The sequence below is a fragment of the Balaenoptera borealis genome (genome assembly GCF_965194805.1).
Source record: "Balaenoptera borealis genome assembly, chromosome: 10".
Classification (NCBI taxonomy): Eukaryota; Metazoa; Chordata; class Mammalia; order Artiodactyla; family Balaenopteridae; genus Balaenoptera; species Balaenoptera borealis.
This window is the reverse complement of record NC_138874.1, coordinates 26,353,126-27,344,929: the sequence shown is the minus strand read 5'-3', so window position 1 is coordinate 27,344,929 and position 991,804 is coordinate 26,353,126. Positions and strand designations below refer to the sequence as shown.

Sequence of the window (991,804 nt, the reverse complement as noted above, 5' to 3'; positions counted from 1 at the left end):
ATATCAGAATAACGCCAGGAGTCCCAGGAGAAGCAGAAAGTTCCTGGGTTTTATCGTGTCCCCTGCCTAATAACCCCATCGTCCCCCCGTGAGGCCTGTTCAGCCAGTGACCCACCCACACAGCTGTTCCTTCAGAACCCCAGGCAGCCCAGCCTCCCCCTTCACAGCGGCTGGTCCTATGAATTAGTGGGTGTGCAGGACCATGGGGTCAGTGACCCTGAGCCGCTGCTCCTGGGGAGACACAAGGGGGGGCCCTCCAGGCACAGCGTTTGGTCAGATGCGACCCTGTCTTGGGGCTGGTTCCGTTTAGACACTTGACTTGATGTGCGCTGTGGACCCGTTGGTGTCGGGCAGCGTGGTGGCAGCTCTGACTCCGGCCTGGACCAACAGAGCTCCTCTAATGCTGTCACTCGGTGAACTGTCCCCACAGCCCTACACGTAGGTACTGTTATTACCCCTTTTCTTCAAGTGCAGAAATGTGGGCTGAGCATGTTTAGTAAGTTGCTCAAAGTCACATCCAAGCAGGAGAAGAGAGGTGGAGCCCAGACTCAGACTGTGAGGTCCTGCCTCCCAGGTCCTGGGCCCGTCCTTGGCAGCAGCCGCCTTCCAGCAGATCAAGGCGTCCGGTTCGACCCAAACCTCCCCGGTTTTTGCTTGACTTCAGAGTCCCCGAACATCATGGAAATGCGATACTCCAGAGAACAGCGCTCTCTGTGGTCCTTGGGGCTGTGAAGGGACCCCTCCCCATGCTGTGCCTCCCCAGTGCTGTGGTTCCATTTGATCCATCAGATCCAGAGAAATCATTCAGCTGGGACTTGGTGTATCAGTGGGGCTGATGGGCTTGGACATTAGGCCTCGTGATCTCACACATCATAAGGGAAAACTTCAGAGATGACGGGGCAAAGGATGGTAGCTGCTGCCACCCAACTTGGGAATCATGCTCTAAACCTGACACTTTGTTTCCTTATAGGAAGAAACATCACATCTGCCGATAAAGCATGAAGCGATTTTTGGGGGGAAAACGGCTCTCAGACGCTCTCACATCCCTGCCAGCCTCTGGGCCTCAGGCCAAGGTCCAAAGGGATGGCAGGAGCCGCCTGGCCACACAGAGGGGGTGTGGCTCTGGCTTGGAAATGGAGAAATCCCCCCCCCACGAGATACGGATCCAGCGGAGCCGGGCTGAGTCCCCGCCTGCTCTGAGGAATTCAAGTCGATTGAGAAATGCGGCCCTGTTTCTTGCAGGGAGAAGCCCGTCAAGAAGCCGCTTTGAAGCCTTTTCCTCTATCAGTGCCGGGCAGCTTTGCAACAGGAGTTTATCATCACAGCGGCCGCCCAGCAGCCCCTCTCGGCCACACAGCACGGAGCGCTTTGAACTGTGCTGGCCTCACGTCCACTCACGCCCAGATCCTTGGGGGTCCCTGGTTTTGGACCTGAGCCCCTCTGATAAGGGTGCAGGGCCTGCCTCTCTGCTCCCATCCCCAAGGGCTTCTCCCACCAACACGGTTTCCTATAGCTGAGTTAGAAGACACACAAGGCGGGTAAAATACAGCTTGCAGTGTCACTTATACGTGGAATCTAAAAAGATGATACAAATGAGCTTATTGACAACACGGAAATGGATTCACAGACATGGAAAGCAAATTTATGGTTATTGAAGGGGAAAGGGGGGAAGGGATAAATTAGGAGGTTGGGATTAACAGATACACACTACTGTGTATAAAATAAACAACCAGGACCTACTGTATAGCACAGGGAACTCTACTCAATATCTTATAATAACCGATAACGGAAAAGAATCTGAAAAAGAATAGATAAAGAAGTATATGTATAACTGAGTCACTTTGCTGTACACCTAAAACTAACACAACATTGTTAATCAACTATACGTCAACTAAAAATAAATAAATAAATAAAAATACAAACAAAACCCTAAGCTTGAAACATGTGGTACCGGGAAGAATTAAAAAGATGAAGTGATGAGTTTCTGGAGAGGAGAAATGATTCATGTTTGTACTGACCCCTCCCCTCTCCGGTTACTGCACAGATCCTTGTGAACACACTGGGCTGGGGTGAAGGGACCGTGCCCGACGCCGTGGCCCTGGCTGACCGTCCCGTATGACACGGTGACCCCTCCCTCCTCTGGTTTGGTTGGAGCTGCTGGGTCTGTTGTCAGGAGATGGTCATTGCGCACAAGCTGTCCACGGGTCTTCAGAGCTTCAACTCTTCCCAAAAGCAGAACAGTGCACTTTGACACAGGAAAACAAAAGTCCCTTAGAACTGAGAAGCCTCCTCCTGTCTCAGCTCGAGGAGGCCGCCCTGCGGTGCCCGCCCCCATGTGGGGGCTGGGAGAGGCTCTGCTCCCGGGCTCCCTCCAATACCTGAGGTCACCCTCCCACTCTCACCTGATACCTGCTGTAGATGCCCAGGTCCCGCCTGGGTCCATCCTCATCCTGCAATGTCCCCACTAACGCCGCCTGGGGCAGCTGAGCCAGGCCCGTGGCCGGTCAATATCTCTGAGTCTCTGGGGGGAAGGGAGGGGGCCGGGCAGGACCTGGACGCCGGGCTTCACTATGGAAACACGTGCTGGGCTTTAGGGGAATCTCTGTTTTTCTTCCTAAGCCCGTCCTGGTGAGCCAAGAGTCTTAACCATGGCTACATGGGGTGCACAGGGGACTGAACTCCATGCCTCAGTTTCTCTGCTTGTAAAACCAGAAGCAGGAGCCTGCCTAAGTCTCTCAGCAGCCTGGTGTCTGCATGGGGGTTGTGGTCATGAATCAGAGCCCCAGGCCAAGGACACTGGAGAGAGAGACAGAGAGACAGAGACAGAGAAAGAGAGAAAGACAGAGAGAAGGAGAGAGAGGGAGAGGGAGAGGAAGACTGAGGGAGAGAGAAAGAGACAGGGAAACAGGGAGAGAGAGAGAGAGAAAAAGAGAGAGAGAAACAGAGAGCTGTTGCTTCCTGGAAGAAGCAGCACAAGTTGTTAAAATGCTAAACGGCCAGGCAGACAGCAATGTCCCTTTGGTCTCATTTATGCCTTTTACTGGAACGCTCAGGCATGAAGTGTTCCCTGAAACAATAAAAAAGATAATTTATCAACCGGATTGGTCTCCGCCTTGACTCTCTGCTTTTTCAGGATGCTGTCCATTCCCAGAACTCCAAGAGCCCCTTTTCCTCTTTTTGTTTATTTTCTTGGCTTGACTGCCTTTCTCTTACTTGCTGTGTCCTTTTCCTTTTGATGACTGACTTTTAGCATCTTTTCACTGTCTCTAACCACATAAGTGAAGCCTCTGGGTCCCTCACTGTAATTCTAAATCTTACCGTAAATACCAATGCATTGTGTCCACAGATTGGACTGAGCAATTGTAAAGCCCAAATAAGCCTTAGGCTTTGCTCTCAAGCCAGGCATTCAACCACGGATACGTGGTCTTCTGCACATAGCGGGCACCATGCCAGCCGAAGGAGGCACAAAAGTTGCGAAGCGCACCAGGGAGATAGCGAAGAGTGGTTTTGGAGGGACAAAAACAGGTATTGTTGAGTGTGGATTCAACTGAGACAAATGGCAGTGAATTTACAGAGGCCTTGCTTCCCCCATCAGGAATGTATTAGACCTAGTTTTTGTTTGTTTGTTTGTTTTGTGGCCACACCATGTGACATGCAGGATCTTAGGGTCCCAACCAGGTATCGAACCTCTGCCTCCTGCAGTGGAAGCACAGAGTCTTAACCACTGGACCGCCAGGGAAGTCCCAGGAATGTATTAGACTTAGGAAAGTGGGAAGTGTGACTGAGGCAGGATCTGCGTTGGGTTCAGAGGCTCAGGGATGTCAGGGCAGCATCTGGGCCTGGCTCTCAGCCTCTCTCCATGGTCGGAAGGTGCTGCCTCAGTGCAGCCTCATATCTGGGTTCAAGGTGGGAAAGGGGTGCAGGCAGGTGAGGGACTAGGAACAGGGGCTGGGTTGGTCCACGCTTGCCGCGGGCTGCCCTGGACCGAAGGATGGGGGCCTGAGGTGGAGCTGTGTGCAGCGAATGGCTGAAAGATGGAGGGGGCCAGACGATGCACAGATGACAGCAACAGGGGATTTAGAGGGCAGCCGCGTCCAACAGCAACCACCGCAGAGGAGCCGCGGTTTAGGAAACGGTGGATGTGAGAGAGCAGATGCCCAGTGAGTCCCAGGCTCACAGGACAAACCGCAGTCCCCGGGCAAAGGCGGGGGCGGTGGTTGCAGGGATTTGGGGAAGAGAAACCAGACCTCTCGGGCTGCAGCTGTGGAGACGAGTCCATAGTCCAGGCTGGGGCGTCATCTTGCAATGAGGCGTTTAAAAGTTCTGAAATTCTAGAGGCTCCTTTTCCCAGGGACAGACATTCCCTCCGAGCAGCCCTGGTCTTCTTGGTCACCTAGAAGGGAAGCATGACTTTACCTTTTTCCCTCTGCCTCGGGCCCTCGCTGATGCGCTTCGGGCAGGAGGGCGGATGGAAGGGCACCCCTGTGCGGGCCCATCCGCTCAGCCTCTGCTTAAACGGACCAGAGCCGGACTCTCTGACCCGCACACTGAAAGTGAAGGAACCACTTTTTCTTTTTCCTGCTTTGCTAAGAGACACTTGGCCCAAAATGTCACCCCTCTCTCTAGACTCTGTAAATCAAAGCCAGCAGTACTTCTTATCTGTGCCTCAGAAAAGTGTGTTCAAGATCAAGGTTATTGCAGCCAGCCGCCTGGAGGAAAGTGGGCCAGCTTGTAACTGGCTCCTTCTGGGTGCGCTGGGCGTCACGCTGGATGGGAGAGTCATTTCCCTGGATGAGCAGCAAACCCCACAGGCACCCTTGTCCTGGGGGGTCCTTCCCCCACCAGCCCAGGCAGTGGGATGGGTGGCGCCTGAGGTCCCTGGGGATTCCAGAGTGAGATGGGATGTCTACAGCCGGTGTGGGTCATAGCCGTACCAGGTGGGGCAGGAGACACAGCGCGAACACAGACAGTCAGACAGGAGTGAGGTGAGAGGTGGGGTGATGCTGGACCCTCTTCTCCAACGCGCCTGGAGCCTGGAGGCTGGGGTGCAACAGTGCGGGGTGGAGGCTGGGACAGGGCATGCCACCTGGGCACGGTGGGAGTGTTTTCCTGTCAACAGCTTCTTATTTGCTTGTGTCATTGTTTAAAAGCCTTTTTTAAGAGTTTGTGTTAACCTATGGCTAGGTTAACTCATCAGTTTATTATTATTAGCAAAACAGTAAAATAACATATTAGGAAGTTAGGAAAATAAAGAAAAAAAATCACTTACAACCCTACCACCCTACTGCAACTTGATAGATGATTACTTTATTTAGAACAGAGGAAATCTGCTTTGTTTTTTTTTTCCCCCATGCATTTTTTCTTTGGTGTTCAAACCTTTGAGATTTGAACAGTGACACAGGTCACAAAATATTCAGGCCCCTCCATCCTCAGGTTCTTTCTCCTTCTGTTACTTTCTTATTCCCTTGTGCAGTATCACTTAAAACTATTTTCCTAATTGAACATTCTGTTGCTAATGGACTCAAATTTTTTGTTACTTTTATGAAGTGTCCTCATCTTAGGTTCCATATTTCTTTAAACGTCCTGTCCCCCTAATGTGACAGCCATGGACATTTCAGGCCACAGAAATTTCAGAACCAAGAGTCACCATGGAAGAGGCACAGGCAGCTGACTCATGTGCACCCCAGCCTGGAAGTCTCTGAAGGCCCGTCTGTATCCTGTGTTTTGGAAACTTTCTTGAGGAAGGATATTATTTACTCCTTCCCACTCATCTTTAAACAAAAACATTGAGTTAATGGTCCACAATATTGACCTGAACTGTCTGGAACTTAACACACCCCATTTCTGGCAAAAGGCTCCTGGGGAGTTTCGCTCCTAATGACCGAAGCTGATCACAGGATGAGATACAGAGCCGCAGACCCAGGCTCCTCCCTGAGGCTGGGAGACCCCTTTGTCCCCTGGGGTCCCTGATGGGGGCTGGGGCCGTGTTGTCATCAGCATTTGAAGCTCTCCACTTGCATAAAGGGGGCTTGTGATGACCTTTGGCGGGATGTTACATCCTTGGACTTCTGGATGAGATGAGGATGCTGGTGGCAGCTTGCCCACATTAACATGGCCTCTACACTTGTATCTCGGTATAAGCTTCGCCTCCTGAAAAGGGGTTACACTTCACCCTTGTTTCTTTCCCCAAGTCCCTCCTCCATCATTTATACTGCCTTCCTGGGAGTCTGGGCAGTTATTGAGCTCCGTGGGGTGCATTTTGTTCCCGTCCTGTTCAAACATTAGGGGCAAACGAGTATTGTAGGGACCCTAGGAGGGTGAGCCCTGTCCCTGGACATAGGTCATGTCAAGATGCCTTGGGCTGTGGAAGTGCTAAAACCACAGTATCAACCAAATTAACCTGGGAGGAACACTCTGGATTTTTATAACTCATAACACGTGATTTTAATTGAAAAGGCCAATTATGTATTCTACACATGTGTATGTAAGAATCATCCTTAACTTTTAGAAAGCCATCCAAGTTTTGTGAGAATTATCATCTATGGAAGGAATCAGTCCAGTCCTGGAATGAGCACTTTCTTTTTCTTTTCCAGTTATAGTGAAATGTAATTGACATACAGCACTGCATAAGTTTAATGTGCACAGCACACTAATGATTTGACTTACATATATTGTGAAATGATTATCACAATAAGTTCAGTTAACATCTATCATCTCATATAGGCACAAAAAAAATAAAAAGCAAAAAATGTTTTTCCCCTTGTGATGAGAACTCGGGATCTACTCTCTTCACATACATGATATATTTCAAATATACTGTATAGCAGTGTTAACTATAGTGAACTTGTACATGACATCCCCAGTACTTATTTATCTCATGACTGGAAATTTGTACCCTTTGACCATCTTCCTTCAACCCACCCAAACTCTCACCCCCAGCCTCTGGTAACCACAAATCTGATCTCTTTTTTTCTATGAATTTGTTTTCAGATTTCACATAAGTGAGACCATATCATGTAGTATTTGTCTTTCTCTGTCTGACTTATTTCACTTAGTCTAATGTCCTCAAGACATGCTGTCACAAATGGCAGAACTTCCTTTTATATGGCCCAATAATATTCCATTGTATATATGTACCACATCCTCTTTATCCATTCATCTGTGTTGATGGACATGTAGGTTGTTTCCATGTCTTGGCTCTTGTGAACAGTGCTGCTATGAACATAGGAGTACAGATAGCTCTTCAACATAGTGTTTTCACTTCCTTCGGGTATATTCCCAGAGGTAGAACTGCTGGATCATATGGTAGTCCAATTTTTAATTTCTGAGGAACCTCCATACTGTCTTCCATAGTGGCTGCACCAACCTACATTCCCTCCAGCATCGCACAAGGGTTCCCGTTTCTTCACATTCCTACCAGCATTTGTGACCTCTTGTCTTTTTGATAATAGCCACTCTGACATTGTGAGGTAATAATTTCCCCAATGATTAGTGATGTTAAACATCTTTTCACCTACCTGTTGGCCATTCACATCTCTACTTTGGAAAAATATCTGTTCAAGTCCTTTGCCCACTGTTTAATTGGGTTTTTTCTGGTTTCTTTTGCTGTTGAGTTGTATGAGTTCTTTATATGTGTTGAATATTATCAGATACATGGTTTGCAAATTGTTTTTCCATTCTGTAGGTTGTCTTTTCATAATGTTGATTGTTTCTTTTGTTGTACAGAAGCCTTTCAGTTTGATGTAGTCCCATGTATTTACTTTTGCTTTTTTTGCTTGTGCTTTGGGTGTCATATCCTAAAAATCATTGCCAAGACTCACATCAAGAGCTTTTTTCTTATGTTTTCTTCTATGAGTTTTAGGGTTTCCAGTCTTACATTTAACTCTTTAATCCATTTCAAGTTAATTTCTGTGAATGGTGTAATGTGAAGTATTCACATTCTTTTACATATGAATATCCAATTTTCTCAGCACCATTTTTTGAAGAGACTGTTTTTTTCTCCATTGAGTATTCTTGGCTCCATTGTCAAATATTAGTTGACTGTATGGGTTTATTTCTGGGCTCAGAATGTCACTTCTAAGATGGGTGCCTGGACCTGGGCAGACCCCTCCCATGTGTGTATCAAGAGCATTTCAGAACCCTGGGTCATGGTTAAAGAGGCAGCTGGGATGGAAACCCCATGGGTCTGGAACGCTGGTGCTAAGCCCTGAGTTGCAGCATTTATAATTTGCCCCGTGGCTTTACCACACTCCTCAGGATGCTTTTGCTCAAAAAGAGTCCTTCCTGTTTTGTTTTTTGATGCCCAGGGGCAATGTCTGGCCCAATTAGAAGTTGAAAGTGAAAAGCTTTGCTGCATGGTTCAACCTAGTGCCAGTCACTGAACAAAAACCTATGATGTTCTTACTTTCCACCGTGATAGATGCTAGGAGCAAAAAGATAGAGAAGATGTATTCTTGATGACTCAGAATCTGGAGGAGGAGAAAGCCATGCAGTGAGGACGCATCCTGCAGAAATGTGAGGAGAGAGCTGAGCTCGTGGCCTGGTGGCAGGGAGCCTCACAGACATGCCCACATTAGTGTGAGTCTTAATGAATAAGAAGGATTCTCAGGGGGAAAAGGTGAGAAAGGGCTCTCCAGGCCAAAGGAACCGTGTCTACAAAGACACGTAGGGATGTGGATCAAGGGCCACGCCAGGAAGTGTGAGCAATTTGCTTTGATAAAAATGTGTGATACTGTGTTTGGAAGGGCACTGAACTGAAAAAGTAGTGGCCACAGGGAGGAAAGCCCTGTTGTTTGTTATTCAAGTTTTTTCATACTTGCTAATGAACAACTTACTATAGCTTTTTAGACAATAGAAGCAAATAAATTACTGTAACAAAACTTTGTGGCATGGATGCAGAAAATCCAAGTGAATTTTCCTAGACTTTTCCTAGGCAGGAGTTCTCCTACCTTGAATTCTCCAAGGCATTAAACATTAAAAAGAAAAGAGGAAGACAAATAAGATGAAAAGTCAGACAAATGCATTCACCAAGATCTTAACTGAATTGGAGAAATGATAAAGGCAAGAGGTAGAGGTGGCTTGTTCCAGATGGCAGAAGTGGTGTCTGTTAATTAATCATCAGTGTAGTTAATTAAACATTTGGAAGAACATAATGAAAGAACATTTGAGAATCTCAGCTGAAAGGTTAGTTAAAGCTAACCTCAGCTAAGAGAGTTGGCTTTGTTCCATATAACGAGCTATAGTCAGAGAAAGTGATAGTATACTTTTCACCTTTCATTATGATTGATTGCCATTTTGGAGAAGTTGACAAAGAAAAATAACCTCACCAGACAAAGCTCCTGTTTTGTTTCTCAATTACAAACATTGCTTCTAGAAATTCATAAAAGAAGGATTACAGTCAGTAAACAAATATATGAAGAGATGCTCAACCTCACTTCCAACCAAAGCCATGCAAACTGAAATATCAGGGAAGAATCATTTTATGCCTATTAATTGCCAAAGACATGGTTTGTACTTTTGTATACAGTAGTAAAATAGTATACTATTACTTTTGTAATAGCAACAGTTAGCAAGATTAGTGGTGGCAAGTGTTAGCAAGTATTCATTCAAGAAAGTTCTGATGGCCAAATTCTGTATATCAGACACTAAGAAAGACACTAATACACGGAATAACAGAAGCTTTTATTTCCTTTCATTAGTAACAATGCTTTAAGAAATATCCCAGGAACAATCTTCACCTCTACTCTACTCCAAAGAAAACCCTGCGCTAAGTGTATTACGTAAACGAAGACAGTCATTGCAGCATCATTAATTACAAATAACTGAAAAACCGGAAGTCACGTAATCGCCCAAGGATCTAAAAATGTGTATTAAATTATGACATTATAGTTCATTATTGCATTTGTCAGCTAGAACAGGTTATGGTCACAATAACAATTCCAGAAGTTACAGTCACCTAACACACCAAAGCCTTGTCTCTTGCTCATGTGATGCCCAATGTATGTAAGATGAACAACTCACCAGAGACTCTCTCCTCCAAGCAGTGACTCAGGGACCCAGGCCCCTGCACGATGGGAGGCACCATCTCAACACATGGCTTCCGGGAAGAGGAAGAGAGAAAACACGATAAACGCACACCACCTCTTACATAGTCTGACTGGCAGTGATGTATCACTTCTCAGAGCACTTTAAGTAAAACTAGTCACATGGCCTCAGCCTAGCTGCTCACTATGTTTTGCCCATTTTCTGACTGAATTTCTTGTTTTCTACTGTGGAGTTTTAAGAGTTTTAAAAAATATATTCTGGTTATTAGTTCTTTGTCAGATAGGTGGTTTAAAAATATTACATTCCACTCTGTGGCTGTCTTCTCATCCTCTGAACAGGGTCTTTTGTAGAGCAAAAGTTTTAAATTTTGATGAAGTCCGATTCATCAATTGTTCCTTTTCTAGATCAGGCTTTTGATGTAAAAGTCTAAGGGCTATTTGCCTCACCCTAGTTCTCAAAGAATTTCTGTTACATTTTTCTATTCCTGAAAGTTTTATAGTTTTATGTTTTACATTTAAGTCTATGATCAGTTTTGAGTTAACTTCTGTATACAGTGAGACCTTGGTTGAGGCTCTTTATTTGCCTATGGATGTCCAGTTGCTCTAGGACCATTTGCTGAGAAAGTTATCATTCCGCCATTGAATTGCTTTTGTGCCTTTGTCACAATCAGGTGAGCACATTTCTGTGGGTCCATGTCTGAGCCCTCTGCTCTGATTCATTGATGCATGTGACTACTCCATCAATATGTCACAGCTGTAAAATTCAGTAAACTGATTCCTCCCACTTTATTCATTTTCAAAATCGTTTAGCTAGTCTAGTGCCTTTGCCTTTCCATATAAATTTTAGAATAATTTTATCTATAGCTACAAAAAATCTTGGTGGGTTTTTCATAGTAATTGTGTTAAGCTCATGTATTAATTTGAGGAGAACTCACACCTTTATCATGTTGAGTCTTCCAATCTATGAACATGGTATATGTCTCTTTATTTAGTTTTTTTATTTCTTTCATCAGCTTTGTGCAGTTTCCAGTATACAAGTCCTGCATATATTTTGTTAGATTTATACCTGTGTTTCATTTTTGAGTGATATAAATGGTATTCTATTTTTAGTTTCAGTCTCTTGTGTTCATTGCCACTATATAGAAATATGGCAGAACTCAATTATTATGGCAGAACTCTAGAACTCAATTATTCTAGAAGTTTTCTTTTTTTCAGATTCCTTGGGATTTTCTATATAAATCATGACATCATCTGCAAGTAGACGTTATTTGATTTGTTTCTTTTTGTACTATATGCCTTTTACTTCCTTTGCTTACCTTAATGCACTGGCTAGAACTTCCAGGACTATATGAAGTAGGGGTGGTGGGTGTGTACATCTATCTCTGCTTTATTCTAAGTCTTAGAGGGAAATCATTCATTCTTTCACCATTAAGTATGTTACCTGTAGGCTTTTTGTAGGTTCTCTTTACCAAGTGGAGGAAGTTCTCTCTATTCCTATTTTTCTGAGGAGGGGTCAAATGATTTTTCTGCATCAATATATATGATCATGTGCAATACTCCAATGCAATTCCAATGCTAATTCCCTAAAGTTAGTGTAGATGCCAGTCCCCAACTAGGCTGCCCTCACTTCGATGCCAGCAACAAGTTCTGGTTTTTTCAGGCCACCCAAACTTCTGACCAGCTGGCTCCAAATTCAGCCAGAACTGAACTCAGGAAAGCCCTACATTTACTATTACATTTTTATGATAAAATATACAAATCAGGAGCAGCCAAAAGAAGGGATCCAAAGGGCATGGTCTGGAAGGGTCCCCAGTGCAGAGATTCTGTGTCCTCTTATGAGGGAATCAGGATGTCTCACGCTCTAAGCACATCAATATGTTCACCAACCAGGAAGCTCAACCAAGTTTGGTGCCCAGAGTTTTTACTGGGGTTTAATTACAAAGGCATGATGGCTTGAATCACTGATCACATGGTTGAATTGAATCTCCAGCCCACTCCCTTCCCTGGACACTGGGAATTTGGGCTGATATCATGTAATTCAAAGCCCCAACCCTTTAAAGGCAAGGTTGGCCTTTCTGGCATAGCCAGTCCTCATTCCCAAACTATCTAGGGGCCCATCATGAGTTACTGAATTAGCATAACTCAGGCATGGTCCCAGGGACCACAGTGAAAGACGAAGACACTCTTGTCACTGGGCAAGTCCAAGGGTTTAGAAGCTCCTTCTCAGAAACCAGGGACAAAGACCAGACAAATTCTTTATTATGTGACATCATGTGACTTTCTTCTTAGCCAGTTAATATGATTATGTTAATATCGATTGATTTTTTGAATACTGAAATACCCTTGCATCCCTAGAATAAAGACCACTTGGTTATGTATAATTTTAAAATATATTGCTAAATTCTATTTGCTAATATTTTGTTAAGGATTTTTGTTTCTATATTCATGAGGGATATTGGTATTTAGTTTTCTTTTTTTTACTATCTTTATCTGAATTTGAAACCAGGGTAATACCAGCTTCATAAAATCAATTAAGTAGTGTTCCTTCTTCTTCTATTTTCTGGAAGAGATTGTGTAGAATTGGTGCTAATTTTCTATAAATCTTTAGTATAAATTTCCACAGAAACTGTCTGTACCTAGAGATTTTTTTCCTCTGGGAGGTTTTAAATTATGAATTCAATTTCCATAATATTTATAGGGCCATTTAAATGATCTGTTTTATATTGGATGAGTTGTGGTTTGTATCTTTTGAGAAACTAGTCCATTTCATTAAGTTGTCAAATTTATATGTGTAGGGTTGTTTATAGTATTTCCTTATTATATTTTTGCTGCCTGCAGGGTCTGTACTGATATCTACTGTTTTATTCTTGAAAGCAGTAATTTGTGGCTTCACTCTTTTCTTTGTCAGTTTTGCTAGAGGTTTGTCAATTTTATTGATTTTTTTCAAAGAACTCTGTTTTATTTATTTTCCCTATTATTTTTCTGCTTTTAATTTCATTGATTTCTGCTCTTTGTTGTCTTCCTTTTCTGTTGGCTTTGGGTTTATTTTGCTCTTCTGTTTTTAGTTTTTTAAGATGAGAACTTAGATTATTAATTTGAGACTTTTCCCATTTTCTGATGTATACATTTTAGTACTATAAATTTCCTTCCTGGGATGGCTTTAGTTGTGTTTCACAAATTTTTAATGTGCTGTACTTTCATTTGCATTCATTTCAATGAATTAAAAAAATTCCTTGAGGCTTCCTCTTTGAACCATGGATTATCTAGAAGAGTGTTGTTTAGTTTCCATGTGTTTGGAGATTTTCTTATTATGTTTCTATTTCCAGTTTGATTCCATTGTGATAGGAAAACACACTCTGTGTGACTGAGATTCTTTTAAGTTGTTTGAGGCTTGTTTTATGGCTCAGGACATAGTTTATCTTGGATATGCCAAGAGCACTCGGTCTCATGAGCACTGAGAACAATGTGTAACCTGACGTTGTTGGATGGGGTGTTCTATAAATGCCAATTCAATCCTGTTGACTGATGGTGTGGTTGAGTTCTTCTGTATCCTTGCTGATTTTCTGTCAAACTGTTCTATCACTTGTTAAGAGTGGGATGTTAGGGCTTCCCTGGTGGCACAGTGGTTGAGAATCTGCCTGCCAATGCAGGGCACACGGGTTCGAGCCCTGGTCTGGGAAGATCCCACATGCCGCGGAGCAACTAAGCCCGTGAGCTACAATTACTGAGCCTGCGCATCTGGAGCCTGTGCGCCGCGACAGTGAGAGGCCCGCACACCGCGATGAAGAGTGGCCCCCACTCGCCGCAACTAGAGAAAGCCCTCGCACAGAAATGAAGACCCAAAACAGCCAAAAATAAATAACTAAATAAATATTATAAAAAAAAAAAAAAAAAAAAAAGAGTGGGATGTTATATAGTCTGAAGTCAGGGAGCCTGATTCCTCCAGCTCCATTTTTCGTTCTCAGGATTGCTTTGGCTATTCGGGGTCTTTTGTGTTTCCATACAAATTGTGAAATTTTTTGTTCTAGTTCTGTGAAAAATGCCAGTGGTAGTTTGATAAGGATTGCATTGAATCTGTAGATTGCTTTGGGTAGTAGAGTCATTTTCACAATGTTGATTCTTCCAATCCAAGAACATGGTATATCTCTCCATCTATTTGTATCATCTTTAATTTCTTTCATCAGTGTCTTATAATTTTCTGTATACAGGTCTTTTGTCTCCTTAGGTAGGTTTATTCCCAGATATTTTATTCTTTTCGTTGCAATGGTAAATGGGAGTGTTTTCTTAATTTCACTTTCAGATTTTTCATCATTAGTGTATATGAATGCAAGAGATTTCTGTGCATTAATTTTGTATCCTGCTACTGTACCAAATTCATTGATTAGCTCTAGGAGTTTTCTGGTAGCATCTTTAGGATTCTCTATGTATAGTATCATGTCATCTGCAAATAGTGACAGCTTTACTTCTTCTTTTCCGATTTGGATTCCTTTTCTTTCTTTTTCTTCTCTGATTGCTGTGGCTAAAACTTCCAAAACTATGTTGAATAACAGTGGTGAGAGTGGGCAACCTTGTCTTGTTCCTGATCTTAGTGGAAATGGTTTCAGTTTTTCACCATTGAGGACGATGTTGGCTGTGGGTTTGTCATATATGGCCTTTATTATGTTGAGGAAAGTTCCCTCTATGCCTACTTTCTGCAGGGCTTTTATCATAAATGGGTGTTGAATTTTGTCGAAAGCTTTCTCTGCATCTATTGAGATGATCATATGGTTTTTCTCCTTCAATTTGTTAATATGGTGTATCACGTTGATTGATTTGCATATATTGAAGAATCCTTGCATTCCTGGAATAAACCCCACTTGATCATGTTGTATGATCCTTTTAATGTGCTGTTGGATTCTGTTTGCTAGTATTTTGTTGAGGATTTTTGCATCTATGTTCATCAGTGATATTGGCCTGTAGTTTTCTTTCTTTGTGACATCTTTGTCTGGTTTTGGTATCAGGGTGATGGTGGCCTCGTAGAATGAGTTTGGGAGTGTTCCTCCCTCTGCAATATTTTGGAAGAGTTTGAGAAGGATAGGTGTTAGCTCTTCTCTAAATGTTTGATAGAATTCGCCTGTGAAGCCATCTGGTCCTGGGCTTTTGTTTGTTGGAAGGTTTTTAATCACAGTTTCAATTTCAGTGCTTGTGATTGGTCTGTTCATATTTTCTATTTCTTCCTGGTTCAGTCTCAGCAGGTTGTGCATTTCTAAGAATTTGTCCATTTCTTCCAGGTTGTCCATTTTATTGGCATAGAGTTGCTTGTAGTAATCACTCATGATCGTTTGTATTTCTGCAGTGTCAGTGGTTACGTCTCCTTTTTCATTTCTAATTCTATTGATTTGAGTCTTCTCCCTTTTTGTCTTGATGAGTCTGGCTAATGGTTTATCAATTTTGTTTATCTTCTCAAAGAACCAGCTTTTAGTTTTATTGATCTTTGCTATTGTTTCCTTCGTTTCTTTTTCATTTATTTCTGATCTGATCTTTATGATTTCTTTCCTTCTGCTAACTTTGGGGGTTTTTTTTGTTCTTCTTTCTCCCTTATCTTTGATAAAGGAGGCAAGCATATACAGTGGAGAAAAGACAGCCTCTTCAATAAGTGGTGCTGGGAAAACTGGACAGGTACATGTAAAAGTATGAAATTAGAACACTCCCTAACACCATACACAAAAATAAACTCAAAATGGATTAAAGACCTAAATGTAAGGCCAGACACTATCAAACTCTTAGAGGAAAACATAGGCAGAACACTCTATGACATAAATCACAGCAAGATTCTTTTTGACCCAGCTCCTAGAGAAATGGAAATAAAAACAAAAATAAACAAATGGAACCTAATGAAACTTAAAAGCTTTTGCACAGCAAAGGAAACCATAAACAAGACCAAAAGACAACCCTCAGAATGGGAGAAAATGTTTGCAAATGAAACAGGAGACAAAGGATTAATCTCCAAAATTTACAAGCAGCTCATGCAACTCAATAACAAAAAAACAAACAACCAAATCCAAAAATGGGCAGAAGACCTAAATAGACATTTCTCCAAAGAAGATATACAGATTGCCAACAAACACATGAAAGAATCCTCAACATCATTAATCATTAGAGAAATGCAAATCAAAACTACAATGAGATATCATCTCACACCAGTCAGAATGGCCATCATCAAAAAATCTAGAAACAATAAATGCTGGAGAGGGTGTGGAGAAAAGGGAACCCTCTTACACTGTTGGTGGGAATGTAAATTGATACAGCCACTATGGAGAACAGTATGGAGGTTCCTTTAAAAACTAAAAATAGAACTACCATACGACCCAGCAATCCCAATACTGGGCATATACCCTGAGAAAACCATAACTCAAAAAGAGTCATGTACCAAAATGTTCATTGCAGCTCTATTTACAATAGGCAGGACATGGAAGCAACCTAAGTGTCCATCATCGGATGAATGGACAAAGAAGATGTGGCACATCTATACAATGGAATATTACTCAGCCATAAAAAGAAACGAAATGGAGTTATTTGTAGTGAGGTGGATGGAGTTAGAGTCTGTCATACAGAGTGAAGTAAGTCAGAAAGAGAAAAACAAGTACAGTATGCTAACACATATATATGGAATCTAAGGGGAAAAAAAAAAAGGTCATGAAGAACCTAGTGGTAAGATGGGAATAAAGACACAGACGTACTAGAGAATGGACTTGAGGATATGGGGAGGGGGAAGGGTAAGCTGTGACAAAGTGAGAGAGAGGCATGGACATATATACACTACCAAATGTAAAATAGATAGCTAGTGGGAAGCAGCCGCATAGCACAGGGAGATCAGCTCCGTGCTTTGTGACCACCTAGAGGGGTGGGATAGGGAGGGTGGGAGGGAGGGAGATGCAAGAGGGAAGAGATACGGGAACATATGTATATGTATAACTGATTCACTTTGTTATAAAGCAGAAACTAACACACCATTGTAAAGCAATTATACGCCAATAAAGATGTTAAAAAAACAAAAACAAAAACAAACAAACAAACAAAAAAGAGTGGGATGTTAAAGTCTTCAGCTGTAATTGTGTGTTTGTCTAGATCTCTTTTCAGTTCTACCAGTTTTTGCTTCTTAATTATTCTGCAGCTTTGCTGTTTTGGTGCATGTACATTTAGGACCACTATGTTTTCTTGATGGATTGACCTTTTAAATTATTATATAATGTCCCTCTCTGTCACAGGTCATTTTATTTGCTCTGTGGTCTGCTTTATCTGATATTAATATACACTACTGATTTCCTTTAATTGTTGATTATCTTTTCTCAATCTTTAACTTTCAACCTGCTTATGTAGTTATAGTAGAAGTGAATTTTTTTATTGGAGTATAGTTGCTTTACACTGCTCTGTCAGTTTCTGCTGTACAGCAAAGTGAATCAGCCATACATATACATATATCCCCTCTTTTTTGGATTTCCTTCCCATTTAGGTCACCACAGAGCACCGAGTTCCCTGTGCTATACAGTAGGTTCTCATTAGTTAACTATTTTATACATAGTAGTGTATATATGTCAATCCCAATCTCCCAATTCATCCCACCCCCCTTTTCCCCCTTGGTATCTATATATTTTTGTTCTCTACATCTGTGTCTCTATTTCTGCTTTGCAAATAAGATCATCTATACCATTTTTCTAGATTCCACATATATGCATTAATATATTGTGTGATATTTGTTTTTCTCTTTCTGACTTACTTCACTCTGTATGACAGTCTCTAGATCCATCCACGTCTCTGCAAATGACACAATTTCGTTGTATATATGTACCACATCTTCTTTGTCCATTCATCTGTTGATGGACACTTAGGTTGCTTCCATGTCCTGGCTATTGTAAATAGAGCTGCAGTGAACATTGTGGTGCATGACTCTCTTTGAATTATGTTTTTTTCCAGGTATATGCCCAGTAGTGGGATTGCTGGGTCGTATGGTAGTTCTATTTTTAGTTTTTTTAAGGAATCTCCATACTGTTCTTCATAGTGGCTGTGTCAATTTACATTCCCACCAACAGTGTAAGAGGGTTCCCTTTTCTCCACACCCTCTCCAGCATTTATTGTTTGTAGATTTTTTGATGATGGCCATTCTGATCAGTGTGAGATGATACCTCATTGTAGTTTTGATTTGCATTTCTCTAATAATTAATGATGTTGAGCATCTTTTCATGTGTTTGTTGGACATCTGTATGTCTTTTTTGGAGAAATGTCTATTCAGGTCTTCCACCCATTTTTTGATTGGGTTGTTTGTTTGTTTTAAATTTATTTATTTATTTTTGGCTGCATTGGGTCTTCATTGCTGCGCATGGGCTTTCTCTAGTTGCAGTGAGAGACTACTCTCGAGCGGGGGCTACTCTTCGTTGCAGTGTGCGGGCTTCTCACTGCGGTGGTTTCTCTTGTTGCAGAGCACAGGGTCTAGGCATGCGGGCTTCAGTAGTTGTGACTCGCAGGCTCTAGAGTGCAGGCTCGGTAGTTGTGGCGCTTAGGCTTATTTGCTCCGTGGCATGTGGGATCTTCCCAGACCAGGGCTCAAACCCGTGTCCCCTGCATTGGCAGGTGGATTCTTAACCACTGCACTACCAGGGAAGCCCTGTTTGTTTGTTTTTTAAAAGATTTAATTTTATTTACTTTTGGCTGCTTTGGGTCTTCGTTGCTGCACACAGACTTTCTCTAGTTGTGGCGAGTGGGGGCTACTCTTCCTTGTGGTGCATGGGTTTCTCTTTACTGTGGCTTCTCTTGTTGCGGAGCATGGGCTCTAGGTGTGTGGGCTTCAGTAGTTGTGGCACACAGGCTCAGTAGTTGTGGCACACGTGCTCTAGAGCACAGGCTCAGCAGTTGTGGCGCACGGGCTTAATTGCTCTATACCATGTGGGATCTTCCCAGACCAGGGATTGAACCCGTGTCCCTTGCATTGGCAGGTGGATTCCTATCCACTGTGCCACCGCGGAAGTACTGGGTTTTTTGTTTTTTGATATTGAGCTGCATGAGTTGTTTGTATATTTGGAGATTAATCCCTTGTCAGTTGCTTCATTTGCAAATCTTTTCTCCCATTCTGAGTGTTGTCTTTTTGTCTTGTTTATGGTTTCCTTTGCTGTACAAAAGCTTTTAAGTTTAATTAGGTCCCATTTGTTTATTTTTGTTTTTATTTTCATTATTCTAGTAGGTGGGTCAAAAAAGATCTTGCTGCAATTTATGTCAAAGAGTGTTCTGCCTATGTTTTTAGCTCTGCCCTCTTTCTCCTTTCCTTCCAGGACCCTAATGACATGAATATTAGGTATTTTGTTATAATCCCACAAGTCCCCAAGGGTCTGTTCCCCCCCCCTATTTTCTTTCTTGTAAAGATTGAGGACTTTGTATTATTATATCTTCCAGTTCACTGATGCTTTTTTCTGTCCCGTTCTGCTTTGAGCCTATCTACTGAGCTTTCCATTTTGGTTATTGTATTTTCAGTTTTAAATTTTCCATTTGGTTCTTCTTTATATCTTTTGTTGCTGAGGCTTGTTCTCTGTCAATTTGTTCCAAGAAAGCTCATAATTGCTTGATGAAGTGTTAAAAACTTTCTTAATTGTGCCAAAATACATATAACATAAAACTTACTATCTTAACCATTTTAAAGTGCACAGTTCAGTGGCATTAAGTACATTTACTTTGTAATGCATTATTGAAGCACCTTATCACGGTTGCTTAAAAATCTTTGTCAGATTTTTCTAACATTTCTCTCTTCTTAGTGTTAGATCTGTTGATTGTTTTTTTTTTTTCATTCATTTTGAGATCTTCCTGGTTCTTGGTATGATGAGTGATTTTCAGTGGAAACCAATACATTTTCATATTCTGTTCTGAGATTGTGGATCTTATTTAAACATCTGTTTTAACTGGCTTTCTCTGACACTGCTCTGGCAGAAGAAGGGGGTCCCTGCCTCAGCACTGCCAGGTGGAGATGGAAGCTTTTGTGTTCCCACATGGTCTCCACTGGCACTGTGGGGAATGAGGCTTCCTACCAGCCAGTGGGGATGAGAGACCTGGCTCCTTACTGGTCTTCTCTGACAGCACCCCAAATTGGTGCCGGGCATTTTGTTATACTGTAATAAGGATAGAAGTCTAGGCTCAGGCTTTGCTAGTGTGGGTGGGACTGAGGTCACAGTTCTTCTGTGGTGTTGCCTGGAGAAGAGCAGTTATTGTCTAAAAGTTTTCTGTCTTGCTAGGCTGCCCTTCCTGGCCAGTTGGGTGGAAACAGCAGGCTTCTGCTGGGACTTTTTTGGTCTTTGCCCATTGTCATATCTGAGTTGCCAGCTTCTCAGGTCAAGTGATGGGTTATAGATGGTGAACAAACCAAAACCAATAAACAAACCTAGAGAACTTATCACTATGTCATTTGTCAGGTCCCGAGGTCCCTGCCTTCTTCTCGCCACCTTTTGGAGTCTTTGAGCTTTGTTTCATGTACACTGTCCAGGGCTTTTAGTTGTGCTCAGCAGGTATAAGAGCTTGATGGAGGTCTACGTCATCTTCCTGGGCTGTCTGCTTACTTCTTACCTTCTGCTCTGCCTAGCTTCAGGTTTTGAGAAATTTCTGGAGGGAAAGCCTGGCAGCGTGACAGATCCACTTCTCTGCCCTTTCATTCTCATTGAAATAATTGACCCTTCAAGTATGAATGAAAAAATCTCAATGCTCTGCTGATCCTCTGCCCCAGCAGCACCTCTGCTTCAACGGAGCCCAGCGCCTCTGCCCTTGACCTGTCCTCAGACTCAGCAAGTATCCCAAGGGTTAAGGTAACTGCACAGAGCTGGCTTACTCATCCATGCTTCTTCCCTCTCTGGACTCCTGGACCCTCCAGTCCTGTCTGATTCAGTGGCTCTCTGATGTGTGGGAAATGATTTTTAAAATCTTTTTTTTTTTAAATTTATTTATTTATTTTTGGCTGCGTTGGGTCTTCGTTGCTACGCGCGGGCTTTCTCTAGTTGCAGCGAGCGGGGGCTCCTCTTCGTTGCGGTGCACGGGCTTCTCATTGCAGTGGCTTCTCTTGTTGCGGAGCACGGGCTCTAGGCGTACAGGCTTCGGTAGTTGTGGCACGTGGGCTCAGTAGTTGTGGCTTGCGGGCTCTAGAGCGCAGGCTCAGTAGTTGTAGCGCACGGGCTTAGTTGCTCCGCGGCATATGGGATCTTCCCGGACCAGGGCTCGAACCCGTGTCCCTTGCATTGGCAGGCGGATTCTTAACCACTGCGCCACCAGGGAAGTCCTTTTAAAATCTTTAATCCAGCTTTTAAAGTTATTTTTGGCAGGAACATTAATCTGCTGCAAGGTACCCACTCATAACTGAAAGTGGAAGTCTGTTTCTCAGAATTCATGTGATAGTATCGTACGTGAATGGCTTTATGTCAAAAGCAGCTTTTCCATTGGCTAATATACTCCAAGTAGTAAAGGATAGTGTCACAGACAGTGGCTAGAAGTGTGGGGTCCTGAGTTGGAGGGCCTGGCTTTGAACGCGGGCCCGCTTACTAAACTTGGTCATTTTTCAGACTCCTTAAGCCTTGGTTTTCTCATCTGTAAAATGAAGATGATAAAATATCCATCTTAAATTGTCATTGTAAGGATGAGATAATGCAAGTAAAGGACTTAGCGTGCTCCCTACCATGTGATAAATGAAGACAAAATTGTTAGCTATTATTTAATACCGGTGTTCAAAATGATAGATTCGTATCGGTCAATAAAATTTTATATATCCTACAAATACATGGGTCAGTTAGCTATTTACTTATTTGTGACTCATATTTATGACTTTTATTTGGACAAGGAAAATACTACAGATATTAGGTCCACACCTCTCCTTATCCTAGAGCTGGGAGACAGCCCATCCTGTGGTCAGCATAAACAGACACAGGATAGAATAGAATTCTGTCCTGCAGACAGGATGAAGTCGATAGGACAAAGCAGGCCAAATGTCACTTGTTATTCTATGAACCAAGTATAATACTATGTGGAAAGGCATAGCTACTTAAACAAAATTAAATAGACTGGAGAAGAGAGGAGGAACTGTGTGGGTCAGAAGATCCACAAAACTCCTGGCTTGACTGCAGTGGAGAATATTTGGATCCGGATAACAGGAGAGAGGAAGAGCGTATTTCACCCGAAAGTTCTTGCAGTTCTCTGGATTGTGCTTGTGACATTTATAGCTTCGTTCATAGAAAACAGATCAATGATAAAGGGGTAGGTCAGTGCTTGGGAAAGAACTATAACGTTTGCAAAAAGCAGAGTCTCTCCATTTCTGTTTTACTTCTATCTTCTCTATCGGTGAGAATGATCTCAAAAACAGGAAAGAGGGGAAGGATGATTAAGAGCAAATGAAGTCCCAGGATAGGCAGAGATCCACCAAGGCAACATTAACTGCAGTGTGTGAATCTAGGATAAACCAAGTGGGCTGCAAGAATCTATGCTTTCAAAATCAGTGTTTGGAAACTTTAAAAAACCACAAAAGCAAGAAAGTATAATGGTTAGGAGCTTGGTTTTGGTATGACAACGTGCCCAGAAGTCCTAGCTCTATCACTTATTAGCTGAATAATGCAGGAAAAGGAAATTTTCTCTGGGCTTTATTTCTTTATCTCTAAAATGAGGAAGGTCTGAAATTTAAAAAAAAAATTTTTTTAAAGAAAGAAAATATTAAAATGGAGAAAGTCTATGAATTCATAATGATCATCAAAAAAGAGTGACAGAGAAGTCCTCCATTTTCTCATTTTCACTATTCATTGCAGCAAAGAATCAACTTATCAACTTCTTATCAACTTCTTATCTTATCTTAGTATAACTGTTGTTCATCTTACCCGACAGGCTGGCCAAGTGGCTTCAGTTGGTAAAGGAAAGCTTTATTTTACAGAAAATGGCAGGCAAACAATGCAGAAGGGAAGATAGAATGAGAAAATCATTGATTTGAAATTTCTAATGAAATTATTATCCAATAGTACCCCAAAAGGGAAAAGTAGGAAAGGAATAAATCAGTCATCTTGGCATTAATTTCCTTCTAAACTCCAAACTGTGCTATGAGTTCTTAATTTTAGGAGACGACGATAAATGAAGGTGTTCAGAGCAGGTAAACAAAGTGGTGACGATTCTACGTGTGAAACAGAATTTCTATGGCTGAAGATAGAGCCGGCTTGGAGAGGAGATTGAATGTCTTCAACCCCATGGGTCCGCTCCTGCGGCAGACAGAGTAAGTTTACTGCTGGGTGGTTTCTGAAGGCAGCACGAAGGATGCCCTTGTTACCAACCTGGGTTCTTGGACTCTTTGATCAATAAAAACTGATAAAAGGCCAATGAGGAATTCAGGTAAGGCTTTATTGGGACTCATGCTGCATCATGAGGGGGCAAGAACAAGTAAAGGTGCCCTTGGTTGCTCCCTGAAAGGGTGGGCGGGTTTGTCCCTTAAATGGGGTGAGGATGGGAACAGATCGGTGGGTTGGGCTGGAGGCGTGGCTTAGGTGTTCTGCCCACCCCCTTGGTGGTGCTTTGTGCAGGGATCATGAGCAAGACCCTGCTTTTGCTCCTGGCACCTCAGAAGAGGCTGTTGGGCTTGTGGCCTTTCTGTATCTTGTCATCCATAATTTGCCCCAACTGTACATGCATGCAGTTATTTTTAGTCCTTTCTAGTTTCTTTGTATCCATTACTCGAGGGGATGTTTGTCCAGGTGCAAGCCCTGCAGCAAAGGGTCCCAGGTCCCAGGTTCTAGATCCCAACCTGTCTCATTCTGGGGAGTCAGAAAGGAAAGCTTCTGTTAGTGATGAAGAGAGAAGCAGAGGTGGAGGGAGGCATGTGCTGGCTGATAAAAAGGAGACTGAGTCACCAACACCAAGTCCTGGGACCATGTCCTCAGACACGGAGGCGGGGGCCTGACAGCCAGGCCAGGGCCCTCGGGGCTGTGGTTCCAGGGGTCTGGCCCGATCCCTGGACACTTCAGCTGGCTGTGTGCACCGGTCTCTGCTGACTTGCATGGTTGGTCTCTGTCTTCTGCTGTGAAATCACGTGGGCTTGTTGGCCAGGAGGGAGGGCCCTGTGGTGACACCAGGCATGGTGTCCCCACCTCCGACTGCTTCCAGGGTACCACGATCTCCCAGTCAGATAGCAGAATAAACACAGACTGAACCCAAGAGCTATGCCGTTTCTTTGTGGTTTAAAAAAGAAGAAGGCAAATGCACATGATGAGCAATTGTCTGATCTGGGCTGGGAAGCCTGTGAGCGGTGCAGGTGGGATCACCCTCCCCGGAGGAGGGGGGCAGACGGCAGCCCCAGGGGAGAACTGGCCAAAGGGCCTCTTGCTACTTGTTGGGCGCTGGTGGCTGAACGTGTACAGAGCACACACATGCAGGGTGGGTTGGCAGTGAGACCTTCTGTCTTTTCATCTCAGTGCTTGCTCGGTTTTCCAGATAGAGAAATTTGGAAATTACCAGGCCCCAGAGGTGGGCTGGGTCCCCACATCTGCAGAACTTCCCTGCTCCCTGAACTGCACTCTTGATTCCTCTTAATTCCATCTTGGGACGGCAGCCCTGTGTGGGATTGGGTGAAGGCCCAGGGGCCAGACTGCCCAGGGGGAAACACGTGCACACAAGGACGGCCTGGATTGCAGGCTCTCCAGCAGTAATTGGTTGGCCAAGGTGGCCCCGACCACAGAGCCATCAAACAAGGCCCAGAGGGGAGCCCCACCAGCCTCAGGGAGCCCAAGGGTCCTTGGAGGGAGCGACAGAAACCCTGCTGACCCCTGATGTCTTGTGCTGGGGTCTGGGGGATTTTCATGAGTCATCTTCAGTTCAGAGCCCCCAAGCTGGGTTGGGACTTAAAACTGTTATCGGGTGCAGGAGTCCTGAGCCCCAGCCTCAGTCAGTTGACTCACCCTCGAGTCCCCTCGAGGGGTGCCCTTTTCGGACACCCGGCAAAGAGCCTTTAGCCCAAGTGGCTTTGACCTTTGGTATCATTAGGGCACACTTTTATCTTTATCCCTCTTCCTGATTCTAATCTTACTGTGCCATTAAGACTCTTCTTTTGTTTGTTTTAATAAACTTTTTATTTTAGAACAGTTTTAGATTTATAGAAAATTTACATAAGTAGTACAGAATCCCCATATGCCCCCAACAGTTTACTCTGTTATTAACAAAGTACTAATGAACTTACTAAGTGAAGTCTATGTTCTGTTCAGATTCCTTAGTTTCTATCCAGTGGCCTCACCGTGTCCCAGTGAGCCACCCAGGACACCACGCTGCATTTAGTTCTCATGTCCCCTCAGGCTCCTTTGGCTGTGACAGTTTCTCCAACTTTTCTTGAGTTTGATGATCTTGCCTTTTTATTTTTTTTTAACTGTGGTAAAAAAAAAAATCAGTAAGACCATTTTAAGGTTTGTTTTTGAAATGGCTGAAATGCCCCCAAATATTGCCAACTGCTGTGAATTTTTAGGAGCAACTGGGGGAATTTGGACTCTTCTTTTGAGCTCTGGCTCCCATAGGTCTTGTGTATGGAGGTTACTTAGACCTGGGCCGGATGAGAGGATACGGCCCCATCTTGGCCCGTTCAGTGTTTCTCTGTTGAGAATACCTCTCCTTTTCCTGTGTATGTTTCACGGAAGGTTCACCTTGGTGAGCCTGTCGGAGGGGCATTGTGGGTCCCGGGCACCCGCCTCTTTTCTGCATTCCTACAACATTTATAACAACAGCTTGTGCTGTGCTGCCCTGTGTCACTCAGCAGCTCAGTCTGCCCTTGAAACCTCTCAGTTTGGCTTCCCAACCAGACCGAAAGGTCCTTGACATCAGTCATCATGCCTTTCACAACAGTGTTATTATATTATAGAGCGGGCGAGTGGGAGGAAAGGTGAAGTGGCTTGGTTGAGGCTGCGTGGAAGATCCACTGACATCAAGCCTGGTGACGCTGGGTGACATCGTCTCCAGGGTCCTGGGGCCAGAGCTGGGGAGGCAGCGGGGGAGGCACCCACCTCCTGTGTGAAATTTAAGGGGGCACTGGAGAGCTCAGTCCTCAAGCGGAATAATATTTTAATGCAATATTTAAAAATGAACGCAAAAAATCCATGATGAGCAAAGTCAAAATTTTAAATAAACACATGATGTTGTCAGTCTCATGGCCTGTGTTAATGTGCAGTAAAGCAGTGGTTTCCAGTCGGCCCTGGGACCCCAGGCCTGTGGCAGAAATCCCCTCCCCGCCAGGTAATGGACAAAGTTACCTATGGCAACACCGGCAGGAGATGCAGTCATGTTTTTGGTGGTAGAGCTTTAATTAACTTTTTACCTTTGGTTCAAGGTACCTGAAGGTATCTCTATAGGTGCACGTAGGGCTACACATTTTTCTTTTCTCTTTTCCCTTGGCTCCTATATGACGCTTACGGCACTATAATTTACAAACAGCTTTAGCATCATCATTTCATTTAACCCTCAAAAAAAAAAAAAGTCCTGATTAGATGGTGTTATCTTCATTTTAGAGAAAAAGAAACTAGGCCTCAGATTAAGTTCCTAACCAATAATATCGTGCTGGCTGGTGGTGGAGCTGGGATTCTCAGGTTCCCTGACTTGGGCAGGTGGCCTTTGCGATCACAACCCAGCCTCTGCTTCCCCTTCTCAGCTGTGTACTCACATCCAGGGGGTGTGTGCCTGCGTGTGTGAGCATGTGGGTACACATATGTGTGAGCGTTCAGAGTGTGAGAAGATGGGACACAGAAAATGGAAGCCGTCCAAAGGAGGGCCAAGGATTCTGTGGCCAGACTGGCCTCGTGCCTCACAGTTGGCAAGCTTGCCCTCATCTTAAGAGCTCAGAGAGGATTTTACTTCCTCGTCCATCCTCAGGAACCATTGCCAGGGCCGGTGGCAGGGCAATGGTCTGCCTCCCGTCTCAGGCTTTAGGGAGAACGCTCGGAATCTTGGCAGGTGATGCAGAAGAAGTTGCCGACTCCGTAGTTATAAGAATAAAAATAGTGTGTGATTTGGGGGAACCTCGGTTTGCCTTTTCCAAAGTGAGTGCCTGAAAGACTCTTGCAAACGTGCAGCCCAGCTTCTGGGGTTTGGGTGCAGTACTGGGGTTTTTTTGGGAGGCATCAGGAATTGTTCCACATCAGGTAAACATCCTCTGAAATACTCTCTCCCTCCCAAACCCGAGCCCAGCATCATAACCTGAGAAATCACGGTTAGCCCATCACTCTGATACAGGGAGGACCACACACGGGCAGCATTCCGCAGTTTTCCCAGCTAAATATTGTTCTACCCTGCGTTCGTCTGCACAGGGTTAGTCATGGAGTCCTGACAGAAAAGTCTCAGGACCCCTGTAGGCTGGACAGCTTATTAAAATACTGTTTTATTTTCTTGCAGTTTGCAAGTTCCTGGAGCCCTGGGAGAGAGGTTAAGTGTACCACCTCTTGGTCAGCCTGTTCCAGAACACGCAGCCAGAAGGAGGAGAGCAGCTGAGTGTCTGAAGATGCTCCTTTAGGAAGGAAGGTGAGGCTGCCTCCCCGCGTGGCAGGCCCAGGCACATGGCTGGGCCCCAGCTGTGCTGGGGGCTTAGCTGGTGGGTTTGGGGCTCACGGGGAGCAGAGGGGCCCACAGGTAAGCACAGCTGTGGTGCAGGGAGGCTGTGAGGGGCCAGCTGGTGAGAGCTTCGGCAGGGCAGTCTGGTGCTGTGGACCATGGCGCACGCGGCTCCTCTGAAAGCTGACGGCCTGGATCCACACCAGGGGGACGGTCCCATCACCAGTGGCTCTGCACTGCTTCAGGTATAGGACCTGAAGAAGGAGTGGCTTGTGGCTGAGGCAGGATCTCGGACCATCGGGAGAAGTGTTACTGGTTTTGGATTCTATCGTGTCTTGGGTGTTAGTGTATAGATTGTATTGATTTGATGGAAAAATAATAGCTTTCATCAACTAATATAAATGAATACCCACCTCGTTGTCGTTTTTATTGCAGCAGGCTATGTGCTTTCTTCTGACTTTTTAGGCTGGATTTAAAAGATCACAAAAGAATGAAGCCAATATTATACTGGTTTTGTGTCATTTATTTATTTTTTTCTAATTAAAACTACCCTAAGCCTTGCTGTTTTATGTGTTATCACTTCCAGCCTCTGTTGTCATAGAAATATTTGCTCACATTGTCTCAAAGTTCCCCTCTTCAGATGCAGTTCTGAACCTGTCGTTGGTCCGTTCCTGACCACCCGTCAGAGCTACCCCACTTCTCAGCTGAAGGAGGACTCGGGACGGGCCGCTGGATGCCAGGCCTCAGTCAGTGTGCTCAGTGGACAGACTGCCTGGGGGCCACGGCCTACATGGGCACGATCTTCCATGAGGCTCCCTTCCACTCACTCCATCCCCAGAAGCCTGCTGGGCCCGAGAGTCACACTGGAGAATAGGCCTTGTTGACTGGGATGTCCAGAATCTGACCTTTTATGATCTTACGAGGGGATGGATTCCCTACTTCACAGAGCTTTCCCTGAGTCACCTGGCCTAACATTCATCGATCCTATATCCCACTGGGCATATTACTCACCCTGGTGAGCGTGCATTTCTTTATGTATGTTACTGCCTGTTATCTTTTTATGTGCATTTTGCTTGTCTCTTCCTTTGAAGGAAGATACCTTGGGGGGCAGGAATGCAGTCCTTCATTTCTTCTACACCTCCTCACGGCCTCTAAGGGTGTCTGCAGCTCAAAGATCCCTGGCAAACAGGGTGACTAGAGCATTTGAATGAACCAGAGCACAGATGAAGGCTGTACCAGCAAAGGGCTAAAATACTCTGAGAATCAGGCTTGCATTCATTCCTCAGGTTTCAGTATGTTTATAGGGCAGTTAACCCGGCAGTTTGGGTTGCTCTGTTCAAGTTACCCCATATCCAGCAGGACTAGGTGCTGATGGCCATCACTCAGCCATGTCAGACGGGGTGACTGGACCGAGGCAGACATAAGGTGTTTGATTTGGTGGTGGTGGGGTGGGGGCGAGCTGTTCCCGTTTTTATTTGTTTTTAACAGGGGTGTGTGGGTGTCAGGAACACACAGAAGCTTCCTTGCTTGGAAGAAAGATGCTGAGCCTGCCTTTCCAGGCCCGTGTTTATTACATGTTCATTACATGTTTATGTTTACTACATGTATTATTTACTACATGGATTGTAGAAGCAGCATCAACGACAGTAAGAAAAAAGTGGTGAAGACTGGCATACGCCCCATAATTTAACCCGCAAGAGAACACGCTCTAAATTGCTTGGTTTTGTATTTGCATTTTTTTTTTGAATTAAAACGAATTTGGAGAGGGCAGAGAGCAAAAGCAAGAAGAACTACAATCCTGCAGCCTATGGAACAAAAATCACATTCACAGAAAGATAGACAAGATGAAAAGGCAGAGGGCTATGTACCAGATGAAGGAACAAGATAAAACCCCAGACAAACAACTAAATGAAATGGAGATAGGCAACCTTCCAGGAAAAGAATTCAGAATAATTATAGTGAAGGTGATCCAGGACCTCGGAAAAAGAATGGAGGCAAAGATCGAGAAGATGCAAGAAATGTTTAACAAAGACCTAGAAGAATTAAAGAACAAACAAACAGAGATAAACAATACAATAACTGAAATGAAAAATACACTAGAAGGAATCAATAGCAGAATAACTGAGGCAGAAGAACGGATAAGTGACCTGGAAGACAGAATGGTGGAATTCATTGCTGTGGAACAGAATAAAGAAAAAAGAATGAAAAGAAATGAAGACAGCTTAAGAGACCTCTGGGACAACATTAAACGCAACAACATTCACATTATAGGGGTCCCAGAAGGAGAAGAGAGAGAGAAAGGACCTGAGAAAATATTTGAAGAGATTACAGTTGAAAACTTCCCTAACATGGGAAAGGAAATAGCCACCCAAGTCCAGGAAGTGCAGAGAGTCCCATACAGGATAAACCCAAGGAGAAACATGCCAAGACACAAAGTAATCAAATTGGCAAAAATTAAAGACAAAGAAAAATTACTGAAAGCAGCACGAGAAAAACGACAAATAACATACAAGGGAACTCCCATAAGGTTAACAGCTGATTTCGCAGAAACTCTACAAGCCAGAAGGGAGTGGCATGACATACTTACTTAAAGTGATGAAAGGGAAGAAACTACAGCCAAGATTACTCTACCCTGCAAGGATCTCATTCAGATTCAATGGAGAAATCAAAAGCTTTACAGATAAGCAAAAGATAACAGAATTCACACCACCAAATCAGCTCTACAACAAATGCTAAAGGAATTTCTCTTAGTGGGAAACACAAGAGAAGAAAAGGACCTACAAAAACAAATCCAAAACAATTAAGAAAATGATAATAGGAACATACATATCGATAATTACCTTAAACGTGAAAGGACTAAATGCTCCAACCAAAAGACACAGGCTCGCTGAATGGATACAAAAACAAGACCCATATATATGCTGTCTACAAGAGACACACTTCAGACCTAGAGACACATACAGACTGAAAGTGAGGGGATGGAAAAAGATATTCCATGCAAAGGGAAATCAAAAGAAAGCTGGAGTAGCAATACTCATATCAGACAAAATAGACTTTAAAATAAAGAATGTTACAAGAGACAAGGTCACTACATAATGATCAAGGGATCAATCCAAGAAGACGATATAACAATTATAAATATATATGCACCCAATATAGAAGCACCTCAATACATAAGGCAACTGCTAACAGCTATAAAAGAGGAAATTGACAGTAACACAATAATAGTGGGGGACTTTAACACCTCACTTACACCAATGGACAAACCATCCAAAATGAAAATTAATAAGGAAACACAAGCTTTAAATGACACAATAGACCAAATAGATTTAATTGATATTTATAGGACATTCCATCCAAAAACAGTAGATTACACTTTCTTCTCAGGTGTGCACGGAACATTCTCCAGGATAGATCACATCTTGGGTCACAAATCAAGCCTCAGTAAATTTAAGAAAATTGAAATCATATCAAGCATCTTTTCTAACCACAATGCTATGAGATTAGAAATCAATTACAGGGGAAAAAACGTAAAAAACACAAACACATGGAGGCTAAACAATACGTCACTAAATAACCAAGAGATCACTGAAGAAATCAAAGAGGAAATAAAAAAATACCTAGAGACAAATGACAATGAAACCACGACAATCCAAAACCTATGGGATGCAAAAGAAGCAGTTCTAAGAGGGAAGTTTATAGCAATACAATCCTACCTCAAGAAACAAGAAAAATCTCAAATAAACAATCTAACCTTACACCTAAAGGAACTAGAGAAAGAAGGACAAACAAAACCCAAAGTTAGTAGAAGGAAAGAAATCATAAAGATCAGAGCAGAAATAAATGAAATAGAAACAAAGAAAACAAGAGCAAAGATCAATAAAACTAAAAGCTGGTTCTTTGAGAAGATAAACAAAATTGATAAACCATTAGTCAGACTCATCAAGAAAAAGAGGGAGAGGACTCAAATCAATAAAATTAGGAATGAAAAAGGAGAAGTTGCAACAGACACTGCAGAAATACAAAGCATCCTAAGAGACTACTACAAGCAACTCTATGCCAATAAAATGGACAACCTGGAAGAAATGGACAAATTCTTAGAAAGGTATAGCCTTCCAAGACTGAACCAGGAAGAAATAGAAAATATGAGCAGACAAATCACAAGTAATGAAATTGAAACTGTGATTAAAAATCTTCGAACAAACAGAAGTCCAGGACCAGATGGCTTCACAGGTGAATTCTATCAAACATTTAGAGATGAGCTAACATCCATCCTTTTCAAACTCTTATAAAAAACTGCAGAGGAAGGAATACTCCCAAACTTATTTTATGAGGCCACCATCACCCTGATACCAAAACCAGACAAAGATACTACAAAAAAGAAAATTACAGACCAATATCACTCATGAATATAGATGTAAAATCCCCAACAAAATACTAGCAAACAGAATCCAACAACACATTAAATGGATCATACACCATGGTCAAGTGGGATTTATCCCAGGGATGCAAGGATTCTTCAATATATGCAAATCAATCAATGTGATACACCATATTAACAAATTGAAGAAGAAAAACCATATGATCATCTCATTAGATGCAGAAAAAGCTTTTGACAAAATTCAACACCCATTTATGATAAAAACTCTCCAGAAGGTGGGAATAGAGGGAACCTACCTCAACATAATAAAGGCCATATACAACAAACCCACAGCAAACTTCATTCTCAATGGTGAAAACCTGAAAGCATTTCCTCTAAGATCAGGAAGAAGACAAGGATGTCCACTCTCACCACTATTATTCAACATAGTTTTGGAAGCCCTAGCTACTAGTCCTAGGCAATCAGAGAAGAAAAAGAAATAAAAGGAATACAAATTAGAAAAGAAGTAGTAAAACTGTCACTGTTTGCAGATGACATGATACTATACATAGAGAATCCTAAAGATGCCACCAGAAAACTACTAGAGCTAATCAATGAGTTTGCTAAAGTTGCAGGATACAAAATTAATGCACAGAAATCTCTTGCATTCTTATACACTAATGATGAAAAATCTGAAAGAGAAACTAAAGAAACACTCCCATTTACCACTGCAACAAAAAGAATAAAATACCTAGGAATAAACCTACCTAGGGTGACAAAAGATCTGTATGCAGAAAACTATAAGACACTAATGAAAGAAATTAAAGATGATTCAAACAGATGGAGAGATATACCACGTTCTTGGATTGGAAGAATCAACATTGTGAAAATGACTCTACTACCCAAAGCAATCTACAGATTCAATGCAATCCCTATCAAATTACCAATGGCATTTTTTACAGAACTAGAACAAAAAATCTTAAAATTTGTATGGAGACACAAAAGACCCTGAAGAGCCAAAGTGGTCTTGAGGGAAAAAAAACGGAGCTGGAGGAATCAGATTCCCTGACTTCAGACTATACTACAAAGCTACAGTAACCAAGACAATATGGTACTGGCACAAAAACAGAAATATAGATCAATGGAACAGAATAGAAAGCCCAGAGATGAACCCACGCACCGATGGTCAATTAATCTATGACAAAGGAGGCAAGGATATACAATGGAGAAAAGATGGTCTCTTCAATAAGTGGTGCTGGGAAAACTGGACAGCTACATGTAAAAGAATGAAATTAGAACACTCCTTAACACCATACACAAAAATAAACTCAAAATGGATTTGAGACCTAAATGTAAGACTGGACACTATAAAACTCTTAGAGGAAAACGTAGGAAGAACACTCTTTGACATAAATCACAGCAAGATCTTTTTTGATCCACCTCCTAGAGTAATGGAAATAAAAACAAAAATAAACAAATGGGACCTTATGAAACTTAAAAGCTTTTGCACAGCAAAGGAAACTATAAACAAGACGAAAAGACAACCCTCAGAATGGGAGAAAATATTTGCAAATGAATCAACGGACAAAGGATTAATCTCCAAAATATATAAACAGCTCATGCAGCTCAGTATTAAAAAAAAACAAACAACCCAATCCAAAAATGAGCAGAAGACTTAAATAGACATTTCTCCAAAGAAGACATACAGATGGCCAAGAAGCACATGAAAAGCTGCCCAACATCACTAATTATTAGAGAAATGCAAATCAAAACTACAATGAGGTATCACCTCACTCCTGTTAGAATGGGCATCATCAGAAAATCTACAAACAACAAATGCTGGAGAGGGTGTGGAGACAAGGGAACCCTCTTGCACTGTTGGTGGGAATGTAAGTTGATACAGACACTATGGAGAACAGTATGGAGTTTCCTTAAAAAACTAAAAGTAGAATTACCATATGACCCAGCAATCCCACTACTGGGCATATACCCAGAGAAAACCATAATTCAAAAAGACACATGCACCCCAATGTTCACTGCAGCACTATTTACAATAGCCAGGTCATGGAAGCAACCTAAATGCCCATCGACAAGACGAATGGATAAAGAAGTTGTGGTACATATATACAATGGAATATTACTCAGCCATAAAAAGGAACGAAATTGGGTCATTTGTAGAGACTTGGATGGATCTAGAGACTGTCATACAGAGTGAAGTAAATCAGAAAGAGAAAAACAAATATCGTATATTAACGCATATATGCGAAATCTAGAAAAATGGTACAGATGAACCGGTTTGCAGGGCAGAAGTTGAGACACAGATGTAGAGACCAAACGTATGGACACCAAGGGGGGAAAGTGGCGGGGGGTGGTGGTGGTGTGATGAATTGGGAGATTGGGATTGACATGTATACACTGATGTGTATAATATTGATGACTAGTAAGAACCTGCTGTATAAAAAAAAATAAAATAAAATTCAAAAATTCAAAAAACCCACAAAAAACGAATTTGGAGCCTGTGAATACCTCATGCAACAGGAAGTCTCTGATGAGAGACTGCATTTCTAAATTATGTGTCGTTTCTGGTCGTCTTGTCATGGTGTCAAGGATATGTTAAAATGTGTGAATTTCCATAAACCCTCTTATCAAAAATAAGCAAACAGCAACACCTCTTGCGCTTTTTGTGCTGCTCCCAGAACAAGGCCGAGCTGGGTCATTTGTTCACTGTTCCGCGGGGCACTGGCTGTGGCCCATCGGGCATCCCTGCATCTTGTGGGCCTCCTCAAGACACCTGCAGCTGAGCCCCACGGGCAGCCCGAGGGGGAGTGGCAGAGGTGCCCCCGCAGCAGGGGAACCGGGGCACATGGCTTCCTTCTGCAGCGCAGTAGGATCTGGGGGCTCAGCAGCAGGCCACACCCCAGCCCGCTCCGACCGGGAGCCTCTCCTAACCCTCTCACGTGTACTGTGGGATCCCCTCCCATTTTACGCATGAGCAAATGGAGGCTCCAGGAGGTTGGGGGAGACCTGGGTCAGGGTGCTGGCCTCCTCCTCGGGGTCTGGGGGTTTTGTTCTTCCGTGGGCACCGGCCTGCCCTCCGACGGCACATTCACCCAGGCCGGCTGGGTCTGCGGCTGCAGTCTGTTAACCTTCACTGGGTGTGGACAGACCCTCCTGGGCTCGGGGGCTTCCATTACAGAACCAGCTTCCACAGTTACAGAGGCCAGTGCCGGGAAGCTGACTGAGAGAAGGTTTTATTTCCTGTTCTGAGTTGCGCTAAGGAATAAGCCCAGAGAGGATTATCCCCAGTGGGAGAGATAAGAGGACGGAAAAGAAGAGGTGGGGCCGCAGCTGGACGCGCGGATACCTTCTGCCCATCGCCTCGTCCAGCGCGTTCCTCCGCACAGAGGCCGTGCTGCTGGGCTGGCCTGGACCACTCGAGTGAGCCAGGGCCGCTCAGGCGCAGACGGGCCAGCGCAATCCGGGGATGCGCTCGCGGCTGCGCTCAGCATCTCAGCTTTTGTTGTTTCTTTTCCCTTCACTTCTCACCTGTATCTGCAGATCAGGCCTCTATTTGCTTTGAGTTGGAGCCAAAATGACCTCAGAGGTCAGAGGCTCATGCTACTGGCTCGTGAACGGTACCAGGTGACCCTTATGTAAGGCATTTTGCCACCGAGAGAAGGGAAGGCTGGGTTGCTCTCCGTTAGAAGTACTCGTGTGGTTTTGTTTGGTGATGTGTCCCCCGCGCTCAGTGTTCTAGGATACTGTGCAGGAAGAAAACTTTCATGCAAGAGTTTAAAAGATTCTGAGTGGTAACTAAACCCTAACTGGACAAAAGAGCTAATTCCACCCCCCTCACCCCCCAGCCCCGACTCGTGCACAACACACACACCCCTCTTGGCCTTGGGAGGTCACCCTTAAGGAAGGCCCCAGACCTGGGCTTGGCTCCCTGGGCCAAGCTTTGGTGGTTGTCTTATTTGTTTGAATCCAGTCACACTGCTGTGGTCTGAATGTTTGTGTCCCCTTCTAATTCCTATGTTGGAATCTTCACCCCCAAAGATGCTGGTATGTGGAGGCAGGGCCTTTGGGAGGTGCTGAGGTCAGGAGGGGAGCCCTCAGGATGGGATTAGTGCCTCACCCCTTCCACCGTGTGAGGACAGGGAGAAGGCACCAGTGATGACCCAGGAAGAGGCCCTGGCCTGAACATGCTGGCACCTTGATCTTGGACTTCCAGCCTCCAGAACAATGAGGAATACATTTCTATTGTTTATAAACCAGTCTATGGGATTTTGTCATAGCAGCCCAACTGGACTAAGACACCCACAGCAGCCATACAAGTAGACACTTCCCACGGAAAAAAGAACTTGGGAAAGAGGTGCTCTCAGCTTTTATCTGACTTTCTTCTGGGTGTGGGCTTGGGCATTGCTCTAAATTCTCTTCCCTGGCCCAGCAGGGATGAGGCAGCCAGGTTCCTGTGGGTGCCGGTGCTGTCTCCCAGCCTCGCCCCATCTCCCCTCACTCCTAGGCTTCTGTATGTTGTTCTTACCTCTCAACAACCAGGCCCCTTAGACAACATTATCAGGCCCAATTTACAGATGAGTAAACTGAGGCTCAGGGAGGATAAGTCACTTGATCAAGATTAGGATTCTGCCAAGTAGCTGAGACTTAAGGGCATCTAGCCTCTCACACACATCAGCCCACCACATCTGCTGTTTATTTTTTTAATGTTCAGGGACTCAGCCAAGATGCTGCGGCAGTGGGGTGGTGGAAGAGAGCCTAATCTTTCCAGAGAGCTTGTGGGGCAGAGGAAGACAGCTAAGCCCACCTTGTATGGAGGAACTACCCCGGGTCCAGCACGCGGGGTTGGCAGGGGCTGTATGATGTGGCCTCTGACCATCACGGAGGGGTGTGGGACTAGGGAACGAGGACAAGGGAGAGATGGCATTTTAGAGCATCTTAGCCAAGCGATTTGTTCAGTTGTCCATAACTGGGAGGGGAGGGACCAAATTACAGATGAGAAACAGCTGATCCAAAGCCCTGTTGGGACTGCTATTGACAAAGCCCCTGGCCCTCACTCTGTGCGGACGTAGAGGCTTGAATGCTCACACACACACAGAGTTTTGTTTTGCCGTGTTTTGTTTTCACCACCACCAAAAATTTATTCTTCCATTAAATAAGACTAGAGTGTGCTGAATTGTCTGGCAGTAGCTGCAATTCTGCCTAAGACTTACGCTACTTTTTAAGATTTTCTTTTTCTCATATCGAAACTGAGAAGACTGAAAATTTCACTCAAGGAAAAATCTTTTAACACTTTCCAAAATAATGGCAAGTTCATTCTGAACTCCATCATCCTTATCACAATTGGAGTGAATGAGCTGCGTGATTGATTCGTTTGATGTCTGATTCTCCTGTAGACTGTGAGCTTCTAAGGCTGGGAGCAAGCCTGTCATTTCCTCATTCGACAGATATTTATGGAGCCGGCCTGTGCCAGATGCTGCTCCTCGTGGTGGGGATAAAAGAGGGAATGAAACACCAAGGACTCTGGAGTGGACTTTCTCAACTGCTTCTGTGTCCCCAGCCCCTGGGAGTCCCTGGCATTTACACAGCAGGGGCTTACTGGTACTTCCTGGATAAGCGGTGAACACATTTCTTCCCCACATAGTCCCTTAGTGAGAGACTCGGGGCCTCACCCGTCCTCCTGGACGAACCTCTGCCAGCCAGCACCTCCCTGCTCCCTCGGCACACAGATCTGTACTGTAGGCCTGGGGTCAAGGCCACTCTGCCCACCCTAAGCACCGGCTGCAGACAGATGGGGAAAAGGGACACGGGCTGTCCCAGCGGGAGGAGGGAAGAGCAGAGAGGGCTGACCCACTTTTCTGGTCTAGCTGGGAACTCCCAGCTGGGCCCTGGGGCTCCGGGGATTGGACCGCCTGGCTAGCCGCCTTGACCCTGCTCTGTGTTGCATTATTCGCAGGACGGTGACGTGCGTCAGTGCAGCGGGTGAGGGTGAGTCACCAGCGGAGCTGCTGTCAGCGGCTGGAGAAAGAAGGCGCCAGGAGATCAGAATCCCACGGGCTCAGATCACGGCTCAGGTCAGCCCGTTTGTTAGCCTGAAGACAGAGGCCGTGGTGCCACTGGGCTCCTCCCCTCGTCCCCAGGCTCTGGCCAGATCCCCAAACCTTCCCTCTGTGAGGGAGCGGAGAGAACCTGGGCTTTAATGAGGGACAGATGTGCCTGCCGGCCCTGGAGCCGCCCCTGCCCGGAGCGACAACTTCTCTCCAATTCTCTAAACCTCAGTTTTCATAGCTGGAGATGGGATGATAATATCTACCCCAAGGGATTGTTGAAAGATTGGAAATGTCATTGCACAGCATCTGGTACTTGAGAAATGGTGGGCGTCATTTCCCAGGCCCCTCGGCTGGGACTTGACGCGATTTCGTGCTAGCGGTAACTGCGCATCACAACTCACAGCCCCACTCCTGCCCCTCCCTGCCAGTCACGGCTGCGAGGACCGAGGAGTGACCCGCCCCAGCCGCCTCTCGCCCTCTCTGGGGGGAAGGATGCGCGCTGCGCTCTGTCGGCTCCTGCTGGCCCTGCTGGTGATGGGCGAGGACCCGTGAGCCCATCCTCTGAGCCCAGCCAGCCCCTCGGCCGCCGGGTCATTTCCCACCCCTTCCCCACGGTCCGCGCTCTCACCCCAACTCCCTCAATTTCCTTTTCTGCCCCTGGAAACGGAACGTCTTGGAATCTTCCCGAGTACTCCTTGGTCACTCTCCTTTTCCTTCTTGGCCTGGAGGAAGGGATGTCCCGTCTTCACAAACAGACGCCCTCCCATGCGCCCCTCCTTCTCCCGGTCCCTGCCCACCCACTCTCCTGCCTCCCTTCGGTTCCTTCCAAACTGTCCTCCCCATGGAACCCTGCGTGGGGCTTGTATCCCCCCAGGAAGCCTTGTGCTGCACTTCCTGAGATGTCCACGGTCACCTCATCAAGGGTCACCTGGACTTCTTATCAAAACACAGATTCCCTGGCTTCTTTCCCACATGCTGAAACAGAACGGGTGGGGGGGGGGCGCTGGGAACCTGGGTAACATTTGAACAATTCTCTCCTTTAAAAAACATTTTCTTTATACATTTAAAAATTATACAAGTGCAATAGTCAAGACATGGAAGCAACCTAAATGTCCATCGACAGATGAATGGATAAAGAAGATGTGGTACATATATACAGTGCAATACTACTCAGCCATAAAAAAGAATGAAATAATGCTATTTGCAGCAACATGGATGGATCTAGAGATTATCATACTAAGTGAAGTAAGTCAGAAAGAGAAAGATAAATACTATATGATATCACTCATATGTGGAATCTAATTTTTAAAAATGATATAAATGAACTTATTTACAAAACAGAAACAGACTCACGGATTTTGAAAACAAACTTGTGGTTACCAAAGGGGAAATGTGGGAGGGAGGGATAAATTAGGAGTTTGGGATTAACACACACACACACTACTGTATATAAAATAGATAACCAACAAGGACCTACTGTACAGCACAAGGAAGTCTTCTCAATAGTCTGTAATAACCTATATGGGAAAAGAATCTGAAAAAAATAGATATATGAATGTGTATAACTGAATCACTATGCTGTACACCTGAAACTAACACAACATTGTAAATCACCTATACTCCAATAAAATAAAAAAATTACAAAGTGACACAGCACTACAGCAAAAGGCTATGTAAATAGTCATAAAGCTCTCTCCAACACTCTCTCCTCTTCTCCCCAAGGAACCAAAGTCAACAGATTTTTGTCTTTCTGACCATATCTTTCTCACTCCTCACACAAACATATATGCACAGATAGAAAATTGTATCGTGGATTTTTACAGGAATGGGATCATGCTGTAAAAATTACTCTGCAAATTGCTTTCCTCTGTATCAGCACAGCATAGACATCCCTCCAGGTCAATATATGGTGCTACCTAATTCTTTTTAAAATATAATATTCCATAATGTAGATGGACACAGCTTATAAAACCATTCCTCTAGTTATGGGCCCCAAGGTTGTTTCTAGTTTGCATTTGTTTGCTTGTTATCTTTAGCAATTCTCTATTTAACATCCTTATGTATATTCTAATATATCAATGTTTTTATTTCTGTAGACTAAATTCACAAAAATGAGGTAGGTTTATAAAAGGGTATATGTAATTTTTAAAACAGATATTGTTGCAGTGATTTCCCAAATAGAAGTCACTCTCACTCTGCCCCCCCCAGCAATACCAACTGTCTATTTCTTGTGTTCTCGAGATCACTAGGTGTTATTCTTTCACTCTTTTTAAAAAATGTTTGTCAATAGCCTGATGGGGATATTGTCATGTGTTACTTTATTTTACACTTTTCTAACCATCAGTGAAATTGAATATCTTTTCCTATGTTTACTGACCTTCTGGATTTCTTCCATGGGAAGTCTGCGTATACCTTTTCATCATTTTCTTAGTGGGCTGCTTTTTCATATACATTTTTAGAAGTTCTTTGAACATTAGGCACACTAAACTTTTTTCTACTGTAAGTAGTGGAAGTATTTTTTTCCCAGTAGGTTTTTTTCACTATTAGTTTACTATTCTTTTAACCATACAAAAATCTGACATTTTTATTTGTTCAAATATTTGTTCAAATGGCCTCCAAGTCTCTTGTCCAGCTTAGAAAGAGCATCTATACTGTAAGATTATACAGATATCCTCTTTAATTAAAAATATTTTTATTACTTATATTTTTAAAAATATTTAAGTCTTGAATCCCTTTGGAATTTATTTCTGTATATAACTTGAAGTAGAAGTTTACCTATTTTTTCTTTCAGATGAAGAACTAATTATGCCATCACCATTACCATTTTTTTGAATTTTGTTTATTTCTTTATTATACAGCAGGTTCTATTAGTTATCTATTTTATACATATTAGTGTATATATGTCACTCCCAATCTCCCAATTCATCCCACCACCACCATCCCCGACCATTTATTATTAAAGTAATTATTTTCTTCCTAAATTGAAATATCACCTTGGTTATTACTGTCCTTTATGTCTCTTGAATTTCTTCCTACACTCCAATCTCTTCCATCAGTCCATCCAGCTACCTCTGTGCCAGTGGCAAACTTCACTAAATTACAGTGAATTGGGGTCTTTTTATTATGTGGTAAACAAGAACAGAATCTGCCTTTTTTGTGGGTGGCTCTGGTCAGTCTCATTTACTGATGCTGTGATTTGGGGCAAGGTGAGTTAATTTCTGTACTGGGAGATTTCTGTACAGTTTCTTTATCTGGGAAATTCAAGACCAAAGCTTCCTTCCTCACAGCTTGGCCATAGGATGTCCTGACTGTGTCTCTTCCCTTCCCCTCTCGTGGGCACCAAGTGTCCAGCCCCAGGGTTGGCTCTTCCTGTTCTGAGATCCCTAGTTGTCTTTGGGCAGCTCCTTCTCAGCCCTCTCACCTCCTCTCTCAGCTCACCTGTATCACCTTCAGTATCACCTCTAAGCAGGTGATGCTAAACTTCTTAATACCAACACTGACTTCTCACTTCAGTTCATTTTTGATTTTTTTTTTACTATTATCTTAGTTTGTAGAGTTTCTTTCTTAGTTACTTATGCTTTTTCTTCTTCCAAACAGGATTTGGAGTGGCTCAGGCCTGGCTTTCAAGGTGTCTGCTGGGGGGTTGCCTCAGAGCTTCTTGCATTCTGCTGACCTGAAACACATAGATGGTCAGATATTTCTCCAGCAAAGATGGATTTACTCAAGATCAACAGAGAACTGCTGTTTGGGGTCTGCATCCATGGTGAGCCACGGGCAGGTCCCCACACAGCAAGGGAAGGATACACTTTATAGGAGGCAAAGGAGGTAGAAAGGGCTACAGTAAACGAAGAGTCCATGGCTTCTCACTGGCTGAGTCCTTGCCAGGAAAAGGAGGAATCGTTCGTTCTTCTTCCTGTTGGGCTCTGGTGTCAGCTCAGGGCTTGAGAGCTTCCCCTTCTGGTCACTCTATTTAACTGAGATTTCTGTTTATTCTTTTACAATTCCAAGTTCATTTCATGAGCCACACACTTTCCCACGCACACTTCTGCCTCTTTTCGGTTTTGTCTCTCAGCCTGGTGCCAGCAACCTCCCTGCAGTCACTCGGATTGGAAACGCCACAGCTACGATCTCCTCTTTCTCTGTCACATCCAACCAAGTGCAAAGTCCTCCACAGCAACCCAGTTCAGTGTCTCTCCAAGACCCGGCCCTGCCTTCCCCGGGGCCCTCAGCAGCCTTGGCCAGGTGCCTACATCTCCTCTCCGATTCCTCTGTGATTCTTGCCCTTCCACATCTCCGTGTGCCCACCGCACCGCTTCCCTGATCAAATCCCCTATGGCACCCCACTGCCTGCAAATACCCTAGAGCTTCTTAGAAGAATATAGGAAGCTCTCCAGGTTCTGTCTATAAAATTTTTTTGGTTTGTTTTCTATTTGTAAGATTATTTTGTTCAAATGTGTTTTAAAGTGATCGTGAAAGAAAAGGGCTCATCCCTCTGAAGGAAGTTTGTTGACCTGATGGGAAAATGCAAAGGGGAGCGAAATATCTTTTCTTTGTAACTGTCTGCCTTTATGGAATCAGGGCAGTTTCAGGGGATGGAGGTCTGGAGGGAAGGAAGTCGCTGCTCCCCCGACCCACTGGTCTCAGAAGGACCTCCAGAGGGAGGACTTGCCTGGGACACAAAGGACCATCAGAAGAGCCAGGAAGGCAGTGAATAGGGCACCCAGAGTAAGGAAAAGCAAATGAACTAAAACCTTGTGCGTATTAAAGAATAACAGGTGACAGGTGAAGATTAGCAGGGGCAGATTTCTATTAATAACACCATCTATTAATAGTGTGGCCACAGACTGAGTTTATTATTGGCCAGGTCCTGTACTAAACATGCAAAGGGCACTATTTCATTGCATCCTCGCTGCAGGCCAAGGGGGAGGGGCTGCAGGGCTCCCAGGTATCAGAGGGGAAAATTTCTCTGGGTGTGAAGTAATTATCCTGGTCCTCTCGCTGGGGAGTCCGTGTGTTTCCCATGGTGTGAGGCTGCTTTTCTGTAAAGCTGGGAAGATATCACTTAGTCCATGGTGAGAGAATGTTCTGGAAGAGGAAGAGAATCTTTTTCCTAATTGCCCCAGAACTAGGGAGGATGCTTCCAGCTCACACTGCAGCACCTCCAGTTTCCCTCCTTCTCACCCCCTTTTCCAACTGTGCCCCCTGGGGTCTCCCAGGAATGAGACACCAGTGTTTTATGGGGTCCCACAATTCTTAAGGGGTTTTCCCAAAGACACGGTTGCCAAAGCTTTGAAATGACTGGCTCACTTCTTGCCTGAACCCAATTACATTTTTTTTAGACAAGAAACAGTTCCTCCTGAGTAGGTGTCAGCGTGGTGGTGGAGTATTTCCATTTTCCCGTTGCATTTAGACCCTTGAGGTGTGCGTCGAGTGTAAAACACAAGAAAGCTCTTAGGCATTGCTGTTCTAGCTACATACATTCTTGTTTTAATAAAACTGCACTTTCCTGGGGAAAGCATCTTATGGCGTTTATATTCACTGGCTCAGGTTCTGGTGATCCTTAGGAAAACCTGGACAGTTGGCTTCTTCTACCAGAGCCAAGATGGCCTTGTTTACCTGAACCGCAGGCATGTGAACACACTGAAGCAGGATTGGGATAAAAGCTGCTCACGTCCTTCTTACATGGTCACGCCCACCTGTAGCCTCATCCCTCTGGGCCAAACCACCAACTGCAAGTCTTTTCTTGGCGGATCTATTGTCCTTTGTAACCATCAGTCAAAAGCTCGCTATTTCATCCTCTCCAGTCACCGCAGTCCTTTAAAGATACGATCTCCAGTAAGGGCTACACGGAGTGGCGGTATGCTTCATTTAGTTTGCAAAATTTGGGTTCCTGTGATTTTACTGTCTATGGATATTTTGTAACTAGACTCTATTTAAATGCAGCAGAGGAACTTTCTATTTCAGTGAGCTCCTCCGGAATCCCTTTGTAAAGCAAAGAACCCTTTGCGATGTTGAAAATGGGAATTGATCTGTTTTGTACCCATAGATTTTGTATATAGGTTTTCTTACAGTGGCCATAGGTGCAGCGATTGGGGAGCATTACAGTAACAATATGAGGGGACACCCGGCTGGCTGTCTCCAGCTTGGTTCCTGCAGGAAGTGATGCCTCCTCTCCCCACCCCAGGCAGCCGGGTTTGGATGTGAAGAATAAAATTTGCCATCTGACTGCCCACCGCTAATTTAAAAGATTTCTTGTTAGGCTTTTAAGTCCTTTGGGAAGTTCTTTTTTACCCTATTATACAGGGAATGCTGCCCTTGACTCAGTTAACCCAGAGAAGGATTTAAAGCTACAGTTTCAAAAAAAAAAAAAAAAAAAAAAAAAGCTACAGTTTCCCAGACAGGGCTTAGCTGTGTGAAGACAACGTTGGGTCCCATGCGGTTCGATATGGTTTACATAGTAATCACATATTTTCAGGAAGTGTTATTAAGCCAAAGTGGATTAAGTTAGCTGCGTATTTTATAACTCTTTCCTCATTTTGGTATTTGATACTTTTCTGCCTTAACCATGAGGGAAACCACAATTCTCCTGAACAGCTGTTAAGTGATAGTGAAACAGATCCTGAAGCTGAATTTTTATATCATCCCCCCATGCCCCTTGCCCTTCAGCCAGGACAACCAGAGATGACACTGGGGACACGGGCATTAGTCAGGCTTGCCCACACCTGTGTGAGACGAGGCTCCTCAAGGAGAGGGGTGTGCAAGGAGGCCTTGGGATACAGCCTCACCACAGACAGGCACGCAGAACAGTACACACACCGAAACACACCCACATCCATGCTCACATGGACTTTGCAACATACACTCACATACACACATCCCAGCACAGACATACAGACCAACACACACTCACACACACAGCTTCCACCACACACCCGCACAACGCAAGCACTGTCAGATACCCTACCCAGGCAACCCGGAGCGTCTCCTTGCCTGGGGTCATGATAGTGTTAAATTAATTAAACAAAGAGGCTGTTAGACTAAGGGGTCTCTAATGCCCTGGCGCCTGTACAAGCAAACCCATATCTAAGCCTGTAAATGCCTCAAGGTTACCACCAATCACAAAGAGCTGACTAGGCTTTAAGTCACAGCCAATCAGTAACTTTCTCCCTCTGCTTCCACACCTTCTCTGTGTAAGTCTCTCCCTAGCTCCTCTGGGCAGAGTCTCCTAGTCATGTCCCGTTTGGCGCGATTTGAATTGATTTTTGCTCCAATTAAATTAAAATTAAATTAAAAATGTAAATATACTTCGGTTTATCTTACTTTCAATTTAATTTAATTTTTATTTTATATTGGAGTATAGTTGATTTACAATGTTGTGTTACTTTCAGGTGTACTGTAAAGTGATTCAGTTATACATATACATATATCCATTCCTTTTCAGATTCTTCTCCCGTATAGGTTATCACAGAATATTGGGTAGAGTTCTCTGTGCTATACAGTAGGTCCTTGTTGGTTATCTATTTTATATATAGTAGTGTGTATCTGTTAATCCCAAACTCCTAATTTATCCTTCCCCCCACCTTTCCCCCTTGGTAACCATACGTTGGTTAACTGGACTAAATGCAAGTCCAGTCTTGGTGTGGTCAGGCCAACCCTGCTTGGTCATTTGCTGGGTCAGGAATGATTCTAGGTCAATGGCCTTCAAATGCTTTGCTCACATACTTCCTAACATTTTTCTTCCATAAAGTTATGTACCCCTCATATATTTCCTCAAAGAGGAATTTTCAACATATTTTAAATATTGACATTTTAAAATAAAACTGCTATATCATTCTTTTCAAGAACTCCAGTGAAATCATAATAATTTGATAATCATCAATATCCATTTTTATGGATAAATAACCAAATTACTCTTTAATTGTTGGAAATTTCACATGTTCCCTTTTCTATTTGAATACCTGTTTCCATCTTATTTCCCCCAGTTCTAATCTAATTCTATCCCTAAAAATCTAATCTAATCACAAAATTATTCTCTTTTGTTGATCATCCCATCTTAGTTCTCTGCCAAATATATTTAAATTGAAACGTAAAGATTTTAACATCCTGGTGACCATGAAGCTCTATTTATTAAACTTATTTTTTCTGGATTGCAGTCTCATTATGATTGATCAAAACAATAATATAGCATACAATTCAACAAATTTAAATGAAAGATGAAATTAAGATTTAATTCAAAATATTTTTCTTGATGAAAGAATAGATATTCTAAAATTATTAGTACAGACAATCCCTACGGTAGTGTGAGACAGCGCAGCATTGATTCTATTCCTATTTTTCCTCTTTATACAAGTAAAGAATAACAAACATTGTTCATAGAGATGCATGGGAATGAAAGGAATTGCAAATTTCCCTCAATTCTTTGAACTCCTTCTGAGTTACATTCCCGTGATTATAAAATAATTTGACACATCAAAAATTATTTGTAATGATCTATGAGCATATAGGATAAGATCTTTTTCAATTGTATCAGAAAAAAAGAATTGTGTGCTCTGCCTTCCCCATCCCCCGACCCCACAAAAGTGTTGGTCACCCAAGTGTCACAGTCATTCCCTTAAGGGGCCTCTTAGGTGCCTGGGAAGATTATGTCCCTTGGAAACAATGCACCAAAACAAAATGGTGGAGGCTTCCATTTCCTCCAGCAAAGTGTACACTGCAGTTCGAAGGTTATTCCCATTAAGTTCCCATTCGAAATGGGTGGGGATTAGTCAGAAAATCAGATCTAGACTCTAAGATTGTTAATATAGACATTATTCCACCTTGATCTGATGTGCTATTTAAAGCAATAAAAATAATAGCTACAGTCTAGTTAGCATACATATGGCTTTGCAGATTCTCTCCTAATGTGTGCATCTCATATGGAGATACTTAGTTTTATGTTGAGTGTGAAATGAATTCAGATTCTGAGTTGTGTGATGAACTGGTGGGGGGCCTGAGCCAGTGAAGTTTGCACCTTAACATTGATGTGAGTTTAGTGATATTCACAGGCCACTAAGGCCTGAGGACATTGGAGTCCCACTCACAACAGCCCTGCAAGAAAGACGTTATGATTTCCATTTTTTAGGCAAGGAAACAGAAGCACAGAGAAGTCAAGTTACTTGCTCAAGTTACTCACACAGCAAGTAAGTAGTAGAGTTGGCATTTGGACTTTTAATGTCATGGAAGGCAATCATAGAAGACCCTCTAGTGAGTGAGTCTGGGACTCACCATTTGGGAGGTTATTTCACCTTGATTGGCTGCATCACCTCCTGCTGCAGCTATGCAAAGGAAGGTCACAGCCATGTGAGGGAGTGCTGAATTCCAGTTTCACATCCAAGGAAAGATAGAGTTGCAAAGCAACTAATCTAAGATCACATGATGATAATCAAATCAACAATAACTTATAAAGTACTAACTGCTCACTCCTTTTGGAAATAGTAGAGCATAGCAGCTAAGAATAAAGACTCTGGAATTACATTGCTTGGGTTCTAACCTCAGATTCACCACTAAAGAGCTCTGTGACCATGGATAATGTACTTAACTTTTCTGTGCTTCAGTTTTTTTTATTTTGAAAAATAGACATCATGATAGCACCGGCTGCATCAGATTATTATGGAAATTAAATAAAATAGCACAGGTAAAGTGTTTGGGAGAGCACCTGGCTGGCACATAGAGAACACTCAATAAATATGAGCAATGGTTAGGGAAAAATTAAGAGTTAAAAAACACTTTTTAAGAGTTGTGGTAAAATATACATATAAAATTTACCATTTTAATCATCTTTAAGTGTACAGTTCGGTGACATTAAGTACATTTCCATTGTTGTGCATCCATCACCACCATCCATCTCCAGAAGTTTTTCATCTTCCCAAACTGAAACTTTATACCCATCATGCAACAGCTGCTCATCCCCCGTCCCCCAGCCCCTGGCAACCAGGATTCTACTTTCTGTCTCTATGAATCTCCCTAGGGACTTCATATAGGTGGAATCATACAATGTATGTCCTTTTGTGACTGGCTTATTTCATTCAGCATAATGTCCTCAAGGTTCATCCATGCTGCAGCATGTGTCAGAATTTCGTTCTTTTGCAAGGATTAATAATATTCTGTTGTATGTAGATACCACATTTTGTTCATTCATTCCTCCACCAGAGGACATTAGGGTTGTTTCCAGCTTTAGGGTATTGTGACTAATGCTGCTATGAACATGGGCATACAAATATCTGTTCAACACCAGGCTTTGAATTTTTCAAGTATAAACTCAGAAATGGAATTGCTGGATCATATGATAATTCCAATGTTTAATTCTCTGAGGAACCATCACCCTGTCTTCCACAGTGGCTACATTGTTTTACGTTTCCTCCAACAAAGCACAAGAGTTCCAATTTCTCCATATCTTTGCCATTACTTGTTTTTGTTTTTTGTGTGTCTTTTTGTATGATAGCCATGGATGTGAAGTTGTATCACATGGTGGTTTTTGATTTGCAACTCCCTAATGGTTAGTGATATTGAGCATCTTTTCATGTGTTTATTGGCCATTTGTATTTATTCTTTGACCTATTGGTTAAGAATGTGTTGTTTAATTTACACTAGATTATTTGTAAATTTTCCAGTTTTCTTTCTGGTATTAATTTCTAACTTCATCCCATTGTGGTCGGAGAAGTCTTTGCATGATATCTATCTTTTTAAATCTACTGAGACTTAATCTGTGGCCTAACATACATTCTGTCCTGGAGAATGTCCCACGTGCACATGAGAAGGATATGTATTCTGTTGTTGTTGGGTAGGGTGTTCTATATACATCCGTTAGATCTAGTTGGCTTACTGTGTTGTTCAAGTCCTCTGTTCTATTCCCTTACTTCTGTCTGGTTGTTCTACCCATTATTTAGAGTGGGATATTTAAGTATCCAACTATTATTGTAGAGGATCTATTTCTCCCTTCAGTTCTATTAATTTTTGCTTCATATATTTTGATGGTCTCTTATTAAGGGTATAAATGTTTATGGTTGTTAAATCTTCTTGCTGTGTTGACGTTTTATATACAAGGTCCTTCTTTGTCTATTGTAAACTCATTTGATTTAAAGTCTATTTTGCCTAATATTATTACAGCCCATTCTTGCTCTCTTTCGTTTCTTATTTTCATGGAATATCTTTTTCTATGCTTTCACTTTCAACCTATTTGCATCTTTGGATCTGAAGTGAGTCTCTTGTAGACAGCATATAGTTGCGTCATGTTTTTAAAATCCATTCTGCCAATCTCTGTCTTTTGATTGGAGAATTTAATCTATTTACAGTTAAAGTAATTACTGATAAAGAGGAGCTTACTTTGGTTATTTTGCTATTTGTTTTCTATATGCCTCATGGCTTTTTTGTCCCTCATTTCTTGCATTACTGTTTTCTTTTGTGTTTAGTATTTTTTTTATTTTTTTGGTAGCAAAACATCTTAATTTCCTTCTCATTTTCTTTTGTATATACTCTATAGCTATTTTCTTTATGGCTAATGCAGCAATTACATTTAACATCATAAAGTTATAACACTGTAATTGAATTTATACCAGCTTAATTCAGTAACATAAAAAATATCTGCTCCTATACAGCTCTGACCTCATTCATTTCAGTTATTGATGTCACAAAATCGCACCTTTTTGCATCTTCTGTCCAAAAAGAGACAAATCGTTGTTTTTTTTTTGTTTTTTTTTCTTTTTTTGGCTGTGTTGGGTCTTCGTTTCTGTGTGAGGACCCTCTCTAGTTGCGGCAAGCGGGGGCCACTCTTCATCGCGGTGCGCGGGCCTCTCACTATCGCGGCCTCAACTGTTGCAGAGCACCGGCTCCAGACGGGCAGGCTCAGTACTTGTGGCTCACGGGCCCAGTTGCTCCGCGGCATGTGGGATCCTCCCAGACCAGGGCCTGAACCCATGTCCCCTGCATTGGCAGGCAGATTCTCAACCACTGTGCCACCAGGGAAGCCCTAATCATTGTTTTTTATGCATAGTCTCTTAAGCTGTGTAGAAAACAAAAGTGGAGTTACAAACCAAAGTTACAATAATACTAGGTTTTATAATTGCTTATGTATTTACCTTTACCAGAGATCTTCATTTCTTCATACAACTTCAAGTTACATCTAGTGTCCTGCAGCCTGAAGTACTCCCTTTATCATTTCTTTCAGGGCAGGTCTAGAGGTAACAAATTCTCTCACCTCTTATTTACCTGGGAATGTTTTAATTTCCCCCTCATTTTTGAAGAACAGTTTTGTTGGATACAGGATTCTTAGTTGACAGTTTGTTTCCTTCAGCACTTTGAATACATCAACTCACTATCTTCTGGCCTCCAAAGTTTCTGATGAGAAATTGGCTGATAATATCATTGGGGATCTTTGCATGTGATGAGTTGCTTCTCTCTGGCTGCTTTCAAGATTCTCTCTTTGCCTTTTGTTTTTAAAAGTTTGATTATAAAATACATGTGGGTCTCTTTGCATTTATCTTGCCTGGAGTTTGTTGAGCTTCTTGGGTATTTGTACTCATGTCTTTCATCACATTTGGGAAGGTTTTGGTTATTATTTCTTCAAGTAATCTTGCTGCCCCTTCCCCTCTTTCTCCTTCTCTGGACCTCCCACAGTGTAAATACTGATCATCTTGATGGTACCCGTCAGGTCCCATAGGCTCTGTTCACTTTCTTTGATCTTTTTCTTTCTGTTCCTCAGATTCAATAATTTCAATTGTCCTACCTTCAACTTAGTTGATTCTTTCTTCTTTTTGTCAAATCTGCTTTTGAATCACTCTAGTGAATTTTTCACTTTGGTTATTGCAGTTTTCAACCCCAGGATTTCTTTTTGGTTCCTTTTTAATATTTTCTATCCGTTGATATTTCCATTTTGTTCATAGGTCATTTTCTTGACTTTGTGCATGTCTTCTCTTAGTTATTTGAGCATTTTTCAGACAGCTGTTTTGGAGTCTTTGCCTAGTAAATCCACCATATGGTCTTTCTCAGGGACATTTTCTGTTGACTAATTTTTTCCTTTGAATAGACCATATTGGTTTTGTTTTTTGGCATGCCTTGTGACTTTTTTGGTTGAAAACTGGACATTTGAATCTTATAATGTGGCAACTCTAGAGATCCAATTCCCTCCCTTCCCCAGGGTTTGCTGTTTGCTGTTGTTGCTGTTATGGGCTGTCTCTCTGCCAGGGATCAGTCTGAGGTGTAAACTTAAGGTCTCCTCAGGTCTTTTCTGAGCTTATATTTTTCCCTGGGCTTGCTCAATGACTTTATAAAATTTTCCCTTATACGTGGTTGCTTTTGAATGTCCTAATCCTTAAATGTCTAGCTCCCAAAAAGGGAAAAGAGAAAAATGAATGGAAAAAAGGTCTCCAGGCCATTAAATCCCCTTGAAGTCACTTTGGCCAGATAGGGAGGGGCTTACAACAGTGCCTGCCCACTTCTCTGTCTGAATCTCCACAATCAGAGATGACAACTCATGATCAGAGCAGATTCTTGTCATTTGGAGAACAGGGTCCTTAGTGCCCACGACCTCCCACAAGCTGTGTGTAAGCTGCTCCTGGAATGTGTGCACAGCTGCTTGTCCTGGGGCTGGAGGTTGGAGGACGGGCGTCTGCTACTGTGTTTAGAGCTGAAATTGACCAAAATTAACCACAATTCACTGTTCAAGTCTTTCCCTGGAAGTTGCAAACCTTCAGTAGTCTCTTGGTATAGACTGAATTATGTTCTCCCAAAATTCATATGTTGAAACCCTAACCCTCTTTGTGACTGTCTTTGGAGACAGGGTTTTTAGGGAAATAATTAAAGTTAAATGAGGTCATAAGGATATGGCCTTAATCCAATAGGACTAGTGTCCTTATAGGAAGAGAAAGAGACACAAGAGTTCTCTCTCTCCTCTCCCCTCCCTGCACAGAGAAGAGGCCACATGAGAACAGCCATCTGCAAGCCAGAAAGAACAGTCTCACCAGAAACCAGACCTGATGGCACCTGGATCTAGGACTTCTAGCCTCATAACTGTGAGGAAATAATTTTCTCTTGTTTAAGCGACCAACTCTGTGGTATTCTGTTATGGCAGCCCAAGCTGACTAATACACCTCCAGAATTCCAAATAGTTGCATCAGACAGATTCTGCCAATGCAGTTGTTGTCAAAGTGGGGAGATGGATTCCTGGTGCTTCCTGCCCCACCATCTTCCCTCTAGAAAGAACTTTTCAACGGATTGGAAAGATTCCTGTTTGTCTTCAGCAGAAGCCACATGTTATCTGGGCACACCCTTGTGAGTTCTCTGATTCTGTGCAGTTTGCACCGTGCATTGAATTTGAGCTATTTTACAACTCTGTAAATTGTAAGTAACTTCAGCAAAGCAAATGATTCTTATTGCTAGGCATGCAAATAAATTCTGTCTATTGATTTGCTCCTTCTATATGTTTCAGGATTAACGTATGTTGTATCTCAAGATTTTTTTCTCTATACAAATTATGTTCATTCACTATAAATCAGACTTAACTTTCACTGAATTCCTTGAAAATAAATATAATCATTTTTCTTAAAAACATTTTGTCTAAAATTTTTTCTTTGGAATGGCTTTATTTTCTTTGCTTTGTATGCAGAGAAACACCCACAGTTTTTGGTCAGATGCATTATTCTTATTACAAACTCTCACCAGACCTTCTATTTTAAAAAATTATCAGTAATAAATTAACCATAGTTGTTAAGTCTTTGTCATGTACGGATAGTTTTTTATTATACTTTGAGGCTTGCCTGAGGCTCTGTGATAAAGTGCAGACCAGTGATTGTATCTTCAATAAACACTATCTCGCTGACTCATGGAAAAGAAGTGTACCAGGTAATTCAGACTACTGACATTTCAAAGAATGGATGGTATAGGCTTTTGAGCTGACATCGCTTAGACAACTTTTAGACTATGCCAGGAGTCTGAGTCTGGATTTCTAGAATTTTCTAGTTGAGACACATACGACTTCATGAGAGTAATAGCCCAAGATTCTGCAAAGCAGTAATAATTTCATAGGACTGAATGAATTAATGAGGGAAATTTTATTGTGGTTATCTCTTTGGTATGTTGTGGATTTGTTTCAAAGTTCTGCTTTCTAGACATACAAGTATGTTCCTTCTCTTTCTTCTTAAGCTATCCTTAATCCACAGCAATTCAGTAAATTCCCTTTCTGCAAAGTAAAATAAAACTTTAAAAAATGATACTAGATTTTCACTGATCTCATGGAATTCAGAAACTTACTAAGTCTCTTTACTACTCTTGGAAATAGAGTTATTTGCATAGGCTCAGTAAGAAACTGTTTTCCTTTGCACCAGGATACAATTAAACAAATTGATGGTACCATTAAGGTTTATCTGGAGTGTCATATTTGGGAACAATGTTCGCTACATCAGGTATGACAAACCACTTTTAAGGTATAAAGTTCTACTGTACTTTTGAAGACAATGTCTATAAAATCCTTCAAGGAAAACTGACCTGGGGGCTGGCTTGCAGGTGCCAGCCTTTCTAGCAGGTCAAGAACCTTAGGATATTTGAGAAGCCTCCCGAAAAGAAGAATTCACCCACATTTATAGGACTGCAGGGCAAATCTGGTGGAGAGAGTTTCTTGGGCTTGGTTTCCTAGCCTCAGGATAGGAGATAATAGAAGCTCTTATAATCCAATCTGATCCCTTATGCAAACTCCTGATAGAAGGCAGTTGTGGGCGGGATGTTTCAAAGCTCTGCTGGGGAGGCCTGGGGGGTTGTTAGTTCTCTTGCTGCACCCATGGAGATAACCAAGCCAAACCTCATGAAAGCCTTATTTTGTGGTCAAAAATTATCTTTCTTTGAGATTGTTATGATTGCAAAGGAGAGACTGTGTCAGGGGAAAAAAGTGAAAGAATTTTAAATGACCAGAAAGATTCCTGGGTGTCCTCCATGGAAAACTTCTGAGTTATCTGATTCCATGCGGTTGGTACCTTTTATCGCCTCTGAGCTAGTTTTCAACTCTGAAACTTGTAGGTAAAGGACAGCAAAGCAAATTATCCTTGTCTGGTGGAAGACAGTTCCACTCTCATGGAAAGAAGGCAGTTCTGTATCTATTTGATTTGTAAATTCACTTCATGGCCTCTAATTCTGCTCCTGGAACTAGTGTAATGTCTTATTCCCTAACAAGTTAAATACAATCTTTGAACTGTGTTTAGTTTACATTTGTATGAGAGTAATGCTTTTACTTTTAAAAGAATTATCCATAACACGACTACTACTTCTACTACTATTGTTTAGTCAACATTCCACAAGCATTTGCTAGACGCTAGGCCCTGGGAATATCTAACTAGTCCGCTGTCTTCTTCCCAAGGAGCCCGTGATTTAGGAAAAGAGAAAGTAAACCACAGCTGCTGTGCCGTGTTTCAGGTCTGTGGTTGAAGAGGCTGCACAGGGTCTAGGAGCCTGCGGGCGAGTCAGGGTGTGAGGCGGTGTGGCTGGAGGGGAGAGTAGTCAGGACACAGCCACCGGGGTGTGGCACGTCAAGGGCTCCCACCGGCCACTTGGAACAGCTGCACGTTTTCTCCTGAGAGACTCTGGCTGCTCTGGGAATTGCAAGGACAATGTCCTCACTGACCGGTGCCCAGGGACATAGGCCGCTGTGATGGCTGATTTTATGGGTCAGCTTGTCTGGGCCGTGGGACACCCTTGTCATTCAGTTAAACATGACTCTGGTGTGTCTGTGAGGGTGTGTTTGGATGAGGTGAACATCTGAATCAGTGGACTGAGTAAAGCAGACGCTCTCCCCAGTGGGGGCAGGTTTCATCCAATCCGCTCAAGGCCTGAATAGAGCAAAAAGGCTGACCCTTCTGCTAGTAAGAGGGAACTTCTGCCTGGCTGCTTAGAGCTGGGACAAGAGCTTTTCCTGCCTTTGGGATCAAACTGAAACATCAGTTCTTCCTGGGTCTTGAGCCTGCTGGCCTTCCGAGAGCTATACAATCAGCTCTCCTGGGCCTCCAGCTGGCCGACCGGAGAGCTTGGGGCATGGCAGCCTTTATAATTGTGTGAACCAACTCCTTATAATAAATCTCTTTGTATATAAATATATAAGTATATACATATACATACACACATACATACCTACATACATACATATATATGCACACATACATGCATACATATATATACACACACACGTGCATACATATATATATATCCTATTGGTTCTGTTTTTCTGGAGAATCTTAACTAATACAGCTGCCTTGGTCCTGACTGGCTGCCTCTTTTCTCTCCTTCCAGTCCCAGAAAATAAATAGCCCTCTTGCTCTTCCATTTGACACCACTGTTTCCTGATTGACTGTAGGATAAACCCAAATGACAAGATCTTGTCACTAGAACAAACTCAAAATCCCAGGAATAGCTCTGCTCCCAGACCTCATTCACATGTACTTTGGATCTGGCTGAACCATGTTCTGGCGTGCCAAATCACCATCTAGTCACTCCAGGCTAAGTCACACCCTTGGGGTCACCTGTCTGCCAGGTGGGGGTGATGGGCCACCACTGACCGTCAGAGGAAAGCTGGCACTTGGTGTCACAGCACCAGGTAGAGTGGCAGCAGGGCCCTGCTTCTGTGAACACATTCAATAGCAAATAAAAACTACCTTGACAGGTTGAGAGAAACCGTAAGAGAAAGGAAAATGCTTTGTATGTTAGTACATTAGGGGCACTTTTATCTCGCTTTTCAATCAAGGGGTCCTGCTGTTTCATCTCGCTCTGGGGTAGGTCACAGGGTGTCCCGACACTCAAGCACACGGGACAAATCAGCCCTGTGCCTGGGGGGCCTCGACTGCCTCTCAGCTTATTTGCCCCCTGCCCCCCACCCCAGCTTCCCTTTCATAATTCATTCTTTAGACAAAGTGATGGGCTCTTACTGCAGGTCCACGAGGCAGGAAAGCTTCATGCGTCAGTAACGGTAATGGATATTCCCAGAGCAGATGGCCTGTTGGGGAGAAAAGATTGACACGAGGAGAAACCAGTGAGGGATGAATGTAGTTCACACAGTAAATCAGCATGGGTGACGCTTGTGAGTCTCACAGGAAAAAACAGACTTCAGAGAAGAGCGATCTTTAGAGGCAGAGTCAGCTAGCTTATCAATCTTTATTGTTGTTGTGGAAATAGCTGAATCCAATTCAAATCTTTCACTTGAACTGGAGTATTACATAGCCTGTTTTGAATCTAATCAAAGCATGCACGGTGTTAGCGGAATAACAAAGGTGAAAACTGCTGGTGGTTAGACGTCTAGACAGGGTCCTCCCAGCCCCTCGTCCTTTCCCTTTGTGGTCCTCTGTGAGTGCCATGAAGAGTCACATGGAGACCTCAGCGGTCAGTGGGCCAGGGGGCAGCAGGGTCACACCAAGGACCAGGGGTTCCTTCCCTTTCCTAAGTCTGCACTGAATAGAGGGGGTGAGACGAAGCTAAGGGTCCCCTGTGGCCCCACCGCTTAGGAGCGCGGGTGGGAGAGGAGAGCGCACCCAGAGCAGTGGACTCTGGCTGGCAGAACCCTTCTCCTCGCCCTGCAGCACGGCGGAAGCTCATGTGTCAGATCTCACTTGGCCCACGAAGCAGGGAGGTTATGGCTGCACTTTTCTTCTTTTTAAAGAACCTGGAAAAGGGCCTTCCCTGGTGGTCCAGTGGCTAAGACTCCACTCACTCCCAATGCAGGGGGCCTGGGTTCCACCCCTGGTCAGGGAACTAGATTCTGCATGCTACAGCTAGGATCCTGCATGCCCCAACTAAGACCCAGAGCAGCCAAATAAATAACTATTAATAAATAAATAAAATGTTATTTAAAAAAAGAACCTGGGAAAGAAATGTGTGCAGAGAGGAATTTTTGTTGTAGAGAAGAACAGATGTGTCCTGGCTGCTGGCCTGACCAAACTCTAACCTGACTATTGACCTGAACCTGCACTGCACACAGACAAGGTGTGCTACCCGGTGCTCATCAGGCTGCTCACTGCAGAGCTCCCAGTGGTGGCTGACGTCCTGGGTCCCGGGAACGGGGTATCTCCCTGCAGGACTTTCTGATACACAGGGCGAGTCTGTAGTCAGAGCAGCAACAAAAGCCCCTCTAGCAATTTGGATTCATCCCCATTACCCTGGCTGCTTGTCTGGATTGATCAGGCAGGGCAGGCACAGGACTGCCTTCTTGCTGTGGTTCCAGCTGAGGCTGCAGGGCCCCGGGAGCTGGAGTACTTGGCCTTGGCCAGCTTTCCTGCTCTGGCCTCTGCCTGCTGGAGCTCTGGGTGCCCCCCAGGTCCTCCCCGTCACAGCATCCCTGCAGCCCCGAAGCTCCCCGTCCCAAGGCCATCTGTCTACAATCCTATCACAATCATGACATCAGAGCAGACCCAAGGGGCAGGCACAAGGCTGGATTTTGAGACGGAGGACTACGCAGAAAGAAGAAGATAACTGAAAGGTCTTTTCTCACCTCGGTGGGCCTGAGAGCCGCCTTAGATTGACAGCGGGTGTCCCAGGGAGGGAAGAGTTGTGAGAACGAGAGAAGGGGCACACTTTTGGGAATGGATGCGATGTGAGAGCCAGGTTAGAGCTCAGAGTCGTGCCGTCCAGTTAATTAACTATTAATTTAAATTTAAAAATTAATCAACTTAATTAAAAATTAGACCCTCTGTTGCACTAGCCATCTTTCAAATTCACATGTGGCAAGCAGTTACTGTGGACAGCCCAGATCTAGAATGGTTCCCTCACCTGGAAAGTGCTTCTGTCAGGGTGGGGAAACTGAGGCCTGGTGGACCGGGGCTTGGACTGCAAGCTCAGTGCTCTGATCAGCTCATCATTCAAAGCCTCCAACAGACAAGGGTTCACACTGCCCTTTCAGCCGCAGGAAGATGGCTGTAGTGAGCGTGTTCCCCGTGGTTTTGGAGGAAAAGGGTCTCTAAGTTCTTGAGATGATTGCGTGGGTTTTCTGGAAGCTGATGGAAAAGGGAAGCTGTTTGCTTTTAATTAGTTTTTGTTTGTTTGTTTGTTTGTTTGTTTTAGGACAGTCACTATCTGGGGTAGAGGGCAAGCTCAGAGGGCACTGGGCCTGGGCCTGCAGAGGTGCTGGTCAGAGGGCCTGAGCCCAGGAGAGGTTGGGACTTTGACAGGCACTGATTGTCACCTGGCATGCAGGTCCCGCCATCCTGTTTGTCATGTCTGCTCTGTGCTGACCCTTCCTTCCTTCTCCCATCACCCAAACACCCACTGCCCCTCCCTGGCACGCACACACCCACGCCCCCAACAAGGGTGCACACCTTCCTGTGGCTCCCCCACTCTCCCACTGAGCCCTGGCTTCGTTGGGGGTTCCCTCTGCCTGAACCTCTGAAACCAGCTGCCTGAGGAGTAAACCTGGGCTCCCCAAACACTCCCCGCGCAGCCTTCCCAGAGATTGTCCCAGCCGTTAGGGTCTCAGAGAAACAGTGGCTGTAAGTCATTCAAATGCTGGAGGAACCAGAACAGGTGAGTGACGCACACCTCCCCTGCTTGCTGTGGACCAGCTTCTGTCCGGCCCCTGCTCCCAAGGACCTCCTCTCCTGGCCAAGGAGAGAGACGTGAGGGCACAGACTCCAGCTCGCTGTGATGGGCTACGTGTGCAAACCACCCACTCATCTCTCTCTGCAGCTGGTACCTCCTGAGCTCCTGCTGTGTGCCCACCACTACACCAGGGCCCGGGGCTTTGATTTTTAGTAAGACATGCTTCCCTCTTTAAGAAGCTTGCATCTAAGAGGGAAGCAGACAGTATCCAGGCAATTACCCCCCCGGTTTCATGACCGGGGCAAGCACAGGGGCTACGGGGATCATGGGAGGCTCAGATGTGCCCAAGACACAGTGGTGACCCAAAGGGAGATCGGTGCTGCCTGGGAAGGGGGCCAGAGCCGAGTCCTGGAGGATAAAGAAAGGTTCTCCAGGCAGACAGATTTAGAAGGAGCAGGACACACAGGGGCAAGGAGAGGAGAACCAGCGTGAAAGGTGTTTGGGTGGGTGAAGTGGGGGTGGGTTTGGAGGGACAGGAAGGTATCAGATTGTGAGCTGAATGTTTGCATCCCCCCCAAAATTCATATGTTGAAGCACTAACCTTCAATGCATTTGGAAGCGGAACTTTGGGGAGGTAATTAGGTTTAGATGAGGTCATGAGGGTGGAGCCCATATGATGGGATTAGTGGCCTTGTAAGAAGAGGAAGAGATATTCACTCTGCCACGTGAGGACACAGGGTGAAGACAGCCACTCTTGAGCCAGGAAGAGCCCTCACCAAGAACTGAATCTGCCTGCACTTAATCTTGGACTTCCAGCCTCCAGAACTAAGTGTCTGTTGTTAAGACCCAACTTGTGGTGTTTTGTTACAGCAGCTTCAGCAGACAGAGACTGAGACTCATGCTCTGCTGAGGATTTTAATTCAACTCAGGAAACACTGAGAGGCTTAAGGCATGAGAGTAGCTCTACGGAACCTGCACTTGCAACCATGCAAGAGGCCTGGTGAAGAAGGGGAGTATATCCTGGTTGAGGATCTGTGGCCAGAGCCCAGGATGCTTGGACAGAGAGCTCTCCAGGGGCCCAGGCCTGGCGCTGGGCACTGCCTGGATTTGGTGGTGAGGGTGAGAGGGTGGAGAAGGATGCTAGGAGTCTTACCTGGGGCTGGTGCATGAGTGATAGTATAGGAGACGCTGGAGGTCCTGGTGAGGAGGCCACATCCATGCAGGCAGGACCACGGCTTTGGGAGCAGGGGTACTGCACTGTCATCTAGGATAATCTCTGTGAACTGTCTATTTGTTTAATAAACCTCCCCCCCACCTTCTCTCATTTTCCTTCTAACCTCAGGGGCGGAAGATTGAGTGACTCACGTTCCCGATACCACCCCTTTCATCCCCACCTCCTGCTCCCTCGCCCTCCTCCCACAGGGCAGGCAGCCACACTTCCTTTGCACATGGCTTGTGAAATAAATGCCTTTTATTTCAAATGCACTTACAGCTGGTGCCGTTGCATCCTGGTGGAGAGCTCACCCATTTCTTTCCTTTCTCTCTCCGTCCCTGTGGCTCAGGGTGATACTCGTCTGTGCTGATTCCGATGTCCCCATCTCCTGGGCCCACGGCTGGTGCTGCGGGAGCCTCCTCCCCATGTCCACGCCCCCACGTGCATCAGGGGCCCTCGCCTCCACCACAGACTGGGCACCATCCACCTTCTCGACCTGCCCACGCGTGTGTTGACAGGTGTGCAGTGGACACATGTCACTGTGTGTGTGTGTGTGTGTGAGTCTGAACACTCAGCATGTGCTGGGTATAGTTTTGTGTTTTCTTTTCTGTACATTACTTATTCATCTTGGGTTCTTGCTTCTTTTTGTTTATTCAAAATTATAGGGGCTTTTGCACATTCCAGATATTCGTTCTTTGTCAATTTTAGCCATTAGAAAAAAAATTATCTCTCAATCTGTCATTGATCTCTTAACTTTGTACGTGGTGCCTTTTGTTAGACAGAAATTTTAATTTTCAGGTAATTAAATTAATTTTCTTTTTGCCTCATGGTTTTTACTTTTTTTTTTTTTTTTTTTTTTTTTTTTTTTTTTTTTAAAGCACTTTTCTTTTTTTTTTTTATAGCTACTTTATTTATTTATTTTATTTTATTTTTGGCTGTGTTGGGTCTTCGGTTCATGCGAGGGCTTTCTCTAGTTGAGGCAAGTGGGGGCCACTCTTCATCGCGGTGCAGGGACCGCTCTTCATCGCGGTGCGCGGGCCTTTCACTATCGCGGCCCCTCCCGTCGCGGGGCACAGGCTCCAGACGCGCAGGCTCAGTAGTTGTGGCTCACGGGCCCAGCTGCTCCGTGGCATGTGGGATCTTCCCAGACCAGGGCTCGAACCCGTGTCCCCTGCATTAGCAGGCAGATTCTCAACCACTGCGCCACCAGGGAAGCCCGGTTTTTACTTTTAAAGTTTTATTTCAGAAGTCTTTCCTCACTGGTAGGTAACAAAGCCATCTTTATATATAACTTTGTAGGTTCCCTATTAACTTTATAGTTTTACTGTTTACAGGACCATCTTTAATCCGTTGGGAATCTAGCCATCATCATCATAGCCAACAACTATGAAGTACTTACTATGTTTCAGGCATTGTTTTAAATGCTTTAAATTATTATTATTATTGTTTTCGCTAAACTTTATGAGTTAATTTTAATTTTTTTTAATTTTTAATTTTTTTATTGAGGTATAGTCAATGTACCATATTATGTAAGCTTCAGGTGTACAACATAGTGATTCAAAAATTTTAAAAATTATACTCCATTTATAGTTATTATAAAGTATTGGCTATATTCCCCGTGTTGTACAATATACTCTTATAACTTATTTATTTTATACATAGTAATTTGTACCTCTTAAGCCCTTCTCCCTTCCCTCTAGCTGCTGGTAACTACTAGTTTGTTCTTTATATCTATGTCTGTTTCCATTCTGTTATATTCACTAGTTTGTTTTATTTTTTAGATTCCATATATAAGTGATATCTTACAGTATTTGTCTTTCTCTGCCTGAGTTATTCCACTTAGCATAACGCCCTCCACATCCATCCATGTTGTTGCAAATGGCAAAATTTATTGAAAATTGCCAAGCTATGGAAGCAACCTAAGTGCCCATCAACAGACAAATGGATAAAGAAGATGTATGTATATATATATATATATATATATATATATATATATACACAATGGAATACTACTCAGCCATAAATGCTTTTAACTACTGGCGGGTGGGAGGCTCTTACAGGCTCGGAATGGAGGGCCCCTCTCTTTATCCTCTCTGCAACAGCACTTGCATATTCCAATGAGCAATTCAAAGAAACACCAAGATTAGAGGAGTGCTAAGTTTTCCAACATTCCCTCAGTAAACGCTCTCTGTGACTTTTACAGGGAAGAGATGGGGAGAAACAGGGAGATCCCCTCACCTCACACTTTAAAGTTGAGGAACCTGAGGCCCAGAAGTCCGAGGGCCTGGCCCGAAGCACAATCTCCTCAGTGGCTGCGTCCACTGCGTCAGCCCCGTCGGCTTCATCCCACCAGCCCCACCCACCAGTCCTACCACATTAGCTCCCCAGCCCTCCTGATCTTCCAGGGCACAACAAGGAGCCAGAGGGATATGCCACGGACGACAATGAAAGCAGATTCACTTTCCAAAATATTTTCCAATGAGTCTGCTTCCCCCCTCGGGGTCTCTGATGTGAAGGGCACCCCTCCTGCTGGCTGAGGCGAGGTGCGGTGGCCCTTTCTCCTGCCTCTGCTCGGCACCCACCGCGACTTCAGGTGAATCGTAGTCCCCTGGGCTCCGTCCCGCCCCCCCCCCCGCGCCCGTCCCCGACTGCTGCGGCAGCCACGCGGGCCCACATCTGTGCTGGAGTCCTTTACAGAAAAGGACGGGGGCCCCAGCCGCCTCTGCACCGGCTCACGTGCTCAAGCTCTAACCCAAACTGATTTTGGTAGGACATCTCACAAAGGAAAAGAGAAAAGGTCAGGAGGAGAGGATGAAAAGTAGAGGACGACCCCTGCCCCCGCCCCGGGAAACCTGTGGGAACATCTGGGCCCGCGCTAACCCTTGCCCGCCCAGCGCTCCAGGTGTTTACATTCGCCGGCGCTGATATCCCAACAGATTGTTTTGCCCGCAGGTTCTCAGCAACATTTCGTAGGTGGTCTTGTAAAGGAAAGCAAACATGTGAGGCTTTCCCCTTCCCTCTCCCTGATCGTTTACACGGGGAGAGAGGTACCACTTGCTCCTGATAAGAAGGGGCGGAGCACGTGCGCGGGGCGGCTCTGACCCGCCGGCCGGGCGGGGGGGGGCCCCCCCGAGCAGCGGGGAAACAAACCCCAAGTCGATGGCTTCCAGGCCGGGACATCTGGGGGAAATATCTATGACATCATGTATGGCCCAGCTGTCTCTATATGCACCTGTTTAGGGAATCAGGATTTGACAGGCGGCACGAATACATACACTTTGCATCTCTAAGGATGCTTATATGATTAAATGTAAGTGGTTTGGATATTTGTATTCTACATGCCTTGAAGCAGAGAAGCTGACCATGTTGTAAGTTTACATATATGGCCATCATCATAGAAAACATCTATTGAGCACTTAGGAGGAGTTCAATGAGTTACTGTACAAAGGATGTGGCCCTTTTTAGGAATTTATGATCCAGGGAAAACAGTGTTACCTGCAAGGAGATTAAAGACCGGAACATCTGTAGTAAAAACTGAGACTTGTATATGGTTTTACAAGATACAAAGTCCTCTCACAACATTATGTCACACGATCTTCACCAAGTCCTATGAAGGTAAATGTCCCACTCAAGATCACACAGCTGCTGAGTGAGTGGACCCATTCTCTGCTGCCGGACACCGATGTCTTGGGGTGTAGCCAGGGGAATGTGGCAGCAGAGGCCTTGCTGTGAGTTGCTGAGAGGCTCGTGGGTTTCCGTGTGCGGCAAGGGTGGGTGTGGGGAGAGGTGCAGGGAGGACGTGTGTAGGGGGCTCGCCTACAGGCCCACGCCTGCCAGAGCAGGGGCCCAAGTCCACCCAAGTGCGTGATTCCGGAGGGAGGGTGGAGCTGGGCAGTTCCCTGTGGGGGTGGTCCCTGGGGGGCTGTGGAGGAGGAGAGCCTGGCGGGAAGATGGGCAGAGGGTACCCGCCACCTTCAGGCCCAGGCCCAGGCCCAGGCCTGGACACCAGCCTCACTTCACTCACGTGTCCATCAAGGGACCCTTTATTGCCCCAGCTCCACTGCTGAGCGGACAGACGGGCAGAGAGGCTGAGATCACGTGCAAGGCCACACGGTTGGTAAGTCAGAGCCAGACTCCAGCCTGCCTGCCTCCTCTGAGGCCCAAGTGTCCACCTACCTCGCAGCCGTCCCCAAGGTCCAGGGAAGGGCTGCGGGCAAGGATGTGAAGACAGAGTGACCTCATAGGTAGGACAGAAGCAGGGCCTGAAGCCTGAAGGTCTCTGAGGCTGACCTTCAGGTGTGGTGAGATCCAAACACTGGGAAGTGACTTTAAAACCTGTCAAAATGGAGAGAACTCTCTTTTGTTCGAAGCTTGAAAGAAAAGGGTTTGGATCACAGCCATGTCACCTACCTTAGTTTCCTTCAGTGATCCTCAGTTTTCTCATCTGTAAAATGGGATAACAGCAAAACCTTTTTTATGGTATTATAAAGATAAAATCAGATAATGTATCTTAAAGTACTCTGTAAACCATGAACTATTAAACAGATGTAGTTTTCTTAGTTTAATACTGGAAAGTTCATTTCGGTATTTGATATAATTTAAATGCCTCATGATTAAAAAGAGACTTAAGGGACCACCTCGTACACATTAGGATGACCACAGGAGAAAAAAAAAAAAAAGAAAGAAAATAACGTGGTGACAGGATGTGGAGAAATTGGAACCCTGGTGCGTTGCTGGTAGGAATGTAAAAGGGTGCAGCCACTGTGGAAAACAGTATGGTGAGTCCTCAGAAAATAAACATAAAATTACCATAAGATCCAGCAATACCATTTCCGGGTATAGACCCAAAAGAATTGAAAGCAGGGTCTGGAGATATTTGTACACCCATGTTCATAGCAGCATTATTCACAAGAGTCAAAAGGTGGAAGTGTCCATTGATGGATCAATGGACTAGCAAAATGTGGTCTTATCCATACGATGGAATATTATTCAGCCTTAAAAGGAAGGCAGTGCTGACACCTGCTACAACATGGGTGAGCCTTGAGGACGTTATGCTAAGAGAAATAAGCCAGTCACGAAAGAACACAAGCTGTATGAGTCCACTTATCTGAGGTCCCTAGAGGAGTCAAATTCATAGAGACAGAAAGCAGAGGGATGGTTGCCAGGGGGCAGGGAGGGAGGAAGGGGGAGGTTTTGTTAAATCGGGACAGAGTTTCAGTTTTACAAGATGAAAAGAGTCTTGGGGATGGATGGTGGTGACGGTTGCACAACATGTACTTAATACCACTGAACCGCACACTTAAAAAGGGTTAAGATGGTAAATTTTATGTTATGTGTATTTTACCACAATTAAAAAAAAAAACAAACCGAGGCTGATGGGAGCCACCTGGAGGCTCTCAGAGCAGAGGCCACAAGAGCGCCTTCTGTGCCGCGCTTGGGAATGGCCGCGATGCTTGGGGACCCAACCGATTCTCGGTAGAGTCTGAATCCTTTCCTGTGATGGGTTTGCCATCAAGGGGACAGAGTGGCTGGAGACTCGGTCCCTGAGCAGGGGCCCCGTGCTGGCGGTGCCCCAGCGCGAGTGCGGGACCAGTCCCATGCCTGTGTGTGCAGCCTCAGAAATCGCAGTGCCTAAAATGAAGTGTCAGGGCTTTCTTGTTTCCCTGTGATTCTGGGAATGGCCACTGTGTTCAGGCATTTACTGGAACTTTTCAGAAAGAGCCATATTTTGTGCTTTTTTTTTTTTTTTTTTTTTAAACCATTAGCAGCTGCCTTGACACCTGTCTTTGACGCCTGTCCCTGGTTAGTTCTTAACTAAATTTTTTTTTTTCTTGGCCGAGAGGCTTGTGGGATCTTAGTTCCCCAACCAGAGATTGAACATGGGGCGCCGGCAGTGAGAGCGCTGAGTCCTAACCACTGGACTGCCAGGGAATTCCTTATTTTGTGCTCTTTTAAAGAATACTTTGTGTCTAGAAGGTCACCAACTGGGTGTGGGGCAGAAATCTGCCTTATGTGCATCTCTTTCAAGCTCAAACTGGGGGCCTCTGTGGCGTTGCAGAGGATGGGAGGGCATGCAGGGGGCCCCTTGGGGGGGTCTTCCCACAGGAGGAAGGCCCAGGAAACCTGGCTGCAGCCACCAAGCCCTGGATGTGTCGGGGGAGGGGCAGTGCAGGGACCCAGGCAGCTGGGTCCCAAAAGAGAGGGTTCCCAAGCCCCCCGGGGAGACGGGCTGAGAGGACAGCTGTTCTAAAGATGCCCCTGGAGGCTGGCCTGGAGCTGCTCGGAAGCAAGTCTGGACTAGATAGTTCTGGAAGAGCACAAGGGGTCCAAGTTCATGAAACTCTGCGGGCCGGGGATGCTCTGGGCCCCATTCGGCCTCCCGCCCGGACTCTGCTGTTTGCTTGGACTGAAGGGCCCCGAGGGCGGCGGCTGAGGACAGACGGGAGGCCTCCTCCAGCAAGGCGGCCAGGGCCTTCCTCTCCAAGGAGCAAGCTGCCCCACCCAAGCTGTGTCCCTCCAGCTGCCCCTGGCCTCAGCCACTGTGGCCGCCTGCTGCTTCCTGCTGATTCCAGGCCCTTCTGAAGGTCGGGAAACAGCTTCACTAAACCACACACCAGGAATCAAGTGCCTTTCCCCGGCCACCTGCATTGAAGATGGCTTTGACTCCCTTTCTGGAGGGACATGCTGGTCTGTTCCCTTCAAGGAGGGGCAGAGGAGGACCCTGGGAGCTGAGAGAGCCCAGGGGAGGGGGTGGGCCTGCGGGGAGAGGACGCCCACGGCTCAGCACGGAGGCTGGGGGCGGGGAGGGAGGGAGCATCTGGAGTCCTGTGCAGAGGGTCAAGCTCACTGCACAGAGATCTCTGTGGGTCATGTGGGGTGGGGACAGGAGATGGAGGGTCACACAGGAACAGAAAACAACACTCCTGCTCACAAGGAGTTCGCCCAGGAAGGCAGAGATGACAAACAGAAATGAAGGAATGAGTGAATGAATAAGTAAGGATTTCCTTCTCCCAGAGAAGATGTGATCCTTGCCTAGGGCTTCAACACATTCAAATGCACGGCTGATTTCATCTCCGCAGCCTTTGGGGGAGCTCCCTGGGTCTGCGTCTGCATGTACACAGGGGAACAGGAGGCTCAAGTTCATGTAGACGGAGCTGTGGGCGCCCGGAGCCTCCGCCTGGAAACCAGCCTGTTACCTCTGTCCTGCGGGGCGGAGGCCAGCTGACCGAGGCCGGGAAGCAGTCCTCTGAGGGCTCAACCCCTCCACTGGGGGCTGTGGCCGGTGGGCCCCTGCTGGGCACCGGCCAGAACAAGCTCAGGTGGCCTCTCTGAGGGGCACTGGCTCCTTACATCACGATGGCTGGGCTCCAGGGATGGGAGATGCCTTAGGCCTGGGCCTGGAAACTGCAGCAACATCACCTCGGCAATACTCCGGTGGCCAAGGAGTCTTACAGAACCCGGGTTCAAGGGGAGACCCCTCCTCTCAGTGGGAGAACAGCTGAAGAATGTTGGGCCATGTTTTAAAATTGCCACAGTGGCTCGTCTCCCAGTCATGGAAGCAGAGTTTACTGCATGGAAGTCGCCACATTTTGCAGGAATCTTGTGTATGGCACACTCGGCCTTGCTTCACTCTGCATCGTGAAGCCATCCCACCCCAAGGAGGACCCTGAGACCTCAGGAATGTAAGCAGGAACATGAGAAAAGCTCTTCCATGCAAGACCCTTAGCCCCCATCCGGGTCCCTAGCAGGCCCACCCAGAGTAGGCCTCACCTACCCGTGCCCTTCAGGTGACCCAGGGACAGAGGGGGCGCTCTTAGCGGTGTAGCCATGGGAGCCTGGAGACTGCATTCTGCATAAGCGGTAGTGCCTTAGAATTTGTCATCACCATCATCACCGTCATCGTCATCTTCATAGCACTTCTCTACATAGCTGCACTTCTTCGCACTTACCATTTGACATTTTTGTTTTGTGGGTGCACATATATGTGTGTATGTGAATATGAAATCCATCTCCCCCACCAGAAAGTAAGCTTCATGAGAACCAAGGCTTTGGATGCTTTGCTCATCACTGGTACTCACTTCCAGAACCGTGTCCGGACTCCAGAGGCATCCAGTAAATAGTTGCGAGGGAATAAAGGAATCCCCACCATCAATTTCATCTCCTCATGACTCTGTTGATCACCAACCTTCAGTGTTTCTTGAATCTTATACTTTCTTTTCATCTTTTTTTTTTCCTGCTAAAGTGACAGAAGTTGCTGAAATGGTTGATAAGCAGTTAGTTGGGAATGTGCTTCTCTTTTTTCTGCCAAACAAACAAGTGATGAGACCCTCCCCTGTTCTTGGCTCTGTTGGGAAGGAGTGTTGGATTAGCTGTTCTCTCTAAGTTTACTTCTAGTTCCAAAATATGAACATATAAACCCGAGATGATTGCAGCTTTGGCTATCTATGCCAAAAATTCCCTTTGCAAATTCTGATGACTTAATCAGTTTGTGTTAGTTACAGCAGGCTTAAGAATGAGAGAAATCTGTGTTCTTTATGGGCCTTTAGTTTAGAACCACAACCTAGTAAGGATGTGAATTTCTTAAAACCAATATGTTTTCCTCTTGAAATGAAGCCGTCGCTAAGCTTAAATTATGATGAGGAAAAAATGGAAGGAAAGAGAAATTTCGTTTCTTAGGAATTAACACTTAGACTCTCCCCCCTTTGAGTTCTCATCACTCACCCAATGCTGTCACTTCTGTCTTCAGGAAGACGCTCGCCTGCTGTGTCTGTCCCCAGTGACATCACGTAGCTCCACGTGTGAGAGCGTATTCAGGCTCCAGCGTCTGCCTGTTCCGTGCACCCTCCGCCCCATGACTGGGATTGGAAGGTGTCTCGCTGAGGTTGGTGGTGCTGGAAAAGTCCATGGGCGTCCATCCCTGGCCCACAGGCTACAGCACCAACTTTATCTCCCTCGACTCACACAGCCACACTGGTTTACTCTCGTAAATCCTCCGAGATCATCCCTGCGCCTCAGCCCTGAGCCACCGCATTTCCTTTGGGATGAAAACCTTCCTTCGTTATTTAACTAATATGTATCCTGCGGTGTGCTGTGGGCGGGGGGAGCTGACAGGAAGACAAATTGTAGAGTGATATGTGCGAACACAAGTGACCACATCTTTCTCTAGTGGTTTATTAGACCAGCTCTGTGGTGGGACGGGAGTCCTGTCCGTTTCTAGCACTGAGTGATTTGGGGTCAGTGACTCAAGCCTATTTTTGCCTCAATCTCCCCATTAGTGAAACGAGGTAATAATAAACACGTGTCAAATTCTTGCTAAGAACTAGGCACCATTCCAAATGCCCAGTGGTGTCACATTTAATCATCACGGGCACCTCCTGATAAGGGTTCTGCCGTTATTCCCGTGTCCTGGATGAGGACATGGAAGGGCCAGGGAAGCTACCAAGTTACTCACTGATGGTCACTCACGGTGACTCAGGTGGCCGTGCTCTTCCCCACAACCAGGTGCTGCCTCTTGAGGAGGAAACTCTTACTGCACGTGGAGACCGTGGAACAGCGCGCGGCCCAGAGTGAGTGCCAGGAACTGTGGGCCACTGATGCCCGTCCCATGCTCCCTTCCAGCCCTGCTTAAGTTTGCCTGCTCCCCGAAGCTATCCCTTATCCCCAGAAATGGTGACATCACATCTACCAAATCCCTTGAGCTCTGACTTTCTGAACTCTATTTGCATCTTAGGTCATTTCCTTTTATTCTTAGTTATCTTCATATACTCGTGACTTATCTCTCCATCCAGAATTCAGGCTGCAGCTGTTTAAAAATACAGTGTATGAATAGAAAACTTGAGCCATAATAAGGCCTGCAGATCAGGAGACGATGGCCACTGAAGAGAGAGCTCATTACTCAGAGTTCCCAAAAGGAGGGGGGCAGGCCATGCGGTAGGGGTCCAGGGGCACGGGGAAGCTGGTGTGTCGGGGTAATTTCCCCGGAAGAGTTTGCTTACACTGGCAATGTTCTAGAAGGGTGGATTGCCTACCTCCAAAGTTCAATCCATTTATTCCCTTTAAAGGTTCAGAAGGGACCTCAGTGGAGGGACTTCAGGACTTCGTGCTGTATTTGGGGCACCGTTCCTGGATATGTGGCCTTGTGGCATGAGTCTTTGACTCTCTCAGGGGTTCTATGAGCCACCCACGAACCTTTGATAAACCTGCAACAACCCAGACTGATACACCTCCAATGAGCCGGTTACTGAGATTACCAAGTGGATTCCACCCAATTGGAGACCCACCCAAATGCAACTTTCCTTGTGGCTTTGAGCACAGCTCCTACCCTCTCGATGCCTCGGTTTTGCCCCTTCACTGCCCCGGAGCAGAACCTGTACTTGTTTCGAAAAGTCCTACCCAATTCCTTGGAATAAGGGTTGCTGAGAAAGTTCAATGTTGGGTGGTGAAGAACTCATCATTGTATTACTTGTAATCAGAAGTCATCATTGTATTACTTGTAATATCCCCTTTTCTTCCCGACTGTTCTGAATTCCTGTCCTTTTTTGTGCTAGCCTGGGTGTGTCCAATTCAGGTCAGTCTGAGGCCCAGACCCACCATTCACGTGCAAATGATGGGTGTAAGAAGTTGAAGGCGTCTGGGTGTGTAAGAATAAAGTCAGAAGACAATGGAGAAACTCCTCCCTCATCACTATAACCCCAGGGCAGTCCTCAGGGTGACAGCAGATGCCAGACCTAAGTACAAATTTTAATATTAAAATCAGCAGCTCAGCTCATTTTAAACTTGAGAAGCCTGTGGTTTTTTCTGGCTCTGTTCAAAGCAAATGAGCATTTTCCTTTCCATCTTGTTTAGACAGTTGTATAAATGGATCTGTCAGTCCGATGGTACAAAACATACAGCCCTTTTCCTCTAGATGATGGTGAGGATTGTAAGAATGATAATGATGATTGATGGCCCTGAGCCGCCTCCTCTGGGCTGCTCCTGCCAAGGGTTGCTAGGGGTTTTTCAGAGGAACATTCCTTTTCCTTCGGGAGTGGGGAGCCGGGCTCATTAAGTATGAGGGAGACACATTTTGAAGAGTTCTGCTTGGTCTCCTGGGAATGCCGCCCCCCACCCCCCACCCCATGAGATAAAGCTGGAGTTGGTGATCTGGCCCAGAAACATCACTCCACCCACATTTTCCGGGATACCAAGGTGGGTCCCACCACTTGGCATCTCGGGGCTGCCGAGGAGGACACAGGGCTGGTCAGATGCAGAACCAGGTTGTGACGTGGGCGTGGTGGGTATGCCCAGGAGTCCGGAGCTGCACATCACTCTAAACCGTAGACTTCCTCCGCGGTGTGTCTTCCCCATCCTGCTCCACTCAGGGCACGTGCGAACATCAAAGGAAACACGCTATGAAATACCAAGTCACCGTGAAAGTGTGAAGTATTTTAAGCTTTTTCCAGGGATGCAGTGCATTATTTTCTAGTCAAAAACTGAAACTGAGAGGCAGCGGCTGACTTGAGTTGATGGGGGTGGCCAGGCAGAAAGCACTCCCATGACCCTGATGGCTATGGCACCTTCTCACCTGCACTTGTCCTGACTGCTGTGCCCTTGACCTTCTTCCTCCCTTGGAGAGCGCTGACCGGCTGGGACTCCTGGGTCTGGGCCAACACTGCCTTGTCCTTGTGTTTTACACGTGTGTTCTCTCTTCTCTCCAATTAAATCATAAGCCACGCAAAGGACAGGGTGCCTGTCTCAGGGTCTCCGTCCCTCAGGAAGTGCCACTGTTGCTGTACACCAGGCTCAGAGCAGCAGCTGGAAGGGCCCTTGGAAACCTCGAGCTGAAGCCAGGGTAGGGAAATCCACCGAAGAGGACAGAGAGTTCAAGGCCTGTGGCGATGCTGCTGAACTGCCCTTGGGGCCAGGGCTGTGATCCCCCCCGACCAGACCGCTCAGGGCCTTTCCCAGTGCCTGGGAGTCACTGTGATCAAAGAAAAAGCATATCTTCCAGGCAGAGCTTCTTAGATTTCACTGGGCCTGGTGACGTGTGGCCTGTGTTGGTTTTTTCATTTGGGGGTTTAATATTCAGGCATGGCTGAGGGCAAGAGTAAAATGTGCCTGCTAACTAAACCCCGGGATTCAGGTCCTTCTCAGCCACTCACAGACCCCACGAGGCCAGGCCCTGAAGGCAGACTTGTTAGGTTCAAATCTCAGCTCTACCAACTCCTACTGCTGTGTTGACTGTGCTTGGGGCCAGAACCAAGTCCCACAGGCTGGGGGGCTTGAAAATGGAAATGTATGTCCTCACAGTCCTGGAGCCTAGAAGTCTGAGATCAAGGTGTGGGCAGGGCCATTTCCTCCTGAGGTCTCTCTCCGTGGCGTGTAGATGGCCGTCTTCTCCCTGTGTCCTCACACCGTCCTCCCTCTGTGTGTGTCTGAGTCCTAACCTCTTCCTATAAGGACACCAGTCAGATTGGATCAGGATTCACCCCAGTGGCCTCATTTTACCTTAGTTACCTCTCTAAAGACCCTGCTTCCAAATGCAGAGTCACATTCTGAGGTCCTGGGGCTAGGATTACAACACATGAATTTAAGGGGGACAATTCAGCCATAACAAGTGCCTTCTCTAGGCCTGCGTTCTCATCTGTAAATGGAGATCGCCCAGCGGCTGCCTCGAGAGGCTGCCCTATTTCCTTATGGGATAGTCTCTGTCATGACACTTGGCCCTGCCCTGCATGCCCTTGGGCTAGTGGGGAGGTGTCACTCCCTTTCTCTGTGCAGCCCTGGCCCTGCAGGCAGGATGCTCTGGAGAATTCTCTGGAATCCTTCCAGCTGAGTGGCTACAACTTTAGGAGGCAGGTCCCACTATTTACTTTTTTGGCTCTAAGGGAAACTCAGAGATTGCATTTGCCTTCCTGGGGTGAAGGGCTGTTACCCTGGTGGCTCCCCTTCCTGTGGCCAAGGCACCCCCACAGGACCACTGCCTCAGTCTGCTCCACGCGACAAAGAACTGGTGCTGCTGGCGACTGAGCTTCTGGCTCTTTCCCCTTTTGCTACAAGCCCTTATCTCTAAGGTGAAGGGATTTTGGAGGTTGAAGAGAAGCAGCAGGAGTATTGTAGTTACAAGAAGGAGACAGAATGACTGAGAAAGAGGATAATCCCACCACATCTGTCAGGCGTTAAGAGTGCAATTTCAAAAGGGGAGAGATAAAGTAGTCTACCGAACCCAATTCTGATGTAGATTCTCTACTGCAGATCAGAGAATATCACGCACACTCATTTAATCGATCTTGGTTTCATAAGAAAGTGTGAGCATGGAGGGTACATTCTATCGCTCTAAGAAAAAAAGCATAATTTGCTGTCTTTAGATATTTCTTTTAGACCCTGGATAAAATATTTGAATGAGGATATTCCCTTAATCAGAGCACATCATTCATGCATTTATTTATTTACTATTTTGTGGAACTACTTTATGCAGGAAATAGAACTAGTCCTGTGAATGATGTAAAACTGAAGAAGAATCTCTGCCTTCGACAAGGTTAAGTGTGATGAGGGAGACAGAACACACACATTAACGTCAGCGTTTGTAGGTGAAACGCCCAGGAACCTCAGAGGAAGGTGTGGGCTCTGTGGAAAGGCTCCTGGAGGTGGGCCCAGAGGAGGGGCAGACTTGCAGCAGACAGAGCCTGGCATCCCGGCCAGGCTGTGGGCACAGGCACAGGCACAGGGACAGCTGGGGTCGGGTGACGGGGAGGCCCAGCAGAGTGCGGGACGGGAAGGCGCTGGGAGGCCGCCCAGCTCAGGGCCCAGGCTTGGAGGGTGAGAAGTTCTGATTTCCCTATGTGGACGGGAACCACAGAAACACGGTCATCAGTGGAGTGAGTTACCCAGTGGGCACTTCCCTTTCAGGAGGATTGATCTGAAGGACTGACTGGGGCGGGTCAAGGTTGATGATGGAGCTCACGACAGTATTTTAGCCAAGATGGAGGGAGGACCTGAACGAGGGGACTGACTAAGAGAATGCAGAAGGACTGTCAGGATAAAAAAAAACCTTTTTGAAAAAATAACCTTTCATCATTATTAAAGCCTGGTCCATAAACCAGTTCTCTGAAAAACTCTTTCTCTCTCATCCCCTTCTGCTTCCACCTGGGAGGCCTTGTGTCAGGGCCGGTGGTTCCCCAAGGTGGAAGGAGCCAGATCTCTGAACAGCTGTGGGTAGCAGAACCCCTCCCCCCAACTTCCAACCACAGTGTTTCTCATATAAACCACTGTGTGTGTGCCTTGTAAGGAATAAGCTTTTAAAAGTTAAAAAATAAAAATAATATATTCTTTTAATGGATATCACACTTTTAATAGATTAGGCATATCCTCCTGGCTCCTTTTTAATGTATGTATATGTACACACACATTATTTATATATATGTATATATACCAAAATAAGACAATATATGCATGTATGTATGTATGTATATACTGTCAACCTAGGTAAAGGAGGTAAGCTGATGCAAGCTCAAATGACCAGAAATTGAGTTTAATGGGGAAATAGCAGAGGACTTGCAGTTCAGGAAGTCAGTTGAGGGTTCGGGGCAGCTCTGTTTATGGGCAAGGAGTGAAAAGACGGGGCATCCAGCCAGAGTCCAGGCAGTGACTTCATTGGCTTAAGGATGGGGCGGGACTCTTGGCAGGTGTTCACTGGTCAGGAGACAGGTTTCCATCTTCTGTAAACCAGGCACTTAGGGGAAATCAGTCTCTCGGTTCCTCAGTTTGTTTCCTGGGGGTGCATGCGTGAGAGTCTCCATCCCCTCCCCCAGTTCCATTTCAGATCGAGATCCTTTCACGCTATGTAGGTGGTAGATATATGCATATATACACATTACCTGTATATTTTTTTTTACCAAAGTGAGATTTTACTGTAGTCCTGTCTATCTATGCACACACACACGCAGAACATGTATATATGTGTCTTTAACCAAAATGAGATTAAACCGTATGTCCCATATTGTAATTTTTTTTTTAGTCAAAGATCTCCACTTCTCCATTTTAGTAAATTTTGAACTCATATAGAATAACCACCATATTCAAATTTTTCCAATTAGCCAAAATTTTAATTTACTGCTGCTTTATCTTAACAGGGTGCAACCCACTGTTGATTGTGATGGCAATTTGTTTTTATGTCTCTTAAGACTCCTTTATTTTAGAAAAGTCCCTCTTAGAATTACACTGATTTGTTGATGGGACTAGCCAGCTGCCTGCAGGATATCCCATTTTCTGGGTTTTTCTGGTGACTGTCTCCTATATTTCATGGAACTTATATCTAAACATTGTTAGCTATAATACGTCACAGCTGGTCAGAAGACACATAACACTTGTTTGGCCCGTGATCAATTAAGATGATCAAAGCCTGATCTCTCTATTTTAGAGTTATATTTTCCCCTTGTGACTATATTCATGTGATATTCCTAAAGGTGCAGTTATTTCTCCATCAACTATTCACGTAATGGTTTTAAACATCAACTGAGAACATCTAAAGCTTATGAAATGATTTTAAAAATAATTCTATCATTAATTCTACATTTACTATCTCATCAACTGACGCTACTTGAATATCCCAAAATACCCATTTTCAAAGTGAGGCAGTATTTTAATAGCTACTTCAAATGGTGATAAATGAGTTTTTCTGACTTTATATATTTTTTCAAATATCATTGGGAATTCACAGATTTTCATTGATCCAAAGTATTTCAATCCATCATAATCATCATGCACTTTGATATTTAAATTGTCATGAGTTTGGCAAGCTGTCTCCTCTGTCCTTTATATATGACCTCATTAATATTGAAAGTTTTCTTACTTTCCAGTAGTGCAATGTGTCCCAGACTCATCCTGGACCCAGTTCCGATGGAAATTAGCCATGTCTCCAAGGACTCTGATTCCTTCAGTGGAAGTGGTGATAGAGATCATGTTCTGGTCTTTTAAAATCAACTTTATTTATGACATAATTTATATATTATAAAAGGCATTCATTCTTAACAAATGTATACGCCCATGTACTCATCACTATGATCAAGATTGTACATTTTCAGAACATTTCCATCACCCCCAAAAGTTCCCTCTTGCCACTTTGCAATCAGTCTCCTCCCCATCCCCACCCCAAGCAAGCACTGATCTGTTTTCTGTCATTATAGATTAGTTCTGAAAGTTCCAGAATTTAATGTAAATGGAATCATATAGTAACTGCTCTTTTGCATCTAGCTTTTTTTCTCTCAGAAACAATTTTCCCTTTGGGGTGGGGATAATTAAAAATAAAAATAAAAAACTTACAGAAAAGTTACAAGTATAGTCTAAGAGACATTTTTATTCTGAATCATTTCAGATTACATTGCCAACATGATACCATTACTCTGAATACTTTACTGTGTATTTCCTATGCTACACCATGAAAATCAGGGTATTAATATTGATACATTACTACCATCTAATCCTTGGGTCCCATTGAGTTCCAGTGCTGTCTCAAAGTCAAAAAAATACAAAACAGAATTATACGTTCCATTTAATTATCATATGTGTTAGGTCTCCTTCATTCTGGAAGAGTTTCTCAATCTTTGACTACAGTATTTTAAGATTACAGGCTACTTATTTTATACAATAACCCTCAGTGTGTATTTCTTTGGCATTGCTTCACATTTGGATTCAGATTATGCAACTCTGGCAAGAATATCATAGAAGCAACATGCATTCTTTCTTATTTTTTAAAATATTTATTTATTGGCCGCGTCAGGTCTTAGTTGCAGCATGTGGGATCTTTCATTGCAGCACATGGGCTTCTCTCTAGTTGCGGTGTGAGGGCTTAGTTGCCCCATGCCATGTGGGATGTTAGTTCCCCCGCCAGGAATCAAACCATTGTTCCCTGTATTGCAAGACCTATTCTTAACCTCTGGACCACCAGGGAAGTCCTGCAACACTCATTCTTATTGTGTCCTGTATCAAGTAGCATAGGATTTCTATTTACACCACCACTGAAGTCTAGTTGATTGATGTGGGCTCTGCTAAGTTTCTCCACTGTGAAATTATTTTTAACAGAGTGATAATAAAAATACAATGTATCGAAATCTGTGGCAAGCAGCTAGAGTTTATAGGGAAGTGTGTAGTTTTAGGTGTTTATATACGAAAAGTAAAAAGGTTTAAATCACTGAGATTAAGAAGCTTAAAAGGGGAGGGGCAAATTATACTCAATGTAAGTAAAAGGAAATATTAAGAAATCAACAAAAGGGGAATAAAACAACTGAATAATCAGTGAGACCAAAATGTTGGTTCTTTGAAATGACTAATACATCTCTCGTTCGACTGATTAAGAATAAAGAGAAAACAGATAACCAATATCGAGAATGAGAGAGGGAACATCACAACTGACCCTACAGACATTAAAAGGGAACTAAGAATGATATGAACTACTTTATGCCAATATATTCAACCACTTAGATGAAATAAACAAATGCCATGAAAGACATATTACCACAACAGTCAAAAGAAAAACTAGAAATTCTTAACACCCCTATATCTATTAAAGAAATTGAATTACGAATTAAAACCTTTCCCATAAAGAAAACTTTAGGCCCAGAAATCTTCTGCACTGAATTTCATTAAACCTTCAAGGATGGAGTGATACCAAGCCTATACATATTCCTTCCAAAAATGAAGGAGGAGAAAACATTGTCAGCCTAGCTTCACCCTGATACCAACATTTGACAAAGACATTACAAGAACAGAAAACTACAAGCTATTTTCCCTCATGAATATAGATGTAAAAATCCTTACCAACATATTAGCACCATGCTACGGGGAAGACCATGTAATTATCTCAATAGATGCAGAAAAAGCAACTGGAAAGACTTAGCCTTCCAGGATTCAAGAATGTTTAACAAATTTCTCCACTCTTTCTGGTTGGGGCTTGAATATGTTGTTGACTGTGTGAGCTCAGCTTACAGCATCCTTATGGTTCTTTGCCCTGTTCATGGAGGTCTTTTAATATTTGCTCTGATTAGTATTCAGTAAGGAACTCAAGGAGGCCCCTAGGCAAATAGATGGGCTCTTTCTCTTCCTGGCTCCTCCAGTCTCTCCTCCCTACCTGCATGACTTTCAGCAAGCCAACCCTCGTCCTGGCCTCATCTCCAAGGCCTCACCTCTGCTTAACCCTTTCCAGCTGTGGCAGAAAACTGGGGGGACTGGTGGCCTCACATCTCTCAGGGATCCACAGCCCTCCCGCCATTGGCCAATGTCTGAAAACAGCTGTTTCATATATTTTTCTCGGGTTCCTGTTTGTTTACTCTGAGATGTTCAGAAGTGAGATGCCTGGCAAGGGATTTTGAAGGTGGTTTCACAATGACAGTTGAGTAAGGATTCACGAGAACTTGGTGATTTGTTCCTTCAGAACACAGAAGGAACACAGTATCCCTTCCGAGTAAAGGAAGGAGATTTTTTTAAAGTGCCAAGCATTTGAGATGGGTGCCTGGAGGAGAAATGCTGAACAGTGACTGAGGCACATACAAGAAACGTTCGAACGGTCAGAAATGCAACCTCTGACCTGGGAGGGATATCCAGCCCAGAGGGGACCACTCAAGATGGTCCCCCAGCTGTGAGAGGAGAAGCTGGTAGAATGGATAAAATTGCCAAGGAGACAGAAGAGAGAGGGGGAAAGGAAAAGAGGGCGGAGGACAGGATCTTGGGAAGAACTATCATTGTATTGAAGTAGGAGCCAGTGAAGATGCAGAGGATAGAACTTAATGGGGAAGCCAAGGGGTGAGCATTAAAAATTGCACCTGGCACTGAAAAGGTCATCTGCTGAGAGAAGAGTTCCAGTCAATAATGGGGCGTGACCTTGACCGCAATGGGTCAATTGGGAGGGGCGTTGAGGAAGTGAAGGCAGGGACAGAGCATGTGATGGGAGAGACCTGATCTCAGGGCAGCTGGAGGATGGTGAGTAGGTGCCCTTCATTTAGGGGAAACCTAAGCAAGCGTTTTAGCAAAGGGAGTCATTGTTCCTGAATTTCTGCGTTAAATCTAACTTGCCGGTGGTGTGGGTGTTTGGATAATAGAAATTCCATTTCCGTTTATTCATGGACAGGTGTTCCTTACTTTATTGCCCTTTGCAGATAGTCCATTTCTTACAAATTGAAGGCTTGTGGCAGCCCTGTGTTGAGCAAATCTATCGGCACAATTTTTCCAACACCATTTGCTCACATCGTGTCTCTGTGTCACATTTTGATAATTCTAGCAATATTTCAAACTTTTTCCAATTAGGACTGTATTTGTTATGGTGATCTGTGATCCATGATCTTTAATGTTACTATTGTGATTATTTTGGGGCACCATGAATGGTGCCCATATAATATGGCAAGCTTAATTGATAAACTTGTGTGTTCTGACTGGTCCACTGGCCCTTCCCCCATCTCTCTCCCTCTCCTTGGGCCTCCCTATTCCCTGGGACACAATAATATTGAAATTAGGTCAATCAGTAACCCTACAATGGCTCTAGGAGTTGAAGTGAAAGAAAGAATCACAGATTTTTCACTTTCAATCGAAAGCTGGAAATGATTAAGCTTAGTGAGGAAGGCAGGTCAAAAGCCAAGATGGGCAGAAAACTAGGCCTCTTGTACCAAACAGTTAGCCAAGCTATGGATACAAGGGAAAAGTTCTTGAATGAAAGTAAAAGTGTTACTCCAGTGTACACATGAATGATAAGAAAGCAAAACGGCCTTATTGCTGATGTGGAGAAAGTTTTAGTGAGCTGGATAGAAGATCAAACCAACCACAACATTCCCTTCAGCCAAAGCCTAATCCAGAGAAAGGCCCAACTCTCTTCAATTCCATGAAGGCTGAACAGGTGAGGAAGCTGCAGAAGGAAAGTTGAAGCTAGCAGAGTTTGATTCATGAGGTTTAAGGAAAGAAGCCTTATCCATAATATAAAAGTACAAGGTACAGCAAGTGCTGATGTAGAAGCTGAAGCAATTTATCCGGAAGATCTAGCTGAGATCATTCATGACTGTGGCTACACTAAACAGCAGATTTTCAATGTAGAAGAAATAACCTTCTATTGGAAGAAGGTGCCATCTAGGACTTTCATAGCTAGAGACGAGAAGTCAATGCCTGGCTTCAATGCACAGGCTGACTCTCCCGTTAGGGACTAATGCAGCTGTTGACTTTAAGTTGAAGCCAATGCTCAACTTAAAAATCCTATGGCCCTTAAGAACTATACTAAATCTTCCCTGTCTGTGCTCTATAAATGGAACAACAAAGCCCTGATGACGACACATCTGTTTACAACATGGTTTACTGAATATTTTAAGCCCTGTTGTGATCTACTGCTCAGAAAAAAAAGATTCCTTTCAAAATCTTACTGCTTACTGACAAGGCACCTGGTCAGCCAAGAGCTCTGATGGAGATGAACCAGGAGATTAATTTTGTTTTCATGCCTGCTGACACAACATCCATTCTGCAGCCCATGGATCAAGAAGTCATTTCAACTTTCAAGTCTAATTATTTACGGAATATATTTTGTAAGGCTACAGCTGTCATGGACAGTGGTTCCTTTGATGGATTTGGGCAAAGTAAATCAAAAACCTTCTGGAAAGGATTCACCATTCTAGATGCCATTGAGAACATTTGCAGTTCATGGAAAGAGATTAAAATATCATTATTATGATACAAATGAACTTATTTACAGAACAGAAACAGACTCACAGACATAGAAAACAAACTTATGGTTACCAAAGGGGAAGCAGAGGGAGGAGAGATACATTAAGAGCTTGGGATTAACAGATACAAACTACCATATGTAAAATAAACAACGAGGTCCTACTGTATAGCACAGAGAACTATACACAACATCTTGTAATAACCTACAATGAAAAAGAATATATAGGTATAACTGAATCACTTTGCTGTATACCTGAAACTAACACAACATTGTACATCAACTATACTTCAATAAAATTTTTTAAAAAATATCAACATTAACAGGAGTTTGGAAGAAGTTGATTCTAGCCCTCATGGGTGACTTTGAGGATTCAAGACCTCTGTGGAGGAAGTAACGGCAGATGTGGTAGAAATAACAGGAGAAATAGAATTAGAAGTGGAACCTGAAGATGTGACTGAATTGCTGCAATCTCAGGATACAACTTTAATGGATGAGGAGTTACTTCTTATGGGTGAGCCAAGAAAGAGGTTTCTTGAGATGGCATCTACTCCTAGTGAAGATGCTGGGAAGATTGTTGAAATGACAACAAAGAATTTAGGATATGATATAAACTTAGTTGATAAAGCAGTGGCAGGGTGTGAGGGGACTGATTCCAACTTTGAAAGCAGTTATCCTGTGGATTAAATGCTATCAAATAGCATCACATACCACAGAGAAACTGTTCATGAAAGGAAGAGTCAGTCAATGTGCTGTGTTACTTTAAGAAATTGCCATAGCCACCCACTGCTCTGATCAGTCAGCAAGCATCAACATCCAGGCAAGACCCTCCGCCAGCAAAAAGATTAGGGCTCGCTGAAGGCTCAGATGATGGTTAGCATTTTACAGCAATAAAGTATTTTTAAAGTAAGGTGTGTACCTTGTTTTTGGGACATAATGCTAGTGCACACTTAACAGACTACAGTACAGTGTAAACATAACTTTGATACGCACTGAGAAACCAAAGGCTTGTGTGACTCACTTTATTGCAATATTCGCTTTATTGCAACTAAGCCTACGACATCTCCGAGGTCTGCCTGTGTGTATTTATTTACTGCCTGTCTTGTTCCAGAAGGGACCCAGTTGGCCTGGTTTCTGGTCTGTCATGGACCCCTAGAATCAGCCTCCCTTCTGTGCCTGTGTTTCGTGCTATGGAGGCTGGTGCAAGAAATTGTGCCAATTTCCAAAGTTAGCAAGGACCCCCAGAGCACAGGAGCCAGGGGGTGGTCACTGTAACACTCAGATGCCACTTTCCGTCTTGGGGAGGTCATCTCAGCAGATGGACTCCTTTTGGCTGAGCTGCTGCTACAGATCACCGGCTGGCCAGCTCCACACCCGGTCCAGCCCTGGGGTCCCTAAGAAGCCTCACAAGTGCTAGTCAACACTATGTCCTGCTGCCCATGGCACCTCTTGCTGCGCTGGCCCTGGTGAGGGTCCCTGACCTGCTGAGGGAGCCCAGCCTCCAAGGTGTTTCTCACTGTCTTTTTTTCCCCACTTTTATTTTTATTCAATATATTTAAACTAAAACCAAACCAAAAAGATGCACCCATTTCTCCAACTCCCTGGCAGCCCCCAGTCTGCGGAGACCACAGCTCTGCTCTGGTTTCACAGCTGTGGCATTGCTGTCCCACCATGGGCCCTGTTTCACCTCGGCTGCCTTGTCAGGGCAGCACATGGGTGTCTGAAGAGGCTGCGGGGTCACCTCAGCAGACCCCAGGCCTCCTGAACAAACGCTACCCTTTAGGGCTTTTTTTTTTTTTAATTTATTTTATTTATTTATTATTTTTGGCTGCGTTGGGTCTTCGTTGCTACTCTACATTGCGCTGCATGGGCTTCTCACTGCAGTGCCTTCTCTTGTTGTGGAGCATGAGCTCCAGGCACACGGGCTTCAGTAGTTGTGGCACGCAGGCTCAGTAGTTGTGGATCCCAGGCTTAGTTGCTCCGTGGCATGTGGGATCTTCCCGGACCACAGCTCGAACCCGTGTCCCCTGCATTGGCAGGCGGATTCTTAACCACTGCGCCACCAGGGAAGCCCCCTTTAGGGCTTTTTTATCCAGGAGACTTCCAGACCCCCAGGCAAGGCTCCCTGCCTTCCCGGCCTGCTGAGACAGTGTTAAGTTGGCTTTTCTGAAAAACGCAGGCAGTTAGTTGCTAAGAGCTCCTTTGCTTTCGTCCAGTCGAACTGGCCTCCCTTCCTGTTCCCGTTGTCAGAGGGGTCAGCTCAGCCCTGAGAGGTCAGATGACATGTCCACAGTCACAGGGATGCACTGTGATGGAGGAAGGGCTGGCGTCCAGCTTCACGCTGAATTCGATGCCCTTGCAGAGGACCTGTATCTCCCCATGAGATGGCATGTTTCTTCCAAGTCACCAACGTGCTCTAGGTAAATATCCAGTATAACCCAAACACAGCCCCACAGCCCTGTGAGGCCTTGAGGAGAATGTGGTCCATGTGAAGACGCCGAGGGGCTGAGTGTCAGGTCCACGGCCGAGCGCACAGCCCGCCTCCGCCTCGGTGCACCCGAGCCTCACAGCTCCGCCCGAGAGGCAGGCCTCGTTCCCTCGCTTTCCTGATGACGGAAACCGAGGAGCAGAGAACCCAAGCCACCCCTCCCGGTCACACAGCCGCTAAGAGGAAGTCAGGACCCCTGCTCTGCAGCCCCTTCTGCCCGCCCCTTTCTAGCCCAGCTTGTGGAGCCACTGGGCACAGCAGAGGAGGCTGCAGCTTGTGGCCGGTCCAGTGAGAAGGGGTGTGACGGCAGTGCTATTTCTCCAGCACTGAGTACAAGTCACCCTTTCCAAAAGCCATCGTAAGCGTCGTGGTTTCTCCTCTGTAAACAGAAGACGACTAGATGTGAGGGGTGGCTGGGAACCGGGGCGGAGGCTGCCCCCGGGTTTCCAGGAGAGTCTGGGGATGTTACTGGGGACACGCCGGCACCCAATGACGATTAAGAAGGACCAAACAACATGAGTGTCCCCCAGTGTTGCGGGCAGCTCTGGGGAGTCCCAGCGAGTTACATGAGGTCTGCGTTACACACGGAGCCGTGGGGTCCACGGGCGTACCAGGCCTGCGGGGAGGCGGGCAGGGAGGCGGGTGGAGCCGATGGGGTGAATGAGAGGTGCCGTCAGGACTTAACCATTAATTTGCAGGATCTGGGAAATAAGGAAGTGATTCCCAGTGGTATCAACCTGGAGAAAGGCAAACAAATCACTAGTTCTGGTTTTTAATTTTATGTTTTGTTTGGTTTCATTTATCTTGGTTCCTTTCAGCTGCAAATTTCAAGGAACCCACCTGTGGTACATTTCGCATCAAACGCAGGATGTGAAAGCTGCGGGGACCTAAACACTCAGAGAGCCCACACCTCGGCTGGGAGGAGAGCAGGCGTGAGGGGTGGTGGGTCAGCCCCTGTGGCAGTTCTGGTGACTGGACCCTCTCCTCCACCGAGGAGACCCTCCCGTCCTGGTCAGCAGACCCCTGCCCTGGAGATGGGCTCCTGACACTGTGCTATTCAGATGCTTTGTGTCGAGATCATCCAAGTGTCCTTCAGGTCACCTCAGGTCCTGGGATGGAGAATGCTACCTTAAGGACACACATGACCTCACAGGACCCCCACGAAGATGAGCAAGCAGGCTGGTCAGGAAGGCCCGGCCATGGTAACAGACAGCCCGGAATGTTCTTCCAGCTGTTCCGCAGGCCCTGCCCCCTCCTCCCCCTTTCCGGGGGTTTGGGGTGGGGACAGAGCAGACCATCATCACTTCATCCAGCAGGAGCAGGTGGGCGGCTCCCCCCTGAGAAAGTGAGGCAGAGGTGGGCACAGAGGCTAGGGTTCAGCACAAAGATGGAGACATTGTGTGACCGACACCCCGGCAACCCCAAAGTGTGTCTCTGGGGGTCATGACATGAGCGGAGGGGGTCTGGGCCTCCCCGACGTTGCTAGAAAGTGTGTGTATGGGCATAAGCCCATTTTTTCTTTCCTGGGGAGAACATGCATAGTTTTTAATAACGTGCTCAAAGGGTTCTTGACCTAAACGTGGTTAAGAACTCTGACAACAGGCCAGGGGGAGGGGGGCGGGTGCTCTGACCAATGACACGTTTATTGATTTTTCTTTTTCTGATTCAAAAAACAGTCGATGCTTACGTGGAAACAGGAAAAATAATGTAACAGAAGACCAGATGGAAAAGCAGAAGACACTGGTGTCTCTGCTCTGCAAAAATTGATCTTCATTGAGCGGAGCCCTGGTGGCTGAGGATACAAGGGTGGCGAAGAAAACAGGCCCAGATCTCTTCCCTCTTGGAGACCGCTGTCTGGGGGGGCGAGACAGAAACAGATGCAGCAAACCAGATGGGGGACCTGTGGAGTATGCTGGGTGGTAGGTGCCGAGAGAGAAGTCAAAGGCGCTGGGGTAAGGGGTGGGTGTGGGGCAGCGGGAAGGCCTGGCTGCGAGGCCCATCAGCAGGGAGCCTGTGGGCACCTGGGGAGGCTGTGCGGGCAGAGAAAGGAGGGGAGGCAAGTGCAAAGGCCCTGAGGCAGGAGTCTGTAGCTGAATGAGCCTGAGTGGACCAGCTTGCAAACTAGGACAGCAGCTCCCAGACGTTCACCACTGGAGCCTGACAAAGGGCTGAGAGAAGGCGGGACCCCTAATGGGCTCACAGACTAAACGGGCCGGAAGTCGGTGTGTGCTGTCTGTCCCTCCTGGTGACCCACTCTGGGATCCTCCAGCAGCCTCCTGACCCACACATGGCCCAAAACATGGGCAGATTCAGGGTGAAAAGAAAAGGGTCACACTCGTGGAAGATTTGGAAAACACACAACAGTGAAAACAAGCAACGTGGCTCTTGGATACGCAGGCTCACTTTTTCAGCTTCCGCCCAAGGGGCAAGTGGAGAAGTCCGGATCCAGGGCGACTGGCAAGGGGCCCTGACCAAGCCCGGCTCCTTTTTGCTTACAAAACAGCTGCATCATGCCGGCCACCACTCTCCTTGACCTCACGAGCTATTGTGAAATGCAACCAGACACGTGAGTTAAAAGAGACTCTGCAGTCATTACTCTGTGGTGTCATCGAAAAATACTCCGGGGGCCTCTGGGGGGCTCCGGGGGGCTCCTTTCCCAAGATCGAGGCCTCTGAGGGCTCTGGTCCCTCGCAGCCCGCCTGTGTCCGATGGGGACTCAGGCTGTGTGCGTGGTGAAGATTCACCTCATTCTGGCAACTGGTCTGTTCTGACTTCAGATGTGTGAGATCATGATCTAACAGCAGGGCCCCAGGGCAGAGGGTTCTCCAGGTTCCTGATGTGATAAAAGACCTTTTTTCTTGGCGAGAAACAAGTTAACATAAAAGGGCTGCTTGCCTGTCACTGCGAACTACAGTTCCAGCCAGCGTGTAGCTAGGCCACAAAGAATGTGTGCGGGACCTGAAGCGAGCAGAGAGAGGACGCCTCCTGGCATCTGGGATGGGGGTTGTTTTGACTTTAAAGATCATTTTTGTGCTTGAATAAGCATTTATTTCTTTTCCTCCCTATATAAATGTGCTATAAAGAGGCCCAGGCAGGGGACTTCCCTGGTTGTCCAGTGGTTAAGAATCGGCCTTCCAATGCAGGGGACATGGGTTTGATCCCTGGTCAGGGAATTAAGATCCCACGTGCTGTGGGGCAACTAAGCCCGCACACCACAACTACTGAGCCTGTGTGCCACAACTAGAGAGAAGCCCGCGCACTGCAAGGAAAGATCCCGTGTGCTGCAACTAAGACCTGACGCAGCCAGAATAAATAAAATAAATAAATAAATATTTAAAAAAAGAAAAGGAAAGAAAATGCACACTGGATTAAAAAAAAAAAAAAAAAGAGGCCCAGTCATCAATGTGACACACACCTTTACTGAAACGCAGCAACGGGCTGGTACAAGCGGGGGTGAGACTCTGTGCAGGATGCAGTTCTCCCCATTGTTTCCCTCCAGAAAAATCCAAAAACCCCAAAATATTTGGTGTTGGGAGTTACTCCTTGAAGGACATGAGGAAGGCCCAGTGCCCACGGAGCTGGTTCTTTTGCAAGTTCTGGACCTGGGCTTGGAAAAAGAATCATGAGATTTTATGCTAAGCGTGGGTCACCAGCTCCTTCTGACTTGGGCCGTGGTCTCTGAATGGGTATGGGGCCCAGTGCCCCTGGCTGGGACCTCGCACGAGCCCCAGAGCCATGGCCAGAGCCGTGGGAAGAGGAGACACAGGCTGGGTGAAGTGGGTCATTTTCAGGAAGGTCTTTGGAGACTCTGGGAGGAGGCTACCTTGCATTGGGGCTCAGATGAGGAAGTGAGACAGAGCTGGGAGGAGGACCTTCTCCTCACTCTTGCACGGGACACAGCATCCCCCGGGGCTGTGAGACTAGAAGGGAATGTTGTGTCTTTAGGTGCCTTGGGGTTTCTTCGGCTTCGGGAACACTCGGAGGCGGAGCCCACAGGGCACTAGCTATGTGGGGAAATGACAGAGCATCGCGTGGGGTCCCTGAGGCCTTCAGCAACTTCTGAGCCAGAGAAGGAAGGGAGAGGTCTAGTGGTGAGCATGCGTGCAACTGTTCAGCTCCCTGAGTGACGGGTGCTGTGATATCTGAACCTCTCTATCTGTCATCTATCCATCTATCTATCTGTCTGTCTATCCATCTATCTATCTATCTATCATCTATCAATCCATCATCTGTCTCTATATCATCTCTATCATATCTATCTATATCCATCTATATCTATCATTTGTTATATCTATCTATCTATCTATCTATCCATCCATCCGTCTTCTATCATCTATCTTTGATCTTGTCCTGTGAGGTCAGCTGAGGGTTTTGCTGTTAAGCATTTGGAAGCTAAAGGCAGCAAGACTCAGCTCGGGATGCCAGCATGTCCTCTCCCGCTGGTCCCAGCCAGGGGTGACTGTTGGGACCCTTCTGCAACACTGGCAAACAGGCCTAAGCCCTGCCTGGCTGAGGAAGCCTGGGTCTTGCTGGGGGCTCTCAACCAGAGGAGGCCATTAGAAAAGCAAGCTAGAAAGGGCTGTTTCTCAGAACCACTGCACCCTGAGTGATCAAGGCAGTAAGCTAGCAGCAGCAAACGGCAAGACGCCCAGATCTGGGCTTTTCGTGGCCTCTTTCTTCTCACGCCACGGGAGACTGCAGCTGAAGAGAGCCCGCTGGCACCGCTCCACTGTTTACGTTTGGTCATTTATTCCCAATTCCCATGAGTCAACCAGACAGCTCTGCCAGGGCGGCCACCCTGCCGTGCTGTTTCCTCTGGATTAGTGCCACGGACTCTACGCTGATACATTTTCCCTGAAGGAAAAAAGGAAAAGATAGCCACACGCAGGCAAAATATGCCCATATATTGTTGGGGCAGCCACGAAGCCGGAATAAGTGAACTGGTTCAGCTAAAACAAGGGTCAAGCCAAACCTGAAACCAACGCACGCCCAGGAAAGGTTGTTAAAAGGGAAAGATGTAAAGCAGAAAAAGAAGATGGGGCAGCAGGCACTTTCAGTCCTGTTCCAGGCTCCCCTCTGGCAGTTGCCATGAAGGGGAAGCCACCCTCCATGGAGGTCCTTGTGGGGCTCCAGGTACCGACCTTCCCCGCAGCTCCCTAATGATGGTGGTGGGCGCCCTGGGCTGATGACTTTCTCCCAACGCTCCCCCAGGAGATGCCCTTCACCACAGCCTGGACGCTGCAACTGACACGCCCCTGGCCTGAGCACAGGTGTGACTCGGTTCTGCCAGCCACATTCCCTCCTGAGAGACCCGGCTGCAGAGCCGGGCTGAGTGAGGCAGGCGGCTGGAGGGGATGAGCCTCGTCAAGGTGCGGGACTGTAGCCGTGAGACCCCGGCTCCAGGGGCAGCAGCTGGCGCACGGTTTTCTGACTTCCTGGGGGCAGCCGCTGCCTGCAGCAGAGTGGAGAGCCCCGGGGACTGCAGCTCTGGGGCGGCCTCCTGGGTCAAGGGCAGCCGCCACTGCAGCAACTTTGGCGGCAGGTCCTGCAGCTTGGCTTTGGGGGTCCTCCCTAGAAGCCTGGCCTCTGGTCTGTTTCCTCTGCTCTCCCAGTGATTCTGTAACCCATCAAAAACCCCAGATCAATCCTTCTCTGCTTCAGCTAGCAAGAGCCTGTTGTTTTCTCTGCAATTCTACACTGTGTTAATATACAGAGTATAAGACAGCTTTACCATGTCCACTCCACAATGAGGACGGCAGGGAGGCCCAAGGTAATCTTTTTTTTTTTTTTTAACATCTTTATTGGAGTATAATTGCTTTACAATGGTGTGTTAGTTTCTGCTTTATAACAAAGTGAATAAGTTATACATATACATATGTTCCCATATCTCTTCCCTCTTGTGTCTCCCTCCCTCCCACCCTCCCTCCCTATTCCACCCCTCTAGGTGGTCACAAAGCACGGAGCTGATCTCCCTGTGCTATGCGGCTGCTTCCCACTATCTATTTTACATTTGGTAGTGTATATATGTCCATGCCACTCTCTCACCCTCTCACATCTTACCCCTCCCCCTCCCCATATCCTCAAGTCCATTCTCTAGTAGGTCTGTGTCTTTATTCCCATCTTGCCACTAGGTTCTTCATGACCTTTTTTTTTTCCCTTAGATTCCATATATAAGTGTTAGCATACTGTATTTGTTTTTCTCTTTCTGATGTACTTCACTCTGTATGACAGACTCTAACTACATCCACCTCACTACAAATACCTCCATTTCGTTTCCTTTTATGGCTGAGTAATATTCCATTGTATGTATGTGCCACATCTTCTTTATCCATTCATCCGATGATGGACACTTAGGTTGCTTCCATGTCCTGGCTATTGTAAATAGAGCTGCAATGAATATTTTGGTACATGACTCTTTTTGATTTATGGTTTTCTCAGGGTATATGCCCAGTAGTGGGATTGCTGTGTCATATGGTAGTTCTATTTTTAGTTTTTTAAGGAACCTCCATACTGTTCTCAATAGTGGCTGTATCAATTTACATTCCCACCAACAGTGCAAGAGTGTTCCCTTTTCTCCACACCCTCTCCAGCATTTATTGTTTCTAGATTTTTTGATGATGGCCATTCTGACCGGTGTGAGATGATATCTCATTGTAGTTTTGATTTGCATTTCTCTAATGATTAATGATGTTGAGCATTCTTTCACGTGTCTGTTGGCAATCTGTATATCTTCTTTGGAGAAATGTCTATTTAGGTCTTCTGCCCATTTTGGGATTGGGTTGTTTGTTTTTTTAATATTGAGCTGCATGAGATGCTTGTAAATCTTGGAGATTAATCCTTTGTCAGTTGCTTCATTTGCAAATATTTTTTCCCATTCTGAGGGTTGTCTTTTGGTCTTGTTTATGGTTTCCTTTGCTGTGCAAAAGCTTTTAAGTTTCATTAGGTCCCATTTGTTTATTTGTGTTTTTATTTCCATTTCTCTAGGAGTTGGGTCAAAAAGGATCTTGTCGTGATTTATGTCATAGAGTGTTCTGCCTATGTTTTCCTCTAAGAGTTTGATAGTGTCTGGCCTTACATTTAAGTCTTTAATCCATTTTGAGTTTATTTTTGTGTATGATGTTAGGGAGTGTTCTAATTTCATACTTTTACATGTGCCCAAGGTAATCTTGGTGAGTTGCTAAGTTTAAGCAGAATTTGAATGACAAAGGAAAGCTTGTCAGCTTTTCAACCTTCTCAGTTTTAAAACTTCTCACTCAGCCTAGTATTTACTCCCTTTGAGATCCGGGGGGAATTTGCCACATTTTAAACTATGCTGAAAGCACGAGCCACACTGAGCTGGCACATACGTCTGCGATAGAAACATCTGGACTCTCTGGTCACTAACATAGGCCAGTGACAGTGACCACACAGCTCTGGTCATTAACACGGGTTCTTGGTTCTCAGCAAATATCCCCTGGCTATTTCCTGCGTTGTGCTTGGGTCAGGGAGTCATTCTAAGGTTCACGCTCTCTTCATGGTCTGCTCATCCTCACGTTACCCAGCATGAAGGAGGCAGAGTCATGGCCCCCCAGATGCCCACATTCTAATCCCCAGAGCCTGTGAATATGTCGTTTCCTGGCAAAGAGGAATTCAGGCTGCGGATGGTATTAAGGTTGCTGATAAACTGACCTTAAAACAGGGAGATGACCTTGGACTGTTTGGTCGGGCCTGATATAACCACAGGGGTCCTTGAAGGTGGAAGCAGGGGGTCAGAGAGGAGAGTCAGAGGGAGATACACCTGGGGAGGGAAGGTCAGAGTGATGCAGCATTGCTGGATTTGAAGATGGAGGAAGGGACCACGAGCAAAGACATGCAGGGCCTCGAGAAGCTGGAGAAGGCAAGGAAATGGATTCTCCCTTGGCGTCCCCAGGAAGAATGCAGCCCTGCTCACACCTTGACTTTAGCCTGGGGAACACCTGTGTCAGACTTCTGACCACCAGAACTGCAGGATAGTAAATTTGTATTGTTTAAGCCACCAGGTTTGAGGTACTTGGTTACAGCAGGAGTAGGAGACTCATACACAGACCTCAAGCCCTTCCTTCCTGAGATTCATCAAACTCCAGGGAGTTCATAGCTAAGAATGCTTCTGAGAAGGTGAGGCTGCTGAGAAGGAAAGTTTGCAAATAAATGTTCTATTTCCAAAAAGACTGGCCCATGGAAAAACCACGCTTCCCTTCTCCAATTGTGGATGGAAACCTTCAATAACTTCGGTTGGATAGAAACAATGTGTAAATGACACGTAAAAGCCCATTTCTCAAAATTTTGATAGATGCATCACATAATGCTGTACAAAGCAATCTTGTTTGGGATCCTATTTCCATAGGACCTGGAACATAATGAGAAGATAAACTGTCCTATGTTGAAAAATTGAAGCCTGAATCAGTTGGGAGGGGGAAAAATACTATTGGAATGCCATTATGAATTGCTTCATTCAGACCTACCGAATACATGATTAAAATTTATACACTACCAAATGTAAAATAGATAGCTAGTGGGAAGCAGCCGCATAGCACAGGGAGATCAGCTCCGTGCTTTGTGACCACCTAGAGGGATGGGATAGGGAGGGTGGGAGGGAGGGAGATGCAAGAGGGAAGAGATATGGGAACATATGTATATGTATAACTGATTCACTTTGCTATAAAGCAGAAACTAACACACCATTGTAAAGCAATTATACTCCAATAAAGATGTTAAAAAAGAAAAATTTAAATGTACCATTTTATTTTATTTGGCTGTGACGTGTGGCTTGTGGGATCTTAGTTCCCTGATCAGGGATTGAACCTGGGTCCTTGGCAGTGAGAGTGCAGAGTCCTAACCACTGGACCGCCAGGGAGTTCCCTAAATGTACCCTTGTAAACGCTGCCTAAGGACTTCAAAATCCCTTTATGCCATCATGCCCTGCTCTCGCGGTGGGGGCAGGGTAGTGGGGTAGAGGCCGCACCAGGTAGGTGCCTGGGGGACAGAGCCTGTAATAGCTAAGAGCCTTTGTGTTCTATTACAGGTTCATCACTAAAGGGATGTTGCCTATAAGCTTAAATTATGCACAATGGCTCATCTCTGGGGACCCTGCCTCCCAGGTAATGAGCGTTAAGCTAAAATACATTTGTGTAGCTCACAGGAAACATCCCGACCAGGCCCACCTGTGAATGGCTGCAGGAAGGAAGAAATTAACACTGGCCAGAACCAGGACTTTACCCCCTCCCCTTTTAGTATAAAAGAAGCCTGAGCTGTAACTCGGGGAATACGGTTCTTTGGGACAGGAGTCCACTATCTTCTCCGTCTGCTGGCTTTCCAAATAAAGTCACGATTCCCTGCCCCAACAACTTGTCTCTCGATTTATTGGCCTGTTTTGCGATGAGCAGGACGATCTTGGACTCGATAGCAAGACCAGGAGGCCCGGCTCTGGAGGATTCCCTAGGAGCGCCTCTCACAGGGCCCGAGAGCAGACATTTAAGAGATGCCTGTTGTCCACAAGGCACTCAGTTCATCACTACCACTTGATAAAATGTTTGTGTGTTGACTCCTGTCTTCAGTACCAAGGGGCTAAGGAAGCTTCACAGGGTGTTCAACTAGGAAGCACCTAAGGGTGGCCTGGCCCCTGTGCCGCTGGGGCCTCCAAGCACTGCAATGTTTCAGTGCAGTCAGGCGAGTTGGGACCAGGGCAGGTACTGGCTTGGGTCAGGAGGGGCTGCAGACAGAGAAATAGGAGAGTGAGTAAGAGGATGACCCAATGCAGCCAAAAAAAAAAAAAAATCCTTTTATTCCCAGTATTTATAAAATAATAGTGCATCTTATGATGTCTTGAATTTTATGAAATCTAATCATTCTTTCTTTAGTTATATTAATATTTTACATTTTAGATATTGTATTTTTATTTCTAGAAGTTCTATTTGGTTCTTCTTCAAATATGCTGGGTCACTTTTTATAGATTGCTGTTACCTGCAGATATTTTGAAGCCCGTTTTATTTCGTTAAGCACAGGGAGCATAGTTGTTTGATAATCTTTGTCTGATAATTCCAATATCTAAATATTAAAGATATATTTGTTCTGTGTATTGTTTTGGTTGGTGTTTTTTCGGTTTGTTTCTGATGCCTTGCTTCCTACGTGTTTGGTTATTTTTGACTGTGTGCTGCTCATTGTCTTTGCAGTGTTTATGGACCTATGTTGAGGAAACAGTAATCCAGGCACTCCCAGGAGCTACAGTCTGGGACCATATTAAAGCAATCCATGACATGAGGTCTCCTGTACCACCCGGGCAATGTGAGGCTCTGATGCCCATTCTTGTGAGAGTCACAATCACACAAGAGCTCACAATCACAACTTCTTAAGGGCAGTTATTGCTTTCCTTTTCTTTCTTTCTCTGCTCTGCTCGGCACAGCAAGGATCCAGGGCAGAACTGGCCTCGGCACTTCTTATCTCTGAGTTTCCCCTTCACCAGAGGCTTTGGCCTGGTATTTTTTTTACTGTTTTGTCAGTAACTTCATGTCGTTAAGGAAGTGTTTTGAATATTTAAGCTAGAATGCCGATTGTTTTCATGGGGAAGGTTGATTCAGACAACTTGGCTGAAATTTCTGTAAAGAGAAATCTCTATGTTGTTATTATTTTCCATTTTATGGTACCCAGTCCATAGTACTAAGGCCTTCTACATGCGGGGTGAGAATCAAAGGCAGAGAGGCAAAGTTGCTGCGGAGAAAGAACAGAGCCCTTTGGGGCTTGCAGAGTAGATATCAGGAAGGGGATGAACTCAACAAACCCCTGCCTGTGTTTCACTATATAGATATTTTCCTCACTGTTGTCAGGAGGAAAGAGGCCTGGCTGTGCTCTCCTACCTGTGACTTTGGTCCTATGACACTTGGTATCGATAACCTCAGTTTGGTGCCCAATTAAATTTAAGTTGTAGTATCTTTTCACTCTTTCATGAGTGGATCCCTTGACCATATTGTGATCCTTGGAGAGTGGGGCTATATCTTGTCCTTCCTCTTGTATTTCCTTTAGAGTCAGAGCCCTTGGTATTGCTGGACAAAAACTCATTGAATAATGAGTTGGTTTGGTTGATTTGCAGTTTCTATTATAGCTGAAATTTGAAATGCCCTCTGATCCAGTAATTTCATTCCTAGAAATATTCCCTCCCAATGCTTCTTTATGTTCCAAAGGACATGGATAAGAATGTTTGCAGCAGGACTTGAAATGACTCAAATTCCCATCAATGGTAGAATGAAAAAGTAAGTTGTGGTATGGTCACCCAATGGAATACTATACACCCATGAAAATGGACAAACGACAGCTACACGCAAAACATAGAGGACTCTCAAACAAAATGTGAGCACAATACATCAGCAAAGAGAGAGTTCACACACTACAGCTCCATTTAGATAAAATTCAAAAAGAGGCAAAGCTCCTCTGTGGTGTCAGAAGTTAGGGTCATGGCTGGTTACCTAGGGCTGGTGGTAGGGAAGGAAGACAAGGGTGGGAGAGGGCGGGGGGTGGGGGCAGCTTCTGGGTTCTCTCTCTAGGCAACATTTCTGTACACTATTCTGATTTCTCTGATGAATTTACCTTGTGAATACCTAACTGTATATTTATGATTTGTTCACTTTTCTCTATGTATCTTATATTAAAAATTTTTCAAAGTAGTAAAACATAGTTGAACATCATTTTTTTCCTAAGAAAGACCATTTCTGTTCAATTTTTGGAAAGAGAGAAGTACAGAGTCCTTCTCCAGATGGCTTTTGGGTTCTCCCTGGGAGTTAACGGTGGGGTAACAACACCCCAAGTCTGAAAAATCAGGGCGGGGGCCTGGTACCACTGGGGCATCTCAGAGCAGGTGCAGAGAACCACGTGAGGTAGCCATCCGTGTACAGACCTTCCCCAAGTGAATCTGGTACTGTTTTCTGCATTAAAAATATAGATTTTTATTGTCTGCAGTTCCTTCTCTCCGAAGGCGGCGATTATGGGGATCTGTCGCCAAAATCCAGCCTCCTTCCCTGGGGGGCTTCTCTCCCTCCCCTGCCCACCCAGCCCAGGTCCCCCACCACCTGCTCTCCCCTGGTCTCGGCTGCTGGGAGGGGATTAGCAGGGCCAAGGGGAAGGGACTCTTGTTTCCCATTGTTCTAGGGGTGGGTCTGGGTGGAAGGGTGGTGTTAAAAGGGAGGAAAGCACATTACAAACACACATGGATTATCCATCAGTTTGCAGCACAGGACCCGATTCCTCTCTGCACAGACGATCTGATTTATCCTTAGGTCTCTGTGGGTTGAGAGCAGACACATGTGGACCTGCCGGGGTGATGTGTGCACGGGCAGGATGAGCAAAGATGGGAGAGGTGCTGGGCAATGCCCCCCGCCCCCGGCTAAGGTCAGGAGAGCAGCTAGAGTTGGGTGACTTTAGGGAAAATGAAGCAAAAGTTTAAAATCCAACAGCAGATTCTCGTCACAACTGAGGCCATCGTCTCAGTTGTGCTGCATTTTCCTCTTTGCTGAGCACAGCTGTTTTCAGAAACGCTGTAACAGTGGGAAGGATTTGGAAAGGGAAATGGGGGGGGGGGGGCAGGGCGGGAGGTAGAAGCCGTGACTTGACAGCAAAACTTCTCCCTGTTTGTCGGCGGAGAAAACCTTGAGAAATCCCTGAGAAGAGGCGACCCAGGCTCCTACCTCCACTCCGTGCCGACTCACAGACACGCAAGTCCGGGACCCTCATCAAGAAAAATAATACAAAGTTACAATTACAAAATGGCCAGGGCCTTGGAAAGGGTTCTCTTAAGTGAGGGACCCTGAAGATTTTGCTTCACTAGCTTTGTAGTAACACCTCCGGTCACAAAACCCTTTCTTTATAAGAGAAACGCTGCAAAAATCATATATAGAGTAATGAGTAATATAGGGCGCATTTGAAGACAGAAAGCAGTGTGTAATATAAGAAGTGGTGGGCTTCCCTGGTGGCGCAGTGGTTGAGAATCTGCCTGCCAATTCAGGGGACACGGGTTCGAGCCCTGGTCTGGGAAGATCCCACATGCCGCGGAGCAACTGGGCCCGTGAGCCACAATTACTGAGCCTGCGCGTCTGGAGCCTGTGCTCCGCAACAAGAGAGGCCGCGATAGTGAAAGGCCCGCGCACTGCGATGAAGAGTGGTCCCCACTCGCCGCAACTAGAGAAAGCCCTCGCACAGAAACGAAGACCCAACACAGCCAAAAAAAAAAATTAATTAATTAATATTTTTTTAAAAAGTGGTAATATACAGAGCAGGACAGAGAGTCAGTATCATAACCAGCTGACTGAGATATTAAGTGTTGTTGGACAAAATTTTCTGAAATTTCCTTTTGAAAGAAAATAGGTTAATAAGAAATACCTGATTTAAAATCACAAGAGAAGCAACACAAATGTCCACCGACGGATACATAGAAAAAATGTGGTATATCTATACAATGGGATACTATTCAGCCTTAAAAGGAAGGTAAATCAGACACAGGCTACAGCATGGGTGAATCTGGAAGACATGATGCCAGTGAAATAAACCAGTCACAGAAAGACAAATACTGTGTGATTCCAGTCATATGAGGCACCTAGAATAGTCCAGTTCATAGAGACAGAAAGTATGTTGGTTGCCAAGGACTGGGGGTAGGGGGATCAGAGTCAGTGTTTAAGGGACAGAGTTTCAGTTTTGCAAGATGAAAAGAGTTCTGGAGATGGAGGGTGGCTGTACAACAATGTGAATGCCACTGAACTGTACACTTAAAAATGGTTAAAATGGTAAATTTTGTGTTATATACACACACATATATATATAATCACAGTTTTTAAAATTGCAAGAGAGGTTTGCAGCTACCATTTCTCCTGCCTCCTAGCTAGGAGAGACTTTCCAAAAACAATTCCCTGCTGGCTCAGAACTTTCCAAATCAAACATCCTCAAACATGGAAACTTTCAGAGACATGCACTTCTATCTGGTTTCGGGACATCAGAAGTAACACGACCCCAGAATCTGCTTTGGCCTCCAAGGCGCACACGTGATCCTGCAAAGGGAGCTCCGTTTCTGCCTGGATCATCCCAGCAGGTGGGGGAGCCAGGTGGCTCCTGGGACACAGCTGTGCGCTCCGAGCTCTGAAAGGCCTGCAGGACAGTCCTGGCTGCTGGTGGTGGCAGCGTGCTGGCACTTCCTTCTCCCCAGCCCCAACTGTAAATCCTGGTCAGGGCTAGTTGCACGCTGCCCCTCCAGCTACCCCAGGGAGATTTGGAGAAGATTAATGAAAAATGGGATAGGAAACCCAACAAGCTCGTTGGCGGGAGGCATGATACAAGGCAGGTGATGTGCAGCCCCCACTGCCCTGGCTCTGCGCTGGTCACTTCCCAGCCTCCAAATCTGACCCGTACCAGAGACCCACAGAGAAAGCGGGCAGCCTGAGACCCCAGAGACTCAGAATTCAAAACCTGAGTCTTGAAGGAAGGGGCTGCTCTCTGCTAACAGTCTCTCAGGGTGAAGCCTCCCAGCCTCAGGGAAGCCGGCTCTTAGCTTTTCCAATGCGTTACCTCCTGGGAAACGGGCACAGGGTTTTTACAATGCTCAAGGTTATGATTTCTACTTAAAATAATGGCTTAATCAGAGACCATTATGAAAACCATTATGTACACATATTTATGACACATATAACCATTCATATATGTTTACATACATAAAATATGATATGACATATAAGTATTTTTTATTATACAAATAAGAATAGCTTTGTAGATCATGTAAAAATACTGCCTCGTCCAGGTCATAGATGATTTTCAGTTTGGTTTTGTTGTTCTTTTCCTGCTTTAAAAATATTTGTTGTTGTTGTTTTACTAGTTTGCTCACCTCCAAGGCTGCTGGTAAAATAACCTTTGTTATTTTATTATTTTTCCAGCGTAGAATGACTCCACGTGGGGACTCACATTTGGAAATAGAATCGTACGATTTCTTTTAGAATTAGAGACCGTAGAGGACTTCCCAGCTTCTTCATCCCCATTTCACAGATGAGTCCATTGAGGTTGGAAGGGGTGGAGAGATTTGCCTGAGGCACAAGGCACAGTTGGTTGTGGGGTCGGGACTCCAGGCGGACACCCTGCTGAGCCTTGCTCATCCATCCTGTGTCCTGCTCCGTACTCTCTGTAACCCAGGGGCTGACCTAGATGCTTGTCTGTTATTCTGAATCTGTTCTTACCTTTACCTCCACCTGAGCCCACCCGATCCCACTTGGATATTTCACCATTGGAGGAAGGGACAGTGGGAAGTGAGGGGAAACTATGACTTGAAAAAAAGAAATGTTGATCAGTAAGTGAGCCTTAGATTTTTTTTTTTTGAGCATCTTTATTGGAGTATAACGGCTTTACAATGGTGTGTTAGTTTCTGTTGTATAACAAAGTGAATCAGCTATATGTATACATATATCCCCATATCTCTTCCCTCTTGCGTCTCCCTCCCTCCCACCCTCCCTATCCCACCCCTCTAGGTGGTCACAAAGCACCGAGCTTTTCTCCCTGTGCTATGCGGCTGCTTCCCACTAGCTATCTATTTTACATTTGGTAGTGTATATATGTCCATGCCACTCTCTCACTTCGTCCCAGCTTACCCTTCCCCCTCACCATGTCCTCAAGTCCATTCTCTATGTCTGTGTCTTTATTCCTGTCCTGCCCCCATTACTCAGCCATAAAAAGAAATGAAATGGAGGTATTTGTAGTGAGGTGGATGGACCTAGAGTCTGTCATACAGAGTGAAGTAAGTCGGAAAGAGAAAAACAAATGCCGTATGCTAACACGTATATATGGAGCCTTAGATTTTTGAGATACCGCTTGTACCTCTCCTAATCACAAGACGTAACCCAAGTTGGCTCATGTAAAGGTCTCATCGATCTCTCTAAGATAATGACAGTTAAATGTTTTTACTGAACATTTGTTAGGTGCCAGCTGCAGGCACTGATTGAAGTGCTTTATGCGGATTAACTCATTTAGTTCTCACAGCCCCCCACAACATCGACGTAGGTCCTGCCATCATCTCCCCTACCCTACAGATGAGGAAACCGGGGCGCAGAGGGCTTCAGTCAATCTCTCTTGACCGCCCTACACCGTCCCAAGCACACAGACACATACCACTGACAGTTATCGCTTTCTGTCTCCATCCGTGGGCCCAATAAACAGTCATGAAGACTAAGGTGTTCCGTGCAGGCTCTGGGGGTCCAGAGTGACTGAGACAGCAGCAGCCTCAAAGCTCACACAGCCTGCGGGGGAGGGGGCACATGCACAAGGGCAGCAGAGAAAGACCGAGAAGGCCTGGAGGCATGGACGCATCCTCGCAGGGCCACGCAGGAGGCAGGGGCTGCCTGGGATGGGTGGGGAAGGCGTTTTCACACAGGTGCAATTTTAGCTGTATATTAAAATGAAACAGGACTTAAACAGTGAAGAGGGGCTGGGCCAGTCAAGAAGTTTAAAAGAAGGGCATTTCTGGCAGGGAACACACATCACAGGCAAAAGTTTGGAAGCCTGAAGGAACATCCGTTTTACCCGGGCCCCCCAACACGCTTTACACGCCTGACAGTGTTTGTTGCTTCAACAGTGACACTGCCCAGAAGAAAGAGGAGGGGTCGTGGGTCATTCTCTCTAAATGCAATGTCCCCCCAGCCGCCCTTGGCCTCCTTGGGGTGGGAGAGCTACAGGGGCCGGGACAGGTATCATGGATCAAAAGGTGACAGAATAAAACTTGCAGTGGAGGTGACTCCCAGGAAACAAGCAATGATGGAGAGTAGCTTCCCGCTGAGATGACCAATCAAAGCTGGAGTGTGTTCTGTTCTAAGTAGAAGGGCTGGGCCAAGCTAGAATTTAAAATAGGAAAGAATGTGGGTGGCGGGGAAGACATTGAAAATTTGCAAAGCAATAACGGAAAGACCTTCCAGCGCAGGGGCAGTGAGGGAACACGCTGTGTACAGAAGAGAAGGTAACCAGCTAAGAGCGTTTCACGGCAGAATCCAGGGCAAGGGTGGCGACGAGGAGGTGACGGGCAGCAAGGGGCACCCTGGACCAGGCCGTGCACTGACACGGCCGCAGAGGCCAAGGGACCGTGTGCTCTGACCTTGGGCTGAGGTCTAGAACAGGGCCAGCAGCTTGAAGTGACCACACACGCAGGCAAGGCTGGGTAGTGACCAGGGCCCCTGCTCTCCCAGGGGAGCCCCAGGTGCCTACGTGGCCAATGCAGGTATGCTCACCTGGGATGCCCAGCTCCAGGTGGGGAGCAGCTGTGCCGGGGCCTGTCTGTCATCCCCTCTCTTCATCTTCATAGGAATATACTTCATATCTCTCTGTCTCTCCACAGATTTTCCAATGTATTCCCTCAGATTCGTAAAGTCCCATGACCTTGTTTGTTACAGGAAGCAGTTTAATCGTCACACTTATGGAAACATGGTAACCAGAGAGTAGAATGGGTGGGGTATTGTTGGTAATGGGGTGACATTCATCAGGGCCCACGTGGCACCCAGCTGGGAGAGGCGGAGGAGAGCATGGGGAGGTGACACGAAGGCTTGTTTCCTCTGGAGCAAACAAGGGCCTCTAGATGCTTTCAGCGACCACCCCCCCCCTCGCCCAGGCCCTCCAATGAGCCTCATTCCGTGGGTCTACATTTCTCCGTATTGTCTTCCACGAGTGGGTCGGATGGCACAGTGTTGCCCCTGTGTCCAGTTCTGGCTGTGGTTTTGAATTTTGGTTGCCACCTCTGCCTGTAAAGTGAGGCCCACCAAAGAAGAATAGCTCTGCCATTAGAGTCTAGTATTTACTAAACAAATAAACCAGGCTTCGGAATCACGGAATTAGCTGAGCTCTTCTGTCCTGGGAGAAAAGGCGTTGCCCGGGCGGCAACCCTGGATGCCCGACGTGGGCGGGGCTGTCGCAGTAAGCTGCGCGGCAAGGTCACCAGTGACCTTCCACCTGGAGCTGTCAGTGCCCGGCGGACCTGCTGAGGGGCCTGGGCTCGCTCAGAAAGGCGTGAGGTGGTGTGGCGGACGAAGGCTGTAGCTCTGACCTGGTCACCCCGTCCCTCCGGGATCTCAGGGAACCTTAGCAGACGCGTAGATGGGGCACAACTCAGGTACAGGGCAGAGGTCCGCTGCGGCTAGGTCTCCGGAGGGCCCGTTTAGAACCGAGGTGGTCCTTCCTGTTCCCCACACGGAGGTACTTTCTCTCCTCCACGCTGACAGTGACGCCAGCAAAGACCTTCTTCGTGGTTTTCCTGGGCTTCCCCATCACAGGATATCTTGGTGCTCAGAAGAGATGAAAGGGAAGGAAGAAATAAGGTAAGTGAAAAATTTCAGATGATAAAGCAGGCTGACAGGATTTTCAGTAAAGGTTTGGACAGTTCATATTTCATTTCAGAGATTCATCAACAGCCTGCCTCTCTGTATGAACCACGTCTTCTATATTCTGGTGCTTCGACTTCTTGGGGCCTTGAGGATCCTGGAGGGACGGCCCCTCCCAGGGTTGCCAGTTCCTAGAGATGGTGAAAAACTCATCTGGGAGCGCAGCTTCCACAGAAAAAACAGTCAATCCAGAGCCCACCTCCTCTCTGGGGCCCTCACTCTCGCCCTGCCCTAATCACCCAGACAACCAGAGGCGGCTCCTGTGCCCCAGAGCCCTGAAATGATCCAAACCAGCCCGTCCGGAGCCTGCTGACTCTGCCTCACCTGTTCCTTCCCACGGAAACCACAGTAAAGGCTCCTGCGCATGTACCTGTGCTGCCCTCCACTGGCCCTGGAGCTTCCCTATGTGGCCCCCTCCTCCCGGGAGCTGTGAGGAAAAACTCTCTCTTCCATGGCAGCCACTGCCTGATCGGCGGGCCTTCCTGTACCTGAATAGCGATGACATGCTCTCTCCCAGTGTCGTTGACCTCTCCCAGTGTCGCTGACCCAGGGGGTGGGCACTGTGCCTGGGACGCCCGGCTCCCCACAAGCTGAGCCCGGCCCGCCCTGCCCCTGTGCCCACCCTTTACCCTCAGCCAAGTCTTCTCCCACCAACCGCTTGGAAATGGTAAAAAGCAGTTTCTCCACATCCACTGAGAAAACCAGATGAAAAGCTAAGAGGAAAACTGTCTTCTTCCTTCTCCCACAGCCCCTCCCCCGCTATGAAGGAAACGGCTTTCATCTGGGTCACTTTGTCCACGGGGAGTGGCCTGCCAAGTCCGCCCAGTTTAAAGTGGTTGGAATGGATGGGGCAGCGAGATTGTGTGTGCTGGGATCCTCTCCGAAAGCCTCTCTTCCGGAACCAAGTTAATGCTCAAATGGCACTCCTCCAACAGGTCAAAAGTTAAAATTAAGGATGTGATTGCATTAGAAATATCTACTATTTCTGAAAAATCTCTCTCGTTCCCTGTTTTCTCCCGTCCATCTTGGAATCCTTTCTTCACATCAGAAGAACCTCCTGCAGGTGGGATACACAGTCTTCTCCAACAAGGTGGAGGCCAGGTTAGCTGGAGGGCATGAAATAAGAAACAAAAAAGACCAAGGGCGCCAGGGAAGTCTTCAGCCTGGCGGAGTCGCGCTTACATTCCTGTAAGGTCGGTGACGGGACACACACCCCGCGACCTGCTCAAGGACGGTGCCGCGTGGGGACTCCGGATGCCATGGGGTCGTTTGGCCCTGGCAGATGGACAGAGCCTTCCTCAGGTGCCCCCTGAGTGGCCAGTGAGATGGAACCTTCTCGAGGCTCATCTTCTGGAGAGTGAAGGGGTTTCCAGCAGCAGCAGCCCAGGGGCAGGTGGGCTGTGTCTGCTGTGCCCCCTTCTCCCCTCCTGGCCCTGTGTCCATGGCATCTGCCCTCTCCCTGTCTGTCCTCCCCCATCAGGTCCCCCTCCATCTTCATCACTTTCCTATTTTGCCTTTAGGTGAGGATGCTATTGCACTCTAAGAAACCAGTTTGGAAAAGCCACAACCCTCACCTCAGTTATAGAGACAGTTCTAACCACAGCCCCACTGCCACCCGGCTGCAAATACAGCATCTATTTCTGAGTGCCTGCCATGTGCCATGCCTGCGCTCAATGCAGGGACATGGGGATGGTCAAGGTGTCGTTGCCACCCTGGGGCATCCACATGCAGCAAAACTAGCCTGTGTGGGCAAGAGCCAGGCCCAGGGCACGGTCAGGGCAGCAATGGTCCTGGGAGAAGGACTTAGGTAGAATGAGTGGTCAGAGGAGTTTCTCGTGGAGATGCAATGTGACCACACCTTCAAGCACTGTAGGTCCGAGAAGGGCAAGAGGAACTTGACTTGCCCTTTTTATTCCTCCAGGTTGAAGACCACAGCCAAAGAAGGCGGCCTTGGAGGTGCCCTTGGCTGAGAGGAGGGGCTGAAATCACCTTTCCAGGTCAGCATGAGTTCCTGGTTCTAGAGGAGTCCGGAAGAGAAGTAGTTCCAACACTGACCCTTCAGACTGACAGATTGTGCTTTATCCATGAAAACTAGGGGTGAAAATCACAGATGAGTGAAGGTGTGGAATCTACTTCATGAATACAATACTGAAAGGGAACTGAAAAAGAGATTTCCAGATTTTAGAAAACTAGCTTTTTTTTTGTGAGTACACAACTTATTAGGGAAGTTCTAGGGATGGACTGAAATAACTGTAAACCTATATGTTAATGGTGTGGTTACAATGATAGTCTCTGTTATTTTATTCCTTGATGCAGTCATGGGAAGTGAATCAAGATAATCAAAATTATAAGGCTTTACATACAGTAAACGCTCAAATGCTTGCTGAATTGAAATGCATTGACTTATCCCATCTTACAGGTCAGGAAACTGACAACGAGGCATCTGCAGCTTAAAGAGAAGGGCTGTCATTCTGGACTTGGCTGTCCTGGCTTTCGACCCCAGCAAAGACCTCAGCTCTCTGCCTGCCTTCTCTCTCATTCACCTTGGGAGAAGATCGAGATTCTCCAGGAAAAGACTAGCTTCCAAATTCAAGGTGCTGTTGTTGCTGTTTATTGTTCTTATTGTCATTATTGCTCTGTCTTAAATATTATAAGCACACAAGGTTTTCAACCAGAAGGACATCTTCCTTAACAAGGAGAAGAAGGCAATGTGCAGACATGGTTCTGAAGGATGGTGCAGCAGGAGAAGAAAGGGAGGTGGGTACAGCCGGGCGGTGTCACAGAGGGACTGTAATAGGGAAGAACAAATCTGACTCCATATTAGATCTGTTTCTTTTACTTTAACCTTTGTGTTCTACTGCTTTTGCTACAAGTTAAGAATGTTGCCTACAGCCTGAAATGTACAGGAAAGCCCATTCTTAAGGCCCTGACCTTTCAAGGTATAACACTTTTCCATTCACATAGAGAGAAAAAGTTGCAGAACAGAGTATAACATTTGTCTTGTTGGAGTTTATAGGAACATCATGACCTGACCTACTTGAACAGCTGGAAGAACAAAGGATTCCCACACCAAGAAGTTTGCAACCACCAGCCATACCCCCCCCCACCCCCTTTAGTATAAAAAAATCCTGAATTCTAACTCGGGTAGGATGGTTCCTTGGGACACTATTCCACCATCTTCTCAGTCTGCTGGCTTTCTGAATAAAGCTGCTCTTCCTTGCCCCAACACCTTGTCTCCTGGTTTATTTGCCTGTCTTGCAGCTAGCAGAACGAGTTTGGACTCAGTAACAAGACTTCTGTATTGGTCAGACATGGGTTTGGATCCTGGATTTTAAGCTCTGTGTGACTCTGGGTGAGCTGTTGGAACTCCTTGTGGTGGATTGTGTGATTGCTGCCCTTCCCTATGGAGTCATCCCTGGGGAAGGATTACACTCCTTGTCCCGCCAATGAGAGGTAAGCAGAAGGGAAAGGAGCCCCCTTTGAGCAGAAGCTGGGTCCCTCCATGCCTCTCTACCCCCTGTCATGGGAAAGGCAGTGTCTCAAAGAAGGGCTGCTCCTTCAGCCTGGGCTCTGGATGGAACCAACCATGGCCAATATGTAACACAAGTGAGAAATAAACTTCTGTGCTTGTCAGCCACCTGAACTTGGGGGTTGTTTGTTACTGCATCATGCAGAACCAGTGCTGACTGCTGTGCTCCAAATGCAGAGTCCTCATCTGCAAAATGAACATCAAAGAATCTATCTGTGGTGAGAAATGTGGTGACGATGATGAGGGTCCTTGTAACAAACCTCCCACGCAGCAGGCACTTCTGATGTGCCAGGCACAATGCCAGGTGCTCTACACAGAGTAGCTGTTTGCTCCTCACACAATAAACCCATCACAGGGCTACCATCATTATCCACGTTTTCAGAGGAGGAAACCTGCACACAGGGGCTCACGTATGTGAAGGAGGCTGGATTGTGTCAAGAAATTAGGAAATGTCAATTTCCCTTCCCTTTTTAAAAAAAAATATTTTATTTATTTATTTGGTTGCACCAGGTCTTAGTTGTGGCTTGCCAGCTCCTTAGTTGTGGCTCACTGGCTCCTTAGTTGCAACATGTGGGCTCCTTAGTTGTGGCATGCAGACTCTTAGTTGCAGCCTGCATGTGGGATCTAGCTCCCTGACCAGGGATTGAACCCAGGCCCCCTGCACTGAGAGCTCAGAGTCTTAACCACTGCACCACCAAGGAAGTCCTTCCCTTCCCTTTCTTTTACAGTGACCGTGGTTTGGGTGTTTTTGTTCCCACCACTGCCATCCCCCACTCACTAACCTCCTGCTCAGGAAAAACTGTCAGAGGCATGAAGGAGATTTATGAACTTGCTGGAGGACACACCCACTGGAAGTCCATCAGCCATGGGACATGGGCAGATGCCACTTTCCGAGGGTCTTCCCACACAGGACCTCACGGCACCTTGCCTGGGGGTCTGGCTGAGACCAGGTGTGGTGTCTTCTACCAGGGACTAGTTTCTGTACAGTGAGGAATCCATGATCTCAAGATCAGCTTCAGCCACCGCAATCCCATCACTTCATATGTGGCCTGATTGCTCCTGCAGTTTGTTTTAATTAAATGAAATTTGCTTACTTTAGTGGCAAATCCAAACCATTTGCAAAAGACATAGCTTGGGAATTTTGAGTGAGGATTGGGTTAGGAAAGAGATCGTCCATGGCTTTTCCTTTGGTAGGAAAAGCCATTTACTACATCCTAGGGCAGTAGCTAGTTAGCACAAGGATCTTTACCCAGAACAGCTGCTTAGTGTAACGATGCTGAAGCCCAGGGAATTCCATCAGGGTGAATTAAAAGGTCGTGATGCAAAACAACGGGCTCTGAAGTTGCATTTCCCTTCTCTGAAAAATAATGAGCCTAATTATCTGCCACTTCACAACGTTTTGAAGGCTAAAATCTCCCGTATCCCAGCGTTCCCGCTCCTTTCTCCCCAGGTGCCTTTGGGGCGAGCTCGTCAGGGCCTAGCGCGTGTGTCCTGCAGGGCAACACGGCACAGCAGGAGCCACACCCGGACTGTCTGATGTGTTCTCTGCTCCCCACAGCACCTCATCTTGTTTGAAAGAAAACACATACACTCTGGAAGGTGGTTTCACGGCCATGAGTGCAGAAACGGTGAACATGATTGTAACACATCGCAGGAGGATTGGAAAGGTGTCTTCAGGTCACCTTCCATCCCCCTGCATCCCATCCACCAGCACGTCCTAAACGTCCTGTTCACTCTCCCTCGAAGGCCTTTGTCCAGTCGCCGCACGCTTTCCGCTGGTCCAGCCCCTGCCGTTGCCTCACGTTCTGAAACAGCCTCGTCCAGCAGCGAGTGTGATCTGTACCCCATCACAGTCTGGAAGGCCCTGCTCCTTGCTCGTCCGCCTATATCCTTGCCCCTTGATTGATGACCCGCCAATCCCCCAGTTTCTGTCGTCTCCTCCAGACTCGGGGGCCCGAGTCTCCCTGCCCCACAGCTTTGCTCGTCTCTCCCCTCGTCCTCCCAGGCCAGGTCCTACTCGTCCTCCAAGTGTCAGCTCAGACGTCACCTCCTCAAAATGCTCTTCCCCGACCCCAGGGAAAGCCTCATTTTCCTGTCCGGATCCTCCTCTGCCTCCGTTATTAGCTCTGTTGAAGACATGATCATAATTTGCACGTCTGTCTTTACTGGATGGTCATTTGTTAACTGGGGTCCTGCTGCCCTAGACTGTAGCAAGGCTGGACCCAGAGCTCATGGCTCGTTTCATGTTTCAAAGATCAGTGTGTGTGTCTCTGTGTGTGTGCATGTGCGTCTGTGTTTGTGTGTGTGTGTGTGTGTGAGAAGATTGAGGGGGGTCAGTGGACAGTCAGTGTGGAGGGAGGTGGCCTGGCAAAGGACATCATTAAGAGACTGTTTGTTTAGGGGACCTGTGTGGACATCACAGCGGGTAGAGACTTGTTGGTTTGGCAAGGGGCAGCAGGAAGACATGCCCAGAAAGGGCTTGTTTCATCTGTGATGAGTAAAGACGACAATGAGAGTCCAGGGAAAGTGTCCCAGATACAAGAGAAATGGGAAGCTGGCCATGCAAAAAGTGGAAGCACAAGATTTAAGGGATTTTTTAAATCACACTAAGGTTAAATTTTTTCATGAGTTTAGAAAGGTTCTCAATATCATTTGCAATTTTTCCCATTACCTTGGGTTTTAAAGAAACTTTCACTTTGTAACTCATGAAATGGTGCTGACACCAGTGAAGACACGTGGCCAAGAGAAGGAACGAGGGTGGACCTGACAGGTGCAGACAGCAGCTCCCCAAGGTCAGGGGCAGACCCGGGCCACTCAGCACTTCTGCTCACAGGCAGCCCTCGCTTCTCCATGGCTGTGTGTCTCGTGAATTCCTCCTTCTCTGAACACCCGCTCTGAGAGGCCTCTCCGGGCCTTTGGGCTCATGGATGGCCCGTCCTCTGTGCCAGGGCCCAGCAGAAGTGCCTCCAGAGAAACACCCACCTCACGCCATCCCAAGGTCCCCTTGTCTGCAGGCATACCTGGGTCTGAATGCACGGTCTCTATTTATTAGCTGGGTGGTCTCAGTGATAACTCTTCCGGTTCTCAGCCCTGCATCCACCGTCCAGCCTGGTCACTTTGCTGGATCACTTATTCATTCATCAACCATTACAGACTGAACTCCTGCTATGGGCCAGGCCCTGCACTCAGGGCTGAGCAAACAACTGCAAACAAGATGGGCAATGTGCCTGCTCTCATGGGGCCTGTGCTTCGCAGTCAGACGCAGACGGTGAGTCCGTTTCCGAGCATATAAGATATCAGCCCCGAGAGGAGGAGTAAACAAGGGCTGCCCCCACTGCCCCCAACGCCTCGGCAGTACCTCCCTGCTGGCACCTCCAGGAAGGCACATTTGGTAGCAAAGGGAGGGTTATTTTCTAATCAGGGGGAAAACTCTCTAAGTTAACACGCAACCAAAACATTGATCTTTTCCTGCAAAATGTTGGAGAATCTAGAAAGCCCCTGACCCTCTGGCAGTGAGGAGAAAGCAGGCGTCCCCAGGCAGCTGTCCCTCCTTGACATGAGCTGAAAGGAAGAGCCGGTGTTGCTGGGGTGGCTAAGGAAAACTCTGCTGTAAAGACCATGATAACCATCGTGTCTGTCTGATCCCACACGTGACCCTCCCAGTGTGCAGGTCGGAGGGGAGGGTGGAAACAGGAAAGGCCCCAAGAACAAGAGGCAAGAAATGAAGATGACCTGGATGGAGCAGGTCAGGGAGATTTCCTCCAGCCCAGCTGTACATGTTGTTGTTTTTTTTTTGGCCATGCCTCATGGCTTGTGGGATCTTAGTTCCCCAACCAGAGCTCAAACCTGTGCCCCCTGCAGTGAAAGCGTGGAGTCCTAACCACTGGACTGCCAGGGAATTCCCACCTCCAACCCTTCTGGCTAAGAGTTCCACCAATGCCATTAGGGAGGGACCAAGTAGTACAACCAAAGTAGTATACCCATGTGCCCTTTGCAGCTTTGGCATGCATAATTTATACTTAAGATAATAGTTGAATAAATGATGCATATTTCATTTCATAGTGTGGTTCAGCTATTCCCAGTAAGCCTTTCTTGCTTATATATTATACTGAATGAAATGCAAAACACACATCTAACAAGGGACTCAAGATGCATCAAGAACTCTTAAAATTCAATTACAAAAAGACAAATGATCCAATTTTTTTTAAGTGGGCAAAAGATTTACCAAAGAAGATACACAGATGGAAAAACAGCACATGAAAAGACACTCAACATCATTGTCATTAGGGAAATGCAGATCAAAATCACAGTGAGAATTCGCTACACACCTATGAGAGCAGCTAACATCAGAAAAATGAACCACACCAAGAGTTGCAAGGACGTGGAGAGACAAGAACTCTCCTATGCTGCTTTGGGAAATAGCCTGACACTTTCCTAAAAGTTAGTGGTACGTGCCCTGTACGATCCACCATTCCACTCCTAGGAATTTACTCCAGAGGGGTGAAAGCATGTGTCCACACAGGGACTTCACACCAACATTCAGAGCAGCTGTATTGAACTAGCCCTAAACTGGAAGCAAGCCAATCCTCCTTCAACAGATGAATGGACGGCAGCTATGCTCACCACCATATGACCAACGCTAAACAGATGAATGAATGAGTGAACTACAGTGTTTCCACACAATGGAATACTACTCAGAAATCAAAGGAATAAACTATTGATATATGCGGTGATGTGGCTGAATCTCAGAGTATTATGCTGAATGAAACTAGCCAGATAAAAAGAATGCCTAACTGCAGGATTTCATTGCCATAAAATTGTAGAAAATCCAAATGTCTAGTGACAGAAAACTGATCAGTGGTGGCCTGGGAGGGGGTGGGGGGTGGAGAGGGCAGGAAGGAGGGTTACAAAGGCCACAAGAGAACCCGGGCATGTTCATCACCTCGATCGTGATGAGTTTCACGAGTGCACACAAAGGTCAAAAGTTACCCAGTTGTACACTTTAAGGATGTGCAGGTTATTTTATGTTAGTTATACATCAGTGAAGCCATTTAAAAAAAAATCATGGAGATAGAACCAAGACGGCGGGGTAGAAGGACTTGCTCTCACTCCCTCTTGCGAGAACACCAAAATCATAACTAACTGCTGAACAATCATCGACAGGAAGACATTGGAGCTCACCAAAAAAGATACCCCACATGCAAAGACAAAGGAGAAGCCACAATGAGACTGTAGGAGGGGTGCAATCACAATAAAATCAAATCCCATAACTGCTGGGCGGGTGACTCACAAACTGGAGAACACTTATACCACAGAAGTCCACCCACTGGAGTGAAGGTTCTGAGCCCCACGTCAGGCTTCCCAACCTGGGGGTCTGGCAATGGGAGGGGGAATTCCTAGAGAATCAGACTTTGAAGGCTAGTGGGATTTGATTGCAGGTCTCTGACAGGACTGGGGGAAACAGAGACTCCACTCTTGGAGGGCACACACAAAGTAGTGTGCGCATCGGGACCCAGGGGAAGGAGCAGTGACCTCAGGGGAGACTGAACCAGACCTACCTGCTAGTGTTGGAGGGTCTCCTGCAGAGGTAGGGGTAGCTGTGGCTCACTGTGAGGACAAGCACACTGGCAGCAGAAGTTCTGGGAAGTGCTCCTTGGTGTGAGCCCTCCCAGAGTCCACCATTAGCCTCACCAAAGAGCCAGGTAGTCTCCAGTGTTGGGTTGCCTCAGGCCAAACAACTAACATGGAAGGAACCCAGATCCACCCATCAACAGACAAGCAGATTAAAGTTTTACTGAGCTCTGCCCACCAGAGCAACACCAGCTCTACCCACCACCAGTCCCTCCCATCAGGAAACTTGCTCAAGCCTCTTAGATAGCCTCATCCACCAGAGGGCAGACAGCAGAAGCAAGAAGAACTACAATCCTGCAGCCTGTGGAACAAAAACCACATTCACAGAAAGACAGACAACATGAAAAGGCAGAGGGCTATGTACCAGATGAAGGAACAAGATAAAACCCCAGAAAAACAACTAAATGAAGTGGAGATAGGCAACCTTCAAGAAAAAGAATTCAGAATAATGATAGTGAAGATGATCCAGGACCTCGGAGAAAGAATGGAGGCAAAGATTGAGAAGATGCAAGAAATGTTTAACAAAGACCTAGAAGAATTAAAGAACAAACAAACAGAGATGAACAATACAATAACTGAAATAAAAACTACACTAGAAAGAATCAATAACAGAACAACTGAGGCAGAAGAACGGATAAGTGACCTGGAAGACAGAATGGTGGAATTCACTGCTGCGGAACAAAATAAAGATAAAAGAATGAAAAGAAATGAACACAGCCTAAGAGACCTCTGGGACAACATTAAACACAACAACATTCGAATTATAGGGGTCCCAGAAGGAGAAGAGAGAGAGAAAGGACCCGAGAAAATATTTGAAGAGATAATAGTCGAAAACTTCCCTAACATGGGAAAGGAAATAGCCACCCAAGTCCAGGAAGCGCAGAGAGTCCCATACAGGATAAACCCAAGGAGAAACACACTGAGACACATAGTAATCAAATTGGCAAAAATTAAAAAGACAAAGAAAAATTATTGAAAGCAGCAAGGGAAAAATGACAAATAACATACAAGGGAACTCCCATGAGGTTAACAACTGATTTCTTAGCAGAAACTCTACAAGCCAGAAGGGAGTGGCATGACATACTTACTTAAAGTGATGAAAGGGAAGAACCTACAACCAAGATTACTCTACCCGGCAAGGATCTCATTCAGATCCGATGGAGAAATCAAAAGCTTTACAGACAAGCAAAAGCTAAGAGAACTCAGCACCACCAAACCAGCTCTACAACAAATGCTAAAGGAACATCTCTAAGTGGCAAACACAACAGAAGAAAAGAACCTACAGAAACAAATCCAAAACATTTAAGAAAATGGTAATAGGAACATACATATCAATAATTACCTTAAACGTGAAAGGACTAAATGCTCCAACCAAAAGACACAGGCTTGCTGAATGGATACAAAAACAAGACCCATATATATGCTGTCTACAAAAGACCCACTTCAGACCTAAGGACATACAGACTGAAAGTGAGGGGATGGAAAAAGATATTCCATGCAAAGGGAAATCAAAATAAAGCTGGAGTAGCAATACTCATATCAGATAAAATAGACTTTAAAATAAAGAATGCTACAAGAGACAAGGAAGGACACTACATAATGACCAAGGGATCAATCCAAGAAGAAGATATAACAATTATAAATATATATGCACCCAACATAGGAGCACCTCAATACATAAGGCAACTGCTAACAGCTATAAAAGAGGAAATCGACAGTAACACAATAATAGTGGGGGACATTAACACCTCACTTACACCAATGGACAGATCATCCAAAATGAAAATAAATAAGGAAACAGAAGCTTTAAATGACACAATAGACCAGATAGATTTAATTGATATTTACAGGACATTCCATCCCAAAACAGTAGATTACACTTTCTTCTCAAGTGCACATGGAACATTCTCCAGGATAGATAACATCTTGGGACATAAATCAAGCCTCAGTAAATTTAAGAAAATTGAAATCATATCAAGCATCTTTTCTGACCACAACACTATGAGATTAGAAATCAATTACAGGGGAAAAAACGTAAAAAACACAAACACATAGAGGCTAAACAATACATTACTAAATAACCAAGAGATCACTGAAGAAATCAAAGAGGAAATAAAAAAATACCTAGAGACAAATGGCAATGAAAACACGATGATCCAAAACCTATGGGATGCAGCAAAAGCAGTTCTGAGAGGGAAGTTTATAGCTATATAAGCCCACCTCAAGAAACAAGAAAAATCTCAAATAAACAATCTAACCTTACACATAAAGGAACTAGAGAAAGAAGAACAACCAAAACCCAAAGTTAGCAGAAGGATAGAAAGCAGAAAGATCAGAGCAGAAATAAATGAAATAGAAGCAAAGTAAACAATAGCAAAGATCAATAAAACTAAAAACTGGTTCTTTGAGAAGATAAAGAAAATTGATAAACCATTAGCCAAACTCAACATGAAAAAGAGGGAGAGGACTCAAATCAATAAAATTAGGAATGAAAAAGGAGAAGTTGCAACAGACACTGCAGAAATACAAAGCATCCTAAGAGACTACTACAAGCAACTCTATGCAAATAAAATGGACAACCTGGAAGAAATGGACAAATTCTTAGAAAGGTATAACCTTACAAGACTGAACTAGGAAGAAATAGAAAATATGAACAGACAAATCACAAATAATGAAATTGAAACTGTGATTAAAAATCTTCCAACAAACAAAAGTCCAGGACCAGATGGCTTCACAGGTGAATTCTATCAAACATTTAGAGAAGAGCTAACACTCATCCTTCTCAAACTCCTCCAAAAATTTGCAGAGGAAGGAATACTCCCAAACTCATTCTATGAGGCCACCATCACCCTGATACCAAAAGCAGACAAAGATACTACAAAAAAATAAAATTACTGACCAATATCACTGATGACTATAGATGCAAAAATCCTCAAGAAAATACTAGCAAACACAATCCAACAACACATTAAAAGGATCATACATCATGATAAAGTGGGATTTATCCCAGGGATGCAAGGATTCTTCAATATATGCAAATCAATGTAATACACCATATTAACAACTTGAAGAATAAAAACCATATGATCATCTCAATAGATGCAGAAAAAGCTTTTGATAAAATTCAACACTCATTTATGATAAAAACTCTCCAGAAAGTGGGCATAGAGGGAATCTACCTTAACATAATAAAGGCCATATACAACAAACCCACAGCAAACATCATTCTCAATGGTGAAAACCTGAAAGCATTTCCTCTAAGATCAGGAAGAAGACAAGGATGTCCACTCTCACCACTATTATTCAACATAGTTTTGGAAGTGCTAGCCATGACAATCAGAGAAGAAAAAGAAATAAAAGGAATACAAATTGGAAAAGAAGAAGTAAAACTGTCACTGTTTGCAGATGACATGATACTATACATAGAGAATGCTAAAGATGCCACCAGAAAACTACTAGAGCTAATCAATGAATTTGGTAAAGTTGCAGGATACAAAATTAATGCACAGAAATCTCTTGCATTCCTATACGCTAATGATGACAAATCTGAAAGAGAAATTAAGGAAACACTCCTATTTACCACTGCAACAAAAAGAATAAAATACCTAGGAATAAACCTACCTAGGGAGACAAAAGACCTGTATGCAGAAAACTATAAGACACTGATGAAAGAAATTAAAGATGATACCAACAGATGGAGAGATATACCATGTTCTTGGACTGGAAGAATCAATATTGTGAAAATGACTATACTATCCAAAGCAATCTACAGATTCAATGCAATCCCTATCAAATTACCAACGGCATTTTTTTACAGAACTAGAACAAAAAATCTTAAAATTTGTATGGAGACACAAATGACCCCGAATAGCCAAAGCAGTCTTGAGGGAAAAAAACGGAGCTGGAAGAATCGGACTCCCTAACTTCTGACTATACTACAAAGCTACAGTAATGAAGACAATATGGTACTGGCACAAAAGCAGAAACATAGATCAATGGAACAAGATAGCCCAGAGATAAACCTATCACCTATGGTCAACTAATCTATGACAAAGGAGGCAAGGATATACAATGCAGAAAAGACAGTCTCTTCAATAAGTGGTGCTGGGAAAACTGGACAGCTACATGTAAAAGAATGAAATTAGAACACTCCCTAACACCATACACAAAAATAAACTCAAAATGGATTAGAGACCTAAATGTAAAACCAGACACTATAAAACTCTTAGAGGAAAACATAGGAAGAACGCTCATTGACATAAATCACAGCAAGATCTTTTTTGATCCACCTCCTAGAGTAATGGAAATAAAAACAAAAATAAACAAATGGGACCTTATGAAACTTAAAAGCTTTTGCACAGAAAAGGAAACCATAAACAAGACAAAAAGACAACCCTCAGAATGGGAGAAAATATTTACAAATGAATCAATGGACAAAGAATTAATCTCCAAAATATATAAACAGCTCATGCATCTCAATATTAGAAAAACAAACAACCCAATCCAAAAATGTGCAGAAGACCTACATAGACATTTATCCAAAGAAGACATACAGATGACCAAGAAGCACATGACAAGCTGTTCAATATCACTAATTATTAGAGAAGTGCCAATCAAAACTACAATGAGGGCTTCCCTGGTGGCACAGTGGTTGAGAATCTGCCTGCTAATGCAGGGGACACGGGTTCGAGCCCTGGTCTGGGAAGATCCCACGTGCCGCGGAGCGACTGGGCCCGTGAGCCACAATTGCTGAGCCTGCACGTCTGGAGCCTGTGCTCCGCAACAAAAGAGGCCACGATGGTGAGAGGCCCGCGCATCGCTATGAAGAGTGGCCCCCGCTCGCCGCAACTAGGGAAAGCCCTCGCACAGAGACGAAGATCCAACACAGCCAAAAATAAATAAATAAATAATTAATTTTAAAAAAAAATTAAAAAACCTACAATGAGGTATCACCTCACACCTGTTAGAATGGGCATCATCAAAAAATCTACAAACAACAAATGCTGGCGAGGGTGTGGAGAAAAGGAAACCCTCTTGCACTGTTGGTGGGAATGTAAATTGATACAGCCACTATGGAGAACAGTATGGAGGTTCCTTAAAAAACTAAAAATAGAATTACCATATGATCCAGCAATCCCACTACTTGGCATATACCCAGAGAAAACCATAATTCAAAAAGACCCATGCACCCCAATGTTTGTTGCAGCACTATTTACAATAGCCAGGTCATGGAAGCAACCTAAATGCCCATCGACAGACCAATGGATAAAGAAGAAGTGGTACATATATACAATGGAATATTGTTCAGCCATAAAAAGGAAGGAAATTGGGTCATTTGTTGAGACGTGGATGGATCTAGAGACTATCATACAGAGTGAAGTAAGTCAGAAAGAGAAAAACAAATATCGTATATTAACACATATATGTGGAACCTAGAAAAATGGTACAGATGAACCGGTTTGCTGGGCAGAAGTTGAGACACAGATGTAGAGAACAAACGTATGGACACCAAGGGGGGAAAGCAGCAGAGGCTGGGGATGGTGGTGTGATGAATTGGACGATTGGGATTGACATGTATACACTGATGTGTATAAAATTGATGACTAATAAGAACGTGCTGTAGAAAAAAGAAAAAAAAAGAAATAAATTTTAGGACAATTTGTTATTTGGATGACCAACAGCCTGTGTTTGCCTGGGACTGTTCTAGTTTGAGCACTGAAAGTTATGAGTTTCAGTAAAATCCACAGTCCTAGACAAACTGAGATGATTGGTAAGTGTATTTGTGATGCAGAAATAGAAAAAAAGAAAATCATGTATAAAACCCGGGGTGGTGGTGGGGAATAGTACTGGAATGGAATGAGGCAAGCAGTGTTTGTATTTAAGGTTCTGACACGCAGAGTTGGGGGGAGCTCAGGTAAGTGCACCTGCAGGCTGATGTCTGGGCAGCCCCATTTTTCCTAGGGTGCCCACAGCTCCCCAGGACCCCCGAACGCTCCCACCTGCCATCTCACACTTGGATTTCCATGTATGACGCAGCTCTGACACCCTGTCCGTGCTGAGCGAACAGGGCTGGAGCCTCCAACACTCTGTCTTACGGATGTGGGTTCTGTCTGTTCAATTCCATCATCATGAAGATTCCCAGTGGAGATGCAGGTGTACAAGCGGGGAGAAGTAAGAATTCAGGCAAAAGTGTGAGAATAAGAGGCAGCGGGCATCCAACCCTTGCAGGATATTTCCATAAACATTCCATGTCTGTATGGTGATGTGTGTCAAGATCAAGTGCCAGAATCCTTACACTGACTTGGTTTTTTCATAAAAGGGAGTCGATGGGAAGGAACGAGCTGGCAAGAGGAGGAGCTCTGCTGGGTGTTTCCTGCACCTCAGTTCCTCCACCTGGAAAATGGGCATAACGTCTCACATGAGTGTTGTAGGGTAAAAAAACTTTCTTTTAAGCTATTTTAACCATTCTTTACAAATGTTACGTATTTCCAAGTACTGCCATAAGTACGTACTGCAGACCGGGGCTTCAACAGACATTCATCAACTCAAGGTTATGGAGGCTGGAAGTCCAAGACCACGGTGGCGGCAGGGTCAGTTTCCTCCAGGGCCTCTGTCCTTGGCTTGTCCATGGCTGTCTGATCCCGTGTCTTCACACCCTCCACCCTCTGTGCGTGTCTGTGTCCTAGTCTCCTCTTTTTATAAGGACACTGGTTTATTGGATTAGGGCCCACCCTGATGACCTCATTTTAACTTAATTACCTCTTTAAAGGCCCTATAGTCAAATATAGTCATATTTGGAGGTCCTAAGGGTTAGAACTTTGACATATAAATTTGTGGGGGACACAATTTAGCCCATAACAGGGAGAAAGGCAGGGGTGATGGGCATCTGATTGCAATCTTTTGTTTCAAGGCACCAATTATATTGGAAAGCAGACAGTATCAGATACAGCAGAGCCAGTCCAGTGGGCCGAAGGTGATGAGTGTCCGTGAGGAAGAGTCTGACACCACGTACTTCTCACTGATTTCTGTTTCTGTTTTGTCCCTTTTCCCCATTCTGTGGAGAGCCTCCAAACCCATCGTGGAGTCAGATGTGCGTCTGGGATACCACCCACAAGGCCACCAGGTCACTCCTCAGCCCCTGCGACTCCTCACAGCGGCCTCCCTTCCCTGAGGAGGGGCAAGAGTGGGCTGCAGGTGGGGTGACACTGAGGATGGGGGGCAGAGTGGGGGACCCAGGTGCAGGGCTGTGAATGCTATCTTGTGGAAATTCATGTGACACAAGCCAGGGAGCGCCTTTACTCTTTCGGACTCTTTTTAGCTACAAGGGGCAATGAGTGATTTAGGATGGGTTGTTGCAGTGTGGTCACGGCCCCATTAAAACAATGCTGTCAAATACCTGTTGCCTGTGCTGCAACCTAGCAGAGCGCCTGCAAATGAGACAGGACGGGAGCTGGACCAGGGCCAGCCCAGTGCGCTCTCTCGGGAAGATGGTCCTGATCAGGTCTCGTGTGTAACATGACTGTTTGAGCGTCTACTGGAGGGTTGGGTGTCAGTGAGCATTTTCCTGGGACCTGTCTGTTGAGAGCCTTTCATTTGACCTTGGAGCAAATGAAATCGAGGCCACCGAGCCCTGGGCAATGGGATGGCAGCGCTTCGTGCCCAGGAGCAGAGGAGGCAGCTTCGTCTCCAAGCTGCCCGCACCGCCATGCCTCTGGGGACGGAACACAGGAGATCGAGCACCTGCGGGGCAGTTCCGACATGTAACCAAGGCAGGGCCGACAGCACCAGTCACAGGGGTGCATGTGGACGAGTCAGGATGGGCACCGACTCCCCCTGGGCACATCCTTAATCACCAGCGACTTCTTCCCACATCACTTCTCACAGAGGCTTGTTGCCAGGGTCCTCGAGACAGGCCTGCGGTCCTCAAGATCCCAGTGAGCCACTCCTGGCTTTCTCTGTCCAGTTTTTGCTGGCACATCATGCAACGGGCCATCGCTGTTCCTTTTCCCCTAACTCTTTGCACTACTGCCTGGGCGTACGAGACCCTGAGATTTGTGTGGAAGGCTGTGTCTGCTTTTTCTTTTTAAATTTTTATCTTTATACAATATTTAAAGGTTACTTTCCATTCACAGTTATTGTAAAATATTGGCTATATTCCCTGGGCTGTACAATATACCCTTGTACCTTGTTTATTTCATACATAGTAGTTTGTACTCTTAATCCCCTACCCCTGTAAGTCAGACAGACTTATTGCCCTCCCCCCGCACTGGTAACCACTAGTTTATTCTTTATATCTGAGTCTGCTTCTTTTATGTTATAGTCACTAGTTTGTTGTATTTTTAGATCCTACATAGAAGTGATATCATACCGTATTTGTCTTTCTCTGTCTGACTTATTTTACTTAGCCATGTCTGTTTTGAGTGTGTGTGCAGGCAATTTTCTGGGGAGAGGATTCATCAGACTCTGCAGGAGAGCCAAGGTGGACTGAGGGACCTATTACTCACTGCAGCGTCCCTTGTAGACAGAACTAACACGGATTGATGGGGGAAAGCCTGGTAGCTATCTCAGGAACAGAATCTATTTCTAAACCTTCATAACTTATACTTATCACCAGCCTGGAGACTTTTTAAGATAATAAGCCAACACCCTAGTTTTGTGAGGCTTCTGTAACAAAGTACCACACACAGAGTGGTTTAAACAACAGAAATTTATTGTCTCCCAGTTCTGGAGGCTGGAAGTCCAAGGTCAAGGTGTTGGCAGGACTGGTTCCTTCTGAGGTCTGGGAGGGAGGATCTGTCCCAGGCCTGTCTCCTGGCTTCTACTGGTCTTGGCATTCCTTGGCCTGTGAATGGTTTCCTTCCTGTATCTTCAAATAGCTTTCTCTCTGTGCCAGTCTGTCTTTGTGTCCAAATTTCCCCTTCTTTTTTCAAATTGAAGTATAGTTGATTCACAGTGTTTCAGGTGTACAGCAAAATGATTCAGTTTTATATATATATACTTTTCCATTATAGGTTACTACAAGATATTGACTATAGTTCCCTGTTCTATAGTCGGTCCTTGCAGTTTATCTATTTTTTATATATAGTAGTGCATATAAATTCCCCCTTCTTATAGGAAATCATCTTAACTTGATCATCTGCGAAGACTCTATCTCCAAATACCCCCTCGAGTTCACAGGTACTGGGGGTTAGGACTTCATTATCTTGGGGGGGACACAATTCAACCCACAACAACCCCCCTCTCTATAAACACCACCCTCTCGGTGCTCATTCATTGGGTGCCGGTGGCCTGAGCTGTCTGGCTGTGTGCAGCCTCTCCCACGTATTCTGAAGGCTTCCTGCCCGGCCTGCTTGTGCCCATCCAATCACGGGTTTATCATTTGGGGCCCCAGACGGACCTGATCTTGAAGGGCATGGAGGAAGTCAGGCCATCACAGGCTGCCACCGGGAGTTACCAGCCTTTGTGAGAAAACATGCGGCTCTTCCAGAAGGACGTTGGAGATCCATCCCTCTTCTCCATACCAACCCCTCACTCGACCTGGAGCGCCCGCCCCACTCTCTTTTCTCTGTGTCCTGTCCCCCACCTCTCCCAACACGGAGAACTCACCCGTCCCCTCTCTGGGGTCTTTCTGGGTCCACGCACTGGACATGACTCTGAGTCTTCACTGACTTCGGAGCTCACGCACGGAGGATGTCGGCCCTGCCTAAGTCCCAGCCCAGGCGAGAATGGGGTAGGGGCCTCCAGGACCCTTGCCCCTGCCGCATCTCATGGGGCTTCTCTGATGCAGAAGGACCTCACAGCCCAGAACCTGGGCCTGAAGCTTCAGATGCAGCCTGGAATCCATTCTGCCGACCTAGGAACCTCCCTAATCAGCCAAGGGTCCTGACTCTCTCCAGAGAATCATGCAGACACCTTGACCAAGAGTTCTTCAGGGCCACCCCAAGGTGAGCCTTCTGGGGGATGCAAGGCCTCTCAACACAGCTGGGTCTCCTGGTTTCACCTCAGGCCTCCATGCTGTGTTGGACTCGGGGCCCAGCCAACTGCAAAGCTCGAGCTGCCCCAAATGGTGGCTCCTGGCGGTGACTTGGCCCCGAGTTGGGGGGGGGGGGGTCTGTAGACAGCAGAATCATGGGCGGTGTCTTTTCCACACTTGACTTTGAAGAAAATGATCTTGTTGGGAGGATGCCATGGACACGTTCTCCCCAAGTTACTGGTACTGTCGGGCTTTCGTGCCCCTCTGCCTGCAGCGTCCCCTGCACTTAGCCTGGCCAACTCCTCATCCTCTGAGAACCTCTCACCGCTTCTCCTGCAGCAGCTTCCCAGGCGCCTCACACATACACCATCTTCCACGGCCCCAGACCGAGGGGTTCCCTCCACCTCTGGGTTCCTGCAGCGCTTTATCCTCTGTGGAAACATCCTGGGCTGGCTTTCACAGCCCGTCTCCCTGCCTGTCCCCAGCTGAGGACAGAGACCACCCCAATTTGCTTCTGTCTCTGCCTCCACGGGTGGTTCTGGGGGCCGGGCTGTTTTGTTTACTTTGAATAACCTCAGGCCTCCTTTGTTCCAGATGTCAAGGCCCAGGTGGCATGTCCCATTGACTTACAGGCAGGACCTTGGCCCAAATGCAGACGTGTCACAGGGCCAGCGCCAGTGATGGGTCAGCCCTCGTGGCCAGCTGCCCTTGGGATCTGGCTCAGGCATGTCGCAACCAGGAAGCACGCAGACCAGAGGTCACACCTGAACGGGCCCACAGACCCAAGGTCACGTTGCCGGTGAGGACAGGCAGGCGGCCAAGCAAAGGCAAGGACGTGAAATAGCTCTAGAGCCGTGGTTCCCTGTCACCAGCTATTTTATGATTGTTAAGAAGCCCTTTTTTTAAAGAATTGGGGGGGGTCACTGCGGCAGTGAAAACTGTCTTTTTAAACACACATTTTTGGCAAAACAGATCACTGACTACCCTGTGAAATCCAGAAAGCTGGGACAGCCTACAGCCGAGGCAGCACTTGTCACAGATGCTTATCTGGTAGTCCCACTATTATTATTATTATTAATTATCATCAGCTCCCACTATCAGACATAACAAGAATCTCTAAGGCAGCCCTGCCTGCAAGGCCGTACGGTCTAACTGGGGATATAAGACCACGTGGCCCTGGGAGAGCTCACGACACAGGGAGCAAGGTGCTCGTGTGAAAGGGCAGCCCCACGAAGGTCAGGGGACACTCAGCCCGCGGGAACCTCTGGCGACCAGCTTCTGGGTCCCCCCCACCCACTCCACCAGGCCAGTTCTGCTTCTGGCATTTTTTAATATACTGGGGCTCTGCATATAGTTTATCTTAAAGACAAGTTTCTGCTTCTAAAGCAAAAATGGAAAAAACAAAGAAACAAAGCCCCTGGAAACCACCCGTTGGGTCTGAGCTCCTTACTTCTGGGTGAAGAAACGTAGTCACTGAGTGGTCTGGTTTCATGCAGCTGCTTGGCTGGAAGGTGGCAAACCCAGGCCAGAGCCAGGCCTCCTCCTGGCTTCTATTCATCGCTCTCACTTGTGTCGTAGGTGTCCCTTCCTTTCGGAGCGGGAAGGATTTAAACATGTTAAACAAGGAGGTGGAGAAATCTTCCTGCTCCTCGGCACACCGGTGCCCATCACAAGCTCTCAGAAACCCAACCTTTACTCAGAAAATGAACAGCTGCAGCCCACCCAGCCCAGGGCTGCACCCAGCTCAGGGCCCCACCCACCGAAGTACCAGGCACACAGCCGGAAGGGCAGGGATGAAGGTTATGGATGCCGTCTGAATCTTCACTTTTCAAATTCAACATTTTATTGGACTCCTAAAACAATGTCTGTATAATTTATATTCCACTAAACACTAAAGCTGGAAGTTCTTCTGAGAAAAACAAAAGGTTTCACGGTTAAGTATGAATGGGTCATCTTACTGTGCCCCTCCTCTTGGAAGCCCTGCAGGGAAGGGCTGTGTTTCATGGTTATACTGAGATACTCAACACTTCTTCTTGCCCCGGGCCGATTTTTAGGGAACCAGCCTAGTCCTCTTCCAAGAGAACCCCTCCCTCTTCCCCTGCTGAGTAGGAAGTGGGTCGTGGGGCTCCCTCCCCCCACAGCTGATTGGTCCAAGGCACTTGAGCTGAGCCAATCAGGTTCAATATCCTGACACTTGGTTTTTGGGACTTAGAAAACTGGACCTAGTCAGTTAGGGTGCTGGACCATGATGTGACCCAGCCCTGGGTATTGAGGCCGCCATGTTGAGGACATTTTGGAGCTATTTGCAATAATGAGCAAGAAAAGAGAACTGGTCTTTAGGGAGAAGAGGAGAATGGGATTGATTTGTAGAGAAAAATATAAGGCAAAAAACCACCAGGGGACTGTCACTGCACAAAATGGTGGAGTCGGCAGCCCCAAGCTCTTGAACCAGCACAGAAACATCAAAAAACTCCTAGAGGAAAACATAGGCAGAACCCTCTTTGGCAATATTTTTTTGGATCTGCCTCTTAAAGTAAAGGAAGTAAAAGCAAAAATAAATAAATGGGACCTAATTAAACTTAAAAGTTTTTGCACAGCAAAGAAAACCATTGACAAAATGAAAAGACAGCCTACTGAATGGGAGAAAATATTTGCAAATGACATGACCAATAAGAGATTAATATCCAACATATATAAACAGCTCAAAAAAACACACAACCTGATTTAAAAATGGGCAAAAGGACTCAATAGACATTTTTCCAAAGAGGAAATGCAGATGGCCAACAGGCATGTGAAAAGATGCTCAACATCGCTAATCATCAGGGAAATACAAGTCAAAACCACAGTGAGGACTTCCCTGGTGGTCCAGTGGTTAAGAATCCGCCTGCCAATGCAGGGGACACGGGTTCGAGCCCTGGTCTGGGAGGCTCCCACACGCCACGGAGCAACTGGGCCCGTGAGCCACAATTACTGAGCATGCGCGTCTGGAGCCTGTGCTCCGCAACAAGAGAGGCCGCGACAGTGAGAGGCCCACGCACCGCGATGAAGAGTGGCCCCCGCTCACCGCAACTAGAGAAAGCCCTCGCACAGAAACGGAGACCCAACACAGCCAAAAATTAAAAAAAAAAAAAAAAAAAAAAGATGGCTTCAAAATGGTAGAAAGGATCAGCATCATTTCACTTGCCTTAGTCCTACCTCCCCTGCTCGGCAGGGGTCTCAAAGACGGCAGCCACGTTACCAGTGTGGGACCCTTGCTGATTATTGTGGGTGTCTGTTCTGACCTATCCAGGGGCTACCTGGAGAACTGACACAAGGGAAACAATATCTGTTTGGCCTGACTCACAACTCAGGCCAGGAAAGCAGCAGGTATTGCTTGAAAACACTGCAAGATGAACTATCAACTCACAGATACCTGGGGCAAAAGATGATGATGGAAACATAAACAGACTGTCTAACACATCCACAGAGTGCCTAAGACCCGGGAGCAAAAGCTTGAGAGTTTCTTTGGGAAATTAGGACATTTGAAAGGATTAAAATTAAGACTCTGGATCCTATGCATATGCCCGGGGCCAGAGAGACAGGACATGAAAAGACCCTAAGCCTAACTTGGGGCTGATCTCTAGGCTCTGTGCAAGCCTGGCTCAGTGTTGAAGGAGTGACCTGGCACAGAGCCACCTGGCAAAGACTAGGAGAAGTGATTTTTGTGCTCCTCTGGTTTTGGTTTTGTTTTTTTAGCTCCTAGCACTTAAGGAAATCTCTGTGAAAACACTAACTGCATAAAACTAAAGAACAGAGACTTCAGTGGCCACACATGACAAGGAATTCAGTCTCTGCAAAACTAGTTAGGGAAAGTCACCAAACAAATAGACCACTATAGCTTTCACATGGGAAAATAAATCCAGCAAACCCTAGGGAAGGGAGGGAATCTGATTTCCAGATTTACCACTTTATAAGATTCAAATGTCTGGGTTTCAACAAAAAACTACAAGACATCCAAGAAACAGGAACACATCGCACATGCAAAGTAACAAAATAAATTGATAGGAACCCCAAATAGTCAAAACAATCCTGAAAAATAAGAACAAAGTCTCACACCATCTGATTTCAAAACTTATTACAAAAGCTATAGTAATGGAAACAGTGTACTACTGGCACAAAGACAGACATAGAGAGCAATGGAATAGAATAAAGAGCCCAGAAGTAAGCTCTCATATGTATGGTCAACTGATCATTGATAAGGATGCCAAAATCATTCAACGGGGAAAGGGAAGTCTTTTCAACAAATGCGGCTGAGAAATGCAAAAGAACGCATTAGGACCTTTACCTCACACCATTTACAACAATTAACTCAAAATAACTCATAGACCTGAATGTGTGAGTTAAAGCCATAAAACTCTTAGAAGAAAACATAGGGATAATCTTCACATCCTTGGATTTGGTAATGGGTTTTTAGATATGATACCCAAAGCATAAGAAACAAAAGAAAAATAAATAAATAAATTGGATTTTATCAAAATCATAACTTTTGTGTGTCAAAGGACATTATCAAGCAAGAGGCAATACAACATACAGAATGGGAGAAAATATTTGCAAAACATTATCTTATAAAGGTTTAAGATCCAGAATACCCTAAAACTCAACAACAAAAAGACAAACAACCCATGTAAAAAATGGACCAAGAACTAAATAGACATTTTTCCAGAGGATATATGCAAATGGCCAATAAATACATGAAAAGGTGCTCAGCCTCATTAGCCATTAGGAAAATGTAAATCAAAACCATAATGAGATACCACTTCATAACTACCAGAGTGACTATAATAATTTTAAAAATAAAAAAAAAAAAGTGTTGGCAAGGATGTGGAGGAATTGGAACCCTTGTGCATTACTGGTACGAGTGTAAAATGATGCAGCCTCTGTGGAAAATGATTTGGTGGTTTCTCCAAAAATTAAACATAGAATTATCATATGATCCAGCAATTCCACTTCTGGGTATATACCCCAAAGAATTGAAAGCAGGGACTCAAACGGATACTTGTAGTATGCCAATGGCCATAGCAGCATTACCCACAAGGGCTGGGTAGTTACTGCCTGACGGGTACAGAATTTCTGTCTGGGGCAATGAAAAAGTTTTGAAAATAGACAGTGGTAATGGTTACACAACATTGTGAATGTCATTAATGCCACTGAATTGTACTCTTAACAATGGTTAAGATGGTTAAAATGGTGAGCAGTTCCACATGTATGGGGCTTGGAAGTCACCACTCCCTCCTAACAACAAGTAAAAAGCTGAACAGACTGAAAAGTCAACACAGTTCTTGGATCCATAAGAGAGGTGGGTACACAGGGCAAACCTCTGCCCCCCAAGACAGGAGAGAGACGGGTGTTACAGGGAGTCTCAGCTTCCTGGGGTAGAGACAGAATGGAAACCACTGTGGGAACCAGTTTCGGGACAGGAAAACCTGAGCTGTAACTGGTGAAGTGCTGGCGGCTGAGTGTGGACACGTCTGAGAGTAAGAGCTCCAGGGGGACCCAGTCATGGGCGGTGGGCACAGTACTGAGAGAGTTACCTCCAGGAACTTGACCAGGTTCTCAACGTGAATGTCCAGGGGAAATCATCCCCTTCAGCTTCTAGCAGGGGGAGGGGAAAAGGGACCAGTTTGAAATATACAGAGGACTGCCCTCAGGGGAAAACTAGTTAACTACAGCCTAACTGACCCGGGAAAGGGGAGTATCCAACTGCAGCCGGCTCTAGCCACCCTGCTCCATCCAAGAAAGGAGAAAAACACTGAACAGCCCTTGTGAAATTCATGGCCCAGGGGCACATACTCATTAAAACACAGAGAACGAATCAGGACAGTGGAACGCCTTCCCTCCCGCACCTCATGGCATCACTAAAGACCCCCTTACAGCAGTGCCACATCATGTCTGGGTGTCAAGAGAAAATGAAGGGATACCAATAGGCAAACACATAGTTTGAAGAGATGGGACAAACATCAGAACCCGACATGGCAGGGGTGCTGGAATTTTAAATGGTCAAATGACAAAGTTTGTGTTGTATAGATGTTACCGCAATAAAAAAATTATGAAAAGCAACCCCACAGGTGACTAGTATTGTAAACATATTAAATTAAAAAAAAAAAAATACCCACGTGGCCTCTGAGAGGGGAGTTCTCGGCTCTGTAGGCCTTTCAGTTCCTAGATCTCGCCCCCTGTGGGCTCCTCACCACGTCCAGCCCTTGGGGTCCGTATGACACCCCGACTGTTCAAATTAAATTAGTCATTACTTGAGCTTCCTCAAGTGGGTTCCTGTTTCTTGTAACCAAATGATCCCTGATTTGGAGTGACTTTCTTTAACCTGGCCTCTCCACGTGCATGGTCCACAGGGTCCTTCACACCCACTGACACTCACTGCGTCCACAGAAGGATCTTTTGGGGGCCGCCCGGTTGTGTACACATTTTAGGAGACAGGCCAGCATCAGAATGTTGTAGAATGCAATGTTGGTCTCTCACCTGGAAGTTACTAAAAAGTTTTTTAAAACTAGTTAACTTTACAAACTAACTATAAATTATACATTATCATTTCTTCCAGAGCCGTGAAGGTCTCAGAGTGTAGAGTTCTGGGTTTGAGTTTGTATAATCTTTCCCGGCTGCATAGACAGGACTCCATTTTCTCTCAGCTTTCTCATGACACAGCTTAGTCTCAGTCCTCAGCTCCTCCAGGGAGACCTCCTGCCTACCCTGAAGGGCACCCCCTCCAGCACAGCCTGTGCAGCATTTTCCACAGCATAACAGCTTCTTGTTTATTAATTTACCTGTTGGATGTACGCTGCGCACCCCAAGCCAGAGCGTAAGCCTCATGAGACCAGGCGCCCTGCGACCTCGTTCACAGGGATGTTTCCTGGGGGCCAGGCACTCAGTCAGTACCTGTGGAATGAGCACGTGAAACCTCCCAGAGCTGCCTCTCCAGGCCTGCCAACCCGAGAGCCCTCCGAGGTGGCTCCCACCTCCAGCTGTGGCCCTGGTCCCATAGTATCTTTACGGCCACACTCTTCCTCTCTTTTTCTGAACCACTTAGCCCTGCACTTCATCCCTGACATTTAGCATATTCAGCAAGAAGCTCCTGTTTTCCTTCCTAGAAACATACTCGGCTCAGGGATGGCCATCAAGTCTTTGCCTGCCAGAACGTTTGGAATTTTTGCATCCTTGGGGATGAAGAGGGAGCAGCAGAAACTTACCCCACCTGGCGACACACTTTGCATTGTGAAGATCATCCAGCGCGGTGCAGAGATGCAGGGGTGGGTGAGGCAGGGAGAGCATCAACCCCGCAGGCCTGTTGGTGCCTTCAGGGCAGTGCATGGAGTCTTGGGGAGGGGAGGGGAGTACACGCCGTCTGTCGGAAGACCGCGGATGCCTGATGCTGTGGGCTCTTCTCTGAGCTGCACCACTTGCTAGGTGTGCCATCTTGGAAAGGTCACCGCTGGCCCAGCAGGCTCACCGTCCCTGAGGGGGGTGGGGGACGGGTGCTGTACTGCATGCTCGCCCCACACTTCCTTCCCCTGCACTGGGTTTACTTGTTCTCTCGATGACCCGGAGGCAGGCATTATTACTACCACCGTAAAGGAGGAAACCGAGGGTCAGAGAAATGTCTGAGTGCTAAGGAGGGATTTCCATGGCTGGAACTCAGATCTGTCCAACCCCAAGCCCTCTCTCTACCCCACATCACCTCTGGAGGGGTGACCATCTGTGTCCCGCTTTCCTCTGAATGGGGCCTCCCTGCAGCTGGTGTCCTCAGGAGCAGTGGGGGCTCCACTAGGGCACACCCACCCCAGGGGCCCCATCTTGGCTCCCAAGGCAGAGAAGAGCTGCCTGCTGTCTGGCCCCACTCAGTGTGGTTTGTAGTCAAAAGACAAAGACTGAGGCCAAAGCCCAGGACATGGCAGTTACCCCGGTCTCAAAACCGCAAATGACTGTACACAGCCCCTGGAAGAAGAAGCCACATCCCAGGCATTTCATACTTAATTCCCAAACCCCCAAGGTCCTTACCTTACCTTTGCTTTGCTTCTAAGCTGCAGGGTCCCTTCCTTTCTGTCCTAACAAACTGGGAGGGAACCCTGGGCAGATTCCAAGGAGCCACACATAGTTTGTAATCCCTCTCCCACCTGCCTTGCTTGTCTGGACAGCAAATCTAGCTGAGAAGCTAGTCTATCTGTCTGTACATCTCCCTCATTCTTTGCTTGTGTTGGATCAAATTATTGGAAAAAGAGTAATGATAACAGCAACATGATTAAGCCTCTGCTGTGTATCAGGCATCATTCATCGGAGCATTTTAAGGTTTTATGACACTCACACAGGCACATCACGGCCCCCTCCTGTATGGGGTGCGGGGCGTCGGGGTTCTAGAAGGTTCAGTCACACCCAGGCAGGGAGCAGACCCGGCTTGCACCTCGTCAGCTTGCATCTCCTCACGGCCCAGCCTTGCAGCTTCCCTGTACTCCTGTTACACACATGCCGGGCTGGCACTCCCCTCCCCCACCCATCCTGGGCACTCAGCATCTTCTGGCTGCACGGAAGTGGGGAGGCTGGGAAACAGCTCGAAGTGGAGCCCGGGTGACCCGCTCTGAGCAGCGGAGAGAACAAACTTCCGGGAGCTGAGCAGGGCAGGACCAGAGTGAGTGATGGGCACCGGCCCTCTGCAGGGATTCTCACTTCCCTGCTGCCCCAAAGGTGGTGCTGGCCGCAGGCTAACACTGTACTGACTGCTCACGGGCGGGACGTTGCAGGGCTCAGTGGCCTGTGTTGGAAGAGAAGATTCCGGTAAGTCAGTGACTTGGTTCCTACTCAAGAGTCAGTGCACGGAGCCTGTGTTGGGCTAAATGCAAAATGTTAGGAGTCGAGGAAGAAACCTTTCTGGAGGCGAGATTGGTTTAGAACTGATGCTGTTTGCTTTCAACTCCGTTTGTCTGGTTTTCAGACCATGCTGGGAGGGTGGTGACAAACAATCTCCTCCCGGACTGGTTTCCGTCATGTTCGCACCTGTCTGGGTGATGCTCACATGTGTTCAGTGTGCACTGATCCCTTACCAACCAGCAGGGACAAGGACACAGAAATTGTGCAGGAAACGCCAACTAACACGGGAAAGCGTAATTAGAATGAATGACTGAAAATCCTTGGGTATTACTTACTGACGCTTTCTGTCTGCTGCTAAGTGTTTCGCAAGCATTGCTTCATTTGCTCCTCCCAGAAACCCTTGTGAGGTCAGAACCCTCACTACCTCAGTCTCCAAGAAGAGGAAGCCTCTGCCTGGTGACTTTAGGGCGTTGGCTGCCATGGCCGAACCAGAATGCCAGCCCAGGGCAGGCAGACTCCAGAGCCTCATGCAGACAACAGTTTCCTTTTATTGAAGGACACGTTTCCATCTAGGGATCCCATTTCCTCATTATTTTTGGTCAGAAAACTAGAGATCTGTCTCTGAATGGAGTGGAGGTGTCGTAGAGCCAGCTCTGGGCATGCTGGGTGTTGGTCTGTGGCTCTGCTGAGAGCCCCTTCCTGCCCTCCTCCTTCCAGGGCCCCTCCTCCGCTTCCCTCTACCTGGAGGTGATGATGAGATGCCGAAATGTGGTCCAGAGACTCCAAAGAACTGAGAATGGAAGAGCCCAGGTGAATGCTGGGGACTGGTCCCATCAAGTGGGGCGTGATGTAAGCACCTCCAGGAATAAAAATCACTGTGCTGAGCACCGCCAATTGGGCTAGAAAAATAGGTGCTGTTGGTGCCCTGCGGCTTTGTGTACCTGGAGGAGGGAAGGGGGTGGTAATTAGTGAGATTCTATGACATCCCAGCTGGACAGCTGGGACAGAAGCCCAAGGGAAATGCTCAGGTCAGTGGCTGATGGCGTTCAACACACAGACAGGCTTTGGGAAGCAAGGCCAGAGCCTCCACAGTCTGGATGATTTTCTTAGAAAGCAATTGCTTTTGTTAATTGATTCGAAGGCCTGGGCTCATCGACAGTTGTCCGAGAAGTGGAATTCACCGCGTCAGTGGTGCTTTTCCTGACGACACGTGCACAGCTGCTTTCACAGGTTTTGGTTTTCAGAGAAGACCCTCTTGTCCCACTTCAGCAATTCCTATTTTGGAACATGGTGAAAATCCATCATCTGAAAATTTCACAGTGTCTTTCTGGAGTACAGGCCAAGATGAAGTGAAACAAGGCCTCTATTTCTTCCCAGCCACAGTTCCCAAAGCCTGACGTGAGGCTTTTTGAGAAAGACCCCGGGGAGGCAGAGAAATTGCCCCCATCGGGGACCCTGCCACCACTTGCCCCCAGGACAGGTCCATCACTTCTAAAGCTGGATTAATAAATAATGGTAAGGGGTACTGAACATGTTAATGGGGTCATTAATTATTGCTGAAACTCTGAGGGAATCCAGGGAAAACAAATAGCGAAGCCCAGATATCTGGAATGAATACCTTCAAAACCACCATGGTCACGATGAAAATGACATAAGTAAAAACAAGGGCTGCCTAAGATTCTTTGTTTTCAGTTGCTTGTGTAAGCCTGTCCCACTGTGTGAGTGAACTTGGGGACCGAGGTGGGGACAACCCAGCTGGGCATCTGGGAGAAAACCTCTTTCTCTTGTACTATCTGCTCTGGTGCCCGCATATAGGCCAGTCTCAGCGTAAAGGAGATTGGAAGTGTTTGTAAGAACAATCATTCCCTCCAGACACCCAATGGAAGCTCACAGAGGGTGTTTGACTTTGCCCTTGCATTTTGATATTTTTAAATTGTAATAGTACCAAGTAGGGTCAAGTAGAGGTGATAATAGCAAGTGCATTGTATGTAAGCAAGTGTCCTTGCTCCTTTCCGCCAGATGCTAAGGATTGCACACTTTATTCCCCTTAATGTCCTTTCCCAATCAAATCGGTGACCCTCCATCCCACCTCTGTAGCAATTCTAGAATTGCCCCAGTCGCCTCAAGATCTAGGTTGCCAAATAATCAGGAGACTGTCTCTAATCTTTCCCCTTTATCTCAACAGGAAGAAGTTTCTCAGAACAGGAAGACTACCTAATGACACAGAAAACACATTTCTATATTTATTTTAATCCTTTGTTAAGCTCCTGTGAAATGCAAAATAGTTTTCCAAGCTAACGGCAAGGCTTAGTAAAGACAAGTCAGCTCAGGGTCGGAGTGGGGAGGCCCCATATGCAGCACAAGCCTAGGCCCTACGTCCAGAGCTTAACTGTAGTTGGAGACACAAGACACACGTGAAGCTGAAAAATACAAGATGAAATTTAAGTGGCGAATGGTGTCCCTGGACGCGGCCTGCCTGCAGAAGGGTTACATTCCAAGCTTGAGCAAGCTCGCCCAAGCCTGCGGTCTTACTCCCAGGGTGTGGGAGACATGGCTGTTCGGAAAGCAGAGGCCTGAGCTGGGCAGAGAGGGCAGGAGCAGGGACTTCGGCTGAGGATGGGCTAGCGACCCCTGGGGTTTGCTCCCTTCTAAGATTCTTCACTTCTGAGACTCTTCCGCGTCTTAGGGGTTTTGTGTTGGTACTACTACCAACAGTTGTTATTTACTGAGCTGCTCACCATGGCCAGGGTATGCTGACTGTTTCAAATGCATAATCTTATTTAATCTTCATGATAACTGAATAAAGGGAGACATGATTTTCCTCGTTTTACGAATGAGCAGCGAACGCTCCAAAAGTTTCAGGAGCTTGCTAGGGTCGCAGAGCTGGGATGTAGCTGGGCCAGAGCTGAGCCCCTCTCCAGGGAAAAAGTCTGGCCCCCTCCTAGGTGCTCATAGGCAGTGGGCAGCAGTTGCCCCCCACCCTTCCCCAGGACTCAGCATCTCTCCCCGCTGTGGAAGTGGAGGGGGAAAATTGCAGAAGTGGGAGTACATCCCCTTGGGACCACTTGGAGGGCAGCCCACTTGATCACTAAGCCGAAGGCAGGGCCCCTCTTGGGTGCTGGTCTCAGGACCTCTGGGAACTCCCCGCTTCTGGAAACTGGAGATCAGCTCAAGTGGTGTGCAGGTGACCTTTACGGATTCTCCCCAGACACGAAGCCAGGAGGCCGAGGAAATCCTGCCGAGTCTGGGTTCTGTTTCCCGTGCTCCCGGTCCCGATGGCCTGCGCCAGTTCAGCTCTCCAACCGCTTGTGCCCCTGTGCCCCCGAGAGCAAAACTGTGCCCCCGGGGGCGGGCTGGGGGCTCTGATTAGGTCCAGCTGGGCTGTGGGAACTAAGAAATCACTGCCTTCTGGGGTTGGGGAAGTTCCCAGAGCTGCTTCCATGTAAGTAACAGACCTGGGAGGATGCGTTTCTGGTCCATTATACGTGAGTCAGTGCAGTGATCCCCAAGGAGTGCACGGCCCAGGATGTCTTCCTGCACTCACAGAAGGGATCCGTGACCGAGGCTGGGAGAAGGACACAGACTGGACCCCGTGCTGGGAAGTCATCGTCAGTACTGAGGACCCCTTTACAGCTGTGTTTACTGGAGGGGCCAAGTGATGCCACCGGCAGGCGGCGGGGCCGTTGTCTCCTGCTGCCTCGCCCCTCCCACTGAAGGGGGTACGAGCTCTTGGACTATACTGAGACCTCCTTTGCTCCTGGCTCCCTCCGTCCACACAGACCGGCCTCCCTGCCTTTGGGCTGGGCGTCTATTTCGTCTGCCTACAGTGTGAGTCTCTGGTGGATGCTGGCTGTTTGCGTTCACCTGCTCCTTAAGCTCAAGAGACACAGATGGACAGAAATCCCTCCCTAAATTTGATACTTTGGTATATGTGAATTTGCTTCTAGTTTTTCTTCTCAGAATTTTTTTTTTTTAGTATCCACCGATTACAGCCCACTCCTACTGGGATCACTAAAAGTGTGGGATTGGCCCCTGGAGATGGGAAAGAGTTTAGGAAGAAGGCGGGGGCAGGAAAAGGGTTTCACCCTGAGGTTTAGGGACCAAGATAGGAAACTGAGCACAGTAAGGTCCACTCTGAGCTGCCCCTTAGCTTCTGACAGGAGGGGGCAGAACCAGCAGGGCTTTGGGGTAAAGACATCACAGGGGAAGCTCAAGGGGAACAGCCAACACTCCCCACCGCCTCCTGCCACCCCCAGGCCCCCTCCATGCACTGCGGTGAGGAGTGTTGAGAGGTGCCCTCCCCTCTGCTCAGCAAGCTGGGTCCGGGTCAGGTCAAGCTAATCAGGCACTGGGACCATGGAGCCCAAAAGAGTCAGGGCTTAACAGCTCTGGTCCAAAGGTCGGAGCACTGTGGGAGGGGACACACAGGTGAAAGAAGGAAAGGAAGGAAGGAAGAAAGGAGAAGAAGGAAGGAAGGGAGGGAGGGAGGGAGGGAGGAAGGAAGAAGGAAGGATGGAGGGGGAGGGGAGGGGGAGGAAGGCAGGAGCTGTCTACCATGCCATTAACTGGAACAAGGCAAAATCAAAACAATAAACATGTTGAAACTAAGGGAATGGAAGAAACTGAAAATGTTTACTAAATAAAACATAATAAATGGGAAAAAGATGAATGGAAATTGAAAATAACTATTTCTTATAATAATTTGAAGTATATAAAACGTTATTGGTAGCTCTTTATTTCCTGTCGTGTGTGTGTGTGTGTGTGTGTGTGTGTGTGTGTGTGTGTCTTAATTTGAATGAATGTTAAAGAGGAAGCACGTTCCCTCTGCGCCGCAGGCCCCCACCGCCTTGTGCCCTCAGCTAGGAACCCCTCAGACACGCGGTGAGGGAAGGGGGGGAGGCATGGACCGAGAACTGGGGGTCCTGCTCCGGGCGCATGGAGGCTCAGGAAGGCTTCCCCTGAAGCTGCTGCTGCGTTTCCGAGCAGCTCCCGGCCCTTTCCCTCTGCCTAGCGTGCGGAGCACCCTCCTGCCGAGGACTTCTGGTGGGGGCGGGTGGCGTGTCGTGTCTCATCGGTGTGGACTGAGCTTGTGCTCCAGACGCAGAGCCAAGCAGGCCAGGGGACTTGGCTTGTGTGGATGGTGGGACATGTTTTGTGTGTGTTCCGGGGGAGAGAGGCTTTGTCACATCACTTCAAGAACAAGGAGCCCTCATTTCAGCAGATGCCCGAGCCCTCCCGCTAGATGGATGGATGTGTGTGTGAGTGTGTGTAAAGTCTACAGTCTTTCCTCTCCCTGTGTGTTTCTCCTTTACTTTCCCAGAGAACACTCCCCTTCTGGTCACCAAATGTGTAGGGGTTTTCCCCACACGAAGCAATTCTCTGTGACACCAGCTGGGTGTCCTACAATTTAACTCAATTCTGACACGATCTACTTGGAGGTAGTATCAGATCCCACAGGTATTGGGCTCAGTCCCACAAGACCGCCCCCCATTTCAGACGCCAATTGTAAGTACTAGGTTCCCGGGCGACCCACCATTTCTGTCTAACCTGCCTACAAACTGGAAGTTTCCATGAAAACCTACTCCGGTTTGATTAATCTGCTAGAGAGAAACAAGGGAACATTGGCTTATGTCTGCCAGTTTATTAAAGGACATGATGAAGGATACAGATGAATAACCACATGAAGCGATGCGTAGAGTGAGGTCTGGAAGGGTCCTGAGCACAGGAGCTTCTGTCCCCATGGAGTTGGGGCGCATCACCCGCCCCGTGTGGATGTGCTCACCAACCTGGAAGCTCTCCAAACCCCTACTGCTGGGATTCATGCAGGCTGCCTCTTGTAGGTACGAGCAATTATTAACTCCATTCCCAGCCCCTCCCTCCTCTCTGGAGGATGGAGGGTGGGGATGAGGTGGCTGAAAAGGCCAAGCTTCTAATCATGGCTTCATCTTTCTGGTGACCAGCCCCCATCCAGGAGCCAGCCAGATGCCCACCCAGAGTCACCTCATTAGAAAAAAAGCCGCTTCTAGTGCTCTTATGATCACTTAGAAAATTATAAGGATTTTAGGAGCTCTGTGTTGGAAACTGGGGGCAGAGACCAATATATATTTTCTACTATCTCACAGATGCCACATTTTGTTTATCTGCTCACCTGGCTGTGGGCACATGGGTCATTTCCACCTTTTGGCTTATGTGAATAATGCTCCCATGAACACTGGTGTGCAAGTATCTGTTTGAGTCCCTGATTTCCATCCTTTTGCATATATACCTTGGAGTTGAATTGCTGGCTCTTAGGATAATTCTATGTGGAACCTTTTGAGAGACCACCAAGCTGTTTTCCACAGCATTTGGACCATTTTACATTCCTACCGGCAATAAACAAAGGTTTCCATTTCTCTACCTCCTCACTTTTCCTTTTTTTCTTTTTTATTATAACTACCCTAATGGGTATAAAGTAGTATCTCATTGTGGTTTGATTTGTGTTTCCCTGATGACTAATAGTGTGGAGCATTTTTCCTGTGCTTATTGCCCATTTGCACTTCTTCTTTGGAGAAACCTCTATCCCAGTGTAGCAGACATTGCTTTGCCTTATCCCGAATGCTCCCTCATTTTCTTTGCTAACAGAACCCCAGCTCTTTTTGGGTCTCTCCCACTGGGAAGGTGATCCTATCCTCAGCTCAGGGCAAGTCCTAAACTCTAGACTATAAACCATCTACAGCCATCCATTCCCCTTGCTGATTGTTTCAGAATGGGCAATTCATGGCCAAGGAGATGTGAGAGGCAGTTTTCGTGCGTGTGTGGTGGGGGTGGTTCTGAGAAAGATTTTGCACAACTAAAAAATGCACAAGGAAAAGACAGTCCTTTTTCTTCTGGACATTGTTGTTTTGGATGAGATGCCTGGAACTGTGCAGCCATTTTGCCACCATGAGGGCAGTTGTCCATGGGGACAAAGCCAACCTGTAGAAGGTAGCAGAGCAGAAAGAGGAAGGTCTCTGGTCCCCAAAGATATTGTCGAGTTGTCAGATTAGCTAAACATGGACCTGTCTCACCTTGGGTCATCTTGTCATATGAGATCATACATTTCTAACTGAGGAGGACATTGGAATCAGAATTTTCTGTTTCTTGCAGCCAAAGACATCCTAATTAGAATTTTAAAAATTTCTCATCTGAAATGCATGCAGTTATACAAATAAACATTAATTTAGTCACCAAATGTTTCTGGTGTTAAGTGTACATTTAATCTTTGTTAAGTACTCTCATAGCTCACAATCTTCTTTGGAAGATAAGCAGATGCAATAGAAAACCTTGTTTCAAAGGAAATACACAGACAGTAAGGGGTTCAGAGGGAGGAGTGAGGTTGGGGGCTGGAGCAGGGACCCAGATTAAAGTGAAGGTTGCATCTGGGCTAGACCCAGGAGGTATGCAAGATGGGGGTCAGAGGAAGGGAAGGGAGGGCTTTCCCCTTCCTCCCTTTAGTGACTTTTCCTCCCGTAAGAAAAAAGAAAATGCACATCTGCCAAGGATTGAGCAGAGAAATTTCTAAAAGCAACTGAAAGCAACTCTTCTCTCAAAGCAAAGATCAGTTTTGAAAACCTCACCCTCCCTGCATTCCTTCAAGTACAAACCATTTTCAAACTATTCTAGCACATTTTTTTGCAAGCTGTTTTCACATTTGGAACTTGCTATCTCACCTAAAAGGAATGTGGGTTTATTCTGTTCAGAGGTTTCAGATGTGATAGGAGGAGGCGTGAACTGAACTCTGAGAAATGAAAAAAAGTCTGCCCAGGGGCCTCGCAAAGACCTTCAGGCTCACAATCGTGGGTAGGACCCTTCAGATTCTCCCAGGTGGCGCAAAAGAAAAATGAGAAGGAAACCCCAAAGGGGCAGCTGGGACTGGTGGAGAGGCCAGTCCCCTGTTCAGAGTGGCCAGTGTCCCCTCTGCCGTGTTGTACACTGAGCAACGGCCCCAAAGGCTGCATCCTGTTATCTGCTATATAAGTAAATATCATTCCTGGGAAGGGTGGGCCTGGGTGAGCCTCCTGATCCCCAGGGAGAGGCAGTGGGCCTTCAAGAAAAAGCACGGAGGAGGGGTTCAACAGCCAGGTCTCGGTCTGTGCCAAGACCAGGAGGGGTCACTGAACCTCCTGTTTCCTCAGCATTGAAATGGGAACAAAAATGGTCTGCCTGCCAGCCGCTGTGAGCAGGAAGTAAGGTAGTTTCTGCAGGGCTGTTGCTGGCGACCAGCAGTTCTGATTGGTGGGAGGAGTACTGCTGGCCTTGGCATTACCTTCACAAAGGGTGTCAAATCCAGGCATGTACTTGTATTTTAATGAGATCATCTGCAAATTGTGTGTGTGTGCGCACGCGCGCGTGTGTGTGTGTGTGTGTGTGTGTGTGGTGGGGAGGGGTGGATGTTAAAGCATGAATTTCTTAAAAGTAAACATTTAAAAGACACCATAGATTTTATTTGGGGGTGATATAGGGACCCCAAAGTTCACCTCTTCCTTTTTAAAAATAACCTTTGGTTGACATATAACAGACACACCAAAATATGCACCAGCCGTGTGGGTACAGCCCAGTGCATTTGCACAAGCGGAATTCACCCCACGTCATTCCACGCGGAGGAAGACAGAACAGCATGAATGACACCCCAGAGTCCCCATGTGACCCCTTCTTTCCGAAAGTCATCAATACCTCACTTCTAATACCTTGAGTTACTCTGGCCTGTTTTTAACCTTTATGTAAAAATTTTAACAGTAAGTGTTCCTCTGTTTCTGGCTTATTTTGTTCAACATTATGGTTATGTGATTGCACACAGCATACTTTCATTGCTGTAGAGGATTCTGTTGTATGAATATACTACAATTAGTCTGTTCTATTGAGGGCCATTTGGGTTGTTTCTGGTTTTAACTGTTATGTATCTCAGGGACGGGGCAGACAAACCCAGGATTAGGATTGCTGGGTCACAGGGTAACATGGCTTGACCTGTGACAGACAGCTGTCCCGGTGGCTGATCCCACTGACACTCCCACCAGCCTGTGGCTTTACACCTTCCCTGACTCGGGACACTGTCAGTCGTTCTGTGCGAACTCTTCTGGTGGTTGTGAGCTGGGATCTCATTATGGTTTCCATTTGAATTTCCCTGGTGGTTAATAAGGTTTAGTACCTTTTCATATGTTTATTATGGTATTTGAATAATCTCATTTGTGAAGTGCTCATTCAGATCTTTTGCCAGTTTTTCTACTGGGTGTCTGTCCTTTTCACACTGATCTGTAGGAGTCCTTTATATAGTCTTGATATGAGCTTTTATTTTAAATGCTGCAGACATCTTCTTTTCATTCTTTTAATGGTGTATTTTGATGAACAGAAGTCATGAATGTTAATATAGTCCAATTTATAAATCTTTTCTTTGCAGGTCTTCACCTTGAAGTCATGCAGACATTCGCTAATGTTATATTCTACACGCCTTATTATTTTATCTTTCACATTTTGATCTGCAGTCCACCTGCTTTCTATGAACAATAAAAGCTGAGATTATTATTTTTTGGATATTCAAATGGGTATCCCATTGACCCAGCATTACTTATTTTTAAAAAATCCTTTCCCCGTTGTTACGTGCCACCTTTGTCATTCATCGTGTGTCCTTCCAATGTAGGTCTAGTTCCGGACTCTGCTCTGGTCCATTGGTCTATCTGCATGTTCATGCTAAAATACTGCACTGTCTTACTGTCACCTTATGATAATGTAAGAGGGAAAAACCTTTGTATTCTATTACAGGTTCATCACTAAAGGGATGTTGCCTATAAGCTTAAATTATACACAATGGCTCATCTCTGGGGACCCTGCCTCCCAGGTAAGGAGCATTAAGCTAAAATACCTTTGTTTACCTCACAGGAAACATCCGGACCAGGCCCACCTGTGAATGGCTGCAGGAAGGAAGAAATGAATACATCCTGGCTGGAACCAGGACTTTAACCCCTCCCCTTTTAGTATAAAAGAAGCCTGAACGCTAACTTGGGGAATATGGTCCTTTGGGAAACGAGTCCACCATCTTCCCCGATTGCTGTCTTTCCAAATAAAGTCCCTAGTCCTTGTCCCAACAACTTGCCTCTCTATTTATTGGCCTGTCATACAGCAAGCAGGATGAGCTTGGACTTGGTAACAATAAGTCTTGATATCTAGTTGTGTTTGCTTTCCAACTTTTTGCTTCTTTTTCAAGTCTGTTTTAGCAATCCCTAGACCTTAACATTTCGATATAAAATAATAGAATTGGCTTGTCAGTTTCTACAACAAATGCTGCTGGGACACTGATTACAATTTCACTAAATCTATATAAACCATTTTGAAAAGAAGCAACAACTCTAGCTTTTCAATCCATGAATATGGTATATTGTTCCATTTGCTTACTTTTTCAGTTTCTCTCAAATGTTTTACAGTTTTCTGTACAGAAGATTTGCATAACTTTTGTTAGATTTATTGCTAGCTATTTGAACTAAAGATTTCTTTTACTTCATTTGATAATTATTTGTTGATATTTAGACACCTTGGTGAATTTAATAATTAATTCTAATAGTTTACATATAGATCCTTTTGGATTTTTCTACATATAATATCATGTAATTTGAAAATAATGACAGTTTTCTTTCTTTCATTCTAACCTGTATACATTTTATTTCTACATATTTTATATGCTTTATTTCACTGACTGAGATCTCCAGTGTCATGTTTAATAGAAATTTAGGGGGTGAGCAGACTTATCTCTTTCTCAACCTCAGAAGGGAAAACTTAATTTTATCATTTAATATAATGTTTACTGTATTTTTAATCAGATAAGGAAGTTTCCATTGCAAGTTTGTTGTGTTCTTTTTTAAAAATCATGAATAAGCATTGGATTTTACAAAATGCTTTTTCTTATTCTATTGAGGTGATGATACAGTTTTTTCTTCATTAGTTGTTAACGTGATAAATTACCTTGATTGGTTTTCAAATGTCAGACTAACAAACTAACTTTGATACTTGTTCTTGGTACACTATCTTATATATATTTTGCTAGGTTCAGTTTGCTAAAATTTTGTGTTGGGTTTTTAAATCTTTGTTGGAGAGAGAGAGTGACCTGTAGTTTTTCTTTCTTGCAGATAGAACGGGGAAGAGCACTCTGATGCAGCAGGGACAGAGCTAGTGCAAAGCCAGCCGTGGTGCTGTGACTTGGGACTTTGATGTCCATCCCTGTCTAACTTGCTCACTGCGTCTTGGGCTCTATCTGAAATGGGGAGTGTTTGGCGGGCACCTTCTTCTTAGCATGTTCTGCGTCCATTTTTGTCCCTGTCCCATGAGAGCATCCACAGCTCTGCTGAGCTCCTTAGCTTAGCAGCCTCTGGTCTGCTGCAGGATTGGCTGTGGTTGTGCAGGAGATGTGGCCTCAGTGCTGGAGTCACCTCTCTCGGGCTTTCTCTTGGTGGCCTGGCACGTTCTCACTGCCTTGGTCATTATCCTCTGCCTGCAAACACATTTTTGTTTTATTTATTTATTTATTTATTGACGGCATTGGGTCTTCGTTGCTGCACACGGGCTTTCCCTAGTTGCGGCGAGTGGGGGCTAATCTTCATTGTGGCAGGTGGACTTCTCATTGCGGTGGCTTCTCTTATTGTGGAGCACGGGCTTTAGGCATGTGGGCTTCGGTAGTTGTGGCTTGCGGGCTCTAGAGCACAGGCTCAGTAGTTGTGGCGCACAGGCTTAGTTGCTCCGCAGCATGTGAGATCTTCCCGGACCAGGGCTCGAACCCGTGTCCCCTGCATTGGCAGGTGGATTCTTAACCACTGCCCTCACTGGCCACATCCCTAAAGCCGCCCTCCATCCCATCCTGGGCTGACTCACAGTTCTCAGAACCCATAGAGGACTTTCTCCTCTGCTCTCCTGCCTAGAACCTTCCCCCTCCTTCTTGGATTGTCTTCGTCCTGTGGCTCCTCTCCTGGGCCAAGCCAGGTCCCCTCGCCCGTGAAGTTGTCGACTTCCACACCCTGAGACACGGCCCTTCAGCGGGCATCAGAGGCCTTCCAGCTGCCTTTCAAATGGTCACACGGCGGCTTTGTGTCATTCGTTGACTTCTCCTGTCTCCCCAACCAGCTGGATGACCCTCCAGAAGCCAGCCCTTTGGTCCTTTTGTGGCTTGAAGCCTGGCACAGGGAGATGCTCGCAGGGGATGCGGACTGTCCGTCCCACACGTGGCTCTTGCTGCCACAGCCCCGGGGCTGCACTACCCAGCCTTTCTCAAGTGAAGCGGGGCTGTGTCTGTGAAACAAGGGTAGAAAATACGCTTACCTCTTCAAGGGAGAAGGTGTAAAAGCCAGCGCACAGATTGTCTCCTTCTCTGTTCCTGCAAAGCAGAAGCCCCTCCAACCCACCTTGGTCATACGGAAAGAGTGAAAAACAGACTTTCGTTCTCCTAAGCCACTGAACGCCTACGCTTGTCTGTACCCACACGTGGCTTCGCCTCCTGACTGAGGTGATGGGGCCGGGATGCTGCTGCCGATGAAGAAAGCAAAAGAAGACAGGACTGTGCTTCCCTTCACGTTGCTCAGGCACCTTCTCCCGTAGGCCAGGGGACAAGATCGTGCCCCTGAGGGTAATGCAGAGCTGCCTGAATAAAGACGGCAACAACCTGGAAGGCAGTTTTTCTCAAACTTGTTCAGGCAGCGAACAACTTAAACTTGCAGAAGGACTCCACGAGACAGGAATGATGCCAGCTCCCTCCAGCATCTGCTCATGCTCTGGCACCTGCTTCATCGTCTTGAACCTTCGCAACTTGGCAAGGTAAAGCACCGTCAGACCCCATTCTACAGTCACACTGCCCCTCCCTGCCCCAATTCTGACACTTTCAATTTCAGCACATGAAGCAGGAATAAAAGTACTAGCAGAGATCATTCCTGTATGCCAAGTATCTGTTGCAAAATCATAAGCAGAGGAGCACATAAAAATTAAACTGTTAAAGTCAGCTCAATGAGCTAAGATCTGGCCCCTGAATTAATGTACTCCTGGTTCAGCTGGTTTTCTCTCTGTTGCCTCTTAGCAGACCAATGGCAGGAGGCATTACAGCTTCAAGAAATCTTTGGGAGGAATTTGAAAATAAGGAATGTTCTCTCTGTTAATTTAATTTCAGTTTAATCGGGGAAAAAAAATCCCTGTATTATTTCATGCTAGCCTAGGAGCCCTCTGCCAGGCCAGGAGGCGTTGAGGGCACCACTGAAGAAGCATTAGGGCTCTCTCTGCCGTCTGCCCCCAGGTGAACTTGCTTACTGCCCTCCATCTCCAAGGGAAGACAATCCAGCCGGTGGGTGAGAGTCAGCCATTGGCTTCCTGGAGGATATCCACAAGGATGGACAGCTTCCATCAAGGGTTTTTTGTGATGTTAAACCCTGGGGACCTACTAACTGGGTTTGGGCCATTTACCTCCTTTCACAAATGCTGTAAGGGTCGGAGAATTTCTAAACTTCTGACCCAGTGGGGGGAAGGGATGGCCTGGCCTCCGTCCTGCCTTGACCTCAGCTCTCCGAATAATCCTATTTTACACACCTATCCATCATGCCACGCTCTCGTGGCAGTTCTCAGAGCAGGTTTTATAGAGAGGACGTGGGTTTGGTGTCTGGGACAGCAGGCTCCGAATTCAGGCAGACGGGCGTCCCCACCCAGCCCTGCCTCTTCCCTGCTGTCTGTCCCCTGGCAGATCCAGGGCCCCTGGAAGCTTCAATAGTCTTTTAAGTGAGTGATATAACCACACAGGGCTATTTTGGATATTGAATGAAATAATACCCGGTACATAATAAATACTCAGTGAATGGTAACTGTAATTGGAATACGGTAAACTCTCTCTGAAACTGTAGAACGACAAGTTTAAAATGCTCGCTTTATGCTAATTATGGATGTAACAGGGTTGATTTCATAAATAATCACCAGGAAACACCATCAGTGACACTGTGAAGATAGCAGAGGGAACATATAAAGGAGAGGTTTATTCGCTAGGTGGTAGTCGGGTCTCCAACCCCTTGGCCTGTGACACATGTGCACAGTGACGTGTGACCTGAGGGCTCCATCCCTGTGACGTGTGCTCCATGGATGACCTCCCTGGGACCCCTCACCCCCAGTTAGAAACGCCTCTACTCCCATCTCCCTCCATTTCTCCCCCACCTGGAGGCCTCATTCCAACCTGGCTTTTCTCGAAACATCCTGGGGCACGACCCCGAGACCCCGAGTGTCTCCCTGTCCTCACATAGCCCCTCCGGGCATTTGGTCCCGGCCAGGCCACTCTTTATTGACCTGCCTTTGCCCCTCCAGAGAACTCACTAGTTGTTTAGAGATAAGCCCCCAAAGAAGAGCCCGGTGGAGCCAATACTGAGCCCCGATCTCACTATTCCTCTGGACCCTCCAGTGGACCTGAAGCCTCCACCCTCGCCTCTCCCTGGGGGTGCCCCCAGCGCAGCTCTCACACCCCTGGCGTGGGCCTGGCAGCTGTGGGGACCCCTCACCACCCCTCCCCTGCAGAATTTTCACCAGTCCTTGACAACTGTTAGTAAGGTGACATGAGGTCCCAGGCGACCTCAGCCCCCGGCTTTGTCTGAGGTTTGTTTTGTGTTTGCGTTTTCTCACTTGGCTCCAAACCCATGACTCTTGGGGCTGATGCAGCCTCTGCTGATGCCACCTCCTCGCCTCTCTCCCTCTTTGTTCTGAGTCTTGCCTCACAGCCCAGAGCGCTCGGCTGTGGGCGGCACTGGGGTACTGGCCGCCCCATGGGTGCTAACCAGCCCTGGGGGCCATCGGCGCAGCCTGGGGGAGCCCCGGGGGGTGAGGGAGATGCCCGGAGCAAAACCCCACAGCACCTCGTGCGGCCCTGACGAGGGGGAGATGGGGGTCTGGGGGGCTCGGGAACAAAGCCTGTCTCTCGGGGTTCCGGGGTACGCCCACCGCAGGCTCCTGGCTCTGAAATCACCATGGAAACAGCTCTGGCCTCTACGCCAGGATGAGTCCCACCTAATAAACCCTCTTATCTAAGGCTCCTGGGGATTCCAACCCTGGAGACAAGTCCAGGGAACCTCAGGCCCAGGGCGGTGGGAAGAATGGAGGTGAGGGCGGAGGGACCACCCACAGAGCACGGGTGAGGGGCGGTCCCATCTGAGAGAGGCAAAAGCACAGACCTTTGGGTGCAGTCCCTCTCTACTCCTGTGTGACTTTGGGCAAGACGTTTCACCCCTCAGAGCCTCAACGTCCCCGCCTGTACAATGGGGATGCCTCTGGCTTTGTGGTTAGAATTAAATGAGATCATGTCAGACCCTCCAGAAGTGTGAGTCCCTTTCTTCTGGAAGAAGGAAGGAAGCTGTATAAACCCCAATGGCCCTGGCCAGCTAATATGTGATTCTCACTGAACAGAGAAAATCTAAAAGATGGAAGAAGGCAGGGACAGGACCTGGTGGAGGATGAGAAGGGTCAGTGAGGAGACAGTTTATAAAACGCGAAAGTTGCATGCAGGGCTCCTCTACCCGACGAGAGGCACCTGGGCCCCTCACCTTGGCCCTGATGTCCTGTCCTCCCCCAGGCCTGGGCTCCCCCTCTGCTCCTTCCTCTCAGCTTCCAGCGAAGTCTGAAGGGCACAGAAACTCCGACAATGGGCTGAGCCACTGTCACCGGAGCCCGGAGACCACGGGTTCTAAAGCAGCCCTGATTTCTGCGGCAGCCGAGGCTCGACCGGGTTCTGAGGTCACGTCCTTGCTTGGCCCTGAGTTTCCTCCTTCTACTTCAGTCCTGATGCCCTGGTCCAGCCAGGGTGCCAAAATGCTAGCGGCCAGAATCGGAGACTCTCCATGGCCTGCACACTGTCACCTGATGAGGGAGAGTCTGCCTGGGTCCTGGTGGGAGCCCCTCTTCCCCGCCTCCTGCCCCCCACACCTTCCCATCCTTGGTCTGCTTCACACACAGCACCCTCCAACCTCATTCCCATGTCTGCAAGCTTCCCCGTAAGATCTGTATTATTCACGGGCTAGTTCTGCTTCTGGGTTTCGTTAGTTCTCCGTCACCACATAAGGAAAGAAGAACAGCGTTTTACCATTCTGATCGTCTACTGGGCATTCAGCAGTGGTTTTCATAAACCAGTGAATAAATATTTGTCTCGTGAGATAAATCAATAATTAATTTGTTCACTGTTTGTGCAATCCCCACGTCTCCTGGGTCCTGGGGTCGAGACCTGTCTAGGACACTGTAGGAACCCTGTGTCATTCTTGCCCTGCCAGAGAAGTTTAGGAAGTTTGCAGATGTCACACTGGGAAATGTACTTCCACTGCCCAGGCTGAAATGACGCACTGCGGAGAGATGGTCTTTACGCACTTCTCACAGGCGCTGGCGCCCCGTCTCGGGATACAGAGCCAGGAAGCCGGACAGGGGCGTGGGGTGGGACTGAGCTTCCCCGTGGTGTGTGGCTCTCTCCACGTGACCACAGTGCTGGGCTGCAGGGCTGTCCCGACTCCTCTGGATGGCCCTTGTCTCTACCCTTCTTCCGCCCCCAGCCAGGCAGGGCCCGGCATCCCTGAAGTGCACCAGGAGTTGGTTATTGCTGCTGCTGGGGTCCTGAAGGGGCTGCACAGACTGAGGGCTGGTTATCTGCGGTGCCAGGGCCTAAGCTCTAGGGACGGAGCGTTGCTTGAATGTACTGTCTATGAAGACCAGAAATATGGGCATCTCTGAACCTGACATGAAGTTGCTGGCACCACCTTCCCAAACAATGCCCGGTCCCTCGAGCCCCCCGACCATCCGCTCCACCGTCCCCACACGTGCCCGCTGACAAGGGTGACGATGCAGACCTGCACGTGGCCTGAGAGCCAAGGTCTGGGTTCAAGCCCAGATCTGCGTGGTCCCAGCGAGTCATCCGCATTCCCCATCCATCTCTGTGTTGCTTCTGTCCAGCAGGAGGCAGAGCGAGGGAGGGTGTCAGATGGAAGCATCTGACCCCACTTCTGAGTCTCCCTGTCAATCCCCACCAGACACGCTGCTCTCCGCTTGCCCCGGCAGCGGCTCTCCCGTGGGCCGGCTTGCCCACTCTGAGTCTTATTGCCACTAGAAAGCCCACCTACAGGCTTGCAGTCTTAAGTCTGCTGTTTTTATCTGTCTTTTCTGAAAGGCTGCAGCTTTTCTCTTGAAAATTACACCCTTTTTCTTTTTAACTCTCTTTAAGGGAGTGATGACAGAACCTGCTCCTGTCCACTTAGGATAACCTCATTGCAGTGATCAAGATCTAGGCATCAATGACTCTCTCCTAAGTTTCCGGTCTACAGGGCTGTCTGTAGACCGAAGGTCATCTGGGTAAGTGAGTGGAGAGGGAGGAGTGGAGGAGAACTCGGCCCCTCCCTTCTCCCCTCTGGGCACGTCATCACCTGCTTCCTCATTTGTATCTGCTCTTCCCTTGGCTTCATCTAAACAAGCTCTCAGAGAGGGTTTTGGCAAACCCAGTCATTCTTGGTTATAATGGATCAGAACTTATGTGCAACCCTACAAAGGTTTTCTAAAGGCATCAAGTCCTCTATTTAAAAGAAAATATCTCTGATTATGGAACTTCAGGCCTGGGAACTTAATAAGAGAGACACAGAGAGAATGTGTGTGTGTGTGTTGAGGGGACAGGGTGGGGGTGGGAGATAGAGGCAGGGAAGAAGCTTCTTCAGCTCTGGAAACTAAATTGTCTTCATTCACTAGAAGTTTATTGTGCAATTATGTGCCAAGCATTGTGCAAACACTGGGGATTTAGAAATAAAAGCAGATTCCCTAGCCCTATTTTGCTCCTAATTAACTAGACCACAATAGCCCTTGGAATAGTTAGGTTTTTTCATTTGCTTGAAAAATTTCCATCTGAATTTTCAGATTATTATTCAGGAGTCATAATTACTCTGCTTTCTGGAATCAACAGATCAGAAGTTTTGCTTCCTAAAGATACTTTAAAAGGTTATTCCTTCAATCAACAAATCATCAGTTACATGCCAACTGAATGCCCAATGTACACTAGATTACCCACAGCCCACATGCTAAGTGTAATGCACAGCAAACAGGATATAGCTGTTCCCATCTCCAGGAAACCAGGAGAGATACTGGTGGTCCCGAGGAAAGCCCACTGGCCAGCCCTGCTCTTTGCTTCCTCTGATCAGGCAGTTCGTGTTCCCAAAGCTTTCTTTCCTTCCTTGCTAGATAGCTGTCAAATCACTGTGCCTCCTATTCCTCCCCTGAGTGAGGGGAGCTCTTACAGGGACCCCAGGGAAGCTTGCTTGTCTCCTGGCAGGCCTCTGGCCCCACTTGGGCCAGGGTCCATTGGCTCTGTGTGGGTTTGCTAATACAGACCACTGGGAGTGAATCTGGTCCGGGACCTAGTCTCAGGTCAAATGTCTGGCGCTGCTTTGTTCCCGAAGGCCCCCAAGTGAAAGCATGTGACCAGTGGAGCCAATCAGAGTGGAGCATTTTCTCTGGAAGGAAGCTTGCAGAGACTTTCAGGAAGGGGCAGCTACAGATCTGGCTGAGATGCAGCTGTTCTTGGGCACCCTGCATTTTCAGCTGGATGACTGGGGTGGTCCCCTTCCAAATCCATCACTTTGAAAACCAGCTTCTCAGCTCTGGACTGTTCCCAGGCCAAGTGTCAGCCTTCACAAGCCCAGCAGGATCAGACAGCTGGCAAAGGAAGAACGGGGGACAGGTGTGGTGCTGGTGGCCGTATAGCATCTTCTGTGCACCTTTCCTCCACCTGTGTTCGTCCCAGCGTAGGTCCCAGGGGCCAGGCCCGGCTCGGGCCCACAGCATGCACCGCAGGATGCGACAGAGGTCGGTCCTCAGCTTTGCAAATGCCCCTGCCTGCAGCTTTGGTGACTGGAAGTCATTGGAACAGGGAAAGTTGGGAAGAATAGGCAACCGCTCTGCCTATCAATCAATTTGACTCCTTCACTGATATATTAATTCATGTATTAACCCCACGAGCATTTATGGGGGCAGACACTTTCCAGGCACTGAGGGAAACAAAAAATGGGAAAGAAACTGCCAGCCCTCCAGCTGAGGGATTTCAAACTTTTTTGATCAGAATCCATAGCAGAATTTTAAAAATGTACTTTACACTGTGACCCAGTCTGCACTCTCGCACGTGTGCACGCACATACACACACGGGAGAAACAGAAGTTCACAAACGAGCCGATCCACACCGTGTGTGATGCATCCTGGTCTGCTCTGTTCTCTTTTGATACTGATCAGGTTCTCACGCATCTTCACCCCCGAATTCACAGAAGGCCTAGTATTTGTCTCCTGTGGGGTGTTTGCTGTTTGGGCTGTTTAGATAGAGTGAATGACTCTCGCAAGCACCCCTACGTCATATGGTGTAGTGGATAGTATTACCACACTGCAGGACATTCTGCCTCTGGGCTGCACCGCCCAGGATGGGTCACACTGTGCGTGTGACACTGTATGTTGCGTGCTGTGTGATGAGTACGTAGAGATTGATTTCTTTATCTGCTCAAACGCAATAAGCTGATATAAGAATCATATGATCCGGATTTTATTATCACAACTACTGTTATTAAAGAGAATCTTCCGAAGAAACACTGCCCAAGCCACCCTGCCTGGCAGGTGACCTGAATAAACCCAGGAATGGTAGATTGGGTCTGAGGGAGGTTCTGTTTCTGACATGCGGTCCGTCTGGGATCAGGAGAGATCAGAAGTGTCATGTGGTCTTTCCTTCCTTCCCAGGGAAGGAGGGCTTTGCTTGCTCCAGCCTCGCCCAGTTGGGGGCCAGGAACTTACCTTCTGGGCTGGGGCAAACTCACCCTCCCTGGGAGCCGTGGGGATGAAGCAGACTGTAGACAGGGCACGGTGGGCACCACGGACGCAAGGCCCATCCTGCTCTCCTCCTTGGGTTTTTATCTTGTGATGGACGGTTCCCCTCCCACCGCACCCCCGGACACCTCTCCCCACTCTGGGCTCCCGGGTGCTCAATACCTCCACACAAGCCCTCTCCCACCACTCATACTGCATATTCTTAAATTTTAAAAAAGTACAGGACCTATTGTGACTGTGAGCTGCTCTAACGCAAGGCAGTGATTTTGACATCTTTTTTTATACAGGCATGTGTCCCAGCGGATAATGGCTCTTCGAGTCCTTCTCTCTTGATGGCTAAGTTGTTAATTAATAGCTGTCCACAAGGCCCAGTGGTGTTTGGTGGCAGTGGATATAAAGCCAAACAACAGCAACAACAAAAACACACGTCTCTTCCAGGCCAGGGCCCAGCAAAGGGCAGTGCTGGGCGAAGACCTGGCAGGGAGGCTGGGTGACCAGATGTCCTGGGAGAGCAAACCCACCTGGAGATACAGCCATCAGTCACATGTCTTCTCCCTTGGAGGCAGGTTGTAATCCAGGCAACACTTCCTTTCCGATTTCCTAAAGCCATTTTTGTTTTATTCCCTTTCTCACTTAGTTCATTAAAAAAGAAACAATGACCCATTCTGTGATAGATAGTAAAGAAAATACTAAAGAACGTGGTGTTGACTCAGGCTTTTAAAACTAAGTTGAGAAGAAAGAGTCCTACTATTAACAGCAGCGGCCAGCGGTGCAGGCCGTGGCTTGAATAGCTATCACAAATCTCCTCAAAACAGCTCTGCCCCTAGACTTTCTCATCCCTGTGTGATGGGCGAGGAAGGGCCAGCTCAGGGAAGTCACTAGATGCCCACACAGGGATCAAGGGCGAGTCACGCCCCCTGTGCCTGCAGCGCACAGTAGCTTTTGCTGCTGTATATTTTAGAAGACATCATTCATTTTAAAGTTAGCATAGGCAAAAAAATTACCAAAACAGCAAGATGCCTCTGGGGCTGCAAAAATAATCCCTCTGAGGTAATACATTTTCAATCCAAATCAAAACCGCTCTTTTTCTTTCCTCTGCTGTTTTAAATTATGTTGTAGCCAGGGTCCCGGCACAGAGGGATCTGTCCCACGTGTGAAGCAGGGACGGGGCTGCAGCAGACACAGAGCCAGAGGATGGGGGAGACAGCAGGTAGGGGGTGGGGAGCGGGGAGCTGTCCCCTCGGTGGTACCTCGCAGGATCCGGAGCACCAGAGAGCAACAGGAGGCCGAGGGCCTGGGGGACTTGGGGCGAGAGGCTGGGCAGGCACCAGGTCCAGGGAGACCTGGGAGCCGAGTGACCTTGGAGAGGAGGAATGTGGCCGCCGGATGCTGCCGGGATGGGAGACGCTTCCATACGTAACCCTGGGGGACGAGGAACGTGGGGCTTAGGCTCCATCGTGTCCTCTCCTGGGGACGCAGCGCCAATGTTTACCTGGCATGGACCAGGGCCAGGGAGCCCTCCTGGAGCTTGGTATTGAAGCTGAATCTGGCCTCTGTACCTGACACCGAATTAAATCTCAGAACAGAGTTTTGGGTGAAGTAGAAAACAATAGCTGTATTGCTTTGCCAGGCAAAGGGGGCCACAGCGGGCTAATGCCCTCAACACTGTGTGTCCCAACCTGGGACAGGGGGTGGGGTTGTGAGGAGTCTTATAGTCCAGGGTCGGGGCTGCTGATAAGGGTCAGGGTGCGTGCAGGGCCTGCATTCCTTCAATCCAGAGATCATCTGTGTAAGGTGGTGACGGGCGAACTGTGACCTTCTCTCTGCAATGAAGAGTGCTTCATCATAGAGTCAACACCTTCCATTGGGTGCGGTTTTAGTTCTGCAAAACAGCTCAGAGATACTGTTGTGTGTATCCCTTGAGGAGGAACCAGGACGCTGCCCCAAGGCTGCACCGTTGTTTCTTGGCTGTTCCTCCCTTGTCTCTGCATCCCCTCCCTTCCCTGATTAACATCTGTTTGAACCTGCCCTTTGGAACTCAGGGAAGGGGACACAGAAAGGCTTTTGTGCCCAGGAGCCCCATAGGGTCCTGCTCGGTTTCAGCATCCAGATGGACCCAGGGCTGCCAAGTGGTGTCTGCAAAGACAGCACCGTCACAAGGGCCTTGTGACGTCCTCAGCCCTAACAAAGTTCCAGAGAGGATGCCTAGAGGGAGTGGTCATGAACTGAGTCTCTAAGGACGGGCGGAGGCCAACCAAGGACAGTGGGAGGAGACGAGGTGTCGCGCTGGGGGACAGGAGCAAAGCCACGGGCGGCATGTGAGGATGGCTGTGTCAGCTCGGGTGCCCGCAGCAAAGCACGTCAGATGGGGTGGTTTAAACAGCGGACACTTATTGTCGTCACAACTCTGGAGGCTGGAAGTCTGAGATCAGAGTGTTAGAAGGAGTGGTTTCTCTTGAGGCCTCTCTCCTTGGTGTGTACAGACACCATCTCCTCCCTGTGTCCTCACATGGTCCTCCCTCTGTGTGTCTGTGTCCTAATCTCTTCTTATAAGGACACCAGTCAGATTGGATCAGGGCCCTCCCTGATGGCCTCATTTAAGTTCATTACCTTTGCAAAGACCCATTCTGAGGTACGAGGGGTCAGGGCTTCCACAATTCCTCCCATGACCCCGGGGAAGTGCAGGCAGCTGGACCCCAGTGGGAGCTGAGTCTAGAGACATGGGTCAGTGCCAGGCCCAACGCCCTGTGAGGATTCGGCTTTGGGGACGGCAGGGGCTATGAGGGCCACAGAGCTGGAACCCAGTTCTTGGTCTGAGCTTGGGCGGCTTAACCTCTGAGCCAGTTTGTAAAACTGGGACAAAACTATCTACCTAACGGGGTTTGTTGTAAAAATTAAATGAAAATGTTTCTAAAGCAATCATACCGGCTTTGGCAAGAGACGGGTGTGTCAGATGATATATGAGATGAGGAGGAAGAAGAGGGCTGCAGAGCTCAGGGGACAGATCAGATGATATATGAGATGAGGAGGAAGAAGAGGGCTGCAGAGCTCAGGGGACAGATCAGATGATATATGAGATGAGGAGGAAGAAGAGGGCTGCAGAGCTCAGGGGACGGATCAGATGATATATGAGATGAGGAGGAAGAAGAGGGCTGCAGAGCTCAGGGGACAGGCTCCCAGGACAGCACTGGGGGCGTAGTATGCACCCGGGCATGGACAGCACGGGGATGCATGGTGACACAAAGGACCAGCAGCAGGTGAGGTCTCTGGTCTCCGGGGACCAGCAGCAGGTGAGGTCCCACCGTTGGTGGCTTCAGACTCCCAGGCCCAGACCACTCAGCCTCTGACTCAGAATAGGAATCTGCATTTTAACAGGTGTCCAGGAAGCTTCAAGGCAGCCTGGAGCCCGCAGGGACTAGGGGTGGAAAGTGAAGGACACAGGAAAAATGTCCTGTTGTCATGCTTCTTACACAGGCCCCCCAGTTGAAGGCCCGGAGTGTGGGAGACCCTGTTGCACTGCGTCCACCTCTCCATCATCTCTGGGAACATGCAGGTGGACACCCCGGGAGTCCTGCCCGGCAGACAATCCAAATGTCTACTGTTTGCTCCATTGCTGAGCCTGCCGCGTGGCTCGGCCAACAGAGAGGAGCCTTTGTCCAGCATCCCTGGGTTGGGGTTCTGGAGAAAAAGTCAAAGGCTGCCTGTTCACTTCGGGGATGGAGGGATCGTGAGGGACAGAGCTTGTGGCTCCTTCCAGAGATTTAATAAGCACAGTCATTAAAGCCATTAGTCAGGGTCCCCATGTCCCCCAGCTGACCTGGTCACCTGTGGTTCTCTAATGAAGCTCCAGCGCAGAGACCCCCAGGTGTCTCCGCGGGACAGCCACTAGATGAGCTAATTTGCCCCAAGCCATTACCCCGTGAGGACCATCGGTTCTCTGGAAAATGGTCTAGCATGAATCTACACCCTTGGCTGAGCTAAGGAAGGCTCATGCATTCGGCTCTCAGCTTCTCCCCATGCTGAGCACGGAGGCCTTGGGTCTGATGGGCGTTTCTGGCACAGAGAGCAGGGGATACAGGGAGGGAACTTCCCCAGCCCCAAAAGTTCTTACTCTTCACAGAGAACGCCGCCCCCCCAGCACCTGCACACGCGGGTGCACGGGCTTGCAAGCTCACACACATACACACGTGCACACACAGCTTCCAGAGGCCCACGTGGCAGAGGCAGACATCGCCTTCTCATGGTACGTGAATTATTGTGCTGTTGCTGCATTCAGCTCCCCGTAATTGAGTTCTGCTGGCCTAGAATTAGAGTCACTGAGTCTGGCTGGGAGTTCTGCTCAGCTGCTATTGCCTTTGTGTCACTTATGAGGAGAGGGTTAAAAAGTTACTTCATAGTAGACACAAGATCCGGGCAGATTAAATTTCCTGGGTCCAGGCTGCCTGTTTTGCGCCATTGGTGTTTGCTGTAAATTACAAGTCAATTGACACTTCATTTCATGCTCTGTGTGGTGCTGGCTTAGAAATGCTTCATAAACAGGAGTCCAGTTGCCTTCGTGTGAATGGAACAGAATGGCATTTCTTAAGAAAATAATCTGCATGTCAGACTTGCCTAACGCAGACCACCACACTGTCCTCACTTGTCCTGCTTGGTGGGAGTCCTGGTTGCTGCAGCCCTGGCTCTGTGGAAGCCTCTACGTGGCATCCTGGGGACACGGCCTGGAGCTGAACCCGCTGGGCTGAGAGCTTCCAGGGGCAGGAGCCCCTGTTGCCCCGCTGAGACCGAGATGGCTGTAGGGTCCTTGCAGGGGCTCAGCTCAAGACAGACCCGCCTTTACAGCCACACCTGACCTCAGACAACATCTGAGAATTCCTCACATAAGCAGGACCAAGATAATGATATAATATGGGCTAATTGAAAGGCCAAAAGTGTGCCAGGCCCTCTAATAACATACAGGTGAATCTAGACCACGACCAACAGCAGAGAGACAGACGGACTTGATCTCAGGTGGCCTCGGCCTGCAGCAGCTTGAAGCAGGCTTTAGGTTCCCGGCCAGAGATTGAGGTCAGGCCATGGCAGTGAGAACACTGAATCCTAGCCACTAGACCAGTGCCCAACGACAAGGCCCTAGCCCCTTGGCTTTGCAGAAATGAATTCCCACAAAGACGGAAAGTAGTGAAACAAGTAAAATGTTCATTAGGAGGAAAAAGAGTACATGTGGATAGACACACGGGATGGCTCAGAGAGAGAGTCATGCCCTCATGGTGGTTTGAATCACTTATATGGGGCATTTCTTCCGGGTTTCCTCTGGCCAATCATCTTGCTTTGCCTGGTTCTGAGTCCGTATTTGGTTTATCTCAGGGTCCTCCCATGTGTGTGCGCTTGCGCATCTCTTAGCCAAGATGGATTCCAGCGAAGAGGCCTATGGGTAGGTTGACATCATTCCCCTTTTGACCTCCAAAGAGCTTTTCTGCACATGTATAGTGGGGAAGGTCTTCTTGGTGTCCAGAATGAAAAGCATGTGGTCTCTATCTTTTATCTGGGCAGGGCTCAGCTCCTCCTCCTCTTCATCTTGTTTGTCCACAGGGGACAAACTCCAGCTACTCAGCCTGGGGCCCCTCTATCTCCTGCCTCAGGACTCACCAAATGGAGGGCAGAGGCCTCAGAAGTAGTGCAGGTGACGCCGCACGTGGTGGAGGGGCCCCTAGGAAGTGCAGAGAGCCAGGAACTTTCTATCCAGGGCAGGAATTGACAGTCTTCCTGGAAAGGGCCAGATAGTAAATGTTTTAGGCTGTGTGGACCACACGGTCTTTGTCCACCTCTGGCCTAGCAGAGGCATCCCTGGATGAGTGGCCAGTGCAACTTTATTCACAAAACAGGTGGTGGTCGGCAGCCTGACAGCCCTGAGCTAGGGAGTGGATCATTTGCACGTGGCTGCATCTATTTCCAGGACATTTTAAAGGTAAACTGTTCTTACTAGCCTTCTCTCTCTCTCTTTCTCTGATGGTATTAATCTACTAGAGTGATATTTTAAAATAATGATTCCGTTTTTCCTGTCTTAAAAAAATTATAAAAGAAGTATGTGGTCATTATAAAATTATTAGAAAATAGAGGTAAGCAAAACGAAAGAAAATCAAATTACTGGGCTACTCTTCACCCTGCATCTTCCTTGGCTTTACTCACAAATTCCCTTCACGATCCACAGCCGCCTACAAAGAGGGCTTCGGTGGGGGGAGGGGAGGGAGTGCACCTGGGGGGGAGGGGGGACCTCCCGGCTGGCTCACCACCTGCTGGTCCTCGAGGACTGAGCCTCACTCGTGGGCCAGTATGTGTCTCCCTGCGGGAGAGCTCCTAGGCCTCTGCTGAAGCCCAGTGTCGCCTGCCCCCAGCGGGAGGGGCCTTTGAGCCTCGGGCTGCGGTGATGACCCTGCGCCCTTCTCCGATGGCAGGAAATCCTCCCGAGGTGAGGGCACTGGACGTAGAGTTAGTCCCTCAGCTCACCCCCCTCATTCCGTCAGCACATGTCTGTTGGGCATCTCCTTGTGCTGGGTACCCTTCTAGGCCCTGGGCCAACAAGACAGACCTGGGAGCTTTCATTCTCTCAGGGAACGATAATTATAAGCAAACACACCATGAAAATGATCATTTAAGTATTGGATGGCGATGTCTGCAAATAATACACTGGGAAGTACTTGATGGAGGGGCGGCAGGGTGGGCAGGGAACCATCCCTGAGGGGGTGATGACACGGGGGCCGAGCAGTCCAGGCAGAGCAAAGAGCAAAGGCAAATGTCCTGGGAGGGGCCAGGGCTGTGCGGTCCAGACAGGAGGAACCCTGCAAGCGGGACAGACGCCTCAGAGGAAGAGTGGGGTAGGGTGTGGGCTGGGGAGGGTCGAGGGGGTGGCAGGGAAGTTGGGGGTGGGGCAAAGCCTTTACACTAGGAAGAGGCATTGATTGTATGAGCGCAGTGGGAAGCCCCTGGTGATTTCAGGCAGGACAGCTGTATAACCTGACTTCAACTTTCCAAACCTAGGCTGGAAGGGAAGAGGGGAAAAAGGAGGTGCTGCAGGGCAGGTGCTGACGGCGAGGACGCGCTGGTCCTGCGCCTCCGGAGAGGGGAGCTGGCAGGACCCCCACAGCTGGGAGGAGAGAGGACGACCCGGGAAGCCCCTCAGCTGAGACGGGAAGGCAGGAGCGCGGGAGGCTGGGTGGAGAGTGAGCTCGTGTCCTGGACGGATGAGCACGACGGCCCGTCGGCATCCAGGGTGTGGAGTAAGCGGCTCAGGTGAGTCAGGAGCTCCCGCGAGAGGACTTTCTGGCCAGTCTCGACTGGCCAGCCTCCTCGCCTGCAGCGATGGCCTGTGATGGCCCATGCCCCTCCCAGCGCCCCTCCCCCCCGGCTCCAGGCCACCCACTGACCTGAGATCCTCAGGCCAGAAGGGCCACCCAGGACGCCGCCATGGCCTGGTCAGTGCAGGCAGGGTCTGGAGCTTCCGCAGAGAAGCCGGGGCGGGGAGGTCAGGGGTTCCCCCCAATCTGGGCATTTGGGTCCCTGCACGGCCCCCGCAGGCCCAGCTGTCCCTTTGGAGAGATGCGCTGGACACTTTGGTGGGCTCAGCGGGCCCACTGCCGTCTTACTCCACTGCATCTGCAAAATAAGCAAAGCTTTCAGCGCTGCTTGCTCTGCGTCAGTGTGTATGTTCCTAATCAACTTGCTGCCGTTGTAAAGGCGCCTCACGAGCGCTGTAAACCGTGGATGGCTCCGCGCGGACAGCTCTCGGCTCTGACCCGGGGATGCCCACTGCACATCCTCAGCGGGCCCCACGGAGCCCACCGTTTTGATGTGGGAGTCGGGCTGGGGGCGGGGCGGGGGCGCTGGGAAGGGGCTGGCTGTTGGCCAGTGCGCATTACAATCCCCCCCCGTGGAAGCAAAGGTGACGGTGACGTGGGGGGTCTGGTTGGTCAGGAGCCCCCTACAACGCACACTGCGGGGAGAGGTGGGCCAGGGGCTTCCTGTACTTCGGCCCCTTCTGCCGACGAGAAGGAAGGGGGACTTGGCAGGCCTATCAGCTCCTTCCCTGCCTTCTCTCCACATTTGGCTCAGACACTGGGTTTATGGGCCACATGGCAGGAAGTCCACAATGGCCAGGCTGACGGAAACCAGGAGAGAGGCCGGTTTCCAGAGACCCGGCACGGGCAGGCCTGCCAGGAGGTGGGGGAGGGGCCCTTTATAGGACCACAGCCACGCACAGCACTCGGACGCCCTGTTCTGCGAAGAACTTGTCTATCATACACTCAAAGAACTCCAGAGCTGAAAAGGATAGTACAAATCATGTCGTTCATGTTTTACTATGAAGAAGACTGAGGAAAGTAAGGCAACTTTCCCAGAATATTGACAAAGGCAGGACCAGAATCAATTTCCTGATTCTTCAGTCCCGGGAAAAGGACACAGAGAGCTTTGCCCGCCCCTGTGAGGACTCCCGAGCCTCTTGGGCAGGACTTCCCAGACCTATCCTGCCATGGCACTCTGAGGGCAGAATAGGCTTGCATGACCCCTGTGATAAAGGAACGAGGCTGCTTTGGGAGCAGGCAACCTGCCTGGGGACTCCTGCCACCCCATGCCCACTAGGCTTCAGCACACCTGCCAGGGAGTTCTGTACATGCATGTGTGTGTGTGTGTGTGTGTGCATGCATGTCCAAGCGTGTGTGTGTGTGTGTGTAACTACAGAGCACGGGTTCTGCAGCTCCCCTGCCTCAGTCTCTGAGTGGTTTCTAAGGATCCATTATTGATTAAGAACTCCAGAGAGAACAAAACCCATTCATTCCACCACCAATCTCTTTACACTTTCTTAATATAAAAGACTAGTACACATGCCTTTTCTTAGGTGGAAGGAAAGAAAACCACAAATAGATCAAATACTTTTCTTAGGTCATTCAGGATATTTGTGATGAGCTGAAATGTGATGAGTACTTGTGATGAGCTGAACCCACATCCCCAGACGTAGAAAAAAGATAACTAGCACTATTAGAAATCAGATAAAGTATAAAGAAAATAGAAATTAAGGCCCGTAGTGCCCCTGTCGTATTTCGTATGTGGCCACTCTCGTCAGACACCCAACAGCATTAGTTCCAAAAAGTGGTCCCAGAAACTAGGTCTGGAATTCACCTTTAAGGTTGGTTTAGTGTATTCTGAGGAGCACTAATTAAGAAGTGTTAAACAAATAAAAAACAAAGGAGTTATGCAGGGAAATATGTTTAGAAAACCCTTGGTAAACAAAATTAAGCAGGTTTCTCAGAGCAGTACTTCTCAGGACCTTGAAAATGCTGGCATGCATTCTCTCTCCAAGAATGAGAGAGAGCAAAAGACAGTTCTGAATTTATTTGACCATAGAATATTCTTCACCAAAGACCTAGTTGGTCAACTGTTTTTCCAAAATGCCAATTTGGGGAGAAAAATGTCTAGATAGGGCTTTCTAGTGCAACCAAATACTTCTGCTTCTGTCTAATGATGGAAGAGGGGCAAGACTTATAGAACGGCATACTAAGGACCTCCACAAAAACACTGGGAAAATGGTCAAAGTAAACTTTTTCAGACTCTGGAAATTAACCAAAGGCTTGCAACAATCCAAGGAGAATTTATCCAAAATAAACTGCTGAAGGTAAAGCAACAGTGTTGTGGCATTTGAACTCCCATCCCATCCTATCCAGTTCCATGTCAGCCTTGACAACCAGCAGCTTGACAACCCGGGTAGCTGTGAAAACCATCAACCTTGTAGCCACCAGAGGAAGCCGACTGGGTCTGAGGCTCCTCAAAATGTCCCATCTCCAGAACACTGTCATTATTTACTTGTCTTGCAGACTCCTGGAAAAGCCCCCTATTTTGTGGCATTGTTGATATTTGGCCTGACTCAGAGCTCACTCTACAGGAAAAGCTCTATCCCAGGGGATTTGACAAGAACTATTGTTTAAATGACAAGCAATTGTTTATCACTGAGGCTGCAATACCAGTTGAGAGAATCAACAGTCTGGGCAAAAATGTAAAAGGAATATCTGGGTACTGAGTTACCCCCCAGGGGGGCTTTGAAAAGCTCTGATCTATTCCTGGGGATCAGGAAGGCTATGCACATGTGCACGGCCGTGCATATGCTCAGGAAAGACCTGAGAAAGTCCCAGTTGCTCAAATCAGGTTGACCATGAGGCTCGGCACAAGCAGAAAGCAAATACTAAAGCTGAGTTGTAAACAGCTTAAGTGTTAAAGAGATGCTCCAGTGCACACAGAGAGCCCCCTGGCAAAGGGCAGAAGACTTACTGGTTCAAGACATTTAAAGAAACCTCTGGCCAATCACTAGCTGCCCACTAAGCTAATGGAGCAGAAACTTCAGTTGCTGCACGATAGGGAATACAGACTTTACAGGATTAGTCCAGGAAAGTCATTAAACAAACTAACCAGCAACAAACAAATAAACTCAAACAACAAACCAGCAACAACAAATCCTGGGAGTGGGGGTGAGGGGGTGGAGGTGTCTCATTTTGAAAGGTTCCACATATATTATCAAAAATATTCAGTTTTCAACCAAAAAAAATTGTGATACAGGAAAAGAAACAGACATTTATGGCTCATGCACTGGAAAAGAAGCCTTGAGCAGGCCCAGATATTGGGCATACTAGGCAAAGATTTTAATTCAGCTATTATAAATATGTTCAAAGAACTAAAAGAAATTATGACAATGATGTCTCATCAAATAAAGAATATCAATAAAGATATGAAAATTATTAAAAAGAACCAAATAAAAATTCTGGAGTTTAAAAGTATAATAAGTAAAATGAAAAATTTATTAAAATCAGAAATTTGAACTATCAGAAGAAAGAAAGTGAATCGAAGATAAATCAACTGAGATTAGCTAGTTTGAGGAATGGAAATAAAAAAGGATACAGAAAAAGAAACAGAACCTCAGAGACCTGTGGAACATCATCAATCATACTGATATATACATAGAGGGAGTCACAGAAGGAGAAGAGAAAGAGAAAGGGGCAGAAAGAATAGTTGAAGAAACAATGACTCAGAATTACCCCAATTTTATGGGAAATATTAACCTACATATCCAAGAATCTCAACAAACTCCAAGTGAGATAAACTCAGGGAGATTCACACTTAGACACATCATAGTCAAATTGCTGAAATCCAACAACAAAGAACATCTTGAAGGCAGCAAAAGAAAATGTGTCCTCACATACACAAAGGAACCTCAGTAAGATCAACAGCGGATTTCTCACTGAAAACCATACTGGAAATGCTGGGACAGCATATTGAAAATGCTGAAAGGAAAATATAGTCAACCAAGAACTCTATATCCAGTAAACCTATCTTTCAAAAATAAAGAGAAAATGAAAACATTAACAGGTAAACAAAAACTAAGAGAGTTCATCACTCATAGAACTGCCCTATGAGAAATACTAAAAGGAGCACTGCAGGCTGAAATGAAAAGGCTTTATGTTCGAATCCATATGGAGAAATAATCGCACTGGTAATGATAACCACATACTTATAAAAGACAGCACAAATGCATTTTTGTACCTCTTTTCTTCTCCTATATGATTTTTAAAACAACTTTTAAAGCAATAGTTATAAAACTGTCTTGATGGATTTGTAATATACAAAGATATAATTCCTATGACAACAATAAACAAGAAAGGAGAGAGGAGGGCTGGAGCTATATTGGAGCAAAGTTTCTGTCTACTGATGCAAGTAAATTAGTGTCAATCCAAACTAGATTATATTAAATTAAGCTGCAATTGTAGTCCCCAGGACAACCACTGAGAAAATAACTAAAAACCATATAGTGAAAGAATGTACAAGGGAATTAAAATGATACCTAGAAAATATTTATTTAACACAAAGGAATTTAATGATGGAAGAATAGAGAAGCAAAGACAGGAAACATAGAAAACCAATGGCAAAATGGCAGATGTAAATAAATCCTGACATTAGCAACTACAATAATGTAAATGGAATAAAAATTTTAATCAAATGCTAGGATTAACAGAATGGAATCAAAAAATGATTCAACTCTATATTTCTCTACAAGAGACACCTTTATATTTAAACACACAGATAGCTTAAAAGTAAAATGGTGGAAAAGTATATATCATGCAAACAGTAATTAAAAGAGAGCTGAAGTAGTTATACTAGTAGCATAAAATATACTTTAAATTAAAAATTATTACTAGAGACAAAGAAGGATATCTTATAATGATAAAAGTGTCCACTTATCAGAAAGATATATGATTATATACCTATATGCACTTAGTAACAGAATCCCAAAATACATGAAGCAAAAACTGACAATATTAAAGGGAGACATAGACAATTAAAAAATAATAACTGGAGACTTAAATATTCCACTTCCAATATGAATAGAATAAGCAAAAGGTCAATAAGAAAACAGAAGATTAGAACAACAGTATAAACTAACTAGACCTAACAGACATCTATAGTACACTCTATACAATAATAGCAGAATACAAATTATTCTCAATTACATGTGGAAGATTCTCCAGAATAGACTACATGGTAGGCCATAAAACAAGCCTTAATAAATGTAAAGGGATTGAAGTTTTACAAAGTATTATCTCCAACCACATAAAACTAAAGTAGAAATCAGTAACAGAACATTTGATAAATTCACAAATATGTGCAATAAATGACAACTTCTAAATAACCAATGGATCAAAGTAGAACACACAAGAGCTATTAAAAATATTTTGAGATTACTGAAAATAAAACCACAATATACCAACACTTATGGGATACAGCTAAAGCAGTACTTAAAATGAAATTTACAGCTTTAAACACCTATAGTAAAAAAGAAGTATTTCAAATCACTAACTTAACCTTCTTTCTTAACTTAAGAAACTAGTAAAAGAAGAGCAAACTCAATCAACAAGAGAAGAATGAGGGAAATAATAAAGGTTAGAGTGAAAATAAGTGAAACAGAGAATAGAAAAACAAAATAATGTCAATGAAACCAAAAGTTTGAAATGAAGAACAAAATTGACAAAACTTTAGTTAGACTGGCCCAGAAAAATAGCAAAAAGACTCAAATTACTAAAATCAAGAATGAAAAAGGGAAGGTAACTACTGACCTTACAGAAGTAAAAATGAGTATAAGAAATACAATGTACAACTATATGCTAATATATTTAGTAACTTAGATAAAATAAACAAATTCCTGAAAAAAACTGACTCAAAAAGAAATGGCAAATATGAATAGACCCATAAAACATGAAGAGAGATTGAATTCGTAATTTTTAAACTTCCCACAAAGAAAAGTCCATAGCCAGATGGCTTCAACTGGTGAATTCTACCAAACATTTAAAGGAGAATTAATACCAATTCTTCACAAACTTCCCAAAAAAGTAAGAGAAGGGACTACATCCCAACTTTTTCTCTAAAGCCAACATTATGTTGATACCAAAGCCACACAAATATATCACAAGAAAACAACAGAATTACATTCTTCATGAATATAGACACAAAAATCCTTAACAAACACCAGCAAATTGAATCCAGCATATAGATAGGATTATACACTATGAACAAGTGGGATTTGTTCTAGAAATGCAAATTTGGTATAATATCTAAAAACCAATCAATATAATACACCATATTAATAAAATAAGTGACAAAGCTTTGATCTATGATTACCTCAACAGATGTAGAAAATATTTAACACAATCCAACACCTTTTCATGATAATAAAATTCCACAGACTAAGAAAAGAAGGGAACTTCTTCAACACATTAAAGGGCATCTCTGAAAATCCCACAGCTAATATCATATTAGACTGAATGCTTTCCCCCTAACATCAGGAACAAGACTAGGATGTTCACTCTTGCACTTGTATTCAACATTGTATGGGAGTTTCTAGCCAAGGCAAAAGGGCAAGAAAAAGAAATAAAGGGCATCTAGATCAGATAAGAAGAAGTAAAACTGTCTCTATTTGCAGATGACATCATCTTATATATAGAAGGTCCTAAGGATCCACTAAAAAGCTATCATAGTTAATAAGCTATTAAAGCTAAATATCAGCAATATTGCAGGATACAAAAATAAACATGCAAATATCAATTATATTTTATACACTAGCAATGAATAATCCAAAAATAAAATTAAGAAAGTAATTTCATGTACAATAGAATCAAAAAGAATAAAATACTTAGGAGTAAATTCAACCAAAGAAATACAAGACTTGTACACTGAAAACAACAAAACATTGAAATAAATTAAAAACCTAAATAAACTGAAAGACCCCCCAAGGTCATGGATAACAAGACTTAATATTGCTAAGGTGAAAATTGTCCCAAATTGATCCATAGAATCAATGTAATTCCTATCAAAATCTCACCAGCCTTTTGCAGAAATTGACAAGTTGATCCTTAAGTTCATATGGAAAGAACAAAGCTAGAGGTCTCACAGTTCCTGATTTCAAAATTTACTGTAAAGCTGTAGTAATCAAGACAGCATGGTACTAACATAAGGAAAATGTATAAGTCAATAAAAAGAATTGAGTGTCCAGAAATAAGCCCTGATATTTATTATCAATTGAATTTCTACAAGGGTACCAAGATCACTGAATGAGGGAAAGATAGACTTTTCAACAAACAGTGCTGGACAACTGGATACCCAAAAATAAAAGAATAAAGTTGGACCCCTGTCACACAACATACCCAAAAATTAACTCAAAATGGTCATGGACATAAATGTAAGAGCTAAAATCATAAAACTCTTAAAAGAAAATATGAGTGAATTTTTGCAACCTAGGGTTACACAGTTAGATATGACACAAAAAGCACAAGCAACAAAAGAAGAATTAGATAAATTGGACTTCACCAAAATTAAGATCATTTGTGCTGCAAATGGTGCTATCAAGAAAGGGAAAAACAACCCACCGAATGAGGGAAATATTAGCAAATTAATCTGATAAGGGAATTGTATCCAGAATATATAAAGAACTCTTACAACTCAATAAGACAAGTAACCCAATTACAACTGGGCAAAGTATTTGAGTAGATATTTCTCCAAAGAAGATATACAAATGGCCAAAAAGTACATGAAAACATGTTCAGCATCATTAATCATCAGGGAAACGAAAATCAAAATCCCAGTGAGATACCACTTCATACCCCCTAGGTGGGCTATAGTCAAAAAACACAATAACAAGTATTGGCAATGATATGGAGAAACTGGAACCCTCATACAATGGTGATGGGAATGTAAAGTAGTGTAGCCACTTTGGAAAACACTTGGGCAGATCCTCAGAATGTTAAACCACGTGATCCAGCCTTCTACTCCCAGGTATACCTGCAAGAAAAATGAAGTGCACCCAAAACTTGTACAAGAATGTTCACGGCAGTATCATTCATCATAGCCCAAAAGTGAAAACAACCCAAACGTCTATCGGCTGATAAATGGATAAACAAAATGCAGTATATCCATATAATGGAATATATTGTTCCTCAGTAAAAAGAATAAAGTACTGATATACGGATGAAACTTGAAAACATTATGCTAAGTGAAAGAAACCAGACACAAAGGATCACTTTATGTCCATTTATGGGAAGATCCCAGAATAGGCAAATCTAGACACAGAGGTAGATGATTATTACCTTGGGCTGAGGTTGTGGGTAGGGATAGGGGGTGACTGCTAACGGGTATGGGGTTTCTTTCGGGGTGATGAAAACGTTCTAAAATTAGATTGTGCTCATGGTTGCACAACTTCTGTGAATATAGCAACAACAACTGAATTGTACATTTTTGAATGGTTAGATCTCATGGTACGTGAATTATATTTCAATAAAGCTATTTTTAAAAGTAATTGGAGTTCAGACTAACCCAGGTTTTTCTTCTTCCACATGCATTGTATCCTACTGTGGCAGAAGAAAGCCTATTCATCCTTTGTCACGCACTCTGAAATCACACTGCACTTGCTACCAGAGAATTGAGTAGACAGTGGTCCTGGAGCCCACCAGGAGGATCAGCAGACAGAATCATACTCTTTCCCTGGTGGTTCTTACCCTGGCACTTTACTTTTTTCTCTCTAGCAATCCAGAACTCTCTCTTTTAATTTTTGTTTCAAGCACATAATAACTCTATTAACTCTCACTAAGTATTTCCAAGTGTTAAGTCCTGCTGGTCTTGCTTTAGTGAAAAGATTCATTTATAATTAGCAGCATTCATTTGAAATCAATATTTTTCTTGCATCCTTTAAAACCTGACTGAAATGAGCCTTCCAGAAAAACATCTATATTAACACCTTCTGAGTAAGCAATCTTAATTGTAGTCATTTCTTTATTCCTCATATCAGCAATGTTCATATGCACGTCGTATTCACTGTTAATTCATATGTACGGACAGGGTTCAAATCCTACACACACACACACAAATCGGTAACAAAAAATTGTTACTGGGTCCTAGCCAATGGACTGTAATAGTGGCATTTTACTGGTTTTAATGCAGCAAAATTCTGTGCTCCAAAGCTTTCAATATAAGATTTCTTTGTTTTCCATAGTTATTAACTGTAAAGAAAAAAATCCAATACATTGACACAAATCTTATTTCCCAATCTTATTCATACTTTAAATGTGATAATCTACTGCTTGAAGCACAAAAGGGCACCGTGGTGTTTCTAAAATATGGCTGTTAAAGTTTTGATGCTCTTTCTATTGAAAGATAGGGGCTCAATGACCTTCCGAGTGTAAGTGAGCTTGTGATGCTTTGCTTAATTGGCTGCTGGAAGTGATACTGGGGGACTTCCGAGGCCAGGTCCTGAAAGCCCAGGTGGCTTCCACCTTGTCCTCTGGGACCCTCGCTCTGAGTGCTGAGTGCTGTGAGGACCCCAAGCCTCATGGAGGGACCACGCAGACATGCTCTGATCAACAAGCCCAGCCCAGCTCAGCCTTCGTGTCACCTCAGGTCAAGTACCAGCCTCGTGGGCTGTTGGAGGATTCCAGCCCCTCTCAGCTGAGGTCCTGACAAGATGAATCAGAGACAAGCAAGCTCTGCTCTGTCCTGTCCAAATTCCTGGACCACAAAATTCATGACCAGAATAAAAATGGTTGTAGTACTTCTGGCCACTAAGTTTTAGAGTGTTTTGCTCTCTGCAGCGAGAAACAGCTGAAGGGACTTGGAAGGGACTTCTCCCGTCGAACACCCCTCAGACGTCGTTGCAAGAGAGTTAGCGGGTGAGTGATTCACCCCTAGTGCCATCAAGACCCATTTAGGGACTTCCCTGGCAGTCTAGTGGTTAAGACTCTGTGCTTCCTCTGCAGGGGGGCATGGGTTCGGTCCCTGATTGGAGAACTAAGATCCCGCATTTGGTGCAGCCAAAAAAAAAAAAAAAAAAAAGACCCATTTAAAGAAACTACCTCTGTTCATGGAATTCGGGTCCACTTGCCACAAATAAAGAATCTAGGTTCCTCCTAATGTGTTTTGTAATTGGATATGCCTTTTAATTTGCTGAGCTTTCTTTAATTATTTATGAAAGTCTGTCCAGTTTTTCCAACTACATTTTAAGTGACTGTTTCCCTTGTTCCCTAACCTTGTTGCAGCAAACAAGGCAGAACTCAGCATCCCATGGGGGCTTGTAAGTGCCCTCTGAATGACCTTGCTTCCTTCTGGAGCCACCGAGGGCGACGGGCCCTGGGACCTTGGATGGTTGGCTGGGCTTCTGTGCCTGCTGTTTTTAACTGTGGGGGATTGGGTGGGCGGGGGGCACTGATATAAGGAAAGGGGAGTGGAGGAAGCAGAGGCTGGCAATCAGGAGACCTAAGGTCAGCTCAGGCTTCTAGCACGTGACACTTCTGGGATCTCTCATCAAGTACCAGCTTCTTGGAGCCTCCAAGAAAAGGGGAGAATAATTCATCCCAGGGTTGTTCTGCATTTCAAATGAAGTGATATAGGTAAGAAGGCTTTTCAAATTGAAATCACTCTGCAAATAAAAGTACAGCATTATTATTATCTACTGTATGCATTTGCATAAATTACATCTTCTCTAGGCTTCCATGAAATGAGGTTAATGATAGTTACTACCTCTTGCCAGGATCACTGCAATACCCTCCTAGCTGGTCTTCCTATTTCTATTTTCGGGCTCTTAAAGACATTCTTCACACAGCAGCTGGGCCATTTTTTGACATACAAATTAAACTATGGCCCGCTCCTGTTTAAAATCCTCCAGTGGCCTCATATTGCACTTAAAATCAAATGTAAGCCCCACATCAGAGTCTACAAGGTCCTGTGCCATCTGGCCCCTGCCCACTGCTCTGACCTGGTGCATCGCCCTCTGCCCTGAACCCCCTGTGTTCTTCTCTGGGCTCCTCAAGCTCCCCAGGACCCTCACAGCCCCAGGACATTTGCACATGCTCCTCCCTTATGCGGCTCATGGTCTGGCCCCAACCCCTTGAAGAGGCCTTCCCTGACCACTCTTCCTAAAGTAGCCCTCACCTCTTTCTTACCCACATTATCCTATTTTGATGTATCCAGAGCACTAATCATTCTCTGAAATGTTATTGTTTAATGCTTCTTTGTTTGCCGTCTTCCGCCCCTAAAATGTGAATGCCATGAGAGCAGGGCTGGGACTGTTTTGTCAAGCGTAGCTCCCGGCACACAGTAGGCCCTCAATAAATCGGTGTTGATGAAGGAACGAGTAAACGATTGAAAATTTTAGGGTCCGTTCCACCCACCCCACCACAGAATAGAAAGTTCACATCTGCTCTGCGCTCCACAGAGAAAAGCCCCATGGGAGGAGGGGGTTAGAGTGATGAGGTACCAGATATAGGGGCTGTGGGCCTGAGAGCCCATCCCTGGACTCTGTGGCAGGACTGCTCTCATTGGCTGAGATCACCCTTATCAGTGAGGGCAGCATCAAGCACGAGTTTTTCAGAAGCGCTGGAGTCGTTTGGGTCCTTGGTTGCAATGGCTAATTTTACGAGAGCCCGTGAGTGGACATGAGCTGACTTAACGTTCTGGCCTCTGCTCAAGACCAGGACTTCCTGCTCTTGTTCTAGCACAGTGCACTCCCAGAGTCATTCCTCCCAAGATTTCCCGTGGCATTTTTACAACGAGGACAGGGCCCTTCTCCTCAGATAGGACTTGGCTAGGACAGGTAGGAAATGGGTCAGGAAGCAAAGCAGATGCACACGGGGGCCTAGAAGACGGTAGTGTCCTGAGGGCTCGCACCCACAAGTAACTTCTCATGTGAGCATCTAAAGCTAAGCTTTAGATAACAAAGGCGCTCCAAAACACACAGCCCACGGCATGGGTAACGCTGCATCAGGTCCATCCAAGGACCCCATTCCCTTTTTGGAGACCCTCGGATATTGTCCTCAATCCATGAAGAGGGGGGAGGTGAGGAATAGCATGTTTTTTGTTTGGTTGGTTGGTTTTGGTTTTTTGTTTGTTTGTTTTTTAGCCGCGTGGCATGTGGGATCTTAGTTCTCTGACCAGGGATTGAACCTGGGCCCCCTGCCTTGGGAGCTCGGAGTCTTAACCACTGGAACACCAGGGAAGTCCCGGCCTGTCCTTTTATTTATTTTTATGTTTTTTATTTATTTTTTTTTTAAATGGGAATTATTTTTTTTTTTTTTTTTTTATGGCTGTGTTGGGTCTTCGTTTCTGTGTGAGGGCTTTCTCTAGTTGCGGCAAGTGGGGGCCACTCTTCATCGCGGTGCGCAGGCCTCTCACTATCGCGGCCTCTCTTGTTGCGGAGCACAGGCTCCAGATGCGCAGGCTCAGTAATTGTGGCTCACGGGCCTAGTTGCTCCGTGGCATATGGGATCTTCCCAGACCAGGGCTCGAACCCGTGTCCCCTGCGTTGGCAGGCAGATTCTCAACCACTGCGCCACCAGGGAAGCCCAGAGACAGTGCTTTTAAAAAAGTGATTGAGGTTAAATGAGGTCATTAGGGTGGGTTTTGGTCTGATATGACTGGGGTCCTCATAAGAAAAGAAAATGAAGACAAAGACACACACAGAGGATGACCGTGCAAGGACACGGGGAGAAGATCGCCGTCAACAAGCCAAGGAGAGAGGCATCAGGAGAATCCAACCCACCAACACCTTAATCTCGGACTTCTGGCCTCCAGAACTGTGAGATAATAAATTCCTGTTGTTTGAGATGCCCAGTCTGTAATCCTTTGTCATGGCAGCCCCAGGGGATTAATATGGTGACCACAGGGGGCCTGGGAAAGACCGTCCTTTGTACAGGGGGATGCGTCATGGTTACCACGGGCCCTCCTGGCTGGTGGCCCACAGACCCAGAGTGCAGGTTGAGGAGTGTCCCTGGCACAGTCTCTTACCCAAACCCATGGGGACAGATGTGTGTGGACTTCAGAATTCCTCCAATTTTGGAGGTGTCACCTCACACCCAGTGGGTCTGAGATGGCACCTTAATCGAACACGTCAACATTTCTGAAATGAAACAGAACATGTGTCTATAGATTGATATCTCAATATAGGTATGTACTTGAACTAAAGAGATAAATAAAGGGTATGTATAACCTCATGTTTGTTCAGGTCAGATTTTGTCACCAAATGAGTTTGTGCTAGATGGAGAAATACGTGTTTGGTTTGGGGGGATTTCAGAAATACGCACACAGGTTGTTACAGACTTGTCTGGGACCCCACCTCCTGACTTTAATTTTTGTGGAGGAAGAAATCAAGACTCGGGGATGCTCTGGTTTATAGAAGACCCCTGGGCTCCTAACGTCCGTCTTCTAGTCGAGGGCTATGTCTTTCCAGATGAGCCACGGGCCACGCTGTCTGGCTTGCTGTGCACCCATTCCCTGAAAGATGCTGCCTTGCCCATCTGAACATCCCCCCACCTTTCATCCACACCGTGCTCCCTTCCCCGCTTCACAGCTATCAATAGATACCATGTCCCAGGCTCACTTCTCTGACCCTCTCGACTCTCCTAACTTCAGGATTGGAAATGATCTGAAAGATTCAACTCGAGCTGTTTCAGGTGACACCGGCTCACTTCCTCCCCGAATCAAGAGGGAACTGAGGGGCCAGCCCAGAACTCTGGGGACCCCCGGGGCAGTCTGAGAACCTCTGGTGTGGTGACCTCCCTACCCCAATACTACGAAGGAGAAAACCCAGCTCTGCCAGGTCACAAAAGCAGCTGATGTTTAGGAGGTGCTAACTAGTTATTTCTTACCCCTTTGCAGAGTCAGAAACTGAGGCCCAAAGAGGACAAGGCAGAAGACAAACCCAAGTGAAGCAACTGCTGTTTCCACACCAGCAGCAGGGTTGCACTTGGCATGTCGTGCAGATACAAGTTCCTGGCATTTCGTGTCACTTGCCGATATGTGAAACCAAAGAGCAAGACATTCTGCTTGAAATGCTGCCCAGAAACATCTTAGGATGATGAGAGTTATGTGCAGAGACTCCTAGGAGGGGCAGTTTGCATAACATGGACCACAAACTCTCCTGCCCATCCTTCTCCCCCCAACATTCACAATGCTACAGTGACTCCTGAGTCAACCAAACATAAAGGAATCCCAAAATATGTTATGTAAGAGAGATTTTTATTTCTCTGCTCTAGAAACTGCCAAATGGAGCATGTTCAAACTTTCCAACTTAAAAAAAAAAAATCACCTCTGGACTAAGATCCAAAACATAAGAGTTCAATCCAAAAAGGATAAAATTTTAAAAGGCTGTGATCCTGTGAATGTCCTGGATTGTAGTGAGACATGAAAGTTTCATGGTAGGAAAAAAATATATCTAAGAGCAGTACGTATTTTTGAGAAGTTTCACTCAAAAAAATCCTTGACCATCTCCTTCAGTTTTCTAAAAGCCACCCCTCTCTTTCCCTTTGCTTTTTTGGTCTATTATGGAAGTCTCCTCTGTATGTGTGGGGATGACTGCAGGGACTTCAAAGTCTGGGGTTGCTGTACTGGCCAGCTCCTTCCTGGGCATGTGACAGGGACTGTAAACCGCCACCCCCTTCAATAGTCACCCCTCTTTCTCTTGGGCATGAGCTGCCCTCATAGAGATCACATGTCTCAGCCTCCCTTGCAATGAGGTGTGGACGTTGGACGAAATTTGGGCAAAAAGGATATGAGCAGAAGTGATGCAGTGTGTGTTTAAAAGGACAGGCTGGGGGTCGAGCCCTGGTCTGGGAAGATCCCACATGCCACGGAGCAACTAGGCCCGTGAGCCACAGTTACTGAGCCTGCGCGTCTGGAGCCTGTGCTCCGCAACAAGAGAGGCCGCGATAGTGAGAGGCCCGCGCACCGCGATGAAGAGTGGCCCCCGCTTGCCACAACTAGAGAAAGCCCTCGCACGGAAACGAAGACCCAATACAGCCAAAAATAATAAATAAATAAATAAATAAATAAATAAACTCCAATCTCTAAAAAAAAAAAAAAAGCACTGTCTCTGAACACAGTCACGTTCTGAGGTGCTGGGGGTTACAGCTTCAACATATGAATTTGGGGAGAACACAGCTCAGCCCATGACCACTTAGGCCATTTCAGCAGCCAGTGCCCTTCTGCTGGCTCTGTGCTTACATCCGTGACTTTCTACAAGTTACACAAAGAAGCGGAGACGGGGGTGTCTGCCTTGCCCTTCCTTCCTCCCTCCCTCTGTGGGTCTGATTCGTCAGTGGAAGACTGGGCTGTCTCATCTCAAGAACCGATTTTCACGGAGAGAAGTTCTAATAAATAATTAGACGCACATCTGCTGACTATGAAACTTTAGCCCAGGCCCCCACTGGGCCAGTGTGAAACAGGAGGCCAATAATCCAACCCCATGGGGTGTCTCCCTTTGTCCATCCTGCTTAGGAATGGGAGGGAGGGAGGGAGAGCGGGAGGGAGGAGGAGACCCCCAGTCCCTGGTGCCCGGCTGCCTGCCCGGCCACTCGCTCTGTCCTGCAGCTTCGACGACGGCACAGCTGGGAAGGGGACAGCCCGGAGGAGACAGTGTCACTCCCCTCCAGACCATCCGTCTCGGCTTATTGTCCCCTGGGGCACGGCAGGGGCTCCCTAGCTTCTGTGGCCAGTAAGTCAGGCGGTGGAGGCTGTCTGTCAGCCAAGATGCATGGACCGCCAGCAGCCCCGGGCCCGGGCTGCACTCTGGAGGCGACGCGCTGGCTGCAGCCATTGTAACCGTGACAGACGCCGAGGTGGGGGGCCCTTCAGGGCCCCCCTCACCTCCAGCGCGGCTCCACGGCAACCCCACATCAGACGGGAGCCTTCCTAGGGCCTCCGCGGCCTGAGGCAGGAGCCGTGTGCCTCGAGTCTGGCACGGAGCCTGCTTTGCTGCAGCGACGCAGGAAGCTGGTCAGCTTGCCAGCTGACGGGCACTCTTCCTCTAGCCCCAGCCCTCACGGCCTGCGTGTCAGCAGATATTTCAGACGACAGACCCCCGCTCCGGGCACCGTGCTTGATGACAGTACGGCAACACCTGCTGGAGGGACCACGGCCGAGGCTTTTAGTGAACCTCAGGCGTCCGCACGAGGGTGATGTCCCCCGTCAGGGTTTCGCAGGCCCTAATAGTGTCGTAGAAGCATGCAGAGAAGGCCGTGGGGCTGTCATGGGCACACGTGTTCGTTTCTTCCGAAGTTCTGGACCCGAGTGTTGCATCAGGGATGAGCGAGCGCGTCGGCAGCCCCGAGTCCTCAGCATCCTCGCGGCTCTCGCTGTACCGGGAGATAAGGAAGGCCCGGGGGAGGCCGGGAGCCCTCGCTCTCTCCCCTGCTGTCCCCGAGACACACTGTGATGGCTCCTTATTCCACAGCTGTGCACGTTCCAGAGGAAAATGACCTGTGAACAGACAGCTGTTGGGAGCTCTCGCCAGCCCCTTGGAAGTCCCAGTGCCCCTAGCGGGGGAGCAGGGAGTTGATAGGAGACGTGCACGGTCGCTCGTCCACATGGGCACTTCTGCTCGGTCCCAAAGTCCAGGGAAACAAGACACTGTGAGCAGATTCCTACAATTCCAGGACAGAGTTCCCTCTGTCCTTCATGTTCCCTCTGTTTTAGCTTCATCCGGTCCCTTCAGACCCTCTGATGGGGCGTCCTGAGACCCTCCCCACCCATGTCCTGTCCTGGGCACTCGCCCCATGTTTTACTTTCAGAATTCTCCCAGAACGTCCTGGTGCACACGCCGGGGGGACAGACAGGATCAACCTGAGTGTGAGTATGTGTGATGTGTGTGAGTGTGTATGGGTGTGTGAGAGTGTGTGTGTGAGTGGGTGTGGGTGTGTTTGTGTCCATGTGTATGTGTGTGAGTATGTGTTTCAGTGTGTATGTGTGTGAGTGTATGTGTGTGTGAGCCTGTATGTGGGAGTGGGAGTGTATGTGTGTGAGTGTGAGTGTGTGTGTGTGAGTGCATGCATAAGTGTGTGTGTGAGTCTGTATGTGGGAGTGTGTGTATGTGTGTGTGAATGTGTATGAGTTTCAGTGTGTATGTATGTGTGTGAGTGTATGTGTGTGTGTGAGTGTGTATGTGTTTCAGTGTGTATATATGTGTGTGAGTGTATGCGTGTGTATGTGTTTCAGTGTGTATGTATATGAGTGTATGTGTGTGTGAGTGTGTGTGAGAGTGTGTGTGCATGTGTGTGTGAGTCTGTATGTGTTTCAGTGTGTGAGTGTATGTGTCTGTGTGAGTGTGCACAAGTGTGTGTATGTGAGTCTCTGTGTGGGAGTGTGTGTATGTGTGTGTGTATGTGTTTCAGTGTGTATGTGTGTGAGTGTATGTGAGTGTGTGAGTATGTGTGTGCACAAGTGTGTGTGTGAGAGCGTGTGTGTATGTGTGTGTGAGTGTGTGTGAGAGTGTGTGTCTGTGTCTGTGTGAGTGTGCACAAGGTGTGTGTATGTGAGTCTCTGTGTGGGAGTGTGTGTGTGTACGTGTGACTAACAAGGACTCCATGCTTCCCGCGTGTCTGCCCCGTGACTATAGACTATATACACGTTACCTCCATTCATCCTCACACGAGCCCTTCAGATGCGCATTCTCATCCTGTTTTACAGCTGAGGACACCCAGAGAATTACAGGGGCTTCTAAGAGGCCCGAGATCACACAGCAGACAAGGACTTGCCCAGTGTGCCAGCGGGAAGCGGGGATGCTGAAAAACCCACGCCATCCCGTTTAGGCAGAAAAGCCTCGTCTTCTCTCCTGATTCAGGGAGCAGCTGTGGGGTCAGGATGGGCCTGGGAAGAAGGAGGAGAAGCTCTTGTCTTCCAAGGCTCTGGAACCGGGGATGGAACGTTGTGGCAGGTTTCCAGCCCTCTCCTCAGGTCCTTGGGGGTGGGGGCAGGAGCCGGTGCAGCTGGGCGTCCCCGAAGCAGGAGGCCGGCAGCTCCTCTGGCCTCCTTGGTGCTGGGGGGCTAGGGTGCCGTCTCCCTGACACTGGCTCTCGGGAGCACAGCTACTCCCTCCACTTCACGCTGCTTCATCGACTGGAAGACGTCCCGTCTCCTCTCTGCCGGGACTTCCTTGTCCTGCAGAATGTCACCCACTGTCAGCTTCCCCAATGGGACACTGGCCCTTCCCCCTGGTTTCACGTGAGTCAGCCCTGTACATGGAGGCGTATGTGGCAGGACAACAGGGGGGCTCATGGCAGGGGATGCAGACCCAACACCAGACAATTGGGCTTAAATCAGGGCTCCCAGCAGCATGACCTCGGGCAGAATACCAGACTCACAAAGCTCCCATTTCCACGTCTATAGGACGGGGATTTAGAGCCCGTTCCACAGGGCTGCCTTGGGACTGAATGAGAACACACATATGATGTCCTTGGATGCCCAGGATGTCCCTTGGTACGCAGACCACTGCTTCTGTCCCTTAATCAACCAACACACCGGCTGACCACTGGGCCCGCCTCTCATGGCCTATTTTCCTACACTGGCCCCTCCCAGCCAGCCTTGCCTGACTCCAGTTCTTGAGCTGAAAGGCCAATTATGGACACCAAACTGGGAACCACACAGTCAGGTCCTGATTCCAGGGAGCACTTACGAGTTACCTGAGCTCTGGCCAAGCCGCTGATCTCACCTGCAGAATTATGACCAGATCTTCTTAACTCAGCTGAGATCCTTTATGCAAAAATGCTTCTTGCCTGTAAATCCCTGGTCAGTGTAATATCATGAGACTAACGCCAGCTCTTAATGCTGTCTCCACAGCCTAACTCAAAATTAGGAAAAATGTAAAAGTTCAAATATATTGTCACTCTCTCTCAGCTAAGAAACAAAGCGTAGACATTTCACTTGTCCTCTGGAATTGGAAGCCTCAGTGAGAAGACCCAAAGGAGGAAAGATTTCTAAGAATGACTGAGAAATCCAAGGCCACTGCCCACCCAGAGCAGAAGGGGGCATTGGGAACCAAGGTGGTCGGCAGCCACCTGAAGGTGACATTTGAAATCAGCCATGAGAAAGGGGACTTCCTTAACTCCTACTTCTTATGTTCCAGAGAATCTCACATTTTTCAGGGATGGATTCCATTTCTCAATAAAATCTTATGCCAAAGCCCCAAACGTAAAACCACAAATTGGTGTTTTAATGGCATACATTTATGCTACCTCAAATTTATAACATTTGTTGGGACGTCTCTGGTGGCTCAGTGGTTAAGAATCCGCCTGCCAAATACAGGGGACACGGGTTCAAGTCCTAGTCCAGGAAGATCTCTCATGCCACGAAGCAACTAAGCCCCTGCACCACAACTACTGAGCCTGCGCTCTAGAGCCCAAGAGCCACAACTACTGAAGCCCATGCGCCTAGAGCCCATACTCTGTAACAAGAGAAGCCACCACAGTGAGAAGCCCACACACCGCAACAAAGAGTAGCCCCAGCTCGCTGCAACTAGAGAAAGCCCGTGCACAGCAAAGAAGACCCAACACAGCGAAAAATAAATTAATTAATTAATTTTTTTAAATTTATAACATTTATTAATTACAGATAAAATCCACAAATATCCCAAGGCTTATTTTATTTAATAAGAACTTTGAAATACTAATAACTGCTCTACCAACTGATTTATTCCTATGTGTTGTTTTTCTTCGCAGAGGGTTGAGAAATGTCCAGCTCACTCAGCATTCTGAGTGAGTTTTTAAATAATTCACTTTGCAACCTCAGGAGGCTTTCATCAACGTCATCCAGATCAGGGGTAAGTAAACTGTCTCTGTAAAGGGCCAAGTAAATATTTTAGACTTTGTGGGCCTTGCGGTCTCTGCCCTCTCTCTCAAAATCAGCCACAGACCATGTGTAAACAACTCAGCCTGGCTGTGTTCCAATACAACTTATTCTATGGACAAAGAAATGCTCATTTCATATAATTTTCAGGTCACAAAATATTCTTCTTCATTTCTTTTCAATCATTTAAAAATGGAGAAGCCTGGGACTTCCTGGTGGTGCACTGGATAAGACTCCACGTTCCCAATGCAGGGGACCCAGGTTCGATCCCTGGTCAGGGAATTAGATCCCACATGCATGCCACAACTAAGGACCCCTGGAGCTGCAACTAAGGAGCCCACGTGCTGCAACTAAGACACGGCTCAACCAAATAAATAAACTTTTTTTTTTTAAATGGAGCAACCACTCATAGCTAACAGGCCATACAAAACCAGGTGGTGAACCTGATTTGGCCTGAAGTTTGCTAACCCCTGATATAGATGTTCTAGAGAGTGACAGTAGAATATTTTCATTCCAAAGTCAAATCACTAACTGAAAAACAGCTCTACAAGATTGTTTCAAATCATCAATTAGTAAGTATACAATCTGAAGGAAATCAAAGGATGTTTTTCCATTTCTTGAAAAAACATTGTCCTACTACATCTTTGAAACATTTTGATGTCAATGTCATTTGAAAAAAACAGAATCTTAGATTATCTCAATGGCCATCTCGGGGAAATAGTGAGGCAAAGTTTTAAATCAGTCAAATTTATTTAATTTTTCAGACTGAGTTCAAACTTTTTTTTCATTGCCAGCAATTCTACTGCAGTTGTAATCATCACAATGCTGTAACACTCACCGCCCGAAGGGAATTTGTTCCTTTCATTAAAAATATCAGTGAAACATGAAGATTGAAGCAACCATGTTATATCTGGCAGTATTTAGCTGGGTAGAGTTTCTACATCAGTAAAAATATATATATCATATATACAGTTGACCCTTGAACAATGCAGTGTGGGACGTCCACTCTCAACACACTGGAAAATCTGCACCTAACAGTCGGCCCTGGGTATCCGTGGTTCCACAGGTGCATTCAAACAACCACGGACTGTGTTGTATTCTAGAACTTACTATTGAAAAAACTCTGTGCGTAAGTGGACCAGCACAGTTACAACCTGTGTTGCTCAAGAGTCAGCTGTATACACACACACACACACACACACACACACGTATATAGTATATAGTAATTTTGTGTCTCATTTAAATATTCCTACCAGAATTTGGATCTTCTCAAGAGATAGACCTGAAACTTTATTATGAAAAGGCAATTTCTTACATACCATTACAAATAATTGTTAGTAAAATTGACAATTTCTTCTTTTTATTTTTATTTTTTATTGGAGTATAGTTGATTTACAATGTTGTGTTAGTTTCAGGTGTACAGCAAAATGATTTAGTTATACATATACATATAGCTCTTCTTTTTCAAATTCTTTTCCCATTTAGGTTATTACAGGATATTGAACAGAGTTCCTTGTGCTATACAGTAGGTCTTTGTTGGTTATCTGTTTTTTATTTTATTTTTTTATATTTATTTATTTTCTTTGTTTTTTTTGGCTGTGTTGGGTCTTAGTTGCGGCATGTGGGATCTTTCATTGTGGTGTGCGGGCTCTTTGTTGCAGCACGTGGGCTTCTTTCTAGTTGTGACATTCGGGTTTTCTCTCTCTAGTTGTAGCATGTGGGTTCCAGAGCGCATGGGCTCTGTAGTTGTGGCGCGGGCTTAGTTGCCCCGCAGCATGTGGGATCTTAGTTCCCCAACCAGGGATCGAACCCACGTCCCCTGCACTGGAAGGCAATTCTTCACCACTGGACCACCAGGGAAGTCCCTGTTTATCTGTTTTAAATATAGTAGTCGGTATATGTTCATCCCAAACTTCCAATTTATCCCTCCCCCCAACCTTTCCCCTTTGGTAACCATAAGTTTGTTTTCTAAGTCTGTGAGTCTGTTTCTGTTTTGCAAATAAGTTCATTTGTATCATTTTTGTAGATTCCACATATAAGCGATATCATATGATATTTGTCTTTCTCTGACTTACTTCACTTAGTATGATAATCTTTAGGTCCATCCATGTTGCTGCAAATGGCATTATTTCATTCTTTTTTATGGCTGAGTAATATTCCATTGTATATATGTACCACACCTTCTTTATCCATTCCTCTGTCAATGGACATTTAGGTCGTTTCATGTCTTGGCTATTGTGAATAGTGCTGCTATGAACGTAGGGGTGCATGTATCCTTTCAAACCATAATTTTCTCTGGATATAAAAATGGACAATTTCTATAGTATTATTCAGTACCAGGTGGAAAGATCCTACCTTAGTGCTTATCTGCACAACTTAACCTTATTCCATCAAATCCCAGGTACCTGGACTGACACCATTATCTTCAGCACCACTAAGAAAGGAAAAACACTGCCAGACAAAGATTCAATGCTTCCTTGTATCTTACAATTTCATTTCATAATTATTAGAAGCATTCTTTTAAACATATTTTAAAATTTAAAAATCACAAATTTCTTTCATAAAACAAAAAATATACGTGGAATAAGATTGGTTAAGATGTTTATGAAGCTTCACAAAGTTAGATCCAGCAGAACGTCTTCTGAGCCACCTGAGAGTGGACAAAAGCACGCCCTGTCTTGTCCCCAGGACACCCTTCCCTTGCTTCATTGCAAGGGTGGCAATGACAGCGACCAGCCAGCAGTGACCAGTGTGGTGATCCTGACGTGCAAGCCCCCTTAGCACGCCTTAACCATGAAAAACGTGCACCCAGAGCCAACAAAATACAAGACGGCTGTTTGGTTACTCCTCCTGGGGCTGCCCAGCCTTTTTTTCTAACTTACTTGAGAGTGTATTTAAAAACTTTCTTTTTGGCAGTTGAGAATGCGTCAGATTTTACGTAAGACAAATCTTGCTCAGCTATGTCAATGCGTTTTGCAAAAATAAGTGAAATGAAGAAACCCAGAGCCTGAGCACCCTGACCCAGCAAACGCCAGGGTGCCCCCGCTCTCAGACTTTGAACCGAGCCCTCGAGTCAGGGCAAAACTCCCCGGGGTCTGTCTCTGGGCTCTGTTACCAGATGGCGGCGTTTCCCAAAGCCTGCTCATTTGATACTTATGTCAAGTGTCCCCAAATAAGGAAGCGTTTCCTCCCATATTTTCTAATTTCACTTTCTTATGTGTGATAGAAGGCACGTCTGCTGCACACCCCTATCCGTGTATTTTATGTTCTCATTTCATTTTTCTTCTTATTGATATATTTTTTCGGTAACATTCGATTTGCACTGAAATCAGATGGAAGTCCTGTTTTCATGTTTACTCTGTTTTATTTTCAAAAGATGCCTTAATTTGGCAGGGACAGCAACAGCACAAGCACACCAAGGGTGTGGGAGGGTGTCTGCCACAGCCAGACTGAGCCCTGCTAACAGGTAATTACGACGTCACACCTGGGCTTGGAGGGGCTGTTTGCACCCCTTTAGGGTCTGTCCTGCAGGCTTGTCAGGGGGAGGAACTGGGTGAAAAATTGACCGGGAGACTGGCATAGCGTCATTTTACCGTCAGCCTAGCTAATCTTTTTGCAAATACCATAATGCTCTTTTAAAACTTCTTCATTTAAAAACAATTTTTTTTTCATTTTTAACAAGTAGTCAAGTTCCAGTTTTTGAGTCACTGATCCCCTCTGCCTGAAAAAAAAAGTATTTATAAATATACAGGTAGAACCAAAATCATGCAAAACTCACAATAACCACAAAACCCACAGTCATGCCTTGACGAGATCACAGACTCAGCAGACACAGTTAACGACACTGAACAGTAATCATAGCCACCGCTGCCCGGGCCCCACCACTGGCTGGCACTGCTCTCAGTTCTGCGTGAATTAGCTCATTCAACCCTCTCAGCTGTGCTACTGAGGTAGGTACGATTAGCACCTATTTTACAGATGAAGAAACCGAGGCCCAGAGAGGAGGTGAAGCGAGGTCCCAGGGACGGAATAACAGCACCAACTTGGACTCCCCAGAGATCTGGACCTGGTGTCCATGGACCCCTGTCTTTCACCTTGGTCAGTGGCAACACATAGAGCTACAGACGTCCCAACATTGCTCATGGGAAGGAAGAATAAGGAAATGCACAGAGAGGGTGAGGGCGGCTTTATTTGGAGGTTGGCACAGAGACAATCTGGTGAATATGTATCATTTTGTATAGTACAGCTTACCTGGGTGTGTGTGACTTTTCATAATTAAAATACATATCGAATATATGTATATATACATATATATATGCATATTCATGTGTGTGTATGTATCTGGATCTGTACATTTAAATCTTTAAAATTTTCTGAAGTCGCATTTATAAAATCTATTTGATGAATACATGAATACTTGCTATCTTATTCTCTATACTTTTCTGTCTAGTTGAAATATTTTAAAAAATATTTTATAATCTAAAAGAAAAAAAAAGAAAGCAAATCGAACGTCTGCAGACCTCTGAAACTTCACAAGGGCCGAGATCACACCCCCAGGAGCCCAGGCTCTGAGGAACAAATAGGGCTGCCCAAATGGTTTGACCGCAAAGGGATGCAAAGTTTCCAGAGGCTCCCTGGGAGGCCTCCCCATCACTTCCTGGTGAGCCCCTCCCCTCCCCGCCTCCTGGAGGCTCCGCCCACTGTCTCAGCACCTCGCTGTCCGTCCCTCCCTCCAGGCAGCATTCTCACCTGTGCTGTTCATTTCCTCACCTGCTCCTTCTTCTGCAGCAGGGCTGGGTGGGTCCACGTCCACCCGACAGCAGACGCCCATCACTCAGTGAGCAGATCAACCAACGCAACGGCCGACACAGCCTCGGGGGCTCCTTTTGGCTCTGACAAGGCATCTCTGATTTCCCTTGACTCTCCCCTCACCGCAGGCCGTAGCCAAGCTTTCTTTCTACCCACGATCAGGGGTCCACGCAGAGGAGGCTCGAGGTCCTTGCTTTTGACTGAGGATCTGTGACCAGCCTGCCTGCTGTTCAAGGAAGAGGTGGGCCGAGAGGAGGAGAGCAAGATGCCTGGACCAAACCAACGACGGCGCAAGACCTAGGCCCGTGCAGCGATGTGCCGGGAGGGGCTTCGATAAAAGCTCACTGGGGAGACAGAGAGAGCATTGGGTGGTGGGGGCGGGATGCATGCCCACCAAGAAGGGAAGTTACAGGATAGGGTTGGAGAAGTGAGCGTGGCCATGGCGCTTGAGGCACTGGGAGAGCAGAAGCCAGGAGGGAGGGACGAGAGATGCGAGGGACAAGGCTGGGCTGGGAGACAGTGGCCTTCTGTGCCAGGCTAGCAATGGTCTGCTCCAGACGTCCCAGACTCTAATACCTGAAGCACGAAGCATGTCCACATGACCTTACGTGATCCTTGCAATGACCCTGTGGGAGACGGTTCCTGTCCCCACTTTACAGGTGAGTATACTGAGGTCCAGAGAAACTAAGATACTTCGTCAAATTCACATAGGCAGGGAGTAGATAGATTAGGAGATGGGAAGATAGAGACTTTCACTCTAAGACCCAACAGAAACCCTCCTCCTCTTCCCAGGTCACATTCTGTGGGCTTGATTCCCTCAGCCCACCCCTTTCCCCCTGAAGAGGGAACTCACTTTCCCACTCAGGTCATGCACAGGATTGATTCAACTCAGGGACAGACTAACCCAGGATTTGGTGCAACCCTCAAATCAGATACTCAGAGTTGGCTCTGGCCGTTGGGCAGCTGGGGATGCCAGCCTGGTCCATTCCGTCTGTGGCTGTACCTATGGGATGTGTGGGCGAGTTACGGTCTGTGGCCTCTGATGAATGGCTGCACATCCCCGGGGAGGAATGTCTGGCAAAAGGTAGGACTGAGCTGGGGCTGAAGTGTTGCTGCCCCCCACGGGCTCCTTGGCCTCTTCATCCTTTGGGGCCCCGACCTGGGGAGCCCTGGCCCTGAGCAGTCACCCTGGGGGTCCATCAGAGGCCGTGGTCAGTGCGCAGATGAACATGAGCACCTCCTAGGCTTTCCTCGGCCTCCTGCTCGTTCACCGTATGGTTCTGCGTCTCTGGGGTTGTCTGTTGTCAGGGGGCTCTGGGGCTCTGTAACGTCTAGTTTGGGGGGTAAGGAGCCTAGTGAATGGCCTCGGCCTGTGCTGTGAGTAGCGCTGCTTGCAGGTGAGGATGCCTGGAAGGGGTCTAGCTCTCCTCTCTGAGCTGAGTCTGGACGACGTGAGTGGGATCCGGGGAGCTGCCCCACCATGCACTCCAGGTTCACGGAAGCCTTGGCATTTACATCAGGAGAAACTCACAAAGCATCAGGCCATGTTTAAGGAGCAGCTACTGGATTGGTTCAGGTGGGATTGATGGCGACTGTCCTTTGCTTCCAGCCTGGGGGCCCTTGAGATGGTATAAGAGGCTGGAGGAGAAACCAGGCCAACTCTACACAGGATTTCAAAGTAGATCTGATCCTACAGCTTCTGAAGGTGTTGCAGGAAAGAAAGTGGGGCACGAGGGGATGGTCACATCCCAGGTCTCAGGCGAGTCCCTGGGACGGCCACTGAGTGTGGGTTCTTGGCTTCTCGCAGGAAAGAATTCAAGAGCGAGACATAGTAAAGTGAAAGAAGGTTTATTCAGGGAGATACACACTCCATAGACAGAGTGTGGGCCATCTCAGAAGGTGAGTGGCCCCAAAATATGGGGTGGTTATTTTTTTATATATATAAATTTATTTATTTCATTTTTTGGCTGCATTGTGTCTTCATTGCTACGTGCAGGCTTTTCTCTAGTTGTGGCCAGCGGGGGCTACTCTTCATTGCGGTGCACGGGCTTCTCATTGCGGTGGCTTCTCTTGTTGTGGAGCACGGGCTCTAGGCGCACGGGCTTCATTAGTTGTGGCACACAGGCTCAGCAGTTGTGGCTCATGAGCTTAGTTGCTCCGCGGCATGTGGGATCTTCCAAGGACCAGGGATCGAACCTGTGTCCCCTGCATTGGCAGGCAGATTCTTAACCGCTGCACCACCAGGAAAGCCTGGGGTGGTTAGTTTTTATGGGCTGGGTAATTTTATAGGCTAATGAATGGGAGGATTATTCCAACTATTTTGTGGAAAGGGTGGGGATATCCAGGAATTGGGCCACCGCCCACATTTTGGCCTTTTATGGTCAGCCTTGGACCATTCATGGCTCCTGTGGGTGTGTCATTTAGATGCTAATGTGTTACAATGTGTGTATAATGAGACTCAGGGTCCACTGGAAGTCAATTGTCCACCGTCTTGGACCTAGTTGGTTCTAACCAGTTTATGTCGTGTCCTCAACGGCTTCGTCATTCTTTTAAAGGTTGTGCCCTGCCCCCTTCCTGTCTCAAAGGGATGGGGTACAAAGACACCAGGAATGGGAAGAATCTCAGAAGCGCTGATCAGTCATGCCTTGAAAATTCTTCTGTTCTTGAAGCCCACAAGCACTTGAAGAATTCCCTATGGTCCCATAGACCTCAGTCCAAGTGAAAGTCCTTCAGCTGAAAAGTTGGGCAGCAGAACCGGATTCGACTTCCTTGCTGGCTGGTGGCCTTTGGAACGTCACTGAGCGGCTCTGTTTATAACAGGTGATCCTGGGGGCCTGGTCTCCCACCTTCACAGCAGAGCTTCCCGCCCACCCCCTCAAGCCCCGCCCCCTCAAGCCCCGCCCCCTCTCAGACCAGAAGCCTTAGCAGAGCCTTGCAGGGCTCTTAGCCGTGGGGGGAGGCACCCACACCACCAGCGGGAATGTTGGGGTGGAGGCTGGCAAAGCTTGGAGCATCACAGAGTCCGGTCCTGGGAGCATCAGGGACGCTTCAAAGTCGTCTGAGGTTCCCTTTGAGCATCCATTTCCTTATGGTCAATTTCTTATCTCTACCCCCATTCTCACCACCTATGTAACAGGGAATTGCCAATTTTGACTCCACGTTGGATCTGTGTCTGGACTTTAGCCTTTGCTCTCTGTTGCTTTTGTTATTATAATCATACAGAATGGCCTGCCTCGGGGAACCCTGTCCACCTGTGGATGGCTGCAAGAAAGAAGATACTACTAACACATCCCCTCCCAGAGGGTGGTCATTCCTGGAGATGTTTTGCAAGACTGATGGCCCTTTTTACTTTACATCCTCCCTACCTGTCCCTCTCTATTCTGCCTTTTTACTTTACTTTCCTCTCTGATTCCATAGAAGAAACTGGCATCCAGACCCCGATAAGATGGTTATTTTGAGACACTAGTCTGCCATCTTCTCGGTCTGCCAGCTGTCTGAATAAAGTCGTATTCCTTGCCTCAGCACCTGGCCTGTCAGCAAGCAGAGAGAGCTTGGACTCAGTAACACCTACACCCTCCCAAATTTACCTTCCCAGATTTTAATCTCATGTGGAAAATGTAACATTTTAAGACATTAAACACTGTCCTTCTTTATGCGTCATGGTAGGAGGATTCCCCCAGCAATCCACAGAGGTGCTTCCGGTGATTCATAAATCCACACGATTTGTTTGCAAATATCATCCCACATTCAGTTCTTAGAAATCTCTGCACCTTTTGTTGGTTTCCTATACACGCAGTTGAAAGTTTCAAGGGCTTTTCCATTCGAACTCTGAAATCCCTTTTCCTGTTTATCTTAAGTAGGATTTAGATAGTGTGGCTCAGTAGAGGGGGAGGGAGAGGGAGGTGGGAGCAGGGAAGGGGAGGAAAGAACCTGCTGGAAGGAAAACACCAACAGTGCGTGTGCCACGGTCCTCCCTCCCGAGGCTGAGGGTCTGTGGCAGATGCAGTCAAGGCAGGCCTTCTGCAGGAAGCTGGGGTGGGAGCTTCAAGCTGGGGTGGAGGTCCTCGCATTTATAGGGCTTCCCTTTGCAGCAGGTGAGCTGCTAGCTTGCATCTTCATGCACCATCCAGAAAACCTTTTAAAAATACAATTTATCTTTTAAACCCATGGTGAGTGATTTCTTGGGACCTCACAAACTAACATCTTTTTCTTATAAACACTTCATAAAGCCCAAAGAAATAAACCTTCCTCTCCAGAAGTTGTCTGCTCCAACCTGGCTGGCCCATCAGGTCCCCTTTCCACACACAGGACTCCTGGCCGGGCCTCTGGGACTCACCCAGAATAACAAGGACCCGAGGAAGCAGCGGTTCACAAGGGTTTGCTTGCCTCATGCGTTGGGACGGATGGGACTTTGTTCAAGTCCTACCCAGGTTCTGGGGTGACCTCAAAGGCTCCCTCTTCCAGGAAGTCTTCCTTCCTTGTTTCTCCACATCAGAATTCATTACTCCCTCTGAAGGATTCCCATAGACCTTATTTTCTACCTTTTTTTTTTTTTTATTGCATCTTCCTCTTTCTGACTGCTTGTCTTTCTTCCCCAACTGCTTGAGGGCCTGGCTCAGAATTTTGCACAGAGCAAACCCAATACATGTTTGTCATATCAGTAGATCTGCTTCTAATGTCTTCAATATCATAAGAATCTGAACTGGGCATTAGAAGTGGGTGAATTCCTTCCAGCTACTGAAAAGAGCTGAGCATAGGGGTCCCTTTCCCACCTCCTTGCCCTCAGCCTAGGACTTTCCTGCATCCCCACCATATCCCAGCACACTGGGCTTCGAAGGGCCCCACTTTTGGTTTGATGCTCTGATGTCGCCATCTTGAAACCCTTAACATTTTTTGAACAAGGGACCCACATTTTCATTTTGCGTTTCTGTCTGCAAATTAGGTAGCCCATCCCGATCTCTCCATTTATAAATGAGCACGTGCTGACTTCCTTAATTGTACTCATCATAGCAGAGGACATATTCCAGCAGACGAGACGTTTTATAAAAGAAGTGGCTATGGTAACAAAATATAATTTTGTACTATTAAGGAAGTGATTCCAAATAGAGATCATTAGGAAACTGGTAATAATAGATTAAAAAGAAGAGGTTGATAATCGCCAGAAGATGGAGTACTTATTGAAAAATAGGTTAAATATTTTATTTCTCCCAATCCTATTTGTGCTCCTAATACGCACTATTTTTAAACAATGGCTATTCTTTTTTGCATAACTTTGCCGTTTACAAAAGTTGTTTGCTTTCACTATCTCACTGAATCCTTACAGCTTTGCGGAGTATGTACCTCTACTATCATTTCCACTTTACAGGTGAGCCAACTAAAATTAAAAAACTAGCGACCTTGCTGGGGAAACTTGTTGCTATAACCATGAGCTGAACCCATCCACTGTGGACCCTAAATTTGAGACTTGTCACTGTTCCAGGGATATCCACCAACATACGGTTTATCAAGGAACAGAAATGTCAATCCAGGCCCTGTATGAAATACAAAATTTCAAATTATTTAAGTAAAAGTTAGTAAGATTTGACTACAGTTAACTCACGAGCAAAAGGGCAAAGTCTCTTAAGAAGATCAAGCCATGACTACCACCTAGAGTCTTCCTGCCTCATGAAGGAAAATGAAAAAAAAAAAAAAAAAAAGCTAGAATTTGCTCCGTTGCTTTGAAGTAAGTGCCTCATTCAGTAACTTTAGAAAACGTGAAAGAGAAAACAAAGCTCTGAAACCCCTTTCACATGCTCTCAGGCTGTTTCACCCGTGGGTGCCCCTGTGCGTCAGCCAGACCTTGTTTAGTGATAACCCCGAGGAGGAATGAAAGAAGGTTCTAGAGACAGATGGGGGAGAGCCAGGGAAAGTGCGGAAGGTGACCTTCCCATGGGTGCAGCCTGACCTTCACACACCCTGCAGGCCCGCCCTGCCCGGGACAGACAGGCATTCAGAGAATGGCCCTATTCCAGCAGCCGGTTCAGGGAGCATGTAAGCCAAGCCGGTGTCAGAGGCCGAACGCCCCGTCTCTGCCTGCACCAAGGCCAAGTCTGTCCGGGGCATTCTCAGCAGTGGCCGCGGACATCTGTGAGAACTCCGAGGGCATCTAAGGACGAAGCTGGGATGCTGGTCTGAGCTGCTGATTAAGAAAAAAGCATAGGCGTCCATGGGGCACGATTCTATTTTAGTTTCTTTTATTGAACAAACACTTGCAGAGTGCTTTTTACATCCCAGGGAGTAACTCAGTCCTGTACTAATATCACGTCATTTCATCCTCACGGTAGCCCATTCAGCTGTGACCATTATCATCCCATTTTACAGATGAAAGTCAAGGCCAGCGAGGTAAGTAACTTGCCCAAGTGGCAGCACGGGGCCTTGGCCCCAGCAGCTTGGTGCCACGGGCTAGACGCGTGCCCACCACTCTGTGCCCAAGGGGGCTTCCTGGGGGCACCCCTGCCCAACGTGAGGAGCGCTGTGATTCTACCACAAGGCCAGTTCTCCCTCTGAAGGGGGAGCTGAGATACATACAGCCGGGCTCCCAGGGTCTTTCCTCACACCTATGCCAGAAAATTCTCTTTACTTTTGCCTTTTCCTGGTTTTGTGAGAGTAAAGCCAGAAAGATCCTTTTAAGAATATCTCCTTCTCTGGCCTGTTGGGCTGTCCCTTAATTCTATCAGCAGACATTACATTTTTAAGTCAGCATTTCCCCAGCTGGGTCCCGCAGAACGCTCATTCAGGGTGGGCTGAAAAGAACATGAAGTCAAAAGGGCCCCAGTGGTCAGTGTGCCAACAAGATGGATTGTCTGAAGTTCTGAATCTTTCCTATACATGGTTTTTATACTGTAAACGTATACTTTACACATAGGCAGTCACTGATACTATTATTCTGCACGGTTTTAAACCTTAAATGAACAATTTCACACTTCATTTATCATTTTATGACTTGCTTTTCTCTGCAAAATTATGTTTGGCAATTTATCCTTGTAAATGCAGCCAATTTGAGTTCCTTTGAATGCCACAATGTAATTAAAATTTTTCTAGTATCTACATTAAAAAAAGAAGCAGGTAATGTTAAGTTTAGTGACATTTTACTTAACCCCATACAGCCCAAATATTATTTTCCCCCATTTTACAAATGAGGAAAATGAATGATTTGCCCAAGAGCTCAAGCCAATAAGAAGCAAGCTGGGTTGCTCATCTGGGCCCTGAGTGCTTGACACCAGCCCAGAGGGACCCAGGAAGGTCTAGTCTTTAGCCCTTGTCCCTGCCTGGAAGACCCAAGGAGAAAGGTCCTCTCTCGCTGGGGGTCTAACCCCTCCCTGCCCTGCAGTCAGGGGAAGTTTGAGGACCACCAAGGCGGCTCGGGGGTACGGGGCCAGAGGCAGCCGGAGGGAAGGGGGAGTAGGGCCCCTGGACACTTGGCCCCCAGGGCACACTGCCGCCCCCTCTGACCAGAACAGCTCTGTGATCCCAGCTGCTGCCAGGTTTTCCATTTTCTTGCCATCGGGTCTTGCCAGGTGGTCCGGCTTTGCTGAGACTCCTGGACAAGCTCAGTTCTTGAGCCTGTTTCATGAAGAGCTGGTCTTGCCAGCAGGCAAGCGGGCAGGCAGGCGGGCAGCCCCACCTGCGTCCCGACCCCAGAGCAGCTGGGGGGGTGGGGAGCAGTGCAGATCTGGGAGCTGAGTCCAGGCACGTTCGGGGACTGGGTCCCACTCACCAGCCATTATCTCTCTTGCATTTTCACACCTTTTTTTATCCCTGTGTTTCTGCATCAGCCTCTAGTTATTTTGCCTCAGTGCCTTTGGTAGAAGGTTTGTGAACATTGCTATCTGCCCTAGTTCTAAAACTACATGAATTGTAGCTAATAAGTATTGATTCTCTCTTTGTGAAAACGCCTTTCATAGATTGCCACTTTGCTGCAGATTCCTTCCCATTACTCTCTTCTTTGCCCTCAGAATGTACTAGTTCCTTCTCTCCCGGGGGCTCCATCCAATTCAGCTCCCGGCTGGGCACCAGGGCAAGCCCGAGCCCTCCGGTTGAATCCAGAGTCCAAGTTCTCCACCACCTTCTCAGGCCACCTCTCAGGAAGGGAGCACAGAGAGGTCTGCCTTCGCTTCCTTTTGTTTCTTTAACTTGTTATTATAAAAACATATACAAAGTCACAGACATTGTCCAATAACCCAGTGTATCCATTACCTGGCTTCAACAATTATCAATGTTTCATCTCTGCTGCTTTCACTCACATCAGCATGAAGCAAATACCATGTGTATTCCAACATATACATCTATCAGATAAAGACTGTTTTCAAAAATGTATAATTGTAATAACATTATCATCACATCTTTAAAAAATTAATCTAAATCCTTAATCTCATTATATATCCAGTGTTGCCATTTCTCTAATTGTCTTATTACTTTTTAAAATTTCGTTTGATTGACTTGGGATTCAAAAAGAGCCTTACGTTGAGACTGGCTGAGATGTCCCTGAAGTCTTTCTTAATCTGTACAACCTCCCCTCATTTCCTTTCATTTTCTTCACACGTTGCTATTGTTGGAGAAGAAATCAGGACATTGTTCTGCAGAGCTTACCAGCATCTGGATGTGCCGGTGATTCTCATGGCGTCACCCAACATGGTCCTCTGACCCTTGGCTTTTCAAAAAGTAGTGAGTAAATCCAGAATATCTGGGTCACACTCCAGGTTGATTTTCTTTTTGTGGGTGTGTATTTGCCTCAGTACTGACCTTGACTCTTAAGGCCCTTGATTGAAAATCATGATAATAACTGTAGACTTCACTTGGAGGTGGGGCTCTGGACAGGAACTTCCCTTCTGACTTTCTAAAGGGAAAGTCCTGGCTGGCGGGTAGGTTGGAAAGATTTCAATTCTCTTTCTGCTACTGGGCACTGTGACAATCACAATATTTGAGTCAGGGTGGAGTCACTGGTATGACGTATTTTAGCTCAGGAACAGAACAGTTTTCGGATAGAAAAGCATCGTGTGTCAAGACAACAGGAGGCCAGCTTCGTTCCTGTGATTACCCTGCCACAAAGCAGCTTTATGCCAGTTGAAAAGAAGGAATACACACCGACTTGGCTTATTTCATGTGTCAAGTGTGACATGTGTAGATGCTGTCCCCAGGAACTGTCCGTGGATGGTTGTGAGCATGCAGTCGTGGACGACTGTCCCTCGGGGGGACCCCATGAAGCCTCACAGCCTTTACCATCAGACAGCAGTGGGTTCAAGTCCAGCTTTTGCCAAATTCTAGCTGAGTAACTTTGCACAAAACCTTGATCCCCTGATGAGAAAAATGGAGCTCTTATTGGACACCTTTTGGGTCATTGTGAATGTCAGAGAAAATGAAGACAAAATGCCCAGTGCAGTGCGCGGTCCAGGGTCCACTCAGTCAACACAGATGTGTTACCACTGTCTGCTGGGGCCACGGTCTAGGAAAACAACAATGTGAATTACCTCCTGGGGATTTGGGAGCGGATTATTTATAAAAACTCTGGAGCCATCTAGACACAGGGAGTGGTGAATGTAATTTGAGCTTGGGAGAGGAGAGCTATCAAGTCAGTTCAAAGGACTACAATTTCATTAACTCAGAATCCTGCCTGAGTGGGCGAAAGTGGGGTCCTGGGAGAGACGCCAGGTGTCAAGGTCATGCCTGGGGAGCACAGGAACTTTTTTGTAGCCAGCTGCCGCCAGGGGCTCCTGGAACAAAGTGTGCGTTGTAGCCGCTGCCTGGGACACGTGTACTGGAAGGAGGCCGGCGGGGGCCGAGGGGAGGCTCGGATCACCGGGAAACAGGACTTGATCCATTCGTCCTGATGAAATCTTCCCTCCTGAAATGATTTCCTCAAGCGGAACAAAAGGGAAATTTAAAGCATCTTTGCCAAAGCAGCCAAAGAAAGGAAAGCTGGGGCGAAGCTAATCATTACTTTCTTCCTGGCTCTCCGGGAAGAGATACCAGTGATGGGAACAAGAACACGTGTCGTCACCTGCTCGGTCTCCGCAGAGACAGGAGCCCTTTCCTTGCAAACAAGCAGCACAGAGACTGTGCAGCCACTGTGCAGTGCTGTCTGGGTCCCGCCGAGGGTGGGCCTGGGGCAACCAGAGCCCTGCCGTGTGCTCTTCTCTGCAATCAAGAGAGGCCCCTGATCTTACCCTGACTCACTGACTCTCCCCTGCAAAGCCCCTCTCTGGGTTAAGGAAATGCCGGGTGGGAGAATTCACTGCACATACGGTGAGTCAGTCCAGGGAGAGGCCAGGAACTCCCTGGGGAGGGACGGGCCACTCTGGTCGTGAGAGAAAGACCACACTCGCTGGTGCTTCAGTATCGCTGAGGCACAACTCCTAGGTGGCTGGTCTGTCCGGACAGCATGAAGTTATCCACGAGGTACAAGGTGCTTCGTACAAAGGTACAGCAGCAACTTCAGCATTACGAAGCCTCTCTTCGAGTTTGGGATCTGCCTCTTTCAAACTATGGGAACTTGATCAATTCCTTGACCCTCGGGAGCCTGTTTTCTCGTCTGTTAGGTGGGGAGAATCGCAGGGTGGGGGTGGGCCTGGAGCAGAGGGAAGGGTCCCCTGCAGCCTGTGGGGAAATTGCAGGCCATCGTCAGCCCCGGAGGACACAGCTGTCAGCAGCTGCAGCCCCCCTGCACGGCCTTCCTTTGGGGAGGGGAGCTGATAGCCTCTTGGGGCTGAGCAGGCCCCACGAGGGACCGGGGAGGGACTGGGGAGGGGGTGGGCCCGAGGACTTAGACACGAGGATGGGGACGGGCTGTGTGATGGGAAGGGCAGTGGGGAGAGGTGGAGCAGAACGCCCCAAGTTCTAACCCCACTGAGCACAGCTGACCCAGTGGCCTTGGCTCCGGTTCTACCGAGGGAGGGGCTCTGTCTCCCCACACACACATGAGCGATCGGGAAGGAGGTGGCAATGGTCAGGGGCCTCCCAGGGCAACTTCAGGCCACAGGAGGGCAGGCCCTCAGTGGGCAGCGTCCCTCGGTCTGAGCAAGCTTGGCAGGTGACTTTCCCATCTCGATTTTTAAGGAGCACATCTTACTCGTTTGCCTTTCACCCTGTATGGGTCACATCAGTCAAAGGGCCTATTAGTCAAATAACAAGCATTTGGAACTCCTGTCAACCTGTTTATTCTATTTCTAAAATAATTTTTTTCTTTTAGTGCCCTTTTTTATATCATCCCCATTAGACTCAACAGAGCAGATCAGAAAATGGCGTGCATCTGGACAAAAAAACCAACCAGAACGATGAAATGAATCCTGGTTGAAATGCAGACCTGTGGAAGGAGCAGCTCAGAATCCAGTCCCGCAAAAGCGTGAGGTTGCCCAGCACCTCTAAGGATGCAAGCAATTGTCTGACACCCGTGTGACCCTTCACCCTGGGAGAACCCTTAGGATCTCTTGGGGAAAATAGAACTTTATCTCCAACACAAACTTTGAAGTTTAAAAATAAAAGCAGCCTCGCTGTTTCCCAGAGCCACATTGAGATTGAGCAGAAGCGGCTCTTTCTGTACAAATAAACACACGTCCCACAGGCTAACGAGCTAATTGCCATTTCAGAGGGTCTAACCTCTTCCTCCGAGGCTGGCCCAGGGGGAGGGCCATTTAGTTCGAGCTAACATAGTCACATCAAAGGAGAAATTTTAAACAATCGTCTTTCTTAAGAAAAACGGGGAGAAAACCTTATTTTCAGATGGAGGGGTGATGGGGCATCCTGGTGAACTTCAGCGCTGCTCTAGCTTTAGGAAACAGCAAAAAAACAGTCCATCATCGAGAAATCATTTGCCTATCACTGCTCACACTGGCAGGAAATTCTTCATAGGGAAAGCCCAGCACTATTCTTTCTAGAACTTTAGAGACAAGAGCTGCAGCTGAGACTCCTGGGCCCACCTGCTTGCTCCCTCCCTCCCTCCCTCCCTCCTGGGCAGTTAGTCTAGGGTTTCTCCTCCTGTGAATCTTGGTACAGCCCAGCAGGACGGAGGGACACAAGTGGATGTTTCTTGGCCCTGTGGTGTTTCTCAGCCCTGTCTTTGTTCCATAGACACAGACACTGGCAGTTGCTCGTAGCCCAGGCCTCTGCCCTGCAGCCTCTCTTGGTCTTTCCCTCCTGTGCACGAAGGCCGGAGAGGCCCAGGGAAGCTGAGCCTTTGCACGGCCGTGCTGGTTAGAAAGAGAAGGGAGAGGGGCTGGGAGGGCTGAGGGGCCCACGAGTGGGAAGATGACAGTGAGATGCTGGCCTCCTCGTTTCCATGGAAGGTTTCCTGCCGGGAGGGCCAGCAGCATCAAGCTGCACCTTGCAAATCCCACTGCTCCCTCCAGCCTCTCGGGGGCAGGTCATCCTGGAGGGACTGAAGTGGGCTTGGGTGGGACCCAGGGCCCTGTGGCCATGCCCCAAGCACGACTGTACCTCCCCACCACTGCTCCTCCACCAGGGCCTGCCCTGTGGTGCCCGAGACAGGAGGTGGAGGGCAGAGCAAGAGGAAGAAGAGGGGGACCGGGCTCTCCAGGGTCCACGTTCCCTGCGCACTTTCCTGGGTCTGCAGTGACCAGACCTTGGAGATGCAGGGACGCACCTCACCATGCTTGAGTCATTATGGCCCCAACTGACCTAAAAGGTGAATCAGAAATAGGTCTAGTCCAAGGATGCTGTCCCTTGATGGAAATGTCATTTGATTGGTTGCTTTACTTATACATTTAGGGGATTTTTAAACCTCTGAAGAAGTCTTTGGTCCTACATTTCTTACCAGGAGTCCACGGGGCTGGGAACTGGGGGAGCACGGTGCAATTTGTTATTTCCTGAAGGAATGAGGCATCTGCCTCCGTTCCGTGTCTGGTTGTTCGCCCTGAACTTGGCCCACTTATGAGTCTGGCTGCGGCTCAGGCCCCACGTGGCAGGAACTGCCCCGCGTAGGGCCGTCCAGGGCAAGACCCGGAGCGCACACTCCGCCCTTTAGAGAAACAGACACTGGGAATCCTCTGTTGTCCCTGGGCTCCAGGAGGACCCAGCTGCCTGGATGTGGCGGCGAGGAGCCTGGTGGCTTGCCTGGTGGTCACTCCGCTCTGTAAACGATCATGTCTACACCCCCAGACACCCAGGAGCTCTACTTTAGGTTAAATTAGGAGCTTGGGAGTAACGGATACGTACTATTATGCATAAAATGGATAAACAACAAGGACCTACTGTGTAGCACATTGAACAATATTCAGTATCTTGTAATAACCTATAATGGAAAAGAATCTGAAAAAGAACAGATATTTATGTACCACTGAATCACTTTGCTGCACACCTGAAACTGACACAACATTGTAAATCAACTATACTTCAATGTAAAAAAACAAAAAAAACCCAAAGTGCTCAAGAGCCACACGTGGACTGCGGCTGCTGTCCTGGTGCACCTCAGGGTCCCTGGGCCAGAGGCTGGGCTGGGACTCAGCAGGAAGGCAGAGGTCAGGGCCACCCGGTCACAAGTCACACAGCAGGCTGCTTCCAGGAACTTGCACGGCAGCCCCTCCTCCTTGGCCCCATGTGCCCTCCCCACCCGGCGCTGTACCCCACCCAGCACTGCGTCTCAGGAGGGGAGGGGAGGGGGCGGGGGAGGGAATAAAAGGAAACAGGAGAGTTCTCAGAGAAGTGTGAGCAGCTGTCCCAGGCCATCTGGCCGCCCCACTGAGGAGCCCGTGCTGACCCCAGGCCGGCCTGACCCCACTGCCTGCAGGCAGCAGCCTGGAAACCCAGCTCTGCTGGCCACACGGGGCTCCAGGTCAGAGACAGCTGAGTTCAACGTCTGCTTCCCGGTGCAGTTTCCGGAGACTGGCAGCCTTCACTCAATCTCGGCTTGCTTTTCTACGACGGTGAAGGCACCCAGATTGGCAATTTAACGTGAGCTCATTTTATTAGAAATATTCAAATTTGCAACAAGTCAACGTGCCCTTTTTCGACCGGTGTTTTTCAAGCTGATCCCTTAGAAGAGCTCACTTCACTTCACTTTTCCTGAGGATGACTTGGGGTGGAGCTCGGAGCCTGTCCTATTCCAGAACGTCACAGCTGGGACCATCCTCTTTCTCTCCCTGTCCTGAGGATTTCCACTTTTCCTTGTACATATAGAGCTTTCTTTCAAGTGGAAGCAATGGGGACCCTGATAAAGACTGATTCTTCCATGGAGCTGGGAGGGAGGCGCAGAACGGCCCGCCCCTGCCACTTCCCCAAGCATCTCTGTGCGGTCAGGACTTGAGAACCAACGACTCCAGGCCAGCCACTTATTGTCCCCACCAGCAAAGCACAGTCCAGAGCAGTTGTGGTGACGTGGTCACCCCATGCTGTGACAGAGGTCAGAGCCCCACACTCGGATTCCAAGATGTCTATTTGAGTACCATGTTTTTCCAGAAAGTTTGGGATCACTTTGCAAATAGCCAAGTGATCTCTTATTCAGAAGCAAGTTATCGAGAAGATGGTTAGGATTGACGGAGAGCTTCCTCCTTCCTCACAGCCATCCGATAATTTGGCTGTGGTCTTCACTTTACAGAAGAGGGGACCGGGGGCACCTATGCAACCTGCAAACGGCTAGGCAGCCAGTTGGCGATCATGGTGGGGTCTGAACTTGGCCCGACGCAGACCGAAGGCTCCGATGCAACCTCCCAGTGCCCCCGGCTCGGGGTGGGTCAGGTGGGTGGACCCCATGGCACATCTTCACAGAAGAGGTGTCGTTAGCAGCAGTTAGGGTCCACACTAACCCACAGAGTCCAAAACGCAGTCCAATGGTGTTACAGCCCCAGCCTGGACATGGCCATCCCCTCCTGCCCACAGGACCAGGAGCTGCTCGGGCGTCAGGGGCTGAGTCCCCAGCCCCTTCGAGGCCCTGCATCTGTGGAGCCTGGTACCCTGAGAAGATGGGCCGGGGAGGAGACTGGGCTCCTGTTGAGGAGGGTGGGGGAGGTTTTGATGCAAAAAGGCAGGGAGGGGCCTGGAGGGGTGGCGTCTGGGGGCTCCCGAGCACCAGCAGAGAAGGTTCTAGATAGGAGAGCAGATGTCAGGGAAGACTCAGTGGGGCTGGGAAGGAAGAATCCAACACGCAGGGATGGGGCAGCTCTCATCAGTCAGGTTCACAAGTCAGGGATGCCTTAGTGTGTCTGACCACACGGGGGGGCGCAGGGTTGCACTTGGCCGGTGAGAACTGCTCCACGGGCAGAGCCTGAAGCCAGCCCCTGGGCGCAGTCAGGACCTCTGCTCAGAGAGACTCTCGGGGACTCGTCCACCCCCTGCTCTGCCCCTAACCAGCTGCTACCAGGGTCCTTGCTGAGCAGAGAGCACAGGCCAAGGTCAAGACCACAGAGGTCCAAGGAAGGGCCAACAGGGGCCCAGCCAGGAGGTACTGCGGTCCTGGGGTGGGGAAGAAGGGGCTCGGCACCAGGCTGTCCCCGTTGCTCTCAGCGGCGGCCCACCCTGAGCGCCTGCTGGGCAGGCGGCAGAGCCAAGACAAACATCGCGCCTTGAGCTCAGGGCCTGAGCGCTCAGATGTGCTATCGGGAATGTGGACTTTGGCCTGAGGTCTCAGCCGGAAAAAAATAAGCATGAAATCTTGAAACAAAAGAAAACGTTAACTTGAACCATTTCACTTTATCTTAGAGCTGTTCAAATCCAAACATCGCTCGTGGCAAAGCCAAGATTTAAATGGGCCCTTTGGGAAAGAAGTAAAATGGAGGGATTTCCAGAAAAGGATAAGGAGGTTAGAGTCTGTAGTACATTCAAACTTAAAAAAACCAGCCCCAGGGGTTGACGTGAACTCTGACACAAGGAGTTGACATGAACTCTGGTCCAAGCGGCGACGTGAACTCAGACACCAGGGGTGACAAGGACTCTGACACCAGGGCTGGTGCACACGACCCCTTCCCCTCTGCTTCCAGGATCCAGTTTCCCTCTGTGTCTCTGTGTCTCTGTTGCACAGGAGGTTTGGAAAGCAGGGAGGACACCCTGGAGGAGGAAGGGTGGGAAGGGGAGTGGCTTGGGAAGGAGGGCAGCTCATGGGAGCCACAGGCCGGGCCGGGACACCAGAGTCCTCGTGGGTTTTCAGGACAACAGCTCATGCTCCTCCTGCACGTGTGTGTCTCCCCCCTGGGGAGGGTATTGGGAGCCTGGGCAGAGAAACGAGACCTGGGTGGTCAGTAGAGGCCAGACCTTTCAGAAACTCTGAGACGGCAAGGGCCTGGCTGTGCAGGTCACAGTGGGCAGTCCTCTTACAGCTGTGTCCTTGCGGGGGCAACAGGCCACCTCCCAGCAGATCCATGACTGGCCAGCGTGATGACCCCTGTGGAGGGCAGGCCTGAAGCCACCGACCAGACAGCACGGAATGGGGCCCAGGAGGAGGAGACCCAGAGGTGGGGAGACATTTAGTCTAGGAAATATGCAGCTTGAGCGGTCGGAGATTGCCGGGGGCAGAGTGAAGTGGGCAGCTGACATTTGTTCAGCTACACAATCCAGAGCTCAGGATGCAACAGAGAGCTGGACGCAGGCAAAGGTTAGACTCAGGGACAGAAGAGGGAACCAGAGGGTCTGGAGCAGGGCCTTGATGTTAACACTTAAAAGCTGGAGAGGGAAGGATAAGTCACCAAACAAGCCTGTGGGAGCCTGGGGGATCTGCCTCATTAATGGCTGTATCCCCAGAACCAAGCCCAGGACCCTACAGTAAGGAATAAGTAAATGTTTATTGAATTAATAAATACGTATTCTTGGCTGTCTTTTCCAGGGAGGAAGCTAGGCTTGTTCTAGTCAGCTACTGCTGCGGGGATGCCATGTGACAAATGGCCCCATAGCAGGTTCCACATGGCCCATTTTGGGACTGAGTCTGAGGGTCAGCAGCCATCCCGGGCAGGCTCGCTCATGGTGGCACTTCTAGAACCACTGCCCACATCTTACCCCCCCAAATTCCATGGGCAAGTCGTGGCCCAGCCCCAAATCAAGAGGCAGGAAGCATATGAAAAGAAGAAAGAGCATAAGTACAAGCTTTAGAGCCTGAGGGATTTGGGTTCCAATCCTGATTGTACCACCAAGAAATGTATGAACTCAGTCAGATTATTCAACCTCCCTAAGCCTCATCTTCCTAACCTCTAAAATGGGTGAAATAATAGCTACTCTTAGGAGTTTTGAGGATTAACCCTAACACACATGAAGCAGTTCCTGTGTTACCTGACACGGGACAGGCAGCCACAAGCAGGACCACTGTGGTCTGGGAGCCGTCTTCAACCTCCGCCCTGAATCTGAAGAGCCCACCCATTGATCTAGCTCCACTGTGCTCATATCCCCCGCGTGGCTCAGGGGTAAAGCCCACCCTGGATGCGAACTCCAAGATGAGCGCGGGGTCAGGGATGGGGATGGGTTAAAATAATCCAGAAGTCTAGAGGCAACAGCGGCCACCCCAGCCATGGACCAAATGCCTCCCAGATATGCCCGGGCTGCTATTCCATTTTTAATCTGGTTCAGACCCACGCAGCTGCCTAGAGACGTCCTGATGAGAAATCCTCTCGCTTCCCAGACAGGGCCCTGAGTTCTGCCTGTGTCTTGAGTGAGACCAAAATATTAATGAGGAATAAAATACTGCAGTCAAACAGCTTTTCCAAATGGTGCTTTTCCCAGATTGCATATGAACTAGACCTTGGCCTGAAATGCAATCTCCAGAGTTGGCTTTACATCTTGCAAAGACTTTTTCCATGAAGGCTTACGTAAAGATGCAGAATTCATAAGATCCAGTGAAATGTCTGGCATCGGTCCCGGGGTTTATACACGGAAGGCTATTTTTTTTTTGTCCTTATCCACTATTTAGTAAGTTACCAGAGCAGCTCTGAGAGAAAGAGATTGTAAGTGCTGTTTTTGTCATCCTGATTTCATAATGCCCATACAAAATGTTCATCTTTATAACTCTTATGAGGTGGATTTCTGTAATTTAGCATTCCTTCTCAAATCTTTAGCAACAGGTTTTCTTTGACATTAATTCATTCATTCCACAGGTATTTATTGAAAACCTAGGTGTGTCAGGCACCGGGCGAAGGGCTGGGAATTTAGCAGGAAATAAACATGCAGCTGCTGCCCCTGTGGGGATAACAGATGAGGAAGCAGAGGCCCAAAGAGTGTGAAATCTGGCCAAAGTCACACCACAAGTTTGAACCAAGATTGGAAGTCGTGTATCGTAACGGGACCAGCTACATAATTTGCAAATGTGGTAAATGAAATTATGGGGACCCTTGTCCAAAAATTATTGAAAATTTCAAGACATCAACAGCAGAGCATTAAACCAAATTCAGGGCCCTTTGGTCTCATGCCCACACAGCCCAGTTCTCTGCATCGTATTTTTTTTTTAAGTCAGTTTCTACTAATCACATAATTATATGAGTATGAAATAAAAAGGGAGGTGCTGACGAGGAAAGATGAAAGCACCAGTAATGCCCAAGACAAAGGAGAAACAGGAAATTCACAAACGGTCTTTCTGTTTGCTGGCCTGTTGTCAAAATTGTCAAAGTCTAGTCCTGCCTTGATAGATCTTCGGCAGCAGAAACCCCCAGCTTGAATCCCAGATGCTCCCATAACACAAAAAGGAGTTTGGATTTGCAAGCACACACATCTGTGTACAGATTCTAAGGAAGGAGACCTTGTGGGAACTGCCAAACCGGCCCAGCGTCTGAATTGGTCGGTGGTTCCCACGCTGGCATATTTGCATGGGCCGCCTCTGTGGCTTCCCTGGTTTCTTTCTTTTTAAAGGGAACGTCAGCTCTCGAAGGAAAGGAGCTCAGGACAAGTCCGCCTTTGGTTGAGACGGTTCACCAAAGTCACGCTGATCAAAGCAGGGGATCTGATCCTCTTTTCTGCCGGGGATGTGTCCCCGCATCATTCACCCTGCAGGAAAGCCACACATGGGGTTTCTACCTTATCCCTGACTTACTTGGCCTAAGCTAGTGTGTGGGAAGATACACAAGCATGGGGTGGACAAATGTGCTGATCACAAAGCCCACACGTCCTGCCTGGTGTCAGCAGTCTGGGCTGTCATCTCCGTGGGAGTTTACTGTGTGAGATTAGAAAACTCACTTCACCTCTCTGGGCCTCTGCCTCCCCATCTACCAAATGAGGAAGCGGGAGCAGATCAAATTGAAGTGTCCTCCCAGCGCAGTCATCTGAGTCATCCACACCCTCTAGGCTGGGAGCTGCTCCTATGTCCCAAAATCCTAGGAAGGAGAACGCAGCTCATCAGGGAAAGAAAACTTTACATGCCTTTTCTGTTGTTGTTTCATAACTGAAATCCAGCAGGCCTTGCAGCCAGAAACTGGGACAGGTTTCCTTCCCTCTCCTCGTCCCCTGTGGGCTGGGCCTCACCTGCCTTGGCCGGGGCGGGGGTGTCTGGCAGCCCTGGGCGCTGTCCTCACTGGGCCCAGGTGGCCTCTCGTTCGCTCTCTCTGTATCTGTCTCTGGTTTTCAGGCCACGACACCATGTGACACCCAGCGCCCCGTGGCCTCACTGCCTTATGGACCAGGCCACGGGTCAGAGGGGTAGCTGTTGGATAGGCTTCTCCTTCTTCTGACCCTTCTTCCCATCTCGTTTTCTCTCATCGGTTCTTCCATCTAAAGTTTGTTTTCAGGAGCTCTTGCATTGCTCCCCAGGCACCAGGCAGGGCTCCAGGAGGGGGCAGCTGTCATGTGGAGCCCATGGGCACGACTTTGCCTCTAACCTGTGAGCCGGGCACTGACTGCAGTGAGCCCAGGATTCTCTGCGTCACACGGCGGAGAGCCCTGGGGGCCGTCCTTGGCCGTGGAGGGAGTTTAATCAACTGGCACTGGAGCCAACAGGAGCCCAGCTCTGTTCTCCCTCCAGCTTTGCTCCTAATTGGCTGTCCAGTGCCAAGCAGAGAGCACTTCAGCTCCAAAACCAGCAGGGACTGGGGTTGGGGGGGAAGACCTTCCCCACAGGACGTTTTGAAAGGTTTTGGAAGGAGTTCACCAACTTCTGAGGTCCTTGGGAGGGATAATGAGGCCAAGTTCCCTGAGTTTCTTAGGGTGGGAGGTAAAGGAGGCATCAGATGGGGGGCCGGTGCGGTGGGCACTGCCCTCTCCGCAGCATGTATGCACAGACACACACATACAGATGGGTAAAAAATAATAATAAGCCATGATAATAATACAGTAGAAGTTTCTACCAGATTGGTCAACTAGCTGCAGAGAATTTTAAACGACTTTAGGTAAGGTTTCCCAGGAAAAGGAGAGGCAAGCCCTCACAGCAGTTTTTCTCCAGAACCTCTCTTGGGCCCCTGTAGAATCACCCTCCTTTAACTCCTTGATGAAAACCTTAGTATCGAGCCTGGTTAGGCGCTCACACTGACGTGTCTGTGCAGACGGACCCAGGACGCACGGCAAGTCATCTGAGGGTTTATGTGTTTATTCTCTGCTGCATCCCACAGTGATTTGAAGAGGCCTTTGGCTGAAATGATAAAATGTTAACACATAACTAAAGATTTTCTTGGAGGAGGGATGTCAGCAAAATGGCAGACTTGAAAGCTCCAAACTCTCTCACCGCACAGAAATATCACATGCAAAAAATCAGAAACTGTATGAGCCAATTTTGTGGGAGTTCTGGAAAACAGTCAAAGGTTTACAGCAGCCAAGTTAATGCCCAGTCAAGAAAAAGTAACCTTCAAAATGGTAGGAGAGTTTTGTGGTGTTCTTACTCCCCTGATCCCATCCCCTCCCCAGGCCATAAAACAATTTTCAATAAATATTAAACGATTGAAATCATACAAAGTCTCTTTTCCAATCACAATAGAATGAAACTAGAAATCAATAACAGAAGGAAAACTAGAAACGTCACAAATATGTGGAAATTAAGCACCATTTAAACAATCAATGGGTCAAGGAAGAAATCATGAGGGAAATTAGAAATACTTTGAGAAAATGATAATGAAAACAACATACCAAAATTTATGAGATGCAGCAAAAATAGTGCTAAGAGAAAATGTATAGTTCTAAATGCTTACATTAAAGAAGAAAGATCTCAAATTCACAACCTAACTTTACACCTTAGGAAACTATAAAAGAACAAACTAAACCTAAAGCTAGCAGAAGGAAGATATTAAAATAAACAATAAAAATTAGAGCAGATAAATAACATAGAGAATAGAAAAACAAAAGAGAAAAATTAGCAAAACCAAAAGTTTGTTCTGGAAAAAAATCAACAAAATTGAGAAACCTTCGGCTATGCTGACTAAGAAAAAAAGAGAGAAGCCTCAAATGACTAAGATCAGAAATGGAAGTGGAGATGTAATGTTACCTCTGATTTCACAGAAATAAAGAGTATTACAAGAGAATACTACAAACAATCGTACACCAACAAACTGGATAACCTAGATAAAATGGAAAAACTCCTAAAAACACAAAATCTACCACAACTGACTCATGAGGAACTAGAAAATTTGAATAGACCTATAACTAGTAAGGAGATTGAATTACTAATCAAAAACCTCCCAATAAAGAAAAGCCCACGACCAGATGGCTTCACTGGTGAATTCTACTAAACAAACTCTTTCAAATAATTGAAAAGGAAACACTTCTTAACTCTTTTCATAAAGCCAGGATTAACTTGACACCAAAGACAGACAAAGAAACTACAGGGGAAAAACACAGACCAATATCTCTTATGAATATTGAGGAAAAAATCCTCAACAAGCCAAATCTGGCAACATATTAAAAGGATTATATACTATGTGACTTATTCTTGGAATGCAAGGATGGTTCCACATATGAAAATTAATCAATGTAATATGTCACATTAATAGAATGAAGGAAAAGAAAACACATGATCATTTGAATTAATGCAGAAAAAGAATTTAACAAAATTCAAAACCCTTTAATAATAAGAGCACTCAACAAATTAGGAGGAAATTTCCTCAACATGTTAAAGGCCATATATGAAAATCCACCACCAACATCGTACTCAATGGTGAAAGATTGAAAGCTTTTCCCCCTAAGATCAGGAACAAAACAAGAATTTTCATTTTGGGCACTTCCATTCAACATAGCATTGGAAGGTCTAGCCAGAGCAGTTAAGCAAGAAAAAAATATAAAAGGCATACAAATTGGAAAGGAAGAAGTAAAATTATCTCTGTTCATAGACCACATGATCTTATATGTAGAAAACCCTAAAGATTACACACACACACACACACACACACCCATTAGAGCTAATAAACAAATTCAGCAAAGTTGCAAGATGAAAAAAAAATCAACACACAAAAATCAGTTCCATTTTTATATACTAATAATGAATGACCAAAAAAAAAAAAGAAATTAAGAGAGCAATAGCATTTACAATAAATCAAAAAGAATAAATTACCTAGGAATACATTTAACCCAGGAGGCAAAAGACTTGTACACTGGAAACTATAAAATATTGCAGAAAGTAATTAAAATTATAGTGTCACATTGGTACCTATTGTCTTAATGCATTTAACAGTTACCACTGAGATGATGAACAAGGAGTTGGCAATAGCAAACTATAGATTCATTTTGAGCAATTCTTTGAGAGGAAGACAGTGTAACTATCTCATTGGGTCTTTAGCGATCCTGTATAGCAGGTATTATCATCGTCTCCATTTTTCCGATGAGGAGATAAGGGGTTAGCAAGGTTAAAAGACTTACCCAATTCACACAGCAAGTTAGTGGTTGAGCCAGACCATGAGTCTTGTAACTCTGTTCTTTTCACTATGCAATATGCAAACAATAAAATGTTAGGTAAATGAAAAAAAAAGAAGACACATGTCAGTGAAAAGACATCTTGTGTTCATGGATTAGAAGACTAAGATTGTGATGATGACAATATTATCCAAAGCAATTAACAGATTTAATGCAATCCCTACCAAAATCTCAATTTTTTTTTTTTACAGCAATAGAAAAACCCATCCTAAAATGTATATGAAATCTCAAGGGGCTCCACATAGCCAAACAATCTAGAAAAAGAAGAACAAACTTGATGGTCCACATTTCCCAATTTCAAACCTTACTACAAGCTACAAAAAAAGCAAAACAGTGTGGTACGGGCATAAGGCAGACATACAGACAAATGGAATAGAAAAGAAGGCTTAGAAACAAACCCTTGCATATATGGTCAATTGACTTTCAACAAGGGTCTCAAGATCATTCAATGGGAAAATGCAGTCTTTTCCACAGTTAGTGCTGTGAAAACTGGATATCCTCACGCAAAAGAAGACACTTGAACCCTACCTTACATGATATACAAAAATTAACTCAAACTTGGTCAAAGGCCTAAATGTGAAAACTAAAACTATAAAACTCTTCGAAAAACACATATAGGAGAAGCTTCATGACATTAGATTTGGCAATAGTTTCTTGGAAATGACACAAAAGGAAAAGGCATCAAAAGGAAAAATATGATTTCATCAAAATTTCAAACTTTGGTGCCTCAAAAGACACTATCGAGAGAGTAAAACAAAAACTGAAAGAATGGGAGAAAATATTTGCAGATCATATGTCTGATTAGGGATTAATATCCAGAATATATAAATAACTCTTAAAACTCAACAACAAACAACCCAGTTGAAAAATGGCAAAGGACTTGAATAGACATTTCTCTAAATAATATATTCAAATGTCCAATAAGCATGTGAAAAGATGCTGAACAACACCAGCCATTAGGGAAATGCAAATCAAAACCACAATTAAATATCCCTTCACACCCATTAGGATGGCTTTTATTTCAAAAAGAGGAAAATAACAAGTGTTGGCAAGAATGTGGAGAAATTGGAACATTTGTACATTGTTGATAGGCACGTAAAATGATGCAGCCACTGTGGGAAACAGTTTGGCAGTTCCTCAAAAAGTTGAACATAAAATTACCATGTGAGAGCTTCCCTGGTGGCGCAGTGATTAAGAATCTGCCTGCCAGTGCAGGGGATACGGGTTCAAGCCCTGGTCCGGGAAGATCCCACATGCCGTGGAGCAACTAAGCCCGTGTGCCACAACTACTGAGCCTGCGCTCTAGAGCCCACGAGCCACAACTACTGAGCCCGTGTGCCACAACTACTGAAGCCTGTGCGCCTAGAGCCCGTGCTCCACAACAAAGAGAAGCCACCGCAATGAGAAGCCCGCACACCGCAACAAAGAGTAGCCCCCGCTCGCCGCAACTAGAGAAAGCCCGCGCACAGCAACGAAGACCCAACCCAGCCATCTGTAAAAAAAAAATTAGCATGTGATCCAGCAATTCCACTCCTAGATGTTTACCCCAAAGAATTGAAAGCAGGAGCTCAGATGTTTGTACACTCACGCTCACAGCAGAGTTTTTCGCAATAGCCAAAAGGTGGAAGCAATCCAAGCATCCATCAACCAATGGATTGGATAAACAAAACGTGATATACACATTTAATGGAATATCATTCAGCCTTAAGAAAGAAGGAAACTCTGACCCTTGCTCTAACATGGATGAATCTTGAAGACATTATGCTGAGTGAAATAAGCCAGTCACAAAAGGACAAATACTGTATAATTCCACTTACATGAGGTCCCCAGAGTTGTCAACTTCAGAGAGACAGCAGGGAGAACAGAGTTTATCAGAGGCTGGTGGGGGATGGTGGAAAGTTATGGTTTCATGTGTACAGAAAGACACCCGAGACTTATTTCACCAGATTGTAAACATTTTAAGTTAATTCTACCCGAGTCACCCCCTTCCCTCTGCTGCTCTGACCGGGCCGCGCAGCACCGGGGACCTAGCAGCTGCGGATGTGGGATGTTGCAGGACCTTCACATTCTGGCATCTGTCCTCTTCTTCAGCGTCTTCATGATGTTCTGGGGAGGTGAGCTCAGTGAGCGCCAGCTGGCTAGAGAGACATGAGACCGTGACCGTGAGAGAGGTGACCGTGGGGACAGGCCACCCGCGGAGTCTACACATCACACCACCGGGAAACTGATTTCAGCAAAGCCATGGATGTTTCAGACCTGCTTATCGCCTATGGGCCTTGAATCTATTCTGCCAGCCATGAAACAGATGTCTTCAAAGGGGCAAAAGCCAGGGAGCCCACAGAGGGCTCGCAAAGACGAGGACCAAGTGCCTGGGACATGAACTTGGAAGGGGGAACAGGCAGATGTGGGTGAGGGGGGTCTGGGCACCCAGCCCCTGGGGGAGCTGCGACCATCTATAGCCAGCCCGGGCTCTCCCGGCTCCCCAGCCCTCTCATGTAATCAACCCCCAAGTGAGGCTGAGTTTGGGGGAAGAGGCAGCTCTTCGGGGTGCAGAGGCCCCATTTGGCCCATCCCGGGCATCCCCAGCCTTTCCTCTGTCCCAGGGACACCTGGGGCTCCCAGCTTGCCCGCCTGGTGCCGGGGCCCCCCTGGTCCCTCTGCCCCTCAGATCGGACAAGGCCACCACGTTCCTCTCACCTGTGTCACAGCAGGAGCCCCTCCTGTCCTGCCGTGTCCAGGCTGTGCCCTCCTGTTCTGTCTTATCCACTGGGGCTCCCTCAGGGGAGCAGAGCCTGCAGCATTTTCTCCACGCAGCTCTCCGGGCTTAATCCTATTGCGACCACGTGGCTCACAGCAAGAGGATCCAGAGCGATGGTCTGACAGCAGCAGAGTGTTTGTCATGGGTCTGGAGCAGGTGACCCACTTCCTGACTCCCCTTCATAAACGCACATGCCAGGCACAGAGGCACAGAACACGTGTGCCTCACCTGCCTCTTTGATGCCGGGGGAATGGGTCAGGAATTTCTTACATAAAAGAGATAGGTCAGGACGCATAGCTTGGATCACAATCCTTCCCAATCAGCAGTCGCTATATCAGTAAGGAATCAATTAACCGTTGTGGTTGGACCTCGAAGAAACTGATTCAGTGGAGATGCCAGGCTGGAAAAGATCTGCTATTAGATTTCGGTCGCTTTTCCAGCACTTCGAGTTAGAGATTTCTTCATTGGCAGAGCATCCTTTAGTCACAGGTTGGCTTGGCCTTAACCAAATATCACTCTGGCTGGTGGGACCCAAGGGTCCCCCACCTCCTTCAAGCCCTCTCTCCGGTCAGAGGGAGCTCTCGAGTGTCAGTCACCAGCCTGGGCCACTTGACAGAAGTGACAAAGTTCAGAGTTTGCAGTGAAGCTGAACTGGGAACCCTATTTCAACAGAATTCTTTCAGTTTCCCCACCTGGCCCCCCACTGAGACCCACAGTACTGACGTTTGTGGGACAATCAGAAAGCTTCAAAAGAATAAAGAAAACAGCATAAAGAATAGTCTTCCATTCTGGCCTATCTTCCCAGCTCTTTTTGGCCCGCCAAGGCAGTTTGGGGGCCCGGTTCCTAGTTGTCGGTTCCACCAAGCAGGGGGTCCTTTAGCTGATGCTAAGGGAGTGTGAGTGGTCCACACGGTGATTTTACTGAAGGAGGGCAGGCACTGAAAACGCGAGAAGCCTTTCATAGCTGTGTCTGGACGCCAGCAGAGGCAAGGACTAGACCACACAGGGAAATTCTCACCTGATCCAAATCATACTGACACACATCCGGGCGACGAAGGAGGATTCATCTAGAGCCAACCATTAAATGATGACAAGACATCAGTTTGAATCAGAATTCAAATCAGAAAACGAGGCCTCATTTTGAGGGGAGGGGACAAAGGGACCCAGTGAAAGAGTTTTAGGGAAGGAGTCAGGTGACCTCGGGTAAGATAAACCAAGGGCGCCCAGTAAGCTGGTAACAAATGGAACCTTATGTTACAGACCAGCAGCCCTTAACCCTCTTCGGTCATGGAATTCCTTACAAATCTGTTGAAAGTGATGGACCAGGCAACTGAGAAAAACTCACATAAACACTCACAAAGTTTTTAATACAGTTTTTAAAGTTGCACTGGAAATTGTTTGGGTCATATCGACAGGATGTAAGATCAGTGTAGAGAATGTGACTTGTCCTGTGGTGAAAGGATCTTTGCTGGAAAGAACTGTTAACAAGCACCTGCCCATTCTAAAGAGAGCAGCTCAGAAAACTGCAAGAGGTGCTAAAAGGTGGCCAAATACTAGTTCTTTGAATCTTAGCCACTTCTGGGCACATAATGGGGAGATGAGTTTATTAACGGGGTGAAGATGCCTTTAAGGACATTGGAGTTGTCAGCACATTCTTCCTGCTGCCGGAGACGAGGGGCACCCCTCTCTGCATCCTGTTCAAGCCAAGGTGGGAGGCTTGCAGAGAACCAGTCCCAGAACCTGGGGGTCCAGGCCAGCAAGGAGACAGGGCTCCACTTGAGGCTCTGCCCTCTCACCTGAGGATGAGCCCAGGGCCCAAACCAGGGGAGAAAGTGGAAGGGAGAATTAAGGGCGTCAAGGTGAAGCAGAGGAAGGAAAACCCCACAGGAGAGGCACAAGCTGGCCTCACCTCCTGTCTTCACCCGCTGACACCCCCGCCTGGAAGCCTGCCCTGACTGCAGCCTCGGCAGCATCTCCCGCCCCCACGCCCTCCTCAGCACTCCTGGCCGTTCTCCACCCTTGGCTGATGCGTATCCTGGCAGCAGCCCTGCCTGGGCCGTCACCTGGCTCACCTCCCCATCACCTGTGTTTGAGATGCTCCGCAAACTTCAGGAGTGATCAGGAAACGTAATAGGCACCGTTCCTATCTGGGCACAATTCCTCAGAGCGTTTGTCCAAAAACAGCCCCAGACCCGCTAAGTTACCCAGGGCTGGACACCCCAGTACACCCCACTGCTCTCCCAGCTGGGTCCTGAGAGAGATGAGGTTTCCCCAAGCACATCACCCCATCCTTGGTCCCCAGTAGAAAAGCTGAGAATATACTTAGGGCAGCATCAACATAGGGACCCCAACATCTTTTTTTTAAGACTTTGATGATTTCCATTAAAAATATTTTTGACATAAGCACCTTGAGAAAAACTTCTGAGCGTTCTGGATTTTCGTAAGCACGCGGTTCACTGTTGTGTTCATTCTGTTGCACGGGGTGGTGGAGGTCGGGGTGCCAGAGCTCCCGGCCAGAGTCTAAGGGTCAGAAAGGCGCCCGCAGCTCCCACGCTCCATGCCGCCTGCCCATTCAGCCCGCAGGTAAGGAGAGGGAGGCCCAGAGAGGTTTTAGGGACCCAAGTCCAAGGCCCCACAAGTGGCGAGTATCAGGCCCAGCACACTCTGCCCAGGCCGGATACACCGACCCTACTTTGCGCCCTGCCTGGGGCAGCCCCTGCCCTTCCTCCCGAGGGGCCGCTGCACTGAGTGGCCAGTGAGAAGATGACCCCAGGGCCCGGGTGGACCCCTGCAGGACCGCTCCAGGGCAGCCTGCTGTCGGCATTTACCTGCAGGCCACCGGGAAGGGGCAGCCAGCCGGGGAGACCTTGAGCATCTCACCTCCCTCCCCTGAGGTCCCACTTCCTCAGTTACAGGGAGAGATGACAAGATAAGTCTGCCCACGGCCAGAACTTCAGTCGGGCTTAAATGCAATGTAGGAGAAAATGCTGAGCGCTTGTCCGAATCTAGACAGCTCAGGTCTCCGCTGAGTGGGCCATCAGCCCACGCTGGGGCTCCCGGGGCAGCCGGTCCCATCATGGAGCGGGGAAGCATGACACCTGGATGAGCAAAACCAGGAATTCTCACACCCACAGGTGAAGCCCACCCAGGCCCCTCGGGCGGCAATGGCTTCCGGCTGCCAGAGGGCTTTGGGCTCAGAGGCCGAGGCTCAGTCTGGGGGCCTGGATGGGGCCCAGGCAGCACAGCTCATGTTCCGTGGGTGCTAAGACCTGAAAAACTGAGAAACTGCTCAGAGTGAGAGTAAGGAGCTCTGGGCAGAGGCCGGAACCTGAACGCCAAGCAGGATCCAGCACCTGAGCGGTGGCGTCTAAGAGCTGGAGCCGGGCAGGGGGAGGAGAAGCCCCTGTGTCACCGCACACACGGGCAGACTGTGCACCCCCTCCCTCCCAAGGGTCCTCCCTGCCTCACCCACCGAGACATCCCCAGACAGAAATGTTATAGTTTGAAATGAACAAAGGATGCTTTCTCATTTTTCTGTAAACATTGTCATAAATGAAACATCTCTAGAAAACTGCTGTCATTGTCAGGGGTCAGCAAACTTTTCCTGCCAAGGGCCAGACTGTAAGTATTTCCAGGCTTGGGCGGGTCATACGGCCTATGTTACAACTGCTCCCATCCGGCCCTATAGCACAAAAGCAGCCACGAGCAATGGGCATGGGGCTGTGTTCCAATAAAACTTTATTTATAAAGGCAGGGGGTGGCCCGGATTTGGCCACCTCCATGCTCTTTCATTTGGCATCTAAGTAAAAGCAGCATGCTTGCTCTGCAAACAGAGCTGGAGCTGGAGCTGATGATTCTAGCACCCTCCCCCCAACCAAATTCCTGCCTCCAAGCCCCTGCCATGTAAAAATCCCAGAGCTCCCCGGATCCTGGATAACCTTTTCCTGATACCAGCCAGGGCCCCTGTCCCCAGCACTAAGTCAGCGGCCCTGCCTGGAGAGGGGCAAAAGGAGCCCGGAGTTCTGAGTTAGTCCTGAAGATAGCCGGTGAGCAGAGAGTTCATGCTCTCTGCCCTTAAGGTAGGAAATTGTTTTTCTGCTCTTTCTCCAAAAAACTGCACTGATAATAAACAGATTGATGCTAATCAAAACAAGAAGGGAAAGCTGTCCGAGTCCCTAGTAAAGGAGCTGATGGCAAGCATGTCCCGCTGGAAAACAGTCTGTTCCCTCTTTCCTGCCAGGCAGTGAGGGGGAGGTGGGAAACAGGCCCCAGGACCAAGCCAGACAGGTCAGGGGACTCACGGGTGGCAGGAAGGGCCACCTCCAGCCCAGGATGCAGGACTGAAGACGCCATCAGAGGGGTTTAGTCTACGGATGCTGGATTTCTGGGAAAGGCCTGTACAGTCTCACTTCTCGAGATTTCTAAGAAAAGGTGAGCTTTTTACTGCTTAGAAGGAGTGGAGATAAGATTTCCTGAAGACAGAGAAGGCAAGTGTTCTTCTAGTTTCTCAGGGGTGATAATCATGAGAGGATGAAGGTTATATTTCCAATTTACTAAGAGCTTACTAAGTGCCAGGCCCTGCGCTAAATGTGTAACCTCTGTTTTACAGAGAAGGAAGCGAAGACTTGGGATAGCGTGTCCAAAATCTCACAGTCGGGGAAGAGCTGGGGTCTGAACCCCGGTGCCCACATCTCACTGGGAAACACAGTGCTCTACACCCTCACTACACAGAGTGTGGTCTTGTCGTCGACAGGGCTGTCCAGAGGAGCAGAAAGCAGAAGCAATGTGAGGTGTGTGTGTGTGTCTGAGAGAGAGAGAGAGAGAGATTGATTGATTTTAAGGAATTGGCTCACAAGACTGTGGAAGCTTGGTAAATCCAAAGTCTGAAGGGCAGGCCAGCAGCAGGAGACCCTGGGAAGAGCTGCAGTTTACGTCCAAAGGCCGTCTGCCGGCAGAATTCCTTCTCCTTCCAGGGAGGTGAGTCTTTGTTCTCCTAAGGCCTTCAACTGATTAGACGAGGCCCACCCACATAGGGCAGGTAATCTGCTCTACTTAGTCTACTGATTTAAATGTTCATCTCATCTACAAAATACCTTCACAGAAAAATCTAGAGTAGTGTTTGACCCAGTATCTGGGCACTGTGGTCCAGCCCAGTTGACACATAAAATTAACCATCACAGGTCCCATCAGCACATCTGCATCACCTGGGAGCTTATTAGAGACCCATCAGGCCCGGCCAGACCTACGGAGTAAGAATCTGCATGGAGAGCTTGAGAAATGCTAAGACCTCCTACTCTCCTCCCACTGACACATACAACAACTCACTTCTTGATTTCTACCCGCTCTCTTCCCATATGGCTCCTGTTCCACAGTGAGGGAAGGTGAAATCTACGTGTCCATGAAGGGCCAAGCAGGGATGCCTGGTCTCTACTGGAGACCTTGCTGCTTCACTACCCACATGCCTCCTGGACTCCTCCAGGCCTGATGCCCTGGGGTCCCAGAACACGCCCCGCCCTCGTCCCTCCAAGGCACCGAGACACCCGCTATCTTCCATCCCCCCCCCCACCAGGGAGGTGGCGGCGTGGGGATGGGAGGACCCCTGGGCTGTGAGTCAGGAGAACTGGACTCTGTTTCTGAGTGCATTTCCTACTCCATGTGACTCCAGCTCCATCACTTACCTTCTCTGGTCCAACATTCTCCCAGATATAAAAGGAAGGCTTTGTCCTAGACCAGTGGACTTCAAGCCCTAGCCCCGTCCTCCTTGCCCCCAATCAGTGGGGTCCTTTTGCGAAAGTGATATATTACGCACAACCCAAAATGCATAACAGATAAGACTGGAGACTCTCTGATAATCAAGGAGAGGTGGTAGACAGCCTTGACTGAGCCCTTCCCAGCCTCCACCTGCAGCCTCGCACCTGCAGGCCGCCCCTGAATGCAAGGATGCAAGTAGCGGCCTGAGCAGCGCCGAGACAGAGGAGGCGGAGGGCTCTTCGAGCCCCTAAATTCCTCTACCGGGTCCAAGAGGCCCCGCCCTTCTGAAGCAGCATGGTGGGTGGGAAAGCGTGGACTTTACAAGCAAGCGATCGGAATTCACATCCGGTCATCCCTACTCACCATGTAATAGTCTGCTGAGGCTGCAGTAACAGAGTACCATGACTGGGAGTCTCAAACAACAGACTTTATTTTCTCACAGCCCTGGAGGCTGGAAGTCCAAGGTCAAGGTGTGGGCAGGGGTGGCTCCTCCGGAGGCCTCTCTCCCTGGCTTGTCCACGGCCGTCTTCTCCCTGTGTCCTCACACCACCTTCCCTCTGTGTGTCTGTGTCCTAATCTCCTCTTCTTATAAGGACACCAATCAAATTGGATTAGGGTCCACCCTGAAGACCTCATTTTAATTTAATCACATTTTTAACGACCTTGTCTCCCAGTACAGTCCCATTCCGAGGTAGTGGGGCTTAAGAGTTCAACCTAGGAATTTGGGGGAACACAGCTCATGATTTCCTGTGCAGACACTGCTCAGGGCTCACCCCAGGCCACTGCCTCAGGCCCTTCTTTCCCCATCACCCTCCCCCCACCTCCTTTAGCTGCCCTCTCACCTGTGCCCACCTGAGGAGGCCTGAGGGAGAAGGACTGAGCCTGACCCGCAGGGTGGACAAGGAGAGGTGGGCAGGGGCTTCGGCGGCCTCTAAGCATTCAGGCTGCTGAAGAAGGACCCCCGGCCAGTGCAGCAGCAGAGCCCACGCAGGGGTCAGCGGCTGGTCCTCCGAGCTCAGGTGGGCGGCTGGCAGCTGGGAATAGCGTCCACAGCTCCGCTGAGTAACATGGGACAGAAGCCGAGGCAGCAGACTCAGAAGCTGAAACGCGGGAGCAGCAGGGACAGTGCGGGAACCCAGGACCCCACGTTCTGGGCTGTGTCCGTCAACCCAAGAGGGACCCTGTGGCCAGGACTGCCCACTGTTCTTTCTTTCATTTGAGAGTTTCGCCTGCACAGAGCTGCCCAGCCAGAAGCTAGATTCCCTAACCTCCCCAGAGGCTGCGCGTGGCGTCGGTTCGGCCGGTGTGGGACAGGAGCCTGAGACAAGAAGGCAACTTCTAGGTCACATGACTCATAAAGGAAGAGGGTCCCCCTCCCGCCCCCACCTGCTCCTCCCACAGGCAACAATGCAGACATGACCACAGCCAGAGGACAGCAGAGCAGCTGGAAGGACCTCACCGAGCAAACCCACCTGCTGGACCCCCGCCTCTGGATGCTGCGTGAGAGATCAAAGTCAGGCCCAGCACAGCAGATTGGGCCTCCAGTGGGCCACACAGACGGGCCTCCTCAGCACGGCAGATTCCCAGGACACGAGAGGATGCTCGGTGCTGCTCCGTACTCCCTTCCTCTCCAGCGAGCCAGGGATCAGGAGCTGTAGTGTGACCCCGGATGGGACGGCAGGGGAGGGGCAGCGAGGCTGGGAGGGCCGCTCTTAGTGGCCAGCACCCTGGAGCCTCTCTAAGACGCCCAGGAGCCCCTGGGAGGCTGCGGTCTGCTCCCCCGGAAGGCCGGCTCCCCGTCTGCCTCTCCATTCCCTCCACCAAGGGACCCTCCCTCTCCACTAAGGTTTCCTGACCTCATACCTCAAGGGCTCCAAGGTGTCAACCACCTGATCTGGTCATTTAATCTGCGCCAGTGACAAAGGCCCAGGGAACGAAGCTCCTTTCTATTTCAAATTTGCTAATAACTATTTAGAACACAGTGATGTGGAATGTGGTCATTTTTTCTGTGTATGATAGGAAAATTGTATATTTTTCTACTTCCATCTATTAATAGGAGAAACTATATACATCAGGTTTTGTGACTATTAAATTCACTTTGTTTTACTTGGTCTCAAGGAATTTTCAAAAAGGAGGGGAAAGGAGAAGGTCCAAAACCAAAGCTCAGCTCTGGAACCCTGGGCAGTGGAGTTTATATGCTCTGACAGGCCAAAAGCTGAGGTCTAAGGATGTAGGCATTTTAAGAATAAATTTTTTTATTTTTAAAGGGAAAGGCATTTTTATTCATTTATTTATTCATTTATTTATTTATTTTTGGCTGTGTTGGGTCTTCGTTTCTGTGCGAGGGCTTTCTCTAGTTGCGGCGAGCGGGGGCCACTCTTCATCGCGGTGCGCGGGCCTCTCACTATCGCGGCCTCTCTTGTTGCGGAGCACAGGCTCCAGACGCGCAGGCTCAGTAGGTGTGGCTCACGGGCCTAGTTGCTCCGCGGCATGTGGGATCTTCCCGGACCAGGGCTCGAACCCGTGTCCCCTGCATTGGCAGGCAGATTCTCAACCACTGTGCCACCAGGGAAGCCCCCAAGAATAAATTTTGATACAGTTTGGACTAGTTAATAATTTTCAAGAATAGGTCACCTGGATCAAATGGACGCTTTCCTCATAGGGCAAGAAAAGTCCCGTCTGACAAGATTCTGTGCTGCCTCTTCTGTAAGAGAATTGACTCTCACCACAGGGGTTTTTGTGAACCAGAAAAATATCATTTACTTGGTTGGGACGCAGGAGATTGTTCAGCTTGCCAATAAAAGGTCAAGGCCTCGGAATTTTTTCTGGACAGCACGGCACCATAAAAATACTCGGAGACCTATGTCCCCGAAATATGCTGCTGAATATATTCCAAGCCTCCCAGTGAGCGTGTCAGGAAACAGAATCCTGCTGGGCATGGGTGACCTGCAAACGCGTGACTCTCTTGATCGGGGGTCTCTCTGAGGGCTCCACAGAAGCCTTGAGGTGGCGGTCATGACATCTGTCTTCATGGTTAGGGCGAGGGAAGGTGTGTGGCAGGACTTCCTGGAGAATGTGGTGTGGCCCAGTCAGCAGACCCCCAAGTGCAGGTCACCCCTTCCCTGGGGGAGGAGGAGGAGGCTGGCCTTCACTTTCACGAAAGCCACCAATCGGCCAGGTGAGTCTGGGAGGGCAGGTGGCCTGGAGTGAGCCAGGGTGGGGAGCAGGAGGGAGCAGTGAAAGCAGAAATTAGGTCTCCCTGGGGGCGGTGGCGTGTCTGAAAACAGCGCTGGATGGGCCATGGGGGAGAGACGGTAAACAGAACATTCTGGGGCTCAGCCCTGCCTTTTTTGGTGCCACCCAAGCTAAGTGGCATATGGAAGAGATTTTATTTCTTCTCATATGTTGATGCTAATTTTGAAATCTTTCTATTCTAATGAGACATCAAACTGTATAATAGGAGGACAGACAGCTCTCCCGAGAAAAGCCCACAGACTCTGTTCTGTTGTTTCAAACCCTGTGCTGCCCGGGCAGGGTCCCTCCATCCACCCCCACCTCCCCTCACCCTGCCCCTCCCACCTCCCCGGCTCAGATGCTGGGGAAGCCCCCAGGGTCACCACGCCCTTCTCGCTTGTTCCCAGACACATTATGAGGTTAAATGTCGTCTCAGACTAGGAGAAAAAACACCCAGCAGTGGCACCTTCTAGCAGCAGGACCTTCCAAGGCCGCTCCCCGGCTAAGTCTGTAAGAAGTCCTTGTCCGCTGAACTGTTTAGCAAATTTGTCATTTTTGCTAAAGGAGTAAACACGGCTTGAGCTGCTATTTACATTGGACGTCCATGCTAATTAGCGCCTGGGACAAGAGGAGTGAAAACTGAGGTGGGACTCGTCCAAAACCTCTTAGATGAAGGCCTGAGCCAGCCTCCCAGCCTCCCCGCCTCCTCTGGGTCTTCCTCCCTCCCAACGGTAGCCACTGCCTGCACGGCTTCCCAGTTTCCCCACTGCAATGACTTTTCTCCTCCAGTCACAGGGTAGCCGCCTCAGGGATCAAGAAAAGTCACCTTGGAGGCTGCTTTCATCCACAGCCGGCGGCGATGCGCGGCCCCGCCTCGTCCAGGCCGAGTGACCACCGAGCGGCCAGCGCTCTCCCCGCGGCCTGGCCTCCAGGCCCGGGCTTCCCTTCCCCATTGAATCTCCCCACCTTTGGGCAACCTCCTGTCGAGCTATTGGACAGGACCTGCTTGACTGCAGCATACATTTTCAGGATCATCACCCTGGAAAAGCAGCCTTTGAAAAGGACAGGACACGAGCATCTGGCCTCCGGAGGCTGACCTGAAAGGAAACACGCTCCAGCCCCATCTGCCTCTCAGACAGACGGACACTCATTCTCAGACTGCAGCAACCCGGGAGCCCCTCCCCTGCTCTGGCCTTGAGGGCAGCTGGTGGTTTTGCTCTTTCCTGACCCATGTTTTGTTCAGGGAGAGATGCACATCTTTCCAGCTTCCATTGATGGCCTACGAGGCCTGTGTCAGGAGAATAATGGTTATTAGAGCTAAGATGTGTTGATCACCTTCTATACGTCCCACCCTGTCCTAAGCGTTTTATGTGGCTTATCTGGTGGAACCCTCATCACCACCCTATGTGATGATTACTAGTGTCCCCATCTTCCCGAAGCTTCAAGGACTTAGTAACACCTGAGATGTCACAGCCCACGGCACAGAAAGTGTTTCAAAGCCAAAGCCCCGAACTGTCACATGATTCAGTCTCCCCAAACCTGCACCAGCTGCCACCATCTAACTGAGAAGAGGGGCCTCCTGATTTCCAGGCCTCCTGACCTCGGGGACGTGCTCCTGGGCTGTCCCAGTGATGTTCTGGGCCACGGGCAGGCCTTGGGTGAAGAGTGGTACAGAAGCTCTTCCCTAAACCAGTTGTCTGCTGGGTGCAGCCCTCCTTCTGCAGCTGCAGCTGGTCTGCTTTCTTGCCCAGGGCTCTGCCCTTGTCCAGGTCTGCTGCCCACGAGCCTCCCCTGGTCAGCTCCACAGACCCCCCTTCTGTGCACCCCCAGCCCTAAACGCTTCCTCCTCACCCTCAACTCTGAGGCTTTGAGTGGGTTTGTCTAGGTCCTGCTCCAGGCTCAGCCTCAGGACAGTGGTGGCGCCTTGCTGGCCCGTGGCTGCCCTGTGCGTGGACTGGCCAAGGAGGCACCAGCAGAGCCAGGGAGCAGAGCTGCGGCCAGATCCAGTCAGCTGAGCCCGACCATTGCTGACACTGGGAATCGATGTCACGACTGCTTTGTCAATTTCATGACCGCTGTCCTTTCCTCCTCCCAAGAGTCCTAGGAAACGGGCATCATTATTCTCATTTTATGGTAAAGAAACAAAAGCTCAGAGAAACTAGGTAACTTGTCCCTTGTCCTATAGCCCCTTGGGCCCAGGTCCACTGACACAGTCGTGCCTGACTTTCTTCTGTGCCTTCTTTGCTGGCTGGCAGGGTGAGGCAGGTAGAAGGACACACCAAGTTGAACTCAGATAGCTGGACCCTCCGTAACGACACTGCCATACGCTCCGGGGTCCAGGGAATCAGGCAGAGAAGCTCCCCACAGAGGGAATTTGTGAACCCGATGCTGGGAGAGCCAAGGGCCGGGGGGTGTGGCGAAGGGAGGGGTGGGGGACACGCACCCCGGGATGAGGCAGCTTGTGGGTGAGGAGAGCCACCATCCTGCAGCAGCAAGGGCACCAGCCTGGCCCAAGTGAACAGCTCAGGGTAGCGGCAGAAGTGGGAGGAGAGTGTGGCCTCCAAAGATCTGGGGGTCAAAGGGACCAGCACTTGGGGTCGACCTCAGGGTGGCAGGGAGTCAGGGCAGTTTCTGTGTAACACGGGCTGCGGAGGAGAAAAGCCTGGAGACGCGGAGCAGCTGGGAAGGAGTTGGTTGCAATAACCCCCCTTCCATCCACACCAAACCTTGGCCAGGTAGGCAAACACCAAATCTGCCCCCCTAGTTTACCACGTGACCTCACCAGCCCAAGAGGCCAGGCCTTAGCTGGGGCATGAGAAGCCAACCCCCCCTGCATTGCCCCCCAGACCAGGGTGCTTGGCCCGTCTCAGCTGTGGGGTGAGGGTGCGGGGGTCGCCTGCAAAGGGGACCTGAGGCTGCAACTCTGTCTCAGCCTCTGCCAGCTGCTGGGAGGAACGGTGAGGGTTTGCTCCTCTGAGGGTGACATCACGGTACGTGGAAAGCTTTCAAAATGTGGGTTTCTGGGCCCAGCTCCAGCGCTGCGGAATCAGTCTCTTCTGAGTGGGCGAGTGGATCCCAGTAATCTGGACTTCTTTGAATAGATTCTCTCTTTCTGGAGCAGTTTTAGGTTCACCGCAAAATTGAGTAGAGCGTACAGAGTTCCTATGGTTTCCCCCTTTCCCCACACAGCACGGCCCCCCGACCAGGGTGGTAAGTGTGTTACAGTGGATGGGCCTAGAGCAGCACGTTGTCGTCAGCCCACCCAGAGTCCGGTCACCCCTGGTGTTGGACATTCTGTGGGTCTCGGCATCCCTCCCTCCCCCAACCCCTGACAGCTACTGAGCTTTTGACTGTCTCCATGATTTTGCCTTTCCCAGAATGTCCTACAGTTGGAATCATACAACATGCAGCCTTTTCAGGTTGGCTTCTTTTGCTTAGTAATACGCATTACACATTAATTCATATCTTGTTGTGGCTGGATAGCTCATTTCTTTTTAGCACAATATTCCGTTGTTTGGATGGACCACAGTTCATTTGTCCATTCATCTTGAAGGGCACGGTTGTTTGCAAGTTCTGGCAATTACGTATAAGGCTGCTATAAACATTCGGGTGCCGGTTTTGCGTGTTTTCAACTCCCTTGGATAACCACAAAGGAGCACAGTTGCTAGATCGTATGGTAAAAGTATATTTAGTTTTGGAAGAAATCGCCAAAGTGGCTGCACCATGTTGCATTCCCATGAGCCATGAATGGGAGTTCCTGTTGCTCCACCTCCTCTTCAGCATTTGCTGTTGTCAGTGCTCTGGACTTTCTCATACGTGTGTATAATCTGAACTTTTAACAAGCTCCCCCGGGTGTGTCTCATGCTTTCTAAGACTGAGAGACACTCTCTGGATCTGCATCCCATCTGAGAAGTTGGGAGCAGCCGCGTTGCACAAGTAGGTAGACTTTCAGAAAAGCAGCCCCGGGATCCCTGGAATGCCGGCTGCCCAAAGGACTTACGGGTCTGCATTTAGCGTGGTTGCAGGGGCTTAACAACCATCGAGTAATCTCAGCCTGGGGTTTTAGGAGCTCCTAGAACCTACCAGAAGTTTTGTGAAGAATCCTCATGTGATGGTGGGGATTTGCTTTTTTTGGTGTTTTTTTTCTTTTGGAAGGAGCCAAATTCAAGCCTCCAAATGTGTATCCAGCCAGCCCTTGCCCACAGCAGGCCGGTTTGGCTTTGGTCCTGTTAGTAATCGCTGGAGCACGAAGCAGCAGTCACACGACAGCTTCATCCCCAGGCATGCGGCGAGATTGCCAGCGTCCCTGCCGCCCCAAGGGCCCGGTGACGCCAAGACTCTGTCAAGTTTCCAGCACTGTAGAGACTGGGCCACGCCGCACACACCGCCTCCGGCCCCAGGCCTGCGCTCAGGGCTTCTCTTCATCAGGTCTGGTCTCGGTAAACTTGCTGAGGGAGCTAGAGAGGGCTCGACTTCCCCACGAGGACCCAAGCAGAGGTTGGTCCAGCTCCAGGATGAATCGACAGTGACTCCGGATCTCAATGCCCGCAGCGGCACCGCCGTCCGTGGCAGTGGCCCTTCTTGCCTGGGCCCTGCCCCTGTGGGTGTGGAGGAGAAGGGGCTGTGCTCCTGCTGGGGGGCGGGGGAGGTGGGCGAGAGCTGGGCTGAGGGGAAGTGATGGGATTGAATTTCAGCTTTTTGATGGGACCCGACTCCTTCTTTCGGTGGATTCAGGACATGCGGCTAAAGCAAGCACCCAGGGTAAGGTCACTTCATTTCACAATGGGGTCCTGCTGCCCGGCCAGCATCCCCTCCCTGCTGGGGATGTGGCTTCCTTGATGCCACCCCTGAGTCCTCTGGGGAACAAGGTCAAACCGGTCCCTCTCCTGTGGGGCTAGTCTCACATTCTTGGGGACTCAGCTCTACGGATGTGTAGGGTCACTTCCTCCACGAAGCCCAGCTCAGCAGATTTAATCCGAAACAAGCTCTAACAGGAACCCCATTGGAGAGAATCCATCAGACAGACTTAGATCCGGGAGAGCAATTTGAAGAGAGGCAACTGGAACGCCACTGAGGCTTGGGGAAGGGAGACCTCTTTTCTAGACTCGATAGACTCATATGCCGTCCTGACGGTAGCCCCGTAGTCCAGGCCTGGGCCTTGCTGAGGGCACGGCCTGCCTCCATGACATCATTATCTTGAGTTACTCCTCCTACTTTCTCCAGAGGAGAATCCGTGCAGCCAAAATCTAACCCCAGACGTGTAAACGCCTCTGTAAAACGCAGAGAGCCTCTCGGGACGCTGGGGGATGGAGTGATGTTCTCAGAAATTCTGCCAGCAGGATGCTGCGAGAGCCTGGCCCTGGGCTGCAATCCCGTCTCAGCGCCTCCTGCAAACCCACCCTGGGGGTGACTCTGCCCGGGCCTGGGCAACGCAGTGGTCCCCATGGATAAGGATACGTTTTCTGAGCTCCGTGAACGACCACAGTTCAGTCACAGACACATCCTCCGTGAATCTCATTCAAAGTGAACCCTGGGGCCTGTGGCCGGCAGGAAGGCTGAGGAGGGAGCAGAGGCCGGGGTGGGGCTGGGGCAGTGGTTCGTCTGCTGGGGCCACAACACAACCGCAGGCCAGGCGGCTTCCACAACAGAAGCCTGTGTCCTCGTAGTGCGGAGGCCAGACGTCCCAGATCACGGTGCCGGGCAGGGCGGTTTCTCCTGAGGCCTCTCTCCTGGGCCTGTAGATGGCCATCATCTCCCTGTGTCCTCACCAGTCACCCTAAGGACCTCATTTAACGTAATCACCGCTTTAAAGACCCTGTCTCCCAAGGCTGTAACATTCTGAGGTCCAGGGGTTAGAAATTCACCATATGGATGGGGTGGGGGCGTAAGGGGCTCCATTCAACCTACAACACCTGGTGAGCACTTCTCTCTGCCAGGGTTTCCCTCACCTCCTCCCCCAGCCCTGACCTCCCCAGGACTAGGGCCTTGATGGGGGGAAGGATTCTCTCTGTCCGGCTCGGAGCCAGGTGGCCACGGCGCATTTGGCAAACTGGCCTTTCTCCTGGGGTGTCGTCTTGGGTCCTTTGGGGGTCTCTCCTGGGATTCTGGGGACCTCTCACCTCCAGGTCTCCTGACAAGGGTGATGCCCTGCCCGGCTGGCCACAGCAACTCCCTTTCAGTCCCTGGTTTTTGGAGGTTCATCTGCACGTTGCGGGGCAGCTCTTTGGGGTGTGGCAGGCAGAGGCCCTGGACCTGACCTCTCGGGAGAGACCCGAGCCCCTGCTGGAGCTTCCTCACCGGGCTGCCCTCCTCCCCCTGCAGCCGCCGTCCCACCTCCTCTGGCCAAGTCAGCCCATTCCTCAGCCTGGGGTCTCGGGCCAGTGCCAGACCCATGTCTCCTTGTCAGCACTCCGAAGGGTCTGCTTCTGAACCACTCGCTATCTCCACCCTTTTTCACAGGCGGCCAGACACCGTGTCCAGAGGCCTCCTTTGAAAGCCCCGAGGGGTGGGCTGGGGCCCATCTTGGGAACACAGGGGCCCTGGCCTCTTGCTGTCTGGTGCCCAGGGGAAACTGAGGCAGAGGCCCCTCTATCACTCCCTTACAAAGTGCAACATTAATCTGGGGTGGAAGCTGGGGGCTTGTGGAGGGGAAGGTGAGGGCCACGTCCACCACCGGCTGAAGGTGCACTGAGCAGCCGGCAGCCAGAGGCGGCTTTTTCCTCCTAACCTCGGGCTGTGGGTCCGGACAAGCCAGCACTGGCCTTCAGGCTTTGTGGTCTGAACAACCTACTTCCGGAGACACCATTAACCGAACGATGCTTTCCTAGGAAGTGTGCTCGCCCTGTTCAAAGATGGACCATTTAAGACAGCAAAACAAAATCGTAACATTAGCATACAAATACTTTTAAAAATACAACACAATTTAGATGAAGTTCAAAAGAAATGCAAACTGGCCTGGAGGCAAGAGAGAGCAAGTGTGGAAGAAGGGTGAGGAGGCGGGTGAGAGCCCAGCCAGTGGGGCATTTAGCTAAGGGGGTGATGGTTGGGCACTCCTATCACCAACCTCAAAGGGTCCTGAATCTTTTTGCCATTGCCTTAAAAATACCAAAATCTGAGTCTCACTCACAAAGTCCTGATGTTCAACGTTCCTCAGTTTATGTAAACATTCCTGATGTTCAGAGCTAAAGATCCTTGGAGGCTTATTTGTTCTGTTATAGTGACACATCTGTGTATCTCTTCTAATCACAGAAAAAATAGTAGACTGCGCCACAGCTCCGAGTTTCTCTTCCTTTTTTCTTTCTCTCTGTGGACAGACGCACGGACAGCACAAGACCCGGAGGGTGTGTGCTCACCCGCCCCCTCCCCATCCTCTCCCCCATTCTGCTCTGTCGACCTCAGAGCCCCCTCGGCAGATAATGCCCCTGGAGTTGTGTGCTTTCCCCTGGGGGCTGGACTTGAACAAATCCAAGTTACCGTTCCCTCCGTTGGTGGCACGACACCACCGTCTGCCTCGGTGAGGCTGCCCAATCCACAGACAGACATTCCTTCCTCATGGCCCTTCATCCCTGCTGCTGCTCCCACCATCACACCACACAGCCTCACCTTATCCCTGCTTCCTCCCACACTTGTTCCTGTGTGTACGTCCACCCATGCACAGCGTTGCTTGTATATCATTTGATTTACATCAATAATATACTGCATGCTTCACTCTCTTTCTCCATTCAGCATTATGTTTTGAGTTCCACACTCCTCACCACGGCGGCTCTGCGTCCATCCCCACCATGCTGTCTGTGCCTTCAGGACCTGGCGTGGACCATGTCCTATGAACAAACCTGGCGTGAACCCTATACCTCCTGTCACGTTTTTAGAGCCTAGAAGTATCAGCCAGCATTCATATTGCCCTTTGGTTTATTTATTTATTCATTCACTCACCCAGGGTTGACTGAGTCTACCCAGGTCAGGATCTGTGGGGAGAGCATGAATGCTCTTAGATGATTTCCATCTTGTAAAGAAATCAGGAGACTAAATGTGAAAGTAAAATACTGTCTGATAAGGAGAGTGACAGAGGAAACAGGCTGGTGTGGGGAGCACTCATTTGATGGAGGGGGGAGGAAAGGTCCCAGCAGGGATGACGTCCCACTGAAATGAGGAATAATGAGCAAAAGAAGGTCAAAGAGAAAGTATCCCGGGAACTGTAATGTCCTGGCAGCAGCAAGGGCGGAAGGAATTCTCAGCAAACTAGGAGGAGGACAGCTCTCAGGTCACAGGGGCCACGGCGTGAGTGATGGGGGGGCGGGACCGGGGCCCGGGTCACAAGCCTCACCACGCGTTGAGTTTTATCCGAGGGCCATGAGAAACTGTTGGAAAGTTTTCAGCAGGAAAGTGACATCAAGATCAGATACGTGTATTTGCTGCAGTCAGGAGAGGTATGGCAAAGCGGGAGACCAGTCAGGAGCTGTTTCAATAATCCATTCACTCTGCAAAGGTTAATGGAGGGTCTGGAACGTGCCAGGCTCTGGTACTGGGGATAAAATGGGGGCAAAAAGAGAAAGAGTTCTCCTCCCATGGAGCTTATGGTAAAAGGCGGGACGGTGTGGTAGGGTGGATCAGAATTCAATTACCCACAGCAATGGTTGTGTAATTACAGAGATATGTTTTCTACTGGAAAAGAATGGGGTCCCTTGAAAATACCTAACAAGAAACCTGCCCTCCAACGAGAGAGAAGGGCAGGGTGGGCTGAGGTGGTTAGAGAAGGGTGAAGAGAAGTCGAGGGTCTACAGGACCCATGGACGTGGAGGGGGGTGGAGTGAGGGAGGGGGGACGGAAGAGGGGGGCCATATCTCTGGCTTAGGCAACCAGGAGGACCATAGTGCAGTTCTCAGCAGAGGGGAATCTCAGGTCAGCGTGCAGAGCCAGGTTCAGTGCTGGATGTGTTGCCTGTGAGCCTCTGTGGTCTTCCAGAAGGAGCTGTCCCATTGGCAGGGGCTATGGTTCCAAAGTTCAGGAGAAAGAGATCAGGCCTTGTCAGCTCACAGGTGGTCTTTATCTTGACTTCATTATGAATATCATTAATGGAGGCTTAAGCCCTATGGATATAAGGTCTTAGTAGCAAACAGAAGTTGATCACCGGGGCCCAGCATATTTGCTGAGCCGTTTGCCTTCTGGTTTCCGTCTAGCCGTGGCACAGACTGCTCAATATTTCTTCTCAGACTTGCACAATGAGGCAAGAGGTGCTTCAAGACTCCTGGGAAACAATCTCAGTTTGTCCCTATAAAACACTGATGCCCAATGGCCGGTCCCAGAACCAAATTAGCAGAGCTTGTGTTTGTTCTTCTGCTACCCTCTCCAACACCCAGAAACACAAAATTACTGTAGTGATGGTTACAGAAAGGCGTGATTCAAAACAGAATGGCAATATGGGAAGACTTCACTCAGCTGGACCCAGCCTACTCAGAATCCCCAGGGGGCTCGGGTTCAACTTTTGAATTATCTTTGAAAGAAAAGTTCTGCTAAACAAGTAGGAGGGCAGATACTACTACAGGGTGAAGGTTTACTTAATGAAAAGACGAAAGATCTTTATAGCTTCTTCAGCTTTCTTATCTGTGTGGTTAATGGTTTTATGGTCTGGTGGTTTGACGTTGAAAGGCTTTTCTCTGATGGGGCGAAATGCAGATAGAGAAACACCATCATCAATACCCTGTAGTGTTGAATGGGTTACCTACAGCTCGGACATCAATGTGCCCGTCCCTCAGGCTCACTGGTCCATCTCAGCACCTGGGTCACTTCTGTCTTCCCAGCTGCCTTGCCATTCTGACTTAGGTATCTGTTCCATTGACTCTTGAATCCTGCTTTTCTTACTATTTTTTTAAAAATTTAATCAACCAGGTTTTAGAGTAGTTTCAAATTTACAGAAAAATTGAGCAGAGAATACAGAGAATTCTCATACACCCCCTCAGCCTCCCCCCTCCCCCCAGTTTTCCTCTATTATTAGCCTCTGGCATCAGTGTGGCATATTTGTTACAATTGATGAGCCAGAATGGATACACTTTTAAAGTTCACTCTTCATGTTGAATATTCTATGGGTTTTGTGGGGTCTGCACTAACTTCAGGTAGTATCAGAACTGAATTGTAGGACATCTAGTTGGTGGTTGGAGAGTTGGAATTGCTTAGTGTGGGAAAAAACCCCAAACATTTGGAGTCAGAAGTGTGAGGAAATAAGAGTATAATGACATGTATCCACCATTACAGTATCGTGCAGTGTATTTCACTTCCATACACATCTTCTCTGCTCCCCCTAGCATTCCTCCCTCCTCTCTGACCTCTGACAACCACTGATCTTTTTACTGTCTCCATAGTTTTGCTTTTCCAGAATATCGTATTGTTGGAATCATACAGTATGTAGCCTTTTCAGATTGGCTTCTTAAGTGCATGAAGATTCCTCCATGTCTTTTCATGGCTCAATAGCTTATTTCCTTTTATTACTGAATAATAGTCCATTGTCTGGATGGACTACAGTTTATTTATGCATTCACTCACCAAAGGACATTTTGGTTGTTTGCAAGTTTTGGCGATTATGAATAAAGCTGCTATAAACAATTGTGTGCAGGTTTTTGTGTGGATGTATGTTTTCAGCTCCTTTGGGTAAATACCAAGGAGTAAGACTGCTGGATCATACAGTAGGAGTATGTGTAGTTTTGTTAGAAACTGCCAAACTGTCTTCCAAAGTGGCTGCACCATTTTGCGTTCCCACCAGCAATAAGTGAGAGTTCCTGTTGCTCCACATCCTTGCCAGCATTTGGTGATGTCAGTGTCTTGGATTTGGGCCATTCTAATATGTGTGTAGTAGTATCTCATTGTTATTTCAATTTGCATTTCCCTGATGACACATGATGTGCAGAATCTTTTCACGTGCTTATTTTCCATCTGCATATCTTCTTTGGTGAGGTGTCTGTTCAGGTCTTTTGTCCATTTTTTGATTGGGGTGTTCATTTACTCATTGTTGACTTTTAGGAGTTCTTTGTATATTTTGGATACCAGATCTTTCTCAGATATGTGTTTTGCAAAGATTTTTTTTTCCAGTCTGCAGCTCATCTTTTCACTCTCTTGACAATATCACTCACAAAGTTTTTAATTTTAATGAAGTCCAACTTATTTTTTTTTCTTTCATGGATCATACTTTTAATCTTACATCTAAAAAGTCATCACCAAACCCAAGTCACCTGGATGATCTCCTTTGTTATCTTCCAGGAGTTTTATGGTTTTGCTTTTAACATTTAGGTGCATAACCCATTTTGAGTTTGTTTTGGTGAAAGATGTAAGATCTATGTCTAGATTCATGTTTTTACGTTTGGATGCCCAATTGTTCCAGCACCATTAATTGAAAAAACTATTCTTTCACCATTTAATTGTCTTTGACCTTAGGTCAAAAATCAGTTCACTATTTTGTGTGGGTCAATTTCTGGGCTCTCTTTTCTGTTCCATTGATCTATTTTTCTGTTTCTTCACCAAAACCACACTGTCTTGATTATTAAAACTCTAGAGTTTGTCTCAAAGTTGGGCAGTGTTGGTCCTCTGGCTTTATTCCTCTCCTTCAATATCATGTAGGCTATTCTGGGTCTTTTGCTTCTCCATACAAACTTTAGAATCGGTTTTTCCATATTCACAAAATAACTTGCTGGGATTTTAATTGAAACATCATTGAATATATAGATCAAATTGAGAAGAATTTACATCTTGAAAATGTTGAATCTCCATGTTATCGACTGAATTGTGTCCTCCCTAAAAGTCATATGTGAAGCCCTAACCTCAAGTACCTCAGAATGTGACTATATCGGGCCTTTAAAGAGGTAGTTAGGTTAAAATGTACCCTAATCCAATCTGACTGGTGATCTTGTAAGAAATTAGGACACAGAGACAGAGATACCATGGATACACACATAGAGGAAAGGCCATGTGAGGACACAGAGAGAATGTAGACATCTGAAAGCCACGAAGAGAGGCCCCAGGAGAAATCAAACATGCTAACACCTTCATCTTGGACTTTCAGCCTCCAGAACTGTAAGAAAATAAATTTTTGTTGTTTAAGCTATTCAGCCTGTAGTATTTTGTTATGGCAGCCCTAGCCATCAACACATTCACTATCCATGTACATGGAATATCTTTCCCCTTATTTAATTTTCTTTGATATTTTTCATCAGAGTTTTGTAGTTTTCCGTATATACTTTGTTAGATTTATACCTAAGTATTTCTTTTTTATTTGGTGCTTATGTAAATGGCATTGTGTTTTTACTTACAAATTCCAACCATTCATTGCTGGTATATAGGAAAGCAACTGACTTTTGTATATCAGCCTTGTATCCTGAAACTTTGCTATACTGGCTATTACTTTCAGGAGTTTTTCTTCTTTTGTTGGTTCTTTGAGATTTTCTACATAAGTAATCCTTTCTAATCTGTATACATTTTAATTTCCTTTTCTTCTCTTATTGCTAAGCTTCCAGTACTATGTTAGATAGGAGTGGTGAGAGAGGACATCCTTGCCTTGTTACTGTTACTGATCTTAGTGAGAAAGCATGTAGTTTCTCACCATTAAGTATTATGTTAGCCATAGATATTTTGTGGTGTTCTCCACCAATTTGAGGAAGTTCCCCTCTATTCCTAGTTTGGTGAGAGTTGGTGTTTTTGTTTTTGTTTTTGTTTTTCTTTAATCATGAATGGGTATTGAATTTTGTCAAAATTTTTTCTTCATCTATTGATATGATCACATGATTTTTCTTCTTTATCTTATTGATGGACTGAATGTTTAAGCGCCCCCCCACCCCACCCCAATTCATATGTTGAAACCCTAACCCCCAAAGTAGCTATATTTGGAGATGGGGCCTCTAAGGAAGTAATTAGGGTTAAATGGGGTCATAAACATGGAGCCTTGATCCAATAGGATTAACGTCCTTATAAGAGGGACTTCTTTATATTAGTGAGACACCAGAGAGCTCACCCTCTCTCTTTCCATGTGTAGGCATCAAAGAAGGCCATGTGAGCACACAGTGAGAAGGCAGCCATCTACAAACTCCCAGAAACCAAATTTTTCAGGACCTTGATTTTGGACTTTCAGCCTCCAAAACTGTGAGAAAGTAAATTTCTGTTGTTTAAGCCATCCAATCTGTGGTATTTTGTTATAGCAGCTTGAGCAGACTAAGACAAATTACATTAATTAATTTTCAAATGTTGAACCAGCCTTGCATACCTGGAATAAATCTCACTTAGTCATGGTGTATAATTCTATTTATGCATTGTTGGATTTAATTTGTTAATAATTTGTTGAGGATTTTACATCTGTGTTCATGAGAAATATTGGTTTGTAGTTTTCCTTTCTTTTGATGTCTTTCTCTGGTTTTGGTATTAGGGCAATGCTGGCCTCACAGAATAAGTTAGGAAGTGTTCCCTCTGCTTCTATTTTCTGGAAAAGATTTTAAAGATTTGATAGAGTTTCTGTCTTTAATGTTTGGTAAAATTCAACAGTAAACCCAACTGGGCCTGGTTGTTTCTGTTTTTGAAGATTTAATTATTGCTTCAATTTTTTTTTTAAACATCTTTATTGAAGTATAATTACTTTACAATGGTGTGTTAGTTTCTGCTTTATAACAAAGTGAATCAGTTATACATATACATATGTTCCCATATCTCTTCCCTCTTGCATCTCCCTCCCTCCCTCCCACCCTCCCTATCCCACCCCTCTAGGTGGTCACAAAGCACCTAGCTGATCTCCCTGTGCTATGCGACTGCTTCCCACTAGCTATCTATTTTACATTTGGTAGTGTATATATGTCTATGACACTCTCTCACCCTGTCACATCTCACCCCTCCCCCTCCCCATATCCTCAAGTCCATTCTCTAGTAGGTCTGTGTCTTTATTCCCGTCTTGCCACTAGGTCTTCATGACCTTTTTTTTTTTTTCCTTAGATTCCATATATATGTGTTAGCATACTGTATTTGTTTTTCTCTTTCTGACTTACTTCACTCTGTATGACAGACTCTAACTCCATCCACCTCATTACAGATACCTCCATTTCATTTCTTTTTATGGCTGAGTAATATTCCATTGTATATATGTGCCACATCTTCTTTATCCATTCATCGGATGATGGACACTTAGGTTGCTTCCATGTCCTGGTTATTGTAAATAGAGCTGCAATGAACATTTTGGTACATGACTCTTTTTGAATTATGGTTTTCTCAGGGTATATGCCCAGTAGTGGGATTGCTGGGTCGTATGGTAGTTCTATTTTTAGTTTTTTAAGGAACCTCCATACTGTTCTCCATAGTGGCTGTATCAATTTACATTCCCACCAACAGTGCAAGAGTGTTCCCTTTTCTCCACACCCTCTCCAGCATTTATTGTTTCTAGATTTTTTGATGATGGCCATTCTGACTGGTGTGAGATGATACCTCATTGTAGTTTTGATTTGCATTTCTCTAATGATTAATGATGTTGAGCATTCTTTCATGTGTCTGTTGGCAATCTGTATATCTTCTTTGGTGAAATGTCTATTTAGGTCTTCTGCCCATTTTTGGATTGGGTTGTTTGTTTTTTTGTTATTGAGCTGCATGAGCTGCTTGTAAATCTTGGAGATTAATCCTTTGTCAGTTGCTTCATTTGCAAATATTTTCTCCCATTCTGAGGGTTGTCTTTTGGTCTTGTTTATGGTTTCCTTTGCTGTGCAAAAGCTTTTATATTGCTTCAATTTTTAATAGACACAGGCTTGTTCAGACTATATATTTCTCCTTGTGTGAGTTTTGTGTGCATTTTAGTAGGTAGTGACTTTCAAGGAATTATTCCATTTCATCTATGTTACCAAATTTGTGGGCATACACTTGTTCATAATATTCCTTTACTATCCTTTTAATGCCCATGGGATCAGTAGTGGTGGCCCCCCCTTTCATTTCTGATATTAGTAATTTGTGTCTTCTCTCTTTTTTTCTTAGTTAACCCAGTTAGAGGTTTATCAATTTTTTGATCTTCTCAAAGAACCAGCTTCTGGTTTCATTGGTTTTCACTACTGATCTGTTTTAAATTTGATTTCTGCTCTAGTTTTTATTAGTTCTTTTCTTCTGCTTACCTTTGATTTAATTAGCTCTTCTTTTTCTAGTTTCCTAAGGTAGAAGCTTAGATGATTGATTGATTTTAGATCTTTCTTCTTTTCTAATATATGCATTCAATGCTATAAATTTCCCTCTAAGCAGTGCTTTCATGGCATTCCACAAATTTTGATAGGTTGTATTTTCATTTTCACTTAGCTCAAAATATCTTTAAATTTCTTCTGAGACTTTTTCTCTGACTCCTGTGTTATTTAGAAGTGTGCTGTTAAATCTCCAAGTATTTGGGGTTTTCCCACTGTCTTTCTGTTAATGATTTCTAGTTTAATTCTATTGTTATCTGAGAGCAAATTTTGTATGATTTCTATTCTTTTAAATATGTTAAGGTGTGTTTTATGACCCAGAATATGGTCTACATTGGTGAATGTTTTGTGTGAGCTTATGAAGAATGTGTATTCTGCTATTGCTGGCTGAAGTATTTGATAAATGTCAATTACATCCAGTTGATTGGTGGTGTTGTTCAGTTCAACTATATGCCTCTGATTTTCTGCCTGTTGGCCTGTTCACTTTTGAGAGAGGAGCGTTGAAGTCTTCAGCTATAATACTATATTTGTCTATAGCTCTTTGTTTTCTATCAGCTTTTGTCTCATGTATTTTGATGGTCTGTTGTCAGGTGCATACCTGTTAAGGTTTGTTCTTTCTTCTTGGAGAACTGACTGCTTTACCATTGTCTAACACTTCTCTTTATCTCTGAAAAGTTATTTTCTTGCTCTGAATTCTGCTTTGTCTGAAATTAATATAGGTACTCCAGCTTTCTTCTGATTAGTGTTAGTGTGGTATACCTTCCTGCATCCATTACTTTTAATCTATCTCTGTTTATATTTAAAGTGGGCTTCTTATAGATAACATATGGTTGGGTCTTGAGGGTTATTTTTGTTTTTTTTTTTAACCTACTCTGCAGTCTCCTTTAATTGGCATATTTAGTCAATTGACATTTAAAGTGATTATTGACATAGTTGGATTAACATCTACCATATCTGTTACTTTTTTGTAGTCATTGCCTTCATTCTTTGTTTCTTTTTCTCTCTTCCATCTTTTTTTGCCCTCTCTAGTTTTTATTGAGCATTTTATATGATTCCATTTTCTTTCCTCTCTTAGCATATCAATTGTGATGGTTAATTTTATGTGTCAACTTGACTGGGCCACAGGGTGCCCAGATATTTGGTGAAAGATTACTCTGGGTGTGTTTGTGAGGGTGTTCCTGGATGAAATTCACATTTAAATCATTAGACTGAGTAAAGCAGATTGCCTTCCCTGATGTGGGCAGGCTTCATCCAATCTGTTGAAAGCCTGAATAGAACAAAATATTGAGTGAGAGAGAATTCACTCTCTCTACTTGATGGTCTTGAGATGGGACATTGGTCTTCTTCTGCCTTTGGATGTGAACTGGAGCATATGCCTTTGGCTCTGCTAGTTCTCAACCCTTCAGTCTCAGACTGGAACTTACCGATGGCCCTCCTGGTCTCCAGATTACAGATCTTGGGACTTCACGGTCTTGCATGAGCCAATTCCTTATTTACACACACACACACACACACACACACACACACACCCTATTGATTTTATTTTTGGAAAACCCTGACTAATACATCAATTATAGTCCTTTTAAATTGTTATTAGTGATTTCCCTAGAGCTTGCATTATACATTTACAGCTAGTCCAAGGCCACTTTCAGATAACACTATTCCACTTCACAGGTAACACAAATACCTTGTAACAGAGTATTCCCAATTTCTCTCTCCCATCCCTTATAATATTGCTGTCATTCATTTCAGTTATCCATAAACTACAATCACCAAATACACTGTTACTATTATTATTTTGACCAAACTTTTTCTGTTAGTGACAGGTTGAAAAATGGAAAAACAACCTTATGAGGGGTTGAGGGGTTATGAGGGGTTTCTGTCAGTAATGACAGTGCATGAGCTAGAACTACTTGTACTAACATGGATGAATCTCAAAGACAAATAAGTTTGAAAAACTAGTTGCATGCACCACATAAAAAAATTAATTCAAAATGAACTAAAGACCTAAACATAAGACCTGAAACTATAAAAATCCTAGAAGAAAACAGAGGAAATCTTCATGACATTGGATTTGTCAAGGATTTCTTGGATATGACAACAAAAAAACAGACAACAAAAGCAAAAATAGACAAATGGGACCACATCAAACTTAAAAATTTCTGTGCAGTAAAGGAAATGATCAACAGAGTGAAATAACAATCTACAGAATGGGAGAAAGTATTTGTAAACCTTGTATCTGATAAGGGGTTAGTATCCAGAACATAGAAGGAACTCATACAATTCAATAACAACAAAAAACAAACAAATAGTATGGATACCAAAGGGGAAAGGGGGGAGGTGGGATGAACTGAGAGATTGGGATTGACATACATACCCTATTGATACTATGTACAAAATAGATAACTAATGAGAACCTACGGTATAGGTTCCACAGGGAACTCTACTCAATGCTCTGTGGTGACCTAAATGGGAAGGAAATCCAAAAAAGAGGGGATATATGTATACGTATAGCTGATTCACTTTGCTGTACAGTAGAAACTAACACAACATTGTAAAGCAACTACACTCCAATAAAAATTTTTAAAAAACAAATAAATAATCCAACTTAAAAATGGACAAAGAACTTGAATAGACATTTCTCCAAAGAAGACATACAAATGCCCAACAAGCACATGAAAAGATGCTCAGCATCTCTAATCATCAGGGTAATGCAAACCAAAACCACAATAAGAGATCACTTCACACCCATTAGGATGGCCACAATTTAAAAAAAATAGAAAAAGAGTGTTGGTGGGTATGAGGAGAAATTGTAACCCTTGTGCACTGTTGGTTGGAATGTAAATTGGTGAAGCCACTATGGAAAACTGTATGGAGGTTCCTCAAAAAATTAAAAATAGAAGTATCATATAATCCAACGACCCCACTTTTGGGTATATACCCAAAAGAATTGAAAGTAGGATACTGAGAAGATATTTGCACCCTTATGTTCATAGCAGCATTATTTACAATAGCCAAGATGTGGAAGCAACCTAAATGTCCACCAATGGATGAAAGGATAAACAAAATGTGGTTCATCCATGCAATGGAATATTATTCAGGTTTAAAAAGGAAGGAGATTCTGACACAGGCTACAACATGGTGTTCAGTGAACATGATGTTCAGTGAAATAAGCCAGTCACAAAAAGACAAGTACTCGATGATTCCATTTATGTGAGTATCTATTCATAGAATGTAAGAAGGTGGCTGCCTGGGGTTGGAAGAGGAGGAGGTGAGGAGTCGTTGTTGGGTGCAGAGTTTCAGTCATTTGGGATGATTTATTACATAACAATGTGTGTGCGGTTGAAAATGTGTTGTGCAGTTGGAGATTGTTGGGAGAATAAATTTCATGTTGTGTTTTTTGGTCACAGTGTTTCTTAAAAAGCAAGTTGCAGAATCAGCTGTACAGTAGAAAATCATTTAAAGAGTAGAAAGAAAGAAAGAAAGAAAGAAAGAAAGAAAGAAAGAAAGAAAGAGAGAGAGAGAGAGAGAAAGAAAGAAAGAAAGAAAGAGAAAGAAAGAAAGAAAGAAAGAAAGAAAGAAAGAAAGAAAGAAAGAAAGAAAGAAAGAAAGAAAAGGAAGGAAGGAAGGAAGGAAGGAAAGAAAGAAAGAAAGAAAGAAAGAAAGAAAGAAAGAAAGAAAGAAAGAAAAAGAAAGAAAGAAAGAAAAGAAAAGCACGAAAGAATTTCACATATGATTGTTCTATAGATGCATGCCATAAAAATAGTAAAGCAAGCATGAGAAAGAGAAACACAAATTGACGGTAGCAATGACCTCTGGGGAGGGAATTATAATATATGGTAAAATTTCTAGTGGACAATAGTGTTTTCTTTCTGTTTCTTAAGATCTGGAGTGAACTGGGCAAAATTACTTAAGATTTGTTTTTTTAATTGCTCCATCTTTTCCTTTGTTTGAGAAAATTGATAATTTAAAGTTAGAATCTAGCCCCTCCTTCTTTTCTTTTCTCTAGAATCACTGGTCTGGCGAGCCTCGTGGCTTCCCCGCCATGAGTGGCCTTTCTGGCCAGGCTGAGCTAGTTTCCTTCTGCTTTTGTCAGCATGATCGAGAGCTGGCATGTGCTTGTGATTACTGGAATTGGTTCCTGGATTTATTTATGCCACGGGCCAAAATATTTATTTCTTCCTGAGAGCCACATCCCGCTCTGGAATGTCTTGGGAAGAGCATATCTTGGGAAGAGGGAGCCCGAGGATGAGCCTCTCGGGAGCCCAGGCCGAGCACACAGGGCCCTGCTCACCTGGACAGCACCTGGGCACCAGCCCTCTGCGAGCGGGAAGAAGCACCAGGAATGGTCCATCCCTGGGGGCCTCCTCCTCCTGATGGCCTGCTTCCTACCAAGGCCAGTCAGCTGTCAAGGAAGGGGGTGGCAAACAGAGGGGCAACACTCCTTTTCCTGGAGAGTCTGAGCTGGATAATCCTCTGCCAGAGTCCAAATAAATCCCTAATACACATCCAACCTGGCCATCTCTGTTTCCCCGTAGGACCCCAAGTTAGTCGAGGTAACTCCAGGAAAAGCCCAGGACTGGGATATAATTTAAGGAAGAGCCATCTCCGGTGCCTGGACCAGCCTGGGAAGCTCCATTCTCCTCAGTGTCCCCCGATGACTCACACCTGTGTGAACATGATGAAGCCTCCATGAAAATCCAGAAGGACAGGTCTTCAGAGCTCCCGGGCTGGTGACCCTGTGGAGATCTGGAGAGAGCACGGAAGTTCCACGCCCTTCCCCCAGATCTTACCTTATGCATCTCCTCCACCTGGCTGTTCCTGAGGTATATCCTTTTATAATAAGCCAGTGATCTAGAAAATAAAGTGCTTCTCTGAGTTCTGTGAGCACTCTAGCAAATTAATCAAACCCCAGGGGTGGTTCGTTGGAATCTCCAACCTACAGCCCATTGGTCAAACGCCCAGGTGACAACCTGGGGTTGCAATTGGTGCCTAAAGGGGGCGAGTGCAGTCTTGTGGGGCTGAGCCCTCAACCTGGGGTCTGACGCTCTCTCCAGGTAGACAGAGTCAGAACTGAGCTGAACTAGGACAGCCAGCTGGTGTTGGAAATTGCTTGATGATGTCAAACCCACCCCACCCCAAACACATCGGAACGGGGTGTAGGAACAATACTGTTTATGCAAACTTTTAAAACGAACATTATAATATATTGTTTATATATTGTAATTCCCATAAATAATATATTAAAAATATTAAAAGCATAGGATAAAGTGACATACACCAAATTCATAACAAGTGTTGCCTTCGGGGAAAGGAAGAGGAAAGAGGAATACATTGAAGGAAGTAATTAAATTAATTAAAGGGTTAACAGGGGCCTTGAGCTTTCTATGCCCTGGTTTTATTCCACAGAGATATGAAGAAAATACAACAGATCATTAGCATCTGTTATTCTGAGGGGTGAGTACCTCAGGATCTGTTACGACATTCTTTGTCCTGTCCTCCGTGTTTAATTTTTTTTCCAAACAGCAGAGTGGGGAGACCGAGGCCTCACTCTGTGTGGTGGTTTCGTTCCCCTAGTGCTTCCTTACACGCCTTCATGCCCCTCAGGCAGGCTGGCCAGGTCCCCACCCCTTGTGTCTCACAGGTGAGACAAAGGGCTCACGGGAAGTGACGACTCAGCCGAGTCTGGGGCCTTGAACCTGGGCTGCCTGGAAGTAGCCTCCCGGACTGCAGGTTCGAGCCCTTGTCTCTGCATCACCTGTCCTGGGGTCCAGGAGACACCCTGGCCTCCTGGAGGAAGATGTCACTACTTAAACCAGGTTTCAGGGGAGGTCGGGGGAGGATGCCCGCATCTCCTGTGGGCTTGTCGTGCCCAGTAGGCTGGGATCCCAGAGCAGGGCTGGGAGCTTGTGATGAACTCATCACTCGTCAACAACCATCTAGGACCTTCCCCCGTGAGCCAAGCCCCATCTAGGCACCTGAGATTCAACCCATAAGCCCAACAGATGGACAAAATCACCTTGCGTTCCAGAGGTAAACGTGGGGTGCTCTTGCTTTCCCCTGGAGGAGAGGACTGAGACCCTTCCCGGGGGAGGGTACCTCTCTAGAGCACGGTTCCCGCTCGGCTCTGCATCTCCCGCAGAGCATGTGTGGCAGGTCCAGCGGGTCCCACCCAGTAGGGGAGACACAGAACGCTCGGGAAGCTCTGGCGCTCACTTACCTCTGACCCCCTCCCCCTCCTTTGCCCTTGGTATCTGGACGGGGGTCCCTCCTGTCACCGCCTCTGTTCCAGTCTCTTCATTTACTCCGCTCCCCGTTTGTAACGTTCGCTTTAAAAGTTTGTGCAAATCATATCCAGAATCAACTACTGACTTTCCCCAGCGTCCCATGCCCTAAGCAGCCTCCCCTTCCCTTCTCCCTCTTGGTAAAGATAACCGTGCCACCCTCCACGCCATCTCTCCTGCAGCCACAGCCGTCCTTCCATCGGTGCCACAGACTGTCCCTTCTATCCGAGGCTCGTCCTGACCACCCCTTTCCACCTCAATCCCTCCCCCACAGCTTCAGGTCCTCCTTATCCTGCTGTTTTCATCCAAAACACACCACCTTCTAACACGATATTTACTAATTGTGTTTGCTGTTTGTCTACCCCTCCCCCCCCCCTCAGAGCAAGCTCAATGCCACCAACGCGGAGAGTTGCATCTATTCTGCTCCTGCCGCACCTCCAGCACCTAGGACAACTCCTGGCACAGAGCACTTGTTTAATATCTATATGTGGAGAGAAGGAAAAGGAGAGAATTTTACTCATCAGAAGTGACCAGAATCCGAGCATGTGGCCCTAGAACTCTGGGCAGCAGGTGGATGCTGGCAGGACAGACGTGCGCACAGGTGAGCGGAAGTGAAGGGCGCTGGACCGAGCCCGGCTCTCCGCGGGGTGACAACTCTGCTGGGAACAACAGTCCCCAAGGGGCCGGGCAGGGAGAGCCAGGCTTGCTGCAATCTCCACAGCCCAAACCAAGGCCGACCCGCCAAGCTCACAGGCCCCCAGGTTTGTGGTGCTATCTCCACGGCTCTGGGGATGATTCAAGCTTGTTTACCTCGAGGGCAGAAGGCGGCAGGTGATAAAACCGACACTGATGCAAGCAAAGCTTTTCGGGTGAAAACTACCTCTTTTCAAAACCTCGCTCTACAGCTTACACAGAATTTGAAATATATATGAGATATACACAATGGAATATTACTCAGCCATAAAAAGAAACGAAATTGAGTTATTTGTAGTGAGGTGGATGGAGTTAGAGTCTGTCATACAGAGTGAAGTAAGTCAGAAAGAGAAAAACAAATACAGTATGCTAACACATATATATGGAATCTAAGGGGGAAAAAAAAGGTCATGAAGAACCTAGTGGCAAGATGGGAATAAAGACACAGACCTACTAGAGAATGGACTTGAGGATATGGGGAGGAGGAGGGGTAAGCTGTGACAAAGTGAGAGAGTGGCATGGACATATATACACTACCAAACGTAAAATAGATAGCTAGTGGGAAGCAGCCGCATAGCACAGGGAGATCAGCTAAGTGCTTTGTGACCACCTGGAGGGGTGGGATGGGGAGGGTGGGAGGGAGGGAGAGGCAAGAGGGAAGAGATATGGGAACATATGTATATGTATAACTGATTCACTTTGTTATAAAGCAGAAACTAACACATCATTGTAAAGCAATTATACTCCAATAAAGATGTTAAAAAAAAAAAGAAATATACATGAGAGATCTGAGTACAGTCTTTGGGAGAGAGAGGTCACTCAAGTAACCAGCTTTTAAATGCAATTCAGCACAAATATATATTGAGCACCTACGGTGTACAAGGCTCTCTTTGGGGCTGTGAGCTCTCTCTGACAGCCCTTCCCCAGGGGAGGTGGGCAGAGGCCTCAATCCGTTTAACATGCAAATGTGAACGGTTATTCCTCTCCAGGCAAAGCTCCATTGCTCACGTTGTGTTATAGCTTCTTCTTTCCCAGGGAATGGAGCGTCCCAAGAGAAAAATCCACATTTTCAATCTGCACTATTGTTCCTGGCCTCCCCGCCCTCGCTGGGCCCCTCCTTTGCTAGACTCAATTGTAATAGCTGGTTTCTCCCCCGCCCCCACCCACAGGATTTCATATGGTTCACTTCCAAGCCTCATTTCATTTTATGGCCACTATTTTCTGTCTTCTCTACCAGCAGATGTGGCTGAGACAGCAGTTTCTCAGATTGGATTACCCGGGAAGGATCTTTGACATCGAAAGAGCTATTTGTTCTCTTCAACACTGCACATTTGAGGTTCATTCTAAGCCCTCATATTTTATTCATTAAGTTGGGCCTTAAAAATTCTGATGTCAGCTCAGGGAGTAGGTCAGAGAAGGTATGATTCTCCTATTTCCTACCTGGGAGCTGGAGCTCCACACGCCATCACCAGGCAAGGGCCTGAATCTTCTCTCTGAGCCATCTCTCCACACACTGTACAGATACCTTGGCATTGAAGGGTGGTGGGAAGTAAGAACAGATGGTCCTTCTAGGGCAGACACAAGGTGGTTGCTGGGGTCCTGTCCTGAGTCGTAGATGCTGCGTTGCCTGTGGGTCATGGTAGCTAAAGCGTGGCCCTGCCCCTGGCTGAGCAGTCCTGACTCCTTTATTCCTGGATGGACACCATCCAAGTCCTCTCTCTGACCCTCTTGGAGATTCTTCCAGCTCCCTAGGACCATGCAGGAATTCCTCATGACTTAAACTAGACAGATGGGACTGTTGGGACAGAGGGAAAAATTCTGCCAATTCCAGAGTCTAATAATTTAATAATTGTTCCTGAAAGCAATGGGCAATACATCATTTGAAAAGGACCCTGGAAAAACAGACACTAGCCAGCCTGAGATTTTTGGTTTTAGCCTAGATAGTATTTGAAAATTTTTTTATAGTTTTATCTATAATGTGTTATTTATTACATTTAGAGGTTTTTTTGTCTTGTTTTTTTTAAAGAACAAAAAACAAAATCCTTTGCATGTAAAACTAGAAGAAAGCATCCAGTCTAGAGGCAGGAGGCCCAGAGAAGCACTGCTCAGACCAGCCAGACCCTGAGCTCAGACCCACCATCCGGCCCACCCGTGCCCTCGGGGGTGGGGTGGGGGGACGCAGCTCCTTCCTCTCCATGACCTCTGGCCTCATCTTCCCACCACAATCCCCCCTGGGCCCTACAAACAGGGGTGCCGGGTCCTCTTCAGACATCACTGCTTCGCTGCACCTCCGCCCACACCCCAGGACACGGCATCCACGTTTTGTTTTTGAGTTGTATGAGTTCTTTGTATATTTTGGATATTAATATACATAATAAAATATACTTTGTATATTTTGGATTATCCTCTTATGGGATATATCATTTGCAAATATCTTTTCCCATTCAGTAGGTGGCCTTTTTGTTTTGTTGATAGTTTCCTTCGCTGTTCAAAAGCTTTTTAGTTTGATGGAGGCCCATTTGTTTGTTTTTGCTTTCGTTGCCCTTGCCTGAGGAGACAGATCTAAAAAATCATCACCAAGACTGATGTCAAGGAGCTTACTGCCTATGTTTTCTTCTAGGAGTTTTATGGTTTCAGGTATTGCATTCAAGTCTTTAATCCATTTTGAGTTAATTTTTGTGTGCGGTGCAAGAGTGGTCCATTTCATTCTTTTGCATGTGGCTCTCCAGTTTTCTTAACACCATTCGTTGAACAGAGTCTTTTTTCCCCAAGGTATAATTGTAGCTCCTTTGTTATAAATTAATTGACCATATATACGTGGGTTTATTTCTGGGCTCTCAACTGTGTTCCACTTATCTATGTGTCTGTCTTTACGCAATATCATACTGTTTTGATTACTCAACTTTCATTCTTCATGATAGTGCTGTGAGTAGGGAGAGAGAGAACTCTTGAAGAAAAAAATTCACTGGGCACCAATCATTAATACACATCCAGAGGTGGGATCTAGTCTGAGCTTAAGTCTCCAAATGTCCACACACACTTGCTTGAAAACTAAGAAAAAGCCATGTGCTAGAAATTTCTAAAGGTTTTCCCACCCCATCCTGTAAAGCCAGCTTGGGAAGAGAGGAGGAGGGGATGGTTGGGGGAGACCGCATTGTTTCCCAGCCTCTCTGTTCTACTCCACTTTCTGCAAACTTCTGAAAACCCACCCCAGGGAGCGATAGCTAGCGCACTGCACAGCTTATGAGTTTTGATCAGAGAAACTGTAGCCTCCAACTGAGAAGATGCCAAACTTTGGAAATGACTCTCAGAGAGAGAAAGCAGGGAAGAGAAGGACAGAGCTGCCAGAAAGGGGAGCAGGAAGGGGTCCCGAGCCCAGTGTCCCATCCCGGTTCAGTGATGCAGGGCACCTCCTTGTTCCTTCATCTCTTTATGAAGATGACCTTCACCCTGGCTCCATCAGGGGCCATCGCAGCCCCGGTTCCATCTCCCAAGGGCCAGGAACAAGCTGAGCCCTCTCTGGGAGGGTCTGAGCTTTCCTGCCTTTCTGCTTCAATGTGTGTCTTTTTGGCGAGGCTCAGCTGCCGTTCACTTGGCCCGGCTCTGAATCCCTCCCCCTCCCCGCCATAACTGAGAGGAAATGCAATCCATGTGTCTGGGACAGAGTCCTCCTGACTCATCACAATGTGTCTTTGTCACGGAGGCTCGAGGTGGCTTCTCTTCGCATCCCCTGGGGCTCGGGAAGCACAGGGCCAGCCCTCGGGCCCGTAGGAGGTGGGGAGCCCGTGGGCTCGGACCTTGCAGAAGCTGCAGCTTGGGATCCACCCGCTTCCTGGCTCTTCTCTGGTCTAACTGGTCCCCCAGCCACTTGGCCGTCGGCACTGCAGCACGCACACCTCCATAACATCCCTTGCTTCAGAATCTTCAATGACTCCCTATGGCCAGTGGTTTAAATTCTAAACACCCTGTGCATACGTGTCAAGATGACGCATGGGCTGCAGACCGACCAGAAGATACCAGCAGAGGCTTCCGCCTCATCAACAGTGACTGTTCCGTGAGCACGACACTCAGATGAGACCGTGGTCAGTAGGTGTAAAAACAGCCTCTTCACCTGGCCTGGAACCTTGGGGAGGTCCGGCTCTCTGTCCTTCTGGGGTCGCCAACAAGCATCCTGCAGGCAAGGTCCGCTCTGAGGGGGACACCGTGAGAGTCTGACCACCACGCCTTCTGTTCAGTCAGGGGAGAGGGTCCCCCAGCGGGGATGCGGGGGTGGGGTATGGAAGCAGGCTGAGGTCCCCACCGAAAGCTCTACTGGAGGGGAGGGCAGCCGGGCGCCCTGTCTTCACATCCCATCATGCAGCCTTCCTAGCAGCAACATGTCCTAAATACCACTTGTTTCACCAATGACAATTATTTCTAACATCTCATGTGCTAACGGGCTCTCTGTGCAGATTTATACAACGACATTTGAAGCGCTTGCTAAAGCTGCCCGTTGAGTGTAAGTTCTTGATGGCTTACTAACTGCTCCTAAGGTGTAAAGTTTAACTTCCCACTTTTATAAACACATGAGGGTCGCACGGAAGGATTTTGAAATCTATGGCAAACAGTATTGTACAATGATCTGGCCCTAACCAACTTCTTCCAACTTCTCTCTGATTGCTTCTCTGTACAGACCTTAAACTCTAGCTAGACTGTCCAGTGTACCCCTCAAAGAATCAGGGTCTACTGAAGAAGAGGCGGCGCTAATGCATATAGAAAGTTTAATCATGATACAAGTACCAAGAAATAATACAAATAACGAGCAGATGACAGTAGATGTCACTGCACCTATATAGGCAGCTTGAATGTATGGTGCAACCCACATCTCACATGGGGTTGGCGACGCTCAGTGCCTTCCCAGCACTTCCTGGTACTGCCCCGTGGCTGCCTGCCCACGCTCACCTGGTCTTACTGGAAATCTCAGCCCCTCCCCCATCCCCTGCAGCCACCCCCTCCCTCTTTCAACGCCTCCCTCCAGAGTGGGTGCAGGCCCTCCCTCCTCACCCTGCAAGCAAGACAAACAGCAGGCCACTGGGTCCAACAGCCTGTTCTGATGGTTTGGGATTAGGAAGAGCTGAGACCCAATGTTGGATCCATTCTTCCTGTGGTTAGTTGGTTATTGCCTCTCCCAGGTGCTTGAACCCCTGCCTCCCCTCCGGGGGGCCAGGATGCTGCGGGATTGCAGGAGAGCCATCCCTTCCCAGTTGACAGGTCCCGGGGCCAGACCCTCTGTCTCTCCAGCTACCACAAAGGAAACAGAACGGGGACAAAGCAATGTCTGCCTTTCCCTCTCCTACTCAGCTTAATTTCTACACAGCCAAAGAGCCACTGAGCTGTTTCACAGACTCAAGAGATTTTCCACCCTCAGAGGAATTGCTAGACCAAACTGTCCTAGAACTTGGAATTGTCCTAGACCAAAAAATATCTCCATTTCCCCATTTCCAGGGCTTTGTGTGTGTATTCTCACAGGTGCGCTAGGTAAAGATCATTTCTTAGTTATTTTGTTTTCATTGCAATAATCTAGAAATGCAAAAACAAACATATGCTGGATCATCTGGGTGACTTTAGTAGCCCTGGTGATGTTTCATATTTATATTTACTTATGATCAGTTTGGCACAAATGATTACTTAAATCTCTTGACTAATAATACAGTGTTTCTTATACGTGACCTCAAACCCTGAGCGTTTGAAGGACTAATCCCAGGACCTGAAATGGTTTTCTTTAAAAGGACTGCACAGTACCTAATAGTAGAATATAAATACTGTGGTGAATATATAGTGACTATACATATACCATATATATAATGACTAAATATATGTATGCTGTATATGTTATATATTATATATGTGTATATAATAATATATACGTATATATTATAAATGTGTGCATAATATATATATGTATTATATAAGTGTATACAGTAATATATACATATAGTATATATATTATATACATAATACGTAGCATATACTATTATATATACAATAGTAACTATGTTTCCAGATCCTGAAGCTGGTCACTATGGTGTGTGCATGGGGGGTTTTGTATATAAATATTACTCTACTTAGCATATATGTGGTCACCGTGCATAAGTGGCCAACTTCAGGGTGTGGGGATGTCCCCCTACTAGGGCCCCGTCCCCCTCTACTCCACCGCTCATGCTTCTCACCAAGTTATCCCACTAGCTTCCCTGCTATCTGCTCATCTATGACTCAACTTACCTCGGAGAAGCGGCTTCGGCAACTGCTTCCAGTGTGAACTCTGCCACCTCACTCAGGCTCTCCGTCCTCCGGTTACAGGTCGCTCTCACCGCCCCGGCAGGACAGGCATGTACAGAGCCTGAGGACACGCCCTGGAATGGGGAGAAAACCAAGACCATATGGATGCCTTAAACTGCCCCCAAATAACTTCATTTTCCCATTAAATTGGCCTCATTTTCCCCTAGAACTTATTTTTGTGTATTATTCATTTGTCACTTGACGTATACATTCTTTAAAGCAGCCTTGTACTTCCCTAGCAAAGACTGATAAATGTCAACTTTTAAGGTATGTACTTGACTCTTTCTGGGCAGATAAAAAAGCAATCTTCCTTTTTCCATCAATACTTACACTTTGGGTATTTTCACTCACCCCTGAATGGATGAGTAGGAGCCACAGGTGGGCAGCTGCAGAAAGGGTTGGCACTCCAGGCAAAGGTGGGGGGGGAAAGGCCCCCCGGGCAGGAGACAGCGTGTCTGCTTCATGTGCGTGGCCGGATGAGAAGCCACAGCTGGACAAGATGCAGGGAGATGCTGGCTGGGGAGCCGGGTCCACTTTATAAAAGACATATTTGCGGGCAAAGTTCTGACTCGTTGCCCTCGGAGCCTGTGAGGGATGGTTAGCGGAGACTGGTGTGTTCTTCTTCTTTGGAGCCAGTGGAAGAGGGTTTGGAAGGCACAGGAGGCAGGGAGCTGGACCAGAGAGGGGGCCCTGCTTCCTGATTGGCCAGGACTCAGCTGGTTTCAACAACTGTGAGGCGGGCTCACTTTCCGAGTGTTTCTGGCCCATCTCCCGAAATGAAGTCCAAGTCCCCTGGGGACCTGCACAGCTCCTGGCTTTAACGGGTCCTGCCCTGCGTCCCCCAGCAGGTGTTCAGGAATGCTTCTTTTTCTCGTTTACTGTTTTGTTTTTTAATGAATCACAGGTCTGCTGAAAATACCTTTGACAAGGGTGTGGATGATTTTCTTCGATTCCGACCCTCCCAACAAAGTAGGGGTAGAGGGAACAAACCTCAGCATAATAAAGGTCATATATGGCAGACCTTCAGCCAACATTATACTTAGAGGTGAAAAGCTAGAGGAGGAACTTTGGGAGGATGGAGAGTCAAGCAGCACTGTTTCTGGGCCCACAGGACCAAATCAGCTGACAGTGGTACAGGGTCTGTGCTCCCATATTTTGCATGAGCTCTGGGCAGGTGGGTGTCCAGCCGTCTCTGGTGGGAAAGTGTCAGTGCCTGGAGGGTGCAGATTTACACCTGAGAACAACTGAGGCACCCTCTGAGGCCTTGAAGAAGTGACCGGGAGGACTGGGGAGGTGCCGAGATCCTACCTTTGACTGTTAATACAGATGTGATTTTCTGGGCCTTCCAGCTGGTGATGCTTGAGAATATTTGGGTTATGATTAGAAAACTGGTGATTATAGCTGATAACCCTGTACTGACCAGCTGAAGTTTGCTGAGAGAGTAGAACTTAAGTGTTCTCACCAAAAAAAATAAAAGTAAATGAGAAAAAGAAGAAAACTTGTTAAGTCAGTGGACTGAACCACCGATCTGCTGAAGTTATGGAAGAAAAACTGGTTTTTCAATCGGTCAGTTTTGAAAATAGTTTCCCACACCCCGACACTAACATCTCTGTGCTGCCTCTACCATGTGTCTGCTTTTCTTTCACTGGATGTCTTGGAGTGACACCATTGTCAGGTCCTCTAGCCAGAGGCCAGGAGGCCCCTGAGCTGAGCACGTCACGTTTACGGCCCTTTGCAGCGAGGGAGGGAGAGCACACGCGAGGCGGCCCCACAGGCATCCCAGGGCAGGGGGTCGGAAAGCACGTGCAGGGCTGGGCTGTGCTGGGTGACTGGGGGAAGGGCTGTAGGACCGTCTCGGTCTTGCCCAATGTAGATGTTCTGAGATGCTTCTGTGACCAGGAGAGCTGCAGGCTCCGCTGCACCCTGAGGACCAGGCCAGCCCTGGACTGGGGCTGCTGTTCTCACTCTGAAATCAAACTCACTCTACTTTGAATTTATCTCTGTGACTTTTTTTTTTCCTTTTACCACCTGGTCTACTATCTAGGACACAGCTGTGAATTCTCTGCTTGTTTTTTAACACAAAAACCAAAACCCAAAAACTTTGTCTTTTGGAACACTTCTCCGGGGCCTCCTGAAGTCCATGGTTCTTCCGTCGGGCAGAGATTATGACCCAGCGCCATTTGGCCGCTCTCGTCGCCCAGGGCCCTGAGGTTTCAGCCAGTCCTCAGATGGACACACCTCTCCTGTGTCAACATAAAGACAGACCACAGCACAGCTCCAACACGGAAGAGAATCAGGTCACAAGAACCGACCTCGCATACGCCAGGGATCTGAAAGTGATTTGCTCAGAGGAGAGGGGCTGGGTTGGGGGACAAAGCCGCTCTTCCACATTTAGAAAGGCCCTCGGCCGCGCTGGGTACATGAGTCTGTTGCCTTGAAGGGGAGCGGTCTGGGCAGTGGGGTGAGGCCGGGTCCTCTGGAAGGGTCTGTGGGCTCTGTTATTGCCACCGGGTGAGCAGAGGGGATGTGGATTTCACATGTTGATTTCATGCGGCTGCTGTGTTCCATTACCCTCCCTCCCATCCCCTGTACCTACACGACAACAGCACAGTGTGTCCGGACCCCCTGCTTTGTGCTGCAGAAATTTACTTGGGCAAATGGCCTTCCCAGGCCAGGAGGATGCAGGACGTCCACTGTGGAACTCTCAAGAGCTGACCTAAGAGGGGTCTCTGCACCCCCCAAACCCAAACCACCTGCTCACTCTGCCTCAGTGTGGGGGTCGTGGTGGCCCTGGGACCCACCTGCCCAGGTATCCCCAAAGCCCCGGGAGACATGTTAAAATACAGATTCCTGGGTCTTGTCCCAGGGGTTCCAACCGAGTAGGTCTGAGGAGGGGCCCAGGAATCTGAATTCTTAAGCTATCCGGCCCGAGGTATTCTTATAAACTACCAGGAGTTTGGGAACTGCTAATCTGGTCCAGTGTTTCTCAGCTAAAGGAGGGGATATTCAGACTAGGGAGTTTTATTTTCCTGCAAAAAAATATGTGTGTGTGTGTGTCTGTATGTGTGTATTATGTGTATGTGTGTGCATGTTTATGCATGTATGTTGTGTGTATGTGTATATGTGTGTATGTGTATGTGTGTATATGTATATATGTATATATGTATGTGTGTATGTGTATGTGTGTATACGTATGTGTGTAAATGTGTGTATGTAAGCGTGTGTATATGTGTGTATGTATGTGTGTATGTGTATGTGTGTGTATGTGTGTATGTCTGTGTATGTGTGTATCGTGTGTGTATATGTATGTATGTGTGTGTGTAAATGTGTGTATGTAAGCATGTGTATATGTGTGTATGCGTATGTGTGTGTATATGTGTGTGTGTATGTATGTATGTGTGTGTGTGTACTTGTGTATGTGTGTATGTATGTGTGTGTCCGTGTGTGTGTGTGTGCACCCTTTCTGTCTCCTTTCTCCTTCCCCATATGTTGAAATGCTCTCTAGAGAGAAAAAACAGCATGAGATATTTGGAAAAGCTGCCAATGATTCTAATACCTCCCCTCACAGCCTCCCTTCCTGCTGTGGAAACTGCTGGAGGGGAGCAGACTCTGACACCTCCAAATGTGCCTCCTGGGCATAAGGATTATCTTGAGCTGATTAGCTTTAGGAAACAGCTTTCACAGAAGAGGCTCTAAAATCCAAGCAGAAGTTACCTTTGTAGGAAATAGCCCATTCACCACATACTGGATTTAATAATAAAAGGCAAGAATAAAGCAAGTAATACTTTGACACACCGTGAGCTAAATTTTAAAATAATATACACATATTTCTATAATAAAAGTTTTTTATAATAAAAATTAGAAAGAGAAAAAAAGAAGAAGTTACCTTTGTAAGCTATAAAGGAAATCTCCATTGGTAAGTGTTCACCCTGCTGTATCAGTGGAGAAGGCAGTAACCCAGGTCTGCATAACAATGTACTGGGCTCTATCTGGCCCCGCCCATAACTGGCTCCCCCACCCCCACCCCCGCCAGCATCTTCTTTTGTCTTTAGCTGGAGATGGTATTTAAGGTGGTGGTTGGGCTGCTTGGGAGGTGTTTTCCTGGGTCTCTTCCATGTGTCTAGGAGGTCACATATTATTAAACTTGTGTTTGTTTTTATCCTGTTAATCTGTCTTTTTATTGCAGGGGCTTCTCAGCCAAGAATACGGAAGGGTGGAGGGGGAATTATTTTTCCTCCCCCGCCCCACGGATCAACAGCAGGTTTGGAGGGCAGACCTGAGGCCGAAGGAGGTAGGCTGCCTGCTCAGAGGCTCGCTCACGAGAGAACCAGGCCGACCGGACCCCCGGCGGCGCCCCGTGTGCCCTGCGCTGCTCACGGGTCAGGGGCCCACACTCAGGGCTCCAGGGATGCCAGGGCGTGGGGTGGCGACTGGGTCTGGGAGAGGCCAGAGGGGCAGCTCCTCCTCCACTGGAGCCTCCAAGGAGCCTCAAAGGGTGAAAAGCCGGCTGGGCTGGGGCAGAGCCGGTCCTCAGAGGGAGGGGATCCAAAGTGATGCACAGCGGCCAGGAGACGGCCCTGGAGGCTCTCAGAGCTCATTACCTTGCAAAGTGCTTTTCACCCCTTATCTCTTGCTGGCACCTTTCCCCAGGCAGCATGAGGGCTCTGCTCCAGAAGCCGCTGCTGCTTCCTTGATGCAGGCACCCTGAGAAGCCACTGCCACCCCACAGTCGATAATAACAGGGCCCCTCAACTGTGAACGCGTCCCAGCACCCAGAGGTCCCCCACCACCTGAAAAAGAAAACGCAGCTTCCAAAGGTGCCTGGCCCTCTGCTGGGAAAATGCAGAAACTGAAGGAAAGAGAGAACTCGAGAGATCTGATTAAACCTTCCAGGTGAAAATGCTGTGATGCAAAGCCTAGAAAATTCACAAGCACAGACCTCCCGGGCGCTCACGGCTGGTGATGACAGGCCCCCCTCGAAGGCTGCGAAGTGCACCCCCTGGGCACCGCAGCTCCGGACACCGGGCCTGCCCCCAGCCTGTCCACTGAGAGCTCAGGCTCAGCACGTGCCCAGTTGGCCATTCCCCATGGAAAGAAGATTTGTTCCAGGCCCACTTAGGGTGTCAGCCACAGACAAGCGGGCAAATTCCATTTACATGGATTGGTTAATTAGCCAGTGAGACTGTTGCAGGAAGGGGGACCCCTTCCAGGGCCCGAGAGTGGGCTCTTGTCTAACACTCGGAAATGAATTGTCCGAGGAGACACACGTACTGACAAAGCAAGAGACTTTATTGGGAAGGGGAGCCCGGGAGGAGAGCAGGAGGGTCAGGGAACCCAGGAGAACTGCTCTGCCACGTGGTTCGCAGTCTCGGGTTTTATGGTGATGGGGTTAGTTTCCAGGTTGTCTCTGGCCGATCATTCTGACTCAGGGTCCTTCCTGATGATGCGCCCATCTCTCAGCCAAGATGGATTCCAGCAAGGAGGATTCTGGGAGGTTGGTAGGACATGTGGACTGGCGTCTCCTCTCTCCTTTTGACCTTTCCTGAATTCTTCTGGTCGCTGGTGGCTTGTTGGTTCCTTACCAGGCCCTCCTGTTGTAAGAGAACTCATGCAAATGGCTCATATCAGGCCTGGCCAGGGCGGGTGGTTTCCGTCAGTGTTTCCCCTAACAAGATGAGGTTTAGTTCCATCCTGGGGCTTTCCTCTTCCTCTTCATTTATCAGCTCAGTCAGCCTTGGCAGCGTAGATGGGCAGCAACAACCCTGACTCCTAGGTTAGTCCTGCCCAGCCACTCAGCAGTGAGCTTGAGTCACTCAGTCTGTTTATCAGGTGTGAGTTCATTTCCGCTATGAAACGTCATCCTTTCTAACGCTAACATTCAGCAACTGAGCACAGAGGAAAAGCTCTGAAGGTGCAGGGGGTCTGTAGGCAGGGACTGGGTCTCCTCCTGGGAATCAGCTTCCAGCATCTCAGCTGCTTCCGAAACTGCCTCTTATAAGCTTCCCAGTTACCTCTGAAAACCAGACATTCTACTGCTTGACATTTTCATGGGATTCAAGTAAAAGGTTTGCCAGAGTCCTTAGTTGCAGGCAACTGGATTCTAGACTAGCTAGTTAGACAGAAAGACGCCTAGATAGTTCACAGAATTCTCAGGAGGGCTAAAAACAAAACAGATGGTAGACAGAGCTTCCAGAAGGTGGCTTTTCCCCCAGTATCACCAGGTCACCCCCTCTGCAGCGACATGCAATGGGTGGGGTTTTACAATAACAAGAGACACAGTTCTTTCCCAAGCCATCATTATTTGAGGCTTTATGTCACTCTCAGCTAAAAATATTCCTAACTAATTAACAGAGTATTAGATTTCATCAAGTACCTGCCAAATAAAGAATGTCACTTGCCACCCAGCTCCCCAAGGGTTGAGTCATTGGCCACTGCAGCCACTGACCTTCAACACATCCCTAAAGAAGTTCAGAGTGGAGATCGGGATGAGGCCCTCTGTGCTCTGGGAAAACTGGCAGAACAGGCCTTTAGATAGTTAGATATTTTCAGGAGAAAATTTTATGAACCTGGATTCTTGCATCTTCCCATACTTGGAAAACCACTAACACCCTTAACCAAGATGTCTGTTCCTCATAACCAGAAGCAACCTTCTATCAAGATGCGTGCTTGGTTGCATGTACCCCCTTCTCCAAAATCACACATACCCTGGAACAAACCCTCCCCCCCTTACCTCTTCAGAGCAGTTTCTCATCTGAAAGGCTGTCTCCCGGGCTATAGTCCTCTGTAAGACACTGAATAAACTCAACTCACAGCTTTTCCATTGCGTGATTTTTTTTTTAAGTCAACAACACCAAACCCTAGTCACTTATTTCTTCTCATTTTCCCTGGGAATTCATTTCATGATTCATTTAATACATACTGATTGACTGCCTTCTGTGTGCTTTGCTCCACGCATCCAGTGCCCCTGAGGAAAGACCCAGTGAAGAACCGCAACCCCCTGAGGCAGGCGCCCTGGAAGGGACATCCCAGCGCCCCGTGGAAGTGCATCCATCGAGCGCCTCCCCAGCCGGGCAAGGGGTTGGGGGGGCTTCTCATAGGGTCCTCTCCAAACTGGGTTCCAGGGGGAAGGAAGGAGCTGGCAAGTTGGGGACGCACAGCCTAAGCCACGGGGGCTGTATATGCAAAAGCCAGAGGCACAGAAGAGCTGCCGTTCTGAGCACGGCAAGAAGGAAAGATTGAGAGCCTAGCAGGGGCCTGACCACGGGAGGCCCTGGGAGCCACGTGAGGGAACTTGGCTTTTACCCTAAGGGTGATGAAGAACCACCGAGTGTCCTGGGAAAAGTGATCCGATGTGCAGCTTAGAAAGTCCAGTCAGGCTAAGGGGCGGCCAGTGGACGGCAAAGGGTAGGGCCCTCAGGGGAAAGGCTGTCGCAGTGTTTTCAGCCAGAGGGGAGGTGTTTCCACGTGGGGCTGCAGGGGGCACAGGGCGCGGAGACTGGACGATGGGTGGGCGGGGGCAGCTGGTCTCTGAGAGGGCGGGGCTGGGGATGATGCCATGTTCGCCAGTGTGGGCTCGGGGGCCCCTTCGAGTGGACGCATTCCCTTCGCTGTCCAGGGAGGAGGAGAGCTGCCCGGGCTCCTGGGAGGGCCGTGCTTACTCACTGGTGTCATGGTTGTTTACAAGACCAGCGCCCTCTGGCTAAGAGCTGGGAGGCTGTATTATATTTTCATGGTTTGGAAAACATTTTGACACTTTGTTTACACAGTGATTACCCCCTGAAAACAGTGCGATGAAAACCCCCCGCCCAGTGGACTTAGACACTGGCGTTAGACGGCACAGCCCCCCTGCCCAAGCTCTGACGGTGGCCAGGGGCAGGCAGGGCGGGCCGGGCCGACACCAGCGCAGCAGAGAGGAAGTGGCCGCTGGTCCCCATCTTCCTCCAGCTATAGCCACGGGGAGAGAAGCTCATTTACGTAACACCATGCTCTTGGGAGACTGAGGAGTCAGTGGTGGTGTCAGAAAGAGCCACAGCACAACTTAAAAGGACTTCCAAGTTCTCTGGGCCAGGAGAACACAGCGAATGTTGGGCACCAGTCTCCCTGGTACACGTCCCTGGCCTGGTCCTCCTCTTCCGCTACCCCACTTCCACCGTGGCTTCTCCTCTACCTGCCACGGCATCCTCCCTAAGCCTTCTCTCAAAGCATTTACCATACTGTCCTGTAGGGAGATGCCATCTGTCTGTCTGTCTCTACGTGCTGGGACCCATTGCATTTCACTCTTTGTCTCCGTAGCCTAGCATGTGCCTAGCACACACACACAAAACCCACAGTTATTAAATAAAGGCTGTGGAATAAACTAATTGTTGAATAGCCTGGTCTCCAAATACAGTTGCCAAGGTTGTGCACTGGGCAAACTGCCCAACCAGGCACAACAGCCCTGAAAACAGACGGGACTTTATTGGCTGGGCTTTATGAACAGCCCATGAAAATCATTAGACCGTTGCCCACTTTGAACCTGGGCAAATCACCCATCCTAATGACTTCTTCAGCATTACTGCATGCCCTCACAAGGTCACATTCATACCCATATAAGCCATCTAAGCCAGCAAAGTTGTAGTATTGAAAGTGAAAATCCTGCCAAGGGGGAGGGGGAGGGAGAGGGATGGACTGGGAGTTTGGGGTTGGTAGATGCAAAGTATTACATTTAGAATGGATAAACAACAAGGTCCTACTGCATAGCACAGGGAACTATATCCAATCTCCTGGGATAAACCATAATGGAAAAGAACATAGCAAAAGAATGTCTCTATGTGTATAACTGAATTACTTTGCTGTGCAGCAGAGAGTGCCACAACATTGTAAATCAACTATACTTCAATAAAAAATAAAAGTAAAAAAATAAAGTGGCAATCCTTCCTTGCCTTTCACCAATCCATTCTTAACTTGACCCAAGGAATCTCCTTCATCACCTACCAAAGATATTTTAGCTCAGATGATCCTATTTCCGGGATGGCGACATATTCCATCAGGAGGCAGGACCTAACAAGGTTCCTCTCCTAAACCACTGGAAATGGTGCTGGATAAACCCAGGCCTGCCAAGAGCCTCGGCTTCCAGCATGTCACAGAATCCCAGCGTTCATCATCTGCCTTGTCTCAGAGAGACTGCCGACAAGACCGGCAGGAAGAGGGAGCCTATGTCCCGAGCACATTGCCATGGGGACTGTGCATTCAGTGACCGTGCCCCCCGACCCAAGAGTAATCCAGCAGGACAGAGTTGATTGGAGACCTTGGACTTTTTCTAGGGTAACTGGTTTTCCATCATTGTTCATCTTGTGAGAGACCCATAGGATGGCCGAGCTGAACACAGCTGAGAGGACGTCTAGCAGCACCTAGTCTCACAGACGAGGACTCGGGTGAGCTCAGGGACACAGCCAAAGCTCAGCCGTACCTGCAGGGATGGGCACAGGGAGGTAGAGGGAAGAAACTCGCCTCCTGGCCTTCGCACCTGCGTGTCCTCCTGCTTCCCTGCCACCCCCCTGGTTCCTTCATGGCCACCTCTGAGAAGGAACCCACCCCCACCCCTTCCTATGTTGACAGAGAGACTCTTTCCCTCCTTCTTGCCTCCCTGCAGACTGCAGGCTTCCATCGCAGAGCTGGTCCAGCTGTTTTTCTGCCTGGACCCCACCACGCCCATCCCCCCTCCCATCTCAAAGACCATCTCCCCCTTGGCCCTCTCTCTGATCCCCACTCAGTTGCCTTCTTCACGCGCTGCCGGTCTTTCTCCCATCCATTCTCTCTCCCAATGACCCTGCTTTTCTTCTTAGCACTCATCAGCACCTGTAATCTTATGTTTGTTTTTGCTTACTTAATTTATTGAAAAATATTTATTGCCCTCCTCCTACACACCAGGCCCTTGGGGATGCAGTGATAAGACTGGCAGGCCGGCAGGCTCCTGGGCACGGCTCTCATTCGCTGTTTAAGGCTCAGAATCAGTGTCACCTCCCTGAGAGCCCCATGTTAAAAGTGGTCAAACGCGTGACAGTGGCAGACAGGCTGGCAGCCCCACACTGGCCCGGCTACTTCTCCCATGAGTGTCTGGATGACCACCTGCCCCCGCTGGGTAGACTTGGATTCATCTAAGGCATTTCTGGTGGAACCACTCAGCTGGCCAGGGACCAGTGTGGCCCAGCGGCTGGTTTAGGGATGGACATGAGGCCCATCCCGTCCAGCGGGATGGAAGAGGTTTCTGGGGAAGCTCTCTTTGCCCTAAACATTTTAAAATGCACAGCAGGGACTTCCCTGGTGGCGCAGTGGTTAAGAATCTGCCTGCCAATGCAGAGGACACGAGTTTGATCCCTAGTCCGGGAAGATCCCACATGCCGCGGAGTAACTAAGCCCTTGCGCCACAACTATTGAGCCTGCGCTCTAGAGCCCACGTGCCACAACTGCTGAAGCCCGCACGCCTAGAGCCGGTGCTCTGCAACAAAGAGAAGCCACCGCAATGAGAAGCCCGCGCACCGCAATGAAGAGTAGCCCCCGCTTGCTGCAACTAGAGAAAGCCCGCGCGCAGCAACGAAGACCCAACGCAGCCAAACAATAAATAAATAAAATAAATTTATTAAAAGCAAAAATGCACAGCAAGAAATCATCACCTTCTCCCGCTGGACATTTGTGCAGAGTCGGTCCCTGAGGCTGTGGCGTCTACCTTGCATCCACGCACAGAGGGGCGCAATGGAGATGGGCTGCCCTACGTCGAGGAGCCTCCAAACCCACCAGCCCGCAAGCCATGCCCATCCTGTTGCTGGAGGTTATCTGCTCTTTGGGGTTACTTTTTCTGCCACCAAATCAGGCAAGATGCGTTCTGCTGAAAGTAATAAAAAACCCAACTGGCCAATGACTTAACTCAGGAGGCAGTAAACACTTTCTTCAAAGGGCGGATAGTAAACATTTGAGGCTTTGCAGCCACGGGGTCTCTGTCACAACACTCAGGCCTGCCATTGGAGCTCAAAAGTGCTGCCGATGGGTTAAACCATGAAAGCATTTGTCACTTACCTAATGACAAAACTGAGGAAGTTTCTGGAGCTGGTTCAGAGGCCGTGACGTGGCATCTCTGCAGTTTCCCATCCTCCCACCCAGGGCTCCAAGTCGGCTTCTCCAGCCCCAAGCTCCACCACCCCACGGGACCCCAGCGGCTCCCTCCCCGCCTGTACCCTGGCCCCTCCATTCCACTTGCCGCACTCGGTCGCAAAGCAGGTGGGAAGTGGGTGAGGGGATGGTTGGAGATGACTCTGGGGACCCAACCAAGGATGTCATAGCTATGAGCTGTCAGCACGACGAAGAGTACACTGACTCAGAGCAAAGGAGCGCTGGGGAAGGAGCAGGATGGGCCAGCCTCCCTGGGCTGGGGCAGAGGTCCCAGGGCACATAAAAGAAGCACAAAATGTCTTTTTAAGTATTTAACACTAATAATAATATTTAATTAAATTTAATACTAAATTTATATCGTAAAACCATAATTGCAGAGACAAGAGGAACACCGAGGAAATTATTAGAAGACAACACCAGGAAGAAGGTTTCTAACCTAATTTATGTAATGCTTTGCAAAGGGCGTTTTAATTTCACCCTCTCGACAAACTCGTGCAGAGGTTCTGGTCCCAGGTTACAGGTTAACCTGGCAGAGTTGGGGTTCAGACTGGGCCTCAAGCCCCGGGGGGCTCCTTTGCACAGCACCTCCACGGTGGAGGCACCTAGACGCTGCAGGAGGGCAGCTCTTACGACCTCGGGCTGAGGACCAAGGAGTCTGATCTGGGAAAGCAGGTGCAGGAGGGGCCGCAGGGGACCAAGACCGCTCAGAAGATGCTATGCCTGTTGCCTTTGTCTCCATGGCAACATGAGCTCAGCTCAAGGTAGCCAATCCTAAGAGTCAGAAGCCCTCCTTCCAGAGGGCCAGGCCGCTGGGTGATGAGCCCTCTTCACCAGACACGCTCAGCAAGGGCCCCAGGAAGGAGCCTGCAGCCCCAATCCAACACCCCTGAGCTCCCCAAGGCCATTTCCACCTGAGGTGTGAGGGGTGTGGGCAAAGGGGCACCAGGGAGGCTGGGGGGTGGGGAGAGGGGCTACCCAGGGGGCTGCAGGGCCTGCTGGTCAGACTGGGCTGGGTGTGGGGACAGGCATGGGAGGGGTAGGGGGCAGTCCACGTGGCCAGCGAAGCCATGGGAGCTGCTCCGTCGCGCCTGAGACCTCGGGCAGCCTGGGCGGGAGAGGATGCCGCCCCCTGCTCTAGCGTCTTACGCCCTCTGTTCTAGAAGAGCTCAGCCCAGCCCACGCTCTGCCCTGAAAAAGTTTCAGAGCTGGGAGAGAACCTCAGAAATGATTCACACAGGCACCCACGCACCCTGCACGCATGCACGCACACACACACACACACACACACATGTGCGCCTGAGCCATCGATTCTGGATGTTTTACAGGTGAGTAAACTGAGGCTGAGTAGCGCCTGAGGCCACAGGTGTGTGTGCACATCAAGCTCGGCCCTATCTGGGTGCCCGTCCACGTTCCTCCCTCTCCCCCCTCAGCTCTCCTGACTCTGATCCAGGGCAGATAAGGGCCGGGATGTCCCCGTGGCCCGGGGACCACGCTGCCTGCAACAAGCTGCCTTGGAACAGGCCAGAGGCTCCAAAGCTCTTCTTCGCCTTTCGCCTGGCGCTCGGCCAGGCACAGTGGGAACTTTCTGAGGGGCGTAGGCGTGGACAGAAGAGAGGGATGGGGACAGGGGCTCGGGCCTGCCCATCTCCCGTGGACCATCCTCCAGAAAGAACTAACAAGGGCTATTCAATGAAACCTAGACAGACGAGACACTTCCCTGTGGTTCAGGTGGAGGTCTGGGCTGTGCTGGACGCTACTGGCCAGTGGCCTCCCAGTCAGGGCCCCTCTGGAGGCTGCATAAAGCTGGACTTGGCAACGAGAGGACCAGTGCCTCCGGGCCCGGAGACTGTTGTGTCAGCTGGGATGTGTACTTTCCTGCCAGCCGTCACCTCTGGTCCCCTGGCTTTGCTTCCAGGCGGGCAGGCCTCCCTGGGGACCAAACCCATCCCCGCCTGCCCGTGGCCCCGGGCTGCACTTTCGCACAGGAACCAGAGGCCTCGGAGCCTACCACAGTGCCTGTGCCTCGTCTCAGCCGGGGACCCCTCTGAGATGGAAGAAGGAGCAGCTGGCAGGACCACCTACATCCTGCGGAGAAAAGTGAAATCTTTCTGAAGCAAGGGTGGAGAATCCCAGGAAACCTAACAGAAATAATAAATGTTGCTTCCAGATTTAGAAAGAGAGCATCTCTCTCCCCGGGGCTGGGTTTCCACAGGGGAGGTCGGCGCTGGCTGGTGAGAGCCGGCCAGGTTGACCCTACAGATGTGAGGTCTGGGGCGTGGCCCCAACGCGTCCAGTGAGTGATTCAGTCCCTGCCAATCTCCCTCCCCCTCTGGGATGGGGGAGGGCTGCCCAGGAAAGCGGGACCAATCCTTCTGGAGGTGGAGAGACAGACTGCTTTTAATTCTCCTGTATGGCAAACCAGCTAAACTTTGCAGAAGTATTTGGAGAAAGGTTGAACCAAACCGGTAATAGGGCCTCCAGGGCATCTTGAGAAAAACTTCCCATTTAATAGAAATCACAGGCAAATTCTTTCCTTCTGACGTTGCCAACACCAGCCTGTACCTCAAAGCTGCAGACTCCTCCCCTGCCTGGCACTGAGATGCTGGGGCATCCTTGGCACCTGTGGGAACATCACGGGGGGAGAAGGCAAGGCCAGTTCTCAGGTGGTCCCAGCCGAGCCGCCTTGCCTGGTCCTGCCCCAAAGAGCCGGCCCTGGACCCAGGTGTCCCTAAACGACACCCAGTTCCCAAGACAGAGCCCCGCTCTGGATCCTCCCATGTCACTCTCTCCCGTCCCCACCCCTCAAACCCCTGCTTCATGTGAATCTAACCAAATGTCCCTGTGAGATATGAGCACCTCCCTTCTGTTCAAATTTTCTTTGAACAGAAAATTTCAATTTTTGACCGATTTGCACCCACACGAGTCGTGGCCTGCTCCGTGCCCGGCCCCATGCAGTCATGAGGGATGAGACAGCGTTTCTCTCCGGGAAGAGCAGCCGGTGAGTTCGCCTGGACCACACTGAGGAAGGTCTGGGGGGGGAGGGCCTGGCTCACTCAGCACCAGGCTCTGGGGAAGCTGGAGGGAGGGGGAGTAAGTCTCCCCCTGTGATAGGAGAATTCACACCCCAGGGAAGATGGAGAAGCCGCAGAGGTGAGGGCGGGGTGAGCCCGGTTAAAGCAGCGCTTCGAGTGGGAAGGAAGTGGGAGGGCGGGTGGGCCTCAGAGCCACAGCAGGAGCCTGAGTGACCCTCCTTCCTCTGCTCTCCTGTGGAGCCCGGGCCGGCCTCGGTGCCAGCTGGCCCGGGGCTCCCTAACCTTCACCTCCCCTCCGGGCCCCCAGCACCACCCCTGGGCCTCAGTAAACGTCTGATGAATAAATGAGTGGGTGTCTTTTGTCTCACAAAGTCCATCAAAAGGACCCGCAGGGGAATGGCCTGGTCAGATGGGATTTTAGGGAAGCACCTCGAGCAGCATGTGCGAGGCCGGGGTACGGGGTTGGGGGGGCAGGTGGAGGCAGGACATGGGCTGGGGGTCTGTTACGATGCTCCTCCTTGATTCCTCCAGCACCACAGTGCTGCCACCCTCACGCCCCCTTCCCCACGTCAGTAAAGGGTGCCAAGCACATGTCACACTGGGGCCCTGACAGGCACCTGGCAGGAGGCCTGGCCGTCACCTGCGGGTGGGCTGGGCCACCGGCCGGAAGTGTGACAAGAAAAGCAGAGAAGCAGAGGACGGCCTGTGAGCAGCCCCACTCTGTGTTCACCTGCTCTGGCTTCTGTAACAAATGTCACAGATGGGGGGACTTCAACAATAGCCTCTCTCACTTCTGGAGGCTGGAAGCCCAAGATCCAGGTACCGTCCACTCAGTTCCCGGTGAGGCTGCTTCCTGGCTTGCAGACCGCCGCCTTGTCACTGTGTCCTGACCGCGGTCAGAGAGCGAGCTCTGGTGTCCTTCCTCTTCTTATAAGGACACTGATCCCATCATGAGGGCCCCACCCTCATGACCTCAGCAGAACCTAATCACTTCCCAAAGGCCCCAGCTCCAGATACCATCTCACTGGGGTGTAGGGCTTCAACATATGGATTTGAGGGGGCTTTCATCCCGTAGCACCCTCGTCCCCTAGGGGGGAGTTCTCCCGAGCAGACAGACACCCCAGGGCAGGGGCTTTCAGTCCGAGTTCCTGACCATCTTCCCACATGATAGAGCCAACCATGTCCTATGGTGCTGGCTGGAAAGGCCCGAATGCCCCAAGGGAAAGCCGATCTTCCTGGAATAAAACTGTTCTGTGCCGGGTCCCAGGGCATCCGGGGGCCCCGGGCTCCCTGCAGCTTTCTGAGTGGAAATGACTATTCAGAAAGAAAGAAAGAAATAACGGCAAAACAGTTGCTTCCGTGTGATAACAGCCTTCACACGGGAACAGGAGGTGAGAGCTGAACGCCAACCCCACTGACCCCCAGAATCATCTTCTCGGGCACACACGTGAGGATTGATAGAGTCTGGTTAACACTGATCCTCTTTAAGGATTAGAGGATTGGTTCTTTAATAATTAATTGCAGCCCTACTTGCAATTCTATTGCTCAAGATAACATTTTTTTAGGTCAGCTTGCTTTCTATTTCCATTATGAAACTATTAATAATGGGGATTTAGTGAGAAATTTTTAATAATTTCTTAACAAAATGGAGAGAAAGCTGACCTAAGACAAATTGTCTTAAGCAACATAACTGTTGCTTAATAGGGCTCTAATTACTTACATTTATAATCAGTTACAGAGATATTCGGGTTTTTTTTAATTTTTAAGTAAAATACATATCATAGAATAGACATGTGAATAATATGATTTTGAATCATGCAGAAAGGTTTTTAAAAGGTTTCATTGGAAAAGAATATAAAAAAGAGTGTATATATATGTGTGTAACTGAGTCACTTTGCTGTACAGCAGAAATTATAAAAATTTTTTAAATGAAAAAACAAAACAAAACTAAATAAATAAAATGTTTCATTGTGGCCTCCCCAAATTCCTAAACCCCCCGAATTTATGCTGGGAAAGTGAACCCTTCCTAGGTTGCTTCCTTAGGCCTCGAGTGCAGATTTTGCTTCCTTTCTGCCCTCAGAAGGATGTGATCTGGCCCTTTTCCAACCTTTCACTGTCCCACACAGAATCTCTGCCTTGGTGGTTATATTCTTTTTGGAATATAATTATTTATGAGTTTGTCTCGGGCTCTCACTAAATCGTTACTCCCTGAGGGTCACAAAGGCTGGGGCATCTACACCTCGTGTTAAATGTTATGGTTTATCCACAACCCACACTTTAAATGTGTGTGAAATGACGTAAATCAAAATGGCCCACACAGAGCCTCCAAGGGCCTGGGTGGTATGTCTCCAAACGGGAATCTTAATTTTATGTCTCAGCCAAGCTATAAAGCTAGGAAGACTTAGCTCCGTCCCTAAAGAAGCTAAGTTTTCCATCCTTAGCTGCATGCCCCCAGTTGTGAGAACTCACATTCTTTTTTTTTTTTTTTTTGCAGCTGGTGGTCCCCGCCCTTGCCCCCCGAGAGCACAGCCCACTCCCCCGACCCTGAAGGCATCCAGCCCCACCCTGGCCTTGGGACCCACATTCTTTTTCCTGAACCCAAAGTCATGGTCTGGAAGCGGAGCTTCTTGCACCCGCCCGCTGCTTACCCTTTCAGCCACCTCGTCCTTCCTAAATGGGTGGACATCCTCAAAGCCCTCATTTTCATGTTTCTGAGGGTTGTTTTCATGACACACAGAACTAGGAGATTTGGGAGGTGGAGAACAGACAAAGTCTGATGGAGAATAAGTGTGACTATAAAAAACTCAAATAAGGAGAGAAGCATTTGGTGTTTTTACAGACGAAGAAATGTGTTCCATCTGCTGTTTGCCTCTATGTGTTTCAACGAGAGACGAAAGAATTCTTGAAGGAGCCTGAAAAGTTATTTTCAAATATCTTTTTGAGCTGTTACTTGACTACATGGTAATTCAGGGAGCACGGGAGGGTCTGGGTTTGCCAGTTTTCTTTGTAAGATGAGGAGCTCAGCAAAATGATGGGCACAGAAGGCTCCCTTGGCTGACATGCCCAGGAGGACGAGGATGGGTGGGGTACCTAAGGGAAATTAGCTCAGGAGGGGGAAATGAGCAGGGAAATTTAACCGAAGAACATATGTAGGAAAAGGGATTTAAGATGGGCTATATTTGACTAAACAACTTAGACGACAAAGACAAAAGTCCCCTCAAAGCTAATTCCAACAAACATAATTCTGAATGACAGCACCGGAGTTTAGGAGCTTTCAGAATGGGGGCCGGGCAGAACAGGTTGTGATCAGACATTTGCCTCTTAACATGGGGATTGACCAGCCCAAGGACTGAGCTCTGAGGGATGGCATGTTGGGAGCCATGAAGGGGTCTGTGGTAGGAAGGTGGAGGGCTGGGGTACCCCCAGGAGGCCTGGAGCCACCCTCAGACCCAAACCATAGCCAAGCACACCATGGATGGTGACCACTGCTGGCATCTTCAACGCCACACAGAGAGATCCAATCTGAATGCCCACACCCAGCCCCAAATGTTGATCTTCTCAATGAGCCCGGAAGCAAATTTCTGATGGATAAGAAAGCCTTCAGTTAAACTTTTTAAAAGGCCTTCTTGAACTTCCCTTCTGCCCATTCTTCATGCTGTGGGTAAGTTGAGTTGGAGATTGTTGATGTAAGGGGTGGATTTGATTTATTCAGATGAATTCCAAAAAGTCTCATCCTAGAGATCAAATTTGAAGTGAGTATGGATCAAGAAGTGGAAAAAAAAAACATTTGCAGGAAAGATTTAAAGGGACAAATGTGTATTTCTTCCCCTCCTTTATCCCACTCCATAGTTTTGTACAAAACTGAGAAGAATCTTCCCAACCTTTAGTATTTGGGAGGCTATGCTATCAGCAGGCAAAGTGGATTTTCCTCTCTTCGGATGGACCCAGGAGAATCTTTTACCCCCAACCTAGGCATTACCAGCTCGTTTCTAGATTGATGATGAGTCCCTGTGAATGATCCAGAATTTCTTTATCCCAAAGAAGCCTCCAAATGTAAACGTGGAGCGTCCTGGGCCGCTGCTGCTGTGGGTTTGTTTGCTGAAGTCTGTACGTGGTGAGAGGGAATCCAGCATCATGCACCTGCAGCCCGAGGAAGAAGGCTCTGGAGTGGGGTGGGGGGAACGTGCTTCTTACCTTCCTCAGCTGCTCCAGAATCCACTCCGATTGCCTCCTCTTACCCTCTATTTGGGCTAATAAACCCACAGAACAAGGCCCAGATGGGTTCCCCTTTTATAAAATTCCTTGCTCTAAAGCCAGTTCTATACTAGTTCATTTTTGATATATTAGTATTTGTCCCTTTTACCGATGAAAAAAACGGAGGCTAATTACAGTGAGAACTTTTTTTATCAGCATTTAATAAATACCATGCACTATTCAAATTTTTATCCGCATTATATTATTTGGTTTCATAACAATCCAGGGAGCTGGGTACTGTTGCTATTGCCAATGAATAGATGAGGAAATTGAAGCTCAGAGAGGTTTAGCTACTGCTCCAAGGTCACACAGCTAGTGAGTGGTAGAGCCCAGATACAAAGCTGCTCAGTCTGATTCCAAAGGCTCCTCCTTCTTACCTGCCTTCCCCACCCCCTTGCCCCTCTACCTTAACCACGATGGGAAGTTAATTATCCAAAGGTACAAACAGATTTTTCAACATTTATGTTTGCTCTTGTAGAAAACTGAAACCCAGCAAATTAGATACCTTAAAAGCACCAGACTCACCCTTGGATTATTCTGGAAAATCAATGTCAAAGAAAGCATAAAGGTTTTCGCGGAACAGGATAGCTAAAAATAAAACACCAAACGGAGTGAAGATTCCCGAGCCCTGGGCAGGAGGTGGGTCAGGCCAGCAAAGCAGAGACAGGCACTGTCTGAAGAGATTCCTCATGTGTGCAGAGCCCTGAGCCGCAGGTCGCAGGTCCTGGCCCTGCCGCCCACTTAGCCAGCGCCCCCCTCTGCTGGCTGTACGTTAGCAACCAGGTTCCAGAAGGGACGAAGGGAGAAGGCAAATGGAAACAGACCATGGGGCAGGCCAGCCATGTCTGTCTCTGTGGCACCGTGGCCAGGATCATATCACAAAGCCAGCCCTGGACGTGGGGCCAGCTTCTCACAGCTGCCACTAGATCGGGCGCTCCTAGGTGCCAGGCCGGGCTCCGGGCTCCGCTGCAGAGAGAGCAGAAAGGTACAGCCTGGAGGGAATGGAACGGCTCACGGGATCACCGGGAGGGCTAATGCAAGCCGGGCTGGGACTCAGGTCCACCCCGCACGGCCACACCACACACCAGGCTCCGGAGGCCTGCCCTCCCACTGTGATCACGTCAGAGAGCCAGGGCCATGACTCAGCGCTTTCTCCAGGAGCCCTGCCCGCAAAAATGTGCCTTTTTCCCTGCCTCTGTCTCCCCACAAACTCCATTTCCAGTTCGTTTCATCATGTGTCTCTATCTGCAGGACCGACATCACATCTCGCGCAAAGACTCTGGGAAGAACAGGTTGGCTTCCCAGCGTTGGCAGAACGGGAAGACAGGGCCGGAGGAAGTTGCATCAGGTGCTGAAGGCTGGTGAAGGTCAAGGACGCTGCAGAGGCTCCTGTGCGGACAGCCGTGGTCTCAGGAGAGAGGGGAAAAGGGAATCTCTTCTCTCTGGAAGGTGGCTTGGCCCTCAGAGTTTCCCTCAGGCACCCTCTGTAAACTTCCAGATCCCACCCTCACCCCATCCCTGTCTGTGGACAGCCGCTAAATCTGTAGAACGTGTCAAGACCTGCCCAGGTTCAAGGCAAAAGCAGACATACGTTAGAAACGCCTGGCTCCCAGCCGCCCCCCTCCACCCCGGCTTCTCTGCTGTCAAACTCCTTTGAGTTGCTTCAGTTCAAAATGTGATGATTTCTGGTGTCGGCCGGGCTGGAAGCAGCAAGTGCCCACGCCTGAGACCCCAGCCGCCCACAGCGACGCTCAAATACTGGAGTTAATTAAACCCATTTAGCTCTTACTCTGTGCCGCAGCACAGGCTCCCCACGCAGAGATCAAGCCCGGGAAACACTGAAACATCATCTCCTGCCCAGCATGGCACACGAATCACATCCATCGTGGAAAAACAGGCAGGAAAACAATCGCGTGTTGAAACCACTTATACAACAGAGCCCATGGGGTCAAAGCCCCGGCATCCAGCTAACACGGGGGTCCAGGCGAGGGGCTGCCGGCTTGGTGCAGGTTGATGGCTTTTGAGCCGAAGGCACCCATCCTTTCCCTGCGTTCCCCTGCTGGCTGGGGCCCAGGAAGTGCGGCGCTGCCCCCCAGCACCATCCTGCAAACACAGAACATCCCATTGGCGCCTCCTGACCTCCTGGTGCCAGCGCCCCACGTCACCCAAGCTCGACCCCTCAGCACCCTGGGGTCCCCCCCCCGCCTCACCTCCTCACGTGGCTGCTCCACTGCCCATGGCCCCTCCCTCCTTCCCTCTTGTCTCTGTCTTGGCCTCTCTCACCTGGTCAGTAACTCATCTTTCTAGATCTCAGATTGGGTCACCGTTACCCCCCAACAAAAGCCCTTCTTTGGCCAGTGAAATGGGATGGACGTGACGTGTGTCACTCCCAGGCAGGAGCCTCAGGGGCCCACACCTGTCTTGCCCGGTCCTCTGGTCCTCTGGCCACGGCAGCTGGCCAGGTTCCGAGGCTGCTTCGTGAGCCCGGGGACCTGCGAGGTCTCTGCAGCGCCAGGGAAGAGCAACCACTCCGTCTGCCCTGAGCCATCAGGAGGCGGGAGCATCTGTTTGTTTCCTTCTTTAGAGAATGTCACAGCGTCCTCAAGCTCACGGCTAGTGCAGGAGTTAAGTCCGGAAAATAAAACAGGAAGGCCAGGCACTGGCATCATACAATGAAGAATTTGGCCTGTGTCCCTGGTTCGACGGAGGGAGACCCTAGTCTAAATCCTTGGAATTTCCCAAGTAACAGGAGTGTCTTCATTATTCATGAGCCCCTGCATCACACCTGAGTTTATGCTAATGAGGTGACTGGGGGGTTATGTCAGGGGCCTGGATAGTTCTGGGATGGGTGGGTCAGGCTGAAGGGCCAACCTGTGATTGATTAGAGGGTTGGGGGTCTGAGCCCCTGATAGCAGCCCAACCTCCCGACCTGCGGGGAGGGGCGCGGACCTAGATAGTGAGTCCAGTCACGAGGTCGCTAATTTAGCCCATCACACCCTCGTAGTGAAACCCCAGTACAGACTCTGCACGCTGAAGCTGGGCGGGCTTCCTGGATGTGCTGGAAAGGTGCTGTGCTTTGATTCCACAGGGAGAGAACACCTGGGGAGCCTCCAGAACCCGCCCTATGGACCTCTTCACTTGGCTGCTTCTGATTTGTATCCTTTATAATAAAACTTGTAAAGATAGGTTATAGCACTTTCCTGAGTTCTGTGAATCACTCTAGTGAATTATCAAAGTTATCCCAGATTTGTGGCGGGTCAGCCAGAAACGAGAGCAGTCTTACTGGGGACCGTGCCTCTTAACGTGCAGGGTCCGCTCTCACTCCAGGTGCTCAGCGCCAGACCTGAACTACAGCAGCCCAGCCAGAGGGTGGCAGGATGGGTGGGAAAATAGGTCAGAGGGTGGATGAAGTCAGGAGGTGCGGCAGGAGTGAAGCCTCAGGAGGACGGGATGGAGATGGAGAGCTAGAGAGAGGCAGGGGTACCTCCCATTGAAACCCAAGCTAAGAACTCACATTCCCATCTCCTTGCAGCTACACCAAACCCGTTCTTGCCTAGAACTGGGCTCAGCCTGGCATCAGTGGCCCTACCAGGGAAAGCTGCCGAATGTCTCAGCTCCCACAGGGAGGGTGAGAACAGCCCTGCCTTCACTCCAGTCTACTCTGTTCTGCCCGCGTTCTTATTCTGGGCACACGCTCCTGGGGGACCAGGCCACAAGCTACAGTTCCCAGGTCCCTTGCATATCCTCCTAATTCGCCTTCTAGGAAATCCCAAAAGCTCATCTGAACATCAGGACATGAGGGCAAAGTATGCATGCCCCCTACAATAGTCCAGTTCTCTTATATAAGCTTCAAAAACTGTCTACCCAAAAGGTGGCCCAGATTGAAAGCAGATCATTTCAAAAACAGAGCCAGACCAAATAAGACGCCACTCAGAATTCCAGGCCAGCGTGCAGTGAGAATGGGAACCGTGAGCCTGGCAAAGCTCTAGAAAGAGGGCTGGGCAGGGAGTGATCAAAGAACCATGGCACAGCCCTTGGCCTCAAGGCCTTGACCAGCTATTTGCAGGAACAAAGTTTATAAATGGAAAAAGCCATGCAAGGCGGGCCGTGATTAAATTGCCAGGAGGGTTGGACAGATCAAAAGTCAGTCTAGTGAAGAATTTTAAGAAAGAATTGAGCCTTAAGTAAATGTCACAAATGCTGTGGGTCTTGAATGAGCTCTTGGCAAAGAAAAAGATTTGTTTTTTTAAATTCGAGGGGCTTCCCTGGTGGCGCAGCGGTTGAGAATCTGCCTGCCAATGCAGGGGACACAGGTTCGAGCCCTGGTCTGGGAAGATCCCACATGCCGCGGAGCAGCTAGGCCCATGAGCCACAACTACTGAGCCTGCGCGTCTGGAGCCTGTGCTCCGCAACAAGAGAGGCCGCGATAGTGAGAGGCCCGCGCACCGCGATGAAGAATGGCCCCCACTTGCCGCAATTAGAGAAAGCCCTCGCACAGAAACGAAGACCCAACACAGCCAAAAATAAATAAATAAATAAATTTTAAAAAATTAAAATTCGATATTTTCATTGTACGTTCTCAACCTACTGAAACTGCATCAAAACCCACATCCACATGTTGTCACAAAACATCTGGACAGTGTGGTCAGGTTGGCTGGACCACGACGCTGACCCAGAAGACAGGCTGATTTCTTAAGGGTGACTTTCCTAAAAGGACAGAGGACCAGCCGGTGCCCCTGCCACCCAACTCCCTTCCTCTTTGCTACCTGAGAATCTGCCTTTGCCTCTTGTGTGCAGCACTCTGAAGGGTACACAAGGTACTCCAAAACAGACCATTGGAGGTGGAGACCAGAACAATGTTGACACGATGCCACCAGCACCAAACTGAGTAGGACAAAGTAACGTTAAGATACATCACAGATGCAACTAGAGACTATCACACTAAGTGAAGTCAGTCAGAAAGAGAAAGACAAATACCATATGCTATCACTTATATGTGGAATCTAACATATGACACAAATGAACTTATCTACGAAACAGAAACAGACTCACAGACATAGAGAACAGACTTGTGGTTGCCAAGGGGAGGGGGCTGAGGGAGGGATGGCTTAGGAGTTTGGGGTTAGCAGATGCAAACTACTATATATAGGATGGATAAACAACAAGGTCCCACTGTAGAGCACAGGGAACTCTATTCAATATCCTGTGATAAGCCATAATGGAAAAGATTATAAAAAGAATGTATATATATATATAACTGAATCACTTTGCTGCACAGCAGTAATTAACACAACATTGTAAATCAGTTATACTTCAATCAAAAACAAAAATACATCACAGAAATCACAGACCAAGAACAACGTAGAAATCTTTGGGTGTAGTGAAGATGGAGGTTAAAATACCATCTGCAAAAGATCCTGCCTTCATTTTGTAGGGGAGGAAAAATTTTTCTCTACCCTTCTAAGTTCTCTTGGCTGGTCTAGCAGTTAAATTGACATAAGACAGATTAACAGGAAAAAAACAAATTTAACTCTGCACGTACAGGAGCCCAACAAAGACAACGCGGGGCTCCCTGACAGGCAGGCAATCGAGGCTTACAGGCCATTCTGAGCTAAGAAGGGGCCAGGGATCTGGGGCTCCAAAGGGAAGGAAGATAATTCACAGGAGGCTGGAAGGGCAAGTGTCTGCCAGGCCAGGCAGAGACAGTGGGACACAGAGAGGACTTTAGGCAAACAGGCCCTGCCAGGTCCCCAGCTCACCATACCGGTCCACACTCTCCATAGTCACCTCTGCTGATGGTCCTCTTCCTGGACCAGATCCCCTTTCTAAATTCTTTTAGGCAGTTACAAGGGAGGTAAAAAAAACAAACAAACAACAAAAAAAAAACTCTTCCTGAATCTTTTGAGCCTTAACTGACCTCAGCTCAAAGTAATCCATGCACCAAAGTGGCTCATTTAGGGGAAGCTCATTCTGAAGCCCGCCATTTAAACGAGCTGGGCCGGGAGTGAGGTAGGAGATGGATGGGCCCCCCTGGGCCGGACAGCTGGTGTTTGTCAAGTGGGGTAACACTGAAGCTCTGTTCTCACCCAGACGCTCCCAGGACAAAGCTGGTGGCAGAAGCTGAGCTCTGCTGAAGTAAAGAGATAAGATGACCTCTCCTGAGGTCAAGGAAAGCTTCCCCGTCTGCACATGCACAGGAAGGCTCTTTGGGGGTCACAAAGGGAGGGGGCGCCACCCCATAATGAGTGTGGACATGCACCCACAGGCCTCTGCGGTGGGATCCATCTGAGCAAAAAGTTGCGCAGGCATCTTGGGGAGGGTCCTGGGACAAGTCAGGTGTGAAAAAAGAAACAAGACAATTGGCCAAAGGTAAACAAAGACCTGGAAGGACTGTCCTATGTAAAGGATTTAAATCGCCTCTTCACTGTGCCTCTTCACTCATACAGGATGCCCGCCCTCCTCTCTGGGTGGGTATTTCTGCCTTGCTTCTGTCTTAAATTAACAAACTGCTTCTCTGTGTGTTCTGCCATATGTTGTGCTGTGTCTCTAATTGCCTCCTTGAAACATTCTTGCTTTCAAAGGAGGGAACGTGCTAGGGCCACTTTGCTTCTAGCCTCTAGCCTCTGGTGGATGAGCAGCTAGGATTCCTGGTTTTTATCCAGGCTACCCGGGTCCAATTCCTGGGCAGGGAACTAAGATCTCTCTTTAGGACCGCTCACTGCTGTCTCTCCGAGATCAGTAGGACAGCTAGGATCTCAACCGGGTTACTAGGAAAGGACCCAAACAGCCAGAGCCAGAAGTGCCCTGGGGGCCCAGCCCTCAACGGGGTGAATGAGTGTGGGGAGCCCCCGCGTGGCTGGCTGGGGGCAGTGGCTGGGGTCGCGGTGCAGCTGGGTCCTAGGTCCAGGTGGGCTATGACCTGGAGCAGAGATCAGCCACCTGCAGCAGAAACGGGACCCAGGACGCAGCCTCCAGGTGAGATTTTAAATCAGGGCTCAGTCCCAAGAATGGCACGGGAGAGTCCACTTTACCTCCGGGAAATCTTCCCTCCATCACTCTCCCTTCCACAGTCTCGGTTAGGGGTCCTTGGTAAAGTCTCCAGCAGGGCTCTGTTCCCACCTTTTATTCCCTGCATTAGAATCATCCGTTTCCCAGCTACCTTCCCAACTAGAAAGGAGGCACCTTGAGGACAGTGCCCATGCCTGATTCATCATTATAACTGGCAAACAATGTGTGACGGTCGACCAGAGCTCAGAAAATGTTGGTTGCTGCTGTTGTGTGTGGACTGCAAATCAGGGAATCGAGACAGAAACCTGGAATGGAGCCCGTAGGCCCATCTTCACTTAGGGAGCCAGTCCTGAGACCACGAGCAAGGCTGGCGTCTCCACAAGCAGATGAGGCTTGAGGCTGCCGTGGAGACTTAGGACAGAGCCATCTGCTACTCAGAGCAGCTCAGAAACTCAGAGGGGCTGAGCCTGCGGTTAGATAGTCGGTGGTCCCAGACACATCAGAGCCGCAGCTGGATGGGGCTGTGGAATGTTACAAGCTGACAATTTCATGACAACACTCTTTGATAGATTTTCACTGTCCACTTCATATGAAGACCTACTCTGAGCAGTGAAGATTACACCAGCCACGCTGAAGCCATAAAATCCAAAATTTAAGACTGTCAACCCAACTATGGCTCTGCCCTTCCCGATCCTGAGAAGGAAAGAGAGTCGCCATGCTCAAAGCGCAGCCCCGGCTCTGTGTTTGGACACGTAGGTGGTGTCACTGCACCCACACACACTTCTACCCTCTGAATGTCCAGGCAGCCTCCTCCCAACCATGCAGGGCACACGCCCAGTGCACCACGCGGACGTGCGCCCTTACCACTAATAAGTACACCTCGCCAGAGCCTAAATAACACTAAAAGTAGACCGAAACAGGATGGGAAGGGAAGAGTGCACGGTCAGTGCACAGAACGACCCCGTGGGCAGAAGGTTGTCTCCATTCCGCAGGTGAGGAAACCAACAGGAGGGCAAATCGGGCCTAAGCCCCGGCAGGCGGCCTCCAGGGCCCACGTCCACCTCCCCCGGGACCCCCCGAGCTGAGGGCTCAGAGGAGGCAGGGTGGAGCTCTCAGGGGCCTGCCTTCATCCCCTGCTCCAGTGGGAGAGCCTCACCGCCCCAGGAGGGGCTCTAACGTCCTCCCGTATCACACCTCAGACAGCAGCTCAGTCAATCAGAAGGGCTGAACTTACCTGGCTTTGGTTGGACTGGGTTTTCCCCACGCTGCAAAACTTGTCCTGCCCCCGGGGTAGCGTTGGCATCTGTCTTTGCCGGGTTTCTCTGAATCAGGCACTGTATTCACTAAGCTGAGGAACTCGGGACTGGAACCAGACAGTTGCTAACATCTCATCTGTCCCTAAGATCATGTGTCCCTTGGGCCCTAAATCCACGTGAAGCCACAATCTCAAAGGAAACCAAGCCTGGGAAACTTCGCAGGGCAGGGAGTTGGGGGTGCAGAGCGATTGCCAGAATCAGAGAACATGAGTGGGAAACAGGGAAAATGGAAATAAGAGAGAAGAGAGGACATGGAATAAGAAAATAGAAAGACGTGGATGTTTCCACAGTAAGACGAGTCTGCATGTGTATTAGTCTGCTTGGGCTGCAGTAACAAAGTACCACTGGGTGGCAGCTTGAACAGCAGGAATATGCTGTCTCGCAGAGCTGGTGGCCAGACCAAGGTGTCAGCAGGGTGGGTTCCTTCTGAGGGCTGTGGGGACAATCTGTCCCAGGCCTTTCCCTTCATTCCTGGTGGTCTGCTGGCCATCTTTGGTGTCCCTTAGCTGGTAGATGCATCACCCCAATCTCCCCCTTCATCTTCCACGGTCTGCTCCCTGTGTGTGTCTGCATCCAAATTTCCCCTTTTTATATGGACACCAGTCACATTGGATTAGGCCACCCTAACAACCTCATTTTAACTTGAAGACCTTTGTAAAGACTCTATCTCCAAGTACGGTCTCATTCTAAAGTACTGAGGGTTGGGATCCAACATCTTCTGTAGGGGGGCACCATTCAACCCATAATAGCACGCATCTTTCTCACTTCTAAGAAGGGCTCTAAGTCTGTGACTTTTTTTTTTTTAACATTTTTCTTATCTCTGGTATGTGTTCATTGTTGAATTTTTTATTTTTTTTAAATTTTATTTTATTTTATTTTTTAATTTTTTTTTAATATTTTTAATGCTATTCTTGTCTGCTTACATTCTTTTTTTTTAATTTATGTATGTATGTATGTATGTATGTATGGCTGTTTTGGTCCTCGTTTCTGTGCGAGGGCTTTCTCTAGTTGTGGCAAGCGGGGGCCACTCTTCATCGCGGTGCGCGGGCCTCTCACTATCGCAGCCTCTCTTATTGCAGAGCACAGTCTCCAGACGCGCAGGCTCAGCAATTGTGGCTCACGGGCCGAGTTGCTCCGCGGTATGTGGGATCTTCCCAGACCAGGGCTTGAACCCGTGTCCCCTGCATTGGCAGGCAGATTCTCAACCACTGCGCCACCAGGGAAGCCCCTAAGTCTGTGACTTTTAAAGGACTTTTAAAGTAGTACTTTGAAATAAATCTATCAGATGATTGCCACCTGCTGGCAATGGGACCTGGTGTTGGAGTGGAGAGCAGCGAGGTACTGATCCTGTCATGTTAAACCTGAATTTCCCATGTGCTCCCTTTCATGACGCATGCTCAGCAGAGCCAGACTCCTTGGAGCACTACCTCTGTCCTGTGGCCAGGACCCATGTTAGGAAATCCTCTCTTCTCTGTCTCTCTCTCTCTCTCACCTCCTCCCCTAGAAGATGATGATGGTCTTCATTCACTGAAGATTCAAGGTCAGCAACGACTGAAAGAAAAGAAAACTATTTTACTTGGCAATATAAAAGTTGGCTTCTTTATGGTCAGAATGACCATCATCAAAAAGTCTACAAATAACAAATGCTGGAGAGGATGTGGAGAAAAGGGAACCCTCCTACACTGTTGGTGGGAATGTAAACTGGTGCAGCCACTGTGGAGAACAGTATGGAGGTTCCTCAGAAAACTAAAAATAGTTACCATATGATCCTGCAATCCCACCCCTGGGAATATACCCAGACCAAACTATAATTCCAAAAGATACATGCACCCCATAGCAGCACTATTTACAATAGCCAAGACATGGAAACAACCTAAATGTCCTAAACAGATGAATGGATAAAGATGGTGTGGTACATATATGCAATGGAAGACTACTTAGCCATAAAAAAGAATAAAATAATGCCATTTACAGCAACATGGATGGACCTAGAGATTATCATACTAAGTGAAGTAAGTCAGAAAGAGAACAACAAATAACATATGATATCACTTATATGTGGAATCTGAAATATGACACAAATGAACCTACTCCAAAACAGAAACAGACTCGCAGACATAGAGAGCAGACTGTGGTTGTCAAGGTGGTGGGGGGTGTGGGGATGGATTGGGAGTTTGGGATTAGCAGATGCAAACTAGTATCTATAGGATGGATAAACAACAAGGTCCTACTGTATAGCACAGGGAACTACATTCAACATCTTATGATAAACTATAATGGAAAAGAATATTAAAATAGAATGCGTATATATACACACACATATATGTATAATGTATATATATGTATAACTGAATCACTTTGCTGTACAGCAGAAATTAACACAACATTGTAAATCAACTATGCTTCAATAACATAAAATTTTTTCATTAAAAAAATAGGTCTCCTACATCGAAGTCGGGGGCCCCGATGAGAAGAAAAAAGTAAAACGCTGAGACTGGTAACAGGAATATTTGAGTGGATGAGCCTGAGAATTTTGAGCCCCTAGATTGTCCTAAACCCAGTGGACCACCAGAAGCAACCCAATCTCCTTTCTAGAAAAGGATTTCCTCTGCCTGGAAATCGAGCAGTGAAAGACCTTCCTGAAGCAGGTGATTTGCATGGTGATGCTTGTTCTCAAGATTTGCTCATACCTCCCCTCATTGATTCCAGGACAAAAGTCACCTGAATAGGAAAATGTAGCCCCTGCTCCAGAATATAGTTTGCATGTTAAAGGAACTGCAGCCCTGGCTAATCAATACTATCAAGAAGAGGGAAAACGGGGACATAATTTTGAGGGTACTGGCATTGGAGCAAGGAGACAGGCTGAAGAGGGGAGAACGTATTTGACATGGGAGCCCTCCCATGGAACTTATGGTTCATCTTCTTTTTTTTTTTTTTTAAATAATCTTTTAAATTTATTTATTTATTTATTTCATATTTATTTTTGTCTGTGTTGGGTCTTCGTTTCTGTGCGAGGGCTTTCTCTAGTTGCGGCAAGCGGGGGCCACTCTTCATCGCGGTGCGTGGGCCTCTTCACTATCGCGGCCTCTCTTGTTGCGGAGCACAGGCTCCAGACGCGCAGGCTCAGTAGTTGTGGCTCACGGGCCTAGTTGCTCCGCGGCATGTGGGATCTTCCCAGACCAGGGCTCGAACCCGTGTCCCCTGCATTGGCAGGCAGATTCTCAACCACTGCGCCACCAGGGAAGCCCAGGGTCCACCTTCTGACAAGGACACCTGGAGCCAGTCCTAAGAGTCTCTTGAGATTCCTCCTTGAAGATTTGACAGAAGGACAACCCTCATTTAATGAGGTGGAGATACCAACTTCTTTCTCATAGTATTGAGAAAAGGGTCAGTCAGCTCAGAGAGGCAAGGAGGTGAGAGTGGATTTACCAAGAAAGACTGAGGAGTCATCCCTGTGTTCATCCCCAGGAGAGCCTAGGGGCACACCCTCCACTGAGATGACAAGGAATGCACAGGGGATGGCTATATGGACAGCTTTGAAAAGCCTGCAGAGGGCCGCACTTTTTAGGGGTGAGTTGACAGTGAGAGATGATGTCATAGAATTGGGCTCCCTCCAATCAGTGAGGATAATGGAATGAGAGAATCACAGAGGCCAGGGGGCACCCAAATTTAAAAAAAAAAGGATGTTATGACCCAAGATAAGAATAGCAATCCAAATGCTACTGGTGCTGGACTTATAGGGATGCATGGTGATGGCTACTGGATCACGTGTTATCAGCACAAGATAGACAGAGAGTCAACCAGGGGACCACTCAACTTGTACAGAAAAGACTGGGAGCAAGCCTTTCATTCAATTCTCAGATCTAAATCGTTCTTGGATGAAGGAAAGCCTGGATCTCCTTGAGGAAAGACCCAGTGATGCCATCACAAGTATATATAGTAAACTTCCCCCATCCTTTCCCAAAGTGATCAGAGGTCATCTGCTGAAGTCACTAAACCCTGGGGGAGGGATCCAGGCAGACAATTCCTGGACTATTAGCTATGGGTCTGAGCTGACACAGGGTTGCAGGAGATGTGAAAAGCCATCGTGATCCTCCAGTTGGAGTTAGGAGATAATGATGAACAGGTGACAGAATACTTCCCCAATGCATCTCTGTCTCCAGGGAATACTGCCCAAGGTAAAGGCCACTTAATGCAACTTGCACTTCCCATCACTAAGAAACCCGTGCCTGACAAGGCTCTTCAGTTCTCAGAGGCAGCAAATGTGGCACTGGGAATACTCCTCTGACCCACTGTCAGGTGACCCAGAGGTTACCAGTCTGGAGTGGATCACTGAGCAAGTGCCATATAACCCACCAGGTGCTAGAAGATTCCATGGTGCTAGAGGTATCTCCACATGGAAAAAACACTAGGTGGAGCCTCAGGAAATTCCCAGTAGGAAAGTCACAGCACAGACCTCTAAGCTCTAAGGTTCTGACACAAGGCCTCTGCCCGTCTTTTGTTGAAGATGAGGCCCTGCGGTCACCTCAGGGACTGGTCCAGACCGTGTCTCAGAACTTCCCAGGGGCCGTCAAAGGTCAGGAACTGGACGAGCCTTCAGGAGCGGACCTGGTATCTCCATCAGATTCCCCCCCCCCCCCCCTGCTTCCTGCTGCCTTCCCATGGCCTTGAACCCTGGCTCTGCCTCCTAGGGTTGGTTACGTAACTTCCCTGGGCCTGGAAGTGAGGATGAGGTCATCTGTCGCACAGAGCCCCAAAGATAACCAGTGCAAAGAACCCAGAGCATGGTCACTATTCGCTCATCCCCTGCCGTCTCTTTGTCCCCAGGGCTGACTTCCAAGCTGCTCACAATGTTTGTACAATTGTACAATTGATTTTGTAAACCGGCCAATTTTGACTTAATCTTCGTTAGGATTTTCAACTCCCAGGGGCAGGGCTCCCTGCTGTTGGGCTGTCTTTGTGTTCCATCCAAGGCAGGACCGCAGGCACAGAGGCCCAGGCTGGTTTGTTGGAGGGGCCTGCAGACTCTGTGGTCCCTGCACTTCTGTCCCCTTGTCACCGGCCATTACCTCAGCAGCCACAGACCCATCAGGGAAATCTGCCCTTCACCCCGTGCCAGGCCGTCCTGCCTCAGACTTTCAAATCAGGCCATTATCAGCCTGGAGCTCAATTGTTAGTCACTGGGCCTCAGCTTCTCAGCCCTTATCTAATCAACGCACAGACCCAGTTATTCAGTCAGTATTTACATAAGCCCTTCCCTCTCTGGGGCCCTCCGTCCTCCAGCTGGTCCCCTGGGCACAAAGCTCTGGTTTCACTTAACCGAGTGTCCCAGGTAACAAGCCAGCCCCTCGTTTGTGTTGGCAGGACTGGGAAGCGGGGAAAGATAGCGCTGAGACCTCCCTGCTGGAGCTGGGCCCCTGGAGAGAGCCTGTCCGTGCAAAGTCACCCCTTCCGCGTCCGGAACGCACACGCTTGGATCTCCTGTCTGTCGGGCTCCGTCTCCCTGAGGACGGAACGCGGGATGGGTGAGCGGGTCGCCTGCCCCCGCGGGATCCTCCAGCACACGCTCGCCGCGGGGCGAGCAGCAAACGGCCAGGGCTGACTGTGCAGCAACCTCCAACTCCCCGCCCCGCTCTTCACACGTGGCGTCTTCCTTAACCTTGACCCCAGCCCTGCCAGGTGCTGCTGTTCTTATTTTTCAGACGGGGAAACTGAGGCTGGTAATGTGTCCTTGGACAGGCAGCCGGTGAGTGGCTAATCCACGCTGACTGTGAAACCGTCTGGCCCGCTGGCACAGCATCACCCCAGCCCAGCACAGCTGGGTCCACCCCGGACGTCCTGCTCCATTAGCTCTGGGGTGGGCCTTGGAAATCTGCCTTTTGAAGGCTCTCCGGGTAATTCTGGCGCATTACGAAGGTTAGGAAGAGCCCCAAGTTTCCTTCCATCTTTAGAAGTTCTCTAGTTCTGAGAGAGTTTCATCATAAAGGACAAGTTAGAGGCCCCTGGCCTCCCCTTCTCCCCGGTGACAGTCCCTGTGTGCTCTCCCGTTCCCTCTCGGTGGGCCCCCCACCTCTACCCCATCCCCACCCCCCCGGTCAAGTCAGGTGCCTGGCTTCACGGGAGGACAACGGGCGCCTCTGGGTGAGGCCGGCTCCTGACATAGTGCCAGCTTCCTTCTGAAGCCTGCACGTGGCCCGAGGGGAGGGGCCTCGGCTGGTATCTCCTTCCAGCCCCAGAAGACTGAGGACCGAGGTGAAAGGGCCGGGTGGTGGCGTCAGATCTGGGGCAGGGCGGAATCTACAAATTTACCCCATAAATCTGCCACTCACCAACCTACCTTCTGAGCCTAAAAAGCAGGGAGGACCCAGTTCTGCTCAGGGTCAACACCTGCACCCTCACCCCAGCAGACCGCGCTGACCTCAACACAGTCAAAGGGAGGGCTGAGGGTGAAAAGGGGGGCCTTGGGAGAGACCTTTAATCCGGGGTCCTGTCCCGCAGTACACTCCCTAGACTGTCTGAATGCAGCACAAGGGCAGAGGTGCCAGGTGTCCCTGCGTGGAGGCTTTGCGGTATCGGCATGGGGAGAACCCCGTGAGAGCAGCTGGGAGGTCCCTGGAGCTCCCACCCCAAAGCCACCTGTGGCCACGAGTGGGCGTGGCTCGCAGGACAGCGAGGCTCCCAATCTGGCCAGTCCACAGGGCCAAGGGCGGCCCGACCACGCCACTGAGACGAAGACGGGAAATCTCAGGGGGTTGCCCAGACAGGCGCTTCTCCTTAACGCCATGGTGACGAGAAGCTCGCGGTGCCCGGAGATGAAGCCCACCTCCAGGGAAGGGCAGCGCTGTAGGCAATGATCGGCTTCAAAAGCCTGAGCGCAGGAGCTGGAGAGCTGGCGCAGCAGGAGAAGATGCTCTCGGTGGACACGCTTTCTTCCCGGACGCCTGAGCTGCTAGGGTGCCGACGAGGCGGGACCCTCACACGCATGCGCACGCGCTGTCCCTCTGCTCGCGCCCGCCCGCCTCCTCCCCTCCTCCCCTCTTCCCCTCCTCCCGTGCGCGCTCGCTGCCGCTGGCCCCTTCCTTCTGCCACTTCTCTCTGTGAGCTGGGTAACCCAGACGACCCTCCCTCCGCGGATAGCCCAGAGGAAGGAGGCTGTGTAGACCGATCGTCTACATAAAACACGCTTGTGGTCTCTGTGACACAGCAAGTTCCAGAGGGCGCGCTGGAGGCCAGAGCCAAGGCCTTGACTTGGAAGGAAGGGCCCTTTTGCTTGGAACTGGTCTCAAGGTGCGCCTCCCCCGGGAAGTTAAGCACATGGTTCCGGACCCTGTACTCCCAGATGTCAGCTGCTCTAATTTCCCAGCGCACATGAAGGAATTTCTTTTAACTCATGACTTTGCAAGTAACAGTATAATAAGGTGAACAGAACTGAATTCATTCGATGGTATAAAAATATCAGCAGGTTATTAAGCAGTTCAGTTAAACATAGAGACATATAAGTATACATCAACTACAAGCCCTGCACACACATAACTGCGTTGTGACCCTATTACTACCTTCCCTCCCCCTGGTTGTGGGCCAGTGGCCCGGTTTGTCCAGGCGCGTCACTTTTTTCACCTGGCTGTGTACTCCGCCTGTGTGTCCTGAGCTAGTCCAGACTAGCCGGGGTTGGGCTTGTCTCCTCGCTGAGTCAGCAGGGCCACAGGCTGATTGCAGAGACCGCTCAGTTCTCCGTTGTCCTGACTAAGAGTTCAGCTGTGAAAGTACAGAACCTTCCTACATAAGCACTCTGCATCCTCAAAGCCATGCCCGCTGCGGGCGGAAAGCCTGGGACTGACACCGGGCCACGGTAGGAAGAGGTTTACAGGCTGTGTGGGCGCCGAGCCGGGGAGAGGGCCCCCTCATGTCCGTCACAGCCTTCCTCCCGGTGACGGTTTCCTGTCTCTCCCTCCGTATCAAGTCTCTCCACCCACCACCCCCAGGGATAAAATCTGGAGCTAAAAGGCAACCACTCAGGACGAAATGCTGCCTCACCCAAGTTGTGCGTTTACCCTTTTCATGCTGAGTGTAAGGTGACCGAGATGTATGGGAGGATAAGACCGTTACAGAACCAGGTTCATTTGCCCGACAGCCAACAAGCCAGATGCTGAGATGCCAAGGTTTGGGGCAGGGAAAGGGCTTATTCACGAGGCAGCCACTGAGGAGATGGGAGAACGCATCTCAAATCCACCTCCCCAAAGGCGAGAGGCTTGAGATATTTATGGGATGAAGAAACCAAGTGGCCTTAGGCATAGGGAAAGGTGATTGGAGGTGGGGAAAAGGTGAGGTGATCAGTGTTCTGCGCAGGTGTAGCTGAGTTACATGCTCCTTTGTGGGAGGCATGTTCAAAGACGGAGGTGCTTAGCGTGATCTGAGGGTGGGGTTTTCAGCCCTCTGACATCATGCATTTGCTCATCAGGATCCTGTGCAGGCCTAGTTTTACGGGTGGTAGGCTTTAGCACCCAGTCTTCAGACTCAGGGTGGAGGCCCCCAGTTGGCACCGACTGTCCGCAGAGGCAGGTCACATAGGACCCTTGACTCTCCTGTGAGCCTTCCTGCTGCGGTAAAAGTGCTGGTCGGCCATCCTGACAGTGGTTACCCAACAGGCAGGCCAGCGGATGCTTAGGGCAATGACAAAAAGAGAGACTCGATTTTTCATTGATTTCTAGAAGCAATTGCATAGCCTTGATGGAGAAAACCACAACTTTGTTGGACTTCCTACACTTATTTCTATGGTTTAGACCTGTTTTGAATCCATGGGGACAGGAAGAGACCAGGTGTTCTCAGTGCTTTGGGCTCCCCAAAGATCTCACTCAGTCTGTCCCAAGTGTAAGGAGCCTGTGTGCTAATGAAGCTTGGCCCTCTTGCCTACCCGCCTCCAGGTACAAGGAAGGGAGCACTGAGTTACCCTCAGATCACTCTGCAGCCACCCCGTGGGTGACTGAAGGAATGCCCCCCCACACCTCCACGTTCCCCTCTCTCTCTGCGTCCTTATCACCTCAATTAAAAGTAGGCACAGTAGTTTGCAACCTCTGAGAAATAAGGGAACTCCCTGACGTCCTTAAAAGGCCTCCTTGTCCGAGACCAAGAGCATATCATTTGGTGTCTCTGAATCCATCTGGACATTCTTGTTTCTGTGGCTCTCCAGTGGGGTTCCCCACTCCACTGCACTGTCAGACCACTTTCCTCCATCCTCCTGAACCCTGCCCAGAGTTCAAGGCCCACCTTAAAATGTCAATGCATCTAAGCCTTTGTTGGCTATTCCAACCTTCACTGAGTACCTGCCTCTAGATTTCTAAAGCATTTACAGTTATTGGTACACAACTTACACTCATGAATGCACCTGGTGGACTCTAGGGCCCCTGTGATCCAGTGTCACCAGCCTTCCATGCAAAGATTTCCTGTAGTGTCTTTTCTTTTAAAGAGAATTAGAGTGATTTGCTGTAAAACCTAGAGCGGCATTTATAAAACGTCCCTGTCCTGTCCTCTCCTTTCCAACTCTCTAGCACCACTCCCTGAATGCCACACCCCCTCACCCCTCTGCCTCAATTTCACCCAAACCTTAAATATGCACAGCTTTTCCAGATCACTTGTTCCCATCCCCTGTTTATCAACTCTTTCTTCTTTTTTTTTTTTTTGTTAAGCTTGCGCCAGGTCTTAGTTACGACATGCCAGGTCTTAGTTGCAGCAGGCGAACTCTTAGTTGCAGCATGTGGGATCTAGTTCTCTGACCAGGGATCAAACCCAAGCCCCCTGCATTGGGAGCTCGGAGTCTTAGCCACTGGACCACGGGGGAAGTCCCTATCAACTCTTGATGATACATAGACTTAGCCTCTTTACCAGCCACCTGGGGCTGATTTACACTCCCTAGCAGCCTTCCCTGCTCAGAAGGGTTGGCTCCAGCCAACCTGTTCTAGGTTGTCGGGACTCCAGAAGCAAGGCTGCAGGAGCAGCCCCTCCCTGGGACACGCTGGTCTCACAGCAGAGGGATCAGAGAGATGGTGTAGCCATGCAATTGTTCTGAAGTCTCCTACTCAGAAACGGTGAAACTGAGCAGGACCCTGTGGGGCTCCTAGGCACAAAACCCTTTCCGTGTCCCCCATTTTTTCATTTGCTTTATTCAGCCTCCATGACCCTCCCTGGGTTCCAAAAGGCAGGTTCAAACAGATGCTATTCAGGGAAGGGAGGGGATGCAGAGACAAGGGAGGAACAGCCAAGAAACAATAGTGCAGCCTTGGGGCAGGGTCCTGGTTCCCCCTCAAGGGAGACACAGAACAGTATCTTTGAGCTGTTTTGCAGATACTGAAACCCTCACCACATAGGAAAAGTTAACTGTATGCTGCCCACAAGCAAGTAGACCCCAGACCTGTTGGAACCAGAAGGTTGATGATGTTGACTCCCAATTACCTAACCACCAACCCATCAGAAGAATGTCCACGAGCTGATCATGCCCTCCTATTTGAACCATTACTATAAAACTCCTCGCTACCCGCTCCAGGTTGGGTCACACAGCTTTGAGGGCATTAGCCCACTCTGTCCCCTTTGCCTGGCAAAGCAATAAAGCTATTCTTTTCTACTTCACCCAAACTCTGTCTCTGAGATTCAATTTTGTACCGGGGTACAGAGGCTGGATTTCAGCTACAATGGCTCCATGTTGACCATCCTGTTCCAGGGCATTCTATATCCAGGAGCAACGATGACCTCCGGATTCCCTCCATGATGCAGTGGAAGGCTCATGGTGAAGGATCTAGAGATCAGTGACTGAGGACATCACCTGGCCCAGGTGTGCCCACCACCCTGTCCAGCCATCCGCCTGGGGCCAGAAAAACGTGTGCCTACACCGAGCAACTGGACTCCATCTGCCCTGGGTTAGTGGGGGGGACCTTCTCTTACAGACTAAGTTCTAGAAGCAGAGCTGCCTGCTAAGAGGTCTCTTAATCTGTACTACAAGTTTCACTGGATTTTATGGGAAGCACCTTCCTCAGAGGTGGGCTAGAACAGCGGGGCTATCGTCAGCCAGGGGAAATTCCCTTTGAAGCAATTTATTTAAGTTTTCTTGTCTCCCATGCCTCGGTTTTGCCATTCTTCACTCAGGAAAAACATACGAAGTTGTTCCACAAGACAATGAAGGGGAAGATGATTGCACAACACTTTAGGAAAATATATCAACAAATGAAAATAGCAGATTTGCTGGAGGAGGGGGTAAGGCAGTTAAGAAGATGGGTCTTTGACAAGAGTTCAGAACTCCCTGATAAGCATTTTGTTGGGGAGATTAGTCTTTACTTACCCTGCCAAAATTAGGAACCACCCTTTTTTCTCTGTAATAACAACCCTGGGGCTTAATCAGCAGCTGTGTTGGAAAAAGAGTTGTGTACTTTAAGTGTGGAGGTTCACAGTGCAGAGGAAAGCTGACAATTTCCAGAACTGCCCTGTCCAGGAACTCTTTTCCCTTTTGTCTCTGACCAGATATTCTCCCAAAGAACATCTGCTTTTCAGGGCAGGGAGGAAATGACACAAGGAAAAAGACTCCTACAAGTAAGTAAAGTTTGCCCAGGAGGTCACTTCAAGTGAGGTGGATGGAAAAGAAAATCACTTGAGATGTTGGGGGGTGGGGTGGGGAGAGAGAGAGAGAGGTTCAGTAACGCTGCTGGCCAGCTGCAGAGATGTTCCAAGTGTCCACACAGAATGGGCTCACACGCCACATCCTCAGCCCCTCCGTGATGGCGCATCAAATGTATTCAACCCTCTTTCCTTTCTAGTGATACTGACCAGGGATCTTGGCCTCCTTAATCAATAGAAATTGATCAGGGACCAGACAAGAAAGTCAGGCAAGGCTTTATTGGGGCCCCTGCTGCAGCAGGGGGTGGTGAAAACAAGTAACAGGTTCCCTTGCTAGCTCCCTAAGGTGGGGGGCGGGGGGCAGTGAGCTGGTTCTTCACATGGGGTGGCGGTAGGGGTGTGTCTAGGACTCAGGCCGGAGGGGTGGCTTAGGTGTTTTGCCCACCCCTCTGGTGGTGTTGAGTGCAGGGGGCATGCATAGTACCCTGTCTTTGCTCCCAACACCCTGTTTTTGTTCCTAGCTCCTCAGAAGTGGCAACTGGGTTTTTTTGGTGTTTCGTATCTTGTTGTCCATAATTTGCCCCAACTGCGCGTGCACACAGTTAGTTTTAATCCCTTATAGTTTCTTTGCATTTTGTTGCTTGATGAGATGTTTTTCCAGGTGCAAGCATTGCAGCAAAGGGTCCCAGGTCCCAGGTCCCAACCTGTCTCACTAGGACTGGGTAACGTGAGACAGTGGGCCTTCCCACCCTCACCATGCAAGGGGACAGATAAAGAAGGAGTGACACACACATTTGCAGCCCTTCTGCCTGGGATGCTAATTATCATAGCCTCACCTTCTAGCGTCCCTGGACGCAGCTGTCAGATGCTAATTCCATGACCTCACACTTTCTAGGAAAGGGGCAGCAAGGGAAGTGACCAAGCCCAGTTTATAGCAGGAAAATATAAGGCAATCACAACAGAAGAGGGGTTTAGGGAGGTGGATGGGAGCGTCAATGCAAAAGCAAAGCAGAAAAGACATCATGTCTTGGGCAAAGGCACTTTGAAGATGCTTTATTATTAGGAAGGTTGCATTCACATCCAAGGATGGATGCAGGGAGAGACAGGCCTGTGATAGAAGCAACGTTCCACTATATAAGTCAATATAATTACATATAAAAATTCAAGGTGTTTTGCCTCTTGTCCCACCTTTGACCTGGGTAGGCAGAGACAGGGAACAACCTTCCCAAGAAGTGTTCAGACAGTGGCTGTGTTAGCAAGTGGAGCCTTCCCCACAGCAAGGATGGGAAAGCTGCTCTCTTCTGTTGCTAATGACTCGAGTCCTATTTTAAAGCATCATTCCCATTTAGCCATCATGGCTTTTTGTGAAAGAAAAGCCTGGAAGATGGCTTGAGTGTGTAGGAGAAACAATGGATCCAGGCAGGGAATGGCAGGAGGTGAGAAAGGGAGCAAGAAATACAGAGAAACTCCCCATGCAGGGACCCTTGACCGCAGGGAGGGAGCAGTCAGAGCAGGGAACCAATTCAGCGCCTGAGTGAGGAATGTCCACCTGGGCTGGTGCAGCTTAAATGTCCAGGAGCTCCTTCAACTCCGGTGTCTTCACCTGGCCATCACAGTGCATCCCATCCAGCCTCACATCATGGTCTTGGCTCCACACACCCTGCACACAAACACACACACACACAAACACACACACACACACACACACACACCCCATAATACAAAGGAGTCTCCTGGCACCATGCAAGGTGGAAGACAGCAGCTCAATCTGTGCCAGGGGTTGAACTGAACAACTTGGGCTGGAACACTGGGGTGTCAGCACACACCAGGAATAAACATTTCTTAAGAAAAAAAGGGATTCTGTGTATCTGTGGTCAAGCAAGTCTGGGGGAAACTACATGCCATAACCTCTACCTAAGACTGTGTAACATTGTGGTAGCCATCCTCCAGGTGGCCCTGAAGGTCTTGACTCTTGGTCTTCACACCCTTGTATAGTCCCCACCCCCATTGATTCAGGGCTGGTATAAGGGTGACCAGTAGAGAATGGCAGGGGTGATGGTGTGTGATTTCCAAGTCTAGGTCATATAGCACCCTGCAAATTTTGTCTCTGGGGAAGATGGCCACCACGCCATGAGGACACTCAAGCATCCCCGTGGGGAGGTGCACATGGAGAAGAACTGAGGGCTCCCAGCAAGAACCAGCACCGACTCACTGGCCAGGGGAGTGAGGCACCTTGAAGGTGGCTTCTCCAGCCCAGTCAAGCTTTCAGATGATGCAGCCACAGCCAACACTGCAACTGCAACCTCATGAGAGACCCTGAGCCAGAACCACCCAACCAAGCTGCTCACAAATTCCTGACACACAGAGATTGTGAGCAGCGTTCAAAGTTTATTGTTGTTTGTAGCCACTAAGTTTAAAGCAATGTGTAACCTAGCAATAGATAACTGATACACATATATTAACATATTTGAGTCTCAGAGGGAGTCTTACATTTTTTAAATGTATTTTACTTTGTTTAACTTGGTGTTTCCCAAATGCTTTGGTTAAGGAACTGCTTTTTCAAAGAATGCTTCATTAACATCTTGGGAGGCTCGTGTTCCACAGAGCATATTTTGAGAATATCTGGGCTAGCTGTGGTTGTATTTATTATTTAGAAGTTATCTCACATACTTGTATGCAATAGTTTGATGCCAGATAAATTATCTCTAATAAAGCATATTTGAATAAAAACAATTCTATTGAATAAAAACAATTCTAATTTTAGAAACATAATGTTATATGCATTTAGGTAGCTCTCCATATAAAGGAAGGCTAAAGGAGTTCTTTGTCCAGGTAGTATTTTGAAAATAGAAATGTTTTTCCTACCCTATCTTTTAATGTATTGGTGTGTTGACGTGAAATAAGTACACTGCCAGGTATTTCTTCAGCAAATAAATAACATTATTTATTTATTCAGGTTCAGCAGAGAATTGCAGTTTGGGGTCGTCAACCACAGCAAACCCCATGCAAGTCCACACACAGCAAGGAAAGGCGAATTCTCTAATACAGGGAAAAGGAAGTGGAAAGGGCTACAGTAAACAAAGGGTCCATGGATTTTCGTTGGCTGAGCCCTTGCCAGGAAAGAAGAGGACTCTTTCTTCTTTCTGTTGGGCTCAGCTATCATTGCAGTGCATGAGAGCTCCTCCTTCTGGTCTCCCAATTCTATTTAATCAAGATTTCTGTTTATTTTTTTTTTTTACATTTTCCCCTTTTGATCAATATCTTTCTCTGAAAGCATCACTGATCAAGAGTCAGGTTTTCCAGTTTCAGTGGCTTTTTGCTCCTCAATGCCAGGAAGAACCTTTCCTGAGTGTAGTGTCCCATGTTGGAGGGAAAATGCACAGATTGGAAACCTATGGAGGTTACATTCAAGTAACAAGCTAGGATGGAGGAGGAACTCTCAGACATTTTTTACCTAAAATCCATATGTTATCAAAATTATAGATGTTAGGGAGCACCTGAAGTGATATGTCATCATCAAAGGTCTGGTGACAAACTTCCAACAGGCCTGGTCTGGATATCTTGGAAAAACTGTCTCATCAGATGTTATTGACTCCAATTTCATGAAATCTTTACTTTCAGGTCACTGGATGATGTGCAGTTCCAGTCAGGATTCGGGGCTTTCTTTAGACGTGTCATGTGAATCCAAGAATCTATTCCTTGGAGTTTGGCCATACAAGGTTTGGTTAGCAGTACTTGATAGAGGGCTTTTATCTAAGTTGAAGAGAGTTCTTCTGGAGGTGAAAATCTCCAGGTTGAAATAGATGAAATCTCCAGGTTGCAAGGTGTGATGCTCAAGGTCTTTGTCTCCTGAGGACACACTATGAAAAAGTTGCTCTACCAAAACATGGTTGTTTTTAATAGAAGCAATTACATCTTTGCAGTATTGGAGTATCTCCCCTTTTATAAGTTGTGGGTCAAAACAAGCAGGAGCCAAGTGCGTTGGGCATCCTCTGACTACTTCAAAGGGTGAGTTCATGAGGTCCAAACGGGGTGGATTTGAAATTTAGAGGGACCAGCAGCAATGCTTTTGGCCAAGGTATTTGGAGGGCCTCTAGAAATTTTGCCAATTGAGTCTTAATAATGTCTTTAGTGCACTGGACTAAACCAGAGGATTGAGGTGGTAAATGCAGTGAAAGTTGTAAAACCAGCCAAACAGCACAGACTTGTCAAAGCACCTGGCCTGTAAAATGTGTTCCTTGATCACTATGAAGTTCAAGAGGAGTTTCCCAAGAAGGGATAATCTTTTCCAAAAGGACTTTGGCAACAAGAAGAGGCAGTAGGCTGTCTGCAAGGGAAGACTTCAGTCCAGTGTGAAAACATACAGACCATGACTAAAATGAATTTATATCCATGAGATAAAGGGCGTTGTATGAAATCCATTTGCCAGACCTCGAATGGTCCATTAGGCAGTTTAAAATGTCCCAGGGCAGCACCAGCAGACTTCCCTGGGTTGTACTTTGGACAGTGGGACAAGTGAGGGCGGCACTTTCTGCAGCCTTGTTAGTGTTTCCCCACCATATTGACTCATGAAGGCTCTCATTGTGTCAGTAGGCTAATGGCTTAATGCTTGTACAGTGGTGAGGAGCAAGAATTTTAGAGTCTGCGGTAGGACTGGGTTGTTATTTGGTCCAAACCAGAGCTTTCTCTTTTAATCAAACCAACAATTATTGGATTTTCAATCTTGTTTTTCCTTTTCTGAAGCCAATTGTTGGGCTTTCTTAGCGAGTTTTTCTAAGTTATCATTCCGGGAAATACCCCTTAGGCCATGACAGAAGTTTGGCTGTTCTTGTTCTCTTTAAGGGCAGCAGTCCTTGCAGAAATGTCAGCAAGATGATTTCCCCTAGCTTCCAGAGAGTCAAGATTAGACTGCCCCAGAATCTTAATAATAGCTAAAGTAACAGGTAAAATTATTGCATCTAATAATTCCTGAACACAGGGGAAATTTTTAATTTAAATTTCTTCGGAAAGGAAGGGAGCTACGCTGCTTCCACAACATTCCAAAGCCACGAGCTACTCCAGGAGCACATCTATTATCAGTATAAATATTGGCAGTTTTGTCCTTGGCCAAAGTACAAGCCCATTTAAGAGCAAATAATTCAGCCTGTTGGGATAAAGGAACCATAGGTAAAGACGCTGCCTCGAGAAGATCCTGGAGAAGGTAAAGGAAAGGGTGACCTGGCAGAGCCCCCAGGTGTCGGGTGGGTTGGGAAAGAAAAAGGGAGTCACCATTTGTTTTCCACCATCCTTCACGGCCTCAGTGGAGCTGCTGGGGAAACCTCATCCAGAGAGAACCCATTTCCTTTCTTGAAGGGTAAGGGACTCCACCAGGAGAATGGCTCAAAGAGCTATAAGTGAGGAGGGGGCTTCAAGTACAGAACCTAAATTGTCCTCCTAGGTTGCTTCCAATTAAAAGGCTTGGGTACGAGCAGAGGCCCGTGGGTCCTGGGTGTCCCTCCAGGCCACGTGCCGTACCACCTCGGATGAGGACTTAACCCCTTCCAAGCCTCACTTCCTTCATCTGCTAAATGGGTTAACAGTACCAGCCTCACAGGACTGTGGGTGGATGACGTGAGTGCAGGAAGCACCAGCCCCTCAGTCCACCCTCCTTCCCCACCACACTGCTCCCCCTTCTGGAATCAGGTAGAAGAGGATGAATTCTAGCACATTAATGATTATATATAAGAGAAACGCCATTTATTAGAGGGATGAGTTGGGGGGAGAATAAAACAGGATTTCTTGCTTTACAAAAGGATTCACTTAAAATAGCTCATTGCTTTAAATAGAAAGCCCCCTCCTTCACACATTTACAGACAATTAACTACTTAGGAAACTAAAAGAGGAAGCATTCAAGGGTGCTTGATGAGCAATCAGACATGGAGTATCTCTGTTACTATAATGTCAGCCACAGGTGAAATATTTATAGAAATCAATTTACACACAATTTTTCAGGAATATTCTTCATAGTAGCAAGCACTCCAACATAGATGTGCATCCCTGGTGCCCCAACGTCAAAGACAGCCTCAGTTCACTGCTGAAAGGCAGACACAGGCCACTGTTCCCTTCTGCTAACCAAAATAGGGCCAGTGCCTGGATAAATGATCATAATTTAGTGGTGAAACATGGTTTGTGATTACATTGTCTAAGAGTCATTTCACATAATCTCCCCACCTTGCATTTCAAATTCCCCTCATTAAAGAGAACTCCTGCCTGTTTCATGTAAAAATCCCTCCTTCTGTTCCAATGTTGCCCATGAAGATCCCACAGGGTGTGCAGAGCAGGGGACCGGCTGGCCACAGTTGTGGGACCCTCTGTCCCCAGCAAGAGGGGAAGTGTGGGCACCCAGGCCATAGTTCATCCCTCCACGAGCCACAGGCTTGCTCTGTGCAATTTCAGCTCTGGGTGTCTGTCCAGCTTGCAGCAACACTGGGGGGGACAGGGAGGGGGCAGCCCTAAAGAGCTGTAGGGCTCATAGAAGCCTGAATCCAGAGGACCTGGGCTTACTGTAGCTGGAGAACCACTCCCACCCAGGTTCCCCTTAACTCCAACCAGAAGATTTTACAATTGCTGTGGGCATACAAAAGGAGTATGAAGAAAACCTACAATATCTGTCCTCAAAAGAGAGCACTCCAACATGGAAGATAACATGTAATGTCATCACCACATGGGGAAAAATTCAGGCCAAATAGGGGGCCCTCACTGCATGAGGACTTGACTGCTGTTGTCGACTGAAAACAACACAACCTCAAAGTTGAGAATTATGTTTTATTCGGTGGACATTCTGAGGACTTAAGCCTGGGACATGGCATCTCAGATAACTCTGGGAGTCTGCTCCAAAGAAGCAAGGGGGAAGCCAGGATATAGAGGAGTCTTTGCAGCAAAGACCAAGTAGTCATGAAACCGATCAGGACCCTGTGGGTCTCCTGGGCACAAAGGCCTTCTGTGTCCCCTTCCTGGAGTCCCAAAGGGCAGATTCGAGCAGTTGCTAATCAGGGAGGGGAGGGGATGAAGAGACAAGGGAGGAGGAACCAAGAAACAATAGTGCAGCCTTGGGGCAGGGTCCTGGTTCCCCCTCAAGGGATATACGTAACAATAGCTTTGAGCTCTTCTGCAGAACTAAAACCCCACCAAATGGAAGACTTGATGAAGCACTCTTCATTCCAGAGAAGATCACAGTTCGCCCATCACCACCTGATGCCACAGGATCTCTGGATTGAAGGAATGAGGGCCCTGCATATACCCTGATGCTTATCAGCGACACTGCCCCTGGCCTATAAGACTCCTCACAACCCCACCCCCTGTCCCAGGTTGGGACACACAGTTTCGAGGGCATTAGCCCACTGTGGCCCCCTTTGCCTGGCAAAGCAATAAATTTACTCTTTTCTACTTCACCCAGAACTATCTCTGAGATTTATTTCAGTGTCTGTGTACAGAGCCTGGATTCGGCTTCAAATTTTTGGCGCCCAATGTGGGGCCGACGTGGGGATGGCCCCAGGAGGGTCCCTTGGCTTGATCAAATGCTCTGAGGTTTTCTTCACACCAGCCTCTTTCAAGAGAGTGGAGGGTTGGAGAATTCCTTTAGAGACCAGATAACCTGGGACCCTTGCCTGGAAAGGCCAAGCCCTGGGCCTACCTGGTCCCGATAGTCAGAACTCCGAGGTGGGAGTGGGCAGTGGAAGAAGGACCATCCTAGCAACCACCAAGGCCACCTTTGCCTTGAGGACACACCCTTCGTCCTCCTGCCTCAGCCAGCCTGGATTTCTTACCCTGAGGAATTATTTTGGGGAAGGAGGAAAGAGTAGTTTTATTGCTTTGTCAGACAAAGGGGGCCACAGTGGGCTAATGCCCTCAAAACTGTGTGTCCCAACCCAGGGTGAGGGGGCGTTGTGAGGAATCTTGTAGTCCAGGGGTGGGGTTGCTGATAAGCATCAAGGTATATGCAGGGCCCGCATTCCTTCAATTCAGAGATCATGTGGCATCAGGTGGTGATGGGCGAACCGTGACCTTCTCTGGAATGAAGTGTGCTTCATCAAGTCTTCCATTTGGTGGGTTTTTAGTCCTGCAGAAGAGCTCAAAGCTATTGTTACGTATATCCCTTGAGGGGGAACCAGGACCCTGCCCCAAGGCTGCACTATTGTTTCTTGACTGCTCCTCCCTTGTCTCTGCATCCCCTCCCTTCCCTGATTAGCAACTGTTTGAACCTGCCCTTTGGAACTCAGGAAAGGGGACACAGAAAGGCTTTTGTGCCCAGGAGTCCCACAGGGTCCTGCTGGGTTTCAGTCAGAACATCAAAAGATTACTGTTAATTAAAGAAAACAAGACATCTCAAGGAATTTAGCACCTTTCTATGTATTGGAAGATGCAAGAGTCTGGGCTCACAGAAATCATCCTTTTGATGTGCACCTCAGCTATCTGGGGCCAGTATCATGTTCTTTCCCATCCTGAGTCCCCTCAGGGTACACAGTTGGGGGTGGCTGCAGTGGCTGAGGGCAGCCTGTTTGTCTCCACCCTGAGTTCCTTCAGGGCTCACCATCAGGGCAGCTGTAATGTGATGGCTTGATGGCTGCAACGTCCTTTTTTCACTGGTACGGCAGGCAACATTTTTCATTCACACTGTGTAGCTAGAGCTGGCAAAGAAGGCAGGTGTGGGATGCACCTTAAAGACGGGAGGATAGCAATAACCAACACCAGATCTGAGTCCTTCTGATTTCCCAGACTCTGTGCAAAGTGCCTCTCATGGGACTCTTCACCATGTCACCCTTCTGTCAACACTTGGACATTGCTATTGCTATTTTCATTTTACATGTGGTAACTCTGACTCTGAAGGTTAAATAAGCTCACACACAGCCAGCCAAGGGGTAATTATGTAATTTTAATACAGATCTCTTTAACCCCAAAGCCCATGTTCTTAACTACAACCCCACACATTAGGATGGGCAGGAGGCAAGTGGCACTGTGCTTTTCAAAAAGGCAAGAGGAAGTAGGGGCTTGAATGAGCCCAGGATCTGTGAGGGGTAGAGAGAACGGCACCCTTGTTAGCCAGCAGTGGTCAACTTGCAAAGGAGGGGAGATGCGACCAAATGTGCTGGGAAGGGCAAGATCATGGTCTGCCTTGAAGACTGGCCAGAGGAGTCTGTCCTTGGAAAGTATGGTTGTAGGACCCACGATAGGTTCTGGAGCAGAGGCTGGGCTAGGGCCACAAAGATGGGTCCAGGGCCAGCCAGGAGGTCATTGCAGAGATCCAGGTGAGGACAACAAGGGTCTGAACTGCAGTTGTGTTAAAAGAAAGAAAGAAGAAAGCAGAGAAGCATTGCAGAGGGAGGAGCAATAGGACGTGGTAAAGGGAGAGGGTAAGAGTCAAGACAAGGTTTCTGTGGTCCCACAGAGCATCCAGGCCCAGGACAGGAGCCACCCAGCTGCCCACCCAGGGCCCAGATCTGCCATGGTGTGTCTGTCTCCCCAGCTAGAGTGAAATTACCTCAGGTCACAACTTTGTTTTATTTACTGATACATCCCCAAGGGGGTCTCCTTCCCACCCCAATTCTTTCTCCCCTCCTGACGTACACACAAACTCACACCTTTATTGCTCTTTCTTATGTCTCTAGATCTCAGGAGGACTAAAAACAAGGACGGAGAAAGGAAGACTCCTTAGTTGCTGTGTGATATCGATACATTTCATGGCCTCTCTAAGCCTCAGTTTCCACATCAGTAATATGAAGACAGTAACCTCCTGGAGTTGTTATGAGGATTCGATTAGATACCAAATAGATGAAGTGCCTTGAATGTAGCAGGAATAGTTTTAATATATAATTTATATATATAATTTTACATATAAAACTAGTCATAAGTCTTTACAATAATGATCACAGTAAGCCTTGTGCCTCCTATCTACCTGGAGCCTATTGTGAGTAGAATATTTAGGCAAAGAGAAAAATCTTGAAAGCAGCAAGACAAAATAACTCATCCCATAAAGTTGTCCCAATAAGATTAGCAGCTGCCTTTGCATCAGAAATCGTGGAGACCAGGGCACTGGATGCCATATTCAAAGTGCTGAAAGAAAAAACTATCAACCAATAATTCTATATCCAGCAAAACTATCTTTGTGAAATCAAGACATTCCCAGATAAACAAAAACTGAGAAAATGCATTTCTAGCAAACCTTACTAGAAATACTAAAGAAAGTTTTTCAGGTTGAAAGCAAGTGACTCCAAGCAGTAATTCAAATCTTACCCCCACCCCAAAAAAAAAGCACCAGTAAAGGTGATTATGTAATTATAAAAGATAGTATAAATGCATATTTCTTTTTTCTTTTTTTAACCGATTTAAAAAGTAATTGTATAGAGCAATATGTATATAATATACTGTCAAACCTATAACATACAGAAATGTAATATATTTGAAAATAGCATCACAAAGAAGGCAAGTGGGAGCAAAATTGTGTTGGGGTAAGGAAATGATAGCATATGGTGATGCAAATCCACAAGATCAAATGAAGAGAAACAGAAATGGTAAGAAAGTTAATAGAAGCAACTCCATAAATATGTACTTTGTACTTACTCTCTTCTTTTCTCAGTTTCTCTAAAAGGCATAAAGTTATATGAGTAGTAATTACAACAATGTACTGTTAGGTTTGTAACATTTATAGATGCAACAATGGCAGTACAGGAAAGGGAATGAGGGGATAGACCTATATAGAAGTAATGTTTCTATAAGCCACTGGAATTAAGTTAGTTAATAATAGCTAGTTAATAAATCTGAAATACGTTCTGATAATTGAAGAAATATATGGTAGTTCCTAGGGCAACCATTAAGAAAAAAAACTCCAAGAAAATCATTAAAGGAATTGCAATTCTACAATAGAAAATATTCATCTAATGCAAAAAAACCCCAAAACTCAGATCAAAGCTTACCTGTATTATGAGATCTTAGCTTCAAGGCTCCCCATCACCGGTTTAAACTGGCCATTTCTTCCAGGGCATCTGCTTCCACTGTATCTGCCCGTATCCTGGCATCCTTAACTGTTCACTGTCTTTTCTCTTTTGCCTGTTTCACCCACAAGACAGTAAGCCCCCCCATATATGAGGACACTGTTGAGTCCCCACTGTGCAATATAATATCTCACACTTCAGTATTTAATAAATTTTTTTCAGTTTTTGAATGATTTTATTTTTTTTTTATTGAAGTATGGTTGATTTACAATGTTGTGTTAATTTCTGCTGTACAGCAAAGTGACTCAGTTATACATATAAATACATTCTTTTTTCAGGTTCTTTTCCATTATGGTTTATCACAGGATACTGAATATAGTTCCCTGTACTATACAGTAGGACCTTGTTGTTTATCCATTCCATATAATAGCTTACATCTGCTAACCCCAACCTCCCCTTATTATATGTTGAATCAATAAATGTTAAATAAATTGAATCTCTAGCACATGATCAGGTGGAGCTACAGTGCTGGGGCTCCAGGTAGACCCCGGGAAACCCGAACAGAAGGTGGCTGGGTGTTCCAGTCCCTTGGCTACAAGAGATGGACCCCTACGCCAACCAGCATATGATTTTGCCACAACAGGGTGTTGCCATAAGGTGTGGAAAACAACAGGTGGATGTAGGCCCCCCCACCCCACCACCCCATTCTCCTCCTCTTCCCACGCTTCAGCAGAGAGACCCTGGCCACAGCAAGGGGAGAAAGAGGAGGTCCCAGTAAATGCATCCTCTGATTCCCAAGCTGCTTCACCCTATTCCCTTTGCTTAACTCACTCCCAGGATTGTACAAGTTACACGTGCTCTTTCTCCCCGTGACAACTTGATCTGGGCCATTGCTCTGAGGCTGGAGGAGACGTCTCAATGAGCTACACACTGAATTAAGATCACCTGCCAGGGGGACTTCCCTGGTGGTCCAGTGGGTAAGACTCCGTGCTCCCGATGCAGGGGGCCCGGGTTCGATCCCTGGTCAGGGAACTAGATCCCGCATGTGTGCTGCAACTAAGAGTCTGCATGCTGCAACTGAGACCCAGCACAGCCAAAATAAATAATACATAAATAAATAAAGATCACACCTGCCAAGTGGCAGCACCCACAGAGCTGTGACACAGAGCCCACAGAGCCTTTGTCACCATGGGGAGTCTCGGGGCAGAGTTACTAGCGGACACAGCGGGAAAGCTCTTTGATTTGAGAGAGGACTAGACTTCGGACAACAAACTAACTCTCGAGTTCTCTGCATGGGCTTTTCTGTTTAATTGTGAATTCACCGGAAATGCACATTGAAATAAATGCCATTTTTAACTCTAACATTTAGTGATGGAAAGGGTGAGAGCTGTAGCTGCTGCGAGCAAGACTGAAACAACTTTTCTTGGAGACAATTTGACAGCACTTATTAACAGCCTTAAAAATAATCATTTACTTGGACCAAGAAATTCCACGTTTAAGGAAATTATCATGGGTGTACATAAGAAGTTCACTGAAGAATAAACTTTTTCATTTAATTTTTTAATACAGAGAATTAGCTATGTATTTTTTGTTATATCCATACAATGATTTACATCAGTGATTACAGTCATCTAAAATTATGCTGCAGAATAGCACTAATGGAAAGGAATAGCATTAATTTACAATATAAATTTTAAGTGTTATGAAAACAGTATGTACAGTATGGTCCTGCTTTGGGAATGACATATATTTCTGAGTTTAGAAGTGCACTTTTATCACATTTTACTATTTATTTATTTTTTCTTTTTAAATTGAAGTATAGTTGATTTACAATATTGCGTTAGTTTCAGGTGTACAGCAAAGTGATTCATATATATATATATATATATATATATATATATATAGTTGGCCAAAAGGTTTGTTCATTTTTTTTTTCCATAAGATGGCTCTAGTAGCACTTAGTTGTCTTTAACTTCATTCAAAACAATTTTGTTAGATTGTATGTGACAGCTGTCATATCAGCATGCATTTTTAAAAAAGACATCAAAACTGGTGAATTTTTGTGTAACCATTTTAATATTGAAAATGGAAGATAAAAAGCAACATTTTTGGCATATTATGCTTTATTATTTCAAGAAAGGTAAAAACGCAACTGAAATGCAAAAAAAAGATTTGTGCAGTGTATGGAGAAGGTGTTGTGACTGACTGAACATATCAAAAGTGGTTTGCAAAGTGTCGTGCTGGAGATTTCTTGCTAGACGATGCTCCATGGTTGGGTAGACCAGTTGAATTTGATTGTGATCAAATCGACATTAATTGAGAACAATCAACGTTATACCACTCGGGAGATAGCCGACATACTCAAAATATCCAAATCAAGCACTGAAAATCATTTGCACCCGCTTGATTATGTTAATCACTTTGATGTTTGGGTTCCACATAAGTTAAGCGAAAAAAAACTTCTTGACCGTATTTCCGCATGAAATTCTCTACTTAAACATAATGAAAATGTTCCATTTTTAAAACAAATTGTGAGGGGCAATGAAAAGTGGATGCTGTACAACAATGTGGAATGGAAGAGATCGTGGGGCAAGCGAAATGAACCACCACCAACCACACCAAAGGCCGGTCTTCATCCAAAGAAGGTGATATTGTATATATGGTGGGATTGGAAGGGAGTCCTCTATTATGAGCTCCTTCCGGAAAACCAAACAATTAATTCCAACAAGTACTGCTCCCAATTAGACCAACTGAAAGCAGCACTCGACGAAAAGCGTCCAGAATTAGTCAACAGAAAACACATAATCTTACATCAGGATAATGCAAGACCACATGTGTTTCCTTGATAACCAGGCAAAATCTGTTACAGCTTGGCTGGGAAGTTCTCATTCATCCACCGTATTCACCAGACACTGCACCTTCAGATTTCCATATATTTTGGTCTTTACAAAATTCTGTTAATGGAAAAAGTTTCAATTCCCTGGAAGACTGTAAAAGGCACCTGGAACAGTTCCTTGCTCAAAAAGATAAAAAGTTTTGGGAAGATGGAATTATGAAGTTGCCTGAAAAATGGCAGAAGGTAGTGGAACAAAAGGGTGAATATGTTGTTCAATAAAGTTCTTGGTGAAAATGAAAAATGTGTCTTTTACTTTTACTTAAAAACTGAAGGCACTTTTTGGCCAACCCAATACGTATGTTTTTGTGTGTGTGTATATATGTGTGTGTATATATATATATATATATATTCTTTTTCATATTCTTTTCCCATATAGGTTATTACAAAATGCTGAGTATAGTTCCCTGTGCTATACAGTAGGTCCTTGTTGTTTGTCTATTTTATATATAGTAGTGTGAATCTGTTAATCCCATACTCCTTTTGATAACCATAAGTTTGTTTTCTATGGGATTTCACTATTTCTGAAATGGAATCATTTTACCACTGAAAGTACTTCATTTTGTCTCTAAAAGGCTATTAATTGGTCAAGAGTGTGTCTTAGAAATGACGGTATCTCAGAATCAAGAAAACCCATATGAACACACATATTTGGAAGAACACATGCCAAAAAGTTGCCTGTAGTTAAGGTTACAGATGATTCCTTTTCCTTGTTTTTATTAATCTTTATTTTCTAATTTCTCTACAATAAGCATATATTGTCGTCACATCTAGAAAATGACAGTTTGTTAATGTATGTCTTAAAAAAAAAAGACCTTTGTCTTTCTCTCTTTGTTGAAAATGTTGAAGAAATGTGACAGCAGAGCAGTTTTCCCTCTCAGTCAATACAAAGTGCCATTTTAAGGTGATGTGGGGTTCAGAGCCTTGCTGTGTCCCCAGGTGGTTGTCACAAGGCCTGGAAACGATGCTCCCGTATCTCTGTTAGGATCCGTCAGGCCATTGTCAGGAGGGCCTGGGGATGCAGCGCCTGCATCCCCATTGCATCAGCACTCGTCTCTGAGTACCTCTGATCCAAAAGCCTTTGGTAGGGCCTGCAGGGAAACAGGCCTTAAACCAGGGCTCCAGCCCACCAGGAGCTGCTCTTTTTCAGTGAGCAACAAAACATAAGCACACGAAAAGTAAAATTAAAACATATGACCGGAAAAATCTTTGGGTGATGCATGGGTAATTGTAGAAGGGATGGTACAAACAGGAAACAGTAAGAATCAAGGTGGGGTCATAGAGGGAGCGAGAGGCTTTCAAAGACTTCACCAAGCACATGGGGACAGATGCGAAGCCAGCCTGTAGGCCTGCTGTCCACCCAGGCTTGTCAGGAGCAAAGGGTCTGGGTGAGAGCACCCTGGGGGGATAGGTGGGGGGGGAGGTAGGTAAGGCACCGCTGGGGAAACTCTCCATGCTAGAAGGAGGGGTTTGGGCCTTACCTGGGAAGGAGTAAAGAATTTTGAATAGAGTTGCAACAAAATGAACAAAATGCAGTGTCATTTTAGGATGGAACAGGAGAACTCAGAGAAGCTGGTTTCCTGGTAGCTGTGCTGGGTCACACACACACACACACACACACACACACACACACACACACACACACACCAGCCCTGCAATGCTGGGCCTGGACATGAGACTTGCCCACGGAGTGTGAACATGCATGAGCCATGCCAAGTCCAGGCAAAGCTTCGAATGTACCCAAGGGTTTGCACAGACCCCAGGCAGCTGGGCTCCTTCCCCTGGGAGGCCCCAGACCTGACCCAACCAGGAGCAAAGCTAGGCAGCTGCCCCGCCAATCCCAAGAAGACAAGGAATCACGGCAAGATGTGGGTTGTTTGTTGTCCCAGCAAAAAGCTGGCTGATATCTTCTCCTGAAAGTCAAGTGTAGGGCAGAACGCATCATTCACCTCAAGGGTCTAGTCAGGTAAGTTCTGGTTGCGCAAGAATTTGCAATGTGCTGCATTAGTGTTAAAGTAGATGGGTAGCAGACTTCCCTGGACTGCCCCGCCTACTGCCCCGTCCCCACTCACCCATCACTCCAGGCGATGGACCGTTTTCACAGGGCTGGTACCTCACTGTAGCTTGTTCAATGTCCCCTCTGCTGTCTCTGTTCTCTTGGACTGCAGGCAACGCTTTGTGTCACCGCGGCCTCACGGGGTAGACGTGGAGAGGACATGCCCATCAGGACAGCCTGAGGCCCCGGCACTCAGCACACTCGCTCCTGTGGGTCTGTTAGGCACTCTGGTCACCGCTGGGAACACAAACGTGGGAATGACAATCCCGCCCTAAAGGGGCTGATGGCCCAGCAGGTCTATATACACCGTTCTGTTGGGTTACAAAGGGGAAGGGGACCCACTGTTATCTCCAAGGTGTTTCTCCAACAGTGAAATGAACAGGAATAATAAATCCCATGCCCCAATCTGCGGTTTGATCCAAGGAGCCTCCACATTTCAAGGCCACTTTGGGGAGGGCTAGAACATCAGACGAAACACGGAAAGGTCCCCAGAGAAAGGTGACTGTGAGTGCGGACATGTGGGTGAGGTGGGGAGAGAGGGCGCGTTCAACCCTCCAATACCAACCGTGGGACAAAGTGAGTGCCACCCCACCTCACACTGCCACCTCAGGGCCCCTCGCTCTGGGCAGGCTGACCTGGAACCAGTAGAAAGAGCCGAGCCACCAAGCTCTCACTCTTGGGCCAGCCTCCAACTCTCAACCGAGGTTCCTGCCGCCAAAGAGAGAATTAGAGAGCATTTACGGAAATGTGTGGGGACATCTTTGACACCATGAATGGGGAGGGGGCTGCAGCCTTTAGGGCTGAGGGTCCTAGGATGCTGAGTGAGGACCCTGCGATGCAGGTGTCAGTCCCACGCACAAGGGGCTGTGCAGATCAGCCGGCCCCGTGGTGAGACACTTGGATGGATGGCACCTTGTCTGGCATTTGATGATTCTAGGATCATTTTAAATGGAGCATCTTAATAAAATTACCAGAAGACACCCTTACTGGCCCACCGCATTTTTACCATCTATGCCTCTGGACATACAGATTAGTCTTTCCAGAGAGTGTCAGCACCACCACGTACTTATTAACTGCTGTCTATAAAAGCAGTTCTTCCCTCTGCCCTGAACTGGGTCCTTCATGCTTCTAGGGTGGCCACTGGCCCCCCGTGGAGACCTCACCCACAGGGCACACTGGCCGGCACCAGCCTCAGCCAGGGCCTGATGTCATGGGGCCAAGACAGCCACAGAACATGAAGGGGCTTTGTGTCCACAGATGGTTGAAACAGGCCTTTTGTCACAGACTCAGCCTTGATACGCCTGCCCAGAGGAAGAACAGAACACTTAAGGGCCGTTTTCAACAAAGATCCAAGGACGTGCCCCGTGGATGAAATGAGAGCTCATTTACTGATTGAGGAAGAAGCGAGCAAATCCAATCAGGAAGTAATTGGATTTGAAGGCTTAAACCCTTGTGTTGGATGTGGGTGGAGGAAATCCTTTAAACATCAAGAAAAATACAGCCTGCAACTGCAAGAAAGAAAGCTACCTTAAAACAATGTCATCACAAACAAGCAGAAAAATCAAAGACCATTTTACCTTTGATTTGCACTTTGGGGGCTTTTGACTAGCCGGCTGTATTTAACTCACTAGTGGGCTCTGAGCAAAGTCAGTGATCGAAACATCCGTTCACATGTGAATCCGCCTGGTAAACCAAGAAATTAAGTAATGGGGGGTGAAGAGAGATGGGAGGGGGGGAGTGGGAGGGGGAGAAAGGAGAGAGTTGTGGGGAGAGAAGTAAGATATAGAAGGACGGAGAGAGACAGAGAGAGGGAGAGGGAGGGAGGGAGGATAGAGGGGAGGAGAAAAGGAGAGGAGAGGGGGAAATGAGGGGGGTGGACGGTGAGGGGGAGGGTGGTCGGTGGGGAACGGAGGGATGGGGGGCAGGAGTGAGATCAGAGCTCAAATCCACAGGTGCAGGGTTCTCCTACATTATCAGGCTCCCACTTTGATGGAGAATCAAAAAAGAGCATCAGCTTTATTGGGGGTAAAGACATAGGACCATCAGCGACCCCAGCAACCTTTCCTCCTCGGAAGACAAGTGCCTTCCAAGGAGGAAAGTACCTCCCTCCCCCCATGTGCCCAGCCCACTGCAATATGTGTCCCGGACTTGACCTTGGCCTGGCTGGTCCTCATCCCTTCCACTTGCCAGGACACCGTGATGCACCCGGGGATGGGCATGTGACCTGGTATTCTTACTGTGCACAACATAAAGTCTTTCTCTTGTTCTGGGGCTGTTAACACTGCCGTGGTCTATACATCTTTCTGACCTACAAGGAAGAGGCCTGTCTTCACCAGTCCACGCACTGGCACCCCTGGGCTGGGAGGGCGAGAGGAAAGAGGACGGCCTTGACTTTGAGGCCCCAGACCCAGTCATGCCCAAGGCCGCTCCACTTCTGTTCCTTCCCAGCAAGTGAGGCAAACAAGTCCTCCTTTCCTTAAGCTAGTTTGAAGGGGTAGGTCTGTCCTGACTAACAGGGGAGGGGCTGTCACGGTGCCCCCCTTAGACCCGCGCCACCCCGGCCCTTGCGTCCCCCACTTGGGAGGGTCCTGCTCCCGAGCTCCTGTCTGGCCACTCCCCTCCCCCTGGGGTGAGGAGTCTGTAGGTCGGGGACCTGGTACGCCTCCCCTCCTGGCCAGACCCCAGAAGCTCCTGCCGCCAAGCCTGGGGTGGCCCCATAGACCTCGTCCCCGGGTCCATCTTCTCCAGGACAGAAGATGCTGCAGGTGTCAGAACTCCTGGGCTTGGATGGCCGTGTGCAGGGACATGAAACTGGGGGGTCTGCCCCATGCACGTAAGGCCCTGGATTCAGAAAGGAGTGGGGCTGGGCGAGAAGGGGGAAGGGCCTTCCACCTGCACCCTTTCCTGGGGGTACAAAGACAGAGGGCATGCATCAGATGCATTTAAACTTCTCAACAACCCGTGGGCCTGTTAGGTAGATCGGCCATTGGAGAAATCAAGTACAGCGGAGAGGAGGTAGTGCGGCCAGAGGTGGGGCTCTCAGGAACTGGTGACATTCTCTAAACGACATAGCAAGTGCCCCTCTGCCAGCAGGAATGTCACAGCCACTCCGGGCAGCAGCTGCACGCACGGCCCATGAGGGCAGGCGGGGCTCTGGGTCTCAGTCACCCTCGGCCACCTGTCCTGACTCTCCCCACACCCTCCCTGCGTCTGCCAGACTCCCAGGACTTTCGTGCTTCCTTGTTCCTCTGCAACAGGCGAGGTGAGCAATGAACCACCTCCCATGCAGGTTCGGTGCCAAGTCCCCTCTGTGTGTGACAGAGCTCGGCCGCACAGCACGGCAGCGACAGCAGCAAGCCAGGCAGCGGGGTTTCTCAGCGCAGTAAATGGTTTGCAGCTGAACTAACAGACGCTAGGCTGGGTTTCGAAGAATGACAAGGAGCTGCCCCTGCAGTGGTCCCCCTGCTCCAGGGCTCCTGCCTCAGCCGCACTGGCCAACGGGGCACAAACTGCGCCTCCCTCCCCGACGGACTCGGCTCAGAATGTGGGTCCCTCCCAAGCCACCTGATCAGGGTCCTGCACGATCTCTGGTTTGTCAGCTGCGAGGAGTCTGGGAGGTGCCGGCCGGCATTCACTAAGGGGTCAGAAGGGCTGCAGAGTGACCGCCCCCCGCCACCGCAGCGCCAGCCGCTCCTGGCAGCTCCTCTGCAGATGCCTCCTTGGGACACTGGGCGTAAAGTGTCACCACAAGAGAACGCACCCTCGGCACAGGCGTCCGGCCTTCGTCAGGACACAGCAGGCATCCGAGGGCTCTTGCACCAGGCGAGGGCTCTTGCACCAGGCAAGGGCTCACAGGCTGCCGCCCGAGGTGCAGAGGCACGTGGGGGCACATAGATGGAGGAGAGGGTGCCTGGAAGGTGCAGGCCCATCCGGAGGCGCCCTGTGCTCTGGAGGAGCTCGAAGAAGCCGAGCAAAATGGAGCTGGCGGAGGACGGGGTGAGGTCTGCTATCCGCCTGGCCCGCCCTGGTCTCCTGCTGCCTGAGACGCACACAGGCCTTGTGCCGCCGCCTCTGAGGGTCTTGGGGACGCTGGCCCTGCAGCCCTCCTCTCAGGGTACTCCATGACCCCAGACACTCCCTCTTCCTCACCAAATGTGGACAGCATGAGATCTTCCTCTCCTGTCACTTAGGGTCACTGTCACTGAAGCTTCGGCTTCAATAAGCAGCTCCGGGAGGTGTGGGACTGTCCACTCTCCAGGGACAAAAGGACACCAGATGCTATTAGTTGATTTGCTTCAAGGACTTCAGTCTTGGGAGGTCCAGATAACCAGCTGGGCACACGACCCCCAGGACCCCAACAGAGCAGAGCCCCATGCTGCAGTCAGCCCCACTGTGGGCTCTCAGATCAAACCCCAGGAACAAAAGAGCAATTAACCAGCCTTTCCAGAGAGAGTCCAAGTGCTTGTGTCAGCCAATCTTGGATGTCAGCACAGTCTAAGCGGGTACAGGTAATGGCAGGGGTCCCCAACCCCCGGGCTGCGGACTGGTACGGGTCCATGGCCTGTTAGGAACCGGGCCGCACGGCAGGAGGTGAGCGGCGGGCAAGCGAGCGAAGCTTCATCTGTATTCACAGCCGCTCCCCATCGCTCACATTACCGCCTGAGCCATCCCCCCCGGCCCCCCATCTGCCGTGGAGAAATTGTCTTCTATGAAATTGGCCCCTGGTGCCAAAAAGGTTGGGGACTGCTGGGTTATGGGATGCAAAGAAGAACTCAAGAGACGAAACAAATTCCAGGAACCACTAAGAAACCATGCTCTTCTCTAGGTGATGAATAAAGTACCTAGAACTCCAATGGGAACTGTCTTCAGAATCTCAAAGCACCCACTTCCCTGTGTTTAGTCACATGCTGGTGTGGAGACGCCCACGCTTTCACCTGTGCCAGGCTCACGCTCCAGAACCTTCCACTCAGAGCGCAGGCGGCATCTCTCCAAGTCTGCCCTGCTCATCCCACCCTCACGAGGCCTTGCCTCAGCCCCTGCCTCAGAAAATACTTCAGGAAATGGTCAGAAGAGCTCCAACAGACCTTTTATGTCAAATCAAACTCATGAGAGATTCTCTGAGGGCAAATTGGTAGAAAAAGAAGGAGCAGAACACACAAAGCACGTTGTGCGTGATTTAGAATAAAACCAGAATCACTGGTTTGGGACAAAAGGATTTTTAATAAATCGGTTCAAATCAGAGTCAATAGGAAGGGTAGAGATCAAGGCTGATTTTTCGTTTCTTAAACATAGGGAAAAAAATCAAAGATTCAGAAGGTAAACATTCACCCCAGGTCACACCAGGGCAGGTGAGAGCCTGGGCGAGTCGCAAGCTTTGAGGTGCAGATGGTTTAAATTTAAGTCCCTGCCAGGTGGGGCATGTTCCCATAGCGATAGTGCAGCAAACATAGAAAAGTCAGGTTACCTGAGCATGGGGTGTGTGTGTACTGGCTTCTCCAGGTCGTTTCTTGGGGGTATTGACTGTCAAAATCCCTGGGACCTCAAACTCTGCTCGGAAATCCAATGATCAGTCACTGAGAGGAAATTGTGTTCTGAAGGTGGGTGGGAAGACAGTGTGAGGGGTGAGGGACGATTCGTGAAGAGCAGAGCAGGGAGGGATGGAAAGGACCTGGGGGAGGGGCAGGATCCCGAGGAAAAGGGCAACACCCCCCCACCACGACCCGCACACAGGGCCAGATCCCTCTGACCCAAATTATAAGACTTCAGAACATCAAGAACAGAAGACGAAGATGTCTTTAAAATGAGCAAGACTTGTCTGTGACCACAGAGCCAGATTTAACTCTGTTGCACATTTAGGGTTGCACAAAATAGGTCAGTAACCATTTAGATGATTCCCTTCAAGGCCACCTCTTCCTAGGTCTGTATCAGTTCTGCAGGAGACAGGAAGCTGTGTCCAAAGGCACGTGTGCTGGGAGCGGGGTCATACAACAGTTTCCATCAGTGTTCCCAGGACAGACTCCTTAGGCTTACAGATGACAAAGTACTAGGAGGAGAGTGAGAGATGAGATCGAAGTTCATCTTCAATACATTGGAGAAGCAGGAAGCATCAAAAGCAATTTGGTAGAGACAAAGGCAGGGCATCATGCTTGAAGAAAGAAAACCAGCTGCAAGAAGGAAATGTCTGCTGTGCTCTCCTATACCGCAGGGAGCTGTCCAGGTCCAGCCGGTACCACAGCTCTTATCAGTGTAGGGCAGATAAAATCCCCACATTTCAGGGCAGGTTCACCTGGCACATTTCCCACATCTGACTTCCTGCAGGCGGCCCAGTACAGAGAACAAGGGGTCAGAGTTATACATGGCCAGCGTGGGCCACGTGGCTGCCCGTACCTCGTGGAACTGGCAAGGGGGTGACAGCATGGTGGGGGTGGACCACATCCAGGCAGCTGACGTTTGCATACGCCCAGAGTTTAAATGAAAAGAAAGCCTAAGTGACCTTGAAGTGAACTCCACCCTAAAGTCAAAACAATATAACCTCGAAATATATGAAGCACCAACTAACAAACCGGTGAAGAAAAATCAGTAAGTCAGCAATGGCGGGTGGAGATTGAGTGCACATTTCCCAAACTCTAGAGGCTCAGTAGACAAAAATCATGAGCAAAGATTCACCATACGCTTCAACCATCAGCTCTAAAAAGGATTCAACACCTGACAAACAGAAGACACACTCTTTCAAGCAGGCATGGAATATCTATAAAAATCGACCGTGTACCTCAATGGGTTCTAAGGAATCAATACTATATATATATATATATATAAAATTATATATATTAATTATATATAATGTTATCTCATCATATAACAAAATTAGAAATCAGTATCAAATGAGTATCTTTTAAAAATCCCATGTATCTGGAAACCAATTAACATACTAATAAATAATGTCTTGATTAAAAATAAAATCAAAAGAGAAATTACAAAATACTTAGCAATGAACTAACAATCACAATACTGCATATCAAATTCTGGAGGCTTTGGGCCCAGACTGTTTCATATGTCAGTTCTGCCAAATTTTCTTTTTTTTTCAGTCTTTTTAAATTTATAAAAATATATGCATCACTCACAAGATTAGGTTTTTAGTAGCTATTCAAATAGATATTCAGGTTATTTCATCATATACATGTATCACATTTTATTTAGTTAAGAATATTTATATTGTTTAAAATTTTTTTTATTTCAAATAATGCTGTAATAAACCACCTTTTATATATATCCTAGTATTTATGTGAGGGCGGTTCTATGTGGTAGATAACTACCAGTGTAATCCCTCAGTTAAAGGTTGTGCCCATTCCATATTAATTACAAAAAATAATTACATACAATTAATTACAAAAATTAATTGATGCGGCAAAAATTTTCTACAGTATAGTTACTGATTTACACTCCCACCAAGATTGTATGCGAAAACTCATTGCCCATTCCACATTCAACAAGTGATGTAGTTGGAATTTAACATGTAGAAATTTTGCCAATCTAAGATGCTGAAAATACTCACTGTCTCCTCTTGCCACACTGAGATGATTACATTGTTTTCCTCCTATAACCTATTATGTAGTTACTGTGTTAAAAGATTTTCTAACTTGAAATAATGCCTGTGTTCCTGAAAGGTTCTGCCAGATTTTCAAGGAATAGACAATATATTTCATAATCTGACCCTAAGAAGGTATTAAGAATAATTATAACTAACTAGGATTCATCTCAGAAAAGGTCTAGGTTTAACATTACTAGAATGAAGTAGAATAGTTCTATCATCTCGATTTTCCCAGAAAACACACTCAGTAATATTCAATACCTATTTTTAACTGGAAAAGAAAAAACCCTCTTAACTAACAGAAAAAAACTGCAAATGGAAAGGAAATGCCTTTACTTAGACAAAGTGATACACAGAACACACACAACGAGTGTTACAGGGAATGGTTGCCTATGAAGGGAGAAAAATGGGAGTGGGAAATGCCTATAAAAGGATGAATAATGGAAATTAGAAACTAGAGTGGGATCTTCCACATGGTGATATTGTGGCCTGAGTCAAGAAGTGTGATTAGCCCAGCCCTCTGTATCTTTGGTTAAAAAAAGTCCAAAACTATGAAACACAATTAGGGACTGATAATTTGTTTTACACAACGGAGTCATCTACCAAAAGGTCCCAAGCTTCTCTTACCTATTTAGACTATTTTGCCTAAAAACTAGGTTTCCAATAAAACAATTAAATAATGCATCTGTCGAATAGTGCTATGCCCACAGGCCTTTGGGGAGGTTTGGGTTTTTCTTTTTGAAAAACAAGTATATATCAGACGTGTTTGCTAGCTTTGTCTTGAAAAGGTACTTTAATCTAATGTTTAGAGCAGATGGTCTCCTAAGTAGGTACACATACCTTAGAACTAGTCACAGCCATCTGCTGGGGGATGGAAAGAAATCTTAGAAATTTAATTAATATTTATCTTACAAAATGAGGAGATTAAGCTTTATGCTATTTACTCTATGGTGGAAGCAGCTGCGTTTCCTTTTTCTACACTTCAGATCATCCCGGGGTGGAGGCAACATGCGGGTCTCCTGAAGGACCCTGGGGGTCGGGCGTGGGGCTCCCATCCACGCCCACCTTCCGATGGTGCTGCTGGGGGTGCCGGGACGTGGGCCCAGGTAGAGTGTCTGGTTTTTAACTAGATTCACTCTTACAAAATGGCCTTAGAAGATTCCTGCCAGCAGACTACAGTGAGGATAGAGTCAACCATGCAACCCAGCGAATGACCCTCTTCCTATCCCTGACACAAACCTTTCATCAGCCACATTAACAAGTAAAAACAGAGGCAATCTAATCAGACCTGATGGAAAATCAGCCACAAATATTGCAATAATCAAGAAGATGAGGGACTTCCCTGGCGGTCCAGTGGTTAAGACTTCTCCTTCCAATGTGTGGGGGGGTGCAGTTTCCATCCCTGGTTGGGGAGCTAAGATCCCACATGCCTCATGGCCTAAAAACCTAAACATAAAACAGAAGCAATGTTGTAACAAATTCAGTAAAGACTTTTAAAATGGTCCACATCAAAAAAAAAAAAAAAAAATCAAGAAGATGATCTGAAGAATGGATTTCCCTGAAGGGTGTATTGTGCTGAGATATTGGCTAATGACCATGTGAAACCATCATGATTAGCAAGACATTTAAAAACTGAACGAGAGTATAGATGCAGGACAGACCTCTGCCAGTTCTTCAGCAATGCTTAAAGTGAGGAAATATTTAATCCACTGCCTTTGAAAACCTCACTGAACTTAATGATAAATTTAAAACTTCTTTCAAGGCTTCTCATTTCGTAGCAGTAGACAAAAAAAAAAAAAAGAATCACAACATTTGAAAAACACCTATTTTTCCCCTGCTGGGGAAAGAATGACTGAAATAAGATAAGAAGAACAACATGGCAACAAGCCAAAATGTAATCCTGTGTTAAGCAGATACTATTGAAAGACATAAGTTCAAATCCTGGTGAGCATTTGAAGCAGCAAAGCATTAGAACAAGTGAATTAGTCAAGGAGATTTATTATACAATTAGATGAAAGTAAAGATTTCCCTCACGTATCTCAGCTTATACTGTGTGTTAGATTCTGTAACAATAATAAATCATAAATAAATAAATAAATAAATCTTTTAAAAATAACATATCAAAATAACTTTTCTGTGTGTGAGCTACTAAAAACCATCCTGGAGAAGATGTACTCAAAATTAAATGACATCTTTAATAAAAATAACATCTTGGACTTCCCTTGTGGCACAGTGGTTAAGAATCTGCCTGCCAATGCAGGGGACACAGTTTCGAGCCCTGGTCCAGGAAGATCCCACATGGCACAGAGCAACTAAGCCTGTGCACCACAACAACTGAGCCTGTGCTCTAGAGCTCATGAGCCACAACTACTGAGCCCACGTGCCACAACTACTGAAGCCCATGCGCCTAGAGCCTGTGCTCTGAAACAAGAGAAGCCACCGCAATGAGAAGCCTGCACACCACAATGAAGAGTAGCCCCTGCTCGCTGCAACTAGAGAAAACATGCACGCAATAATGAAGACCCAATGTAACCAAAAACAATAACAACAAAAAATAACGTCTTATGGGAAGGGTGTGTAAGGTGTCAACAGGGAGGGAGCTGCCTCTTTAGCCAGAATTCTCTTTTTATTTTTTAAATAAAAGAAATTCTGGGGTTAGGGGGAAGGAGCAGTGACCCCATAGGAGGCTGAACCAGACCTACCTGCTAGTGTTGGAGGGTCTCCTGCAGAGGTGGGGGTTGGCTGTGGCTCACCATGGGGACAAGAACACTGGCAGCAGAAGTTCTGAGAAGTACTCCTTGGTGTGAGCCCTCCCGGAGCCCACCATTAGCCCCACCAAAGGGTCTGTAGGCTCCAGTGCTGGGTTGCCTCAGGCCAAACAACCAAAAGGGAGGGAACTCAACCCCACCCTTCAGCAGACAAGTGGATTAAAGTTTTACTGAGCTCTGCGCACCAGAGCAACAGCCAGCTCTACCCACCACCAGTCCCTCCAATCAGGAAGCTTGCACAAGCCTCTTAGGTAGCCTCATCCACCAGAGGGCAGACAGCAGAAACAAGAAGAACTATAATCCTGCAGCCTGTGGAATGAAAAACACATTCACAGAAAGATAGACAAAATGAAAAGGCAGAGGACTATGTCCCAGATGAAGGAACAAGATAAAACCCCAGAAAAACAACCAAATGAAGTGGAGATAGGCAACCTTCCAGAAAAAGAATTCAGAATAATGATAGTGAAGATGAGCCAGGACCTTGGAAAAAGAATGAGGCAAAGATCAAGATGATGCAAGAAATGCTTAACAAAGACCTAGAAGAATTAAAGAACAAACACCAAGAAGAATTAAAGAACAAATAAACACAGGTGAACAATACAATAGCTGAAATGAAAAATACACTAGAAGGAATCAGTAGCAGAATAACTGAGGCAGAAGAACGGATAAGTGACCTGGAAGACAGAATGGTGGAATTCACTGCTGTGGAACAGAATAAAGAAAAAAGAATGAAAAGAAATGAAGACAGCCTAAGAGACCTCTGGGACAACATTAAATGCAACAACATTCACATTATAGGGGTCCCAGAAGGAGAAGAGAGAAAGAAAGGACCCAAGAAAATATTTGAAGATATTATAGTTGAAAACTTCCCTAACATGGGAAAGGAAATAGCCACCCAAGTCCAGGAAGTGCAAAGAGTCCCAGGCAGGATAAAACCAAGGAGAAACATGCTGAGACACATAGTAATCAAACTGAGAAAAATTAAAGACAAAGAAAAGTTATTAAAAGCAACAAGAGAAAAATGACAAATAACATACAAGGGAACTCCCATAAGGTTAAAAGCTGATTTCTCAGTAGAAACTCTACAAGCCAGAAGAGAGTGGCTTGATATATTTAAAGTGATGAAAGGAAAGAACCTACAACCAAGATTACTCTACCTGGCAAGGATCTCATTCAGATTTGACAGAGAAATCAAAAGCTTTACAGACAAGCAAAAGCCAAGAGAATTCAGCACCACCAAACCAACTCTACAACAAATGCTAAAGGAACTTCTCTAAGTGGGAAACACAAGAGAAGAAAAGGACCTACAAAAACAAACCCAAAACAATTAAGAAAATGGCGATAGGAACATACATTTCAATAATTACCTTAAATGTGAATTGATTAAATGCTCCAACCAAAAGACACAGGCTTGCTGAGTGGATACAAAAACAAGACCCATATATATGCTGTCTAGGAGACACCCACTTCAGACCTAGGGACACATACGGACTGAAAGTGAGGGGATGGAAAAAGATATTCCATGCAAATGAAAATCAAAAGAAAGCTGGAGTAACAATACTCATATCAGATAAAATAGACTTTAAAATAAAGAATGTTACAAGAGACAAGAAAGGACACTACATAACTATCAAGGGATCAATCCAAGAAGACAATATAACAATTATAAATATATATGCACCCAACATAGGAGCACCTCAATACATAAGGCAACTGCTAACAGCTATAAAAGAGGAAATCAACAGTAACACAATAATAGTGGGGGACATTAACACCTTACTTACACCAATGGACAGATCATCCAAAAAGAAAATTAATAAGGAGACACAAGCTTTAAATGACACAATAGACCAGATAGATATTGACAGATATTTAATTGGCATTTATAGGACATTCCATCCAAAAACAGCAGATTACACTTTCTTCTCAAGAGCACATGGAATATTCTCCAGGATAGATCACATCTTCACAAATCAAGCCTCTGCACCTATTGAGATGATCATATGGTTTTTATTCTTCAATTTAGGAAAATTGAACTCATATCAAGCATCATTTCCGACCACAATGCTATGAGATTAGAAATAACTTACAAGGAAAAAAATGTGAAAAACACAAACACAGCGGAGGCTAAATAATACGTTACTAAATAACCAAGAGATCACTGAAGAAATCAAAGAGGAAATCAAAAAATACCTACAGACAAATGATAAGGAACACACGACAATCCAAAACCTATGGGTTGCAGCAAAAGCAGTTCTAAGTTTATAGCAATACAATCCTACCTCAAGAAACAAGAAAAATCTCAAATAAACAATCTAACCTTACACTTAAAGGAACTAGAGAAAGAAGAACAAACAAAACCCAAAGTTAGCAGAAGGAAAGAAATCATAAAGATCAGAGCAGAAATAAATGAAATAGAAGCAAAGAAAACAATAGCAAAGATCAATAAAACTAAAAGCTGGTTCTTTAAGAAGATAAACAACATTGATAAACCTTTAGCCAGACTCATCAAGAAAAAGAGGGAGAGGACTCAAATCAATAAAATTAGAAATGAAAAAGGAGAAGTTACAACGGACACTGCAGAAATACAAAGCATCCTAAGAGACTACCACAAGAAACTCTATGCCAATAAAATGGACAACCTGGAAGAAATAGACAAATTCTTAGAAAGGTATAACCTTCCAAGACTGAACCAGGAAGAAATAGAAAATATGAACAGGCCAATCACAAGTAATGAAATTGAAACTGTGATTAAAAATCTTCCAACAAACAAAAGTCCAGGACCAGATGGCTTCACAGGTGAATTGTATCAAACATATAGAGATGAGCTAACACCCATCCTTCTCAAACTCTTCCCAAAAATTGCAGAGGAAGGAACACTCCCATACTCATTCTATGAGGCCACCATCACCCTGATACCAAAACCAGACAAAGATACTACAAAACAAGAAAATTACAGACCAATATCACTGATGAACATAGATGCAAAAATCCTCAAGAAAATACTAGCAAACAGAATCCAACAACACATTAAAAGGATCATACACCACGAACAAGTGGGATTTATCCCAGGGATGCAAGGATTCTTCAATATATGTAAATCAATCAATGTGATACACCATATTAACAACTTGAAGAATAAAAACCATATGATCATCTCAGTAGATGCAGAAAAAGCTTTTGACAAAATTCAACACCCATTTATGATAAAAACTCTCCAGAAAGTGGGCATAGAGGGAATCTACCTCAACATAATAAAGGCCATATATGACAAACCCACAGCAAACATCATTCTCAATGGTGAAAAACTGAAAGCATTTCCTCTAAGATCAGGAACAAGACAAGGATGTCCATTCTCGCCACTATTACTCAACATAGTTTTGGAAGTCCTAGCCACGACAATCAGAGAAGAAAAAGAAATAAAAGGAATACAAATTGGAAAAGAAGAAGTAAAACTGTCACTGTTTTCAGGTGACATGATACATGATACATGATACATACATAGATAATCCTAAAGATGTCACCAGAAAACTATGAGAGCTAATCAATGAATTTGGTAAAGTTGCAGGATACAAAATTAATGTGCAGAAATCTCTTGCATTCCTATACACTTAACAACGAAAGATCAAGAAACGATATATTTATCATTGCATCAGAAAGAAAAAATTACCTAGGAATAAACCTACCTAAGGAGGTAAAAGACCTGTACTCAGAAAACTATAAGACACTGATGAAGGAAATCAAAGATGACCCAAATAGATGGAGAGATATACCATGTTCTTGAATTGGGGTAATCAATATTGTGAAAACAACTATAATACCCAAAGCAATCTACAGATTCAATGCAATGTCTATCAAATTACTGATGGCATTTTTTACAGAAATAGAACAAAAAAATCTTAAAATCTGTATGGAGACAAAAAAGACTCCGAATAGCCAAAGCAATTTTGAGGGGAAAAAAACAGAGCTGGAGGAATCAGACTCCCTGACTTCAGACTATACTACAAAGCTACAGTAATCAAGAGAGTATGGTACTGGCACAAAAACAGAAATATAGATCAATGGAACAGGATAGAAAGCCCAGAGATCAACCCATGCACCCATGGTCAACTAGTCTATGACAAAGGAGGCAAGGATATACAAGAGAAAAGACAGTCTCTTCAATAAGTGGTGCTGGGAAAACTGGACAGCTACATGTAAAGGAATGAAATTAGAACACTCCTTAACACCATACACAAAAATAAACTCAAAATGGATTAAAGACCTAAATGTAAGACTAGACACTATAAAACTCTTAGAGGAAAATCATAGGAAGAACACTCTGACATAAATCACAGCAAGATCTTTTTTGACCCACCTCCTAGAGTCATGGAAATAAAAACAAAAATAAACAAATTGGACCTAATGAAACTTAAAAGCTTTTGCACAGCAAAGGAAACTATAAACAAAATGAAAGGACAACCCTCAGAATGGGAGAAAATAATTGCAAATGAATCAATGGACAAAGGAATAATCTCTGAAATATATAAACAGCTCATGCAGCTCATTATTAAAAAAACAAACTACCCAATCAAAAAATGGTCAGAAGACCTAAATAGACATTTCTCCAAGAAGACATACAGATGGCCAAGAGGCACGTGAAAAGCTGCTCAACATTACTAATTATTAGAGAAATGCAAATCAAAACTACAATGAGGTATCACCTCACACCAGTTAGAATGGGCATCATCATAAAATCTACAAACAACAAATGCTGGAGAGGGTGTGAAGAAAAGGGAGCCCTCTTGCACAGTTGATGGGAATGTAAATTGATACAGTCACTATGGAGAACAGTATGGAGGTTCCTTAAAAAACTAAAAATAGAATTACCATATGACCCAGCAATCCCACTACTGGGCATATACACAGAGAAAACCATAATTCAAAAGGACACATGCACCCCAATGTTCATTGCAGCTCTATTTACAATAGCCAGGTCATGGAAGCAACCTAAGTGTCCATCGACAGATGAATGCATAAAGAAGATGTGGTACATGTATACAATGGAATACACTCAGCCATAAAAAGGAATTAAATTGCATCATTTGTAGAGATGTGGATGGACCTAGAGACTGTCATACGGAGTGAAGTAAGTCAGAAAGAGAAAAACAAATATCATATATTAACGCATGTATGTGGAATCTAGAAAAATGGTACAGACGAACTAGTTTGCAAGGCAGAAATAAAGACCCAAATGTAGAGAACAAACGTATGGACACCAATGGGGGGAAGTGGCAGTGGGAGCAGATGAATTGGGAGATTGGAATTGACAAATATACACTAATATGTATAAAATAGATAAGTAATAAGAACCTGCTGTATAAAAAATAAATTAATTAAATTAAATTTTTTAAAAAAAAGAAATTCTGGGGTTAGGTTTACAAATAGCACCTCACTTGAAATTCATTTGCAGACAAGTAACTGTGGCATAGGTAGGTTGACATCAATTCGTTAAGTTCTGCTCATGTCACTGATGTGGGTAGTTTTATAAAAACAAGACCTTTAAACTTTCAATTTGAGTAACGATGAAATTTTTGTACCACAATGGTTGCCTCATGGCAAGATGCTTAAAAGACCTGTCAAACCAACCATTTTCTTGTACAAGGTGTTCCAAATCGGCTGGCATTTCCTATGATAAGTGGCACTCAACAGTACGCCTGCCAGCAGATATTACTCAGATGTGTAAATAAAATTTTAAAATCCTCTTAGTCCACAAGGTGAAGGTACTGCTATAACTAGGAGTGAGAAAAGTCTTTTAGAAAGAAAATTGTGTGCTGGAGAAGGCATTTTTAAAACTGATGTTTGAAACTGTTTCCCTCATTACGTGATGTCATTCCTGAAAACCATCTAAGTGTGATAACCACAGAAACCCCCGTATCTACATGCTTTAAAAACTCAGAAACATCAAGAAAATGAAAAGACAACCCAAAGGATGGGGGAAAACATTTGCAAATCATATATCTGATATCATACGACATACTAAGAACACTTACAAGTCAACAGTAAAAAGACAGACAGCCCAATTTTTAAATGGGCAAAGGACTTGAGTAGACATTTCTCTAAAGAATATATACAATATCACTGATGAACATAGATGCAAAAATCCTCAACAAAATACTAGCAAACAGAATCCAACAGCACATTAAAAGGATCATACACCATGATCAAGTGGGGTTTATCCCAGGAATGCAAGGATTCTTCAATATACGCAAATCAATCAACGTGATACATCATATTAACAAATTGAAGGAGAAAAACCATATGATCATATCAATAGATGCAGAGAAAGCTTTCGACAAAATTCAACACCCATTTATGATAAAAGCCCTGCAGAAAGTAGGCATAGAGGGAACTTTCCTCAACATAATAAAGGCCATATATGACAAACCCACAGCCAACATCATTCTTAATGGTGAAAAACTGAAAGCATTTCCTCTAAGATCAGGAACAAGACAAGGTTGCCCACTCTCACCACTATTATTCAACATAGTTTTGGAAGTGTTAGCCACAGCAATCAGAGAAGAAAAAGAAATAAAAGGAATCCAAATTGGAAAAGAAGAAGTAAATCTGTCACTGTTTGCAGATGACATGATACTATACATAGAGAATCCTAAAACTGCTACCAGAAAACTACTAGAGCTAATCAATGAATTTGGTAAAGTAGCAGGATACAAAATTAATGCACAGAAATCTCTTGCATTCCTATATACTAATGATGAAAAATCTGAAAGTGAAATTAAGAAAACACTCCCATTTACCATTGCAACAAAAAGAATAAAATATCTAGGAATAAACCTACCTAAGGAGACAAGAGACCTGTATGCAGAAAATTATAGGACACTGATGAAAGAAATTAAAGATGATACAAATAGATGGAGAGATATACCATGTTCTTGGATTGGAAGAATCAACATTGTGAAAATGACTCTACTACCCAAAGCAATCTACAGATTCAATGCAATCCCTATCAAACTACCACTGGCATTTTTCACAGAACTAGAACAAAAAATTTCACAATTTGTATGGAGACACAAAAGACCCCGAATAGCCAAAGCAATCTTGAGAACGAAAAATGGAGCTGGAGGAATCAGGCTCCCTGACTTCAGACTATATTACAAAGCTACAGTAATCAAGACAGTTTGGTACTGGCACAAAAACAGAAATATAGATCAATGGAACAGGATAGAAAGCCCAGAGATAAACCCACACACATATGGTCACCTTATCTTTGATAAAGGAGGCAAGCATATACAGTGGAGAAAAGACAGCCTCTTCAATAAGTGGTGCTGGGAAAATTGGACAGCTACATGTAAAAGTATGAAATTAGAACACTCCCTGACACCATACACAAAAATAAACTCAAAATGGATTAAAGACCTAAGTGTAAAGCCAGACACTATCAAACTCTTAGAGGAAAACATAGGCAGAACACTCTATGACATACATCACAGCAAGATCCTTTTTGACCCACCTCCTAGAGAAATGGAAATAAAAACACAAATAAACAAATGGGACCTAATGAAACTTAAAAGCTTTTGCATAGCAAAGGAAACCATAAACAAGACCAAAAGACAACCCTCAGAATGGGAGAAAATATTTGCAAATGAAGCAACTGACAAAGGATTAATCTCCAAGATTTACAAGCAGCTCATGCAGCTCAATAACAAAAAAACAAACAACCCAATCCAAAAATGGGCAGAAGACCTAAATAGACATTTCTCCAAAGAAGATATACAGATGGCCAACAGACACATGAAAGAATGCTCAACATCATTAATCATTAGAGAAATGCAAATCAAAACTACAATGAGGTATCATCTCACACCGGTCAGAATGGCCATCATCAAAAAATCTACAAACAATAAATGCTGGAGAGGGTGTGGAGAAAAGGGAACACTCTTGCACTGTTGATGGGAATGTAAATTGATACAGCCACTATGGAGAACAGTATGGAGGTTCCTTAAAAAACTAAAAATAGAACTACCATACGACCCAGCAATCCCACTACTGGGCATATACCCTGAGAAAACCATAATTCAAAAAGAGTCATGTACCAAAATGTTCCTTGCAGCTCTATTTACAATAGCCAGGACATGGAAGCAACCTAAGTGTCCATCATCTGATGAATGGATAAAGAATATGTGGCACATATATACAATGGAATATTACTCAGCCATAAAAAGAAATGAAATGGAGGTATTTGTAATGAGGTGGATGGAGTTAGAGTCTGTCATACAGAGTGAAGTAAGTCAGAAAGAGAAAAACAAATACAGTATGCTAACACATATATATGGAATCTAAGGGGAAAAAAAAGGTCATGAAGAACCTAGTGGCAAGATGGGAATAAAGACACAGACCTACTAAAGAATGGACTTGAGGATATGGGGAGGGGGAGAGGTGAGATGTGACAGGGTGAGAGAGTGTCATGGACATATATACACTACCAAATGTAAAATAGATAGCTAGTGGGAAGCAGCCACATAGCACAGGGAGATCAGCTCGGTGCTTTGTGACCGCCTGGGGGGGTGGGATGGGGAGGGTGGGAGGGAGGGAGATGCGGGAGGGAGGAGATATGGGAACGTGTGTATATGTGTAGCTGATTCACTTTGTTATAAAGCAGAAACTAACACACCATTGTGAAGCAATTATACTTCAATAAAGATGTTTAAAAAAAAAAAAAAAAGAATATATACAAATGCCCAATATGCCCAGGAAAACATGTTCAACATAATTAGTCACTAGGGAATTGCAAATATGTATTACGGTATCACATGATCCACAGTCGGACTATATGCAGTGTTTTGACTGCACAGGGAGCTGGCATCCCCAACTCCTGTGCTGTTCAAGGGTCAACTGTATTTTGTTGAGGATTTTTTCATCTATGTTCATCAGTGATATTGGCCTGTACTTTTCTTTTCTTGTGGTATCTTAGTCTGGTGTTGGCGTCAGGGTGATGGTGGCTTCACAGAATGAGTTTGGGAGTGTTTCTTCCTCTGCAATTTTTTGGAATAGTTTCAGAAGGATAGGTGTTAACTCTTCTCTAAATGTTTGGTAGAATTCACCTGTGATGCTGTCTGGTCCTGGACTTTGCTGAGAGGTTTTTGTTTTAAATTACTGATTCAGTTTCATTACTGGTAATTGGTCTGTTGATATTTTTTATTGTTCCTGATTCAGTCTTGGGAGATTGTACATTTCTAGGAATTTGTCCATTTCTTCTAGGTTGTCCTTTTTATTGACATATAATTGTTCATAATAATCTCTCATGATCTTTCATATTTCTGTTGTGTCAGTTGTAACTTATTTTTCATTTCTTAAAATGGACCCTCTCTCTTCTTTTCTTGACGAGTCTGGCTAAAGGTTTATCAATGTTCTTTATCCTTTCAAAGAACCAGCTTTTAGTTTCATTGAAATTTTCTATTGTTTTCTTAGTCTCTATTTCATTTATTCGACTCTGACATTTATGATTTCTTTCCTTCTACTAACTTTAGGTTTTGTTTGTTCTTCTTTTTCTGGTCCTTTAGGTGTAAGGTTAGGTTGTTTATTTGAGATTTTTCTTGTTTCCTGAAGTAGGCCTGTATGGCTGTAAACTTCCCTCTTCAAACTGCTTTTGCAGCATCCCATAGGTTTTGGATCATTCTGTTTTCATTTTCATAAGTCTCCAAGTGTTTTTTATCTCCTCAGTGACCCATTGGTTGTTTGCCTGAGTATCTTCACAGGTACCACATGTGAGTTCATCGAGAACAAACTGCTAGGCCACAGGCTCCCACGAAACCAGACAGGCCACGTTTTGGCCACACTTTGCTGCCTTAGCCGAAGACACAGCTGCAGTGCCAGCCCGGGATGGGCCTGACCGGCCCCATCCAGCTGCCCCCTCGGGCCAGCCTCACCGGGATCCCGAAGACCTTAGGGGCCTCGGTCCCCTGTGCCTCTCAACAGCAGGGCATGTGCTTCCGGGGCATTCCTCACACCTGCTACCCTTCCAGGGGTGCCGCCTTCCACATGGGCGGAGGGGATGCGAGCCCGGGGATGGATTCAGTTCCTGAGACAGAGTGGAGGAGGTGACCCTGTACCTCCTCCTTGCTGCGGCCTTCCTGGTGCAGTAGACTGTGGGCAATAAGGGAGTTCAGCATCGCCATGGCTCACAGGCCACCACACAAACTGCGAGGGAGCGTCTGTAACGGGATTCGCTACAAATATTTCTTCAAGCAAATGCGCCACTGGCGAGGGCTTGAAAGTTCGCTGGGAATTTAAGAACTGACCTCACAATGCCAGAGTACAGACCTGCTCAGTCCTCTAGTGCAAGGGCCACAGACTATGTCTGTAAAGGGGCAGAGAGGCAACGGGCCGGCTTTGCAGGCCAGAGGCCCCACCACAACTCACCTCCTCCATGAGACAGCGGATGGGAGGTAGGCTGTGCGCCCATGAAACCACAGCCACAGGCACAGCCAGGGCCCAGGGGACCGTCTGCCGCAGGACTCCAGCCCCGTTCCAGTCCAGTCCCTCCCCGCAGGAGGGAAGCATGGCCAGGTCCCCCAGGAAGCGACCTCCAGGTAAGGACAGCCTTCTGAGACAGAGGGATGCTCGAAGCTGGACCGCGCATCAGTCTGGGAGGCCCTGTCTCGCCCACCCCCAGAACAAGCCGTTTTACACTGGCCAGAGGCTTGGGGGTGGGTCTCAGAAGCCAGACAACCAATCAGCCTTTGCCCCCATGATGTAATGCTTCCAATACGGAATCTGACTGGCTGCAGGACTTGTCACTGACTCACTAAGCTTTACAGGGATGAAATCTGTGGCATCCAGGGTTTTCTCCCGTAATGGGAGGCTGGGTTAAGCCCCGGTGGAACTCGATTGCTGTTTTCCTGTCCTTCAGTTCACTTCTGAAATTATACACAGTGTGTGGGGTTCTTGCGCTTTCATGCATTTTACTTTCATTAGCATAAAAAGTCCTTCGATTGATAGATTTTCCAAAGCAGTAAACGTTTTCTGGACATTAATGCTCCATACTTTTCAGAGTCCTGCTGTTGTTTTTATTACTTCCATTTTATCCATGGAAACAGACAGCCCGGAGCAGAAAAGCTTCCCAGTTGCACTGAGTCTAGGGGCGAGGACTCTTGACCCCAGATTTTAAAAACAGAAAGAAAGGTAAGAAGCCACAAGTCTGAGAGTGGCTCTGGCAATATTTTCTGGGCTATCGGTCCCCCCACTCCGGCTCCACATGTCCCATTTCCTGTGTGTGCATCCACTCTGCGGCCGGCCGCCAGCCAGGGGCCTGTGTGCAGGGCAGTGCGCCGGGAGACTTGGCTCCGGGGCCACCTGGGCTGGGCTCCACCCCAGCGGCCCCGTGGCCTTGAGCAAGGCCTATGCTTGGGTGAGTATCAGCTTCCACGTTGTAAAGTGAGCCTAACAGAGTCTCCCTGGCAGAGCAATTGTCAAGATTCAAGGAGGGCACGTGTGCGAGTCCCTGGCACAAAGCTGGTGCTCGAAGAACAGTAGGCTGGCTTCACATGGCGTCCGCCCCAGGGAGTGGGCTTGGGGAGGGTTGGGGGTTTGGCCAGCATCCACAGGAGGCTGGGGTGAGGTGACTTCCTGGGCTGGCGGGGCCAGGAGCCCGAGCAGCCTCACGCGGCGTGGAGAACCCCTTTCCAGGAACATGGGCTCAGCCTTGCCCGTGGGAACCTCCAGTGTCCCCAGGACAGAGCAGCCCCGCCTGCACAGCAGTCACACTTCCCACAAAGCTGTCAGGGGTGGGGCGAGGGGACAATGCGTTGTCTACCCAGGAGGGTGCCCACGGGACTCCGCTGAGCCAGGTGCCGGGCCCCTGAGACGTCTCCCTGGCACACGTGGGGCTCCCTCTGCTTGGACCAAATACACTTCTGCAGTTTGGTATGACTTTAGATCTGGGATACTCAAAAACACACAGGCAGATGTGGGTTGTATGCGTATCTTTCCTACAGTATGAGGACAAGCCAGGCCACAGCTTTTTTTTTTTTAAACCAGAGCTTAAACTTCCATTTGGCAATTTCTTATCACTTGAAATTGTCCACATTTGCTAACTTTTGGATATCCTTGTGGTTACACCAAAGAAAAAGTTAAGGCTATTTTTCCTTGAACTGCCTGCAGTATCATGTCCTCATTTAGAAAGATTTATCAAAATCTATTATATATTATCTTACTTTGAAGAAAACGCTGAATAGCTCTTTTTGGTCAAGAAAACTGATAAAAATTGGCAGGCCTTGGCTCTTAATTAGCCCTGGGAAATGAGTTTTTAGATTAAAAAATCTTTTGCATCAAAAAATAAAAAAATAAAAGAACACGGAGAAGCAGTGTTTGAGACGGAAGAGCCCCACTCGGGGCCTCCTGGGAGACGGAGGGGCGCTGGCAGGAGGGCACACGTCTGGGCTGGGGAGGGGTCTGGGTTCAAAGCTGGGTTCTCCGCCCTCTGTCCACCCTCCCTCCAAACCCCCTACCCAGCCACCAAGACGACCGCTGTGCTCGCCCTGCACCAGCTCATGCAGCCCCAGGGAACCAAAGCGCTGCGATCGCAGAATCATCTCAGCAACAGGAGCGCTGCCAGCTTTCACCCAGGCTGGAGGAGAAGCGAGGCAGAGCGAGCAGCCTGGCCCCCTCCCCGCACCATCCCCACTCAGGGCCCGGGATGTGTGAACCCCTCGCCCCGGGAGCGCAGACCACAGGATGAAGCCGCAGCAGCGCGCACCGCTCCGCGTCTGAAAATCCCAAGATGCTCTCTTTAACACAGTCCTCTGGATACGGAGGAGCCTCCATAACTTCCCCGAGTGGCACCATTAGTCGCGCTTCACTGGAAGGCTGTTTCCAGCGCGGCTCACACCCCAGCCTCCCCACATGTGGACACGCGCATCTGAGCGCCTTCTGCCTCTGACAGTGTGTCTCAGAGGCTTACGACCTGGGAGGCTTCATCTCTCAGTCGGGGGAGACACAATGACAGGACCAGGATCTCTCCTGCATCGTAGAAGCCGCCCCGGTCACGCCCTGCCATTCTGAGCATGCGCGTTCATATGCGCCCCTGACGGAGACTTTCCCCAGGCTGCCAGATGGTAAGTGATGGAACCTAGATCTCAGCAGTCTCCCTCCAAAGCAGAGTCTTTTTCTCCTCTGTAGCCACGAATCCAGAGGCGGAGCTGTCGTTTGCTACTTGGCTGCATGATGCTCAGCCCCGGGCCGAGCCAGAGCCCCGTCCCACGCCGGCTCGGTCCCACGGATCCTGAGCCCCTCCGCCCTCTGCCTCTGCAGGGATGCTGGGCAAACCCGCCCCCTCCACACTTCAGCGCTGCCAGTGGGTGGGTGGTAGTCGCGCACTAAAAGAGAGGTAGCTGGGTGTCAAGTGGCGGCTGGCGTGTCCCCTCCCCTCTGCATCAGCAGCAGGTGAGGAGCCCAGAAGATGGTCTGAAACGACTGCCCACTTCCTTCTCCTTCCCCCGCTCCACCTCCCCCACGTCGTCTGTGGGCTGAACCCCCCTGAGGTCCGCAGTTCATCCACCCTAAGCCCGAGCCCCCTCCCCTCCTGGCCGCCTGCCACAGTGTTCAACGTGGTCAGAGTCTTAAACCTACATCTGAAGTCCGGAACCCAAAACCTGGGAAAAGCCGTCCTCCGCAGTTGGTGGCGGAGGTAGAAGTAGAGACCCACCGTCTTCCCCTTCACCTTGAAGAGCTGAGAAGCAGGGAGACAGGTCGCCACACCCAGGGCCGGGGATGCGAGGGCTCCCACAGGTCAGGCCCCGGCGGCAGGGCAGATTTCTTCTGGGGGGCTCTGCCTCCATCCTCTCCAGGCCCTGAGCAGCTCTCCCCCTGGACCACGTCCTGAAACGTTCCTGTGGATTCCAGCCAGGGGTCTTGGACCCTCAAACAGCAAACCCTCACCCCTTTACAGAGCGTTACTCCAGTGCCCCACGCTGCACAGAATGTGCCTGGGGCCAGATGTCACACGTTGCAGCGGGGACATGCAGATCGCGAAGCACGCCGGGCTGCCCTCCACACCTGCAGGCCTGGAGAGCAGGGGGTCTCCTCTGACATTTGGCTGTGACCCTGCTCCTCCCCCCAGGCCAGGCAGAAGCGGCTCTTGAAATGGACGTTAGTCTCTGCTGCAGAGAGAAGCCATCCACGGTATGAGGTCACCTCACGTTACAGCTTTCCCTGGGGTGAGGGCTACACCCAGCACAGAAAAGACCAGCCTCCCCTTCCCGTCATACCAGCATTAATATCGCGCACCAAGCTTGTCCTCTCTTCTGCCCGGTTAATAAAGTTCTGCTCTCAAAGCCTCAGGAAGGAGCTTTATTAAAGAAGGTCAGGTCCGGCCAGCAGGCACTCGTGGTGACAAAGGATCTGAGGCAGGATTTTTTTCCAATGAAAAGGCTGCAGCAATTTACTCCTGGTCAGACTCCTACTAAACCACGGGAAAGGCTACTGCCTTCGGGGTATGAGATTGTAAATGGTACCCTGATGAAGACATTTTGCTGGGTCCTGCGCGGTTCTACCACAGGAATTCTAATGTATTCACCCTCTAAGCTTTCCAGCAACAGGGATGGCATATGCTGACTGCCCAGTGGCTGCAAATTAAGGCTAGAGCCCAGACAATGTCTAAAGACCGGTGAGTCCTTTCTAAAGACTTTTTCTTAAGGAAGCAGGACTTTTCAGTTACTTTCCAAATCTCTTGACTGTGGCTCAGAGATGGATTCTGTCCCTTGCTGTCAAGGGAGGAGAAGGGAGGGGAGGGCAGGGAAGAGGAGGAGGGAGGGCTGGTCGGTACTCTCCCCCGCTCAGTAGCAGGAGGACCAGCCACTCCCGGACACTGTCATTTCCTCACTGTGGCTTAGGGAGTTTGCGGCTTCTCAAATGCCTACTTTAGGAGGCAAGTGAGAAAATCCCAGGGAGGCTGAAGGACTCCGAGATCAGAAAGTCACCGGGTGAATCCGGAAATAAGCCTAGGAGTCCGAGCTCAGGCCAAGGCACCTCTCTTTCCTCCCAGGATGGATTTGCTTAGGAGACCTGAGTTTGCTAAGCATCCCCACAAACAGGCGGAGACTGTGGATGGTGCTCAGGGCTGAGGCTCTCGGCAGGAGAGGTCCAGGGACGGCCCCTTTCCTCAGACGGTGCAGAGACACACTGAGCTCCTGAGAGCTGAGCCCCACTCCCGACACCACTGCAGCCGGGAGGGGTCTGAGAACAGTCAGGGGGTCGCCCTTCTGAGGCTCAGTGCCCCTTCCTCCTCCTGGGGCCCCAGAGCTCCTGCTGGGCAGGACGTGGCCTTGGGCAGCTTCGGGGTTATCCTTCCCAAGGAAGGGGCGGTTCAAGGGTGCTTCAAGCTCACATCTTGAAGGTAACCACAATAAGTGAAGTGAAGAAAGGGGCTGTGGCTTCCATCTTCAGCTGGAATTAAACTGGAAACAATGGAGAGTTTTTAATAATGAGCCCGTGTCACTTCTCAGCCTCATGATGCAGGTGTGGCAAGAAACCTGTTGATCAGGAAAAGCAACTCCAGCAGTGATAGCTTACTGGATCTAACGCCCTTGACCCCAAGCCCCAGCTCTCTCACCTGACCTGAGCACCCACCTGAAGTCACTTAACCCATCTGGGGTCAGCCAGGCAGAGGGAGCCTTGAGGAATTTATGCTTCTGCAGTGCTTACTAAGTTCCAAGTCTCATCTCAGCACTTTACAGGCACTGATTTCCAAAACCTTGAAAGACCTCTACTGGGCAGATCCCATTATTGTCTCCATTTAAAAAGTAATGGGGGACCACCCTGGCGGTCGAGTGGTTAGGACTCAGCGCTTCCACTGCAGGGGCACAGGTTCGACACCTGGTCGGGGAACTATGATCCTGCATGCCGCGTGGTGTGGCCAAAAAATAAATAAAATAAATTTTAAAAATAAAGTAATGGATCCCTTCTCACCACTCGTTTTCAGTGTCGTACTGGAAGTCCTAACCAATGCAATAAGAAAAGGAAATAAATGATCTAAGGTTGAGAAGGAAGAAACAAAGCTGTCTTTGTTCACAGAGGGCATGACTGTCCATGTAGAAATTTAAAAGAATCAAAAACAAACAAACAAATTCCTGGAACTTAGAAGCAATTATAGCAAGATTGCAAGATATAAGGTTAATATACAAAAGTCAAACGCCTTTCTACGTACCAGTTATGAACAAGTGGAATTTGAAACTAAAACCCCAGTGCACCCCCAAAATGAACTACTTAGGTATAATTCTAACAAAATATGTACAAGACCTCTAGGAGAAAAGCTATGAAAAATGATGGAAAATTGAGTCAGAGAGAGGTTGATTAACCTACCTAAGTTCACACAGCTTATACTGGGGAAGGAAGGATATGAAACAAGGGAGCCCGGCTCTGACGTCCATGTTATAACCGCCATGCTAGGCTGTCTTGCTGGTGAGGTTTGCTGGCATCTGGGCCCAAGGTACTGAGGATTTATACATATCCACTGCTCTCTACTGAATCTAAGATGTTAAGTATGAAACCTGGGAAGGACACCTGGGTTCATTGAGCCCTGCACTCCCACTTAATAGATGAGGGTGCCGAGGCCCCAGGAAGAGGCTTCCCAAGGTCACTAAGGAGGCCTCAGATCAATCTTAAACCTGGAAAGAGCACACATGCTTGTAGAGTGCCTGCAGCGCTAACTACACCATCATATTGGTGAGAATGGGCTTGGCCATACTGTCCAAACCACAGACCCTGAAATCTCAGTGGCTCACCACAGCAATCCACTTCTTGATCTAGTATGGTCTGACGTGGGCTGGACACAGGGTGAAGCTCCTCTGTGCAGGCAGCAGGCTGCTTTTGGGGTTCACATCCCCAGAACATCTCAACACATGACCCTGGTATTCCCCCTCCCAGTCCCGACCTGAAGAAGGTCCAGCAGGTGATGCAAGGGTTGGTGCAACTTTGATTCAAGTTAGAAGCTCTCATTATTACGCCAGCCTGGACATTATAATCAACTCGTTGAGATGGAGTTTTGTGATCAGAAGTCACCAAAGGACCTTTGATTCTCTGAGAGAAACTAGAGAAGCTCGGGGCCTATGTAGGTGCAGAGGTGCTTTGCACGAGGCTTGGGAGGCCGAGCCTCAGCTGCTCACCTGCACCAACCTTCCGTGGCCCAGGAAGACCTTTAGCCTTCACGTGGTTGTATGCTGTTGAATATCGGCAGAGATGAGATATCATTACTGCAGTGAGTTAGGACCGCCGTCTCTGTCCACTCTGTCTTGGAGAAGGTGGTGGTAGAATGGGCTCCTATGTCCCTGAGTCAGCCATAGGACTGGCTGTAAGATATTCCTGGGAGCCCGTCATCACCAGACACCAGCAGGAACTGATTACACACTGAAGTGACTGCAAACCACTAAACCCAAATTGGATGAGTCCCAGCTCTCAGCAGGGTCCCAAAATGCACTGTCTAAACCCTGCCCCATGAGTGAGCAATGTGGTAAGGGGCCTACAATGTATTTTCAAACACAGGGAAGAGACACCAGAACACAAAAAATGCAAAATGTTTATTAAAAGCTTATTAAAACTTAAATTTGCCGTTATTACTGCCACTGAAAGCTGTTTTGGAACATAATTACAGATTTCTGATGTGCATGTATATGAAAGAGATTTTCTTTTTTCATCTTTAAATTTATCTACTCAAAAACTGAGGGAAAATCCAGATACAAATTAATGAAATATGAAAGAAAAGTGACAAATAGAAGCAAAGAAATTGTACTGACATCGAGCAAATTATAGCCAAAAGAAATTTCAGAACATACCAAAAACAGTCATTAAATAAGAAGAAATCAACTTCTGGTAGAACTAATAGATTATAATGAATAGGCTCTTCTACTGTTTGATAAATCAACTAGTGAAGAGAAGTGAATCAGAGAATTCACTGGAACAATATTTAAATTTTTTGCTGAGTTGACAAAAATACTGGCATCAATATAAATGACATAAAACCCCTGATACACCAACATAACTGGAGCTGACAAATTAGCAGCATAACTGACAAATTAGTTAATGAGAAGAGTACTCAACATTAATCACTAGCACAGGAAAACTTGAATTGACCAGTGATAGAGAAATAATTTATCCCATGAATAAATATTAATGGGAAGAGGTAAAAAACTAGTTTCTAATGATTAAAACTCCTGCCCAATGTTTCTTATTCACTGGCAATAGGAAAATTCAGTAAGGAGACTGAATTTTAAATTAATATACAGAAATAATTAACTTGATATCCTTCAACATACACTAATCACAGTGAGTTACAAGATGTATTAAAGAGTAATTTACAATAGAAAAAAAGAAAAATTACTTGGGAAAAAAACTCAAGAAATAAGTAAAATCTCTATAAAAAATTTAAATGTTACTGTAGGACACATAAAAAAATAACCTGAGCAAATAGAAAAGCCTATCATATTCTTAGACTGGGAAACATCATAAATGTCACTTCTCCCTAAACTACTATATAAATAAATAGCCCATAAGTTAACAATCCTAATAAAATACTAACAAGATTGTTTAGATAAACTGATCCTAAGGATCAAATGCAGAAATAAGCAAGCAAAGCTGTCTGGACCTTTTCTGAAAAAGAAGGGTGATGATGGGTGAGCCCAGGTAGATATTGACATGGTGTAATTAATCATTGGAATAGCGTGGTACCAATGAAAAATAGACAGGCAGATAAATGGGACAGAATTAAAAGTCCATAAGTAAACCCAAGCATAAATGAAAATGTAGTGTGTGAAAAGGACAGCACTTCCAACCAGTATAGTTAAGTATGACGTTGGGACAACCAGATAACCGTCCGTGGAAAAATGAAGTGGAATTCATACTTCACGTCTTACACCAGGATAAATGTAGTATGGATTTAAATTTTTAACATAAAAATTAAATCATGAAAGCATGAGAAGACTTCATGGGATATTTTTTTTAATAATTTTGGTATAAAGAATATCTTCCTAACCATGAAACAAAATACAGAAGCCATAAAAGAAAAAAATTGATCAAACACATACATACAAATGTTTTAGAATCTGCACGGCAAAAACCAACATAAGTACAGCTAAAAGGCAAATGACAAACTGGAAAATACATTTTGCAGCTCACATCACTAATAAAGAGCTAATCTGGCCCGATATATTCTAAAGAGCTCCTTTTCAATAAAAAACATAAACTAATTGAAAAAGACAATGGCCAAGGGGAAGCTCTTCTAAAATAAAATGAAAATAAACATGAAAAGATGTTCAGATCTACTTATAGTAAGAGGAATGCAGGTTAAAATATCATTGGGGCTCCATTTTTTTCACCTACAAAATTGCAAGTGTCGAAAAATGATAACTATTATGGTGACAAGTGTGGGGTAAAATAGGCACTCATAAATGGTCGGTGGCCATGTCAATCGGGACTTCAATGGAAGGAAACCCGGCAGGATCCATCAATATCCTTTCACTCAACAATTCTACTTTTAGGAATTTCACCTGCATTATATTCATATGTGAATTATAATGGGAAGAGTTTGAAAACAACCTAAACAACTATTAATGGGGAATCAATTAACTAAAACACAGGGCATGTATATAATGGAATACAATGCAGTCACAGAAAGAACGCGGGTGCTCCTCATGTAATGATGGGGCATTATCTCCAAGATATATTTTATTTTTCTATTGAAGTGTAGTTGATTTATATGTGTGTTAGTTTCAGGTGTACAGCATAGTGATTCAATTATAAATTTTTTTTTCAGATTTTTTCCCATATTCCAAGATATATTTTAAATAGGTGAAAGATGCAAAGTACAAAACAGTATCTAAAAGGTACTAGAATTTGTTCTTAAAAATGAAGAAAAATCCATTCCTTAATATAGAGAGACTATCTCTGGAGAGATACACAAGAAACACGTCCTCTGGGAAGAGGGGAAGGGCAGAGCCTTTATGTTCATGTACCGTTTACACCTTTTATTTTTCAACTCTGTGAGGGCACTACCTACTCAACAAATAAATGGTAAATAAAAGTAAGTAAATAAGAACCAAACAAGTACATTTCCTTCTGTAGAGGAGAGAGAGGGGGTTGAGACCTTCCCTACACGGGGCAGCCAGACGCAGCCTGGAGTCGTGACTGGCAACAGGGAGCCGGGGGGAGGATGGGCGTCACTCACCTAGTGGAAGAGAGGGACCTCTGGGGCCCAAAGCGGGGAAGGGTCCCACGGTTCTGGATCCCCTGATGATTCCCAAGGCCACTGGTGAGAGCTGGAGATGAAAAGCTTTGCGTTTTTAAATAGTTACTATTATTGGGACACACAGTCTTTCAGGCTGATGGGACCTGCAGAAAAGTGGGTTTCCTGATATTCAGGAATTCCCTCCTCATCCCCCCTCCTCTGGCGCCAAACTTCCCAAACACTACTATTTCCCACTCACCCGTTCCCTTCACGAGTCAGCCTTCCCACCGTCCTAGTCTCCCGAGAGCGCCAGGAGACAGCAGGCTGCATCTGCTACCACACTCCGCGCCTCGCACAGTGCCTGGCACGCACGTGGTACGCAGCCACAGAATATCTGGGCAACAAACACACTCATAACCTCAAGGACGTTTTGCGCTCCACCCGCCCGCCCTGCGCCTGTCTTTCCCTTTATCTGGTGCTCTTTATACCCTCACGCCCTGCTCCTTCCATGCCCGAGCTCATCATCTACTGATGCTTCCATCAGCTCCACACCAGCAGCAACACCTCTGGGTTCTGGGAGGCCCGAAGGACTCTGAGACCATCTCTAGGGACACCATGTCCACTGTGTCAGGGAAGAGCAGGGCGTCCAGTCAACGTGGGACACCCCTGGGTTTGGGTGGGTGACTCAGTCCTCATGCCTCAACAGGGTGAGCTCGGAACTGAGTCTGCACGTTGCAGACACAACTCAGATGAGCCAGGGACCTCAGAGGTGGCAGGAAGAGGCTCTGCAGGGCACACCTGTCCTCTGCCCACCTGGATTGCAAGCACAGCTTCCTGCAGAAGGAATGTTTCCTAAAGTGGCAGCTGCTGGCCTCAGGCTCACCCTGAACCTGCTGGAGCAGATTTCCAGGGGTGGAGCCCCTGCATCTGTACCTTAAACACCCAGGGATTCTAACACAGACAGAGGAGAAACACACCCCAAAACGTGGTCCTGAAGAACTCCATACTTTCTGCTTTTTTATTGTGTAAGTTCTTATTTTGAAATAATTTCAAACTTTAGAGAAGTCATTCAGGAATAGGACAAAGGACCCTCCATACCCCTTATTCACCAGTTACTCAGATTTTGCTACATTCTGTCTCTCTCTCTCTCTCTCTATATATATATATATGTATATATATACACACACACATATATGTATATATTTACATATTTAATAATTGTTATTTTCTGAACCATCTGAAAGTAAGTTGCAAAGACATCATTCCCTTTTAGCCCTAAATATTTCACCATTTTCCCCTAAGAACAAGGATAGTCTTTTACATAATAACACTACAAAAAATTCAGAAAATTGAAAACTGATACAACTATCTATTCTTCATCCAAATACCAGCTTCTTCAAAATCATCAAATAACGTCTTTTACAGCCATTTCCCTGCCCCAGGATTCCACCCCCGCTACTTGTGGATTCAGCTGCACGGCCCCATCTCTCTCCACTCTCCCGCATGGACCCCTGAGTACAGGCCTGTCTGCTGTCTCCCCTCTCCCTGGCCCCGGACCCCGCACCCCTGTGGACAGATGGACACCCAGGAGGGGACGGGAGTGGGACAAGCCCAGGGCCCTGAAGACATGTCGCTGTCCAGTCCTGCCTGACCTCTGCGCCTGAGAGGGCAGTGTGTCTTCTCGAGGCCGGGGGCTTGCTTCCCAGGGCTTCAGGACAGACAGATGCGATTGTGCCCCGGAGAGCTGGGCTCCAAGCCCCGAGCTGAGCTCACTTTAAACCACACGCTCTCATGAGTGGGATCCCAGGAGTGAGCCACCAATTTCCCCCTGGGGATTGATGCAGCCTCCAGCCTCCTCCTCAGGATCAGAGGGAGAGTCTAAAACCGCTGATTTCTCCGTTTCTTCCCACACCTGAAAGGCAGATGCTCTGCTGCCCCCTTCCCACCCCACCAGCCACCACCACCCCCAGCCCCGTACCCCCTCCCAAGCCCTCTCCCTCTGTCTTTCTTTCCCCTCCCACTCCTGCCACTGTTGCTGGTTTTCTCATCTTTCTACTTCAAGACCAGAGCATTTGGATTTGCTACGAAAATACGCTTTTCCTGGCGGCTGCTTAGACCAGTAAAGATGGAGAGGGGCCAGGACCTGGGGCGAGTATCCAGTTCTGCCTGCCAGTTACCATGACCAGTGCTTCGTCCTTATCAGGGAGCCTCTGATCAAGAGCCCTCACAGGGACCACACAGGCCTGGACCGGGTTTCCAGGGAGAGAGACATCAGACCTCAGGCTTCTGGCCAGAAGCGGGGGCATGGTGGGAGGGTTGAGAGAGGTGCTAACACAGTCATGGTTCTGGAAAATCTTGCAATGTAAGATTCTTTATATTTTTTCTTTAAAAAAAGCCACTCACATTTTATAAGCTACCACCCTATGAAACTGGTATTCATTCCTGTATAGACAGATAATATGTGTGTGTGTCTGCAGTAGGAGATAACAGATAAATGATGCATAGGTACATAGATAGATATGGTATATAATACTAGTGTCCTCCAATGAGTTCTTTTAGGGAGAATCCAAATTTAAATAAAAACCATTACTTTGGAAAAGAATATAAAAAGAATGTATATATATATATATATATATATGCGTGTTTGTATATAACTGAATAACTTCGTTGTACAGCAGAAAATAACACAACATTGTAAATAAACTCTACTTCAGCTTTTACATTTTTTAAAAGTTAAAAAAAAACATTACTTTGACATTTCTGTTTGTTTTCAAATAGGTGGGTGAGGTTCTATCAAGCTGACCAAACCATGCCTACTAAAGACCTGTGCTGAATCTTTTAAGCAAAATGCCAGATTGAAGGAAGTTTTTTATTCTTTCTCTCTCTCTCTCTTTTTTTTTTTTTTTTTTTTTAAGATTACTGGATTCTTTCTGGTTTTCTAATCCCAAAATCACTTCTCTGGCTTTCTCTTTACCAGACTGAGTCCATGTGGTACAGAAATCTGCAGCTAAAATGCACGGCCTTTGGCTGAAGAAGCAGAGGGCACAGCAGAACGACCCCAAGGCCGACCTGAGGACGAGCACTCAGAGCACACTGTGGGTCCCCTCTTACCCCTCGTCCAGATGTTACAGTCACGGAAGAAATACCCCTCAAGCCAACCATCTTCCCATCTAAGCTCATATGCATTCTGTCCTTTTCTTCAACACGCAGCCTCATTCAAGAATATAAAGCCCATTTTTCATCTTACTAGTTATTCCATTTAAAATACTCTAAGTAAATTGACCAAGGGTTAAATACAGTCATTTTCCAACTTTTCCATAATAAATCAAAGAAAAACCTTGTGCTTACTCACCATACCTCTTCTTAGAAGTTCATGGGACATAAGCAGGATATTCTCATTGCTCCTCTGTTTATAGAAACAGCCTGTGTTTTCTAGGCCAGGTAATAAAACCAGCAAGGTTGTGGGAACCCAGGCAAGAAAAAGACTCTAAGAAGTGACACAGAGAGGATTCCCCATTCTGGGGTGCCCTAAAAGCCACACTTCTCCCCTCGAAAACCTCAAAGCTTAACATGACCCCGAGCCCCTCAGGGCCTTTCCAGAGCAGAGGTGAATCCACCATTCCTGCCCAAAGCGCACTCTTGGAGTTGGGGCCAGTGATCTGTGAGGTGACAACTAGGCATCTGGGGGGCTTCTGAGAAAGTGATCACTTACTCTGCTCCCATAGGATGGGAAGCAAAACCTGAAACACCAAAAGCAGCTCTGTTTTACTGAGCCAAGACTACATATGTGCTTTTCATACATTCTCTCATCTAACCCTCAAAAGTAAAATTCTGGAGGGCTATTATCAAACAAAAAAGACACAGAAAATAAAAAGTGTTGTCAAGGATGTACAGAAACTGGGACCCTTGTGCATTGCTGGTTAGAATGTAAAATGGTGCAGCCACTATGGAAAACAACATGATGGTCTCTCAAATAATTAAAGATAGAATTACCATATGACCTAGGGAGTCCATTCCTGGGTATATACTCAAAAGAATTGGAAGCAAGGACTTGAACAGATATTTGTACCCTTGTGTTCATAGTAGCATTATTCACAATACTCAAAAGAGGGAAATAACCAGATTAATGGATAAACAAAATATGGTATATACACACAATGGACCATTATTCATCTTTATAATGGAGGGAGATTCTGACACCTTCTACAGCATGGATGAACCTTGAGGACATTAAGCTAAAGGACATAAGCCAGTCACCAAAGGACAAACAAGGGATGATTCCACTCATATAAGGTACCCAGAGGAGTCAAATTCAGACAGACAGTAGAATGGTGGTTCCCAGATGCTGGGGGAGGAGAATGGGAGCTAGTGTTTAATGGGGACAGAGTTTCAGTTTTCCGAGATGAAAAGAGCTCTGGGGATGGAGTGTGGTGATAGCTACACAACATTATGAATGTATTCAATCCTGTTGAGCAGTGTACTTCAAATGGTTAAGACGGTACATGTTTTGTTGTGTATATTTTACAGCAATAAGAACAAAATCCTAAGAGTGAGGTGCTATTATTTTGCAGATGTAGCAACTGAAGCACAGAGGTGGTGCGGTAAGTAGGAGGTACAGCCAGGGTCCCCGGCAGGCAGGCGGACCCCGAGGTCTGGGACCCAGCACTACCATCAGCCGTTGGCCACGGACACTGACCACTGATCATGTACTTGGTAAGAAAAGAAAAGTAAAAATAATAAATAAAAATACCCACCCTTGCTCTGGGCAATCAGGGGTCCAAGTGGCCTGAGGCTGTTGACATGGTCTTCCCAGGGTGGCTGGTTCCAATCAGAGACGAGCCCTCCACCCTATCAGTTATAATGTTGTCTTACTCTACACCATGAAATGGCATTTGAACCCAGAACTTACAGAACAGGAGTAAATTCAAGTAATTCTTCAGTCAATTCCCTGATTTCCCAGACTTCAGTCAAGTCATTCCCAACATGGTCCCTCCTCACACACAGCTGTGCCAGCCCCTCGGGCAGTCACAGAAGGTGCCATGTGGGTTGTTTGCCAGGGTCATCTCGAGGCTATTGAGACTTGATCATCTCCAGAAGGTCACCCAGCACTTGGTGGCTTGATCAGTTTCCCTGATTGAGGGACAGGTGGCCGGGACCCCACTGGTCACACCTCACAGCCATACACCTGTCTTTCCAGGTCTCAGTACTGGCTCTCCCCGCCCTCATTCCTGACGGAGGAAGGGGCCAGGGGCTGCACGTCTGCAAGCCAGCCCCTCACCCCCGCCCCAGGGCCACAGCACAGGCAGCTGAGGTCAACTGTAGAGCTTAAAACCCAATGAAAGAGGGAAGGAGTCAAGCAGAGAACCCTGAAAAGTAAACATTACAAAACCTTCAAAACCAGAAGGTCAGAGGTGCACTATCTGTGGGGACAGGCCAGCTATTTGCTCTTCCTCTGGACTGTGTGATGTGTATTTAACTGGAGGAGAGAGCATGACTGGATTGTGTGTGTGCATGTGTGCACGTGTGTATGAGTGTGTGCGTGCATGCACTTGTGTGTGTGAGAGAGTGTGTGTGTGTGCACGCGCACACAGGCTCATGGAAGCCAGGAGGGCTGGGGGCCTCTGTAGCCACGCAAAACACCCACTCTTTGTGTCACAGGCGGGCCAGCGCTCTAAGGCCTGTGACTGAGCACGGGTGCAGTCATGTTTCCAGAAAGAAAAGAAGGAGGGGCATAAATCACCCTGTTAAATGCCCGCTGTAACTGGGCAGATGGAGGCCATTGGCTTTAAACATTTTAAGCAACAACTCACAGTAAGAAACACATTTTGTTGTAGCCCCACGTGCACACACACACACTTCATAAAAACAATGCCCGCCCTTACTACCAGTGAGGTACTCTGATATTTTCTATTCTTGTTTTTATATTGAATTTTTAATTGAGGTGTAACACACCATAATAAAGTGCACAAATCTCAAATGGACAGCTTAAGGATTTTGTAGGGCTGCCAATCTTTTTTTTTTATACATAGCTTTATTGAGATACGGTTTACATATCACAAAATTCACCCAAAGTGTACAACTCAATAGTTTTTAGTATATTTTCAGAGTTGTGCAACCGACACCATAATCTAACTCTAGAACTTTTAGAATTTTAGAATTTTCATCAGCTCAAAGAGAAAACTCACACTTAATATCTATTCTATTTATTTAGTTTTGTAATGCTAGTCACAACTCACCAAATTTATTTCATTAGTGGGTCACGACTGCAGGTAATAAAACCAGTGTCAGACGTTTTACTGAAATGTCTCATTTACTCCTCACAAGAGCCCTGAAAGACAGGTACCACTGTGCCCAAGTCACAAGAGAACCGAGGGGCAGAGCATCACAGGAATGCCAAGCTTCCAGCACTCACTAGGGACAAAGTAAGATGTCAAAGTGAGACGTCAAAGCCAGTCCACAGGCTCATGAGAGCTGCTGTCTGTTCCTGAAGGATGGAGGCTGGCCCGGAGGGCAAACCAGCACCCTCCCGCATCACAGGGAGATACTGGACTTGGTCAGCAGGGTGACCTACTGCCCAAAACATATCACAATCAGAAAGGTTGCCTGACAAGCTACATTCAAACTCCACTGACGCAGAACTCTGCGATGGCCTTCATCACCTGAGCGGGGCCCGGTGATGCTTACCATAGCGGGATTTGGGAGATGAGCTTAAGAAGTAAAATAACATTAAAAAAGCTTAAGAAGCAAAAAAAAAGCTCATTGGGAGATGAGTTTAAGAAGCAAAATAACATTAAAAAAGCCACCAGGGATGTTGCTGCCTCAAATTCCTTAAACAGGTAGCAGACGCCATGTTTCAGAAGCTGCAAACCATAAAAAAGTGTATCTATTTTTATAGCATTAAACTATTATTACCAGTAAAATTTAGAGCAGTTTCAATCAGACATAGGTTGAAAAACCCTCCAGAACGACTGGTGTACAGCACGTTGTGAATAAGTACAAAGGACAAGTTCACGTCCTCTCTTATTACCCAGCCCCTCGCCAGTGGGAGGATGTGGGGTGTGACGGATGGGGGGTGGGGAGCATGTACGTGTGAGTGTGTGTTTGCGTGTGTGTGTGTGTGTGTGTGTGTGTGTGTGTGTGTGTGTGTGGAAGAAAAAGGGAGCACTCAATCCTCACCTCCACCCCAAATGATCCAGAAACTGGAGATGTGAAGCAACGGACAGAAACATTGCAGCCCAAGATGGTGCCACGAATTATGTGGACACAGATGCCACATACTTGCCCACTGGCCTCAGGAGAGGCTCAGCCAAACACCATGGGAAAGGAAAACCCAGAGGGCCTGGGTTCTGGATCTCTGACAAGCTGAGACAACCTGAGGCAATCAAGGCAGAGGGCTGAGGGGCAGAAGACAGGCTGGGGGCAGGGGGGAAAGATGCCGGCCAGCCTTCCACTGCTCATATCAGAGCATTAATGAGCGTATCTTATCCTCTACCCTTGGGGCAGTAGAGGAGAGTGGAGGTCATGAGGGGAAGGAAGGTGTGTTAAAATGAGCTTTCCCAGGGCTTCCCTGGTGGCGCAGTAGTTAAGAATCCTCCTGCCAATACAGGGGACGTGGGTTCTATCCCTGGTCCGGGAAGACCCCGCATGCTGCAGAGCAACTAAGCCCGTGAGCCACAACTAGAGAGCCCACGTGCCACAACTACTGAGCCCTCACGCCTAGAGCCCATGCTCCGCAACAAGAGAAGCCACCGCAATGAGAAGCCCGCGCACCGCAACGAAGAATAGCCCCCACTCGCCGCAACTAGAGAAAGCCCGCACGCAGCAACAAAGACCCAATGCAGCCAAAAATTAATTAATTAGTTAATTTTTTTTTAATGTCAAGAAAGTATATAAGTACCTGGAAGAAAGAGGGAAAATAGTATTTAAAACCCACACTGTGGCCACTTCAGCCTTCCTGTATGAGGTAAGTAAATTAAAAAAAAAGAGAGAGCTTTCCCCTTCCACGCTAGCCCTATCCTGCTTCTAGATACCCACAAGTAACTCAACCGGGTTCCCTTTGGAGATCTCAGCTTCTTGTTCCATAAGTGGAGTTTATTCATCCATTCAACAAGCATTTCTTGGGCACTTTGTTCTGGGACAGAGGGCACGGAGCTGTTTCACCGTCCCCTAGAAACTCTCTACTGGTCTTTAGGGTAGCATTAAAGATGCTGGTGCACAAACAGCACGAGAGCCTGCAAGCCCTGCTCCCACCTGGCACACAGCTGTGCCTGGGACGCCCCATCACACCCGGGGTCCGGGGTCCCGCAGAGGAACAGGAGTGAGATGGGTGCAGGGCTGTGGAGGGAGCATCTGGCCAGAGCGGGGCCAACCGACTCACCGCGGCCCACGTGTTCGGCTCATACACACCGATGGGATATTATGCTTGACGTCCCATTGCTCTGGGATGGGACTGACATCTGTTTCACGGCCCCCGTGGCCAGGAGGGTTCCTGCTGTAAGACGCAGTGCGGGGTCAAAGGGCACAGCCTGATTCCATAAAACAGGACAGAGCTGGTCTTGGCAGGTTTGGGCTTCCCTTCCCCCAGAGCAGGGGACACTGACACTGACGGGCAGTACAGGCAGAGGGGGGGCACCCAGAGTCCTTAGGACCCTCAGATCCAGGTGTCTCTACAGCCGGATATCCCAAGGATATGGGTTCTTTGAACTTTCCAAAGGTCTGAAAGAAAGCCTGGCTTTTTACAAGCTTTGCCGCAGGCTGTGTGTGGAGGGGCAGCCGATTAGAGGCAGAGGTCAGCGAGCTGCCATTCGGCTGGCCCTGCTCCTGAGGCCGGGCCATTGCGCGGAGCAGGGGCTCCCAGACAGAGGCAAGAAGCCATTGCCAGGCGCCCTCTTTGGGGACTCGTCCGCCTCTGACCCCCTCCCTGCCGTTCTCTGGTGGGTGGAGGCCCAGCCCGGCTGCCCTTCACTGGGCGCTGAGAGATGCCCAGGTGAGGCAGCACCGGCTCGGGGGCTGGGGGAGGATGGCACGGCCTTCCTTCCTGGTGCCCTGTCACCCGAGAGCCACACAGCTCTCTTGCAGGGACCTCACCTGAGATGGATGCCTTATGTGCTATGTTCCACGAGGTGGCCAGGGTGCCCTCGGATGCGGGACTTTCAGGGCTACGACCAGTGAAGCGAGAGCTGGAAGGGGTTACCTGGCCTTCCTCTCAGCCCTCTGGCGGCTCGCCCCCTCCTCTAGTCCATCTGACCCTGGGGGATGGGCCGGGGGCTTCAGCATTACTGCAGGCGGCAGCCCTAAGCCTCACGCACAGGCAGGGGGAGCAGAGCCCTGGGAGAGGAAAAGCGGGTGAGGGGCCAGGAGAGAAAAGATCAGCGCAACGGTCCGGCCCAGAAATCACCCTGGTGACTGATATCTCTGCCAGCCACCCAGCGACTCCAACAGCTTGTCCCGCCCCCGCCCCTCCAGCAACCTCCCCAGCACCTAGGGGGCTGCAGCCCAAGGAAGCAGAGCCGAGAAGCCTCATCACGGGGCCGTCTGCCTGCAAAACTCTCAACAGCTACAACACACAGCCTTCCGCCTCCACAGCTCTGCGTGCACAGGTGCGCAGCGGGGCCCCGAGCCAAGGGAGGGTCCAGCTCCCCCGCAGCAGGACGGCTGGTGCCTCGGGACCCCGCCCCGGCCTGGAGCTGGGATCGGCCGCTCAGCGCCCCCTGCCGGCCGCGCCGAGAGCGCCGCGCACGCGGGCAGGAACCGGGACGCAGCGAGGATGCTCACAGAGAAGCAAGGACAGGCCTGCTCCAGACTGTCCGGGGCCCGGAAAACATCGTTCTGCAGACACAAGAGGAAAGAGGGGAGCAGTTCAAACGAGAGCTGATCCTGAGACGCCAATGACCTTTCAGAGCGAAAAGTCTCGAAGGCAGGTGGACTGTGTCCCCGCAGCCTGAATTCAGGACACAAAAGACCGGAAACGAGATCTAATCCTTGACTAAAAATAAAACAGTAAAAACCATACATCGATGGACAGGAAATGGAAATGTCAACAGAAAGAGAATTTGGCCACTTTCTTGTGCCAGGCACTGTTCTAGGGCTTTGCCTTTGCTGTCCCAACCTTCACAGAGCTCCCGTGCAACGATGCTGCTCGCAATTAATTCAGCAGCTGCAGGAGGGGGGCACAAGGGTGGGAAGTCACTTGTGCGAGGCCGCACGGCCGGAGTGGCAGGGCAGGGCAGACACCGCGGCAAGGGCCGTGTGGGCAGAGCATCTGCTTAGGGAGCGTCGGCCCCCGGGAGTGCAGAGACCGCGACCCCACCCCAGCTGTGCGGGGACCATGACCCCACCCTGGATGTGACCCCAGAGTGGCAGGTCTTATCTGTCTACTGGTCCTTCCTGTTCTTAGTTCCCTGGTGACCAAAACCCAACCAGCCAACGAAGCACGTGTAAGTCCACAGTCAGGTGGCCGAAGTCCGCCACAGCAGACAGGAAGCCCCAGGTCCCCTCCCAGAAGGAGGCTTCCTGCCCCTGCGCCCTGAAGCCCAGGGAGGGGGTGAGTGGAGGACCCCGGGGCAGGCAGGGCAACTTTACTGCCGTCAGTGCCTTTAGGGGTTCTAGGGGTTCGGGATTCGTCCTCGAGGTGCAGGGTCACCCGAATCTCCCTCTTCGGCTCCTAAGAGTTGCTGCTGCCAGGTCTTCTTTCCCACTTGATTTTCTACTAAGAAATGAAGTTGTGCCTACCTGCCTAGCCGGAGAGGTCAACGAGCTCAGGGGGCAAAGTTCACCCCAGCTGCCCTGAGCCCAGCTCTCCATGCGGCGAGGAGGGAGAACAGGTGACCTGGGGGGAGACTAGGACAGGGAACACGTTTAAACCTTCAAACTGACAGCGCCCGGGGACACTGGCTGGGTTTCAGCCTGTCCTCTGCCCTCGGGGAGGGGAGAGGGCTGACCTTCGACATGTCCCCGTCTTACTCAAGGGCAGAGCGGAGCTTTGGCAGCTCGCTGGGGCACAGCCATGCCAGGCTGTGCCAGGGACGCGCCGGGAACAAAGCACAAAGGAGAAGGAAGGAACAAACCGGGCTTGTCCCCGGTTCAGAGAGTGCCACTGTGTTTATCCAACAGGACAGAACTGTTGCATTAAAGACACATCACCAGGACCACCAAAGTCAAATCCTCCCCGACCAGACCCTGAGCTCCAGCCTGGGCCCCGGACTCTGGGCTGGTTCCTCTAGGGGCTGCAGGAGGGCAGGCGGCCTGGGCAGTGCCCACCGACCCGAGGACTTGCCTCCTGTCCCCTGTGAGAGCAGAGTGGGCAGGGGGCCTCCAGAGACCAGCTGGAAGGGAGTCTGCGGGGGGGGTTGTACTGATTTATGGGGGCCTTTCAGGGCCAGAATGACACCATCCACCCACAACCTACCTCCTGCTAGTTCATATTCTCAGGGCTTTAAATCATGGTAACAGCCCTGCAGGAGCTCTGAACGCTCGGGGGCTTCCAGGAGCAGCTCGGCTGGGCCACGTGGAGGGAGGGGCGCAACTGCACTGCACTCCTTTCCCCCACCTGCTCGAAACCACCCCTGGCTCCTGCCTCTCGGGCCTCCACTCAGGCAGATAATCAGCAGAGCCAGGACCTTCTTTTCACTGACTTAGAAGCTTCCTCAACAGAAAAAAAAATACAGAAGCTAGAAAAAAATGATTGACACGACGACTCACACTTACCTCGTATTCCTAGTAAGCTTCAAAGCAAACACCTGCTACTGTCAACAGAGCAAATGCTAAAGCAGCACTAGGATGGCTGAGTTCTTTCTTTAAACAGATTCTACCAAACCACTTCAGTCTTGCTGGGCTGGAGAAATTTCTGACTGCCCAGGGAATCTGAGTGCCCACCCCAGCTTTCAATGCCAGACCAAACCTTTGAAGCCTACGGTCTCTTGTAAGAAAAAGAAATAAAAACCACAGCACACTAGAAACCCTGTTTGTTGTTGAGGACTCCACGATAGCTCGCTCTCCATATGGTAGCTATAGTCAAGAGCGCGAAAAACAAAGCAGGTAGAAGCAGAAATTAGGCAGGAAATGAAAACCAGGCTAGCTGGAAACTGGAGGAAAACTTTAGGAAGCAATGTGACAAGGAAAAGGGAAATGGGTGGATGATTTCTTCTCTGAGATCAGAGCTGCATTCCCCAGCTAATGTTTAAGGCGAGCCATGCAATTACCAGACAGCCAGGAGGCGTTAATTATGCTCCCACTATGTGCTTGCCATTGTGTTTGGAATTAGAGGTTGTCTCTGAGATGATCTAGGCTCTTCTAGAAAAAGAAATCCAGCATTATGAATCTAAAACGTCCAGAGATGCCCATGGAGCCCTTCCTGCCCTGATTCTTACGACAGAAGAGATTCTCTTTCTGACACAGGGAGGCCGGGAATGTGCTGTGATCCATCAATTCAACTCAAGCGAGACTCTCAGGAGGCCGGGACACACCCCGCTACCCCCAACTTGCTTTATGTTCGATGGACTGTCACATCGCTGTTTTCTCCAAACCTCCAAGCAGGAGGTGAGGGCTGTGATTTCCTTCAAAGGGTACAGTGGGCGCCAACACCGCCGGTAAAACGCGCTGCTTGAGGAAAGGTTCTAAGTGCGCAGCCCCTGATAGCCGCCTGGGGAGTTTGTTTTTTGAGTTTTATTCTCTTATGATCAAAGCGGTGATTGGAAAGGGGGACATTGTAAAATGGGGCTCTGATTAGGACTCTCTGAATTTATATTCCAGCTGGCGAAAAACACATCTGAGTCATTGACAAACTCCAAAATTCTATGATTCTACTAGCTATTGGAATGAATAAGAGACACATCATCCCAAGAATAGTGAGATGAGCAACTACAGACAGCATGGGACCCAGATGCAGCAGAGGTCAGAGCGGGCAGGGATGAGCTTGGCCTTCTTGCTGGGGGGACTGGGCTGATTTCAGACAAGAAAAGGCAAAGGCATCACTGTCATGGCACCATGGGCAAAGACGGGAAATGAACATGAAACCAACAGGTTTCTGAAGATCTGTGATCCGCCCAGCAGGCGGGGAACGTTCACTGGAGGAGGAGACGGAGGATGAGGTCATCAGTCATATGGGGGTCACTGGGGACCTATGAGTGGGAATCAAGATATTGAAATCAGTCTTTTACAAAGATTCATCCGGTATCAAAGGGTAGAAAGGATAGGAGAAAAGACAGAAGAGAGAGAGAGGAAGTCTCTAGGAAGCCCGTACAGTAAGGTAAGGGCCCCTGGACAACAGAAAAGGCAAGACCCAGGGTCCAGGTGACCACGGAAGGCAGAGGGGTGGTGGAGACACGTGGAGAGGGTGAGCTCTGTGTTTCCAGCTAATTCGGTAGCACTTCCATCGAAGCTTCTCTAGCTGCCACCATTGTCACATCCAAATTCTGCCTTCAAATCAGAGTCTGATCCTGCAAGTTGGGGCCTCTCTGGGGGCTGTTTTCATTAGGAAAAATTTCAAGTGTTCTCGCAGAGACCCCAAACAATCCGGATTCAAGGTAGACATGGATATCTCTCTCCTGTTATCGTCCACATGTGACGGTCCCCATGTGACAGGCCCATGGCCGGTACGGCAGCCGCCCACGTCTCAGACCAGGCCCCGCCTCCCCAGTCGCTCTGCCATCCCTGTGGTGTTCCCTTGTTGGCGTTCCCCAAACTCGCTGCTCCCCCCCTCCATGGTCTGGGCGGCAGGATGGAAGAAGGGACGGAAGGAGAGAGCACCCCTTCCTTTAAGGAAATGACCTAGAAGTTGCACCTAATAATCTCACTCACAGCCCTTTGGCCAGAGCTCAGCGTGTTGCCACACCCAGGGGCAGGGAACTGGAAGGTGGAGTCGGGGTCCAGGGCAGCCCAGGTGAAAATCCCATCACTGTGGAAGAAGGAACGGATGGCTGTTGGGGGGTTGCCTGCAGTGTCTGTTACAAAAGCACTTCACCTAAAGTAATAAACCAGACCTTTTTGAGCAGTGTGGAAAGAATGGTTCCAAGAAAGTGATGGAACCATTAACAGAAACAAGAGGAATGAGGAGAGGTCAGCAAGTCAAGTGAGATGATTAACACATGTGGGGATGTTGTTTGTTTGCTTGTTTTATTGAAGTATAGTTGAGTTACAATGTTGTGTTAGTTTCTGGTGTACAGCAAAGTGACTCAGTTATACATATATTCTTTTTCATATTTTTTCCATTATAGTTTATTACAAGACATTGAGTATAGTTCCCTGTGCTATACAGCAGGTTCTTGTTGTTTATCTATTTTATGTATAGTAGTGTATACATGTTAATCCCAAACTCCTAATTTATCCCTCCCCCCACTGCACCTTTGGTAACCATAAGTTTGTTTTCTATGTTTGTAAGTCTATGTTTTGTAAATAAGTTCATTTGTATCATATTTTAGATTCCACATATAAGTGATATCATATGATATTTGTCTTTCTCTGTCTTACTTCACTTAGTATGATCATCTCTAGGTCTATCCATGTTGCTGCAAATAGCATTATTTCATTCTTTTTTATGGCTGAGTAATATTCCATTGTAAATATGTACCACATCTTCTTTACGCATTCATCTGTCCATGGACCTTTAGGTTGTTTCCATGTCTCGGCTACTGTGAATAGTGCTGCTATGAACATTGGTGTGCACGTATCTTTTCTAATTAGTTTTCGTCTTTTCTGGATATATGCCCAGGAGTGGGATTGCTGCATCACATGGCAACTCTATTTTTAGTTTTTTAAGCAACCTCCATACTGTTCTCCACAGTGGCTGCACCATTTAATTCCCACCACCAGTGTAGGAGGGTTCGCTTTTCTCCGCATCTCTCGTGGGGATGTTTTCATGAGCCTCCTGAAGGGCACGGCTCCTCCATTTAGAGAACAGGCCCTGGAGCTCAGGGGAGAGGATGGGTTTGAAGACCCAGGTGACAGTCATGATGGCAGAGACCAGGAATGCCCTCCCTGGGACTGAGAGATGGGCCTTATCTGGGCCTGTCCAGCAGGCTCACAGTACTGTGGGCAAGTTCCTAGATTGTCTCCAAAATGCCTCTGTAAATCCCACTCTCTGTTGGTGTTGCTTATTCCCAGTGGCACTGGTGATTAACCTTGGGGAAAAAAAGGTCTGTATTTGAACCCTCGATTGACAATGACTTCTCGTTACTAAGCAAGCTGGCACTTTCTTGATGCCAGTCCCTTGTCGCATGTGTGCACCCTGGTGGGGAGGAGAGGCAAAGACAAGAAGAACAAAAGCACTGAGAATTTTCAAGCCGCCTACCGCAGCGCCAGCTGCCTTTTCTTTGGCAGTTGCCAGCATTTTTAAGCATCCGGAGTGTTTCATTCCCCCACTGCTCAGTCGTCCATTTTTAAAGTGTTTGCATCCATAAGTAGGATCGGGGTCAAGTGGATGGGTACCAGCACCTTCACCTGGTGGCAGAGATGGATCTCTGGCTGGTAGGAATGAAGTTGGCTCCAGAATATAAAGTGGTCCCCTGTTCCAGGCTGCTTGGCAAAGTTCTAGCTAAACTAGGGAGCCAGTAGCCCACCCCTCTGGAAGACAGATGTAAATGTCAAGTGCTGAAGAAATGTGGCAAATGTGGCCAAAGGGGGGGACGGAGGCACTGTTCCAACCCACACATCTGCAGAAGGCTCTCAAAATCCCAACTGTAAGAGCACTATTTTGTCTGGGGACACTCCACACATCAAAAGATAAAGTTTTATATTGAATAATTTCTGTCCTAGAGCAAGACCAGGAATGTCACACAAGATGTTTAGATTTACAGGGGGTGCAGGGTAAACCAGTAGTAAATGAAGTCCAGGCGATGTTTAACAGTTTGGGTTTCCTGCCAGCCAGTGAGGTACGGTTAGCAGAGAAGTGAAGGCATGCCCACTTTTAATAGTTTCGTGAACTAAAGAGGCAAATGTAACAAAGAGGCAGCTGATGCTTTTGCTTCCAGCACAGAAGGAAACTAATATTTATAGAGTACGTAGTGCATTTAGGACACTTTATATATCATAAGGGTTGGGTTTTGTTATTCCTACTCTACAGATGGGGAGCCTGAAGCTCTGAGAGGTTAAGTCAACTCACCCAAGGTCACACAGCTAGTAAGCTGTGTGGGCAAGATACGAGCCCAAGTCAGTCTTCACACTGTAACTTACATCTGAAGAAAGGAGGTTTACGAACAATCCATGCTGAATTTATTTCAGCTTAATATTGATGCCATGTCATTTTAATAGAGCAGAATAAGACAAAACTTAAGAGTGAGGTATTGGATACCATTTTGTAGGATGAATGAGAAGTGGTAAAAAAAAAAAACACTGTCAAAAAGAAATGTGCAGCATAGACATGAAGAAGAATTCTTTATAGGTAGTAGAAAAGGGTGAAAATCATCATAAAGGGACTATACCCAGAATTTTTTATTAGAAAGTGTACAAAATCTTGAACATACAGTGTTTCCATAAAATGTAATAGCTATAGATTAAAAAGATTAAAATATCTATTTTAAAACTAAACTAGCTGGAGAGGGTGTGGAGAAAAGGGAACCCTCTTGCACTGTTGGTGGGAATGTAAATTGATACAGCCACTATGGAGAACAGTATGGAGGTTCCTTAAAAAAGTAGAACTAGAGCTATCATATGTCCCAGCAATCCCACTACTGGGCATATACCCAGAGAAAACCATAATTCAAAAAGATATATGCACCCCAATGTTCATTTCAGCACTATTTATCATAGCCAGGTCATGGAAGCAACCTAAATGCCCATCGATAGATGAATGGATCAAGAAGATGTGGTACATATATACAATGGAATATTATTCAGCCATAAAAAGGAACGAATTTGCGTCATTTGTACGGATGTGGATGGACCTAGAGACTGTCATACAGGGTGAAGTAAGTCAGAAAGAGAAAAATAAATATTGTATATTAATGCATATATGTGGAATCTAGAAAAATGGTACAGATGAACTGGTTTTCAGGGCAGAAATAGAGACACAGAAGTAGAGAACAAACGTATGGACACCAAGGGGGGAAAGCGGGGGTGGGGGGGAATGAATTGGGAGATTGGGAATGACATATATACACTAATATGTATAAAATAGATAACTAATAAGAACCTGCTGTATAAAAAAAAAGAAGAAAAACAAAAAATAAAAATAAACTAAATGAGAACGGAAAAAGTAAAAATATTATATGTGGCATCAAATTAGCTCCTTAAAAGATATATGAAACCTACCGGAATGCTTAAAATTCGAGGACTGAAAGTACCAAAAGTCAGTAAAGGTTTAAAGCAGCTGAGCTCTCAGACACTGCTTGGTTGGAGGTTAAACTGGGCTTTTTTGAAAACTGTTTAACATTATCTACTAAAGCTAAACATACACCTACTCTCTGGCCCAATAATTCCACTCCCAGGTAAATACCCAACACAAAGCAAGTGCGTGTGTCTGCCAAACACCTGGGCACTCATGGCAACTCTATTTACGATGGCCAATTACTGGACACAACACAAATGCTTCGGTAGGTGGATATATCCAATCTCTTGGCTTTAAGGTCGTCCATGATTTCCTACTGCTTTCCTGATCCAACTTTATCCTCCGTTCCTTTTACTTCAAAGCTCACAGTTCCAAAAAGGCAAAGTACCTCAATACCAGACCCGCACTGGGTACGGTAGGGAAACGGCATGAATACACTGGGACTTGGGCAGTCAGGGCAGCCCGGGTCAGAGGATGAAGGATAGAGAACAAGACTTGGGAATCACACTACTATATCCAAAATAGATAACTAATAAGAACCTACGCTATAGCACAGGGAACTCCACTCAATACTCCGTAATGACCTACTTGGGAAAAGAGTCTAAAAAAGAGTGGATAGATGTAGATGTATAACTGAGTCACTTTGCTGTACAGCAGAAAGTAACACAACATTGTAAATCAACTATACTCCAATAAAATTTTTTAAAAAGGCTTGGGAGTCAGAGACAGAAAATTCATTACCCTGGGAAGATTTGCCTGTGCTTACATTTCAAAGGGTAATAAAACCTGGATACACTCACTTCCATTCCAAAGTGCTATAGCAACCCAGGGACACCAGTGTTTTGATTTAAAGAAGGAAGCAATTCACAAAAGGGCTAATAAACATATTAAAATGTCCAAGCTCATCAATACTCAAAAAAAAATGCGGGCTTCCCTGGTGGCGCAATGGTTAAGAATCCGCCTGCCAATGCAGGGAACACGGGTTCAAGCCCTGGTCCGGGAAGATCCCACATACTGCGGAGCATCTAAGCCCGTGAGCCACAACTACTGAGCCCACGTGCCGCATCTACTGAAGCCCGTGTGCTCTACAGCCCGTGCTCCACAACAAGAAAAGCCACCGCAATGAGAAGCCCGCGCACTGCAACGAAGAGTAGCGCCCCCCCACTCGCTGCAACTACAGAAAGCCTGCACACAGCAACAAAGACCCAACACAGCCAAAAATAATAAATAAACTTAAAAAAAAAATGCAACAAAACCTGGTACCATTTTTTACTTATCAATTTAGCAAAGAGTTTTTAAAGGTTTTAATATCAAGTGTTGGTAAAGGTGGAGGTAAGCCTTCTCACACGGGGGGGAGCCAAAGATGTGTCGGTAATAAGTCATTAAATACCTGAACTCACACACACGCCTTGTCCCCTTTTTGAATCATCCAGGAAATGAGAGTGGATCCATGCAAATCACCAGGTTATTTCTGATAGAAAAACCTAATAGTCCAACCATAGGAAGCTGGTTAAATAAATTATGGTATATCTATCCATTTTGAAATATTTAATGACACAAAAGTATTCACAATATATCATTTGCAAAGTTTATGAACCTATATGTAAATACATGCATAGACACATACGTAGACGCACACTGGAAGTCTGTATACCAAATATGGGATATTTAATTGTCCTTCCTTCTGTTTATCTATATTTTGTAAGTTTTCTAAAATGAATTCTCATGACAGCTGGATTAAGGAAAACAATAAACCAACGTTATTATGTTTAATAATATCAAGGACTCAACTGAGAACTGGATGCAGCCTGGTGGTTCCTGGGCGGGACCCTGTCCCACACCAGCTCCCACCCACCCACTTCCTCCTGCCCCTGGGCTTCTGGGGCCTTGAAAGCCACAGCCAGTCTCTATGGGGCATTGGCGGGGGAAGGGAGGGAGCTTCTGATGCTCCTGGGCGGGGAGTGGGGGGATGATCCCCCAGTGTCTCCTGAGCCCCCAATGCTCACTACACACCCGTCAGTCTTTGCAGTATTAATAGATGAGTTTACTGTGGGTTGAATAGGTGTAAGTGAGCTGGCAGTCACCTTATCACCATAACACAATAGTTTCTATGGAATACATTCCAGGTTCCAAAAAAACTGACTTATTAGCAACTTTTGGTAGCTAACATGCATGTAAATTGGGAACTGCCCGTTTACGACTTTTGGCAATTTGGGATTCAGGATTCCTGGAGGAGAGCTGCCCTCAAAGGTTCCACCGCCCGTGACCACCTCTTGCTACTGGCCCCGCGGCTGTAAAGCAGATCCACTCTGTGTTACGTGGGGGCCTCTTAACTCTGCCCTCATCTCCACCTCGATGGAAACAACTTATTGCAACAATGATGACGTCACGAGACCCCTTCGGGGCTGCTGTCTCGGGAGGGCTTGTGCCCTGACCAGCAAAGCCTGCCCTAAGGTCACCGCCTGTCAGGGAGCAGGGGACCCCAGTCCCCGCCCGCCTCTGCCCACCTGCAGGGCTGTGACATTCACCTCCAACTGCAGCTCTCTGAGACACCCCCCACCTCCCCCGAGGGGCTCCTGCAGGACCACTCACCCACATGAAAACAATCAAATTTTTCTTTTTTCTCCAAAGAAAGTGAATGTGGAAAGGAAAGGTGGATAGCGGTGGAAAGGAAAGGTGGATAGCGGTGTGAAGTGAAAAGGGCCAGAGACCAGAGGTCTGTGAGTGGGAGGTTCTGCTCGCTGCAAGTGTCTGGCCTGGCCCTGTGCCTTCACCACATAGGTTGTATTCTTCCCAGTTGACTGTTAGTTAGCTGATCAAACCTCCGATCTTAATTTCTGTCGTTGTTTGAGAATGAATAAACCTATACTTACCCATCATTATCCTAAGAAAACCCCATTTTCTCCAAAGAAGGAAAGGAGTAATTATTCGGTTCCTGAAGAAGGAATCCCTGAGGTCCCCCTAGGTGTGAACATGTCTCCCACACCTGGTTGACAAGGGCTCATGAAGAGGAGAGCCCAGGTCAAATCAGGGCCCAGGAACAGGCCTCTAGACCATGGAGCCGGCAAACTATGGCCCAAGGGCCTCTCTGTAAATAAAGTTTATCAACACACAGACGCCCTCATTTGTTGGCTATTGTCTATGGCTGCTTTACATGCTACAAAGGCAGAGTTAAGTGCTACAAAGACAGAAGCCATGCAGCCTGCAAAGTCTAAAATATTTACTGCCCGGCCCTTTACAGAAAAAGTGTGCCAACCCCTGCTCTAGGCAGTGGAGCCATCCTTTGCCCTGGGCACAGTCCCCAAAGAGCCGTCCCAGCACCCACATCAGTTTAGGGGAGAAACAAGTGTGAGAGAGCCAAGGACAATTGAAGATCTTCAGTAAAAGAGAAGGCATCTCAAAGAATTACATAAATTCATAAGCATATATATAATTACATGTACAAAATTATGATCCTACTGTAAAGTTTTCACCAGGACCTAAATCGAGTACATCTGTTACAAGCCAGTAGGCATCATAAAGATTATAGTAAGAATAATAAGCCACCTTAGTTTCTAGAGTGACTCCTTGTAGCAAGTTCAGAACACTTTCTTCTACTCTTTCATCCACTGTCACAGCATATACGAGAGCTGTTAGACTTCGTCCAACAGATGAGAAAGCAGATTAAGCTGCAACAAAATTGGATTTGAGGTTTCTTAACTTCAGGTGACCATATAGTTTTTCATTTAATAAGCCTTTTTGTGAGTGAATGGGGGTATAATTAATGATTACATTCAGGCAACAGATGTAAACCAGAACTGTCCCCAGCACACAATTATTCTCACTTAAAAAACTGTAGTCCAGAGAGAAACTGGAATGAGGAAACTTCAGTGTATATGATTTTCAGCAAGTCAAATACCACCAACCAATTTCTTGGGACTTTGGAATGTAGAAAACAGAAAAAAGAGGTGGTTATTCAGAAACCTCACAGGCCCAGAATCCTAGGAAATGTCTGAGCTGTCCAGTTCCAGGCCTGAGGCCACAAAGCAATTAGCCCATCAACTTGGCACTGGAACTTCCAAAGCAGGAAGACTTCTGAGGAGGAAAGCGGGGGAGGCCGGGGAAGGGAAGCAATATCTGTTAGCCAGAGGCACTCTGAAATCCAGCAGGGGGGCGAGGAAGGGGGCAGGTCCACAGCTGCAAGCTTATATTCTTGGCAGTGGGGTGGTACCAGCCTTTGTTGGCTATTTATCTTTGTATCTCTTCCTGTCACACAGGAGACATCCCATAAATGTTTGATGAATGAACGATTGGTTGAATGTATTTCCTTGAAAGGGACTTAAGCAACAGAATTACCAGGTTCAATATTGGAACAGCATTTGTAGTCATACACCAAGGCTTCAGAAGCCTCCACAACTTGTACTATTTTCCTCTGCATTAGTCCAGATAACTCTTCCAAGTCCTGTAAAATCAGGATAATAGTAATGTGTATACAATTATATTATGGAGTTGATGTGATGACTAAAAGAGTTAATATATGTAAAATGCTTAGAATAATACCTGCCTCATAGTAAGCATTGTATAAGTGGAGGTGAAGGTGGAGGTGGCAGAGGTGGTAAAGGTGGTGGTGATGGAGGTGGTAGAGGTGATGGTGGTAGAGGTGGTAGAGGAGGTGATGGTGGTGGTGATGGAGGTGGTAGAGGTGATGGTGGTAGAGGTGGTAGAGGTGATGATGGTGGTGATGGAGGTGATGGTGATAGAGGTGGTGAAGGTGATGGAGGTGGTAGAGGTGATGGTGGTGGAGGTGGTAGAGGTGATGATGGTGGTGATGGAGGTGGTAGAGGTGATGGTGCTGGTGATGGATAATTTGAAACAGTCTAACATACATGCAGCTGGAGTTCCAGGAGTGAATAGAAAGAATAAGACGGAAGAAATATCTAAAGACATGATGCCCAAGAATTTCTAAAATGATTGAAGAACCACAGATCCAAGAAGCTCAGAGAACCCCAGGCAGGATCAACACAAAGAAAAATACACCTGACACATCCTAGTCAAACTGCTGAAAATGAAACCAAGCTTTTCTGTGTCCCCTGTTTCTTATTTGCAGGAAAAAGGCTTCAGACTCCTAGACCTCCCTGAATACCAAAAGGCAGATTCAAACAGTTGCTAATCAAGGATTTAAGGGGAAGCAGAAACAAAGGAGGAACAGTCAAGAAACAATAGTGCAGCAGTTAAAGCAGGATCCTGTTTCCTCTTCAAGGAATATATATAACAATATCTTTGAGTTCTTCTGCAGGAACTAAGGCCCTCACCCAGGTGAAGGATGGTAACTTCAGGCTGAGCACAAGATTCCTGGAGCCCCACCCTGTTACCTCATTAACAACCAATCAGAAGAAAGTCACATACCCTACAGCCTTCACCCCAAATTCTGCCTATAAAAACTTCTCTCCAAAAAGCATCAGGGAGTTCAGGTTTTTTTGAGTACGAGCCACCCATTCACCTTCCTCAGCCCTGCAATAAACCTTTCTGTGCTCCAAACTCTGATGTTTCAGTTTTTTGGCCTCACTGTGCATCAGGCACATAAACTTGCATTCGGTAACAAAAATTCAAAGATAAAGAACAAAATCGTGAAGGCAGCTAGGGAAAAAAATTACTTATATAAGGTAAGAAATGATAAAAATTATAGCTGCCTTCCTGAGAAACCATGGAAGCCAGAAGACAAAGTGTAACAGGGAAGGGCAAAATCTGACTCCATGTTGGATCTGTTTCTTTTACTTTAACCTTTGCTTTTTATTGCTTTTGTTATTCTAATCACTAAAAGGATGCTGTCTATAGCCGTAAGCATATGTAATGGCCTGCCACAAGGAACCCAGCCCACCTGTGAATGGCTGCAGAAAAGAAGAAATGAACACATCCCCTCCCTGATGCGGGCCAAGCCAGGAGATATCTTGCAAGATTAATGGCCTTTTTACTTTACTTCCTCACCTCCTCCCCCTCTCTGTTGTATAAGAGAAACTGGCATCCAGACCCCAATAAGATGGTTATTGGGGACACTAGTCCTCCATCTTCTCAGTCTGCCAGCTTTCTGAATAAAGTCATATTCCTTGCTTTACCACCTCGCCTGTTGTGCAACAAGCAGAGTGAGCTTGGACTTGGTAACAAGATGAAATACATCTTTACAAGAATGAAAGAAAAAGCTTGTCAACCTAGAATTCTATACCAAGCAAAAATGTCTTTCAAAAATGAAGGTAAATTAAAGATTTTTTTTCATATAAACAATGGCTGAGATGATGTATTATTGGCATACCTGCTGTACAAGAAATGCTGAATTTCTTCAGGCAGAAGGAAAATGATACCAAAGGGAATTGGGGATCTCAAGAAAAAAAAAAAAAAAGTAAGAAGAGTGACAGATAGGGTAAATATGTGGATAATTTTTTTTTTAATCTACTTCTTTAAGACATAAGTTTTGACTATTTAAAGCAGGGGTTACAAACTATAGCCCACAGGTCAAAACCTGTCTGCTGCCTGTATTTGTACATCAAGTTTTATTGGAAAACAGTCATGCTCATTTATTTACTTCTTACGGTTGCTTTTGTGCTACAATGGCAGTGTTAGATAGTTGCAATAGAGACTATACAGCCCTCAAAGCCTAAAATATTTACTATCTGGCTCTTTACAGAAAAAGTTTGCCAACCCTTGTCTACAGCAAAAAAACTCCAAAGGATTATGGGATTTATAACATATGTGGACATAAAATACATAGCAGTAATAACAGAAGGGATGGAAGGCAGAAATGGACTGTTGTATGATTCTTATTGTAGACCCTAAAGAAACCACAAAAGAATAATAATAAAACAAACCCTTGGAAACTGTGTGAGATAATATTTGTTGTTTCAAACTGCTATATCCTGGGGTAAATTGTTGCACGGCAAGATGACTAATGCAAGAGAAAGTTCAGCGTGCTGCCAGGGAGTGAAGAGGATGCTGAGCCCAAACGCTGGCGGGGACGTGACAGGACACGACTGCCCGCCTGGCACCAGAAGCCAGGCCACCCCCTCTGCCCATTAGCATCAGATCAGTGTCAAGACAAGGCTAAGTCTTGCTGAGCAAATGCTGGGCAGCCTCATGTCCGACCCCAGCTTCTCCCACCGGCTCTGGCCTCGCTGGTTCCAAGTCTACCCCCATCACCCTGCTCCCTTCACTCCCTCCCTCCAGCCTCTCCCCAGTTCCTTCCCCACTTGCACGTGGTCCTTGGCTTCCTAGTTCTACACGTGCTCACCTGACTCCTCACCAGTCACGTGGGCTGTCACATCTCCCGGCGTGTTGGTTGGCAACTCCCCACCAGGGAGCCGTACGCCCCAGAGGATGGAGGGCCACCAGGGTTCCAGGGAGGATCTCGAGGTTGCCTGAGAGCCCAGGGGATGAGCAGGTGGGGATGCAGTATCTTCTGAACCGTGAGAGCTGATCTCGTCACCCACGCCAGGACCCATGGGTGGAGACCAGAAATGTTGGCATTGCTGCAAAGGGGTCTGTGTACCTCAGACAGCCCTTCACTGTTGTTGTAAGACAACGACAGAGGAGGGGAACTCCTTGTTGCTCTTCGGGTAAGAGAAGCATCTCTTTATTTCTTAGTAGTGACAGACATTGAGAGACACAGGAAGGGAAGTCTCTGGCACACCTGCTCCCTCCCACAAATCTTCAGTCTCCTGGAGACAGCTCTTGCCACCCATGCACAACCAGAGGACATTATTTGGAAGTCCTAGTAACTGTCTGCAGTAACTGTCACGCAGGGATTTCTGCCATCATCCCTTATGATAAATGGAGCTTCCTATCAAAAAGTTATATGCACCTTAATGTCCATAGCAGCACTACTCACAATAGCCAAGATGTGGAAACAACCTAAATGTCCATTAACAGATCAATGGATACAGAAGATGTGGTACATACATACAATGGAATATTACTCAGCCATAAAAAAGAATGAAATAATGCCTTTCCCAGAAACATGAAGGGACCTAGAGATGATCATACTAAGTGAAGTTAAGTCAGAAAGAGAAAGACAAATACCACATGATATCACTTATATGTGGAATCTAAAATATGACATGAACTTATCTATGAAAAAGAAACAGACTCACAGACATAGAGAACAGATTTGTGGTTGCCAAGGGGGAGGGAGGGTGGGAGAGGGAAGGATTGGGAGTTTGGGATTAGCAGATGCAAACTATTATATAGAGAACACATAAACATCAAGGTCCTACTGTATAGCACAGGGAACTATATTAAATATCCTGTGATAAACCACAATGGAAACGAATATAAAAAAGAATGTATGTATAATATGTATAACCAAATCACTTTGCTGTACAGCAGAAATTAACACAACATTATAAATCAAAAAAATTTAGAACAAACAGAGCTTCCTATAGGCAAGGCCGTGTTTTCTAACAGCCATGTCACTTTCACAAAGTACTACAGTATACATCCCTCTGCCCTTTTTCTTCAAGCTTCCTAAAACTACATTAGGACCAGCTTCTGTAGCCCATGCATTTAGTTAGTCAAAATGATTTGTTAAGCCCATTGATTCCTGAGAGTTCAGGTTTTATGAATAGGAGTCAACAGACATTGGGCTATGGCAGATCAGGATAAGAGCCATCCTGCCAAATGACCTGGAAATTGGTGAGTTTGTAGGGCTCCCTCACCCCCATCTGTGAAGCAGGCAGAAATCAAGCTGAGTTTGGGGCCAACACTGTCCTCCTGTCCAGGCTGTGGGGCTGCCGTACAGATGAGGGACCTCAGCAGTGGGGTCAGACCTCCCTCAGCAGCCACTCAGGCCCTAACTCTAGAAGGAACACCAAGAAATTAGAGGGGAAACAAAGTGCTTTTCTTCACCAAAGTGCGGCGTTAAAGTTTTAGTGTATCCATTCCAAAAGCAAAAAGTATAGCGATTATCTATTCTGTGTCTGGCATTGCTGGGTGCCAGACCTGCAGAAAAGAGTACCCTGTATTACAGCCCTGAAGGAACTGACTCTCTGCTTGGGATAAGCATTACAGGGTTACCAAAGACTAGGGATGCCTGTTTTGTAGGGCAGAGGACATTCAAGCTGGACTTTGAGGGATGCATAGGAGTTTGCCAGGAATAGAAAAGGGCAGCAAAGCCCTGGAGAGGTGAGCAGGTGTGGCACGTTTGGGGATTTGAGTGGAGTAACCAGAACATAATGGGGGTTGCTATCACATGAGGCAGGAAAGGGAAGGGCCAGATTATGACAATTTTAGGCACCATGCTAAGCAGCTTGTGTTTCACCCTTTTTTGATAGTCTGGCATTTAGTCTGATCACAAAATAAAGATCTCCTGATGCTTCACTAGAGCTTTGCTTCTAAGCTTCATCTGTTCTCTTAAGGATGAAAAGTGGCTTTCTTCACTCATTTCTTTTCTTTCATTTTTCATTTCTTTAACCTCTAGTGAAGGTTAAAGGTTTTATACAAATCTGAATACTCATGGCTATTGTTATACAGGGGAAGCCCAAAGGCACTGCAAAACACAGCAGAGAGGCCAGTTTCCTGGGGACAAAAGGAATTGTGTTAGATTTGACCGCGGGGCTCTGGCACCAGGGGCAGCTGGGAGGGAGATAAAAGTGCAGAGTCAGAAACTGAGCTGAAATCAATGCTAATATCAGCAGGGAGCCCAGCTGCATGGTCTCCACAACGTGTCCCCCACGATGCAGAGTCTATACATCCACTCAATGCACAGTAAGTAATGCCGCGCTTCACAACCCCCTTCCTCTCCCTCTCTCCACTCATCCCCGTCGGCTGTAACACCAGCTGTATACGGCAGCCTCCACATTGTATTTCTCTGACTTGACCTCACTTGACTCGTGCATCCACCTACCTACTCAGCACTTGACAGATCCTGGTCTCCACATCCCTCATGTGGCAGATTCTACTTCCCAGAGATAAGCGCCAGGGTATTCCCCATTCCATACGCTCCTCTACAACGTGATGCTGACACCCTCCCACGGAGAGCCAGGTCTGTGTCCCCTCCCCCTGAACCTGGCCGACATTTGTGACTCCCTCAAGCAATAGGGGACAGTAGAAATGAACTGAGGGGCTTCCGGGGCTGGGGCCTAACATGCCATGTGCTTCCACCTTGTCTGGGGAGACTCAGTCTTGAAGCCCGGCCCCCAGGCTGTGAGGGAGGTGGGATGTGGGGTTTCTGGCCGAAGGTCCAAGCTGAGGGTCCTGCTGACAGCCAACATCAACAGCAGGCACGTGCATAGAGCCAGAGCCTCAGATGGTCCAGCCAGCGTGTGAGCCGCCGCGGCCACTAGGTCCCCTCTGAGCTCTGCCCTCACAGGCAGACCTGTGAGCAGAACTGACTTTGGGATGGTCTGTCCCTCAGTGATAGACAGCTGGAACCTCCAACCTGCGCCCCCCCCCCCCCGCAGGCTCCCTTTCTCAGGTAATAGAACCGTCCTTTACCCCACAGCTCAGGCCAGTACCGGATGCACTGTTGGCTCACTTCTCACGTCTCAGATCCAGATCCAGTAGATTCTACCTTCAAAATACACCCAGAGTTCATCCACTTCCCATGGCTTCATTGCCCCACCCCCAAGCCGCCATTGTCTCGGGGGACGGTGGCAATAGCCCCCGCTCTGCAGCACACGGGGCCACCCTCTCTTCTTCCACTGGACACATCACTCCTGGCATATTCCACATTTACTTATTAATTCCCTCAAGTTCTGTCTGGAGACAGGAGGCAGGAACGTGGCTTTGTCCACTGCTACAGCCCCAGGAACAGAGCGGAGCCCGGAATTGGTGGGCCTACAGCGAATGTTTGCTAACCAGGTGAATGAACAGAACCAGCAGCAAAGGGCGCTGTCAGCACAGATGTGAGTGAAGCAGAGGAGCCCACCTTTGTGTCTGCCTCCTTAGCGCAGACTTTTTTTTTTTTTTACTGGACAGCACAACCCAAACTGACTTCTTTCTAAGATGTGGCCTTGGAGCAGCCACATCTCAGCTCCGAGATTTCCCTTTTCTCCAAAATGGGAATACTAAAACCCGGTCCTTGCAGGGGCCTTTGAAGGATGAGAAAGAGTATGAAAGTCCCTGCCACACAGAAGACACTCAGTATGATGTTAGCATTCTTCTTGTTGTGAAAAGTAAATTGGAGTCAGATTAGGATGTGCTGAGGGGTTTTTATCCTGGGCACTGGGAGTCATGAAAGTATTTTAAACAGGGAGTTACACAGTTAGATTTGTGTTTCACAGAGCTCTCTGTGGACCTTGAAGCCTCCCGAAACTCTCTAGGACATTCTGTGTACATGGATTATGTACCTCACTGGAGGGAGGGTCCATAGGTCTCTTTAGGTCTCAGTGAGTCTGCAGGCCCATAAAGGTCAAGAACCACTGGGAAGGGAAGAAGGTGGTGAGGTAGGCAGGAAGGGGCAGTGGGAGGGATGAGAAGGTGCCATGTCATGAAAACATTCAAGCAGACCTCCGGAGAGGACCATAGTGAGGACCTGAGGCCTCAGGCCAGCAGCCGTATGAGGGCACCATCCTGGAAGTGCGCCCACAACCCCAGTCTAAACTTCGGATGGTGCAGCCTCACAAGAGACCCCAGACCAGAAGCACCTAGTTAAACTTCTCCGGGTTCCTGAGCCACAGAAACGGTATGCAGTAATACAGAGTTATTGTATTCAGACCCTAGTTCTGGTGTAATTTGTCACAGAGCGATAAATGACAGATTCCTTTAACTTTCTCCAACTCTCCTGGGCATCAGTGCCTTTGGCTCACTTGATGATCCAGTTTCCATGATAGTCTCCTTTATGATGTTTCCCTACATGGACCAAGGCAAACCGACATCAGAGTCTAGCTCTTACCCTCTGCACTGCACGACATCCCAGCTTCCCTTGCATAATAATGTAACACTTGCACAGAGCTCTACAGCTTACAAAATGCAGGATCACACTTCATCCTCATGGGAACCTTGGGGTAAGGAAACGCTTTTGCATTTCTCCATTTTGTAGTTTAAAATAATGAGGCTCAAAGAAACTGAAGTGATTTGCCCAAGGTCACAGAGGTAGTGCGTGGTAGCTGGAATTCCAGACAGGTCTTCTGACTCCAAATCCCCGCCTCTCTCTATTAGTTTGCTGGGGCTGCCATAACAAAATAGGGCAAATGGAGTGGCTTAAAACAGTAGAACTGTATTCGCTCACAGATCCAGAGGCTGGAAGTCCAAAATGAAGGCGTCAGCAAAGTCCTTCTGGAGGCCCTGAGGGAAGATGTGCTCCACACCCTCCCCCAGCTGCTGGTGTTGGTGGCAGTCTTGACCACAAGTCCCCTGGTTTGTGGCTGCACCATCTAATCTCTGCCGCCATCCTCATGTGGCCTTCTCTCCTGGTGTGTCTCTCTCCTCTTCTTATGAGGGCAGCAATGTTATTGGATTAAGAGCCCACCCTGAAGACCTGATCTTAACTTACTTCTTAGCTACATCTGCAAAGATCCTGTGTTCAAATAAGGTCCCATTCACAGGTACCAGGAATTAGGTCTTCATCATATCTTTTGGGGGGACACAGATTAACCCAGAAAACCTTCATAAATTACATTCTTCCCTAGTAGACAATCCACAGACAATCATCCAACTGGGCCTAAACTGGGAATTCCTGGGGTTGTCCTTGCTTGGCCCCAAAGTGCAGCCTGGGGCTCAAGCAGCCTGGGAGAGTCCACAAAGTGCCCACCAGGGGGCACCACTTGACCAGACAATAACTCCAAAATACCTATGGGTTTATTGAATTCCTTCATGAATTGTTTCTCAACTTTATTTCTTAAATTATGATCTTCAAATTTGCTGGGCCAGAGAGATTCCAGGATTTACTGGTTTTCCAATCACAGATTTCTGAGCAGCTTTGAAACTCATTGCACCCACGCTTGCAGCCATGGACTTGGAACCACCCTGCGCTGGTAGGTTCTTCAGGCAGACAGTGGGTCTCCTCGGTCCTTAAACTGGGCACTCCCGTGGGATAAGCTCAGTTAGAGGAGCCAGGAGCCCCCACTGATTCTGAGATTCAAGTGAACAGAAAAATACGTGGAGGAGTAGGGTGTCTGTCCCTCCAGGACTGGCTCAAGCTCCTGTCTCGCTAAGGTAATTTCAACTCTCAGCAAAGTTGCCCAAGAGAAGTCTGCTTTGGCCACCACTTCCCCATGGGCCCCGTCTCTCTATCCTCCTTCCTGCTCAGACTCACGTCCCACAAGCTTGCCCCCAAACCCACTGCACACTGGTTCCCAAAGAGCCCTCAAGTTCCAAGACCACGTCTCCCACAAACAGAATCTCCAGTTCCCTGAAGGTCATTAGTTATGAAAGGTCCCTCTTTACTCACACGCAAAGTGAAACTCGTAAGCTGACTGAGAAGGGGCAGAAGGAAACCCACAGAAGCCTCGGAATAAGCACCCCTGAGCCCTGGGCCTGGGTGGCTCGCGCATCCTGGGGACGCTGGTATGCGGCCTCGGCACTGACTGCAGGCTCCCCTGGGACGGTTTAAAGGCTCATCATCATCTCCGTGGCCATGTTTACTGTTTCCACACAGGTGGTTCCAGCTTCCACTCATCCACTCACTCATCCCACACATATTTGGGGGCATCTGAAAAGTGCCCCAGTGCTCTGACTGGGTCAGAGGCTCCAGACTCCCTTCCAGGCTGACGCTGAGCCATCGCTCAATCATGGGGTCAGGAGAGTAAAAGAAAGAAAAAAACCGAAGAAATCGGGCTTTAAGAAGGAAATGGGGATTAACCAAGATGGCGGAGTAGAAGGACATGCTCTCTCTCCCTCTTGCGAGAGCACCAGAATCACAACTGGCTTCTGGACAATCATTGACAGGAAGACCCTGGACTTCACCAAGGAGGATACCCCACGTCCAAGGACAGAGGAGAAGCCACAGTGAGACGGTAGGAGGGGCGCAATCAGAGTAAAATCTAATCCCATAACTGCTGGGTGGGTGACTCACAGACTGGCGAACACTTATACCACAGAAGTCCACCCACTGGAGTGAAGGTTCTGAGCCCCACGTCAGGCTTCCCAACCTGGGGGTCCGGCAACAGGAGGAGGAATTCCTAGAAAATCAGACTTTGAAGTCTAGTGGGAATTGATTGCAGGACTTCGACACGACTGGGGGAAACAGAGACCCCACTCTTGGAGGGCACACACAAAGTAGTGTGCGCATCGGGACCCAGGGGAAGGAGCAGTGACCCTGGGGGAGACTGAACCAGACCCAACTGCTGGTGTTGGGGGGTCTCCTGCAGAGGCGGAGGGTGGCTCTGTTTCACTGTGGGGACAAGGACTCTGGCAGCGGAGGTTCTGGGAAGTGCTCCTTGGCGTGAGCCCTCTCAGAGTCTGCCATTAACCCCACCAAAGAGCCCAGGTAGACTCCAGTGTTGGGTTGCCTCAGGCAAAACAACCAACAGGGAGGGAACCCAGCCCCACCCATCAACAGTCAAGTGGATTAAAGTTTTACTGAGCTCTGACCGCCACAGCAACAGTCAGCTCTACCCACCACCAGAGCCTCCCATCAAGCCTCTTAGATAGCCTCAACCGCCAGAGGGCAGACAGCAGAAGCAAGAAAAACTACAATCCTGCAGCCTGTGGACCAAAAACCACAGTTACAGAAAGATAGACAAGATGAAAAGGCAGAGGGCTATGTACCAGATGAAGGAACAAGAAAAAACCCCAGAAAAACAACTAAATGAAGTGGAGATAGGCAACTTTCCAGAAAAAGAATTCAGAATAATGATAGTGAAGATGATCCAGGACCTCAGAATAAGAATGGAGGCAAAGATTGAGAAGATGCAAGAAATGATTAACAAAGACCTAGAAGAATTAAAGAACAAACAAACAGAGATGAACAATACAATAACTGAAATGAAAACTACACTAGAAGGAATCAATAGCAGAATAACTGAGGCAGAAGAACGGATAAGTGACCTGGAAGACAGAATGGTGGAATTCACTGCTGCGGAACAGACTAAAGAAAAAAGAATGAAAAGAAATGAAGACAGCCTAAGAGACCTCTGGGACAACATTAAACGCAACAACATTCGCATTATAGGGGTCCCAGAAGGTGAAGAGAGAGAGAAAGGACCAGAGAAAATATTTGAAGAGATTATAGTCGAAAACTTCCCTAACATGGGAAAGGCAATAGCCACCCAAGTCCAGGAAGCGCAGAGAGTCCCATACAGGATAAACCCAAGGAGAAACACGCTGAGACACATAGTAATCAAAGTGGCAAAAATTAAAGACAAAGAAAAATTATTGAAAGCAGCAAGGGAAAAACAACAAATAACATACAAGGGAACTCCCATAAGGTTAACAGCTGATTTCTCAGCAGAAACTCTGCAAGCCAGAAAGGAGTGGCATGACATACTTACTTAAAGTGATGAAAGGGAAGAACCTACAACCAAGATTACTCTACCCAGCAAGTATCTCATTCAGATTCGATGGAGAAATTGAAAGCTTTACAGACAAGCAAAAGCTAAGAGAATTCAACACCACCAAACCAGCTCTACAACAAATGCTAAAGGAACTTCTCTAAGTGGGAAACACAAGAGAAGAAAAGGACCTACAAAAACAAACCCAAAACAATTAAGAAAATGGTCATAGGAACATACATATTGATAATTACCTTAAACGTGAATGGATTAAATGCCCCAACCAAAAGACATAGACTGGCTGAATGGATACAAAAACAAGACCCATATATATGCTGTCTACAAGAGACCCACTTTAGACCTAGGGACACATACAGACTGAAAGTGAGGGGATGGAAAAAGATATTCCATGCAAATGGAAATTAAAAGAAAGCTGGAGTAGCTATACTCATATCAGATAAAATAGACTTTAAAATAAAGAATGTTACAAGAGACAAGGAAGGACACTACATAATGATCAAGGGATCAATCCAAGAAGAAGATATAACAATTATAAATATGTATGCACCCAACATAGGAGCACCTCAATACATAAGGCAACTGCTAACAGCTATAAAAGAGGAAATCGACAGTAACACAATCATAGTGGGGGACTTTAACACCTCACTTACACCAATGGACAGATCATCCAAAATGAAAATAAATAAGGAAACAGAAGCTTTAAATGACACAATAGACCAGACAGATTTAATTGATATATATAGGACATTCCATCCAAAAACAGCAGATTACACGTTCTTCTCAAGTGCACATGGAACATTCTCCAGGATAGATCACATCTTGGGTCACAAATCAAGCCTCAGTAAATTTAAGAAAATTGAAATCATATCAAGCATATTTTCTGACCACAACGCTATGAGATTAGAAATGAATTACAGGGAAAAAAACGTAAAAAAGACAAACACATGGAGGCTAAACAATACGTTACTAAATAACCAAGAGATCACTGAAGAAATCAAAGAGGAAATTAAAAAATACCTAGAGACAAATGACAATGAAAACACGACAACCCAAAACCTATGGGATGCAGCGAAAGCAGTTCTAAGAGGGAAGTTTATAGCTATACAAGCCTACCTAAAGAAACAAGAAAAATCTCAAGTAAACAATCTAACCTTACACCTAAAGAAACTAGAGAAAGAAGAACAAACAAAACCCAAAGTTAGCAGAAGGAAAGAAATCATAAAGATCAGAGCAGAAATAAATGAAATACAAACAAAGAAAACAATAGCAAAGATCAATAAAACTAAAAGTTGGTTCTTTGAGAAGATAAACAAAATTGATAAGCCATTAGCCAGACTCATCAAGAAAAAGAGGGAGAGGACTCAAATCAATAAAATCAGAATTGAAAAAGGAGAAGTTACAACAGACACCACAGAAATACAAAGCATCCTAAGAGACTACTACAAGCAACTTTATGCCAATAAAATGGACAACCTGGAAGAAATGGACAAATTTTTAGAAACGTATAACTTTCCAAGACTGAACCAGGAAGAAACAGAAAATATGAACAGACCAATCCCAAGTAATGAAATTGAAACTGTGATTAAAAATCCTCCAACAAACAGAAGTCCAGGACCAGATGGCTTCACAGGTGAATTCTATCAAACATTTAGAGAAGAGCTAACACCTATCCTTCTCAAACTCTTCCCAAAAATTGCAGAGAAAGGAACACTCCCAAACTCATTCTATGAGGCCACCATCACCCTGATACCAAAACCAGACAAAGACACTACAAAAAAAGAAAATTACAGACCAATATCACTGATGAATATAGATACAAAAATCCTCAACAAAATACTAGCAAACAGAATCCAACAACACATTAAAAGGATCATACACCACGATCAAGTGGGATTTATCCCAGGGATGCAAGGATTCTTCAATATACGCAAATCAATCAATGTGATACACCATATTAACAAATTGAAGAATAAAAACCATATGATCGTCTCAATAGATGCAGAAAAAGCTTTTGACAAAATTCAACACCCATTTATGATAAAAACTCTCCAGAAAGTGGGCATAGAGGGAACCTACCTCAACATAATAAAGGCCATATATGACAAACCCACAGCAAACATCATTCTCAATGGTGAAAAACTGAAAGCATTTCCTCTAAGATCAAGAACGAGACAAGGATGTCCACTCTCACCACTATTATTCAACATAGATCTGGAAGTCCTAGCCACGGCAATCAGAGAAGAAAAAGAAATAAAAGGAATACAAATTGGAAAAGAAGAAGTAAAACTGTCACTGTTTGCGGATGACATGATACTATACATAGAGAATCCTAAAACTGCCACCAGAAAACTGCTAGAGCTAATTAATGAATATGGTAACGTTGCAGGATACAAAATTAATGCACAGAAATCTCTTGCATTCCTATACACTAATGATGAAAAATCTGAAAGAGAAATTATGGAAACACTCCCATTTACCATTGCAACAAAAAGAATAAAATACCTAGGAATAAACCTACCTAGGGAGACAAAAGACCTGTATGCAGAAAACTATAAGACACTGATGAAAGAAATTAAAGATGATACCAACAGATGGAGAGATATACCATGTTCTTGGATTGGAAGAATCAACATTTTGAAAATGAGTATACTACCCAAAGCAATCTACAGATTCAATGCAATCCCTATCAAATTACCAATGGCATTTTTTACAGAGCTAGAACAAATCATCTTAAAATTTGTATGGAGACACAAAAGACCCCGAATAGCCAAAGCAGTCTTGAGGCAAAAAAATGGAGCTGGAGGAATCAGACTCCCTGACTTCAGACTATACTACAAAGCTACAGTAATCAAGACAATATGGTACTGGCACCAAAACAGAAACATAGATCAATGGAACAAGATAGAAAGCCCAGAGATTAACCCACGCACCTATGGTCAACTAATCTATGACAAAGGAGGCAAAGATATACAATGGAGAAAAGACAGTCTCTTCAATAAGTGGTGCTGGGAAAACTGGACAGCTACATGTAAAAGAATGAAATTAGAATACTCCCTAACACCATACACAAAAATAAACTCAAAATGGATTAGAGACTTAAATATAAGACTGGACACTATAAAACTCTTAGAGGAAAACATAGGAAGAACACTCTTTGACATAAATCACAGCAAGATCTTTTTTGATCCACCTCCTAGAGTAATGGAAATAAAAACAAAAATAAACAAATGGGACCTAATGAAACTTCAAAGCTTTTGCACAGCAAAGGAAACCATAAACAGGACGAAAAGACAACCCTCAGAATGGGAGAAAATATTTGCAAACGAATCAACGGACAAAGGATTAATCTCCAAAATATATAAACAGCTCATTCAGCTCAATATTAAAGAAACAAACACCCCAATCCAAAAATGGGCAGAAGACCTAAATAGACATTTCTCCAAAGAAGACATACAGACGGCCACGAAGCACATGAAAAGATGCTCAACATCACTAATTATTAGAGAAATGCAAATCAAAACTACAATGAGGTATCACCTCACTCCTGTTAGAATGGGCATCATCAGAAAATCTACAAACAACAAATGCTGGAGAGGGTGTGGAGAAAAGGGAACCCTCTTGCACTGTTGGTGGGAATGTAAATTGATACAGCCACTATGGAGAACAATATGGAGGTTCCTTAAAAAACTAAAAATAGAATTACCATATGACCCTGCAATCCCACTACTGGGCATATACCCAGAGAAAACCGTAATTCAAAAAGACACATGCACCCGAATGTTCATTGCAGCACTATTTACAATAGCCAGGTCATGGAAGCAACCTAAATGCCTATCAACAGACGAATGGATAAAGAAGTTGTGGTACATATATACAATGGAATATTACTCAGCCATAAAAAGGAACGAAATTGAGTCATTTGTTGAGAAGTGGATGGATCTAGAGACTGTCATACCGAGTGAAGTAAGTCAGAAAGAGAAAAACAAATATCGTATATTAACGCATGTATGTGGAACCTAGAAAAATGGTACAGATGAGCCGGTTTGCAGGGCAGAAGTTGAGACACAGATGTAGAGAATGGACATATGGACACCAAGGGGGGAAAACTGCAGTGGGGTGGGGATGGTGGTGTGCTGAATTAGGCGATTGGGATTGACATGTATACACTGATGTGTATAAAATTGATGCCTAATAAGAACCTGCAGTATAAAAAAACAAACAAAACAACTAATACTAAACTTTCATTGGGTTATTTTTATGGAAATATGTTAATATAAATGTTTCAGACATTACATGAAATTTCTAAAAATCTAAAAAAAAAAATATATCATGATCTTCAACTTCAAGTCATTGCAATTTAACAAATGTTGCAGTGCTTACTACATGCAAGGCACTGTGCTAGCTGGTTAACTTCCCTCCTCCCCCACTCTCAGTGTTGTCAGACATGTGTCAGACATGGTCCTTTTAAAAATCCATTGTTGCTTTTCACTTGCCTCTCAGAGAGTATTAAAGATATGAATCGTGAAAAAAAAAAAAAGAAGACACTGATTTTCTGAAACAAACCTCTTGTACAAAATAAATTGAGAGATAATAAATCTCTATATAAAAATGATTGTACACACACACACTTATATGCCCACAAACACATATTTACCTTTCATTTTAAACAAATCACTAGGAAAATAAGGGTTGAAGGAAAAGTTCCTTGCTCCTTTACAAGGTAGGCAAATCAACATAGGGTAAAAATAATACCCCAAGTCACCTAATCTATTTTGGAATAGTAAAACCAAAAGAGATGAAGAATCAGTTTTATCTTGGGGAAGTTGTTTCTGATTTTAAAATGTAATCACAATACACATGATGATAAAATGGACTTCTCAACTCAGAATAAATGAACTTTTATGAGTGTACATAACTCTAAAGTAATGATAATGAAGTAATTCAAATAAAGGGAAGGTTGGTGTGTGAGATGTCTCCAAAATTTTTCATAATATTTGGTTTTCCCTTTACTTAGGACTTCTTTTAAACAAGGCGAAAACTTAAGGTTTTCTAGCCTGTTTTGGACAAGTTGTTATGAATTTTAGCATCTCATCTTTAAATCTCTATTCTTGAACTCCAAATGTTTCCCTCGATTACAGTGTACAGTAATAAACAACTGCTACTCTCTGCTTGTTCCCACCACTTGTACAAGTAAGTCTGTAGTATTTCAGGACCTCTGATTTGGTTTTCAAGAGGCTTTTTCTTGTCACTGGCTTTCCTCCATTTCTGCTGACCCAGGCTTCCAAGAGTGTGAGGGATAATGGGATACACTCTCCGAAGAGTTTGATGCCTCTCTTTTTATTTGTTTTGCTCATCACTGTATTAAAAACATAAAATTCTAACTGAGTAAATTTGAAGATCGAATTGGCTTTATTCAATGATTTATGAATCGGGCAGCATCCCATTGAGCAAGTAGAAAGGAGCTCTGCGGAGCTGTAAAAAATGCAAGAACTTTACAGGCAGGAGGGGGCAGAAAAGGGAAGTTTCTAGCTAAGAGTGGATTGTTTCAGGCAGGGTCACCTTCCTTTTGGGGGAAGGTGGGGGGTCACCCCTCTAGTGCTGACCAGGTAATTCCAGATCTATTGGTGAAAGGTCCCATTCCTGAGAGAGGCTGAAACTGCAATTAGGTTAGCTATTAAGTCTTGGTTTGCTGACGTGGGACTTAGCACAAGTGACTCCATTTGGGGTTTGTTGTTTCTTTACTAACAACTGTATCTCATTCCTAGCTCTTAACCCCAGTACCTAGATACTTGCTGGTGAATGGATGACCAGACCAGTGAATTCAGAATTTCAGAGAAGTTCTTTATAATGAGAGACAGGCAGAGAAATGGCAGTTCTACCACCCAGTAAGTTTTGAACTCTTGCAGGTCTGATGCCCAAATCAAGCGTGGGAACGTGAACAGTGAGACTGAGTGAAAACACAGCAGTTCTTTGTGCTTCTGTTAGAGAAACACTGGTGGGAGACAGAGGACAAAGGAAGGAGACACAGGACTGGAGTGACCTCAGCTGGGGGCGGGGTTTCACAGTGTTGGGTGCTGCAGAGAGGTAGTCAGCAGGAGCAGGGGCTGTGTACATCATCAGAGGCATTTTTTATTTTATTTTATTGTTTTTATTGACGTATAGTTGATTTACAATCTTGTGCCAATCTGCTGTATGGCAAAGTGACTCAGTTATACACATATAGACATTCTTTTTTTATATTCTTTTCCATTACAGTTTATCACAGGATATTGACTCTAGTTCCCTGTGCTGTAGAGTAGGACCTTGTTGTTTATCCCTCCTATATATAATAGTTTACATCTGCTAATGCCACACTCCCAGCCCTTCCCTCTCCCACCCCCCTCCTCCTTGGCAACCACAAGTCTGTTCTCTATGTCTGTGAGTCTGTTGCTGTTTCATAGATAGGTTCATTTGTGCCATACTTTAGATTCCACATGTAAGTGGTATCACATGGTATTTGTCTTTCTCTTTCTGACTTACTTCCCTTAATAATCTCTAGTTGCATCCATGTTGCTGCAGTCATCAAAGGCATCTTAGAAGAGGCTCTGCTTGCCATAGCTTCTGGCAGCGTTGCTTCCTACAGTGGAAAGAAGAATGTTGTTGATGGGAATTCCCAAAGTTAGGCTAAAGTGGGGGTGAAGTAACTTTTCTAGGTGAAGAGGTGATCTTTTTTTTTTTTTTTGATTTGTATGTGTGTGTTTTATTATATATTAGTCTCTTAAATCAAATAGAAGACAAAAAGTGGAGCTACAAACCAAAGTTACAACAGTACTAGCTTTTCTCGTTGCCCGTCTGTCTACTTTTACCAGAGGTCTTTATTTCTTCATAAGGCTTTGAGCTACTGTCCAGGGTCCTTGACTCCAAACTGAAGAACTCCCTGTGGCAGGCGGGTCTGGTGGTTAAGAACTCTCTCAACTCTTGATTAACTGGGAATGTCTTGATTTCTCCCTCATTTTCGAAGGAAAGTTTTGCTAGATATAGGATTCTTGGTTGACGGTTTCTTTCCTTCAACACTTCAAGTACATTGAGTCATGCCATCTGGCCTCCGAGGCTCCTGATGAGAAATCTGCTCAATGACCTTCCCGGCAAACCTTCTCTCAGCTTCATAGACTTTCATAATGTACCGTATCATGTCTTATGCAACAGAACATTTTGTATAGTATCGTGAAGTCAGTTAAGTTGTAACGTTATTTTGAGACCAGAATTTAAGGAAAAGGAATTGAACATTTCAAGTGTAGACATTATGAGGTCTCTAAAATTATTACACATTTTCAAACTAGAAATAAAAAGGCCACTGAAGTATCCTGCAGATTTTTATTTATAACAAAGTGAATACCAATATCTAATAACACACGTAAAGAAAAATTTCTTTGGGATCCTTTTTCCTAAGTGTAAAGGGGCCTTGAACTCAAAAAGTGAGAAAACCACTGTGGTGTATCCCCAGCGGTGATGGGTCCATTTCTTGCTCTGACCTCAGAGTGCACCATTGTGATGTACTTCACAAAGCCCTATGAAAGAGAAAGGTGGGCCCAGGTTTTTGGTCCTTAGAGCCCAGGAAGCTGCTTTTGGTGACCTGACGGCCTTGGACCTACAGTTAGCTTGTGTTTTCCTTGTTTCTGCCATTTTGTTGATTTTCGTTTCTCTTTTCTCTACTCTTTTTTATTTGTGTCATTGTTCTTTCTACAGTTAGCATAGTGAGTATTGTTGGTATAGTTAATACTTGATTAGCATAGTTAGTGTAGTTAGTACTAGTTAGCGCTGTTGGTACAGTTAGCGTAGTTAGCGTTGTTAGTAGAGACAGCATACTTAGCCCTGTTAGTACAGTTAGCATTGTTAGTTAGCGTAGTTAGCGTTGCTAGGTAGTGCTGTCAGTCAGTGTAGTTAGCAGATCACCAGGATGCAGGGCCTCACAGCCAAATCTGCTGGCAAGGAGGCTCATATTGATGACTTCGAGATGCTCCACACCATTGGTGAAGGCACCTTCGGTAAAGTGAAGTTGGTCCGGCACGTTCTGACCGGGACACAGATGGCTGTGAAGGTCATAAGGAAAAGGCGTCAGAGCTTCTCAAGTGTCCAGGCACTTTTCTGGGAAGTGTGCAGTCTGAAGGCTCTGAATCACCCCAATATTGTAAAACTGCTGGGGGTGATTGACACGGAGGAGACAGTTTTTCTAGTGATGGAGTACCTCAGTGGGGGGGACATGTACCGCTATTTGAAGATCCATGGCCGTATGACAGAGGCGGAGGCCCGAGGCCCATTCCAGCAGCTGGTCTCCGCCCTGCAGCACTGCCACCGGAGGGGCATCGTGCACCGGGACCTGAAGCCACTGAGCCTCCTCTTTGATTCCAACATGAATATCAAACTTACAGACTTTGGCCTCAGCAACAAGTGTGATGGCACTGTCCAACTGGACACGATCTGCGGCACACACCCTTATGCTGCCCCGGAACTCCTCCTGGGGCAGAGCTACAGCGGCCCTGCGGTGGACGTGTGGAGCTTGGGAGTAGTGCTGTACACCATGGTAACTGGGTCCCAGCCCTTTGTGGGAAAAGACTTACAGGAGCTGCGGAAGCAAATCCTACAAGGGCAATACCCCATCCCACCTTATCTGTCTGTGAAGATAAGGGATCTGTTACAAAAAATGATTGCCCTCAACCCCAGTGACAGATGCACCTTACCTGACCTCATGAGGCATCCATGGGTCAACATGGGCCAGAAGGAGCCACTCCAGCCACCCTGTGGAGAGGACCTGGAGGTGACAATGGTGAGGACTCCGGGCTTGACTTGCGACCAGATCCAGGACACTGGGACAGGCAGTGTGAGCTCCAAGAAACCCAAGGTGGAGGTCTCCATCATAACTCTGAAGCCCTTCTCTTGCGGGGACCTCTGTGGCAGTGAACTTGAGCCTTCTCCAAGCCCTGTGGTGTCCTCCCTGCAAACCAGGTGGCTCTACCACAGAAAAAATGTGCAGCTGCAGGAAGACCAGCAGGCAGGGCAGAAGACCGGTGAGTCTGCCTGTCCCCCACCCAGCCTGGAGGCGAGGACTGCCACCCCCAGCCCAGCCCCCCAGTGTGGCACTGGGACATCCACCTCCAGCAGCAGCAGCAGGATTGGAGCCCCAGAGGGAAGCAGCTGCCCCCTGGGTGTGTCCAACACTGGAAGGTCCTCCCACACTGGGCAGCCTGAGAGTGTGTCCTCATCCACTGTCTCTGGCCAGAGCCAGAAAAAGCAAGGGGTGGCTGGGAGAATCTGGAACTTTATTTTGAAACATCTTTGTTGCAAGCTGCCCAGCATGAGGCGTCATAATAAAGTGAGCCCATGTGAACCCCATGGATGACCGAGGCAGGAAGGTCAGGCCGCCGCGCTCCCTGGGGCCCGGTGCAGGGGAAGAGGAGTGTGTTCTCTGCACGGCTTTCAGAAGCATCGTATCCAAGACCCTGGCCAGCTCAGAGGATGGTCCGGAGCAGCCCGGGCGACCGAAAGCGAGGCCACCGTGGCTGCAGGTCTGACCCTCAACCCCCACCTGGGTGAAACTTGAGAGACGGGACTGTCATTCCTGGGGTACGTCTCCCCTCCCCTACTCTTCTGTCTTCCGTGTTGGTGGGGGAGGGGGATAGTTCTTGTTCCAAGAACTCCTGGGTTCTTCCAATTCTAGTTAATAAACTTGATGCTCCAGAAAAAAAAAAAAAGAAGGAAATGGACCATCTCAACAGAGGGGATCAGGGAAAGTCCCGAGGCAAGAGCCTCCTGAGAAAGATGAGAGAGTGAGGAGGGGGCCCTGCAACACACCCGGTCCCCCCAGCTTTGACGGCTGGTGTTGGCTGCATCCCTGGAGAGAAGCTCTGCTGAGTGGGGCAGTGGTGGGGAGCCCTGAAAGGGAGGGAGCAGCCCCCAACATGGATAGCTTGAACGTTAGCCCATGGTGTATTTCCAACCTGTGTATACCTCTAACCAGAGAACTAGCTGCCAGCAAGACGTCCTCACCGCCAGACACAAAGGCCCCGACACCCACCGCATTTGACATTCCCCTCAGCCTCTGCTGCCCTCCATTCCATGCCCCAGAGGCAGTCAGTGCCTGAGTCCTTTAGCAATAAAGCGCCACCCACCCCAGCCCACATCAGGATTCCCCACGTGTGGGGACCACCTCCATCAGAATCCTTAGATGCTTGTTAAAAAGATGCAGATCCCTGGGCCCTGACCCAGGATCGGTAAGTCAGACCCTCTGGAGGTGGGATCCAGAGTCTGTGCTTCTGCCAGTCTCCCAGGTGTTCACAGACTCTGCAGAAGCCTGGTCTTCACATCGGAGCAGAGTGCAGGACCTGTACTGACACACAGCATTGCCGTACTGTATTCACAGCTCTGTGGAGCATTTGGGTGATGAAAAGTGTTATTTATGGGTTGAATGGTGTCCCCACCCCACACTCATATGTTGAAGTCCTAACGCCCAGGTCCTCAGAAACTGACCTTTTATTTAAGATCAGGACTGTTGCAGATGTAATTGGTTAAGATGAGGTCATTAGGATCATTAGGACTTAATCCAATGTGACTGGTGTCTTTATAAAAAGGGGAAATTAAAACACAGAGACAGACAAAGGGAGAAGACCACGTGAACATGAAGGCAGAGATCACGGGGGTGCCAGTGACCACCAGAAGCTGACAGCAGAGGGAACAGATCCCCCTTCACAGCCTCAGAGGGAGCCAACCCTGCCCACACCTGGATCTTGGTCGAGTTGCCTCCAAGACTGGGGGACAGTAAATGTCTGCTGTCTAAGCTCCCCGCTCTGTGGTCCTTTGTTACAATAGAAATGGTACTGGCTACAGTTTGGGCCCAAATAAAGATGTGGAGACCAAAATAAAGGACCGAGTTTGGAGGAGGGAAAGCAGGCTGGAAACAGAGGATATGGTGGGTGTCCTCACAGTAGAAAAACCCACCCCAATCTCATGGAACATATTATATTTTCCCATGGGAAAGCCAGTCATCTTCTATCAGAACTTCTTAAAAATTAGCCTAGAGAAGATTTAGAAAGAGCATGAAAGAGCTTTTGGGGTGACATGAAGGTTCTATATCATGATGGTTGTGGCTGTTTGTTACACGACTGTGTAAAATTTGTCAAAACTCATTGAATTGTACACAAAATTGATGAATTTTGTTGCATGTAAATTATAACTCAGTAAAACTGATTAAAGTGAAAAATCAGCCCAGCAAAGAAATTTCTGGTTAATTTTGTTTGGTGGTGATTAGAGAGAAAATCCAAGAAGAAAAGATAAAGACAAAAAACCACTTGTTTTTGCAAACCATCTTTTAAACAAGAAACCAGGCTAAAAATAGGCCATTTGATTTGAAACACAGTATGGGAAAGAAATAGAAAAATAGAAGAAAGATAATTCTATAGCATTTTTATCAGAAAATGAAAACACGTGTATTTTAACATCCTCAGGCAGATAGTTAATCTGACATGGAAAATATAATAAAAAGAAAACAAAAACCAGAAAATCTTCTTCTCCTTTTTAAAAAAATTTATTTATTTATTTATTTATTTATTTTTGGCTGCATTGGGTCTTTGTTGCTACGCACAGGCTTTCTCTAGTTGCGGCAAGCGGTGGCTACTCTTCATTGCAGAGCACGGGCTGTAGAGCACAGGCTCAGTAGTTGTGGCGCATGGGCTTAGTTGCTCCGCGGCATGTGGGATCTTCCTGGACCAGGGCTCTAACCCGTGTCTCCTGGATTGGCAGGTGGATTCTTAACCACTGCGCCACCAGGGAAGCCCCAATCTTCTTCTTCTGAATAAAGAACAAAAATTCAAAGAACTCGTGAGTAATCCCTGAATACAAATGCTGTTAAATGCAGAAATAAGCAGAGAAGCGTTCCTATTAGAACTAATGGACGGTTAACTGGTAAGTTTCAAATTAAAATATGAAGGGGGGGAATGACCACATCACTGAAGTGTACCCATAGCTCCAGCCTCGACTGAACACTATACACTGTGTACTCACATTGAGCATTTGTGGTATGTTCCCGTCACGTAAACTAGTCCATGTGCTTTTAGAGGAGGTCCAAAGCCTTGAGCTTGGTCATGGAGAACAGGACGTCAATTGCAGTGTTGTTTTCTATCTCACAACCGGAAGTGCTACCACTCACATCTCTGTACATTCAGCATTGTGGTGCCCGAGAGAACCTGGGTTTGGTGCATCCTCAGCTGTAAAGGAGGGTGAGGGGAGCTACCTGGGCAGGTGTTGTGAGGGTCGAGGGAAGGGACAGAAAGCACCCAGACAGGCCATCGGTTTTCTTAGGTTCCCCTACTTTAAACAATTTAATGCCTTTTCAAGTCACACCCCTGTGTTTTGGATGTTTTTATACTGCATTTTTTTTTTCTCTTACATATTATAGATAAAAAGGAGACATGCCTAGTTTAGTTTGGCTTTAGAGAAAAATCCCAACATTGATACATACTAGCAGTGAGAACTGGGGCAAAATATGTAATCCATCTAGACCTTTGTTTCCTAATCTACAAAATGAGATAATACCTACCTTATGAGTTTGTTGTGAGGACTAGGGTTTATAATACATGTAAAGCACTTAGCACTATACCTAGTCTTTAATTAAGTCCTCAGTAAATACTATTAGATGATACTTTTAAATGGTTTTATTACAGCCTTTCCACAATTACATGGTGGCATATGAAACTACTGACTTTTAAATTTCCCATAAATCAACAAGTTTAAAATTAAGTTTATTATATTAAACTAAATCCAAATTAATAAAGAGCTGCTGAGTTTTATTTCATTCATTCCTCATTCAACAGCTACTTAATTATTGAGGGTTTTCTATGTGCCCAGTACTATTTTAGGCATGAGGTCAGAGCAGGGAATAAGACAGATAGATACATCCCCTTTCCTTACAGAGCTTACAGCCTAGAGGGGAGCAGATGATGTACTAATACATGATGTACAGGGTAGATGCTGGGGGGACCAAAGGAGGAAGTGTGTGAAGGGCTGGGGAGGAGAGGGATCACTCTGATCAGAGGATCCAGGGATCCTCTGAAAGGGAGGGCCTCACGGATGAGGTGACGTATAAGCAGAAAACATGAAGGCTCTGGGGGTACAAGCCACATAGATGTCTGGGCAAGAGCATTCCAGGCAGAGGAAAGAACACGTGCAAAGTCCCTGAGGCCAGAGCCTGCTTGGTGTGTTCAAGACGCAACAAGAGGGCCTATGTGATCAGAGCCATGAGACTAGTGGGGGGGTCGGGGGGAGGAGAGCATCAGAGGAGAGACAGAGCCCTGGGAAGTGATGAGAGGAAGGGTTCTGAGCAGAGCATGGCCACCCATCACCCCCATCCCTGGCTGCTTCAAAGGATTGTTCTTTTTGTTTTTATCTACATTTTAATAGGTTCGCTCCAGCAGCTGTGGGAGAGCAAACAGCAGGGAGGCCAGGATAGATGCAGGGAGGCCAGTTAGGGGCACGTGGGTGAGGGGGCAGCACAGTGGGCAAAGGTGATTCTGAAGGTGGAGCCAGGGGGACTTGCTGAGGGCCAAACACAGGCACGAGTGACAGAGCAAAGCTGAGGACTCCAAGGTTTTGTCCTGAGCAAACTGCCATTTGCTGAGATAGGAGAGCCTGCAGAGGGCACAGGTTTGCTGGGAACTTTGGATGTTTGGGTTTTATTTTGTGAGTATTAAGAAACCTAAGAGGCGTTCAAGTAAGAGGTATCAAGTAAGCGATTGTATACAGAAGCCCAGGCAAGAAGGAGATCTGGCAGCCTCAACTTTACCAGATATTTAAAGCCCTGCGACTGGATGAGATCAATAATGAGGAAGTGAGTGAGGATAAGAGATCACAGCCTGAGGAGAAAGCAGCACCCCTGAGCTGGGCAGACAGAGTGGGAGTCCTCGGGGCCCAGTGAGGAGGGGGCAGAACTGTGCAGCAAGGGGGTCAGAGCCTCCAGGGGTCCCTTCACGCCTTCATCTATGGACCCGCACAGGCCTGCGAGGAAGCTACCTGGGGCCGGGGAAGGGTCACCTGCGGAGAGTGGAGGGGAGAATCCCCAGCACCCAGCCAGGGCCCAGAAGAGCACCTAAGTCCAGAACCACAGTGGGTCCTCAAGTTCAAGGACACTGGGCGGAGTCGTCAGGAGGGGTTGGCCTCAGTAATGGGGCAAAATGCTGCTCTGGGGCCCCCACAAAAGCTTAAAAACAGGACCTGAAAGCATCAAACTCTTTCCAAATAGCTTAACTGTATCCCAGAACAAAGTGCAACAATACTTACATATATAAACAAAGTAAACGTCTCAATGTCTGGCATCCGATCAAAAATTACCTGGCATGGAAAACATTACTCACGACAAGGAGAAAGGCCAATCACTAGAAACTGCTTCAGAAATGACTCAGATGATAAAATTAGTAGAAAATGACATGAATACCATTATTAGAATATATTCCATAGGTTCAAGATGCCAGAGGTGAGATCAAGCACTGAACATGGTACACACACACCCAAGGTGAACTTCTAGAGATGAAACTACAATATGTGAAATGGAAAATACACTGGATGAGGTTAACAGCGGATGAAATACTGCAGGGAAGATTAGTGACTTTAAAGGCGAGGCAATAGAAATTATCCAAAATGAAACACTGAAAGAAAGACTGGCCAGAAATGAAACAGAGTAGCCGTTAACTGTGGACAAATTCAAGTGCCTGATACATGTGTGATGCAGTTTCCAAGGCAGAAGAGAGGGGAGGGGCAGAAAGACTATCTGAAGAAATAATGGCTGAAAAAATTCCAAATCTGATAAAAACTATAAACTCACACACACACACACACACACACACACAAACAAAACAAAGAAATGTAATGAAACTGGAGGACAAAACCATGGAAAAAACCACACCAAGGTACATCATAGCACATCATAATCAAACTGCTTAAGTCAGAGATAAAGGTAAAATCTTAAGAGCAGGCAGTGATAAAAAAGACACTGTGCATACAAAGGCATAAAGATAAGAATGACAGCAGACTTCTGATCAAAAACAACATAAGCCAGAAAACATTGTATTAGGGGGAATAAAACCACACATTAATTTAGAAATCGAAACTTAGCAAAAATATCATTCAAAAACAGAGATAAAAAAAGATTTTTTTAGATATACAAAAGCTGAAAGAATTCATCACCCACAGACCTGTGCTTCAAGATCCGCTGAGGGAAGTCCTTCAGGCAAAAGGGAAATGACGGCAAGTGGAGACGTGCATTCACACCGAGGGCTGAGGAGTCCTAGATATGCTACCTATGGGCTCAATATGAGATGTTGGGTCTTATTGTTTAAACCTGTTGAAAAGGGAATTTGCTGGAAAATGTGGTAAAAAACACACAGTGGAATATACAGGAAGGAGATTCTGACACGTGCTACAACACAGCTGAATCTGAAGGACGTGATGCTCTGTGAAATTAGCCAGTCACCAAGGACAACCGTGTGATTGCATCCACATGAGGTCCCCAGAGCAGTCAAATTTATAGACCTAGAAATGGAATGGTGGTTGTAGGGGGCAGGGGGTGAGGGGAATGGGGGTGGAGGGTGCAGAGTTACATTTCCGCAAGATGGAAAGAGTTCTGTGGACGGAGGGTGGTGATGGTTGTACGATGTGAATACAGGTGACCCTTGAACAGTGCAGGTTTCAACTGCGTGGGTCTACTTATACATGGATTTTTTTCCCATAAATACACAGTGGACTCTCCATATTCATGGGTTTCGCATCCACAGATTCAGCCAACCATGGATTGAAATTTCTCTCTGTGGTTGGTTGAATCTGTGGCTGTGGAACTACGGAAACAGAGGGCCAACTGCACCATACCATCCTATCTAAGGGACCTGAGCATCCATGGATTTTGGTATCTGCAGGGGCTGCTGGGACCAATCCCCCATGGATACCAAGGGACTGAATGCCTCTGAACTGTACTCTTCAAGTCAGACAGTTGAGATGGTCAGTTTTATGTGTATTTTACCACAATTTTAAAAACAGAGGAAATTGCCTGCTTAAAGCAAAAATAATAACAGCATATATGGGGCATATGAGAAATATGGGGGCAGAAGATCCACAGCACCATGGGTGGGGAGAACGGTGGTGAGCTGCTAGGAATGGAAGGTAGACAGTGATGAGGTGAAGACCCTATTATAAACCCTAAAACAACCACTCAAATAACTCTAGAAATAACCTCACGAGCAGTTATTCCTAATAAGCAAACAGCAGGTAAAATAGCATCATAAAAAGAAAAAATGCTTCTGTCCACCTTAAAGGCCTGGAAGCAGTGACATCCCAGGAGTAGTGACCACAGGTGTACACAGATACCAGAAATTATCAAAGCGTGTGCTTTAAATGTCAGTTATACTTCAACAAAGTTGTTTAAAATAAAAGCAGGATGAGCTGCTTGCACAGGCAAGACCTCCTGGGCGGGGGGGGGGGGGCGGGGATGTCACATCTCTCCACGTAACCCCTTCTCTCCTTCTGCAGCAGTAACGACATTGTGTGCTCTGACATTAGGTGTGGCCACGTCACTTGCTCTGTCCCGTAAAATGTCAATGAAAGTGATTCTATCAGTTCCTGAAGGGGTCCTCACGAGCTAATGCACGTGGTGCGGTGTCTTCCCCCTGCCCAAGAGACAGTAGCAGCATGTGTGCAGCTGACCCTTGGGGCACCCTGGGTCTACCAATGCCACGTGGAGCTGAGCCTCTGCCAGCATGAGTGCAGGAGGCAGTCTGAGTGAGAGATAAACTGCATGGGTATGTTGGGACACCTTTGTTACTACAGCTAACTTAGCCCATCCTGACTGAACACCCCCTGACACCACACAGGTCCCATTACAGTGGAAGTTTTGTTTGGCACTAGAAGGCAAACCTGTCCAGTGGCCTCCGAGGTCTCTTCCACCTTGAAGACATGAGTTACATGTCACAAGTGTCAGCAGCCTGGGTGTCTAACTTAGGTACCTTTTCAAGCCTCCACCGACCTGTACAGAACTTGGTACCTTCTCACAGTATCACCCAGATATTTCTGAGTCCCCAAATACTCAAACACAAGTTGGCTCCTGTTCTTCACCTCCTTCAGTTACCAAGGAAAATCACAGTGACACAGAGACTGTGACCAGTGCCCCCCACCAAGACTGGCTCTGCCAAGGATGCCACGTCCCTTTGTTCCCAGTGTCACCACTCCCCAGAATGTCAGGGTCATGCTGGATTCTCATCCCGAGCCCTTTCTAAGGCTCCCCTCCAGGGGACCAGGCCGCCGTTCTAGGTCTGACCCTGTGTCTAGGAGCCCATCTGTCCCCACTGGTTCCTCCAGAGATACCACTGCCCCTACCCATGTGGGCCTCTGCCAGTCCTGGGGAACAGGACTCCTTGTGAGGCTGGCAGCCCCTGAAGCTCCTAATCGCTCGTTAAATGTGACACACTGCCAGGGAGCAAACAGGAAAGTACCAGGTGCTTCCAGGCCCCACTGACCTGAGGAGGAGTGGGCAAGACCTATTTTGGAAGAACTCCTTCTCCCTTCATTTCCATTAGACAAATTTCCCATGTGCCTAGGATTTTGGAAGGCTCCCCTGGAGAGAAAGGAGAAAATAACTGGAGAGAACACAGATTAATTTTGCAGTAAGTTTCCCTTCCACACAATCAACAGTACCTCAGAATCAAAGCAGTCTCCAAGAATATTTAGGAGAAATGTATTTTCTCTCAAAGATCCAACGTTGCTGAGATGCAAATCATCTTTCACATTATTATTCAAGGAAGTTTGGCTCCTTCCAACCTCAGTTCTTGAGTACTTCCCTTTCAAGTTGTGATATTTTGGCTTTATATTTGCAAACTAAAACAAAAATGGCTTCTCTGGGTGGTTTTTCCAAAACAAATAGTCTTTTCCACAGGCCTATCTAAGCATTCTTTTTCCACAGTAAAGAAAACTGCTCTCAGCTTTGAAACAGTCACTTAATTTCTGTTTCTATCACCCTGTCCAGGTTTCACAAATCATGAGGTCCAGTTTCAATAACTCAGTGATTCCTTTCTTATTATCCACAGAAGTTCCTGACAGGAAGAAGACTTAGATGTAAAGAATGGGATCACTGTCTTTCTTCTGAAATAGCTCTAATCAGAGTCAGTCTGTTATACTCAGGAGTGTAAATCAAACCTAACCTGCAGAAAGCCAAATGAGAAAACAACAAGTGTCCCAGCTGCTGAACAAGGGATATATACAAAACAATTCCAGGAAATTGCAGTTCTCACCACATTTCAGCATGGGGCCTCCTCTGTGACTTAGAAGCAAGGATATCTAGTTTCTGCTAGCATCAGAGAGTAGAGTAAAATGCCGAGCCAGATAGCCTTTGGAGAGGAGGGGAAGATCTCAGGGAAGGTCTGATGCCAATTTGGAGGACAGAGTCAAATGGGCTTGAATAAAATGCATTTCCTGGCATCTTCCCCACCATCCAAGTCACTTGGGAGCTTAGCCAGGGCATATTTTTAGTATTCTACTGTGTCTTTTGAACAAGGTTGGGTCTTATGAGATACCACGTGGCCCTGATCACGCTCCGAAGGAGCAAAATCCCAACCAAGAATCTCTTCCCAGTAAATGTTTATCGCTGCATTTCCAACAGAAGGGGATTCTGAATTCATTTGTGCTCCTTAAATCAAAATAGTCAACCAACGACTCCTACCCGTAGAAATGCGTCTGCGGCTGAGAGCCCAGAGATGCTTCCTGCCCAAAGGCCACATTCCCCAAAGTGAGGTGCAGAGGGGCCAACGTCTACAGTTTTCCGGGGACTTTTTGGAACCGGTACGTCTTAAGCTTCTGTCAGTTTCCCCCAGACGCCAGCTCGGCCCCAGCGGCGACGGCCCCGGCAGGTCAGCCTGCCTCCCCGCCCGCAGGGCTGGCCTCCAGCTGGACACCTGGGGCCACGCACGGCCTCCTAGTTACACATTCACCCCGTCCCCGGGTTGATCATTCCTCCAGCGCGGAGGAAGTCCTTCCCCGGCCGAGCGCCCCAGATGACGACGACCAAGCCTTTACCGAGGCGGCCAACCTGGCAAAGGGCTGCCTTCCTCGCCAGTGCGGGCACTTTGCCTCCTCTGCGCGAGAAAGTACCCCGCGGTCCCAGTCCCTGTGCCCAACCCGTCACCCCAAGGCCTGCTGACCGCCCGCCCCTCGCCGCCCCCCCACCGCGCCCCGCCCTCCCCGCGCGCCGACCCGGCTCCTCGGCGCTCATCGGCCATCCCCGCCCCGGCCTCCCCGCGCGCACGCGCGACCACGGCGGGGGCCGGGCCTCGCGCCCCCTTCCCTCCTCCCCTGCCCCCTCCTCCGCCTCCCGACCGGTGGGGGGCGGGGCCGTGCGCCTGCGCGGAGCGGACAGTCTGGCGGGGGCGCAGCCGCGGGGTGGCGGGCAGTTGCCGTGGGGACCGCGGGCCCCTCCCTCCTCTGGTCCTCTACCCCTGGCGTTCCCTTCCGAGGCGCGGCCGACGACCCGGCTTCCCTGCCGCCGGCCCGGCGGAGCTGCAGACGGTGCCCCGCGAGAGGCGGAGCCGCTCCCAAGATGTCGCAGACGGCCATGTCCGAGACCTACGGTACGGGGCGGGGGCGCGGGCCGGGGCGCGAGGGGCGCGGGCGGGGCGGGCCGGGGTGCCGGGGGCCAGGGCTTGCGGGCCGGGGTGGGGTGGGCGCGGGCGGCGGGGCGCCGATACGAGTGCCGGGGCGCCGGCCGGCCGAGGGTAGCCAGTCTACGTGATCTGCTTCTCCGAGGGTCCTCTTGCTGGTTCTCCGCGTTCACGCCGGTAGGGTTTCCCTTTCTTAATCTGATATCAGTAGTCGGGGTTTCGGAAGCCAGTTGGAGACTCGGTTCATCTGCGATATTGTCCCTAGCAAAGGATGTGAAGGACTTGAGGCGACGCCTGCAGTTGAGTGTGCTTCTCGGCTATTGCACTTTGAGCTTTCCTAGATTGGAAGTCCTTCCTTTGCACTGAAATTACAAGGATTTATCGATAGGCAAGTTCATCCATTTCTTCTTCCAGAGACTTTTCAGGCTGCGTGATGGCTATTTATAAATGTGTCTTTTTAAGACCATAAACACCTCCGAAGCACAGCCCAGTCGGCTTGATCTTTGCTTCCTCTGTAGCACCCACACCTGAAGGCACCCAACAGAGATTTTTTTTTTTTAATAAACGAAAGCCTTCCCAATTCATAAACTGTGTTTTTGTCCTGCGTGGTAAAAATAAACAACATAGTACACTTCTGCTTTGTATCAAGATTCATGAGGTGTTCACGAGTCTGGAATCACTCTCAGATGTGTGCATTCTCAGATTAAGTCTGATTTGGATTTTACAGTCCCAGGGAGGGGCTCAAGTTCAGAACCATTACTTCTAGGCAAATCAGTCATGTCTCCTCCGTGTGTCCTGGCATGCTGCCCCCTTTCCCATCAACAGATAGGCGTGGGCCGGCTTTATGGGCCGGCGTGGTTTCCAACACTACAAGGTACCCACCGGCACTGATCTGCTCTCAGGGAGTTTACAGTCCGGGGCGGGGTGGGATACAGTGTTAATCCAGGTATGATACTAATGAATGTTAAAAACTTCAGGCAGGAGTTCTGAAGGAATGTGGTCTCTGAAGGTATGTTAGAAAGAAACCTGACCCAGACCCAGGCCAGGGAGGCATTAACCAGTGTGCAAATACCCAGGCCCTGAGGGATCCAGGGTCCCTATAAGAGGAGTGTGGTTGAGGCCCCTTGGCCCCTGGGCATTTGCTCCACCTTTGGCCACTCCCGTGACTGGAACCTGCCCTGTTCTTGGTAACACTGGGAGCAGGATGGCTGTTCCTAGAAGGCATAGGAAGTCCGACAGGACGTCCCTGGCTTGTAAGGATCAGTGTCGTGGGAGCTTCTGATGCTACAGCACCTGTCACATCCACGTGGTCTGCCTCTGTCTGTAGAGAACCACAGTCAGATTTCCTAAAGAAAAGCCATTTCTCCAGCAAGTTTTGGATATGCTTTTGCTTTTTCTTTATTTTCAAGTGCTCCTTTCCCCACACTTTGTTTTTTCCTCTGACCCGGAGAAGGAGCACATGGGAGGGGTGGAAAGTCCAAGTAAGAAACCAAGTGGGGTTATGAGTTAGGAGGAATATGGGAAGATAGGGATTTTATTATTCAGTTGTCTCATATGAAACAATAACCTTGGTAAAATGTGGCACCTCCACTTCAGACAGAGCTCATCAAGCATCCCAGGTTAACTGATCAGATTCTGTTCATCAGGCTTTGACCTTTAGTGTTCTTATTTCATGGTACCTTCCAAATATGTTTTTTACTTTAAACTAACTGAATTTAATCCTTCCCTCTAATAGAAGAAACTCATAGAAAATTAGTTTTAGGAAAAGCAAGTGTGGCACTTGAAAGTGCCAACCCAAAATAAAAGTCACCCAAAACCAAGTCCTAAACTGTCACCTTCACTTATCATTGGTAGATTGGCACAGCATTGGTTCCCTGCTTCTGGACGTTCGCCTGTTAGGTAGCTGGTAAAGGAATGTTTGCCTAATCTTTAAACTCCTTTGTACTCTGTGCTCATTTTCTCTCTTCTGGAAAAGGAGTCTCTGTAGCTTGACAGGTATATGATGAAAAATAAAGAACCACTGCTTATCAGTATACTGTTAATGAGCTCTGTCTACCTGCCTTTTAGCTTATTAAAGCAGTATTTCACTTGCCAGTGACTGAATAGTGTTCAGTATTTTGCTGCTCTGAAAGCACCAACCGCATGAATAACATATGTTATGTAATACTTTACTTAATATTGTAATACAACATTGAAATCTCGAACACATAGGTTTCTGGTTGAAATCCTCCCTCTGAATATCCCTAAACCGAAACAGTGTTTCCCAAACATTGTTAGATCCACAGCATTCTTAACGCTCTGGCCACTTAGTATGGCTTGGGGCTTCCCAAGGAGCTCCAGATTGGCTGATCACAAATTGGCTTTAATTTCTGATACCAAGATTTGTGAGACAAAACTAATGAATCAAATAGGTAGTATCAAGCAGTGATGTTCAGAAAGGAGCTGAGAAGCGTAAGTGGTGTAGAACAGCGGTTCCCCAACCTTTTTGGCACCAGGGACCGGTTTTGTGGAACACGACTTTTCCATGGACGAGGGGGCGGGGATGGTTCAGGCGATAATGCCAGTGACGGGGAGCGATGGGCAGCGTTGGATGAAGCTTTGTTTGCTTGCCGCCGCTCACTTCCTGCTGTGCGGCCCAGTTCCCAACAGGCCACGGAAGGTAACGGTCTGCAGCCCTGGGGTTGGGGACCCCTGGTGTAGAAGATGCTAGAAATTAAAAAAAAAAAAAAAAAAAAAAATGTAAGGGCTGAGGCAGTTTGAGAGTGAGGAAAAGTCTAAGCCAAATCTCTATACACACTGGACTTTATGCATTCTACAGTGACAACAATTTATGAAGCCAGAACACAAATTGTTGGTCATATACTAGTTTTATTATTGATACAGTATACTCAGTATTTTTATTTTGTCCTCTATTTTCAAAGTATTACAGCATTTGACATATAACTTTGAGAATTATCAGGACATGTTCTTTTTAAAATGTTATCACTATAGGCTGCTGTGGGTTGAATTGTGTCCCCTAAAAGGTATGTCCAGGTCCTAAGCCCAGGCAACCTGTGGATGTGACCTTATTTGGAAATAGGGTCTTTACTGATGTAATCAGGTTCAGATGAGGTCATGTTGGATTAGGGTGAGCTCTCATTCAATGACTGGCATCCTTATAAGTTGAGAGGAATTTGACATAGACACGTGGAGGGAAAATGTGATGTAAAGACAGGCTGAAGTCGAAGTGATGTGACTACAAGCCCAGGACCACCAAGGATGGCCGGCAGCCACCAGAAGCTAGGAAGAGGCAAGGAGGGGTCCTTCCCTGGCATCCTCAGAGAGAGCCTGGCCCTGCCAGCACCTTGACTTTGGACTCCTAACCTAGAACTACGAGACTACCAAATAAGCCATCCAGTTTGTGGCATTTTGTTATAGCAGCCATAGGAAACTAATACATAGGCGTTGGTAGTCAAAATATGATTCAGGGAGAAATTCAGGCTTGATAAAGCAAAGTGGAGTGAGGAGAACATTCTAGGCAAAGGAAATAACGTCTTCAGAGTCATCTGGTTCCAATGAAGTATGAAAAAACTTGCTGTTAGGGAAATCACCTAAATTGCCATTACTGTATTTTGCTAGACAGGGCGTGTAAAAAATGTCAACAAAGGAAGCATATAACATCAGAATAAAGGACATTTCTCTAAATTGAATACGTTTATCATTTTAAATGTTTGTAGTTTTCTTTTTCTCACCATTGAAAATTGGTGAACAAGAACCAACGTTTGGGGAACACTACAACCGTGGTTCTCAACTGCATGTGCCCTGAGCCCCCTGGTGTGTTAAGATGCAGATTCTGGTTTTGCATATTCACTTCTGCACCTGCCCAGCTCCCAGGCTGTGCACGCACTGTTGGTCCAAGGACCACAACTGCGTATCAGGACACTATTCTCTACAATGCCTCCAGGCCCTAGAACTTTGAAAACATTGTTCTTTGGAAATCAGAAGTTTATGAGACTTTTTCATGGTCATTTGAACTATAAAGCATTCCAATCCTTGCCTGTCATTTGCCTTTCTCTGAAGTCTCCTAAATATTTCTAGCCACATCAGTCCCTCAAGCTACATATCTTGCTTTCAACTCCCTACCTACCTATTGCATGTGGGTGGCCTAGAGGTAACCTACCCCATGTCCCAAAGCCAACTAATTACCCATTGCTATTCCCCAGGTACCCGTTTGCCTAAGAGATGATCTTTGCTCTGAATATTGTTTTGGAATGAGAAGAAAGCTGAAGTTTCTTTGATTTTTTTTTTTCTCCTCAACCATCCGTTAGAGATTGCTCAGACTGATGTAATAGATTTTTTTCCCCCCATTTCTAACAAATCCATTCGAATACTTGCCAGTGGAAATAGTTTGAGGGAAAACCTTTGATTCCTCTGTGTCCTGTAACACTTGACTTTGGACGTCACAGCTTTCTCTGCCAGTCTCATCTTGGTAATGGACTGAGTTCCATGTGTTTAAAGAAGACTTTTGCTTCTCTGTTGCTGTGAATATGAATCAAAAGCTAAAATGATGTGCAGGATACTATTGTTTAAAGGCGGATCAAGCAAGGCAGACGTAAAGGATAGGGTACTACAGCACAACACATAAGTCAAACAAACACTGTCTGTCTACAAATTGTCTTCCTTTGTAATCCCCACCAAGCTTTCTCAACAAAAATAAGTTTACTTTGAGAGAGATTTGGCCAATAAGTAAATCCCTGATGATGACGGATGTGATACCTGGGGGAATCATGCTTGATTGCTCTGCCACAGCTAGATGCAACCCTACACTACTCAGAACAGTAACTGCTTATGTGACAACACGTAGTGACCTTGGCCTTCTAACTCTTTCTATTTCTCTTATATGCTGTGTTTTGGACAGTTAAGAAGTCTTAAAAAGCAGCTAATATTTAGAAATGGTGGGGAGGGACACCATTCATAAAGTGCTGATACTTTATGAATGGGACGATGTGTTTTAGAGGGAAGTTTATCATTTTTCAAATATGAATTTTTAATCTTCCAGAAGAGACTGCGGACTTAAAATCACAGCATCTTTCCCTCCTTTGTTGTGATTTAAAATATTGTTACGTGCCACGTGCTCGCTTCGTTACAGAAGTTTCTCTGGTTCACTTGCTTACATGGGTTACGATAGGCGTTCTCATAAAATAAACACCCAGCTTTGCTGCCTGCGGGGACTCGCAGATCTATTTTGCAATTCAGTCAGCTCTTGATGGTGGCAAAGCACATCTCTTTCAAGACTAGACCGTAAGCTCTTTGAAAGCAGGGCACTGCTTGCATGACTTTCTGTCCCCCATGCTGTAACCAGCCCCTGGACAGCCGTCAGGGGACGCTGAATGAGCCTTCACTTTGATTCCACTGGGGAGGTGGTATATTTTCCTCTCAGTTACAGGATGTGAAACAAAACGCCAGGATGAATAGAAAAGCTGACTGGAAGATGTCGTTTAATTCTTTTCTTTATGGTAGAAGTCTACCAGTTTTTTTACATTGTATGTAATATAAATGCAATTCTAATTAAAACCTCTCCAAAGAGGTCACACAGGCATCCTTTTTTGAGAATGGACTTCCCTTGGGAAGTCACATCTGAAACCAGCTCCCAGCGGTTGGAGCTGAGGGCTGCAGAGGCACCATTGCTTTGCTTCTGGGGCAGCAGCCCTTGACCATTGCCCAGCTGAACGTAACTGCACCTGCAGAGAGAACATGATGGTCATATGGCAGCTGGCCGGCCTGCAGGTATGAGAGCCCAGAGGCAGGCCTTAGTGTGTCCATCAGGCACTTCAGGGAGGGTGGCACCCTGCCCTGGGGCCTGGGGCACCCGGGCAGACTTCTCCCCACCCTGGGGACAAACACCAGGTGACTGGAATCTGTGTTCACCAAACATTCAAATGCCCGACAGTTGGTAGTTATTAAATACATTCGACGAATGCACTCACCTGGTTCTAAATCCATGTTTACTGAACCACCTTCTGATTATAAATTGACTCTACGTGATCAAAAATAAAATTTTTTAGAAATTATGCTTAAAAGAAAATTTCTGTTCAATAGATAATAGATTGTTAGCTCTTTTGGTCATTTTCTCAGGTGGAAGGTTTCCAACTGCAAGTGGCATAGGTAATATGAAAATGTATTTTTTTTTTTTCATTTTAGAGTACTTTATTCAAGTATTGGTCTGTCGGAATTCATTCTAGTGCGCTCTTCTTGTTGAGTTTGAACATGTACTTTTGAAAATAGCTATAGATGAGGTTTCAGGGCTGGTTGATTCAGAAGCTCAGCCATGTCAGCAAGGACCTAAATTTTTAACATCTCTCTCTTACGGCTGTATTATCCTCATCCCCTGAGTCATAAAACGGCTACTCTTTGTAATCTGGGTACCCTTCCTTGTTTACATCCATAGAAGAGAGGAGTGCTTTCCCATGTTTATGAAATAAAGTCCATCATCCCCATCTGATTGGGCCAAGTTAGGTCAAGTGCCTGCCCTGGACCAGTTACAGGCAGGGTAATGCCTTGCTCTCTTTAGCTGAAACCTGTGTTTCTAATCCAGTCTCAGGAAGGGAGGAGGGACCTGGGAATCGGTTTATAAAAACAGTGCCTGTCCTGGAGTTCTGGGGTCCTGTTTCCTGAGGTTACTGTGGCTCCTTGGGGGAAGGCTGTTAGGCGGACAACATGTACCGCAGCAGTGCCTCCTGGTCTCCAAAAAATGTCAGCCGCGGTTCAGTTTGAACTTGTTTCTTCCAGTTAGTGATCTTCCTGAAGTAGAGGGCAGACTTAGATGTCCCTTCTCCAATGGGGAGGACGCAGCAGAGTTGTGGAAAGAGCGCGGACCTCCACCGTGGGCGAGCACAGATGGGCATCCCTGGTCTTCTTAGGAAGAGCGAAATTTCTTGTGTTATTTTGCAGACACAATATACTTGCCTTTGACCTTAGTTCTCATTGTCTTTGTGAAGCTGATAAAAATATTTGGTGTTTTGAAGACTAACATTTACCTTCAGAACCACTTTGACTGCACTAATACTTGGGGGGGGGTGCAGGGAATGGAAGTCAATTATTTGGTGGCCATTGCTATTTCCCCACTTTTCATAAATTAACACCTTGAGTAATTTTTTCATAAATTTGTACATAAACTAGGATACTATACCTGTCACATACCTTTATAAGAATGAAGTCCTTACTTTGGATTGTCTTTAATATTAAAATCCGTAGGGACCTTCATAGTCTAGACATTGATAAAACTTTGTTGGTAAAATTGATATTAAAGTGTGTTTTGTTATTACATAAATAAGTTCAATAAGTGTTCACAACTATAAAAGCATTATGAGTTAAAAGTGACCTTCTCTGTATTTCTTCTGGTGTGTATCATCTAGTAACAAAGTTAATTTTCCCTAGTTACATTTCCCAAGAACAGTGTTATTTCTAGCTGTTACGTGACTATTATTTCTAGCTGTTACGTGACTAAAGATGCTTTCAGGTCAATATCCTTGAATGAGATTCTTCTGGTATTGACCTATTACTCTGTTTCCATTGTGCCAGGAAATCTTTCCTTACTGAGAAACCATTGGTGTGTCAGCCTGAATTATAACCCTAATCTTTGAATTATAACCCTAATCTCAATATCCTTAAATGAGATTCTTCTGGTATTGACCTATTATTCTGTTTCCATTGTACCAGAAAATCTTTCCTTATTGAGAAACCATCGGTGTGTCAGCCTGAATTATAACCCTGATCTCTAGATGAAGGGTGAAGTTAGAATAATCTACACAAGGTGCTTTGTATCCAGTGTCTAATCCTCACCAGGACAGGGTAAGGTAAACACTGGGACGCACTTGCGGGTGAGGAAACTCTCTGAGAGGCTAGGTGTCTGCTCAGGGTCCCGGAGCTAGGGTGGTGGGGCTGGCATTTGAGCTCATTCTCAAGGGTAATCAAGTCCTTACTCTCCTTTCCTTTCCCGAACAGAAATCTTTCTCCATATAGGCTCTGATCAGTGATGACCCCCTGGATCTCATTGTCTAGTGCATGTGCTAGACAAACACTGGATGTTTGATACGAGTCAGAATCTCTCTCTAACTCAGGACACAATTGGGAAGTGGGCGCTGAAGCCTGTACCTTCTCAACTAATGCCGGAGACCTTTCCCGTTCACATGGGGTGCTTTCATTTCTGTGTAATCTCTAAAATTGCAGATACTATCATGGTACTCGAGGCTTGCTCCAAAGTTGTAGTTCAGAAAGACACGTTTTGTGTATGAATCCTCAAATACAAAATTAACTGTTCAACTTTTCTCTCTTTATTACCCTAGTTGGAGTGTTCTCTGCAACATTTTGGCAAACAACTTGCCCTTAGTTCTTCATATAATTTTATCCTCTCCTATACCTCAATCAGATTTAACATTCTACTCTTTAAAGTATCCAGACTTGTTTCCTGGTTAAGGATCATTGTTTTTTAATTAGTTATCTTCATTTCTGTCTGCTTCACTGGCCGCCAACTTCCTTTTCTGGGCAGTTTCTACTTTAGGAGAAGAATTCCTCTTCTTTTTTTCTTTTTCATGTTACTACATCAAGTAGGTATCACCTAAGAACTTGCGGTTTTGATGCTGGCTCGCTGGCCAGGCTCACTCACCTGCTAAGGAAGCTCAGGCCCCCGGTGGGTCTGACCCGCACGAGCGTGTCCGCACCGTCTCAGAGCCTGTCCGTGACCTTGAGCAGCCCTTGGGGCCTGTGCCGGGAATGTTAAACCCACGATGTCACAGCTCCTCTCTGTCGTCATTCAACTCAGGCTCCGGCGAAGCCCCAGCGCCGCTGCCAGCAGCCAGGCTGCTCGCCGTCTGTCCCGCCGCCATCCGTAGGTCACCGCTCTCCTGCCACCCAGACCGGCCGCCTCGCCTAAGCCAGCGCTCCACCAAGGGTTTTGCTGCTTGATTCCCCCTGCCCAGTAAACCAGAACTTCTTTTTTTGGAAGTACTACAGGTCACCCGATGTTCTGCGCCGTACTTTGTCCTCCTTGTTGCTGTTCCCTGTTGGTGTCCTCGGGGCTGTTCCTTACCCCCCAGGGTCCCCTGGGCTGGAGTCCCGCTTTCTCCTACAGCTCCTCGCCCACCCTGGGCGACGGCAGGGTCCCCGCTTGGATTCTCAGTGCCTCGATGTCGTTGCCTGTCCCCTTCTCCTCCTTCTCTTCTGCCCCCACTCTGAGGCCCTCCCGTCCCCGGCTGCTCTCTGGACGTGGCCGCGTGCCCCGTCCCGATCACCCTCCCCCGCTCGTCCCCTCAGGAGCTCCGGGCGCCCGGCCCCTCCATGCCCCTTCTGTTCGGGCGATGAGCGGCTCCTTCTCCAGCTGTGCCGCGCACGGCCTTTCCTTCGCCTCTTCCTTCCTCAGCTGCGCTCGCCCTGTGACCCCGGCCCTGGCTCCCCACCATCCGCCCTGCCCGCGGCCCTGCGGACAAAGCTCTTCTCCGACCGAGATCTCTGTAGCCGGATGGCCTGTGCATCCGGCCGGGTGCGCAGGGTGCCTGGCCGCCCTTCCCTCTCTCCTGGCCGCCTCGCTTTTCCTCTGCATCTGCTGTTTTAGCCCTTCATTGATCTCAAGCCCTGAGCTCTCCTCCACTAGGTGACAGGAAGGGAAAGGTGCCGTGCTACGGAGACTGCCTGCCCTCCCGCCCCTTCTGCAGCCTGTCTTCACCTCCACGCCTCACCTTAGCCCTGGTCCTGCTGTCTCAAGAACGGAGGTCTCTGTCGCCGCGGAGACTGAGCCCTGCCTCCTGCCTCACACCTCACCTCTCAAGTCTTAGGGACGCGTGTCAGCAGTCATCCCTTTTCTACTGGTCACTGCCCACCTGCTGGCGTCCACACTGCACTCTCCCCTCACTGACCTGGCCCTTCTTTCCATCCCAGCCAGGCTTCTGGCCAGAGCTGCCAGGGCTTTTTATCTGCAGCCTCTCACGTCCCCCGTCCTTCAGCAGCCCACCCTCGCCCCCAGCTCCAGTGACCTGGTTCACCACGGGGTGCTGGGGGTTGACCTTACCGAGCTTCCCTTCACAGTCAGCACTTAGAGGAACCACCTCCCCAGATCTCCACGGTCATGGTCATTTGAAGTGCGATCCCTGGATCTGCACCCACAACGTGGACACGTCCTCAGAACCTTCAGGCTTTCTTACCTCAGTTGCTGGTGTCACTGACCAGCTGGTCCCTAAGCCGGAAACCCAGGACCCCTTCTCAGATGACCCACTGTCCCAGCGCCTCTTCTGCCAGGACGTGGAATACATGGAATGAATCCTGCAGTCAAGGCCGTCATCCACCTTTGCTTCCTTTCTGACCTCTGGAAACCTTAAAAGCAGAACCAGTGCTTGGCGAAACGAGGAAGGAGGAGGTCATCTGGTCTACCCAGTGTGACTTACTTTTCTTGAAGGCTGCAGGTCAGTGCTGGAGCAGATGTGCGGCGCTCTTAGTGCCGCTTTCTGGCCTGGTGCCCGGTTCCCCGTCACCCGTTACTGTGCCTGTAGCCACAGTCACACTGTAGCATGTGCTACCGATCTGCTGCGGTCCGGGAAGTTGGAGGTTGCTTGAAATGAGTGTAAAAACAAGTCAGTAGGTTCCAAATGAGGTTTCCCCCATGGAGCTAATCCTTTGACTTTGTGTTAGCTGCTTCAGTGGAGGCCATTTTTTCCTGATCCAGTTTTGTCCGTGTCCCTCAATGACTGACTTTTGCCCAAGACTGGTTTCTAATTATTCAATACCTTTCCTGTTATCTCATTTAACATTTCTCATGCAAAATTAAAAATATATTAGCAGCGTATATCCCTTTTAGGTTTTCTATTTTGGGATGTGATCTTTCCCCCACCCTCAAGCTTAGCTCATTCTGAGGAAACCCTCATAGTGACCATAAGTTGGATGCAAAAAATTCCTTTGTGATTTTGAGCAAAGTGACATCCACTGTAATAAAACAACATCAAATCCAATTGAAGTAGACATCATTATTTAGCTCACAATTAGTTATCTTATACAACCTAACAATGTGCCCTACACATCCCTCCATAAATTACTCTGTAACATGCCTAGTTACCTGCTCCTGGTATGCCTTTTTTGTAGCTGTTAAACACTGTACACTTGTCGTATAAAACATACATGATATGCAATGTGTATGTCATCCAACTTCCAGCAAGGAAAGAAGGGGAAAAAAAAAAACCAAAACCACAGATCATAAAAACAAAAGAAATCAGTCAAGCCAGCGAGCGCACTTTCTACCAAACCCATGGATATGGGCCTCGTGAGTGAAAGCCTCACTGCTGTGAAAAACCAGCCAACCTCACGCCCCGAGGAGAGAGTGCCAGGTTTTGTAGATGATGCCACTCAGCTCTGAGGAAGCCTGTGAAATCCAGATCCCCTCGTCAACAGGAGGAGTTTAACAGAAACTCTTCGTAAGTTGGATCCTTGTCACCTACAGGGAATAAGTCATTGCCGGTTGTGGTGCTTGGTCGTGTTTGTGTCAACCAAACACATGTATCTCCAGACGGAAAATAACAGGACACAGAGCGTCGCATCTCACCTGCCGGTCCCTCCCTCTGGGTACCACGTCCTCCTTGAAGCACACCCTTCAGAGGTCCTTTCAGTGTGGGATGTGCAGAGTCAACTTACAGAGTCGCTGTCTGATAATACCACCTATTCTTTTATTTTTTTATAGAACTTTTTATTTTGAGATCATGATAGATTCATAGGTTTAAGAAAAAATAGAGATCTCACGGACCGTTTCCCCTGTTGCCCGCAGTGGGGACATTGCAAAACGGTCATAAGATAACCAAGATTTAGATGTTGCCTTGGCTACCGATACAGATCACTTCTATCAGCACAAAGATCTCTCCTGCACCCTTTAAAGGCACATACTCTTCCTCCTTGCTCCCACCCCTCCCTAGGCCCTGGCAGCCGCTCGTCTGTTCATCTGTTTCAGGAGTGTTCTGGAAGTGGCATCATGCAGTGTGTAATCTTTTGGGATTGACTTTTTCACACAGCATAATTCTCTGGAGATCCATCCAGCTTATCGCATGTGTGAACGGTTCACTCCTTTTTATTGCTGAGTACTGTTCCTTGGTCTGAATGTACTAATTTGTTTAACCAGTCACCTGTTGAAGAACATCTGGGTTCTTTCCAGTTTTTAGCGATTACAAATAAAGCTGCTACAAACATTCATGTACAGGGTTTTGTGTGAGCATAAGTCTTCATTTTTCTGGGATAAATGCCTGGAAGTGCAGTTGCTGAGTCATCTGGTGGTTGCTTGTTTAGTTTTTTTGAGAAACTGTCAAGCTATTTTCCAGTTCACTGTACCATTTTATATATCTCTACCAGCAATGTATGAGTGATCTAGTTTCTGCACATTCCTGGCCAGCATTTGGTGTTGTCACTACTTTTTATTTTAGCCTTTCTGTTAATGTGTAGTGATACCTTATTATGGTTTTATTTATGTTTTTCTAATTATTGGCTAATGACCTTAAACATATTTTCATGTGTTTATTTGCCATTTGTATGTCCTTTTCAGTGAAATGCCTCTTCATGTCTTATGCCCATTTTCTAATTGGGTTGTTTGATTTTTTAATTATTTAATTAATTATTGAATTATACTTGATTTACAATATAGTTTCAAGTGTATAGAAAACAATAGTTTCAAGTGTATAGAAAAGTGATTCATTGATATATTTTTTCAGATTCTTTTCCATTATATGTTATTACAAGATATTGAACATAGTTGCCTGTGCTATAGAGTAAATCCTTGTGGCTTATCTATTTTACGTATAGTACTTTGTATCTGTTAAGCCCCACCTCCTAATTTATCCCTCCCCCTCCCCCTTTCCCCTTTGGTAACCAGAAGTCTGTTTCCTATGTCTGTGAGCCTGTTTCTGTTTTGTATATAGATTCATTTGTACTGTTCTTGAGGTTCCACATACAAGTGATATCACAATAATATTTGTCTGACTTACTTCACTAAGTGTAATATTCTCTGTGTTGCTGCAAATGGCAATATTTCATTCTTCTTTATGGCTGAGGCATATTCTATTGTACATATATACCACATCTTCTTAATCCAGTTGTCTGTTGATGGGCACTTGGGTTGCTTCCATATCACGGCTATTGTACATAATGCTTCCATGAACATTGGGGTGCATGTATCTTTTCAAATTAGAGTTTTTTCGTCTTTTCTGGATATATACCCAGGAGTGGGATTGCTGGATCATATGGTAGCCCTATTTTTAGTTTTTGAGGAACCCCCATACTTTTTTCCATAGTGGCTGCACAGATTTACATTCCCATCAACAGTGTAGGAGGGTCCCATTTTCTCCACACCCTCTCCAGCATTTGTTATTTGTAGACTTTTTTTTTTAACATCTTTATTGGAGTATAATTGCTTTACAATGGTGTATTAGTTTCTGCTTTATAACAAAGTGAATCAGTTATACATATACATATGTCCCCATATCTCTTCCCTCTTGCATCTCCCTCCCTCCCACTCTCCCTATCCCACCCCTCTAGGTGGTCACAAAGCACCGAGCTGATCTCCCTGTGCTATGTGGCTGCTTCCCACTAGCTATCTATTTTACGTTTGGTAGTGTATATATGTCCATGCCACTCTCACTTTGTCCCAGCTTACCCTACGCCCCACCCCCGTATCAAGTCCATTCTCCAGTAGGTCTGCATCTTTATTCCCGTCTTGCCCCTAGGTTCTTCTGACCATATTTCTTTTCTTTTCTTTTTTTTTTTTTTTTTAGATTCCATATATATGTGTTAGCATACGGTATTTGTTTTTCTCTTTCTGACTTACTTCACTCTGTATGACAGTCTCTAAGTCCATCCACCTCATTACAAATAACTCAGTTTCGTTCCTTTTTATGGCTGAGTATTATTCCATTGTATATATTTGCCACATCTTCTTTATCCATTCATCTGTTGATGGACACTTAGGTTGCTTCCATGTCCTGACTATTGTAAAAAGAGCTGCAATGAACATTTTGGTACATGACTCTTTTTGAATTATGGTTTTCTCAGGGTATATGCCCAGTAGTGGGATTGCTGGGTCATATGGTAGTTCTATTTTTAGTTTTTTAAGGAACCTCCATACTGTTCTCCATAGTGGCTGTATCAATTTACATTCCCACCAACAGTGCAAGAGGGTTCCCTTTTCTCCACACCCTCTCCAGCATTTATTGTTTCTAGGTTTTTTGATGATGGCCATTCTGACTGGTGTGAGATGATATCTCATTGTAGTTTTGATTTGCATTTCTCTAATGATTAATGATGTTGAGCATTCTTTCATGTGTTTGTTGGCAATCTGTATGTCTTCTTTGGAGAAATGTTTATTTAGGTCTTCTGCCCATTTTTTGATTTGGTTGGTTGTTTTTTTGATACAGAGCTGCATGCGTTGCTTGTATGTTTTGGAGATTAATCCTTTGTCAGTTGCTTCATTTGCAAATATTTTCTCCCATTCTGAGGGTTGTCTTTTGGTCTTGTTTATGGTTTCCTTTGCTGTGCAAAAGCTTTTAAGTTTCATTAGGTCCCATTTGTTTATTTTTGTTTTTATTTCTGTTTCTCTAGGAGCTGGGTCAAAAAGGATCTTGCTGTGATTTATGTCATAGAGTGTTCTGCCTATGTTTTCCTCTTAAGAGTTTGATGGTGTCTGGCCTTACAATTAGGTCTTTAATCCATTTTGAGTTTATTTTTGTGTATGGTGTCAGGGAGTGTTCTAATGTCATTCTTTTAGATGTAGCTGTCCAGTTTTCCCAGCACCACTTATTGAAGAGACTGTCTTTTCTCCACTGTATATTCTTGCCTCCTTTATCAAAGATAAGGTGACCATATGTGTGTGGGTTTATCTCAGGGCTTTCTATCCTGTTCCATTGATCAGTATTTCTGTTTTTGTGCCAGTACCATACTGTCTTGATTACTGTAGCTTTGTAGTAGAGTCTGAAGTCAAGGAGCCTGATGCCTCTAGCTCCGTTTTTCTTTCTCAAGATTGCTTTGGCTATTCAGGGTCTTTTGTGTTTCCGTACAAATTGTGAAATTTTTTGTTCTAATTCTGTGAAGAATGCCAGTGGTAGTTTGATAGGGAGTGCATTGAATCTGTAGATTGCTTTAGGTAGTAGAGTCATTTTCACAGTGTTGATTCTTCCAATCCAAGAACATGGTATATCTCTCCATCCATTTGTATCATCTTTAATTTCTTTCATCGGTGTCTTATAATTTTCTGCATACAGGTCTTTTGTCTTCTTAGGTAGATTTATTCCTAGATATTTGATTCTTTTTGTTGCAGTGGTAAATGGGAATGTTTTCTTAATTTCACTTTCAGATTTTTCATCATTAGTGTATAGGAATGCAAGAGATTTCTGTGCATTAATTTTGTATCCTGCTACTTTACCAAATTCATTGATTAGCTCTAGTAGTTTTCTGGTAGCATCTTTAGGATTCTCTATGTATAGTATCATGTCATCTGCAAACAGTGACAGCTTTACTTCTTCTTTTCCAATTTGGATTCCTTTTATTTCTTTTTCTTCTCTGATTGCTGTGGCTAACACTTCCAAAACTATGTTGAATAATAGTGGTGAGAGTGGGCAACCTTGTCTTGTTCCTGATCTTAGTGGAAATGGTTTCAGTTTTTCACCATTGAGGACAATGTTGGCTGTGGGTTTGTCATATATGTCCTTTATTATGTTGAGGAAAGTTCCCTCTATGCCTACTTTCTGGAGGGTTTTTATCATGAATGGGTGTTGAATTTTGTCGAAAGCTTTTTCTGCATCTATTGAGATGATCATATGGTTTTTCTCCTTCAGTTTGTTAATATGGTGTATCACGTTGATTGATTTGCGTATATTGAAGAATCCTTGCATTCCTGGGATAAACCCCCCTTGATCATAGTGTATGACCCTTTTAATGTGCTGTTGGATTCTGTTTGCTAGTATTTTGTTGAGGATTTTTGCATCTATGTTCATCAGTGATATTGGCCTGTAGTTTTCTTTCTTTGTGACATCTTTGTCTGGTTTTGGTATCAGGGTGATGGTGGCCTCGTAGAATGAGTTTGGGTGTGTTCCTCTCTCTGCTATATTTTGGAAGAGTTTGAGAAGGATAGGTGTTAGCTCTTCTCTAAATGTTTGATAGAATTCGCCTGTGAAGCCATCTGGTTCTGGGCTTTTGTTTGTTGGAAGATTTTTAATCACAGTTTCAATTTCAGTGCTTGTGACTGGTCTGTTCATATTTTCTATTTCTTCCTGGTTCAGTCTCAGAAGATTGTGCATTTCTAAGAATTTGTCCATTTCTTCGAGGTTGTCCATTTTATTGGCATATAGTTGCTTGTAGTAATCTCTCATGATCCTTTGTATTTCTGCAGTGTCAGTTGTTACTTCTCCTTTTTCATTTCTAATTCTATTGATTTGAGTCTTCTCCCTTTTTTTCTTGATGAGTCTGGCTAATGGTTAATCAATTTTGTTTATCTTCTCAAAGAACCAGCTTTTAGTTTTATTGATCTTTGCTATCATTTCCTTTTCATTTATTTCTGATCTGATCTTCATGATTTCTTTCCTTCTGCTAACTTTGGGGGTTTTTTTGTTCTTCTTTCTCTAATTGCTTTAGGTGTAAGGTTAGGTTGTTTATTTGAGATGTTTCTTCTTTCTTAATATAAGATTGTATTGCTATAAACTTCCCTCTTAGAACTGCTTTTGCTGCATCCCATAGGTTTTGCATCGTTGTGTTTTCACTGTCATTTGTTTCTAGGTATTTTTTGATTTCCTCCTTGATTTCTTCAGTGATCTCTTGGTTATTAAGTAGTGCATTGTTCAGCCTCCATGTGTTTGTATTTCTTACAGATTTTTCCCTGTAATTGATATCTAGTCTCATAGAGTTGTGGTCGGTTAAGATACTTGATACGATTTCAATTTTCTTAAACTTACCAAGGCTTGATTTCTGACCCAAGATATGATCTATCCTGGAGAACGTTCCATGAGCACTTGAGAAGAATGTGTATTCTGTTGTTTTTGGATGGAATGTCCTATAAATATCAATTAAGTCCATCTTGTTTAATGTATCCTTTAAAGCTTGTGTTTCCTTATTTATTTTCATTTTGGATGATGTGTCCATTGGTGAACGTGAGGTGTTAAAGTCCCCTACTATGATTGTGTTACTGTCGATTTCCCCCTTTATGGCTGTATTTGCCTTATGTATTGAGGTGCTCCTATGTTGGGTGCATAAGTATTTACAATTGTTATATCTTCTTCTTGGATTGATCCCTTGATCATTATGTAGTGTCCTTCTTTGACTCCTGTTTGTTGAGAATTTTTGCATCTATGTTCGTCAGTGATATTGGTCTGTAGTTTTCTTTCTTTGTGACATCTTTGTCTGGTTTTGGTATCAGAGTGATGGTGAGTTGTTTGAATTTTTTTATTCTAGTCTTTGTTTTAAAGATTATTTTGTCTGATATGAGAATTGCTACTCCAGCTTTCTTTTGATCTCCATTTGCATGGAATATCTTTTTCCATCCCCTCACTTTCAGTCTGTGTGTGTCCCTAGGTCTGAAGTGGGTCTCTTGTAGACAGCATATATACGGATCTTGTTCCTGTGTCCATTCAGCCAATCTATGTCTTTTGGTTGGAGCATTTAATCCTTTTACATTTAAGGTAATTATCAATATGTATGTTCCTATTACCATTTTCTTAATTGTTTTGGGTTTATTATTGTAGGTCTTTTCCTTCTCTTGTGTTTCCTGCCTAGAGAAGTTCCTTTAGCATTTGTTGTAAAGTTGGTTTGGTGGTGCTGAATTCTCTTAGCTTTTGCTTGTCTGTAAAGGTTTTAATTTCTCCGTCAAATCTGAATGAGATCCTTGCTGGGTAGAGTAATCTTGGTTGTAGGTTTTTCTCCTTCATCACTTTAAATATGTCCTGCCACTCCCTTCTGGCTTGCAGGGTTTCTGCTGAAAGATCAGCTGTTAACCTTATGGGGATTCCATTATGTGTTATGTGTTGTTTTTCCCTTGCTGCTTTTAATATTCTTTGTATTTCATTTTTGATAGTTTGATTAATATGTGTCTTGGCGTGTTTCTCCTTGGATTTATCCTGTATGGGACTCTCTGTGCTTCCTGGACTTGATTAACTATTTCCTTTCCCATATTAGGGAATTTTTCAACTATAATCTCTTCAGATATTTTCTCAGTCCCTTTCTTTTTCTCTTCTTCTTCTGGGACCCCTATAATTCGAATGTTGGTGGGTTTAATGTTGTCCCAGAGGTGTCTGAGACTGTCCTCAGTTCTTTTCATTCTTCTTTCTTTATTCTGCTCTGCAGTAGTTATTTCCACTATTTTATCTTGCAGGTCACTTATCCGTTCTTCTGCCTCAGTTATTCTCCTATTGATCCCTTCTAGAGAATTTTTAATTTCATTTATTGTGTTGTTCATCACTGTTTGTTTGCTCTTTAGTTTTTCTAGGTCCTTGTTAAACGTTTCTTGTATTTTCTCCATTCTATTTCCACGATTTGGGATCATCTTTACTATCATTATTCTGAATTCTTTTTCAGGTAGACTGCCTATTTCCTCTTCATTTGTTAGGTCTAGTGGGTTTTTGCCTTGCTCCTTCATCTGCTGTGTGTTTCTCTGTCTTCTCATTTTGCTTAACTTACTGTGTTTCGGGGTCTCCTTTTCGCAGGCTGCAGGTTCGTAGTTTCCATTGTTTTTGGTGTCTGTCCCCAGTGTCTAAGGTTGGTTCAGTGGGTTGTGTAGGCTTCCTGGTGGAGGGGACTAGTGCCTGTGTTCTGGTGGATGAGGTTGGATCTTGTCTTTCTGGTGGGCAGGTCCACGTCTGGTGGTGTGTTTTGGGGTGTCTGTGGCCTTATTATGATTTTAGGCAGCCTCTCTGCTAATGGATGGGGCTGTGTTCCTGTCTTGCTAGTTGTTTGGCATGGGGTGTCCAGCACTGTAGCTTGCTGGTCGTTGAGTGGAGCTGGGTCTTGGCATTGAGTTGGAGATCTCTGGGAGATTTTCGTCGTTTGGTATTACGTGGAGCTGGGAGGTCTCTGGTGGACCCATGTCCTGAAGTTGGCTCTCCCACCTCAGAGGCACAGCCCTGACACCTGGCTGGAGCACCAAGAGCCTGTCATCCACACGGCTCAGAATAAAAGGGAGGAAAAAAAGAAAGAAAAAAAGAAAGAGGATAAAATAAAATAAAATTAAGTAAAATAAAGTTATTAAAATAAAATATAACTATTAAGAAAAAAAAATTTTTTTAAGTAATAAAAAAAAACGGATGGACAGAACCCTAGGACAAATGGTAAAAGCAAAGCTATACAGACAAAATCTCACACAGAAGCATACACATAAACACTCACAAAAAGAGAAAAAGGGAAAAATATATATATATCGTTGCTCCCAAAGTCCACCTCCTCAATGTGGGATGATTCGTTGTCTATTCAGGTATTCCACAGATGCAGGTACATCAAGTAGATTGTGGAGATTTAATCCGCTGCTCCTGAGGCTGCTGGGAGAGATTTCCCTTTCTCTTCTTTGTTCGCACAGCTCCCGGGGTTTGGCTTTGGATTTGGACCCGCCTCTGCTTGTAGGTTGCCTGAGGGCGTCTGTTCTTCACTCACACAGGACGGGGTTAAAGGAGCAGCCGATTAGGGGGCTCCAGCTCACTCAGGCCGGTGGGATGGAGAGGTACAGATGCGGGGCGAGGATGCGGGGAGAGCCTGCGGCAGCAGAGGCATCGTGACGTTGCAGCAGCCTGAGGCACTGTGTGTTCTCCCGGGGAAGTTGTCCCTGGATCACAGGAGCCTGGCCGTGGCGGGCTGCACAGGCTCCCGGGAGGGGCGGTGTGGAGAGTGACCTGTGCTCGCACACAGGCTTCTTGGTGGCGCAGCAGCAGCCTTAGTGTCTCATGCCCGTCTCTGGGGTCCGCGCTGATCGTCGCTGCTCACGCCCGTCTCTGGAGCTCATTTAGGGGGCGCTCTGAATCCCCTCTCCTCGCACACCCCAAAACAATGGTCTCTTGCCTCTTCAGCAGCTGCAGACCTTTTCCCGGACTCCCTCCCGGCTAGCCGTGGCGCACTAGCCCCCTTCAGGCTGTGTTCACGCCGCCAACCCCAGTCCTCTCCTTGGGATCCGACCGAAGCCCGAGCCTCAGCTCCCAGCCCCCGCTCGCCCCGGCGGGTGAGCAGACAAGCCTCTCGGACTGGTGAGCACTGCTCGGCACTGATCCTCCGTGCGGGAATCTCTCCACTTTGCCCTCCGCACCCCTGTTGCTGCGCTCTCCTCCGTGACTCTGAAGCTCCCCCCTCCGCCCCCCCGCAGTCTCCACCCAGGAAGGGGCTCCTAGTGTATGGAAACCTTTCCTCCTTCACAGCTCCCTCCCACTGGTGCAGGTCCCGTCCCTATTCTTTTATCTCTGTTATTTCTTTTTTCTTTTGCCCTACCCAGGTACGTGGGGAGTTTCTTGCCTTGTGGGAGGTCTGAGGTCTTCTGCCAGCGTTCAGTAGGTGTTCTGTAGGTGTTGTTCCACATGTAGATGTATTTCTGATGTATTTGTTGGGAGGAAGGTGATCTCCACGTCTTACTCTTCTGCCATCTTGAAGCTCCTCCTGTAGACTTTTTGATGATGGCCATTCTGACCAGTGTGAGGTGGTACCTCATTGTGGTTTTGATTTGCATTTTCCTGATGATCAGTGATCCTGAGCATCTTTGCATGTGCCTGTTGGCCATCTGTATGTCTTCTTTGGAGAAACGTCTATCTAGATCTTCCACCCATTTTTTGATTGGGGTTTTTGTTTTTTTGATATTAAGCTGCATGAGCTGTTTGTATATTTTAGAGATTAACCCCTTGTTGGTCTCATCATTTGCAAATATTTTCTCTCAGTCTGTAGGTTATCTTTTCATTTCATTGATGGTTTCCTTTGCTGTGCAAAAGCTTTTAAGATAGATTAGGTCCCATTTGTTTATTTTTGCTTTTATTTCTTATTTCTAAGAAAATATTGCAACCATTTATGGCCAAGAGTGTCTTGTCTGTGTTCTCGTCTAGGAGTTTTATGGTGTCATGTTTTATATTTAGGTCTTTAAACCATTTTGAGTTTATTTTTGTATATGGTGTGAGGGAGTGTTCTGATTTCATTTACATGTAGTTGTCCAGCTTTCTCAACCCCACTTGTTGAAGACACTGTGTTTTCTCTACTGTATTATCTTGTCTCCTTTGTCATAGATTTATTGACTGTGGGTTTATTTCTGGGCTCTCTGTTCTATTCCTTTGGGCTATATGTCTGTTTTTGTGCCAATACCACAGTTTTGATTACTATAGCTTTATAGTATAGTCTGACGTCTGGAAGGGTTATGCCTCCAGCTTTGTTCTTTTTCCTTGGGATTGCTTTGGCAATTATGGGTCTTTTTTGCTTCCATATAAATCTCAGGATTGTTGTTCTTGTTCTGTGAAAAGTGTCATGGGTATTTGATAGGGATTGCACTAAATTTGTAGATTGCTTTGGGTGGTATGGACATTTTGACAATATTAATTCTTCCAATCCAAGAGCATGGGATATCTTTTAATTTCTTTGAATCATCTTCAATTTCCTTTATCAATGTTTTATATTTTTCAGTGTATAGGTTTTTCACCCCCTTGGTTAAGTTTATTCCTAGATATTTTTTGATGAAATTTTAAGTGGGATTGTTTTTTTTTTTACTTTCTCTTTCTGATATTTCATCGTTAGTGTAAAGAAATGCAACAGATTTATGTATATTAATCTTGTATCCTGCTACCTTACTGAATTCATTTATTAGTTCTAATGGTGAGTTGTTTGAATTTTTTTACTGTGAAGTTTTTTGTTTTTTTTTAAATTAATTAATTTATTTTTGGCTGTGTTGGGTCTTCGTGTCTGTGTGAGGGCTTTCTCTAGTTGCGGCAAGCGGGGGCCACTCTTCATCGCGATGCGCGGGCCTCTCACTATCACGGCCTCTCTTGTTGTGGAGCACAGGCTCCAGATGCGCAGGCTTAGTAGTTGTGGCTCACGGGCCCAGTTGCCCCACAGCATGTGGGATCTTCCCAGACCAGGGCTCGAACCCGTGTCCCCTGCATTGGCAGGCATATTCTCAACCACTGCGCCACCAGGGAAGCCCTACTGTGGAGTTTTGAGAGGGTTTTTTTTTTTAATTGATGAATATGTTCTAGATGTTAGTCCTTTGTTGGATATTTTGCAGATCTTTTCATCCAGTCTGTAGCTTGTCTTTTTATTCTCTTAGCAAGGTTTTCTACAAAGCAAAAGTTTTCAATTTTGGTGAAGTCAGATTTATCAGTTTTTCCATTTCTGGATTTTTTTTTTTTTTGGTGTCCAGTCTAAGAGCTCTTTGCTTAGCCATAGATCCTGACGCTCTTCTCCTATTTTCTCCTAAAAGTTTCATAGTAATGTTTTACCTTTTAAGTCCGTGATCTATTTTCAGTTAATTTTGCATAAGATATGAAGCTTAGATCAAAGTTCTTTTTTCCCCCCAATGGATGTCCAGTTGCTTCAGCACCATTTGTTGAAAAGGCTCACTTTCTTCTGTGAAATGATTTTTGCACTTTCAAAAGCAGTTGGACGTACTAATGTAGGTCTACTTCTTAGTTCTGGTCTGTTCCATTGATCTGTGTGTCTCCCCCATCAGTCCCTCACAGTGTGATTGCTGTAGCTACATAATAACTCAGGTAAGGTGATTGCTTCCACTTTGTTTTTCTTTTTCAAAATTGTTTTTGCTATGCCAGTTCCTTTGTCTTTCCATATAAATTTTAGAATAATCTTGTCTATATGTACCAAAAAGTCTTGTTAGAAATAGGAATGAATTGGCGTCTTTACTTTGTCTAGTCTTTAATCCATGAACACAGTACGTCTCTGTATTTATTTAGATTGCCCTTTGTTTCTTTCATTAGCATCGTGCAGTAATTTTTATCATAGAAACCCTTTACATGTTTTTGTTAGACTTATGCCAGAGGTTTTTTTTCAGTGATTGCAAGTGCTGTTATATTTTAAATTTTGACGCTCATGTGTTTGTCATTAGTATGTAGAGATACGATTGATTTTTATATCCTACAATCTGGACCTTGCTGAACTCACTTATCAGTTATAGGAGGGTTTTGGGGTTTTTTTATTTTTTTGTTTTTTTTTTTGATTCCTTGGATTTTCTATGTAGACAATCATATCATCTGCCAATAGGAACAATTTTATTTTTTCCTTTTTGATCTGTGTGCCTTTGTTTCCTTATGCCTCACTGCACTGGCTAGAACTTCCTGTATGATATTGAATAGAGTGGTGAGAGCAGACATTCTTACTTTGTTCCTGATCTTAGCAGGAAAGCAGTCTTTCACTGTTCAGTGTAAGGTTAGCTGTAGAAATTTTTAAATGCTCTTCATCAGTTGAGGGAGTTCCTCTCTGGGTTGCTGTCTTTTTTTGTTTTTTGAGTGTTTTTATCATGAATGAGTGTTGACTTTGACGAAATGCTTCTGCTGCATCAGTTGATATAATCGTGTGATTTTTCCTTTTAGCCTGTTAGTAGAGAAATTACATTGATTGATTTTCAAATATTGAACAGCCTTTCGTCCCTGAAACAAAGCCCACTTGGTCATAGTGTATAATTTTTATATATGTAAAACTGAATTCTCTTTGCTAATATTTTGTTAATGTTCATAAGAGATACTGCTCTGTCGTTTGTGTTGTTTTAAGGCTGTCTTTTTCTGGCTTTGGTATCAGGGAAATACTAGCTTCATAAAATAACTAGGGAAGGGTTCCCTCCTCTTCAGTTTTCTCAAAGATGTTATATAGAGTTGGTGTTGATTCTTTTTTTAAATGTTCATAGAATTCTCTAGTAAAACCATCCATCCTAAATGTTTCTTTTTTGTTAGTTTTAAAATTACAGATTCAGTTTCCTTAAGTTACATGGCTATTTAAGTTATCTATTTTATTGGGTGAGTTGTACTACTTTGTGTTTTTGAAGAATTGGTCCATCTCATCTAAGTTGTCAAATTAAAGTATGTGGAGCTGTTCTTGATACTCCCTTGTTACCCTGCTGGGTCTGTAGTGCTGTGACCTGAAATTGACTATGTGTGTCCTCCCTTTGTTGTTGGTGTGAGTCTTTGTTACATAAATGAGTTAAAGATGGCCCTGCATGTTGGCCTCTCTGTGGTGTTCTTCTTCACAGCAAGCTGAGACGTTAGTTCAAAGCCTTGCCAGCACCAAACTCCATTCTTACCCACTCAGTTGCTTTAAATATAGCCCCAGTACGCATATTTTTAGCCATTTAGAGGCTGCCTGCTTTGAATACCCTGTGAAGCCGCACTCTCATCTGCAAACTTTTGCTTAGACACACTCTGGGGCTGTGACAGGCCTCTAGCTGGTGCTGTCTGGCTTCCCTCCCACGCAGCCAGCCAAATTGCTACCCAAACGAAGGTGGTGTGTGCTGTGACCATCTCAAGATCCTGTCTTTTTCCTTGATCTGCCCCCAGACCTTGAACTCACCAGTTTTGCTAGAGGTTTATCAATTTTAATGATCTTTTCAAGGAACCAGTTCTTTGTTTTATGGATTTTCTTTGTTTTTCTGTTTTCAGTTTCATTGATGTCTGCTCTTTATTTCCTTCCTTCTGCTTGCTTTATTTATTTTGCTCTTCTTTTTCTGTGTTCTTGAGGGTAGGAGCTTAGATAATTGATTGAGACTTTTCCTCTTTTCTAATATATGCATTTAGTGCTCTGAATTTTCCTTTCAGCATTGCTTTAATTGTAACCCACAAATCTTGATAAGCTATATTTTCATTTCCATTCAGCTCAGTGTATTTTTCTGTTTCCCAGGAGACTTCATCTTTAAATCATGGGTTATTTAGACATGGATTGGTTAGTATCCAAGTATTTGGAGATTTTCCTATTGTCTTTATATTATGAATTTCTAGTTTGATTCCCTTGTGGTTGGAGAACACATTTTATATGATTTCAATTCTTTTAAATTTGTTGAGGTTTGTTTTATGGCCAATGGTATAGTCCATCTTGATTTACGTTCCATCGTCCCTTGGAAAGAATATGTGTCCCACTCCTGTTGGGCAGAGTGTTCTGTAAATGTTGACTCCATCCTCTTGGTTGACTAAGCTGAGTTCTTCTGTGTCTTTGCTGATTTTCTGTCTAGCTGTTCTATCAGTGTTGAGAGAGGAGTGTTGAAGTCTCAGCCATAATCGTGGGTTTGTTTCTCCTTTCAATTCTATCAAGCTTTAGTTTGATGTATTTTGTAGCTCTGTTTTTTGGTGCACACATTGAGGCTTTCTATGTCTTATTGGTGGAATACCCTTTTTTCATTATATAGTGACACTTTCTTTCTCTGGCCATTTCCTTTGCCCTGAAGACTGTTTTAGCTGATAATGATAATGATTTACTTTGATTAATATTTGTGTGATATACCTTTTCCCATCCTTTCACTTTCACCCTGCCTGAACATCATAATTGAAGGGAGTTTCTTGTAGGCAGCTTATAGTTGGGTCATGTTTTTTCAACTAATCTGCCAATCTGTCTTTTACTTGATATAGTTATATAGTTTACATTTAATATAATTGATCTATTAGAATTTATTTTTGCCATTTTATATTTTTGCTTTCTGTTCTGTTTTTCATTTTCCTCTTTTCTTTTTCTAGTCTTTCTGTGGTTTATGTGAACATTTTTTAGAATTCCATTTGATTTACCTATAATGTTTTTGAGTATATCTCTTTGCATTGCTTTTTTAGTGGTTGCTCTAGGTATCACATTATATATACATATCACAGTCTACTGGTGTCATCATTTTACGTTTGAATGAAATATAAAAACCTTGCCTTCTCTTACAGGCATACCTTGTTTTATTGTGCTTCTTCAGAGACTGCGTTTTTTACAAATTGAAGTTTGTGGCAACTCTACATTGAGCAAGTCTGTTGGCATCGTTTTTCCAACAGCATTTGTTCACTTTGTGTCTCTGGGTCACGTTTTGGTAATAATCAAAATATTTTAGACTTTTTCACTATTATTATATTTGTTATGGTGATCATTGATCTTTGATGTTCCTGTGGCAAAAAGTTTATGACTTGAAGGTTCAGATGATGGTCAGCGTTTTTTACCAATAAAGTATTTTTTTAATTAAAGTATGTACATTGTTTTTTTAGACAGAATGCTATTGCACACTTAATAGACTACAAGATAGTGTAAACATAACTTTATATGCACTGGGAAACCAAAACAGTTGTGTCACTCACTTTATTGTGATTTTTGCTTTATTGCAGTGGTCTGGAACTGAACCCGCAGTATCTCTGGGGTAGACCTGTGCTACCCCACAGGTAGACCCCACTTGTAATATAATCATCTTAAATATAATCATCTTAAATATTTCCTCCTCTTATATTTAGTCACAAACACATCAAACAGTGTTACCATTTTTGCTTAAACACCCAAACATACTTTAGAATACTCAAGAAAAGAAGAAGAAAACCCTATTGTAATTACCCATATTATTTACCATGTTCTTCCTTCCTTCATGATGTTCCATGATTCCTTTTATCACTTCCTTTCAGGTTTTTTTGTTTGTTTTTTGCCACGCCGCACAGCTTGCAGGATCTTAGTTCCCTGACTAGGGGTTGAACCTGGGCCCCAGCAGTGAAAGGCCAGAATCCTAACCACTGGACCACCAGGGAACTCCTTTCCTTTTGGTTTAGAGAGCTTCCTTTAGCCATCTTTTAGGGTAGATCTGTTGGTGACAAATTCTGTTAGTTCTTTTTTTCCTCTAAGAATGTCTTGATCTCTCCTTCATTCTAGGATATTTTTAGGATATAAAATTCTGGATTGAGAGTTCTTTTCTTTCAGCCCTTGAAAAATATTGGTGCCACTTCTGGCCTCAGTGGTTTCTGATGAGAAATCTGTTGTCATTTGGATTGTTTTTTTTCCTGTAGGTAAGGTATCATTTCTCTCTGGCTGCTTTCAAGATTTTTTTTGTTTATTTGTTTTTAGTTTTTAGAAATTTAATTATGTATCTTGGCATGGATGTATTTGGACTTTTGTTTGGAAGAATCTAGCTGTTTGAATTCAGTAAGCTTTGCAAATCTGGATTTATGAGTCTTGCCAAATTTAGGAAGTTTTCAGCCGTTATTTCTTTGAATACTTTTTCAAACCCATCCTCTTTTTTCTCTCCTTCTGGGACTCATGAAAGTTAGATTTTTTTTTTTATAATCTCAAAACTCCATGAGGCTCTATTAATATATTTTCAGGCTGTTTTCTGTTTGTTGTTCAGATTAGATATTTTCTATCATTTTGAAGTCCAGTTCACTGATTGTTTCCTGTGTCCCATTTTGTTTTGAGCCCATCCACTGAGCTACATACATCAGTTATTGTATTTTTCGATTCCAAAAGTCCATTTTGTTCTTCTTTATATCTTCTCTATTAAGCCTTTCTTTTTGCTGAAGATTTCTCCTTTTTATTTGTTTCAGTCATGTTGTTATTGCTTGTTGAAGCATTCATGATGGCTGCTTTACAATCTTTGTCAGATTTTTCAGACGTCTCTATCATCTTGGCACTGGAATCTGTTGATCAAATTTTTTCTTTCTGTTTGAGATCTTCCTCGTTCTTGATATAATGAAGGATTTCCGTTTGAATCCTGGGCATTGTTGCATTATGTTATGAGACCTTAGATTTTTATTTAAATCTCTTGTTTAACTCGTCTCTGCTCTTGGGCGCTGCTCCGTGACTGCTGGGTGAGTTGGAAGCCCAGGCTGCCCACCGAGCTCCCATGGACACCCAGGGCCAGGGCTGTTCCTGTACTGCTGGGCCGGGGTGAGAGCCCCAGTGTCCAGCCTCCCACACCCCATGACCACATGTCCCCACGGGCACTGTGGCTCCGTACCTGGTCTTGAGACACCACCCTGCTGGGGGCATCAGGGAACCTCACTGCAGCCTCGGAAGGGTGGTGGTCCGGGCTCCCCACTCAGCCTTTGCTGGCATTGGTGGCGTGAGGCCACAGTTTTTCCTGTAGTGTTTGTCCGGAGTAGAGCAGTTTTGTGTAAAAGGTTTCTCTCTTGCTAGGTTGCCCTTTCCTGGTTCGATGACTTGCGATAGCAGGCTTTTGTTGGGGCTTCTTAAAATCTGCCTCCATTGGCATTTCCAGGCTGCCAGCTTGTTCGGCTCCAAGTCTGGGAAATACGAGGGAAAAGGAAAAACCCAAGGGACTCATCACTGTGTCATTCCTCAGGCCCCAAGATCCCTGGCCAGTTTGCCACCTTCTCTACACTTTTCAAAGTCTTCTTATGTTTCTTTTGTATGTAGCGTCTAGGGTTCTAAGTTGGCCTGAGCAGGCGGAATGGGGAAAAGTACTTCTACTCCATCTTCTTGGAAGCAGAAGTCCACGTTGGTGTTAAGGATCATTTTTTGCACGTCGAATTCTGCATTAGACAGTTCCTTGTTTTTGTGCTCCTGCCCCAACACTGTGAAGATGGTGACCTTTGCGGTTGAGGAACCTCGTTCCTTAATAGGGAGTTTTTCCTTTCTTGCTGATTGCTTTTACAGTTTAATATTGACTCTACCTCATTCTCTGTTTTGTTTTGTTTTGTTTTCCATTCCAGAATATGTACTAGACCTATATGTTGGACCTTTTCCTTCAATTCTGCATTTTTCTTAAACTCTCATATTTTCTCTCTCTTCATTTCTCTGTTCTGCCTCCTAGTAATTTTCTCCAGTCTGGATTGCAGTTCACTAATTTTCTCCTTAGTTTTGTTGATTCTACTCTTTAACTCATCCATTGACTATTTATTTTTAATGACTGCAGTTTTTATTTCTAGACAGACACATTCTGGAAATCTACCTTTTCTTTTATATCGTTTTTTATGGATTCATCTTTTCTTATGGATTCAGTTCCTTTTTTATGGTATTAATCATCCTGAGTATACCTTGTCAGGTTCTTTTTTTTATCAAATTCTTGAAATTGTAATGTCTTTGGATTGCTGACTCACTCATGATGGATTGTTGGAGTGTTTTGTAATTTTAGATTGTGAGGATTGCTCATCTTCAGAGGAGCTGTAAGCATGGGACGCCTATGTATCGTGGTTTGAGGATGTGTCCTTCCAGAGTGATCTGCATTTGCATCTTCCAGGCATCCTGTTGATATCACTTTCTAAGGCCATTTTTATTGTTTTAACTTTCTTGACTTGGAGGTTCATTGTCGACATGTTTTTTAAGTTTGAATTTCACACTCACCTGTGGAGCCAGCCCATGATAAATCTTCAGAGGGTAATGTTTTTCTGCTAATCCTGCTGAGAGGTCGGGCAGAGTCAGAGAAGGTTCCTTGTCCTCCTGAGCTGGTGAGAGGATTTTTCCAGCCTGTCCTTCACTTGTTCAGATTCAGCTCTCTCCTCCTTCCTTCACGTGAGCACAAGCTCTTGAATCCTGTCCCACAGATGTTAAAACTCAATACTGACAACCCTCCATCTGGGGCCCCTACTGCTTTTTCCAGTTCCAAGCATCTAGAGATTTCCTTTTCTTTCCTGAAAGGTCAGCTATGTATTTTTTTTTTAATATGATGTATTTTTTCCAGCATTTCTAGTTGTTTAACCCAAGAGGGTTTTCAAAAAAAGGGTTTTCTATTTAAGTATGAAAACTTATCTCTTGGAGCTACAAGATTCAGAGTGTGAAGAGTTTTTTGGAGGAATTAAATATTTTTACATATGGAAATTACACATCTTACTTGTCTTTTGTCCAGCAAGGTGCAAGTCAGTTGATATGTTACCCTTTTACCTGTTGAGGTTGTGGTATAATCTGGAAAGCGATTACCATAATAGAGTCCATTTAAGCAAAACTTCCAAAGCAGAAAATAATAATGGAACAAGCATTAAGCCAAAGTCTGTGCTTAGATCTATGAGTTTTTGTTTCAGGATTAGATGGATTTCTGAAACTCCTTTTACTATGTGCATATAAAACATGAGAGACATTCGCATTTGTATATATAAATTATTTTCGCTCTCAAGACTTACTTTTGCCTATATACTGGCAGCATCTTTACCTGGTTCTCATCTTCCAATGTTTACAACCTATGTAATGTATGTAATGTATTGGGCTTTATTTCTTAAATAGAAGAAGATATTGAACAAGATTGAGAAATTTCAGTATTTTCATTTTAACCTGGCAATCTTAATTTCTTGGTCTGTAAAAGCTGTTCAGTGACAATGATGAGACTTGCGTATTTTATTTTGTATGTGTGGTAAAATATACATAGCATGAGATTTATCATTTTAAAATCAACAGTTCAGTGGCTTTAAGTACATTTGCATTGTTGTACAACTATCACCACCATCCATCTCCAGAACTTTTTCATCTTCTCAAACCGATATTCATATCCATTGAACCCTGACTCCCCATTTCCCCTCTCCCAGACTCCTCGCAACTAGCCTTCTACTTTCTGTCTCTGTGAGTTTGACCACGCTGGATACCTCATACAAATGGAATCTTGTGGTATTTCTCCTTTAGTGACTGGCTTAGTTCACTTAGCACAATCAAAGTCCATCCGTGTTGTAGCGTGTATCAGAATGTCCTTCCTTTTTAAGGCTGAATAATATTCCAATGTATGTATGTACCACATTTTGTTTATCGTTTATCCGTCAATGGATATTTGGGTTGCTTCCATCTTCTGGCAACCGTGACTAGTGCTGTTATGAACACTGGTGTGGCATGCTTTTAAAACAGGCAGTGAGATGCATAAAACTGTAGGTATTTTTAAATGCTAACAATTGTTAATAGCACTATCCTACAAGTTTAATTGCCTGTAACTATTTGAAAAGCATGAAAGGTTGAATAGGCTTGACCTTTGGGTAATAAGGAATGTAGTTCTTAGGAACAGGGCTGGACCAAGCACCAGCAAAGAAATTGACCGTTTGTGCTTCACTGGGTGGGCGGGGGGAGAAGGAGCCAGGGCTGGGAGCGCATGGTCGGGTCTGAAACAGGAGTGTGCAGGTGACACCTTCAGAGGTGCCCCCGACAGAATCAGGAATGTGGAGCAGTCCCTTCAGGGCCACAGGATGAGCCTGGCAGCCGGGGGTCAGCAGACGTGGGTCGGGGTCAAAGTGTGAGGGTGGAGAGGGTCTTGGTGCCTGCAGCGCTAGGCTGAACAGAACTAGAGTTCTTCGCCAACAGAAAAAGCAAAAGGAATCACCAAGCCAGTGTCAAGCTACCGATGCCCCATCGTTCCGATTCACAGACTCCGTTCTAGAAAGCCTCTATTCCCAGTTTATGGAAAGTAGGATCCCAAATTAAATCTGTTCCCCTGTGTAAAGAAGAAGTAAAGAGCTCTCTCTATATTGAATGGGACAGATATCACACGCGGAGTACTGACCCAAACCCCTGGGCTTAGGCTGGCCTTCCCAAAGGTCATAGACACAGGAATAAAGGCAAGGCCACAGAAGTCTGCAAGTGCAGGGGGAACTTACACCTGTTTCTGAAAGAAGAAAGGAGTGGACTTCTCAAAGCCTATAAGTCTACCAGGTTTTTTCTTTTGTACAGAAAAATTGCAATTTCTAGGCGATTTTTGCTTGTCACTGTGTGTGTATTTATTTTAATAGCAAAGAGATTTCAGTCATTACAAGAGGAGTTTTCAAACTTCCAGTATCAAAAGAAATTGTCCCCAGAGCAGTTTGAAAAGGCATTGGGTTAGCATATAAGCCATATATCGAAAAGGTGGAAAGGTAAGTCAGTGTGTTTATTGCCATTTTCACAAAATATTCAGTTGCCTCTTTTTTCTTTTATATTAACTGAGATTTCATTAAATTTTATGATTGTAGTCTAAGTTCACCAGCACCTGTTCTGAAGTTATGTTTCACAGTCTCTTTTTGTTTTTCAGACTTTTTGTTTAAATTCTTGGTTATTGGGAACGCAGGAACCGGCAAGTCTTGCTTGCTTCATCAGTTTATTGAAAAAAAATGTAAGTGACGTCACATGGTCGGTGCTTCTTGCATGTCTTCTCCCGAGGGCACACTCTTGTGCAGATTTGTTTAGGACAAAACTTCCGAATATGTTTTCAGGGAAAATGTCATAGTTTAAGAATATTTTTAAAGGACATAAAATGTTTATGTTATTAAACGTTTAGTAATCTGATTTTTTATTTAGCGTTTCAGTTTCATAGTGGGTCATTGTTCATTATGTAGTGAATTGTCCTGTACATTTTCCAGATACTAAAATACAGTATGGTGCTGTGGAATTCTATTTCCTGGCAGGAGTGGCCCGAGAACCCTAGTTGTACAGTTTGGATAAGATAGCATTTGGTCCCCAGCGGCCTTGTATTGTTCTTAAGGCAGCTATTGTTGTCAGTCCTGTTTTACAGGTAAATAAACAGAGGTTTACAGGACTTGGTGTGTGCACTTGGCATGGTCACCTAGTAACGGTGCATGTTAGACTCAAACCCAGGCCTTTCGACCACAGAAAATATCTTGTGCCGTTGACTTGCCCTGTGTTGGTGAGAGAGGTTGAATTTTGTATTCCAAGCTACTGGAAAAGACGGTAGGTTTGAAAGGCCCTTAAAATAAGCCGTGCTTATATAGTAATGGAAAGAATTGTGGAGAATGACCTGTCTATCTAGAGGTAGTCAGGTGAAGGCCCAAACACAGAAAATTAATCTCACTTAATGAAGTGCCTCTTAAGTAAGAATGCATGAGATGCATTAGGTGGTGGACGGTGGAGACAGAGGCAGCAAAGGGTGTCCTGGGAAAGAGCTCTGAAGAATAAGATTCTAGAAGTGTTTTCTGCTGCTTCCATTTCCATCGACCAGGAGCTTGTTGGAACCTTCATGTAGTGACACGGACCCAGCGTGGCTCAGTCCCTCTTGAATTTGACAGGCATTCACCCGCTGGGCGGCCTGGGGTTCTGTACGAGTTACCCAGACTTTGCATTGTTCCATCTCAGAAGAGGGGACGCTGGGCCAGGTGCCCGGCCTCGGCGGACACTCTCCCTTCACATCCTCCCTCACCCCTCACGACCACAGTAATGATGTAACGAGGCTTCACTGTATTGCTCTCGTAGCTGTGTCTTAATCAGGATGCCCTTGGCCTTTCATTACTGCCTTGGAAGGCTTTTCCTGCCAGGCTGGCCCAGTAGCTGGACACCAGCGGATGTCCACGCCGGTCTGCACTGTCTGGGCCTGAGACCAGCTGCTGGAATCAGACCCTTTCCTCCCCCAGGCCCCCAGGGAGCAATGAACACAGCCGTCAGATGGCACCCTGGTTTCTGGTACAATTAAATTTTATCCTACAGTTATAAAATATAAACCAGTCAGTGGACTGTGTAGCCAGGATATTTGTTTTTTCTTTTCCTTTCACATCACAGAAATTTTCTTTTATAAGACAGCTTATTCCAGTTGGGTTTAGCAAACTACTTATTTTGCCAACCTCCCTGCCCATTCAGACAGTATTGATTTCTCCAGCAAATTCATTCCAAATGATTGCCATACACAATACTCGAGTTCATGAAACTCAACAGCTGTAATGTGCATAGAGGTCTTGGTTTGGGGTGTGTTTGTTCTGAGTTTTTTAGTCTATCTTTTCCTCTTTTTCCCTTAATCTTTGGTGAGCATCAAGTTTCTTTCTTGGGCTACGGTGCTTTTCCTTCCCTTTGCTTATATTTCTTTAGAATGTTTGTCCGAATAGTTGAAACTATCGTTGGCCAAGTTGCAGTCTGTCACTGGGCAGTAAGCCCTCCAAGATGGTACCCAGTATTTTGTGCAGTTGCCATTCACGAGAACCTTAGCGGTGGTCAGGTAGATATGGTCTTATATGGCGTGGCCACCAAGCCTCAGCTTTAAATATATGGCTTGTTTAGGTTTTTTGAGAAAAAGCTTTATTGTCTCTTTGAGAACGGGAACTGTGTGTATTCTGTTTAAGACAGTGAATGCTTATTATCATCTGACTGTTGGAGAAATGAATGGCGACAGTAAATTACATTTTCCATTGACAGAAAGAACTCTTGATTTTAAAGTTACTTGTATAAATCTATAAGCCTGTTTCCCTAATGTTCTAAAATTAAATTTCTTTTTCTTTTTCAGTCAAAGATGACTCAAATCACACAATAGGAGTGGAATTTGGCTCAAAGATAATAAATGTTGGTGGTAAATATGTAAAGTTACAGATATGGGACACAGCAGGCCAAGAACGATTCAGGTAGCTTTTTCTCTAACTTAATAAAAATACTTGAAAATTGGGTTTGAAATAATCAATTATATTCTCTTAATGTACGTGGTCCCCTCCTCCCTCCCCCCACCCTCACAGATTTTAGAAAGTTCACCTCTGGAAGCTTTATGACAAGCTAAAAGTCAGTTTTTCTCCACACAGCATTGATTTACGAAAGAATACATTAGAATCTCTTCCGAGTGCACACGGCCTAATTTAGAGGCTAATTTATTCTTTGGGACCTAGTGGTACATTAGGACGTCGTGGCATTGCATATTCCACAATTTACTTTTAGATTAAAACCAAGGCAAAGTGGTAGCACAAACAATTTTTCTCTATATTTCACTTTAAAAGGAGAATTTTTTAAAACCTCTTTGGGAGTTGGTTTTGCTTTACATTAAAACATTCCACAGAATATTCTCTAATCAGCACTTGGATTACACTGAAGTCATAATCGATGTTTAGAATGATGACCGAAGTCCACAGCAGATAGGTTCCATGTTTGATATTCTGTAACTACTAAAGCAGGAAAGTAGATTAATATTTTAGTTATGTTTTTTTGAATAGATACAGAAAGTCAAACAGAACAGATATTCACAGTTTCAAAATTCAGTTAAATAAAACTCAGTCCCAGTGCAAGCATTTCACTTAAAGTCAGGTATAATATTTTAAATGCTCAAAAATTGTTTGCTTCAAAAGTATCATAACTAGACTTCAGACAATATTACTATAAAGCTGTAGTAATCAGAACATCGTGGTATGACTTCCCTGGTGGCGCAGTGGTTAAGAATCTGCACCAAGCGGGGGACATGGGTTCGATCCCTGGTCTGGGAAGATCCCACATGCTGTGGAGCAACTAAGCCCGTGCGCCACCAACTACTGAGCCTGCGTTCTAGAGCCTGTGAGCCACAACTACTGAGCCCACGTGCTTCAACTCCTGAAGCCTGCACGCCTAGAGCCTGTGTTCTGCCACAAGAGAAGCCACTGCAATGAGAAGCCTGCACACCACAACGAAGAGTAGCCCCCGCTTGCCACAACTAGAGAAGGCCCACGTGCAGCAACGAAGACCCAACGCAGCCAAAAATAAATAAATATATAAATTTATTTTTAAAAAAAAAGAAAGTACCTTGGACAGACTTATACGGACTTTCTTATTTAAAAAAAAAAAAAACAGCATAGTACTGGCAGAAAAATGGACATATGGGTGAGTGGAACAGAATAGAGAGCCCAGAAATAAACCCACACACCGATGGTCAATTAATCTTCCACAGAGGAGGCAAGAATATACAATGGAGAAAAGACAGTCTCTTCGATAAGTGGTGCTGGGAAAACTGGACAGCTACATGTAAAGGAATGAAATTAGAACACTCCCTAACACCATACACACAAATGAACTCAAAATGGATTAGAGACCTAAGTGTAAGACCAGGTACTATAAAACTCCTGCAGGAAAAGCAGAGGCGGAACGCTCATTGACATAAATCGCAGCAATATCTATTTTGATCTGTCTCCTTGAATAATGAAAATAAAAGCAAAACTAAACAAATGGGACCTAATTAAACTTAAAAGCTTTTGCGCAGCAAAGGAAACCATAAACAAGACAAAAAGACCACCCTCAGAATGGGAGAAAATATTTGCAAATGAACCAACTGACAAAGGATTAATCTCCAAAATATACAAACAGCATGCAGCTCAATATCAAAAATAATCAAACAACCCAATCAAATAAATCAGAACTACAGTGAGGTACCACCTCACACTGGTCAGAATGGCCAACATCAAAAAGTCCACAAACAATAAATGCTGTAGAGGGTGTGGAGAAAAGGGAACCCCTCCTATGCTGTTGGTGAGAATGTAAGTTGATGCAACCACTATGGAGAACAGTATAGAGGTTCCTCTAAAAACTAAAAGTAGAGGCCCAGCCGAGGGCAGGGATGAGTGAGGCAAGGACTGGAAAGACAGAAATTAAGTGAAAGTCTGCTGACCCTCACCCTCTTCCCCCACCTCTTCCTTAGCTGCTGGCAGCCAGGTGTGTATGTCTCAGGCAGGAGAAATGATTCTTATCTGCAGAAAAATAACCCCAAAGAAAAGGCTTAAAGATATTAACATTTTGGTTTCACCAATGAAATAGCCCAATTTCTGTCCAGCTGCCTCACAGTGAATAGCCCACACATAAAGAGCATCTTTTAGAGTTTGGCATTCCTTGTTCTTGAATATAAATGATCAACCAAGAATCACCAGACACTTGATGAAAGTTTTTAAGATAAGAGAAAGAGCCCAAAATAAAGAAAATAGAAACTTTCAGGGAATAGACAAAAACTAAACTACAGTATCCTCACAAATAAGAGTAGATATTGCATTCAGGGAATAAGAACAAAATTATAATTTAAAAAGAGCAATTAAAATAATATATTAAATGGAGTAGTGCTCTTCCAGAAAGTTAAACAGTAAACTTGAGATGAGAAAGGGAAGAAAACATAAAAAATCATACAGAGTTAGTCCAGGAAGCTCAAGGCCTGACCAGTTGAACCTTCCTGAAGACAGAAGAAACAGTAAAATAAACAATTGAAGAAAATTTTCCACTAGAGGAATGAGACTCCGTAAGATTCCACCTTACACCAAACACAGATGAGGGGGGAAAATCCAGACCAGGGTCTGCCACGTAAAATTTCAGAACACCAGGGATGAAGTGAAGATACCAAAAGATTCCAAGAGGGGAAAGCAAATCACATATCAAGAAATGAAAATGAGAATTGCACTGGACTATTGAGCAACAACGCTTGGAAGCTAGAAGATAATTAAAGCCTTGCCTTCAAAACCCAACGTGAAAAATTTTTCTTCCAACCTAAAATTCTAAACTCAGCCAAACTATCCATTAAGTGTGAAATAAAATCAAAATACCTTCAGTTATAGAAAAATGGAGGGAAACAAAGGTTGTCTTTCATATATTCTTTCTTAGAAACTTCAAGAGGATATACTTCACCAGCACAAGGGAGGAACCAAGAGAGGAAGGTGGAGCCACCGGGGCCCCAGCCTGGGGAACAGGGAGGTGGCGGGAGCTGTCTGAGCCCCGTTTCTTAGGGGTCCTTAGGGAGGTTCCAGTCTGTAGGCACGATCGATTAGATCACTGACCATTGGGGGTTGAACTTGAGCCCCAGTCCCTGAGCACCAGGGCCTTGTAGGCCTCGAGGAGGACCTGGAGGATGGACTGAGGGACACAGGTGACAGAGGGGACGCATGTGGCAGGGGTCCAGGCAGAGCTGGTGGTTCGGATCAGGACGGTGCTGGTGAAGGTGTAGAGACGTGCACGGTATAGGACCTGACCACTTGGTGAGACGGGTCCTGACTGATGTGTCCACTGTGGGACACGTTGCATCTCATCACTTTGTGATGGGCACAGAGTGGGTGGAGAGATTTCTGGCTGTGTAAACAGAGTGGGTGGTGGGGCCCCCTCCAGGAGGGGCCTGTAGGCCGGGAGCCGAAGAGTTCTGCCTGACAGGTGTTGACTGTGACGCGTTCATTGTGGTCACACAGAGTTGCTGGGCTAGCGCATGGCTCTTACGGAAGAAGTCTGAGCTGATTAAACCTGAGTTGAGAGCGGTGGTAGAAAAGAGAGCCCAGGACCCAGCCTTGGGGAAGGAGCTCCAGGACCAACGGGGCAGATTCAGAGGAATGGTCCAGAGTAGCTGGTGTGAGAGGAGACCAGGAGGGAGTGGGGCTGCGGCCTGGGGGGAGGGCAGGTGCCGCGGGGTCGGTGGAGCTGCTGTGTCCACGGAGCAGGAGGCGGCGGTGCTGGCGAAGCAGCTCCTGAGGAGTTTGGGTGCAGGAGGAGCCCGCGATGGGACGGGAGCGGGAGCCTGGTTCTCGTCCAGGACGGGAGGTGCCGGAGGAGCACATTGTATTCTGCTATCGGGAAAATCTGCCACACGGGGAGAAGAGTCGGGATGCAGGGGAGGAAGTGTGTTACTGCAGGAGAAATCCTGGAGCTTGTGGGGACGGGCGAGCGGCGCTCGGGTGGGGGCTCACTGAAGACAAGTGAGGCCGCGGGGGCGCGAGCGCGGGCAGCGCGGCCGGGCGTCGGGGGCGCAGCCGCGCGCTGCCCCGCGTCCACAGGAAGGCACGGGCCCCGGGCAAGCAGAGGGGCTGCGGGGGGCTCTGTGCCCTGTGACCCTGTGACGTCCCCTTGCTGCCCCTCCCCCGACGTTCTCAAAGGCACCCTCAGTTGTGCGGGGCAGCCTCACGCCCTGCAGGGAGGATCACACTCATCCCAGCCTCGTGTCCCCACCTCCCCGTCGCTCCTGTGACACGATTTCAGGCAGGACAGCCCTTCATGCCCATGTTCAGATAACTTTGAATATTTCTCTTTAAAGCCACCTCTGTCCCCGTGTTGTGGTTTCCAAGGCAAAAATGGGTGTTTTGTGTGGGAAGATGGTGCTCAGGGGTACGGGCTCCGCGTGGTGGAAAGTGAAAGCCTGTCACTCTTCCAGGTCTGTGACGAGAAGCTACTACAGGGGCGCGGCAGGGGCGCTGCTCGTCTATGACATCACCAGGTAATGACACCCCTCCCCGGCCTGTGCTCCCCGAGGTCCGAGCCTCCCCGCGGGTGTGCTGGGCACGTCGGCGGCAGGGCTGTGGGTCGGGAAGCCCCTCAGCCCTTTCCCTGGGGGTCTTGGGGGTTTTCGAAGCAGCCCCTTCCACCACTTTACCATGTAAAGCAGCGTGTTCCCAAGCTTCAGATAGATCAGCATCCCCAGTGTCATTATGTTTCTTAACATGATGTTTTGATACTTTCCTTAAGGTTTGCAAAGCGAAGCTTTGCGTGTGGTAAATCATTAGAAGTAACGGACCTCCATCAAGCACAGGCTGTAGGCTGGGATGGCCTGGGTTCAAATCCCAGTTCCCCTCACCAGCGGTGTGGGTCCTCCGGCGAGGTGCTCCGCCGTCTGGACTTTAGTTTCCGTGTCTGTTCCATGGAGTCATGACCACGTAATACTCGTGAGGTTGTTGGGCGGTTGATTTGGTTCATACAGAGCTCTCGGCCCATCATGAGAATCCGAGTGCACTGCCCTGCGTGTAGCTATCACCCAGGTATCACAATTAAATTTAAAATTCAGTTCCTTGCTCAGTCCTTAGAATATACGAGGATTTTATCCTTAGATAGATGAGGGCTGAAAACAGTCCTGAAGGTGGATGCACCTGATGAAGTCCCGGCTCTGCCGCTGGCTGCTTGTGTGACTTTGGGCAACTTAGTCTCTCTGGGCCTCAGGTTTCTTGTGGAAACAGGAGATAATAAGAGTCTGTGTCACAGAGTCCTTACAGAGAATCAGTGTGTTAAATTCCCGTGAAGCGTGTCACACGGATCCATTGAGCGGCAGCAGTTAGCCTTAGGTCTTGCTCACGTGTCGCATGAGCCAAGAGCCCAGTAAATACTGCACCCTGCTTGGGCAAACGACAGGCAGCAAGCCGTCTGACTTGCTGCCTCATTTTCACGGAAACGAGAGGAAATGCACCCTGTGGGTGTGGCGTACACCTGGGGCACCCAGGTCGTCTGCGTTGCCGTAAAGGTTGTGGGCATCGCCCTGCGTGTGCCAGAGCGCTGCGAGTGGTGTGAGTGGCTGGAAAGCGTTGCTAGCCTTATAAAATACCTGTGCTGTTCTCACAATCTTGTATCACGCAGCCGAGAAACCTACAATGCGCTTACTAATTGGTTAACAGATGCCAGGATGCTCGCGAGTCAGAACATCGTCATCATTCTCTGCGGGAACAAGAAGGATCTGGACGCCGATCGGGAGGTCACCTTCCTGGAAGCCTCCCGCTTTGCTCAGGAAAATGGCAAGTGGCCTTTCGCCTGTCACACCTGCTGGGGCTTTCAGATGCAGCTGTAGTTAGGAAGCGTGGAACCTCCTATTGTCTTTACTGTACATTAGACTCACGTAACATGGTTTCACCCTACTGCATTCTGCCTACGAAAGTTACTATGACGAGGGACTTCCCTGGTGGTCCGGCGGTTCAGACTCTGCGTCTCCACTGCAGGGGGCGCAGGTTCGATCCCCGGTCGGGGAACTAAGATCCCGCATGCCCCGTGGTGTGGCCAAAAACAAAAAAAAGGTTACTATGATGATAAAAGCTAATCTCTTAGCATTCTGTGGTGACTTTTCAGTCTAGGATCTTTGAGTATCACAGGTCTTGGTTTAAAGTGAAATTTATAACAATCTTTAAAGGCCCTAATCAGACGATGTCATCTTTTAGAAAATGTAATTTGAAGCTAAGTTAGTGAAATATTAGATGTAAATAGAAAGGGAGGCAGTAGAAGACATACTGGACTAATTGGCTTTATTTCACTTGCATTAAATTTAAGTCATTTGGCTAAAGATGCCTTTGAAACTTCTCTGAATTTCCATATAGAATACATAAGGATGACACATAAGATTACCGGTTGCTTATAGACAGCTGAATGAGAAGCATTCAGACATTTTAAAATAACTTTAATTTTTAGAAGCAATCAATAACTAAAATATCCTAATATCAACTTTCAGCTGGACTCCAGGACTACCAGCTTACACTCTCACAAACGAACAGGTTTTCTGCTAAGAAAATAAACATGCGATAAAAACATAAGCCTTCGTGAGTTTGTAAAGAAGCTGTTTAGAAATATGCACGCTTAGAATGTTAAAGCTCGAAAGGAATTTATTTGTCATTTAAATGAAACTCATCTTTACAAGGAAGGAAACAAGGGTCTGGAGAGGTTGTGGTTTGCTCACAAAAGCAAGGAGAGCAGCCTTCTCCTGCATGAGTCACCAGCTGGTGAAGAAGAAGAGGGCTCATTCGTGTAAGATCCCCTCACTGTCAGGGCGGCACACCAAACGTCAGCACTTGTAGGTTGTATTTGTGGTGACGTGAAGACTATTGGAAAGGCAATTGCTACTTTGTCTTATATCAACAGCCGGGTGCCTTCAGCCAGCCTGCTTCCTTACCAGCGTCCTGCTTGCTTAGTTTCTTCAACACATTTAAGTGCTAGCGCAAAATACTAGTTACTTTTCATAAAAAGTTAGATTTCTTCTGATATTTAAAAAAATATTTTGACATTTATTGATTTCATATTTGCAGAAATACCTGGTTTTAAGTACTAAATTCTCTTTCGTCTACTATTCTAAGAGTGTACTAAGCCGGCAGCTATGAATCGAATAATTGTGATTGTCTTCTAAATATGGCTTCGTGTTTTGTTTGATGTCAATTTTAGAGCTGATGTTTCTGGAAACGAGCGCACTAACCGGGGAGAACGTGGAAGAGGCCTTTGTACAGTGTGCGAGAAAAATACTTAACAAAATTGAATCAGGTAAAAGGCTTTCCATTAATAAACTTTCCTTTAACATAGTTTCCTCTCTAGCTCAATAGTGTCACTTTTCAGTACTTCCAGGAGTGATTTGGTCAGAGTGGCCTCTCTCCCCCTGCCAACCTGCAGTCGCCACTCACGGGCTTGAAGGTCTTGTCCGCGGCTGAGGTGGGAGCCCACGCCTCTTTCACAGCGGCCTCCTTAGCCCCAGTGATGGAAGGGACAGAGTCAGGGTGTCAGGGCGTGTTTGCTTTTAGAACCACAGCCTTTGTTGGAGCCATCACTTCAGGAAGAACGGACCTTTGTCCGCGCTCCGTCAGCACCTCGGACTCTGCTGGGCCAGCGGTCCTGTGTGGTGGAGAGGCACCAACCGTGTGGCTTGACGTGATCTATGGGCACCTCGCGGGGTGCCGCTGGTTTAGATCAGGCATCGGGGAGCATTTACTTCCAAAGCTCACTGAGCGTGCCTCAGTAGTAACCTGTCTCATCATTGCTATGTTTGTTGCTTCAGTAAAAATAAATTTACAATACCCCTAATTTAGGCAGCTGACAAACTAATATGTAGTTGTCATTTATTAGAGTTACTTTTTATTTAAATATCACCAAAATTATATGTGGAAATTCAGTTTTTAATTGATTCATTCAAATATCTGAATGCCTATTCTTTGTCAGGTGCTGGGATACAGAAATAAATTAATCACAACCCTTGCCCTCAAGAAACTGTCTTTCATGGGAAGCAGTCAAAAGATAATTATAATACGGTGTGGTCGATACAGTAACTGAGATGCGCACAGGATCTTGGGGCACACGAAGAAGGAGAACCTACCTGTTTAGGAGGTGATATCAGGAAGGGCTTCCAGGAGGAGGTGGCGACTGAGCTCAGGCTGTCACGTGTGAGGAGGAGGAGGCGGGCAGGGGAGTGGGGAGGAGGGGAGGCCAGCAGGGACAGCGTGAGTGGAGACTGGGGGAGAAGTTGAAGTTACTAGAACAGAAGGACCACAGCGGGGAGTGGCAGGAGAGAAGGCTGAGGAGAGGCAGCTGCCAGCCCAGGGATCGTGATCCGGGATCTAGAACGTTACCCTGTGGTGACCGAGTCTCCACCCTGCCTGTATGCTAGAGTCTCCTGGGATGCGTAAAAGTTTGAATTCCAAGACCCACCTCTAGAGATGCTGAATTAAGCCCTCAGCATCAGGTTTTAAAAAGCTCTCTCGTATGATTAATTCTCGTATTAATTCTCATATGATTAATGTTCGTCCAAGATTGAGGACCACTGCGGTAGGGGTGAGTGGCCATTCAGGGGCGGGGGCAGTGAATGATGTGGTCAGATTGTGGCTGGAGGCAAATCCTGTGTGTGGGGGTGGTCACATCAGGGACATACTGAAGGGGGCCCAGGGCCAATGGCCAGGATAGCAACTAAGGCATGTTTGAGTAATCCGAAAAAAGATGCCTGATTAAAGCTTTATCGAGGATGTGGAAGCAGAGATGATGAAGAGACATAGATGAATCCAAGAAACGTTTTGGCAGTGGCGTGGTGACTCAGATGCTACATAGCAGGGCAGGGCCGTTGACTGTGGGGAGGGGGCTGAAGAGGCGGGGTCAGGAAGGGAGGGGGAGGGGGCTGAAGAGGCGGGGTCAGGAAGGGAGGGGCAGCCGCAAGTAACTAACTCGGTGACCCAGAGGGTCATGGCAGAGCCAGAGGGTAAGCCGGCTCAGGGGAAGCAGGATGGTTCTGTGGTGGAGGGTTCCCTGGGCAGCGTCACTGGAACAAACACGAGGAGGCATCCAGGAAGCTGTGGGTAGAATTCCTGGCTGGCAGTGTCTGCTCGGGAGCCATCAGTCTGTAGGAGGAGTGGCAGCTCTGGAAGGAACGAGATCATTCAGCGATCAGTGGAGAGTGGGCAGAGCAGTGGCCCAGAGCGAAGCCCTGGAGACCAGAGGATGAGCGAGAGAAGGAGGGGAAAAGGCAGAGGTATATGAAGAGACCCGGGAACGTGGGTATCACTTTAGCTGAGGTTCAGCCAAAGGGTTGTTCATTATCAGATGCATCAGGGGAAAGTCTCATAAGCTAAGACTTGAGCTGAAAAGTATCCCGTGGGGCGGGGCAGTAGGAAGTCACTGGTCATCTTTACCAGCAGAATGACAAAGGGAGAAGACAGCAGCTGAGCACAGAGAGGAGGTGAGGAAGCAGAGCCTGGGCGCCTCCCGGGAGGAGGGTTAATTTAATGAGAGGTTTCAGCAACAGAAGAAGTCTTAGCACGTGTAAATGACGTGAGAGAAGAGAGAGGAAGGTAAAGGGGAGAAGGCAGGAGGGGAGCGGACGGAGAAGGTAGGGGCGGGTGAGGCAGTGGGAGAGCGTCAGGGTCCCAGACCGAGGGCTGATCTCAGCAGGAAGAGGGCCGCTTCACGCTTCTGTGGTCTTTTGATCTGAAAACAGCAACAAAAAGTTACTCAACCTGGTACAGAACTGTTATTTTTAAAGACGAGAGCATAAATAGTTATCATTAAAATTGGTGTGATGTTGAGTATTAGCAAGCTCAACATGAGCTTTTATTTAGATTACCTTCCCCCTTTGGTATCCACCCATGAATACAGTGTGTGTGAGTTAATTCATATAAAGCTTTCAGGATCTTTTTCTTCTGAGATCATCCAAATCATAGTTACATCAGATGACAAACTATAAGGATATGTTAGAATTCTCCAGCAGTACTTTTTTTTTTTTAGATTTTATTGAAGTATAGTTGATTTACAATGTTGTGTTAATTTCTGCTGTACAGCAAAGTGATTCAGTTATACATATATATTTTTTTTTCATATTCTTTTCCATTATGGTTAGTCACAGGATATTGAATATAGTTCCCTGTGCTATACAGTAGGACCTTGTTGTTTATCCATTTCAGCAGTACTTTTTAATTTTACTTTTCTAAAGAAGCAGTACATTCGTATGGTTCAAAAACCATTATTTTCTCCCCTCCTTTTTACACAAAAGTTAGCGTACTATGAACTCTGCACTTACTATACCTACCAGTGATGACAAATCAGTATTTAGAGACTTCCATATACATATATATGCTAATGTACATATACACACATAGTGTGTGTGTGTGTGTGTGTGTGTGTAGTGTTCAATTTTGTGTATTGCCATAATTTATTTAACCAGTCTACTTTGGACATTTGAGTTGTTGCCAGTATTTAGCTGTAACAAAAAATGTTGCAGTAAATAACCTTTTGTATATCATTTCACATGTGTGTGAGTGTATGTATAGGATAAATTCCCAGAAGTGGATTTGCTGCGTCAAAGAACACAAGCATTTGGAATTTAGGTAGAGGCTGTCAAATTCCTCCATCGGGGTTGTAGCAGTTTATCATCCCACTATAGTGAATGAAGGTGTTTATTTCACTAAAGCCACACCCACAGGGTGTATTATCATACGTGGGTTTTTACCAGTCTCATAAGTGAAAAATGGTATCTTTGTGGTTTAATTTTAAATTAAATCTTTGTATACATAATATATTCACATAATTCCAAATTCAGAAAGTGCAGAAGAGGATACAGTGAGTCACCCTCTGTTACCCCATCTCCTGTCCCCTAGCTATCTAGAGCTCTTTCTTGAAGTCAACCATTATTACCAGTTCTTTATGTATCCGTCCAAAGAGGTTTTTATGCCCATACAAGCAAACGTGTGTATTTTTTCCTCTTTATTCAAAATTGCGTTGTATATGCACAGTGTTCTGCACTTTGCTTTTTTCACTTAATATATTGTGGGGATCACAGAAGCATGAAAACTTTTTCTAAAGACTTGCTTGGTCCTCAGGTGAGCTGGACCCAGAAAGAATGGGCTCAGGCATTCAGTATGGAGATGCTGCCTTGAGACAGCTGCGGTCTCCACGCCGCGCACAGGCCCCGAGCGCGCAGGAGTGTGGCTGCTGAAGCAGCGCGGGTGCACAGGTAGGTGCCCGTGTCGTGGCGGCCCCACCGCCCTCGGCCTCGCCCCCGGTTTGCTACCCAGAGCCCCGCGCAGGCTCAGAGGTGGAGGCTCGGGCCATAACACACACCTGATCACATTTAAAAGAATAGAAATCATCCAGTGTCTGCTCTCAGACCACAGTGGAATTAAACTAGAAATCAGTAACAGAAAGATAACTGGAAAATCCAAAATACGTGGGGATTAAACAACACACTTCTAAATAACACATGAGTGAAAGAAGAAATCTCAAGAGAAATTTAAGAATATTTTGAACTAAATGAAAAAACACAACTTATCAAAATTTGGGAAGATTCAACATAAACAGTACTTGGAGTGAAATTTATAGCATTGAATTCATGTATTAGAAAAGAAGAAAGGTCTAAATACCATCATATAAGTGTCCACCATAGAAAACCAGAAAAAGAAGAGCAAATTAAAGCCAGAGTAGGCAGAAGAAAAGAAATAATAAAAATTAGAGCAGGAAATCAATAGAGAAAAATCAACGAAACCAAAGCTGGTTCCTTGAAAAAGACCAATAAAATCAGTGACTCTAGCCAGGCTAAGGAAAAAAAAAATATATATATATATATATAAATTACTAATATCAGAAATGAAAGAGGGGACATTACTGCAGATTCTATGGACATTAAAAGGATAATAAAGGAATACTGTGAACAACTCTATGCCCACAAATTTGATAACCTACATGAAATAAACTAATTCTATCAAAGACACAATTTGCCAAAACTTATACAAGAACAAATACACAATCTGAATAAGCCCATATCTATTAAAGAAATTGAACTGATAATTAATAATCTTCCGAAACAGAAAGCACCAGGCCCACACGGGTTCACTGGTGAATTCCACCAAACGTTTAAGGAAGAAACTATACCAATTCTCTTCAGTCTCTTTCACAGAACAAAAGCAGACCGAACACTTCCTAACTCATTCTGTGAGGCCAGCATTACCCTAATTCCAAAACCAGACAAAGACATTACAAGAAAAGAAAACTACACACTAGTATCTCCTGTGAACATAGATGCAAAAATTCTCAACAAAATGTTAGATTGAATCCAACAATGTATAAAAAGAATTACATCCTTCCAAGTGGGATTTATCCCAGGTATGCAAGGCTGGTTCAACATTCCAAAATCAATTAATGTAATCGTCACATCAACAGGGAACAAAAACCACATGATTTTATCAAGCGATGCAGAAAAATCATTTGACAAAATCCAATATCCATTCACAATGAAAGCTCTCAGTAAAGTAGGAATAGAGGGGAATCTCCTCAACTTAATAAAGAAAATCTACCCAAAACCTACTGCTAACATCCTGCTTAATGGTGAGAAAGTTGAAGCTTTCCTATTAATATCAAGGCAAGGAGGTCCCCTGTCACCATCATACTGGAAGTCCTAGCTAATGCAATAAGAAAAGGAAATAAAAGGTATACAGACTGGGAAGGAAGAAATTAACTTACTTTGTTGACTGATGATAATCTGTGTAGAAAATCCAAAAATTCCACAAACTCTATATAGCACAGTTGCAAGATACAAGGTTAATATACAAAAGTCCATCACTTTTCTCTATGCCAGCAATGAACAAGTGCAATTCGAAATGAAAAACACAATACCATTTCCGTTAGCATCCCCCCAAAAAGGAAATAGGTAGAACTCTAACAACATCTGTATGAGGAAAACCAAACTGATTCTGAAGTTTATGTGGAGAAGAGACAAAAGACCCATAATAGCCAACACAGTATTGAGGGAGAAGAACAAAGTTGAAGGACTGTTACTACCCAGCTTCAAAACACTATAAAGCCACAGTAGTCAAGACAGTATGGTATTGGTGAAATAATAGACAAGTAGATCAGTGGGACAGAATAGAGAGCCCAGAAATACACCCACATACTGATGTTTGATAAAGGAGCAAAGGCAATACAATGGAGCAAAAATAGTCTTTTCAACAAATGGTGCTAGAACAACTGGACATCCATGCAAAAAAATGAATCTAGATACCAGACCTTGTACCCTTCACAAAAATTAACTCAAAATGGATCACAGACCTAAATGTAAAATGCAAAACTATAAAACTCCTAGAAGATAAAAGAAAATGTAGATGACCTAGGGTATGGTGATGACTTTTTAGACACAGCGCTAAAGACACAATCCATGAAAGAAATAATTGGTAAGCTGGACTTCATGAAAAATAAAAACTTCTGCTCTGCAAAAGACAATGTCAAGAGAATTAGTAGACAAGCTATAGACCAGGAGAAAATATTTGTGAAACACATACCTGATAAAGGACTGTTATCCCAAATACACAAAGACCTCTTAAAACGAAACAGTAAGAAAACAAACAACCCAATTTAAAAACGGGCCAAAGACCTTAACAGACACCTCACCAAAGAAGATATCCAGATGGCAATAAGTATACGAAAACATACGCCATACCATATGCCATCAAGGAAAAAGCAAAGTAAAACGATGAGATATCATTACAAGCCTATTAGAATGGCCACAATCCAAGACACTGACAGCACCAAATGCTGGTGAGGATGTAGAACAGTAGGAATTGTCGTTCATTGCTGGTGGGAATGCAAAATGGTGCAGCCACTTTGGAAGACAGCTTGGCATTTTCTTATAAAACTAACCTTAGGACTTCCCTGGTGGCGCAGTGCTTAAGAATCCACCTGCCAATGCAGGGGACACAGGTTCGATCCCTGGTCTAGCAAGATCCCACATGCCGCGGAGCAACTAAGCCCATGTGCCACAACTACTGAGCTTGCGCTCTAGAGCCCGCAAGCCACAGCTACTGAGCCCACGTGCTGCAACTACTGAAGCCCACGCACCTAGAGCCCATGTGCCACAACTACTGAGCCCGAATGCTACAACTACTGAAGCCCGTTCTCCTAGAGCCCGTGTTCCGCAACAAGAGAAGCCACCGCAATGAGAAGCCTGCGTACTGCAACAAAGACCCAGCGCAGCCAAAAATAAAAATTAAATTTAAAAAAAAGAGTAATGCTTAAAAATAAATAAATTAGCAAGACATGTTTATAATCAATCAATGTTTAAACTGTCAATCGTATAACACGGGTAAAACCATTAGGTAGGTAGGTAGATAGATAGATAGGTAGATAGATGAAAGTAAACATACTGTATGATCCAGCAGTCTCACTCCTTGCTATTAACCCAAAGGAGTTGAAAACTTATGTCCACACAAAACCCTGCACATGGATGTTTATAGCAGCATTATTCATAATTGCCAAAGCCTGCAAGCAAACAGGATGTCCTGCGGAAGGCAAATGGGTAAACTGCGGTCCATCCAGACAATGGAATATTATTCAGCACTAAAAAGAAATGAGCTGTCAAGCCTTCAAGGCATATAACTAAGTGAAAGAGGCCAATCTGGGGATTTCCCTGGCGGTGCAGTGGTTAAGACTCCGCGCTTCCACTGCAGGGGGCACAGGTTCAATCCTTGGTCGGGGAACTAAGATCCCACATGCCATGCGGTGCGGCCAAAAAAACACAAAGAATCCAATCTGAAAAGGCTACATACTGCATGATTCCAACTATGTGACATCCTGGAAAAGGCAAGACTATGGAGACAGGAAAAAGATCAGGGGCTGGGGATGGGAGGGATGAATAGGCAGAGCACAGAGGATTTTTAGGAGAGCGAAAATACTCTGTATAATACCATGTGCTGGATACGTGTCGTCATTTATTTGTCCAAACCCCTAGAACATAGAACACCAAGAGTGAACTGTAATTTAACTATGGATTTGGGGTGGTTACGAATTGTCAGTGTAGGCTCATCAGCTGTCACAAATATACCATCTGGTGGGGACGTTGGTAACGGGGGAGGCTGTGTATGTGTGAAGGCAGGGCAGCTTTGGGAACTCTACATACTTTTCCCGCCTCAATTTTGCTTCGAACCTAAAACTGCTCTAAAGAAATGAAATCTTAAGAAAAAAATCCTAAAGCAACCACTGAAACAACACAGTGAAGAGTTTTGGCTAATAAGCCAACATGGGAATTAAAATGGAATAAATACATAATTAATCTAAATACAAAAGAAGGCAGGAAAAGAGGAAAAAAGGAAGTAAAGAGCAGATGGGGAAAATATAAAACAAATAGCAAAATGCTAGATTAAACCCAGCCTTACCAATTAAAACAAAACTTAGATACTCTGCTTGAAAGAGTTTGTGGGAAATCCTTATACTCTTGCTGAGAAAGGAAAGTTGATGGGAGTGATTGAGAGGTTCTTCTCCCTTTATGTCAGTGACGAGTCTTTTCCTGGGTTCATTGAAGTCTAAATGAATGTGCCTGTAGCTAAGGCTCATTTATAAAATTTGCAAGTAGAGATTTTAACTTTCTAAAGCTTCCTCTTTTTTCTGTATAGTCCACATTATCTAATATGCCTAGGTAAGTTTAAATAAAAATTGGAAGTATTCATTCACTAGTTCCCTTTGTGACTTGAATCGATGTTTGTTTGTACATTTTTAGTTATGCATATTTCTAAATTGTTCTTAATATTTTTTAGGTGTTCATACAGTGGTATTTGGGACACAATTGTTGGAGCTTGAAGAAGTTTTTTTTTTTTTTTAACCACCATCTTTTTCTACTTTATATGGAAGTAGATCTTTGTGCAAAAAAAATAACTTGGGTTGTTATGCAAGCTCGTAGATGTGGCACAGCAAACATATATAATAAATCCAATTCAGTGGACAAGACCATTAAATGTATACATGTATGTAAAAATGTTCTGTTCCGTTTTCGCCCTTTGACCCTGGTTTGAATCCTGGCTGTGTACTGTATATATGCTAGTCCAGTACGTCTCCACAGCATGGTATCTGATGTATCGTATGATTGATAGAGCGTTGCACTAAATGCAGTCTAATACTTTATTTTTTTTTTAATCGTCTGAACTAAAATCTGTTCATTGTGAGGTGTGCTTTGATCATTGTTTCGGTTATATTGCACAGTTGGTTATGTTTATGACCTGATATTCAGAGACTCTGGCATCGATCGCCGATGCAGTGCTTAGTTAATTCCATTTACCACAGTCCACAAGGTGTTATGTGAGCCACACTCGAAATACTAGATCGGTAGTTACTCACATACCAAAATAAAATGAAAAATGGAGTTTTTCCATGAACTTGACACTGTCCGGCACCCTGTTGACTCTAAAGCATCTTCATCAGATCGGTTCAGGAAGTAGAGCTGAGCACCTGCTCTGTCTCAGGCGCTGTGATCAGTGCTGAAGATGCTGGTGCCTTGAACCAAACTTCCTAGGCAACCGACCTACTCTCAGCATCTGCTCAGCGCAACAGATGAACCACGTACCAGGGGCTGCTCACCTGGTCCCAGTTCGCTGAACCACCTGTCTTCCTGTTAGAAAACACATCGTTTGCTACTGTGCTTTTTCTGGGATTCAGTATTAGAGCATCACTGCCTCTTTTTTAGTCTTCTATTGTTTTGTGTTCATTTTTAAGGCAACCCACTAAATCAAGTTAATTTTAAAGGGACACCACTAAGAAGTTTCTGTACAGCTTTTGCCTTATGACAGTTACCGAGTTAACATGTTTTTAATTCACATGAGTTATATTGAAGTCTAATATATATTGTATTACAAAGACTTGTTCTACTATTTTAAAATGTTTATGCAAAAAATATATAATAGAACTTTTCTTTAAAGTTAAAATACAGTACTATTTAAAGCTGAAAGGTTTAAAAGCATTCTTCACCTTATATGTGTTCTTCCACTGTGACTTTTAGCTGCAAACTGGTAGATTTCATTACCTTTAAGTTGGAAGCTGCCTACTGCTTTTGTTGTTTTGTTTTAACCAACAGAGCACAGCAGCACTACAAACTCTGGGAAGTGACTTGGATAAAAATATCAGGATATAGCTGTTTTCAGTACTTTAATTTTGCTTCTTTTATGTCTTGAATATTTGATTTTGAAAAGTCAGAATATGAAGCAAATTCTCAGACTGAACTGCTTCTTGGACCTCGCTAGAAGAATGTTTCATTCAGTATCTCATTTACAGTGGGTTTGCAAGCTGCTCGTTTTTGAACAGCTTTTTGCATGGGGTAGGAGCATGTCTGTTTGACCACATCAGTTTATTCAAAAGCAAAATTTTTTTTAAATAAGATAAATGTTAAGTTGATTTATAAGTGAGCCTGTTAATGAAACCCCAGGTACTGCGTATAATTCCACATCCCTTGACCAATAAAAGTTGCTGGAGAACCAAACCATGGTGGTTCTTAATAAAGGCCTTTAGGAAAAATGAAGAGGGGAGAAAATGTGGTATTTGGTCCATGGAGTGTTTTCCAACACCACCAACCAGTCCTCTGGTTCTTCACACACCAGATGGGTTCTGTTCTGACCCTGTCTACCCGGACATGGCATCAGATCCCACAGGTTAAGGGCTGAGCCGGCATCACCACCACCACCACCACCCACACCCAGACACACACTGCAGATGCCAGTCACAGGTCCAGGTTGTTACCTGTGCTTCTGACCTACCAGCACAGGTTAAGTGCTGAGGTTAAGTCAGCACTAAGTCTGAGGTTCCCACGACCCCCTCCTTGGGTTTGATTAACTTCTAGAGCAGCTCACAGGACTGAGAGAAACAGTTTCCTTACGAGATTACTGGGTTTTTGCAAAGGATATTAAAGGATACAAATGAACAGCAGACGAGGAGATACATAGGGCCAGGTCTGGAAGGGTACCGAGCACAGGAGCGTCTGTTCCCGTGGAGTTTGCGGTGCACCACCCTCACGGCACATGGATGTCTTCCTGTTCACCAACCCGGAAGCTCAGAAGCTCCTCAAATCTTGCTGTTCAAGAATTTTTCTAGAGCTTGCTCTCCAGCACCCCCCTTCCCTGAGGCCAGTGGGTGGAGATAAAAGTTCCTTTGATCTTTCTGGTGACCAGCCCCACACTGAGGCTCTCTAGGGGACACACCTGAAGTCAATTCATTAGCATAAACTCTGCTCACAAGGGACCCCTAAAACTCAGGAAATTCTAAGGGTTTTAGGAGCTTTGTGTTGGGAACCAGATATAAAGACCAAATATATCTAGTAACAAATGTTATGTATGTATTTCCCACAACTTATTAAGTTTTCAGGATGCTCTTAATTTACATATCTAGAAAAGCATTTTCTCAGTCTTCCTAGAAAAAGATTCTACACTCCATCTGGACTTGAGATTATAATTTATTCTTTCACAGTCCAGCATTTAAGTGAAAATGAAAACATCACAATTTGGGATACTACAATGGTTTTTTGAAAACATATTACTTGTGACTTACGTTAGAGTTTTTGAAATCTTTAAGAACATTGATTCCTAGCAGATCAGTATTATTCAGAGTGAAGAAAATGCTAAAATTAGTAATTTAAATGATTTATAATTCATACCATGACACAGTAGATGGTTCTTTATTTTCTGTCAAATTTGTCCTATTTTTTTTTTTTTTTTGCTCTTTTTGGAGGGGAAAATTAGAGGGACTTTAAAACACCTGTAAAGTTTAAAATAATTTTTTGTGCTAGTTGTAAAGTGATTTCTCTTTACTAATCAGTCTACCTATGCACCTACAAACAATCTGAGTTTATCCCAGTTGTTGCTTGGTTGCTTCCTGATTGTATTTACTTCTTTAAGGAGTTGCTTTTAGAATTGTAGAGGGATTTATCTGAGAACACTCAACTTGCCAGCTTCAGGAAGAGGAGTCATTTGTTGGCCATCACCCTCTAAGGTTAGCAACTGACTTACGGGAGTTTTTGAACATACACAAGTATGGAGAAAATAGCACATAGAACCACTATATCAGCTAGCTTCCACAATTGTCCACATTATGCCAATCTTGTCTTATCTATTGTACCTTTGCCCCACTTTTTTTATGCTGTAATATTTGGAAACACCCAAAACATCTGTCATTTCACCCAAAAATAGTTCAGTATGCATCTCTGACAAGAATATATTTTTTTAATTTTATATAATCAACATACCATTGGGAACTTCATAAAAGATACTGTTACAAGCCAAGAATGGCTGTGGTTTTTTTCTTGCAATTATATAAAGTTGTCTTTCTGGCATGTATTGAAGAAGCAAGATGCACATCTTTAATCCAGTATTACGGGAGGTCATTTCCCAACATGTGGCTAATTGTACTGGAAGTTCTGTCCCCGAGCCCAGGGGACAGTTGTACCTTCAGCAGGGACACGGGGCAGCCAGCCTGCCACCCACAGCCAGCACAGCTTCAGAGTGGTGGGACCCCTCGCCGAACTGGTTGTTAGACCGTCTCAGTATCACCCTTGCCACTGTAGTAACGTGAGGCGCACCTAATTTTTTCATCTCAGTGTGTCTACATGAAGGATGTATTGAACTTGACCCATGCATCTCCGGAAGTTAACGCTAACCAAGTATGAAGTGGGTCGAGCTTGCAATAATGTCAGCATGCTCCTTCATCCTAGAGGATGTTGTCCTTCACCTGTGGGAACTGGATGAAAAATAGATAATAAGCCTGTGCTCTGACAGCTCCTTTCTCTTCTTGATGTCATGTGTAAATTTCATTTTAAAGAAAAACTAGCATTTTAAGAAAACAAACACTAAATTTCTGAGTATGTCACGTTCCAAACTGCCATAGAAATAATTATGTTCACTAAATATTTAAGGGCCAACTAACTCTCTGTGAGAGTAGAGTTGCTAAGTTCTGTATGTTGGGTGGGGAGCCGTCAAATCATTTTACATCGACTAGGAAAATTTGTGATGTGATTAATTTGGGGTAAGTCCACCACACCATTCTCCTTTCCAGAAAAGTCACCATGTTGGTTTCTGTGGCCATAAACATCTGTCACATGCCCTCATGCTGTGCCTATTTCCTGGGGAAAATGGTGCTTTTACAGGACACGCTTGTGTTGCTCTGAATGCCCCTTGCTTTCTCATCGCCTCTCTGCCTTTGCATGGACTGTTTCGTTGCCCTCACCTGTAACGCACCCTGCAGGCGGTCCAGGTCTGTCAGGCTGCAGCCCCCTTGTCCTGACGGATGCAGCTGGGAGCCTTCAGTAACCCTCTCCCACTCCTGACACGTGCAGACACGCTGCTCCAGTCCTGCGCTGTCCTGACCTTGCTTTTGGTATTGGTCGCGTCGATCCGTAGATAGTCTTTCTTTGTCTTCTCTACTGGGCTGAGACTTCCCTAGGAAAGGGCTGCCTTCTGTGTGCCTAGGGCCTGGCAAATAGAAGGGACTCCAGTGCTTGTGGAGAGGACAAATGATCAGAGTCAGCTGTGTCCCCAGGTCCTTCTAAAGTACCTGGATATCGAGCCTATCCACTGCAAGATGCCTGTTTTGCCAAATCTCCCGAAAGGTGGTTATATGATCCTGCTCAGTCCCTTCCTTTCTGGGAGGGAGTTTCAGAACTCCTAGAGCTCCCTTTCAAATGATACCACCGAGACCCCGGCCTCCATCCCCCCGCCTCCCAACAAAGATCAACAGTTAGCTATCCACAGAGAAAAGCAGCTCTGGGAGAACTCGGGAGTCCACTTAAGAAACTTCAGCTGCTCAGTGGAACAAAAACCTGAAAATCATCGCACACAAAGGGAAGGAAGAACAGCTTCGTTTTGTCTGCATCGTCCCATCCCCGAGGCCAGCACTGCTCAACACCAGGAGGGAACTCCCCAGCTAGACAGAGTTCTCCTCCCCAGGAAAGGGGGGGTGGTGTGAGCGACCAGCTTCCCCAGCGTTTTGGGGCAGGACCCGTTCAGTTTCACCCCACCTAGAGACCAGCAACGCTGCGACGTAGAGCCAAGTGTCAGCCATGCAGCTGGAACAACCACGGTTCCTAGTGCCCTGCTCCGCAGGGGAGCTCACCGGCCTTCAGTAGTTGTCACCCCGTGGGTACTCCCGTCCGTGGGCACCTGCTGCCTGAGCCCCTCCCCATCCTCCCCGGCCCCGCCAGGGCCCAGGATCTGCACTGGCAGCCTGCCCAGGCCTCTGCAGCTACATAGGCGCGAGATGCCCGCCGAGGGCCCTGCAGCTGACCCCCGTTGCCAGGTGCGCAGCGTGGCCAGCCCCTCCCAGCTGTGCACCTGCGCGCCCCCAGGCTGATCCCCGTCACCAGCCTCCGCTGTTGTGTACACACCTGCGGGGAGATTCTGCAGCTCTAGGAAAGTACACCCCCTGCCAGGGCCCCCGCAGCTGCGGTGGGCCCACGCTTGGCCCAAGCCCTTGCGACTGGCCCTGTTCCCCACCACTACGTGTGAGTCTGCGACCAGCCCCTCCCACTACACGGGAACCTGCAGCTGGTCTCCACAGCCAGGTGTGTGCACACCTCCAACTCTGACCATCACTGCTTCCTGGCCTGTGCCCGAGCAGCTGAACCTGGAGGTGCTGCTGAGGAACCCACCGGCCCTTGCAGCCACTGCAAAGCCCACACAGTGCTTGCCAGGAACCACACAGTTGATGCTGTGACCCTCAGTGGCCTGAGCCCATGGCACAATATCCCTCCCACCCAGACTACCCCCTTACCCTGCACTTGGCACCCTGCACCACTAGGCCTGGGATCACAGCACACTCCAGCATGCCCCTGCCTGCAGGTGAAGGTCTTTCCTTATACCAAAGTCAGCCCATAAAGTCTGGAAGAGATGGCTGCTTCTTCAAGTGCACAGATACCTATTAATAGCAAGACTTCAGGGATCACAGAGAATCAGGGAATCGTGAGACCACCAAAGGAACACGGCAAACTTCCAGTAACTCTCCCCAGAGAAATGGGGACACGTTAGTTGGCCAACAAAGAATTCAAAATAATAGTTCCAAAAATGCTCAGAGAGCTACAAGAGAACACAGATAAAACAACAAAATCAGGAAAACAATACAAGAACAAAATGAGAAGTTCAACAAAGAGATAGAAAACATAAAAAAGAACCAAACAGACATTTTGGACCTGAAGAATACAACGACTGAACCGAAGAATTTAATACAGAGCTTCAACAGCAACAGAAGAAAGAAACACTGAGCTTGAAGACATATCATTTGAAATTATTCAAACAGAGAAGCAAAGAGGGGGAAAAGAATGAAAAGCCTACAGGACTTACAGGACACCATTAAGAGACAGTCTACACATCACTGGAGCCCCAGGAGGAGAAGAGAGGGAGGGAGGACGGGAAGCTTGTTTAAAGAAATGATGGCTGAGAACTTCCCAAACCTTGGGAGGCATTTGGAGTCCAAGTTTCAGTCCACAACTCTCTTTCCAAGACACATGGTAATGAAACTGTCTGAAATCGTAACTCTCAGAGCAGCCTCTTTGTTTGCGACTGTTGACTTCAGTGCCTAGTTACCCAGTTGTCTTGTTTTACATTCTAGGGTTAAGAGCTTTGCTATTTAGGTTGCAGGTTTTGTTGTTTGGATCAGTATTTCTCGGGAACGCTGTCTGTGCACTCTTAGTTGGCCTCTTGGTACCTGACGGTACAGCCTGTGGGCAAGCAGGCGTCCAGACTGCTGTGCTGTCCGTGTGCACTGACCAGTCACCTGAGGCTGTGAGAAGCAATGGAACAGACGATTTGTCGATAAACGTCTGCTTTCAGGCCTAGGCCTGCTCAGCTGTCCAGGACTTGTAGGATGGGCCATAAATGCTTGGGGTGAAATGTGTCAAATCTCTCAATTCTGCTAATTACACACACTCTGTTACAGTTGACAGGTCCTCACACTGAAGCAGAAGCCAGAGCTGTAAAAACTCAGTAACTGCCGCCTTTTCAAAGCAGTAGGAGAGGAATGGCAAATAATAGTTTTCCTACTCTAATTTTAAGATGAAATGATTTCACCTGAAGCTTTTAAATTTGGTTTTCTATTTAGGTTGTTTATACATGTTTTTACCTGATTCTTCAAACTTTAGCCCTATCTGAGCCGTGAGAAATATACTTCTGCACTTGGAGAAATCCAGTACCCAAGTGCTGCGTTGGTTGTTCAGTGTGTCTCCGATCAAAGTATAGGATTTCATGCCCACTTTTCTTTTCTTCTTTTAAAAAAAACATAGTTTATTGAGAAATTACTGGAGAACTTTTGTTTAGCAGATTCCTCATTTTTAATACTGTTATTTGAAATGTCTATCGTAAAGCCTCGAAGGGGCCTAGCACTTTTTTACAACTTAAAGGTGTTCTCACATTTAACATCTGATTTAACCTTCAAAACAGCCCTTTGCAGTGGCTCAGAGAACAGGGGCCCGAGATGCAGAGGCCAGGGCTGTCACCCCCAGGAAGTGGACGGCGGGCCCCGGGGGTGGGGGCAGCCCTGTGGTCTCCACAGCAACGCACGGTAGGACAAGGCACTGGGATTTCTGTTGACTGGCACCTTTTTTTCTTCAAAATTCATGGAAATTTCAAACACACCTGTTTACTGGAATTTCAAGGACTATAAAGTGTTCTTATTTTAACTGGTGAGAGTATTTTCCATGTTTAACATACCTTTAGTGCCAAGTTGCTGGAGGTGGGAAATAAGTTGATTTCATCACTGTGAAACCATGCTTTGATTTAAAAAGAAAAGAAAAACCTGCAAGCTTGATAAGTTGCCTTTTTGTCCCTGCCTTCAGTACACTGAAAATATTATCAATTAAAAATGCATGACTGGGCTTCCCTGGTGGCGCAGTGGTTGAGAGTCTGCCTGCCAGTGCAGGGGACACGGGTTCGAGCCCTGGTCTGGGAGGATCCCACATGCCGCGGAGCGACTGGGCCCGTGAGCCACAATCGCTGAGCCTGCGCGTCTGGAGTCTGTGCTCCGCAACAAGAGAGGCCGCGATGGTGAGAGGCCTGCGCACCGCGATGAAGAGTGGCCCCCACTCGCCGCAACTGGAGAAGGCCCTCGCACAGAAATGAAGACCCAACACAGCCATAAATAAATAAATAAAAATTTAAAAAAAAAAAAAAAATGCATGACTGAAAATGCATGCCAGCTGGTTTTCGAATGCTTGTCACAGTCTTATTGTATTTGGTGGCTAAAGCTGTACCGAAGTTGCCTGTGAGTCGGGTATTTCTCTGTGAAGGTGAGGCAGTGCCTGGGGGCCTGTGCCGTGGCTGTCGCCCTTCGCCCGCAGGAGGGTGGTCTCTGCCTGACGCCCCTCGCCCAGCAGCATCTAACGTCTGCCGTTACTGTGGCAACACTCCTGTGCTGTCTGCCAATAAACCCCTGACCCGGCTGGCCCTCGCCTGTGCTGCTTCTCTTCTCTGTTTATTTGACTGAGTCCTTGAGCAAGAATAGAAGAAAAATGTCTTTAGGTACTCGGATTTTTTTTACTTGATGTGTAACTATCCGATTACTGTACTCTGGCCCTCCTGTCTTCCTCTTTTTGTTTCCAGGAGTAACGTTGGCGTTAAGCACTCGCCCGTGACTTCAGACCTTTGCCCAGTGTAGTTACGTTCTGGGATCCTCAATGTAGCGGCCTCGGCTTCAGGCCGGGTCTGGTGCTTGTCCTCGGGGACGTCGCGGTGAGATGGTGTCTCGCCCGTTGTCAGAGCCGTTCTCACAGGCTGACGCCACACAGCAGAGCACTCGGCTGGGCGTGGGGACGCGTCGAGTCACGGAAAACGTCGTAGAAAGCTCAGCGGGCAGCGTCGGGAACCATCCATGAGGGAGGGGTGTGTGGTGCCGGCCGGGGCCCCCAGCAAGGTGGGCTGGTGGAGGGGGCCCTTGGCAGGAAGCAGGCGTTTGGTCCCGACCCCCAGGATTCCTCTCAAGGAGCGGAAGGCAGCACAGAGACAGAAGAACCTCCAGTTCCCTTGAAGCCCTCAAGTGAAACGGGCTGGCTGTCTCGGGCCCTGGTCAACACCTAGGTCATAAAACCAGTAGAAGATGGATTAATGGCGATGTTACCTGTCACAAGCAGTCACTCTTAACTGGTTCAGACTACCGCTCACAGCCAACACGGCCAGTGTTTTGGGTTTAGGTTGAAGCCACACTCACAGCAAGATCCCAGGCAGCAGGCGTGGTGTCCCCTGCCCGTGGGCCACCAGGCTTCCTGAACCTGTGCAGACGTGAGCTGAGGGCGTCGGCTGGGTCTTCCAGATGCTCAGGGCCGCCCGCACTTCCCTTTCCTCATTCCCCACCACCATAGGCGCTCCGATGGGGGCAGCGTGCGGATGTGCCCCGTCTGCCCGGGACGCTGCGCTGTGGTCACCTCCCTGGGCCCACGTGGGTATGTGGGGAAACGCTTAGGAGCGGAACTGCCAAGTCAAAGATGTGCTCCTTTTTTTTTTTTTTTAATGTCTGAAACATTTATATTAACATATTTCCATACAAATAACCCAATGAAAGTTTAGTATTAGTTGTTTTGTTTGTATTTTTATACTGCAGGTTCTTATTAGTCATCAATTTTATACACATCAGTGTATACATGTCAATCCCAATCGCCCAATTCAGCACACCACCATCCCCACCCCACCGTGGTTTTCCCCCCTTGGTGTCCATACGTTTGTTCTCTACATGTGTCTCAACTTCTGCCCTGCAAACCAGCTCATCTGTACCATTTTTCTAGGTTCCACATACATGTGTTAATATATATTTGTTTTTCTCTTTCTGACTTACTTCACTCTGTATGACAGTCTCTAGATCCACCCACGTCTCAACAAATGACTCAATTTCGTTCCTTTTTATGGCTGAGTAATATTCCATTGTATATATGTACCACAACTTCTTTATCCATTCACCTGTCGATGGGCATTTAGGTTGCTTCCATGACCTGGCTATTGTAAAGAGTGCTGCAATGAACATTGGGGTGCATGTGTCTTTTAGAATTATGGTTTTCTCTGGGTATACGCCCAGTAGTGGGATTGCTGGATCATATGGTAAAAAAGATGTGCTCCTTTTTAAGAGCCGTAAAGCCAAACTGCCCTCCAGAGAACTTGTGCCAATTTACCCTCCCACTAATAGTGCAGGAGGCCCAAGCTTAAATCCATGCTGTATGTAAGAAAAAGCCGTTTTTTTAAAAATTAAGGTTTATATTTTGTTTTATTAAATTTTAACCTTTGCCGTACATACTGTGGCAGTCATGAAGAAGGTGTCCTTTAATCTATAAACAGCAGTCACAGGCTACAGGAGCACTGTTGTTATGAAGGACACACCGCGGGCATCCCTGGGAAATCAGTCCTGCTGTGGAGGAAAGTGGAACAGAATCTGTGTGTCCCAATCAGAACACATGGAAAAGCCAGCAGCCTGGCCCACCTAAGCAAGCCCTGGGCCTTCTGAAAAACTCGATAAGCTTCTATTGTTGGTGCAATCAAGTTCAAATTTTATTCCTAGGAAAGGTTAGTCTTTTTGGTGGAAATTCAGGATTTACACCTCACTATCCAAAAATCTCCGTGTTTTGAATATGGTAAGGTTCAAAGTACCCTTCCAGCCAGGTTCAGGCCCAGGAGAGGGGGGCTGCAATTGCTGGCCTACAGGCCCCTAGCTGGCTCTGCCGTCAGCCTAGCTTAACCTAACACACAGCTTGGAGTTTTCAGGGGTAGACATATCTTCAAAGAGTGGGTATTCAGTTTCGGGTTTGGTTTTTTTTTTTTTCCTGTTTTCTCTAGGATTTTTAAAAATAGCTAATACATTCTTACATGTCAAAAATCAAAGCAGGATGGAAGGTCACCCTGGGGCCTCCTTGCCTCTCCCTCACTCCCCCCTCACCCCACACCTACAGTAACCACTGGCTAGTGTGTGTATCCTTCCAGAGTTCCTTAATGTGGATACAGGTATTATTCCTCCTCCCTTCCTTAAACAAAAGGCAACATGTTACACACACTGTCTTTTTCCATCTATACTGCATCTTGGAGCTCTTGGCACGTCTGGGTACATTGAGAGCTTTCTCCTTCTTATAGAAGGCTGAATAATGTTCCATTGTGTGAATATGCCATGTTTCCTTTAACCACTTCCTTGCTGATAAACAATTGGGTCATTTCCAATTCCCTGGTTCTTTTGAGGTGATTCCAAAACACATGATTAATGACAGCATCGTCAACTTCTGTCTTCACCCACGTTTCTGTCTCCTTCCTTCATTCATTAGAAAAAAGGTAACAGCATTCCTCCCAGTTCAGCCCCTTTTCTATGCAGAGGCAAGAACCATTTACAAAATTTGATGGAAGGGGGAAAAAAAATCCAGCAAGAAATGTGAAAGACCTTTTTGATGAAAACTTTATTGAAATAAATATAAGAAGACCAACTTAAATGGAGACATACTCTATTTGGGGATAGAAAGAGTCAATATGATAAAGATGTCAGTCCTCCAAAATTAGTAAATTCAATGCAGTTTAATAAAATTCCCAAACAGAATGTTAAAATAGAAATCGACAAGCTCATTCTAAAGTTCATATAAAAAAGAAAATTGCCAAGGAAAGCAAAGAACAAGGGAGGGTAGGGAGACTTGCCATACCAAATACTAAAATGCACTGCAAAATTAAGTTAAAACAATGCTGTGAGCTCAGGTGTAGACCAGTTGATCCACAGAAGAGCAGTGTCTAGAAACTTTCCCTTGTATCTGTGGCAATTTATGAAAAAGTATGATGTGACATTTTATATCAGTAAGGGCTCTTCACTAGATGGTGTTAGGCCCTTTTTCTTCCCATTTAATTGAATTTTTTTTAAAAAGGTTGGCTCTCTAATTCATATTCACCAAAAAAGTTAATTCCAGTTGGATTAAAGATCTAAAAGCAAAAGGTAAGATTTTTTTAAAGGCATTGGAAGAACATAAGAATTTTTTTACGACCAAAGGGTGAATCTTTCTGTAGGTGACTCAAAATACCCCATAAAGAAAGGGTTTGAGGTTTGACTCTGCAAATTAGTTTTTTCTATACAAAAGAAAGCATACAGTTAGCAACGGGCTATGACAAAGCATTTGCAACACGTTTGACACAAGATTGGGGTCAGATAATACAGAGATCCTAGCTAGTTAAACAGATACCCACTGCGGGGGGGCGGGGGGGAGAAAAAAAGGTAGTGTGCTTTTGTAGTTTTCCCAAAATAATTTTAAGCTTGGCAAAGCACATAAATAGGCCATTCATCAAAGAAATAGATGATTGATCAACATGAAAAAGAAGGTAACCCTAATAGTGAAATGCAAATTCAGATAATCACGTTTTATTCCTGATATTGCTAACGTATGGCTTGTTCTTTTTTGTCAAGCTTGCTAGAGGCTTATCAATTTTACTCATCTTTTCAAAGAACAAGCTTTTGGCTTCATTTGTTTTTGTTATCAATTTTATTGATTTCTGCTCTTTTTCCTTCATTCTGGAAGATGTGGGCTTACTTTTGTCTCTTAAAATGGAAGCTTAGATTATTGATCTGAGGCCTGCTTTCCTAATATAAGCCCGCAATGCTATAAATTCCTTCAAAGTACTACTTTCTTTAACTGTGCCCACAAATTTTAATGTATTGTAATTTCATTTTTCTTCCATTTAAAATATCTTCTAATTCCTCTTGAGACCATCTTTTTGGTGGATTATTTATGAGCAAGTTGTTTAATTTCCAACTGATTTGAGATTTTCCTATCTTTACTTATTTCTAGTTTAATTCCATTATAGTCAGAAACATACTTTGTATGATTTTAAATTTTAGGTTATTTTAATAACCAGGATCTGAACTGTCTTGATGAATGTTCCATGTGAACGTGAAAATTTTGTGTTCTGCTTTTGCTGGGTAGTGTTCTATAAATGTCAGAGTGATTTGGTTAATGGTGTCGTTTAGCTCTTCTGTATCTTCACCAATCTTTTGTCTACTAGTTCTGTTACTGATAGGCGTGTTGATGTCTCTAACTATAATTGTAAATTTGTCTAGTTCTCCTTTCGGGGGTCAGATGTTCCTTCATATATTGTATTTTGCCTCAGGACAATCTTCTTTGTAGTTTTAGCCTTTTTCCCAGACAATCAGCTTAATCTGCCCTCCGTAGCCACTCTGTTTACTTTCGTAGCACGGCTTTTCCCGTGCATGCAGAGAACCCTTGCTGGTCTTGCCTTCCGTCATTTTGTAGGAGTGATGTCTGCCATGCTTCCCATAGGAGCCCGCCAGGTTTTAGGAATGTTCACGTGCTCACACTCATTCACTGTGGGCTCAGACGCTCATCTGTTTGGAAGCTCTTGTTAGGTTCTCAGGAAAAATCCACTGCTGTGTCTCCTCCATGCCAGCACTCTTCCACCTCTGACCCCAGGTGAGTGGGAGCTTCCCACACATCAAGCAATCCTTTGACACCAGCTGGGTGTCCTACAATTCAGCTCAGTTCTGACAGTCTACCGGGAGACAGTGGTGGGTCCCACAGGTTAAGGGCTCAGCCCCACAAGACTGCCCCCCGCCCCCAACTTCAGACGCCAATCACAGGTCCAGGTTGTTACCTGTGCTTCTGACCAACCAGCTGTAAATTGGAAGGTCCCGGGACCCCCTTCCTTGGGTTCAATTAATTTGCTAGAGCAGCTCACAGAAATCAGGAAAACAAGTTTACTTGCTGGATTACTGCTTTATTGTAGAGGATATAACTCAAGAACAGCCAGATGGAAGAGATGCATGGGACACGGTACAGGGAAAGAGTGCAGTTTACATGCTCTGTGGGTACCACTTTCCTCACATCTCCATCTGTTCGCCACCCTGGAATCTCTTCGAACCCCGTCCTTCTAGGTTTTATGGAGGCTTCATCACATAGGTTTGAGTGATTAAGTCATTGGCCATTGGTGATTGACTCAATCTCCAGCCCCTCTGTCCTCCCCAGAGGTCAGGGATGGGACTGAAAGTTCCAACCCTCTCCTCCCAGTTGGTTTCGCTGGCAACCAGCCCCCATTCTTAGGGGCTGGCCAAAAGTCATCTCAAAAGGTGTGTTGGGAAGGGGCTTGTTATGAATAACAAGGCACTCCTTTCACCTTTCTGGCTCTGGAGCTGTTTCAGGAACCGAGAACAAAAGACCAAGTTCTAGAACTGTTGTTCTCATTCCGCATGTTCCCAGTTTCCTTTTGGTATCACTTCTCTTGTCTGAAGCACACCCTTTGACTATTCCTTTAAATCAGGTCTCCTGGCTATCAATTCTTAGTTTTCCTGCATATGAGTATATCCTTATTTCTCCCTCATTCCTAAGGGATATTTCACTGGATACAGAATTCTGAGTTGACAGTTCTTTTCTTTCAGCACTTTTAAGAAACGTGCCACTTCCTTCTGGCCTCCGTAGTTTGATGAAAAAAACGCACAGGCATTTGAATTGTTGTTCCCTTGTAGGTCATCTTTCATTTTTCTCTGGCTGCTTTCAAGATGTCTGTTGGTTTTCAACAGTTTTCAATTTATCCAGGCTTGGATTTCTTTGGGTTTATCCTGTTTCAGCTTCACTCAGCTTACTTGGGAGGTTTTTAGCCATCATTTCTGCACATGTTTTTAAAGCACTACACTCTTCCTCTTATCCTTCTAGGACTCCTATAACACAACCTGGAAACTTTTTCTTCAGCCCTTTTTTCTCTCTGTTGTTCAGACTGGATGATTTGTATTGATTATCTTTGTCATCTTCAATCTTCCATTGAGTCTATCCAGTAAGGTTTTTTAAATTATTTCAGTTGGAGTATTTTTCAGTTTTAATATTTTCATTTAGTTCTCCTATCATCTGTTTCTCTACTGATAATTTCTATTTCAATGCTTATTTCAAGAGGGTGATTGCTCGTTTGAACTTTTCAATAATAGCTTCTTTCAAGCCTATGAGAGCAGCTACTGATTGTCTTTTTCCTTGAGAGCCATTTTCATGGTTTTCAGGTGCTGAGTAACTTGGGATTGAATCTTAGGCATCTGAATATTACATGATGAGACATGACCAAGTCCTGTGGAGAAAGAATGCTTGTATTTTTGTTTTAGTAAGTAATCAACCTATTTAGGCTCAGGCCCCAAGTCCTGTGGGTGTTGGTTCCAATGTCAGTTCAGTCTTCAAAGCTTTGGCAGTGCTATTTGGACCTGCCCCACGTGTAACCATCTTGTGGTCAGTCTGAGACCTGAGGAGGGTTCTGCCAGGCCAGTCTCAAGGGTGCTTGGTAGGCTAAGTAGGATCAGCTCCACTGGGGGACGTTGTGAACAAGGGGAGCAGGTGGGGGAAAGATGGGGAGTTACAGAATGTGTATAACATTATTCCATATTTGTGCAAAAAAAAAAAGAAAAAGTGTGTATGTACCTCCAAGCGCCTGGAAAAAAGGTCTGGAAGTTTACACACCAAACTTAACACTGGTTTCCTCTAAGGAGGGGTGTAGAATTTTGGTGAGGGGGTGGTACTGAAAGGAACTTGCACTTTTTACTCTATAACTTCTCTTTGAGTTACTTTACCCATGCCCTATCAATCACTTTTGTAATTTTCAGAACAATAAGAAAGTGTGAGGGAAAGACTGGGGAAAATGTGGCATTTAACGCAAAGTATATACACAGAACGTGTCTTTTCCTGGATGTATCTAACGTATCTTGTTAAACATTTATCTAATGAAAAATCCATTCAGGGGTCAATGTGATCATCCACTTTCTTCAACCATTTATGTGCTAATCAGAATTATTTTCCACAAAACAGAAGTTTCAGCCTGTAACATTAATGAATTTTATTCACATTTTTCCAAGTAACTGCAATATTCAATACAAGCGAAAAGCAATACGTAGTTCTTAGAAAACACAGCCCCAAATTCCCACTGCCTGAGCCTTGTGATGGTAAGTGCCCAGCCTTTGTTCTTCAGAATGTTAAAGTGAATGCAGTGCTCAAAATAAATATACAATAACAACACAGGGAGACCGTTCTTAAATACAGTTTTGCTAATTATAAAAGAAATCCAAAAAGAGGCCTCTACTGTCTTCACTCAGGTGTCCTGACTTTCAAAATGGAAATAAGTAATAGACGAGCAGCTTTTCCCCCTCTCACACTAGCAGGCTGGAAGGGAGCAAATCTGGGCCCAAAACCTAGACGTCACTCCTTGCACAGAATTTGGTATTAAGCACACACCTTACATTGAAGAGCTCCCTATTCGTCCTACTGTACAAAATCCATTTCAAATACAAGGTCACACTTTTAGGATCACTTTTTAAATATTATTTAGCTGATCACAAGACTATAGTAAGAACCTTATGAGTCAGGCATTGACAGTTTGATCCCAAACCAACTACAGAATCAGACTGTGTAAATATTAGCACCATTTTGTATCTAGTCCAGTGAAATGTAAAACTATCCACTAAACTATTTTCTACTGAAGCAGTCAACAAGGAAAGTTGTTTTTACTTCTAACATATGCTTGGCCTCTCTCCCTCTTTGCCAATAATACGTTTGAACACTTTGATTATCAAATACTAACCTTCCGTTGATAAAGTTTACGGCCAGCACAGCCTTAGAACTCAAAAGCCACCTTTTCTTTTGTGCAGTTTAGTTGGTTGAGTTTATGTGACCCAGTGTACACACCTTTCAGGTTACTAGCAATTTACATTTGATGAATCAATGACAAAGCTATTTCATAAGAAGCACCACAAATGTGTGCTTACTACCTTACAAGTTAATTCAGATAACCTATGCCCTATTTTACTTTTAGTAAACTTGAAAAAATGTATTTATGTGCTTGGAAATTTTCTGACAGTAGGGGAGTACAAGCATTTTGACACCTCCTAAATGAGAGCAATCTTTTAGGTTTTAAAAGAAAGAAAACGGACAGATTCCTATTTAGTTCTCACTCACCTCGGTCCAGTGGAGGTGTTCAGGTGTTACTCAATATTCTATTATTGCTTTTAATAAAAGTAACACAGAAAACGTGTTTATGGCAAATTGTTTAATTAAGAACTTAAAACAAAAATTTTAAAAAGAGAGTCCTATGTAGCAACTATTTTATTCTATATTTTAAATATCACTGGATTCTCAGTTTCAGACTTTTCAACATGATAGGTAATTTTAAACTACCTTGCCGTCTTATAAGTTGTCCAAAGAAATGGAAACATGATCACAACATCAGTTTCTAGAATGAGAAGGAAAAAGTAGGACATCAAATTGTTACAACTTCAAAAATTTTGTAGGCTTAAAAGATAATCTTTACCCCTAAAGAGAAAGAAAAGTAAAGAAACCCTAACCAACTAATGACTTGGACATAGGAAGGGGACTCACAAGTACTTCAAATTGACTCATTCATTGTTCATGCACATTAAAAGTACTTAAAAATTTTGTTCATTTGTCCTCTACTTAAAAATGGGGAAAAATTGGCCAGTATTGCCCTCTAGGTTCTTCCAGATCTGCATCTGGAGTTTGCAGTAATATGTAAGCACATTGAATATGAGTCTGTTTTCTAAAGGAGAGAGTCTGGCTTGCTCAGAGCCTCGAAGGGTCGGGTTTCTAAGACAGTCCATCCGTGTGGACCCGAGCTACTCCCCTCGGCCTCTTCCTAAGATTGTCAGCTGCAACGGGAATGGAACGCCAGAGTCGGTGGCTGAAACCGAACATGCAGGAAGTGATTTTCAAGAAACAGGTTCCACCATCACGACGCCACAGGAATTTCATCTTTAGGTACCTGCAATGTTTAAGGACTATAATAACAGCAAGATTCACCAGAATCACTAGGCGAGGTTGTTTTGGACAACACACAGACCTTCTTCGTACTAAATATACATCGCAGTGACCAGGAGAGCTCACGATGTATTCACCTAAAAACAATGCAAATATTTTTAAAGTTTTTTTTTTTTAAAAAAGCTCATGATTCTTCAGTATGGGTTTGCAAAACTTAATACAGTTGTGTAAGATGATACTGTGTGAAGATTTTACATGGAATAAAACATTTGTCTTCTAAAAATTGACCATAATACTTCAAAGACCCAGAGTAAAAATGTCAAGGAAATGCTCAAACTCACATCAAACACCAGATTTTCATTCACACGCCTGCACATGCTAAGTTGGCAAAGTACTTCCTTCTCTCCTATGAGGAGTTTACCATTCATCCTTCCTACAGATTCCTGTCTCTCCTGGATGGAAAGCAGTGTTTCTCAAAATCACTTTCTACCACAAAAGCAAATGTACTAGAGAAAAGGAGCACTTCATTTACATACACCTCTGCCCACGCACACACCAGCATCCTCTCGCGTTAGGTTCTACACAAGACCTACCGGCTAGCAACCTAGGAGGAATGTATTTCAACCAAAACTCTGAACAATGTACATCATCAAGGCTTTGTTACTGGTGAGTTCTATGGAGGAGAAAGTAGGGGTGGTCCACATCTCTAATGGGTAGCTTAAAATCCGTCCCCATCCCCAATGGGCAGGACAATTAAATTCTAAATGTCATTGCCAAACTATCAGAAAGGAGGCAAAGTCCACAGTGGGTGTGTGTCAGAAGGCCAGACTGCAGCAAGTGAACGGTACCCCATTATGTGTTCTTAAAAAATCTCACCATCAAAAGTGACAGTCTTTGACTCAAGAAACCAATACTACTTCTAAACACACTGCACTGGCACTTTGTTTACTGGAATGCACTTGAACTATTAAACTATTAATAAGTGCCTAGATGACAATTTAAAGAGAAAAGATGACCCTCACCCAGCCCAATAATTCTTAAATATCACAGCCCACACGAAGTGGTGCTGAACTGAAATGCAAAAGAAGGTTTAATTGTTAGGAACTACCAAAGCTCTACTTTCACTATACATGGAATCAGTACTAGCGTTGAAACTCACTTTTAACGTGATATTCTTTCACAAAGAAATCTACACATAAGGAAAATGAGTCTTCTGCCACAGCTGGTGTGATCTTACCAGCTATGGAATCTCAGAAGTCGTTCAGAACAGAGCAACACAGGCTCCACCTAAACTGAGGGAAGATACTGAAGTTAAGAATCTGTAAGCCATTTAAAGGCATTTGGTGTCAGTATCTTAAAAGATTAAGATGCTTGAAAACAAAACCCTTATAAGAATATCAAAGATTTAGGGAATTCTCATAAATAACCAAATGTCTATGGCTTTCAGCTGTCACCCTACTGCTGAGGTAGGTGACCAGGATTCATCGAAAGAGACAATCTTTTGGAAACTCCCTAAGAAAAATCTTGCATAATCAGTTGGTTTCTTAAACCTGTGTCCAGCTTCTTTTGATGGTTTTTGTTTTGTTTTTTCCTCTCTTTCATTTACACCTTTTAAAAGAGGTCGTCTGAGCAGCTGTCCCTGCGCTCAAGCCCTGGCGGAGTAGCATCTCATATACTCCGTCATCCACGGGTTCTCGGACGAGGCAGGCTTGACGCGCCTGGTTCTGTCCACGTCGGCGGAGTGAGCCCGCTGCCTCTGCGCCGCCAGCCGCCTCTTCTCCACCTGCCTCCTGCTCTTGGCTCGCAGCGCCGATTCATGGATCTAAGGGAGTCAGAATAAACGTACACTCACTCGGGTGGCTTTGGCGCTAGTTTTCCAGAACGTTTACAATGAAGCTTCCCCCAGGTCACCTGGAGCAGGGCAGAGGCAAGCCAGACTCATCATATTCAGGACTTCTGTGTATAAAGGCTTCTCCAGAAGGGCCACTGCCCTGGATTCTGTCTTACCCATCGTCAGCAATAAAGAAACTAGGCAACAGAAAATGTCCACCGGACTAAATTTCAGATATAAATGGTAAGCAACTAATCTGCAGGTGCCTCGAGAAACTGGCTCTGAAATATTACTGGAACTGCTTAGCATTAAGCATGGATCAGTATGCCATTGAAGGAATTTAAATGTTTTACAGGGACTTCCCTGGTGGCGCAGTGGTTAGGAATCCGCCTGCCAATGCAGGGGACACGGGTTCGAGCCCTGGTCTGGGAAGATCCCACGTGCCACGGAGCAACGAAGCCCATGCACCACAACTACTGAGCCTGCGCTCTAGAGCCCACGAGCCACAACTACTGAGCCCATGCACTGCAACTACTGACGCCCGCGTGCCTAGAGCCCGTGCTCCGCAACAAGAGAAGCCACCGCAATGAGAAGCCCGCGCTCGCCGCAACTGGAGAAAGCCCGCGCGCAGCAGCGAAGACCCAACGCAGCCAAAAAATAAATTTAAAAAAAAATACTTAAAAAATAAATAACGTCTTACAGCAAAATACTAACAAATCTCAAAGGATTTTACCAGCTAAGACGTTTAATGAACCCTGTTCAACTTAATCCCACCGGGTTGCCAGAGGACAGCTCTGTTGTCTCAAATATCACTCCAAACAGCACCATCTGCTAGGGCTCAGAAGTCTGTTCAGGGAACACTGGATCCTGGTATTTAACCAGAACTCCAACAGCCTGAACTTTCTGCTTCTTTTCCTTCCCTCTTTGCTGTGGGCTGGAGTGACGGTGTTAGTGCTAACGAAGTCATTGCTTTGTGGTTCCACACGTGAGGCCCCCTCGTCTGCTGTGTCCTCAGGCCTTCGCACAGGGACACGCCAGGGCTGAGTCCGAGGAGAACCAGACCTCCGGGGGATGGATGAGCAGGGGAAACGCAATCACTCTAATTTAATCCAAAGAGAAAACGAGCGTCTGGATAGATGTCGGGAATGCAGGAGATGTGATCTAACAGACAGACAGTAACAAAGGGGTCAAGGGGACGGATACCAGTTATCAAGGCTGATGGAGCAGGAGCCTCTCAGGAGGCCAGAGGCAAATCCAGACGGGCAGCCGCCAGCCCTGACCGTGCCCCTCGGCTGCACCTCCTGGCCCCCCAAGGACTTGAGAACCCCGAGTCCTGGCACTTCACCTGGCTCGGTGTCGGTAAACCCTTCCAGGTACCAGCAAAACCCCTGACCTCCAGGCAGCTAACATCCTGCATCCTGTTTGCAAATCAGAAGCCCAGTTCTAGGCTTTCCTTGGGCCACCTAAGACCTACCATGTCCCAAAGCATCACAGTGACCACAGGATATGACAGCCAATGACAGAAGCGAGGCCATCCCCCATCCTCCAGGGGGAAAGCAGAGAAGCCCGTTCACTGGCACCCACCTCATGCACTGAGGCAGAAGCACAGACGTTGTGAGTTTTTTGGCTTCCTGTATCCGTCTGTTTCTCTCCCCACCCATAAAGGGCAAACGGATGCTTATGTTCTTTAATTTTAGTTGATGACCTTTGAGGACTCTTGACTGCTCTCCTACTTCCTCTGGCAGGTAAGGCACTTGGTGGTTGTTGAGGTTCGGTACTGCTGGGTAATTTGTCAGGCTCTCTGGTCCTGATCTGTCGTTCAGGTTTTTCTTTTATGTCTTTCACTGGCAGTGCTTTTTGAAAAAGGAGATAAAATAAGATGAATGCTTTAAATTCCAGTTTACATATAATTACATATGATTTAAATATTTGGGATGAAAAATTCATAATGTTTAATGAAGTCAGTAAGTTTTTCACTTATAGCTCAATTCACAAGTTTCACTTAAAACGGAAGGACAAACACGTTAGTATAATAATTTTCAGTCTATCCCATTTTAACATCAACAATAAATACACCAAGATTGAACCAAGCCTATTCAAAAGTAACAACTATCACTCGCATTCTGAGATTAAGCATCTGAATTAAATACTAAAAGCTAGAAAGCAACTCTGCCTAATGGCTTTCCCCACAATAAGTCCAATCATCTTATCATCTTGCTTCAGGGGCAGATCTGGACCTGTGACAATCATTCAACAGCTGCAGAAGGTTAGTTTTCAAGTTACTCAACTGGAGTTCCAGGACTGCATTTCTTTGTGACGCTCCATGATTATGGAAAACGCTCCTCTCACTCTCCTGCTCCTTGTAAGAGCTGGCCAGTGGCCTCATCTTCAAAAGCCCTCCATCACAATAGGGAGGGTTTCCATAGCTACTCACACACATACACACACACACACACACACACACGCACACACACACACACGCACACACACGCACACGCACAGCTGGGCGCCCCCAGTGTGAGGAGCTGGGAAGGGGGCTCTAGTTCTTGACGTGAACCAGGGCCCCTGGTCTACACAGTCCTAAATCTCTCAGCGGGGCTGGGGAAACTCCAGTGGGGAATAGACTGCCCGCCTGAGGTGAACTCAGACACTAAGAACACACTCCAAAACGTAACTATTTCCCTTAATTACCATTCATGACTTTCCATTCATTATTTTTATAAGCACTTTATGATCTTGTAAAGGTTGTATTCTTTGTGTAAACCCCTAGTGAGCCTGTGTTTCATCTCAGACTAAACTTATGTCCGAATTAGAGCTCCTTGTGAATCCAGGCTCCACTTCACGGACCCCCTTGTTCACATCTGTGGGAAACCCCTCGTTTCCGAGGCTCCAGAATTTGGCTCTAGGTGATGATTTTCCAGGTTGCTATTCCCAAACCCCATCACTTTTAGGACACACTCGGGTCCCTCACTCCTTTAGTGGATCCCTCCCTGCCGACATCCATGTCCCCGTGGAAGTAGAGGCCCTCACACAAAATGCACACGTGTGAACCCTGACAGATCACCGTCATTTCTGTCTTCAGCAATGACCCTGATCTACCAAACTGTTTCATTTATTACTAAGCATTTTAGGGAGCAGACAGCCTGCGTCCGACCCTGGGGCTCAGTGCTTCCCACCCCCGTGCGCCATATCCATAAACCCAGCCCTGTGCTGCCTGGGGATGAGGTGAGATGCCAGCCTTCCACTGTATCATGAGAACCCAAATCCACCCATCACTCACACACCCCTCTGAGTGATGTGTCCACACCTCGTCCTCTTCTCTTCCCTGGATGTAGGAAAAGAGGAAAGAGCCCATCAGGACCAAGACAACAGAGAGTAGAAGGGGGATCGAGGCTGGTGTAGTCACAACACTGAGAGAGGGGAACAACCTAAATCATCTTCATCGATTCATTTCCCTTCCTTCTCTTCCTCTAACCCATGTGGGGAGCCTGCCCAGAGAAGACAATAATGATTTGGTTCAAAGGACAAGGTAATGCCAGCCACGAAGATGTTAGGAAAGTGAATTCCAGAAAGAGGGACTGGCTTGTTCAACGGCCTGGACAGAAGAAAGAATATACGTAGTTCAAAATGAAAGGCACACAGAGAGTCTAGGGATGAAGGCACGGGGCGGGGGGTGGCGGGTAGCAGTGGGGAGAAAAGACTTTCTGTGCCAAACTCAGAAGTTTTATTTTTTCCTGAAAGTGAAGAAGAATCACTGAAGGATTTTAGGCTGAAAAATGATGTGTCCTATTTGCATTTCGGGAATGAGGTCTCTAGCAACGAACGTGAAGGACGGGTTAGATCACAGAGGTGGGGACACAAAGGACAGCTAGGGAAAAACAGCAGCGTCCGGGGAGGGGAGGGGAACCCACAGTGATGGCAGGGGCGGGGCGGTGAGAAAGACCAGAAGAGCGCCCACCACACCTGGCCGGTGCGCAGGCTCACCCGGGCACCTGTGAACTGCGCACTGATGAGACCGCAGCGCGGAGAGCCCAGCGGCAGAGGGCGAGGTGCATAGGGCAGCGGGCGACGGACACCGCGAGGATGCTGGCAGGCAAACGGGAGTCTGCGTCCTCAGGGCTTGGGAGTGGCTAGTCATGCTGTCCTCCAGGCGAAGGCCGCCAAAGGATGGGGAAAGGGTGCTCGACACCTCGGGTGTGAGATGCGCCTGGAGCCACCAAGAAGGCAACAGCTGGACCCTTAATCCGGGGCCGAGAAGAGAACGTGGAATCGGAGGAGGTCATGAGCGGGCGGGTGGGGGCCGGGGCTCAGACGGAGAGCGGGTCCCCCAGCGGGACGGGAAAGGGGGCGGAGGGCGGCCCCGGGGAGGAGCCGGGGAGCCAGGGAGCGGACAGCCAGCAAAGTCGAAAAGCTTCCAGGAGAGAAGGACTCTCAGAAAAGGAGAGAGCGGTGAACAGGGCCGAACACTGCAGAGGGGGCGGGAGGAGGCAGAAGAAAAGAGACGGGGCATTCTAGGCGCAGGGGCTTATGACGCAGCAACTACTGCGTAACACGTGAGTGGCTGCAAGGGTGTACTGCACAGCGCAGGGAATACAGCCGACACTTCGTAACGATTATAGACGCAGCGTAACCTTTAAAACTGTGAATCACTATGTTGTACACCTGAAACTTATATAATATTGTGAATCAACTATACCTCAACAACAAAAAAAACAGGATGGTAACTTTTATGTTGGGTGTATTTTACCACAATTAAACATAAAGTATTCAATTTTTTTTTTTTTTAAAGAAAGACTCAGCACTGGGCAGCCAGGCTGTCTCACGGGGGATGGAGGGGAGCATGGGGGGAGGGGTGGGGAAGCGGGTCACAGCCGGCTGCGCAGTGAAGAGTGGGGAGACCCCAATGCAGGTAGTGGACCAACTCTCCTCGCCACGGAGCACTAAAAGGGCTGACACTATAAACAGCAGGGTCCACAAGCACCCAACACAAGAAACTAAAATCCTCTCCGGAGAGCCTAGGCCTCAGATTATTCCTACAGATAATCTTCCAAACACAACGATGAGTGTCCTGGGACGGTGACCAGGCACACAAGAGACAAGACAGTAAGTAAGGCCCAGCAGGAGCGAGAGACTTGGGATAATGGGATCACCACTGACCATAAAACAACCGTGTTCACGCTCTGTACTTAAAGAAAAAACACAAGCTCCAAAGTATCTGTAGCGGGAGACAAAAGATGGGAAACACAGAAGAGACAGAACTTGTAACTATAAAACTAATATTTATAAAACTCTTGAAATAGTGCCTGGTACAAGATAAGCGTATACCCGTATATGTTTCAAAATCCTATTCAAAGTTTTAAATAAAGACATTTCCAGACAGACAAAACAGTGTCACCACCAGTTACTGTGAAAAATTCTAATACCCCCTTTCTCAGTAACTGAAAAATAAGCTCGGTCTTGATTTAGGCCTATGCTGTGCAATACAAACGCCATTAACCACATGTGGCTATTACATATGTTTAAATTAATTAAAATTAAGTAAAAATAAATATTCAGCTCCTCAGTTACACCAATCAGAGTTCAAGTGCTCAATTCCCACATGCGGCTCATGGCTACCACGCTGGATGGTGCAGACAGAGAACCTGCCCCTCATCACAGAAAGTCTGATTGAACAGATTGATTTTTTAAACTATCTGAACAACAGAATTAACACATTTGACCCAATGGGTATACACAGAACACTGCACCCAACAACTGCAGAGAATATACAATCTTGTCAAGCACATGTGGAACACTTACAAAAATCTACTTATCCAAGCAAGGTCATAAAGCAAATGTTAATACATTTACAAAATTGAAATCATATAGAATGTATTCTCTGACTATCATGTAATTAAGCTAGATACAACAACAAAAATAAATTACTTTTTTAAATCTCCAGTTTTGAAATTTAAAAACTTTTTAATTGAAGTATAGTTGATTTACAATATTCTGTTAGTTTCAGGTGTACAGCAAAGTAATTCAGATATATATATATATGACAAAATTCAAAAAAATATGTATACGAATACATTTTGAAAAATGTAATCAAAGAGTTGGAAGATGAGGTTGAGAACACTGCCCAGAAAAATGAAGAAAAAGACAGATGGAATGGGAGCCGGGGTAGAAAATTACAGGATACATTTGTGAAGTCTGACATCCAACTAAGGAGTTCAAAAAGAAAGGAACAGAAAAAAAAAAAAAGAAAAGAAATGAGAAAACAATTAAAGAAAACTTCCCAGAATTACAAAACATGAGTTTGACTGCAAGGACCTATGAAAGCACATTGGAGGAAAACAGGCCTGGATCGGGGAAACTTTTCAGAACACAGAGGACGAAGAGAAGACCTGAAAAGCTTCCGGAGGCGGGGAACGTGTTATCAACAAAAGATTAAGAGTCAGAACGACAAGGCAGTGTAATGGCAACATCAGAAGTTCCAACACTGGACAGCAATGGCTCCAGATTTTTTAGAGACAATTACTTCTAACCTAGAATTTCATGCCCAGCCACAAACTACTGAATAGTGAGGGTAGAATCTTTTGACATGCAAGGTCTCAGGAAGTTAAACCTCTCACACACCCTTTCTCGGGAAGGTACTAGAAGATAATTTTTGTCAGGAGAGGGTAAACCAAGAAAGAAGACATGTGAGAGCCACACAACAGAGGGTCCTACCCAAGAGAGAGGACAGGGAGTCCTTGCGGCGGTGGCCAAGGGCCGTCCCAAGATGCAACCAGGCCAGATGAAAGTAGGTCAGAGGCCCCGGGAGGGACGTCTTAAGATGGGGAGGGTGACAGTGAACCTGCTGTGTCCGTGGTGTTGCAAAAGAAAGAAAAGGGAATCACGGCAATAACAATATAGGGCAGCTGTGAGCCACCTTTCCACAGGCACTAGCTGTGACTCTAACAAACTCTATGATGACGGTACTGAGAGGGTGGGGATAGGCCATGTGTATGGGTTAGGAGATCACTAAAAAGAATTAAAGCCAACAGATGGTGCTAAAAACTGAAAAAGATCAAGAAGTATCAATAAAAGCCATGTTACCCGGAGAAACAGAAATACACATCAAGGAAAACCAGAGGAGTGGGAAGTGGCCGCCTAGGGAATAGGCAGTTGGTGGGGAGGGGAGCTGCTGTACTGTACTCAGCCATATAGAGCTGAACGCTTCTGTGCGTACACATGGCTTCAGCAAAGACAAGGACTAAGCGCTTACGTTTTATAGAAACTCAAAAGCGTGCCCATCATTCCAGAAAGACCGTCCACTTAAGAACAAGGACTTTCAATCCTGCCGGACACAGGGATAGACAGGGGCTGTGACGGGCATGAGCAAACCAAAAGATCCTGGGATTGGGAGTTCTGAAAGCAGAAACATCCTTTCTTCTCCTGGATGCCTAAACCACAAATATTAGCAGAGAAAAAGTAACTACTTAGCCACTGGGAGGATTTAGTGTCTCTGAGGAAATCAAAATAATCACGAACTGTTGCAAACACAGACCCCACACATACTACAGTGCTGTCTAAAAACTGTATTTATATACGCATGGAAATAACTGACAGCTCTTTTGCAAACAATGAAGGGGAAGAGGCGGGGAGAGAAAAGCCCATTCAGTCTGATAAAGTACATCGCATAACTGAGCTGGTAGATCAGTGCCCCCTTACCCTCTCCACCTTCTGTTATTCAAACTTCTAGCAAAGTTTCGGAACGGGTGGGCATTCACACGTAACATGAGGGTGGAGGGGCAGCTCTGCCACAGACGATGAACTGAGAGTAGCTGAGAACAGTGTAACAAGACTCAATTTCCTCTCCTCCTCAGCATCTCACAGAGAAGCTAGGATGAGAGTTTGACTGAGTACCACTTGCAATTTGGCAAACAAAATCACTGATCATTTATTCTGAGTTTCATCTATAAAACTGAGATAAAAGCTATGGTCCTATCTCTTAGAATTGTTTTGAATGTTGAATGAGAAAATACATATTCTAAGGTCAGTGCGTGGATGCATGACAAGCTCTCGGTGCCTTTTAGCTATTTTGCTCACCAGAGCCTCTTTCAAACTGAGCGACGCCGGGTGGTGCCTGGCCCACGTTAGAGTATCAGGAAGAAAGCGGGGGCTCCTCCAGGCTGTATCTGGCGCATCCATTCAGCTTGGCCCTTAGCACCAGTGACCAGCCAGCCCGCCTCACACGCCGAGAGTCCCCCCTGCTCCGCGCTCCTCCGGGCAGGAGAGAAGGCGCGGGGCCCCGGCAGCAACTGCAGATGCACCGCCCCCAAGAGCCATTTTCCAGCTGCCGCTCCTCCCGCTCAGAGCAGCAGCCGGAGGAGGGGAGGCGAGAAGCGGAGGGAACCCGGCACTTACAAGGATTACCTCCCACCAGCCGGGAGTTACGCAACAATCTGCGTAAACAAATGCAAAATACTCCTTAGGGACAGCGCGGCGAGGTCAGGGAGTTAACACAGAAAACAACGGCCCCATTCACAAGACAGAGAGCTTAGCTCAGTGGTTCCTAACCTCCGGCGGTCACCTTCGAGAACCTGATGAAAGCTGGGCGCCTCTCATAAACAAACGGGGGCTCGGAAAAAAAGATGGCAGTTCAGCGGTCCAGAGGCCACCAAGGCCACCGGATGAAGACCCGGGGACTTCGCCAGGGACACGTCAAAGGCGTTCACATTGGGCTCAACCCAGAGCCACCTCATTACGGAAATAAAGGGTGGGAGGGCGGAGGCGGGGCAGCCACCTTCCTTATTTTGTCAAGGGAGGCGCATTCTCCGCCTACCCAAAATACCTAGATTAAATAAAATCAAGGAAGCGCCTGCTCTGAGCGCTGCGACAAACTGCTGGGCGGTTCAGAGGCGACCCGAGAGCAAATCCAGTCCCGCGAGCGGGGCCCTCCCCGGCCAGGTACCTGGCAGCGCCGAGTCCTCCGCGTCCTCCGCGTCCCTGGCCTCCGCGTCCCCCGCGGCCTCCGCGCCCCGCTCCTCCTCCGGGGCCGCGCGCGCCCGCTGCTCCGGCTCCTCGAGCGCCGCTGGCTCCCCGGGCGGCGGCGGCGAGGCCGGGGCGCACTGGGGCGCGGGGGCCCCGGCGCCCGAGGACGCCGACGACGCCGAGTCGTCCGAGGCGCAGGCCGGGCCCCAGTCGTCCCAGAGCCAGGGCGCGTGCGCCTGCTCCAGCAGCCGGCGGCCCAGGCGGTAGTGGAGCAGCGCGCGGTAGCACGGCCCGTACTCGTCCCAGCGCGGCTTCTGGTAGCGCTTCATGTACTCGCTCTTCACGCCGCTCCCCGGGGACATGGTGCCGCCCGCCGGCCCCGAGTGCCCGCCGTTCCGTGCCGCGCTGTCGCCTACGGAACCCGCGGCACGACACAGAGGCGCGCCCCGCCCCTCCACTCGCCCGGCCCGCCGCGACGTTTAAATCCGGAGCCCCGCCCGCACGGGGCGGGGCATGGGGGCCTGTGGCCTGGAGCGCGGGCGGGGGCGGGGCGTGGGGGCGGGCACGGCGGGGGCGGGCCGGGGCGGTGGGCGGGGCGAGGGGCGGGGGGAGCGCGCGGCCTGCCCGGGGAGGGGGAGGGGGAGGCGAAGGGGGGAGGGGGAGGCGAAGGGGGGAGGGGGAGGCGGAGGGGGGAGGGGAGGCGGAGGGGGGAGGGGAGGCGGAGGGGGGAGGGGAGGCGGAGGGGGGAGGGGAGGCGGAGGGGGGAGGGGAGGCGGAGGGGGGAGGGGAGGCGGAGGGGGGAGGGGGAGGGGCGGGGACCCGGGCGGGCGGCCCCGGCGGGGGTGGGGGCCGAGCGGCAGCGGCTGCGGGGCGTGGGGGGGGGGGGGGTCAGCCGGGAGGGCAGCTCCGGAGCTCAGAAGCCAGAAGCCGCGGGAGCCCGCGGATGGGCGCTGGAGGAGGGAGGCGAAGGAGGCGTGGGCGCGGGGAGCGGGGCGGCCTCGGGGTCCCAGGAGAGCCCTTCGAGCGCGGCGTGCGGGTAGGAGGGTCGGACCCGCTTACCTTCTCCGTGCGCCCCCGGCCCCGCGGCGCCGGCCGGTCCTCTGCGCGCGTGGCGCAGCAGCCCGGAGCCGCCGGCTCTCCCCGCGCTTTCCTGCCGAGCAAGATGTCGCCGCCGGCGCGGCGGCCCGCACTCCTGCAGCAGGCGGGAGGGCAAGGCGCCACCTCAGTCCCGGGAGCAGACGCCTCCCGCGCGCGCTCCCGGGCCCCGGGCCCCGGCCCCCGCCCCGCTCGGTGTGGGCGGCGGCTTCGGCGCTGCGCGCGGGGACGCGGGCCACTCGGCTGGCCCGGGCCCCCGCCGCCGCAGGATGCGTCCGGGAACGAAGCCGCCCCCCAAGCCCGCGACGTTCTGTGTTCTCTTCGCGACACCTGCGCCGGTCGCGCTTCCCAGAAACAACCCCAAGTCCGCACGTTGGCTCTTGCTTCCTTCTCTCTGTTAACAGCACCTGTTACTCTGGCTTTAACCCCTTTTCAACGCTCTGGTACAACTCCTTTCTCGTCTACACCCCGAACATTTTTGAAGCTATTGATTCAAACTGCCAAGCCACCCTCTCAGAGACTCGTTTGCACAGAAAACCTTGGCCGACTCAGTTGCGTTGTGCTAAGTATACAACGTTGCTCTGGTTGTTACAGTTTCCAACGTGGCCCCATGCAGATTCTTCCCCTTTATTAAAAGGAACCTGGATACATTAGTAACAAAAAGATCTGAAAGAAAAGAAGTTCGGGGAAATCAAAACATTAGCAGTTGAAAAAAAGGCCCGGGCCGCGATAAGTTACCCGGTTGTCGCTTCTATACTGGATTTCCACCGACTCAACGTCTGTTTTCCATTCTGTCTCCTGTCTCTGCATCCTGCCCCGCCCCCCATCATAGACAAAAGATCCAGAGGTAGACGCGCGGCCCAAGCCTGTTCTGAGAACTTGAAGTCAGTTGTCCAGAAGTCATTAACACTAATTGTTAATGGCAGTTTTCTGGAGAGACACTTGTGACCTCCTACTGTTGACACCCCCATGGTGGCCCTGACTTCTCCCCTCCCTAACTTTACCTTCTGTAGCTTGAAATACCCCAGGAACCTTCTAATGTATCCCCCTTTTATTTAAACTGGTTTCCCATGGTTGCAAACAAAAGAACCTTAATAAATATATTAATAACGTGGGAGAAATGACGATGTGCAGTTACACGAAAAATTCAGAACACAATCTGTTTCAGTTAGCTTTGGTTGCATAATTAACCACCTGTTGTGGTTTAAAACAACTAAGGTGTATTATTGCTCACGATTCTACGGGTTAGCTGGGCAGTTCCTCTGCTACTTTAGACTCATTTAAACAGTTGCGTTCAGCTGGAGGGAGAGCTGGACTGGAAGGTTCAAGATGCCCTCACTCACACACCTGGCACTGAGGCTGGCTATGGGCTAGGCTGGCTATGGGCTGGGCTGTCTTGATCTCCTCCTTGCGGTCTCATCCTCCAGGAGGTTAGCCTGGCTTCTTCACCTGGCCCTTTCTTCCAAGAGGTTAATAGCAGAAGTTGGAAGGCCTCTGAAGGTCATATACATCTCTTCTGCTGCAATCTAATGCTCAAATAAGTCACAAGGCTAGCCCAGATTCGGGGAGAGAGAAATTCCACCCCTCCACGGGAGTAGCAGCAGCAAACTTATGTTGCAAAGGGGCATGCGTACTGGATGGAGGAATGTGCGGCTATATCTTACAATCACAACCACACACACACAAAGTATATAAGGTATGACACCATTTTTTGTATAACTGAAAAATAGGGTTAGGAATGATTTTGTTTTGTTTTACTTTTCCCTATTTTGCACAGTTAAGTGTATTACATTCATTCTAATTTTGTAAAGTGTTATTATTAGTCAGGGCTCATCCACTTGGAAGTGACAAAAACCCGATTCAACTAGCTTAAACAGAAAGAATATTTATTGGCTCCAACAGACCTACACCCGGGGATCCATCAATGTCACTGGGACTCTACTTCTTTCTCTTGGTTTTTTGACCTCTGCTTTCCTGGGGGGTGAGGGTGGGAGGAGGGCTGGCCTCTTCTCCCACTGCAATGGACTTCCTCCACACAGCTGGAGAAAGTGCCACTTGTACCCCAAGCTTATGTTGTCTTCGCTGAGGACCACCAGCAAAAGAGAACTTCTTGGTATTCCAATTATAGAGACAGATTCTTCAGTCACATGCTTAGCTGTTGCCAGGGGTAGGAGGTGATGTGATTGGCCAGGCATGGGTCACGTGCCCATCCCTGTAAATGGGGATAGGGTGGGAGGCTGAAATTGACAGGAGAACCACAGGGAACAAGGAAGAAGTGGCTTCCCAGAGGAAGGAGCCGGTAGGCAGACAAAACAACATATGCCCATCTATATATTCGTCTTTGTGTTTAGAAGAATAACAGGATGAGAAAGATCTAATTTGACAGCATTTGTGAGGGGAAGTCTTCTGGGATCTATTTGACCATAAGTGAAGTATGGCTGTTAAGAAATTGAATACAATCATAAGCAGTAACTACAAAGTTGTATTTCTATATCAGGAGAGGTAAACCTTTCCACCAGAGAATCCTGTGTTCATACAGTACTGAAGGACTGCCCGTGTGGATGACGGTATCGATTTGTTCTGCAGGTAGAATCAGGACCAACGAGCAGAGATTACAAGACACAACTGTGGCAAATGTTGTGGACTTGCAACTGGTTTCTGAAGCAAGAGGGAAACTTTAGGACTGGCCTAAGGAGCTCACAGAAGAAACAGAGAGAGTAGAAACTGGGCAGGTACCAAAGGGACCTCAGAGGCCGGGCAGCAGGGTCCCTGCATGGAGAGGAGAGGACTTTGGTAGAAGGAGCCTTCAGTGAGAGGCAACCCTGGGCGGGCCCCTCCATGAGGGAGAGTCGGAGCCAATAGAAAGGAAGGTCAATGCTGGACTCCTGAAAGATCATAGAAAGATAATAGAGATTTGCTACATAGACATACAGATTCCATATAAGAAGCCTGCTACTGACTAAGTCTGGCAGCACTGGGATGGCAGCCTCACAAAGTGGCGAGCCCCGCAGGCTGTCCTCCTTCTGGGGTGCTGGGCTGAACTTCCTGCACTCCCTACTTCCAGAGCCCTGCCACCTGCCGCCCCTGGCACTGTCACTCCCTCCCCTCAGGGTGCCATCCCATCCTGTGTCAATCCGTATCCTTCTGAGCCAAGGGAGGCCATCTTCCAAGAGCTTCCCTGACTTCACCCTTCCTTCCTCCCAAGTTGTTCTTTCCATGTCATATGCTCGCCTCCTGCCTCTCCTGACCCCTCCCAGCTGGTGCTCGCTCCATCAGCCTCCGTCTTCCCATTCGTCTCTGGACTTCGCCTCTCTCTGTCTCTGTCTCTGTCTCCCTCCCTCCCTCCCTCCCTCTCTCTCACCTTTTCCCTCTCTTTCTCTCTCCAAACACAAACAGACTCAGGAGTCCCCTATCCCCTCTACCCTTTTTATAAACCTAGCTCCCAGTGTGGAAGCTACAGATGCTATATTTCCCCCAGCCTCCCTTGCAGCTAGAGTAGTCCTGAGACCTAAACTCTGCTAATCAGATACTCCTGCCCCCAGGCTTAGAATCAGGGTCTGCTGGTGCAGAGAAGCAAGGACCAGGAGGGTCTCTCTTTGGCTGAAATGCCAGTTTCAGAACCGAGTTCCTGGAGCAGAAGTGGCCCCAGTGCTTGCAGAAATGCCAGCGTCCAGAGCCAACGGTGTCTGCGATGCAAGCCCCGTTGGTCTCCATTGGTGTTCTTCCTCTCAGAGCCCCAGACCTCTTCCAGAGATTCTGGAAGCCACCCAAGTGACTTTTAAATATGTGTCTTTTCTGCTGAAATGAGCAGAGTTGATTTCTCTGAGAGCAATCGAGCACTTCGTTCAATACACTGGTCTGTCCTGACTCCTTCCTCCTCTCTGATCGGCTTCCGGTTTCCTTAGCAGCTTCCTATTCCTCCTCCTCCTCTTTCTTAAACTAAGGATTCCTCATTCTTTCCTCACCTCTCTCCGCCTGCCATCTCTGCACAAGGGACCACATAGCAGTGATGACTGCTCTATACCGGGGCATCAATACCTCCATGGCCCCCACCCCGCAGACCACCGTCCAGCTCACTGGCCATTCTCCCCTGGTGCATAGCTTGCCAACAGCTCATGTTCGGTGTTCATATTTACCATCTTGCTCTCCCCACCAATCCCTTTGTCTCCTTTTCCCATTTCTGTTAACGGCATTTTCATTCTCCCAGTCACAGGGTCAAAATGTCAGGGTCATCCTTGAGCCCACATGCAGAGAGGCTAGGGCGATCATGTCCATCGGATGGTGTCTCACATGTCCATCCCCCCTCCCCTTATCACCTTGGTCGGGGATGGGGGCACACTCACAAGCATCAAGCCCCCTTCGTGGCCCTGCAGAGCGCGAGGACCTGATCCAAACAAGGGGTCTGCAGCCCGAGCAGGCCCTGCTAGTGACTGCACCCTCAGCCCCGCCCCCATGCACGACTGCTGGGGAAGCCACTCCCATGGCCCCAGAGGGGGCTGTCAGAGCCACAGGCCGGTCCAGACTGCTCAATGAGGGCAAAGAAAAATAATATTAAAACCAAATAATCCTCAAGTGCAGCTCAGTACTGTTTAACTGCCCTCTTTCCCTTCTTGTCTACAGTGGATGTAGCCAGGGACTATCATGTAGAAAAATACATATGAACAGTTCCTTTTATGTGGACAAGGTCTGGGCAAAGCCTTTGCTTCACTGGATTAATCCTGGTGGTCATAACCTTTTGTCTCAAGGGCATACCGGCCACAGGAAAAATCAAGAATATGCACTGAAAACAACAAAGTACTTAGCTTGAGTTCCTACCAAGAAGCCTGGGGGAAATACCCCCAACTTGATAGCCTGGAGCCCTGTTCACGGGAAGAGTGTTCCCAAACAGCAAACCCCAGCCTCAGTGCAGAACATGCTCTGTCTATGCAGCAGTGAGGGTGCCCAGACCCCTGCTTATCTCAGGGGCTTCTGGAGTCCTTCACTTCCTGAGAAGAGGCAAAGAGAGGCTCTGTGCTGGCACCCACTGACCACAGACCCCGACCTGGACCACCAGCTGAGCCCTTCCCTGAGAGGCTACTCCGCCCTGGGACGGGCTGTCAGGTGAAGACCCCGTCTCTGTCCGATGGGGCCACTATAACAAAGTGCCACAAGTTGGGTGGCTTATCAACAACAGACATTTCTTTCTGACAGCGCTGACATCAAGGTGCCCGCCAGCATGGTCGAGTTCTGGGGAGAACCCGCTTCCTCCCTCTCACAGACTGGGCCCTCACATGGTGGGCAAAGGGGCCAGGGAGCTCTCCGGGGCTTTTTCTCTTAGAGCAGGAATTCCATTCATGAGGGCTCCACCCTCAGTACTGAATCACCTCCCAAAGACCCTACCTCTTAATACCATCACCTTGGGGAGTAGCCTTCACATATGAATTTTAGGGAGACGTGGACATTCAGACCATAGCAACACTTGTCCTCTGCCCTTCCTCCACCGCTGCCGCTTCTTATCTTCTATGGTCTCTCCTGCACAGCCCCCCAGCTCTCCCCCTCCCTCCCCCTCCCCCCCCCCCCACTTCCAGCAGTGCCTCTGTCTCCCTCCAGAAAACTCCCCTTCCCTGCTGTTCCCACTCTCGGTCCCATCTAACAGAGAAGCCAAAATATCCCCAATTACCTTGACTACTGGATAATAAGCCATCAAATCCAGAAGAGCAGTGTGATTACCATGACAATTCGTCAGAACACGGATTTCTACGTGTGTGTCCTCTGGCAGCATCTGGAACGCCTGCTTTGAGGGCATGCCCAGACTCGAATTCCGGCTGTCTTGCTCTGTGTGGTGGAATGCTGAGCCCTGCGCTGCCTAGTTGTGTGCATTTCTGAAGGCATTCTCGACCAAACTGCCCGTACTCCATCAGCCCGGCACCATGCACATCAGGATACCGATCATTTTCTGAGGCTTCAGAATATTCATGAGAGGATGACATTCTTAGTTGAGCAGCCCAGACTCCCTACGCTTCAGGTTTTCCCCCCTAGAGAACAGCGCCAGGCTGGGGAGCAAGAAAATATCCTTCATGGAGGCTTGCTAATGAATATGCACTCTCTCCATTGCTCGAGGATTCCAAAGTCTATTTTTTTTTTTCCCTTGCATTCTAGCCAATTTACTAGAAAACAGTGTACTTCAAGAGCACTGCTCTGGCCCCTCACAGAATTGCTTTTTCTGAATTGCACTTGGTGTCAGGGCATCAACTTCCCTGAGGCACTGGACCAGAAACGGGCAGATGGAACTGTTAGGTCCATGAAGGGAGGTGACCTGGTCCACGCTTCGCCTGTGACCCCCTGTGACAACTCATGGCAGAAATTCGTCTCGGGCTTTTATTGACAAGCTGACTAGTTTTTTACATTTTGGACACTGGAAATTCTGGGGTTTTTTTGTTTTTGGTTTTTTTGTTTTTGGTTTTTTTCTTTGCTTCAGCTGCTATAAAGTATAGAGCCAAATTTGTATCCCAATTTTGTACATTAACATACCACGGTTTTATTCTATTTTATATTCTTTTCTTTTTCTCACTCTGATTTCCTCTCTTATGGATTTGATCCTTTTGTATCATGTGTATTTTGGAAGCTGACTTAAATGCTTTTTTAAATGTTTGAAAATTGTTATTTATTTTCCAGAATTCATGTAAAATGTGAATTTTTTAATTCAATGAGACTTGCAGGAAATGTGTTATATGAAACTACACAGATCTCATATAGATATGTAAGATACATAAGATATATTAAATACCTTAACTGGAAATAAATATCTAAATAGACGTGAATCCTGTATATGTATATATGTATGTCTATTCATTATGCCTACATATATATACACACATATACATATATATGTATGCATAAATGAATCACTTTGCTGTACACCTGAAACTAACACAGCATTGTAAATCAACTATACTTTAAAAAATAAATATATATATGTGTGTGTGTATATATATATATATATATATATATGTATGTATGTAGGTATGTATGAATCCTTTTGAACTGGGGATGGGTATAACAAACCGCAAGTAGAAGGGTAAAAATTAAAATGAATAGTTTGTGTTTCTACTCTTTACATGATAGCTGCTATTATTTTAAGGTACTCCAGTGAAGTCAGGGCAAAGAGGGATAATAGAGACTTGCCATACAAACAGTCATCCCCTCCACCCATGTAGTAGTCAGCTAGCAATAAACGTCATAGTGCAGCTTGATTGATGTAATCAGTATCCTTTTCCAATGCAGCATTTGGGATATTCAGCTTTGAAATATTGTTATTGGACTAAAGATGTGATCTGGAAATCTTTTAACCATGGGCATCTTTGAATGGAATGAGGACAGGCTGGTAACATCAGGGACCTCCCTGTCCCAGGCCATGACATAGCCGCTAAATTCCAATGGAATTCAATTCCATGCACGTTGCTGAAAACTTTCTGTGTGCCCAGCGCTGCGCTCAGGGGAGGAGACCTGAAAGACCCAGGTCCTGCTGTGGCCCAGCTGTGCTGAGGGCAGGACATGTGAATGACTCCGGTCTCAACCTCCAGACTCAAATTCAGTGGTTCCCAACATTCGGGGAGGTCCATACTCTCTTGGGAATATAATAAAAGCTGTAGTCTTTCTCCACAGAAAAAAATAAAGGTACACACAAGACATTTGCCTGCCTGTCAGCCTCTCCCCGTGCTGGCTTATGGATCCCAGAACAAGAGCCCCTATCCTGTATTCAAGAGAAAAACAATATATGATTAGCTTTCTAATAGAACTGGCATCAAATGCCCACTATATATCAGACATTTTCCTTACATTGTCTCAATTAATTCTCACAGCAACTCTTTGAAATAGAATCTACTATTACACCCATTTCACAGATGAGGAAACTGGGGACTAGACCTAATAAATAACTTGACCAAGATTACACAGCTAGTAAGTAACAGAGATAGAACTGGAACTCAGGTATGGCTGGCTCCAGAGTTAACACTCATGTTGCTAGAAGGGATTGATTAAGACAAAAGGAATTCGACAGAGGAATAATCAGCCAGGCACTCTGAGACAGAGAGAAGAGAGGGTGCAGACAACGTGGTGTGGGGGTAAGTATACGGGACACTGGGGCCAGGTTGCATGAGTTTGAATCTTGGCTCTGCCACTAACTCCGTGACCCTGGTCAAGTAATTTAACTTCTTTGTGCATCAGTGATCTTAGGTATAAAATAAGCTTAACAGCAGTTCTTGTGCGGATTAGATAAAATTACAGTTTATGCAGTAGTTAGAACTGTGTCTGCATTTAATAAGCAATCAATAGATGGTAGGTCTTTTTATTAGAAAGCAGCACAGCAGGATGACCCCGGGCCTTGGGGATGAATCCAGGTCCATCACGCCGGGCCCCCATTGAAGGGCTAAGTGTATCTTGGACACATGTTCTTCCTGTATTTGTAGGTCATGCTGACAACTTTGGGGGGATTACACTGTATGAGCCTGCTCAGGCTGCCATAACGAAATACCATAGATGGAGTGCTTAAACAATGGAAACTTACTTCTCACAGTTCTGGAGCTTATAAGTTCAAGATCAAGGTTTGGCATGATGAGATTCTGCTGAGAGCTCTCTTCCTGGCTTGTAGATGGCCGCCTTCTTGCTGTGTCCTTACGTGGTGGAGAGACATCTCTGGTGTCTCTTCCTCTTCTTATAAGGACACCAGCCCTGCCAGATTAGGGCACCCTTATCACTTCCTCACAGGCCCTAACTCTAAACACAGTCACATCGGGGTTGGAGCTTCAGCATACGCATCTGGGACTTTGACAGTTTTGGAGATTCCATTGTGATGTCCAAGTGGATCCAACTTTCAGAACGTCATTGCCCAAAAAGGTGCACGTCCTAGGCCAGGTAAGCCCAGGAACATACTTTCTTGGTGCCTGGAGTGAATCCCAAGTGGTAATAGAATTCACCTCTTTGACTCTCTGTTTCTCTGCACTCCACCCCTGTCCCATGATTTTTGGTTCTATTTCTGGTCCTTAGACTAGTTTGTTTCTGGTTCTGATTTGCACGTGGCCAATAATTTATTCCCCACTGGCAGCAATGATTAGGAATCTGGCTTTATGGTCTAAGCATATAGGAAGATGATGAGAATCTTTCTCTGCCACATGAAATACAGTAAAGACTTGGGGTTAATAGTCTTTGTGAGGGTGGGGTGCTTAATAGTCTCATCTGTCTGTTTATGAACTCAAGTCAATCACGTAAATATTTCATGCACACCATAAAGGAGATCAGTTCTCTGAGGTATGGACTTGCTCTGCTCTAAACTACAGACTCTGGAAGTTGGATTACAGCAGAGAATGATGGTCTAAAGGATGTTGGTGGAAAGGACTCCGCCAGAAACTTCTAATGATCGATAGCTCAAGGAATAAATTTATGGCTATAGACTTCCAAGCTGATGCTGCTTAGACAACATTCAATATCAGAGATTAAGTCAGAATTTCCAGAACCCTTATTAGTGGTTCCCAACCAATAGAGATGTGGCATTTGGCAATGTCTGAAGACATTTTTGGTTGTCACAGGGGGAGAGGGGTGCTAGTGGCATTTAGTGGGAAGAGGGCAGAGTTGCTGCTAAACGTCCTACAATACACAAGACAATGCCCACAACAATGAATCATCTGGCCCAAAATATCAGTAGTGCCAGGGTTGTGAAACCCTGCGCGAGTGGTATCTATCTTGCTTAGTTACTGATTAAAATTTTTTTAATTGTGTAAGGATTGGTGTTAACTTGTAAAAATGCAAATAATTGTTTATTGTGTTTATTTATGTTTTTATTTTATTATTTTATTTTATTTATTATTTTATTTTTATTTTATTTTATTATTTATGTTTATTTATGTGTTTATTGTGTTTATTTATATACGTAACCCAAAATTTACCATTTTAATTGTAGTGACATTAAGTGCATTCACATTGCTGTGACTCTCATCTCCAGAACTTTTTCATCTTCCCAAACTCAAACTCCATACACATTAAACACTAACTCCTCTTTCCCTCCTCCCCCAGCCCCTGGCAACCACCATTCTGCTTTCTATCTCTAAGACTTTTGACTATTCTAACTCAAATTCCACCTCATATAAGTGGAATCACAGGGTATTTATCCTTCTGTGACTGACATATCAATTAGCATAATGTCTTCAAAGTTCATCAATTTTGTAGCATGTATTAGAATTTCCTTCCTTTTTCAAGCTTAATAATATTCCACGTTTTGTAGACCACATTTTGTTCATCCATTCATCCGTCAATAGACATTTGTGTTGTTGTCACCTTTTGGCTATTATGACTAATGCTGCTGTGAACATGGGTGTACAAATATCTGTCCAAGTCCCTGCTTTCAATTCTTTTGAGTGTATACCCAGAAGTGGAATTGCTGGGTCATGTAGTGATTCTGTGTTTTATACAGCAGCTTAACCATTTTACAATCCCACCAGCAATGCACAAGGATTCCAATTCCTCCACATCCTTGCCAATACTCCTAATGGGTGTGAAGTGGTATCGCATAGTGGTTTTGATTTGTATTTCCCTAACAGTCATTAATGTAGACTGCAGAGCATTTTTTCATGTGCTTATTGGCCTTTGTATATCTTATTTGGAGATATGTCTATTTAAGTATTTTGCCTATTTTTAAATCGGGTTGTTTTAATTGTTGTTAAGTTGCAGGAATTCTTTATATATTCTGGATATTAACCCCTTATCAGATATATGGTTTGCAAATATTTTCTCCCAATCTGTGGGTTGTCTTTTCCCTCTGTTAATAGTGTACTTTGATACACAAAATTTTAAATTTTGATGAAGTCCAATTTATGTATGTTTTCTTTTGTTGCTTGTGCTTTCAGTGGCATAGCCAGGAAATTGTTGCCAAAGCTAATGTTATGAAGCTTTTCCATTTTCTTCTAGGAGTTTTATAGTTTTAGCTCTTACAGTTAACTCTTTGATCCATTTTGAGTTGATTTTTTGTATATGCTGTAAGGTAAGGGTACAACTTCATTCTTCTGCATGAGGATATCCAGTTTTCTCAGCACCATTTGTTGAGAAATCTGTCTTTTCCTTATTGAATGGTCTTGGCACCCTTGTGCCAAGGTTTATTTATGTGAAAGGGTTTATTTGGGGGCTGTCTATTCTATTCCACTGATATATATGTCTTTATGCCAGTATCACACTTTTTAAAATTACTGTAGCTTTGTAATAAGTTTTGAAATCCAGAATTGTGAGTCCTCCAACTTTGCTTTTCTTTGTCAGATTGCTTTGGCTGTTCAGGGTTCCTTGAATTTGAAGATGAGTTTTTCTATTTCTGGAAAAATATCATTGGGATTTTGATAAGGATTGCATTGAATCTGTAGCTCACTTTGGGTAGTACTGGCATCTTACAGTATTAAGTCTTTTCAATCTGTGAACAAAGGATGTCTTCCCATTCATTTGTATATTCTTTAATTTCTTTAAGCAATGTTTTATAATTTTCAATGTACAAGTCCTTTGCCACCTTGATTAAGTTTATTCCTAAGTATTTTATTATTTCTGATGCTATTGTAAACAGAATTGTTTTCTTAATTTCCTTTCTGGATTGTCATTATTATTGTATAGAAATACTATGGATTTTTGTATGTTGACTTTGTGTCCTGCAATTTTGCTGAATTCATTGATCAGTTCTGACAGGTTTTTTTGTGTAATCTTTAGGGTTTTCTACATATATGATCATGGTATCTGTGAACAGAGATAATTTTACTTCTTCCTTTCTAATTTAAATGTCATTTATTGATTGATTGATTTTGCTTAATTGTTCTGGCTAGAACTTCCAACACTATTCTGAAAAGAAATGACAAAAAATAGGTATCCTTTTCTTGTTCCTGACCTTAGTGAAAAAGCTTTCAGTCTTTCACCATTGAATATGATGTTAGCCGTAGGCTTCCATATATGGCCTTTATTATGTTGAGGAAGTTTCTTTCCATTACTAGTTTACTGAGTCTTTTTATCATAAAAGGGTGTTGAATTTTGTCAAAAATCTTTTTCTGAATCAATTAAGATGATCATGCGATTTGTTTCCTTCATTCTGTTAATATGTATTACATTAATTGATTTTCATATGTTGAGCCATCCTTGAATTCTGAGAATAAATGCCACAATCCCACTTGGTCACAGTGTATAATCCTTTTAACATGCTGCTAATTTTGGTTTGCTAGTATTTTGTTAAGGATTTTTACGTAATATTCAAAAGTAAAGGTGTGTAGTTTTCTTTTCTTGTAATTGTCTGGCTTTGGTATCAGAGAAATTCTGGTTTCATAGAACAAGTTAGGAAGTGTTCCCTCCTCTTCAATATTTCAGCACAGTTTGAGAAGGATTGGTGTTAATCCCTCTGTAAATGTTTGGTAGAATTCACAAGAGAAGCAATCTGACCCAGGGCTTTTCTGTGTTGGGAGATTTTTGATTACTGATACAATCTCCTTACTAGTTAGAGGTCTATTTATATGTCCTATTTCGTCATGATTCAGTCTCAGTAGGTTGTGTGTTTCTAGGAATTTGTAAGTTTCACCTAGGCTATTCAATTTGTTGACATACAATTGTTCCTACTACTCTCTTATAATCCTTTTTATTTCTATAAAATAAGTAGTAACGGCCCCACTTTCATTTCTGACTTTCGTAACTTGACTTTTCTTCTCTCCCCTTTTCTTCCTAATCAATTTAGCTAAAGATTTGTCAATTTTGGACTTCCCTGGTGGCGCAGTGGTTAAGAATCTGCCTGCTAATGCAAGGGACATGGGTTCGAGACCTGGCCTGGGAAGATCCCACATGCCGTGGAGCAGCTAAGCCCGCACACCACAACTACTTAACCTGAGCTCTAGAGCCCGCAAGCCACAACTACTGAAGCCCACGCGCCTAGAGCCCGTGCTCTGCAACAAGAAAAGCTACTACAATGAGAAGCCCACACACTGCAACAAAGAGTAGCCCCGGCTCACCGCAGCTAAAAGAAAGCTCGTGCACAGCAACGAAGACCCAACACAGCCAAAAATAAATATAAATAAATAAATAAATTTATATAGAAAAAAAAGATTTGTCAATTTTGTTCATCTTTTTCAAGAACCAACTTTTGGTTTCACTGATTTTTTTCTATTGTTTTTCTATTCTCTATCTTATTTATCTCCACTCTAATGTTTATTACTTCCTTCCTTTCGTTAGCTTTGGGTTTAGTTTTTTCTTCTTTTTCTCAACTGTAAAGTTAGGTTGTTGAATTGAGATCTTCCTTTTTAAATGTGTTTACAGCTAGAGATTTCCCTCTTAGCATTGTGTTTGCTGCCTCCCATAAGTTTTGACCTCCCATAATTATGTTTTGTTTTCATTTTCATTTCTTGCAAGATATTTTCTAATTTCACTTGTAATTTTTTCCTTGACCCATTGGTTGTTTGAGAGTATTGTTTAATTTCCATATATTTGTGAATTTTCCAGTTTTCATTTGTTATTGACTTCTAGTTTTATTCCATTGTGATCAGAAAAGATATTTTGTATGTGGCTTAACAGAAATAGGTACAAAATAATTTTGCTAATATCACTCACAAATTATTGTTATCCAAAGAATTTCGTCCTGTAGAGATGCAAATGATTTATACCTTACAGAAAAGAAAACTCCAAATGTTATTATTCCACTATAGAACATTAACCAATTTGTATGGAATTTTGTAATCTTCTTCCAGCATTCTTTCTGTGCCTATAAATACTTCTGTATCTCCCATAACCCCTTGAACCAGCTCTCTCAGCTCACTGGCTCCTTCAATCATGAGTTAAATAAATCTTGGGTTTGTGTTTAATCTAATAAACAAACAAAAAACTCTAACAGAAAATTGGGATATAATTAGGTCAAATAAAAATGTTTATCAGAGACAGGAGTAACCTGTTCATATTTGGAGAAGGGGAAAACTCGAGGAGAGAAAGGGGCTAAAAGTGGGATAAATGAGACCTCACGCGCAGGCAGAGTTCTTAGCCTTGTGGAGCCAGAGTGTTGCCCATTTTCTGAGCCTGGAGAGAAGGAGAAAACAGGTATGTGAAAGGTAATCGAGTGACAGTGACAAATCAACTGCAGATTTTGAGGCTGCTGACATTGTTCTGCATCTCATCATGCCTTCTTTTCAGAACGCTGGGAATTGGCAACCACGACCAAAATAACAGTACTGGTCAGAAGCCAGGTTAAGCCTTGACCACTCTGTGGTCAAGGGGTGGTAACCCTTCCACAACTCCATCCATTTGTGCTGCTGGTGCATGTAACATGTCACATGCCATGACCTGTTGATAGAGAAGACATGGCTGAGATATGGCAAGGTAAAATATGTCAACAATTAACACAGAATTCTCCAAGCACAATAGCAGGTGTTCAAAGTGCCTTTACTGTGGATGAAGCTGTTGACTGTTTTGTCTCAAATAGAAAACAAGATTTAAAAAAAAAAAAGACTGGTGTTTGCAAGCTTATCTAAAAGAAAACATTTCTGCATACGTAGTAAGAATTTTAACGTTGACCAATAGGAGGGCTGACCTTTGCCCTCACCTCCTGGTGGGTAATTTCTAAGCCTTTGGAATGCCCTACCGATGAGTGGGGCATTTGTTGACCTGGAGTTTTGGACTGCACTGGAGTGTCTATCAATGTGTTGATGGTGGGGGGCTTTTGAGTCATGCAGTATCAGCACAACCTCCAGAAGGCTTAGAGACTGAGGTCAGCCATGCATACAGTTGACCCTGGAGCTCCAATAAAGGCTCTGGACACCAAGGCTTGGGTGAACTTCCCTGGTTGGCAATATTCCCCGCATACTGTCACACATCATTGCTGGGAGGAATTAGCACTGTTCATGGCTCCATGGGGAGAGGAGACTGGAAGGCCCGAGTCAGGAGCCCTCCCTCCTGGACGCCGCCCACGTGCTTCTCCACTTATCTGATTTTAATCTACATCCTTTTGCTGTTATAAACTGTAACCATGAGTATATCGGCTTTCAATGAGTTCTGTGAATCCTTCTAGAGAATTACCAAACTCAAGTGTCCAAAGGGAAGGTGATCTTGTGAACTGTGCTGCCTAACTTCTCACTACTAGAGATTAAACACATGGACACAGGTCATCAAGAAATCTTAATTAAAAAGCATAGATAGTAGAGAAAAAGTATCCGAGCCTTCTGATCAAGACTGCAAAGTTAAATTAGAATCCCTGTTGGTGGGGTTTGGGAGCGGTGGAGGTGGGATTAAATATAAAAAAATATTCCCTCATGGGTCCTCTGAAATTCAGAGGCTGCTTAGATATTCCTTACTCCACATCCCATTATTCTTGAAAGCTGAGAGCACATTTACAAGGCCCTAGTGAAGGTAAGTGAGTGTCCCAAGATCATACCTTTACTGACAGAGCTGCAGAATCCACTCCTTCATTTGACTCATTCACATGGAAGAAAATATATTACATTCTGTAAGAGCCACCTGCTATAAACCCCAAAGATGATTCTGAAGAATACTATTGTCTATGGTTCATGATAAAGATGTTTCAAAAAATAATTTCGATGTACAGGATGTTCAAATAGCAACAAAAGCACAGCACAAGATCCTGAGACCGATGGCGAACAACACCCTTCATCCCTCACCATGACTTTGAAATGCACTACGTAATACTCATCAGTTCTGTTGTGTGATGCCTCTCTCTGCAATGGACGGCTGGTTGGAAACTCTCCTTTAGCTCTTTCCTTTTCCTGTGCAGATTCTTTGTCTTCTTAAAATGGAAAGGTGCATACAGAATATAGTGTAGTAGGACATCGATGACTCGTGAATGCTTCGTGATTCATTTATTGGAGGTCTGGGACTCAGATTTCACCTCAGGATAAAGAACTTTCTGACAAATTAAAATGGGCCAGAAATGTGTTTGAGGGCTCTACCAGGGAGACCACAGAAGACTTATTTTATGCCTTTTGAAAAAACAGCAGAAGCCTTTTATTAAAGACAATCTGACCAAAGGAGCTTGAACCAGTAAAGCAGATAGACGAAACCAAGGTGACAATCCTCACTCTCTAGAAAAGTAGGGAAATCTGAGCAGGCTGCCTTTCATCACATCTGGACAAGATAATAGTCCCTGTAAACACTTCCTACTTGGTCAGTGTATTAGACAGAACAAGGAACCACCAGCTTCTATAGTAGACAGATTCAAACATCTCAGTATTTACTACTTAGCCATAAAAAAGAATGAAATAATGCTATTTGCAGCAACATGGATGGACCTAGAGATTATCATACTAAGTGAAGTAAGTCAGACAGAGAAAGACAAATACCATATGATATCACTTACATGTGGAATCTAAAAAAATGATACGCATGAACTTATTTACAAAACAGAAACAGACTCACAGACATAGGGAACAGACTTGTGGTTGCCAAGGGGGAGGGGGGTGGGGGAGGGATGGATTGGGAGTTTGGGATTAGCAGATGCAAACTATTATATATAGGATGGATAAACAGCAAGACCCTACTGTATAGCACAGGGAATTATATTCAATATTCTATGATAAACCATAATGGAAAAGAATATGAAAAAGAATGTATATATATGTATAACTGAGTCACTTTGCTGTACAAGAGAAATTAACACAACATTGTAAATCAACTCTACTTCAATTTAAAAAGTCTCAGTATTCAAAACAATAGAAGTCTATTTCTCACTCAAACAAAGAGGGACTGTCCTCCCAGCATGAGTCAGAGATACCAGATCCCTTCATCTTGTGACACGGCCATCACGACACATAGCTTCCAGGACACAGGGAGAAGGGAAGGGAGGGTTTCCTTGGAGAAAATCATTCTCTGCGTGTTTCACCTTCACCCTCACGATACCACTCACTCACAACACTCCCGACACCGGAAATGTAGGTTTTCCACACATCAAGAAAACCTGTGACACCAGCTGGGTGTCCAGCAATTCAGTTCTGACCCTGTCTACCTGAAGTTTAGCATCAGACCCCACAGGTTAAGGACTCAGTCCCACAAGACTGCCTCCACTTCAGATGCCAATAACCCGTAGTTGGTCTGCAGGTGACCCACACCTTCTGTCCGACTTGGCTGCAAATCAGAGGTTCCCATGAGCCCCTCCTTGGATTTGATCATTTGCTAGAATGGCTCACAGAACTCAGGGAAACATTTACATTTGCTGGTCCGTTAAAAAGGAGATAGTAGAAGATATGAATGAATAGCTAGATGAAGAGACACATAAGGCAGGTCCAGAAGGGTCCCGAGCACAGGCGTTTCTGTCCCTGTGGAGTCGGGGGGGGGGGAGCACCACCTTCTTGCACGTAGATGTGTTCATCAGCCCGGAAGCTCTTAGAACCCCACACTCTGGGGGTCTTTATACAGGCTTTACCATATAGGCAAGATCAATCATTAACTCCATCTCCAGCTCTCTGTCCTTCCCGGAGGATGTAGGGGTAGGGCTGAACATTCTAAGCATGATTAGAATGGCTTGACCTTTCTCGTGACCAGCCCGCATCTGGAAGCCACCCAGGAACCCACCAAAAGCCGCCTCGTTAGAACAGCAGACATGCCTATCGCCCAAGAAATTCCACAGGATTTAAGAGATCTGTGTCAGGAACCAAAGTCAGAGACCCAATATTAGAACAAAGGATGCTCCAAGTGTTCTTACCACTTGGGAAATTACCTGGATTTTAGGAGTTCTGTGACTGGAACAAGGGACAGAGACTATATATGTGTATATATATATTTTATAATTTCAGAGGGATGGAGGAGACACACCAGCTCGTAACATCCGTGGCCGTGAGGTGACGCATCCTTTTTAGATCTGGTCACATGAACTCAACCAACCGCAGAGGAAAATGTAGAGGAGCTCGTGGGTGTCCGCTGAGCACTGTGTCTGCCAAGGTCAGCGACCTGGACCTGCAAACGGGCCCCTCTGCACGGTTCCACCTGGAGCCCCTCCGACTGCTGTCACAGGGGCGAGCCCCGACTTGTCCCTAAGCTCAGTGCAGGCCTTCGGACCTCCAGCGGCTGCACTGCCTCTCACAGGGGACACCGAGCGCTTCTCCTCCCAGCCTTTGGGACCCACCTTGGGGCCAGGGCTGTCCCTCTCCCTGCAGCCCACGAGGGCTGAGGCAGGAGCCGCCAGAAACGGCTGAGCCCCCAGCGTGTGACTGGCACTGGTGTAGGAACAGATGTGACGATGTGAACAGAACCCACCCTCAAGGAGGCCATAGCCGCTCAGGCAGGCAGGGCAGGTTTATGTGTGCTTTTTAATCACACCACACTGTGGTTTATTTAACAACTCCCCAATTATTTTTCCCATGAATTGCCAACATGTTTCTCCCATATTTAAAATTTTTGTTTTGCTTTGTTTTTAATTTTTATTGGAATATAGTTGATTTACAATCTTGTGTTAGTTTCAGGTGTACAGCAAAGTGAATCAGTTATACATATATCCACTCTTTTTTTCATATTTAAAATTTGAAATCCAAACTTGACCTTCATCTTGGTTGGTATTTTATTCATTGATCTGATCTACTTCATACTTTATATTTCATATTTTATGAAATCAGAAAAATGCTCCCTATGTGCTCCACCTGAGGTACTAACTGAGCGGCATGGTCTGAACAAGGAGGGGTGCCAGGTTGGCATGACCTGCTCTTTCTGAACTAGCGCAGACCCCCGGCCATCTCTGTGTCCTTTTCATGATAGTTACAAACCGTATGTTCAACAATCAATCCCAGGAGTTTTCTGGGAAGCAATGCCAAGCAGACATACAGTTTCTTAGGATCTATTATATTTTCCTTTAAAAAATGCTTGTTTGATTCTAATCTTTTTGTCATTTCTACCATTCTCAATGATGCCTTAAAAATCGCCAAAAAAAAAAAGGGTTCCAAATTACATCCAGGAGCATCTTAGAAGGCCCAGCTGTAGATTATCTGGGTCTGGAGTCTGGGTGGTTAAAGCATCTTGCTCTGCCCTGGGTTGTGCCGTTGCCTAAAAGGACAAGACAGAGGATGGTGAGGCAGAGGGAAACTGATTTCCATTAAAACACGTGAGAACTTCTCTGGGGGCATAAATTGACAAAATGGAGTGCTGGAGCCTTCCAATCCCAGGACCTGTTACAGGTCCAGACGTTTCCCAACCTACCAGCGGGGGTCCTCAGGGACCGAAATTTCCTGTGGGGCCCTGGTTCCCTCAAGAGCTCAGATGGCTTCCCCGGGCAGCAGGCCACCTGGAATTAGAAGGCAAATGACATCATGGCCAGATTCAGACTGGGGTATCTGTTCCGACCTCCCCAAACTTCAAGTTCTGTATGACCCGCTTGCCAAGGCAGGCATCACTGTGTGTCACATTTATAAATAGCTCCAAACATCTCTGGAGGGGCCAGGGGCCCCTGGGCACAAAGGAAATGGCTATCCTTCTTCAGCAGTTGTTTTGCATGAAACAAAAGCATTGAACCAAGCCCATACAGAACCGAGGGTGTTCAGATCAACTCCCTTTTGAAGTTAGATTTGGGGGGTTTGACAACAATGGTCAGCACCAGATGGGAAGTTTTCTCAGAGGTTAGGGAATTAAGTTTGGGGTTGGGGGTGTAATAACTGAGATGTTGAAAAGAAGACTTAGCTCCTGAAGAGGCTGACGGCTTGATTCTTTTGAGAAGCTGGAACCCGGTTCCCGTCCATAGCTGGACGCTATGTTCAGCCTGGTCCTCTCCGGCATCTCGGCCAGGAGGGCAGACTTAGCACCTTCTCACTGAGGGGGACTGAAGATCCAGATCCGGTTTCTTGGGAGAAACAAAGGTGGATTTGACTGGGGAATTTATCTGAAGAGTGGCCAGCAGAATCGATGGATCCTAACTTCCAAAATCCTTGCCCGGTAGTATTCTACACAAACCCAGGCAGCTCGTAAAGCACCCAGGACCGTGGTCTGAAACAGAAACACGTCACCCGTGGAGGAGGTCTAAGGCCTCAGAGATGCTGACTGACTGCCCACTGAGCAGCTGCATGGCCGGCTTGTGTGCTCAGCAGGAGGCTGCTGTCAGTGTGGACCCCAACCCGGAGAACCGCCACCCTGGGTCAGTATCACTGTTTATCGCTGACCACAGCCCCACAGGTGAGGACCAGAGTGTGGGATGCACCAAGGCCCAACTGCAGTGGGCAGTAGACCAGGTTCTAGCCTGCCCCTCGGTCCTGCGAGAAGCGAGGCACCGCTGAGCCGGAGCAGGGTGGGGAGGGGCCGGGACTGTCCCCTGTAGGCCCCCAGGGAGGGCACGGCCGCCCTGCCGAGGGGTGATGCAGGAGCCGGGCTGGGTGAGTGCAAGGTTTGCAGTCCCCAGAGAACAGTATCCATCCAGTGGGGACTTTCAGGGCCACCTCCCTCGTGGGGGCCGGAGGAAGAGTGTTGATTTCTAAATGAGTGCCTAAGATGGCTTTCTTGCCAGCTGGGTACACTGGGCCGGTGGATACCAGCCAAACTGCATGGGTGAAAGCAAACTGCGTGGCTTTCCTCTCTTGGAGTCCCCCGACCCCTGGCCCCTCTGCTCCCACTACAGTTAAATCGTGATGGCCACCAGCTTAATGACCTTGGTTCCCAAACCCACCGCAGGGGTCCATGAAAATACCTTCCCCAGGTCTGTCCGTCGTAACCTGAGGGCCCCATAGGGCTCTGGTTTCCACTCAGAGTTCAGGAACCTGAGCCTTCAGACTTCAGCAGGTCCTTTGAGCAAACATGCTGCGTCCCCCCATTTCCCCTTCCGACCACCACACGGGCTGGAGAAGCAGGAAGAGCAGCCCCCAGCCTCAAAGGCTGAGTTCCCAGATGGAAGTGTGAGGACCTGCCCTGGCGCAAGACTCAAGGCAACGAGGGACCCCAAGTACCTCTGTGAACAGCGTTCCACGTCCGAGCGCCCCAGGTCTGTGATGGCTTTGAGGTCAGCTCCAGGGTCCCTGCTGCCCAGGTGATGCCCAGGAAGTCTCAGGAGTCCAACCTGGACCAGATGCCCTGGGTCTCAGCGCTGCAACCAGAGCTCCTCCAAGGCCAGGTGCAGGTCTGACGATTCTAGGACCGAGTCCAGCGTGGGGGGAGCTTTTCCCTACACTGCCAACAAGCAGCGCTCTGACGGCAGCTGGGGGTCCTACAATTCAACTCGGTTCTGCCGCTCTCCACCTGGAGACGGCATCAGGTCCCGCAGGCTGAGGACTCAGCCCCACAAGACTGCCGCCACTTCAGACGCCAGCTGCAAGTCCAGCTGTGCTTCTGACCAACTGCCTGTAATTTGGAGGTTCCAAGGATACCCTCCTGGGGTTTGATTAATTTGCTAGAGCAGCTCACAGAAGTGAGAGAAACCCTTTACTTACGAGATCACTGGTTTTTTATAAAAGGATATAACCCAGGAATAGCCAGGTGCAGGAGATGCAGAGGGTGAGGCATGGGGAAAAGATGTGGAGCTTTCCAACACCTCCAGGCGTTCCCCAACCCAGAAGCTCTCTGAACCGGCCTTTTGGGTTTTTAAGGAGGCTTCACTCCATAGTCATGATTGATTAAGTCATAGGCCATTGGTGATTGAGTCAATCTCCAGCCCCTCTCCTCCCAGGAAATCAGGGGGTGGGACTGAAATTTGCACCCCTCTGTTTACGGTTGGTTCCCCTGGCAACCAGCTCCCATACGCAGGTGCTTCCAAAAGCCTCATGGACATAAACCCAGTAGTGGTGAAAAGGGGCTTGTGAATAACAAGACACCCATGTCACCTTCGTGGCTCAGAGGACAAGAGACCAAGTAGAACAAAAGATGCTCCTGTGGTTCTTACTGTTCAGGAAATTCCAAGGGTTTTGGGAGCTGTGAGCCAGAATCGGGGACAAAGACCAAATGAGTATTTCTTATTATAAATCACAGTATCACAGTGTCCTTTACTCAAAGCAACACGTATTTACTAAGCACAGAAGTGGTTGGGGGCTTCCCTGGTGGCACAGTGGTTGAGAATCTGCCTGCTAATGCAGGGGACACGGGTTTGAGCCCTGGTCTGGGAAGATCCCACATGCCTCAGAGCAACCAGGCCTGTGAGCCACAACTACTGAGCCTGCGCGTCTGGAGCCTGTGCTCCGCAACTAGAGAGGCCGCGATAGTGAGAGGCCTGCGCACTGTGATGAAGAGTGGCCCCCGCTTGCCGCAACTAGAGAAAGCCCTCGCACAGAAATGAAGACCCAACACAGCCAAAATAAATAAATTAAAAAAATAAAAAATAAAAAGTAAATTAAAAAAAAAAACACTCCCCAACACTTCATAACGAAACATTTAAAAAAAAAAAAGTGGTCTTTTGCTTCGGGGACCCCCACTTGAACTGGTCCCTATTGGGACCAGCTCTGGGAGGGACTCTAGCGACATTTTTAGAAAGTCATAGATTTTGGTGAAATTTGCAAAAGTGAGATATTTAACCACAACTTTCCCTCCAGTGCATTTCACTTCATATGGGATGGGGATGGCTGCTGGTAATTTGGGACCTGGCTGGTGGGATGTTGAGATGGGGACACTTGAGTTTGAGTTGGAGGGGGTGCTTATGTACGTGGTCACCTCCATCTTTGCTAGTCATCTCGGGGTGGCTCCGGGACCCTGCCCCCTGCTGACCCACCGGGGCCCTGAGGCTACCACGCGGCACCGAGACAGCACTGGGACAAAGTGGGCCTTACTGAGCCCAGCCCTGGAAGATGTGGAGCCACAGCCTCAAAACTAGGTGGCAGAAGCTGGTCTGTGTGAACATATTAGAGATGAGTCAGTCAGCTAGTTAATACGATTCTACTATTATCCTGTATCTTGTATATTTGTGGCCTTTATAGGCTTTTAAAATCTTAGAATGTGCTGTTTTCTCATGCTAAATAAATTATTTATTTTGAACCTTTTTTTTTTTTAATTTTGAATTCTTTGTCTTAAAGAGGCCCTCCCAAATCGTGCAAGCTTCAGGCTCAGGGACCCCGGCCTTGGCGCTGACCATGGGCTTGCTCTGGCAGATATTCTTCCAGGCACTGGGGGTACGGCCGTGAGCAAAACAGACAAGCCCCCTGCCCGGTGGGTTTGCCAGGGCTCGGCAAACACCTAATAAACATTACCTAGACCCAACTGCACCCTAGAAGGAGTCAGCTCCTTAGGGGGCCCAGGGCTGACCCCAACTGCACCCAGGGTCACTGGGGCAGGTTTTCATTACCAGCCCTAACTCTTCAGGGTCGTGTATCCAGGATGGCATCAGGAAACACAGGTTGGGGAATGCCTCCCCCCAGGCGTGAGCTGGTGGACCGTGGCCTGCACTCCCCTTTGGCCTGTCCCATGGCCTGAGACACTTCCTCATAGATGACTTTTTGTGTTTCTTGGTTTTGTTTTGTTTGTCAAACATTCAGCTTCTATGTTCCAAGGCTCACCACTTAACACTGCAGTGTCCCAGAGAATACATCTGCTGCCTCATTTATTATTCCCTTAAGAGAAATTCCTGAAAGTAAAATCACAGAACAAGAAATTGTCATGGCTTTTGGTTTTAATTTCCCCAATTGCTTTCAGAAAAGTTTCCAAGTTCCATGCCCCCAGTGTTGGGGAGGGCATACCTCAGCACTCTTCTCAGTACTGAATTGGGTGTTTGCTTCTTAAATATGGCCAAATTGATATACAAAAAGTGGCAACTCTCTGATTAAATGGTCATGACTTTGGTCGCTAATAGTATTAAATATTTTTCATGTGTATTGTTCATTTATTTATTTATTTATGTTCTTTGTGCCTCTATATATTATCTTAAATTATTTGTTTACACACGTCCTTTGCTTGTTTTTCTGTTGAATATTTTTTTTAACGTCAATTTTCCATTTTCTTAAGTGAGACTATATTAACCATTTCTCTAATTGTGCCAAGTATTTTCCTCGCCAATTGTTTGAAAATGAACCTGATGGCTGGGTTCCCTCAGTCCTGCCGCCACCATCGCAGACATATGGCGAACTCTAGATCCATTCAGGGCACCAAATGGGGCGTGAAGGGTAGTGGGGGAACTGACCTATGAAAAGCCAAGCACCAAAGTCTGCAAGGACCTCTCCGCCCGTGCAAGCACAGCACTGATGCATGCCAAGGCCATCCTCTCCAGGCGGGCAGCCGCGCACTGCCGGCTCGGGCCTCCACCAGGACCCACTCCTAAAGGCTCCTCTGCGTAAGGCCTTACAGGGGCTCCTGCGGGGGGTGGGGGTGGGGAGGAGGGGGCAAAACCTTAGGCAGAACATAGGAAGCTCTTCCTGCTCTGGCCCCTGCCTGCCTTTCTCTCCTCACCTGCCCCAGCCCATGCTCATCTTCAGCGCCAGCAGTGCTGGCTGTTTCCGGTTCCCTGAATGGGAGAGACTTTCCAGCCTTGGTGTGTTTCCCTATAAAACTCCTGCTCGGTCTCCAGGGCTCAGTCCAGGCATGGGGGGCTTCTAGAAGCCTCCCTCCCGCTGCGCCCTCCTCATCGCACTCATCACAGGGGTTCTAGCTGGCTGTCTGTCTCTGCACTTCTCCACGCCCGCACCTGGCAGACACCCAGCGTATTCGGAGGAAGGGGATAGGGAGGCGGCTCGGAGTCTCCCGGGATCTGGCGCTGGGGAACCATGTTTTCAAAGTGCAAGTCCTTTCACACACGAGGGGCACCATCATTGCTATGGGGGGTGGTGGTAACATTAGGGTCGTTATTACGTCTGCGTTAAAATGAAAGTGGAAATCATCCGTAGGTCCACGCTGGGCAGGCAGACAGCCTTCAGGGAAGATAAAACCATTGGTTAAGGGTGAGACGTCTCACTTGACAAGGGAAATGAACGTATGAAGCAAGCATGGTGTAATTACACTCTCTTTCTAGGGTTTCAGCAGCCACCAGCTATGAGTGCCAAGGGGGCACACCATCTACTCATGTGATCAGATTTGTACATGGTTTGTCACCTGCGTTTTTCAGGCGTGGGATCCAGTGCATGCTCTGCTGGGGGCTGGGGCAGGGCAGGGTCTACTGGGCTAAATGCCCGTCTCTGCCCCGCGGGAAGGCGCATCTCCTGGGAGGTTCTGCGTCCGCCATGGAGGGTGCCGGTGCTGCCCCGAGGCGGCATCCTGGGTTGGCAGCCAGGGTCCTGCCGACCAGCCCTGCCTGACTCACCATCCTCACGGCCCCAGCGATGGCTCGGGGAATTCCCCTGTGCTGAGGGCTGCTCCATGGAACAAAGTCGGGGGAGGGTCCTTCCCCACCCTGCCCCCCTCCAGTGCTTTCCTGGGTGATTTTTCTTACATGTGGTATTCCCCTCGAGGAGGGCTTCTTTGTGCCAAGATCTGAAGTGCTACTTATTGGAGCCATCCCACAAAGACGATCTCCTGTTTCCAGGACTCAGGAGACCAAAACCTGGGGGCCCAGATGGAGGAGGCTGTGCACGTAGCAGCAGCACAAGCCCATGGGTCTCTGTGACCTCGGCTCTGCCCGGGGAAGGGCTGGGGGGCTCGGGGGGCCGGGCTGTGAGTCTTTCTTCTCCTGGAGCAGCTGCTCACCAACGTCTGTCTGCACAAGCGTCATCTGGAACTTTATTAGACCGTGGGTGCCAGGTGTCCTCCCCAGATTCTGTGTGGATCCCGGTCCCTCCCCCCCACCCCACCTCCCCGGGGCTCTGATGCCGACGGCTTGAGGACCACACTGGGCTGAGAAATTCAACTGGGATCTAGAGGGTCAGCACTGAAACTGTGGTCCACAGACCAGCATCCCGCCTCACCTGGAGTGTGTTAAAAATACAATCTCAGACCACCCGGATCTACTGAATTCAAACCTGCATTTTAATAGGACCCCCGGGCAATACTCTGCACCAACAACTTGAGACACACCGACCTAACTGTGGGGGAGGGAGAATTGAGAAAAAGGCAGAAAGGGGGTCCTGCAAGATTCAGAAGGAAACCCAAGTCACCACGGGAAAAGTTGGAGGTATTTGGAGGCACAATGTCACGCCCTGGGTGTGAATTCTCAGTCAAGGAGGCAGGTTGAGAATTGTACCCTGCCTGCCACGGACAGGGGTACGTGTGTCACGTGATCCACATGGGTGAGCAGGGATGTTGGACACTCATTGTCAAGCACAAACACACTCAAAGACCAAAGCCTGCCACTTGGAAATGGGTGACATTCTCAAGTAGCATAAAAAGGAAAGTGCAGGTTGATTTTGCTTTTCATTCCAAACTCACTTGTTTATCTGTGATGGAACACAAATGTCCACTGGCATCCCCTTACACCCTAAGGTCTAAGTTTGTTTGGCTGAGACCCATCCCCAACCCAACTATCAATCTTGGGGCCCATCAGAATAGAAGCCCCCAAAGTCTGTGACCCCATTACCCTCCCCCCCAGCCTCTGAGCATTTGGTGAGTTCATCAGTAAAGTGTATTTTCTGAAGATTGGGGATAATGCAGAGGGCTCATTTTTTTCACTGGCCCCTTTCCCTCTATCTCTCCCTAGCCATCCCCATTCCGCCACCAAGCAAAGCAAGTACCTCTGGTCAGTTTGGGAAGCACCTTTTGCGGTTTCATTATACCCTTGAGATTTCATTCTGTGGACACATGCTTCCAAATAAATACCTAAGAGAACTTTCCCTAAGAGAACTTTCAATGAATAACATCTCCTCCACCTGTGGCATTGGATAGCCTGTCTTGTTTAGTCTAAAGCTAGGAGAAGATGACCCGAAATCGATCTTCACTTATTTCTCAGACTAAACAGAAGATTCACTGACCAGGTCTAATTCCTCCTCACCACCTCCGTCCTCCCACCTTAAACACTAGGTTTCTGATAGGGAATCGGCACTAGAAGGAGAAAAAGTGCGAGTACAGGCTGCAGTGGGACCCCAGCTGAGGCAGTTCTGTGGCCTTAAGGACAGATGCCAAGGTGGCCAAATGGACCTCTGGCCCTAGGGCCTTCCCGGACTCTGGCTACTGCGACCTGGGCCCATTTTTGTGGACATAGGTGTCTCTCGAAGTCACATCCAAAATGCACTAGACCAGGACCTTTGTGTTGAGGAGGAGGGCCTAGCAACACACTTCAGCCCTCCTTCATCTGTGCCCTAAAAGAGTGGTGGAGCCTGGAAACGGAGGCCGCCCTCCCCCACCCCAGCCTGCCAGCGACAGTCGACAGTAAGCACCAAGTAGATGCAAGCCTGCAGTCAGGGATGCACAAGGGTGTGGAAGACAAGGCTAGGGGACCAGGAATTCTCGGGCGGTGTTTGGCCTTCTCTAAAATAATGTGGTGTATTCTTCCTCGGCAGGGAAGCTCTGGAAGCAATTTTTTGCAAACGAATTCGAGGAAAAGAGCTTGACGGAGCACAGTTAGGCCTTCCACTTAGGATGACTTGCAAGGAAATAGGCCACCCACAATCTGTATCCATTAATAGCCCTCCGTTTTCTTGGCCACAGAAGGAAGGCGCTCCCACGCGATGCGATGCCATCATAACTTCCGGGAAGCGTCTTTCTTTTTCAGCCCGGAATATTTGTTTTTTCCTTTCTGGTTCGATTCTCTGCGGGGAATTCTGAAATGCACGAGACACACACACAGACAACAACAAAGCATGTGGAAGAAAGGAGTTTCTGCGTCTCAGGCAACACTTTCTCAACCTCCTTGTGGAGAAAAGACACAACCCTTCCCCCAACACTTATCAACGTTTATGCCCCATCGCACACCCCCGCCCCAGTGCTTTAAAGGACGGCCCAAAAGCAGAGCGTTGACAGCCCTGAGCGACCCCTGCCCTGTGGCAAGCACTTGGGACCTTGAGTCAGATGAATCCGGATCAGGGAGACATCTGACGACCAGTTCGCCGAGGGTGGGACTGGAAGGGGACTCATCTTGCATCCGTTGGACTGAGTGAGATGCTCCCATAGTCTTTCTCTATCCCGAACTGTCCCGCTGCCCCGTCTGCACCTCTGGGTTACTCACGCACAGGAGGGGAGAACGCTGGCCACCCTGGCTTCCGCGCGTGCCCGGAAAGCTCGAGCGAAGCGTCGGTGGTGCCCGTGAGGGGCCAAGGAGAGGATGCGCTCCGCTCCGAGGACGGAAACCGCGGGGAAGGGGCGGCAGGGAGCGCCGGCCGGCCAGGTGGGGGGACACGATCGAAGGCGGGAGGCTGTGTGTACCGGGGCGGGGCTCGGGGGAGATGCCTGGAGCATCTCTGATTCAGCCTCCAGGTGTGCCAGGACCAGGCTAATCCCCAGCCCTCCTGGCTGTAACTTCAGCCCAAGTAAGAATGACCTTGGTAATTTTAACTCTTTATACACCCACTCAATCACTTACCACCAGATTATTTTTACTATTAGGACAACAAATTACACGCAACCCGCCTACTCAGGACATGCTGCCCGGGCCGGGTGCGGGGAAGTTCTGCCCCCTTCCCCTGCACTCAGCGACGGGTAGAAAGACAGATGGACAAGTGCTGAGGGGGTGGACGGTGGCGTGGGTGGCTGGAAGGCTCAGATGAGGAGAGGGGAGGAGGATGCAGAAGGGCGCCAAGGAGCAAGCTTTGCCTCCAGCAGGACTCGGAAATGTGTATCTGCAGAACTGGGACAAGCCACCTGGGGATGCAAGAGCAGGATGAAGCATCAATTACAGCCTCCCTTTGCACTGCCTGCTGACATGTGACAGAGGCCTGGGATTGTACTGCGCACTGGCCTCTAGCAGGATGCCACCGCTCCCACTGTGGAGGGCTAGGCAGAGGGCCTGGAGAGGACCACAAACCCCAGGCACCCCCTGGCGCTGGCCAGCCTCTGCATCTCTTCCTGGGTATATGAGTGGGGTGGGCTCAGTATTCTCTGAGACCATTCTAGCTTTAAAATTCTGTGATTCTGGGTCTAAGAGATTTAGTATCAATTGATGATTCACACTCAAAGCCTAGAGGTAATTGTAGGCTAGGTGATTCCTCATAAAGAATCAAAGTGTCAGGTAAGTAAAACAATTCTTTACCCTCAAAGTTCAGCATTAGGCAACATTGCTAGCGGAAAATATTTTTTAAAGAAATCTGTCTCTGCAAAGCCAAATCAGATCAGAAGGAAATGAGAAGACAGTTGCCTGATCAGAGGGAGAGCAGCATGGTGGGATGAAGGCCAGCGAGGAGGACCCCGCCGGCACCTGTCTTGCCAGTTTCTGGCTTGTGATAAATGCTCCGTCAGTGTTTGTTAAATTAAATTGACATAAATGAAACATGCCAAGAGATTTTGTTAGTGCTTGTTAGAGATTGTTAGTTATCCCCTTAAATCATTCCCCTTTCTTACATCTTTATAGAACTGCCACTTTTTTGAGCACATGGCCACTCAGAATAAAAATTACTTTGCTGCGTCACTCTTTTTTTTTTTTTTTTAAATGTCTACTAACATCCAATTTTTTTTTAAATTTTATTATTTATTTATTTAGGCTGCGCTGGGTCTTAGTTGCAGCATGTGGACTCTTAGTTGTGGCATGCATGCGGATCAGCTCCCTGACCAGGGATTGAACCCAAGCCCCCTCCATTGGGAGGGCGGAGTCTTACCCACTGGACCAGCAGGGAAGTCCCCTGCTGTCTCACTCTTAAAGCAATGCATTTTGACCAAGATTTGCCCAAGGAAGTGTAAACAGCAGTATCACATGGCAGCCTCCAGGAGCTTTCCATAGGTATATCCTTTGTTTTCCTCCTTCCCACTAGCCAGAATATGGGTGTGATGACTGGACCTGGGCAGCCATGTTAGACCAGGAAGTGATTATGTGAAATGAGACCATACACGGCAAGAGAAGAGTCCTGAGTGCATGAGGGCCTTGTGGAGTTGTGGAGCCACAACTCCAGTCCTGGACTGTCTATTCCCAGAATTTTATAAGAAAGAGAAATACTTTTCTATCTCATTCAAGTCACCGATATTTTGTCTCTCATGCCAAACTGATGCATGATGCCTTTGGTGCCTAGAAGTCCTCAGTAGTGTTTACTGAATGAATAAATGCCACAGCAATAATGTTCACTATAGAAAATTAATAAAAATGAGGAAATATAGGCAAACTATTTTCCTATAAGGATAAAAGAGAAAATTTAAGACTCATTTGAGTCCTGCCTACAGCTAATAACCAATAATTGGGTATCAGTTGGAGTGAAACAACTATTTTACTAAATACCAAAATACCTTACACCGAGCTTCCCTAGGATCTGTGAGCTCAACTATGAGAAAACGAAACAGTATTTTTCCATGATCATGTTTACTTTTGTCTTGAGCCCCTATTTTCTCCCAAGAGCAAAAATAATCTCGGTATTTTCAGACAAACTCTATTAATCACTATGGAGCCATTTCAGGACTTAAGTTCAGATGTTTCTCCCCTGCTCTACCCTAGGGATGGGTCAAGGCTCTGGGGGACCCAGGTAAGTGCTGCAGTTGTGAGGAGGAGGAGGTGCTGGCCTCAGTCCATCTCTGCCCACTTAGCCCCTCTGGGTCCTCATTCCCATGCCTCTGCATCCCCCGCGGCCTTGCTAGGGTCCTGGATGCCAGATCCCCAGTTCTGTAAGTAGCTACACCCCCTCACCAGAACCATGAGGCTCCCCCAGCTCTCTCAGCACCTCTGGGACCTCCTGGAGTCTCAGGACCTTTCCCTGATCTACCCTGAGAACCATAGCCTTGGCCACCCACAGACCCTGCTTAGATGATGCTCTGAGCCCTGGTCCACGCTGGCCACTTCTTAGGGCACAGATCCCAGTGCTCGGGGGTCCACCCAACTTATCAAGGGGTCATTATCATGACTCATTTGGCCTGGGCGTGCCTGACACAGAGTTCCTTCTTGGAGACTCTCAGCATCAGTAGCCTTCCCTACTATCCTACCCTCCGAAATTTGGAGAAACTCTCCTCCCTGTAGCCCAGAAAGGGCCTTCCTCCCCTTGCTCTGTGGTGGAGAGAATGGGCTGATAGATGTTCTTCCAGTTGTCATTTCCAGGTAAACGTCATGCACTCAGCTCTTCACTGTGACCCTTTTGATCCTCCCCCAAAGGCCAGGTTCTTGTCAGTTGAAATCCTTAGTTTTCAAGACATTACCTCTACTCTGGTTTTCACAAGCCTATTTTATTTAGAGTCAAGGCTAAGATTTTGACTCCATTTTTTTGTCTCTGGACTTAGCCTCTAATGTTAAAAAGAAAGGCCACGGGGTAGACAGGAATACCAAAAGTAAAAATGATCAGTGAATATGTCAAAATATTTTCTTACTACATTAAGATAAACAGATCTACGGTGTCTCAGAAAGTGTTCAGTGGGGAAGCAAAAAAAAAATGAAAAACAACCCCAAAGAATCACAAAGAAACCGAGCTCTCCTGGAGCTGTAAATTCTGTGGAACCGCCCTACCTCTGAACTTTTGGTGTCTATTCCTCTTTCAGTCAGTTTTCTATCACTTTCTGCTGAAAATGTCCTAACTGATACAAAGGCATTCTGTTGTGGATTTGCCTTTGAGGCTTTGTTTACACCACGGCACAATGTCCTCTTTAAGAGGACTCACAGGAGACAATTACCTCTGGCCTCACTTTTATGAATAATTGTGCTTCTGAGCAACTGGCTTGTTTTTCTCCTTGGATGTCATGAAGCACTATTGTAGAATGTGCCAGGGATTTGTTTTACTCAGGTATGGTAAGACACGCAGACATGGAAATATCCATCATGAAGGAAGAATTTTTGTATTCCCACAAGTCCCTAGAAATAAGGGGCACGACCATACAGGGAAGTACCAGGGTCAGCCAGAAGACAGAGGGAGTGGGGAAAATTCAGCCAGGAGCCTTTATTGTGGTTTCTGCAAGCAAGGCAAGAAGAGGCAGGGGAAGCAGGTGTAATATTGGCTAATTTGATTTTGAGTAATTGAGTTTGAATAATCTCAGGGGGCTTTGGGGCAAAGGAGCTGTCCCTAGGTGTCTGCTACCTGGCCCTGGGTGATTAGGGCAGGGGGATGTGGCCCAGAGTGAAAGCCCCATAGAGGAGGTAGTTGGGGTGTGGCATTGGTTGGTTTGCATTTGGAAGGTGCTTGAAGGCCAGTTGTTTACTATCTCCAGGAATTAGCCAGCCCTTGTGGGGAGACGGGGCGGGGGGTGGGGTGGGGGGTGGAGGGCCTTCACAAGGTCATCAAGACCCCAAGATGTCAAAGCATCAGAATAAAAAGGCATGATTACATCGTAAAGCAGTTATACTCCAATAAAGATGTTAAAAAAAAAAAAGGGCATGATTAACACAAACATATACCTCCTTGTATTTCCCTCTCTGTGTAAACTGCTGCTAAGCTCAGAATTAAATTTATGGTTTATTTATACCTGCCTATAAATCTTACTCCTAGATTTATCTTAGCTTTCCACCCTCCATGGTCCAATTTCTTCACTTATTTGTTTTTTATTTTATCTTTTATAATCTTGTATGAATTATCATAAACCTTTTCTGGAACAAGAAAGTGTACAAAAACAAACAAAAAAACAATAAAAAAGCAAACAAACAGCATTTCAGCCTCCTGCAAGGATTTGCATACAAATCACCATGTGAATGAAAGCCTACAGCAATTTCACAAAAAGCAATCAGAACTCTACAAAACAATGCCCTGCAGCTCTTAAAAGAGGCTCTGCAGCTGGATCACGAACATGACCTACTACTACTGTCCTGGCCACGATAGGTATTTATGACACAATTAAAACACCTCTGCCTTGGAATTTAGCAGAAAGTTTGGGGTAAAGGAGGATTTCCTTTCTTGAAGAGCTCTCTGGAGAAATGGGAATGTGTTCCTTTCCTCTGGATACATTTCCCTATAATAAGCAAGTAGAGGTCTTCGGGTTAATCCAGTTACACTTAAAACTGCCTCAAAAATAAGAACGTTCTTTCCAAAGGAAAGCTCATCTTTGGAGCACTTAACAGTTGGAGGCCTTGAAAGGACCCACTCATAATGATTGGCAGGTGTTGGAAGCTTTCTTACCCGTTATCACCTGGGCATGACCAACTGGCTCTTTAACAGCGACGGGGGGCCACCTCACACCTGGGGAAACAGGCTGGGGCGTCAGAGTCCTGCGTTTGGAGAGGTGGAGCCAGGATCAGAACCCGGGCATCTGTGCCTTTAACCACTAGGTAGCTGCCTGGGTACAAGGGACAGCTAGGACTGTTTTAGTTGAAAATGACAGAAGCCCAAATCAAACTAGCTGAAGCCAAACAAAGGTGGGAAGGAAGTAAATTCCCATTACGCAAGCGACGGGAATGGATGCGGGCACGACTGGGTCCTCAGACCCGATCCGAGCGCCTCCACCTGTCTCTCTGTCTCCCAGCTCCCTCCCCGGGCGGGGTCCTAGCCGCACAGCACCACCACCCCCATGTGGCACGCCCGGGCCCCGCAGAAGCAGCCCCCATCTCTGCACTCCACAGACCAATCTGGGCGACGACTGGACCATTTGGGCCAGGGGCTCATCCAGGACCAAATGCTGCTTCCAGCTGATCCCGGGTCAGGTGCCCGGTTCCGATTTGGCGAGGTGGGGGGGGGGGTTGCACCACAATGTGATTGATAGTGCAGGGCAGCATCGAGGGCCAGTCGCCAGGAGGACAGAAGGGTGCGGACAGACGGCTGCCAGAAAGCACCCGCAGTCTCAGCACCCGTCCTGCGCCTGCGCGGCGCGCGCAGTGCTTCCGCCAGGTCTGCGCGCAGCCGATCTCCTTCTTCCCGCAGAAGGGTCCACGCGGGGGATGTCAGCGCTCAGGTCCTCTCACTGAGGCTGAACAGCAGGGACGGGGCAGGTCCTCTGCTAGCGACCCCCTGCTACGGTAAGAAGGCTTCAGTTACCGTGTAGCGCAGGCGTGGTACAGGCAGCTGCCACAGGACCATGGGAACCCTTAGAACCCCGGAGCTTTGACGTTGAACTAGAGACACACTGATGGGACGGCCCTCCCTCCGTCAGAGCTGAGATGCCGCCTGCAGAGCTTCCTCTAGTGAGGGCAGCCTCCCGGGTCCAGGAGCCCCGATGGAAAGCAGACACACAGTTGGGGCGAGCACAGCCCTGGATTTGCAGGGCAGAGGTGCTTTCACACACGTTGTGGCTGGTCCAGGGATCAGGCCATGCATCTCCATGTTTCTTTGCAAATACATGGATGCCTACAAATGGCCCTAGGTGATGGGGACTTGGTTCAAAGGTCACCAAACTCCTCCAGCAACATCTTGCCCACCTGCAGTCCCAGGGCTAATACTCTCGCAAGGAGATGAAGCTGAGCGCTGTCAATTGCGTGGAATACACAGTGGGCTGAGAGAGGCAGCCCCGTGGCGTTTCCAGGCTTCCAATGAGGCCGTTTCTGTCCCTTGAGCCTTGATACCAGTTTCACCGTGAAGGAGGGTGCCAGCCCTGGGATGGAGCCATGGGAAAGCGGGCACTGGGGCTCTGGGGCCCCTTAGATGTTCCACATGGCTCTACAAAGAGCGACATGTATGGCTTTTCAAAACTGTGAGATCAAAGTCATTGAGTCTGTCAAGGCAAGGTTCAGAGGCAAAAAGTATTTCAGAATGAAAAAAAATTTTTTATTTGCAAAAAGGGCAAGGGAGCCAGACTTCAATAAGACCAGCTCATCCAATAAAAAATCCAACAAGTATCTAATGTTATAAAACCCCACAAGATTGCATGTTTACATCTGTCTGTTCATGGTGGGAAAGGATCAGCTCGTGCTGACGTGTGTTACTGTCTCAGACATTAACCCCAAAGCCAGGATGGTGTGGTCCCTGCTGAGAGTCCAGGCTTACAGGAAATGCTCGAGATTTTGCTCTTTGGTGAGACCAAAACTAGACAGAGTGGCTGTATTATTTTTATTTTGTATGAAGGTACAAAGTGTTTTTTCTCCCTGAAATGTGCTGCACACACAGTGGTAACAGGGCTGGACCAATTGCCGGTTTCCACATGATGAATCATTTGTTTACATTTTGATCCGTTTTTCTCCTTATTACGGCATCATCAGGCCCTTCAAAGATGTAATCAAAATCAGTATCACTCTTAAGAGTGATCAAGAAGTTCCTAGCGCCGTGAGGAAAAGTGACCTAAACAAACATGACAAGTGTCGTGTCACATTGAAGAAGTTAGGAGACAAAGTAGGGCCAAGGTTGCTTAATTCTATTTCTTTCCTCTTTTTGCTTATTCCCTGAACATGCTCTGAGACACATGAATCATTACATCTGTTGATCTTGATGAAGAAGAATATCTTGAAATGTCATTATTCTCCGTACTTCCTCTCTATCCTGTGACTCTTTCATCATTAAAGAGGCTGCCGTTCGTTGCATCAGGAGAGGCCGAGTATCCTTGGCTTTGACTTCTAAGCTCAGATTTTTGGTTTTTGGTTTTTGGTTTTTTTGGCATATAGTTTTTTTTTTAATTAATTTTTGCTGGAGTATGGTTGATTTACAATGTTGTGTTAGCCTCTGCTGTACAGCAAAGTGAATCAGTTATACATACACATATATCCACTCTTTTTTACATTCTTTTCCCATATAGGTCATTACAGAATATTGAGTAGAGTTCCCTGTGCTGTACAGTAGGTCCTTATTAGTTATCAATTTTATATATAGTAGTGTGTATGTGTCAATCCCAATCTCCCAATTTATCCCTCCCCCCCTTTCCCTCTTGCTAATCACAAGATTGTTTTCTACATCTGTAACTCTGTTTCTGCTTTTGTAAATAAGTTCATTTGTACCACTTTTTTTTAGATTCCACATATAAGTGATATTCTACACGATATTTGTCCCTCTCTGTCTGACTTACTTCACCCGATATGACAATCTCTAGGTCCATCCATGTTGCTGCAAATGGCATTATTTCATTCTTTTTTATGGCTGAGTAATATTCCATTGTATATATGTACCACATCTTCTGTATCCATTCATCTGTCGATGGATATCTAGGTTGCTTCTATGCCCTGGCTATTGTAAATAGTGCTGCAATGTACATTGGGATGCATGTATCTTTTTGAATTATAGTTTTCTCCGGATATATGCCCATGAGTGGGATTGCTGGATCATACGGTAACTCTATTTTTAGTTTTTTAGGGAACCTCCATACTGTTTTTCACAGTGGCTGCACAAATTTCCATTCCTGCCAACAGTGTAGGAGGGTTCCCTTTTCTCCACACCCTCTCCAGCAGAAATTCCAGCTCTTGCCAAGATCTCACTGCAAGTCAGGAGGCTTCCGTCCCACTATCTAAAGTCCACATCATTATTCTCCCTGTCACGCCATGATTGTCTGCCATTCCTCTTCCCTCACCCAAGAGCAAGGGTGTCACAGACCTCTCCGGGCCCACAAAGCACTCTCAGCCCCGCTCTACCAGACTCTAGAGGGAAGGAAATTTATCATCCCCAGTGACGTGAGTTTCTCTCGCGCATGAAATTCAAAACCAGGCTCCAGCCATAGACGTGTGACCCACGCTGATAATGTGTAAATACCTGCAAATCCACCACAGCTTCTCAAAAGGAGGAGCCGCAAAATATGATCACAGCTTGTAAATCCGCCCAGAAGCTGGAGAGTAGGGTCCTTACAAACTAATCAGAAAATTGGATGTGCTTTTCAACAGAGGATGCAACCGGCCCGTCACAAAAGGCCAAGTTTGCCCAGTGAGCATACGCCACACACGCTTCACAAAAAACAAACTTCAATTCACTAGTGAACAAAGAAAAGCAAATGAAGTCAACAACCAAGGCCTTTTCTTCCCCATCAAATTTCTAAAGGAAAAATTGATGCTCCCCAGGGTCTGCTGTCCGCACACATCTCCCCTCCCCTTCCCTTCACTTTTTTCTTTTTTTTTTCTAATTAACTCCCAAATGCCAAATCCAATGGCCTCTTTTTTTTTTTTTAATTAATTAATTAATTTATTTATTTATTCCTGGCTGTGTTGGGTCTTCACCTCTGTGCGAGGGCTTTCTCCAGTTGCGGCAAGCGGGGGCCACTCTTCATCGCGGTGCGCGGGCCCCTCACTATTGCAGCCTCTCTTGTTGCGGAGCACAGGCTCCAGACGCGCAGGCTCAGCAGCTGTGGCTCACGGGCCCAGTTGCTCCGCAGCATGTGGGATCTTCCCAGACCAGGGCTCGAACCCGTGTCCCCTGCATTAGCAGGCAGACTCTCAACCACTGCGCCACCATGGAAGCCCCTTCCCTTCACTTTTTTATTCATTTCTTCTTTTTTTCCCCGCAGCTTGCAGTTGGCACCTACCTATTTTGAGTCCTCATTTTCTTCCAGTTGCAGAAATCACTTACTTGGCTCCGCAGCCAAGGGGAATCCGTCCATGTTTGGGAAACGCCAGCTACACATTAGGCCACTGTGGAGGGTTATGTGGTCAGGAGTTACTTCTGCAGGAATTAGCACAAGCATACTTCCCAGCAGAGACCTGGTCTAGAAAACAAGTCAGCTGGAGACAACATATCCTTTCAGCCAAAGTGCAACCTTCCCGCTCTCTTGATACTTTCAAAGCAAAAAAATGCAAAAAATGCAAAAAAAAAAAAAAAGGGGGGGGAGTTGGTAAGAAAATAGGACGTGGGCTCCAGGTGTGCCCACCTGCCTCCTTCATCCCACGGTTTCCTCTCCAGGTGACACTTTATCACTAAGTCGTGGGTGGGAACATTTGTCAGAACATTTGGGAGATCTGACAGCAGGGGAAGAACCGTCTCTGTTTCAGGACTGTCAGCCCCTGAGACCAGTATGTCCTGCTTAAAAAATTACACACACACACAATTAGGGCCTTCGTTAAGTAGACCTTAAAATTTCAGAGTTTGCCAAAGCAAACATAATTTCATCCACTTATTCATTGATTCACTAACTAATAGGCATCTACAAATTGCTAGATACTAGGAATACAGGGGTAAAAACGACAGACACGGCCCCTTCCCAGAGCTGGCATCTAGAGGAGGAAACCGATAGAAAATACAATAGACATTGTATGACTGAATCTCTTTGCCGTACACCTGAAACTAACACAATGTCATAAATCAACTGTACTCCAATAAAATTAAAAGAAGGAAAGAACACACAATAGGCGTCGTTGCCCTGGGAAGGCTTCTGTGGTAACCACGGGCCCTATTTTCTGTATTCTGAGGCTCTAGCATCTGGAGGGACTGCCTATTCCCAGAGAGAGGAACAACTCGCCCCAGGAGTGAACTTTTCCAATGCAAACTAGCCAACCCAGAGCCCGCCCCACTGACCAGCTCCTCTACGTGACCCACACGCAGGGTCCCCATCACCTGCACTAATTGTTCCTGACCACACAACTAGGGACAGCCCCACACCCAGAGTCCCTTGAAGGATCCAGCCCAGCACTCGGGGAGCCTGCAGACCCCGGCTTGCCCTCTGCTTCCCACGGAAACCATAATGAAGGCCCTTGCCCGTGGTCCCTCCATTCCCCCCGCCTCCTGATCAAACTGGTGCTTCCCCGTGTGGCCCTGCAGAGCTCATCCTGCCTCTTGTTTCTAGGGAACTTCGGTATAAAAAACATCCTTCTTCATGACAGTCATTTCCGTGTCTGAGTGTCTTACCTGATTCAAGAAGATCCGGGGCCCTCTGCAGTGTGGAGATTCAACTGCTCTCCGAAGAATGAAGGAAGCAACAGGTCAGAGGTCGGGGGCTGGGCCACAGGCCATGGGGACACCACAAGCAAAGGCCTTACGGCAGGAGAGAGACTGGCTTATTTGAGGGCCTGGAGCAGACCTCAGGGGCCAGAACCTGGTGAGCAGGGACGGGGCCCCGTCAGCAGGGGGCACCCTCCATGTGTGCCTTCTGTACTGAGACCTAGGGGACCCAAGGCTCCTTCTTGGGGCCCTTGACGTGAGGGGCTGTGGTGCGAACCCGAACAGAAGGTCCTCGTAGGGCTCTAAGGGACCATGGTGATGGGAGGGCTCCCTGAGCCTCCCACTCTGGACAGGACGTTTGTGCTCACAAACAACCAACAGGAGAAAGCCCTTTTAGAACTGCCATACAAAGGATTTAAGAGGATATTGGACAGGTTAGCATAGCATTTAATAAACAAGGCAGAAAGAATCTTTCAAATGTTAAAGGCTCAAGCCCATTTTCCATGGGTTCTCTCATAAAATCCTCCCTCACTGCATCACCTGGTGCATCTTTATGAGGATTCAGCAGCTGAGTTGTCTTTGAGGACTGAGCTGTGCTCTGTGAGGTCTCCAGTGTGAGCAGTGGAAGCCTCTTAAGATCAGATCAGCTCCTGGTGAGAAGATGGAGCTACACCCGCTTCCCTCCCCAAACTGTGCCTCTGAAAGCAGTAAGGCAGGTAGGCAGGCCCGGGAGGTCGGTGTCGGGGTGTTGACCTCTTTGATACCCCAGGCATTGTCTGGGGCATTTTTTTTTCATTTTGGCTTTTTTTTTTAATAAATTTATTTATTTATTTTTGGCTGTGTTGGGTCTTCATTTCTGTGCGAGGGCTTTCTCTAGTTGCGTCCAGCGGGGGCCACTCTTCATCGCGGTGCGCGGGCCTCTCACCATCGCGGCCTCTCTTGTTGCGGAGCACAGCCTCCAGACACGCAGGCTCAGCAGTTGTGGTTCACGGGCCCAGTTGCTCCGCGGCATGTGGGATCTTCTCAGACCAGGGCTCGAACCTGTGTCCCCTGCATTGAGGCAGATCCTCAACCACTATGCCACCAGGGAAGCCCCATTTTAGTTTTTTATAGATGTATAATATATATCCAGCAAAGTGTCAGATTGTAGGTATACAGCTCAACGAACTTTCACATTCTAAATTCACTTGTGTGTTCCACACCCTGACTAAGGAACAGTATTACCAGCAACCCAGAAGCCCCTCAGAGTCCCACTTCAGTCACTATACCTGCCACGGGTAATCACTATTCTAAGTTTTCTTATTGAGATGAAATTGACATGACATCAAAGTAACCATTTGAAAGCAAACAGTTCAGTGGCACTTAGTACATGCACAGTGTTGTGCAACCAACATCCCTGTTTAGCTCCGAAGCATTGTCACCACCCCAAAATGAAACCCCTCACCCAGGAAGCAGCTCCTCCTCCATTACCCACTCCCAGCTCAGCTCCTGGAAACCACCTATCTGCTTTCTGTTTCTACAGATGTATCTATTCTGGATATTTCCTATAAATGGAATCATACAATATGTGACCTTTTGTGTTTGGATTCTTTCACTTAGTGTAAGGTTTTCAAGATTCATCCACATTACAGCATGTATCAGTGCTTCATTCTTTTTTATGGGTGAATAATATTTCACCGTATGGATAGACTACATTTTCTTTATGCATTCATGTGTTGATGGGTTATTGTCACTTTTGGGCTATTATGAATAGTGTTGCTATGAACATTTATGTACAAGTATTTGTCTGAGTACCTGTTTTCAGATCTTTTGAGTATATACCAGGGAGTGGAATTTCTGAGCCATATTGGTAATTCTATATTTAACTTTTTGAGGAACTGCAAAACTGTCTTCCAAAGCGGCTACAACATTCGACATTCCCACCAGCAACGCATGAGAGTTCCAATTTGTCCATATCCTTGCTAGTACTTTTTATGCCTTTTTGCACATCTTAGTGGGAATGAAGTGGCCTCTCCATTGCAGTTTTGATCCACGTTTCCAGAACATCATGTGCTTATTAGCTGCTTGTTTCCCCCGCCCTCCCCTGGAGAAAAGACTATGTAAATCCTTTGCCTATTTTTAATTAGATTATTTGTATTTTATTGTTGAATTTTAGGAATTATTTCTCTATTCTGGATACAAGTTTCCTATCAAATATATGATTTGCAAATATTTTCTTCCATTCTGTGGGTTGTCTTTTCACTTTCTTGATGGTGTCCTTTGAAGAACAAAAGTTTTTAATTTTGAAGTTGCAGTTCAAGATGGCCACATAGGAGAATCCTGAACTCACCTCCTTCCATGGACACACGAAATTGACAGCTGTATATGGAATAGCTTCCTCTGGGAAAACCCCATAACTAGCTAAATAACTCCTATACATTGGGTGAGTGAGAAAAAACCCACATCAAAGCGGGTAGGAGAGGCTGAGACACAGTCTCACCATACACCCCACACCCAGCGTGCTGACCCACAATCAGGGGGGAACTCCCATCCCCAAGCTGCTCCCTGAAGAGCGAACGGTCTGAACCCCACCCCTGGCACCCCTACTTTCAAGACTTGCATCTGCGAGATGAGCCCCCAGAATATCTAGTTTTGAAAATCGATGGGGCTGGCATCTACAACACCCATGACGCTACAGTGACCTGAGAAACCGTTCTTAAAGGGGCAGCATGAACTTACCCTCCCCAGGGCCTGACACAGACACAGCGACTGAAAAGGGCCCAGACTTTCTGTGAAAGAGGTTTGTTTATTTTAAAGCATCGGCCTGAGGGGCAGCCTTCTAATTTAATCCACATCTGGGGGCTTGGAGGCTGGCGGGGCCACCTTTGCTCTCTCTCTGCCTCACTCCAGGCTGCCAGTATCTGCCAGAGGGGAGCTTGCACCCTCATCTGAAACCCCAATTTTTGCAGCTGCCACCCAGGGGACATCTCTTGATTGCTTGTCTCTGCTGACCAGTGGGGCTGACACTCATGGGTCCCACAGGACTGTAACAAATGGAGAAAGAGTTTTAAACAGCCACCACCCCAGGCACAGCAGAGGCTGCAGACTGAGGGCCCTGTCTCTCCAGGAAGGAGGCCTATCAGTTCATCTTCATAGCTGCAGGCTGAGGGGCAGGCTCCTAATAACACACAGCTGAGGAGACTGTAATCCTTTCCAGAGACCTGAAGGGCAGACACTGTCCACACACTGCCCTCTGTCATGCTCCAGAGTCCATGTACCTCCCAGAGAGGAGCTGTAACATCTGGTGCCCCAGTTTTCACATCTGGTTTCCTGGTTTTTACATCTGGTACCCTGGTTTTTGTGGCTGCTGCTCAGGGATGCCCCTGGACCCCCTGGTTCTGGGGGCCAGGGAGGTTTGTGTTCATAGGTCCCATGGGATGGAACAAACAGAGACAGTTCTTAAGCAACTGCCCCCAGGGCACAGAGCAGATTGAAACTCACCCCCAGTCTTTCTGTGAAAGGGGCCTTTTAGCTGATCTCCACAGCTCTAGCCTGAGGGGCAGACTTCTAATTAAACTGGTGTCTAGGGGCTGATTGCAATCCTCTCCAGAGACCAGGGAGGCTGGTCAGTGCCACCTTCAAGCTCGCCCTCTGCCCTGCCCTAGGTCATTGGTGTCTCCAAGAAAGGAGATTGTGTACATGCCTGGTGCCCAGCTTTTGTGTATGCTGCCCAGAGGACACATTCCTTGATAGCCTGGCTCTGGTAGCCAGTAGGGCTTGTGCTCACAGCTTCAACAGGATGGTAGCAAACAAAGAAACAGTTCTTCACTGGCTGCTACCCAAGGCTCAGTGCAGAGGGAGCAGAGAAGGATGCCCATCTCCCAGCCTTCCCTTGAAGAGATATATTTACATAATTTAAAACCTGCTGCCTGGGGGTCCAGCTTCCAATCAGCCTGCTGACAGAGGTCCTCTCCTTTGGGACACTGACAGGCCTCAACTGCTGGGAGCCACTAAGAATAAAGTAGATAGTCTGGACAATCACAAAGGTTTGAGACACAACCAAGAGCTAGGGCAGGGTTGGGCAACAAAGTTCATCTCCTACATGAGGCCACTCCTTCAAGACTGGGAGAGGTGGCCGTTTTATCTAATACATAGAAACCAACACAGAGAGTCAAGGAAAATGAAGAAACAGAGGATGATGTTCCAAAAGAAAGAACAAGATAAAACCTCAGAAAAAGACCTTAATGGCATGGAGATAAGTGATTTACCTGATAAGACTTCAAAATTATGGTCATAAAGATGCTCACTGTGCTTAGGAGAAGAATGAATGAACAAAGTGAGAATTTCAACAGGGATGGAAAATATAAGAAAGTACCAAAAGAAATCATAGAACCGAAGAATACAATAACTGTACTGAAAATACACTCGAGGGGTTCAACAGCAGGCTACATGAAGCAGAAGAAAGGATCGGTGAACTCCAATACAGGGCAGTTGGAACTCACCCAATCAGAGCAGCAAAAAGAAAACAAGAATGAAGAAGGTTGAAGATGGCAAAAGGGACTGATGGGACAATATCAAGTGGACCAACATTCAGATTTTAGGGCTCCCAGAGGGGAAGTGAGAAAGAAAGGGGCAGAAGACTTCACTGAAGAAATAATGGCTGAAACCTTCCCTAACGTGGGGAAGGAAACAGACATCCAGATCAAGGAAGCCAAGAGAGTTCCAAAGATAAGCCCAAAAAGACCCACACCAGGGTACATAATAATTAAATTGTCAAGAGTTTAAGATAAGGAGAGAATCTTAAAAGCAGCAAGAGAAAAACAGCTTGTTATGTCCAAGGTAACCCACATAAGACTATCAGTAGATTTTTCAGCAGAAACTTTGCAGGCCAGAAGGGAGTGGCACCATATATTCAAAGGGCTGAAAGAAAAAAAACTGCAACCAAGAATACTCTCCACAACAAAGTTGTCCTTCAGAATTAAAGGAGAGATAAAGAGTTTTCTAGACAAGGAAAAGCTCAAGGAGATCATCACCACTAAACCTGTCTTACAAGAAATGTTAACAGGACTTCTTTAAGCTGAAACAAAATGGCACTAATTAGTAGCAGGAAAACATATGAAAGTATAAATCTCACTGGTAGAAGTCAATATATAGTAAAATTCAGAATAATCTAACAAACACTATAAATGTTGTGGGTTAATCTCTTATAAAGCTAGTATGAAGGTTAAAAGATAAAACTAGTACAAATAACTATAATTACAAGGATTTGTTAACGGACACACAAGATAAAAAGATGTAAATTTTGATATCAAAAATATAAAATGTGGTGGGAAAGTAAAACTGTAGATCTTTAGAATGCATTCAAACTTAAGTTATTATCAACTTAAACTGTTATAAATATAAATTGTTTTATGTAAGCTTCATGGTAACCACAAATCAAAAACCTATAGTAGATAGCCAAAAGATAAAGGAATCTAAGCACACTGCTACAGAAAATCATCAAATCACAAATGAAGAGAGCAAGAGAAGGAACAAAGGAAATACAAAATAGCCAGAAAACAGTTAACAAAATGGCAACAAGTATGTACATATCAGTAATTACTTTAAATGTTAATGGACCAAATTCTCCAATCAAAAGACATAGATTGGCTGAATGGAAGAAAAAAAATTTATATGCTACCTGCAAGAGACTCACTTCAGATGTAAGGACACATGCAGACTGAATGTGAAAAGATGGAAAAAGATATCCCATGGAAAAGGAAATCAAAAGAAACCTGGGATAGCTATACTTTTATCAGACAAAATAGAGTTTAAGACAGAAACTGTAGTAAGAAACAAAGAAGGGGATTATATAAAGGGTTCAATCCAACAGGAGGATATAACATTTGTAAATATTTATGTACCCAACATAGGAGCACCTAAATACATAAAGCAAATGCTAAAAGACCTAAGGGAGAAATAGATGGCTATACAATAATGCAATACAATATTGCAATACAATAATGGGGGACTTTAATATTCCACTTTCATCAATGGCTAGATGATCCAGACATAAAATCAATAAGGAAACATTAGCCTTAAGTTAGACCAGATGGACTTAGCAGACATTTACAAAACATTCCATCCAAAAGTAACAGAATACAGATTATTCTCAACTGCACATGGAACATTCTCCATGATAGATCATATATTAGGCCATAAAACAAGTCTTAATAAGTTTAAGGATTGAAAGAAATAATTATTTAAAAATAAATGTAGACCCACCAAAAAAAAAAAAGTTTAAGGAGATTGAAATCATATCAAGCATCTTTTTAGACCACAATGATATAAAACTACAATGATGGTATAAAACTGTGTGTAACTATAATTACAATAAGAAAAAAACTGAAAAATTCACAAATATGTGGAGATTAAATGAATGCTACTGAACAATCAATGGGTCAAAGAAGAACTCAAAAAAGAAATTTAAAAATTCTTCAAGACAAATGAAAATACAACATACTAAAATTTATGGGATGCAACAAAAGCAGAAGAGGGAAGTTCATAGCTAGAAATGCCTACATCAAGAAACAAGAAAAATCTCAAACACTGACCTAATTTTACAACTTGAGGAACTAGAAAAAGAAGAAAAAATGAAGCCCAAAGTTAGTAGAAGGAAGGAAATAACAAAGGTCAGAGTGGAAATAAGTAAAATAAATACTAAAAAGACAATAGAAAAGATCAATGAAACTAAGAGCTGTTTTTTTTTAAAAGATAACCAAATTTGGCAAACCTTTAACTTGACTCACAAAGAAAAAAGAGGATTAAAATAAAATCAGAAAGGAAAGAGAGACATTACAACTGATACCACAAAGGATCATTGTGGATCATAAGAGACTACTTATGGACAATTATACACCAACAAATTAGACAACTTAGAAGAAATGGATAAATTCCTAGAAACACATAACCTGCCAAGACTGAATCATGAAGTAGTAGAAATCTAAACAGACAGATTACTTGTAAGAAGAGATTGAATAAGTAATCAAAAACCTCCCCCAAAACAAAAGTCTAGAACCAGATGGCTTCACTGGTGAATTCTACCAAATATTCAAAGAAGAATTAATATCAATCCTTCTCAAACTCTTCCAAAAATTAGAAGAGGAGGGAATTCTTCCAAACTCATTTTGTGAGGCCAGTATTACCCTGCTACCAGAACCAGACAAGGGTACTACAAGAAAAGAAAACTACAGGCCAATATCCCTGATCAATATAAATGCAAACATCCTCAACAAAATATTAGCAAACCAAAGTCAACAATACATTAAAAGGACCATAAACTGTTAGCAAGTAGAATTTATTCTAGGGATGCAAGGATGATTCAACATCCACAAATCAATCAGTGTGGTACACCACACTAGCAAAATGAAGGATTAAAACCATATGATCATCACAATAGATGCAGAAAAAGCACTTGACAAAATTCAACATCTATTTATGATTAAAAAAAACTTTCAACAGAGTGGATATAGAAGGAATGTACCTCAACATAATAAAGGCCATATATGACATACCCACAGCTAACATCATACTTGTTCCTCTAAGATCAGGAACAAGACAAAGATGCCCACTCTCACCACTTTTATTCAACATAGTATTGGAAGTCCTAGCACAGTAATCAGACAAGAAAAAGAAATAAAAAGCATTTAAATCAGAAAGAAGTAAAACTCTCACTATATGCAGATGACATGACATTATTTATAGAAAACCCTAAAGACTCCACCAAAAAAAAACCTGTTAGATCTATAAATGAATTCAGTAAAATTCCAGGATGCAAAATGAATATACAAAAATCTGTTGCATTTCTATACGTATGAAATAACAAGAAATATATATATTGGTCTCTGTCCCAAGTTTCCAGCACGGAGCTCCTAAAACCCTTATAAATTCCTAAGTGATAATGGTGCTAGGATCATCTCTTGTTCCAATATTTCTCTTTGACTTCATCCCTGACACTGGGCTCCAAAACCCCTGTAAATTCCTCAGTGGTAAGAGCCCCAGAAGCATCTTTTGTTCTAATGAGATGACTCAGTGGGAACCTCCATGGCTCCTGGATGGGGGCTCTTCACCACAGAAGAACCAAACAATGATTAGAAGCTTGCAACTTTCAGACCTACCCTCATTTTCCAGAGAAGGGAGAAGGTTTAGAAACCAAGCTGATAATTGATCATGCCTATGTGAGGAAGCTTCCATAAAATCCCAACAGTATGGGGTTTGGAAAGCTTCCAGGTTGGCAACACATTCACAACAGGAGAGTTATGCACCCCAACTTCATACAGACAGAAGTTCCTGCACTTGGGACTTTGAAGGGTTAATATCCAAAATATGTAAAGAACTCATAAAACTCAATAGTTAAAAAACAAACAATCCAATTTGAAAAATGGGCAGAGGATCTGAACAGACCTTTTTCCAAAGAAGACATGTAGGTACATGAAAAGGCAAACGGGTACATGAAAAGGTGCTCAACGTCACTAATCATCAGGGAAATGAAAATCAAAACCACAATAAGATATCACCTCACACCTGTTAGAATGGCTATTATCAAAAAGAAAAGAAATAACAAGTGTTGGTGAGGATTTGGAGAAAAGGTAACCCTCGTGCACTATTGGTGGGAATGTAAATCGGTGCAGCCACTGTGGAACTCCGTATGGAAGTTCCTCAAAAAATTAAAAATAGAATTGCCGTTTGATCCATTCCTATTCCTATTCTGGGTATTTATCCAAAAGGAAATGAAAACAATAACTCAAAAAGATATATGAACCCCCATGTTCATTGCAACAGTATTTACAGTAGGCAAGACATGAAATCAACCTGAGCCCATCAATGAATAAATGGATAAAGAAAATGTGAGATATATATACAAAATGGAATATTATTCAGCCATAAGAAAGAAGACAATCTTGCCATTTATAACAACATAGATGAACTTTTGAGGGCATTATTCTAAATGAAATAAGTCAGACAGAGAAAGGCAAATACCGAATGATCTCACTTATATGTGGAATCTAAAAAACAGAAACAAAGTCATAGACACAGAGAACAGATGAATGGTTGCCAGAGGTGGGGGGTGAGGGGTGGGCGTGAAATGGGTGAAGGGGGTCAAAAGGTACCAACTTCCAGTTGTAAAATAAGTAAGTCCTGGGGATGTAATGTATAGCATGGTGACTATAGTTAATAAGACTCTATTGCATGTTTGCTAAGAGAGTAGATCTTAGAAAGTCTCATTACAGGAAAAAAATTAGAAATCTGTGTGGTGATGGGTGTTAACTAGACTTTTGTGGTGATCATTCTGTAATATATACAGTATCAAATCAGTATGCTGTACACCTGAAACGAATACAATGTTATATGTCAATTATATCGCAATTTTTAAAAAAAGAAGACACAGAACTTGGAAAAAAGTTTTGAATTTTGATGAAGTCTAATTTACCTATTTCCTTTGTGACTTGTGCCTTTGGTATCATATCTAAGAAACTATCACCTATTCCAAGGACACAAATATCGATTGCCATGTTTCTTCTAAGATTTTTATAATTTTAACTTTTGCATTTAGATTTATGATTGATTTTGAGTTAATTTTGTGTTGGTATAAGGTAGGGGTCCAACTTCATTCTCTTGCATGTGGATATCCAGTAGTCTTGGCACTTCCGTTGAAAATCACTTGAGCATCCATCGATCAAGAAGTATACACGACACAAGCTAATCCAGGTTGAGTTATAGGCTCCAGGGTGAGAGGCAAGTGATGCATCGACAAATACCTGCCTCACCACCACACTAGGCAAGGAGCCCAGCACCTAGACAGCCCAGACTTGCCATATTTCAAGTCTCAGGGACAAAGAAGCAGCTCTCAATTGTAAAATGAGAATAGGTTTAAGATGCTATATGACGTGCAGGTGCTGCTTTCTGAGCGCCGTCGTGAATGGCAGGGCGTGGGACGCGAGCTCTGCTGGTTTCCATGTGACGTGTCTGTGACATGACCAGGGACCTCCATTTATGGAGGGTTCTGCCGGCAGGGAGCTCTCCCCAGAGGGACATTTTTCTGGTTCAGCCTTAAACCAGCTACAAGGCACAGAGACTAGGGTGGGGTTGTTGCTTTAAGGCTTCCTCAATCTCATGGAAGTTTTAGTTCGTCTATTTCTGGAGAGGTTTAGAGAACATGGCGCCCACAGCCTCACAGACACACACGCACAGAAATGTCACCGTTCTGTGTGCCCGGCTCCGCGAAGCTGCCTTTCCCTCGAGACACTTTGTCATTTAGAAGGGAAAAGCAACGTGTGCAAATAAATCCTCGGGTGGCAGAGGGTCTATCTGCGGGGTATTGTTGTCATCCTGATATCCAGGAAATGAAGAGGCTCTACATAGCAAAGGCACATAATTACTGCCTTCCGAAGAGAAGTCAGCAAGAACTTCAGAAAACGGAAAGCAAGTTTGCTGCCATCCGAGTAAGGTGGATGCGTATAATAAATGTGCTTTTGATGTGGAGGTGGTGGGAACCCCAACATAAACGTCAATGTCAAGTACCTAATACAGACCCCAAAGAAATCATCCCCCTTTACAACATGGTCTCCATCGCTTCTGTACAACCTGTGGTCCAGGCCAAGAGGGAAGTTAGCCCTAGAAAGGGCCATTTTTCATAAGACAGTTAGTTGTATTAGTTTCCTACCACTGCTGTAACAAATAACCCAAACCTAGCAGTTTAAACGGTACAAACTTACTGTTTGACATTTCTGGAGGCCAGAAGTCTGAAATGGGTGTCAGCAGGGCTGCATTCCTTCTGGAGGCCCTGGGGAGAGTGCATTTCCTTGGAGGCTGCCTGTATCCCTTGGCTCCTGGTCCCCTTCTGCAACTGCATCACTGCCCCCATCACTTCTCCTTCCCTGACTCTGAATCCCTGCCTCCCTCCTATAAGGACTCCTGTGATTCCACTGGGCCCAGCCACATAATCCAGGATAAGTTTCCTGTCTCTAGGTCTTTATCTTAGTCACATCTGTGATCTCTTTGGACATATAAGGTTCCAGGGTCACAGGTTCTGGGGATTAGCACATGGACATCTCTGGGGGCTATATATCCTCTGTACCACACCACCGTAGCCTTTTCTGCTTCCAAGGGAACTGGTAAGAGGTCCAGTTTGCCTGGCCTGCTCCTATTTGAGGCAGGAGCAGAAGGGCACAGGGTCGTGCTCGGGTTCTTACTGGAGGGAATGCCTGCCTGACATGGGCAGGGCAGTGCTTTGGGGCACGCGCCCTCCCCTCCGTGCCTGGCTGTGCCTCTTTGAAGGCGCCCTGAGAGCTTGCAGAGAGAGCAGCCTTGGACTCGGTCTGCGGGAAGCCCGGTCGTAACTGGCAGAATCACAGAGGTGTCACCGGCCAGCATCCCTATTAACAGGGTGGTTTCCTGTGCATCTTACTTTCTTCAGGAGACAGGAGAGATGTCTCCTCTTCCCTGCTGTCTCTCCCAGTGGCCAGCAGAGTACACGGTGGGTGCCCAATAAATGCCTGTTACCTTGCCTTATGTGCCTCAGACTTAAATCCTGCTTCACAGTTCCCTGTGTGATCAGCACTGATGAGGCCCCAGGCCTGGAGAGCCCTCCGCAGGGCGCCCCCCGCACGAGGTCTGAAGCAGAAGGCAGAGTTACGATACTTCTCTGTTTTACTACAGTCACGCCTCTTAAGCTGCTTGGTACTTCCCGCCAAGATTCCTTTCCCTTTAATTTGGAAGCTTCCGAGATCTCTGAGCCCCATGTGTCCCTCAGATGTGCCCTCTGCCCAGACTTAAAGAGCGAGACCTCAGGCCCAAGGTGCGCGAGCTTTTTGTGCCCACACAGAGGAGGGGGCTGGCGACAAGCCGGTCGTGTGGCTGGCGGCCGGTCACTGCCGACGTCCCCAAAGGTGAAGGCAGAGCTCAGCCGTGATGGCAAAGCCAGCCACCTTCAGACGGGCAGGATTGTGTTGGGCAGGGGCCTGGCTGGGCTCCTCCTGCAGGAGTGAAGACCACGTTTCTCAGGATCCTGTGGCCAAGGCAGCACCTTGTGGGCCCCTCGCCTTGGGCTCTAAAGACCCAGCCTACTGGGATTTATGGAGGCTCACGAGATCCATCATTAGCTCCGCTTTCAGCCCTTCTCCTTCCCAAAACAATGGGAGGTGGAGCTGAAACTCCCAAGCTTCTCATCCTGCTGGGTCTTGCTGGTGACCAGCCCTCACTCAGGAGCCACGCAGGGTCACCGCATTAGAACAGAAGACCCTCCTATCACCCAGGAAATCACAAGGGTTTCAGGAGCCCTGTGTCAGGAACAGAAGTCAAAGACCAGTGTTCAGACGAGAGGTGCTCCTAGTGTTCTTATCATTTAGGCAATTCCAAGGGTTTTAGGAGCTCTGTGTCAGGAACCAGGGGCAGAGACCAATATATATATATTTTCTACTGTCTTACACAACCCGTAAGAGCTTCTAGTGCCAAAGGATTCAGAAGGATATGAGCAACAAAATAAATAATATGGCACTGGATTATAACCCAAAGTATAAAATAACTATATTTATAAACCCATACTGATGAAAATTATGATTGAATAAGTAAATAAATGGGTGAGAAGTGGCAATGCCTCCTTACACAGGATTCCAAACAATAGATGGAGATACTCCCTACTCCAGGGGGTGGGGCTTAATCCCCCTCCTTCAAGATCTAAGCCTGGGCTCCAAAGAATATTGTAGGGAAAGTGAAACAGTCACTCAGATTGGAGAAACCTGACAGACACCCCCTCAGCCACATGCCCTCACATCAGCAGGGGTGTCATGCGGGTCCCCTCATGTGATATGAGGAGACGGGCACTTTGCCTCTTAGTATTCTTTCCAAAAACCCAGAATCCCAGTCTGATCATGAGAAAAACACCAGGGAAACCCAAATCGAGGGACCTTCTACCAAATACCGGACCGGAACTCCTCAAAACTGTCGAAGTCACGAAAAACAAGATAAGACTGAGAAACTCTCACAGACCAGGGGAGGCGAACATGATAACCTAGTGCAATGTGGTGTCCATGGGGTCCTGGAGCAGAAAGGGGGCCCCAACGGGAGAACAGGAGAAACCCAAAGAAAGCCCGGAGTGTAGGTAACGGCATCGCTCCAAGGCTGGTTCCCGAGAGTGACAACGCTCCCGGTTAACAGAAGGTCTAATAGTGCGGCAACCGGGGGTATGATATATGGGGGTCTACGTGCTCCCATGGCAACTTTTCCGCAAATCTAAAAATTTTCCAAAATAAAAGTTTATTTCTAAAAAATCTCGAATTGAGGTATTAAACAATATATCCTTAATGCATTCAACAAACACATATATCGCGCTTACCCCATTCAGGGCACTGTTCTCAGGGCAGCAGAAATATCAACTCCTCCCTCTGACACAGTGGTGACCCCAGTGGTGACCATGGTGGCCCCAGCCGGCAGGCAGAGGGCAGAGGACACAAGAAGGTCCACGGCCTGGGCGCTGCAAGCCAGGGGACCAGAGCTCCTCCCTGAGGGTGGAGGGTCCACCAGCACTGCCACAGCCAAGAGGGCCTTCAGGAGCCCACCATGTCCTGATCTTGGAATGGAAGGGCAGGCAGGACTTCAGGGCTGGGGCAGAGAGAGCCCCTGGAGGTGACCGAGATGCCCCTTGTTTACAGATGCGGAAGACAAGGCCCAGGGGCACTGAGTCATGAGGGACTGTCCCCGCGAGCGCTCAGATGCCCTGGGGGCTGTGTCCACGTCTGCAGAGGAGGGTCCCCAGTGCGAGGTAGGACCTCTGCCCCCAGGAGGTGGGGCACCCAGGGCTGTGAGAGCCCAGGTGAGATTGGCCTGCCAGGCTGGCCGCCTGGGAGGAGCTCCCTGTGAAGAAAGGCTGCAGCCCTCACCCTGAGACGCCCACTGGGAAGGGGGTCTGGCTGAGGGGTCAGGGTGAGGTGCCCTCCGCTTGGCCCGGCTTCTCCCGCGGCTCCTGCCTCGGGCCCGGCCTCCCGGGACCAGCGCCTCCCCTGTGCACTCACGCCAGGCTCAGGAGCGATGGAGAGGACCCAGGTCCCATGGAGAATTCTGATCAGGCTTCTAAGAACCAGGCAAGCTGAACTGAGTCAACGTCTGAAGAAGATAAAACTTGAACACGTTACTAGGAGCTGCTAGTCTATGTTACGGCTGCTTTTAAAAATTTTGTTTGCGGATGTGATAAAATCAGATCTCTGAGAGTTTTAAGCCCAAGCCCCCCGGACACTGCATCTCTTTTCAGCCTTTGCTTAAACAATTCATTCTCTGTAGCTCAGTAAGCTGAAGAAGCCTGGGAATAACGTTTGAAACAAAGGTTAATGAACTTCTTTACCTGTAAAAAAATTAATTAATAATAATAATAGTCCAATCAAACCAGACCTGCTCACTAGGCCTGGCCTTGGCTCTGAGCCCCCAAGGCGGAGGGCAGGCGTCGAAGGCAGAGAGCGAGGGGCCTGTCACTCCCGTCCCCTCGGTGGCAAAGCTGCACAGCTTGTCCCCTTTCACAGTCATCGTCAAATAGTGTCTGGGCATTCCTCCTGCCTGGGGGTCGGGGGGCTCTGTGCCCTGGACGGGGACCCCCCCCCCTCACCTCCAGGGCAGTGTGGTCCCAATTCCCAAAATTAACCCTCCTTGTAGAATCGTGGCATTAACTGCCCTAGTAAACAGTCCCCCGTGTCACCAGGGAGAGAAAGCAGCGAAGCCCCGTCAGCCATGAGCTAGGTTATAGAACAGAAAGGAGCCCCAGGGGTCGGGGTTGAGGGAAGGTGCCGGAGGGGACTGCCAAGCATCGTGGGCTCAAGGGCAGTTGGAAGGACAGCAAGGAAAGGCGCTGAGGCACCTTTCCATTTTGCCAGCAGGAGCTGGCGGGCCTGCCATCTCAAGCAGGCCAGAGGACCCCCAAACATAGTTCAAGTTCAGGAGCAAGTTCCCTTCACAGACTGGCTTGGGGCCCACCCTCTGAGGCTCACCCAGGGCTGCAGGAGTCCTGGGACCTAATAATACACACAAATCAGAATGCAGGCTGTGGGCCCTGACCATGCAAGGACAGGGGGAAAGCTGATGCCCCAGCCCGGCCCGCTGGCCTTGCCCTAAAGCAGCAGCGTGTCCAGCCCTGGAGCCAGGGCCCTGGCTGTGCCAGCAGCCCCTATATCCAGAGAATGAGCGTGCTGGGGGGAATGGCAGGCATGCGGCCCAGCTGTCACTGTAAGCCCGGCCCAGGAAGGCTGCTCTCTCCCCACTCCCTTCTTCCTGTCCCCAGGCTGCAGTCCAGACCCAGCGCTGGGAGCTCAGTCTGGACGATAATGAACCCGTGAGATGGCAAACCAGGTGCATAGCGCGAGGGGAGGCCACTTAGAAGAGAGAAAAATAAAACACTTGCAAAGGGAGGTGGCGGGCTTTGTCCTCAAGGCGGATTCTGACCGAGGGGACGGGGATGGGTCGTGCCCCCTTGGTCTTTCCCCAGGAAGGAGCCTGACTCCGTGTTTCCAGGGCTGCCCCAGGCTCGCCCACCATCCCCCCCATGTCATTGCCCCGGGCATCCCGGGACTCGGGAGAAATAACCAGCTTCCTGACGCAACAGCAGCCTGGGACTTTATAATCACCTCTCAGCCTTGTCTTTCCAAGCTGCAAAATGGGAAAACTTCTAGCTTCCTCTGGGGCCAGCTGCTCCTTGGCACGGGGCACGGGGGGGAGATCGCTGACCCCAGGTCACGACAGGCAGAGACTCGCCGCTGGACCAGCGGCCCCACCAAGCCAGCCCCCGTGGGAGGAACAACATGGCTTTGGTGGCCACTTTATTGGGGAGCTTGGCCACCGCCCTCAAGGAGCACCTGAGATTAACGAGACCCAGGCCTGACACTTGAAGCCCTGGGAGAGGGTCCCAGCAGCTCAAGGCCCGGCTGCCTTTCCCCTGGGGCCACGCCGTGCCCACTGCCCAGGTCCACAGGCAGGCCAAGCATTCCAGATACCCGGCAGGAAGACGGGACACGCAGTGTGAGGGGAGCCGGGAGCCTGGGCTCAGAGACGTGGGGAAGGGGGACTGCGGGGCAGGGCGGAGAGGACGCCTGTGCATCAGCCTGGGCCGCCCCGTGTGCGTCCCTCACGGGGTCTGGACGCCCTTGTCTCCCCCTCGGGGCCCACCACGGCCACTCTTGACTTTGAAGTTTGAGTGTAAAGCTGAGCTTACTCACCCAGGGAGAAAGGGGGAAAACCACACTGGCCACTTGTCGCTGTCCCTCTGCTTCCTTCTAGGGTCAGCTGGAGTGCGTGAAGGGGAAGACAGCTGCCTGCTCCGTGGGCGTGACCCTCGGGGCTCTGAGCTGCAAGGGGTCAGGCTCAGCCTGGCCCGCCCCAGCCTGAGAGCACAGGCAGGCCCGGGCCTTGGGCCACCAGGCTCTCGCTCGGAATGTCAGAGGACAGACCAGAGACACTCATGGCTCTCCTCCACCAGGCCCGGGAGCTGGGGGGTCCGCGGGGCGGGGGGGAGGGCAGCACCCACCCCTCAGAGCAAGCAAGAAGGGCGTGGTGCTCCCAGCCCATCCCCTTCCTCCCAGCAAGGGTCACCCCTGACTCCCTCTTCTGGGAGTCTAAATCCCCAGGATGGACACAGTCAACATTCACCCTGTGATGCACACAAGGTGAATTCAGGCGCGGGGACCCAACATCAGCCTCTGATTCCGTGCACCAAACAACCAAGTGGTTGAAGGTACAGCAGCAGCTAGAGCAGCAATGTTCTCTTGGAGCTGATCTTGTTCTACATGCGGGCTGAGACCCAGAGGGGCCCAAAGGCACGTGGCAGAGCACCTCTGGCCCTTGACCCCTGCCGGTGACCTCAGGAAGGCTCCCGTACCCTTCACAGGCCAAGGGAGGGGGTGTATGCCGAGCTCTCCTCAAGACACAGCGAGAGGAAGAACTAGCCCCGCTCTCGGCACTGCGGACACCAGTACCGAGCGCCTGAGATCCTCCAGCCCCGGGGGGCTGGGCTCGCTACCCCCTCGCACAGGCGGGAATTAGGCTCAGAGACGCCGAGCGTTTGCAGGACACGGCACCGCCGGGAAGAAGGCGGCTCCTCCGGCACCTGACTGCCCCGCCCAGGCTCCCGCCCATGTTTCTGAGCTTCTGTTACCCGCCTGGTCGCGGGTCGCGGGGCCCATCGCGCCGCGGGGTGGCGCGTTTCAGTGCCTATTAGCACAGCTTCCTGCCGCCCCGCTGCCACCCACGCCTTGCGCTCGCTGCCCAACCCAGGCTGTTGTCCTGGTGACTCCCGGCTCCGTCCCCAGAGCCCTGACAGCCTGGCAGCTGTCACGCCCCGGGCACAGCAGCTCAGGGGAAAGGCGAAGATTTCCTCGCAAGACAGACGGTTCGCTTCATAATTCCTGCGGAGACGACTACATGCTTCCCGGCCCTCGCCCGCCGTCAGAGTCCCTCCGCCACTGGGAGGCCGATTCAACCAGCCAGCTGCCAGCGGCACTGATGTAAAAACAGAGGTAGGCGGTGGGGGCTGGTACCCGACTCCCCGTGTGACCGGCAGGCCGGCAGACAGCTGCGCTCCTCCCCTCCCCCTCCCCCTCCCTATCCCTTCCCCTCCTCCCCTCCCCCTCATCCTCTCCCCAACCCTCCCCTCCCCTCCCCCTCCCTTCCTCTCCATCCCTTCCCCTCCCCCTCCTCCCCTCCCCACCCCTCCCCAGCCCTTCCCCTCATATGGGAGGGAAATAGCACAAACCTTCATTCTCCTGTGGCCTTTCTGGATTTTCTATAGAGAACATTCCAGTACCCGGCCAGCTCCAAGGTGGGAATGGAATGAGAGGAAGTGAGAGGCTGCAGCCCATGTCACACTGCCGCCTCAGAGCCCAGGCTGCACCCCTTCAGGGCCAGGACTGCTCTGCCCCCCTCCGGCCTGGGACCACCCACCTGCCTGGTTGCCACACCAGCCGCAGCTCCCAAGCTCCGGGTGCCCGTTTCAGTGAGCAGGTGAGTCAGAGACCCGAGAGGCGCCCTGGAGCCCCCTCCTGCCCCAGCAAGGCAGCTTCTCTCTCTCTCTCTCTCTGCTTAGAACAGTTCCATGGCTTTCCACCACTCTTAGAATAAAGAAAAAATATACCCTCAGCGGTGGAGGGTCTTCAGGCTGGGTCTGCCTCCCCCTGCATCCTCTCTGCCCACCACCCTCCCCCATCCCCACCCCACCACACCCACCTTTCCGCAGGCCACGAACCTCCAGCCTCCCCACTTCACCTGCTGCTGCCTACTCACCTTCAAAGGACCTCGACCGCCCTGGCTCAGGAGCCCACCCCCCTTGGCTTCTTCTATATTGTCACACCCCACGCCTCTCTTGCAGCCCATGCTAAATGGACAGGCTTGCATTGTTGTTGATGAATTCTGTTTCCCACTTTGCACTGAGGGCTCCCTGAGGCTGAGACCCGGACTCTTCGGCTGGCCTCCTTGTCTCTCAGCACGGTGCCTGCACATAGTAGGTGCCCAGTAAAAGTTTGTTGAGTAAATCAGCAAACTTATAGCTGCAGGTGTGCCAACGAGCAGGGCAAGAGTGGAGTGACAGAGTTCTGGGTGCTTTTGGAAAATGAGCCAAAGGATAATCAAGACTAGGGACTTCCCTGGTGGCGCAGTGATTGAGAATCTGCCTGCCAATGCAGGAGACACAGGCTTGATCCCTGGTCCAAGAAGATCCCACATGCCGCAGAGCAACTAAGCCTGTGTGCCACAAATACTGAGCCAGTGCTCTGGAGCCCGCGAGCCACAACTACTGAGTCCGCATGCCACAACTAGTGAAGCCCGCGCCCTAGAGCCCGTGCTCCGCAACAAGAGAAGCTACCACAACGAGAAGCCCGTGCACTGCAACGAAGAGTAGCCCCCACTCGCCTCAACTAGAGAAAAGCCTGCGTGCAGCAACGAAGACCCAATGCAGCCAAAAAAAAAAAAAAAAACCTACACACTCCCAACGCAGGGAGCCCAGGTTCGATCCCTGGTCAGGGAACTAGAGCCCACATGCATGCCGCAACTGAGTTTGCATGCCGTGACCAAGGAGCCCGTGAGCCGCAACTAAGACCTGGTGCAACCAAATAAATAAATAAATACTTCTTTTAAAAAAGAATAATCAAGACTAGATGTTGGGTGTCTTGGCTCCTCCAGCTGGGGGAAGCACGGCCCCACACCTGCGTCCTTGGATAACCAGGAAGACGGTGGAGAAAAAGGACACTTCCCTGGCTGTGAACCACAACCCTGTGTTCTCGTGTGGCTGGGAACAAATCTGTTTGCTTCAAATTGCCTGGATTGCCTTTTGGGAAAAATATGACCACCCAGTGCAGGGCTGGGACTGGGGTGCAGCAAGGGAAGTGCCCGGGGGCGCAGAGACTTGAGGAAGGGCTGGCTATGAGGGCTCCACCCTGCCCAGGCCGGACCACTGCGCTTGCTCTCATGTCAGTGAGAGACGCACTGTAATTTCAGAGGTGCTGAGATCCCCAGCTTTCAAATTCCTGGCCTCCACCGCCAGGGCAGCGTAGGAAGAAATCACTACACAGCTCCTCCCAGGGCAGGCTCTGGGCGTCCCTGGTGACCCCAGCACACGGGCCTCCCTGCCCTGCACCGGCACTAGAGGCCGGAGATGAAACTCAGAGGAAAACCTAGATTCCAGAGAACCTTCCAAAGACAGAGGGTAAGCATGGTAGGCATCCTTTTTAAGCATTTACTGGAGAAGTTCAAGTGCAGTCTGGTTATTCCATGTAGTGTCTCCTGTGCCTACAATAGAAGAGACGCTCGGTAAATGCGCGCTGATGAATGGACCGGGCGGGAGGGGGAGGGGAGGCAGAACTGTGAGCGCTCTTGCTTAGGAAGGGCAAAGTGTAAACAGAGCCTTCTCAGAACTTCAAAGGGAACCTGGATGTGGAGAAACTCTTTATAGCACTGGCGTCTCCCCTTCTCTTTGCTCATCCCCTTGTCCTGCATCCTGAGGGGCTTCTCAACAGCCTCCCCTTCCTCTCCCAGGGGTCCTGAGCAGGAGGAGTGGGGGGGGGGCGGTATCACAGACTGTCAGAGGAACGGGGACCACCTAGAGCAGGGCTTCCCCCTCCTGTTAGCGATGGAGACCAACGTCCTCCGCTGAGCCAGGGCTGGAACCCAGAGATGCTCTTCCCAGTGCCATCTGCCCAGCTCACTCAGGATGCCTCTGGAGCTCAGACGGGAGAAATGAAAGGAGCAGTTTAGTCCTTTCAGCGGGGGCCACCTTGGGATCATGCTTGACACAGCCGTTCTCCGACCCCCATCTCCATGTCCCCACCTCCCGCCACCCGTGTGGCTGCAAATGGATCTGCCCAAACTCATCTCTGCTGCTGGAAATACCATTCAGGGCTGAGGGCCTAGAGGGGCCTTTTCTTCTCTATTTATTTTTTCATTTTTCACTTAAGTATTTTTAATATTAACATAACACTTATATCTTGAAAAAAAAAAGTTGAAAAGAATAATGAAGTATAAAAAAGGCAGAAAAAATCACCTATCATCCCCCCATACAGAAACCATCGTGGTGATTTATCACTTTGACTGAGTTGCTTTGTCCTTTTGTCCTTCATTTTTTCCCTGGTCCAATGGGTCCCTGCTGACACAGGGCACATTAACATTGGGCTGAAGGGCACCAGGCAGCTCTGTCTCCCAGCTGGTGCCCTGTTATCCTGGGGAATTTTCAGACCCAGTGTATTTTTAGGCCCAGGGAAAATATAACAGCTTTAAAATAAGGCAACAGAATTTGGGGCAAAATTCCTTAAGCCCATGTGTGAGATTTGAGCTGTGTTTCAAGGGTGGCTAAAGCCAGGCCTGCACCGTGAAAGATGTTGAGTTCTATTTTTAGGGAATATGACAGGCTGAGTTCTTGGAACAACACTCCTGTGGAAAACAACTAAAAAGCCAGATCAAGTATTCTTAACATCTTACAAGCACCGAAGAGTTGACAAGATAGTAAAGAATTACCAGGGCAAAATCTGAGGGGAACCAGCAGGACAGTGATTCTAGAAACATCTCTTGCCCTGAGAGTGTTTGCTTATCTCAGTTACCTTGCACTTGGGGTTTAACAGCTTTGCAAAGCTTGATGCCTCCCTCGTGAAGCTGGGACACTGAGGGTTACACCACGGGGAAGCGTGAAGGAGTGAGCCAGGGGTAAGCCCTGCCCCACACCGACACTCGAGGATCGGACAGGCGAGTGGCCCTGGTACCGAGTGTGTGGTAGTGGCGTGGGGTGCAGATTCCTGGGAAATTGTAAACTCAGGCTGAGTTCTCACACGTATTTGCAACCCATCTCATCTGGGGGGACCAAGAGACCTCAGGCTGTGGATTTAGCTTACCATCATCTCAGATTAGTGGTATCCTAGGAGATCCCTGGCAGAAGCAAATACAAGTCCTTTCCTGAGAGAGTCACCTTTATTCTGGGTTTCCAAGTGTCCCAGAAATAATTCTTCAAAGACAGTGAACACGACACTGTCAAGTACACATGGAAAAAGGTACTGTGAATATGAACCAGAACAACGGGTAATAGAAATAAACTCCAAGACTTCAGCCACTAGGATTATTAGATTCATATTATTAAAAAACTATGCTTGCTCTATGAAAGAAGTAAGAGACAAGCTAACAAATATCCACAGGAAGCAGAAAACTATAAAAATATGATCTAGTTAATTTGAAAATAAAATAATTTCTAAAATTTTCTAAAAGTTAAAAATTCAATACCAGAAATTTAAAACTGAGCAAAAGAGTTTAACAATAGATTAAGTAAGTTAAAGGGAGAATTAGTGAATTGGAAGATCAATTGGAGGAAATTACCCACAATGCAATTCAGATAAACCCCCTAAAATGAAAAATACAAAAAAAAATTTTTTTTAATTTAAAAATTAAAACTTTTTTAAGGTAGAGGTATCAGAAGTTCTGACATCTTATTTTTTGCCTGCAATTTTTTCTTTTGATTAAAATGTACACAAAATGAAATGCACAAATCTTAATTGTACAGTCACTGAATCTGATCTTTGTAACCCAGTCCTTTATCAAGATACAGAACATTTCCATAATTCCAAAAAATTCCCTCATGCCACTTCTCAATATCCATCCCACTCCCAGATATTCCACCTCATATAAGTGGAATCATACAGTATTTGTCCTTTTGTGACTGGCTTATTTCACCTAATATAATGTCTTCAGACTCATCCATGTTGTAGCATGGGTCAGAATCTCCTTCCTTTTTAAGAGTGAATAATATTTCATTGTACATATACACCACATTTTATCTATTCCTCCATTAACGGACACTTGGGCTGCTTCCACCTTTTGCCTATTGGGATAATGCTGCTATGAACAATGGTGTGCAAATACCTCTTTGAGTCCCTGCTTTTATTTCTTTGGGGTACAAGGGTCTTGTGTTGTCCAAGGAAAGTAAAAGTATTGATTAATTTTAGACTTTGAACAGGCTGGACTAATAGTACAAAATAAAATGATAGATTTAAACCCAAACATGCCAGTAATCACATTGAATATAAATGGACAAAGTGTCTCAATTAAAAGACAAAATTATCAGGCTGGGAAAACTATTCAGCCTTATGCTGTTTACAAGAAATGTATATAAAATATAAGGGTACATCAAAATTGAAAATAAAAGAATAGAGTCAAAAGTTACAAGTTAAAGTCTTTCCTCTGCCACTTTTACTAATTTATAAACTAAGTTTATAAACTTAGGCAAGTCACTCAGTCTTGAGGCCTCACTGTTATCATTTATGAAAGTAGAGCAATAATCCCTATCCTAGCTACCTTATAAGATAAAATGAGCTAATGTATGTGAAAGTTCTTCATATAACATAAGACACAATATTAACATAAGAGATGCATGGACTATAAAAATGAATTGTTACTAGTGGCCTCTTAGTTACTATAAGGGTTAAATTGTTGTCCCTATTGTGGGCTGAATTGTGTCACCACCACCCCAAATTCATATGTTGAAGTCCTAACCCCCAGGACCTCAGAATGTGAGTGTATTTGGAGACAGGGCCTTTACAGGAGTAATTAGAACAAAGTCTTTAGGGTGGGTCTTAATCCGACATGACTGGTGTCCTATAAGGAGGAATGTGGGCACAGACATGAAGAGAGGGAAGAGGACGTGCAGACACAGGGACAAGATGGCATCTGCAAGCCAAGGAGAGAGGCCTTAAGTGACAACAACCCTGCCTTGATTTTGGAGTTCTAGCCCCGAGAACTGTGGAAAAAAATAATTCCTGTTGTTTTAAGCCACCCAGTTTGTGGTAATTTGTTACAGGAACTTAATACAGGTCCCATGAAGGAAACTAGGAAAGATGGGGTGAACAAGGATCCAGGGGTGCTACGGTCACTCTTGGCTCATGATGTAGACTTCTACTCCCGAGTCCATCTCCAGTGACCAGAACTCTCCACGTGGTGATAAGGTTTAGGAAACCCCAATGATTGTCACAGGAAAGGCAATCCTGATTCTACGGACAGCCCTGAGAACCACCAACATCACCTTTGCACATTTCAGTCTTTCTTTCACTCAATCACCACCCCCAGAAACTGTTCGGCATCAGTGCTACTGAACTCAGCTCTGGCTGCTCATCACTTGAAAGCTAATATTTGAGAGGCAAGTGTTGGTAGAAAGGAAAGTTTGCTTTACTCTGGAGGCTGGCAACCTGGGGAGAAGGTGGACTCATGTCCAAAGGCCAATTCTCCCCTGCCAATCAGAGGGCAAGAGCTTTTAAAGGGGAGTTTCAGGGGTGAATAGACAGAGGGAGGGGGCTACATTCAGCAACAGCACAGCCAGCTCTGACCGTCATCTTGAAATTGGTCATGTGGTGGTCTGATCAGTGTCAGCTTGATCAGTGAGCCTTCAGTTCCAGGGTCGGTTTGGTCCCCTTTCTTTGAGGCCAGTTCTGGGAATTGTGGCAGCTTATGTCATGGCTACAGTCTGGTCATCATGCAGTTAACTTCTTCCACCTGGTGGGAGTTTCAATATCTACAGGGTAGCTCGCAGGATATGGCTCAGAATATTATCTAGAACTCTTGAGGAGGAACTAAAATCCTTGACTTTGTTTAATGACTAAATTATTATTATTTTTGTTTGACTGCTTTTCTTTGCTTCTGCATTGTCTCACTTCTCTGAATAAATGTATTCTTTGGCTAAAGTTTTTCTCCAGACAAGAGGCAGGCAGAGGACATAGAGGGGGGCATTTCTGTTCTATGAAGACCCCTTAGGGTCCTGCTCCATCAGGATAAGCCATTAAGAAACTGACAAGCAGGGGCAGAGTCAGTCAGAAGGCTCAGGGCTCCTGCACCCAGTGAAAGGGCCACCCTTAATGAGGGGCCCCCATTCCGCATTCACGTCAGCTAACCTCCTGCTGCCTTTGCCGTCTGTGCCCCTTCTGGAAGGTGCAGCCCATGGCCTGCTGGGGGAGTGGCTCTGGCTGTGGGTGACAAGGATGCAGGTGGATCTGGAGCCCTGGGACCCGCCACGCTGCCCACCTCACCAGTGCGCCATCACACCAGGTCTGCCCGGCTTCTCTCTGAGCTGAGGTCAGACACGGCGCATCAGCTTGTGGGAACTCCCCAAAAGGACTGTGACATAGTGACAGTGCAAAAGGGGGTGACTTCCAAGGACAGTGCGGGGCAGAGAGGAAATGTAAGCGACAGAAAGGAGGCAAGAAGGAAAGGGAGGAAGGCAGGCAGGTGGGCTGGCCACATGAGTGCCCTCAGGGGCAGGGCTGGTCTGTGGCCTGAGCCCATTCTGACTCCTGTTCTCAGGGCAGAGGCACTGCCAGGTGAGAGGCAGCAGTAGTCTGTGTCCCCAAGGCCAGGGGCGGGCAGGCCTTCTCCAGCACAATGATGGATGTTTCCCTGTAAGAATCTATATCTGGAACCATCCAGCCTCGTCAGAAAACAATGCTGTGCGGGAGGGAAGCCGGCCTGGTGGTGGCGAGTGCAAAGCAGCCAGATACCCACAGCATCCGACGGTCATGGTCCGGGGTGGGCCCGCCCCTGGACCAGGACCATCCCAGCCAGCCGCCCCTGGACCAGGACCATCCCAGCCAGCTCCTCCAACAGGCTGTGCGGTGATCGGAGTCAAGGCGTAAGTGCCTGGTGATGGTGGGGGTCATGACACTGAACTCCCAGGATGGGACCACATCTTAGCCTTCTCCGTACCCCTGGCACATAGTAGATGGGCAATAAAATATTTCATTAACCCCTTAGGGTTCTGCCAAATCTGGGGTGACAGTTCAGGGGACTAAACAGCCGGGAGGTACCCTGATATTCCATGGTCTAATTCTAACTCCCAAAGGTTTAAATTATAAAGCCTAGGCTGTACCCCAATCCCAGATCCTTTTATTTTTCCCACTCCCCCTAATCCTTCTTTTTAATCCTGACACATCCTCTCTTCCCATTTTCTTCTTTGTCCCTTCTTCCTTCAACTGGGCACTAGCAATATAGATTTGGTGCGAAAAAAAATTACGGCTATTTAATGAGCTTTTAAGAGAATGAAATAAATAACTGCAGTTAGATCCCTGATAAGACCTACCAGGTCTAAGGAAACACACCATTAGTGATGGGTGGGGAAATTTTTTTTGCTGCTTTCAATTCTCTCACAGCTCCAAAAATTGATTCTCTGAGATGGCTTTTCAGTGGGAAATTAGCCGTAACATTATCCCTTCTAGTGCCAAGTACACTGCTGTCACACAGGAGCTTCTCGCTTCTTCATACTGCAAACACACTTAGAGCTGCTGGGGGCTCTCCTCACCCAGCACAAACATGTGTATATCTCTATACACACTACATACACTCCATATACAGTGTGTGTGTGTGTTTATATATATTTTATATATACACATAAAATTATATATAATTATATAAAAAGGTATATAATTATATATACACATAATTATACATTAATTATATATGCATATAATTATAATTAATTATATATACATAATATATAATATATATGTTATATATATATGTAATTCTTTACTACGCACACCAAAAATCTTCTTTCAGGCCTACTATAGGTAACACAATTTACCGAATAGCTATAATCACAACCTACTAGGAGAGCAGGAAAGATACAGAACACCAATGAAATGTGTGATGCTTGTTTCTTTTTAGAGAAGAACCAGAAAAGAAAAGGTCATGTGGCACACTTCCAGTGAAACCACACAATTTCTAATTTTTGCACATGTTTTCAGTAGAAGAACAACGTCAAGGGTGGGGCAGAAGGAAATGCTACAAATTATATTGAAAACTTCTCTCAGGCATTTGATGATTATGATCACAGGAGAAATGGGTCATTACCTCCTTAAATATCTTACTTAAATCCTAATTAAGAGATCTGGGGTTTTGGTTAAAAAAAGATTTAACATACGGGTTAGCTGACTCATGTAATTCTGACGTTTTTTCCCAGCTGTTGGCGACACGAATTATTCAGGCTGTGTGTGTGTTGTTTGCTCAGATGTGCCTGTGTAAATGTACTATTATCCATAAAAGCTGGGTACCTCTGAAAGACTAGAATTTAGCCCATTTTTAACCTTTATCCCTCCTGGGTGGATGAATGCCTGGTTTTCAGTGGATTTGGTATCGTATACTTGTTTTATTAAAATCTTAAGCTCTACTGAATGATGATTCTCTTGATATCTGGATTTGGCAGTATTCCTACCTTGGAGGCTTCAATGATTTCGGAAGCTTCTCAATAGGCCGTACGTAACAGGAGGGAATAAACATATGGCAAAGTGGCATATAACACAAGCTATGTTGTTAATTCTACTTATAAACTTATTTCTGAATGAGTGTATTACCTTCTTTGAGTCAGAATCTATTTCATTTATAGGGACCACTTTTTTTCCCGAAAGTCTTGACTGGGAAACACTAGGCTACTTTAAAATATGTAGATGCAGTGCTCTCTCATAGAAATGCAAACTGTTACTATGTTCTGTGCCTTTCAGACACTGCGGGAGTGGAGTAAGGTTGCTCCTTCTCTCTTGCTTACCGCCTCTTCTTCAGCACCATCTGGGCTCCCTTCCCTGCAGGCATCTCCTTGCTGGCCCGCCCCCAGTGCCCTTCCCCTCCTAGGATGCGCTGTCCTTCTTTTGGAGCGTTCACTTGGTCCTTCCTCGCCCTCCTCCCACCTCTGAGCGCCGCTCCTCCCCCGCCCCACCCTGGAAAGGGCACTTCTTTATGGTACGAAGCAAAGGACTTCCCAATTGGGAGGAGAAGTAGTTACCTTCACTTACAAATGAACACAGCCCTTTCAGTTAGATCGCAGATTCCGGAGGGAACCCGGATTCTGTAAGGCCACGCCCGCCGCGGGCGGAGCGGAGGTGCGCGCTGCGGGGCGGCCCCCGGGCCCAGCACCACGGTCAGCGCCCTGCCTGCGGCGTCCCCCGGCCACCCGCGCGCGGCCCCAGCGCCGCCGCCGACCCGAGCGCAGTGCAGAGCCGGACGCGCCCGAAGGTCAAGTCGGGTCACGGCGCGCCTGCCAGTCTGGGGAATGGATCTGAGCCAGAGGGGAGAGCCCTGAGCAGGGGAAGACTTAACTCACGGGCTTGAAAGGCGTGCACTCATTCGGAGTATTGGGCAAAGTGATGGAGGAAGATGGGGTCCCTCTTCCTCCCCGCCCCCGGCCGCTCCCCGCCCCCGCAAATAAACACAACAGACAACTTTACGCAGCATAACAGAACGGCTGAGTTTAATGCTTCAAGTTTTCCATTTCCTTCCACAGGTCTTCGTTTTACAAATAACAAAATGAGGTAAATAAGTTAATGTATGTACACGCTACAAACACTGTGTCGGCTTGCGGCGGCAGCAGCGCAGGTGGTTGGAGAGCAGTTGCCGCGCGGTAGCTCGAGGTCAGCCGCCTGCGCCGCGAGCGGATTCGTCGTCCTGGGGAGAAGTGGTGGCTGTCGGGGAGGCGTCTAGAAGCATTTGCGGTGGACGATGGAGGGGCCGGCCTCGTCGTACTCCTGCTTGGTGATCCACATCTGCTGGAAGGTGGACAGCGAGGCCAGGATGGAGCCGCCGATCCACACGGAGTACTTGCGCTCGGGCGGGGCGATGATCTGCAAGACAGTGACAGTGACAGTCCGTCAGGGACGCGGCCGCGGCCCGGAGCCCCTAGCGGGCCGGGGAAGCGGGGCGGGGGGGGGGGCGCTGCCCACCTTGATCTTCATGGTGCTGGGGGCCAGCGCGGTGATCTCCTTCTGCATGCGGTCGGCGATGCCCGGGTACATGGTGGTGCCGCCCGACATAACGTTGTTGGCGTACAGGTCCTTCCTGATGTCGATGTCGCACTTCATGATGCTGTTGTAGGTGGTCTCGTGGATGCCCGCCGACTCCATTCCTGGGGGCCACGGGGAGGAGCGTGAGCGGGCGGGCGGGGGGCCCGGGGGACGGGTGGGGGCCGGGGGGCGGGCGCTCGGGGCTCACCGATAAACGAGGGCTGGAAGAGCGTCTCCGGGCAGCGGAAGCGCTCGTTGCCGATGGTGATGACCTGGCCGTCGGGCAGCTCGTAGCTCTTCTCCAGGGAGGAGGAGGAGGCGGCCGTAGCCATCTCGTTCTCGAAGTCCAGGGCCACGTAGCACAGCTTCTCCTTGATGTCGCGCACGATCTCGCGCTCGGCTGCGGGCGGCGGGGCGAGAGAGGAGCCCTCAGCGCGGGGCCCGGGGACCCGCGCGCCGCCCGCCTGCCCGCCCGCCCGGGGAGCCCGGGGCGCAGCGCACCTGTGGTCACGAAAGAATAGCCGCGCTCGGTGAGGATCTTCATCAGGTAGTCGGTGAGGTCGCGGCCGGCCAGGTCCAGGCGCATGATGGCGTGCGGCAGCGCGTAGCCCTCATAGATGGGCACGTTGTGGGTGACGCCGTCGCCCGAGTCGAGCACGATGCCTGCGCGGGGGCGGGGCCGGGGGTGAGCGGCGGGTCAGTGACCGGCGCTCGGGAAGGGGGGGGGGCGGCTCCCGAGCACTCACCGGTGGTACGGCCGGAGGCGTAGAGGGACAACACGGCCTGGATGGCCACGTACATGGCCGGCACGTTGAAGGTCTCAAACATGATCTGGGTCATCTTCTCGCGGTTGGCCTTGGGGTTGAGGGGGGCCTCAGTGAGCAGGGTGGGGTGTTCCTCGGGGGCCACGCGGAGCTCATTGTAGAAGGTGTGGTGCCAGATCTTCTCCATGTCGTCCCAGTTGGTGATGATGCCGTGCTCGATGGGGTACTTGAGGGTCAGGATACCCCTCTTGCTCTGCGCCTCGTCGCCCACGTAGGAGTCTTTCTGCCCCATGCCCACCATGACGCCCTGCGGAGCGGAGACACCACGCGCTCATTACCGCGGCTCCGGGTGGCGCGGGGCTGGGCTGCGCGGAGACCCGGCCCAGCTCCCTCCGCGGACGGGCAGCCTGACCTGGTGGCGAGGGCGGCCCACGATGGACGGGAACACGGCCCTAGGGGCGTCGTCGCCGGCGAAGCCAGCTTTCACCAGGCCGGAGCCATTGTCGCACACGAGGGCGGTGGTCTCGTCTTCGTCACACATGGTGTCTGGTTTCTGCAAGGACGGGAAGGCCGTGGAGACACTCGGCGTGTCAGGCGGAAGGCCCCGCCATCGCGAGCGCCCTCCCTCCCCCGGGGCCTATGGACACCCCCAGGCCCCAGCCCGGCGCCGTCCCGAAGGGGAAGCAATCAATGCCACCCGGGCCGAGCTTCGCTACCGGGCCCTGCGCTGGGGGGAGACCACACCGAGCGTTTCTCCATCCGGGAACCCAGGGCACACTGTCCCCGAGGGTTCTCTTCCTTGGCTGCAGGCGCCGCCCTCTCCGCACCTCCGGGGTCTCACCTAGGGGGTCAAGGTCCGCGAACCCTGCCCACTGGGCGACTATGAGGTTGAAAGGAGACGCCGTGGGAAGGGCTTGGGCACTCCACCCGGGGACGAATGGCCTATTCCGGACCCTCACGACACACCAGACTCACAACCGAAGCGCCCTTGGGCCTGATGGCGAACCCGGGGAGTAGTGGCCCTTGCTGTCCTTTGGCTCGGTTGGGACGGAACTGCCCTGGGGACGACTAGAGCAAAACCTTTCATCTACTTGGGCACAAACTAAGCGTCAGGGAGAGCAGCCCGAAGGGGCTGGGCATAAATCTGGAGAAGTTTCCAAAGGACGAGGGTTTCCTGTCTCTTCTTTAAAGCGCACGTGGCTCTGGGGCCGGAGGCGCAGCACTGAGGACGCAGGGCTGGGACTGATATAGTGAGTCGGCCGAGCTCTACCCGGAGTTCTCCGGACTCCCTTCGGTGGTGCCCCGTCTCCCTGTCCCCACCCCGACCCCGCCTACCTCGGCGGGTGGCTACACCTGCTGCTCTCCGGCTCGGGCGCTGCGGTGGCCGCTTGTCCCCCAGCTCAGGTTTTATATAGCCCTCGGGCGCTCCCCCCGCGCCGCCCCGCAGGAATGTCGCTTCCCTTCTCGAGCCATATTTGGGTGTCGGGCACTAGAGCCCCCTCCCCCAGCTGGTTCACGGCCTGGGTCCCCGCCCGGGTCCCCCGCGCTGACCAAAGAAGGAGCGGCCTGGCCCGAGCCCAGGTAACGCGGGCCGAGCCGTATATGGAGCGTCTCCCCGCTGGTCGGCCCCTCCCGACCCCGCCCAGCTGCCCGGCGGAGAGCCTGGCGTGCGGCAAGGGTCACCGCGTGCGCGGCGTGCCCAGTGCGCCTGCGCCCTGGGCTGCACCTGTCCGCCGCCGCCGCCCTGCCCCGCCCCCGGCCGCTGGGCGCGCACTGGGCCTCGGGGAGGTGCGCCCCGCATTTCACCCCTTCTTCGGGTTCTTTGCTCAGACCCCCGAACCTCAAGTGCGGCTCCAGGGAGGAGGGAGCCGTGTTCAAGTGGTGGGCCCGAGAGGACCGGGGGAGCAGTCACACCCGCGTCCCGGGCAGGGGAGGCGGGCGACCCCTCCCGCCAGCTCCCCAGCGAACCTGGTCTCTCCCCCCACCCCGAGCTCCCCGAATCCAGAGGGCTGACCCCGTCGGCCCCCACCCCCACCGGAGAGGGTCACCAGCGGCGGGAGAGCGCGCAGCTGTCGTGGGGCAGACAGCTAGCGGCGGGGGGCAAGGGCGGAGCGCCGGGGAGGAGGCGCGGGCCTCCCGGGGACAGGCCCGGGCGGCGGCTGCGGCAGCGCCGGGCGCAAAGCCAGGGCCCTCGGACCTGCCCGCCTCGGGGACGCGCGGCGCGCTCGGGGGCTTGTGAAGGCAGTGAATTTCAGGGCGTGACTGGCGCGCTCCGGGGTGCGGCGGGCCGAGCGGAGCGCCCTACCCCCCCGCATCCTCGGCGGAGCTCACTGAGGGCCCCCCTCCTGGGGCCGAAAGGCAAGGGTCACAGCCCACGACCTGGGGGTGGGAACGGTGAGGTGTTCTTACTAGATGAAGCCGCGCCCGTCCCTCCCCCCGGTAAAGAGGACAAGGACGTAGCGCTCTAGGATGGGCAAAACGTTTTCCTTCTGCAAAGGCTGAACAAACTCATCGTTATATTTAGAGGGTGATGCCCAGCCAAGGCCGGCCGCTTCCCAATCCCCCTTGTAGTCACCGGTCCACCAGAGCCTGCTGAAGCGGTTCTATTTATACCGCTGATATATGGGGATATGCCTTTCTAATTTTCTAGAAGGATTTGGCTCTATCTACTTATGGTAAGGTGGAGTGGGGGGTCAGAGGAGGTTACCCAGTTGGCGCTTGTCACTCCCCCCCCCCCACCTGCCCGGATGAGAACAGTTCTAACCTTGCTGTGGAAGGCACAAGGAGAAACAATTCTCTGTGATGAACTCAGTGACATGCTTTAAAGGGGTACATCAGTGATGCGGTGTGAGCCAGAATGGAACCACTCATTTTTCTGATGTGCTGAAGTGTTCCCAGAATAGCTACCATTCACATTTGGTGGTGGGACTCAGCAACTGGGACAGGTGTGGGCCCTCTTGAGGAGGGATATAAAAGTATATGAAACCCTTCTCCGCAGCCCACATCATGGCAGCCCTTCCCCAAAATGGCCAAAGTCAATTACAAAATGAGTTTGGTTAGTACAGGGCCTCGGTAGTGAGTATAATGCCACAGTGGCTTCATATTCAGTTTCTGAAATTAGAGAATGAATGAATAATGGACAGAGCTACATTTCATTTTCAATACCTTGTGGCCTGCTGTGGCAGTGTGAAGTGGCGACACTAGAAACAAAACAAAACAAAACCTGGCAAATGCACTCTATGTACAGTGTAAGGGGAATAGCTTAAATTTTGGTCTTGAAGATAGGAAGAAGTATGCTGTCATTTACTGAATACCTAAGAATTTGGTTGACATCTTAAAGGGGAAGGAGGTTGTATTTGCCAGAACTGTTGCTCAGTGCAACTCCTCTCCTATAGCGAGCTTTTCTAAGCTCAGGGTCTATTAGATTCCAACACACATGAAAAGCTGAAGCAAGCACTCACAAGCTAGCGGAGATCTGCTGGTACAGCAAACCTTGGGGAGGTGGGCTTGAGAACGCCAGCTGGGATGCCTGCGCGGGTTGAAATAGTACCCGAGGGCCACCACGGGGCGGCCGCAGGCCCATCCTGGTCCTGCTGAATTCTCATTGGCTCATAAATGGCCTTGAGGAGCAGGTGGAAGGCCGTCTCCATACATGTACACTCTGGGGATCACCCCAGCACTCCACGCCTGAGTAAGTGGGTCACTGCCTGCACAGCCTTTTGAGAGACACCCTGAGGAAAGGTCAGCCATGCAGGGTATGCTCGACATAGAGCTCCTGCTTCTAAGTTTTCGGGGGCGGCCTGAGCTCGATCCTCTGACAGGCCCTTCTGCTAGGGCCCAGCCACTGTGCTCACACCCAATCCAGCCGCATCCCCTCAGCCCCTCACATATCTGTGGACCCCAATCTCAAGCAGTCTAAGCCTTCTACTGTGTTTCCTACTTAGACATGAATCTGTAAAGCGCTTCACATGTTTTTGTGTTGTTCCATTAATCCTGTAACTATCTGGAGGTACATGAGACAGGTACTATTTACGCTAGCTTTAAAAATAAGCAAACCAAGGCTCCATGAGACAGACAGCACGTCCCGGGACACACAGGGGCTTGGGAGACCCACCCTTCCCTAGGAGTGCTCGGGGCTGCTTTCTATCTCCCTTTAACCTTCTCCAACACTTGGTATGTTCTGGAACATAACAGATCCTCGAGGGATCTCTTCCAGTGAAAGGCCAAAGACATCTTAAATGAAGCCATGGCTCCATGTGCAGCCATCCTCTGTCATCCCAAAAAGAACAGGGAGGGGGGCTGGCTGGCAAGACACAAAGTCAGAAGCGTCCCAGTGACCAGGCGGGTAAAGGGAAAAACCAACTCACTGCCCTCCCAAGCCACACATCGAAAAATGTCCAGTTGACCGTGGCAGGCAGGAAGAGAGGACTTCGATCTCCTACTGGTTTTCTCACACTGGGACTCGCTCTGCTTCGGCATCTCTAAGGGACTAATGATTCCATCCGAGGCTTCCTTTCGCCTCCTCCCCGTCTCCTCCCCCTCCCCTCCCCTCCCCTCCTCCCCACCCCAGCACACCAGGCCAGCTATAATGAACTAGTTAAAAAAAGCCTGCACTTCGGTAAAGCACATCTGGGTGTACCTGCCCCTCTGACGGGCTATGTGACCTGGGGCGGGTGGCTTCCAGAGATACTCAGCCTTCTCAGCTGAGGATACCACCTGCTCCTTAAGACTGATTTGAAAGTTGAAACTAGGTAAGTGCCTGGAACACAAGAAACGAGAAATGGTACAGTATCTTTCTTCTAAGTGTTTGGAGGAGGTGAGAGGGGTGAGGTGGTAGGAGAGGTGAGCAAAGGACACTAAAAATCATTAGAACAGCTCACTGACCACTTATCAACGTCATCACTAACTGAACAGGAAGAGTCAGTGTCATTTTAAATGTATCTGGAATGAACAGATTTTTGTACAAAGATTTATTCCAGTATTACAGTAAGAAAAAAAACAAAGACAAACCCCCAACCCCACCCAACCCAAAACCATTAACCCAAGTGTTTTTAAGACTGTTAAGAGAGACAGACCTGTTAAATTATGATACAGCCATATGGTAAAATGTCAGGCAGTCATTAAAAAAAATTGTACCTTGAAGAATACGGAAGATATGCATTCTTGAAGGGGAAAGGTTGGTTCTTAGGGGGTTAAAAAAAAATCTTAGATATTACAATGATGCGTGGCTCCAAAGGCTATGGTACATAAAAAGATATACAATATATTTGTGGTATTAAACTTTCAGAGGGGGTGAAGGGCGCAGAGTGATTAAAGAAAATTGTCTTAAGAAGTCTCCTTAGGAGGAGTGATAATGAAAAGGAAGGTTGACAGATGAATGGATAAAGAAGATGTGGCACATATATACAATGGAATATTACTCAGCCATAAAAAGAAACAAAATTGAGTTATTTGTAGTGAGGTGGATGGACCTAGATAGAGTCTGTCATACAGAGTGAAGTAAGTCAGAAAGAGAAAAACAAATACCGTATGCTAACGCACATATATGGAATCTAAAAAAAAAAAAAAAAAGTTATAAAGAACCCAGGGGCAGGATGGGAATAAAGACGCAGACCTACTAGAGAATGGACTTGAGGACATGGGGAGGGGGAAGGGTAAGCTGGGACAAAGTGAGAGAGTGGCATGGACATATATATACTACCAAATGTAAAACCGATAGCTAGTGGGAAGCAGCCGCATAGCACAGGGAGATCAGCTCGGTGCTTTGTGATCACCTAGAGGAGTGGGATAGGGAGGGTGGGCGGGAGGGAGACGCAAGAGGGTAGAGAAATGGGGATATATGTATACATATAGCTGATTCAGTTTGTTATAAAGCAGAAACTAACACACCATTGTAAAGCAATTATACTCCAATAAAGATGTTAAAAAAAAAAGGGTGAGAAATACCAGATTAAAGATACATAGAAATGCTCACAATACCTCACATCAAAATAAGCAGGTTACAAAATGTAACACATGCACAGTCCAAATACTAATACATGCACAATCTAGGATATATTTCAATAATGGTAACTGAAGTTATTTCTGGCTGGTAGGGGGTTTATTTTCCTCCACACACTTTTTTTTTTTCTTAATAGGTTTCACATTTTCTACAGTACTTTTTAAATTTTAGAATTAAACAAGATTATATCTAAAACATATACCTTGGTATTTAATGAGTGAATTTTACGTAGGAATATAGAAAGCTGTTTTCTTTAGAAGCGTTCCTTGAATAAAGTCTCCAGGAACGGGTAGGCGGGCTACGCTAATGCTTTCGTAGTTAGTAGCCTCAAAACACACACGTGTGCGGGGAGCGAGGCTGCGGTCACCTCGGGCCTCGAGGGGTGCGCTTCACACCGATCCCCGACAGCCCCCACACCTGGAGGGTGAAGCTGTGAGAAAAGCATGATTCAGACCCCAAAGTAAAAAAGCAGCACAACCCTATTTCTAAAAAGTTTTCTTCAGACCGAAATCCCTAAAACAGAGGGCGTCAGTCGCCTTCTACCTCACCAAGACTTCCAGCACTGTCTCTTGCTGTGATTCTCAAATTCTGTCTTAATCCTCGACACCTTCAGAAGTTCCTAAAACACAGCCACACGCAAAGCCTGTTGCTCACGATCAAGCCCCCAACCTTCCTGTTTGATTTAATCGGGGCCACAAGCTGTGACTTTTCAAGCAGCGCTCAAAGACAGGAGTGAAGAAATCCTTCTCCAAGTCAGTCCACTTTCTCTTTCCTAGTAAACATGCACACCTTTACAGCACCTTTACACTTTGTCACCGCCAACTACTAGTTTATATAAAAATCAGTAATTCTTTAATGAAGACTGTGGTGTGCAACAAATTTTTAAAATTTAGAAGAAAACATTACTCAATATCTTAGGCCTTAATTTCACTATTACTGTTAAAATAATTTTTAAGAAACCCAACCATTTTGGAGCTATGGCTACCATCTCTAACAGGGGTAGGAGAGAGCCTTTTTCTCCCTCAAAATGAGACAACTATCCACCCTGCTGTGAGAGCGGCAGCTTTACATCCTCGTGGTCCGTGGGCCGGGGTCATCGTCAGACTGTCTTTCGTCACACGGGGGTAACTGGGTTTGTGGCAGCACATGAAGGTGGCAGGGTCCTGTGTCCCAGTCACAGCATCACCTGACAGGATCTCACAGGTGAGACCCGTAAGGCCCTGTAAAACCAAAGTCTTCTAACACAAGAATTCAACCATTTCTTATGCCGTCTGACAAGTTCCTCTCCCTAACTTCCCCTAGTGCCCTTCAGGATATTCCTAACTGCGACCCACGCTGTCCCAGCACCCGTGTTGCAGACAGAGGCCGGGATGCCCATTTCCTTCCTCTGGTGACTGCCGACAGCAGCTCCTCCATGAACCCATCCTTCCACACACGCTCAGAGGCGGGATCTGAAGCCTGCAGGGGACAGGGCGCGAGAGCTGCACTTCGTGAAGCCGGGAACCGGACTCTCTTCACCATATTTAACTCCTGACCTTTTCAGCTGTTGGAGCAAGTTGTTTAGTGAGGATTCAACTGGGCCAAAGCCTGAATATGCCAGCAACTCCGTCTTTATTTAAAGCCCAACAAAAACTGAGTGACAACATTGGTCAGGACAAACCTTTGAGACAACTACTTTTCAGTTAAATCAGCTGCCATATTAAGAAAACCTATAAAGGTTTCTAGCATTACACACACCTTAGATTAGCTAGACAGACTGTGGTAAAGATGGAATTCAGTGTAAATCATCCTGAAAATGCATAAACCTGACTGAATCCCCATACTGACAGGTTATAACCTATTATATGGTAACTTATAGATAGATTAGAAAGCCACATAAATATGTTTTATTCACCAAAATACTTTTATTAATACTCTATTATTTATGTAGACAAATCTGACATTTTTCCCAATGAAGTAATCAGTTATCAAGCTCACAATGAATTAGGCCCACTTTGTCTTTTAGTTTCATAAGTTAGCAAATTTTGACATTTATCCCACTAGATATTTTCCCCCAGACCTAACCAAAATAGATGCCAAATATTCCAGACACCATCCAGTACATAACATCCAGAGTTACAGCAATTTCAGAGACAACTTAGTGCAATCTTGCCATTTTTAGAGTTATAGAAGCTGAAGCCTAGAAGTGATCCGTGCATACACGTAGCCAGAACCAGGACCCTGGATGGAGTGAGATAAAAAGGAAGGGTAGCAAGTATGAAAACCACAGATAAACTTCAGATGGAAAAGAGGAAGAAAAAAATATCATGTAACCGAAAACTAAAACTACAGTCATACAACTATTTTGTAGTAGCTTCCAAATAAAGTATAAAAAATTCAGAAATACATGTTATAAAACTGTACAAACTTCTAGATGTTTAAGGTCTAAAATTTTTATAAGGACACACTCAGACAAATTTTCAGGAACAATGACCATTTTTAGCAAAATCACATTTGTCCCTGGACATAGTATTCATAATTAGCTTTTAAAACAAACTCAAAGTAAGGATTGGACTTCAAACTTCCCAGCTGGTCTGCTTGCAGCAGGTCCTTCACCTCTGGCAGGTACTCACTGAGCTGAATGCCTATAAACACAAACACAGAACGTTTTTTTTTTTTTTCACATAACTCTCAAATGAATTGAGATGACTGATGATAAAAGCACCTGTGCTTCTATTTAAAATATAATGTCACTCTGCTCTTGGGAAATACTCTGTTCTAAATTCCTTCCCATCTGCCAAGCATACTCGCAGGCCTGAGAATATGACATTCTTTACTTAGCAGGGGCTGCGTGACTGTTCTTCCCCCTAGTGGTCCAAACAGCCACTCTATTTAAAGTCTTTAATACAATCTGAAATACTTTCATTTTTCTCCACAGCTTAAGCCATTCCTTCAGTGTGGAAGTTTTAAACTAATAATCACTTGAAAATAAGTATTTCAAGCCCAAGCAAACAGCATTCTAAGCAGCTATATAGTGAGAGGTAGAAGGTATCAGTGAAAGATTGCTTATAATCCAGCTGTAAAATTTGAAAGACAGGAATCTGAATTATTAAGGAAGACAAGTTATACCATGTCTTCTTAAAAGACGTTCAGACATTTATCTGTCCCCCAGATCAAAGATCCACTGTTTTGCTTGGATGGGTGGTCTTCCCACACTCTAGAAATGCTTCACTGCAGAGGTGCTTATTTGAGAACAGGTTTTTAATGTTTTTTTCCTGGGGTGATTGGTCTGCTTAATTTTTTATTTTTTAATTTTTATTTATTTATTTATTTATTTATTTATGGCTGTGTTGGGTCTTAGTTCCTGTGCGAGGGCTTTCTCCAGTTGCGGCAAGCTGGGGCCACTCTTCATTGCGGTGGTCTGCTTAATTTTTTAAAAATTATTTTCTAGAGTCAACTTTGGTAATATGTATTTTCCTTGAAGTTGATCAACTTTATTTTGTATTTCAAGTTTATTTAATTGTTTAAAAATTAAAAAAAAAGAAAACAAGTATTTCAAACAATATTCTCCTATTCAGGAAAATAATTTAGTAGAAACACTGCCGTGAAAGCTATCTACAGTGTCGCCAAACGTATTACAGTTTCTCTCTACGACTGGAGAGGGGGAAGAACCATGTCCTCATCAGTCAGTCCTCTATTGAGCTGGAAAGCCAATGAGCATCTGTGTAGTCACAAAACAGTATGTATGATTTTTCTCATTTGATAAATAAAGAGAACTGGAGGAAACATTTTAAATTAATAAGGCAATATTTTATAGTTTGTTACATTATCGTAAGGTTCTCAAAATCAAATACTGTTTATTTTTAATACCATCTAAGTGCCTAGCACCATTTTTGATACTTAATTATTATACAATAAAAAATCTCATAACAAGTGTTATGAGACTAAATCTGCAATATTTATATATCATTTATTACAATTAACACACTTTCAATAGAGACTTTTTCTCTGTAAAACAGCATTACACTTGTGAAAATATCACATTAATTTCCTAAAGATTAATTCTCTTAAAAAAAACCATCTTATTTAACTTCTATTTTTATAATGCATGCCTTCTGTTAGACATAATATTTGATGGTTTATTTTTCTTTAGAGCAGGAGTCAAAAAAACTCAAACGCCTGCAAAGCCCTGGCAGGTACCATGAGGAAGAGGGCCTAGGGGTTTTGGTAAACTTAGGACCAGCGCCCCTTTCAAAGCGGGCAGTGCTCATCAGCTCCAGCTGCCAGCTGCCAGGTAAATATTTCAGTCTGGTGTAGGCAAATCTTTTGACTTTTAAGACAAGTCAGAAAACAAGACTTTTGTAAGAACTCTTCTCAACTATTAAATGCCAGAGACTAATTAGGAAAAATGTTAAACTCCGTGCAATGACATGCATTTTTTTTCTGTATGTATAATGTACTTTAATAACATGTAAAAACTGAAAAGCTCCAGGTGGGTAATTTAAATATATCTGCAGGCTGAATTCATTCCACAGGCTGAAGTGATTGTTGGGCTGCCCAAGTCTATGAAATATAATGTGAAGCTATCTATATCTACCTTCAGAATCTGCCCTTTAAAAACATTTACTCTTGTACATGGAAGCCATATTATTAAAAAGGTTCCAAAAATAAATGTCTTTGGCTTGGTTTTATAATATATGTATAATATTATAAATGTATGTTATTAATATATATTATATGTATTATATATTATATCATTACATATTATAATTTATATATAATAGTTTCCACTTGTTTTTGTCCTTTGGTCAAAATTTAATAATTCTTTTTGTAAAATTATAGGTTTCTATTTCTGTTTTTCATCTATGATTTATAATCTAAAAATAGCAAAAACTGAAAAGTGAACTTTAAATAGCACCAAATACTTAATTAGCCACAATTCGGTTCAGTGGCACCTTTACAAGAACTAACTTCATGGAAAGCATCAGATTTGGGTCCGAATGAATCTCTTCAACAGCACAGAGAAATCAACCATATCCAGTTATTTCTTCAATTCCAAATCTAGAAAAGAGAAAGCCTAGTAGATATATTTTAACTCTGTCTGAATTTCAAGTATTTTTAAGCAAAAGATATTTTCTTTTGCTATACCCCTTCATTATTTAATTTTTTATTTTTATTTTTTTGACAATGAAAAGGCTTAATTCCCTTTGTTATTTATTCATCTTTGAGAAGAAAAGCATTCAGTAAATCTACTGTCAATGCGGGGTAGTCAAGTATTCATTTTTCCTAAGTAAACATCCAGGTCAATGCTGAGGTCGACAGCTCTATCCAGAGCGAACTTCCGGCATGTAAATACCGAGGGTTTGCTGCTCCTTCACCTCAGCATATTGGCTGGTATGGTGAGCTCCACAGTGCTTCTCTGAGGCCCCCGTCATTTCGGTTAAGCCAGTGATTCTCAAGCAGAGGACTGCAGAGTGGAATCTATTACAGAAGAACTGGGGCTATGAATCTGTAAAATAATTCTAGGCATTCAAAGAACAAATGTTTGTTGGGTAACTACTATGTACCAGGCACTGGGCTGGGCATGTCTTATGTAGATTAAATAATGTGTCTTGCAGATATATGTACAGAAATTTCTGAATGTGTGTAAATGTCAGCATCATGAATAAAATCCACATCCATTTAGAAGGGCTGTTGAATTTACTGTAGTTTTTTGTCATTGTGTACTTTTTTCCAGCTGGTATTAAAGAGAGTGTCCTTATATCTGAAAAGACTGGTAAACACTAGGTTAGCCTATTTTGCACACTGCCTGGATTATCATCATATATTTTGATTTAATAATTCTACAACAAATGAGCCACACTTGTCTTTATGTATAAAATGTGGAAAATCTCTCACCTCTAGTCTTTCTCCATATATTAAGCTCCAGTTATATGAAAGTAAAAGTTAAGTACCCTCTAATTCATCTTCTCCCTTCATAATAAACATTTAACCATAAACGCTTCTTTACTTACTTGCACCTCGATCAGCAAATGGAATTTTGCTCACTGTCTTAGGTACAAAACATATACGAAACATACTCCCTTCCTGTCTCCTTTTATTTTGTTCTTTTTTTTTTTTTTTTTTTGACGTGGACCATTTTTAAAGTCCTTATTGAATTTGTTACAATATTGCTTCTGTTTTATGTTTTGGTTTTTTGGCCCTGAAACATGTGGGATATTAGCTCCCCAACCAGGAATTGAACCCGCACCCCCTGCATTGGAAGGCGAAGTCTTAACCACTGGACCGCCAGGGAAGTCCCTTATTTTGTTCTTAAAACTAATTTTATAGTATTAATGTCCAAAATGGATTGATAAAACAGTTTGTAGTTTGCTCTCAAGCATGGTATGGCCAGTTCAGTACGGGATATACCAAAAAAGTCACATTTTAGGTTTTCAATCTTCACAAGAGTTAAGTGGCCAAGCAGATGGCAACTCCACCATGACACAGCTCCCCAACGTGTAGGGGAGGAAAGAGCCCTCCCTTTATTTTAAACAAATTTCTCTAATTCTAAGTATGATACCGTTTAATTTTAACCCCCTGGCATTTGACACCTAGGCAAATCCCCATTATTCTAAGATTCTAAAACTGAGGAGTGACACTAATTTCCAACATGAACAAACCACTTACCATCTTTTAAAAGTTTCTGTAAGATTTTCACAAATATACTGTCTTTAGATACTTCAATTGGATCATCTTTACCATCTGAACTGGACCAGCTAGAAAACAAAATCACTGTGAGGAGAAAATGAAACTGTGGCCATAATCTGAAACAAATGACTTGTTTGCTATTGTGGATTTGTTTTGATGTTTGTAGGGGGTGAAGAATCTTGAGTTTTGTGATACTGTTGAAAACTATTTAAATAAAGGAGCTTTAAATGTTGGATATACCCAGAGTTTCTCTATTAGATATGAGATGCTATACTCAGGTAGCTATTCGCCCAGTATAACCAGCATGTATTCGATGTCAAAACCAAGTAGTGAGGTATCTTTCCCAAGAAAATTCTATAAGTAACAACCTAGTAACGACCCCAAAGTATGACCCTTCAGAGCACAGGCGATAGTTAAAAAATGTTATATTCTGTTTCTCATAAAAGTAAAATGGCAACTAGTGTCTGGTGTGACCTAAAAAGTTTTCTTTATCTAGTTGAGATTATCTACTACTGAAATACAAATCCACAGAACCACTGTTTTGTAGTAATCAATGGCTATATCCCTCATGATACCTTGAAGTGTTTAATCAGGAAGCCAAGACAAGGAATTCCAGTCAAATGACATAATACATTTTTTATGATTGGGAAGGAGAACCCAACAGGCAGAGCTAGATGCTTCAGAGGATGACCTCCAAGACCAAATTTGACAACAATTTTAACTATCTGGGAGTGATTAGAGGAAGAAATGCTTTAGTAAAAATAGTTCCACTGCAAGTTCTCAAAGCGACAGCAAAAAGGAAAACTGAGTAGAGAAGGCTTTTAGCACTCAAGTCATGCTCTCTTTAAAATTCTTTCCCTGGGGAAAATCCATCTCTACAGCTGATTATTCTGTCTCTCTTTGCCACTGAATCTTAACACAACCGTTCCAGTGGACAGAAATCCTCCTCTGCAGGGAGGTTACAGTGAAAAAGACGTCGCAATAACTTAGAAGAGGGTACTGATTCTCAAACCGTACTAACTTCTTATTTAAAAAAAAAAAAAAATGTAGCCTCAAGTCTTTCTTGGCAGAACTGGCCCAACTTCTGTGAAAATAAGGAACATACACATTTCTGTGCAAACTGACAGTGTAAAATTTAAAAGCAAAAGTAGAGAATTATAATACCAGTGGTCCCAAGTCCTTAAGCTATTCCTTAATTATTGAATAAAAAAAATTAGGATTGCTAATGAAACCATTAACATTTTTATAATACACGTTACAATACAATTAGGTTACAAAACGATTTGATGTGTATGGTATCATAATCTTCCTAAAGAGTCCTTTTCCAAAACAATGTCTTATATTCACACTATGGGAACTTACTTATCTCTCTGAAGAGCTTTGCAAAGGATTTCCAGTTTTAGATCATTTATATTTATATCTTCCTCCTTCACAGCAAAACAAAAAAATCCTCATTAAGTCCTGATTTTAAAAAATACATGCTTAAATTTGAGTTATATCAACTCCTAATTCTGCATAAATATTATTATGCTTTAATTTATAATTTTAAAAAATTTCCCTTTCTTTGGGACGTTAATACTACTCAGAAGAGTAAAACTATTAAGAACTTTGTGTGAATTTGTTTCCAATTATTCTGAGACAATCTGATTTTATCAAGAAGCTTGAGAGAGTCAAGATTTTAAACAGAGTAACATAAAAGCCCACATATTATTGTCTTTATAATCTACCAAACTACTTTCAATTTGTAGGGCCGACTACTTACCCTACAGAATTATCATTATAATCTTTTTATTCAAAGAAGGCTGAGAAACAGCTTCTCTTAGGGTGAATACTATGAAGAATAAATTGACAAGCAGCATATCAGTTTGAGAAACTAACAACGACTCAATAAATGAAAGAGAAAAAATATGTCAGGACCTTGAAAAGCAACATTTTTTATTTGTGCAGGGAAAAAGACACCTGGAAATGTGTGAGAATTATCAAGAGGTGAGATCTCTTGACAGCTTTTCTAAAGAGCTATACGTATTCCAAGAGTTATGGGTAGCTGAACCAGAAAGTCTTTTAATTTTTTGAGAGTCTTTTAAAATTAAGACATTTTCAAGATGTACTCAGTTCTACAGAAAACCATACACAAACTGTGATCCTTGCCTGAGATCATCAAGTGATTTAACTCACCTCATCAATATATTCAAGCAAGTCCAAAGCTTTCTTGAAATCATACTCGTTAGCTCTTCTGTTTTCTTCACAGATATACAGCTATGGCAAGTTAAAATAAGGTAAAGAATTAATTTAACTCATCATATAACCAAGACTGGAGAGATTTACAGAGAAGTCATCACGTCTGTAGGGATCTTTATAGCAAAGAACAGCAACACGTTTGGAAATTATACTCCATCTACCTCACAGCAAACTGTCTTTTAAAACACACCTATGTTCATTCACAGTAACTAACTTGTATAACTTGGTATATATACTTTTAAAATGCCAGTAAATTTATATTCATAAGTTCAAGATAGTATACATTTCAGTACTCTTTCGAGCATGCTCTGTAATAAACAGCTGCCCTTGCATTTTTAAAGCTGGCTATAATGCTTTTGAAATGTTGCCCTTTCAATAGTTATAAAAATTGAGACCTATGAGAAAGCATGCAGTTGGTCTACAGTTTACTTAAGAGATAACAAAACACACCAACATGTTACCAATGGTTATCCCTGGTTGGTTAGATCACAGCTGACTATATGATCATAAATGTCCCGTAATTTTATAATCAGAAAAATGCTTGCCTTATTAACAATATCAATTTGAATTTTTCCTATCTTCTTTTTCCAAAAACTATTTATAACAAATTTCATTTTAAAATACTGCACATAATCCTTTAACAGCAAAGACAATACTCAAACCATTTCAGAAGAAAAGCTATCTACTTGTTGTCATTGTCTTACAACACTTGAAAACAATATTTTATTTCACTGTTTCTGAACCTTTTTTCCCCACAATGTTAACATCCCTGAAATTGGAATGTAGTATTACAATTGATTCAGTATCAAGGTAAAGTTGGACAACTTTTTCCTTCTTACCAATATATAAAATAATGGTGAGTCTTAAGAGGCAACAGCCCCTTAGATTTTTAAATTAAATGTGCTCTATCAGGAGAGGCTGCTGTGAGCTCAATGATAGGAAATCTGTTACTAATAATGACTAAAATACTGAAGTTTTTGAATTGTCTGCTTTCTTAGTAACATAATTAGGGCAATTCAAGGTGATCCTATGACACCGCTTTTGCATTTGAAATGCTTTCTTGAAAGGAAAAGAGAGAAGCAGTATTAAGGCTATTAAGTGTGCACAGCAACAAAATTACCTTTTCTGGGTTGCAGCCCCTAATCTAGCTATGTCCTCAGGAATGTGCTATGTTGCAGAGGAAAATGGTGATGATGGCACTTAGAGGCTATGCAAATCCAGTTCCTAAAACCATTTTTTTTGAAGAGCCTGAACTATGTCTCATGGTACATATGTGTCCTGTACTAGAAAAGCACAATGGAAGTAATTTCTTCTGGTCACCTGGATAAGCGTCTTGAGGAACAGGCAGAGAGCTATGGGGGGCAGAGGCTGACCCACTGCTTTCTGCTAACTGGCACCCTGCTCCTAAGCAGCTTCTGACACCTGACTCCAGGGGAAAGTGACCAGGAAAATAGGAAATGGAAAGATGACTCCTCTGAGGACCTGTACTACGTGGTCCAGGAAACACTGAGGTTGTTCTGAGACTAAGAAATGGTGCAGGGATTTGAAAAGCACATACGCCAATGAGCTGCGGTGCAGTCAGTACCGGCATTGCACTGAGACTCAGCTGTTTCTCGCCCAGCAGCTGTTCAGGCAGGGTCTCCTGGTGCAGCAGAAAGCGCTCCTGCTCAGCCATTTCTAGAAGGCAACACAGGAGGAGGGGTGAACATTCACTTTTGCTCTGTCATAAACAAATCTGAATTTAAAAAGAAAAGGAACAGCTCTAAAGGTAATCCCATCACTATTCAGTGATCCTAGAATGTTATTAATTCTGCTTATTCTTGATTCCTAATTATGTTACAAATATTCAGGGTTTGATCCAAGTCATATGGATTATCACAGCAAGCAGAAGTATTAGGAGGGGAGAGAAGAGCTAAGAAAACAAACCTACCGACTGAAGCGACTGTAGAGCAGATGGATTTCAGAAGCACAAGTCCCCCAGATCTGAGGTCTCTCAGTCCATTTCAAGGTTACTCTGTAAAGTACTACTTTTTACTTTACCAGAGTTTCTAGTATAATTTCATTCACTAAGGGAAATGATCTACTTAAAAGCCACCATGAGTACATGCCAGGAAAAACACAAGACAGAGGACTGTGCACCAGACCTATTACCCAGCAATGTTTATTTATCGCCATATGATAGGGTGACGGGGCTTTTGATTTGCATAAACTCTCATTACCTGGCTTCACCCATGAGAATGAGCTGGGCTGCAGGAAAAAAGGACGCAGAACTGTTTGCTAACAGCAGTTACAGCAAAATGGAGTGACTAAATCACAGATATGCTCATTCAAATACTGGCATCATTCCACATGATCCCAAGCTTGTAAAAATTAAACAAAACTGTTTTGTGCAATTTCCATACCTAAGAAAACAGACTGGGAGGATTAAAAAAGTAACAGTAATTATCTCTAGGGCAGTGGGATTATAGACGATTTATTTTTTTGTTGTTGTTTTTTCTATACTTTACTAATTTCCATAATTAAATTTGTATAACCAATAGAAAGTTATCTCTTAAAAAAATCTACTCCCTTCAATTAGATACACTGTGATGATAGTCTGTAGGAAATTACGAGACCTGAAAATATTCTCATTGTGCTAAGAAAGCAAAAGCTAAGAAGAAGTGATCAAAATGCAAAGTGATGACCAGAAGTGGGGGGGGAACCAGAAATAATAAAGCCTTGTGTTAAGATATTTTGATTAACATGATCTAACTCTGGCGGCCAGGTTAAAATACAGTTCCCCTTTCAGACTACCAGCCAGCCTTGCAGAACATATACACACTTCTCTAGAACAAGAGGCACTATTAGCGTTTAAAAATAAAAGAATGAGGAAGAATCTCCCAAACCACCACCTACAGCAGACCACCACTACAGAATTATCACCACCTACAGCAAACCCACTGAGTAAACGTCAAGTTTCTTTGCAGTTTGTTCGTAGCATATGAGTCACTAGGGGTGTAATCAGAGTACTCTGTTCAAGTCATTTGAATTTACTCTTTAGGAATTCTTATTTAAGGCACAAATTACTTTTGCATAAAAAGAGAATCCTAATTATGTAACTGAGTAATTGCCTAAGGACACCGAATAGAAAGCACTCCTCGCAAAGGAGATGGCTCCTGTTTCTAATGGACCCCATTAAATGATAACAAGAGCACATTCTAAGAATACATTGACAGTATGACTGATTTGTATGTCTTCTTGTTCAAATACTGTATTTTACCTTCAATTTTTCCTTGCAGTGTATCTTCTGAAAAGCCTGAAGCTAATGCAGCCAATTTACTCAAGCCAAGAAGGGTTTTTTTCTTTGCAAAGTAACGAGTTTCCATATTTGCCAAACCTAGAAGTGTTGCATGAGCCTACAATAAACAAAATATGAAAACTACGATAAAATCCTGGATACTAATTCAAGTTGAAATAAAGATTAAGTAAAACCCAAACTTGGTTTTTCCCCCCAAGCTATATCAATGAAAGATCAAGTCACTGTTAGCAAGCCTAAAAACACATCAGTACCATACTTTGAGAGTAATTACACATAAAATATCAGCCATCCACACTAATTACTGGGAAAAGAGACATGTATAGAACATTTGCTCTCAGAAGCAAGAAGAACTACAATTCTGCAGCTCGCAGAATGAAAACCACATTCACAGAAAGACAAAATTAAAAGACAGAGTACTATGTCCCAGATGAAGCAACAAGATAAAACCCCAGAAAAACAACTAAATGAAGTGGAGATAGGCAACCTTCCAGGAAAAGAATTCAGAATAATGATAGTGAAGATGATCCAGGACCTTGGAAAAAGAATGGAGGCAAGGATCAAGAAGATGCGAGAAATGTTTAACAAAGACCTAGAAAAGTTAAAGAACAAAAACCAGAGATAAATACTACAATAACTGAACTGAAAAATACACTTGAAGGAATCAATAGCAGAGTAACTGAGGCAGAAGAACGGATAAGTGACCTGGAAGACAGAATGGTGGGAATCACTGCCATGGAGCAGAATAAAGAAAAAAGAATGAAAAGAAATGAAGACAGCCTAAGAGACCTCTGGGACAACATTAAACACACCAACATTCGCATTATAGGAGTCCCAGAAGGAGAAGAGAGAGAGAAAGGACCCGAGAAAATATCTGAAGAGATTATAGTCGAAAACTTCCCTAACAGGGGAAAGGAAATAGCCACCCAAGTCCTAGAAGTGCAGAGAGTCCCGGGCAGGATAAATCCAAGGAGAAACACACCGAGACACATAGTAATCAAATTGACAAAAACTAAAGACAAAGAAAAATTATTAAAAGCAACAATGGAAAAATGACAAATAACATACAAGGGAACTCCCATAAGGCTAACAGCTGACTACTCAGCAGAAACTCTGTAAGCCAGAAGGGAGTGGTACGATATATTTAAAGTGATGAAAGGAAAGAACCTACAACCAAGAATACTCTACCCAGCAAGGACTTCATTCAGATTTGACAGAGAAATCAAAAGCTTTATGGACAAGCAAAAGGTAAGAGAATTCAGCACCACCAGACCAGCACTACAACAAATGCTAAAGGAACTTCTCTAAGCAGGAAATACAAGAGAAGAAAAGGACCTACAAAAACAAACCCAAAACAATTCAGAAAATGGTAATAGGAACATATATATCGATAGTTACCTTAAACGTGAATGGACTAAATGCTCCAACCAAAAGACACAGGTTTGCTGAATGTATACAAAAACAAGACCCATATATATACTGTCCACAAAAGACCCACTTCAGACCTAGGGACACATACAGACTGAAAGTGGGGGGATGGAAAAAGATATTCCATGCAAATGTAAATCAAAAGAAAGCTGGAATAGCAATACTCATATCAGATAAAGTAGACTTTAAAATAAAGAATGTTACAAGAGACAAGGAAGGACACTACATAATGATCAAGGGATCAATCCAAGAAGAAGGTATAACAATTATAAATATATATGCACCCAACATAGGAGCACCTCAATACATAAGGCAACTGCTAACAGCTATAAAAGAGGAAATCAACAGTAACACAATAATAGTGGGGGACTTTAACACCTCACTTACGCCAATGGACAGATCATCCAAAATGAAAATAAATAAGGAAACAAGTTTTAAATGACACAACAGACCAGATAGATTTAATTGATATTTACAGGACATTCCATCCAAACAAAGCAGATTACACTTTCTTCTCAAGTGCACACGGAACATTCTCCAAGATAGATCACATCTTGGGTCACAAATCAAGCCTCGGTAAATTTAAGGAAATTGAAATCATATCAAACATCTTTCCCAACCACAATGCTATGAGATTAGAAATCGATTACAGGGAAAAAAACGTAAAACACACAAACACATGGAGGCTAAACAAAACATTACTAAATAACCAAGAGATTACTGAAGAAATCAAAGAGGAAATCGAAAAAAACCTAGAGACAAATGACAATGAAAACACGACGACCCAAAACCTATGGGATGCAGCGAAAACAGTTCTAAGAGGGAGGTTTATAGCAATACAATCCTACCTCAAGAAACAAGAAAAATCTCTAATGAGCAATTTAACCTTACACCTAAAGGAACTAGAGAAAGAAGAAGAAGAAGAAAAAGTTAGTAGAAGGAAAGAAATCACAAAGATCAGAGAGGAAATAAATGAAATAGAAACAAAGAAAACAATAGCAACGATCAATAAAACTAAAAGCTGGTTCTTTGAGAAGATAAACAAAATTGATAAACCTTTAGCTAGACTCATCAAGAAAAAGAGGGAGAGGACTCAAATCAATAAAATTAGAAATGAAAGAGGAGAAGTTACAACAGACACTGCAGAAATACAAAGCATCCTAAGAGACTACTACAAGCAATGCTATGCCAATAAAATGGACAACCTGGAAGAAATGGACAAATGTTTAGAAAGGTATAAGCTTCCAAGACTGAACCAGGAAGAAATAGAAAATATGAACAGACCAATCAGAAGTAATGAAATTGAAAGTGTGATTAAAACTCTTCCAACAAACAAAAGTCCAGGACCAGATGGCTTCACAGGTGAATTCTATCAAACATTTAGAGATGAGCTAACGCCCATCCTTCTCAAACTCTTCCCAAAAATTGCAGAGAAAGGAACACTCCCAAACTCATTCTATAAGGCCACAATCACCCTGATACCAAAACCAGAGAAAGATACTACAAAACCAGAAAATTACAGACCAATATCACTGATGAATATAGATGCAAAAATCCTCAACAAAATACTAGCAAACAGAATCCAACAACACATTAAAAGGATCATACATCATGACCAAGTGGCATTTATCCCAGGGATGCAAGGATTCTTCAATATATGCAAATCAATCAGTGTGATACACCATATTAACAAATTGAAGAATAAAAACCATATGATCATCTCAGTAGATGCAGAAAAAGCTTTTGACAAAATTCAACACCATTTATGATAAAAACTCTCCAGAAAGCGGGCATAGAGGGAATCTACCTCAACATAATAAAGGCCATATACGACAAACCCACAGCAAACATCATTCTCAATGTGAAAAACTGAAAGCATTTCCTCTAAGATCAGGAACAAGACAAGGATGTCCACTCTTGCCACTACTATTCAACATAGTTTTGAAAGTCCTAGTCACGGCAGTCAGAGAAAAAAAGAAATAAAAGAATACAAATTGGAAGAGAAGAAGTAAAACTGTCACTGTTTGCAGATGTCATGATACTATAAATAGAAAATCTTAAAGATGCCATCAGAAAACTACTAGAGCTCATCAATGAATTTGGTAAAGTTGCAGGATACAAAATTAACGCACAGAAATCACTTGCATTCCTATACGCTAAGTATGAAAGATCAGAAAGAGAAATTAAGGAAACAATCCCACTGCAACAAAAAGAATAAAACACCTAGGAATAAACCTACCTAGGAGGTAAAAGATCTATACTCAGAAAACTATAAGACACTGATGAAAGAAATCAAAGATGACACAAACAGATGGAGAGATATACATGTTCTTGGACTAGAAGAATCAACATTGTGAAAATGACTATACTACCCAAAGCAATCTACAGATTCAGTGCAATCCCTATCAAATTACTAATGGCATTTTTCACAGAACTAGAACTAAAAATCTTAAAATTTGTACGGAGACACAGAAGAGCCCGAATAGCTAAAACATTCTTGAGGAAAAAAAATGGAACTGGAGGAATCAGACTCCCTGACTTCAGACTATACTACAAAGCTACAGTAATCAAGACAATATGGTACTGGCACAAAAACAGTAATATAGATCAATGGAACAGGATAGAAAGTCCAGAAATAAACCCATGCTCCTGTGGTCAACTAAACTATGACAAAGGAGGCAAGGATATACAATGGAGAAAAGACAGTCTCTTCAATAAGTGGCGCTGGGAAAACTGGACAGCTACATGTAAAGGAATGAAATTAGAACACTCCCTAACACCATACACAAAAATAAACTCAAAATGGATTAGAGACCTAAATGTAAGCCCTGACACTATAAAACTCTTAGAGGAAAACATAGGAAGAACACTTTTTGACATAAATCACAGCAAGATCTTTTTTTGACCCACCTCCTAGAGTCATGGAAATAAAAACAAAAATAAACAAATGGGACCTAATGAAACTTCAAAGCTTTTGCACAGCAAAGGAAACTATAAACAAGACGAAAAGACAAGTGTCAGAATGGGAGAAAATATTTGCAAATGAATCAACGGACAAAGGATTAACCTCCAAAATATATAAACAGCTCATGCAGCTCAATACCAAAAAAACAAAAACCCAATCAAAAAATGGGCAGAAGACCTAAATAGACATTTCTCCGAAGGAGACATACAGATGGCCAAGAGGCACATGAAAAGCTGCTCAACATCGCTAATTAGAGAAATGCAAATCAAAACTACATTGAGGTACCACCTCATACCGGTTAGAATGGGCATCATCAGAAAATCTACAAACAACAAATGCTGGAGAGGGTGTGGAGAAAAGGGAACCCTCTTGCACTGTTGGTGGGAATGTAAATTGATACAGCCACTATGGAGAACAGTATGGAGGTTCCTTAAAAAACTAAAAATAGAACTACTATATGACCCAGCAATCCCACTACTGGGCATATACCCAGAGAAAACCATAATTCAAAAAGACACATGCACCCCATTGTTCACTGCAGCACTATTTACAATAGCCAGGTCATGGAAGCAACCTAAATGTCCATCAACAGACGAATGGAAAAAAAAAAAAGATATGGTACATATATATGATGGAATATTACTCAGCCATAAAAAGGAACGAAATTAGGTCATTTGTAGAGACGTGGATGGACCTAGATATGGTCATACAGAGTGAAGTCAGAAAGAGAAAAACAAATATCGTATATTAACGCATATATGTGGAATCTAGAAAAATGGTACAGATGAACCGGTTTGCAAGGCAGAGACACAGACACACATGTAGAGAACAAACGTATGGACACCAAGGGGGGAAAGTGGGGGGTAGGGAGTGGGGGGTGGGATGAACTGGGAGATTAGGATTGACATATATACACTAACATGTATAAAAGAGATAACTAGTAAGAACCTGCTGTATAGCACAGGGAACTCCACTTTGCTGTAAAGAAGAAACTAACACAACGTTGTAAAACAACTATACCCCAATTAAAGAAAAACAGGGCTGTAACAGGAGCCTAGCCAAAAAAACCCAAAAAAAACCCAACATTTGGTCTCACGTCAACACCCTGTCAAGGACAAACTTTAATTCATGTACACTTTTTACTGATAATTTGAACATTTTTATTACAAGAAAATACTCATTACAAAAAAAGGCCAATAACTGCTAGTTACGTGTTAAAGTTTTTGTGATTTATTTTACTGTAATAACAGTTGAATCACAATAGGCTTCATTTTTTTTTTTTTACTGAGATATAACAAGTAATGGCAATACCATCATAAATGAAAAATACTTTTATCAAATTATGTGAGAGAATAGGAGATACACATTTTTAAAAAATCCAGGGGCTTCCCTGGTGGCGCAGTGGTTGAGAATCTGCCTGCTAATGCAGGAGACACGGGTTCGAGCCCTGGTCCGGGAGGATCCCACATGCCGCGGAGCAACTGAGCCCGTGAGCCACAATTACTGAGCCTGCGCGTCTGGAGTCTGTGCCCCGCAACAAGAGAGGCCGCGATAGTGAGAGGCCCGCGCACCGCGATGAAGAGTGGCCCCCGCTTGCCGCAACTAGAGAAAGCCCTCGCACAGAAACGAAGACCCAACACAGCCATAAATAAAATAAATAAATAAATTAAAAAAAAAAAAAAATCCATAAGTTGTATTTAACTACAAAAAACTAAACTAGTTAAAACTAAACAAAAAATTGCCTAAATCTGCTCCATATAACTGAATCCTTCTTACCTTTTCTAATTCTTGGCTATTAATTTCGTGTAACCAGCTGAGATGTTCATGAGCTTGCAAAAAATTGGCCAACTGTCCGTGCTGAGAAATAGGCTGAGATAATAATTTGCCTCGCTTTCCTTTCTCCAGATACCAACGGAAGAGAAAGTCTGAAAAATTCTATAAAGAACAAAGCCAAGAATTCAATAATATATAGTAATACAGTTTTTAAAAATACATTTCTGATAATAAAGTATTAAATTTCTCCCAAAGGTCTTAGACTCCAGAATAGAAATCCAGTTTTAAACACTCATTTCCTGCATTGTAGGGTCCTCAAATCACCTCATTTAACAAATGAGGACATTCAGATTCAGAAAGGGGATCTTGCTCAGGGTCACACAGATGTGCGCTGTCCAATAATATGGCAGTCACTGGTCACATGTAGCTGTTTAAACTTAATCTAAAATGTAAAATTCAGTTCCTCAGAGACACCAGTCACATTTCAAGTATTTGAAGGCCATCTGTGGTCAGAGACTCCATTTGGGACAGCACATATGAGCAAGATCTCCATTACCACAGAAAGTTCTACTGGACAGTACTGAGATGCTTTCCTTCCAGAATGAAAGGTTCTCAGGGGCAGAACTGGGTGCCACGTGTCCATGTGGGCTGGCACAATAAATCAGGATCTAGAGAGGCACATCCAGTTTCCCCACAGGACGTTTGCTGGATGCTGGGGTGGTGTGAGAGGCTGGGCTGGAAAGGAAGACAAAAGTGTCCTGCAGTCTCACAGTACTTAAGAGAGATTTCCACTAAAGGGGGAATTCTGCAAGGAACACACCAGCCCCATAAGACATCTGAAACCAGAAATGAATGAATGTAACGGAAGCTGCAGTCAAGCCCTGACCCACCTCTATTCTTGATGAATTGAGTGATCTGCCTCTCATCTTACCTGCCTCCCAGGGGAAAGAACAGCATTGATTTCCGTCTTTACGGTTCTTTTATACACAATGTCGAAAATACAATTTAAAAAATTGCAAGGGACTTCCCCGGTGGTCCAGTGGGTAAGACTCTGTGCTCCCAATGCAGGGGGCCCAGGTTCAATTCCTGGTCGGGGAACTAGATCCCACATGCATGCCACAACTAAGAGTCCGCATGCCGCAACTAAGAAAAAAAGATCCTGCGTACCGCAACGAAGATCCCACGTGCCTCAACTAAGACCCGGCACAGCCAAAAGAAAAATAAATAAATATTTTTTTAAAAATTGTAAGACATAAGAAGCAGAAAAATATGAATATGCAGGCAGCAGAAGCAGACCTAAGAATGATCACTTTGGAATTAGCACAAAAGGACTTAAAATAACTAGTAAACATATTAAAGAAAATAAAAGGAACAAAGCACAAAAGGATGGAAAATGTCAACAGAGAATAAGAATCCTTAAAAAGAATAAAAATTATGATGGGCACAAAGTACATACTTCAGCACTATTGTGAAATACGAGATAAGCCATGTCCAGCAATCAGGCACTGATCGAGTAAGTTACATCCAGTCCATGAAATACCGTTAACACCATTAAAAATGTGGTTGTGTAATATTTAATGATATGGACAAATGTCTGTTATGTATTAAGTGAAATAAGCAGTTAACAAAACATGTTTGGTAGAGTAAAAAGACTAGAAGAATACAAACCAAATGTTAAAAAGGGTTCTCTCTGGGTGGTAGAATTATGAACGATTTTTTTATCTTCTTTTTTGTTTATAGTGGTTTCCTGAATTTTATACAATGTTACCTTTATAGTAAGAAAAAAACTCAGTTTTTACATAAAGATCAACTGACTGAATAGACTGGCTTTAAGGAACAACTTAAATTTACCTGAATAGTGTCACAATGCGAACTTTAAAAAAAAATAGTAAGCGTAAAAAAAGAAAAACAAAAACGGGAAGCATGTCAAAGAAGGAAAACAAGAATCTTAGGTGTACGGAAATCTGAGCTCTCTAAAAGTAGCATCCCATGCTACTCAAGTTCTCAAACTTTAGAACTCTAGCAATATCCGTATCCCTAAGTACTTTTAATTATAACTGAAAATATAAGAATACAAATAAAAGTCTTAACGTATTTTTCAAAGGTTAAAGAATCCGTCAGTAATATTTATATATAAAGAATTGTCTACCTACTTACAAAGAAACATAATGTACAAATTAGTATCTGGTAATCTGCAAAAAGACTGTACCATCTTCCAAAAACCCCAAGTAAGATTTGAAATGGTAAAGCCTTCTTACAGGATCCACTGCCTACACCCCCAGGGTTCGTTACCTGATCAGCGAACTGTGTCATGTAACGCTGCAGTCTGGTCTGGTTGTCAGTCTGCTCACACATTTGTACTAAGATATCAAAGTCACAGTATTTTTCTGCTAACGAAGCAGCCCATGGGTACTGGCCTAGTGTGACTATGGACATGAGAACAGATGGAAAAAAATCCTGTTAGCGAAAACTTAGTATGTAATAAGAAAAATATTCCTTGAAATTTTACCTTTATTCATATTATATACTAAAAATAATTAATAGAAACCTTTCCAGTTACTGGCATTTAGTTTCATAATCCATATAAACTCATGTAAATTCAGTCCCCTGCTTCATCACTGCCCACCTAAGATGCTATTCCCTTCCTTCACGTAGCAAGACAAGCTACTTCTCTGAATCCTGGCTGTGACCGTCTCGTGTCCTCCGCTGAAGAGCCGTACCACCTCTCCCGACCCTGGAACGACCCTTGTCTGCTCTACCCTGCGGTCTAGCTGTTCCTGTGAGGGTCTGAGATGGTAAGCAGTCTCCACATGCTCTTAATGTATTCATTTTTAAATCATCTTTAACACCATCTAGGACAATTGTTACCTGGTAAGTAATGACGAGGCTGAATAAATGAACACAGAAAGGTGTACATAGGAAAGCTGTGCTTTAAGCTCTGAGCTACAGCTGGGTTAACGACACTATACTGCATAACACATTGCATGAATGATTTGGCTCCTACATCCGTTCTGCAGACTCAAGACCCACAGCCCTCACTAAATATTAGGCACTTACGAAGCGGAGATAAGAGATCTGATCTTTTCTGCAGGTATTCCATTTCCAGATTGTTGTATCTTTCTTGATCACTGGATCTGTCCACAGACTTGAGCTGAGAAACATAACCATCCAGGAAGCAATCAATCAGGGCTACCAGCTGCTCTGTCAGAATGTTTCGGAGGTTGCTGTCTGCCTGAGGATAAACCATTTTCAGGACAATCCCATGCTGGCGCACTATTGCTGTTCGGATGCCGGCAGGACCACTTGTTGCTGTAAAATCACACAATATGACAAGTAAGGATTCTATAATGGCTACGGGAAAGACCAACTGCCTAAAAATTATATCCCGTCAGCCTTGATGGATGGAAAAAGAAATCAAACAGGAGGTCAGCTGATACTTCTCTATGTCCTGCTCAAACCCATCTTCTCTATGAGGACGGCCTCAGCAAAGCCAGGTAAACATGATTCTTCTTCCTTCTAAATTCCTTTAATGCTACTCCCCTTACTTCCTTGTATCAAATCAACAAAAAATACAGTCAGTACATCCAGGGCCTGCTGCTATGAATAACTATACGTACTAAAACCTAGTAGATGCGTGAGTACCAGTTTAAAAAAATGAGTTACAGAGAGATCTACAAATTATTCCAAGGCGATAAAGCGATTTTCATAAGAACTACTCATTTTGGAGATGGCACTTATGTTATTTTTCATTTCACTTACAAACTTGCACTAGGAGAACGATATGGCTTCCGAAAATAACAGACCATTAGAAATACATTTTGAACAACCGCTAATGAATCAGTATATTTGGGCTCAGTGCTTGCAATCTCACCTGTCCATGGAATATACTCAGGTTCTTTTTCTAGTGGCTCTTCTCTTCTGTACAAGGAGCTTCTATTTTGTCGATAGTGACTAGCAGCTTGCAGCATGTCCTGGAAAATGAAATGTGTTATCACATGCAGGAAGCGAGGGATCCCGGGATCTCTAAGATACTCTGAAACATCAAGTCTATTATTACAAAAAATTACTCGGCACAGGCCTGTAGGACTACTTTTTGATTCTTTCTGCATTTGAAATTTGTTTTACTCTACAGTTTAACTTCAATTTTAGAAAACTATGGTAACTGAACTAGGAAAACCATTACTATGAAGTCCATGAGCTAAAATTAAATGAAACATTTTAATCAATAATATAAGTAGTGAGCTTTTGTGTAATTAAAAAGCGGACAGTTATAGTAACATTAATACATTTGCAATGACATACATGTCCTTCTCCAAATAAAAGGTTTATTCTACCAAATAGAAACTTTTAACATGCACAAGGCAAACACTCAAATGTATATTAACTGACTGATAAAATGACGGAGGTTTTCCTAACTTTTTGGAATTAACAAATGGCTAAACCATTATGGATTACTGGTGATGCAAAGTAGGAGTATGGAGACCACTTTCTCCTCTATCCACAGTCTGGGCTTTGATTTGCTGGTATCTTCACTGCGCGTTTGTACCTTGAGAATACTGTTCACACTGATCACCACCTCCGCCCATTCGACTGATTCCAAGGACGTGTCCTTCAGGACTTGCTCCTCGTGCTCCAGTAAACACTCACAGATGGTATCCACCTGGGACACCTGAGGGAGGACAGAGACGGCACCTACTAGCAACAGAAACCATACTGATGGGTGACAATTACAGCTGCCTGGAATCGACTCAGCAGGCTTTCCTCACTAAGTCACACCCTCTGCTCAGTAGTCAAAGGGACGGTCAGTGATGAAAACAAATTCAAAAACCAAGAAAAGTGAGAATCTCCTAACTTTAAAAGGTAGAGAGCCCAAATAACTGAGTCTGATAAACAAGCAAATTCTGGATTGGTAGCCGGTAGATTTTTTATTTAAATATCAAGTAACTGAAATATTTGTTTATTATAGCTATGAGGGCTCAATGCCACCTTTAAATAGTACTAGGCTACAAATGATGTCACATAACAATGCGAGACCCCAAAGTAATGAATTAAACGAATGAACTAATGGATTAAAATAGTTATCCAACCAATGAACTTGCTTATTTCTTTCTTTGAAGAACTTCTTTTCTTTAGGCATAATAGAAATGTTTGTAGAACAGCAGTAGCTACATAGAAACTAACTAAATACATAACTTGTAACTGTTCTATTTTTTGTCATTAATTAAAACATGACGGTAACTGTGCAAAAATGTTAAGCACTGAAACACTTGTTTCCAGTTTCAGCCCACAGTTAAGCTTTCCCCCCTTTATTTATCAAGTGGATATTTACTTGGCATTTAGAGTTTGCATAGCATTGAACACTCAGAGATAAGAAGAAATGGAAATTAGATTTGCTGCCCTCAAGGAGCTTACAAACTAGTTGAAGGAACAATTCATAAACACATGCACAGTGGAGCCCAGACAAAATCACTCTTCTTCCTTTAGTATTTCTGATGTCAGTCAAAGGCATCCTAACAGCCCTAGCAAGAAACCTCTGGCACTTTGAATCTGTAAGAATTTTTTACACTGTTAATGTGAAAAAGATAATGAAAGCATATGTGATATAAAAGGCAGGAAATAATATAAAAGCAAATAAAATGCCAAGACACTTGCTAGACAGCCTTACCACGTGAGTGACATGTTCAGTGGTTTCAAACATTGCTCATAAGCTGTACCAACACTGTTGAGGGCCTGTTCTGAAGCAGTTAACTCGCTTTACAGAGCCCCAGGAGGTGCGGGGGCTCCTTCCAGACTGGCAACAGGTGGAGGGTGAACCCTCAAGCAGAGTCTGTATTATTTTACCTTCTATCCAGGGCTGTGAGATCGCATCTCCTCTACACAGCCCACCAATCAGAGCCTGACTTGGGTTAACCAGCTCTTCTCTTAAAATGCATACCTGTTTGTAATGTAATTTACCACTCCCAAGTGGATGGACACAGGTAAAAAGAAAAAAAAAATTGATACATATTTTTTCTCTAAACACATGCATACCCTCTTCAGCTCTCTCTTTTTATTATGGTTATGCCATGTGGGGGGACCTTTAGAACTTCACCCAAAGGAAGCTTAAGACCAGTAAATGTAAAGAGAAATTAAGATAAATGGTGATGTAAACAGTCTTAAACATTACTATCTTCCATATGGAGCATTCTTTTGAGGAACCAATCACATTTTTAGTTTTTTTTTTTTTTTTCCCTATCATATTCCTACAGTGCTACTCATGAATTATGTATTCATCCAACTGATAATTTCCAGACCCTTTTTTTTTTTCCAGTTAATTGGAAAAATGTACTTATACTTAATTAACTAGTATGCTTTACACTTTGATCCAAAGCAGAAAAAGGAACCAGGCTCTTGCTCAATTCGTCATTAATAATTAAAAAAGAAAAACAAAAACTTTATCATGTAAAATTATGTATGAATAAAGACAAAAAAGGACACAAAAATGACAACAGTTTGGTTAGATCATGAAATTTGAGGTGACTTGTCTCTCTTTTTTTTCATTCAGATTTCAGGTATACTTGATTAAAAAACAAAATAAAACAGAAAAGTGCTTTGCCTTACATTCCCTAGAAAAAAAGCCCAAATGCATAAAAATGAGGCCTTCTTCAAACTAAATACATTTATGGAGTCAACAGAACTGAACATAGTTCAGTGTCTTATTTTTGGTTGCAGTACATCAAATATTCAGAGCAGAAGAGACCCTTGGCACAGGCTGTTAGATGCTAGATGACAGCCAGACTGCACAAGGAAGGAGATAAAATTAGAGGCACCAGACAGAAAAGTTTCCCAAATGCAAAAAACAATCCCAAGTCCCACAGAGCTGGGGGAAGAGCGAGCACTGCTTCTAAACTCAGACAATGCCACAGAGGGAGAAGGAGCAGCCCTAGTGAAGGGCTACAGACTCCTGAAGCGACTGACTAGCACCCCCAACACAGCCTGCTGAACGGCGGCTCAGAGCCAGGGTCTCAGCTGGGTCAACCGGCCCCTGGGTCCTGGCATCAACACCTGTAAAGGGAGACGGGAAAGTCGGCCCTGCCTTTCATGAGGCTGTGAGGTGTCACTCAGGTACCAGAGCTGCGTGCTCTGACCAGCGTCCGGCTGGCCAGCACCTTCATCTTTTCTCCCTCCCAAGTTTACAGCAGGTTTTTCTTTTCCTCTGAAAATAAATCTGACTTTAAAAGTGAGGTGTAGAGCAGGATCCCAGCGGGCAGCTGAGGAGAGTTTAGTGAAGGGACTGTTTACAAAGATGTGGGTGGGAGTCAGGGGACCAAGGCGGGATGGTGCAGCCCCGGGCTAGCAAGACGGGGAGCCACGATTAGGTCCAGGCCTGAAGGGGCACTGGGACAGAGCAGTCGCTGGAGGGGCGGAGAGGGCGGCCTGAGAGGAGCCTGGTCGGACAGCAGGCACAGCAAACAGGTGGAAGCAGCAAGGAAGGAAGCTGGGGACGACAGCTCCAAGCTCTGACCTGATGGTGCTGCACCTTCATCAGAACAACAGAAGCCGGGGGGCAGGGGAGCCCACCACGGAGATGCCCTCCGGGGCAGAGTCAAGACGTGGTGTGGAGAAACACAAGGAAAACATCCAGACGTGATAGGGAAGACTTTGTAGTCATCTTTACAAGCCCTAACTTACAGGGAAAGTGATAAATGAGTGATACTTTTGAGGGATAATTTACCCAGAAAACATGGAGTCCAATTTAAAACTTCAAGGAGCTCTTTTGTCCTCAATCCTTTCCTCGCCGGGGGCCCGTTCCGTAAATGGCACGGCGCTCCAGAGCCGCACTAAGGGGAGGATGGGTCTCATCTCACCTCTCTGAAGAAGACGTCTGCGGGGGTCAGGTTGCACGGGATGTCGCAGTCCCTCTTGTTTAAAGCCATCAGTATCGCTGTGTTCACAAGGTCGGAAAGCCTCGAGTGGTGGTTCTTGAGGACGATGGCGGCAGCCAGCTTCTCGGCGTGTTCACAGAGCAGCAGCCGTGTGGCCATCGGTAGCCCTCTCACTGGAAAAGTGCCGAGACGTCCAAACAAGCCGACCTTGTGACAAGACGAACACGTATTCTTAGAAAGCATTCACAGTAACATACAGGAGAACGCAGTCACATTTTCACCAGCAGCTCACTGGGTACAGAGATGCTGGCCCCATCCTCCCCCAGAAAGACCTCCGTCTATTGGTTTTTGGGGCTGTTCCTAACACACACACACACACACACACACACACACACTCTCTCTCTCTCTCTCTCTCTCTTTCTCTTCAGCCAGGGCCATTTACACCTGTAAGAAAGTACAGACATTCCTGTTCTAAGATTAGGGTCAACTACTGTTGTCTCTACCTATCTTATTCCTCAAATTATTGTTTATGGTTATCAAAATCATAAAATTGTTCTTTTCTAGCTACATTGATCAACTCCCATAGACTCCAGACCTTCAGAACTAGAAACTCAGCAGCCTCCATCTTCCAGAACCCTAAAGCCATGGGGAGGGTGGGGGGGGGGGTCTCTGACCCTTTGCATCAGCTGCCTCTGATTTGCTTGATGCCCATTTCTGGCTTGAGGAGAAGAGTTTTATATTCAGAATTATTTCCTTAGATACAAGTATCCAGTTGTACATTTTTCCTGATTATTAACGTAAACCTTTCAATGACATAAGCTCTAAATATTAAAGGAAATATAAAGGCACAGGCAGACTGGGATTTTTAGATCTGGCTAGACATTCCCTCGCAACGGATGCTGCCGCCAAGAGCTATGTGACTCCACGAGGGTCTGAGGCCCAGGGAGGCTGTGCCAAGAGATGCCGCAACGGCTCCAACTCCATGGCTCCCCCCCCTTCGCACCCCCCTCCCCCATAACTTAGCGTCCCCGCAGTGTGGCATGCGAGGGCCACGGACTACTCCCACCCCAGCACGCACACCCTTCTGCAACGTGACCTTGCCACTCCTCCCATCAAGAGGCACAATCAATTTCCCAATCCCTTTTATCTGGCCTGGCCTTGTGACTTGCTTTGACCAACGTCGCTTTGGTGGAAGTGATAATATGTGACGTCTGAAACCTACAGCTTCTAAGTTCATCCCCTTGAAGCGCCGCCTGGAGACCACAGGAGGCCAGTCCAGCCTAGAGGAGGATGAGATTAAGTGGGGGAGAACCAAGAGGCCCCAGCGGACAGAGGCACCGACTGCCAGTCAGACGAGAGACGCCTGGGGACCTGCCAGCTCAGCCCACCCCAAATGCAGTTCAAGGAGAGGGCCCGGGGAAATCAGCAAAGAACTGCCCTGCTAACCCACAGTTGTTTTAACCCACCACATCCTGGGGTATTTGTTATGTATTAAGAGTTAACTGATAACGCTTGACAATTACATCAGGAGAAAACATGTTTTTTCCCCATTGATCTGTAGCCCACCTAAAACACTAAGAAAAGACTCAATGAACAAATAAAGTTCTCTTGCCCAGACAGTAAGAGCAGACTGGAGCCAGACCGTGCATTAAAACTGAAGCAGAATGAGGTATTAGAAACAACCAAGGTATTTCTGGAATCCTCTAGAACCACACTGTCCAATAAGGTAGCCACTATCCAGCAAAGTGGTGACTTTAAGTTAATTAAATTTAAATTTAGAAAACTTCAGTTCCTCAGCTGCAGCAACAATTTCAAGTGTTCAGCAGCCACACAGGACTGAGGCTGCCATGCTGGGCGGCACAGCCACAGGGCAGTCCCATCACCACAGAAGGTTCTATTAGGCGGCACTGACTTCAGTCTCTTTAACAAGGAGACATACTGATTCCGGGAAAAAATATGCAAAAATGGATTTAAATTAATTCTTTTGGATTATGCCTGGGAGCCACAACTGATCAACAAGGTAAGGATGGGTGATTTTGTGTAACAACTCTGTCTAGCAGCAAAAACATTTTCTATTATTAGGCTCAATATAAATGGGAATTCCCTTACCCCTTAAAAAAAAAAAGAATACTTTGGGGCTTCCCTGGTGGCGCAGTGGTTGAGAATCTGCCTGCCAATGCAGGGGACACGGGTTCGAGCCCTGGTCTGGGAAGATCCCACATGCCGCGGAGCAACTAGGCCCGTGAGCCACAATTACTGAGCCTGCGCGTCTGGAGCCTGTGCTCCGCAACAGGAGAGGCGGCGATAGTGAGAGGCCAGCGCACCGCGATGAAGAGTGGCCCCCGCTCGCCGCAACTAGAGAAAGCCCTCGCACAGAAACGAAGACCCAACACAGCCAAAATAAATAAATAAATAATTAATTAATTTTAAAAAAAAAGAATACTTTAAATGAGTATTTGATGCTAATGGCACCTCGAAATTAAACATCCACATAGAAAAACCTGTCACCGCCTTCAGATTCTTCACTGTCTTTCTAATAACACAAAATCAACTCGGGAAAACCTAAGTTTTATATAAAAGCACACAGGAAATCCGAATGAAAAGCAGGGTATCATAGGATGTAACAAGAAAAGCTGAAATAACATTTCTGCTGAAATACACTATTTTTCTTCTTTTTATCCTATTTTCAAAGCAGCTTTGACTCTTGTAGTAACAGGCCTCCCCACAGCCCTGGAATTATTTACTTAAGTCAGCAAAGAAAATGGACAACACTAGTCATGGCCCACCCAATGAAACACCTCAGAATTAGTGAGACAGGGTCTCCCACCGTCCTGGAGCGAGCCACAAAAGGCACGATAAAGCCAGGTGTCCGGCCATCCCTGTTCACAGCAACTGGGAGGCTTACTTGGTGAACGAAGTCCATAAGGAAAGAATGGGCTTTCATCTTGTCTTCGAGCTGGTGGAGGATAATCAAAGACGTATTGCTGAACCCAGGTGCTTCTGGTGAAACACAATAGCAAGACAAAAACAATACACTGGCTTGACAGAAAGCACTGCTATTAAAAGTTAAGAAAAATCTATACAAAAGGAAAGCACTAACCTTTCAATGCAATTATTAATTACATTACCCAAGAGGTTAAAAATTTAGATGAAACTTTTGGGGGTTTGATACAATTCATACCGTATTTATTCAAAACACAAATACGTTATTATTAGCTTCATCACTCGTATCGTTCTAAGCTTGACAGCTCAAAACAGTCAAAGAAAGAAGGTGAGCACTGATGTTTTCTTCCTAAGACTCTAATGAGAATTGCTTGGTAGGCAGGAAATTAGGGAGAGGAAGGATGTTTGTGACAGTTCCATGGTCCTTGGGAACCCCCGAGTGCCCCGACGCTGCGTGGAGGGTAAGAGGGACAGTCACCCAGGGCGAACAGGAGGACACATGCCCACTTCTACAGGCTGAGATCTGACCACTGCTGCTCTTAGAGAAGCACATAATTTCCATTAGCCAAATTCAGTAGTTATGCTAAAATTATCATTTAATTTGGGGCAAGTGTCAAATGCTTACCTATGCCACCAATTTCCTTTTAGAAATAAAATGCTGAGAAAGCTAAGTAGGGCTGATTAATCTGTTCAGACAGAACATGTAGGATTTGCTCCAGTGTTTCCTCAGTTTCTATTCTACTATGTAGACCTGTTCTGAGCCCTCTGTATGTATGTATGCATGTATGTATGTAAAATAGATGAGGTGGTTTTATTTTTCTTATTTTGCCCGTGCCGCACGGTTTGCGGGATCTCAGTTCCCCGACCAGGGACTAAACCCGGGCCATGGCAGTGAAAGCTCCAGATCCTAACCACTAAGACCATCCAGGAGCTCCCTGTTCTGAGCCCTTTTCAAAATCTACCATAAGGAAAGTTACAACTTTTATAAAATACTGAATTAATATTAAATTGCTTCAGAAAATAAAAAATATGCACTGAGAAACGCCTGAACAAAAGACCCAGCATATCCTTCCCCGTAACACTGGAATTAGGATGTCCCTACACTGAGAAACGCCTGAACAAAAGACCCAGCATATCCTTCCCCGTAACATTAGAATTAGGATGCCGCTACCCTCGGGCACAGACTCGGCCCACCGCGGATCAGAAGCAGGGTAGTCGTCCGCCAGGTCCACGCTGATCTGGGTAACAGCTCTGTCTAGTTCACAGTCGGAGTCTGAGTCAGGGTGAGAGGAGAACAGCTCGTCAACCAGTGTCTGAGCACCACCTAAATCTTTTCTGAAAGAAAATCAGAAAACAAAAGTATCAAAAGTAAAAGTATTAGGAGATAGGGGGACATATGTATATGTATAGCTGACTCACTTTGTTACAAAGCAGAAACTAACACACCATTGTAAAGCAGTTATACCCCAATAAAAATCAAAAAAAAAAAAGGATTAAACTCATCATGAAAAAGTTAACTGTGAAATTAAAAGTCCCATATGTTAGCCCAAAGTTTATTACTTCTAATAACATTTATTTAAAAGGGAGACAATTATGCATTCATTAATTCAACAGATATATGTTGAACACTGATAATACGCAGGCTCTGGAGACAGAACAATAAACAAAACATCAGAACACAGTCTTAAGACTTCACAAAGTATACAGTGGCGTGAGGAGTCAGATCATTAAGGAAGCAGTTACACACACACACTAGACAGGGAAAGAGCAGAGGCCACATAGCGCACAGAGGGGAAACCAAAACCCCCGAGGGGCGGGGCACACTTCCTGGAGGAAGAGGCGCAGGGAGGCTGCGGTGAGTGTGGGAGGGGCACACAGCGGTGGAGAGCACAAGACACACCTCTAAGAAGTGCGCCTGCATCCCAGCAGAGAACGGAAGCCCTGGGGGAGAGAGGATCACCCAGTGAGGAGAGAGGGAGGAAGGGGCCAAGGCAGACCTCTAAGAAGTGCGCCTGCTTCCCAGCAGAGAACGGAAGCCCTGGGGGAGAGAGGATCACCCAGTGAGGAGAGAGGGAAGAAGGGTCCAAGGCAGACCTCTAAGAAGTGCGCCTGCATCCCAGCAGAGAACGGAAGCCCTGGGGGAGAGAGGATCACCCAGTGAGGAGAGAGGGAGGAAGGGGCCAAGGCAGACCTCTAAGAAGTACGCCTGCATCCCAGCAGAGAACGGAGGCCCTGGGGGAGAGAGGATCACCCAGTGAGGAGAGAGGGAAGAAGGGTCCAAGGCACACCTCTAAGAAGTACGCCTGCATCCCAGCAGAGAACGGAAGCCCTGGGGGAGAGAGGATCACCCAGTGAGGAGAGAGGGAGGAAGGGTCCAAGGCACACCTCTAAGAAGTACGCCTGCATCCCAGCAGAGAACGGAAGCCCTGGGGGAGAGAGGATCACCCAGTGAGGAGAGAGGGAAGAAGGGTCCAAGGCAGACCTCTAAGAAGTACGCCTGCATCCCAGCAGAGAACGGAAGCCCTGGGGGAGAGAGGATCACCCAGTGAGGAGAGAGGGAGGAAGGGTCCAAGGCACACCTCTAAGAAGTATGCCTGCATCCCAGCAGAGAACGGAAGCCCTGGGGGAGAGAGGATCACTCAGTGAGGAGAGAGGGAGGAAGGGTCCAAGGCAGACCTCTAAGAAGTATGCCTGCATCCCAGCAGAGAACGGAAGCCCTGGGGGAGAGAGGATCACCCAGTGAGGAGAGAGGGAAGAAGGGTCCAAGGCAGACCTCTAAGAAGTACGCCTGCATCCCAGCAGAGAACGGAAGCCCTGGGGGAGAGAGGATCACCCAGTGAGGAGAGAGGGAAGAAGGGTCCAAGGCAGACCTCTAAGAAGTACGCCTGCATCCCAGCAGAGAACGGAAGCCCTGGGGGAGAGAGGATCACCCAGTGAGGAGAGAGGGAAGAAGGGTCCAAGGCAGACCTCTAAGAAGTACGCCTGCATCCCAGCAGAGAACGGAAGCCCTGGGGGAGAGAGGATCACCCAGTGAGGAGAGAGGGAAGAAGGGTCCAAGGCAGACCTCTAAGAAGTACGCCTGCATCCCAGCAGAGAACGGAAGCCCTGGGGGAGACAGGATCACCCAGTGAGGAGAGAGGGAGGAAGGGTCCAAGGCAGACCTCTTAGAAACAAAGGGCAGAGCACAGAAGGTCTCGTAAAGCATGTGACGGAGTTTGAGCTTAGAAGGAAATGTCGCGATCTGTTCTATTTTTAAAAGATCATTCTAACTATGCTATGGAGATGGGGGGTCAGACAGGAGAGAGAAAAATCCAGTGAGGAGGTTACTGCAGAAATCTATCCAGGCAAGAGAGGACGGGAGTTTCCACCAGCAGCAGCTGCAGCAGCGAAGGAGACAGGCAGACAGCTTTGAGAAAGAGACACAGGCGGGAAATTCTGGCCATCGGTTGGGTCTGATGTGTAAGGATGACTGAACAACTGACTGTGGCTGCTAGGACCTGCCACTGGAACAGGGGCTAGGAAAGAAAGAATAAGCTCTGGAGAAGCCAAGCACAGTTTCAGATGTGTTACAACTAGGTTCCTGTGGAACACACAACTGCTTCTGAACATTCTTCATTTGTATGTAATGGCCCAGAGCAAGGCAGGGCTGTGCTTCTTCAGCAAATGAAGCCAAGGAAGGAGGAAAGATGGTGCAGGGAGTACAAAGAGAAAAATATGGAAGACAAGAACAACTGGAGACGTTTCAGGCAGCTCAGCTGTAAACAGGAACAAGCAGAAGAGGTGCCAGCTCAAAGGGGGACAACAAGTCAAAGACTGGTCTCTTGTAAAAATGGCAGATTAAATATGATTAACAGCTGATGAGAAGAGGCCAGCACAGGGTCAAAGATGTAGAAGGGGAGTAACTGAGAGAGTACAGTCTCAAGGGAAACAGGACACCACGGCACTCAGAGCAGAGAGACTGGCCTTAGGAAGAAGAACACCTCTTCCTACTCCCCAGGGAGGGAAAGGGGAAGAGGAGTCGGGATGCAGGTAAGTTTGTGGGCGCTAAGGACAGGGAGTTGTCCTCTGATGGCTTCTACTATCTCTGTGGAACAGGAGCCTGAGTCAGCTGCCTCGGGGGGAAAGGGGCAGAGAAATGGGAAGGCAGAGGAGGCGAGGAAAGGGTTGAAATGGTCTCTGCAGAACAGGAGACAGAGCCGACTAGAGAAACACAGAAAAACTGCCACAAAGTGTTAAAGGCAAGGTTGAAGCCGGAAACCTAGTTATGCTAGAGGTCATGGGAATACAAAGTGGACTGTGGCACGATCACTCGATAATGAACTATTTTAATCAAAAGACTAAGTTTCTTAAAACTCTCATGAACAAAAGCTTTTATATTTATATTAAGTAAAATGAAAATCAAAACAATATAAAAATTAATTTCAAAGAAACCATGCTATAAAAATAGTAATATTACCTTAGCAAAAACCTGAACGGATAACAGTTGAGAGTTCTATCCAGCAGCTCTGACCCCCTGAAAATAACTCTGGCTGCCACGCGCTGGGGGGAAGGAGGCTACTGGCGTCAGACGGGAAGAGGCCAGAGACGCTGCTGAACACCGTACAGCGCACAGCACGGCCGCACAACAAAGACCGTCCGGCCTCAAACGTCAGCAGTGAGAAAGCTGAGCAATGCCGCTTTCAAGGTTCCATGATCCCATTTGTGATGAGGCTAATTGTTTTAGACTATTGGCTGGCACCACCCCAGAAATGATTACTTGCTAACCTCATGGTACTTTATGCTAAACAGGATAAGTAGAAGGCACAGTTGTGTTAGAAGCCCAATAACACCGGTCCTGAGGTTACCACGCTCTGAGCACTTGAGGTCAGGGACACCTTTTCGTACTTAATCATCTTCCCCAGTAAAACATTTAGAAATGACTATACTGGGTTGAATAGTGTTCCCCCAAACCCAAGTCCACCCAGAACCTCAGCACGTGACCTTATTTGGACATAAGGTTTTTGAAGATAGGATCAGCTAAGTTTATGATGAGGTCATACTGGATTAGGGTGGGCCCTAAACCCAACGACTGGTGTCATCATCAGGACACGTGAAGACAGATGCACAGGGAAGAAGGCCAGATGCCAATAGAGACAGCTGGAGGGAGGCGTACGTGGCCAAGGAAAGCCAACAACTGCCCGCAATCACCAGGAGCTAAGGGAGAGGCTAGCGAAGACCCTTCCCCAGAGCTTTCAGAGGGTACACGGCCCTGCTGCCACCGTCCTTTTGGACGTCTGGCCTCCAGAACTGTGACAGAATAAATTTCTATTGTTTTATGCCACCCAGTTTGTGGCAATTCACTACAGCAGGCACAGGAAACTAGTACAGTGACTCCATTACCATTTAAATGTTGAGATGCCACAAGTCTGACAGAACTGTTAATTAAAGGATAAATTTATATAAGATAAAATCATAGCATTAATCCAAATCTTGGCAGTCAGACTGAACACCATGCAACAGAACAAGATTAAAAGAATACTATTTAAAAACAGAAACAAACAAACTGCCCTCTTCTGGACAGGAAATTAAGCTCAGGAGACCATCACTATGATGGCAGAGAATTTTCAACCTGTAAACACACTGCAAAGTCTCAAGGGTGTCCCTTCTGTGAGAGGGAGCCCCCACGCACCAGACACCACTAGGAGTGCAATTACGGGACCACGAGCTGAGAGCTGAGAGACCAAAATGGAGGCAGTAAAGTCTGAATATTTCTTCAAAACAAAGATCTGCTAAACCCCAATTCCAGAAACATTAAGCAATCTGTCCAAAGTCTCACACAGCTAATCAGGGACAGAGCAAGGGCTGGATCACAATTTTCCTTAGTATTCATTCCAATATAAATGGAAGGTACCAGTTACAGAACATGCAGAATGTGTGTGTAGGACGAACTGAAATGACTGTATAGGGGCAGCAAGTGTGACAGAGCGAGTGCAGCTGTTTCCTCCAGCCCGCACACACCCTCCTGCGAGCGTCCTTCCACGGGGCCTCACCCCGGGACTCGCTGGGGCCAACGGGATATTAGCAAATGTGACCAAGCAGAGACTCGAAGAGCACTTGTGCAGCAAGGCCTCCTCTCTTCCACTTCCAGAACCCTGAGGTTTGTGAGCAGGCCAGGGCAGCCTGCTAGAGGAAGAGATGCCACATGAGGCAGACAGAGCTGACCAGCCAGGGTCCCCAGACGGGTGCAAGTGTAACCAGACAGCTGGCTGCTGACCACAGACCATGCGCGAGCCCAGGCAGGACCAGGAAAACTGCCACCCCAGCACAGCCCCAAACAACCAGACCCAGGGCCAGAAGCTGTATTAAATAAGCCACTGAGTTCTATGGTGATGTCTACACAGCAGAACTCAACCAACAGGCCAAGCCTAATTCCTTTACAACAGCGATGATAACCCTTTGTAAGCAACTTCACTGCTTTCACATTATACATAAAGCATGCTTGCAAGCTGTCTTCATGGCCACCATTTCTAGTGGGACCCTGTTTCCATCGAGTGGAGAGGCTGTGTTACACCAGGTTTTTCCCAGCCTAGCTGGAACCCTCCTGCGGATACCAAGTTCAGAACAAGAGTTTGTTGAAGTGCTAAAGCTCAGAAAAACATCTTCTCCTTGATGGCTTCACTCCTCCAACTCGCTCCCACTAATCAACAAATAAGCAGCATATGTCAGTAACATGTGTCCTCGGACATCAAAAGAGCAGTAATTTTAAAAACTTGTTATACCTGCAGTATTGCAGAAAAGCAGCTTTTAGCAATTTGGTTTTATCTTCCCGGGCAATAGTCTCATTCTTGGTAGAGGTGTCAAAAACCACACTCTGTAAAATAACAAACTATAATTTAGAGGTGAAGGTATAAGAATATTCTTAGTTATTGGATTAAACATTGGACCCACCTATGAGAGCAACAGTACAGACACACAGCTGTTTGCCATACTCTCTATACCAATGGTTTATATATTGATTCTTAAGACATTTATTGAAACAAGATAAAACACACCAAATGATCAACTAAAGTCCTATAGAAAATGTATATATAATTCAGGGATTATACTGTGAGTAAAATCATCTGGAGATTTCATCACAACACAACCTTCTTATAGGCTTACCCTTATACAACTCATCACAAAGTATATTTCTAAGCATAATGGTTGATTTCAGTCTTAAAGAAAAACTTAGAGAAATTTAAAAGAAATGGAATACTGTAAGACAATTTCAGAACATACAGCAGTATTATGAAAACCACATGATTACTAAAGAACAAAAGTAAAAAAAAAAAGTTACTTTCTGTTGAACCTGTATCAAATCATTTTCATTTTGAATTACACAGTCTATATATTTTACATACTAGTCAAACAGAAATTACCCCAAACAGTGTTCATTTTTAGCCTCCTGTAAAAGAATGATAAAAATCTTTTTTAAGGATCAGGGTATTTCAGAATTCAAGATGACAGGAAAAAAAAAAAAATGATGTTTTTTTCCCCACTCTCCCCTCAAAAATCATCCCAGAAGAAAAAGAAGAAAAAGAAACACAACCACCACACATCTGCGGTTCCAACTGCAACACACAAAGATGGAAAGCAGGAGGAGGACCAGCAAGTGACAGAGCAGGGAGGAGGCCGGGCAAACCCGTGCAGTGCGGGGCCAGGCAGTTCCCGGCAGACAGCAGGCAAGGGGCTTCTCTAGAGACGTGACCCTGGGCAAAGCTTTACGGAAAGGCGCCTACGGAGCTGCTGGAGGGTGTGGGAAGATTAAGCCAGATATCAAAGGAAAGTAAGCGAATAGGAAATTAGTCCACTCCAAGAATCGCACACAGTTGTACACTAAAGGAGATGTAATCAGCACACTGCTTCACTCTGGACTATCAACAACGTTCACACTGCCATTATAATGGGAAAAATGTATACTGGGATGATAAAGGCAGAGAGAGGAATGCAGGCTACCCCAAGTCCTCATCTTCCATGACAGGAGATCTACAGACGACGAGAATTAGTGAATGAGAGACAGCAATACACGCATATTACTTAGAAATGTGGAGGAAAACACCAAAAGAAACAGCTGAAGAACTTACAAGTAGTCGCTTCTGAATAAAAGCACAAAAGAGATGAGAGAGATAAAAGAACTAATATCTTCATCACAACTCTTTTAAAAGTGTCTGACTTTTAAACATTTGTGGGAAATATCCTGATAAAAATGGTTAAATCCTTTGCAAATCAACTACACTTTAAACCAACTATACTTAAAAAAAAAAAAAAAATCGTATGGAACCACATTACCTCATTGCCTGGTCCAGCAACTGAAGATGCCAGGGAATCTTCAAGGTCTTCTACCAATACGGACACATTTTCCCTTGAAGTAATCGACACCAATCCACTGTTTCTAGAAAAAAGGATAGGAACGCCCCCACAGGAACCAGCTCCTAAAATACTATCTCCTAAGAGAAAGAAAAATACACGATCAGATAGACATAACCAAAAAGTACCTTCCTAAATCCACCTCCCAGAAGAAAATCCTGGTGATATCCTTTGCCATGTTACTCCTACTCTGTAATCCCGCGTCAAAAGTCAAGGCTCCCCGCTATCTGGAGTGGTAGGCTGTGTCCTTCACTGTGCCCTGCAAGAGTAGTGGGTACAGAGCACCAAACAAGAAAATCATCCCTTCTGCGAGACTCAGAGTACAGCTTGCCAACCCTACCTTGACTTACTGAGTAAGCCAGTGCGGAAGGAAAAGGTTTAAGCTCTCTTGGAGTCTTAACAGCATCCCACGCGCCCAGTCAAGGCTCTGGTGCTGGGACTAGAGAACCGAGGTTCCACCCTGCTGCCTCACATGGATTTGGCCTTTGCCCCTTAAGATAAAGACCCTGATGAGACTGTCCGCTTGGTGTTTGTCACTCCTGGCTGGCTCCCCCCATCACCCACACCTCCCCGCCAATTCCAGCCCCCTTGCATTAGTCCAGCACCTGGGATTCTTCTTACCCAGGGGTCTTGACAAACATTTAAAGAATATCAACTCAGAATAAGTCACTCTTACTGACCAGGAACAAGCAATTACTTCTGTTAGCATCAGTTCTTTTCTTCTTGGCCTCTTCTGGGAAAAACGTTACTATTTTTTGCCCATAAATATATCAGTTTGGGAACTCTACCACCCTTCCAGTCTTTCAGCTATTGTAGGTGTGGTATTGAATGTCACAGGCATCATGCTTGAAGCAAAGTTTACAGAAAGAGAACAAAAACTGCTCAGAATGACTAATGAGTTCCCTAATCCTAGCTTCTAAAACCACTACCCTACCTTGTGTATTGAAGACGATTTTCTCCTGAGGAAGAGAAAACTTCCCAGTTCCTGTGGAGCACACGTAGACAGTACTTTCAGTATACAGATAGGCAGTCTGGTTTGAAAAGTTTGGGACCATCAACTGACATATAATCAAGTCTTCAGACTGAAAATTAAATTTAAGATTACATTTAATCAAAATTGAAACAAAAATACTTGTTTGTATGATTTTATAATTCACACTTTTGTACGCTCATAAAAATGATAAAATAATTCGTTGATTATCCTTGTGAAAACCTAAACACTACCCATCAGATGATTTACAAAACATGACAGAATAAGTTTATAAACATCAATTAGAGAGATCATTTGCTGAGTTGCAAATAATTAGCAAAGTTTGAAAACGTTTCCATGGTGATAAGATTTTAACTAAATGCCTGTAACAAATGTGAGGACGAAAATAAAAGGATTAGTTTATTATTTATCTTAGAATTGACAAATTTATTTTATAAACGACCCCTGATAAATATTGTCTTTTTCTTCACTGTCCAGATATCAAGCACAAGAAAACTGAGTTAATTTGTTCATATATGGAATTAAAAATAGAAATAAGACCTAATTAAATCATAAAATCAGCAAAAGCTAAAAAGGATATTCCATTTATTAAAAGAATTTTACAAACATAACATAAACATGGAATTTTTTTATTCTCAAATTGTCTTCTTTATACCCTTTCCCACTGTCTGAAAAATTTTAACACTGAGCATATTTTTCTTGTATAATCAGAACACATAAGGTTTATTTCTGTTTGAAATAAAAGACCAAACTAAAAGATTTCCTTATGGCACTCAGCTACACAAATCATATTAAGAGTAAGAGTTCAACAGAATTAGATACTATACAAGGTTAAATGAACTGAATTTACAGCAGTTAAGGCCCTTCCTCAAAAACATCATACTTATTCAACAATGTTCAATGGCTATTAAGGAGCTTAAAATGAGAGAGCTTGCCTTTTAATCATTCACATGAACTTTGACAAGTATATAATGTGGTTACCTACAAATATAATCCTACTTAGAGCAAAATCGGGATTTTTCTGTAGTATATAGGGCTCAAAACCAAAGCCCAATTCATATCAGGTTTCTTCCTTATTTTTCACTGCAGTTCATCATCAGTGTTTTCTTTCTTCTCAGTAATACCGAAATGAAAGTCCCTTCACAGAGCTACGGAAGGAGAAACACGTTCCTCGCCGTCAGGGGCTCCCACCCTCACTTCTCGTTAGCTAAGGCTGAGCAAAGGACTGAGTATGAGATGGCAAACAGAATGCAATGCCTAAAAACTAGCTATTTAAAATGTATTTCCAGGAACTCCCTGGCAGTCCAGTGGTTAGGACTCTGCACTTTCTCTGCCGAGGGCCCAGGTTCAATCTCTGGTCGGGGAACTAAAATCCCGCAAGCTGCCAAAAATAATAGTAACAATAAATCAATACAGAGATTTTTTAAAAAATAAAATAAAATGTACTTCCAAGCTCTGCAGATGAATTTCTCAAAGAATCTGACCCTGCAATGGTTAGGAAAAAAACTCAGCATGTTACTGTCACTTTGTACTTTAACTTACAGATGGAAACCTTACCTGAAAAGGTGGGTTATACTGAGTGACTTCCACAGTCACTGCATCTGACATTTGGTAGCCGTCATCTTCTACTGTTACCAACGAGTAATAGACGAGACAGGGCTTGTCCGCCAGGTGCCACGCCGCTGCCAAAATCAGGAGCCCATCGCTAATCAGTGAGAAAGAAAGATCTATTGCCTCTTTGGGAAAACAGTCCGGCAATGTCTTGAAGAGTTAAACACGCATTTCCCATATGACCTAGCAGGCCCAATCCTAGATATTTACCCAAGAGAAATAAAAACCTATCTTCACACAAAAACCTGTGTCCAAGTGTTTATAGTGGCTTTACTCATGACTGCCTAAAACTGGAAACAACCCAATATCCTTCAACTGCTGAATAGATAAAACAAATCCTGGTAAATCTATACAATGAACTACTACTCAGCAGTAAAAAGGAAGAAACCACTGAATGAATATCAAATGCATTATGCTAAGTGAAAGAAGCCAGACTCAAAAGGCTTTATACCCTATGATTCCATTTATACTATAAGGACAGAAAATACATCAATGGTTGCCAGGAGCTGCAAGTGGAGAGAGGGGTTGACAAAAGAGTACCAAGGAATTTTTGGAGTGATAGAACTGTTCTGTATCTTGATTGCAGTTCTAGTTAAATGACTCCACGTTTGTCAAAACTCACCAAATTATACATTAAAAAGGGCGCAAGGTATTTTCTATATGTAAAACATAACTCAATAAATCTGACTTAAAAACACCAACAAATCATCAAATACAGGGATTGGCAAAGTGCAGCTCTCAGACTAAACTGAGCCCAGGTTGAGGTTTTGTAAACGAAGCTTTCCTGCCATGCAGCCACGCCACTTGTTATGTGTTGTCGATGGATGCTTTAATGCTACCAGTGACAGAGTACAAGAGCTGCAGTGAAGACCACACGGTCCCCAAAGCCTGAAAATATAAAATAGTTTTGGACCCTTCACAGGAAAGGTTGCCAACCCCTGATCTAATCTGTTCTTTAAAGCTTACTTTTGTACAGAGGAAAAACATTTTGTTTTTAATTTTAATAACCAATCATAGAACTGCTGCTGTATATTCAAGCTGCTGTATATGTGAAAAACAAACCTTTTTCCATCTTAAAGTGTATATGGTCCTCTTAAGTCTATCAAAGTTGTTGCCCCCAACCAATTAAATGGTCTCTAATCTCAACCCTTCTAAAACACTTAGTAGCATTTTTAGCAACTCTCGTTCAAGTCTCAGAAATATTAACAGGGTGGCAAGCACCCTCTACTGACAACTAAAAATAATAAACCGAGCTAGTGGCTGGACGACATGCACTTCAAACCAAGCAGTCCTAACACGGCTCTCATTTCCCTTCTCCACTGTTCTCTTCCTCCAGCTCCCCAGATCTTATCACTTCTACCTGAATTCCCGAGAAGAATTCAAGGACACTGGCCCACATCTGAACATATTGGCAGTGACCTAAAGAGCTCCTGATGACACGTAAGAAGGAAGTGAGCGAGGCCGCAGAGACTGCGCACCAGGTAGGGAGGGAGAGACGGCCACGCCCAGATGAGGCTCACTGAAGCCACCCCAAAGACTGGACCGCCGTGGGGTAACGGGTGCCCCCCGAGGCCCGGAGACACAGCTAACAGAGGATTCCTCAGGGAGTGGTGCTCGGACCAGTTTCATTTGACAACTTTATAAAAAAAATCTTCCTGATTAAAAAAACATGAAGCTATTTTAGGTAGTAAAGATGATACGAAGATAACCAATTCTGCAAATCAGTAAAAATTGGACAGGGACTTCGTTGGTGGTCCAGTGGTAAAGAATCCGCCTTCCAATGCAGGGGACATGGGTTCGATCCCTGGTCGGGGAACTAAGATCCCACACGCCGAGGGGCAGCTAAGCCCACACGCCACAACTACTGAGCTCACGCGCCTCAGCTACAGAGCCTGTATGCCACAAACTACAGAGCCCACACACTCTGGAGCCTGTGCGCCACAACTAGAGAAGAGAAAACTCGCATGCCACAACTAGAGAGAAGCACATGTGCCGCAACAGAAGATCCGCATGCCTCAATGAAGATCCCACGTGCCGCAACCAAGATCCGGTGCAGCCAAAATAAATAAATAAATAAACAAAAATTTTTTTTTAAATTGACAAATTTTTATGTGAGTATATACAGGGCAACGCATTTATGATTTCAAAATATCCAGAATGAAGCTACCTGAGCTTTGCATCAGTAATAATCCGGTAAAAGAACTCATAAGGCTGTTCACCGCAAATAGGAGCCGAGGTTGCAGCTCTGGCCAAAATGAGCAGTCGATCAAGGAGGAGCAATAAGCATCAGGGAGACACACATGCTCCTTAAACAGAAAAGACCCACCCAGACGTGGAACAGTCTGCACGGATCACTGGAACAAGAGTATACATAAGAGCGATGACCGCGTCATTTGGAGCTATGGTGGGGAGGGGGCCCAGAAGGAGGATGAGAGCTGCATCTCACAGGCCCCACGAGAATCAAGTTGTGTTAGCATGACAGCACCGGGGGAGGCGCCCAGGGTGTGCCTCGGCACAGCCAGTCCTAAGCATGTTTCTCTGTTCTCAACCCAGGTCTCCATTCTGAAAACTATACATGAAAAATCGTCCGCATCCCCGCATCCTACACCCACAGTGGGCTGTGTCCCGGCAGCAGTTCTAAATTTATGAAGGTCTGGTAATGCTAAATGAAAACAAGATACACTGTATTTAATGAAACTGTTTTGGGAAATTAAATATATACTATTATTTTTACTTCTTTGATAGTTTACATATGAGGTTTTCAGAAACTATAAAGAAGGATCCTGATAGTCTCAATAGCCCAAGAGAGAAAAATTAAACAGCAGAACTTCAAGCCAAGAAACAAGTAGAATTTGTTCTACTAAACTAAATTCCTCTAGAACACATAAAAATAGTCCTTAACGTCCAGTAAGTTGTGTTTTGAAAAACTACAAGTCATGTATTTGCACTCATTATGAACTCTGCCACAGAAGTCATATTACAAATGGTTTTTAAGTTCCATATGGCCTCTGGTATTAAAGCTAAACAATAACATGGGATTAAGTAGCTTTATCAGACTAACCTGGGATCTTAAGCACCATTTAGAGCACCGTTTCTAAGAGGAAATTCACTCTGAGTATAAACCATGACCGAGTTCTAACTTGTACCACCACGACAAAACCTCACCCCATCCTTCCTTTATTCAATACAGCCACAAACACAGGCTAAAGCTCCTTCAGCAACAGAAAAAGGGCTGGAGAAGAGCGCCCGGCGTCTCCTCTGAGCTGGGAAAAATGACAGCACGGAGGACCCCCAGCAGCGGGGCAGGCGGCTCTGAGAGGCTCCGGCTGTGACAGCAGAACACAGGATCCCTGCTGAGGGCAGACAGCTAATGGAACACACAGTGGAAGGCCGACAACTGCCTGTACTTCTCAAATGAACTAGCATCTCTAGACAACACAAAACGATTTAGTAAGACATAATGGTGTAAGATTAGCATTAGAGGCATTTGAAAAACAGATAGCAAGACTGCTCATCATTTTATAACAAACATCGGTTTGTTTTTCCAAACAACTCCTATGTTCTTCATGACAAATTAATCGCTTACCAGTTTTGCTTCAAATCCAAATACCGAATGTTGACCCCTTCTTTAATAGCTTCATAGTTACTTTCAGATCCCTACATGAAAATATCAATAATGTCAGCTCCTTGAGTTTAGGAATCATTTCTTTTCACCTTTATATCCCCAGCACCTACTAAAGTGCCTCATCCACAGTAAGTCAAACAGTTATTGAATGTATGCATTTAAAAAGTTAAGTAAACCAGTGAGTTCCAATCCTTCTAAAGATTGACTACTCCATTTCAGCTTATCTGATGGCTAAAACTTTGTGTATCACACTGAAATGTGTTCTAATAAAAACAACAACGAAAGGAACTAGCAATCTCACATAAATGAAAATTACAGAGAAGAATGTTACCGTTCCTTACCCAGATAGCGTCAATAATGTTTTCCTTCAGGACTCTATTTATATCCCAACTATGTGCTTGTTTTTCTGAAGAATCATCTAATTCCCATTTACTGATGTTTGAACTTGTCAAGCTATAAAAGCTTGATCGCTCTCTATCCCAAAGGACACTTGAAAGCTATATGGAGAGGAGAAAAAAGTTTATAGATTAGTAAGTTCTAATGTTAATGAACTATTTTTCTGAAATTCAAAATTAGTACATTTTATAACTATTTGATTAGTAATCCTAGCAGAATTCTTCATTTAGGATTCAAAGGAAGGAGTGATCCTGAAACAGACCTTGAGTAAGAAGGATTTCCACAGGCAGAAATATAAAGGCAGAAGGCCCAGGAAGAGCAGAGTTGGGAGGTGGGAAAGTCACAGGATCTTCAGAGAACAAGACACATTTAGACAATTTAGTCCTGCTAAATTGGAATGTGGATTATAACTAGGAAAGAAGCAAAAATAAGGTTCACACACAGCACAGTCTTAAATGTGTTTGTAAACCTAATAAGCAAGGGCGATAGTCTCAATGGCTTGTGAGTACAAGAGCTGTGTTACAGGAGAAGGAATCTGGTAGGGCTGTGTGTAGTTCCACGTGGGTATGTTACCTCGTCTTTCTTGCTTCTGAAGAATAGATGTGTTTTTTAAGTTGGGTATACAGGACTGTTGAGTGAAAACCCTAATTGTCTCCACTTCTCCTGTCACCATGAGTCTAGCCACCAATGGGACCGGAGGGGCCAACAGTGAGTAAAGCAGACTGGCACCAAGACTTAGGAGAAATTTACCAAGAATGCATATTAGGGCCTTACAATGGAAGCAGGAAGATGGGGATGGCAGTGAGACATGAAAGAAGCCAAACCTAGAGAACCTGGTAAGGAGAGAGAGAGAGAGAACACACACACACACACACACACACACACACACACACATCAGGGTTTTATACCTGGGTCTCTGAAAAAAGTGACAGTGCCATTAGAAACAGGTCAAAAGAGAAATGAGTTTTGTAAGTCAACAGGAGAGAAGAGAATATGAGCAATTTGTTTCCAGACATGTTAAGTTTTAGGTTCAAAGACCAGTTAAGGAAGCAGATAATAATAGCAACCTGAAATCAGAGGGAACAGCATAGTTTTAAAAAAAAAAGGTGTGCTCTCAATTCAAACAGACGTGGGCATGAATCTGCCACTGAGTGGTTCTGTAACCTTGGGCAATTTAGCCTCACTGAGGCCAGTTCCTCATCTACAAATTGGAGATGAAGCTCTCTATGTTACAGGTCATCTAATAATTACAGGAGGTAACAATCATGGAGCACCTAGCAGAGAGCAGATGCCCCCCACATGTTAGTTCCCATCAGCCTCCCTTCACTATTCCAGAGACTGAGGCAGAAGCCCAGCAGACATAGATTTGAGTCATCCACACAGATGGCTGGAGTCATGGGAGCGGAGAACACACTTTTGGTTACGTCTAGAAAGCAAAATTAATCCTTAAACACATTTATAATTTTATATCATAGTTTTAGTTCAAAGAATGTACTTATAAGATAATCTGTGTGACTTAAGAATATTAACGTTACAGGGTATGAACTCATTTGACCATCATAATAAAAATGCTTCACTGAAAGATCAAAGCTTTCATCTCATGTACACCACTGTTCATACAGAGGCAATACCAACTTCATAGGAAACTGCCAACTTATTGATTTCACTAAGAAAGAAGCTTGTAAAACAAAGTTATTTTATCAACTTACTAGGAGATCACTACTAGGAGATAAAATTCCCAAAAGAGAAGAAACCTTCCGACCAATTCCTGAAAGCACACCTTGCCCTTGAGGCAGGATATGCTGATGAATTTTTCCTACACTTTCGGGTATCAGGCGAATCAGTTGGCCTCCCGATGAGGATAAAATAAAACTTCCTCCCTGTGAACAAACATAGCAAAATTAGTTAAGCATTTAAGACTAAGAAAAGAAAATTAACATAAATCACTTTGATACAGAAGGAAATCATCTGTACCTTAAAACAAATCTAAAAGAAAAAGAACAGTGCTATTTTATTAAAATCACTTACTTATGAATCCATTCACTTAATATTAATTCTACACAGAATAACTTTGTTGCAATTTTTTTAACTGCGTGTATTTTTTTTTTTTTAATGAAAGCTTCTTTATTTATTTATTTTATTTATTTTTGGCTGCGTTGGGTCTTCGTTTCTGTGCGAGGGCTTTCTCTAGTTGCGGCGAGCGGGGGCCACTCTTCATCGCGGTGCGCGGGCCTCTCACTATCGCGCCCTCTCTTGTTGCGGAGCACAGGCTCCAGACGCGCAGGCTCAGTAGTTGTGGCTCACGGGCCTAGTTGCTCCGCGGCATGTGGGATCTTCCCAGACCAGGGCTCGAACCCGTGTCCCCTGCATTGGCAGGCAGACTCTCAACCACAGCGCCACCAGGGAAGCCCCAACTGCATGTATTTTTTAATTCTGATTTTTAAGTTATAGGTTCACCATCATGCAGGTTCAACAAATCAAGTATCAGATTTTATTTCTTCAGTAAATCTGCAGAGTATATATTAGCAAACCATTCCTCCTACTGTCTAAGAGTTTCTAAGTCATTTTATGAAGATCTTTCTGACAGAAATGAATAACATCGGTTACTATGCACTACTGCTATTTCAGAGCCCTATGAGAAGGGCTTCCCTCCATCTAAGTGTTCAAATCCTAGATCCTGACATTCTTTTCTTGCCTCTTTTTGATTCCCCTCACCCCCTGCCTGTATGATCTGCTCAAAACCCCAAATTTTTAGTCATTCAAATTCCACTTCCAAGCCAAAGCACAGCTTACCAATAAATATAAAAGAATATCTATCATATACCTGCACTGTTGTTAGGAAACTGTAAGTCTTATCACCTCCCAGATCTACGGACGTCTCTGTGTAGGTGTCTTCACTTGCAAGGCTTGGCCAATAGCGGATGGATCCTTCTCTGGTGGCAACCATGACAGCAACAGCCTCAAAACAAGACCATAACACTCAGCAACCACAATAAAAGAAGGAGCCCAAATCGGGAGTTTGCTGACACTGATATAAAGAAACCAGGGCAGTGCACTATTGATCAACAGAAATCAGAAATAAAAATTCCTTTTTTTCAAATTTAAAAAATTATCATACAGTAAAATTGACATTTTCCCCCTTTTGTTTTACAGTTCTGTGAATTTTTATACTCTGGTTTCTCTTCAGACCGCATAAAATCTTTTGCTTTTTACAGTTCTGTGAATTTTAAAACACATGTAGACTCATGTAACTACCACCACGATAAGGATACAGGACAGTTCCATCTGCGCCCAAAACTCCCTAACGCTTTCCCTTTACTGTCACACCCTTCCCTATCCTAACCCCTGGCAATCACCGTTTCCATCATTATAGTTCTGTCTTTCCGAGAATGCCAAACCAATGAAATCATATAGAATATAACCTTTTGACACTGGTTATATTTGACACTGAATATAACCTTCACCTCACTTAGAATAACGTCTCTGAGATTCATCCAGGTTGTTGCATGTATCAGTAGCTCATACCTTTCTACTGCTGAGTAGTATTCCATCCTATGGATGAATCAGTTTGTTTATCCATTCACTTGTTAAAGGACATTCGGATTGTTTCTGCCTTTGGCTATCACAAATAAAGCTGCTATGACATCAGCGTACTGTTTTTTGTGTGAACATAAGCGTTACTTTCTCTAAAGTAAATAGCCAGGAATGAAATTGTTGGGTCATATGGCAAGGGTACTTTAACTTTATAAGAAGTGAAAATCAAGTGGCTGTACCACCAGCAGGCCCACCAGCAACGTATGAGGTTCCGGTTGCTCCACATCCTCGCCAGCACTTGGTAGTGTCAGTGCTTTTCATTTCAGCCACTGTATTAGGGCTGTAGTGGTATCTCACTTGTTTTATTTGCATTTCCCTAATGGCTAATGATGTGAACACCTCTTCATGTGCTTATCTGACATCCTTATATCCTCTTTGGTAAAGTGTTCAAGTCCTATTTTCAAATTGGGCTGTTTTCTTATTAAGCTTTGAGAGTTCATTTTATGTTCTACATACAAGTCCTTGGTTGGATATATGATTCATAATATTTCCTACCAGTCTGTAGTTCTCTCTTCATTTTCTTTTCAGTGCCTTTGGCAGAGCCAAGTTTTAAATTTTGATTAAGTCCAATTTATCTATTTTTATGAATCATGTTTTTGGTAATTTCTAAGAACTCTTCACCTAATCCCAGGTCATGATGATTTTTTTTCCTGTTTTCTTCCAAAAGTTTTTAGTTTTACATTTCACATTTAGATCTATGATCCATTTTGGATTCATCCTTACATAAAGAATGAGGTTTAGGAGGAATGCTTTTTTTTTTCCATAAAGACAGCCAATGATTCCAACACCAGTTACTGAAAAGACCATCCTTGATCCACTGAATTTCTTTTGCACCTCTGTCAAAGATCAAAAGGCCACCCTTGAGTGAGTCTATATCTCTACTCTCTATTCTGTTCCACTGCCCTGTGTGTCCATCTCTTTGCCGTTACCTCTCTGTCTTGATTCCTGTAGCTTTATAGCTATGTTTCAGAACTGGGCTGGATGATTCCTCCAACTTTAGAACTCCCTTATTTTAAAAAATGTACTTCAATAAGCATTTAAGTCACCTACCTGAGTAGAATGTGCTTCACCTGAGGTAGCAGAGTAAGAGAGAGCCACCAAGTTGGCACTCCAGTGGAAATCAGTAGGTGGTAGCTGAAGTTCTTTGCAAACAGATAACTACAGAACAAATCCAAACAAAAAATCTTTCATGTCAAATCCAATTTTGTGAATATGCATCTGGCTTCACTATTTCCTTTCTCTGCATATTTTAGATTCTAATTCATTGCTGGAAATATCATTCTACAAATACTCTTTCTTCTCATATCTTTTTGATCAGGCTTTCATCATCATTTTCAGTAATTTTAAAACAAAATATTTTAAGAGATATAGAATCAAGAAAACTTAACAGCTAGACCAGACCCTTAATATAAACTACTCCAATCTCTTCCCAGACCAAAAAGTCTATTGGCTGAAAGAACCGTGTAGGCTTCCCATGGAATTTTCCCAGTCTAATCTTGATTTGTTTAGTTGACATTTAAAATCAGCATGACCACAGAGTTAGTATTCCAAGTCACCTAGAAAACATTTCTTAGACTCAGCCAAGTATCAGGTTCCTCTGCTAACTCAGGATGCCCACCCCAGGCCCTCTCCCTCACCTATGCTCCTAAAACTACAAACACGGTTTTCTAGGCAGCAGCAGTACAGAGGCCAGTAGATGTGAAGAGTTTAGGTAGGTGGGAGCCCAAGTCCCAGTGGAACAATGGCCCAGTGAACACAAGTGGTACAGGAGAGTATGCCTGATCTGGAGCGGAAGGAAAAAGACGCTGCTGAGGGTACGGTAGTGTACATACAAATGAAAACCCCCGTGTGAGAAGTTGACAATTGATAGTTAAATTAGCGTTATAAAAATTGGTATCATTTTTTCCTATTTTATTATGCATCATTCAGTAGATTCAGTGAAATACATTCCTATCTTCTAAGAAACTCAGTTCATCAGCTTATGTGGATGGCTTTTAGTCTTAGACTTCATTAGACAGAGTGACTAGCACGACATTCATTAAAAATTTCCATGTCTCTAATTTTTAAATGTAAATAAGATGCATCTTGCTTAAAATCATGATAAGGGGAGAAACTTTTTTGAAATGATATGCTCAGTATTTCATATTGCTATGAAAATGCAAATCTATAATGCTTGAGTAGATTCAAATTATGGTCCTCCAACAACTCTAAAAATTTAGGGTAAAAATTCGGAGCCAATTAGGGATCCTCTCCTCTCTCTCCTTCCAGCTCTCTAAAGAACCATTACCTTGGTAATAGGTGACAGAGCAATCTTCCAAATAATGAGTTTCTCTCTGCAGACCAGACAAGCCCATCCACCTTCATCTATGTGAACAGTCAGCTGATCGTCAACTGAAGAAAAAAAATGAGGTACGTAATTAATCTTAAAGTATGAATAAGAAAAACTTAAAATTTCCTCACACCAAAATCTTCTTCATTGCCACCATCTTCACCTAAAAAAGTAATCACCACACACACACGAGGTTAACTCACAACAAAAAATACTCTTGAATAATTCAAGAGTTATTAATATCCAAAACAAGAGCTCCATTTAACTTTGACAACTATTTTTAGAAATATATCTAAAGGCAAAAAGTATATTTTGGGCCTAGGTTTAATATTTCTTAATTTTTGTTATAGACAGATATCTTACTTTTTATAATATTATATTTAGTAACATTCATAATTTTGATAAAGCAACACAAATCATAAACCTTCTCATTAAATATATAAAATATTTCAAGGAAAAATCATGTTCCTTCAAAAGAACAAGATTTTCAAATAAGAGCTCTTTGAAAGTATGATAAATTACTTCATTATATGGTGACCTAAAGGGTTACATTCCGTATTAAGTGACAAAACTAAATTAGTATACAGTAGTCACTCCTTATCCTCGGTTTCCGTGGTATCAGTTACCCGTGGTCAACTGCGGTCCAAAGTATGACATGGAAAATTCCAGAAATAACACTTCTGAAGTCTGTGATGAAATCTCCCACTGCCCCGATGTCCTGATGGGGAGGTGAAGCATTCCTTTGCCACCCGCCCACTAGCCACTCAGTAGTAGCGCAGGTCATCAGATCCACTGTCGCGGCATCGCGGTCCCTGTGTTGAAGTAACCCTATTTTACTTAAACATGGCTGGAAGCACAGAGACGTGACGCTGGCAACTGGGACATTCTCTTACTGTGCCTAATTTATAAAATTACGCTTTACCACAGGTATGTACGTCCAGGAAAAAACACAGTACACACAGGGTCCGGTGCATCCCCTGGGGGTCTTGGAACGCACGCCTGTGGAGAAGGGGGACTGCTCTGTCGCTGTTGTATGTGTTGGTGGTAAACCTGAGTAAATGTATTAGCGGCCCTAGAAATTTAATTCATGTGAGCTTTGCTCTCCGTCTAAAGGCAGGGTAGAGGGGCAAAATAAAAGGCATCAATAATGTACAAGCTAAAATATCACATCATACCTAGGTTAAGGGTGGGCTTTTTTGCTGAACTGGAGTATCTGCTCCATATTTTCTTTTCCTGAAAGCACTACAGCAGCTCCAAATCCTCCACTGGTGAACCCTCGAGGACGCTAACACAGCACACCAACTGACTAGTACTTGGAAGTTTCCACGTGAGGACGAGTTCCTCTCAAGTTTACACACTCTTCAATTTACACATCCTGATTTCTAGAGACTCTCTCCTCTGAGGCTGTGTACTATTTGTTATTCACATGATCTGGTGGCAGGAACCAGGAGTGTGTCAAAAGGTTTAAATGCAATTTAAGCTGAAATTTTTAGACGGGAAATGAAAATATATACTTAAAACAGGAACAATGCATGACAGAGGTTCATGGAAGTTTAGTTGCCTGAAAATAATTGTACCTGAAGCTTCCGTGGACTTACTGGCAAGATGTGCTGGTTTAAGTTGATGAGAAATATTCCTTCTTGTGGAACGCAGTACTTTAAACTTTTGTGACTGTCATTCACAGTATGAAATACATTTTACATCATGATGCATTCATACACAATTTTAATAAAACAAAATGAGAAGCACTCTGATATTTTGCAATCTGTTTTACTTCATTTTTTTAAAAAATGCTGGTCATGAACCACTAAACTGATTGCAGTCACTACCTGCAGTTTCAAAAACACTGTTCCAGGAAATCACAGGATGCTCTGAACTTTGCTCTTCTAGTCACCCCAACTCCTCACCCTTAATGGTGTCTTTCTACAGCTTGTGTTGACTGCACCGTCTACACTTCCACTCTAATTGTCTGCCAAGAGAACCTTCTAATGGTGCACCAAATTGATAACATAAATTTGTGCATACAGCCTCCAGGGTACTACATAGGATCCAGAAATGGAGGTAAGACTTGATTCTACTGCATTATTAAACCCAGTAATGTGAGGCAGTAGTTTTTTGGATTTTCTTTAAAAAGCTAAATTTCATATACTCAATCAACTTTTGAAATTGGACTAAGTTTTGCATATACAGTATGTACAACCATAAACACTTATTTTGATTGTGCTAAAATGAACTCATTCTGCTTCCCAAATTTACCATATTTCTCAATTACAATGAAAAACCAAATAAGCCACCTATTTCTCTCCATTGAAGTGAAGGTATACCAGAGAAAGCACAAATTTCAATCTCCATGCCAGACCTAGGCTTCATTTTGAATTGCTAACAGAGACAAATGGAAAATGACACCCACCTTCAGCCAATGTTAAGGCTTCCATGACTTTAACAGGGAGAGAAGATCCAAATGTTTTCACATCATAGTTCACAGACTCAGTTATGGAGTGGTGTGGGAATATTCGTGTAGGTGTTCCTCTAAAGAAACGAGACCAGATTATTTCACTCATAACTTAAAATTTTCCATTATTCATTATAATTTTTATGTATATATTTTCACAATAAAGAGAAAATCTCTGATAAACAAGAAGAAAGATGAAGTATAACAGTGAAAAAACTCTGGCTCATATATACTGTGTTATTAAATTTATTTTTCATTAAAAAAAAGAAGACTGACAGGATTTAGGAAAACTTGGCTTCAGACTTTCATGCTCTAGTAATTAGATGCATGACCTATTCACTTAAATTCTTTATAACTCTGCTTCCTTAGCTGTGAAATAAGAAGGCTGGACTAGATCAGTGTTTTTCAAATTATGGGTCATTTTGAGGGTCTCAATCAACATTTTTAAAAAACGAAATAGAATATAGAGTAGAGTTTATCATACTCTGTGGTCAAAGAAGTTTTACAAACATTGGGTTAGATTATCTTTAAGCTCTCATCAGACACAGAATTATAAGAATCTACCAGATTTATACAATCAAAATCAAGAAGTTAAATAGGGTCGTATCTGCTGCTACCTGGTCTTCGATAACAGATACAGCAGTAGAAATTATATTTCCTTCTCCCCTTCCTCTTAACATTCAGAAAACCAGTGTAAATTTATTAGTATAAAAGTTATTCTACCTCTTATCACAGGATTAAGGAGATGCACAGAGTGATTGAGAGCATTGTTTCTGCTAAAGTATTATAACAAAGGTTTTTTCTTTCAATGATTACCGAAAGGTAAGAAGAAATTAAAAAAGAAAACAAAGTATGACTTTTATTCACTGACTTTTCTCAAAAGGAGTAGAAAACAATCACAAGATCACCATTTGAAGAGCACTTTACAAAACGCAAAAGGATACAAGGTATTCTTTAAAAATCATTTCTCCTTTAAAGTATTGCAAACTTCTATAGATAAATTTTAACTATAAGTTCAAGATCCAGTATTACCGTCTTCTTGAGGGGAAAATTCATTTTTGATAGACGAATTCAAAAGAAACCACTCAAGACACATGTTAGCTCCTTCTAAAATTCTAGTTTAATTATGAAAGGGGAGATGCAGACCACGGTTTCACAAGTGACGTGAACTGGTGTGCCACGCTTTTATTTGGTAACAAAACTACTAGTCTTATCTCATTGCTTATGGAAAGCCTTTTCCCTATTAATTTAGCTACAAAGCTAACTTCTGTAGCTAAAATCCCTTTAATTATCCACCAGCGGATATCAAGGACAATTAGTATGTTAAGCACATATAATGATTTTCCAGGGTTTGAGGTCCTCACTCCCACCATCACTTTACATCTGCATCGTGGCATTTCATATTGACTCCTCGCAGGCTCAGGTCAGGTATCATTATCGCCATTTCGCAGACGAAGAGATCATGAGTGACCTACACCAGATCACAGGGGTACTAAGAGTGAGGCGGGTAACCACTGATTCTAATTCAATGTGTTCTTCACCTCTACACAAAGGTAATTCCATGCAAAGTGCATGATGCGAAGACTCAATTGATGAATTAATCAAAGCGAGGCTGAAATAACAACACACAAGGATGCAAGGGTGACAGAGGTCTATTCTCCCAGTACTCTGGCGTCCCGCGCCGTCCCCGGTTCCGGTGACTTCTGGAGGCCCGTGAGCCTGTGAGTCGCCAAACCCAACCCGGGACGATCACTCACCGCGAGCTCTGCGAGCTACGACGGCCGGCCGGCGAGAAGAGCACCGGGGAGCTGACCAAAGACCCCAGGGCCAGACCCTTCCTGCTGGTCGCCCGGGGCGTGGAGCCCGGCCCGACTCCGCCCAGCGGGCCCCTTCGGGCCCCGGGCCCCGGGGTCCGCGGAGAGGAGACGGCCGGGAACATGACGCAAGGGAGAAGCTACAGAGAGCGCACGTTCCGGCCGTGAGGCTGAAGCTCGGCCAGCGCACGAAGCTTGAACACCTGAGGGGAGGGAGGGAGCGCGGTAAACACGTCAAAGCGCAGCGCCAGGCCGCGGGGCGCGCTGTGATGACGTCAAAGAGCCGCGCCGAGGCGCGGGGCGTGGTCGGGAAGGCAGGAGAAACCGGGAAGGAGGGGGCGCGGTGATGACGTACAGGGCAACCTCGAGCCACGGGGCGTGGTCAAGACGGCTACCCCTAGAAGCGGAGAGGGACAGTGTGCGCGTGACCGCGTCCTGGAGCGGCGAGAATCCGGAGTTTCCAGGGAAGTGAAGCAGGAGAAGCAGGTGCCCTTCTCCAGTCCGGCGGGTGGGGGTGGCCCTCCAGCAACTGGAACGCAAAGCCTCTGCACACTGGTCCTTTCTGAGCCTCTTGGGAGATGAAGAGTTCTTCCCTGGTCCAAGCTGAGAAGGGAGGAAAAGTGTTAAATCTGACACTGGTTTCACACTCAGTGTTTTAGATGTTATCCTCTAGGTTTGTCATTTCCCATTCACGTTGGTGACGCCACAAGTCCGTATCGCTAACCAGATCCTGCTCAAAAACCACAGGCTTCTGACAGCCGCCTAGTGGACGCTTTCACCTGGAAGTCCTGCAGACGCCTCACAATCCAATCGCTAAAAGCTGGTTTCACGCTTTCATTAGGACCCCTATCTTACTACCACCTCTGCCCCATTTGGTAAAACTGGGCAGTTGGCCAAGGCAAAAGGACGAGGTCTGTCCTAGGGTCATTCTTCACACTCTCCTCCACTGTGACGCCTGGGACATTGTACTGAGCATCTCTAGTAGAAACCACACCTGCACTGCCTCTGCCCTGGTTCAGGTGTTCATCTTTTCCCTCTTTCGTAGACTTTCGCCTCTTTTTTGAGTCTCCGTGCCTCTGTGTAGTCTTACAACACTGTCCTCCCACGCTGCCAGCTGATAAATGGAATATTGCCTGCCGTATCAGTAAACAGAGGATGTCAGTCATCAGCGATTGCAGCCACAGCTGATGGTGAGCTGGTGAGCCTTGAGGAAACTCAGGATATGAAAACACAGGATGCAGGCCCCAGATAGCTGAGGTGCACATCAAAGGGACGATTTCGGTGAGCCCAGACTCTTGCATCTTCCCATACATAGAAAAGTACTAAATTCCTTAACTTGACATACCTGGTTTTCTTTAACAGTAATATTTTGACATTCAGACTACCTGCCCTTTGTTGCAAAACCTCTATATATCCTGGCTCCCCCCCTAACCTCCTTGGAGCAGTTCTCTCAGGGTTAGTTGAGATGCTGCCTCCTGGGTTTGAAGTCCTAAAAATTCCCGCCAAATAAAACACAACTCTCAACTTTTAGGTTGTGAATATATTTTTTTAATCGACACCTCTTAACAAACTCAGGCAAACCAGAAGCTGCTCTTGGGCTTCTAAATGCTCTGGCTGATCGTTGCCCAAAGGTAATTTGCTAAGCTCCCTTGCAAGGTCCTTTGTGATTTAACTCTGGCTGGCTTTTCTGTCCCTAACCCACACCTGCCTCCACTGCCCTTGCACACGTTTCTTCTGCCTGGAACGCGTTCTCTTCCCCTTTGCCCACAAGCGTCTGCCTCTTACATCAAGTCTTACTTCAGTGCTGCCTTCTCGGTGCAGCCTTCCACAGGACTAGGCATCCCTTTATCCTTTGCCCCCTGTGCTCCTACGTAGAGGCTATTTATAATATTTTTACCCTGCCTGATAGTTGTTTACATAACCGTCTGTCACACTTAGCTCCTTTTGAATGCCTTAACAGCTGTTCCCTTTGTGCACACCATAACAGGTACATAGACTTTCATTAAATATTTGTTGAAATAAGGGAATGGTTAAGTAAACACTGGCATATGCATATGTGGGAGACCACAATGTGGATGTCAGGTGTTGGCATTTCCCCTGGGAAGCCATTCTTTTGTGCACGTTATAGCATCAGGAGAGTCATCTCAAAGGTTATATAGGCAAGCTGCTTTGCTCTTTCTTCCACTTAGATTTATAACCCAACTTCGCACTTCATCTTTGAGTCTTATAGCTTTTATATCCCCGTGCATTCCCCCCTTGTTTCATTCTTACCAGGGGGATGAGGGTAGTCGTGGCTGAGTGGGTATTTGTGGGATAAATCTGTTCTTGGGCTTTGTGGGTCTGGTTAGTGGTTTGTCCACCAGCCAGTTATAAAAGTTGCTATTTGCAGGGGTTGGAACGACTCACCAGCACCTTTGTGCTCAAAGGAACTTCCCTGGAGTCCAGATGTATGACTAAGGAAGGATGGCGAATAGACAGTCACTCATTCATTCTGGATTTATTGAGTACACACCGCGTGCCAGACTATGCGCTAAGTGCTGAGGTTTATAACGGTAAACAAAGCAGCCAAGGGCCCTGCCCTCATGGAGTCACAGCCCAGTGAGAAGGACAGATACTGAACAAATGGACACAAATTTATTTACGCAACTACAAGTTGAGATGTGTACTATGAAAGAAAAGAGCAGGATGTCTGACAGAGAATGACTGGGGTACCTGATTTTGGAAGAAGATCTACAAGGCCTCTGAGAGAAAAGGCCGTCTATGCTGAGACGTGCGGTCAGCCAGGCAAAGAAGAGGGGGAAGAGTGTTTGAAGCAGTGGATCCTCAGGCAAAGGTCCTGAAGCAGCAAAGAGCTTGGTGCATTCCAGGGACTTCAGACAAACCAACCAATGACAAGTGAGTAAAAGTAGAGGAGACTGGAGAAATGAGGGCCCAGGAAGGGCCTTGTAAACTCTATCAAACAAGATCCCAGAGGAAATAGATAGCACCCTCAAGCTGGGTAGAGTTTAATAAAGGACTAGTAGGGGGAGTTCCCTGGTGGCGCAGTGGTTAAGAATACGCCTGCCAATTCAGGGGACGCGGGTTCGAGCCCTGGTCTGGGAAGATCCCACATGCCGCGGAGCAACTAAGCCCGTGCACCACAACTACTGAGCCCTCATGCCACAACTACTGAAGCCTGAGTGCCTAGAGCCCATGCTCCAAAACAAGAGAAGCCACCACAGTGAGAAGCCCGTGCACTGCAATGAAGAGTAGCCCCCGCTCGCCGCAACTAGAGAAAGCCCGTGCACAGCAACAAAGACCCAATGCAGCCAAAAATAAAATAAATAAATAAATGAAAAAAAAACCAAAAGGACTATTAGGGATTGTGTAAAGCCTTGAGGCTCCTAACAGCAGATGGGCCAAGAAAGGAGGGGGTCACCAGAACCTGAGAAATAGGGCCACCTGCCAGAGCCGTGGCTTTGGGTCAGGAGTTGCAGCCAACTCATGGGAATCCAGAAAGAAGGGGACTGGGAGTGTTCGTATCGTGACCTCAGTTCAAAGAGGCCAGTGTGTGAGGGAGGAGGACACTAGGACAGTCTGGAGGCCGGCCTCCTGGAGGATAGAGTGGAGGAGGCACGTGGAACAGAAGATACTCAGCACATTCGCCTTGGGGCAGCCGAGGGCGTCTTTATCCTTCCCCAGTGCTGCCATTTCCCTGTTTATCTTTCTCCCTCGTTGAAGCTAGTGCAGCCACTTACTCTAGAAATCCAGAAGGAAGGGTAGTGTAGTGCAGTGGCGCTCCAGCCTAAGTGGGCACCAGCACCACCTGGAGGGCTGGCTAAGCTACACGGCTGAGCCCCACCTCGGTGTCTGACTCGTTGGGCTGAGGCTTGAGAATCTGCATTTCTAACATTTACATTCCCAAGTGTTATTGAGACAGCTGTCTTGGGACATTTTGATAACTACTGTGTAGTAACTGACAGAGTATATAGACTCTGGAATTAAATGGGACTTGTTTCAAATCCCACCTCTGCTATCTACTATCTGTGTCACCTTTTTGAGCCTCTGATAAACTACTAATAGTGCCCACTTGTGAGAATTAGAGAATAGAGATACCATTACATTTGTGGATGTCAAAAAAACACAAAAAATCTGAAGAAAAAATATTTATAATAAAATAGTAAACTTTAAAGAAAATCAGTAAGAGAATGCAAGCTACCCCAATAGAAAAAAATGGAAATGTATGAAGGGCATGAAGTAGCACTAGATCAAAGACTAAAAATGACAAAAAACACATGAAAAGGTCTTAAACTTCACTAGTAATTAAAGAAATGCAAGTTAAACCACCCATCAGCATTGTTTGCCTGTTGAACTAGCAGGAATGTTTTAAAAAATGAAAATAGCTCATGTTGAAAAGACTGTGGAGAAAGAGGCCCTACTGTATAGCCTCCTGGTGGGATTATGAATTAGTAGTCTTTTGTGAGGACAATCTATCAAAAAGCCTTATAATTTGTATATGCTCTTTAAACTTAGCCATTTCACTTTTAGAAATTTGTCTGGAAAAAAATCAAAGAAAACAAAGATATATAGGTAATGTTGTTTATGACAGCAAAGAATACAGCAAGTAAGATAAATGTCCAACAATAGATTTCTAGTATACTCACATTATAGAATGCTATATGGTTAAAAAGAATACATGTGGATGTGTGTAATGAATACTTGCAGATGTAGGAAGATATTATCAAATAAAAAAAGCAGGTTGGTTAAAAATTAGTATGTCCAATATAAGCCCATTTTTGTTTAAGATAAAAAGAAAGATACCCCACAAGGGCAGCATGTGTGTAAGATTCTCAGCCTAGGTGTGCCTCCCTCTGTCCAGCCTTCCTAAGACACAGCCCATTCTGTTAAGACCAAACTGATTGATGTGGGACTCATCCCTTCAGTCAACAACAGGAAAGCAGCCAGGATTATTTCCTGCAGATGCAGTAGAACTATCAGAATTCCATTCTCAGCAACACAGTAATTATGACCCTCTTCAAATGGAAAGGCAGGGGTACAATGAAGAACTCATCATGGAAATTATCCAGGCCCAATCATTTCCAAGGCCCCCATCTAGTGGCAATGGAACTTCTTGAGATAACTCTAAATGTCAGCATAGTTTAAACGTTCTTCAAGCAGTGAAGAATGTGTGTTGTTTTCCCCAGTTCTGGAGGCTGCAAACTTTTTCTGTCAAGGGCCAGAGAGGAAGAATCTCCAGCTTGCTGTCTGTTGCCCTGAGTGAGTATGGCTGTGTTCCAATAAAATTCTACTTATGGACACTGAAATTTGAATTTCATGTACCTTTCATGTATTATGAATTTTTTTAACCATTTAAAACTGTAAAAACCATCCTTAGCTTTGCAGGCCATACAAAACAGGTAGCAGGTCACAGCTTGTGGACCCCTGTGCCAGCTTCATGAGGGAGCCTCAGCCAGCACCTAGCACAGGACCTAACAAAATAGAAGATGTTCCATAAATGTTTATTGAATGAGTTGAATGGAGATTACCAGCTAAGCTCCATGATGCCTCAGATGTAAAAACGTACAAAAACACCCTCAAATGAACATTTACAATGCAGTTTCCATATACTTCTTTCATTAATATACTTAATGTTTTACAACAATTTACATTTGTTTTCATTTATTTTCTAACAGCTTTGGCACTTTTATGGAATAAAATGGATTTCCCTAAACGGAGCCCTACTTTATAAAAGTACATATACAGGGTACAGCCTGTAATGGTTTAATCTGTGATTATTTCCTGGGAACCAGTCAGGTCCAAGGTCAGAGACCTTGCACAGAGAGGAGCCTGGGAGAGCAGACAACAAAACACTAAGCTCACTGATGTGACATTTTATCTTCACGTGGAGGCTTTCACGTGATTTAAATTTCGTTTTGCTTATCTACTAGATGGCTACCAGTCTGTGGCCTGTTAGGAACCAGGCCGCACAGCAGGAGATGAGCGGTGGGTGAGCGAGCGAAGCTTCATCTGTATTCACAGCCGCTTCCCATCGCTCGCATTACCACCTGAGCTCCGCCTCCTATCAGATCAGCGGCAGCATTAGATTCTCACAGGAGCGCGAACCCTACTGTGAACTGCACATGCGAGGGATCTAGCTGGCACGCTCCTTATGAGAATCTAATGCCTGATGATCTGAGGTGGAGCTGAGGTGGTGATGTTAGCACTGGGGAGCGGCTGCAGATACAGATCATCGTTAGCGGAGAGGTTTGACTGCACAGAGACCATAATAAATCAATAGCTTGCAGACTCGTATCAAAAACCTATCAGTGAGTGGCAAGTGACAATTAAGCTGCATCTGTAATAATAATAGAAATAAAGTGCACAATAAATGTAATCTGCTTGAATTTTAATCCATGATATAAAATGTTACCCAAGACACAATTAAACACCTTGTATGAGAAAATAAAATATAATGATCAAATTCAATTTTGTAACTATTTCTATGGCACAAAGAGATTTCCCTCAGATCCAACCTTGTGATTGTATTTGTTTGCTTTCTGAGAACTATACCATAGTAGTAAACCATGAAGAAAACAAGTAAAGCTTGTTAAGATGACTGTCACAGATGTACTGTTTACTAATTCAAAGAAGACTGAGTTCATTCATTCACTGAATTCATTTTATTCATTAATAAATTCCCTTACATAGAATGAAATGTAATATTCCACGCTTATCATGAAATAGTGGTTTCTTCCAGTATAATCAGGAAACTAATCCATACTTAGGACACGAGAAAACTTCCATTTTAATCACATCAACATTGTTACTTCTTAGGTTCTGGCATTATCAATGTAGAAAAGTACTTTTTCTTGAGGCAACAGCAAATTAATGGTGCTGATATGAAATACAACAAATCCAATGGCGTCAGCATTGCTTGAGGAATTTTCAGAAATTTAGGTGAACAAAACTATAACCACAAATAAAAGAAAGATGGTTAGTTATGTCCTCTTTTCAGAAGAGTGACAAGCTCTTAAGGTTTCTTGGTCTTCTGCAGAATAGCAAGAACATATAAGCTTCCTTCAAATGTTTTAAGGTTGAACATTATAGTTATATTAATAATTTTGGAATTTAGCCTCATTTAATGAAATTTCAAAACTAAGTAACCGACAAAAACCTGTAAAATTTGGCTAGGAGTTATAAACTCTTAAAAAATAATTTTCAAGACACATGCCTCAGACAACATAAGTGTAAAATTCATTTTTACATCCTTCTTGATAATACCTGGCAGTTCATGCCTGGCTTCCCAAATTCACAGAAACAAATATGTAAATAATGAAATCAGAAGTTCTTATATTCAAAGGATGGGGCCTCTTCCCTTTTCACAACTCATCAGGTTCTCATGTGCCAAAAATGTTGCAAATGCACACATCCAAACACAGTCTCAGCCCAGAGGAACACATGTCCCTGAACTTTCACACCTCTGAAGACAGAGGAGATGGGGAATATACATGATCCCTCCTCGCCATGTGACGTTAACGATTTCTGTGTGTGTGTGTATATATATATACATATATATATATATATATATAGATACATATATATATATATATATATATATGTCAGGTTTGCTTTATGAGATTATCAGGATAAAATAAAGGGTTAGATTTTCACCTTCTATTATGCTACCTAGTAAAATGATACCCAAAGTAGGTAGAGTACTACCAAGAGATTACACAGTGATTGGTAAAGTGGCCTAAAATAATTAGGCTCTTTATTTATAATTCCCTTTTAAAAGTTGTCATTTGACAATAGCTTCAATTTATAACAGCAGATAAAAGAAAGTGAGGTGCCAGGCTATATTAATCAAAATATTCCAAGATAAAAGTACAAAACCTGAAAATAACTTCAGTGAGCTTGACATTTAGAAAGTTACAATTATTAAAACTCTGAATAAAAAGGTCTTGAGAACAGGTCGATCTCAAAACAATATTTTACAATCTTTGGAAAAAATAGGCAGATTTCAAATAACTTGAAGTATGATTTACAGATTTCATACAGCCTGGGTTTTTAAAAATTTTTTTTCCTGCAGTGCTGCTTTGCTTTAAAGTGTCTCATATTAAGTTTACCAATAATTGCTTCTTTATGCTGAAATAAAACTCTGTTTATTCATTAATTTCCTGTATATCCCGTCTGGTTTCGAAAGCAGTTCTTCGTGTTTCCCACACTCGGTGATCTTCCCCTGGTCAAGGACAGCTACCATATTGGCATTCTTAATGGTGGACAGACGATGGGCGATGATGAACACCGTCCTTCCTTCCATCAGTCGATCCAGAGCTTGCTGAACGAGATACTCGTTTTCAGCGTCCAGTGCACTAAATAGGAGAGCCCACAGGAAAGCAAAGACGTCAGGGCCACGCACACTGTTCACGCGTGTATTTCCTGGTACACGTACACTGGCCCCTCATTAGCAGCCAATTTTCACTATGATCAAAATTGCAACTTCTTGGGTCAACTATCTATATTTTATATTATAAAGTTACTGTAAAAAAAAAGAAGCTTTGGACCCTTGATCTCCATAGAACTACTGCCATGTAAGTTAAAAGCATTTTGCACAGTTGCTGATTGGTGATCAGGGATTCATCACAAATGTCTGAATTGGAACTAGAACCCTCAACTCATGACTCAGCCTGCTCACTGCCTCCCAACTGTCATGATTAATTCAGACCCCGTGACTTTAAAGTGTAAGGCATTCTCAGCCGTATCACTTGAAGTACAGAATAAAAGTTTGTGATAGAGGAAGAATTTGGTTTAATCCAATTACACATTAAGATAGCCTCACCTGGTTGCTTCATCTAGGAGAAGAATTCTGGGATTCTGAAGAAGGAAAAACATTAAAAGGAAAAGAAAACATAATTTTATTAGAAAAACACAAACTCTCAGTAACAGAACGAAATAAAGTACTGATACATGATACAACATGGATGACCCTTGAAAACATTCTGCTGAGCGAGAGGAGCCAGACACAAAAGTCCACCTCGTGTGTGATTCCACTTAGGAAATCACACAGGAAATGTCTACAACAGGCACCTCTGCAGGGGCAGAGCCGTTACCTGGGACTGGGGTCAATGGGGAAATAAGGCAGGGTGGTGTGTGGATGCTATTTTGGGGGTGATGAAAATGTTCTAAAATTGATTATGGTGATGGATGCACAACTCTGAATACGCTAACACTGAACTGTATGCTTTCCATGGGTGAACTGTAGAGTGTGTGAATTCTATCACAATAAAGCTGCTACAAAAGAAGAAAAACAAGCTCATAAGTGTCTGAGATAAGCTCATAAATGGAAGATTTAGACATGATTTTAAACCATGATCACAGTGATCAATGAACCGGATATTCTTCATAGTGCAGTTTTAACCTGCTGGTGAATCAACTAACAGTATGAAGTGGGGCTCTAAAGTGAGTCAGATGGACTCTCAAGGTCCTGCTTATAGTTTAGCTAGGAGTAGTACACACAGAACTGAGAAACACATAAATTCTAGCTTTGTCTAGGAATCTATCCGTAAGAAGTGAAAACATGCCCACACAAAAGCTTGTACACTATTCATTCGGAGCAGTGCTATTCACAACAGCCCTAAACCGGAAACAACCCAAAAGTTCATTAACATTTGGGTGATAAACAAATTGTGGTCTGTCCATACAAAGGAATGGAAAGGAATAAAGTACTGATACAGGCTACAACATGGAGGAACCTCAAAAACTATACTAGTGAAAGAGGCTAGAAGCAGGAGACCGTATCTTGTCTGATTACATTTATCTGAAATGTCCAGAAAGGCAAATCTAGACAAACAGAAAGTAGATTAGTGGCAGGCTGGGGCTGGGAAGGCAGAAAGGTTGCAAAAGGGTATCAGGGTGATAGAAATGTTCTAAAATTGGATTGTGTGATGGGTGCACAACTCTGTAAATTTACTAAAAGTCGCTGAAAAGTACATTTAAAACTGGTCAGTCTTATGATATGTAAATCATGCTTCAATAAAGCTGTTTTTTAAAAAAAATCACCTATAAATCTGAGGAGGATAGTTATATAACAAAGGAGAAGGCCATCATTTCCTAAAAAATACAATGTCTATGACTTTCAGCTTTTCCCTCTCCTCTTAGGAGTCTTGTATAAGTATTTCAAGTCCGTACTATTCAGTTTAGCAGGTGATTACAGATTATACAAGTAAGCATACTTGTACTATTTTGGTATTTTGATATAATCACTACTCCACCAGTTAGACTGTATGCTTCTTTAATTTTATTATTTTTTTGTACTGAAGTATAGTTGATATACCATGCTGTGCCAATCTCTGCTGCACAGCAAAGTGACTCAGTTACACACATAGAGACGTTCTTTTTTTAAAATATTCTGTATGCTTCTTGATGGAAGATCTGTGTGTTAAACTGTTCTCCCTCTGGCTCCTAATACTCAGGAAACACTTGCTAAATTTGGACCACAGGTACTCAGTGGAATTCCCAACTCATCTTTCACCAGAACTGTCAACCATATACCCACCCGCCCCTTCCCAAGAAAAAGGAAGAAGAAGAAAAGTTGCACATTACAAATTACAAGGTCCCTGATGAAGAACAATGCCAACCCCGGCCGAGAGGCTTTGGGCTTACCTTAAGCAGAGCACGGGCAATTGCAATTCGCTGTTTCTGCCCACCTGACAACGACAATATATACATTTTTAAATTGAAGGCCTTAACAAAAATTCTTGGTAATAGGCTTTTCTGATGAGCCATATGACAATTTGAAGGTAGTTTCTCCCAGTCATAGTTGAGATAGATGCGAGAACAGAAACCTATGTTTTAAATATTATAATGTTTTCTCATCTATCTCAAGATTAATAATAACAACAATTATTATCATGGCTAACACTGAGGAATTCCTACGTCCCAGGCATTTCCTAAATGCATTACATGTATTATTTCATTTCATCTCAAAAACAAGCCTTTGAAGTAGATCCTATAATGATTCTCTTTTTACAGGTGAAAAGCTGAGGCACAAATATCCTGCGAGAGGCCTCACAGCTGGTCAGCGGCAGAGCCGAGGTCTGAACAGTGGGGTGTGCTTTTAACCACACACGTGCCGCGTCCCCCAAGACAGCACCTCTTGTAGCAGGAAACAAACGGGCAACTCGAGAAAGTTAGAGGTTTCCGAGCAGTACGTGAGATGGACAGGGGCGAAAGGAGCTGGGACTGGTAACTCCACTGTCCGCCCAGAACACCACTCCATACTTCCACTCTCACGGTGTTTTCTTTTTCCTGCCCCAGGGAACAACCGACATATGCGGTACTTTGTGCCTGTATGAAACTGGGGGCAACAGATAGACTATGCCATTCTAGCCAGCCCCCTTTGTAAAACTCAAATTCTACTAAACGCAAGGGGGGGCGGTGTGGGGGAAGGGTGGAAGGGACAGACAGATGACAATTCCCCTCCTCATCCCTGTTCCACCCCACCCTCTCCTTTCCCCCAGGGACGCTCTCCTAAGTTACAACTGGTGAAGTCTCAGAGCAGGACTCAGCTCACTCCTCCCAACTTAGTTCATGTTAGGAAACTCAATTCCACTTTTGGTGATGAAAACATTCCTTTTTGGTTGATGTTACTGGCTGAACCTACTTATCATTTCATCTAAGACAAGTTAATCATTTAAACTGAAATGGGTGGCACTGCTAAAAGCTGTCCTCAACCAGGCAACCCCACCCTCACGATAAGGGAAGGAGGAAAAACCCTTCCTTTCCGGATTCTCTGGTTGGTGGGGGTCTGAGTGCTCGGTGTGGGTCAGCAGAGCAGCCAGCAAGGGCTCTGGGCAGCTCTGAAAACCCCAGTGCCAATGAGCACACGGGGGGCCTACTGCTAGATGCCCACCCTTCCTCCAGGGTAGATTGAAACCTCTGGTTATTTCACTGGGAGATGGAGCTTGAGAATCCTGGTCAAAGGGAAGGACATGCAGCACCTGTTCGAAGGGAGCAGGTGCTGTGCTCATGGGACAGAGCACAGGTAGCTCCCAACCTCACTCCTCCATCTCGGTAAAGCTTACACTGGCGTCCTGCCCAAGGACACATCTGTTCCAGGGACGCAGTAACGGTTCTACTCCCAGAACTTCTCCAATCTATCAAAAACCCCAGAACTTCCCCAATCTATCAAAACCCCCAGAACTTCCCCAATCTATCAAAAAACAGTTTTTCATCTACTGCGTATCATTTAAACAAATCATACACAACAAACTTAAAACGTTTTTGTGTTAAATTGTCTGTAGTCTAAGTTCAAGCACAAAGTTTAGCACTGGAAAGGACTCCTGCTCCAGTCCAACCTGGCAGCCTACACTCTGACATGGAGGCCTCCATCCCCTGCTCGGACACATCCAGTGACAGAGCTCGCCGTGAAAGGAAGTACAGTTGAACATTTGTAATAAAAAAAAAATCTGTGTTTAACGAAAAATTTACTCCTTTATTCATTGGTCCCACTTCTGCGCTCGAAAGCAACAGAACTGTTTTCTCTTTCCCTCCTGGAAACACCGCCCCCAAGGGCGATCTGACCTGCAGGGTGAGCCGACACCACGGGCCAGATGGTGCCACAGCCCTGCGAGCCCCCATTCGTCCAGGACGGGGCAGAGCGGACTCCACCTGGGCCAGGTCTGGACCAGGGCCTGTCTGTGCACAGCCTCAAGCTGAGAATGGTTTTTATGTTTTAAAAGAGTCGTTAAAAAATAATAAGACGACTGTGACAGAGACCACGTGTGACGCACAAACCTAAATCATCTACTCTCTGGCCCTCTACAGAAAAGTCTGTAAGTCCTGGGTCTACACGTAACCTACGAAGTGGGGAATAAGGAGCTCCTTCAGCTGCACGTCTGCCCTGATCCAGTCTCTGCCTCCCTGGACAAGTCATCCTGCCATCCGCGGTATCTGTCTTATTTTCTACAGTTTTCAAGGATCTCGAGTTGCAAAACATGTCTTTTCTGGGATGAGAGAAAGCTGCTGTGGCTGAGTACTACCCAGTGGGACCCCAGTGGGAATCTGGAAGCACATCTGGGGTGGAAAGTGAAAGGCACTGGGGAGTTGTCCACATACAAAAGAGATGTGAGAAAACGAAAAAGGTTAATTTCATAAACTCTAAGGACAAAAGCCTAATTAGAAAATAACACTGCGACAGGAAATGTTTAGAGAGTGTTTGCCGCAAAGGGGTAACAAAAAGGTACCTGAGAGGAGCACGCCCTTTTCTCCGACCACAGTGTTGAACCCTTGAGGGAAATGTCGGATGAACGCAGCTGCATTGGCTACACCAGCCACTTTCTCTACCTGCTCGGCCGTCACCGAGGAAGGGTCGTCTGCGCCATAGGCAATGTTCTCCGCAATTGAGCAAGAAAACAAAATTGGTTCCTACACATTGGAAATAAAACGTATTCACTGCAAATTGCAACAGTCTAGTAAATACAGTGGAGCTTAGTACAATACTTACAGCTAAGACGCTAAACGGTTCCCAGAGAATATATACTGTTTTTTTGGTTCATTCTCCATAAATATACCCCGTGGGCGATTAAAAAATGCATGCATTAGCACGAGCAGGACTGCCTTTGTCACCTGTAGGTCCCCCACTGCAGGACATGGGGTCCCACAGTAGCCACCTGCGAGCATCCAGCACACAGCAGGTGCTCTGTAAGCGCAAGCCCCCCTCCCCAAGGAGGACCCCGAGCCCGTCTGTGTTCTCCAGCTGCCTGCCGTCCAAGGGCAATGGGAGAATCCATTTCTATCTATCACTTTTTGAAATACACACAGAGCAGGCGGGAACGTGGCATTTGGACAGAGCCATTCTGTGGAATAGTCCTAAAAAGCAAATGAACTCCCAGCTTCTTTCTCCCTCCCTGTAAGGCTGTGGCACTGCCGTTACCCTTGCACCACCGAGCCAAGCCCCCCGTCACTGCCCCCGACCAGTAGAGTGGTGCTGAGGGAAGGCTCATTAGCGGAAGAGGCTCAGGAGTTGGTGTGCTTGGGTTTGCCTGCTGTGCACGAAGCTTGGTGATAAAAATACCAATAGCTGTGTCAAAATCCCCCTGCACCGAGTGGTCTTGTGAAAACAGCCTCGTCAAAGAGGCCGCATGACATCAAGGTTCTTGAAATCTGCAGACTCTTTGCAAGGAGACCCTGGCTCTGGCCACAGCCTTTGCTTGCCTGTCTCTGAAACCCATTATGCAAAACAGTAGACCGGCTAGTAATGAAAATGAGAATTGAGGAAGAGCCAGTAGAAGCGAAAAAGTTGTATCTTTTTCTCCCCAGTCTTCTTCTAGACTATCTGCATTACAAAGTAATGCCAGTCCCCAGCTTCTGATAAAGTCAATGCTTCGAGTGGTTAAAATGTTTAAGGTTTTCAGGAAACAGCACTATTTACAAACCTAAACAACCTGCCCTGGAGATTGGTTTCATACATCTGGAAAACTTCCATTCCTTTTCTTTTGAAAGGTTCAAGACCAAGAAAAAAGCAAATGACAGAAGCCATTTTAAAAGAAAATGTAATAAAAATGGAGCCCTCCCCTCCTACCTGACTCACTGTCCCAATCTTGGATCTCAGCCAGACTGGATTTAGCTGACGGATGTCACGGCCATCAAGACTGATCGTTCCTTGCAGAGAAGAAGGAAAGAGTCACTGGGTATCATGGGGCCAATGACTGATGTAAACACAGAAAGGATCTCGTGTGAAAATTCCAGACTCAGTTTTTTAAAGATCAGATACTCAAAATCTCCAAACAGAATCTAAAACCAACGTATTTTAGGGAATTTTAGAACTAAAAGGGACTTTTCTGGATCGTCCACGCCTACTGCCTCCCTGCAGTGGTTAGATGACTAAGCCCACCTAGCTCATCCATCCAGCTTGCCTTCCCGAGTAAGCATAGCTGGAGAGTCTGCTGTCTGCAACTAAGACTCTGTTTGACACGGTGGCAGAGTGTTTCAACAGTCAGATATAACTCTGTGACCTCAGTTGACAGAATTACCTCTACACCTTGAGGGAATGCAATCATGCTTCCCGATTACAATGACAGCGACCATCACAAGAAATCCCATTCCTTCTCAGTTAGGTGTGTGGCATTATACAAGCCAGCTATAAACTTTCATAAACCTACAAGAACCTGAGGTCTTGACTTAAAAAGTATAAGTGTTCTACAGGCTACACAAGGCAGGAATGTAAGTGTAGTGGCTTTTCTCCTTGATTTATTCACTGTGATGAAGAAACTAGAGACTTAGTATTTTGACTTGATTTGCATCCCCCTCACTAGGATTTTTCTAAACTCAGAATTTTACAGCAAGTAGAGGGTAAACCAAGGCAGTGATTCCAGAGGCAAACAGTGTAGTAATACTCATTTTAACGCACTTGGTGGTTCTGTGGGTCAGGATCTGTGAGTCAGATAATTACCTGGCACATAACCAGCTCTCACACTGTTGTAACCAAAAACACCATAAGACATACTCTTTAAATTCATGGTTTTATTTTATACCGACAATTGTTTTTTTGCTGAGAAATATCATTCTTTTTTTAAAATATTTATTTATTTAATTTTATTTTGGCTGCGTTGGGTCTTAGTTGCAGCATGCGGACTCTCAGTTGCGGCATGCACGTGGGATCTAGTTCCCTGACCAGGGATCGAACCCAGGCCCCCTGCATTGGGAGCACAGAGTCTTAGCCACTGGACCACCGGGGGAGTCCCCATCATTGTTTTCTTAATCCCAAAACAGACTATCTTCTCCGAGCTCTGACACAAAGAAGGATGTCAACTCTGTAACCGTGTGTGGTGATGGATGTTAGCCCGACACACTGTGGTGGTCATTTCACAGTATATACGTATACTGAATCATTACGCTATACACCTGAAACTCATACGTTGTATGTCAACTGTATATTTTAAAAAGATATAAAGAAGTAAAATAATGTGTTCTTTGCTCTGAAAGCTGCTATAATCCAGTTAAAAATTTAAAAAAAAACCTGAAAGAGAAAAATCCATAAGAAAACCTCTACTACCGCAAGAAAGCTTCAACGGAGCAGCGGCCCAGAAGTGACTCAGTGACGGCCACGTGCCCTGTCTGCACACCAGCCCCAGGCAGGAGGACCGGAGGGCTTCAGGGAGAGCCCGGGCTCCCGCACAAGCTCAGGGCCGGCACCGAGTGGCACTTACTCACGGTGCGGCCGTGGCCGGCGGTGCTCAGCAGCCCCGAGGCACCTTCTTGGGGCCCCTCTCCCGGTGGAGGAAGCACCACACGGGAGACGAGGAGGAGGTGGGGTGCAGGAAGCCACTCTGGACCTGAGTGGCGAACACAAGGTATACAATGTGCCCGACGGGCCCTCTGTACGAGCTGCCATAGCCTGAAAAGTGAATCCTCTGTTTGGGATTTCCTTCCTGGGAACAAACCCTCTGCGTTCAGAAGTCGTTCAGAACTCGCGCACTGAACGGCCCCTGCGTAATCTGATCCTCTCTGGGGGCTCAGGAGAGGCCTCCCGTCCTACAACGTGCTCAGCCACTCACCAGCGCTGGGGTCGTACAGCCTCAGCAGGAGAGAAATCACTGTTGATTTGCCAGAACCACTTGGGCCAACCAGCGCTGTGATGGATCCTGCTGGGATAGAAAGGCTGAAATCCTGGAATATGGGCACCTCTGGGCGAGCTGGATAGGCGAAATGCACGTTCTTGAATTCCAAAGCGCCCTGGAAGCTCTTCTCGTTTAAAATGGCCCCCTCTGCAAGGGAAGATGGAGCGCCAATCACTCAGGGCAAAGCTCAGGCTCACCGCGGAGCCCAGCGCCCGCCTTTCTGACTGCAGACCTGGCCCAGCGTGGCGAGTCCTGGAGTCTGGGCTCTTCCCGGGCAGGTCAGGAGGAGGCCTCCGACCAGCGCTTCCCTGAACCCGCTCTGCACCGGCAGTCCGACCATACGCCCGCCACCTTGCTGGAGTCTCGCAGCCCTGAGAGGCAGAAGTCCCCATCCCAGTCTTACTGACAGGACGCCGAGGTGCAGAGGAGCCAGCCTGCCCGTGCCAGCCGAGCCGGGGACGGAGCTTCCAGCGCGGAGCCGTCCGGGCGAGCCCAGGGGCCTTCCCCCTGTATGCTGCCTCTGCGGTTCCCTTGTCTAGGGTTTCCCTCACCTTCTCTAAATACATGTTTTGAGAGGATGATGGTCAATAGGCGGGCACTGCACAACAGCCCCAGAGCTAGAGGCGGGCAGAGGTCTGCTCCGTCCTGTGCAGCCTTGCTCCCGACCTGGGAGAAGGGGCTCAGTCTCTCCCAGCCTGTCAGAGCGGAGAACACTGGGCGTTCGCTACTGACCTGGGGCCAACCGCCAGTCCCTAGGGATCAGCGAGCAGCTGGCAGTGGTTGCCGCTCACAGCCCCGTCCCCCGAGCCCTGGGCCAGCTGGCCCAGGCCGCACAGCTGCCCCGAGCGCCGGCTTCCCGGGAAGCAGCTGGTGAAGGAGACAGCTCCAGCCAATCAGCGGCAGGATCCTCCGCCCCGCCCCCGAAGCCAGGCAACTCCGAGGCTTTTATACGCGTGATCCCTCTTCCTGTCCTCCGGCCCCCCCCCACCCCCCCGCCCACACAAACGTCAAAAGCACCAAGGAAGACAAGTCTGGGGCACTGGCCGGGCCCTTCCTATCTGCACCCCTGAGCTGCACTCACTTCTACCCTGCTGTCTGTGGTAGCAAATCGCCTGCAGGGAGGTAAACAGTGGCTGCACGCTTTGTGGTCAGTCCCCGCGCCTCCAGGGACGCCCTGGGGCCCCATGACAGCGCCCAGCAGCTGTCCTTCCTCACCGCCCACCCCACTGATGGCCCTGTCCCTGCCACACGCAAGGGACAGCGTCCCGCTCACGTTCGTCCATCCCAAGTGGGGCAGGAAGCTGGTGTCACGGTCCGAAACCACATTTGTTTAATCCCAGCAAACAGGAGCAAACCCATTTCAGACCCACCATTGAAAGGAAGCTCCGGCTCTCTCTCGAGGAGCTCCCAGAGGCGGCCCCCGGCACCCAGTCCCTTCATCAGCTCTGAGTAGAAGGAGCTCAGACCTGAGGACGAGAAGCAAAGGCACACGTCTGTCACTGGAACCAGGAAACGGCCCTCTGCTACTCCCAGCCCTCTGGGAACAGTAACCACACCCGCTTTTAATATAAAATCTGATTTGAAGCAGCTACCTGGGAATCCACCAGAACTCCCTCAGTCTCATACCCTTGTGTTCCTTCAGTTTCTCCTCCTCCAATTTCATTATTTCTAATACGGATTTAATGTTTGGTCAGATCAGGGAATTTATAAATACATACAGTCATACTAATCAACCACTGAATTAAAATCACAATGTTACATAAAAGTCTACCTACTCAAAAACATAGCAATATAAATAAAATACAATGCTTATCCCATATTTATAAGGAATTTAAGGTACCCCAATATTCATTTAAAAGACATATCCACATAATCAAACCCTCCTTGCAGACAGTCAACAAATACAACTTCTACCAGGCTAAAAACTGAAAAGAAATTTGGCAATGTTAAATACTCCAACCTCTTCTTAAAGTCACCTTTGAACTATGATTTAATTAATGACTTAAACTCCAAGTACACTCCATGTCAACTGCCAGAACATATACTTGTAACACTTTCCCTCAGTAAGGATGCTGAAAAAATGCAATTCAAATATTCTGTCTAAGGTATACAGTTATTTATACAAGATACGGTGGATTAAAACCTTCAGGTTAAATTAAGAATGCATTGGTCAGAAACAGAGCCACATACATATAGTCAGTTGATCTTTGACAAATGAGCAAATGCAATTCAATGAAGAAAGGGTAGACTTTTCAACAAATGGTGTTGGAACAACCAGACATCCATGTGCAAAAAATGATTCAGGACACAGACCTTACAACTTTCACAAAAATTAACTCAAAGTGGTCTAAACGTAGAACGCCAAACTATAAAACTCTGAGAAGATAACATAAGAGAAAAACATACACGACCTTGTGTTCAGCAATGACTTCTTAAGTATCATATCAAAAGCACAATCCACGAAAGAAAAAATTAAGGAAGTCAGAGTTCATTAAAATTAAAAACTTCTGCTCTGTGAAAGACACTGTCAAGAGAATGAGAAGACGGGCCACAGTCTGGGAGAAATTATTTGCAAAAGACACATCTGACAAAGGACTGGTATCCAAAATACAGTAGTTCCCCCTTATCCGCGGGGGATACGTTCCAAAACCCCCGTGGATGCCTGAAACCGTGGCGCCCCATATATACCACAGCTGACCCTTGAGCAACACAGGGGTTAGGGGCGCCAACCCCCTCGCATGTGAAAATCCATGTATAACTTTGTAGTAGGCCCTCTGTAACTGCATCCGTGGATTGTGTAGTACTACAGTACGTATTTATTGAAAAAAAATCTGTATAAGTGGACCCTCACAGTTCAAACCCGTGTTGTTCAAGGGTCAACTGTATTTTTTTCCTACATACACACACTTAAGATAAAGTTTAATTTATAAAGTAAGAGTAACATTAATAATAAAATAGAATTATAACAATATACTGTAACAAGTCATGTGAACGTGGTCTCTCTCAAAGTATCTTGTACAAATTAAATGCCTTTTCCATCTTAACTAAGCAGTGTGGTGTAGCTTTTGCAGTCTGAGGTGTGACAGCAACACCAGCACGAATTTCTTTTTCCTTCTTCACAACTTCATGACTAGAAGACTCATTCTTACCATAGATCTCAGTAACCTCAGCATATGATTTTCTCTTTCTTTATGAAATCAAGAACTTTCACCCTTTCACTTGAAGGAAGCACTTCATGGCTTCTCTTTGGCATATGTGAATTGCCAGCATCACCACTCTTGCAATTGGGGGCCATTATTAAGTGAAACAAGGGTCACATCAACACAAGCACTGCAGTACTACACAGTGCATCTGATCACCGAGACGGCTACCAAAAGACTAACGGGTGGGATGTGCTGGACAAAGGGATGGCCCATGTCCCAGGCAGGACAGCGTGAGATTTCATCATGCTACTCAGAATGGTGTGCAATTTAAAATTTATAGCTTATTTCTGGAATTTTCCATTTAATATTTTCAGACTGCAGTTGACCACAAGTAACTGAAACTACAGAAAGTGAAACCGAGGATAAGGGGAGACTATTGTATACAAAGAATTCTTAAAACTCAACAATAAGAAAACAAACAGCCAATTAAAAAATGGACAAACAGACATCTCACCAAAGAAGATACACCCATGGCAAATAAATACATAAAAGGATACTCTGCGTCACGTCACCAGGGAAAAAAGCAAATTATGACAACAACGAACCTATCAGAACAGCAAAAATCCAAAATTCTAACAACACCAAATGCTGGTGAGGATGTGGAGCAACAGGAACTCTATTCACTGCTGGTGGGAATGCAACATGGTGCAGCCACTTTGAAAGAATGTTTGGCGATTTCTTACAACACTACACATACTCTTACCATATGCAATCTAGCAATCGTGCTCCTTTGTGCTTACCCAAAGGAGAGGAAAACTTATAGCCACACAAAAACCTGCACACAAATGTTTACAGCAGCTTTATTCATAATTGCTAAAACTTGGAAGCAACAAAGATGTCCTTTCAATGGATAAACTGTGGTCCATCCAGCCAACAAGAAAAAGAAAAGAGCTATTGAGCCATGAGAAGACATGGAGGGACCTTCAATGCCTACTGCTAAGTGAAGGAAGCTAAGGTGAAAAGGCTCCACACTGCATGATTTCAACAATACGACATCTGGAAAAGGCAAAACTGTGGAGACAGTAAAAAAAATCAGTGGTTGCCAGGGGCTGGCGGGAAGGAAGGATGAATAGGCAGAGCACAGAGGATTTTTAGGGTAGTGACACTACTCTGTATGATACTACAGTGGTGGATACATGCCATTATACATTTGTCCAGACCCACAGAACGTACAACACTAAGAGTGACCCCCTAAGGTAGACTCTGGACTTAGGTGATAATGTGTCGGTGTATGTTCATTAATTGTAACAAATGCACCATCTGGTGGGGGATGCTGATAAATGGGGGAGTCTGTGCACGGGGGGTGGGGGGACTATGGGACTCTCTGTACTTTCTGCTCAACTTTTTGTGAACCTAAAACTGCTCTTTCTTTTTGGCTGCGTTGGGTCTTCGTTGCTGCGCACAGGCTTTCTCCAGTTGCGGCGATCGGGGGCTACTCTTGGTTGTGGTGCGCGGGCTTCTCATTGCAGTGGCTTCTCTTGTTGCGGAGCACGGCTCTAGAGCTCAGGCTCAGTAGTTGTGGCTCACGGGCTCTAGAGTGCAGGCTCAGGAGTTGTGGCGCACGGGCTTAGTTGCTCCACAGCATGTGGGATCTTCCCGGACCAGGGCTCGAAACCGTGTCCCCTGCATTGGCAGGCGGATTCTTAACCACTGTGCCACGAGGAAAGCCCCTAAAACTGCTCTTTTAAGAAGTCTATTAATTGGAAGGAAGGAAAGAAGGAAGGAAGGAAGGAAAAGTCAAGGGAAAGAGTCAGAAGTAGTTCACAACATAGTAAAGAGTTTAGACCCTGGAAAACAGAAACAAAGACAAAATGGCCCTGGAAAAACAAAATGTGGTCTATCATACAATCGAATATTATTCAACCATAAAAAGGAATGAAGTACATGCTGCAATGTGGGTGAACTCTGAAAACATGCAAAGGGAAAGAAGCCAAACACACAAGGCCACAAACTATATAATTCCATTCACGTGAAATATCCGGAATAAGTAAATACGTACAGATAGAAAGCAAACTGGTTGCTAGGGGCTGAGGAGGCGGGTATAGACTGCTTGATGAATATGGGCTTTTCTTCGAGGTGAGGAAAATATTTTGGAACTAAACAGAGGTAGTGGTTGCACAACACTGTGAATGTACTAAATGCCACTGAGCTGTCCATTAAAAATGATTAAGTTTGTGTTACGTGAATTTCACCTCAATAAAAATGTAAGAAAAAAAGATATTGGGTTCGACAGGAAGACGTAAGAGCCTTCTCTGGTATAAAATAAACAAGCATGTTTTCCTTCAAATAGCACCTCTGACCCTCTCACAACAGAGAATAAATGTAGAATTTATTGTGGGTTATTTTTTTTTCAGTAAAATCTGTTCTAAGCAGGAACCAACATATAAAAATTCTGATTTATTTAATAAATAAAACAGGATTTCTTGATCGCAGATTCATCACAGAATCACTCTAAACAGTGAGCTTCACAAAAACATTTAAAACCCAACTCAACCTGTAACAGGTCCCTACAGTCCTGCCCACACTTCACTCCTCTCTCCACCGCCAGACGGCGGGAACCATCAACCAGAGCCGGGGGGTGGCCTGTGGCTCAGGAGGCCGAGCCCCCCGAAATCTCAAGCACAGACAAAGCCTCAGCAGCACATCTGTGACCAGGGGAGGTAACTGACTCCCAGGGGACGGGGAACTGTGTTTCCAACCAATTTCTGTGCAAGACACAGCTATGAACTTGGGACAAAAGGTAGGGCAGCAGAACACCCCAAAACAGAGGTAGCGTCTATCAGGTCAAGTACTATGGAAAAAAGGAGGTGTCGGCAGAGGGACTAAGAAAGATCGAGACAAATGTGGCAGAAAACGCAAGATTGGGGGGGGCAGGAGGAAAGCTGACAGCAGTCAAGCGTGGACCGTGCACAGGAGGGCCACAGAGAGGGAAGGCAGCGGCAGACAAGTCCGCTCTGAGGTGGGACAGGAGGCTGAAAGGAACCCACCCACACGGGCGTGCGAGCCTACAGCCCGACAGGCCCAACCCAAGAGAGGAGAGAAAAGGGCAACACCGTCATTGCTCTGTCCTCCTGAACTGGCCCTCTCGCTTCCCACGTCACTCAGCACCCGGAAGTGTCTTGATCAGGTGTGTCTTCAAGACCAGCCAGAGGAACTAAAATGCTATTTTTAAAGGGGTCTCTGGAAATCTCAGTCCAGAAAATATCCTCACTTGCCTGTGGATGTCTAAGGAGAAGCCTATACCTTTGACCAGTAGAAAACCCTGAAACCCTGAAAACAACAAGAGTGTCTGGTTGAGGTGACCCCATGGGATACCTGAGCTCCTTGAACCAGACTTCAATGTTTATCTAACCTTTCCATCTCTTTTCAAAGAGAAGAAGGAAAACAAAAAGCAGGAAATCATCTGCTCCCGGTTGGCTGGGGCCTCAGGAAAGCTACGGAAAAGAAAACCTCGCAGACTCCATGGATCTTGCTTCCCTTCACCCAGGAGTAGACAATGAAAGCTCATCTCTGAGAGATTCTTGACAAAAGCAAGCAACTGTGCTTCATGTACTTTATCGTTTATATTTGTGATTGTTCACCAGTTTTGAACATGGCTGACTTTGTACAGAAGGAACTTTACTCCCCACCAGTGACTTGCCCATCATGGAAGCATCACCACCACCAGAGGCTGGGGGTTCCTGTACATGCCTGCTCACAGCACCCTTCCTCCCCAGCATCCATCCTACGGTGAAAGGTAACAGGCTGCCCTACATGCAGCTGGAAAGAGCTCCAGTGAGACCCGGAGCTCCACCAGCTACGGGGGGCCTGCAAAACCCTGGAAATTCCCGACCCCAGGGAGGATCCCACTTGTATCTTTGCTCTTTCTTCCAAAGTCAAGTTGGAGTAACATTCTAGGAGAGGTTTCTGCAGTTAGTTAATTGATGAGAGGTGGAGTAATGGGAAAGTTAAGTTTTCATTTCAGAAACTATAACCCTATTTTTGATCTGTAATTCCCCAAGCCTATTTAAATTATATACCTCCAATGCTTAATCCAACCCAGAAAGCATACATTAGGAAGGAAGAGAGTTCACCCACTGTCATGTGGGCGCTGCCCATCAGCAGCCCTCCTTTGTACAGCACAGAAAGCACGATCAGGTTCCCAGAGAGCCCGGTCTGTCAAGGGAAGAAAACACAGCAGTCAGGTGGGAACCGAAGACGCCAAATGCAAAAAGCATTCACATGGCCTATAATTCCCTTTATGCATTTCACCATCAAGCAAGATTTTTCCGAAATACTAAGTAAGTTTTAATCTGAATTTAAAAATACTTTTGAAATATCACGATATTGAAGGAAATAATCTCATTAACACAGAAACCTAAACACTAAGTCACCCGTCAGATTCCTATTTTACTCAGTCTAATCAATTTGCAAAGGAGAAAAACGATAGTCAGGAGGCCTTCCCTAACTGGAGGAAATCAGTACACTGTACCGTGATGGGCTGGGCAGGCGGCACTGAGAAGCCAGAGCCCTGCATCACACTCACCTGCCCTGACCGGCGTGAGGTGCGTGGTCTCTGTAAGCGCTGCCTCCTTGGGCCTTCCTATCCGTTAAGTCACGGCCGTTACTGAATCACCTCTAACGTTCTTTCCAGTTTGAACATATTATGAATTTGCCATCATGGTGATTTTCTAGTTCGGTGTCCTACCCGAGTTCATTGTGATCAACGTGATCAATTTTCTTATACTTCTTTCTTGAAATACACTGAGGTTATTTTGGTTAATCCTCAGTGGGTCTCAAACTGCCTGCATCAGAATGACCTGGGGCTAAAACACAGATTGCCAGCCCCATCCCAAGAGTTTCCGATTCAGGACATCCGGAGTGGAGCTGAGAATCTGCGTGCCTAACCAGTTCCCAGGCGAAGCTGACATGCCTGGTCTGGACCACACTCTGAGAATCAGTGCCCAATCCCACACTGTCTTGGTCTCACCACCTTTCCTTTAATTACATTTACTTGTTTCCCTCCTCCTTCACAAAAATATTTTAAGGATGGTAATTCTTACTCTTGAGGGAGAAGAGAAGTATTTTCTATGTATGGCAAGATTCACAGAATAAAAACCCCTCCCAATCATAACGTCTACCCTTTTCACTCTTTCCAAAATGATCTACTTACTGCTCCAAAGAAGCCAGCCCGAGCAAATGCCTCTTTCCTTGCTAACTGCATCACATGGTCCACTTTGCTGGTGTATTTCTCTATTTCAGTCATTTCTTTCCCAAAAGCTCGAACAGTTCTTATATTTCCAATACGTTCCTCAGCTAGCTGGGAGAAATAATACATGTATTTCGAGGGAGGCAACATTAAAATGTGGTTCTCATTTTTAAGATGCTATCAATAGAAAGCTGCTCATGATATGCAACCAAGTCAAAAATAGATTACAAAGCAGAGTTTATGAACAATCCTGTTTTTGTAAACAAATATATATCTATACATAGATACATCATATATATAGGTAGATAAAGAGATAAATGGGAAGGTAGGTAGATAGATAAAGAAATATATTTTACGTAGTGAAAAAGATAGATGAAAAGGATAGACTCCAAAATGTTAATAACATTCATTCTGAGAGCTAGAATTATGCATGTTATTTTTTCTCTTTATATTCTCAAAATTTTAGTTTCATAAATATGCATGGTTTTGTAACATGAAAATATAAGTTATTTTTAATTTTTAAAAAAGACAATACTGGATAGCATTACAAAGCTACCTTTATTAATTAATGAAGGACAGAGTATCATCCAGAAACTATTTTCAGAATATAATTAGCTTTTTCGTCCCATAAGAAATAGTAACAGTAAGAAGTTCACACAATGTACAGTCAAGTGGGCTCAACGCTGAGGTGTGGGTAGTAATCTAGTCTAGAAGGCAGAGTACTTTGTGTTGCTAGGATCCGGGGGGCTAATGTAAGGAAAAGGAAGTACTTTTTTGAAAAGCTTAAGCACATCCCTTAGGGTCTGCCCACCGATACCCTGGCTCTGAGTTCATTCAAGTGGAGACCACACCAGGGAGGGGCCTTTACCTGAGTGGCTTGTGCCAGGGAGTCCTGAGTTACTTTGGTCAGTTTCCGTAGGTATCGGCCATAAAGCACAGCAAGGATGGATATTGGAGGCACCACGCTCAAAACGAAAGTGGCCAGATTAGGGGAGACAAAAAACTGTCAAAAACAAAAGCCAAAAGGTATTGGGTTACACAGAGTAGCAAGACATTCTCACTGCCCACTCTAAGTGGGTGTGTGTTGAAATTAACAGGCAGGCTTAAAGGTGCTGTCTCAAAATCGTACATCCAGTTTTGGTAGAACTTTTCAAACATTTTCAGTCTTCACAAAGCCCCATGAATATTCAGCCTGCCACACAGGAGTGACGTGACAGAGAGCTGCTGAAGCAAGGGTGGGGCTCTGTTACCCTCCCCTGCTGCACCACTACTGGCACAATGCAGGACCGGTGCTGTGTAAATGAGGCCACGCTGTTCAAGGACAGATAAGGGGGGCAGGATGCGAGCGCAGGAGGGAGGCCGCCTCCTGCTCCACGCTGGCCAGACCACACCAGGAGTCCTGCATTCAGGTCCAGATCAAGGGCTCTGAACAACCCGAGCAATGGCTCACCGAAATGACTCAGGTGGCAGCACGACCAAAAACCCCCACACCATATGACAAAGTTGAAAGAGGACTTAGCAGGGGGTGTAACAACCAAGTTAGAGCTGTTTCCGCGGCTCAGAGGGCTGGAATCTCAGTCGGATGGATCTGGACTCAACAAAAGGAGGAGTTTCCTAACAACTGGAGTTGCTCGAAGGGGAAGTAACACAGTGGGGTTTTCCCGTAGCCAACCCTGCAATTAGGTGATTGTATTTTAAATGGTACTAGCATCTCTTCAACAAATTATTAATTATAAAATAGTATCATCAGTACAAGGCTCTCCTAAAATGCTGAGGAAAAGCTGCAGACTGAAATGTAAAGTAAAGGACGAAGCACGCAATCATTCACTTATTTACTCATTGGTTGCCTAATGCCTTCATGCAGCGAACACTATTCTAGGCACCTGGGAGATAACTGACCCACGTGGAGCTTCATCCAAGGGGACAGCAAAGGTGAGAGTCGGAGAGCAAACACGTGAGAGAGAGAGAGAGAAACCACAGGGTCATGTGGTCTTGGAAGAGCAAGTACACAGAGGCCCTGAGGCAGCAATGAGCTCAGCACCTTGATCTACGGGACGACCCACCCTGAGCAGACAAGCAGACGCTGGGATGGCAGTGGCCACAGGACACATGCAGGGGCAGCGAGGCACCCAGGCAGGTCTCAACACAACACAGGCCAAGCAAGCCCTCTGCACGGGGGGCATCCCTCGGTGCTCCCCAGGCCCTGGGGATGGGCTCAGAAGCCTGCCTCCCTGTGCTCCGGTTCCATGCTTAGAAATAACCTTCTGAAGAATATCGCAGGGTGCTGTCATGCAAGGAGCGCTGGAGTATCAGGAACACACATCTTAATGGTGGGAGGAAGACCCCCCAAACGTAAATTACCAAACTGGCAGTATGGTACAGACATTATTAGGTTCTTGGGAGCAGGCTTACCATAGTCAGGTCCAGGGAGCCCATGAGAAACAAAGTACACTTCTGTTCCTCCAGAGCGAAAGGCCAGGTCCCAGGGGATGCCCCCTATGAGGCCCTGCTATGAGCTGAGTGTTTGTGTCCCCCCCAAATTCATATGCCTTAAGCCCCCATGGGGCTGGACTTGGAGATGGAGCCTCTAAGGAAGGAGTTAAGGTAAAATGAGGTTATAAGGGCGGGGCCCTGATCTGATAGGATTCGGGTCCTTAAGAGAGGAGACACCAGCGAGTCAGCTCTCCCCCCACAAGCACGGGGGAAAGGCCTTGTGAGCGGGGCACACAGCGAGAGCACGGCTGCCCACAAGCCAAGAGAAGAGGCCTCAGAATGCACCTACGTCATCAGCACCTTGACCTGGGGCTCCCAGACTCCAGAACCACGGGAAGTAAACTTCTGCTGTTTGAGCCCCCAGATGTGGTGCTTTGCTATGCAGCTCACGGTACTAAGGCTCCCTACCTCTGATGAGCCACCTGCCCTACACTGGGACTCTCTTCAACTGCTACAAAAAGAGCTTCCCAGCTCTTCCTGAGCCCCAGACTATTAATATCTGGAAACGGTGCTTTAGTTCAGGAGGGCCCTCCTCCCAGAGTTTTGCCTCTCTCTTGGCTGGGCATACATAAGAGTTCAAAGCTGTCTTCCATTCTGTACGTCAGCTCTTACAGGCTCAACATATCCTTCTGCTCTGGACTGAATGCTCTGTGGGACACAGGACAGAAACCTGAGCTTTTCCACCTGTGAGGAAAGACCAGTCACCGTCCTCATGCTAGGGGTCTAGAACTGCACTAAGATGACAGCCCCTCACAGCTACTGAGCACCTGAAATGTGGCCAGTGTGCTGGGAAACTAAATCTTACATTGTATTTATTTTTAATTAAAATTCAGGGCTTCCCTGGCGGCGCAGTGGTTGAGAATCTGCCTGCTAATGCAGGGGACACGGGTTCGAGCCCTGGTCTGGGAAGATCCCACATGCCGCGGAGCAACTGGGCCCGTGAGCCACAATTACTGAGCCTGCGCGTCTGGAGCCTGTGCTCCGCAACAAGAGGGGCCGCGATAGTGAAAGGCCAGCGCACCGCGATGAAGAGCGGCCCCCGCTTGCCACAACTAGAGAAAGCCCTCGCACAGAAACGAAGACCCAACACAGCCATAAATAAATAAATAAAAATTAAAAAGAAAAAAATTTAAAATTAAAAACTGATACTCCATTTCTATTCAGTTATCGGTAAAGTTTTAAGTATGTCTGGGAACTTGGGTATGTTAATATACTTTTTCAACCACAAATTTTATGAAATCTAAATACAGATCAGGTATTCCCAATGAAAATTGAGCATCCAGATTTAGATGTTCCGTAAGTATAAAATACACACTATATTTTGGAGGCTTCCCTGGTGGCGCAGTGGTTAAGAATCCGCCTGCCAATGCTGGGGACAAGGGTCCGAGCCCTGGTCCGGGAAGATCCCACATGCCGCGGAGCAACTAAGCCCATGCGCCACAACTCCTGAGCCTGCGCTCTAGAGCTCACGAGCCACAACTGCTGAGCCCGCGAGCCACAACTACCGAAGCCCGTGCGCCTAGAGCCCGTGCTCTGCAACAAGAGAAGCCACCGCCATGAGAAGCCCGTGCACCGCAACAAAGAGTAGCCCCCGCTCGCGGCAACTACCTGCGCTAAGCAACGAAGACCCAAAAATAAAATAAATAAATAAATAAATAAATTTATTTAAAAAAACCACACTATATTTTGAAATCTTAATATGAAAAAATAATATGAAATATCTAACAATTTTTATATTAAACACATGTTGAACTGATATTTTGTTTATATTAAGTAAAATTATTAAGATTAATCTCATCTCACCTTTCTTTTTGCTTTTTATTTTTTATTTATTTATTTTTTTTTTGGCCACGCCACGCAGCTTGTGAGATCTTAGTTCCAGTTCCCCGACCAGGGATTGAACCCAGGCCCACAGCAGTGAAAGTGCCCAGTCTTAACCACTGGACCGCCAAATAATTCCCTCTTTCTGTTTTTTAAAACGTGGCTACTAGAAAATGTACATTGGCACACGTGGCCTGCACTACATTCCTACTGGCCAGCCGCGCAGGTCTGAAGAGACCCCTGGTGTGAAGAAGGGAGCTGGGCTCAGCCCCCAGCTACGGAAGGGACACGGGCCTGGGGGGAGCGGGGAGTGCTGAGCTGCCTGCGTGTAGGAGGGGACCTGCTCCTGACAGGAGGAGGAGAGGAAACGAGCCCTCGGTCCCATCCAGACGGCAGTGGCAGCTTCCTGCCTTTGGGGACGGAACTGACACCCCTCCTCTGACCCACGCTCAGCACCTGAGGGCCCTCCCACCCCCGTCACACGTTCTTGGAAAGCCCAGGCAACAAGGTGATTTTTCTAAATGCAACGGTCCGTTCTCCAGACAGGAATTCATTGCGGAAAAGTGAAGGCGCAGGTGCCACCCAGGAAGCGGCTGCTCCAGGTCCCCGCGGCCTCTGCGACAGCGATGATCACCGGAGCGCACCTCACGCCTGAGAGGGCGCGGGCCGAGCCCCGGCCGCAGGGCGCCCCGGCAGCCGGGCCGACATACCATCATGGCAACGCCAATGGAAGCCTGGGCTCCGGCCCTGAGCCCGTCCGAGAGGTTCTCGGTCACTGAGCGCCCCAGCAGGGCCGCGTCCGAGGACAGGCGGTTGATCAGCTCTCCGGTGCGCGTCTTGTCAAAGAAAGCGACCTCCTGCCTCAGAACCGAGGAAAAGAGCGAAACTCTCAACCTATTCACGATGCGCTGACCTGCAAGGCAAAGAGCACTGGCGTCGGCTCGGGCTCAGCCGCTGACACGCAGCCGCGCGGCCCGAGGTCGGCACTTCTTCTGAGCCGCAGCCCCGGAGGCCTGTCCGGGCCGGCTCGGGGGCGGTGGGAGCCGGGCGCACTGACCGGCACGCGCTGGGACCAGCACCGATCTCCTCTCGGTGCCCACGATACAGCGGTAAACGGAACGTGACCAAGAGACTTCTGTAAAGTATAGCTTACAGAGATGTTTTACGACGTTATCTTCTCAAAAGCTAATTTGGCTTCTCCTTTGCAATCCTTTCCTGGATTGAATTTCAAACGGCAAGAACTGCTGAATTATCTACAGAGTATTTCATCGGCTAAATGGCCAGCAACCGACTCGGAGTCGGGTGTCCCGGGCTCTAGCGTCACTGTGGTGTCACCGCCTACTAACAAGCAGGCCTCACAGTGACACCGACCGCTATCGCCCGGCTCCGCCTGCAGGGGCGGCACAGCGCGGGGCACGTCCCGGCTTCTGCGGCCGCCTCACTCAAACCTCCGGGAAGGCACACAGGCGACTGCGCTCCAATTCACGGGAGAGGAGGGCTGAGCACAGAGCAAGTGATCTACAACAATCCCCAGCCCTGTGTTGGCCCTGTCCCCCATGGGGTGGAGGAACAGAGGACAACATGGGGACCGGAGCACAGGGAACCCACGAGATCCGCCCCCCCCCCCACCCCACATGGCCCAGGAGGAGGGTCGTGGCACCTGACGTCTGCATGAGGTAGACGCGGACAGCGTTGGCCGCGGCGCCGCACAGGAACACACCGCCGAGCGCCAAGCAGAGGCTGGTCAGGCTGGAGCTGTAGTCCGCAGAAGGGTTTGTGTAAATGACATCAATTATCTTCCCCAGGAAGAAGGGGGCGGACATGGTGATGACACTGGACACCGTCAGAAACCCAACTGCAGCTGGAAAACACAAGCAACTCTCCGGTTCATCGGTGCTTCGGCCAAGGGGCAGGGTGCTGAGTTCATCACGCTTCTTTCCCGAATAAACTTTTCAGAGCATGTGACGCTCTCAGATGCTGGGAGTCTCCTCCCTTTAGCTCCTGGACCCCTGACTAAAGGGAAGAACCGAGTAGGTTCTGGGGCCAGATCAGGCAGGATGACTGTAAGGGCACTGATCGTCCCCAAGTATCCAGACAAGACGGCTTTTGCTTTACCCTGGTCTGTTGCTCTCTTCTTCCCCAGGAGTAACTGACAGCTAACCACAGAAATCCGTTCCAGCCTCCCTCCCGAGATATTTTTCCTACATTCGTGCTATAACATTGTTATTCCCTGGCATCTAACTGTATCTTAGCTTGAAGATCAAACTATGCAGGTAAAGCTCTTGATTATGTCTAATATTTCAAAACACTTGAACCTTTGAAAAGCAGTTACGGGCAGCCATTACACACGTGATACATTCCTTCTTAATATTATTGCTCTGGGAAATAAAGTACCAGAATATGAGCATGATATAAAAATATGTAAGAACACAACTGTTCACTCTCCTTAAAAAAAAAAAGACAGAGGGCACAGTATCTTTTCAGAAAAGAAAATATCGAGAAAATCCAATTAGGAACAACATGTATCAGATAACGACATTCCTAATAAGAGGAATGCAAATTTACGCTACAAAGATGTATCAGTTTTCATCTAATGATTGGCAAAGATCAAAGAGTTTGACAGCACCATGTTGGTGAAGCTGTGGGAAAAGAAGCATTTACACTGTTAGTGGGTGTGCAAACTGGTACAGTTGCAATGGCAGAGTGATGTGATCTTATCAGTCAAAACGTAAATGCACATTCCCTTTCATCCACCAATTCTATCTCTAAGAGTCTAACTTACAGATACACTCCCACATGTGTATGCAAAAAATGTACACTCAAGGGTGTTCATTATGACATTGCTTATACCAGCAAAAGATTCAAAATATCCTAAACATTCATTAATGGAAAAAAGTTAAATCAATTATGGAGCATTTATTTAATAAATATTATGCAGTCGTTAAAAAGAACGAGGTGAGTCTATAGGAAGCGACATGAAGCCATCCACCAAGATACACTGTTAGTGAAAAAGCCCAGGACACAGATGTTAACATCTGTGGGACTTTTTTGCTTGTTGGTTTTCAAGTTCATGAATGCACAGAATATCTCCAGGAGAGTAACGAGAAACAAGTAACAGAGATTCCTTCTGAAGAGTGGCATCGAGTGACTGGGGCAGGGCACGTGCCACTGTGCACCTTCTGAGTTTGGTCCCACTTGGGGCCCAGCTAGCGCCATCACGGGAGAATCAATGGCGAGAACCCCAAGTGGACACAATGTGGGTTGAGCCCTGGGGAATGGGTGCTCCCAACACCCTGCAAACAGCTTCTCTATCTGTGTCTTGCCTAATGCTCACACTTCAGTGAAAGGCTTTACTTTCACGAAACGTTAATAAAAAGAGTAGAGGACGAACTCAGTGTGAACCTGTTGTTCAGTTGGCAAACAGAGCTCTAGGAGGAATGTGAGCCTGACTTAAGTCGGGAACATTGCACACACTCTCTCCCCTCCTGGGGGTCTTCTAATGGCCTCCCCTCAAGGAGGCCTGCTCTGCAACCTTAGCTGTTAATACAGACCCAAACACAGCAGCCTCGCCCTTCATTCTCCTCCCAGCACTTCCCAACGCTTCACTTTTCTACTGTCTCTCTCCAGTAGGATAAAAGATTTCTGTCTGTTTTGTTCACTGTTATACCCCCACTGCCTACAGGGACAGGTATATAGTAAAAGCTCAATAAATATTTGTTGGATGAATGAACAAATAAACTGAACTTTGGCAAAGGAGGCATGAAAGTGTATCAGAGTTCGACAACAGCCTAAAGAGAATCGTTAAGATCTGGTGGCTCAGGAAGTCTGTGGCAATGACTCCTTTACCGGAGCCAGAAAGCCCATGTGACTGGCTGAAAACCCCTTTATCACAACCGAACTGCATAATGTGAACCTGGCCAAGGGCCATTTCCTTCTGTTTTAAGACTTGGGGTCTTGTTTCAAAACGCGGTGTTCCTGATGACAGTGCTCAGAGGGACTGAAAGCCCGAAGGGTGTAGGAGGCAAGTATAGCTCGGGTTCTGCAGGGCACGGTCACGGCAAACGGGCTGCTCCAGAAAGCAGTGGCCTGGGGAGCCGGGGATTAACCCGAAAGGCCTGTTTCATCTGTCATCAGCAGCCAGCTTCTCTGGTCTGTTTCTTCCCTTCGGCAAATACTTCCGTAAGTGTAATGTATGCAGAGTGCCATCAAGGTCCATCTCTCCCTCCCGCCTCTAGTTTTCAAACTCAAAGTTACAACTCCAAAATAAGAACCTGTATATCATGAACACACACTAGTTCTTACACAGTAATGATAATGATTACAAAGAGAAAGGAATTTGGCTGAATCAAAATTCGTTCCAGGATCTCCCCTCTCTTTCCTTTTAATTAAAAAAACAAAAACAAAGAATGATTGACAGCTTGTCTTATTGTCATTTGCCTCTTTCTTCTACAAGTTGAATGTATACAAAAGTTAATTTTTTTTTCAGCATTGGGTTAGCTGGATTCCTGTTAAGGTTTTACTACATAGCACCATCTCGGACATTCATGCATCATGTAGATTTGCGCCACAACTATCATCTCTGATTCCCCCCCAAACCTGACAAGCCAAGTATACCATAATCCTTCCAGAAACTCTTCTCCACCTTTTCTCCATGGTTAAGCATCTTGCTTGCTCCTATCCTTGCTTGACGGGACCCAAGCAACTGTTACCTGTCTCTTGACAGGTATCTTCAAGTATCTTTCCGTTACCCTCATTCTCCTGCATCACAGCATTCAAAGAATGAGAGAAATCTCCTCCAAAAGAAAGGGGATGGAAAACCTGAAACGGAGGCTGTTGGAGAAGGGCTGTGGCCGGTAGACAGCTCCTGGACGGACAGGTCTGGGGGGCGGAGGAGGCTCTAAAGCATGTCTTTCGCCACTGGATACGGGACATTGTGCTGGGCAGGTGCAGCTAGCTACCCCCATGTCACTCAAGGACTAAGGCACCAACCACCCACCACTCTCTGAAGCATTTGATATGCACTCTCTCCAGCAATGCTTTTATCACCCTCATTTTTTTTCCAGAGAGGAAACTCAAGCACAGAGAGGTGAGGGAGCTTGCCCAAGGCCATCCAGTTCATACACTGCAGAACCACATTCTGAGACAAAGCTTGTCTTCTTCATCTTCCCACATTCCAAGCCGAGAACACAGCAGGGGCCTCGCCTGGGGGTGAGGGCAGCCAGGGAGCAGAAAGGCTGCAGGACAAAGCTGGAACAGGGACTCTGGGGCAGAGAAGTACTGAGAAGTGAAGTGGAGGCATACTAGGATCCGGGTTCTAAAGTAGAACAGGGACTCTGCAGCAAGGCAGGCCTCAAAGGGCCTTGGGCTGGGGAGTGAGACAGTCACATCTGCATTTTACACGATCCACTCTGGCAGCAGAGTGAAAAGAAAGGACCCGAGGCTCCCCTGATCCAGGCGAGAGGGGAACTGGGGTGAAACGGGGAGGGGCAGAGGGGATACGGACCGTGACAAGGACTGCAGATATTTTTAAGAACTAGATTCTACAGGACCTGAGAGTTTCAGATTTGGGATGCATGTTGGGAAGGTCAGTTCTGAAGTTGGGACTGACAGGGTCAGTGCCCTAGCTCTGCCATCTAGCTGTTTGACCTTGAGTGGGTCATTCAAACTCTCTGTGCCTCAGTTTCTTCATCTGTCAAATAGCAATAAAAAGAACCCCTCCCTCACAGAAATGTTGTGAGGAGAAATTACACACACACACACGTAAAGCCTCTGGCCCAGTGCCCAGTATCTAGTAAACAGTAAGTATCCGCTATTATCTATATTACAGCCATCACCGCAAGGCGTCAGGAATGACCCGTGTCCCTGCTAGCAGCTCCACTCTCCGATGGGAGGGACAGAGGAGGAAAGGAGTTTTCTGTGTCTACGGGGAACAAAGGAGTAGAGGCCCGGTGCAGGTTCGAGGCTGAGGTGAAGGAGCCTGGCATCTAGCTAAGCTGGACAGGGCAGGAGGTGAAGGGGGCTGACAGCCAGCAGGAAGCAGAGGGTGAGGAAGCCTCGCAGGCTCGTGGAGTGACCTGGAGAACAAAGGTCTGGGCAAGGCCAGAGCATCGGGGCTGCCCATGACCCGGTGCTCCTGTCCAGCAGACACGCGACGGGCGCCGCCCACAGAACTTAAAATCTTCCAGCTGCCACGTTTAAAAGAAACAGGTAAAATTAAGTTTAATACCATATTTTATTTGATCCAATATATCCAAAATATTAATCAACATGCGATGAACATTAAAAAGTAAAGAAAGTTCACATTTTTTTTCCCATACTAAGTCCTTTCAAAATCTGGTGTATGTTTCCGTCTTGAATCAACTCCGACTAGCAGTTTCGCAGCACGGATACAGCACGTTCATGCTTTCTCTGCCACGTGGTACTTGCGTAGGGCTTTCTGGAGCGGTCTCCACTGCGGAGGCTCAGCCTCACTGTCCCACCAGTGCTGTCCCTGTCAGACCCTCTGTCCCGGCTTGGGCTGCAGGAAGCAGGCTGCGCCCTCTCCTTGCTTACCGCACCCACTGGTTTCACCACTCTGTTCATTTTGGTCACGCCACGGCCTATCTCCATAAAATGTAACTACAAATGCAGCAAAAGCTCCTGGCGGGCGTCTGGTTCTGAGAACTGTCCTCTTCTCAAACCACACAAGCCCTTATCAGTGTTTAAGTGAACACCCTGGGGGTGGAGGGCTGGACGTGCACCTGCCACACCTGACCAGGGACCTGCCTGCAAAGCATGAGCAAGACAAGCTCCTCTGCACCAGGCCCGCCGCACAGAGACCCTCCATCGGCGTCTCACGGCCCCCTAAGACCCACGGCTCCCTCCTAACTCCCAACTCCACGCACGGCGCACCCCACCTCTAACTCACTGGGAGCCCCAGCAGCCGCTTCTATCTGCCAGGCCCGGCAGGACGGCTCTGACCAGTTACCTCTTATCCCATCAGCCCACAGGGGCTCCTCAGTGAACTCCTCCATCTTTTAAGACTCCTGTGACCAAGGTGATAAGATGAAGAATTATCAGTGAAAAAAGACTGCAGAGCAACCTTTTAGGCCACAGCTGTTGGAAGATATCTGCAAATTCCTACACAAAGCGAGACACAGGGAGGAGGGGCCGCGGAGATCATCGAGGACTGTGGTTCCTTTAGGAGAGAAATGGAAATGACTGCTCTCAACAGATACCTACAAGCATGTCAAATGGCAGACCCTGTTTTTAAAGTTTCTGCCACAAATCACTTAAGATCAAAGTTTTCTGGTCACACAGTTCAGGCAGCATGCTCACCAGACTACTGAACACAGATGAAAACACTGTTATTCAAACGTACAGCTGAATTTTTGGAAAAGGATTTTTGTATTCCTTTTTCTAAAAATTAACAAATTAACATTGGAATTCCTTCTGTTCAACTCAGCTTTTTTTGGCCTCTTGATTTAAAAGTACACACACACACACACACACACACACACCCTTGCTCTTTATTTCCAGTTGCAATGAGACGTGCCGGCTTCTGAGGCCGCTCTTACAACGACAAGTTACAAATTAATGGTGACCCCCCTCAACGTTCTCTCAATCTTTCAAATGCCAACATCCAGAGGGGCTGCAATATATTATATATAATAACTTCTGAGGAAACCGTACGTCCCAATAAGGAGCTTTCATCATATTAAATACAATAGCTATTTATTACCTGTTTAAAAGGTGGGAAAAAATTAACGTACCAATCCCAGACTTATTTCTTCAAATTATACATTCACAGTGATTCAGTGCAGCAGATCTAAATAGCTCCCCTTCTTAAAATAAAAGGAGATACAGCTCTTCTCCTGTTTAAGGCTGTCTTCTCAGCATGCTAGCAGGCAGGACACGTGGGACCGGGCAGGAGGGTACAGGGATGGTGATCACGGGAGAGGCAGGGCTGGGCCACCCACTGTGGCCAGCATGTGTGGGTGCCATGGGGCCTGACACCTAAAGACCTTCTTGACATCTAAAATTTCAGAAACAAAACAAAACTGGATTTCCTTACGCTTACTTTTAGTTACATACGGGAATGACGGACACACCCCTCAGGGCTCAGGGTTTCTAAACTCAGGCCTCCCTCTGGGCCTGGTCGGACTATCACTTATTCCTTTTTTGAAGGCCCCCTGAGCCCTGCTCTGTACCACACACACAGGCTAAGGACTAGACACAGAAAGGTGAGGCAGACACAGCCCCTTTCCCAAGCAGCTCACAATCCAGTGAGAGCTCCTAGCCTCAACATTTTCTTTTAAAAGAGGAAAAAGGAAAAAAACTTTATTTCCATCAAAATACACGCACAACCGACTGAGCCATGAGATAGTTCTCTTTATACCTCGGTAATACCAAGAACCCCCCTAAACTGTAACAGTCAGCGAGAGGTATAAATGTTCCCACTCTACTGCCCTCCTCCACGGCACCAACCTGCCCTGAATCACAAATAGCTCTCTAGGACTATCCTTCCTAAAGCAATGGATTTGTAACCAAAAAAGGTGGGATTCTCACCTCTTTCAAGCCTAAGAACCTCACAAGCCCTCTTTGCAAGCCCGCATCACATGTGCAGTTTTATCTCCAGTCACAGGATCTTTTCATCAATGTTTCTCCCCCACTAAGCCGCAAGCCCCAGCAGCAACGGGCACCATGTTTCTTCCGCTCATCAGTGGAACCCAGGGGCCTAGCACACAACGAGACTCAATATTTATTAAAGAAACGAAGACTTGGAGAAATCTCAAAACCTCTGAGATCTTACAAGGCCCTTGCATTTAAACATTTATCCATTTATGGCTAAAATGACAAGCTATACAAAAATCTGTTTATCTGGATTTTGTTTCAAAAAATATTCATTTTGATTTCTTCTTAAAAATTACTCACTTATGATTTAGTTGGGTTATGATTTACAGTTTCTCAACATTTCTGGAGTTTACAGATCACTGATCATGGCCAGTGTTGACTCTTCTGAAAAGAACTCAGTAACTTCCTGCCTACCACCCAGGAGACAAAAAGCAGGGCACAAACCTGAAAAGTTTAGACTGTTTTGCTTCACAGAGTAAAAGTATTGTTGGCTGCTTAATAAACTTGCCTGAAGCACGCGCATATGAGAACATAGGTTTATCTGGGGCTAGGATTAATTTTACAAAGATAGGGGGAGAAAACCCAGGTCATTCTGAGAACGCCGGCAAAGTAAAAACGGAACAGACCCGAAGACTGCAACACTGAGATGCCGCCCCACTTGTATAATATGTATCAAGATAAGAAAACAAACATTAGCTCTGGGAGCAGATTCCCGGCGGGCCTGCCGGCTCCACACCGCTACAGCAGGCGCGCTCGGTCCGCACTCCAGGTGGGGACGCCCAGGTACAGGCACCCCGTCCTCCTCACCGTTTCCAGTGGCCCCGGGTCCCCCTGCCGCCCCCGCAGTGCCCCTCTCGGCGGCCCCAGACCTCGCGTAAGGTCGCGGTGACCGAGGGGTGGGGACGGGGACCCTACCTGCCAGCCTCCGGCGCTCGGGCTGCGCCAGCCTTAGGAGCTTCTGGGCCTCCGAGCGCCCGGCAGCCATGGGCCGCTGCAGCGGGTCGTGTCCGGGGGTCGCCGCGGCCGCAGGCAAGGCCGGCTCGCGCAGCCAAGTCTCGCCCCCGCCCCGCGCGACCGCCGCTGGGCCGCCGGGGAGCGCGGCGCGCGGGAGCCGGGGGACGCCGGACCCGGCGAGCGCCCCGCACTTGGAGGGTCCGGAGGGCCGCGCCCACAGCGCCAGGAGCCGCGCCAGGCCCGCGCCGCCCGCGGGGCTGCTGGGACCCCCGCCCGGGCAGCGGCCCGCCCGGCACCGCGGGCCTCGCGCGGCTTCGCCACCCTCGAGGAGCGCCGGCCCCGCGTCCCCAAGCCGCGCCGGCGCCAGGCGCGTCGGCGGCGGCCGGGTCCCGGGGGCGCGGGCGGCTGGGCCCCGCCTCAGGAGCAGCCGCAGCGGCCAGGCCTGGGGGCCGCGCATGGCGCCGCGTCCGAAACTTGCGCCTCGGTCCGCAGCCTCTCCTGTGCTCGCCGCCGCCGCTCGCCGGCTTGGACCACCGCCCCGGCGACCGCCCCATCCCGGCCCGCGCGGCCCCGCCCCGGGGCGGCGAGTCCGTCCCCGACCACCCTCGGGCGCCCCGGCCCGCAGCGCCCCCCACCGGGCGGCCCAGCGACGGGCGCGCCGCCGGAGCCGCGGTGACTGAGGCGGAAGAAAGCGCCGCGCGCCGCTGCGCCTGCGCACTGCCGCGCGGGGGAGCAGTTTCGCCCTCCTCTGCCCCTCCGGAAGAACCTGGGAGCGGCGCGGGCCCTTTCTCACGCCCGCGCACGGCGGAGCGCGCAGGCGCGATCGCACGGGCCCGGCGCCGGAAAGATGCCGGTGGACAGCGTGCTGGGGCAGTGCGCGGGCTTGGGGACCGCTGTGCGGGACGGGCTTGGCGGTGAGTGAAACTTGGGTCTCTGAGAGGGAAGGGGTCATCTCATAACGTGGACAGACGTGCGGGAGCGGACGTGGCCCGGGCGCGCCGGCCGCTCCGAGTAAGGCCAGGCAGAACGCGCAGTGTTTTAATACCCGGGCGCGGAAAGGCGGAAGGGAGGGTCCAAACCCACCGGGATGCGGAGACTTCACGGCAGGGCGTCTGTACCCCGGAGCCTGGTCCTTATCTAAGAGTCGTGGTTCCGGAAGGTGGATAGCTTTTTGTTGACTCGTCAGTATTTTAAAGGCCGGGACTCGGGTGAGGCCAGTGAGAGGCAATTGCCTCAGTTACAGTATTTATGGATTCGAAAAAAAAAAAGTCAATAATCAAGGTAAATATTTTAGTTAAAAATTTTTTGAAGGCCAAAATTAATGCAAAAAAACCCATAATGAACAATATATCAAAACTTCAAATTCAGGATCTGCCCCTGCACTTGTACGAGCCCACCTGTCTCTCCTCACCTTGATCCCAGCCCTGGAAGCTTCATTTCCAAAATCAAGCAGTTAGCAGCTTTGTTTGCCAATTTGTTTAATTTTTTTGCGTTAAAATACCGTTTATATTGATTACTGGGGCTATTTAGGGTTCCCCTAAATTTTGCCCCTAGGAGAGTGCCTCACTTACCTCCCCCTACTTGGGGCCCTGGTAGATAAGGAATGTAGGACTTTTGAGGACAAGTACCCATAATGGAAAGATAATGGGGGATTAAATCGCACCCTAAATGCCCCTGTGAAGACGGCAGGAAGCATGCCACCCTCTAAATTCCAACCTCTGAGAGCCAGGGGGGCATGGAGTCCCCCCAGGTTAACTTAGGTCAGCCTCTCCCTGGTGTCTACGTTCTAGAATGCAAGCTGTGATTGAAGCTGACGCTGCTGATTTATGAGTAGGTATGTCCTACTCGGAGAGATTTTGTTAGGTGACTTCTGAAAACAAGGGAGATACAGTGCCTCATACCCCACATCATGTCAGAGAGTGACCTTCTCCCAATTGGAGAAAAAGTGACAATTTTAACTCAAATCTAATCTTCCTCTTCTTTTCTGTTTCCTACTTTGCAGAAAACTGCTGCTGCTGCTTGCTGGGGAAGGCAGGACTGGCCTTTGTTTTCTGCCTTCCCTGGAATGAAGTCCGCCAGGCCTTTTCAGCCAGCAATCTCTGGGGCCTGGAGTCAAAAGAAAAATACCTGAAGTGTAGCTGATGAAAAAAACAAAACTCTCTGTGTTGCTTGCACTTCTAACAATCAGTCAGTTGATAATCTGAAAATTATTCTTGACAAAACTGTCATGCTTAAAAAAAACAAAACAAAAAAACCCCACCCAGCTATCATATGATATTCAAGGCAAGAATTTTTTTATTTACTAGCAAAGAATCTAAAGAAAACGTCCATGGCTCTTTAAAAAAAATACAGCGGGGGAATGGAGCAGGGAATAATAATTGGCTGAAGGCTAATCTGGACTTATATAGTCATCACACCAAAAAAAAAAAAAGTGTGGCCTGCTCTAAATATATATATTCAATATATATTGGCAATTATATATACATATGTATATATATTCCCATTTTAAAATAAGGATAACTTCTCACTGCCTTTTTAGAAGTTAGGATAAAATTCCTTGGCCACTGAAAAGGGCAAGAAATGCTCTAAGGTGAGTTTGGGAAAGAAGGAAAAAAACCACTTAGATGTGAGTGGATTAGTAGTACAAAATTCCTCAGGAAAGCAAGGAAAGGCTGCACATTAATTCTGAGACAACAAGAAGTTCAGATGCTACCCACAGCGAGACAGAAAGGGCTCTCGGCAGAGGGGTGACTGAACCAAGTAGTGAAATCTGGCCCTTGGTGAATAGATGCTTAATAGGTTAGGCGGCCAATAGGTGTCGAATTCAAAAAGGATGTCTTTTGGCTGAAACTTGAGATCAGTAGAGACTACTTCAGGAACAGCTCCACGTGTGGGTCCTTGTCGCTCTCAAAGGGCGACAAGGTGGACAGCAGGAGGGGGTCCCCCTTGGAGCACAATAGCACGGGAAGCAGACAGAATGCAGTCTGATCTGTGATCTAATGGGGGATCATTTGACCCTTCTTAGTCCATTTCTTTTTCTCTGCAGCTTGCAGCTCGTCCTGTCAGGGACGGGGTGGCAGGGTGATGGCTGAAGGTGGAGCATGCAGTTCAGTGAATCACAAACGAAAGGACTAGAATCCACGTGGGGCAGAAGTGCTTTGTAAGTTCCTCTGAAATTAAGCTTTTGGTAAGTCATACACACTGTGTGCTTACAGCAAATGCCGATATGGCTCAGGCAGGCTGAATGCAATGTATGTAGAAGGTGTCGGCCTCTTTGGCTTTTACCTTGTCTCTCTCACCTTCTTCCAAAAGATTCTAGAGAAAGGTTGTTATGGGTTAAATTGTGTCCCTCCAAAAAAGGTATGTTGAAATCCTAAACCCCAGTACTTCAGAATGGGATCTTACTTGGAAATAGAGTTATTGCAGATATAGTTCAGATGAGGTCATTTTGGAGATGGAGTAGGGTGTCCTTATAAGAAGGTGGCCATGTGAAGACAGAGACACACGGGGAAAAGCCACGTGATGACAAAGGCAGAGATGGCAGTTATACAGCTGCAAGCCAAGGAACACCAAAGATGGCCAACAAATCACCAGAAACTGCCAACAGGCAAGGAGGGATTCTCCTACAAGTTTCAAAGGGAGCATGGCCCTCCAAAACCTTGATTTCAGAATTCTACCCTCTAGAACCATGAGACAATAATTTGTTTTAAGCCACCCAGTTTGTTTTTGTTTTATTAAGGTAGCTCTAGGAAAGTAGTACAAAGGTCAGTATCTCGTCTGATACTGCAACACATGCTCACTATTTGTCCACTTACTCATGTTTGGCCAAAAAAGCAACTGAGTTATTCAGGCTACTTTATTTATTTATTTTTAAAAAATATTTATTTATTTATTTGGTTGCACTGGGTCTTAGTTGTGGCACGTGGGCTCCTTAGTTGTGGCATGCAAACTTAGTTGCGGCATGCATGTGGGATCTAGTTCCCTGACAATGGATGGAACCCGGGCCCCCCAGCATTGGGAGAACAGAGTCCTAACCACTGCGCCACCAGGGAAGTCCCTATTCAGGCTACTTTAAATAGTCAGTTTGCAGATCACATCTGGTACAATGCTTAACTTCATTTTACCAAAAAGTATGCTGAGCAGCTGTCCAGATTTCAGGCTACACAGAGAACCTTGCATGATCTAATGAAATGTAGCTTGGGACTGTTCCACAAAAGACAGCATAAATGAAACTAGACAGTGCACCTGATTCTATGCTCTTTATAACGTTTAGGTATGGTATTTTTTCTTAGGTTAAGAGGCTGAGGTTGTACCCAGATATATAGAAAAAGTACCCATACTCTATTACTTTTCTCATTCAGTTCTAGTTTCACCTCATGCTTAAAGATGCAAGGTTGACTGCAGGGTATATGATAACTATACTTTTCAATCCAAAATATAAGATCTTAACACCATCATTCCCATTCCAATTTGTAGATTTCTAACTATAAAATTAGGTGCAGACCTAATAGAAAAATGGGCAAAGAAAATGAACAGGCACTTCACCCAAAAGGAAATTCAAATGGCTCAGACATATTAAAAAAAAAGAAAAAAAAAAAGATGTTCTATCTAATTTATAATGAGACACGAAAATTAAAATGACAAGCAGATACCCTATTCCTTTAACAATTTAGTGACGATCAAAAAGTTCAACTATATTGTATTGATGAGAGTGAGGTATAAAAATAGGCAAGGCTGATGTAAATTGCCGCAGTAGTTCTGGAAAGCTCTTATATCTATTAAAAATTTAAATGCATATATCCTTTGATCCTGCAAACACCCCTAGGATTTTAAAAAATAGACTTTATTTTCCTAGAGCAGTTTTATGTTCACAGCAAAATTGAGTGGAAAATACAGAGAGTTCCCATGGACCCCTTTTCCCACACACAGCACAGCCCCCTAACCACCACACCCCCACCAGACAGGACACTTGTTACAGTGGATGAACCTACACTGATGCGTCATCATCACCCAGAGCCCATAGCATACGTTAGGGTTCGCTCTTGCTGCTGTACGTGCTATGGATTTTAACAAGTGTATAATGACATGTATCCACCGTAATAGTATCATAGAGAGTATTTTCAGTGCTCTGAAGATCCCCTGTGCTTTGCCTATTCATCCCTCCCTCCCCCCAACCCCCTACAACCACTGATCTTTTTACTGTCTCCATAGTTTTGCCTTTTCCGGAATTCCATATAATATAGTTGGAATCATACAGCATGTAGCATTTCAGATTATCTTCTTTCACTTATAGTATACATTTAAGTTTCCTCCATGACTTTTCATGGCTTGATAGTTCATTTCTTTTTATTATTGACTAATATTCCATTGCCTGGATGTACCACAGTTTATTAATCTATTCACCTAGTGAAGGACATCTTGGTTGCTTCCCAATTTTGACAATTATGAATAAAGCTGCTATAAACTTCTGTGGGCAGTTTTTTTGTGGATGTAAGTTTTCAACTCCTTTGGGTAAACACAAAGGAGCACCACTGTTGGATCATACCATAAGAGTATGTTTAGTTTTGTAAGAAACTGCCAAACTTCCTTCCAAGGTGTCTGTATATTTTGCGTTCCCACCAACAATGAATGGGAGTTCCTGTTGCTCCACATCCTCGTCAGCATTTGGTGTTGTCAGTGTTTTGGATTTTAGCCATTCTAATAGGTGTGTCACTTCTAGGAATTTAGGCTATATATATACTCCCACATGTGTGGAATGATAAATATGTACCAAATATTTATTACAGTATTGTTTATAATAGCAAGACTGTAAATTACAGTCCAGCATTAGGGCATTGGTTAAATAAATTGAGGTACATTCATGCAATGGAAGACCATGCAATCTTCAAAAAAATGAGGCAGCTCTACATGCGCCAATTTGGAACCATACCCTAGATGTACAATGAAAACAGCAAGGTGCAGGGCTGCATGTATAATATAGTGTATTTGTGTAAAAAATAAAAAATATAAATACACTGACAGGCACTAATATTCATATATTCATAGAATATATTTGGAAGGATACACAAGGAACAGTGGTTGCCTCTGGGGAGAAGTAAATGGGGTATAAGGGTAGGTGTCCTTCTGTAACTTTTGGATTTTTCACCATTATTCAAAAATCAGTTAAAACTATTGACTAACAACTAAGAAAACAAAGATAAGAAAAAAAAGGAAGAAGAAATTTTTTGAGATAGCAAAAGATTATCTAAAAACAAAATATGAGGGAGTTCCCTGGTGGTCTAGTGGTTAGGATTTGGTGCTTTCACTTCCGTGGCCAGGGTTCAGTCCCTGGTTGAGGAACTGAGATCCCGCAAGCCATGTGGTGTGGCCATAAATAAATAAATAAAAATAAAATACCAATCTCCATCATTGTCTATAAAAATAGATAAAGAACCGGCAGCCACTTGAGAAAATTGACAGAGAATGGTCAATTCTGAGACATATTGTGGTAGATTAGACCTTAAAGATACAGAAGAAATTCTCAAAACCTCCAGGCAAAAGGATTAAATAACTTGCAAGGGCAAGAGAACTAGACAGCATTCAGACTTCAGACTTCTCCAAAGTAGCACACAAAGTAAGGCAACCATGGAGCAGCAATGAAAAGAAAAGTATGAACTAAAGATTTTAGTCTGTATTAGTTGCCTAGGGCTATCATAACAAATTACCAAACTTGGTGGCTTAAAACAATGGACATTTATTTTCTCAGAGTTCTGGAGGCCAGAAGTCTGAAATCAAGGTGTTGGCAGAATTGGTTTGTTCTGGTGGCTCTGAGGGATAATCTGTTGTTCCATGCCTCACTCCTAGCTGCCAGTGGGTGCCAGCAACTCTCGACATTCTTGGCTTGTAGCTGCATAACTGCAATCTCTGTCTCTGTCTTCACATGGTCTTCCCCTCTGTGTCTCTGTTTAAAATCTCACCCTCTTTTCTCTAGAAGGAAACCAGTCATTGCATTTCAGGTCCATCCTAAATCCAGGATACTCTCATCCCAAGATTTGCAGATAATTATATCTGCAAAAACCCAATTTCCAAGTAAGTTGATGCACAGGTACCAGGGGTTAGGACTTGAATATCTCTCTCTTTTTTAAAAAATGTTAATTTATTTATTTGGCTGTACCAGGTCTTAGTTGCAGCACACGGGATCTTTAGTTGTGGCATGTGAACTCTTTAGTTGCCAGGGATCAAACCTGGGCCCCCTGCATTGAGAGGGCAGAGTCTTAGTCACTGGACCACCAGGGAAGTCCCTTGAACATCTCTCTTTGTGGGACAATATTCAACCCACTATATTCTCCTTCAAGTATCAAGACTATAGAAAAATTGATTTGACCATGCAAAAGCTTGGGAAAAACAGAGTTTATGAGCCCCACTTGAAGAGTCTGTTAGAGGATGAACTTCAACTAAGTGATGTTGGGGAAAACTTTTATAAAGTCAGTACAGTATTGATACTGATTCCTGTTTAAAATAATACAGAAACAATTACAGACTGATGTCACTTAATGATTATCAAGGCTAAGATACTTTATTATTTGTTAGGGCTGCCTGAACAAAATATTACAGACTGAGTGGCTTAAACAGCAGAAATTTATTTTCTCACAGTCCTGGAGGCTGAAAGTCCAAGATAAGGTGACAGCAGGTTTTGTTTCTTCTGAGGCCTCTCTCCTTGGCTTGCAGATGGCCACCTTCTCCTTGAGTCTGCACACGGCCTTTCTTTTGTATGCATGCCTGTCTTGGTCCAAATGTCTTCTTATAAGAAAAGCAGTCACATTGGATTAAGACCCACCCTAAAGACCTCATTTTAACTTAATTACCTCTTTAAAGACCCTATCTCCAAACACAGTCACATTCTGAGGTACTGTAGCTTAGGACTTCAACATTTTAGGTAGACACAATTCAGCAGACAGATACTAAACAAAATATTAGTAAACAGAATCTACCACCACAATAAGGAAATAATGCATCATGTCCAAATACAATTTAATCCTAAAATACAAGGTTGGTTCAATATTTGGAAATTCATTAATATAGTAAATTGACCGTTGAATAACATGCAGGTTAGGGGCACCGACCCTCTGTGCAGTTAAAAAATCCAAGAATAATTTATAGTTGGCCCTTGATATACACAGTTTCTCCGTTATCTGAAGATCCTCTGTATCCCCAGCTCTACATTTGAGGATTCAACCAATCGTGGATTGTGCAGTACTATAGTTATTTACTATTGAAAAAAATTTGAGTGTAAGTGGACCCACACAGTTCAAACCCATGTTGTTCAAGGGTCAACTGTATATACGATATTAACAGATTTAAGGAGGAAAATAATATCATCTCCCTAGATTTTGAAAAGTCATTGACAAAATTCAACTCTTATTCCTATTCATATGTATATCATATATCTTAGCTCTAAACCACCATCTACTTAGAGGGGAAATACTAGAGGCATTTCTCTTAAGATCAGGAACAGGAAAGGATGCCCATTATGTACGTCACTACTTAACATTGTATTGATACTAGAGGTATTAACCAATGCTGATTATAAAAGGAGACAGGAGAATTGGTAAAAAAAAAAAAAAAAAAAAAAAAAGTAAAATATCTCTCTTGCAGATGATATGATAGTAACCCTCAATAACCTCAAAGAATCAAAATTAAAGCTGACTCAACAAAAAGTTTCATTAAGATAGCAAAATATTGTACAATATCAGCATACAAAAAATAAGAGGGACTTCCCTGGTGGCGCAGTGGTTAAGAATCCACCTGCCAGTGCAGGGAACACGGGTTCAAGCCCTGGTCCGGGAAGATCCCACATGCCATGGAACAACTAAGCCTGGGCACCACAACTACTGAGCCTGCGCTCTAAAGCCTACGAGCCACAACTGCTGAGCCCTTGTGCCACGACTGCTGAAGCGCGCGTGCCTAGAGCCCATGCTCTGCAACAAGAGAAAACACCACAATGAGAAACCCGCGCACCGCAACGAAGAGTAGCCCCCGCTTGCCGCAACTGGAGAAAGCCCGCGCGCAGCAACAAAGACCCAACGCAGCCAAAAATAAATAAATGAAAGAAATAAATTTCTTAAAAGAAAAATAAGAGGCTTCAGATACACAATTGCCATTTAGACAATATAATACAGAAAATGTATTTAGGAATAAACATAAAAACAAATGTGCAAAATTTATATGAGGATACTTTGCAACACTTCTAAAAGATACAACAATGAATTTTAAACAAATGGAAAAACATCCATTGTTCTTAGATAGAACATCTCAGTATCATAAGCACATTAGTTCTCTGTAAGTTAATTTATGAATTTAATATGACCTCAATAAAAATACCAATAAATCTTTTCTAGGACCCAATCAATTTGATACTGAAGTTCATGTAGAAAAATAAACATACAACTAGGAAAACATGGCCAAAATATATGAAAAAGTATTGATCTTACCTAGTAATTAAGTGCTAATTAAAGCCATGAGATACCAGTCTCTGCCTACTAAATTAACCAGTTGCATTAACCAGTATATTAAATGAACCAAGATATTTAAAACAACAAGTATTTACTGTATAGCACAGGGAACTATATTCAGTATCTTGCAATAACCAATAATGGAAAAGAATCTGAAAAAGAACATTTATATATATAATGTTTTAATGTTTTCAATTTTTAATGTTTTAAAATTTTAGAATTTAAAAAATTTTTTTAATTTAAAATTTTTTTTCTTTTTCTTTAACATCTTTATTGGAGTATAATTGCTTTACAATGGTGTGTTAGTTTCTGCTTTATAACAAAGTGAATCAGTTATACATATACATATGTCCCTATATCTCTTCCCTATTGCATCTCCCTCCCTCCCACCCTCCCTATCCCACCCCTCTAGGTGGTCACAAAGCACCGAGCTGATCTCCCTGTGCTATGCGGTTGCTTCCCACTAGCTAGCTATTGTACGTTTGGTAGTGTATATATGTCCATGACACTCTCTCACTTTGTCCCAGCTTACCCTTCCCCCTCCCCGTATCCTCAAGTCCATTCTCTAGTAGGTCTGCATCTTTAGTCCCGTCATGCCCCTAGGTTCTTCGTGACCATTTTTTGTTTTTGTTTTTGTTTTTAGATTCCATATATATGTGTTAGCATATGGTATTTGTTTTTCTCTTTCTGACTTACTTCACTCTGTATGACAGTCTCTAGGTCCATCCACCTCACTACAAATAACTCAGTTTCGTTCCTTTTTATGGCTGAGAAATGTTCCATTGTATACATATGCCACATCTTTTTTTTTGTTTTTGTTTTTTATTATTATTTTTTTAACATCTTTATTGGAATATAATTGCTTTACAATGGTGTGTTACTTTCTGCTTTATAACAAAGTGAATCAGTTATACGTATACATATGTTCCCATATCTCTTCCCTCTTGCATCTCCCTCCCTCCCACCCTCCCTATCCCACCCCTCTAGGTGGTCACAAAGCACCAAGCTGATCTCCCTGTGCTATGCGGCTGCTTCCGACTAGCTATCTATTTTACGTTTGGTAGTGTATATATGTCCATGCCACTCTCTCACTTTGTCCCAGCTTACCCTTCCCCCTCCCCATATCCTCAAGTCCATTCTCTAGTAGGTCTGTGTCTTTATTCCCATCTTACCACTAGGTTCTTCATGATCTTTTTTTTTTTCCTTAGATTCCATATATATGTGTTAGCATACGGTATTTGTTTTTCTCTTTCTGACTTACTTCACTCTGTATGACAGACTCTAACTCCATCCACCTCACTACAAATAACTCAGTTTCGTTTCTTTTTATGGCTGAGTAATATTCCATTGTATATATGTGCCACATCTTCTTTATCCATTCATCCAATGATGGACACTTAGGTTGCTTCCATGTCCTGGCTATTGTAAATAGAGCTGCAAGGAACATTTTGGTACATGACTCTTTTTGAATTATGGTTTTCTCAGGGTATATGCCCAGTAGTGGGATTGCTGGGTCGTATGGTAGTTCTATTTTTAGTTTTTTAAGGAACCTCCATACTGTTCTCCATAGTGGCTGTATCAATTTACATTCCCACCAACAGTGCAAGAGGGTTCCCTTTTCTCCACACCCTCTCCAGCATTTATTGTTTGCAGATTTTCTGATGATGGCCATTCTGACCGGTGTGAGGTGATACCGCAATGTAGTTTTGATTTCCATTTCTCTAATGATTAGTGATGTTGAGCATTTTTTCATGTGTTTGTTGGCAATCTGTATATCTTCTTTGGAGAAATGTCTATTTAGGTCTTCTGCCCATTTTTTGATTCAGTTGTTTGTTTTTTTGTTATTGAGCTGCATGAGCTGCTTGTAAATCTTGGAGATTGATCCTTTGTCAGTTGCTTCATTTGCAAATATTTTCTCCCATTCTGAGGGTTGTCTTTTGGTCTTGTTTATGGTTTCCTTTGCTGTGCAAAAGCTTTTAAGTTTCATTAGGTCCCATTTGTTTATTTTTGTTTTTATTTCCATTTCTCTAGGAGGTGGGTCAAAAAGGGTCTTGCTGTGATTTATGTCACAGAGTGTTCTGCCTATGTTTTCCTCTAAGAGTTTGATGCTGTCTGGCCTTACATTTAGGTCTTTAATCCATTTTGAGTTTATTTTTGTGTATGGTGTTAGGGAGTGTTCTAATTTCATTCTTTTACATGTAGCGGTCCAGTTTTCCCAGCACCACTTATTGAAGAGGTTGTCTTTTCTCCACTGTATATTCTTGTCTCCTTTATCAAAGATAAGGTGACCATATGTGCATGGGTTTATCTCTGGGCTTTCTATCCTGTTCCATTGATCTCTATTTCTGTTTCTGTGCCAGTTCCATACTGTCTTGATTACTGTAGCTTTGTAGTATAGTCTGAAGTCAGGGAGCCTGATTCCTCCAGCTCCATTTTTCTTTCTCAAGATTGCTTTGGCTATTTGGGGTCTTTTGTGTTTCCATACAAGTTGTGAAATTTTTTGTTCTAGTTCTGTGAAAAATGCCAGTGGTAGTTTGATAGGGATTGCATTGAATGTGTAGATTGCTTTGGGTAGTAGAGTCATTTTAGCAATGTTGCTTCTTCCAATCCAAGAACATGGTATATCTCTCCATCTATTTGTATCATCTTTAATTTCTTTCATCAGTGTCTTATAATTTTCTGCATACAGGTCTTTGGTCTCCTTAGGTAGGTTTATTCCTAGATATTTTATTCTTTTTGTTGCAGTGGTAAATGGGAGTGTTTTCTTAATTTCACTTTCAGATTTTTCATCATTAGTGTATATGAATGCAAGAGATTTCTGTGCATTAATTTTGTATCCTGCTACTTTACCAAATTCATTGATTAGCTCTAGTAGTTTTCTGGTAGCATCTTTAGGATTCTCTATGTATAGTATCATGTCATCTGCAAACAGTGACAGCTTTACTTCTTTTCCAATTTGGATTCCTTTTATTTCTTTTTCTTCTCTGATTGCTGTGGCTAAAACTTCCAAAACTATGTTGAATAATAGTGGTGAGAGTGGGCAACCTTGTTTTGTTCCTGATCTTAGTGGAAATGGTTTCAGTTTTTCACCATTGAGGACGATGTTGGCTGTGGGTTTGTCATATATGGCGTTTATTATGTTGAGGAAAGTTCCCTCTGTGCCTACTTTCTGGAGGGTTTTTATCATAAATAGGTGTTGAATTTTGTCAAAAGCTTTCTCTGCATCTATTGAGATGATCATATGGTTTTTCTCCTTCAATTTGTTAATATGGTGTATCACATTGATTGATTTGCGTCTATTGAAGAAGCCTTGCATTCCTGGGATAAACCCCCCTTGATCATAGTGTATGATCCTTTTAATGTGCTGTTGGATTCTGTTTGCTAGTATTTTGTTGAGGATTTTTGCATCTATGTTTATCAGTGATATTAGCCTGTAGTTTTCTTTCTTTGTGACATCTTTGTCTGGTTTTGGTATCAGAGTGATGGTGGCCTCGTAGAATGAGTTTGGGTGTGTTCCTCCCTCTGCTATATTTTGGAAGAGTTTGAGAAGGATAGGTGTTAGCTCTTCTCTAAATGTTTGATAGAATTCGCCTGTGAAGCCATCTGGTCCTGGGCTTTTGTTCGTTGGAAGATTTTTAATCACAGCTTCAATTTCAGTGCTTGTTATTGGTCTGTTCATATTTTCTATTTCTTCCTGGTTCAGTCTCAGAAGGTTGTGCATTTCTAAGAATTTGTCCATTTCTTCCAGGTTGTCCATTTTATTAGCATAGAGTTGCTTGATGTCTCATGATCCTTTGTATTTCTGCAGTGTCAGTTGTTACTTTTCCTCTTTCATTTCTAATTCTATTGATTTGAGTCTTCTCCCTTTTTTTCTTGATAAGTCTGGCTAATGGTTTATCAATTTTGTTTATCTTCTCAAAGAACCAGCTTTTACTTTTATTGATCTTTGGTATCGTTTCCTTCATTTCTTTTTCATTTATTTCTGATCTGATCTTTATGATTTCTTTCCTTCTGCTAACTTTGGGGTTTTTTTGTTCTTCTTTCTCTAATTGCTTTAGGTGTAAGGTTAGGTTGTTTATTTGAGATGTTTCTTGTTTCTTAAGGTAGGATTGTATTGCTATAAACTTCCCTCTTAGAACTGCTTTTGCTGCATCCCATAGGTTTTGGGTCATCGTGTTTTCATTGTCATATGTTTCTAGGTATTTTTTGATTTCCTCTTTGATTTCTTCAGTGATCTCTTGGTTATTGAGTAGTGTGTTGTTTAGCCTCCATGTGTTTGTATTTCTTACAGATTTTTTCCTGTAATTGATATCTAGTCTCATAGCGTTGTGGTTGGAAAAGATACTTGATATGATTTCAATTTTCTTAAATTTACCAAGGCTTGATTTGTGACCCAAGATATGATCTATCCTGGTGAATGTTCCATGAGCACTTGAGAAGAATGTGTATTCTGTTGTTTTTGGATGGAATGTCCTATAAATATCAATTAAGTCCATCTTGTTTAATGTATCATTTAAAGCTTGTGTTTCCTTATTTATTTTCATTTTGGATGATCTGTCCATTGGTGAAAGTGGGGTGTTAAAGTCCCCTACTATGATTGTGTTACTGTCGATTTCCCCTTTTATGGCTGTTAGGTGTTTGCCTTATGTACTGAGGTGCTCCTATGTTGGGTGCATAAATATTTACAATTGTTATATCTTCTTCTTGGATTGATCCCTTGATCATTATGTAGTGTACTTCTTTGTCTCTTGTAATAGTCTTTGTTTTAAAGTCTATTTTGTCTGATATGAGAATTGCTACTCCAGCTTTCTTTTGAGTTCCATTTGCATGGAATATCTTTTTCCATCCCCTCACTTTCAGTCTGTATGTGTCCCAAGGTATGAAGTGGGTCTCTTGTAGGCAGCATATATAGGGGTCTTGTTTTTGTATCCATTCAGCCAATCTATGTCTTTTGGTTGGAGCATTTAATCCATTTACATTTAAGGTAATTATCGATATGTATGTTCCTATTACCAGTTATTTAATTGTTTTGGGTTTATTATTGTAGGTCTTTTCCTTCTCTTGTGTTTCCTGCCTAGAGAAGTTCCTTTAGCATTTGTTGTAAAGCTGGTTTGGTGGTGCTGAATTTTCTTAGCTTTTGCTTGTCTGTAAAGGTTTTAGTTTCTCCGTCAAATCTGAATTGAGATCCTTGCTGGGTAGAGTAATCTTGGTTGTAGGTTTTTCTGCTTCATCACTTTAAATATGTCCTGCCACTCCCTTCTGGCTTGCAGAGTTTCTGCTGAAAGATCAGCTTTTAACCTTATGGGGATTCCCTTATGTGTTATGTGTTGTTTTTCCCTTGCTGCTTTTAATGTTTGTTCTTTGTATTTAATTTTTGATAGTTTGATTAATATGTGTCTTGGCGTGTTTCTCCTTGGATTTATCCTGTATGGGACTCTCTGTGCTTCCTGGACTTGATTAACTATTTCCTTTCCCATATTGGGAAGTTTTCAAATATAATCTCTTCAAATATTTTCTCAGTCCCTTTCTTTTTCTCTTCTTCTTCTGGGACCCCTATAATTCGAATGTTGGTGCGTTTAATGTTGTCCCAGAGGTCTCTGAGACTGTCCTCAATTCTTTTCATTCTTTTTTCTTTATTCTGCTCTGCAGTAGTTATTTCCACTATTTTATCTTCCAGGTCACTTATCCGTTCTTCTGCCTCAGTCATTCTGCTATTGATCCCTTCTAGAGAATTTTTAATTTCATTTATTGTGTTGTTCATCACTGTTTGTTTGCTCTTTAGTTCTAGTTCCTTGTTGAACGTTTCTCATATTTTCTCCATTCTATTTCCACGATTTTGGATCATCTTTACTATCATTATTCTGAATTCTTTTTCATGTAGACTGCCTATTTCCTCTTCGTTTGTTAGGTCTGGTGGGTTTTTGCCTTGCTCCTTCATCTGCTGTGTTTCTCTGTCTTCTCATTTTGCTTAACTTACTGTGTTTGGGGTCTCCTTTTCGCAGGCTGCAGGTTCGTAGTTTCCGTTGTTTTTGGTGTCTGTCCTCAGTGGCTGAGGTTGGTTCAGTGGGTTGTGTAGGCTTCCTGGTGGAGGGGACTAGTGCCTGTGTTCTGGTGGATGAGGCTGGATTTTGTCTTTCTGGTGGGCAGGTCCACGTCTGGTGGTGTGTTTTGGGGTGTCTGTGGCCTTATTATGATTTTAGGCAGCCTTTCTGCTAATGGATGGGGCTGTGTTCCTGTCTTGCTAGTTGTTTGGCACGGGGTGTCCAGCACTGTAGCTTGCTGGTTGTTGAGTGGAGCTGGGTCTTGGCATTGAGATGGAGATCTCTGGGAGATTTTCGCTGTTTGATAGTATGTGGAGCTGGGAGGTCTCTTGTGGACCAGTGTCCTGAACTTGTCTCTCCTGCCTCAGTGGCACAGCCCTGATGCCTGGCTGGAGCACGAAGAACCTGTCCTCCACACAGCTCAGAATAAAAGGCAGAAAATAAATAAATAAATAAGAAAATAAAATAAAGTAAAATAAAATAAAATAAAGTTATTAAAATAAAAAATTATTAAGAAAAAAAAACTTTTAAGTAAAAAAACAAAAACGGACAGACAGAACCCTAGGACAAATGGTAAAAACAAAGCTATACAGACAAAATCACACAAAGAAGCATACACATACACACTCACAAAAAGAGAAAAAGGGAAAAAAATATATATATCGTTGCTCCCAAAGTCCACCTCCTTAATTGGGGAGGATTCGTTGTCTATTCGGGTATTCCACAGATGCAGGTACATCAAGTTGATTGTGGAGATTTAATCCGCTGCTCCTGAGGCTGCTGGGAGAGATTTCCTTTTCTATTCTTTGTTCGCACAGCTCCCGGGTTTCAGCTTTGGATTTGGCCCCGCCTCTGCGTGTAGGTCACCTGAGGGCGTCTGTTCCCCGCCCAGACAGAACGGGGTTAAAGGAGCAGCTGCTTCGGGGCTCTGGCTCACTCAGGCCGGGGGGGAGGGAGGGGTACGGATGTGGGGCGAGCCTGCGGCGGCAGAGGCCGGCGTGACGTTGCACCAGCCCGAGGCGCGCTGTGCGTTCTCCCGGGGAGGTTGTCCCTGGATCATGGGACCCTGGCAGTGGCGGGCTGCACAGGCTCCCAGGAGAGGAGGTGTGGAGAGTGACCTGTGCTCGCACACAGGCTTCTTGGTGGCGGCAGCAGCAGCCTTAGCATCTCATGCCCGTCTCGGGGGTCCGCGCTGATGGCCGCGGCTCGCGCCCGTCTCTGGAGCTCGTTTAGGCAGCGCTCTTAATCCCCTCTCCTCGCGCACCAGGAAACAAAGAGGTAAGACAAAGTCTCTTGCCTGTTCGGCAGCTGCAGACCTTTTCCCGGACTCCCTCCCGGCTAGCTGTGGTGCACTAGCCCCTTCAGGCTGTGTTCACGCCGCCAACCCCAGTCCTCTCCCTGCGATCCGACCGAAGCCCGAGCCTCAGCTCCTAGCCCCCGCCCGCCCCGGCGGGTGAACATACAAGCCTCTCGGGCTGGTGAGTGCTGCTTGGCGCCGATCCTCTGTGCGGGAATCTCTCCGCTTTGCCCTCCGCACCCCTGTTGCTGCGCTCTCCTCCGTGGCTCCGAAGCTTCCCCCCTCCGCCACCCGCAGTCTCCACCCACGAAGGGGCTCCTAGTGTGTGGACACCTTACCTCCTTCACAGCTCCCTCCCACTGGTGCAGGTCCCGTCCCTATTCTTTAGTCTCTGTTTTTTTTTTTCTTTTGCCCTACCCAGGTATGTGGGGAGTTTGCCTTTTGGGAGCTGTGAGGTCTTCTGCCAGCGTTCAGTAAGTGTTCTGTAGGGGTTGTTCCACATGTAGATGTATTTCTGATGTATCTGTGGAGAGGAAGGTGATCTCCGCGTCTTACTCTTCTGCCATCTTGAAGCTCCTCCCCTTAAAATTTTTAAGATTAAAAATTTTTTAAATTAAAATTTTTTTAATTAAAAAATTTTAAATTATAATTTTTAAAACTTTATAATTAAAAAAATTTTTAATTATAATTTTAGAATTTTAAAAATTTTAGAATTTTAAAAGAACATTTATATATATATTATATATATATATAATGTTTTATATATATATAACTGAATCACTGTTGTACACTGAAAACTAGCACAATATTGTCAATCAACTATAATTCAATTTTAAAAATTCAGCAAAATATTTAAAAGTACCATACCCAGTATTGTGGAGAATGTAAGGAAACAGCACACTCATACACCTATTGGTGGAATTCTTAATTGTACAATCTTTTGGGAGGACTGTTTGGCAACATGTTAAAAAAGACCTCGACAAATACAGTTCATTTTAATGTTCCACTTCCAGGAACTTAACCTAAAGAAATTGTTAGGAATTTGTAGCAACCTGAATGGTCCACAGTTCAAGATTCATAAAATAAATTTTGGTACCTGCCTACAGTGGACAACTTTGAGGCCATTAAAAATCATGCAGTACAATATTTAATGACAATATTTTTGACATATTGTTAAATGAAGAAAGGAGATGACATTATTAGCATCTTAGGTTTCATCCTGATTCTGCAAATGAAAACAATTGATTAAACAGCCGAACATGGCTCAATTCTCTCTGAAGGTGTAGTTACCTGTAATTCTAATATTTACTTTTGTGATTATTGGTCTTTTCCAAGTAGCCTCCAATCAAAAAGAACTCTCTTTTAATTAAAAAACAACCTCATATGTTCCTACATGTATCTGTGTATCTATACCAAAGTTCAAATACCTAATTAAATATTTGGCATGAGGATGTTTATGTTAGTTGCATTTTCCTAAACAGCAGAACCTCACTTTACTCTCAGGGGTGATGAGGGGATGAGAGGAGTGTGTGAATTGGGACGCTGTCTGGATTTTTAGTCTTTTTTGGACGGCCTGAAATCTTCCTTTGGCTTAATCAACAAGGGTCATCATGCCTATTTACAAACCAGGCACTTCCTTTGTTCTCCTGGCTAACAGACTGCCTTGGTGGCAATTTCCAAAGCAGATTCCTTGAGATATGGTCCCCGGGGATGTCAGTGGGCTTAATGAGATTAGGAAAAAAGCTAGTAGTGTTTTGGCAGCTAAGTTAAGTTTTGGAAACAGTTGTAAAGTTTAATTTTCAAAAAGTTACAAAGCATGAATATCTCATACAAATATAAAATCAAAATGTGTCAAGGATTGATTAAGTCATTAATGAGAGGACCAGCAGGATGGTAAAGCCTCAAGGAGCGTTTGAGGAACAAGAGTCCATTTGTTAATCAGGAAAGACTTTTTTTTTTAAATGTAGAATGAGATTACTGCATTACTAAAAACATGGCTAATTTCCCACAGAGCAATAAATGATACTTTGGGGGGTTAGCTCTCCTCTAAAACAAATATCAGTTGCTGTGCTATCAGTTTTCTTCAAGATAATCTCCTTTAGAATTGTAAAACATCCTAACCAATACTAAGTAGCAAGTCAGACGAAGGTTTTTCTAGCAAGCTTGTTAGAAACTTTGAGCTGGACACTGAAACAACAGCTCATAATCCCTTTTTCTTCTTTCCAAATTTTGGATAAATTTTCTTAATAAACACATTAAGCCAAAGCTAAACAGGTTTCCTTCCTACTGGGCGTCAATATGCGTATAGCTGGTATGTGAAACAAGCAGTGTTTGTAACATACTGGAAATTCAGTTTTATTTTTGTCTCCTACAGTCCGTACAAAGGTTATTAATCAGAGGTAATCTTCCCTTGTTCCTGGAAGAAAAGTCAGGCAGGCACAAGGATTTGCTGCTATTCTGAGGTAACGGTCAGTTCTAATTCTGCACCAAATCTCCTTCCCTTCCCCAGTGTGGATCAGGGCAGGTGGTTGGCTTCTTCGCTCTCCCTGTCTTGCCCTTAGCCTCTTCTTCTCCTCTCCCAGTCTTCCTGCTCCTGCATCCCATCCAGTTTCTTGGACCCACTCCAGTGTTGGAAAAGGGTCAGGGGAGAGAGGCATATCGAGTAGGAGAGCCCCTCTTTGAACTGGCATGGTCCAGGATGCTCTCCGGGCAGGGTAGATGTTTGAAACTGACTAATGAGTCAGTTGCCTTCTGTAGGTGATACCACAGGATCCCAGGAGAGTCCTGGTGTCGGGGACCCTTGTTCCCCTGATCCAGGCTGATGCATCACTATTCGGGATGCTCATTTGGTCCTCCTTCCTCAGCCCCTAAAAATTTAGCTTTGGCATCCAGCATCTTGCTATTGGGTCCCCTCTGGCTTTGCAGAGTATCTGTAGGGCACAAGATGACCACAGGATAGCGCTCTCCGGCATGACCCACATCTGGTCTTCAGGAAGCGTTTGTGTATCCCATCCTGACAAATGGTGGGAGTGTAGGCTGATCCCAGCACAGCCACCCTTGTCCTGTGCACACAGCCCACTTGAGCATCTTAGGTTGAATCAGGCACTGGTCTTCTATGTCTCCAATTTCAGGGTATGCTTTCCAGGCTTGATAACTGCCACACCACATACTCACAGACTGAGAAGGTGTTAGGGGAATATGTTACCCTTGTGTTAACAAACATGATTCAAATGTAAGACTGTATACTATAAAACTCCTAGAGGAAAACATAGGCACAACACTCTTCCACATAAATCACAACAATATCTTTTTGGATCCGTCTCCTAGAGTAATGAAAATAAAAACAAAAATAAGCAAATGGGACCTAATTAAACTTAAAAGTTTTGCAGAGCAAAGGAAACCATAAAAAAAAAGACAGCCCACAAAATGGAAGAAAATATTTGCACATGATGCGACTGACAAGGGATTAATTCCCAAAATATATAAACAGCTCATACAACTCAATATCAAAAAAAACCAAACAACCCAATCAAAAAATGGGCAGAAGATCTAAATAGACATTTCTCCAAAGAAGACATACAGACGGCCAACAGGCACATGAAAAAGTGCTCAACATTGCTAATGATTAGAGAAATGCAAATCAAAACTACAATGAGGTATCACCTCACTCCCTTCAGAGTGGCCATCATGGAAAAGTCTACAAATAATAAATGCTGGAGAGGGTGTGGAGAAAAAGGGAACCCTCTTGCACTGTTGGTGGGAATGTAAATTGGTGCAGCCACTATGGAGAACAGTATGGAGACTCCTTAAAAAAACTAAAAATAGAGTTACTATATGATCCTGCATTCCCACTCCTGGGCATATATCTGGAGAAGACTATAATTTGAAAAGATACATGCACCCCAATGTTCATAGCAGCACTATTTACAATAGCCAAGACATGGAAGCAACCTAAATGTCCATCGAGAGAAGAATAGATAAGGAAGATGTGTTATATATATATATACAATTTAATATTACTCAGCCATAAAAAAGAATGAAGTAATGCCATTTGCAGCAACATGGATGGACCTAGAGGTTATCGTATTAAGTGAAGTAAGTTACACAGAGAAAGGCAAGTATCATATGATATCATTTACATATGGAATCTAAAAAAAAATGATGAACTTATTTACAAAACAGAAGTAGACTCACAGACACAGAAAAGTAATTTATGGTTACCGAAGGGGAAAGGGGGTGGGGGGAGGTTGGGATTAACATATACACACTACTGTATATAAAATAGATAATCAGCAAGGATCTGTACAGCACAGGGAACTCTACTCGATATTTTGTAATAACCTAAAAGGGAAAAGATTCTGAAAAAGAATACATATATATATACACATACACACACTGTGCTATATACCTGAAACTAACATGACATTGTAAATCAAGTACACTTCAATAAAAAAAAGAAAAAAGAATAAACATGATTCACTTTAGAGTTTGGATTCACTTTTGAGTTTGTAATAATTTATATTGTGCTAAGATACAGAGAAATAATGGTGGTATTTACTTTAGAAATTCCTGGTAGATGTCCCATTATTTTCTGTGTATGCATAATTAATAGATTCACACGTATTTAGGTAAAACACATGTGATGTAACTTTTAGGAAGAGAACCCTCTTCAGCAGTTGAGACGTGAGGAAGGCTGGTGTAGAGGCTGGAAATGTGGACTTGACTTCCTGCAGTGCCAGGTGGTAGCCTGAGACAGACCGATTGCTTACATTCCTTTGAGACTCAATTTTCTCATCTGTAAAAATGTGTGTAATATCGCTCATAGTGAGGTTTGAATTAGGTAGCAGAGCCCTATCAAACTGTCGGCAGTGCGTTATTCTAGCATGCAAAATCTGAATTTGAACAACTCTGTGAATGGCCTTCTTCAATTTCCTATTAGTCACCAACTTCATAGATTTATCAGGTGATAAAACGCAATGAAAATTTGTCACCTTTGAGCATTAAGCATTTACGGTGTCAAGATTATGGGCTCGTGGTTTTTCTGCAAGGCTGGCCCACAGAAATTTGTTCTTTCAGGGTGGGTTGCCCAGGGCTCCCGGGAGGAGGGATGCAGGGGGTGAGTTCATGGTCACAGGGAGGTCCAAGTTGCTGTTAAAGCACAATGTCAACAAGTTTGCAATGTGACTCTCAAATATGTACAAAAGGAACACCTGTCAAAGATTTTATTCAACTTGTAATTAATGGGGGAACCAGTAGGATAACAAGTCTGGTTCAAAAGGGAATTTGAGGAACAGAGATTTATATAGTCAGTCCTGGGAACACTGAAATGAACTGGCTAATAGATACAAAATGGGTTAATGTCCTACAGGGCAGTAACCTCTGGGCTGACCTTTTCTCTCTGATAGAAATCTACATATCACAGTGCTTCACAGTATCTGGGCTTTAAGGAAATGATAAAGTCAAACTTGGTGCATTCCGCTAGATGACTGAATAATTCTCTACGTAAACTGAATTGACATGTCAACCACCTTTTTACCTTTTGTGTCAGTTGGGGCCTCTGGAAGCAGACAGTGAACGTGAGTGAGCTGGTGGGGGTGTGGGTTGAATCGGGTCCTGCCCCCAAGAAAAAAAGATATGTTGGAATCCTAACCCCTGGTAGCCGTGAGCGTGACTTTATTTAGGAAGAGGATCTTTGCAGATGTGATTAAAATGTAAGCTGGGAGGTGGTCACCCTGGAGCAGGGCGGGCCTTTAGTCCGACATGACCGCTGTCCTCATGAGAAGAGAAGCAGACACACAGGACAGAGTGCCATGTTCAGGACGGAGGTGGAGACTGGGGTGACATGGCGACGAGCCAAGGGGCATCCCAAGGGCTAGGGGCCCCCGGAAGCTGGGACCGATTCCTCCCTCGGTCGTCAGGGGGAGCGCGGCTCTACTGACAGCTCGATTTTGGACTTCCAGCGCCCAGAACTGTGAGACGACACACTGCTGTCGTGTGCAGCCACCCAGGTTGTGGTAACACGTTCTGGCAGCGACAGGAGACGCATGGGGCGGGGGAAAGCTTGCGAAAGACCCAAGGAGAGGAAGCAAAACCGAGCAGGAAAAGCTCGCAGGTCACAATGTGGGCCTGACGCACGCGTGTGGAAGGGACAGAGGAAAGCCGCAGGGCCGGGCAGGGAGGGCCCTTGCCTAGGCTGGCAATCTGGCGAAGCCTTGGTCAGCTCAACGGGAGGGCCAGGGTCAAGGCTGTCCCTTAAAGGAGTCCCACTTTGGGCAACCACGGTCCTGGCCAGTCCTTGGCTGGGGGCTGCCTGGAAGGGCGTGGCCGCGGACTGAAGGCTGGATGGAGCCCCCAGACGCTGTGGCTACAGTGTCACTGGCAGTGGGCTCTGTCTTGGAGGGAGGTTCAAGCGCACCCACCCTGGCAGCCCCGTCCGCCGCCTGCCACAGGGCTCCGCTCAGCTGCTCCAGGGCTCCTGGGCGGTGGGACGAACTACGGTCTGTGGCTGCTCGAGGACTCGGCCATGCCGATGCACGCTGGCTCCTCCGCCACCGTCTCCTCAGTTCCTCCTGCCCTCCTCTGTCACTCCTAGTCCTGGTGGCTGGCTTGGTGGTGTGACCCCAGCCCTCGTTTCTGAGGATCCGATCCTCTTCTCGGGTTGGTGTTGCCGCACTTGACCGTTCATGGTCACAGTGGTCCCACGTGGATCACCGCAGTGACCGCTGCCCTTGCTGTGGGGCGGCAGCTCTACCCCTAGTGGTGCTCAGAGCCGATTACCCCTGCCAAGGTGGGGCTTGTCCCCTTACCTCTGGGCCTCTGGACACACGGGCACAAAGCAGCCACATCCTGTAGCTCGGTGGGAACTTCGTGGTGTCGCCCGGCTTTCCAGAGTGCAGAGGGGGAGGGATGGCCAGCAGGAAGGCCCCCAGGAGCCCTCGAGAAGGATGGTAAGCAGGCCGCTCCCACTTCTGCCCTTTGGTTCTCGGGCCCTTGCATCCTCTCTACTGGAGACGCTGCCGCAGAGGCCTCAGGCTCAGAGCACACGACCTGGAAGATGGCATCTCATCCTGGCGGCAGAGGGCTGTTTCCAAACGGGCCCCTCTGCTGCGCTGGGGGCAGGGCCTCCCAGTGCTGGGTCCCGCCGGGGCTGGGATGTGCAGGATGCTGAAGTGGGTCTCTGGGGTGAACGCCAGGTGGGTCAGACACTTCACAGCCCCCAAGTGTGGTGCTGGCTGAGGTTCTGTGTGCAGGAAGGGCAGTCGGCCTGGAATAAGTGCTCATTCCTGTAGGACACGCTGTGCACCTTCCCAGGATGCTGTAAACTTGCCACGAAGTGGCTGGTTGGTTCTGTCAGAAAATAGTGCCACTGCGGGGGCTCTGGGATGGTTTCAGTCGCTGGGAGGTTGGACGTTCAGAGGCAGAGGTAGCTAGATCAGCCTTGGCACGTAGGAGTCCACGCCGTGGGGCTCATGTCAGCTGTCCATCTCTGGCACTACGGCCACTCCATTTCTGTGGCCTTCTTTCCAGTGCTGGGGTGGCTGATGACAAAGGCCGGCGGACGTCCACAGGCTGAGTCCATCTGTCGATGTAGCTGACTGGCGGGCGCCTCTTCTGTGGGGGGTGCTTTCTGCTGAGCATGGCGTGCACTCTCCAGGTCTTCCCACCCTGAGCCCACACCCTGACGTCCATCCACAAAGGGGTCCTCCATCCCAGACCTCCTCATCCTTGGTCTTCCAGGTGCCCAAAATAGCCAGCCAGGTCATTCACCACTGCCCGTGAGTCCCTCTATATTTTTATCCTGGGCTGCTTTTCCTTTCACTCAGCACATACCATCAGGTACACTGCCCATCGGGAAGACTTCCCCATGCCACTGTCTTTCAAGGTAACTCCTGAGTGTGGCTACAATGAAGCTGCCATCCATTTTCTGGCTTGAATTCTCTTGCTGAGCCAACCCCTCATAATCAAGTGTGGGCACTTGCTTCCTGCTTCATCTGGTTTTACGGGACCCCCGCCACCATGTGGCTATCCATGTCAGTTGCGGTGGGGAGAGGGGTGACAAGTGCAGCCGTGGTGGGGGCAGGGGTCTGGCTACTGCTCACAGGGCTCACGCGTGCTCTCTTGTCCTGCCTGGGCTCAGCCTGGGTGCACCATCTTGTTATGGGTCGTCCCTGGGCTCCCCTGGTCCTGTGAGTCTGACAGAACCCAGGTCATGTCGGGCAGTGCTGATGTGGGGCCACCTGGTGTCCATGGTCAGACATTGAATCCCTTCCAGAGCCCTGTGGCGTAATCAGGAGCTATTTTTCAAGCAGCAGAGCTGGGCCTGCATTGTGCCTCTCCCTTGAGCTGGCCGATGGCCCCTCACAGCATCACCTCCACTAGCTTCAGGCCCGTTGGATCATGTGGCCCGAGCAGAACTGCTTTGCCTGTAGCCTGGGCGCAGTGAAGACTTCCTTCCTGCTCCAGGCCCCATGCGAAGGGGTGCCTTTGGGTCACCTGGTATATGGACTGGAGAGCTTGTCCTGAGGGTGCATCACCATGCATCACCAGAATCCACAGAGGCCTCTTTCTCTGTGGTGAGGGATGCCAGGAGTTGCAGTCAGTCTTTTACTTAGCACGTGTGTCCCAGCACACCCCTGACCGCCATACCCCGAGGCACCAGGCTGGCGGGCGGGCAAGCCTCTGAATCTTTGGGATTATCTCTGTGTCTTACCGAGCCTCCAGCGTGCTTGCTTGTCCAGCTGGACCAGCTTGACGCCAGCACTGTATGTTGTACGTACCTGGAAAGTTTGGCTACTTTCTCATGGGTTGGGTCAGGCACATATATTGGTAGAAAAACATGACACACATCTCCAATATAAAAATATGTGGTCCTAAAGCAGTACAAGAATGATTAAGGAGGAATTCCCTGGTGGTCCAGTGGTTAGGATTGTGTGCTTCCACTTGCCGGGGGAACCGGTTCAATCCCCGGTTGGGGAACTAAGATCCCACATGCCACAAGGCCAGAAAAAGAAAACAGAAAAGAGAATGATTAAGGCAAATAGTTTGCCAATTTTCTGCTTTTTTGGGGACCAAATCATCAGGTCAGATAACATGTAATGTGACAAAAATGAGTTAAGTTTTACAGTGTTGAAATTTGCCATCAAACTTGATTTTGAGCACTGCTTTAAATCAGTTGACTTTAAGAAAGAAGAAATTTGTTTTTCCTTAATAGGCTAGATCTAGGGCATTCATGTTCACAGGAATTTCTTGAATGGTTGGGTACACTTATCAAGAAAAAAACAAAACAACTTACTGGGCAGGCTTAGCAAACGTTGTTAGTGTTCAACCTACATGCAAACATTTCAGGTGTCTGAGTACCTACTAGTCACAAGGCTGACCCCTCTGTTAACTGAAAAATGGAGATACCAGTTGAGCAAATCTGGAAGCGCGACATATTCACCCTACATCACACAGTCTCAATAACTTTGTCTAGAAATGGGTGCCACCTACGAATATTTAAAGGGCTTAGTTGACGTAGTTCTAAGTGTAATACATTTCTTACGTAATCTTCAAATTCCCAGACACACTTAACGTTATCCTCTTTGAACTTGCAGGATACCGCATCAGTAGACAGAGCCCTGTGCTGCATTACCCCCGCTGACCAGCTGGAAGTATTTTAGGTGTTTGTTTTTGTTAATAGGCCAGATCCATGGTATCACTGCTCACAGGAATTTCTTGAACTGTTGCGCACACTTACTAGAAGCAGATAGATCTTAAGCTGCTGACCCTCAAACATTTCAGTTCAGTGATGTCTGAGAAGCTGCTGAGACAAGGTCTCTCTGGTAACTGGAAGGTGGAGGTGCCATCTGATTTATCACAGAGTCTCTGGCATCTAGCACGATGCCTGGCACACAGCGTATAGTCTATAAGTGGTAGTTGTTTTTCTTTTTTAATAAATTTATTTATTTATTCATTTATTTATTTCTGGCTGTGTTGGGTCTTTGTTGCTGAGCACGGGCTTTCTCTAGTCGCGGTGAGCGGGGGCTACTCTTCGTTGTGGTGCTCGAGCTTCTCATTGCGGTGGCTTCTCTTGTTGGGGAGCACGGGCTCTAGGCACATGGGCTTCAGTAGTTGTGGCACGTGGGCTCAGTAGTTGTGGCTCATGGGCTCTAGAGCGCAGGCTCAGTAGTTGTGGCACACGGGCTTAGTTGCTCCGCAGCATGTGGGATCCTCCTGGACCAGGGCTCGAACCCGTGTCCCCTGCATTGGCAGGCGGATTCTTAACCCCTGCACCACCAGGGAAGTCCCCTAAGTGGTAGTTTTTATTATGATCCCCTGCTCCTTTTTAAAAATCTACTCCCCTCCCTCCTCCCCCAACAAATGTCCCAGTTACCAAAAGACATTGCCCCAGAGTCTCTTATTATTTACCATGGCTTTGTTTTGGCTTAACATTGATTACAACCTAAGTGCCAGTCCTGCTGCTTCACTGGGGGACCCCGCAGAGAAGAACCGCCTTCCACTTCCTCAAGGGGTTCACCCCTCTTATCTCACCAAGAAGGTGAAAGGATGGGGGGAGTGAGGGAAGCTCTCCAGGACCTTCAAAAAGGAACGTGCTAACCACTGGCTCTGAGAACTATGTTATCAGAACATAAGGCCCTGGGAGAATAAGTCCAAAAACAGAGAAGCTGTTTTTGAACTGTTTTTTTGTTGTTGTTGTTAGTGCTGGGTGACTAAATCACAGCCTCTTTCTTCCCCACTTGATGTGCTGGGAAGGGGCCAATGATTTCTTAAACCGACAACTGTTTTCTAGAGTAGGGGGCTCTCAAATCTCGGGTAGCAGAAGACTATGGTCCAAACCAGGCCAAAAGAAACAGGCTGGGGCAGGGAAGTATGGTAACTGCCTGGCAGAAGAGGCAAACTCAGGGCCCCAAGAGGAGAAGGGCCTTCTTTGCACCTCAGAGACATTGCAGAACCAGTGTAACACTAAGTGACGTTGTTAAAAGGGGAAAAAACAAAACCCTGGAAGAACATTTCAATTGCACTCAACTTAGATTAGAGGTCAGTCCACCCTTACAGAGGTGGGAAACATCTAGCCCCAGAGCGGCACTGAGTCAGGCCCTCCCACCTCCTTCTCCCCACCTCCTTTTGGCAGCTGGGCCAGGTTTCGGCTGAGGCCATACAGACCCCAGAAAGACCAGAGAAATCTCTCTGGATGGCCAAGGTGGGAAGGACACTTCTCAGAATACAAACACTTTTAATATGGAAGGAGCCAGGACAGTTCTGGGGGCATTTGCATGCCCAAATCTTCCCCACTTTCTCCCCAGCTCAGGACCTAGGTTCATAGAGACTTGGCAAGCACGGTCTCTACACCTGACCTTCCACCCCTAAAAGAAAATCTGGAAGTGTGCCCCTTCTTGCCCACAGGTGTTCTCCTCAGGGCCTCCTGCAGGGGTGGTTCCGTGGCAGGGCCTAGGCAGGGCTGGTCTCAGCCGGCTCCCGCCCGAGCCATGAGGTCTTCCAAAGCATTGTCCTGGTCATTGTGTGTAATAGCAGAACTTCCTTAATATCTTTCAGTTCGAAGCCACCTGGCCGGCTTCCAGTTCATCCCAGAGTTGCTCAGAGCACAGCAGAGCAGGGTAAGGCCGGGCAGGGATGCGCTGCGGCTGCCAGGGCATCTCAAGGCTCCTCAGAAAGGCGCTGCTTTGGACCGCGGCTCGGACGGACTCTGACACGGCAGAAGGCCGCTTCGAGCTCCCCAGCTGCTGGAGGGAAGCTGCGGGGGGCGCTGTCCTCCCTGGTGGGGACCCACGGGGCCCATGGTGGAAGAGCTGCCTCGGGAGCCCGCGCCCCAGTGCTCTATGTGCAGGTGAGCGGATCCCACCCCTCACACAGTCACAGATGCTAAGCTCCATCACGGTTTGGGAACTCTTAGCAAGGAGAGAAAAGGCAGGAGGCTCGAAAACAATGCGGGAACTGGCTGAGAAAAGCACCAGGAAGATAAGAAATGAAGAGGGCTCTCCAAAGAGAAGGCTAAACTTTGGGGGTGACAGATTCTCAATAGCAGTGGAATCTAGGGATCTCACTCTTTTTTTTAAATTTTTTTTTCAAACTTTATTCTATAAATTTATTTATTTATTTATGGCTGCGTTGCTGTGCACAGGCTTTCTCTAGTTGTGGTGAATGGGGGCTACTCTTCGCTGCAGTGCATGGGCTTCTCATTGCGGTGGCTTCTCTTGCTGTGGAGCACAGGCTCTAGGCACATGGGCTTCAGTAGTTGTGGCACACAGGCTCAGTAGTTGTGGCGCATGGGCTTAGTTGCTCCGCGGCATGTGGGATCTTCCCGGACCAGGGCTCGAACCCATGTCCCTTGCATTGGCAGGTGGATTCTTAACCACTGCGCCACCAGGGAAGTCCCGGGGTCTCACTCTTATTTGAGGATTAAAAAGTTTAAAGCTAAAGAGAAGTATTTCTAATTAAGGAGACATTCATTTTCTGTCCTTTAAGAGGTAGGCTTTTGACTTCTCAGTTTTTTATAACTAGCCCTTAACAAAGATGACAGTTGTGAAGGAGGTTAATCCAAGGGCTCGCTGTGGTGCCTTTCTGGGCCTTGACGTATAGCTTGATGGCGCCCAGATTGCTGTGTTTTATTCTTCTTCACTCCAGTAGAAGGAGCTGTATTTTATTCTTCTTCACTTCTGGTCCCTTGTTGGACATACCTGTGGTTTCATTCTGAGAGGCCAAAGGATTTTACCAACAAACTCAATGAGCTATCAGATCAACTTGTGGGTTAAGTCAAGTTTGAACTTTATCTATAAATAGAGGGAAACTTAGAAACATTTGTAAACCCAGGAATGTTGGCTTAAACAAGAAATGCATTTTAAAAAAATTGAGAAACACTGTTAGGAAGCATAAATCCCATTTTTAAAAAATAGCAGAAGAGGGACTTCCCAGGTGGTCCAGTGGTTAAGACTCTGTGCTTCCAATGCAGGGGGCGCGGGTTCGATCCCTGGTCAGGGAACTAAGATCCCACATGCTGCGTGGTGTGGCCAAAACACTAAAAAAATAGCAGAAGAAACTAGAATGATTCACCACACAAAACTCGAGGCCTTGAGTTAATCTTTCCAGCGGAGAGGTCAGCCCTTGGTGTCCTGCTGGAAGTGGAGCTGAAATCTTCTCAAAGTCAAGGGCCTGCTTGCTGTCTCCCCGGACTGTGCAGCTGTCCTTGCCGTGTGGCATCCTCTCCTGCTTCAGGAAACCTTTGTGTGCGGATTACAGGGCACTTACATCATTTGGAGGCAGGATCTTCCTTCTGAATTTTTTGGGTAACAGCTTTATTGAGATTTAATTCACCCCTTTAAAGTGTACAACCCGATGGTGTTTTGTATATTCAGAGTAGCACACCACAATTTTCATCATCTCATGTTACCTTCTGAGTTGATCTTTGATTTCTCTAGGCACGCTTGTTGGCTTTTCCATACGTTGGTAAGAGATATGCTAGATTTTTCACTCAGTATTTCTGAGTACATATTATGGCATCCTTTGACTGTTAAAATTTGTGTCTTCACTGCTACTTCAATTCCTTTTTTCCGCATTCAGAGATGAGTCAACAGGCTCAGAGAAGCCAAGTGACAGCCCCAGGGCCATAGCACAGCTCACTGGCGCTGGGGTTCAGCAGCACACTTATCTTTTCAGGCCTCAGCGTTCCTTCTGCAAAGAGACCCTGGGCCCCACCCCTGCACCAGCTCAAACCAAGCAAGCTGATTAAATACCCTTCTCCCTACAACCCCCCTAAAGCCCAGATTTCCTTCTTACAGGTACGTGCATTTCAAAGCATCTGAATCTGGGTCTGCACTGCCACAGGGGGTAGACTGTATATCCTGCCACTTCTCCTGGAAGCCAGAGGAAAGCAGTGCGACGGGGCTATGGGAGGCTCAAGTCCAGGCCGAAGGCGCCACCGTCGCTGGGACTGTACCCACACAAGACCGCCAGCATTACGGCAACTCTCTAGTTTTTTTCTGTTTGTTTTTTTCCTTTGTGTTTTGAAAAACAGTCTCAAGTTCAGAGAGACTAAGCTGCTTGCTCCGGGCAGTATATCTGTCATCAAAGCTGAGTGATGTGAACGAAACCTAATGCAGAAATAATCCCAGTGATCCAACATATGTGGGTTCAGAAGCTCATTCTTGTTATTTACAATGCCCCTCCCTCTCCCCTTCCTTTCCTTCTCCCGCCTGTGTGCCCCGACCCCAGCCCTCCCACCTTCTCCTCTCCTGCCTGCCCCTCCCTACCCTGGGCTCATCCTGCCAGCTTTTGGGGGGTCCAGGGCAGCACCCTCCCATCTGCCTGTGATGGCCTGGCTTGTGGGTCATGAACTTTTTCTTTCTTTTTTTCTTCTGGCTACGCTGCACGGCAGGCGGGATTTTAGTTCCCTGACCAGGGATCCAACCCGTGTCACCTGCAGTGGAAGCTCGGAGTCCTAACCACTGGACCGCCAGGGATGTCCCTCATGGGCCATGAACTTAATGTGTGGGTTGTGACCAGTATTACATGTTGTATCTCACAGTACATCACACATGGAAATGGTTTTCTACGTGTTGTACTCTGTCGAGTCCAAGACACATTTTTGAACATTTCTGGACTCAGGAGAGAATGGGCCTCACAACTGGATGGCACCTTAGCTACCCTCGGCCAGGTGATGGTTTTGACATGTAGAGTGGGTGGTTAGTCCAGCTGCCAAGCCCGCGTCACTGCAGCCACTCATTTCTGTCAGCAAAATATTTAAGGACGATTTAGGAAGGAATAAGAAGCCTGGTCGTTTTCTGAAAGCTTCTGTTGACACCAGGATAACGAAGGTGCTGACATCAAGCCTTGCAGGACGGGTGTCAATGGCCTGGAATGAAATCCTGGGGACAACAGGCTGCCTTCTCCTAAGATGCTCCAACCATGGTGTATTTGAGGGCACAGAGGGGAAAACTTAGATACTGAGGACTGACTCAAAAAGTTGGACTCTGGGTGAGGAAGTTTTAGGAACCCCCATACCAATGTATTTCACTTATGTTATAAGACTATGTAAGTCTGAAAGTGCTTTAAATAAACATAAAATGAGGACTTCCCTGGTGGTGCAGTGATTAAGAATCCGCCTGCCAGTGCAAGGGACATGGGTTTGGTCCCTGGTCTGGGAAGATCCCACATGCCGTGGAGCAACTAAGCCCGTGTGCCACAACTACTGAGCCTGCGCTCTAGAGCCCGTGAGCCACAACTACTGAGCCCACGTGCCACAACTACTGAAGCCTGCGCGCCTAGAGCCCGTGCTCCACAACGAGAAAAGCCACCACCGTGAGAAGCCTGCGCACTGCAACGAAGGGTAACCCCCGCTCGCCACAACTAGAGAAAGCCCGTGTGCAGCAAGAAAAACCCAACGCAGCCAAAAATAAATAAAGTTTAAAAAAACCTCATTTCTTTAAAAAAAAAAAGGAAAAAAACCCATGAAATAAAACAAAACTTATAAGCAATAAGAAAGCATTGTTCATCATTTGATGACAGCTTAAAAAAATACCTCTTATAATCAATGGAGTCTTAGGTTCAATGAAACCCTGTATATATGTGCACTAGGTCACAGTATAAAATATATTTTTTCCTGTAGGTTGAGGTCTAAAAGTTTGAAAGCCCCTGCTTTAGGAATTTTCATTAAAACCAACAAAAACAAGCAGGCAAACAAAACCATTCTTTCTGCTTCCACATGGCTCAGTCTCTGCCCCCCTTAAGGAGCCGCTTGCACCAGCTCCACGTGCCACTCCCTCCTCAACTTTTTACTCTTCTGGAAACATTTTAAACATAATGAAATAAAACTTCCCTGCACCACATAATGGATAGTTCTCAAGTGTCCACTGGGGACACCATGACCTAAGTCATCCCTGGCACGCTAGCAGCCCCTCCTGATTAGGACCCTGGCCCCCTTACAGTTTGGTTGTCTTTTTTTTTTTTTTTTATAACTTTATTTATTTATTTTTGGCCATGTTGGGTCTTCATTGCTGCACGCGGGCTTTCTCTAGTTGCGGCGAGCGGGGGCTGCTCTTTCTTGCGGTGCGCGGGCTTCTCATTGCGGTGGCTTCTCTTGTTGTGGAGCACAGGCTCTAGGCGCGCGGGCTTCAGTAGTTGTGGCACGCAGGCTCAGTAGTTGTGGCTCGCGGGCTCTAGAGCGCAGGCTCAGTAGTTGTGGTGCACAGGTTTAGTTGCTCCGCGGCATGTGGGATCTTCCCGGACCAGGGCTCGAACCCGTGTCCCCTGCATTGGCAGGTGGATTCTTAACCTCTGCGCCACCAGGGAAGCCCAGTTTAGTTGTCTTTGAACACATACTACAAAATACACAGTTAGTTTTGTGGGACTTGAACTCTATGTAAATGGAATCGTTCTGTGCAAGTAATTTGTCTTTCTTCCTCTTTACTCAACACTGTGAGGTACAAACATGTTGCTGCTTGTAGCTCTGCTCTGTCCGTTTTTCTTGTTGTATTTTATCACCATGTGACTACTCACTAATGTATATATCCTTTCACCTCACGGGCAGTTAGTTTTTTTCCAGCTTTGGAAAATGGTGAACACTGTTGCCGTGGACTTTTTCGTGTCTCTTCCTGAGCAGTGTAAGCATGCATCCCAGACAGCCGGTGGGATGGCTGGGATGACAGAGTCTGCCTTTCTTCAGCTTCCTTGTGTAATTCCAGACTGTGTCTCAAAGACATAAGGCACCTCCATTCCCACCTGTGTTACAAGGGTCCCAACACACCAAACTTAGCACGGACAGGCTTTTACAAAGTTCTTAGACTGATGTGTCTATGGTGGAATCTAATGTTTTAAATTTGCATTTCCCTGAATAATACAAGGATGAGTAATTTTTAATTTGTTCTTGGCCATTTGAGTTTCTTTTGTGAAGTGTTTCCTGTTAAGACTTTTGCTTTTCTTCCCCACTGACTATAGGCTTTTTTTTCTCACTAATATGTAGGATTTCTTCATAAGATAGAATTCTGCAGACTAATATGGTAGTCAGTAGTCTCATGTGGTTAAAGTCATTAAATTAAACAAAATCAGTTCCTCAGTTATACTATCCATATTTCAACTGCTCAGTAGCTACATGTGGCTTCCAGCTACCTTACTGGAAAGCAGAGAACTAGAGAATATTTGCGCCCTCACACAACATCCATATGACAGGACAAGAGAACATTCCCCTCCTCACAGAATGTTCCACAGGACAGAACCAGAGAACGTTCCCCTCCTCACAGAACTTTCCACAGGACAAAACCTGAGACCATTCCCCTCCTCACAGACCGTCTTACAGGATATGACTAGAGAACATTCCCCTCCTCACAGAACACACCACAGGACAGGACTAGAGAACATTCCCCTCCTCACAGAACGTTCCCCAGGACAGGACTGGACAACATTCCCCTCCTCAAAGAACATTCCACAGGATAGGACAGGACTAGAGAACAGTCCCCTCCTCAAAGAACATTCTCCTTCTCTCAGAATGTTGTACAGGACACGACAGGACTAGAGAACATTCCCCTCCACACAGAACGTTCCACACGACAGAACATGAGAATATACCCCTCCTCTCAGAACGTTCTACAGGATAGGACAGGACTAGAGAACAGTCCCCTCCTCACAGAACGTTTCACAGGACAGGACTACAGGACATTCTCCTCTTTACCGTCCATTCCACAGGACAGGAATAGAGAACATTCTCACAGGTGTTCCACAGGACAGGACAGGACTAGAGAACATTCATCTCCAACAGAATGCTCCATAGGACAGGACAAGACTAGAGAACACACGCCTCCTCATAGAATGTTCCACACACAGCACTAGAGGACATTCCAATCCTCTCAGAACGTTCTACAGGACAGGAAAGGACTAGAGAACATTCCCCTCCTCATAGAATGTTCCACACACAGGACTAGGGGACATTCCCCTCCTCACAGAACGTTCACAGGACAGGACGAGAGTATATTCCCCTCCTCACAGAACGTTCGACAGGACAGAACCTGAGAACAATACCCTCCTCACAGAACGTTCCACAGGATGGGACTACAGGACATCGCCTACTTACAGTCTATTCCACAAGACAGGACTAGAGAACATTCCCCTACTCAAAGATGGTCCACAGGACAGGACAGGACTAGAGAACATTCGTCTCTCACAGAACGTTCCATAGGAGAGGACAGGACTAGAGAACAGTCCCCTCCTCACAGGACATTCCACAGGACAGAACCAGAGAACATTACTCTCCTCACAGAACATTCACAGGACAGGACTACAGAACATTCCCCCACCCCCCTCACAGAACGTTCCACATGACAGAACCAGAGAACATTCCCCTCAGAATGTTCTACAGAACAGGACAGGACTGGAGAACATTCCCCTCCTCAAAGAACATTCCACAGGATAGGACAGGACTGGAGAACACTCCCCTCCTCACAAGAAAGAACCAGAGAACATTCCCATCCTCAAAGAACGTTCCACAGGACAGTACCAGAGAACATTCTCCTCTCAGAACGTTGTACAGGACAGGACAGGACTAGAGGACATTCCCCTCCACACAGAACGTTCCACAGGACAGAACCAGAGAACATACCCCTCCTCAAAGAACATTCCACAGGATAGAACCAGAGAACATTCCCTTCCTCACAGAACGTTCTACAGGACAGAATGAGAGAACACTCCCCTCCCTTCAGAACGTTCCACAGGACAGGACTAGAGAACATTCCCCTCCTCACAGAACGTTCCACACGACAGAACGTGAGAATATTCCCCTCCTCTCAGAACGTTCTACAGGAAAAGGCAGGACTAGAAAACATTCCCCCCTTCAGATAACTTACCACAGGGCAGAACCAGAGAACATTCCCATTCTCAGAGAACACTCCACAGGACAGAACCAGAGAACATTCCCCTGCTCACAAAACGTTCAACAGGACAGAATCTGAGAACATTCCCCTCCACACAGAAGGTACACAGGACAGAACCTAAGAACATACCCCTCCTCTCAGAACGTTCTACAGGACAGGACAGTAATACAGAACATTCCTCCCCTCAGAGAACTTACCACAGGACAGAACCAGAGAATATGCCCCTCCTCAGAGAACATTCCACAGGACTGAACCAGAGAACATCCCCCTCCTCACAGAACGTTCCACAGGACAGGACTAGAAAACGTTCAACTCCTTACAGTCCATTCCACAGGACAGGAGTAGAGTATACTCCCCTACTCACAGATGTTCCACAGGACAGAACAGGACTAGAAAATATTCGTCTCTCACAGAACTTCCCATAGGAAAGGACAGCACTAGAGAACATTCCCCTCCTCATACAATGTTCCACACACAGCACTAGAGGATATTCCCCTCCTCTAAGAACGTTCTACAGAACAGAAAAGGACTAGAGAACATTCCCCTCTTCACAGAACGTTCCACAGGACAGGACAGCAATAGAGAACATTCCCCTCCTCCTAGAAAGGACTAGAGAACATTCCCCTCCTCACAGAATGTTTCACAGGACAGAACCAGAGAATATTCCACTCATCACACAACATTACTTAGGACAGGACTAGTTAACATTCCTCTCTTCACCCAAATTTCTACAGGAAAGGACAGGACAGGAGTAGAGAACATTCCCTTCCTTGCAGAACGTTCCACAGTACATTACCTGAGGACATTCACCTCCTCTAAGAACGTTCCACAGGACAGACCCTTAGAACATTCCCCTCCTCTCACAACGTTCGATAGGACATGATGGCTATAGAACATTCCCCTCCTCACAGAACGTTCACAGGACAGGACTAGAGGACATTCCCCTCCTCACAGAACGTTCCACAGGACGGAACCTGAGAATATTCCCATCCTCACAGAACGTTCACAGGACAGGAGTAGAAAACATTCCCCACCTCACAGAACGTTCCACAAGACAGGACTAGAGGACATTCCCCTCCTTACAGTGTATTCTACAGGACACCACTAGAGAATATTCCCCTACTCACAGATGTTCCACAGGACAGGACAGGAGTAGAGAAATTCGTCTCTCACAGAACGTTCCGTACGAGAGGACAGGACTAGAGAACTCTCCCCTCCTCAAAGAATGTTCCACACAGAGCACTAGAGGATATTTCCCACCTCTCAAAACGTTCTACAGGACAGGAAAGGTCTAGAGAACATTCCCCTCCCCCGAGAACATTCTACAGGACAGGACAGGAATGGAGAATATTCCCCTCCTCATAGAATGTTCCACACACAGGACTAGAGAACATTCCCCTCTTCACAGAATGCTCCACAGCACAGAACCTGAGAACATTCCCCTCCTCTCACAAAGTTCTAGAGGACAGGACAGGACAGGACTAGAAGACATTCCTCTCCTCACAGAACGTTCCACAGGACTGAACCTGAGAATATCCACCTCCTGTCAGAACGTTCTACAGGACAGGATAGGACAGTACTTGAGAACATTCTCCTCCTCTCAGAACATTCCACAGGACAGAACCTGAGAACATTCCCCTCCTCACAGAATGCTCCACAGGATAGAATTAGAAGATATTCAACTCCTTACAGTCCATTTCACAGGACAGGAGTAGAGTACATTCCCCTACTCAAGGATGATCCACAGGACAGGACAGAACTAGAGAACATTTGTCTCTCATGGAACTTTGCATAGGAAAGGACAGGACGAGATAACATTCCCTTCCTCATACAATGTTCCATACACAGCACTAGAGGACATTCACCTCCTCTAAGAACGTTCTACAGGACAGGAAAGGACTAGAAAACATTCCCCTCCTCACAGAACTTTCCACAGAACAGGACAGCAATAGAGAACATTCCCCTCCTCGGAGAATGTTCCACACAAAGGACAAGAGGACATTCCCCTCCTCAGAGAACGTTTCACAGGACAGAACCAGAGAACATTCCCCTCCTCTCAGAACGTTCTACAGGACAGAACCTGAGAACATTCCCCTCCTCTCAGAACGTTCTACAGGACAGGACAGGACTAGAGAACATTCCTCTCCTCACAGAACTTTCCGCAGGATAGAAGCAGAGAACATTCCCCTCCTCACAGAACATTCCACAGGATAGAACCACAGAACATTCACTTCCTCACAAAACGTTCCACAGGACAGGACCAGTGGACATTCCCCTCCTCACCGAACGTTCCACAGGACAGAACCAGAGAACATTCCCCTCTTCTCAGAACGTTCTGCAGGATAGGACTAGAGAACATTCCCCTCCTAACACATTGTTCCACATGACAGAACCTGAGAAAATTCCCCTGCTCTCAGAACATTCTACAGGACAGGACAGGTCTAGAGAACATTCCCCTCCTCAGAGAACTTATCACAGGAAAAAACCAGAGCATATTCCCCTGTCACAAAACGTTCCACAAGACAGAACCAGAGAACACTCCCCTCCTCACAGAACGTTCCACAGGCAGGACTAGAGGACATTCCCCTCCCTACAGTCCATTCTACACGACAGGAGTAGGGTACATTCCCCTACTCACAGATGTTCTAAAGGACAAGACAGGACTAGAGAACATTCCCCTCCTCATACAATGTTCCACACACAGCACAAGAGGACATTCCCCACCTCTCAGAAGGTTCTACAGGACAGGAAAGGACTAGAGAACATTCCCCTCCTCACAGAACATTCCACAGGACAGAACCTAAGAACATTCCCGTCCTCACAGCACGTTCCACAGGACAGAAGCAGATAACATACCCCTCGTCTCAGAACGTTCTACAGGAGGGAACAGGACATGACTAGAGAACATTCCCCTCCTCACAGAACTTTCGACAGGACAGGACAGGACAGGACTAGAGAACACTCCCCTCCTCACAGAACGTTCCACAGGACATATAATGAGAACATTCCCCTCCTCACAGATCGCTCCACAGGACAGAACCTGAAACAAGTCCCCTCCTCTCAGATAGTTCTACTGGACAGGACAGGGCTAGAGAACATTCCTCTCCTCACAGAACATTCCACAGTACAGGACCTGAGAACATTCCCCTCCTCACAGAACGTTCCACAGGACAGAACCAGTGAACATTCCCCTCCTCACAGGACATTACACAGGACAAGAGTAGAGAATATTCCCCTCCTCAAAGAACGTTCCACAGGACAGAAAATGAGAACATTACCCTCCTCACAGATCGTTCCACAGGACAGAACCTGAGACAAGTCCCCTCCTCTCAGATAGTTCTACTGGACAGGACAGGACTAGAGAACATTCCACAGGACAGAACCTGAGAACATTCCCCTCCTCACAGAACGTTTCACAGCACAGAACCTGAGAACATTCCCCTCCGCACAGAGAGTTCCACAGGACAGAACCTGAGACAATTCCCTTCCTCTCAGATAGTTCTACTGGACAGGACAGGACTAGAGAACATTACACAGGACAGGACTAGAGAACATTCCCCTCCTCACAGAACGTTCCATAGGACAGAACCTGAGAACATTCCTCTCCTCACCGAACGTTCTACAGGACAGGACAGGACTAGAGAACATTCCCTCTTTACAGAACGTTCCACAGGACAGAATCAGAGAACAATAACCTCCTCACAGAACATTCTACAGGATAGGACCACAGAACACTCCCCTCGCCTCAGAACGTTCTACAGGACACGACTAGAGAACATTCCCCTCCTCACAGAACATTCCACAGGACAGGACTAGAGAACATTCCCCTCCTCACAGAATGTTCACAGGACAGGACTAGAGAACATTCCCTCTTTACAGAACGTTCTACAGGACAGAATCAGAGAACAATCCCTCCTCACAGAACCTTCACAGGACAGGACTAGAGGACATTCCCCTCCTCACAGAACGTTCCACAGCACGGAACCTGAGAACATTCCCCTCCTCTCACAAAGTTTTAGAGGACAGGACAGGACTAGAGAACATTCCTCTCCTCACAGAACGTTCCGCAGGATAGAAGCAGAGAACATTCCCCTCCTCACAGAACATTCCACAGCACAGAACCAGGGAACATTCCCTTCCTGACAAAACGTTCCACAGGACAGGACCAGTGGTCATTCCCCTCCTCACCGACCGTTCCACAGGACAGAACCAGAGAACATTCCCCTCCTCTCAGAGTTCTGCAGGATAGGACTAGAGAACATTCCCCTCCTAACAGATTGTTCCACACGACAGAACTTGAGAACATTCCCCTGCTCTCAGAACGTTCTACAGGACAGGACAGGTCTAGAGAACATTCCCTCCTCAGAGAACTTATCACAGGAAAAACCCAGAGCATATTCCCCTGTCACAAAACATTCCACAGGACAGAACTAGAGATCATTCGCCTCCTAACAGATCATTCCACAGGACAGGACTAGAGAACATTCCCCTCCTCACAGAACGTTCCACAGGATGGAACCTGAGAATATCCACCTCTTCTCAGAACGTTCTACAGGACAGGATAGGACAGGACTAGAGAACATTCCCTTCCTCAGAGAACATTCCACAGGACAGTACTTGAGAACATTTCCCTCCTCCCAGAACTTTCCACAGGACAGAACCAGAGAACATTCCCCTCCTCACAGAACGCTCCACAGGATAGAATTAGAAGATATTCAACTCCTTACAGTCCATTTCACAGGACAGGAGTAGAGTACATTCCCCTACTCAAGGATGATCCACAGGACAGGACAGAACTAGAGAACATTGGTCTCTCACGGAACTTTGCATAGGAAAGGACAGGACTAGAGAACATTCCCTTCCTCATACAATGTTCCATACACAGCATTAGAGGACATTCTTCTCCTCAGAGAACGTTCCACAGGACAGAACCAGAGAACATTCCCCTCCTCAGAGAACGTTCCACAGGACAGAACCTGAGCACATTCCCCTCATCTCAGAACGTTCTACAGGACAGGACAGGACTAGAGAACATTCCCCTCCTCACCAAACGTTCCACAGGACAGAATGTGAGAACACTCCCCTCCTCACAGAACGTTCCACAGGATAGAACCTGAGAACTTTCCCCTCGTCTCAGAACATTCTACAGGAGAGGACTAGAGAACATTCCCCTCCTCACAGCTGATTCTACTGTCCAGTGCGGTTCCAGACGTTTGTCTATGTCTGTCACATGTTACTAGTCCGTCTTTCTATTTATAGCCTCTTCACTTTTTCTTTTTTGGTTCTTTTGATGAATGGATGTTTTCGAATTTAATCAATCTTTTCTTTTTTTATTGAGGTCCTTTTGTGTCTTTAGGAATTTCTTCCTATTTCTAGGTCATGAGGATATTCTTATAAATGCTTTAGATTTCTGCCTTTCACATTTAGGCTTTAATTTACTTGGAGCTGATTTTCATGCATAGGGAGTTATGGGTCTAATTTTATTTTTTTCCCTGTCGATTGCCAGTTGTCTTAGCACTGTAGCACAAAATCTCTCCTTCCTCCCTTGCTGTGTGTGTCACCATCACAGTTTCATATTTGTTTCCTATGACCTTTCCTCTTTTCAATCAGTTTCAACGCTCTTTCAATGTCCATTACTCAACCATAACTTCTAGTGCTCACATTGTCAGTGCCCACCACCCCTCCCCACCATGTCTAATGGTTAATTTTGAATCCTTATCTTTTGTGAATTCTCAGTAGCACAGCTGACCATTCCGATTTTGAAGTATTTTCTCCCATAGCCTTCTGGAACGGTACCCTCTCCTGTTTTTCTTCCTTTGTTGGCTGTAACTCCTTCCTGACCTTTAAATGTAAGGGAACATCAAGACATAGTCCTAACCCCTGATCTCCTCCTGATTATCCTTGGTCATCTCATCTATTTGCAAGGTTTCCAATTCCAACTACATGCCAAGGATTCTTGCCCTGTCAGGGACTGATTCAGTGATTAGCAGGCCTAATCCAAATCGGAGAGGTTTGATGGTGCTTCCAGAAACTTTTTTCCTTGTTCTTAAGAGCAAGGAATGGAAAGTAAGGTCACATTCCCACTGGTCATGAATGTCTGGCCCTCGTTGCTGTTGGTAGCGCTCTGCACAGGAGACCCACCTGACCTTTAGACTTTGTCATGTGAACCAATAAGATTCGTTATTTTTAAAGCCACTTGGAGTCCTATTTCTGTCCCGCGTGGCAGAAAGCACTGAAATGAAGACAACTCCCGAATTAGCAGGTCGAGGCCCGATGTCTCCTGAGCCCCAGGCGTCTGTCCCTCTCTAAAGGCCAGTCTGACGTCTTCACTTGGTTCTCTCATAATCACCTCAAACTTAAGAGGCCCCAAAGTGAACTCTTTCTCTCTTCCCCAAACCTCCTCTTCCTCTAGTGTTTTCATCACGGTAAGTGGCAACACCAGCTATGAAATTGCTCTTGCCAGAAACATTGGGGTCATCCACTATTCCTTTCTTCTTTTCTCCCATCCAACCCAGGACAAAGTCCAGCCAAAGCCAGCTCTGAAATACTCACTGGATTTGTCCCCTTCTCTCCTTGCCCATTGTAGCCACTCTGGCCCACGCTGCCCGCCTCTCTCCCCTGCACGACTGCAATGACCGTAACTGCCCACCACCCTGCCCCTCACTCTGTGTTCCTTACAGCTGCCAGTGATTTCTTTTTAAATCAGTAATTCTTTCACCCCAGTGTGAGCTGGGGATCTGGGCACTTACTGAATGCCTCTGCTTCCAGGTTGGTCAGGAGCGGTCTTATCTGAGGCTCGGCCAGGCAGGATCTGCACCCAAGCTCACCCGTGTGGCCTTTGGCAGAATTAGGTCCTCACTGGCTCTGGGTTGGAGGCTGCTCTCAGTTCACCGCCCCGGAGGCCACTCGGCAGGGCAGCTGGCTTCCACCACTCAGCTGTGCCCCGCAGTGCCTGGCAGCCTGGGTTCAGTAATCGATGCCTCGTTATCCTGACGCTGAAGTGAATTCCAGTTGTAAACATGTGTCTGTATGCCTTCCTGTTGACAGCAATATTAAGGTGGAAACCGGGCTGCATCCTTTCCCTGTTCTACAGCCTTCAGTGGCTTCCATCCCAAACTCCTGACGGTGCCTGACGCCGTGCCTGTTACCCAAGCTCATGTCACGCTGTGGCGTTCCTTACCTGCCCCCCTGGACTTCCCTGAGTGTGCCCGGTTCTCTCCTGACTCTGCCTGGATAACTCTCACCTACCCTCCAGGCCTCGGCTTAATTACTACTTCTTCGGATCCCTGGGTTTCTTCTTCCACCGCAGCCAGTACAGCACACGCTACAGATTGAAATCATATATGTATATATTTATGGCATCATTTGATCAATATCTGCCTCCCTCTCTAAAGTCAAGCCAGGGACTGTAATAGTTTTGCTTACCACTGTATTTCCACCCACTAACATGATATCTGATTGTAACAGACACTCACATATTAACATAAAAAATTTTTTTTTGAATTTCAGTCAATCATAGGAGAGTAAGTGTCCTTCAACGCGTGAAATTGACAGGGAACATTTGCATTCCTTAAGCTCCACAGTGAAGATTTTCTGTTCCCCACAAAGCAGTTTGAGTCACTTGGCTACTATGCAGGTGGCAATAATATGAATTTTTGGTGTGGGCCGGGCATAGATACAATGGACACTTCTCTAAAACATGCAACTGAAAGACAAGTTGAAGTACAGACTAATCTTTTAATCCATGTACTTAATACCAATCTGGGTGATAGCAAAATCAGAAGCCTACATATGCAACAGATTAAAAAAAAAAAATACAACCAAGACATTTTAAATACAGGAATAAAGCAAATGAAAAACTAGGAATCATGGATACCCTTAGAAGCTGGATCTTGAACATAAAAGCTTTAAATTGTTTCCTGTTTCATGTCTTTCATTACTTTCCTTTATCCTAATTTTCCCTCTTTTGGCTAGTCTATATTGCTAAATTACAGTCAGATTTTCTGAGCCTGTCAGTCTAAGAAATTTCAGCTGTTCCCCCCTGCCCCCCACCTTAAACACATTGCAGAGATTTATCATTGTGCTTCAAAATAAGTGAATATTCTGAGGTTTCTTTTAACTATATATTAAGTTTTTTCTTACTAGCAGTTCCTGATCCTGCTGGTTTCTACTGATTTATCTGGCAAAGGGAAGCATGAGTCTTGTAACTACTGCCAGGAACACTGTTAACTACAGACCTCAGGTCACTCTTTACCTGGTTCTGTGGGAATGAAGGGAGACAACAGCATGGATGAAACATGGACCCTGAGCCAGACTGCCCACTTCAAACTCTGGCTTCATCAGTTACTAGCTGTACTTGATGACGCTTGGCAAGTGACTTAATCCATCAGTGCCTCAGATTCCTCGTCTGTAAAATGGGGATGAAAAACAGCACTTAACTCACAGCGTTGTTATGGAGATAAGTTACTTTTCATAAAACTCTTGGAGCAGTTTCTGGTAGAGAGTAAGCACTATATGTGTATATATATATATATATATATATATATATATATATATATACACTTGTTAAATAACTTATTTATACTCATATTTCCTTTTTGGAGAGTTTTTTTAAAAAGTTCTTCTATCTTCAGGACTATACCCTCTAGCTATAGAACTTGAGGATTTGGAATATAGATCGTCTACATAACACACTCGAGACATGTTGACTATTCCATGCTGGGTACAGATAGATAATACAGCTTTTCTGGGTATTTTAGGTATTTCACCTACAAAATGGTAATATCTCTAGTCCTGTCTGCCTCACAGGATTGCTCTGAAGATAAAATAAAGCAGTACAAGAAAGCGACCTGAAGAGTGTGACCATGTTCTCATGCACCGTTGTGGACATAAGGACACATACACACCCTTATAATATTTCTAAGATTTTGGGGAAGTATTGTGAGGTAATTTAACTATATCCCATATTAAGATTAGTTCACAAAAAGGCCAAATATGCAGACCATTGAGAGCTTGAACTGAAATCACTAAGTGTATATGTGATTGGTAGTGTGATGGCCGACCAAACTAATGCATTTTTGTGTTTAATCAGAGAAATTCTGCATTAAAACACACACATGAAACATAAAATCGGTGGTACTTGCACTTCTGAGAATGATTCAGCCCAATTTAGGGATTTCATTGTTTCTAGCAATATACCACACAATCTAACTTCAGAGTTCACTTATTACAGATAAGAACACGCCTGAATTCTAGGCTCTACCAGCAGACCACGTGAAAGGTGATGCTGGGTAAGCTGCCAAATATTCTTTCTTACAATATCTCAAATATATGGATTTTTATAAGAAACATTTCCTGTTAATTAGGATCTTACGCTCAAGTAAAAAAATTTTTTTGGCCTAGAATTCTCGTCTTCCCATTTAATTTCGTGATACATCTTGGTGTCCTTGCCAGAAAATTATGTTTTAAAGTACATTTAAAAAATTCTTGCATCATTTAAATCTTTGAATGAGTCCTTTACCTGGAATGGTTCAATAAATGGTCAGAGTTAATTAAATGACACCGTCCTTATGCCCCTTAGAGATTTTACAATGGGGTCTTTAAAGAAAACTGAAGTAGGATCTCACCAAAAAACTCTAGAGAGAAAAATCTATGTTGTCTCTGGCGAGCAACTGGCAAGTTTGGATGTATAAAAAGTATTGTATGCTACCAATAATCCACGTGAATGCCAAGAGGAATGATTTGAAACAAGCTGGACAGAATACAAGAGACGGGAGAGCAGCTCCCCGGGGAGTCCGGGCTATGTAACTGGCTGCCACCCTGCAGAAAGCTGAGCTGTGTCCCCAGAACAGCCCACACCCCCGCCTGTCCTCAGTTTAAAAGAGATGCCAACGCTTTTTGTTTTTTGAAACTAAATACATTTTAATAGAAAACAAAATACAAAATAACTCTTTTCAGAAAACAGAAATATTTAATCCTTTTTCCACAAATTAGAAGTTGCTTTATCCTCAGAGCGTAGTTTTCGACGTGTGTGTTCGTACTTAAAGATTTGTTTCACAGACTGTTCATTAAACTGCTATTGCAAAGCAGGAGGTGGGAGGGACGATCTCAGGGGGAAAAGACGCTGGAAAAGCCACACCTCGGAATCATTTGGAAATTCAACATTTTCTAATTCTATCTTTTGACTTCTCACTTCCAATTATTTTCATTTCTTTACCACAATCTGTCCTTTCAGTGGAGAGAATTGTTAATAGAAGTGCAGCCACGAAAAGAATCTATCCCACCATCACTGCAAGAGCCCAAGACTTTCTCAATCAAAGCCACCCACCCACTTCTAGAAACATGTCAGCCGGAGTGATCAATCTGTCACCCAGAAATTTTCCCTTTCTCCCAATACACTGTACGACCAGATTCTCTGAATTCCCTGAACCTCAAAATTCCAAGTATCACAGCCAGTGCCAGGAGTAAAACCTGAAAGATGAGAGCAGAGAAGGCCCCCTCTGCCAGTGCTAGGTTTCCTCTTCTCATTAATAATAATAATTATAATTATAATAACAATAATAAAAAATCCTGGTTCTCTGTAATCACGAAAAAGGAAAGACATTTGCCAGGATGACCCTGCCCCCTTTCCTAGTTCCCGCCCCCGAATTCTACCCAGATAGAGTCCCTTCCACCCAGTGACCCTAGAGCACTGCTCCCGGGGAGGGCGCCCAGCAAACCTCCTCTGGCCAAGTGCAGCCCCGGCGAGGTGAGGGCACCATGGTTCCAGAGACAGGAAGGGGCCGGCACGAGGACACAGCGGGATCTCCGTGATTCTTGATCTCACGTTCGTTCCCCATCACTGCCCTTCCTTCCCCGTCCTTCCACACTTGGGGGCTGAGCGAAGGGTGGCGGGCTCGGGATGTCCGCGGGACGAGGGGGCACGAGGGGGGATGCGGGGGGACGCGGGGAGTCCTTCACAGTCAGTCAGTGATTCCATCCGTCTGTCCTAAGACCTGCCGTCTGGAGCCCTTCGCACGCCCCAGTCCGTTACATCAGAGATAAAAATCAATGTTCCTGATTTTCTTGCGTGATTCCGGTCACCAGCAGGAGGTTGCAGGCCATGAACTGCACGCTCAGCACGTTGCTCGTCTGGCCGGTGTAGACGCCCACGAGCTCGCTGGACGAGCCGTCGGCGGACACGCTGCAGTGCGCGCTCCTGATGTCCCAGACGCGCACCGAGTTGTCCATGGAGGCCGACGCGAGCAGGCTGCTGTCCGGGCTGAAGGTGAGGCTGGTGACGCTGTCCGTGTGGCCCCGAAGCTCTTTGTAGAGCGTCCCGGACGCCAAGTCCCACAGCTTCAGCCGCTGGTCCTCGCCCGCCGACGCCAAGTACTTACCATTGGGGGAAAAGGCCAGAGAGAGCACAGGGCCGCGGTGGCCCGTGAAGAGCCTCACCGAGTTCCCCTGCTGGGTGCTCCACAGCCGGACCGTCTTGTCGGTCGAGCCCGTGGCTAAGTAGTTGGAATTGGGGTGGAACTTGACGCAGTCCACATCCGCCAGGTGCCCGGCGTAGATGCGCAGCGGGTGCGTCCGATCAAACGACCACAGCCTGGCCGTGCGGTCGTGGGACCCGCTGGCGAAGTACAGGCTGTGCGGGCTGATGTCCAGGTCCCACACGGGGTAGGCGTGGCCCCGGTACAGCACGGTGTTGGTGAAGCTGCCGAGGTCCCAGTACCTGATGGACATGTCCTCAGAGCAGGAGAGCAGCCCTGAGCTGTCCGCAAGGAACCTGGTGCTGTACACTGGCCCGCAGTGTCCCCGCAGGACCCTCATCTCCGTGCCTGCGTTATCGTCCTCGTCGTCCTGCGGGGACACACGCATGCGCACACACACACACACACACACACACACACAAGAAAAGAGTGTTTAGTGGTCCGTCACGGAAAACAAACGTCTAGAAACAAACAGACCTGCTTGGGAAACAGCACCTACTCAGTAAATGACCCTGCTCTTTAGGGTGTCTCCAGGAGAAGAACTCTTTAATTGCGTAACCGAATAAAATGTCTCCTACAACTTACAAACTGCCTTCCTTAAATTCACCTCGCAGCTAAGACTACAGCAAGGCTGTTAGTGCAGAGTGATGACTGTGGACCTTACTCTTAGGTTGAGGAGAACCGATTTCCAGAGCCGATCACTCGAAAAGATGTACTTTTGAACTTATGTTCTTAGGTGCTTTTATTCTACTGGCATGTCTTCGCCTGTCAGTCTCAGCTGCTTTGTAGGCCACGCTGCTCCCTGTCTCTAGTCCATTTAGAAAAATCCCCACGTGCCTGTTACTGCCACGCCTGGGGCCAGTGATGGAGGCAGGCGTGGTTTCACTTCGAGATTTTTCTACAGAACCGCTGTGGGAGTTCAGCCAAAAATAAAACCTGGACATACCACAGAAATAACAGTAGGCCAGGAAGGTGCAGCCATCAGTAAATTATGCTCACGCCCTGTGACCAGGCATGAATGGCTGGTGTCCAAAAGGAAAGAACAGTTTTGAAACCGTGACTTTCTGGAGGGTCTCAAATATTTTCCCAAAGTAACAAACGAGGCGTGGATTCAGAATTGCTCTAAATAAAGCCAAGTGACTCATGTGAGTCTTGGAAATGAATCCCTACGTGTGGCAGAAAGACGACTCATGGTGTGGGGGGAGAGCCCCTCTCCTCATCCTCTTCCCCACAAGCACACTGTGTTCAAAGCCACTCTCCGTTCATTCTCTCGTGGACAAGCTCCTTATAACTGCAGCCGTCCTCACCCTGGAATTCATAAAGTCAAGTGACCTCACTGGAAGAGCAGGGGGTAGGATGAAGCTTCTTGGACCAGCTTGCCTCGTGAGCCTTTGGACAGAAAAAGGGCATCCTTTTAATCTGAAAACTATTAAATTCAAAATAGAATGAGTGCCTCCAATGTTTACATATTGGAGAAAAGTTAAGAGAAAATAAACACTTATGTCCATGAATACTCAAAATGGCTCTTCCAGATACTCAACATTACAAGCACAGGAGCGTTTGAGAGCTTAAGGTTCTACTGAGCGTTACCAAGAATATTAGTAATTTTCCTTTCCGAAGAAATTACAACAACACTTTAAAGTTACAAGAATGACTCACTGCTCTGCACCGGAGAGTTTGTGTAAGAGCTGCGGGGGCAAGAAACGACCCTGGGTGAGTTACACAGAGGGCCTCTGAAAGCTAGCGGCCGACCGGGGCGCACATGACTGTCTCTGAGGCTTAAGAGGTCTTCGCTTGGAGCAGGCAGTTATGGAAGTGGGTCTCCCCTCTGTGTGCTCACAGGCAGAGAGGAGGACACACCGGAGTCAAGCTGGACTTCCCAGGGGCCCGACGATGGTCCTGAGCCTGTGGAAAAGTGCCTGGTTGACTCTGCAAACCAAGAAATGGGGAAGCCAGAATGGGCCTGCTGGCTATCCCTATCAGCTCCCTGCCAGGACCACAGCTTAAAATAGTCCGGCCGCATTTTTTTCTGTGGCTCAACCCATCCCCATGAGGGCCTCGGCACAGTCGAGCTGAAGCCCTGAACAGGCAGTGGGTCACACGTGCCTGGCCTCACGGAGCCTCCCATGCTGACAGGACAGCACCCCAAATGCCCTGCCCCTGTCTGAACCCTCACAGTACATTCCACCCCAGATGCATCCCAAATAGGAATTTCTAATTTGTAAAGTACTTTCATGTAATAATAAACTATATTATGTACATGATAAGACATGCTTAAACTAGAAATTTTCAAAGAATAAGAAAAATAACAGATCTTCAAATACTATAGTCTGCTGACCCTGCTTTAGGCCATGGAGTCCCTCCGTCTGCTTCTGGACTAGGACGTTCCAGGTGGCCCAGCTCACAGTGTGGTCATTCCTAGATCAGGGTACTTTGGGGTCTGAAAGTCAGCCCTGGGCTGTTCTCCAATTAGCTACCGATGGAGCTGAAAGAAATTAAATATGGCTGGGCTTGGGAGTGGGTAAGACTTGGAAGCAAGTGAGACACTGCTACCTGTGTGAGAGATGACAGCAGCCTCATCTAGGAGAGAAAAGGTGGCTGCTGGCTAGTGTGAATGGACGTGTGCTGTACGTGTAAACACACAACGGATTTCTAAGGCTTAGGACATAAAGGGAGAATGTAACACACTTCATTAATATTTAAAAACTACTGCTTACGTGTAGAAATGACAATATTTTGGCCATACTGGATTGAAAATACATTACTGAAATTAATTTTGACTACTTCTTTTTACTTTTGTAATGTGACTACTAGGACAATTTAAGTTACATATATGGCTCACATTATATTCCTACTGGCCGGGTCTAAATGACAGTTTTACACGCAAATTACAGAACTGAGTATTACTGACAACACAGACTTTATTTTTCAAACCTAAAGATGACCAGATCGGGGGCAGAAATGACCAGACGTTAAATGAACTGAACACAGGTGCTGCACTGCTGGGCTGAGGGCGGGGCGGCTGGTGGTGATGAGGGTGGTCCTGTCCTGTCCACGTAACTGGAAAGAAGGGCAAGTCCTCCACTGGGGACCTGTGGTTTTGCCATGCTGTGCAAATATTAAAAACACACAGCTGCCAATCGACAAGCTACCTCCGTCCAGTGTGCAGCGAAGTGGGGGAGGGAGGGCAGGCCCGCTGCCCATTCCAAGGCTGCCGGTCCCGGGTGATGGGAGCGGCACTGTGGGCCCAGCGAACACGTTTCCGAGGCTAATCTAGGTTCTCTTCACGTGGAGACGACAGAAGCGGGAGGGCAGGGCTGTAAATGCAGTCGTATTGGGGATAATTTTATGCTTACACAGGAGCTTTTGGTTACTGTTTTTGATTTTTTTAAAAAAATGAGATATAATTCACATGTTACAAAATTTAGCGGTAGCCACGGTAGAATCTTATAAATTTTTATTTTAGGCTAATGTTCTTTCCATCTTTGCATCTATCTTTCTACCTTTGCCATCTTCCTGTATATTATTTTTTAATGCCTAGAATAATCCCCAAACTCAGTATCATCAAAGCTAATAAGGTCGGTAGGAATAATTTTTGTAAGTAAAAAATTGAGAGTAAATGAGGGCAGTATCCCTCACTGTATGTGAAGAACCCTCAAGAAGCTAGAGCTGTCTCCAAGGAAGAGAAACTTGTGCACTGAAAAATATTCTGGAGGGCACTACAGAATTCTAGAAATCAAAGTTTGTGCATTGGAATTTAGACTCTTTACTCATCATAACAAACTTCTCTAATTATATTGTCTTAACTGCAAGAAGCAAAGACTCGAAGGCCATACTAACTGGAAGGTGACTAAGAAAACAGGAATAGGTAGAAATAGGGCTTAATCTGTACACCCAACATTCTTGATACCCTCATCAGTAACTGGAAATTAACTTGAGTGATTTTTTTTTTTACTCATTAACTTTTCAACCTGGTGCAAAGGTTTTCCATCCAAAGTAACTTGAGGCCGAGCTACCTGAATTTCAGTGGTGATACGACAGAGCTATCCTACTCACAACTTCCGTGGCGCCACTCTCAGGGAAGGTGAACTCTGTGAAGTTCAATTTCTATCTCCCTTTGCCCACGCTTTTTCCGAGGCAGTGGTTCTCGGTGACCTGAAACTCAGGCCACTGGGCCTGCCCTTTTCAACTGCCACCCGCAAACAAAGCGAACCAGCTCATTACACCGACTGCTGGACGAAACGGGGGCACCCTGGGTGAAGCCAGAGGACCTGTACTGCCCTCGAAAGGCCGAGAGCAGCCAGGGTGGGTGAGGGTGGAGAGAAACCAGTGTCCTCGTTTACTGCTGATGGGACTGGGAGACGGCAATATCACACTTTAAAACGCAGACCCTCTGACCCAGTGATCCTACGTCTCATTGCTTATTGTCTCCGCCAAGGCTGGGCATTAGCAGGGAGTCACTGGCTACAGGTTACGAGGCATGAGGCTGGCGTTAGCTATACGATGCGGGAAATAAGGAAGTGCGTTTGCCATAAGATCTGTCATGTTTGGTAGGAATATTCCAAGCTGATTAGTAAGGCAGACGCAGGGAAGAAAGACCGACATTCCTACCTCCTTCTCCAGGATATCACAAGCCAAGTGGATGCGGGACACGTCTACTCGATGGGGTTCGGATTTTAACTTCTTGGAACGCAGACTCCACAGTTTTATACAGGAGTTGTCAAAGCCGGCGGCGAGCAGCTTGCTGTCCGGGGAGACCTCCGCCGTGTTCAGCAGCTGCTCCGTGTTGTAGAAGGCGTAGAAGCAGATGGTGGTGAGAGAGGGGGGGCCGTCCTTGACACGCTTAATGCTCTCCTGCAGGACCTCCAGCGCGGCCTCGTTCTGCAGGATGGGCGCGGGCACGTCAGCAGGCTCCAGGCCGCCGCCCTCGCCCCGGGAGGGGCCGCCGCTGGCGTAGAGCTGGTAGTCTGTCCTCTTGGTGGGCTGCACGTCCAGGTGGATGTGCCAGGTGAGGACTCTGCACAGCGCGGTGTTATTGTCACTCTGGAGGTAGCGGAGAAGGTAGTTGTAGCTGTCTTCCTGCAGGCGGACCACGTACTTGTTGTCCAGGAAGGCCCGCAGCCGGAAGTTAGACAGGATGTCCTGGATGGTCTGGGTGGTCTGCAGCTGCTCGATGACGTCCTTCTGGCTGGCATTCTGTAGGAACATTCCATGGAAGCGGCTGTAAAAGCTTTCCACTGTGCTCTTGGGACTGTTCTGGACCAGGTTGAGGTGGAGGTAGACAAAGAGAGGGTAGAGGAGAGGCATCACTTCGTGGCTGTGCTGGGATTCAGAATCTGTAATGAAAGAGAAGCAGGGCCTTTACAGTCAGCAGAGTCTCCTGGGGAGCCCGCCATCACATGGCCTCTTCTGGCCAGGACCCTACTTTCTGAGGCTATGGATGGAAGTATAAGCCCAACACAGAATTCTGGACACTCAAAGTCCAAGCCGGGACCGAGGAAGGAAGAGCACGGACCCTGAAGGCCGGGAAACCCGGCCCGAAGTCAGCCGCAAACCCGGAATTCGACGCCCAGAGGTTAAGCGATGTGCCTGTTCTCACGTGCATTCAGTAGCTCGTACCTGAGTCTTCAAGGCTTAGTATTTTCCCCAGCACATTAGTCCTGCTCCAGCTGGGACCTGAGACCTTGGAGAGACCTCAGATGCATTCTCGGGACACTTGAGTTCTTCACAGAAACTTTAACTTGATAATTTAAAAAACAGTGAACACAGGTAAATTCAGAAGTCTCTGGATGGCCTTTAGCAAGTAAGTACTAACGTACAGTTTTAGTGCTCTGTTTTGTTCTGTGATTCCTTTTGGCCCCATCCCCTGCAGTAACATCAAGTTCTTATTTTAGTGGGTCCAATAACATGTCTAGCTCCCCTGGCTGGTGTGTCTCAACGCCAACATGACATCGTTCATCTGTAATTGTCCCACATCTGTCAGTGTACTCATTTTGATTTTGTTGGTTAAAAAGTACAACTTCTCTTTTGCAGTGATAATTTACAAGTGGAACACTTTCATGTCAAGACTAAATCATTTACTAATCTGAGACTTTAACACCATGGAAGTACATGACAAAGAATGTTCAAAAACGTGTACAGCTTTGTCACGGCCAGTGAGAAAAGCACATAAGTGTGTGTGACACCTAAGTGAGGGAGGGCAGAGAGAGCTGTGATGGAGCGAAGGTTCCACAGCCATCTGGACGGAGTGGCCAGCGAGTGGTCAGAGAGCAAGGCCATTGCAGGCACCAGCACCTCAGGGAAGCTGAGTGACACCAGCCCTAGGCCCGTTAGAGTAGCGAGTTACGACTGGCAAAATCCATCTGTTACTTTCACTTGCTGTTAATTTGAAGTTTATTTTTGTGGTTTTGCTTGTACTTCATATGTAAATGAGTTTAGCTTTTATACAAAATAAAGTAAGCATAAAGGTTTCATGTGTAATGTCTGTACATACCTAAGTAATTAATATAAAAATGTTTTAAGTCAGCTCTTAGCACTTCCGCTAGCATTTTCTTTCTTTCTTTTTTTTTCCTGAAAAGGAATCCACACCTGGCTCAAGATTCAGGAACACTGCGTTAGGGAATCTTATCTCCCTAACTGGAAGGGAGATGATCCCTGCACGCTATCTCTGCTTGATGCTCTATTTCACCTCATCACAGGTGAATTAATTGCATAGTAAGTGCATTTGAGGATCAACGTGCCCCCACTCAGATGCATTCTTAGAAGATGGACTTCAATTGCAGTGATCCCGCTGAGCTGAAGTTAGGGTTCCTGCCTCTGTACCAACAGGCACAGGGAGCTCTGGTGCTGGCTGTGGTGAGTGACCCTGAATGCTGAGGGGAAACTGGACTATGCCCCACAGGGAGCCGAGGACAGTGTGTCTGGGACACAGGAGGTCACTTAGGGCGTCTCTTAGTATTACCGTCCCCGAGGTTAAGGTGAGTGGAAATACGCAACAATCCAATCCAGGCAGGACTAGCAGTGGCCCAGGCCTTTCAGGAACGAAGGTCTGCATCATTCCACCAGGGAAAGAACCAGGACCAGCTGAGGCGATAACTGAAGGCAAAGGGAATACAGAATAGGCGGCAGAGGAAGGTAAAGACCAGCTATGACCAAATGACCAGTGACAGAACCCAGGACTGTACCTGTCATGAGTATTCCTCCTTATTTTGTTATGAACATGTTTGTGTGTGTGTATATCTATACATAAGCAAATATCTTTGTTTTCTTTCCTTTCTTATCCCCTTACCATGGAACATAAGTTATACTGACTTTGTATCATAGTATTTACTCTTTTTTTTCTGGCCGTGCCGTGTAGCATGTGGGATTTTAGTTCCCCGACCAGTGATCGAACCTCGGCCCCCTGCAGTGGAAACGTGGAATCCTAACCACTGGACCACCAGGGAATTTCCTATATCATAGTGTTTAAGTACTGCTAACTTTACGTCACAGTATTTAAATTATGGGATCTCAAGGAGAAGAGTAAACATCACCTGTGGACTTTGCTTCCTCTTCTGAGGAAGGCATTAGGGCATTTTTGGTTGTACTTGGGATAGCTGTACCATGTTAAGTAGAATTATGACCTTGCTAATCACCTTTATTTGCAGGTTAATTATGGTTTAAAGAGATGGGTAAGGGTGCCATCACAAGTCCATAGGCGGTGGACTTGTGACGGTTAATTTTATGTGTCAACTTGGCTGGGCCACAGTGCCCAGAAACTTGTTCATGCATTATTCTAGATATTTCTGTGAAGGCATTTTTTTAGATGAGATGAACATTTAAATCAGTAGACTAAGTACAGTGGATTACCCTCCACATGTGGGTGGGCCTCGTCTAATGAGTTGAAGGCCTTAGGAGAACAAAGACTGACCTCCCTTGTGGGGAGAAGGAATCGGCCAGCAGGCGGCCTCTGGACATGAACTGCAGCTCTCCTGGGTCCCAGCCTGCGGGTCTGCCCCACAGATTTTGGACTCGTCAGTCTCCACAATCACGTGAGCCAATTCCTTAAGATAAATCTCTCTATACATACACATTTTGTTGGTTCTGTTTCTCTGGAGAACCCTAATACAGATTTCAGTATTTCTTTAAATACTGTAATTCTTTAGAAGACCTCTGGAATATTTCTTTCCCAAAATACTAATTAAAACAAACAAAAAGATTCAACTCTTACCAATTAGACTTCCAATATATTCTATTGGGATGAAGGGCTGTTTTCAACCCTTACAATCTTAGTTTCAGGCTTATTTTCGAAAACGAGAGGCATTTTAATTTACTAAGTTCAGGATTAAAAAAAACTAGCCATCTAGAAATAGGGATGCAGTACTTTAAAACTTACTGAAATTCACCGTTGTTTCAGCTCATAGTTTCAAAGCTGCTTAATTGTTCTTTCTTGTCTGAAGAGAATAGTATATTAGAAATAAAAGTTCCAATCAACATATTCTATATGTGGAACAAGGTGAGACTAACATTAAGTCTTAACTCAATTTTAATCTTGTTCCCTTGAAATCATAACATACACCTTATATTTTACTGAAAGGACACTAAGTTAAACAAACTCTGAGCTTGTTGGTCCTCATTCCCCGGCCCGTCTCCGCAGGGCTGGGCCCACCGACCGCACACCGTCCTTAGCTCTGAAACAGCACCAGCTGGCTTGCCCCTTCATGTCCCTGCCTGGGGGCTCCTCTTCCTCACTTTGAGGAACTAACACTGCACGTGTGCCTCCCACGAGCCGGGCACTTACACCCACATTGTGTCTAGGAGCCAACAGCTGTCCCCAGATTCAGATCCAGAGGGACCGACCCCATAGTCTGTGCTCTTCCCACTACACGTCCTGTAGGAGAGGCCCTGGAGCAACAGGCGAGCTCACGGGAGCTCGCAGCCCCACAGCTTCCGGAGGAGATATACTGGAGGGAGCTACAGCCTTAGAACCTCTTACCTTCCTCTATTATCTCCTGTGAGAGTTACCACCTCCTAGACTTTACTTTGTACCTCCCCGGGGCTGATGCTGAGTTCTGTATCACAGTCTGTATCTTCTGTGTTACGCAGCAGGATGCTATCATCATAACAACGTAAAAAATAAAACCTGACTTATTTCTGTTCAATATACCCCGCCCCCCCACCCCCCGCAAAGAGCCTGAGGCATACTCAGCTCTTCTCCCTCCTTTACTCCTTAGGCCTGGAGATCCTACCCTGACAATGTAACTATGAACTGAAGACCCCACTTTCGGCATCCACAGCCCTGTCTCACTCCTCAGGGACCACAGTGGACTCAGGCTGGCCTCCCATCGCCCCTCTCACCAACACTCTTGTCCACTGCTTCCACACCCACATTCACGCCCGGGCTTGTCTCCATCACGCAGGATGAGGGTCACACTTCTACCCCTGTGGTCAGATCTTGCCTCCATTTTGTCTGTCTCTATCTCCAATCTGAAAGCTCATTTTCTTTTTCCTTTTCTTTTCTTTAAAAAAAAATTTTTTTTTATTGGAGTATAGTTAACTTACCGTGTTGTGTTAGTTTCTGCTGTACAGCAAAGTGAGTCAGCTATACACATACATCTATCCACTCTTTTTTAGATTCTTTTCCCATATAGGTCATTACAGAGTACTGAGTAGAGTTCACTGTGCTGTACAGTAGGTCCTTATTAGTTACCTATTTTGCATATAGTAGTGTGTATATGTCAATCCCAATCTCCCAATTTATCCCTCCCCGAAAGCCCATTTTCAACAAAGCTGGTTCCTTCACTGTTCCTGAAAAAATAATCACCGTCTCTGCCCCTTTGGTCATGCCTTCGCACGTAGGCCGGATCCTCCTACTCTGGCACAGGTGCCCAACATGCAAGTGCTAATGTCGACCCTACCCGCCTCAGGAAGGCCGCCTCTGACCACCCCACGCCAGCCCCTCCCTTCACTCCAAATGCAGCTCCCACGAACACCCAGCGACTGGCTCCGTCTTGGCCTATGAAAACACTCCCCCAGTCACATCTCATGCAAAACTGTGACTTTTAGCCCCCTTATGTTAGGGTTAACTTTCAGTTCAGATTAATGACTACATGGTATACTTCATCTTGGTGCTCAGGAAATAACTATTCATTCGATTTGGTTGACTGCTCTTCAGAGCCCTGAAGGTGGAGAAAAATGTTCCAGGAAAAGCAGTCTGTGAGGAAAGACACGTATACTCACCCCCTCAAAATAACCTGTGACCAAGGATTAAAGAATTAAATTACAGACAAGGTAACAGACAGCCTTCTCAGTTCTGAAACAAGACGAGAAATTGCGTAGGAGAAGGCTGATGGAGACTATTACAGTGACAGATTCGGAGCTTCCGCGCCGCCTGGCTCCCTCATCAGAGGGCGGGCCCCCATCAATACACTGTCCTGCAATGCCTAGCCCAGGACAGTCAGAGCCTCACGTAGGTACAGGCTGAATGAATGAAAGAGAAGGGCCAAAAGATGCCAGGCACTTCTTTCTAAACCAGCTTCCTCACCGCTAGATTGATGAGACAAGTCTCTCAGGGAGAAATCATAACCGTTATTTAAAAAACCGAGTCAAGTAACTTTCTAAAAACTGATTTTAAAAAATGTAAAAATTGCTTAAAGCCTCAAACACCAATGCCAATAATGAAAAATAACTTGATTATCTCCAAGTTCTTGCTTACTTCTGAATGAAATCCTTCTTATAAATCCAATTTTTCTTTTTTTATCTCTAGTGGGCATGGAAAGCAGCTGACCACTGTTCTGAGACATTTAACATTTATATGATATGAGGATCTTCATGGAGTTTCTTTCCAGTTTAAACATAATAGACTCTTTTTATTAGACCCTTAATCTTCACAATTTTTTCATTTTTGTAACAATTTAACAGAATGAATCCCATCACACAACAACTGTGAGACTGATAAGATGACCCTCTTCAGGGTTTTATTTTATAATCTTTATTTCCTGTAACATTTTGGTCATTTTGCCCAACTACAGAATACAGGAAATGTGGATTCTTTCCTTTAAAATACTAACCATTATAAGGGTGAAGTAAAATTAGGACAACTCTAAGTGTGCAAAATTAGGTATATTATTTTGGTTTATATATTGATCACTTACTATGCCTCTTTACCATTAAAAATTATTAACCTGAGGGTTTTTCAAATAAGGAAAAAAAAATAAAACAACTTCAAAGTATTTTAACTATAACTTTCTACTAACCAATACATGCTAATTACTCTCCATCCTTTGAGGACAGAGAAAGTTTTGTATTTCTTGTACCTCAAGGTGTTTTGTATAAAGTACTCAACAAAAGACTTTGATTAATAACCAGAATCAACAAGGTCCCTCTTATTGTAATCATCTTTTCAACATTAAAATTATAATCAGTCATCTTAGGACTAGACGAAATCACTTGGTTTTGCCTTTGAATAGCCTTCTTCACTTCACATATGAGGAACTAAAGGCCCCAGAAAGGCTATATGACTACATTTTTTAGAGTGATTAATTTAAAGAGTCATATAATGAATGAGAAAAACTCATCAGAACTCATATCTACTGATTCAGTGTGTCTGTGGCTATCACAGCACCCACAAACTGGTCTAAATTACAACTTCTAATTTTGTGGTGGTGCTGATTCATGAGGATTACTGTCTTGCATTTTTGGAAATAAGGGGAAAAGACCATTTTGAGATGTACTGTATCACTGGTAGTGATGTCAACGTCCATTTCACACCTGCTGCATTTAAGGAGGTTTCCCTACACGGCTGACTGAGCTTCCACTTATTCAACACAAGTCACAGTCACTGTGTTGAAGGCCACGGACGAAACAGTGAGTAACGCACCCAGAGCCCTGCCCTTGCACACTTTAATCTCCTGATTTGACTCTCTTGGGGGTTCCAATAGACCATAAGTGTGAATGCAAGGCCTGCGTTCAACCACCTTTGAATCCCTGGTGCCTAACACCAGAGCTGGAACATAGATGGTTCTGAGGGAAATTCGCAGCGCCCTTTTTTAACAAGAGAAGGGGGTCGTGTGGAGTACTTACCGGTGAGGAAATTCCGCAGCCGTCCGAACTGCACTTCATATTGCTGGGGCTCTGCCTGGCAAGGGGCCGCAGACACTATGTTGGCACAACCAGATTCCGATTGGACTAAGGAGGAAAAGATACATAAGATGGGGACGGCAAAGACAATCGCCAGCCCAAAACGTGGCAGGATGGATGGAAGGAGGCGCAGCAGTAGCACCTGACATCTCAGCCCATTTTCAAAGTACGTTGGGGCTTCTGGTTAAATATGGCCGACATGTCTACCCCACCCCCTCCTGACACCCAGGGACGTGACAGCAGGGGCACGAAAGGTATAAAGCACAGGGTACATGAGCTGGACGAGAGAGGAGAGGCGCACAGGCTCACGAGGGACTCCTCTGGACACATCTGACCCCAGGACCTGACACTGTACCATCGTGTGCCTTGGGATGGGTCCGTCTTCGACCCCCGTGCTGGGCATTCAGTGGGCCCTTTCAATCTGGAAATTCACGTCTTGCAGTTCTGAGAAATTTTCTTGAATCATTTTGTTGCTTTCTCTCCTGTGTTCTCTTTCTGGGACGCCTACAATTTCGAGGTAAGTCTCCTGAACTGATCCTTTAATGTCTCCCAGATTCCACTTTTTGTCTTTCTGCTCTACTTTCTGGAAGGCTTCCTCAACTTTCAACCCTTCTAATGATTTTTCAGTTTCACTGTCATGTATTTATCTGAATGTTTTCTTCTCTTAAAATAGCCGTCTCTCCTTGTTTCAAGGCTATCAATGATGGTATTTTTGAAGTTTTTTTTCTCTCTGCTGTTTGCTTCCTTCAAGTTGCTTCTCACTGTTTCCTTCCATTTTTCATATGAAGCAGATCAGTTTCTTCCAGGATCTGACAGTCCCTAGTTATCTGAAAGCGAGGCACCACAGAGCTGATGAGAACTCTCGGCATGCGCTTATCACCCAAGAGGACCTGGATGGGCAACTTCCCGCTGGCGATGTCCTCAGGTCCATTCTGTTGGGCAGGGCAGATTCACCAGGGGCAAGGCTTTTAATCACCTTCCTGGACAGCAGGTGCCTGGGTGCAAGTGTTCTCGGCAGCGAGAGGAGGAAGAAGGCTGGAGTCTCAATACTCAGGATGTAAACATGCGCTTCAACGCCATTCTGTGAGTTCATGCTTTCTAACAAGAAAAGCAAATCCTCCTACCCTTTCTGCTGGGGGTGGGGTGGGGGACCTCACAGCTGGGGAGAGGCGGCGGGGGACTGAGGAGCCATCTTCAACAACAATCCGGACGAACACTGACACACGTGAGAAGGAGGAAGCAGGAATGTAGTTAATGCAGCAGGGCCGAGGAGCCACGACGGAGAACGTCGAGAGATGGGGAGACAGACGGGAAGAGAGTCAGCGTCCCCTCCGAGAACCCGGAGACACGCTGGAAGGCTGCACGCGCACGAACAGGCCCCCCTACTGCTGCCCCGCCATGAGGGAACCGTCTCGAGTCCCACCGTCACAAGTCCTCACGGGCGTCCTCCCCTTGCCATTCCGGTGACCACCCTTTAGCGCAGGCTGTCCTCACCTCACTGGATCACACTGCGGCCTTCTGACTAGCTCCCCTGGTGCCAATCCGGGCCCTCCCCCGTCAACACAGCCACCACAGCCATCCTCCTAAGATCCACATTTGATAACTTGACACCCACCTCCAGCTTGCCCCCCGATAAGCTCCTAATGGTTCTTTGGAAACGCAGCTCATTCCTTCTACGATTTACGGACCCCTGACTATACGCTGGGAACCAGGAGACCTTCTGGAAGCCCTTCTTGACCTGCAGGCCCACCTGAGAGCACCATCTTCTGTGTTCCTATGGAGGCTGAGCTCCCCTCACAGGACTCACTATGTCACGCCTGCCCACACGCGCTTGTCTGCCTGCCTCACCTCCTGACTGTAACAGAGCTCCTCAGGAGCCAGGATCAAGTCTTAGCTCTCTCGAGAACTTCTCAGCACCTGGCCACCAGCAGACCTTCACCACCATCTGCTGAACGCAGATGTAAGTATTCAGATTACTCAATCAACAGAAAAACCTAGGACAAAATCTTACAATAATCGCATTTTAAAAGCTTCTCGCTTTTCCTGGTGGTTTTCCAGGAACACTGACTCTCCTAATACACCATCGTATCTAAAAGAAGACAACAGAGAACACAAACTTAATAGTGCTTGCCCTATTGTCTATCAGCAACAGCACAGGTTCCAATGAACACAGGGCAGCAGGAGCTTATCAAAGGCCGTGACGGCGAGTTTAGAAGGAATTACTCTGGTCCTGTACACTGGCCATCCTACTAGAAACATTAAGGCTTTCATGAATCGATTCCAAGTTCATCGCCTGGCCCTGTCCTTGTCAGGGGAACCCAGCAGAGTCTGAAGGCAAGGGAGAGTGAGTGGGCCTGACACTGAAGGGAAGGAGGCTTCCCCTGAGGAGCCGGGCTGAGCTGGAGAAGGCACTGCAACCTTAAGCTTCCTACACCCGGCTCATAACCACCCTGAAAGCATGGCAGGAAACCACCCTTAAAGACGCTCATAACCACCCTGAAAGCATGGCAGGAAAAATTTCTCCAAAGTTTTTCTAAAAAAGAATCCAAATCCAATTTCAAAACAAACAGCAAAAGCAAAAAGAAATGTTAAAAGTCTCAGGAACACATATATGATGCCAACATTTTCCACCCACTGATCCCAAAGGACTCATCCACCTGGAGAACCTGCCTCCCACGGGTGAGGCCCAGGTGAGAGGGGAGGGGACACGTGCAAGAGGGGGACAGAGACCCAGGCCCTAGTTCACGGAAGGAGAAAGTCGCACACGACATCAGGTACAGCTCAAAGCCCCCGGGATCCTGCAGGAGGACGTGTTGGGCGGGGGGTTTTCAGAGAGGCACCTGGGCTGGACGCCGCCTCCGGGACGGGGGTGGGTGGGTGGTACCTGCGAGGCTGGTGGCCATCTCCTCGGCGCTCTGCGACAGCCGCAGGCCTTGCTTCAGCGGGCCGTCCGCGTCCCCGTACTGCCGGCGTTTGAGGTAGCAGGACACGGCCATCTGGATCTGCTCGGTGCGCACCCGTTTCATGACCTGCGGGGGAACCATAGGGACAGCCGGACGTCACGCGCGGGTAGAGGCCACGTGGCCAGTCTCCTGGCTGACTTGAGAGCCTTAAGACCAACCTCACCCTCTCTTCCACTTTATGTATTGTCCCAGTGACAACACCGCCAACTTCAATGATGGAAAACGGGAATAGCCTAGATAACAAAGCCCCACAGGACTTCCCTGGCGGTCCAGTGTTAACACTCCGCGCTTCCACTGTAGGGGGCACGGGGTCGATCGCTGGCTGGGGAACTAAGATCCTACATGCCTACGTGTTGCAAGGTGCGGTCCAAAAAAAAAAACAGCTCCACAGATCCCCGGCAAACTCCATTTAGGACCATGATTTCAATCCACCCCGAGGAATTCCAGGGCCCCGTGTTCCCGGCTGCTCCTCGCTCAGGCAGAGGGGTCAGGGAGCAGGGAGCCAGCCAGAAAGCAGGCAGGAGGCAGCACGAAATCAGAGCCCTGAGACATTCAGAAACCAGGTAAAGAGATGTTAGAAAGCGAGAAGTTAATAACGGGGAAAGGGAGAGCTATGATTTTCTTAGCAGTCAGGAAAAGGCTGCTGGCGCTGAGTCAAGGACTTGACCAGTGTGTCTTCATGTCAATCATACTGTTTACCTCTTTCACTCTTTATTTGTATCGTCAGGTACAGAAAAGCATCAAAATTGTAAGAGGGTATGTGTATGTGTTAGAAAATGTCTCATGAATTCTTATACGGAAGGAAACGCACTCAACAGGGGTAAATAACTTCTGATAATTCAAGCTAAGCTGGGGGTTCCCCCTCCAAAAGGACTATTTCCTTGACTGCTAAATTTATTATCAAGAATGACAGGAACCCCGATACTGCCATGGGCCTCAAACACTCCTGTGCCTGGAGTAAAGAATACTGCAGTCCAGATGACCAGTGACAGCTGAATGAATTTTCTAGGTTCACTTCTGAGATGTAAAAAATATTTTCTTCTTCAGGATCAAAATATCGTGTCCGTTTTGGAACGCATGCAACATTATCCATACACATGTGATGGTCCCCACCAGGGTAACTTTCTCTAAATCAAGGACTTCTAATTTTTTGTGTATGGAAGATGTGTTTTTGATAATTTATTTGGATGTGTTTAAATTTTCAGTTTCAGTTACATGCACTGGTCTTCTTCTCCTTTGTGATTTCCTCCATTCGTTTTTAAGATTTAAAATTCCCCCCATTCCAAAAACCTGTTATTTATTTTTTCTTTAAATATTAAAGAAAGTTTATCTGTATCTAATATTTATCCATTGCAATTTCTTTCAGTGTACAATATGTGGTGAATAACCAAACAACTATTTTACCCAGATACTGCAGCAAACAAGTTGTTCCAAAATCATCTGCAAATAAATAATCCTTCCAAACTGATTCATGGTAACTCTTTTAAAACACAATCTGAAGATCGACTTTTCAATTGCCTAAAAGTCATACAACAGAGCAAACAGTGAAGGTTGGAGACATGCACACACAAAAACACATATATTTATATACAAATATAAAATGTTAAGACATCATGAATATATTATTTTAAAGCAGGTGTAAAGAATGATTACATTATCTATGCATTTCATTTCTGGATTACCAAAGACAGTATCAAATATTTGTTAGAAAGGAGGGGCACTGGGTCTGAAAGGATTGAGATTCAGTGATACAATGAAACATAGTAATAAATTTCCTCATACTGAACCACCTTTCACTATGGAATTTGCCCCACTTGGTTATGGTGTGTTAGTCTTTCGCTGTATGACAACTCAGATTTTTTTTTTTTTTAATTTTTGGCTGCGTTGGGTCTTCATTGCTGCACGCGGGCTTTCTCTAGTTGCAGTGAGCGGGGGCTATTCTTCGTTGAGGCAGGCGGGCTTTTCATTGCGGTGGCTTCTCTTGTTGTGGAGCATGGGCTCTAGGCACACGGGCTTCAGTAGTTGTGGCACGTGGGCTCAGTAGTTGTGGCTTGCGGGCTCTAGAGCACAGGCTCAGTAGTTGTGGCACGTGGGCTTAGCTGCTCCGCGGCATGTGGGATCTTCCCGGACCAGGGCTCGAACCCGTGTCCCCTGCATTGGCAGGTGGATTCTTAGCCACTGCACCACCAGAGAAGTCCCCAGATTATTTTTTAATTAAGATTTTTTTTCTATTGCTCATACAAGAATTCTGAGACTTTGAGGGTGGGAATCACTGCTCTAAGTATTCATCTGTCCATTGATGAAGACAGATAATTGTTTCTTTGTGGTTACTAATAAGCATTCTTGTATCAGTTTGACTATTTCAGTGATTCTCTATGGTTTTCTAACCTGGTTACACATAAGAATCTCCTGCGAGTGTGTGTATAAATTATTTCAGCCTTGGAGATTCTGATTCAATGTTACATTTAGAGAAAAAAAATTTAAGTACACACAGAGACTGGGAGAGTACTTACTTACCCTTTGCCAGTCTGGACCCAAGTCAGAAGCAGTCAATCCACCAGGCTCCACTCCCCGCCCGCCCACCCCCGGCCCCGCCACCACACGACCCTACGCCGCTTGCTGAAGATGCTTTCAATCTAACTTCAAGCGTTCTTAGTCTCCAAACTCTTCCAAAGCAGCCAGATGCCTTGTATTTTGGCCGGGACTAAAACTTTTCCAGATTTCCTACTGCCCATCTCTTGTTGCCACGGGAGTGCACGCTTGTATCAATGTGTGTCCCTTAGTGTTTCAGATAAGATGGGAATAAGAGGTCACCTCTCTAACAGGAAAAAAAAAATGTGCATAGGAAAAGACATGGGAAAACTGACACAGCAGACCCTGCAATGACAAGTGTCCCCAAGGCGGGACAATGTATATGCATGTCTGAAGAGGAGGGGAAAAGAGAGAGCGAACAGAAAGCAGTGAGAATGAACAATAGTAAAAAACTGGCCATATTGGGGATTACTAGAAACTAGCTGGTAAATACTGATTCTAATGAATTTGCCCAAATTAGCTGTCTGGAACAGCGGTTTCTGGCTCCAAACCACCATGTATGACAAGGACCTTCCCTGAGAGTGGGCTGTGAGCCAACTTCAGGGCCAAGAGTCTGAGGGGCAGGAACGCCGGCATTAGTCTCTTTTACAGCCACACTCAACTGAAATACCAGAGACATTATCCAACTGACTGCCCTGGACTTGATTCCAGGGCACACATATTTCAAGTGAAATAAATAATAAATTAAAAGAGTTCTGCAGAGAAATCAGTCCCCCTCTCTTGACTGATTTCCACAGTACTAATACCCATAAATGGACACATGAATGGGAAAAAAAAAAAAAAAAAAAACCTCCTTAAAAACAGACCTGTCTTTTGAGAGACTCGGACATGAGACTAACACTGCAATTCCAAGTTACCTGTTTATCTTTTCCCATAATTATAAAATCTTTTAAATTTAAATTGAGTTTCAATCTAATTACATCTTTGTTAAAAATTTCAGGTTTTCCCTTAATTTTCAATTGACATAAAATATTTTATCTTTAAAGTTAAAAATAGATGATCACACACCTTTCTACTCATGTCACATTATTAGTATTTCTGGAAATTAACATGAGGATTCCGACACAATATGTATCTATTTCTCATGCATTCATAGTTGCCTACTGTTTAATACTTTACCAAAGTTGCTACGGAAAATCAGGACATGATAACCTTCCGGCCTGAAAGTAACAACTGTGCAGGAAGAACCACTCTCTTAATACTCTCTGCTGCAGCCTAACCCCACCCACTTATGTTCAAATGTGTATGGCTGGTGGAGGGGTGCTCGGAGAGACACCCCCAGCCCAGCACTTCACGGGCTAAGCGCTACCCAATTCCATGAGATGCCAATAGAGTACTATATGAACAGTGTGTCTCCCCCTGCCCCTCAGATATAAGGTGGCAGCTTTGAGGATGAATGAGTTCAAAACAAATCCAGGCAAACTCACCACCACTATCCTCAAACCAGTTCCCCAACTGAGTATACTGACAGTAGCTAGGCGTTTCTGTTGTTGTTGTTTTTTAATAGTGTATTTTTTCCAATTACAAATTTATGCTTAAAAACAGATAAAAATTATTTTGTATTTTTTCTTAACTGAGAGGTCATGCAAAGTGCCTACTAGGTGCTCATATATCAGTTCTCTTCTCTTTCCTTGCAGTATTCTAAGTGCTTGTAAAATCCATCAAAAGGTCATTCTAAGTAGCACCTACAAACCTAATAAGCTTTTGCATTAATCACTGTGATAAAATGCTTGTGAAAATAAAAATCGTAGCTGAAAAATAAATGAACTTGGTTTCAGTCATCATGATATAATTTTAAAATTAGGTTGGCCTTTCATATTCAGGCTTTGCTCAGACACAGACTTAACATGAACACACTTGAACTAACACCTGTGCTCTTTCCCATGGTGTCCTAAGAAGTAAATGGCACACGAACAAGGCTCACAGCTGGGGGCTCAGGATGCAATGTAGAATCTGGGGGCTTAATTTGGGGAGGAGGGCTGGGGGTGGAGCAGAAATCATACAGCCAGGCAGAGGCCACTAGAACTTGATTAACATCAGCTGGGACCTCCATAAAGTCCCAGAAGTCTTTTCTTGTCAACTACTTCCTTTCCCTGCAGCTTCCTACCTGCAGCCACCCCCAAATCTGCTCCAGTCTCCTTACTCAGCCAGCCGACCCTGCTTCCTATGTCAGCGGGCTATTTACTAAGACTTGAGATTCCTCAACTCTTGTCAAATCTAAGTCACTTTTCCCCACTATCTTACATGGCTTCTAGGTTGCTGAACACGCCGCCTCCCCTGCAAGCGGGTCTCTGGCTCCCCTCTTCCATCCTTCACATTCCCTACTGACACAAGACTCGCGCCGTCTCTAGTCAGATCACCTTCCTGAGCTCAAGTCTAAAAGACTTCTCTACCTGGACGCTGCAAACATCTGAAATTCGACGTGCTCAAATTCTCTTCCTTCCATACTTCTTCCTTCTCCTAGTTTTCCCAGCCAGCTTAATGGTGCCACCATCCACCAACAGAGAAAACCACAACAAAAACCACAAGCAAAACCAACCAATCAAATGAAAACTAGTCACCTTAAGACGCTTTTCTCTATCTCCCTCCCCCTCACTTCTAAATGGCCACCAACTCTTTATTCTGAACAGGACTCTCTTGGAGCCATTGTGCTACCATATCCTCACTGCTGCGATTGAACAGCACAAATCACTTCTCACCTGGACTATTCCAATGTCCTCCTACTACTCTAGGCCAACCTCAAAAACCCTTTTGAATGCAGCCAGACAAAAAGACTGACTATGCTACTCCCATGTTTAAAATCATCCTCTGCACCCCATGCAGACTGCCCACTCATGCCATCACTGTTCTTTAGTTCCCCCCAGATGGAGAGTTCCCTAGAACAGGGCTTTTATCTTTGAAATTCACATTAAAAATAAAGTGAGTGTCGTCTAGCTTCTGCTTGGAATTCTTGACGGTTTACTTTAGGCACATGATTTCTCTGGATTCTTATGAACCAAGAAAGCCACAAATATTTGATTCTTACTTCAAAACTATTTTAGTGCTCAGAAAAATTATTTCTATACAAAACCCTGTTAACATGGAAGAGCATGGCACAACTTACAGAACGGCTGCCTACATGTACCGTGTCATAAAGAACACCTTTCACATGTGCTCCATTTACAACCACTGCAGACAGAAGAAACAGGATGCTGTGCTCTCAGAATACGGGGGATATGGTTTCCTATGTTTATCATTCTCCCGGAAATGGAATTAAAGTGCAGCAAGTGAGGTTTTGGAGATGCTTTAATGACACTGGATCCTTTGTGCGTGTGTGTCTCACAGAGCAGAGGGGTCACTTTTTATTCTAGAGTAGTGCTGCCCATAGGACTTCCTGCAATGACGGAAATGTTCTAGGTCTGCACTGTTCAGTGTGGTAGCCACCAGCCACAAACGGCTGTCTAGCAATTAAAATGTGGCTAACGCAGCTGAAGAATTGAATTTTTAATTTTCATTAAGTTAAATGTAAGCAACCACACATGGCCCGTGCTTTCTGTATTGGACAACACAGTTCCAGAGCATGGCATTACTTTGTGAAGCTAAAGCAGCAGCGCCTTGACTTAAAAACGCACAAAGTCTTGCAAAACACTTCTGATTCCTAAATTGCCAAATCTCCAGAAATTAGTATTTTGTTAGTAAAAATGGAGCTACCTTTTTATTACTGTCAAACACTGTAAGGTTACTAAGATACATATACATTTACATACATCTTAACAGAAAGATATCTCATTTGACTGCTAAACAAAGATTTATAAATGGGAGTTTTCTATAGTGTCTTCTAAAACTTGCCAGTACACAACATTCTTGAAACCTCCTTAAAGTTAAAAAATGAGACGGGAAAAAGGAATTTTGTTTCAGTAGACGAACAGAGCAGCAGTTACTTTCTGTAAAACGTTCACATAAAAGGCAAGCTCGAACCTAAGACAACTTTACCTCTGCAATGAGAAAATTAAAAAAGAAAAATTTTTGGTTAACTTAAACTAGAAAAAAAACCTTTACGACTGTAGATCAATTAGTCAAATGTCTGCTTATAATCTTTAATTTATTAACTTCCATGTATTTAAAAATATATAAGGCAACACATTAATTCATGAAACAATTTTACGCCAACTATTCACTTACATCTTCAACATCAGCGTCTCTGTGGTCACTTAACCCACTCTGAATCATCAAATTCCATTTTCCAGAACACACACCACCTTCGCACCTACCAAATCATCTACGATACAGCACTTAATGCTCTCGCTGGAAATCTCAACGCAAGCCATCAATACCCATTCCGGTGGGCAGAACTTTTTAAACTTATCACTTACTGTTGATACGTTGGTTGTATAAATATCCCAAACTAGCACTGACTGAGATTGTTTCAGTCCAATATGTATTTCCCAAATGGCATCTTGTTGTTGGAAAGAGTAATTACAGTGCCTGTAATAGGAGAGACTTAAACATGTGGTACCACCCTCTTTTCAGAGGGATACTTTGGGGGGAATCCTGCCTTGTAGTCAGGCATATACAGTACATCCTTGAAGATGCTTTTTAGGAGAGAAGGTTGCCTGGAATGATCTGGTTGCTTCATGCCTTCTCAAAGTGCTCTTTAGGCTTCCAGATTTGGATTAAAATGCCTGCCTCTGCTAAGCAGTCATTTACCTTTTGGAGTCCCAGGCAGACACAAAACTGCCAGGACAAGTGGCTGGGCCTTCCCTACTTTTAAATCCCACACCACTACAGGCACAATCTTTCCAAACAGCTAATCTGATGCCATCTGTGCTCAGCTTAAAAACTTTCTCATTCCTTCACCAGTGTGGAGGATAAAAAAATCCAGTCTCCACTGTGTCACCTTGAGGTTACTCTTATCTGCCTTTGTTTACAAAACAGGTGGGTACCACAAGGCCTTCTCACCTTAGGGGCTTTGGTCAAGGCTCCTCCATTAACTGTAGGAACACCCCAAATGGCACTCCTAGCTGGTTTAGCTAACTCCCACTCATGCTTCACAGCCCAGCTTGGCCACTTCTTCCTCCCCAAAGCTTCCTTGAGCCTGATTCCTTCCACCCACCAAACCCAGGAACAAACCTCTATCACAGGAATCACCATACTATTTGTTTCCTACACTGCCACTACCAATACCTAGCACTTACTGAGTGTACATCACAGGTAAGATACTATTTTAAGTGCTTTACGTAGGTTACCTCGTTTATGCCTCCCGAGAACCCTATAAGCTAGGGAACATTCTTCAGATAAGAAAGCTGAGGCTCAAAGAAGTCAGACAGGTGCCCAAGGGTCCACAGTGCCACCTGGCTGCATGGTCTGAGCTCTTACCCTTTCCGGTGTCTTGCGGCTCAAAGGCTTCTCTTGGGAAACACAACAGTGAAAGCTTACCAAATGCTTGTTGAGAGAGTGATCACAGCAGTTACTACCTGAGAAGCTGTCTGTCACATGGAGAGGCCAGAAACGGCTTCTAGCACTGTCCACTGGGTAATGCTGGTTTAACAGAGCGCCCCTGGGGCTCCCTTCCAGCTAAAACGAATCATCAAATAAAACAAACAAACAAACAACAACCCTTTCTCCAGAGATGTCCTTCATAGGTATTATGAAGGACGTCTGTTTGCGGAAGTAAAACCAGAAAACCAGTGACTGAATAGTTAAGAGGGGCCTTTATCTAGTTCCACAGTGATAGAACCAAACAAATTTCACAGATTCAGAGGGAGAAGCAACAAAACTATTCCAAAACACACGAATCTGCTTTACTGTTGATGACACAAAAGAAACAAAAAAAATGGTCAAGGCAAGCCCACTTTTTGGTTTGCCAATTTAACACTGATTTTTAAGGCAGGAATGATTTATAATTGACAAAAATCAAAATTACATTTAACGCAACAAATGTAGCCCTACGAGGAACCTAGAAAGTATCCTCTGCCAAAAAAAGAAATTGTAATAGCTGATAATTAGTATTTACAGAACACTTCCCATTTGTCAGGCGTTTTCACATTCATTAATCCTTTTCTGGGTATCCTTTAAAAGGTCCAGTTTAAGTTATCAGTCATTACCCCATATTACAGAAGAGGAAACGAAGGCTCCGAGAGGTTACAGATAGTTACATGGTTTCGACCTGAGGCCGATGTAGTCACCGAGCTCCCTCCGCTGCATGAAGCTTCTCCGAGTGTAAAGCTAGGGCCCCAAACTCCTCTTCCTACTCCCACCCTCAAGCAGAGCTGGGACCCAGACCGGGGCGGCCACCGTGTCCGCCCTACCCCGCAGCGCTAGGTCACCTAAGAGTAGACGGCCCCCGCCCGCGCGCCCCTCCCAGCGCAGCCCCGATTCCTGCTAGCCGGGTCTCCCTTCCTAGACCTCCACCTGCAAGGTCAGAGGTCAGCGCTTCCAGCCTGCCGCCGCGGGGCACGGGCCCAGGGCGCTCTCACCGCTGTCGGGAGGGCAGCACTTCCGCTGAGCCTCCGAGGACACCCGGTCCCTCACCCTCGGCTCCCCGCCCACGTCGCGCCCGGGCGCTCAGGGCCTCGGGGCTCCGCGGCGCGCACCCCGTACGCGGCTGTCAGGGGCGCGGCCGCCTGGCGGGCGCCCTTGCAGGTGGGCATCGCCGCGCTCGCCCGCGTCCTCCCCGCCACCATGCGCCAAGTTTCATCCCGACTTCGGCCCACAGACACTTCCCTCTCCTGTAAATGAAGGAGAGGCCGGGCCCGCGCTCCGGGCCTCCAGGCGGTGCCGCCCGCTCGCCCCGCCCCCACCGCCCAGGCCGCGCTGCCGCCCGCGCCCTCGGCCCGCCGCCCGCACTCACTGAACATCCCAGGCGGCTCCCGCTCCCCCCGCCGCCGCCGGGGTCGCCCCGCGTCCGCCTCCGTCGTCTCCGCGGCAGGCTCGCGCTCCGCGGCCGGCTCAGCCGGGCCCCCACGCCCCGTGCCCCGCCGCCCCCGCGGCGGCTCTGGGCTGCAGCCCCATGACTGATTGACGCGGAGCCGCCGCGGGCTGGGCCGGGCCGCTCGGGCCTCGACGCGCGACCGTCTCCGCCAATGGGCGCGGCGCCTCGGCGCTCGGCTGGCGATGCCTGGCGTGCGAGCCGCCCCGCCCCACGTTCCTTCCGCCCCGCCCAGCGCCGCCCCGCCGCTCCCCGCGCAGCCGGAGTCCGGAGGAAGGAGCGCGAAGCCCCACGTGGTGGCCCCGGAGTCGGTCCCGCCGCCGCTGCGGCCGTTCGTCCCCGCGCGGTCCCCATCCGGGGCTGGCCGCCGGGAGAGCTCCCCACCCGGTGACTGCCCTCCGCCCCGCCCGCCGCCCCTCACGGTGGGGTCTGCGTGAGTTCCTCACCTGGGGGCGGCCTGCAGGTGAGCCCCCTCCCAGCCGGCCCTCCGCCCCGCCCGCGGTCCCTCCCAGGTGACCAGGTGCCTCCAGGTGAGCTCCCTACCTGGGCACGGCCATCCCCCGCTGGCTTGCTCCTCCGGCGGCCTCTCGCCTCGCTCCTGGCTGCTCGCTTCCTTCTGTTCCGCAGGGTTTAGCGTGGCCACGTGAGGTCGGACGCGGCTTTGCGGTCCGCACCGGGCTTTCCACGCCCGCTCGCAGGGATCGCTGCGGGCACCGAGAGCCCAAGGTTGACATATCCGGGAGGGTGTATGGGGCGTCTTTGTAGCCAGTTCTGCAGGTACTTTTAAAGTACTTTGTAGCTGTCGCGATGGCTGTATAACATTGAATTTAGAAGTTAAATTAGTAGCTGTTGAATGGATATTGGACGTTTTGACAAAGAGGAAGACTGACAGCCTTTGACTGTTCTGGCCTCTGTAATAGAGTGAAGGGTACCGTGCTGAGCCTAACTGTCTTTCATCCGATGTTCGCTCATTCCCTGTAAAGATCCCTATTGAGAATTAGCTCTGAAGGTAAGTCTGTAGGATTTCAGACCCCTTAGATTTAAAAAATCCAGCGATCCGGTTCTCAGGATAGCAAATTGTTTTGGTTTGACAGTATTTAAATTGGAATCACGGGGCCGCGATCTTTTCTTGGTATTTCATTGGTCCTATTTTGTTGTAATTTACGATAATTTTATTTCAGTATTAAGAATCATGAAAAACTTTCTCCCTTGAGGAACTGACTTGTTTACTTTTATGTAATGAAAATGACTTAACCTGATATGTTTTCCCCTTCTTACTATGGCTTTTAGGAAACTCAAAGCTACATTTACCTCAGTTTTATAGGATTATAGGTTGTTGGTATGTTTGTGTTCCTTCTTTATTCATAATTGTATTGTATTTTTCCAGCGTTAATCGTGTAACTATATTCTGTAGAGTCTTAGAAGCAGTGTGTGTTGGTAAGTTTATGAAGTTACTGTTGCAGCTGAAAAAACATTCTTTCTGTTGGGACTGGGTGTATACTATATTTCTTTTGTACTTGGAGAAATATTACTATTTCCAAATACTGCTTATTTATCTTTTTAAACTGTTCAGTGGGGTGGGTCCTAGTATATACTCTATAGTATGTATTAGAATATTTTTGCAGAAACAACTCTTTCAATCTAAAACCACGTGTGAACGAATCTTTTCACAAGTAATTTGAACACTTTGGGTTTTGTTCCATTGAATTCCTGCGCACTGACCTCTGAGGATGTGATGTTTGATCACAGCAGGAATACTTGTACGTGTGTGTGTAATCCATCTTCTGTTTGAATTTCCTCCAAAAAACTCATGGACTCAAGCATCTTAGGTATAAATTTCTGCCCAACAGTGTTTTAATTCATTAGAAAAATATTTTTAAAGGAGTATAAGTTATGTAGACAGTAAGGTACATAGTGTTCATTTTCTGATGCCTATTAAGTTTGACCTTAATATTCTGGTCCTTTATATTAAAAAAATATAAATGTTTTCCATTGCTTTAAATTGTAGGTAAAGCGCAGCAATGGCTGCTGTTTATTCTGGCATTTCTCTAAAACTTAAAAGCAAGACAACTTCCTGGGAAGATAAACTAAAACTAGCTCACTTTGCTTGGATTTCCCATCAGTGTGTTCTTCCAAATAAAGAACAAGTAAGTTTAATGTGAAAGTTACATTTTTACAACCTAAACTAATGATCACTTATGTAAATTGCATATTGACATTTAGTTAAAATTTAAAAAGATTAGAGAAAAGGTCGGGGAAGGAAACATGGTTAGAAAGTTAAAAGTCCTATCAGTGAGAAAAAGTAAGTAGTTAGGTATTACATTAACAAAGTTTTTCTGTTACAAAACCTCAGCATTTCGTTTATGTTTGGAAACATCCCTTATATTCCGAATTAAGTATGTGCATCAGTGAGCAAATTAGGATTTAGGTTACAGAAGTTAAGTTCTGAGTCTGTTGGCAGCTTCATTTGTTTGTAAATCCTAAGTGATGCTCCATGAGCAATTCTTATTGGTGCTTTGTTAAACATCTTTGGAACTTGATGAATCGAAGGCTGGGAAGTAGAGAAGCTTTAGCATTTGTAATAAACTGAGGGGAAATAGATTAGAAACCGATAGATTAGAAACAGATTAGGAACCAAGAAAGACATAGCTCTTTGTTAACATTTCTCAAGCTTATCTGATTAAGAAAAACAGTTAATACAATGGAGACACCAGGATGATGACCTCATGCAGTTAGATACTCATTTGCTAGTATTAAGCAGCGCAAAATGCGTCAGGTGGATTACAGCCATTGAAATGATGAGGTCCAGTATGTAGAGCACTAGCAGAGCTAGTAGTTTCTAAATCTGGCTGCACCTGAGAATCATTTTGGCTGCTTGACCTGGCAGCCGTGGCAGGCAATTTCATCAAGGTTTCCACTACCCTTCTCCGGAGAGAGTTTTTTCCTTTTAGCATTTGTCACTATTCATGCTGTTATTGACAGTTCTGGTGTCCTGAGCTGAAGCCTCACCACCTTTCCTTGTGTTTATGAATAAGGAAACATGTCACAATAATGGAAACTGTTTATGTCCAGCCCTCCTTTTAATACAGCACTTCTGAATCATTTCATAGAAGACTCTCTGTCTTCTGAACAGGGTAAATAGGTTTAGGGATGAAGCTGCAGGTAACTCGGGAAGCCAGGACACAAACCCTGGTCTTCTGACTCTGCATTTTTGCTTTTGTGTGTCATTCCTTTTGTGGCCATTCTGAGCAATTGTTGTGCTTTTAACTTTTAAAACTTAGAAGCGATTAGTTAGAAGAAACGGTTTCTCTTGAAACTTTTTATTGGTCCCATATGAAGACACAGTTTTTTTGATTGATTCTTTAATAATAAATATTTTAAGACACCAAAACATAACATAATGTTACCAAAGATAAGTTTTAAAGGAGAGTTTTTCCCCCCTGGCAATTGTATTTGGTTATGCATGTGATGTCCCTATAAATGTCCAGTGTCTTTCTTTCTTGGTAAAGAAATTCATTTATTTTTAAAGTATATTCCAAATTCAGGTATTACTTGACTGGGCACGACAGTCATTGGTTGCGTTTTATAAGAAAAAACTTGAACTGAAGGAAGACATTGTTGAAAGGCTTTGGATCTATATGGATAACATTCTACATAGCAGAAAATTGCAGAATCTCCTCAAGAATGGAAAGACAATTAACCTTCAGATTTCCCTCATCAAGGTAATTAACAGTTTCCTGTGTTATCCTGTAAGTGTTACATGTATCTCTATTGATTTCCTGTTAATGCTGGAGGCTTATTCGTCTTACGGTTAATTATATGAAGATACAGAAAATATCAAGGTAGGGGAGGAGAAAGAAATAATATTTTTAGAGTTATAATAATGACTGATATTTATTGAATGCACATCGTATGCTCTACACCATGCTAAGCACTTTATATTATGAAAAGCTTAGAACTTTTTCGTAAAGTGGTTAATTACCTTTTTAGTTGGAAAAGGTAGCCAGCAAATGATGCTACTTTATGACTTTTGTTTTTTCACCTTTCTGCTGGACTGGAGGGAGGTCAAAGGCCAAACTCTGGATGAGAATTTCCTCAAAGGTTTTTGACTCAGTGATTTTGAAGTCTCAGGTCGGGATTATGAACTTCACTGTCAATACTGAGTATTTTGAAATACTGTGAGGATAGCTGGTGACAATAAAAAGCACGAATAATGAGCACTGAACGTGGGCCAGGTAACCTGCCGAAAGTCACACAGCAAGTAAGTGGCAGAGCTGGGATTTGAACCTCCATCTGTCTGACGGCAAAGCCTGCGCTCTACCCTGCAGCCTCACCCACACGAGCGTGCGGGCAGGAGGAGAAAAGCAGTAGAGGCTGGGAACAGAAGAATTAAATGGTTGATGCCTGATGGTTCATAGGCTTTAGTGGTTCTTGAAATTATGCTCTAAATTGTGTCACTTTTTAAAATGATAGACCAGTGGTCACCAAAGTGGGTTATTCTGAATGGTTCTTTGGGAATGTGGGAAGAAAATCTTACATCTCTATATGTTTTCTAAAAAGTCACTTGAATTTCTATGTATGCTTTATAATTATATAAGATACTAGTACTATAGTGCATACATATAATTTATAACCTTATCAGGTGTAAGTGTGGAAAAAGTTGTATAATCAGAAAAGTTTGGAGATCACTGTAGTAAGTGTGCTGGCATTTAAGTATGTGATATCTTTGTTTTGGCTTTTCCAGAGCCAGCAGTTACTCGGATGGAGATAAACACACCTGTGTCCTTGGGCTACTGCTAACTTAACACCTAGGATAAATTTGATAATCAGATGCCGTAAGGCTGGGAGCAAGTCACTTAGCCTATAAGTGAACTTTGGAACCTGCCTGGCCCTCATAATTTCTGGTGTTTGTGAATTTCAGAATTTTGGAAGCAATAGACTGTGGGTTTGCTGTATATTAAGTAGTAGCTGGCAGCGTTTGCTTTTCTCTTTTAAGAATGCCTTTTGCTTTGGCTTTTTAAATACAAACAGTATGACTGATTATAAAAATGTGTTTTGGACCACAGGATCATAACCCAAGGCCACTGTCCATCTACCTGTAGCATCTAAGTTGAATTATAGGTTTAGGATCTAAGAAAAAGTGAAATCTTTGAGGTTTAAGCCTTATAAAACTCTACTCTTTAAAAAGGCACAGCAAATTTACAAAGGCACTGAGCCCCTTCCCAAGTTTATACGGGTAGGACATGGATGTGTGTAGGAGTTACGACAGGTCCTCTGCCTTCCTTTGGTGCGCTAAGGAAATGCCACGTTCATTTAGATGTGCGAATCTGGGCATTTCTTTCTCATTCAGATGAGGGCAAGGAGTGAGTTCACACTGATTGTGTTGTATTTTTTGTGTGTACGTGTGGGTTTAGGGTCAGTGATGAGTTTTCTTTCTTTCTTAATGCTCAGATCATCAATGAGAGAATGGCTGAGTTCGCTCTCTTGGGATCTCAGAGGAGCATCTGTGTTGTGCTGAACTGCTGCCAGGGTATCCTCTCGACGCCCGCCCTTGCTGTCATGTACACGGCCAGGCAGGAGCTGACGGTCGACCTGCTGAGCCAGCTGTGCTGGTTGGCCTGTAGGCAGCCGGGAGCCGTGATGCCCCAGTTGTTCGAGGTTCTTCACCTGACCCTCGGCCTTTACCTCTCGATTCAGCGGCAGCAGGTCAACCCGAGACGCACCTTTGGGGAGGTGACCACACACTTGCTCCAGCCCTGCCTGGTCCTGAGACACTTACTCTCGGCAGGCACGTGGACCCAGGCTGGCCAGGGCCAGCTGCGGCCGGCACTAGGCCGGGACATTAGGAGTCAGATTGAGGCCGTGCTTCGAGGCGGAGCTTTTCAGGCCGAGCTGCTCCCTTCCTACAAAGAGGAGCTCTTGGACCAGCAGCAGGGTGACACGAAGATGGGGGCCATGAAGAATCTCCTAGCGCCCCTGGGCACCGTGATGGCCAGGCTGGTGGATCCTGGCTACTGTGAACCGTCCCTTCAGGCTGCTGTGGTGGCCAACTCCGTGGCCTTGCTGTACAAGCTCTTTGTAGATTCTTACCTCACGGAGGGGAACCGGCTGCTCTGCTTCAAGGTGCTCCCTCGGCTGTTTGGTTGCTTAAGGATTTCCCACCTGCAGGAGGAGCAGTTGCAAGCCCTGCCTGCGTCTGATTGGACCACGGAACTCCTGGCCTTGGAACAGCTGCTAAATTCAGTGGCCAGTAGTACTATCTACAACATTGCCACTGACCGGATTCGGCACGGGGAGACTCAGTTCCACTTCTACCGCCGTCTGGCCGAGATGCTGCTGAACCATCCGCAGGCCCCCGTGCCAGCCTGGTTCCGCTGCCTCAAGGTTTTGCTGTCTCTGAATCATTTGATTCTGGAGCCAGACCTGGATGACCTGTTGTCTTCAGCTTGGATCGATGCAGAAGTCACAGAGTCGCGGACCCAGAAAGCCCAGGAGGCGCTGATCCACACGCTCTTCCAGACGTTCGCCAAGCTCCGGCAGGTGCCCCGGCTGTTCAGGGAGGTGCTGGGGGTGATCTGTCGCCCCGCGGCCGAGGCGCTCAGGCTGCCCGTGCTGTCCGCAGGCCCCGCTGCTGTGCTCCGCGAGTGCCTCCCGGATCTGCCCCCGAGCCAGGTCCTGGACGCCTGGGCCCTCATGCTGGAGAGGTTCCAGTCCCTGGTCCTGCCTGATTTGCGGGGTGACATGGACATGGCCCTGAAGTCCGTGTCCCTGAGCTCGCTGCTGCACTGCGTCATGGTCCACGCGCGGAGCCTGGATGGCGACTCGCCCCTGCCCGTGGTCAGGCGCATGCGGCGCACCATGGACGAGATGTTGCGGGGCCTCGTGCGGCCCCTGCTGGACCTCCTCCGCCAGCCACGGCCCTTGGTGCCCGAGCCCTGGCGACAGAGGGTCGGTGACTCTGCGCTCCTGCTTGCCCACACCTGGGCCCAGGTGGACACTGTGCTGGGCTTGAGCTGCGGCCCGTACCACTCTGAGCCCGGGGCCCTCGCAGGCACCGCCCCGGAGCCCTCGGGCCTCCCCCTGCTGCTCCCGGGCCTGGAGGCCAAGCACTGGAAGGAGATAGAGGCATTTACGGCTCAGTCCGACTCCCTCGGCAGGTACTGCTTGGAGCAGCTCCACCTGCAGAGAATGAAAAACACCTTGCTGCAAACTGGCGTCCAGTCTGAAGAAGCCCTCCTCGCTCTGAGGCGCGACGCCGCCTACATCCTGGGCTCCGGGAGAGCGAGCCTGACCCGGGGGACGACGGCCTCCTGGGACGGCCAGGTGGGGACAGTGAGTGCGCTCACCTACCCCGTCGCCCACTGGCACTCGGTCGTGTCCCATCTCACGATTTTAACACCCTATCTTTGTCCGGACGACCTGCGGTACCTGGCCGGTGTCCTGCTGAGAACTTTGCCAACGAGCAAAGCCCAGGAGGGCTCAGCGGAGGAGGAGCCAGACATCACACTTGAAAACATATCGAAGGCCGTCCTCCACAGCCCTCTCTTCCCCGAAATGCAGTCCCTCCACTCTGCGTTCTTACTGTGCGTGACCGCGAGCTGCGCTGGCATCCTGTGTGCCGGCGCCCGGAGGGGCCCTGCTCTTCTCCGCCAGCAGCTGCCCTGGCTTTTTGAAGGGGATTACGTGGCCGTGGCTCACTGGGAAAGCAGATTTCCAAAGGTCGGATCTGAAGGCGTAGAGCCAAGAGGAGAAATCGCCCAAAGCTTACTCTCCTTGGCCAGGGGTGACTCCCCCGTTGAGCTGGAGGGGGAGCAGCTGGAGGGCGTTCTTCGGCTTTTGGAGGTTCTTTCTGCTCTGCAGCTGGACAGCCTCCTGCCCCCCTGTCACGTGCATTGTTTTCTCCTGTTGCTGACCGTGGCCGTCGCCACGCCGGGCAGCTCTTGCCCCTCCTCGCTGACCCTCAGGTGTTTGATGACGTGCTACCGGCTCCTCGGTCACCTGCAGAGAGGGAAGAGCGCCCAGTCGGCGCTCAGGGTCATGTACGTTAGCGACATCTTTGAGATCACTCTGACCTCCTTGTTCAGAGCCAGTAGGAGGTTTCTTGTGGACGTGGATGACCCCTCTTGGCTGGAATTCCTCCAGGTGGTGGGGACCTTCTTAGAACAGCCGCTGCGAATGCTGCTCCAGAGGAAGCTCAGCCCGGGGCTCAATTTCGGGAAAATCCTCGCATTCCTCTCGAGGTCCCACCTGCACCCTGAAGCAACTTCAGGCGGACGGTCGGAAGATCAGACACCTCTGGGCCAGCAGCTCCTTCTGGTGTCTTTAACCAAGCTGTGCCAAGTGCTGGGGCCTTTAGTCAAGGCGCAGAAGCAGCACGAGGCCCTGGAAGCGCCGCGCGAGCTGTTGCAGGCGGCCGTGCTGCAGGCGGGGGCCGTGCTCCAGCTCTGCGCCGCCCGCGGGGCCCGGGACCGCCGCCTCCCGCCCCCCGTCCTCTCGTCGGTCGCCTCGCTCTTGGAGGCCGATGTGGCCCTGTGCTCCGGGCACAGCGGGACAGAGGTTCCCGGAGGGACGGACCACGTGCTGCTGCCCCATGCCGCCCTCTACCAGGCTGTCTACTCTCAGATCCTGTCGGAGTTGCCGGCTCTAGTGGGAGACACCCCATCTCTCCAGGCAGCCGTGCAGTTTTTGACTCTGTTCTTTTTAGCCCCAGAACTGCACCCCCAGAAGGAGTCTGTGTTTACCTCCGTGTTTCAATCTGTGAGAAAAGTCCTTGCAGGTGAGACGTCTTCTCTTGAGCTAGTTCTGTACTGTAGAGCTTTTGGTGAGAGGTCGCTAAGCGGCAGCCAGGTGAGTTGCTGCCCCTCTCCTTTTTGGAGCAGGTCTGCATTTCCGAAGGTACCACACGATGAGCTGGGAGAAACTCTCCCTCCCCGGAGTTCGTTTCCGGCCTCTGCCTTCTCTGCACCTGTAAGCAGTTACCTTCACAGTTGCTTTCCTGCTTTTTAGACAAACAGCAGCCTTCTAGGTATATTGTTTTGCACTTTAGTTTTTCACTTATTTTGGAGATTGTTCTAGTTTATAGTTTTGAACCACTCTTCTCTGTTTTAGCCTTTTTCTGTCCTGGCCCCAGAGGTCAACATAGATAGTTTCATCTTTATTCGTAGGCCCTTCAGTATCAGATCTTCAGCGCCATCAGTGGACTTCAGAAAGATAAAATCTGCCAACTTTTCAAAACTCCAAGTGACTTACTTTATAGGGAACCTCATAAAATTCCTTGAGGGCAGGACATCGTCCCGCAGGTCTCAGAGTGGTACCGGGCGTCGTGGGGCTGTGGGTGCTGATTGGGCAGAGGCTCAGCCTGTGATGTCATTGCAGTGTTGTAGTCGGATGTCACCCTTGCCGGCCAGCTAATCAGGACTGAAAACCCAGCCGGTGTCTTCATTCTCTCCAGCAGGACAGTCACTACCTGCTGTCCCCGAGGTCAGAGGTTAGCAGGCTAGGGTCCGTCCCTAACTTGAGCTCATGAGGGTGGCACTGTTCCCAGTGGGCGCGGGTCCATTTTCTTCTTGTTTCTGGTGTGGTTGTTACTGAGGTGGAGGCTAGTTAGGGCAGTCGTCTGAGGTGGGGCTGGGGAGTCGGCCAGCCTAGCCCAGCCATCACAGCACACACACGTGTTCACTGGGCCCCTGTAGGAAGCAAGGCCGCCTGGGCCAAGGCCAGGGCTGGTGTGCTGTAGCCTGAAGGACACTCTGCTGCCCCCCTTTCTGATCTGCCCTGGTTGTGGATTGACTGAAAGGCTTCAGTCTCACGTGTTCTGTCTCACCCTGTCAGCTACTGTCCTAGGGAATGGTGTCACCTTCTTAATGGGGGCTGAAATTCAGTCTTCTGTTAACACTGGTTAGAGCATTCTAAACGACCGTCCTAAGATATGGCCCCCGGTGGTCCGAAGCTCTGACCCCCCTGCCCCTTCGTTAGACAGAATGCAGTGTCCCCCTTTATCCCTGCAACCCCCTGCAGAACGCAGTGTCCGCCTTTATCCCTGCAGTGGAGGTGGCCCCCAAGTCCTAACTGTGTGTTCTTGGACTGGTGGTACCTTTGACTTAGGGGGCAGAGCCGCGGTCGGGGGTGAGGCCAGCCACCCCACTGCTCCCCCAGACTGCAGGCCTGAGCACTGCCCCAGGGCCCAGGCCTCAGGCACCTGAGCTGCTAGACTGGGCCTAGAGAAGGGACCAGGGTGGTGGGAGGTCTGGAGCAAAGGCCAAGGGGGGAGTGGCCCAAGGCTTGGGGCTGGGAGAGGGAGGGTTAAGGTGGCCACCTGGGTCCTCAGTGGTGGTGATTCAGGTAGGTTTCAGCTCAGAAAAATGAGCATTTGTAAGAAATGCTCTCTGACAGGAGAATCAGCTGCCTCAGTTCAATTATAAGAACCCATCAGTTTAAAAACGCTTCATCTATATGTGGAACTGTGTCCTCCTCTGGAGATGAATGAGCTGTTGATTTTGACTTGTCTAATTTAGTAAACAGACATTCACACAAGCTACCTGAGTCACAGGGTGAGGAAAGACTCTGAAACGACCAGAACGGTGGACTGTGCAGGCAGGCGAGGCCTCCGCCATGGGAGGTGGGTGACGGGAGGAAAGACTCTGAAACGACCAGAACGGTGGACTGTGCAGGCAGGCGAGGCCTCCGCCATGGGAGGTGGGTGACGGGAGGGCGGGTGACGCGGCAGTGCTGACGCTCAGCTTTCCAGGGATGGGAGTCTGCGGTGCCCTTTCTTTGATTTGCCAAGCGCAGGAGTTGGTGCAGTTCTGCCCATTTCATGGATGAGGGAATTGAGGCCCAGAGAGGTCCTGCATCCAGGATCTTACAGTTTGTGGAACACTTGGACCTAGATGTTCTCTCTGAAGCCTTGGTCCCGCCCGCCCCCCGTAAGCAAAGACTGGGGGCGTAGGAGGGTCTTCTGCAGTGTGGGATAGTCTGCTGGCTGGAACGGGGCTGGAAAGTTACTCTGGAGTCAGATTGTAAAGGGCCTTGAACTCCCTAACCGTGGGCTCTCTGATGAAACCCGGGGACACCAGGTGTACTTCAGAAGGCTGTCCTGCATTAAGTGGGAACAACTGGGTGACTGCGGCGGGCAGTCCCCACAAGCTTGGGGTTCTTTCCATCTCTTCAACATCCCCGTCTGTGTAAAAGCACCACCCCAGCCCTGTGCCCTTATTGATTTTACAAAAGAATATACGCAAAGTAGAAAAAGAGTATAAAGAAAGTGCCAGTCACCTTCTCCCATGGTCCAGAGGTAAGCCCTGCTAAACGTCGCCGTCCCCCTGCTTATTCTCTCGGGCTTTTCTCTGGGCCGGGTGCAGGGCACAGGTGCCGCGGGCAGGGCACAGGTGCCGCGGGCAGGGCACAGGTGCTATGGGCAGGACACAGGTGCTGCAGGCAGGGCCCAGGTGCTACAGGCAGGGCACAGGTGCTGGGTGTGAGAGGGTGGTGTCACGCTGTGAATGTGCCCTGCAGTTTTGACCTGCACCATGACCATTTCTGCGTCCCTGAGATGCTGACCTTTAGCAGCTGTACCCCATTTCACCTGCCCCTTGTCTCTCACAGCAGTTTTGTTTTCCTCGCAGATCCTGCGATTCCGGTTCAGGTAGTTGAGGAGATTGAGCCTCATTTGGGAGCCTTGTTCACCCAAATGTTGGAGGTTGGGACGACAGAGGACTTCCGGATGGCGCTGCAGTGTGTCCTCCAGGGACTGGACGTCAGTAACATGTGGAGAGCAGATCTGCAGGTGGGTTGCTCCTTTCTCCCTTGCGCGGCAGCATGTAAGTGATATGGGCTTCAATGGGAAAAGTGACTTGCAATGCGGTGTCAGCGCTGAAACTAAACAAACGTGCAAAATCAATCCGTACTCGTATACTGACACGTAAAAAGTTACATTCACATCCATTGTGTGGGACCTCTCACATTGTACTTCTGATTTTACTTGGTTTGGTCACGTAGCCTGGGTCCCATGTGAGGCTCTTTCAGGGTGACGAGCTGCCCTTTGGTCCTTAGCCCCCCAGTCTGTTTGGTAGTTGCTAACGAAGCCCCTCACTCCCACTCGGCCTGTGTGTCTCAGAGGCTGATGTGCTCGACTTCGGTCCCCTGAACGGCCCTGAGTGCCGGAGCGGCCGGCGGCTGTCCCTGCTCGCACAGGCGGAGGAAGGCTGGGAGCTCGCTGTCTGGGCCCAGGGTGGCGGCCCAGGCCTTCTGGTTCTGAGCTTTCTCTGCCGTGTGAGTGGCTTCTTGACTGCTGGTTATAATCGGCACCCAGGGGCTGGGTTTTGCTTTGGGTGGGAGGAGAGCTGGAGAGGGCAGATTGGGGGCAGCAGGGAGGACTCACATCTCTGTGTGAGCACGAAGCCCATCTCTGCTGCCGCCCTCCTCCCTCTGGAAGTCTTCACTGTGCGTGCGCAGCCCGATGGGCTCAGCTTTGAGAAGGCCTCTGGGCTTCCCTTCAGCAAGCCAGGGGAGACAAACCATAAACTTCTACGTAAGCCCGTCAGATGGTCAGAGGAGAGTCGTGGAGAGGGTAAGGCTGAGCTGAGGTCAGAGGTGGAGAGGCTTTGGGGGGGGCTGGGGGGCATTGCTATGGAGACAGGGAGGGGCTAGTGCGTGCACAGCGCAGTGAGCGCGGGTGAGTGCGAGGAGGGGGGGCTGGGGGCGCCAGCCAGCAGACCCTCGGTGGGGAGACACACCCTGCAGCGGGGCGGGAGAGGGGAGCGCAGCTCGGGCTTAGGGGGTTGTGGTCAGGGAGCAAAGGGCAGAAGCCAGGATTTCGTGGTGTGGGCTCTGCAGCGTTAGGGGCAGGAGGAAGGGGCCGGTGGATGAAGTGGATGGTGAGAGATGCCCAGCACGGGTCACTGAGTCCCTTCCCCTCCCTTCCCATGGTCGAAAACCGTCACCTGTCATCCGGCACCTGGTCTAATTGTCGCACGTTGTCCGTGTCTCCTTTCACCCCTACGCACGTGCGGTTCTCGCGGGTGAGTTACAGCGGCCTCCTCTTCCAACGCCACCTCGACGAGACGGGCCTCTGATTAGATCGCCGTGGCCTCTTGTGTTTCACGGTCCTGGCACATTTACGTGTTCGGTTTAGTGAGACGCTGCAGAGAAGGCCCTTCCTTCGCCGCAGTCTGCTCGCCTTGTTCATTTCTTCCCGCAGGTGACGTGCAGGGCACCACCCTCAGGACTTGACCCAAGCTGGGTCTCGTCCCTGCCCCAGCGCGGGGTTCTAACGGGCTCTGCTTTGTCGCAGCACCGGTGACCAGCCTGCTTCCCGAGATGGGCATTCCGAGAGAGCCGGCTCCCCCCACTGTTGAGTGTTTTCCCTTTTCCCCTAGGCTGTTTTGTCGGCTGTGACGTTGGTCAAGTTGCTCTTGAACTGCCCATTTGGTGGCGAGAAGGCCAGTTTGTTCTGGCGTGCGTGCCCACAGGTGGTCACGGCTCTAATGGTGAGTACCTCTGGGTTGTGCGTCCCCCGGCCCCTGCCTTTCACGTGCGGACGGGGCGGCACTTCTTCGGTCACGCTCGGGTTTTATTATGCAGAGTGTGTTTGCGGGGGCCGTGTCCTGAAGACGGCTGTAAGCACACTGCTTTTCTGTCTGGGTGTCCAGGCAGCACCTCTGTCTGGCTGCACACGTAGTGTCATCAGTAGGTGTGATGTGAAGGCCCTTGGGCGTCAGGAAGCATCCGTGGTCCGTAATGGAAGGAACATGGTGCCCACAGGAGGCTTCCATTTACATTAGGTGACAGGGGAAGGAGTCCTGGGCCTCTCTGTGTCCACACAGAGTTCTGTGGTCAGTTTAGTGCATTCATTCATGTGTAGGAATATGTGTGTTTAAGTGACGATTCAGTGAGAAAAAAAATGGCTCTAGACTAGGATAGTAACGTTGCAGATAGACGATTGTTAATCCTATGCAGACGTTAAATTTTGGCACGTGTGAACATGCACAGTAGTCACATGACTTTTTGTTTCATTAGAACAAAAGCCTGGTTCCGACTGGGACTGTCTGTGTTCCTGCCCTCAAAAGAGCCTGGGGTCAGTATTCCCAGACTTGGGTTCGGAAAAGCAGTGCCTATTTGACCCTCGTTATCAACCCTGATTATAGCTTGTGCTATGTGAGAGCATTGCCCTGGGTTAGCATATTCTCAGGGCAAAAGGGTCTAGAGAATAGACATTGCTTTCTTCTCTGATCTTTTGTTTTGTTACTTTGTTGTTTCCCTGGGAATCTGCATTAGTGGACGAAGCCCATTTGTACTTAGGTGTGTGTAGGGGGACCATCAGGAGGAAGAGGGCGGGGAGAGGGGGGAATAGGACCCAGGGCAGTGCCTGGTCAGTGTTGGCCGAGCGCATAGTAGGGCCACGTGGATATAAACAGCAGGCTGGGCGTTTAGGTCACTCTAAAGGGGATAGCACAGCGTCAGCACAGCCAGGGTACCCAGAGAAGGTGATCACTGTGAGAGGCCCCAGGCGGCCTCAGCTGGGGTGCTGTTTACAGCTGGCCATGTGAGGAGGGCTGTCACAGGTGGGCTCGCCCAGGGTACCCAGGTAAGACTTTGGGCCACCCCTCAGCTTCAGTCTCTTCTCTTTATTCTTTAGAGCAATAATTGAATGTCTTGAACTAGAGCTGTTCTTTATGAAATGTAACCAATGGAGTTTAATTATAGACATTTTAGAACTAAGGATCTTTTTGGGAGAATATTGTTATGTGTGTGATGTGAAGTTTTTTTATTCTGAGAAAGTAGGTGAATCAACTCTTCTATGAGAAATTACTTCTCTTCATGGTAGGCACATCCGTCAGAGGGTGTGGACCAATACGGTCAAGTCTCTAGTAGGTGCCCCCCCAGGGGGTTGAACGCTGGTCTCCTTGTCTCTTTGAACTGCCCAGTGACCACTCAGGTCATTTTGGAGTCTGGACATTCTTCCCTCTGTCATTTTGGGTTTGGGGCTGTTTCTCCGGAGAATCGCCTTCATCTTCTGTCCCTTGTTCCTCACCCTGTAGCTGCAGACCCGAGAGGCTTGTCGGGAACAGCCCATGGCGCTGGCACTGGTCGGGCCCATCTTGGACGTCCTGGCTGCGCTGCTGAGGCAGGGGGAGGAGACCATCAGCAACCCGCACCACGTTGGCCTGGCCTTCGGTGTCCTGCTGGCCGTGCCCTTGGACGCCCTGAGGCCTCCCGAGTATGAGCGCATCTTCCTGCGGGTCCACAACGTGCTCTTCTCAATCCTGCAGTGTCACCCGAAGGTGAAGAGGGCAGGGCGCCCGCTGGGCAGGGAAACGCATCCTTCAGAAGAGCAGTGGCGTGGGAAAAACAATGATTTGCAAAACAAACTTTTGGCTTCGAGTAATTTCTAGGGCCCAGGTGATTTCTCAAGCACAGAAATGTGTGACCTTCACATCAGGCTGTGTTGGATCTGACACTTTGAACATACCTGTGTACTAGGTGTTTCTGGAAGCCCATTAGAAATTATTCTGTTTTTGCAGATCATATATTTAAGTGTCGCTCACTGGCTTAGATCTCTTCTCGGGTTTATAATTCAGTTGGGTATAGGGAGTGAACCATCCTGAGTTCTTGTTTTACAGTGTGCTGCTTTTTAAATAAAATAAGACTAGGAGCAAATGCCCTGTAGAAAAGATTCCAGTTTAGCCACCATTTATTGAACGTTTGCTGTGTGTCTCCTTTCACCCCTACAGCAAGTCTGTGTAGTCGGTGGCAATCCCATTTCATTGGTAGAGAAACTGATGCTCAGAGCTGCTGAATGATTTGACCAATGTCACCCAGCTGAGTCTGAATTTTAGCTACAAGACTGGATTTCCTTGGCGGGTGTTCATTTGTGCCTCTGCTATACGTGTGAAGCGTGGGAACTTAACAAATAGGACAGATACACATATACATAGGCACGTTCAAATATTTTTAAGTGTTTTAATGTTCTAAGGTTGGAGACCTGCCAGCAGTGCAGTTTTTAAAAAATTTATTCTCTGGTAAACTAAGCATTCCATCCAATGTCCTCCCCACTTAAGAATCGCCTTCGGTCCTGTCTATCTTGTGAGGCTCTTTGTTGTCAGGTCTCTGCTGATTCTTAGATTTTTGTGTGACCGTAGAATGCAAATGCAATACCAATCAATTATAAACTGACACCGCAGATCTTGCAAAAGATTCAGGATTTCATGCAGTTGATGAAAGTGACGTTGGAAGACTGTATGCATCTCCTGCAAAACCAGTGAGGAATGACCATTGAGCAGAATTAGACCATTTAATGAAAGGAGAGAATTGACAAGGATAATGACATGGTATTGCAGTAAAGAAGGATGTGACTTAACGACGGCAGCTCACACTCATTGCCCGCGGGGCAGACTTGGGGGAACGGGGCCCACCCGTTGGGCCGTGTGGGCGGTGGATGGGGGTCGATACGGGCCCCCGGCTGGAATCGGCTTGGGTAAATGTGAAGGGAGCAGCACAGAGTGAGGCCAGCCAGGGTCCCCGGCAGGGCGATCCGCAGCTGGTGCCATTCTGAGCTCTTGACATGTTTTAACTTATTTAACCCTCACGACAACCTGTTATTATCTTCACTTTGCAAATGAGGAAACAGGCACAGAAAGGTTCAGTGTTCTGTCTGGGATTGCATACTAAGCCAGGGTATGAACTCAGATGGTCTGGCCCTGGATTTGTGTGCATTTATTCACTGTGATAGCAGAGGAGGAAGACGGGGCCTCTGGAAATGTGATGACGCCCTGGAATACTTTGGCAAAAATGACCTCTTTCTGAACATGTTGCTGAAGCTGATAACTTGACATAAAGAATGTGGTGTTATGCTCTCCAGACTTTGCTTGGATAAACTGTACCAAAGGAAAGAGTCCCAACACTTGATTCACTCCTTGTTCACCCTGAGCCTTAGAGCAGTGCCGCCCAGTAGAACTTCTCCCGGGCCGGGCGTGTTCCGTATCTGCACAACCCAGCACAGGAACCGTTGGCCACACGTGTCTTGACTACGTAAAATGTGGAATTGTATGACTAGGAACTGAATTTTAACTTTAATTAATTAACATTTCAGTGGCCACATGTGGCTCGTGGCTGCCTTATTGGACAGTGCATTGCTTTGATCATGATCTCAGGACGGTTGAGTATAAAAGAAGCCTGTTTTATAACTTTCGTATCATTTTTCAAGATCAAGTCCCAGCCAGACCTTTTCATTGCTGAAAAATGAGAAGTTTTGTTTCTCATTTTAAATGGATTTGCTTTATGTAATCTTTTTCTCTAGTGGCAATTACACTTGAATACACTGGCTACTGTACGTTTTGTTATTTATTTCTACCCATTTCCAGAATGCACCACTAACAGAGTAAAAGACAGATTCAGCAAATTCTAAACTAGGATTGCTTCATTAGATTCCTAAAGTTATGCAGCATGGAAGCCCCACCCCGAACCATGAAAACGGATGTAAAAGAGTTAAGTAAGTAGGGTGAGCGTTTCCCTAGAAAATCCCGGCAAAAAGGAGTTGCCACACTGTTTTGAGCGTCCTGATAGATAAGGTTAAGAAGGAAATAAATATGAACTCCTTTAAAGTAGATCTTGAAATAAACAGTTGCCTACATATTTTCATATTCTTTTGTCTGTCATTGCAGGTAATGCTGAAAGCCATCCCTTCTTTCTTGAACTGTTTTCATAGATTGGTGTGTTCAGTTATACGCGAAGGGCGGCAGAAAGACAAAGGTAATTCAGAGTAACAGTATCAGATACAGATTTCAAATGTGTTTATTTTACAGGTGTCTCTGGCCACATATGTTACGGAAGATAAAACCACACAGTTGAGTTTACGTAAGAGAAATATTCAGATCATCAAATGAACACGTAAAACAATTTAAAAAATTTCAGACTGTGACATTTTTTTAACTATATCCACAGCAGTGAATGCATTTGACATCCCCTAATTGAAATAGTTCTTTTCTGGAGAAAAAAAGTATCTAGACTCAGGAAATATTTACTGTCATTTACTGGGGATGTAAAAGCGTCTACAATTCCATTCTTGCCCTCACAGAGCTCACAGTTTAATGGGGAGATTAAGGAGGAACGGGCAGTGGTAGAGCCAGCTCTCTGGTCATCTTATAAGGGGGCGGAGTTCCTGCAGCTTTTCCTGCTGCAGCTCAGCAAGGTTGTGTTTGTTTACCAATGAAGCAAGCTTCCATATGACAATCACATAAATTATGGGTACAGCTTGTTTTCCAGCCTTGAGGTTTGTTGATTCTTGCTAAATTTCTAATTCGGGGGAGAGTCTCAGTATTTAGAAATTTGCATATTATACTGTGCATTCCAAAAGTCAAGTTCATTGACGCCTAACATGTGTAACAAACTGCATCTGTTTAAAGTATATACGTTAATGAATTTTGATGGGTAAATTCGCGCGGGGAAGCACCACCAACAGTCAAAACACAGGGCATTTGCATCATCCCCGAAAGAGCCCTCTTGGGGTCCAGCCCCAGCCCCAGGGAGCCACTGATGTGTTTTTTGTCACTGTAGGCTTGTTTGCATTTTCTAGAATTTTATAAAAACGGTGTATTACTATGCTGAGTGAAAACCGGGGAGGTTGCTCTGCTGAGTTGGGGTCCCCCCCTGCTGCTGTGACGGCCTGGCTGGCGGGGGCCGGGGCGCATGTAACCTGGGCCGCGGGGACATTTCAGGCTGTTAGAACCCCTGGGAGGAGTGTGTGATCCTGGCATTTTAGGGTGGGAAGAACTAGGGGTCAGAAATAAACCTGGGAAGCCAGCAAGAGGTCTAGTAATGATAGTTGAGTCTCACGTTTGTCTATAAAGGAGAAATCCTAGATGATTTCTGAAACTTAACGAGGCAAAGACATAATTAGGCCATCTTATCTTTAGAATCATATTTTCCTTTCTAAATACAATAGCAATCGTAGATTTCACCCTAAAATCTTAGTTATTCTAGTCCGACCCTTAAAAAAACCCATGGACTGTTGAGGATTGTAAGTTCCCTTACTTTTGTAATATAGATCAATATTTGGACACATCCTGTCTCCCTAATTCTGTCTTCAAATTGAGCCAAGGAAAGAGTCTGGAAAAAAAACACAAAAACGGAAGGTTTGAATAATTGGGGCTATGTTGAAAGTGTGAAATAGGAAGAGTTAAAACGCACGGCTTCTGAGCTAATCAGTTTGGAAACTCTGCTTCTGCAGGAGGCGCAGAGGACCTGCCAGTGGTGCTGGAGTGCGCCCGCCTCGTGGAAAGGATGTACAGCCACGTGGCACTGCGGGCCGAGGAGTTCAGGGTGTTTTCCCCCTTCATGGTGGCCCAGTATGTGATGGAGGCGCAGAAGGTAAGCCGAGCCACCAGCCTCCCCACGCGCTTCCGCCTCGGTCCTCGGTCGCGGGGTCCCCCAGCTGTGCGGCCAGCGACCCGTGGGGCCTGGCGGTCCTGTGTGGTGGCGGCTGTCCCGCGTGTACGGCAGCCCCTGAGGGTCCCCGTGCGGGCTGCACGAAGACGCAGGGCACTGGCGGTGCCTGGGTCGCGGGGGGTCTCAGCCACCGGTAGGTCTCTTCTTGCTCTGGTACAAACCCTGGGGCTGTTTTGCTCAGTCTCTGGGGTCATGAGGGAGGTGAAATGTTACCCAGGTCCAAGAGCAGGAGGCAGAAAGAGTGGTCCTGGGGTCCCCCAGCAGCAGGGGCTCATGGGGCGGCTCTCCGACGCTCAGGTAGATGGCCTGGGGGAGATCCCAGTAGACTTGTTCAACTGGATTAAGCGCTCTGGTCCCAATTAATCTGACTTATGGCCTTAGTATTCTGGATAATTCATTCATTCTTCAACAGTGATTTCACTTTGGAGTGTCAGTGTGCTATTTTCACAGTTCCGCAAGACCCCGCGTGACCTGTGTAGTAAGTTCGTTGCAAGACTTCATGTCTTACTTGTTTAAATGGAATGTCAGAGGCTTAAAGTAGTGTGTTCAGGTGTCTTATCTGCCTCCTTGTGCAGGTATAGATATACAGTTACATCGTTTATCTTGCTCTCAGTAGAATACCCCCCTTTGTAAATCTCGTAAGAATGGTGGTGAGCCACTGGTTAAATATGTTCCATTAGAGGTGCCGGCGTTTCTCAAGGGAGGGTCGTCTGAATGGGCTTCCTTAGAAAGCCTGGTGTGGCCTCAGCTTCCATCCTGGCCCCGCTTCAGGGTGTTTCCACAGCCCCGGCCCCAATCCCTCAGCCAGTGGAGATGTCTGTCATTTGGGCGGACGGTTGGCCGGGTCGGTGGGCGGGTGTGTGGGAGCTGGGACCGCATACAAGGGCCCCTGCAGGTCGTCCTTTGAATGAGATATGGGCTTGGGGTTTGGTTTCCTTGCAATTATTTAACATTTTTATAGAATCTTGTTGTTTCCCAAGCAGTCAAGTCATTAATGTGTGAGCTTTTGCTGGAACACGAGCTGGCATGATTTTTTTGTTTCACTGAAGAACAAAATGAGACACAGCAATATCACTTACCCAAGGGCCAAGAGCGGAGGCTGTGATTTGAACCCTGAAGTCACTGATTATTATTCTGAGATTTACTTTATGAAGAGTCTCTGGTTTGCCAGCCTCATTATTCGTGTCTAATTTACGCTTATCTGCTATTTTTTAAATTTTAATCTTGAAGGCCAAAGGCATTGGGAATTATCTGAGGCTGTTGCGTCCCAGAATCCACTGGCAGGACAGTCTGCGTTTTAACTCTTATTTGTTTTTAAAATTGGGAATGAAGAAAGTATTCCATATGTATTAGAGGCTTCTACTGAGAAAGCCATAAATCTTTCTAGACCAGGAAGACGTGTTGAAGTTTAATTACAGGCTAGATGGCAAGTGTTTCAGCAGCGGGCGGCATAGGTGAAGGTCTTTCGGTGGTTGGGGCCGATGACGGTGAGACGGCCTCGGGCAGGAGGGGCAGCTGCTCCTACAGACCTTGTTCCTTCCATGCAGAGATGTGTCATCCTGGAGACGTGTCAGGGAAGTTACGGTCACTTTTATCTTCTCTTTTACCCGTAGGTCAGATTTACAACTGTCCCTCTATATCAATAGCTTAGAGTAAATAGTTTGCACTACTCCCCTGGCCTAAGGTCCTTTTAGGTTAACTTAGAGATGTTTCCATTCGTTGGCCAATGACCGTAACGTTGTAGAAATTAACTTTTTTCCCGTTTTCCAAATAAGCTGTCTAACGTAAAGATGCGAAGGGGCTGTGCTGTCCTGATACTACCGGCCTTGCTGTCCCATTCCCCACTCCCTGTGCTCCGGGCTGTACTTCACAAGGAGACACACCAGCTGAAGGGCTGTGACATCTGGACTCAGATGCCCCGTTCAGATCTCAGTGCTGCCACTGGGGAAATTACTGCGCCTCTTTTTGCCTTTAGAAGCGGGATTATTTGTTTAGTGAGTGGTGATTCAGTGAATGAATGAGCAAGCCCTCACCCAGCTAGTGAGGTGAAGGACTTCTTCTGTTTTCAGTTTGTCTGTTTTATTTTTTCTTTCCCTCCCTAATACCTTAGTATGGAATCACAGACAAGCCATTCCTCCTGTGGTCCTTGAATGTTCTTATCATCTATAAAACAGTCAAATTTAATTAAGGTGATCACCTGTCAAATGTTTTTTGAGCTATTGTGTGAAAATAACCATATCTGTGAAGAACAGCATCCTCTTAGGGGCAGAAACAAAGCGCCTCTTTAGGACTCTGTCTCCTGGAGGTTGCCTTGGTGAATCATGCTTCTTCTAGTTAATAAAATGTATCCTCTCTAGAAGCTGCATGTCTGCAGAGAGGCATGAACTCCTAGGTCATCAGGACACTAATGAAGAACTGGCCACTTCCCAGGCCTGTCAGCCGGAACCTTGCTGCTGCTTTCTGGCTGCAGCTGCTGCAGTGGGCAGACGCTGCCCTGCCCAGGTCCGGCTGAAGCCTGGGCGGCTCTGGCAGGGTGAGTAGTGCCTGCTGTCCTGGCCTCTTTGTCCACACACCAGCCTGAATCTCTGATCCGCAAAGTTCGTGCCAGTAGCCGACGTAGCCACGCCAGAGCTGGGCTGCCGCTCCTCCAGCTGTGGCCCAGATTTGGGTTAACCCAGATTTTTAGGAAGGCTTGCATCTTTGGACACAGGGACCGATTAAACCATTCTGGGGCACTTAGGGATTTAGGGCCCATTGTGTTATTGTTGAAAGAAGTAAAAATATCTATGAAGTGGTAATTATAAGTCACGTCTGACACTGAGCCACGTGACGGGATCTATCAGGGATCCGACTGGAGAGCGTCAGAGCCACTGCCTACCTGCCCTGCTCTGGGGGGAGGTGGCGACATTGCCGCCCTCATCCCACAGTTAGTAGAGCTTCCAACGTGATTGGCCACGAGGAAGAATATGACACAGTGTTCAGATGGATCTTACCATAAGATTTTTTATTCCATAAATTTATTTATTTATTTATTTAGGCAGCGTTGGGTCTTCGTTGCTGCACGTGGGCTTTCTCTAGTTGCGGCGAGCGGGGGCTACTCTTCGTTGCAGTGCGCGGGCTTCTCATTGCGGTGGCTTCTCTTGTTATGGAGCACAGGCCCTAGGCATGCGGGCTTCAGTAGTTGTGGCATGTGGGCTCAGTAGTTGTGGCACGTGGGCTCAGTAGTTGTGGCACGTGGGCTCAGTAGTTGTGGCTCACAGGCTCTAGAGTACAGGCTCAGTAGTTGTGGCGCACGGGCTTAGTTGCTCCGCAGCATGTGGAATCTTCCTGGACCAGGGCTTGAACTTGTATCCCCTGCATTGGCAGGCGGGTTCTAAACCACTGTGCCACCAGGGAAGTCCTACCATAAGATTTTTTAAATCTAAAGATTCGAGTTTTTAAATGCCCCTGGTAAGTGCGGAGGCATCATTCACTGAATAGCAAAGCTACCCCTGTGATTTCGTGATGTTTTACTACATCTCAGGTTTTTGTTTGCTTGAGTTGGCCTCTGTTTCCCCCAAATATAAACTTAAAAGTGTATGAATAGTCAGTTGTTTAACTTACATGCAAAATGGCATTTTAAAAGGAACATCTTCTCTCAAGTTGGTGGCAGAAGCTGGAATCCCTCGTCAGAGCCTCAAGGGTCTGGCACCTGCCTGTTTGCGCTCACAGAGAAGTGTGTCCCCCCTCCCAGGTCACCTTGTATCCGGCGGTGAAAGGCCTCCTGCAGGAGGGCATCTACCTCATCCTGGACCTGTGCATCGAGCCCGACATCCAGTTCCTGCGGGCCTCGCTGCAGCCGGGGGTGCGAGACGTCTTTAAGGAGCTGCACAGTGATTACGTGAAGTACCACAAGGCAAAGCACGAGGGAGAGAGAAGATACGCCGTCTAAGCTGCACACGGACGTGCAGCCGTGGCCCCCGGGTCCAAGAGAGCTGGAGGATGCAGGACTCAGATGCTTGAATTCGCGGCATTGAATCACGTGGAAAATCCTTTGGAGTTTATATGATATGTATTGCATTTTACAGTTATTTTTTCACACTATTTCTTAACTTTTTTTTATGCAGTATTGCAATAGAATCCTGAAAATAGATCCTGAATTCAATAAAATTTGCCAGATCTCCCCTGTGGCCATTCCAAATGTGGTTCTTGTCTCGGTCCAGTGGTTTGGGGTCCCCTCTCCCCACTAGGAACTATGTAGAACTTGTTTTTTTCACTTCAGGTACATGGGTGTGTAATGAAGCCCAGTTTAAATATCTTTGCCTTTTACGTTCTTCAAGAAGCATGGGACGTATTCTGAAACACCGCTTTTCTGCCCTCCCTCTGAGCGCATCTTCCGATGGAGCTGGGCAAGTCAGAACATGGGGACTCGGTGTCGGCTGGGTGGCCGCTCCGGGTGGGGTTGGTGGCCCCTGTCCTGCGGGTGGATGCTCGGCGGGAAGGTGCTGGGCCTGGGGCTCCGTGTCCTGCCTGCTCTTCCTTCCTGCTTCCACTCTCGGGAGTTTAGTTTGGAATTTTATTTTCCTCTTTTTTAAAATTTCATTTAATATTAAGAAATACTCTTGTTTTTTTTGGTCTCGCCTAAGCAATATATTTCATTGTAGCAACTTCAGAAAATAAAAGGGAAAAAACTTAAAACTACCCCCAGTCTCAGCTGTCCAGACAGCCGCCCGTCATCTGGGAGGGCCTTGTTTCTGTGCCTTTGCATAGGTATATGTAGATGTGTATTTAAATAAATGTATATATAGTTGCCAAATTGGATCATAAGTTTTGCATTTTTTTCTTTGTTTTAGTTACCCAACTTTTTTTCCTGTGTAATATTTCAGTAACATCTTGGGGACCATACAGATACTAGACACGCTGTAATGGCTGCATAGTTGTCTGCTGAGTAGACACAGCTGTTTTATTTAATAAATCCTCGTGGTAGACATCAGATTCTTGACAAATTTCCTTTTACAGATGATGCTTGCAGCCAACTCTCTCCTGCTATAATTATTTCTATAAGATAAATTCCCGTAAGTTGTATTATTTGTCAAAAAATCCTGTCGGGGGGCTTCCCTGATGGCGCGGTGGTTGAGAATCTGCCTGCCAATGCAGGGGACACGGGTTCGAGCCCTGGTCTGGGAAGATCCCACATGCCGCGGAGCAACTAGGCCCGTGAGCCACAACTACTGAGCCTGCGCGTCTGGAGCCTGTGCTCCGCAACAAGAGAGGCCGCGACAGTGAGAGGCCCGCGCACCGCGATGAAGAGTGGCCCCCGCTCGCCGCAACTGGAGAAAGCCCGTGCACAGAAATGAAGACCCAACACAGCCAAAAATAAATAAATAAATTAATTAATTAAAAAAAAAAAAATCCTGTCGGTTTTTAAGGATTTATGTAAATATTGCCAAATTGCCCTCCAGAAGGTATACAAATTTATTTTCCCTCCAGTGAATCAACTTTAATGTTATTGATTTTCTTTGTTTTAATGCCTCCTTGATAGAGAAATGTTATTTTGTTTTGAATTTCTCTAATTACTGAGATTTTTCATTTTTTTATTTACCATTTTTATTTCTTATAAAAATTATGTTTACACAGTTATGTTTCTTATGTAATATTAGCCTGTTTCTCAATTGGGATATTTGCTCTTTTTCTTACTCATTATCTTTGTGGAATTTATGTTGGAATTCTCTTGATACCCCTTTTTTAGTCAGTCAAAATATAGACGAATTATTTGAAGGATCATCCCTAAGCAAAAGGTGTTGTTTTTTTTTTAATCCTAACTTTTCAAGCACGTGTTATTGTAGCAGACAATATAAAATGCATTTTTTGGCAACCTAAGAGAAATACCCCATTTTTCACGCCTCAAGATTTGATTGTATTTCTTGCATTGGCTGACCGAGTCTGGGAGATCGTTCTGCTTTGCATTCTACATGTTTTATCCGTTTCCTACCCTCTGTCTAGACATTTGTGTGCAGAAGCTTTCTAAACTGTGGTGACCAGAAATGGATCCGGGGGTCTGACATCTTTTGCCTAATGCTCTGCATCGGCGGAATCCTGTCCCTGTGCCCGGTTCCCTGCAGCATGTCCGCGGGGTTGATGTTCCTTTTTCACACCTGGAGATGCTGTGCTGCAGCCTGCGGGGGACCTTACAGACGCAGATTGTAAACAAAGCTGGAATGAAAACCGTGCTCTTGGCTTTCCCCTCTTGGTCAAGTGCCCCGACAGGAGGGTCACTGGTCTCCGAGGCCCTCACAGATTGGCGCCTGTTTTTTTCTCTGCCAGAAGTTCAGGAATCCCCCTGCTTTGGGACCCTTCCCGGGGTGCAGGCCCGGAGCAGTTCCTCGAGCGTCCTGGCGGTGGCACTGCAGGGCTGCGCTCCTCGCTCGGGACTCAGAGCTGCCTGCAGCCTGGGAGGGAGGGGACGAGGGGCCTGTGGATCCGGGCCGTCCCTGCAGATATCGCTGCTTGAACACTAAACCTTCCTAGGGGAGAATAATTTTCCGCTCTGTTTTGGTGGTTAATAGGGAAGAGGAAACCATTTTCTTAGTGGTAATCATGGGAGCTCGGCAGTGCTCATTTTTCATACTTTATCAGACTAGACCTTGCGGGCAGAGAGGTGGCCCCGGCCGCTCTCCGCGTGGCAGTGGGGCATCCCGGGGTGACGGTGAGACCCCCGTGACCTGTGTGGCCCCAGCCTCTGCACTGGAGGCCTGTGCCGTTCCTGCATCTGACACACTGACATCAGTCCCTCTGTGCAGGGCGGTGCTGGGCCTCGCGGAGCTGGCTTCCTGCCGGGGGCACTGACCGTGACCCCCCGTCAGGTAAGCAGGATCAGGGCAGAGGGCCCCGGTGCAGGCGCTGGGCGAGGGCGGGGCCGTCCTGGGGAGGTGATGTCTGAGCTGAGACCTGCCCGGATGACCAGGAGCCCCCAGGGGCCTTCAGTCAGGCTGCACGGACATCGCTTGTCACCCTGGTTTTGGCCACGGATGGGCACCCGAAGGGCAGGACAGATGTGCTGGAAGTTGGAGGGGCGAGAAGGATTAATGTGGTGCTCTGGGCTGTGCCTGCGGGGGCTGCCCTGGCCATCCTGACCGCCCCCCCATGGACCAGAGCGGCCGGGCCTTTGTGGCCTGTCTTCCTTCTCTGCAGCTTCCCAGAATCCGGCCAAGGAGGGTTTGTGCGTGCCTGGGAGCAATTCAGGTTGAAAGTTTTCATTTGCCTGGTTTCTCATTTCATCTTCAAAATAATTCAGCTACGCCCCTTCCTATTTTGTCTAATCAGCTCTCGCCTTTATGCTTCAAGTCCCACGAAATCCTCTGCAGAGGCGGAGGCTGGGTCACTTTTGATTCTTCGTTCAATCCCGTGTGTTCCTAACACTCTCTTTTCTCTTTCTCATTTCCCTTTCCTTTCGGAGGGTCTCAAGCCCCGCTGTCTGTCTCCTCCCCGGCCTGATGGGTGTCACAGGTGTCGTCCTGGGCGCTGGGCCGGAGGACTCTCGTCACCTGTGTCACTGTGGACATCCTGCCCCGTGCCTCCCAGCCCCCTCCCGCTTGCTGGTTCCGTGGCTCTGTGTCCAGTTCCCTCCCATTTCCTGCCTCCGTTCTTTGTAGCCTTGGCGCCCACGCCTAGGACCTCCTCACCCCTGGGCCCCTTCCCATGGTCCCCACATCTGTCCCCACTCGGCCACCAGCCGCTAGCCATTTGCCCTCCCGCGGGAGTCCGCTCGCTCCAAGGGGCCCGCCCCCAGTGTCCCCTCCCCTCCGCGCTGCCCGGTCTTGGCCTGCCCCTCGTCCCTCCGCGCACCGTGCCCGCCATGCCTCACGATCATCCCCCTTCTTTGGCTCTTGTCACTTTGTCACACTCTGGTTATACTGCGCCCGGGCGGGGCAGGAAGCTGTGTGGCTGGAGAAGTAACAGAATCATGATGGTTCCCCAGAAAATCCTCTTCTCGCTCCTCGGCTGGGTCCACCTACCGGGAGGAAAATGTCTTTCTTCCTCGGAGGAAGGAGCATGGCCGAGGCAGCATGGCTTTGAGGTGCTATGAATTCGTGGTGATGATTGGATTGTTGCAATGATTTTACGTGAGGTTATAGCTGATGGTAGAACATAAATGTTACGGATGAGAGAAAGGTTTGCAAAATGCTCCATCGTGAATGCAACCAAGACGAGTGGGAAAGGGTCCTCGTTACAAAGGAGGGCCGAGGGGTGCGACTCCGCGGAGGGGGACTCAACCACGCTGCAGGCAGCAGGACCGGCTCCACAGGCGTCGGGATGAGGAGCACATTCGGAAAAACGGAACCATGAAGATGCCAGCAGAGAGCGCCTGGCAGATGCCACAGTGGTGGTGAGCCCCAGAGGAAGCAAGAGGGCAGCCATGCAAGTCAGCGTACAGGATGTGGCCACACGCAGCTGACCACCGAGGCCAGTTTCAGGACTGAGGTGATTGCCCTTGTCTGTGCATGTGTGGGTGCCCATGGCACTTGGTGTCCCGGCTCTCTGGCCAGGTGGCATGTGCTGGTATCTTCTCTACCCTCTGGGCTTTTATCACAGATTAAATGAGTCAAATAGCCTTTTCCCAGTCTTCTAACCACATCCTCGATCTCTCAAACCTCTATCACTTTCCTTTCTGTTTACTGATGCACACAGAATATATTTAATCTAAAAAACTTTAATATCAATCCTATAGTTCTCCCAAATCACCCCACACCCTTCTCTTGACCACCGACCAGAGATGAGTAGTCTACGTTTGTCATTCCTATTTACCTTGATATCCTCCCCCTTGAAGCTGCCCTCGGAAAGATCCTGGGGCCAGTTTGAACCACCCAGCTTCAGGGCTATTGGGTTGGCCCTCCATCTTCCTTGTATCCAGGCACCTTTGGCTTTTCTGCTTCTTCCATCTCCAGGGTCCCGGGTGTCCCCGAAGCCCGCTCTCCCTCAGGCCCTGTGTCCCCAGGGGTCAGTCCCTGACAGTTGTCTCTGGACCTGCTTCCTCTCCTCCCCCTCTGACATCACCGGTTACCTCTGAGCAAAGTCCCTCTTAAACGTCCCAATTTCTACTCCTCGAATTGCCTCGTCTCTCGAGTTGACAACCGGAGAGGACAGGGCGAGTTTCTCGGTCGGCCGCCCAGACTGCTATCTAAACCCCGCCAGGGCTCTGAGCTCCTGCCGCTCGCATCTGCGTTGCACCCCAGCCCCTGTCTTCCCTCCGTCTCCTGCTGCCCCTGGCCATCCATCCCATACATTGTGTCTAAATGGTCCTAATGGTTGTATCTCACCTTTAAAACCTCCAAGGACCCATTTTCTTCTAAAAACCACCCTCTCATCCTGGCACTGGAGGCTCTCTGTGATCTGACTATGGTCCATCGACAGCCTTTCCAGCTGTCCAGGATGGACCTTCACCCAAGTGTCTCCCTGGCATCCTCCAACACACCCTGCTTGATAAACCTGCACCTCGTCCCCTCCACCTGCAATGTTCTCCCTAATGAATCACCTCCTCCTGGTCCCTGTAGCTGAAAACAGTGGCTTCTGGAGGTTAAACCTCTAGCTCGGCTGTGGCCTGAGGCTGCCTCTCACTATGTCCTGTGTGCACTATCTCACCTTGCTTCCTGGCTGTGGTTCCTTGAAGACGGGTCCCAGCCTGTGTGTCCCTCAAGCCCAGCCTGACCGTGCTAGAGACAGGATCAGGGAAACCGTCCGTTGAGCTCTGGTAAGCTGCAGACTCTGTGTCAAGGGCTCTTTCCCCAAGCCTCCTCGTGCTGGGCGTGCAGAGAGGGAGGGTCAGCTGCAAGTCAGAGCTCCAGGACACTCAGGCCGCACGTGACCGACCTGGGAATCAAACCCAGCATTGCCTTATTCCAAAGCCTTTCACACCACACGGGTGAAAGGCGTTTTCAAACTGTCCCCCAGCCCCCCTTTAGCAGTGAGTGATTTTCCAAAACAAGATAAATCTGATGTAGAACATCAGTGTTTTGAACAGATGAAAATAGGGCTACCATGATTGAAGCATCTGGTCCCCCTGTACAGCCCGCTCTTCCCTCCCTCCCCTTCCTAATCCTGGCTTTTTCCGGGTCAGCCCCCATCCCTCTCCAGCTCTTTCTTCCCCTCCCTCTCCCTCCCCTTGGCTCTTACCTCCCTTACAACGTTCCTGGCTCTGCCTCCTTCTCCCTCTGCTCCCTCCCTACCTTGCTGGACCACCAGGGTCTCCTTTTCTCTCACAGCTTTACTGAATGTCCCTTTCTCCCGGAAGCCTTCCCTGGGAACCTAAAGCCCCAGCCTCCTGCTTTGGCTGTCCTAACCCCTTCCCTGCTTTATTCCCTTTTCCTCAGTATTTATTGCTCTCAATTTATACGTACTTTATTTATTAATTTTGTCTGGTGTCCTCTCTCCATGCGAACAGGGACTGTGCTGTTAGCTGCTGTATTTCAGCACCAGGAACAGCGCCGGCGCGTAGTAGGTGCTCGGTTCATACTCGTTGAATGAAAGCCCCTTGGGAGCTCTGGGCTTGTAGCAGAGCAGTTTGAAAACCTGCTGTCCACCCTCCTACTTCCACAAATGTCAATGAATGTGTCTTCGTAGAATAAATATTTGGGAGAACGAGCGAGTGGGCCAATGCCGTGTGGCCTGAGCTTCTGAGGTCACTATTTACCGCAGGGAAGCGTTATTGCAGCCTCCTTCCACTTAACGCCCTCCCACAGCTTACTGGAAATGTGATGCTAGCATTGTAATATTTTTTTAGCTTCCTGATTGTCGCAATTTCCAGATCCATCATCCCTAATCTGGCACATGTCAGGAGGGCGCTTTTAGCACCAGAGACTGATATTTTGGGAACCTGTCTGCCAGACACCTAGTTTTGGTCGTCTTTCAGATTTGAGACCAGGCAGAAGATAGCTCCACCGGATTTGAATTCCGAGGATGCCCCTGGCCACGCATACTGCTGCTGGCGCTGGCTCAGCTTGCAGCGCTGGAAATGCAGGGACTGGTGGCTCCCTTTGCAATGGGGGTGTGAAAAGAGGAGGAAGTATTCAGAGGAGCTGGAGTGGGTTAAAAGCAGCCAGCCTGTCTGTCTGTCTGCAGCACCTTTGCACAGAGTAGGGGTGCTTGGCAGACCTAAATGCCTACCTGCCTCTCGGGGGTTCTCTGGGTGGCATTTGGATGCCACTGCTGGTTTTCAGTTGACAGGTTGTCAAACCGATTAGCGTGCGTGTCCAAGGCTGGTGCATTGGCTGTGTGTCCAGCGATGGCTAATGGTTTCCTCCAGCCCCTTCAAAGCTCATCCTCATAGATGCAGGCACGTGGCCAGGGGGCTGCTTCTTCCCTCCTTAGAGGAGACGAGGGAGAACCTTCAGGTCTTTCAAGGTCTCTGGCAAACAGAAACTCACCAAAATTCCAGGTGGTAGGGGTGTCGGGGGGAGCGGTGCAGTGGTTCAGGTGTCTGCACACGTGGGACGGCCACGGCAGCAGGGCTGGAGGAACGGCGATCCGGGTGGGTAGCCCTTCCCGCCAGTGGGCTTCTGGACCATGGAAGGTTTTGTAATGAACCTTTTATCTTACTGAACAACATTGATGCTTCTTGCTAAGATACAGCGGTGTTTTGGGAAAAGACCATGTGAGCTGAGATTGGTCAAGGGCCAGAGCAGTGCGGCGGAAACACCCTGTCCTGTCTCAGATCCACTTCAAACCCCCATCCAGGTCTCCAGGAGCCTCTGACAGCTGCCTCACCCCCATCTGGTTTTAGCTTCTGGTGACTGTGTTGGGGCTGCCCTGTGCTATGTCGAGCTCCCCTCCTCACTACCAACTCTCGAGCTCTCCTGGGGTCAGAAGTGCTGGAGTGTCTTCACAGATAAGAGGAAGAAATGTGCATTTACTTCAAAACCGAAACTCGTACCTAGGTCTTAGCCTGGCCTTCAGGGGAGCCGCGAACCACGGAGACGCCATGCCTCAGTTTGTTGGCATGTGCATTATTCTGGGGAGGGGGCTTCCATTTATTCTCTTAGCTATCTATCTCTGCTCCCCAGAAAGCAGAGTGTGAGACAGAGGACACGTGTGATCTTATTTTATTTCTGGAATACGATCCAGGGAGAGGAGTGAGGGCAGGGCCGTGAAGCAGAGAAGAGAGAGCTCCTAGAAAGGAGGGTATGTCCCGCTCCTGCCCAGTGGGCTGCACCTGCATTGTTTAGGCTTCAGGTGGGAGATGCGGAGGAGGCCTCTCTCCAGGGAAGCCGAGGGGTAGGATGCTCGGTGAGGCCTGCTTGTGTCGGCAGGAGGTCACAATCCACACAGAGCTGGACCAGGAGACAGGCGGTGTCTGCGGTCCAGAGGTTCTGATACAGACTCTCCAGCTACCTGCCTACCTTCAGGGCTGCTGTGTACAGGTGTACAGTTTGTGCACTGCCCAAAAATTCCTGACCTGAACTCTGTTTGCTGAGCCCTGTGTCCAGGGACCTGTGCCCGCCCAGAGGCAAATGCCTTTATCTCTCAGCTCTGAGGGAATACTGCTCACCTGCTTTCCCAAAGTGACCAGTGGGGTCCCCCATGCCACCTGTGCCGCTGTGGCCTGTGCCCCAGCCTGGGCACGCCGAGTACGGCTCAGACACCTCCTCATGAGCAGACTCTGTGCTCACTGCTCATGGGGTGCCTCCCCCACCTGCCCTGAGTTTGGTTCCAGACCCTGCTTCCCAGAGGCATTTGGTGTTGCCTTGGGCTTCCTGTGCCTGCTCAGACGTGAGGATTTGGCCCTGGGTCCTTCCCCTCCTTCGGCCAGGCCCTCAGTGTGCCCCGTGTCAGGATCCTTGGTCACTGGGCCATAGTTTTCCTCTGGCAAACAAATACATCTGCTTATGGAATCTGACAGCCTCTGTATTTTTATTTTTAACTCATGGAACAATATATTCTTGCTTTCATTTAGCAAACATTTGTTAACTTTGACTCTGTAGCAGGAACCATGTCTTAGTGCTGAGATTCTAGGGAAGTGACTTAATTTTCCAAGTTTCATTTTTCTCATCTGTGACATGGAGATAATAATTATTTACCCCAGAGGGGTCCTGCCCTTTAAGCAAGGCAATGGATCTTAACGGGCTTCACCCAATACCAGCCATAGAAGGAGTTCAACAGGTGTGGATGTTCTCCCCTGCCAATCCTCCCTCTCATCCCCAGAGGGCGATATGATGCCACGGCTGCCGCCAAGGTGCTCACGGCCAGCCCAGCCTTAACCCTGTTCCCGCGTGACGAGCTCTCTGGGCGCAGCACCTCCCACCCTGCTCTGCAGTGGTGACAACCATGTTCCGGAATGATGCTGCAAGGCTCTACTTACTGCTGTGGCTTCTGTGCCTCGTTTTCCTTCTAGAACACACCTCACAGAGCTGTTGAAGGACTGAGTTAGGTAGCATATGGAGAGCATTTAGAACAGGGACTGGCACATAGCAAGTGTTCAATAAACAGTAGCTGTTCTCATCATTATTATTCTATCACCAATGAGAGAGAAATGAGTTGAAATCTAACCTTGCTGAACAGCCAGTAGTGTTTGAATTAACTTGTGTTGGCCCTTGCCTCTGGGTGGCTGGAGAAGATCATCATAGCTGTTGGAGACGACAGACCGAGCAAGTGCAAAGGCCCACTGATGTCAGAGGACACGGCAGGTGAGGTCCTGTGAGCAGGTCTGCCCTTGGCTGCAGTCAACGTCACAGTCCTGAATCAAGTTTCAAGTTTCTCTGAGTTCATATCCCACTGCTGCTGGATCCTTAGAATAAAGATTGAGCTTATGAAGACCTAGGAAAATGACTTTTCTGAACTTTGATTCTTTGTTTTGAATTCTGAGGAGACAATACACTTTTGTGATTCAGAACATGGACTCCAGGTCAGAGGTACTCAATTCAAATCTTCCTTGTCATTTATTAAACTATCTGAGTGACTGTGCAAATCACCTAACCTCTCTGTTCCTTGGTTCTCCTGTCAGGAAAAGTGGGAAAATAATAGCACCTACCTTGTCTAGTTGTTTCAGGGATTAAGTGTGATAATGGATGAAAGCCTTTTAGTATTGTACGTTTTAGCACAGTCCCTGGAAGAGGATAAGTGCCATTATTATTATTTCAAAAAACTCCCCCTCAACTTTTTACTGTAAAAATTTTCAAAGTTATAGAATGATTGAAAATGTAGCACAATAAACACCCATATACTCTGCACCTGTATAAAAAACTTGTAAATATTTTGACATATTTGCTTTATGTCTGTAAATATATCAATCAATCAATCAATCTATCTATCTATATATCTACATACATAAAACTTTTGCTAATATAGTGTAAAAGGAAGTTGCCAACATCATGATGTTTCACTCCTAAAATTTTATCCTGCTCCTAATAATAAGGACATTCTCCTACATAACCACAATCCCCTTATCACACCTAAGAAAAGTCAAAATAATTCCATAAAATCATTTAATGTCAGTCTATATTTAAATTTTTCCAGTCATCCCAAGAAGAATATTTGATGATGCCAAAGTATCACCCCGAGGACTACTTGTGAGTACAAAGAGGGAGGAAGGGATCTTTACCAAAGAGAGATCTGGCCATGTTAACATACTGCCACTACGTAGTGGTCTGCTTACACATCATCACCTAAGTGCTAAAATAACTACCCGTAATCAATCAAGCCTGCAGACCTGTACTGTTCAGTATGGTAGCCACTAGCCAGCCGTATGTGCTTGAGATGTGCTCAAAGTATAAAATATGTTCCAAATTTTGAAGACTTGGTATGAAGAAATAATGTGAAATATTTAATTAGTAATTTAAAAAGTACCGATTAAGTATTGAAATTATAAGATTTAAGGTGTAGTGAGTTACATAAAGTATGTTATTAACACTAACTTCACCTGTTTTAAAAAATGTTTTAATGTGGCTATGAGAAAATTTATTTTTTAAAATTTATTTATGTTTTTAAAACTAATTAACTAATTAACTTGTTTATTTTTGTCTGCGTTGGGTCTTCGTTGCTGCACGCGGGCTTTCTCCAGTTGCGGCGAGCAGGGGCTGGTCTTTGTTGCGGTGCGCGGGCTTCTCTGAGAAAATTTAGAATCACATATGTGGCACACATCATACTTCTATTGGACCTAACTTTCAGAAAGTTGAGGAATGGAGGAACAACGTAAATGACACTGTGAGGAAACAATCTGATAAAACAAGAATTTGAGACATTCTAGAAAACTCTTCAAAAAGTCAATGTCATGAAAAAAAGAAAAAGGCGAGAAGATGTTCTAGATTAGGAAACTACTGAGATGAAACAAGCACTCCTTGAACCTGGATCGGGTCCCACAACAAAAGCAACCAAACAGCTCTCTGCCCCCATCACCAGACAAAACGTCATAAGAGGCAGTCTTAGAAACTGTTATTATTAAAGATAAGCAAGAACTGGATGTTGAAGGGCATGCTCTGTATTTGATGAGGGCAACTCAGGGAGCTTAAGAGGGGTTTGTTACTAGATGTGGCACTTGTGAAGAACTCCACTGGAAACTGGGATGCTGACATTTTAAGATATTGAGGTTTGAGAAACTCTAGGTGACCAGACAAGATCCATCCCACCCCTGGGACAGAGAGGCACAGGAAAAGGACTTTTATGTTGAGAGATCACCTTGCGTGAAGTTAGGGTTTGGTGGGTTTTCTTTTTGGACACTTAAGCTGCTCTCGGAAGTATCGGAAATTGGGGTTTATAACAGAAACAGAAAAATAAAATACGTGATGAAATTTAAGAAAAGCCTTGACCTTCTTAGCCATTATTCTCTTTGTGGTCCTTGCCATTTGAGTCATAGACTTGAACTGATATCCTTAGCTCTAGGCAATGAAGGATATTTTGACACAGAAAGAGAAAGACATTTGGGTTCCTAAAGTGGACACAGTCTACTGGAATCAGAACATACTCCGAGGTGGCTGGACGCTGGGGGCTTTGCAGGTGTTTCCTTTTTATTTGCTACCTCTTTGGACCCGCTCACTTTCTGGGAGCTTTGAAATTGTTTCTGCTCTATTTCATTTTAGAAACAGCTAAACACCAACTGGTAGAGATGAATTTTACGCTAGCTCTGGGCTTTTCTCCATCCAAATTACACATTTATTGAGAATAGCTATGCCTATAATTTTCACTGAAAATGAAAAGATCACTTACGCAAATTGATAGGCAGGGCATTATGTACCTTTGATTATATTTACAATGTATTTCTGATTTGGGCTTTTTGTAAAGTTTTGCTATTTTATTTCCATTGTAGCAGTTGGCAAGAGATCTGTCCCTTTTTTCTCCCCAGTATATGAATCTCAAGTCAGCCATGTTAAATCAGAAATACTGGAATGGTCTAATTTTTTTTAGTGCTGGGAAAAAGGCATTTAGGGATTTCTGTGCTTATTTGCCCTGAGAGTTTCTGTGATTCTTGGTGGCTAGAGTAGCACCTGTATCTCACATGGGTGGCTGTAGGGACAGGTCTGCCATCCTGTTGCATCTTCTGGTTGGCAGGCAGTCATCCTGGTGTAAACATGCATGTTTAAGCCATGACGCCACATACATGGTGTTGAGCTTATTCCGTTGCCATGAGTTGTGCAGTGATAGAAACGCCGAGGGGGTGCTCGCCATGGGCCGGGCCCCTCACCCAGGGTCCCTGTGTTCTGGTGACGTGCATTCACGCACTAGGTTGGGAACATTCACCATATCAGTGAGCCCAGCATCAGCTAGGTTCTGAGTTAACTCACAATGTGATGATCCCCAAACTTGAAAGAGGTTTACAGGGGACAAGATCTATTGATGGTGACTGCCATATTTGACCTATTAACAAAGGCACCAAGCCCTACCCAGTTTCAGGGTCCTTGGGAAGCTGGTTCTTATCCGGGTTTGCTTGGTGAGGGTGATGCTTGTGTAAAGGGATCTGCAGGGTTCTAAGGACACTTCACATGGGTCTTTCCACATCATTCCTCCCGCGCTTCAAATGCGGGCAATGCCGAGCTGCTGCAGGGCTCCCACGTGGCTTTCTAGCCCAGGCTGCTGCACTCTCAGCTCCCTAATTACAGTGTGGTTTGTGCCTTTCTCCCCCCGCCCCCCGACCGTGACATGCTTGTCTGATGAAGTCTGGGGGCCACCAAAGCCATGCTCATGTACGCAGTTGTGCCAGACGAAGCTCTGTGCCTTGCTTTTCACTCAGAGTGGTGTTGAAACGAAAGACAGTCAAGGAGAGAGATGATTTGCAAATTGCAACAGCTCATTTACAAACATCAATATTTTAACTCTTACTGGTGTCAGATTACCCCCAAACTACCTTACAAATGACCCCACCACACCAGCAAAGGACAGACGCTGTCCTTCAGTGTCTGTCCTCCCCTTGCCGGGGAAGAGATTCACCAGGGTTGTGGCCACGGAGCATAAAGGCTACGCCTCCAAGCCTACCTGGCGTGGCCACGTGGCTAGTGGGGCATGAGTGGAAGCCATGTGCACATCTGCCCTGTCGTTCTCCAGGAGGAGAGGGAATGGGTTCTTTCTCCTGCTGCCTGGAGTGCAGCCACGTAGACAAGGCGAATACCCTGGGGTCAGCAGGTGACCAGGCAGAAGAGCTAGGGGCTGCACTTGAGTGTCCATCTGTGCTTGCAGAGCCAGGGGTCACAGTTCACCTCATGTCCTCATGCACCCCTTTCCCTGGCAGCGAGACACATCTGTGCTCAGACTTCCAGCCTCTGTCTCTCTCCTCCAGCACAGATGAGACGCAGGTGTGCGGAACAGATCCATAGGAGGCTTGAGACGCAGTGAGTCTAAGACTTACCATTTGGATTAGCAAGGACAATTCTTTACTACATGAATAAATGAATGAATGAATCATCTGTCCACCCTTCCATCCACCCATTCATCAACCCACCCATCCATCCATCCCTCCCTCCATCCACCCGTTCATCCATCCCTCCATCCACCCATTCATCCATCCCTCCATCCATCCCTCCATCCCTCCATCTAACCATCCCTCCATCCACCCATCCAAACCAAAAAAAAAAAAAAGTCTCTGCCCCCGTGGAGCTTATTTTCTCACTAGTAAGGGAGTCAGAGAAATTAAAAATTCTTAATCATTGATCCCTTATTTCCCAGATCCCATTCTGTTACTTAGTTTTTTCCAGCAACGTATAAAAAATGTCTTTTATTTTCTTGGTTGTGATCATGTTATATCATAACTCCCTAATACTACACCCCATATCTTGATTATACTAAGGAGTCCCAAATCTCCTCATTCTCATATGTATAGGCAATATTTGGGATTATTTTTACAGCTATGGTATTTTAGTATATCTTATTATTAATTTCATTCCCAGAAGCAACTTTATTTCCAAGTTTTGGGGGCATTTACTTCTGTGTCTAAATGACATTCATTCATTCAAAAGCATTCATTCTTTTAACAAATACTTCTTGGGCAGTAATTGTGTGTCACACTGTTCTAGGTGCTGCGGGTATAACAGTGAAGCGAACGGACAAGTCTGCCCAGTGATGCAAACGGAGAGCAACGTACCATTCAGCTGTGATTGCAAAGGCATATGTGAGTGAGGCTGTAAGAAAGTGTTTTAACCAAATTATTTTCATTCTAGTTAAAACTAAAATTGAGGAATTGGCCTAAACTCTGCATCCTAACTTAAACATCAACATATAACTTCTTTACTGTATGTCACAGCAATAAAGATGTTTAAAAAGGTGGTACAGGTCCACAATTTTCTTCAGCGAACTTCTTCTGGTTTCTGTAGCTGGTGTCATAAAGACATCAGCCCATTTTCGCTAATCATCATCCCATTTTTTTCTCATTAAGATTTACACTCCATCCATTTTTTGCAGAGGCCCTGGATCTCAGCCACCTTTTACTTCAGTCTGTGTTACGAAAACCACATCATGAGCAAAAACTATCACAGGTGATTCTCAAGTGAATTTAATAGTTTTCTTTTATGTTTAAATCCAAGAATCCTTTTTGATTAGCCAAATTGTGAATTCTTCACTTCATGGTATTAGGCCTATTAGTCTTTCATTTTATTCCTGTCTTAAATAGAAACATCAGAATATTTTGTTCCCAATTTTAACCTGTATGCTGAATACTACCTGGCAGACGTTCCAAGTCATATTTTATTTGACATCTTCATATATTTTGATGTACTTTCTACTAATACGTCTTCCTCAACAATTCCACCTCATTCCAAGTTCCTTCTGTTCTCATTGCTTTCTTTGAATACTTAATAAAAACTTCATTTATAAGGCACTTTATTTCCATTATAAAGAAGAGAGGAAAATCTTTCAAACAACAATTCTTTACTACATGATCAAAGCTGTGCTTTAAAGGGAGCTGCCGCATTTGCTTCCATCTATAATCCAACTACACGCACTGGCCATTGTTTATTAGATTATTAAAGTCCTTTTCTATTTAGAATTAAACGGTAAGAATCATTGCTTTTCTTTTCAAAACAATTGAGAAAACAGAAAATAGCATTGGCATATGAATTTGTATTTCACATATTGTTCTTAAAATAGTTTTACATAGCATTTCATAGAATACCGCCTATTGATATTGAAAAATAATATTTATGAGTTAATATTGATCAAATCAAATTATTCCATGTAGATCGGGTGACCATCCATCCAGATAAACCTTTCCTAGTTCCTCAATTTTAACAGAAATGACAACTAGGGCTCCCTGTATAACTCCTATTCAAATATGTATGGAGGATTCCCTGAACGAAGTGAAGTCTGTACACACACACACACACACCCTGGCTCAGATCAGTTGCTCAGAGAGCTGTGAATTGGACTGCATTTGTTTGGCCTCACACAGAATTTCTTAAACTCACACATTCTTTTGTTTTATCCTGACTGCGATGAAGTGTGTGAATTGCAAGTGTATGACGTATGAAACTTGTCATTGTACTTATTGTAAAAACGTGGTTAGGACATTATCCATGACTTCACACAGTTTTATTCTCTTTGTGAAGACTCACGGGTAAAATTCGCAATATCAGAAAAACTGGGGCTATCCTAATTTTTTTTCTTTTTTTGGCCACGTCAGGTGGCTTGCAGGATCTTTAGTTCTCCAACCAGGAATTGAACCTGGGTCCCCTGCAGTGGAGTCCTAACCACTGGACCACCAGGGAGTTCCCAGTTCTTATCTTAAGCATATTGTGACTCATAATTAGTATTCTTCTTTTCTGCTTTGTCTGCTAGGAATCTTTAGTATTTTTGGCTCATTCCTGACTTCCAATCAGGATGATATGGAATGTAATTCTAGGGGGTAATCAGGCTGTAATTTCTTAATCGTGTTTTTCCTTTACCTTGACTTCTCAGCTATTTCTCCTAACGGTTAAGACCTTAAGGCCTCAGACCTGATTTGAATTCTAGCTTTACCACTTACTAACTGTATTGCGTTGTGCAAATTAAAGTCTCTCTTAATCCCAGTTTTTCACCCCCAAAAATGGAGATAATAATACTACCTACTGTAAAGGGTTATTGCAGATAAAATGCTATAGTGTAGGTAAAAACTTTAGCATGTACCTGCCACATGGTAAATGTTTAATAAGCAATTTTTGAAAATTATGTATTTTTATGTGCCTCTCAGAAACTTTATAAAACCAAGCCATTATATCAGCAAACAAATGAATAACTTTATGAGCATTTTTTAAAAAATACTTACTTATTTATTTATTTATTTATGGCTGTGTTGGGTCTTCATTTCTGTGCTAGGGCTTTCTCCAGTTGTGGCAAGCGGGGGGCCACTCTTCATCGCGGTGTGTGGGCCTCTCACTGTCGCGGCCTCTCTTGTTGCGGAGCACAGGCTCCAGACGCGCAGGCTCAGTAGTTGTGGCTCATGGGCCTAGTTGCTCCGGGGCTTGTAGGATCTTCCCAGACCATGGCTTGAACCCGTGTGCCCTGCATTGGCAGGCAGATTCTCAACCACTGCGCCACCAGGGAAGCCCATGAGCTTTTTTTTTTCATACTTGCTTAGACTGGCAAAATATTTTTCTACCCAAAGAGCTGTAGTGATGAGTAGGGGAAAGAGCATGGGCATTGGAATTGGATAGACTTGGCCTCAGAGCTCAACCTGCAAGTTACTAGCTCTCTGAACTTGAACTGTGAATCTTTCTGGCTCCCTTGGACCGCCCTCAGCTCCTGAGTTTGCCATCACCACCTTGCTAGGACTGTCTTTCTTGGTTTTGGCTTTAGAAAATAAACAAACAAAAATATAGCCCAAGCTTGTGTGTAGCTGCTTTATTCAATATGGTGTCTCCCTCTCTGTCCCTACTATGTAGACGCTAGGGCCCCTCTTACAGGGTCTTGTAGCCCTCTGTGTTTACCACCGGCCATTAGTACACTGTGTTATCGATTATATTCTGATGCTTCACACTCACCATAGCAGGTGTTTTTTTGCTATTTTGTCCCTCAAATCCACACAGTAGCCATGGTGGGCTCCTGTAGCTACCTGTGCTGTATGTGATCATGTCTCCCTGGTTACAGTTACTGGACCAGGAAAAGGCAGCGAATACGGACCAATTACTGTTCTTTACTTAGGCCGTAGTTGAGGAATTCATGGGTGAATACTTGTCCTCAAATGTCTCTTCCTAGGATTTGGAGTTAGGCTAGAGAGAGTGTGTCTAGACCAGTATGCAAATGTGGTCACTGTCACTGGCCTTGCTTTCTACCAGGTGCGTCTTCCTGAGATATGTGAAGAGCTGTATTTGGCTCGCAGGGGCTGGAAGGGGCTGGCTTCCCTCCTGGGCATCCTATCAGAGACCAAGCGCGGGGCAGCTGGAGAGAGTCCAGGACCGCAGTCTTGGCTGCGCTTCCAATTGCGGTGGAGCTTTGCACACCCAGGGGCACGGCTCACCCAGTCTCTCTGAATCAGAAGTTCCTGGGAAATACTGGGTGGCCAGGGCTGAGAGCTTGTCTGGGGCCCTTTCTCCCCCTGCTCAGGGAAGGCAGGCCCTCGTCAATTCCAGGCGGATGGTGAGGCAGAGCTGGAAGAAGGGGCAGCACGAGCCACCGCGCCCGGCGGGCACAGACACGTGCTCGTCCGCCCCTTTGCTGGTCACACCGGCGGGCCCCAGGAGGACAGAGGTGCCATCCCGACTAACCGGCTGCGGCTGCTGGGGGCGGCCCCAGGGGGTGAGAGGCGTGGTGATGCCTGGGTTAATCCGCAGCAGGAGGGGGCCCGGCGTGACCTCCCTTTGTCCCTGCCCCTTGGTGAGCAGTGCAGCTGGGAAAGGCTGTCGGATTTGATGAGCAACTGGTCCCACAGAGACAGAGCACTTTGGATTTTTCCATTAAGCCAAAGGCAGGCCTTATTTCAAGATTTGACCCCTGGTACCTGAAAAGACAGGTGATGGGAAGTTGTCTCATGTGTTTGTGGTTGGAATTTTGGCCATTTCAAATGGCCAGGGTGTACAGAATTTGACCTCTGAGAATGAATTCTGGACTCTTCTGGAACCTTGTAGAGAATGGCCTGGCCCCTGGCACCTCTCCAGCAGCATCCCTCGCATCTCACAGGTACACTGGGGTCTTCCAGGAGGGCACCTGCCCATCCCTTCCACTGTGTGTGCATGGTTCTTCTCTGCACAGACTGCCTTCATCCTCACTGGCTGGGATAACTCCTGCACATCCTTCAAACCTCAGGTCAGGAGTCATGTTTCCTGGAAACCTTGTAGGTGCTCTCTCCCCGTCTGGGTGGTGAAGTTCACTGTGCTGTGTGTTCCCAGGTCAGCGGCCGGTCAGACCGCATGGCTCCCGATGTGGGCAAGTGCGGTGCCCCCGAGCCCCAGGTCTCTTGTGTGTAAAATGGGACCAGTGACATCCACCCTGTGATGATGTGGCAGGGTTATGTCAGCTCATCTGTGCCAAGCGTTTAACATGCCACCTGACGTTTAGCAAACTTTCAACAAAGGACCACCACTGTCTCCTACCGACACATTGGTTTAGAAATCTCCAGAGACTAGCTCAGGTCCTGGCACTGAGGGGGTGCTCAGTAAGGGTCTGACGATGAACGTTTGAGACAGAAGAAAGAAAAACTAAGGACTGGATCAGCTTGTGTACAATTAACTGTAATTATAACCATTGTTTTTTTAACTAATGGTCATTTGTGCCTAATTACTAGGCAGTACAATAAAGTGCTGTACAAGCGTAACAAACATTTCCACCACCTTTTCTATGTTCTGGACATGTTTTAGATACAATAACTCCTTTGAGACTCACAGTAACCCTATAAGGTAGGCCTTATTAATTTTAATATCATAACCTGCACTTATAGATGAGGAGGCTGGGTCATGGCAGGGTTAGTAAACTCATCCTAAGGTCAAGCAGCAGAGCCAGGACTTCAGCTGTGGCTGCATGGCCCCAACGCGATGCTGCAGCTCCCTGGCCAGATTCGACCATGATAAGGCACGTATGGAACCCACCCAAGTGAACGAGGCCCCCCACGGCAGACCAGAGGCAGGTGGGCTTTGGTCTTGGCTGGGAAGAGCATCCTCCAGAGAAGACATAGCTTTAGGTCGACACCCCAGTCATGTCCACACTCCCAGACGGAGCCCCTCAAAGCGGGCAGCTCAGGAAGATGGCAGTGGCAGGGAGCAGGTGTGGGGACGGAGGAGCCGGGCATGGAGAATGGAGCTGCAGAAGAGGCAGCAAAGGGGTCCCCTCCCCGCGATTAGGAGTGAGAAGCCCCCTCCAGGACCCACCTCGACCTCAGCCACCAGCCCTGCCGAGGGCGCCCTTCTCTCCCCTCTAGAAATTGCAGCCCTGCTGGCCCTGTCGGTGCATTTGGGACCCTGAGAAATGGATGTCAGAGTGGCTTTAAAAACAGTCTCTAACGCACTCATTTGATGTTGTGCACTTTTTACTGATGTACAATATACACGCAGGAGGGTGCCCAGATTGTATGTCATATTCATCCCGCCTTTTTATTTTCTGTATTTCTGATGTTTTGACATCTTGGAGCCCTGATGACCTTGGAGGGCCTGCCTGCCCACCAGGACTAGCTGATTCCTAAAGATAGGAGACAACTCGTCTGCTAGCCTTCCTTCCGTATACAAACCAACCCACCCAGAGCCCACATCACCAACACCTCCTCCATGCGGCTGTCACTTGGGGCCACTGTCCCCCTGCCCTAATGACCCAGGGTCGGGTACCAGACAACTAAGGACGACCCTACTCCCAGAGCCCTGAAATTACTCCGACTGGCCAGTCCTGAGCCTGTTGGCCCTGCCTCATCTGTTCATTCCCATGGAAGCCACAATCCAGGCTCCTGCCTGCGTGTCCCCCTCTCTCCTGACCCCCCCTTGGTGTCCTTCTCCTTTGCCTACCCCCGCCCCCCGCCATGGCACAGTCTGCTCCTTCCTCTTGGGGCTGTGACTAGCAAACTATCTTTCCAGCAGCAGTCGTCTCCTGATCTGTTGGACTGGCCGCATCTGAATGATAATAAAACCTACATTTTGAAACTTGGGTGTATTGCCAGTGGATGTCAGCAGCACCCAGGTCAAGAAACAACCTTAGCAGCCCTTCCAGGCACACCTTGCTCTTTTATGATCCAACAAACCCTGATTCAGTGCCTTCTATTCACTTGTACATTCACATAGTCACCAAATATTTATCAGTTATGTGCTGTGTGCTAGAGAGTGGGCTGGGAGTCATTGAGGTGCAGAGACGAGCAGAAGAGACAGAGCTTCTGGCTTCGCCGAGCGTGTCTTTTAGTGGAGCAGACAGTTCTTAGTCAAGTCATCACACACGTGAATATGCAATAGCAAATGATGACAAGTACCAGGAAGGAAAATCAAAGCAGCTAACCTGCTCTGTGCAGGTCACGTCCATGTGTGACCTCCTTCGGCCCCTGAAAGACCTGTTAGGTGGGCATGTGGGTATCGACATCCTACACATGAGGACACGAAAAGGAGGCCTTGCCCCAGAGTTGTGCAGCCAGAGAGCCAGAGCTGGACTCATCCTCACCACGCCCTTCCCCACCCCCCCCACCTCCCCGCCGGCCAAGCCCTCGCCAAGCCACTGGCTCTAAGGACATGACAGATCCTCAGCTGGGGGAGCCACGCCAAAGCCTCACGACACCATTCACCCCTCCTCTTACCCCCGATGTTTGGGAGCCGATATATCGGATTAGGTGCCCAGGTGAAATGGTGAGGAACTGGCAAGCAAGGGCCTCCCCTTGGGAGCCGTGCGTGAGGACCGGTGGGGCCCAAACGTGTAACCGTGACCCTCACTCAGAAGGGACGCCGTGACCACGTAACAGTCTCAGGTGACGGGAACAGAGCCATGGCAACCACGGAGGGGGCTGATGTATTGTCAAAAGGATGGTAGCTACCATGAGGGTGTGTCCATTTCAGGGGACGGAGGACTCACTCTGAAAAATCCCAGCTGGTCCACAGGGACATCAGGAGGGGGCAAAACTTGACCCTGGCCTTGAAGGAGGGGCGGGATTCAGGTCAGTGGAGAGGCTGGGAGAGGCTTCCCCTAGCCACCCCCGGAGTTTGGTCCATGCTGTGGAGATGGGTGCCCCTGACACACGCACTCCCCACACCCGGAGGGGAGGCACAGTCCTGGGTCTGCAGCCCTGGCCACCCCTGCTCCCAGCCTGCAGGCAGCTCTACCACAGCGGAGAACTTCCCAGCGGGGACCATGCAATGTCTCCAGTTGGAAGGGATGTTGTTTTCTAACTCAGTCTGGGATGGACACTCAACATCCTTTGGGAGTCAGCCCAACGCTGAGCCTCTGACTGTCCTCAGATGGGCCGCACGTGCACAGAAGGAGCTGTGTTGAGGGCTCAGGCGTCTCGGTCCCAGGCAGGACTCTCACTGAAAGCAGGGTGACCTTGGGCAAAGCGTTCAAACCTCACTTCTTAATTGAGGGTTTGGACAAAGCTGGCACTTCACATCTTCTGAAGAATCATTGACTGACGGGGTGTCTCGAACAGGACAGATGAAGACCACAATTAGAGACCCCAAAAACTAGCCCTGGCAAAATCTGGCCTGCCCAGTGAGGTTGATCCAGAATTATACGCTGCTTTCCTCCCTGCCAGATAGAGCTGCTTCCTGGGGTGCAGGTAGAAATGTACTTCTTCAGGATGGAGGCACTTGGTGCCCTTGAAGGAAGGCAGGGCTTTAACAGGGTTGAATCCTGGTTTGGCCACTAACTAGCTGTGCAACCTTGTACAAGTTACTTACCCTCTCTGAGTTGCCCTCTGCATTGATCCAGTGGGGATACAATGTAACTCTTGCTGGGTTGAGTTAGAATAGATCAGACACATCTGGACCTTGCACGGTGCCTGGCATGGAGCAGGCAGCTCTGGCGCCCTGCGTTCACTCATCCACATGGACACATCCTTTCCACAGCCCTGGACCACACATGGCAGTCACAGGGAGTCAAATAGCTAAGCCAAAGCACGCTGGGCAGCAGCAGGCGGACCCTTCATGGTAGCACATGGATGCAATGATGCAATGTTGCTTTTTGTATCTTCTTGCCTTTTTTTTTTTTTTTTGCTCCTCTGAGACTCCCACGCAAGGCCAGACCAACAGGCAAAACTGTGGAACCAAACACATCCTCCCAATTATTACTGTGCACAAACACAAGTGATCTCAAATACCCCCATCCTTGGCTGACCTCAAGTTTGTAAACGCACAGGCTCAGACCGCTTATCCCTCAGAGAACTTTGCTACATAGTTTCTCTAGGAGCATAAATGCCTGGGGAAATAAACAATTTCCACACCAGTGAGAGAGAACCACTTATGGGTTTCAGGACAGCTGGGCCCCCTGATTGTGACTTGTAGGAAAGAAGTGTGCTTGGAATAGATTAAACTCCCTCTTTAATTTTTTATGCTGTTTCTTTGTTCCTTGTCTTGACCCAACAGTGTCTCAGAAGTTCTAAAAGAAAAAAGTCCCCACCATGTAGAAATGACTTGAGGTCACATAATAACTGAAATCTTTTACAGAAGTCTTACTTATTTCCATTAAATATGTTGAAAAATAACAGGAAAAGATGCCATAAAAATGAATAGTTTTCCCCACACACATACTCATCCTAGACTCAAAGGAGGACCAAATTCGCTGTTTCTGTATGTATAAAAAGCACTGTTCCCAGTCTTGATAAGTCTGCAAACCAATTTATGTTGGCTTTGCTTGGGGAGGGAGCTACATTTGGGGTACCTTCTAACTCTATTTCTGTGACAGAAATATCTGCCCTTTCTAGGTTATAAAGTTATATTTTATCTGCTTTTAGGGGCAAGAATCAGGATTCAGGGGAGATAATCTTCTTTGGTTCCCAGACTTCAGGATAGATGTGGCTGGCTGCCAACATGTACTGTCCTTTATTGTAAATGCTGAAGTCACTTTGTCCCCCACCTTGGGATGGGGGTGGAAGGATGTGCTGTGGGTTAATCTATGATCGTACCATTGTTAATTCTGATAATGGAGGTCCACTGAGCTAAGTGTACTCCAGAGATCATTTACCTTGCTCACTAGATGGTATCAAATATGCCAGTCTTTGAGAGGACATTGGGATGGTTTAACCAGAAATTATATCTTTGTGTATTAGCCTGAAATTGTTTAAATCAAAAGAAAAAAAAATTACTGCAGGTCTAATCTTTTTTCCTTACGCATCTGGATGTCTTGTGACCAACTTCTCAGTTATGTGATTAGCATTTACCCTGGCTTATCTCACCATCAGTAATGTCATTTCTTTTTTTTTTTCCTTGTTTCCCTAAAAATGTTTTTATTAAATATTTAGTTAAATATTTTATTAAATGTTAAGTAGAGTTTTCACCGCTACTTAGGATGCAGAAAGCTGCAAGACCACATTGCTCCTACTCTCATGAGAAAAATCCAGATAATGTGCAACATTATAACTTTTTAAAGTCCTACCTAGAGCTGAGTCTGTTGACTTCCGAATGTGGGTAAATGGAGGCAGCAGCTGTAGAACAGTTTGCTAGTTCCTCAGACAGATCGAAGGTGAGAGTATCAGTCACACGAAAAGCTCCTTGAAGGGATGAAAGTCCTCAGGGTTAAGGGCCTTGCGATGGGGAGACTGATGCTGGATTATCCAGGTGGGCCCAGTGTAATCACATGAGTCCTTAAACGTGGAGAGCCTTTCCTGGCTGCAGAGACATGGCAGCACGAGAAAAACTCTGCCCCTTGTTGCTGGCTTTGAAAACGGAGGAGGGAATCACAAGCCAGGGAATGTGGGTGACCCCACTTTAAATATCAAGTCATTTCTAGGATGAAAGTCAATGGATGAGAACAGTCAACGAAAGAAAGCAGGAGTGATTATATTATTATCAGACAAAGCCAGTTCCCAAGCCAGGAGTTTCACCAGGGTTAAGGAAAGACTTTTTATAATAACAAAGGGGTCAGTACCTTAAGAAGATGTAATCGTTCTAAATGTATGCATACAACGCATACATGTATGCAATGTATGCGTCTGACAACACAGCTCTGAAATGCATAAAACAAAAAAGGATGGAACTGAAAGGAGAGAGAGTCATATTCACAATTATGGGTTGGAAATGCCAACATTCCTCTCTCAGTAATTGGTAGAACCAGTAGCAAGCAACTACCACCATAACAAAATGGTACAGGTCTAGAAACTTGAACAACACAGTTGTGAGATCTGGTCCTTGCCTTCTGGTATTTACACCTCTGGGTAGCCCCCTCCACATCATGCAGTGATCTGAGACCTATGTCACATGGCAGAGGAGGTGACATGTCACATCTAAGGTTAGGTTATAAAAGACTGTGGCTTCTGTCTTGTGGCTCATGTTCCCTCTCTTGGTCTACTCGCCCTGGGGGAAGCCAGTGTGTGAACAGCCCTGTAGAGAGACCTGCGTGGCAAGGAATGAGGCCTTCTGCCAATAGCCTTGTGATGGAGCTTGGGACTGAATCCTTCAGCTGCAACCAAGTCTTCAGAAACTCTGGCCAACAGCTTGGCTGCAACCCCATGAGAGACCCTCAGCCAGAACTACCTAGCTAAGCCACTCCTAGATTCCTGATTCTCAGAAACTTTATTGTTTTGGGGTAATTTGTCATGCAACAATATATAATACAACTACCTAAGATTTGACCTAGGTTGTGCATATAGCCTACTCCACCTAATAAAAGCAGAATATGAATTCTTTTCAATTGCCCGAGAAAATTTAATTAAAATAGATCATATGCTAAGCCATAAAACAAATCTCGTCATAATGCTCACCATTTTTTTTTTTTTCAACTTTGCTTCTCATCATTTCTTTTTTTTTCTGTTAGACCTTCCATCTGGGATGACTTTCCTGGTGCTTGAAATACATCCATCAGAATTTGTTTCTGAAGTAAGGGTCTGTTTGTGCCTAACTTCAATTTTTATTTGTAAGAAATAACTTTTTTACCTCTTCCATCTGTGAAAGTTATTTTGACTGGTGTAATTTTGGGTTGGTGGTTTTTCTCTCAGCACACTGAGGACATTATTCCACTGTCTTCATTTTTGTTATTGAGAAGTCAGATGCAAATCTAATTGTCATTCCTTTGTAGGCAACTTGTCTTTTCTCTTTAGTTCCTTTTAAGATCTTTTAGTCTATGTCAGGAGTCAACAAACTCAGTCTGCATGCCAAATCTGACCTACCAATAGTTTCTGTAAATAAAGTTTTATTGGAATACAGCCTGTCTCACTCATTTACGTACTGTAGCTGCTTCCACTCTACAATAGCAGAATTGAATAGTGGTAACACCAAGAGTTTGGCCTGTAAAACCTAAAATTTTTACTAACTAATCCTATTCAGAAAAAGTTTGCTGACCCTGAGTCTATGGTGTTTTGCAATTTTACTATGACATGTCTAAGAATCCTGCTTAGGATTCTTTGGGATTCTTGAATCCAAGGATTTTTATCTTTTATAAGTTTTAGAAAATTCTCAGCTATTGTTACTTTGAATACTGCCTCTGAATCTATTTCTGTTTCTTCTTCTGGAATTCCAATATACATTTGTCAGTCCTTCTCACTCTTTTAACCTTTCTCTTAATCTTTCTTTTAAATTTTCTATCTTTTGTTCTTTATACCTCATTTTACATACTGTCTTCAGGTTTATTTTCCATTCCATAATTTTCTCTTCACCTGTATCTCATCTGCTGTTAAACTCAACATGGAGTTTTAAATTTCAATTATTGTATTTTTAGATTTTCTAAACCTTGGTCATATAAAATATTTATTCTTTAAACATATTACATATATGCTTTTATATTCTGTGTCTAATAAAAATTCCAATTTTACAAGTTTTCGTGAACCTGATTCTGCTGTTTGTTTTCTTCCTGGATCTGTCTCATGGAGACTTATTTCCTTGGTATTAAATGATATTTTTGTTGTGACCTCATAACTGATGGATTTTAGCAGTGGAAATTCTTTGAGTCTTCCTTTGAAAGTGGTTTTCTCCAGGAAGGGTTTGTATCTGTCAGTTGCCTGGGGGTACTATTAACTCAGGACCTATTTTTTTTTAAATTGAGAAATAATTGACATATAACATTATATTAGTTTTAGGTAGACAACATAATGATTTGATATGCGTATATATTGTGAAATGATCGCCACAATAAGTCTAGTTAACATCCTTCACCACAATTATAAATTTCTTTTTTCATGTGATGAAAGCTTTTTAAGATCTACTCTCTTAGCAGCTTTCAAATACACAGCACAGTATTATTAACTATAGTCGCCGTGCTGTACATCACGTGCCCAGGACTTACTTATTTTACAACTGGAAGTTTGTACCTTTTGACCCCCTTCACCCGTTTTGCCCACCTCTCAACCCCTGCCTCTGACAACTACCAGTCTATTCTTTGTATCTATGAATTTGTTTTGTTTTGTTTTTTGCTTTTCTGTAGATTCTGCATATGTGAGACCATTCATCATTTGTCTTTTTCTGTCTGACTGATTTCACTTAGCATAATGCCCTCGAGGTCCATCCATGTTGTTGCGAATGGCAAGATTCCCTTCTTTTTTATGGCTGAATGTGTTGTGTGTGTTTGTGTGTGTGTATATATATATATATATATATATATATATATATATATATATATATATATTCACATTTTCTTTATCCATTCACCCATCCATTGATGGACACAGGTTGCTTCCATGTCTTGGCTATTGTAGATAATGCTGCAGTCAACATGGTGGGGGAGGCATAAATCTGGCAAAATAGTGATTTTGTTTCCTTTGGATAAATACCCAGTAGCAGAACTGCTGGATAATATGGTAGCTCTATTTTTAATTTTTTGAGGAAAATCCATACTGTTTTCCATAGTGGCTGCACCAGTTCACATTCCCAACAACAGTGCACGAGTGTTCCTTTCTCTCCACATTTTTGCCAACACTTATTATTTCTTGTCTTTTTGATAATAGCCATTCTAACACTGTGGTTTGAATTTGTAATTCCCTGCTGATTAGTGATGTTGAGCATCATTTCATATACTCGCTGGCCCTTTGTATTTCTTCTTGGAAAAACATCTGTTCAGATCCTCTGCCCATTTTTAAATCAGATTAAGTTGTATGAGTTTTTTTTTGTGTGTATTTTGGATATTAACTACTTATCACATATATGATTTGCAAATATTTTCTCCCATTTAGTTGGTTGCCTCTTCATTTTGTTGATGATTTCCTTTGCTGTGCAGAAACTTTTTAGTTTGATGTAGTCCCTTGTTGTTTATTTATTTTATATATAGTAGTTTGTATATGTTAATACCATTGTCCTAATTTATCCCTCCCACCCCTTCCCCTTTGGTAACTATAAGTTTGTTTTCTATGTCTGTGGGTCTCTTTCTGTTCTGTAAATAAGTTCATTTGTATCTTTTTTTCCCAGATTCCACATATAAGCTATATCATAAAATATTTCTCTTTCTCTGTCTGGCTTACTTCACTTAGTATGATCATCTCTAGGTCCATCTATGCTGGGCACCCAATTCTGTTCCATTGATTTATGTATCTGTATGTCAATACTATAGTGTTTGATTATTATAGCTTTGTAATATAGTCTGAAATCAGAAAGTGTCATGTTTCCAGCTTTGTTCTTCTGTCTCAAGATTCTCAAGATTTCACTATTTGGGGTCTCTTGTGGTTTCATACGAATTTTAGGATTGTTTGTTCTATTTCTGTGAAAAATGTCATTGAAATTTTGTTAGGAATTGCATTGAATCTGTAGACTGTTTTGGGTAGTATGGACATTTTAACAATATTAATTCTTCCAATCCATGAACAAAGAGTATCTTTCCATTTATTTGTGTCTTCTTCAATTTGTTTCATCAATATCTTATAGTTTTTAGTGTAAAGGACTTTCACTTCATTGATTAAATATTCCTAGGTACAGTAAGTCCCCTCATACGAACCTTCAAGTTTCGAACTTTCAAAGATGCGAACGTGCATTTGCATGTCCAATCACATAAGTTAGTTCATGTGTCTGGTGTACCTTGTCACGTGTGTGCATCCTCTACAAGTGGTTGTTCTTTTGCGTACTTTACTGTACAGTACTGTACAGAGTACAGTATCTTTATTTCAAGCCCAGGATGTCTGGAAGCAAGCATAAAAGCAGCGGTGGTGTAGTTGGTACTGCTATGCTAAGAAGCACCAAGTGATAACGATGGAAACAAAAGTGAAAATAATTGAGAGAGTGGGAGACTTCCCTGATGGCACAGTGGTTGAGAATCTACCTGCGAATGCAGAGGACATGGGTTCGATCCCTGGTCCAGGAAGATCCCACATGCCACAGAGCAACTAGGCCTTTGCACCACAACTACTGAGCCTGTGCTCTAGAGCCCACAAGCCACAACTACTGAAGCCCTCTCACTCTAGGGCCTGTGCTCTGCAACAAGAGAAGCCACTGCAATGAGAAGCCCGTGCACCACAATGAAGAGTAGTCTCTGCTCGCCACAACTAGAGAAAGCCTGCATATAGCAATGAAGACCCAATGCAGCCAAAAAATAAATAAATAAATAAATAAATAAATAATAATAATTTTGAGAGAGTGGAGTGACAAGAGGAAGAATAAGTAACTGAAGAACTGAAGAGATTCACGACACAGGGAATGGCAAGGGCATTTTCTTTATTTGAGGAGGCACTGTTAGTCTTTGAGGCACAGGACCTGAATGTAGAACAGTACATGAATGCAACCATTCAGAATGCAATCCAGTGCTACCATGTCATCTATGACAAGAAAAAAAGAGCTACTACCCAGACATCACTGGATCGTTTCTTCAAGAGGGGGGTAGAATTGAATCCAGCAAGGAACCAGAACATGTGCCATCAATATCAGGTGTGCGTGAAATTGCAGCTTGCCCTCCATCTCCTATTGCTGACGATCCTTCAGCTCTACCATCTCCCACCTCCTCTCCCTTCTCCAGTCAGTGACTCTTCTTGCCTGTTCACTCGATGCTAGCCCCTGGACGCCAGCTGTTGTACTGCACTACTGTACTTTTCAAGGGACTATACTGTAAGATTAAAAATGTTTTCTTTATTTTTTGTGTTTGTTTTTTATGTATAATTTGTGTGAAAAATATTATAAACCTATTACAGTACAGTACTGTATAGCTGATAGTGTTAATTGGCTACCTAGGCTAATTTTGTTGGACTTACAAACAAATTGAACTTACTAATGTGCTCTCAGAAGGGAACTTGTTCATATGTAGGGGACTTACAGTATTTTATTCTTTTTGATGCAATTGTAAATGGGATTGTTTTCTTAATTTCTCTTTCTGATAGTTTATTATTAGCATATAGAAACCCAACCAATTTTTATACAGTGATTTTGTATGCTTCAACTTTACTGAATGTGTTTATTCTAACAGTTTTTTGATGGAGTCTTTAGTGTTTTCTATATTTAATATCATGTCATCTATAAATAGAGACAGATTTACTTCTTCCTTTCTTATTTGGATGACTTTATTTCTTCTTCTTGCCTAAATGCTCTGGCTAGGACTTCCCATACTATGTTAAATAAAAGTTGCTAAAGTGGGCATCCTTTTCTTGTTCCTGATCTTAAAGAAAAAGCTTTCAGCTTTTCACCATTGAGTAGGATATTGGCTCTGGTCTTTTCATAAATGGCCTTTGATGTTGGTGAGGTACGTTACCTCTATACCCACTTTGTTGAGAGGTTTTTTTTTTAAATCATAAATTGATGTTAAATTTTGTCAAATGTTTTTTCTGTATCTATTGGGATGATCATATGATTTTCATTCTTCATTTTGTTAATGTGGTATATCACATTTATTTGTTTGCAGATATGAACCATCCTTGCATGTCTGGAATAAATCCCACTTGATCATGGTGTGTGATCCTTTTACTATATTGTTGAATTTGATATGCTAATATTTTGTTGAGGATTTTTGCATTTATGTTCACCAGGGATATTGGTATATAATTGTCTTTCCTTGTAGTGTCCTTGTCTGGTTTTGGTATCAGGGTAATGCTGGCCTCGTAAAATGAGTTTGGAAGTGTTTCCACCTCTTCTATTTTTTTGGAAGAGTTTGAGAAGTATTGGTATTAATTCTTCTTTAAATGTTTGGTAGAATTCACCAGTGAAGCCATCTGGTCCTGGACTTTTGTTTTTGGGAAGTTTTTGATTACTGATTCAATCTCCTTACTAGTAAACAGTCTGTTCAGATTTTCTATATCTTCATGATTCACTTTTGGTAGGTTGTATGTTTCTAGGAATTTATCCATTTATTTTAGGTTGTTCAATTTGTTGGTGTATAATTGTTCTTAGTAGTAGTCTTATAATATTTTGCATTTCTGTAGTATCACTTGTAACATCTCCTCTTTTATTTTTGATTTTATTTATTTGAGGCCTCTCTTTTTCTTGGTGATTCTAGCTAAAGATTTGTCTATTTTGTTTATCTTTTCAAAAAAAATCTCTTACTTTCATTGATCATTTCTATGGTCTTTAGTCTTAATTTATTTCTACTTTGATGTTTGTAATTTCTTTATATCTACTAAATTTGGGCTTTGTTTGTGCCTCTTTTTCTAATTCCCTGAGGTGTAAATTTAGGTTGTTTATTTGAGATCTTCCTTGTTCTTGATGTAAGCGTTTATTGCTATAAACTTCCTTCTTAGAACTGCTTTTGCTGCATCCCATGTTTTGGTATGCTGTATTTCCATTTTCATTTGTCTCAGGGTATTTCTTTAATTCTCTTCTGATTTCTTCTTTGACCCATTGGTTATTCAGTAGCATATTGTTTAATCTCCACATATTTGTCAGCTTTCCAGTTTTCTTCTTATAACTGATTTCCAGTTTTATACCATTGTGGTTGGAAAAGATGCTTAATTTTATTTGTCTTCTTAATTTATTAAGACGTTTTGTTGGCTAATATATAATCTATCCTGGAGAATGTCCCATGTGTATTTGAGAAGAATGTGTATTCTGTTGCTTTTGGATGGAATGTTCTGTATATGTGTGTTAAGTCTCTGTGATCTAATGTGTCTGATGTTTCCTTATTGATTTTCTGTCTGGATGCTCTATCCCTTGATAGAGGTGAGGTGTTAAATCCCCTACTATTATTGTATTGCTGTCTATTTCTCCCTTTAGTTCTGCTAATATTTGATTTATATATTTAGGTGCTCCTGTGTTGGGTGCATAAATATTTACAAGTACTAGATCCTCTTGTTGGATTGACCCTAGGACCTAATTTTTAAAAAGACCGAGTTTGAGATTTTTCAAACTATACAGGTAGTATGAATTTGGACTGAAAATCCATGTGAGAACTACCATGTGGTTATGAATTTCAGGGTAGTTTTTTCCCTCCTCTCCATCCAGAGCCAGTGTGAGTCAGCAATTTTTCTCATAGTCACTCTGGGTGAGGACAGGTTTACTTCTGATTCACCCTTGCACTGACAGTATAGCCTTTTTAGATCCTAGCATAAGGGAAGTGTCTCTTAAAAATTTCCCACCTTGGGTAGGCCCTGGTTTTTGTCTCTGGGTCTTGTGTTCCCTGAGGGTGTAAAAACTGAGAACAAAATCCACTGGTCTGGCTTTCAAGATGGACGTTGGCTTCAGGTCTTCATTTACCTCTTCAGTTCTCATTTTCTTGAGTGCTGCACTTTAGCTATTCCTTAACTTCTCCTCAGACTTACTGTGTTTAAAAGTTGTGTTATGTATTAGCCAGCACTAAAGCTATTTTACAATATAACATGAAAGTAATCTTGTGGGGTTGAAGTCAAGGTAGATAATCTGCCATATTTTGAAAAACAATAGATGCTCTTGTCTAGAGATCTGTGGGTTAAGATAGTGTTTTTCAAAATGTTGTTCTCTACCATCTAAATCAGGTCTGTTTACTTAAACTACAGGGTATTAAGTCTCAATCAAACCTATTGAATCAAAGTGTTCTAGGGGATGGGGCCCAAGAATCTTCACTTTTAACAAGTAACCTTGGTGATTTTGATGTGCACTCTTTTATGAGAGTCACTCCACTAAGTCTTCCACAAAAATGGAGTAATTCTCATCTAACTTCATGGGAGTATTGTGAAGATTAACTAATAAAGATTATAAAGCTTTAAAAGAATGCTTTAAAAAAAGTACTATTCTAGGAGGGCACTGGCAAAAATCATTAAACTACCCTAGAAATCTAGTAAAGCCCTTAAATGGACTTGATTGAAGGAATTAGTCAATAAATTACAAGGTAACAGAAAATCAGCTTTAATGTATGCAGTAATGCATTCCACAGTGGAGTGTTGAACTTAAATCAATTAATCATTGCTTGCCTGGTGACATAGCAAAATGTTTATAATCTTTGAGGGAAGAAAAAGTGCCAAATTTTTTTCCAGGTGTAGAAAAAATATAGGTCTCTTCAAATGAGACAAAAATTGTTTAATTTTTATTAGTTAATAAAAATAGTTATGTGTTATTCTTTAATTTAAATTAATTTTAAAATTAAAAATTTTTCTTCTATTGGTATCTGATTAATTTTTGTATACTCTCATTTTTTCATATATTTTTCAATGTATATGTCATACCAAGAGTTCTAAATAAAAGGTGGTAGCCTGATGATCACTTCCAGGTATTCCCTGCCTCCTCAGGTGAACAATTCTGTCATGACATTTTTAGGAGTGCTGGGAGGCTGATGTCGTTTTCCTGTGTCTCCATCTCTCAAAATAACAGGCAGTTAATATTGTTTGGGAAGATATGGATAGGACACTTTCTAATTTTTAAGGGATGATCGAGGACCCATTTCCACACCCCCTACTCCTCCCCCTGATGGGAAGTACTGATTTGGATCAAGGACCAGCAAATGGGTCAGTTGCTGGGGGTGGGCACCCTTCTCCAGGAAAAACAAAGAGATTAAAAGCTTTTGTTCCTTCAGAGGGAGGCATTCTTTTGGGAACACCCTTCTTTTGGTGTTCCTGGATCCTTCTTCTGCTTTGGACTACTTCTTTCTCTTCCTTCTAATGGAATGTGGGTGATAAAGTAGGCCTAGATTATCTTCCAACCAGGAAAGAAATATCTCTTCTCATACTCTTTATTTCTTTGTTGTTGATTTTCTGCCCAGTTGTTCTATCCATTATTGAATGTAGGGTATTGAAATCTCTAACTATTATTGTTGAATTGTATATTTCTCTTTTCAATTCTGTCATTTTTCCTTCATGTATTTTGGGGCTCTAGTATTACATACAGGTTTATAATTGCTATATCTTTCTGATGGATTGATCCTCTTATCATTATAAAATGTCCTCCTTTGCTTCTAGTAACAATTTTTGTCTTAGTCTGTTTTGTCTGTATAGCCATTCCAGCTCTCTTTTGGGTACTATTGTACTAAAGTATGATATGTCTTTTTCCATCCTTTTACTTTCAATCTGTTATGCCTTGAATCTAAATTGTCTCTTGTAGACAGTGTATATAGTTGGACCATTTTTTAAAAAAAACCATGCTGCCAATCATCTCTACCTTTTGGTTAAAATGTTTATTCCATTTACATTTAATTGTAATTACTTATGAGGTAGGGTTTACATCTGCCATTTTGCTATTTGTTTTTGGTATGTTTTATGTCTTATTTGATCTTCTCTTCCTTTGTTACTGCCTTCTTTTTAGTTAGATATTTTCTAATATATCATTCTTATTTCCTTGCTATTTCTACCATATTTTTAGTTATTTTCTTAATGGTTTCCCTGGAATTACAGTTAACATCTTTTTAAAAACATTTATTTATTTTATGTATTTTATTTTTGGCTGTGTTGGGTCTTTGTTGCTGCGTGTGGGCTTTTCCTAGTTGCAGCGAGTGGGGGCTACTCTTCATTGTGGTTCGCGGGCTTCTCATTGCAGTGGCTTCTCTTGTTGCGGAGCATGAGCTATAGGCGCACAGACTTCAGTAGTTGCGGCACGTGGGCTCAGTAGTTGTGGTTCACGGGCTCTAGGGTGCAGGCTCAGTAGTTGTGTGCACGGGCTTAGTTGCTCTGCGGCATGTGGGATCTTCCTGCACAGGGCTCGAACCTGTGTCCCCTGCATTGGCAGGCAGATTCTTAACCGCTGTACCACCAGGGAAGCTCTACAATTAACACCTTAACTTAAAACAATAGGGTTCATATTAAAATTGGCTTCATTTAAGTAATATACAGAAACTTTGTTCCAATAAAGCTTTGTGTCCTCCCCCTCCTTTGCACTATTTTTATAATACAAATTAAATCCTTATACATTATAAGCCCATCAACACAGTTTTATAATTATTGCTTTGTGCAGCTTTTAAAAAGTCAAATAGGAGAATAAAAGAGTTACAAATAAAATACATTTATATTGTCATATTCACCTATGTAGTTACTATTATTGTTGCTCTTTATTTCTTCCTGTGGATTCAAGTTATTGTCTAGTGACCTTTAATTTCAGCCTGAAAGACTCCCTTTACTATTTCTTGTAGGGCCAGTCTGCTAGTGATGAATTCTCTCAGTTGTTGTTTTTCTGGAAATATCACAATTTCTCCTTTGTTTTATGAAAGATCGTTTTGCTGGATATAGAATTCTTGATTGATTGTCTTTTTCTTTCAGCACTGTGAATATGTCATCCTATTGCCTTCTGGCCTCCATGTTTTCCAATGAGAATTCAGCTGTTAATCTTATTGGAGATATTTGTATATGGTGAGTTGCTTCTCTGTCTTGTTTTTTGAGAATTTGATGATGGTGTGTCTAGGTGTGGATATTTTTAATATATCCAACTTGGGCTTTATTGAATCTCTTAGATTTGCAGATTAATTTATGTTTTTCATCAAATTTGAGAAGTAATTGGGCCATTATTTCTTCAAATATTCTTTCTCTCCTTTCTCTTTCTTTCTCATGTGTATGTTAATATGTTTGATGGTGTCTCTTAGGCTCTATTCACTTTTCTTCATTTTTTTTTCTTTTTCTCAGACTAGATGATCTCAATTTCTCTGTCTTCAAGTTTGCTGATTCTTTCTTCTGCCAGTTCAAATATTTGTTGAGCTTATCCAGTGAATTTTTTGTTTCAACTTTTGTGCTTTTCAACTCAAGAATTTCTATTTGGTTCTTTAAAAATAATTTCTATCTATTTATAGATATTCTTTATTTGATGAGACATCATTCTCAAGAGTCCCTTTATTTCTTAGACATAGTTTTCTTGACATAGTTTTCTTTAGTTCTTTGAACATATTTATAATAGCTCATCTAATATCTTTTTCTAGTAAGCCCAATATCCAGGCTTCCTCAGGGACAGTTTATCATGATAGTTTATTTTAACTATCGATGTGCCATACTTTCCTGTTTCTCCTCATGTCTTGTAATTTTTTATTTGAAACTGGACATTAAATAATATAATATGGTAATTGTAGAAATAAGATCACCCTATTCTCCAGGGTTTGTTGTTTCTGTTAGTTGTTGTTGCTGTTTGTTTAGTGATTTCTCTGGACTAAGTCTGTCAAATCTGTATTCTTTGTTATCTGCAGCCATTGAAATCTATACTTGTTTAGCATAGTGGCCAGATAATGATTAGACAGAGATTTCTTTACATACTTTGGATCAATATGTCTGTGTGTGTGTGTGTGTGTGTGTGTGTTAAGGTATGCCATCAATGGTACTGGCAGGCAGTTTGCAACTCTTCCTTATAGTCTTCACTTTTTGCTTGTGCAAAGCTTGAAGGTCAGCCAGAGGGAAATTAGGGGCTCCCCAGGTCTTTCTTGGGCATGCACATAACTCTGTACATGTGTGGCCTTCTAGAGTCTTAGGATTATTTTGGAAAATTTCAACCTATGGGATTATTCCCCCTACAGATACCTTATTCTCTAGTTTTTCCTTTTAAGAGTTTTGTTCAGCCTGTTGTCAGTCCCAAATGGTATTCTGCCTCAGGCAGCTGAGATGTTAAACAATTGCTACTGATTGTTTTTGACAAATGCCCTGGGGATAGGACTGCATGCGCTGAGTCAGGTCAAATGAAGACAATTCCTGAGAATGGAGTTTTTCAGGCAACTGTCAAACTGTTTAAGTAGTGATAATTCTCTGGGGACAGGGCTTTGGAATAGTTCCAAACCCATTGTCCCCCACCCAGTGGTTGTTAGGCTAAAGATTTTCACAGTCACTGTATTGTGACGCTATTGGTTTTCAAGGCTAACATGGAGCTAGGGAGAGGGGAGTGCAATTAGGACAAGTGAAAATACTACAAAGCTCATTGTTCTTACTGACATTCAGCTGTTTTTCTTGAATAAATATTTTTTGGATTGTTGCAAGCCTTTGGTTAATTTCCAGAGTTCTGAAACATCAACTTTGGTAATTTTTTGCCAGTGTCATAGCTGCTGCTATGGAGGAGAGGAATTTTGGAGGTCCTTACTCTGCTGTTGCAGAAGTGCTTCCTCTCTTCTCATCATCTTTAGAAAGCATGTGGAAACAAAGGCCCTTCCCTGGAGAAAGGAGACAGGGAACCAGAAATTGTTTCTTAGTCTAGAGGGGCTAAAGGAGTTTTCACGGCCCAGTTCTCTAGGATAGGAAATAAAATAGGGATTTTGGGCTAAAAGATGCATAAGTCTGAACTGTCTTCTAAAGAAACCCATGGGAATTCATTGATGTAGCAGGTGGCATTCTGAGTTTGGAAACCCTGGGGTTACTAATTACAGCTAGCAGGTTGGCCACCTTTGCCCTACATCAGGGATTTCTTCATTCTTGGGATATTCTGTCTTTCAAATTCCTTTCACATGTGTGAATGTGAATCCCGGCTCATTTTCCCAATGATATATCACCGATCTGTCCATTCTTCCTCCACCACACTTTCTTATTGTTAACTATGTCGTCTCTTTCTGTTTCTTAGCTCCTCAATTTGAGTTCTAATAGGACTTTCTAACTCTAAAGACCACCATGTGGGTCCCAATGTCACAGTTTAGAAAAAGAAGCTGGGTGTAGTAGAAACATGGAGAAACACCACACCGGTGAACCCCTACACTGGAGAACAGGACAGATACTGTCACCTAAAGTCAATTTATTAGTTTTTATATGATAAACAGTAATCTTGGCAATTGCAACATTTTTATGGTAGATGCCAACTGTAGGGTGGTAATTTACATGGAGCTTAGGAAAAGAAGAATTTGGAAGCAAAGAGTTTATGTTTATCTAGCACTGTCTAATGGGGAGAAAAAGAGACTCTGAATTTTAAAGAAAGGTAAAATATTCTAGTTCCTTCAACAGTAAACTCTAGGCAGCACGGAGGTCATTCTGCATGGTCTTCTCTAGACTGGATAAAATAACCTACCAACTCCTTTTGCTCTGATTCTCTGCTTAATCTTCCAATTACTACTTCAGATAACTTCCTAGTGAGGAGATGCCCTGTACTGTGACTCTGAGTGTTTCTGTCTGTACACACTCACCCATCTCCTCCTGCTACCTCATGCTCTCCTTCCCTGGCTGTACGTCAGTGGCCTTCTCCTTTACAACTCAGTCTCCCGTGGCCTTGGTTGGTGAGACTTATCCCCCTAGAGACTGGTCTGAGATCAGCAGAGTCCCAAGAAGCCTCTAGCTGAACCCACCTCTCTCCTTGTTCTTCATTACAACACTGGAGAAACCCAAGACCACAACCACAGGCGTAAGGAAAAAAGGCCCCATGAGAAAACAGTGCATCTCTTTTGGCACCAGTGTATTTAAAAATGACAGTCAGTAACCTAGTTGGCAAATAACCAGGTCCATTCAAAAGAACTGTGGATGTGGGTAATTCCAAGCCTCAAGCATCCAGCACCAGGATCTGAGTGGTACATATGCAAACCTGTGAAGAGAGGCATCTCATTTTACCGACAATGCTTCAGGTCTTCTCATTTAAAAACACACCATTTCCCTCACCCTACTAAATGGAAGCCACACTCATTTATATTAGTGAGGATTTTCAGGGCCCCTGGGTTTCTTGCTGATGTCTCTCAAGACTGCAGCTCCTTGCATGAGCCCGGCTGTGATACGCTTTCAAGTAAAAGGAGCATCTCCACCGAAACAGATGTTGATATCCCCAGGCACAGTGTGTTCTTGCCCTGTGATTTTCTCTCCAAATTTGCATTTGTGTTGTCATTTGGGGAATTGCACGGAATGACAATTGATGCCACCAGTGAAAGAAGTTATGATGGTAATGAGGGATGGGGAGGGGGAAGAAACAGACTCATTAATTAATGGCTCCAGAAGGGGGAATGGGCTCTCTCAGCTCACATAAGCTGCTTGAACTTGAGTGGGGTTAATTGTTTTCTATGCGAGCCCCACGGTAGCTTCCATCTCAGGAGATGGCAGTGAATGTGTCTTAATTAGCCAACCTGATCAAATGTCATAGTCAGTTCCATGTAGGACATCACCCCGTTTGTTCTCAGTTCTTCTGGAATGGGTACACACACACACACACACACACACACACACCACCCAGTTAATCATCCTTTCACTGAAAAGTGTAGGAGGAAGAGTTCCTTTGTCATTGTAAAGCATCTGAGTGAGCCAGGCTTCAGGCCCGCCAGTGTGTGGGCATGGGTGGGTAGCTGTCCTAGGTTAGCTTAGCTTCTTTGCCGAGTGACAGACTCTGAGCTGGAAACTGAGTATGGGGGTTAATGGGGGCAGGGAACTCTGGTTCATCTCCCAGGGACTCTGACGCGGGGACAGCCCTCTGGGTTGTCTTAAATGAGGCTGGGGGCCTGGGCCTTCAGACCCCACACGATGAGGAGTCTCAGGGAGGACAGTAAACTGGAGCCCTGGCATTCCCTCCACGTGAGGGGGGTCCTCAAAGAGCAGCTTGGGTGGGGCTCTCAGCAGCCAACCTCCTGAAGCCTCGGCCCTGGAGCTGGAGCCTGGGGGTGGGCAGGGCTCCATCACAGGGCTGTTGCCCCTCTCAATGAATGGGCCAGGAGTAAAGGTGGGCCATGACCTCACCCCCTGACCAACTGCTGGCTTTGTGTTCAGAGCAGAGTTTAGAAAATGGTTCTGGTGGCATAACGAAGCAGATATAGAGAGTCTAATGGTTACTCTTTTATAGAGGTAAGGAATGAGGGACCTGCCCTCAATTCTCCTGTGAAGCAGGACCCAGACACCAATGGGCTCCACATACCTTCTGAAATGCACACCCTAAGTACGGGGGTAAATGGGTGACCTGAGCTGTCTGAGTGCTGTGAAGCGACTGACCCAGAACTTATTTGTGACCGAGCTGGGATGCCAGGTCTTCTTTTTTTTCTTAATTTTTATTTATTATTTATTTATCTATTCATGGCTGTGTTGGGTCTTCGTTTCTGTGCGAGGGCTTTCTCTAGTTGCGGCAAGCGGGGGCCACTCTTCATCGCGGTGCGCGGACCTCTCACTATCGCGGCCCCCCTTGTTGCGGAGCACGGGCTCCAGACGCGCAGGCTCAGCAACTGTGGCTCACGGGCCCAGCTGCTCCGCGGCATGTGGGATCTTCCCAGACCAGGGCTCGAACCCGTGTCCCCTGCATTGGCAGCTAGATTCTCAACCACTTTGCCACCAGGGAAGCCCGCCAGGTCTTCTTAAACCTCAGGATAGTCAGTGCTCCTTCAGTTTCACACCTTCAAAACGTGTTATCTTTTAAAAAAGTAAGGGAGGTCACATTTGCGAATGTTGACTTTCCCGTGATATGGCTTAATCTTTTTTCTAGCTTTATTGAGATATAAATGACATACAGCATTGTGTGAGTTTAAGGTGTTCAACGTGTGCATTTGATATACGTATATATTGTGAAATCATTTCCAAAATGTTAATTAACATCTCTACCCCCTCACACAATTACTGTGTGTGTGCGTGTGTTAAAAACACCTTACGGTCTGCTCTCTTAGCAACTTTCCAGTTATAACACAGCCTTGTTACCTATAGTCACCATGCTCCAGTCCACTAGCTCTCCAGAGCTTATTCATCTCACAGTGAAGATCGTGCTGTTGGAACATCTCCTCATTTCCACCAGCCCCCAGCCCCTGGCAACCACCCATCTACTCTCTGTTTCTATGAATTTGGCTTTTTTAGGTTCCACATATAAGTGAGATCATACAGTATTTCTCTTTCCCTGTCTGACTTATTTCACTTAGCATGATGCCCTCAAGGTCTATCCAGGTTGTCACAAATGTCAGAATTGCTTTCTTTTTTATGGCTGAATAATATTCCATTGTGTGTGTATAGATGTAAATATAGGTATATAAATAAAATAGATATAGATATAGATTACATTTTCTTTATCCACTTAGGTTGTTTCCATGTCTCAGCTGTTGTGAATAACATTGCAATGAACATGGGTGGGGGGGGCAGATATCTCTTCAAGATAGTGATTTCATTTTCTTCCAATAAATACCTGAGAGTGAAATTGCTGGATCATATGGTAACTCTATTTAAAAATTTTGAGTAACCTCCATAGTGTTTTCCATAGCAGCTGCACCAGTTTACATTCCTACCAACCATGCACAAGGGTTAACCCTTTTCTCCACATCCTCATCAGCGTTTGTTAATCTCTCATCTTTTTGTTAATAGTAGTATGACTTACTTTAAACCCATCTTGAGGTACAGTAGAGAATGACACCCTGAGGGGTTTCTAAGCCCATGTGTGGCCTTGAAAATCAGAGTTAATTGAGAAGCAAAGCAGTTGCATTTCATTTCCAATTTCCTGCTCTACCGAGACAAGAATGAAGGATTCTATAATAGTTCTGCTGGTTCCATGTGACACAGACCCTGGCCATCCTCGTGGGGCAAGACGATCACCCTCTGTGGACCTCTAAAGTCTGGGGAGGGAAACAGGAGACATGGGGGCAGGCAGAAGGGGCACTGGCCCCAGAGTGGAGTCCGGGACTTACTAGGCAACCGCAGAGACTGTACCGAGTCCATAGGTACCGCAATCTCCTCCTTGTTCGTTTTCCTAGTCTGTTCCTGCCCTCTGCCCTACTCTTGCTCTGGTGAGTGGGGTTTCCTCCCGACCATCAGCACCCAGACTCTCCCCCGGTGCTTGGCGCACAGCGGCCACTTGATAGCCTTTTGCGGGTGAATGAATGCTGGTCCCAGTGTCTCTCAGGTTGGCCCTGGGAGAGACAACAGGATATTATCAACCTTCCCTCTTGACATTCTCTGTGGCCCACCTGTATTTGCTCCTCACACTGAGCTCATATTTGCATAACTTTTCCTCCTTATACCATGCAAGTAACTTACATGCCAACTGTCACAGTTTATGACCGACCTCTCTAAGTGTCCTAACCGTGACAGGGCCACAGCCAAGGGGTGTGGGAAAGAGTGGGTAGGAATGTTCCTAGGTACCAAGGAATCCTATTTTTATACAGCAGGATGTTCTAAATATAGGTAGTCTGCCTGTCTCCAAATTCCAGGACTCGCTGAGGGCCAGCGTAGCCTGGTCTTCTGGGGAGTTTATCTCCAGGCTGCAGTCCTTTGCCCAGATTGGGCTGTTTCTCCAACTTTTCCCGTTGCTGCGGATGGGCTGGGATGGTGTACGCAGTGGCCCTGGCATCTGCTTCTTTCTTTGAGAAACAAGTTGTCAGGGAATGCAGAAACGGGGAGGGAGGAGGAGGCATGCTGGGCTCTTTCCAGTCAATTGAGGGGTTAGAACAAAGTGAAGTGTGACAAAATATTAAACACACTATTTCTTTTCCAGGCATTTTCATGAAGGAGGAAAGATACATATACATACATGCATATGCACACGCACACACGTATTTTATATAAAGACATTACTGTGCTCAGCAAACACACATAAGCTCTTGGGAAGGGAGCCAGACCCAAACCCCGAGACCCGGCTGACAGCAGGCAACCTCAGCCACCCGACGTCTGACTCTATCTCTTCTGCTGACTTGTAGTGCTGACTTAAGCAGGTCAATTAACCTTTCTGTGACCCACTCCCTAACCGTCTAAGAGGAAGAGAGCAGGGCCGGCCCCGCTCCGAGGGGTGCCAGGAGATTAACCTACGTCTTCCAAGGGCTCATCATTGTAGTGTGCTGTGTAAAGGCAGATGCTGTATTCTTATTAAAGCCTGGATGATTATTCATGAGCATCTCTGCGGGGCCAGCTTCCCCAGCCTCCCTGGATCCTGCTGAGCTGTGGGGCTGAGGCTTCTGGAATGTGTAAAATGGAAATGTCCCGGGCCTCAAATGCTCTCTGCAAATAGCACACTTCAACAGTGTGTATTTACCAATGAAATGTTAAGGAACAGGGTGGCATTTGGGTGTGAAACCAAATGGATCTTTCAAGGTGGCAAGGGTGTTGGTGAGAGAAGGAAGTAACATTTAGGCAGTGCCAAGTATTGTGAACACTTCTTATCTGATGTGATCGGACTGGTGCTATGGTCTGTTAACAAGTCGAAGTGGGGAAGCATACAGAGTGATATACTCAGACCTTAAACATTTTACTTTAAGACATGAATCTGTTCATTTTGGGGGCTGATCTATTGATTTAAGGCCGAGACTCTTTCTTTGAGGATAGAAGCTGACTGGTATTCCATATCATTATTCTTGCATAAACTACATCTGTGATCCCTCAGCTAAGATTTCCAGTGTGAGATCCTCTAAAGTGGAGCAAGGACCTGAAGGTATGTGGACCAATCAAGCAAAGCGTCTTTCTAGATTTTGACTGTTTTCCCCACTCTTTCACAGATGTCTCACGTGCTTGTAATCTGATAGTAATTTATTTAAAAAACTGGCCTTTATGGAGACTTTCTAACGCATTCAAGTTGTCTTTCATAGAAACAATAGTGTCCTTTCTTTTTGCACTCATATTTCATCGATTTAAGTAATATTGAGTTAAATTACATAATTACATTGTGAAGTACAGCCAGCAAACAGGCTTGATAATAGACCCACCTGACTCTGCTGGTGAGAGCTGAAGTATCCTTTAGTATCCATAGGGATTGGTGCCAGGACCCCCGTAGGTACCAAAATCCACAGATGCTCAAGTCCCTTATATAAAATGGTGGAGTACAGTCAGCCCTCCACATCCAAGTGTCTTGCCTCCGTGGACACAGAGGGCTGATTCTATGGGAAGTACGGGCAAGGGCACATAGACTGTGAATCCGCAGCAGGCCCAGGTCAGGAAGATGGAGAAATTAAACTGGCAAGTTCGTTGAGTAGCAATTGGGTAAGAGAGCTTCTCCTATGTTTTATTTACTCTGTCTCATCCAATCCTTATGATTACCCTATGAGTTTGCTGTTATCATCTCTATTTTAAGGTAACAGTATTTGAAGTCCAGAGAGGTTGGATATTTTACCCACAGTCACACAGCTAGCGAGCAGCAGACTCAGAATTTCAATCCATTTCTGGTTTTGCCTATATGGGTCTCATTGAGGACTAACTTCCTTCAGGAACTGGTTTCTTCACCTGTTTCATTGAGTAAAAATTTAACAGTCACATACATGAAAAGCCATATTGCTTTCTTTTTCTTTCAAGCTAATTAAATCTGGCTTTCAGATTTAATTTGCCAGTTAGTGTGGCAAGAAATTCAGTCATGTTTTGGGCTCCCCAGCCTAGGATTTTAAAAAGAATCTAGGGGTTTACATATTTCCTTAGACATTTGTTAAAGGGACCTGGTCCTTCAACAATGGTGATTGTTCCTTCTAAATCAGTGGTTCTCAATGTGTGGTCCCAGACCTGCGGCATCAGTGTCACCAGGAAACCTGTCAGAAATGCAAATTCTCAGGCTCCATCCCCAATCTATTGAATCAGGAGCTCTGGACTCAGCAATGTGTGCTCTGACAAGGCCTCCAAGGATTCTGATGCGTACAGATACATTCTGATATCATACATTATGATATGGTTTGAGAACTACTTCTTTCTAGCATTCATTCAACAAATACCTTTTGAGTGTCTGCTATGTGTCAGGGACTGGTGATAAAATGATGAATGTACCTGCCCTCCTGGAGCCAACGTTCCAGTGGTGTGCCTGATTCCCTGCCTTTGCCCAGGTCCTAACGCTCCAGGCAGGCTCAGATATCTCTCCCTGGCTGCAGGCCCAGCCAACAGACTACCTCCATAGGCCCCTGAAGTTCTTTTCCCTTCTGTTAAGCATTGATTTTTTTTATCTTGCAACTTTGCTCAATTGATTTATTAGCTCTAACAGTTGTGTGTGTCTGTGTGTGTGTAATCTTTAGAGTTTTCTACATGTAAGTTCATGTCATCTGTGAACAGAGATAATTTTACTTTTTCCCTTTCCAATTTAGATGTCTTTAATTCCTTTTTCTTGACTATTTGCTCTTGCTAGAACTTGTATTACTATGCTAAATATCACTGTAAAAGCAGGCATCCTTATTCCTGATCTTAGGGGAGAAGCTTTCAGTCTTTTATCATTGAATGTGAAGTTAGGTATGAGTATTTCATATATGGCCTTTATTATTTAAGGAAGTTTCCTCCTATTCCTAATCTGTTGCGTTTTTTTTAAAATCATGAAATGATGTTGAAGTTTGTTAAATGCTTTTTCTGCATCAGTTGAAATGATTGTGTGTTTTTCCCCCTTTACTCTGTCAATGTGGTGTATTATATTGATTGATTTTCGTATTTTGAACTCTCCTTTGCATTCCAGGAATGAATCCCACTTGGTCATGGTGTGTAATACTTTTAATATGCTGCTGAATTCAGTTTGCTAATATTTGTATCAATATGTGTAAGACATATTGATTTGTAGTTTCCTTTTTTTTTTTGTAGTGCCTTTGTCAGGCTTTGGTATAAGAGTAGTGCTGCCCTCATAGAATGAGTTAGGAAGTGTTCCTTCCTCTTCAATTCATTGGCAGCGTTTCAGGAGGAAGAACATTAGCTTTTCTTTAGATGTTTGGTATAATTCTCCAGTGAAGTCATCTGGTCTTCAGGGCTTTTCTTTGTTGAGAGGTTTTTGATTGCTGATTCAATCTCCTTACTTGTCTATTCAGGTTTTCTATTTCTTCATGAGTCATTTTTGGAAGATTGTGTGTTTCTTATATATTCCATTTAAGTTATCCAATTTGTTGGCATATGATTATTTATAGTATTCCCCTGTAATGCTTTTTATTTCTGTAATATCAAAATTAGTAATATCTTATCTTTTATTTCTGATTCATTAATTTGAATCTTCTCTCTTCTTTTCTTGGTCAATCTAGCTAAAGTTTTTCAATTTTGTTGATCTTTTCAAAGATGTAACTTTTGGTTTCATTGATTTCCTTTATTGTTTTTCTATTCTCTATTTCACTTATCTCCATTCAAATTTTTATTATTTCATTCCTTTTGCTAGCTCTGGGTTTAGTTTGCTCTTCTTTTTCAAGTTCCTTAAAGTGTACAGTTAGGTTATTGATTCGAGATCTTTTTTATGAATACAGTTATAGCTTATAAACTTATCTTTATAGCTTGTAAACTTATCTCTTAGTACTATTTTTGCTGCATCCCATAAGTGTTGGTACGTTGTGTTTTTATTTCTCACTTACCTCAAAGTATTTTATAATCTTCCTTACGATCTCATGTTTTACCTATTGATTGTTTAAGAGTGTGTTGTTTTATTTTCACATATTTTCATATATTTTTATTTTCACATATTTTCAAATTTTCCAGTTTTACTTCTATTATTCATTTGTAGCTGGTCAAAAAGATACTTTTTATTTCAATCTTTTAAAATTTATTAAGACTCATTTTGTGTCCTAACATATGGTCTATTCTAGAGGATGTTTCATGTACACTGGGAAGAATGTATATGTTGCTGTTGTTGGATGGAGTGTTCTGTAGATATCTTTTAGGTCTAATTGGTTTACTGTGCCTTTTAAATCCCTCTATCTCCTCACTGATCTTCTGTCTGGTTGTTCTATCCATTATTGAAATATCCAACTATTATTATAGAACTGTTTTGCCTTATATGTTTATAAATGTTATATCTTCTTGCTGTTTCAAACCTTTTACCAATATATAGTGTCCTTTTTGTCTCTTGTAACCTTTTTTGATTTAAAGTCTACTTTGACAATAATATAGCCACTTCAACTCTCTTTTTGTTACTATTTGCATGGAATGTATTTTTACATCCTTTTACTTTCAACCTCTTTGTGCCCTTTTATTTGAAGTGAGTCTCTTGTAGAAAGCATATAGACAGTTTCTTTTTTTTTTAACCCAATCTGCCAATCTCTGCCTTATAATAGGAGAATTTAATGAATTTACATTTAATGTTATCACTAATATAGAAGAATTTACTTCTGCATTTTGTATTTGTGTTCTGTATGTCACATATTTTTTGTTGTTCAATCCCTCCATCACTTCTTTTTCATATTACTTCCTTTTTTCATATTCATCTTTATTTTTTTTGGTAGTGCATCATGTTGATTCCCAACTTTTTTCTTATCTGTTCACTTTTTAGTTATTTTCTTGGAGGTTACCTTGGGGATTATAATTAACATCTTAAATTTATAACAACCTATTTTGAATAAGATAAACTTAGTTTCTATAGAATACAAACACTCTGCTCTTACACACCTCTATCTCTCCCCCTTTACATTGTTATTGTCACAGATTATATCTTTCTACATTGTACTTCTATAGACATAGATTTATAATAATTTTTTATTGTGTTTGCCTATTAAATCACATAGGAAAAAAGAGAGAAGTTACAAATCATACAAAAAATACAATAAATTGGCTTTTATATTTATTGGTCTTTTATATTTACCTATGTAGTTACCTTTACCAGTGCTCTTTATTTTTTCTTATGTCTTTGAGTTATTCTCTAGTGTCTTCTAATTTCAACCTGTAGAATTTTCTTTTGAATTTCTTGTAAAGCAGGTCTACTGGTGATAACTCTCTCAGCTTTTGTTTATCTAGAAATGTCTTAATTTCTTCCTCATTCTTGAAAGACAGTTTTGCTGGATATGGACTTTTGGGTTGAGAATTTTTCTTTCAGGACTTTAAATATGTTATCCTGCTGTCTTCTGGCATTTATAGTTTCTGAGAAGAAATCAGCTGCTTATTGTATTGAGGATTCCTTGGCCATAATGAGTCATTTCTCTCTTGCTGCTTTCAAGATTCTCTTTTTGTCTTTGGGTTTTAACAGTTTGGTTCTAATGTGTCTCTGTGTGAGTCTTTTTAGAATTTATCCTTATTGGAATTCACTGAGATTCTTGGATGTGTATGTTCATATCTTTCCTCAGATTTGGGAAGTTTGGGGCCATTTTTTGCTCAAATTATTTTTCTGCTCTTTTCTTCTCCTGTGGGAGTCCTATAATGTGAACATTGATACATTTAATGGTGCTCCATAGGTCCCTCAGGCTCTGTTCATTTTCCCCATTCTTTTTTCTTCCTGCTCCAAAGACTGGATAATATCAATGGTCTTATCTTTAAATTCACTGATCCTTTCTCCCACCTGCTCAAATCTGCTATTGAACTCCTCTAGTAAAATTTTCATTTTAGTTACTGTACTTTTTAGCTCACAGTGTGTTTGGTTTCTTTTTATAATTTCTATCTTTTTAATTGATATTCTCATGTTGATCATACATTGTTTCCCTGATTTCCTTTAGTTCGTTGTCTGTAGTTTCCTTTAGCTCATCGAGTGTATTTAAGACAGCTAATTTAACATCTCAAGTAATAATTTCAATGTCTAGGCTTCCTCAGGGATGGTTTCTGTCAAATTCTTTTTTTCCCATGAATGGGCTATATTTTCCTATTTCTTTGTAAGTTTTATAATTTTTTTATTTAGAAGCTGGACATTTTGGATATTATGGTAACTCTGAAAATCTAATTCTCCCATTCCTCAGGGATTGGTGAATCTTACTTGTTGAGAGCTGGAGCCATCCTTTGTGACTTTTCCAAAGTATTTTTGCAAGATGTGTATTCCTTATTGTGTGTGGTTGCTGAAGTTTCTATTCCATTTTCTCTGTGGTCAGCCAATGTCCTGACAAAGATTTACTTAAATGCCTGACTCCTAAAAGGGGAGTCTTTTTATGTTCCCTGGAAGTCACTTCAGCCCATGGGGATTGAAACAGTGACTGCCAGTCCCTCAGTGATCAAAGGCAGCAATCAGCAATCAGAACACACAGTCTTGACATTTGGAAGACAAGGTCCTATTGCCCAGCCTGGTTCCAGCAAGCCACACCAGGAATGCAGGCAGCCACTCCCATGGATGCCTGCCACAGGGCTAGGGACTGGTGACTGGTAATCTCTAACATGCAACAGGTTAAAATTCACTGAAATTTACTGGCCTCTTCATCAATGTCTCCCCTGGATGCTGCAAGTGTTTAACTAGACTATAGGGTCCCAAAATAGTTACTCAGACAGTTCCTGCCAGTTTGACGATTGCTTAGGTGGAAGGATGGATTCCTGGAACTTCCTACTCTGCTTTCTTCTATAATGTCACTCCTTTGATGATCTCTTTCTGCTATTGTCTGCTTGTTAACTCTTTTCCTTGCCAGACCTTGTTTAAACTCCACTTAATCCAAGTGGATTTTATTATCAACCAGCTTATAATCACCTTCCCCATATCACTTTTTGCTTTCTATACCATAACACTTTATCGCAGTTTTTGTCTTAAAATTATTTCTGTATACGTCTTTCTCCACCACCAGGTTACTACTAAGTATCTTTACTTTATCTTTTCTGCTTGCAATCCATGCTCCATTATGGGTGAGTATTTTGATCTACAGCTCAACGGGTCTTGGCTTGGAAGCCCACAGCAGTGCTTGGGCACTGTCATCATTTCCATCTGTACAATAGTGTGTGCATTTAAATATTTTATTGCATTTGTCACTTATTATTTTATAAAAGTGAAAGGAAAATGAAAGTGCCATAATAGTGATAAAGGTATAGATCTTATAAACTTAATTTGATTAAAACAATGATGCAAATCATTAGGTATGCTGACAGTGGAAACTTTAGCCTCACTTGGCTGTTCTTTAGAATTAAGCCAGTTGAGAATGTGTTCAATTGTGAAAGAAAAAGTACAAAATTAAGGAATATGTACAGAACACTGAAAATGTCATCAGATATCAAATGAAAAGCCCTAGTGTGAGGAGCAATTTCACAAGTTTTTAGCTTTTTGGGAAATAGGATCCTCTTATAACATGTAAACACATTTAAAAATTTCCTTTCACTTTAGCATAGTTTTCAGGGATTATTAATATTAATGTAGAGGACATGGACCTTAGCGACCACATTTGTTCTTCAGGTTTCTCAAACCATTAAGGGAAAATCTTATTGTCTGATTTTCTTCCTGTTTATTCACTGATCCAACAATGATTGAGTATCTGTGCCAGATATAGGCTAGGTCCCAGAGAAACTATCATGAATAAAATTCTATACTAGGCTTACATTCTAATGAGTGAGAGGGATGTTAATCAAATAATCACTAGAGTAAATATAAAACTACCACTGGAAAGAAGGGTTGGCCCTTGTAGGATGGCTGGAGCCCAGGGGTCTGAGCTGTGAGTGAGGCTTCCTAGGGAAGGGATGTGGGAACTGAGGTCTGAAGGGTGAGCAGTAAGAGTTTCCTGGGTAGTCGTGGGGGTGTGAGGCTCCGGGTGGAGGGAAAGCATGTGCAAATGCCCCATGGTGAAAGGGGACATGGAGGGCTCTAACAGGGAGACAAGATGAATGGATGCAGGTCACAGGGAGGATGTAGTCATTACTGGAGCATATTACTTGAAAATATATTGTTAGATATATATTACTGTTACCTAATTCCATTAGGTTTTAGACCTATGCAGCTCATTACCATACCTTATAACATATGAAAGTGAGGGATGTGAGTTACGTTCCAGCCTCTAATCTTTCTCACACAGGCTGCTGGCGACATTCACAGTTGGAGGTGGCTGGGCTAGTCTCTGGCTGCCTTTCTAGCCCTGACTTTCCCCTGAGCTGCCGACTGTCACACCCAACCACCTCCTCAACTGCTCCACATCTAAGCAGCATTTCAGACTAACAGTCCAAACCTGAACTCCTGGGCTCTCACCAAATCTGCTCCTCCTCGGTTCTTCTTCCCAGCAAATGGCAATCCAGCCCTACCAGTAGCTCAGGCCGAAGTCCAGACATCCTTTAACCCTCTCTTTCTCTCATACCCCACGTCCAAACCATCACCAAATGTTGACAGCTCAACCTTCAAAATACATCTAAGCCTTGACAACTTCCTTCCACAGCCATCACTCCCACCCTGATCCCAACTACTGCCATCTGTCCTGGGTTATGGCAAGTGCCTTCTAACTGGTTTCTCTGCCTTTAACCAGCCCTAGACAGTTTCCTCTTCTTGCCAAATACCCTGACAGAATGATATTTTAAAAACAGAAATCAGGACTTCCCTGGTGGTGCAGTGGTTAAGAATCCGCCTGCCAATGTAGGGGACACGGGTTCGAGCCCTGGTCCAGGAAGATCCCACATGTCGCGGAGCAGCTAAGCCCGTGTGCCACAACTACTGAGCCTGCGAGCCACAACTACTGAAGCCTGCGTGCCTAGAGCCCGTGCTCCACAACAAGAGAAGCCACTGCGATGAGAAGCCCATGCACCACAATGAAGAGTAGCCCCCGCTCGCCGCAACTAGAGAAAGCCCACACAGCAACAAAGACCCAACGCAGCCAAAAAAAAAAAAAAAAGTTGTCAATGGAATTTATATAACTTTAAAATTTTAACATAATTTCATATTTACAGAAAAGTCACAAAAGCAGAGCAAAAAATTCCTACATACCTTTACCCAAATTGGCTACTTATTAACATTTTGCCCCCTTTGCTTCATTACCAATGTAATTTTATAAACATAATGCAGAATAAAATGATTTCATAGCAACTATAATTAATCAATATTTTTTAAGATGGTTCAAACTCAAGTTAAAGGGAACACCACTTTGCTGCCAGGATCACCAAGTACCAAGGGGTCCGGATTTCTACCCTCCTACTCTTGACACCATTTCCTATCACTTTCTGGTCATCCATCCCTTCAAGCCACACAGATTTCCTTACTGTCCCTCCAACATGCCTGGACTTGTTTCTGCTGCAGTGCTTTTGCGCATGCCTGGATACTCCTCCCCCAGATATCTGCATGGTTCACTCCTTCTCGATCCCTCTCTTCCCCCAGGTGTCTCTTCAGATATAATAGAGGCTCCTGTAATAGAGGCTCCTCTCCTGGTCTTTCTATATAACATGGGAACACATGGCAGTCCCACCAACATACTCCTTTTACCCTTGCCCTGTGTCATTCTCCATAGGACTCACCATCTGAAATGCTATATATTTACTTAATCATCAGCCTCCTTCTCTATAATGAAATGCCATGAAGGTGGAACTTGTCTATTTTGTTCAATGGTGTAATCTCCAGTGTCTCCAAAAGTGCCTGACCCATAGGACAAGCTCAATAAATAAACGAGTGACACCATCACCCTCTGTTCACTTCTCTCAAGATGTTTCTGCTGGTATTTCTGATCTTGAGGAGACAGCAGCAGGTGGTCTTGAAGCTGGATCTTAGTTCCCTGCCCGGGAATTGCACCTGGGTAGCCTGGATGAAAACCAGGAATCCTAGCCTCCAGTGCACCAGGGGCTAGAGGCTAGAAGCAAAGTTCCCCTGGCTCTTGCCCTGTTTGAAAAATGAATTTCTCAAAGAGGCAAAAACTGTAAAAACAGGTACAAAGTTTATTATTAGAGACACAGCACAACATGTGGGAGAACACACAGAGAAACAGTTTGTTTATTTAAGACAGAAGCAAGGCAGAAATACACACCTGGAGAGAAAGGGTGTGGGCGTCCTCCCTAATGAGGAGGAGTGCAGTAAAGAGACGGTTAAATCATTTATATAGGGCAGTTCTTCCGGGTCTTTGCTCTCCTTTGGCCAATTATCTCACTTCTTTTCCCACATGTGACCTGCCCTAGGATCTTTCCCAATATGCGTACGCATCTATTTGCCAAGATGGGTTTCAGAGCAGAGGCTAACGGGAGGTTTGACAACACCTACTATGGGGTGGCGACCCCTCCTTTTTGACCTGCAAGGAGCTTTCCTGTGCATGTGTAGTAGGGGAGGTCTCCTTGACCTCAGGAGTGATCGTCTTATCTCTTTGCTCCAGCAGAGCTCAGCTCCTGCCATTAACTTGGTCCTGGGAGTGTCCAGGGAAAACAGAGCTTCACCGTTGCTCCACTTGACAAGCACCAGCTGCCCAGCCCAGGAGCCCTTCCACCTCCTACCTCACCCCTGCTGTCCTTATAGCTGGTGGCCTGCAGAGGACTTGCAGCCTCTTATTCACAGGAAACTTGGTTTCTTTTACTCTCTTTCTCCTAACTGCAGTCTGTATTCCTTGAAATGCATAATATTTCCTATCGTTTCTCCTCTTGTTTTATATTTTCCAATTATTTTCTTTTGCTGCTCTTACATATGTTAAGAGTTGCCATTCTTTTTAATCCTCAGGAAATGTCTGGCTTCCTGACAATGACACCAGGAAGATAATTACAATAGAAACAACCCATGCTTCTCCAAAATTTTCTGGTTCTTGAGAACAAGAAATGGAATGTTTCTTTTTTTCCAAAATATACATGTAGATGTGGGACAGGGACCATACTAGCTGCCAATGAGAGATTGTCATTGTCTGTTTTCTTGGAAGAAACTCCCTTTCAACACCTTTAACACGACACTACCCACCTTGTGTTCCGTATCATCTTTATGGGACGTAAAATCCTCAGATCATACGCATTAGGATGGCTACTATAAAAAAGAAAAACAGAAGATAAAAAATGTTGGTGAGGATGTGGAGGAATTGGAACCCTTATGTGCTGTTGGTGGGAATGTAAAACGCTGTAGCCACTGTGGAAAACAAGGTCTTGGACAGATATCTGTACATCCATGTCCATTGCAGCATTAGTTACAATAGTCAAAAAGTGGAAACAACACGTGTCCGTCAATAGATGAATGGATAAAGCAATGTGATATACACATACAATGGAATACTATTCAGCCTTAAAAAGGAAGGAAATTCTGACACAGGTTACAACATCATGAACCTTGAGGACATCATGCTAAGTGAAATAAGTCAGTCACAAAAAGACAAACACTGTGTGATTCTATATATGGGAGGTATGTAGAGGAGTCCAATTCATGGAGATAGAAAGTAGAATGGTGGTTGCCAGGTGCTGTCTGAAGGGGTAAATGGGGTGTTGATGTTTCATGGGTATAAAATTTCAGTTTTACAAGGTAAAAAGAGTTCCAGAGATTGGTTTCACAACAATGTGTATGTGCTTAACACTACTGAACTGTACACTGAAAAAATGCTAAGATGGTAAATTTTATATTATGTGTATTTTACTACAATTAAAAAAAATCCTCAGAGACAATTCACTGTGGAAATATACTGGAAGCTGTAACTTGGAAAGGGAGATTTATAAAATCTTACTGAATAGCTTTTAAAAATGTATAGACCAACTTTATATTTAATATTTTAGCTCTGCAAATGATCAACTTTGTTAATGATTAAATGCATGTAAAATAAAGCATCTTAAAAATCTGCTAACCCATATTGTATTATCAGAAGTGAACCAAAACAATAAAGCTCAATGTTGGCAATTTTTTTGGGAAATAGCTATCCTAACATACATTACCATTCTACTATTCTTTACCACAATTCTATTATACACTGGTCCTTTTTTTTTTTTTTCTGGAGAAGAATCTGGCAACAGGTAATAAGATTTTTTAAAAATGTTTATTTCCTCTGGCTTGGTTATTCCACTTCGGGGAATTTTTTCATTCAATGAAGTCACTAACCATTTATCTTTCTTGTGTCAGGCACTGTTCTGGGTTCTGTGAACACAGTGGTGAAGTCAGTATAACCCCTGCCCTCAGAGTTTATAATCCTACAGGGAGAAAGAGACACATTCATGGGTGTAGTGGACACATGTGGTTTGGTGCCCAGAATCCACGCTCCCTCTTTCTGACAACGAGTCTAAATCTTCTTTATAAACATCTCCTCCTTTCTACCATGTGAATAGATTGACCACTCACCCAGTCACCCTTAATTTAATTCTATCACTGTATTTCACCCCCCTGGCCACAGTAATTGGTTCAGAGATGGTACAGAACTCCTTTGGAGCCAATGAGGTGAATACAGATGTTTGCTGGGGCTTGTGGGAAAGATACACTTCCTTTCCCTGTATTTCGTGAAGGTGTGAGGCTTGGAAGCTGCTGCCGTGATCGCAGTTCCTTGGAGTGTCCAGTGGGGGATGAAGTCCACTCCTGGAGAAAGCAGAACAAAGAGATCAGAACACAGCCGCTGGTGCCTTCGGAGGCTCCGGACGGGGGAGCCTGTAGTCAGCTCTGCCCTTGGACTTTCAGCTGTGTGAGTCAATAAGTTCTCTTCTGTGTACAAGCCAGCCCGAGTTGCACGCCATCACCTACACAGAAGGAAAACCAACCCATGCATTTGCTCTACTGATAGGATGTCACTGTAGATTGACAGGGGTAGATGTGAGCTAAGCGACTGGATGGAAGGGAGTCTTCCGGCATACACCAACGGAAAGAGCTAAGAAGAAATATAGAGCGATGTATCCCAAGATGTTTACAGCAACCTTGTTTCTAAGGGGAAAAATGGAAGTAACCCAAATGTTCAGTGACACATCATTGCATCTAGATATAATGCAACACACACAAATGTGACGAAAAGTCATTGAGATTGACAAATACGTGCACTGTTTAGATACACGGCAATACTCAATCTGGTTTTGTTAAGCTCTTGGAGCCCAGTGGGATATAGACCTGAAATAGTCTAACGTTTTCCGTATCACTGTACTCCGTCAAGGCCCCCTCCTTTACCTTGGCAGCATTTTCGGCCAGTCCCGCAGGTTTCCAGTCGCTTTCAGTAATTCAGACTCCAGGCCTGGGTGTGACTTCGGGCTGAGCTCATCCCCTTCCCCCGCAGAGCCCACCGGTCTCGCTTAAGAGGGAGGGCACATGAGTTGCTCTGTCACTGTCTCCTCTGCAGCATTTTAGAAGGAAGCCGTAGGTGGGGGTCTGATCTTGGACTTATGAGTCGCTCAACTCCCACTGATTTTCGAGGTCTAATTCCTGTGGTGTTGGCGACTGGAAGAGGAGGAGGGGCAGGGACGCTATGGTCCTGACTTGAGAGTGCCCTGCTTGGCAGGTGGCTGCTGGGCCATAACCTTGGCTTTGGTCTCTTTGTCTCCTCCACCCTCAGGGCTCCTTGCATTCGGGGCTGCAGGGACTCGGGTTCTCCCCCTCTGACTCTGTGAGCTGGGAAAGGATGCTGAGAATCTTCCTCTTGAGAATCACAGCACTTTCTTTCCTCTCTGCTTTCAGCTGCTCCTATAGGCTGCTTGCCTCCAGAAATTTCCAGAGGAGAAGAAAATGCCTTTGTCAAACTCACAAGTGCTGCACAACTCCCAGGGCTACAGATCAAGCTCTCCCAATAATTCTCTTATTTCTCTCCATGCTGGTGGCTGCATTATTATGGGCCTGCTGGCTTACAGCTCACCAAGGATGCAGCCAGTGGAGAGATGCCTCTCCTTCAGGCAAGTAATCTCAGACTCTACAATGGATTTTCTTTGGTCCCCCTCCCAAAACTGGGCTGGGGAGCCTCTTTAATATGAATCTTGGACTCTTCCCTAAGCCAAAGACTTCCAACTTTAATCCTTCCCCTTGACAATTGTTTGCCCATATGGACTTGTGGTGAGGCAGGTGGATGTTAGTTGGAATGCTGGTAGGGAGTAGTAGGGCTAATTTGTCTATCACTTAATAAAGGGGTGCTGGCTTCAATTTTTGGCAGCTTTCTTTAGAATATGGAATACTTAGAGCCTATTGTTTTCAGCTATAGGCCTTAGTGCCAATTCCAGGACAGTAGTCTTACTGAACATCCTATTTCATGTATTCTTCAAGTCTTATATATTTCTGCTGATTTTCTGTCTACTTGTATCATTGCTGAGACAAGAAGGAAAGACTCTCCAACTATTATTGTGGATTTTTCTATTTTTCCTTTCAGTTCTATCAGTTTTGCTTCATGTTTTTGAAGCTTTGTTTTTAGGTGCTTATATATTTAGAATTGTTGTGTCTTCCTGATGCATTCATCCCTCTATCAATATAAAATGTCCCTCTTTATTCTTGGTAGTATTTCTTGTTCTGAGAGCTATGTTTCTGATATTAACATAACTATTCCAGCTTTTGGGGGGATAGTGTTTTAATGATTTATCTTTTTCATTCTTTTACTTCTAACCAACTTGTGCCTTTATATTTAATGTGAATATCTTATAGACTGTATATAATTCAGTTTTGATTTTTAAATCTAAACTGGCAATATATGCCTTTTGATAGTGATGTTTAGATTCTATAATACAGTTATGGATATGATTGGAATTAAGTCTACCATGTTGTCATCTGTTTCCTTTTTATCCATATTGTTCCTTTTCTACTTTTCCTGCTTTCTTTGGATTAATTGGTTATAGCTTTAGGATTCCATTTTCTCTCTACTATTGGCTTATTAGCTAATCTTGTTTTCTTTTCTTTTCTTTTTACTATATGTGCTGCCTAAGCAAGCACCGTTTTCTTTACTTTTTAATTGTTGTTCTAAGGCTTAAAATATGCATTTTTAACTAATCACATTTTACTTTCGTATAATATTATACTACTTCAAGTAATAGTGTAAGAAACTAAAAACAGTGTACTTTCATTTACCCCTTCTTAACCTTTATGCTATTGTTTTAATAGATTTTATTTTTATATGTTGTCACACATAATTCATTGTTACTATTTTGCTTTATAGTCAATTATCTTTATTTAAAAAATAAATTTATTTATTTATTTATTTTTGGCTGCCTTGGGTCTTCATTGCTGCACGTGGGCTTTCTCTAGCTGTGGCGAGAGGGGGCTACTTTTGTTGTGGTGCGTGGGCTTCTCATTGTGGTTGCTTCTCTTGTTGCAGAGCACAGGCTCTACGCATGTGGGCTCAGTAGTTGTGGCTCGCGGGCTCTAGAGCACAGGCTCAATAGTTGTGATGCATGGGCTTAGTTGCTCCACGGCATGTGGGATCTTCCCAGACCAGGGCTCGAACCTGTGTCCCCTGCATTGGCAGACGGATTCTTAATCACTGCACCACCAGGGAAGCCCTATAGTCAATTATCTTTTAAGGAAATTTAAAATGAGAAAAATGTGTTATATTTACCTACATATTACCATTTCTGGCATTTTTCATTTTTGTGTGTGTAGATACCAGTTTTATCGTGTTTCCTTCCTCCTGAAGAACTTCATGAAGAATTACATTCCTTTTTTTTAACTGAAGTATAGTTGACCTACAAAATATATCAGTTCTATGTGTACAACATAGCAGTTTGAAATTTTTATACATTACAAAATGATCACCACTATAAGTCTAGTTGCCATCTATCATCATACAAAGATGTTACAATGTTATTTACTACATGCCTCATGCCGTACATTTCATCCCCCTGACTCATTTATTTTGTAACTGGAAGTTTGTACCTCTTAATCTCCCTCACCTGTTTCACTCATCCTCCCATCCCCTCTCCTCCTGGAACCACTTGTTTGTTCTGTATATCTATGAGTCTGTTTCTGCATGTTTGTTTGGTTTTAGAGATTCCACACATAAGTGAAGTCATATGGTATTTTTCTTTCTCTGTCTGATTTATTTCACTAAGCATAATACCCTCTAGGTCCAATCATTGCAAATGGCAAGATTTCAGGTTTTTTTAATGGCTGAGTAACATCCTAATGTGTATGTGTGTATATATATGTGTGTATATATATATATATATACACATATATATATACACACACACACACACACATATATACACACACACACAAAGGTATACATATATACACATATACATATATATGTATATGTATACTCATGTCTTATTCATCTATTCATCCATCAATGGATACTTAGTTTGCTTCCATATCTTGCCTGTTGTAAATAATGCTGCAACAACCATAGGGCTGCATGTATCTTTTTGACTTAGTGTTTTTGTTTTCTTTGGAAAAATACCCAGAAGTGAAATTGCTGGATCTAGTTCTAGTTTTAATTTTTTGAGGAATCTCTATTCAGTTTTCCACAATGGCTGCACCAGTTTACATTCCCACAACAGTGCAGGGGGGTTCTCTTCTCTCTACATTCTCCCCAATGCTTGTTATTTGTTGTCTTTTTGATAACAGCCATTTGAACGGGTGTGAGATGATATCTCATTGCGGTTTTGATTTGCATTTCCCTGATGATTAGTGATGTTGAACATCTTTTCATGTGTCTGTTGGCCATCTGTATGTCTTCTTTGGAAAAATGTCTATTCAGGTCCTCTGCCCATTTTTTAATCAAGTTTTTTTTTTATGTTGAGTTATGTAAATTCTTTGTCTATTTTGGATATTAACCCCTTATCAGATATATTGTTTGCAAATATCTTCTCCCATTTAGTAGGCAGCCTTTTCGTTTTGTTGATAGTTTCCTTTGCTGCACAAAAGCCTTTTAGTTTGATGTAGTCCCATTTGTTTATTTTTGCTTTTATTTCCCTTGCCTGAGGAGACAGAGCCAAAAAAAATTGCTAAGACTGACATCAAAGAGCTTACTGCCTAGGTTTTCTGCTATGAGTTTTATGGTTTCAGGTCTTATATTTAAGTCTGTAATCCATTTTGGGTTTATTTTTGTATATGGTGTGAGAAACTAGTCCAGTTTGATTCTTTTCTTTTTACATATTAAAAACTCAAAGTGCTATTAGAAGGTCTGTTGCATACAGAGAACCATACAAAATTAGTGCCAGATCTCTGTGACCCTTTCTACTCAGATGATGTAGACACATCTTCTTTCTGAATTCCCTAATCACTTTAACTCTCTCTCTCTAATTTCTCTTTTATCTTTGACTCCAACAAAAGTTTTTTTTTTCTCAATAATCCATCTCAGTCTTGTCTACCTCAGATGAACTCAGAGTGATAGCCATTGTCCATATAATGTCCTAGAAGGTCCCATATGGTCTTGTCCTCCATTACTTGTTGGGCCCATCTCCTTCTCATTCTCATTCTCTTGCAGCTGCACTGGCGTCCTTGCTGTTTCTTTCTTTTTTAAAAAAATTTTATTTTATATTGGACTATAATTGATTAACAATGTTTTGTTAGCTTCAGGTGTACAGTAAAGTGATTCAGTTATACATATACATGTATCTATTCTTTTTCAAATTCTTTTCCCATTTAGGTTATTACAGAATATTGAGCAGAGTTCCCTGTGCTATACAGTAGGTGCTTGTTAGTTATCCATTTTAAACATAGCAGTGTGTACATGTCAATCCCAAACTCCCAGTCTATCCCTGTTCCCCTTCCCCCCGGTAACCATAAGTTTAGTTCTCTAAGTCTGTGAGTCTTTTCTGTTTCTGTTAAATAAGTTCATTTGTATCATTTTGTTTTAGATTCCCCATATAAGTGATATCATATATTTGTCTTTCTCTGTCTGACTTACTTCACTTAGTATGATAATCTCCAGGTCCATCCATGTTGCTGCAAATGGCATTATTTCTTTCTTTATAATGGCTGAGTAATATTGCATTGTATATATGTACCACATCTTCTTTATCCATTCATCTGTCAATGGACATTTAGCTTGCTTCCATGTCTTGGCTACTTTAAACAGCACTGCAATGAACATTGGAGTGCATGTATCCTTTCAAACCATGTTTTTCTCCAGATATATGCCCAGGAGTGGGATTGCTGGATCATATGGTAGTTGTATTTTTAGTTTTTTAAGGAACCTCTATACTGTTCTCCATAGTGGCTGTAACAATGTACCAGTGTTCTCCATAGTGACTATACCAATGTACCGATGTACATTGGCTGTACCAATTGTATACCAATTGTGTAGGAGTGTTCCCTTTTTGGATCGTCATGCTTTTGTTTTCATTTGTCTCTAGGTATTTTTTGATTTCCTCAGTGATCCATTGGTTGTTTACTAGCATACTGTTTAGCCTCCACATGTTTGTGTTTTTTACAGTTTTTGTTCTTGTGGTCGATTTCTAATCTCATAGCGTTATGGTTGGAAAAGAAGCTTGATATGATTTCAATTTTGTTAAATTTACAGAGGCTCACTTTGTGGCCCAGCATATGATCAATCCTGGAGAATGTTCCATGTGCACTTGAGAAGAACGTGTATTCTGCTGCTTTTGGATGGAATGCTGTATAAATATCAATGAAGTCCAGCCAGTCTAATGTGTCTTTTAAGGACTGCGTTTCCTTACTGAACTTCTGTCTGGATGATCTGTCCATTGATGAAAGTGGGGTATTAAAGTCTCCCACTATTATTGTGTTACTGTCGATTTCCCCTTTTATGGTTGTTAGCATTTGCCTTATATATTGGGGTGCTCCTATGTTGGGTGCATAAATATTTACAATTATTACATCTTCTTCTTGGATTGATCCCTTGATCATTATGTAGTGTCCTTCTTTGTCTCTTGTAAGAGTCTTTATTTTAACGTCTATTTTATCTGATATGAGTACTGCTACTCCAGGTTTCTTTTGATTTCCATTTGCATGGAATACCTTTTTCCATCCTCTCACTTTCAGTCTGCCTGTGTCCCTAGATCTGAAGTGGATCTCTTGTAGACAGCATATATAGGGGTCTTGTTTTTGTATCCATTCAGCCAGTCTATGTCTTTTGGTTGGAGCATTTAATCCATTTACATTTAAGGTAAATATCAATATGTATGTTCCTATTTCCATTTTCTTAATTGTTTTTTATTCGTTTTTGTAATCTTTTCTTCCCTTCCTCTTTTGTTCCCTTCTCTTGTGATTTGATGACTAACTTGTGTTGTGTTTGGATTCTTTTTTCTTTTGTGTGTGTGTATGTATTGTAGATTTTCAATTTGCCGTTACCATGAGGTTTTGATATAGCAGTCTATATATAAACAAGATTGTTTTAAGTTGCTGGTCTTTTAATTTCAAATGCATTTCCAGTATCCTGCATTTATTCTTTCCTCACAAATGATGGTTTTGATATCATATTTGTGTGTGGATGATTTCTTACCTGTATTGTATGTTTGCCTTTACTGGTGACATTTTCCATTCGTAATTTTCTTGTTTCTAGTAGTAGCCTTTTCTTTTCTGCTAAGAGAAGTTCCTTTAGCATTTGTTGCAAAGCAGGTCTGGTGGTGCTGAATTCTCCTTTGCTTGTCTGTAAAACTTTTGATTTCTCTGTTGAATCTTAATGAGAGCCTTGCTGAGTAGAGTATTCTTGGTTGTAGGTTCTTCCCTTTCATCACTTTAAATATACCATGCCACTCCCTCTGGTCTGCTGAGTTTCTGCTGAGAAATCAGCTGATAACATTATGGGAGTTCCCTTGTATGTTATTTGTTGCTTTTTCCTTGCTGCTTTTAATATTTTTTTCTTTGTCTTTAATTTTTGTCAGTTTGATTACTATGTCTTTCAGTGTGTTCCTCTTTGGGTTTATCCTGCCTGGGACTCTCTGCACTTACTGGACTTGGGTGACTATTTCCTTTCCTATGTTATGGAAGTTTTCAGCTATTATCTCTTCAAATATTTTCTCAGGCCCTTTCTCTTTTTCTTCTTCTTCTGGGACCCCTATAATGTGAATGTTGGTGCATTTAATGTTGTCCCAGAGGTCTCTGAGACAGTCCCCATTTCTTTTCATTCTTTTTTCTTTTTTCTGTTCTGTGACAGTACTTTTCACCATTCTGTCTTCCAGCTCACTTATTCGTTCTTCTGCCTCAGTTATTCTGCTGTTGATTCCTTCTAGTGTATTTTTCATTTCAGTTATTTTATTGTTCATCTCTGTTTGTTTGTTCTTTAGTTCTTCTAGGTCTTTGGTAAAAATTTCTTGTATCTTCTCGATCTGTGCCTCCATTCTTTTTCTGAGATCTTGGATCATCTTCATGATCATTGCTGTGAATTGTTTTTCTAGCAGGTTGCCTATCTCCACTTCTCTTAGTTGTTCTTCTGGGGTTTTATCTTGTTCCTTCCTCTGGGACATATTCCTCTGCCGCCTCGTTTTGTCTAACTTTCTGTGATTGCAGTTTCCTTTCTGTAGGCTGCAGGATTGTAGTTTTCTTGCTTCTGCTGTCTGTCCTCTGGTGGATCAGGCTATCTAAGAGGCTGTGCAGGCTTCCTGGTGTGAGGGACTGGTTCTTGCCCACTGGTGGGTGGAACTGGGTCTTGTCCCTCTGGTGGACAGGGCTGTGCTCAGGAAGACTTTAAGCAGCCTGTCTGCTGATGGGTGGGGCTGTATTCCTGCCCTGTTGGTTTTCAGCCTGAGGCATCCCAGCACTGGAGCCTACTGGCTGTTGCGGGGTGGGGCTAGGTCTTGGGGAGGAAATGGCAGCCTCCAGGAGGGCTCACACCAGTGAGTTCTTCCAGAACTGCTGTTGCCAATGTCTTTGTCCCCACAGTGAGCCACAGCTGCCCCCGTCCCTGCAGAAGACCCTCCAATACTAGCAGGTAGGTCTGGTTCAGTCTCTTATGAGGTCACTGCTTTCTTCCCCTGGGTCCTAGTGTGCATGAGAACCTGTGTGCACCCTCCAAGAGTGGAGTTTCTGTTTCCCCCAGTCCTGTGGAATTCCTGTGATCAAACCCTGCTGGGCTTCAAAGCCAGTTTCTCTGGGGGCTCCTCCTCCTCTTGCCAGACCCCCAGGCTTGGAAGCCTGATGTGTGGCTCAGGACTTTCACTCCTGTGGGAGAACTTCTGTGGTATAATTATTTTCCAGTTTGTGGGTCACCCAACCGGCAGGTATGGGATTTGCTATATTGTGATTGTGCCCCCCCTACTGTCTCATTGTGGCTTCTTATTTGTCTTTGGATGTAGGGTATCTTTTTTGGTAGTTTCCAGGGGTTTTTTGTCAATGGTTGTTCAACATTAAGTTGTGATTTTGGTGTTTTTGTAAGAATGGGTGAGCTCACGTCCTTCTACTCCTCCACCTTGCAACTTCCTCCTGCAGTTTGACTCTTTTGCATGTAGCTGTCTAGTTTTCCCAACACCCTTTATTGAAGAGGTGGCCTTTTCCCCATTGTATATTCTTGCCTCCTTTGTCATAGATGAATTGACCATGTAAGTGTGGGCTCTCACTGTGATCATCCATTCTTCTGAGTTCATTGGGCATCTTTATGATCATTACCTTAAACTCTTTATCAGGTAGGTTACTTATCTCCACTTTGCTTAGTTCTTTTGGGGTTTTATCTTGTTCCTTCATTTGGAAGATATTCCACTATTGCCTCATTTTACCTAAATCTCAGTTTTTATTTCTATGTATTCGGTATGTCAGTTACATTTCCTGATCTTGGAGAAGTGGCCTTATGTAAGAGATGTCCTGTGGGGCCCAGCAGCACACTCCTTGCTGGTCATCAGAGCTGTACGCTCTTGGGGTGCCCCCTATGTGGGCTGCGTGGCTCCTTCTGTTGTGGCCAGACCAACTACTGTGGGCACGCTGGTTCACAGGGCTGGGCCCTGACCCCGTTGGCTGCCAGGCCCTGCCTTGTGTGGAGGCTGCTGGCTACTGATGGGTAGGACAGGGTACTGGTGTAGCTAACATTGTTGTCTGGGGCCTTTGAGGCTGGTGCCAGCCCACTGATGGGCGGGACTGGGACCTTGGGTGTCCTGGAGCTGGTTCCAACCTACTTGTGGTCAAGGTCAGGTCCTAGGCCTGCTTATGGCTGGGCCTGGACCTTGGGGCTGCTGGCTGGGAGGGCTGAGGAAGTGGTCTGTGGCTGGTGCTGACCAGCTGGTAGACAGTTATACCCCAGGTGCTAGTAGGCTAGAGGGAGGACTCCAAAATGGCCCTTTTCAGCACTAGTGTCTTCACAGTTGAATGAGCTTTCAAAAATGGCTGCCGCCAGTGTCTATATCCCCAGGGGGAGTCCCAACTGCCTCCTGTCTCTCTAGGCAGCTCTCCAAGTTCAGCAAGTGGGTCTGATCCAGACTCCTTAAAAATCGATGCCTCTGCTCTGGGTCTTGGAGCATGTGAGATTTTGCATGTGTCCTTTAAGAGCAGAGTCTCTGTTTCCTATAGCCCTTGGCTCCCCTGTGCACAAGCCCCACTGGCCTTAAAGCCAAGTGTTCTGGGGGCTCATCTTCCTGGTGCTGAGGCACCCAATGCAGGGCTTGGAGAACCTCTAGTATTGTGACTATCCTCCCTGGTTATTTGAGCTTCAAGCCCCGTCTGAGTGGGAGTTGTTTGTTGTCTGCTCTTTTCTCCTCCTCCTACAAGGAAATAGGATTTTTATACTGGAAATATATACATATCAAATGACTGAAGACAGATGGAGAGCTTTTCTTATATGGGATTGAAATCTGCACGTGTCTACCAAGCTCCCAGGAGATGCCAGGGCTGCTGGTCTGAGGACCATACTTTGAGGACTCAGGGGCACTATTTTATGCTCCTACCTTCAGAGGGAAACAGTGTATAGCAGAGACAAAGGACTCTTTTCCTGAGTTCTGAGTTTCAAAAGTTTAGGTCTTTGGGGGAAAAGGGAAGAACTCAGGAAAAAATGTAAAGATTGGAGAGAAGTCATGATACAATTGGACTGGATTGCAAAGAAAATCAGTGTCCCTAAGAAGACCCCTTCTCCCTCCTACCCTCCCCCCACCCCCTGGTTGGGAGAAGCAGAACTCCAAGAGAAATGTGGGGAACCTGTGGGGAGTAATAAGATTCATTCATGCCAGGAAAGATGGGGCAAAGTTCTCAGAAGACAGAGCAGAATGATTGTCTCCTAAAGAAAGGATTACCTTAACATTTTAAAAGAAATCTTCGGGGGCTTCCCTGGTGGCACAGTGGTTAAGAATCCGCCTGCCAGTGCAGGGGACATGGGTTCGATCCCTGGCCTGGGAAGATCCCACATTCCGCGGAGCAACTAAGCCCGTGTGCCACAACTACTGAGCCTGCGCTCTAGAGCCCGTGAGCCACAACTACTGAGCCCGCGTGCTACAACTACTGAAGCCCGTGTGCCACAACTACTGAAGCCCGCACGCCTAGAGCCTGTGCTCCACAATAAGAGAAGCCAATGCAATAAGAAGCCCGTGCACCGCAACCAAGAGTAGCCCCTGTTTGCTGCAACTAGAGAAAGCCTGCGCACAGCAACAAAGACCCAATGCAGCCATAAATAAATAAATACATAAATTTATTTAAAAAAAAAGGGCTTCCCTGGTGGCGCAGTGGTTGGGGGTCCGCCTGCTGGTGCGGGGGGCACGGGTTCGGGCCCTGGTCGGGGAGGATCCCACATGCCGCGGAGCGGCAGAGCCCGTGGGCCACGGCTGCTGGGCCTGTGCTCTGGAGCTCGTGAACCGCGGCTGCCGAGGCCTGCCGTGCTTTGTGGTTTGCTTGCCTGAGGGTGTGTTTCTTGACTACACACGCCCCTCTTACCCCTTTTGTTGTTGATCCTTCTTTATACCCTCAGTTGTGGATTCTCCTTGATGGTTGCTTCATAAATAGTTGCAGTTCTGGTTTTCTGTGGCAGGAGGTGAGCCAGGATCTTCCTACTCTGCTATCTGGACACCCCTCAGAATTACATTTCTTTTAGGGCAAGTCTGCTGCTGGGAAATTCTTTCAGCTTTTTTCTCATCTGAAAGTTTTTATTTTGCTTTTAGTTTTACACTGGGTATAGAATTTTTTTTTTCCTTTCAGCACTCCATTGTCTTCAGGCTTGCGTAATTTCCATCAAGAAGGTCATAGTAATTCATATCTTTCTTCCTTTGTCTGTAATGTGTCATTTTCCTCTGGCTACTTTTAAGATTTTTCTCTTTATCACAGGTTTTCATCAGTTTGATTATAATGTTCCCTGGTGTAGTTGTCCCTGTTAGTTATTGTGATAATTGGGGTTTGTTAAGATTCTTGGATCTTTGGGTTTTTTTTTTTTTTAGTTAAAAAAATTATTTTTTTGGCCATGCTGCACAGCTTGTGGGATCTTAGTTCCCTGACCAGGGATCAAACCTGTGCCCCCTGCCGTGCAATCGTGGAGTCCTAACCACTGGACCACCAGGAAATACCTGGATCTTTGGGTTTAGAGTTTTCATTGGTTTTGGAAAATTTTCAGGCATCATTTATTCAAGTTTTTTTAAAAGATTATTTATTTATTTATTTTTGGCTGCATTGGATCTTCGTTGCAGTGCGTGGGCTTCTCATTGCAGTGGCTTCTCTTGTTGCAGAGCATGGGCTCTAGGCACATGGGCTTCAGTAGTTGTGGCACATGGGCTTCAGTAGTTGTAGCACGCGGGCTCAGTAGCTGTGGCTCACGGGCTCTAGAGCGCAGGCTCAGTAGTTGTTGCAGGTTGAACATGCTTCCCACCAGAAGGGAGGAAGGGGTCCAAAAGCACTTTCTGATTTCTGGCATGTACAGGAGGATGACCTGAGGATGGAAACCTGAGACAGGAGATAGATGGGCTCCAGCCTAGATATTTACAACCAGCCTCCTGTTTGCTCTCCAAAATGGAAATAACAACAGAAACAGGATAAATAGCCAGGCTTTGTCTCCTGTGGACGCTTTAACATAACAGTCATGGCAGGAGCAGAGAGGGGCTAAACCCTGTTTGAGGAAAAGATCAAGAGGTCACATATTTCCCTCCTTGGGGCAAAGGAGACACTGCACATGCCCAGAAAGACTCCTTGGGGGTCAAAAGTCAGGGGACAATGCCAGGCCATACTGAGTCTTGCTTCCCCCAGACTCCTTTGTTTTGAGATCCATCTTGGCTGAGAGGTGCGTGCGCGCCTAAGAGGAGGGTCCTGAGACAAATTAGCCAGGGGGAGAAAAGCAAGATGATTGGCCAGAAGAAGGACAAAGACCCGGAAAACTGCATAAAGGATTTAAACTTCCCAAAGGCACGACTCTCTCTCTGAGTTTGCCCGTGTGTCTTTCTGCAGGTACTTTGCTTTTCCAATAAAGTTTTTCCTTTTCTCTTTACCTTCTGCCTCCTTGCCTGAATTCTGTCTTGACAAGGCCGGCAAGAACTGGGGGTTTAGTCGCTGGCCTCTGTGGTCTAGCAGTTAGGACTCCCGGTCTGGGAACCAAGATCTTGCTTTCAGCTACCACGCGCTGCTGCTTGCTGCAAGCTGCCGCTTATTTTCTGTGCATCTGAAATCAAACCCAGAAGGAGGATAGAATTTGGGGTGAAAGAACAAAGTGTGACTCTGGACATGTCATTTGAGATCATAGAGGCATTACGTGGCAGCCGGTGGGCAGGATGAGCTCAGAAGAGGGGCAGGAGAGGTAAACTCATGAATCACCTGTACATTCGTGGTAACTGAAGCCCATGGCTGGACATATGGCTTTTATTTCATTCTAGTCCTATTTCCTGGCTTCAGTAGATACATTAAAAAAAATCTTTCTCTTATCTTTTCTGGGTCTTTCTTTCTTTCTTCCTTACTTCTTTCCTTTTCTTTCGTTCTTTCTTTTCTTTTTCTTTCTTTCTTTCATTTTTTTTGGGGGGGGGGTGAAGGCTTGTCTCCAGAACTTTCATTTCAACTTGCAGATGGCTTCCAGTGAATCTAACTCATCTTGTCACTGCTTAGGCTTTGGAAGGGAAAGAGGGGGGATGAATCAAAGAGAGGGAGGAAAAGGGGGAGGAGGAGAGAGAAACTGGGGGAAGACCAAGGAAAGGGAGTCTGATTCTCTCAAGGAAGGGACCTCTTCACCTTTGATCCATCAGCCTGGGCTGCCAGCTCTTTAGCTCTGGTCAGGCATGGACTTGCTTCTCCATCTAGCAACTCCCTTCCTAGCTACAGGCACCATATCCTTTAATGCTGCTTCCTGATTGTCCTAGGAAAGTGTGCTCCCTGATAAGTCGACAGGTGTTTTGAGTGCCTGGGATGACTGGCCCATGCTGGAGGCATGATGTGCCTGGTGGCGCAGGTCCCGGGCTGAGTCAGGCAGGCAGGTGTCTGGATAAACAAGGTGACACCAAGGACCAACCCAATGGCTTGGAAGGCAGGAGGGTAATGGAAGGCAGGGGAGACTTCCCTGGAGCAAGTCAATGGGGTCAGCTGACAGACTCGCGGGAGAAATGGCCCACAGAGTGGGAGAGTGGGGCAGGAAGGAAATGGTCACCAGAAGGGAAGGAAGGGCCCAGGTGGCGGGGTTGTTGGCTGGGACCAGTACTCACTGAAGAGCAGGTCTCCAAGGAGACTCGCTGTCAAGTGTGCCCACCTGACACAGACTTCCTGATCTTAGATGGGCAGGTTGTTCCTGGGCCTGGGGACTGGGTGGAGCCCGGCTCCCTGGGGACAGCAGTGGCACCTCCTTTAGTTCTTGATTAAAGAGAAATACATCAAAATGTTGACCTTAGTTATCTTTGAAAATAGGTAATGCTTTTTTCTAAAAAAATAAACCTGTCATTCATGTACACACTGCTATATTTAAAGTAGGTAACCAACAAGAACCTACTGTATAGCACAGGGAACGCTGCTCAATATTCTGTAATAAGCCAAATGGGAAAAGAATTTGAAAAAGAATAGATACATGTCTATGTTGAACTGAATCTCTTTTCTGGACACCTGAAACTAACACAACATTGTTAATCAGCTATGCTCCAATATAAAATAAAACTGAAAAGCAAACGAACAAAAAAATAAACCTGTCATTCACCAGACCTAAAAGTATAAAAATCAGAGGCTCATATAGTATGAAAGGCTCTTGGTAACTTCATCATGTTTCAATGTTTATCGCAAGTTCGTGTATCATCAACCTCTTACCAGCTGCCTTCCTCAGGTGGGAGGTTTTAAAGAACTGGCTGCCCGTGCTGTTCCCTGTTGTAAAATATTTGTGTTTAAAAGCAGAAAAAGCACTGAGATTATAGCCCTCAGCAGCAGGGTGAGAGTGGTTTGCCGTGATGTGAACTACTGCTCCTGGCCGGGCACCGTGTTGAAAGCCCCTCTTAGGTTTCTCACCCCGATCGGGTGCAGAAGAGCAGCGGTGCTTGAGATGCCGAGTGCTCTCTGCTCCCATGTACCACTGTGGGGACAGGGGACAGTCAGTGCAGTGTGACGGCAGCTGCTGGTCACAGGCCTGGGAGAAATGCACCCCCCTCCTTGCACAGATGATGAAGTCGAGGCTCTGAGAAGCCCAGGGATCCCAGGCACGTAAAGATTTGGCTGTCAGGATTCGAGTTTGAACCCAGGTCTTCTGATCTGGAGTCCTGGGTACTTCCATTCTATCTCCTTCTGTTCTTTTTGTTTAATTATTATTATTATTTTTTTTAAAGATTGATTGATTGATTGATTGATTGCTATGTTGGGTCTTCGTTTCTGTGCGAGGGCTTTCTCTAGTTGCGGCAAGCGGGGGCCACTCTTCATCGCTGTGCGCAGGCCTCTCACTATCGCGGCCTCTCTTGTTGTGGAGCACAGGCTCCAGACGCGCAGGCTCAGTAGTTGTGGCTCACGGGCCTAGTTGCTCCGCGGCATGTGGGATCTTCCCAGACCAAGGCTCGAACCCGTGTCCCCTGCATTGGCAGGCAGATTCTCAACCACTGCACCACCAGGGAAGCCCTTGTTTAATTATTTATCCCGCACCTTTTTGTTTGAAAAGGATTTGAAAGGTCTCAGAGGTGAATATCGCCATCTTAAATTTAATGAACAAGAGCATCTTATTTTCTTTTTTCCCCCAAATCAGGAAGAAGGAGAACAGGGCTTCCGGGGGCAGCCACCCACCAGCATCACCCGAGTCTCTGTCTCTGTCTCTGTCTCCTGCGTTGGCTCCCCTTTCCCCCCGCACCTTCCTTTTCCCCCTGATCTCGGGGAGAGAACAGTGAGTGGTGGCTTGAAGCAGGATCTTAGTTCCCTGCCCAGGAATTGGAGCTGAGTAGCCTGGATGAAAACCAGGAATCCTAGCCTCCAGTGCACCAGGGGCTACAGGCTAGAAACAGAGTTCCCCTGGCTCTTGCCCCGTGTGAAAGCAAGAATGTTTCAAGGAGACAAAAACTGTAAAATCAGGTACAAAGTTTATAATTAGAGACACAGCGCAACATGTGGGAGAGCACACAGAGAAACAGCTTGTTTATTTAAGACAGAAGCAAGGCAGAAATACACACCCGGAGAGAAAGGGTGTGGGCGTCCTCTCTAATGAGAAGGAGTGCAGTAAAGGGGTGGTTAAATCACTTATACGGAGCATTTCTTCTGGGTTTCCTCTGGCCAATCATCTTGCTTTGCCTGGCTCTGAGTCCGCATTTGGTCTAACTCAGGGTCCTCCCCTGTGGACATGTGCAATCTCTTAGCCAAGATGAATTCCAGCACAAGGGTTTCTGGGAAGAAGAGCATATTATGGTCTGGCACCCTCACCCTCCTCTGACCTCCGAGGAGCCTTTCTGGGCATGTGCAGTTGGGGAGGTCTCCTTGACCACAAGAATGAGGAGTACGTGGTCTCTGTATCTTCTCCCCAAGCAGGACTCAGGTCCTCCTTGATCTTGCCATTACCTTCATCTTGGAGTACCTTTCCACAGGGGACTGACTCCGGCTGCCCGGCCTGGGGCCCGTCTGTCTTCTGCCTCTCCCCCGTCACAGCCTCCACACCCCACACACTGCTGGGCCCTACGTGCTGCCTTTACAGCATCCTGTCGATTGAAAAAAAAATGCAGAACCTAAAAGTTGAGAGTTATGTTTTATTCGGTGGACTGAGGACTTCAGCCCGGGACACAGCGTCTCAGATCACTCCAGGAGACTGCTCCCCAGAGCACAGAGAGGAAACAGGATATATAGTTTTTTATGACGGAGGATCAGGCAGTCAGAACATCAAAAGGTTATTGTTCGTTAAAGAAAACCAGACATCTCAAGTTAGGGAATTTAGTGCTTTCCTATGTATGGGCACATGCAAGAGTCTGGGCTCACTGAAATCTTTCCTTTGATGTGCACCTCAGCTCTCTGGGTCCAGTGTCCTGTGTTTTCTCATCCAGAGTTTCCCCAGGGTGCACCCTTGGGGGTAGCTGCAGCAGCTGACAGCTAGATGGGGGGAAGGGGGCAAATGCTGCCTTCATCCTGAGTTTCCTTCAGGGCTCACCGTCTGGGCAGCTGTAATGTGATGGCTTGATGGCTGCAGTATCCTTTGCTTACTGATGTGGCAGCCAATGTTAGCTCTCAGTCCCTCACCCAACTGATTAGATGGGATTTTAGGAGGAATCTTTCCTGACACAGCCGGATCAGCATTTGATATTCTCTTCAGTTCCTTTTCGTTAAAGGCATTAAAACCCACCCACATTTAATTTTTGTCGTGGGGAGGAGGGCAATGGACCATCCAGGGATGCACCACTGCACGTGCCTGGTGTGTCTGAGACCACAGCCTTGGGAAGCCCCCCTCTGGCTCTTCCTCTCCTCCTCTTTGGGTCACTGCTTTTTAAATTTTGCTCCCTCCATTTTCTTTTTCTTCTCTTTCTCTCCTAATGACAGGCTTAATTTTCAGTCACATCACATAATTTAAAATCAAATCTTAAAAATTTTAACATTCTACATTTCAGTCCAGTCCAAGTCAGAATACAGGTTTTAGTGAAATAAGACCTGTCCCTACCAAGATGCCTTCTGTCCTTTCCATTAATGATCAGCTTTTTCTTCTTAAAAACACTTTACAAGTAACTTCCACCACGTTCTTGGCAGGTAAGTGTTGCCATCCTTGTTTGCAGATGGGGAAAAATAAGCCATAGCTTATTTATACAAGGCAACATGGAGCAGAATATCTGCTGAGAATAAATCACAGAATCCCCTGGCTCCTCCCATCGCGTCTCAGACAGTGGAGGAGGTTTCCTGAGTGGGAGCCCCACGGGGACGTGTCTGTGTTACTGCCCACCGCGCAGCCAGTCTGGGCTGCATCTCCTCAAACCCCGTTGCAGGAAACAACACCTTTTTGTGGTTAACAGGTAAGCAGTGAAAACCAGTTCCACATGCATGTGTTTAGGAGATTCTGGGCCTGATGCAGTTAAATAGGTCTCCTTCCTACGGGATTCTCAGTCTTAACTGGAAGGGACCCACCGAGAGTCTGCCCGGGGAGGGGCACAGAACGCTGGCTCTCTCCACAGGGCACCTCCCACCCCCCCCACCGTCCACTTAGCATCTCCAGAATGTTCTGTGTAACAAGGTTTAGAGGAATGTTTATCTATTGGCATGTCTCTTCTCAAAATCAATGGTTTCCTAACATCACCAGTAGAGAAAATGGGTGTTTAAAAACTCTTAGCCCGGGACTTCCCTGGTGACACAGCGGTTAAGAATTCACCTGCCAATGCAGGCGACACGGGTTTGATCCCTGGTCTGGGAAGATCCCACATGCCCCGGAGCAACTAAGCCCGTGAGCCACAACTACTGAGCCTGTGCACTGGAGCCTGCGAGCCGCAACTACGGAGGCCCACATGCCTGGAGCCCGTACTCTGCAGCGGGAGAGGCCACTGCAGTGAGGGGCCCGTGCACCGCAACGAAGAGTGGCCCCTGCTCGCCACAACTAGAGAAAGCCCGTGTGCAGCAACGAAGACCCAATGCAGCCAAAAATTAAAAAAACAAAACAAAACAAAACTCTTAGCCTTGGGGAAAGGGGACAAAGTTTTGATGTAGCTATGCCCAGTGAGGAATGCAGGTGGGGAGGGGCACATTCTCCTCTGTCCTGAGATAGCTGCTAGCTCTTCTTCCTCTGTATGTGGATAAAGAGGAGGGAACTAAGGAGAGTGGGCCAGGTCAGCAGAGGCCGCTGCTGCAGGCTGGCGTGTCTGACCCTGGGCTTGAGGATCCCTGAGCACGTCTGTTTCTTGGGCATCACCCGTCGAGACTGGGAAGGAACAGGCCCCAGGACCCCCTTGGTCCTCCAACACCATCCGGTGACCTGGCCCATGGCTGTTTGCTATGGTAACTCAAGAAGTCCCCCACCAACAGCACATTAGCCAAAGTGATGGTGGTTAAGAGGCAGAGATCCAAGTTCTAGGGCTCAGAGGACAGCTGTGGTCTGTCAGCGTGCATCCATTGGGAGCAACCGGCCTCTCTTTAAAGGAAGCTCTAGCTCAGGCCTCAGAGGGACCAGCCACTGCTCTCACCGTCCTGCCTCCGTCCTGCAGTGCCTGCCTCACAGCAAGTCCTTCCTGCGGTGGAAACTGGAAAATCCTGCCATGCTTAGCACTGAATTTATGAGTTTCTCAAACTGGGGTACACATACCCTGAGGAGCGGGTGTGTGCAAAGTCACAGGACAAACATGTAGGAATTTTACCTGTAGATTAAAAAAAGGTATTTTTATATGAAACCAAACATATTATGACTTACCATGAAAAACTTGAGTTTTTAAGATTAAATACGAGTCTTCAATGAAATCTTGTGGGCCTCTAAAGTGGGAATAGGACAAGGAGTTGGCTATCATTTACTCTCAGATAAAAGAGTTTGGAATTTTTATATCTAGCCAAATACCCATTTTATAACTGAAGAAACTGAGGCCAGAAAGATTAAACATCTTGTCCTGACCCCCCAGCCTGGATGAAAATGTTAGTTCCTACCCAATATTCATTCCCATCCCTCTACCCACCCACCCCCGCTTTTTACTGCATAACCGGAGTTATGTTGAGGGCAGTGATGTGCTCAGCTGAAAATACTTGCCTTCTCAGAATTCCTCGCATTTAGAAACAGCCACTCAACACAGTTCTGTCCGGTGGCCCAGCCCAGGGCCCCTCACTTCCCATGGGGCTTATGGGGGTTTTTACAGCTAAAGAAACACCAGGAAGCACTACACTCTCCCCCTTAGGCCCCCCCGCTTTTATAGCCTCGTTTACTCTGAGCTGTGAATGTTTTTAACCCTGTAAATATGGCCAGCTCTTCTTTTTTATTCTTCTGAGAGTGATTATTTCATCAATTTTCAGTCCCCCTCCCTGTAGGGTGAGTCTCTGTGGGTGGTTTCCAGACTCAGGCTCTGATGGACCAAATAAAAATGTTTCTTTTGTAAAAAAAAAAAGAAAAAGTTTTATTTTGAGGGTTTCTGGAAATATTTGCTTTCCTGACTTGGATGTCTCCCCTTCTCTTTTTCTTCTTCTTTCATATTTCTGTCCAAAGCATGGGTGTGAGGGCTGGAGGTGCTGCAGCCATCTTGTACTAAGAGGGAACAGCTTAAGGATGAATGCCAGTGTGTGTGGGGTGTGGTGAGACAGGAAGGTAGAATGAGGCTTGGTCTCCAATAGCATCGTTGAACAGCTGCTCCAGCACTGGACGGCTAGGACTCAGACTCTATGATATGTGAGAACCACTAACACTTGTTTTTTTAAGTCCTTTAACTAGGTTTCCATTAGAGGCAAGTGAATTCCTGATTGATATGCCCAGAGAGCTTGGGGTTGATGTGGAAAGTTTTCACCCTATTACACAATCTTCCCTAATTAGGGGCTCTGGCACAGACTAAAGTGGAAAGAGACGAAGGAAGGCAGGAGAATGTGATTCCTTTCCCCTGCCTGCCACAGAGGGGGAGAACTGATTCCAGACAGTGGGCTCCGGAGCAGGCGTCCCAGGGGCAGGTGGTCTGGAGGGGCCAGGTCAGGGCTGTCCTGTGCCCTGCTTGGCTTTGAAAGGCTTATTCCCTCTTTGGAGGTCAGAAGCACCCAAGCCGGAGGTGGACTTCCCACCGCTGCTGGGCCCTCCAGACGCTTGTTCACAGCTAGCGCCTCTGCTGTCCCGGCCCCAGCCTTGCGTTGCCATGGTGACAGTCTTTACCCCCTGGCATTCGCAAGTGCCTTTTAGTGAAAGGGCCTCTGTGCTTTATTTATCAATTTCATCCCTTGTCACGGCCTCCTTACTCAGCTCAGGGACCCCTCCGTCCCAGCTCTGACCCCAGCGCCTGTAGGAGGGGCTGGCAGAGCTCCCTCATCCCTCCTGGTGAGAACAAAACAGACACAAAACACAAAGGTCAGGCTTCGCTCCAGCTCAGCGTCTGCTGGCCTGTGAGGAGGGGATGGAGGTGGCTCTAGACTGCAGCCCGGAATGTGCCCTCTGAAACTCACTCCAGGTCACGGAAGATGTGGACCAGCTCACGGCTCCCAAACTGGGATTGCTGTCTGGGGAGGCTTGGCGGGTAGGGTTACACTGTCGACATTTAAGAGAAGACTCAAATGCACCGTGAATCTTCTCAAAGAGAAAAGGAGGTGATTTTCCTCTCTCAGAAGTCCACGGGCAGACAGAGCAGGGCTGGTGTGGCGGGTCACCAACAACAGGGTCCCAGGCAACTTCAGCTCCACCATCTCACCGTGGGCTCCCATTCTTCAGGGTACGTCCTGGTCCAGGTGGCCTCCGCACCTCCGGCACCCCATGAGCATTCGGGGCGGGGGGGAGGGGAGAGGGCAAAGCAGCTCCCCTGTCCCTCTGCCTCTCTTATACGGAGCCTCCCCAGAAGGCCTTCTCAGCACATTTAAGTCTCACCTCCTTGATCTTAGTCCCACGGCCCTGCCACACCGCGGCCCTCACCGGATGAGGGAGCCCTGGCCACGTCATCCTTTGGCTGCGTGTCCTGCCAGCTCTGATGCTGTGTGAGTTTGTCGGGGAGGTGGGTGTTGAGTACTGACTGTCTCTCTCGCTCTGCTGCAGATGGCAAGGAGTGCATGCGGAGGTCTCCACAGACCTTCTCCCAGTGGGACTGAACACCTACGTGTGTTCACGTTGATTGCTGAGTCTCACCTCTCAGAGGCGGGCACTCCACGTTTCCACCTGGAAACTGGGAGGCGGTGGAAGCCGCAAGTGCAGCCTGACCTTACCCTGAGCGGCAGGTGGGGCATCACAGATGGTCCCCTCTGCAAAGAACCTCAGTGCCACTAGTCTCCAGCAGCTAATTGCCCATGCTCGGCATCAGGGGCTGAGACACGCACGGTGACCTGAATGAAGAATCAAGAGAGTCCATTTACTAGACCAGCATCCAAAGCCGTCGGTTCACTTTGTTACCAAGTGGACAGCGAATTGAAGGGTGCAAGGCCACCCCTCTGTGCTAGAATTCTACACGCCCCTGTATGTGGGCACACAGAGCCCTGAGGGAGAAGACGACCCCACTGCTGAGGGTGGTCAGGAATGGAAAACAGTCCCCTAGGGTGGCAGCCTCTGCCTGCGCCAAAAGGACTGCCCCTGGCATAGGATGTTTAGCCTGGAAGGGACTTGGAGATGCTATGGCCCTTTCTCTTCATCTGCAGACAAGAAGCTGAGGCCTGCTTAGACTACATGACTGGCCCAAGGATGCTGGACCAGAACTGCCCGCCTTCTGCCTGGCCCCTGTGCCTCGATGGCTGCGGTGCCTGTGTGTCTTTGGGGCTAACCTCTGCTGGAGTTTGGTCTCAAGCCCGGACAAGAGGGTGACCCACGCCTTGCCACTTCTCTTTAGCGGTACGTTCACCATCAGCAAGGCAACAATTATCTCTCTGGGAAGCAATTCCTGGAAGAAATAGAAAATGCGAGGACTACTAATCGGGCCAGCCTGAGAGTGGTACCTAAATGCTAGGTGTGCATTATTAATTTTACGCCCTCAGCAGCAGGCCGTGCACTCCACGAGTGCCAGAGTCATTGCTTCCAAAGGAGCGCGGAGCCGGGCAGGAATCCGTGGGGCTCCACCTGCGGCTCCGCGGCAGCCTCGCTGCCCCACGGGGACTTGTGCGCCTGCGCGTTGCCTCCACTCCCCTCCTCCAACGGAAGGTCTGCACGTGATGGGCACAGCCTGGCAAGCGCTCCCGGGGTCCCTCCTGGGCGGTCACAGGCCACTAGGAGGCTGCACACGAGGAGGTGTAATTACCCCACCAGGACCTTGACGGGGCTGCCACTGGAAGCAGTCAGCCGCGGGTTGTCCCAGCTTTTCTTTGTCTTGCTATATAGGTTTTTACGAATTGATGAAAAAAGAAATGCCCCCGTGTATAATGACCCAGTGCTAAAGAAAAAGACATCACAAACTCTGCTCCCGTATTCATTTTTGTGACTGATTCACTATAGGTACATATCTTACTCTAAATTTCCTTACAAAATGGAGATTTGTGGCTGATACAGTGATGTATACTCTGGGAAGATACATTTTGAAGTGGCTCTTGCTGGGAAAATTCTCCGCATCTTTTTATATTCACTGGGTGCTTAAGTCCAGGCCAAGAATCTCTGCCTTCATGGGGCTGATGCTCCAACGAGGTGGTGAGCCCAGAACAGATAAAACTACAAGACAGCAGGGTGTGGCTGCTGCTTGAGAGAGGAGAGGGGCTGGCCACACGTGTGTGGAATTGGGGTGCCCCACAGAGAAGCCCTTAAGTATAGATCAGATTTTGACCAATAGGAATGGTGGAAGAGGGCCTTGGGGAAAGAAGGAAACAGAAACAGAACCAACAAGATGTGCGTAAATATATGGAGAAAGATTGATTTTCAGCAATTGGCTCATATGACAGTGGCGGCCGACAAGTCCAAAGTCTGCAAGGCAGGCCGCTGGGCTGCAGACCCAGGGAGAGCTGCAGTTCATGTCCAAAGGCCGTCCGCTGCAGAATTCCCTCTTCAGTGGGAGACCTATCTTTTTCTTAAGACCTTCAACTGATTAGAGGAGGCCCACCCACATTATGGAGGGCAATCTGCTTTACTCGAAGTCCACTGATTGAAATGTATGTCTTAGCCAAAAAATTCTTTAACAGAAACATCCAGAATAACGTTTGACCAAATATCTGGGCACTGTGGCCCAGCCACGTTGACACATAAAATCAACCACCACAGAGAGTAAATTTGTGAAGGCAGGAAAGCGTGAGCATGGCTGGGGAAAGTGAGTGGTCCGTGCAGGGGCTGGAGCAGGTGGGAGGGGGGACCAGGCCTGCGAAGGGGCAGAGGGTGGAGGGTGTGCCTCATGGGACAAGGTTTGTGAAGGGAGGAGAGGAGGGGCTGGTTGGTGCTGGTGCAGGACAGGCTTGGGGGAGGCTATGGGGATGGTTTAAGGAAGAAAGTCATGAAAAGTGGAGGTGGAGGCAAATGACAATTTAAAGAAAGACTGTGAGAGCACTGCAGCGCTCTGGTCTTACACCACTCACCCACCCTGAGGGACATGAGACGCAGCCTTGGGATTCTTCCATTTCTTCCCACATCATCACAGGCTCTCGGTCCGAAACTTTGTGTGCATGTACTCTCTTAAGTCTTGGTACCAGGCATGGCCGTGCTTCTCTTGAGCAAGTCTTGGTTTCCATCTTTGGGGCATTGTGATTAGTGATACTGAGCACTGCTTCCTCTTTGCGTTAGCCATCGCGCATCTTGAAACCAAACTTGGAGACTGAATTTATAGTGGGGCATCATGGCACACACATTTTGTGTCATATCCTGGCTTTATCTTATTTTTCTTGTCCTCATTTTCTTTCCCCCCTTTTCTCACTTGTTTTTAAGTCTTGTTTCGATGTACGCACCTTTGCAAGTCACTTCAAATCCTCTTTGGAATGACGTGAAGTATACATGGATTAGACATAGATTAACAACCAATTGGACTTGACAACAGACAGAATGAAGAGTGACTTTGGGGTCCAGAATGGTTCCAAGCCTTCACTAGAGAAAGGAAAATCTGGACGCAGGCCAGTCTGGAAATGACTCTGAAATGAGTTCTATTTTAAGACAGAGTGAGTTCTGCCAGAACTTGCCAATCACAGCTGCCCAAATAATGCCTGCTCCCTGCAGGCTTCACCCTCCCTGGGCTCTGGAACAATGAGAATCAATAGTGGGTTGGTGTCTGTTTGAAGCCACTCCTCTCCAGCAAGTCATGTCAAGAATTGATCTGTCCCCCCACACCCCGAGCCTGGGTGCCAGGTCCTTATGTGAACACAAAGCTTCATCTCTATGTAGTACCTGGGGCTCTTCTGCCCTGGCTCTCCATGGAGTCCTGGTCCTCTGGAGGAGTTCCTGTCTCTCCCTTTACCCATGAACTGGGTTTTGCTTCTGGGGTCCATCACTTCATCCCAAATGATTCTCCCTGGTTTAGAATCTGGATGGACCAAATGTTGATCTGTTACATCAGAGCTTCCCGGCTAGGAATCCAGGTCTGGATGAGACTTGAGTCTTCTGTGCCAGCTTTGATCTGGTTTAGGACTGCTTCTCCTCCCTGAGGATGATCCCTGCCTAAGCTGGCCCATCTTCCCAGCCCTCACGCCATGGTTGCTGTGGAAGGGCTCTTCTTCCTCCAAAGGCAAGCTTCCTGCATATCTTGCAACCAGGACCAAGCTGAGTGTCATGCGTGTGAGGCTCCACAGGCAATCACACTGAGGTGTGTGCCAGGCAGTTAGGAAGCAGGAAGCTGCTGAGAGTGGGGATGGCGAGTGGTGTTGATCTAGGAGACATCTTCATGGAAGGACGTAACTGGAGGCGTGGCAGGAGTTCAATCACTCAGGGACCGATATTGGGGTAAGAAGAGAAGAAGGACAAGGAGATAAACTTTGGGGCAATATCTCTATTATGAGGACAGGAGAAGGAAGGAGATTGTAAAGTAGCCTTGGATGGTGGGATTGAGGATACCCAAGGAGAACCAAGGGGAAAACGGGAGTACAGGAAGCTGGGAGAGGAGAGAGCTCCAGGAAGGAGAAGCAGTGAACAGTGACAAATGCTGCAGCGAGAGGAGGGGAGGGGGAGGAAGGGAGGGGTGAGGGGGAGGACATGGGAAGGGGAAGGGGAGGGGGAGGGGGGAAGAAAGGGAGGGACAGGGAGGGGGAGGGGAAGGAGAGGGAGGGAGGGGGAGCAGAGAGAGGGAGGGAGGGGGAGGAGAGGGAGGGAGGGGGAGGAGGAGGGAAGGAGGGGGAGGAAGGGGAAGGAGGCCGGGGAGGAGGGAGAGAGCACAGTGACATGGCTACTGCAGGTCCCTAATGAGTTTTGCAGGCACAATTGAATCACGGCCAAAAGTCTGACTGAATAGAATTAAGACATAATGAAGTGGTGAGAAAATAGGGGATTTATGGAAAGCCTACATTTTAAGAAAAGCTTTGAAGGGAAGAAGAAAGAGAACTGTATGTAGGGACGAGGGTGCTGTGAAGCGCAGGGCCACAGAGCCTTTGTTACTGGTGTGCTTAATGGCCATCTGATCTCAGCCAGTCACGAAGCCCACATTTCCATATTTCTCTTTTGGGAGAAAAAGAAGCAAAGCAGTATTTCTCCCTCCAGTAAGCCAACATGGACGTCTCTCACAATCCAAAAATCTCCTCATCAAAGGTATGAATCTTAATACACTTGATGCTCTGCAAGGGGACCTAGGACAGAGTTTTGACTCCTTGTAAAATAAGTAGCTTTGAGCTCTTAGCAGTGCCAGTTAATTGGGCGAGGGACATTGTCTTGCTTTCCAGAATTTGTCATCCAGGACCTGGATAGAACGTCATTTAACATTTTCTATATTCTTACATTGAGTATACTATATGGACAATGGGACAGGATGTTGGGCACATCTGAGGCATATGGTCATAGTACTAGAGATCACATCATGGAATTAGAAACAAGTAGTTCTTGAGTGACTACGCAAGAAGAGAATTTGACAATTTAAATTCCTATCCAAAAACATATATAGCTTTATCCACTCAAGAGTAAATTATTTTTAAAGTGAGAGGATTGGCTGTGGAAGTCTCATCTGAATATCAGGTCTCGACTGTCTCTAATCCTTGGGGAAGTAAGTCGCAGGGAAATTGGGTTTTGATGCCTATAAATCAGCAGTCCCCAACCTTTTTGGCACCAGGGACTGGTTTCGTGGAAGACAATTGTTCCACAGACGGGGGCGGGGATTGTTCAGGCAGTAATGTGAAAGATGGGGAGCGGCTATAAATACAGATGAAGCTTCATTCACTTGCCCGCTGCTCACCTCCTGCTGTGTGGCCCGGTTCCTAACAGGCCAATACTGGACCAATATTGGACCAATACTGGTCCAGAGCCCAGGGGTTGGGGACCCCTGCTATAAATGGTCTCTCTCATGGTCACTGATCAAATTACAAAACAAACTTAATGGACCAATACTGGTCCAGAGCCCAGGGGTTGGGGACCCCTGCTATAAATGGTCTCTCTCATGGTTACTGATCAAATTACAAAACAAACTTAATTCTGAAAGTGTTAGCAATGTTTTCATATTTGGAGATTACTTTGTCAAAAATATAGGTCCGGGATGAATTTTTTAAAGTTGAGAAACCAAAACCGTATTTCTCTCTGTTGGCTTCTGATAGCTGTGTGCTTTGGATCCAAACTCTTGGTGTTTGAGGTTCCTCCCAACCTGTCCCTGCCTTTAACTCTATGTCCCCACACCCAGTGGGCAGGCATGTTACCTCAGGTAGTCCATTCTGTCTGCTGCGGACCCAGGCTGGCCTAGTGTCTTTGTCTCTTTTGGGTCCCCTGCAGCTGTCTTCACGTCCAAGCCAAGCAGACTGTGCCCCAGTGGCCTGTATGGTGAGCGTCTGCCCCTCTGCTCTGTTTGAAGAGTTTCATGGTTGAATCTCTTACACCTCACCCCTGTGTCATTCCAGTTTTCTCTGATCCCATCTTGGCTTATATCTGCTTTCTGTCTCTCCTCCAGTTTTTTTTACACATTGGGCTTATTAACTGACCTTCACTTTCCAGTTCATCCCTTAGCAGTCCCCGGGGAGCTTCAGCTGGGGATTAACTCTAGTTCCTTTGCTCTGATTCTCTCTAATGCGGTACCATGTCCTAACTCAGTACCACTGAGCTCCAAACCATGAGCTGGTCTGCTAGGCTAGTTCCCTCGATCCCTGGGGGTATGTGTGTGTATGTGGACATGTGTGTGTGTGTGTGTGTGTGTGTGTGTGTAAGTGCAGTGCTCAGAAGTTTCCCCACTAGGAATCATCACCTTCTCTCTTATCTAAGCAAAATCTATCTTGCCCAAGATGAGTTCACCCACTCTATGTGCCTCAATATTCTTATCTTTAAAATGAGGATCATAGTTATTTCTAGATGCTGTTGGGAGGATTTACATTTTTAAAAATTACATTGTATCCAGCAGAGTCCCTGTCGCATGTAAATTGCTTGTTAAGTGGGTGCCCATCTCAAGTTACTATGTTATGGTGATCAGATTTCTCCAGCCAGATTTCTGGGGACCTCTTCCTTCTCTAATATTTAGCAGTACTTCAAGCTGAACCCCTGAACTGATTATGCAATCATGTATTCACTTGTGTTATCCTCTTGATTCCCAAACCAGATTGTAAGAAGATTAAGAACAGGGGTGACGTATTGTATTTTTCTGGTGTTTCCTATAAAACTAAGCACATAATTTTTGACAGTGGAGAAGTAGAGAAGCAAAGAAGATAAGGAAACCAGAGGTCTAGGAGAAAAAAAGAGAGAGAGAAGAAAAAGAGAGGTCTAGGAGAATGCACTTTTGATTGGTGCTTATAAAAGGGATCTCCCACCAAGAGAAGAGCAAACACCAGAGCATCTCTGAGTTTACCAGATAGATTTCCTAGCTGGACTCCACTGCAACTCACTCCCTACCCTAGAGCTCATAAAGAGAGCAGCATTCTTCTCCATTCAGAGATGTGATGCTTTTCCTCCCACACCAAACATAGGACTTCTTCACATCTCTCCCCTCCTTGCCACCGTAGACACTGGATCTCAAGGGGTCATAGACAGAATGCAGTACTTCCCCGCAAATAGATTGTGACGCCACACTCCAAAATGTTGTCAATGACCCATATATTGCAATTTGTAGTCATAGGGCTGAAGGGGATGTGGACACCCCTCTGGTCTTGATATTGACAGGACCCCACTGAGCCCTCTGTTTGTCTTCACAAGGACACCCCTGCCCCCCTTACTTGAATTAGTTGGTGAATTTCCACTCAATGTCTGGAATGAGTTGAGGACCTGGAGGGTCTCTCTTGGGTGTTGACAAACTATGTAAGAGCCCCAGGGAGGTACCAGCCCCCTACAACACATGCCCATCTGAAGTCCTTTTACCTCCTTTTCACCCTGTTTGTCACCATAAATAATATTTTGCAAGGAGTTACCCAGGGAAATGAGAGTAGGCAGTCATTTGCAGGAAGCTTCTGTGAGTTGGTTTCCTGGATGTGGGCTCATTTCATCATGAGGGGACCTCACATATGTGGGTTACATGGCATTTAAAAGGCATGAGCATGGGCTACTGATTAGCTTTGAAAGGAAGTCAGCTGACCTCTAACCACCAGCTAACCACCAGCTGGTCCTAATTCCACTCGTGTTTAAGTTTTCTTTCTTTCAATCTGAAACCAGCATTAGCAGATTAGTTAACACAGCTATTCCGAATATTTCTAGGATGGCTGCCATTTTTCTTGCATGAAAAGGAATTGGGCCAAAGTCATTACTCCTGCCAGAGAAAAGCAGCCTCTGCTCCCACGTCTTCTCTGCTGGAGCACTCATTAGTTGCATCACTGAATTCTAAGCCTCTCTTGCAGCAATTATGGCTCCTTCTTTTATGAGCTTGTTGAGAGTTGGTTTGGGTAAAATTCTGCTTATTTTCTTGCTCCACAGGAAAATCTGATTCTGTTCCTTTGCCCAAAGCAACTGCACCTCTCAGCCTGTTCTGGGCATCTGGCTATCGAGATCAATGGCAATGAAAACACAATAGGACTATGTTCCTCTTATGAGCCAATCGCTCCCTTTGGCAAATCTCAGCAGTGTCAGATTAAGTAAGCAACCACTAGCAGAGCCATCCATCAAAACTAACCAGTCAACACATAAATAAGCAGCTGGGATACATCAAGGGCTTCAGAAGAATCTACCTTGTCTCATTCTCTTGCTTAGTACATAATTCCTGTAAGGAGCATGGTGGTGTGTACCACCACGGCAGACCCTGCTGCAAGTGTGGCCGTGGACTTGCTAAGGAGAACGCTGCTGCTTTTCTGAGGACACTTCAGTATGACAGCTTGGAAAGAAATGCTATTTCATAGAGAAGCTCTCTCTCGGTGTACTGTGTGTACAACAGAAGCAGGAATCATGTTTTCTAATGATAAGGAAGTACTGTATTACAGAATTCAGGAGCACTTCTGGGGACCTTGCCTGGACACATGGTTGCCATAGACTTAGCCCACGGATGGCCTATCACCTGGCCCAGATTCCAGCTGCATCCCAGGCCTTGTCTCTGATGTCTTTCCCTGTGTAGTTTGTGAGTTTTGGAAATTCTGTTGTGAAGATGTCACATTTTCCTGATTATTTGGCTTATTCATATGTCAACTCTTAAAGAAAGGGAAAGACTTATCTCCTTATTCCTGTATTGTATTTATTCACTGATGTTTGTATGCCTCACCTAGAGTATGTCTTATGCACATTTGTATGTCCAGTGCCTCATATTAAGGACTCCCATGGGTTGCCCAAAGAAAATAATTCAAGGGTCTCAAGTCGAGGTCAAAGGCTTCATTCAGCTGGTTCACATCAGGTCAGGGAACACCTGAAGACTGAGTAACTCCCCATTCATAGCAGGGCTGGAGCTCTGTAGGGTGAGGGAAAGACAGGCGGGTGTGTCCTGGTGATTCAGGTCAGGTAAAAGCTTTTGTCTTTCACTGCTGTGAAACTTGCCCCTGGAGGTTGTCCTGGTTTTCATGCATCTTGCTCAGGATTGTGTGGTCCCGTCTTGGTACCCATTATAACAGTGCTTTAAAGAACTGTTTTTGCAAACCTTGCAGTTTTTTTGGTCAGTCAAGGTTCATAGGGTGGGGGATGTAGGGGAAAAAGGGGAGAGGGGGTTAGGGTTGAAGGCAGCAGAGAAACTGAGGACCCTCCTCATGCCCGTTGGAGTCTTTTTACAGAGTAAATACTTAATAAATGTTTGTTGAATGTATGAAGATACGACTGAAAATGTCTAGGGTCCATGTCTGAAATGCCTAACATTCTCATTTAACACGTGTAAATGATATGATCAGACAGCCAGAGCTCAAAAACTTCCCAGTGACCTGGGCTGAGTAGGAGGGATGAGCAGAGCTCACAGAAATGGGACACGTCTCTAACTCGATGAAGTGGGCATTTAATACAGGGTGTTTCATGAAATCGAGAGAGAGAGAGTAGAGTCTCCACCCCCAGTAGCAACCTCTCCCCTCCCCCACTCCTGTGCCCTCAGGCTTCAGAAAAGTGGGGAGAATGCAATACCCAATCCAGAAATTGTAACTCTGGGGGAAAGAAGGAACAAACTGGTTCCAGATAAGGTGTGATGTGTACTAAGGAAATTTCACTTTTAATGTACCAAGAAATAGAAGGTTTAGACAGAACTCTCCTTGTTCAGTATGAACAAGATGAAAAGAAATGGCCTGGCAACTCTGCAGACATGCCCCACCACACACACATGACTAAAAAAGAGGAACGTTGTACTGCATTCAAAATACAGAAGAAGAATCCAGCCTGGAAGAAAATATAATCCTTAAGCCAGAAGCATCTTCCTCATGAGTGTTTCAAACTACATGTGAATAAGAACATAAACTCATTTTAATAAAGAGCATAGAGAGGAAATTGGAGCAATATCCATAGAATTCTAAAGGAAAGAGCTACTTGAGAATACTGTTCCCAGTTGTTATTTAAATATAGAGACAGCACCTCTTTTACATAAACGTAAAAAACCCCAGGGAAACATAATTATTACTATTAATTTTATTATGTTTTGATTCATTCTGTTGTTGGTTCTGGCTTTTTTTGTTCCTTTGTTTGTTGTCGTTGTTTTGGTAATCTTTTTTTTATTTAGTCTTTTGGGATCTTTGTGTTTTACAACATATTTTTTATTTTTATTTTTTAATATATTTCTACTTTTACTTTGCTTTTCTGTTATTCTGTGTTCTTTTCCCTTATTTTTTTCTTCTTCTTTTTCTTTAATATATTTTTAATTTTTATTTTAATTTCCATTTCTATTTTGCTTTTCTGTTCTGTGTTTTTTCCCATTTTATTTTATCATTTTTATCAGTTTGTTCTGTTTCCTTTCTTTATCCTTCAGTTGGCACACTGCTTTGGTTTTATTTTTAAGTTTTTTGTTTTTCTTAGTTCTGATTCTATCTGTTTGATTTTGTTTAGGGGTTCTTCTGTTTGTCTGGTTGCTCTCTTGCTTTTTATTTGGTTCTGTTTTTGTTTCTTTTATGTGTGTGTGTGTGTTTCCTTGTTTCTGTTTTTGTTTGATTTTGTTTTTACCACTTCTCTGGGGTTTTCTCTATTTTTTTTTTCTTCTTCTTTCTTTAATATATTTTTAATTTTTAAAAATATTTCTATTTCTACATTGCTTTTCTGTTGTTCTGTCTTCTTTCCACTTTCTTTTTCTCTTTTTTAAAAAATCATTTTTGTTGGTTTGTTTTGTTTCTTTGCTTCATTCTTCAGTTGGTGCTCTGCTTTGGTTTTCTTTTTTGGTTTTGTGTTCTTGTTAGTTTTCATTTTAATTGTTTATTTCATTCTTGGGTTCTTTTGTTTGGTTGTTCTCTTGCTTTCTGTTTTATTTGGTTCTGTTTTTGTTTCTTTTGTGTGTGTGTGTGTTTCCTTGTTTCTGTTTTTGTTTGTTTGATTTTACTTTTTACCATTTATCTGGGGTTTTATTGGTCTTTTTTTTTTTCAATTTCCTTTATTGCTGGGATGAACGACATGCAAGTCTTGGTTCATCAACTGGAAGTCGGGCCTGAGGCTCTGGGGTGAGAGCACTGAGTCCAGGATGCTGGACCACTAGAGAATTCCCTGCCCCAGGGAAGATCAATCACTGAGAGCTCTCACGGAGGCCTCTATCTGAATCCAAGACCTGACTCCACCTAACTGCCTGCAGCTGCCAGCACTGGACACCTCACACCAAACAATAAACAAGACAGGAACACAAACCCGCCCATCAGCATACAGACTACCTAAAGTCATACTAAGCTCACAGACACCCCAAAACACACCAGCTGACATGGTCCTGCTCATCAGAGGGAAAAGACTCAGCTCCACCCACCAGAACTCAGGTACCAGTCCCTCCCATCAGGAAGCCTAAGCAAGACACTGGACCAACCCCACCACTGGGGGCAGAGAACAGAAGCAAGAGGAACTACAACCCTGCAGCCTAGGGAAAGGAGACCTCAAATACTGTAAATTAGACAAAATGAGAAGACAGAGAAATATCTTACAGGCAGAGGAGCAAGATAAAAACCCACAAGACCAAATAAATGAAGAGGAAATAGGCAAAATACCTGAAAAATAATTTAGAATAATGATAGTAAAGATACAAAATCTCAAAAATTGAATAGAGAAAATACAAGAAATGTTTAACAAGAACCTAGAAGAAGTAAAGAGCAAACAAACAGTAATGAACAACACAATAACTGAAATTAAAAATACTCTAGAAGGAATCAATAGCAGAATAACTGAGCCAGAAGAACAGATGAGTTAGCTGGAAAATAAAACGGTGGAAATAACTGCCACAGAGCAGAATAAAGAAAAAAGAATGAAAAGAATGGAGGACAGCCTCAGAGACTGCTGGCACAACATTAAGTGCACCAACATTCGAATTACAGGTGTCCCAGAAGAAGAAGAAAAAAAGAAAGGGTCTGAGAAAATATTTGAAGAGATTATAGTTGAAAACTTCCCTAACATGGGAAAGGAAATAGTCAAGTCCAGGAAGCACAGAGAGTCCCATACAGGATACACCCAAAGAGAAACACGCCAAGACACATATTAATCAAACTAACAAAATTTAAACGCAAAGAAAAAATTAAATTAAAAGCAGCAAGGGAAAAGCAACAGATAACATATAAGGGAATCCCCATAAGGTTAACAGCTGATCTTTCAGCAGAAACTCTGCAAGCCAGAAGGGAGTGGCAGGATATATTTTAAGTGATGAAAAGGAAAAACCTACAACCAAGATCACTCTACCCAGCAAGGATCTCATTCAGATTCAATGGAGAAATTAAAAGCTTTACAGACAAACAAAAGTTAAGAGAATCCAGCACCACCAAACCAGCTTTACAACAAATGCTAAAGGAACTCCTCTAGGCAGGAAACACAAGTGAAGGAAAAGACCTACAAAAACAACCCAAAACAATTAAGAAAATGGTAATAGGAACATACATATCAATAATTACTTTAAATGTAAATAGAGTAAATGCTCCAACCAAAAGACACAGACTGGCTGAATGGATACAAAAACAAGACCCATATATATCCTGTCTACAAGAGACCCACTTCAGACCTAGGGACACATACAGACTGAAGGTGAGGGGATGGAAAAAGATATTCCATGCAAATGGAAATCAAAAGAAATCTGGAGTAGTAATACTGATATCAGACACAACAGACTTTAAAATAAAAACTATTACAAGAGACAAGGAAGGACACTACATAATGATCAAAGGATCAATCCAAGAAAAAGATATAACAATTGTAAATATCTGTGCGCCCAGCATATGAGCACCTCAATACATAAGGCAAATGCTAACAGCCATAAAATGGGAAATCAACAGTAACACAATCATAGTAGGGGACTTTAACACCCCACTTACACCAATGGACAGATCATCCAAACAGAAAATAAATAAGAAAACACAAGCTTTATATGACACATTTGACCAGATGGGCTTAATCGATATTTATAGGACATTCCATCCAAAAACTACAGAATACACTTTCTTCTCAAGTGCACATGGAACGTTCTCCAGGATAGATCACATCTTGGGTCACAAATCAAGCCTTGGTAAATTTAAGAAAATTGAAATCATATCAAGCATCTTTTCCGACCACAACGCTATGAGACTAGATATCAACTTCAGAAAAAAAATTGTAAAAAATACAAACACATGAAGGCTAAACAGTATGATACTAAACCACCAATGGATCACTGAAGAAATCAAAAAGGAAATCAAAAAATACCTAGAGACAATGAAAACATGATGACCCAAAACCTATGGGATGCAGTAAAAGCAGTTCTAAGATGGAAGTTTATAGCAATACAATCCTACCTCAAGAAACAAGAAAGATCTCAAAAAAACAACCTAACCTTACACCTAAAGCAATTAGTGAAAGAAGAAGAACAACAACAACAACAAAAAAAACCCCAGAATTAGAAGGAAAGAAATCATAAAGATCAGATCAGAAATAAATGAAAAAGAAATGAAGGAAACAATAGCAAAAATCAATAAAACTAAAAGCTGGTTCTTTGAGAAGATAAACAAAATTGATAAACCATTAGCGAGACTCATCAGGAAAAAAAGGAAGAAGACTCAAGTCAACAGAATTAGACATGAAAAAGGAGAAGTAACAACTGACACCACAGAAATACAAAGGATCATGAGAGACTACTACAAGCAACTATATGCCAATAAAATGGACAACCTGGAAGAAATGGACAAATTCTTAGAAAAGTACCACCTTCCAAGACTGAACCAGGAAGAAACAGAAAACATGAACAGACCAATCACAAGCACTGAAATTGAAACTGTGCTTAAAAATCTTCCAACAAACAAAAGCCCAGGACCAGATGGCTTCACAGGCGAATTCTATCAAACATTTAGAGAAGAGCTAACACCTATCCTTCTCAAACTCTTCCAAAATATAGTAGAGGGAGGAACACTCCTAAACTCATTCTACAAGGCCACCAACACCCTGATACCAAAACCAGACAAAGATGTCACAAAAAAAGAAAATTACAGGCCAATATCACTGCTGAACAAAGATGCAAAAATCCTCAACAAAATACTAGCAAACAGAATCCAATAGCACATTAAAAGGATCATACACCATGATCAGGTGGGGTTTATCCCAGGAATTCAAGGATTCTTCAATACACACAAATCAATCAATGTGATACGCCATATTAACAAACTGAAGGATAAAAACCATATGATAATCTCAATAGATGCAGAAAAAGCTTCTGACAAAATTCAACACCGATTTATGATAAAATCTCTCCAGAAAGTGGGCATAGAGGGAACCTACCTCAACATAATAAAGGCCATATATGACAAACCCACAGCCAACATCATTCTTAATGGTGAAAAACTGAAAGCATTTCCTCTAAGATCAGGAACAAGACAAGGGTGTCCCCTCTCACCACTAGCACTCAACATATTTTTGGAAGTTTTAGCCACAGAAATCAGAGAAGAAAAAGAGATAAAAGGAATACAAATTGGAAAAGAAGAAGTAAAACTGTCACTGTTTGCAGATAACATGATACTATACCTACATAATCCTAAAGATGCCACCAGAAAACTACTAGAGCTAATCAATGAATTTGGTAAAGTAGCAGGATACAATATTAATGCACAGAAATCTCTTGCATTCCTACACACTAACAATGAAAAATCAGAAAGAGAAATGAAGGAAACACTCCCATTTACCATTGCAACAAAAAGAATAAAATACCTAGGAATAAACCTACCTAAGCAGGTAAAAGACCTGTATGCAGAAAACTATAAGACACTGATGAAAGAAAACAAAGAAGATACAAACAGTTGGAGAGATATACCATGTTCTTGGATTGGAAGAATCAATATTGTGAAAATGACTATACTACCCAAAGCAATCTACAGATACAATGCAATCCCTATCAAACTACCAATGTCATTTTTCACAGAACTAGAACAAGAAATTTAACACTTTGTTTAGAAACACAAAAGACCCCAAATAGCCCAAGCAATCTTGAGGGAAAAAAATGGAGCTGGAGGAATCAGGCTCCCCGATTTCAGATTATACTACAAAGCTACAGTAATCAGACAGTATGGTACTGGCACAAAAACAGAACTATAGGTCAGTGGAACAGGATAGAAAACCCAGAGATAAACCCACACACATATGGTCATTTTATCTTTGACAAAGGAGGCAAGAATATACAATGGAGAAAAGACAGCCTCTTCAATAAGTGTTGCTGGGGAAAATGAACAGCTACAGGTAAAAGAATGGAATTAGAACACTCCCTAACACTGTACACAAAGTAAACTCAAAATGGATTAAAGACTTAAATGTAAGGCCAGACACTATAAAACACTTAGAGGAAAACATAGGCAGAACACTCTATGACATAAATCACAGCAAGATCCTTTTTGACCCACCTCCTAGAGTAATGGAAATAAAAACAAAAAAAACCAAATGGGACCTAATGAAACTTAAAAGCTTTTGCACAGCAAAGATAACCATAAACAAGATGAAAAGACAACCCTCAAAATGGGAGAAAATATTTGCAAACGAGGCAACTAAGGATTAATCTCCAAAATATAAAAGCAGCTCATGCAGCTCAATATCAAAAAAACAAAAACCCAATCCAAAAATGGGCAGAAGACCTAAATAGAAATTTCTCCAAAGAAGACATACAGATGGCCAACAAACACAGGAAAAGATGCTCAACATCACTAATCATTAGAGAAATGCAAATCAAAGCTACAATGAGGTATCACCTCACACCAGTCAGAATGGCCATCATCAAAAAATCTACAAACAATAAATACTGGAGAGGGTGTGGAGAAAAGGGAACCCTCTTGCACTGTTGGTGGGAATGTAAATTGATACAGCCACTATGGAGAACAGTATGGAGGTTCCTTAAAAAACTAAAAATAGAACTACCATACGACCCAGCAATCCCACTACTGGGAATATACCTGGAAAAAAACATAATTCAAAGAGAGTCATGTACCACAATGTTCATTGCAGCTCTATTTACAATAGCCAGGACATGGAAGCAGCCTAAGTGTCCATTGACAGATGAATGGATAAAGAAGATGTGGCACATATATACAATGGAATATTACTCAGCCATAAAAAGGAACAAAACTGAGTTATTTGTAATGGGGTGGATGGACTTAGAGACTGTCATACAGAGTGAAGTAAGTCAGAAAGAGAAAAACAAATACAGTATGCTAACACATATATATGGAATCTAAAAAAAAAAAAAAAAGGTTCTGATGAACCTAGGGGCAGGACAGGAATAAAGACACAGACGTAGAGAATGGACCTGAGGACCCGGGGAGGGAAGGGTAAGCTGGGACAAAGTGAGAGAGTGGCATGGACATATATACACTACCAAATGTAGAATAGATAGCTGGTGGGAAGCAGCCGCATAGCACAGGGAGATCAGCTCGGTGCTTTGTGACCACCTAGAGGGGTGGGATAGGGAGGGGGGGAGGGAGGGAGATGCAAGAGGGAAGAGATATGGGAACATATGTATATGTATAACTGATTCACTTTGTTATAAAGCAGAAACTAACACATCATTGTAAAGCAATTATATTCCAATAAAGATGTGAAAAAAAATAAAAATAAAATAATAAAATAAAATGGAAAAGCTGTGTTCACCAGGCAAACCCTGATGCTGACTGTTGAATTCATTTAACAGCAGAACTAAAATTAAGCAACTGGGGGGTAAGAATTGTACATCAGAACATGAATGTCATTAGGCCTCTGCAAGCAATAATAATGCACAGAACAAATCTTGGGAGGCTGAGACAAGGGGTGTTGGAGGAAAACCTACGAATACCGCATGTCTTATCTCTCATAGCAGGTAATCAATATTGTCTGAAACTGAAACATGTAGTTTAAAAAAAGACTCTAACTTTTAAAAAGATTTTTGTAGTCATTTTTCTTCAACGTGATGAGATATTTAAGGAACTAACATCTTGGAAACAGCATCCTCAAACCACCTGTCTATCTATCCATCAAACTGTATCTTTTATAAGCAGAGGTGTATGGGGTGATGCCACCAAATGTTAACACTGATTATTACTGGGTATTACGATTTTGAGTAATTCATTATTTTCTTCTATTTTCTTTATTGCTTTAATTTTTAATAACAACCCAAAGTTTATTTTATAAAAACAATAAAGTCATTATTTTGATTAAAAATTAGATGATCATATCCTTTTAAGATTCTTGCCATTTCCATTTCATTGACCCAATTTTTCTTGTGGGTCAGATTTAAGCCTCAGGTAACATTTTTTTCTGACCACATCTTCAATTTCCGGAGACACAAAATTATAAACCAGACTAGCCAAGGGATTCCGAATTTCCTTCCCTTTAAGTTTATGAAGTTTAAAGATATTACCATTCCCATTCAAGACAGAATTTAGGAGAGAGAGATGAATGGAAAAAAAAGAAATAAGAAGGAAATTCCATTTTGACTATGAAGAGTCTGATATCATCGTAAAGAGTGCAGACTCAGAATGAGGTACCAAAAGAACAAGAGAGAAGACGCACCTTGGAGCCATGGTAACAGCTACACTTTCAGTCTGTGACCCCATGGAAATACGAGGAAGGATCCAGGGAACGTGAGGCATGAGATGGAGGATTCATGGAGGTGAAAAGGAAGGGGATGAAGTGTTAAGAGGAACGCCAGGCTGAGAGCACAAGAAAGCCCAGGGCAATCTGTATATCTTCTTTGGAGAAATGTCTATTTAGGTCTTCTGCCCATTTCTGGATTGGGTTGTTTGTTTTTTTGTTATTGAGCTGCATGAGCTGCTTGTAAATTTTGGAGATTAATCCTTTGTTCATTGCAGCTCTATTTACAATAGCCAGGACATGGAAACAACCTAAGTGTCCATCAACAGATGAATGGATAAAGAAGATGTGGCACAATGGAATATTAGCCATAAAAATAAACGAAATTGAGTTATTTGTAGTGAGGTGGATGGACCTAGAGTCTGTCATACAGAGTGAAGTAAGTCAGAAAGAGAAAAACAAATACCGTATGCTAACACATATATATGGAATCTAAGAAAAAAAAAAAAAAAGGTCATGAAGAACCTAGGGGTAAGACGGGAATAAAGACACAGACCTACTAGAGAATGGACTTGAGGATATGGGGAGGGGGAAGAGTAAGCTGGGACAAAGTGAGAGAGTGGCATGGACATATATACACTACCAAATGTAAAATAGATAGCTAGTGGGAAGCAGCCACATAGCACAGGGAGATCAGCTCCGTGCTTTGTGACCACCTAGAGGGGTGGGATAGGGAGGGGGGGAGGGAGGGAGATGAAAGAGGGAGGAGATATGGGAACATATGTATATGTATAGCTGATTCACTTTGTTATAAAGCAGAAACTAACACACCATTGTAAAGCAATTATACTCCAATAGAGATGTTAAAAAAAAAAGAAAGCCCAGAGCAAAACGAACTCTGTGCAGACACGCATCTGCTCTGCAGGCCGCCGGAGGGATGTGGGGTGGGAGGGGCATTGCCATACAGTGAGCAAGCTCGAAATCCCTCCGGCCAAGTGCATGCAACCATCTGAAGTCCAGAGAGTGACCACATATGACCAGCTAAAGCTGGAAAAATAAGACCCTTATCCCTTATGTTTAGTCAACTGGAAACTTCACTGGAACATTTCATGACCCCAAATTTACTCTGAGAGGCAACGTGCGTGGATGAGGGTTATAGTTTATTCACCCAGTTGGCATTTCAAGTCACGTAGGTAAAAGCCAATTCTGGGCTGTTCACCTGGGGAATGGGGTGGGTGCAAGGTAGGGGGCGGATGCCAGTGCCAGCAAGCACAATGGCCACCTAAATAAAAGCCGCCCAGGGGCTCATCTTGATTCACTGCAATAAAGAGGATCCAGAGGAGGGAAAAGCCAGAGAAAGGCCTGAATCAATTGGAGTTTAACCTTTGGTTCAATACGTTTTGTCTCATGGTCAGAAGTGAAAGGGCTGAGGCTGCTTTATTTTAAAAGTTGTGTTGATGACTTATCAAAAGCAGTTATATCTGGGCGATCTTTCGGGTGAGAGGATCCTCCAGAGAAATTTCTGTTCTACTTAGCATTTATATAGCTCCAGGGAGCACTACGGGGTTATTAATACACGCCTTGGACTTTCAAAGCAATTTACAATCTTTCTGGACAGAACCCTTATCCAAGGAGCTGGAGGAGGGGGCGGCCAAGGAGTCAGATGGCTTAAGCCTCTGACTTTGGAGCCTCTATTGGCTATTCCTGCTGAGGGTGGGCCCTTGGCTCAGAAATCAGCTTCCTCAGCAGTCTGTCCTCATTCATGAAGGACAGCCCTCGGGTCACCTGCTCACCTTCTGTGAGACGGGCCACCTCCCGGATGGGAGGTACAGAAAGAAGGCGGGGACACCTACAGATACCCGTGGCATGGCCCTAGACAAAATGTAATAGGATCTAAACAAGCTGCTCAAAATGTATGTACTCCTATGACTCAACTTTACTCTGAGAAGCAGAAAGTTTAAAGAGGTTAGGTTAAAGTCGAATCATAGGAGTACCTACATTTTGGGCAGCTTGTTTAGATCCTAATGTGATAATAAGTCTCATTTAACACTGTCAGTTTCAATATCCATAAAATGTATGTATGAAAATAATCTTATTTTGGCATTTGAAAAGTAACTTTATATTGTTTTCTATCTCATTGCAAAATAATACATATCTTCCAGATGTTTTAAAAAGAATGTTATTGTGAGAACTCAACAAATCTATCCTCTTAAACAGCTATGTTTTAAAAAGCTAACTATGAACTGAAATCCCACCACTGAGAGATAACCACGATTAAGCTTTGGAGTAGTTACTTTCCAAGCATTATTGCATGTAGACGTGTGCTCCCATGGGTGTGTGCGTGCATGTGCGTGTGTGTACAGAGATGGGAGCACACTTCATATGTTGTAGTGTAACCTGCTCTTCTATCATGCCGTTATATTATAAACCCTTTCCATGCAACTCTCCTGCAGCCTTGTCTCTTGGCAGTGTGGTAGTTTGTGTTGGATGTCACACAGATGAGGAAACCCACTTGGAATGCCCTCATTGTTTCCCTAACAGGGTGGCTGTTATTTGAAGTTAGTTTGTGAATGGAGCTTTCCTTCGGAGACCTCAAATTGTGACATCTATAAACCTGAAATCAGGGTTTCCCCTGACCCTTCAGTGAGCCCAGGATGTAGAAGTGGAAGGCATGGGCCAGGGTGGCAGGAAGAGCATCAGCCTAGGAAGGTGGGACCTCAAAACCCAGGCAAAGGGCTTCCCTGGTGGCGCAGTGGTTGAGAGTCTGCCTGCCAATGCAGGGGACACGGGTTCGAGCCCTGGTCTGGGAAGATCCCACATGCCGCGGAGCAACTAGGCCCGTGAGGCATAACTACTGAGCCTGCGCGTCTGGAGCCTGTGCTCCACAACAAGAGAGGCCGCGATAGTGAGAGGCCCGCGCACCGCGATGAAGAGTGGCCCCCGCTTGCCGCAACTAGAGAAGGCCCTCGTGCAGAAATGAAGACCCAACACAGCCAAAAATAATAAATAAATAAATAAATAAATAAATAAATACAAAAAACCTTTAAAAAAAAAAACCCAGGCAAGTATGGAAAAGAAGGTCAAAGGCAAGTCTGGGGCCTGGTGCTGGACGTGGACCCTGAGGGCCTGCTTGAGCGCTTCAGGAAGGCTGAGTGGGAGGTCGGTAAAAGCAAGGCTGAGGTCAAACCAGGCCAGGGCTCTGCAATTCACTGTAGCTCCATGAACTCTCTGAGCTCCTACTATGTGCCAGGCGCTGGCTACACTCTGATGACAGAAAGATGAGCAAAACCAACAGTCCAGGGGCAAGGGTTTCATTACAATGGGATCGATTGCATCAGAGAAGTCTGAATAAAGTACTGCAGGAGGAGGGGGACCATGGAGAGCGTGGGAAGCCTCAGATGGGGTGACTCCTGAGTGGAGCTGGGGTGTGGGTGGCAGACGAGGGGACAGCACGTGTGGGCGGGGAGCACGGCCGAGCATGGGTGGTGGGAGTGGCCAGCGGCCCGGGGTGGCAGGTCTCCGTGGTTGGGGAGGAGAGGAAGAAAGTTCCGAAAGTTGGATTCGATCCTGTCCTTGGATTTGCTCGAATTACTGTAAGAGGGCGGACAGATGCAGCCTTTGTTGTCAGGCTCATTAAAGCTTAGTCGTTTAGCTCTGGCCCTATGAGCTGCGTGACTGCAGGCAAATCCCCTTGCTGAGTGCTCACGGCCCATCCGTAAAGGCAGGGGTCGGACCTGACTCTCCAGCCTATGCTGGGAATCAGTGAGAAAGCCAGTGCTATAGCACCAGACAGTCTGTGGCCTGGGAAGCCCTGGCTTCCTCCCACCGCTCCTGAAACCAGCTCCCATGGAAGACACACCTGCCAAGTGCCCGGTGAGGCTCCACGCCCGGGTTCCAAGGGCATCGCTGGGTCTTCTCTGCTGCAGTCTGGAGCCTGTGAGGGCTGGGTGGGGAAGGTGTGTCCGGGCCTAGCGAGGTCTGGAGCACGGAGCATCAGGGCGAGGCCCCCTCTGCAAAGCTGCCCCATGCATCCTGTGAGGTCAGGACACCGTGTGCAGCTGTAAACACCGGTGTCGGGAAAGGGTTAACAGGTGAGCTCCAGCCCTTGGTGTCCCCCACGATAGTGACCACTGGAACTGGTGCCCCGTCAGCCACTCGTGGAGCCCATCTGTGCTTTGTGTTACAGCCGAATAGTGTCCCCCAAATTCATAAGCTGCAGTGCTAACCCCCAGGACCTCAGAATGGGACTGTGTTGGGAGACAGAGTTGTTAAAGAGTTGATTAAGGTAAAATGAGGTCATCGGGGTGGACCCTCATCCAACCTGACTGGTGTCCTTATAAGAAGAGGAGATTAGGACACAGACAAGCACAGAGGAGGGACAGTGTGAGGACATGGGGAGAAGACGGCCATCTGCACGCCAAGGAGAGAGGCCTCAGGAGGAACTGGCCCTGCCGACACCTTGATCTCGGACTTCCAGCCTCCAGAGGTGGGAGACACTAGCTGTGTGTTGTGGAGCCCCTGGTGTGTGGTGCTTTGTTACAGCAGCTCCAGGAAGCAAACACACAGAGCCTGGCAGTCTCTGCCCCTTTGTTTCCATCCTTCTTGTCACCAGACACCAAGCCAAACACGTCCCACCCACACTCTTGCAGCTAGGGTGGGTCTGCAGCTCCTCTGCTGAGGGGGACCTGCGTTCTTATGGGGGAAACAATGCTTTTTCCTGCTCATTCAAACTCACATGAATGACCCCTTCCACACTGCGTCCAGGCCCACAGCTCTCCCTTCCCTGAGGCCTGTCACTTGTGGGCGTCAATGTTTCCTGTTGCTTATGCACATTGATCTTGTGGCCTCACTGAGAGGACAGTCCTCGTGTGGCTGGAGGAGGTGGCCACAGGGCAAGCCTTTGGAATCATGTAGAACTGGTTTGAATCTCAGCCCCAGCTTCCAGCACTGAGGCCCGGAGCTCAGACTTCCCCATCCACAGTGATACAGGGAAGGCATCTTCACTGCCCGCTGAGTGGGCCAACACACTGAATGGGTCCACCCGGCCCCTGATCCCCACCCATCTCCTGGCCCGCGGTGGGAAAGTCCACTATGTCATGATGTACCCGCCCCCCTGCCCCGAGCCACCATTGGAACCACGTGTGGGCTGCCTGGCCCTGTGGTCCTGCCTCTGCTCAGGTGCCCAGCCCACTGCCACTTGTGGTCCAGTTCAGGGCTCCCCACCCCAGGCTGTGCAGCCAGCAGGCCCCATGAGAACACAGGGACGATGAGGCCTAGATCCTACCTGCACGTGCCCCAGGCACTGCCCTTGTGCTGCTTCGGCGGACAACTCTGACTTCCATCCTTCCATCCACAAATAGCTTTTTTTTTAATTTATTTATTTTTATTGAAGTATAGTTGATTTACAATGTTGTGGGGTTTTATTGTTTTATTTTATTTTATTATTTTTAATTTTTAAAAATTAAAACAAATTTTTAAAATTTATATATTAATTTTATTATTTGTTTTTGGCTGCGTTGCATCTTAGTTGCGGCATGCAGACTCTTAGTTGCGGCGTGTGGGATCTAGTTCCCCGACCAGGGATCGAACCCAGGCCCCCCGCATTGGGAGCGCGGAGTCGTACCCACTGGACCACCAGGGAAGTCCCTCATTTTTTTATTGAAGTAGAGTTGATTTACAACGTTGTGGGTTTTTTTAATTTTTAATTTGTTAATTTTTAACTTTTAAATTTAATTAATTAATTACCTAATTTGTTTATTACACAAACGCCATTTTTGTGGGGTGAGCAGAGCCGCTCTGCCTGTGTGACCCTCAGGGAGCACTGACGTCCATGGCTTGCCCACACCCTGCAGATGCACGGAGAGAGGCATCGCCTGTACAGGGCTGTTGAGCACCCAGCCTTACTGCTCTGCCACACAGGAGCGTGAGCTCAAACAGCGGAGGCTGATTAGGGTTATGAGACGTAAAATGTAGGGAAAGCATATTGGTTAAACACAAGATCTCTGTCTTCAGAAGGATCGATTGTGATTACTTTCATTTGAATTTAGAAATCTTTGCCAACTGCAGCTAAAGTTTTTCTCAAACAACCTATGACAATCTGTCGCTACGAGAAGCTAAAAGGGCAACTTTTTCATGCCCAGTTAAGGAGCGCCATGGAGATGTCCTGGGTTTCTCAAGGGAAGAACCCTCCAAGGCGGCCACCTGGATGGACTTTACCTGTGAGCGTCAGCCATCTGGGAGCCAGGAGTTTTGGTAACGTGACATTAAAAATTCTTTTCTTCTCAACCCTTTTTCTCTGTCAAAATTTACTGTTGAATTCAGGAGCAGGAGGCCAGTTCCCTTTGAAAATATGATGCGGTGGCAGTTTGGGCTCTTTTCAAAGGAGTCTGCCCTTACAGCTGGGTGTGAACTGCCAGGAGAATCTGTAAAAAGCCAGAACCCGAAAGTCCGTAGCCCCTTTGCTGAGGGGGACGGGATAGCCAAGCTCAGACTGTGACGTGGGCCAGCAGGGTGAATGCAGCGCCTCTTTGGGGGGGGTCCCTCCTGCAGCCCCAGCCTGAGGGCCCTGCTCGCTGTTGGGTGAACAGTTTCGACTCCAGCCCCTCCATGGAGTTTGCGGGCCTTCAAGCAGAAACAATGATGGGAGCATCCTTAAGAAAAGGAGCAAAAATTATGTTAATTTGGAAAATTTTCCCCAAACATATGAGCATGTAAACACTTGGCAGGGGCCTAAGGCTCAGGAAACCCGTGAGCTCTCGAGAGGGCTGGTGGCCTAGCTTTTCCAGGCAAATCACGGGGCTCCTCCTTGGCCACAGCTGCCTTTAGCCCTTGGGCCTCGGTCCATCTCCCACCTGCCCGGAGCTCTCACATGTTCATCCCTTCTTGAGCTTTGGTGTCAGATAAAGCGAGAAGCTCTGCAGTTTACTTTGGGCCTCAATTTCCTCCTCTATAAAACGAGGGGTTGGGATGTGGCCTTTTAGAAAGTGTCTGAAACATGCTTGGCTCTCAATAAATGTCCTCCTGTGCCGATTTCTTAGACATCTTGCCTGAATTCCTGACCAGCTGCCCAGGTTTCTATGTCTGATGCCAGCACAAAACTTTATTACAGCGAAGCATTACAAGAAGAATTGTACCCTTCTTCCTATGGGGTAAAAACAGCTATCAGAAGGCACCAGGGACCACTGGGAGCGTGAATATTGGGGCACTCCACTGAAGAGATGTTTATCGTAGTAAATGACCAAGCCCAGATTCAATCTTAAATATCCGATCAGAGGAGATTGGTAAAATGAAGGTACTGTTATACGGTGGAATGTATTGCAACCACCTGACTCCTTTTAAATGATATCAGTAGATTTTCATAACATACTGCTGAGTGAATAACACAGGCTACAGAACTGTATTTGCCACAGTATTTCATTTTTAGAAAATGATATACTTTCACGCACACACACATATATATACGGGAAGCATGTCAGCCACATGTGAAGAAAGTGGCCTTTTGCTCATTTTGCTTGCCTGCGTTTCCTACAAGGTTGCAGAACACAATGCCCCAAGCTCACATTGGCCCACTCCTTTCCTCCATCCCACTCCACTTCAAATTTTAATCATCAAGCAGGTGAGCCATTGCGAGATGCTTTCAGGCTCGTGCTTGTGAATTTAGTAGCAGCAGCCCTTCCTGCCTGTTACTGCCGTGACTCTAGAAGAATGATTACTTTCTCCATCCTGTGGCTCTGATGATTCTTCAGGAAATTGAGCTGAAAGTTTAATGTCAAGTGGCTTTGAGAACAGCATTTTTACTGGAACTCGAGCCTTTGATTTCTGAGATGTGAAGCAACGTTGTTCTACTCAGTAGAGGGTTTTCTTGGACCGTTAAAGACATCAAATTTGGTTCAAACAGGAGCTTTTTTGGGGACCACATACACAGGTGATCCTAAATGTCGGTCGCCCCCAATCACAGCCTTTCTGCATCCAGGCAGATCCATAAAGTTTGAAGCAGCTTCCTAAGGAGCAGTTGCTTTCATTTGTGAAATTGAAGTTCTGAACAGTGACCTATCGGGCAGCTGAGAAATAAATGTCAAATAATAACTAAGACTAGTGGCTAAAATGATTCCCAATGTTTATATTCTGTTTTACTACTAATAATAATGTTAAGTAAAAAATTGGGTTTTATATTTAATTTTATAGTTTGCAAACTACTTTTTAAAAGCAGTTTTGTTGACATATAATTCACATAACCGTACAATTCACCCATTTAAGGTGTACAGCTCAATGGTTTTGTATATTCTCGGAGTTGTGCGATCATCAGCACAATCTAATTTTAGAACATTTTTTCACCCCAAAAATAAACTCCATGCCTATAAGCAGTCAGTTCCCATCACCCCACATCCCCCGACTTAGGTACCCACTAACCAACTTTCTATCTCTAAGGACATTACATATAAATGGAATCATACAATATAAGGTCTTTTATAACTGGCTTCTTTCACTTAAGTGCATAACATTTTTGAGGTTCATCCATGTTGTAACACGTGTCAGTTATTCATTCATTTTTTATTGCTGAATAATAGTCCATTGAATGAATAGACCACATTTTACTTGTCCATTCATCAGTTGATGAACGTTTGGGTTGTTTCTACTTTTTGGCTATTATGAATAATGCTGCTGCAAACATTCACTTACAAGATTTTTGGTAGATCTATATTTTCATTTCTCTTGGACATACGCCCAGGAGCAGAACTGCTGAGTCATATATAAGTGTGTTTAATATTTTGAGGAACTGCCAGATTGTTTTTCAAAGTGGCTGTACCATTTTACATTCCCATCAGCAATGTAAAATGTTCTAATTTCTCCACACCCTCACCAACACTTGCTATTCTTTTTTTTAATCATAGGCATTGTTTTCCAAACAAAAAACCAATTCTCCAATTTTCTGACTTCAACTGGGTGTCCTACTGATACTGAAAATCGGCCTCTACACTGGCACTGAATTGAATCTCAGAGACAGAGTTTGGGTGAAGTAGAAAAGAATAGCTTGGGTTTCCCTGGTGGCACAGTGGTTAAGAACCTGCCTGCCAATGCAGGGGACATGGGTTCGAGCCCTGGTCCCGGAGGAACCCACATGCCCCGGAGCAATGAAGCCCGTGCGCCACAAACTACTGAAGTCCGCATGCCTAGACCCCATGCTCTGCAACAAGAGAAGCCACCGCAATGAGAGGCCAGTGCACCACAACGAAGAGTAGCCCCCGCTCGCCGCAACTAGAGAAAAACCCGTGCGCAGCAGTGAAGACCCAACACAGCCAAAAATAAATAAAATAAATAAACTTATAAAAAAGAAAAGAATAGCTTTATTGCTTTGCCAGGCAAAGGGGCCTACAGCAGGCTAATGCCCTCAACACTGTGTGTCTCAACCCAGTGGGGCGGAGCTGGTTTTTGAGGAGTCTTATAGTCCAGGGGCAGGGCTGCTGATAGGGATCAGGGTACGTGCAGGGCCCCCATTCCTTCAATCCAGAGATCATCTGGCAGCAGGTGGTGTTGTGGTAGGCTTCTGCGGTTCTTGAGTTTATTGAACTGTGACCTTCTCTCTGGAATGAAGAATGTTTCATCAAGTCGTTAACATCTTCCATTTAGTGAGGGTTTCAGTATCTGCAAAACAGCTCAAAGATATTGTTGTGTGAATCCCTTGAGGGGGTACCAAGACCCTGACCCAAGGCTGCACTATTGTTTCTAGACTGCTCTTCTCTGTCTCTGCATCCCCTTCCTTCCCTGATTAGCAACGGTTTGAACCTGCCCTTTGGAACACAGGGAAGGTCATGGAGGCTGAATGAAGCCTATTTCCTGCACTCAAGAAATGGGGGACACAGAAAGGCTTCCATGTCCAGGAGCCCCACAGGGTCCCACTTGGTTTCACTACCATTCAATTCCATTCTGACACTAAGTACCTGGAGTCAGCACAGACCCCGCAGGTTTAAAGGCTCAGTCCCATAAGACCACCTCCCCGTCACACACCAGCTGCAAATGAGGCCCCCAGGCCACTGGCACATCTGTTCAGCTGACTACAAATTCAGTGTTTCCCATGTCACCTCAGGTGCAATAATTGGCTAAAATAACACAGAACTCAGGAGAACTCTATACTTATGATTACAGTTTTATTTTAAAGGATCCAGCTTAGGAACAGCCAAATGGAAGAGATGCATAGGGCAAGGGGTGGGGATGGGGTGCAGTGCTTCCTGCCCTCTCCAGGTGTGCTACACCCCCAGGGTGTTAACATGGTCCACAGTCCAGAGCTCTCTTAGCCTCTTTGTTTCAGTGTTTTTATCAAAGTTTCATTGACTAGGTACGATTGATTAAATCAATGGCCATTGGTGATTGAACTCAATCTCCATCTCCCTTCCCTAGAGAACCAGGGTTGGGGCTGATGGTCCTAAGTTTCTGATCATGTGGTTGGCTCCTCTGGTAGCAAGCCCCCATCTTGAAGCTACCTAAGGGCCCACAAAGAGCCACCTCATTAACATAGATTCAGATGTGGTCAAAAGGGGCTCATTTTGAATAACAAAGACACCCCTACCACTCAAGAAATTCCAAAGAGTTTAGGAACCCTATGCCAAGAACCAAGGGCAAAGACCAAATATATAGTTTTTAATCTTACCACAGTCATCCTGGTGGGTGTGAAGTGGTACCTTATTGTGCTTTTGATTTGCATTTCCCTAATGACTAATGATATTGAGTATCTTTTCATATGCTTATTGGTCTTTTGCATACCTTTTTCGAACAATTATCTATTTAGATCTTTTGTCCATTTTTTATTGGGTTAGTTATCTTTTTATTATTGATTGGTAAGCATTCTTTATATATTCTGGACGCATGTCCTTTATAGACTTGCCAATATCTTTCCCCATTCTATGGATTGTCTGTTCATTTTCTTGATGCTATTCTTTGTAGCACAGAGTTTTTAATCTTTATGAAGTTCAATTTATCTATTGTTTTCTTTTTTTTTTCCTACTGTTTCCTTTTGTTGCTTGTGCTTTTGGTGTCTTATCTAAGAAACTACTGCCTAACTCAAAGTCACAAAGATTTACTCCTATATTTTCACCTAAGAATTTAATGGTTTTAACTCTTCCTTTAGGTCTATAATCCATTTTGAGTTAATTTATGTGAATTATGTGAGAAAGAGGTACAACTTCATTCTCTTGCATGTGGATAAACAGCTGTCCCTGTACTATCTGTTGAAAGTTTATTCTTCTCCCATTGAGTGGTCTTGCAACCCTTGTCAAAAATCAATTGACCATAAATGTAAAGATTTCTTTCTAGACTCTCAGTTCTATCCCATTGATATGCATGTTTATCATTATGTCAGTATCTCAGTCTTGGTTATTGTAGCTTTGTAGTAAAATTTGAAATCAGAAAATGTAAGGCCTCCTACCTTGTTCTTTTGCACTACTGTTTTTGGCTATTCTGAATCCCTTTGTATTTCCATACAAATTTTAGGATCAACTTGTCAATTTTCACAAAAAATTCCAGTTGGGATTTTGGTAGGGGTTGTGTTGCATCTATAGATCAATTTGGGGAGCGTTGCCATCTAAACAATGTCAGCACTTCCAACCTATGGTCATGGCATGCCCTTTCCTCTATTTAGATAATGTCTTTCAACAATGTTTTGTAGTTTTCAGTATACAAGTTTTGCACTTCTTTTTATCAAATTTATCCCTCAAATTTCTATTCTTTTTCATGCTATTGTGAATGAAGTTGTTTTCTTAATTTTAGAGTTGTTTGTTAATAGTGTATAGAAATAAAAGAAATTTTTGTATATTGATCTTGTATCCTGCAATCTTGCTGAACTTGTTTATTGGTTCTAACAGTTTTTTTAGTGGATTCCTTGGATTTGCAAAGTGCTTTTATACATTTACATTATTTCATTTAATCACCAGAAGAGAACTGTGACCTGTGTACGACAGGCATTGGTCACAGTTTTACAGATGAGGGAACTGAGGCTTAGAGTGGCAAATAACTTGCCCAAGACCCCACTGTTAATAAACAGCAGATCCTTGACTGATTCTCAGGACAGAGTCCGAAAACAGAGCAGACTGACCACAGTCAATTTCCTCATCGTCCAAAAACTCTGAAGGAAAAAGCACAACCTACAAGAAAAAAAAGAGTTTGGGAAAATAGGCAATAGCTGATAAGTTTCAACAAATTCTTTTTCAGGATGGAAAACAGGGCAGTTGCTGACTCAGTGGATTAAAAGAAGCCTTAGCTTGAGTGTCTACGGCAGAACTTAAGAAATGAACATATTTATAAGATTGCTTATACACTTGAAAAATGAAATGATTTGCCCAAGTCCTGAAAAAGCCTCAGGACTTGGAAAGTGCAAAGTCCCACAGAAAACAGGGGTGAGGCGTGGAGTGGGATTTCAAGGAAGTTTGCACACAGCATGTTAAATCCCCACACCTCCTCTCCCGTCTCCCTCCACCTAGGGAGAGATGGGGGGTTTATATCTGGAAAAGCTGACCGGGGACCCCAGACAGAGCGGGGAGTGGAGGGTGGGGTGTAGGGGAAGCAGAACGAACTGTGGACCCTCACTCAGCTCCTTGTCAAAGGCTGGCCGTCGGATCTGCACTCTGCTCCCCCGCCATCTCTAGGTAGGAGAGAAGAGGAGAAGACCTCTCTCCAGGCAGACAGTGGCTGACACTTGGGGACCCCTCCGTTGGAAAACATGGACTCTCATTACCCTCCTTGTGGACAGACCTATGCCCAAGCCCTGCCACGCATACACATCTTACCGTCAGCTTTTCGGTACCTGAATTTTTAATAGAAACCAATGTTTGAGGGAAGTCGTCAATATCAAAGAGAGCCAAAAATGGAAATCAATAGAAAAAAGGGGTCCAGAGAAAACACTGATAATGCAGGAGGTGGAACCCTACAACAACAAACCCCAACTTCTTAATATCTCCAAGGCCTGCGAAAGACCTCATGGAAATTAAAACTAGGGTTTGAAAAATGAAATATGAATATAGAAACTTCATTAACAGGGTTGGAAGATAAAGTTCAGGAAATATTCCGAAGAATTGACAAGGGACAACAAAAACAAACCCATGGCAAGTGGAAAAAGAGACGTTAGAGACACAGTCTGGAAGTTCCAACGTCTGATGAAGAGAAACTATAGGAGGAAAGCACAGAGATGCTGGTGGAGAGGAAATTATCAAAGCTGTGATATTAAAAAAACATCTTCCAGAATCGAGGGGCAGAAGTTTACGTTGAAAGTGGAACACAGCGGGCCCACTGTAATGAATTTCTAGAAAAGTGTCACATCGTCATGTAGGATTACCAGGAATAAAGAGAAAACTTCTAAAAGCTTCCCGGTGCAGCTGGCGTGTGAGTGTGTGTGTATGAGTGCGTGTGTGATGAAGGATTTGCAACCAGAATAGCGTTGAACTTCCGAATAGCAAAACTGAAAGGTAGAAGATAACGACACATGCCTTCAATATTCTGAAGGAAAATGACTTTCAGCCACTAGTATCCTCAGGCAAACTATTATTCAAGAGAAACTGTAAGAGAAAGACATTTTCAGAAAACCAAAGGCTCAAATATTTTACCTTCTATGCACTTTCCTTACGAATATGTGCTTCAGCAGAAGAAGGAAATTAATCAAGAAAGAGGAAGATGGCATGTCACCTAGATAACAGATGATTCTACATGGGAACGGCCAGGGGACGTCTTGGGTACGGGCCTCCACACTGGCTCAGGGGTCGGAGCTTTCTGGGAGGAATTCGCCAGCAAGAGTGAAGAACAGAACCTCTGTACTTGAGTGTATATAAATACTGTTACTGATTTTGGATTATTTGGAGGCAAAAGTAACTATGGGAACATAGAAAATTTGACAAATGAAAAAACAGAGCAAAGATTAACTCCGGGAGAAAAGAAAGAATTGCAGGAGGAAGGAAGTGTGATCATAATGAACTTTTTGGCTCAAGAGGGAATCATATTTTATAGTCATAGTCACGTAAATGCTGTGTATTGACTTAATTAAAGATGGTGCCATAACCGTTCTGGGAGAGGTGGGGAAGGAGGGCTGAGACAAAACAGGAGAGCTAAGTCTTCAGCTCCCACAGTAGGGGGTCAGTGGGCAATGTCTCCTAATGACAATTTAGGATTCAGCAGTGTAGGCAGATTATTTAGAAATGAAGAGGTTAAAAAAAATAAAATAAAAAATGGGAATTCCCTGGTGGTCCAGTAGTCAAGACTCCATCTTTCCACTGCAAGGGGCATGGGTTTGATCCCTGGTCGGGGAACTAGGATCCCACACGCCACGCTGGCGGCCCAAAAATTTTTTAAAAAAAGAAATGAGGTTAAAACAAGGGGAAAAGCTAGATGATTTGAGAGGACATGCTTCTGAGGGGGAGCTTGGGAGAGGATGAAGGACACACAGGGCACTGATGATTTCTATTACTAGCCTTTAGAAACATTTGACTTGTAAAACCATGTACATTTATTTACACTGAATTGAGGGGGGCCGGGTGGTGAGGCAGAGACAGAGACAGAGACAGAGAGACAGAGCGAGAATTGACTCTGGGTCCCATGTCTATTATGGTATCACAAAACTAAACTATAGTTCCCTCTTTGATGTGCAACTCTGTAAACTTTCTACATTAGGATTTACAGAGAACTGTGCCCTACCGGCCGCCCCTGCTGCAAGCCCCTTATGACTCTAGAAATCTCTATCCCATGTCCCGCAAATCCCTGCCGGGAGCCCAGTTCCAGGTTTCAGGGTTCCTATGGGCAAACCCAGCTGCAGGGTCAAGCCCATTGGGGCTGCGCTTTCCCGAGAAGGTGTCTGGCTGCCAGATCACTAGGGCTTGCCAGCTCCCCTTTGGCTGCGCTTGGAGAAAAGCACCGTGGAGAGGAGGTCTGAAATCAACAAATCCCTGTCTCTCAGGGAGCCTCTCTGTTTCTGTTTGTGCAGCCACAGCACAGAGGGAGAGTTGTTGCAGGAAGTGGCCCTGCTGAGCTGAAGAACTAGCGGCCAGGACCCCGTGCACTTGAGCTGGCCTCACCCTGAGGCTGCTGGGATGGCCCTCGGCGGTGCGGGCCGGCAGCAGGGACGAGAGAAGGTCTTAGTGGCCCCATGACATGTACAGTTTGCTGGGCTGTGGGAAAGCTGGGCTGGATTCAGAATCAGCCTGGTGGGTTAGCCGATGGCTCCCCTCCAGGACCACAGGCCTGAGCTGACCCCATGGTCCCCAGAGCCGCTGCACGGTGCAGCCTGCCCCGCCCCTGCCCCGCCCCTGCAACACCACCCTGTTAGCGCTCACGTTGGCGGACTGACACCTGGGCGGGGCCCGGGTGGCGTTCACTTCCTTCCTCCATCGTGGTTCCCTTAAGGTGGACTGACTTCTTGAGATGGTGACCCATGGTGTCAGGCGTCTCTCTATTGAATGGGAATAACTGAGCCCTTACCTCTTAGAGTCTGATAAAGCCTAGAATGCCCCCACGAGGGAGTTTCCTCAAGGTGTTGTATTTTTTAAAAAATGAGGCCAAACTAGGCACTTCTCCAGGATTCAATAAAAAATGAAACCTCTCTCTTACCTCCTAGAGCCTTTACCTTCCACCCATCCCCATTCTCCCCTCAAAGTGTACGAACCCAAATAATACGAAAAGAAACTCTCTTCCAACCCCAAAGACCAACTCTATAGTCATAAATGGACATTGAATAAGAAGCGGTCCTGTGATACAACCAGGAGATATCTCTATATTTGTATTCCAGTCTCCTTTTAAAATTTGTGCGGCGGTGGAAGTTCTTTTCCTGGGTAAAAACTTGGGATGGTGCATGAATTTTCTGCTAATACTTGAATAATAAAAAGTCCTGTGGTCACTTTAAGTCCCAAACACAGTCTCAATTCAGAAATTAGAATATCTAGTCTAGAATATACGTAATAATAAAAAGTTCCAACTTCAATCAAAACTGTCAGCTCCTCCCTTTCTCCTCCAACCAGGTCCTGTGAGGGACCAGCCGTTTAGCATGAGAAACCGGTGGTGACAGGCAGTTCAGACAAACCCTCCTGGGCCCCTCAACAAATGGGCTCAGGCAGCCCTCACCGATGTGGGAGCTGGCGGGGCGGGGGGCGGGGGGTGCCTTCTTTTCCTGACAGGCGGCCCCATCCCCTACCCATGAACTCTGTTGGCTTCCCCTCTCTCTTTCTCCGTCCCTCCCTCCCTCCCTCCCTCTCCCTCTCTCTCTCTCCCTCCTTCTGGCTTATTCCATTTGCCTCTGCTGTCCGCAGGTCCACACAGCTGGCTCCCTCAGAGGTAGGGCCCAAATCTTTGCTGCCAGCAGGGCTCAGGACCAGATGCACAGACTCAGGGCAAAGCCTCCTGGTTCCCTCAAACTGAGCCAGTCCCTGGGGTGAGACTGAGATGCTGGCCCCCCTACAAAGCCCTGACGGGCCGCTCTGCCCTCTTCCTGGAAAGAGCCGGTTCTGCAGGTGCTGGGAACTCAGCGCCTCTCTTGGGGCTCCCACCAGCTGAGAAATGAACACAAGGAGCTGGATGGGGTGGAGAGAGGAGCTTCGTCAGCGCTCTCTGGTTAAGGCCAGCTCTGGGGGCTTGCGCTGGAGGCCAACACGGGGTTTCCTGCCATCTGTGGCCACCTGTAGATGTGGTGGGGCGGACACTAGCCCAGCCAGTTGCTAAGCTGATCAGGACCGCCCCACACAGAGGTGAGCAGAGACCACCAAGGGGGAGTGGTGGGGGCTGGGCTCTTCCTGCCAAAGTGGGCATCTGGCTCTTCCTTCTACCAGGCAGACCACTCTTCCCCCCGTGGGAGGGAGCCAGGAAGAGGAGAACCCTAGAGAGGGGGAGGGACATTACTCTCCGGGGGCTCCCTTCTCAGCCGGTCCCTGGGAAGGCAGTGGTTCCCCTCCCTCTGGGACAAGGCGGTCCTTGGTCCTATATGCAGAACCCCCTTTCCCACCATTCTGGAACTGGAGCCCTCCTCTGCTCCAGCCTGTGTGATAGGGTCCTAGCATCCTTCTGGCTTCTCCTGCTGATGGATGTACTGGGGTCCCGCCATCTGGATGGAGCTCCTGGAACATGATCCCTGCCCTTCTGGCTCTCAAGTAACTACTCACACCCACCGGCCCCCGCCAATGGAGACTGTCACCCTGAATTGTTGCTTTGGCTCCAGTCATTCCCAATTTGGACAGACTGTTGTGGCCCTCAACCCCTGCAGCCCCAGGGCTGCCTGGCCATCTCTTCTGGAGCTGGCATCCACAGCCAGCGTGGGTCCCAGGCCCCATTCTCCCAGAACCTCAGGATCACTGGTTGCCTGTAATTGCCCTGTTCCTGTCCAACTAAGCATGCCGTGAAAGAGTCTGGCCAAGTTATGACATTTCTCTTCCTCTTTTGTTACTTTGCCTTCTTTGCTTTACTTTCAGTCCCGTATGCCTTCTGGGATCACCCACAGTCAGTGATGATGGGAGGGCGAGGAAGAGGAGCATCCCCTGTGGGTGAGGCAGTGCTTGTGTAGAAGATGCAGAGGAGACCTTGCTTTGAGGAGACCATATTCTAAAAACACGCAGACCCCTTGTGGCCCCGCAGAGAGAGATCCCTCCTGCTGAGTCCTGGCTCGGTCTGGGCTGTCTGTGCCTCCCCTGCACAGAGAGGATCCTCCTGCTTTTTAGGGTCCTCTCGGAGCTCAGGCTCCGGAGCTCGCTCTGCACGCTCTCCTGCTTCCTGACACAGTCACGGCAGCTGTGAGATGCAGACCTATACCCACCCCACGCTAAGCCTTCAATTCACGTGTGAAGTCGGCCAGCTGCCTCAGTGTTCTAGCATAGAAAGCTTGGGGCTCAGGCTGCCTTTGACACCCACTCTCCCTGTTCTCACTTGGCTTTATCTATAGCCCCACAGTTCCCTCTAAAAGGCCAAATGGCTGGGAGCACTTGCCCCTGAGCTGCAGCCATGGCACGTCTTCCTTGTCACAGCTGAGAGGTGGAGGGACCAGCAGAGCATCATTTGCCTAAGCAAAAGAGAGGTGATTCCGAGCCTTGACATTTTCCTGGCCTGCTCAGCGGCAGCATTATTGACTTCATGAATGAGTGGCCATTGCTGTTTTGTCCAGGATGAGTAATAGTGATGGTGGGAATGAGGGTATCCACTCTCTGGGCAGCTCCCGGTGGCAGCCAGAGGCCAAACAGGGAAAATAGACAGAATGAGATAATGGATATGAAGTACTTTGTGAGCTGTAAATCAGTGTATACATCAAGGGTTATTGTAGCGAAGGGTATTCTGTATCTTTTCTTGTTTACCTCCTCTCTCTTGGCTTGGGAAAATGAATTTCTCTTCAGTGACTGTGAATGATCTAAAAGCTTTCAGGTGCAGCCCCCCTCGCTGAGTAGGGAGGGTAGGAAGTGAAGGCAGGGGTGGTGCCCAGTAGGGACTCTGGCGACATTTTGTCGAATGAATAAATGGAGAAAAACAGAAAGGTGCTTCCTGAGAGACACAGACGAGGGTTTGAAAGCCTTCCCAGTTAAGGTCGTTGAGTTTAGAAATAAACAACCCCTAAAAGAAAAGTTTAAAACCTTAAGGTAGACCACGCGTGACCATCCCCGGCCAGCACTGCCTGAGCTCCTCCAGGTGCCTAGCACGTGCACGAAGGGCATCCCACAGATCGTTTCATTAATCCTCCCAATCCCTCCAAAGATGAGGGTACTATTTCATACTTTATCACTATGTTTCACTACTTACAACTATTTTAAACATGAGAAAACTAAGTGTAGAGAGGTTCATTAGCTCACCCAAGGTGTACCCGGTCGAGAGGGGCAGAGACCGCAGTGGACTTGGGCCCGCCTTCGAGCCCCAGGGACTGGCCTTCTGCTGTGGGGACTGCGGGGCCAGCAGAGGGTTCTGCTCAGCGCTCATCGTGTAACCGAATGCAATTCGCGGGCCCGGCTCACAGTGAGGCCAAACAAACCGAAGTGTCGGAGTGTGGAGCAGAGAAAGGTTTATTGCAGGACCATGCAAGGAGACAGGTGGCTCATGCCCCCCAAACCCCAAACTCCCCTAAGCGTTTCAGGAAAGCATTTTTAAAGGCCAGGTGAGGGAGGGGTGTGATTGGTTGTTGCAGACTTCTTGGGGTCAGAATCCTTTGTTCTTGCAGCTGTCCAAATAGGTCAGGTCATGATGAATCTGTAAACCTCCAACAAGACAAATGTTATTCTCTGTTCTGCAACTTTTTATCTCTATATGAATGGAAGTGTTATAGCTTTAAAGACCAGAGCCCTCAGAATGGACTATTCTGTATATTTCAGGCTATAGGCAACATTCTTACATTCTTAACTGGAAGCAAAAGCAACAGAATACAAAGTTTAAAGTAAAAGTAACAGATCTAATATAGAGTTAGATTTGTTCTTCCCTATTACAGTTGCACCGTCCCTGGACAAGGCGATCAGCTCTGGGTTGTGTATTTTCGGGGAATGTTAGATAAATAGAGTAAATTCATAGGATGTGGGGAGGGAACACCCAGACTAAGTCCACTGAGTGACTGCACAGGCATCTCGGGGTGTGCCACCTAGACCAGGTTTCTCAGCAGTGGCGTTTTGACACTTGGGGCTGCATTGTTCTTTGTTGGGGGGCCGTCCTGCTCACTGTAAGGTGTTTAGCTGCGTCCCTGGCTTCCACCCACCAGATGCCACAGCATGCTGTCCCCCAGTTGTGACGACAAACAATATCTTCAGACATTGCTAAGTGTCCCCTGGGGGATGACCCCTCACTGTCATCCCTGTTTGAGACCCCTCACTGTCATCCCTGTTTGAGAACCACTGACTTAGAGAAATGAAGACTCAGGAGAACACACTGCGGTTATATATTTTTAAAAGTCTCAGGGTGTGTGATCTTTTTTTTTTTTTTTTTTTTAAATTAATTAATTTATTTATTTTTGGCTGTGTTGGGTCTTCGTTTCTGTGCGAGGGCTTTCTCTAGTTGTGGCGAGCGGGGGCCACTCTTCATCGCGGTGCGCGGGCCTCTCACTGTCGCGGCCTCTCGTTGCGGAGCACAGGCTCCAGACGCGCAGGCTCAGTAGTTGGCTCACGGGCCTAGTTGCTCCGCGGCATGTGGGATCTTCCCAGACCAGGGCTCGAACCCGTGTTCCCTGCATTAGCAGGCAGACTCTCAACCACTGCGCCACCAGGGAAGCCCAGGGTGTGTGATCTTGATAAGGACCCTGAACAGTCACTTGGGCTCAGAAGAGCTGGATCTTCTGAACTCTGGTGCGTAGAGTTAGCTAGAAAGAGGGGAGGACTTCCCTGGATGGAAGAGGGGAAGGCCGACATCTCTGAGTCATTCGTTGAACATTTTATGAAAAGTTTAGGTTATCAGATAACCAGAAGATTCAAGCAGTAGTCTTTCCTTTGTCTCTGGCTATTTGGATGGGCTCAGGTCAGTATTTTCTTATTGTTTTTATTCAACACACATTTACTTAGTGTGTACTGTCTGTCATTACATTAAATGGGATTATTTCTTTCCATGCCCAGGGCCCGGCACACAGTAGATGCTCAATTAGTGCTTGTTGAACATGATCTTGAATTGATTAAGGGGGACAATTGCCTGTGAAAATAAGGTCATCTTGGAAGTGGCTCTGCTGTGGGTCTCAGGGCTGCTAAGGTATCGTTTATCAGCGGGTGATGTGATAGTCTGGTCATATACACACTTATGGATATATAATGAAATGCAGTGGGTTTTTGTCTACTAACTTATTCATCTCCTTAAATGTCTAACTAACTTCCTTCTGATGGTTCTCCTTGCTGTGGCAGGATTTAGTGAAAGAGATTCTGAGGAAAGTTTGCCAGCTTGGTCATAGGGTTAGGGACAGGGAGGGGAGGAAGGATAGTCACTGTTAGGCTTTCTCTGAGGCCAGGAGGAGATGTCGTGGGCAGAGGGGGACCTCGGTGACAGGCATTCATGGGAGACGGGTCTGGAAGAGGCTTGAGAAGCAGCCAGCAGCCCAGGGACCAGAGGTAAAATCATGTGAGCAGGCCCAGGCAAGGGACAAACCAGGAACATTTGTAATTGTATTGCCTTTTTTCATAAGGAAATTTTATATCTATCTATATACATATTTAGCTATAAAAATTATGCATGATCATTGTAGGAAAAAAGAAGGAAAAGCATAGAAGAAAATAAGAATCCACCTTATTTCATCACCCCAGTGATAGCAGCTCTTCCTCTGCAGCCTTTTTTGTACACATATGACTTCAAGCTCTATTGTGAACAATTTCACATGTCAGTAAAAGTTAAACATCACTTCAGTGGCTGCAAAATAATTTATTTGGTATTTCATCACAGCTTATTTAACCTTGTGCTTGTTTCCTAAGTTTTCTCAATTATAGATAATGCTACAATTTGGAAAACTTCTGTTCTGAGAAAGGTCTGCATGAGGTCAGAGAGACACTGGCTCTAAATGGGATGTGCCCATAGGAGTGGAGACAAGAGGGAAAGCAATGACATCCAGCTTCCAAAAATTGCCCACCCTCAGCGATGTCCTAAGAGCATTGCTGTGAGGCTGAGCTCTCTCCTATGGGGGCCTCAGTGGGGCACAGAGGGCAGGGTTCCTGTTTGCTGCATGCAGCTGGACTCCCGGGAGGTGTGCAACAAAGGCCATGCTTCCCAGCTGCCATGGTGGAGATTTGTTACATCCCATCAACATGGGATGTGCAACACGGGGACTGAGTCAGAGTGCAGTAAATATTGAGTGCTGTCCCAGCACCATGCTGGAAAGGATGCCCTCACTGGCGGACGGGAGTGCTCTTGTGCCCTTGTAGTATTACAGGTGTAACAGTGTTACAGGTGTGTGGCATAATAAAAAGCACATTTGTTTTTTGTCCTTGGTTCCAGGCACAGAGCTCTCCAAACCCTTAGAATTTCCTGATAAGAGTGTCTTTTGTGATTTGCAATGAGCCCCTTCGATCACACCTGAGCTTATGCTAATGAGGTGACTCTTGGCCCTAGGTGTGGAGGGAGACCCCAGAGCATGGGTCCCCAACCCCCGGGGCCGCGGACCAGTAGCGGGTCCGCGGCCTGCTGGGGACCAGGCCGCACAGTGGGAGGTGAGTGGCGAGCGGGCAAATCTTCATCTGCCACTCCCCATCGCTCACATGACCACCTGCACCATCCCCCACCAACCCCCGCCACCGGTCTGTACAAAAACTGTCTTCCACGAAACTGGTCCCTAGCGCCAAAAATGTTGGGGACCGCTGCCCTAGAAAGCCTCTGGATGGGGGCTGGACACCAGGAGAACCAACTCCATGATTCGAGAGTTAGAACTATCAGCCTTACCCCCCCGGGATTCCTGGGAGAGGGGCTGGAGGTTGAGTTCAGTCACTTGGAGAATGATTTACTCAATCGTGCCCATATAATAAAACTTTAATAAAAACACTGAAACAATGAGGCTAAGAGAGCTTCCTGGTTGGTTAAGACATCGACGTTCTAGGAGGGTGGCATGCCGACCCCAGAAGGAGAGGACATGGAAATCTGTGCCTACCACCCCCCCACACTTGCCTATGTGTCTTCCATTTGGCTGTTTCTGAGTGGTAGCCTTTAAATAAAACCATGATGGTAGCACTTTCCTGAGTTCTAGGAGTCATTCTAGTGAATTATCAAAACTGCAGGGGGGGGGTCATGGGAATCCCCCAAACTTACAGCCCATTGGGCAGATGTGCATATGACCCCCGAGACTTGCAACTCATGTCTGGCGTGGGGGCAGTCTTGTGAGACTGGACCTTTGACTGTGGAGTCAGTGCTGATTCCAGGTGGATGGTGTCAGAATTGAACTGAATTGTTGGACACGCAGCTGGAGTCTGAGAATTTGTTGCTGTCAGCACTACACAGGTCATCCAGCCTCTCGCTTAAGATCAGCCCACTTCCTTTGCTCTGATTCTGTTCTCTCCAACCAAACTTTTGATAGTAATTTGGTTTCCCAAATAGACTTTTCCATGATGGATTGATCGCGTTGACTGATCAACGCATGTTTGACAATTAAATAAATTGGACGGTGGTTTCTCAGGCTCTGGTGAATTTTGCTAGAGTGTAGTAATGCTACCGTGTAGGGTGACCATATCCAAGTTTTCCTGGAACTTTCCTGGTTTTAAAACGGAAAGAACTCTGCCTCGGGAACCCCCTCAGCCCTGAGAAAACTGAGACTCCTGGTCACCCTACCACCAGGACAAGAGCCTCTTGACAATCCAGGTTGAGCACCAGATTCTGGGACAATGGGCCAGTCCCACTGGCACATGTTCATTCCTTCCACACAAGAAGCCACAGGCTGCGGGCACTTGGGTGGGGCTCACTATTTTAACCAAAGCACATTTGAATGATAAATATCTAGAAAGCAGATCCAAGGCCCAAAGGCTGTCATTACAACCTTGTATACAAGGAAGACGTTGCTAAAAGCAGAGGAAGTCAGCTATGAAACTGGTCCAGGTCTGGAGAGTGGGTTTTGTGACAGTGTTCCCAGCACTGGCCATTGCTGCGGACCTCAGAGAGAACACCTAGGGCAGTGTTTAGTGAGCATAACAGGATGGGGACTTATTACAGTGCAGATTCCTGGGCGCTATTTCCCTGTATTCTGATTTAATATTCCCAGGGGTTAAGTCATGGATTCTGCATTTTTAATAAGATCCATCACTAACAGTGATTGTCCACAGTTTGAGAACCATGACCTCAAGCAAGTGAGAAAATGAGATGTTTCCATACACTCCCCATCTCCATATCCATGCAGTAACCATCTATATGATCTCCTATAAGGAGGCAGGAGAGTAGCTATTAAGCAAAGTGCAGCATGCTCTTGGGGGCTGTATCTGTTTGCAAGTGGCACAAAGCCTGCTATCTGTTGGTTCTGCATTTAGAACGACTCTGCAGGGCCCCAGCTGTCCCTGGACCGCTAGGAAGGAGATCACTGGAATCAGGTGAAGGTAGAATCACAGCGAGCTCAGATCACATTGCTGTTGGGGTTTCATGCGTGAGGAGCTTTTGTTTTCCTCTTCAAATTTCCTTGAATTCCTCCCAGATACTTCAGGCTCTGCCTCTGTTCCACCAGCTCCCCGAAGCAGGTGCCAAGCAGTTTGCCGGGGGTAGCCTATTATCAGAGCAAAACAAACACCTTCTACCTGCAACCTGGCTGCTTCCGTGCGTGTCGCAAGTTTATGAGACCGATGGGGCTTCAGAGGGACACACTTGAGTGCCTCTCCTCACCTACTTAGCCTGTGCTCTACAAATCAAATGACTTGTTTTCTCCCAAGTGCCTTTAAGATTGCTAATTGGCCACCCTTCTGGTGGGGGAGCAGTTGGGACTAATTTTCTCCATTTTAGCAGAGAGGACAGCACAGCACCCCTGACCTGGAGAAATGAGAACAACCCAGTTTTCCATCAGCAGTTGGGGTCAAACCAGGAGTCCTTTGTCTGTGGAGGAACCCACGCAGAGGATGAGGTGCTCAGAGTGACTACAATGTGAGTTTACAGCACAGGGGGGGCCTGCCCTCACTCTCCTTGCTCCCTCCCCACTAGAGAGGAGCTGGGCTGGGCTTTGCGTCGTGTGTTACCATTCTCTCCAGATCTCCCAGGCTCTCTGTGTCGCTCCCTGGGTCCCAGCTTCATACCCGCTCCCCGGCAGAGTGATGAGTGGTACCTTTTCGTGTGTTTGTTTACAAATAGAAACAGCAACGATTCCTGGAAAGAGCCCATCGATACCTGATGGTGTCTAGCTCTTGGCTTTTTGGATTGGACGATGCTTTGTGCCTTTAATTCACGGAGTTGGCCTCCCTTGTTTCATTCTTCAGGGACCATGTCCAGTCTGCTCAGCCTGTCAGTGAGGGGGTCCATCTGAGAGTCTGATCACTCTCTGGTGCCCCAGCCGCAGTCAGGAAGACGAGCAAATTAAGGAAGTGGGAACTGAGGGTAAAGGGACTGCATGACTCAAAATACGGAAGAAAATGCCAAAAGTGGGGAGAAAAAAATAGAAACTAACTAGGGATAAGAGAAGAGACCCAAGTGAGAACAAGAGCAAAGAATTCCAAGTAAAGTTTTCCTTCTTGTACCCTAAGGGTAGGAAACACATTGTCCAGACAACCCTCACTTTGCATGGTCCCGGCATGCGCGAGTCTCATCAGTTCATAGAGTTTAGTTAAATAATACTAGTCCCTCAATAATATGCTTCAACCTACAGTTACCACCATCTGTTAATTACAAGAAACTGTATAAAGCAGCCCTCCACAACTAACTACTAAGTAATAACAGACGCACGTCATGACCAGTGACCAACCATGCCATGTCTTTCAAGTCTGGGGGGCTGACTAGGTACCTGGTGTCTCCCATCCTTCAGTTTATACACCGTCAGCAAAGGTGTCACTGTGCTGCCTCCTTGCCTCCCAGGATTAACTTAGGTGCCTTTTTACAAAAGGATGATTGAAAGAGGGGATTGACCAACAAAGATGAAATGCAGTGAAGAAACAAAAAGCGATAATGTTGGAAATGAAGATGTTATGACTAGAAGATGTGAAAATGGCGACAGCAAAGCAGCAGTAGAAGAGACCTAGGTCTATGGTATAAATCATGTGGGAAAAGGCCAATGAATACAAATGATCTCGTGGAGAGAGCAGTGAGTGGTGGCTTGAAGCAGGATCTTAGTTCCCTGCCCAGGAATTGGAGCTGAGTAGCCTGGCTGAAAACCAGGAATCCTAGCCTCCAGTGCACCGGGGGCTACAGGCTAGAAACAAAGCTCCCCTGGCTCTTGCCCCGTTTGAAAGCAAGAACGTTTCAAGGAGGCAAAAACTGTAAAAACAGGTACAAAGTTTATTATTAGAGACACAGCAGAACATGTGGGAGAGCACACAGAGAAACAGCTTGTTTATTTAAGACAGAAGCAAGGCAGAAATACACACCCGGAGAGAAAGGGTGTGGGCGTCCTCCCTAATGAGGAGAAGTGCAGTAAAGAGGTGGTTAAATCATTTATATAGGGCAGTTCTTCTGGGTCTTTCTTTACCTTTGGCCAATTATCTCACTTCTTTTTCCACACCTGACCTGCCCTAGGGCCCTCCCCAGTATGCGTACGCATCACTTTGCCAAGATGGATTCCAGTGCAGAGGCCTATGGGAACGTTGACAACACCCCTTACGGGGTGGTACCCCATCCCTTTTGACTCCCAAGGAGCCTTTCTGCATGTGTTGTTGGGGAGGTCTCCTTGACCTTAAGAATGAGAAATATGTGGTCTCTTTATCTTTTATCCAAGCAGGACTCAGCTGCTCCTTGATCTTGCCATTATCTTTATCTTGGAGTACCTTTCCACAGGGGACAGACTCCGGCTGCTCAGCCTGCGGTCCTTCTATCTCCTACCTCACAAAGAACAGGAGAGTGACACCAGCAAAAAACTTGATGTTAAAGGAACTCTCAGAGGTAGTTTGTGACATTGAAAGCATAAAGGATAAAAGATCGGAAGCCGATCCAAACTTAGAAAGGACCATGACACTTTGCCAAGACACAGAAAAGATGTTCACTCAGTATAGTAAGTTATATGACAAGAAGACAGCCACTGTTCCAACTCCTCTTACTAAGTTTTTTACAAAGAGATGCAACGCCCTGTCAATGTTTCTAATGTTTTAAATTACAGTGTGCTAAATAATATTTGTTCACTAGTTTTTCATTTCCCTATATATTTATAACCACCAACAAAAGAGCTTTTAATGTTTGGATGAAATTTATAAAGAGTTGCTTAACGATCATAATTTTCTCAATGATTGTTAAGCTCATTTGCACGGTTTCAGCTGCCATTGTCATTTTTCCAGTCCAGCCTTACGCTGCAAAGCAGGGACTGCTGAAAATACTGAGATCACAGGTTATGGATGACATAGGTAAAGCAAAGCTAATCATCACAATTGTAATTGTTTGTAAATTCTAAGTAATATGATCCTTTTTTTTGCAGGAAAAAAAGATCTGTGTGTGTGTGTGTGTGTGTGTGTGTGTGGTTGGGAAGTGGGCCTGTGAACTCCCCATTTGTGGAGTGAGGAAATTGTTACCGACCAGTGTTCTTGGCCTCCGTAATCAATAGAAAGTGATAAGATGACAGACAAGAAATTCAAGCAAGGCTTGACTGGGGCCTCTGCTGCAGCAGGGCGGAGCCAGAACAAGTAATAGGTTCCCTTGCTAGCTTGCTCACTGAGGCGGGGTCGAGCTGATTCCTCATTCAGGGTGAGGGTATGGGTGTGTCCAGGGGTCGGGCAGAGAGGTGCTTAGGTGATCTGCCCACCCCTTTGGTGGTGTTGAGTGCAGGGGGCATGCGTTGTACCCTACTTTTTCTCCCAACACTCTGTTTCCGCTCCTAGCTCTTAGAAGTGGCAGTTGGGTTTTTAGTCTTTTTGTATCTTATTGTCCATAATTTGCCCCAACTGCAGATGCATGCAGTTATTTTTAGTCCCTTAGAGTTTCTTTGTCTTCTGTTGCTTGAGGAGATATTTGTCCAGGTGCAAGCACTGCAGCAAAGGGTCCCAGGTCCCAGGTCCCAGCTTGTCTCAAAATTACTATGAACCCCTGAATCCTCTCCTGAGATTTCTGCTCATTCCTGGGGTACAAACTGGACCAGGGTCTTACATCCTTCGAATCTTCTTTGCTTCTGGGGCTCCATCTTTCTCAAGGGCAGCCCAGCCTCTGTTTACTGACATGCACCCGGCCCCTTCTTTCACTTTGCACCATGGAAGTCACCCACACTAGGCTTTTTTGAATGCAACAAGCTTTATTGAGGACTTGGGGGTCATGAAGAAGTCACCCAGGGGGTGCGCAGCCATGTACCATTTTGCCCTTCTCTTGCTCTGTTTCTCCTTCCCTCTCCCTCACCCCTCTGGGAGCAGTGCCTTCCCTGCCCTAAGATATTTACATAAAGCAGCCTCTCCCTTGGCTCTCAGGGGTGGGATGCGATGGGACTCTCCCAACTTTTATCTACTTCAAGTTTCTATCCAAATATCTTCCCTATCAAAGCCAGTTCTCTTCCTAAGAGCAATTCTGGTGCCAGCTGGTTAATGAAGTTTAATATACGTCCGTGTATATAGTACACATAAGAAAGAAGAGAATTTTATACATGAAAATACGCTTCAGCGGATACCTCTGGGTGTTAAGGATGACAGACGACTCTTATTTTCTTCCTTTTGCTTTTCTACAATGTACGTATTGTATAAAATGTGTACAATGTACTTATATTAAACTTTAATAAGAAATAATTATCCAAACAGGCTGTGAGCCAGTCCTGACAAAGGCAAGGACATGAGGGGCTCAGAAGGGGAGAATATGTGTTTGGCAGGGGCAGAGAGCCACAGGCAAGTTCAGGGAGCCTGGGGTGGGGCTGGGGCCCGCAGAAAGAGATGGGGCAGGGGAAGGACACAATGGAACAAAGAAATGCAAAAAGAATCAGCTCACACTTTAAGGTAACAGAATTTGGCTCCATTGTGTTCCGGCATTAGGAAGTTGACTAATAATTACAAGGATAATTATAACAATTTTAGGTTCATCTGCACACTGTTGTTTCATTATCCTCCGAATATTGTGCTTGTTCCTAACATCCTGCTACTACAAAAGAGGAAATCGAATAGATGCATCCTTAATTTCAGCTATATTTTGTACTTGGCTCTGACACAATTCCATCTTCAAATTGCCTGCATACTTTAAAATGAGAATTTCATTGCCCCACTCCACTGCAGTCCATTCAATCTTGTAGTAGTTTAAAAAAGAATCAATCAATTGGGACCAAAACGATCAATGTGTGTTCCCCCCTACCCTTGTGCTCCATAGCCCCCGCACCCCATCTCACTCTTGGGCTTTTCTTTTCCTTGCAACTGAGGCCAGCGATACCTGAGACTTGGGGGCTGTTGTCACTAGTGTGTGGTTTTGTGTTTTTTTTTTTTTTTTTTTACTATTAATGAATACCATGCATTTATTAATAAAAAGTGCATAGTACAAGCCAGTACAAGCCCTTTATCCCAATCCAAGTACTCAGTAAATGATTATAATAAACCCTGGATGGCACAGACATGATTGGCTTGGCATGATCTAAAGGTTTAAAAATGGTAATTTTGTTTTTCTTGGGAGTTTTGATTCCAGCAGCTGGGCCCTGGAAATGGCAGGGATTCGTTGATGGGAAGGGGCCGGCAGTGGAATGATGGTGATGGTGGAGGACAGTTGCACCCCTCCAGCCCCGCAATCACTTAAGGATTAACGGGCAGAGTGGGCAGTGAGCAACACGACCATGAGTAAGGGTGACAGGAAAGAGCTGGAGGTGATCCCCTGGGACTCTTTGGGGCTGTGCTCACAGCCATTTCATCTTTGTTTCACTCAAGTCCTTCCCATTCAAAATAATAGACAAAAAACGACAAACCCTTCCTTCCTTGGCATCCTCTTTACTTTCCTCATTAAAGTTCTTGGAAGAGAGATCCACACTTAACCGACTCTTGCTCTCCGCCCATTTGCCCCTCAAACCATAGCAGCCTGGGTGTGACCCTTCCACTCTGTGCTCTCCTGAAGTCGGGGCTGGGTCCTGTTTTCCAGTCTCTGTCCCACTCAGCTCATCGCAGTAACTGACACTGCTTTACATTCTCGCCCAAACCTTCCCTCCAGCTTTCCCTGTCTCTTGATTAATGGCTCTGACAACCCCTGGTCGCCTGACCTAGAAACTTTGGTGATACCCTCAACTCCTTCTTTGCCAACAGTGGAAATATCTATAGATGCCACCTTCTTTTTCCCATCTGTGGTGCTACTTCCTTGGTTAAACCTCACACCCTTCATCTGGACTCTGATTTCTAAGGTAATTGCATTGTGGTTGGAAACTGCGGTTTGGATGGTGATTCTTTGAAGTTTGTTCATGATGTTTCATGGTGTATGTTTCATGATGTATGTGATAAGTTTTTACGAATGTACCATATATACATGGGAAGGAATGTGTATTCTTGAGTTTCGGGGTGCCATGTTTCCTAGTCTGCAGCAGATCAAGCTTGTTCAAATATTCCAAATTCTTATTGATGTTCTGTCTAATGAGAGAGGTATGTTAAAATATCCCATTATGGACTTCCCTGGTGGCACAGTGGTTAAGAATCTGCCTGCCAATGCAGGGGACATGAGTTCAATCCCTGGTCCAGGAAGATTCCACAGGCTGTGGAGCAACTAAGCCTGTGCGCCCCAACTACTGAGCCCGCTTGCTGCAACTACTGAAGCCTGCACGCCTAGAGCCCGTGCTCCACAACAAGAGAAGCCACAGCAATGAGAAGGCCGTGCACCACTGCAACTAGAGAAAGCCCGTGTGCAACAACGAAGACCCAAAGCAGCCAAAAAATAAATTAAAAAAAAAAAAGTCCCATTAAGATGGTATATTTGTTGACTTCCTTTTGTGGTTCTGTCAATTTTTACTCTATGTATTTTGAAGCTATGTTTTGAAGGGCATGCAAGTCTGGAACTATCAAATCTTCTAGTGAACTATGCCTTACGTTTCTTTATCTTTGATGATACTTTTTGCCTTTAAGTCTGATATAATGTCATTATGCCAGCTTTCCTTTGGTTAATATTTACCTGATGTATCTGTCCTTTCACATTTCCCCTTTTGGGGCCTTCTGTAGGTGGTGGTATAATATAGAGGTTAAAAATATGGACTCTAGGCGGGTTTTGTTTGGGTTCGAATCACCATCCTCTACAGTGGGAACTTAAATTCCAAATCTGTGTGAGTGTGGGCTGGTAGCTAGGAATTTTCAAGAGGTATACGTTTTATTTTTTTCTGCTTATCTAAGAACTAAGGCAAGGCAGACAGTTATCTCCTCCACGTCCCTCTGCTGGGTGGGCTTTTCCCAGTTCACCAGAGCTGTTGCCCTGCAGAAGTGCTGGTTTTTCACGAGGGCCTCTGACCTGACTTCGCAGCCCGACCGGACCTCTGTCTGGGTCTCCTCCCCTCCACGTGTAATCTACTGACCCTGCTCTTGGCCGCCAGGGATCAAAAACCACGGGGCCTCATGGTCCCGGGTTGTGCTTATTGCCGCAACTGTGTATCCAGAAGGGTGCTTTGAGTATTTCCCGTCATCTTTAGGTGTTCTGTCCCGAAAGGAGCTTTAGGAAATGGAAGTTTCCAGGTGCAGCCTGCGCGATGGCTCAGCTCTAGGCCACGGGCATCTAGTAAACAACAGAGACAGCGACCTGCCTTTATGGAGCTCGTGTGCTAACGGGGAAGGCAAAAAAGTAAAACCATAACTAAGTAAAGATAGAGTAATAAACAGTGATTGGTGCTCAAGAGAAAAACAAAGCGGGAACAGGGACAGAAGAATGCCAGGACCAACTTTAAAGAGACTGGCTACAGGAGGTCTTACTAAGAATGTCACCTGAGCAAACACCTGAGGAGGTGAGGGCACGTGTGTGGAGAGCGGGGGTCACAGCAAGCTACTGCTTGAAAACTCCTTAGCACGTGCCCCTCCTTGACAGAGGAAGATTTTTCTGGGAGCAGACGTCCTAGGTGTTGTGAGAACACAGAGCAGCGCATTCACAGTGTTCTGGCCCGTCTCTGCCCGTGGTCCTGGCAGGGAGGCCTCCACGTATGTGGTGTGTGTCTCTCTGTCCCTGGTGGGGCGACAGATGCTTAGCTCCCACTGTCATCCCCTCCTCCTCACATACAGATTCTCTTTCCTTCTACACAATTTCTTCCACTGCGTTAGTCAGAGCCTTGTGTTTGTTTCAGTAAACAAATCCGTCATGAACGTGATATGACTTGGCCCTTCACACTTGGCGATGAGCATGCAGTTTCTTAAGCCACAGACTTAAAAACACGGCCTAGCTGCCTTGCACAGAACAGGCTGGTCCTCCTTAGACATTTCTCCAAGCAGAGCCAGCCAGCTGCTTTGCCGTCCCCTTATTTCACTCCCCATCAGAGGAGCCCCAGCACCACTCAGGAGCACGATGTGAGGATGGTGAGGCTGGGAGGACATTTCTGCTGCAGGTCCCGGGCTCAGGAGCAGCCAGGTGACCAGGCGGAGTCTGCGGGGAATGTCCTGGGTCTCCCGGCTGAGGCCAGGATGCGCAGGCGGGGCGGGCTTCCCTGGGGCTGCCCTTCTCTGTCCTTCGGGGCAGCCCGGGGGCCCGATGCTCCTTTAAGAGCATCCTTTGCTCAACTGGGCGCTGAAAGAAGCAGCCACTCTGCTCCAGTGAGGGTCCTGACCTTCAGTGAAGGGTCAGCTAAGGGACGCCCATCCTTCCATCCCCAGGCAGCCTGGGGTCGTGCTGGACTTGGAGTAGTCAAGCACCTTCCCACCTGAGTCCCCTAACCAGGGATCTCCACCCCTGCAGGGCCTGGGGGTCCAGCCTACGCTGACCTACCACGTGGCCAAAGTTTATCTGTAGCATTTGTGTAACGTTAAAATTCGTGGGAGACTAACACACCATTGTAAAGCAGTTACACTCCAATAAAGATGTTAAAATATATATATATATATACATAAAGTAAAAAAAATAAAAATTTGTGGGAGGTTTTCCTTCTCCTCAACAGACCCCTGTGTTTTGCTATAATAATAGTGTTTTCCCTAAACTGTGGCGGGTAGAAATCTAGGCTCCAGAACGTGTGGCTGGCGGCTCCTGGCTCCTCAGGAGTGTGTGCCCCATCCTAGAAGCACAGCTGGTGCGAAGAAGCAGGCCTGGGAGTTAGGGGGCCCGGAGTCTGGCCCTGGCTCTGCCACACGCGCCACAGGCGTTGCTCAGGCAGCCGGTCTGTCTCCGTGTCTGGCCTTCTGTCTGCTCTTCCATAAAACAGGAGGGTCAGGACTTCCCTGGTGGCGCAGTGGTTAAGAATCCACCTGCCAGTGCAGGGGACACGGGTTCGAGCCCTGGTCCGGGAAGATCCCACATGCCGGGGAGCAACTAAGCCCGTGTCCCACAACTCCTGAGGCTGCGCTCTAGAGCCCACGATCCACAACTGCTGAACCCACGTGCCACAACTACTGAAGCCTGCGCACCTAGAGCCCGTGCTCCGCAACAGGAGAAGCCACCGCAGGGAGAAGCCTGCGCACCGCAAAGAAGAGTTGCCCCTGCTCACTGCAACTAGAGAAAGCCCACACTCAACAAAGAAGACCCAACATGGCCAAAAATAAATAAATACATAAATTTATAAAAAAAACCAGGAGGGTCAGACAAGGAGTTCCCCTCCCCCTGCTTGTCTGCGGGTTGAGCGTCAGGGCCCCACCACTCTGTGCAGCACTTGGTTGCATTCTTTTAATTTGGGGAAAGTCTTCCATCAGGATCCAACATTTTCTGTTTGTTTTTAGCCCAGTAATGGCATTTTTAGTGGAGTCCGTGGAAAATGGCTTTAGTTACTTGTAAATGGTGATTGGGAAAAATAATATTCTTTTACCATTTTTAAAGCCTCAGTTCTGGCAAACCCCGTGTCAGTGTTACATCATGCATGAGCACGCGTCTGCTTGAGATCTCAAGTGATGGGTCCTAATCCCCTTCCTCCAAAAAGCATCCAGCAAATGACTCATGTTCACCAGCCTCTGGCCCTATGGGAAACAGGAGTGAGAACCAAGGGTCTGACCTGGAGGCACACACAGAGTGGAGAAGACTTGCCAGGGCTTGAATGCGGCTGGTCTTGGAGCCCCTGGCGGGCGTGAGCGGCTCCTGAGTCCTGCCTGATACCCTTTCTCTAAGCGCAGGAATGGAAGCCATGTCACTGAAGTGCTCTTGATATAATGAGGTCATGTATGCGGGAGCCCTTGCAAATTGCTTAGTGCTTTATAAACATTAAGCTCCGATATCAGTAGACCTCTATGTAGAAAATGAGGCACCTGTGTTGCTATCTTGATAACCTATAAAAAAAACTTCCTTCCTTCCCCCAGCATCTACTTCTGTTTGTTCTGTTTGCATTCGCATGCAAATTAGTCTTTTCCTCTTCAAAGGAGTCAGTTTAACCAGGGGCATTAAGTATAATTAAGTAGACATGCATTAAAATCATGCTGGCAGAAAAACAAAAAAGCGGGCCACCTGGTAGGATGTACTGCCGCTCAGAGGATGCAGGACCACTTTTACGGCTGAAGAGGGACCGTGGTGTGGTGCAGTTTCAGGGATCCTGGTTTGTGAGCATCCAGAGAAAAGTGGCTTCCTTGCCCTGAGGCGTTGGCTTGTCTAAGATATTTAGTTGAAATCAGTGTTTCCATTATTTGATCAGAAGATGTGAACAAATGGGATGATGTGGCCTTCTCATGTAGCCACCACCAGCTTCCTCTAAACGACTGTTGCCAGGTGTCGCCCTGGCCGGACTGAGCCCTTGATCATGGCAAATGAAGCTGCAGGTAGTTAAGTATATAATTGTGAGCCATTCAAGTGAAATTCCATAGAAAGTACATCATAAAGCCGGGTATTAGGCAGAATTCCTGGCAAAAGAAGACTGTTTGTAAATAGTCTTTCATTCACTTTTGGCTCACATCTGGCCCTTGTGTGCCAATCGCTGAGTGTTAAGTTTCTACGTGACCTTGAGCTCACGTGGTCTTCACGGGTATGGGTTTCTGACTGAGTAAGCTGGGTTATGTGCCCTTGGTTATAATGGGGGTCTGGGGTCCTCGGGAAAGGGGAGCAGTAGGGCACAGAAGAGGGGCTGGAGGAACCTCTGGGCACAGGTGCCTTGCCCAGAGTAGTGGGACAGAGTGAGGCTGGGGGTCAGAGGGCAAGGCCAATCCATCAACAGTGGTCCAGGCAAGCTTGGTGCCAAGGTGCCCTGCAGTGGGTGGTATGTGGCAATGAGAGGCCACTCTCCTTCCTCCCCCTCAGGCTGTCTCGAGCTGTAGTGGCCACGTGGAGCTCAGGGAAGTGAACAAGATTGGCCCTGTGGGGTACTGAGCATGGCACCAAAGATGTCCCAAGGGCAGTGCCTAGTGACAAAGCTGGAAAGATGGGTCAATAGACAAGGTCAGAAGAGGGAATGTCTGGGCTCAGCAACAAAGGCCAGGGTGGAAACAACAGAACGGGAGTGAGAGAACCCAGGAGGTTGGAACAAATATTAGGGCCCTGGAGAGACTCCCTGTGGTCTGGAGCAAAGCCACAGGACTGAAGCTTCCAGAGAGCCTGCAGCATTGGGCTTGGGTGGAGAGGAAGCCGTTAGGGACATTGCGCTGCTTTGGACACTTCCAGGGGATGCAGACCATGAGTCACTGCAGGGTGAGTCCAGAGCCCTCGGATTCCCAGCAGCCTCACGTCCGAGCCTGGGGACCTGGGACGCAGCAGCTGGCCTCCTGCAGGAGGGGTCCAAGGGCTGGGCAGGGCACCCAGCCCCAGCCCTGACCATGAATGGCGATTGGAGTGAGAGCAGGGCTGCAGTCACAGGGAAGTTGGGCTTCTAGACAGAGCAGCTGGGCAATCCAGGGCAGGAGGTCAACGAGTGCTATGCACTCAATGTGTGTGTCCCCCCAGACTCATGTATTGGAACCCCAATCCCCAGCGTGATGGTATTAGGAGGCAGGGTCTTCAGGAGGTGATGATGTCAGGAGGGTGGAGCCCCCATGGTGGGATTAGTGCCCTTATAAGAAGACTTGAGAGAGCGTGCTTCATCTCTCTGCCACGTGAGGATATGGGGAGAGGGCAGCCGTCTACACACCAGGAAGCAGCCCTCACCAGACACCGGATCTGCCGGCACCTTGATCTTGGACTTCCAGCCTCCAGAACTGTGAGAAATAAACACTTACTGTTTAAGCCCCCCAGTCTGTGGTATTTGCTATGGCAGCCTGAGCTGACCAAAGCTGGGGGCAGGGAGCCCAGCATCTGGGGTGGGGGGAACCCAGGGGACACTGTCAGCCTCCTCCTGACATCGGGATCCCCTCAACACCCGGCTGTGGGATCCTGAACTCAAGTGCAGTCTGTGTCCCAAATGGCCTGCACATCTCCCCAGGGCTGCCTTTGCATCCTGTCTATAACTCGCAGTACTGCCGGCTCTGGCCTGGATGACCAGCAGTAGCCCCTCACTGGTCTCCCGTGTCCACATCGACCCTCGGGTCCATGCTTCAGACCAAGGCCTCATCGGCTGATCAGCAGATCTAACCACAACACTCCTTAAAACCCTTCTGTCACTTGGATAATTCCAGTACTCTCCCAAGCCAGGCACAGCCCGGCGCCTTCTTCCCCACCAGCCTGTCGCCCTGCCCTCTGAGCTTTCACCAGGCTGGCCTCTCCCTCAGTGCTGCTCTGCCTTCGAGGTCTATGAAATGCCTCCTTCTTATCTTGGCTGAAACGTCCTCCTCTTTGGCCCCTAAGGAGACCCCTTATCTCAGGTCCTGCTCTTCTCCGTGTAGCCCTCCCAATGGTGGACGTCCAGCAACATGCTGGGCGCCTGGCAAAGGCAGGCTGTGTCTGCCACTCACCACCATCCCAGGGTGACCCCTGCACTTGCATGGTGAGCGCTCACTGGGCCGATCAGCAAGCAGATGAGGATCATCAATATAGTGGAATATTACGCAGCAGTGAAAAGGAACAGCTCTGACACTCGCAACCACGCAGATGAGTCTCAAGATGATCAGCCTGAGTGAGAGAAGCCAGACATGAGAGGACACACTGTATTATTCCACCTAGGTAAAATTCTAGAAAATTCAAACGCAACTTTAGAGACAGAAGCAGGTTAGTGGTTGCCTGAGGTGAGGGGTGGAGAGGGGGTGGAGAGTGACGGGGCAGGAGGGAATGTTCTGGAGTGAGACGGTGCAGTCTGTGTCTCTGCTAAGACAGTGGTGTCAAAGCTCATTAAATTACACACTTTAAATGAACACAGCTTACTGTACATGAATTATATCTTTAAAGAGCTGACTAATTTTTTTAAGTTTAAAAATGTTGCCAAATGTCCTAATTAATGCCAGTGGACACTCATTGCCTCCATCAAGTCTAAACCCAGAGTTATACCCAGACCAACAACACTGGCCCGACAATAACCACCCTAGATCTGACCACGCCTTGCCCTGCACCTGGCCTGCCATGTGACCGCAGTCAGTCCGTGTGACAGCCCTCTGAGGTGGCATCTGAGACTCTGCTCTTGCAGCCCTGCCCACCCTCTGCCCTGGCATCCCTGGTGTAGCTCACGTCCAGCCTTGTGGCCGGAGCCCCTTGGACGAGGGTGCACCTGGCTGTAGGGCTCAGGCATGTGCCCCGGGGCAGCCTGGTACAGCCCGGTCTCTGCAGGGCACTGAGAAGGGTGTGGGTGACATGGACAGGAGCAGGTGCTGAGCGGGCTGAGTTTCCTTCTCTGAGCCGGCAGCTGCCTCGACAAGAGGGGTCCGGGAGGTGGTAAAAATGGGGAAGCACAACCGTGGCAGGTGTGTGTTCCCTGGACAGTCCTCACCTTATAGGATACTCTCTGGCCCATTTTCAAAGGAAAAATATATTTAAAGTGGCCGCCAACCCATAGACACTCATTAAACACTAGCGTAAGAAAAATGAAAAAGACAGAGATCAAGAACCAGTTGAGGTTTAGACGCAGAGCGCTGGGGAACTAAAAATGATTCTCCAAGAAGTCTGGGCTAGCAAGAATGGATGTAATTTAGTAGTAAAAGTGGTGTTTGTCTTGATGTGAAAGCAAAAATGGTTCTAATTGTCCCATTAAAGGATTGCCCCATTTGTTCAAAGGAAGAAACATCTTCCTGTCATTCATTCTATTGGGGATGCGTTTAAGTGACTGAATAACATAATGGACAAAGTGGTGTCACAAAAGATCCAGACACTGTCATACAGCCACTTACAGCAAAACTTGATAAAAGGTTAAGCTTCTATTCTTAGAAGGTCATGTGCACAAATTAAAAGATAAGCCTGTGCTCTGTGCCCCCCCCAACCCTGAGGGCCCCTGCTGGGTTCCAGCTGGAGTTTTCTCCTAGAGCCGGATTTTTCTTCGGAGGCAATGCAGCTCCTATCTCCTGGGAGGCTGACTCCAGCGAAAGCAATCAGATGGGCTGCCCCTCATCCTTCCCTGGAGAGGGGGTCTCCTCGCTCAGCCTAACCAAGGTCTGGCTGCCCCAGCTCATCCGTGGTGGCTGGGCCAGGGGTGCTTTTATTGGACCTATTAGTTCTGAGCCCAGGGAGCAGAACACAGCTGTCAAATCATGGGGACTCCCTGGCACAGAGGCTCCTCCCACTCAGAGGCCAGCCCAGTTGGCCCTTGGTCCCCAGACTTACTTATCATCCTCTCACTGCGATTGTCAGTGATTATTACCTGGAGGAGCTGTAATACAAAGGTAGTGCTGGGGCCCCATTCCTAGGTATCCTGACTTAATTGGCCTGAGGCGGAGAACGAGTCCCAGGAAATTTCGATGTGCAGCCGGGGTTGAGAACCACGCAAAAGATGAAGGCACCTCCTCCATCCCCCTACGAGGCTGACTGTCCTTAATATAAGCAAGAGTAGGACACTGGGGAAGAAATGCTGTAAAGTTACAACCAATTTTTTCTTCTCCTCCCAGAAAAGGGAATAAACTGTGTTGGTGTTCACAAGTCATTTTCTTCTCTAAAAGGAAAAAGAATAATATTATATTTACAACATCAATCTATCCATCCATTCATTCACCCACCCACCCATCCATCCTTCCACCCATCCACCTACCCACCCACCCACCCATGCATTCATCCATCCACCCAACCACCCATCCATCCATCCACCTACCCACCCACCCATGCACTCATCCATCCATCCACCCATCCCTTCATGCATCCACCCATTTATCTATCCTTCTGTCTCACCCATATACACTGTGTATCCAAAGCCGCGCTGAGGGTGAAGGAAGAAGACTGGGCAAAACATGGGGCGGGGGTCTAAAGAGCTTGCGTTTCTCCTGATTCTGCACCCCCTAGCCAGTTGGCTTTAGGTAAGTCCCTTAATGAAGCTGGGGCACAGGCCATCTGATAAATAAGAGCATTGGACAAAAAAATCTTAAAGTAGCTTTATTTCTAGAGGTCTATGGATTTATAAGTCATGGGCTCTGCCATAAAAAGTTTGCCACATGGTTGGAGATATAAGAAACATAAATACAACAAAAAATAGGATGTCGAGGACCACATGCATCTCACTTAAGACAGGGATTCAGGGCAGAGTCCCTGCTGGCACTGCTGCTAACTGCTTTCCTCCAAGTTCTAGGGGTGTTTTCATGCACGAAGGTGAAAAAGAGCTGAAGAGCTCTTCTGAAGACCTGGCACAGCAGAGGGCATGACTTGAGCTGCTTTTGCAAGGGTGGTCATAAGCTTGTGCTGTCAACAGAAAGTATCCAAACTCTGGAAATAAGGCCAAGAGGCCTGCGTGTGTTTCCAGTATTGCCTGGAGGCTTTGTTTTATAGGCCTACCCAAGGCTTAGCCGCATTTTTAGGAGGATGGACCATTGTTTGACTCTGTTATTTACTATTAGTTAAGGGCTCAGACTCTGTGAAGTTCCATGTTACATTCTAGATATTTGTCCAGTAGAGATGAAATGATTCCCTGTTCAGTGAAAAGAGAGAACCACCAATTTATTGCCCTGCAGAACATTAACCAGATTTGTCTCAAACGTTAAAAATCTATTTTAGGGAGTCTTTCTCTATGCACTATATAAATTCTAGTACTTCAAATGCCATTTGAACCAGCATTACCGACTTCCTGGCTCCCTCCCTAATTGATGGGCTTAATACAATCTTGGGCGTGTGTTCATTCTGTTGAGAGCCATGTTTTCAACTCTCTTCAAAATTTCCCTGGGATGGCACTGACTCAGCCCTTCTCCCCCCACCCAGTGCCCTCCTGAGGGGAGTGTGCAGGACAGGGTCTCAGCTGAGAGGAGAGGAGGGGCCCTGCAAGGTGTCCTGGCCCACCTGGACTGAGCCCCCAGCACCCGCCTGTGACCCTAGCTCCAGCCTCTCTCAGAAGCGTGGCTTTGCACTGGTCATCAAGCAGGGACAGGGACCGGGGGACCAGGCTGCCTGGGACAAGCTGGGCTGCTCCTTTGTCCTCTAACCTCAGCAGCCCCACCCTGGAGACTCTGGGGGCTGGTCACCAGGAGGCAGGGGAAGCCCTTGGCACTCACATTGCCGTCCATCCTGGCTCCCGGGTGGTTGGAAGGTGCGTCCATAAAGGGGCCAGGGTGGGCATTTCAAGTTCATTGAGCTTATTTACCAGTGGAGTCTCACCCAGCAAGTTCAAAGCCCAGGGCAATGCACTGAATGCACCCCACCCCCATCAATTGACTTATACATTGATTTGGCCACAAGGTCACACAAGCAATAGCAGAGACGGAGAGACGGTGGGAGCAAAACTTGATGAAGGCAGTTTGGTAGCTCGGGGCAAGGGGGTGCGACCGCATTCTGGGCGCTTGTGCCAATAACTCTACTCCTAAGAAGCTATGCGAAGACAAAGAATGCTGTGGAAAGATAGCCATTGGAGTTACAAAATTGGGTCAAGCCTAAATGGTCAACAACAGGGAGCTAGCTAAATAAAGAATACAGAGCCATAAAGTGGAGTGACATGTAGCCATTAAAAATAAAAAAATAATAATTTCAGTAAAAAGATAAATACTCCCATTAAAAAAAAGTCCATCAGAAAAATTCTCTCTCTCTCTCCCTCTCCCTCTCTCTCTCTCATGATCCCAATCTCCTAAAGAGAGTTTAAACGTGCATGAAAAGATGAATGGAAAACAGCAGCCAAGTAGCTGTCTCTAGCTGGTAAGAACGCAGCTGATCTCTGCTTTCTTATCTGCATTTTTACGTCTCTAACATAGGCACATCTTCAATTTATAACAGCCATGAACAGGGGAAGGTCTTTGTTCCACCTGCAGCAGGCCCTCCCTCTGTATCTGGCGGCTGTTTCGTCTGTGTGCGGTGGGCAGAGGCAACGCTCGTTTGCAGAACTCTTACACCACCAGCCTGGCTGTGTCCAGCGACCCCGCCCTTGGCCGGCCTCTGGCTGCATTGGCCCCTGACGGTGAACTAGATCCTCAGATTCTGTAACCGCTGCCACGCAAAGAGTGATGCCACACGTACATTTCAGACGGAGAACAAGGCCCAGTGTCTTCCTTCAAGCTTCCTCCATCCAGTGTCCCCAGGCAGTGGTCCTTTCCCAGCTGCTTGTCAGTTCCTGCCGCCGGGGTATGCTTGTGCTTCCAGATCTTTCCTCCTGCTCACCTGGTCCTCTGATGTCCCCTGGGCTGTCGCCCTCACCGCTCAGGCCCAAGGCCGAAATCTGTGGAGAAAAAGCTTGGACCTCCCCATGCCCGACAATTCGTGTTACACAAACAAACAAAACAGCTGTCTTGGCTGCTGAGTCTGCAGTGTCTGTGTTTAGGTCAATGGTCCCTTTACAGTTTTTCTCCAGGAACAGTGATTGGAACCTTCTTCAGTCAGGTTGTTTTCTGGAACAAAGGAACAGTCAGCATCTAAAACCCATTCAAGCCTCGGTAACAGATGAACCAAAGTCAGAGAGAGGGTCATAGTAACAGGAACAATTTAAGCAGTTCCCGGGTATCAGGCTAAATGTTTCACACGATTACTTCATTGTATCAGGTAATAAAGGGACATCAGCTCCATTTTCCAGACGAGCCGAGGTTTAGTCATTTGCCCAACGTTGTAAGTTAGCTGATGGCAGGGCAGGACTTTGCCCCTGGCTGTGTACTCTCAGCCCCACCCCGTGCTGGTGCCTGGTCGTGATATCTCACCAGGAGACTCAGGGGTGATGGGGGCTCCCCAGTGCTGCCAGGTATGACGTTAAGTCACCAGAGACCTTCCCACCCTTCGCGGCCCAGCTCCGGGGCTACCTCCGAGTGTCAGGGGACAGCCCTTCTGAATCCAGCAAGAGCCGTCAGGCTCCAAAGGGGCGGCGGCCCCCTCGCCCCCTCCTCCCTGTGTTTCTGCCTGGGCTTCTGGAAAGCAGAGCCTGAGACAAGTCCTTGGTGACCCCAGGGGGGCGGGCGAGGAGGGGGTGTGAACGGGAAGGAGGGAAGGCCGCCTGGGTCGCGCCGTCGGCTCTGGTACTCGTGCTGTGACCCTGTGGGACCACCTCTCTCAACTGCCCACCTGGTGTTTTGCATGTGTGTCAGGGGGGTTCCCTGGACCACTCCGCTCCTGGGCAGGCTTCCGGCCTAAGTGGGCCCAGAAGATTCAAGCAGAGCACAGAGTCGTTGGGCACAGCCTGCCCGCCCAGTGACGGTCCTGCTGTGCAATCTCTCTTCTCCAGGATGTGCACTTCCTTCCGAGAAAACATTCTCCTACCTCCTCTGTCTCCAGCAGGTTGGGCACATCCGCCATCCCCTATGGCCAGGTTGTTTGCCTTAGATGCTGCACGTGTGGGACATTAGGGGCAGCCCGGGTGAGTCCTGCTCAGCTGGGGTCTCCCCAGGCCCCAGGTCTTGGTTCCTGACTTAGGTGAGCAACTGCACATACGGCAGCATATTCATCTCCACCCAACACACAGTTCAATTCCTCTTCACCAAGGGCAGCAAAGGCTGGGGAGACAGCCCTGCCCCCATCACCCCTTTCACAGCTGCTTCACCAGATCCGCCTCTCAGGTTCCCTGCCCGAAACGTCTGCTTCCGGTGGATGGTTTTCCACCAACTCCTGAAGGTCCTACCCCTCACCTGCTTGCAGTTTTGAGAAGTTTCTTCCAGCCCACCTGTCATTTAGACCCTTGGCTTTGACCGGGACTTCCTATTCCGGGTGTAGAACACTTTCTTCTGGGTTTCCTGATGGAACACAGCTATGATGTAAAGCTTTGTCTGAATCTCAATTTTCATATTTGTGTGATTAGACCTGAGGCTCTCACTACGCCATCCTGGAACCCAGTACTACTCGGTGCTTTGTGCCGCAGGCAGTCGTTTTTGAGTCCAGTTCATTCTCCCCGTGGCAGCGGGGGGATTGGGGGGAGGGGGTGGGAGGGACACACGGTGTCATGAATCCATGAACCTCCTGGAGATTAATGGGAGGAGAGGGAAGCAGATTCCCCCCACCCCCACCTGCCCCTCCTGGGCGAGGCATCTCTAGGTGGTGGGTGCCCTTGGGACAGGGGGTCCTGCCGGTCACATATGGATGCCCAAGTGGGTTCTCGGGGCTGACTCTGAAAAAGTGAACAAAATGTCGTGATCCGAGCTCAGGTTGCAAAAGCATTTCCAGACACAAGGCAGAACGTAAGGAAGATAGATTTTATTAAAGAGAAGGGTCGCTGCCAGAACAGCAGGCCGACTTCCTGGTAGCCAGGGAAAGTCGACACTGAGCATGGGTTGCTTGTCTGTTTTTATAGCCAGAGAAGCTGCAAGTCATCTGCTGACTGGGCAGGGTATGTGTACTTTCAGCGTGCTGAGCGGGAGAAAAACGGGGCAAATGTCTTTCCTTATGTGGGATGGGAAAGGGACGGGGCATGCTGCTTGGGGGGGCTCTGGGACATGGCAATGGTCCCATTGTGACAGAGTGATGGGAGTCCTGTAACTCCTTGTTCCGGCAATACTGGCCTTTTGAGTTTATCTTGTTCTTCGTCCTGGGAGCACACCACACAAGACTTTTCCAGCAGCCGCGCTGTGCTCCTTGCAGGGCTCACCTCAGCTCCACGGAAGCTGGAATAAGGGAGGTGTTTCCTTCCTTTCAAATGTCAGTGATCGCTGATACTGATCAAGTGTGTGCGTGCCCTGGCGCTGCTCTGCGACTTCCGGGTATTAATGCAGTTACACCTTACAGGTGTGCATCGCTAGCACCTCTAGCCGCAAGTCAGAGAGCTGTTGCCCCGACAGGTGAGGGGACTTGGCTGCTGGAACCACTGAGAAGGGGCGGAGCAGGGCCCGGACCCCATGCCGCTCGGCCCGAGCCTGTTTCCCTCCCACCGCCACCAACTGTCCTTAGAAATATCCTTATTGCCAATGTTTCTGTCTAACCTCTCCTGGCTGAGCTGGCCTGGCTGAGACGCAGGCAAACAAATCACTGAGACCGTGAGGAGGAGACAAAGAGTGACGCGGAGTACCTTGAGGGCAGGGGCTGTGTCTCATCACTCCCTTTTTAATTTTTATTTTTAATGGTGATAAAATACACATAACATGAAAGCCACCATTTTACCCATTCTCTAAGTGTAGGTTCAGTGACTGGAAAAACGTTCACACTGTTGTGCAACCATCACCACCATCCGTTCCCAGAACACTTTCATTTTGCAAAACTGAAACTCTGTGCCTGTTACCCAATCACTCCCCCATTTCCCCCTCCCCCAGTCCCAGCCCTGCTCTCAGTATCTCTCTATAAATAGAATCATATAGTACTTGTTCTTTTGTGACTGGTTTATTTCACTGAGCATCGTGTCCTCAAGATTCACCCATGTTGTAGCCTGTGTCAGAGCTTCCTTCCTTTTTAAGGCTGAATAATACTCCATTGTATGGATGGACCACATTTTGTTTATCTGTTAGTCAGTTGGTGGACACTTGGGTTCTTCCACCCTTTGGCTATTGTGAATAATGCTGCTATAAACATGAGTGTACAAATATCTGTTCAAGTCCCTGGGTTCAATTATTTTGGGTATATTCCCAGAAGTGCGATTGCTGGATCATATGGTAGTTCAATGTTTAATTTTTTGAGGAGCCTCCATACTGTTTTCCACAGTAGCTGCACCAATGTACGTTCCCACTAACAGTGTATAAGGGTTTCAATTTATCCACATCTTTGCCAATGCTTGTTATTTATTGCGCTGTTGATTTTTTTTAATAATAGCCATCCTAATGGGTGTAAGTTTGTGTCTTACCATATTTGAGCTCCTTGTGACCCTCTAGCATGGTACAAGCTTACATTTGTAGGAAAATCTGTGATTTTCAAATTACCCATGAATTGCCTACAGTTTTCACTACTTTACATGTGAAGTTGTGGGGAAGATGTGATTCCCACCTCACTGGTGAGGAAACTGAAGGTCAGACAGATGAAATGATTTATCTGAGATGAGAAGGCTTGTGAGTGACGGTGGCAGGACCAGCACCCAGCACTGCAGCTGCCCTGGCAGGCCTGACAGACAAGGAGAACACTTCCCATGTGCCGGGCAGGGTCCAGCCCCGGGCTCTGTGAAGTAGTGTCCTCGCTTTATCAACAAGGCAGCAGGAAAGGAGGCTGAAAGGAGTCCCACGCCACGCAGCCTGGGAGGGTGCAGCCCCTGCAGCCCCGGGCCCTGGGCCACATCCCGCTGCCTTCCCGAGCTCAGAGCGTCACTAGCTGGCTTCTGAGAGTGAAGAGGGATAAAGAAAAGCGAGAGGTACTGCCTCGACGGCAGTACAAAGTGCTGGGCAAAGCAGGGCCATTGGGTCGGGGGGTACCTTGGTCCTATTAGCCACGTACCAGCTGTCTGTCTTGGAAAGAAGAAGTATAACCTCTGGTCTCGTGTTCCTCATGTTCAAGACAGGGATGGCAGTGGCAAAGCCCATGGGTGTTTGGAGGACTCACAGTGAGTCTCTCAGCCCAGGGTGGCTCAAGGCCAGGCCAGCGAACATCCCTCCCCTCCCAGGGCCTGAGCGGCCCTCCCCTCCCAGGGCCTGAGTAGCCCCGGCAGATCTGCCCCACACCAGCAAGAAGCAGCTGTCCTGTTCTCTGTGGTCCAGGCCAGGAAGGGAGAAGGGACCTGTGAGAGGAGTGATTTAGGAGGCCAGCAGCCATACTCCGAGTGTCACCGGGCCAGCCCCCATCAGACAGCACCAGCCACTTGCCAGAGCCCTATAAATAGCTGCAGGGGTGACATTGCAGAGGGCTCTGCCTTGGAAACTCTCTGCCAAGGACACTGGATCGCCAGGAAAGTTCATTTATATTCTAGGCAGGAATCGAATTTATGTTATTGAAAATAAAGATTTTATGTGTTTGTACATATCTATCCATGGATGTGCCTACACATACAACTTACAGTCACCTTCCGGAGGTCTGATCCCCACGGCTCAGTCAGCACCTAATCTGTATGGGGTTATTAACAGGATCTGGGAACCAACCTTGAGTCCCTCTGAAATATAATCCTTGTCTGTCGGAGGCTTTCAGAGCTCAGCTTGCTCTTTACCGTGGAATGATGGTGTTCCTTTAGCACGCCTGCTAAGAAATTCTTATGCTAACAACGTGCGCTGCCCTGAAGTGTTTCATGGAAATTAGATTTCTGGAGAACAAAATAGCACCGGGCTCAGAGGCTACAAGAGGCGGGATCCCTCTTTGTTCCTCACTTGCCCAGTAATTAATTTCCTGCACAGCACAATTTGAAGGAAAAGATTCTGTTCGTTAATTTATCTTCCACCTGTTCCCAAGGTTGATTTTGATTGCTTTTTAACAGGAGACTTTGTATCCGGTAGGGAGATGTAATTTCATCCCAAGAGCTGTCATCTGAGTGCCACGGACCAGGCTGCCCTGAGTGACGTCCCCAGACGAAACCACTTGGGCTTGAGTGACTGTCACAGCGATGTCCTGGGTGAGGAGAGCCTCTGCCGATCCCAGAGGGCACCCTGCCCTGCCTCACTCCCCAACGGGAGTTTTGGGAAGATATTCAGGGTCTCCAGGGAGCACCAGATCCCCACGCCTCCCGTTCCCCCTTTTCCACCCAAGGCATGTGAGTCATACATAAGTGTCTAGAATGTAACTGTAGAAACACCAGGACACAATTAAGCTCAAGTACAAGAAGCACACAGATACTTTCTGTGGCAAATCTGATTATCTGGAGCAAATGAGCAGGATGGAAACTACCACATGAAATCTCGCCCATCACCTCATTTTCAACTGTTTATTTTTTCTTCAGACACAGGAATTAACAGAGTGGTAGAATTCAGAAAATCATATTTAACCCTCATTTAGATGCAATCTGAATCACCTGAATGAAATGTGAATACTTTTCTAGATTTACAGGGAAAATAAAAAAGAAATTTAAACCAGCAAGAAAGGCATTAGATGTTTTTTTTCTGTAGCCAGTGCATATAATACCAGGATCTTTTTGCCATCACCGGGGCTCTTTTCCTCAGCTATAATGGAGAAGAAAAAAGTGTAGAATTCCAGGAACGCATAGTTTGGGATTCAGAAGAGCCATCCATTCTGCCATTTAGTTATTTATTCAACAGATACCTACGGAGCCTGGCATGGTGCCAGCCCCTGGAGGGTCAGTGGTAAGCAGACCACACTCCCTCTTCCTGCCACTCTCTGTCTAGCCGGAGAAGCTGAGTCATCACAACAGATGTGACACTTGTAACTGTGCTACGGGTGTATGAGGGAGGCTTGCCCTAGCTTGCGATGGGGGGATGGCAGGGAGGCTCCCCTGTGCACAAAATACTCAGCACAGACCAGAAGGAGGGACATCCCTGGAGGAAAGAGGGTGGGGAAGAATGTTGCAGGCAGAGAACAGCATGTGAAAAGGCCCTGTGGTCGGAGGGCACATGGACACATGGAAAGCTTACAGAGGCCGCGGGGGTGGGTGGGAGCAGAGGTGAAGAGTGAAGGTGAATACAGCCTGGAGGGGCGAATGGGGCTAAAGGGGCAGGGGTGGGGGCCACACTGGGCAGGGACCCACAAGCCAAGGCCAGGACTCTTGATCAGGCAGAGTGGTCAATCAGAGTCTGACCTCAGGCCTCTTAGAATCCAAAGCAGGTCTCCCTGGGCTTGACGCCTGGCTCTGCTCTGCAGTATTTGAGAGGCCTGGGCTTGTCGTTTGAACATCTCTGGGTCTCAGTGTCCCCATCTGTAAAAGGAGGTAACGATACTCCATCTTCAGAGGGTTGGTGTGAGGGTTAAATGAGATTACGTATCTGGGGGCTGAGATTCGTGCATGGACCTTTCCACGCTTGAACATTATCGTTGTCTTTCGTTATTATCTTTGAGTGCCTCTCACCAGATGATCTCTAAGCGCTTTCCGGTTCTGATGTTCCAGGTTTCTAAAAATCTTTTCTGAGATTTTCACAGGAACTCTCGCCCTCATAAATGCAAGGAGTGATGATTTTAATTATCGAGCACAGGGCTGTATTTCAGGTACGTGGACCCACGGGAAGCCACGGGATGGGATGAACTGACCCAGAGAACGTGCGCCTGGAGAGAGGAGAGGAAGGCTGAGGTCAGGCCCCGAGCATCACCGACGCTGATGGAACAAAAAGAAAGAAACCAGTGAGGTGGGAGGAGTTGTCAGGATGGGACTCGGATACTCATGACCCCTAAGTTCAGGAGGAGGTGATGCTGAAGGAAATGGGATCTTCCAGGAGGGCAGACCCTGGTGATGACTCCCCCAGGGGGAGGACAGAGGGCAGGACCAGTGGATCTGTTGGCCTGCAGCTCATGGGTAACGGGGGCCCTTATGGTGTCAACATGCAAACTGGGAAGAGATGTCGTCCTCAGGAACCTGAGCTCCACTTGCAGGAAATTGTCCTAACTTGTGATGTCATTGGGACCTGACCCTCCTGCTGTCGGCCTGATGTCCCCCAGCGAGGGCCACCGTGTGACCTCTGGCCTTAGCCTTGGACAGAGCACACCTGCCCATCGGGATGACCACCACCCAGGCAAGCTCTGAGAACACAGCTTCGGAACCCACCCGACTGGGGGTAAGGGAACATCAAGAATTCGAGAATTCGGTGGATGGGGGTTGAAGGCAGAGGCTGGAGTAATGTGAGCATATTTGGAGGCTGAACGGCAGGGGCCTGTGGAAAGGCAGAGAGAGAGAGCTGAGAGCCCGAGGGAAGAGGCTGAATGGTGATACTGAGGACCGGAGCCCCAGGGGCTCCTTCCAGCTGTGGGCCCTCTGCCCACCCAGCCTGGAGACAGCTGTGCCCGGGGGCTGCAGCCCGGCCTGCATTCCCCTCACTTGCTGCGGGAGGATCTGCAGGCACGTGCTCCTTATTTGCTTTCACTGCCTCTGCCTGGAAACAGGACCCCAAGCAAAGACTGGACTGAAAAATGGAAAAAGGACTTTTGGGCGGGCACGCTGGGAAGGGAAGCAGAGGGCGTGGCCTCACCAACCTGCCCATCGCAAACACGTATGGAATTCAGGGGAGGCTGTTTTTCAAAGCGAGACCCTGGATTATTTGCGGAAGAGCAAATACCAGAGGGAATTGGGATTCCTGGGCCCTGCCTGGAATACGCTGAGGCAGAATCCACATTTCCCCCCCCCCCCAGGCTCCCTGGGCCGTTTTAGGCAGTCTGAAATTTGGGACGAATGGATTAGGTGATTAGGTTACACAGGACACTGGTGTGTGTAGTGGGGCGAGGGCAGAAAGAACCTGGCCCCCAGCTGGGAAAACAGTGCCCAGCATAGAAAGGAGACGAGTGACCCCGAGTGCCAGGCGAACTGCGGAGGGTGTCTCAGAGACTGCGCCACTTACACCACGTGCCATGGCTGGGGGACGCGGGGCCTGGGGGTGGGTGCCCGGGGCACTGTGCAGAGGAGCCCACAAGCTTGGCTCTGAGCCCCCGAGAACAGGAAGGAGGAGTGAATAAGGGCAGAGGGGAACTTAAAGGGGCTTGTTCAGGGAGGACAGAGTCGCTCAGCTTGGCAGGTCCAGGGGTTTGTGCAGGGAAGGGAAGTGGGAAATCAGGCTGAAGGGTGAGTTCGTGCTAAATGGTGCCGGGCTTTGCGGGCGATTCAGGAGCAATCGTGCAGCTCGGCCGAGAGCCTGCTCTGGGCTATTCATCCAAACAAGATGAGGTCTCTGTCCCCACTGAGCTCGCGGTCCTGAGGTGGAGACGGACAGACACGCGTAAGCATCGCCTGAAGCAAGGGCGCAGGAGCAGAGGAAGGTGCCGGGGTCCGGGGAAGGGGCAGCGCTGACCCTCTGCGGGCGTGGGCTGGCTCCCCAGACAGGCAAATTCCTGGTCCTTGAGTCTCCACGTGGAAAGTTCTAGATGGTTGTTACCTGTAGGCAGTGGGAGGGCCCGAGGGGTCCTCCGAGCAAAGGAGGGACAGGATGAAAGCAGCAGTTCCAAAATCAGAAAAACTGACCACCGGTGACAAAAGTGAGCCCAACCCCGGCTCCCAAGTCCCCCTCAGTGACCCCCAATTTCTCTGCTGTGCGTTGATCATCTGGGGTCACTTCCCCCACCTCCACTTTCCGCTTTATACTCTTGCCATTTCAAGCACTTCAACAAGGTACAGGCAGCTCTGCTCCCCGCAGGCCTTTATCCGGCTTTCCCGAGCCACTTGGGAGGTGCACCCTTGAGTGGATTCCCACGATGGGCATCCCCCCCGCTGGGCCAGAGGTGCACTAATGGGGAAGGATCTGGGAGCCTGCACAGCCCAGGGGGAAGGTGCAGGGCCTGGCTTCTTCTACCTCCTTCTTTCCTATTGATCAGTCCGATTTAATCACTTTTTCAGGCATTCAGGAAAACAGGAAAATAGCTTATAGTTTACTGATGTCGAAGTCTAGCCTGACAAGGGTTTTTTTCAAGGAGGAAGAGAAGCGAGCGGGGTGGGTGTAGTTTTCAGTTATAACAAGACCTTGGATACGTTATGTAGACTCTTGGGGATTAATGACACCGGTCCTCCTTTTCGTTCCCTTGCCCAAAGAATAAGAAGACGTCTCCAGACATCACGTCTCTGTCCTCCAAGTGCCCCCTTGTCCTCAGGCGTCACAACCTTGTGGGGTCCCAGGAGGAGACAATGGAGGAGCAGGAAAGGCGGCGGAGGGCAACGTGTCTGAATGTGTCTGCTGAGTCCAGGCCGGAGGGACGTTCCCACGGTCTCCCGCTTGGGGCGGTGTCATCATTTTACCCACGGGAGCCCGAGTGTCCTGCTGGAGGCACTGAGACTCAGCTGCAAGACTGCTGCTGGCTCACGGCCGCCAGAGACGTGGTTCTGACCCAGAGTCTCCCCAAGGCCCTGGTTTTATGTCTCCTTCTGCCCAGAAGGAGAACGAGTTTGTGATGCCCTGGCCGTACACTTGTGGAGACCTCTGGCCAGACTCAGAAAAGCAGTGTGAGGAGGGGGAGGAAGATGAGGCCCTGTGTGCCCGAGGAGGCGCCAGGCTGAGCGCCAGAGGTGGACGCTGGTCTCGGCCACTGGGCACGGGCTCCTGGCAAGCACACGTGGCTTGAGGCTGGGAGCCGGGATCCTGGTCTGGCCTTGGCTCTGACTCTTCCTGCCTCACCCTGAGATGCCGAGCTGGGCTGTCGTCTCAGTTCAGGGGGTTATATTAGATGACCCCTCAGATCTTGTTCAATCAGCTGATGCTTAACAACCTTCCAGAAGCCCCAGAAGCTCTGGCTAAAGGCTGCCTCTTTGCATTCCCACGGCCCGTGAGCTATCACCACACCAACCTGGTGTACAGAGCACCCTGCCAGCCCCCCGGTGAGCTCCCAGGTGGCCAGGGTCATGACCTTCACCTTTGTAACCCCTGCATCTTTGCTGGTGGGCCAGCTGCCTTCAGATCTTCTCCCTCGTTGCTGTGATCCACACAGCAGACAGGGCTCTTGAGGCAGCAGTAGCTAAGCGATGTAAGGGAGTGAACGGTAGCAGGGCCCATGAGGCCTGACACCAAGTCAGGCGTGACTTTGTGTGCTAATAGCAAGGAGGGAGGGGACCTCGGGGAAGACCCCAGCAGCCGCCACGTCACCCACTCGAGCCTTGAGGAGAAGGAAGTCTCCTTCTTCTTCATGGCACGGTGATGGGCCCTGTAAGTCCGTCCTTTGCGTCATGGGAGCAGAGGGTACTCTGGAAAGGGAAATTCGATGGATTCCTTTATTAGTTAATTCAACACGCGCCTCCTGAATGCTCATCACAGGTCACTTTCCTGTGCTGGGCACCGTGGACCCAGCCTCACAGTCCGAGTCTGCTGCCGTGATGAACCACCACGGACGGGGTGGCTCAAACAGCGGAGATATACTGTCTCGCAGCTCTGGACCCTGCAAGTCCAAGTTCGGGGTGTCGGCAGGGTTGCTCCCTCTGAGGCTGTGAGGGCGACTGTGGTCCCGGCCTCTCTCCTCGGCTTGTAGACGGCCATCTTCATCCTTGCGTGGCGTCCTCCCTGTGTGTCTGTCTCCAAATTTCCCAGACGTATTGGAGTAGGACTCGCCCTAATGACCCCATTTTACCTTGAGTATCTCTGTAAAGACCCTGTCTTCAAGTGCTATGGTCTCAATGTTTGTGTCCCCACCCAAACTCATATGTTGAAATCCTAACCCCAAAGGTGATGGTATTTGGAGGCGGGGCCTTTAGGAGGTGCTTAGATTGTGTGGGTCCCACCCTCCTGATGGGATTGGTGCTTTTATAAAAGAGGCCTCACAGAGACCCCTTCCACTCTGTGAGGACACAGTGAAAAGGTGCCCGCTGTGACCCAGGAGGATGGCTGTCACCAGAATGTGACCATGCCAGCACCCTGATCTTGAACGGTGAAGAATACATTTCTGTTGTTTATACACCAGCCAGTCTGTGGCATTTTGTTATAGCAGCTGAAACAGACTAAGACACCATATAAGGTCACATTCTGAGGTGCTGGGTTAGGGCTTCAACATAGGAATTTGGGAGGAACACAATTCAAACCATAACAGAGAAGGCAATTTCAGCCCCGAACATCACTCTGAGATTAGTCCAAATCGCCCGGCAGGATCCAAGGGGCCTGGAGGTGGGAGAATCATCCCTGGGAGAGAGAAGGAAGCACCTGCACAGGGCACTTGTCCAAAATGTTGGGCCCCGGGGGAACCCTGTGGTGGTGCAGGGGCGTGGAGACCAAGAGCAGCACAAGGCCTTGGGGGGCAGAGGAGGTGGGTGAGCAGAGGAGGAGGAAGGAGATGCTGAAATGTCCCCACCTGGCCTGCCCTCCCCCAGCCCAGCCCCGAGGAGGACGGGCGAGGTTTCTCTCTGCAGAATCGCACCCCCTCGGGAAGGCTCAGGTGGACAGAAGCTTGTGTCCTGTAGTGCAGGAGCTCTCAGGCCTGGCTGCCCATTAGATCAGAATGTCTGACGTTCTGTCTGGGCGTCTGCAGATTCCAGAAGTTCACTCCTCAGCTGAGAGCAGAGATTCGCCTGGGCCAGTGCAGGGCAGGGCACAGACGGTGTTGGCTCACGACTTCCACTCACCGCTTGATGCCCAGGCTGTCACCTAATACGGGGCACCACCCAAACCTGCCGGCTGCCTCCTTCTAGAAACACCAGCATCGCCTGGGAGCCAGCCCCCTCTGTGGATGCTTTTCCGTTACCACGGTGACTGTCCCTGCTCTGGCATCATGAATACGGCATGCTGCGGTTAGGATGCCCTCTCAGAGGACAGGTGTATGAATGCTAAATGGTTTCAGTGAAGAGGACCTTATGCGAAAACATGGGAGGCAAAGTGTTGCCCAAGCGAACGCGTTTGCCATGTTACCTGAAGGCGGGGGAGAGTTGTTTCCTCTAAGAAACCTATGAGGTAGTTCAGCATCCCTTCCACCTGCTTCCACGTCATCTTAGCAGACACGTAACTAATACTCTCATTGCTCTAAAAGAGCCAATTTCATTTCCTCTTCTCTCATTCTCTAGGCAAGATGTGGGTCCGCTCACAGAGCTCGGCCTGCTGAGCAAAGTACCAGGTGAGTAGTTAATGTCACAGGGCAAGTGAAACCTGGGGATGGCGACCGCTGGCGGGAGGAGGGCCAGCCGGCACACACAGAAGGGGCAATATCCCACGTGGGGCTCTCAGGGGAAGGTGGGACACAGCATCCAGATGGGATGCTGGCAGAGATGCTCTGGGTGGGGGAGAAAGGGCACATCTCACCTTTGGAGGAAGTGGACCAGGTAGAAGCCCTTGCTCCTGGGAGGGTGGAGGGCAAGGCCCAAGCAGGAAGTGACCGGTGCCGAGGGACGCCTGGGACCCGCCTCGTGTGTTCTCCCCAGTAACGTCCAGGGAGCTTCAGTCTCCGCTCTCCTCGCCCTCCAAACCGATTCTGACTGCAGGGCTGAGAAACACGTGCCAGTGTGTGTGAGCAGTTGCCCCTGAAATGGTGACCACTGGAGGGTTTGCTGAGAACATCCAGACTATGAGAGCGACGGCCAGGAAGCAGAGCTGCAGCAGCGGACACTATCAGTGAACGTGGTGACACTGCCCATGGTGATAGAGTTCACGGTGACACTGCTCATGGTGACAGTGGCCATGGTGACAGTGCCCACAGTGACAGTGCCCATGGTGACAGTGCTCACGGTGACAGTGCCCATGGTGACAGTGCCCATGGTGACAGTGCTCACGGTGATAGAGCTCACGGTGACAGTGCCCATGGTGACAGTGCTCACGGTGAGAGTGCTCACGGTGACAATGCTCATGGTGACAGTGCCCATGGTGATAGTGCTCACGGTGACAGTGCCCATGGTGACAGTGATCACGGTGATAGTGCTCATGGTGACAGTGCTCAGGGTGACAGTGTCCATGGTGACAGTGCTCATGGTTGCAGTGTCCATGGTGGCAGTTCACATGGTGAAAGTTCTCATGGTGGCAGTGCCCATGATGACATTGCTCAAAGTGACAGTGCCCATGGTGACAGTGCTCATGGTGAAAGTGCTAATGATGACAGTGCTCACGGTGACAGTGCGCAAGGTGATAGTGCTCACGGTGACAGTGCTCATGGTGACAGTGCTCATGGTGATAGTACTCATGGTGGCAGTGCCCATGGTGACAGAGCCCAAGGTGACAGTGCCCATGGTGACAGTGCTCATGGTGACAGTGCTCATGGTGACAGTGTCCATGGTGACAGTGCTCATGAGGGCAGTGTCTATGGTGGCAGTGCCCATGGTGACAGTGCTCATAGTGACATTGCTCATGGTTGCAGTGTCCATGGTGGTAGTTCCCATGGTGAAAGTTCTCATGGTGGCAGTGCCCATGATGACATTGCTCATGGTGACAGTGCCCATGGTGACAGAGCCCATGGTGACAGTGCCCATGGTGACAGTGTCCATGGTGACAGTGCCCATGGTGACAGTGCTCATGGTGACAGTGTCCAAGGTGACAGTGCTCATGAGGGCAGTGTCTATGGTGGCAGTGCCCATGGTGACAGTGCTCATAGTGACATTGCTCATGGTTGCAGTGTACATGGTGGTAGTTCCCATGGTGAAAGTTCTCATGGTGGCAGTGCCCATGATGACATTGCTCATGGTGACAGTGCCCATGGTGATAGTGCTCACGGTGACAGTGCTCAAGGTGATAGTGCTCATGGTGACAGTGCTCATGGTGATAGTACTCATGGTGGCAGTGCCCATGGTGACAGAGCCCAAGGTGACAGTGTCCATGGTGACAGTGCCCATGGTGACAGTGCTCATGGTGACAGTGTCCATGGTGACAGTGCTCATGAGGGCAGTGTCTATGGTGGCAGTGCCCATGGTGACAGTGCTCGTGGTGACAGTGCTCATGGTTGCAGTGACCATGGTGGCAGTTCCCATGGTGAAAGTTCTCATGGTGGCAATGCCCATGGTGACAGTGCTCCCAGTGATAGTGCTGACGGTGACAGTGCTAAGGGTGACAGTGCCCATGGTGACTGCATCCATGGTGACAGTGCTCACGATGACAGTGCTCATGATGACAGTGCCCATGATGACATTGCTCATGGTGACAGTTCGCATGGTTACAGTGCCCATGATGATAGTGCCCATGGTGACAGTGCCCATGGTGACAGTGCTCATGGTGATATTGCTCACAGTGAAACTGACCATGGTGATAGTGCTCACAGTGACAGTGCTCACGGTGACAGTGCCCTTGGTGATAGTGCTCATGCTGATAGTGCTCATGGTGTTAGTGCCCATGGTAACAGTGCTCATGGTGACAGTGCTCATGGTTGCAGTGACCATGGTGGCAGTTCCCATGGTGAAAGTTCTCATGGTGGCAGTGCCCATGATGACATTGCTCACGGTGACAGTGACCATGGTGAGAGTGCTCACGGTGACAGTGCTCAAGGTGATAGTGCTCATGGTGACAGTGCTCATGGTGATAGTACTCATGGTGGCAGTGCCCATGGTGACAGTGTCCATAGTGACAATGCCCATGGTGACAGTGTCCATGGTGACAGTGCTCATGAGAGCAGTGTCTATGGTGGCAGTGCCCATGGTGACAGTGCTCGTGGTGACAGTGCTCATGGTTCCAGTGACCATGGTGGCAGTTCCCATGGTGAAAGTTCTCATGGTAGCAGTGCCGTGGTGACAGTGCTCACGGTGATAGTGCTCATGGTGACAGTGCCCATGGTGACTGCACCCATGGTGACAGTGCTCACGATGACAGTGCTCATGGTGACAGTGCCCATGATGACATTCCTCATGGTGACAGTTCACATGGTTACAGTGCCCATGTTGAAAGTGCCCATAGTGACAGTTCCCATGGTGACAGTGCTCATGGTGATAGTGCTCATGGTGACAGTGCACACGGTGACAGTGCCCACGATGACAGTGCTCACGGTGATAGTGCTCATGGTGACAGTTCGAATGGTGACTGTGTCCATAGTGACAGTGTCCATGTTGACAGTGGCCATGGTGACAGTGCCCATGGCGACAGTACCCATGGTGGCAATGTCCATGGTGACTGTGCCCATGGTGACATTCCCCATGGTGACAGTGCTCATGGTGTCAGTACCCATGGGGGCAGTGTCCATTGTGACAGTTCCCATGCTGACAGTCCGCATGGCATCAGTTCCCATGGTGACAGTGCTCATGTTGACAATGCTCACGGTGACAGTGCTCAGGGTGACAACGCTCATAGTGGCAGTGCCCATGGTTTCAGTTACCATGGTGAAAGTTCTCATGATGGCAGTTCCCATGATGACAGTACTCACGGTGAGAGTGCTCATTGTGACTGTTCTCACGGTGACAGTGCTCGAGGTGATATTTCTCATTGTGAGAGTGCTCATGATGAAAGTGCTCATGGTGACAGTGCTCACGGTAACAGTGCTCACTGTGACAGTCCTGGAGATGATAGTAGTCATGGTGACACTTCCCATGATGACAATGCTCATGGTGACAATGATAATGGTGACAGTGCTCACAGTGACAGTGCTCATTGTGGCAGTGTCCATGGTGACAGTGCTCATGGAGACAGTTCCCATACTGACAGTGCTCATGGTGACAGTGCCCATGGTGACAGTGCCCATGATGACAGTTCCCATGTTGACAGTGTACATGGGGACAATGCTGATGGAAACAGTGTCCATGGTGATAGTGCACCTGGTGAGAGTGTCCATGGTTACGGTGCCCATGGTGATAGTTCCCAAGGTGACAGTGTCCATGGTGACAGTGCTCATGGTGACAGTGGACATGGTGAAAGTTCCCATGGTGACAGTGCTCAAGGTGACAATGCTCATGGTGACAGTGACCATGGTGACAGTGCTCATGGTGACAGCTCCCATGGTGACAGTGCTCATGGTGGCAGTGCCCATGGTGAGAGTGCTCACGGTGATAGTGCCTACAGTGGCAGTGCTCATGGTGATAATGCCCATGGTGACTGTGCTCATGCTGGCGGTGTACAGGGTTGGTGTTCCCATGTTCAAATTCCTCATGGTGGCACTGCCCATGATGATAGTGTTCATGGTGACAGTGTCCATGGTGACAGTGCCAATGGTGACTGTGCTAATGGTGACACTGCTCATGGTGACATTTCGCAAGGTGACAGTGCCCATGTTGAAAGTGCCCATGGTGACAGTGACCATGGTGACATTTTCCATGGTGACAGTGTTCATGGTGAGTGTTCGCATGGTGAGAGTGCTCATGTTGACAGTGCCCATGGTGACAGTGCCCATAACGACAGTGCCCATGGTGAGAGTGGCAATGGTGACAGTGCTCATGTTGACAGTGCCCATGGGGACAATGCTGAAGGAGACAGTGTCCATGGTGATAGTGCTCCTGGGGACAGTGTAGATGGTTACAGTGCCCATGGTGACATTTTCCACATTGATAGTGCCCATGGTGAGAGTGCCCATGGAGACAGTGTCCACAGTGACAGTACCCAAGGTGACAGTGTTCATGGTGACATTTCCCATGGAGACAGTGCTCATGGTGAGAGTTCCAATGGTGACAGTGCTCACGTTGACAGTGCCCATGGAGACTGTTCCCATGGTGACAGTTCCCATGGTGATAGTGCTCATGGTGACAGTGCTCATGGTGACAATGCACACGGTGACATTGCCCACGGTGACAGTGCTCACGGTGATAGTGCTCATGGTTATACTGCCCATGGTAATAGTGCTCACGGTGACATTTCCCATGGTGACAGTGCCCATGGTGACAGTTCTCATGGTGACACTGCCCACAGCGACTATGCTCATGGTGACAGTGCTCATGGTGACAGTGCTCATGGTGATAGTGCTCATGGTGACACTTCTCATGGTGACAGGGCCCATGTTGAAAGTGCCAATGGTGACAGTGCTCTTGGTGACACTGCCCATGGTGACTGTGCTCATGCTGGCGGTGTACATGGTTGGAGTTCCGATGGTGAAATTCCTCATGGTAGCACTGCCCAGGATGATAGTGCTCATGGTGACAGTGTCCATGGTGACAGTGCCTATGGTGACAGTGTCCAAGGTGATAGTGTCCACAGTGACAGTGCTCACGGTGACAGTTCCTATGGTGACAGTGCCCATGATGACAGTGCTCATGTTGACAATGGCCACTGTGACAGCACTCACGGTGACAGTGCTGACGGTGACAGTGCCCTTGGTGATAGTGCTCATGGTGATAATGCTCATGGTGACAGTTCGCATGGTGACAGTGCCCATGTTGCAAGTGCCCATCATGACAGTACCCATGGTGACAGTGCCCATGGTGACAGTGCCCATGGTGACAGTGCTCACGGTGATAGTGCCCACAGTGGCAGTGCTCTCGGTGACAGTGCTCATGTTGAACAGTGCTCATGGGGACAGTGCTTATGGTGACAGTGCCCACGGTGACAGTGAAAATGGTGAGAGTGCCCATGGTGACATTTCCCTTGGTGACAGTGCTTATGGTGACAGTGACCATGGTGACACTGGCCATGGTGACAGTGCTCATGGTGAGAGTTCCCATGGTGACAGTGCTCATGTTGACATTGCCCATGGTGACCGTTCCCATGGTGACATTTCCCATGGTGATAGTTCTCATGGTGACAGTGCTCATGGTGACAGTGCACACGGTGACAATGCCCACACTGACAGTGCTCACGGTGATAGTGCTCATGGTGATAATGCCCATTGTAATATTGCTCACGGTGACAGTGCCCATGTTGATATTGCACAAGGTGACACTGCCCATGGTGATAGTGCTCACGGTGATAGTGCTCATGGTGACACTGCCCTTGATGATAGTGCTCATGGTGACAGTGCTCATGTTGACAGTGCCCACGGTGACAGTGCCCACAGTGACATTTCCCATGGTGACACTGTTCATGGTGATATTGCTCACGGTCACAGTGCCCATGGTTATAGTCCTCACGGTGATAGTGCTCATGGTGACAGTTCCCATGGTGACAGTGCCCACGGTGACTGTGCTCATGGTGACAGTTCCCATGGTGACAGTGCCCATGGTGACAGTGCTCATGGTGACAGAGCCCATGGTGACTGTGCTAAAGCTGCCGAAGTACATGGTTGGATTTCCCATGGTGAAATTCCTCATGGTGGCACTGCCCATGATGATAGTGTTCATGGTGACAGTGCCCATGGTGACAGTGCTCATGGTGACACAGCCCATGGTGAATGTGCTCATGCTGGCGGTGGACATGGTTGGAGTTCCCATGGTGAAATTCCTTATGGTGGTATTGCACATGTTGATAGTGCTCATGCTGAGAGTGTCCATGGTGACAGTGCCTATGGTGACAGTGCCCATGGTGACATTTCCCATGCTGACAGTGTTCATGGTGAGAGTTCCCATGGTGACAATGCTCATGTTGACAATGCCCAAGGTGACAGTGCTTATGGTGACAGTGTCCACGGTGACAATTCTCATGTTGACAATGCTCACAGTGATAGGGCTCATGGTGACAGCGCACACGGTGACAATGCCCACGGTGACAGTGCTCACAGTGATAGTGCTCATGGTGATAGTGCCTATTGTAAGAGTGCTCACAGTGACAGTGCCCATCTTGATATTGCTCAAGGTAACACTGCCCATGGTAATAGTGCTCACGGTGATAGTGCTCATGGTGACAGTTCCCATGGTTACAGTGCCCATGGTGACAGTGCTCATGGTGACAGTGCTCACGGTGATAGTTCTGACGGTGACAGTGCCCGTGGTGATAGTGCACATGGTGATAGTGCTCATGGTGATAGTGCTCATGGTGATACTGCCCATGGTGATTTTGCTCATGCTGGGGGTGTACATGTTTGGAATCCCCATGGTGAAATTCCTTATGGTTGCAATTCCCATGATGATAGTGTTCATGGTGACAGTGTCCATGGTGAGAGTGCCTATGGTGACAGTGCCCATGGTGACATTTCCCATGGTGACAGTGCTCATGGTGAGAGTTCTCATGGTGACAATGCTCATGTTGACAATGCCCAAGGTGACAGTGCTTATGGTGACAGTGTCCACGGTGACAATTCTCATGTTGACAATGCTCACAGTGATAGTGCTCACGGGGACAGTCCTCCTGCTGACAGTGCCCTTGGTGATAGTGCTCATGGTAATACTGCTCATGGTGATAGTGCTCATGGTGACGGTTTGCATGGTGACAGTGCACATGTTGAAAGTGCCCATGGTGGCAGTGATCATGGTGACACTGCCCATGGTGACTGTGCTCATGCTGGCGCTGTACATAGTTGGAGTTCCCATGGTGAAATTCCTGATGGTGGCACTGCCTATGATGATAGTGTTCATGGTGACAGTGTCCATGATGAGTGTGCCTATGGTGACAGTGCCCATTGTGATACTGCTCACAGTGATAGTGTCCAGAGTGACAGTGCTAATGGTGACAGTCGCCATGGTGACAGTGCCCATGATGACAGTGCTCATGGTGACAGTGCCCATGGTGAAATTGCTCATGGTGACAGTGCTCACGGTGACAATGCCCTTGGTGATAGTACCCATGGTAATAGGAGTCACGGTGACAGTGCCCATGGTGATATTGCTCATGGTGACACTGCCCATGGTGATAGTGCTCATGTTGACAGTTCCCATGGTTACAGTGCCCATGTTGACAGTGCTCATGGTGACAGTGCCCACGGTGACTATGCTCATGATGAAAGTACTGACAGTGATATTGCTCATGGTGACAGTGCTCATGGTGACAGTTCGCATGGTAGACATGGCGAAGTTGAAAGTGCCCATGGTGACAGTGCTCATGGTGACACTGCCCATGGTGACTGTGCTCATGCTGGCGGTGTACATGGTTGGAATTCCGATGGTGAAATTCCTCATGGGAGCACTGCCCATGATGATAGTGCTCATGGTGACAGTGTCCATGGTGACAGTGCCTATGGTGACAGTGCCCATTGTGATAGTGCTCATGGTGATAGTGCCCACAGTGACAGTGCTCATGGTGACAGTTCCTACGGTGACAGTGCCCATGATGACAGTGCTCATGGTGACAGTGCCCACGGTGACAGTGTTCACGGTGACAGTGCCCTTGGTGATAGTGCTCATGGTGACAGTGCCCATGTTGAAAGTGCCCATGGTGACAGTACCCATGGTGACAGTGCCCATGGTGACAGTGCCCATGGTGACAGTGCTCATGGTGAAAGTGCTCATGGTGATATTGCTCACGGTGACACTGCCCATGGTGATAGTGCTCACGGTGGTAGTGCTCATGGTGACAGTGCCCTTGGTGATAGTGCTCATGGTGATAGTGCTCATAGTAATAGTGCTCATGGTGACACTGCCCATGGTGACAGTGCCCATGGTGACACTGCCCATAGTGACATTTCCCATGGTGACAGTGCTCATGGTGAGAGTTCCCATGGTGACAGTGCACATGGTGACAGTTCCCATGGTGACAGTGCTCACAGTGACCCTGCTCACTGTGGCAGTGCCAATGGTTACAGTGGTCGTGGAGGCAGTGTCCATGGTGGCAGTTCCCAAGATGACAGTGCTCATGGTGACATTTCCCATGGTAACAGAGCTCATGATGACAGTGTCCATGGTGACAGTGCCCATGGTGACAGTGGATATGTTGAAAGAGCCCATGGTGACAGTGCTCATGGTGACACTTCCCATGGTGACTGTGCTGATGCTGGCGGTGTACATAGTTGGAGTTCCCATGGTGAAATTGCTCATGGTCGCACTGCCCATGATGATAGTGCTCATGGTGACAGTGTCCATCGTGAGAGTGCCCATGGTGACAGTGCTCATGGTGACCCTGCCGATGGTGACAGTGCCCATGGTGACACTGCTCATGTTGACAGTGCACAGGGTGAAAGTGCCAACGGTGACAGTGCTCACGGTGACAGTGTTCATGGTGATATTGCTCACGGTGACACTGCCCATGGTTATAGTGCTCACGGTGATAGTGCTCATGGTGACAGTTCCCATGTAAACAGTGCTCATGGTGACATTGCCCATGATGACAGTGCTCATGGTGACAGTGCCCATGGTGACTGTGCTAAAGCTGGTGGTGTACATGGGTGGAGTTCCCATGATGAAATTCCTCATGGTGGCATTGCCCATGATGATAGTGCTCATGGTGACAGTGCCCATGGTGACGTTTCCCATGGCGACTAGTGCTCAGGGTGAGAGTTCCTATGCTGACAGTGCTCATGTTGACAGTGCCCATGGTGACAGTGCCCATGGTGACAGTGCCCATGGTGACATTTCCATGGTGACAGTGCTCATCTTGATAGTGCCCATGGTGACCGTTCCCATGGTGACAGTTCCCTTGGTGAGAGTGCTCATGTTAAAACTGCACACGGTGACAGTGCCCACGGTGACAGTGCTCACAGTGATGGTGCTCAAGGTGATAGTGCCCATGGTAATAATGCTCATGGTGACACTGCCCATGGTGATATTGCTCACGGTGACACTGCCCATGGCGATAGTGCTCACGGTGATAGTCCTCATCATGACAGTTCCCATGGCGACAGTCCCCATAGTGAGAGTGCCCATGGTGACATTTCCCATTGTGAAAGTGCTCATGGTGAGAGTTTCCAGGGTGACAGTGCCCATGATGACAGTGCTCATGGTGACAGTTCCCATACTGACGGTGCTCATGGTGACAATGCCCATGGTGACAGGGCCCATGATGACAGTTCCCATGTTGACAGTGTTCCTGGGGACAACACTGATGGAAACAGTGTCCATGGTGATAGTGCTCCTGGTGACAGTGTGCATGGTTATGGTGCCCATGGTGACAGTTCCCTTGGTGACAGTGCTTATGGTGACAGTGGCCATGGTGACAGTGCTCATGGTGAGAGTTCCCATGGTGACATTGCTCATATTGACAGTGCCCATGGTGACCGATCCCATGGTGACAGTGCCCATGGTGACAGTGCCCATGGTGACAGTGCTCATGGTGACAGTTCCCATGGTGAGAGTGCCCATAGTGACACTGCTCATGGTGACAGTGGCCATGGTGACAGTGCTCATGGTGAGAGTTCCCATGGTGACATTGCTCATATTGACAGTGCCCATGGTGACATTTCCCATGGTGACACTGCTCATGTTGACAGTGCACATGGTGACAGTGCCCACGGTGACAGTGCTCACGGTGACAGTGTTCATGGTGATACTTCTCACGATGACACTGCCCATGGTTATAGTGCTCACGGTGATAGTGCTCATGGTGACAGTTCCCATGGTGACAGTGCTCATGGTGACATTGCCCACAGTGACAGTGCACATGGTGACAGTTTGCATGGTGACAGTGCCCATGGTGACAGTGCCCATGGTGAAAGTGCTCACGGTGATGGTGCTCAAGGTGATAGTGCCCATGGTAATAGTGCTCATGGTGACACTGCCCATGGTGATAGTGCTCACGGTGATAGTGCTCATCGTGACAGTTCCCATGGCGACAGTGCCCATAGTGATAGTGCCCATGGTGACACTTCCCATGGTGAAAGTGCTCATGGTGAGAGTTTCCATGGTGACAGTGCCCATGATGACAGTGCCCATGGTGACAGTGCCCATGGTGATAGTGCTCATGGTTACAGTGCTCACGGTGACAGGGCCCTTGGTGATAGTACCCAGGGTAATAGTGCTCACGGTGACAGGGCCCATGGTGATATTTCTCATGGTGACACTGCCCATGGTGGTAGTGCTCACAGTGATAGTGCTCATGGTGACAGTTCCCATGATTACAGTGCCCATGGTGACAGTGCTCATGGTGACAGTGTCCATGGTGACAGTGCTCCTGGGGACAGTGTAGATGGTTACAGTGCCCATGGTGACATTTTCCACAGTGACAGTGCCCATGGTGAGAGTGCCCATGGAGACAGTGTCCATAGTGACAGTGCCCATGGTGACAGTGCTCATGGTGACACTTCCCATGGTGAACAGTGTCCATGGTGATATTTCCCATGGAGACAGTGCTCCTGGTGAGAGTTCCCATGCTGACAGTGCTCACGTTGACAGTGCACATGGTGACCGTTCCCATGTTGACACTTCCCATGGTGATAGTGCCCATGGTAATAGTGCTCACGGTGACAGTGCCCATGGTGATATTGCTCACCGTGACACTGCCTATGGTGATAGTGCACACGGTCATAGTGCTCATGGTGACAGAGCCCATGGTGACTATGCTCATGGTGACAGTGCTCACGGTGATAGTGCTCATGGTGACAGTGCTCATGATGATAGTGCTCATGGTGACAGTTCGCATGGTGATAGGGCCCATGTTGAAAGTGCCCATGGTGACAGTGCCCATGGTGACAGTCCCCATGGTGACAGTGCCCATGGTGACAGTCACCATGGTGACAGTGCACATGATGAGAGTTCCCATGTTGACAATGCCCATGGTGACAGTGCCCATGGTGATAGTGCTCACGGTGACAGTGCCCTTGGTGATAGTGCTCATGGTGATAGTGCTCATGGGGACAGTGCCCACGGTGACAGTGATAATGGTGATAGTGCTCATGGTGATAGTGCCCATGGTAATAGTGCTCACGGTGACAGTGCCAATGGTGATATTGCTCATGGTGACCCTGTTCATCGTGATAGTGGTCACGGTGATTGTTCTCATGGTGACAGTTCCCATGCTGACAGTTCCCATGGTGACAGTGCCCATGGTAACAGTGACCATGGTGACAATGCTCATGCAGACATTGTCCATGGTGACAATGCCCATGATGACTGTGCCCATGGTGATATTGCTCACCATGACACTGCCCATCGTGACAGTGCTGACGGTAAGAGTGCTCATGGTGACAGTTTCCCTGGTGACAGTGTCTATGGTGACAGTGTCCATGTTGACAGTGGCCATGGTGACAGTGCCAATGGTGACAGTGCTCACGGTGACACTGCCCACGGTGATAGTGCTCATGGTGACATTTTCCATGGTGAGAGTGCTCATGTTGACATTGCCCATGGTGACATTGTCCATGGTGACAGTGCCCATGGTGACTGTGCTCTTGCTAAGAGTTCCCATGAGGACAATACCCATGGTGACAGTACCCATGGCGACAGTGTCCATGGTGACAGTTCCCATGGTGAACAGTGCTCATGGTGACTGTGCCCATGGAGATGGTGTCCATGGTGACAGTGCCAATGTTGACAGTGCCCATTGTGACATTTGCCATGGTAAGAGTGCTCATGGTGACAGTGTCCATTGTGATAGTGCCCATGGTGACAGTGCCCATGGTGACAGTGCTCATGTTGACAGTGCCCATGTTGACAGTGCCCTTGGTGACAATGCCCATAGTGACATTTCCAATGGTGACAGTGCTCATAGTGAGAGTTCGCATGGCGACTGTGCCGATGGTGACAGTGCTCATGTTGACAGTGCACATGGGGACAATGCTGATGGATACAGTGTCCATGGTGATAGTGCTCCTGGGGACAGTGTAGATGGTTACAGTGCCCATGGTGACATTTTCCACAGTAACAGTGCCCATGGTGAGAGTGCCCATGGAGACAGTGTTCATAGTTACAGTGCCCATGGTGACAGTGTTCATAGTGACACTTCCCATGGTGAACAGTGTCCATGGTGACATTTCCCATGGAGACAGTGCTCCTGGTGAGAGTTCCCATGCAGACAGTGCTCACGTTGACAGTGCCCATGGTGACCGTTCCAATGTTGACACTTCCCATGGTGATAGTGCTCATGGTGACAGTGCACATGGTGACATTGCCCACGGTGACAGTGCTCACTGTGATAGTGCTCATGGTGATAGTGCCCATGGTAATAGTGCTCACGGTGACAGTGCCCATGGTGATATTGCTCACCGTGACACTGCCTATGGTGATAGTGCACACGGTCATAGTGCTCATGGTGACAGAGTCGATGGTGACTATGCTCATGGTGACAGTGCTCACGGTGATAGTGCTCATGGTGACAGTGCTCATGATGATAGTGCTCATGGTGACATTTCGCATGGTGATAGGGCCCATGTTGAAAGTGCTCATGGTGACACTGCCCATGTTGACTGTGCTCATGCTGGCGGTGTACATGGATGGAGTTCCGATGGTGAAATTGCTCATGGTAGCACTGCCCATGATGATAGTGCTCATGGTGACAGTGTCCATGGTGACAGTGCCTATGGTGACAGTGCCCATTTTGATAGTGCTCAGGGTGATAGTGCCCACAGTGACAGTGCTCATGGTGACAGTTCCTATGGTGACAGTGCCCATAATGACAGTGTTCATGGTGACAGTGCCCTTGGTGATAGTACCCTTGTTAATAGTGCTCACGGTGACAGTGCGATGGTGATATTGCTCACAGTGACACTGCCCATGGTGATAGTGCTCACGGTGATAGTGCTCATGGTGACAGTTCCCACGGTTACAGTGCCCATGGTGACAGTGCTCATGGTGACAGTGCCCACGGTGACTATGCTCATGGAGACAGTGCTCACGGTGATAGTGCTCATGGTGACAGTTCGAATGGTGATAGGGCCCATGTTGAAAGTGCCCATGGGCACAGTGCTCGTGGTGGCACTGCCCATGGTGAATGTGCTCATGCTGGCAGTGTACCTGGTTGGAGTTCCGATGGTGAAATGCCTCATGGTAGCACTGCCCATGAAGATAGTGCTCATGGTGACAGTGTCCATGGTGACAGTTCCCATGGTCACAGTGCCCATAGTGACAGTGCCCATGGTGACAGTGCTCACGGTGATAGTGCTCATGGTGATATTGCCCATAGTGACAGTGCTCATGGTGACAGTACCGACGGTGACAGTGCTCATGGGGACAGTGCTCAGGGTGAGAGTGCTCACGATGATAGTGCTCACGGTGACAGTTCCCATGGTGATAGTGCTCATGGTGATAGTGCCCATGGTGACACTGCCCATGGTGATATTGCTCATGGTGACACTGCCCATGGTAATAGTGCTCATGGTGATAGTGCTCACATTGACAGTGCCTTTGGTGATAGTGCTCATGGTGACACTGCCCATGGTGACAGTTCGCATGCTGACAGTGCCCATGTTGAAAGTTCCCATGGTGACAATGCCCATGGTGACTGTGCTCATGCTGGCGGTATACAGGCTTGGATGTTCCCATGTTGAAATTCCTTATTATGATAGTGTTCATGGTGACAGTGTCCATAGTGACAGTGCCAATGGTGACAGTGCTCATGGTGACACTGCCCATGGTGACATTTCGCACGGTGACAGTGCCCATGTTGAAAGTGCCCATGGTGACAGTGACCATGGTGACATTTCCCATGTTGACAGTGTTCATGGTGAGAGTGTCCATGATGACATTGCCCATGGTGAGAGTGTCCATGGTGACATTGCCTATGATGATAGTGCTCATGGTGACAGTGTCCATGGTGACAGTGTCTATGGTGACAGTGCCCATTGTGATAGTGCTCAGGGTGATAGTGCCCACAGTGACAGTGCTCATGGTGACATTTCCTATGGTGACAGTGCCGATGATTACAGTGCTCATGGTGACAGTGCTCATGGTGACTGTGCACACGGTGATAATGCCAACGGTGACATTGCTCATGGTGTTAGTGCTCATGGTGATAGTGCCTATTGTAATAATGCTCACGGTGACAGTGCCCATGTTGATATTGCTCAAGGTGACACTGCCCATGGTGATACTGCTCACGGTGATAGTGCTCATGGTGACACTTCCCTTGGTGATAGTGCTCATGGTGATAGTGCTCATGGTAATAGTGCTCAAGTTGACAGTGCCCATGGTGACAGTGTCCATGGTGACATTGACCATGATGAGTGTGCCCATGGTGACAGTGCCCATCGTGACAGTGTCCATGGTGACAGTTCCCATGGATACAGTGCCCAGGGTGACAGTGCTAATGGTGACAGTGCCCACAGTGATAGTGCTCATGGTGGCAGTTCTCATGGTGACAGTGGCCATGATGACCGTGCTCATGGTGGCAATGCCCACGGTGACAGTGCTTATGGTGACAGTGCTCATGGTGACATTGCCCTTTGGGATACTACCCATGGTAATAGTCCTCACAGTGACAGTGCCCATGGTGATAGTGCTCATGGTGATACTGCTCATGGTAATAGTGCTCATGGTGACACTGCCCATGGTGACAGTGCCCATGGTGACACTGCCCATAGTGACATTTCCCATGGTGACAATGCTCATGGTGAGAGTTCCCATGGTGACAGTGCACATAGTGACAGTGCTCCCGGTGACAGTGCTCACAGTGGCAGTGTCAATGGTTACATTGCTCATGGTGGCAGTGTCCATGGTGGCAGTTCCCAAGATGACAGTGCTCATGGTGACATTTCCCATGGTAAGTGAGCTAATGATGATACTGCCCATGGTGACAGTGCCCATGGTGAACCGTGCCCACGGTGACAATGCTCATGGTGACAGTGCTCATGGTGATAGTGCTCACGGTGATAGTGCTCACGTTGACAGTGCCCTTGGTGATAGTGCTCATGGTAATACTGCTCATTGTGATAGTGCTCATGGTGACGGTTTGCATGGTGACAGTGCACATGTTGAAAGTGCCCATGGTGGCAGTGATCATGGTGACACTGCCCATGGTGACTGTGCTCATGCTGACGGTGTACATAGTTGGAGTTCGCATGGTGAAATTCCTTATGGTGGCACTGCCCATGATGATAGTGTTCATGGTGACAGTGTCCATGGTGAGAGTGCCTATGGTGACAGTGCCCATTCTGATAGTGCTCACGGTGACAGTGCCCATGTTGATATTGCTCAAGGTGACACTGCCCATGGTGATAGTGCTCACGGTGATAGTGCTCATGGTGACACTTCCCTTGGTGATAGTGCTCATGGTGATAGTGCTCATGGTAATAGTGCTCATGGTGACACTGCCCATGGTGACAGTGCCCATGGTGACACTGCCCATAGTGACATTTCCCATGGTGACAGTGCTCAAGTTGACAGTGCCCATGTTGACAGTGTCCATGGTGAGATTGACCATGGTGTGTGTGCCCATGGTGACAGTGCCCATCGTGACAGTGTCCATGGAGACAGTGCTCATGTTGAGAGTGCCAACGGTGACAGTGCTCATGGTGAGAGTTCCCATGGTGACAGTGCTCACCTTAACTGTGCCCTTGGTGATAGTACCCATGATAATAGTGCTCACGGTGACAGTGCCCATGGTGATAGTGCTCATGGTGATAGTGCTCATGGTGACAGTTCCCTTGGTGATACTGCTCATGGTGATAGTGCTCATGGTGAAAGTGCTCATGGTGACAATTCACATGGTGACAGTGCTCATGATGACAGTGCCCATGGTGACAGTGCTCATGGTGACAGTGCTCACGGTGAGAGTGCTCATGGTGAGAGTGCTCACAGTGATAGTTCTCACGGTGACAGTGCCCTTGGTGATAGTGCTAATGGTGATAGTGCTCATGGTGACAGAGATCATGGTGACAGTGCCTATGATGACAGTGCCCATGGGGACATTTCCCATGGTAACAGAGCTCATGATGACAGTGTCCATGGTGAAAGTGCCCATGTTGATATTGCTCACGGTGACACTGCCCATGGTGATAGTGCTCAAGTTGACAGTTCCCATGGTTACAGTGCCCATGTTGACAGTGCTCATGGTGACAGTGCGCACGGTGACTATGCTCATGGAGACAGTGCTCATGGTGATATTGCTCATGGTGACAGTGCTCATGGTGACAGTTCGCATGGTAGACATTGAGAAGTTGAAAGTGCCCATGGTGACAGTGCTCATGGTGACACTGCCCATGGTGACTGTGCTCATGCTGGCGGTGTACATGGTTGGAGTTCCGATGGTGAAATTCCTCATGGTAGCACTGCCTATGATGATAGTGCTCATGGTGACAGTGCTCATGGTGACAGTGCTCATGGTGACAGTGCCCTTGGTGATAGTACCCATTGTAATAGTGCTCACGGTAACTGTGCCCTTGGTGATATTGCTCACGGTGACACTGCCCATGGTGATAGTGCTCATGGTGATAGTGCTCACGTTGACAGTGCCTTTGGTGATAGTGCTCATGGTGACACTGCCCATGGTGACAGTTCGCATGCTGATACTGCCCATGTTGAAAGTTCCCACGGTGACAGTGCTCATGGTGATAATGCCCATGGTGACTGTGCTCATGCTGGCGGTGTACAGGGTTGGTGTTCCCATGTTGAAATTCCTCATGGTGGCACTGCCCATGATGATAGTGTTCCTGGTGACAGTGTCCATGGTGACAGTGCTCATGGTTACAGTGCCCATGGTGAACAGTGCTCACGGTGAAAGTGCCTACAGTGGCAGTGCTCTAGGTGACAGTGCCCATGTTGAACAGTGCACATGGTGACAGTGCTTATGGTGACAGTGCCCACGGTGACAGTGCAAATGGTGAGAGTTCCCATGCTGACATTTCCCTTGGTGACAGTGCTTAAGGTGACAGTGGCCATAGTGACACTGGCCATGGTGACAGTGCTCATAGTGAGAGTTCCCATGGTGACAGTGCCCATGGTGAGAGTTCTCATGTTGAGAGTGCTCAGGTTGACATTGCCCATGGTGACCCTTCCGATGGTGAGAGTTCCCATGGTGATAGTGCTCATGGTGACAGTGCTCATGGGGACAGTGCACACGGTGACAGTGCCCACGGTGACAGTGCTCACGGTGATAGAGCTCATGGTGATATTGCCCATGGTAATAGTGCTCATGTTGACAGTGCCCATGGTGATATTGCTCATGGTGACACTGCCCATGGTGATAGTGCTGACGGTGATAGTGCTCATGGTGACAGTTCCCATGGTGACTGTGCCCATGGTGACAGTGCTCATGGTGACAGTACCGACGGTGACAGTGCTCAGGGTGATAGTGCTCACGATGGTAGTGCTCACGATGACAGTTCCCTTGGTGATAGTGCCCATGGTGATACTGCCCATGGTGATATTGCTCACGGTGACACTGCCCATGGTAATAGTGCTCATGGTGAGAGTGCTCACGTTGACAGTGCCTTTGGTGATAGTGCTCATGGTGACACTGCCCATGGTGACAGTTCGCATGCTGATACTGCCCATGTTGAAAGATCCTGTGGTGACAGTGCTCATGGTGACAATGCCCATGGTGACTATGCTCATGCTGGTGGTGTACAGGGTTGGTGTTCCCATGTTGAAATTCCTCATGGTGGCACAGCCCATGATGATACTGTTCATGGTGACAGTGCCAATGGTGACAGTGCTCATGGTGAAACTGCCCATGGTGACATTTCGCACGGTGACAGTGCCCATGTTGAAAGTGCCCATGGTGACAGTGACCATGGTGACATTTCCCATGTTGACAGTGTTCATGGTGAGAGTGTCCATGATGACATTTCCCATGGTGAGAGTGCCCATGGTGACAGTGTCCATGGTGATAGTGCTCATGGTGACACTGCCCATGGTGATATTGCTCATGGTGACACTGCCCACGGTGATAGTGCTCATGGTGACATTTTCCATGGTGAGAGTGCTCATGTTGACATTGCTCATGGTGACATTGTCCATGGTGACAGTGCCCATGGTGACTGTGCTCTTGCTAAGAGTTCCCATGAGGACAGTACCCATAGTGACAGTACCCATGGCGACAGTGTCCATGGTGACAGTGCCAATGGTTACAGTGCTCATGGTTGCACTGCCCAAGATGATAGTGCTCATGGTGACAGTGCCCATTGTGATAGTGCTCACGGTGATAGTACCCACAGTGACAGTTCTAATGGTGACAGTTCCCATGGTGACAGTGCCCATGATGACAGTGCTCATGGTGACAGTGCCCACGGTGACAGTGCTCATGGTGACACTGCTCATGGTAACAATGCCCTTGGTGATAGTACCCATGTTAATAGTGCTCACGGTGATAGTGCCCATGGTGACATTTCCTATGGTGACAGTGCTCACGATGACAGTGCACACGGTGACAGTGTTTATGGTGATATTGCTCACGGTGACACTGCCCATGGTTATAATGCTCATGGTGATAGTGCTCATGGTGACAGTTCCCATGGTGACAGTGCTCATTGTGACATTGCCCACGGTGACAGTGCTCATGGTGAGAGTTCGCATGGTGACAGTGCCCATGTTGACAGTGCTCATGGTGACACAGCCCATGGTGATAGTGCCCATAGTGATAGTGCCCATGGTGACATTTCCCATGGTGACAGTGCTCATGGTGAGAGTTCCTATGCTGACTGTGCTCATGTTGACAGTGACTACGGTGACAGTGCCCACGGTGACAGTGCTCATGGTGATAGTGCTCAACGCGATAGTGCCCATGGTAATAGCGCTAATGGTGACACTGCCCATGTTGATATTGCTCACGCTGACACTGCCCATGGTGATAGTGCTCACGGAGTTAGTGCTCATTGTGACAGTTCCCATGGTGACAGTGGCCACGTTGACTGTGCTCATAGTGACACTGCCCATGGTGATAGTGCCCATAGTGATAGTGCCCATGGTGACATTTCCCATGGTGACAGTGCTCATGGTGAGAGTTCCCATGGTGACAGTGCCGATGATGACAGTGCTCAGGGTGACAGTGCCCACGGTGACAGTGCTCATGGTAACAGTGCTCACGGTGACAGTGCCCTTGGTGACAGTGCTCACGGTGACAGTGCCCTTGGTGATAGTACCCATGGTAATAATGCTCACGGTGACAGTGCCCATGGTGACAGTGCCCATGGTGAAGGTGCTCATGGTGATAGTGCTCATGGTGAGAGTTCCCATGGTGACAGGGCACATGGTGACAGTTCCCATGGTGACAGTGCTCACGGTGACAGTGCTCACTGTGGCAGTGCCAATGGTTACATTGCTCATGGTGGCTGTGTCCATGGTGGCAGTTCCCAAGATGACAGTGCTCATGGTGACATTTCCCATGGTAACAGAGCTCATGATGACAGTGTCCATGGTGACAGTGCCCATGGTGACAGTAGCCATGTTGAAAGTGTCCATGGTGACAGTGCTCATGGTGACATTGCCCACGGTGACAGTGATCATGGTGACAGTGCTCACGTTGATAGTGCTCATGGTGATAGTGCTCACAGTGACAGTGCCCTTGGTGATAGTGCCCATGGTAATAGGGCTCACGGTGACAGTGCCCATGGTGATAGTGCTCACGGTGATAGTGCTGATAGTGATAGTGCTCACGGTGACAGTGCCCTGGTGGATAGTGCCCATGGTGACAGTGTCCCTGGTGACCGTGCTCATGGTGACATTTCCCATGGTGAGAGTGCTCATGGTGAGAGTGCTCACTGTGGCAGTGCCAATGGTTACAGTGCTCATGGTGGCAGTGTCCGTGGTGGCAGTTCCTAAGATGACAGTGTCCATGATGACAGAGCCCAGGGTGACAGTGCTCATGGTGACACTGCCCATGGTGACAGTGCCCACGGTGACAGTGCTCATGGTGAGAGTGCTCATGGTGATAGTGCCCATGGTAATAGTGCTCACTCTGACATTTCCCATGGTGATATTGCTCACGGTGACACTGCAAATGGTGTTAGTGCTCACGGTGATAGTGCTCATGGTGACAGTTCCCATGGTGAGAGTGCCCACGGTGACAGTGCTCATGGTGACATTGCCCACAGTGACAGTGCTCATGGTGACAGAGCTCACGGTGACAGTGCCCTTTGTGATAGTGCTCATGGTGATAGTGCTCATAGTGATAGTGTTCATGGTGACAGTTCGCATGGTGACAGTGCCCATGTTGAAAGTGCCCATGGTGATAGTGCTCACGGTGACACTGCCCATGGTGACTCTGCTCATGCTGGCGGTGTACATGGTTGGAGTTGCCATGGTGAAATTCCTCATGGTGGCACTGCCCATGATGATAGTGCTCATGTTGACTGTGTCCATGGTAACAGTGCCCATGCTGACAGTGCCCATAGTGACATTTCCCATGGTGACAGTGTTCATGGTAAGAGATACCATGGTGACAGTGCTCATGTTCACAGTGCCCATGGTGACAGTGTCCATGGTCAACAGTGCCCATGGTGAGAGTGCCCATGTGGAGAGTGCCCATGGTGACAGTGCCCACGATGACAGTGCTCATGGTGACATTGCCCATGGTGACAGTGCACATGGTGACAGTGCCCACGGTGACAGTGCTCATGGTGAGAGTGCTCATGGTGATAGTGCCCATGGTAATAGTGCTCACTCTGACATTTCCCATGGTGATATTGCTCACGGTGACACTGCAAATGGTGTTAGTGCTCACGGTGATAGTGCTCATGGTGACAGTTCCCATGGTGAGAGTGCCCACGGTGACAGTGCTCATGGTGAGAGTGCTCATGGTGACAGAGCTCACGGTGACAGTGCCCTTTGTGAGAGTGCTCATGGTGATAGTGCTCATAGTGATAGTGTTCATGGTGACAGTTCGCATGGTGACAGTGCCCATGTTGAAAGTGCCCATGGTGATAGTGCTCACGGTGACACTGCCCATGGTGACTGTGCTCATGCTGGCGGTGTACATGGTTGGAGTTGCCATGGTGAAATTCCTCATGGTGGCACTGCCCATGATGATAGTGCTCATGTTGACTGTGTCCATGGTAACAGTGCCCATGCTGACAGTGCCCATAGTGACATTTCCCATGGTGACAGTGTTCATGGTAAGAGTTACCATGCTGACAGTGCTCATGTTCACAGTGCCCATGGTGACAGTGTCCATGGTCAAGAGTGCCCATGGTGAGAGTGCCCATGTTGAGAGTGCCCATGGTGACAGTGCCCATGGTGACAGTACTCATGGTGACACTTCCCATGATGACAATGCTCCTGGTGACAATGATCATGGTGACAGTGCTCACGGTGACAGTGCTCATGGTGGCAGTGTCCATGGTGACAGTGCTCATGGTGGCAGTTCCCATATTGACGGTGATCATGGTGACAGTGCCCATGGTGACAGTGCCCATGATGACAGTTCCAATGTTGACAGTGTACTTGGGGACAAAGCTCATGGAAACAGTGTCCATGGTGATAGTGCTCCTGGTGACAGTGTCCATGGTTACAGTGCCCATGGTGACATTTTCAAGGTGACATTTTCCATGGTGACAGTGCCCATGGTGACAGTGCTCATGGTGACTGTGCCCACGGTGACAATGCTCATGGTGAGAATTCCAACGGTCACAGTGCTCACCTTGACAGTGTCCATGGTGACAGTTCCCTTGGTGATAATGCTCATGGTGATAGTGCTCATGGTGATAGTGCTCATGGTGACACTGCCCATGGTGAATGTGCTCATGCTGGCGGTGTACATGGTTGGAGATCCCATGGTGAAATTCTTTATGGTGGTAATGCACATGATGATAGTGCTCATGCTGAGAGTGTCCATGGTGACAGTGCCTATGGTGACAGTGCCCATGGTGACATTTCCCATGGTGACAGTGCTCATGGTGAGAGTTCCCATGGTGACAATGCTCATGGTGACTATGCTCATGGTGACAGTGCCCACGGTGAAAATGCTCATGGTGACCGTGCTCACGGTGATACTGCTCACGGTAATAGTGCTCACGCTGACAGTGCCCTTGGTGATAGTGCTCATGGTAATAGTGATCATGGTGACGGTTCGCATGGTGACAGTGCCCATGTTGAAAGTGCCCATGGTGGCAGTGCTCATGGTGTCACTGCCCATAGTGAATGTGCTCATGCTGGCATTGTCCATGGTTGGAGTTTCTATGGTGAAATTCCTTATGGTGGCACTGCCCATGATGATAGTGTTCATAGTGACAGTGTCCATGGTGACAGTGCCTATGGTGACAGGGTCCATTGTGATAGTGCTCACGGTGATAGTGCCCACAGTGACAGTGCTAATGGTGAGAGTTCCCATGGTGACAGTGCCCATGATGACAGTGCTCATGGTGACAGTGCCCACGATGACAGTGCTCATGGTGACAGTGCCCTTGGTGATACTTCTCACGGTGATAGTGCTCACAGTGATAGTGCTCACGGTGACAGTGCCCTGGTGGATAGTGCCCATGGTGACAGTGTCCCTGGTGACCGTGCTCATGGTGACATTTCCCATGGTGAGAGTGCTCATGGTGAGAGTGCTCACTGTGGCAGTGCCAATGGTTACAGTGCTCATGGTGGCAGTGTCCGTGGTGGCAGTTCCTAAGATGACAGTGTCCATGATGACAGAGCCCAGGGTGACAGTGCTCATGGTGACACTGCCCATGGTGACAGTGCAAATGGTGACAGTGCCCACGGTGACAGTGCTCATGGTGAGAGTGCTCATGGTGATAGTGCCCATGGTAATAGTGCTCACTCTGACATTTCCCATGGTGATATTGCTCACGGTGACACTGCAAATGGTGTTAGTGCTCACGGTGATAGTGCTCATGGTGACAGTTCCCATGGTGAGAGTGCCCACGGTGACAGTGCTCATGGTGACATTGCCCACAGTGACAGTGCTCATGGTGACAGAGCTCACGGTGACAGTGCCCTTTGTGAGAGTGCTCATGGTGATAGTGCTCATAGTGATAGTGTTCATGGTGACAGTTCGCATGGTGACAGTGCCCATGTTGAAAGTGCCCATGGTGATAGTGCTCACGGTGACACTGCCCATGGTGACTGTGCTCATGCTGGCGGTGTACATGGTTGGAGTTGCCATGGTGAAATTCCTCATGGTGGCACTGCCCATGATGATAGTGCTCATGTTGACTGTGTCCATGGTAACAGTGCCCATGCTGACAGTGCCCATAGTGACATTTCCCATGGTGACAGTGTTCATGGTAAGAGTTACCATGGTGACAGTGCCCATGGTGACAGTGTCCATGGTCAAGAGTGCCCATGGTGAGAGTGCCCATGTTGAGAGTGCCCATGGTGACAGTGCCCATGGTGACAGTACTCATGGTGACACTTCCCATGATGACAATGCTCCTGGTGACAATGATCATGGTGACAGTGCTCACGGTGACAGTGCTCATGGTGGCAGTGTCCATGGTGACAGTGCTCATGGTGGCAGTTCCCATATTGACGGTGATCATGGTGACAGTGCCCATGGTGACAGTGCCCATGATGACAGTTCCAATGTTGACAGTGTACTTGGGGACAAAGCTCATGGAAACAGTGTCCATGGTGATAGTGCTCCTGGTGACAGTGTCCATGGTTACAGTGCCCATGGTGACAGTTTCCAAGGTGACATTTTCCATGGTGACAGTGCCCATGGTGACAGTGCTCATGGTGACAGTGCTCATGGGGACAGCGCACACGATGACATTGCTCACGGTGATAATGCCCATGGTGATATTGCTCATGGTGAGACTGCCCATGGTGATAGTGCTCACGGTGATAGTGCTCATGGTGAGAGTTCCCATGGTGACAGTGCCCATAGTGACAGTGCTCATGGTGACAATTCTCAGGGTGATAGTGCTCACGATGATAGTGCTCACGGTGACAGTTCCCTTGGTGATAGTGCTCATGGTGATAGTGCCCATGGTGACACTGCCCATGGTGATATTGCTCACGGTGACACTGCCCATGGTAATAGTGCTCATGGTGATAGTGCTCACGTTGACAGTGTCTTTGGTGATAGTGCTCATGGTGACACTGCCCATGGTGACAGTTCGCATGCTGATAGTGCCCATGTTGAAAGTTCCCATGGTGACAGTGCTCATGGTGATAATGCCCATGGTGACTGTGCTCATGCTGGCGGTGTACAGGGTTGGTGTTCCCATGTTGAAATTCCTCATGGTGGCACTGCCCATGATGATAGTGTTCCTGGTGACAGTGTCCATGGTGACAGTGCTCATGGTTACAGTGCCCATGGTGAACAGTGCTCACGGTGAAAGTGCCTACAGTGGCAGTGCTCTAGGTGACAGTGCCCATGTTGAACAGTGCTCATGGTGACAGTGCTTATGGTGACAGTGCCCACGGTGACAGTGCAAATGGTGAGAGTTCCCATGCTGACATTTCCCTTGGTGACAGTGCTTAAGGTGACAGTGGCCATAGTGACACTGGCCATGGTGACAGTGCTCATAGTGAGAGTTCCCATGGTGACAGTGCCCATGGTGACAGTGCTCATGGTGATAGTGCTCATGGTGACAGTGCTCATGGGGACAGTGCACGCGGTGACAGTGCCCACGGTGACAGTGCTCACGGTTATAGTGCTCATGGTGATATTGCCCATGGTAATAGTGCTCATGTTGACAGTGCCCATGGTGATATTGCTCATGGTGACACTGCCCATGGTGATAGTGCGCACGGTGATAGTGCTCATGGTGACAGTTCCCATGATGACAGTGCCCATAGTGACAGTGCTCATGGTGACAGTACCGACGGTGACAGTGCTCAGGGTGATAGTGCTCACGATGATAGTGCTCACGATGACAGTTCCCTTGGTGATAGTGCTCATGGTGATAGTGCCCATGGTGACACTGCCCATGGTGATATTGCTCACGGTGACACTGCCCATGGTAATAGTGCTCATGGTGAGAGTGCTCACGTTGACAGTGCCTTTGGTGATAGTGCTCATGGTGACACTGCCCATGGTGACAGTTCGCATGCTGATACTGCCCATGTTGAAAGATCCTGTGGTGACAGTGCTCATGGTGACAATGCCCATGGTGACTATGCTCATGCTGGTGGTGTACAGGGTTGGTGTTCCCATGTTGAAATTCCTCATGGTGGCACAGCCCATGATGATACTGTTCATGGTGACAGTGCCAATGGTGACAGTGCTCATGGTGAAACTGCCCATGGTGACATTTCGCACGGTGACAGTGCCCATGTTGAAAGTGCCCATGGTGACAGTGACCATGGTGACATTTCCCATGTTGACAGTGTTCATGGTGAGAGTGTCCATGATGACATTTCCCATGGTGAGAGTGCCCATGGTGACAGTGTCCATGGTGATAGTGCTCATGGTCACACTGCCCATGGTGATATTGCTCATGGTGACACTGCCCACGGTGATAGTGCTCATGGTGACATTTTCCATGGTGAGAGTGCTCATGTTGACATTGCTCATGGTGACATTGTCCATGGTGACAGTGCCCATGGTGACTGTGCTCTTGCTAAGAGTTCCCATGAGGACAGTACCCATAGTGACAGTACCCATGGCGACAGTGTCCATGGTGACAGTGCCAATGGTTACAGTGCTCATGGTTGCACTGCCCAAGATGATAGTGCTCATGGTGACAGTGCCCATTGTGATAGTGCTCACGGTGATAGTACCCACAGTGACAGTTCTAATGGTGACAGTTCCCATGGTGACAGTGCCCATGATGACAGTGCTCATGGTGACAGTGCCCACGGTGACAGTGCTCATGGTGACACTGCTCATGGTAACAATGCCCTTGGTGATAGTACCCATGTTAATAGTGCTCACGGTGATAGTGCCCATGGTGACATTTCCTATGGTGACAGTGCTCACGATGACAGTGCACACGGTGACAGTGTTTATGGTGATATTGCTCACGGTGACACTGCCCATGGTTATAATGCTCATGGTGATAGTGCTCATGGTGACAGTTCCCATGGTGACAGTGCTCATTGTGACATTGCCCACGGTGACAGTGCTCATGGTGAGAGTTCGCATGGTGACAGTGCCCATGTTGACAGTGCTCATGGTGACACAGCCCATGGTGATAGTGCCCATAGTGATAGTGCCCATGGTGACATTTCCCATGGTGACAGTGCTCATGGTGAGAGTTCCTATGCTGACTGTGCTCATGTTGACAGTGACTACGGTGACAGTGCCCACGGTGACAGTGCTCATGGTGATAGTGCTCAACGCGATAGTGCCCATGGTAATAGCGCTAATGGTGACACTGCCCATGTTGATATTGCTCACGCTGACACTGCCCATGGTGATAGTGCTCACGGAGTTAGTGCTCATTGTGACAGTTCCCATGGTGACAGTGGCCACGTTGACTGTGCTCATAGTGACACTGCCCATGGTGATAGTGCCCATAGTGATAGTGCCCATGGTGACATTTCCCATGGTGACAGTGCTCATGGTGAGAGTTCCCATGGTGACAGTGCCGATGATGACAGTGCTCAGGGTGACAGTGCCCACGGTGACAGTGCTCATGGTAACAGTGCTCACGGTGACAGTGCCCTTGGTGACAGTGCTCACGGTGACAGTGCCCTTGGTGATAGTACCCATGGTAATAATGCTCACGGTGACAGTGCCCATGGTGACAGTGCCCATGGTGATAGTGCTCATGGTGATAGTGCTCATGGTGAGAGTTCCCATGGTGACAGGGCACATGGTGACAGTTCCCATGGTGACAGTGCTCACGGTGACAGTGCTCACTGTGGCAGTGCCAATGGTTACATTGCTCATGGTGGCTGTGTCCATGGTGGCAGTTCCCAAGATGACAGTGCTCATGGTGACATTTCCCATGGTAACAGAGCTCATGATGACAGTGTCCATGGTGACAGTGCCCATGGTGACAGTAGCCATGTTGAAAGTGTCCATGGTGACAGTGCTCATGGTGACATTGCCCACGGTGACAGTGATCATGGTGACAGTGCTCACGTTGATAGTGCTCATGGTGATAGTGCTCACAGTGACAGTGCCCTTGGTGATAGTGCCCATGGTAATAGGGCTCACGGTGACAGTGCCCATGGTGATAGTGCTCACGGTGATAGTGCTGATAGTGATAGTGCTCACGGTGACAGTGCCCTGGTGGATAGTGCCCATGGTGACAGTGTCCCTGGTGACCGTGCTCATGGTGACATTTCCCATGGTGAGAGTGCTCATGGTGAGAGTGCTCACTGTGGCAGTGCCAATGGTTACAGTGCTCATGGTGGCAGTGTCCGTGGTGGCAGTTCCTAAGATGACAGTGTCCATGATGACAGAGCCCAGGGTGACAGTGCTCATGGTGACACTGCCCATGGTGACAGTGCCCACGGTGACAGTGCTCATGGTGAGAGTGCTCATGGTGATAGTGCCCATGGTAATAGTGCTCACTCTGACATTTCCCATGGTGATATTGCTCACGGTGACACTGCAAATGGTGTTAGTGCTCACGGTGATAGTGCTCATGGTGACAGTTCCCATGGTGAGAGTGCCCACGGTGACAGTGCTCATGGTGACATTGCCCACAGTGACAGTGCTCATGGTGACAGAGCTCACGGTGACAGTGCCCTTTGTGAGACTGCTCATGGTGATAGTGCTCATAGTGATAGTGTTCATGGTGACAGTTCGCATGGTGACAGTGCCCATGTTGAAAGTGCCCATGGTGATAGTGCTCACGGTGACACTGCCCATGGTGACTGTGCTCATGCTGGCGGTGTACATGGTTGGAGTTGCCATGGTGAAATTCCTCATGGTGGCACTGCCCATGATGATAGTGCTCATGTTGACTGTGTCCATGGTAACAGTGCCCATGCTGACAGTGCCCATAGTGACATTTCCCATGGTGACAGTGTTCATGGTAAGAGTTACCATGGTGACAGTGCTCATGTTCACAGTGTCCATGGTCAGGAGTGCCCATGGTGAGAGTGCCCATGTTGAGAGTGCCCATGGTGAGAGTGCCCATGGTGACAGTACTCATGGTGACACTTCCCATGATGACAATGCTCCTGGTGACCATGATCATGGTGACAGTGCTCACGGTGACAGTGCTCATGGTGGCAGTGTCCATGGTGACAGTGCTCATGGTGGCAGTTCCCATATTGACGGTGATCATGGTGACAGTGCCCATGATGACAGTTCCAATGTTGACAGTGTACTTGGGGACAAAGCTCATGGAAACAGTGTCCATGGTGATAGTGCTCCTGGTGACAGTGTCCATGGTTACAGTGCCCATGGTGACAGTTTCCAAGGTGACATTTTCCATGGTGACAGTGCCCATGGTGACAGTGCTCATGGTGACTGTGCCCACGGTGACAATGCTCATGGTGAGAATTCCAACGGTGACAGTGCTCACCTTGACAGTGTCCATGGTGACAGTTCCCTTGGTGATAATGCTCATGGTGATAGTGCTCATGGTGATAGTGCTCATGGTGACACTGCCCATGGTGAATGTGCTCATGCTGGCGGTGTACATGGTTGGAGATCCCATGGTGAAATTCTTTATGGTGGTAATGCACATGATGATAGTGCTCATGCTGAGAGTGTCCATGGTGACAGTGCCTATGGTGACAGTGCCCATGGTGACATTTCCCATGGTGACAGTGCTCATGGTGAGAGTTCCCATGGTGACAATGCTCATGGTGACTATGCTCATGGTGACAGTGCCCACGGTGAAAATGCTCATGGTGACCGTGCTCACGGTGATAGTGCTCACGGTAATAGTGCTCACGCTGACAGTGCCCTTGGTGATAGTGCTCATGGTAATAGTGATCATGGTGACGGTTCGCATGGTGACAGTGCCCATGTTGAAAGTGCCCATGGTGGCAGTGCTCATGGTGTCACTGCCCATAGTGAATGTGCTCATGCTGGCATTGTCCATGGTTGGAGTTTCTATGATGAAATTCCTTATGGTGGCACTGCCCATGATGATAGTGTTCATAGTGACAGTGTCCATGGTGACAGTGCCTATGGTGACAGGGTCCATTGTGATAGTGCTCATGGTGATAGTGCCCACAGTGACAGTGCTAATGGTGAGGGTTCCCATGGTGACAGTGCCCATGATGACAGTGCTCATGGTGACAGTGTCCATGGTGACAGTGCTCATGGTGACATTGCCCACGGTGACAGTGATCATGGTGACAGTGCTCACGTTGATAGTGCTCATGGTGATAGTGCTCACAGTGACAGTGCCCTTGGTGATAGTGCCCATGGTAATAGGGCTCACGGTGACAGTGCCCATGGTGATAGTGCTCACGGTGATAGTGCTGATAGTGATAGTGCTCACGGTGACAGTGCCCTGGTGGATAGTGCCCATGGTGACAGTGTCCCTGGTGACCATGCTCATGGTGACATTTCCCATGGTGAGAGTGCTCATGGTGAGAGTGCTCACTGTGGCAGTGCCAATGGTTACAGTGCTCATGGTGGCAGTGTCCGTGGTGGCAGTTCCTAAGATGACAGTGTCCATGATGACAGAGCCCAGGGTGACAATGCTCATGGTGACACTGCCCATGGTGACAGTGCCCACGGTGACAGTGCTCATGGTGAGAGTGCTCATGGTGATAGTGCCCATGGTAATAGTGCTCACTCTGACATTTCCCATGGTGATATTGCTCACGGTGACACTGCAAATGGTGTTAGTGCTCACGGTGATAGTGCTCATGGTGACAGTTCCCATGGTGAGAGTGCCCACGGTGACAGTGCTCATGGTGACATTGCCCACAGTGACAGTGCTCATGGTGACAGAGCTCACGGTGACAGTGCCCTTTGTGATAGTGCTCATGGTGATAGTGCTCATAGTGATAGTGTTCATGGTGACAGTTCGCATGGTGACAGTGCCCATGTTGAAAGTGCCCATGGTGATAGTGCTCACGGTGACACTGCCCATGGTGACTGTGCTCATGCTGGCGGTGTACATGGTTGGAGTTGCCATGGTGTAATTCCTCATGGTGGCACTGCCCATGATGATAGTGCTCATGTTGACTGTGTCCATGGTAACAGTGCCCATGCTGACAGTGCCCATAGTGACATTTTCCATGGTGACAGTGTTCATGGTAAGAGATACCATGGTGACAGTGCTCATGTTCACAGTGCCCATGGTGACAGTGTCCATGGTCAACAGTGCCCATGGTGAGTGCCCATGTTGAGAGTGCCCATGGTGACAGTGCCCATGGTGACAGTACTCATGGTGACACTTCCCATAATGACAATGCTCCTGGTGACAATGATCATGGTGACAGTGCTCACGGTGACAATGCTCATGGTGGCAGTGTCCATGGTGACAGTGCTCATGGTGGCAGTTCCCATATTGACGGTGATCATGGTGACAGTGCCCATGGTGACAGTGCCCATGATGACAGTTCCAATGTTGACAGTGTACTTGGGGATAATGCTCATGGAAACAGTGTCCATGGTGATAGTGCTCCTGGTGACAGTGTCCATGGTTACAGTGCCCATGGTGACAGTTTCCAAGGTGACATTTTCCATGGTGACAGTGCCCATGGTGACAGTGCCCATGGTGAATGTTCCCATGGTGACAGTGCTCAAGGTGACAATGCTCATGGTGACAGTGTCCATGGTGACAGTGCTCATGGTGACAGTGCCCATGGTGACAGTGCCCATGGTGACAGTGCTCACGGTGATAGTGCCCACAGTGGCAGTGCTCTCGGTGACAGTGCTCATGTTGAACAGTGCTCATGGTGACAGTGCTTATGGTGACAGTGCCCACGGTGACAGTGAAAATGGTGAGAGTGCCCATGGTGACATTTCCCTTGGTGACAGTGCTTATGGTGACAGTGACCATGGTGACACTGGCCATGGTGACAGTGCTCATGGTGAGAGTTCCCATGGTGACAGTGCTCATATGGACAGTGCCCATGGTGACCGTTCCCATGTTGACAGTTCCCGTGGTGATAGTCCTCATGGTGACAGTGCTCATGGGGACAGTGCACACGGTGACAGTGCTCACGGTGATAATGCCCATGGTGATATTGCTCATGGTGAGACTGCCCATGGTGATAGTGCTCACGGTGATAGTGGCCATGGTGAGAGTTCCCATGGTGACAGTGCCCACGGTGACAGTGCTCATGGTGACATTGCCCACGGTGACAGTGCTCATGGTGAGAGTTCGCATGGTGATAGTGCCCATGGTGACAGTGCTCATGGTGACACAGCCCATGGTGACTGTTCTAAACCTGCCGATGTACATGGTTGGAGTTCCCATGGTGAAATTCCTCATGGTGGCACTGCCCATGATGATAGTGTTCATGGTGACAGTGTCCATGGTGACAGTGCCTATGGTGACAGTGCCCATTGTGATAGTGCTCACGGTGATAGTGCCCACAGTGACAGTTCTAATGGTGACAGGGCTCACGGTGACAGTGCCCATGGTTATAGTCCTCACGATGATAGTGCTCATGGTGACAGTTCCCATGGTGACAGTTCCCATGGTGACAGTGCTGATGATGACAGTGCTCATGGTGACAGTGCCCATGGTGACAGTGCTCATGGTGACAGTGCTCACGGTGACAGTGCCCTTGGTGATAGTACCCATTGTAATAGTGCTCACGGTAACTGTGCCCATGGTGATATTGCTCACGGTGACACTGCCCATGGTGATAGTGCTCACGGTGATAGTGCTCATGGTGACAGTTCGCATGGTGACACTGTGTATGTTGAAAGTGCCCATGGTGACAGTGCTCATGGTGACACTGCCCATGGTGACTGTGCTCATGCTGGTGGTGTATATGGTTGGAGTTCCCATGGTGAAATTCCTTATGGTGGCACTGCCCATGACGATAGTGCTCATGGTGACAGTGTCCATGGTGACAGTGCCCATGGTGACAGTGCCCATCGTGACAGTGCCCATGGTGACATTTCCCATGGTGACAGTGCTCATCTTGACAGTGCCCATGGTGACAGTGTCCATGGTGACAGTGCCCATGGTGAGAGTGCCCATGGTGACAGTGTCCAAGGTGACAGTGCTCATGTCGACTGTGCCCACGGTGACAATGCTCATGGTGAGAATTCCAACGGTGACAGTGCTCACCTTGACAGTGTCCATGGTGACAGTTCCCTTGGTGATAATGCTCATGGTGATAGTGCTCATGGTGATAGTGCTCATGGTGACACTGCCCATGGTGAAGGTGCTCATGCTGGCGGTGTACATGGTTGGAGATCCCATGGTGAAATTCTTTATGGTGGTAATGCACATGATGATAGTGCTCATGCTGAGAGTGTCCATGGTGACAGTGCCTATGGTGACAGTGCCCATGGTGACATTTCCCATGGTGACAGTGCTCATGGTGAGAGTTCCCATGGTGACAATGCTCATGGTGACTATGCTCATGGTGACAGTGCCCACGGTGAAAATGCTCATGGTGACCGTGCTCACGGTGATAGTGCTCACGGTAATAGTGCTCACGCTGACAGTGCCCTTGGTGATAGTGCTCATGGTAATAGTGATCATGGTGACGGTTCGCATGGTGACAGTGCCCATGTTGAAAGTGCCCATGGTGGCAGTGCTCATGGTGTCACTGCCCATAGTGAATGTGCTCATGCTGGCATTGTCCATGGTTGGAGTTTCTATGGTGAAATTCCTTATGGTGGCACTGCCCATGATGATAGTGTTCATAGTGACAGTGTCCATGGTGACAGTGCCTATGGTGACAGGGTCCATTGTGATAGTGCTCACGGTGATAGTGCCCACAGTGACAGTGCTAATGGTGAGAGTTCCCATGGTGACAGTGCCCATGATGACAGTGCTCATGGTGACAGTGCCCACGATGACAGTGCTCATGGTGACAGTGCCCTTGGTGATACTTCTCACGGTGATAGTGCTCACAGTGATAGTGCTCACGGTGACAGTGCCCTGGTGGATAGTGCCCATGGTGACAGTGTCCCTGGTGACCGTGCTCATGGTGACATTTCCCATGGTGAGAGTGCTCATGGTGAGAGTGCTCACTGTGGCAGTGCCAATGGTTACAGTGCTCATGGTGGCAGTGTCCGTGGTGGCAGTTCCTAAGATGACAGTGTCCATGATGACAGAGCCCAGGGTGACAGTGCTCATGGTGACACTGCCCATGGTGACAGTGCACATGGTGACAGTGCCCACGGTGACAGTGCTCATGGTGAGAGTGCTCATGGTGATAGTGCCCATGGTAATAGTGCTCACTCTGACATTTCCCATGGTGATATAGCTCACGGTGACACTGCAAATGGTGTTAGTGCTCACGGTGATAGTGCTCATGGTGACAGTTCCCATGGTGAGAGTGCCCACGGTGACAGTGCTCATGGTGACATTGCCCACAGTGACAGTGCTCATGGTGACAGAGCTCACGGTGACAGTGCCCTTTGTGAGAGTGCTCATGGTGATAGTGCTCATAGTGATAGTGTTCATGGTGACAGTTCGCATGGTGACAGTGCCCATGTTGAAAGTGCCCATGGTGATAGTGCTCACGGTGACACTGCCCATGGTGACTGTGCTCATGCTGGCGGTGTATATGGTTGGAGTTGCCATGGTGAAATTCCTCATGGTGGCACTGCCCATGATGATAGTGCTCATGTTGACTGTGTCCATGGTAACAGTGCCCATGCTGACAGTGCCCATAGTGACATTTCCCATGGTGACAGTGTTCATGGTAAGAGATACCATGGTGACAGTGCTCATGTTCACAGTGCCCATGGTGACAGTGTCCATGGTCAACAGTGCCCATGGTGAGAGTGCCCATGTTGAGAGTGCCCATGGTGACAGTGCCCATGGTGACAGTACTCATGGTGACACTTCCCATGATGACAATGCTCCTGGTGACAATGATCATGGTGACAGTGCTCACAGTGACAGTGCTCATGGTGGCAGTGTCCATGGTGACAGTGCTCATGGTGGCAGTTCCCATATTGACGGTGATCATGGTGACAGTGCCCATGGTGACCGTGCCCATGATGACAGTTCCAATGTTGACAGTGTACTTGGGGACAAAGCTCATGGAAACAGTGTCCATGGTGATAGTGCTCCTGGTGACAGTGTCCATGGTTACAGTGCCCATGGTGACAGTTTCCAAGGTGACATTTTCCATGGTGACAGTGCCCATGGTGACAGTGCTCATGGTGACAGTGCTCATGGGGACAGCGCACACGATGACATTGCTCACGGTGATAATGCCCATGGTGATATTGCTCATGGTGAGACTGCCCATGGTGATAGTGCTCACGGTGATAGTGCTCATGGTGAGAGTTCCCATGGTGACAGTGCCCATAGTGACAGTGCTCATGGTGACAGTACCGATGGTGACAGTGCTCATGGTGACAATTCTCAGGGTGATAGTGCTCACGATGATAGTGCTCACGGTGACAGTTCCCTTGGTGATAGTGCTCATGGTGATAGTGCCCATGGTGACACTGCCCATGGTGATATTGCTCACGGTGACACTGCCCATGGTAATAGTGCTCATGGTGATAGTGCTCACGTTGACAGTGTCTTTGGTGATAGTGCTCATGGTGACACTGCCCATGGTGACAGTTCGCATGCTGATAGTGCCCATGTTGAAAGTTCCCATGGTGACAGTGCTCATGGTGATAATGCCCATGGTGACTGTGCTCATGCTGGCGGTGTACAGGGTTGGTGTTCCCATGTTGAAATTCCTCATGGTGGCACTGCCCATGATGATAGTGTTCCTGGTGACAGTGTCCATGGTGACAGTGCTCATGGTTACAGTGCCCATGGTGAACAGTGCTCACGGTGAAAGTGCCTACAGTGGCAGTGCTCTAGGTGACAGTGCCCATGTTGAACAGTGCTCATGGTGACAGTGCTTATGGTGACAGTGCCCACGGTGACAGTGCAAATGGTGAGAGTTCCCATGCTGACATTTCCCTTGGTGACAGTGCTTAAGGTGACAGTGGCCATAGTGACACTGGCCATGGTGACAGTGCTCATAGTGAGAGTTCCCATGGTGACAGTGCCCATGGTGACAGTGCTCATGGTGATAGTGCTCATGGTGACAGTGCTCATGGGGACAGTGCACGCGGTGACAGTGCCCACGGTGACAGTGCTCACGGTTATAGTGCTCATGGTGATATTGCCCATGGTAATAGTGCTCATGTTGACAGTGCCCATGGTGATATTGCTCATGGTGACACTGCCCATGGTGATAGTGCGCACGGTGATAGTGCTCATGGTGACAGTTCCCATGATGACAGTGCCCATAGTGACAGTGCTCATGGTGACAGTACCGACGGTGACAGTGCTCAGGGTGATAGTGCTCACGATGATAGTGCTCACGATGACAGTTCCCTTGGTGATAGTGCTCATGGTGATAGTGCCCATGGTGACACTGCCCATGGTGATATTGCTCACGGTGACACTGCCCATGGTAATAGTGCTCATGGTGAGAGTGCTCACGTTGACAGTGCCTTTGGTGATAGTGCTCATGGTGACACTGCCCATGGTGACAGTTCGCATGCTGATACTGCCCATGTTGAAAGATCCTGTGGTGACAGTGCTCATGGTGACAATGCCCATGGTGACTATGCTCATGCTGGTGGTGTACAGGGTTGGTGTTCCCATGTTGAAATTCCTCATGGTGGCACAGCCCATGATGATACTGTTCATGGTGACAGTGCCAATGGTGACAGTGCTCATGGTGAAACTGCCCATGGTGACATTTCGCACGGTGACAGTGCCCATGTTGAAAGTGCCCATGGTGACAGTGACCATGGTGACATTTCCCATGTTGACAGTGTTCATGGTGAGAGTGTCCATGATGACATTTCCCATGGTGAGAGTGCCCATGGTGACAGTGTCCATGGTGATAGTGCTCATGGTGACACTGCCCATGGTGATATTGCTCATGGTGACACTGCCCACGGTGATAGTGCTCATGGTGACATTTTCCATGGTGAGAGTGCTCATGTTGACATTGCTCATGGTGACATTGTCCATGGTGACAGTGCCCATGGTGACTGTGCTCTTGCTAAGAGTTCCCATGAGGACAGTACCCATAGTGACAGTACCCATGGCGAGAGTGTCCATGGTGACAGTGCCAATGGTTACAGTGCTCATGGTTGCACTGCCCAAGATGATAGTGCTCATGGTGACAGTGCCCATTGTGATAGTGCTCACGGTGATAGTACCCACAGTGACAGTTCTAATGGTGACAGTTCCCATGGTGACAGTGCCCATGGTGACAGTGCTCATGGTGACACTGCTCATGGTAACAATGCCCTTGGTGATAGTACCCATGTTAATAGTGCTCACGGTGATAGTGCCCATGGTGACATTTCCTATGGTGACAGTGCTCACGATGACAGTGCACACGGTGACAGTGTTTATGGTGATATTGCTCACGGTGACACTGCCCATGGTTAGAATGCTCACGGTGATAGTGCTCATGGTGACAGTGCTCATTGTGACATTGCCCATGGTGACAGTGCTCATGGTGAGAGTTCGCATGGTGACAGTGCCCACGGTGACAGTGCTCATGGTGATAGTGCTCAACGCGATAGTGCCCATGGTAATAGCGCTAATGGTGACACTGCCCATGTTGATATTGCTCACGCTGACACTGCCCATGGTGATAGTGCTCACGGAGTTAGTGCTCATTGTGACAGTTCCCATGGTGACAGTGGCCACGTTGACTGTGCTCATAGTGACACTGCCCATGGTGATAGTGCCCATAGTGATAGTGCCCATGGTGACATTTCCCATGGTGACAGTGCTCATGGTGAGAGTTCCCATGGTGACAGTGCCGATGATGACAGTGCTCAGGGTGACAGTGCCCACGGTGACAGTGCTCATGGTAACAGTGCTCACGGTGACAGTGCCCTTGGTGACAGTGCTCACGGTGACAGTGCCCTTGGTGATAGTACCCATGGTAATAATGCTCACGGTGACAGTGCCCATGGTGACAGTGCCCATGGTGATAGTGCTCATGGTGATAGTGCTCATGGTGAGAGTTCCCATGGTGACAGGGCACATGGTGACAGTTCCCATGGTGACAGTGCTCACGGTGACAGTGCTCACGGTGGCAGTGCCAATGGTTACATTGCTCATGGTGGCTGTGTCCATGGTGGCAGTTCCCAAGATGACAGTGCTCATGGTGACATTTCCCATGGTAACAGAGCTCATGATGACAGTGTCCATGGTGACAGTGCCCATGGTGACAGTAGCCATGTTGAAAGTGTCAATGGTGACAGTGCTCATGGTGACATTGCCCACGGTGACAGTGATCATGGTGACAGTGCTCACGTTGATAGTGCTCATGGTGATAGTGCTCACAGTGACAGTGCCCTTGGTGATAGTGCCCATGGTAATAGGGCTCACGGTGACAGTGCCCATGGTGATAGTGCTCACGGTGATAGTGCTGATAGTGATAGTGCTCACGGTGACAGTGCCCTGGTGGATAGTGCCCATGGTGACAGTGTCCCTGGTGACCGTGCTCATGGTGACATTTCCCATGGTGAGAGTGCTCATGGTGAGAGTGCTCACTGTGGCAGTGCCAATGGTTACAGTGCTCATGGTGGCAGTGTCCGTGGTGGCAGTTCCTAAGATGACAGTGTCCATGATGACAGAGCCCAGGGTGACAGTGCTCATGGTGACACTGCCCATGGTGACAGTGCCCACGGTGACAGTGCTCATGGTGAGAGTGCTCATGGTGATAGTGCCCATGGTAATAGTGCTCACTCTGACATTTCCCATGGTGATATTGCTCACGGTGACACTGCAAATGGTGTTAGTGCTCACGGTGATAGTGCTCATGGTGACAGTTCCCATGGTGAGAGTGCCCACGGTGACAGTGCTCATGGTGACATTGCCCACAGTGACAGTGCTCATGGTGACAGAGCTCACGGTGACAGTGCCCTTTGGGAGAGTGCTCATGGTGATAGTGCTCATAGTGATAGTGTTCATGGTGACAGTTCGCATGGTGACAGTGCCCATGTTGAAAGTGCCCATGGTGATAGTGCTCACGGTGACACTGCCCATGGTGACTGTGCTCATGCTGGCGGTGTACATGGTTGGAGTTGCCATGGTGAAATTCCTCATGGTGGCACTGCCCATGATGATAGTGCTCATGTTGACTGTGTCCATGGTAACAGTGCCCATGCTGACAGTGCCCATAGTGACATTTCCCATGGTGACAGTGTTCATGGTAAGAGATACCATGGTGACAGTGCTCATGTTCACAGTGCCCATGGTGACAGTGTCCATGGTCAACAGTGCCCATGGTGAGAGTGCCCATGTTGAGAGTGCCCATGGTGACAGTGCCCATGGTGACAGTACTCATGGTGACACTTCCCATGATGACAATGCTCCTGGTGACAATGATCATGGTGACAGTGCTCACAGTGACAGTGCTCATGGTGGCAGTGTCCATGGTGACAGTGCTCATGGTGGCAGTTCCCATATTGACGGTGATCATGGTGACAGTGCCCATGGTGACAGTGCCCATGATGACAGTTCCAATGTTGACAGTGTACTTGGGGACAAAGCTCATGGAAACAGTGTCCATGGTGATAGTGCTCCTGGTGACAGTGTCCATGGTTACAGTGCCCATGGTGACAGTTTCCAAGGTGACATTTTCCATGGTGACAGTGCCCATGGTGACAGTGCTCATGGTGACAGTGCTCATGGGGACAGCGCACACGATGACATTGCTCGCGGTGATAATGCCCATGGTGATATTGCTCATGGTGAGACTGCCCATGGTGATAGTGCTCACAGTGGTAGTGCTCATGGTGAGAGTTCCCATGGTGACAGTGCCCATAGTGACAGTGCTCATGGTGACAGTAGCGACGGTGACAGTGCTCATGGTGACAATTCTCAGGGTGATAGTGCTCACGATGATAGTGCTCACGGTGACAGTCCCCTTGGTGATAGTGCTCATGGTGATAGTGCCCATGGTGACACTGCCCATGGTGATATTGCTCACGGTGACACTGCCCATGGTAATAGTGCTCATGGTGATAGTGCTCACGTTGACAGTGTCTTTGGTGATAGTGCTCATGGTGACACTGCCCATGGTGACAGTTCGCATGCTGATAGTGCCCATGTTGAAAGTTCCCATGGTGACAGTGCTCATGGTGATAATGCCCATGGTGACTGTGCTCATGCTGGCGGTGTACAGGGTTGGTGTTCCCATGTTGAAATTCCTCATGGTGGCACTGCCCATGATGATAGTGTTCCTGGTGACAGTGTCCATGGTGACAGTGCTCATGGTTACAGTGCCCATGGTGAACAGTGCTCACGGTGAAAGTGCCTACAGTGGCAGTGCTCTAGGTGACAGTGCCCATGTTGAACAGTGCTCATGGTGACAGTGCCCACGGTGACAGTGCAAATGGTGAGAGTTCCCATGCTGACATTTCCCTTGGTGACAGTGCTTAAGGTGACAGTGGCCATAGTGACACTGGCCATGGTGACAGTGCTCATAGTGAGAGTTCCCATGGTGACAGTGCCCATGGTGACAGTGCTCATGGTGATAGTGCTCATGGTGACAGTGCTCATGGGGACAGTGCACGTGGTGACAGTGCCCACGGTGACAGTGCTCACGGTTATAGTGCTCATGGTGATATTGCCCATGGTAATAGTGCTCATGTTGACAGTGCCCATGGTGATATTGCTCATGGTGACACTGCCCATGGTGATAGTGCGCACGTTGATAGTGCTCATGGTGACAGTTCCCATGATGACAGTGCCCATAGTGACAGTGCTCATGGTGACAGTACCGACGGTGACAGTGCTCAGGGTGATAGTGCTCACGATGATAGTGCTCACGATGACAGTTCCCTTGGTGATAGTGCTCATGGTGATAGTGCCCATGGTGACACTGCCCATGGTGATATTGCTCACGGTGACACTGCCCATGGTAATAGTGCTCATGGTGAGAGTGCTCACGTTGACAGTGCCTTTGGTGATAGTGCTCATGGTGACACTGCCCATGGTGACAGTTCGCATGCTGATACTGCCCATGTTGAAAGATCCTGTGGTGACAGTGCTCATGGTGACAATGCCCATGGTGACTATGCTCATGCTGGTGGTGTACAGGGTTGGTGTTCCCATGTTGAAATTCCTCATGGTGGCACAGCCCATGATGATACTGTTCATGGTGACAGTGCCAATGGTGACAGTGCTCATGGTGAAACTGCCCATGGTGACATTTCGCACGGTGACAGTGCCCATGTTGAAAGTGCCCATGGTGACAGTGCCCATGGTGACAGTGACCATGGTGACATTTCCCATGTTGACAGTGTTCATGGTGAGAGTGTCCATGATGACATTTCCCATGGTGAGAGTGCCCATGGTGACAGTGTCCATGGTGATAGTGCTCATGGTGACACTGCCCATGGTGATATTGCTCATGGTGACACTGCCCACGGTGATAGTGCTCATGGTGACATTTTCCATGGTGAGAGTGCTCATGTTGACATTGCTCATGGTGACATTGTCCATGGTGACAGTGCCCATGGTGACTGTGCTCTTGCTAAGAGTTCCCATGAGGACAGTACCCATAGTGACAGTACCCATGGCGAGAGTGTCCATGGTGACAGTGCCAATGGTTACAGTGCTCATGGTTGCACTGCCCAAGATGATAGTGCTCATGGTGACAGTGCCCATTGTGATAGTGCTCACGGTGATAGTACCCACAGTGACAGTTCTAATGGTGACAGTTCCCATGGTGACAGTGCCCATGGTGACAGTGCTCATGGTGACACTGCTCATGGTAACAATGCCCTTGGTGATAGTACCCATGTTAATAGTGCTCACGGTGATAGTGCCCATGGTGACATTTCCTATGGTGACAGTGCTCACGATGACAGTGCACACGGTGACAGTGTTTATGGTGATATTGCTCACGGTGACACTGCCCATGGTTAGAATGCTCACGGTGATAGTGCTCATGGTGACAGTGCTCATTGTGACATTGCCCACGGTGACAGTGCTCATGGTGAGAGTTCGCATGGTGACAGTGCCCACGGTGACAGTGCTCATGGTGATAGTGCTCAACGCGATAGTGCCCATGGTAATAGCGCTAATGGTGACACTGCCCATGTTGATATTGCTCACGCTGACACTGCCCATGGTGATAGTGCTCACGGAGTTAGTGCTCATTGTGACAGTTCCCATGGTGACAGTGGCCACGTTGACTGTGCTCATAGTGACACTGCCCATGGTGATAGTGCCCATAGTGATAGTGCCCATGGTGACATTTCCCATGGTGACAGTGCTCATGGTGAGAGTTCCCATGGTGACAGTGCCGATGATGACAGTGCTCAGGGTGACAGTGCCCACGGTGACAGTGCTCATGGTAACAGTGCTCACGGTGACAGTGCCCTTGGTGACAGTGCCCATGGTGATAGTGCTCATGGTGATAGTGCTCATGGTGATAGTGCTCATGGTGAGAGTTCCCATGGTGACAGGGCACATGGTGACAGTTCCCATGGTGACAGTGCTCACGGTGACAGTGCTCACGGTGGCAGTGCCAATGGTTACATTGCTCATGGTGGCTGTGTCCATGGTGGCAGTTCCCAAGATGACAGTGCTCATGGTGACATTTCCCATGGTAACAGAGCTCATGATGACAGTGTCCATGGTGACAGTGCCCATGGTGACAGTAGCCATGTTGAAAGTGTCCATGGTGACAGTGCTCATGGTGACATTGCCCACGGTGACAGTGATCATGGTGACAGTGCTCACGTTGATAGTGCTCATGGTGATAGTGCTCACAGTGACAGTGCCCTTGGTGATAGTGCCCATGGTAATAGGGCTCACGGTGACAGTGCCCATGGTGATAGTGCTCACGGTGATAGTGCTGATAGTGATAGTGCTCACGGTGACAGTGCCCTGGTGGATAGTGCCCATGGTGACAGTGTCCCTGGTGACCGTGCTCATGGTGACATTTCCCATGGTGAGAGTGCTCATGGTGAGAGTGCTCACTGTGGCAGTGCCAATGGTTACAGTGCTCATGGTGGCAGTGTCCGTGGTGGCAGTTCCTAAGATGACAGTGTCCATGATGACAGAGCCCAGGGTGACAGTGCTCATGGTGACACTGCCCATGGTGACAGTGCCCACGGTGACAGTGCTCATGGTGAGAGTGCTCATGGTGATAGTGCCCATGGTAATAGTGCTCACTCTGACATTTCCCATGGTGATATTGCTCATGGTGACACTGCAAATGGTGTTAGTGCTCACGGTGATAGTGCTCATGGTGACAGTTCCCATGGTGAGAGTGCCCATGGTGACAGTGCTCATGGTGACATTGCCCACAGTGACAGTGCTCATGGTGACAGAGCTCACGGTGACAGTGCCCTTTGTGATAGTGCTCATGGTGATAGTGCTCATAGTGATAGTGTTCATGGTGACAGTTCGCATGGTGACAGTGCCCATGTTGAAAGTGCCCATGGTGATAGTGCTCACGGTGACACTGCCCATGGTGACTGTGCTCATGCTGGCGGTGTACATGGTTGGAGTTGCCATGGTGTAATTCCTCATGGTGGCCCTGCCCATGATGATAGTGCTCATGTTGACTGTGTCCATGGTAACAGTGCCCATGCTGACAGTGCCCATAGTGACATTTCCCATGGTGACAGTGTTCATGGTAAGAGATACCATGGTGACAGTGCTCATGTTCACAGTGCCCATGGTGACAGTGTCCATGGTCAACAGTGCCCATGGTGAGTGCCCATGTTGAGAGTGCCCATGGTGACAGTGCCCATGGTGACAGTACTCATGGTGACACTTCCCATAATGACAATGCTCCTGGTGACAATGATCATGGTGACAGTGCTCACGGTGACAGTGCTCATGGTGGCAGTGTCCATGGTGACAGTGCTCATGGTGGCAGTTCCCATATTGACGGTGATCATGGTGACAGTGCCCATGGTGACAGTGCCCATGATGACAGTTCCAATGTTGACAGTGTACTTGGGGATAATGCTCATGGAAACAGTGTCCATGGTGATAGTGCTCCTGGTGACAGTGTCCATGGTTACAGTGCCCATGGTGACAGTTTCCAAGGTGACATTTTCCATGGTGACAGTGCCCATGGTGACAGTGCCCATGGTGAATGTTCCCATGGTGACAGTGCTCAAGGTGACAATGCTCATGGTGACAGTGTCCATGGTGACAGTGCTCATGGTGACAGTGCCCATGGTGACAGTGCCCATGGTGACAGTGCTCACGGTGATAGTGCCCACAGTGGCAGTGCTCTCGGTGACAGTGCTCATGTTGAACAGTGCTCATGGTGACAGTGCTTATGGTGACAGTGCCCACGGTGACAGTGAAAATGGTGAGAGTGCCCATGGTGACATTTCCCTTGGTGACAGTGCTTATGGTGACAGTGACCATGGTGACACTGGCCATGGTGACAGTGCTCATGGTGAGAGTTCCCATGGTGACAGTGCTCATATGGACAGTGCCCATGGTGACCGTTCCCATGTTGACAGTTCCCATGGTGATAGTCCTCATGGTGACAGTGCTCATGGGGACAGTGCACACGGTGACAGTGCTCACGGTGATAATGCCCATGGTGATATTGCTCATGGTGAGACTGCCCATGGTGATAGTGCTCACGGTGATAGTGCTCATGGTGAGAGTTCCCATGGTGACAGTGCCCACGGTGACAGTGCTCATGGTGACATTGCCCACGGTGACAGTGCTCATGGTGAGAGTTCGCATGGTGATAGTGCCCATGGTGACAGTGCTCATGGTAACACAGCCCATGGTGACTGTTCTAAACCTGCCGATGTACATGGTTGGAGTTCCCATGGTGAAATTCCTCATGGTGGCACTGCCCATGATGATAGTGTTCATGGTGACAGTGTCCATGGTGATAGTGCCTATGGTGACAGTGCCCATTGTGATAGTGCTCACGGTGATAGTGCCCACAGTGACAGTTCTAATGGTGACAGGGCTCACGGTGACAGTGCCCATGGTTATAGTCCTCACGATGATAGTGCTCATGGTGACAGTTCCCATGGTGACAGTTCCCATGGTGACAGTGCTGATGATGACAGTGCTCATGGTGACAGTGCCCATGGTGACAGTGCTCATGGTGACAGTGCTCACGGTGACAGTGCCCTTGGTGATAGTACCCATTGTAATAGTGCTCACGGTAACTGTGCCCATGGTGATATTGCTCACGGTGACACTGCCCATGGTGATAGTGCTCACGGTGATAGTGCTCATGGTGACAGTTCGCATGGTGACACTGTGTATGTTGAAAGTGCCCATGGTGACAGTGCTCATGGTGACACTGCCCATGGTGACTGTGCTCATGCTGGTGGTGTATATGGTTGGAGTTCCCATGGTGAAATTCCTTATGGTGGCACTGCCCATGACGATAGTGCTCATGGTGACAGTGTCCATGGTGACAGTGCCCATGGTGACAGTGCCCATGGTGAGAGTGCCCATGGTGACATTTCCCATGGTGACAGTGCTTATGGTGAGAGTTCCCATGGTGACAGTGCTCATCTTGACAGTGCCCATGGTGACAGTGTCCATGGTGACAGTGCCCATGGTGATAGTGCTCATGGTGATAGTGCTCACGGTGACAGTTCCCTTGGTGATACTGCTCATGGTGATAGTGCTCATGGTGAAAGTGCTCATGGTGACAATTCACATGGTGACAGTGCTCATGATGACAGTGCTCATGGTGACAGTGCTCACGGTGACACTGCCCATGTTGATAGTGCTCACAGTGATAGTGCTCATGGTGACAATTCCCATGGTTACAGTGCCCATGGTGACAGTGCTCATGGTGACAGTGCTCACGGTGACAGTGCTCATGGTGACAGTGCTCACAGTGATAGTTCTCTTGGTGACAGCGCCCTTGGTGATAGTGCCCATGGTGATAGTGCTAATGGTGATAGTGCTCATGGTGACAGAGATCATGGTGACAGTGCCTATGGTGACAGTGCCCATGGTGACATTTCCCATGGTAACAGAGCTCATGATGACAGTGTCCATGGTGACAGTGCCCATGTTGAAAGTGCCCATGGTGACATTGCTCATGGTGACACTGCCCATGGTGACTGTGCTCATTCTGGCGGTGTACATGTTTGGAATTCCCATGGTGAAATTCCTCATGGTGGCACTGCCCATGATGATAGTGCTCATGGTGACAGTGACCATCGTGAGAGTTCCCATGGTGACAGTGCTCATGGTGACACTGCCCATGGTGACAGGGCCCATGGTGACATTTCCCATGGTGACAGTGCTTATGTTGACAGTGCAGACGATGACCGTGCCCACGGTGACATTTCCTATGGTGACAGTGTTCATCGTGATATTGCTCACGGTGACAGTGCCCATGGTTATAGTCCTCACGGTGATAGTGCTCATGGTGACAGTTCCCATGGTGACAGTGCCCACGGTGACAGTGCTCATGGTGACATGGCCCACGGTGACAGGGCTCATGGTGACACTGCCCATGGTGACAGTGCCCATGATGACATTTCCCATGGTGACAGTGCTTATGTTGACAGTGCACACGGTGACAGTGCCCACGGTCACATTTCCCATGGTGACAGTGTTCATGGTGATATTGCTCACAGTGACAGTGCCCATGGTTATAGTCCTCACGGTGATAGTGCTCATGGTGACAGTTCCCATGGTGACAGTGCCCACGGTGACAGTGCTCATGGTGACATTGCCCACGGTGACAGTGCTCATGGTGAGAGTTCGCATGGTGATAGTGCCCATGGTGACAGTGCTCATGGTGACACAGCCCATGGTGACTGTTCTAAACCTGCCGATGTACATGGTTGGAGTTCCCATGGTGAAATTCCTCATGGTGGCACTGCCCATGATGATAGTGTTCATGGTGACAGTGTCCATGGTGACAGTGCCTATGGTGACAGTGCCCATCGTGATAGTGCTCACGGTGATAGTGCCCACAGTGACAGTTCTAATGGTGACAGTGTTCACGGTGACAGTGCCCATGGTTATAGTCCTCACGATGATAGTGCTCATGGTGACAGTTCCCCTGGTGACAGTTCCCATGGTGACAGTGCCGATGATGACAGTGCTCATGGTGACAGTGCCCATGGTGACAGTGCTCATGGTGACAGTGCTCACGGTGACAGTGCCCTTCGTGATAGTACCCATTGTAATAGTGCTCACGGTAACTGTGCCCATGGTGATATTGCTCACAGTGACACTGCCCATGGTGATAGTGCTCACGGTGACAGTTCGCATGGTGACACTGTGTATGTTGAAAGTGCCCATGGTGACAGTGCTCATGGTGACACTGCCCATGGTGACTGTGCTCATGCTGGTGGTGTATATGGTTGGAGTTCCCATGGTGAAATTCCTTATGGTGGCACTGCCCATGACGATAGTGCTCATGGTGACAGTGTCCATGGTGACAGTGCCCATGGTGACAGTGCCCATCGTGACAGTGCCCATGGTGACATTTCCCATGGTGACAGTGCTCATCTTGACAGTGCCCATGGTGACAGTGTCCATGGTGACAGTGCCCATGGTGAGAGTGCCCATGGTGACAGTGTCCAAGGTGACAGTGCTCATGTCGACTGTGCCCACGGTGACAATGCTCATGGTGAGAATTCCAACGGTGACAGTGCTCACCTTGACAGTGTCCATGGTGACAGTTCCCTTGGTGATAATGCTCATGGTGATAGTGCTCATGGTGATAGTGCTCATGGTGACACTGCCCATGGTGAATGTGCTCATGCTGGCGGTGTACATGGTTGGAGATCCCATGGTGAAATTCTTTATGGTGGTAATGCACATGATGATAGTGCTCATGCTGAGAGTGTCCATGGTGACAGTGCCTATGGTGACAGTGCCCATGGTGACATTTCCCATGGTGACAGTGCTCATGGTGAGAGTTCCCATGGTGACAATGCTCATGGTGACTATGCTCATGGTGACAGTGCCCACGGTGAAAATGCTCATGGTGACTGTGCTCACGGTGATAGTGCTCACGGTAATAGTGCTCACGCTGACAGTGCCCTTGGTGATAGTGCTCATGGTAATAGTGATCATGGTGACGGTTCGCATGGTGACAGTGCCCATGTTGAAAGTGCCCATGGTGGCAGTGCTCATGGTGTCACTGCCCATAGTGAATGTGCTCATGCTGGCATTGTCCATGGTTGGAGTTTCTATGGTGAAATTCCTTATGGTGGCACTGCCCATGATGATAGTGTTCATAGTGACAGTGTCCATGGTGACAGTGCCTATGGTGACAGGGTCCATTGTGATAGTGCTCACGGTGATAGTGCCCACAGTGACAGTGCTAATGGTGAGAGTTCCCATGGTGACAGTGCCCATGATGACAGTGCTCATGGTGACAGTGCCCACGATGACAGTGCTCATGGTGACAGTGCCCTTGGTGATACTTCTCACGGTGATAGTGCTCACAGTGATAGTGCTCACGGTGACAGTGCCCTGATGGATAGTGCCCATGGTGACAGTGTCCCTGGTGACCGTGCTCATGGTGACATTTCCCATGGTGAGAGTGCTCATGGTGAGAGTGCTCACTGTGGCAGTGCCAATGGTTACAGTGCTCATGGTGGCAGTGTCCGTGGTGGCAGTTCCTAAGATGACAGTGTCCATGATGACAGAGCCCAGGGTGACAGTGCTCATGGTGACACTGCCCATGGTGACAGTGCACATGGTGACAGTGCCCACGGTGACAGTGCTCATGTTGAGAGTGCTCATGGTGATAGTGCCCATGGTAATAGTGCTCACTCTGACATTTCCCATGGTGATATTGCTCACGGTGACACTGCAAATGGTGTTAGTGCTCACGGTGATAGTGCTCATGGTGACAGTTCCCATGGTGAGAGTGCCCACGGTGACAGTGCTCATGGTGAGAGTGCTCATGGTGATAGTGCCCATGGTAATAGTGCTCACTCTGACATTTCCCATGGTGATATTGCTCACGGTGACACTGCAAATGGTGTTAGTGCTCACGGTGATAGTGCTCATGGTGACAGTTCCCATTGTGAGAGTGCCCACGGTGACAGTGCTCATGGTGACATTGCCCACAGTGACAGTGCTCATGGTGACAGAGCTCACGGTGACAGTGCCCTTTGTGAGAGAGCTCATGGTGATAGTGCTCTTAGTGATAGTGTTCATGGTGACAGTTCACATGGTGACAGTGCCCATGTTGAAAGTGCCCATGGTGATAGTGCTCACGGTGACACTGCCCATGGTGACTGTGCTCATGCTGGCGGTGTACATGGTTGGAGTTGCCATGGTGAAATTCCTCATGGTGGCACTGCCCATGATGATAGTGCTCATGTTGACTGTGTCCATGGTAACAGTGCCCATGCTGACAGTGCCCATAGTGACATTTCCCATGGTGACAGTGTTCATGGTAAGAGATACCATGGTGACAGTGCTCATGTTCACTGTGCCCATGGTGACAGTGTCCATGGTCAAGAGTGCCCATGGTGAGAGTGCCCATGTTGAGAGTGCCCATGGTGACAGTGCCCATGGTGACAGTACTCATGGTGACACTTCCCATAATGACAATGCTCCTGGTGACAATGATCATGGTGACAGTGCTCACGGTGACAGTGCTCATGGTGGCAGTGTCCATGGTGACAGTGCTCATGGTGGCAGTTCCCATATTGATGGTGATCATGGTGACAGTGCCCATGGTGACAGTGCCCATGATGACAGTTCCAATGTTGACAGTGTACTTGGGCACAAAGCTCATGGAAACAGTGTCCATGGTGATAGTGATCCTGGTGACAGTGTCCATGGTTACAGTGCCCATGGTGACAGTTTCCAAGGTGACATTTTCCATGGTGACAGTGCCCATGGTGACAGTGCTCATGGTGACTGTGCCCACGGTGACAATGCTCATGGTGAGAATTCCAGCGGTCACAGTGCTCACCTTGACAGTGTCCATGGTGACAGTTCCCTTGGTGATAATGCTCATGGTGATAGTGCTCATGGTGATAGTGCTCATGGTGACACTGCCCATGGTGAATGTGCTCATGCTGGCGGTGTACATGGTTGGAGATCCCATGGTGAAATTCTTTATGGTGGTAATGCACAGGATGATAGTGCTCATGCTGAGAGTGTCCATGGTGACAGTGCCTATGGTGACAGTGCCCATGGTGACATTTCCCATGGTGACAGTGCTCATGGTGAGAGTTCCCATGGTGACAATGCTCATGGTGACTATGCTCATGGTGACAGTGCCCACGGTGAAAATGCTCATGGTGACCGTGCTCACGGTGATAGTGCTCACGGTAATAGTGCTCACGCTGACAGTGCCCTTGGTGATAGTGCTCATGGTAATAGTGATCATGGTGACGGTTTGCATGGTGACAGTGCCCATGTTGAAAGTGCCCATGGTGGCAGTGCTCATGGTGTCACTGCCCATAGTGAATGTGCTCATGCTGGCATTGTCCATGGTTGGAGTTTCTATGGTGAAATTCCTTATGGTGGCACTGCCCATGATGATAGTGTTCATAGTGACAGTGTCCATGGTGACAGTGCCTATGGTGACAGGGTCCATTGTGATAGTGCTCACGGTGATAGTGCCCACAGTGACAGTGCTAATGGTGAGAGTTCCCATGGTGACAGTGCCCATGATGACAGTGCTCATGGTGACAGTGCCCACGATGACAGTGCTCATGGTGACAGTGCCCTTGGTGATACTTCTCACGGTGATAGTGCTCACAGTGATAGTGCTCACGGTGACAGTGCCCTGGTGGATAGTGCCCATGGTGACAGTGTCCCTGGTGACCGTGCTCATGGTGACATTTCCCATGGTGAGAGTGCTCATGGTGAGAGTGCTCACTGTGGCAGTGCCAATGGTTACAGTGCTCATGGTGGCAGTGTCCGTGGTGGCAGTTCCTAAGATGACAGTGTCCATGATGACAGAGCCCAGGGTGACAGTGCTCATGGTGACACTGCCCATGGTGACAGTGCACATGGTGACAGTGCCCACGGTGACAGTGCTCATGGTGAGAGTGCTCATGGTGATAGTGCCCATGGTAATAGTGCTCACTCTGACATTTCCCATGGTGATATTGCTCACGGTGACACTGCAAATGGTGTTAGTGCTCACGGTGATAGTGCTCATGGTGACAGTTCCCATGGTGAGAGTGCCCACGGTGACAGTGCTCATGGTGACATTGCCCACAGTGACAGTGCTCATGGTGACAGAGCTCACGGTGACAGTGCCCTTTGTGAGAGTGCTCATGGTGATAGTGCTCATAGTGATAGTGTTCATGGTGACAGTTCGCATGGTGACAGTGCCCATGTTGAAAGTGCCCATGGTGATAGTGCTCACGGTGACACTGCCCATGGTGACTGTGCTCATGCTGGCGGTGTACATGGTTGGAGTTGCCATGGTGAAATTCCTCATGGTGGCACTGCCCATGATGATAGTGCTCATGTTGACTGTGTCCATGGTAACAGTGCCCATGCTGACAGTGCCCATAGTGACATTTCCCATGGTGACAGTGTTCATGGTAAGAGATACCATGGTGACAGTGCTCATGTTCACAGTGCCCATGGTGACAGTGTCCATGGTCAACAGTGCCCATGGTGAGAGTGCCCATGTTGAGAGTGCCCATGGTGACAGTGCCCATGGTGACAGTACTCATGGTGACACTTCCCATGATGACAATGCTCCTGGTGACAATGATCATGGTGACAGTGCTCACAGTGACAGTGCTCATGGTGGCAGTGTCCATGGTGACAGTGCTCATGGTGGCAGTTCCCATATTGACGGTGATCATGGTGACAGTGCCCATGGTGACAGTGCCCATGATGACAGTTCCAATGTTGACAGTGTACTTGGGGACAAAGCTCATGGAAACAGTGTCCATGGTGATAGTGCTCCTGGTGAGGGTGTCCATGGTTACAGTGCCCATGGTGACAGTTTCCAAGGTGACATTTTCCATGGTGACAGTGCCCATGGTGACAGTGCTCATGGTGACAGTGCTCATGGGGACAGCGCACACGATGACATTGCTCACGGTGATAATGCCCATGGTGATATTGCTCATGGTGAGACTGCCCATGGTGATAGTGCTCACGGTGGTAGTGCTCATGGTGAGAGTTCCCATGGTGACAGTGCCCATAGTGACAGTGCTCATGGTGACAGTACCGACGGTGACAGTGCTCATGGTGACAATTCTCAGGGTGATAGTGCTCACGATGATAGTGCTCACGGTGACAGTCCCCTTGGTGATAGTGCTCATGGTGATAGTGCCCATGGTGACACTGCCCATGGTGATATTGCTCACGGTGACACTGCCCATGGTAATAGTGCTCATGGTGATAGTGCTCACGTTGACAGTGTCTTTGGTGATAGTGCTCATGGTGACACTGCCCATGGTGACAGTTCGCATGCTGATAGTGCCCATGTTGAAAGTTCCCATGGTGACAGTGCTCATGGTGATAATGCCCATGGTGACTGTGCTCATGCTGGCGGTGTACAGGGTTGGTGTTCCCATGTTGAAATTCCTCATGGTGGCACTGCCCATGATGATAGTGTTCCTGGTGACAGTGTCCATGGTGACAGTGCTCATGGTTACAGTGCCCATGGTGAACAGTGCTCACGGTGAAAGTGCCTACAGTGGCAGTGCTCTAGGTGACAGTGCCCATGTTGAACAGTGCTCATGGTGACAGTGCCCACGGTGACAGTGCAAATGGTGAGAGTTCCCATGCTGACATTTCCCTTGGTGACAGTGCTTAAGGTGACAGTGGCCATAGTGACACTGGCCATGGTGACAGTGCTCATAGTGAGAGTTCCCATGGTGACAGTGCCCATGGTGACAGTGCTCATGGTGATAGTGCTCATGGTGACAGTGCTCATGGGGACAGTGCACGTGGTGACAGTGCCCACGGTGACAGTGCTCACGGTTATAGTGCTCATGGTGATATTGCCCATGGTAATAGTGCTCATGTTGACAGTGCCCATGGTGATATTGCTCATGGTGACACTGCCCATGGTGATAGTGCGCACGGTGATAGTGCTCATGGTGACAGTTCCCATGATGACAGTGCCCTTAGTGACAGTGCTCATGGTGACAGTACCGACGGTGACAGTGCTCAGGGTGATAGTGCTCACGATGATAGTGCTCACGATGACAGTTCCCTTGGTGATAGTGCTCATGGTGATAGTGCCCATGGTGACACTGCCCATGGTGATATTGCTCACGGTGACACTGCCCATGGTAATAGTGCTCATGGTGAGAGTGCTCACGTTGACAGTGCCTTTGGTGATAGTGCTCATGGTGACACTGCCCATGGTGACAGTTCGCATGCTGATACTGCCCATGTTGAAAGATCCTGTGGTGACAGTGCTCATGGTGACAATGCCCATGGTGACTATGCTCATGCTGGTGGTGTACAGGGTTGGTGTTCCCATGTTGAAATTCCTCATGGTGGCACAGCCCATGATGATACTGTTCATGGTGACAGTGCCAATGGTGACAGTGCTCATGGTGAAACTGCCCATGGTGACATTTCGCACGGTGACAGTGCCCATGTTGAAAGTGCCCATGGTGACAGTGACCATGGTGACATTTCCCATGTTGACAGTGTTCATGGTGAGAGTGTCCATGATGACATTTCCCATGGTGAGAGTGCCCATGGTGACAGTGTCCATGGTGATAGTGCTCATGGTGACACTGCCCATGGTGATATTGCTCATGGTGACACTGCCCACGGTGATAGTGCTCATGGTGACATTTTCCATGGTGAGAGTGCTCATGTTGACATTGCTCATGGTGACATTGTCCATGGTGACAGTGCCCATGGTGACTGTGCTCTTGCTAAGAGTTCCCATGAGGACAGTACCCATAGTGACAGTACCCATGGCGACAGTGTCCATGGTGACAGTGCCAATGGTTACAGTGCTCATGGTTGCACTGCCCAAGATGATAGTGCTCATGGTGACAGTGCCCATTGTGATAGTGCTCACGGTGATAGTACCCACAGTGACAGTTCTAATGGTGACAGTTCCCATGGTGACAGTGCCCATGATGACAGTGCTCATGGTGACAGTGCCCACGGTGACAGTGCTCATGGTGACACTGCTCATGGTAACAATGCCCTTGGTGATAGTACCCATGTTAATAGTGCTCACGGTGATAGTGCCCACGGTGACATTTCCTATGGTGACAGTGCTCACGATGACAGTGCACACGGTGACAGTGTTTACGGTGATATTGCTTACGGTGACACTGCCCATGGTTAGAATGCTCACGGTGATAGTGCTCATGGTGACAGTGCTCATTGTGACATTGCCCACGGTGACAGTGCTCATGGTGAGAGTTCGCATGGTGACAGTGCCCATGGTGACAGTGCTCATGGTGACACAGCCCATGGTGATAGTGCCCATAGTGATAGTGCCCATGGTGACATTTCCCATGGTGACAGTGCTCATGGTGAGAGTTCCTATGCTGACTGTGCTCATGTTGACAGTGACTACGGTGACAGTGCCCACGGTGACAGTGCTCATGGTGATAGTGCTCAACGCGATAGTGCCCATGGTAATAGCGCTAATGGTGACACTGCCCATGTTGATATTGCTCACGCTGACACTGCCCATGGTGATAGTGCTCACGGAGTTAGTGCTCATTGTGACAGTTCCCATGGTGACAGTGGCCACGTTGACTGTGCTCATAGTGACACTGCCCATGGTGATAGTGCCCATAGTGATAGTGCCCATGGTGATATTTCCCATGGTGACAGTGCTCATGGTGAGAGTTCCCATGGTGACAGTGCCGATGATGACAGTGCTCAGGGTGACAGTGCCCACGGTGACATTGCTCATGGTAACAGTGCTCACGGTGACAGTGCCCTTGGTGACAGTGCTCACGGTGACAGTGCCCTTGGTGATAGTACCCATGGTAATAATGCTCATGGTGACAGTGCCCATGGTGACAGTGCCCATGGTGATAGTGCTCATGGTGATAGTGCTCATGGTGAGAGTTCCCATGGTGACAGGGCACATGGTGACAGTTCCCATGGTGACAGTGCTCACGGTGACAGTGCTCACTGTGGCAGTGCCAATGGTTACATTGCTCATGGTGGCTGTGTCCATGGTGGCAGTTCCCAAGATGACAGTGCTCATGGTGACATTTCCCATGGTAACAGAGCTCATGATGACAGTGTCCATGGTGACAGTGCCCATGGTGACAGTAGCCATGTTGAAAGTGTCCATGGTGACAGTGCTCATGGTGACATTGCCCACGGTGACAGTGATCATGGTGACAGTGCTCACGTTGATAGTGCTCACAGTGACAGTGCCCTTGGTGATAGTGCCCATGGTAATAGGGCTCACGGTGACAGTGCCCATGGTGATAGTGCTCACGGTGATAGTGCTGACAGTGATAGTGCTCACGGTGACAGTGCCCTGGTGGATAGTGCCCATGGTGACAGTGTCCCTGGTGACCGTGCTCATGGTGACATTTCCCATGGTGAGAGTGCTCATGGTGAGAGTGCTCACTGTGGCAGTGCCAATGGTTACAGTGCTCATGGTGGCAGTGTCCGTGGTGGCAGTTCCTAAGATGACAGTGTCCATGATGACAGAGCCCAGGGTGACAGTGCTCATGGTGACACTGCCCATGGTGACAGTGCACACGGTGACAGTGCCCACGGTGACAGTGCTCATGGTGAGAGTGCTCATGGTGATAGTGCCCATGGTAATAGTGCTCACTCTGACATTTCCCATGGTGATATTGCTCACGGTGACACTGCAAATGGTGTTAGTGCTCACGGTGATAGTGCTCATGGTGACAGTTCCCATGGTGAGAGTGCCCACGGTGACAGTGCTCATGGTGACATTGCCCACAGTGACAGTGCTCATGGTGACAGAGCTCACGGTGACAGTGCCCTTTGTGATAGTGCTCATGGTGATAGTGCTCATAGTGATAGTGTTCATGGTGACAGTTCGCATGGTGACAGTGCCCATGTTGAAAGTGCCCATGGTGATAGTGCTCACGGTGACACTGCCCATGGTGACTGTGCTCATGCTGGCGGTGTACATGGTTGGAGTTGCCATGGTGAAATTCCTCATGGTGGCACTGCCCATGATGATAGTGCTCATGTTGACTGTGTCCATGGTAACAGTGCCCATGCTGACAGTGCCCATAGTGACATTTCCCATGGTGACAGTGTTCATGGTAAGAGATACCATGGTGACAGTGCTCATGTTCACAGTGCCCATGGTGACAGTGTCCATGGTCAAGAGTGCCCATGGTGAGAGTGCCCATGTTGAGAGTGCCCATGGTGACAGTGCCCATGGTGACAGTACTCATGGTGACACTTCCCATAATGACAATGCTCCTGGTGACCATGATCATGGTGACAGTGCTCACGGTGACAGTGCTCATGGTGGCAGTGTCCATGGTGACAGTGCTCATGGTGGCAGTTCCCATATTGACGGTGATCATGGTGACAGTGCCCATGGTGACAGTGCCCATGATGACAGTTCCAATGTTGACAGTGTACTTGGGGACAAAGCTCATGGAAACAGTGTCCATGGTGATAGTGCTCCTGGTGACAGTGTCCATGGTTACAGTGCCCATGGTGACAGTTTCCAAGGTGACATTTTCCATGGTGACAGTGCCCATGGTGACAGTGCCCATGGTGAATGTTCCCATGGTGACAGTGCTCAAGGTGACAATGCTCATGGTGACAGTGCTCACGGTGATAGTGCCCACAGTGGCAGTGCTCTCGGTGACAGTGCTCATGTTGAACAGTGCTCATGGTGACAGTGCTTATGGTGACAGTGACCATGGTGACACTGGCCATGGTGACAGTGCTCATGGTGAGAGTTCCCATGGTGACAGTGCTCATATTGACAGTGCCCATGGTGACCGTTCCCATTTTGACAGTTCCCATGGTGATAGTCCTCATGGTGACAGTGCTCATGGGGACAGTGCACACGGTGACAGTGCTCACGGTGATAATGCCCATGGTGATATTGCTCATGGTGAGACTGCCCATGGTGATAGTGCTCACGGTGATAGTGCTCATGGTGAGAGTTCCCATGGTGACAGTGCCCATAGTGACAGTGCTCATGGTGACAGTACCGACGGTGACAGTGCTCATGGTGACAATGCTCAGGGTGATAGTGCTCATGATGATAGTGCTCACGATGACAGTTCCCTTGGTGATAGTGCTCATGGTGATAGTGCCCATGGTGACACTGCCCATGGTGATATTGCTCACGGTGACACTGCCCATGGTAATAGTGCTCATGGTGATAGTGCTCACGTTGACAGTGTCTTTGGTGATAGTGCTCATGGTGACACTGCCCATGGTGATAGCTCACATGCTGATAGTGCCCATATTGAAAGTTCCCATGGTGACAGTGCTCATGGTGATAATGACCATGGTGACTGTGCTCATGCTGGCCGTGTACAGGGTTGGTGTTCCCATGTTGAAATTCCTCATGGTGGCACTGCCCATGATGATAGTGTTCCTGGTGACAGTGTCCATGGTGATAGTGCCAATGGTGACAGTGCTCATGGTGAAACTGCCCATGGTGACATTTCGCACGGTGACAGTGCCCATGTTGAAAGTGCCCATGGTGACAGTGACCATGGTGACATTTCCCATGTTGACAGTGTTCATGGTGAGAGTGTCCATGATGACATTGCCCATGGTGAGAGTGCCCATGGTGAGAGTGCCCATGGTGATAGTGCTCATGGTGACACTACCCATGGTGATATTGCTCACGGTGACACTGCCCACGGTGATAGTGCTCATGGTGACATTTTCCATGGTGAGCGTGCTCATGTTGACATTGCCCATGGTGACATTGTCCATGGTGACTGTGCTCTTGCTAAGAGTTCCCATGAGGACAGTACACATGGTGACAGTACCCATGGCGACAGGGTCCATGGTGACAGTTCCCATGGTGAACAGTGCTCATTGTGACATTGCCCAGGGTGACAGTGCTCACGGTGACAGTTCGCATGGTGACAGTGCCCATGGTGACAGTGCTCATGGTGACACTGCCCATGTTGACTGTGCTCATGCTGGCGGTGTACATGGATGGAGTTCCGATGGTGAAATTGCTCATGGTGGCACTGCCCATGATGATAGTGCTCATGGTGACAGTGTCCATGGTGACAGTGCCTATGGTGACAGTGCCCATTTTGATAGTGCTCAGGGTGATAGTGCCCACAGTGACAGTGCTCATGGTGACAGTTCCTATGGTGACAGTGCCCATGATGACAGTGCTCATGGTGACAGTGCCCTTGGTGATAGTACCCTTGTTAATAGTGCTCACGGTGACAGTGCGATGGTGATATTGCTCACAGTGACACTGCCCATGGTGATAGTGCTCACGGTGATAGTGCTCATGGTGACAGTTCCCACGGTTACACTGCCCATGGTGACAGTGCTCATGGTGACAGTGCCCACGGTGACTATGCTCATAGAGACAGTGCTTACGGTGATAGTGCTCATGGTGACAGTTCGAATGGTGATAGGGCCCATGTTGAAAGTGCCCATGGGGACAGTGCTCGTGGTGGCACTGCCCATGGTGAATGTGCTCATGCTGGCAGTGTACCTGGTTGGAGTTCCCATGGTGAAATGCCTCATGGTAGCACTGCCCATGAAGATAGTGCTCATGGTGACAGTGTCCATGGTGACAGTTCCCATGGTCACAGTGCCCATAGTGACAGTGCCCATGGTGACAGTGCTCACGGTGATAGTGCTCATGGTGATATTGCCCATGGTAATAGTGCTCATGTTGACAGTGCCCATGGTGATATTGCTCATGGTGACACTGCCCATGGTGATAGAGCTCACGGTGATAGTGCTCATGGTGACAGTTCCCATGGTGACAGTGCCCATAGTGACAGTGCTCATGGTGACAGTACCGACGGTGACAGTGCTCATGGTGACAGTGTTCAGGGTGATAGTGCTCACGATGATAATGCTCACGGTGACAGTTCCCTTGGTGATAGTGCTCAAGGTGATAGTGCCCATGGTGACACTGCCCATGGTGATATTGCTCATGGTGACACTGCCCATGGTAATAGTGCTCATGGTGATAGTGCTCACATTGACAGTGCCTTTGGTGATAGTGCTCATGGTGACACTGCCCATGGTGACAGTTCGCATGCTGACAGTGCCCATGTTGAAAGTTCCCATGGTGACAATGCCCATGGTGACTGTGCTCATGCTGGCGGTATACAGGGTTGGATGTTCCCACGTTGAAATTCCTTATGATGATAGTGTTCATGGTGACAGTGTCCATGGTGACAGTGCCAATGGTGACAGTGCTCATGGTGACACTGCCCATGGTGACATTTCGCACGGTGACAGTGCCCATGTTGAAAGTGCCCATGGTGACAGTGACCATGGTGACATTTCCCATGTTGACAGTGTTCACGGTGAGAGTGTCCATGATGACATTGCCCATGGTGAGAGTGCCCATGGTGACATTGCCTATGATGATAGTGCTCATGGTGACAGTGTCCATGGTGACAGTGCCCATTGTGATAGTGCTCAGGGTGATAGTGCCCACAGTGAAAGTGCTCATGGTGACATTTCCTATGGTGACAGTGCCGATGATTACAGTGTTCATGGTGACAGTGCTCATGGTGACTGTGCACACGGTGATAATGCCAACGGTGACATTGCTCATGGTGTTAGTGCTCATGGTGATAGTGCCTATTGTAATAATGCTCACGGTGACAGTGCCCATGTTGATAATGCTCAAGGTGACACTGCCCATGGTGATACTGCTCACGGTGATAGTGCTCATGGTGACACTTCCCTTGGTGATAGTGCTCATGGTGATAGTGCTCATGGTAATAGTGCTCAAGTTGACAGTGCCCATGGTGACAGTGTCCATGGTGACATTGACCATGATGAGTGTGCCCATGGTGACAGTGCCCATCGTGACAGTGTCCATGGTGACAGTGCTCATGGTGAGAGTTCCCATGGTGACAGTGCTCACCTTAACAGTGCCCTTGGTGATAGTACCCATGGTAATAGTGCTCACGGTGACAGTGCCCATGGTGATAGTGCTCATGGTGATAGTGCTCACGGTGACAGTTCCCTTGGTGATACTGCTCATGGTGATAGTGCTCATGGTGAAAGTGCTCATGGTGACAATTCACATGGTGACAGTGCTCATGATGACAGTGCTCATGGTGACAGTGCTCACGGTGACACTGCCCATGTTGATAGTGCTCACAGTGATAGTGCTCATGGTGACAATTCCCATGGTTACAGTGCCCATGGTGACAGTGCTCATGGTGACAGTGCTCACGGTGACAGTGCTCATGGTGACAGTGCTCACAGTGATAGTTCTCTTGGTGACAGCGCCCTTGGTGATAGTGCCCATGGTGATAGTGCTAATGGTGATAGTGCTCATGGTGACAGAGATCATGGTGACAGTGCCTATGGTGACAGTGCCCATGGTGACATTTCCCATGGTAACAGAGCTCATGATGACAGTGTCCATGGTGACAGTGCCCATGTTGAAAGTGCCCATGGTGACATTGCTCATGGTGACACTGCCCATGGTGACTGTGCTCATTCTGGCGGTGTACATGTTTGGAATTCCCATGGTGAAATTCCTCATGGTGGCACTGCCCATGATGATAGTGCTCATGGTGACAGTGACCATCGTGAGAGTTCCCATGGTGACAGTGCTCATGGTGACACTGCCCATGGTGACAGGGCCCATGGTGACATTTCCCATGGTGACAGTGCTTATGTTGACAGTGCAGACGATGACCGTGCCCACGGTGACATTTCCTATGGTGACAGTGTTCATCGTGATATTGCTCACGGTGACAGTGCCCATGGTTATAGTCCTCACGGTGATAGTGCTCATGGTGACAGTTCCCATGGTGACAGTGCCCACGGTGACAGTGCTCATGGTGACATGGCCCACGGTGACAGGGCTCATGGTGACACTGCCCATGGTGACAGTGCCCATGATGACATTTCCCATGGTGACAGTGCTTATGTTGACAGTGCACACGGTGACAGTGCCCACGGTCACATTTCCCATGGTGACAGTGTTCATGGTGATATTGCTCACAGTGACAGTGCCCATGGTTATAGTCCTCACGGTGATAGTGCTCATGGTGACACTGCCCATGGTGACAGTGCCCACGGTGACAGTGCTCATGGTGAGAGTTCGCATGGTGATAGTGCCCATGGTGACAGTGCTCATGGAGACACAGCCCATGGTGACTGTTCTAAACCTGCCGATGCACATGGTTGGAGTTCCCATGGTGAAATTCCTCATGGTGGCACTGCCCATGATGATAGTGTTCATGGTGACAGTGTCCATGGTGACAGTGCCTATGGTGACAGTGCCCATTGTGGTAGTGCTCACGGTGATAGTGCCCCCAGTGACAGTTCTAATGGTGACAGTGTTCACGGTGACAGTGCCCATGGTTATAGTCCTCACGATGATAGTGCTCATGGTGACAGTTCCCATGGTGACAGTTCCCATGGTGACAGTGCCGATGATGACAGTGCTCATGGTGACAGTGCCCATGGTGACAGTGCTCATGGTGACAGTGCTCACAGTGACAGTGCCCTTGGTGATAGTACCCATTGTAATAGTGCTCACGGTAACTGTGCCCATGGTGATATTGCTCACGGTGACACTGCCCATGGTGATAGTGCTCACGGTGATAGTGCTCATGGTGACAGTTCGCATGGTGACACTGTGTATGTTGAAAGTGCCCATGGTGACAGTGCTCATGGTGACACTGCCCATGGTGACTGTGCTCATGCTGGTGGTGTATATGGTTGGAGTTCCCATGGTGAAATTCCTTATGGTGGCACTGCCCATGACGATAGTGCTCATGGTGACAGTGTCCATGGTGACAGTGCCCATGGTGAGAGTGCCCATGGTGACAGTGTCCAAGGTAACAGTGCTCATGTTGACTGTGCCCACGGTGACAATGCTCATGGTGAGAATTCCAACGGTGACAGTGCTCACCTTGACAGTGTCCATGGTGACAGTTCCCTTGGTGATAATGCTCATGGTGATAGTGCTCATGGTGATAGTGCTCATGGTGACACTGCCCATGGTGAATGTGCTCATGCTGGCGGTGTACATGGTTGGAGATCCCATGGTGAAATTCTTTATGGTGGTAATGCACATGATGATAGTGCTCATGCTGAGAGTGTCCATGGTGACAGTGCCTATGGTGACAGTGCCCATGGTGACATTTCCCATGGTGACAGTGCTCATGGTGAGAGTTCCCATGGTGACAATGCTCATGGTGACTATGCTCATGGTGACAGTGCCCACGGTGAAAATGCTCATGGTGACCGTGCTCACGGTGATAGTGCTCACGGTAATAGTGCTCACGCTGATAGTGCCCTTGGTGATAGTGCTCATGGTAATAGTGATCATGGTGACGGTTCGCATGGTGACAGTGCCCATGTTGAAAGTGCCCATGGTGGCAGTGCTCATGGTGTCACTGCCCATAGTGAATGTGCTCATGCTGGCATTGTCCATGGTTGGAGTTTCTATGGTGAAATTCCTTATGGTGGCACTGCCCATGATGATAGTGTTCATAGTGACAGTGTCCATGGTGACAGTGCCTATGGTGACAGGGTCCATTGTGATAGTGCTCACGGAGATAGTGCCCACAGTGACAGTGCTAATGGTGAGAGTTCCCATGGTGACAGTGCTCAAGGTGACAATGCTCATGGTGACAGTGTCCATGGTGACAGTGCCCATGGTGACAGTGCCCATGGTGACAGTGCTCACGGTGATAGTGCCCACAGTGGCAGTGCTCTCGGTGACAGTGCTCATGTTGAACAGTGCTCATGGTGACAGTGCTTATGGTGACAGTGCCCACGGTGACAGTGAAAATGGTGAGAGTGCCCATGGTGACATTTCCCTTGGTGACAGTGCTTATGGTGACAGTGACCATGGTGACACTGGCCATGGTGACAGTGCTCATGGTGAGAGTTCCCATGGTGACAGTGCTCATATTGACAGTGCCCATGGTGACCGTTCCCATGTTGACAGTTCCCATGGTGATAGTCCTCATGGTGACAGTGCTCATGGGGACAGTGCACACGGTGACAGTGCTCACGGTGATAATGCCCATGGTGATATTGCTCATGGTGAGACTGCCCATGGTGATAGTGCTCATGGTGATAGTGCTCATGGTGAGAGTTCCCATGGTGACAGTGCCCACGGTGACAGTGCTCATGGTGACATTGCCCACGGTGACAGTGCTCATGGTGAGAGTTCGCATGGTGATAGTGCCCATGGTGACAGTGCTCATGGTGACACAGCCCATGGTGACTGTTCTAAACCTGCCGATGTACATGGTTGGAGTTCCCATGGTGAAATTCCTCATGGTGGCACTGCCCATGATGATAGTGTTCATGGTGACAGTGTCCATGGTGACAGTGCCTATGGTGACAGTGCCCATTGTGATAGTGCTCACGGTGATAGTGCCCACAGTGACAGTTCTAATGGTGACAGTGTTCACGGTGACAGTGCCCATGGTTATAGTCCTCACGATGATAGTGCTCATGGTGACAGTTCCCATGGTGACAGTTCCCATGGTGACAATGCTGATGATGACAGTGCTCATGGTGACAGTGCCCATGGTGACAGTGCTCATGGTGACAGTGCTCACGGTGACAGTGCCCTCGGTGATAGTACCCATTGTAATAGTGCTCACGGTAACTGTGCCCATGGTGATATTGCTCACGGTGACACTGCCCATGGTGATAGTGCTCATGGTGATAGTGCTCATGATGACAGTTCGCATGGTGACACTGTGTATGTTGAAAGTGCCCATGGTGACAGTGCTCATGGTGACACTGCCCATGGTGACTGTGCTCATGCTGGTGGTGTATATGGTTGGAGTTCCCATGGTGAAATTCCTTATGGTGGCACTGCCCATGACGATAGTGCTCATGGTGACAGTGTCCATGGTGACAGTGCCCATGGTGACAGTGCCCATCGTGACAGTGCCCATGGTGACATTTCCCATGGTGACAGTGCTTATGGTGAGAGTTCCCATGGTGACAGTGCTCATCTTGACAGTGCCCATGGTGACAGTGTCCATGGTGACAGTGCCCATGGTGAGAGTGCCCATGGTGACAGCGTCCAAGGTGACAGTGCTCATGTTGACTGTGCCCACGGTGACAATGCTCATGGTGAGAATTCCAACGGTGACAGTGCTCACCTTGAGAGTGTCCATGGTGACAGTTCCCTTGGTGATAATGCTCATGGTGATAGTGCTCATGGTGATAGTGCTCATGGTGACACTGCCCATGGTGAATGTGCTCATGCTGGCGGTGTACATGGTTGGAGTTGCCATCGTGAAATTCCTCATGGTGGCACTGCCCATGATGATAGTGCTCATGTTGACTGTGTCCATGGTAACAGTGCCCATGCTGACAGTGCCCATAGTGACATTTTCCATGGTGACAGTGTTCATGGTAAGAGTTACCATGGTGACAGTGCTCATGTTCACAGTGCCCATGGTGACAGTGTCCATGGTCAAGAGTGCCCATGGTGAGAGTGCCCATGGTGAGAGTGCCCATGGTGACAGTGCCCATGGTGACAGTACTCATGGTGACACTTCCCATGATGACAATGCTCCTGGTGACCATGATCATGGTGACAGTGCTCACGGTGACAGTGCTCATGGTGGCAGTGTCCATGGTGACAGTGCTCATGGTGGCAGTTCCCATATTGACGGTGATCATGGTGACAGTGCCCATGGTGACAGTGCCCATGATGACAGTTCCAATGTTGACAGTGTACTTGGGGACAAAGCTCATGGAAACAGTGTCCATGGTGATAGTGCTCCTGGTGACAGTGTCCATGGTTACAGTGCCCATGGTGACAGTTTCCAAGGTGACATTTTCCATGGTGACAGTGCCCATGGTGACAGTGCCCATGGTGAATGTTCCCATGGTGACAGTGCTCAAGGTGACAATGCTCATGGTGACAGTGCTCACGGTGATAGTGCCCACAGTGGCAGTGCTCTCGGTGACAGTGCTCATGTTGAACAGTGCTCATGGTGACAGTGCTTATGGTGACAGTGACCATGGTGACACTGGCCATGGTGACAGTGCTCATGGTGAGAGTTCCCATGGTGACAGTGCTCATATTGACAGTGCCCATGGTGACCGTTCCCATGTTGACAGTTCCCATGGTGATAGTCCTCATGGTGACAGTGCTCATGGGGACAGTGCACACGGTGACAGTGCTCACGGTGATAATGCCCATGGTGATATTGCTCATGGTGAGACTGCCCATGGTGATAGTGCTCACGGTGATAGTGCTCATGGTGAGAGTTCCCATGGTGACAGTGCCCATAGTGACAGTGCTCATGGTGACAGTACCGATGGTGACAGTGCTCATGGTGACAATGCTCAGGGTGATAGTGCTCATGATGATAGTGCTCACGATGACAGTTCCCTTGGTGATAGTGCTCATGGTGATAGTGCCCATGGTGACACTGCCCATGGTGATATTGCTCACGGTGACACTGCCCATGGTAATAGTGCTCATGGTGATAGTGCTCACGTTGACAGTGTCTTTGGTGATAGTGCTCATGGTGACACTGCCCATGGTGATAGCTCACATGCTGATAGTGCCCATATTGAAAGTTCCCATGGTGACAGTGCTCATGGTGATAATGACCATGGTGACTGTGCTCATGCTGGCCGTGTACAGGGTTGGTGTTCCCATGTTGAAATTCCTCATGGTGGCACTGCCCATGATGATAGTGTTCCTGGTGACAGTGTCCATGGTGATAGTGCCAATGGTGACAGTGCTCATGGTGAAACTGCCCATGGTGACATTTCGCACGGTGACAGTGCCCATGTTGAAAGTGCCCATGGTGACAGTGACCATGGTGACATTTCCCATGTTGACAGTGTTCATGGTGAGAGTGTCCATGATGACATTGCCCATGGTGAGAGTGCCCATGGTGAGAGTGCCCATGGTGATAGTGCTCATGGTGACACTACCCATGGTGATATTGCTCACGGTGACACTGCCCACGGTGATAGTGCTCATGGTGACATTTTCCATGGTGAGCGTGCTCATGTTGACATTGCCCATGGTGACATTGTCCATGGTGACTGTGCTCTTGCTAAGAGTTCCCATGAGGACAGTACACATGGTGACAGTACCCATGGCGACAGGGTCCATGGTGACAGTTCCCATGGTGAACAGTGCTCATTGTGACATTGCCCAGGGTGACAGTGCTCACGGTGACAGTTCGCATGGTGACAGTGCCCATGGTGACAGTGCTCATGGTGACACTGCCCATGTTGACTGTGCTCATGCTGGCGGTGTACATGGATGGAGTTCCGATGGTGAAATTGCTCATGGTGGCACTGCCCATGATGATAGTGCTCATGGTGACAGTGTCCATGGTGACAGTGCCTATGGTGACAGTGCCCATTTTGATAGTGCTCAGGGTGATAGTGCCCACAGTGACAGTGCTCATGGTGACAGTTCCTATGGTGACAGTGCCCATGATGACAGTGCTCATGGTGACAGTGCCCTTGGTGATAGTACCCTTGTTAATAGTGCTCACGGTGACAGTGCGATGGTGATATTGCTCACAGTGACACTGCCCATGGTGATAGTGCTCACGGTGATAGTGCTCATGGTGACAGTTCCCACGGTTACACTGCCCATGGTGACAGTGCTCATGGTGACAGTGCCCACGGTGACTATGCTCATAGAGACAGTGCTTACGGTGATAGTGCTCATGGTGACAGTTCGAATGGTGATAGGGCCCATGTTGAAAGTGCCCATGGGGACAGTGCTCGTGGTGGCACTGCCCATGGTGAATGTGCTCATGCTGGCAGTGTACCTGGTTGGAGTTCCCATGGTGAAATGCCTCATGGTAGCACTGCCCATGAAGATAGTGCTCATGGTGACAGTGTCCATGGTGACAGTTCCCATGGTCACAGTGCCCATAGTGACAGTGCCCATGGTGACAGTGCTCACGGTGATAGTGCTCATGGTGATATTGCCCATGGTAATAGTGCTCATGTTGACAGTGCCCATGGTGATATTGCTCATGGTGACACTGCCCATGGTGATAGAGCTCACGGTGATAGTGCTCATGGTGACAGTTCCCATGGTGACAGTGCCCATAGTGACAGTGCTCATGGTGACAGTACCGACGGTGACAGTGCTCATGGTGACAGTGTTCAGGGTGATAGTGCTCACGATGATAGTGCTCACGGTGACAGTTCCCTTGGTGATAGTGCTCAAGGTGATAGTGCCCATGGTGACACTGCCCATGGTGATATTGCTCATGGTGACACTGCCCATGGTAATAGTGCTCATGGTGATAGTGCTCACATTGACAGTGCCTTTGGTGATAGTGCTCATGGTGACACTGCCCATGGTGACAGTTCGCATGCTGACAGTGCCCATGTTGAAAGTTCCCATGGTGACAATGCCCATGGTGACTGTGCTCATGCTGGCGGTATACAGGGTTGGATGTTCCCACGTTGAAATTCCTTATGATGATAGTGTTCATGGTGACAGTGTCCATGGTGACAGTGCCAATGGTGACAGTGCTCATGGTGACACTGCCCATGGTGACATTTCGCACGGTGACAGTGCCCATGTTGAAAGTGCCCATGGTGACAGTGACCATGGTGACATTTCCCATGTTGACAGTGTTCACGGTGAGAGTGTCCATGATGACATTGCCCATGGTGAGAGTGCCCATGGTGACATTGCCTATGATGATAGTGCTCATGGTGACAGTGTCCATGGTGACAGTGCCCATTGTGATAGTGCTCAGGGTGATAGTGCCCACAGTGAAAGTGCTCATGGTGACATTTCCTATGGTGACAGTGCCGATGATTACAGTGTTCATGGTGACAGTGCTCATGGTGACTGTGCACACGGTGATAATGCCAACGGTGACATTGCTCATGGTGTTAGTGCTCATGGTGATAGTGCCTATTGTAATAATGCTCACGGTGACAGTGCCCATGTTGATAATGCTCAAGGTGACACTGCCCATGGTGATACTGCTCACGGTGATAGTGCTCATGGTGACACTTCCCTTGGTGATAGTGCTCATGGTGATAGTGCTCATGGTAATAGTGCTCAAGTTGACAGTGCCCATGGTGACAGTGTCCATGGTGACATTGACCATGATGAGTGTGCCCATGGTGACAGTGCCCATCGTGACAGTGTCCATGGTGACAGTGCTCATGGTGAGAGTTCCCATGGTGACAGTGCTCACCTTAACAGTGCCCTTGGTGATAGTACCCATGGTAATAGTGCTCACGGTGACAGTGCCCATGGTGATAGTGCTCATGGTGATAGTGCTCACGGTGACAGTTCCCTTGGTGATACTGCTCATGGTGATAGTGCTCATGGTGAAAGTGCTCATGGTGACAATTCACATGGTGACAGTGCTCATGATGACAGTGCTCATGGTGACAGTGCTCACGGTGACACTGCCCATGTTGATAGTGCTCACAGTGATAGTGCTCATGGTGACAATTCCCATGGTTACAGTGCCCATGGTGACAGTGCTCATGGTGACAGTGCTCACGGTGACAGTGCTCATGGTGACAGTGCTCACAGTGATAGTTCTCTTGGTGACAGCGTCCTTGGTGATAGTGCCCATGGTGATAGTGCTAATGGTGATAGTGCTCATGGTGACAGAGATCATGGTGACAGTGCCTATGGTGACAGTGCCCATGGTGACATTTCCCATGGTAACAGAGCTCATGATGACAGTGTCCATGGTGACAGTGCCCATGTTGAAAGTGCCCATGGTGACATTGCTCATGGTGACACTGCCCATGGTGACTGTGCTCATTCTGGCGGTGTACATGTTTGGAATTCCCATGGTGAAATTCCTCATGGTGGCACTGCCCATGATGATAGTGCTCATGGTGACAGTGACCATCGTGAGAGTTCCCATGGTGACAGTGCTCATGGTGACACTGCCCATGGTGACAGGGCCCATGGTGACATTTCCCATGGTGACAGTGCTTATGTTGACAGTGCAGACGATGACCGTGCCCACGGTGACATTTCCTATGGTGACAGTGTTCATCGTGATATTGCTCACGGTGACAGTGCCCATGGTTATAGTCCTCACGGTGATAGTGCTCATGGTGACAGTTCCCATGGTGACAGTGCCCACGGTGACAGTGCTCATGGTGACATGGCCCACGGTGACAGGGCTCATGGTGACACTGCCCATGGTGACAGTGCCCATGATGACATTTCCCATGGTGACAGTGCTTATGTTGACAGTGCACACGGTGACAGTGCCCACGGTCACATTTCCCATGGTGACAGTGTTCATGGTGATATTGCTCACAGTGACAGTGCCCATGGTTATAGTCCTCACGGTGATAGTGCTCATGGTGACACTGCCCATGGTGACAGTGCCCACGGTGACAGTGCTCATGGTGAGAGTTCGCATGGTGATAGTGCCCATGGTGACAGTGCTCATGGAGACACAGCCCATGGTGACTGTTCTAAACCTGCCGATGCACATGGTTGGAGTTCCCATGGTGAAATTCCTCATGGTGGCACTGCCCATGATGATAGTGTTCATGGTGACAGTGTCCATGGTGACAGTGCCTATGGTGACAGTGCCCATTGTGGTAGTGCTCACGGTGATAGTGCCCCCAGTGACAGTTCTAATGGTGACAGTGTTCACGGTGACAGTGCCCATGGTTATAGTCCTCACGATGATAGTGCTCATGGTGACAGTTCCCATGGTGACAGTTCCCATGGTGACAGTGCCGATGATGACAGTGCTCATGGTGACAGTGCCCATGGTGACAGTGCTCATGGTGACAGTGCTCACAGTGACAGTGCCCTTGGTGATAGTACCCATTGTAATAGTGCTCACGGTAACTGTGCCCATGGTGATATTGCTCACGGTGACACTGCCCATGGTGATAGTGCTCACGGTGATAGTGCTCATGGTGACAGTTCGCATGGTGACACTGTGTATGTTGAAAGTGCCCATGGTGACAGTGCTCATGGTGACACTGCCCATGGTGACTGTGCTCATGCTGGTGGTGTATATGGTTGGAGTTCCCATGGTGAAATTCCTTATGGTGGCACTGCCCATGACGATAGTGCTCATGGTGACAGTGTCCATGGTGACAGTGCCCATGGTGAGAGTGCCCATGGTGACAGTGTCCAAGGTAACAGTGCTCATGTTGACTGTGCCCACGGTGACAATGCTCATGGTGAGAATTCCAACGGTGACAGTGCTCACCTTGACAGTGTCCATGGTGACAGTTCCCTTGGTGATAATGCTCATGGTGATAGTGCTCATGGTGATAGTGCTCATGGTGACACTGCCCATGGTGAATGTGCTCATGCTGGCGGTGTACATGGTTGGAGATCCCATGGTGAAATTCTTTATGGTGGTAATGCACATGATGATAGTGCTCATGCTGAGAGTGTCCATGGTGACAGTGCCTATGGTGACAGTGCCCATGGTGACATTTCCCATGGTGACAGTGCTCATGGTGAGAGTTCCCATGGTGACAATGCTCATGGTGACTATGCTCATGGTGACAGTGCCCACGGTGAAAATGCTCATGGTGACCGTGCTCACGGTGATAGTGCTCACGGTAATAGTGCTCACGCTGATAGTGCCCTTGGTGATAGTGCTCATGGTAATAGTGATCATGGTGACGGTTCGCATGGTGACAGTGCCCATGTTGAAAGTGCCCATGGTGGCAGTGCTCATGGTGTCACTGCCCATAGTGAATGTGCTCATGCTGGCATTGTCCATGGTTGGAGTTTCTATGGTGAAATTCCTTATGGTGGCACTGCCCATGATGATAGTGTTCATAGTGACAGTGTCCATGGTGACAGTGCCTATGGTGACAGGGTCCATTGTGATAGTGCTCACGGAGATAGTGCCCACAGTGACAGTGCTAATGGTGAGAGTTCCCATGGTGACAGTGCTCAAGGTGACAATGCTCATGGTGACAGTGTCCATGGTGACAGTGCCCATGGTGACAGTGCCCATGGTGACAGTGCTCACGGTGATAGTGCCCACAGTGGCAGTGCTCTCGGTGACAGTGCTCATGTTGAACAGTGCTCATGGTGACAGTGCTTATGGTGACAGTGCCCACGGTGACAGTGAAAATGGTGAGAGTGCCCATGGTGACATTTCCCTTGGTGACAGTGCTTATGGTGACAGTGACCATGGTGACACTGGCCATGGTGACAGTGCTCATGGTGAGAGTTCCCATGGTGACAGTGCTCATATTGACAGTGCCCATGGTGACCGTTCCCATGTTGACAGTTCCCATGGTGATAGTCCTCATGGTGACAGTGCTCATGGGGACAGTGCACACGGTGACAGTGCTCACGGTGATAATGCCCATGGTGATATTGCTCATGGTGAGACTGCCCATGGTGATAGTGCTCATGGTGATAGTGCTCATGGTGAGAGTTCCCATGGTGACAGTGCCCACGGTGACAGTGCTCATGGTGACATTGCCCACGGTGACAGTGCTCATGGTGAGAGTTCGCATGGTGATAGTGCCCATGGTGACAGTGCTCATGGTGACACAGCCCATGGTGACTGTTCTAAACCTGCCGATGTACATGGTTGGAGTTCCCATGGTGAAATTCCTCATGGTGGCACTGCCCATGATGATAGTGTTCATGGTGACAGTGTCCATGGTGACAGTGCCTATGGTGACAGTGCCCATTGTGATAGTGCTCACGGTGATAGTGCCCACAGTGACAGTTCTAATGGTGACAGTGTTCACGGTGACAGTGCCCATGGTTATAGTCCTCACGATGATAGTGCTCATGGTGACAGTTCCCATGGTGACAGTTCCCATGGTGACAATGCTGATGATGACAGTGCTCATGGTGACAGTGCCCATGGTGACAGTGCTCATGGTGACAGTGCTCACGGTGACAGTGCCCTCGGTGATAGTACCCATTGTAATAGTGCTCACGGTAACTGTGCCCATGGTGATATTGCTCACGGTGACACTGCCCATGGTGATAGTGCTCATGGTGATAGTGCTCATGATGACAGTTCGCATGGTGACACTGTGTATGTTGAAAGTGCCCATGGTGACAGTGCTCATGGTGACACTGCCCATGGTGACTGTGCTCATGCTGGTGGTGTATATGGTTGGAGTTCCCATGGTGAAATTCCTTATGGTGGCACTGCCCATGACGATAGTGCTCATGGTGACAGTGTCCATGGTGACAGTGCCCATGGTGACAGTGCCCATCGTGACAGTGCCCATGGTGACATTTCCCATGGTGACAGTGCTTATGGTGAGAGTTCCCATGGTGACAGTGCTCATCTTGACAGTGCCCATGGTGACAGTGTCCATGGTGACAGTGCCCATGGTGAGAGTGCCCATGGTGACAGCGTCCAAGGTGACAGTGCTCATGTTGACTGTGCCCACGGTGACAATGCTCATGGTGAGAATTCCAACGGTGACAGTGCTCACCTTGAGAGTGTCCATGGTGACAGTTCCCTTGGTGATAATGCTCATGGTGATAGTGCTCATGGTGATAGTGCTCATGGTGACACTGCCCATGGTGAATGTGCTCATGCTGGCGGTGTACATGGTTGGAGTTGCCATCGTGAAATTCCTCATGGTGGCACTGCCCATGATGATAGTGCTCATGTTGACTGTGTCCATGGTAACAGTGCCCATGCTGACAGTGCCCATAGTGACATTTTCCATGGTGACAGTGTTCATGGTAAGAGTTACCATGGTGACAGTGCTCATGTTCACAGTGCCCATGGTGACAGTGTCCATGGTCAACAGTGCCCATGGTGAGAGTGCCCATGGTGAGAATGCCCATGGTGACAGTGCCCATGGTGACAGTACTCATGGTGACACTTCCCATGATGACAATGCTCCTGGTGACCATGATCATGGTGACAGTGCTCACGGTGACAGTGCTCATGGTGGCAGTGTCCATGGTGACAGTGCTCATGGTGGCAGTTCCCATATTGACGGTGATCATGGTGACAGTGCCCATGGTGACAGTGCCCATGATGACAGTTCCAATGTTGACAGTGTACTTGGGGACAAAGCTCATGGAAACAGTGTCCATGGTGATAGTGCTCCTGGTGACAGTGTCCATGGTTACAGTGCCCATGGTGACAGTTTCCAAGGTGACATTTTCCATGGTGACAGTGCCCATGGTGACAGTGCCCATGGTGAATGTTCCCATGGTGACAGTGCTCAAGGTGACAATGCTCATGGTGACAGTGCTCACGGTGATAGTGCCCACAGTGGCAGTGCTCTCGGTGACAGTGCTCATGTTGAACAGTGCTCATGGTGACAGTGCTTATGGTGACAGTGACCATGGTGACACTGGCCATGGTGACAGTGCTCATGGTGAGAGTTCCCATGGTGACAGTGCTCATATTGACAGTGCCCATGGTGACCGTTCCCATGTTGACAGTTCCCATGGTGATAGTCCTCATGGTGACAGTGCTCATGGGGACAGTGCACACGGTGACAGTGCTCACGGTGATAATGCCCATGGTGATATTGCTCATGGTGAGACTGCCCATGGTGATAGTGCTCACGGTGATAGTGCTCATGGTGAGAGTTCCCATGGTGACAGTGCCCATAGTGACAGTGCTCATGGTGACAGTACCGATGGTGACAGTGCTCATGGTGACAATGCTCAGGGTGATAGTGCTCATGATGATAGTGCTCACGATGACAGTTCCCTTGGTGATAGTGCTCATGGTGATAGTGCCCATGGTGACACTGCCCATGGTGATATTGCTCACGGTGACACTGCCCATGGTAATAGTGCTCATGGTGATAGTGCTCACGTTGACAGTGTCTTTGGTGATAGTGCTCATGGTGACACTGCCCATGGTGATAGCTCACATGCTGATAGTGCCCATATTGAAAGTTCCCATGGTGACAGTGCTCATGGTGATAATGACCATGGTGACTGTGCTCATGCTGGCCGTGTACAGGGTTGGTGTTCCCATGTTGAAATTCCTCATGGTGGCACTGCCCATGATGATAGTGTTCCTGGTGACAGTGTCCATGGTGATAGTGCCAATGGTGACAGTGCTCATGGTGAAACTGCCCATGGTGACATTTCGCACGGTGACAGTGCCCATGTTGAAAGTGCCCATGGTGACAGTGACCATGGTGACATTTCCCATGTTGACAGTGTTCATGGTGAGAGTGTCCATGATGACATTGCCCATGGTGAGAGTGCCCATGGTGAGAGTGTCCATGGTGATAGTGCTCATGGTGACACTACCCATGGTGATATTGCTCACGGTGACACTGCCCACGGTGATAGTGCTCATGGTGACATTTTCCATGGTGAGCGTGCTCATGTTGACATTGCCCATGGTGACATTGTCCATGGTGACTGTGCTCTTGCTAAGAGTTCCCATGAGGACAGTACACATGGTGACAGTACCCATGGCGACAGGGTCCATGGTGACAGTTCCCATGGTGAACAGTGCTCATTGTGACATTGCCCAGGGTGACAGTGCTCACGGTGACAGTTTGCATGGTGACAGTGCCCATGGTGACAGTGCTCATGGTGACACTGCCCATGTTGACTGTGCTCATGCTGGCGGTGTACATGGATGGAGTTCCGATGGTGAAATTGCTCATGGTGGCACTGCCCATGATGATAGTGCTCATGGTGACAGTGTCCATGGTGACAGTGCCTATGGTGACAGTGCCCATTTTGATAGTGCTCAGGGTGATAGTGCCCACAGTGACAGTGCTCATGGTGACAGTTCCTATGGTGACAGTGCCCATGATGACAGTGCTCATGGTGACAGTGCCCTTGGTGATAGTACCCTTGTTAATAGTGCTCACGGTGACAGTGCGATGGTGATATTGCTCACAGTGACACTGCCCATGGTGATAGTGCTCACGGTGATAGTGCTCATGGTGACAGTTCCCACGGTTACACTGCCCATGGTGACAGTGCTCATGGTGACAGTGCCCACGGTGACTATGCTCATAGAGACAGTGCTCACGGTGATAGTGCTCATGGTGACAGTTCGAATGGTGATAGGGCCCATGTTGAAAGTGCCCATGGGGACAGTGCTCGTGGTGGCACTGCCCATGGTGAATGTGCTCATGCTGGCAGTGTACCTGGTTGGAGTTCCCATGGTGAAATGCCTCATGGTAGCACTGCCCATGAAGATAGTGCTCATGGTGACAGTGTCCATGGTGACAGTTCCCATGGTCACAGTGCCCATAGTGACAGTGCCCATGGTGACAGTGCTCACGGTGATAGTGCTCATGGTGATATTGCCCATGGTAATAGTGCTCATGTTGACAGTGCCCATGGTGATATTGCTCATGGTGACACTGCCCATGGTGATAGAGCTCACGGTGATAGTGCTCATGGTGACAGTTCCCATGGTGACAGTGCCCATAGTGACAGTGCTCATGGTGACAGTACCGACGGTGACAGTGCTCATGGTGACAGTGTTCAGGGTGATAGTGCTCACGATGATAGTGCTCACGGTGACAGTTCCCTTGGTGATAGTGCTCAAGGTGATAGTGCCCATGGTGACACTGCCCATGGTGATATTGCTCATGGTGACACTGCCCATGGTAATAGTGCTCATGGTGATAGTGCTCACATTGACAGTGCCTTTGGTGATAGTGCTCATGGTGACACTGCCCATGGTGACAGTTCGCATGCTGACAGTGCCCATGTTGAAAGTTCCCATGGTGACAATGCCCATGGTGACTGTGCTCATGCTGGCGGTATACAGGGTTGGATGTTCCCATGTTGAAATTCCTTATGATGATAGTGTTCATGGTGACAGTGTCCATGGTGACAGTGCCAATGGTGACAGTGCTCATGGTGACACTGCCCATGGTGACATTTCGCACGGTGACAGTGCCCATGTTGAAAGTGCCCATGGTGACAGTGACCATGGTGACATTTCCCATGTTGACAGTGTTCACGGTGAGAGTGTCCATGATGACATTGCCCATGGTGAGAGTGCCCATGGTGACATTGCCTATGATGATAGTGCTCATGGTGACAGTGTCCATGGTGACAGTGCCCATTGTGATAGTGCTCAGGGTGATAGTGCCCACAGTGAAAGTGCTCATGGTGACATTTCCTATGGTGACAGTGCCGATGATTACAGTGTTCATGGTGACAGTGCTCATGGTGACTGTGCACACGGTGATAATGCCAACGGTGACATTGCTCATGGTGTTAGTGCTCATGGTGATAGTGCCTATTGTAATAATGCTCACGGTGACAGTGCCCATGTTGATATTGCTCAAGGTGACACTGCCCATGGTGATACTGCTCACGGTGATAGTGCTCATGGTGACACTTCCCTTGGTGATAGTGCTCATGGTGATAGTGCTCATGGTAATAGTGCTCAAGTTGACAGTGCCCATGGTGACAGTGTCCATGGTGACATTGACCATGATGAGTGTGCCCATGGTGACAGTGCCCATCGTGACAGTGTCCATGGTGACAGTGCTCATGGTGAGAGTTCCCATGGTGACAGTGCTCACCTTAACAGTGCCCTTGGTGATAGTACCCATGGTAATAGTGCTCACGGTGACAGTGCCCATGGTGATAGTGCTCATGGTGATAGTGCTCACGGTGACAGTTCCCTTGGTGATACTGCTCATGGTGATAGTGCTCATGGTGAAAGTGCTCATGGTGACAATTCACATGGTGACAGTGCTCATGATGACAGTGCTCATGGTGACAGTGCTCACGGTGACACTGCCCATGTTGATAGTGCTCACAGTGATAGTGCTCATGGTGACAATTCCCATGGTTACAGTGCCCATGGTGACAGTGCTCATGGTGACAGTGCTCACGGTGACAGTGCTCATGGTGACAGTGCTCACAGTGATAGTTCTCTTGGTGACAGCGCCCTTGGTGATAGTGCCCATGGTGATAGTGCTAATGGTGATAGTGCTCATGGTGACAGAGATCATGGTGACAGTGCCTATGGTGACAGTGCCCATGGTGACATTTCCCATGGTAACAGAGCTCATGATGACAGTGTCCATGGTGACAGTGCCCATGTTGAAAGTGCCCATGGTGACATTGCTCATGGTGACACTGTCCATGGTGACTGAGCTCATTCTGGCGGTGTACATGTTTGGAATTCCCATGGTGAAATTCCTCATGGTGGCACTGCCCATGATGATAGTGCTCATGGTGACAGTGACCATTGTGAGAGTTCCCATGGTGACAGTGCTCATGGTGACACTGCCCATGGTGACAGGGCCCATGGTGACATTTCCCATGGTGACAGTGCTTATGTTGACAGTGCAGACGATGACCGTGCCCACGGTGACATTTCCTATGGTGACAGTGATCATCGTGATATTGCTCACGGTGACAGTGCCCATGGTTATAGTCCTCACGGTGATAGTGCTCATGGTGACAGTTCCCATGGTGACAGTGCCCACGGTGACAGTGCTCATGGTGACATGGCCCACGGTGACAGGGCTCATGGTGACACTGCCCATGGTGACAGTGCCCATGATGACATTTCCCATGGTGACAGTGCTTATGTTGACAGTGCACACGGTGACAGTGCCCACGGTCACATTTCCCATGGTGACAGTGTTCATGGTGATATTGCTCACAGTGACAGTGCCCATGGTTATAGTCCTCACGGTGATAGTGCTCATGGTGACACTGCCCATGGTGACAGTGCCCACGGTGACAGTGCTCATGGTGAGAGTTCGCATGGTGATAGTGCCCATGGTGACAGTGCTCATGGAGACACAGCCCATGGTGACTGTTCTAAACCTGCCGATGCACATGGTTGGAGTTCCCATGGTGAAATTCCTCATGGTGGCACTGCCCATGATGATAGTGTTCATGGTGACAGTGTCCATGGTGACAGTGCCTATGGTGACAGTGCCCATTGTGGTAGTGCTCACGGTGATAGTGCCCCCAGTGACAGTTCTAATGGTGACAGTGTTCACGGTGACAGTGCCCATGGTTATAGTCCTCACGATGATAGTGCTCATGGTGACAGTTCCCATGGTGACAGTTCCCATGGTGACAGTGCCGATGATGACAGTGCTCATGGTGACAGTGCCCATGGTGACAGTGCTCATGGTGACAGTGCTCACAGTGACAGTGCCCTTGGTGATAGTACCCATTGTAATAGTGCTCACGGTAACTGTGCCCATGGTGATATTGCTCACGGTGACACTGCCCATGGTGATAGTGCTCACGGTGATAGTGCTCATGGTGACAGTTCGCATGGTGACACTGTGTATGTTGAAAGTGCCCATGGTGACAGTGCTCATGGTGACACTGCCCATGGTGACTGTGCTCATGCTGGTGGTGTATATGGTTGGAGTTCCCATGGTGAAATTCCTTATGGTGGCACTGCCCATGACGATAGTGCTCATGGTGACAGTGTCCATGGTGACAGTGCCCATGGTGACAGTGCCCATCGTGACAGTGCCCATGGTGACATTTCCCATGGTGACATTGCTCATCTTGACAGTGCCCATGGTGACAGTGTCCATGGTGACAGTGCCCATGGTGAGAGTGCCCATGGTGACAGTGTCCAAGGTAACAGTGCTCATGTTGACTGTGCCCACGGTGACAATGCTCATGGTGAGAATTCCAACGGTGACAGTGCTCACCTTGACAGTGTCCATGGTGACAGTTCCCTTGGTGATAATGCTCATGGTGATAGTGCTCATGGTGATAGTGCTCATGGTGACACTGCCCATGGTGAATGTGCTCATGCTGGCGGTGTACATGGTTGGAGATCCCATGGTGAAATTCTTTATGGTGGTAATGCACATGATGATAGTGCTCATGCTGAGAGTGTCCATGGTGACAGTGCCTATGGTGACAGTGCCCATGGTGACATTTCCCATGGTGACAGTGCTCATGGTGAGAGTTCCCATGGTGACAATGCTCATGGTGACTATGCTCATGGTGACAGTGCCCACGGTGAAAATGCTCATGGTGACCGTGCTCACGGTGATAGTGCTCACGGTAATAGTGCTCACGCTGATAGTGCCCTTGGTGATAGTGCTCATGGTAATAGTGATCATGGTGACGGTTCGCATGGTGACAGTGCCCATGTTGAAAGTGCCCATGGTGGCAGTGCTCATGGTGTCACTGCCCATAGTGAATGTGCTCATGCTGGCATTGTCCATGGTTGGAGTTTCTATGGTGAAATTCCTTATGGTGGCACTGCCCATGATGATAGTGTTCATAGTGACAGTGTCCATGGTGACAGTGCCTATGGTGACAGGGTCCATTGTGATAGTGCTCACGGTGATAGTGCCCACAGTGACAGTGCTAATGGTGAGAGTTCCCATGGTGACAGTGCCCATGATGACAGTGCTCATGGTGACAGTGCCCACGATGACAGTGCTCATGGTGACAGTGCCCTTGGTGATACTTCTCACGGTGATAGTGCTCACAGTGATAGTGCTCACGGTGACAGTGCCCTGATGGATAGTGCCCATGGTGACAGTGTCCCTGGTGACCGTGCTCATGGTGACATTTCCCATGGTGAGAGTGCTCATGGTGAGAGTGCTCACTGTGGCAGTGCCAATGGTTACAGTGCTCATGGTGGCAGTGTCCGTGGTGGCAGTTCCTAAGATGACAGTGTCCATGATGACAGAGCCCAGGGTGACAGTGCTCATGGTGACACTGCCCATGGTGACAGGGCACACGGTGACAGTGCCCACGGTGACAGTGCTCATGGTGAGAGTGCTCATGGTGATAGTGCCCATGGTAATAGTGCTCACTCTGACATTTCCCATGGTGATATTGCTCACGGTGACACTGCAAATGGTGTTAGTGCTCACGGTGATAGTGCTCATGGTGACAGTTCCCATGGTGAGAGTGCCCACGGTGACAGTGCTCATGGTGACATTGCCCACAGTGACAGTGCTCATGGTGACAGAGCTCACGGTGACAGTGCCCTTTGGGAGAGTGCTCATGGTGATAGTGCTCATAGTGATAGTGTTCATGGTGACAGTTCGCATGGTGACAGTGCCCATGTTGAAAGTGCCCATGGTGATAGTGCTCACGGTGACACTGCCCATGGTGACTGTGCTCATGCTGGCGGTGTACATGGTTGGAGTTGCCATGGTGAAATTCCTCATGGTGGCACTGCCCATGATGATAGTGCTCATGTTGACTGTGTCCATGGTAACAGTGCCCATGCTGACAGTGCCCATAGTGACATTTCCCATGGTGACAGTGTTCATGGTAAGAGTTACCATGGTGACAGTGCTCATGTTCACAGTGCCCATGGTGACAGTGTCCATGGTCAAGAGTGCCCATGGTGAGAGTGCCCATGTTGAGAGTGCCCATGGTGACAGTGCCCATGGTGACATTTCCCATGGTGACAGTGCTCATGGTGAGAGTTCCTATGCTGACTGTGCTCATGTTGACAGTGACTACGGTGACAGTGCCCACGGTGACAGTGCTCATGGTGATAGTGCTCAACGCGATAGTGCCCATGGTAATAGCGCTAATGGTGACACTGCCCATGTTGATATTGCTCACGCTGACACTGCCCATGGTGATAGTGCTCACGGAGTTAGTGCTCATTGTGACAGTTCCCATGGTGACAGTGGCCACGTTGACTGTGCTCATAGTGACACTGCCCATGGTGATAGTGCCCATAGTGATAGTGCCCATGGTGACATTTCCCATGGTGACAGTGCTCATGGTGAGAGTTCCCATGGTGACAGTGCCGATGATGACAGTGCTCAGGGTGACAGTGCCCACGGTGACAGTGCTCATGGTAACAGTGCTCACGGTGACAGTGCCCTTGGTGACAGTGCTCACGGTGACAGTGCCCTTGGTGATAGTACCCATGGTAATAATGCTCACGGTGACAGTGCCCATGGTGACAGTGCCCATGGTGATAGTGCTCATGGTGATAGTGCTCATGGTGAGAGTTCCCATGGTGACAGGGCACATGGTGACAGTTCCCATGGTGACAGTGCTCACGGTGACAGTGCTCACTGTGGCAGTGCCAATGGTTACATTGCTCATGGTGGCTGTGTCCATGGTGGCAGTTCCCAAGATGACAGTGCTCATGGTGACATTTCCCATGGTAACAGAGCTCATGATGACAGTGTCCATGGTGACAGTGCCCATGGTGACAGTAGCCATGTTGAAAGTGTCCATGGTGACAGTGCTCATGGTGACATTGCCCACGGTGACAGTGATCATGGTGACAGTGCTCACGTTGATAGTGCTCATGGTGATAGTGCTCACAGTGACAGTGCCCTTGGTGATAGTGCCCATGGTAATAGGGCTCACGGTGACAGTGCCCATGGTGATAGTGCTCACGGTGATAGTGCTGATAGTGATAGTGCTCACGGTGACAGTGCCCTGGTGGATAGTGCCCATGGTGACAGTGTCCCTGGTGACCGTGCTCATGGTGACATTTCCCATGGTGAGAGTGCTCATGGTGAGAGTGCTCACTGTGGCAGTGCCAATGGTTACAGTGCTCATGGTGGCAGTGTCCGTGGTGGCAGTTCCTAAGATGACAGTGTCCATGATGACAGAGCCCAGGGTGACAGTGCTCATGGTGACACTGCCCATGGTGACAGTGCCCACGGTGACAGTGCTCATGGTGAGAGTGCTCATGGTGATAGTGCCCATGGTAATAGTGCTCACTCTGACATTTCCCATGGTGATATTGCTCACGGTGACACTGCAAATGGTGTTAGTGCTCACGGTGATAGTGCTCATGGTGACAGTTCCCATGGTGAGAGTGCCCACGGTGACAGTGCTCATGGTGACATTGCCCACAGTGACAGTGCTCATGGTGACAGAGCTCACGGTGACAGTGCCCTTTGTGAGACTGCTCATGGTGATAGTGCTCATAGTGATAGTGTTCATGGTGACAGTTCGCATGGTGACAGTGCCCATGTTGAAAGTGCCCATGGTGATAGTGCTCACGGTGACACTGCCCATGGTGACTGTGCTCATGCTGGCGGTGTACATGGTTGGAGTTGCCATGGTGAAATTCCTCATGGTGGCACTGCCCATGATGATAGTGCTCATGTTGACTGTGTCCATGGTAACAGTGCCCATGCTGACAGTGCCCATAGTGACATTTCCCATGGTGACAGTGTTCATGGTAAGAGTTACCATGGTGACAGTGCTCATGTTCACAGTGTCCATGGTCAGGAGTGCCCATGGTGAGAGTGCCCATGTTGAGAGTGCCCATGGTGAGAGTGCCCATGGTGACAGTACTCATGGTGACACTTCCCATGATGACAATGCTCCTGGTGACCATGATCATGGTGACAGTGCTCACGGTGACAGTGCTCATGGTGGCAGTGTCCATGGTGACAGTGCTCATGGTGGCAGTTCCCATATTGACGGTGATCATGGTGACAGTGCCCATGATGACAGTTCCAATGTTGACAGTGTACTTGGGGACAAAGCTCATGGAAACAGTGTCCATGGTGATAGTGCTCCTGGTGACAGTGTCCATGGTTACAGTGCCCATGGTGACAGTTTCCAAGGTGACATTTTCCATGGTGACAGTGCCCATGGTGACAGTGCTCATGGTGACTGTGCCCACGGTGACAATGCTCATGGTGAGAATTCCAACGGTGACAGTGCTCACCTTGACAGTGTCCATGGTGACAGTTCCCTTGGTGATAATGCTCATGGTGATAGTGCTCATGGTGATAGTGCTCATGGTGACACTGCCCATGGTGAATGTGCTCATGCTGGCGGTGTACATGGTTGGAGATCCCATGGTGAAATTCTTTATGGTGGTAATGCACATGATGATAGTGCTCATGCTGAGAGTGTCCATGGTGACAGTGCCTATGGTGACAGTGCCCATGGTGACATTTCCCATGGTGACAGTGCTCATGGTGAGAGTTCCCATGGTGACAATGCTCATGGTGACTATGCTCATGGTGACAGTGCCCACGGTGAAAATGCTCATGGTGACCGTGCTCACGGTGATAGTGCTCACGGTAATAGTGCTCACGCTGACAGTGCCCTTGGTGATAGTGCTCATGGTAATAGTGATCATGGTGACGGTTCGCATGGTGACAGTGCCCATGTTGAAAGTGCCCATGGTGGCAGTGCTCATGGTGTCACTGCCCATAGTGAATGTGCTCATGCTGGCATTGTCCATGGTTGGAGTTTCTATGATGAAATTCCTTATGGTGGCACTGCCCATGATGATAGTGTTCATAGTGACAGTGTCCATGGTGACAGTGCCTATGGTGACAGGGTCCATTGTGATAGTGCTCATGGTGATAGTGCCCACAGTGACAGTGCTAATGGTGAGGGTTCCCATGGTGACAGTGCCCATGATGACAGTGCTCATGGTGACAGTGTCCATGGTGACAGTGCTCATGGTGACATTGCCCACGGTGACAGTGATCATGGTGACAGTGCTCACGTTGATAGTGCTCATGGTGATAGTGCTCACAGTGACAGTGCCCTTGGTGATAGTGCCCATGGTAATAGGGCTCACGGTGACAGTGCCCATGGTGATAGTGCTCACGGTGATAGTGCTGATAGTGATAGTGCTCACGGTGACAGTGCCCTGGTGGATAGTGCCCATGGTGACAGTGTCCCTGGTGACCATGCTCATGGTGACATTTCCCATGGTGAGAGTGCTCATGGTGAGAGTGCTCACTGTGGCAGTGCCAATGGTTACAGTGCTCATGGTGGCAGTGTCCGTGGTGGCAGTTCCTAAGATGACAGTGTCCATGATGACAGAGCCCAGGGTGACAATGCTCATGGTGACACTGCCCATGGTGACAGTGCCCACGGTGACAGTGCTCATGGTGAGAGTGCTCATGGTGATAGTGCCCATGGTAATAGTGCTCACTCTGACATTTCCCATGGTGATATTGCTCACGGTGACACTGCAAATGGTGTTAGTGCTCACGGTGATAGTGCTCATGGTGACAGTTCCCATGGTGAGAGTGCCCACGGTGACAGTGCTCATGGTGACATTGCCCACAGTGACAGTGCTCATGGTGACAGAGCTCACGGTGACAGTGCCCTTTGTGATAGTGCTCATGGTGATAGTGCTCATAGTGATAGTGTTCATGGTGACAGTTCGCATGGTGACAGTGCCCATGTTGAAAGTGCCCATGGTGATAGTGCTCACGGTGACACTGCCCATGGTGACTGTGCTCATGCTGGCGGTGTACATGGTTGGAGTTGCCATGGTGTAATTCCTCATGGTGGCACTGCCCATGATGATAGTGCTCATGTTGACTGTGTCCATGGTAACAGTGCCCATGCTGACAGTGCCCATAGTGACATTTTCCATGGTGACAGTGTTCATGGTAAGAGATACCATGGTGACAGTGCTCATGTTCACAGTGCCCATGGTGACAGTGTCCATGGTCAACAGTGCCCATGGTGAGTGCCCATGTTGAGAGTGCCCATGGTGACAGTGCCCATGGTGACAGTACTCATGGTGACACTTCCCATAATGACAATGCTCCTGGTGACAATGATCATGGTGACAGTGCTCACGGTGACAATGCTCATGGTGGCAGTGTCCATGGTGACAGTGCTCATGGTGGCAGTTCCCATATTGACGGTGATCATGGTGACAGTGCCCATGGTGACAGTGCCCATGATGACAGTTCCAATGTTGACAGTGTACTTGGGGATAATGCTCATGGAAACAGTGTCCATGGTGATAGTGCTCCTGGTGACAGTGTCCATGGTTACAGTGCCCATGGTGACAGTTTCCAAGGTGACATTTTCCATGGTGACAGTGCCCATGGTGACAGTGCCCATGGTGAATGTTCCCATGGTGACAGTGCTCAAGGTGACAATGCTCATGGTGACAGTGTCCATGGTGACAGTGCTCATGGTGACAGTGCCCATGGTGACAGTGCCCATGGTGACAGTGCTCACGGTGATAGTGCCCACAGTGGCAGTGCTCTCGGTGACAGTGCTCATGTTGAACAGTGCTCATGGTGACAGTGCTTATGGTGACAGTGCCCACGGTGACAGTGAAAATGGTGAGAGTGCCCATGGTGACATTTCCCTTGGTGACAGTGCTTATGGTGACAGTGACCATGGTGACACTGGCCATGGTGACAGTGCTCATGGTGAGAGTTCCCATGGTGACAGTGCTCATATGGACAGTGCCCATGGTGACCGTTCCCATGTTGACAGTTCCCGTGGTGATAGTCCTCATGGTGACAGTGCTCATGGGGACAGTGCACACGGTGACAGTGCTCACGGTGATAATGCCCATGGTGATATTGCTCATGGTGAGACTGCCCATGGTGATAGTGCTCACGGTGATAGTGGCCATGGTGAGAGTTCCCATGGTGACAGTGCCCACGGTGACAGTGCTCATGGTGACATTGCCCACGGTGACAGTGCTCATGGTGAGAGTTCGCATGGTGATAGTGCCCATGGTGACAGTGCTCATGGTGACACAGCCCATGGTGACTGTTCTAAACCTGCCGATGTACATGGTTGGAGTTCCCATGGTGAAATTCCTCATGGTGGCACTGCCCATGATGATAGTGTTCATGGTGACAGTGTCCATGGTGACAGTGCCTATGGTGACAGTGCCCATTGTGATAGTGCTCACGGTGATAGTGCCCACAGTGACAGTTCTAATGGTGACAGGGCTCACGGTGACAGTGCCCATGGTTATAGTCCTCACGATGATAGTGCTCATGGTGACAGTTCCCATGGTGACAGTTCCCATGGTGACAGTGCTGATGATGACAGTGCTCATGGTGACAGTGCCCATGGTGACAGTGCTCATGGTGACAGTGCTCACGGTGACAGTGCCCTTGGTGATAGTACCCATTGTAATAGTGCTCACGGTAACTGTGCCCATGGTGATATTGCTCACGGTGACACTGCCCATGGTGATAGTGCTCACGGTGATAGTGCTCATGGTGACAGTTCGCATGGTGACACTGTGTATGTTGAAAGTGCCCATGGTGACAGTGCTCATGGTGACACTGCCCATGGTGACTGTGCTCATGCTGGTGGTGTATATGGTTGGAGTTCCCATGGTGAAATTCCTTATGGTGGCACTGCCCATGACGATAGTGCTCATGGTGACAGTGTCCATGGTGACAGTGCCCATGGTGACAGTGCCCATCGTGACAGTGCCCATGGTGACATTTCCCATGGTGACAGTGCTCATCTTGACAGTGCCCATGGTGACAGTGTCCATGGTGACAGTGCCCATGGTGAGAGTGCCCATGGTGACAGTGTCCAAGGTGACAGTGCTCATGTCGACTGTGCCCACGGTGACAATGCTCATGGTGAGAATTCCAACGGTGACAGTGCTCACCTTGACAGTGTCCATGGTGACAGTTCCCTTGGTGATAATGCTCATGGTGATAGTGCTCATGGTGATAGTGCTCATGGTGACACTGCCCATGGTGAAGGTGCTCATGCTGGCGGTGTACATGGTTGGAGATCCCATGGTGAAATTCTTTATGGTGGTAATGCACATGATGATAGTGCTCATGCTGAGAGTGTCCATGGTGACAGTGCCTATGGTGACAGTGCCCATGGTGACATTTCCCATGGTGACAGTGCTCATGGTGAGAGTTCCCATGGTGACAATGCTCATGGTGACTATGCTCATGGTGACAGTGCCCACGGTGAAAATGCTCATGGTGACCGTGCTCACGGTGATAGTGCTCACGGTAATAGTGCTCACGCTGACAGTGCCCTTGGTGATAGTGCTCATGGTAATAGTGATCATGGTGACGGTTCGCATGGTGACAGTGCCCATGTTGAAAGTGCCCATGGTGGCAGTGCTCATGGTGTCACTGCCCATAGTGAATGTGCTCATGCTGGCATTGTCCATGGTTGGAGTTTCTATGGTGAAATTCCTTATGGTGGCACTGCCCATGATGATAGTGTTCATAGTGACAGTGTCCATGGTGACAGTGCCTATGGTGACAGGGTCCATTGTGATAGTGCTCACGGTGATAGTGCCCACAGTGACAGTGCTAATGGTGAGAGTTCCCATGGTGACAGTGCCCATGATGACAGTGCTCATGGTGACAGTGCCCACGATGACAGTGCTCATGGTGACAGTGCCCTTGGTGATACTTCTCACGGTGATAGTGCTCACAGTGATAGTGCTCACGGTGACAGTGCCCTGGTGGATAGTGCCCATGGTGACAGTGTCCCTGGTGACCGTGCTCATGGTGACATTTCCCATGGTGAGAGTGCTCATGGTGAGAGTGCTCACTGTGGCAGTGCCAATGGTTACAGTGCTCATGGTGGCAGTGTCCGTGGTGGCAGTTCCTAAGATGACAGTGTCCATGATGACAGAGCCCAGGGTGACAGTGCTCATGGTGACACTGCCCATGGTGACAGTGCACATGGTGACAGTGCCCACGGTGACAGTGCTCATGGTGAGAGTGCTCATGGTGATAGTGCCCATGGTAATAGTGCTCACTCTGACATTTCCCATGGTGATATAGCTCACGGTGACACTGCAAATGGTGTTAGTGCTCACGGTGATAGTGCTCATGGTGACAGTTCCCATGGTGAGAGTGCCCACGGTGACAGTGCTCATGGTGACATTGCCCACAGTGACAGTGCTCATGGTGACAGAGCTCACGGTGACAGTGCCCTTTGTGAGAGTGCTCATGGTGATAGTGCTCATAGTGATAGTGTTCATGGTGACAGTTCGCATGGTGACAGTGCCCATGTTGAAAGTGCCCATGGTGATAGTGCTCACGGTGACACTGCCCATGGTGACTGTGCTCATGCTGGCGGTGTATATGGTTGGAGTTGCCATGGTGAAATTCCTCATGGTGGCACTGCCCATGATGATAGTGCTCATGTTGACTGTGTCCATGGTAACAGTGCCCATGCTGACAGTGCCCATAGTGACATTTCCCATGGTGACAGTGTTCATGGTAAGAGATACCATGGTGACAGTGCTCATGTTCACAGTGCCCATGGTGACAGTGTCCATGGTCAACAGTGCCCATGGTGAGAGTGCCCATGTTGAGAGTGCCCATGGTGACAGTGCCCATGGTGACAGTACTCATGGTGACACTTCCCATGATGACAATGCTCCTGGTGACAATGATCATGGTGACAGTGCTCACAGTGACAGTGCTCATGGTGGCAGTGTCCATGGTGACAGTGCTCATGGTGGCAGTTCCCATATTGACGGTGATCATGGTGACAGTGCCCATGGTGACCGTGCCCATGATGACAGTTCCAATGTTGACAGTGTACTTGGGGACAAAGCTCATGGAAACAGTGTCCATGGTGATAGTGCTCCTGGTGACAGTGTCCATGGTTACAGTGCCCATGGTGACAGTTTCCAAGGTGACATTTTCCATGGTGACAGTGCCCATGGTGACAGTGCTCATGGTGACAGTGCTCATGGGGACAGCGCACACGATGACATTGCTCACGGTGATAATGCCCATGGTGATATTGCTCATGGTGAGACTGCCCATGGTGATAGTGCTCACGGTGATAGTGCTCATGGTGAGAGTTCCCATGGTGACAGTGCCCATAGTGACAGTGCTCATGGTGACAGTACCGATGGTGACAGTGCTCATGGTGACAATTCTCAGGGTGATAGTGCTCACGATGATAGTGCTCACGGTGACAGTTCCCTTGGTGATAGTGCTCATGGTGATAGTGCCCATGGTGACACTGCCCATGGTGATATTGCTCACGGTGACACTGCCCATGGTAATAGTGCTCATGGTGATAGTGCTCACGTTGACAGTGTCTTTGGTGATAGTGCTCATGGTGACACTGCCCATGGTGACAGTTCGCATGCTGATAGTGCCCATGTTGAAAGTTCCCATGGTGACAGTGCTCATGGTGATAATGCCCATGGTGACTGTGCTCATGCTGGCGGTGTACAGGGTTGGTGTTCCCATGTTGAAATTCCTCATGGTGGCACTGCCCATGATGATAGTGTTCCTGGTGACAGTGTCCATGGTGACAGTGCTCATGGTTACAGTGCCCATGGTGAACAGTGCTCACGGTGAAAGTGCCTACAGTGGCAGTGCTCTAGGTGACAGTGCCCATGTTGAACAGTGCTCATGGTGACAGTGCTTATGGTGACAGTGCCCACGGTGACAGTGCAAATGGTGAGAGTTCCCATGCTGACATTTCCCTTGGTGACAGTGCTTAAGGTGACAGTGGCCATAGTGACACTGGCCATGGTGACAGTGCTCATAGTGAGAGTTCCCATGGTGACAGTGCCCATGGTGACAGTGCTCATGGTGATAGTGCTCATGGTGACAGTGCTCATGGGGACAGTGCACGCGGTGACAGTGCCCACGGTGACAGTGCTCACGGTTATAGTGCTCATGGTGATATTGCCCATGGTAATAGTGCTCATGTTGACAGTGCCCATGGTGATATTGCTCATGGTGACACTGCCCATGGTGATAGTGCGCACGGTGATAGTGCTCATGGTGACAGTTCCCATGATGACAGTGCCCATAGTGACAGTGCTCATGGTGACAGTACCGACGGTGACAGTGCTCAGGGTGATAGTGCTCACGATGATAGTGCTCACGATGACAGTTCCCTTGGTGATAGTGCTCATGGTGATAGTGCCCATGGTGACACTGCCCATGGTGATATTGCTCACGGTGACACTGCCCATGGTAATAGTGCTCATGGTGAGAGTGCTCACGTTGACAGTGCCTTTGGTGATAGTGCTCATGGTGACACTGCCCATGGTGACAGTTCGCATGCTGATACTGCCCATGTTGAAAGATCCTGTGGTGACAGTGCTCATGGTGACAATGCCCATGGTGACTATGCTCATGCTGGTGGTGTACAGGGTTGGTGTTCCCATGTTGAAATTCCTCATGGTGGCACAGCCCATGATGATACTGTTCATGGTGACAGTGCCAATGGTGACAGTGCTCATGGTGAAACTGCCCATGGTGACATTTCGCACGGTGACAGTGCCCATGTTGAAAGTGCCCATGGTGACAGTGACCATGGTGACATTTCCCATGTTGACAGTGTTCATGGTGAGAGTGTCCATGATGACATTTCCCATGGTGAGAGTGCCCATGGTGACAGTGTCCATGGTGATAGTGCTCATGGTGACACTGCCCATGGTGATATTGCTCATGGTGACACTGCCCACGGTGATAGTGCTCATGGTGACATTTTCCATGGTGAGAGTGCTCATGTTGACATTGCTCATGGTGACATTGTCCATGGTGACAGTGCCCATGGTGACTGTGCTCTTGCTAAGAGTTCCCATGAGGACAGTACCCATAGTGACAGTACCCATGGCGAGAGTGTCCATGGTGACAGTGCCAATGGTTACAGTGCTCATGGTTGCACTGCCCAAGATGATAGTGCTCATGGTGACAGTGCCCATTGTGATAGTGCTCACGGTGATAGTACCCACAGTGACAGTTCTAATGGTGACAGTTCCCATGGTGACAGTGCCCATGGTGACAGTGCTCATGGTGACACTGCTCATGGTAACAATGCCCTTGGTGATAGTACCCATGTTAATAGTGCTCACGGTGATAGTGCCCATGGTGACATTTCCTATGGTGACAGTGCTCACGATGACAGTGCACACGGTGACAGTGTTTATGGTGATATTGCTCACGGTGACACTGCCCATGGTTAGAATGCTCACGGTGATAGTGCTCATGGTGACAGTGCTCATTGTGACATTGCCCATGGTGACAGTGCTCATGGTGAGAGTTCGCATGGTGACAGTGCCCACGGTGACAGTGCTCATGGTGATAGTGCTCAACGCGATAGTGCCCATGGTAATAGCGCTAATGGTGACACTGCCCATGTTGATATTGCTCACGCTGACACTGCCCATGGTGATAGTGCTCACGGAGTTAGTGCTCATTGTGACAGTTCCCATGGTGACAGTGGCCACGTTGACTGTGCTCATAGTGACACTGCCCATGGTGATAGTGCCCATAGTGATAGTGCCCATGGTGACATTTCCCATGGTGACAGTGCTCATGGTGAGAGTTCCCATGGTGACAGTGCCGATGATGACAGTGCTCAGGGTGACAGTGCCCACGGTGACAGTGCTCATGGTAACAGTGCTCACGGTGACAGTGCCCTTGGTGACAGTGCTCACGGTGACAGTGCCCTTGGTGATAGTACCCATGGTAATAATGCTCACGGTGACAGTGCCCATGGTGACAGTGCCCATGGTGATAGTGCTCATGGTGATAGTGCTCATGGTGAGAGTTCCCATGGTGACAGGGCACATGGTGACAGTTCCCATGGTGACAGTGCTCACGGTGACAGTGCTCACGGTGGCAGTGCCAATGGTTACATTGCTCATGGTGGCTGTGTCCATGGTGGCAGTTCCCAAGATGACAGTGCTCATGGTGACATTTCCCATGGTAACAGAGCTCATGATGACAGTGTCCATGGTGACAGTGCCCATGGTGACAGTAGCCATGTTGAAAGTGTCAATGGTGACAGTGCTCATGGTGACATTGCCCACGGTGACAGTGATCATGGTGACAGTGCTCACGTTGATAGTGCTCATGGTGATAGTGCTCACAGTGACAGTGCCCTTGGTGATAGTGCCCATGGTAATAGGGCTCACGGTGACAGTGCCCATGGTGATAGTGCTCACGGTGATAGTGCTGATAGTGATAGTGCTCACGGTGACAGTGCCCTGGTGGATAGTGCCCATGGTGACAGTGTCCCTGGTGACCGTGCTCATGGTGACATTTCCCATGGTGAGAGTGCTCATGGTGAGAGTGCTCACTGTGGCAGTGCCAATGGTTACAGTGCTCATGGTGGCAGTGTCCGTGGTGGCAGTTCCTAAGATGACAGTGTCCATGATGACAGAGCCCAGGGTGACAGTGCTCATGGTGACACTGCCCATGGTGACAGTGCCCACGGTGACAGTGCTCATGGTGAGAGTGCTCATGGTGATAGTGCCCATGGTAATAGTGCTCACTCTGACATTTCCCATGGTGATATTGCTCACGGTGACACTGCAAATGGTGTTAGTGCTCACGGTGATAGTGCTCATGGTGACAGTTCCCATGGTGAGAGTGCCCACGGTGACAGTGCTCATGGTGACATTGCCCACAGTGACAGTGCTCATGGTGACAGAGCTCACGGTGACAGTGCCCTTTGGGAGAGTGCTCATGGTGATAGTGCTCATAGTGATAGTGTTCATGGTGACAGTTCGCATGGTGACAGTGCCCATGTTGAAAGTGCCCATGGTGATAGTGCTCACGGTGACACTGCCCATGGTGACTGTGCTCATGCTGGCGGTGTACATGGTTGGAGTTGCCATGGTGAAATTCCTCATGGTGGCACTGCCCATGATGATAGTGCTCATGTTGACTGTGTCCATGGTAACAGTGCCCATGCTGACAGTGCCCATAGTGACATTTCCCATGGTGACAGTGTTCATGGTAAGAGATACCATGGTGACAGTGCTCATGTTCACAGTGCCCATGGTGACAGTGTCCATGGTCAACAGTGCCCATGGTGAGAGTGCCCATGTTGAGAGTGCCCATGGTGACAGTGCCCATGGTGACAGTACTCATGGTGACACTTCCCATGATGACAATGCTCCTGGTGACAATGATCATGGTGACAGTGCTCACAGTGACAGTGCTCATGGTGGCAGTGTCCATGGTGACAGTGCTCATGGTGGCAGTTCCCATATTGACGGTGATCATGGTGACAGTGCCCATGGTGACAGTGCCCATGATGACAGTTCCAATGTTGACAGTGTACTTGGGGACAAAGCTCATGGAAACAGTGTCCATGGTGATAGTGCTCCTGGTGACAGTGTCCATGGTTACAGTGCCCATGGTGACAGTTTCCAAGGTGACATTTTCCATGGTGACAGTGCCCATGGTGACAGTGCTCATGGTGACAGTGCTCATGGGGACAGCGCACACGATGACATTGCTCGCGGTGATAATGCCCATGGTGATATTGCTCATGGTGAGACTGCCCATGGTGATAGTGCTCACAGTGGTAGTGCTCATGGTGAGAGTTCCCATGGTGACAGTGCCCATAGTGACAGTGCTCATGGTGACAGTAGCGACGGTGACAGTGCTCATGGTGACAATTCTCAGGGTGATAGTGCTCACGATGATAGTGCTCACGGTGACAGTCCCCTTGGTGATAGTGCTCATGGTGATAGTGCCCATGGTGACACTGCCCATGGTGATATTGCTCACGGTGACACTGCCCATGGTAATAGTGCTCATGGTGATAGTGCTCACGTTGACAGTGTCTTTGGTGATAGTGCTCATGGTGACACTGCCCATGGTGACAGTTCGCATGCTGATAGTGCCCATGTTGAAAGTTCCCATGGTGACAGTGCTCATGGTGATAATGCCCATGGTGACTGTGCTCATGCTGGCGGTGTACAGGGTTGGTGTTCCCATGTTGAAATTCCTCATGGTGGCACTGCCCATGATGATAGTGTTCCTGGTGACAGTGTCCATGGTGACAGTGCTCATGGTTACAGTGCCCATGGTGAACAGTGCTCACGGTGAAAGTGCCTACAGTGGCAGTGCTCTAGGTGACAGTGCCCATGTTGAACAGTGCTCATGGTGACAGTGCCCACGGTGACAGTGCAAATGGTGAGAGTTCCCATGCTGACATTTCCCTTGGTGACAGTGCTTAAGGTGACAGTGGCCATAGTGACACTGGCCATGGTGACAGTGCTCATAGTGAGAGTTCCCATGGTGACAGTGCCCATGGTGACAGTGCTCATGGTGATAGTGCTCATGGTGACAGTGCTCATGGGGACAGTGCACGTGGTGACAGTGCCCACGGTGACAGTGCTCACGGTTATAGTGCTCATGGTGATATTGCCCATGGTAATAGTGCTCATGTTGACAGTGCCCATGGTGATATTGCTCATGGTGACACTGCCCATGGTGATAGTGCGCACGTTGATAGTGCTCATGGTGACAGTTCCCATGATGACAGTGCCCATAGTGACAGTGCTCATGGTGACAGTACCGACGGTGACAGTGCTCAGGGTGATAGTGCTCACGATGATAGTGCTCACGATGACAGTTCCCTTGGTGATAGTGCTCATGGTGATAGTGCCCATGGTGACACTGCCCATGGTGATATTGCTCACGGTGACACTGCCCATGGTAATAGTGCTCATGGTGAGAGTGCTCACGTTGACAGTGCCTTTGGTGATAGTGCTCATGGTGACACTGCCCATGGTGACAGTTCGCATGCTGATACTGCCCATGTTGAAAGATCCTGTGGTGACAGTGCTCATGGTGACAATGCCCATGGTGACTATGCTCATGCTGGTGGTGTACAGGGTTGGTGTTCCCATGTTGAAATTCCTCATGGTGGCACAGCCCATGATGATACTGTTCATGGTGACAGTGCCAATGGTGACAGTGCTCATGGTGAAACTGCCCATGGTGACATTTCGCACGGTGACAGTGCCCATGTTGAAAGTGCCCATGGTGACAGTGCCCATGGTGACAGTGACCATGGTGACATTTCCCATGTTGACAGTGTTCATGGTGAGAGTGTCCATGATGACATTTCCCATGGTGAGAGTGCCCATGGTGACAGTGTCCATGGTGATAGTGCTCATGGTGACACTGCCCATGGTGATATTGCTCATGGTGACACTGCCCACGGTGATAGTGCTCATGGTGACATTTTCCATGGTGAGAGTGCTCATGTTGACATTGCTCATGGTGACATTGTCCATGGTGACAGTGCCCATGGTGACTGTGCTCTTGCTAAGAGTTCCCATGAGGACAGTACCCATAGTGACAGTACCCATGGCGAGAGTGTCCATGGTGACAGTGCCAATGGTTACAGTGCTCATGGTTGCACTGCCCAAGATGATAGTGCTCATGGTGACAGTGCCCATTGTGATAGTGCTCACGGTGATAGTACCCACAGTGACAGTTCTAATGGTGACAGTTCCCATGGTGACAGTGCCCATGGTGACAGTGCTCATGGTGACACTGCTCATGGTAACAATGCCCTTGGTGATAGTACCCATGTTAATAGTGCTCACGGTGATAGTGCCCATGGTGACATTTCCTATGGTGACAGTGCTCACGATGACAGTGCACACGGTGACAGTGTTTATGGTGATATTGCTCACGGTGACACTGCCCATGGTTAGAATGCTCACGGTGATAGTGCTCATGGTGACAGTGCTCATTGTGACATTGCCCACGGTGACAGTGCTCATGGTGAGAGTTCGCATGGTGACAGTGCCCACGGTGACAGTGCTCATGGTGATAGTGCTCAACGCGATAGTGCCCATGGTAATAGCGCTAATGGTGACACTGCCCATGTTGATATTGCTCACGCTGACACTGCCCATGGTGATAGTGCTCACGGAGTTAGTGCTCATTGTGACAGTTCCCATGGTGACAGTGGCCACGTTGACTGTGCTCATAGTGACACTGCCCATGGTGATAGTGCCCATAGTGATAGTGCCCATGGTGACATTTCCCATGGTGACAGTGCTCATGGTGAGAGTTCCCATGGTGACAGTGCCGATGATGACAGTGCTCAGGGTGACAGTGCCCACGGTGACAGTGCTCATGGTAACAGTGCTCACGGTGACAGTGCCCTTGGTGACAGTGCCCATGGTGATAGTGCTCATGGTGATAGTGCTCATGGTGATAGTGCTCATGGTGAGAGTTCCCATGGTGACAGGGCACATGGTGACAGTTCCCATGGTGACAGTGCTCACGGTGACAGTGCTCACGGTGGCAGTGCCAATGGTTACATTGCTCATGGTGGCTGTGTCCATGGTGGCAGTTCCCAAGATGACAGTGCTCATGGTGACATTTCCCATGGTAACAGAGCTCATGATGACAGTGTCCATGGTGACAGTGCCCATGGTGACAGTAGCCATGTTGAAAGTGTCCATGGTGACAGTGCTCATGGTGACATTGCCCACGGTGACAGTGATCATGGTGACAGTGCTCACGTTGATAGTGCTCATGGTGATAGTGCTCACAGTGACAGTGCCCTTGGTGATAGTGCCCATGGTAATAGGGCTCACGGTGACAGTGCCCATGGTGATAGTGCTCACGGTGATAGTGCTGATAGTGATAGTGCTCACGGTGACAGTGCCCTGGTGGATAGTGCCCATGGTGACAGTGTCCCTGGTGACCGTGCTCATGGTGACATTTCCCATGGTGAGAGTGCTCATGGTGAGAGTGCTCACTGTGGCAGTGCCAATGGTTACAGTGCTCATGGTGGCAGTGTCCGTGGTGGCAGTTCCTAAGATGACAGTGTCCATGATGACAGAGCCCAGGGTGACAGTGCTCATGGTGACACTGCCCATGGTGACAGTGCCCACGGTGACAGTGCTCATGGTGAGAGTGCTCATGGTGATAGTGCCCATGGTAATAGTGCTCACTCTGACATTTCCCATGGTGATATTGCTCATGGTGACACTGCAAATGGTGTTAGTGCTCACGGTGATAGTGCTCATGGTGACAGTTCCCATGGTGAGAGTGCCCATGGTGACAGTGCTCATGGTGACATTGCCCACAGTGACAGTGCTCATGGTGACAGAGCTCACGGTGACAGTGCCCTTTGTGATAGTGCTCATGGTGATAGTGCTCATAGTGATAGTGTTCATGGTGACAGTTCGCATGGTGACAGTGCCCATGTTGAAAGTGCCCATGGTGATAGTGCTCACGGTGACACTGCCCATGGTGACTGTGCTCATGCTGGCGGTGTACATGGTTGGAGTTGCCATGGTGTAATTCCTCATGGTGGCCCTGCCCATGATGATAGTGCTCATGTTGACTGTGTCCATGGTAACAGTGCCCATGCTGACAGTGCCCATAGTGACATTTCCCATGGTGACAGTGTTCATGGTAAGAGATACCATGGTGACAGTGCTCATGTTCACAGTGCCCATGGTGACAGTGTCCATGGTCAACAGTGCCCATGGTGAGTGCCCATGTTGAGAGTGCCCATGGTGACAGTGCCCATGGTGACAGTACTCATGGTGACACTTCCCATAATGACAATGCTCCTGGTGACAATGATCATGGTGACAGTGCTCACGGTGACAGTGCTCATGGTGGCAGTGTCCATGGTGACAGTGCTCATGGTGGCAGTTCCCATATTGACGGTGATCATGGTGACAGTGCCCATGGTGACAGTGCCCATGATGACAGTTCCAATGTTGACAGTGTACTTGGGGATAATGCTCATGGAAACAGTGTCCATGGTGATAGTGCTCCTGGTGACAGTGTCCATGGTTACAGTGCCCATGGTGACAGTTTCCAAGGTGACATTTTCCATGGTGACAGTGCCCATGGTGACAGTGCCCATGGTGAATGTTCCCATGGTGACAGTGCTCAAGGTGACAATGCTCATGGTGACAGTGTCCATGGTGACAGTGCTCATGGTGACAGTGCCCATGGTGACAGTGCCCATGGTGACAGTGCTCACGGTGATAGTGCCCACAGTGGCAGTGCTCTCGGTGACAGTGCTCATGTTGAACAGTGCTCATGGTGACAGTGCTTATGGTGACAGTGCCCACGGTGACAGTGAAAATGGTGAGAGTGCCCATGGTGACATTTCCCTTGGTGACAGTGCTTATGGTGACAGTGACCATGGTGACACTGGCCATGGTGACAGTGCTCATGGTGAGAGTTCCCATGGTGACAGTGCTCATATGGACAGTGCCCATGGTGACCGTTCCCATGTTGACAGTTCCCATGGTGATAGTCCTCATGGTGACAGTGCTCATGGGGACAGTGCACACGGTGACAGTGCTCACGGTGATAATGCCCATGGTGATATTGCTCATGGTGAGACTGCCCATGGTGATAGTGCTCACGGTGATAGTGCTCATGGTGAGAGTTCCCATGGTGACAGTGCCCACGGTGACAGTGCTCATGGTGACATTGCCCACGGTGACAGTGCTCATGGTGAGAGTTCGCATGGTGATAGTGCCCATGGTGACAGTGCTCATGGTAACACAGCCCATGGTGACTGTTCTAAACCTGCCGATGTACATGGTTGGAGTTCCCATGGTGAAATTCCTCATGGTGGCACTGCCCATGATGATAGTGTTCATGGTGACAGTGTCCATGGTGATAGTGCCTATGGTGACAGTGCCCATTGTGATAGTGCTCACGGTGATAGTGCCCACAGTGACAGTTCTAATGGTGACAGGGCTCACGGTGACAGTGCCCATGGTTATAGTCCTCACGATGATAGTGCTCATGGTGACAGTTCCCATGGTGACAGTTCCCATGGTGACAGTGCTGATGATGACAGTGCTCATGGTGACAGTGCCCATGGTGACAGTGCTCATGGTGACAGTGCTCACGGTGACAGTGCCCTTGGTGATAGTACCCATTGTAATAGTGCTCACGGTAACTGTGCCCATGGTGATATTGCTCACGGTGACACTGCCCATGGTGATAGTGCTCACGGTGATAGTGCTCATGGTGACAGTTCGCATGGTGACACTGTGTATGTTGAAAGTGCCCATGGTGACAGTGCTCATGGTGACACTGCCCATGGTGACTGTGCTCATGCTGGTGGTGTATATGGTTGGAGTTCCCATGGTGAAATTCCTTATGGTGGCACTGCCCATGACGATAGTGCTCATGGTGACAGTGTCCATGGTGACAGTGCCCATGGTGACAGTGCCCATGGTGAGAGTGCCCATGGTGACATTTCCCATGGTGACAGTGCTTATGGTGAGAGTTCCCATGGTGACAGTGCTCATCTTGACAGTGCCCATGGTGACAGTGTCCATGGTGACAGTGCCCATGGTGATAGTGCTCATGGTGATAGTGCTCACGGTGACAGTTCCCTTGGTGATACTGCTCATGGTGATAGTGCTCATGGTGAAAGTGCTCATGGTGACAATTCACATGGTGACAGTGCTCATGATGACAGTGCTCATGGTGACAGTGCTCACGGTGACACTGCCCATGTTGATAGTGCTCACAGTGATAGTGCTCATGGTGACAATTCCCATGGTTACAGTGCCCATGGTGACAGTGCTCATGGTGACAGTGCTCACGGTGACAGTGCTCATGGTGACAGTGCTCACAGTGATAGTTCTCTTGGTGACAGCGCCCTTGGTGATAGTGCCCATGGTGATAGTGCTAATGGTGATAGTGCTCATGGTGACAGAGATCATGGTGACAGTGCCTATGGTGACAGTGCCCATGGTGACATTTCCCATGGTAACAGAGCTCATGATGACAGTGTCCATGGTGACAGTGCCCATGTTGAAAGTGCCCATGGTGACATTGCTCATGGTGACACTGCCCATGGTGACTGTGCTCATTCTGGCGGTGTACATGTTTGGAATTCCCATGGTGAAATTCCTCATGGTGGCACTGCCCATGATGATAGTGCTCATGGTGACAGTGACCATCGTGAGAGTTCCCATGGTGACAGTGCTCATGGTGACACTGCCCATGGTGACAGGGCCCATGGTGACATTTCCCATGGTGACAGTGCTTATGTTGACAGTGCAGACGATGACCGTGCCCACGGTGACATTTCCTATGGTGACAGTGTTCATCGTGATATTGCTCACGGTGACAGTGCCCATGGTTATAGTCCTCACGGTGATAGTGCTCATGGTGACAGTTCCCATGGTGACAGTGCCCACGGTGACAGTGCTCATGGTGACATGGCCCACGGTGACAGGGCTCATGGTGACACTGCCCATGGTGACAGTGCCCATGATGACATTTCCCATGGTGACAGTGCTTATGTTGACAGTGCACACGGTGACAGTGCCCACGGTCACATTTCCCATGGTGACAGTGTTCATGGTGATATTGCTCACAGTGACAGTGCCCATGGTTATAGTCCTCACGGTGATAGTGCTCATGGTGACAGTTCCCATGGTGACAGTGCCCACGGTGACAGTGCTCATGGTGACATTGCCCACGGTGACAGTGCTCATGGTGAGAGTTCGCATGGTGATAGTGCCCATGGTGACAGTGCTCATGGTGACACAGCCCATGGTGACTGTTCTAAACCTGCCGATGTACATGGTTGGAGTTCCCATGGTGAAATTCCTCATGGTGGCACTGCCCATGATGATAGTGTTCATGGTGACAGTGTCCATGGTGACAGTGCCTATGGTGACAGTGCCCATCGTGATAGTGCTCACGGTGATAGTGCCCACAGTGACAGTTCTAATGGTGACAGTGTTCACGGTGACAGTGCCCATGGTTATAGTCCTCACGATGATAGTGCTCATGGTGACAGTTCCCCTGGTGACAGTTCCCATGGTGACAGTGCCGATGATGACAGTGCTCATGGTGACAGTGCCCATGGTGACAGTGCTCATGGTGACAGTGCTCACGGTGACAGTGCCCTTCGTGATAGTACCCATTGTAATAGTGCTCACGGTAACTGTGCCCATGGTGATATTGCTCACAGTGACACTGCCCATGGTGATAGTGCTCACGGTGACAGTTCGCATGGTGACACTGTGTATGTTGAAAGTGCCCATGGTGACAGTGCTCATGGTGACACTGCCCATGGTGACTGTGCTCATGCTGGTGGTGTATATGGTTGGAGTTCCCATGGTGAAATTCCTTATGGTGGCACTGCCCATGACGATAGTGCTCATGGTGACAGTGTCCATGGTGACAGTGCCCATGGTGACAGTGCCCATCGTGACAGTGCCCATGGTGACATTTCCCATGGTGACAGTGCTCATCTTGACAGTGCCCATGGTGACAGTGTCCATGGTGACAGTGCCCATGGTGAGAGTGCCCATGGTGACAGTGTCCAAGGTGACAGTGCTCATGTCGACTGTGCCCACGGTGACAATGCTCATGGTGAGAATTCCAACGGTGACAGTGCTCACCTTGACAGTGTCCATGGTGACAGTTCCCTTGGTGATAATGCTCATGGTGATAGTGCTCATGGTGATAGTGCTCATGGTGACACTGCCCATGGTGAATGTGCTCATGCTGGCGGTGTACATGGTTGGAGATCCCATGGTGAAATTCTTTATGGTGGTAATGCACATGATGATAGTGCTCATGCTGAGAGTGTCCATGGTGACAGTGCCTATGGTGACAGTGCCCATGGTGACATTTCCCATGGTGACAGTGCTCATGGTGAGAGTTCCCATGGTGACAATGCTCATGGTGACTATGCTCATGGTGACAGTGCCCACGGTGAAAATGCTCATGGTGACTGTGCTCACGGTGATAGTGCTCACGGTAATAGTGCTCACGCTGACAGTGCCCTTGGTGATAGTGCTCATGGTAATAGTGATCATGGTGACGGTTCGCATGGTGACAGTGCCCATGTTGAAAGTGCCCATGGTGGCAGTGCTCATGGTGTCACTGCCCATAGTGAATGTGCTCATGCTGGCATTGTCCATGGTTGGAGTTTCTATGGTGAAATTCCTTATGGTGGCACTGCCCATGATGATAGTGTTCATAGTGACAGTGTCCATGGTGACAGTGCCTATGGTGACAGGGTCCATTGTGATAGTGCTCACGGTGATAGTGCCCACAGTGACAGTGCTAATGGTGAGAGTTCCCATGGTGACAGTGCCCATGATGACAGTGCTCATGGTGACAGTGCCCACGATGACAGTGCTCATGGTGACAGTGCCCTTGGTGATACTTCTCACGGTGATAGTGCTCACAGTGATAGTGCTCACGGTGACAGTGCCCTGATGGATAGTGCCCATGGTGACAGTGTCCCTGGTGACCGTGCTCATGGTGACATTTCCCATGGTGAGAGTGCTCATGGTGAGAGTGCTCACTGTGGCAGTGCCAATGGTTACAGTGCTCATGGTGGCAGTGTCCGTGGTGGCAGTTCCTAAGATGACAGTGTCCATGATGACAGAGCCCAGGGTGACAGTGCTCATGGTGACACTGCCCATGGTGACAGTGCACATGGTGACAGTGCCCACGGTGACAGTGCTCATGTTGAGAGTGCTCATGGTGATAGTGCCCATGGTAATAGTGCTCACTCTGACATTTCCCATGGTGATATTGCTCACGGTGACACTGCAAATGGTGTTAGTGCTCACGGTGATAGTGCTCATGGTGACAGTTCCCATGGTGAGAGTGCCCACGGTGACAGTGCTCATGGTGAGAGTGCTCATGGTGATAGTGCCCATGGTAATAGTGCTCACTCTGACATTTCCCATGGTGATATTGCTCACGGTGACACTGCAAATGGTGTTAGTGCTCACGGTGATAGTGCTCATGGTGACAGTTCCCATTGTGAGAGTGCCCACGGTGACAGTGCTCATGGTGACATTGCCCACAGTGACAGTGCTCATGGTGACAGAGCTCACGGTGACAGTGCCCTTTGTGAGAGAGCTCATGGTGATAGTGCTCTTAGTGATAGTGTTCATGGTGACAGTTCACATGGTGACAGTGCCCATGTTGAAAGTGCCCATGGTGATAGTGCTCACGGTGACACTGCCCATGGTGACTGTGCTCATGCTGGCGGTGTACATGGTTGGAGTTGCCATGGTGAAATTCCTCATGGTGGCACTGCCCATGATGATAGTGCTCATGTTGACTGTGTCCATGGTAACAGTGCCCATGCTGACAGTGCCCATAGTGACATTTCCCATGGTGACAGTGTTCATGGTAAGAGATACCATGGTGACAGTGCTCATGTTCACTGTGCCCATGGTGACAGTGTCCATGGTCAAGAGTGCCCATGGTGAGAGTGCCCATGTTGAGAGTGCCCATGGTGACAGTGCCCATGGTGACAGTACTCATGGTGACACTTCCCATAATGACAATGCTCCTGGTGACAATGATCATGGTGACAGTGCTCACGGTGACAGTGCTCATGGTGGCAGTGTCCATGGTGACAGTGCTCATGGTGGCAGTTCCCATATTGATGGTGATCATGGTGACAGTGCCCATGGTGACAGTGCCCATGATGACAGTTCCAATGTTGACAGTGTACTTGGGCACAAAGCTCATGGAAACAGTGTCCATGGTGATAGTGATCCTGGTGACAGTGTCCATGGTTACAGTGCCCATGGTGACAGTTTCCAAGGTGACATTTTCCATGGTGACAGTGCCCATGGTGACAGTGCTCATGGTGACTGTGCCCACGGTGACAATGCTCATGGTGAGAATTCCAGCGGTCACAGTGCTCACCTTGACAGTGTCCATGGTGACAGTTCCCTTGGTGATAATGCTCATGGTGATAGTGCTCATGGTGATAGTGCTCATGGTGACACTGCCCATGGTGAATGTGCTCATGCTGGCGGTGTACATGGTTGGAGATCCCATGGTGAAATTCTTTATGGTGGTAATGCACAGGATGATAGTGCTCATGCTGAGAGTGTCCATGGTGACAGTGCCTATGGTGACAGTGCCCATGGTGACATTTCCCATGGTGACAGTGCTCATGGTGAGAGTTCCCATGGTGACAATGCTCATGGTGACTATGCTCATGGTGACAGTGCCCACGGTGAAAATGCTCATGGTGACCGTGCTCACGGTGATAGTGCTCACGGTAATAGTGCTCACGCTGACAGTGCCCTTGGTGATAGTGCTCATGGTAATAGTGATCATGGTGACGGTTTGCATGGTGACAGTGCCCATGTTGAAAGTGCCCATGGTGGCAGTGCTCATGGTGTCACTGCCCATAGTGAATGTGCTCATGCTGGCATTGTCCATGGTTGGAGTTTCTATGGTGAAATTCCTTATGGTGGCACTGCCCATGATGATAGTGTTCATAGTGACAGTGTCCATGGTGACAGTGCCTATGGTGACAGGGTCCATTGTGATAGTGCTCACGGTGATAGTGCCCACAGTGACAGTGCTAATGGTGAGAGTTCCCATGGTGACAGTGCCCATGATGACAGTGCTCATGGTGACAGTGCCCACGATGACAGTGCTCATGGTGACAGTGCCCTTGGTGATACTTCTCACGGTGATAGTGCTCACAGTGATAGTGCTCACGGTGACAGTGCCCTGGTGGATAGTGCCCATGGTGACAGTGTCCCTGGTGACCGTGCTCATGGTGACATTTCCCATGGTGAGAGTGCTCATGGTGAGAGTGCTCACTGTGGCAGTGCCAATGGTTACAGTGCTCATGGTGGCAGTGTCCGTGGTGGCAGTTCCTAAGATGACAGTGTCCATGATGACAGAGCCCAGGGTGACAGTGCTCATGGTGACACTGCCCATGGTGACAGTGCACATGGTGACAGTGCCCACGGTGACAGTGCTCATGGTGAGAGTGCTCATGGTGATAGTGCCCATGGTAATAGTGCTCACTCTGACATTTCCCATGGTGATATTGCTCACGGTGACACTGCAAATGGTGTTAGTGCTCACGGTGATAGTGCTCATGGTGACAGTTCCCATGGTGAGAGTGCCCACGGTGACAGTGCTCATGGTGACATTGCCCACAGTGACAGTGCTCATGGTGACAGAGCTCACGGTGACAGTGCCCTTTGTGAGAGTGCTCATGGTGATAGTGCTCATAGTGATAGTGTTCATGGTGACAGTTCGCATGGTGACAGTGCCCATGTTGAAAGTGCCCATGGTGATAGTGCTCACGGTGACACTGCCCATGGTGACTGTGCTCATGCTGGCGGTGTACATGGTTGGAGTTGCCATGGTGAAATTCCTCATGGTGGCACTGCCCATGATGATAGTGCTCATGTTGACTGTGTCCATGGTAACAGTGCCCATGCTGACAGTGCCCATAGTGACATTTCCCATGGTGACAGTGTTCATGGTAAGAGATACCATGGTGACAGTGCTCATGTTCACAGTGCCCATGGTGACAGTGTCCATGGTCAACAGTGCCCATGGTGAGAGTGCCCATGTTGAGAGTGCCCATGGTGACAGTGCCCATGGTGACAGTACTCATGGTGACACTTCCCATGATGACAATGCTCCTGGTGACAATGATCATGGTGACAGTGCTCACAGTGACAGTGCTCATGGTGGCAGTGTCCATGGTGACAGTGCTCATGGTGGCAGTTCCCATATTGACGGTGATCATGGTGACAGTGCCCATGGTGACAGTGCCCATGATGACAGTTCCAATGTTGACAGTGTACTTGGGGACAAAGCTCATGGAAACAGTGTCCATGGTGATAGTGCTCCTGGTGAGGGTGTCCATGGTTACAGTGCCCATGGTGACAGTTTCCAAGGTGACATTTTCCATGGTGACAGTGCCCATGGTGACAGTGCTCATGGTGACAGTGCTCATGGGGACAGCGCACACGATGACATTGCTCACGGTGATAATGCCCATGGTGATATTGCTCATGGTGAGACTGCCCATGGTGATAGTGCTCACGGTGGTAGTGCTCATGGTGAGAGTTCCCATGGTGACAGTGCCCATAGTGACAGTGCTCATGGTGACAGTACCGACGGTGACAGTGCTCATGGTGACAATTCTCAGGGTGATAGTGCTCACGATGATAGTGCTCACGGTGACAGTCCCCTTGGTGATAGTGCTCATGGTGATAGTGCCCATGGTGACACTGCCCATGGTGATATTGCTCACGGTGACACTGCCCATGGTAATAGTGCTCATGGTGATAGTGCTCACGTTGACAGTGTCTTTGGTGATAGTGCTCATGGTGACACTGCCCATGGTGACAGTTCGCATGCTGATAGTGCCCATGTTGAAAGTTCCCATGGTGACAGTGCTCATGGTGATAATGCCCATGGTGACTGTGCTCATGCTGGCGGTGTACAGGGTTGGTGTTCCCATGTTGAAATTCCTCATGGTGGCACTGCCCATGATGATAGTGTTCCTGGTGACAGTGTCCATGGTGACAGTGCTCATGGTTACAGTGCCCATGGTGAACAGTGCTCACGGTGAAAGTGCCTACAGTGGCAGTGCTCTAGGTGACAGTGCCCATGTTGAACAGTGCTCATGGTGACAGTGCCCACGGTGACAGTGCAAATGGTGAGAGTTCCCATGCTGACATTTCCCTTGGTGACAGTGCTTAAGGTGACAGTGGCCATAGTGACACTGGCCATGGTGACAGTGCTCATAGTGAGAGTTCCCATGGTGACAGTGCCCATGGTGACAGTGCTCATGGTGATAGTGCTCATGGTGACAGTGCTCATGGGGACAGTGCACGTGGTGACAGTGCCCACGGTGACAGTGCTCACGGTTATAGTGCTCATGGTGATATTGCCCATGGTAATAGTGCTCATGTTGACAGTGCCCATGGTGATATTGCTCATGGTGACACTGCCCATGGTGATAGTGCGCACGGTGATAGTGCTCATGGTGACAGTTCCCATGATGACAGTGCCCTTAGTGACAGTGCTCATGGTGACAGTACCGACGGTGACAGTGCTCAGGGTGATAGTGCTCACGATGATAGTGCTCACGATGACAGTTCCCTTGGTGATAGTGCTCATGGTGATAGTGCCCATGGTGACACTGCCCATGGTGATATTGCTCACGGTGACACTGCCCATGGTAATAGTGCTCATGGTGAGAGTGCTCACGTTGACAGTGCCTTTGGTGATAGTGCTCATGGTGACACTGCCCATGGTGACAGTTCGCATGCTGATACTGCCCATGTTGAAAGATCCTGTGGTGACAGTGCTCATGGTGACAATGCCCATGGTGACTATGCTCATGCTGGTGGTGTACAGGGTTGGTGTTCCCATGTTGAAATTCCTCATGGTGGCACAGCCCATGATGATACTGTTCATGGTGACAGTGCCAATGGTGACAGTGCTCATGGTGAAACTGCCCATGGTGACATTTCGCACGGTGACAGTGCCCATGTTGAAAGTGCCCATGGTGACAGTGACCATGGTGACATTTCCCATGTTGACAGTGTTCATGGTGAGAGTGTCCATGATGACATTTCCCATGGTGAGAGTGCCCATGGTGACAGTGTCCATGGTGATAGTGCTCATGGTGACACTGCCCATGGTGATATTGCTCATGGTGACACTGCCCACGGTGATAGTGCTCATGGTGACATTTTCCATGGTGAGAGTGCTCATGTTGACATTGCTCATGGTGACATTGTCCATGGTGACAGTGCCCATGGTGACTGTGCTCTTGCTAAGAGTTCCCATGAGGACAGTACCCATAGTGACAGTACCCATGGCGACAGTGTCCATGGTGACAGTGCCAATGGTTACAGTGCTCATGGTTGCACTGCCCAAGATGATAGTGCTCATGGTGACAGTGCCCATTGTGATAGTGCTCACGGTGATAGTACCCACAGTGACAGTTCTAATGGTGACAGTTCCCATGGTGACAGTGCCCATGATGACAGTGCTCATGGTGACAGTGCCCACGGTGACAGTGCTCATGGTGACACTGCTCATGGTAACAATGCCCTTGGTGATAGTACCCATGTTAATAGTGCTCACGGTGATAGTGCCCACGGTGACATTTCCTATGGTGACAGTGCTCACGATGACAGTGCACACGGTGACAGTGTTTACGGTGATATTGCTTACGGTGACACTGCCCATGGTTAGAATGCTCACGGTGATAGTGCTCATGGTGACAGTGCTCATTGTGACATTGCCCACGGTGACAGTGCTCATGGTGAGAGTTCGCATGGTGACAGTGCCCATGGTGACAGTGCTCATGGTGACACAGCCCATGGTGATAGTGCCCATAGTGATAGTGCCCATGGTGACATTTCCCATGGTGACAGTGCTCATGGTGAGAGTTCCTATGCTGACTGTGCTCATGTTGACAGTGACTACGGTGACAGTGCCCACGGTGACAGTGCTCATGGTGATAGTGCTCAACGCGATAGTGCCCATGGTAATAGCGCTAATGGTGACACTGCCCATGTTGATATTGCTCACGCTGACACTGCCCATGGTGATAGTGCTCACGGAGTTAGTGCTCATTGTGACAGTTCCCATGGTGACAGTGGCCACGTTGACTGTGCTCATAGTGACACTGCCCATGGTGATAGTGCCCATAGTGATAGTGCCCATGGTGATATTTCCCATGGTGACAGTGCTCATGGTGAGAGTTCCCATGGTGACAGTGCCGATGATGACAGTGCTCAGGGTGACAGTGCCCACGGTGACATTGCTCATGGTAACAGTGCTCACGGTGACAGTGCCCTTGGTGACAGTGCTCACGGTGACAGTGCCCTTGGTGATAGTACCCATGGTAATAATGCTCATGGTGACAGTGCCCATGGTGACAGTGCCCATGGTGATAGTGCTCATGGTGATAGTGCTCATGGTGAGAGTTCCCATGGTGACAGGGCACATGGTGACAGTTCCCATGGTGACAGTGCTCACGGTGACAGTGCTCACTGTGGCAGTGCCAATGGTTACATTGCTCATGGTGGCTGTGTCCATGGTGGCAGTTCCCAAGATGACAGTGCTCATGGTGACATTTCCCATGGTAACAGAGCTCATGATGACAGTGTCCATGGTGACAGTGCCCATGGTGACAGTAGCCATGTTGAAAGTGTCCATGGTGACAGTGCTCATGGTGACATTGCCCACGGTGACAGTGATCATGGTGACAGTGCTCACGTTGATAGTGCTCACAGTGACAGTGCCCTTGGTGATAGTGCCCATGGTAATAGGGCTCACGGTGACAGTGCCCATGGTGATAGTGCTCACGGTGATAGTGCTGACAGTGATAGTGCTCACGGTGACAGTGCCCTGGTGGATAGTGCCCATGGTGACAGTGTCCCTGGTGACCGTGCTCATGGTGACATTTCCCATGGTGAGAGTGCTCATGGTGAGAGTGCTCACTGTGGCAGTGCCAATGGTTACAGTGCTCATGGTGGCAGTGTCCGTGGTGGCAGTTCCTAAGATGACAGTGTCCATGATGACAGAGCCCAGGGTGACAGTGCTCATGGTGACACTGCCCATGGTGACAGTGCACACGGTGACAGTGCCCACGGTGACAGTGCTCATGGTGAGAGTGCTCATGGTGATAGTGCCCATGGTAATAGTGCTCACTCTGACATTTCCCATGGTGATATTGCTCACGGTGACACTGCAAATGGTGTTAGTGCTCACGGTGATAGTGCTCATGGTGACAGTTCCCATGGTGAGAGTGCCCACGGTGACAGTGCTCATGGTGACATTGCCCACAGTGACAGTGCTCATGGTGACAGAGCTCACGGTGACAGTGCCCTTTGTGATAGTGCTCATGGTGATAGTGCTCATAGTGATAGTGTTCATGGTGACAGTTCGCATGGTGACAGTGCCCATGTTGAAAGTGCCCATGGTGATAGTGCTCACGGTGACACTGCCCATGGTGACTGTGCTCATGCTGGCGGTGTACATGGTTGGAGTTGCCATGGTGAAATTCCTCATGGTGGCACTGCCCATGATGATAGTGCTCATGTTGACTGTGTCCATGGTAACAGTGCCCATGCTGACAGTGCCCATAGTGACATTTCCCATGGTGACAGTGTTCATGGTAAGAGATACCATGGTGACAGTGCTCATGTTCACAGTGCCCATGGTGACAGTGTCCATGGTCAAGAGTGCCCATGGTGAGAGTGCCCATGTTGAGAGTGCCCATGGTGACAGTGCCCATGGTGACAGTACTCATGGTGACACTTCCCATAATGACAATGCTCCTGGTGACCATGATCATGGTGACAGTGCTCACGGTGACAGTGCTCATGGTGGCAGTGTCCATGGTGACAGTGCTCATGGTGGCAGTTCCCATATTGACGGTGATCATGGTGACAGTGCCCATGGTGACAGTGCCCATGATGACAGTTCCAATGTTGACAGTGTACTTGGGGACAAAGCTCATGGAAACAGTGTCCATGGTGATAGTGCTCCTGGTGACAGTGTCCATGGTTACAGTGCCCATGGTGACAGTTTCCAAGGTGACATTTTCCATGGTGACAGTGCCCATGGTGACAGTGCCCATGGTGAATGTTCCCATGGTGACAGTGCTCAAGGTGACAATGCTCATGGTGACAGTGCTCACGGTGATAGTGCCCACAGTGGCAGTGCTCTCGGTGACAGTGCTCATGTTGAACAGTGCTCATGGTGACAGTGCTTATGGTGACAGTGACCATGGTGACACTGGCCATGGTGACAGTGCTCATGGTGAGAGTTCCCATGGTGACAGTGCTCATATTGACAGTGCCCATGGTGACCGTTCCCATTTTGACAGTTCCCATGGTGATAGTCCTCATGGTGACAGTGCTCATGGGGACAGTGCACACGGTGACAGTGCTCACGGTGATAATGCCCATGGTGATATTGCTCATGGTGAGACTGCCCATGGTGATAGTGCTCACGGTGATAGTGCTCATGGTGAGAGTTCCCATGGTGACAGTGCCCATAGTGACAGTGCTCATGGTGACAGTACCGACGGTGACAGTGCTCATGGTGACAATGCTCAGGGTGATAGTGCTCATGATGATAGTGCTCACGATGACAGTTCCCTTGGTGATAGTGCTCATGGTGATAGTGCCCATGGTGACACTGCCCATGGTGATATTGCTCACGGTGACACTGCCCATGGTAATAGTGCTCATGGTGATAGTGCTCACGTTGACAGTGTCTTTGGTGATAGTGCTCATGGTGACACTGCCCATGGTGATAGCTCACATGCTGATAGTGCCCATATTGAAAGTTCCCATGGTGACAGTGCTCATGGTGATAATGACCATGGTGACTGTGCTCATGCTGGCCGTGTACAGGGTTGGTGTTCCCATGTTGAAATTCCTCATGGTGGCACTGCCCATGATGATAGTGTTCCTGGTGACAGTGTCCATGGTGATAGTGCCAATGGTGACAGTGCTCATGGTGAAACTGCCCATGGTGACATTTCGCACGGTGACAGTGCCCATGTTGAAAGTGCCCATGGTGACAGTGACCATGGTGACATTTCCCATGTTGACAGTGTTCATGGTGAGAGTGTCCATGATGACATTGCCCATGGTGAGAGTGCCCATGGTGAGAGTGCCCATGGTGATAGTGCTCATGGTGACACTACCCATGGTGATATTGCTCACGGTGACACTGCCCACGGTGATAGTGCTCATGGTGACATTTTCCATGGTGAGCGTGCTCATGTTGACATTGCCCATGGTGACATTGTCCATGGTGACTGTGCTCTTGCTAAGAGTTCCCATGAGGACAGTACACATGGTGACAGTACCCATGGCGACAGGGTCCATGGTGACAGTTCCCATGGTGAACAGTGCTCATTGTGACATTGCCCAGGGTGACAGTGCTCACGGTGACAGTTCGCATGGTGACAGTGCCCATGGTGACAGTGCTCATGGTGACACTGCCCATGTTGACTGTGCTCATGCTGGCGGTGTACATGGATGGAGTTCCGATGGTGAAATTGCTCATGGTGGCACTGCCCATGATGATAGTGCTCATGGTGACAGTGTCCATGGTGACAGTGCCTATGGTGACAGTGCCCATTTTGATAGTGCTCAGGGTGATAGTGCCCACAGTGACAGTGCTCATGGTGACAGTTCCTATGGTGACAGTGCCCATGATGACAGTGCTCATGGTGACAGTGCCCTTGGTGATAGTACCCTTGTTAATAGTGCTCACGGTGACAGTGCGATGGTGATATTGCTCACAGTGACACTGCCCATGGTGATAGTGCTCACGGTGATAGTGCTCATGGTGACAGTTCCCACGGTTACACTGCCCATGGTGACAGTGCTCATGGTGACAGTGCCCACGGTGACTATGCTCATAGAGACAGTGCTTACGGTGATAGTGCTCATGGTGACAGTTCGAATGGTGATAGGGCCCATGTTGAAAGTGCCCATGGGGACAGTGCTCGTGGTGGCACTGCCCATGGTGAATGTGCTCATGCTGGCAGTGTACCTGGTTGGAGTTCCCATGGTGAAATGCCTCATGGTAGCACTGCCCATGAAGATAGTGCTCATGGTGACAGTGTCCATGGTGACAGTTCCCATGGTCACAGTGCCCATAGTGACAGTGCCCATGGTGACAGTGCTCACGGTGATAGTGCTCATGGTGATATTGCCCATGGTAATAGTGCTCATGTTGACAGTGCCCATGGTGATATTGCTCATGGTGACACTGCCCATGGTGATAGAGCTCACGGTGATAGTGCTCATGGTGACAGTTCCCATGGTGACAGTGCCCATAGTGACAGTGCTCATGGTGACAGTACCGACGGTGACAGTGCTCATGGTGACAGTGTTCAGGGTGATAGTGCTCACGATGATAATGCTCACGGTGACAGTTCCCTTGGTGATAGTGCTCAAGGTGATAGTGCCCATGGTGACACTGCCCATGGTGATATTGCTCATGGTGACACTGCCCATGGTAATAGTGCTCATGGTGATAGTGCTCACATTGACAGTGCCTTTGGTGATAGTGCTCATGGTGACACTGCCCATGGTGACAGTTCGCATGCTGACAGTGCCCATGTTGAAAGTTCCCATGGTGACAATGCCCATGGTGACTGTGCTCATGCTGGCGGTATACAGGGTTGGATGTTCCCACGTTGAAATTCCTTATGATGATAGTGTTCATGGTGACAGTGTCCATGGTGACAGTGCCAATGGTGACAGTGCTCATGGTGACACTGCCCATGGTGACATTTCGCACGGTGACAGTGCCCATGTTGAAAGTGCCCATGGTGACAGTGACCATGGTGACATTTCCCATGTTGACAGTGTTCACGGTGAGAGTGTCCATGATGACATTGCCCATGGTGAGAGTGCCCATGGTGACATTGCCTATGATGATAGTGCTCATGGTGACAGTGTCCATGGTGACAGTGCCCATTGTGATAGTGCTCAGGGTGATAGTGCCCACAGTGAAAGTGCTCATGGTGACATTTCCTATGGTGACAGTGCCGATGATTACAGTGTTCATGGTGACAGTGCTCATGGTGACTGTGCACACGGTGATAATGCCAACGGTGACATTGCTCATGGTGTTAGTGCTCATGGTGATAGTGCCTATTGTAATAATGCTCACGGTGACAGTGCCCATGTTGATAATGCTCAAGGTGACACTGCCCATGGTGATACTGCTCACGGTGATAGTGCTCATGGTGACACTTCCCTTGGTGATAGTGCTCATGGTGATAGTGCTCATGGTAATAGTGCTCAAGTTGACAGTGCCCATGGTGACAGTGTCCATGGTGACATTGACCATGATGAGTGTGCCCATGGTGACAGTGCCCATCGTGACAGTGTCCATGGTGACAGTGCTCATGGTGAGAGTTCCCATGGTGACAGTGCTCACCTTAACAGTGCCCTTGGTGATAGTACCCATGGTAATAGTGCTCACGGTGACAGTGCCCATGGTGATAGTGCTCATGGTGATAGTGCTCACGGTGACAGTTCCCTTGGTGATACTGCTCATGGTGATAGTGCTCATGGTGAAAGTGCTCATGGTGACAATTCACATGGTGACAGTGCTCATGATGACAGTGCTCATGGTGACAGTGCTCACGGTGACACTGCCCATGTTGATAGTGCTCACAGTGATAGTGCTCATGGTGACAATTCCCATGGTTACAGTGCCCATGGTGACAGTGCTCATGGTGACAGTGCTCACGGTGACAGTGCTCATGGTGACAGTGCTCACAGTGATAGTTCTCTTGGTGACAGCGCCCTTGGTGATAGTGCCCATGGTGATAGTGCTAATGGTGATAGTGCTCATGGTGACAGAGATCATGGTGACAGTGCCTATGGTGACAGTGCCCATGGTGACATTTCCCATGGTAACAGAGCTCATGATGACAGTGTCCATGGTGACAGTGCCCATGTTGAAAGTGCCCATGGTGACATTGCTCATGGTGACACTGCCCATGGTGACTGTGCTCATTCTGGCGGTGTACATGTTTGGAATTCCCATGGTGAAATTCCTCATGGTGGCACTGCCCATGATGATAGTGCTCATGGTGACAGTGACCATCGTGAGAGTTCCCATGGTGACAGTGCTCATGGTGACACTGCCCATGGTGACAGGGCCCATGGTGACATTTCCCATGGTGACAGTGCTTATGTTGACAGTGCAGACGATGACCGTGCCCACGGTGACATTTCCTATGGTGACAGTGTTCATCGTGATATTGCTCACGGTGACAGTGCCCATGGTTATAGTCCTCACGGTGATAGTGCTCATGGTGACAGTTCCCATGGTGACAGTGCCCACGGTGACAGTGCTCATGGTGACATGGCCCACGGTGACAGGGCTCATGGTGACACTGCCCATGGTGACAGTGCCCATGATGACATTTCCCATGGTGACAGTGCTTATGTTGACAGTGCACACGGTGACAGTGCCCACGGTCACATTTCCCATGGTGACAGTGTTCATGGTGATATTGCTCACAGTGACAGTGCCCATGGTTATAGTCCTCACGGTGATAGTGCTCATGGTGACACTGCCCATGGTGACAGTGCCCACGGTGACAGTGCTCATGGTGAGAGTTCGCATGGTGATAGTGCCCATGGTGACAGTGCTCATGGAGACACAGCCCATGGTGACTGTTCTAAACCTGCCGATGCACATGGTTGGAGTTCCCATGGTGAAATTCCTCATGGTGGCACTGCCCATGATGATAGTGTTCATGGTGACAGTGTCCATGGTGACAGTGCCTATGGTGACAGTGCCCATTGTGGTAGTGCTCACGGTGATAGTGCCCCCAGTGACAGTTCTAATGGTGACAGTGTTCACGGTGACAGTGCCCATGGTTATAGTCCTCACGATGATAGTGCTCATGGTGACAGTTCCCATGGTGACAGTTCCCATGGTGACAGTGCCGATGATGACAGTGCTCATGGTGACAGTGCCCATGGTGACAGTGCTCATGGTGACAGTGCTCACAGTGACAGTGCCCTTGGTGATAGTACCCATTGTAATAGTGCTCACGGTAACTGTGCCCATGGTGATATTGCTCACGGTGACACTGCCCATGGTGATAGTGCTCACGGTGATAGTGCTCATGGTGACAGTTCGCATGGTGACACTGTGTATGTTGAAAGTGCCCATGGTGACAGTGCTCATGGTGACACTGCCCATGGTGACTGTGCTCATGCTGGTGGTGTATATGGTTGGAGTTCCCATGGTGAAATTCCTTATGGTGGCACTGCCCATGACGATAGTGCTCATGGTGACAGTGTCCATGGTGACAGTGCCCATGGTGAGAGTGCCCATGGTGACAGTGTCCAAGGTAACAGTGCTCATGTTGACTGTGCCCACGGTGACAATGCTCATGGTGAGAATTCCAACGGTGACAGTGCTCACCTTGACAGTGTCCATGGTGACAGTTCCCTTGGTGATAATGCTCATGGTGATAGTGCTCATGGTGATAGTGCTCATGGTGACACTGCCCATGGTGAATGTGCTCATGCTGGCGGTGTACATGGTTGGAGATCCCATGGTGAAATTCTTTATGGTGGTAATGCACATGATGATAGTGCTCATGCTGAGAGTGTCCATGGTGACAGTGCCTATGGTGACAGTGCCCATGGTGACATTTCCCATGGTGACAGTGCTCATGGTGAGAGTTCCCATGGTGACAATGCTCATGGTGACTATGCTCATGGTGACAGTGCCCACGGTGAAAATGCTCATGGTGACCGTGCTCACGGTGATAGTGCTCACGGTAATAGTGCTCACGCTGATAGTGCCCTTGGTGATAGTGCTCATGGTAATAGTGATCATGGTGACGGTTCGCATGGTGACAGTGCCCATGTTGAAAGTGCCCATGGTGGCAGTGCTCATGGTGTCACTGCCCATAGTGAATGTGCTCATGCTGGCATTGTCCATGGTTGGAGTTTCTATGGTGAAATTCCTTATGGTGGCACTGCCCATGATGATAGTGTTCATAGTGACAGTGTCCATGGTGACAGTGCCTATGGTGACAGGGTCCATTGTGATAGTGCTCACGGAGATAGTGCCCACAGTGACAGTGCTAATGGTGAGAGTTCCCATGGTGACAGTGCTCAAGGTGACAATGCTCATGGTGACAGTGTCCATGGTGACAGTGCCCATGGTGACAGTGCCCATGGTGACAGTGCTCACGGTGATAGTGCCCACAGTGGCAGTGCTCTCGGTGACAGTGCTCATGTTGAACAGTGCTCATGGTGACAGTGCTTATGGTGACAGTGCCCACGGTGACAGTGAAAATGGTGAGAGTGCCCATGGTGACATTTCCCTTGGTGACAGTGCTTATGGTGACAGTGACCATGGTGACACTGGCCATGGTGACAGTGCTCATGGTGAGAGTTCCCATGGTGACAGTGCTCATATTGACAGTGCCCATGGTGACCGTTCCCATGTTGACAGTTCCCATGGTGATAGTCCTCATGGTGACAGTGCTCATGGGGACAGTGCACACGGTGACAGTGCTCACGGTGATAATGCCCATGGTGATATTGCTCATGGTGAGACTGCCCATGGTGATAGTGCTCATGGTGATAGTGCTCATGGTGAGAGTTCCCATGGTGACAGTGCCCACGGTGACAGTGCTCATGGTGACATTGCCCACGGTGACAGTGCTCATGGTGAGAGTTCGCATGGTGATAGTGCCCATGGTGACAGTGCTCATGGTGACACAGCCCATGGTGACTGTTCTAAACCTGCCGATGTACATGGTTGGAGTTCCCATGGTGAAATTCCTCATGGTGGCACTGCCCATGATGATAGTGTTCATGGTGACAGTGTCCATGGTGACAGTGCCTATGGTGACAGTGCCCATTGTGATAGTGCTCACGGTGATAGTGCCCACAGTGACAGTTCTAATGGTGACAGTGTTCACGGTGACAGTGCCCATGGTTATAGTCCTCACGATGATAGTGCTCATGGTGACAGTTCCCATGGTGACAGTTCCCATGGTGACAATGCTGATGATGACAGTGCTCATGGTGACAGTGCCCATGGTGACAGTGCTCATGGTGACAGTGCTCACGGTGACAGTGCCCTCGGTGATAGTACCCATTGTAATAGTGCTCACGGTAACTGTGCCCATGGTGATATTGCTCACGGTGACACTGCCCATGGTGATAGTGCTCATGGTGATAGTGCTCATGATGACAGTTCGCATGGTGACACTGTGTATGTTGAAAGTGCCCATGGTGACAGTGCTCATGGTGACACTGCCCATGGTGACTGTGCTCATGCTGGTGGTGTATATGGTTGGAGTTCCCATGGTGAAATTCCTTATGGTGGCACTGCCCATGACGATAGTGCTCATGGTGACAGTGTCCATGGTGACAGTGCCCATGGTGACAGTGCCCATCGTGACAGTGCCCATGGTGACATTTCCCATGGTGACAGTGCTTATGGTGAGAGTTCCCATGGTGACAGTGCTCATCTTGACAGTGCCCATGGTGACAGTGTCCATGGTGACAGTGCCCATGGTGAGAGTGCCCATGGTGACAGCGTCCAAGGTGACAGTGCTCATGTTGACTGTGCCCACGGTGACAATGCTCATGGTGAGAATTCCAACGGTGACAGTGCTCACCTTGAGAGTGTCCATGGTGACAGTTCCCTTGGTGATAATGCTCATGGTGATAGTGCTCATGGTGATAGTGCTCATGGTGACACTGCCCATGGTGAATGTGCTCATGCTGGCGGTGTACATGGTTGGAGTTGCCATCGTGAAATTCCTCATGGTGGCACTGCCCATGATGATAGTGCTCATGTTGACTGTGTCCATGGTAACAGTGCCCATGCTGACAGTGCCCATAGTGACATTTTCCATGGTGACAGTGTTCATGGTAAGAGTTACCATGGTGACAGTGCTCATGTTCACAGTGCCCATGGTGACAGTGTCCATGGTCAAGAGTGCCCATGGTGAGAGTGCCCATGGTGAGAGTGCCCATGGTGACAGTGCCCATGGTGACAGTACTCATGGTGACACTTCCCATGATGACAATGCTCCTGGTGACCATGATCATGGTGACAGTGCTCACGGTGACAGTGCTCATGGTGGCAGTGTCCATGGTGACAGTGCTCATGGTGGCAGTTCCCATATTGACGGTGATCATGGTGACAGTGCCCATGGTGACAGTGCCCATGATGACAGTTCCAATGTTGACAGTGTACTTGGGGACAAAGCTCATGGAAACAGTGTCCATGGTGATAGTGCTCCTGGTGACAGTGTCCATGGTTACAGTGCCCATGGTGACAGTTTCCAAGGTGACATTTTCCATGGTGACAGTGCCCATGGTGACAGTGCCCATGGTGAATGTTCCCATGGTGACAGTGCTCAAGGTGACAATGCTCATGGTGACAGTGCTCACGGTGATAGTGCCCACAGTGGCAGTGCTCTCGGTGACAGTGCTCATGTTGAACAGTGCTCATGGTGACAGTGCTTATGGTGACAGTGACCATGGTGACACTGGCCATGGTGACAGTGCTCATGGTGAGAGTTCCCATGGTGACAGTGCTCATATTGACAGTGCCCATGGTGACCGTTCCCATGTTGACAGTTCCCATGGTGATAGTCCTCATGGTGACAGTGCTCATGGGGACAGTGCACACGGTGACAGTGCTCACGGTGATAATGCCCATGGTGATATTGCTCATGGTGAGACTGCCCATGGTGATAGTGCTCACGGTGATAGTGCTCATGGTGAGAGTTCCCATGGTGACAGTGCCCATAGTGACAGTGCTCATGGTGACAGTACCGATGGTGACAGTGCTCATGGTGACAATGCTCAGGGTGATAGTGCTCATGATGATAGTGCTCACGATGACAGTTCCCTTGGTGATAGTGCTCATGGTGATAGTGCCCATGGTGACACTGCCCATGGTGATATTGCTCACGGTGACACTGCCCATGGTAATAGTGCTCATGGTGATAGTGCTCACGTTGACAGTGTCTTTGGTGATAGTGCTCATGGTGACACTGCCCATGGTGATAGCTCACATGCTGATAGTGCCCATATTGAAAGTTCCCATGGTGACAGTGCTCATGGTGATAATGACCATGGTGACTGTGCTCATGCTGGCCGTGTACAGGGTTGGTGTTCCCATGTTGAAATTCCTCATGGTGGCACTGCCCATGATGATAGTGTTCCTGGTGACAGTGTCCATGGTGATAGTGCCAATGGTGACAGTGCTCATGGTGAAACTGCCCATGGTGACATTTCGCACGGTGACAGTGCCCATGTTGAAAGTGCCCATGGTGACAGTGACCATGGTGACATTTCCCATGTTGACAGTGTTCATGGTGAGAGTGTCCATGATGACATTGCCCATGGTGAGAGTGCCCATGGTGAGAGTGCCCATGGTGATAGTGCTCATGGTGACACTACCCATGGTGATATTGCTCACGGTGACACTGCCCACGGTGATAGTGCTCATGGTGACATTTTCCATGGTGAGCGTGCTCATGTTGACATTGCCCATGGTGACATTGTCCATGGTGACTGTGCTCTTGCTAAGAGTTCCCATGAGGACAGTACACATGGTGACAGTACCCATGGCGACAGGGTCCATGGTGACAGTTCCCATGGTGAACAGTGCTCATTGTGACATTGCCCAGGGTGACAGTGCTCACGGTGACAGTTCGCATGGTGACAGTGCCCATGGTGACAGTGCTCATGGTGACACTGCCCATGTTGACTGTGCTCATGCTGGCGGTGTACATGGATGGAGTTCCGATGGTGAAATTGCTCATGGTGGCACTGCCCATGATGATAGTGCTCATGGTGACAGTGTCCATGGTGACAGTGCCTATGGTGACAGTGCCCATTTTGATAGTGCTCAGGGTGATAGTGCCCACAGTGACAGTGCTCATGGTGACAGTTCCTATGGTGACAGTGCCCATGATGACAGTGCTCATGGTGACAGTGCCCTTGGTGATAGTACCCTTGTTAATAGTGCTCACGGTGACAGTGCGATGGTGATATTGCTCACAGTGACACTGCCCATGGTGATAGTGCTCACGGTGATAGTGCTCATGGTGACAGTTCCCACGGTTACACTGCCCATGGTGACAGTGCTCATGGTGACAGTGCCCACGGTGACTATGCTCATAGAGACAGTGCTTACGGTGATAGTGCTCATGGTGACAGTTCGAATGGTGATAGGGCCCATGTTGAAAGTGCCCATGGGGACAGTGCTCGTGGTGGCACTGCCCATGGTGAATGTGCTCATGCTGGCAGTGTACCTGGTTGGAGTTCCCATGGTGAAATGCCTCATGGTAGCACTGCCCATGAAGATAGTGCTCATGGTGACAGTGTCCATGGTGACAGTTCCCATGGTCACAGTGCCCATAGTGACAGTGCCCATGGTGACAGTGCTCACGGTGATAGTGCTCATGGTGATATTGCCCATGGTAATAGTGCTCATGTTGACAGTGCCCATGGTGATATTGCTCATGGTGACACTGCCCATGGTGATAGAGCTCACGGTGATAGTGCTCATGGTGACAGTTCCCATGGTGACAGTGCCCATAGTGACAGTGCTCATGGTGACAGTACCGACGGTGACAGTGCTCATGGTGACAGTGTTCAGGGTGATAGTGCTCACGATGATAGTGCTCACGGTGACAGTTCCCTTGGTGATAGTGCTCAAGGTGATAGTGCCCATGGTGACACTGCCCATGGTGATATTGCTCATGGTGACACTGCCCATGGTAATAGTGCTCATGGTGATAGTGCTCACATTGACAGTGCCTTTGGTGATAGTGCTCATGGTGACACTGCCCATGGTGACAGTTCGCATGCTGACAGTGCCCATGTTGAAAGTTCCCATGGTGACAATGCCCATGGTGACTGTGCTCATGCTGGCGGTATACAGGGTTGGATGTTCCCACGTTGAAATTCCTTATGATGATAGTGTTCATGGTGACAGTGTCCATGGTGACAGTGCCAATGGTGACAGTGCTCATGGTGACACTGCCCATGGTGACATTTCGCACGGTGACAGTGCCCATGTTGAAAGTGCCCATGGTGACAGTGACCATGGTGACATTTCCCATGTTGACAGTGTTCACGGTGAGAGTGTCCATGATGACATTGCCCATGGTGAGAGTGCCCATGGTGACATTGCCTATGATGATAGTGCTCATGGTGACAGTGTCCATGGTGACAGTGCCCATTGTGATAGTGCTCAGGGTGATAGTGCCCACAGTGAAAGTGCTCATGGTGACATTTCCTATGGTGACAGTGCCGATGATTACAGTGTTCATGGTGACAGTGCTCATGGTGACTGTGCACACGGTGATAATGCCAACGGTGACATTGCTCATGGTGTTAGTGCTCATGGTGATAGTGCCTATTGTAATAATGCTCACGGTGACAGTGCCCATGTTGATAATGCTCAAGGTGACACTGCCCATGGTGATACTGCTCACGGTGATAGTGCTCATGGTGACACTTCCCTTGGTGATAGTGCTCATGGTGATAGTGCTCATGGTAATAGTGCTCAAGTTGACAGTGCCCATGGTGACAGTGTCCATGGTGACATTGACCATGATGAGTGTGCCCATGGTGACAGTGCCCATCGTGACAGTGTCCATGGTGACAGTGCTCATGGTGAGAGTTCCCATGGTGACAGTGCTCACCTTAACAGTGCCCTTGGTGATAGTACCCATGGTAATAGTGCTCACGGTGACAGTGCCCATGGTGATAGTGCTCATGGTGATAGTGCTCACGGTGACAGTTCCCTTGGTGATACTGCTCATGGTGATAGTGCTCATGGTGAAAGTGCTCATGGTGACAATTCACATGGTGACAGTGCTCATGATGACAGTGCTCATGGTGACAGTGCTCACGGTGACACTGCCCATGTTGATAGTGCTCACAGTGATAGTGCTCATGGTGACAATTCCCATGGTTACAGTGCCCATGGTGACAGTGCTCATGGTGACAGTGCTCACGGTGACAGTGCTCATGGTGACAGTGCTCACAGTGATAGTTCTCTTGGTGACAGCGTCCTTGGTGATAGTGCCCATGGTGATAGTGCTAATGGTGATAGTGCTCATGGTGACAGAGATCATGGTGACAGTGCCTATGGTGACAGTGCCCATGGTGACATTTCCCATGGTAACAGAGCTCATGATGACAGTGTCCATGGTGACAGTGCCCATGTTGAAAGTGCCCATGGTGACATTGCTCATGGTGACACTGCCCATGGTGACTGTGCTCATTCTGGCGGTGTACATGTTTGGAATTCCCATGGTGAAATTCCTCATGGTGGCACTGCCCATGATGATAGTGCTCATGGTGACAGTGACCATCGTGAGAGTTCCCATGGTGACAGTGCTCATGGTGACACTGCCCATGGTGACAGGGCCCATGGTGACATTTCCCATGGTGACAGTGCTTATGTTGACAGTGCAGACGATGACCGTGCCCACGGTGACATTTCCTATGGTGACAGTGTTCATCGTGATATTGCTCACGGTGACAGTGCCCATGGTTATAGTCCTCACGGTGATAGTGCTCATGGTGACAGTTCCCATGGTGACAGTGCCCACGGTGACAGTGCTCATGGTGACATGGCCCACGGTGACAGGGCTCATGGTGACACTGCCCATGGTGACA

The 991,804-nt window shown here is 46.9% G+C and overlaps 7 protein-coding genes, 9 long non-coding RNA genes and 1 pseudogene across 69 annotated transcripts; 6 read left to right on the top strand and 11 right to left on the bottom strand.

Moving 5' to 3' along the window:
- Nucleotides 1–22,718: 22,718 nt before the first annotated feature.
- LOC309636023 lies at nt 22,719–361,568 on the bottom strand. The gene is made up of 2 exons (XR_014249190.1): nt 361,256–361,568; nt 22,719–29,826 (listed from the first exon to the last, which is right to left on the bottom strand). It is a non-coding gene; the product is annotated as an uncharacterized lncRNA (long non-coding RNA).
- LOC309635640 lies at nt 96,150–104,951 on the top strand. Its single transcript, XR_014248940.1, has 2 exons — nt 96,150–101,251; nt 103,236–104,951. It is a non-coding gene; the product is annotated as an uncharacterized lncRNA (long non-coding RNA).
- LOC309636019 lies at nt 295,781–310,849 on the bottom strand. Of its 3 annotated transcripts, none has more exons than XR_014249185.1 (4): nt 303,844–310,849; nt 299,015–300,062; nt 298,396–298,616; nt 295,781–297,414 (listed from the first exon to the last, which is right to left on the bottom strand). It is a non-coding gene; the product is annotated as an uncharacterized lncRNA (long non-coding RNA). The 3 variants fall into 3 exon arrangements; XR_014249186.1 differs by having other exon boundaries at nt 295,781–298,616; nt 299,015–299,087; nt 299,957–300,062; XR_014249184.1 differs by having other exon boundaries at nt 295,781–298,616.
- On the bottom strand, nt 330,936–339,342 carry LOC309636022. Its single transcript, XR_014249189.1, has 3 exons — nt 338,428–339,342; nt 338,035–338,274; nt 330,936–337,438 (listed from the first exon to the last, which is right to left on the bottom strand). It is a non-coding gene; the product is annotated as an uncharacterized lncRNA (long non-coding RNA).
- A 19,409-nt stretch (nt 361,569–380,977) lies between the features above and the next one.
- On the top strand, nt 380,978–480,056 carry RAB4A (RAB4A, member RAS oncogene family). 6 transcript variants are annotated; one of them, XR_014249182.1, is made up of 9 exons: nt 380,978–381,251; nt 413,143–413,223; nt 415,336–415,450; nt 419,947–420,009; nt 421,137–421,291; nt 422,700–422,795; nt 426,605–426,738; nt 453,311–453,353; nt 473,862–480,056. XR_014249182.1 is itself a non-coding variant. In XM_082408019.1 (8 exons), the coding sequence occupies exons 1-7, from the start codon at nt 381,221–381,223 to the stop codon at nt 426,718–426,720; spliced, it is 657 nt and encodes a 218-aa protein (XP_082264145.1). In that variant the 5' UTR covers nt 380,978–381,220; the 3' UTR covers nt 426,721–426,738; nt 473,862–480,056. The 6 variants fall into 6 exon arrangements, 4 of the variants coding, with proteins under 4 accessions (XP_082264145.1, XP_082264144.1, XP_082264143.1 ...); XR_014249183.1 differs by lacking the exon at nt 473,862–480,056 and adding an exon at nt 454,423–457,027; XM_082408019.1 differs by lacking the exon at nt 453,311–453,353.
- On the bottom strand, nt 447,301–461,227 carry CCSAP (centriole, cilia and spindle associated protein). Of its 17 annotated transcripts, none has more exons than XR_014249172.1 (5): nt 460,026–460,617; nt 452,672–452,940; nt 450,865–451,078; nt 449,339–449,393; nt 447,301–449,260 (listed from the first exon to the last, which is right to left on the bottom strand). XR_014249172.1 is itself a non-coding variant. In XM_082408013.1 (4 exons), the coding sequence occupies exons 1-3, from the start codon at nt 460,405–460,407 to the stop codon at nt 450,902–450,904; spliced, it is 828 nt and encodes a 275-aa protein (XP_082264139.1). In that variant the 5' UTR covers nt 460,408–460,617; the 3' UTR covers nt 447,301–450,548; nt 450,865–450,901. The 17 variants fall into 17 exon arrangements, 8 of the variants coding, with proteins under 8 accessions (XP_082264139.1, XP_082264140.1, XP_082264134.1 ...); XR_014249176.1 differs by having other exon boundaries at nt 450,416–451,078; nt 460,026–460,616; XR_014249171.1 differs by lacking the exons at nt 447,301–449,260; nt 449,339–449,393 and adding exons at nt 451,821–452,186; nt 461,105–461,227 and having other exon boundaries at nt 450,973–451,078; nt 460,026–460,457.
- A 17,907-nt stretch (nt 480,057–497,963) lies between the features above and the next one.
- On the bottom strand, nt 497,964–516,062 carry LOC309635715. Of its 2 annotated transcripts, none has more exons than XR_014248980.1 (3): nt 515,892–516,062; nt 499,648–499,834; nt 497,964–498,437 (listed from the first exon to the last, which is right to left on the bottom strand). It is a non-coding gene; the product is annotated as an uncharacterized lncRNA (long non-coding RNA). The 2 variants fall into 2 exon arrangements; XR_014248981.1 differs by having other exon boundaries at nt 499,648–499,773.
- Nucleotides 516,063–516,245: 183 nt separating this feature from the next.
- Nucleotides 516,246–518,641, top strand: LOC309635714. 2 transcript variants are annotated; one of them, XR_014248979.1, is made up of 3 exons: nt 516,405–517,187; nt 517,460–517,671; nt 517,904–518,641. It is a non-coding gene; the product is annotated as an uncharacterized lncRNA (long non-coding RNA). The 2 variants fall into 2 exon arrangements; XR_014248978.1 differs by having other exon boundaries at nt 516,246–517,187; nt 517,460–518,641.
- Nucleotides 518,642–527,391: 8,750 nt separating this feature from the next.
- ACTA1 (actin alpha 1, skeletal muscle) lies at nt 527,392–530,186 on the bottom strand. Its single transcript, XM_082407097.1, has 7 exons — nt 530,048–530,186; nt 529,125–529,265; nt 528,695–529,019; nt 528,450–528,611; nt 528,157–528,348; nt 527,889–528,070; nt 527,392–527,789 (listed from the first exon to the last, which is right to left on the bottom strand). Exons 2-7 carry the CDS (start codon nt 529,251–529,253, stop codon nt 527,646–527,648), a joined length of 1,134 nt encoding a protein of 377 aa, XP_082263223.1. The 5' UTR covers nt 529,254–529,265; nt 530,048–530,186; the 3' UTR covers nt 527,392–527,645.
- Nucleotides 530,187–536,305: 6,119 nt separating this feature from the next.
- On the bottom strand, nt 536,306–589,341 carry NUP133 (nucleoporin 133). 2 transcript variants are annotated; one of them, XM_082407062.1, is made up of 26 exons: nt 589,030–589,341; nt 587,231–587,349; nt 584,779–584,882; nt 583,542–583,649; nt 581,722–581,856; nt 580,607–580,777; nt 578,843–578,998; nt 578,463–578,533; nt 574,823–574,970; nt 573,209–573,356; nt 572,197–572,354; nt 570,648–570,739; nt 565,061–565,224; nt 563,852–563,946; nt 560,929–561,153; nt 557,628–557,750; nt 556,953–557,052; nt 556,139–556,390; nt 555,374–555,507; nt 553,085–553,243; nt 546,880–547,015; nt 545,206–545,297; nt 543,558–543,638; nt 542,745–542,809; nt 541,362–541,450; nt 536,306–537,337 (listed from the first exon to the last, which is right to left on the bottom strand). In XM_082407062.1, the coding sequence occupies exons 1-26, from the start codon at nt 589,209–589,211 to the stop codon at nt 537,201–537,203; spliced, it is 3,444 nt and encodes a 1,147-aa protein (XP_082263188.1). In that variant the 5' UTR covers nt 589,212–589,341; the 3' UTR covers nt 536,306–537,200. The 2 variants fall into 2 exon arrangements, with proteins under 2 accessions (XP_082263188.1, XP_082263187.1); XM_082407061.1 differs by having other exon boundaries at nt 545,179–545,297; nt 589,030–589,340.
- A 6,174-nt stretch (nt 589,342–595,515) lies between these two features.
- ABCB10 (ATP binding cassette subfamily B member 10) lies at nt 595,516–629,043 on the bottom strand. Of its 4 annotated transcripts, XM_082407064.1 has the most exons (14): nt 627,918–629,043; nt 620,050–620,250; nt 619,100–619,302; nt 614,944–615,078; nt 614,040–614,186; nt 612,907–613,042; nt 607,055–607,150; nt 605,622–605,831; nt 603,647–603,726; nt 602,310–602,490; nt 599,728–599,771; nt 597,905–597,939; nt 597,192–597,437; nt 595,516–596,032 (listed from the first exon to the last, which is right to left on the bottom strand). In XM_082407064.1, the coding sequence occupies exons 1-13, from the start codon at nt 628,906–628,908 to the stop codon at nt 597,206–597,208; spliced, it is 2,691 nt and encodes an 896-aa protein (XP_082263190.1). In that variant the 5' UTR covers nt 628,909–629,043; the 3' UTR covers nt 595,516–596,032; nt 597,192–597,205. The 4 variants fall into 4 exon arrangements, with proteins under 4 accessions (XP_082263190.1, XP_082263189.1, XP_082263191.1 ...); XM_082407063.1 differs by having other exon boundaries at nt 595,516–597,437; XM_082407065.1 differs by lacking the exon at nt 605,622–605,831 and having other exon boundaries at nt 595,516–597,437.
- On the bottom strand, nt 624,603–627,904 carry LOC309635594. Its single transcript, XR_014248924.1, has 2 exons — nt 626,937–627,904; nt 624,603–626,403 (listed from the first exon to the last, which is right to left on the bottom strand). It is a non-coding gene; the product is annotated as an uncharacterized lncRNA (long non-coding RNA).
- On the top strand, nt 628,759–636,581 carry LOC309635592. 2 transcript variants are annotated; one of them, XR_014248922.1, is made up of 2 exons: nt 628,759–628,870; nt 629,959–636,581. It is a non-coding gene; the product is annotated as an uncharacterized lncRNA (long non-coding RNA). The 2 variants fall into 2 exon arrangements; XR_014248923.1 differs by lacking the exon at nt 628,759–628,870 and adding an exon at nt 629,122–629,237.
- A 37,024-nt stretch (nt 636,582–673,605) lies between these two features.
- TAF5L (TATA-box binding protein associated factor 5 like) lies at nt 673,606–700,340 on the bottom strand (the record flags this gene model as incomplete). Of its 8 annotated transcripts, none has more annotated exons than XM_082407071.1 (7): nt 675,367–675,501; nt 676,439–676,520; nt 679,743–680,467; nt 687,192–687,296; nt 690,133–690,277; nt 691,616–691,729; nt 699,633–700,064. In XM_082407071.1, 6 exons carry the CDS (start codon nt 700,062–700,064, stop codon nt 676,455–676,457), a joined length of 1,587 nt encoding a protein of 528 aa, XP_082263197.1. In that variant the 3' UTR covers nt 675,367–675,501; nt 676,439–676,454. The 8 variants fall into 8 exon arrangements, 7 of the variants coding, with proteins under 7 accessions (XP_082263193.1, XP_082263195.1, XP_082263194.1 ...); XR_014248921.1 differs by lacking the exon at nt 675,367–675,501 and adding an exon at nt 677,470–677,616 and having other exon boundaries at nt 675,515–676,520; XM_082407067.1 differs by lacking the exon at nt 676,439–676,520 and having other exon boundaries at nt 673,606–675,501; nt 699,633–699,890.
- Nucleotides 700,035–723,953, top strand: URB2 (URB2 ribosome biogenesis homolog). Of its 16 annotated transcripts, none has more exons than XR_014248904.1 (12): nt 700,035–700,173; nt 701,719–701,857; nt 703,256–703,432; nt 705,162–708,486; nt 711,335–711,495; nt 713,087–713,197; nt 714,749–714,991; nt 717,415–717,458; nt 718,936–719,075; nt 721,264–721,342; nt 721,511–721,686; nt 722,887–723,022. XR_014248904.1 is itself a non-coding variant. In XM_082407060.1 (10 exons), the coding sequence occupies exons 2-10, from the start codon at nt 701,732–701,734 to the stop codon at nt 723,012–723,014; spliced, it is 4,455 nt and encodes a 1,484-aa protein (XP_082263186.1). In that variant the 5' UTR covers nt 700,035–700,173; nt 701,719–701,731; the 3' UTR covers nt 723,015–723,953. The 16 variants fall into 16 exon arrangements, 5 of the variants coding, with proteins under 5 accessions (XP_082263186.1, XP_082263182.1, XP_082263184.1 ...); XR_014248909.1 differs by having other exon boundaries at nt 717,371–717,458; XR_014248911.1 differs by having other exon boundaries at nt 717,371–717,458; nt 720,572–721,342.
- Nucleotides 723,954–725,908: 1,955 nt separating this feature from the next.
- LOC309604757 lies at nt 725,909–730,037 on the top strand (annotated as a pseudogene). The gene has a single exon. The product of its transcript is annotated as an uncharacterized misc_RNA (transcript).
- Nucleotides 730,038–849,015: 118,978 nt separating this feature from the next.
- LOC309636216 lies at nt 849,016–858,423 on the bottom strand. Its single transcript, XR_014249311.1, has 3 exons — nt 857,553–858,423; nt 852,944–853,100; nt 849,016–852,250 (listed from the first exon to the last, which is right to left on the bottom strand). It is a non-coding gene; the product is annotated as an uncharacterized lncRNA (long non-coding RNA).
- Nucleotides 858,424–991,804: the final 133,381 nt, after the last annotated feature.

Bases quoted from the DNA above. Each gene is read 5' to 3' on its own strand.
- RAB4A (XM_082408019.1), top strand. From the start codon at position 381,221: ATGTCGCAGACGGCCATGTCCGAGACCTACG. The intron at 415,451-419,946 runs GTAGCTTTTTCT...TCACTCTTCCAG, and splicing joins GCAGGCCAAGAACGATTCAG to GTCTGTGACGAGAAGCTACT. The intron at 421,292-422,699 runs GCAAGTGGCCTT...TGTCAATTTTAG, and splicing joins CCGCTTTGCTCAGGAAAATG to AGCTGATGTTTCTGGAAACG.
- CCSAP (XM_082408011.1), bottom strand. From the start codon at position 460,407: ATGTCCCCGGGGAGCGGCGTGAAGAGCGAGTACATGAAGCGCTACCAG. The intron at 452,941-460,025 runs GTACCTGGCCGG...TTTTTCAAAAAG, and splicing joins GGAGGACTCGGCGCTGCCAG to CACTGCCAGTGAAAGACATA. The intron at 452,187-452,671 runs GTGGGTGCCAGT...GGATTAAATTAG, and splicing joins CTTCTGCCTCAGTGCATGAG to AGTGATTGCGTTTCCCCTGC.
- ACTA1 (XM_082407097.1), bottom strand. From the start codon at position 529,253: ATGTGTGACGAAGACGAGACCACCGCCCTCGTGTGCGACAATGGCTCC. The intron at 528,612-528,694 runs GTGAGTGCTCGG...GCCCCCGCGCAG, and splicing joins CGCCTCCGGCCGTACCACCG to GCATCGTGCTCGACTCGGGC. The intron at 527,790-527,888 runs GTGGGCAGCGCC...ACTGTCTTGCAG, and splicing joins CCAGCACCATGAAGATCAAG to ATCATCGCCCCGCCCGAGCG.
- NUP133 (XM_082407061.1), bottom strand. From the start codon at position 589,211: ATGTTCCCGGCCGTCTCCTCTCCGCGGACCCCGGGGCCCGGGGCCCGA. The intron at 572,355-573,208 runs GTAGGGTAGTGG...TCTTTCTCTTAG, and splicing joins AATCGTCTTCAATACACAAG to GAGATAGTATTTTAGGAGCT. The intron at 547,016-553,084 runs GTAAGAAGGATT...TGTTTATTGTAG, and splicing joins ATAGCCAAGAATTAGAAAAG to GCTCATGCAACACTTCTAGG.
- ABCB10 (XM_082407063.1), bottom strand. From the start codon at position 628,908: ATGACCCCTTCCCTCTCAGAGACCCAAGTTTCACTCACCGCCAAGCCC. The intron at 619,303-620,049 runs GTGCCACGACCC...TTTGCCTTGCAG, and splicing joins CTACCTCATGCAGACGTCAG to GTCAGCGCATCGTGAATAGG. The intron at 614,187-614,943 runs GTAAAGGCCCCT...TATTTCTCCCAG, and splicing joins CCCTGGCACAAGCCACTCAG to CTAGCTGAGGAACGTATTGG.
- URB2 (XM_082407056.1), top strand. From the start codon at position 701,732: ATGGCTGCTGTTTATTCTGGCATTTCTCTAAAACTTAAAAGCAAGACA. The intron at 713,198-714,748 runs GTGAGTACCTCT...CTCACCCTGTAG, and splicing joins AGGTGGTCACGGCTCTAATG to CTGCAGACCCGAGAGGCTTG. The intron at 714,992-717,370 runs GTGAAGAGGGCA...CTGTCATTGCAG, and splicing joins TCCTGCAGTGTCACCCGAAG to GTAATGCTGAAAGCCATCCC.